Below are 1,131,208 nucleotides of genomic sequence, written 5' to 3'. Positions count from 1 at the left end.
AGCTGTATTTCAGAGCCCCAAGGATGAGACTCATTTAAATACTAACATGTGAAATGTATTCCTCACGCCGTTCAAAAACAGAACTGCGTGTGGGGCTTTAACTGACTGGACGAGAGTCCCAAACTGCAGCTGCCTACAGGGAAACAAACCTTTAAACATTAAAATATTTCTTTTCTACTTAAGTCTCTTTTTTGAGTGCCCGATGACCTTTAAAGATATAAACATTACCTCAGTAGTCCCCAGGCCTTGCATATCTTGACAATCCTTGGTTTTGTTTTATAAAGGCTTTTGTTTTCCATAAAATGATCCAGTGTGTTACAGATCCAAGTAAAGCTTTCCCTGAAAACGCTGTTGGCCTGAGCATATGAGACACATTGGAATTTGGGTTCAGAACCACATCCTAAAAATAAAAGCTATAAAAGCAAACGTACATAGCAATTTCTGGGTGTTTTTCTTCGGAGTTCGACGTTGAAATAAAAATAATTTTGCACAGCCTGTAATGGTTGGAGTCTTTTCATGCATAGCTTATAATATAATTGATATTCATTGAGTTCGTGGTGTTTCAAAGACGGAGCTGATATACATCTTGCAGAGCTGTGTTGCTCATTATCATTTTTATTTCAGTGGGAAGAAAAGACTGAGGAAGTGTAATTAATTTGACACAGATAACTCTGGGTTGAGCATTTCAATATCAACATCATTTTAAGGTCTTTGCATTATTAAAGGTTCTTTGTCCTCATTTAGACAGCTTGCCAATGCTCTCCGGCTGATACAAGGTCGTTGTCTGCTGCCCTTTTCTTGGTATCTGTGTGTGATCATGAAAGGCAGGATAGAAAATTTTAAAGTAAACTTAGTAAAGAAACAGCTGGTTGCTACAGCTAGGGGACAGCCTGAACTGTATATTCAGAAAGGAGTAAATCAAAAATAGGCTAAAAGATAGGCTGCGAATGGCCCAAGATATGGGTTGGTCGGGTCAACCTAAACTTTATGTCCCGGGAAGGGGAGAAACAAAAATACAGTTTTGAGAAAAACCAAAATAATAAAATAGTTTCCCAAGACAGCCTGACCAAGGACTTAAACTCTGGCTATGCACAAATAAGATATGGAGACATAACTGTACAAGGTTGGCAAATGCCCTTGTGAAACCCCCTCCCCTTTCCCTTCCTTGCTAAAAACCCTATAAAAAGAAACACCCAATAGGGCTAAGGGTCGACTCCTCTGTCTCCTGCATGAGATACGAGTCGACCCCAGAGCTCTGGTTTCCCGAATAAAGCCTCATGCTTTTGCAGCAAGTTGGGTCTCCCGTGTGTCTTTGGGTGCGTGCTATCGCGAGACTTGAGTGAAGGTCTCCCTCTGGGGGGGTCTTTCAATCACTGCTCAACTACCATTGGCCCTTGGAAACAGAAATCCTGCCAGTCTTATTTGGCTAGGTGCAAATACTAAGTTTCTCTTTTGATCCCTGGGTTATTTTTAGAAAAAACTTGCAGGTTTCTTAGACCTTACATGACATTCTTGTAATCTGTGGGCAAACTTGTCAGAGTCTCATCACCCTGGGAGTTGATTTCTACCTCGAAACAATGACTTTCTTCTCTCTCTTCTCTCTCTTCTCTCCCTCTCCCTCTCCCTCTCCCTCTCCCTCTTTCAGAGGAGGGAAAGGGGAAGTGAGATGGCTCCTGCTCTGTAGCCCTGGCTGGCCTGGAACTCACTGTCAAGGCCATGCTGGCCTCAAACTTGCAGCAGTCTTTTTGCCTCAGCCTCTTGATTGCTATGGATGTCAGTGCACCCAAGCCCATGCATTTGATTTAAGGTTACGTTGTGTCTTCCTTTCCTACAGTTATTTCCAGATTTCTGCTCATATAAATTAGCAAGATTTTGCCATTCTTTTTTTTTTTTTTAACATATTTGTACTTATTTATTTGAGAGGGAGAGAAAGAGGGAGAGAGAGAATGGGCAGGCCAGGGCCTCCAGCCACTACAGAGGAACTCCAGACACATGTACCACCTTGTGCACCTGGCGTATGTGGGTCCTAGGGAATCAAACCAAGGTCCTTTTGGCTTTGGAGGCAAGCATCTTAACAGCTAAACCATCTATCCAGCCCACGGTTTTGCCATTCTTGTTGGGTATAAACTAATTCTTCCCAGGCTAGACTCCACACCTCCCCCAACCCTCCAGAGCTGAGCTCTGACTCTAATTAGAAGACTAGAAGCTAAATGTTTCCACTGGCAGAAAGATGCCTTCAGTTCAAGAATTTTAGCTTCATTCATAATTACCCACACATGGCCATTTAAAATCACTCCTACATAATGCACTTTCATATGAGCTTTATGGCTAACCTGAGTACATTTTATATTGTAATTCTGGGACCCATCTTTTTGTGGGAGATTGTCTTCATTAAAGAAATGTGACCATCTCAGAGCTGCCATGGAAACACTCTGGTTTGCTATATTGAATTTGAATGTCACAATTTAAAACTTTGAGTTAGGGGCCAGGACCCACATTAGCCAGATGCACAAAGGGGTGCACATGTCTGGAGTTCATATGCAGTGGCTGGAGGCCCTGGAGTGCCTGTTCTCTCTCTCTTTCTGTCAAAATAAAAATATTTTTAAAAACCCAAAAAATAAAAAATAGAAATAAATAAATAAATAATTAAAATATACATAGTTTTTTTTTTAAAAAAACTTTGAGTTAGTAATTTTCTTACTAAAACTCCCCAGTTGATTGATGCCACCTTACTAATTACTAATATAAACTGGGCAGTAACTCCACCACTTGGGAAATGGGGGATGGGGGTCCAGCATTCATGTGCAGCTTCAGCTGCATAGCAACTTTGAGGTCACATAAGAGAGTTTTAAAAATAAACAAAACAGCTGGGCATGGTGGTACACACCTTTAATCCCAGCACTTGGGAGGCAGAGGTAGGAGGATCGCCACTGTGAGTTCAAGGCCACCCTGAGACTACATAGTGAATTCCAGGTCAGCCTGAGCCAGAGTGAGACCCTAGCTCAAAAAACCAATAAATAAATAAATAAATAAAACAAAAACTCCATAATTACTAACATAGTTTTAGGTAACCAAGACACGGTGATAACTTACATCTTGTACTTTTCCCTTTTTAACTTGTATCTAATACCATCTCACCAAACACCCACTTCAGGAGTTATTTTATCCCAATCACTCAATATGGTTTATTTCGTTTGTCGACTTGACAGGACCTAGAATCACCTGTGAGGGATTACCGTGACTAGACTCATTAAGGTGGGAAGACCCACTTAAACTGCGGGTAGCACCATCCCATGGGCTGGGGTCCTGGACTGAATAAAGATGAGAGTAAAGGGGGAGAGAGAGAGAGGGAGCTGAGCAGAAGCATTCAACACCCTAGGTCGTCACTGGGGTCGACCACCTGCCTCAAACTCCTGCCACCACACCTTTCTGACCCTGATGGACTACAACCTGGAGCTATAAACTAAAATAAACCCTTCTTCTCCCAAGCTGTGTTTTTGTCAGCTATTTTGTCCTTGCAACGAGAAGGTAACTAAAACAGTCACTATGCTAATTGAACCACTATGCCTCTGCAGGCTATGGAGAACTAGCGCAGCATTTTCCGTTGACAAAGACCTCAACCTAGCATGTAAGGCCCAGCACTTAAATCCATCCCCAAAACCCATCTCTGAGGGACCTTCCCCTGGTACCAAGCATTCTGCTTGAACATGGCTATACATGAGACCTCCATTTCAGATCTGTATAACTTCTGAGGGGGTTGCATACTCATGCCATATTCATATACGGGTCTGGATGAAATTATTCAAGATATAGCATAACATGTGTTGCATTACTAAAATGCACACTCGGTAATTACAGTTGACAAAATCCTGTAATTACTCTGAAGCTACAACAGTTTACTTTGCATTATTTTGTGTGTGTGTGTGTGTGTTAAAATATTAGCTTGGTAATCATAAGCATTTGCATTGAACTCCAATTTTCTCAACCTAGGGTGGCATCGCTCCCTTTTGAAATTACCGAGAGACTCAAACAGTGGAGATGATCTGGGCCTCCCTAAGCCACAGAGGCCCTTGTATATAGATTTTTCTCCTCTTCTGACAGAAATGGTGTGCTTACATCTGTGCAGATGAGAACACAATTACTGTAAAGTAGGAGAACCCACGTCGGCTTTGTAAGTAGTGTTTGCTCTGCAAAGGGCAGCGCGTGCCTTCAGCTGTTCCTGAAAGCTTTCCTGCCTCAGAAGCTCACTTGCATTAAACATGAGAGCCAGATAAGTGCTGTTGCCACAGAGAATTGCAGACAGCGTTTCAGAGCCCAGGGTGAGCTCAGCCGCAAGGGAAGGGACCTTGTGGGGCTAGTGAGGTGGTTTGCATTGGGCAGACTGGAGTCGCTGCGGACTGCTGGGTCTGGATTTGAAGTGCTTTTGTTACTTGAATAATGGCTTCTGAGAGGTGGATGGGGAAGGGAGAGGAAAACCTCCCTCCTCAAAGGAACAAGACACAAAGGGAGAACGTAGGAGATGTAAAGAAAGAAGACCAAGACAAGACTTAGAGGAAAGAAAGGCGCTCCAGGGACAAAGAGGAGCACCAGAGGGAACCCCAGTTCCCAGAATCTCGGCTGACCAGTGCCTCGCTTCCTTCACTCCCACTTTCTGCTTTAGAGCCCGCAACAGCCTTCTGATGGTTTCAGCGCCCTGCTTTTCCTTCCTGGGTTTTTTGGTTTTTTGAGGTAGAGTCTCACTCTAGCCCAGGCTGACCTGGAACTCACTATGGAATCTCAGGGTGTCTTTGAACTCACGGCGATCCTCCTACCTCTGCCTCCCAAGTGCTGGGATTAAAGGCGTGCGCCACCATGTCCAGTCTTAATATAATTTTTTTTCAAGATTTTTTTAACAGCTATAACTTTTTTTTTTTTCAGCTAGGGTCTCACTTTAGCCCAGGCTCACCTGGAACTCTTTCTGTAGTTCTAGGCTGACCTCTAACTCACAGATCCTTCTACCTCTACCTCTCAAGTGCTGGGATTGATTATAGGTGTGTGCCACCATACCTGGCTTAAATATAATTTTGATTGGGTACTTTAAAATATGAACATATTGAAAATTGATCCATTTTTAAAATTTGTTTCTTTGGGCTGGAGAGATGGCTCAGCAGTTAGGGTGCTTGCTTGCAAAGCCTAATGACCCAGGTTAAAGTTCCTGGTACCAGTTGCACAAAGTGGTATACATCTGGAATTTATTTTCAGTGGCCGGAGACCCTGGTGCGTGTTCTCTCTTTCTCTCTCTCTCTCTGCTTGCAAATAAATATTTTTAAAAATATATTTTATTTGAGAGAAAGAGGCAGAGAGAAAAGAATGGCAAGCCAGGACCTCCAGCTACTGTAAACGAACTCCAGACGCATAGGCAGCCCTGTGCATCTGTCTCACCTGGGTGCTGCAGTATTGACCCTGGGTCCTTTGGCTTTGGAGGCAAGCGCCTCAAACTCCAAGCCATCTCTCCAGCCCCACACGTCCTTTTTTTTTTTAATTTTTTTTTGTACATTTTTATTTATTTATTTGAGAGTTTCGGAGACAGAAAGAGGCAGAGAGAGAGAGAGAATGGATGCATCAGGGCTTCCAGCCACTGCAAACAAACTCCAGACGCATGCACCCCCTTGTGCATCTGGCTAACGTGGGTCCTGGAGAATCAAGCCTCAAACCGGGGTCCTTAGGCTTGACAGGCAAGCGCTTAACCGCTAAGCCATCTCTCCAGCCCCACAGGTCCTTTTTTATCTCAGCCCCCCCCCCCCTGACTTTGGCACTAGGCCCCTTAATTAACCATGTGTCTTGTCCTTGGGAATTGCTCATGTGATCAGCCTTCTACCCGGCCCCCAAGAGGACACCGCGGCTCAGGGCGCGCTGCAGCCTGGCTGTGAGGCTCCGGACACCTATTGCTTCCTCCCCAAGCCGACTCTCCTCTGTAAATCTGTAAGTCAGGCATGGGCCATCCACCTCAGAGGGAGTCATGAGTCACCGTAGCCCCTGCTGCTCCCCGGCTTTCCAGGGCTAGGGCTCCTAGGACTCCCACATCATCATGGCTGGGACAGACTCAGCTAACAGTTTGCTGGACAGGCTTTCTTGGTGTTCCCGATGGTCTGTGCGGTTTTCTTTACTGAGACCAGCTCTAAGGTCGGGTCTCAGCAGGGCCAACTGTCTCTGTAGGACATCCCCACTTCCCGGTGAGACTTCTCAGCTGCCCCTCCCCACATGGCATCCCTCCTGCCCCAGAGAAGGGAAAGAACTTAAAAACTAGAATCTTTTTTTAAAAATATTTATTTATTTTCAAGCAGAGAGAGAGAATGGATGTGCCAGAGCCTCTAGCCATGAAAACAAACTCCGGATAACGTGCACCATTCTGTGCAGCTGGCTTTATGTGGGTACTGAGTAATCAAACCCAGGTCATTAGGCTTTGCAGGCAAGCGCCTTAACCACTGGGCCATCTCTCCAGCCTCCAAACCGTATCTTCTATAGGGATTTACACTCTCCTTCCTTTGTTCCAGCCCTGTGAGTGTGCTTTTCTTTTCTTTTCTTTTCTTTTCTTTTCTTTTTTTTTCTGTAACCCTGTTGGAATAACTCCAGCTGAGCTCAGCATTCCCAGTGTCGATAAGCAACTCTGCAGCTTTTCTCTCTAGTGTCGCTCCTGACAATTAAGAATAAGTCTGGAAACTTTGTCCCAAGTTTTATAGTTCCAAGTCCTTTGCTGACATGGCAGGCAGGAGCAAATGGACAACCAGCTCAAAAAAAAAAAAAAAAACCTTCCAAAGGGCAGGTCCACACCCAGCCAGCCATGGGCCCTATGGGGTGCAAATGCCATTCGTTGGAGCCTGTGATGTGGAGAGTCACCGTAACCTTGGTGCCTGAGTGGAAGTGAAGTCAGGGTGAACCCAGGTGGCTAGACAGTTACCAAGCGTGGCCACGAGGGGGCGATGCTGCCAAACAGTCTCTTTCTCCTGGGGAAAAGGCCTCAGCCCAGGGCCAGTTCGCTGGGGAGGATAGGTGAGGAGTGGGGGGAGGGAATCTATAAATTCATAGGGCAAATGGAAACTGTGAGGCTCCTTCTGAAATCCCGGAAAATACAGTATTATGGCGCTTCAGACAATGAAACTACTGGGTGGAGTTTTGCACACAGTAATACCAGCAAGTAACTGGTTGGATGTAATATCTAGCCCGGCTAGATATTAGGATCACCTTAAAAGATCTAAAAGCAAAAGCGAACAAACAACAAAAATAAAGACCTAAAAGCAAGGCCGGGCGTGGTGGCGCACGCCTTTAATCCCAGCACTCAGGAAGCAGAGGAAGGAAAATTGCTGAGAGTTCAAGGCCACCCTGAGGCTAAATTCCAGGTCAGCCTGGGCTAGAGCAAGACTCTACCTTGAAAAACAAAACAAACCAAGAAAAAAAGGTCTAAACCCCACAGCTGTAGGCCCCCTCTCCCCCACCCCCCACCTAAGGCCTATCACACTGTCTGGAAGCTGGATGTTTGTGTGTTTGAAAGTTCTCTAGCAATTGTGGGGTTCACCCAAGAGTCTACTTAACACATTAGCAGCTGACCCCAAGGGAAAGTATATTGGAGAAAAAAAAAATTAATTTTAGATATTTCTATCATGTTTATCTGGCAGCTTGAGAAATCACTATTCATGTTTGGGTTTAGAAAACAAACTGTTTAACCTACTTCTGGAAGGGGTCAGAGTTGAAGCTTTGGATGCCCGCTTTCAAATAACAATGCCCTCTGAGGGTACTCAAGTTATTTTGATGTATGTGTGGATTAGTTTGTCAGACATCAAAACTTCTAGTGTCCTGAGGAAACAGGCCAGAAGAAATAACTTATTTATTTAACTTAAAATACTTTTATTTATTTGAGAGAGAAACCAGGGCTGCATGCACATGCGTCACTCTGCATCTGACTTTATGTGGGTGCTGGGGAATCGAACCTGGGCTGGTAGGCTTTGTAAGCAAGCACCATTACCCACTGAGCAACCTCCCAGCCCTTAAAGAATTGTTTTAATTTATTTTTATTTATTTATCAGAGACAGAGAGAGAGAGAATGGGTGTGCCAGGGCCTCTAGCAGCAAAGGAACTCTAAATGCATGTTCCACCTTGTGCATCTGGCTTATGTGGGCACTGGTGGAATCAAACGTGGTTTCTTAGGCTTTGCAGGCAAGCACCTAAACCACTAAGCCACCTCTCCAGCCCTCCAATATGTATTTTTTTTTCAAAAATCTGTGAAGTGTAAATAATTTTGTCCTATCATTTACACCTTAACATAATCTGAGCATTTTCTTTGTGCTTTCTTTCTTTTATTTTTATTTATTTCTTTGAGAGAGAGAAATAGGCAGAGAGAGAGAGAATGGGTTTGCCAGGGCTTTCAGCCACTGCAAACAAACTCCAGATGCATGTGCCACCTTGTGCATCTGGCTTACATGGGTCCTGGGAAATTGAACTGAGGTCCTTTGGCTTTGCAGGCAAGTGCTTTAACCACTAAGCCATCTCTGTAGCCTTTTGCTTTCTTTCTTAAGACAGGGTCTCATGCAGCCCCAGCTTGCCTTGAACTTGCTAACGTAGCTGGCCTTGAGCTTCTGATCCTCCTGCCTTCACCTCCCAAGTACCTGGATTGCAGTCATGACCCACCACACCCTTTACACATTTTTTCTGTTTTTTTTTTTTTTTTCTAAGAGGCCTGGCAGACACAGGCTGAAATCTCATAGACCCATTTACAAAATCCTAGGAGAAATAAAAACCAAGCCAAAACCACTCATTGGCTAAGTTTGGGTCACATGTCTTTACCTCATCTGCCATTTGTGGCTGGGAATACTGGCTGAGTAAGAATGAGGTCACTCAGCAAAGCTCCTTATGATCTGGGTGGTGGGAGTCAGGACAGATGGGCATGTGCCTCTTTGGAGTCCCTGTGGCCTACCCTCCTTGCAGTCTCTCTCTGCTTTTCGGCATGAGAGTTGTTACAAGCTGCGTGCCTTAGAATCCAAATGAAGAACTTAGAATTTATAATCCACATGAAGACATACCATACCATTACCTAAGGAATTTAATACTAGTAACATTTGCTTCCTTTTTACTGAGCAGATGGATGCTGAATTCTATACACTTATTATTTCATTACTGTTCAGATGCAGTCTATGAGCAAGGTACCAAATATACTGAACAAAACCAAAGCAATGAGAGTAATAAATGAATGAGTCAGAATTTAAACTCAAGGAGCCAAAGCCCTGTTTCCATAGTGCTGAAAATCATAGGCCACTGCCTGTGACTCTTCACCGGCCATATCTCGAAGAACAGATTACTAAAAGATTTGTAAACAGGGCCCTCATCCTAAAGTGTCCTGAAAGCCTCCAGCAAAACTGTTACTGTTTCTTCCTTCCTGTCCTGACACTTGTGTAATCCCCAAAGTCACATTAGAGAAGGGAACACATCTCTTCCATGACATGCTACATCCTACAGCTAGATTAAAGTGCAGGCAAGAAAATCCTCATGGGCCAGGCATGGTTGCACATGCCTTTAATCCTAGCACTTGGGAGGCAGAGTCTGTGAAAACTACTTCCAAAAACAAAAAAGAAAGGAAGGAAGGAAAAGAAAGGAAAAAAAAAGTATGAAAATCCACTCGGAATGTTACCCACGCACACAAGTCCAAGAAAGGTAATGAAAGCTGAGCGTGGTGGCCCACACCTGTAGCCCCAGCATTTATGAGGTAAGAGAATTAGGAGTTCAAGGTCGTCCTTGGCTACTTGTTGAGTTTCAAAAGTACACTGGACTACACAAGACCTTGTTTCAAAACAAAAGTGTGTTAATACAGAAAAAAGATATGACTGGAATACAGCATTTGAAGGTTTGCTTTATTAAGATAGGGTCTCAACTATGTAGCCCAAGATGGCCTTTACTGGGCTAGCTTTCTGCCTCAGTCTTCTGACTGCTGGAATCAAAGGCATACGCAGGTTAACTAGAGCATTTCACACCAGATCTTAAATACTGATCTGTGCATTTCTTGTTGGGCCTGATAGCCTACACCTATAATCTTTTTTTTTCCTTCATTTTTTTAAATTAACAATTTCCATAATTGTAAGCAATATCCCATGGTAATGCCCTCCCAACCCCCACTTTCTTCTTTGACGCTCCAACACCTGTAATCGTAACACTTGGGAGGTAGAAGCAGAAGGAGTTCAAGGTCATCCTCAGCTACACAGCCAGGTCAAGGGTAACCTGAGGTACATTAGCTCCTGTCTTTAAAAGGCCAGTAGTAATAATAATGACAAAAGAAACTTCAGATTTCTAGGTTCCATGTAAGAGTTACTGGATCTCTAGGGAGGAGCATTCTCCCTTTCCCTAGTGACAACAGAGTGCTCATGAGAAGCACATGAGTATGGATGACTAGAGAGCTTGGGATTTGCAGGATAAATCGTTTATGCTTAACAGTTTTTTAAAATTTTTTTGTTCATTTTTATTTATTTGAGAGCAAGAGACAGAGAGAAAGAGGCAGAGAGAGAGAGAGAATGGGCACGCCAGGGCCTCCAGCCACTGCAAACAAATTCCAGACGTGTGCGCCCCCTTGTGCATCTGGCTAACGTGGGACCTGGGGAATCGAGCCTTGAACCGGGGTCCTCAGGCTTCACAGGCAAGTGCCTAATGGCTAAGCCATCTCTCATCTCACATACCATATAATTCACTCATTTAAAGTGCATAGTACCATGGTGTTAAGTTTGCTCACAGAGCTGTGTGCTTCTATCTCTGCAATTTCAGGACATTTTTATGACTCCCACGAGAGATCTAGCTCCCGTTAGTCATCACACCAATTCTCCTGCCTCAACCTCCTGCCTGTGGCAACCACAAATCTACTTCCCATCTATATTTTGTCTGTCCAGGGCATTTCCTGTAAGTGAAATCAAACAATATGTGATTTCTGAGTGAAGGTTACAAGTTTGGAGCAAGAGTTGATAGGCAGAGGCTGAAGAGATTGCTCAGTGGTCAAAGTACTTCCCTGTAAACTTAAGGACCTGAGTTTGATTCCCCAGTAGCTACATAAAGCCAGATGCAAAAAGTGGCACATGCATCTGGAGTCTGTTTGCAGTGACTGAAGGCCCTGGTGTGTCTGTTCTCTCTGTTTGTCTCTCTTTTATCTTTCTCTGCAAATAAATAAAATATTTTTAAAAAAACGAGCTGAGAACCAGAGAGATTGCTTAGTCATAAAGGTGCTTGCTTGCAAAGCCTAAGGATCCAGGTTTGATTCCCCAGAGCCTACATAAGCCAGATGCATATGTCTGGAGTTTGTTTGCAGTGGCTGGAGGCCCTGGCACATCCACTTTCTCTATCTGCCTCTCTATCCAATAAATGAATAAATAAAATATTTTTTTAAAAAAAGAGTTGATAGGGGGCTGGAGAGATGGCTTAGCAGTTAAGTACTTGCCTGTGAAGACTAAGAACCCCGGTTCAAGGCTCAATTCCCCTAGACCCACGTTAGCCAGATGCACAAGGGGGTGCATGCATCTGGAATTTGCAGTGGCTAGAAGCCCTGGTGCACCCATTTTCTCTCTCTGCCTCTTCCTCTCTCTGTCTGTTACTCTCGAATAAATAAATAAAAATGAAAATAAAAATTAAAAAGTTGATAGGCAGAGAGACAAGGGGAGAAAGGCTGAGTGCTCTGCAGTTACCTTCCCACTGAACACCATGTGCCTCTCCTCTAAATAAGGACTGAGTGTGTATTTAGAGAATGATGTCTGGAAGGAAGCCTTCTCAGAACCCTTGTGTGTTCAGCCCTTGATTGCACCAGGCTTCAAGTACTGGGCATCCTAGAGTAAGTTCCCATTTGGTTTTCTTGGTAGACACAGGAGCTCCATGCATCCTGCACAGGGCACCAGCAACCAATCTCACAGCAGCGTCCCTATCAATTGCAGTGCACAAAAGGCATCAGTTAAGCACTAGGGATGCTCTGTTTGAGACACCCAACAAACGCTTCCCTTGGCCACACATCTCTATCTTCCTAGAAGCAGCAGCAACAGCATTTCTATCTCCTTACGAGGCTACCTCCGTAATTATATGGAGATTGTACTCTCACAGAGACCAAGGGGAACTTTGCAATATGAAAATGCCAGAAACCTGAGGCAACCGCAAACATGCTGCACTTTATTATTTGCAAGAGGGTGGTTTGGGACTTTCAAACCATCCTTGTGCCAGAACCACCAAGAAACCTGAAATTGGTATTTTTCCAGGGATCCAGAAAACTTCCCTCAGCTGAGTTCCATTGGATGCCTTTGATTTACTAATCCCTCCCAACAGAGGGAGGTGAGTGGCATGCTAGGACACATCGCCTTGCAATGCTTTTCAAGGAAGGGGATCATATTGAAAATATAACCCAGCTGTTTATCACTTGACTAGGGTCCAATTCACTGACCATGCCTCAGCACCTCACCATCACCTTATGAAGTAGACATAACACCCTGCCTTCTTTTGCAGATAAGAGACATTAAGAGATTTACCCAAGATGACCCAGCTAGAGTGGTAGCCTCATCCTGGATCTTCCTCCCAGATTTCCATATTGCCTGCTTGCCTTAAATATTTTAGAGAAATCTGCTGAAATATATGTAAGAAGCTTTAGGATTTTTTTTTTTTTTTTGTGGCCTCAGCCATTTAACCATATAGGCTGAGGTTTAGGAAGCTGCTAATTTACTCTGACAGTGCCTGGTTGCCTGCAGAGCCTCAGCAGGAATAACAAGGGAAAAATTCCACATTTCAAGGATGACTAGCCTAGGAGTTCTCCCAAAATGCCCATTCTAGGGCATCTCACAGCTCTGCTATCTCATTCTCATTCCCCAGGGTGTGTGTGTGTGTGTCAGGGGGTGAGGGGGATATCAACTGGCATGAGCTGGCATATTTGTTTATTTGTAAGCCCAAGTGCCAGTCTATTTCCAAGATGGCCAGCCCCAGTCATTAAACCCTTCTTATGACAGCAGGTATGCACTTAGCTTGTTGGTGATGGCTGTGGTTTAACAAGGCTGTTTCCTGTCTCATTCGGCCAGCACAGAGCAGCAAGCCGGTGCCCACTGACCCGAATCTGCTCTGTGCCATCTGCTCGCCTGTGGACCAGAGATGTCCGCGGGCTTTCTGAATACTGCATCTGGGCAGTAGGTGCTCATCCATCCTCTGGACGTGCAGAAGCTGACACTGCCAAGTGAGGCATGAGCAGTAATCTGTCTCCATGGGGTCTGTTCTCAGAGGACAGGAAGGGCTCTTCTATTTGGAAAGCCTACTGGGTGCGGCATGCTCTGCCATTCCCTGCAGCCTCTGCTTTTACCCTCATAGTACCCCGCGCTATGGGCTTTGTCCTCCAGTGCTCCCTGAAGATGAAGAAACAGGCTCACAGGGGGAAGACAGACTCCAAAGGTCCTTGTGGTGCAGTGATGACGGCAAAGAGCGTGGAGGAGGCATGCGGGGGCTTGCAGAACTCTTAATCTTGGGCCAGAAAATACCGCCCGAGGGCTGGAGAGATGGCTTAGCGGTTAAGGCACTTGCCTGAGAAGCCTAAGTACCCAGGTTCAATTCCCCAGAACCCATGTAAGCCAGATGCATGCATCTGGAGTTCATTTGCAGTGGCTGAAGGTCCTGGGGCACCCATTCTCTCTCTCTCTCTCACTCTCATAAATTAAAATAAAACATTTTTTGAAAACATGAAAAAAAAAAGAAGAAGAGAAAATACCACCTGAGCATGTTATGTTAGGCTGGATCCAGAAGGAGCCCTGGAGGTCCGCGGAGGTATGAGGACAGGACGGGGCAGAGTCACTGATCCACACCAAATCCCTCTTCCAGATTCTTGGTCTTGTGGGTAAAGGAATTTTAAAAATGGGCACAGAAGGAACTTGGGGTCCATTTATTGGGGGCAGGGAGGAAGAGGTACCCTGAACAGCAGCAGGAAAGTTTACAGTCTCCTCTGCTGCCCAGAGGATGATAGGAAATGAAGGAGCTAGAGGTCAGAAAGCAAAGTGGGCAGGCCGTGCCCACGGGGAGTCTTCCAGCCACTGCTCAGGGAGTGGGATTCTGTGGGAGTGTGCAAGTGTTCAGCGTGTTATAAGGGGTTCATGATAAGGCAGTTCATGTTGCTGGCAGAAAGCACCCGACCAAGAGCAGCTTGTGGGAGGGAAGGGTTTATTTTGGCTCAAAGACTCAAAGGGGAAGCTCCATGATGGCAGGGGAAAACGATGGCATGAGCAGAAGGTGAACATCACCCCCTGGCCAACATCAGGTGGACAGCAGCAGCAGGACAGTGTGCCAAACACTGGCAAAGGGAAGCTGGCTATAATACCTTTAACCTGCCCCCCAACAATATATCACCTCCAAATTGCCATCAGCTGGGGACCGAGCATTCAGTACCCATAAGTTTATGGGGAATACCTGAACCAAACCACCACACAAGAGGACTTATTCCTCCAATTTTCTTCTCCAGTCATATTTTACTTCTTTTTTTTAATATATTTTTTTAAATTTTTGCTTTTTTAAGGTAGGGCTTTGAGGTAGTTTTTCAAGGTAGTCCAGGAAGAAAAGCTAGGCAGGTCCTTAGGGACCACTGGCCAGTTAGTCTAGCCTACATGGTGAGCTCCAGGCCAGTGACGAGCCCTGTCTCAAAAAAGGTAGATTGTCCTTGAGAGGAATGACACCTGAGGTTGTCCTTCTCTCTCTCTCTCTCTCTCACACATATAAACTATATGCCCCCCTGCTGGGTTTGCCTCTGCCTTAAGCGTTCTTTCACCTTGTGCCCACCTGCACAGCTCATGTAGTCTCAGTTTCCTTCATGCAGGTCATTGCTCTGCCAAGTTTCCCTGGCACATATGTCCATGTGTCTGGAATTCATTTGCAGTGGCAGGAGGCCAGAGCACCAATTTTCTCTTAAGTAAATAAATAAATAAATGTGTTTTTAAAACTATTCTATTATTTTTTTGAGAAACAGGCATATATATGAAGGGAGAGAGAGAGAGAATGGGCAAGTGTCTTAACTGCTAAGCAGTCTCTCCAGCCCAGTAAAATATATTTTAATAAAGGTAAGCTGGCTGACCCCTATAATTCCAATACTGGGAGGCTGAGTGTAGCAGACAGATTCAGGTTTGCTGAGATAAACTTCCAGACCAGGCACAGTTATGGAGGAAGGGATTTATTGAAGCTTACAGATCCAGGGGAAGTTCCATAATGGCAGAAGAAGCTGGCCTGCCTTCACAGGTCCAAGCAGACAGAGAGAAGTACAAGCCTAAAGGTCAAAAGCCACAGCACACTTCAGGAACTCCAGCTAGGCACACTTTGCATATCTTTAGATTGAAATCGGAAACCCATCACCACAACTTAAGATCCACCCAGTGACATTGCCTCCAGCCAGGTAGCCAGCAGATGCAAACTACAAACAAACAACTAAATATATTGGGGGCCATCTATTCTATTCAAACCACCACACTGAGGTAGGAGGATTGCTATGCATTCACAGCCAGTCTGGGCCACAGAGTGAGTTCCAGTTCAGCCTGAGCTAGAGTAAGAACTTGCCTCAAAAAAAAAAAAAAAAAAATTGTTTGAAAAAAGAAATTGGAAAATAAATTTCAACCCTCCACTTGGGAAAATTCAGACTAGGATAGGCTATAATCTTTCTATGAAACTGGAACTAAATAGGAAAAATAATGAAGTAAAGTATATCTGAGGTGGAGAAAATTGTAAGCATAATACACAGCTTAAACTTTAAGTCTTTCTAGAGATCATTTTCGTGCCATTAGCAAAACTATTCAAACTTTGCTCTACTATTTGATCCAAAATATAGTTTTTATAAATTTATCCCAAGGCAATAAGCATATATTTAAATGCAAATATATACAATAGTTTTATTGGTCTTATTTATTTCAAATGCAACTTATGTATATATTACTTATATATAGTATATATATTTACTTATTACTTATTATTTGAGAGAGAGGGATAGAGAGAGAGAGAATGGGCACACCAAGGCTTCCATCTACTGCAAACAAACTCCAGATGCATGTGCCACCTTGTGCATCTGGCTTACATGGGTCCTAGGGAATTGAACCTGGGTCCTTTGGCTTTGCAGGCGAGCACCTTAACTGGTAAGTCCATCCCTCCAGCCCTATCATATATATTTATTAAACATTTGGAGCTGGAGAGATGGCTAAGTGGTTAAGGCACTTCCCTGTAAAGCCTAGTTACCCAAGTTCAATTCTCCAGGACCCATGTAAAGCTAGATACATAGAGTGGTGGATGCGTCTGGAGTCCGTTTCCAGCAGCTGGAGGCTCTGGTGTGCCTATTCTCTCTGACTATATCTCTTCTATCTCTGCTTGCAAATAAATAAATACTATTTCAACAAATTTATTGCATTTCTTTATAAAAAATAAACATTTTTTCTCAATTTTTATTAACATTTTCCATGATTATAAAAAATATCCCATGGTAATACCCTCCCTCCCCCCCCCACTTTCCCCTTTGAAATTCCATTCTCCATCATATCTCGTCCCCCTCTCAATCAGTCTCTTTTATTTTGATGTCATTATCTTTTCTTCCTCTATGATGGTCTTGTGTAGGTAGTGTCAGGCACTGTGAGGTCATGGACATCCAGGCCATTTTGTGTCTGGAGGAGCAGTTGTAAGGAGTCCTACCCTTCCTTTGGCTCATACATTCTTTCTGCCACCTCTTCCACATTAGATCCTGAGCCTTGGAAGGGGTGATCGAGATGTTACTCAGTACTCCAGTCACTTCTTTCCAGAAGTATGATACCTTCTGAGTCATCCCAAGGTCACTGCCATCTGAAAAGAGAAGATTCTCTACCCAAAGTGAGAGTAGTGTTAATATAAGGGTATGAAGAGAAGTGCTTACTGGGCAGTTTGATAAGCATAGTATATACATTAAAAATAAACATTTTTAAAATGATGTAATGTTCATAATAAAATGAAAAGGAAAGGAAAGCACAAAGATAGATATATTACACAAAACAAAAGGAGAGAGGCCTGAATGTTCAATAAAAAAGTGCTAAACAAATTATAGTATTACATACAAGTATAGCATACAGGTTATCAAGTCATGATATGAAACTGTATGATGGTGAGGAAAAGTATACATGGTCGTTTATTTGTGTGTGTGCATGTGTGTACGGTGTGGCAGAAGGACAACCTCAGGAGTCATTCCTTTCAAGGACAATCTACCTTTTTTGAGACAGGGCTCTTCACTAGCCTTGAGCTCACCATGTAGGCTAGACTAACTGGCCAGTGGTCCCTAAGGACCTGCCTATCTTTTCCTCCCCAGCACTGGGACTACAGATGCATGCCACTGCGCTTGGCTTCTTAAAAAATTATTCATTTGCAGGTGGTCGTGGTGGCGCACGCCTTTAATCCCAGCACTTGGGAGGCAGAGGTAGGAGGATCGCTGTGAGTTCGAGGCCACCCTGAGACTATAGTTAATTCCAGGTCAGCCTGGGCCAGAGTGAGACCCTACCTCAACAAAAACAAAAAAAAAAACAAAAAAAAATATTTATTTGCAAGCAGAAAAAGAAAGAGAGAGAGAAAACGGGCATAATAGTGCCTCTAGCCACTGCAGATGAACTCCAGACGCGTGTGCCATGTTGTGCATGGGAAAGGCCATTTTCATAAACCGCATTGAGTATATGAAGTGATGATCATGCTGGTTTGTAACTAGCGGGAACCACTGGTGTGACAAGAAAAGGCAATGCATGAAATATAGCTGTTTATTAGGGGCGGCTTGGGGGTCATGATCCAGGAAATGCACAAAACCAGGGAGCAGCATGGGCTGGGTATTGAAAGTGAACAAAACTTAAATTTCTCTTATTATCTTGTTTTCTTTATTCTGGAGGGGATTAGCTTTAGTTTCTTCTTCTTCTTTTAACATTTAAACTCTTTTATTTATTTGAGAGAGAGAGAGAGAATGGGCATGCTAGGGCCTTCAGCCACTGCAACAAACTCCAAATGCATGAGTCACCTTGTGCATCTGGCTTTCACAAGTCCTGGGGAATTGGACCTGGGTCCTTTGGTTTTGCAAGCAGGCACCTTAACCATTAAGCCATCTCTCCAGCCCCACAATGTATTTCAATACAAATAAACATTATATAGTGCTCCTGTTAACTAGTTTCTTCTTTTCATAATAAAAATAGTGTCAGTGTCTTAATTGCATTTAATTAAGCCACATTTCTAGAGTTGAGAATGTAGACCGAGGTCCTGGAGTCTGCTGTTCTCAGCTTCCTAATTCATGCAAACAGCTCTTAAATGGGGAAGAAATGATGACCGAATATTGTGAACGGGCACAATAGATAATCTCATGTGACTAGGCAGTAGGAGGGGAACGTGTTTGTTTTGGGTTTGTTAGAAGAGTTTTCATGATCAAACACAGAAAGAGGATTTTCCCCATTTTCTTCCTGCTGACAATGCATTGCTGATAGTTTAACTTAATGAGGTTCTTAGATTTAATAAAATAGAAAAAGGCAGCGAGCCATTTCCCAAAATGACTTGAAAGAACTATTTGGCAAAAAAATAATTGAGGTTCAGAGATTACTGGTTCAAGGCACTCTTTCAATTCTCACCAACACAGACAGAGTCCACTTGCTGTCTATTTCCTGCTGGTTTTAGAATTCACCCTGTTTGTGGCCTGGGCGGCAGCAACTTTCCCCTAACAGAGGCCATTTTTCATAAACTAAGAGGTAGTAAGGAATCAGTCAAAATGTTCTGTGGGTAAGCAGTAAATGGAATCTATAAAATTCTTAAAAATGACATTTTTTGCTTTGCACAATGTTGCTAAAGTTTACATAGAATTTTCCTCAACCTTAACTCGTTAGTTCTGTCACTTGGGGACTAGTATCCCAGCTTTTCAGCTGAGAGAACTGAGGTTCAGAATCCTTGATTGACTTGCCCGAGGTCTCTCAATGAGCCGGTGACAGAATTCAGACCCGGTGTTTGGTGCTTGATCCAGTCTGTCTGAACTTCCCTTGTTAAAGGAACAGAGGGAACGTTCCGATCTGGGGGCTCCAGACCTGTGTTGGAGTCCTAGACCCCACTTTGATAGGCGGCAGTATGAAGCATAACAACTAGCCTCACCAGGTCATAGTTTCCTCACGTGGAAAACAGAGACGACCATGCGAATTATGAGTTTATCATTACCTCTCAGCCCCAAAGGACCCTCCTTTTGTTGGCCTGCTCTGTGGATACTGCATCTCACTGTAAGATGAGACCGTTACCCAGCTGTTTCCAGCAACCCGTGCCACCGACACAATTAGTAGGAAAAGATGGTGTTCTTCTGGCTACGATGTGACTGAGCCCAGTGACCAAGGAGAATCCCAGTGGCTGCTGCTCATAATGGGGGTGAGAAGGGCCAGGTCGGAACAGAGGATTCCTCTACAGCAGGGCTTTTTAACCCTTTCCTGCTCGCAGCCCCTTTGCATCTTAGAAAAAAAAATTTTTCAAGGCAGGGTCTCACTGTAGCCCAGGCTGACCTGGAACTCATTCTGTGGTCTCAATCTGGCTTCAAATTCATGGCAATCCTATTTACCTCCCAAGTGCTGGGATTAGAGGCATGCGCCACTATGCCTGGATAGCATGGATTTTTTTTTTTCTTTTTGGTTTTTCAATTTTTTGAGGTAGGGTTTCACTCTAGTCCAGGCTGACCTGGAATTCACTGTGTAGTCTCAGAGTGGCCTCGAACTCATGGTGATTCTTCTACCTCTGCCTCCTGAGTACTGGGATTAAAGGCATGCACCACCACGCCTGGCTTAGCATAGAAAATTGTATGTGACCCTGATTATATAAGCTAATAAAATAGGTCTACAAAGCAAACATATATTGGTAATAAATCAAAAAGAAATTTATCCTAAAACAATTCTTTGGTATGCATATAATTTTACCATTCATTAGAGATGAAAGATTAGGGATGGAGGGATGGCTTAGTGGTTAAGGTGCTTGCCTGCAAAGCCTAAGGACTTGTGTTTTGATTCCCCAGGTCCCACGTAAGCCAGACGCACAGTGATGCAAGCTTGCAAGGCTGCATATGTACACAAGGGTCACACGTGGCTGGAGTTTGATGGCAGTGGCTGGAGGCTCTGGTGTGCCAATTCTCTCTCTGACTCCTCTTTCTCTCTCTCACTCTTGCATTAAAAAAAAAAAAAAAAGATGAAGCCTGGCGTGGTGGCGCATGCCTTTGATCCCAGCACTCAGAGGCAGATGAAGGAGGATCGCTGTGAGTTCAAGGCCAGCCCGAGACTACATAGTGAATTGCAGGTCAACCTGAGCTAGAGAGTGAGACCCTACCTTGAAAAAAAAAAAAAGATGAAAGATTAAAGATGATGACTGAAGCTGGGCGTGGTGGCGCACGCCTTTAATTCCAGCACTCGGGAGGCAGAGGTAGGAGGATTGCTGTGAGTTTGAAGCCACCCTGAGACTCCATACTGAATTCCAAGTCAGCCTGGGCTAGAGTGAGACCCTATCTTGAAAAATCAAAATAAATAAATAAATAAAGATGATGACTGCATACTAATGAGATGGATGTGCTTGTTTGTTGTCATGTAAAGAATTAAATCTTGGCTGAATATTTGGTACTGTGTGACACAGAGCATGTTCACCATTATTCAGAATTTTTTATTCAGATTTTTTGATTGGCATTTTGATTTTGTAAGTGTCAATGTTGTGGCCACGTCTTTGTGTAAATATGTTGTGCAAAAATGCCAAGAAAATGTTTAGGGCCATTTCAAAAGCTGCTGGAAATTCTATCCTGACTCCAAGGCAAAATCCACTGAAGGGCCCGGCGTGGTGGAGCATGCCTTTAATCCCAGCACTTGGAAGGCAGAGGTAGGAGGATCGCCGTGAGTTCAAGGCCACCCTGAGACTACCTGGACCAGAGTGAGACCCTACCTCGAAAAACCAAAAATAATAATAATATTAATAATAATAAATTCATTGAAGGGAGCCGGGCGTGGTGGCGCACGCCTTTAATCCCAGCACTCAGGAGGCAGAGGTAGGAGGATTGCCATAAGTTCAAGGCCACCCTGAGATGACAGAGTTAATTCCAGGTCAGCCTGGACCAGAGTGAGACCCTACCTTGAAAAACCAAAAAAAAAAAAAAAAAAAAAAATTCATTGAAGGTTTGGGGAAATTCAAGTCAGCAATTCAAACAAATTAAAAATCAAACATTCAAACAATCTAAAGATATACTGACACATGATACTGGCTAAAGAGAATGATGGCAGGAAAATATTAAGTCTTTGTTTCCTGAACTTAAACAATTATATTTCTAATATGGTGAGGAGAGGTTCTTTCCAGGTTTTGTCTGGCTGGGGTTCTAAAGGATTCCTGTATCTGCATTGGTACCTCTTTCCCAATTTGGGGGAAGTTTTCTTCTATGATTTTGTTGAGGACACCTACTATGCCTTTGGAGTGAAATTCTTCTCCTTCTACTATGCCCTGAATTCTTACATTTGATATTTTCATAGTGTCCCGAATATCTTGAAATTCCCACTCATACTTTTCTATATGTTTGTCTTTCTCTTTGTTGGACTGTATTGGATCTGCCACCTGGTCTTCTATCTTATATATTCTGTCCTCTCCTTCATCCATTCTACTGGTGAGATATTCTACAGAGTTTTTTGTTTGTTTGTTTTTTATTATTTATTTATTTGAGAGCAACAGACACAGAGAGAAAGACAGATAGAGGGAGAGAGAGAATGGGCACGCCAGGGCTTCCAGCCTCTGCAAACGAACTCCAGACGCGTGCGCCCCCTTGTGCATCTGGCTAACGTGGGACCTGGGGAACCGAGCCTTGAACCGGGGTCCTTAGGTTTCATAGGTAAGCGCTTAACCGCTAAGCCATCTCTCCAGCCCTCTACAGAGTTTTTTATTCCATTAACTGTGTTCTTCATTGCTAGTAATTCTGACTGGTTTTTCTTTATTATTTCTATTTCCTTATTTAAGTCTTTTTTTTTAATTTTTTTATTTGATTATTTATTTATTTATTTATTTGAGAGCGACAGACACAGAGAGAAAGACAGATAGAGGGAGAGAGAGAGAATGGGCGTGCCAGGGCTTCCAGCCTCTGCAAACAAACTCCAGACACGTGCGCCCCCTTGTGCATCTGGCTAACGTAGGACCTGGGGAACCGAGCCTCGAACCGGGGTCCTTAGGCTTCACAGGCAAGCGCTTAACCGCTAAGCCATCTCTCCAGCCCTTATTTAAGTCTTGTATTGCCTTCTTTATTTCATTAAATTGGTGTCCTGCATCTTCTTTGATTCCTTTGATTTCCTCTTTGTTTCTTTTGATTTGTTCTTTGACTTCTTTGAACATATTTACAATAATTTTTTTGAAATCTTTCTCAGGCATTTCCTCCAACTCGTTCTCACTGGAGGTCATCTCTGATGCATTAATACTTTTTGGTGGATTTATATTGTCTTGATTTTTGGTGTTTCTTGTGTTATAATGTATATATTTTTGCATCTTGGATTAAGTTAATGCTTGGATTTTCTACTTTGCTGGGTATTCTTAGTTGCATCAATTGATCTGATGTTATATATCTTCAGTGTAGGAGATTAAGGTGTTAGGTGTGGCTCTTAGGACTCTCAGAGTATCTACAAAGGTGTTCCTAGGGGTTGAGTTTGCCTGCTATGGGAGCATTCAAGTAGGCTGAGGGGAACAAAATACAGGTAGATTCTGAAATTTAACTAAACACTGTATACATTCAATCAAGAACAGCACCGAGTATTTATGCAAGAGTAGGTGTTATAACAACCAGATCCTCTATCAACAAAGAGGTTAAGATTTCTGGTCTGTTGAGGGATCCAAGTCAGCTTGTGACCAAGTGAGACCCTTCCCTAGTGCAATCCCAGTTACCTTTTTGGATGATTTTAGTCTCAGTCAAGTAGGCTGGCTGGGTCGCTGGACTGCTGTTCTGTTTTCTGGAGCTGGACACTGGCTTTTCCTGTGGGGCAAACAGAGCCTGGCAACTGTGGCCCTGCAGATGGGCACCCCTGCTGCTGGAACTGCTACTGCTGCTGCTGAAGCTGCCTATGTGGGCTCTGGATGCCCTGGGACTCTCCTACTTCTCTGCTGCCATTTTAATTTCTCATACACCTCACTTTTTAGTAAAAGTGTGTATTTTGCTGGGTTTTCTTTGGCTTTTTCTCCCCTAGGCTGCTTCGGTGTGGTTCCTATGCTGCCATCTTAACTAGAAGTTCCAAGAATTGTATTTCTATGAGAGCAGAAAACTTTGTACTTCAGTAAAAACCCTGCATTACGGAATCTGAGCTGCGGAGTTTGGGACAGCATTAGGTGGCTCCAGCTGGCATGATGGGATGCACAGGGCAGCGTGTACACGTTGTGTGCTTAGAACCATGGCTGCAGTGAAGTTGTGTGATGCCACATAGGTGGGTACCTCCAGAAACACCTTAAAAATTTTTTTTGTTCATTTTTATTTATTTGAGAATGGTAGCAAGAGAGAGAGAAAATGGGCACACCAGGGCTTCCAGCCACTGCAAATGAACTCCAGATGCATGCGCCCCATGTGCATCTGGCTAACGTGGAATCAAGCCTCGAACCCGGGGCCTTAGGCTTCACAGGCAAGCACTTAACCGCTAAGCCATCTCTCCAGCCCCCAGAAATACTTCAGATGCATTAAGCGCTTGATCCTGAGTTAATCTTTGTTTGATGCCTGTTAAGAAAACTTTAATTGTTGTCAAATATTTTGGGATCCCACATTCAGTTATGTGATTTCCCCCTCTCCCCTTGTGGGCTCACAGCCTACGTGTAAGCAGCTGGGCTCTGAATCTCTGGAACATCAGCAAGGGTCCAGGTGAAACTGCAGGGCAAGCTGGCTAGATACGCCCACACCCTGAGCCAGTCTGCGCTAGGAAGACAGCGATAGGCACCGAGGATACTCAGAATGTATCCGGGCAGAAATCCAGAAGTTTCTGAGGCTCAGGGGACATTGTGGAAGAGGGGGCAGAAAGAGTGCATTTTCCATTTCATGTCAGTGTTCTTTTCTTCATTCATGGCAATTGAATCATTCCTTGGTGAATTATATAGCAATCAACTTGTCAAATGCCAAATTACTTCTGGAAATTTAACTTACCCAATGACAATTTGCCACATAAACAATTTATCATATTAAGCTGATTTAAAAATTATTTCGGGGATGGAGAGATAGGTCAGTGGATATAAAGCACTTGCTGCTGGGTGTGGTGGCGTACACCTTTAATCTCAGCACTCGGGAGGCTTAGATAGGGGGATTGCTGTGAGTTCAAGGCCACCCTGAGACTACATAGTGAATTCTAGGTCAGTTAGAGCTAGGCCTTCCCTCAGAGCAGAGGGTGGATGGGGTGGGGAATCACTTGTTAACCAAGCACGAGTCCTGGAGTTCAGATCTTCAGCACCCACATTAATGTCGTGGGGGGTGGGGGCTGGAGAGATGGCTTAGCGGTTAAGCACTTGCCTGTGAAGCCTAAGGACCCTGGTTCGAGGCTCGGTTCCCCAGGTCCCACGTTAGCCAGATGCACAAGGGGGCGCATGCGTCTGGAGTTAGTTTGCAGTGGCTGGAGGCCCTGGGGCGCCCATTCTCTCTCTCTCTCTCTCTCTCTGCCTCTTTCTCCGTCTGTCACTTTCAAATAAATAAATAAATAAATGTCGTGTGTGTGTGTGTGTGTGTGTGTGTGTGTGTGTGTGTGAGCGCGCACGCGTGCGCACGCACGCACACGTGTATATTCATTCATGTGCATGCACATGTCTCTCTGTAATGCCAGTATTCGTAATGTAGAGTCAGATCTCTGAGGCAAACTGGCTAGCTAGATTACCCAAATTGACAAACTGTAGGTTCAAGTGAGGGGTCATGTATCAGTAAATAAAGCGGAGAGCAATTGAGAAAGAAACCAGTGTTAATTTCTTTCCTCCACATGTATCACATTCACCACACATGCACACACACACACATAAACATGTGTACACACATGCATACCACACAATGTAGATACAAAAAATTATTTCAATGATATTATTTATTCATTTATTAATGATGCAAATGAGTTACCTTAGCCATAAGCATAAAGTTGTCAAGCAAGGATTTAAAATATTTGTTTTCTTTTATGGTTTTTCGAGGTAGGGTCTCACTCTAGCTCAGGCTGTCCTGGAATTCACTATGTCTCAGGGTAGCCTCGAACTCACAGCTATCCTCGTACCTCTGCCTCCTGAGTGCTGGGATTAAAGGCGTGCACCGTCACGCCTCCCTTCATGTTGGTTTTTCTATGTTCTAAAAATTCCGCTTCTGGGCTGGGGGTGTAACTTGGTTGGTAGAGTGCTTGCCTAGCATGCATGAGACCCTGAGTTCAATTCCTAGCTCTGCACAGACTGCTGGTACACATCTGTAATCCCAGCATCCTAGAGGTGGAGACAGACGGATCAGAAGTTCAAGGTCATCCTTGGCAATATAGTAAGTTATTTCATGCTGGGCTATATGTGACCATGTGTCTATATTTGTTTAATTTTTAAAAAATATTTTATTTTTATTTACTTATTTGACAGAGAAAGGGAGAGACAATGGGCATGCCAGGGCCTCCAGCCACTGCAAATGAAGTCCAGACACATGCGCCCCTTTGTGCATCTGGCTAACAAGGGTCATGGGGAATCAAACCTGGGTCATTTGGCTTAGCAGGCAAACACCTTAACTGCTTAGCCACCCCCTCCAGCCCGACCCTGTGTCTTTAAAAACAAAGGAAGGAAGGAGTGATTGCCCTGCTACTCTTTTCCTATATTTGCTTTTTTAATTTAGTTTTATTTTTAAAAACATTTTATTTATTTATTTGGGAGAGAGAGAGAATGGGCACGCCAGGGCCTATACAAACGAAATTCAGACGCATGTGCCACTGTGTGTATCTGGTTTACATCATCCTGGAGAATCAAACCTGGGTCCTTAGGCTTTGCAGGCATAAGCCTTAACCACTAACCCATCTCTCCAATCCTTATTTTATTTATTTACTTGGGAGAGAGAGGGAGAGAAAGGAGAACAGGTAGAGTGAGATAGAGAATGGGTGTACCAGAGCCTCTAGCCACTACAAATGATCTCCAGATGCACATAACACCTTGTTCATGTGGCTTTACATGGATACTAGGGAATCAAACCTTGGTCCTGAGGCTTTGCAGGCAAGCACCTTAACCACTAAGCCATCTTTCCAGCTCTTACCCTTCCTCTTGGTAGTCTTAGAGTGAGGAAGAGTCTTCTTTCACTTTTCATGACTGTCTTCTCATCTTTTCAGTTTCAGCTCAATGTCCTCCACTCTAACCTTACATAAACTTCCCTTGCCAGCCAAGCATACACCAAGTACCAACTACACAAGAGCTAACATGGTATGATCACATGACCCCAGGAGTTTGAGACCAGCTTGGGTAGCACAGTAAGAAAACCATTCAAAAAACCCAATCAGTCGGGCATGATGGTACACGCCTTTAATCCCACACTCAGGAGGCAGAGGTAGGAGGATCACCATGAGTTCAAGGCTACCCTGAGACTACATAGTGAGTTTCAGGTCAACCTGAGAGCTACAGTGAGACCCTACCTCAAAAAACACAAACACAAACAAAACAAAACAAAAAAACCCAATCAACACAAAACACAAAGTCTATTACTACTAGAAACAATTAGATGTGTTTGTTTCCTTGCCTGCTTTTTAATCTCTCTTTCTCAGTAGAATGTCAAGTGTATGTGAGTTGAAGTTAAACTTTAAGCCTAGTACATTTTCTTTTTATTTATTTACTTATTTTGGTTTTTTGAGATAGGGTCTTACTGCTGCCCAGGCTGACCTGGAATTCACTGTGTAGTCCCAGGGTGGCCTCGAACTCATGACAATCCTTCTACCTCTGCCTCCCCAAGGCTAGGAATAAGGGCATGCGCCACCACCCATGGCTAAGCTTAGTACCTTTCCTTGACACAGAGCAGGCACTGCATGAATGTTTGTCGAATAAATCAAAGTGTAAAATCTTTGAGAATTGACTGAACTTTCATTTTATTTTTTTATTTCATTATTATTATTATTATTATTATTATTATTATTATTAGTTTGATTTTTCAAGGTAGGGTCCCACTCTAGCCCATCAAGCTAGTCTTTGTTTTTTTAAGTTTTACTTATTTGAGAGAGTCACAGATAGAGAGAGAGAGAGAGAGAGAGAATGGGCATGCCAGAGCCTCTAGCCACTACAAACAAACTCCAGATGGGTGCACTCCCTTGTGCATCTGGCTTACCTGGCTCCTGAGGAATTGAACCTGGGTCCTTTGACTTTGCAGGCAAACGCCTTAACCGCTAAGCCATCCCTCCAGCCTGAACTTTCATTTTAAAAACTTACTTCAGGGCTGGAGAGATGGCTTAGCGGCTAAGCGCTTGCCTGTGAAGCCTAAGGACCCCGGTTCGAGGCTCAGATTCTCCAGGACCTACGTTAGCCAGATGCACAAGGGGGCGCACACATCTGGAATTCATTTGCAGTGGCTGGGTGCCCTGGCACACCTATTCTCCCTTGAAGGAACCCCAAGATGGGGACCCCACGCTCTGCCCGGATATGGCGACACCCCAAATCACTCACGAGAAGTGGTCTTGATGCAAACTGCAAGAGGATTTTATTCCAAGCGCGCTGGGGCCCACAGTCGTACACCTCACAGGGGTAGAGGACTGCAGAGCCCCAAATGCAGGAACAGGACAGTTTTTATAGGGTTTCTAACAAAGCCTGTGCATTAGACCAATCATTTTTTTAACATCAGGAGCCCACAGGGTGCGAGCCAGTCAGTTTGTGCTACTCCATAGTTTCTAAGCCAATTAGTTTAATTTGTTCAAGCCCCTCGTGGACCAATCAGTCTCCTATGACCTTGGTGGTCAGTATTTGCGCAGGTCCTTGGGTGGGAGTAGCAGAGTGTGGTATCAGTCTCCTATGACCTTGGAGGTCAGCATTTGCGCAGGTCCTTGGGTGGGGGTAGCAGAGTGTGGTATCAGTCTCCTATGACCTTGGAGGTCAGCATTTGCGCAGGTCCTTGGGTGGGGGTAGCAGAGTGTGGTATCAGTCTCCTATGACCTTGGTGGTCTGAGGCAGGCTGCTACAGCTTATGGTGTGGGCTACTAAGGCTTACGGTGCAGGCTATTAGGGCTTATGGTGCAGGCTATTTACAGAAACCAAATAAGTGGTTCACTTCATTACTCATTTCCCATCCTTGAGGGCTATCTCATGCCCTTTTTACCTAGTTTTGTATTAGGAGCGGGCTCTGATATAATGAGAAGAGGGATTCTTTACTTGCCTCCAACAGAGAGTAAAGCCTGGAGTTTGAGGTATGCAGGGGCCCGCTTAAGCTCCCTTTGGAGCGTGATAGTATTTCTGGGCTTCTGAATTCTTGGGCCTTTCACGCTCTCTCTCTCTCTCTCTGACTGCGTCTTTCTCTGTCTGTAGCTCTCAAATTAATAAATAAAAATATACAAAAATAAAAACTCACTTCACTGGGTTTTATATTAGTGGGAAATAAAGCCAAGAACTTCTTTCGGAATGCAGTCTTTTGAGACAATGAGGCTTCTGCTGGCCATTCTTATTCTGCATCCAGATGAAGGGAAGATTCATTTTCCACTGGAGAAAGATTTCCCCCACCTAATAGAAAACTTGATTCCAGAGTGCTCGGGCCCACAGGGAGCTGAAAGGTCTTTCTCAGGCCGTCTATGAGGAGTCGGCGTAGGAATGAGTCATCTTGTAAGCCTTGACATTGAACACGTCTCTGAGAGCAGGCATCTGGTTCAGCACAAATCAACCAACCACGGGGGGCGGGGACTGTGTCTGCTTGTATACATCAATATCTTCTTAGGGAGGTTTGGATCTGAAGGATCCTTTAAAGACGACTGTATCAATCCCTAGATTCACCTCAGAGGAAGAGATGAAAGATATCCCATTACTTTTGGAACCTGTGCCCCGGGGCAACCTCTCTGCTATTTCCACCTTCCTCTGAACATTTGTCGTTGAGGAAAAGCTAATTAAAAGTCAGAAAGAGGTTAAAGTTCCCCTAAAGACAGACTTTCAAACAGAGTTGTGTGTGTGGGGGGGGGGGGAGTTTTCTAAGCTTGGCAATCAGAAGTGGTTCTGATAGTCATTAAGGTGACCTCAAGTTCACCTTCAAGTAAGATCTTGAGAAAACTGGTGTAAGCCTCGATCTATTTTTACTCAATGAAGTGAAAGAAAAAGGGGAAAAATATCTATACACCGTGTTGCCTGTCCTGGGTAAATCAATAAGGAAGCTGCTCCTCTTTGAAGGCTTCTAGGGACCTAATGATCCTCAGATCTGAGTTTCAAATTCAAAATAAATATGTTGTCTAATTATTGCAAGTTCGGAAATACCAGTTTTAAATTAAAGATTCAGCGAGAGTGCCTGTGGTGTGCTGACGAGAAATGATCACCTATTATCTTCATCTATTCAAGTATTTGTCTTTTCGGGAGATTATATGCCTGTGAGGATTGATAATGAGATATTGAGCCCTTCGCCATTAATATTCTGCCTCAAGTTGAGACGAGTTTAAAGAGGAAAAAACAACAAAAAAAACCCCACATTGTTGTCATTCATCTGTTTTGTTTTTTGTTTTTTTCTGGCTGCTCATTGTGAAGAGGGAAAAGGGTTCTGTTCCAACTGGCCCTAGGGAAAATCTGGAAGCTCTGGAAGGCCTTTACCTCTGCTTTTCCCCCAATTGTCAGCCCGCCTCCCTCCCCTGAGCCTCTCATCAACCTAGGACTTCCTGTTGCCCCCCTACATTCCTGGGGATCGGAGTGCACCGTCCCAGGAAGTCCTCTTGTGCTGGAACTGCCCCGTTGCCTTTCTCTGACCTTCGGAAGGCCGGGATGGTTTGCACTCTTTTAAACGTGCCTGGGCACAATGGCCTTGAAACTTTAACGATGAAGTCACCGCTGACTGTTGAACCCTTAAGTGAATTTCTAATGAATCCGAGGCGAGATTACCAGTGGTCAAATGGCTCCTCGGCAATAAGAATGGACGTAACCAGAGTGAAGATATTAATTTGTATCTGCAGAACGGGGGCTCGAGAGGGTTTGTTCAGCCAAAGAATAGAAATCACTTGTCAAAGGCCAGCAGAACCATCTACATGCAGACCACCGAGGGTGGAGGCCCTTCTGATGGGCTCCTTACTGTCCTGATCACTCAAGGTACACAGGCCTCCTGTCCCCACAGCTGCCATGCCTCCCATTCTTTCCTGCCAACTACCTGATACTTTGAGCCATGCCCTGCTCATGTGAACACAAACTTCCTATATTTCTAGTAACTATTTCTTTGAATATTTAAAATTTATAAGCAGGTACCATGATTATAAGACAGGGTAAGGTAGGCTATATAGTTAGTTTCATCACCTTCAGCACCCTATAAAGTTTCTGAGGCTACCAGGCTACTACAGAAGAAATACTGCAGCTGGGCATGGTGGTGCACGCCTTTAACCCCAGCACTTGGGAGGCAGAGGTAGGAGGATTGCCATGAGTTCGAGGCCACCCTGAGACTCCATAGTGAATTCCAGGTCATCCTGGGCTAGAGTGAGACCCTACCTCAAAAAAACAAAACAAAACAAACAAACAAACAAAAAGAAAGAAATTCTGCAATGGGGCCAATCCACTGTGGTCTACTGTGGGTGGTGTGTGGGGATATTGAGACATAGAAGCTTGCTCCCCAGCTGGGAGGTAGAGCTTTGTTGGGGGAGGTGTTTTGCTGGGGGCATGCTTAGGGGTGTTATAACTCAGTTTCTCTTGCTGCTTTCTGCCAGCTGCTGTGGCAAGATGCGATGTCCAGCCTCTGCTCTGTCATCCTTTCCCTGGCATGTTGAAGCTTCCCTTACAGGCTGTTAACCAAAATAAACCCTTTCAACTCATCAGCTGCTTTTCCGTCAGTTGTTTTGTCCAAGCAAAGCACAACAATAGGTGTCACGTGGGAAGTAAATAGAAGAAGTAATATTTTACATTATTATGGGTTGAACTATGTCCCCTGCCTCAAAAGATATTTTTGAAACCTATACCCACACCCCCTTTAGTATTACAAGATCTGATATATTTATTAAAAGGGCCATTAAATAAGTACTTAGTTAAGCTAATATTAGGTCACTGTGGAATAGTGTGAGCTTTTTTTTTTCCAGGTAGGATCTCACTTTAACCCATGCTGGCCTGAAACTCATGGCAATCCTCCTACCTCCGCCTCCCACGTGCTGGGATTAAAGGTGTGCAATACCACACCCAGTTTTGTGTGAGCTCTTAATCCAATATGACTAGTGTCCTCATAAGAAGGGGAAACTGGACATAGACACACAGAGAGAGGGAAGATGGCCATGTGAAGATGGAAACAATCCTAGAGAGAGATTGTCACAAACCAGGGGACACCTTGGGATATCAGAAGCTAGAAAAGACAGTGAGTTGGGAGAGGCACATTCAGGTTACATCAAGTCTACTTTTCTCAGAATGAAAATCTCAAGTGTAGAAAACCCATCTAGACTCCTAGTTGCCATGACTGAGTAGAAAAAGGAAGCCAGGAATTGGAACTATATGTTTCTTTTAAATATTTTTATTTATTTGCAATCAGCGAGAGAGATAGAGAGAAGAGAGTCAGGGAGATAGAATGGGCACGCTGGGGCCTCCAGCCACTGCAAGCAAACTCTAGATACATGTGCCACTGTGCATCTGGTTTTAAGTGGGTACTGGGAAATTAATTGAACCCAGGTCATCTCTCCAACCCTGGAACTTTATGTTTTTAACTCTCTCTGTGTTTTCTTTTTGTGTAGTTGGGGGGCAGAAGGGTGGGGCTTCCTGTTTACTGAGGTCTGCCTCCTTTGCAGACCTAATAATAAGGTCATCAGACTGTCAATTTACCCAGTGGCCTTCAAGTTTAATGTGCATTGAGGTGTTCAAACCTTAATTGCTGACCTCTAGCCTCAAGAGTTTCCCAATGCCACTGAGGCCGTGGTATTAGTGCTTTCTTCTGGTCTGGGGACCACATTAGTAGAACCACTGATTTAGGCCATTTTAGCAAGAGTCAGTATACTTACTTTCTTTCTTGTTTTTTTCTTTTGGTTTTTTGAGGTAGGGTCTCACGCTAGCCCAGGCTGACCTGGAATTCACTATGGAGTCTCAGGGTGGCCTCGAATTCACGGCGATCCTCCTTCCTCTGCCTCCTGAGTGCTGGGATTAAAGGTGTGTGCCACCACGCCCGGCTTTTTTTCTTTCTTTCTTTCTTTTTTTTTTTTTTAATTTTTTTTTTTGTTCATTTTTATTTATTTATTTGAGAGTAACAGAGACAGAAAGAGGCACATAGATAGATAGAGAGACAGAGAATGGGCGCGCCAGGGCTTCCAGCCACTGCAAACGAACTCCAGATGCGTGCGCCCCCTTGTGCATCTGGCTAATGGGGGTCCTGGGGAGAATCGAGCCTCGAACCGGGGTCCTTAGGCTTCACAGGCAAGTGCTTAACCTCTAAGCCATCTCTCCAGCCCTCTTTTTTTTTTTTTTATAAAGCTGTTGCAATACCTCTGGGCTGCCAATATCCTTTAGAAACTACTGAAGTCCTTTTGTGATGTCTGTGAAATTAGGTCTTCTCTTTAGGTTTCAAGATAGTGTATAATATTAATTTGTCATTCTAGGCATCCATAGATACAAAAATAACACCTTCCCCTATACACACAGGGACAGCCTAGACTTCTCAGGTCAACATTACCAACAAAGGTCACATTGAGAGCCAGGCATGGTGGCTAATGCCTTTAATCCCAGTATTCAGGATCCTGAGGTAGGAGTTCAAGGCTGGGTTAGGATGAGACTTTTCCTTAGTAATTCTTAAATTTTTCTATGCCATGACTATTAGTGTCTTCACAAATATGCTTTTTTTTTCTTGATTTACAGAAGAGTGCTGAGCTATTGTGCCACAGCAGAGGTTACACCTTCACCTGCAGAGGACTGATATTTGGCTGCATACCTCTTTCTCAGAAAATTCAGAAAGGAAGAACAGGTAGTAGACCCAAGACGCTTCTTTTAGTCTAGCTTTGCTAGCAATATATATTTTATATATTTTATATATATATATATATATATATATATATATATATATATATATATATTTTAGTTTCTCTTAACTTTCTTTTTCTTTCTTTCTTTCTTTCTTTTTTTTTTTTGGATTTATTTATTTATTTGAGAGAGAGAATGGGTGCATCAGGGCCTCTAGCCATTGCAAACAAGCTCCAGATACATGCGCCACCTTGTGCATCTGGCTTATGTGGGTCCTGGGGGAATCAAACTGAGGTCGTTTGGCTTTGCAGGCAAATGCCATAACCATTAAGCCATCTCTCCAACACTCCCCTCTTTTTTTAGAGGTAGGGTCTCTCTCTGGCCCAGGCTGACTTGGAATTCACTATGTAGTCTCAGGGTGGCCTTGAACTCACAGTGATTCTCCTACCTCTGTCTCCCAAGTGCTGGGATTAAAGGCATGTGCCACCATGCCCAACCCCCTCTGACTTTTGAGCCTATACTTAACAGATTCAGTAAAAGGACATGATGGGGTGGAGAGATGGCTCAGCAGGTAAGAGTCCTGCCCGCATGAGCGTGAAAGCCTGAGGAGCCTGAGGCTGCCTGAGTTTGATTCCCCAGCATCCACATAAACAACTGAGCATGGCCGTGCTTATCGGTAACCCAAATGATGTGGGGAGCAGAGACCAGCAAATTTTGGGGGCTCACAAAAACTGCAGCTCTGGAATCAGTAAGAGGCTGTGTCAAGGAAACATGAAATGGAAGGGGAATCCCTGATGTTCTCCTCTGGCCTCTGCATACATGCATAAGGTACATGTACCTGTGCACACACACATACACACACCACACACATGTAAAATATAAATAAATAGGTTGTATATCCAAAGTTGCCAGTTTGACCACTGTAACAGATAGCTTCAGGTTCACTGAGATGAACTTCCAGACCAGGCGCGGTTATGGAGGAAGGGATGTATTGAAGCTTAGGATCCAGGGGAAGTTCCATAATGGAGGAAGAAGCTGGCTCCCTCTTAAAAGTAAAAAGAGAGCAGCACAAGCCAAAAGCCACACAGCACAGCACACTCCAGGAACTCCAGCTAGACACACTTTGCATATCCTTAGGTTGAAATCTCAAACCCACCACCACACCTTGAGGTCCCCCCCCACAGTGACACCGCCCCCAGCCAGGCGGCTGCAGATGCAAACTACAAACTAATAAAACACTGAATATACTGGGGGCCATCTATTCAAATGACCACAACCCGCCATACTTGTTTTTCCACAAAAAGTCATGTTGTGAAGTACTTGAGGCAACATGATCATTCTAGATTGCTGACAAACCTATTGATTTTGGCTGAGAGAAATGATGGCTGGGTGAACGGAAGCTGAAAAGCATCAGTCACCCAGCTTGTGTTCCAGGGTTGATGATCTGAAGCAGATTAATTCCATAGATTGCTTCTTTTGTCACATTTTATAATGATGTGCAGCTCTAAACACATCATCGTAGCCTGCATTGGTTTATACTTCCCAGGGCTGAACAGAGCTAGTTTTTTTTTTTTTGTTGTTGTTGTTTTGTTTTTGTTTTTTTTGAGGTAGGGTCTCCTGTAGCCCAGGCAGACCTGGAATTCACTATGTAATCTTGAACTCTTGGCGATCCTCCTACCCCTGCCTCCCAAGTGCTGGGATTAAAGGTGTGCCCCATCATGCCTTGCTTAGTTTATTGTTTTGATAGAATAGTTCAGGTTACATAGGAGCCTTATGATACTTTACTTCCTGATTTTTACTATTATCTCATTCTCCTTTCTGTACATCTGGCTTTACATAGGTACTGGGGAATTGAACTTGAGCCCGCAGGCTTTGCAAGCAAGCACCTTTAACCAATGAGCCATCTTTGCAGCATATTATCTCACTCTCTTGGAAATAAGTATTTGCTGACCCAGAAAAGGAGTGGGTTTCTTGACTAGACTGGGTGGCTTGACTTTCATTTGTACTGAGGCTTTTCTAACTATAAAAGAAACCTTGATTGGCTGAGGGATTCAACGTTCATTGTTCTGTGGGACTTAGATTATTTACTAGCTGCAAAGCTAGTAGAATATTTATGAAAATTTGTGTTCCAAATCTATATGATGAGAATTTTAAAACAATATAAAATATGCTTAGATGACTTAGGTAAATATATATATTGAATTAAAAGTATTACCTCAATTCTAGGAACCATGAATGAATATTTCATACAATGACTCACCTTTCCGCTTAAGAAACTGATGTGAATATAATATTTCCTGTCAGTAGCTTGAGTTTGAATCTTATAATGAAGTTCAATTTCTCAGGTTTTAAATTCTAAGGACTTTCACTCTGAAGAAAATTGGATGTTTTCAACCACAGAAAAATTGATTTAAAAGAAATTTCTGGGAAGAGAATATATTGATGGAAATTACATAGTCAAAGATGTAAATTTATGGGCAAAAGACTTTTAATGTCCTCAGCCTAGGTGATTAATAATTGAAAGCCAAATTTCGTGGCATTCCACCCAGAAAGAATTACATTATCCAATTTCTGTTATGTTATCCTGAAGTGTAAGCAGCAAGCTCGTTAAAAATGAATGAAGTAATCAGGCAAATTCTATGACTACGCGTGAGCTTCTCATTAATGTTTCACCAGACAGCATTAAGGAAGACTAAATAGACTGCAGTGGATCTAGAAGTAATGAATGGGCTTCAAAAGCAAAGCAACTTAATGACCTTCCAGTAAACACCAAAGCTGGAAACCGAAAAGATGAAGGATGTCAGAAGCGCATTGGCTACACTTTTTAGGTGTGTTTACAATGGAAGCCAGTATAATCAACTGCCTGCTTAATTTGGTGCACCATGCGGACAAGTTTAGATAAGACTTTGGGGCCTCAGCTAACTGGTCAGACTGTTGTGAACAGATCAATGTGACCAAACCTTCCTTCACTGAGTCCCGTTTGACTAAAGCTCGGTTTCTGAGTGGCAGCATACTGGCATTTTGTTCTGGATCATTCTGAGTTATGGGAGGTCTGTCCTTCTGTGCAGGCTGGCTAAGCAGCACCTGTGGCCCCTTCCCCTGGATGTGAGTAACATTGCCTCGTTGTGACAACCAATAATGTCTCCGTACCTTGCCAAAAGTCCCGTGAGCTCTGTGCCCCAGGCTGGTGAAAGGAATCACCCCCTGATACAGATACAGAGAACTCAGAATACAAATGGCCAGCTTCCAGACAGAGCGAGGGGCTGTACACAGCATTAAATACAAGGATTAACTTGCAATTATTTGGTCAATTTAGACTTCGCAGACAATTAAACTAGTTAATTTAGACCAAAAATTTCTTCTAGGGGATTTGACTCATCAGGATTGGCATCTAAATTAACTCAATTAGCAGACTCACTGTTAGGCATAACTTTAACTCTGACTTGAGGTTCAAGTTCAGAAAAGACCTGGAGTGCAATGGCCGCATCTGCAGAAACACGGGAAGCCATTTCATTGGGGTGATGCCACTTACTGAGTGTCGTGGTGTGTGCGCCCACTAACACACGCCCAGTGACATGGGCCCACGCCTGGGCTTCTTCCCACAGCTTCCCCACTAGCCGGCTCGTGCTCTGGTATCTGCATTCCTCTTTCAGCTTTGCCTAAATGAGTGAATTGCAGCCTGAAATGCCAGATCTCATGACAATGAGGAGTATGCCTTTTGAGGACAGAAAAACTATGCTTGAAGCTGGGCGTGGTGGCGCATGCCTTTAATCCCAGCACTTGTCAGGCAGAGGTAGGAGGATCGCTGTGAGTTCAAGGCCAGCCTGGGACTACAGTGTGAATTCCAGGTCAGCCTGGGCTAGAGTGAGACCCTACTTGGAAACAAATGAATGAAAAAAAAAAAAAAATCCCAGAGAACAACCCCCTTCTACACGCAAAACAACCCAATAAAGCTGTGCCCGGATATTTTAAAGGAGCGATTCTCAATCCTTGAGAGTGACAGGTGGTTACTGGACTGACTTCCAGATACGAAAGGGAAACAAGAGAAAGCCTAAAGAGCGAACAGTTTTCAAAATGCTTCTCAAAGATCTCTTCTTGCTCTCATTGACACATATGAGATAGGCTATCAAATGTTGTTTCATTTATTTTTACTTTATTTGAGAGAGAGAGAGAGACAGAAAAAAAAATGGACAGATATATATAGAGAGAGCGTGGGTGTGCCAGGGCCTCTTGCGGCTGCAAACGATCTCCAGATGCATGCGCCACCATGTCCACGTGGCTGTATGTGTGTCCTGGGTCCTCAGCCTTCATAGGCGAGAGCCTTAACAGCTAAGCCATTTCTCCAGCCCAGTTTCATTTATTGTTAGAACTAGACCACTCCATGATTTTGCTTGTCATCCCGTGCCGGGGCCCATGCTGATGTTCTCTGTGTGGCTCCAGTTTCAGTGCTGCTTGAAGGCCGCACAGAACTGTGGTTTTATGACAGGCACGGTTGCTTCCAGTGATGTAGCCATTTTGTTACTAAGAAAGAAAACTACTGGACAGACACCAGTTGTCTGTCATTTCAGGGCTCCAGCCCTGTCTGTGCTGCATCACAAGGACCTGAACATGTACTTGACCCTAGGGAGGTAAGCAGGTCCCTGACTCTGTCATAATGCCCTCTTTCCAGATACTTCGTCAACAGCATGGTCTGTTGCTGGCGCTCATGCAAGGATGCTGCCACAGAAGTGCCCATGGGCCAGAGTCTGTCCTCCAGGCCACGGTGCCAGGGGTCGAGGTTCCGTATATGCATTGATACTATCACTCCGAGGGCTGAGTGGGGCTGGAACCTGCCACGGTGCTCCTCCCTAGTCCTTGGTTAAAGGAGCCGTACTGCCCTATGTGGACTCTTTATCTCTCCCCAATCCACAGGGCACCCTCTTCCTCAATCCAGAATAATCTAGATTTGAAACGCTTATGGATCTAGATTTTTAGGAATTCAGGTTAAATATGTCTTCTTGGGGCTAAGGAAATGCAACTTCTCAGTATAGGAGAATGAGTTGCTTTACTTGGGCTCAAGAAAAGGGGGCGTCTACACCACAGCACCCAAGCCGTTAGTATTATGGGGAAAAAGGACAAGGAGGTGCAGGGAGGGCTAATCAAAATCTAAGAGGATATAATTAAATCATATGGAAACCTACTTTTTTGGACAATGGAACACTCAGGAGCTATAGATTGTTACTAGAAAATTTTCAGTGCCAGGGATGGGATACCTTCCAGTAAGTTATTGGCCAAGGAGGTCCCCGATGCCCCCAAAACATTATAGGCCATTGCCGAGGCCCTTGGCTTCCCACCAGGAAAGAAGGTAAGACCCTATTGCTGAAGACTCCACATGCTTGGGCTGCAAGGTCACTGAGAAATTCTGCTAGAACTGAGCTAATTACCTCCTTCATGTAGACCAGCTGACAGACAGCTGGAAGAAGCCATTCTGCATGCAGTTCAATGCGAGAGAGAAATCACCAGTGAAGATACTCAGCAGTGGACACTGCAAGCCTTATATTTTGCCAGCCAGGCCAAATAAGCCAATGGGTCCAATAGTGGCATGTCATGGTGGAATCCAACTGTTCTTTAATTGGACTGGAGGCCCCCTCCATGGGAGGGAATACATCCCTGATACTGAAAACCTAAAACAGGGGTAGTCATGAGCCCTAGGAGTGTAGCGTCTGCTGCTGCCTGGCTAAATGTATATACTGTGCTTATCAAACTGCCCAGTAAGTACTTCTCTTAATGTTCATACCCTTATATTAATGCTACTCTCACTTTTGATAGAGAACCTTCTCCTTTCAGATGGCAGTGACCTTGGGATGACTCAGAAGGCATCATGGTGCTGGGAAGAAGTGACAGGAGTGCTCAGCACTGCAATATCTCTGTCACACCTTCCAAGGCTCAGGGTCCATTGTGGAAGAGGTGGCAGACTGAATGTAAGAGCCAAAGGAAGGGTAGGACTCCTTACAACGTGCTCCCCCCAGACAAAAAGTGGCCTGGATATCCATGACCTCACAGCGCCTGCCACTATCTACAAAAGACCTTCATAAAAGGAGGAAAAGATGATGACATCAAAATAAAAGGGATTACTAAGAAGGTATCATGGTTCTGGAAAGAAGTGACCAGAGTGCTCAGTATTGTAATATCTCTATCACACCTTCCAAGGCTCAGGGTCTAATGTGGAAGAGGTGGCGGAAAGAATGTTAGAGTCAAAGGAAGGGGAGGACTCCTTACAATGTGCTCCCCCCAGACACAAAACGGCCTGGATATCCATGACCTCACAGTGCCCAACACTACCTATACAAGACCATCATATAACAGAAGGAAATAGAGAGAGAGAACAGGCACTCCAGGGCCTCCTCTAGCCACTGTGAATGAATTCCAAACGCATGTGCCACTTTGTGTATCTGGCTTTATGTGGGTACCAGGGAATTGAACCTGGATCCTTTGGCTTTGCAGGCAAGCACCTTAACCACGAACGCATCTCTCTTGCCCCAATTGGAACTTTTTTGTTTCTTTTTCCCACAATGCCATTATTTTTGCATGAAAAAAATTGTAACCAAAATTTTTTCTGTGTCCTGAATTGAACCAAGGACTTTACACATGCTAGGTAAATACTTACTGAACTACATCCCCAACCCCTCCAATGCCACTGTGATGTTAAAGTGTGATACTATTTTTTGATGTGCATGTGTTCATATGTGTGAATGTGGGCACACTCATGCCAGAGTGCATGTGTGGACTTCAGAGGCCAACTTGAGGTGGAGAGTTTTGTCCTCATGGCTGGGTTTAGAAGCTTCTCAGAAACTCTTCTGTCTTCACCTCCCTTCTCACCATCAGGCACTGTGGTCACAGGAGCCAGCTTTGAATTCTCCCATCTTGCCACCAGCATTCTGGGGTTACAGGAGTCAGCCATGGTTTCTGGCTTTTACATGGGATCCCAACTTGGGTATTCACCTGCAGTGGCAAGCATTTTATCTAGTGAGCCATCCCCCCAACCCAAGATGTGACATATAATCAGCACCGATACTGTGCTTCAAAGGTCATTCCTTCCATTTTCTTTTTTTCTTTTTTAAATTTTTAATTTGTTAGAGAGAGAGATAAAGTGCTGATGCACCAGGGCCTCAGCCACTGTAATCGAACTCCAGAGGCTTGCGCCACCTAGTGTGTGTGTGTGACCTTGCACTTGCCTCACTTCTGTGTGTCTGGCCTGACGTGGGATCTGGAGAGTTGAACATGGGTCCTTAGGCTTCACAGGCAAGAGCCTTAACTACTAAGCCATCTCTCCAGCCTTCCTTTCCATTTCTCTACAGCTATAGGAATACAAGTCTGCCCCTGTGTGTGGATATTTGATGATACCTGCTCTCAGGTATGTGTTTTGCTCCTTTAAAGAAGGTATCATTCCTAAGTATGGACTTCTCATGTGAACAGTTGTAAATCACTGTATTTTGTAAATCAACACATATGTGGCTAGTGTGCACTGTGATCTATGGACTCGCCAGTTGTCCTCATCCCTCTGACTCCCTCATTGCTTTGCTGGTGGCTGAGCTCTGACTTTGCTCACACATTCACTTCCCACATATTCAGCTCAGAACAGCATTGAGGATCCTTCCCTCTAAACCAACCATCATTCCATCACTTTTCTAATGTGGGGCTCATGGGTGAGCCCATGAAGCTTACTTGGAAGACTTCAGGGAATGATGTTTTCTGAAAGGGACACAAATGAGAATGTGTGCCTTCCAGTGTTGGATATGTGAGGGTGTGCTGCAGCTATGTGAGATGTCTTCCACCATCAAGAAAGAGGTGATTGGGCTGGAGAGATGGCTCAGTGATTAAGGTGTTTGCCAGCAAAGCCAAAGGACCCAGATTTGATTCCCCAGAACCCACATAAGCCAAATGCACAAGGTGGTGGATGCATCTGGAGTTCATTTGCCCCTGGCACACCCAATCAATCTCTCGCTCTCTCTCTCTCATGTAAATAAATAAAAATTTAAAAAGAAGAAAATAAAAGAAAGATGTTATTGATCTATTAAGACTGGCATAACAGACAGATGTGGAAGCTACTTACTACTAGGTATTCTGCTGCTTATGTCAAATGATCTTAATTTTCAAATGACATAAGACAGTTTTCTGTGAAAGAAGACTGCAATTTGCCTATACCTTATCTGTTATCCTTTTTTCTTCTTTGTATCTTTAGTAGCAACCAACTTCCTTGCAAGCTACATCTTATTTGAGATGCAAGTAGAAATTAAGGAATGTGTGTTCTGAGACTTCTCTCTAAAGATTGCTAGTTTAACCAAGAGGCTGTCTTTCACCCTTGTGTCTTTGCTCACTGTCCTGCCTGGCATATGGATGCCTAAGGTGACACTCCAGGGCTGCAGAGACTGCTGAGTGGTTAAGGTGCTTGCCTGTGAAGCCTAAAGACCTAGGTCCAATTCTCCAGTACTCATGTAAGCCAGATGCACAAGGTGGCACATACATCTGGAGTCCGTTCACAGTGGCTGGAGGCCATGGTGCACCCATTCTCTCACTCTCTCTATCTGCCTCTCTCTCTTTCTCAAATAAATGAATAAATAATTTTTTTTAAAGGTGACTCTCCAGCAGCCATATTTTACACTAAGTGATTATAAGAATGGACAAGAGCCAGGCATGGTGGTGCACGCCTTTAATCTCAGCACTCGGGAGCCAGAGGTAGGAGGAGTGCCGTGAGTTCGAGGCCACCCTGAGACTCCATAGTGAATTCCAAGTCAGCCTGGGATAGAGTAAGACCCTACCTCGAAACAAACAAACAACAAAAAAGAATGGACAAACAACCTGATGTGATGCTCACACAAGTGCAATGGTGGCACACAGCCATAGTGGGTAACCAACTGCTCTGGATTTGGCTAACAGATCTGCTCTCAGTGGAACAGAACCCATAGATGGAGCTGGGAAACAAGTCAGAACCATATCAAAAAAAAATGAGCCCTTTCTCCATTATAAAGCTCCCACCAATTGTGGGCTACACCTATTAAATTCTTTCTAAAATAATAATGGCTATACTGTTTATCTTCTCTTTTTCAGATGGTTTCAGATCCTAAGGAGAAAATCAGCTCATCACATCTCAATAGGGCCCCAGCTGAAACCAAAAATAATTGGGGAAATGAACAAGAGTGCTTCTTTCTTGGTGAATGTGGTACCAGCACAAGGGTGAAGGAGATACACATGGAGAACACTCAACTCCTACCAAAGCAGAGATCCAGAGACAGGCTCCCAAGACCTCATCACTGAAGTAGACCTAAAATGAACCCAACATAACTCAGGGAAATTTGCCAAAGAGAGGGTGGAAAGATTGTTAGAGCCACATGTTGGGACATTATGTACAGAGACACTGCCTCTTACCCATAACACCTTATTGCATAACCCACATTTCCCAAGGAGGAGGGTCCCTGCATAAGAGGGAGGACAGGGAAGAGGCTAACGATGGTACCAACATGGTTGCATACACACTGTGTACATAACTAATAGAACAAATTGGAATCTGGGCTGGAGAGATGACTTAGCAGTTAAGGTGTTTGCCTGAAAAGTCTGTTTGAATCTCCAGGTCCTCCACATAGCCAGACCCAAAGTGACACAGGCATGCAATGTTGCACATGTGTACAAAGGGACACACATGTCTGGAGTTCATTCACAGTGCCTGGAAGGCCCTGGCACACCCATTTTCTCTGTCTCTCTGCCTCCTTCTCCCTGTCTCTTTCTCAAAAATAAAGGTTTCCTTGCCTTAAAAAAAATAACAATGGCTGGGCGTGGAGGCACATGCCTTTAATTGCAGCACTCGGGAGGCAGAGGTAGGAGGATCACCGTGAGTTCGAGGCCACACGGAGACTACATAGTGAATTCTAGGTCAGCTTGAGCTAGAGTGAGACCCTACCTCAAAAAACAAAAAACAAACAAACAAAAAAAGAGTCTATGTGTATAAAAGAAAGAAGGGCCATGCAGACATGGTGGCACATGCCTGTGACCCCAGCACCCTGAGTTGGTGTCTCTTGACTTCCTATTGCTGGACATTTTCTTACTTAACCTGCTGTTTGGGGGGCTTATGAATATATGAAACCAAAGCTCATTGTGATGGCCTCGTCTGCAAGTGGTATTTAAAGTGGCTCTAAAAGAAACTAAAATAGGAGCAGAAATTTTATTTTTTATAAGATAGGTTTCCTTTAAATTTAAAAATTGCCATTTTGAAACTCCCTTAAAAATACCTCCACTTCCAGCTGGAGAGATGGCTTACCAGTTAAGGTGCTTTCCTGCCATGCCTAGTGACCTGGGTTCAATTCCCCAGTACCATGTAAAGCCAGATGCACAAAGTGGCACATGCATTTGGAGTTCATTTGCAATGGCTACAGGCCCTGGTGTACCATTTTTTTTCTATCTGTCCCCCTTGCAAATAAATTAATGAATTAAAAATTTTTTAAAACTTGCCATTTTGAGCCGGGCATGGTAGTGCACGCCTTTAACCCCAGCACTCAGGAGGTCGGGAAGCAGAGGTAGGAGGATCACTATGAGTTCAAGGCCACCTTGAGACTACATAGTTAATTCCAGGTCAACCTGGACCAAAAAATAAAAAATAAAAATTGCCATTTTGTTACTTTTAAAGAATAAAAGAACTACTCAAATTGTATTTAATAATTCTATGTTTGCCATAATTATCCTAAAATATTTTTGTGGCTACCTGTGAAAGTAAGAACTAGAAACCATTGTGACACTTGTTACTATCCTCATTCAAAGGCCCAGGAAAGAGTTCAAAAGTAAGTCACTGAATTTATTCAGTTTCCACATATTTACTGAGAACATAAAATGTTAGGGGCCCTGTTAGGCACTGTGCATGTGTGTGTATGTGTGTGTGTGTGTGCGTGTGCGTAAGACAAAGAGAGAGAGAAAAATATACACCGACAGAAAAAGAAACAGACCCTAAAGTCAAAGAAGAAAATTAATGTTGACTGGCAGAAAATACTATGAAACAGATAAGGTCAACAAAATAAAAATATAAAATACAAATAATCTCCTAGGATAACAACTAGAAGAAAATTAGCTAAAATGTTATGTTCTATATCTCATAGATTTTATTTTCTTCTTCATTTTTTTTCATATTATGAGAAAGGCAGTTTTCAAACAGAAAAAAAAAATTGTTTTTGTTATTAAAAAAGTATTTAAAGGGGCTGGAGAGATGGCTTAGTGGTTAAGCGCTTGCCTGTGAAGCCTAAGGACCCTGGTTTGAGGCTTGATTCCCCAGGATCCACATAAGCCAGATGCACAAGGTGGCGCATGCACCTGGCATTCATTTGCAATGGCTGGAGACCCTGGTGTACCCATTCTCTCTCTCTCTCTCTCTCTCTCTCTACCTTTTTCTCTCTCTGTCTGCCACTCTCAATTAAATAAATATAAATAAACAAAAATAAAAATAAAAAATTAAATAAATTAGAAAAAAAATTAAGGTAATTGAAGGGCTGGAAAGATGGCTCAGTAGTGAAGGCACTTGCCTGTGAAGCTTCAGGACCCAGGTTTGATTCCTTGGTACCCATGTAAGTCAGATGCACTTGGTGGTACATGTGTCTGGAGTTCTTCTGCAGTGGCTAGAGGCCCTGGTGTACCTATTCTCTCCTTCCCTCCCCCCACCCCATAAATAAAGCCAGGCGTGGTGGCGCACACCTTTAATCCCAGCACTCAAGAGGCAGAGGTAGGAGGAGCACCATGAGTTCGAGGCCACCCTGAGACTACAGAATGAGTTCCAGGTCAGCCTGGGCTAGAGTGAGGCCCTACCTTGGAAACAACAACAACAAAAAGTAATTGGGGGCTGGAGAGAGGGCTCAGTGATTAAGGAGCTTGCCTGTAAAGCCTAAGGACCAAGGTTCGATTCCCCAGTACCCACACAAAGGCAGATGCACAAGGTGACGCATATGTCTAGAGTTCATTTGCAGTGGCTAAGGCCTTGCATGCCCATTCCCTATCTGTCTCTCTCCCTCTCTAATAAATAGATAAATAAAATATCTTTTTAAGGGACTACAGCCATTAAATTCTCTCTAAATTAATAATGCTTATCTCATTTAACCTGTGCTGACTTCACTCTCCATTGGAGAATCTGCTTCTCTTTTTCAGATGGGAGCGGGACCTGAGGAGACAAACAACCCATCGCACTCCACCCCGGCCCCTGCTGAACCCACAGAGGAACTGGGGAAATGAGCAAGAGCTCTGCTTTCTTAGTGAACCTGATATCAGCACAAGGGTGAAGGAGACAGACACTGAGGACACTCAATTCCTACCAAACCACAGATCCAGAGCCTACTAACAGCCCATCACTGAAGGAGACTTAAAATGCACCCAACATGGCTCAGGGAATTTTGCGGAAGAGGGGGCAGAAAGATTGTCAGAGCCACAAATTGTCTCATTTTGCCCATGGGCACTGCCTCTCCCCAGTAACTGACTGCTTGCCCCACAAGGCATGACCCACAGTCCCCATGGGGATGACCTGCATCCCCAATGAGGAGGGCCCCTTCAGAAAAGGGGCAGGGAGGAGGGAAAGAATGTTACTAATATGTGTTGTATCCATACTAAATATGTCCATAACTAATAAAAAATAAATTTTTAAAAATGGAAAAATATATATATATATCTTTTTAAAAAAGTAATTGGGCTGGCCAGGCTTCAAGTCCCAAGCCACCCACATATGCCCAGTGCAAAAAGGGGCACAAGCATATGGCATTATTTGCATCAGCAAGAGGCCCTGGAACATCTGCACACTCACGCATGCACCCATGTACTCACATACCCACCCATGCAAATAAATAAACAATTGTTATAGGCAAATATTGGGGGGCCCGAACCTCACACTCATGCTGTCCTGGTGGTTGGCAACTTTCGCCCGTTATTCCCTAAACATCCTTTAGTTGGTTGCTGCAGCTTTAGTCACAGGCTTTGAACCTATTAAAATGCAGATTCTCATGAAAGGTCAATAATTCTTAGTCAAGAATACCCTTGAGCTTTTCCCAAACCGAAATTTTTTTAAAAATAATTTTTATTTATTTATTTGAGAGCGACAGACAGAGAGAGAAAGAGGGAGACAGAGAGAGAGAGAGAGAATGGGCGCGCCAGGGCTTCCAGCCACTGCAAACGAACTCCAGACGCGTGCACCCCCTTGTGCATCTGGCTAATGTGGGTCATGGGGTGTCGAGCCTCAAACCAGGGTCCTCAGGCTTCACAGGCAAGCGCTTAACCATTAAGCCATCTCTCCAGCCCCCAAACCGAAATTTTGGTTTCCCCCTCTTAGTTACTGATTCATTAAGTCTGGCATAGGATCACGTGCACGTTCATTGCTCATGCGATCCGGACATGCACTGTGGGCAAGAGGCCTCATCTTGGGTTGGAATCAGTTATTTGAGCCTTAGTAGAAATGAAGATACAGAGGGAAAGTTTGATGGGACAGAGAGGAGAAATAAAAGAACAAAAGCTCCTAAAACTGAAAGATGTGAGTCTGTTTGCCTTGGCAAGAAAAACAAAGCCCGCAGCCTCACCATTCTCCCAGGGCCTTCGTGAAGGTAGACCTCTTGGTGTGCTGCGTCACTTACTGGGAAAACAGACAGGCAGTAGATCTCAGAGAGGTAAGACGGGATGCAGAGAAGAGACCGGCAGTTTGGATCATTTGACAAATGTAGTGAAATCATTTTGCATTTGCTTCTCTCACTGAAGGCTTCAATCAGGAAGGACCAAAGGGGGAGCGGAGGGTCACTGGAAACACTTCCAGAGAGAGAAATCTGGGTATCTCCTGATAACTCTAAAAGATTGAGAGGTGATGTTAAGCATAGAGCATTGCTTACTTAAGCAATTTAAAGAACACATCTGGGGTTCATCACAGTTTTGGCACAGAGCCAAATTCTGTGCTAAGGTTTTCATAAATGAAGGACTCACTATGCATCATGTGTATGGATGCCAGGGCAGGCCCAAATCTTTATGTTTGTTTATCACTGACAAAGGCAGATAACTGCAGGGATCATTTTTCCTCTCTTATATCTTGCCAGAACATAGGAAGATCTATCATCCACAATAAATAACCAGTTGTTTACATTGGTGATTTTTTTTTTTTCCGAAAGCTCTTAAAGTGCTACATTCCATTGCATCCTGGTATTTTCTTCCTCAGTTCTTAATTAGTAGTATTACAGCTTGAAAAATGAGCATATTTTTATTGCAAGGGGAATGATAATAAATCTTGTAAATTTAAACCGGGAATCAAAGCCCCGCTGAGTTTGGAGGAAATCAAAGGACTGTAAAATGTATTTCATTCATTTTCCCCTGGGTGGTCTGATGCTTCTTGTCATAATGGGCTGAACTAAGCAGATAGGCAAGATAAGAACTTACATTGCACACCACTAATGATAATGATAGTCCCAGAGTTCTCACACTTAGAAGTGTTTCGTGTGTCATGGGGGAAAAGGCCTTTATTAACTACCTTTGGGTTTTATCAGCTTCCAGAATTTACCACCTTCTGGAATTTTGTTTAAGAGGGATTCATCCAATTAAAGAATTAATTTTTTTAAAACTCCTGGCTAAAGGACGCGAAAGATCTTCCTAAATTCTATATGATGGAAATTAGAACTCCTTGTAGGAATAAAGACTGGTTCCTCAGTGCAATGGTAGGCTGACATAGTGTCTTTTACTCATCCCTAGAAACAAAAGAGAATTACTTCAGACAGCAGCAGTCATTATTAATTCTATCCAGAGAAGTAATTACCATACTAAGCATTCTCACGGTATAGAACATGATATTATTGCGGTTAGGTGAATATTTCACCCTAACCTCAACAACAACAAAAATCGCTGAAATCTTTGTCTTACTGGAAGTACCAAGTTAATTACTTCTAAAGAACTACAGAATAGCTTCTTGCATAAGTGCAAGAGAAAGAGCACTGTGTTCTAAGAAGTATTGCTATCCCTCGGCCAGTGTCAATTCTTTGCTACCAAAGAAGAGTGAAGAAAAGGCTGTCATCTTCAAAAGTGAGTCACTTAACACCGATACCCAGCTATAAGTGTTTTTCCCCCAGCTGTAGATTTTATTTCTGTAATTGCAAAAAGACCAATATCATTTCTATCACATCTGTGGCCAGCTAACTTTTGAGAGAAGATCATGTTCCAAGAATACACACCAAATAACTGACATCATCTGCAGAAAGAAATAGGACTCTGAGGTCTGCAGCAGCAGCAGCAGGTGAGAAATAACCTTGCTTAGCCTACACGGACACTTCTGTCTGTAATACAAGCCTGGGCCCAATAGGTTGACCTTGGGAATAATGGTGTCCAACTTAAGTTACACAGGAGAGATTGCTGACACTCAGTTCTTCATGAAAACTTAGTATGTTCCTTTTTCTAGTTGGACGTGGTGGTACACGCCTTTAACCCCAGCACTAGGGAAGCAGAGATAGGAGGATTGCCATGAGTTCAAGGCCACCCTGAGACGACATAGTGAATTCCAAGTCAGCTGAGCTAGAGTGAGATAGAGTGAGACCCTACCTTGAAAAACCAGACATATACATATATTCCTTTTTGAAGCCATGGTCAGTTTTATTTATTTATTTTTGTTTTTTATTTACTTTTTTTTTTTTTTTGAGGTAGGGTCTCACTCTAGCCCAGGCTGATCTGGAATTCACTATGTCGTCTCAGGGTGGCCTCAAACTCACAGCAATTCTCCTACCTCTGCCTCCCGAGTGCTGGGATTAAAGGTGCGCGCCACCACACTCGGTTTATTTATTTTTTGTTTTGTTTTCAAAATGATATCAAGCTCGTGGGATCTTATTTTTCACCCTCAGTTAAATAGGAATGTCTCAAAGTCATGCTGCCCCCTGCTCTGTCTGCCTGGCACAGGGCTTGGAAATACTGCTGCCTGAGCACCCACCGACTGATAGCTTGTCCAATGGCTGCAGTGTGATGTCTAAGGTCAAACGAGAGATAAGTAACCCCACTTTGATCCTTCATTGGCAGCTAGCCAAAGAATTTGTGTTTCATCCATTGCATTTTCTGTGAGTTATATAATGGAGCACTTTCTGAAACTCATTAGAAGGATAAAGCTTTTGATTGACCACTACGGGCATTGCCATTGTCTGCTTTCTCCTCTCTTCTCTGGTAATCTCTTCTCCTCTTCCTTTCTCTTCATAGACATGAGCATGTGTAGGTAGGTGCTGGGACCTATAAAACAAAAAAGACGTGTTTCCCCCCCACCCACAACCTGCCTTAAAGGAGCTCTTGATTTGGCCAGATATTTATTTACTTAAAGATTTTTTTTTGAGGGCTGGAGAGAGGACTTAGCGATAAAACCTGCAAAGCCAAAGGATCTCAGTTCTGTTCTCCAGGATCCATGTAAGCCAGATGCACAAGGGGACTCATATATCTGGAGTTTGTTTTGCAGTGGCTGGAGACCCTGGTGTGCCCATTCTCTCCCTGTCTCTCTCTCTTTCTCTGCTTCTTTCTCTCTCTCTTAAATAAGTAAATAAATAAATAAATAAAATAGCTGGGAAATGGAACCAGTCTAGATGTCCCTCAACTGATGAGTGGATAATAAAGATGTGGCACATTTATACAATGGAGTTCTACTCAGCAGTAAAGAAAAATGAAGTTATGAAATTTGCAGGCCCAGAAAGCTAAATGTCACATGTTCTCTCTCATAAGTGGGTCCTAGCTACAAATGATTAGACTTCTATGTGAGTAGGAAGAAAACTCAGTAGCAGAGGCCAGTAAGCTAGAAAGGAGATATAAAGGGAATAGAAAGAGGGTGTACTTAATAGGATAGTAACATATATATGTAAGAAAAGAACAGATTAAGTGAGGTCAGGGGAAGAGATTGAGTAAAGGAAAGGTGGAGGGAGGGCTAATCAAAATCTAAGAGGACATAAATAAATTATATGGAATCCTCCAGTTTTGGACAATGGAATACTCAGGAGTCATAGATCATTGTTAGAAAATTTTCAGTGCCAGGGATGGGATACCTTCCAGTGAGTTGTTGGCCAGGGAGGTCCGTGCTGCCCCCAAAACGTTATAGGTCATTTCCAAGGCCCTTGGTTTCCCACCAGGAATAGGTGGTAAGACCCTATTGCTGAAGACTCCACAGACTTGGGCTGCAAGGCCACTGAGAAATCCTGCTGAACTGAGCTGATAACCTCCTCCATGTAGACCAGCTGACAGAAAGCTGGAAGAAGCCAGTCTACATGTAGTTCAATGGGAGAAAGAGATACCACCAGTGAAGATACTCAACAGTGGACACTGCAAGCCTTATAATTGGCCAGCCAGGCCAAATGAGCCAACGGGTCCAATAGTGGCATATCTATCATGGTGGAAACCAACTGCCCTCCAATTGGACTGGAGGCCCGCTCCATGTGGGGGAGATACATCCTGATGCTGAAAACTTAAAACAGGGGTTGTCATGAGCCCTACGGGTATAACATCTGCTGATGTCTGGATAAATGTATATACTATGCTTATCAAACTGCCCAGTAAGCACTTCTCTTAATATTCGTACCCATATATTAATGCTACTCTCACTTTGGGTAGAGAATCTTCTCTTTTCAGATGGCAGTGACCTTGGGACAACTCAGAAGGTATCATGGTGCTGGAAAGAAATGACTAGAGTATTCGATCACATCTTCCAAGGCTCAGGTTCTAATGCGGATGAGGTTGCGGAAAGAATGTAAGAACCAAAGGAAGAGTAGGACTCCTCACAATGTGCTCCCTCCAGACACAAAATGGCCTGGATATCCACGACCTCACAGTGCCTGACACTACCTACACAAGACCATCATAAGAGGAGGAAAAGACCATGACATCAAAATAAAAGAGAGTGATTGAGATGGGGAGGGGATATGATGGAGAATGGAATTTCAAAGGGGAAAGTGGGGGGAGGGAGGGTATTACCATGGGATATTTTTTATAATCATGGAAGATGTTAATAAAAGTTGAGAAAAAAAAAATTGAGGGATGGAGAGATGGCTTAGCCGTTAAGCACTTGCCTGTGAAGCCTAAGGACCCTGGTTTGAGGCTCAATTCCCCACAACCCATGTTAGTCAGATGCACAAGGGGGTACATGCATCTGGAATTCGTTTGTAGTGGCTGGAGGCCCTGGCATGCCCATCTTCTCTTTCTCTGTCTGTTGCTCTTAAATAAATAAATAGGGCTGGAGAGATGGCTTAGTGGTTAAGGCATATGCCTGTGAAGCCTAAGGACCCAGGTTCGACTCCCCAGCACCCCCGTAAACCAGTTGCACAAGGGAGCGCACACATCTGGAGTGTGTTTGCAGTGGCTGGAGGTCCTAGTGTACCATTCTCTCGCTCTCCCTGCCTATTTCTGTATCTCTCTCTCTCTCTCAAAAAAAATAAATAATTAATTTTTTTTTTTTTTTTTAAACCGGGTGTGGTGGCTCACGCCTTTAATCCAGCGCTTGAGAGGCAGAGGTAGGAGGATTGCTATGAGAAGCCACCCTGAGACTACATAGTGAATTCCAGGTCAGCCTGCCTGGGCTAGAGCAAGACCCCACCTTGAAAAACCAAAATAATAAATAAATAAATAGCCAGTCTGTTGGGCTTGCCTCAAAAAAAAACTTAAAAAAATTTTTTTTGAAACAGAATTTCATGTAACTCAGGCTGACCTTGAGCTCACTATGAATTAAAGATGATTTTGACACCCCAATCCTCCTGCTGCCATTATTAGTGATGGGATCTCAGGCATGCCAAAACACACCTAGCTGGACTTCCATTTATAATAACCATAGCTCCATTCCTTGCATATTTACTTCATTCCAGACACAGACACACTGCTAATATATCACAACTATCCATCTCTCTACACTGAGGAGGGAGGAAAGCCCAGGATTCCAACCCACATCTGAGTCAAAACCTTATTCCATGTCTAGAAAGCAAAAGATAAGCTCTGGGGCTGGAGGGATGGCTTTGCGGTTAAGGCATTTGCCTGCAAAGCCAAAGGACCCAGGTTTGATTCCCCAGGACCCACACTAGCCAGATACACAAGGGGGCACACACGTCTGGAGTTGGTCTGCAGTGGCTAGAGGCCCTGGCGTGTCCATTCTCTCTCCCTCTTTCTCTGTCAAATAAATAAATAATTTTTAAAAAGATAAGTTCTGATTGAGCAACATGTTCCACTTCACTAACAAGGGATTGCTTTTCCTCTGCTACAGGAGGATTTCTCTGACAAGGTTTGAATCAGTTAGATTTCAATGTACAAAGGTTCATACTTGAAGCACCTGCATATACATGAAGCAAAAAGTCAAGAGTTCAGGTCGGCGTTGCTTACAGCCTGATCTACAGACCAGCACAGTGACATGTCCCGTGAGGTGTTAAAATGTAACACTGAGGGCTGGAGAGATGGCTTAGCACTTAAGCGCTTGCCTGTGAGGCCTAAGGACCCCGGTTCGAGGCTCGGTTCCCCAGATCCCACGTTAGCCAGATGCACAAGGGGGCGCACACGTCTGGAGTTCGTTTGCAGAGGCTGGAAGCCCTGGCGCGCCCATTCTCTCTCTCTCCCTCTATCTGTCTTTCTCTCTGTGTCTGTCGCTCTCAAATAAATAAATTAAAAAAAAATTAAAAAAAAATGTAACACTGAGAATAAACATTCAAGAACTTTTTGTTACTGTTCTTCTTTTCTTTTCTTTATTTATTTTTGAGGGAGAGTCTCACTTTAGCTCAGGATGACCTAGAATTCTCTATGTAGTCTCAGGGTGGCCTTGAACTCATGGTGATCCTCTGTCTCCCCAGTGCTGGGATTAAAGGTGTGCGCCACCACGCCTGGCTGTTTTTCTTTTCAAGGTAGGGTCTCACTCTAGGCCAGGCTGACCTGGAATTTACTTTGTAGTCCCAGGCTGACCACAGGCTCACAGTAATCCTCCCACCTCTGCCTTTCAAGTGCTGGGATTCAAAGTGTATTGTCTGGCATGAGTTTAAGATTATTTTTGTTTTTGTTTTTGTTTTTTTGAGATAGGGTCTCACTCTGGCCCAGGCTGACCTGGAATTCACTACGTAGTCTCAGGGTGGCCTCGGACTCATGGCGATCCTCCTACCTCTGCCTCCCGAGTGCTGGGATTAAAGGCGTTTGCCACCACGCCTGGCTAAGAATTTTTTTGAAAATTTGTTTTATTCATTTATTTGAGTGAGAGAAAGGCACAGGTAGAGAGGAATAAGCACACCAGGGCCTTGAGCCATTGCCTCGCCACCTATTACATCTGGCTCACATGGAAACGGGAACGGAACCTGGGTCCTTAGGCTTTCCAGGCAAGCACCTCAACCACTAAGCAATCTCTCTGCATTTAAGGGTTTTTTTTTGTTTGTTTGTTTTGTTTTGTTGAAGTAGGGTTTTACTCAAGCTGACTTGGAATTCACTATGTAGTCTCAGGGTGGCCTTGAACTCACAATGATACTCCTACCTCTGCCTCCTAAGGGCTGGGATTAAAGACATGCGCTACCACACTGGGCTCGTTTAAGAACTTTTTTTTTTTTTAATTAATTAATTTATTTATTTGAGAGCGACAGACACAGAGAGAAAGGCAGATAGAGGGAGAGAGAGAGAATGGGCGCGCCAGGGCTTCCAGCCTCTGCAAACGAACTCCAGACGCGTGCGCCCCCTTGTGCATCTGGCTAACGTGGGACCTGGGGAACTGAGCCTCGAACCGGGGTCCTTAGGCTTCACAGGCAAGCACTTAACCGCTAAGCCATCTCTCCAGCCCTCGTTTAAGAACTTTTGAAGCCCTATAATAGTGTGCAATAATAAAATGCAGCCTTGCATTAGGGGCATTTTTGAATTTAAATTTTCTTGAAGATCGTTTTTTATTGTATAGTATACGTCGGAATTTTATCTAACTGGGCATTTTAGAAAACATACTCTCCACAAAGTTGAGAATTACAGGTTTAGGTCATTTGAGGTATAAACATATAATATTTAAGCCCTGTTAATAAGTTGCCAATGTGAGTCTCCAGTTATACCACGATGACCCCAGAACAGACTGCATCTCTGTACGGGGCCTGTTATCAGTGTTCCTGTGAACATCAGGCCATGTTCAGAGAACACCTTTACAGGACAGCTTTCAAAGGCTCTGTTTTCAGGAATGTTAAGTGGATGAATGTTAAATGGATCAATTAATCAGCAATGACCCATGAGGTTAAAAAAATTTGTTTCCTATGTTTCAATTTACATTTCTCATGGAGACAAAAAAAAAAACCAACAACAACTAAGTGTGGACATACTGGTGACCCTACCAATCACTGATTCACACAGGACCGAGGGACAAACACGGGAGTTGCGTGTGGGCATCACTTGCCCACCCCACTGTTGGAGAGCGTGGTCCTCAGGCTACTGTGGTAGAGTATTTCAGGGAATAATGCAAGATGCTCAGTTTCTCTCAGGAATCTTCTCTGGGCAAAATACAGACATACAATCTGGTCCTGGGAAGAGCCATCCTGGATCATTTACATACCCAGGAATCACGGTTGCCTTTCTCAAGACTTCCAAGGGAAGCCATGAATTTAGAGTCGACTATTGCAGCTGCTGATGAAATGCTGCTGCCAGCAGAAACCGTTGTTTTATGAAAGCTTTCAAAAAGAATTCCGGATGATAATATATCTAGAATGTCAATTGCGCGTGTCATTTTCTTGTTTTCAGAGCTGTGCAGACATCTTCTGCTGATAGCAACACCTTCACGAGAATCCATTGGGTTGATTTCTGCTGGTTGGTGACAAGCGTGAATCCTTCATGGAAAATCCGAGGAAAGCAGTCAGGCCCTGCCCCCAGAGACCAGCGGGAGAGCAGGAGACAGCTCTTTCTATGCGTGACTAAAGATGCTAACAGGATGCCTCGGGGCCGGGGAAGAACAGGCTCTAGGGATTTCTTCTTTCAGACCTAAAGTGGGAAGAAGATGAATGTCTGGTGAAGTCACACTGCACACAATAATTCTCTTTGGGCAGGTTATAAAAGTGCACTGACAAACTCTGTGAGGTGTGGGAGATGAGGAAAGGGGAAGGTGGTGGGACTGCTTTTGAAGCCATTTATCAGAAAATGAAGCACCGCTTGATGAAGTGATGCTGTGTCCATAACGGGCTGGGATGTGGACAAAGTGAGCCTTCTTGGTAATCAGCAAATAGAATTTATGCGCACGAATGATGTAAATATTAGATCCATATGTTTAATCAAGCAAGCTGGCTATAAACTCAAGTGGATCAAGGCTAAAGCAGCATGCATGAGCTTGTTCTGTTTGTACAAATCGGCAGCTTTATAAATAACAGTTATGGCAACTTTCTGATAAAACATGAACATTATTTTATAATATAGACAAAGATTTCAATATTCTACGAAAACTATATAGATCCAGATGAGAGATACAGATGATAAAGATGGAGAGAAAGAGACAGATCCTCTAGAATATTTATTCTCAGAGATAAATTTGTTGAGTGGGATATAGCCTTTTGCAGTGTAGGCTGAAATAAATCAGTTCAGCCCTTACTGAGGAACCACAGCTAACACAAAGGAGATATGAGCTATGAGTTCCCATGTTACAGATTAAGAAATAGATCAAAGCCTAGTAACGTTGAGCTCGAGTGTGGCCTTAGAAGTGAGACTATTGTGTTCTTTCCTTTAAAAACTTAAAGTGGCGGGGCGTGGTGGCGCACACCTTTAATCCTAGCACTCGGGAGGCAGAGGTAGGAGGATCGCCGTGAGTTCGAGGCCATCCTGAGACTTCATAGTGAATTCCAGGTCAGCCTGGGCCAGAGTAAGACCCTACCTTGAAAAAAAAAAACTTAAAGTGTTTTAACTTCTGGAGAGAAGAATGATCATGTGACCATGGTTAAGCAGTATTTAATCAGAGTAGGAGATTAGAAAAGAAAAGAAAGCTTTTAATGTGCACATTAAGATGTGGAGAATAGGCCAGACTTATTCTTGTGACTCCTGTAGTAGTCTATGGAGTGATCAACATATAACATACTACATACAGTCCAATGTTCAATTCTAAAACCTAATTTCAGAATCTTTATGTGAGCGTTGCTTATTTCCAAGTATGTTTCCATATTTACGGCTAGCCACAAACATCTTAGAACCTAATTGTGCTTTGGCTCCAAAACTAAGGACATTTTTATTTTCCAAATTGTCTAAAACATAAAATGGAATAGATTAGGAGAAACATATCCAAACCCTCTCCATGCTTCCCCTAAAACAACCTTACATTTTAAATATCTATAAAATATGGAGGAAGAAGATCAGGACTTTCTAAATTCAATTAAGTCGTAATAGGGAAGGTTGAAGCCTTCAGGAATTTTGAGATAACAAATGACAGAGGGGAAGTCTTCTCCCTCAGTTAGCCTCTAGGCATAGTCCACGCTAAATAAGAGGCTTTTCATTCAACCTGGTAATGGGAAACATCCATCACCTGCGTCTCCAAGGCCAGCCTTAAACTCCTCCTCAAGTGGAGAACATTATTAAATGTTTAAAGAAAACTGAAGTCGCAGAAAGACGTTTCCCTGGCTCATGGTCGAGTAGATTAATCAGTGCAGATGATTTGTACATTATCTTTCGAGTGTGAATAGAGAATGGTTTTAAATATCCCATCTCCTCAGAGCCTACTGAAAAGTAAATACTGCTAGTACTTTCTCCAGGCTCTTTATAAAAATGACCCAAGGGCCATAGAGATAGCTTAGTGGTTAAGGTGCTGGCCTGAGAAACCTAAGGACCCAGGTTCCATTCTCCAAGACCCATGTAAACCAGATGCACAAAGTGGCACATGCATCTGGAGTTCCTTTGCAGTGGCTAGAAGCCCTGGCACAACCATTCTCTCTCCCTCTCTCTCTCTCTCTCTCTCTCTCTCTCTCTCTCTCTCTCCCTCTTTCTCTGTCTCAAATAAATCAATAAATATTTTTAAATGACCCTATGCATGTACAGTGGTCTGTATGAAAGTTCCTCCTGTACCTATTATGTGCAAATAAACAAGCAAAGGAAAAGACAAATGAAAGCTTATACATAAACGCCAGAACTAAGAGGCATTGTGTTTGATTAATCTGCCTTGTCTATTCTGTTGTAATCTGCTACATAATAATATCTATGAAGTTTACATTAAAATATAAATATGAGCTGGGTGCAGTGGTGCATGCCTTTAATCCCAGCACTTGGGAGGCAGAGGTAGGAAGATCACCATGAGTTCAGGGCCACCCTGAGAATACAGAGTGAATTCCAGGTCAGCCTAGACTAGAGTGAAACCCGACCTCGAAAAACAAAACAAAACAAAAATAATAAATAAATAAAATAAAATAAAATAAAATAAAAAAAAAAATATATATATATATATATATATATATACTATGAATGCAATGTAGTATAAATATAATACCTATAATTGAATATATTACATTTTTGCATGGGTATGTGTGTGGTATGTGTGCATGTGTGTATACATGTTCACATTATGCTGGTGTGCATGTGTGTGTAAGTATATGTGTGTGTGAAGGCCTGAGATTGACATTGGTGCCTTCTTTAATTGTTCACCACCTTATTTATTGAGATAAAGTCTCACACTTGAACCCAGGGTTCTCCAATTCAGCTAGTTTAACTAGCCTACTTACCCCAGGGGTCCCTTGCCTTCCTCCTGGACATTGGGATCCCAGAAAGGTTGCAGGATGGCTTAGCATCTGCGTGGGTGCTGGGGATTTGAACCCAGGTACTCATTCCTGCACAGCGTGGGCTCTACCAACTGAGCTGTCTCCTCAGGCTGAGGTTTTTGCATTTGTTTCATCTGAGAATTTATTATTGTCAATTTCCCTTGATAACATTGTGTACTTTATTGGGAATGTCTCATGCCTTTGAGTGAAGAGTCTGGGAGCCCAGGAGTGACCATAGGAATGTCTTCAGGGACCCTCCCTAAAAGCAAAAAAATGCAAGTACTCTTATTTTATACATTAAAAACTTTTATTTATTTATTTGAGAGAGAAAGAGAAGGAGAGAGAAAGAGGCAGATGGAGAATGGGCACTGCAAATGAACTCCAGATGCATGTGCCCCCTTTTGCATCTGACTTACGTGGGTCCTGGGGAGTTGAACCTGGGTCCTTTGGCTTTGCAGGCAAATACCTTAACTGCTAAGCCATCTTTCCAGCCTTTATTTTATATATTTTTATATGGCTTTGTTTTCCTAGACATTTCTGCATTGTGTTCCCTCTTGATTACCTCTTTTCCCTTTGCTATTTTATTTTTCTAGGTAGGGTCTCACTGTAACCCAAGCTGGCCTGGAATTCACTATGTAGCCTCAAGTGGTGACTGTCCCACCTCTGTCTCCCCATCGCTGGGATAAAAGGCATGCACACTGGGGATCATGGGTCATCACACATAAACCCTCGTTGGTGGGACGAACATCCAACCAGACACAGTGTGTGGGAGGAAGGGGTTAAGTTCAGGCATACAGAGTCTGGGGAGACACCATCAATGGTGGAGGAAGCTCCCTTCCATAGATCCAAGCAGAAAGACATCGCCAACAGCCAGCCAGCACCAGAAGACTCAAAACAGCCAGAGCTCACACTGTGCTGCACACACCTTTGGGCTGGAATGTAGATCTACCCCCAAACATACATTAGGGCTGGACTCTAGGATCCACCCCCCCCCCCACTGACCCAGTGACACCTCCTAGGGCCAGGGAGCTTGAGATGCAAGTTACAAGCTCAATTTTAATAAGACAACCAAGTCTATGGGGCCATACATTCAAATAATCATACTCAAACTACCACACCCTGTGTGTTGGAACACTGGACTCAGGCAAATCTGGTATTGCAATCAGGTTCGCATTGTTGGCAGAAATCACCTGACCAAGAGTAGCTTATGAGGAAAAAAGGTTGATCTGGGCTTACAGACGTGAGGGGAAGTGCCATGATGACCAGGGAAAATGATGGCATGAGCAGAGGGTGGACATCATCCCCCAGACAACATCTGATGGACAATAGGAACAGGAAAGTGTGCTAAACACTGGCAAGGGGACACTGGCTATAACACCCATAAGCCCGCCCCCAGCAATACACTGCCTCCAGGAGGTGTTAATTCCCAAATCTCCACCACCTGGGAGCCAGTATTCAGCGCACCTAAGTTTATAGAGGACACCTGAGTCAAACCACCACCCCTAGCCTCTACCAAATCTGATGGCCTTTTGTTACTGTTGAGTCTTCAGTGATGTGCTTTTTGGACCTCAGATTATTCATTTTTCATGGTTACATTATTTCCCAGAGTGGTTAGAGGAGTTGCATGTGGCAGTTTTTATTTTATTTTATTTTATTTTATTTTTTTATTTGAGAGTGACAGACACAGAGAGAAAGACAGATAGAGGGAGAGAGAGAGAATGGGTGCGCCAGGGCTTCCAGCCTCTGCAAACGAACTCCAGAAGCGTGCGCCCCCTTGTGCAGCTGGTTAACGTGGGACGTGGGGAACCGAGCCTCGAACCGGGGTCCTTAAGCTTCACAGGCAAGCGCTTAACCGCTAAGCCATCTCTCGTGTTAATTGTTGCCTACAGCACTTGGTACGTGCACAGATTTTTCTGAAAACACTTTCTGTCCTCAAATGCCTTTTCTCTTTTATTTCCCCCTCATCTTCTTGTCAATGGCAAATGATATACACATACTTTCTCTTTATCCAAGTCAACGGTACATAAAATCTGACCCAGGATGCTGCCTGTAACACAGACTAGAAATAATCTCTTTTAGGAAACATTAATCCACTAAACCCGCTCCTTTTCCAAAAGCTATTCCACCTGCTTTTCCTTAAAATGTCATTTCACCTCACCATCGTACTCTTGAAATTTTCACACCAGGCATGGTGACGCATGCCTTTATATCACAGCACTTGAAAGGCAGAGGTAGGAGGATCGCCATGAGTTCAAGGCCAGCCTGGCACTATAGAGTGAGTGCCAGGTCAGTATGGGCTAGAGTGAGACCGTGCCTTGGAAAACCAAAAAGAGAAAAAAAAAAAAAACAAGAAATACTAAATTACTAAATAGTTTCTGTTATGCAAATAAGACATGATTGCTGGGGTCTTTCATTTTCTAGTCTCGCGAGTTCTGAGTGCAGAAACTTTGCCTGTTACATGCACCCACCATCAGCAGCAACGCAATGCACGTTTGCTGAATTCCCAACTCTGTAAAAGCAAATAGTGAGACTGTTTACTTACTGCTTAATTTCCAGTGCCTTGCATAGTAGTGTTGATGTGTTTGCTGAATTAATGAACCAACTCTGCCTTTTTTTTGAGGCAAGCCCAGGAGATTGGTCTTTTTTTTTTTTTTTAATGAGAGCAAGAGAGAGGGAGAGAGAATTGAGACTTGGAACACCAGGGCCTTCAGCCACTGTAATTGAACTACAGACATGTGCACCACCTTGAGCACATGTGTGACTTTGCTCATGTGTCACCTTGAGTGTTGGGCTTACGTGGGATCTGGGGAGTCAAACATGGGTCCAAGTGCCTTAACTGCTAAGCCATCACTCCATCCCCCACTCTGGCTTTTATTTTTAATTTTTTGTTCATTTTTAAAAAATTTATTTATTTGAGAGTGACAGAGAGAGAAAGAGGCAGATAGAGAGAGAGAGAGAGAGAGAGAATGGGCGCACCAGGGCCTCCAGCCACTGCAGACGAACTCCAGACGCATGTGCCCCCTTGTGCATCTGGCTAACGTGGGTCCTGGAGAATCGAGCCTCGAACCGGGGTCCTTAGGCTTCACAGGCAAGTGTTTAACCGCTAAGCCATCTCTCCAGCCCCCCCCCCCCTTTTTAAAAAAAAAACTATTCATTTGACAGAGAAAGAGGGAGAATGAATGGGCACGCCAGGGCCTCCAGCCACTGCAAACGAACTCCAGATGCGTGTACCCACTTGTGCATCTGGCTAATGTGGGTTCTGGGAAATCGAACTTAGGTCCTTTTGCTTTGCAGGCAAATGCCTTAATTGCTAAGCCATCTCTCCAGCCACCCCACTCTGGCTTTTTATGACCACCATTTCCTTTTTGTGCATCTGGTGGGTACTGTGGAATAGAACCTGGGTTAGTGGGCTTTGCAAGGAAGTGCCTTTAACCACAGAGCCATCTCCCCAGCCCACCATTTTCTTTCTTTTTATTTATTATGTTTTCAGCATTTTCTTTTTAAATGACTACCTTACTAGGAAAGCCTTCAAGCGTCATACTGAGCTTTATCATTATTGCTTGTTGAATCCAATTTTTGAAAATTATAACAATACTTAGCCCAATTATGTGTTCTAAAGTTATTCCGGAAGTAATCCCCCAATACCTCTCAAGATTTATTTTTTCTTATAAAGAGATTGTTTAATTAATTAATCAATTAATTAATTTTGATTTTTCAAGGTAGGGTCTCACTCTCTCTCCCAGGCTGACCTGGAATTCACTATGTAGTTTCAGAGTGGCCTTGAACTCACAGTGATCCACCTACCTCTGCCTCCCGACTGAGATTAAAGGTGTGCCCCACCTGCCTGGCTTATCTATTTTTAATTAATTAATTTATTTATTTATTTTGAGACAGGGGAATCACAGGCTGACCTTGACTTCATGTCCTCCTGTCACTGTCTCCTGAGTGCTGTGATTACCATGGAGTCTGTCACCTCAAGGTCTTTGGAGTAGTTACCGAAGGCTTTGCAAGGTAGAGTGAGGCTTGGGGTCTAATGCCAACTTGCCTATTGTGTAGTGTGGCAGTTTGAATGGATGTCCCCCAATAGATTTTGGAGTTTTTATTTTTATTTTTATTTTTTAAATTTTTTATATTAATTTATTTGAGAGCGACAGACACAGAGAGAAAGACAGACAGAGGGAGAGAGAGAGAGAATGGGCGCGCCAGGGCTTCCAGCCTCTGCAAACGAACTCCAGACGCGTGCGCCCCCTTGTGCATCTGGGACCTGGGGAACCGAGCCTCGAACCGGGGTCCTTAGGCTTCACAGGCAAGCGCTTAACCACTAAGCCATCTCTCCAGCCCAATTTAGGAGCTTTTTTAAAAATATATATTTCATTTTTTGTTTATTAGGTTGAGAGAGAGAAGGAGAGAGAGAGAGAGAAAGAATGGTTGTGTGCTGGAAGGATAGCTTAGTGGTGAAGATGCTTGCCTGTAAAGCCAAAAGACCCTCGTTCAATAAAGACCCAAGTTCATAGACCAGCTGACAGAAAGCTGGAAGGAGCCATTCTACATGTAGTTCAATGGGAGAAAGAGATACCACCAGTGAAGATACTCAACAGTGGACACTGCCAGCCCAAAGGAGCCAATGGGTGCAATAGTGGCATGTCTGTCATGGTGGAAACCAACTGCCCTCCAATTGGACTGGAGGCCCACTCTATTGGAGCAAGGGAACACATCCCTGATACTGAAAACTTAAAACAGGGGTAGTCATGAGTCCTAGGGGGTGGGGTAACATCTGCTGATGTCTGGAAAAATGTATATACTATGCTTATCAAACTGCCCAGTAAGCACTTCTCTTAATATTTATACCCTTATATTAACGCTACTCTCACTTTGGGTAGAGAATCTTCTCTTTTCAGATGGCAGTGACCTTGGGATGACTCAGAAGGTATCATAGTGCTGGAAAGAAGTGACTGGAGTCCTGAGTAACATCTTGATCACACCTTCCAAGGCTCAGGGTCTAATGCGGAAGAGGTGGCGAAAAGAATGTAAGAGCTGAAGGAAGGGCAGGACTCCTTACAATGTGCTCCCTCCAGACATAAAATGGCCTGGATATCCATGACCTCATAGTGCTTGACACTATCTACACAAGACCATTATAAGAGGAGGAAAAGATGATGACATCAAAGTAAAAGAGAGACTGATTGAGATGGGGAGGGGATATGATGGAGAATGGAATTTCAAAGGGGAAAGTGGTAGGGGGAGGGTATTACCATAGTATACTGTTTATACTCAAGGAAAATGTTAATAAAAATTGAGAAAAAAGACCCAAGTTCAAGTCCCCAGAACCCACATAAGCCAGATGCACAATGTGGCACATGCATCTGGAGTTCATTTGCAGTGGCTGGAGACCCTGGTGTGCCTATTCTCTTACTCTCTCTCTCTGTCTCTCTCTGTCAAATAAAAAAAATTATTAAAAATAAAGAACTAAAGAAAGGGTGTGTTAAGGCCTCCAGCTGCTGCATATGAACTCCAGATGCATATGCCACCTTGTACATGTGGTTTAGGTAGGTCCTGGGGAATTGAACCTGGGTCCTTTGGCCTTACAGGCAAGCACCTTAATCATTAAGCCATCTCTCCAGCCCTAAAATTTAGGAGTTGGTTTTGTTTTCTTTTTCCGAGGTAGGGTCTCACTCTAGCCCAGGCTGACCTGGAATTCACTATTTACTATGTAGTTTCAGGGTGGCCTTGAACTCACAGTGATCTGCCTCCCGAGTGCTGGGATTAAAGGTGTGTGCCACCACGCCCAGTTTGAATTTAGGAGTTTCATTAAAGCTTATAATTTAGATCTCCAGCTGCCTGGCTGTAGGAGGTGCCACTATGGGTGCAACCTAGGATCCAGCCCCAAGGGGGATCTGAATTCCAACCTAAGACATACAAAGTGTTTGAGCTTTGCCTGGGGTTCCTGAAGTGTGCTTGCTTATGGCGGTGGTGGTTGCTTTATTTTTTTTCTCTGCATGGACTTGTGAAAGCGGGCCAGCTTCTTCTGCCATTAAGGAACTTCCCCTGGATCTGTAAGCTTTAACAAATCCCTTCCTCTATAGCTGTGCCTGGTTTGGAAGTTCATCCCAGCCACATGAGGCTGACTGTGACATTCAGTAAAAGGTTAACCGAACATGTCTGGGTTACTCAAACCCTGAACATTCTAAAGAAAAGACTGGTACTCTACTGGCTCTTGGGAGACAACCTCTGAGCCCTTGTATTATCCTTGGGAGACAAGCTCTAAGGGCCTGAATTATCCTTTCTGATAAAAACATTGTTGTATGTCTCAGGACTTTGGTCACCTCAGGGTCAACTTGTCCTCTGGGGGCTAGAGACTAAGGAGCTAAGGTCACTCATGCAGGCACTTTATGTGACTACTGATCCCCAACAAAACCCTGGACAGTGAGGCTCAGGTGAGTTTCGCTGACTGGCGATGCTGGGTACACATCACATTTTAGTGTTAGGAGAATGAGGCTTTGGGTGAGTGAGGGAGCTGGATGTTTGTGCCTGGTTTCGACCTGTGTCCTTTTCGTTCTGCCACTTTTTCTTTTTTTTCACAATTTATTAGATGTATAGAAAACTTAACTGTTTAAAACTTATAGAAAAAAATGGCCATATTTGAAAACAGCTAGAAGGATCAGGGTGGCACAGAGGATGGCAATGAGCGAAGTCACAGACCGCACTAGAGAGGTGTGTATAGACAGCCCCACTGGAACTTGCAGGGTCAGATTCTTGAGAGTTGATTTATACTTCATGTTGTTCCACTAATGAAGGACTCAGGAACCAGACAGACGCCATGACAGGCTTCAGAGTCCTCAGTAGGCCTAAGTTTCTGTTTCCCAGCAATGTCTAAGTTTTTAATTTTTGGTAAGGGTGAGTTTAACAGATACTGGAAACTGAATGATTACGCCATACATTCCTGTAGTCATAGATAAGTTCAACTCCCCTAGCCCCAGCCCGCCAACTTTGCCCACCAAAATCCTAAGCCAATCAGAAGAGTACACTGTTTAAATCAACCAATCATGTGCCCATCCCCTTCTTCTATGTTCAAATCCCTATAAGAACCCTACCCTCCCACTACTGGGGGCTCTTGTATGGATCCACTGCGTTGGTGAAGTCAAGAGACTGAGCTTCAGCCCGAAAATAAAGCTCCTTGCCCTTGCACACATGTTTGGTTCTCCTTGGTGGTCACTGGGGGCACTGAGAACTGGGCATAACAATGGCAGATCTCCATTCACTGCACAAGGAGCTGGCACTTCTGACTGAGCCCAGCATTTCAAAACTGAGAACTCTTCCTCACAGTACCTCAGTAAATCTGGGTTGCTAACCACAATAAGGATGTCGCCATCCTTCCTATGGGGCCGGTGACAGCAATAGTTACACAGGCAAACTCAGTGCCCTGCTCAGTTTGTCTCGCATAAATAAGAACGTCAGATTCTTTGCACAGATAGCTAGGGGCTTCTATATTAAAACTTTCTGAACCCATCACTGCCTCTGTTAAGCTTTTCTCTTGTAATGAAGTCAACTCATAAGTATCCACAAAACGTCCTGTCGGGACATAATGTTTAATTAAGAGTCGGCAGGTCTGTAACTCCTCAATGCTTTCTCCAAATTTCACTTTTATTAAAAGTCTTTTGCCACTTAAAAAGAAAAACTTTATCTTTATTTATTTATTTGAGAGAGAGAGAAAGAGGCAGAGAGAGGGAGAGAGAGAATGGGCACACCAGGGCCTCCAGCTGCTGCAAACGAACTCCAGACGCGTGCGCCCCCTTGTGCATTATGTGGGTCCTGGGGAATTGAACTGAGGTCCTTTGGCCTTACAGGCAAACACCTTAACTGCTAAGCCATCTCTCCAGCCCCCTTTTGCCACTTTTAATTTGTATCCTTTCACCATAGTAAACTTTAGCCATGAGACTTAGAGCTTTTCTGAGTTCTTGAGTCTTTTTAGTGATTCTGGCCGAAAGCTGTTCTTGGAGGTCCCCAATAGGCCACTCACTCTATGACAGTCATGTGAGCTTGGTCAAATTAACCTCATTTAGTTTCAATTTTCTCACCTGTAAACTGGAGATAATGATGATAATTTTGGCCTTGTAGTGATGTTCTCATACCCAGTCATACTTCATTGAGCATGACTGAAGACTCACTGTAGAAATGTCAGGGGGAAAAATGATGAGTCAGCACCAAGCATCTATTTACCCAAAGTCAGCCCTTTTAAGCTGTCCGCTTATTAGGTTTCCCTATGCCTCATCCCTGGACTGGGAGCTCTGATCGTAATAAGAGCAAGCTTTCTCTTCCAGACTTTTAACCCTCAGGGATAAGTTCTCCTCTTAACAAGCTTTTGTTCTCATTTCACCTCAGAATCATTATTATTTTTTGTTTTGTTTTGTTTTTGAGGTAGGGTCTCTCTCTAGCCCAGGCTGACCTGGAATTCACTGTGGAGTCTCAGGGTGACCTTGAACTCACGACGATCCTCCTACCTCTGCCTCCCAAGTGCTGGGATTAAAGGCGTGCGCCACCACACCAGCTTCAGAATCATTCTTGATGCAGCAGATAGAGAGACTAGAGCTCACTTGGACTTTGTCTTCTTACCTCAGTGTGTTTACACAACAAAAGACTTCTCTTCCTTGATCTTCTAAAAAGTTCTCTTTTCTTAAAGCATTTCTGGCATGTCTTTCTGTTTACAGATCATCTGCTGCCAGCTTTTCTTCTAAAATCAGTCTTTTGTTATCTGTCCTTCCTTACTTTTTTAAAAAATAAAAACATTCTTCACTTACTTTTAAGATTTATCGTATTCCTACTATTTTTTAGTAATTAAAGAAGGAATGCATACCAAAGCGAGTAAGTCTAAAGGTTACACAACATATTTTTTGGTTCCCTCTGCAGCAGAATTCCTTTTGCAACCAACCAGATTTCTTTAATTATCTTACCATTTTCATTCCCACTAGTATAATTTTTTTTTAATTAATGTATTTATTTTATTAATGTATTTTTCTTCTTGTGTGCATGCTATGTGGTGTGTGTTGTATAGATGTGTGCCTAGTGTATTCATATGTGTGTGCCCTTGAGGCACCCCAAAATCTCTCCTTCTGTTGGGGTCACACACCCATCCCACTAGGATAATTTTCAATGACATATACATGAACAAAATTTTGAGTTTTCTCAGATTGGAGAAAGGGCTTAGCAGTTAAGTGCTTGCCTATGAAGCCTAAAGACCCTAGATCGAGGCTCGATTCCCCAGGACCCACATTAGCCAGATGCACAAGGGGGCACACGTGTCTGGAGTTTGTTTGCAGTGGCTGGAGGCCCTGGCATGCCCATTCTTTCTCTCTCTCTCTCTCTCTCTCTCTTTCTCTCTCTGTTTGTCGCTCTCAAATAAATAAAAATAAATTTAAAAATTAAAAAAAATTTTTTTGAGTTTTCTAGCTATCTCAAATTTCATGATAGAAACCACGAAACAGATGGGACATGTCCATCTATCTTTGCTCTAAAATTAAAATTAAAAAAAAAAACACCAGAAAACAATGCCTTTCTCGTGTTGTCTATGATTCAGATTTGAGTATCCTCAGCTTTCTCTGTTGTCAGGAACACCTTTCTGTTTCTCATTTTGGAAATGATGGACCCAGATATTTTGGACTCAATGACCTCACCTTGCTGTACTCTCTATCATTCTATAATATACAAGGAATTCACATGGGGCTGTAAAAATGGCTCAGTGATTAAAGGTGCTTGTTTGTAAAGCCTGACCACCTAGGTTCGATTCACAATCCAATTACATAAAGTGGTGCATGTGTCTGGAGTTCATTTGCTGTGGAAAACAGCCCTGGCATACCCATATTCACTCACTCTCTCTTTCTGAAGGAAATAAAATAGTTAAAGGTAGCAACTAAAGTTAGAGGCTATTATATGACATTGGGTAATTCTATTCTCTTTGCTTCAGTACTATACATATATAATGAGATAATGGCCATTTGAAGCAAAGTATAGCCAGCTATATTCAAAATATACATCTTTTATTTTATATGCTCAGCACTCTAGTTTTCTGGAAATTGGCAGTGACCTTCCTCTGTGGAGGTTTAGGTTGGAGCTGTCATGTTTATCCATTCATTTATTCCACAACTATTTATTGAGTGCTATATTGGTTGGACACTATCTCTTGGAGATACAGCAATGAATAAAATATTCCTGTACTCATGAAACTTATATTCATTAAAGACATTAAACAAAATTACTACAATGTGTAATGTGTCAGATGAGATATTTGCAGTCAGGTTCACATTGCTGACAGAAATTGCTTGCAGCCGTGGGAAAAAGGGTTTATTTTGGTTTACAGACTTGAGGGGAAGCTCCATGATGGCAGGGGAAAACGATGCCATGAGCAGGGGGTGGATATCACTTCCTTTCCAACATCAGGTGGACCATTACAACAGGAGAGTGTGCCAAACACTGGCAAGGGGAAACTCACTATAACACCCATAAGCTCGCCCCCAGCAATACACTACCTTCAGGAGGCGTTAATTCCCAAATCTCCATCCGCTAGGAACCTAGCATTCAGAACACCTAAATTTATTGGGCACACCTGAATCAAACCACCACAGGTCTTTTCTGGCTACAAAACTGATAGGCTTCTGGCTTTGAAAGTTCAGACACAACTAGGGAGGGCAGAACAGCAGGAATCAATGCAGAACAAGAAAGGAATGTTTACTTAGAGGCCATGCCTGTCAAACTTGGCCAGCACTACAATGTGGGTATATTTAACAATCTTCCCAAGTAATTCTGACAGTGAGAATGGCATTTGGGAAACCAAATTTAGCTAACAAAAATAAAGAATAGGCAATCACAAGAATTGGAGAATGAGGATGTCAATATGCGAATGAGCGGTTTTTCGAAAAATAAAAAGAAGCTTGGCCTTGAAACAATCAGTCTTATAAGAGAGTTCCAGGATAGCCTGGGCAAGAGTGAGACCCTACCTTAAAACAACAACAACAAAAATATTGGAAGTGGGCTGGAGGGATGATTTAATGGTTAAGGCATTTGCCTGCAAAGCCAAAGGACCCAGGTTCGATTCCCCAGGACCCGTGTTAGGCAGCTGCACAAGAGGGTGCAAATGTCTGGAGTTGGTTTGCAGTGGTTGGGGCCCTGGTGCACCCATTCATTCTCTCTACCCCCTTTCTCTCTGATAAATAAATAAAAAAAATATTGGAAGAAAACAGAGTGAATAAGACACAAGAGTGTAACATAAAAGAGATTTGGAGGAAGGGAAGGAGGAAGAGGGAGAGAGAAAGAGAGAACATGAACTTCACAGGTACTCAATAGCAGTCCAGGGAACTCCTGGTAAATTGGAAAATTGAATGTGAAAGGAATGGGATGATCCCTCTGTGCAATGCAGGTGTTTACTGTTACCTATGGAATGGGATGATCCCTCTGTGCAATGTACCATGACCTCCCTGTACCTCTTTGTTTCTAAATATCTTTGTGATTACATAGCATAGAATGTTTCTTGCCTCATTTCTGCCTATGTGACCTACAGAACCTTGTGACTAGTCTCTCCCTTGTTTAACAGCATGTAATTCTGTGGCTTAACTCCCAATCCTGTTTTTACTATAAACATCATGTCGTTGTTTCCAATAAAAGCTGACTCTCTGAGCAGACCAGGACTGCATCTTGAGATCCTGAACTCTGAGATGCAGACCTGCTGAACCAGTTTTCCTTTTTCTTTCTTTTTTACCCAATAAAACTTTGCCTCACATTCTGTGAGTTAATGGTCTTACTTGGGCAACACCATAACATAACAAACATAACATAACATAACATAACATAACATAACATAACATAACATAACAAACTTGGGCAACACCATAACATAACAAACATAACATAACAAACATAACATAACATAACAAACATAACATAACATAACAAACATAACGCATAACAAAATCTTCCTTCCTCACTCCCACGCTGGTATTAACTAGTTTCTGTTGCTTCTGACCAAAGAGGCCTAACTCATGTAAGTATTAAAAAGGTGAATTGAGGCTGGGTGTGGTGACACATGCCTTTAATCCCAGCACTTGGGAGGCAGAGGTAGAAAGATCACAGTGAGTTTGAGGTTACCCTGAGACTACATAGTGCATTCCAGGTCAGCCTGTGCTAGAGTGAGACCCTACATCAAAAAGAAAAAAAAAAGATGAATTGAGGCTGGAGAAATGGCTTAGCAATTCAATCACTTGCCTCAGAAGCCTAAGGACCCACATTTGACTGATCACCCAGAACCCACATAAGCCAGATGCAGAAGGTCATGCATGTGCACAAGGTGGGGTACACATCTGGAGTTCAATTGCAGTGGCTGGAGGCCCTGGTGAGCCAATTGTCTCTCTCTTTCTCTCTCTCTCACACACACTCTCTCTGTCTCATAAATAAAATGAAAAAAAGATTAATTGAAGGCTTGCCCAATGTGGAAGATGTTGGTAATTCCAGAAAATTAGAAAATTAGAGCTTGATGTTTCTTATACTGGTCTCTTTTATTTAAAATAATTATCATATACATATATGTTGCATTAATGGATGAAAACTCAAATGGGATCACCTAATGGGTGATTTGAGCAGCTAAGAGGCATCATCAGTAGGATGCAAAATATTAACATCTAAAAGGATGATGAGAAAGTGATATGAAATGGGGTGTGGTGGTTTGATTCAGGTGTCCCCCATAAACTTAGGTGTTCTGAATGTTTCCAGCTGATGGAGATTTGGGAAGTAACGCCTCCTGAAGGCAGTGTATTGTTGGGGTTGGGCTTATGGGTCCCCTTGCCAGGGTTTGGCACACCATCTTGTTGCTATTGTCCTCCTGATATTGGCCAGGGGGTGATGTCCACCCTCTGCTCATGCCATCATTTTCCCTGCCATCATGGAGACTCCCCCTTGAGCCTGTAAGCCAAAATAAACCTTTTTTTTCCCACAAGCTGCTCTTGGTTGGGTGATTTCTGCCAGTAACATGAACCTGACTGCAAACAAGGGGTGTTAGGGGTTCACAAACAGAGTCCTTAGTTCATGCCTACTTTTAACCAAAAATTTGGCTATTAAGTCCTAGAAGAATAATTATTAAATTATTATGTTTATTTAGGGAAATATAAAGTCAAGAGAAGGAAAATAAATACACCCATGTGGTCTGAGAGCCCACATGGGCCTAGAAGAAATGTAAAAAGAGATTTATAGAAAAGAGATTTTTAGAAGAGAAAGTACAGACACTCCTGTCATTTGGCGGGCAGGAAGGGGTAGGGAGCCCATGTGGGAGTAAGGGCTTCCCCCTCCCCTCTTTTCTGGTCCAGCTGGGTAGAGAAAAGAGAAGCTTACCAGAACCCTGAAGCTCAAGAGCAGGCCAAGAGAGGTTGCCCTCCCCTCCTGAAGCTATTTTTAACCTTACTGTAGTGGGCTTTACCCTTAGCTCATAGGAGCCAGAAAGACAGCTGATTGGTCTGGGCTAGAGACTGTCTCAGGAAGAGGCCAGCCATGATGCCAAGTATTGGGGGCTGAATTTGACCAACCACAATGTCAGGATTAGATTTAAATTCTAAGAAGGGGGACCTCCCTCCCAGGAGGGGTTCAGGTTGTTTGCAGAACAGATCTAGGAAAGAGATAAGAAGTCAGATCATACATTGATCTCTAGCAAAGTGGAGACTGCAAAGATAGGCCCAAAGACATTTCTTCTTTTTTACTTTCAGGGGAGGGGCCCAGTCCCCCTAAACTACCTAACAAAGGTACCTCACTCCCTCTCAAGTATAGCTGCAGGATAGTACAGGAGAACAGGGAATATAAATTTAGCTGTCCCATAATACAATATCATGCATGACACTGGAAAAGTAAAATGAATTTTTCACCATTCTGTCTTGTGCTAGGATCAAAATGTTTTTGAATGTTGCTATGGATTGTATCACTTTTAGCAGAATTGTCTGATGCTAAATATAAACAAAAGTTGTTTAATTTGATGAATTTCAACCATTTCATCCAAGTAATACCTACAAAAGAATGCCACCTACAAAAGAATATGTAAAAATCTTAGACTTACCAAGAATGGCTTGTGGGAGCATGGGGAGACAGCAGTGTACTGGAGAAGTCCAAGTGAGTTGCCACTGGCTTAGCTTAGCAGTTTCTTTCGGGACTCTTAAGAATTAGCACTGAATTCACTCCCAGATACTTACTTAAATGCACAATGCATGGAGGCATTTGTGGATACAGGATGAAGTCTGAGCAGTAACTAAGCTTTTGTTCACGTTACTTTAATTCTACTGTGCTTTCAAAAGCATAAAAGTCAGGATGAAGGAGTGAGAAAAGAGAGATGCGGACTTTCACATTCCACACTAAAAGCCATTAAAAGCCAGGGGTGGTGGCTTACGCCTTTAGTCCCAGCACTTGGGAGGCAGAGGTAGGTGGATAGCCACGAGTTCGAGGCCACCCTGAGACTACAGGATGAATTCCTGGCCATCCTGGGCTAGAGTGAGACCCTACCTCTAAAAAGTAAAAAGGAAAAACAAACAAAAAACAAAACTACAAACACAAACAAAAAAAGTCATCAATTTAAATTTCCTTTTTTTAAAAAAATATCATACTCATTTGAGAAAGAGAATGGGCACAACAGGGCCTCCAGCCACAGCAAACACATACCCCACTTTGTGCATCTGGCTTAGGTGGGTTCTGGTGAACTGAACTTGGGTCTTTTGGTTTTGTTGGCAAGCACCTTAACCGCCGAGCCATCTCTCCAGCCCCCCAAAATTTCCTATTTTTTTCTTTTTATTGCCAGCTTTTACAGACAATAAACCATAATTCCCTTCCCTCCCCTACCCCACTTTCCCCTTCACAAATCTACTTTCCATCACGTCCCCTCTTCTCCATTACAAATTTCCTGATTTTTCATTTTTTATTAGGTCCTTTTAGTTCTGGATGAACGCCTGTGGCACTTGAGAGTCGTTCGCCTCAAACACACGGCGTTGGTGTTCGTGTTGGGAAGCGGAGAACTGCAACTTCAAAGTATCCCTGCGGCAGGGACCTAGCCCCATTTAAGAAGCAGAAAGGATTACAGGAGAAAAAGCAACTGCATCAGAAGCCTGAGGCGTCCCAACACGACAGCCACCTCCACTTGGAAGACCGCAGACTACAATCCCCAGAAGCCCTTGCGACTCCTCTGGGCATACCCGCGGCGGAAAGGGGACCGCCAGGCGCAGGCTTATTGCGTCATCGGCGCGCGCCCCCCGCTCCCGGGTCCGGGCTTGGGAAAGCATGGCAGTCTCCGAAGCGGCTGTCGTGTTGCCGTCGTCTGTGAAAGCCGAGTCGGCTCTGGTCTCGGAAAGCCCGGGAGCAGCCGCCGCCACGGCCGCGACCTCCGTGACGCGCGCCACCGTGGCGGCCGCGGCCACGATGGGCCCCGAAGCCCAGGTGTCCAAGGCCGCTCTGGCGACCAAGCTGCTGTCGCTCAGCGGCGTGTTCGCGGTGCACAAGCCCAAGGGGCCCACGTCGGCCGAGCTGCTGAACCGCTTGAAGGAGAAGCTGCTGGCAGGTACTGAGGCCGGCCGGGGCCAGGCTCGGGCCGCAGCCCGCCCCGGAGCGCAAAGGAAGGGAGCGGGCGCACAGTCCTTTGCAATCGGGGCCTTACTGGGCCTGTGCTCGGCCAGGCGCGGACGCTCGGGACGGTGGACAGTGGCCTCACGATGCGTGGGCGTGCGGTGACCAACAAGCACGCACCACACACACACACACACACACACACACACACACACACACACACACACACACTTATTTATTTTACTCTTGTGCTTGCAGACCAATGTTCTATGATCGCTGTTCCCTCCTGTCCAACCCTCCTGGAATTACAAGTTTGCACCGCCATGCCTGATAGAAAGTTTTTTTTTTTAAACTGGCAACTTGAAGATTTAAATGTTATTGACAAATACACTGTCTATGGCTCCTGGATGTGCCATTATCCAAAGAAGTATGTCTTATTAAGAATATCTTGGATTTTGATTGATCCTCACCCCACACTTCTCTCTCGCTTAGTCTCTTTCCCCTGGCCTCACTTAAGGCCCTTCCATAACCCTGTAATCTGTTCTTCTTACATATATACAACACCATCCTTCTCCCTCCCTTGTAGCCTTTTTCTAGCTTACTGGCCTCTGCTATTGATGTTGTGGTTCCATCTCACACACAAGTCTAAACATGTGGTTCAAGGACAGGCTTTTTTTTTTCCCCCAGAAAAACCACTCATTCAGATATTGACATCCTCAGTTTCCTTTTTTTTTTTTTTTGAGGTAGGGTTCCACTCTAGCTCTCAGGCTTACCTGAAATTCATTATGTAGTCTTGGGGTGGCTTTGGACTCACGGTGATCTTCCTACCCCTGCCTCCCGAGTGCTGGGATTAAAGGTGTGCACCACCTTCATTCTCCATTTCTTGTGATTGCTTATTTTTTTATTTTTGTTAGCTAAATTTGGTTTACCAAATGCCACTCTCACTGTCAGAATTACTTGGGAAGATTGTTAAAGATACCCTCATTCTAGTGCTGGCCAAGTTTGACAAGCATGGCCACTAAGTAAACATTCCTTTCTTCTTCTGCATTGATTCCTGCTGTTCTACCATCCCTTTTTGTCTGCGTCTCAGTTTTTCAAAGCCAGGAGCCTATCAGTTTTGTAGCTAGAAAAGACCTTAATGAATATTCGTGAATATTTGGTTCAACAGAGTGAGCAAAATTCCAATAATAGCAGAGGCATTATATATGCAAGTTAGAATGAGGTAACTTTGAACACAGAGAAGCCACTTAAAGATATTGGGCCTTCTTGGGGCTGGAGAGATGGCTCAACGGTTAAGGCTCTTGCCTGCAAAGACAACACAAGTTGAGTGCCCTAGTGCCCACTGAAAGCTGGGTGCACAGAGTGGTCCTTGCACCTGGAATTTGTGTGCTTGTTCTCTCGTTCTGTCTCTCCCTCCCTCCCATCTCCCTCTTTCTCTCTCTCCCCCCACCCCCGTCTCCTTGCAAAGAAAAAAAAAATGTTTTTTAAAGAACGCTTCAGAAGGTAAAAAGCAATTTAGCTGTTAACTACTTCCTATTTAACCTTTTATTGAGATTAGCTTCTGTAATAAATTGAGAGTTTGAATTAGGGCAACAACAGTAGTTTGGGAACTCAGTATACAGAGTACAGTACCTGTATGAAATATGCTCCCCAAGTGAGGGAGCTGAAAGTGCCAGGGAAAAGCACCAGGAAACAGAAGAGATTTAGAAGTGGGAAACTGAGGAGTTTTAAAGCTAGCTCTGTGTATCAAATTTAACTTTTCATCATTCTGTAATAGCCCACTGTTAGGAAATTACTAGATTTTGGTGGGTTGGCTAAGATATTTACCCACTACAATTTTTTTTTCTTGGAAAGCAAATTTTAGAAAACTAATTATTTATTTATTTATTTATTTATTTATTTATTTGAGAGCGACAGACACAGAGAGAAAGACAGAGGGAGAGAGAGAGAATGAGTGCGCCAGGGCTTCCAGCCTCTGCAAACGAACTCCAGATGCGTGCGCCCCCTTGTGCATCTGGCTAATGTGGGACCTGGGGAACCGAGCCTCGAACCGGGGTCCTTAGGCTTCATAGGCAAGCGCTTAACCACTAAGCCATCTCTCCAGCCCAGAAAACTAATTTTTTAAAAAATATTTTTTATTTTTATTTATTTATTTGAGGGGGGGGAGGGAGAGGAGAATGGGCTCTTCAGGGCCTCCAGCCACTGCAAACGAACTCCAGAAGTATGCTCACCCTTGTGCATCTGGCTTACGTGGGTCTTGGGGAATCAAATCTGGGTCCTCAGGCTTCATAGTCAAGCACCTTAGCCACTGAGCCGTCCCTCCAGCCCCGAAAATTAATTTTGAAATAGTGTTACTTTGTAATTACAAATCGGGAGTGTCTGTACTTTTAAAATCTCTTTGCTACTTAAGTGGTCACTTGTCTTAATATTTACATTTGCATAAAAGGTTTTGTTTTGAATAGGCTGTCTTGCCTTTCCCCCACATTCTAATTTTCTTGTATTGGTAATTACTCTTCTTGTTCCAATTACTCTCCTAGAAGCTGGAATGCCTTCTTTGGAATGGAGCAAGAGGAAAAAGCAGACTTTGAAAATTGGACATGGAGGAACTCTGGACAGTGCAGCCAGAGGTGTTTTAGGTAAGAGACATGAAAGATGTTAACAGAACTGTGCAGTAATGTCAGAAAGCCTGATTGTTGAATGCAGATTCAATTGATTAAAGCCATGCTGCTTCTAATGTGTTTTGGAACATTTCAGTTCTGTTGGGTTTATAGTACTATTTTTTATATGTGTGTTTGTATGTGGGTGACTGCATGTCATGGTACATGTGTTGAAGTCAGAAGACAACTTTGGATCGGGCCTCTGCCTGTCTACTTCACTTGAGGCAGGGTTTCTCGTTGTAGATTCTTGCTCTCCTGTTTGCTGGGCTCACTTGAGCTTCTAGGATATTCTTCTGGTCCCATCTCCATCTCCCATCTTGCCATCAGCATGCTGGCAGTACAAAAACCCACTGTAGCTTCTGGCTTTTTACATGAAGAGGAATTGAACTCAGGTACTCTAACTTGAGCTGTTTTATCCACTAAGCTGTCTCTCCATCCCCTGGAGTGCTACTTCTAAGAAGCCCTTAGATGGTGCATACTTCTAGAAGCAGCCACTCTTGTGTGTGCATGGAACTTTGAGAAAAGTTTGTGTCTGTGCCCGAAACAGTTAACACAGCAGGTATAAAATTTTAGTCGTTAAGGGCTGGGGAGATGGCCTAGCAGGTAAGAACACTTGCTGCTCCAGCGTGGTGGCTTGAGACCACCTGAGTTCAAATCCCCAGCACCAGAGTAAAAGCTAGGCATGTTTGTGTGGGCCTGTAACCTCAGTCCTGCCATGAGTAGAGACGAGAGAATTGTTGGGGCTCACTGAAGAAACAGTGGACATGGCAGTGGTGAGCTGAGTAAGAAACTGCCTCAAGGAAACAGGTGGATGGTGAAAAAGACACTTGATGTTTTCCCTGGACTCTGCATGTGTATGCACATGCACTGCACAGTATAATATTGTTTCTACATGCTTGCATAAACAAATGTCCCCCAAATTGTCATCTTTAGAAAGGCCTTTTTGCAAGGCTTGTCCTTGGCTGGCATGTTCAATTGGAAGGACAAGAGAGGGAGGGAAAAGACAGAATATTGCATGTTTTACAAAGAGAACCTAAATGTAACTGCATGTACATGTACGTCTATCCATATGTGTGTATACACACCCACATAGCATGAAAACAGAAGGAGGACTTGGGGGAGGAAGGAGATTAATGAAAGAAGAAGAGAAGGTGGGGAGGTAATATGATGGAGAATGGAATTTCAAAGGGGAAAGTGTGGGGGGAGGGAGGGAATTACCATGGGATATTTTTTTATAATCATGGAAAATGCTAATAAAAATTTAAAAAAAAAGAAGAGAAGGGACAGGAGAGGGTACTTAGGTAGCACTATTACCTTATGACTATGAGGAAGGTGCAATGGCATTGTATGAAAATATTACAACAGCTCAGTTTTTGTGTGCTGACTTAAAAACTGATTAATATATAAGAGAGTAGAAAGTAAGAAGTCCAGTTTTTAAAATAAAAGATCTTTATAAAGCACTCTGTAAAGTGTAAGATCATTTAATAAAGCTTTGAGAATTATGACAGATACTGTTTTATTTATACAAACCCCAGCTCCTTTAAAACCCTGAAAACCTCAACAAGATCCCTTATATGCTCAGAATAATACAGACTGTATTAGTATTTCCTGCATGCCAGTGAGGACAGCTCTGGAAATTAATATACTCTGTCTATGCATAACTGAGAAGGTTCTCTTTTCTTGCATCTATGGGCTGTGCCTTGGCAAACAGGAAAGCGAAAGGTAGGAAAATGGGCTTCAATTCAAGGTTCAACTCTTAACTAGCTGGTGGAGCTTACCTAGAGTACAAAGCTGATAATAGCAAAGCCATTTATGGAACCAATGCAGAGTGCTGAGGTGAAGGTAATTCTGGTTCAAGGCTGAAGGAACAAAGGCAGAATTATGTAAAATATGCCGTATTTTGTCTTTTCCCTTCCTTTCTGCACCCTCTTGCTTTATGTCCCTTCCTCTGCCCTCATAGTCCACCTTCCACTTCTTTTTTTTTTTTTCCCAATATATTTTATTTATTTATTTGAGAGAGAGAGAGGGAGGGAGAGAATGGGCACGCCAGGGTATCCAGCCACTGCAAAAAAACTCCAGATGCATGCACCTCCTTGTGCATCTGGCTTATGTGGGTCCTGGAGAGTTGAACCAGGATCCTTTGGCTTTGCAGGCAAACACCTTAACCGCTAAGCCATCTCTCCATACCTCCCCCCCCTTTTTTTAAATTGACAACTTCCAAAATTATTGACAATAAACCATGGGAATTCTCTCACTTTCCTCTTCACAACTCCACTCTTCATCATATTCCCTCCCCCTTTCAATCAATCTCTCTTTTATTTTGATGTCATGTTTCCCTCCTATTAAGATGGTCTTATGTAGGTAGTGTCAGGCACTGCAAGGTCATGGATATCCAGGCCATTTTGTGTCTGGAAGAGTGCATTGTAAGGAGTCCTACCCTTCCTTTGGGTCTTACATTCTTTCTGCCACCTCTTCCACAATGAACATGTTTCAGTGCTGAGCACTCCTCTGTCACTTCTTCTCAGCACTGTGGTGCCTTCTGAGTCATCCCCAGGTCACTGCCATCTGAAAAGAGAAGGTTCTTCAACTAAAAGTGAGAGTAGCATTAACAAATGGGTATGAACATTAAGAGAAGTGTTTACCAGACAGTTTGGTGAGCATAATATATACATTTAAACAGATACCAGCAGAGTGGTTGGTTTCTTCCATAACAGACATGCCACTATTGCACCCATTGGTGGTTCATTCGGCCTGAATGGCCAAATTTAAGGCTTGCAGTGTCCACTGTTAATCTCCACTGGTGACTTCTCTCTCTCCCATGGAGCTGCATGCAACGTAGCTTTTTCCAGCTTTCTATCATCTGGTCTACACAGAGGAGGTTTTCAGCTCAACACAGCAGGATTTCTCATTGACTTTGCAGCCCAAGTATGTGGAGACTTCAGGAATAGGGTCTTAACATCTGTTCCTGGTGGAAATCAGTGTGGAGTTTCCTGAGGCTAAAAATAGATTTACCCTATGTGGTGGTTTGATTCAGGTGTCCCCCATAAACTTAGGTGTTGTGAATGCTAGCTCCCCAGCTGATGGATATTTGGGAGTTAATGCCTCCTGGAGGGAGTGTATTGTTGGGGGCGGGCTTATGGGCTTTATAGCCAGTTTCCCCCATGCCAATGTTTGGCACACCCTCCTGTTGCTGTGGTCCACCTTAATGTTGGCCAGGGGGTGATGTCCACCCTCTGCTCATGCCATCATTTTCCCCTGCCATCGTGGAGCTTCCCCTCGAGCCTGTAAGCCAAAATAAATCTCTTTTTCCCAAAAGCTGCTCTTGGTTGGGTGATTTCTAACAGCAATGCGAACCGGACTGCAACACCCTATGACTCAGAAAGCCAAGTGCCTTCTACTTTTATGTTAAACACACACACACACACACACACACACACCTATTTATACTTAATTTAATTTAATTTTTTTATTTTATTTATTTATTTATTTTCTTTTTTTTAAAGATTTTTTTAAATTTTTATTTATTTTATATGAGAGTGACAGACACAGAGAGAAGGACAGATAGAGGGAGAGAGAGAGAATGGGTGCGCCAGGGCTTCCAGCCTCTGCAAACGAACTCCAGACGCGTGCACCCCATTATGCATCTGGCTAACGTGGGACCTGGGGAACCGAGCCTCGGACCGGGGTCCTTAGGCTTCACATGCAAGCGTTTAACCGCTAAGCCATCTCTCCAGCCCTTAATTATTTTCTTGTTGAAGCAGGAACTCGCTTTATTGTTGTAAGCAGTTGCCTATATAATGTTGGGGATGAAGGCAGGGATTTTAGGACAGTGGGGGGGGGAGAGGTAAGGGCCAATAGTAAACTGTGACTATTGTATATTAAATTTTAGATTCCACATAAGAGAGAAAACCGGGCTGGGGAGATGGCTCAGTGGTCGAGGTACTTGCCTGCAAAGCCTAATGAGTGACCTGGGTTCAATTCCCCAGTGTCCATGTAAATTAAGGTGCATAAAGTAGCCCTGCACACACATTTATATCTTCTCACCATGTCTCTTTCTGCTTGCAAATAAAGAAAATTTTAAAAAGCGAAAGCTTGGGATATTTGTTTTTCTGAGTCTGGCTTATTTTACCTAACATGATCTCCAGTTCTATTTTCCTGCAACTCACATGATTTCATTCATTTTTATAACTGAATAAAACATGGAGTATGTATGCTACATTAAAAAAAAAATCATTTTCGGGGAGGGAGGGAATTACCATGGGATATATTTTATAATCATGGACAATGTTAATAAAAATTAAAAAAAAAAAAGCAAAAGAGAAAAAAAAATCATTTTCTGTTGTTGGTCATCTAGGCTGGCTCCATCTCTTGGCTGTTGTGTGTAGGGAATCAGTAAACATGAATTTCCAGGTATCTCTGTGGTATGCTGACTAAGAGTCCTTTGGGAGCCAGGCATGTGACACACACCTTTAATCCCAGCAGAAGTAGGATTGCTGTGGGTTCGAGGCCACCTTGAGACTACATAGTGAATTCCAGGTTAGCCTGGGCTAAAGTGAAATCCTGCCCCCAAACAACAACAACAAAAAAAGACAGCAAACAAGAGTCCTTTGGGTACATACCCAGGAGTGGTGTAGCTGGGTCATACCTTTTTTTTTGGTTTTTCAAGGTAGGGTCTCATTCTGGCCCAGGCTGACCTGAATTTCATTATGTATTCTCAGGGTGGCTCCTTGAACTCACAGCGATCCTTCTACCTTTGCCTCCCGAGTGCTGGGTATACCTTGTTTTTTTTAAACATCTTGAACTACATTGAAAATCAGATGGCTATAGCTGCCTGGTTTTACATCTGGGTCTTCTATGTTTTTCCATTGATCTACTTGTCTTTTTTTTTGGCCTGTACCATGCTGTTTTTGCTATTATGGCTCTGTCATGTATCTTCAAGTATGGTGATACCGCCAACCTTATTTTTGTTGCTTAGAATTGTTTTGGCTTTTCAAGGTTTTTGTGCTTGCAAATGAATTTTACAATTATTATTTTTAATATTTTATTTATTTATTTGAGAGAGAAAGAGGCAGATAGAGAATGAGTTCTCCAGGGCCTTCATCCACTGTAAACAAGCTCCAGATGCATGCACCGCCTGTGCATCTTTTTTACATGGGTATTAGGGAATTGAACCTGGGTCCTTTGGCTTTGCAGGCAAGTGCTTTAACTGCTAAGCCATCCCTCAAGCCCTAAGATTATTTGTCCTACATCAGTGAAGAATGCTATTGGAACTGATGGGGATTACATTAAGTGTGTAGATTGTTTTTGGTAAGATTGACATTTTCTTTTCTTCTTCTTCTCCCCCCGCCCCCCAGGAAGGGTCTCGCTCTCTAGCCCTGGCTGGCTTTGAGCTCACAGCCATCCTCAGTCTCCCAAGTGCTGGATGTGCCACCATGCCCAGCTTAAGATTGACATTTTCATAATATTGATTCTTCCAATTCAAGAACAAAAGATGTCTTTCCATTTTCTAGTGTCCTTTTCAAATTCATTCTCTCTTTCTTTTTTTAAAGTTTTTCTCTAGCTTAGGCTGACCTGGGTTTCACTATGTAGTCTCAGGGTGGCCTTGAACTCATGGTGATCCTCCTGTCTGTGCTTCCTGAGTGCTAGGATTAAAGGTGTGTACCACCACACTGGCTCTTTTATTTTTTCCAATTTTTTTCTTGAGTGTTTGTTTATTTGAAAGAGAAAGAAGCAAAGAGAGGGAAGGAAGGAGGAAGAGAGGGAGGGAAAAAGTGAGGGAGAAAGAGAGAATGGGTTCACCAGGGCCTCTAGCCACTGCAAATGAACTCCAAGTAATGCATCACCTTGTGCATCTGTCTGGCTTTACATGGATATTGGGGAATCAAACTGGGGTCCTTAAGACTTTGCAGGCAAGTACCTTAACTGTTGAGCCATCTCTCCAGCCCCTCTTGACTAGTTTAAAGTTTTCATTGTAGGGATCCTTCACTTGCTTGGTTAGGTTTATTCCAAGGTACTTTATTATTTTGGAGGCAGTTATAAATGGAGTGTTTTCCTGATTTTGTCCTCAGCATGTTTGTTAATGTATAGAAAGGCTACTGATTTTGGATATTAATGTTGTATCCTGCTATGGTGCTCAAAGTGTTCATCAGCTCTACAGTTTGCTCGTAGAGCCTTTAGAAGGGTCCCTTACATATAGAATCATTTCATCTGTGAATAATAATTTGCCTCTTTATTTGTTGTCTAATTGCTTGTAGCCCATTTAGTATGTTAGCTATAGATTTGTCATAAATAGACTATTATGTTGTGGTATGTTCCTTCTATTCCCAGTTTTTTTGTTGTTGTTGTTTTGTTTTGATATTTGGTTTTTCAAGGTAGGGTCTTGCTCTAGTCCAGGCTGACCTGGAATTCACTATGTAGTCTCAGGGTGGCTTCATACCCACAGTGATGCTCCTACCTCTGCCTCCTATGTGCTGGGATTAAAGGTGTAGCCACCACGCCTGGCCTATTCCCAGTTTCTTTAGGACTTTTACCATGAAGGGATGTAGGATTTTGTCAAACGCCTTTTCTGTATCTATTGATATAGTCATGTGATCTTTGTCTTTGAGTCCATTTATATGGTGTATTACATTTATCAATTTGTGTACGTTTGAACCATCCCTGCAACTCTGGGATAAAGCCTACCTGTTTGGAGTGCATGATCTTTTTTAAAAAAATTTTATTTATTTATTTGAGAGAGGGAAAGAGGCAGGCAGAGAGATATATATATATAGAGAGAGAGAATGGCCACACTAGGGCCTCCAGCCACTGCAAATGAACTCCAGACATGTGCGCCCTGTGCATCTGGCTTACATGGGTCCTGGGGAATCAAACTGAGGTCCTTTGGCTTTGCAGGCAAATGCCTTAACAGCTAAGCCATTCCTCCAGCCCCCAATGATCTTTTTGATGTATTATTATTATTATTTGTTTTTAAAAATATTTTTAATGTTCGTATTTATTTATTTATTTGAAAGGGGAGAGAGAGAGAGAGAAAGTAAGAATGGGGCCTCTAGCCACTATAAATGAACTATAGATGCTTGCGCCACCTTGTGCATCTGGCTTTTGTGGGTCCTGGGGAATTGAACTGAGGACCTTTGGCTTTGCAGGCAAGTGCCTTAACCGCTAAGCCATCTCCAGCCCTATTATTTGTTTTTTTGAGTCAGGATCTCATTCTAGTCCAGGTTGACCTGGACTTCACTATGTAGTCTCAGCGTAGCCTTGAACTTTAGGCCATCCTCCAACCTCTGCTTCGTAAGTGCTGAGATGAAAGGTGTGCACCACCATGCCTGGCTGTGTTGTATTCTATTTGCCAGTATTTGTTGAGAATTTTGTTTTTAAACTTTTTTTTTGTTTGTTTTGTTTTTCAAGGTAGGGTTTCATTCTAGCCCAGGCTGACCTGGAATTCACTATGTAGTCTCAGGGTGGCCTTGATCTTCCTACCTCTGCCTTCCAAGTGCTGGGATTAAAGGCGTGCGCCACCACTCCCGGCTAAACATTTTTTATCTATTTATTTATTTGAAAGAGAGAGATTAAAAGAGAACGGATGTGCCAGGGCCTTCAGCCACTGCAGCAAACTCCCGACACATGCTCCCACCTTGTGCATCTGCCTTTTGTGGGTACTAGAGAATCAAACCCAGGACCTTAGGCCTAGCAGGCAAGTGCCTTTACTGCTAAGCCATTTCTCCAGCCCTCGCTGAGATCTTTTGTGTGTATGTTCATGCGAGAGATTGGTCTGTCATTTTTTTGTTTTTGTTTCTGTGCTGTCTTTATCTGGTTTGGGTGTCAGGGTAATACTGACTTCATAGAAGGCGTTTGGTGGTATTCCTTCCTGTCTTCTGAAAAAATTTGAGGGCTGGAGAGATGGCTTAACGGTTAAGCGCTTGCATGTGAAGCCCAAGGACCCCGGTTTGAGGCTTGGTTCCCCAGGTCCCACGTTAGCCAGATGCACAAGGGGGCGCACGCGTCTGGAGTTCGTTTGCAGAGGCTGGAAGCCCTGGCGCGCCCATTCTCTCTCTCTCCCTCTATCTGTCTTTCTCTCTGTGTCTGTCACTCATAAATAAATAAATAAATAAATAAATAAATAAATAAAATCTTTAAAGAAAATTGAGAAGCTTTGGTGGTAGTTCTTATGTGAAGGTCTGGTAGAATTCACGAGTGAATCCATCTGGGCCTGAACTTTTTTAGTTGGGAGATTTATTTATTTATTTATTTACAACTTCCATGATTGTAAACAATATCCTATGGTATAGTTGGGAGAGTTTTTTAACTGCTTTGATCTCAGTGCTTGTTATAGGTCTGTTTAAATGGTTTATCTTATCTTTCTTTAATGTTGGTAGTTCATAGATATCTACAAAATCATTTCTTTCATATTTTCAAACTTCATGGAATATATGTTTTTAGGGTATGTCCTTATGATTTTCTGAATTTGATTGGTATATGTTGTAACATTGCCTTTTTCATCTCCAATTTTATTAGTGTCTGTCTCTTTTGATTAGTATTGCTAAGGGTTCAATCAATCTCTTTTATCAATCTCATTTATCCTTGCAAAGAACCAACTGTTTGTTTCATTGATTCTTCATGTTGCTTTTTTGTTTTTTATAATATTACTTTCTGCCTTGATCTTTATTATTTCTCTATGATTTTGGTTTGCCTTCTTTTACCAAGGGCTTAGGATGAAGCATTGCTTACTTGTGACCTCTCTAATTTCTTAGTATAAGCAATTAAAGCTATACATTTTCCTCTTGGGACTGACCTGGAATTCACTATGTAGTTTCAGGGTGGCCTTGAACCCACAGCAATCCACCTATCTCTATCTCTTGAGTGCTGGGATTAAAGGCGTGTGCCACTGTGCCCGGCTCTTTTGTTAAGAGTTGCTTTGGGCCCTATTATATGGTCTGAGAGAGTGCTCCATGTATGGCTGAAAAGAATGTGTGCTCTGCAGCATTGGGACGGGACGCTGTGTACGCACTGTAGTCTCCTATGCGAGAATTGGTCTCTCAATGAAACCATAGGAAAGCAAAGGTCCATTTCCCCAAGAAGACATTTATTTAGAGGAGATACACATTAGGTTTATTTAAAGTGCTAAAATTCCTAGGACTTCCAAAACTTCACAAAGAGAATTATAATGGACAGTGGAATGCATGAATTTATATACTCAAGGTCAGTTCAAATCCAGGAGTCCCACATTTCCATGACAGGAAAACAGCTTTGCTAGGAAACAGATGAACTAAAATCCTAACAGACATTCCTACAGACAGTCTGTTACACTAAAGAAGAACCAAGCCAAGGGAGGTGGCACACATTAGTTTGAGGCCAGCCTGGGGCTACAAACCTAGTCCCAGATCAGCCTGGGCTATAGTAAGACTCTGCCTTGGGGGGGGAAGGGGAGTAGGAATGTATCTGTTAGGATTTTAGTTCATCTGTTTCCTAGCAAAGCTGTTTCCCTGTCATGGAAATGAGGGACTCCTGGATTTGAACTGACCTTGAGTATATAAATTCATGCATTCCTCTAAATGTAAAAACCTGGTTTTATGACTCCTACATTAAAATTGATTTTATTATCTTGCAGTGCTAGGAATGGACCTTGGGGGCCTTGGGCTTGCTGCATGGTTGTCATGTCCTCTACCACTGAGCTATACCCACCAACACTTATTTATTTATTTGTTTATTTTGTCAGGTTGTCAGGCTGGCCTTGAACTCCTTATGGATATAAGCTAGACTTTAATTCGTTATTCTCCTGCTTTTGTTTCCTGACTGCGGGGGTTAAAGGTGTATGCCACCCGCCAGTCTTACCTGCTATCTTTCTACTGTACTCTCTCTCTCTTTCTGGTTGGTTTGTCCATCTCGTGTACTAACTACAAGGGCTCTTAATGAGAAGATTCTTCATTTCTTTTTTTCAACAACTTCCATAATTATAGACAATGACCCACGGTAATTCCCTCCCTCGCCCCCACTTTCCCCTTTGAAACTCCACTCTCCATCATCTCCCCTCTCCCTCTCATCAGTCTCTCTTTTATTTTGATGACATGATCTTTTCCTCCTATTATGACGGTCTTGTGTAGATTGTATCAGGCACTGTGAGGTCATGGATATGCAGGCTATTTTGTCTCTGGAGGAGCACGTTGTAAGGAGTCCTACCCTTCCTTGACTCCTGCAGTCTTTCTGCCACCACAACCGCAATGGACCCTGAGCCTTGGAAGGTGTGATAGAGATATTTCACTGCTGAGCACTCCTCTGTCACTTCTTCTCAGCACCATGGTGTCTTCTGAGTCATCCCAAGGTCACTGCCATCTGAAAAGAGAAGTTTCTCTAACCAAAAGTGAGAGTAGCATTAATATATGGGTATGAACATTAAGAGAAGTGCTTACTGGGCAGTTTGGTGAGCATAATATATACATTTAGCCAGACAGCAGCAGACATGACACCCCTAGGGCTCCTGACTACCCCTGTTGTAGGTTTTCAGGGATGTATTCTCTCCCATGAAGCAGGCCTCCAGTCCAATTAGAGAGGTTGATTTTCACAATAATAGGATTGCCACTATTGCACCCATTGGCTCATTTGGCCAAATTTAAGGCTTGCAGTGTCCACTGTTGAATACCTCCACTGATGTTTTCTCTGTCTCCCATTGAACTGCTTGTAGTTTAGCTGGTCTATAGGGACGAAGTTTTCAGCTTAGCTCCAGCAGGGTTTCTCAGTGACCTTGCAGCCCAAGTACATGGAGTCTTCAGCAATAGGGTCTTACCATCTATTCCTGGTGGGAAACCAAGGGCCTCGGCAATGGCCTGTAATGTTTTAGGGATATCGGTGACCTCCTTGGCCAACAATTCACTGGAAGGTATCCTATCCCTGGCACTGAAAATTTTCTAGTAATAATCTATGGCTTCTGAGTGTTCCATTGTCCAAAAAAATAGGTTTCCATAGAATTTATTTATAGCCTCTTAGATTTGGTTAACCCTCCTTCCAACTTTCCTTTACTCAATCTCTTCCCCTGACCTCACTTTGGCTTTTTCATTCCCATTAATTTGTTCTTCTATTTACATACATACTATACCATCCTATTAAATCTACCCTCCTTTCCTTTCTATTCCCTTTATATCTCCTTTCTAGCTTATTGGCTTCTACTACTGAGTTTTATTCCTATGCGCATTGAAGTCCAATCATTTTTAGCTAGGATCCACATATGATAGAGAATATGTGATGTTTGACTTTCTCGTTTCTTTTTTTTTTTAACGTATTTATCTGGGTCTGTAGAGATAGGTCAGCAGTTAAGGGAGCTTGCTTACAAAGCTTGATGGCCTGGTTTATTTCTCCAGAACGTACATAAAGCCAGATGCATAAAGTGGCACATGCATTTGGAGTTGGTTTGGAGTGGCAGGAGGCCCTGGCTTCCCATATTCACATCCTGTCTGTCTGTCTCTCTCCCTCAAATAACTAGTATATTAATATTTATTTATTTTAGAGAAGAGTATGGATGTGTCAAGGCTTCTTGCTGCTGCAAAGAAATTCCACATGCATGAACCACTTTGTGCTTCTGGCTTTACATGGGTACTGTGGAATTGAACCCTGGTTGGCAGGCTTTGCAAGGAAGCACCAATTACCACTGGAGTCTGACTGTTGAATGCAGTTATATTTGAACACGTCCTATGATTAATGCTGTGTTTGTCTTTTAGAACAAGCTTCTGCCTCCCTTCCCCATGCCAGGGAGTCATAAAGCTGGTGATGTGTGTGCGCGAGGTTGGCGTTTTCCTTTCATGCAATTGTCCTTCTGTCTGTCTGCTTTTCAACTGTCTTTTCATTCCCTTTATACATTTCCTGGCTTGTCCTCCGTTCCTTTCTTTGGAGTAGTCTGTTCTTTCTTACCTTACTCTTCACTGTATCACACATCTGGAGGCGGCTTCTACTCTGCTTTCGTACCCCGAGTGCTTTCTACAGTGTAGAAACTGTTTTCTTGGGCTGGGGAGATGATTCAGTCAGTGAAGGGCTTGCAAGTATCAGGTTCTGGGTTTGGATCCTCAGCACCCACATAAATTCTTGGCAGGCATCGTGGCCCACTGGTAAGCCCAGTAATTTGGGGAGGAGAGGGATCCCTGTAGTAAGCTGGCTATAAGGCTACCCAAAATGGTGAGCTCTGTGTTCAAGAGAGAGACTCTGTCTTGATATATAAGGTGGAGAGCAGTTGAGAAAGACACCTATTATCAACTTTTGGCATCTACACATGTGCACACACAGCTGCACATGTGTACTCATACATGTAAACATGCATACACACATGCTTGCCACACACATATACATACTATTAAAAAAATCATTTTCTTTGTAATAATGATACAGATTTAAGAATAGAGGTGACATAGAGTTAAATCTGAACTCAAGGCTGTAATTCTGTTTGTTTGTTTTTTTTAAAACAATTACAAGAAAGCATGCAAAATGTTCTCAGATATTGTGGTCCTGTAAAGTTGTGTCCATCTTCATCTTCAGAACCTGTGACTGTGTTAGGTTAAGGTAGCTAATGTTGCTAATCGGATGGTTTAATGAGATTGTCCTGAAATTTCTAGGTGAGCCCAGTGTAATCACAAGTCTTTAAAGTGGAAGAGGAGGCGAAGGAAGTCAGAGATGTGCCTGTCGAAGTGGACGGCAGTGTGTGGTTGCTGGCTGTGAAGAGGGAAGGGGATCCCGGCCAAGCTGGTGAGCAGCCTCTAGAAGCTGGAAAAGGCAAGGGATTTGCCTGAGGGAAGCCCTGAGTGGCGGGGTCTCCGCCGTAGCACCTCCAGGGGAGAACACAGCCATGCCAGTTCCTTGCTTTTCTGTTCGGTTTTATTGACACATAATCGTTGTCTTAGTTTATTATAATACACTTCAGATTTCTGGCTCTGTATGCTAAAATGTTGGGATTGGTTTAAACCACTGTTGATAGTTTGTTACAGAAGCACTAGAACAATAAACCCATTTCTCATAAATCCTTCATGATGGAAATTAAATTTCTGCATATCACCTTAGATAAATAGTTTTTCAAATATTCTTATTTATTTATTTGAGGGGCGAGAAAGCGAGAGCGAGCCAGGGCCTCTAACCACTGCAGATGAACTCTAGATGCATGCACCACCTTTTGCATCTGGCTTACCATGGGTGCTGGGAATTGAACCTGGGTCCTTAGGCTTGTCAGGTTGCTAAGCCATCTCTCTAGCTCCTTAGATTTTTTTTTTTTTTTTTTTTTTTTTTGAGGTAGGGTTTTCCCTCTAACTCAGCTCACTGTGTAGTCTCAGGGTGGCCTCCTGATGATCCTCCTATCTCTGCTGGGATTAATGGCGGGAATCACCATGCCTGTCATGTATATACTTTTTATTTTGTTTTGTTTATTCTTATTTATTTGTTTGAGAACAACAGACAGAGAAAGAGGCAGAGAGAGAGAGAGAGAGAGAGAGAGAGAGAGAGAGAGAGAGGGAGAGAGGGAGGGAGGGAGGGAGGGGGAGGGAAGGAGGGAGGGAGGGAGAGAATGGGCATACCAGGGCCTCCAGTCACTGCAAACGAACTCCAGACACGTGTGCCCCTTGGGCATCTGGCTAACATGGGTCTTGGGGAATCGAGCCTCAAACCAGGGTCCTTAGGCTTCACAGGCAAGTGCTTAACCGCTAAGCCATCTCTCCAGACCTTGGATACATTTTTATTTTATTTTTTGGTTTTTCGAGGTAGAGTCTTACTCTAGCCCAGGCTAACCTGGAATTCACTATGGAGTCTCAGGGTGGCCTTGAACTCACAGCGATCCTCCTACCTCTGCTTCCAGAGTACTGGGATTAAAGGTGTGTGCCACCACGCCCAACTATTAGATACATATTTTAACTTTACAAATTATAAAAGCACAGTGGGGAAAACTTTGGAAATGTTAAAACCAAAGTTTAAAAGAAAACAACTAGTTGGCTTAGCGGTTAAGGTGCTTGCTTGCAAAGCCAAAGGACCTCAATTCAATTCCCCAGGACCCATGTAAGCCAGATGCACATGGTGGTGCATGCATCTGGAATTTGTTTAAAGTGGCTGGAGGCCCTGATGCACCCGTTCTCTCTCTCTGCTTCTTTCCCTCTCTCAAATAAATAAGTAAAAATAAAATATATTAAAAAAGAAAAAAAATCTAGTCATGAGTATGCCTATCAATTATTATTGTTAATATTTTTACTTTATTTCTTCTTTTATCTATGCCCATTTTAAATGTTGAGTTCTACTTTGTGTATTTTTCTTTTTTTTTGTTTTGTTTATTTTTATTTATTTATTTGAGAGCAATAGAGAGAGAGAAAGAGGCAGATAGAGAGAGAGAGAGAGAGAGAGAGAGAGAGAGAATGGGCGCGCCAGGGCATCCAGCCACTGCAAACGAACTCCAGATTCGTGCACCCTCTTGTGCATCTGGCTAACGTGGGTCCTGGGGAATCGAGCCTCGAACCGGGGTCCTTAGGCTTCACAGGCAAGCGCTTAACTGCTAAGCCACCTCTCCAGCCTTTATTTTTCTTTTTTGAGGTCAGGTCTCCTACTAGCCTTTGCTGACCTGGAATTTACTGTAGAGTCCCAGGGTGGCCTCGAAATCATGGCAGTCCTCCTGCCTCTACCTCCCCAGTGCTGGGATTAAAGGTGTGCCCCACCACACCTGGCTTTACTTTGTGTATTTTTCTATTTCTGTTTTTCTCTCTCTTTCTTCCTTTCTTTTTTTGTGTTTTTTTTTTTTGTACGGTCTCATTCTAGCCCAGACTGACTTGGAATTCACTATGTATTCTCAGGCTGACCTTGAACTCACAGCAGTCCTCCTACCTTTGCCTCCCAAGTGCTGGGATTAAGGCGTGTGCCACCATGCCTGGCCTATCTTGCTTTTTATCTGCACGGGTGTAGTAAGGAGGAGTGGTGGTGTGTGGGGTGTATCCATATATGTGCAGATGTGGTTCTCTGTGCACATATCTGTGGTAGCCAGAGGAGACCGTCAGGTGTCATTTATCCAGGAGATGGCATCTCTTCACTATTCTGGAACGGGCTTTTTGCAAGCCCCAGTGATTCTCAGGTCTCTGTTCCCCACAGGACTGGGTTACAACCTGCAGGGCCATCCCCAGCTGTTAAGTCGGGCTCTGGAGATACAAGTTCAGTGATTTTCAGGCCCTTTAGGCCTTTGTACTGGCACAAGTATGTGCTCTTCACTGCTCAGCTAGCTGCCCTGCCCTAGCCTGTCTTTCACAGTTTTACCAATTTTACAGTTTTTATTTATTTACTTTTGAGATTATGGTCTCATTCTAGCCCAAGCTGACTTGGACCTCATTCTATAGTCTTATGCTGGCCTCGAATTTACTGTGATCCTCCTACCACTACCTCCCAGGTGTTGGGATTGAAGGCATGCACTACCACCCTGGCCAATTCTGTAATTTAACAACTATAATTGTTCATGATAATTTAAAGAACCCTTTTTGTAAACATTTAAAAAGTATTTTATTTATTTATTTGAGAGAGAGAGAAAGAGGTAGTGGGGGGAGAATGGGCATGCCAGGGCCCCTAGCCACTGAAAATGAACTCCAGATGCATGTGCCACCTTGTGCATCTTGTTTTATGTGGGTACTGGGGAATCAAACTTGGGTCCTTTAGGCTTTGCAGGCAAAGCCATCTCTCCAGTCCCTTGTAAACATTTTTTAATGGCTGTATAAGAGTACAAATGAAATTTATATAATCATTTCCCTGTTTGAGGTCATTAAGGTTATTGCCAGAGCTTTGTTTCTAGAATGAATTTGTGAAGAATGTGTTTATGAATGGGACCTGCTCTTTGGATTCTTAGGGTAAATTCCTAGAATTGGAAACCTGCAGGTCTTTTAGGATGGTCAGGAGGTTATTACATAGCTAGGTAAATCACAGTAGAAATTTCCTACTGTAGAAAGCTTTGGAATTATATGTGGACAGTACTGTTGCCTGTTCCAAAGTAACTTTATAATTATAGTACTGGACATTAGATAAGTTTTCAATATTGGAATATTTTTTAAAATGAAAATATTTGAGTAAGGGTAGGAAATTTGGAAGCTAGAATAGTAATTGTGAGATCACATGGAAAACCCTCTTTCTTCATTCAACTTTAATGCCCACTTTCCCAAGTCTCTGTCTTTGCTCATGCTTTTCATAAGAAGTGCTCATCTGTCTGGCCCTTGTACTGTTTTCTCTCATGCTTACCTGAGGTGCTGTCTCCTCCATGTAAAGGCTGCTCCCTGCTGTTTTTTTTTTTTTTTTTAAACATTGCTAAACTTCCATTTGTTAATTTATTTGGAGAGAGAAAGAGGGAGAGAATGGGTGCCAGGACCTTATAGCCATTGCAAACAAATTCGAGATACATGTGCCACTTTGTGAATCTGGCTTTATGTGGGTACTAGGGAATCAAACCCGAGAAGCTGTGCTTTGTAGGCAAGAGCCTTACCTGCTGAGTCATCGCTCCAGCCCCTTTTAGTTCTTTTAAAAAATATTTAATTAATTAATTTATTTGAGAGAGAAAGAGGGAGGAGGGAGAAGACAGAGAGAGAATGGGTGCACTAGGGCCTCTAGCCACTGGAAACAGACTCCAGACACATGTGCCACCTTGTACATATGGCTTTATGTGGTTACTGGGGAATTGAACCTGGATAGTAAAGCTTTGCAGCCAAGTGCCTTAACTGCTGAGCCTTCTCTCCAGCCCCCTCTTAGCTTGCCTGCTTGCTTCCTTCCTCCCTCCCTCCCTCCCTCTCTCTCTCTCTTTCTTTCTTTCCTTATTTATTTGAGAGAGAGAGAGAGAATTGGGTGTACAAGGGCCTCTAGCCACTGCAAACGAACTCCAGCTATCTGGCTTACATGGGTACTGGGGAATCGAACCTGGGTCCTTAGGCTTCATAAGCAGGCATCTTAACTGCTTACTAAGCCATCTCTCCAGCCCACCATCTTAGTTTTTGTTAACATTGTGGATGATCGCATAAGCAGGATGTGGGGGGCAGGGAAGACATAACTAAGTCAAACTGTCTAGAAAACTGTCCCCTAGATTTCCATTCAGCTCTTGACTGAAAAGCTGCTGGTTGGTGGGACCCCAACTACAGCTCCTTTCTGCATGCTGCTGTGGAGTCAGTCTTCCCCCAGCGCTACCCTCACTAACCCCCCAACTTCAGTGCACACTGACTTTTCTTTTTTTGATTTTTCTTTTTGTTGTTTATTTTTATTTATTTTTTTGAGAGCGACAGACAGAGAGAAAGAGGCAGAGGAGAGAGAGAGAGAGAGAGGAGAGTGGGTTCTCCAGGGCTGCTTGGCCACTGCAAGTGAACTCCAGACGAGTGCACCCCTTGTGCATCTGGCTAACATGGGTCCTGGGGAATCGAGCCTTGAACCGGGGTCCTTAGGCTTCACAGGGAAGTGCTTAACCACTAAGCCATCTCTCCAGCCCTATTTATTTGAATATTAAATGAGAGGGATAATCCGGGCGACTCTTAAGGTGTCTTCTTTAAGTTTCATCATTTTGCATGCCTGCATGGCAGTTGGTAACCCTGTGTGCCTGTCTGCCATCCCCGGATTTGGGCATGTGCGCCTTCTACAGACATGAACATACTCCGAACGTCCATGACCTAGGCCTGGCTCGCTTGGGCTGGGCGGCTGCGTGAAGTGTGCTCGCCTCAGCCTTTTGAGAGTTCTTCTTGTGACCTCCCTCAGTGGCTCTGCTCACCTGGTCATTTTGCCACATATCATCACGCTGTCATTTAGCCCTGCCCACCCACTCACTGGGAGGAAAGTTTTTGAGCACTGTGATTTTCCTCTTTCTGTATTTCGTCTCCTTTACCCCCACCCTATTATAACATACAATATATTTCAAAGTTAGGAAATACATCTCCGTTTCTTTGTTGTGCCCATGGATATAGGATATAGTCCCATTACGACTGTGTATAGTATATGTTCAAAAACTATCGATTGGGGATTCATTCAAATGAGATCAAACTGCATTGGATCCTTGTAACTATCCAAGGTTTGGGCCACCTCAGCCGCCTTATCAAGCCCTGCCATCTGAAGAGTGTTGAGCTCTTCTGAGCACATTGAAGGCGAGCAGTGTTTGATCTTAGTCCTTGAACTATTTCTGTTTAGAGATAAAGGATCAATACCATTGAATGGCAGAATTTTAGAGGGCTTGGAATAGACTTTATGAATGAGTTGGGACTTGAGCTAGGCTTTGAAGGCTGGGCTTTGAATACTAAGGAGCTGTACTGTGGAGATTGGAACCTCATTAAGGGTTGTGTGGGCTTTGTGAGCAGAATGGAGGTTTCAGAATAGTTAGGAGATGGTGTGCATGGGAAAAGGAAGGATAGCATGTAGAACAGATGTGCAGTGGCTTAGGCTGGTGGCTATGGGAAGAAAGTGCAATGAGCAAGGTGGCAAGGGGAGTGAAAAGGAGATCATGTATGTATATGTGTGTGTGTATGTATGTATGTATATATGTATGTGTGTGTGTGTGTGTGTGTGTGTGTATATATATATATATATATGGCTTAGTTTGTATTTTTATGTTATTTGCAAGCAGAAAGAGAGAGAGAGAAAGAATATGGACACACCAGGGTCTCTTAGCACCGTAAACAAACTCCAGATACATGTGCCATTTTGTGCATCAGGCTTTGTGTGGATAATGGAGAATTGCACCCTGGCTGGCAGGCTTTGTGGCAAGTACCTTTAACTTCTAGGCCATCTCTCCAGCTTGTGTTAGTTGAGTTGTGAGAGATAATTATGTAGGTTGTTGTAAGAATTAAATGAGATTATGAAAAGCATATAGAAATTAATACATGTAAACTCACTGAATAGTATCTGCTCTAAATAGTGGTAATTTTTCAGTTTATCTTTTCTTTTTCCTCTGAGTTCTGAATTGTGTGATTATATTGTATACTTATCTGCATTTGTGCCCAGTGATGATAAAAATTCACTTCTTACAATAAAATTCTTACAAAAATCTGCCTGCTACTCATGAAGAAATGATCAAATCCTCTCAACCTCACCTGGTGAGCTATATTGTTATAAGGATGTACTGTTTGAAACTGAAGAGAAAGGTAGGCCACTGCACAAGTTGCTCTGGGTAGAAATCTGCTCTCTTTGTCCGTATTGTGGGTCAAAACCCATTTTCTTGGCTTGTTCTGGTCTCTATTTTTCTTTCTGTCAGATTGATTTGCTGTGTTTCTTTCTTTTCTTTCTTTCTTTTCTTTTTTTTTTGGTTTCTCGAGGTAGGATTTCACTCTAGTCCAGGCTGACCTGGTACTCACTATGTAGTCTCAGGGTGGCCTTGAAGTCATGGTGATCCTCCTACCTGTGCCTCCCAAGTGCTGGGATTAAAGGTGTGCACCACCACACCTGCTTCTTTTTTCTTGATTGCTCCAGAGTTCTAGTCCCCTTTAAATGGTTCATTAGCTATGATGATGGCTTTTGCTTTGCTTAATAATGAAGTCTATCAGGATTTCATCATACTACTTGAACATGGCTAATTATACCCGGTATTTTTTACTGTTGTCCATATAAAATTCCAGAGAGACCTTTGAGATTATTCTAAGTCTTCATTATCTAGTGGTCTAGGTTGAGCTTTCTGTTGTATTGACTACTTTGACAACGGAGATTTTCTGTTCCTTTCCATCTTCAGTTTCCTGACAAGGCCAGTTGGAGCAATAGGGGCCATCAAATGCTAAAGTTATATTCTTTTCAGCCTTATGTTGCATAGACCAGTGAATTATGAACAGATAATGTAGATGTTTTACAAACCTACGCTTCAGAATGGAGTGTCATAATATTTTTTTCTTTCATTTGTAGTGGTTGGAATTGGAAGGGGAACAAAAATGCTGACGAGTATGTTGTCAGGGTCCAAGGTAAGATTACTGGAATGTTTTCTTCCTCCTTAAATATTTTTCTTAATAGTCTACATGTTGCATATCCTCAATTAAAAAATAAATAGATTGGAGCTGGAGAGATGGCTTAGCAGTTAAGGTGCTTGCCTGCAATGCCTAAGGACCCAGGCTCAATTTTCTCGGTCCCACATAAGATATGGTGGCTCATGTGTTGTTTACAGTGGCTAGAGGCCCTGGCACTCCCATTCTCTATCTCTCTTTTTCTAATAAAAATAAATAATTAAATAAAATAAGATTAAAAAACTTAAAAAAAAATAAACATATTGACAGCTGTGGTAGTACAGGCCTTGTAATTCCAGCATTTAGGATTCTGTAACAGGAGGATCACAAGTTCAAAGCCAACCTGGACTACAAAAATTTGAAAAATGAATAAATAAGTAGAAATAGAGTGTCATTTGCATGGATAAATGTCACTATTATTTATATCACAATGTTTGTTAACATAATGTGTCCATGAATCGAAAAACAGACCTACCAAAGTAAAATAATGTAAATAGTTCATATGTAATTTTTTAAACATTTCTTAGATGAAAGGAACTTACAGGCCATCAATTTTTAATATTTTAAAAAATATTTTCATTGATTTATTTGACAGAGAAAGAGGGAGGAAGAAAAAGAGAGAGAGAGAGAGAGGAAAAATGGGTGCACCAGGGCCTGCAGCTACTGCTAACGCACTCCAGACATGTGCACCCCCTTGGTGTATCTGGCTAATGTGGGTCCTGGGGAATCGAACCTGGGTCCTTTGTCTTTGCAGGCAAATGCCTTAACTGCTAAGCAATCCCTCCAGCCCAATTCTTAATTTTTTTTTTCGAGGTAGGGTCTCACTCCTAGCCCAGGCTGACCTGAAATTCACTAAGTAGTCTCAGGGTAGCCTTGAACTCATGGCAGTCTTTTACCTCTGCCTCCAGAGTGCTGGGATTAAAGGCATGTGCCACCACACCCGGCTCTTAATATTTTTTAACATTGGCATTTTTATGAAAACAGTGCCACTTTGTTAGCCATATACTTTAAAAATTACTTATTTGCATGTGTATGTGAGTGCATGTGCACATGTGTGTGAATGTGCCAGGGTCTCTTATCAGTGCAAACAAATGCCCGTGTAGCTTTATGTAGTAGCTGGGGAATTCAACCTGGGCTGGCAGGCTTTACATGAACTGTACTTTTTTTTTTTTTTTAAACAAAAATATACTTGTTTCATGGTTATAAAAGGATGGGGAGCACTCACATAAAGCCAGATGCACAAAGTGGTGCCTATGTCTGGAGTGTATTTGACGTGGCAGGCAAGAGGTCCTGCTGTACGCATGTTCTCTCTCTTGCAAATAAAGAAAAATAGTTTTAAAAATAAATAATGGTTACAAAATGGTTTTTAAGGAAGACAGTGTGACTTTTTTTTTTTTTTGCTAAATTATATTGTTGAGGTCTGAGAGCTGCTAGGTTCCAGCACATGTTTTCAAACTCTCAATAACAGAGAAAGGAGGATTATTTAGAGACTGAAAACTGTGAAGTACTTGGAGTATTTTTAAAACGTGTGGTCAAAGCCTATTCTAAGAACTTCCAGTTCAGTGTAGACTGGTGGCTCTTGTAAGACGCCGTTAGGGCGCTGTGACAGTGTCGCTTTGTCTACCTCATGAACTTTTACCCTCGTTTCTGAACCGATAGTATGAATAGATACTGCCAACTACACTTTGAGTAGACATGGTCTGAGAAAGCTTTGCTTAAAATAAAAGGCCATGTAGTTACCAACAAGCTTCAAAACCCATGCCTCTCATGCCTTAGATAAATTTCAGTGTGACTTACTTTGTAATCTTTTAAAGTACTGAAATTTAAAAAAACATCACAGAATATAAAAAGTGTCTTAACATGTAAGCATTTGCCTGTTACAGTGGTGAGTGCCTTTAATTTCAGTACTTGAGAGGCTGAGATAGGAGGATCGGTGAGCCTGGAACTACATAGTGAATCCCAGGTCAGCCTGGGCTAGAATGAGACCCTACCTCCAAAAAACAAAAGCATTTCGCTGTTTCCTAGTAAATTTATATATTGTGCTTACATGCTGTCACATAGAGTTTAGACTCTGTTTCTTTTTTGTTAAAGTATTTTAAAAATTTATTTATGAGAGAGAGTAAGAATGGGCATGCCAGGGTCTCCAGCCACTGCAAATGAACTGAAGATGTATTTGCCACAATGTGCATCTGAGTTACATGGGACCTGGAGAATCGAACCTGGGTCCTTAGACTTTGCAGGCAAGTGCCTTAACCGCTAAGCCATCTCTCTAGCCCTAGAATCTGTTTCTTATACATGTTTTATAAGGAATTAATTTAATTTTTGAGCTATAATTTATAATAATATTTTAATCAGTAAGGACAGTCTATATTTTGTGTACATTGTATAACTAAGATAATTCACTTTATAAATTGAACTGTAAAAGGTATTAGATGAAATTTGTGCATTATCTGGGATTATAGAGTCCTAATAAAATATTTCAACTAAAGAAAGTATACATGACTACAGAAATTATAGAATATACTTTGTGTATGAGCTTTAAAATACCATATGGTTATGTATGTTTGTATGAAGAACATTATACTTAATGAGATAACAATATAAGTAAATATGTTTTTGGTAAATTAATTTTGTATAATTTCCATGAAATGAAGTATCAGGTATGGGTAACATTTTTCCAATTTGTTTTTCAGACATCATGCTATCAATTAAGTGCTAGTTTCTTTTTTAGGTATTGCTTTTGCCTCATATATATGTTATATTATTTATAAACAAAGTATATGTAAGTATATCACATATAAAATAGATACATATATAATTTTACATGAATTTGAGCTTGTGAAAAAGTTCATAAATTATAAAATATATCATACCTATTTTTGTGTTTGCCTTACTCTTAGAAACAGAATCCATCTTAAATAATTCAAAACAGATGTATAAAAGAGACATATTTAAGCTGTATTCATATATAAAATAAATGTTCTTTGCACGTGTGTTTTACACAAACAGACCCACTCTTAGAGATGGCTTTTGACATCAAGACAGATAGATGAAAAGAAAGAAATCTTAACATCATAGTAATGCTTTTCATATGCGTGGTAGTAAATGAATTTGTTTTTATTGTGACAAAATGAAAACAAATATAAATGAGAATTAACAAATCTTGCAAAAATTAGGCAAAATGAATAAAACTCAACACTAGGACAACTGTACATCTTCCAGAATCCCATAACACAGTTAACATTCCAAAATAAGTATTCCATCCTGTTTTAAGTGGTATTTAGGAATTACTTTGTAAAAATGTAGATTGTCTCACAATTAAACAAATATATGGACTTGTCCATACAGTATTGATTCTATGTTTTTAAAAATATTTTTATTTATCTATCTATTTGTTTATTTGAGAGAGAAAGAGAGAAAGAGAGGGAGGGAGGGAGGGAGAGAATGGGCGTGCCAGGGCCTCCAGCCATTGCAGATAAACTCCAAATGTATGCACTACCTTATGCATCTGGCTTATGTGTATCCTGGATAATCAAACTGAGATCCTTTGGCTTTGCAGGAAAATGTCTTAACCACTCTCCAGCCCTATTATTTATTATTAACAAGATGTTTTGTATGGATACATCATGTGTTGGTACCCTCTTTTCCCTTGTCTCTGCCCCCATTCCCTTTGGGACTCTCCTCAGTGGGGTTGCCAGGATTCCCCACAGGGTTGTGGTTTGTGCATTTTAGGAGCAGCAGTCAGTTGTTTTTTGGGGGGAGGAGGAATGCCTCTGGGCATGGTGCCTCAACCTGTAGCTGTTACAATTTTTCCGCCCCCCTCTTCCACAAAATTCCCTGAACCGTGGTGGGTGAGTTAAAGTCTACTTTAGTGAGGAGCCATAGGATCCTCTGGAGCTCTGCGTTGGTATGTGTGGCGTGTCCTCAGGGTCTGTCTCCTTCACCCTGGTGTTGATTATCAGGAAAGGAATGGAATGGAAGCAGCACTCTTGCTTGTCTCCCCATTCCTCTGTGGATTTAGCTGTGGCTTGGCTGAAGTGTGAGGGGTAGTTTGTCTTCTCTGGTCTCTCTATCTTTCCATGCCCAATGTGAACACCCTCCAGTGCAGGGTATCCAGGAATGGGGACCCAGGGCCGCTTCGATCGGGAAGGCAGAGCAAGGGGCCTGCTTCTCCTGCAAGCTCGCAGGGTCCAAGCAGCCCCAAGCCAGCGACAGGGAGCCCTACTGGGACCAGGAAACTGGGATCTGGCCTACTCACTCGCTGCCTGCTGCACGCTGCATGTCCTCTCTGTTGCAGGGTATCTGGGAATGGGGACCGAGGAGCACTTGGACCTAATTTCATTTATTTATTTTAAAATATTTTTTATCTGTTTATTTGCAAGCAAAGAGAGAGAAAGATAGGGAAGGAGAGAAAGAGAAAGGGAGGGAGAGAGAGAATGAGTGAGAATATGGGCTTGCCGGAGCTTCTAGCCATAGCAAGTGAACTCCAGATGCATGCACTACTTTGTGCATCTGACTTTACTTGGGAAAGCTAATAAATCTGAGTTGTTAGGCTTTGTAGGCAAGTGCCTTAACTACTGAGCCATCTCTTCAGCCCAGTTTTTATTTATTTATTTATTTATTTATTTGGTTTTTCGACAGTTTTTATTTTTTAACTCCAGAGTTTAAATAGTGAATGTTGTTTAGGGGCATGGGGATTATTTTCTTTTTCACATGATTTGGTATTTTATAAAAGGTTTTTGTTTGTTTGTTTTTGTTTTTTCAAGGTAGGGTCTCACTCTAGTCCAGGCTGACCTGGAATTCACTGTGTAGTCTCAGCATGGCTTCAAACTCACGGTGATCCCCCTACCTCTGCCTCCTGAGTGCTGGGTTTAAAGGCATGTGTCACCATGCCTGACATACTTTCTAAAAGTTTTATAGTAAAAAGTCACTTTCAGGACTGGGAAATAGCTCAGCGGTCAAAGGAACTTGTTACCAAAGCCTACCATGCTGGGTTTCATTCCCCAGTGCCACATAAAGCAAGATGCACAAAGTAGCATATGTGTTTGGAATTTGTAATTGCAAGAGGCGCTTGCATGCCTGCGCGTGTGCACTCTCTCTCTCTCTTTCTCACTCTCCTAGTAAGTAAATGAAATATTTTTTAAAGGCACTTTTATGTTAATAACACAAGGAGATATTTACTTCAATAATTCTATCTTTTTCTGCCACGATAAAATCTGTTGAGGTCATTGAAATATTTGTTATTCACCCCTCCTGAGGAAATCATAAACATGTGCAACATACTGTGTTACTAAAAGAGTTTCTTGTAAATTCCAGGCGTATTTTCAGAACTGTGATGACTGAAAATGTAAATACATCTGCTGGAAGTTTTATTCGGTGCAGACCACTTCGCTCCTCAGCTGGAGGAGCTGAGAGTCAGACAGAGAGCCTCAGATGACTGTGGCGTAGAGAGACTCTCCCAGGTGTATTTTGTCACAGAAACCCACTTCTGGTGTGCTTCACATTTCAAAAGGAGGCACCGTCGTTTTGCTAGCTGTTTCTATTGCTCACACTTTTCTATTCATCTTATGTTATCTGCTTAAACAAATCATTTCAAATTTACTTTTCAGTATGGTGAAGATTACATTTTGTGGGGGGAAGGCAATAGATACTACTAACGGATTATCTGGATAGACTTTTCTTTAGCTCTAGAGATGCACGTACCCTCTGTGCACATGTGTGACATTGCACACTTGTGTTGCTGTGCATCTGGCTATGTGGGACCTGGAGATTCGAACATGCGTTTTTAGACTTCGCAGGCAAGCGCTTTAACCTCTAAGCCATCTCTCCAGCCCTGGTGGTGGTGGTGGTGGTGGTGGTGGTGGTGGTGGTGGTGGTGGTGCTGCTGCTGCTGCTGCTGCTGCTGCTGCTGCTGCTGCTGCTGCTGCTTCTTCTTCTTCTTCTTCTTCTTCCTCTTCTTCCTCCTCCTCTTCCTCCTCCTCCTCCTCCTCCTCTTCTTCTTCTTCTCTCTTCTCTCTTCTCTCTTCTCTCTTCTTTTTTAAAATAGTACTCTTTTTATTTGATTTAAAAATTCTTTGTGTACACTGGACTGTTACATTCCCTATGTACTTTACAGGGTTACAAAATGTCTCTCATTTAAAATATTACCCCAAAAGTAATTTCAGGGAAAAAAGTCTAAGTAACATTAAACTTTTAAAAAATCATATGGACAAACAACTCCCCCCCCACCCCCATGGTTACATGTTCTTCTTTGTATTATTTTTTATTAACAACTTCCATGATTGTAAACAATATCCCATGGTGATGCCTCCCACCCCTACTTTCCCCTTTGAAACTCCATTCTCCATCATACCCACCCCCCCAGTCAGTCTCTTTTATTTTGATGTCAGCATCTTTTCCTCCTCTTATGATGGTCTTGTAGGTAGTGTCAGGCGCGGTGAGGTCATGGATATCTGGAGGAGCATGTTGTAAGGAGCGCTACCTTTCCTATGGCTCTTACATTCTTTCCACCACCTCTTCTGCAATGGACCCTGAGCCTTGGAAGGTGAAACACCTTTTTAAATATTTATTTAATTTTTTAGTTTATTTGAGAGAGAGAGAAAGAAGCAGACACACACACACACACAGAGAGAGGGAGAGGGAGAGGGAGAGGGAGAGGGAGAGGGAGAGGGAGAGAATGGGTCCACCATAGCCTTCAGCCACTGCTAACAAACATGTGTCACCTTGTGCTGCTGGCTTATGTTGGTCCTGGGGAATTGGTTTTGGGTCCTTTGGCTTTGCAGGCAAATGCCTTAACCACTAAGTCACAAAGAGGGAGGTGGTCAACTTGAAAAACACATGGGTTATACACTGTGAGCTGGTACGCTGTATCTCAACTTTCCCATAAGAGAAGAAGTGGGAACCTGGGTAGCACTAGCAGTAGACATGGTTGAAAGGTCTCTTGGACATCCTCAAGAGCCGTGTGCAGCTGGAAGCTACTTCTGAGCTACCTTTTAATATTAATATTAATTTTCATACTCAGTACTATTTTGAACTGGAAGCACAGCTTTTACAAGGTAACAACTTGACAAAGGATTAAGGACATGGCAAAGAACAGAAGACAACTTTTATCTTTTGACTTCTAGACTCTATAATCATGAAACAGTTCACCAGCACTGTCTAAAAATCAAAAATGAGTTAGATAGCCTTGTTCCAGGAGTGCTAGGCACAGTGCCTAAGAAGAGATGATTCCAATGCTTTACTGAATGTACAGAAAGAAAAACTGAACGTAAAGGAGTATGACAGGTTAAAATCTACAGAGAAAACTGGTAAAATAAAGTACCAAATCTAGCTCTATTTGGGGGTTAAAATGAAGGAGCGGTTTGGGGGAAGGCAGAGCAGGTGTCTAGTGGTGTGTTCTCTCAGGAGTTTACTGTCCTGCTGGCAAGTAAAATTCCCAAAGAGATCGGCAACCTTGCCCTTTATGTCCCTGTAACTCTGAAACACTGGGGGTGTCTTGAGGGGCCGTGCATGCAGAGGACGTGCACTGGATCGGGAAATAAACAGTCTCTAGTTGTGTATAAATTTGGAAAAACTCTTCGGCCATTTTTGGCTTCTTTTTAGTTAATTTGAATTTTTTTCTTTTTGGTTTTCTTCTTTGAATTACAGGATTTCATACTTATCCACTAAGAAAGTAGTCTCTGTAGAAACCTGACAGGCTGTTTCCATCCACCTGCGTCACTTTGGTAACTTGTGTCTTGCAGTGATTTTTTTTGGGGGGGGGGTTGAAGGAAACTTGAACAGGGAAGGCATCATTGGGCTGCCCCACAATGGTAAGCTGCAGGTTGCCAGTCTTACTTTTGGCATCAGTCACTGGTAGGTTATCACTCCAAGGGATTTCGCTGGCTGTCATGTTGTGTCATGTCTCCATTGATCTCACCAGTGCCCCATGGGAGTGGGATGGTGGTGACCACATCATTCAGTTCTAAATGAGCTTCTTGCAGTTCACATTCTGGGTTGGCATCACAGCCACCTCCAATTTCTGAGGGCCAGCAGTTGTCAGTGGAATGAGAGAGTCCCGTGTTGTTAGATAGTCTCCACTGACTGCTGCTGTATCACTATTGACTGGAGATGACTTCTGGATTCTTCAAGCCAGTTAGAGACTGTGGTGAAAAGTTGTTTTTTTTTTTTTTTAAATATTTATTTATTTATTTGAGAGAGACAGACACAGAGAGAAAGACAGATAGAGGGAGAGATAGAGAATGGGCGCGCCAGGGCTTCCAGTCTCTGCAAACGAACTCCAGACGCGTGCGCCCCCTTGTGCATCTGGCTAACGTGGGACCTGGGGAGCCGAGCCTCGAACCGGGGTCCGTAGGCTTCACAGGCAAGCGCTTAACCGCTAAGCCATCTCTCCAGCCCTGTGGTGAAAAGTTTTTTATCCACACTTGGATGGGTGTGTAGCTGCACTCCTTTCTTCTCTTCATTTTACACACGAAGACGAATTCGGCCAAATCTGTCATCTGAGATTCTAAGCATGACCACACTGTGCAGCTCCATGCTCTGTGGCCCTCGCCTGTTCCTCAGTCTTCATGCGCGCGCTCCGAAGTGATCAGTGGAGTGTGCACTTTGGAGGTGCGCTTCCCCATGTTTGAGGGCATGATGGTCTCGCCTTCATGTGGATAAACTGAAATCTACTTCCTTTCCTTTACTCCAGATTTCAAAGCCTGGCTGGGTCCTGAAGATCTGCCTGGTGCAGGTGCCGCTTTTGGTTTCTCACTTTGAGTGATGGCTCTGGGATCATGCATCCAGACGCTGCAGAGCTACCGGATCCCCCAAATCCTGGTGCTGCTTTGCCCTGTCTCCCACTTCTCTTTGGGCTGTTGCGATTCCTGTGCTTTCTGCTGCGTCTCAGCCTTAGCTTTACACTCTTGAGTCTCTTGGACTGTGCTGTATACCTTCTCATGGGAATCCGTCTCCGTGAAGGTTCTGATCTGTGCCAGCTTAACCCTTTCCCCGTATCCCCGGGCAACAATGTCACCATAAGCAAAATTCAGATCAACACTAGCTCAGATACGTCCCTCTTGAGAAGAGCCCTAGTCTCCAAATCTTTAAGTATTGCTGTTTTGGTAGTGATCAGTGCCATGTACAGTTTCTCCGTGGGCTGGTAGACGTATCTTACACTTTGTTTCAACAAACCTGTGTTGATTTCCAGTGCTCATGAATTTTGGAAAAGCTGCTAATAAGCCCTCAATCCAAGTTCCAGTCATCTCCACAGACTGTCAAGAAACAATGGCCTTTCCCACCTTTGTGCAAACTGCTGGAGGCCCGGCTCTGTTGGGCCCAAGGCAAGGGCCGGTGGGAGAGGAGCGCACCAGGGACTGGAGCTGTCGCTGCTATGCCTCTCACCCAGTGTTACAGCTACATGCTTTTAAAGATGATGTCTCTCATGTGCATCGGAGTTTGTTTATAAGGCTTTCTCTACATAAATGGCTCAATAAATAGTGTTATTAATATTCCCGAGTATTTTACTTATCACCAAATCCTTTCTTTTCTGAATTCCAGGCCTCTTAGGTTATTCTAACTGCATGTCCCATAGACATCTGAAGTCAGTTTTATACAAATTCCTTTGGGAGTCTTATATATAGTTAATTTTATGTTTTTATCCCTGTGATTTTTTTCTTTTTACTTTGTAGCAAGAATGCTTGCCTTCCATTCTTTTTTTCCTTACTATTAATCATGTGCATAGTGTGTAAACAGCCATGTTGGTAACATCGTTGGCCTCCTCCCTGTCCTACCCCCTCCGCAGGGACCCTCCTTGTTGGGGAATGTGGATCGTGCATTGTGGGGGTAGCTATCAATTATGGGGCAGAGGCAATGACTCTGTGCATAATGTCCCATCATGTGGCTGTAACAATCTTTCTGCCCTCTCATCCGCGAATTTCCCTGAGCCATGTTGGGTTTGTTTTAGGTCTACTTAAGTGATGAGGTCTTGGGAGCCTCTGTGTCTCTGGATCTCTAGTTTGGTGGGAGTTGAGTGTTCTCTGTGTCTATCTCCTTCACCCTCGTGCTGGTACCAGGTTCACCAAGAAAGCAGCGCTCCTGCTTATTTCCCCAATTACTCTTGGTTTCAGTTGGGGCCCTGGTGAGGTGTGATAGGCTGATTCTCCAATGGAGAGTGAAGTCAGCACCAGATAAATGGGATAACCCTTATTGTTTTGGAGAGAATTTAATAGGTGTAGGCCCTCTGGTAGTCAGTCCACAACTGGTGGGAGCTTGATAGTGGAGAGCAGGCTCGTTTTTATCCCTATGAGTTTTGATGCTACAGGCAAAACAGGACGCTCATCAGAAAGAGAAAGTAAACCAGTGCTTTATGAAGAGACAAGTTTTCCAGGTTTCAAATGAGAAATGACAGAGAGATGGTGGTTCTCAGAAATAGTGTGCAACACATGTAGAAGTAGATCTACAGAAACTATATTTAGACAAGTGATCTGAGAGGTTGGGTTAATGTGTTCCTTTGCCTATTTTGATCCAAGTATCTGGTATAGATCACTGAAAGGAAGGCAGTAGTCCCTCTGCCAGCTCCTAAATTGTCACTGAGAGTCAGTTAATTCAGCCAGAGCTGGAGAACAGATGTCCTGATGTAACAGTCTTTGGTAAGGCTTTGGAGTGCTAGTTTTACAAGTTTTCTGTATTGATCATTACATTTTGCTGCTTCATAGATGGTTTTAGAAGCCAGGTGATGAGCAGATGAAATACTTGATGTCCTATAATGAAAACTTGAATCAAATGAGCATTATGGAGATATCTACAGATTATCTGTGAGGAGGGAAGCCATCGTGGTACCTGTAGGCAAAGTCAGCAGTTGTCAAACAGCAGCTTTCTGTTACCTCCAGTAACTTAGCAAGTATATCATTGGGGTTTACAAAGTTTCCACCCTCCATATGGCCAAAGGACAGAAGAGCATCTTTAGGTTAACCAGTCATGAAACTAGAGTTCGGCCTCAGTGGTGCTCCTGAGAAACTTAGCCAGTGCTAAGGTTTTGGCCTTCTGATCAGCCTTCTTCCGAGGCTGTTTCAGCTTGCACCTTTTCTGTATCTGCTGCAAACCTTCAGATATTTCAGAAGTACTTTATAGAAACAATTGCAGGCTTGTACTTAGGTACTGTAAAGAGCGATTGCTTCTTAATGACATTCAAAGCCACATGCTATTTTGGTTTTGTACTTAAAAAAAAAAATCTTAAATAGTGTCCCTATTTTTCTTTGTGACTTCCCATGTCAAGCTTTCTAAAAAGCAGTGCTCATTTGAGATATAAATGGTTGAATCACTTTCTGTGATAGAGATATTTTCCTCTCTCCGGAAGCACATAGAAGTTGGTTTTTTATTAATATTCTTCTTTTAGAAGTTGGTTTGTTGCTCAAGGCATCTGGTTGATAATCTTCTGTGAGGCCTGGGGAGCTTAAATAAGTTGAGAGTAGTTCGAGCAGAAACCACACTTTTACAGGGCTTCTATTTGTTTTGGCATAGTAGAGCGATGTTGTAATAACTATAGTAACGGAATTCACAGTTCCCAGGTATAAGTCCTAGAGAATAAGTAACTCCAAAACTGGTCTCTATGTATAATTTAGGCTAGTAAAAAGTAGTACTTTAGATCCAGTAGGAGAAAATGATAGGGTTCTACCCATATATTCACCTTTTTCTTCAGTCCTCTATCTTTTTCATAGGTTGTATTTCAGCTGGAGGTTTGAATTGACTGGGTGGGATTTTCTTTTTCTTTTTCTCTCTTTCTTTCTTTTCTTTTCTTTCTTTCTTTCTTTCTTTCTTTCTTTCTTTCTTTCTTTCTTTCTTTCTTTCTTTCTTTCTTTCTCTCTCTCTCTCTCTCTCTCTCTCTCTCTTTCTTTCTTTCTTTCTTTCTTTCTTTCTTTCTTTCCTTCCCTCCCCCCCCCCCCCCAGGAAGGGTTTTACTATAACCCAGGTTGACTTGGAACTCTGTAGTTCCAGGCTGGCCTCGAACTCATAGCGATCCTCTTACCTTTTTCTCCCAAGTGCTGGGATTCAAAGCATGCGTCCCCACGCCTGGTTGGGTGGGCTTTTCTAAGTGGTCTGTGGATAACTGAATAGAACTTAAGATTAATTATGATACAATTCTAAGATAAGTAAGCTAGACAGTAGTAATGACTTAAACTGTCAATGGGAAGACATGATTGGGAAGCAGTAGTAATGACTTAAACTGTCAGTTTAGAGACATGATTGGGAATCAATGTGCATAGATATGTGTAGCTGCTTGTGTTCCAAGCAGGACAGTGCAAGAAGCCAGTAAGACCCACCATGGCGAACAGCCTGTTGTCAGCCACTGCCTTTGTGTTCCTCCTCTGCAGTGCTTTCCTTTGTGGTCTGTGACCTCCTAAAGGAGTGGGCTCCCTGTAACCTGTCCAGCTTGTGTCTGTGTACCTCACGAGCACTAGGAGAATTCTTTACACTTGTGTAGTTCTTAAGAAATTTGATGGAATCTTGTGGATTTGATATAGGCCTCCATTCTTTTTCTTTTTTGCACATGTATGTGTGTCTGGTACATGTATGTGTGCATATGCATATTCAAATGTGGGGGCACACGTGTGTGTGTGTGGATGGGAAGGCTACAGATTGATGTCAGGTGTCTTCTTTAATCACTCCCCGTATTATTTATTATTTTTTTGGATTTTTTGAAGTAGGTTCTCACTGTAGCCCAGGCTAACCTGGATCACACTCTGCACAACACATTTGTACATGAGAACGTCATGTTACACTTTCAGTAGTTGGATGCTTATTGATACTGTGTGTAGCAGTTACCTTCTCTTTGCTGAGAAAAACACATGACCAGAAGTAGTTTATGGAAGGAACAGGTTTATTCTGGCTTGCAGCTTCAAGGAGAAGTTTCACCATGGGGCTGGATAAAAACCTACTTTGAGGAGAAGGAAACTCTTTCAGCATTCTTCCTTCAGGCTGCCTCCTCCAGCACTCCTTTCAGCTCGAGCCTCCAGTGGCCTGCATGTCCCCTCAGGACGCCTTTCCTGTTACCTCACTGCAGAGCAGCTGGCCCATCCTCAATGGTGCTAATTCTTTAACAGTCACAGCTGAGGTGGCGACAGTCTCCGGGGCCAGAAATTTGTTATTTGCTCATATTTCCTTCTGTGCCAAACTATATCTCCCATGTCCTTCTGCTCAGTGTTTTCTTACAAACACACCAGTCCATCTCTTTTAAATTCAACTTTGCTCAGAACATGGGCTCCTTACAATGTGCTCCTCCAGACACAAAATGGCCTGGATTACTTACTGTTTAACAAAAAAACAAAAGTTGTTTGTGAGAAGAGAGAGAAAGGGATGACCAGGGCCTCTACTGCAGAAGAACTCCAGAATGTGTGCACCATTTTGTGCATCTGGTTTTATGTGGGCACTGGGGAATCAAACCCAGGACATTAGGCTTTGCAAGCCAGTGCTTTAACTGCTGAGCTGTCTCCAATCCCTAGAATATTTTCAATATGTGATTGATTTAATTTGTTGATGTAAAATTCATAGATCAGGAGAGCCAATTATATTTGAAGTTTTTCCTTAAAAAAAACACAAATTTCCCAATATAAAAGTGGTTTTAAATTTTTATTTGCCAGGTGTAGAGATGGCTTAGCAGTTAAAACACTCCTGCAAAGCCAAAGGATCCAGGTTTTATTCCCCAGTACTCCTGTAAAGTCAGATGCACAAGGTGGCACATGCATCTGGAGTTTGCAGTGACTAGAGTCCCTGCGTGCCCATTCTCTATCTTCCTCTTTCTCTCTCAAAAAATAAAATAAAAATAAAATAAATTTGTAATAAGTTATGACATAAAAATCAGTAATACTAGGTCTTTCTCTTGTTGGTTGGGGTGGTAAGTTTATGGAATGTTCCTCAGTTTACGTAAGTATTTCAGACAGGAAACAAACAACTATTTCACTGTTATTATTATTATTATTATTGGTTTTTCGAGGTAGGGTCTCACTCTAGCCCAGGCTGACCTGGAATTCACTATGGAGTCTCAGGGAGGCCTTGAACTCACAGCGATCCTCCTACCTCTGCCTCCCGAGTGCTGGGATTAGAGGCGTGCACCACCACGCCCAGCTCACTGAGATTTTTGCCTTGATGTTGTATTAAGTTGGTAGTATTAGTGTGCTTGTGTACAAATATCAAGGCATGCATACCTCATGGCCGGTTTCTCTTTCCCTTCCTCTAGCGATATATTGCCACTGGAGAGCTGGGAAAAGCTACTGACACGCTGGATTCTACAGGGAAAGTAACAGAAGAAAAACCCTACGGTAGGAAGTTCATTTCATGTGTTCCTCATCTTTGATATTTACAGAAAGTGTCTGTGAATACAGAATTTAGACTGGGCGTGGTGGTGAATACTAGTACTTGGGAAGTTGAGGCAGGAGGCTGGCAAGCTGTAGACTAGTCTGGGCTCCGTAGTGAGTCTCTATGTCCAAGAAGGGGTCAGGGCGCTCTCAGCAGAATTTGAAAATACACGTGTCTTTCCAGTGACTTTTAATTATGAGTACATGTCTTTAGGTTAAGAAGGTTGGAAATTGTTAATCACATTGTAGCTTATTTGGTATGAGCTTATAAATAAAGATCTTGTATTACTGCTTTTCCCCCCCTGTAGTGAATTTTTCTAATGTTAAGAGTTATTCTTCAACATGACTCCCTTGCCAAACATATTTGAAGCCAGAACTTAGATTTTTTTCTCTGTGAGTGAGAAACAAAGCAGGAAATCTATCTTGTTAGATTTTACCTAACTTGCCTTTTTAATTTTTTTTTTGACAAGTAATTACCTCTCAATTGTTGAAATAAATGGGCCAGACTTAATACTTTAAAACTCATCGTTTACTCGTACTTTTGGCATAAAAAAAGAGGAACTCACTGGGACCCACCTTAATTTTTCTGCTGTTCCTTCTTTGACTACTTTAAGAAAGGGTAGATACATGAACTGGTTTCCTAGCAACTCTCACAGAGCTCACACTATTTTTAATACAGTGCTTGCTGGTTTGGCAGTCAGGTCACCTGCAATATTATGTCACCAATTGTGAATTATTTGTCGGCATTCTGGTTCTCCCCAGCCCCCTTGCTTAATGTTAACTTCTTAATTTGGCTGTAGACAGTCTAGCATCTGGCTTCCCTATGCTTCTGTGTTAATTGTCCTTACTATATATTCTACATTACCCTAGTAGCAAGACCAACCTTTACTTATTCATAGTGGTTTCACTTACCTTGCTAACTTTTATATGTAGTTAGTATCTTAGTGAAATAAACTATATACTGAAAATAATAATCATGATTTATTGCAGTGTCTTTAAAAATAGATCATGAATTATCCTTGAGCTTAATATTACAAAATTAGTGAATAATACCTTCAACCAAAAGGCCTTTAAGATTAAAGAGGAATAGGGCAACAAGAAGATATCAGATTCCCACAGTATATGAAAGTATACTGTCAGTATATATAGTTTAACATACATGATGAAGCTTCCTATGTCTTTTTAAATATTTTATTTATTTGTTTATTTGAAAGAAAGAAAGAGGGAGAGAGAGAGAGAGAATGGGCACATCAGGGCCTCCTCCAGCCACTGCACACAAACTCCAGATGCTTGCGCCCCCTTGTGCATTTGGCTTATGTGGGTTCTGGAGAGTTGAACCAGGATCCTTTGGCTTTGCAGGCAAATTCCTTAACTGCTAAGCCATCTCTCCAGCCCAATCTTCTTATGACTTTATCGCCATTTGCCAAGCATAAATAAAGGGAAGTGACTGCTGTTTGGAACAGTGGCTCTAGGGTAGTAGCTGAGGAGACAAGGGGAACAGCTTGGGGAAGAATGAAAAGCAGAAGACTGGGAGTTAATTTCAAGCTCTGCCATGTTCTCGCTGTGCTACTTGAACATTTTTAAATTTTTTTGTTTATTTTTATTTATTTATTTGAGAGTGACAGAGAGAGAGAGAGAAAGAGGAAGAGAGAAAGAGAAAGAGGGAGAGAGAGAATGGGTGTGCCAGGGCCTCCAGCCACTGCGAATGAACATCTATCTGGCTTATGTGGGTCCTGGGGAATTGAGCCTTTAACCGTGGTCCTTAGGCTTCACAGGCAGGCATTTAACCACTAAGCCATCTCTTCAGCCCCTACTTGAACATTTCTTAAGAACTGTATGTTTCATCTTCAAAATGATGGTAGAGCTGGTGATGATGTTGATACCTACTTCACATAGTTGCTATGAGGAGTGATTGGAAGAGAATGGCTACAAGGGTGGCTTAGCTATGTCATGACCATGAAGCTCCTGTAGGGGTCGCAGTAGAGATGGTAGTAGCTGAGTCCAGCATGGTAGTGGTAGAGTCAGTGACATTTTCAGACTACAGTAGTGGTTAGTAAGTAAAAGTGATGAAACTTGATTGTTGATTGACGAGGTGGGGATAGTGAGAAGGTTGTCAGCTGTGACCTGATAGATGAGGTTTTAAAACTGCCTTCATGATGCTATAGCTCACTCCGATGGGATTCCAGAGGCCCAAGCTTTCTTCCTAGTTTGGAGCATTGTAGAATTTTCAAAAATCTATTTTTATTGAGTAATTTGTAATTTTATTTACTTACCCTAGAGAAAGCTCAATTTGTCAGCATAATCCCTTCATAATCTAATAAATCATGGAGAGAGAATACCTTTCACTAAACCCTGAACAGTTTGTCCCAGAAAATAAGAGCCCAGGACATTTTTAGATTGGCATGGTTTTTCTGTTTTTTGAGTAAATCATCAAGTAAGCTGCAGTAAGTATCAAGGACATGATAAAGGGTGGGTAAGACCCAGTTTCTTTCCTTAAGGAACTTACTGCCATGTGGGGAATTCAGACTTACGTTCTCAGCCCTCTGAGAACTGATTCTGAGACCTGTGGCCAGTATTTAAATGCCTTTAGAATTACCCTAGAATAAGATTTAGAAATACTCAAACTTCCTTAAAGGCACATTAAAAAAATCAATATAATGCAGGGACTGGAGCATAGAGAAATAAAAGTAATTGTAGTAAGTACAGTGACAGGTAAAGTTATAGGTAACTCTACACTAGAAGGCCTCATGAAGCAGCCAGGTGTTTGCACTTAAACATAAGTCATTGGAATGCCTCAAGTTTAAATATAAGCTGATATAGATATATTTTATATCAACGACTCACCACTAGTTATTCAGAATATATAAAACTGGATACAAATGATTGGTGTTTACATGTCAGATGGAGTTCAGTTCTAATCAGGTAACTATATATAGGCTTTTCACCTGTATATCTGGTGGTAGACATTGAGAAGTCAGGCAGTATACCCAGGACAGATTTTTGTTGTGTTTCATGGCCCCTGGCCCTGACCCACTAAAAGTTCTTGGTGCCACCATCCATCCAGTCAGTTTAACAACCAAAAATGCAATTTGTTGTTGATCCATCAAAGACTGACATTTGGATAACGTAACTAAGGCAGTCTGTAGTCGCTGGCAAATGAATGCTCTTAAGTCATGTTGTCCTAACTAGACACATACTTTTTTACCAGCCAGCTGAATGCTAGCTTAGAGGCACAAGAAAATGAGTCTGCTTTAGGAGACTGTCACGCAACCACATGAACAGGACCTTCTGTCTATTTGCTGGTATCACCCCATAGCCCTTCTGATGAGCAGCGTCTTCTGTCCTCAGCGTATCTTTGTGTGCGGCTCCCCCACAGAGCTGCCGTGTTCTCACATCTGTTCGGCATGTGGCACATGGAATGAATAAGAACCCTGTGCAAAGACAAGCCATTTTCAGACATGACTTCAGATCTGCCCTAGGAAAGACAAAGCATTTTTCTACCTTTTTTTCCTCTTTTCTTTTTCTCAGGTTGCCTCTTTCTTACTGATCTGTAGCATAAAGGACTCTGTATGCTTTGGAGATGCACCCATGACTTGCTTTTTCTCTCTCTCTCATGTCTTGAAAAACAGAAGTTCTTAGATTTAATTGGTCCAGCCAGCTTATGTCTTTTGTTGATGGCTAGTTGTTTTGGCATTCTCTTGAAGAACATTTTTTATACTTCAGAAGCATGAAAATACTCTCCTGTGTTGTAAATGCTTTTAAGACTTTGCCTTTCACATTGCGCTATGATCCATTGTTTTCCTTCATGGGTCTCTGATGGGCTTTTCTCCACTGCTCCGCTGCCCTCTTGCAATCAAGTACCATGCAGGCACCGGTTGGTTTGGGGTCTGGTTGGCTCAGTCAGTCGGCCTGTCTTGTGCTAATACCTCCTATCTCAGTTGCTGTCATTTTAGACAAAGTGTTGATATGTGGAAGAAAGAGTCTTCCTGCCTTTTTCTTTATAATTTTTTCCCCTATAGTTTTTATTAAACAGCTTTGAGATTCGTTTTGCTTTTAAATCATGTAGAATAATGAATTTTGACAGTTTTGTTTTCTAATCTTTTGTTTTCTCATTCAAATGTTAAAGTAACTTTACATTTCTGGAAATTAATTCAACTTGGCTATGATATGTTACATGTACATGTTGGTTTGTTTTGCTATTATTTACTTCGAGTTCTGGAATCTGTGTTTATGAGTGAGATTGCCCTATATTTATTCCCCCCCCCTTTTTTTTTGGTTTTACAAGGTAGGGTCTCACCCTAGCCCAGGCTGACCTGGAATTCACTATGGAGTCTCAGGGTGGCCTCGAGTGCTGGGATTAAAGGCGTGCGCCACCACGACTGGGTTGTCCCCTTTTCTGTTCCTTTTTCACTGAATTCCTTCTTCTTTCCAGCTAATCCCTCTTGTATTTTGGTGTCTTTTCTCCCTCCTCCATCATCCATGATGAAACGTTGATGGGCTCTATGAAGGGAATGATAGTCACTGTGAGGTTATATATGCAATGGCCGCTTGTCAGCAAGACAGCTCGTCCCCATCCTCTGACTTCTTACATTCTCCCTCCTCCTCTTCTGTGACATTCCCTGAGCCTGGGAGACTGTGATAGAGAAGTCTCATTTAGTGCTAAGCACTCTCTCAGCAGTCACTTAGTGCCCAGCACTTTGATGAGTTTTGGTAGTCACCACCATGTGCAAAAATAAGCTTCTCTTACCAAAAGTGAGCCAGTTACTGGCTGACGAGGGAGCCCCAGTGACACTCCTGTGTCCACCCCGCTTATGCTGAGTTATAGGCATGTGTGGCCCATGGCCAGCTCTTTACAGGGTGCTGAGGCTTGAACTCGGGTCCTTTTATTTGCAAAATCAGTCTTCCGTGCTGAAATGTGTCCTACCCCCAACCCAGCCCCAGTTTGGCAAGTCAATATTACATTATTTCAGTATTTTTCCTTTTTGCTGTGTCAAAAATCGGTTCACCTAAATGCTCACGTTTTAAAAATATTTATTTGAGAGTGATAGAGAGAGAGAAAGAGGCAGAGAGAGAGAGAGAATGGGCATACCAGGGCCTCCAGCCACTGCAAACAAACTACAGATGCATGCGCCCCCTTGTGCATCTGGCTTACGTGGCTCCTGGGGAATCCAGCCTCGAACTGGGTTCCTTAGGCTTCATAGGCAAGCACTTAACTGCTAAGCCATCTCTCTAGCCTCAATGCAAGACTTTTTTTTTTTATTATATTCCTTTGATCTATCTGCTTATCTTTATGCCAGTTTCACACTAACTTGATTTTTATAAAAGCTTTATAAATCTTGGAGTAAGGGTATATTAGCTCTGTAGCTTACTTTTCATAGTTGTTTTGTTATTGATTTCTAGTTAGGGTCTTACCCCAGGCTGGCATTGAACTCAGGGATTCTTCTACCTCTGCCTCAAGTACTGGGATTCAAGATGTGTGCTACCTTACCCTCTATCATAGTTGCATATTTTGCTCTTGGAGGACCTGTGCATTTCTGCATGAAATTTTGAATCAGCTTGTCAGTTCATACACACACACACACTCTCTCTCTCTCTCTCTCTCTGTCTTCTGGGATTTAGAGATTTTGTGGATTATGCAGATCAATTTGGAGAGAATTGACATCTGAGGAGTATTGAGCTTTTAGGCCTATAGTTTTTACAGTCATATACATATTTTTTGTGTGTGTGTGTGTGAGGTAGGGTCTCACTCTAACTCAGGCTGACCTGGAATTCACTATGTAGTCTCAGGATGTCCTTGAATTCATGGCGATCCTCCTACCTCTGACTCCTGAGTGCTGGGATTAAAGGCGTGCGCCACCATGCCTGGCCCCATATACAAACTTTTTATGTCTTGTGTGTATGAAATTGCTTCATACTTCCCATTTTTATGCTATTATAAATGGTGTTTTGAGGTTAACTTCTGATTACTCATTAGTACCTAGCACTTGATTTGTATTTACTGATCTTTTGTTGCCTAGCCTTGTTGAACTTGTTTATTAGTTCTGATTGCTTTTATTTAGATTCTTTTTTATGAGAGAGAGAGAGAAAGAAAGAAACAAAGAAAGAAAGAACAAACATGGCCCCCCAGGTCCTGTAGCTCCTGCAAACGAACTCCGGATGCCTGGGGTACCATGTGCATCTGACTTCCATGGGTACTGGGGAATTGAACGTGGGTCCTTAGGCTTCACAGTCAAGTGCCGTATCCACTAAGCCATCTCTCCAGCCCTTTATTTAGATGGTTTGAGTGAGTCTAGCTGTTTTTCTCAGGTCTAGATAAGCCCTTGGGGGTCTCTATTGGATGTCACAAGTGTTAAAGAAAGTTTCTTTACTCTGCAGAGTTGAAATTCAACCCCCCGCCTCTGTTAGGACTTTGGTAGTGGGTATTGTTATATTTTGTGTAGTGTCACTGTGTGTATATGCGCAGCTTAGAAGTTAGCCAGGGCTCAGGGCACCCTTAGAGACATCTCTTTCTCTGTAGTTTCCTCCAAATCTAGCTGTCCCTGGCTTTCTGTGTTCTGACACAGTTCCTTAAGATAACTGCTTTCTCTGGAATCCCCTCTCTGCCCCACAGGTTAAAAAATAAAAATAAAATAAAATAATAAATATATAAAATAAAATAAAAGCCCCACAGGCAGCAGCATCCTTCCTGGTGTTGGCTTCTTCTTCATCTCAGGGATGGGAGTCCTTGCTTTCTGCTGTGGAGGCTCAGAACTCTGTCAATGGGTTTGATGAGTTTAGCAGTTGATCGTGGTGACAGGGCTTGTCCTTCTATTTGAGGATTGTGTTTTACTCCAATACTGCCTTTCGCTCCATAGTTCAGGTGAGTGTCACCTACCGTACTGGGAGTTCCCTGGAAGAGTTGGTGTGTTATTAGCAAGTAATGACGTGTAGCCTGGTCTTGTGAGTATTAACTTTCTCCCATTTCCCATTGTGTTTGTTTTTTGTTGTGATTGGGATTGAATCCACGGCCTTGTCTGCTAGGTAAGCACTCTTCTGCTGACCTATATCCCCAGCCCAGAGGAAGGCTTTAACAAATTCATTTCAAATGAGTTCTGTCACATATTGATGGTGTACTCATTTACTAATCCAAGAATAATTAGCCCATTCCTGTTGGGCTTGTAGCATACCTACCTTATTTTGCCAGGTGCACTTTTTTAGGGACAGGGTATGGGACATCTTTGCTGTGAAGATTTTATTCTACATTTCTTTTTAAATCATGTGGTAGTAACATTGTGAAATTATGGAACAGCTATTTGATTGGAGACTAATACCGGGTTGTATATACAGCCAGCATGATTCTCTACATATTCACAAGCTTGATTTTTCTTATAACATACCCTGCCATGCAGGCTTTTTGTCTGGCAAACATCAGATAAATGATTGGCCTAGGTGACTTTTAAATGCCCTTCAACCTTGCGAGATTCTATTATCCTTGAACAAATTAAATTTCTGCAAGAATATCTTGAGTGCCACCTTAATGGTGTAGTTATCTAAGAAAAACTGTCTTTGTCTTTGCAAAGCCCAGGATTTCACTGGTGAGGTAATAGCTTACGATGTTGTTAAAAATTGTGGTGGCTAATTGCAGAATGAACCACACATACCTGAGCTGTGGAGTCAGACAGAGGAGAGGGAGGCCGGAGTCCGAATGAGGAGGCGTGCATGTGGCTCCTGTGCAGTAATGTGGGTGAGAGGTAGCCACTAACGCAGGACAAAGGGGACACATTTGGAATGTCAGCAGAGACCAGTGTGACAGAAGAAAAGCGCAATTTGAACCTGCCTTTAAAAATGTGTAGCTAAGTTAGGAACAAGGGCAATTTTATCAACAATGGCGTTACTTTCAGCAAGTGCCACCCTGGTGGTAGCCTCGGCTGTGTGGTTTTGGCAGCTCATATTTGCATAGCTAAGGTGCCCTCTGTAGTTGTGTCTTAGTGCTGAGTATAGGAACAGTTTGCCCAGAAACGTCCTCGTCCCTCCCTGTTTTGAGATAGGTTGGTTTGAGATGCAGTCTAATGGATCTGCTGTTGAGGGCTGGGATTGTGAGGTCTAGCTGTTGGAGAAGTTCTTTGGAATTACTTATGTGGCTCTTCGCTACTGTTTAAGTCTGGCAGATTCTAGGTTTTTGCTTGTGTTTAACTTATAAGGACAAGGTCACACTGAGGTTAAGACTGTCTTGCTTGGTTGATATTGCCATCTGGACCCATTATCCCATGATGTTCTTTAGCTTTTAGCATACTGCTAGAACAATAATTTGAAGCATACAAATTTTGATTAATATTATTCAAAAGTTTATATTTCCTGCAAAACCATACAAATGCTATAATTTATTTCTATGGACTATGATCTAAATAAATGGTAGAAGCGAGGCTTGATGGTGCACGCCTTTAATCCCAGCACTCAGGAGGCAGAGGTAGGAGGATCTCCATGAGTTTGAAGCCACCCTGAGACTACATAGTTAATTCCAGGCCAGCCTGGGCCAGAGTGAGACCCTACCTCGAAAAACATAAATAAATAAATAAATAAATAAATAAATAAATAAATAAATAAATAAGTGAGTGAATTGTAGAATATTTGTAAGGCATAGTTTATTGGTGAATACGAGAATACACACACACACACACACACACACACACACACACACACAGAGGATGAGTATATGTGTGTGTGTGTATATATATATATATATATATATATATATATATATATATATATATATATATATATATATATATAGGCTCAGCTGTAAATTTGAAAATCTGAGATAGTGAATTTGTCATAGTATTTTTTTTCCCCCCGCGGTAGGGCCTCACTCTAGCCCAGGCTGACCTGGAAGTAGTAGTTCTTATTAACATTCAATATATAGCAGGTTCCTTATAATATTTGATGCCTAGAAAAACTAAGCCAAAAATATTAGGACTATATTTCTGCCTGTTCTCTGATCATTTCATTATCAATAACTGTAGAACCATTTTTATAGTTAATGTGATGCTTTCCTTGGGCCTTCTGAAGTCAGAGTCAGAACCAGCCAAATACGAATACAGTGGATCACTTTTAGCTGGTGAATTATTGGGGAATAGTTGAACTAAGGGAAATTTAGTCTTTATAAAGAATATGTATTATATAATTGAGTAAGACTTTCTTTCCCTTCCATCTTGTTAATATATATTTTATTCTTCTCAGCAAGGTAAAACGTGGCCTAAGGGACAGGCACTGTAATAAATATTTTATTGAAAAAAGTTTAAATGAAGTTTCAGAGCTGTTGGTGCTGTAAAAATAGCACATGTACTCCCATGGGTGTGTCATTTTTTAATGTTCATTTTTGGCAGATAAAATAACACAAGAAGATATTGAAAGCATTCTGCAGAAATTTACTGGGAATATAATGCAAGTACCACCCCTGTAAGTTCAGTTATTGAATTTGAATAAATGTTTAATATTGCCAACTGGCTAGCATCACAAGTTCAAATGTAATAAAATGTAATGGGTTTCCTTTTGCTGTGTGGTGAAGACATGCAGAGTAGGTGATCAAGAAGAGCTGAGCCAGATTCACCTGGATACAAAACTTCTGATCCATCCTTTCAGCACTGGACTTGGTCTCCTCTGTTCCTGGGAGTCATAGCCTGGCCTCTGTTGCGTTAAGTTTTTAGGCACTTTTCCGATGCTGCTGTAGGTACCAGAGCAGGAATAGCACCAAGAGGTGTCATGTGTGCACATTTTGTGTTTCTGAGTCCTAAGCTGTGCTACCTGTCTGTGCTTAGAAGCTTTCTCTGTGACAGATCAAACCGATTAGAATTACAGCTTTGGAAAAAGAGGAGTGTACTGCTTTACCACTCTTCTTCATTCTTTCGGGCTACTAGGGAGCTGCTTCCATGGTTCTGGAGGCTAAGTCCAGGATAAGGCACTCACAGATTATCATGCTTGTGAGAGCCTGCTTTCTCATGATGGCATGTTCTTACTGTGTCCTCATGTCACGGAAGCACCAAGCCATCTATCTAGGGCACCAGTCTCTTTCATGAGGACTCTGGTTTATGACACAGTCACCTTCTAAAAGGTCTCACCTCCTAATACCATATTTGTGTGTATATTCCTGTTTCTCACAATTCATTAATTCCCCCCCCCCCCCCAGGTAGAGCCTTACTCCAGCCCAGGCTGACTTGGAAATCACTCTGTAGTCCCAGACTGGCCTTTAACTAGTAGCAGTTCTCCTACCTCTGCCTTCTGAGTGCTATGACTAAAGGATTGTGCCACCATGCTTATCTTCAAATTATTTTTTTAAATTCCTAAATGGCTTCAGGATATGTCAGTATATGTTGCTAATAGTTGTTTTAGAATTTAGTATCTTAAAATATTTCCCTTTTTAAAGAACATTGCACTATATGGAGAACTATTTCTTCATAATTTTCCCTCAAATGTAAAGCCTTGAAATTCTTATTAGCAAGACCTATATATAAATTTTGGGCTATTATTAAGCTAAATTAAACTTATTTATATTAATAGGGTTTTCTTTCCTCTGGTTATCCAGGGGTTTTTGATGTAATAAAATGTTACCTCATAAAGCTAAGATCTGTTACATTATTTCTTATTTGCTTTTTAGAAACAAACATTTTATTATATTAAAAATTTAAGCTGGGCATGGTGGCGCACATCCTAATCCCAGCACTTGGGAGGCAAAGGTAGGAGGATCACTGTGAGTGTGAGGCTACCCTGAGACTCCATAGTGAATTCCAGGACAGCCTGGGCTAGAGTGAAACCCTACCTCGAAAAACCAAAAAGGAAAATACAATTTAGCTGAGCTCTTTCTGAACAGAAGCTCATAAAGGTGAAGACTAATGGAGGAGACCCATGATGAGCCCCTCCTGGGGAAAGAAAGAATCCCTATGCCACCCTGCCCAGTGATGCCAGAATGGGCCTGTAGTACCTCAGAGATAGTTAGGGACTTTATTCTGGCAAGATGGTGGAATGGGTTAGAAGAAAAAGCTAGTTCAGTTTTTAGAAGCATTGTCAATATAAACAGCTTCTAGTCATTCTCTTTCCATGCCGCCTAGCATTATTCTCTTGTAGTCTCCCTCATATTTTCCCCTCTCATTCTCTCTTATACTGCAAGCTATTCTGCATTAAAGAAAGATGGACAGAGACTTTCAACTCTAATGAAGAGAGGGGAGGCAGTAGAAGCGAAGCCTGCCAGGCCAGTTACTGTGTACAACATCTCCCTTCAGAAATTCCAGCCACCATTTTTCACATTGGGTAAGTTGGAGAAATTTGAAATAATCTGTATTTGTTATGTCCTTACTTTGTTATTTGGCTAGTTTAAAAATTTTTTTTTGTTTATTTTTATTTATTTGTTTGAGAGTGATGGGGGGGGGGGGGAAAGAGGGAGAATATGGGTGTGCCAGGGCCTCTAGCTACTGCAAACACTGTAGATACATGTGCATCTGGTTTCACAGGACCTGGAGGATCAAACCTGGGTCCTTAGCTTTCACAGGCGAGTGCCTTAACCACTAAGCCACCTCTCCAGCCCTCATCAAGATTTCTTAATAGGAATTTTCAGTTGATAAGGATAAAAATAGAAGTTGAGGAGGGCTATGTTTGATAGCACATTAATGAGTTGCCTGTAGCTGCATGGAGATTCAGAAATGGATTTCGACCTAGGCTGAGCTTGTCTTGTATTACATGATGCTATTTTATTGCATAGTAGAGAGTAAACTACTTTAGATCTCCATGGGAAGAAGTATGTATATGTTTTCAAGATTTTAAGTTTTACCTTTTTCCTTCAATTTTGCTTAGTACTTAACCCACTAAGTTTTAGAATGGACATTAATTTGTTCTTTTAAAACATTTACTTTTTGGACAAAAAATTCTAAGAGTAGATTGAATTTTTTACTTGTCTTTGTTATCTATAAGTTGTTACTTAAAAATCCTAAATAGGTAGGACAGAAATGTATTGTAAGACACCTGGTCATGTTTTAATTCTGATTATTGGTTTGAATATAGAATCTGTATTTGAAATAAATTGCAAAACATAAAAAAATGTTTCTACAATGTAGAAGTTTTGTGTTCCTCTTGTATACAGAAAGTTGTAGGGGAAGCTTTGAACTTATCAGAAGATGAAGAACCAAAAGTCATATAGTTGCTAATTCTCAGCATTCCTGAAATTGATCCTACCCTTAATTTTAGAATACATACTGGATAGTATTCCTGTTAGAAACCATTTCCCAAAAGCCTATTTTTCCCTAAATCACATTGCCTTTTCTCATTGACATTGTGTATTGTTCCTTTCAGAATGTGTTGCAGTTAAGAACAGAAGTCCTTAAGTTTTCTTGATTGTGAATGACTTGACAGACAGTGAGAAAGAACACCACTTCCCCCGTGCTCAGCCCCATTCCATGACAAGGAAGCAGCTACTGGGGTGGAGTTGGACGCAGGGAAGCAGGAAACTCAGCGTTCTGCTTGCACTGAAGTCATAAATACTTGATTGTGTTGACTTGAGAGAGTAGTGAGCCAAAGCAGCTGTCTTTTTCTGCTAAGTCCAAGATAATGCAAACATGTAAGCACACCCCCACTTGATCCTCAGCAGTGGCCCCCAACTGTAAGCTGTGGACAAAAAAATTATAATCCCCACTTGGTGAGGTTTGATAAAGTCTCCTTAATGGTTTTATTTGCCTGCTAAGACTAGAAACAAATGTAGGGTGTCGTCCTTTTGTGTGGCAAATGCAGCAGGATGTCTTATTGATTAAGTCATGTAAAGCAGAGCCCTGCTGTCACCCAGTAAGAGTGACACTGCTAAGAAGATGATTAGATACTCAGCCTGCTCATGGCATCACAGTTTTATTTTATGATTTTCTGAGGTATATTTCCAAGTGAATATTTACATATATTTAAATACACTGAGACATATGCAGAAGTATAGCATCACAAAATTCTTGTCATTGTGAAAGGGGTTTTTGTGTTGGTGATGGTTGGGTTTTTTTTTTTTCTAATATATGCAATCTGATGCTATTTTAAAAACCTACAGTTTGTGATAGTAAGGCTGAGATTGCTAATCATTTAAAACCTAGTAAATGAACAAACGAATATGCTTAGAATGGAATCCTTTTTAATGTCTCAGGCTTCTGATAGCAAAACTGAGATTTCCAACTACTTAAAGCCTAGTGAGTGAACTAGACTGAAATATTAAGGTGGTATGACTTGCCAGTTAATTTAAAATGTGTGCATGGGTTTCTGCTGTGTGCTTTCTCCACACTTTGACTTTTCAGTCTCACAAACACATATGCTGCTAGATGAATAATTTATGTTTTAGCACATTAATATTTTATCACTTGATTGTTTGCATAGTGCATTTTTACATCTGTCGAGGGGCATCATTGCTATGTAAAGTGGATTTCACAGGAGGTTAGCGACTTACCCTGTCACTGTTAACATTGCAGATGTTGAGTGTGGAGGAGGGTTTTATATCAGAAGCTTGGTCAGTGACATTGGCAGAGGTAAGCGGGAAGATGAGTGATGAATGATCATTAGGGATGGGGAGGGATTTGTCTGTTCTTCGTAGTCTCAGTCCTGGCCCCAGGAGCCGAGCCCTTGCTGCCGCTTCAGCTCCAGGAGCGTTGTGGTGATGGCTTGCAGGTGGCGGGCAGCTCAGCAGCTGTTCTGAGGGACTGACTGTGCCCAAAGAACAGAGAGAAGAACAGAAAGCGAAGACAGGAATAATGGGTGAAAGGGCCGGCCTTTTTTTTTTTTTTTTTTTTTCCAAGTGCAAATCATTTTATCTTAAAGTAGGAATCAGGAAAAGAGATTTTTCTTTCTGAAAATTGATTTGCATTGATACAAATATTTTAAGAAAACAAAAAAATCTAGAAGCTGTAGTCTGACAACCAACCAGGAAGTTACAGTCCGGCTCTACTGTTACCTGGACATTATGACCAAGACAGGTCATGTGATCTTACCTGCAGGGTAGAGGGAATATTTACCTTAGCATTTGTTTTGGGGTTAAATAAGAAAAGCACATGCAAGTCTTTACAGCGTTTAAAGCCGCTTATAAGAAAAATTTCTAAATACTATTTTCCTGCTTAGTCGTTGGTTTATCTGAAGATGTGGCTTAGCTTACCATTTGGGGTTGTTTTGAAAGGTTACAGTTGAGTTTTGATGTCATTTGAGAATTGGAGACTGTGAAAGCTTCCCTGCTTATCCTGTGTTTTACTTTGTGCACTGTAGAGCTGTCTTCCTGCGCCACTGTGCTGGAGCTGACCCGAACCAAACAGGGGCCGTTTACCCTTGAAGACCACGCGCTTCCCGAAGACAAGTGGACAATCCATGACATTGCGCAGTCCCTGGAGCTATGTGCGTCTCTTCTGCCAGCAGAGTTGGCACTGAAAAAACCAAAGTCCGAGGAGTCTCACGAGCAGGGTTTGAGTTGTGCATATATAACTCTGAATGAGCCAAAGGGGGATGATGATGTCACTAAGACACTTTGAGATTGGCCTGGGCCGATCGTCGTTTCCCGGTTGGTATTTGACTCCTATGTACAGATGCACAATGGATGGCGAGCTGCAAGCAACAGTTACTGCTTTGTTTTCTGTGAGGAAGTGGCCATCATTTACAGTTTCTGTAGTGGACACTCTGTGTGCTTACATTATAATCGGCCTTGGTGATGTTCAATTCTGGGCTGTACTGTGGATTGTTCCAGATGTCTTTATGTCGTTCAACTGTGGATTTGATTGGATTCAGGAAAATTAGCTTTCTGAATTTGATCTTTCTTTAGTCTTTTTCCTGTGAAAAAGTTGAACATATATTTTAAAGAAAAAGAAATAAGGCCAGGTGTGGTGGCGCACGCCTTTAATCCCAGCACTTGGGAGGCAGAGGTAGGAGGATCACCGGGAGTTCGAGGCTGTCCTGAGACTCCATAGTGAATTCCTGGTCAGCCTGAGCTAGAGTGAGACCCTACCTCGAAAAACCAAAAGAAAAAGAAGAAAGAAATAAGACTTACTTGTTTTTACTATTTTTACAAAAGTGACTTGTTATTTTTACTCTGTTAGGCTGCTGGGCGGTTCCATCGTTTAGGAATTCTTCACTTCTGTTTGAGATGTTCAGTATGGACCTGTTCCATATGTTTGGAGAGTTTATTATAAAGAAACTTCGTTTTGGTAACAGTGTACTCATCTAGTAATAGCTGTGTTTGTTTCGGTCTTGGGAATGAATACATTTTTATGATAAATATTTATAAATGAACTAGGTGGCTCTGCTGCCACTATCAGGGTGTAAATAGAAAATAAATGTCTAATTTTATCTCTGTCACTTAGAAGACTGCTTGTCTGGCTGTATATTGTGGAAATAACATAATCTTGAAAATGTACAGAGTGCATCTGGAATTCAGGTTTTCTTTTCTTGGCTCTTCAGCAGCTGTTTGCATTTCTTTATGGGCATTGGTACCCATGGCATGGCTCTTTACATTTCTTTATGGGCATTGGTACCCATGGCACGGCTCTTCACCTTTCTTTATGGGCATTGGTACCCATGGCATGGGTTTTCACATTTCTTTACAGGCATTGGTACCCACAGCACAGCACAGCTTTTCACATTTCTTTACGGGCATTGGTACCCACAGCACAGCTTTTGCACATTCCTTTATGGGCATTGGTACCCACGGCACGGCTCTTCACATTTCTTTACGGGCATTGGTACCCATGGCGTGGCTCTTCACGTTTCTTTACGGGCATTGGTACCCATGGCGTGGCTCTTCACATTTCTTTATGGGCATTGGTACCCACGGCACGGCTCTTCACTTGCTGCTCTTCAGGCGCTTATGGGCGTGGGGGAGCTGCCCTGTGTCTCCAGCTCATTTCTTCCTCTCTGAGTATGGAGAACAGTGATTCTCAAATGTGATTTTCAAGTAGCTTTTGAAAGTTCCCTTTGTACCATACTTTTGAAAATGTGGTCTTACACCATAGCAAATTTCATGTGATCAGTACTTTTTTTTTTTTTTTTAAACGGGAGTGTAGTGTTTGGTTTTTTTGAAACAGGGTTTTATGTAGCCCAGGCTGACCGCAAGTTCAAAATGTAGTCAAAGCTAGCCTTGAACTCCTTCCTTATCCTCATGCCTCTGTTTCTCAAGTGCTAGGGTTACTGGTATATTACCAACATTCCCAGTTAGAATGTATTATATTATACAGCTAGTCTGTAAAAACTTAACTCTAATACCTCTTCACTTATTCAAAAACATTTTTCTAAAGAAAGACATTAAAATTTCATTAAAAATGAATTTTTATAATTTATAGATTCCTTACTTTTTAACGGTGATTGTGATTGGTTTTCTAATTCAAAACTTTCAAACAAGTAAGCAGTTGGACTGGATTATTTGTGCTTACTCTAATGTAAACCCAGTATGCAAAGCCAGGTGCTTCAGTGGAACATTCTCCACATATTGCCAGCACATCTTAATATAAAATAAAAGCTCATTCTTTTTTTTTTTTTTTTAAATTTTTATTTATTTATTTGAGAGCGACAGACACAGAGAGAAAGACAGATAGAGGGAGAGAGAGAGAATAGGCATGCCAGGGCTTCCAGCCTCTGCAAACGAACTCCAGGCGCGTGCGCCCCCTTGTGCATCTGGCTAACGTGGGACCTGGGGAACCGAGCCTCAAACCGGGGTCCTTAGGCTTCACAGGCAAGCGCTTAACCGCTAAGCCATCTCTCCAGCCCAAAAGCTCATTCTTAACATCAGACAAAATTAAAGTATTGATATCATGGTACATTATCATAAATACCCAATGTGTAAGTTTATAAATTAAAAGTTGAGCATTGTACTTATACCTAGTGCCCTAGAAGCTGTGTCAACTAAAGGTGGCAGTCACACTTTGGTCTGTTGGAATGGCACAAGCTATGCATAGTATGTGTTCATTAGTTAATTACTAAGTCCAAATAGAGAATGGTAAGTTTTACAACACAGCTAAGGTATATCAGCCTTTATTTCAGTTTAAAAATTGATGTAGATAATTTTCTAACAGGGAAGAGCATAGGTGTGGTGGTTTGAATAGAATAGATGGCCCCCAATATATTCAGTTGTTTGTTTGTAGTTTGCATCTGCTGGCTACCTGGCTGGAGGCAATATCACTGGGTGGATCTTAAGGTGTGGCAGTGGGTTTCCGATTTCAATCTAAAGATATGCAAAGTGTGCCTAGCTGGAGTTCCTGAAGTGTGCTGTGGCTTTTGGCTTTTAGGCTTGTGTTTCTCTCTCTCTGCTTGGTCCTGTGAAGGCAGGCCAGCTTCTTCTGCCGTTATGGAACTTCCCTGGATCTGTAAGCTTCAATAAATCCCTTCCTGCATAACTGTGCCTGGTCTGAAAGTTCATCTCAGCGAATCTGAAGCTGTCTGCTACAGAACTTGATACCAGGAGTGGGGTGAGATGTACCTGGCCATGTGGATGTAGTTTTGGAGGAATAGGCATGAACTTGGTGATTGCAGCTGAAGATGTCTTCTGGAGTGGTAAGCCAAGTTTTATGGATTATTCTGATGAGAGTCTGAGAATGCTAAGTGCAGACAGCATTGAATTTTGAGGCTTGGCTTATGAGCTTTCTAAGGGGAAGGAAAGACTGCAGAGGACTTTGTCGGAACTGGGCTACTGGCATAAGGTCTGGCTGCATCTTGCTGCCCAGGCCCAGAGAGTTTGATCAAGGTTAAATTTGTAATGGACTGATGTGCTTGGCTAGAGATACTGGACTGAGAGACTTAAGATTTTAAGCTGGAAAACTTTAAGCAAGTTAAATTTATTGTCATAGAGACTGGCTTTAGATTACTAAAGCTGCTATTGTCAAACATATTAGCAATCTTAAAGGACCATGGAAAGGATGCCTGAGGAAAGACTATCATAGAAATGCAAACACTTTTGGAAAGAGTTGATTGGAGTAGGAACCTGCTTTTCATTTAGTAGTGTATTGTTTAGCTTCCATGATTTTGTGTATGCTCTATAGCCTTTCTTGCTACTGATTTGTAGTTTAATTCCATTGTGGTCAGATAGAATGCAAGGAATTATTTCAGTTTTCCTGAATTTGTTAAGATTTGCTTTGTGTCCTAATATATGGTCTATTTTAGAGAATGTTCCATGTGCTGCTGAAAAGAATGTATATTCTGCAGCCTTTGGATGAAATGTCCTGTATATATCTGTTAAGTCCATTCCTTCTATGACCTCATTTAGTCCAGATGCCTCTCTGTTTATTTTTTTCCCCCCGGGATGACCTGTCAATTGATGAGAGTGGGGTGTTAAAGTCACCCACCACCACTGTGTTTGGTGTTATCTGTGACCTTAGTTCTAATAGTGTTTGTTTGACAAATTTGGGAGCCCCCATGTTAGGTGCATATATGTTTAGGATTGTAATGTCCTGTTGGAGTGTGCCCTTAATCAATATAAAGTGACCTTCCTTATCTTTCTTGACTAACGTCGGACTAAAGTCTACCCTGTCCGATATTAGGATAGCAACCCCTGCTTGTTTTCTAGTCCCATTTGCTTGAAACACCATCTTCCAACCTTTCACCCTAAGATAATGTCTATCCTTTCTAGAGAGGTGAGTTTCTTGGCGACAACAAATTGTAGGATCCTGCTTTTTAACCCAGCCTGCAAATCTATGTCTTTTCATTGGGGCAAGGAACCTGCTTTTCAAGGCTATGATTTGTTTTGTCCCTGAATTAAGAATATGGCTATATCCTACACACCTGGTATTGGTTTCAGAAGCATGAAAAATGCGAGGAGTGGTCGCGAATTGCACATGCTTCTAGGAGCTGCCGCTGAGATGTGGCATGAGGTAGGGCCTGATGCCCTGATAGGCTGAAAGAGCCTTTGGAAAATGTGAGGCGTGGTCATAAATTGCACATGCTTCCAGGAGCTGCTGCTGAGGCGCAGCCTGAGGCAGGGTATGATGCCCTCATAGGCTGAAAGAGCCTTTGGAAGATGGACCATGATTTGCATGAAGACCTCAAGAAGTTTTGGATATACCAGGACTGTGCAAGGGCTACCATGGAGTCCACTGTTGTTGGCCTGGGATTGAATTGTTCCCCTGCTACTCTGCCCAGCTGGAGGGGCGGAATTGGGAAATCTGGAGACTGTCAGTCTTGGACTTGAACTACAGAAGTTTGATGTTTGTTTGATGGTGGTTGAGTTTGCATTGTTTTAGTCTTTCCTTGCTGTGCCTTATACCAGTTAAAAATGTTTACTCTCTGCCTTTATATGTTAGAAATGTTTAACTTGTTTGATTTTACAGGTCTTAATATCTTAAATTGGTCAAGACTGTGGGGACTTTTAAAATTGAACTGTGGACAATTTACAATGTGTGATGATTATAAATGTATTGGGGGCCAGGGGCAGAATGTGGTGGTTTGTATAGAATAGATGGTCCCCAATATATTCAGTTGTTTGTAGTTTGCAACTGCTGGCTACCTGGCTGTAGGCAATGTCACTGGGTGGATCTTAAGTTGTGGTGATGGGTTTCCGATTTCAATCTAAAGATATGCAAAGTGTGCCTAGCTGGAGTTCCTGAAGTGTGCTGTGGCTTTTGGCTTTTAGGCTTGTGTTTCTCTCTCTGCTTGGTCCTGTGAAGGCAGGCCAGTTTCTTCTGCCATTTATGGAACTTCCCTGGATCTGTAAGCTTCAATAAATCCCTTCCTCCATAACTGTGCCTGGTCTGAAAGTTCATCTCAGCAAACCTGAAGCTGTCTGCTACAATAGGTTATATGAAAAAGGTAAATTTTAAAATGATAGCCAGTCCTTTCATATTGAAAACATTGAAGAAAATTTTGCCATGGAAAAATATTCTTATAATTCACATTGTCCTAATGCACTCATTTTAGAATTAAAATTTGTATGTTACTATTCCTTTTGTATTTGCATAATTACACTCTTAAATCACCCTTACTCTCTCTCTGTGTGTGTGTGTGTGTGTGTGTGTGTATGCACATGTGTGTATGTGCATGTGGAGGCCAGAAATCAACATTGGATATCTTCCTCAATTGGTTTCTACCTTATTTTCGAGACAGCATCTCACTGAGCCTTGAGGTTATTGATTTGGTTAGATTAACTGCCCAGCAAGTCCCAGGGATCCTCCTATCTCTGTCTCCACACTGCTGGGCTTACAGGAACACATGGATGCACTTTGCTTTTTGTGGGGGGGATTCTGGGGATCCAAACACCAAGTGTAGGAAAAAAAACCCGCAGGGGGCCCCCACGCTCTGCCCGGATAAGGCGACACCCCAAATCACTCACGAGAAGCGGTCTTGATGCAAACTGCAAGAGGATTTTATTCCAAGCGCGCTGGGGCCCACAGTCGTACACCGTGCAGGGGTAGAGGACTGCAGAGCCCCGAATGCAGGAACGGGACAGTTTTTATAGGGTTTCTAACAAAGCCTGTGCATTAGACCAATCATTATTTAATATCAAGAGCCCCTGCAGGGTGTTAGCCAGTCAGTTTGTGCCACCCCACAGTTTCTAAGCCAATTAGTTTACTTTGTTCAAGCCCCTCATGGACCAATCACTCTCTTATGACCTTGGTGGTCAGCGTTTGCGCAGGTCCTTGGGTGGGAGTAGCAGAGTGTGGTACCAGTCTCCTGTGACCTTGGAGGTCAGCACTTGTGCAATTCCTTAGGTGGGGGTAACAGAGTATGGTATCAGCCTCCTATGACCTTGGTGGTCTGAGGCAGGCTGCTACAGCTTATGGTGCAAGTTACTAAGGCTTACAGTGTGGGCTATTAAGGCTACTAAGGCTTACAGTGTGGGCTATTAAAGCTTATGGTGCAGGCTATTTACAGAAACTAAATAAGTGGTTTACTTTATTACTCATTTCCCATCCTTGAGGGCTATCTCATGCCCTTTTTACCTAGTTTTATATTAGGAGCAGGCTCTGATATAATGAGAAGAGGGATTCTTTACTTGCTTCTAACAGAGAGTAAAGCCTGGAGTTTGAGATATGCAGGGGCCCGCTTAAGCTCCCTTTGGAGCGTGATAGTATTTCTGAGCTTCTGAATTCTTGGGCCTTTCACAAGCACCTTACCAGTTGTGCCATCGCCTTAGTTCCAGAACCTAGAGTTTTTAAAAAATTATTTATTTTGAGAGAGTGAAAGGTTGGGGGGGGGGCGGGGGGTTGGAGGGAGAGAATGGGCATGCCAGGGCCTTCAGCCACTACGAACGAACTCCAGGCGTGTGTGCCTCCTTGTGTTACGTGTGATATTGCACATTTCACTGTGCGTCTGACTACATGGAACCTGGAGATTTGAACATGAGTTCTTAGGCTTTTCAGGCAAGCACCTTAATCACTAAGCCATCTCTCCAGCCCCCTAGACTTTTTATTGCCCTTTTCATTTGTTACCTGCTGCTTAGGTTTTTCATGATTATGTCAAATCACCTGATACAATTCATTTAAACCACCTTCGCCTTACTAAATACTCATGTGGTTTTCAGTTTTATTAGGACATATTCTTACTCTCATTGGGTAAAGTAATATGACCACCTGTGGATTCTTTGCTTCTTGCCTCCCCAGGGTCATAACGTTTACAGTGTCACTGATGAAACAGGGGTTTTGGATGCTGTTGCTAACTTAGTAGAATTTCTATTATATGCTTTTGTTTCATTTCTCTGTGTAGTTGTTTGTTTTTGGTTTTTTCAGGTAGGGTCTCACTCTAGCCCAGGCTGTCCTGGAATTCACTATGTTAATGGGGTTATTGGTATTCATTGTGGGGACCAAGGGGCCTTAGTCAGTCTCAGCAAAAGGGGACAGGGGCTATTCCCATCCACCCTTCTAAAGCTCCTGCACTCTTTCTGCCTCCTTTTCCTCAATTCCCTGAGCCTTGGTGAGCAAGACAGGGATCTGCTTTTTCTGTAGCCTCTGAATCTTTTATTAAAAAAAAATTTTAGCCGGGCGTGGTGGCGCACGCCTTTAATCCCAGCACTGGGGAGGCAGAGGTGGGAGGATTGCATGAGTTCGAGGCCACCCTGAGACTCCATAGTGAATTCCAGGTCAGCCTGGGCTACAGTGAGACCCTACCTCGAAAAACCAAAAAAAAATTTATTTATTTATTTGGCAGAGAAAGAAGGAGAAAGAGAGGGGGAGGGAGAGAGAGAGAGAGAGAGAGAGAGAGAGAGAGAGAGAGAGAGAGAGAGAATGGGCATATCAGGGCCTCCAGCCACTGAAAATGAACTCCAGACATGTGTGCCCCTTTGCACATCTGGCTAATGTGGGTCCAGGGGAATCAGTTCTTTGTTTTTGCCAGCAAACGCCTTAACCACTAGGCCATCTCTCCAGCCCTGGATTTCCGTTTTCATGAGGCTTGGGTCACCACATTGTTTGTCGCTATTTCCTTAGAACTGGTTTCAGGCTAGCCATGAGCATAGAATGTGTATCACCACTTCCTCTGTAGCACCTGGGCAGAAGAGGTGTGGTGACTAATCTCATGGTACACAGTCAGCTCTCCCTTTTTTTTTTTGGTTTTTCGAGGTAGGGTCTCACTCTGGTCCAGGCTGACCTGGAATTCACTCTGTAGTCTCAGGGTGGCCTTGAACTCACGGCGATCCTCCTGCCTCTGCCTCCTGAGTGCTGAGATTAAAGGCGTGCGCCACCACGCCTGGCAGTTAGCTCTCCCTTCTTGAACTCTTAACGTATCATTGTATCCCCAGTATTCTCCTCTATCTGTAAAATAGAACAGATTCTACAATCAAGAATGAGTTTAAAAAAATCAAAATCAGTTCTGGAGAGATGGCTTGGCAGTTAAAGTGCTTGCCTGTGAAGCCTAAGGGCCCATGTTCAATTCCCCAGTACCCATGTGAGCCAGATGCACAAGATGGTGCATGTATCAAGTTCGTTTTCAGTGGCTTGAAGCCCTAGTATGCAATTCTCTCTCTTATCTGCCTCTCTCTCTCCCTCAAATAAATAAATAAAATGAAAAACGTTCAAAAACAAAGTGAGAACAATTTGAATAAAGCAGGTTAAGCCTATTTATTAGATATATTGATGTGTTTATCCATTCTTCTTAGTTAAAGAGCAGTGGAGGTTCTCTCTGGATCCTATTGATTTTCTGTCCAAGGGAATCTGGCTCAGTTCCCAGAGCCAGATATGAGTTCTCCCTCATAGACTGGGTCTCATATCTAATCCACAAGCAGTTGGTTACCTGCATCAGCTAGGTACCACTATTGCACAAATGTATATTTCTGCTTGGTTGGCTGATTTTTGTGTGTGTCTATTTTTATCTATTTGAGAGCAACAGACAGAGAGAAAGAGGCAGATAGATAGAGAATGGACGTGCCAGGGCCTCCAGCCACTGCAAACGAACTCCAGATGCATGCACCACCTCTTGTGCATTTGGCTTACGTGGGCCCTGGGGAATCGAGCCTTGAACCAGGGTCCTTAGGCTTCACAGGCAAGTTCTTAACTGCTAAGCCATCTCTCCAGCCCTGATTTTTTTTTTTAACTGCCAGGATCCTGCTTATTCAGTCTGTTGACAACTGTTACTATCCAGCCACCCTCATAGCACTTTCCAGCAATATGAGGGCTAACTGGGATGGGATTGGATTCCCTCTCAGTTCCAGCATGGTTAGTTGATGTCCTGTGGCTACAGGCTGTGGTGTCCTCATCAATAAGGACTTACCTTTTAGCTCTTGCAGGTAACCAAGTGTTTTGGTAATGTCATGGCCAGTTTTTTATACTGTTTCTTTCTTTTAATTTTTGCTATCCAAACTTGCTAACTTATTTTAGTAATCCTTCCTACTTTGCCAATCCTAGAAATGTAAATATGAACGGTTAAAATTTATTGAAACTTTAATATATTCTCTTATTGGCCCTTGAGTATATTCTTAATTTTCATAGATCCAGGTTGAATTCCCCAGCACCCATGTAAAGTCAGATGCACAAAGTGGTGCATGTGTTTGGAGTCTGTTCTGGCATGCCCATCTCTCTCTCCTCTCAGTAATTTTTTTATTTTATTGACAGCCTCTATAGACAATAAATCATGGTAATTCCCTCCCCCTGCCATTTTCTCCTTTACAACTCCACTCTGCGTCATACCTCTTCCCCCTCTTTTATTTTAATATCATCATCTTTTCCTCTTATTATGATGGTCTTGTGTAGGTAGTGTCAGGTACTGTTCATGGATATCCAGACCATTTTGTGTCTGGAAGAGCACATTGTAAGGAGTCTTAGCTTTTCTTTGGCTTATATTCTTTCCACCATCCCTTCTGCAATGAGCCTTGGCTTGGAAGGTGTGATAAAGATGTTTCATTGCTGAGCACTCCTGCCACTTCTTAGCACTGTGGTGCCTTCTGAGTCATCCCAAGGTCACTGCCATCTGAAAAGAGAAGTTTTTCTAATCAACAGTGAGAGTAGCATTAATATATGGGTATGATCATTAAGAAAAGTACTTACCGGGCAGTTTAGTGAGCATAGTATATACATTTAGCCAGACACCAGCAGATGCTATACCCTTAGGGCTCATGACTTCCCCCCGTCATAAATTTTCAATATCAGACATGAATTCCCTCCTGTGGAACAGACTTTAAGTCCAATTAGAGAGCTGTTGGTTTCTCCCATAACAGACATGCCACTATTGCACCCATTGGCTCTTTTGACCTGGCTGGCCAGTTTTCAGGCTTTCTGTGTCCTCTATTGTTTATTTCCACTGGTAATTCCCTCCCCACCCCCCACTGAATTGCATGCAGCATAGCTTTTTCCAGCTTTCTGTCAGCTGGTCTTCACAGAGGACCTTTTCAGTTCAGCTCCAGCAGGATTTCTCAGTGACCTTTCCGCCCAAGTATGTGGAGTCTTCAGCAGTAGGATCTTACCATCTATTCCTGGTGGGAAACCAAGAGCTTTGGCAATGGCCTATAATATTTTGGGGGGATCAAGGGCCTCCCTGGCCAACAACTCCCTGGAATGTATCCCATCCCTGGCACTGAATTTTCTAGTAACAATCTATGGCTTTTGGGGGTGTCATTATCCAAAAAAGTAGGTTTCCATTCATGCCCTCTTAGATTTTGAATAGCCCTTCCCCCAACCTTTCCTTTACTTAGTTTCTTCCCCTTACCTCACTTAGACCTTTCCACCCCCAATAATACCACCCTCTCAAGTCCCCCCCCTCCATTTCTATTCCCTTTCTTGTCCTCTTTCTAGCTTATTGGCCTCTGCTACTGAGTTTTATTACAACTCACATAAAGTCCAATCATTTATAGCTAAGATTCTCATATGGGAGAGAACATGTGACGTCTGGCTTTCTGGACCCGGGTTACATCACTAAGTATAATCCTTTCCTGAACCATCCATTTCCCTGCAGATTTCATAATTTCATTTTTCTTTACCACTGAATAGAACTCCATTGTATAAATGTACCACATGTTCATTATCCACTCATGAATAGAGCAGCAGTAAACATGGTTGAGCAAGTATCTCTAAGGTAGTGAAACAAATCCTTAGGATATATGCCTAGGATTGGTACAGCTGGGTCATATGGTAAGGCTGTTATTTAGTTGTCTCAGGAACTTCACACTGATTTCCACAATGGTTCTACCAGATTGTGCTCCACCAACAGCTTAGGAGGGTTCTTCTTTTTCCACATCCTTACCAGCATTTATTGTCATTTGTTTTCTTGACAATAGTCATTCTGACAGGAGTGAAATGGAATCTCAAAGTAATTTTAATTATCATTTCCCTGATGGCTAATTCTCAATACTTTTTAAAACACCAAAAGCCAACAACGTTCAGTTTTCTCAATGTGGTAGAGAATATCTATGAAAATATCCTTGAAACTAAGAGAAGTTTCTGGAATGTTCAAGATTTATCCAAAGAAAAATTAATTTTTTTTCTCATTTTAATCAGTGAACAATCACTATCTCTGTAGGCTATTTCTCTCTTTTTAAAATATTTATTTGCAAGGAGAGGGGAAGAGCATATGAGTGGGTACACTTGCTGCCACTGCAATGAACTTCAGATGCATACTTTGTGCATCTATGTGGCTTTATGTGAACCGAACCCGGAGAAGCAGATGCATTTAACTACTGAGCTATCTGCCCAGCCTGTCTGTTGGATATTTCTAACGGTGGAATTAAGCAGCAGTTTTTCCGTGTAGGGGCTGGGGGTTATCCCACATTCACATCAGCACTGTGTTCCTCATTTCATCTCAGCTGACAGTGGAAGTTTAGGTCATCACACTGTGGTTTTAGTAAACTTTCTTAAGCTATGGTTTCTTTTACATGTTTAATTTTTGTCCGATTGCCTAGTCTATCATTGTAGTTAGCCTTCTTGTCTATTTAGTGGTCTCTAGGCAGTAATTCCCATAGCTGAAGTCCTTAGAAAGTGTATGCAAATGTTTGTTGAATCTGCAGTCCATACTTGGTTAAGGCAAACTGCTACGTCTGTGTTGCAAACTAGGATCCTGAGTTTATTCAGTTTTATGTATGGGAATCTTGTGTGCTTGGGTCCAGAGTGTCCCTGCAGTCTTGGAGATTGTTTCTGCTAGGCACACTACTCCAAATTATATATGCATGTGCACTTAGTAATAAAGATTTCAGATACATAAAGCCAAAGTATAAAGCTAAAAGAAGAGGTAGACAAACCCACTTTTAGGATTGGGAGACACCAGTTCTCACTGTGCCTGATAGACAAGAAAACAAGCCAGAATTGAGCCAAACAACCTAGTCATGCTGTGGAAAATTTGAACATGAGCAACTAGATGATGGAATTGATTTACAGTTACCTCACAGTAGTGGTGGAAACGCATTCCAAAAGAATGTTCGTGAAGTGTAATTTAAGGTAGACTCTTCCTATCATGATTAATAAATTGATAAGAATTTAAGCCATATGATTTATATTCATGTATTTTATGGGCTGTTACCACAATGAAACTAAGAAACCAAATGGGGCCTGAAGAGGTGGTCTAGTGGAAGTACTTGCCTGCAAAGCCAAAGAACTCAGAATTCCCCAGGACTCACATCAGCCAGATGCACAAGGTGGAACACGCATCTGGAGTTCATTTACAGCAGCTGTTAGAAGCCCTGGCGTACGCTTGCACACGCTCTCTTTTTTTCTCTCTCTCTACCTGCCTCTTTCTCTCTCAAATAAATAAATTTAAAAAATTTTTAAATTATTTTTATTTATTTATTCGAAAGTGACAGAGAGCAAATGGGCACACCAGGGCCTCCAGCCACTGCAGATGAACTCCAAATGTGTGCGCCCCCTTGTGCATCTGGCTAACATGGGTCCTGGGGAATTGACCCTCAAACTGGGGTCCTTAGGCTTCATAGGCAAGCACTTAACCACTAAGCCATCTCTACAGCCCCGGAAATAAATTTTTTTTTAATCTTTTCACAATTTTTATTAACATTTTCCATGATTATAAAAAATATCCCATGTTAATACCCTCCCTCCCCCAACCCGCACTTTCCCCATTGAAATTCCATTCTCCATATTACCTCCCCATCTCAATCATTCTACTTACGTATATATAATACCAACCTATTAAGTACCCTCCTCCCTTCCTTTCTCTTCCCTTTATGTCTCCTTTTTAACTTACTGGCCTCTGCTACTAAGTATTTTCCTTCTCATGCAGAAGCCCAATCATCTGTAGCTAGGATCCACATAAGACGGAGAACATGTGGCACTTGGCTTTCTGGGCCTGGGTTACTTCACTTAGTATAATCCTTTCCAGATCCATCCATTAAAAAATTTTTTTTAAAAGAAACCAACCGAGATCTGGAAAATCCTTCAGTATTTGGAAATTAATTCTAAAGACCTAGTGGTGAAGGGAGATATCACGATGTATAGTATCAAGTGAAATTGTGACGTGTGAGATGCAGCTAAAAGCATAGTATAGAGAAGAATTGACAGTATTAAATACTTGTGTTTGATAAGAAAATTTTCTGAGCCTTAAAAAAGACAACAGCAAAATAGGCACATAACAGAGAACAGAAATAAATGTGTGAAGAATAGGATTCAGAAAACAACGGTAAAAAAACAATGAAGACGAACTGATCATTTGAAAAGGTCCACGAAATTAAATAGAAGTGATACAAATTACCAGTATTGGGAATGGAAAATTAGATATTACCATAGCTTATACAGACACTAACAGGACAAAGGGATGTTGAGAGCAATATTTTCTTTATACAAAAAGCAGATCAAGGGCTGGAGAGAAGGCTTGGTGGCTAAGGCGCTTGCCTGTGAAGCCTAAGCACCCAAGTTCAATTCCACAGCACCCATGTAAGCCAGATGCACAAGGTGGCACATACATCTAGAGGTCCTGGGCATGCCCATTCTCTCTGGATCTCTCTCTGGGTCTCTTTTCTCTCTCTCTCAAATACATAAAATATTTTGAAATTTTTTAAAAAAAACATCAAATACTTTAAGAAAAGGATAATCACTTTATCTTAGGTATACAAAACCAAAAAATATATATGATAAAACCAAAGCAAGGGCTGGAGAGATGGCTTAGTGGTTTAGGGCTTGCCTGTGAAGCCTAAGGACCCCAGTTCGAGGCTCAATTAATTCCCCAGGACCCACGTTAGCCAGATGCACAAGGGGGTGCATGCATCTGGAGTTCGTTTGCAGTGGCTGGAGGCCCTGGCACGCCCATTCATTGTCTGTCTGTCTGTCTGTCTGTCTATCTATCTATCTATCTATCTATCTATCTATCTATCTATCTATCTCTTTCTCTCTGTGTCTGTCACTTTCAAATAAATAAATAAATAAATAAAAATAAACAAAAAAATTTAAACCAAAACAACTAAAGCAAGTACTATATTAAAGGGACAGTACTCGATGAGGAAGTGGTTTCACCTGGGAATACAAGATAAGTTCATTCAGTAGTTGATGTAATTCATGATTCCATCAGATTATAAGGTCCTGACATGATCATCTCAATAGATGTAGGAAAAGCAGCTGACAAGAATCCATTCCCAATTAAAGCAGACACACTCTCAAATCATTGGGAATTGAAGGGAAGTATTTCAGCTTGTCAATATCTATGAAAACACCAATAGGGCCTGGAGAGATGACTCAGTCTTTAAAGGCACTTGCTTGCAAAGCCTGCCAGCCCAGGTTGAATTCCCCAGCACCCATGTAAAGCCAGATACTCAAAGTGGTGCATGCATTTGGAGTTTGTTCTATCATGCCCATCTCTCTCCTCTCAATTTTTTTTTTTTTTTCGAGGTAGGGTCTCACTCTGGTCCAGGCTGACCTGGAATTAACTCTGTAGTCTCAGGGTGGCCTTGAACTCATGGCAATCCTCCTACCTCTGCCTCCCGAGTGCTGGGATTAAAGGCGTGTGCCATCACGCCCAGCTAATATTTGTTTTTATAAACACCAACATCCAACAATTTCCAGTTTTCCCAATCTGATTGAGAATATATATGAAAAACATATACCTAACATCATTCTTTTTTTTTTTTTTTAAATCAAATACTTTACCTCAAAGATGAGAAACTAGGACTTTCTGTCACCTGTCCTTCTACCTTCCACTTACATGTCTGTCTGCTACTGGTTCTATTGGAGAAAAATGCTTGTTTGTATTGCACCTGCTTCTTTTTCTGTACTCTACAAAAAGGGGTTGGGGTTCTGGGGAGATGGCCCAGTGGTTAAAGGCACTGGGCTTGCAAAGCCTGCCTCTCCAGGTTTAATTCCTCAGCCACCCATGTAAAACTGAGCGGACATTCATTTGCAACAGCAGGAAACCCTGGCATGCACATGCACAGACACAAATAGGTGCAAATAAAATGTTTTTGAAAATGAAGAGTTTATATTTCCCATCTCCTTGGAGAGGTTTATCACCTTTTAAATTTAATTTACCTTGTAGCCTCAACTCCCTTGATGGGCTCAAAAAATTATCCAGTATTTTCTCACTATTAGGGTAGAATTGATTGTCTCTTGAGGCTTTCTGTGTGTAAATTGATGCTTTTTATTTTTTTCTCTCAGCACTTAGGGTTGAAAGGATTTTGAGGGGGTTTTGTCTTTTTTTGCTAAAAATGGAATGTGCCTATCTTTGAGGTGGTTAAGATAAACTAATTTGTGAAACTACAGTGTTGCAGCTAATATCCTGTCCTTAGAAAATGATCTGTCAAGCAGCCCATGAATGGCAAAGCATTTACTAAGTTATTATGCATTCAGGTGCTCAGGAATTATCTAACTTTCTCATTCTTCCATTGTATGAGAAAAGGATGGGGCACAGAAAAGTAATCCCAAATTATTATATTATCAGGACAGCACCTGGAGGCCAGATACCTTTAGTCACTAGCAATGTTTTGGGTCACAAAATTGGCAACGTGATTGAAAGATGATGCTTAGCTCATTTAATTCTATATAATTTAAACACACCCGTTGTCCAATGTCCATAAGTGCTCTCCCTGTAAGGAAAATATAATGTATGGCATAGAAAAGACACAGTCCAGTCCTTTAAGAAGCTTTCACTTACTTTGAGATGAGAATTCATGAAATGTAAGCAGCAATGTAGGGCAATACATCAGTATCAGTGCGTGGTGTTGGCAGAAGGAGCTTAATGGAATGATCATTCATTCCTACAAACATCTGTTACATGCCTGCTGAGAACCGAGGAGCGCATACGGGACACCTCGTAATCAGGGTAGCGGCATGGAGGAGGAAGGCTTTGAGTCGGCCTTGAACAGTATGACCAAAGAGGTAAGAGGGCAGCTGAGGAAGAGAGGCTGCTCAGCCGAGGTGGCAGTGGGCATGCATGTGCGGTCAGTCATGTCGTTGTCACCTCATTGAAGCTTGAAAACCGGGATTGAGTGAGGCTTCACAAGAGAGACTGGTTGAGGTGGGAGCTTTATTTAAAGAGATTAAATGGCAATCGGTAGAAACAGTCATGGGGCAGAGCACACAGAAATGAGTGTGGTGCCAGGTTGAGGTCATACACTACAAATGAGGGTGTCACCAGATAATGGATGTTTGAATGAACAGTGTGAAGGAGAATTGATGGCACTTAGCGACTTACTAGCTAGCTAGTTGAGGGTTATGGAATTGGAGGACAAAATGATTAGCAACAGTTTTTTCTCTAAGGGGGATGAATCTGAAATTAGATAGTTGATAACAGTTGCCTGTGATAATAAGAATTGCCACCACACTTGCGCCTCTTTTAGTGGGTGAGGAGTGTCTGGGAAAGGCCATGGTTTTCCACTGCTCTCTAGAATGTGTGGCCTGTAGGCGTTTGTTGAAGTTAGAGCTTCCTGACTGTGATCTGAAGTACTACGTCATGCCAGCCCCATTGTCTTCGTCAACTACTGATCTTAGGCAAGCTAATTAACTTTTCTCAGCATCAATTTCCTTGTTTGTAAAGTGGGGATATTAATAATATTTGAAGCCTAAATCAGAGAATTCAGTTAATGTACCTACCATGATTCTTGGAGCCCAGGAAACAGTAAATAGTAAATAAGAGCAGTTAAGCGTTAGGGACATGGCACTGCGTGCAAAGCCTGCAGCCTGGGTTCTGTTCCCTAGAATCCATGTAATGACCAATGCACAAAGTGGGAAATACATCTGGAGATCGTTTACATTGGCAGTAAGTCCTAGTGTGCCCAGTTCTCTCCTCCCTCCCCCCTTTTCTCCACCTTACAAATGAGTAAATAAAATAAAACATTTTTTTACAAAGCAAATGCCACATGCCTGATTTATATACAAGAAAAATAATGAATTTGAAATTCTCATGGCCTATGGATTCATATTACATGTATTTCATAGATAATTTATTTTTTTAAAATAATACTTTTTTATTTGCAAGCAGGAAAGAGAGAGAGAGAATGGGCCCATCAGGGCTTCCAACCACTGCAAATAAACTCAGATGCATGTGCCCCCTTGAGCATCTGGCTTACATGGGTGCTGGGGCATCAAACCTGGGTCTGTAGACTTCACAGGCAAAAACCTTAACCGCTGAGCCATGTCTCCAACCCCTTCATAAGTAATTTCTAAGATGCTGTTTTGTTAAGAATTGAATTGAAAAAAAACAATTCCTGATATTAAATGGTGAAATAGGCTGTTGATAGATGTAGAAATGATTTTTAAAGAAGGTAGGTGTTCACCTTTATGCACTAAATTGTACATATTCAGACACATCATTAAAATTAGTACAGCAGGTCCTGCCTAAGTACAGTTATACATTCCATGGTTTCAGGTATCTATAGTCAGCCACAATCTGAAAATGCAAAATGGAAAATTCCAGAAACAAACAATTCATAAGTTCTAAATAACATTTGTTATGGTGTTATAATTGTTCTATCTTTTAAAAAAATATTTTTATTTATAAGCAAGAAGAGAGACAGAGAATGGGCATGCCAGGGCCTTCAGCCACTGGAAACAAACTCCAGATGCATGCACCACTTTGTGCATCTGGCTTTACGTGGGTACTAGGGAATCGGACCCAGGTTGTTAAGCTTTGTAGGCAAGTACCCCAACCACTGAGCAAGCTCCCCAGCTCCTAATTGTTCTATCTTATGAGTTATTGTTATAAGTTTGATTATAATCAATTCATTGTCTTTTTTATTTTAATTTTATATATATATATGTATGTATATATGTATATATATATTTTTTTATTTGAGAGCAACAGACACAGAGAGAAAGACAGAGGGAGAGAGAGAGAATGGGCGTGCCAGGGCTTCCAGCCTCTGCAAACGAACTCCAGACGCGTGCGCCCCCTTGTGCATCTGGCTAACGTGGGACCTGGGGAACTGAGCCTCGAACCGGGGTCCTTAGACTTCACAGGCAAGCGCTTAACCGCTAAGCCATCTCTCCAGCCCAAATTTTTTATATATTATTTATTTGCAAGGAGAGAGGAAGAGAGAGAGTGTGTGCATGCTAGGGCCTCTCGTCACTGCAAATGAACTCTAGATGCATGCACCACTTTGTGCACCTGGTTTTATGTGAATACTGGATAACTAAACCCAGGCCTTCAGGCTTTGCAAGCAAGTGCCTTAACCACTGAGTCATCTCCCTGGCTCCTGTAAGTCTTTTTTTTTTTTTTTAATTTTTATTTATTTATTTGAGAGTGACAGACACAGAGAGAAAGACAGAGAGAGGAAGAGAGAGAGAGAATGGGTGCGCCAGGGCTTCCAGCCTCTGCAAACGAACTCCAGACGCGTGCGCCCCCTTGTGCATCTGGCTAACATGGGACCTGGGGAACCGAGCCTCGAACCGGGGTCCTTAGGCTTCACAGGCAAGCGCTTAACCACTAAGCCATCTCTCCAGCCCCTCCTGTAAGTCTTATTATAAGTTAAGCTTTATCATAAAGGTGTAAGAAAACAGTATGTATTAGGTATGGTACTGTCCACGGTTTGCTGCATCCACTGGGGATTGTGGATGTGGACATAGATAAGGGACTATGCTTGTAGACCCCTTGCATTTGCATTATTCCAGTAGTTCCTCCGTCAGTCTTATGAAGCAGGCAGGGTCTGCCTTTGTCATTTAGATAAAGAGCTTAAAGTGGTGCCAAGGACCAGGCAACCCACCAGTTGCACACTGATGTGGCAGTGCATTTCTCAGCACAAAGTGTTGTTTGCTTCACATCTGGAGAGCAGCACTCTGAGGCAGATGGTGGGTGAAGGGAGATGAAACATATTCTGTCATACCAAAAAGTTAATAATAACTGGGAATGAAGAAGCAAGACATTTGTTCCCATTTTTTTAAAATTTTTATTAACATTTTCCATGATTATAAAATATATCCTATGGTAATTCCCTCCCTCCCCACCCCCACACTTTCCCATCATTTGTTCCCATTTTGATGTGACAGAAAAGAAGGCTCTCTTGCTGTGGGACTGAGGTGGGTCAGTGTGGGTGAGGTTACTCTTAGAATCCTGCATCGGGTCGGGGACTGCGCAGTCTCAGGTCTACAGAAACTATGGGTGAGCTTCAAAGACAAGCTCAAAATGACTGATGGGCCAATGTGATGGACTTAAAAGGAAAGATGGGAAGAATTAAATGTGTGTAGCTTGGCTAAGCAAAGACGAGTGCCAGCTGAACGCATACAAATACCTGAAATGTGTAATGACTAAAAAGCAACTGAGCATTTAACACAACACACAGGGGCCCGACATACGGTAACATGAGGAGAACTTAGTTGAGCAGACACCATTTTTCCTGATGATGAATCTGTCGAGGCTGTTTGCGGCACAGCCCTTCCCCAGAGAAGCAATCGAAATTTCAAGCCTTACGATTTTTAAAACTTTCTTGGGAAATAGGTGTTCCGTGATGTTAAAGAATTATTGTTCATTTGGTCGGGTGTGATAATATGATTATATAAGAAAATGTCCTCCCCCCCCCAGTGTTAGATGTACCGGATTACAGGCATATAACAACATTTGCTTTAAAATACTACAGGAAAAAAAGAGGAGAAGATTAGAAAAAAGGGAGAGAAAGGAGAAAAGAAGAAAGGACCAGGCAAAGCAGGTGTGGCCAAGCCTTAAAGTAGGTTGCACAGGGAGGAAGGGAAGGATGGAGAGAGGGAAGGAAGGAGGAGGGAGGAAGGGAAAGAGGGAGGGAGAGAGGAAGGGAAGAAGGGAGGGAGAGAGGAAGGAAATGTGCAAGTGTCTTACTCTTCCTGCTTTGCCATGTGGTTGAAGACCTTCACAATGCACCTTTTTTTTTTTAATTTTATTTATTTATTTATTTGAGAGTGACAGACACAGAGAGAAAGACAGATAGAGGGAGGGAAAGAGAGAATGGGCGCGCCAGGGCTTCCAGCCTCTGCAAACGAACTCCAAACGCGTGCGCCCCCTTGTGCATCTGGCTAACGTGGGACCTGGGGAACCGAGCCTCGAACCGAGGTCCTTAGGCTTCACAGGCAAGCACTTAACTGCTAAGCCATCTCTCCAGCCCCACAACGCACCTTTTTAAGCCTGAGCTTAAAACTCTATCTCAAAAACATACTTAAAAAAAATTTGTGTGTGTGTGTGTGTGTTTTCCAGGCAGGGTCTCAATCTAGCCCAAACTAAACTAGATTTCTGGCCTTGAACTCAAGGTAATCCTCCTACCTCAGCCTCCCAAGTGCTGGGGTTACTGGTGTGAGCCACCACTCCCTGCTCAAAAGTGGGACTTGTAAGGTGAAAGAGGGAGGCAGGGTTGTTGAGCCATTGCTGACTGCCACTCCTGATGGTGGGAAGTAAGAGCCACGGAGCAAAGTTCTGAGTGTAATTTCCTCTCGAGTGGAAAAATGCTTTCTTTATATTGAGTTTGGGGAAGAGAGTGTTTGTTTTGAGATATGGGGTGGGAGATTGCACCTCACTCCCCATCCCCGCCACCTCACCCTTCCCAGAAGAGGGAATTGCAGACATTCACCTCCATGCCCAGCTAAAAGTAATAGTTTTTTTAATGCTCCAGTAAATATCTATGAAGCTGAAGATTTTCCCTTAAAAGAGAGAGAGAGAAAGAAATTGGACTGAGGCTGTGGCTCAGTGATGGTGTTTGCCTAGCGTGTCCAAGGCTCTGGGCTTGCTTCACAACACCGCGGGAGAACAAAAAGAATTTAAAAAGCTAACTTCTGTCCTTTACTCACTCTAATAAGACCTCACCTTCTTGCTTTGGGCAAGGATGGCACGAAGTCTGAGGAGCTTTTGTAGTGAAGGCCTTGTCTGCTTTTGTTGTTTGTTAGAGGAATATAAATATTTTATCTGAATGCTGCTGATGGCAATCAAGCATGAACAAAGCCTGACATCTGAGGAGCTGTCATGTCTGAAAATTTCCTGAATGCACAAGTAGGCCAGCAAGCAGCAGTGAGAACAAGATGGGGGCTGGCTCCACGGAGGAGGGGACTCACGGCGGCCTGGCTGCCCCGGTCAGCTTCCTGAACGCTCCGCTCTTCCCCCCATCTTCACCTTCTGCAGCCTCCAGGGGGACTGAGCAGGAAACAGCTGTGTCACTCTCTCTTGAGCGAGCTCCTGCACCTTCAGAATAAAGAGCCAGGCCTAGTTTCTCACTGTATCCCTGGTGTTTCACACCGTGCCTGCCGCACAGATAATCTGCAATAACGACTTCACAGAACGCGTTCACCGCAACCCCTCCCACCCTCCTGTTGCCTTCTCTCTGTCTCTGTATATCAGCCTCTACCTAGAAGGTGGCTTTTCTCCCTGTGTACTGTCTGAGTCTACTGTGCATTGTGACAAAAGACCCGAGGCTGGATCGTGTGTATTGAGAAGAGCTCGGTTTCGGAGGTCTGAGAGCTTATTGTCAGCATCCCTTATCTTGGGCTTCCTCCCCACATGGTAGGGTAACATTATGGAGGGAACAAATGTGAGCGAGAACGCTCGTGGGAACTAACCCGAATCCCATGAACACTACATTAATGCCTTCTGAAATGCCCCCCCGCTAAAATACCTTTCCACCAGGTTGTATAAAGGTTTTGCCATTTCCTCACCAAGTAAAGACCAAGCCTCCAGCATGTGAGCCTTTGTGTGTGTTTTCTCTCTCTCTCTCTGAAACATGGTCTGATAGAACTCAGGTTGGCCTCCAACTTGTTATGTAGCCAAGAATGACCTTGAACTTTTCTGATTCTCCCGCCTTCACTTCTGGGGTGCTGGGATCTTAGGTGCGCACCACCATGTGCTGAGGATGGCACCCAGGGCTTTGTGCGTGCCAGGCAAGCACTCTACCAACTGGGCTGCATTGCCGAGCCCATCCAGGAGCTTTTCATGGCATAACTGAAAGTTATAATAAGTCTTGTTTATTTTTTTTTGTTTGCGTGTTCTTTGTTTTTTGAGGTAGGGTCTTGCTCTAGCCCTGGCTAGCCTGGGGTTAGTCTCAGGCTGGCCTGGAACTCACAATAGTCCGACCTCAGCCTCCTAAGTGCTAGGATTAAAGGCGGGCGCCACCACACCCGGCTACATCTTTTTCTTTTTTTCCCTTTTTCTCTTTCTTTGATGGCCAAGTCAGACCAATTCATTCTCATATCAGTTATCTTGACACACTGTACATAATACTAGACTTAGCACTCCATCTTTTTTTAAATTTTTTTTTGTTTATTTATTGACTTGAGAGACAGAAAAAGAGGCAGACAGAGAGAGAGAGAGAATAGGCGTGCCTGGGCCTCCAGCCACTGCAAACGAACTCTAAACGTGTGCACCCCCTTGTGCATCTGGCTAATGCAGGTCTGGGGAATCGAGCCTCGAACTGGGGTCCTTAGGCTTCACAGGCAAGCGCTTAACCACTGAGCCATCTCTGCAGCCCAGCACTCCATCTTAATAGTATGTTTATTTAACTGTCTTCCTTGCTAAGCAATTTTTTTTTTAAACCCGTTTTTATCTATATTTCTTCAGGGCCTGGTATATTTTAGGCATGCAACACCATCAAAGCTTGAAAGCTGTGACATTCCAAACAAAGACCGTGGGCACCCATAGAGGTTGCGTGAGTCGACCCTCAGCTGGCGTGTGTGTATTATGTACCTAGCTCTCCTGCCCACCTCCAAGAGCCCACACTCCATAGCAAGCACCAGGGTTTCCCCCATTTCTGTGTCTTAAAGACGGGATGCTGAATAATGCGGTGACATGCGCAAGAAATATTTATTCTTTCCCCCAAAGCTGCCTCTGCGCTTAAGGAATCCATGAAAAACCCAAGACAATATGTAACTTGCTTTGTTTATTTGTTTCCATTTCAAGGAGGGAGTGGGAATGGATTGCTTGTTTGGTTCTGGTTTCTTCTTCCGTCAGCGTCAACTCATCTGGACATCTGTCCCATTTTCAAAAATTACAAGTTTCGATCATCACTAAATTGTACAAGGCCCCCAATCTGTCTGCTCTGCATGCATTTGCATCTCTGAAGGCAGAATTAGGCTAAAAGTCTTTCTTGCATTCCCCTAATGCATGAAGTATTAGATTGCTTCCCTCCACTGGTCCCTGCATTGCTGAGGGCTTAAGAGGATCATTGATTTGAATTATTTAATGTGTGCAGCAAAGTTGAAGTTCTTTTCTGTTTTTAAAGAACCTTTGGGGCATTGCTTTAGGTTTTTTTATGTTAAATCTTATTTTTCATGGAAAATGAGTAGTTAAAGCTTTGTTCACATGACCTCCCAAAGTGCCAGATTTTTGTTGTTTTTAAACCATATGAGTAACATTGGATTCTAATGAAACTGCTGACAGTTGGCTTGAAATCACTGTGCTAAAACCATAGTTATTCCTTCATATTATTCTAATGTGACTTTCTTTCATGTGGAGGACTGATACAGGTGAAGAGACAAGGAAAATTCCAATTTATAGTAGAAAGCCATCCTGAATTGTCTCTGATTTTGAAATTCTAAGCTGATTTTCAAGTTCAATAAACAATCCCAGACTTTAAGTGTTGAACATTTTTATTGTATAATCTAAGCCTTAATTCTTACTAATTTTTCATCGCTTGCTCTCTCCATAGAAAAGCAGCTGTGTTGCGTCAGCACAATTTGTGCTGGTAACATCTGGGTGAAGGGGGTTATTTTGGTTAGTGTTCTGTTCAGGAAGCATGCCAGAAATGGAAGTCTGGTATGGCTTCCTATAACAAATCAGAGGCTCTTATTTAATCCTTTTGACAGGACACAGCACAAATAAAAGGAAAAAAAAAAAAAAAAGATCCTAGCCACATAAGGCTTGTGATGGGAAAAGTCTGCTGGGGGAGGAAGGGAGGAAGATCACTGTACAATTAATCATCTAAGCCAAGACACTTAGGCAGGTGAAGTCAGGGTTCTCAAACAGTTAAAAAATTTTTTTTTGTTTATTTTTATTTATTCATTTATTTGAGAGCAACAGACAGAGAGAAAGAGGCAGAGAGAGAGAGAGAGAGAGAGAGAGAGGGAGGGAGAGAATGGGCGTGCCAGGGCCACCAGCCACTGCAAACGAACTCCAGATGCGTGCGCCCCCTTGTGCATCTGGCTAACATGGGTCTTGGGGAAATGAGCCTTGAACCAGGGTCCTTAGGCTTCATAGGCAAGCGCTTAACCACTAAGCCACCTCTCCAGCCCTCAAACAGTTTTAAAACATGCATGGATTTATAGTAGCTATAAATGAGAACCATTGTATGGCAAACTGTACGCCATGTCACCGTAACCAGAAAGCTTGCCACTAATATTGAAATTCTCATTGACTTTGGTATGTGTAGCCAATTCTGGGAAGTCACTGATGGGGCTTTGTACCAAGGAACACTACATAGGGATTCTATTAATAGCTTAGGCAGCACAAGCCTCTCTTGAATTTGTAGCAGCTTTAAAGGCATGTTAAGGCGCAAGACAGAGGAGGTGAGAGTGAACAAAGAACATTAAGAGGTTCTGATAATCAGAGGTCAGTGATGCTAAACTTTTGCTACTGGTTAAACATCTTTGTCCGCTAGTCAAATGAATTGATGTGCTGTAGGAGGAGCAGAAACTGGTAACCTCCCAAGGTAAGCTGGGATTTGGGTTGCACCTGGCTTTGATCCCCAAACCAGAAATAAGTTTTTGATGTTACACTTCCGAAGTTGAAGCTCGTGTCCTATTTTCACATAACACTAATCCCTTCTGAATTAACATACTTTAAAAATAGCTGCGGCTTCTCAAATCTGTGAGAATAGCATATGCTGCTCACTACGCTTTCCTTTTTTCCTGAAGGTCTCTGAGGTCTCTAAGGAGCACACCTCCATCCAGCCACTGCCAAGGGCCTAATGCACAGAACGCAATAGATGCATGTGTGGAAGGTGCCTGTGAGATGCACAGGCGAGTGAGGGTGTGGCCTGCAGGCTCTGCTCTGTGATACAGGAAGAGAGAGTCAGTAATTCAGTAGCTGGGTAGATGCTATCCGAGGAATACGTACATTAGGGGCAGGTGGTAGGCAGGAGAGTGGAAACATTAGTCTATACATTTTATTTTGTATGCTTGAACTGTCTTTTTGTTTTTTGTTTTTGTTTTTTGTTTTCCAAGGTAGGGTTTCACTCTAGCTTAGGCTGACCTGGAATTCACTCTGTAGTCTCAGGGTGGCCTTGAACTCATGGCAATCCTCCTACTTCTGCCTCCCGAGTGCTGGGATTAAAGGTGTGCACCACCATTCCCAGCTTCTTACAATTTTTTTCTTTTTTTAAAAAATATTTTTTGTTCATTTTTTTATTTATTTATTTGAGAGTGACAGACACAAAGACAGATAGAGGGAGAGAGAGAGAATGGACGCGCCAGGGCCTCCAGCCACTGCAAACTAACTCCAGACGCGTGCACCCCCTTGTGCATCTGGCTAACATGGGACCTGGGGAACCGAGCCTCGAACCAGGGTCTTTAGGCTTCACAGGCGAGCGCTTAACCGCTAAGCCATCTCTCCAGCCCAACTTCTTACAATTTTTATTAATATTTTTAAAATATTTTTTATTTATTTATTTGAGAGCAACAGACACAGAGAGGACAGATAGAGGGAGAGAGAGAGAATGGGCGCGCCAGGGCTTCCAGCCACTGCAAACGAACTCCAGACGCATGCACCCCCTTGTGCATCTGGCTAACATGGGACCTGGGGAACCGAGCCTCGAACCGGGGTCCTTAGGCTCACAGGCAAGCACTTAGCTGCTAAGCCATCTCTCCAGCCCTCTTACAATTTTTAAAAGGGAGGCTGGCAGGGGAGATAACTAAGTGGTTAAAGATGCTTGCTCACGAAGACTCCAGTCTGGGTTTGATTCCCCAGCACCCACGTAAAGCCAAACACAAAAAGTGGCACCTGTGTTGGTAGTTAAGGGTGTTTGCTTGCAAAGTCTGACAGCCTAGGTTTGATTCCCCAGGACTCACGTAAAGCCAGATGCACCATGTGGCACATGTGTCTGGAGTGCATTTACAGTGATGCCCTGGCATGCCCACATTCACATTCTCATTCTCTGTGTGTGTTTCTCTGTCTTTTCTCTCTCCTTCAAATAAATAAATAAAAATTTAAAAAAAGGAATGTGAGGATGTAGTATACGGGGAAATGGAATCTGGTTGTCAGGTCTGTGCTGGATTCATCTGCCTTCTGTGCCACTTGCCGCTCACTTTAACTGTGACTCCGTTTCCCTACAAGCTCACCAATTCATTGCACATTCTGTTGATCCTCTGGACATTCCTGGTTGTTTTCTTTTAATGGCTTTTGCTGTGGGATTTACCGTCTCTACTCGGCTCCCTACACCACCTTCTCTCGAGGTTTGGCATGTGGCTCCCAGTGTACCTTCTTCTTACCTACCCCTTGCCCATGGGACCTGGGATGTAGACATCGTTCAGCTCCAACCCAAGCCATACAGGCCCTTGAGTGGACTCTGACGTGGGTTCTTTTCTTAACCTTCTTAACTGTTGGCAGAAGTGACACTGTTAGAAAGGCTGGTGTGGAAATCCAGAGGCAGCAAAAGACCACTGTACATGTGTTTTTATTTATGAGAGAGAAAGAGACAGATAGAAGGAAAGAATGGGCACGCCAGGGCCTCTAGCCACTGCATATGAACTCCAGACACATGTACCCCTTGTATATCTGGCTTATGTGGGTCCTGGGAATTGAACTCGGGTCCCTAGGCTTTGCAGGCAAATGCCATAACTGCCAAGCCATTTCCCCAGTCCCCTATACATGTTTTTTTGTTTGAGGAGTGTTAGATATCTAAGAACTAGCCAAGACTTGGAGAGATGGGGGCTGAAGATCAAGGGTCATCAATGTGTTTAAGCCCAGGGAATCCAGACAGATGGTCATTCTAGGAGTCCTTGGTTATTCAAGTTAGGCTCATGTGGTAGGAGAGAAGCCATGGGACAATGGTACCTTTGATAACAAGGGCAGAAAGGATTCAGGTGGGAGGGGGCGGGCCAGGGCTGGTGAGGGAAGAGGAAAGTCAGAATGAAACGGAGACCCTGGACCCTGAAAACTCTATTTGTTAGTAACCTTGATCATGGCAATTTTGGAGCCACTTGAAATTATTTGCAACATTTGTTTGGTGTGTGCATTATTTCAAGCAAAATAGCCAGGGGAAAAAAAAATAGCACTTACTGAGCAGTTCCTGCATGGCTGACAATGTATTATCTATTTAATTCCCATGGCAACCCTATAGAGTAAGCACCATCATTTCCATCTGACAGGGAAGGACGAGGGTCCCGCTGTTTTATGCTTTACTAAAGAGTGAAGAGCTAGGGTCTGAACCCAGGCAGTCTGGTCTGATTCCCACAGTTCATGCTTTAATTATTAGGCTAGTGCTCACCAGTGACTAATTTATTAAAAGATTTATTTTTATCTATTTATTTATTAGGGACACGGGCTGAGGGAGAGATAGAGAGAGAATGGGTGCACCAGGGCCTCTAGCCACTGTAAACGAACTCCAGACGCATGCACCACCATGTGCACCTGGCTTACGTGGGAACTGGAGAATCGAACCTGGGTCCTTAGGCTTCGCAGGCATGAGCCTTAACCGCTAAGCCATCTCTCCAGCCCAGGAGACTGATTTAAAAAGACAGAGCAATAAGTAAACAAGGAGCTTATTGACCAGATAATTAGGAGTTGTTTACAACATGCAAATGAAAAGTAAAGCTATAACAGTGGGTGGGATCAGAAATGCCAGTCAAAAACAGCACAGACCGCTGGTAACTGGACACACCTAAGGAGAAGTGTGTGAGAGCCATGCAAACTCACGCTGCTTTGTTGAGTGCCAAAGTTTCCTTCCCACATTTAATGTCCTGATAATAGAAGTCATCATAAATAATTATAACAAAAGCCAAAACAGTGGGAAGATGTACTGCTTATACTTCAAACTGCTCAGTTTGGAGCTGGAGAGATGGCTTTGCGGTTAAGGAATTTGCCAGCAAAGCCAAAGGACCCAGGTTTGATTCCCCAGTCCTCATGTAAAGCCAGATGCACAAGGTGGCATATGTGTCTGGAGTTTGTGTCTGGTGCACTCTTTCTCTCTCTCTTTCTCTCTGCCTCTCTATCTCAAATAAATAAGATATTTTTAAAAAGTGCTCAGTTTCCAAGTTCTGATGATACGTGTGCGCGCACACACCCACGGAGTTTGGCAGGTTGGAAGAGAAAGATGGACAAGAGCCACTGAAGATGAAGCCAGCCTGAGACCGAGAGACAAAGACAAAAAAAAAAAAAAAAGACAAAGACATTGGCAAGCAGAGGAGCAGGCGTGGGTGGGTGTGGCAGAACAGAGGTCCTTTGAGGGCCAGCGCTACCCCTCCCTGAGTTAGGACACGAGTGGGTATGCGGTAATGCTGTTACCCATGCAAACTGCGTGGCAGGAGAACACATTCCCAGTCCTGTGATGGATACCAGAAGAGCCATCCTAAACCCCCAAATCTGTCCCTTGCTTTTGCCAGAGAGCCGAACATTGGAATTGAAGGTGACCTCGAGAAAGGCTTCAAGGGAGCTGGGCTCATTGCCAGCTGCCTTTGGGAACACAGTGTACCAGTCAACAGTGACACCCTTGGCTCACTCAGCCTGTGGTGGTTCTCCCACTTCTTCCTGTCAACCTTTGACCTCTAAGCATCTCCGTCTCTCCTTTTCTGCTGTGACAATGCACATTGAGCTAAGTGACTGAGCCAGCATCTATACAGGAATTTTGGGGTTCTCAGCCAATGTACCAATAATGATGCAGGAATTTGGAGGTTCCTCACCAATGCACCAATATGATGTGCCAACACACCAATCATTTGGGGTGTCTAAGGATTCTTATGAATTCGAAGAATGAAAACTATAGTCCAGAGGATAAGGGTCGTAAACATTTTATTATAGCTTAGAGCTTTAGGAGGAAGCCCTTTGAGAGAAGAGAGACTTCAGGCAAGGAAGGAAGACATTGAGAAACCCAGAAGTCAAGAAGAACTCTTGTCCACGGAGGCAACAGGGGGTTTGAGAAGCCCACCTCAAGACTCAGGTCGGGTTTTTTTTTTTTTTTTTTATGAGCCTCATGAATAGGCAGCTGGCTTTTCAGTCTATCTAGTCCTGACATCAGGATTTCTGGAAAAGGACCAACATCCCAGAATTCTTAATTATCTAGGAAGGGCCTTCCCAGGAGGGAGTGGAAAGACCTCTAGCCAAGTGTAATGACCTAGATTTCACCCCACGGACACAAGGGCAATTCCCGCCTTTAGTCAAGTAGAAAACTATCTACTTCGGGGTGCTATCACCCCCATGTTGCCTAGCCAGTTTCTGTCTCCTGTGCCACGGCACCACTACAGAACCACAGCCAGGGCCTGCGTTGTGCACAGGCAGGCCGGGCGCACAGCTCCTGCGGCAGTGGGGCGCGTGTGTGCGCGGTGAAGAGACGTGACAATAGCTGTGTTCCATTTATCTTGGCTCAAAGTCATGGACAAAAGTGACAGCCTGACCCTTCATTTAAAAAGGAATAATAGCAATAAAATAAACCAGTAGTTTTCTTTGCATGTTTCCTGCCTTGCCCTAATTTCATAGACGAAATCACACACATAGACCTGACTTTGCAGTTTAGCTCTGAAGTCCAGAAAGGCTACCCAGGGGAGCGCTGTGCCTATTTATGTACTTAGTCCCCAGTGTGTTAAATCATCTAGAAACCTGAAGGAGAAAACCCCCCAACCTGAGCAAGTGCAGGAAGGGTGCCAGCTGAAGAATATTCTGGCATTCCCAAGTGGACAGGAAGGGGAAGCTATGGGGTAATAATACTGGTTAATTCCCAAGTGGACGCAAGGGGAAGCTATGGGGTGATAATACTGGTTATCATCATCGGGTTTTTGTTGTTGTTATTTTGAGGTAGGGTCTCACTCTAGCTCAGGCTGGCCTCAAATCCACAGTGATCCTCATCCTCCTACCTCTGCCTCCCCAGTGCTGGGATCATGGCATGTGCCACCATGCCCAGCAGAGAGAGAGAGAGAAAAAGAATGGGTGCACCAGGGCCTCTAGCCCATGCGAATGAACTCCAGATGCATGTGTCGCTTTGTTCATCTGGCTTTACATGGGTACTGAGGTATTGAACTCGGGTCATTAGGTTTTGCAGGCAAGTGCCTTAACCACCAAGCCTTCTCTCCAGCCCATTATTATTATTATTATTATTATTATTATTATTTTCCTTATCAACCTCCTTTGCAGGGAGTTGAATTAATTACACCCTTCAGCTCAGGGCATGTTTCCACTGTTACCTCTCCCAGCCCCTGATCCTGTTTCATGTATTTTAAAAACATATTTTATTTATTTAAGAGCGAGAAAGAGAGAGAGAGAGAGAGTGGGCATACCAGGGCCTCCTCAGATGCATGCACCCCCTTGTGCATCTGGCTTATGTAGGTCCTAGAAAATCGAATCAGGATCCTTTGGCTTTGCAGGCAAACACCTTAACCACTAAGCCATCTCTCCAGCCCTTGTTTCATGTATTTTTAACCCTTTCCTGTTTCCTGACTATGTCTCTACTCCCAGCCACCAATCCACGGGTAATCATGCTAATATATTTGATGTACATTTACTTATTTCTGTTCATATAGTCTGTGTAAGCTTGTGTCTAATGGTGCCATTGTTTTTTTCACTGAAGTAGGTTTTGTAAGTTAGCCTTATTATGTGTGCATCCAGTTTATGTATTCTAACAGCTGGGGAGTGCTCCATTACTTCCTCAGTAGGTTATTTATTTATTTATTCATTTTGGTTTTTCAAGGTAGGGTCTCACTGTAGCTCAGGCTGACCTGGAATTCACTATGTAGTCTCAGGGTGGCCTTGAACTCACGACAATCCTCCTACCTCTGCCTCCCGAGTGCTGGGATTAAAGGTGTGCGCCACCATGCCCGGCTTCTTGTTAGGTTTTGATCGTCTGCCGCATTCTGTACCAACTACGCTGGGCTCCTTTATTTTATTCGATCGTCACAAGAACTCAGAAGCAGTGTACTATTATTTTGATTTGAGTCACCTAAGCTTCTGTAAGTAGCCCCTCACCGCCCCCCGCCCCCCAGTAAACCCATTGGTTCACCAAGTTGGACCTTGACCTGCCAGCGATGCCCTAGCCGGGTGAGGAGACTTTTGCTCTCATTTCCCTAGGCAGAGTTGCACAATGGAAGGCTATAGCCTGGCCTGGTTCTGGTCACGGTCTGTTACCTGGTCTTCCGCCTTGTGAGGTATGCCCATCACGTTCTCCCATCACCATGAATGCTACCGTGCTTTCCCCACCATAAGACTGAAACTGCGAGTCAAGCCTTTCCTAAGCTGGTCATGGGGGCACACACTTTTAATCCCAGCACTCAGGAGGCAAAGGTAGGAGGATCGCCTTGAGTTCGAGGCCAACCTGAGAATACATAGTGAATTCCAGGTCAGCCTGAGCTGGAGTGAGACCCCCACCTTGGGGGGCGGGAAAGCCTTTTCTTTCTTTAGCTCTGTCAGTATTTGGATCGCTGTGATGTAAAAGTAACTAACAGATGGTGATGCCCTCGTGGTTAGGGAATGTGTGCTCAGCAAACTCACTCAGGCCCTCTGCTCCTACGGCGGCTCCCAGCTCCTTCTCACCTGGGTCTTTAAGTGGTGCCCAGCTCGGCTGCATGTCTCCCTTCTGGAGGTCACGGTCCTTTGGGTCAAGCATATGGTGAGTCTTTGGAATCACTTCATACCAAAGACAGAGGAGGTACCATGAGGTGTTGGGTCGCTCTGATGGTTGGATTCAAGTGTCCCCCATAAACTCACGTGTTCTGAATGGTAGGTCCCCAGCTGTTGGCAGTTTGGTAATTGGAGCCTCCTAGAGGCAGTGTAGAATGTTCGGGGAGGGCTTATGGGTATCATGGCCAGCTTCCCCTTGCCAGTGTTTGGCACACTCTCCTTCTGCTGTTGTCCACCTGATGTTGGCCAGGAGATGAAGTCCACCCTCTGCTCATGGCATCAATTCCCCCTGCCATCATGGAGTATTGAGTATTGAGTCTGTGAGCCAAAATCAGCACTTTTCTCCCACAAACTGCTATTGGTTGGTTGCTCTTGGTTTTCTGCCTGCATCACGCAGCTGACTTCAACAGTCTCCATGTCCTTTCTCTAGGAAGAATAATACTGGAAGCAAGAGCAGCCAGAGATGTGTGCTTGGCTAAAGCCCAAACTTCCTCCTTCTAAGAGGAAACTTAGAGCCTGTGAGCTTCAAACAAGGTCTTCAGTGACTCCACCAGTAGGATGAGATAATCATACCATAATTTCAGTTACTCCTTCCTCCCTCCCTCCCTTCCTCCCTCCCTCCCTCCCTCCCTCCCTCTCTCTCTCTCTCTTTCTTTTTTTGAGGTAGGGTCTCCCTGTAGCCCAGGCTGACCTGGAATTCCCTATGTAGTCTCAGTCTGGCCTCAAGACTCACAGCAATCCTCCTACCTTGGCCTCCCAAGTGCTGGAATTAAAGGTGGACGCCACCACACCTGGCTGCCTCCTTAACTCTTTTCTGAGGTGGGAGGACCCATAGATGCCGGAGTGTACCAGCCAGCATTGCTTAACAAACTTCATGCAGGAATCTGCAAGTTCTGAGCACAGCTTCTAAATGTGGAAAAGTTAATATAGACGTTGCAGAGCACGAACCCTTATATGGATATAGGTAAAATGGTATTCTGTTTGTCTTCCTCCATGAATCTGGTAGAATGAACCTTCCCTTTTTCTCTTTTCATCAAATATTTGTCAGCACTTGTGCATGCAACGCTTTATACAGTAGCTCCCAAATGATCCTGTTAGCCTTAGGCACTTCCGTCTTGGGATGGAAAATTGCCAGAATTAGAATTTCTGGGTTTTTTTTTTTTTCTCTAAACTGCATCTTTCCACCCCCTCTTCCTTCATCCTAATGGGATGAGTCGCAGCCATCCCTACTTTCCCCTCTAACGAGGTTGGCTAACTGCAAAAATGCTACACTGCTGTCACCCCGTCTCCTTCTCCTAAGGGCCCTGTAGCAAGGGAGAGTGGATCCTGGACTCTGGACTGTCTAATGTTCAGTCCGCATGAACCCTGTGCTCTTGTGGAGCCGTTCTCCCTTCCTGTCTGCACCAAGTTTGTATCTTACACAAACTCCACACACTTCATGAAAATGTCTCAAACCTCAACATACAAAATTCAAAGCCTGGCTGGATGCAGGGCTCCTCCCCAGCGGGTAGATAGTGCTGAGGAGGGACCAGGCCCGCTGGTTCCTCCCACGGGGCTGAGGAAGAGGGCAAGCGTCGGATGACTCAGAACCTCTCCTGGTCACTGGAGAAAACCTACGCTGAGTCTGGAGTCTTGTGGAAGCAGGAACTCGCTTGGTTGTTACAAGCAGTTGCCTATATAATGTTGGGAATGAAGGGGGGGGGGGGGAGGTAAGGGCCAATAGTAAACGACCTTTGAGATGATTGGTCCCAAGTGCGCACGCGGGAATTCCAAGTCCTTTGCGGAAGTAGCAGACAAGAAGCCATTAGGTATCTTGCTGAGTCATAGCTGGCCGGAGGCAGATTGCCAAACTTTAGCTAGGTTCAGGAAGTTCCACCAGGCCTCATGCCAGGCCTCAAGGCCCAACAGCTGGAGAGATGGCTTAGTGGTTAAGGTAATTTGCCTGCACAGCCAAAGGATTCCGGTTCAATTCTCCAGAACACATGTAAGCCAAATGCACAAAGGGGCACATGCATCTGGAGTTTGCAGTACCTGGAGGCCCTAGTGCACCCATTCCCCCCCCCCCCTCTCTCTCTCTCTCTCCCTCTTTCTCTCTCAAATAAATAAATAAAATATATATATTTTTTTGGTTTTTCCTGGTTCCTTATATGTGTGCTTTTCTTTTTCTTCAGCATGGAGGATTCTTTCAAGTATTTTCTGTAGAGTTGGTTTTGTCTTCAAATACTCCTTTAGCTTACTTTTGTCGTGGAATGTCCTTGTTTCTCCGTCTATTTGAATGGATAGCTTTGCGGGATAAAGTAACCTTGGTTGACAGTTGTTATCTTTCAGAACTTGGGATACATCACTCCACGCCCTTCTGGCTTTTAAAGTTTGTGTTGAGTAATCTGCTGTAATCCTGATAGGCTTGTCTTTGTAGGTAACTTGATTTTTCTCTCTAACTGCTTTCAATATTTTTTCTTTGGATTGTGTGTTTGGTAGTTTGATTATAATATGGGGAGGAGAGGTTCTTTCAGGTTTTGTCTGGCTGGTGTTCTAAAGGATTCCTGTATCTGCATTGGCACCTCTTTCCCAATTTGGGGGAAGTTTTCTTCTATGATTTTGTTGAAGATGCCCACTATGCCTTTGGAGTGAAATTCTTCTCCTTCTACTATGCCCTGAATTCTTAAGTTTGATCTTTTCATAGTGTCCCGAATATCTTGAAATTCCCTTTCATACTTTTCTATTAGTTTGTCTTTCTCTTTGTTGGACTGTATTAGATCTGCCACCTGGTCTTCTGTCTTAGATATTCTGTCCTCTCCTTCATCCATTCTACTGGTGAGATTTTCTACAGAGTTTTTTATTTCATTAAGTGTGTTCTTCATTGCTAGTAATTCTGACTGGTTTTTCTTTATTATTTCTATTTCCTTATTTATGTCTAGTATTGACCTCTTTATTTCATTAAATTGGTGTCCTGTGTTTTCTTTGATTCCTTTTTCATTTTTTTGATTTCTTCTTTGAGCTCTCTGAACACATTTACAATCATTCTTTTGAAATCTTTCTCAGGCATTTCCTCTAACTCATTCTCACTGGAGGTCATTTCTGATGCATTAATACTTTTGGGTGGATTTATATTGTCTTGATTTTTGGTGTCTTGAGTTATAATGTATATATTTTTGCATCCTGGATTATTTAATGATTGGATTTTCTTGTTAGCTGGGTATTATTAGATGTATCAATCAAACTGATGTTATATAACTTCAGGGTAGGAGCTTAAGGGGCTAGGTGTGGCTCTCAGGACTCTCAGAGTATCTACAAAAGTGACCTAGGTGTTGGATTTGCCTGCTATGAGAGTATTCAAGTAGGCTGAGTGAAACCAAATACAGATAGTTTCTAAAATTTGACTAAACAATGTACACTTTCAATGAAAAACATCTCAGAGTATTTATCCACGAGTAGGTATTATGACAACCAGGTCCTCTAACTGTTCCTTAGGGTGTGTGGTGCCCTACCCACACCCTTAATCCTGACAACAAGGAGGTTAAGCTTTCTGATCTGTTGAGGGTTCCAAGTCAGCTTGTGACCAGGTGAGACCCTTCCCTGATGTAATCTCAGTTACCTCTGCTCCTGCTTGGGTCCCGCTGTCAGCCCAAGTTGGTGTGGCCGGATCCCTGGACCGCTGCTCTGTTTGCTGGAGCTGGGCTCAGGTGGTGGGGGAGGGGAGGGAGCCGCCACTGCTCTGGTTCTCTCACTGTTCCACGTGTTCTTCTACCTTGTGATCTGCTCCTCTATTGTTCACTGCCGCTTTCCCTTCATGTTTCTTGAGTTTGCGGAGAGCGCGGTGTGAGTGGAAGCTCCCCTCACCTGGCTTTTCCTGCGGCTCAAGCCGGCCGAGCCTGGTGGCTTTCTTGTGCGCTGCCACTGCAGTCCCATGGACCTGCTGGAGCCACTTCTGCCAGCCTGTGTGGCCTCTGGATCTCTCCTCTCCGCTTCCATTTCAATTTCCTATACACCTCACTTTTTAGTAAAAGTGTGTATTTTGCTGGGGGTTTTTGTGGCTTCCCCTCCACCCCCACGCTGCTTTGGCGTGGTACCTATGCCGCCATCTTAACCAGAAGTCTAAAATATATATTTTTTAAAAAAGATTCAAAGCCATGTGTGACAAAAGGATCTTACTTTGGTGCTGAAATTCTTCAGAGAAATATTTCATTTTATTTGTTCAGATCATATGTTTCTTAAGCCTCCCTTTCTTTCCTTCCTTCCTTCTTTCTTTCTTTCTTTCTATTTATTTTTTTTTTATTTTCCAAGGTAGGGTTACACTCTAGCCTGGGCTGACCTGGAATTCACTATGTAGTCTCAGGCTGGCCTCAAACTCATGGTGATCCTCCTAACCCTGCCTCCCAAGTACTGGGATTAAAGATGTGTGCCTCCATGTCTGTCTTAAGCCTCCATTTCCATCATAGACATTTTGGAAGTAGTACATTTAAGTATGCTTTTCAATAACCAAGTTACATTTGGATAATTTATTCCTTCAAAAAATATGCTCAGGGCTAGAGAGATGGCTTAGTGGTTAAGGCACTTGCCTACAAAGCCAAAGGGCCCAGATTTGATTCCCCAGGACCCACGTAAGCCAGACGTTACAAAGTGGCCACATGCATCTGGAGTTCCTTTGCAGATGCTGAAGGCCATGGCCTGTGTATTCTCTCCCCAATAAACAAATAAAATATATGTTCAGTATAGCTGATATTATGTTTCTTTCAAATTATTCATTTTTCTAATGCAGGTTTGAACGTATGTGCCTAATTTTTATTGACTGTCTTTACTTCTGATCTTGTACCACTGTGCAGGTCTAATTGACTATGCTAATACAGAGCTCCTAACACGTTCCTTTTCCAGCATGTGACTACATGCCAATAACACATCATTAACTGTTTTTAGTCTTCAAAATATTTCTTTTCCCCTCTTTCTTTCTATCCTTCTTTCTTTCCCTCTTTCTTTCCTTCCTTCCTTCCTTCCTTCCTTCCTTCCTTCCTTCCTTCCTTCCTTCCTTCCTTCCTTCTTTCTTTCTTTCTTTCTTTCTTTCTTTCTTTCTTTCTTTCTTTCTTTCTTTCTTTCTTCAAGGTAGGGTTTCAGTCTACTCCAGGCTGACCTGACTTCACTATGTGGTCTCAGGGTGGCCTCGAACTCACGGTGATCCTCCTACCTCTGCCTCCCGAGTGCTTGGATTAAAGGCATATGCTACCACACCTGACCAAAATTTTATTTTTCCTCAAAATATTTCTCAGAGCACACTGACTGTATGTGGAAGCACCCTGAGCATAGTGTAATGTGTACCCAACATAGACATGAGCACTCTGCAAACTGAGAAGGAAGGTCTCTCTGGACCTTGGTGATAAGTAATAGTCCCTGGACTTGAGCTCCAACGTGTCAGGAGGTGGAAGAGGCCGTAGCCTGTGCCCGAAGCACGGAGGGAAGAAGCAGAGTCCTGCCTGATATGAGGTGACAGAGTCTCAGTTACCCTACCTAGGCCAGGGGCCAGGGAGGGCTTCCTGGAAGAAGCAGCCACTGAGTGTCCAGCTCATGGGGAAATGCCATGTCAACTCCTGTGACTCCCCACATCTACCCACTAGCATTGGAGTTGAACTTCCTTTGGGGTACCCAAGTCTTCCAGGTCCTCTTCTCTTCAGGGCAATCATTCCAACATGGAGAAGCCTGTGAGGGTCCACTACGCAGAGCCTGGACCACCAGGAGGACCCATAGGCTGCTCCATTCATACTGGCCAGTTTCACTCAAGGATGTCTCTAGTTTTACTAGATTTCCTTGGCTCCCTTTCTCAGAATTTGAATCTGGACTCTGGGGAGATGGCTCAGGGCAAGCACGAGGACTTGAGTTCTGTCCCTAGCACCCACGTAGAAAGCAAGGTAGGCCAAACACGTTTGCAGCCCCGGTGCTGAGGGTATAGAGACAGGACTGCTGGGCACGTTGGCCAGCTGGTCTAGAGAAAAAGGGATGAGCTCCAGATTCAATAAGAGACTGTCTTGGGTAAATGCAGCAGAGGAGCGATCCAGGAGGGTGCTTATCGTCCTCCTCTGGCCTCATGTGTACATGGGTGCATTGTGTGGTGGTTTGATTCAGGTGTCCCTCGTACACTTAGGTGTTACGAATGCTAGTTCCCAGCTGATGGAGATTTGGGAATTAACGTATCCTGGAGGGAGTGTATTGTTGGTGGTGGGCTTATGGGTAATATAGCCAGTGTCCCCTTGCCAGTGTTTGGCACACTCTCCTGCTGCTATTGTCCACCTTATGTTGGTCAGGGGGTGATGGCCACTCTGTGCATGCCACCATTTTTCCTGTCATCCTGGAGCTTCCCCTCGAGCCTGTAAGCCAAAAATAAACCCCTTTTTCCCAGAATCTGCTCTTGATTGGGTGTTTCTACCAGCAATGCGAACTGGACTGCAACAATGTATATCTGCACCACACACATACCACAATACCACATGCACAGCAAAAAAAAAAAATAAAAATAAAGAATCATCTGAGGGGTAGAGAGATGGCTCAGCAGTTAAGGAGCTTGCCGGCAGAGCCTGACGACCCAAGTTCAATTCCCCCATGCCCATGTACAGTGGGATGCACAGGGTGGTACACTCATCTGTAGTCTCTTTGCAGCAGCTGAGGGCCCTCTCATACCAATTCTGTCTGTCTGTCTGTCTGTCTTCTATCTCTCTCAGCTTGCAAATTAATAAGTATTAAACAATATTTGAATCATGTGAATGTGCAGGAAAGTCATAACAAGACCGCGGAAGCCTTAAGACAGAGTGAGAGGAAGAAAACTAGAGACGGTCACAAGACTTTCAGGTGGCAAAGAATGAAGCAGCCCTGTTGAAAGAAAAGCTTGATACTGTAGATGAGTTAAGATCCAGTCCTGCCCCATCCCCATCATCCTGAATCTTTCTGGGAGTTGTACATCAAAGCTCTCCAATCATAGGAAATGTTGAATCGAAGTTCTGTAGAGACGTACAAAATAAAAGGTGCAGGAAGAGACCAGCAGATCAATGAGACATCAAGTCTAAGAATGTTGACTTGCAAACGTACAATATGCTACAAAATAGAAGGTGGCGTGGTGAACTAACAAGTGGAGAAGAACTGATCATGCAGTAATAGGAACTGAGATAATTGGCTAGTCTCTGGAGAAGATATAGCCTATTCCCAACCTCATTTCTTATACTACATTAATTGGAAGTGGATAAAAGATTTTTGCATATGCTAAATGCACACATACATATATGGGTTATTGTTTTTTTATGATAGGGTCTCAGGCTGGCCTTGAACTTAGCAGCAATCCTACCTTTGCCTCCCAAGTATTGGAATTAAAGGAGTGCACCACCACGCCCATCTTTAAATATGTATATGTTTTAGTATTTAGATATACTTGAACCAACAATGCTACCAGTCACGTAAAGACACAAAACTGAGAGGCACAGTTTTTCAAAGCATTTTTTTATCTTATAAATAATTTCCGTTTTAACAAATTTTGCATTGGTCTGACTGGAAGGAGCAATAGTATAGGATTTTGTTACCACAGAATAAACTCAATTTCCCTAGGTTAACATAGGAGTTGGTTATATTTATGAAATAAGTGGATCAGCCATCTTGGCTTGTTAATGCTAACCCTTACAATTGAAACCAGGCAGTGCTTTGTATAGGAAATCACAGTTAAAGTTGAGCTGATTCTTTAAAATATTTTTTTTAATTTTTTTTTTTTTATTTGAGAGCGACAGACACAGAGAGAAAGACAGATAGAGGGAGAGAGAGAGAATGGGCGCGCCAGGGCTTCCAGCCTCTGCAAACGAACTCCAGACGCGTGCGCCCCCTTGTGCATCTGGCTAACGTGGGACCTGGGGAACTGAGCCTCGAACCGGGGTCCTTAGGCTTCACAGGCAAGCGCTTAACCACTAAGCCATCTCTCCAGCCCTGAGCTGATTCTTAATTCCAGTAACACCAAGAAAAATTTATTGAGCATGTCCTACATGGATACTTTCATGACTAAACTTGTTTATTGACCCATAAGACCCACTATACATTACAGATATAAGGATTTAAAAATTACCTTGGCTTAGACTAACTTGTCTATATTAATAATTTTCTTCAACAGGCTGATTTTAAAATGCATATACACAAACACACACACACTTAACAATTATGTTGATATTCAGTCCTAAACCTTAAAGTCCAGAACCATACCCTATCCCCATAATTAAAAGGAAAAAAATTACTGGGCTGGAGAGATAGCTTAGCAGTTAAGATGGTCAGCAAAGCCAAAGAACCCAGGTTCAATCCCCCAGTTTTCATGTAAAGCCAGATGCACAAAGTGGCACAAGCATCTGGCACTTGTTTGCAGTGGCTGGAGGCTCTGGCAAGCCCATTTGCTCTCTCTCTTCCTCTTTCTCTCTCAAATAAATGAATAACTAAAATGGTAAAAAGTGTAACAAAACATTACTAATAAAAGTACCAATAGTTTCATAACCAATCATCCTGAGGTGAGGGAAGATTAATATGGTTAAAGATATAAAAATGGCTTAACAAAATATATCAAGAGGACAAAAAACAAAGGGAATAAAGAGCAAGCAAATTGACAATATTGGGGCACAGGAATAGGAGGTTTGGGAAAATTTAAAAGCCAGGGAATATGGCTAATACACAATATACTCCAATAAACAGGCAACATTTCCTGAACTCTTACCATATGCCTGTTTGAACACAGTTGTACGCACAGGTAACCATTTTATCCACGGAGTTTGCATTGGTGGATTCAACCAACTCTTTGTCAAGAACATTTGAGGGGGAAAAAAAAAAGATAAAATAAAAAATAAAACAAAAAAAAATAAAAGTAAAAAAGATGACATTTGGAAGGCTCCTAGTTGGGAAGCAGAAGAGGTTCAGGAAAGGGAGTGGGCACAAGATAGCGGGCACAAGAGAAGGCCATGGGAGTGAATATCATCAAAATACATTATGTAGATTATGAATCAAATTATCAAAAATAATTGAGACTATTTGGGGAAAAAATCTATACAGATCAAGTACGGTTTTTTTTCATTCTCCAACTGATACACTGTAACAACTATTTACATAGCTTGTCCATTGTATGAGGAATCGTAACTAATCCAGAGATGAAGTGAACCGTGAAGGAGGATATCCATCGGTTAACTGCAAATCCTAGGCCATGTAACATAAGGAACTTGACCATCCAGGGGTGCCCGGAACCAGTTCCTCTATTAACTCGCTTACTCCTCACAGCAATCCCATCGGGCAGACACTAGTCCCATCTCCACTTTGCAGACAAGTAACAGACCACGGAGGCTGAGCAGCTAGCCCAGCTCCACAGCTGGCATGTGGTGGCCGCAGTGTTGGAGTCTCACGTAGGCGCCCAAGCCCGTGCAGGCGATTGCTGCATCGTGAATGCATGTGCTAACGCGGCCCGAAGCCAGTTGCAAATTGCAGTCTATGCCTGAGACCTTTAGCATGGGTTCTTTAAAATTACAGGTGGGTGTCTTCAAGCTCTGGTACAAACATCCCAATGCCCTGATGGCTCCTAACGGCATTTCAAGGTAATGAACGTCTCTCTTGCCTGTGCAACAGGAAGAGCTGCAGTTAAGCCTCCTGTCAGATGACTGATTAAGCACGCACGGGCAGTTTCCAGGTTAAGACACACTTCGTGGGATTTCTTAAGCTGCAGCGGTATATGCAATCATTTTCCAGTTAGCAGACTTATGTTCACACTTTAGGCACTCTTGTTTCCCCTAACTATGTCTCTGACTTTGAAAAGTATGGCTTTAATCACTCAGAAAATTTATCTTGACTGTGATTTCTTTTCACCACCAGTTTCCCTTCTGATGACTGTAGTTTCCTCTTTTGCCTTTGAATCGCTTTAAGAAATGAAAGTTTCTTCGTGTGATCGACTTACCGTTTGTTTTAGTTACTTTCCTCAGCTGTGGGACACGTGACAGAAGCAGTTTACACGAGGAAGGCTCTATTGTGGTTGATGGTCTCAGAGTTTCTTGGTCCATCGTGGAAGGAAAGGCTTTAGTTCGCAGTGAGGTTTGCTCCCATCCCATGGAACAGAAAACAGGAAGAGCTAGCCGGGAACCAGGGTGAGTATAACCTTCAAATGGGGTCCTGCTGTTGCCAGCCAAGAGTCACCTTCTAAACGTCCCACAGCCCTCAGGCTAGCGCACAAGCTAAAACCTGAGCCCAAAGGGAACATTGCAGATTCAGTTTCCAACACCGTCTTGTCCTTGTTAAAGTCATTGGGGAGTTCTCAGAAGTATGGCCTTGGGCTGGAGAGATGGCTTAGTGACTAAGGCGCTTTGCCTGTGAACCCTAAGGACCCAGTTCAACCCCCCAGATCCCATGTAAGCCAGACGTACAAGGTGATACATGCCTGGAGTTCAATTACAGTGGCTGGAGGCCCTGGCATGCCACTTCTCTCTCTTGCTTTCTCTCTTGCTCTGTGTCATAAAAAAAAAAAGGCCAGTCTGTTGGGCTTGCCCTCCCCCCACACACGCACATACACACACAAAAACAAAAAGCAACACAAAAACACATGGCCTCTACAGCATCTTTATTTCCTTTTCTTGCCTTCCCTTTCATGTCTTACTGGAGTCTAATGAGGCCTCCTTCTTCAACTACTCAAAATTGGCCTTTTCAAGGTAAATGATTAATCTCAAATGTCACAATGTTTTGGGGATGCTGCTTCTTCTTGTGCCCTGGAAGGAAGTAACTATGGGGGCCACCTCCTTTAAAGCATCTCACATGGTTTTTATGACATGAAATGACCATGGTTTTCTTTTCTCGCTCTAAACACTCCATTATCTTTTCAGCTTCCCCTCCTCCTCCTTTCCTCTAAATGATCTTGTTTCCCAGAATCTGCCTCACCTCTGTGACTTCTCTATGTCATCTTATCCACACATGTGTCTTTATTACATTATTTCATCGATGTCAGTAACTCTGATCTATCTCTCTTAAGTCCCAGCCTCCCCTTTTCAAAGGTCCCTGGACATTTATAATTGAATATTTGTGCCTCAGGATATTTCTACCCGCCCCCCATGGCTCTTACAATCTTTGAATCTCTCTTCACAATAGTCCCTGAGTCTTGGTGGGTGTGTTAGCAGTTTGTTTTTAGTGTGGAGTTCTCTGTAGACTCTCACCATTAAAAAATAAATTTATTTTTATTTATTGACAAAGAGAGAGTGAAAGAGAGAATGGACACACCAGAGCTTCAAGCCACTCTAAACAAATTCCAGACACGTGTACCACCATGTGCATCTGGGGCCTACGTGGGTTCAGGGGAGTCGAACCTTGGTCTTTAGGTTTCGCAAGCAAGCACCTTAACCACTAAGCTTTGTCTCCAGTCCCTCACCAGCACTTTTATTGCTATTTCCCTGGAGGCAGTTGTCTGGCTGGCATTGGGAGCAATACTTGTCACTGCTTCCTCAGAAGTTTCTCCTGGACCCCGATGAGTGTGGTGGAGGTGGCACGTCTCATGGTGAGATGGATCTTGGATCTCCCCAGTCTTCTTTGCCATCTGTAAAATAAAACAGATTCTCTAATCAAAGGTGAGAGCAGCTTTGGTTACGAGGGGCATGCATGTGGTTTAGAGACAGTTTGATGAGGATGCCCATTCAATTTATACAGGGAACTCTGGGGTCTTCTCTCTGGGTGCCATGATTTTACTTTTGTTTGTTGTTATGTTTTTCAAGGTAGGGTCTCCCTGTAGCCCAGGCTGACCTGGAATTCACTATGTAGTCTCAGGGTAGCCTCAAACTCAAGGCAATCCTCTTACCTCTGCCTCCCAAATGCTGGGATTGAAGGCATGCGCCACCCACACCCTGCCTAATATGATTTTCCTGACCATGGGGTGCTGACTTAGTTCCCATGACCATTTATGAGTTCTCTCCCACTGGGAAGGCCTCATGTCCAATCAGAGGGCAGTTGATTCCTACGAAGGCTGTTTGCCACCATTGCACAAGTGGTAGTTCTTGTCCAGCTGGTGGACTGTGTGGCTTGCAGGGTCTCTTGCTTATTCATGCCATTGGTGACCATTGTCATCCAGCAGCCCCCATAGCACTTTCCTGTGCCTTGGGGGCTTGCCAGGAGAGGACGGGCTGTCCTCTCTGTTCCCACGCGGTCTCTTAGTGTTCTGAGATGCCAGCGTGTGGTATCTTCAGCAATAGAGTCTTACCTTTTAGCTCTGTTGGGTAACCAAGTGCTTGCCAATGGTCTACATAAATCTCCTCATAAATCTCCCTGGCCCACTGCTCACTGTGGGGGATCACTCTGTTCTGATTCTGGGATTCACAAGTCAGAGCCAATTAATTTAGGATTAAGCTCACTCCACTTTCTACTGTGCATGTCAGTCTAGTCACTTACATGTTTTAAAAAAATATTTTATTTTGATTCATTTAAGAGAGAGAGAGAGAGAAAAAGAGAGAGAGAGAGAATGGGCAGGCCAGGGCCTCCAGCCACTGCAAATGAACTCTAGACACATGAGCCACCATGTGCATCTGGTTTATGTGGGTTCTGCAGAATCAAACCTGGGTCCTTAGGCTTCACAGGCAAGTGCCTTAATCGCTAAGCCATCTCTCCAGCCACACTTACATTTTTTTAAAAATATATATCATGCTTCTCCCCTGTTCCCTACAGTCATCCAGTAGCAAGTGTTATTCAAGATTCCTAGACAATATCTCTCAATTTCTTCTCTCTGCTCTTATTATTCTTTCAGCAAGCATTTTTGGAGGACTCAATATATACAAGTGCCACGCTGGTGTATTTCTTCTGTTGTCCTGTCTCTTTTGTGAATGAACTTGGCAGTGAAGTCTAGGGAAGCTCCTGAATAGTCCCTCCTTATCTTGTTTTTCCATTGCTTAGAAACACTTAGTAGCTACATACTGTCTACAACAAGATGCATTTCCTTTTATTATTTATTTATTTGAGAGAGAGAGAGAGAGAGAGAGAGACAGGCAGGGGGGATATGGACATGCCAGGGTCTCTACCAGGCAAGTGCCTTAACTGATAAGCCAGCTCTCTAGCCTCTTTTATTTATTTATTTAAGAAAGAGAAAAAGAGAGAGACTGTGATGCATTTCTTTTTTTTTTTCTTCCAAATTTTTATTAACAACTTCCATGATTATAAAAAAATATCCCATGGTAATACCCTCTCTCCCCTACTTTCCCCTTTGAAACTCCATTCTCCATCATACCCCCTCCCCATCTCAATCAGTCTCTCTTTTAATTTTGATGTCATGATTTTTTCCTCCTCTTATGATAGTCTTATGCAGGTAGTGTCAGGCACTGTGAGGCCATGGATATCCAGGCCATTTTGTGTCTGGAGGGAGTATGTTTTATGGAGTCCTACCCTTCCTTTGGCTTTTTACATTCTTTCTGCAACCTCTACTGCATTAGATACTGAGCTTTGGAAGGTGTGATAGAGATATTGCAGTACTAAGCACTACAGTCATTTCTTTCCATCACCATGATACCTTCTGAGTCATCCCAAGGTCACTGCCATCTGAAAAGAGAAGATTCTCTACCAAAAGTGAGAGTAGCATTAATATAAGGGTATGAACATTAACAGAAGTGCTTACTGGGCGGTTTGATAAGCACAGTATATACATCTAGCCAGACAACAGCAGACATTACACCCCTAGGGCTCATGACTACTCCTGTTTTAGGTTTTCAGTATCAGGGATGTATTCCCTCTCATGGAGCGGGCCTCCAGTCCAATTAGAGGGCAGTTGGTTTCCCCTATAACAAGTATGCCACTATTGTGCCTGTTGGCTCATTTGGCCTGGCTGGCCACATATAAGGCTTGAAGTGTCCACTGTTGACTATCTTCACTGGTGATTTCTCTTTCTCCCATTGAACTGCATGTAGTATGGCTTCTTCCAGCTTTCTGTCAGCTGGAAAACATGGAGGAGGTTATCAGCTCAGTTCCAGCAGGTTTTCTCAGTGGCCTTGCAGCCCAAGTATATGGAGTGTTCAGCAATAGGGTCTTACTGAGATGCATTTCTTAACAGAGTACTCAATAGGATCTTAAGCATTCCAGGGAACGCTTTAAAGGTACTGAAATATGTGAATGACATAAAGCAAGGCAATTATCTATGTCATTAGTGAGACAGAACAGCTCTGTTTCCATATCATAATTCTTAAAAAAAATAATGATAACGCTGGAGAGATGGCTTAGTGGTTAAGGTACTTGCCTCCAAAGCCAAAGGACCCAGGTTTGATTCCCTAGGACCCACATAAAGCCAGATGCACAAGGTGGCTCATGTGTCTAGAGTTCATTTACATTGCCTAGAGGGCCTGAGTGCCCATTCTCTCACTCTCTTTCTGCCTCTCCCCCCCACCTCAAATACATGAATAAATAGAATATTTTTTAAATAAAGCTAAACAGCAGCAGCAGCAACAACAACAAAACCTTTGAAAACCTGGGTGTTTTGGCACACACCTTTAGTCCCAGGGTGAGGTAGGAGGATTGCTGTGAGTTTGAGGCCATCCTGGGGCTACAGAGCAAGCTCCAGGTTGGCCTGGGCTAGAGCAGGACCCTGCCTTAAAGAAAAAACAAACAGGGCTAGAGAGATTGCTTAGTGCTTGCCTGTGAAGCCTAAGGACTCATGTTTGTACCTCCAGGTCCTATGTAAGCCAGACACACAGTGATGCAAGCACACATCACACATGCACACAAGGGGGCACACACATCTGGAGTTTGTTTGCAGAGGCTGATGGCCCTGGCACACCCATTCTCTCTCAAATAAATAAATAGATTTTTTTTAAAATTTATTTATTTATTTATTTGAGAGCAACAGACACAGAGAGAAAGACAGGTAGAGGGAGAGAGAGAGAATGGGCGCGCCAGGGCTTCCAGCCTCTGCAAACGAACTCCAGACGCATGCGCCCCCTTGTGCATCTGGCTAACGTGGGACCTGGGGAACCGAGCCTTGAACCGGGGTCCTTAGGCTTCACAGGCAAGCGCTTAACCGCTAAGCCATCTCTCCAGCCCATAAATAGATTTTTTTAATGATAAAATGTTTTTTAAGTATTTTATTTATTTATTTATTTATTTGAGAAAGAGGGAGAGAGAATGAGAGACAGAGAGAATGGGCTCCCCAGGGCCTCCAGCCACTGCAAACGAACTCCAGATGTATGCACCCCCTTGTGCATCTGGCTTACATGGGTCCTGGAGGATCAAATCGGGGTCCTCAGCCTTCGCAGGCAAGCACCTTAACCGCTAAGCCATCTCTCCAGCACCCCCCAAAAGTTCTGAAAACTATTGTTAGCCTCAGCATGCATTGAATGCCCTCTTGGAACAAACCTTAATTGAATTTCCAGCCATCTCTAGGAAACACTGGGTAGGCACTTACTGAATGACTGACCAAATCTTTTCACCTGTGCTGTAGTCCTGGAGAGGGTCCGCATGAGTTCCTGTGGAAAAGAGGGGGCAATCGTGTAGTGATTGATATAAAAGATAAAGAAGAGGAACCACAAAAAGAAGGAAATAGTGAGGGAAACCTTTTTCCGACAGCTGCCTCCCCGGCGAACAGGACCAGCTTTCACCCTTGCTGTGTCTTTAGCTCGCTGCTGTGCGCAGTTATGGGGATGAACTCACCCAGAAGACGTCAGCTCGCTGAGACTTCCAGGGTCCTTGCCAATCAGAAGGCCTGCTGCTCTCCTCAGGAGGATGGGAAAATTCCTATCGTGAACGACTTAAACAAGAACACGCAGCAAAGAAATGGAGCAGGGATGGAGAGATGGCTTAGCATTTAAGCGCTTGCCTGTGAAGCCTAAGGACCCCGGTTCGAGGCTCGGTTCCCCAGGTCCCACGTTAGCCAGATGCACAAGGGGGCGCACGCGTCTGGAGTTCGTTTGCAGAGGCTGGAAGCCCTGGCGCGCCCATTCTCTCTCTCTCCCTCTATCTGTCTTTCTCTCTGTCTCTGTCGCTCTCAAATAAATAAATAAAAAATAAAAAATAAAAAATAAATGGAGCATAGCCACTAGGTATTGGTGGTAGGATTCGGAGTCCTACTTTTTAATTTTTTTTTGTTTTATTTATTTACTTATTTAAGAAAGACAGACACAGAGAGAAAGAGAGAGTGAGAGAATAGGAGCATCAGGGCATCCAGCCACTGCAAACGAACTCCAGACGCGTGCGCCCCCTTGTGCATCTGGCTAACGTGGGTCCTGGGGAAATGAGCCTCGAACCGGGGTCCTTAGGCTTCACAGGCAAGCGCTTAACCGCTAAGCCATCTTTCCAGCCCCTACTTTGTGACCCTTCACTTTTTGTGACTGTCCCCACAGATAAGTTCTCTAGAAAAATCATTCTGGTTTCCCACTATCCTTAGGATAACAATCTTTCCCTTCAAAGTCCCCTTTACATATTCAATAACATCAACAGTAGGGATTCTTTTTGAACACCTGTGTGTGGGAGCCATACGGCACCCATTTTAACACAAAAGTCTACAGATTCAGGGTGTCTGGGGAAATGGTTCAGTGGCTAACAGCCCCTGCTCTGCAAGCATGAGGGCCCGAGACTGCCTGAGCTTGACAGCTGGGCGTGGCCATGCAGTCGTATAAGAGGCCGGAGAATTTCTGGGGCTCATCGATCAAAACCCAGCCACTCCAGGTTCAGTTTCCTCAATGGAAACAAGTGGAAGAGCAAGAAACGGACACCAGTGTTCTCCTCTGGCCCCTGCACTTGCATGCATACATGTCCACACACGCAAAGAAAAGTTCTCCTAAATCTCCAGATTCTGTAGAGAACCCACCCCAAGCAGGTGGCACGAAGAACCAAGCAAGCTATGCCAGTCAGGAGGACTCGGCCCACAACTGCTTCCTTCAATCAACCATTGTTCCGGCTTGTCTGTTTTGCTCGCAGAGGAATGTCTACCGCATCCGGGTTATATGCATGTGGTGCTGGACTGTGACACATCCCTTGGCTTTCTCCAAGCAGAACTTATAACCGATGACAAGCTATTGCTGAGAAAATGGATATCTTTCTGAATTCAGTTCCACATGGAAACAGCTGACCAATTTCCATTGCTGACACGGGGCTCTTTTGCTCTTGGTTGATTTTGAGTAATAGCTTCACTTCTGTAAAAAGGAGGTTTTATTTGAAGTCTATTCAAAGATTCGGTTCAACAAACTGGACTATAGGTTTCATAAAATCTCTTTTGAGCCTTCCAGTAATAGATTTTCTCATCTGTTATTCCTGGAACACATTGTCCCTCACACCCAAGCATGCACACAGTTGGTTTGTTTACTGCATTCAGTTTGCCAGTTTTTGACCTGTCTTTTCAACTTGAGATAGAAATAGAACAAAGTATTTTTTTTTATTTTTCTGATTAATTGCTTGAATTTCCACTTCCTCTAATTGTCAGGAAGTCCCATACCTGCCTGAGAACTCCCTTCCCCAGTCCAGTTTTGTTCCATAAGAATCAGTCCTACTTATTTTTTAATTTATTTATTTATGAGAGAAGAAAAGAGAGGCAGACAGAGAGAGAGAATGGGCACTTCAGGACCTCTAGACACTGCAAATTCCAGACACATAGACCACTTTGTGCATCTGGTTTTACATGAATACTGGGGAATTGAACCTAGGTCCTTAGGTCTTGCAGGCAAGTGCCTTCACCACTGAGCAATCTGTCCAGCCCCGTGCTATTTCTAAATAGCAGGAAGAGCAAAAACTAGGGTCCTTGCCATCCACATCATGTCACTTTTAATCTATAGACCTTTTGTTTTGTTTTGTTTTAGTCCACCATACTACTATGTCAAAATCCTATAGGATGAGTGGCTTATAAACAGTAGGAATACATAGAATACAATAGAAGTTCTAGCAGGAGAAAAGTCCAAGCCCAGATTCTAGCAGATCTGGTGTCTGGTAAGGATAGGCTCTTCCTAGTCTGATGGCTGTTGGCTATTGGCTGTGTTCTCGCATGGTGGAGAGAGAAAAACAAATCCCCCCTGAGTTTTTCTTTTTCTTTTCTTTTTTTTCATTTTCTGTTTTTGCTTTTGTGGTTTTTTTTTTTAATTTTTAAATTTTTATTAACATTTTCCATGATTATAAAAAAAATCCCATGGTAATTCCCTCCCTCCCCACCCCCACACTTTCCCCTTTGAAATTCCATTCTCCATCATATTGAGTTTTTCTTAATAAGTATATTAGCTCTTATCATGAGGGGGGACACCTTTTTAGCTTCTGGTAGGTCACTAATGCTAACAATGAACAATGCTTGGCATTACCCTAAGCCTAACCCTCTCTTGCAGCACTTCCATCTCAGCCTCCATCATCCCATGCTGTCCCGTCCTGTATCTGTGTCTCCACATCTCTCCTCCTTGCCCTAAATATGTCAATGATGTGGCCTGATGGCCCACTCTACTCCAATCTGGCCTCATTTTAATGAATTAAATCTGCAATGGACCTATTCCCAAATAAGATTATATTTTGAGGTATTGGGAGTTAGGACTTTAAATGTTTTTTAACATTTTAAATATTTTGTGTGTGTGTGTGTGTGTGTGTGTGTGTGTTGTGCAAGTGTGCACCAGAGCCTCTTGCCACCGTAAATGAGTGCCAGATACACCACATTTGCATCTGGTTTTATGTGGATGGTAGGAAATTGAGACTAGAACAGCAAGCTTTGCAAGCAAGTACTTTTAACCACTGTATCTTCTCTCTAGCCCCCAAATTCTCTTTTAGGGGGTCAAAACTCAATTCATAATGATGCTATACACTTTTATTACTTCTCCTTCCAAATACCCTTAGATGGAGATAACTTTTATACCATGAGGCAAAATGCCTTGTCATATAAACTTAGCCTAGGATAATAGTCCCCTGTTTGTCTCGGATTTTCATAATGCACAAAAACAACCAAGAACTTCCTTATCAAGGTGAAGGTTTTCTCCAAGGAGACCTGCTCTTAATCAGAACACAGTTTCTCCTGAGAGAAAACAGACAAAGGAGGAAGCTGTACCCAGCGCCTTGGCCCATTCCACTTGGCTGCCAAAGGCAGGGCTCCGCTCCTGCGTCCGCTGCCCTGCTTTCCTGCCCCGGAAGACTACAGAAAATGTCGACAGGTCTCTTATTTCTAATCAAGGAAGCTGAGATTCAGGGAAGCAAAGTAACTGTCAAGGTGACTCAAATAATCAGCTGCAGAACTATGATGAGAAGTCATCGTATCTTTATAGCTCATCACCAGGCCAAGCTGAATTCTACCCAGTTTTTAAGACCCAGTTCATGACACTCAACTCTGAATACCTGACTCTGCCTTTTTTGAACCATGCTGTAGGAAAATAAAGCTAAGAGGAGATCATAAGCAGCTCAAAAAAAGAGCTGGAGAATTTTGGTCTTATTAGGCAAGCAAAAAAGATTTTTTTTTTTTTTTTTTATGGGAGAGAGCAGGAGGGGAGGGGAGAGAGAGAGAGAGAGAGCGAGAATTGGTGGGCCAGGGCCTCCAGCCACTGCAAATGAACTCCAGATATTTGTGCCACATTGTGTGCATGTGCAACCTTGCGCTTGCCTCATCTTTGTGTGTCTGGCTTATGTGGGATCTGGAGAGTTGAACATGGGTCCCTAGGCTTTTCAGGCAAGCACCTTAAACACTAAGTCATCTCTCCAACCCAATTGTTTTTTTTTTTTTAAGAAAGGCAATCAGGATAGACGTTTTAGAAGTTATTTAAGCAACTATATTCACCTATGATGGAGGAGCATCAGGAAGGCCCTAGGAACTCCTTAAGAAAGTCCAGGAAGGAGGAAATGAAGAGAGAAACCAGGACATTGGCAGAAGTTAAACATAGTTCCAAGATTGGAACGTTTAGGAGGTTTTGCAGTGACCTTCTCATTACTGGGACAAAACACCTGCCCAAAAGCAGCTGCCAGGAAGAAGGATTGACTTTGGCTTCCAGTCTCGAGGGAGGCTCCATGATGGCAGGGGAAAGCATGGCATGAGCAGAGGCTGGACATCACCTTTGCCACACAAGGTAGAAAACAGCATCAGGAGAGTGAGCCAGTCTCTGACAAGAGGGAGCTGGGCTACACCACCCCACAGCCCACCCCCAACAATGCACCTCCTCTAGCAAGGCTCCACCTCCAAAACTGCCATGCTGGGGATCAAGCATTCAAAACATGAGTTTATGGGCAACAGCTGATTCAACCGCCACAGAAGATAAAGGCGTTTTACAAAACAGGGAATACAGTAAGGGCTGGTCTTGGGAGAGAAGCGGAACTTAACAGTGGGTGGAGAACACAGCACTTTGATGAGGTGTTCTGAAGGATTTGCCCTGCTGAAAAGTACATGCCTTTCAATATGACGGAGCAGGAATTCTAGTCCTGGCCTTTATAATGCAAGCCTCTTAGCATAGGTCATCGCGGCCCGTGGATCCCTGTTGGTATACTGGGTCCTCTTCGTTAGCAGTTCACCAACAGCCATGAGCCAGGCCCTGCTTTAGGAGATGGGAACAAAGATGACAGGTATGATCTGTTGTCACAAAGTAGAGGAGACAGATTCATGATGTAAGGGCTATGGTAGGGTTAAACAGGTCACTATGGAGGTGTATGGAAAAGGAAAAGGAGACCTCCAGAGGCCTCCAGGCATGTGACTCCAGACTGGTTTATAAAGGCTGACTCAGAGCTATGTCTGAGTGGGGAAAGGTAAGGTGGTAGCAAGAAAAAGCAGGGCAGGAGAAGGCATGGCTGGGTACCTGGGACACTGTAAGGGTGCTGCAGCACAGGGCGTAAGGAGAGGGTGGGAAGGTCAAATTTGGGTCCTAGAGACCAGGATGATAATGCAAACCTGCTCCAGTTGGAGTGAGGAAGTGGGAAGAAGAGATTAAAAATAGAACTTCGATCTTAGGGAGCATAAAATTTTCATGCTTGTAAGAACCATCAAAGACAACTTTCCTCTAGCAGTCTGAATTTATAGATACATGAAACCAGAAATCTTCAATGATTTGCTCAGGGTCACTTGGATAAGCTGGGGCCTAAGCTCGCAGGTCAATGTTCTTTCCATGGAATTGCCCTGGCCCCCTCAGTGAGGAATCCCAAGGCTCAGAAAGGAAGCGTGTGACTCATTCAAGTCACCCAGCCCGTCAGCAGCAGTGTTAGGACTTGCAACTCTCGGGGCCACTTCCTTCCTTCAACCCATCTAGTGCTGAGACGAAGCAGCTCTGAGAATCCCTGAGAACTTGGTGTCATTGTGCCTGTCACGTACTCAGAGGACCAAGGTGAAGTGGAAAACAAAGTTTGAGTAACTGAGAGTCCTGGCTGTGGGGGGAACTGTTAGCAGTTGTTGGAATCCCTCAAGAATAGCAACAGAGGGTGCTGGGTGGGCATGGTGGTGCACACCTTTAATCCCAGCACTCAGGAGACGGAGGTAGGAGGATAGTGAATTCCAGGTTAGCCTGGGTTAGAGTGAGACCCTACCTTGAAAAACCAAAAAAAAAGGAAAAAGAAGAAGAAGAAAAGAATAGCAACAGAGGGCTGGAGAGATGGTTTAGTGGTTAAGGCAATTGCCTGCAAAGCCAAAGGACCTGGTTCGAGTCCCCAGGACCTACATAAGCCAGATGCACAAGATGGCACACGTGTCTGGAGTTTGTTTGCAGTGGCTGGAGACCCTGGTGTACCCATTCTGCCTCTTTTTCTCTTACTCTCTCAAGTAAATAAATAAATGAATAAATTTTTTTGAGGTAGGGTCTCACTCTAGCTCAAGCTGACCTGGAATTCATTATGGAGTCTTAGGGTGGCCTCGAACTCTGGGCGATCCTCCTACCTCTGCCTCCCAAGTGCTGGGATTAAAGTGTGCATCAGCACGTCCAGCTAATAAAAATGGTTTTTATTTATTTTTTTGTTCATTTTTATTTATTTATTTGAGAGCAACAGACAGAGAGAGAAAGAGGCAGATAGAGAGAGAGAAAAAAAAAATCGGCACGCCAGGGCCTCCAGCCGCTGCAAACAAGCTCCAGACTTGTGCGCCCCCTTGTGCATCCGGCTAACATGGGTCCTGGGGAATTGAGCCTCAAGCTGGGTCCTTAGGCTTTACAGGCAAGCGCTTAACCGCTAAGCCATCTCTCCAGCCTTTTTTTTTTTTTTTAATTTAAAGAATAGCAACAGAGAAATTATGCCCCAGGGCCTAGAATACCCCAGGAAGATAAAGGAATTGAGAAGTAAACAAGGATGTTGAAGAGAATGAGGAGGGATGAAACGCATAAAGCTGAGGACAACTTGAGAACAGCTGAACTACAAAACAGACAAGTGGAAAGACAGCCCAGAAACTGGGTCTCCTAAGATTTTCTGATTTCCTAAGGAGGTTTTTGCTATTTGTCTTTTCCCTCCTCCCTCCCTCCCTCCCTCCCTCCCTCCCTCCCTCCCTCCCTCCCTCCCTCCCTCCCTCCCTCCCCCCTTCCCTTCCCTTCCCTTCCCTTCCCTTCCCTTCCCCTTCCCCTTCCCCTTCCCCTTCCCCTTCCCCTTCCCCTTCCCCTTCCCCTTCCCCTTCCCCTTCCCCTTCCCCTTCCCCTTCCCCTTCCCCGTCCCCTTCCCCTTCCCCTTCCCCTTCCCCTTCCCCTTCCCCTTCCCCTTCCCCTTCCCCTTCCTTCCTTCCTTCCTTCCTTCCTTCCTTCCTTCCTTCCTTCCTTCCTTCCTCTCTCTCTCTCTCTCTCTCTCTCTCTCTCTCTCTCTCTCTCTCTTTCTTTCTCCCTCTTTGGTATTTCATTAATCATTTATTTGAGAGAATACTGATAGGTTGAGTATTGGCATGCCAGGGCTTCCTGCAAACGACTTCCAGACACATGTGCCACTCAGCGCATCTGGATTATGTGGGACCTGGAGACTCACACCCAGATTGTTAGGCTTTGCAGGCAAGCACCTTAACCCCTGAGTCATCTCTCCTGCCTCTGTTTTTTGTTTTGTTTTGGTTTTGGTTTTCCAAGGTAGGGTCTCAATCTAGCCCAGGCTGACCTGGAATTCAGTATGTAGTCTCAGGGTGGCCTCGAACTTACAACAATCCTCCTACCTCTGCCTCCCAAGTGCTGAGATTAAAGGCATGTGCCACCAGGCCTGCCTAGCCTGTTTGGTTGTTTTGTGACAGGGTCTTGCTATGTCATCCAGGCCGGCCTTGAACATGGCACCCTCCTTGCTTCAGCCTCCTGAATGCTGGGATTACAGCTCTGTGCCACCATACTCAGCATCAGGAGCTTGTGACACAAGGAGTCAGTGAAGCAAGTAAAAATAGGACATAGAGAATGAACGAGATTAGAAGAAGTTACAACTAGAGAAATGTGAGGGGCTGGAGATATAGTTCAGTGGTTAAGGAACTGGCCTGCAAAGCATGACAACCTGGGTTCGACTCCCCAGTACCCACATAAACCAGATGCATAAAGTGGTGTGTGCTCCTGGAGTTCCATTAGAGGCTAGAGGCCCTGGCACGCCTATATACTCACTCTCTCTCTCTCTCTCTCTCTCTCTCTCTGTGTATATGTGTGTGTGTGTGTGTGTGTATCTTTCTGCTTGCAAATAAATAAATGACTGAATATATAATAAATGAAATCTACAAAAAATAAAAAAAGAGAAAAGCCCCTTTGAGTTAAACAAGTAAGGAGAACGTTTGAGAATAGGATGATAATTTTGCTCACAGAGTGAGGCAACCTGCTGGGCACTTGGCTGCATGTGTGCACCTATGCAAGGTGACGTGACCGAGTACTTCCTAGGTGTCAGGTCCTGGGATAAGTACCCGAGACGCCTTGGATGTTAAGCACTGACAGGACACAGTTATTTCCCTCATCACACAGGTGGAGGCACCAGGAGGTGAAAGTGACTTATTCAGTGTGACAGCTCATAAAGCGCAAAGGCAAGTCAAGTGTGGTGGCTCACATGTGGACTCCTGGCACTTTGGGACGGGATGCAGAGGCAGAGGGATTGTGGGTTGGAGAAAAGCCTAGCTACGTCACAGATCTTTCCCTCAGAGACTAACAAGCAAAGAATAAGGTCCGAATTTGATCTCAGCTTGGCTCCAGCGTTTAAACTTGTAACTGCTATGCCTTAGGCCTCATTTACTATTTATGCGTGTGTGTGTGTGTGTGTGTGTGTGTGTGTGTGTGTGTGTGTGTGTGTTCAAAGCAGGGTTTCACTCTAGCCCAGGCTGACCTGGAATTTACTCTGTAGTCATACACTGTTCTTACCTTCCTCCCTCCCTCTGTTCCACTGGTCTTACAGTCTCCTTTCAGTGCCCGGAGCAGACCAGCCCTCCTCTTCACCCGAGCACTTAGCCTTAGCTTGCCAATCCGTAGATCAGACATCCAGGGCAATCTCTCCCCTGGGCCGCACATGAGGCTGAACTCTCCATTGCACTCGCTGCTGTGACGTCACCTGACAAGGAGCAGCTTCAGGGAGGAAAGGGTTTGTCTGTTTTGCATTTCTAAGAGTGCCCTCCTTCATAGCAGGAAAGCATGGCAGCAGGAACAGGAGACCAGCTGGCCACATTGCATCCACAGCCAGGAAATAGGGTTCACAGGAAGTGAGGCCTGACTCTAAAACCTCAAAGTGCATCCCCAGTGACTTCTTACTCTCTCAGAAGTCTCCACCTACTAATGGTTCCTCAAGTGTCCCAAACAGTTCCCCCAGCTGGGGACCAGGGTTTCAAACATATGAGTCTACAGGGGACGTTTTTACATTCAAACCACAGCACCACTGTGAAACTTAGTAAGTGAAGGGGCTGGAGAGATAGCTTACTGGTTAAGGCATTTGCCTGCAAAGCCAAAGGATCCCTGTTCAATTCTCCAGGACCCATGTAAGCCAGATGCACAAGGGGGTCCATGCGTTTAGAGTTCGTTTGCAGTAGCTAAAGGCCCTAGTGCACCCATTCTCTCCCTCTCTCTTTCTCTCTCTTCCCCTTTCTCTCAAATAAATAAATAAATAAAATATAGTTTTAAAAACTTAGTTAAATCATAAACAATCGGGGCTGGAGAGATGGCTTAGCAGCTAAGGAACTTGCCTGCAAAGTCTAAGGACCCAGGTTTGGTTCCCTAGAACCTATGTAAACCAAATGCACAAGGTGGCACATGTGTCCAGAGTTTGTATTCACTGGCTGGAGGGCCTGGCATGCTCATTCTCTCTCTATCTGCCTCTTCCTTCCTCTCTATCTCTTATCAATAAATAAAAATTTTAAAAAAGTAAGCCAGGTGTGGTGGCGCACGCCTTTAATCCCAGCACTCAGGAGGTAGAGGTAGGAGGATTGCCGTGAGTTCGAGGCCACCCTGAGACTCCATAGTGAATTCCAGGTCAGCCTGGACTAGACTGAGACCCTACCTCAAAAAACCAAAAAATAAAAAATATTCTTAAAACATCACCAACAGTGATTTTTATCCTTCTTAGGCTCTTTGGGTCAAGGATTCTTCCAGGTAGAAGTTGCTGGATTTAGGATCTTCCATTTACTTGTATCCCTGCCGGCAAAGTTGCTGTGTTGTCTCATAGCCTCATAGCATGGCTCCACACCCTCTCTTTGACTGGGTAGTCAAAGGCTGAGTTTCAGAGGGAGAGAACATCGTTGTCACCTCTCAGTTGGAACGCATGGTAACGGGAGCCTACAGGATGGCAGATGTTGCTACGGGGTTTGGGGAAAGCAACCTTGTGTTCCTGCTCCTTACCAGCACCTGCGCACATCCATTGACTTAGGGATTTCCTGTGCCTTTTGCATTCAATGCTTGGTCCCCTGCTGACGTCCCCAAGCCTGGCACATCTGGCATATAGTGATCTGAATATCCACTTCTCGAAGGAGCGCTGACCCTTCACCCTAACAGTGGGCCTTTAAGCTCCATATGAGGCGAACCACACTCACAGCTGAGGGAAGTAGAACTCGAGATTTGTCATAAATGCACGGGCCTCAGCTCTCAAGTGGAAGCCAGGAGTGAAAGGAGTGTCTTGCTCCTTGCCGTTTTCCAGGCTGGAACCTCGGAGGACTTCTGCCTTCTGCCCCATCCACCAGAAGGCCAAATTCAATTTTCCCCAGTTGGCTGCTCTCAGGCCGAGAGCAGAGCAATTGCGCTTGAAATCAATCCCCTTAGAGCCAATGTTTCAGAGTATGTCGGGGGTAAGCTTCACACTTGACGTTTAGATCTTGTGCCTGGTATGCTGCAAAAGGCAATTAAATGCAAGGTTTGGTGGCATTTTAAATGGCCAACTTGAATTATTGACTTTTTTTTTTGCCTTGTCTTTAGAGGCAATTTTACCAATATTTATCACTGTTTCCCTTCATGAACCCTCACACCTGTGATATTTGAGATAAAAAGGCTTCTCAAGTGACCCTTTAGAAGGCCTTAGTAAACTGTCCCATTAACACTCACAGTTCCTCACTTATGAGGCCCGTCGCACTTATTTCCATATCCCTTAACTGCTCCTCCAAGGAGGAGCCCCTGTAATAGCGTTTGAAGGCTAAAAACTTCAAAGCCGATTCTTTGCCATCCTTATCATGGAAAAATATTCAATATTTGTGTAATTAAAGTGAAGTCTTCCTAGAGGAGATGACAACTCAAATAATCGTAACTGTACCTCCAGGAACAAGGCTGTCACAATGACATTTAGTTGTAGAGTCACATTCTCTAAGGCCTTTGCCTCTCCCTCTGATTTCTTGTAATTTTGAAGGGTATGTCATGGCTGACTTCAAATCGCTTTTCAAATTATTGTGGCCTCTTTTGGGGTGAGTTCCAAGGGTGAGGGAGTCTGTCTCTCCTTTGCTCCATCTTTTTCTCTACTGCAGTGTTACCCAGGATTTGAAACAACCAAAGCTGAAAGCCAACAAAATCTCCCTTGACTGTGGAGTTCCTGCCAGCTAACCATCTTATTTTTTTTCCCCACTTTTGCACTAATGGTCTTCAAACAGCTTTCTATATTTTATATTTATCTATTTTCTCATCTGTTAAATTGTATGACAGAGGTAACAGATGACCTCCAATGTAACTGGAAAATCTAAGTGAATTTGTCAAATTCTCCTTTTATCAGCACCTGCCTGTATAGCTTTTTTGAAAAAAATATTTATTTATTTGAGAGAGAGAAAGAGGGAGAGAGAGAGAGAGAATAGGTGCACCTGGGCCTCTAGCCACAGCAAATGAACTCCAGATGCATGCACCACCTTGTGCATCTGATCTGGCTTACATGGGTCCTGGGGAATTGAACCTGGGTCCTTTGGCTTTGCTGGCAAGCACCTTAACTGATAAACCATTGCTCCAGCCCATTTATAGCTTTTTTTTTTTTTTTTTTTTTGAGGTAGGGTTTCACTCTAGCTCAGGAATACACTATGTAGTCTCAGGGTGGCCTCGAACTCAAGGCAATCCTTCTACCTTGGCCTCTCGAGAGCTAGGATTAAAAGCGTGCGCCACCACACCCAGCTTTTTTTTTTAAGAACAATATTTTTATTATTTATTTATTTGCAAGAAGAGAAAGATAGACGAGAGATAGAGATAGAGATAGAGAGAGAGAGAGAGAGAGAGAGAGAGAGAGAGAGAGAGAGAGAGGGAGGGAGGAAGGGAGGGAGGATAGGCTAGAATACCCATTCTAAGAGAAGGCCAGGGGTTTGAGCCTCTGCAAATGAACTCCAGAAGCATGGGCCACTGTGCATCTAGCTTTATGTGGGTACTGGGGAATCAAACTCAGGTCATTAGGCTTTGCAGGCAAACACCTTAACTGCTGAGCCATTTCTCCAGTCCCCTGTATAGCCTTGACATCATGCTTCTTATTCCCACCCTACTCAGTGCTCAAGTATACATTTAGGTTGGTCTTCTGAGTACTTCATAATGTATGCATCTTCCTGCGAAAGGGCTGCCTAGGACCTTGAGGGAGAAGATGCAGCTTGAAGGGACAGGAAAGGCAACCCCTCTTCCGGCCTCCAGTCTGCAGGGGAACTTACAGCATAGTACTTGGAATCCAAGAAGGCTTGGAAAACTGTGCTGGACCTTGACCAATTCTGTGCCATAAATTCAGTCAAGAGGATTTATTGAGGATCTCCAAGCAATGGCTATATTTTTTTTCAATGAACTGGCTGTCCTCTCTGTATTGGGCATTATGTTAGGTCCATGGAATACTAAGATGAGTAAGACAGTGTTTTCTACTTTTCCTGAAGTTGCTCATTGGGTAAGTAGGGAGATGGAAAGATAAATAGGTACATACAAAAATACTGGAGAACAATTTGCCTGTAGTATTTACAGCATGCACTGCTGACTTTGGTTAATAAGCTATTCTTTCAAGGATTTGATATAGACTTGGTTATGGGTAATATTAGAGAAGGATGGTAGTGTTTTCCCACACTTATACATGTAAATGAGGGCGGTTAAGTAAGGCACTTGCCTGCAAAGCCCAATGACCTGAGTTTGATTCCCCAGTAAGTACCCACATAAAGCTAGATGCATAAAGTGGTGCATGTAGCTGGAGTTTATTTGCAGTGGCTAGAGGTCGTGACATGTCCATTCTCTGTGTCTGTCTCTCTTCTTTCTATCTCTCTCTGCTTGCAAATAAATAAGTAAAAATTTGCAAAACAAAATGAATTAATAAATAAATAGCATGCCTCGGCAGCTCTTTTTATATATAGCAGCTATTAGGTACTAGAAAAGCTAGGAACTCTTAGCCACTCGCCGTGCTATGCCCGCTACAACTTCCCACCCTTCCCTGAGCTTTTAATTATTTCTTCCCACCATGAATTCTTTCATTTAGGATGAAGCAAAAATAGCAGAATGGGGCTGGAGAGGTAGCTTAGCAGTTAAGGGGCTTGCCTGTGAAGTATAAGGACCTATGTTTGACTCTCCAGATCTAATGTAAGCCAGATGCAAAATGTGATGCAAGGGCACAAAGTCACACATGCACACACCATGTCACACACATTTGGAGTTTGATTACAGTGTCTGGAGGCTCTGGCATGCCAATTCGCTCTCTTTCCTACTCTCTTACTCTCTCTCTCTCTCTGTGTGTCATGGAAATTAAAAAAAAAAAATCTGAATACAAAACAAGGGAGAACAGATTTTTGACAGCTAGGTAGTATTGAGATGTGGAAGGAAAAGTCAAGATACATATACAAATGAGAAAATTAACATTGACACTATAGCATCATTTAGCCAAATGTTGTAGTCAGGTTCATATTGCTGGCAGAAAACACCCAACCAAGAGCACCTTGTAGAGAAAAGGTTTATTTTGGTTATAGACTTAAGGGGAAGCTCCACGATGGCAGGGGAAAATGATGCTATGAGCAGAGGGTGGACATCACCTCCTGGACAACATCAGATGGACAACAGCAACAGGAGAGTGTGCCAACACTGGCAAGAGGAAGCTGGCTATAACATCCATAAACCTTCCCCCCAACAATACACTGCCTCTAGGAGGGTCTAATTCCCAAATTGCCATCTGCTGGGGACATGGCATTCAGAACACCTAAGTTTATGGGAGACACCTGAATCAAACCATCACATTCCGCCCATGGCACCCATAAACTGATAACCATCCATGATGTAAAATGCAATGCATTCAGTCCAGCTTTAAAAGTCCCCATAGTTGGTATCAATCCTAATGATGTTCAAACATCCCCATAATCCAAGATCTTTTAACTGAGCCATAATAAAATCCCCCCCCCAAAACCTATAGTAGCACAGAATAAACATTCACACTGCAAAAGATGGCATTGGGCATAGCAAAGAAATATTCAACCAATACAAGATTTAAACAGGGCAAACATCAAACTCTGTAGCTCCAAGTCCAACAATTCTAGTCAATGACAAGTCTCCAAGTCCGATGATTCTAACCACTGACAAGTCTCTGGAATTCCAATTCCGCCCCTCTATCTAGACTACTCACAGTCCCAGAAAACTTCATCCAGTGCTGGCATCTCTCCTTGGCAGCCATCCCATAGTCCTGGTGCTCCACTGGGTCTCCACTGCAACCCACGGGTCACCCTCATGGCTCCATCGGGTCTCCACGCAGGCATCAAGCAAACCTGTTTCACACTGCCCATAGCCATTTCCAAAACACAAGAACGTGTTGCAAATGCAATAACCCTCTCTTTCCTGCATTTCTTATGCTCCATAATACCAGGTGGACTGCCAATTTGTTAATCCAGGGGGAATAAAGCAGACTTTGAAGAAGAGGACACTCCTTCAGCATTCATGCCACTTCCAGAGTCTGCATTCTTCCTGTTGTCCCAATGTAGGTCAGCTGGCCCAAATCTCAATGGATGTAATCTCTCAAACAATTGTAGCTGAACGGGCAGCAGTTTTGGCCCAGTGATTTCATTTTTTCTGTGGCATATCCCTCTGCTTGCACCAGTCTGTTTCTACACAAAGCAACCCTGCACAGGTTCTCAGGACACAAGCATAACAGCAAACCTCTCACACAAACTGCTTCTAGCCCAGTCCAGACAAAGCTCTTCCTCACCCTCATAAACCTACCCTCATAGTCCATAGTTCTTACTGCACTCGCATCCTTCAACTCTGACCAGAATAGTCTATCAAGCTGTAAGGTGTCTCTTAGGCCAAGATTTCAAATTCTTCCACATTCCTCTTGGAACTCAGTTCCAAAAGACCAAAAGCCATGCAGTCAGATTTCTAGCATTAATGATCTTGCTTCTCAGTACCAACAATACTGTTGCAGTCAAGTTCACATTGCTGGTAGAAGTCACCTGGCCAAGAGCAGCTTGTGGGAAAGAAGGTTTATTTTGGCTTAAAGATTCGGGGGGAAGGGCTGGAGAGATGGCTTAGCGGTTAAGCGCTTGCCTGTGAAGCCTAAGGACCCCGGTTCGAGGCTCGGTTCCCCAGGTCCCACGTTAGCCAGATGCACAAGGGGGCGCACGCGTCTGGAGTTCGTTTGCAGAGGCTGGAAGCCCTGGCGCACCCATTCTCTCTCTCTCCCTCTCTGTCTTTCTCTCTGTGTCTGTCGCTCTCAAATAAATAAATAAATAAATAAATAAATAAATAAATAAATAAAAAATAAAGGGACACACACACACACAAAAAAAAAGATTCGGGGGGAAAATGGCATGGCATTCAGAGTACCTAAATTTTTTAAACTTCCACACCATATATTTAAAAAAAAAAAAGGATCACACAAGATATGTCTGGGAAAAGAAATAGTTCAGTCAGTAAAGGGCTTGCTGTGCCAGCATGAGAACCTCAGTTTGATCTTTAGAACCCATGTTTTTATTCTTTTTCAAAAGTATCTTATTTTTATTTATTTATTTGACAAGAGAGAAAGAGGCAGAGAGACATAGCAAGAGAGAAGAGGCTCACCAGGGCCTCCAGCTGCTGCAAAAGAATTCCAGATGCATGTGCCACCTTGTGCATCTGATTTACGTGGGTCCTGGGGAATCGAACCTGGGTTCTGAGGCTTTACAGGCAAGCACCTTAACCACTAAGCAATCCCTTCAGCCCTAGAACCCATCTTTTTTTTTTTTTAAGTGGGCACGATGGTATATACTTGTAATCCCAGCTCTGAGGCTTGCTGGCCAGCCAGTTTAGCCTACTTAGCAATCTCCAGGTCAGTGAGAGACTGTTTCAAAAAAAAAAATGGTGGACGGTGCCTGAGGAATGACACTTGAGGTTGTCCTCTGGCCTCTCCATGCATGTATACCCACGTGCACCCACATATATCTGCACCCCTCCCCCACACAAGCATGCAGAAACATACACTAAAGAAAATGATATGAGCTGAGCAATGAGGTTTAAAATTTATGGGATGTATTCAAAGCTGTATTTGTCAAATTCATAATCTGGAACACTTATTATTTTTATTTTCATTTTATTTGTAAGGAGAGAGAAACAGAGAGAAAAGAGAGAGGGAGAGAGAAAAAAAGAAAATGGATGTGCCAGGGCCTCTAGCCACCGCAAACGAACTCCAGACACATGCGCCACCTTGTGTGTCTGGCTTTAGGTGCGTACTAGAGCATTGAACTCAGGTTAGGATTTGCAGGCCAGCACCTTAACTCCTGAGCCATCTCACCAGTCCTGAATGCTGATTCTTTAAAGAAACAACACAGACTTTAGGATTGGTCTGAACTGCATTTGAATCTCAGGGCTGCTACGTACTGGATGGCCTTCTATCTTTAGCCTGTCTCAGCCTCTTTCTCTGTTTTCATGACATTTAGGAATAATGATGGCTTACAAAGAGGAGCAAGCTTGTGTGTTCATATTCGTGTCTGCTATGGAATACTAGATATGATTAGAGATTTATTTAAGAGGTATTATGGTTTTTACTATGATTATTCAGCCAAAAATTAAAAGTAAATACTTAAAGTAGCCTTAATAATTCAAAAGCTTAGAAATGATCTAAAAGTATCCTATCTTGATCTAACATATTCCTCTTGTGTACTTCGACTTGATACAAGAGTTTGCTAATTAATCCCTCAGATTTCATGTCACTGGCTATGTGGTAAACACATTTCTTTGGTTAAAATAACATTGTTGCTTCTATTTTGGGAATTGCCTTCTTAGAAACTATTTGTGCACAGGACCATTAACCTTCAGATATGATTGGCAACAGTTTGGGATTTTTTTGTTTTTTAAATTTTTAATTTGAGAAGGGCCTCATTTGGGTCATTTCAATCCCAAGAACAGAAAGTTCTTTGTCAGTCCTGTTTTTCTGGCTTCAGGAGAGGAGGTGATATGGATCCAATTAGCACCTTGGGGCTTTCTTTGTCCTTCCTTTTAGTAGAAGGACTGCCTTACCTCACCGCAATGTCAGTCGCATCAAAAGGGCAGGGAGGGGGGGGGAGCTGAAGGGAAGGGGTGGAGGGGATAGTTGTTTGATTTTTCAAATTTCTATGAAACAGGAAAAGCACCCATTTTGTTCTGCTCTAATTAGAGTGAGAACTGTGCCCGCCTGAGTGACTTAGAGAGCTCCTGCGTGCTCCGAAGATGGTGCCATGCAGGTCCGGGATTTCAGTGCACACCTCTGCTTGCCAGTTGCTGCCAAGACCAGGTCAAGGTGGTGAGAAAAACTTCTCGAACTCTGCTGCTTTCTATGTCAGAAGTGCAAGGGGGATTATTTTAGTTGAAATTTATAAGTGAAAACCATTTAAATTTTTTTGTTTATTTATTTTTATTTATTTGAGAGCAACAGACACAGAGAGAAAGGCAGAGGGAGAGAGAGAATGAGCGCACCAGGGCTTTCAGCCGCTGCAAACGAACTCCAGATGCATGCGCCCCCTTATGCATCTGGCTAACGTGGGTTCTGGGGAATCAAGTCTCAAACCAGGGTCCTTAGGCTTCACAGGCAAGTGCTTAACCGCTAAACCATCTCTCCAGCGCCATAAAAACCACTTTAAAGCCAGTAGCAAGCTTCATTATCAAGAGTCTCTGGACAGGACTGGGATAAGTAGCATTCTCCTTTTGGACACACCAGAATGGGGGTGTGTGTAATGCTAACCAACCCCCTAGTGGTAAACTATCTGGAGAGCTTGTTTGGGGGTTCTAGCAGGGGAGCTCAGCTACTCCTTGACCAAAGACGGGTCCTCCTCTATTGGGGAAAGGTCGTAGCTTCCGGGGGGTCACACACGGAGTGGTGAGGAAGGATGGGAAGGGGACACTGCTTAGCCCGCCAGATCAGCCGAATCAACTCTGGCCATCAATGGGGTGACAGATGTCGCAGCCAGATCGCCTTCACATCCTGGTAAACTGCCTTGACCAGAAGGAAATGACTTAATTACTGTTCTGGGTCTTTTATTAAGAATTAAAATGATAAAAGTTCACTGGTGGGCTAGAGATATGGCTTAGTGGTTAAGCGCTTGCCTGTGAAGCCTAAGGACCCCGGTTCGAGGCTCGGTTCCCCAGGTCCCACGTTAGCCAGATGCACAAGGGGGCGCACGCGTCTGGAGTTCGTTTGCAGAGGCTGGAAACCCTGGCGCGCCCATTTTCTCTCTCTCTCTCTCTCTCTCTCTCTGTGTCTTTCTCTCTGTGTCTGTCGCTCTCAAATAAATAAATAAATAAATAAATAATAATAAAAAAAAAGTTCACTGGTAAAAGGAGCTTCCAGGGCGGGAGCGATGGCTCAGGGTGGAAAGTGCTTGCTGGGCAAACAGGTCCCGAGTTTCCATCCCAGCACCGTGTCACAGCCAGGCGGGTGGCTCACACCTGAATTCCCTGGAAAAGGCAGGAGAGGAGGAGACCGGGATCCCTGGGGTTGGCCAGCCAGCTCGTTTAGCTGAAGCGGTGTACCCGAGGTTCAATGAGAAACCTTATTGCAAAAAGCAAAATGGATAGTACAGCAGACAGCTTTAGGTTCTATTCACTGAGATGAACTTCCAGACCAGGCCCAGTTAGGAAGGAAGGGACTTATTGAAGCTTACAGATCCAGGGGAAGTTCCATAATGGCAGAAGAAGCTGGCCTGCTTTTCCAGGATCAAGCACACCCCAAGCCAAAAGCCACACAGTACACTTCAGAAACTCCAGCTGGGCACTTTGCATAGATTTAGACTGGAATCTCAAACCCACCATCACACCTTAGGCCCAGACTGCCCAGTGACACGGCCTCCAGCCAGGTGGCTACAGATGCAGACTACAAACTAGTAAAACACTGAGTATATTGGGGGCCATCTAGTCAAACTACCACAGCAAGAAAAGTAGGAAGACATCTGATAATCAACCACCGGCCTCCCTATGCACACGAATGCATGTGTCCCTGCACACACACATGCATGCACACTACACACATGGACACGCACACACAGTTCCCTGATGTCGTGGCTCAAAGAGTCCTCCATCCCCGTGACATGTAGAAGAGCTCTCTCTACGACCAAGCGAACAGAATCTACAGTATTGTTGTGGGTGAGGTTCTGCGGCTGTTTGGGAGAGGAGCAGCGTCACTATCAAAGGCAAGGACACCTGTTCAGATGCTTAATCTCGGTCACCTAGTGAGTGCCCTGTTCTGCCGAGCTGGGCGTCTACTTTATTATGAAACTTCAGAAACGAAAAAAAGTCATGAGACTCGCTGATCCTATAAATCATCGCTTTGGGGACCACTATTACACACAGATAAGCTCTGGGGCTTCAGGCTACGTGTCATCAACTCAAATGCCCTGCAGACGCCCAGCTGACTACAAATGAGTGGTTTGGGCTGGATGTTAACGGCTATGGGTGGGTGGGTCGTGGGCGGGAGCTGTTTTCAACTGGAAGAGGCATGCCTCTTTTAAAGGGAGCAGCTGTTACTCATTTCCAGCCATTTGCGTTCTGACGAAGAAATGCACATCCAGTGTGGCCAATACTGAAGATTTCTCAGGAAAAAACAAACAGAAATTTCAATTTTGTGTAAAAATGCTCACATTTCCAAAAGAACTGTGCAGGCCAAAACTTTCCATCCCAGCGGACCGTCCTTCCCATGGCCCCAGTACACAGCAGTCACAGGGCACTGTGCCCCACCCTTCGTGAACATTCTTTCCCATTGCATCTTGGATCTTCTTGCTCCTTCCCTCTGGGCTCCAGCTTGGGCTCCGCAGGTCTTCAATAAGGGAACCTTCATAATCTTAATAAGTCAGTGTTTATGATTTGCCTCTTTGAGGGAAGAGCCCTATCGGCTCTAGACAACCCATCGAGGCTGAGATACATTAAGAGAGTTGCCCGTGTTATCAAATGGCATGTGGAAGTCACTGCCTGGAGGGCTACGTTAGTATTAAAAACTGGGCTAGAAAAGGGACGAATAGGCCAGCTATTAAAAGACCTTCACAGGACCCCTCTCTCTCTTTGTGAGAGGCAGTATGAAAATCTGAACAAGAAATGCAGAGAGCAGTCTATTACACTTAAAACACAGCCTTCTCAACACGCTTCAAGGCCTGAAGGTCAAGAATACCAATTGTGAAGTTGCCTTGGGGGTCAGTGCACGATGTGGTCATAAGAGGAACAAATGGGATCAGGAGAGGATGTGGGGCTTTTCCATAAGAAAAAGAGCAGAAAAGTACAACCAGCACACTATCAGAAGGCAAGGGGTCGGAGAGCAATATTACATGTCTGCTGATGTTTGACTGTGAGCCCCAAGTTCATGTGTTCGAAACAAAGCAGCAGCATTGAGAGGTGGGCCCCTTAAAAGGCGATGAGGTCACCAGGGCTCTGACTTCATGGATGGATTCATTCTGGAATCTAAGGAGTAAGTTGGGTTAGTGGTTGCAGTCCAGGGCCCCTGTTAAAAGTATGGCTCTAGGGCTGGAGACATGGCTTAGCAGTTAAGGCACTTGCCTGCTGTGGTGGTTTGATTCAGGTGTCCCCCCATAAACTCAGGTGTTCTGAATGCTAGGTTCCCAGCTGATGGAGATTTGGGAATTAACGCCTCCTGGAGGCAGTGTATTGTTGGGGGTGGGCTTATGGGTATTAGAGCCAGTTTTTCCCTTTGCCAGTGTTTGGCACACTCTCCTGTCACTCTCCTCTCCATCTATGTTGGTCAGGAGGTGATGTCTCTGCTCATGCCATTGTTTTCCCCTGCCATCATGAAGCTTCTCCTTGAGTCTGTAAGCCAAAAAAGCCCTTTTCCTTCACAAGCCTCTCTTGGTTGGGCAATTTCTTTTTAAAATTTTTTTTTTGGTTCATTTTTTAATTATTTATTTGAGAGCAACAGACAGCGAGAAAGGCAGGGAGAGAGAGAGAGAGAGGGAGAGAATGGGCACACCAGGGCTTCCAGTCACTGCAAATGAACTCCAGATGCGTGCGCCCCCTTGTGCATCTGGCTAACGTGGGTCCTGGGGAATGGAGCCTTAAACCGGGGTCCTGAGGCTTCACAGGCAAGCGCTTAACCACTAAGCCGTCTCTCCAACCCTAAAATTTTTTAAATTTTTATTTATTTATTTAAGAGAGACAGATAGATAGAGAATGCGCGTGCCAGGGGCTCCAGTCACTGCAAACGAACTCCAGATGCATGCAGCATGCACCCCCTTGTGCATCTGGCTTACATGGGGACTGAGGAATTGAGCCTTGAACTGGGGTCCTTAGGCTTCACAGCCAAGTGCTTAACCACTAAGCCATCTCTCCAGCCCCCTGGTCGGGTGTTTTCTGCCAGCAATGTGAACTTGACTGCAATACCTGCAAAGCCAAAGGACCCAGGTTTGATTCCCTAGGACCCATGTAAGCCAGATGCACAAGGTGGCACATGTGTCTAGAGTTTATTTGCAGTGGCTGGAGGCCCTGGCACACCCATTCTCTCTGTCTCTCTCCAATAAATAAAAATAAATAAATAATTTTTAAAGTATTTTTAAAACAGTATGGTTCTACCAGCTCTCTCCTGGAAAGCCTACATGGCACTGGAAAGTACAATTGGAGCTGCTGGGGGATAATTCCACCAACCATATAAATGAGCAGGGGACTCTGCAAGCTATGCAATCAACCAGCTGGGCATGAAGTGCACATTTGTGCAATAGCGGCACACCGCCTTTTTGGGTAACTAACTGCCCTCTGATTAGATATGAGGCCCGCTTAGGGGGAGAGAACTCATGTCTGAGACTGGGAACAAAGTCAGAATCCCATGGCCAGGAAACTCATAGACTCCAGAGAGAAGCCCCCCCTGCTCTCTGGATAAGAAGACTGGGTATACTCATCAAAACCCCTCTCAAATAACTGTCCATACCCCCTGTGGTAGTTTGAATAGATGCCCCTGCCCCCTAATAGAGTCAGGGGTTTTATTAAAGCTTCTTAGATTTCCAGCTAACTGGCTGGAGGAGATATCACCTGCCACATCCTGGGGTTCAGCCCTAAGGTGGGATGGTGGGTCTGGAATTCCAGTCTGGAGATAATATGCAAAGTGCCTGAGCTCTGCCTGGAGTTCCTCAGTGTGCTTGCTCATGGTGTGGCTTTGGGGATTTTCACCTTGTCACTTCTCTCTCTCTCTCTCTCTCTTTCTCTGTTTGGGCCTGTGAAAGCAGGCCAGCTTCTTCTGCCGTTACGGAACTTCCCCTCTATTCCATAAATCCCTTCCTTCATAACTGTGCCTGAGCTGGAAGTTCATCTGAGCAGTGTGAAGCTGTCTGCTACGTTCCCCTTAAGCAAAGCTGCTCCCACTAGCAGTTGGAGAATCCCTCTTAACACATCTGCCGGGCCCGTAAGAAATTGCAGAGGAGGCAGCAACATGAGTGTTGATACCACTGTTAACCTGACAAACAGCTCTAGCAAAACTGTGGCAGACACCATGGTTAAGCACAACCCATCCAGGCAGAAATCCAGAGGCTGCAGAGAACTCAACTAAACCAGACCGCTAACAGACCCACCAAGGCTCAGGGGTCATTGCAGACAAGGGTGTGGAAAGACTGTAGGAGCCACAGGATGGGTAGGAATGACCTGAGACATAGCACCCCCCACCCCCAGAGACTAATGAATGCCTTAATTACCCCACAGTGAATGCCAATAAACCCCACAGAGGAGGGGCCTCAGGGACGTTGAGATCAGGGGAGAGGGGATATAAGAATGACCTTTGTCGGGCTGGAGAGATGGCTTAGCGGTTCAGCACTTGCCTGTGAAGGCCAAGGACCCTGGTTCGAGGCTCGATTCTCCAGGACCCACATTAGCCAGATGCACAAGGGGGCGCACGCGTCTGGAGTTCGTTTGCAGTGGCTGGAGGCCCTGGCGCGCCCATTCTCTCTCTCTCTCTATCTGCCTCCTTCTCTCTCTCTCTCTGTCCATTGCTTTCAAATAAATAAATAAAAATAAACAAAAAATTAAAAAAAAAAAAGAAATGATTGTTCTTTAAAAAAAATGACCTTTGTCAACATAAATAAATAAAAATATTTTTTAAAAGCATGGCTCTACTTGTTCCTGTTTCTGTCCCTCTTCCTGTCTTGCCCTTGTGCCCTTGGCCAGAGGGCGACACACCAAGAAGGCCCAGGCTAAGGCAAAATGAGCCCCTGGTGCAATTGTGACATGAGTGTGATGGCATTAACCAACTACTTTCTGACTAGATTTGAGGCTCCCCTTGGCAGGAGGGGATTCATGCCTGGTCCTGAAAACCTAGTCAAAAAACCTATGGCCGGGGACGTGACAGACCCCAGAGAGCAAGCTACTACCGTTGTTTCTCGAAATTGCCCAAATTGCCCTCTGTCTATGTTTGTACCCGTAGATTTGTGCGTTTTTATGTTTATGTCCGTAAATTAGTGCTTTTGGTCAGAGAAGCTTCTTTTTGCACGTGGTAATGACTGCTTCTGGTAGACACAAAACTCATCAAAGTGCTGGCAAGGAGTGAGAGTTGAATGCTCAGCACTTTAAGACATCTCTATCACACCTTCCAATATCTGGAACTACTGAAGCAATGAGGCAAAGAATGTCAGAGCCAAAGGAAGGAGAAGTGCTGGCTCGTGGACACAAAGTAGCCAATGTAATCATGACGTCAGAGCGCCCGTGGTTACCTACATACGTCCCGTGCAACAGCGGGTCCATCCACATGCTGTCATGGATGATGGAAAAAGTTAACAAAGAAATGACGTCAAAGTAGGGGAGGGTCTAGTTAGATAGGAGGGGTTCAGAGAAAGGTGTGAGTGACAGAAGATAAAAGAAAATACTGGAAAGGGATTATATACATTTCAAAAGCTGTCAATAAATAAAAAGTGAAAAGAGGAAAGGAGAAAAAGAAGGCCCTGGCCACATGAGGGCCTTTCACCCTGCATACTTTAAGAAATAAATCGCCCTTCTTTAGAAATTAGTCTCAGATAATTTGGTGTGGTAGCACAAAACAGACCAAGTCAATGAATTATTGAAGAAATTGCTTCAGGTACAAAATAGAGAGACAGGGCCTGGAGAGATGGCTTAGAAGTTAAGGTACTTGCCTGCAAAGCCTAAGGACCCAGGATCGATTCCCCAGTACACATGAAAAGTCAGATGCACAAAGTGGCACATGCATCTGGAGTTCATTTGCAGTGGCTAGAGGACCTGGTGTGAGCCCATTCTCTCTCCCTCTCTCTCTCTCCCAGTCTCTTCTTAAAAATAAATAATAATAATAAAGAGAATACTTAGGTGTGGAGAAATTAGGAGCTATGAGATAAATATTTGCTATGTTGTGCCAGAAAATGGCTGATAACTGGCTTTCCTGAGGGAGAAGCCCTTACATATCATTTGCTTACATCCATGGTATAAATATTTTAACTGTGGCCAGTTTCAAGCTATCAAGATGAAGTGCTTGAAAACAGAGTTTGAATGAAATGTGTACAGTGTGTCTCTGGCAAGGTAAGAAAAGTGAATCAATAAAGCCAAAGAAAATTCAGGATTGTGAGGGGTCTCGGGTCTGAGCTATGATGGAGTCTAAGGAGTGGTGCTGAGCTGGCTGAACTCAACTATTCACAGAGGTCGACGATAAAAACAGAGATCAGAAAGTCCCTAGCTGTGGGCTGGAGAGATGGCTTAGCGGTTAAGCACTTGCCTGTGAAGCCTGAGGACCCCGGTTCGAGGCTCGAATCCCCAGGACCCACGTTAGCCAGATGCATAAGGGGGCGCACGCGTCTGGAGTTCGTTTGCAGTGGCTGGAGGCCCTGGCGCACCCATTCTCTCTCTCTCTCTCTGTCTATTTGCCTTTCTCTCTCTCTCTCTCTGTCATTCTCAAATAAATAAATAAAAATGAACAAAAAAAAATTAAAAAAAAAAAAAAAGAAAGTCCCTAACTGTACCTCTGAGGGTGATCACACATAGGATATAGGAAAGAGCGAAGGACAGATTTTGGGTCCAAAAGCCACAGAAGTAATTGTGACCTTGGCCTTCTATGATCATAACGCTGTCCACGGTACAAAACTATGCAAGCCACCATTCCTTTCCATTTGCTAGAGAAGACAAGGCCCGTGCAGTGTAAAGCTATGTCATAGAGTGTCATGCGAGCGGTGTGGACAAGGCACGCTAGAGATTCGAAGACGAGGCTCTTCATTAATTAATGATAAATACCACTTACTTGAGCATTTACAATGTGCCCAAGTATTGTGGTCAATGCTTCATCTGCATTTATTTGCTCCTTAGATATTTACTCTTTTTGTTAAAAAATATTTTATTTGCAAACAGAGAGAGAGAGAAAGAGAAAGAGAGAGAGAGAGGGAGGGAGGGAGAGAGAGAGGGAGAATGATTGTACCAGAGCCTCTCACCACTGCATAAATCCCAGATGCATGCATCAGTATGTCTATCTGGCGTTCTATGGGTACTGGGGAATTAACCACTGAGCCATCTCTCCAGCCCCCTGGAGATCTACCTTTAGATTTTATGTACTCCACTTTACAGATTACAGAATTGAGCCAAATGTTTGATTTCTCCAATTCCACACAGCCTGGAACACAGGTCTTTCCAATTTCAAAAAATCTTTCCCCAACCACGGTGCTATACTGCCTCCCTTAGAAGACAACACTCTGATGGACTTAGAGAATGCAGAGAATGGGAGTTCTTTTTTTTTTTTTTTTTAAATAATTCAGCTTGCATATTCCTAAAGAGTCAATTCATGTTTAAAAAAAATTGGCCTTGTGCTTGCATGTGACATGTATTTTTAGGTTCTGCTGTTAGCAAGTGTATTTTTGTGTGACTGAGTGGGAGAAGTTTTTGCAGAGCTGTCTAAACCAGAACATAGAGGAGGGGGAGGGGCGGCTGGGAGCAACTGTAAAATCTCTGCCATCCAAGGTCTTGGAAAAACCACAGCGAGATGCATTCCCCGCTTATTATTCAATGTACAACCCAGGATGAATGAGAAGCTGAAGGTACTGTTGAGACATTTTAAATGACCCACTTCCAGCAGCGCACAAAAATCACTTACTTTGCCAAGCCGACTGGCGTTGCTGAGATTATAAAACCACAAAGTGAGGAAAATGTTAAAACAGTGAAAGCAAAAATGATGTACGGTAACAGGGACGCAGCAGACTGGATCGGAATTGTCTGCCGAGGCAGATGGCTGGCCAAGACGGGCCTCGGTGTAACACCCAGGGTAATTGGAGGCTGCCCTTGCTCTGGCAAGAACCATCCCTACCTCAGCGTCACCCACATGATCCCCGCTTTGTTTGCTGCCTCCTCTCCATGACTAGATCTGATGGTCTAGCCAAGCAGGCCACAAGAAGTAAAAGCTACTTTACCTTACAATCTTTTCTCCCCCCTCCCTGGAAATAAGGACACGAAGAGTAATTAAGGACCGGATTTCCTAGCTGTCTCTCTCCTGCATGTACAATTATCTGCAGATATAAAATTGCCTGCTTTGATAATTATACCCTCCAAACGAGGGGCAAGTGGCTAATTATGCCCACATGTGGCCGATTGCACTCTCCATTAGCCAATTATGTGCACGATTATTTGTGCACATAAATAATTGCACTCATGGAAAATAGCGGCCCTCCTTTCAAATCCTTCTGCTTGGAGTGGCTGATGGAGTGGTTGTCACGCTGGAAATGTACTCTGTGGGTCGTGAAAGAGTCTCACCTACCAGGAAATGTGTGAGTGGCTGGAGCTGGCAGAAAATGGCATTGGGATCCAAAGAGAGAGGGCAGGACCATGGGATGGAGCAGGACTAACGTGGACGTTAGCAGATTTGCTTCCCTGAGTTAACTGGGCCACTCATGCGTACTGACCTTGGACAAGACCTTAACCTTCCTAAAGGTCTACTGGTTCTGCATACTCAGTGAGGGTGAAAAGAGCTTGCACAGAAACTTCACCAGCAGCCTCCTTTGGATGAAAGCATCACAGATATACTCATGGCATTCACCTATCAATTGGCATGTTTCCGTTGTGAAGGGAAGGTAATCTCCCACCATAGCAAAGCAAAAGCACTGCTTGGACACAGGAGAGATTTGCTAAGGTGCAGACGCCTGTTCTTCTGGCTCTGATATTCCTACTGATGGCATACCAGAACGTGGCATGTTCTCTTTCAGGAGTCATTCATTCATTCATTCAACAAAAATCTGACAACTCTTAGGCTGTCCCGGGCATTTGGAGGTTTGGTGAAGAACTCGCCCTGCCTTAAGAGGCCAGTGGTATACTGACTGGGACTGTTGCCCTGTGGAGTTGCCCTTTACTCTGATTAGCAAATAAGGGGAATTTTCACCTCACATCCAGGAAACCTGGCATGGATATTTCATGATTTGATTGCCAGCCATATTGGGTGACAGAAAGCCTGTGGGTTCTGGTTCTTTTCATTGACCTCAGAAGTGTGGTTTCAAGGAGCATGCTAACAGCGGAGGTTGGGGTGTGGGGGACCTGAGAGGGGGATATACTCCCAGAGTCAGAAGTGCATTGGAGAGGCAAGATCGCTGTTCCTGGCAGGCACCTTGCGTCTGCTTCCCTCCTCTAACTCACCCTCCCTGGCCAGCCTTCCTGTTGTTTTACCACTATCTCAGGACAGCAAGGGAGGATGCACAGAGGCATGCCCAGTTGGTAGCGTTGAACCGTGAGGGCACAGACTTAGATGAATGGGGCACAGAGACCAGGGTCACGGTGTAGGAAGTTAAGGGTGGGGTAAGGAGTAGTCTGGTGAAAGGTTTCTGTGTGGAGTCTTGCCAGACCCCGCCCAGCTGTGTGACATCTGGCCAGTTAACCTATCTGTGTTTGGCTCCCTTTTCTACAAAGTGGAAACAGTACCTACCTCATAGAGTGATCATAGAGTGATCTAAGATCAAACTGGCAAACATGTAAATTGAAGTATTGGGCATGGTGCCTAACCCAGAATCAATTTTGTTATTTGTTGACTGAATATTCACATGAACCTCCCCTCTAGCAAAAGTGATACCAAATGGTTTTGAAACTTCAGCATGTCAAAAAAAAAAAAAAAAAAAAAAAACAACAACAACAACAAAAAACACCTCACATGGCTAACTTACCAAAGGAAGCAAATAGCTGGGTTCCATCCTCAGAGAGTCTCAGGCAGTAGACTGGCCCAGAGCCAGGCACCTTCATTTTGGAGAAGCTCTCCACTTACCACCCACAAGATTTTAGCACAGAGGACCTGGGGACCACACTTTGAGAAAGCAAATCATATAGAAGTGGTTCTGACCATGTCCCTTGTCCAAGATAGCATAGCCTATCTTTCCCTAGAAAAGAAGGTCTTCAGCTAAAGTTCTTTTTCTGAGATCATCTTAGCTTTGTGCCTCTGGGGACACATGGTGAATTGTTGCAGCAGGGTTCTCTGCACTAGGTGGGCATCTACCTTGTCAAGGTCAGCTGTGGATCTGTTGGGCACAGGTGGCAGCTTTCAAACTCTCCTGTATTTTCAGGAAACAGTATGTGTGTGTGTGTGTGTGTGTGTGTGTGTATACACATTTTTTTATCTTTTGTAAAAAGATTTATTTTTATTTATTAGAAACAGAGAGAGAGGTAGAGAGAGAAAGAGTGAGCGACAATGGACATGCCAGGGCCTCCAGCCACTGCAAATGAACTCCAAATGTATGTGCCCTCTTGTGCATCTGGTTAACATGGGACCTGGAGAATCAAACTTGAGTCCCTTGGCTGTGAGGCATGCACCTTAACTACCAAGCCATCTCTCCAGCCCAACATTAAATGTTTATTTTTAAACTTTTTAAATTTGTTTTTTATTTATTTGAGAGAGAGAGAGAGAGAGAGAGAGAGAGAGAGAGAGAATGGGAGTGCCAGGGCCTCCAGCCACCGCAAACAAACTCCAGATACGTGTGCCCTCTTGTGCATCTGGATAACGTGGGTCCTGGGGAACCGAGCCTCGAAGCGGTATCCTTAGGCTTCACAGGCAAGCGCTTAACCGCTAAGCCATTTCTCCAGCCCCAACATTTTATGTTTTTAGACAACATTTTTGATATGAAATGAATCCTATTTCTGTGATTCTATAAATGAGAAAAACAATCATAAGGGAACAGGGTGTCAAAGCTAAATTCTTCCCACTCCAGGAGATATATAGCCCTAAGAAATGGAGCTGGACTTTGGCCCCTGTGGAAATGTATTGATCTGTTGCTGGATCTCTGCACGTGCCAAAAAGAAATGGTTCTGCCTGCTGTGCTCAATGCTTAAGGGAAGAGACTTCAAAACGTTGGCCTTTATCACCCAATTTTCTTAAATAGGAACACTCTAATACTAGCAAAGTGATAACTGCTACCCAGGCTACAAAGGGACCCCCACCCCCACACACACTGGGGTTATCACAGACCTTTGTCCTCAGATGACTGGACAGGTGACCTTGTTTATTTCATAGCATCTCCCAGGACCCAAATGCTGAAGCAATTGCTTAATAGACATGACACATTGGACACTCTCCAAAGTACTTTGTTGTCATAAAAAGAAATACTGATACTTTGTACTAGAAATTGTTCTGCTTTAATACTGAGGAAAGAAATCTGCTTTGCCCATGTCTACATCTTTTTAAAAAATATTTTATTTTTATTTATTTGAGAGAGGGAAAGAGGCAGAGGGAGAGAGAGAGAATGGATGTGCCAGGGTTTCCAGCCACTGCAAATGAACTCCAAATGCATGCACCACCTTGTGCATCTGGCTTACGTGGGTCGTGGGGAATTGAACCATGGTCCTTTGGCTTCACAGACAACCACTCTAACTGCTAAGCCATCTCTCCAGCCCCCATGTCTACATCTTGATCTTCATGAACACAAGTTCTACTGCATGCCCCCAAAATGTTATCATTTGGCTGGGAAGGGCCTTCATAGGCTCATGTGTTTGAAGACTTGGTTCTCAGCTTGTGGTGCTGTTTTGGGAGATTGTGGAACCTTTAGGAGTGTCGCAGTTACCTTCTCATCGCTGGCACAAAACACCCAACCAAAGGCAGCAAATGGGAGGACGTTGTTTATTTTGGCTTACAGTCTCCAGGAGAAGCTCTGTGACAGTAGGGTAAAGGTGATATGAGTACAGGCTGGACATCACCTCTGCCATGGTAGGTGGAAAGAGCAGCAAGAGAGTAGAGCCAAACTAACACTGGCATGCGCAGGAGTAATAAACCATCAAGGTCCAGACCCAGTGACACACCTCCTCCAGCAAGGCTCTAGCTCCCAACTTGCTACGGGCTGGGGATCAAGCATTCAGGATACACGAGCTTATGGGGGACACCTAGTTCAAATCACTGCAAGGAAGAAGGGCTTCTTTGGGGACAGGTCTTGAGGATTATAGCCTAGCTCCACTTTCAGCAGAACTTTTTCTGCTTCCTGGTCTACTAAAACGTGAGGAGCATTAGGCTCACGCTTCTGTCTCTGTGAACTCATCTTTGCCTTCTACACCGTGATGGACTGTACTCTCTGGAACTGTGAGTCAAAATAAATAATCCTTCCTCCTTCGAGTTGTTTCTGTCAGGTGTTCTGTTACAGTGATGAGACACATAATGAATGCACCGCTGCCAACCAGCCTGTGTGCTGACCTCTAACCTCACTTCTAGAAATAGCGTCTATCTTCCAGGATAGGTTTACTACCAGCTGGGAAGTTCTGGTCAACATTTGTCTCCCTAACTTTCAGATGAGAAGACTGGGGGCACACTTAGCTATAAAGAGCTCCTCAGACAGAAGGGAGGCACCAAGGGTGACAAGATGAACTGTGACAAGCTTGAAAGCCAAACTCTAGGTGTCCAGACTCTAGCCACACACTCTTAGAAGGCTGAAGATAAGCTGAGGCTGATGGGAGCTTCTGTCTGCTAGAACAGCCCGTTCTAGGTGGACTGCTCATGTGTTTTTGCTCCCTTCCTGCCATGGTCTGGGGATGGAAGGCTTAGATGTCTGGTTCCTCTTTGCTGCACTTTGATCTTAAATGTCTCCAAAACATCCAGATGGTAAAGCCTTGCCCTCTGTGGTCAAGGCCTGAGGTCCTATTGGAAGCTGATGGAATCTTTATGAGGTGAGGTCTCCTGGGAAGAAGTTCGATTGTGGGGGCCATAATCTCAAAATAGAAACCCTACTTCTCCCCCACTTTTTTATTTCTCAGATGTCATAGATGCATAGCTTCCTCTTTTGCACACTCCCCCCATGATGTTTCGCCTCCCTACAGGTCCCAAAGCAGCAAAGCCAAACGGCCACAGACAGAAACCTGTGAAAGTGTGAGCCCAAATAACCTTATTCCCCTTCAAGGTGGATTAGCCCATGTGTCTTGTCGTAAGACAGAAAGATGACTCATAACACTCATTGCTCCTATGTCTTTCCCTCAACTGCCACATTCTCGTCACCCCAGCTTTTTCTCTTGCCTTAGCCCACCACGCCTTTCCCATCTTGAAGCCCTATACCTGCTACGCCCCTCTCCTCTCCACTTTGCAGAAGCCATCCATCTCATCCTTTACGGCTCACAGAGCGCTGTAGCCTGTCTCAGGGGGCCTCCCCCAGTTACTCTTAATTATGACACCATGTTCATTTCTATTATGGTATTCATCTTGATTGATAAGTTTTTTTGTTGTTGTTTGCTTGTTTTTCGATGTAGGGTCTCACTCTAGCCCAGGCTGTCCTGGAATTCACTATGGAGTCTCAGGATGGCCTCGAACTCACAGCGATTCTCCTACCTCTGCCTCCCAAGTGCTGGGATTAAAGGCGTGCGCCACCACACCCAGCTCGATTTATAAGGTTTTTGTTGTATTGTTATTTCCCCTCTGACTCCTCTCCATGCTGCCTTTGTTCACTGTCTCCTTTCAAACACCAGCAATTTAAACTCAATGTCTACCAGATATGTTTCTCCAGATGATTGTGTATGATTTTTTTGTTGTTGTTCGTCATGAGTTAAATTTTTTTTAGCTGTATTATGGTATGAGGAAACAAGAGTATTTTTGTGTATTGTATCTTATCTCGATGCATCCAAATGATTCAAAGTAGAGATTTGGGGAGCTAGCATGTGCTATCATGATCCAGTTCTCCTGACCATTTTTATAGCTTGAGTGTATTGGGCCACAAGCTCTGCTGAGACTGTGTGAGTTTGAAGGGTTGAGGATGTGAGCTGGGATTCACCTTGCCTAGAATTTACCCATTTACCTTTGGTGTCCATGGCACCGAAGCAGCAATTCCATCCGATTTGGTCAGCTGTCAGGAGCGGAAGAGAGGGGGAGGGAGGGAGGGCAACTACTGCTGTGACCTCTTCTCCAAGACTGCCACGCGGCCAGCAGACAGTGTTAATGACTTTTGATTTAGGTTTGCACAGAGCAGTCCCTCGGGCCACTTACTGTTTGGAAAATGCTCTCAAGTCACTGCTGAGCAGACTGGGGCGGTGAGATGCTCATGGAGGAAAAAGTCACGTGATCTCTGGCTTCCCAGACGTGGTACTTAGCTGTGAGCTAACTTGTAAAAGGATGCTTGTGTTTCCTATATTCGTTATAGACAGCACCCATGTATGCGATCCCGCTTGACTCCCACCTGCCTGATTCTGGCTTTGTCTTTATGTCTTCTGCCTCCTTCTGTCTAGACACACAGGTGCACACACACATGCATGGGCCGTCTCTCACGTGCACCCTGTTCACTGTCAACAGTAATAGTGTTCCTTCTACGCCTCTTGGAAGGAGTCCTCGGTTTTGATGGACATGGTGCTGACTAATGTGCTCTTCATCATATACACAATGCTTTCACCACCACCCCCCTTTTTAAAAAATCTTTGCACAGCTGAAAGGCCTGACAGAAGCAGTCCTCTAAATGCGAGCAAATAGAAAGGTTCCTGCCAGGGGGTGTCTAGTCCTGCAGTCTGTGATCTCCTCCCTCTACTCCCTGGGAGGAAGTGAATAGCCTGTCTTCAAGGGTTGAGTGATGACAAGAATAAGAGAGGTGAATGGAGGGAAAATGGTGGAGAAATGCAGGGGCTGTGAAACCAAGGATGGCCCTGAGAGCAGCTGCCAGACCCTAGACCCCTCTGCTGACTACCCTGGAATGACAACCCAGTTCAAAAGGACATACTTCAGGTTCCAGGAAAAGCTCTTAAGGTCAAGGCATTTGTTTCTCCCAAGACACACAGGAAGGTGCTCTTGCCGCCTGTCAGCATTCTTGTTGACAGTGGTGAAGGAAAGAGGTCCGATGGGAGGAGGTGGCAGCTCATGTGCTCGTCATGAGCCGGGCGTGCCAAGCGCTTCACTGAATCATGAAGTTCCCCAGTCATCAGAAGGGAGTGGACATGATGCTGAATCAATAATCATCCCCACTGGGCCTCTCCAGATTTTCCACACCACTCTAAACCCTATCTACTCCTGAGGTACTCATTATAGAACAAAGTCATATGAAACTATAGTGATACTTGTCAAGACAATGGTCAGTGTGGGGGTGGGTTCATGCTTGGAGTCCCAGCACTCAGGAGGTCGAGATGAGGGTCTCACCACAAGTTCGAGGCCACCCTGGGCTACAGAGTGAGATCTGGTTTCAGGATAAACAAACCAAATAAAAAGACCATGGTCAAACATGGTGGTCATTCAATACTGGATGACCAGCTGCAGCTTCTCCACTACCACCCCGGAACTGAATGCACAGCGACAAGGAGCAAGGCTGAAATGAATGTTTGTGCTGGGCGAAGCCTGAAAATCCGGAATCTAGTTGGTTCTGATGCTCTCAGAGAGACACTGGTGGAAAGAACAACTGAAAGAGATTAAGGAAGGTTTCTGGCTGCCATAATGCTGCATGGCTGTGCTGGGGCAGAGGAAACTTGATTGGCAGTGGGAAAAGATGGATGGGTCTTAAAAGACTGTAAACCTGAGCTGACGAGATGGCTTAGCAGCTAAAGTGCTTGCCAGCGAAGCCTGAGGACCCTGGTTCAATTCCCCAGTACCCACATAAGCTAGATACACAAGGGGGTACATGCTTCTGGAGTTCCTTTGCAGTGACTGGAGACCCTGGTGTGCCCATTCTCTCTATCTGCCTCTTTCTGTGTCTCTCAAATAAATAAGTAAACTTTTTTGGAAAAAAGACTATAAGCCTATTACAACAAGAGCTAATATCTGAGTGCTTATGACGAATATCTGAGCACTTGTGATGGGCTAGGGATGGTGTAACCATATGGTACACATTAAATGTGCTAAGAGCCCAAAACCAGCGCTATAAGTAGATGAGAACATTTTCACTAACGCCTGAAAACCCTGCCTCCTTCTCCCAAATGCTCTCTGTGTCGCTCCTGTGGATGAGCTTCCAGGCTCTCTCTGGAAGTTATGGGACCAGCCGAAGCTCCCCATAAGTAGAAAAGACAAGCCTTCCCAGCAACATGAGGCTGGGATGTGGACGTTTCTGATCGTGACTTGGGTTTTCTAGTCACCATGGAGATCTGAACAATACAAGAAACTCCACGTTTCTCAACTCCTAAAGCCACTCATCATTCAGAGAGGGTAGGACAAGGGAAGTTCAATGAGCGTCACTTTTCAACCATCCATGACATAAACATTGTGGTGAGATATAGCAAGAGGATGTGCCACCCTCGAACAGGGCAAAAGGAAAACTTGCCAGGGCTGCTTTGGTATTTTACAAAGAAGGCGAAGGGAGAATTGTGAGGGTGAGTCAAAGACTTCAAATAGGTTTCCTTTCATCACATGTTGTTGTTGAATATAATTAAATTACCATGTTAATTGGGCAAGCACTCATGGGGGCCGTTATTACTTGAAAATGAATTGCCTCCTAATTGCTTGTGTGCAGATATGACACACCGAACCCAATCTATTTTAATAAAGCATCAATTTTCAGAAGCTACAGTAGGTTTCTCCAGGTCAGATTTGGTAAGCCATTAAGAACAAATGCTGAGTCATGATTTTCCATGGTAACTAGGAAGTAGAAGGAAATGAGCCATATAAATTTAGCCAAGGGTTTGACTTCCGTTTCCTCACCTCTCACCTAAGCAGTTACCAGTACCCACCCTGTGCTGAGTCTCACCGTTCTTCCACCCTGTGCTGCAGCGAGATCACTTGAATCTATTAAACTCAATAGCAGTATGTGTGTGTGTGGGCGGGGGGGAATCTGTTCTAAGCTAGGATTCCCAGGGTCCAGACTCTGATTGTCTTATTGCTGCATGAAGGCTGTGGATGACCTTCAGCAAGACACCTACAGTTCTGCACAGAACCACAGGCTTGTCATCTCGAAGATGGAGTTGACAATTCCATCTCTATCTTGAGCCCACACTGCGAGAAAGATGATACAACTGTGGTTCTCTGAGAGTCTCATAAAAACGATGTCATATAATTAGTGTTATCATTAAGCATTTCTTGGATGCAGATCGTCTAAATATGCATATCAGATGATTAAGAAGTCAGTTTTCCCTGAAGCAAAATTGAAGTTTGAAAACCATATATTTTTCAACTTGTGATTTCAGCAGGTTCACAAAACATTAACATTTTATTTCATACATGGAGTATTGACAAGATTTTTACTTAAAATATTTATTTCCAGGAATGAGTCAAATCTTATAAATAAGCCCAGTGAGGGGTATTTAAAAGTTTTCCTGACAAATTTCTTTTGTAATATCAATCTACATAAAAGCTCAGAACTGATTAAAACAAAATACGTCCATTTACAAATTCACAAGATATTGTCTGACTCGGGTCAGTCCAGGGGAGCTAGAATAAATAACTACAATGCATTGCAGTGGGCAGAGAACAGAAGTAGGAGTCGGGTGACTTCGATTCCCAGGAAGCCATGGATAGATGGAAAAGGTACAACTCAAGGCTATTCAAAGTGTGATGCCTAAGCCAGCATCTTGGATGTCCCCAAGGAGTTTGTTAGAAATGCAGATTCTGAGCCTGACTCATCAAATCTGAAGTTCCTAGGGACCCTGTAATCTTTATTTTAGGAGGCTCTCTGGTGGTTGTGATGCGCTTTCCAGTTTGCGAAGTGTCTGGTAGCAGATCCTCACTCAGCCAGACTTCCCAAGCAGATGAGTCACGTCATCTCACCGAGCGCAGCTTCCTGCTGTGTAAAGTAGGACCCATGGTGTCTGCTTGGCAGAACCGCTCTGAGGGTCAGACGGGAGGACAACCCTCCCCCGGCCCAGGGGCTGGGCGCTGCCTAAGCGGTACCTGCTTTGTTTCTCTGCCCTGCTTCATCCCAGGGGGCTGACCGTGAACAGGCATTTTGGCTCTTTCTCAGTTTAGCTCCTCATCGATAAAAGAGAACGATTCTGTTATACTCGGTTTATGAGATGGTTGTTAAAAATCAGTTTAACTTATATGCTGAAAGTTTTCCCCTGCTCTATAGGTTCTACACTCAACCAAAGGATCGATGAAAACAAGTTGATGGTTTTCAGCATGGAATATAATCCTAGTGAGGAGGGGGGAGAAAAAAAGGAAAATTTCACCTAAGGAATTACACCTGAGGTTGGCTTCTGGCTTCCATATGCACCCTCACACACATGAGCAGTATACACATGGACACACACACACACACACACACACACACACACAACAAAAACAAAAACGTTTATATTTGAAGGAGAGTTGTTTGAGGAAGGTGATGGGCTCCTCCTCACCAGTCCATATGGATTGGTCTTCCAGGAATATCAACTCACGAGGACCACCTGCTCAATCTTCAGGACTCTTATAAGTTAGCTGTTAAAAAACAAAAAAATAGCCATTATTAGCTGGGCATGGTGGCGCACACCTTTAATCCCAGCACTCGGGAGGCAGAGGTAGGAGAATCGCCATGAGTTCAAGGCCACCCTGAGACTACAGAGTGAATTCCAGGACAGGCTGAGCTAGAGTGTGAGACCCAACACCTCAGCACTGAAGCAGACCAAAAATGAACCCAACATGGCTCAGGGAAATCTTGCGGAAGAGGGGGCGGAAAGAATGTCAGAGTTACATGTTGGGTCTTGATTTGCAGAGACATTTATCATACTAATAACTGGGGGCTAACTCCACAATGCACGACCCATTTTCATTAACAAGGAGGGTCTAATGGGAGGGGGTAGATCACAGATGAGCCTAAATAATGGTACCAAACCGCCTGTATTCACTGAAATGAAAACTAATAAATTAAATTAAAAAAAAAAGAAAAATAAAAAAAAATAGCCATTATTTATAATTAAATTATATAAACAAATAGAATAATAGTAAATTTTAAAAAAGCTAAGGGCTGAGAGATGGCTTAGCTATTGAGGCACTTGTCTGCAAAGCCTAAGGACCCATGTTCAATCTGTCTCCAGATCCCACATAAGCCAGATGTGCAAGGTTGCACATGCGCACTAGGTGGCACCAGTGTCTGGAATTTGATTACAGTGACTGAGGTTCTGGCGTATCAATTCTCCCTCTCTTTCTTAAAATAAAAAAAAAAAAAATGAGCTGGATGTGGTGCACACCTTTAGTCCCAGCACTCAAGAGGCAGAGATAGGAGGATTGCTGAGAGGTCGAGGCCACCCTGAGACTACATAGTGAATTCCAGGTCAGCCTCAGCTAGAGTGAAACCCTACCTCGAAAAAAAAAAAAAAAAAAAAGTTGGGCTGGAGAGATGGCTTAGCGGTTAAGTACTTCCTGTGAAGCCTAAGGATCCTGGTTCGAGGCTCGGTTCCCCAGGACCCACGTCAGCCAGATGCACAAGGGGGCGCACGCATCTGGAGTTCGTTTGCAGCGGCTGGAGGCCCTGGCGCGCCCATTCTCTCTCTCTCCCTCTCTCTGTCTCTATCTGCCTCTTTCTCTCTCTGTCTGTCACTTTCAAATAAATAAATAAAAATAAACAAAAAAATTTTAAAGAAAGTTAAAATGAAAATATTTATCTTCCATTGATGCTTCTTTTTCTGTTTTCCTGTCTGTGCCTCTGTTAACTGTTTCCATGGAGGAGGGGCAGCATGATGTAATGACAGATTTCTCTTCTCAACTCCACACAGCCTGGTGTCCAGGAGTTTGAAGTTGGTCACATGAGAGTGCAAGTATTTGCATTATGAAGATTGGTCGATTTCACAAATTTAGGTGTCTTTTTTGTCACCCTTCCTGAAGGTCTATTTGCTATGAACTTACCAACATGCCATCAGTTTTATCTTTATTACTTATTTTTATTTTTTTACTTTTGGCTTTTTGAGGTAGGGTCTTGCTCTAGCAAGAGGCTGACCTGGAATTCTCTATGTAGTCTCAGGGTGGCCTCAAAGTCACGGCGATCCTCCTACCTCTGCCTCCCGAGTGCTGGGATTAAAGACGTGCACCACCATGCCCAGCAGTTTTATCTTTATTAAGTTACCACAATTTGGATTCTGTCTGACTCTAGACCTAGAAACCTAGATTTGTCAGTATGCTGAGAATAGAGCCATTTTTCAAGGAAGGATTCCTATCGCCGAGGCTCATAGTCAGTCTATATGTACAATCAAAATGTCAGCTTATTAATTCCCAGGGAGGAGAGTTGCCCCTGGGCATTCCCAAGGGAAAGTAAATGAAGCTGGTTAAATATTTTGAATGTTTAATGACATTAGGCTAAGGTGACACACACTATCCATTTCCACAATGGAGACACATTAATTGCCATAAGGAAGGCTCAGGCGAGTCTTTGGACAGGGCCATGTTTTGTCTTCTTTCTTTTCTTCTTTCCCTCCTTCCTTCCGTTTTCTTTTTCTCTTTCTCCCTCCCTCCCTCCTTCCCTCCCTTCTTTCTTTTATTTTGGCAAGCCCTACAGACTGGCATTTTTTTATGCAAGAGGGAAAGAGAGAGAGAGAAAGTGAGAGAGAATTGGCATGCCAGGGCTTCCAGCTACTGTAATAGAACTTCAGACACATGTGCCACCTTGTGTGCATGTGCGACCTTGCCCACTTGCATCACCTTGTGCGTCTGGCTTACATGGGATCTAGTGAGTTGAACATGGGTCCTTAGACTTCACAGGCAAACACCTTAACTGCTAAACCATCTCTCCAGCTCTCTTTCTTTGTTTATTTGGAGAGAGAGGGGGAGAGAGAGAGAGAGGGAGAGAGAGAGGAGAATGGGCACACCAGGACCTCATGTGCTACAAATGAACTCCAGATGTATGTGGCCACTTTGCGCATCTGGCTTTACATGGGTACTGGGAAATTGAACCCAGGTGGTCAAGCGTTGTGAGCAAGTGCCTTTAACTGCTGAGCCATCTCTTCAGCCTCTGTTGCTACTCTGTCCTTGCACAGAGACTTTCCCTCACGTCATGACTATGGCTGTGGCCAATGCTGTAGCTGTAACCTACTCATGCTCCTCTTTTTCTTCGCTCTGAAAATGTCTCCAACTGGGTCATCGAGACCTGCCAGCAATTCTTTATCTTCAAGGGATGTGTATACACACACACACACACACACACACACACATATTGTGCTAGGGATCAAACTCAGGGATGCATGAATGCTAGGCAAGCGCTTTACCTCTGAAGTGCATTCCCAAGGCAGTATATTTCAAAGAGAAGCTCTAGACTAAGTGCCCACGGATTATATGGATGGGTTGCCCAATCTTACTAAGCCAGGATCACCGTTGGGGCCCCAGGAATGTGCATTTAAAGCAAGTCACTAGGTCATTTCTATACCCTGTGACGTGAATACCAGTGCTCAGAGGTTCCTTTGCACATCTTGACTCAGTAAAAGTTATAATGAATTTTGGGCTCAACTCCCAAAGCTCTTGTATTTTGAAATTCCTGGGGGGAAATGCGCTACTGTCGTCATGAACGATATTATGTACTGAATATTTGTGCCTCTCCAATTCATATACCAAAGTACTGATTCTTGGGTCCGGGGCAGATGGCTTCGTAGATAAATGCTTGTTGCTTCCAGTACCTGAGTTCGGATCCCCAGGTCCCACATAAAAGCCAGCAGCCATGGTGGGATTCTGTAACCTCAGAGCACTTACGGTGAGAAGAAATGAGAAGAAAGATTTTCCTGGAACCTCATGGATGCAGTTGTGAACAACGACCAAAGATCCTGCTTCAAGTGAGGCGCGGTGCAATGAGCGACCTGGTATTGTCTCTGGCCTCTGCATGCACAGCGTGGCACATGTGTATTTGCACGCACACTAAGTAAAAAAAATATTTTAAAAGATGGGTCAAAAAGAGTTACAAAACGCAAAAAAAAAAAAAAAAAAAAACCAACCCACCCTCATTTACTCTTGATATGATAGTGTTAGGTGCGGGCCTTAGAAGGTGACTAGGTCACGAGGATGGAGTCAGTGTCTTCTAAAGGGACTGCAGAGTACGCTCTGATTCTCTTTCTGCAGTGAGAAGCTGGCAGCCTGCAATCTGGAGGAGGGCCACGACCAAACATGACTCTTCTGGTACCTGATCTAATGTTCCAACCCCCAGAGCGGTGAGCACCAACATTTCTGTGGGTACTTTGTCACCGCAACCTAAATTAAAACAGGAGCGACTGTACCAGATACAACGTATGATGCTAATACAAATCTGCCTCTATTTAAGGAACTTATAGCTCTGCATGCAGCTGGTCTTTACTTTCTCAGTCTCTTTCATGAAAGGACTGCCCAATACTCCTCCTAGTGACACACACAGAGGCACCGAAATGTAACTGGCTTTATGTGAAATCTCACTGTACACAGATGTTATTGTCTGTAGAATGCTAAAGGCATATACGTTTTGGGGTCTTTTATTTTATTTTGGAGGTGGCATCTCAGTCTAGTCCAGGCTGATTGGGAAGTCATTCTATAGTCCGAGACTGGCCTTGAACTCACAGGGATTCTCATAACTCTGCCTCTCAAGTGCTGGGATTAAAGGTGTGTACCACTACACTAAGCAGAATGTACTTTTTTAAGACTAAGTAAACAATTTATCTATAAAACATTGTGCACAATCATAAAACACAATAAAATAGCTCTCCTTTATTCCAGCCACTTGTTTATTTTTAATATATTTTATTTTTCTTATTGACAACTTCCATAATTATAGACAATAACCCATGATAGTTCCCGCCTCCCACCTCCCCATTTACTATTCCACTCTCCATTATACTCCTTCCCTCTCTCAATCAGTCTCTCTTTTATTTTGATGTCATCATCTTTTCCTCTTAGTAAGATGGTCTTGTGTAGGTAGTATCAGGCACTGCAAGGCCATGTATATCCAGGCCATTTTGTGTCTGGGGAGAGCACGTTGTAAGGAGTCCTACCCTTACTTTGGCTCTTACATTCTTTCTGCCACCTCTTCCGCAATGGACCCTGACCTTGGAGGGTTTGATAGAGCTATTTCAGTGTTGAACACTCCTCTGTCACTTCTCAGCACTATGCTGCCTTTTGAGTCATCCCAGAGGTCACTGCCATCTGAAAAGAGAAGCATCCCTAACCAAAATTGAAAGTAACATTAATATATGGGTATGAACATTAAAAGAAGTGATTACTGGGCAGTTTGGTGGCATATGCATTTAGCCAGACACCAGCAGGCGTTACACCCATAGGGCTCATGACCTCCCCTGTCATAGGTTTTTCAGTATTAGGCATGTATTCCCTCCCATAGAGCCAGCCTCCAGTCCAATTAGAGAGTGGTTGGTTTCCCCCAACATGCCACTATTGTACCCATTGGTTCATTTGGCCAAAGTTAAGGTTTGCAGTGTCCACTGTTGTTTATCTCCAGTTATGTCTTTTCTCTCTTTCTCTCTAGCCACTTTTAAAAGCATTTTATTAATAATCTTTAATATTTTGAGACAGGGTATTGTTATGTAGACAAAACTAGGCTCAAAGTTATCCAAGTACTATTTTAATATTTTCATTTATTTATTTGAGAAGAAGAGAGAGAGAGAGGCAGGTAGAGAGAATGGGCATGCCAGGTCCTCTAGCCACTGCAAACAAACTCCAGATGCATGTACCCTCTTGTGCATCTGGCTTATGTGGGTACTAGGAAATTGAACCTGGGTCCTTAGGCCTCACAGGAAAATGCCTTAACTGCTAAGCCATCTCTCCAGCCTCTAAGTATCTTTTTTATAACAAGCCTATAAAGTGGGTTCTCTCATCACTCTGTATTTTTGAGCTTTTTATTTTGAGAACCTCCATACATACATACACAATACATGATCATAATTCCCTTTCATCACTTTCCCATATACCCTCCCATATCTTGCTCCACTAGACCCCTTTTTTGCAACTTGTCCTTATTCTTTTTTTTTTTAATTTATTTTATTTATTTATTTGAGAGCGACAGACACAGAGAGAAAGGCAGATAGAGGAAGAGAGAGAATGGGCGCGCCAGGGCTTCCAGCCTCTGCAAACGAACTCCAGACGCGTGCGCCCCTTGTGCATCTGGCTAACGTGGGACCTGGGGAACCGAGCCTCGAACCGGCGTCCTTAGGCTTCACAGGCAAGCGCTTAACCACTAAGCCATCTCCCCAGCCCAACTTGTCCTTATTCTATTTTGATGTCAGCAATGTTTTTTTTTCCCCTCATATTGTGCTTATTTAGGTAGTGTTGACCACTGTGAGGTCATGAGTACCACAGGCACTTTGTGTCTGGAAGATAGCAAATCAGTGCTTCCCGTCCTTTGGCTCTTATATGCTTTCTGCCACCTCTTCTGCAAGGGTCCCTGAGCCTTGAAGGGGGTAGTAGAGATGTCTCACTTAGTGCCGAACACTCCACTGTCACTTCTTCTCAGCACTATGGTCAGTTCTGAGTCTTTCCGGTTGTCATTGGCATTTGAAAAAGAGAAGCTTCTCTAACCAAAAGTGAGAATATCATTACTAAATGGGCACGGGCATATTTTGAGGGCAATTTGGTGGGCATCATATGTTCATTTAGCCAAACAAATAGTAGTAGTTTCCCTGAAGGGCCTGTGAACTCTCCCAGCTATAGGCTTTTGACTAAATTTTCCATAACAAGCATGGATTCCCTCCTGTGGGGTGGGCCTCAAATCCACTCAGAGAGCAGTTGTTTTCCCCCATAACAGATGTGCCACCATTGTACCGGTTGCCTCATTTTGTCTGATTGTCCAGGCATGTAACTTGCAGGGGCCACTGGTGGCTAAGCCCATTGATGACTTCTCTCCCATAGCAATTCTGAACACTGTGACTGGGAAGAGGCTTCTAGCTCCACTCTAGCTTGCTTTCTCAGTGCCCTGCAGCCACAGGGCGTGGTGTTTTCAGCAATCGGGTATCTCATCTAGTTCTGGTAGGCAGCCAAGAGCCTTGGCAATAGCCTGGTATAGCAGACAGCTTTAGGTTCACTGAGATGAACTTCCAGACCAAGCACAGTTATGGAGGAAGGGATATTTATTGAAGCCTACAGATCCAGAGGAAGTTTCATAAATGGCAGAAGAAGCTGGCCTGCCTTTACAGGACCAAGCAGAGAGAGAAGCAGAAGCCTAAAGGTCAACAGCCACAGCACACTTCAGAAACTCCAGCTTGGCACACTTTCTGTATCTTTAGATTGAAACCTGAAACCCACCACCACACCTTAAGAGCCACCCAGTGACATTGCCTCCAGCCTGGTGGCTAAAGATGCAAACTACAAACAAATAAACAACTGAATATATTGGGGGCCATCTATTCAAACCACCACACACCTGGGAATATGCTTTTGAGTACAGATCGTCACACTGTCTGAGAGTCACTGCTTCTCAGCGAGTCTTTAACGAGGAGTGAGTTTGACTTCTGGGAATAGTCGGCAAAATTAGGAAACAGTTTCATTTGTCACCACTAGGGTAGGGTTGGATGCCATAGTGTTGGTACACCGTGGGTAGGATGCAGGGATGCTGTCAAACATTCTGCAAAGCTTAGGACAGCTCCCCACACAAAGAATTGTCTCGCTGAAAATGCCAATCGTGCCAAGGTTGACAAAGCCCATTCTTTCTTCCTCTTGCCTTTTCCATTCCAGTCAGTAGTTGCCCTTTCAGTATTAGGATTCAACCAGCAGTCTCTTGCCCACAGCAGTCTGTGGAGAATTTTTAAAGGGCTGAATCATTTAAATGTCAGAAGAAAAGAATAAATTCTCCTGAAAGCGTGGAGCATTTTTTAAAATAATGTTTTGCTGTTCACATGCCAGGAGCTCCATAAAATATATTTTAATTAAATGGTGAATAGATTAAGACATTAATTTCACATGTGTTTTAATAAATAACAGGAAGATGGCTTTTCATATATATAACTTGTATTTATGGATTATCAAACAACTCCATGCTTTCCCCTTTGAATGGATCCAATAATAATGTTCTTTAACAAAGAGAGCAGAGTGGGTATTATTTGCTGAAAATGTAATGCTAATAAAAGCCAGCCCAGAATCCAAGTCCCCCAGATCTATTTAAAGAATTCAAAGAATGTCAGAAAAGCATGTGGCTTCAAGGTTAATGTGTAAGATTTACAGAAACCTGGGGGGAAAAAAAAAATCACAGGCCAAAAAAAAAAAAAAAAAAAAGAAAAGAAAAAGAAAAAGAAAAAGCAGGAGCAAACTTCCTGCATGCCTTTAAAATAGAATAAAAGCCAAACCAGTTACTTATAAAAACAGTTAATTTAGCTGGTTTTCATAATTGCCTTTGTGTCACTCAGCATTTAATGTATAATCCTTGACAAGGAATTTGATAAAGAAGGGACATTCCAAGCCAAGCATGCTCAGGTCAAAGGCTGAGTGTCCAACCTGCAGTTGGGGTGCTTGGATCTTTGGGATGGGAATAGAGGAGAGGTGCAGCCTCGGGCCTGATATGGTATAGAGTGTGTCAATGGCAGGGAATCCTCAGGAAGCGTGCACAGAGAGGCTAAAAGAACCAGGAGCTAAAAGGCCCTCATCGTTGTTCTAGCATGCAATCACAGTCTCTTAGAATTTTACAACTGCCTTGATTTGAAATGTAAGAGCCCAAATTCATAGCTGGATACGGTAGTGCATACCTATAATCCCAACACCCTGGAGGTAGAGGCAAGGGATTAGGAGTTCAAGGCCACCCTTGGTTCCATAGTGAGTTTGAGGCCAGCCGGGGCTAGATGACATTCTGTCTCAAGTAATAATAATAATAATAATAATAATAAAAGCTCCAAAGCTTAGCTTTTAACTAGGAAAACAGCCAGCCGGAGAGGCTAAATAGCTTGTTCAAGAGCTCAGAACTCACTAGAATGGAACCACTTCTGCATTATGTGCAGGGCTTTGATCTTGTCAGAATGAGCTAGTGCCTTCCAGTGGAGCACCATTCCTGGCTGTTTAGCACATTTGCTGGCAGCACTGGTTCTGGAGTTGTTTAAATATCCAGGCTTTCTACTGGCCATAATCTCCTCGTTCATCTTCCATCTCTCATGCCTTGAACCTGATACAAGTTGGATGCACAAAACTGAATTGAACTCGGTTTACAGATCACAGTCTGATGCCCTTTGAAACTGGCAGTTTACAAGGGGCCGGGATGGCATATGATTTATCTTTAGCATTCTTTTCTCTTTGCACATATGCTCTTTCCACATATAGATGCTCCATAAATGTTACTAGAATCTAATGCAGTGTCACATTTGGGCTTTCTGGACTAGATTTCACTAATATGTCATGATGATCTCTATATCTCTGTGGGTTTTTTTTAACCCATAAGTGGATGAGGGTTGTAGAAATGTAAAATCCCAAATGTATTTTTTGTCAATATTAATTTTTTTGTTTGTTGTTAAAAACTATTATATTTATTTATTTATTGCAAGCAGAGAGAAGGGAGAGATAGAGAGAGAGAGAGAGGGAGAGAATGGGCATGCCGGGGCATCTAGCTACTGCAAACAAACTCCAGATGCATGTGCCACTTTGTACATTTGGCTTTATGTGGGTACTGGGGACTCAAATCCAGGTTGTTAGGCTTTTTAGGCAAGTGTCTTAACCACTGAGTAATCTCCCCAATCCTTATTTATTTTAAATAACATTTTTCTTATTGTAATAGTAATTCTGTTTTTTTTGTTTTTTTTTTTAAGACAGGGTTTCATGTAGCCCATGCTGGCCTTGAATTCACTATGTAGTGGAGAATGACCTTGAATTTCTGAATTTCTGATCCTCCTGCCTCCACTTCCTGAATGCTAGGATTACAGGCCCTGCGCAATATGCCTGGCGTATGTGGTACCAGGAATTTAATGAAAAGACTCACGGATGCTAGGCAAGCACTTTATCAACTGAGCTATATCACCAGCCCCTAATTTTCTTTTTAATCCTATAGAAGTAAGTTCTGAGTAAGTGTTAAGGTTTGAGAAGCATGATTGACTTAAATGATCTAGCTAGACATTTCCTTGATGTGGTTATTTTGCAGATGATAAAAGTAACAGGGTAAGGCTGGAGAGATGGCTTAGTAGTTAAGGTGCTTGCCTGCAAAGCTAATCACCGGGGTGACCAGGGTTTGACTCCCTAGTACCCATGTAAAGCCAGATGTACAAGGGAGTGCATGCATCTGGAGTTCATTTGCAGCAGGTGGAGGCCCTGGAGTGCCCATTCCCCTTCTCTCTCTCTGTCTTTCTCTCTTGCTCTCACTCTCTGTTTCTCTTCTTTCTTTCTCTTTGCTTGCAAATAAGTTAAAAAAAAGTGTTTAAAAAGTAACAGGATATGGCTAGAGAGATGGCTTAGCAGTTAAGGTATTTGCCTGGAAAGCCAAAAGACCCAGGTTTGATTCCCCAGGACCTACATGAGCCAGATGCACAAGGGGGCACATGTGTCTGGAGTTCATCTGCAGTGGCTGGAGGTCCTGGCGCACCCATTCTCTCTCTCTCTCTTTCTCTTTCTCTGTCAAATAAATGCATAAAACAAACAAAAAAAGTAATAGGATAAATTATTTGCCAGTCTCATACAGTAGTAAGGAGCTTGGGAAGATATTATAAGCAGATTTCTAGGCTCCAGCAAAGAGCCAAAGGGGAAGTGCTAAAATCTAACAGTATCCCTCTGGAAGGGCATTTATTCCATTACTACAGTAAGGCCCATGCTAAGTCAGAAGGAGCTTCTCGTTCATCTAATGTCTCTACTGCATTTAGAATCTGATAAAGCCCTTATTAGAATTCATCTCTTTAAGAATAAAAAGGAGCGGTGGAACTAAAGAAAGGGTTGGAATAATCCATTAATTATATCCGTTAAGCTTCAGTTACAGCTAATAAGGAAGATCACATGACCACGGTGTGTGCTTGTTCTGAACAATAAAGAACATGAGGAATGATAAGATCCCGAAGGAACTTGTCCTTCAGCAGAGCACCCTGTAGGCAGTGGTGATGAAGTCATTAAAAGAAAAATTGATTGAGGTATTTTAGTAAACAAAAGAACTCACTGCTTCCCCATCAGGAAGTGCATTGTTAATATAGTGCTGCTCAGCCTTCTGGAAGAAAATGTTTCTTTAGGCTTCTTTCTTTGCCTTATTCTTATCCTGTCACTTTTCAGACAAAATAAATAAAAAAAAAGATTGAAAACCACAGTCTTATTTTATTTGCTTCAAAAGAAACAGGCTATTGCATTGTGCCTGGAACAGTTCACTCTTGGCTTGATGTCCCTATAAAAGGAAGACCACATAATTGATGAGGGCCATCCAGGAAGCAGCTCGGACAGTGTTAAGAAAATGAACAGGCAGGAAAAACAATGGCTATTTGATAAAAGTAAATCATTTCTGTAGCGAATGTGTCCTCCACGTATTTTCCTTGATACTGACTGGCTTAATGTGACAAAAGCGGCACCATGATAGCTTGTAGACATTCCCTTCTGGTACTTTCTTTCACATTATTGAATTTGTCATCGCTCACATTTGTATCGCATTTGAGTTATCCTGAGTACCTGTAACTTTTATTAGAATATGGAGCATTATATACCAGGCATATATCCACATTCTCTGAAGAGAGGGCTAAAATAGAACATGCTTATGAACATCAATATAAGATATTAAAGTGGAAGTTTTGTTTAAGACTGAGGACAATAAAAATTAATATATTCCAGAATGCCTGACAGGCCACCTTTTGGGACTGAAAAGAAAACATTTATGTGGGATGGGAAGAAAAATCAATGTTACACCTCTGAAGTGTTTTGCCCTGGAGGACAGTGTGTAAGGATGAACGCTGGAAATCAGGTGGATAATCTTCTTGAAAAGTGATATTCCTATGCTATGAATGGGCCCCACACGGTCCTCAGTGTCTGTCCTCCCCTCAAGCAAAATTGGAAAAGTATTCGTCAAGAATACTTCAAGATCCTCATGTGTGGAAACTGTTGCTGGCAAAGGGTGTGGGGGCGACACGCAGAGTGGTCTAGTTTCTGACAACAGAGAAGAGACTGATGGCTTTTAGGGGGAAGTCTAGAAGACAGCCTTCACTGAAAGTTCTCATGAGCGTTGACTTTAATTTTGTCCAAGAGGTCCTCATGGAGGAACGCACACTCTGCAGCAGAGAGGAGCTGGATGCCTTCCACAGGGAAGGAGGAGGAAGCATCCGACGGGAAGCTGGAGCCTGTTCAGGTGACTTCCAGTTCATTCACTCAAACCCACTCTCCCTATGGGGTGAATCATGTGGAAAATATCCCCAGTGATGGGGAGTAATAATTACCATGTTTTCCTTCAACACACACACACACACACAGCTGGATGTGGTAGCCCACGCCTTTTTTTTTTTTTAATTTTAAACAAGTTTAATTTTAAAAGTCTACATAAGGTAGAGAATACAGGCCACATACTATAATTTTATGTACACAAAAGAAAGACACAATGATAGTAAAATGTTCCCTATTATGAAGGGTGAACCATTATGCAAACTTTAAAGGGTTTTTCCGTCTCTGTGTTAACGATGTAATGGCTCCTCTCTATGATTTAGCCCACACCTTTAATCCCAGCACTCGGGAGGCAGAGATAGGAGGATTGCCCTGAGTTCGAGGCCACCCTAAGACTACATAATGAATTCCATGGCAGGCAGGGCTAGAGTGAGACTCTAGCTCAAAAATCCAACACACACACACACACACACACACACACACACATGCACACATTCAGAGTTCTAAACATAAGCCAAACCTAGAAAACTCATATATTACATTGCCATTAGCATACCTAGCAAGCAAGACATCCCCACTCTTTTTGTCTTGGTTTCTTCTTTGTCCTTTAGCCCTGGGGTTCGCAAGAGCCCAGAGGTGAAGGAGAGTGCCTAGATAGGGGAAAAAAGCAGCTTTTCCTCCTCTTAAACCGTAGGATCACCTTTGCCACAGATCTGAGGGTTGGAGGCAGGAAAAGTTGTGTTCCTTTTAAAACAGAAAATGTAATGTTATTTTATTTAAAAACATTTAATCTTTTGACTATATATGGGTTAGGTTTTTAAAGATTATTTATTTATTTATTATTTTGTGAATGCATGTGTGATTGTGTGTGTGTGTGTGTTGCATGCATGTGTCTCATTCAACCAAGAGCTGCTGTTTTAAATTACCTTTCTGCCAATGAGCCCCAGAAATTCTCTGGTCTGCCCCCTGCCGGACTGAGGTTATAGGTGTGTGTGGCTATGCCTATTTTAAAATTTAAAAAAATATTTTGTTTATTTATTTGAGAGAGAGTCAGATAAAGAGAGAGAGAGAGAGAGAGAGAGAGAGAGAGAGAGAGAGAATGGGTACACCAAGGCCTCCAGCCACTGCAAACAAACTCCAGATGCATGTGCCACTTTGTGCATCTGGTTTATATGGGTACTGGGGAACTGAAGCTTAGTTCTTAGGCTTTGCAGGCAAGAACCTTTACTGCTAAGCCATCTCTCCTGCCCATACACCGGTATTTTCTTAATATTTTTTAAATTATTTTTATTTATTTGGGAGAGAATGAGAAAGAGAGAGAGAATTGTCATGCCAGGGACACGTGTGCCACCTGTGCATCTGGCTTACGTGGATCCTGGGGAATCAAACCGGGGTCCTTTGGCTTTGCAGCCAAGCGCCTTAACCGCTAAGCCATCTCTTCAGCCCCCATATACCTATTTTTTTTTTTTTAAGTGGGTGCTGGGGAATCAAACTCTGGCTGTCTCAGGCCCTCTTAGGCACTCATGCTTGCACAAAAAGCACTCTGACCACTGAGCCATTTCACCAGCACCTACATACTTTTATTATTAAATTGAGGCCTGTTTTGTAGCTTGACATGATAAGAGAACTTTTATTTTCTAAGAGCATCCTGACAGGGTGTTGCAGTCCGGTTCACATTGCTGTTAGAAATCACCCAACCAAGAGCAGCTTCTGGAAAAAGAGCTTTATTTTGGCTTACAGGCTCGAGGGGAAGCTCCACGATGGCAGGGGAAAACAATGGCATGAGCAGAGGGTGGACATCACCCCCTGGCCAACATAAGATGGACCACAGCAACAGGAGGGTGTGCCAAACACTGGCATGGGGAAACTGGCTATAAAGCCCATAAGCCTGCCCCCAACAATACACTCCCTCCAGGAGGCATTAATTCCCAAATATCCATCAGCTGGAGAGCTAGCATTCACAACACCTAAGTTTATGGGGGACACCTGAATCAAACCACCACACAGGGGGAGGGTCTGTGTGAGTACCCATTGCAGGGCAGACAAATGAACTCCCAGAGCAGAAGGAAGGGGCAGAGATGGCAAAGAGAATCTTCATGATAAACAGGTGTGCTTGGACTACAGCTCAGTGGCAGAGCCCTTGCCTAGCATGCATGAGGCCCTGGGTTCCTCAACACTGAAAAAGAAAAAGAAAATCCAGTTGAGAGCTTCATGGAGATATAGCTCAGTTGAAAGCGTGGCTTCCAGAACCACATAAAGCAGGTGTGTTACACACTCATAGTCCCAGCACTCTGGAGCTGAAGACTGGAGTATCAGGAGTCCAAGGTCATCCTTGACTATCTTGAGGCCAGCCTGGGATACATAGGACCCTGTTTACAAATGAGTAAATAAATTATAAAACACACACAAGAAATAAAAATAAATAAATTGAATGTCATGTTTACCTATGCAAACTTGTGGGCTATTGCTTGTGTGGAGCGAGATTAAAAAAAGGAAAGAAAATATTGTCTTGTATATTTCCTGTTATTTATTTATTTATTTTGAGTAGAAAGCTCAGCTAGCACAAAAGTTGAATTCAAAACCCAATGGGCATATTTGCATATTCAAGTCTAGGACATGTCATGTAAGCGCAGAATTGGAGTATTCATTATTTCAAATGACAAGCTGGCTTCCCCCCTTCTCATTTAGCAAATTAATTTTCCTTGGAACCTTTCAGTTTGCATTTCAAGATTGTGTGCTTTCATCAGGAAACGATGACAGCATTGAAGATTAAAGTGTAGGTTTCTTCTCAAGATGTTCTGCCTTGCAAAGGATTCTATGCATGTTCACGCTTCCTTCTATCTCATAACCAGGAGTTCTTGATATTCTTTTTATATTCTGTAAGATTTTTTAAGAGAATAAAAATCCTACAGTTGAAGGACATATCAGAGAATAGAGGATACAATTTTATATGAAAGGAAGTTTCATATGACTTTTGAAGCTCATTTGACTTACGACACAGCTTTTCTGCCTGCAGTGTTCAATTGCTCTGCCCAAGAAGGTTGGAAGTCTTTCTGTAAAAGTACTCCCCCACCCCACTAAAAACAAAGTGTATACTGTAAAATGTGAACATCAGAAGATAGAAAAAAAATTTATAGCTTTCTCAAGGTCCTCAAAAACCTGTATATAATCATGAGTATTGCTCTGTATAGATTTCTTTCTCCCAGAAACTTTAGAAACAAGACTAATATCTTTTGAAAATTTTTTTTTAATTTATTCATTTATTTGAGAGAGAGAGAGAGATAGAAAGAGAGAATGGGCATTCCAGGGCTTCTAACCACTGCAAACAAACGTCAGGTGCCTGTGCCGCCTTGTGCATCTGGTTTATGTGGGTACTAGGGAATTGAAACTGGGTCCTTAGGCTTTGTAAGCAAATACCATCACCACTAGGCCATCTCTCCAGCCCTCATGTCTTTTTTAAAACTGGATAGAGATGAAAGAGGAATGCTAAATTTCCAACTAGTAAGCAATCTCACAACTCTGTTTTTTTAAACTTTGTTTTCAAAAACCCCCTTCTCTTTGCTTAAGAAAATTTGTTATTCACAGCCTCCTTGTCCTTGTATCACCAAGGGAAAAATTGCAGAAATTTTGAAGAAGGCTCTAGGCAATGTTTTTATCCTCTGAATCTTTAGAGAGTTATAAAAACAAATAGATTACTGAACCTGCAAAAGAACCAATCATGAAGCCATTATATTTAAACATAAGCAAAATTTTCCCTTGGATTATTAAATTATAGAAGAATAGAAAGATTGTATTCAAAGAGAGAAAGTGAGGTGACTTGTAACTCAACCAAGTAAAATGTTACAATTCTGGGATATTGGCAGGAGTTGAATTTAACAGACTTGATACATTGCAAATTTAAAGCTTCCCATACTTTGCTGTCAGAGGTACCAGGAACTTAGGGAGAAAATAGGCAGAATGAATCAAAAACTTAACATCATGATGTGTTTTTAACCCTCATTCTTGTGCACATACTTTTTGGGGATAGTGGATGCTGGGGATTGCACTCCATGCCTGGTACAAGCTAAGCATGTACTCTGCCACTAAGCTGTACTGTCCACATCACATTAAAATATTAGCAGGGTTGGAGAGATGGCTCAGTAGTTAAGGCACTTGCTGGCAAAGCCTAACGACCAGCATTCGATTCCCCAGTACCCACATAAAGACAGAGGCACAAAGTGGAGCTTGCCTCTGGAGTTCATTTGCAGCAGTTGCAGGTCCTGGCATGCCCCTTCTCTGTGCCTCTCTTTTCTCTATCTCTTTCTACTTGCAAATAAATAAAAAGATTTTTTAAAAAATTAGATGCTCACAAAATAGCCTACCTAAAAGTTCCACAATCTTGGAAAACACAATGTTTAAACACATATATGCACCCATGGGGGGTATTTCACATTCAAATCAGCAATCATTTAAGAACTGTATTAGAAAGCCTGAGAGCAGGGGCTGGGGAATTCATTCAGTATGTGAAAGGCTTACCATGCAAATATGAGCAGCTGAGTTCTGATCTTCAGCACTCATGTAAAACCCCATGTGTGGGGGTAGGCCCCTGTAATCCTAGCTCTGAGGAGGCAGATAGAGGAGAATCCCTGGTACTTGTTGGCTAGCTCATTCAGCTGATTGGACGAGTCTCAAGTTCAGTGAGAGAGTTTGTCTCACAACAATAAGGTAGAGGAATGACTGTGGAAGACATCTGAATTTGACCTTTGGTTCACACATACACACATAAGTATACTCACACATATATGAACATATAACTTATGCACACCAAAAAGAAGGAAAAGCAACGGGAGACTGTGCATAAGGCCTTGATACTCAGAATACTGGAGTGAGGTCTTGGTTCCCATCCCATCCACTCAAGAACTCTCAGTCTTTCCAATGATCTCTTTGTTCTTGGCAACCAAGAAAAACCTTAAGTGATAGACAAGTTGCTAGGAACTATGCTTACTTTTTATTATTTTGAATACGCTTGTGATAAATATACATAGCTGTGTATATGGGTACAGTTTTAAAAATATTTTGCATAATTTCCTGCAAGTGGAACTACTTAGTCATATAGCATCAACATCTTTTCTGATGCTTAATATAAAATTCCCAAACTGCTTTTTAAGAGGATTATCCCAATTTACATTTTATATTATATGTTACAGAAAGCACCACTGAAAATATCACAAAAATTAGCTTCTGTTCAGGAGCACTTTATAATGGATGACATGGTGACCGAACTGGAAGCAGGAACCTAGAGCGCTTGGTTCAACTTTAAGAACTCCACTGAGTTGTTTATGAAACCCTACAGAGTTGTGACCAAACGTGCGTTTACAGACTAATTCTGTGCCAGCCCTAGGTTGGGAAAGAGATTGCTTATCCAGCTAACTTAAATCTACAATGAAAAGTGCTGCTGGGAGTGGTGGCGCACGCCTTTAATCCCAGCTCTCGGGAGGCAGAGGTAGGAGGATCACCGTGAGTTCAAGGCCACCCTGAGACTACATAGTGAATTCCAGGTCAGCCCGAGTTAGACAGAGACCCTACCTAGAAAAAAAAAAGTGTTGACACTTACTGTTTCATGTGCACTTGTTAGGGTATTTTTAGTATTTAGTAACAAAAAATCATCAAGATGATCTTACTGTTACTTTATACCTAAGGAAGGGAAGGTTGATAGGCTTATAAGTTTTCCACAGAAAGGAAGGGCTGCACTGGGGCTTGCATCAAAATCCACATGGCTCTTAAACCTTCATTATAAAATCGTATTTCCAGTAAATGGTTCTACAGAATTGGGGGCGGGAATCCAGGCTGGAGTCTTAGCTTCCCCACTTAGTAATACATGTGTGCGTGTCGCTGCATGCACCCTGTGCAGGAGCGCACCAAAGCCAGAAGAGGCTATCAGGTGTCCTCCCCTATCAATTTTTCACTTGATTTCCTTAAGACGACTTATCACTGAACCTGGAGCTCAGCGTTTCTTGGTTAGATTGGCTGACCAAGGAGCCTCAGCGTGGCCGGGTCTCCAGCCCCCTCCCATCATCACTGGGGCTCCAGGCATTGTGTGTCGATGCCCAGTTCTTTAGGTGGGTGCAGGGGTTGAATTCAGAGCCCCATGTTTGTGCAGCCAGCCATCTTGCCCGCTGTGCCATCTCCCCATACCTGGCATCTTTATTTTCTAATCTACAAAACTAAGGCACCAACAGCTGCTCTACCTTCCAACTCATAGGACTTTGCAAGTCACATAGGGATAATGTGAGAAAGTACTCTGTGTATAAAGCCTGCTTACTTTGGGTAGCAAACGCCATTCATAAACATTTCTGACTGTTGTTAAAAGTCATAAACAACACTGGAGCCCTAGAACACGCTCTTCTCTCTTCTTCCCCGAGTTCTTAAGCAATTGAGAATCACACCCAAGTCGGAGGGACATAAATGGGAATAATGGTGTGGCCCTGACTGGTTTCCTGTACTTCATGACCAAATGAGAAGACAACGTCAGCACCCAGTCACCAGAAGAGCTGCATGCAGTGTGCCTCTCCCATAGAAGTGGACATCACGGGCAGAGGAGAAAGTCGGGTGAAAACGGGCTACTCTAAAAAGAGAGGCGGCAGCAGCCACGGCTGGTCAGCGCTTGTTAAGAAAACAGTCTCAGGGCTGGAGAGATGCTCAGTAGCTAAGGCGCCTGCCTGCAAAGCCGAAAGACTTGGGTTTAATTCCCCAGTACCTACATAAAGCCAGACGCACAAAGTGGCACATACATCTGGAGTTCGTTTGCAGCGCCTGGAGGCCCTGGTGTGTCCATTCTGTGTCTCTTCTATCTCTCTCTGCTTGCAAATAAATAAAACTATTAAAGAGGAAACAATTACACAGTTGATTCTGGGCAAGCCACTGAGGTGGCGTGTACACAGAGGGGCAAGGTTTCCTCCCATACTTTATGCCCCGCTATTGCATATGTGCAGATGAGGTTTGGGAGAATACGGCTTCTCTTTCAACTACGAAGACTCATCATGTCTATTAGTAATAAGAAATAACTTGCAAGGATCGTGGGGAGTCTTTGTCAACTTTTTTTTGCCTCCCACTTGGCTGCATTGAAGAGGGCCATCTGTGGCTGCTGCATATGCTATTGTCATTTCCGTACCCACTCCTTAACGCCGCATCCTGTGGCCACATGACTTAAAAAAATATATCCTTTAAAAAAACAAAATGTTTCCTCTTCTATAAAACACAGCACGATATCAGAACCCATTTGGCTTTTTTTTTTCCTTTTTTTTTCTGCTTTCTAATTACGCCCTGGCAATGTTTGGGATACTTGCTCCCTCTATGGGATCCCCTCTTGGCCAAAGCATGTGCCAATGTGGCTTGCACAGCAACACCCCCTGTGGAAGGGCATTAAGAGACAAGAGCTAATCGGAACTTTGCGATTAGCTGTCATGGACGCCTGGGCCTGTCGATAATGTCCAATAAGCCAGAAGGCCAAGTGTCCTCTCCTGCATACTGATTGCTGAGTCAAAGTTCTCAGTCAGGAAGAGCTTTCAAGACAGTCAATTTCCGAATATTGCTCTTGGTTCTTCAGTAGTTAAGAATCCCTCACTGGTCTTTGATATGAATCTGGAGAATTCTTACTTGTGGTGGAAATCTGCTGTGATAGCTTTACCCTCAATATACACAAATCTTTCACTGATCCCAAAGATCCCTGCATCCATTGTAGTTGATCAGCAGTGTTTTTCCAGCTTCTGCAAGTGACAGGCATGTATCCTCTCACTCTGATGTTCCCTCGCCCCGTTCTCTTTCCATTGCTTCCTCACCATGTTAGTTTGAATCTGTGTCCCCTAATAGACTCAGGTATTTTTAAAAATTGAGTTTGCAGCCTCTGCCCCTAACAGGCACACTCCTGTTACAGGGGGACATGTCACTGGGTGTGGATCTGAATTCCAGCCTGAGGAATACAGACGGAGTTCTGCCTGGGTCCAGGCTGTTCTGCTCTTGGTATTTTGTTGCTGGCTGTTTGCTGGCGGCGCTGGCAGTGGTTTTTCTCTCAGTGTGGACTAGTGACAGGGGCCAGCTTCTTTGCAATTGTAGAACTTCTCCTGGATCCGTAAGCTTAAGATGACGGTGCCTGGTCTGGAGGTTTGTCCCAGCAGCGTGGAGCTGACTACCACAGTGATGGAGCTCAGGAGTCTCCACGCACCCCATCATGATGAGCACTGAGGAGGGTGTTTTGTTTTGTTTTTCCCTTGAGAACTACCCTGATTCCTTTCTCCTGAAGCGATGGTGTTCAAAATTTTTTTCTTTGGTCTCGGAAGTTGACTTTTCAGTAAGTTCCTATTTTGGATAAAGTTGGCCAGATTCTCCCTGCAACCAAGAACTCTAACAAAATACCAGCTTGCAATGAGGTCTGCTGCTTCCAAACTTGTACAGCTTTGCCTGTCGAATCCACCTACTAATCTTTAATATTTTCTTCCGTTATTTGGGCAAGTGTCTTGTCTGTGTGTATAGCTCATCTCCCCAAATAGAATGTGGTCTTCTCCAGGCTCTTGGACCATGTTCTACCCATCTGTGGGCATCCTACGGCACCTAGCAATGCCTTTCACAAAGGAAGCACAGGACAGATACTTCTTGATTGATTGATCCATTTTCTCCTACTTCATCCCCAGCTAGTACCCAAGCATTTCAAACATCTCCATGGAGAGGCCGGAGGAAGCACTTAGCTTCACCTGTGGCTCTGTTTGATGCCCATAGCAGCAAGAATGGGGCCCAGAGAGGCAAATTTCAATCCTGCTCTGGTAGCAGGCCCTTAACCTTCTGATACCTATGGCTTGTAGGGACTATTGCTTGATCACTCCCTTCCCGCCCAATCCTGTCTGTGTACCTACCCTAGAGACCCAGTGAAGATCATATCTGTAGAGTAAGGGGGAGGTCAGATATAGAGAAAAAAACCCAATTCATTTATTTCATCATAGCAGAATGAGTGCTAAATATTTTGGTATATGTTTATAACAAACACATCTGTATTACTTACTTACTTAATTAATTTGATAGAGAAAGAGGGAGAGAGAGACAGAGAGAATGGGCACACACCAGGGCCTCCAGCCACTGCAAACGAACTCCAGACACATGCGCCCCCTTGTGCATCTGGCTAACGTGGGTCCTGGGGAATCGAACCTGGGTCCTTTGGCTTTGCAGGCAAACGCCTTAACTGCTGAGCCATCCCTCCAGCCCCACATCTGTATTTTTTATGCAAAGAAAAGAAAAACAGATTTGCCATGGGTATGATTTACAACTCTGTGGCAACTGACAGAAAACCTAATTCAAATCAACCTGAGTTAAAAGGGCAATGTATCGGCTTAGGTAACCTCACAGAGAATGTGGATGGAGGGGGCAGTACTGGGACTAAGCCAGTGTGAATTACCTGTGTGGTGCTTAGATGTTGATGATACTGGTTAGTGGGGTCTGAGAGAGAGAGAGAGGGAGAAAGAAAGAGAGAGAGAGAGAGAGAGAGAGAGAGAGAGAGAGAAGCAGGGTTAAGCAGGCAGTAGTACAAAGTGAGGTCAAAGTGCTTTCTCGTGATGTTTTCCTGTACTTTTCAAGGGCTTCCAACAAAGGCGCACAAAAGGCGAAGAACCCAGGAACTATGCTACTGAGTGCTTGGGTCTGGAGCTTGGGAGCTCATAGAACGCTTCCCCCAAGGCTGCTCCCAAGCTGGGCTCCTTTTATGGTCCTCTCTCTTCTCTGCTGCTTCTTGCTAGCAGCTGGCCTCGTCTGCTGACCTCTGGAGTGGAGACTGCTAGCTTTGTTTTTGTTTTCATCCTGAAGAACAATGTCTTCCGATTACCCTAGACCAAATAAATTGCAGGCACTCAGCCTTGCTCCCAGGCCTGTTCTCCTCAGCCCACCCAGGTCAAGCACTCGGAAAAGGAGAGGCCTCATTCACAGTAGACATTCTGAAAACTGTTTGCAAAATTTATTCACGTTTCTGAACATAAGCAAGTGTTCCCTTCCTGTATTACTCAGGGTTCTCTGGAGACATAGGACCAACAGAAAGAATATATTTTTAAAAAGGGGGAAATGTATTAAATCAGCTCACAAGGTGCAGACTGGACAGTCCACCAGCTACAGACGGGAAAATTGAAGAATCCTGTAGCTACTCCATCCGCAAAACTAGATACAGGCTGAAGAGTCCTAGGACCCTTTAGGGGCTTAGTCCACGAGCCTGGATGCAAGCTGGGGAGTTGAAGGACCAGGCAGCCACTCACGGGGTTCACGGGGCCAAAAGCACGGCAGAAAGCAAGCACCAGTGAGCGGCACGGGAGGCTGGACGAAGAGGAAAAGTCCTGGGGTCCTCCTGGAGCTTCTGTTTCTAACCAGGTCAAGCTGACAATGGAACTTAACCATCACATTTCCTGAAATCAACACCCACCAGGCCACTTCGGGGATGCAGAGAGGCCTGCTAATCTGAGGTCTTCCCAAAAGCTGTGTTTTGAACAGTTCACCTAACCTCCAAAAGGCTGGAGTAGGGCACAGCACTGAGACTGACATCATCCGGTCCCTCATGTCCCCGGAGTCAGTCTAAGGCTGTTATCTGCGGCTGGCTCACTGTGGCCAGTCCCTTGCAAAAGTCTTGTTGACACTGGATTGTCACTATGACAGTATCGAGAGTGGTAGGACACTTAGGAAATGTTTGAGTCACGGGGGCGGCGATGTGATGAATGGGTGAACAGCACTCCCACGGGAGTGAGTCCTTGAAGGAGTGCATTTCTTGTCCTTCCACTCTCTACCACGAGACGAAGCACTATGGGCTCCAAACAGGCACCAGCACTGGGCTCCTGGACTACTCAGCCTTTAAAACCGTGAGCAATCAACCACTTTCTCATATTCAGTGATGACATCAGAAATGGCCAGAGATACGCGACACAGTCTCCGAAGAGGAAGCCATCTCTTTTGTGTGTTCTTCCCCTTCCTTCCTTCCTTCCTTCCTTCCTTCCTTCCTTCCTTCCTTCCTTCCTTCCTTCCTTCCTTCCTTCCTCCCTTCCTTCCTTCGTCACCTGTGTTTTCTGCTGATTCCCCTTGCATAGCGATGTCAGTGCTTGAACCCTCAAACCATCACCTGGAATAATGAGTGTTTCTGACACTTTTGAAAGCTTCTACCACATGAGTTCCAAAGCCTGTAATAAGTTATGAAAGGAAAATAAGAAAGCTGAGCTTTACAGATCAGCCTTCCTCTGTTTTTTTTTTTTTACAAGTTCTCTACTTTTAGTGTATAATGATTTTGAATCCACTGATAATTTGTACAATTTTCCTGTAAGTCATTCACACATGACTCTCTCTCATGCAATACTGGGCTTTGCTACTTTGTATCTATTCATGAGAGCTGTGCCTCTCAAGTGTCAATGTTTGATATGTTTTAAGGCTCTTGGCTTACATATCAAGGGGTATTAAACAACATGACACAGAAATCTCTTCTGTACTGCTCTCATGTGTAAAGAACTCACTGGACTGGCTGAAATAGATCTGCCAAATTCCACATTCACACAGATCAGGGAAATTATTAGCTAAGATACAAAAAAGTACAACTCATGTAATTAAGAGACCAGGTTGGCTTTGCCTGATATAAAAATAAGACAATGAGACTGTGTGGGAGGCAAAGTATTTCTTTAATTGGGCCATTGAGATTCTATTTAAAAGGTTTCTTTTTCATGGGAGCTATGTTGACTCAAGTGGGCAGTGCTTGACCTCTTTGGCTTTTGTAACCGTGCAGAAAGGTCACTTTTCCACAAACACTTCACGGAACAGGTAACTTGAGTTAAGTGCCGCAGATCGCTCTAAAAACACTGTGGATTGTGTTTTAGCCTTTTAGTGAACCCAAAAGAATAAACAAGTCTCTCTTTGTGGAACATACCTCCAGGATTTTATCTAGAACCTACCTGTTCCAGTTCATTAAACATTGTCCAGGGCTGGTCACTGGCCCAACACTGGTAATGGTTCTCACATTTGTGATCCATTTATCCACAGGGAATTAAGTAATTCATTTCATGCCTTCTAGGATAACTTAGTCTTAGCCCAAAGCTCTTCCAGAAAAGGAATTTAGATTCTTTGAAGAGCTCCCTGCCAAACACTTTTTTTTTTTTTTTTTTTTTTTTTTTTTGAGGTAGGGTTTCACTCTTAGTCAAGGCTGACCTGGAATTCACTAGGTAGTCTCAGGGTGGCCTTGAACTCACAGTGACCACCTACCTCTGCCTCCCAAGTACTGGGATTTAAAGCCGTGCGCCACCACGCCCGGCCAGATACTCTTAATTGTTACTCTATGCACAGGCTCTGGAAGACCTGCAAAAATATGTAGACCCATTTCCAGAGCAGGAGAAAAAGCATTTGTGGAAAGTCTGACCTCACATTGGCTCATTAATGGTCTATGACTATGAAGATTTTTAAAGCAAACACACACGCGCATGCACATGCACACACCACAATCCCCACACAACCGTGATATCGCAGGAGCTGTTTTCTTACAATGTTGTATTCCGTGTCCTTTCTGGATAGTGGCTGCATAAGACTTAGGTTGGGAAAGTGCATTAGCTTTTGATTAATGATTGGCTGAGGGCCAGTTAAATTTTTAAATCTCAATGAGCTTGCTGACTCAGGCTCCTTAGCAGCATAATGGACAGCCGGTCCTCAAAGCTTTCATTAAAAGGGCTTCTGGTAACTGATGTCTAGAGAAATGAGTTGACACACAATTTGCCGAACTACCCGGCTTTCATCTAAAGTGGAACATGTAATTTCAGAATCCAACTGGTCTGTTGAAATTTTCAGGTAAAATTAAATTTAAAGAAGCTAGTGCTTAAATACTTTGAAGAAAAAGAAAAAAAAAAAAAGAAAAGTCCAGGGGCTTTGTGACTGTATCACTTTATCCCTTTGGAGCCTATATTTAATTATGTTTATTGCATTTTAAGTGCAGCTGGAGTCGCGGATCTGCTGATAACGAAGTTTGGAATGGTTTGTGGGAGGTTCTCAGGATGTATCAGAGACTGATGTGATTTGAATGTTATTTTTAAGTGTGGTCCTCTCTGAACTCTACCTTCTGATTTTTGTCTATTTTTTTCTTTATTACTAATAGGAACAAACTGTGACTTTGCAGAAATCTCCTCAGAAAACTTGGCTGCAGAAAGGCTTCTGACCTCTCCCAACCTTAGCAGCAGCTTTCAAAATTAGGAGCAAGGACTCTCACCTTACCAGTGTCCACTGTCCTTTTGTCATTATCCTAGAAGTGACTGTGCTTTTTCTCCTGTAGCTCATGAAAGGATGTTTAAAAATGTCATTCAGCTGTTTTCCCCAGTCTAGTAACATTTTGTTAAAATTTCAAGATTTTAACTATACCTCCACAAATCATTTCTCTCCCTCCCCCTCTATCTGTGAGTGTGTGTGTGTGTGTGTGTGTGTGTGTGTGTGTGTGTGCCACTGCAAATAAACACCCTACCTATTTATTGTGTCTGGCTTTACATGGGTGATAGGCGATTGAAACTGGGCCAGTAAGCTTTATTAGCAAGTGCCTTTAACAACTGAGCCATCTCCTCCACCCCTGGGATGCGCTATTCTACCGGGTAGGGAGGACACAATGTAAGCCGGTGTGCGCAATAATGAACCAGCACACAGAGAAGGATACAAAGATTCAGAGAAGCCTGACATCTTTTTGATTGATTTATCGATCTATGATACATCCCTTTCTTTCTCCTTGACAAGCTAGCTTAAGTTATTCTTTGCTCTTGAAACCTAAATAGTTCTAAATGACATAAAATTTCTGCTTTCCAAGAAGTAGAATGATGGTTGCTTGGGGTTACTGAGAGGAAGCACCAGAGAACTGTTGTTCAATAATTATAGTTTCAGTTTTGTAAGATGCACATCAATGCAAGTTATTCAACTATATTTAAATATGGTTAAAAAAAGATGGTTAAGCCGGGTGTGATAGCGCATACGTTTAATCCCAGCACCCAGGAGGCAGAGGTAGGAGGCTTGCCATGAGTTTGAGGTCAGCCTGAGACTACGTAGTGAATTTCAGCTCAGCCTGGGCTAGAGTGAGACCCTACCTCAAAAATAACAACAACAAAAACCAAAAACAACAACAACAACAAAAAGATGGTTAAGATGGTAAATTTTATATTGTAACAGTTACTTTCTCATTGCTGGGACAAAGCATCTCACTAGAAGCAGCTAATGGAAGGAAAAGGTTAATCGTTGTATTTCAGGCTTACAGTAATGAAGGGAAGTTTCATCATGGTGGAAGAAAGCTTAGCCAGAACAGACAGCCAGCCAGACATAGCTTCACAGCAGCAGGAAGAAATAAAACAGTAGAAAAAGTGAGCTATTGGGGCTGGAGAGATGGCTTAGCAGTTAAGTACTTGCCTGTGAAGCCTAAGAACCCTGGTTTGAGGCTCGATTCCTGGGACACACGTAAGCCAGATACACAAAGGGTGCACGCATCTGGAGTTCATTTGCAATGGCTGGAGGCCCTGGCACTTCCACTCTCTCTCTCTCTCTCTCTCTCTCTCTCTCTCTCTCTCTCTCTCTCTCTCCCTCTCTCCCTCTTTCTCTCTCTGTCTGCCACTCTCAAATAAATAAATAAATAAAAAGAAAGAGTGAGGTATTGAACACCTAGTGGGGCTGAGCTAACAAAACTCACATCTCACTCCCAGAGACACCCCTCCTCCAGCAAGGCTCCTCCTCTCAAAAGCTCCACCAGCTGAGAATGAAGCAAGAGGCTGAATCACAAACACACGAGGCTATGGGAAGCCGCACATTCAACTGCTGCATGTGCTTTGTGTATTTTACCACATTCCTTCTTTTTAAAAAGGTTTTCAAAAGCCCGGTATAGTTACGTTTTCTTCCTTACTACCTTCTTTCAACTGTTGTCACCAAACCAGTCTGCTACTGTCACTCCCTTAGAAGTTTGTTCCCAGAAATCTCCCCTGCTTTCATGAAGCAGTTAATATTTTCAAAGTAATGCTAAAACTATGTTTTGTCCAACAGTCAAGCTACTACTGGATCCAGGATCAAGTTCATACTCCCCAGCCCATCCCATGAGACCCAGCAGTTCACCTCTGAACTACTGATTCCCAGGAGGAACCCAACTGTAACCACGTTAGTCTACCTCATATTTAGAGCTGTACTTAGGGCTATTTCCACACTTTGTATATTCTTCTTCCCTATGCCATATCCCATCCCTCTTTAATATCCCAGCTCCAGACCCCTACGTTCCATGAAACATTTCATGACCACTGCAATTATCCAGGGATGTTTATGTGCCATAGCAGTTAAATACACCCATCATTTCCTATTCATCCATCTTATTTCTTTGCCAGTTCATAAACTGCTTGATGATAGAGACTGGACCTTATAATCTGATCATTTTTGTATGCTGTGTCCCTGGTAGACATCAATAATGCTGATTGAATGAAATAAGAACAGAGAAAAATTGTTGCACCAAATTTTTCCTTAGGATGTGGTATATGTGTGTGTGTGTGTGTAATAGAATGTAACATTCATTGAACACAATATTTGCCAGATATGTCAAGTTTTTACATGAATTTTACCACATTTAATCATTCCAACAATCCTACTAAATACATGTGATTAATATTCTGTTTATGCATGAGAAAGTGTAGGCACATATAGTTAGATAACTTGCTCAAGATCATGTCTATTGGTAGGAGGCAAAGTCCTGATTCTGAACTCAATCTGTTTGTCCCTGAAGCTTGTACTGTTCATACTTGGTCACCACACGTCTGGTATTGTCATCGCTGGCTTTCTTGCTTATTTTTCTTGTGGATTATAACCCTCCCAACCCAAAAGCAAGAATCTTGTCTCAATATGTCATAGAGGTTCATTAAGTATCTGTTGAAAAGTGGAAGAAGAGCACAGGAAAGGTGGGTGGATGGAGAGAGGGAAAGAGGAAGAAAGAAACTATGGGTGGAGTTTGTCCAGCTCTCAAGCTTGGCAAGAATCAAGCTTGCAAGCGTTTGGACTAGAAAGCACTGGCTCATCATTCTTGAACCATACTCTCAACATCACTGATCCTCTCCTCTGGGGAGTGATTGAATCCCATGTTCACTGTATGATGACAGTTGATGATGAATATTCCTTTGCCCTGCTCTCTTTGGCCAGGGTCCCTTGGCTTCCAGCCTGTTTTTCAAAAATTTGTTTTGAATAGATACAACAAGGCCTTCTTTTATGCCTGACAAATTCTGACTTGTGGCCTTTCTAATTCATCAGGTCTCCAGATAAAAAGTAAAACAAGAGGCTTTCTGACTAGCCCTACCCCTGGCTGGTTATGCGTGGAGAGTTGATTATACACAGCACAAACATACATATACAATGTGGCTAGTGACATAGGTTTAAGGATGGATGGGCAGAGTGCCTGTAGGTGCTGTTCCTGAAATTGCATTACTGGAAACTGTTTCTTTGACTTTTCTCACTGCCAGTTTCATTACCTACAACATGGGAACATCAGGACTGCTGTCATAGTAAATCAGTTTATTTCTATGATGTGCTTGGCATAGAATCTGCCACCTGATAAACTATAGCTGTTGTTATTGCTATAGTACTCCTATTTTTTTGATGTATGGTCTCACTCTAGCCCTCGCTGATTTTTTGGAATTCATTATGTAGTATCAGGGTGGCCTTGACCTCATGGTGATCCTCTTACCTCTGCCCCTTGAATTCTGGGATGATAACTGTGGGTGCCACCATGCCCAGCAAGAGAATAGTCATCTTAAGGCACATGACATTGTAATAGAAGTAGCACAAGTTTAAAAAGTCATCATCAGTGGGCTGGAGAGATTGCTTAGTGGTTAAGGCGCTTGCATGCAAAGCCTAAGGACTCATGTTCAACTCTCCAGATCCCACATAAGCCAGACTCACAAAGGTGAGGCAAGCGCAAGGTCACGCATGCCCACTAGGTGGCACAAGCATCTGGAGTACAATTGCAATGGCTGAGGCCCTGGCATGCCAATTCTTGCTTTCTCTAAAAAAAAAAAAATCATGGATTACATCAAGCCTTTTTGTGGTGTTTCCCAAAAAGGTAGCTGATTGTGGAGAGGAACATGTAGAAATGATATTTTATAGGTTTGAGATCTGGAAATGAGTGCCACGTGAGGAAATAGGAGGGTACTAAGAACTCTGGTTTGCAAGGGACAGGAAGCAAATTCAGCCTAGCTTAGGCCATAAAAGACTTCATGAGAGAGGCATTGGGTCACCATAGGGACCAGGGTGCAGAAGTTCTTCTCTCAGTCAACAATTCTTCTGGATTCTGGAGGACTTTATTCCCTTCGTCTGCAAAGACTTTTTCTCCACAGGTGTGAAATTAACCAACAAGGTCTCTGAAGTGTCACCTTTCTAGTTCTGTGAGCAGAGTACAAAACTACAGTTTCAAATTAAAAAAAAAGAAAGAAAGAAAGATAGAATCCTGAGGCTGAGCTTTTGTTGGCTAGGTCTGAGTTAACATATAACCCTGGAGAAATCACTTTGTGTAAGGGACTTCAGAACGAGGCTGGGTAGCACCCCAGGACTCACGAAAATGGTGCAAAGTAGGAACCTATCAAGCGGAAGCCCAGCTGTCCATCCACCTTCCAGTGTGTGGGGCTGGGGAAGCACACATCTAGAGCCAAGATGGGCCTGAAAATTTTCCTTTAGGCAGATGAAAACCCACATTCTTCTAGCTAAAAAATTTTCCATTCTCTTTGTGAAGAGTTTCCATGGAGAGGCTAGCTTCGTGGGAGAGAGTGAGAAGAAAACAGCCCATGTCATTTCTCGCTCGAGCCCGTCCTTACTGCTGCTTTTGTCCAGGTCTGCCCACAGCTACCACACTACTTCTTGCTCCTGTGGTTTCTGAGCTCCCCACCACCACCTTTTTCTTTCTTTGCATGCTACTCCTATTCCCCTTTCCTGAAAGGTGCTTTATTAAGGGGGAGGTTAGCCAAGTGGACTGGTTCAATTATATGCTGATTTAATTCGAAATCATATACCTAGGAAAGAAAAATGTCAGTACATCTTAGTGGCTCCAGGTATAAAACACGGAGAACAAAGAACTCTTTACATACTCTTGGTTTTCTGGTCCTTCACAGACAAATGAAGTGATGCTATTGGCAAAGGCAAGGAAGGAACAGCAGTGCCTAATGTCAACTGTGGTGTGGCAATGTCATGTTTTTGAGAAATTTATTTGTGCATGGGTGTGGGTGTGGATGTGTTATCCACAGCATGTGTGCAGAGCTCAGAGAACAACCTCTAAGTACCTGCGTTCGACCTTCTCTGAGAAAAAAACCCAACACATCAGACCAGCTAGCCCAGGAGTTTTGGATTCACCTGCTGGCTCCACCTCCCACTGGCTTGGGCTTATTGAGATCAAAGATGCATGCACCACTTTGCAGGCAGCTGGAAAATTGAACCAGGCCACCAGGCTTTGCAAGCAGGCACCTTTGACCACTGATCTATCTCCTCAGCCAGCAATGGCGGTTTTATCTGGGAACACCAGTAGAGCAGGGGATGACAAGGGCTATTACCAAGTCTTCAAAACAGTGCCTGTATGGTTAGGGTTAAGAGTTAAATAATGAGACAAAACAGATGCATGGTTGTGTAACCCTTATCTGAAATACCTGGAACCCAAAATATTCTGGATTTCCAATTTGTTGTTTATTCAGACTTTGGAAATTTGTATAAACCTGAGATTTTGGGGGTATGGGACCCAAGCCTAAGCAAAAAGTTTGTGTTTCATATATATTTTATACAGATAGGGTGAAGGTACTTTTATTTTTTTTTTAATATTTTTTACTTTTATTTACTTATTTGAGAGAGAGATACATAGAGAGAAAGAGAGAGAAAGCGTGCTCCAGGGCCTCTAGCCACTGCAAACGAACTCCAGATGCATGTGCCACCTTGTGCATCTGGGTTATGTGAGTCCTGGGGAATAGAACTTGGGTCCTTTGGCTTTCCAGACAAGCACCTTAACCACTAAGTCATCCCTCCAGCCCAGTTGAAGGTAATTGTTGCAGTCTGGTTCGCATTGCTGGTAGCAATCACCCAACCAAGAGCAGCTTCTGGGAAAAAGAGATTTATTTTGGCTTACAGGCTCGAGGGGAAGCTCCACAATGGCAGGGGAAAACGATGGCATGAGCAGAGGGTGGACATCACCCCCTGGCCAACATAAGGTGGACCACAGCAACAGGAGGGTGTGCCAAACACTGGCAAGGGGAAACTGGCTTTAAAGCCCATAAGCCCACCCCCAACAATACACTCCCTCCAGGAGGCATTAATTCCCAAATATCCATCAGCTGGGGAGCTAGCATTCAGAACACCTAAGTTTATGGGGGACACCTGAATCAAACCACCACATTCCGCCCCTGGCCCCCATAAACTGATATCCATACATGATGTAAAATACAATGCTTTCAGTCTGACTTTAAAAATCCCCATAGTTTTTATCAATTCCAATGATGTTCATATATCCCCATAGTCCAAGATCTTTTAACTGAGCCATAATACCAAAAAATAACCTCAAAAAACCCATAATGGCACAGAATAAATATTCACATGGCAAAAGATGGCATTGGGCATAGCAAAGAAACATTCAACCAACACAAGATTTAAAACAACCAGGGCAAACATCAAACTCTGTAGCTTCAAGTCCAGCAACTCAAACCAGTGACAAATCTTCAAGTCCGATAATTCTAACCAGCAACAAGTCTCTGGCATTCCAATTCCGCCCCTCCAGCTAGGCTACTCACAGTCCTGGGAACTGCATCAGGGCCGGCAGCTCCTTGGCAGCCATCTCATGGGCATCTCCACTGGGTCTCCACTGCAATCCACGGTTCATCCTCATGGCCCCATGGGGTCTCTATGCAGACAACCAGCAAACCTGCTTCACACTGCCCATGGCCATTTCCAAAACACAAGACCGTGTAGCAAACTCAGTGACCCTCTTTCCAGCATTTCTTATACTCCATGATACCAGGTAGGGTGCCAATTTGTTAATCCAGGGGGGAATAAAGCAGACTTTGAAGAACAGGACACTCCTTGAGCACTCAGGCCCCTTCAAAAGAGCTGACATTTTTCCTGTTGCCCCAGCGCAGGTCAGCTATCCCAGTCTCAAAGGTTGGAATCTCTCAGTTGCAGCTGAATGGGCAACAGTTCACCCAAAGATTTTTCTTTCTGTGCCATATCCCTCTGCTCACACCAGTTCATTTCTACGCAAAGCAACCCTGCACAACTTCTCAGGACACGGGCATAAGAGCAAGCTTCTCACACAAACTGCTAGCCCAGTCCAGGCAAAGCTCTTTCTCACCCTTATAAGCCAAACCTCATAGTCCATAGTTCTTATTGCATTCGGGTCTTGCAGCTCAGACCAGAATAGTCAGGCTGTACTTACAGCACTGCAAGGCATCTCTTAGGCCAAGGTTTCAAATCCTCCCATATTCCTCTTGAAAATCAGCTCCAAAAGGCCAAAGCCATACAGTCAGGTGTCTAGCAGCAACACCACTCCTCGGTACCACTTTACTGTTGCAGTCTGATTCACATTGCTGGTAGAAATCACCAAACCAAGAGCAGCTTCTGGGAAAAAGAGATTTATTTTGGCTTACAGGCTCGAGGGGAAGCTCCACGATGGCAGGGGAAAACGATGGCATGAGCAGAGGGTGGACATCACCCCCTGGACAACTTAAGGTGGACCACAGCAACAGGAGGGTGTGCCAAACACTGGCAAGGGGAAACTGGCTTTAAAGCCCATAAGCCCACCCCCAACAATACACTCCCTCCAGGAGGCATTAATTCCCAAATATCCATCAGCTGGGGAGCTAGCATTCAGAACACCTAAGTTTATGGGGGACACCTGAATCAAACCACCACAGTAATATTTTACAATATTTTTTATTGCACCTGCATGATGATTGTGACCTCTTATATAAGGCCAGGTATGGAGTTTTTCAACTTTAGGTCATGCTAAGCACTCAAAAAATTTCAGATTTTGGAACTGTTGCAGTCAGCTCCTCATTGCTTAGATGAACATCCAACCAGACACGGCAAATGGGAGGAAGGGATTTATTTCAGGATCACAGATCCAGGGAACACCATCAATGGGGGGAAGAAGCTGGCTCCCTTTCAGAAGTCCAAGAGAGAGACATCGCCATCAGCTGGCATCACAAAACTTGAACTAGCCAAAGCTCAAACTGTACACACCTTTGGGCTGGAATGAAGATCTGTCCCCCAAACACATCTTCGGGCTGGACTCAAAGATCTCTCCCCAGTGACATACTTCTTTTCCCTGGTAGCCGGCTAGGGGCTCAAGTAGAAAATTTAATCAAAAGGACCTTAGTCAATGGGGTCATACATTCAAACTACCATAGGGGCATTACAGGTTTCATATCTTCAGATTAGGGTGCCTCAGCCTGTGGGATAATCTCACTGGCTACTGGCTAGGTCCCTGATTTGGAGGTACTGGCCACTGTCCTTTCTTATTTGGCAAGGAATTGTCAGTTAACACCACACTTTCCTGCATACTGTACTATTGTGATCCCCACAACTGGTTAGACGGGGTAGAAACTTGCAGTGAAGCCCACAGTCAGCATGGTGAGTTTGGAAGCTGAGCGTCATAGGTTCCAAGTTCTACTGCTCAGAAGCACTTAGGGAGCTTCTAAAGCTGCACTCCAGTTCTCTGCCGCCAGAGCCCATGATTGGGTCAGCGCGAGGCAGGACCCAGAGAACTGAACTTTTCTCATGCACCTCGGGGGGTTTTGAAGCATATGGTTTCCTGGGTATAGTTATGAAACAATGTTCTAGGCAGTAGCTCAGGTTCAGTGAGAAACCGAAGTACATACACTGTGTGATGGTGATTTAACCCTTCTGAGCCTCATTTCCTCATCTATAAAAATGGATATGGACTGTAGGGGACTGAAAACAAGATTTTTCTTTTCTCTGTGAGGGGGATTGAACCCAGGGCCTTGCACATGCTAGGCAAGAGTTCTACCACTAAGCTACATCCACAGCAATCCTGTAGCGGCTACTTTCTTCTTCCTGAGACAAAACACCTGACCAGAAGCGGTTTATGGGGAAGAAGGGTTTATTTCAGTTCTGTACTTTCAAGGGGAAGTTTCATCATGGGCAGAAAGGAATGGCAGAGCAGAGGCTGGACATCACATCTTATCACATCAACTAGAAGGCAGCAGCAAGAAGGAGCTAGCTACTGAACACCCAGTAGGGCTGAACTAAAAATCCTCAAGGTTCAAGCCCAGTGGCACACCTTCTCTAGCCAGGCTCCACCTGCCAAAGGCTCCATCAGCGGGAGGTTGAGTATGAGGCTTAATCACAAACACACGTGACACTGCAGTGGGACATGTCACATGTAAACCACCACACATGCCCAGATCGTTCCTCCTCATTCACACAGAAAGTATCCAGTGCATATTCCTGACATTGAATGAGTGGAAGCAGCTGTTATAACTACTAACACTGATAGTAGTGATGATAGTATTGATTGACACAGCCTCTACTAAAGTGCAGGTATTGAGCTGGATAATTTCTAAGGTTCCTCCACTCCCACCATGTCATGGTTTCAGCATATCCAGTGCTTAAAAGGGTTCCTGGAGAGAGTGTGGCAGTAACTGAACTCACTCATATAAATGATTCAAGTCTCCTTTTAATCATAGAATTGATTTTATTTTTTAGTAAGTCTGTAGACAAACAGAAAAATATAGAGAAAAACGAGCAGAACTCTTGTACTATGATAGCAGGATATAAATGATCATTGTTGAAAAAGCTTCCTTTAATGTAAGTTAATATAGTTTCTATAACAAATAAATTTTTTGAAGGAAAAGTGAGGTATTTACTGTGTCTTGTGTTGTCAACTTACAGAATAGTTATGAAATGATTTCTCTTTAAAAAACAACCATCAGGGGCTGGAGAGATGGCTTAGCGGTTAAGCGCTTGCCTGTGAAGCCTAAGGACCCCGGTTCGAGGCTCGGTTCCCCAGGTCCCACGTTAGCCAGATGCACAAGGGGGCGCATGCGTCTGAAGTTCGTTTGCAGAGGCTGGAAGCCCTGGCGCACCCATTCTATCTCTCTCCCTCTCTCTGTCTGTCACTCTTAAATAAATAAATAAAAAAAATGAACAAAATATAAAAAACAACCATCAGCTGAAAATCCACTTATGAAAAAGGAAAATAGGGCTGGAGAGATGGCTTAGCTGTTATGACGCTTGCCCATGAAGCCTACGGACTCATATTTGGCTCTCCAGGTCCCGTGTAAGTCAGATGCGCAGTGTGCAAGGTTGCACATGCGCACAAGGGGGCGCACGTGTCTGGAGTTTGATTGCAGTGGCCGGAGGCCCTAATGCACCAATTCTCTCTCTCTCTCTCTCTCTCTCTCTCTCTCTCTCTCTCTCTCTCTCTCTCTCTCTCTCTCTGTCTCTCACTCTTATATAACAAAATGCAGCCTATTGGGCTTGCCAAAAAAAAAAAAAAAAGTCATCAGAAGACACCGAAGCTAAAGAGCTTCCGAGTAGATGGACCTGGCTGAGTTTGTGCGCTCATTAGCCTTGGCTTTTCCCAAAGTCTCATAAGCAAAATATGATCCAGTCTGCATGTTTTTCATAGTGTCATGTTGTTTAAATTGAAAGTTTTTGGAACAATCTGTACTGTTCTTGAAATGTTTCATCTGATTCTTGGGCATTAAATTAACCTTTTTCCTCCGTGAATTCTTTTAAATATTTTATTTTTGTTTATTTTATTTTATTTTTTGAGAGATAGAGAGATAGAGGAAAGGGGCAGATAGAACGGGTGCACCAGTACCTCTGACCACTGCAAATGAAGTCTAGATGCATGCGCCCTCCTGTGCATCTGGCTTATTTGGGTTCTGAGGAATTGAACCTGGATCCTTAGGTTACACAGGTAAGTACTTTAACTGCTAAGCCACCTCTCCAGTCCTTGAATTCTTTTTTTTTTTTTTAATTTTTATTAACATTTTCCATGATTATAAAATATATCCCATGGTAATTCCCTCCCTTGAATTCTTAAACAGTATCTTCAACTTTGGTATAGCCCACTGCTGAGTGAAAATACTGCAAATTTTGTGTGAGACATGAAGCATAAACATGGACAGTGACAAACCAGTGTTGTCCACACTTCAGAAGAGACATGTGTTAACAAAAGAGGAAATCCTTAGCTTTTATCAACCTTACCTCTAGTAGAGGGAAATAATGCAGGAATATTTTATCTATTGTGTTCTTTATTGAAATTGAGGTAAATTTATTGTCTTTGTTTTCATTTGCTTCCTGTTTAAGGGGGCGGGATGCTGGGAATTGAATCCAGACCTTATTCATCCTAAGCAAGAACTCCATCATGGAGCTACATTAACTAATGTTTCCTAGTTAACAGAGTGAACATGTAAATTTTATTCCAGGGACTGGAGAGATGGCTTTGTGGTTAAGCGCTCACCTGAGATGCCTAAGGACCCTGGTTCGAGGCTTGATTCCCCAGGACCCACTGTTAGCCAGATGCACAGGGAGGTGCACACATCTGGAGTTCATTTGCAGTGGCTGAAGGCCCTGGCGCGCCCATTCTGTCTCTCTATCTGCCTCTTTCTCTCTGTCTGTCTCTCTCAAATAAATAAATAAAATAAACAAAAAATTTTATTCCGGGCCCAGAGACCATGATTACTATAAAACGAGGGGGCCAACCCACATGTCAAGGTCCTGATTACATTGGTGGGGTGGTGAGGTAGCCTAGTGGGCACCAGCTGGGACCCTGGAGCCAGCCTGCCCAGTCTCAAGTCCTAGTCTTGCCACTACTTTTTGTGTGGCCTTAAACAAGGTACCTTGCTCTGGTGGGTCTCTGATTCCACATCTTCAACACTGCTGGCTATGGGGCCTCTCCCACAGAGACTTTGTGAGCATTAAACACTAAATGACTTAATGCTTATAGAAGACTATGAAAGAATTGATTTTGTTAGAACGGTTTCTGGCACATATTAAATCATAACTTGCTTGTTAAGTAAATGTTACAAGAAGCAGAATAGCTATTCTATGGAAATCAGAGATGGACATAGAAAAAATAATTCTGCTTTCTCAAAGCTTGCATTCTGAGAGGAAATATATCAAAAATATTTTTAATTACATACTGTATATGTAAAGCAAGAACATAGGGGAGTGGGCTGGGGATGTGTCTCAGTAGATAATAGTCCTTGCCTAGCATGCAGAAAGCCCTGGTTTCAAACCTGGGTACCACATAAACTAGGCATTGTTGTCCATGTCCTGTACTTGGGAGGTAGAGACAGAATTATCAAAAGTTCAAGGTGGGCTGGAGAGGTGACTTAGCAGTTAAGACACTTGCCTGTAAAGCCAAAGGACACACGTTTGATTCCCCAGGACCCACGTAAGCCAGATGCACGAGGCGGGACATGCGTCTGGAGTTTGTTTTCAGTGGATAGAGGCCCTGGTGCGCCAGTCCTCTCTCTTTCTCTCTCTCAAACAAAAAAAAAATTTTTAAAGTTCAATGTCATTCTGTGCTAATGAATTTGAGGCCAGCCTGGGCTATATCAGACTCTGTACCAAAAAGAAGAAAAGGAAGGCTGGAGAGATGGCTTAGTAGTTAAGCACTTGCCTATGAAGCCTAAGGACCCCAGTTGGAGGCTCGGTTCCCCAGGTCCCACGTTAGCCAGATGCACAAGGGGGCGCATGCGTCTGGAGTTCATTTGCAGTGACTGGAGGCCCTGGCGCGCCCATTCTCTCTTTCTCTATTTCTCTCTCTCTATCTGCCTCTTTCTCTCTCTGTCAGTTTCAAATAAATAAATAAATAAATAAATAACAAGAAAAGGAAGCGAAGAAGGAGGAGGAAAGAGGAAGAGGAGGAAGAGAAGGAAGAGGAAGGATTGAATGAATCAGATACTACAGTTATAGCGTGGCCATTTAAGACTCCATTGACAAGGTACAACTGAGCAAAGTCTTCTAGGAGGGGTAGAAGTGAACTGTATGGGTACCTAGGTGGAGGAAAAGTCCTTCTATCCTCTTAAGTTGGCTTGTAGATCTTGTAATTACACTGACATAGTCTGACAGGAGTAGAACAGATACATTTATTTAATTTTATATGTACATGGGAAACTTTAGAAGGAAAAATAGGACCTAAAGAAAACCTTAGGGCCAATGGCTTATACATTAAAGACAATAATCAGGAAATAAATGTGGAAAACTAATACAATATGAGAGTTGTATTAGTAGGTTTGTTAATGTAGGTGCATTTTGATGACGACTGTCTCTCTCTGATGATAAGAGCATTCCCTTCCTTGTACAGGGTGGGCACTTTTCTCCTGGGTCATTTTATGAACTTTAAAAAAAATATTTCAGAGACAGAGAGAATGGATAAGCCAGGGCCTCCTGCCACTGCAAAAGAACTCTAGGAGCATGCACCACCTTGGCATTTGACTTACCTGGGTCCTTTGGCTTTGCAGGCAAGTGCCTTAACCACTAAGCCATCCCTCTAGCCCTGAACTGTTTTTTTTTTTAAATTGTTGTTTATTTTTATTTATTTATTTATTTATTTCACAGCGACAGACACAGAGAGAAAGACAGAGAGAGGGAGAGAGAGAGAATGGGCCCGCCAGGGCTTCCAGCCTCTGCAAACGAACTCCAGACGCGTGCGCCCCCTTGTGCATCTGGCTAACGTGGGACCTGGGGAACCGAGCCTCGAACCGGGGTCCTTAGGCTTCACAGGCGAGCGCTTAACCGCTAAGCCATCTCTCTAGCCCTGAACTGTTTTTAAGTACAGTGGCAGCCTGGGTTGAAATCCCCCCAGATTACTGTTCTTTCAAGTAGCGTCATTTCAAAATAAATTCACAGTGCTTATTCTGGGGAGGCCCATTCTGAGCCATAGGGCTAATGGGGCAAGAGTCATTCTAGGCTGAGCGAACTGGGGAGTACAGAGGCCCAAGAGAGGGATTCCTGGTGCTGAAGTCTGACCCTCTCTCCAAGTTCATGTGCTGAAACATTGATCCCCACCTCAGGATGCTTTAAGAGATGGTTAGGTCATGAGAAATCTGCCCTCATGGGTGGATTGATGTCGCCATGCAGGAAGTGGTTAACTATTTCAGTATGGTTTCTAATGAATGAATGATTCTCTCTCTTGCCTTGCCTCCTCTCCCTTCTGTCCTCTCTTTTGGGATTAAATGATACAATTGGCATAAAGTACTTATCCCAGTAACTAAAACACAAGGGTAAAACAAATGAATTCAAAACAGTTTTGGAAGATTTTATCTTTGGAGAGATGGAATAGGGGAAATTTTGTCCTTCAGTTTGCATACAATAAACAACAAACAAATATTGAATTTATGAGTCATTTTAACTTCCTTTTTGTGTTGTTTTTCACTACTTTTTTGAAGTTTGTCTATAATGAACATGTGAGATGAAGACAGAAATAAAAGGAGGTGATTATTCAGAATTTCACGTGTCCTCCTTATCTCTTCCCATTCTTCTTTCTTTTTAGTTAAGAGTAAAGTGAGCATTTGAAGTGATCATAAAACAAGGACAGCAGCCGACTCTAGCTTCCCACTTTGTAGCCTCTTATTTCTTCAAAGGAGCAAATAAACCTATTGAGTGGTTGAATCCTTTGAGTTGAAACCATTCATCATGGTAGCTCCATTTGATCTGTTTGAAATAAAATTTATCGCCAAGGCAATGGAACTCTCTGTTGGAATTTACTGAACATCCCAAGAGGGGTTCTGATGCTTCTTAGAGGTAAAGTGAGGCACATAGTTGGATACAGAGGAAAGGGCAGAGGTCACCAAGAAACTTGGCCGTCAAACCTAATCTCAGTGCTAGATCAAGAAATAGTTGTGCTCGTGGGAGCCCCAAGATACAAGAACTCCCTGGAAAATATCCATAGTCTCCCACCACATTTCTCTAGTTGTTTTGGTCCCTAGCTTTTCCTTCTTTCCTACCCTTTTCTAACGTTTGTGTGTGTTCCTAAGGGTTCCTCCTGCTGTCCATTATGATCCCTGTTTGAAATTAGGAGACTCCTGGGGAACAAACAACCACCACCACAACAAAACCTTCATTTGGTTCCTTTACATATCCATGCTGTGCCAAATAAGAATTTCATCTCAGTGGGTCCTGGACATTGAATCCCCTACGTCCTTTTAAACTGTTTTTTTTTTTTTTTTTCTGGAAGATTTTAATGCGTAGCCATAAATGAGAGTTGCACTGATAATGAAAGCTCCCAAAGTGAGCCTGGCAGAGCAAGTTTGCTTGTCCTGGGGCTCTGGGAGAGCAGCAAGCTCGCACTACTCAAAAGAGCATTAGAAGTATAGCATCATGGCTGGGGAAATGGCTTAGCAGTTAAGGCGTTTGCCTGCGAAGCCTAAGGATCCTGGTTTGATTCCCCAGGACCCACATAAACCAGATGCACAAGGGAGCACATGCGTCTGGAGTTCGTTTGCAGTGGCTGGAGGCCCTAGTGCACCCATTCTTTCTTTCTCTCTGCCTCTTCCTCTGTCTCTCTCTCAAATAAATAAATAAATAAATAAAATATTTAAAAAGATATTATCAGCAGCAATCATCACAATATCAATATTAGAAGCATTCACTGGGCTTTAAACGTGTTTGAAAATTTCATTCTCAGCAACCCCACGACAGTCACTATTACTATAAATATGCTCTTTTCACAGGTGATGATCCCAAAGCGCCTGAAAGTTATGTTGCTTTTCAAACACGTGAACCTGTGCTCCACGTGAGAACAGCTACTGCCCTCTGCCATGGTGAAATCACAGCTGCAGCGAAGATATCCACCCCTGCCTGCATTTTCCCTCTTCTTATTGCTGGAACATTCATACTCGAGTGGCCTCAACTTTAAAAGCAGGATAAAGCAAATCAAGGTGATCGTGTTGAATATAAACTAACCAAGAGACTCCCTATCTCTTTTTAAGGCAGTGTGCGTAGTTAACCAGCATTTTATGACTCCTTTTAGAAATTTACTTTGTAGAATAAATTCATGGCATCAATCAGTTTCATAAGTTTTTCATAATTGCTCATTAATCAGTGTGTGATGTAAGATAAAACAGTAAGAAGTCCCCCTCCCAAAGAATGGTCTTTCTGGTTGTGACAAATTATTCTTGGCAATGTAATTAGCCAGTTGGGTTATTGAAACAGATGGGAAATGTTTCTTCCAAAATTTCAGAACTGAGATGATTCTTATTCTGTCTGGTAGTAAATGTCAATTAAAATAGTTCTCCCTTCACAGGAGAAAAAAATTAAGAAAAAAATTAGTTTAAGAAAATATCAAATCTAATTGCCAAGGGAAATTTGTTTCTTCAGTAAAACAAACAAAACAAATCAAATCCCTCAAAACTAGGAACAGGCTGTCTTCTTCTAGAGTTAAGTTAACATCTGGGGATTTTTTGTTTTTTAATGAAGTTTACTGGAAAAGTTCCAGCTATTTATATATTTAGCACAACAAAAAGATTCTTGTTTCTTGAATTTGATCTAAAATGTCACTTTTGGCCAAGTCTGAACACAGCTTTACATGGCTATTTTGACAAAAAAAAAAAAGCAAAAATTTTAGAAATTAAGGCCATCACTCAGTTGGACATGAATACTATTTGTAAATTATGTCTAATGTTCCTCACTACAGGACTGATCAAAAAGCAAAGGTGGGGCTGGAGAGATGGTTTAGTGATTAATCACTTGCCTGTGGAGCCTAAGGACACCAGTTCGAGGCTCAGTTCCCCAATACCCATGCAAGCCAGATGCACAAGGTGGCGCATGCGTCTGGAGTTCATTTGCATGCAATGGCTGGAGGCCCTGATGCTCCCATTCTCTCTTTCTCTCTCTGCCTCTTTCTGTCTGTCACTCTCAAATAAATAAATAAAAATAAACCAAAAAGAAAATTAAAACAAAGCAAAGGTGATAGTAACAGTAAAATTAAAAATTCTCTGATAAGCATAGTCTTTATTAATCCTCTTTAAAAGATAAACTATCATCTCAGCATTTGCAAGGCTCATGAGTTCAAGACTAGCTGGGGACACAGGAGACCCTGTCTCAAACAAAACAAAACATAATGAACTTAAGTTGCATTTTTGGTCATAGGTGCTTTGAACTATGGTGTTGGAAAACAGAGATACTGAGTAGAATGCATTTGGAAGGTCCTTGCGGGGAGGGGGTGACTGAATATTCTACATAAGAGTCAGTTCAGCACCTCAGATGGCTAAACTGCTAAAGGCATTTGCTTCCAAAGTCTGTTGGTCCAAGTTTGATTCCCCAGGACCCACATAAAGCCAGAGCGCAAAGTGTTGTATGTGTCTGGAGTTCATCTGTAGCACACCCATTCTTTCCCCCTCTCTCTCCTTGAAAATAAATAAACATTTTAAATGACACCTCTTAAAAAAAAGTAAAATTTCGTTCAGCTGGTTGTGGCACACTCCTTTAACCTCAGCACATGGGAGCAGAGGCAGGAGGATCGCCATGAGTTTGAGACCAATCTGAGACTACATAGTGAGTTCCAGGTCAGCCTGGACTAGAGTGAGACTCTACCTCAAAAAATCAACACAAAACAAAAAAACAAACAAAAAGAATTTCCAGTTCAAATAACTGAAATATTCTTTCTAATTTCAAGGTATCTTTTGGCCATAAAGGAATTTCCAGACCAAACTTTGATATTTTTATGCTCTAACTGAATTGAAACCTACTATTTCAAAAGAAAACTGCCTCTTTTTTATTTTTTTATGGGGTGGGGAGAGAATTGGCATGCTAGGGCCTCTATCCGCTACAATCAAACTCCTGATATGTGTGCCGTCCTATACGCATGCGTGACCTTGTGCACATGAGTCACTTTGTGTGTCTGGCTTACGTGGGCTCTAGAGAGTTGAACCTGGGTCCTTAGGCTTTGTAGATGAGTGACTTAACCACTAAGCAGCCTCTCTAGCCTTTTTAATTTTGTTATTAAATTAATTAATTTATTTCCTTATTATTCATTATGGTTTTTCAAGGTAGGGTCTCACTCTAGCCCAGGCTGACCTAGAATTCACTGTGTAGTCTCAGGCTGGCTTCGAACTCATGGCGATCCTCCTACCTCTGCCTCCTGAGTGCTGGGATTAAAGGCGTGTGCTACCACGGAAGGCTTTTTTTTTTTTTTTTTTTAAGAGAATGACAATGATCCTGTTGTCAGTGGGTAGACAGCCCAGTACTGCTGTCTGTAGCTGGAAGAGTTCATTTCTTCTTTGGGGGCTTGCACTCGGGTAAAGCTAGCTCACTGATTATGCAACAGAGAAGAATTTTAGGAGTCAGAGTGAAGCAATGTTGGTGAATTTATTAAGTAGAGATATGTGACATACACATATATTAGGATTTAAACATGGGAAAAGACAGGAAGACAGAGACAGAGAGTAGATACTTAAGACATGGATACAGTTTGCGTTGGGGGGAGATCATATCTTCACACTAGTTATATTTATGACCTTTGAAATTACGTGGCTCAAAGGATAGGGGAAGGAGACCAACACAGAGAAAAATCAACTCCTACCAAATCAGAGAGCCAGAGCCTCAGAGGCCCCCAACACCTCAGCACTGAAGCAGACCAAAAATGAACACAACATGGCTCAGAGAAATTTTGCAGAAGAGGTGGGGGGGAAGAATGTCAGAGTCACATGTTGGGTCATGATATGCAGAGACATTTATCGTACCAATAACTGTGGGCTAACTCCACAATGCACGACCCATTTACATCAACAAGGAGGGTCCAATGGGAGGGGGTAGATCATGGATGAGCCTAAACAATGGTACCAAACTGCCTGTATTTGCTTCAGACTCCTAAGGGCTGGGTGCCACTACAACTGGGTCATCATTGTTTCTTGTTCTGGGCTATCTATAGTAGATCAATTTCTCTCATTTTTTTTTTTTAAAACAGAAAGAAGACTAACTGTTATATTAATTATTAAGTTACAAGTGGTCTAGTTTTAAATGACTGATTAACACATCACATCTGCTATTTGCCCTCACGTCTATCTATCTTCCCAGCCACATTCTAGCCTCAGTGTCACTGGGCACTGAAGTCCTTACCCACTGCCTTTTTAAAAATTATTTTAGGGGCTGGAGAGATGGCTTAGCGGTTAAGCGCTTGCCTGTGAAGCCTAAGGACCCCGGTTCAAGGCTTGATTCCCCAGGACCCACGTTAGCCAGATGCAAAAGGGGGCTCACACTCTGGAGTTCGTTTGCAGTGGCTGGAAGCCCTGGTGCACCCATTCTCTCCCTCTCTCTCTCTCTATTTCAAATAAATAAATAAAAACAAAAAAAATTTTTAAAAATTATTTTATTTTATTTGTTTGAGAGAGAGAGAGAGATAAAGGCAGATAGATAGAGAGAGAGAGAGAGAGAGAGAGAGAGAGAGAGAGACAGAGAGAGAGAGAGATTGAGAGAATGGATGCACCAGGGCCTTCAGCCACTGCAAACGAACTCCATACACATGCACCACCTTGTGCATCTGGCTTAAATGGATCCTGGGGAATCAAACCTGGGTTCGATTATGTTTGCTATGCAAGCAAGCTCCTTAACTGCTAAACCATCTCTCCATCCCATTTTTTTTAAATTGTAAGAGAAATTAGGAAATAGTAAATAAAAATAGATTTACTTAGTTTGGCCAAACTAGGGTTGGGGGGAGTATAACTTAATTTCCTCCCCAGTGTGTCTGTGGCAATTTTAAAACTTATAGAAAACCATAAGACAATGGCCAGTAGATATGCATATTAAATCGGGAGACAGTTTGACTGGTTCTTTACCTTTCCTGATAACATGCTTCTAGTTGTTTGCTTAGACAAGTGTGCTCAAGTCTAGAATTGGACACATGAGAGTCATGGGGACATGGTTTTAACCCCCTTACATAACTTAACCACGGAACATTTGTTTTGCAAATTCAGTTCATGGTCATGGGTATCTGGTCCTGCTGAGAATGTACCTCCTACCCTGAAACCCCAATATCTTGGGTAAGTGCCCCAGTGTAATTACTCAGGCTCTGTGACAGGGGAAGGAAGGTGACATCTCTTTTGCTCTTGAGCCTAGAAGTCAATGTTTGTCTCAGGCAGGACTCAAATCCTCTAATAAGTAGACCCTCCAAGATATTCCTGGTCCTATCTCGACCTGCTGACTCCAGTGTTTGACCCTGGATGAAATTGAGCATGGAGTTGGTGCCAGAATGCAGGGCTCAAAGACGAGCCAGTCTTCTGTTAGTAAAGTAACCAGCTTCCCCTTTCATGTCTGTGTCGTCTTTCTAATAGGAGAGAACAAATGCTTATTGAGTGGTACCGACTGGAGTTAATGCTAGGTGATGACACTGTGGCCTGAGGCCCCGGAGTGTCAAAAGCAAGCTGCATCCGCACTGCCCTGAAAGGTAACCTAGACAAGATAGATATGTGAATGTGGATTAATGAAGACTACAAAAGTCAAACTTCCCCTTTCTTATTATTCGGGCTTTCCCCTCAACGAGTGCACTGTGCCAGCTAAACGGACCTTATTATAGGGCTTAGGGACAAGGTCCGAAGAAGGGATCAGAGACAAAAAGGGCAATCTCTCCTCTTCTCTCTTTCTCTTTCTCCTCCAACCCCAATTATTCAGTCATAAAAACTGAGGGACTCTAAGCACATTTGATCAAAGAGGAATGAGAGAGGATGGCTTTTCTCTCTTTTCATGAAAAAGTGGCCTCCTCTTCTTGCTTTCACTACTAAATGAGAGAAGTAGGGAGAGAAGGAGAGAGAGGATAGGAAGTGGGGCTTGTCATGTTCTTCCCGCAAGGCTCTACCTCCTAAAGGTTCCAAAACCTTCCTGAACACCATCATCAAATGGGGATTAAGTATTCAAATTCATGAATCTATGGGGGGTACTTTTTACATTGAAACCACCACAGATATCATTCCTCAGGTAACATTTTTCTTCCTTTCTTCCTTTCTTCCTTCCTTCCTTCCCTCCTTCCTTCCTTCCTTTATTCTTTTATTTTTTGAAACAGAGTCTCTCACTAACCTGGAACTCACCAAATAGGCTAGGCTGGTTTTCCAGTTAACCCCAGGGATCCACCTGTCAACCTTCTTAGTGCATAATTATGCACTACCTCAGTCAGCTTTTTATTTTTTAATGGGGTTCTGGGGATTTAACTCAGGTCCTTATGCTTGCGAGAAAGCACTTAACCAACTGAAATATCTCCCTAGTCCTAGATATTTTTTGTGCTCCGTAAGATAACTGTGAAAGTCAGGCTGGAGGGATAGCTTAACTATTAAAGAATTTGCCTGCAAAGCTAAAGGATCCTGGTTCAATTCTCCAGGACCCATGTGAGCTGGATGCACAAGGGGGCACATGCATCTGGACTTTGCAGTGGCTGGAGGCCCTGGCATGCCATTCTCTCTCTCTCTCTTTCTCTCTCAAATAAATGAATAAAATATATTTTATAAAGATATCTGTGAGGTTCATCCATGGTGATATTATATATATATATATATATATACACACACATACACACACACATATATATATATGTATATATACATGTATATACATAATTTTCCCATTAATTTTAAATATTTTCAATGAAAATAATTACAACTAATTTACAAATGTGCATATATGTGTTTGTATATTGTTGATGGGTATTTGGATAGTTCACAGCTTTAAGCAATTAAGAATAAAGCTCCTAGGACTGAGGATATAGTTCAATGGTAGAGTTCATGTTGAGCATGTACAAATCTCCGAGTTTGATTTCTGTCCCTACTGGGAAAACTCATGAATATGTAAATAAACAAACAAAGCACTTCTGAAACTCTTACATGTCTTTCAGTGGACATAATCCTTATTTCTCTTAGGCATGTGCACAGAAGTACAATTGCTCTGACCCAGGCAGGCTCATGTTTAGTTTTGAAGAACATTACCAAGAAATTCTATAAAATAGTCATGCCAACTTATACTTGTTTCATCATCAACATATGAAAATTTTTATCTCTCATTGTATTGTGATAGCATATTATAGTTTTAATTTTCTTTAACTGCTATTGATATTAAACACTTTTTTCATGTACTTGTTAGCCATTTAGGTACTCCCATTCATAAAGTACCTACTCAAAATTTTGCCATTTGGGGGGTTTTTATTTTATTTTAATTTTATTTATTATTTGAGAGTGACAGAAAGAGAAAGAGGGAGAGGGAGAGAGAGAGAGAGAGGCAAGAGGAGAGAATGGGCACGCCAGGGCCTCCAGCCACTGCAAATGAACTCCAGATACAAACACCAGCTTGTGCATCTGGCTTATGTGGGTCCTGGGGAATCGAGCCTCGAACCAGGATCCTTAGGCTTCACAGGCAAGTTAAGCCATCTCTCTAGCCCATTGTTGTTTTTTGAAGTGGCTGGTTTATGTTCCCAATACTCGCTTCTAAATTTATTGCTTTAATTAATAATTAATAATCTGAAAGAGACAATGAATATTAAAGACAAGTTGTTTAGTCATGCATTAATCCCAGATATCTACTAAGTGGCAACTAATCCTTAGGCTAATTTTAAAATGTATTTATTATTATTTACAAGCAGGGAGAATACGGGCACGTCAGGTCCTCCTGCCACTGCAAACAAACTCCAGATTCATGTACCAATTTGTGCATCTGGCTTTACTTGGGTAATGGGGATTTGAACCTGGGCTGTCAGGCTTGCAAGCAGGCACCTTAACCACCAAGCCATCTCTCCAGTCCCAGCATCATTCTTGCTTCTGGTAAACAAAAAGGCCAAGAAGGGAGTTCTTGCCTCCTACTCTTACTGTGTGGAGAGGACAGCCACGAGACGTGAACTGATGTAGAAGTCATGTCAGAGTCCTGGGGAAGGACACGGGAGCACAGTGGGGAAGAGCACAAGGCAAGGACAAGACGGCATGACCTGGACTAGCAATTGGGACAGACAGTGGCAGCAGCTGAAGAAGGGAACAGCGTGAGTGCTAGGTGGGCTCTTGGGTGTCCAGGAGCAGGGGCTTAACCCAAGGCAGTTCAAGTATGGACTTCTCTTCTAAATATATATTCAACACAATGGGCTGGAGAGATGGCTTAGCAGCTAAAGCTCTTGCCTGCAAAGCCAAAGGACCCAGGTTCGATTCCCTAGGACTCACGTAAGCCAGATAGATGTACAAGGTGGTGCATGCATCTGGAGTTTGTTTGTAGCGGCTGGCAGCCCTGATGCATCCATTCTCATTCTCTTTCTCTGTCTCTCTCTCTCTCTCTCAAATCAATAAATAAAATAAAATATTTAAAAAACATATTCAACACAAAATCTGATGGAAATCCATGAGTGGGGCCTAGAACTCAATGGCTATTTTTCACCTGAGGCACCTTAGCAGCTCCTGGATCTTTCCTGGCCGACTAGGAACGCCCCTGGACAATTTGCAGCACGTCAGCTTCTGTCCAAGCACCTGTAGAACCTGCTTGCCCTCTATTCGTCATTTCCCTATGTGCCTGTTGCAGTCCGGTTCACATTGCTGGTAGAAATCACCCAACCAAGAGCAGCTTCTGGGAAAAAGAGATTTATTTTGGCTTACGGGCTCGAGGGGAAGCTCCACAATGGCAGGGGAAAATGATGGCATGAGCAGAGGGTGGACATCACCCCTGGCCAACATACGGTAGACCGCAGCAACAGGAGGGTTGCCAAACACTGGCATGGGGAAACTGGCTATAAAGCCCATAAGCCCGCCCGCAACAATACACTCCCTCCAGGAGGCATTAATTCCCAAATCTCCATCAGCTGGGAACCTAGCATTCAGAACACCTAAGTTTATGGGGGACACCTGAATCAAACCACCACAGTGTCCATACATTCTTCTCATTCATAAGTTTTATCTTCTTTTAAGTGAGACACTGTACTCTCTGTGGTTTTCCCTCTCTCATTGTCTCTCCTAAAATTCAGCCTTGTTTTCTGTTCTATTTTTTTTAAAGATTTTATTTATTTTTATTTATTGTAGGTAGAGGGAGCGAGCATGAGAAAGAGATAGAAAGAGAGTGAGAATGGGCACTCCAGGGCCTCTAGCCACTACAAACAAACTCCACATGCATTCACCACCATGTGCAGCTGGCTTACATGGGACCTGGAGAATCGAACTGGGGTCCTTAGGCTTTGCAGGTATGTGCCTTAACCGCTAAGCCAGCTCTCCAGCCCATTTTATGTTCTTAATTACTTAGTTCTGTCTATATTTCCCAATGCAAACCCTCCAAAGTGAGAATTTAACTATCCCAATGCACCACTGTTTGAGAAGCACTTTGGTTCTAACTCACTCAGCAGAACTGTTGATGGATTTAAGGACTAATTACCCACAGGCGGGTGCTTCCCATGTACTAATCATTAGTAGCCAAGGAGATCAGAATCATGTGTACAAAAATGGCTGCCTAAGTAGGTTTTGCTGGTGGAGGATGTGGGCAAGAGAATTACCTCAAGAGATAAGGACTCTTTATCATGTTATCCAGTGCAGATGATAAAGAACAAATACAGATTTAAAACTCATAATCACTGAGAGCAAAAAAGCACATATACATCTTCTTTTTAAAAAAATTTTTTGTTTATTTTTATTTATTTATTTGGGAGCGACAGACAGAGAGAGAAAGAGGAGAGTGGGTGCGCCAGGGCTTCCAGCCACTGCAAATGAACTCCAGACACATGCACCCCCTTGTGCATCTGGCTAATGTGGGTCCTGGGGAATTGAGCCTTGAACCGGGGTCCTTAGGTTTCACAGGCAAGCGCTTAACCGCTAAGCCATCTCTCCAGCCCCCATATACATCTTCTTTAACCAAACTGAAGAACATACCAGAGAGAAATTTGCCTTCAGATTCTCTAATTGTAACTTTTCTCAAAAGAGATATTTAAATAATAAGCTTTAAAAAAGCATTTTAGTGTTGGAGAGATGGCTTAGTGGTTAAGTGCCTGCTTGTGAAGCCTAAGGACCCTGGTTCAAGGCTCAATTTCCCAGGACCCACGTTAGCCTGATGCACAAGGGGCACATGCATCTGGAGTTCGTTTGCAGTGGCTGGAGGCCCTGGTGTACCCATTCTCTCTCTCTCTCTCTCTCTCTCTCTCTCTCTGTTGCTCTCAAATAAATAAACAAAAAATTAAAAAATATTTTATTTATGTGTGAGAGAGAAAGAGAGAAAAATAGGAAGATAGACAGTAAGAGAGAATAGGTATGCCAGGGCCTCTAGCCACTACTAATGAACTCCAGATGTGTGCCCCACCTTGTGCATCTGGCTTGATGTGGGAACTGGGGAAATGAACTTGTGTTCTTTGGCTTTGCCAGCAAGCGCCTTAACCACTAAGCCATCTCTCTAGCCTTTAAGTAATATTCTTATTGGAATTGAATGAGTTCTTATCCTTGAAAAACATATGATCATCCTACAGGCAGTTCAAATAATATATTTTTCTGAAAGAATGGTGATGATCAAATGAGTAAACAAGGCTATTCTAGTTTCCAAGGGTTGTAGTGAATAGTAGGATATAATTATTTTCACTTTTTTTTACAAAGTACCTATCCTAATTTTAAATGTCCTAGACAATTCATCTTCTTTATTTCAAAAATGACTCCGCTGGGCAGGACATAATTTAAGCAAGGTGAGCTGACATAATTATAGTCACTGAAGCAAGGTAGAGCCTAGAGGTTATCAACTAGGACATTTTCAGTTGGGAGGGAAAAAAAGTAGAAATCTGATAAACAATATAAAATACTGATTTTTTAAAGAGAAGAATAGTTGAATGTTTATTTAATTTTTTTTTTTTCAAGGTAGGGTCTCACTCTAGCCCAGGCTGACCTGGAATTCACTATGGAGTCTCAGGGTGGCCTCGAACTCACAGCGATCCTCCTACCTCTGCCTCCCGAGTGCTGGGATTAAAGGCATGCGCCACCACACCCGGCTTATTTAATTTTTAATAATAAAGGAACAGGACTAGAGGGATGTTCCCGTGGTTGAAGGCTGTTACTTTGTAAGCTGGCCGACTGGAGTTCTATCCCTAGTATCCATGTAAAGCCGATACAAAGTAGAGTACACATCTGTAATCTCAGCATATTGGAGATAGAGCCAGGAGGGTCCTGAAGCTAGCAGGCCAGCTGGCCTGCCATTCCCAACCTCAAGAGAGATATTGTTCAAAAGAGGTGGCATGCTTGCACCCATATATTCACACACATGCACATACATATATACACAGACAAATGATAAAGGAATGAAAGGGGTCGATACATACAAAGATGGGAAAATGTAAAATGAACAAAATCATGTCCATTTAAACCTAACTCTAGAAACAGAATCATGGAATAATTGTTACAGATAGCTTAAGGTGATTCGGAAAGATCGGGCATTTGTGTGAATAAGCAGAAAAAGTTAGAATGAAAGTAATGAAACATGAGGATGCCCCGAGGCTTTGGTGAAGCACTGATCATGTAAGTAGGAGCAAAAAACCCTCCCCACTCCCCAGATAAAATATTGCCAACCTGCTGGGACCACTGGGCATCCACAAGCCGTGTAAGCATGTGTTAGGGGTTGGTACCAGTCTCCTTGGTAATTTCCTTTGAGTTTTAGCACCCTCAAAGGCCATCTCACCAACAAAGTATTGCTGCTTTTCTGTTTATTCAAACATAATTTTTTTGGTATCTGGCTAGCTCTGAATGCCCATATTTTTTTCCCTCCTTTAATGAGGCTGATTCTTTTTTCTTATTTTGAGTGATCATTTCCAGTTTCATCCTTTCCAATCTTTCTCTAATAAGCATCTCATTTTGACTAGCCTGCATGTTTAAAAGAAGATTGGCTGAGCCAAGAATCTGTCGGTAATGATGTTATTATTTATGCAGACGAGACATAGGGTAATCTCAGCAATTGACATTTCCTTAAGCATTTTCCAAGCCAGTAAAAACAGGGCTCTTACTCATATCTGTGAGCCTGGAGCTTTGGGAGGGTGCTTCCTAGTGAAGACTTAAGCTTTCATTTTAATTTTCCTCTTAGAGCCATTTTATAGTAGAGATGCTAGATTAGGTCTGATCTCCACATAGGGGAGAAGTAAGTAGCCACCTATCATAATTGACTTGAGGTACACATCAAATCTTCCACTCAGAGCCATTCTGTCTAAAATCCCATGATTAGAATTTAACCCTTTTGTGCTCATTCTGTTTCTTCGTCTCTTTATAAAAAGTACACTCTCAGTAGGAAGAAAACTCAGTAGCAAAGGCCAGTACACTAGAAAAGAAACATAAAGGGAAGAGAAAGGAAGGGAGGGGGTACTTAATAGGGTGGTGTTGTATATATGTAAGTAGAAGAATAGAAAATGAAAATGAAAAGGTGAGGTTATGGGAAGAGGTTGAGTAAAGGAAAGGCTGAGGGAGGTCTAGTCAAAATCTAAGAGGATATAAATAAATCATATGGAGTCCTACTTTTTTGGACAATGGAACAGTCAGGATCTGTAGATTGTTGCCAGAAAAATTTCAATACCAAGGATGGGATAACTACCAGTGAGTTGTTGGCTAGGGAGGTCCTTGATGCCCCAAAACATTATAGGCTATTGCCAAGGCCCTTGGTTTCCCACCAGGAATAGATGGTAAGACCTTATTGCTGAAGACTCACATATTTGGGCTGCAAGGCCACTGAGAAATCCTGCTGGAACAGAGCTGATAACCTCCCCCATGTAGACCAGCTGACAGAAAGCTGGAAGAAGCCATTCTGCATGCAGTTCAATGAGACAGAGAGAAATCACCAGTGAAGATACTCAACAGTGGACACTGCAAGACCAAATGAGCCAACAGGTGCAATAGTGGCATGTCTGTCATGGTTGAAACCAACTGCCCTCTAATTAGACTGGAGGCCCGCTCCATGGGAGGGAATACATCCTTGATACTAAAAACCTACAACAGGGGTAGTCATGAGCTCTAGGGGTGTAATGTCTACTGTTGTCTGGCTAAATGTATATACTATGCTTATCAAACTGCCCAGTAAGCACTTCTCTTAATGTTCATACCCTTATATTAATGCTACTCTCACTTTTGGTACAGAATCTTCTCTTTTCAGATGGCAGTGACCTTGGGATGAGTCAGAAGTTATGGTGCTGGAAAGAAGTGACCAGAGTGCTCAGTACTATAATGTCTCTATCACATTTCCCAAGGCTCAGGGTCTAATACAGAAGAGGTGGCAGAAAGACTGTAAGAGCCAAAGGAAGGGTAGGACTCCATACAACATGTTCCCCCCAAGACACAAAATGGCCTGGATATCCATGACCTCACAGTGCCTGACACTACCTACACAAGACCATCATAATAGGAGGAAAAATAAAAGAAAAAATAAAAGAGAGACTGATTGAGGTGGGGAGGGGATATGATGGAGAATGGAGTTTCAAAGGGGAAAGTGGGGGAAAGGAGGGTATTACCATGGGATTTTTTTTTTATAATCATGGAAGTTGTTAATAAAAATTTGAAAAATAACACAAAAAGTACACTCTCTTTCTCTACCTGTCTATTTCTGTATCTCTCTCTCAAATAAATAAATAAAAATAAAAATGTTTTTTTTTAAAAAGGGGCTGGAGAGATCTCTTAGCAGTTAAGCCAAAGGACCCAGGTTCAATTCCCCAGTACCCATGTAAGCCAGATGCACACACGTCTGGAATTTGTTGCAATGGCTGGAAGCCCTGGTGTACCCATTTTCTCTCTGCTTCTCTACCTGCCTATTTCTGTATCTCTCTCTCTTTCTCTCTCTCTCAAATAAATAAATAAAAACATTTTTAAAAAGTATAAACATTGTTTCCATGGACATATTACTATACTGAAATGATGAAAGTTCGTGGTAACTCAGATTCCTGCTCCTTCTGATAGCTGTGTGTGATGGAAAGAGCAGGGATGGTCAGAGAGACGTGGGGGAAGTGATGCATCATTTTTTTCTTTTGGCAAGTGTTGACATGTGTTTAGTGTGTGCAGCTGCTTGTGCCCTGGGTGCTGAGAGCAGAGGAAAATGTCAAGTCTTCTCTCTTTTTTAAAAAAAAAATTATTTATTTATTTATTTATTTGAGAGCGACAGACACAGAGAGAAAGACAGAGGAAGAGAGAGAGAATGGGCGCGCCAGAGCTTCCAGCCTCTGCAAACGAACTCCAGATGCGTGCGCCCCCTTGTGCATCTGGCTAACGTGGGGCCTGGGGAACCGAGCCTCGAACCGGGATCCTTAGGCTTCACAGGCAAGCGCTTAACTGCTAAGCCATTTCTCCAGCCCAATTTTGTTTATTTTTATTTATTTATTTGAGAGCAACAGATGGAGAGATAAAGGCAGAGAGAGAGAGAGAGAGAGACAGAATGGGCACGCCAGGGCCTCCAGCCACTGCAAATGAACTCCAGATGTGTGCGTCCCCTTGTGCATCTGGCTAATGTGGGTCCTGGGGAATGGAGCCTTGAACCGGGGTCCTTAGGCTTCACAGGCAAGCGCTTAACCGCTAAGCCATCTCTCTAGCCCCAAGTGTTCTCTTTTAAAGATTTATTTATTTTTATTTATTTATTAGAGAGAGAGAGAGAGAAGGAGAATGAGGCCTTCAGGGCCTCTAGCCACTGCAAACAAACTCCAGACACATGCGCCACTATGTGCATCTGTCTTACGTGGGACCTGGAGAATCAAACCTGGGTCCTTAGGCTTCACTGGCATGCACCCTAACTGCTTAGCCATCTTTCCAGCTCTCAAGTGTTCTCTTTTTCTCATTCATCAGTCTCTTTCCTGGAGATGGACACTCCCAGAGCAAGCCCCAGTGATTCTCCAGTCTCTGTCAGCACCCTCACTTCCAACTTCAAGCAAGATTGGGGTTATAGGTGGGTGTGGCCATGCCTTGCTGTTTTTGTGAGCACTGGTCAGACTCTGGTCTTCTCAGGCCCTTGTGCTTGAGCAGAGATGTAACAGCTCTAGAAACAGTTACCACGTAATTCATGCTAAGATGTTCACGACCAGTGCAAAGTAAATGTCAAATGCTCCATTGTAAATGCCCCCCACACTCTTAAATGAGTCCGAAGCTGGAGTTCCAAGCTTTGGCAAGCATGTGAGTCGTGTTATTTCTGGAGCCTTCCAGTGGACACCTAGCCCTATGCTGTCTTACCTCACTTAGGCATAAAATCAGCAGTGAGATCCTTGTCACCTGAGTGACAGAAAAGAGGAATCACTAAATCTGCTCTCTGTTTTTCCAGCATCACATGGCTCCCTGCTTCATTCACTTCCTTCTGAGGAAGGAAAGGAAGCTGGCACGTTTAAACAGGCTGTGCACTTATTCAAATAACTTTGATGTTTTTCTTCGTTTGGAATTTTGAGCCTCCCAACAATGTTATATATATATAATTTATAAATATATAAATTTCACTTATTAGAGAAGGAGAGAGGCAAAGAGAGATTGAGAGAGAGAATGGGCACACCAGAGCCTTCCACTATTGCGAACAAACTCCAGATGCATGCACCACCTTGTTCATCTGGTTTATGTGGATCCTGGGGAATGGAACCTGGGTCCCTCGGCTTTGCAGACAAGTGCCTTAACCACTAAGCAATTTCTCCAGCCATATATATATGTATATATAGAGACAGAGAATGGGCACACCAGAGCATTCAGCAGCTGCAAATGAACTCCAGATGCATGCGCCCCCTTGTGCACATGGGCAACGTCGTGAGCCTGTGTCACTGTGCGTCTGGCTTGTGTGGGACCTGGAGATTCAAACATGAGTTCTTGCACTTCACAGGCAAGTGCCTTAACTGCTGAGCCATCTCTCCAGCCCCTGTATTTAAGTAATTAATGGGACAGAAAATGAGGAACGAAGTGTTTGATCGTAGACGCTGGCTGGGTCTGCTGGATTTTGATTCAGGTCTCTCTGCTCTGTATTCTACTACATCCACAACCCGAAGGACTATGCTCAGTGGTAAAGTGTTGAGGGCATAAACATGTCCTAAGATGTCTGTTACCAAGTGGCTCAGATAAATTAAATAAAATTTAACATATGCTTCCTAACTTTAGATTGAACATTTACTCTGTTTATCCTGGAGTTGATGTTCCTAGAAAACTATGTCTCTCCACCTCATGGGCTCAAAGACTTTCAGACTGTATTTCAATTAAAAAGTGGAAAACTTGAGACTCTTGCTTCAAATCAGCAATGCTCACACTGAGTTTTTCTTCTATTGCCTAATTTGAAACGTTGCATTGGCTTTGCAGAGGGATCCGAGCAGGGGACTTAGAATAAACAGAAGCATAAGCCTGGTTTTAATTTACTCGTGTACATTTCCAAAATTACAGTGCCTGGAGTCTTCTAAGACTGACGTTTTTAATAAGTAGAATGTCATGTTATCAGGATTTGTGGGGCCTGGCTATCGTTTGTCAGATATTTCTTCTTCTTTTCACCTTTGTGGGTCTTCTTAATCTCTAAGCGCTGGTTAAGGAAACCTCCCTGCATCCCAGCGCTCATAATGAGACTGTCCACAATTCTTTCCTCCACTTTTCAGTGGAAACAGAAGCATGTTTTCCTGTGTCAAGACCCCAAGCAGCTTTCTAAAAGCTCATGTGTTGTTTTTCCTATAATTTGCTTATTTTGTTTGAGAGCTTTTCTTTCTTTTTTTTTTTTTCATTTTAAAAATATTTTATTTATTTATTTATTTTTGAGAGAGAAAGAGGCAGATAGAGAGAAAGAGAGAACGGGCATGTCAGGGCCTCTAGCCACTGCAAACAAAATCCCATGCATCCCCTTGTGCATCTGGCTTATGTGGGTCCTGGGGAATCCGACTGGGATCCTTAGGCTTTGCAGGCAAATGCCTTAACCCCTCAGCCATTTCCCCAGCCTGAGAGCTTTTCTTTTTCTTTTGAGGTAGGGTCTCACTCTGATCCAGGCTAACCTGGAATTCACTATGTTGTCTCAGGGTAGCCTTGAACACATGGCAATCCTCCTACCTCTGCCTCCTGAGTGCTGGGATTAAAGGCATGCGCCACCATGCCCGGTTGAGGGCTTTTCTTTTTAAGGTTATTTCCTGTTTTTTTTTTTTTTTTGTATTGACATTTTATTTATTCATTCATTTGAAAGAGAGAGAGAGAATGGGAGAGGGAGAGAGGATGGGTGTGCCATGGCCTCTAGCCACTGCAAACAAATTCCAGACCCATGAACCACCTTGTGCATCTGGCTTATGTGAATTTTGGGGAATCGAACCTAGGTCCTCTGACTTTGTAGGCAAGTGCATTAACCCCTAAGTTATCTCTTCAGCCTGATTTTTTTTTTTTAATTTCTTAATGAAGAAGAAACCTTAACTAAGGTATACAGACATTTTTATTTGGTTTATCCCTATGTTAGTAACACCTTAAGAGTTTGATTATAGCAGTGGTTGGGAATTACTCACAATTAAAACAACCTTGCTTATTTCTCAGAATCAAAGGTATAGTTTTCTCTGTGTTCAATGACGCTATGTTTCAATGTCTTACCTTGCTTCAAGTGGGTTTATTTGGATTTGAGATGATGCATGGCAGTATAGCTCTTAATAAGGGTTAGCTTCGGAAATTAGAATTCTCTATGAGGAAAAATTATGACGTCTGAAAAAAATGGTATGATATTTTCTTTTAAAATCTAAATCAAATTGAATGCTTGTTAATTTTTATTGAGAGGGCTGAAAGGAGGGGTGTGTTTTGTTTGATTCTGTAGTGCTGGGCGTTGGTGATAGAACACATTTTACCACTGAGCCACACCTCCAGGCCAATAGCAACTCTTTTTTTTAAATTTAATTTTTATTTATTTATTAGAGACAGTGGTTCTCAAACATCCCAGGCTGGCTTGGAATTGGCTTTGTAGCCCAGTATGACCTTGAACTTCCTGATTGTATTATCTCTATTATCCAGATGCTAGGATTAGAGACCTGGGCTACCATGCCTAGTTTATACCGCCATTCCTGGTTTATGTGGTGTTGGGGCTCAAACCAGGGCCTCATGCATGCTAGGCAAGAACTCCACCAACCAAGCTTCATCCTCAGTCAGCAGCTGTATTTTTAGAAGGGTTTCTTTTTTCCCTTTTTTCTTTTTCTTTTTGAGAGAGTTCTATGGCTGGAGAAGATGCTCAGTGGTTAAGGTGCTTGCAAAGCTAACAATCCCTGTTTGAGTCCTCAGAACCCACATAAATCCAGATACACAAAATGGCACATGCATCTGGAGTTTATTTGCAGCATCTGAAGGCCTTGACCCACCCATTCCACCCCCACCCCCGCTGGTTTACAAATAAATAAATAATTTTTTTTTTTTGTTTTGGTTTTTTGAGGTAGGGTCTCACTTTAGCCCAGGCTGACCTGGAATTCACTATGTAGTCTCAGGGTGGCCTCGAACTCATGGCGATCCTCCTACCTCTGCCTCCCGAGTGCTGGGATTAAAGGCGTGCACCACCACGCCCGGCTCAGCCATATGTCTTAACCGCTAAGCCATCCCTCCAGCCACAGCTTGTCATTCTCTTTTTTTTTTTTTTAACATGTTTCATTTATGTATTTCAGAGACAGAAAGAGGCAGAGAGTGATAATTGGTGCACCAGGACCTTTAGCCATTGCAAGCAAACTCCAGACGCATGCACCACCTTGTGCACATGGCTTATGTGGGTCCTGGGGAATTGAACCTGGGTCCTTTGGCTTTGCAGGCAAGCGCCTTAGCTGCTAAGCAATCCCTCCAGCCCCCAGCTTGTCATTATTAATCGACATATTTGTTAGTCATTGGGCCATGTCCTCCCTTCCTTTGCTTTCTTTGCTCATTTTCATCTGATTCAGTCAAGTCCAATTATTTACCTACACCTTTCGAAGGAATTCTGACAGATTTTTCATCCCTCTCTTCCCTTCCTCTCTCCCTTCTTTCTCCTTTCCTCCTTTGATCATTAAAAGACTATTTCTTTTCTCTCCACATATACACAATCACTTATAGTCAGCTTATCAACTAATAGGAATTTGTCACTTCCTATGTTTCAGACTCTGACCATCCACTCTTCTGGTGACCCCTTCATTCAGATGGAAGTCTTGGCTCATCCCCTGGATATCTGTCTTGTTTGCTTTACTTTTGCTTCTGCTACTGTGTACGTGTACTTGTGGTATGACCTTGGGCAAGTCACTTAACTATAGGGAGCCTTTGAAAGTCTTTCTGGGGGTTAGTCATGCATGACTAACTGAAATTTTTTTCCTGTGAGCCTGAGTTAGATGGTGGAGGGCCAAAACAATTGATCTAATTTCAGGAGAACTGGAGGTTAAACCTAGCTCTGCCACTAATTAGCTATGGATTTGGATAAGACACTTTGCTTTCTTAGGTCCCAGCAGCTCATTTACAAGATAAAGAGCTCAGGCTTGTTCCATCTTTATAATTACCTGGATTTCTTATAGTTCTGCCTGTTTTGCAGTGGTTGTGTGTGTTTTTGTATCGACTCCAACCCCATTCAATAATCCTTATCCTTACATGGAAAGGGAATTAATTATGCTTCTTTTTGAAAATAAAAAAAATATTGTTAAGATTTACATAATCCCCTCCCATCAGCTGCTTTTGTTTCCCTCCACCACATCTCTACTTTCCCTGCTTCTATATTGATGTTCCTTTTATTTATTTATTATTGATTTTTGCAGTCATCCATCATCCATGACAACCTGTTGGTGGGCCTAACATTATGCAGGTCTTGTGTTTATATTTATAAGAGTTTTTTTCTATCTTTTTAAAGTTTCTAAGACTAGGGTTTGGGAACATTAAGCATCCAAGTTTGTTCAACACTCTGCCACTCATTCGATGGTTCCATGTACTCTTGTGTGTGGGGCCTATTCAGCCCTCCAGCAGATACTGAGAGGAAGTATCTCTACTTCCATCTTACGTGTAGGGAGACTAAGGCACACAGGTTAGTGACTCACTCAAGGGTAACTTGTATATAGGGAGCAGAATTGCAAATGAAACTGGGGATTTTTATGAGTCTTAAGCTCTACAATGCGGCCTTTATTTTCTATTTTTATCTTCATTGTAATTAATTTTTAATTTTCAATCACTCTGACCATCCTAAAAGCTTTCTAATAAAATGCTATATTTCCTGTCACTTTCCTGTCTCCCCAAGAAAACAGGTTTTCAATCTTTTCTTCAAGGTAGTATGATAATATTGCTACATCTGGATGTATCAACCTTGGATATCTAATCACTCATTTAAAAAATATGGATTTAAGCCGGGTGTGGTGACACATGCCTTTATTCCCAGCACTTGGGAGGCAGAGGTAGGAGGATCACCATGAGTTCAAGGCCACCCTGAGAATACAGTGAACTCCAGGTCAGCCTGGGCTAGAGTGAGACCCTACTTCGAAAAAAAAAACAAATTATGGATTTAGGGGCTAGAGAGATTGTTTAACAGTTAAGGTGCTGGCCAACAGAGCCTAACAACCCAGTTTTGATTCTGACATAAAGCCAGTTACTCTAAGTGGCACATAAATCTAGAGTTCATTGGCAATGGCAGTAAGTCCTGGTGTGCCCATTTTCTCTTTCTGTTTGCAAATAAATAAATAAAATTATGTACAAAATGTGCTTGTTAAATAAAACATAGGGAATCTAGAAATTAGAACAAAAAAGCAGATTCCCACTTCATTATTTATTTTTTTTGTGTTTATATACTAAATACTAAACCTCCTGTTTATTTTATTCTTATTTTTCTCCAGCCCTTTTAAAATTTGTATTTAGATTCATAGGGGTTGTTTTGTTCTGTTTTTAGTGTCCAGCTCTTCTTTCATGATTGTGAAATCTTTCCTTTCACCTGTCCTTGCGTCCTCTCCTGTTTTCTGTTTTGTTTCTGTCTTATGTCTAGTGAAAGTTTACTGTCTGTGTGTAAGAAAGAATTATATATTTAAAAAAAAAAAAACAAGAGGATGAGGGTAGGGATTACTGACTAACAGGCTTCCTTGTAGAGGCTGGCTTGTCATCTAGTTAGGTGACTCCAAATGTCTTTTGTCTCGAAACTTTTCAAATTCTGCAATAGGCATCTTTCGTTTTCTGCAGATAATTGTCCTCCAGTTGTTTTTAGACATTTTTGGAATTGGTAGGGAAGATAACAGGGAAATTTTATTATTTGCTATGCAGTTTTTTACTTGCTTTGTGTAACTCACACGTTTCTGATTTGCTTGGATTCCCATGTCTGAAGTCTGATTGGATTTCTTAAAGGATTAAACCTCTGTTGGTTGGACTTGCTGTAACCTTTGGCTGCTTGGGGGAAACTAACAGCGAGTCCTTATTCTGTCTTCAATCAGTTCCTTTGCTTTCATCCTAGAACCCCGACTCTGCTTCTGAGTCTTGAGACTCTGCTGGGTCTCCAACTCTTCTGGTCATTCATCTCTGAGAACCCAAGTGGTAGTCCTCAGTTCTTCACTGTGAGCTTCCTTCACTGACTTCCAAGATCTTCTCTCATTGTGACTAAAACTAAGGGCTGGGGAAATGGCTCAGTGGTTAAAGGCAGTTACTTGCAAGGTAGCTGACCTGAGTCCAATTCTCCTCACTACCCATGCAAAGCTGGATTTAAAGTGGCATACATGTCTGCAATCCCAACACAACCATGGCAATGGGAGGAGGAGCTAGGAGCAGCAGCAGCAGCAGCAGCAGCAACAAAAACACCGAGAGAGACTCTTTCTCAAAAAGAATGTGGGGGCTAGAGAGATGGCTTAGTGGTTAAGATGCTTGCCTGCAAAGCCTAAGGATCCATGTTCTACTCTCCAGATCCCACATTAGCCAGATGCACAAAGGTGAGGCAAGTGCAAGGTCACACATGCCCACTAGGTGGTGCAAGTGTCTGGAGTTCGATTTCAATGGTTGAGGCCCTAGTGTGCCAAGTCTCTATCTCTGCCTCTCTCTCTGTCTCTCTTTCTCACTTTCTCTAAAAATTACAAAAAGACAAAAAAGAAGGTGGAAGGAGAGGAGAAACACCCCAAAGTTATCCTCTGACCTCTATACGCACACCACAACATGCATGTGCCCATACACACATCATACAATACACATATGCATATATGCACATATACATACACACAAATAAATAAAATAAAAACCCTAAAACTAAAACAGAACAAAAATAACAAAAACAATTTCCCGTCATGTTGATGGGATTTAGAGAGGAAGAAGAAATTATTGCATTTATTTATTTAATTTATTTTAGACAAGGTCTCACTATGTAGCCCAGGCTGGCCTTGAGTTAGAGATTTTGTCTCAGTGCTGGGATTACAGACATGCACCAACTACTACCACCACACACACAGTTACTTGCACATACTTGAGTCACTGGGTTTATAGGATGCCCTAGCCTGTGTGCTTATTGAATTTCCACAACTAATTCTTATCATTCTACTATGGGGGTGGGCAAGAAGGGTAAAAAGTGTGACTATTTAAGGAGGAGGATTTAAAAATGTTTATTTTACCTCTCAATTAAAAGCCACAGTAGCTCAGCATAATGAATTTAGAATCTTTGGATTTACTTCCTTGGATTTACTTATAACAATATGTTTGAAATGTGTTAAGTAGAAAAATTGGCAGAAGGATGGGCACATGTGTGTTTGCAAGTATGACAGCAAGAGAAACGGGTGGAGGGAAAGAATGAATCCAGGAAAAAGCAGATCATGAGATCTTGACTGCGCGGAGAGTGCCGTTTCAGATCATAACCACATAAGCATTGTTAACACCGTCAGCTTTAATGAGTATCCAAACTTGAGATTTTCTTTATTGTCTAATCTCACAGATCATTTGTGCTTTATTAGTGGTCTTAAAAATGCCTCTCCATTTGCACTGTGTGTCCCTTGAATGTATGTGTTTCGGGCTCCTGGGAGCATGCGATCTGCAGGTCTCATTATTTTGGATGTTTTCAGAAGCCCACGATGAGCCAATGGAGAATAATAAACAGAGAAGAGACCCCTCTTCCATCAGGTAACTAAGAAGGGTCTGTTTGGCTCACTAGTCTAAATAGGATCCTTTGCTTTTTGAGTAACAATGAAAAGATCAGCAAACCCATTATTTTCCCTTTCCTTAAAAAAAAAAATCAAATGTCATTCAAACAATTAGGCAGTTTGAAGTCTTAGATTTTTGTCCACCGTATTATAAAGCCACTGTTTAGTATGAATGGAAGTGAAACACACTCCCCTGAGTATCTGAACATCCTGATATAAGTCTAAATGTGGAGAGAACGAATACACTTTTCTTATGTTTCCCCTTAGAGAAATTAGACACTTCTTTTTTTAAAAATTTGTATTTGTTTACTTGAGAGCAACAGACAGAGAGAGAAAGAGGCGATAGAGAGAGACAGAGAGAGAGAGAGAGAGAGAGAGAGAGAGAGAGAGAGAGGGAGAGAATGGGCGCGCCAGGGCCTCCAGCCACTGCAAACGAACTCCAGACGCGTGCGCCCCCTTGTGCATCTGGCTAACGTGGGTCCTGGGGAACCGAGCCTTGAACCGGGGTTCTTAGGCTTCACAGGCAAGCGCTTAACCACTAAGCCATCTCTCCAGCCCAAAATTAGATACTTCTTAACAATTTCATCCTACTCCAGTAAAACTGGCTTGCCCCACTGCCTATCTGGTTGCAATTTTTCACCTTTCTGTTTTATTATACCTTCTCCCAATCCTAGAACTATTTTCATGTTGTCAAGCACTGCTGGAACGAAGGCTCTTCTTTAGGGGAAAAATGGTAGCATGTGGGAGTTTTAAAATTTCTTTATCAGAGAAGATACTGAACTTGATTTGACACTGGCTTTTTTAGTGACCATTTCAAATCATTTAATTTTTCTATAACCACATCTATAAACTATATCACACTCGTTTGCATTGGGAGTTTACAACTCAGTGAGGCAGATAAGCTTGCTCGAGGGTAGACATCACAAGCCTTTGTCTTTGTTTTTTCTGTTGCTCATATTCATGATAGTTGATTGAAACAACGTGAAAGAGAAACACAATACAGGGCAGGTAGGTTTGCTATGTGATTCTTATGAGAATAACTCTAAATGAAAGTAATTTTATGAGTTTAATATATTCAAGTCATTTCTCAAGGCAGTATTGAGAAGAGGCCTGTGGGCTGCATGTTCATGGTAAGGTGAAGTATTGAGCTGATTATAGTGGTAGGTGATTGAAAGATATTTATTTGACAGAGAGAGAGACAGAGAGAGAGAGAGAGAGAGAGAGAGAGACAGACAGACACAGATAGATAGAGAATGGGAGCACCAGGGCCTTCAGCTGCTGCAATTGAAGCCCAGATGCATGCACCACCTTTTGCATCTGGCTTACATGGGTCCTGGAGAACAGAACCTGAGTCCTTTGCAGGCAAGTGCCCTAACTCCCTAACTGCTAAGCCTTTTCTCCAGCCCAAAGATATGTCTTTTTTCTTTTTTGTAAGGCAATCCCAACAAAGAGACTGGCTTTTTATTTTTTTAAATGAGAGATAGTGAGAGTGCACACACGATGGAATTGGTGTGCCAGGACCTCCAGGCCCTGTAATTGAACTCCAGATGTGTGCACCACCTTGGGCACATGTGCGGCCATGTGCACGTGTCACCTTGTGTGTCTGGCTTAAGTGGGATCTGCGGAGTTGCACGTGGGTCCTTAGGCTTCGCAGGCAAGCGCTTTAACCACTAAGCCATCTCTCCAGGTCAAAGATAGGCATTTTTAAAGGGTACACTCTTTGCTCCAATACAGGCTATGGTCAGTGTGTGGCTGAGCGGAACTGTGATCTCTTCCTTGTTTAAGGGACTCCAGTGCACCCTTTGAATTACTTGTACTCTCACTGTTCTAAAGAGCTTGGTCAAATTCCACACATTTTAAAGTGACTCTGCTTTAGATGTATGAAATATGTAGCCCACTTTAAACTTTGACTGACAGAAAAAGAAGAATGGATCGTGGAGGGTGGAAAGAGTTCTGGGATTCATAGACGTAGAAATTAAACGGTGGAACTCAGGGCGATAGCCTTTAATTGTCCTCAGTGTCCGCTCACTTCTTTCTGTCTTAAGATGCCTGTAAGAGGCATCCTGATATGTGAAGGAAGAAAGGGGAGGAGGTAGGGGGAGGGGCAGTCTGAAATTTAGATTTGATGGTGGCGTTGTGGGCACTTGTATGAGGTTGGAAGTTATGATTCGTTTGTTGGAGTGAGAATCATCGTTTTCTTTTTCGTTTTGATTTGCGAAGGAGCCACTTCTTTCTGGACCTTTGTTTTCCTCTTAGGTCACTGTTGAGGTATTTGCAAACCAAGCCAACACTTAATGTTTTATTCACCAGAGGAGAACAAAGCATCGGCCAATAGAAGCGGGCTGATAGTACTGGGAAAAGCCCGAAGTCCAAGGGCTTGTGTTTAAAGCTCTCTTACTCACTTACTCCTAACCGGCCATTGACTAATCTTTCAACCTTGGAGTCTCTTTCCTCATCTGCGAAACGGGGTTAATAGAGGATTTTTCTCCCCAAAGAGGGGATGGGATGATGCAGATTAAAAGAGATGACGTGGGTACATTATTCCCAAAACAAAACATGAGCTGGATCTTAACAATAATAATATGACTGTGTGGTCACAACCAAAACTTTTTCTCCTTCAGCTGTCAGAATGCCTTTGATGGATTTCACGTTCTCGCTCCCGCTGCCCGCTCTTCGGTGGGGGCTCCCGCGGCACTCGGGGCTGCACGCTTGCGATTTGCGTCGGCTTCTCTCTTCCCAAGGGTTCAGATAAAAAACCCGTGCAGAGGAAGAAAGCACAAAAGTACAAAGCAACAATCCCAGCATATGCCACATGTTGAAAGTCATCTAAAGGAAGAAAGATTGCCGCCGCCAAAGAAGGAAAACGGTTGTTTTCTGGGCATCATTTCTGCTTCTCTCCCCCCGCCCCATCTCTCTCTCTCTCTGTCTGTCTCTGTGTGTGTGTGAAAAAGCCCCGACGCTGCAGTATTTTTCAAGACAGAATATCGTCCCAGATGGAGGAAGGGAGACACCCAGGAGCAGAAAAAAGGAGATTCGTGGGGTTCCGAGGCAGATGGGGAAGGGGTGGCGCGCTGTGTGTTGGGGGGAGGGCTCGGCATCTCGGGCTCTTTATTGGGGGCGGGGTCCCGTTCCCGTGGGAGACTTGAACCCCCACCCACGGAGAGAGAGGACTCTTCGGGGACACGGCTCCGCGACCCTCCCTGTCCTTGCGGGACCCCCGCGTGGTCCGGGACTGCGGTGCCTTTAAGACGACTTGCAGGCGGCACTCGCTCAAGCTCTTTGTGTGTAGTTGGGGAGTTTTTCTTCTTTTAAGTTAAAAAAAAAAAAAAAAAAAAAAGAGGATGAGGATGGGGGATGAAGGAGGGAGGGCGCGCGCTGGGGAGGAAGCGCCGCACTTTGGCAGCCTTGGGGACCTACCTCTCCCGCGTGGGGGAGCCGGGGACGCGCGGCGTGGAGCGAGCAGAAGGGCCCCACGTGGGGGGGCTCGGGCTCCCCGCAGCTCGCGGGGCGGCGGCGGTGGGGTTGGGGGGGGTAAGGCTGAGCGAGGGAGTCCCAGGTCCCAGCGTGGAGGCGGGGGAGAGAGCTCGGCGCAGACCTGCGCGGAGGTGGGATGGGAAGTGGTGGATCGGACACGCGCGACGCTGCGGGGACCGTCATTCCCACGGCGAGCCGCACCCCCCCTCGAGCCCCCCCCACCCCACGGGCCGGGCTGGGGCGGAGCGGCGGGAGCGCGGAAGATGGCCGCGGAGGGGTGGCGGGCGGCCGAGTGGGAGGCGCCAAGCTGACGGCCGCCTCCCCGCCCGCCTCCGCCCACCCCCCCCGCGTCCTGCCCGGTTGGACGCGCCCACCTCGGGCTTCTCGCGCCCGCCGGCTCGCCCGCCAGCCAGCCAGCCCGCCCGCCCGCCCGCGCGCTCGCTCGCTCGCTCGCTGGGAGCGCAGGCAGTCGGCGCGGGGCCGCGGGCGAGGCGAGGCGGGGCCGCGGCGTCCCGTCCCCTCCCCCGCCGGCAGGTTTTCCCCCAGCCTCCGGAGCCCGCGTCGCCGGCACCGTCCTCCTCCTCCTCCTCCTCCTCCGGCGCCGCGGCCGCGGGCTTCTGGCCCGCCCGGGACAAGGTCAACGAGAAGACCCGGGGCCGGCGATGCTCGAGCACGACTCGAGGCAGCCGAGCGGAGGCGGCGACCGCGGCGGGGAGCTGCGGCTCCGGGGCAGGCGCCGGTGAGGAGCCCGAGGAGGAGGAGGAGGAGCAGCGGCGGCGGCGGGCTGTCCCCGGCAGGCATCCCCCCCCCCCAGTCCCCCATCCCTTCCTCCGTCCCTCCCTCCGTCCCTCCATCCATCCATCCATCCGCCCGTCACCCCGCAGCATCCCGATCCGCGCTCGTCCGCGCAGCCCCGCCGGCCAGGGGCTCCGGGGAGGATGGAGCCGGGGGTCCAGGCCCGCTCGGGTCCCCCGCAGCCGGCCGCCCCGGGGCTGTGGAGGGCTCGGCCGGCGGGCGGCGGGGGCGCCTCCTCCTGGCTGCTGGACGGGAGCAGCTGGCTGCTGTGCTACGGCTTCCTGTACCTGGCGCTCTACGCGCAGGTGTCCCAGTCCAAGCCCTGCGACCGGAGCGGCTCCTGCTTTTCGGGTCGCTGTGTCAACTCCACCTGCCTGTGCGACCCGGGCTGGGTGGGGGACCAGTGCCAGCACTGCCAGGGCAGGTTCAAGTAAGTGCCTTCGCCGGACCCCCCCCCCCAACCTCTCATCCTGTCTTGCTGCTCCTTACCCCACCCCCAAGCTGTGGCCTCGGGTCCCCGGGGGTCCATCCCCAGGGTGGGCGGCGGCGCGCCGTCCCCCTGCGGACCCCTGGGAGAACCTCCCCCTCCCCCCCGGGGCGCTCTCCTCGAATGACAGGGAGCGAAGCGTTCTGCACGCGTCCGCAGCGACCAGAACATTTTCACACTCACTTATAGTGCCAAACACCGTGTTAACAAGACAGTGCATGTATTTTTAATCACAAATGGTGCAGATAACTCGTGAAGCACGTGCCCCCCTCATCCCCTCCCCCCCCCCCCCCCGCGAAAAGTCAGAAGTGTAGAGATTTTAAAGTTGTGGACCAGGACCACCTCCTTCCTCTGTCCTGCGCCTCCCTCTGGACAGAACCGCGGCTGACCGTTTAGTTAGGCATCAATGAGCAGCATAATTGGAGGTTAGCTGTTGAGATGATCCATCTCATTCAATCCTCATCACTCAGGGACTTTGTAGGACTTTCCCAAGCTGGATCGACAGAGATAAGCAGAGGCAGCATTTATGAGTTAACTTGCTCAAGGTTAAACAGAAAATGCTGAGTCGTGATTCCAAACCAATCAACTTGACTCCAGACAGTACACTCCTAGCCATGTGCTACGTCGGATAGCCTTGGTTGAGAAACATAAAAGGATTACTTTAGGTTGCCTAAAGGATGAAGTGCCTAGACTTGTGGCGAAGACAATGGATTTTCCTGTTTAACTCACGATCAGCTCCTGTGTGTGTGTGTGTGTGTGTGTGTGTGTGTGTGTGTGTGTACACATTAGTTTTTCTGAAGTTTCAGGTGCTAAAGGTGCTTGCTTTATGGAGGTAAAGATAGTTCTCTCTGTGGCCTGATGTTTATTAGATTTCTGCCGGCTATATAAAGAAGTGGATGGGTATTGGTGAGCAAAAGATTAAGTTTGTTGAGGCCGTAAGTGTTAGCTTTCTGACAACCTGCAGGTACCATTGTTAAGACAGTCAGCTTCTTTGCGCTTCTAGATACTTAGCATGAAGCTGCTGGCCAAGTTGTGATTCAGAAAAGACATTATTGCTAATATTTGTTTCAGGATGATAGAATGATTCTAGGGGAAATGTCTCAGCTCTAAGGCAAAGGTAAGAAGATCATTTAGTAATATATTCTAGGATAGTTGGACAGTTTTTGCAGTTTTAAACTCAGCATATTTTTCTTTCCTTTTTAAAACTTTTACCATTGCTGGTTAAAATAGTACCCTTTAAAGCTTCAATGTAAACATGTATGCTTTTATTTAAATTTTAAGTAGACTTGACTGTTTAGTTTGGTTGTGGAAGGGAAATCTTTTTTTTTTTTTTAAATTTTATTTATTTATTTATTTATTTGAGAGTGACAGACACAGAGAGAAAGACAGATAGAGGGAGAGAGAGAGAATGGGCGCGCCAGGGCTTCCAGCCTCTGCAAACGAACTCCAGACACGTGCGCCCCCTTGTGCATCTGGCTAACGTGGGACCTGGGGAACCGAGCCTCGAACCGGGGTCCTTAGGCTTCACAGCCGAGCGCTTAACCGCTAAGCCATCTCTCCAGCCCAAAGGGAAATCTTAAAGTGAAGTTTTACGAAATTCATTTGTGGCAATAGGCAGAAATATTTCCAGGGTTCATAGTGTCACAAATCATTACAGTATTCAAGTTTGAAAGTACTTTGGAAAGAATTTGTGACAGGTGCTCATTAAAAGTTTTAAAAGTGTTTTAAGATGAGAAGAGGCCTGATTGGCTTGAATCATGCCTCATTAGTAGTTTTATTTACTTAAATGTTTTAAAACTTTGGCATGGCAATATCAGCCAGCCCCTTTACTTAGCAAGAGAGAATTTTGAACATATACACTGGAAACAGACAATAACAAAGAAAAGGTACGTTCATTTTTCCACATTTTTATCCATAAATAGAACGATTGCTTGATCCATATATAACTCACAAATATTGGCTTTGTGTGAGTGAACTTGCTCCATTTGTATAAAATGGATTGCATTGCTATGGTCTGAGAATCTTAATTCAATGTCTTCATTTTACAGTAGGTGAACTTGTTAATCAGCTGAATCAGCAGCCTGTGACCTCACTGAGCACATGTTGTCCTGTTAGTAAGAGACATCACCGATCAAGTTAATAGTAACCTAAATAACGCTGAGAGATCGTGTCCAGAATCCAAATACATGGTTTAGTGAAAACTGACTAGATTTTAGTGTAGATATGCTTAAATAACAATAAGCCCCGAATTAAACATCGCACATTCACCATTTCTTTGGAAGCTGTTATTTCTGATGTATTGTACTCTTGTTAAGCATTGCTTCATTTCTCTGTGGAATACAAGCTATTAGAGTAAGTATAATGAGTACAGTATCTGTGTTTGCTTATGTATACTTTTAGGGGTAAAAAAAGGTGTTTAATGTTAAAGAGAAGACTCATTCAGAAAGAAAGAATTGTTCTTGGTAAGGTGCACACTAAGCTGTGAACGGTTGATGTGTGTGTACGGGGGGAGTGTACAGATGTCTGTGTTTAACTCAGCATTTGAAGACACACTGGGAAAGAGCTTAAAATTCTCACTTCACTAATTATCTTTTTATTGAGGTGGATGACAATAACATTACAAATAATCAAAAATAATTGATCTTGGTAAGCAGTTGCCAAAATTAATTGATATGGTAACTTAGGTTTTTTTTTTTTTTTTTTGATTACATAAGTTTCAACTAGGGAATAAAGCATTCTTTTTTTGGGGGGGTTTTCAAGGTAAGTTCTCACTCTAGCCCAGGCTGACCTGGAATTCACTATGGAGTCTCAGGGTGGCCTCGAACTCACGGCGATCCTCCTACCTCTGCCTCCCGAGTGCTGGTATTAAAGGTGTGTGCCACCACACCCGCCTGAATAAAGCATTCTTTATATAGAAATTGCAGCTAGGTAATACAGCATTCCCCACAGGGTACCTTGGAATGGAAGGTTGAGTAATGATTAGGTAAAGAAAGGCAGAAGCAAGTATAGTATTAGAAGTGGGACTCACATCTCAGCCTTGAGCCCATTCTTCTGCTTGTTTCCATTTGGATAGAATAAAACATCAAAATAATGAACCATTTCCTGCATTGGTAAAACAAAGCAAATGTTGATCTCCAGCTAAAACTAGACTAAAGGTCTGAGGCTGAGAATCAGAAAGGACTATGCCAATTTGAAATATAATCAAGAATATGGCAGACTAATTAAAATTACATTTGTTTGAGGAGTTTAGTATAGCATAACGCTATAAAATATTTTTACCATATTTAACTGACATTCTATTTTAGAAGCTAGTTCTTAAGAATCATTTTTATAGAGTAGTTGAGATTTTATATTTATGTAAATATATATTGTATTCAAATTTATAGACATTTTCTTGCTACTGGGGTTTTGAGATTTATCACTAATCTCTTAGGTAAACAAAGTGATGCTATGAGATTGAAAATTATCTCACTCTATTGTGAATTATTTATCAATATCAAATTATAAGCACACATTCAATAATTTCTTAAAATCATTATTTAATACATAGTTTTTAACCTTTAGCTAGGCAAATTTGAATTTCGCATATTTATAATGGAATCATTCTAATTTATTTCAATATTAGAACTAATATTAAATTATTTAATATTTTTCTTATTTGGAAGCAGAGAAAGTGGGAGAGAGAGAAAGAGAGAGAGAGAGAATGGACATACCAGGACTTTTTGCCACTTCAAAGGAACTCCAGATGCATGTACCACTTTACGCATTTGGCTTTACATGGGTACATGGGAATTGAACCTGGACCACCAGGCTTTGCAATCAGGTGTCTTTAACTGCTGAGCCATCTCTATAGACAAAATCATTCTATTTATAATAACAGTAAAATTGGACGTATGTTAGAGAGCAGGATTTTTGTTTGTTATTTTTGAGTGAGAGAGACAGAATTGGCATTCTGGGGCCTCAGCCACTGAAATTGAACTCCAGATTCTTGCGCCACCTAGTGGGCATATGCGAACTTACAGGTACCTCACATTTGTGCATCTGGCTTACCTGGGATCTGGAGAGTCAAACATGGGCCTTAGGCTGTGCAGGCAAGCTCCAGAACTGCTAAGCCATCTCTCCAGCCCCAGGATTTCTTCTTAATTCATAAGAGACAGGATTTAAAAGTGTGAATATTTTTTCTAAGTTGTTTAAATAAAATATGTGGGATTCTTATTATTATAGGGAAACTATGAAGTTAAATTAAATGTTCCATGTTTCTATATCTTACTTCAAAGTAAGACTATCATAAACTGTACTCTTATTATTTATATTTATTATTAAAATACCTAATGGCACAATAGGAATTTAAAATAACGTCAATGGACTGTATATACTCTAAATTATAAACTATGGTATTCCTGTCAGCATGATTTTCTTTTCTATAAGTTTGTCTTTCTCTTTGTTGGACTGCATTAGGTCTGCCACCTGATCTTCTAGCTTAGATATTCTGTCCTCTCCCTCATCCATCCTACTGGTGAGATTTTCTACAGAGTTTTTTATTTCATTAACTGTGTTCTTCATTGCTAGTAATTCTGACTGGTTTTTCTTTATTATTTCTATTTCTCTATTTATGTCTTGTATTGCCTTCTTTATTTCATGAAATTGGTGTCCTGCCTCTTCTTTGATTCCTTTGATTTCCTCTTTGATTTCCTCTTTGATTGTTTTCATGTGTTCTTTGACCTCTTTGAACATATTTATAATTATTCTTTTGAACTCTTTCTCAGGCATTTCCTCTAACTCTTTCTCACTGGAGGACATTTCTGATGCATTAATACTTTTAGGTGGATTTATATCGTCTTGCTTTTTAGTGTTTCTTGTGTTATAATGTATATATTTTTGCATCTTGGATTAAGTTAATGCTTGGATTTTCTAGCTAGCTGTGTATTCTTAGCTGTATCAATTGATTTGGTGTAATATATTTTCAGGGTAGGACCTTAAGGTATTAGGTGTGGCTCTTAAGACTTTCAGAGTATCTACAAAGATGTTCTTAGGGGTTGAGTTTCCCTGCTATAGGAGTATTCAAGCAGGCTGAGTGGAATAATATACTGGTAGATTCTAAAATTTAGCTAAACACTGTACCCATTCCATCAAAAACAGCCCCGAGTATGTATGCAAGAGTAGTTATTATAATGACCAGATCCTCTATCAACAAAGAGGTTTAGATTTCTGGTCTGTTGAGGTATCCAAGTCAGCTTGTGACCAAGTGAGACCCTTCCCTGGTGCAATCCCAGTTACCTTGGGTGATTGTGGTCTCAGTCAAGTTGCTGCCTGGGTCGTCGGGCTGCTGTTCTGATTTCTGGAGCTGGGCACTTGCTTTTCCTACGGGGCAAACTGAGCCGCTGCTGCCGCCTCTGCAGCTGTTGTAGGTGCCACCCCCGGAGCCCCCACCGCTGCTGAAGCTGCCGTTGCCGTGTCCACCGCTGCTGCTCACCCTGAAGCCGCTGCTGCGGGATCTGTCACCGCTGCCGCTCCTGGGTCCGCTGCTGCTGGGGCCACTGGTACCGGTGCTGGAGCCGCTGAAGTTGCTGCCAAATTCTGCTCTTGCTTGGGTCCCGCCGTCAGCCCAAGTTGGCGTGGCCGGTCCCGGGCCGCTGCTGTGTTCGCTGGAGCTGGGCTCAGGCGGCAGGGGAGGGGAGGGAGCCGCGGCTGTTCTGGTTGTATCGTGTGCTTTTACCTCGCGGTCTGCTCCCCCCTCCGTTGCTCGCTGCCGCTCTCCCCTCACGTTTCCCGAGTTGCGGAGAGCGCGGTGTGAGGGGAAAATCCCGCACCTGGCTTGTCCTGCGGCTCGAGCCGAGAGTCCGGCGGTTTTCTGCTGCTCCGCGGTTGCGGCGGGTAGCCGAGCCGCCCCGGAGCCGCTGTTCCCGCCTGTGCAGGCTCCGGATGCTCTATAACTCTTCCACTTCTCCGCTGCCGCCTCAACTTCCTATACACCTCACTTTTTAGTAAAAGTGTGTATTTTGCTGAGTTTTTTTTGGTCTTCCCCCCCCAGGCTGTTTTGGCGTGGTACCTACGCCGCCATCTTAACCGGAAGTCCCAGCATGATTTTCTTTTGAGAACAAGTGTTTCCATTTGAATTCTGAAACAAATTGCATTTACTTTTCCTTTCTTCTTCACTGCTTTTAAAAAATATTCCTTAAAAGTGAATTCCTTTTGGCCCCAAGGCATTTTCTACTTTGTTACTTCTCAGAACTCTTTCCTGTCTAGTCTTTACTTGGGTAATTACTGATAAACCTTTTAATCTTAGCTTAAATCCCAGTTTCTATAGGAGGTTTTTCTGATTGATCAGATTATCTTATACCTTATTATGTACTCTAATAATAACACTTTTTCATTCATTTCAAAATGAAGTACTTAGTTACAGTTGTAATAGTTATTTTTTAAATGATATACAATAAAGTGTACTTTAAAAATTTATTTTTAATTTCTTGTGGACAACTTCATATGGTTTTTGCTTATATTCACCTCCCAGTGCCCTCTCTTTTCCCTCTCACTCAACATCTGACTCTTTCCCCACTAGACTTCTCCCTACTTTTGTGTCTTTTTTTTTTTTTTTTTTTGGAGAGGGTTGGGTAATTCACTGGTAAACTGCAGTTTGATTTGATTTCTTTGCAGTACTAGGCATTGAATCCAGGGCCTTACACGTGGTTTTAAAAGTTATTTTTATTTTTTTATTTTTTTTTTAATTTTTTATTTATTTATTTGAGAGCGACAGACACAGAGAGAAAGACAGATAGAGGGAGAGAGAGAGAATGGGTGCGCCAGGGCTTCCAGCCTCTGCAAACAAACTCCAGATGCGTGCGCCCCCTTGTGCATCTGGCTAATGTGGGCATGGGACCTGGGGAACCGAGCCTCGAACCGGGGTCCTTAGGCTTCACAGGCAAGAGCTTAACCGCTAAGCCATCTCTCCAGCCCTAAAAGTTATTTTTATATATTTATGAGAGAGAGAGAGAGAAAGAGGCAGATAGTGAGACAGAAATAATGGGTACACCAGATCTTCTAGCCACTGCAAACGAACTCCATGTTCCACCTTGTGCATCTGGCTTATGTGGGTCCTGGGGAATTGAGCCTGGGTCCTTTGGCTTTGTAGGCAAGTGCCTTAAGTGCTAAGCCATCTCTCTAGTCCCATAACTTTTTTTTTTGGTCCCACCTCTGCCTTGGGCTCTTACTGCAACAGCATCCCTTTTCTTAGGCTTGACTTTGGCTCAGCATCCACAAATAGTGTATCCAGAGGTAAGCTGTCTGGTTGAATGAAATATCGAACGTTATTCCCTTGAACACTTATTCTTTCTAGCTGTACAGGTTCTTTGTTCCTCACGTCATTTTCTCGGCTTTAAGGCGTGTGTTCATGCTAACACCTACACCTGTGATTGTTCCATACCCCCCTGTTCCGTTCTCCAATTTAGTGGTTACAGTTTCATGACTGAACTTCATCAAAAGTCTCATGGGCTTCATTCTAGCAGCACTGTCTCTCTTTTGGTCTGATTGTGCACAGAATGCTACCTTCACACCAACTGACTAGGATTTATTTCACACACACACACACACACACACACACACACAGAATTGCCAAGCCAGAACATCAGCCCCTGCAATTGAACTCCAGATGCTTGCGCCACCTAGTGGGCATGTGTGACCTTGCTCTTGCCTCACCTTCATGGCTCTGGCCAATGTGGGATCTGGAGAGTCGAACATGGGTTCTTTGGCTTTTCAGGCAAACGCCTTAACTGCTAAGCCATCTCCCCAGCCCCTGACTAGAAGTTTGAATGGCTGGAAATGCCTCCTGCAAGCCCATGATTTTTTTCTTTTTTGAGACAGTCTCCTGTCACTATGTAGCCCAGAATGAACTTGAACTTCCTTTTTTACATGTGTATATATGTGTGTGGCATACATGCATATGTGTGTGCATGTTTGCACATATATGGGTGCATGGGTGGTGTGTGTGTGCATCCTCATGGAAGCCAGAGGTTGATGTTTGATGTCTTCTTTGCTTCCCCCCTATTTTCTGGGCTCTCTGTTCAACTAGCTCTTGCTGATTGAGTTAGTCTGGCAACCAGCTTGTCCTGAGGCATCTCCTGTCTCCACATCCCTAGAGCTGAAAATAGAGGTGTGCTGCCATGCCCATCTGGCATTTATGTGGGTGAAGGGGATCTGAACTCAGGTCTTCACACTTGTGCAGCAAGCACTTTACCAACTGAGCTATCTCTCAGCCTCACAATTGATTTTTTTTTTTTTTTTTTGAGGTATGGTCTTGCTATATTCCATGATGACCTGAAATTCACTATGTAGTCTCAGGCAGGCTTTGAACTCACAGCGATCCTTCTACCTCAGCCTACCAAGTGCTGGTATTAAAGATGTGCACCACCATGCCCAGCTTAATTGATTTTTGACACAGGGATCAAGAACACAGAGTGGGGAAAGGGCATTCAATCAATGGTTTGGAAAAGAAAAGAAAAAAAAAAACACCTTGCAATGTATATGTAGAAAAATGGCATTGAGCCCATACCAATTATAAGGGAATCACCTTGAAATGGACCAAAGACTTAAGATTACTAGAAGGTAATGGAAGTTACTTGTATATGACCCAAAGCACAGGCAACAAAACAAAAATGGATGAATAAGGTTTGACTAAAACTTAAAAAGTTCTGCACAGTGACGGTGACAGCTAATGGAGTGAAAAGAAAGTTCACAGATTTGGAAAATATTTGTTAATCATGTACTGGGTAAGGGACTTGTATCCAAAATAAGGAACTCAGACTATTTAATGATAATAATAATAATAAAATTTCATATTTAAAATAGGCAAAGGACTTGAATAGGCATTTCTTTTTATAATATTTATTTATTTGAGAGAGGCAGATAGAGAGAGATGGAGAAAGAGAGAGAGAGAGAATGGGCATGCCAGGGCCTCTAATCACTGCAAAAGAATTCCAGACATATGCACTACCTTGTGCATCTGCTTTGTAGGCAAGCACCTTAACCACTACGCCATCTCTCCAGCCTGAATAAGCATTTCTTAAGAGAAGACAGACAAGAGGCTAATACCTAAAACAATGTTCAACATCAGCAATAATGAGGGAAATGCAAGTAAACTGACATGCTGTTGTCTACCTCATACCTTTGAGAATTGTTCTCATCAAGGAGATGATAGATTGGAAGTGTTAGGCAGGGTATAAAGGAAAGGAAACTCATACACTAATAGTGTGAATCAAATTAATACATTTTGGAAAACAGAAGGAGTTTTCCTCAAAAACTGAACAAGAATTACCATATGACCCATCTGTTCCACTATTTACAAGAATTTATTCATTAATGTTGAAGAGAGACTTTATTTTTTTCTTTTTTGGTTTTTCAAGGTAAGGTCTTGCTGTAGCCCTGGCTGACCTTGAATTCACTGTGAAGTCTCAGGTTGGCCTCAAACTCACTGTGATCCTCTTATCTTTGCCTCCCCAGTGCTGGGACTAAAGGCGTGCGCCACCACACCTGGCAGAAGCGATATCTTTACTCCCACACACATTGTATCATTATTCACAATAGCCAGAGTTTAGAGAAGACTTACATGCCCTCAGTAGATGTGGATTTTAAAGAGGTGCATATATACAGAATGAGGTACTGTTTGGCCTTCAAGAGGCTGAAAAGGAATCACTCCATTTGCCACATGGATGGAGATAAAAGGACATTGTGGGGCTGGAGGGGTGGCTTACTGGTTAAGACACTTGCCTGTGAAGCCTAAGGACCCAGATTCCATTCCTCAGTATCCACGTAAACCAGATACACAAGGTAGTGGATGCTTCTGGAATTTATTTGTAGTGGCTGCAGGCCCTGGTGGGCCCATTCTTTCCCCCATCTCAAATAAATTATATATAATTTATTTATATATATAATATATTTTTTGGTTTTTCAAGGTAGGGTCTCACTCTAGCCTAGGCTGACCTGGAATTCACTGTGGAGTCTCAGGGTGGCCTCGAACTCACGGTGATTCCCCTACCTCTGCCTCCCGAGTGCTGGGATTAAAGGCGTGTGCCACCATACCTGGCTTATAATGATATGTTATATTATTATATATAATATGTAATGAATATTTTTAAGAAAGAAGGACATTGTTGTGAGTAGGACAAGCTCATAGATTATATAGCTCCTCGTCAGTCCTTTGTTAAAGCTGAAAATGTGAGTTCATAGAAGTAGGTGGGGTGGACAGAGGAAGAGGGTGTTTGCTGAGGGCACAAAGCTTCAGTGAGACAGAGGAGGGAGAGCTGATGTTCTTTGCACAGCAGATTTACAATGCAGTTGGTGATTTGAAGTTGCTTAAGGAGTGAATTAAATGTCATATATAGAAATAAGAAGTATGTGGGTGGGAGAGATGGCTTAGCAGTTTAGCACTTGCCTGTGAAGCCTAAGGACCCCAGTTCAAGGCTTGATTTCCCCAGGACCCATGTAAGCCAGATGCACAAGGGGGTGCATGCGTCTGGAGTTCGTTTGCAGTGGCAGGAGGCCCTGGCGCTCTCTCTCTCTCTCTCTCTCTCTCTCTCTCTCTCTCTCTCTCTCTCTGCCTCTTTCTTTCTCTGTTTGTCTGTCATTTTCAAATAAATAAATAAAAATAATCAAAAAGTAAAAAAAAGAAATAAGAGGTATGTGAAGTGATGGTGATGGTAATTAGCTTGATTTGCTCGGTTTGCAGTATATGCATTGAAACGTCTCATAATAGCCCACACATATACATAGCTACTATTTTGTTACTAAAGGTTAAATAAAAAGGAATCAACACAGTGTAGTAGTATTTAAACCGGCAAATCTCTTTTTGTAAAAATTTGTTTTGTAATTAAAAAAAAATTATTATTTATTTGTTTATTTGAGAGAGAGAAAGAGGCAGCGGGATTGAGAGAAAGGGAGAGAGAATGGGCGCGCCAGGCCTTCCAGCCCCTGCAAATGAGCTCCAGACGCGTGCGCCCCTTGTGCATCTAGCTTATGTGGGTCCTGGAGAATCGAACCAGGATCCTTTGGTTTTGTAGGCAAAGGCCTTAACTGCTATGCCATCTCTCGAGCCCAGGAAAAAGATGTCAGTAGTGACTCCAGGTGGCAGCATACTGCTCTTTGTAGAGTAGTAGGATTGTTGTTTTAAGAGTCTTTGTACAATTAAAGCTGCCCTTCCCCCACTGGTCCCACAGTCCTGGCTGGCCTGGTACTGTGAAGCCCAAGGTGAACTGGGGGCAAAACTTCTGCCTCAACCTCTTGAGTTCTGGGATTTACATGCATGTTCATACATGTTACACGTATGCCCAGCTATATCGGTTTTCTTTTTCCCCCCGAGGTAGGGGTCTCGCTGTAGCTTAGGCTGCCCTGGAATTTACTCTGCCATCCCAGGTTGACCTCGACCTCACAGAGATCCTTCTGCCTGTGCCTGGAATTAAAGGCGTGCATGAATCACACCCGTGTGTGTGTGTGTGTGTGTGTGTGTGTGTGTGTGTGTGAGAGAGAGAGAGAGAGAGAGAGAGAGAGCGCGCGCACATGCGTGCCCGCGCGCGAGTGAGCATGCTAGGGTCTCCAGCTGCTGCAGACAGACTCCAGATGCATGTGCTACTTTGCGCATCTGGCTTTATGTAGGTACTGGGGAATTGAACCCCTGTCCTTAACACTTTACAGGCAACCACCTAACTACTGAGCCCGTCTCTCCAGCCCCCCTGAAAGTTGTTTTTGCTAGATTACATTCTTTTTTTTAATATTTTTTAAATATTTATTTATTTATTTATTTGAGAGCGGCAGACACAGAAAGAAAGACAGAGGGAGAGAAAGAGAATGGGCGCGCCGGGGCTTCCAGCCTCTGCAAACGAACTCCAGACGCGTGCGCCCCTTGTGCATCTGGCTAACGTGGGACCTGGGGAACCGAGCCTCGAACCGGGGTCCTTAGGCTTCACAGGCAAGCGGTTAACCGCTAAGCCATCTCTCCAGCCCAAGATTACATTCTTTATCGTGTGTGGTCTTTGAAGTCTGCATTCCTTCATCTTGTGGTCAGCTCATATTTTGACAGATCTTCATGATGCTTAGACCCAGGGATGAGGAAATTCGCTCAGCCTCTGCAGATTGTCTCTGTGTTGTGGTGTTCCTTGAGGGTTAGTCCTCACTGCCTGCATGTTCTGAGCCAAAAGATGATCTGGCAGGGAGACTCCTGGGTCTTGCGGTCTTTCTCAGCATGTAGTGTACCTTAGGCGTACATGCTAGCTTCCTAAAGTCCCTGGTGTGAAGCCCACACAGGCCGGTCAGTGTTCCTATTCTTCAAAGCATCTCTGTCGTTTTGACCCTCAGGCTTTTGGTCTGCTTGCTTTGACTGTGATCTTTTGCCTTGGGGGATTGTTTATTTCATTGCTGTTTTCCCCACAATGCCCTTTAATGGGCCTCCAAGGCTTCACACGCCTATGCCTGCGGGAAATTCTGTTGTGTGTTCCTCACTTTTCATGCCTGCTCGTATGTGTAATGGGGTGTGTGGCATGTGCACGTGTACGTGTCCTTGTGCTCCCCTCAGGGTGGCCAGCATGGAGCTTCTGGCATCCCACTCCTGCCTGCTCTTGGTTTCAGCTGGTCACCTTTTGTGAGTTCCTGAGCCTGCGGGGCTCCGGAGATTCTCTGGTCGGGGTCTCTGTTCCCCTGTGGGACTGGAGATACTAGCACATGAGGCCGTTCGCAGCTGTGTTATGTGGGACCTGGAGGTTTGATCTCAGACTCTCTCAGGCCCCTTTAGACCCTCATGCTTGTGCAGGAAGTGCATTTAACCACTGAGTGGACTCTCCAGCTTGTATTTTTAATGTTTTACTAGGTTACATTTGATTTATATTATATTTTATATACATACATATGTACATACATACATATATATATATAATTTATTTTATTTGCAAGCAGCAAGATTGAAGGAGAATGGGTGCACCAGGGCCTCTAGCCACTGCAAACTCTAGATGCATGCGCCACCTTGTATATCTGGCTTATGTGGTACTAGGGAATCGAACTTGGGTCTTTTGGCTTCGCAGGCAAGCGCCTTAACCACTAAGCCATCTCTCCAGCCCCACATTTGATATTTTGTTTAAGATTTTTTTTTGTATGAGCTATATGTGCCTGTAATGTTAATTTCTGGAACTATTTTTGTTAGGTTTTGTTTCTTTGAACAGCATATCCTGGCATTATTAAAAATGTAGGCATGCATTATTTTTATCTATAGTCTTTGAAAGAGATTGCAGAACATTTTTATTATTTCTCATTTAAATATTGGAAAGTTTTCACCAGTGAAGCCATCTATGCTTGCAGGTATTTTTGATGTCCTGTTTTTCATAGAACTCTCCTCAGCACATATAGGACTCTGCAGATTTTCTGTTTCCTCTTTTGCTAGTTTCTCAAGTTGTTATATTTAATGATTTTTTTCCCCGTTTCATTTAAACTTTCAAATTCATTGATACGAAGTTCTTGCTATCTTATTCTTTCTGTAGTATTAGTAGTAATTATAAATGATTTCTCCTCTTATCACTTTGCTTATTGCAAGGATGGAAATAATGTCTGACTTTGAGATAGTCATAATGAAAGTTCCAAATGTTAATCTCTGTTGATTTTCACTTTCCTTAACTTTTTAAAACTTTTTGTGTAAGGCTTCTTACAGTTCTTTGACCATATTTGAGATAATTTCTTCCTCAATAATCAATATTTTTTTCTATTTTATTATTTTATTTATTTACTTATTTAAGGGGGGGGGGAGAAAGAGAGAGAATGGGCACACCAGGGCCTCTAGCCACTGCAAACAAAGTCCAGATGCGTGCACCACCTTGTGCATCTGGCTTATATGGGTACTGGGGAATCGAACCAGGGTCCCTAAGCTTTGCAGGCTAGTGTCTTCACTGCTAAGCCATCTCTCCAGCCCTAATATTTTTTTTCTTTCTTGATTAAATTACTAGGAGTTTTAATTAATTTATTTATTTGAGAGGGAGAAAGAAGCAGAGAGAAAGAGAGAGAGAGAGAAAGAGAGAGAGAGAGAGAGAGAGAGAGAGAGAGAGAGAGAGCGCGCGCAAGCGAGCGAGTGAGCGTGAGAGTGAGCAGGCCAGGGCCTCCAGCCACTGTAAATGAACTCCAGATGCATGTGCCCCCTTATGCGTCTGGCTTACGTGGGTCCTGGAGAGTTGAACTGGGATCCTCTGGCTTTGCAAGCAAATGCCTTAACCGTTAAGCCATCTCTCTAGCCCCAGATTAATAGGAGTTTTTTAAAGCTCTGTGATTCATAAAATAAATTTATGGTTGTATTTATTTTTCTTTATTATGTGGTTTTTTCTTTCAAGTATTTTTTATATCATTATTGTTTCCTTCATTATAATTTGTTTTAAAGTGTTCTTGTTTTCTTCTCCAGCTATAATTTTTCAGTTTTAAAATATTTATTTTTAGCATTCTAAATTCTTCCAATCATTAGTTTAGTTGTATCTTATACATTTCGTATGTTGTGAATTTGAAATTAGCTAATTAAAATATTTGTCGATGGCTTTGTGACCTAGAAATTTGCTTTTGAACTTCCATACACTTGGGGATTTTTCATTTATGGTTTTCATGTGGTCATTGTGCATGAACTAACTGTACTGATTGAGGACTCATTATTGTAGCCCACTGCCATTAATGGGTTAAAGTGATTTAATTCAGTTCTGATGTTACTTTTTGCTGTAGCTAAAAGTCAAGTAGACCCTCCCCCCAGGTTGGGTCTTTCTCTAGCTCAGGCTGACCTGGACTTCACTATGTAGTCTCAGGGTGGCCTTGAACTCACAGCAATCCTCCTACCTCTGTCTCTTTAAGTGCTGGGATTAAAGGCATGTGCCACCACGCCCACCTCAAGTAGCCACTTAGAAAATTTTTTTTCTTGGTTTTCCAAGGTAGGTTCTTGATCTAGCTCAGGCTGACCTGGAAGTAACTATGTAGTCACATAATCTACAATTGCCTCTGAACTCAGGGCAATCCTCCTACCTGTGCCTCCCAAATGCTGGGATTAAAGGTATGCACCACCAAGCCCAGCTAGCCACCTTTTTTTTGTTTGTTTGTTTTTCCGAGGTAGGGTCTTACTCTAGCCCAGGCTGACCTGGAATTCACTATGGAGTCTCAGGGTGGCCTTGAACTCATGGTGATCCTCCTACCTCTGCCTCCCAAGTGCTGAGATTAAAGGCGTGCGCCACCATGCCCGGCCCAGCTAGCCACTTTTAAAGAAGGCCAGAAGTCATTTATTTTCCCAGTCATGGCTTTTGAAGATTCAGAGGGTATAACAGTACATTCAACAGATGTTCAACAGCACATCTAGTCAGATAGCACCCTTGTAAGTTCCAGGGTTCTACTTCCCCTTTAGGATACTTGGAGTCTTATAAGGGCTGTGAATTAAACCTTTTTAAACAATAAGTTTGTGTGTGGGGGTATGTTTGCATCATCATTTGTGTGCATGTGTGTGAAGGACAAACTCATCCATCTCTTTTATTTTTGAGAGAGAGAGTGAGTGTGTGTGTGAATGGGCGTGCCAGGGCCTTCAGCCTTTGCGAACTCCAGACGCGTGCGCACCCTTGTGTGCATGTGTGACATTGTGTGCTTGCGTCACTGTCTGTCTGCCTTACATGGGGCCTGGAGTTTCCAACATGAGTTCTTAGGTTTCACAGGCTAGTGCCTTAACCGCTGAGGCATCTCTCCAGCCCCCATCCATCTCTTTTTGAGGGAGGGTCTCAGTCATCGGTAGCTCACCAATTAAACTAGCCTGGCTGGCTAGCCATCTCCCAGGATCTCTCTTTCTCTGCCCCTCCTTGACCCTCCACGGCACCCAGCATTTTATGTAGTATTGTGGATGTAAACACTTCACGGACTCCACTATCTCCCTAACTACTCTATCTCCCTGAGACCCCTTTTTTGTTTTTATCCATTCACAGCTAGTCTTTTACTTGTTTTCTTCTTTCTTCAGAACTGTTTCTTCAAGTGTTAGAGAAACCTCTGGCTTTCTTGCTGTACCTAAAATTGACTGGATTAAGTCCATAACTTTCTCAGTTTAGCACACCCATGTCATTCAATAGCAATCTACTAATTCCAATGCCTTAATAATTAACCCTTGCTGCTAAAAATTTCTCAAATATATCCAAACGCTCCTTTTGGAAGTTAAATCACTGAAAGGTACACGGTGCCTGTTTGTTACATATCTGCTGCCTCTCATCGCCACACTCATCCTGTCTGCCTGCTGTATGAAACAGACCTGGACCCTTCAGACATCTCTCTCTGCCAGACGGCAAAGACCTGAGCTGTGTGTTTTCTTCACAGAATGCAGCACAGAGATCTCAGGACATTCATAAGCCTATTGTATTAGAGCGTCCAACCCTTTCCGCTGGTAAGCCACCTCCACTCCCCGTAAGAGACATCTGAGCCCTGGTGCTGCAGGCTGACAGTCTGCACGGTGCGCTCTCACGGTGCAGCCATTTGCTAAGTGGCCCAACACCAGGATCCCATCCCGTCTTGCAGATGCGTTTCCTTGAAGCAGATGTCCTGACACAAGTGTGTACATGTAATATATATATATGGGAGATTTGGAGGCACTATAGAAAACTGGCAAAGAGAAGAGAGGGTGGTCAATTAGAAGTCTGTTAAATCATGACATCAAAATAAAAGAGACTAATTGAGATGGGGAGGGGATATGATGGAGAATGGAATTTCAAAGGGAAAAGGGGGGGGGAAGGAGGATATTACCATGGGATGTTTTTTATAATCATGGAAAATGTTAATAAAAATTTTCAAACAGGTTGTCTCCAAAAAAAAAAAAGAAGAAGTCTGTTAAGGTCAGCAACCACAGTGGGCATTAGCAGCTTACCCCCACAGGGACGTGGCAGGGGAAAACATGGATTCAGAAGCACTCTTGACCATTTGCACAGGCAAGGTGAATTCCAGTAGCCTGAGGTTCTCATTCAACCAAGATGCAGCTACTGACCTTAGGTGCCTGACTGGAAAATGGGGTTGGCAGTGGTGGGGGCCGGGGGTCATGGGCGCAGCTCCGTCACTAGTCATGTGCGGTGAGGCGTGCATGGAACACGGCGCCCGATTCTTCTCTGAGGTCGTGCGGCTTTATTCCCTTCAGAATTCGTCTTCTGTATTTCCATGCCAGCATGTGATACGGTTAATGTTTAAAATTTTAGTCTTTTTGTTGGGTGCTAAGTAGTATGATATTGTCATTATATTTTGCATGTCCTTGATATTCATTGGTTATTCTCTGTCCATTAAGGAAAGAACATAATTTTAATAGGTAAAATTAATGAAGTGTTATTTCTTATAACAGAGATTAGAGTAATGAGGATTTGTAAGAAAGAGAACCCTGAAGGATAGAAACAGTTGTTATAAATATATACGTAGTATATACATATATATAAATAGTTACGCTCCTATGATTGAGATAGAACACCTCAACTAAGTAAGAGTCCCTGTCCTTTGTGTCTGAGGTTGACATTTCGCTGGGTGGGCACGGCTGTGGCATAGTGAATGGTAGGAAATTTACTTGGGGTTGCGCTGGAGAACTTGCCTTGAGATATTTTCTAGGAAGCTGAGAAAACTTTGTGGGAAGTGTCTCAGTGTAGGGACTCTGATACAGAATTGCTTGGGAAGATGTGGTGGGGGAAGCTCGTGGTTACTGGATGCCACTGGCCATACACACTGCAGTAACGTAGTGCTGCAAAGCTACGGGAACCTGGAAGCAAGACCCCCTTCTCCCGAGATCTCTGTGCTGCATTCTGTGAAGGAAGCACGCAGCTCAGGTCTTTGCCGTCTGGCAGAGAGAAATGTCTGAAGGGTCCAGGTCTGTTTCATACAGCAGGCAGACCAGATGAGTGTGGAGATGAGAGGCAGCAGATGTGTAACAAACAGGCACCGTGTACCTTTCAGTGATTTAACTTCCAAAAGGAGCGTTTGGATATATTTAAACTCCCCCCAAGTAATCAAAACCACTCCTACAAATAAAAGGTTTTCACTTTTGTACAACCATTTTTATCTTGCCATTATGAGGAGACATAACCTGAAAGCCATTGTGTTACTGTTGGCGATATTGATCACTTCTCACATTCAGTCACAGCCACACTGAATTTATATCTAAAGGGTAAATTACAGACTTTATTTCCAATGTCTTGTATATAGAATAAAATGTGAAGGAGGGCTGGAATGATAGCCTAGTGGTTAAGGTGCTTGCCTGCATAGCCTCAGGACCCATATTTGACTCCCCAGATCCCACGTAAGCCAGATGCTCAAAGGCGAAGCAAGCACAGGGTTGCACACGAACACTGGGTGGTGCAGGTGTCTGGAGTTTGATTGCAGTGGCTGAAGCCCTGGTGCGCCAATTCTCTCTCCCTCCCTATCTCTCTAAAAACAAAAACCAAAAACAAATGTGAAGGAGAGATAAACTTGTGCATAGAACAAACAAGTTGCAAATCTCTTATGATCCTTGTTTTCCCTGTAAGATCATATTTTATATTTATGGTTTTATTCTTGAACTGAAACATTTATTGGGAGCTTGTAACATGTAAACATACTGCATATTGGTCATATTTCCACCTGGCTATCTTCTTATGTCCCCTCTCCCCACCCTCATTCCACTGAGGGCTCGCTCACTGGAGGTATCAGAACTCACTGAGGGCTCATGAACGCACCTGTCGGTTCCTGTGGGCAGGATGATGCTCCCAGCACGCCGCCCAGCCCCGTGGCTCTTACCTTCTTTCCACACTCTCTTCTGCAAACTTCTCTGAGGCACGGTGTGGACTGTGCTCTCAGGCACTTCTGGATCTCGGCTTTGGTACGGGTTGAGCGTCCTCAGGGTCTGTCTCCATCACCCTGGTACAGGTGGTCAGGCTCGACGTGGAAGCAGAAGCAGCGCCCTTGCTCATCTCGCCAGTTCCGCTGTAGTTTCATCTGAGCTCTGGCTGATGTGAAGGAGCGGTTCGTCTCCTACCATGGAGTCAGCTATCGTTGCTAGATTTTGGTTGGCCTTGGTTCTCACTGCCTTCTCGAAAAGAAAAATTCTGTAATGGAGAGTGAGATTGGCATAGGTTAAAGGGGTAAGCATTGTCAAGTTAGAAAGATTTTGATGAGTGTAGCGTCTTTTTTTTTGGCCAAAATCTAGTGCGAGCATTTCCTCGAAGTCCATAATCTTGGTCTCTAAAGGATTTTGACTTGATTCCTAGTTCCAGCTATGGGTTTCTTTCCACTGAGTGGATCCCTTAGCCAATCTGAAAGCCACTGGTTACCTGCCTAGGCCGGGTGCCTCCATTGCACAGGTATGATACGTGCTGTTAGGCTGGTTGCTTTCGCATAGTAGTGACTCCTACTTGCTTACAATGCTGTTGGCCATTTTTTCCCCCCAGCAGCTCATGTAGCACTTTACAGCACTACATGGAATAACTCTCTGGGAACTGGCTTCTTACCAGATTTCAGCTAGATCCCTCAGTGCTCTGTGTCAGCAGGATGTGGTGTCGTTAGCAGTAGGGTCTTAACTTTTACCTAGGCAGGTAATCAGGTGCTTTGATAGAAGCCTGTCTTGTTTTGGGGATCTCATAGGTCTCTGATAAACAGCTCAGTATAGGTTGTAACTGATTTCTTCATTTTGCACAATTATATAATTGATTGTACAGCTTACAGAGGTCATGGCAGTTCCCCACATTGACACACACATCCTTCTATCATGAAGTTTATAGAACCAGAACTTCTTCCACATTTAAGGAAGTTACACAGTTGAAGAGTATCTCATTCTAATTTTTCAGAAACCCCAAGTATTTGAAGTTGTCAAGCTTATTACAATGGGATCATTCATTCATATATTGTATAAAGCTATCCCCAGAGTCAAGATTTCATATTAATCATCCCATATGAGAGTTTTTGCTCTGGCTGAGATGGATGCATGGCATTTATTTAATCTGGGACACTATTTTTCCCTCTGTGCATGTTTTCCATCACCAAATGTCTATGGTGTAACTGATTTCTTATGCTGGGACTTATAAGCCAGAGCCAGATGTTTTAGAGTTACACTGTACCCACCACGGTGCTTCTTACCACACGATCTCCCCCATAATCCTGTTGAGGGGTATGTCTTTTAGTCTGTTATCCAGGAGGAGGTTTTCTATGGTACCAGTTTATTTTGGATTTAGTTTTGTGTGTATCTTCCTCTCCCCTCTCATTCCCTTCCCCCCAAACCCTTCCATCCCTGTTATCTGTTCCTCAAGTTCTCTGCCAGGCGCGCCTGCAACTCAGGCTGTTCCAGATCAGGAGCCACCGACGAGGGAGAACATACAGCGTTTGTCTTTCTGTGCTCTTCTGAGTTCACCTAGGATCCGTTCCAATTATGTCCATTTTCCTAAAATTTTCATTATATTACTTTTTCTTACTGCTGAGAAGAATTCCTCGTGTAAATACATCACATCTTCATTATCTGTTCATCAAATGATGGGCATCTGGGTGGATTCCAGTTCTTAGCTATTGTGAATTGAGAAGCGATAAACACGGTTGAGCTCATATCTCTGCAGTGAAGAGTGGAGCCTTTAGGGCAGATACCCAGTAGAAGGATGGCTGGGTCAGTTGGTAGCTCTATTTTCATCTTTTTCAGCAGTCTCCATATTGATTTTCACAGTAGTTTTACAAGGTTACCCTCCCGCCAGCAGTGAGTGAGGGTTCCTTTTTCCCTACATCCTCATCCTCATTTATTGTTGTTTGATTTTTTTTTAATGATTGCCATCCTGAGTGGAGTAAGGTAGAATTTCATAGTTTTAATTTGCATTTCCCTGATGGTTAAGGATGTTGAACATTTTATTAACTATTAGCCATTTGTATTTCTTCCATTGAGAATTTCCTATTCAATTTTCTCTCTTTTTTAGAGAGTGAGAGCAAGAGAGAAAGAAAAAGAAAATTGGTGCTCTGGGGCCTCAGCCACTGCAATTGAACTTCAGATGCTTGTGCTACCAAGTGCATATGTGCGACCTTGAACTTGCATCATCTTAATGCATCTGGCTTACATGAGGTCTGGAGAGTTAAACATGGGTTCTTAGGCTTTGCAAGCAAGTGCCTTAACTGCTAAGCTGTCTCTCCAGCCCCCTATTCAGTTCTCTGCCCCATTTTTTGGAGTTGATTCTTTGGTTTTTTTTGTATTGCTTAGTGTCTTTCTTTCTTTCCAGGGCCTTAGCCACTGCAGGTGAACTCCAGATGCATGCGCCACCTAGTGGGAATGGGTGACCTTGTGCCTCACCTTTGTGAGTCTGGCTTACGTGGGATCTGGAGAGTTGAACGTGGGTCCTTAGGCTTCACAGGCAAGTGCCTTAACTGCTAAGCCATCTCTACAGCTCTTGTTGCTTAGCTTTTGAGTTCTTTGTAGATTCTAGATTTTAGGCCTCTGTTAGTGGTGTAGCTGGGTGAAGAGTTTCTCCTGTTCTTTGGGTAGTCTGTTGACTCTGTTTAGGGTATGTTTGCTTGTACAAACTTTTTAGCTTCGTGAGATCCCACTGGTTGAGTGATTGTTCAATTTCCTGGGCTAATGGGATATTGTCCAGGAAATGTTTCTCCATCATGGAGAGTTCCTTCTATTTTTTCTTTCAGTCATGTAATAGTGTCAGGTATTATATTGAGGTTTTTAATCCACTTAGAGTTGATTTTTGCGCATGGTGAGAGGAGTGGGTCTCGTTTCATTTTTCTGCTTGTGGTTGTCCAGTTTGTCCAGCAGCAGATGTTGAAAATGCTGTCTTTTCTGTGGTGGTGTTGGCTCCTTTGTCAAAGATCAAGTAGCTGTAGTTACTGGAAGTAAGGGCCGGGTCTTCAGTTCTGTTCCATTGGTCTCTAGGTCTTTTACTGGCTCTGGGTTTTACCATCAACAACTTTTACCTGGTAGAGTGATATGACCTAAACACACAGCAGCGTGATGTCTCAGTTAACCTGGCACAGTTGGGATATATGCTATTAGCCTATCTTCTTAAATCTCTCTGCTTGTTTTCAGCTGTGTTTAATTTGTGTTTATACCTGCCCCTTAGATTCTTGTTTGATTATTTTAGCTTTTTAGTACCAAAATTTTCTTTAGAATTTTCCAAATACTGTTATGTTTTATAGTTTTCAGCTAACTGATAAAATGAAATCTTGCCTTTTTAAAATTTTGGGGTGTGTGTGTGGGGGGGTGCGCGCGCACACACGTGTGTTGCCATGCACATCACAGCATGCTGTGGTAGAGGGCAGAGCTTAACCCTTGCTGTTGGTCCTCAGTAACCACCCTGTTTGTGACAGGATCTCTCGTTTGCTGTTGTGTATGCCAGGGTAGCGAGCTTCTGGGGAGTTCCCGCGTCTGTGCCTCCCATCTCACAATGGGAACGCAGGGATCACCGATGCGTCCTATCACATTCTGCCTTATGGGGTTATAGTGATCTAAACTCATCACACTCGCCTGAGAAATGCTTTATCCTCAGAGCTTTCTCTCCAGCCTACCTTTTTGCCTTTTCAACATAGCTCATTTGTTTTACTTAGTTCACCTTATAAAATCAATAAGCAGATCAACGTTATTCTGTCCCATTGTTGCCCGTTGCTTCTTACTTCTTATCATGCATTTTCTTAGGCTTAATTACTAACCATGTTACTATTAAGCACATTATTTTTATTAATTAAATTATCTGTGATCTTGTTAGATATTTCATTTGAAAAATTATTGCTTGATGTAATTTGAAGCCTGGTATATTTAGACCCTTCTTTGGAGAGCATCGTGTATCTCCATTAGGAACCTCGCTCCACTAGCGGTTCAACGTCACCCTAAGCCAGCTGTAAGGCTTGGGGGTTCTCTGCTGCCCAGATGACTGCAGCAAGGCTCCAGTGTGGTAAAGGCTAGTTTCATTCTGACACACCATCACCCAAAGAGCCAGTCTCTGTGCCCAAGTTAAGTGTCATGCCTTGTATTTGATGCTCTCTGCTGTGGGCTATTTCTTCTCATTTTATTCCCCTCCTTGAGGCAACCCTACAGCCTTTTGGATTCTCTTGTAGATAGGAAATCTCTCCAGAGCAAAACTAGCTCTGAATGCCTGGCTTCTTTCAAAGAATTCACAACTTCTGGGTCGTGGCTTGGTAGGTAGACTTTTTATTTGGTTACTGGTAAAACACTAGAGATTGAATAATTATTATGGTACTTTTCAAGTTGTCATCAGTAGAATGTTTTTTTCTGAATTATTTCATCTAGTGTTATTGGAAATGAGAAATCAGGGCAAGTTATATTAACCTACTAAGTTATGCTTTAGTTTTTTTTTATTATGTGGTACGGGATAGCTATCTTACAGGATTATTGACATTTTTAATGTACTTTATTTATTTGAGAGGTAGAAAGAAGCAGAGGGAGAGCGAGAATGGGCGTGCCAAGGCCTCCAACTACTGCAAATGAACTCCAAGTATATGTGGCACCTTGTGCATCTGGCTTATGTGTGACTTGGAGGGTTGAACTGGGGTCCTTGGGCTTTGCAGGCAAGCACCTTAACTGCTAATCCATCTCTCCAGCCCAGGTTATTGAAATTTTTAAATGAGGTAACACAGTATGTTAACACATTAGCACCTGACATGTAGAAAATGGCTCACTTTATTGGCTTATCATTTTGAGAACATAGGAATTTTTCTGTTACTCTTTAATATTTTTCAAGCATAAATTAGCCCTTTTATTGCCAAAGTCTTTTGTAAAGATAATGAAAGACAGATAACATTAGCATTGACTGACCTTTCTGTCAACCCTGATTTATGTAAATGAACTTTTTTTATCCTAATTAAGCCTTTATGCTATATGAATATTTTAATTTTTATTTACTTAAAAGTAGATTATGACCCTAATGTCTGTGTGTATAGGTGTGTATGTTTATGTAAATATATAAAGACCAGTTATTTGGAAGTGTGTGTGCTTATATGTGTGTATTTACATAAATGTATGTGAATGCTGAGCAGGAAGGTACTTTAATTATTTAAGACATTGATTTTATGATAAAATAATTAGGCCAAAAATAGGAAGTCCAAAGCTATGTAGATTTGAGACTTTTGCTTTGAATATTTCCAGATTCTGAAAATTGGAGGAATTTTTTCTTATTTTCATTTTTTTTTTTAAATATTTTCTTGGTCATTTTTTTTTAAATTTATTTATTTGAGAGCGACAGACAGAGAGAAAGACAGAGGAAGAGGGAGAGAATGGGCGCGCCAGGGCTTCCAGCCCCTGCAAACGAACTCCAGACACGTGCGCCCCCTTGTGCATCTGGCTAACGTGGGACCTGGGGAACCGAGCCTCGAACCGGGGTCCTTAGGCTTCACAGGCAAGCGCTTAACCGCTAAGCCATCTCTCCAGCCCCTTATTTTCATTTTTGTATGTGAAAAGATATATACATATATATTTGGTTTTTTGAGGTAGGGTCTCACTCTGGTCCAGGCTGACCTGGAATTAACTCTGTCATCTCAGGGTGGCCTTGAACTCATCAATCCTCCTACCTCTGCCTCCCGAGTGCTGGGATTAAAGGCATGTACCACCGCGCCCGGCTGTATGTGAATATTTTTAAAGTGGTTGAGACCTTGGGCTTGAGTGGGCAAGGGAACATCATGATAAGTACATAGCAGAACTCTGTGAAGTCTGAGGACTGCAATTTGGGTGCTTAGCAAGCAGATGCAGTGGAATCTTCCTAAAATGAGGCACACGTTTCTGCTTTCTTACTCCATAAATGTGTGCCATCCAGAGTGCATTTGATCTTCCTTCTTTTGCCACAACCCGATTTTGGGGCAGATAAAGTCTAACCTAATCAACCTTGCTTCAACATTGAATCCATGAGTGTAACGATCAGTCTCCCAGCGGTTGCTTCCACCACTGCAGTTGAAATGGGCCTCATATGTTTAGGCGTAGGCGGTAAACACACCCTCCGTTTTAGATATTACAAGTTTCATTCATTTGGCTGAATGATTTAAACATTTTGCCATGCTACTATTCTGTGTCTTAAAGTTACTTTAAGGTAATTATTTTCATGATTTTGTTTTCTAGGTTAACAGAACCTTCTGGATATCTAACAGATGGTCCAATTAACTATAAATATAAAACAAAATGTACATGGCTAATTGAAGGCTAGTAAGTATTACAATTTGAGTTGAATAACTTGATTTTGTGCTGAAGTGCTAAAGCAAATGACTGGTGTTAAAGCATTAAGTCATTTGGTTTTATGTTATGCATTTTAGTTCATTGCTTTTTTTTGAGGTAAGCTTTCACTCTAGCCTCGGCTGACCTGGAATTCACTATGTAGTCTCAGGGTGGCATCAAACTCACAGCGATCCTCCTACCTCAGCCTCCCGAGTGCTGGGATTAAAGGTATGCACCACCACTCCTGGACAGTTAATTGGAACATATTCATAATTCTTGTGTGATTTTAAAACATAAATTATAGTACTCCTTCATTGATGATATGATAGATAAATTATATTTTTAATTTTTGAATTATGTTATTGAAGCATTAAATATAGTAGGTTTTTGTTTTTTGGCTTTGAAAAATACCTTGGTAGGAAAATTTAAAAACTGTAGAAAGTATAAAAATACTCTATGATAAGTTGGGTTGGTTCATACACATTTTAACACTTTTTATCATTTTAGTTCTAATGATCCACTTATTTTTTTACTTTAAAAATATTTTTATTTATTTGCAAGGAGAGAGAAAGATATGTCCAGGGCCTCTGTCACTGCGAGCAAACTCCAGATGCATGAGCCACTTTGTGCCTCTGGCTTCACATGGGTATTGGGGAAGTGAACCTGGGTTGTTGGGCTTTGTAATTAAGTGCCTTTAACCACTGAGTCATCTCTCCAGCCCTAATGCTCCCTTTAAAAATAATTTTTATACTGGGCATGGTGGTGCACAACTTTAATCCTAGCATTTGGGAGGAGGCAGAGGTAGGAGGATCGCCATGAGTTTGAGGCCAGCCTGAGACTACATAGTGAATTTCAGGTCAGCCTGGGCTAGAGTGAGACTGTTGCAGTCCGGTTCACATTGCTGTTAGAAATCACCCAACCAAGAGGAGCTTCTGGGAAAAAGAGATTTATTTTGGCTTACAGGCTCGAGGGGAAGCTCCATGATGGCAGGGGAAACCGATGGCATGAGCAGAGGGTGGACATCACCCCCTGGCCAATATAAGGTGGACCACAGCAACAGGAGGGTGTGCCAAACACTGGCATGGTTAAACTGGCTTTAATACCCATAAGCCGGCCCCCAACAATACACTCCCTCCAGGAGGCATTAATTCCCAAATCTCCATCAGCTGGGAACCTAGCATTCAGAACACCTAAGTTTATGGGGAACACCTGACTCAAACCACCACAGAGACCCTACCTTAAAAAACCAAAAAAATAAATAAAATAATGAAAGAAAGAAAGAAAGAGAAGGGCTGGAGAGATGACTTTGCAGTTAAGGCGTTTGCCTGCAAAGCCAAAGGATCCCGGTTCTATTCCCCAGGACCCACGTAAGCCAGATGCACAAGGGAGTTCATTTTTAGTGGCAATGCATCTGGAGTTTGTTTTTAGTGCCTGGGGGCCCTGGTACACCGGCCCATTCTCTCTCTCTCTACCTCTTTATCTCTCTCAAATAAATAAATAATAATAAATAAAAAATTACTATTAAAAAATTGTTGGGGCTGTAGAGATGGCTTACTGGTTTAAAAAAAATAAGGGTCTTTTAAAAAGAACATTTTTCATTTTGAAGCAGGTTCTTACTCTAGCCCAGGCTGACCTGCAACTCACTCTGTATAGCTCAGGCTGGCCTCAAACTCATGATGTTAATTGTCCTATCTCAGCCTCGTGAGAGCTGGTTTATTGGTGTGAGCCACCACACCAAGCTTTAAACAGAATACTTTTATACCTTTAGAAGTATTTCGCATAACTAGGGCTTGAAGCTACTTCTGTACTTAAACATTATTATGAGTAGATCATTAATTTATATCAGTTTTTTGAGACATTTTATGATTTTTTGGAGTTCTTTTTATGAGAGCGAGAGAGCGAGAGAGCGAGAGAGCGAGAGAGCGAGAGAGAGAGAGAGAGAGAGAGAGAGAGAGAGAGAGAGAGAGAACTAGCACACCAGGGCCTTCAGCCACTGCACTTGAACGCCAGATGTGTGCATCTCCTTGTGTGCACATGTGACCTTGTGTTCTTGTGTCGCTTTGTGTGTCTAATGTACATGGGAGAGTCGAGCACGGGTCCTTAGGCTTCGCAGGCAAGTGCTTTAACTGCTAAGCCATCTCTCCAGCCCCATTTTATGAGTTTTGTATTGTATTTGGAGTCATCTATTGGTGTTACTTTCGTTTTTTTTTTTAAACAAAAGCTGTTCTTTGCTGTATACCTACAGACTTAGTTTACTTTCTTTTTTTTAAATTTTTTTTTGTTTATTTTTATTTAGTTGTTTGAGAGCAACAGACAGAAAAGGAGGAAGGGAGGGAGGGAGGGAGAGAGAGAGGAAGAATGAGTGCGCCAGGGCTTCCAGCCACTGCAAACGAACTCCAGACGTGTGCGCCTCCTTGTGCATCTGGCTAACGTGGGACCTGGGGAATCGAGCCTCGAACTGGGGTCCTTAGGCTTCACAGGCAAGTGCTTAACCACTAAGCCATCTCTCCAGCCCTACTTTTTCATAGTATATTACTTTTGAGACCTTTTGAGTATAAAATTTAAAGAACTTAATGCATCCATTTAGAGGTTCTTTAGAAACTAATTTCTTCTTGAGTGCTTTTTTTTTTTCTTTTTTTTTTTCTTCCCAAGGTAGGGTCTCTAGCTCAGGCTGGTCTGGAATTCACTGTGTGGTCTCAGCGTGGCCTCAAACTCATGGCAATCTTCCTACCTCTACCTCCTGAGTACTAGGATTAAAGGTGTGTACCACCGTGCCTGACAAATGTTGAACTTTTGTAACCAACATTATTGAAGTACAACTTGCTATGGTAAACCCTCTCCCTTTAGTATACAGCTCAATAAGGTTTCATAATGTATATGAGCTGTGCACATCTACCTTAATCAAGACATGTAATTTTCTTGAATAAATAACTTTTAGAAAATTATTATATGTACATGTGGCCTATTAAATGCTTGAGTTTTATTCTGATAGCTTGTCCCCCCCCCCCGTAACTTAAGTATTTATAAAAAAAGTATCTAAATTTATATGTTTTTTTATTTTGTTGAGAGAGAGAGAGAGAGAAAGAGAGAGAGAGAAAGGTGTGCCAAGGCCTTCAGCTGCTGCAAATGAACTCCAGATGCATGCGCCCCCTTGTGGCATATGTGCAACATTGCACACTTGTGTCACTGCGTTTGGCTATGTGGGACCTGGAGGTTTGAACATGAGTTCTTAAGCTTCACAGGCAAGTGCCTTAACCGCCAAGCCATCTCTCCTGCCCTCTAAATATATTTTTATAAAGTATGTCTGAGCTTTAAGAGTATGCTTTATATATTATATGTTAAAGGTTTTTTATTTTTTTTCAGTCCAAATGCAGTGTTAAGATTAAGATTCAATCATTTTGCTACAGAATGTAGCTGGGATCATATGTATGTTTATGATGGAGACTCAATATATGCACCATTGATAGCTGTACTTAGGTGAGTAATTATGTTTAATTGATGGATGTATAGTCAGTTGTAGGAAAGTAAATATCTGTATAATTTGTTAATTTGAAACTCATTGATCTGTATTCATATTTAGTGAGGCTATTGATAGCTAAACTTCAAGAATTATTATAATACCATGTTGTATTATATGATTATTAAATATATATATTATAATATAAATCTTGATACAGCTTAGATAAATAAGCACTCTATTGGAACTGTATACTGTTTTTTTTAAAGAAGTACCCTATATTCTCATGAATTTAATTTATTTTTTTAAAGTGGTTTGAATCTGTTTCTAGGACTATTTGAAGAGAGTAAGGTGAAAAACTAGGGTAATATCTCTGTATATATGTGTGTGTGTATGTGTATGTATGTATATATATATGTATACATATATACACATACACCGACATACACACATATGTACATGTACACACAAGTAGATGTATATATATTTATAATTGTGCTTTTCTTTTAGTGAAATCTTAAATTTGGGGCAAAAGGACAAAACTATGCTTTGTTTAATGGCTTAATATAGGAGAGGACCAGTTGTTAAAGTGTGGGAATATTTTACTTCAAAATTTTATTAGTCAAATAAAATCATAGCATGTTAAGGACCTATATTTTTAATGTTGTATTTGAGAGTAAAAGGTAAATATGTTGGACATAGAAAAATTATGAACATGTAATTTGTGCTTTGTGTCCAACCTCATTAATGTGATTGTTGGCTAGTTGCTCATTAAGTGATTCTTTACCTTTGTTTTTTGCACAATATTGCTTGTGTTCTGTCACTGCTGAGGATCTGGCCTTGTTGTTCCTGTCAATTTTCAGTTAAATTTTTCTTTCCACTGTTCACTTTGCCACATATTCTGTTCTATCATGAACTTTTTTCAGTAAACATGCAATGACTTGTCGTTCTATTGTATAGCTTATGGCTATATAATATATGTTATGACAGTTTCAAAATGAACTTGTAGTGGTCCAGATACTTATTCTGTAAGATTTTGGAAAATACTTTAGAATTTCTGTTTTGACTTGTTTAAATATTACAGAAACATTAGTTATAAGTGTCTTATTTAAGGATAATAATTATTAAATGGGATAGACCCTTGAGAATAATTATAATGTAAGATAAAGCATCATTACTAAAAAGATATTATCCAGGGCCCACACATGTATTTTTGGCAATTTAAAATATCACTTTGCAAAGTGCTACCGCCAGACACAAAATGGCCTGGACATCCATGACCTCATAGTTAGTGCCTGACACTACCTACGCAAGACCATCATAAGAGGAGGAAAAGATCATGACATCACAATAAAAGAGAGACTGATTGAGATGGGGAGGGGATATGATGGAGAATGGAGTTTCAAAGGGGAAAGTGGGGGGAGGGAGGGTATTACCATGGGATGTTTCTTTATAATCATGGAAGTTTTTAATAAACATTTGAAATAAAAAAGAAACATTAAAAAATAAAATATCACATTGCTATCATCTTTTAATTTTTCATGACATTGTTAACTGACCATTTAAATGCATCTTTTCTTTTGTTAGTATTTTAATTGAATGACTCTGCATTAATTAGCACTGATTTATCACATTCTTACCAACTCTTTCATGTTAATAGAGGACTTTTCATAAGATTATTAGGGTGAAATTTAGTCTATGACTAAAGATAGAAGTGGGGACTTTTCATTAGCTGTGGTCCTGTTACCTGTCCTGAGGGAGATGGAAAATGACGCCCATTGAATATCCACTTTATGCTACTCAGTGTTGCTGTCAGCTTGCCTGTTACCTCAGCCTCAAAACGTTTCCCACACTTTACAACTGAGAAAGTTGAGACTGGAGAAGTTGTGTGCTTCTAATAGGTGATAAGCCAAGACCTGGATTCCAGCCTCCATTTCAAAGCCTATAGTTTCTGCTTTACTCTGCTAAGAAACAGAATCTAATTATGTTTGAGTTTTGCCAGCTATGCAAATATTTATTACTCAATCAATCACATTATTTTTTTTAATCATTTGATAAACAGTTCAGTTCCAGAGACTGTTAGAAGCCTGGAGGATATAGTAAGGAATAAGGCAAAGGTTATTACAATTAGTTCAGTGTCCAACCATCTGGAGGTAGGCCAAGCTTCCTAGAGTGGGGAGATGGTCACCCACAAGACTGCCCCTACTTCAGGCACTGCTTAGAGGTTTAGAGTTGTCCACCTGTGCTTCTCCTCATCTGACCGCAATCTCAAGGCTTTTCCTGCTTCCCTAATATTTGATAATTTGGTAGAATTATCCACATAACTTTTTAATTTATGACCACAGTTTTATTGCAAAGAATAGAAATCAGAACTAGTAGGCTTGATTGAATATTGTCCACAGTGAGGCTGAACTCAAATCTCCAGCTTCCTTCTTCTTAAAAAGTCAGGCTATAAGCCTCTGCTAGCAATTTCTTTTAATTAAGTAGTTAATTTATTTATTAGAGACAGAGAGAGGGAGAAAGAGAGAGAGAGAGAGTAAGTGAGAATGGGCACACCAGAACCTCTAGCCACTGCACATGAACTCCGGATGCATGTATCACCATGTGCATCTGGCTTACATGGGACCTGGAAAATTGAACCTGGATCAGGCTTCTCAGACAAGCACCCTAACCACTAAGCCACCTCTCCAGCTCACTTTTAGCAATTTCTTACCAGCATGTACTACCACCTCTGGATAGGCCTCCTTTAGTGTTGAACTCTGTATCTTTTTGATTTTCTGCTTTGATGAGTTTTGAGTCTCTTCAGGATCTCTTATTCCTCTCTGGAGGAAGGTCTCAGGATAGCAGTAAAATCAGCACTCATATGTAGTTTGCCGCTTCCTCTGTAACTTCCCTGCAAGGCTCAGGGAACATTGCGGAAGAGGAGACAGAGAGAATGTAAGAGTAACAGGCTGGGAAGGTCTGCTCTGAGGCATTATCCTCCCTGCTCTCCCCATCCCCCAGAGACTGGGTGCATTCAGGACCCCACAGTGAATACTGATAGCCTCAGTGAGGAGGGCCCTCAAGGAGGTGGGGTGGAGAGTGGGAACATGACTAATAAGCAATATATTAACACAATAAAGTTCTCAATATAAAAAAGTCAGGATAATATCACATGGCTTTAACTTTTTAGTCCTCAGATCTTACTGGTGTGGCCAGTCCCCATTCTGAAGTGTATCTTTAGCTTCTGTTATCTGGGTGCCCATTGGCATAAGCTCTGTGGGTTTACACAAATAACAAAGACTTGGGAAATTCTAAGGATTTAAAAGCTGTATTTCAAGAACTGGTAACAGAGGCCTGACAAATTCTTTACTGTATAATAGTCATGCACTAATGGGGACATGAAAACAGATTCTCACACATATTAAGTGTAGTCATATTATGAGAGATATTGATATCATTTCAACCAAATATCCAATCCTCCATGGTGAATTTTATCTTAGTAGAATAATAGGAAAAGTATAGGGCAAATAGAATATTCTAGATAGAGAAAAACATGTTCAAATGGAACATGAAAACTGGAGTTGGTGGTTCTGAGTAGCTTCACCACATGATAGGTAGGAGCCAGACTGCTCAATAGCAGCAGTCAGGAACATGTACTGTGTGACAGTTCTCTATATTTACCAGTTCAGTTAGTCCTCACACTGACTTCTTAGGTGGGTGTTACCTTTACAGTGACCCAACTTGAGAATTGCAGCACAGAAAGATTCTGAGAGTGGCCCAAAGCTGCTGTCTGGTAAGAGACAGTCAGATACGAGCCCGTGCTATATTGTTCTTGACCTCAATTCATTTTTTAATTTTTATTTTTGAAATTTTTTAAAAAAGATTTTTGTTTTAAATTTTTATTTGAGAGCGACAGGCAGAGAGAGAGAAAGAGGCAGACAGAGAGAGAGAGAATGGGTGCTCCAGGGCCTCCAGCCACTATGAATGAACTCCAGACGCGTGCGCCCCCTTGTGCATCTGGCTAACGTGGGTCCTGGGGAATCGAGCCTTGAACCGGGGTCTTTAGGCTTCACAGGAAAGCGCTTAACCGCTAAGCCATTTCTCCAGCCCTCATTTTTTAATTTTTTAAAATACTTATTTATTTATTAGAGACAGAGGCATATAGAGACAGTATAGGCATGCCAGGGCCTCAAGCCACCACAAGCAAACTCCAGATGCATGTGTCACCTTGTGCATCTGGCTTTCATGGGCACTGGAAAATTGAACCTGGGTCTTTAGGCTTTGAAGACACTAAGCCATCATTCCAGACCTTTTCTTTTACATACTGTAGTAGTGATTACTCATACACCACACTAACAAGTTGGACTTTATTCTATAGACAAGGCATTACTAGACGGCAGAGAGAATGTTTGGAATGGAAGAGTCATCTCCCTTCCCCACCATGTGCTGGAAAAATGAGTGCTAGACAAATGTGTGGTGGATGTTGAGTTTGGGAAAATCATACATAGCAATACTTTAGGTTTGGAAAGACACATTCTTGCAGATTTCTAGACACCAGCAGTCAGTCCATAGTCAGCTCAGCCAAAGTGCAATGTTGAGGTGTCTCAGAGCTAAGCTGCAATGCCATTCTTGGTAAGCCTGGCTTAAAGTAGCTCACTTTTCTCAACTCTTAGCTGTTGGGGTCCCAGTTAAAATTGAATGCCTCAAATTTCTCTTCTTCCCCTAGCTCTATAAAATCTTGAACTATCTTCCCATTTCTTAGCCCTTAAAAACTTACTTTCAACTTGGAAATCAGCATATGCCTGTAAGGGAAATGACCTCAGTGCCTAGGCTTCTTTTCTGGTATCAATTAGCTCCACAATAACTTCAGGAAGATTATTTTTGGTTTACATAGCCATTTTCCTGTGCATATTGTGTTGTAATTTGGTTGGTCCAAATTGCCTGGTAAGTTTTATAATGAGTGGATATCCTCTTTCATTTATTGCTTTAAAAGCACTTATAAATAAGCAAACAAACAAATCCATTTTCTTTTTCCTATTTCAGAGAGGTCTCAGAGGCTAGGTGTATTTATTTTAAAGTTCTGGAATACTATAATTACCAGCATACTTATTTTTATGTTGTGACTTTCCATGGGGAGACATGAGTAAAGATCTGTTCACTTCAGGTAGGACCCCAGAAACGGACCAAAGAAATAATTCCCCCCAACATGTAACATGGTGACTCTGTGAGCTTACTGGGTTACTCAGAGGAGCATGGGTGACACAAAGCAGCTGTGTTTCTGAAAAGCCCACCGGAGCCTGGGTGACGACTCATGAAGGCTTGTGTGTGTGTGAGTGTAGTTTATGTGGGTTCATGTGTGGACATGTGTGGAGGCCAGAAGGTGACATCGGGTCCCTAAACTGGGGTGACAACGGGTAGGCTGTGCCACCCAAATGTAAGAACTCCTGCTTGCAGGGCAAATTCTTTACCCGCTGAGTCATACCCCATTCTCCTCCCCAGCACTTGTTGGCTGCTTAGAACCTTGGGGAGGGGCCTTGTGAATCTTGTAACTTTTGAGAGCTTCCTGAACCTTTTAAGTTTTATTAGCTTCCAGAGTCTCCCTGGGTTCCCATCACTCTCCAGGAGGGGGTGTTTTAATTTTGGGGAGACAGGTATATAATACCACCCCTTCCTCTGGCTCTTCCACTCATTTTGCCCCTTCTTCCTATGGTGTCCCCTGAGCCTTAGATGTTTGCTCACATCTGCTCCGGAAAAGTCATAACAAGTGTAATCTCACTATTACAAAAATGTGTGTGTGTGTGTGTGTGTGTGTGTGCGTGTGTGTGTGTGCGCGCGCGTGTGTGTATAACTAAGACTGGCATTACAGAATTTGAATTATATTGACAGTCTCCTTGTATAATTCATTGTTCTGTTACTATCTAGTAGATACAATAACAATTACTAAGGAATTAAATAAAGGGTTGATTACTTTTTACTTTGTGTCTGAAAAATAAATCAACTCTAGTGATTCATTTTTCTAGAAAGTATGATTTGATTATAGGAGTCAGTTCCTAGTGCTGCCTAAATATAAATTAAGCTTTCATTAAAATAATTTACCAAAACTCAAGATGTTTTGAGGAAGTTATAAACTACAGATGTATGAAAAATAGGGATGAATCTTAAAAACATGCTGAGAGAAAGAAATCACATGTAGAATGTGTACCTTATGATTTTATTTTTGCAATGTTCTAAAAAGACATAGTAGCAGAAAAAGTAAAAGACTTCTGAGGCCGTATGTAAAGGACTACTGACTAGGAAGGAATATAAGAGAACAGTTGGTGAGCATGGAAATGTTCTGTTGCTGGATTGTGGTGACTGTGCCGGTGCATATGTTTAGAACTGAGTGTATTGTATGTATGCAAACAATACCTTACCAAATTTGACCTTAAGAACAAAAAAAGAATTCACTAGTTTGGGTTGTATAATTTGTTACCATGTTTTCACTGACTGCATACTTTCATGAATGTAGAGAGGGTAGTATGTATGACTAAATGAGGGCATGTAATTATATTCATAACAGGTAGGTTAAAAGAGAAGCGTCAAAGCTGAAATGTGGTGGCTCACACATGCAATCTCAGTTCTTAGGAGGCTGAGGCAGGAGGATTGTCTTAAGTTCAAGGACGGCTGGGGAAGCAATAGAAAACCCACTGTCAAAAAAAGCAAATGAGGCCGGGCGTGGTGGCGCACGCCTTTAATTCCAGCACTCGGGAGGCAGAGGTAGGAGGATCTCTGAGGGTTCGAGGCCATCCTGAGACTACATAGTGAATTCCAGGTCAGCCTGAGCCAGAGTTAGACCCTACCTCAAAAAACAAACAAAAAAAAAACAACAAAAAAAAAAGCAAATGAGGGCTGGAGAGATGGCTTAGCGGTTAAGTGCTTGCCTATGAAGCCTAAGAACCCCGGTTCAAGGTTCGATTCCCCAGGACCCACGTTAGCCAGATGCACAAGAAGGCGCATGTGTCTGGAGTTCGTTTGCAGTGGCTGGAGGCCCTGGCGCGCCTGTTCTCTCTATCTGCCTCTTTCTCTTTCTCTCTCTGTTGCTCTCAAAAAAAAAAAAAAAAAAAGCAAATGAACAAACAAAAAAGAAATAGTAACTTAGAGCTCTTGGTTTTTTGTACATTTAAAACTCACCTCAATAATTTTCATGTGTGTGCCTAACAGCCTGAGTGAGCAATATTCTAATTGATAATATTTATGTATTAGTGCAGTTTGCATAAATGATGCAAAATTTTAAATAAATATGAAAGCATATATTTTATTTTAAAAATATTTTCATATATTTATTTGTAAGCAGAGTGAGATAGAGACAGAAAGAAAGAGAATGAAGGGGCATGCCAGAGCCTTCAGCTGCTGCACACTTACTCCAAGTGCATGCCCTACTTTGTGTATCTGGCTTTATGTAGGTACTGGAGAATCCAACCCGGGTCATTAGGCTTTGCAGGCAAGCTCCTTAACTGCTGATCATCTCTCTAGCCCCCAAAGTATATATTTTAAAATATATTTTATTTTTATTTATGTATTGTAGAGATACAGAAATAAGCTGGGAGGGAGGGAGGGAGAGAGAGAGAGAGAGAGAGAAAGAGAAAGAGAAAGAGGGAGAATGGGCATGCCAGGGCCTCCAGCCACTGCCAACAAACTCCAGATACACGCACCCCCTTGTGCATCTGGTTATGTGGGTCCTGGGGACAATTTCAGACTTTTTATTATTTTTATTTCTAGTTGTCCCTTGCAATGTACACACATGAATAATTTTGATAATATATATTTGAAAATATCTATTTATTTCTTCGAGATAGAGAGGGAGAGCATGGGTGCGCCAGGGTCTCTTGCCATTGCAAACGAACTTCAAATGCATGCGCCACCTTGTGCATCGGGCTAACATGGGTCCTGGGGAATTGAACCTGGGTCCTCAGGTTTCACTGGCAAGTACTTTAACCACTACATCATCTCTTCAGCCTGTGATAGTATTTTTGAAGAAGTTTTTCTGAGAAGTAGTCATCTTAATACAGTGGGAATACATATTTTTAAATTTTGCTGTTTTTTCTTTTTTTAACCCCCAGTGGTTTGATTGTCCCTGAAGTAAGAGGAAATGAAACGGTGCCTGAAGTTGTCACAACCTCTGGGTTTGCACTGCTACACTTTTTTAGTGACGCTGCCTATAATCTAACAGGGTTCAACATTTTCTACTCGTAAGTATTTTTTCAATTCCATTTTGTAGTCTTGCACTATTATATATAAATGTGTTATATATCAGGAACAGACTGGTGTGTTAAATTTCAAATCATTTAGGATTCCTTCCTAAGTAACATGAAGTATTAGTAATATGCCACAGTTATTGTCTTAGGCATGATTTCTGATCATTTCCAAGTCCAAGGACGTTATATTAGCAGATTATTTGGTTGAAATATTAACTACAAGATTTAAAATTGCTCGACAAATGACTAAGTAAACAAATAGAACAGCGTAATTTAACGGGCAGGGGCAGGTGCATGGGCTCGCAAGGGGGTCTGAACTCTTTCTGTTCCTCTCGGGTATTTTACTTACAGTCTGAAGAGGAGTGTGGAAGCTGAGCTTTGATAGTCCTCCTGCCTCCCAGAGATGGTCTTAGGTGCTATGTATTTGTGCATTGTATTACTTACAACAGTTTGCCACGTGTCTGACTTTCCCATTTTAAGCCTGGGGAAAATTAAAGCTTAGGAAACAGACTGCATGGCTATTCTACTGCCTCCAACATAAGAAAGATGATATTGAAAATCTCTTTTGTGTCTGACACTTCGTCCATCTTTGTGTCTGAAGTAGTTTGAAGGCTATCAATATTACAAAGATTTTGCAGAATTCAGCTTAAATCCATCTTGGCTTTTTTGGTTGTGAGTCTTTGTTTCTACTTCAGTGTCATTGTTATATATTGGGTTATATTGTTTCTATCTTCTTGGTTTAATTTTAATTGATCATATTTGTCTAGAAATTTGTCTATTTCTAGATTTTCCAATTTATTGCAATATAGGTTTTCATAGTATTTACTAATGGTCTTCAGGTTGTCATTGGTATCTCTTGTGATGTCTACCTCTTCATGTCTAATTTTATTAATCTGGGCCGTCTGCCCCTCTCTCTTTTGGGTTGGTTTGACTAGAGGTTTGTCAGACATGCTTATCTTTTTAGAAGAACCAATTCTTTGCTTATTGATTGGTGTGTAGTTCTTTTTGTTTCTATTTTATTGATTTCCACTCTGATTATTATTATCTTTATTATTTTCTTCTATTCCCTGATCTGGGTTTGTTTTTTTCTTGTTTGTTTTATTTTAAACTTTGAGGTATTTTATCATTATGTATAATTTCTTGGCTTTTTAAAAAATGCAGGCAATTACAGCTATAAACTTCCCTTTTAGAACTGCTTCCATTATAACTGGAAGGGGTTGACATGTTTTTATTTGATTTTAGGAACTTAAAAATTTCTTTAGTGATTTCTTTAATGACTCAGTCATAATTCAGTAATGTGTTGTTTAGTTTCCATGAGTTTGTATATTTTCAGTAGTGTCTCCTTATTTCTAGTTCTAGTCCTTTGTGATCAATTGGAATTTTTCTTTTATTTGTTAAGATTTGCTTTGTGCCATGAAATATAAAATTCCATGGGGCTTCTGAGAAGAATGTATATGCTGAAGCTTTTGGACAGAATATTTTGTAGGTGTCTATTAAATCCATTTGATCTATAATATCATTCAACTCTGATGTTTCTTTGTTGATTTTCCCTCTTCTTTGTGACTCTGGATGCTGTGTCTGTCAGTGAGAGCTGAGTGCTGAAGTTGTGCCCTGTTGTTATGTTGACGTGACTCTTTTCCTTTATCTCCAGTAGTAGTTGTTTTATGAAATTGAGTGTGGTAATTTTCCATACCTACCTTTAGAATATTAATAATCCTCTTGATGGGGTTTCCTCTTCAATATTACGTTACTTTTATTTTTTCTGACTAATTCTGGTTTGAAGTCTGCACTGTCAGGTGTGTATTTGTAACTACGTCTGATTGTTTTTTAGCTGCATTTACTTGGAATGCATTTTTCCATCATTTCATCCTAGGGCTCTGTTTGTCTTTGCCAGTTGGGCATTTCTTTGCAAGCAAGAAATAGATGGGTCCTGTTTTATAATCTAATCTGTTAGTCTGTCTTTGAGACTGTTAATATTCAGAGTTATTTTTGAAAGGTGTGTGATAATTCCCATTGTTTTTGTTTTTCTAATGTGTATTTTCTTAAGCCTCATGTGGGTGCTGTTACAGTGCAGTGTATTCTTTTTTCTCTCTCTTTTTTTTTTGTTATTTTTGTTTATTTATTTGAGAGAGACAGAGAGAGGCAGAGAGAGAGAGAGAATGGGTGCGCCAGGGCTTCCAGCCACTACAAACGAACTCCAGACACGTGCGCCCCCTTGTGCATCTGGCTAACGTGGGTCCTGGGGAACCGAGCCTTGAACCGGGGTCCTTAGGCTTCACAGGCAAGCGCTTAACCGCTAAGCCATCTCTCCAGCCCCAGTACGGTGTATTCTTTTCTTCCCGTCGCCCCGTGTGTGGGGTTCCTTTAGGTCCCTACTGCAGTGCTGCCTTGAGCGCCTGTAATGTGTGCTTATCAAGCACAATTTTTCTTTAATTCTGAAGGATAACGTTACTGGGCACAGTAATTTGAGTTAGCAGTTCCTGTCTTTCACAGCTTTTAAAATTCCCTCCTGCTTTTAGAATTTCTATCAAGAAATCGGCCACTATTCTGATTGCTCTACCTTTTTATGTGATTTGATTTTTTTTCCCCTCAACATTCTTTGTTCTGCGTACTTAATGTTTTAACTATAAAATGGGGAGGATCCTTGCGGATCTTGACTAGTTGGTGTTCTAAACAACATTCTCTTCCCTAGATTTGGGAAATTTTCTGCTTTGTTTATTGAATATATTTTTAGGGCTTTTTTCAGTTTGCACTTCTCCCTTTATGGTATAAGTTATTTGTCTGGTTTTTAAAGTTTGGTGTTCTAAATGTCTTCTGCAGCCAGAGAGCTATTTCTTCTCTCAATTGGGGGAACTTTCTGTCATGATTTTATCAAATATATTTTCTATTCTTTTTCAGCTTGAACAACTTCTGTTTTTAAATTTAAATATTTATTTATTTATTTGAGAGAGAGAGAGAGAGACAGGGAGGGAGAGAGGGGGACAATATGGGCATGTCAAGGCCTCCAGCCTCTGCAAATGAACTCCAGATGCATGTGCCCCCTTGTGCATCTGGCTTATGTGGGCCCTGGCGAGTTGAACCTGGGTCCTTTGGCTTTGCAGGCAAGTGCCTTAAATACTAAGCCATCAGTCTAGCCCGCACTTCTCCTTCTATACTCATAATTTGCATATTTGACTTTTAATGTTGTTCAATAGGTCTTTGGCATGTTCTGTTTATACTTTCCTATAATTTTATCTTTGCCTCAATGTCTCAATGTTCAAATTCATCTATCTTGCTTTGTCCCTGTGCTTGTTTGTCTTCTCCTTTATTCATCCTATTGGTGAGGCAGCCATAGTTTTTTATTTTTTTTTTATGTAGAGTCTCAGTCTTGTCCAGGTTGCTTTCATAGTTTCTTATTTGACATTAAGCTTTTCATTTTCAAGATTTCAATTAGAATGTTTTCAGTTTTTCGAATTCTTCTTTCATATCTTGTATTGACTTTTATTTCATTCATGTGTATTGTTAGAGTTTGTTTAGGAGTTTATTCATGTCTGCTCTGATAATGTTGTGTAGTTTTGTCTTTGCATCTAGAAATGCAGGGATGAGGTGAAAACAGGGGCTTTGAGAGGAGTGGCCACAGAGGAACCCCACATGTACCCTACCCCTCCTTTACAAAGCTGAAAATGGCTAAGTAGAGAAATTTTCACCAGGAATAAGTAAAGTATTCTAAATATCCCTGAACCAATCACTTATGACAGGATTTTTTAAAACCCTAAAGCATATCCAAGTATTTGTATATGGGAAATTTAATGTATAGTAGAGCACAGTTAAATGACCTTAAAATAAAATGTGGTAAGCATCTCTTATGAATGTGTGTGCCTTAAGATATTACATAACCAAGGTCTATTTTGGTTCTCATATAGTTTCAGATATTCTTAAACTTAGTTTTTTCCCTGTAAAATATATATTCAAAATAATTGCACCTAGGTATTTATTTATTTATGTTTTTGATTTTTGAGGTAGGTTTTCACTCTAGCCCAGACTGACCTGGAATTCATTGTGGAGTTTCAGGGTGGCCTCTGCTTCCCAAGTGCTGGGATTAAAGGCGTGTGCCAGCATACCTGGCTTTAAGTCTTTATACAGCAGTCTGTTGGAACTGTAGAGACCCCCAGTATGTTGAGTGTAGTCCTTGGATTCTTGGAATCTTGGTAGCAAAGTGAACTTAACCAATGAACTAAGGTTAATTGTGGGGAAAAAAAAAAAGATTTTAATTGCATAAGAATTAAAGGGCAGCTGGGCACAGCTCACATCTATAATCCCAACAGTTGATTTACCATGGATTTGAGGCCAGCCTGGGCTACAGAGTGCGACCTTGTCTCAAAACAAAGGAATCAGACAGAGGAGCACACAGCCTGGAGCACGGGCAGCGTTGGGATCTGTGCTCCGTTAATAAGCAAGAAGACTCAACATACGCATCTCACGTTTCCACAGTGTCATCCAAAATTACGTTTTGAACTTTCTTGCGTTTGAGTTTCTGAGCCCTGATTGAGAAGACGAATGATGTTTTACAGCATCAACTCTTGTCCTAACAATTGCTCTGGCCATGGAAAGTGCACGACGGGCCCCTCGGCTGCGCGGCCGGTGTACTGTGAGTGTGAGGACTACTGGAAGGGGGAGGCGTGCGACATCCCCTACTGCCGAGCCGACTGCGGCAGCCCCGACCGCGGCCACTGCGACCTCACGGGGGAGAAGCTGTGTGTCTGCAGTGACAGCTGGCAAGGTGAGCGAGCTCGTGGGGCACGTGATGCGTTGCTTCGGGCATCTCGTACTGGAAATCCTGCACTCATCTCCTCTGCTCTGCTTTGCACACACGAATCATGTGCATTTATTTTCAGCATGTTCGGTAAAGATTTTTATTTAATTCCGATTTGAGGATTAAACGTAGTGGGTTTTTGGTCTGTCTCCAAAGATGTCATGAGTTCACTGGATTGAGCATGTGGAACATTGCATTTATTTTATAATGGAACATAGTGTATTGCAAACATACAAGCTTATCCTATACTGTACTGTATTACTTTAAACATATTTGTTGGGAAAGATTGCCCTCTGGTGGCCATCTTTAAATGAGTAGAGTATTTAAAAAAGTACAAGATCAGGGCAGTTTAGGTGCATGTGGTAAAAGTAAGATTCCTGGGAAGAAGTCTAAACAGTTGTTCTATCTTCCATCAGAAATCAACTTTAGACTACTCTGAACAGTTACAGATTAAGTATATGAGTATTTTCTCATTGTGTAATTCAACTGAGACATATATATGGACCATTACCTACCCAGAGCCTACTTTTAGATAATTATAGTTACATATTGAGAAGTTTTATATCTGTAAACATTAATATTTTGACAAAGGGAACTTTCAAAAATTATGAAATACAAAAATATAATTATTATGGGTTCTAACAGCGTGGCTACAGTAGTAACATGAGTAAAAATGGAAGAGAATGTGCTCATGTGGCTATTTTCAGAATTCCTGAGGGAACATTTTAAAACAATGTTGTTGGGGGCTGGAAAGATGGCTTAGCGGTTAAGCGCTTGCCTGTGAAGCCTAAGGAACCCGGTTCGAGGCTTGATTCTCCAGGACCCACATTAGCCAGATGCACAAGGGGGCGCATGCGTCTGGAGTTCGTTTGCAGTGGCTGGAGGCCCTGGTGCACCCATTCAATCTCTCTGCTTCTTTTTCTCTCTGTCTGTTGCTCTCAAATAAATAAATAAAAGTAAACAAAAAAACTAAAAATAATGTTGTTAGGCTGGAGAAATGCTTAGATGTTATGATGCTTGCCTGCAAAGCCTAAGGACCCATGTTTAATTCTCCAGCACCCACGCATGCCAGATGCACAAGGTGGTGCATGTGTCTGGAGTTTATTTGCAGTGGCTGGAGACCCTGGCACACCCATTCTCTCTTTCTCTGTCTCTTTCTTTTTTCTTTCAACTTTTTTTTTTTTTTTTTTTAGAGGTAGGGTCTTCAACGTAGCCCAGGCTGACCTGGAATTCGCTATGTAATCTCAGGGTGGTCTTGAACTGATGGCGATCCTCCCACTTCTGCCTCCTGGGTGCTGGGATTAAAGGCGTGCACCACCACACCCAGCTCTCTGTCTCTTTCACTCAAATAAAACTTAAAAATATTTTTTAAATGCTATTGATTATGATGAGTACTTTACTAGAAGGCTTAGGGTTGTTATAAATTATGCCTACCTTAAATCTATGGTAGCTCATTCAAGAGTATTAATGTGCCAACTATAAAATGTTAGTGACTTAGTAAATGTAACTTATGATTTTGTATGTAAGTGTTACTTGATTTGGGGGTTGTGTAGTGGCTGCTTTAATCATTTTAGACTCTTTAAAATTAATTTATTCATTTATTTATTTTTATTTTAAAGAGAGAGACAATGAGAGAGAGAGAGAGAGAATGGGTGCACTAGGGCCTCAATCACTGAAATTGAACTTCAAATGCTTGTGCCACCTAGTGGTCATATGCTACCTTGCACTTGCCTCACCTTTGTGCATGTGGCTCACGGGGAACCCTGAGAGTGGAATATGGTTCCATAGGCTTCGCCGGCAGGCACCTTAACTGCTAAGCCATCCCTCCAGCCCCATTTTGGACTCTTTAAAATTTATTTTAATTTTTTATTTGCAAGGATAGAGAGAGGGGATGAGAATGAGCACGCCAGGGCCTCTAGACATTGCAAATGAACTCCAGATGCATGCGAAACTTTGTACATCTGGTTTTATGTGCATACTGGGGAATTGAACCTGGGTCATTAGGCTCTGCAGGCAAGCACCTTAACCACTGAGAAATCTCTCCAGCTCCCAATTTCTGACTTTTTTGTACTCTCAAAAAAGACCTTTAGACAATTTGTTTTTTCATCTCAGTCTTGAAGCAAAACTAATTCCCTCTCTTATAAGCAATGTGTTATCTCAGTATTAATTTAAATCAAAGTCAGAGAGGGAGAAGTTACATGAGATTTAGTGCTTGCTAAATTGGTTTCAGTGGCTATTTCATTTCAATGGTCTTGAAAGCAGAGAGATTGTATTTGTGTGTTACACGTAAACATCTCTGTCCCTGTTTCATTCTTTACTTACTGTATTTCTTCTTTGAAATGCTTTTTTCCCCCTGAAGGTGGCTCAAAATTTGCCTTTTGTTTATTGGTGTTTTTATATTCTGCTATTCTCAACAGTGTTTCAAATCCAAAACTTCCCAAGTGTCTTTAAGCAAATGGGATGAGGAAACAAATGCTAGATGTCTTCACTTTTCAAGCAGAGTAGTAATATGAGAAGTCTAAGTGTCTACCCCCCCTCCCCCCTGCACTCTGACATACTTTGGAAATTATCTTTGCCCTGTAGCAGGTGATGTTCTATTGAGGACGCAGAGGGAGAGGGGACTCTGGTTTTATGCTGAGTCGTGGGTTCCATTCCCACAGTTCCTGTACTTTTCCCACGAGGACTTGTGCCTCATTATTTTCTCCACAGCACCTCTGAGACTTCTGCTCAGCCAGCATTGTATTTTTTTCTTTTCTCTTGTGCATCTGGTTCTTTCTTTAATTGTGTACTTATTTTTACTGTTTAACGCAGTTTTCAAAATTACATATGAGCATATTTTAAGGATAAATGGTACCACGAAAGCCACTCAACTTCCTTTTTCTGGAGAAAGCACTTAAAACCTTAAACTGAAATAGTTAAGAAGATAGAAAATGCAGAGAGTAGAATTTTGAAGTTTTCTGTATAATGTTTACTTTTGTTACGGTGTTCACTTGTCAAAGATGATGGACTCATTTACACCTATGTCTTAAAAAGAGGAGACTGAGAACAATTTAGGTTCTTAGCAAAATTGAGCAAAAGGCAGAGAAGTCTGTTGTACACATGCATAGCTTCTCTTATTCTGATCACCTCCTAACAGATTCAAAGTTTGTTGACATTTGTTAAAATGAGGCACCTACACCAGTACCTCATTATGTCACCCAGTAATAGTTTACAGTGGGGTTCGTGGTTTTATGATATTCTACGGTGTGGTCACATGTACCATGGCGTGTGTCTGTCTTTGTACTATCGTGCAGAATAGTTTCTGTAATTGAATATCCCTCATGCCCTGCCTCTTCATTGTTCCCTCCTTAATTTACTAATCCCTAATCTTTTCCTATTCCGTAGTTTTTGCCTTTATTGCATTTCATATACAACTATGTGTTGCTTGATTATGATGAGAAATATATTTTCAGGCAGTTTTGTTGTGTGACCATCATGTAGTGTGCATATTAGGACACCAGCATGTCTTAATAATCTTAGGTGATTTAATGTTTTGGTACTATGATGTGGTTTTTGACTGAAATGTTGTTTTGTTTCTTGACTGTAGCTGAAATCATATAGTGTTTTTTTTTTTTCTGAAGAACTTCTTTCACTTGGAAATATGTATTTAAGTTTCTTCCATGTCTATGCATAGCTTGATAGCTAATTTCTTTCTTTGTTTTTATTTATTGGGTTGGGGGAGGAGAGAATGGGCATGTCAAGGCCTCCAGCCAGTGTAAACGAACTCCAGATGCATGTACCACCTTGTGCATCTGGCCTATGTGGGTCCTGGGGAATCAAACTTGGCTCCTTAGGCTTTGCAGACAAGTGCCTTAACCACTGAGACATTTCTGCAGCCCTTGAATTTCTTATACCAAATAATGTCCATAGTGTGGTGATACCACAGCTTATCTGATTTCTGGCTGAAGTACCCCTTGGTTACTAAATACCACACCTGTCATCCTGTATTACTGCTAGGATAGATGTGATGCTAAGTTTATTTCATAGGATGTGCAATATTAGATCATTCCATTATTTTCTTATGTCTGATAAATGGTAACACCTGTAGCTTTGGTCCATTCACCTCTGATCTGTGTCCTGAGAATCTCACTTCTAACTTTTTTAGCAGCTTCTTCTTGGCTTATTTAACCTGCTCCCCAACACATGCAAAAGTCCATCAGGTAGCTCACCACCAGAAGGCAAGGCTAGAAAAACCACCGATGGAGAAAGAAAGATACAAAACAATGCTAGGCCCCAGCAAAGATGAAGGCATCTGGAATAGATTAGGGTGTTGTTGTCACTGACACTTGCCCTTGGGGAATCACACTGGCTTCCTTGGAGTGGATGGGAGAGTGTTCAGTTGTCCCCACAGACAGACCGGTGTCACTGTGAAGACGCCTAGCCCTGCTTACCAGCATGTCCTTGGTTCAACCAAGGTCTCATCCAGACCGTGGCTGTTCAGGAAAATAACACTGAGAATTTAACCTTTCTGTTTTGTGTGAAAATGGGTTTGGTTTCTGGATCCAAATCACATAATGAAGGTTTTTCTCAAACATGGGAATGGAGTTGTAATGGAAAGAATCCCCAAGCAGATATATAGTGAGTTCCAGGTCAGTCTGGGCTAGAGTGAGACCCTCCCTTGAACCACTCCCCACCCCCCCAAAAAAAGTCCAGCTACAGAAAGCAGCGGACATACTGTAGGTAGGCCAGCACTTGGAAAGTGGAGACAGGAGGATTCAGCCTGAGCTAGAGTGAAACCCTAAGTTCAGCAGCATCCTTGGCTATATACTGGGTTTGAGGCCATTCAGAACTACATGTGAATGGTCTCAGAACACGCACAAAATTCTAAATAAAATATTTTTCCGTCTGTATTGTTACCATAATTGACAAAGAATGAGTTAAGTAGTTCTCACATGTTTCTCAGAAAATCTACAATGTGGACTAGATGGTTGGAGCAGATAGGTCAACAAGACAACCAATAGTCTTCAACATAAGATTTTTTAAATTTTTAAAAAAATTTCATTTATTTATTTGAGAGCAACAGACAGAAAGAGGCATATATATATATACATATATATATATCGATATATAGATATATAGATAGATATATTTATATATTCTATCTATTTATCTATCTATATATCTATATATCGATATATATATATATATATATATATATAGAGAGAGAGAGAGAGAGAATGGGTGTACCAGGGCCTCCAGCCACTGCAAACGAACTCCAGACACGTGCGCCCCCTTGTACATCTGGCTAACGTGGGTCCTGGGGAATCGAGCCTCGAATTGGGGTCCTTAGGCTTCACAGGCAAGTGCTTAACCGCTAAGCCATCTCTCCAGCCAACATAAGATTTTTTAAAACTAATCCATCAACATCTCTTATATATAAAACTTAACTAACCACTGTGAAATTGCCCCTATTTACATCCTATTCCACAATGTCCTTTGTACTTCTGACCTACTTAAATGTCTTCAGGACATTTTTATTTTCAGTATTGTTTTCATTTCAGTTCATGCACAGTTCTCATAAAGATTTGGTTGTTCTAAGCTTTTAAGTTATTCATTAAAAGACTGAATTTATGGGCTGGAGAGATGGCTTAGCAGTTAAGGCGCATGCCTGCAAAGCCTAAGGCCCGTTCAATTCTCCAGGTCCCATTAAGTCACTTGCATATGGTGGTGCACGCTTCTGGAGTTTGTTTGCAGTGGTTAGAGGCCCTGGTGTGCCCATTCTCACTCTCTCTCTCTCTCTCTCTCTGTCTCAAATAAAAAAAATAAAAATCTTAAAAAGGACTATAGATTGAATTTACAAGTGATTTAATAGTTTTGTTGTACAGTGCTTTTGATTTGGCCCTTTTAAACTCACAATCTTTCCAATCTAGGAACCCTTTTCAAAAATACCTTAAGTTCATTGAGATTCTAAAACCAGATCAGATTCTTCTATTTTGTCGTGAAAATATACTGCATTTTATTTTTGAGGTAGGATCTTACTCTTGACTGTGTAGTTTTAGGCTGCCCTTGAACCCACAGGGATCCTCCTCTCTGAGCCTCCCAAGTGCTGGGACTAAGGGTGTGTGCCACCATGCCCGATAAGATACTGCATTTTTGATTTATAACATATGACATAATTATAATTGTGTCTGTGTGGTGCTTTCCTTGTCTTTTCCACAGACATATAAACTCTGTGAATAAAGAGAATTATGTGTTGATTACCTTTGTATTCTCAGAGCCTAATGTACGTACTGACTTGTAGCCGACACTCACTTTTTAATTTTTTTTGTTATTCAACGAATGGACTAGAAATCTATTAAGTAGCTGATAGAGTAACATGGATGCTTACTTTTAGATGTTTTGGAAAATCCTGTAATTATGTTTCTAGAAAATTATGTAATGCACTTGAGGGTTAACAGTACTGAGAAAAATAACAAATTAAATGACCTTTTGCAAATGTTCTGTTCAAGCTTTGCTTCTTGTATCATTGGGTTTATATTTGTTTAAATCCTTTGGTATTTTTAGATTCTAATATTTGCCATTGGATGGCAGTATTTACTACTGGAAAGAACATTTAAACTTCATGGCTTTATTTAACTTGTGAATACTTGACAATTTTATTTGACTTAGAAATATATAAATTCTTTTTTATTCAAACTCATATTTTACCTTAAATTCATATAGTATATTATGCTATAATTAGTTCTTTAAGGTTGCCTTGAAGAAATTCATATTAGCTTACATTTCCCTATGAAATTTAATCATAGTGAACATGGCATTTATATTTTAAATTTTATACAGATTGAAAGATTACATAATTTATTAAATTCTATTCATCTACCAATTATATCACACATGACTTTTTTATTATTTATTTATTTGAAAGAGGGAGTGAGGGAGAGAGAGGAGAGAGAGAGAATGGGCGTACCAGGGCCTCCAGCCACTGGAAATGAATTCCTGATGCATGCGTCACCTTGGGCACCTGGCTTATGTAGGTCCAGGAGAATCCAACTTGGGTCCTTTGGCTTTGTAGGCAAGTACCTTAAGTGCTAAGCCATTTCTCCAGCCCCAGATCTGACTTTTGATAAAAGTCAATAACAGTTTTTTTAAACTTTCCTGCTTATCACTTTTGTGTGTGTGTGTTTTTTTAAATTTATTTATTTGAGAGCGACAGAGAGAGAAAGACAGATAGAGGGAGAGGGAGAGAATGGGTGTGCCAGGGCTTCCAGCCTCTGCAAACGAACTCCAGACGTGTGCGCCTCCTTGTGCATCTGGCTAACGTGGGACCTGGGGAACCGAGCCTCGAACCGGGGTCCTTAGGCTTCACAGGCAAGCGCTTAACCACTAAGCCATCTCTCCAGCCCACTGCTTATCACTTTTTATACATGTACATAATGGATTTTGATCATAATCCTCTCCTGTTACCTTCTTTTTCCCTCCCCTGCTCCTACCACTGAGCTCCTTTTGCTTTCCAACTAGTCCCCTTACATTTTGATGTCTTTTGCCCATCCTCCATCATGCATGATGCGATGTTTATGGGCCCAACATTGTGCAGGTCTTGTGCAGGTAATGCTAGCCTCTGTGAGGTCATGATTGTCTAAAAAGTGAAAATGTATATAATATGATGTAACTTATTTATAGTTTGCTTGTTTTTATTCATTAATGTAAAAAAAGTTGGAAGCTGTGATAAGGGGAAGACTCATTACAATGCACTCTTCCAGACAGTAAATGGCCTGGATATCCCTGACCTCACAGGGCCTGACACTACCTACACAAGACCATCACAAGAGGAGGAAAAGATGCTGACAACAAAGTAAAAGAGAGACTGACTGAGAGGGGGAGGGGAAATGATGGAGAGAGGAGTTGTGTAGGGGAAAGTGAGGGAGGAGGGAATTATGCTCTATTGTCTATTATTATAGAAGTTGTCAATAATAAAACAATAAAAAAATTTTGGGGTACATTGTATAGATCTATATGAAACCTACATAGAGACTAAGTTTTCTAAGGTTTCTGTTGGAGCATTTTTTGTTTTATTTATTTTAAAAAGTTTTATTATTGTTTATTGATATTTTAATAAACAGGTTGTACTCTTAGACCCTCCCTCTCCCCTGCCCCAGTTCTTCTGAGGGTGTTCTGTGGGTTATTGGTCTTCAATGTGGGGACAAGAGGACTGGGGGCCAGGACGGGGCTCTTCAGGCTCCCTCCCCTCCCACCCCGTCCTGAGGCCGGTACAGTCTTTCCGCTCCCTCTTCCGCAATGTTCTCCAAGTCTCGGTAGGCAAGATAGGCATCTGGTTTAGTGTTGCTTTCTCTGTAGAGTCTGGATCTCTTGTTGTTTTTTTTTTTTTAACTTATTTTATTTTTATTTGTTTGAGAGCGACAGACAGACAGAGAGAGAAAGAGGCAGATAGATAGAGAATGGGCATGCCAGGGCCTCCAGCTACTGCAAACGAACTCCAGATGCATGCGCCCCTTTGTGCATGTGGCTCACGTGGGACCTGGGGAATTGAGCCTCGAACTGGGGTCCTTAGACTTCACAGGCAAGCGCTTAACCGCTAAGCCATTTCTCCAACCCCTGGATCTCTTGTTTTGATGAGGATCATATCATCTGCAAATAGAGCTAGTTTGACTTCTTCCTTAAGGATTTGGGTGATCACAAGCATTTCACTCATATAACACATGGTAGTTCTTGAGAGTGGATATTTCTTAGGCAACCCCATATTACGGAGGAAAACTTTCTTCCCTGCTTATAGTTTGGGTTATTTTGGGCTAGTCAGTCAATTTATCTAATGATCTATTTTGTTATCTCCATAGAGTTATTATTTACTTTTGTTGAGTTCTGGATTGACAGCTTGATAAAAGTGATTTGAAATAGTATTTTTATGGATGGTACTACAGTAACATTTCATTTTTAGTTAGTAGACATTTCATAATAGCTTTTGGTTTAATAATGACTTTTGCAACTAAACTTGACACATTTTAGTAATGTATAAAATTTGCATATGTGAATGGTACTTAGATATTAGACATATCTAGATATTATACATATACTAGGCTAATAAAATGGGCAGCTTCGTTTTTGTTGTCCAGAATGCATGGTGTATTCTTTAATTATTTTATATTTTATATTGTGTTAGATACCTTTGTATATAATCTTGAAGGATATAATTATTCAAAAATAGGTCTTTAGAATTTTGAAGTTACTATAGTCTGAGCACATGGATTTTGTAACACTAGTGGCTTTCAAAATGTATGCCTCAAGGACTCTTCAGGGAGCTGGGTGGCTGTGTGGGAAGGAGAGGTGTCTCCCTTTCCTGCTTCAACCATAGTGTCATCACTCTGAATAGTGTGCATACTGAGAGTCTGTGTAAAACTTTTATTTTAAGCCTAGTACAACTCAAAACTAATGAGTTGGGAAGTGCTGATTGCTGCCAACAAAAGGGAAATTTCATCATCCTGAATTATGAAAACCAAATATTCTTGGAATAGTCTAGAATGATGATCATCACACATACACTTCATTGTTATATAAAATTAAATGTTGTCAGTATAATTGTAGGAATTTGAAATATACCAGAATTGGTACCTGGACATTGGAAATTTTTTTTTTTTTTTTTTTTTTTTTTAGGTAGGGTCTCATTCTGGCCCAGGCTGGTCTCTAACACATAGCAGTCCTCCTACCTCTGCCTCCTGAATGCTGAGATTAAAGGCATGTGTCACCATGCCCAGCTAAACGTGTAGCCCAGGCTGGCACCAAACTCCTGCTCTTCCTACCTCCGCCTCTTCAGCAATACCCTACTGGTGTGCTCTACCATAACTGGCTGGAATTCTTTTATGAGTTTTTTTTTTTTTAATTTTTATTAACATTTTCCATGATTACAAAATATATCCCATGGTAATTCCCTCCCTCCCCACCCCCACACTTTCCCGTTTGAAATTCCATTCTCCATCATATTACCTCCCTGTTACAATCATTGTAATTACATATATACAATATCAACCTATTAAGTATCCTTCTCCCTTCCTTTCTCCACCCTTTATGTCTCCTTTTCAACTTACTGGCCTCTGCTACTAAGTATTTTCATTCTCACGCAGAAGCCCAGTCATCTGTAGCTAGGATCCACATATGAGAGAGAACATGTGGCGCTTGGCTTTCTGGGCCTGGGTTACCTCACTTATTATAATCCTTTCCAGGTCCATCCATTTTTCTGCAAATTTCATAACTTCATTTTTCTTTACCACTGAGTAGAACTCCATTGTATAAATGTACCACATCTTCATTATCCACTCATCTGTTGAGGGACATCTAGGCTGGTTCCATTTCCCAGCTATTATAAATTGAGCAGCAATAAACATGGTTGAGCATGTACTTCTAAGGAAATGAGATGAGTCCTTTGGATATATGCCTAGGAGTGCTATAGCTGGGTCATATGGTAGATCAATCTCTAGCTGTTTTAGGAACCTCCACACTGTTTTCCACAATGGCTGGACCAGATTGCATTCCCACCAGCAGTGCAGAAGGGTTCCTTTTTTTCCACATCCCCGCCAACATTTATGATCATTTGTTTTCATGATGGTGGCCAATCTGACAGGAGTGAGATGGAATCTCAATGTAGTTTTAATCTGCATTTCCCTGATGACTAGTGACGTAGAACATTTTTTTAGATGCTTATATGCCATTCGTATTTCTTCCTTTGAGAACTCTCTATTTAGCTCCTTAGCCCATTTTTTGATTGGCTTGTTTGATTCCTTATGATTTAACTTTTTGAGTTCTTTGTATATCCTAGATATTAATCCTCTATCAGATATATAGCTGGCGAAGATTTTTTCCCATTCTGTAGGTTGCCTCTTTGCTTTTTTCACTGTGTCCTTTGCGGTGCAAAATCTTTGTAATTTGATTAGGTCCCAGTGGTTAATCTGTGGTTTTATTGCCTGAGCAATTGGGGTTGTATTCAGAAAGTCTTTGCCAAGACCAATATGTTGAAGGGTTTCCCCTACTTTTTCCTCTAGCAGTTTTCGAGTTTCCGGTCTGATGTTAAGGTCTTTAATCCATTTGGACTTAATTCTTGTGCATGGCGAGAGAGAAGAATCTATTTTCATCCTTCTGCAGATATTTATCCAGTTTTCAAAACACCATTTGCTGAAGAGGCTGTCTCTTCTCCAATGAGTATTTTTGGCATTTTTATCGAATATCAGGTGGCTATAGCTACTTGGGCTTACATCTGGGTCCTCTATTCTGTTCCACTGATCTACATGTCTGTTTTTGTGCCAGTACCATGCTGTTTTTGTTACTATGGCTCTGTAGTATAGGTTAAAATCAGGTATGGTGATACCACCAGCCTCTTTTTTGTTGCTCAGTATTATTTTAGATATTTGAGGTTTTTTGTGATTCCAAATGAATTTTTGGATTGTTTTTTCTATTTCCATGAAGAAAGCCTTTGGAATTTTGATAGGGATTGCATTAAATGTGTAGATTGCTTTAGGTAAGATTGCCATTTTCACGATATTGATTCTTCCAATCCAGGAACAAGGGATGTTTCTCCACTTTCTAGTGTCTTCTGCAATTTCTCACTTGAGTGTTTTAAAGTTCTCATTGTATAGATTCTTTACTTCCTTGGTTAGGTTTATTCCAAGGTATTTTATTTTTTTTGATGCAATTGTGAATGGGAGTGACTCTCTGATTTCATCCTCTGTGTGTTTGTTGTTAGCATATATGAAGGCTACTGATTTCTGTGTATTTATTTTGTATCCTGCTACATTACTGTAGGTTTTGATCAGCTCTAACAGCTTGCTAGTAGAGTCTTTAGGGTCCTTTATGTATAGAATCATGTCATCTGCAAATAATGATAACTTGATTTCTTCCTTTCCAATTTGTATCCCTTTTATGTGTGTCTCTTGCCTTATTGCTATGGCTAAGACTTCCAAAACTATATTAAATAGAAGTGGGGACAGTGGACACCCTTGTCTTGTTCCTGATTTTAGTGGAAAAGCTTCCAGTTTTTCCCCATTTAGTAATATGTTGGCTGTAGGCTTGTCATAAATAGCCTTTATTATATTGAGATATGTTCCTTCTATTCCCAGTCTCTGTAGGACTTTTATCATGAAGGGATGTTGGATTTTGTCAAATGCTTTCTCTGCATCTAATGAGATGATCATGTGATTTTTGTCCTTCAACCCGTTTATGTAATGTATTACATTTATAGATTTGCGTATGTTGAACCATCCCTGCATCTCTGGGATAAAGCCTACTTGGTCAGGGTGAATGATCTTTTTGATATACTCTTGTATTCTGTTTGCCAATATTTTGTTGAGAACTTTTGCATCTATGTTCATGAGGGAGATTGGTCTGTAATTTTCTTTTTTTGTTCTATCTTTGCCTGGTTTTGGTATCAGGGTGATGCTGGCCTCATAGAAGGAGTTTGGTAGAATTCCTTCTTTTTCTATTTCCTGGAAAAGCTTAAGAAGCAATGGTGTTAGCTCTTCCTTAAAAGTCTGGTAAAATTCAGCAGTGAATCCATCCGGGCCAGGGCTTTTTTTAGTTGGGAGATTATTGATAACTGTTCGGATCTCCATGTTTGTTATAGGTCTATTTAAGTGATTAATCTCATTTTGGTTTAATTTAGGTAGGTCATATAGATCAAGGAAATCATCCATTTCGTTCAGATTTTCATACTTTGTAGAGTATATGCTTTTATAGTATGTCCCTATGATTTTTTGAATTTCTCTGGAATCTGTTGTGATGTTACCTTGTTCATCTCTGATTTTATTAATTTGTGTCTCTTCTCTCTTTCTTTTGGTCAGATTTGCTAAGGGTTTATCAATCTTGTTTATCCTTTCAAAGAACCAACTCTTGGTTTCATTAATTCTTTAGATTGTTCTTTTTGTTTCTATTTCATTAATTTCTGCCCTAATCTTTATTATTTATTCCCGTCTACTGATTTTTGGTTTGCCTTGTTCTTTTTCCAAGGCTTTAAGGCGAAGCATTATGTCGTTTACTTGCGACCTTTCTAATTTCTTAATATAGGCACTTAAGGCTATAAATATACCTCTTAGAACTGCCTTCATTGTGTCCCAGAGATTTTGGTATGTTGTGTTCTCATTATCATTTGACTACATAAATTTTTTGATTTCCTTTTTGATTTCTTCATTGACCCACTCATCATTTAGTAGTGTATTGTTTAGTTTCCATGATTTTGTGTATGCTCTATAGCCTTTCTTGTTACTGATTTGTAGTTTAATTCCATTGTGGTCAGATAGAATGCAAGGAATTATTTCAATTTTCCTGAATTTGTTAGGATTTGCTTTGTGTCCTAATATATGGTCTATTTTAGAGAATGTTCCATGTGCTGCTGAAAAGAATGTATATTCTGCAGTCTTTGGATGAAATGTCCTGTATATATCTGTTAGGTCCATTCCTTCTATGACCTCATTTAGTCCAGATGCCTCTCTGTTTATTCTTTCCCTGGATGACCTGTCAATTGATGAGAGTGGGGTGTTAAAGTCACCCACCACCACTGTGTTTGGTGTTATCTGTGACCTTAGTTCTAATAGTGTTTGTTTGACGAATTTGGGAGCCCCCATGTTAGGTGCATATATGTTTAGGATTGTAATGTCCTCCTGTTGTAGTGTGCCCTTAATCAATATAAAGTGACCTTCCTTATCTTTCTTGACTAGCGTCGGACTAAAGTCTACCCTGTCTGATATTAGGATAGCAACCCCTGCTTGTTTTCTAGGCCCATTTGCTTGAAACACCGTCTTCCAACCTTTCACCCTAAGATAATGTCTATCCTTTGTAGAAAGGTGAGTTTCTTGGAGACAACAAATTGTAGGATCCTGCTTTTTAACCCAGTCTGCAAATCTATGTCTTTTCGTTGGGGCATTGAGACCGTTGATATTAAGAGATATTATTGAAAGGTGTGTATTTATGTTTGCCATTTTTTTGTGTGTGTGTGTTTCTGGTTCTACCTGTGCTCTCTTCTGTTAACTGGTATTTGGGTATAGCTTGTTTTTTCTAGGTTCCTTATATGTGTGCTTTTCCTTTTGTTCAGCATGGAGGATTCTATCAAGTGTTTTCTGTAGAGCTGGTTTTGTCTTCAAATACTCCTTTAACCTGCTTTTGTCATGGAATGTCTTTATTTCTCCATCTATTTGAATGGATAACTTTGCAGGATAAAGTAACCTTGGTTGACAGTTGTTATCTTTCAGAACTTGGAATATATCACTCCAAGCCCTTCTGGCTTTAAAAGTTTGTGTTGAATAATCTGCTGTAATCCTGATGGGTTTGCTTTTGTAGGTACCTTGATTTTTCTCTCCAACTGCTTTCAATATTTTTTCTTTGGTGTGTGTGTTTGGAAGTTTGATTATAATATGGCGAGGAGAGGTTCTTTCTGGGTTTTGTCTGGCTGGGGTTCTAGAGGCTTCCTGTATCTGTATTGGCACCTCTTTCCCTATTTGGGCGAAATTTTCCTGTATGATTTTGTTGAAGATGCCTACTATGCCTCTGGAGTGGAGTTCTTCTCCTTCTACTCTGCCCTGAATTCTTATATTGGATCTTTTCATAGTGTCCCGAATATCTTGAAATTCCCACTCATACTTTTCTGTAAGTTTGTCTTTCTCTTTGTTGGACTGCATTATATCTTCCACCTGGTCTTCTAGCTTGGATATTCTGTCCTCTCCCTCATCCATCCTACTGGTGAGATTTTCTACAGAGTTTTTTATTTCATTAACTGTGTTCTTCATTGCTAGTAATTCTGACTGGTTTTTCTTTATTATTTCTATTTCCCTATTTATGTCTTGTATTGCCTTCTTTATTTCATTAAATTGGTGTCCTGCCTCTTCTTTGATTCCTTTGATTTCCTCTTTGATTTCCTCCTTGATTTCTTCTTTGATTGTTTTCATGTGTTCTTTGACCTCTTTGAACATATTTATAATTATTCTTTTGAACTCTTTTTCAGGCATTTCCTCTAACTCTTTCTCACTGGAGGACATTTCTGATGCATTAATACTTTTAGGTGGATTTATATCATCTTGCTTTTTAGTGTTTCTTGTGTTATAATATATATATTTTTGCATCTTGGATTAAGTTAATGCTTGGATTTTCTAGCTAGCTGTGTATTCTTAGCTGTATCAATTGATTTGATGTAATATATTTTCAGGGTAGGACCTTAAGGTATTAGGTGTGGCTCTTAAGACTCTCAGAGTATCTACAAAGATGTTCTTAGGGGTTGAGTTTCCCTGCTATAGGAGTATTCAAGCAGGCTGAGTGGAATAAAATACTGGTAGATTCTAAAATTTAACTAAACACTGTACACATTCAATCAAAAACAGCCCCGAGTATGTATGCAAGAGTAGTTATTATAATGACCAGATCCTCTATGAACAAAGAGGTTTAGATTTCTGGTCTGTTGAGGGATCCAAGTCAGCTTGTGACCAAGTGAAACCCTTCCCTGGTGCAATCCCAGTTACCTTGGGTGATTTTGGTCTCAGTTGCTGCGTGGGTCGTCGGGCTGCTGTTCTGATTTCTGGAGCTGGGCACTTGCTTTTCCTACGGGCCAAACTGAGCCGCTGCTGCTGCTTCTGCTGCTGCTGTAGCTGCCACTGCTGGAGCCACCACCGCTGCTGAAGCTGCTGCTGCCGTGTCCACTGCCGCTGCTCCCCCCGAAGCCGCTGCTGCGGGATCTGCCGCCGCTGCCGCTCCTGGGTCCGCTGCTGCTGGGGCCGCTGGTACCGGTGCTGGAGCCGCTGATGTTGCTCCCGAACTCTGCTCCTGCTTGGGTCCCGCTGTCAGCCCAAGTTGGCGTGGCCGGGTCCCGGGCCGCTGCTCTGTTCGCTGGAGCTGGGTTCAGGCATTGGGGGAGGGGAGGGAGCCGCGGCTGCTCTGGTTGTCTCGCTGTTCCACGTGTTCTTCTACCTCGCGGTCTGCTCCTCCGCTGCTCGCTGCCGCTCTCCCCTCACGTTTCCCGAGTTGCGGAGAGCGCGGTGTGAGGGGAAAATCCCGCACCTGGCTTTTCCTGCGGCTCGAGCCGAGTCTGGCGGTTTTGTGCTGTCCCGCAGCCGCGGCGGTTGGCCGAGCTGCCGGAGCTGCTTTTCCAGCCTGTGCGGGCTCTGGATGCTCTATAACTCTTCTACTTCTCCGCTGCCGCCTCAATTTCCTATACACCTCACTTTTTAGTAAAAGTGTGTATTTTGCTGAGTTTTTTTGGTCTTTTTCCCCCCTAGGCTGCTTTGGCGTGGTGCCTACGCCGCCATCTTAACCGGAAGTCTTTTATGAGTTTTGTGTATGTAGACTACTTTGGCTACAGAAACAAAAGTTTTTCAGTGATATTAGAAGATATCATTCTTAGAAAGGTCTTTTCTTGCTTTGATTTTGTTGGAGAATTTCACTATGTAATATTGGGCTGGCCTCAAACTCACAGTGATCCTCCTACCTCTGCCTCCCAAGTGCTAGGATTAAAGGCATGCACCACCATACATGGCTAAGAATTTCAGATTTTAGTATATCATTAAATCATAAGACTGTTTCGAGAATTAATAATTTTTTCCACAAGATATTTTCTTCTTCCTATTAACAGTCAAATATTTGAGGAATTGCCTTTTAATAATTAAAAGTAATCTTGATGGGATGATAAATCCATGTCTAAATTTTAAAACATCTTTCACCTTTAGTATTTCTCAATAAATTTCCAGTTTTCTCCTTAACTAAATCAGTTTCTGTGGTTTACAACTAAAGATATGGAACTGCTGTACTGTCATAGCGATACAAAGGGATTATTATTTTTTGACTGTTAAGTTTATGTAAAATACCCAGGATAGTATTTCTGGTGTAGAATGACTTGTATACAGGCAACATAATAACCTGCATTTGATCTAGCTGGTTCACAGATATTAGCATTTATGCTTTGGGTTGAGAATTGCAAAAAGGAACTAAATATCTTTTGGCTTTAAAAATATGTGTCATCTTAATCATAAAATGAAACCCCACAATATTGTGAATTAAATTAGGGTATGAGCAGCAGTGTATCCATAAGAAGTTTAAGTATTGGAACGAGATTAGTTTGTTCCTCTGATAGCCTTATTTTTAAAAAATATACAATATTTTATTAAGTTGAAACTTCATACAGACACATGATGTGTTGGGACCAGCATTTCCCTCCTCCCTGCCCCACTCCCCTGAGGGCCTCATTAGTGGGCTTACTAGTATTCTCCATGGGGTTGTGGATTATGCATTGTGAGAACAGCAGTCAGTCTTTGTAAGGGGGAACAATGCCTCTGGATATTCCCTCTCACCCTGTGGCTCTTACAATCTTTCCACCCCCTGTTCTGCAAAATTCCCTGAGCCATTGTAGGTATGTTTTAAGACTACTTTAGTGTTGAGCTCCCAGCAGCCTCTGGGTCTCTGCTTTGGTACGTTTTGAGTCTCCTCATGTCTATCGCCATCTCCCTGACGCAGGTTGTCTGGCTCACCCTGGAATGATAAGCCCTTATTTGACTGCATTGCTTTCAGTTTTTTTTTTTCCCTCCCTTGTACTTTCTTGAATGCTTTTTATTTCAGAAGTTCTGTTAAAAAAAAAAAGTCCACTCAGAATAATTCTATCTCTTTTTTGGTGTATACATTTGTGTGATATGCATGTGTATACATGAGTGTTTCTGTGTGTATGAGTATTCATATGTGTATGGAAACACTTTTGTGTGCACATGCATGTGGAGGTAGAGGATACCACAGGTAACGTGTTCAGATATGCTTCCTGCTTCTTTTTGAGAAGGGTTCCCATTGACTTGGAGCTTACCAATTAAGCTAGGTTGGCTAGCCAGTGATATACAAGAATCTGCTTCTGGTCTAGAGAGATAGCTTAGCAGTTAAGGCGTTTGCCTGCAAAGCCAAAGGATGCCAGTTTGACTTTCCAGAACCCATGTAAGCCAGATGCAGAAGGGGGCTCTTGCATTTGGAGTTTGTCTGCAGCGGCTGGAGGTCCTAGCCTGGTGTGCCCATTCTATCTCTCTCTTCCTCCTCCTTCCTCTCTATCTCTCAAATAAATTTTATACATATATTTAAAAAGAGTCTGCTTCTACTTCCCCAGTGCTGCGATTGTAGGTGTACACTGTTATGCCTGGTATAATTCCTATTTTTAAATGATATAAAAAATACTGATGCGGAAATGGAGCAGTAAACAGAAAACCTTGCCTACCTGGTAGTTGGAGATAAAATTGTGTAACTAGCTTTTTGTCCCTGCATGTAGCAATTACAGTCTTTCTAAATAAAGTCAGAAATTAGTATATCAATCAGTTTATAAATTTGGGGGACTTTTAGGGATTACTGTTTTCCTCATTTGAAGATTTGACATGTTTATCCTTCTTCATGGAAGCGAAGATGTTTTATACATTCAAATTATATAAAGTAAATATTTTTTGGCACTGATTTCCATTTTAGAATCAGATATATTTCCTTAGGAAAAAATTGTATTATACAAAATAACTAGACTTTATACTGTGGAAAGAAAGGATGTAAATTATTAGTCCTGGAGTTAGTAGAACTTGAAAAACTTTGCAATATTTTATCCTTTGAAATTATTTCATACTAGGATTGTAAACACAGGAAAAATTCACTTAGTGTTTTTCTCTTGGCCTCTATATTTATAATATCTAATAACACTGTTCTTCATTAATCTGTTTTGTTTACTGATCTAATTATATTTTGTTTCCTTGAATAGAGAATGTAGGGGCTGATTTAATAACAATAAGGTTACTACTATTCTTGAGAAGTCTTTTTATAGTATTAAATATTCAGCACTTCATTTAAAATCTCATTTTACTTTCACAAAATCCCATGTTCTAGTTGTAATTTCCACAATTAAACTGAAGCTTAGGGAAGTTAAGTAATTTTGTTAAAGGTTTCACAACTATTAAGTTGGAAAGCTAGGTTAGGCTCTATAGTTCATGCTCTTGATCCTTAACAGCTCTAAGGTTCGTTTTGTTCATCATCCTTGCGTTGATTGATTCATTTATTTATTCATTCAATGTCTATGCTGAAACTAGTCATGTTGAGGATTTCTTTATTTTACCTTACATATGTATGATGGGCAATTATTGGCTGAGTTTGAGTATGGGAACAACAGAAATAGATTTGTTTTTATCATTCTGGTTGATATAGACAGTTGAACTTGGTGGGCAGTGGACTAGTTTAGAGCCATTGCTGTATTTCAGGTGAGAGTGACTTATGGTTTAGATTGGGGTATTTCCTGTAGGGAATGTTTCAGTAGAGTCTGGTTGAGGTGATAGAATTTATTAAAGTTTATAATTGTTAAGGCATAGAATCTCAGATACTAATTTGAAAAGACTTGGCCTTTGGACTGGAGCAGTCATGGTGTGACATACCCTGTTGATTAGTTTAGGGCATTCTGGGTCTTCTTAGGAGAAGTCAGGGCACCTGGAAGGGAAAGGTTGGTAAAACCTGAGGCGTATTCACAGCTGACCTTTTCCAGTATCCATGGATTCCATCACTCTAACTGTGGGCAAAAAATATGTTTCTGATAAAAAAAGTTGCCTCTATGCTAAATTTATAGACTTTTTTGGGTTATTATTCCCTAGGCAATGCAATACAATTACAGCTTATGTAGCATTTGCATTGTATTTGGTATTTACTGTCGTGTGGATCTGAGATGTACCCCAAAGATCATGTGATAAAATAAGGGCATGCTTTTCAGCATGGCCCTTGTGGGTAGAACTTTGGTCCTAGGTGCCCACAAAGAGGTAGTGGGACCCTGGTCTCTTCTGTTTTATGTCTTCTACTCCTGGCTGTGAGTTGGACAATCTTCTTTAGCATGTACTAACACTATGATGTCCTGTGTCACCAAAGGCCCAAAGCAGCGGGGCCCAAATGATCATGGACTGAAATCAAAAAGGAACATTTTCTTTCTATAACTTGATTATCTCAAATATTCAGTACTCTAACCGAAATCTAACAGTGTGTCTTACTTTCTCATTGCTGGGACGAAAGGCTTCAAAGTCAGTTTAAGGGAGCTAGGGTTTATCTTAGCTGATAGTCCAGGTTACAGTCCTCACGGAGGGCGGGTGGGTGGGGGCAGCTGCTTGCGCTCAGTGCGGGAGCGCGCAGAGCCGTGGACGCTGCAGCCCAGCCAGCTCACTGTCATGCAGCCTGTGCCCCTGGCCCACAGAACGCTGCCACCCCCATTAATGTGGTCTTCCTACCTCAGTTAATCTAATCTAGAAAATACCTGCACATATGTCATGAGATTGTTCTCATGGTGATTCCAAATCCTGCCAAGTTGACAACCAGAGATCAAGCATTATCACACAGTGTTATAAGTAATCTAGAAGTAATCTAAAGCTTATATGAGTTTATGCATATAGTATATGCAAATACTAGGCCATTTTACATAAGGAGCTTCAACGTATACAGATTTGATATCTGAAGGGTGTGGTCTGGGAGTCAGTTTTCTGCGGATACTGAGAAACTCTAGACCAACCACCATTAAAGCATTTGTACATTTTAACATATGCATGCCTAAATAATAGCAGATTGATTATGGTATATTGGATTTAGGTTGTGGCACCAGAGTCTTTGCTTTGAACAATTAGGTGAATGGACCTACCACTTCCTGAGACGGTAGGCACAGGTGAAGGCGTGCGCTTGAGGGGAAGCAATGAAAGTTGCAGTAGAGCCGTGGGCAGACCCAGGACTCCGTGCCTGCTAAATGTGACTTCTGCACTGCGCTGCACCTTGCGCCTAAGCTTCAGTTTTGGATGTTAGCGTTTGAGGTGATTATTAGATATCCAAGTGAAAATCCTAAGTAATAGCTTGAGGTTATGAGAAGTTGTGGGACTAGAGGTGCTAATTTCCTCAAAACTCTGAGTCTTAATAGGGTGTACTTAATGTCAGGACAATTCCTTTGAGTTCTTTGGATCACTAAACTGTACATGACCTGTGGAGAAAGTAGCATGAAAATCCACTGTGGGGGAAGTTAGTTGTTTGAATCCTCCTATTAATTTATTCTAGCTGAGATCTGTTACCTAGAGATTTTCACGTTGAGTGAGAGAAGTTTGGAGGTACAATTTTGTGGGGATATCATGTGAAGGATCAGAATATGAAATGATTGAAGATTGTTTCTTGGCAGATTATAGAAAGTCCAAGGGGTCAGACTAAGGAGATGGCTTAGTGGGTAAGAGTGCTTGCTGCTCAAGCATGAGGGCCAAGAAGTCCTGATTTGCCCCGAGTTTGGTTCCTTAGTGCTCACATAAACAGCTGGGTGTAGTTATGTATGCCTCTAAGCCCAGAACAATGGGGAACACAGACTAGAGAAATGGGGCTCACTGGTTAGCCAGCTATCTGAAATGACAGCTCCAGATTTAGTGAGACTTTGTCACAAGGAAACATGCCAAGGAATGAATGATAGAGGAAGACACCTGGTGTCCACCTGTGGCCTCTGCATGCATACATCTGCACACATATGCATCTACCACACACAAATCAATAAATCAGAAGAGTTGTGGCAGCTTTAAATGTAGGTAATTTTATTTATGTATTTAATTTATTTAGTTGAGGGGGTAGATAGAGAGAATGGGTACCCCAGGGCTTCCAGTCACTGCGAACAAACTCCAGATACATGTGCCACCTTGTGCAGCTGGCTTATGTACTTGGGTCCTTTGGCTTTGCAGGCAAGCATCTTAACTGCTAAGCCATCCCTCCAGCCCTAAATATAGATATTCCTATTAGATTTTTGTTTTATTTATTTATTTACTTATTGAAGAAAGTGAGATTAGCAGAGAGAGAAAGAGGAAGAGGAAGAGGAAGAGGAAGAGAAAGAGAAAGAGAAAGAGAAAGAGAAAGAGAAAGAGAAAGGGCACGCCAGGGCCTCCAGCCACTGCAAATGAACTCCAGGTGCACGTACCACCTTGTGTAGCTTGCTTACATGGGTATTGGGGAATCGAACCTGGGTCCTTACGCTTTGTAGGCAAGTACCTGAACCACTAAGCCATCTCTACAGCCCCCATATTTCTGTTTTTGTCTACTTATTTACTTTTTAGCTTTTCTATGTGTATATATGCATGTGTATGTAGGTGTGCATATGTGTGTGGGTGCACATGTGTGTGTGCATGCATGCCAGAGAATGACCTTGGGTATCATTACTTAGGAGTACTGTCTACTTTTTTTTTTATGAGATAGTCTCTTATTGGCCTGGAGATCTACAATTAGGCTGTGGACTGGTCAGCAAGCCCCAGGAATGTGCCTGTCTCTGCCAACCCAGCTCTGGGATTACAGGTGCATACTACCACACCTACTATTTTTATTTTTATTTTTATTTATTTGAAAGTCACAGAGAGAGAAAGAGGCAGAGAGAGAGAGAGAGAGAGAGAGAGAGAGAGAGAGAGAGAGGGAGGGAGGGAGGGAGAATGGGCATACCAGGGCCTCCAGCCACTGCAAATAAACTCCAGACGTGTGCGCCCTCTGTGCGTCTGGCTAACGTGGGTCCTGGGGAATTGAGCCTTGAACCAGGGTCCTTCGGCTTCACAGGCAAGTGCTTAACCACTAAGCCATCTCTCCAGCCCACACCTACTATTTTTACATCAGCTCTGGGGATTGAACTCAGGTCCTTATGCTTTCAAGGGAAGCACTTTACCAATGGAGCATTCTTTTCAGCCCTACTGCAGGAAGCCTTTATTTATATGAAGTGCTCTATAGTCATTTATACTTTAAGTAAACATTTAGTTTGTCGATATATATTTTAAGCAACAAATTAAGAGATCTAATTTACCTTAAACTTAAAAAATTATGTTTATAAATCTTTTCTTGCATGTGCTTGTGTGCGTGCGTGCGTGCGTGCGTGCGTGTGTGTGTGTGTGTATGTGTGTATGCATGCTCATTTGACTACATGCATGTGGAGGATAGAGGTTGATACCGGGTGTCTTCCTCAATCACTTTCCACCTTATTTACCAAGGCAGGGTATCTCACTTGAACCCAGAGCTCATTAATTTGGTTAGTCTCGCTTAGTCAGCTTGCCAGGGACCCCTTGTCTCCTCCCCTTGAGGGCTAGGATAACAGACAGGCCACTAAGCCTGCCAGCATTTATGTGGTTGCTGGGGGTCCAAACTCAGGCGCCCATGCTTCTGTGGCAACTGCTAACTCCATTGAGCCATCTCCCAGCCCTACATTTATTTTATTTTTTGAAGATTATAAAAATTGGTTTATTGTAAAAAGAAATTCAAGAATAACCAGTTAAATTCCGCATGCTACCTACTACAGGCAAGAAGCATCACACACGTTTACATCAGGGGTAAGGACACAACAAGAAAGACCGTATCGAGGCTATGAGTCAAATGCAGTAAGGGAAGCATTCTCAGGTCTCCTATAGGTCAGTACGAAGCACGGTATGATCAAGGCACTGTTGGGTACCGCAGGGCAGCTGCGACATTGAGGTATAACTGCCAGCCCTACATTTATAAATCTTACTATCTTTACTAATTTATTAATTAAGAGTGAAATAGGCAATCCGTAGTTCAACTGTATAATACTGTTCCTAATACTGTCATTAGTAGAAGTTCCATAAGATGTATTAGTAAAAAAGGCCAATTTTTGATCACTATTTTCTTGAGAACATGTTTGGAAGTTCTAGCAGGGGAGCACAGCTACTCATGTGCTCTTGACCAAAGACTGGTCCTCTTCTGTTTGGGGAAGGTGGTCCTCTTCTATTCAGAGAAAGTAGTCCTCTTCTGTTGGGGGAAGGTGGTCCTCTTCTGTTTGGGGAAGGTGGTCCTCTTCTGTTGGGGGAAGGTGGTCCTCTTCTGTTGGGGGAAGGTGGTCCTCTTCTGTTGGGGGAAGGTGGTCCTCTTCTGTTTGGGAAGGTGGTCCTCTTCTATTCAGGGAAGGTGGTCCTCATCTGTTCGGGAAGGTGGTCCTCTTCTATTCAGGGAAGGTGGTCCTCATCTGTTCGGGAAGGTGGTCCTCTTCTATTCAGGGAAGGTGGTCCTCTTCTGTTGGGGGAAGGTGGTCCTCTTCTGTTCGGGAAGGTGGTCCTCTTCTATTCAGGGAAGGCGGTCCTATTCTATTTGGGGAAGGTGGTCTTCTTCCACCGAATGCCTAGCATCTGGAAGGACACACACTGAGTGGCGAGGGAGGAAGGGGACACCCACCTAATCATCCGAACCAACCCTGGTGATCAATGAGGTGACAGAGGTTGTAGCCAGGTCACCATTCTGTCCTACTAGTTTCTTTTGTGTTGAAAATTTGGTATTTTAGGGCTAGGGATGTGGCTCAGTGGTAGCACCCTTGTTTAATATCCCCAAAGCCCTGTGTTTGGTACCTAGTATTGCACTAACAAAACAAACAAAACCAAGTTATAAAATTAGATGTTTTGCTTGGAAAGCAAAATTATCTCTAGAATCTCATTTAAAACAAATATCTTTTTTGTTTGGTTTTTGAGGTAGGGTCTCACTCTAGCCCAGGCTGACCTGGAACTCACTATGTAGTCTCAGGGTGACCTCAAACTCATCCCGAGCCTCCTACCTCTGCCTCCCAAGTGCTGGGATTAAAGGTGTGCATTACCACATCCGGCCTCTGTTAAAATTTGTTATTGGTATTAGTTTCCTATAACTACTGTTATAAATTACCACAAATTTAGTATTTCCATACATTTGTTAATCTTTCAGTACTCTGTAATCCAGAATCAGGAACGAGTTTACCGGGAACACACTGAGGTCTTGGCGTGTTTGCATGTCTGTGATTTCTGTTTTCTTGACTCTTCCAGTTCTTGGAGCTGCATCCTTGCATCCCTGCACCTCGGCATTTCTTGTCCTTCTTTCTTCAGATCAGCAGTGCGGCCTCAGCGGTCACAGTGCCCTCCGCTTCTGTAGTTGAATTCATTCACATTCTCTCTTCCTCCCTCCTTCCCTCCCTCTCTCTCTTATTAGCACCCCTGTGAGTACATTTAAAGCCTTTTGGATAATATGTCCATCCCCAATATTTTAACGACTCCTGAAAACTCTCTTTTGTCATGCTAAGTGATCTTCACAGGTCCAGATGGTTAGGACCTGGATGTCTGTGGGACTTTATTTGACCGAATGCACACGTCTTTGCAACACGTGGCTCTACACCGATTTCATAAGTGTTAAACTATCCCTGACTGCTAGGGATCATTCCTCATGTTATCATTCTGTCAAACTCTTTACCAAGTCGTCCTCAGACACTGTTCAACCGCTTCTAGCTCCATAGTTTAGGAGTAGTCTATTTTGACCTGTTCCCTTATAAATCATTCCCAAGTAGCCTGGTGTGATGGTATTCTAGTAAATCCCAGCACTCAGGAGGTGGAGGCAGGAGGATCAGGAGTTCTAGGTCAGCCTAGAGTGCATAGTTAGAAATAATTAATAAATGTCAATAAGTAAATACAAGCATAATTACACAAAGAAAGACTTTAAAACTTTATAAAACAAGACTCGGGTTCACCTTTTCAAACAATTCTATTTTTCTTTAAAGCCTGTGAGATACAAATTTACTAATAGATACATTACTCATGTACAATGCCTACACAATCTCATTTCTCTTCAGTTAGCGCTTGGCAGCGTTTCCTGTAAAAGGCTGGGAAGTAAATTCTTTTCACTTCTCAAGCCATCTGGTCTCTGTTGTACCTCTCCAGCCCCGCTGTTTTAGTATGTGAGCAGCGTAACTGAGTTAGCATGACTGTGTTCTAATGAAACTTTATTCCCCAAAACATATTTGAAGTTAAATGATTTGTAATTGCTTTAGTATTGTATTTTTTTTTTCTCTTGAGAAGTAGGGTCCTTTAATTCCTCTGATTTCCAAGGAGCAATTAAGTCTTTTCTTTCAGAAATGAGAAAATTTTCTATATTTTACTTGAAAGGTGATGCAGTTATCAAATAGGTAATCTAAAAATTCTAGTTTGTATTTGAAAACACAGATCTACCTCATGTAAGCATGGGTAAGAATCTCATAGATGAATGAGTGACATACAGATGAAGGGACAGATGAATATGTGAAAATTGTATGAAATTTTAAATTCAGTAATGAGCTAAATATTTCTAATAAAAGCAAATTTAAGATCAACTGCCTGATGTCATAACCAAGTACTTCCATTTGGTTGCCATGCCAGCACTTGTGTTTATTGTTAATTTGGAACCATTAAGCAAGTTTTATTACTTTATTTTATAGGTTAAAAAGAGTACATCTGAGGTATGTTAATACTTTGGTAATATATGAAGGATAAGTGATCATAGGCCATACTGTATGAACTAAAAAGCTTTGTAGCAAGTGGAGGAAAGAAAAATGTGGTAGAATTCTGCAGGCAAAAGAATATAGGTATGCTAAAATTACATTTAAAATATGCAATGTAAGTATTAGCTTGACTTTCAGCTTGGGATCAGTGATTAAGTTTGAGCTAAACATCATATTTATCAAATGAAATAAGGCATACCTTAAAGATGTGAGTTCCGTTCGGGACTATCGTGATAAAGTGAGTTATGCAGTAATGAGTCGTGCATTGTCTAGTTTCCCAGCACACGAGCAAGCTGTGTTCCCATTGCACTGTAGTCTGTTCTGTGTTCAGTATGATTGTGTCCAGAAGGTAGCTATCTTAATGAAAAAGACTGTATTGCCTAAAATACTAACAATCCTCTGAACCTTTAGTCAATCAAAGTCTTTTTGTTGTTGTAAGATCTTGCCTCCATTTGATGGCTGCTGATTGGCCAGGGTGGGCACTACTGACGGTTGAGGTAGCCCTGGCAGTTTCTTAGAGTGAGGTATCAATGAGGGTTGTAGTATCAGTCCCACTCTTCCTGTCATGAGAGATTTTTTCTTTCTAAACCAAGATGTGATACTGTTTAATAACATTTTACCCACACTTTACCCATAGAAGAACCTCTTAAAAAATTGAACCCTCACAACCTCTTTATGAAAGTTCATGTACTATCTTAACCTTTCCTGTCATTCCAATGTCTTTACCAGTAGATTTCACTTAGGAAGCTATATTAATTCCTCATTGAAGGCTGCTCCGTGCTCAGCAGAATCGTGGCTGTGCTCACGTGAGCACATCCAGCTTGTCTGTCTCCACCAGAGCTCTTGGGTGACCAGGTGCATCGTCAGTAAGCATTGACATTAGAGGTCTCAGCATTGTCCTTAAAAAACCGATAAAAAGGGCTGGAGAGATGGCTTAGCGGTTAAGCGCTTGCCTGTGAAGCCTAAGGACCCCGGTTCGAGGCTCGGTTCCCCAGGTCCCACGTTAGCCAGATGCACAAGGGGGCGCACGCGTCTGGAGTTCGTTTGCAGAGGCTGGAAGCCCTGGCGCGCCCATTCTCTCTCTCCCCCTCTATCTGTCTTTCTCTCTGTGTCTGTCGCTCTCAAATAAATAAATAAAAAATTAAAAAAAAACCGATAAAAAATTTTTAAGTAGTCAAAGAATGTTGAAAAATGTGTTTTCTCTTCTCCAGAAATAAGGAATGTCAGCACACCTTGAGTTATGCAAGTAAGCATAACTACATACCATTATTCAAAAAATAAAGTATTATTTAACCCTGCTTAAAGAAAAACTGTCATAAATATGTGTTGTTATCCAGTCTCGGTAATAAGGCACAGGTAGAGTAGATTCAGCAGAATTCTTAGGCCTTTGCTGTGATAAATAAGTGCTGGCTTAGGCACTGGCTAACAAGTCAGGCTGTCCTTTGATGCCAGCCAGCAGCGAAGGTCAGCATGATATCTGGAAAGGCTATTTCTTCTACCCAGAAAATCAGTGTTTTAGTTTTGTGATGTATCTATATATATTTATTACTTATGGACATACTTAGTATGTAAACAGTACTTGTTGGTACCATCCTTACCCTCATCCCTGCCCCTCCCAAAGGGAGCCTCCTTTTTGGGGATGCTTGGGGGTTGTGGGTCAGGCATTGTGGGGTGAGCAATCAGTTATGGGAAGAGGCAATGTCTCTGTTCATACTGACCCAACTTGTGGCGCTAACAATTTTTCTGCCCCTCTTCTTCCACGACATTCCCTGAGCCATGTTGGGCTCGTTTGAAGTCTACTCCCGTGATGAGGGCTCGGGAGCCGCTGTGTCCCTGGTTTGCTGGGTGAGGCTTGTCGGTTACTTGGCCAGGTCTTCGGCCTCTCGTGGTCCTCGCCGCTTGCCCCTGCGGGCTCGGCTTCTCTCCGCAGCCGCACGAGCCGGCCCTGCCTCCGCCCGCCCTCCTGCGGCTGCCTGGCCGCTTCCAGCTTCGCAAACCTGAACAGCGCAAGGGCCTTGAGTTAAAGGACTGCTGTGCGTGGCTTGATCCACCGAGACAACTGGAACCTTCTCAGTGTTAGCAATATAGGTCTTTAAATTCTTTTTACTTATGTTTACTGGAGTAGCACTTTTAATTTCACTCAAGAAATACTGCTTTTCATTTACAGCTCTGTGTAGCTTTCAGCCTGTCTCAGTTTTGACATGTCTTCCTCAGTAAGCTTCATCATTTCCAGCGTTATAGTTCCGTGAGACAGTGGACTGTTTTCTCTCTTTTTCACTTGAACACACAAATGCAGGGTAGAGTGAGTACTTGGCTTAATTTTAGTGCTGTTGTGTCTCAGGGAATAGAGATGTCTAAGAAGGACAAGAACTGGGAACAGCTGATTGGTTCAGCAGTTAAAAGATACATTTGGCAGAGTCACTGTCTTAGATGGGTGGGTTAATGGTGACATCACATAGTTTTAATAGTGACATTAAAGACGACTGATTACAGATCACCGTGACAGTTACAATAATAAGGAAAAGGTCTGAAATATTGCAAAACGAGACAGAGACATGTAAAGGGACCACATCCTACTAGAGAAATGACTGACATAGACTTCTTTGTCTTAGGTTTGCTGTACACTTTTAGCTTGTGAAAAATATCAATGCAGAGCCGGTCGTGATGGCACACACCTTTAATCCCAACACTTGGGAGGCAGAGGTAGGAGGATCACTGAGAATTTGAGGCCATCCTGAGACTACATAGTTAATTCCAGGTCAGCCTGGACCAGAGTGAGACCCTATTTCAAAAAAAAAAAAAATCAATGCAGTATAATAAAACGAAGTAAAATGAAGCCAGGTGTGCCTGTGAATGTAAATGTTATACAAGTGTGCATACATAATTTATAAACTTACTTTGTTTTGATAATTTTAAAAGATTGGAAGCATGAGTTTCTGTCAACTATTTGAGTATATTTCAATTTCATCAGAATTCAAATCATCTGTGAGCCTTTACTTTATTTTTAAAGTTCCTAAAGAATGAATTTTATTTTAGTAAAATTAAAAAAAAACCTTTTATTGAAAACTTCCATAATTATAGACAACAAACCATGGTCATTCCCTCCCCTCCCCCACTGACCTCTTCACAAATCTACCTTCCATCATCTCCCCTCCCCCTCTCAATCAGTCTCTCTTGTATTTTGATGTCACCATCTTTTCCTCCTATGGTGAGGGTCTTGTGTAGGTCGCGCCAGGCACTGTGAGGTCATGGATGTCCAGGCCATTTTGTGTCTGGAAGATTGAATTGTAAGTAGTCCTACCCTTCTTTGGCTCTTATATTCTTTCTTCTACCTCTTCTGTAATGGGTCCTGAACCTTGAAAGGTGTGACAGTGATGTTTCAGTGCTGGTCACTCCTCTGTCACTCCTTCTCAGCACTATGGTGCCTTTTGATTCATCCCAGTAGTCACACCGTCTGAAAAGAGAAGCTTCTCTAACCAAAAGTGAGAGGAAAATTAATATATGGGTATGAATATTAAGAGAAGTGCTTATGGGGCAGTTTGGTGAGCATAGCATACCCACTTAGCCACACAACAGCAGACGTTACTCCCATAGGGCTCATGCCATAGGTACCATAGGTACCCTGCCATAGGTACTAAGTTTTCAGACCAGGCATGCATTCCCTCCCATGGGGCAGCCTGTAATCCAGTCAGGGAGGGGCTGGTTTGCCCCCTAATAGACATGCCACTACTGTACCATTTGAGCCCATATTTATTTATTTATTTATTTATTTATTCATTCATTCATGCATTTATTCATTTTTGGTTTTTGAAGGCAGGGTCTCACTCTGGCCCAGGCTGAACCTGGAATTCACTGTGTAGTTTCAGGGAGCCCTTACTTTTAATGGAAACATTTTTCCTTTAGGAGCATTCCTTCCATTACTTAAGTTCTCACCTTACCTGCATTTACCGGTGAGGAAACCTAGACTCAGGAATAAGATGAATATGGGTAAGATAAGCCTATGTTTTAATAGACTTTATAGTATTTACATTATTCTTAACTAATAATGGTTTTATTTTATGAAACTTTCAGTAATTTTAAAATAGTAATCTCTTTTTTTCCTTTGAGGATATGTAAGGCCTACTACTGAAGCTAATTTGGTTTATCATAAGAAAAATGTGATTTTTATATTTGTTTAATAGTTTATAATTTATGAATGCCTTTTCCCACCAATTCTTTTTCTTTGTTTTTTTAAAGTAGAAGCGTACATGGACACATCATGTTAGTACCATCATTTCCTTTCTCCCTGTCCCCATTCTGCTGAGGACCCTGCTCGGTGGCTTGCTGATGCGCCTCAGGGTTGTGAGTCACGAGGTGTGAGGTCATCAACTAGTCATCAGGGAGGGGCAGGGCCTCCACACATTCTCTCCCGTCTGGGCCTCTTACATTCTCTCTGCCCCCTTTTCAGCAGAATTCCCTGAGCTGTGGTGGGTGTGTTTTAAGTTGACTTTCCACTGATTTTTAAAAACATTAAAAGTATCTAAAAACAAGCCAGGTGTGGTGGCATATGCCTTTTGTCACCGCATTCGGGAAGCAGAGGTAGGACGATCACTGCGAGTTCAAAGTCGGCCTGGGACTACAGAGTGAGTTCCAGGTCAACCTGGGATAGAGTGAGATCCCATCCTGAAAAAACAAAGCAAATCTAAGACCATTTGGAAATATATTTCTATTTCCATTTTATAGATGAAGTCTTGATCATGTGAGAGGTAAATAGATTTTTCCAAGATCACACTGCTAATGTGTGGCAGAGCTAGAAAAGAGTCCATTGTTTTCTATTCTAATATTTTAACAGACTACTAAACTAACTCTGAAATTTCATGTTATCTAAGTAATATTTTAAGATTATATTTATTTGAATACGTTCACATCTGATGATTTTGCCCCTCCCCCTAGCCCTAGAATTTTATTTACTATTAATAGCTTTCTTGAAAGCTGTAATTTAGATTCTTTTGGGGAGGGGGAAGAGGTCTTTTGAGACACAGCTTTACTGTGCAGCCTGATGGTCCCCGAGGGCTTAGTTCTGACTTAGCCTTGTTTTGGTTTTTCGAGGTAGGATCTCGCTCTAGTCCAGGTTAACCTAGAACTCACTATGTAGTCTCAGAGTGGCCTTGAACTCACGGCGATCCTCTGTCTCCCAAGTGCTGGGATGAAAGGCATGTACCGCCATGCCCAGCTATGGTCTCTTGAGTATTAGGTGTTCACAGTGCCTGGACTCAGACTCCATAGTGTGTGCATGCATTCATCAATATAATGGACGTTAGATTCTTATATTGTCTTAACCCATACAGTCTTTCTTTGTAATCTAAGGTCTTTGCTTAACCCAGTATCTTGTTTGATTTTTTGTTTTTTTACTAGGTCCTGATTGCTCTTTGAATGTTCCTTCTACTGAGTCTTACTGGATTTTGCCAAATGTTAAACCCTTCAGTCCATCTGTAGGCCGGGCTTCACATAAAGCAGTTTTACATGGGAAATTTATGTGGGTGATTGGTGGATATACTTTTAACTACAGTTCTTTCCAAATGGTTCTAAAGTAAGTATTTATTCTTAGATTTTTAGCTTGGTTTTTTAAAAAAACTTTCTTTCCCAAATACATACATACTACTTTTGTGATAGTATCTAATCACTTATATGGGATTTGGAAATATATGGACTCAATTTGTCCAAGTTAATGTGTTATTTGTCATTATAGGTTTTTTTATAAATAAATTTTATTGCCTCTCTAAAGCACTCTAAATAAATTCTAAGTAAGGAAATATTTTGCAAAAAGTTAGGCTGTGTTCTTGTCACCTGTTACCTTTTCAGAATACACTGTAATTGGATATGGTGCGTGCGTGTGTGTGTGTGTGTATAATTTGTTTTTTCTTGTAAATTTTATTATACCTAAATGCTTACCTGCTTTGCATATTTTACATGCTCGTTGGGATAGGAGTACCAGCATTAGACAATAGATATTTGGTATTGGGAGAAGGCTCAGTGGAGGAAGCGCTTCTCATATAACTCTGAGTACCTAAATTTGAACCCTCCTACCCCAAATAAAAGCAAGAAGCTGAGGCGGGGTATGGCCATATACAGCTGCAACTCTAGCCCCGTGGAGGGCAGGCCAGAGGCAGAAGGATGACTGGAGTTCTCTGGTGAGCCAGACTGACAGAATATCTCCAGGTCCATTGAGAAATGGTGTCAAGGGAAGAAAGCAAAGAGCAGTAGAGGAGGACACCTCTCCTCTGGCCTCTGAACCCGTGCTCGCAGAGCATGCTCATCTGCACACGCAGGCGCATAAATGTGCAGGCAGCCCCCCCAACACAGTAACACACACACACACACACACACACACACACACACACGTGTGCATGTGCCAGAAGCTGTGGCAGGCTTCTGTCATCCCAGCATGCCTGTAGCTAGAAGGGAGTTAGAGACAAGAGAATTTCTTGGAAGCTTACAAAGGAAATGGTGAACAATTAGAAGAGACCCTGCCTCAAAACGAGCTGGAAGGCAAGGTTCAACCTGAACGTTGTCATCTGATCTCCACACGTGTGCTGTGGTACTCATTTACACAAATGTGTGTATGCATGCGTGCACACACTAAATGAATTACGAAGCAGTGAAACAGATCATTTCACTATTGGCTCGATGCAGGCTCTTCTCTGAATGGTTGAATGACAAGGGGAACTGTGTTGGTAGCAGTTTTACCTGATCCACTTTTCAGCTGATGATTGTATTTTAGAAACCACCCAGTAATAGAATAAAACATACTAAGATTCAAAGGATCCTTCAGTTACCAATGTTGTTTTCAGGGGTGATAATTCATAATTTGTAATTGCTTATGTCATGTGGGTATTCAATCAGAACTGGTCCTAGGCAGTACACTGTAGTGGTGTGTATCCAATAGAACTGTCAATATTAGCAGATAAACATACTTGAATTTCAGAAAAACAAGCTAATTTTTTATGTCATAATTTCCCTTGCAATATATATTTTAAATGTGTCATGGGTGATTCTTTTAGTAAAATATTGGTTTTTCATACATTACTGGACAGCCTATATTTTATCTTACAACTCTTCCTTGAATATATTAAGCTGTGAAATTTTGAAAACTTAAAAATTATGTGTACAGGGGAACTTTCTTTAAAACTATGATAAGAGAGAGAGGAATTGGGGAGAAGAGGAAAAGTGGTAGATAGGAAGGGGACAGGAATAAAAAAATGCCATCAAATTGTATTTGAAAATACCAGAATGAATAACTAAATCTCTGTATGTTAAAAAATTAAGTATTGATCATTAACAAAATCAAAAGAAACTTTGAGAGCTGAGTGTGGTAGTTTACACCTTTAATCCCTGCACTCAGTAATCTGAGGTAGTAGGATTGCAGTGGGTTCGAGGTCAGCCTGGGTCACACAGTGAATTCCAGGTCCACCTGAGCTAGAGTGAGACTCTGCCTCAACTCCCTCCCCACTAAACACCTATGGTTGACTAAAATTTGAGGGAGCAAAGTTTTAGTTAACCATTCAAATGAAAACTTAAATTTCTTTAATAAGATATACAATGAACAAAGTATAGTAGAAAGAATCAGAAATGCATTGGTGAGATTAAAACGAGTTGTTAAGATTTGAATCAAAGACAGATGACTGTCTACCATGAGATGGGTCACCCCCACCTCATCTGCCTGGGCCCGGGGAGTCATTACAGAGGAAGTGGTGACATGAATACTGCTCTGGCCACTAGGCTGAAAACCAGTTCCAGGGAGATGGCCACAGATGCTGTGTTTACTGAAAACTCATCAAAACAGAGATCCAGAGGCTACAGAGAACTAATTACTAAATCAGATCTCTATCTTGTAGAAAGATTTTAGGAGCCTTAGGGTACATGGGTAGGAATTGTCTGTGCCACTGTGTCCTATTTCCCCTGGTGACTGAGGTCTCTTATCTCCATAATAAATACCAGTAACCCCACCAAAGAAGACCCTCTGGCTTGGTGGCGCATGCCTTTAGTCCCAACACTCGGTAGGCTGAGGTAGGAGGATCGCTATGAGTTTGAGGCCACTCTGAGACTACATAGCTAATTCTAGGTCAGTGCACACTAGAGAGTGAAACCCTGCCTCAAAAATTAAAAAAAAAAAAAAAAAGAAGTGGGGCAGAGGTGTGGGGGGCTGTAAGAAAACAGAATACAACTTTTTTTTTTCAATGAAAAAATCAAATTAATGGTCTGGAGAGATGGCTTAGCAGTGAAGCACTTGCCTGTGAAGCTTAAGGACCCCGGTTTGAGGCTCGATTCCCCAGGACCCAAGTTATCCAGATGCACAAGGGGGCGCACACGTCTGGTGTTTGTTTACAGTGGCTGGAGGCCCTGGCTCGCCCATTCTCTCTCTCTATCTGCCTCTTTCTCTCTGTCGGGTCGTTCTCAAGTAAATAAACAACAAAAAAATTTTAAAAATCAAAAGAAGATTTAAGGGCTGGAAAGATGGCTTAGTGGTTAAGGTACTTTCCTACAAAGCCTAAGGACCCATGTTTGGCTCTCCAGATCCCATGTAAACCAGAATCAGAAGGTGACGGAGGTGCGCAAGGCAGCCCATTCACCTTCACTTGCTGTATCTCATAAAAATAATAATAAAAAATACAAACAAGATCTAAATAAAGCCAAAAGAAAATCATGAGATTTAAATGTGGAAACTAAAGGCAGTGAATAGTAAAAAAAAACCATGAGAAGTCCATAAGAGGAACTTGGCCTCTGTGAGGTATTTCCACAGGCAGCTGTGGAGACAGCACAGTCCTCATTGAACACGGAAGCCCAGCGCTCCATGCAGGCTGAGTAGCATTTCCGACTCATTGATGAGTGTTAGGACTTTCTCTTGGATGTGTACGTTTCCCATTCTAGCCAGATAGTTTAACTTTGATGTGAAGCCTGCTTCTTTGCTTATAGTGTTTGTACGTGAATGTATGTATATATGAAGTATAAATATGTAAGTATAAGACATATATGTAGGGCTGGAGGGATGGCTTAGCCCCTAAGGAGTTTGCCTGCAAAGCTAGAGGACCTTGGTTCAATTCCCCAGGACTCATGTTAGTCAGATGCATAAGGTGGTGCACGCATCTGGAGATCCTTTGCAGTGGCTGGAGGCCCTGGTGCACCCATTCTCTCACACACTCTCCCTCTTTCTCTGGTCAAATAAATAAAGAAAGAAAAATAAAATATTTAAAAAGATATATATATATATATGTATATATATATATATATATATATACATATATATATGATGTATTTATTAGCTTACATAGATATAAACTACTTATTGCTTTTTTTTTTTTTTTTTTTGACAGGGTCTCATTGTAGTAAATGTTTACCTGGAACTTGCTCTATAGCCCAGACTGGCCTCAAATTCACAGCAAACCTCCTACCTCAGCCTCCCAGGTACTGAGACTAAAGGCGTGCACCACCACACCTGAATCATAGACACAAACAATAAGATACTAGATTAGAAATAAATTTGTTACTATTTTTGCAGGACAGAATATTTTATCATTCTGAATATAGTTCAAGTCTACATAAGGATATTTATACAGCTTTTAAAAGTGAGAGCTTCGTTCATAAATAAATTTGATTTATCTTTAAAGCAGTGCTTGTTTTTTTTTTTTTTTTTTGCTCCCGCAGTGCTGGGGATTGAGCTCAGAGCCTGTACTTGCCAAGCAAGGGCTTTGCTGTTGAGCTACACCCACCCCTGAGAGTATATTTCCTTTTTTTTTTTTTTTGAGGTAGGGTCTCACTGTAGCCCAGGCTGACCTGGAATTCACTCTGTAATCACAGGGTGCCCTCGAACTCATGGTGATCCTCCTACCTCTGCCTCCCGAGTGCTGGGATTAAAGGCGTGCGCCACCACACCTGGTGAGTATATTTCTTTTTAAACAATATTTGTTTATTTATTTGCAAGCAGAGACAGAGAGATGGAGAGGAGGCAGACAAAATAGAATGGACGTTCCAGAGCCTCCAGCCACTGCAAACAAACTCAATGCATGCACCACTTTTTGCATCTGGCTTAATGTGGATACTGGGGAATCAAACTTGGGTCGTTAGGCTTTGCAGATAACTGCCTTAACGAGCAATCCCTACAACCTCTAGAGCATAACTTAATTTGGATGTACAGGTTACATTTTAAATTTTTTTTACTTTATTTTTATTTATTTATTTGAGAGACAGAGAGAAAGAGGCAGAGAGAGGGAGAGAGAATGGGTGTGCCAGGGCCTCCAGCCACTGCAAACGAACTCCAGATGCATGTGCCACCTTGTGCATCTGGCTTACATGGGTCCTGGGGAATCGAACCAAGGTCCCTTGGCTCTGCAGGCAAACGCCTTAACTGCTAAGCCATCCCTCCAGCCCCGAGGTTACATTTTAGATAAAATATATATGATGAAATTTAACATGAGCAAAACTGTTTTGAATACTTACTACATGTATTGTTATTTGGGATATATCAGTGTCGATAATGCATATTCCTGTCATTGGTAAGTTAATGGACAAGAACTGGCAATGAAAAAATATACAACTACATGTCAGAGCAAGTTACTCATGCATGTGGTGGATGGATGCACAGATAGGTGAACATGGACCGCAAGGGTGAGGAAATTAGGACTGCAAAGAGGGGGGAGTTGCAGTTATAGAGGTTGCAGTTAAGGCAGGTCACATGAGAAAGTTAAAAGCTACAGCTAATCAAAGACCTGAAGGAGGTCAGGGAATTGGCACTGCAACCATCTGTTGGCTCAATAAGAAGCCAGAGCAAGGCCTTCAGCAGGAGTGCTTTGAAATACTCATATAGAAACAAGGAGGGCCACAATTTGTGAGAGGGAAATACGAAGTTGAAGGGAGGAAGAGGGAAACAGATGACACAGTTGTAACTCCTTGAGATTATGGCAGGATTTGAACATGCTTGACTGATAATTTATATTTATTTATTTGAGAAAGAGAGAGAGAGAGAGAGAGAGACAGAGAGACAGAGAGACAGAGAGACAGAGAAAGGGCATACCAGGGCCTCTAGCCACTACAAACGACCTCCACACACATGCGTCACCATGAGCATCTGGCTTATGTGAGTCCTGGAGTATTGAACCTGGATCCTTAAGATGGCCAAGCATGGAACCCGAGGCACCATGGCACTAGGAAGATGAGGGAATGAATAAACCAGTGACAGAAGAAAACCAACACTGCACTGTCTCCTAAAGGCAAGAAGAGAGTACCTGCTGATGATTACCCACACAAAGACCACGAGGAGGGACCGGAAGGTTGTCATGAATATAATATGAAGAAGTTGAATTGAACATACCAGCTTTACTGATGGAGTGAAAAGACTTTTCAGAGTTAGTCTAAGAGAGAATGGAAAGATAACTGATGGATGCAATGAGCAGAATGGTGCCTGGCAGAGGGCCGGAGGTAGCAGTGGGAGCACCAGCATCGTGAAGTACGCCGCAGCAGGGAGCCAGGGAGACCAGTGCAGGGAGGTGGAGACGTGGGGGTGTGTGGAATCTAGTGCGTAGCTGGAGTTCTGGCTGTGGAAGGAGCAAAAATGATCTTTGCATCTTTAATGGATTACAAAACAAAGTACAAACGAAACGAACGATGGTGGAAGAGTACCTGCAAAGCCCAAGATACCTGTTTACTGCTTGGCATTGGCTTTCTGCAGATTTATGATAATGAGATGCGAGGCAGTCTGTTTGTGGGTATTTAGTAATGTGTGTCTGTGGAAGCTTTCTGGCTTTGTATTTGTATCATACACCATGCAAACTAGGAAATGAAATTCTCCTAAAGACGATTTTGGTAATCCTTACTCACCTGCCTTGTGAAGTGGCAGTTTGTTGTCCTCCCTGATGCACTGAAGAAAGAAAAAGAAATGAAAAGATAGCAAGTGGCCGTGAGACTTTTTTAAAACATTACTTTATTTCTTGGATGGATGCTCCTATGAATATGTCTTGCCAAATTTAAGATTTGAGTATAAATATTATGTGAACTGGAGTTCTGTTGATTAAGCACTTGGCATCCATAGATCAAAACTTTAGTGTTTTTATGTAGTAGACCAGTAGAAAAAATACTTTTTGTACCTCATAACTTAAGAGTAACTTATTTCCATAGAAATCTCTATACTACTGGGTTTATTTGGCGAAATTTAAAAGAATTATCAGCAGACAAGTTACATTTGTGTATAGAAGATCCATGGTTCTTTTGTTCACTGATGTAACAATCAGCTATATATGTGTGAAGGATAATTACTAAAAGCAAATGACTACTTCAAAAAGGGAGAGAGTTTTCATCTGTTTCCAATAAAAGCAAGAGGGCTAAGGTGATAGCTCAGCGGTTAATGTGCTTTAAAAATTTTTTGTTTATTTTTATTTATTTATTTGAGAGTGACAGACAGAGAGAGAAAGAGGGGGGAGAGAAAGAGAGGAAGAATGGGCATGCCAGGGCCTTCATCCACTGCAGATGAACTCCAGACACATGCGCCCCCTTGTGCATCTGGCTAACATGGGTCCTGGGGAATCGAGCCTCAAACCTGGGTCCTTAGGCTTCACAGGCAAGCACTTAACTGCTAAGCCACCTCTCCAACCTGATGTGCTTTATTTTTTTTTTAAATCTTATTTTCAATTTTGTTTACTTGTTAGAGACTGGGGCAGGAGGGAGAGAATGGGCATGCCAGGGCTTTAGCTGTTGCAAACGAACTCCAGACGCATGTGCCACCATGTGCATCTGGCTTTTGTGGGACATGGAGAATTGAACCTGGGTCCTTGGCTTCACAGGCAAGTGCCTTAACCACTAGGCAATCTCTCCAGCCCCTCCTTTTTGTCTAGCAAGTATGAGTGCTTATGTACAATGCCAGTGCAGTGTTGCATGCCTGTAAGCCTAGGGCTGGGGAGGCAGAGATAGTAGCCTACTCAGTCTAGCCTAGTTGGTGACCGCCAGCCTAGTTGGTGACCGCCAGGCAAGTGAGAGACCCTGCCTGGAAAAGAACTGAACAGGGTTACTGAGGGTAACACCCAGGATGTCCTCTGGCCTTCACACATATACCTATACAGAAAAGAACACACATGTATCCACATCCCCACCACACACATGCACCACACGCTTTAAAAAATGAAGACGAACTCACTACGTTTTAGATTATTCACTTCATTGAAATTATTATGATTGTTGCTGGCTAGCATGTGTGTATGAGAGTATGTGTGGTGTGGTGTATCCGTGGTGTATGCGTCCTTGAGGCACCCATGCATTTGCCTGTTGTGCTTGCCTGCAGTGGTTGGAGTGGAAGGTGGGATGGCCCTCTATCACTCTTCCCCATGTTATATTTGAACCAGCATCTCTTACTGGAGCTTGCCCTTCTCTCTTTTTTTTTTTTTGGCAAGCTTCAGTAGTTCCCAGGTCACTGCTCCCCGACAAGACTGGGGTTATAGACTTATGTGGTTGTGCACAGCTATTTAACATGGATTCTGGGGATTTGAACTTGGAGAGAGGGTCTTGGGTCCCCTCAGGCCCTCATGCTTGTACAGGAAGTACACTTAACCACTGAGCCAACTCTCCAGCCCAGTTCGCTGAAATCGTTAAAGGCAATTAGAAACATTAATTGTAGTAATGAATGTCTCGATCAAGCAAATTCATGTGTATTATAAGTGATTGAATCCTAATGTACAGTATGTCTTTTTTTTTTGGCAGTCTTTGTTAAAAAATTTAAATGATATATGAAATTACTTCATTAAAGTTCTTTTTGAATTTAATGTGATATTGGATACAAGTAAAGTCAAACAAATGTAAGTTTAAAAACAACTGAGAATGAATCTTAGCTTAAGCAGTTATTTTTCTTTGTTTTAGATACAATCTAGAAAACAGCATATGGAATGTAGGAGCCGTGTCAAGGGGTCCTCTCCAGAGATACGGGCACTCGCTTGCTTTACATCAGGTATGTTTCCCACTTCAAAACAATTAAGCATTTTTTTTAAAGACAAAAACTGCATGTTGTCTCTGATATGTGAGTCTTAGCTTCTAATACTGCTAGGGGTACAAATGTGAATAAACCTTATAAAAGTAGAACTGTACCCAAAAGTGAATATAAAGAGATGAACTGGAAGAGGAGTGAGGAAAGTGCAAAATGACACACGTGATGTGTAAGCAGAAGGAGAAAAGATACCGGGGAGGACGGGAGCTGGGGGATAGCAGAACTGGGAACGGGAGAGCAGAATGGGAATCAACAGAAACAAATTGTATTTGAACATGTCAGAATGAATGATAACCTCAATCTCTGCATGGTAACTAAAAAAATAAATAAAATTTAAAAAGGCCTACATTAGAAGGAAAGTATAAAATCTCCAATTTATATCAAATACTCAATGAAAGCAATAGATCATATGGATCATAATAATGTTAGATCCTACAGTCATATATTATTTTATATATTATAAAAATATATCATTTTAGCAAAAGGGTAGAGTAGATTTTAGTACAGTCGCCCATTGGGCATATAAAGAAATAAAGACTGAGTTTTTAAAATTTTATTTTTCTGAGGGTTGTTTGTTTTTGAGACAGGGTATCATTAAATGGCTCAGGTTGGAATTGAATTTCCTGTATAACCCTGGCTGGCTTTAAACTTTGGTCCTCCTGGCTTAACCTTCTGAGTGCTGGTATTATGGGTATGTTCTGCCAAGTATGATTGAAGACTGTGTTTTTGCTCATAGAGTTATACCTTGTTAAATAAACTGTGTCTCTTGACCCTGGTGATTATTTTCTTAGATTGCAGACGCTTTTTAATTCATATAATTCCATCTGTCAATTCTTGCTATTATTTCCTAAGCTACCAGAGTCCTTTTCAGGAAGTCCTAGCCCATACATACTTGTTCTCTTCTAGCAGTTTCAGAGTTTCATGTCTGTCTTGAATTGATTTTTGTAAAGGGTGAGAGATACAGGTCTACTTTCATTCTTTTACATGCCTTCAGCCATTTTGTCTCAGCTTCATTTGTTGAAGAAGCTGCCTGTCTTCCTTCCCTCCGTCCCTCCGTCCCTCCCTCCTTTCCTTCCCTCCCTCCCTCCCTCCTTCCCTTCCTCCCTCCTTTCCTTCCATCCTTCCTTCCTTCCTTTCTTATTTTGAGGCAAGCCTAATTAACTGGCCTTTTTTTTTTTATGAGAGAGAGAGTGAAGGAGAGAATCGGAGTGCCAGGGCCTCTGGTCTGTAATCAAACTCCAGATGTGAGCACCATCTTGTGTGCATTTGTGACCTTATGTATGTGTTACCTTGTACATCTGGCTTATGTGGGATCTGGGGAGTTGAACATAGATCCTTAGGCTTCTCAGGCAACTGCCTTAATTGCTCAGCCATATCTCCATCCATGCTCCTTTCTTTTTTAAAATGTGTGCTTTTGGCATTTTTCTAAAGTTAAATGGCTCTGATTGTATAGATTTAATTTTTGTCCTCTTTTCTGTTCCACTGGTCTGTGTGTCTGTTTTTGTTACTATGTCTCTAGTATAATTTGAACACAGGTATTAGAAAGGATTGCAGTTGGTACTTAAGCTCGCTGTGGATATTAAGGGTCTTTCATGCTTCCACATGTATTTTAAGGCATTTTTCTATTCCTGTGAGGAATGCCACTGGAATTTTGATGGAAATTGCACTTAATCTGTGGATTGCATAAAGTGATATCGTCATTTTTCACAATATAGTTCTGCCAGCCCATGAGCAATGTGGGAAGTTTTCCATATTCTAATGCCTTATTTAATTTCTTCAGTGTTTTAAAAGTTTTAAATTGCCGATGTATTTCATTTCTTTGGTCACATTTATTCCAAGCTATTTTATTGAATTCTTTTGCATGTGTATGTGTATATGTATGTGTGTGGACAGACGTGGGTGGCCCATGAAAGTGGGTGCCAAAAGAGAATGTTGAGTATGCTCTTACTGCTCATCCCCATATTTCCTTGAGACGGGGCAGGGTCTTTCCTTCAAACTGGAGCTGCTGTTGGTTAGCACACTCCAGTGATTTACTGCTCTCCCTTCCCCTGACTGGAGTTACAGCTGTGTATACCCATGCCCAGCTATTTTTCTTGAGAGTGAGAGTGAGAGAGAGAGAATGGGCATGCCAGGGCCTTTCAGTCACTGTGCATGAACCCCATATATGTGTGTGCCCCCTTGTGCACATGTCTGACATTGAACCCTTGCATCACTGTGTGTCTGGCTACGTGGGACCTGCAGATTTTAGCATGCATTCTCAGGCCTCACAGGCAAGCACCATAACCACTAAGCCATCTCTTCAGCCCCATGCTCAGCTTTTTATGTGGGTTGTGGGGAATTGAACTTGGTGGTCTCTAGCCAGAGAGACCCTCATACTTAAGTGGCAAGTGTTGGTAACTGCTCAGCTATCCTCCTCGCCTTCATTTATTTTTGAGACTATTGTGAATAAGTTTTTTCCTGTTCATTTTTTTTTCTCAGCAAGTTTATTGGTATATAGGAAGGTCATAGATTTTTTTATGTTGATTTTGCATTGTGATACTTATTATATCTAGGAGTTTTCTGGTGGAATCTTTAGGGTCTTTAAAGTAGAATCATATTGTCTTCAAAAAGGAAAGCATGTGTATCTCTTTTTATTTCATTTTCTTGCAGTATTGCTTTAGCTAAGACCTCAAACTCTTTGTTAACTAAGACTTGAGGGCATGGACATCCTTGACTCATTTATGATTTCATACTAAATGCTTTCAGTTTTTTCCTACTTAGTATACTGTTGACTATAGCTTTGACACAAACACACACACACACACACACACACCCACACACACCCCTTCATTATTATGTTATGTACCTATGGTGGTTTGAGTCAGGTGTTCTTCATAAACTCACACATTCTGCAGTCAAATGCTCTACCATTGGGCTCTGTCCCCAGCTGATGGCAATTTGGGAATTTGAGCCTCCTGGAGATGGTGTGTTACTGTGGTATTATAGCTATTTTACCCTTGCTAGTGTTTGGCACACTTCTTCTGCTACTATTTTCCACCTAATGTTGGCCAAGAGGTGATGTTCACTCTCTTTTCATGCCATTGTTTCCCTTGCCATCATGGAACTTCCCCTTGAGTCTTTAAGCCAAAATAAACCCTTTCCTCCCACAAGATTCTCTTGGTAAAGTGTTTTCTGCCAGCAACTTGAAGCTGACTACAATAGTAAAATTGGTTACTGAGAAGGGGGGCTATTGCTGCTAAAAACCTGATTGTGTGGCTTTTGGCCTTTTGGGACTTGGAGTGAAGAATATAGAAGAATTTGAAACCTTGGCCTAAGAGATGCCTTGTAATACTATAAGTACAGCTTCATGGACTATTCTGACTATTCTGAGTTGAAAGACCTGAATTCAGTAAGAACTGTGGTTTGATTTATGAGGGTGAGAACTTTTTTTGTGACTGGTCTAGAAGCATTTTGTGTGAGAGGCTTGCTGTCTTTCCTGTGTCCTGAGAGCTTGTGCACAACTGTATTGTGCAGAAGGAGACTGGTGTGAGCAGAAGGACATGGCACAGAAAGAAATGAAATGTTTAGGCCAAAACTGCAGCCTGTTCAGTTGGGCCAGCTGATCTGCAGTGGGACAGCAGGAAGAATGTAGATTCATTTGAAGTGAGGGGCCTGAATGCTACAGGAGTGTCCTGTTTTTTAAAGTCAGCTTTGTTCCTCCTTTAATTAACAAGTTGGTAGTCCATCTGGTACTATGGAGTATAACAGATGCAGGAAAGAAAGGGTCATTGAATTTTCAGTATGTGTTTTTTTTTTTTTAATGGCCATGGGCGATGTGAAGCAGGCTTGTTGGATTACCTGTGTGGGGGCCTGATGGAGCCATGTGGATGAACTTTGGGTTGCAGTGTTGGCCCAGAGGAGATGCCAGGACTATGGGATGACTGCCAAGGAGAGTGGCTGGCACAGGATAAAGTTTTCTGGGACTGTGAGTAGCTTTGCTGGAGGGGTGGAATTGGAACTCCAGAGACTCTTCACAGGTTAGAAGTATCAGACTTGGAGACTCATCACTGCTCAGAGTTACCAGACTTAGAGCTACAGAATTTGATGCTTTCCCTGTTTGTTTTAAATCTTGTATTTGTTCAATTTTTCCTTGGTATGTTCAATGTCATCTTTTTCAGTGTGAATGTTTATTCAGTGCCATTATTGTCATCATCATCATCATCTTCTTCTTTTCTTCCTCCTCCTTCCTCCTCCTCCTCCTCTTCCTTCTCCTCCTCTTCCTCTTCTTCTTATTGTTATTATTATTTTGGAATTATGGCTCAGTTAAATGATGGTGGACTATGCTGATGTTTGAGCATCATTGGGATTATTTGAAAAAAAAAAACTATGGGGACTTTTAAGGTTGGTCTGAATGCATTTTTTTTTTTTTTGGTTTTTCGAGGTAGGGTCTCACTCTAGCCCAGGCTGACCTGAAATTCACTATGGTGTCTCAGGGTGGCCTCGAACTCATGGGGATCCTTCTACCTCTGCCTCCCAAGTGCTAGGACTAAAGTTGTGCGCCACCACGCCTGGCTGCATTGCATTTAAAAAATTTTTTTTTTTATTTATCTATTTGAGAGAGTCAAACACAGAGAGAAAGGCAGAGAGAGAGAGAAAGAATGGGTGCGCTGGGGCCTCCAGCCACTGTGAATGAACTGCAGATGCGTGCGCCCCCTTGTGCATTTGGCTAACGTGGGTCCTGGGGAACTGAGCCTCGAACCGGGGTCCTTATGCTTCACAGGCAAGCGCTTAACCACTAAGCCATCTCTCCAGCCCTGCATTGCATTTTTGCATCATATATGGTTATCAGTTAGTAGTGACTAGGGACTGAATGTGGTAGTTTGATTCAGGTGTCTCCCATAAACTTACGTGTTCTGAATGCGAGGTCCCCATCTGGTGATAATTTGGGAATTGGAGCCTCCTGGAGGTGAAGCATTATTGGGGGCAGGCTTATAGGTGTTACAGTTAGCTTCCCCTTGCCAGTGTTTGGCACACTTTCCTGCTGCTGTTATCCACCTGATGTTGGCCAGGAGGTGATGTCCATCCTCTGCTCATGCCATCATTTCGCCCTGCCATCATGGAGCTTCTCCTCAAGTCTGTAAGCAAAAACAAACTCTTTCCTTCCACAAGCTGCTTTTGGTCAAGTGTCGGCAATATTACCTTTTCCTAGTTTGCTGGGATTTTTATTATGAAGGGGTGTAGAACTTCCAAAGCTTTGTCTATGCTTCTTCAGGGGATCATGTCATCTGTCCCTAAGTCTGTTTATATGCTGCGTTATACTTACTGATTTGCATATCTTACACAACTTTTGCAGCCTTGGTATTAATCCACCTGTTCATGGCATGTGTTCTTCTTGATGTGCCCTTGAATTAGGTTGCAAATATTTCATTGAGAATTTTCTTTTAAATTTTTATTAACATTTTCCATGATTATAAAATATATCCCATGGTAATTCCCTCCCTCCCCACCCCCCCACTTTCCCATTTGAAATTCTATTCTCCATCATATTACCTCCCCATTACAATCATTGTAATTACATATATACAATATCAACCTATTAAGTATCCTCCTCCCTTCCTTTCTCCACCCTTTATGTCTCCTTTTTAACTTACTGGCCTCTGCTACTAAGTATTTTCATTCTCACGCAGAAGCCCAGTCATCTGTAGCTAGGATCCACATATGAGAGAGAACATGTGGCGCTTGGCTTTCTGGACCTGTCATTGAGAATTTTTATGTGTATGTTTCAGGGAAACTGGTCTGCAGTCTTCCACTTATATTATGTCATTATATAGTCAGTTTTCCTGTCCCTTCTGAGTCTGATAGGGATTATGTTGACTCTGCATATAAAATTGGAGAGCGTTTTATGATCTCTAAACATGAAATATTTTTCCATTTAGATTGTTTTAAATTTCAACTGTTTTTATAATTTTGGGAGTAAGGTTTTGACCTCTTTAAAATTTGTATATTTTTCCCTCTTTAAAATTTGTATATTTTTCCCTTTTGACCCTTCTATCCTTGAAATGTTCTCTTAATTTTATTTTTGGATTATTTATTGCAAATCCATAGAAATACAGTGAATTCTTGTGTAGCGATCTCATTTCCTACAAGTACCTGAACTCATTTATTAGCTCTTTTCATTTCTGAGAATCTATTATATATAAGATGATATAATCTACAAATAGAAATTTTCTTCTCTTATTCTATTTCCTATCTGAAAGCCTTTATTAGTTTTTGTCTATTTGCCCTAGCTAGAACCTCCAGTACAGTGTTATATTGAAATGACAAAAGTGGACTTCCTTATCTTACTCCTGACCTTATGGGACAACATCCAGAATTTCACCATTATATAGAAGATTAGCTGTGTGTCTTCCTTAGATTCCCTTTATCTCAGTGAATAAGTTCTCTTCTATTCCAGTTTTGCTGAAACATAGTGGCTTATGTCGTTTGTTTTTAACACACATGAATGTGAGTAATTTTGTAATTTGTAAGCACTGTAAATATTTCCAAAGGTGTGATGGTATTTACCTATAGCCATGAGAAACGGTAATAAAAATATAGTCTCTAGGATGTACAAATATGGCCTACATTTTTGGTGAATAGTACTTGATAAAAGCAGTAAGTAGTTGAGGATAACACAAAGCATAGGTGATATAATTTAAATATAATAACTAGGAACTCAGGTCATTCACGTATTGAAAAGATTATGTGAGCAATGTCAATTAGAAACTTAGTTACTTTTCTGTTATATGGGAGGCATGCATTGTAAAAGCTACTGCATCCCAAATTTTATCTTATTTTTTTATCCTGAATTTTAAGTCTCATTAGTTCATTGTAATTTCTATTTTCACAACATTGCTTCAATGTTTTATTCTTATATGATAATTAAAAATATAACTAATTGACCACATAATGAAATCATTTAAAATAAAAGTCAGTGGTATAACTTTTTAAAAGCATAAATATGTTAACTCTTTTGTATGTAAAACATTAGCTCTAATTAGTCCATTCCCATTTGACTTTTGACAGCAAAGAACTATGCTTTATGAATGTTTGAACAATTACTAAAATATAGTACTTAAGTATACTTTAATATTGAAATGATGTATGTTGCTAAGAAAGAACTATTTTCTTTACTAATATGTGTATTTTAACTTGCAGGAAAACATCTTTATGTATGGAGGCAGAATTGAAACAAGTGATGGCAATGTCACAGATGAATTATGGGTTTTTAACATACCTAGTCAGTCATGGAGTACAAAATCTCCCACTGTCCTTGGACATGGTCAGCAGTATGCTGTGGAGGGACATTCAGCACATATTATGGAGTTGGATAGTAGAGATGTTGTCATGATCGTAATATTTGGATATTCTGCAATATATGGTTATACAAGCAGCATACAGGAATACCATATCTGTGAGTTTCTTTAAAAATGTAATTTCTTTGTTGGTTGAGTACATTCTGATTTTTAATAAACTCTTCATATGAATTTAGTCAAAATGGTGAGTTATTTTAGGTGGAAATGCAAGACAAGGATTAATGATTTGTAATGCAAGCTTTTTGATTATGTTAGATTTTGTTCTTGAATATGTAGGTTTATTTCCTTAGCTGAATGACAGGGAATGTTGCATAGTATTCGTTTATTCAGAATTTACAAATATTTTGAAATATAAGAAATTCCAGTAGATGGTGCCATTTGCTTGGATTATACTTATGAGCCAAGGGCTGAAATTAACCCAGTCTCTTTATCATGCATTGTATGATTTCAGGCTTTTTCACTAAAACAATTCATTGGGAACTTTAACATGTGAACCCACTATAATTTGGCTGCGTTCTCACCACGTTACCCTCTTTTGTCCGCTCTCCCCAGACCCCATCCTATTGAGGACCCTCCTCTTTTAAGGTAGTCCTTCCTCTGTTTCGCTGTCTCATTCCTTTCGTCTTCCTCCATCTGCTATGTCTAAATGTTGATGGGCTCAGAACATTGTAGATCTTGTGGGAGCCACCAGTAGGCTCAGGGGACGTTGCAGAAGAGTGGGGTTGGAAAGAATGTAAGAGCCACAGGGAGGGAAGGCATATTTGGGGCACTGCCTTTCCAACCCAAACCAACTGATACATTTATAACCCACAGTGATTATAGAGTTTTCATTTTCATACATTCTCTTCCTGATCTTATTTCTGTATCTCATTGCTCCTCTGAAATAAGTTTCCCAAGGAGAGACTGTTGGCTTCCCCAAAAGATCATTGGTATTAGAGGTGGTTTGGACATGTACATATGATTTTTTTGTACTGTGATTCTTTCTCCTTGGTACTTTTTTTCATTCTTTATAACATTTTCAAGCACTGATAATCTTTTTGTTATTTTTCATTTGTCTACAAACATGTGCCCTGTGGTTGCTACTTTAGTTTAAGAACATACTCCATTTCTGCTCTTGGCTCTTATGTGTACCAAAATATGACTATGTCGAGTTCATGGGCAGTGTCTGAGACATCTCAGTGGCTCTGTGTGTGTGTGTGTGTGTGTGCGCGCACGCGCGCACATGTGCATATGAGCACATGCATGCACACTCATGTGAATAGAGGAATATGCCCCTTTATTGTCTTCCCTGTAGTCATTTAAGTGACAGCAGTTTTATTTCCATGTCCCCTTGATAGGTATGTTGAAAGTGAGTTGTGTAGCCTTCCTACTTTTTGTTGCCATTTCCACACCCTTTTCAATATTTCTCCTGTAAATCTCCTGGCTTTGAGTCTTATGATGTCTGACACTCATTTTATCACCCTACTTTCTTGAACTCAATATTTTTTTGAAAGATTTTATGATCTATTTATTAGAGACAAGGGGGGGGGAAGAGAAAGATAGATAGGTAAAGAGAAGGAGGGAGAGAATGGGCATAGTAGGGCCTCTAGTCGCTGTGAATGAACTCCAGATGCATGCGCCACCATGTGCATCTGGCTTATGTGGGACCTGGTGATTCGAACCTGGGTTCTTAGGCTTCGCAAGCATGTACCTTAACTGCTAAGCCATCTCTTCAGTCCTCAAACTCATTCTTTTGAGCCCCAGATGACCACTTGTTTTTTTCTTGAGTATAGCTTTCAGCTTACTCTCACTCTGTTCAGCATATATCAGAAAATATAATTTTTACTTAAATTTTAATTTTCACATAACTACCTCACAGTGCTTGGCTTCTTAACATTTTGATCTGTCTATCAAAGATCTTATTTTCCATCCTTCTTAACCTCTCTCCTTGCCATTCTCCTGACTTAGCTGTTCTTGTACTTGCAACAAGTCCCATCGATTCTAGGTCAGATATCTGTTTTGTTTTTTTTTTTTCTCTCTTTGATGATGGAATTTTTTTTTTAAATTATTAGTTTTCTTTTCAGTAAATACAGGCAGTTTGGTACCATTATTTAGGCTCATGTGTGATCTACCCCCTCCCATTAGACCCTCCTTGTTAATGAAAATGGGTCTTGCATTGTGGAGTTAGCCCCCAGTTATTGGTATGATAAATGTCTCTGCAAATCATGACCCAACATGTGACTCTGACATTCTTTCCGCCCCCTCTTCCGCAAGATTTCCCTGAGCCATGTTGGGTTCATTTTTGGTCTGCTTCAGTGCTGAGGTGTTGGGGGCCTCTGAGGCTCTGGCTCTCTGATTTGGTAGGAGTTGATTTTTCTCTGCGTTGCTCTCCTTCCCCTTTGTGCTGGTATCCAGTTCACAGGAAAACATCACCCTTGCTTATTTCACCAGTTGTCCTTAGTTTCAGTTGGGCCCCTTTTGAGGTATGTTGGGGCAGCTCTCTCCTTAGGATCTGCATCTATGATGATGGAATTTTGATGGACCCAGTATTGTACAGATTTTGTGCCAGTAACTTCATTTGTCATGAATGCAGCGGCCATTCTATGTCCAGAAAACATCCTCTGGCTCTTATATTCTCTTGCTTCCTCTTCCGCCCTGTTCCCCAAGCCTTGGAGGCGGGGTGGTGCCGAGTCTCATTTGGTGCTGAGCCCTCAACAGTCGCTGCTCAGCACTTGGGTGAATTGTGAGTCCCCTCAGTAGGCAGTGCCACCTGCAAAATGAAGCTTCTCTGACCAAAGGAGAGAGCAGTGTTAATCTGTGTGCATCACCATAAATATTTAGAGGGCAATTTAATGAGCACAGCATATCCATTTATTCAAACAATAGTGGTAGCTTTCCACCTAGGGTCTCTGACCTCCCCAGCCACAGACTTCTGACTAGATCAGCACCATGTTTCAAATATCTTACTTTTCAGCTTCACTGATCTGTTTTGCTCATTTCATTACATTACTGATACTTCTGATAATTCTTGGACCTTTCCAGAGTCTTTAGTCCAGTTAGCTTTTTGTCACGTTTCCCATTGTCTCTCATTGTCGTGCCCATGCTTCTACCTGCTCCCAGATAGAAGTTCATAAACACCGATCTCAAGTCACCTTTAGTCGTGTGTGTGTGTGTGTGTGTGTGCATGTGCAATAGCTATCAGTCTAGATTGTTCTCTCCTAACAAATTATTCCATAAATGTTTCTCCTCACACATAGCCTCATTTCTTGTTTACTGAGAAAATGGCAGCAATCAGAAGAGAAATAATCATGCAAGCGTGGCGGAGAGTCACGGCTAAGGACGCAGGGCTACGTTGGATGAGCTCACTTACATGCTACATACATTATGAATGTAACTTATGCTAATAGTGAAGCAAAGAAGGTGGTTATTCTAATTTTTGAGATGGACCACAAACTTTTAAGCAACAATGATAAGTTTTGTATATAGAAAAGCTGTTTTGCTTTCTCATTTTGGTTTTATTATAGTGTTAAGGGAATGTCTTAGGGAAATTTTCTTTGTGGCCCCATTTTCTTTTCTTTTTTTTTTTAATTTTTATATCATGGGACTGAATATATGTATAACATGTAATCTGCTGTATTGGTTACATTGTTTAGGCCTTCTATAACTTGTTTTGTATTTTGTTCTACTTTTATTTTGATTTCTCTGAAAGTTGAACTAAAGTCTTAACATGTTAGTCTATTTCTACATACTTCCCATTGTATATTTGGGAATTTATGCCTTATGGAAGTTTCTGTGATAGATACTAATACTATTGTGCATATTTATCATAAATTATGTCCTTTAACACTGAAGTTACTTGCTTGTTGAATGTTTCCTGATCTAAATTCTAGCTTGTCTGGTATGAACACTATCACACTCCTCATATAAGTACTCCGATTCCTGGTATGTTCTTGTTCATCTTTTGTTATTACTGTCACTCTTTCTGTTTCAGAACCCTTGTTTTAAAGCTTTACTCTTGTATAGGAGAAAGTTAGATTTTACCCTGGTTTTAGTTTTTTAAATATGTTTTAAAGTCATCAGTTCCTTTCCATTTTTGTTTTTGATTATAATTTTTCTCATGTATAGCTTCTTCATTTAAAAATTTGTTTATTTATTTATTTGAGAGTGACAGACAGAGAGAGGAAGAGGCAGACAGAGAGAGAGAATGGGCGTGCCAGGGCCTCCAGCCACTGCAAACGAACTCCAGACGCGTGCGCCCCCTTGTGCATCTGGCTAACGTGGGTCCTGGGGAGTCAAGTCTTGAACTGGGGTCCTTCACAGGCAAGCACTTAACCACTAAGCCATCTCTCCAGCCCATTTTTCATGGAACAGAGTATGGTAATTTTTGAGATCTGCCAGTCATTAGCTTCCACTCTCCCTTTTGTCTCGCATCCTCCAGTGTGATTTGTGGCTTCTTCTACATGGCTCCATTGCTTTCACTTGATTTTTACACATTCACATAGTTTGGAGTTTGAGGGGACTTTTTTTTTTTTTTAATTCTCCTAGTTTTTGTGGAAATAAATTTTTCTTTCCACTACCTCCCTAATGTTTTTAACAATATGTTTTATTTATTTATTTATTGAGAGAGAAAAAGGTAGAGTGTGTGTGTGTTTGGTGTGTGAGAGTGAGACGGAGAGAGAGAGATTGAGAATGGGCGCGCCAGGGTCTCCAGCCACTGCAAACGAACTCCAGACGTGTGCATCACCTTGTGCATCTATGTGGCTTACGTGGGTCCTGGAGAGTCAAACCAGGATCCTTTGGCTTTGGAGCAAATGCCTTAACCTCTAAGCCATCTCTCCAACCCAGTGTAGGTTGTTAGCTGATAAATGTATTGGCCAGTAGATTTTTATTTTCAATTTTGAATAGTCTCATTGCAACAATCATTTGGTAAATTAAAAAATTCTATATTGAATTTCTTTTGGCCTATTCTATAACCAAATGCCATTTCTAAATAAATTTATTGACAATAGTTTTGGAGTTGCACTTTGTTTTGCTGGTTGCGTGGTATGTCTGGTATACTTCAGAATGTAGCAGGAAGAGTCATGACTTACGAGTTTTATAGAAATAATATATGAGTCATGAGAAAATTTTAAATTCTATGGGTATTTTAGTTCATAATAAAATCCGTCAACTTTTCTTTAAAATTACAATCATCAGATCTGTTACCTTATTCTGAGCGCACTTTGAGGAGCTGCTTTATTGTTGAAAGTATTTGGTGTCAAAATTTAAGTACTTTCAGTTTGAAACCACAAACAAAGAAAAGAATGTGAAACAATGAGTAAGTACAGCTTAAAGATGTCAGAAAAATGTTACCCCACCACAGGAAAGTGCTGCCTCAGAGGATGATGCTGTACTCACAATGGCTGCTTCACGTATAAGTAGGGACATAATTGACCCTCTTAATTGTAAAGTAAATGCTTTCACCTCAATAGAGAGAAGTTTCCCTCCTCTCTGCGTTGGTGTAATTACTACATTGTGATGGTGTTAGTTTAGGATCTTTTTCCTGACTTTTTAAATTACCTACATGTAGGTTGGATTTACTAAGAGTATCTTTATGTGTTTAAGGCTATGAGAAAACTAAGGACATACATGTTTCGTATTAAAGCCAGCATTGTAGGTTTGAAATGGGTGAGGATGAATGGCAGAGGGAAAGGATTGGACTCTGGAGCACACCAGTAATAAGAGCTGAGGAAGGAATGTGGGAGGTGTTGAGAGCTAGGAGCCAAGTCAGGAACGAGTATTAAGGAGAGGAATGAGCTGTGCCCAGTACTGTTACTACGTCGGGCGAGGTGATGACTAAGATTGACTATGAAATTTAGCACTGTGCAGCCACCAGGGATCTTGGCAAGATCAGTTTTTGTGTAGAGGTCTGGGAATGCCTGACAGGACAGGACTCAGCAGGGAATGAGAGGCGTGGAACTGGAAATGATAGGTGGAACCAAATAAGAAAACAAGAAGTAGGTAAAAGCTGGCAGGACATGTAGGATGCTTTTAGGTTGGAGTTTTCACAGAAGCATGCTATGACACAAGGATTCAAGGGTAGAACTCTAAGAAACTATATGTAGCCTTATTAGATGAGCTAAGAAGTAATGCAGAAATTAGAAGGGAGTTTTGAAGGGTCTGTACACAGCACTACAGCAGTGATGAGCCTTTTCCCTGGCATTGAAATTACCTTATCTCATTAAACTTCCAATTAGCTGGTGAGCCCTGTAGACTGTTTCTCCAAGATCCATTCATCCTTTAGATGAAGGTGTGTTTCATTCAAAGTGGTTTGAGTTAGATGAAAGTGTGTATAGTCGTATAAAAACAGAACAACTAAAGAGATTGAGAAAGAATCACAAATAAATAGACTTGGGAACATTTTTCATAAGAACACCTGTTGTGCATCTTCAAAAAGTGATTTTAATTATGAAGTTCTAAGGAGTGACAGTGACCACCAAGCTTCATGTGCCAAATTCTCCTTGTGAAAATAAGGAAGATGTATAATGAAGGGGTCAGTCGTGGAAAAGTCTTCATATTCCCTTAAGGTAGAGGTGCCTTTGACATCATATATAGATGCAAAGACTTTCTGTTAATTCTCAGCTGGATATAGTGCCTTTTTCATTTTCTCGAGGGAGTTTTGTTTTCCTCCATATTCCTTTGTTACTTTGTATGTGAATAATATATATGCTACCTGCTTTCAACACCCCTCCCCCAAATCCTGTTGAAATGTAATCTCCATTTTTATAGAATTAAGAGGCAGACAAACCAGAGATCCAGAGATGCAGAGGCTCCCAGCACATCATCACTGAAGTGGACCTAAAATGAACCCAACATGGCTCCGAGAAATTTGCAGAAGAGTGGGTGGGAAGATTGTTAGAGCCACATGTTGGGGCATTATGCACAGAGACATTGCCTCTTCCCCATAACTGATGGCTACCCCCACAATGCATGACCCACATTCCCCAACGAGGAGGGTCCCTGCAGAGGGGGGAGGACAGGGAGGAGGCTGACTGTACACACAACTGTGTACATAACTAATAAAAAGACATACATGGTAAACCAAAGAAAAAAAGGTTGAGCCTTATGGGAGGTTTTATGTCATCACGACTCCTCCAAGGTCTTATGTAAGGGCCAGGGAAGCTAGCTTACACTCCATTTTCCTCTTCTGTTCTTTCTGTCGTGTGAGGACACAAACAAGGTGCCATCTTGAAGCAGAGAGACTAACCCTCACCAGACACCAAAGCCTCACTGCTGTGAACTTGACCTCAGCCTCCTGAACTGTGAGAAATAAACTTCATTCGTGAATTACCCAGTTTGTGGTATTTTGTTATAGCATCACAAATAGACTCATTTCACATATGCTGCTTTTATGGGCTTTCCTTTTGCACTTATGTTTATTTTCTAAGAAGTCAATTTTAGGGAAGAAATTCTGTAGTGTACTTCTACAGGAGTACACTTTGGTAAAGCATCATGAAATGCTTAATATTGTGAGTGGATGAGAACAAGCACAGACTCCTTAAATACGAACCTACGTTTCTTGGCTGTTTCTTGTCATATACAGGCCCAATATCTTACCACGTGTGCCTCACGCATTGTTCTCTTTCTAGTGGTAATTCGGAAGCACTGTGACAATGTGCCTGTGACTTCCAGACCCTCCTTGCCCTCTTTCCCCCACTACTGAGTCTTTTGGCTTCCAGTTGGGATCAGCCAGCATGGGGTGCCACTGGTAGATCTGAAGGTCAGAAATGAGTGAGGGTGAAAGATTTTCTTCCTTGTGCTTCCTCTCTCCTGGGTTAGCTTGTTAGTTGGGCTACTCTGCTTAGCTAGGCTGAACTCTCCAGTGTCCTTTCCTCTGTACAGCTATTCTTTGTAAGGGTGAATTTTAGAAAGTACACCCTCCTCTTGCATGTGTGTGTGCGTGTGTCTGTGCATGCGTGTGTGTCTGCATGCATGCATGCATGTGCACCATTTGTATATGTGTGTGTGTGTGTACCTGTTCATGTATGAGTATGACTTGCCCATGTCATTGGCCCATTTGTCGAGGTCAGAGGACAACTTCAGGCGTTGGTCCTTGACTGGCCCCTTGTTTTAGGCAGAGGTGTCTTGTGTTCATCTCTGCATGCATCAGGCTAGCCAGCTCACAGGCATCTGGGAAAGTCTCCTGTCTCTGCCGTCCTTGTCTGGTCCACACGCTGTGATTACAGACAGCGACCACAGTGGCTGGCACGTATGTGGGCCCAGCCCTCTGCACTCAGGTACTCAGGCTTTATGCATGGCAAGCACAGATCTCCCCAGCCCTCCTCTTGCTTTTGAAAGACCAGAAGGGTTTGTTGGATCCAGTTTTTTTTTTTTTTTTTATAGCTTCTGTTCTAAGAGGATTTGTAATTATCTCATAAATTTTATTGTTTCTTGAAAGCTTTCCAAAGATCAAGGAACATTTACTTACGAATATAAATATTTTATATGATTATAAAATATTCTGCCTAGCAGGCAGGGATGTAGCTTAGTTGGTAGAGTGTTTATCTAGCATGCCCAAGGCCCAGGGGCTAGTCCTTGGTATGACATAAGTTGGGCATGTTGGTACACTCAGTAGGGAAGGCAGCAGCTGAGAGCAGAGACAGGGAGATCAGAAGTTCCACGTCGTCCTCAGGTATGTAGTGAGTCAGAGGCCTGTGACACAAGTGATCCGACCACCAAAAAATTGTCTCTAATTACCAGATTGGTTTGTTGGACCTTTTATAAATCTTAGGTGCACTGTGACATGTTTGTGTTATTGTTTTCACTGTTTTGCTTGGAGTATTTTGCCATTTCTTACTCTTATGAATGAATCTGATCCTCATCAGTCATCTCAAATTATTCTAAGAAAAATTAACAAAATGGGGTACAGTGGTCATTTCCATTTTCTTACTGCATTTATTTATCACTTTTAAAGAAGGCCTGAAAGAAGCCTTTTTTGGAGCCATCTCCACTTTCTTTAGCTTTTATTGACCACAGTTAAGACTTTAAAGATACTCGTTTTCTGCCCATAATGGTAAGGAGACATTGACTGAGGAAGATCTTTCTTTCTTTTTTTTTTTTAAAATTTTTGGTTTATTTTTATTTATTTATTTGAGAGCGACAGAGAAAGAGGCAGAGAGAGAGAGAGAGAGAGAGAGAGAGAGGGGGAGGGAGGGAGGGAGGGAGGGAGGGAGGGAGGGAGGAGGGGGAGGGAGAGAATGGGCACACCAGGGCATCCAGCCACTGTAAACGAACTCCAGATGTGTGCGCCCCCTTGTGCATCTGGCTAATGTGGGTCCTGAGGAATTGAGCCTTGAACCGGGGTCCTTGGCATCACAGGCAAGCACTTAACCACTTAGCCATCTCTCCAGCCCATGAAGAAGATCTTTCATATTTGTTAGGAAGTAGAAGATTAGATGCAGGAGACAGATAGCAATACGCTAGACCTAATCACGTTGTAGTGATTCAGTGAAGTTAAAGAGTGAAAATTCTGGAGGTTTTGTCCTACACAAATAACGATAAATCACGATGACAAGGGGAAAAATACTGATAGAGATGACATGTAAAATTATATTTTTTAGACCTGTGCAAATAATATCAAAGTTTAGAAGAAATGGATAATTAAAAAATATATTTGAAAGTGCACGCATGAGAGAGAAAGATAGAGTTAGAGATAGAGAGAGGGAGAGAGAGAATGGGCATGCCCGGGCCTCTAACCAAAGCAAATGTGCTCCTGACACATGCCCACTTGGTGCGACTGACTTTCCGTGGGTCCTGAGGAATCGAATCGAGCCTGGGTCCTTTTGCTTTGTAGGCAAATGCCTTAACCACTAAGCCATCTTTCCAGCCTTGGATCATTTTTCAGAAAATAATTTTTCCTAATTGAAGTCAGAAAAGATAGAAGGTTTACATCAAGCAGTTTCCATGGAAAAAGCAGAGGAAACCTAGATGTCTGAGGTCAGGAAATGTTTGATAGCAAGTAGTCCTCAGACTATGTACATTGTTACTGGAGAAAATACATGGAAAAACTTTAAAATTTGTTTTATAAGAGAGTAAAAACAATATTAGTACCTAAACTCAATAGTTATCTTAGAAATAGAAAATGACAGACGTATATGATTGAAATTAAACCTTTTCCTATTAAAAATTAACACAAAGTCCAAACATTCAACACAATTAGAAAAGAAAACACCATGATTAAGAGGAATATATGATACTTACAAAATACATTCACAAAATTCCCTATATTAGTAGATATAAAGAGAGAAATTACGATTATGTTCATGGGTGTTAAGAATAACATTTTCAGTGAAAACTAGAAAGTAGGAAAGACTGACTATTTGAACACAGTAAGTACATAATTTCAATAGCAATGCCAGCTTCATACACTTAATGGGCAATCAAGGATTTTTGCTATGGTTTATATCTAAACAAGAATGCCCACTATTTCTAGTATAAAGAATGTTGTTCCATGTGTTATATATTTTGCTAAGGGAAAATAAATATGCCTGCTTATTTGAGAAAAATAGATCATAGGAAGAATAAGTCAGAAGACATGGCATTGGCTATTTACAAGGGAAATTGGTGAGTAGTGTGGAAAAAGATGAAAGTATATTTCTGAGTTTAATAAAATCCACTTCTATTTAAGCAAATGGATCTTTAGAAGCGTATTGCCTGTTTGTATTTAAGAAGGGAAACTAATATAACGACACTGAACAAATGAACCCAACTGTTTTAAATGAATGACCTAATCATGTTGAACAGGAAAGGAAAGGATCCGCATGATTTCTGAAGGTTTTTTGTTGACGAGTGTCTTTCGAAGTTTTTGGTGATGTAGTTCTGAAATTACTTCAGGCATGTTGTTAGATGGAAAATGAGTAGATGTGTTGATGCTGATGGGAATCAAGATCTTCAGCGTGGAAGACACAAAATGGCAAGGAAGACTTCTTTCCTGGGGGATTGGAATTGGGAATATTGAGACAAGCTTATGACTGTATACACAGCACATAAATGCACAGTTCTATGACAGAGGTCTAAGCATAGATTCTTCTATGAGGGTCTGGTAGGTAGGATATTCCAGTCGTAGCACAAAAGGCGTGTGTCTTCTCTGATCATGCTTCTAATATTCCTCATGAAAAGAAGGCAGGACCTTATGGAACAACTGCAGAACCTAGGACTATTCGGGAAAGTAAAGACACAACTGGCACCTTTTCAAGTTGATCATGTGCTCAGACAATAACGAGTCATGTAAGCAGACCACAGGTGTCATCTTGAGGTAACCCAGTGGTAAAATCTGGGACATTGAACATCAGAATAATTTAGGAAGCTCAAGAATTACAAATTATTGAACAAGGAGCCCATGAGCTTACTGTGAGTAGACATGCAGACACGAAAAAGAAGCCTCATATTTTTTAATGCTTTTGATTGGAGAGGGGGAGGGGAGAGGGAGGGAATGAATTGGTGTGCTGGTGCATTTGAACTCCCTATGCTTGCACCACCTAGTGGGCATGTGCGACCTTGTGCTTGCCTCACCTTTATGAATCTGGCTTATGTGGGATCTGAAGAGTTGAACATGGGTCCTTAGGCTTTGCAGGCAAGTACCTTAACTGCTAAGCCAACTCTCTAGCCCAAGCCTCATATTTTTAAAATGTTTTATTTATTTGAGAGAAAGGTAGGGAGAAGGAGAGAGAGTAAGAGGGAGGGGGAGAAGAATAGAGAATGGGAGAGAATGGGCATGCCAGGGCCTCTAACCACTGAAAACCAATTCTAGATGCATGTGCCATCTTGTGCCTGTGGCTTATGTAGGTAATAGGGAATCAAAACTGGGTCCTTATGCTTTGCAGATAAGCACCTTAACTTCTAAGCCATCTCTCCAGATCAAGAAGCCTCATATTTTAAAACCTGTATTACTGTAGCTGAGCAATCATCAATTTTATCAATTATAATAAACATTGATCTGGGAAAGAATCACCAGCAGATGCTGTGGGTAGGGGAGGCAGTGGGATGAATATTTAATAAGGTGTGCAAGGAATTTAAAAACTGTCTTTTTCAACTGGTGCCAAAGAAGATCCCAGTTATTTAATTGAAAAATCTTTGCTTGATAAGGGTTAACACCCCAAACTGTGCCTCTGGATATGGTACCTGCACAAAGAAACATGGTTCTGCAAACTTACTCATCAGAGGTTCAGTTAGCAAATTCTTATGATTAGATGGTTGCTATTTCATCTGCCTTAGGTAGTGTGTACATGTATGAATATGCCCATGTACCAGAGTGAGGAGACAATCTAGAAAGTGGGGTGAATATTTATGAATCGTACATCCAAGTGGTTAGTCCAAAATATACAAAGAACTCAAAGAACTTAATAGCAGGAAAGCTTGATTAAAAGTGGACAACAGAAATAGACATTTCTCAAAAGAGACACACACGTGGCCAAAACATTGAAAATCTTTTTTCACTATCATTGGTGAAGTTCAAATTCAAATCACAATAGGACATTATATTACACCAGTTAGAATGTCTATTATAAAAAAGACAAAAGAATTCAAGTGTTGGCAAGGATGTAGCAGAAAGAGAACCTTTGTATAACTTTTTTTCTTTTTCTTTTTTTTTTTTTTTTTTGCAAAGGTGAATGGTAGGCTATGTTTATTTGGCTCATGACTGATAGGTTGCTGATTATTTGCTGATAGTATTTTATTTATTTATTTATTTTGGTTTTTTTGAGGTAGGGTCTCACTCTAGCCCAGGCTGACCTGGAATTCACTATGTAGTCTCAGGGTGGCCTTGAACTCACAGTGACCCTCCTACCTCTGCCTCCTGAGTGCTGGGATTAAAGGTGTGCTCCACCACTCCCAGCTTGTTGATAGTATTTTTTTAATTTAATTTTTATTTATTTGAGGGAGAGAAAGAAGCACATAAAGAGAGAGGGAGAGAATGGGCATGCTGGGGCCTCTAGCCTCTGCTCACGAACTCCAGATGCATGTGCTACTTTGTGTATCTGGTTTACATGGGTCCTGGGGAATTGAACTGAGGTCTTTTGTTGTTACAGGCAAGTGCCTTAACCACTAAGCCATCTCTCCAGCCCTCTTGATAGTATTTCTCCTGGGAAGATAGCTTTTGATTGGGAATGTGTAACCTCAATCTAATCACAAAGCAATACCACACAATTGGCAAATGAAGAACATATTTGGAAAAGGAAAGGTCATTATTCGTTTAAATGTTAGTATCTCAGGAGACAAAGGTTAGGAAATTCTAGCTTAAAAAAACATGTCAAGAGAATGAATGCTGACAGTTGGCATTCACCACAGTGACAACAAATCAATGGCAGCTGGTCTCAGATTTAGTTTTATTATACTGGACAAAAATCTGTATGAAGGGCATTGATTCAAATATGTATGTGTATTAAAATATAATTGATCCAGGAGTGGTGGCACATGCCTTTAAACCCAGCACTCGGGATGCAGATGTAGGAGGATTGCTGTGACTTTGAGGCCAGTCTGAGAGTACATAGTGAATTCCAGGTCAAACTGGGCTAGAGTGAGACCGTACCTTGGGAAAAAGGAAAATACACAAATGACCCAAAAAACCCTTAACTAAGATTTAATTATCTTGAAGTTATATAAAACTTTTTTTTTTTTTTTTTTACAAAACTTAAACCAAAACTTTAGGGGTTTTGGGAATAATGTCTATAATGTGGGGAGAGAGGAGAAAAAGGAGAAAGAGAGAAAGAAAGAGGAGGGGAGGAGGGAGGAGAGAATTAATGATTAGTGAATCGGAGTGACAGGTATATTAGAGTTGTCTGGCTATTGTAGTAATTTATTTAGCCCTTTGAAACTATGTGCAAAAGTGCTAAAAAAAGAAGTATATGTATGCTTTTACACATTTGATTATATAGAATACATATTTACATGAAAATTATATAAATTCCTGTGAACTTGCTGTGATAGTAAGGGAAACACGAGTTTGTGGCTTTTTTTTTTTTGCTGCACTTAGAATTATAGTTGTTAGTGAATCTAGAAATCTCACAGAGGAATTATGTTGGTCATTTTACTAACTTCGTTCATAAAGCCATTTGGGGCCAGCCCTGAGGGAAATTATTTTCCTTTAGGTTAGCAATACCTCATAAACTTTCTAAGACTCTAAATGTGAGTCTCAAGGTGGACATAATACTAATGTTTTTCTCTACTTTTCTTCATGCTGTTAGGTTCAGTATTTGGATAAATATTCTTAATGCCATTTTATGGTAACTTCTTTTCCCTTGATGTGAAAATCCTTAGATTTAAAAAAAAAAAAACCTCATCATACATATATACTTAATCTAAGTAGAATTGAGTAGATAAAATCACATTTACATTGGTGGAAGATCTGTACAAAATGTCCTTAAAAAGCAAAACAAGACAGCCCTCTTAACAATTCCTATCCCCATGAAAACCATGGGCTGTAAAAATAAAGCAGTGTGTTAGTTTTTTTTTTTTTTTCATTTTTTCACAGTTATTTCCATCTACAGTCTGAAAGAGGTAGATTTATCTGTAACACCCGAGACTTGAGTTGCGATAACCAGGTGTGTAATAAAGGTGGCTACATATGTAGCTAAAACATACTGGTCTCTTGGGCTGGAGAGATGGCTTAGCGGTTAAGCGCTTGCCTGTGAAGCCTAAGGACCCCGGTTCGAGGACTCATGTTAGCCAGATGCAAAAGGGGGTGTACACATCTGTAGTTTGTTTGCAGTGGCTGGAGGCCCTGGTGTACCCATTCTCTCTCGTTCTCTCTCTGTTGCTCTCAAAAAAAAAAACAACAAAAACAAACAAACAAAAAAAAAAACCATACTGGTCTCAAGACCAAGAAATGCACTCCTCCAAGAGGCTGAAATGGTCCTTCTCAAAGATACGAGTTTTTGGCAGACCCCGGAGTCTACTTCTACTGTAAATAATATTCAGCAAGGTTGCATGATGGTGCAACAAATGCAGTGTAAGTGAATCCAGCACTTCAACCTTTTCTGGGCCAGCCTAGTAGTATTACAATGTTCTTAAAGATACAGGGCGTGCTACAAAGCTGCAACACTGAGCTGGCGAGGTGATCACTTTAAGGGAGGATGTCCTTCTTAGGTCCCAGTTGTTTTTATTCACAGGGTAATAATAGGAGGAGAGATTCTGAATGCAGCCCAGACAGAATCCATATTCTCTGTTCACCTAGCTGAAGACTTGTGTAAAGCTGAAAGCAGTGGTCCAAGCACTGTCGATCACATTGCTTTATAAAGCCCTCCAAAATATGCAGCAAGCCCAAGATTTAGGCTTTCACACGGGACAAGCACCACAAAAATGTAGTGGGCTACATACGTGGCTTGACACGATGTTAAGAGCTGTGTGGCCAGCAGACTTCTAAATTGTGATTATTAGTAGTGATTTCAAGGTAGATTACATTTCTAATATATACCATCATTTTTGAGGAAGTGAGTTCAGTGTCATTTAATAGCTGAAGGAGAGTATTTATAAGAAGCTGTTGGAGGGTGTTCACCTCTCTTCTATGTGGATTTCTTTTCCTCCCCTCTCTGGCCCCTTGATTAACATGACTGACGAGAAAAGCTTAGATACATATAGTCCTGCACTACAGGTGTATTTAGTATCTATTGGCTAATTTGATTTTCTCAACCCTGTTTCCCCCATGAATGTGACAGGAGTTACAAATAAAACTTTAAAAATGTTTTTTCTATTTATATGAGGGGGAGGAGGCAGAGATAGAATGGGAATTCTGGGGTTTCTAGCCACTTCAAACATACTGCAGACACATGTGTCTGTCACCTTGTCCATCTGGCTTTGTGTGGGTACTGATGAATGGAACCTGGGTCCTTTGGTTTTGCAGGCAAGCGCCTTAACTAACCACTAAGCAATCTCTACAGCTCAAATAAAACATTTAGCAAAGGGAAATGGAGTGTGTTCAGTCCAGAAAGAAACTTAACAAGCAGTCTGATAGGTTTGCTCAGTAGAATGTGCTGTTTCCATCCCAGTAGACTCTTCTTTTATAGAATATTTCAATGCAAATTTTACCAGGGACAGTAAAGACGTTCTAGCCATTTGCATAACTGAACCACATTCAACACTGAAAAAGATGATTAATTCAAAAGTTATGTGCTTAATTTCATGTTTCTCTAACTCAAAGAGTATAGAGATTCCTGCTGCCCCAGTAACAGAGAAAGGAGAGACTTGACAGCTCACGTCACAAGTCTTAACTACATAAATCCTCTTCCAAGTTATCTGAAAGTAAAAATGCTGGTCATAACGCTTTTACCTTGGAAAGTAAATATTTCAGGTCATGTGCATGTGTTATTTAAATTCACTAAATAAAGCTCAAAAAGCAGTTCTTTGCTGGCGTATATGCTTGGCCGGTGTTTTGTCACTGAGACATCCCTAGTGAGGCTGAGCCACAGAACTTTCACATAGTCAGAAGGCAGTGGAGAAGCTTTTGTCTGGTGGAAGCGACACAGGTTTCCCTTTGTCCTAAATTTAGAAAGGCTGCACACATGAGCAGCAGTCTCCCAAGAATCAGTGGCTTTCTTTGAAAAGGAGAGAATACATACCCAAATTGATTTTAAACACAAGCTACCAGCATCCTCTGCAATATCAGGCAGACTAGATTTCAAGTCTGGCAAAGTTGTAGCCTGAAACATTTAGCTTGTTTGTCCAGTGTTTTGCTTGTATATACTGTTGTTCACCAGTGATTTCTTATATATATACAAATATATACATATACATATATATATATAAAAGTTTTTTTAAATTAAAAAAATTTTGTTTATTTATTTATTTATTTGTTTGAGAGAAACAGACAGAGAAAGAAAGAGGGAGAGATTGACAGAGAAAGAGAATGAATGAACGTGTCAGGGCCTCCAGCCACTGCAAAGGAACTCCAGACGCATGTGCCCCCTTGTGGATCTGGCTAACATGGGTCCTGGGAAATTGAGCCTTGAACTGGGGTCCTTAGGCTGCAAAGGCAAGCGTTTAACCGCTACATCTCTCCAGCCCAAAAGATTTCTTTTTTAACAATATATTTTATTTATTTATTTGAGAGAGAAAGAGGGAGAGAGAATATACACGTACCAGGGCATCCAGCAAAGGAACTCCAGACGCCTGAGTCCCCTTGTGCATCTGGCTTACGTGGGTCCTGGAGAGTCAAGCCGGGATCCTTTAGCTTTGCAGGCAAATGCCTTAACTGTTAAGCCATCTCTTCAGCCCCACCAGTGACTTCTTTATATATATTCTTCCAGAACTTGAACTATAGTCAGGGCTGTGGCTATCACTATTTGTCAAGTGAATGGAGAAAGTTAATTTGAATTGCATGTGTGATGCTTGTTTCTGACCCAACTCTAGAGTCTTATTTTTTTTCTTGACATTTAAATGGGCCATTACACAACAATCATCTTGAATTTAAATAATATTAATTGGAGAGGCCAAGATGCTTGATGTTTTCAAATTTTTAGAATTACATAACCTGACTGACATAAAATAATTTTACCTACAGAGGTAATTTTTTTCTTTGTAAACTATGACTGTATAACTTCTTAAGCTCTTACTACATATTTTTCAAAATTGTGAAGTGAATTTTAAGTGCAAATTGGACATTGATTTTCAGCAAACTGGTAAGATCTGTAAGACCTATGTGGTGGGAATTAGAAAGTTTTTAAGGAGAATTGTTGTTTATCGTGAACTTTGCTGTATGATCATGTTTATTGGATATATTCCCATCGTGTTATCGTCTTATGTTCATTGTCCTCTGCTCCGTTCCTCTGTGAGGTTATTGGCAGTCACTGTGGGGTCATGAACACGTCTGTCAGTCTTTGTGGAGGGCACAGTGCCTCAGGGTGCTCCTTCCCACCCTCATATTCTTCCACTCCCTCATTAGGAGAGATTACTGTTTAAAAGTCTACAGTGGGGCTGGAGAGATGGCTTAGCGGTTAAGTGCTTGCCTGTGAAGCCTAAGGACCCCGGTTCGAGGCTCGGTTCCCCAGGTCCCACATTAGCCAGATGCACAAGGGGGTGTACGCGTCTGGAGTTCGTTTGCAGAGGCTGGAAGCCCTGGTGCACCCATTCTCTCTCTCTCTCTCTCTCTCTCTCTCTGTCTCTCTGTCTGTCTCTTTCTCTCTCAGCCTGTCGCTCTCAAATAAATAAATAAAAATATTTTTAAAGTCTACAGTGCTAGTCACACAAGGATTTTAGTATGATCTAAAGATCAGGCTTAACATTTGTGGTAGAATTTCATCTAGATTATCAGGACTAATCAGTGTAAAGCCAAACAGTTTTAAGATATTGAGTAACTATTTTAATAAATTGATTTGTGTATATGATCATGACAGCTGTTAAAAATATGTTCTTGTATTTGCTAAGCATTTCAAAAATGTTTTAATAAACTACTTTAGGTTTAGTAAATTAAATTATTACGCTCTGTGTTTTTTTTTCCCCCAGTCTTTGTGTGTGTGTGTTTGTGTGTGAGTGCAGAGCCATGTGTGCCACGGTGTGTGTGTCAAGGCCAGAGGGCAGCTTCAGTGTTAGTCCTCACCCGCTGCCTCGCTTGACTCAGCTTCTCTGTTTATCACCTCGAGCTCCAGGCTCACTTCCATACCTCCCCGCCAGCTCCCAGGATGCTCCTGTCTGCCTTCCATTTTACTTTAGAAGCCTTGGGATCGCTTAGGCTTGCTACTGTATCCTGTTTTATGTGAGCTCTAGAGATCTGACCTCAGGCCGACGTGTTTGCATAGCAAGAACTTTTATCCACTGAGCATCTTCCCAACCTCTAACTGATAGGTTTTTAAAGTGTTTATAGCTACATAAATACAGACAGGCTTGAAAGTATGCATTGAGTAAGTATGAAGATTCAGTATCTATACATTGAAGATTGAGAAATACTGGTGTTTCTGCTTCTGCTGCACATCTTGCCATTTGTGGGAATGTCAGTGTTGTTTGTACTTGTGTGTGTATTTATCTCTGCAAATGGAGGATCGATCCCAGTGTCTCATGCTTACCAGTGACGCGCTGTACTGCTGAGCTATTTCCCCAGTCCATATATATATATATATATATGTACATGTATGTATGTGGTTTGTTTGGAAACAGTCGTGCTGAGTCAGTTGGTCTGGCCTTGAACTCATTTTGCAGTCCAAGCGGTCTTGAACTTGTGATCCTCCTGTCTTATCCTCCCAAGTAGCTGAGATTATGGGCTTGTGCCACCATACACAGCTAATTCTATTCTTGTGTATGTTTTAAATGTTTATATTTAGAAAATATATGCCGCACTTATTTTTTGTTGAGTATATGGGGTAGTGAAATTTCATCACTCCTTATACATAGACACTTTTGAGTATTTTGAAATATTTTCCACTTCTGTTTTATTTTAAATATTTTATTTATTTATTTTATTTGAGATAGGTAGGTAGGTAGGTAGGTAGGTAGATAGATGATAGAGAAAGAGGCAGAGAAAATGGACACTCCAGGGCCTGTAGCGACTACCAACAAACTCCAGACACATATGTCACGTGAGTGCTGGGGAATTGAGCCTGGGTCTTTTGGCTTTGTAAGCAGATGTTTTAAGCACTAAACCACCTCTCCAGTCCTGGACTCTTTTCCCCCCTCCCCCACCAAGGTAGGGTCTCGCTCTAGCTCAGGCTGACTTGGAATTCACTATGTTGTCTCAAGCTAGCTTTGAACTCATAGTGATCCTTCTACATCAGCTTCTCAAGTGCTAGGATTAAATGTGTATGCTACCACATCTGGAATGTGCTCTGTTTTTTTTTTTTAATTTTTTTTAATTTTTAATTTAATTTAATTTATTAGTTTTCTTTTCAGTAAATACAGGCAGTTTGGTACCATTGTTTAGGCTCATCTGTGATCTACCCCCTCCCATTAGACCCTCCTTGTTAATGAAAATGGGTCGTGCATTGTGGAGTTAGCCCCCAGTTATTGGTATGATAAATGTCTCTGCAAATCATGACCCAACATGTGACTCTGACATTCTTTCCGCCCCCTCTTCCGCAAGATTTCCCTGAGCCATGTTGGGTTCATTTTTGGTCTGCTTCAGTGCTGAGGTGTTGGGGGCCTCTGAGGCTCTGGCTCTCTGATTTGGTAGGAGTTGAGTTTTCTCTGCGTTGGTCTCCTTCCCCTTTGTGCTGGTATCCAGTTCACAGGAAAACATCACCTTTGCTTGTTTCACCAATTGTCCTTAGTTTCAGTTGGGCCCCTTTTGAGGTATGTTGGGGCAGCTCTCTTCTTAGGATCTGCATCTATCTTTTTTTTTTTTCCTTGTTGTCTGTAGTGCAGCTAGGCGGTCGCCATCTTGACCGGAAGTCTTTTTAAAATATTTTTATGTTTATTTATTTATTACAGAAGGAGGGGGGGGGGAGGGAGGGAAAGAGTGCCAGATAGATAGAATGGGCACACCAGGGCCTCTAGCCACTGCAAATGAACTAGATGCATGTGCCACCTTGTGCATCTGGCTTTACGTGGGTCCTGGGGAATCGAATCTGTATCCTTAGGCTTCACAGGCAAGTGCCTTAACTGCTAATCCATCTCTCCAGCCCATGTCTTCTGCTTCTTTTTTGCGGGGGGGAGCAAGGTAGGTCTTACTCTAGCCCAGGCTGACCTGTAATTTACACAGTCTCAGGGGTGTTCTTGAATTCACAGTGATCCTCCTACCTCTGTCTCCCGAGTGCTGGGATTAAAGATGTGTGCCACCGTGCTTAGCTCCTGTCTTTGGTTTTTTAAGGCAAGTATCTTTAGGTTCTTTAGTCTTCCCCTTACAAAGTTTCTATTCTACAACCTTTAAAAAAGGTATTTCATTTTATTATGGGTGGGTGGGGGTCAGGCAGATTGAGAGAGAATGGGCGCACCAGGACATCTAATCATCGTAAATGAACTCCAGACTCATGTACCACCTTGTGCATCTGCCTTGTGTGTATACTGGGGAATTGAACCTGAGTCCTTAGGCTTTGCAGGCAAGCCGTCTCTCCAGCTCCTCCACAAGCTTTTGATAATGGCAAACATTAACATAAAATAATGACTGAAAGATTATTTTCTAATAATAATAATAGTACTTGCTAATATTTGTTGGACATTTAATGTATATTAGGCATTGTGAGCTCTTTACACATATTACCACATCCTTAAATCACACACACACACAATTTATTTATTTATATTTTACAGGTTAGGGAACTGAGGCACAGATGTTTAATACAACTGGATAGTGATTCCTCAGCTATTAAGAGGCAAAACAAGATTATATACCAAAGACTGGAGCAGGGACTGTAACTCAGTAACAACATCTTGTTTTTCATGTACAATATCCTGGATTTGGTCCTTAGAGCTTCAAAAAGTACTTGTGAGACATATTATCTTAGTTGATTCCTTCCCATCTCAATCATTCTCTATGGATACATTATATTCTATAATGAACCAATGAGACCTGACAGCTTCACAGAGCATGTTATTTCTGCGAGATCATAACTACCTGTTCTAGAAATGACATTTTGTTGTTCATTTTTATTTATTTATTTGAGAGTGACATACAGAGAGAAAGAGGCAGATAGAGAGAGGGAATGGGCGCGCCAGGTCCTCCAGCCACTGCAAACGAACTCCAGACGCGTGCACCCCCTTGTGCATCTGGCTAACGTGGGTCCTGGGGAATCGAGCCTCGAACCGGGGTCCTTAGGCTTCACAGGCAAGCGCTTAACTGCTAACCCATCTCTCCAGCCCAACATGACATTTTATTAATATTGTGAATGCAACCCAATTTCAAATTTTACATTAACTTTATCATTTTGACTGACAGCAAAACTATTTGTTCATTAGCTTTAATTAGTTAATTGCTGTGAAGTGAGGTACACTTTATTCTGTACTTGTGTAGAAACTGTTAGGATCTCAAGAAAGCTGTGATACTTCCTATTAAATATTTCAGTCTGTGGATGCTTTTGAGTTTTTAATTCTGACATCTAGAGGTTAAGGCAGGTGCTCTTCTTACTGGGCCATTGGTTATTTACTATACAGAGGAGAAAAAAAGAGAGAAAAGTTAGGTAGCCATGCATTGGTGATAGAAAATAGTGGAGGAAGCCTGAAGACATTTGAGAGACTAGACAGTGCCATGAGTGTGTTTGTCCTGTAGATCCTGATTCAAACAAACTTTGCAAGAAAGGCTTTAAAGTTGGAAAATGAATATTGACTAGGTAGTTCCTAAATAATTTGCTAATAAAAATCACAGGAGCAGACTTTTAGCATTTTAGTGTAAAATTGTAACCCTTCCAGAAATAGTTTTCGTTTACTGGCCCTGTTGCCTGTTCTGTACATACAATTACTTTTCCTGTTTTCTGGATCTCAGTTGTCATCACTTTCCCAAGAAATGTCTGGTAGAAATCACCGATGAAGCTCTCTGGCCCTGGAGGGTCATTTGTAGCAAGGTTTTTAAAACGACACCTGTAATGTGCCAACTGTAAGACTACTATTTTTTCTTTTTCTTGTCAGATGAGAACTTAAGCATTTTCAGAATTGATTATTTTCACGCACATTTTCAAATATCTAACCCAAAGTGTTGGCCGGGCATTTGTTTACAATGGCAAGAGACCTTGGCACCCTTGCATGTGTGTGTGGCATCGCCCACACATGCAAATAAATAAATAACACTTCAACAATACTTTAGTTCTTTGCTCCTTTTCAAGGTTCATAAAAAATTATTTATTTATTTATTTAGTGAGAAAAGAGGCATATATGTATGGGGGGGGGGAGAGGGAGTGTGAATGGGTGCCCCAGGAGCTTCAGCCTCTGAGAACAAACTCCAGATGCGAGCGCCCCCTAGTGCGCAAGTGCAACATTGTGCATCTGGGTCACAGTGCTTCTGGCTAAGTGGGACCTGGAGATTCGAAGGAGTTCTTAGGCTTTGCAGGCAAGCAAGTGCCTTAAACGCTAAGCCATCTCTCTAGCCCTCTTTGTTCCTTTTTATGTTCCTAATCTTGAATGATTTCTTACTGTAGTATTTAAAAAATATATTTTATTTATTTATTTATTTGAGAGGGAGTGAGAGAGAAAAGTAGAGATGGGGGGGGAGAAAGAGGTAGAGAGAGAGAGAGATAGAGAGAGAGAGAAAGAGATAGATAGAGAGAGAATGGGCATGCCAAGGCCTCCAGCCACTACAGATGAGCTCCAGATGCATGTTTCTCCTTGTGCATCTGGCTTACGTGGGTCCTGGGGAATCAAACCTGGGTCCTTTGGCTTTGCAAGGGCCTTAACTGGTACGCCATGTTCTCCAACCCCCTTACTGTAGTCTTGATCAGACTGTCCAGATTGTACATCTCAGTACTTTTCAGAGTACTATCCTTGAGGAATTTTTTGAGTATATTCACTTACATCTTAACTGTTTTATGATATTACTCCTTTAATACATTTTTATTTCTCATACTCCCCATCCTCTCTTTTCTATATTGTTAAAATAATCATTTCAAATATATAAGATGTAAACATGATGATAGCTTCCTAATTTAATGAATTATTTCATTGAAATTATTTTTGTAACTACAAAGTAATTTCCTTTTTTTGACTCACATTTTAGTATAAGAAGTATAGGTTAAGATTTTCAGTCACAGGAATTCTTAAGGCTTTTTATTGTTTTTGATTTCTAGCTTATTGTATTGTGGCAAGAGAATATCTTTTCTAGTCTTAAGGTTGCCTTGAACTCATGGTGATCCTTCTACCTCTGCTTCCCCAGTGCTGGGATTAAAGGTGTGCACCACCACACCTGGCTTTTTCTAGTTTTTTGCCCACCTCCAGTTATTATGATAAATTTTAGCAATTCACAAAAGTTCATATAATTGTACTATGAAGTCTCATAAATTAATTTCTTATGTTCTGTGATTAACATTTTGCCTTGTTACATACCATATCGATGTCTCTATCTATCTGTTTCCTGTTCATTTTAATGAAAATGGGATCATCAATACAGTTGACCACCAAACACAATAGCATGCCTATTACTCATGACTCTGTATGCGTGTTTGGATGTAGAAGTTACATAAAGCGAAGTGTGTGGAGCTGAAGTGTGTTGTTATGATCTGAATACCAATGACCCTTAAACACTCACACACTGAATACAGCAGCTATGCACAGTCTTATGAAGTTCACTTTATAGATATGTTTTTCTGCTACTTAATTGCACCAGAAGAAGTCTATATCTAAAGTTTTTTTAAAAAATGTGCTGTACCTTTTGTCCAAAATAACATATTATTAAACTTATTTTATTGTTTGTGTTGATTTTTTTTTTTTTTAGTTTTTCGAGGTAGGGTTCACTATAGCTTATGCTGACCTGGAATTCACTCTGTAGTCTCAGGGTAGACTCGAACCCATGGCAATACCTCTGCCTCCCGAGTGCTGGGATTAAAGGCATGAGCCACCATGCATGGCTCCTTGTGATATTTTGTCTGCTTACTCTTTTTTTTATTTATTTAATTTTTATTAACATTTTCCATGATTATAAAAAAAAATCCCATGGTAATACCCTCCCCCCCACACTTTCCCCTTTGACATTCCATTCTCCATCAAATTACCCCCCCATCTCAATCATTGTTACTTATTCTTTTAATTACTGTGAAAGATGCATTCAGTGATTATGCTGATTGTGTAAGTTTTTTCCTTTTAATTACCCAATTTTGTTACATATATTGTGAGGCTGTGTTACTTTTCTGGAATACTGAGTTTCTATGCATATATAGTGATTTTTTCTGGTGTGCATACGTGTTGTTGTGAGGATGTGGGTGTTCATATCACGTGTATGTGAAGGTGTGTGTTTGGAGGTTAACGGACACTTTCAGGTGTCAGTATTCGCCTTCCAGTTTGAGGCAAGCTGCCTCGGAGTTTATGTCAGAGCAGGCCTACTGGGGCTCCAGAGACTCACTACGATGTCAGGCTTCTGTGTGGGTCCTTGGGATATGAATTCAAGTACTCGTGTCTGCACAGCAAGCACTTTATGTACTCAGCCATTGCCATAGTTATTTTTCATATTGTTAGTAACGTCTCTCTTTTTTTTTCTCTCAGTAAACCATTATGATCTAGTGGTTTGTGGTCACCCTCCTGAGGGAAAGTGAACCTCCTCCCTATGAGAGAGAGAGAGAGAGAGAGAGAGAGAGAAAGAAGGAGAGAGAGAAGTGCAATAAATAGAAAGAATGGATGCACCAGGGTCTCTAGCCACTGAAAATGAATTCTAGATGCATGTGCCACCTTGTACATCTGGCTTACGTGGGTATTGGAGAGTAAAACCTGGATCCTAGCTCTGAACTAAGTTTTACTATGACATGAACAAAAAGCTGAGATTAAATTATATATATATGTATATATTATATATATAATGTAATATTTATATCTTTCTATTATCTATCTATCTATCTATCTATCTATCTATCTATCTATCTATCTGTCTATCTATCTGTCTATCTATCTGTCTATGTATCTATCAATCATCTATTTATCAATCATCTGTCTGTCTATCTATCTATCTATCTATCTATCTATCTATCTATCTATCTATCTATCTATCATCATCTGTCTACCTACCCTCTATGGTCTTATCAATCATTGTTTGTTGTAGCACCATTGGTTGACAAGGTTCTTTGTTCCTTATTGTGTGAACCAATATTCTGGCCTATCACATTGTATTGATTAAGTGTATAAATCTGACTACATAAGCTCCCTATTTTTTCAAAATGCTATATAAATTTTTTCATAATGCCATATAAAATTTAGAATCAGCTCATTAATTTCTCTTACAGAAGCCTGTGAGGGTTTTATTGGTGCTAGCATCGAATCTGTAGCTGAGGAAATTGAGTCATTCACAGTATTAAGTCTTGCAATATATGGTCATAAAACACCTTCACTTGTTCAGGTTTTCTGTTTGAGCAGTATTTTATGTCTTTCCATGTTGTGTTACAGAGAGTTTTCTAAATTTATTAGAGTATCTCATATTTTTGTCACTGAAGTGCTAAGTTGAAATTTTGTTTCTTAGTAGTTTATTTCTTTGCTGTGATGTGAACTTGGTAAATCCACTTATTCATCTGTACAGATTTTTGGCCAAAATCCTCCTTCCTGCCTGGGTCATCATAGGGTGTGCTAAAATCCTTTGTGAGACTCCTTTTTCAATTTTTTAGCTTGTTTTATTTTATCAGTGGACTGTCTAGTACAACACAAAACAGAAGTGCTGAAGAATGGACATTGCTACCGCTTTTTCCTTATTTTAGCAGAGAAAATGCCAGTCTTTAATTGTTATGCTGGAGATGTTTCTAAGATGGCTTTTATCAGATTGAAGAAATTCACTTTTATTGCTAGTGTGCTAAGAGGCTTTTACATGGTGTTAAATTTCTACAACCAGTTTCTTGTATCTATGGAAAACATTTGCCTTTCTACCCTTCCTCCCTCCCTTCTTTTCTTCCTTTCTTGCTCTCTCTCTCTCTCTCTCTCTCTCTCTCTCTCTCTCTCTCTCTCTCTCTGTGTGTGTGTGTGTGTGTGTGTGTGTGTGTGTCTGTGCATGTGTGGGCAAATGCACATGAATATGCATGTGTGTGGAGGCCAAAGGATAAATTTAAGTGTCATGCTCAGGAATGCCATCTACTTTTTTTTTTTTTCTTTTCTGAGACAGGGTCTCTCATTAGCTTAGAGCTCACCAAGTAGCCTAGACTGGCATCACCCAGTGACATAATTACAATTGGAGGCTACTATAGCCAGCATTTTACTTCAGCACTGGGGATTGAACTAGATCTTTATGGTTGTGAGAAGCACTCTGTCCATTGAGCTCGTTCCTCACCACACCTTTTTATGTCAATGTAATGGATAATGTAAGATTTTACACATTAAGTCATCCTTGCATTTTTGGATAAACTTCACTTAGTCATAACACGTAACATCATTCTTTTCATGTATTAAGGACACTCCATCCTTCTATTCTTCCATTCTTTAAGCCATTTCCAGCCTCTGGTAACCTATATTTGTTATCCTAATGTGAGAGAGAGTATGTATTTATTTTTGACTTCAATTAATAATTTTTGTTTTTGTTATGGAGTTGTTTTTAAGGTATTGTAGGTAGGTATTAAACACTTTCAAATTTATGGTTTACAAATAATGTTCTTCGATACTATAAATTTATTTTGAAGTACCATTCTTGTCACTTGATGGCTGTTCATTTGGAGCAATCCAGTGTGTCTATTTTCACCTTTGTTGCCTTAGTTTTTGGGATCATATCTGAAAATTGTTACCCCCAACTAGATCATGGAATTTCCTCCTATGTTTTATCCAAGAAGTTTTTTTTTTTTTTTTTTTTTTTGTTTACTATTTCAGGTTTTTTTTTTTTTTCGAGGTAGGGTCTCACTCTAGCCCAGGCTTACCTGGACTTCACTATTGACTATGGAGTTCACTCAGGGTGGCCTCAAGCTCATGGCAATCTGCCTACCTCTGCCTCCCGAGTGCTGGGATTAAAGGCGTGTGCCACCATGCCTGGCTCTATTTCAGGTTTTATGAATAAACATTTATCAATTTTGAATTTGATTTTGTCATGTGTTATGAGAAACAATTTCATTCTTTTGCATGTAGATATCTAATTTTGAAGCATTTGTTTAATATTTAATATTTTCTCCTTCCCTGTCTGCTTCTTCCCCTCCTTCCTTTTTCCTGTTGCCTATGTTCTCTTTGTAGCTCAGGGTTAGTCTTTTTAACTTATGATCCTCAGACTCCTGAATGCTGGGATTACAGGAGTGTATGCCACCCCTAACTCCTAGAAGCATTTATTGGAGAGAATATATTTTCCTATTTTTATGTTCTTGGTTCTCAGTTAAAAATCAGGTGATCATAAATGCATGGATTTTGTCTGTGAATTCTGCTCCTTTGGTGTCTGTGTTAATACCATCCTAGTTCCATGCTGGATTTATTGATTACTACAGCTTTGTAGGAGTGTTTCAAATCACATAGTGTGATACTTGTATTTTTTTTTTCCTAAGAAGGCTTTATCTGTTTGGGTCTTTTGTGGGTCTGTACACATTTTGAAGCTTACTTTTTATTTATATGAAAAATATCACTGAGATTTTGATGGGGACTGAATTGGATTTGTAGATCCTGTTGGGCACCTATAGATTAATAATACTAATACTCCAACCCATGGTGAAGATTAACTTTTTAATTAGGTGTTTCTTCTTTACTTCTTTCATGAGGGTTTTGTGGTTATGCATATTCCCTTTCATTGCTGTTGCAATGAAATAGTCTCCCTGATCCTCTTTCTCTTACTCTGTTAGTGAAGAAAAAAAAAACTGATTTTTTTATGCTGATTTTGTATCCTGAAACTTGGCTGAATTTGTTATTTGCTAAGTATTTTTAGTGGTGTTTTTAGGGTTTTTAAAGTATAATACTCTTATTTGAATGCCGTTTTTTAATTCTCTAATTCCTCTGGTTGAAACTCTGGTACTGTATTAGACAGACATGACAAGAGCCAGCATCCTTGTCTTGTTTGATCTTAGAAGAAAAGCTTTTCATTCTTTGTCAGCTAAGGGTGTGAGCTGTGGCCTTTTTTTTTTAAAGGCATTAGCATTCTGAGATATTTATTCTATATCCAATTTTATGAGCATTTCTTATTTGAAAGTATGTTCAATTTCATTGAATGTTTTTCTGCATTTATTAAAGTAATGTTTTTGTTTTTCTGTTGAAGTATTATATTACATCTATTGATTTATTTATGTTGAACCATCATTGCATCTCTAGAATAAGAATCATCACCATGAATGCCTCTTTTACGTACTGTTGATTTGTATTTTGACAGTACAATCTATGTACAACACACTATGTGTTTATTGGAATTTGACCTTTAAGTTTCTTGTAATATCCTTATCAAGATTTGGTATGAAGTTATTGCTGGCTTCAGAAGATGAGTTTGGAAGCATTCCCCTCTGTTCAGTTCTTCTGGAATTGCTTGGGAAGGATTGGCATTACTTCACTAAATATTTGGTAGCTTTCACTAATGAAGCCATCTGCTCATTTGTTGGGGGGAACTTTGATAACTGATCCAATTTCCTTATTCATCTTCATTGTGTTCAAATTTTCTGCTTCTTCATGGCTTAGTTTTAGAAGGCTGTATTTGTCTAGGAATTGATCCATTTTGTTATATAATATAATTATATTATCATTCATAGTAGTCTTCAGATTCTTTGTATTTCTGTTGTATCAGTTTTAATATTTTCTCTTTCTTTCTTAAAAATATTTTTATGAGAGAGAAAGAGGGGAAGAGAGAGAGAGAGAGAATGGGCATACTAGGATGAGAGAAGGGCCTGGGGAGAAAGAGAGAGAGAATGGGCGTGTCAAGATCTCTGTCACTGTTCTGGCTTTATGTGGGTACCGGAGAATTGAACCAGGGCCATTAGGCTTTCCAAAGAAGCACCTTTAACCACTAAACTATCTCCCCTTCCCTAATATCTTCTCTTTCATATATAATTTAAATTTGTTTGCATTTCTCTGTTTTTTTTTCTTTATTCAGGCCAGCTAAAAGTTTATAATTTTTATTTATCTTTTAGAACTCCTAGTAATGTTTCTGTTTATTTCTTTATTCATGATCTAATCTTTATTGTTTCCTTGTACTAAATTTGAGCTATCTCTTTTCCTGAAGTAGGGTCTCACTCTAGCCCAGGCTGACCTGAAATTCACTATGTAGCCTCAGGGTGGCCTCAAACTGGTTGGTAATCCTCCTGCCTCTGCCTCCAGGCGTGCACCACCACACCTGGTCTCTTTTCCTTTTTAAAAGCCTCTTGATGTTAAGCTTAAGCGATTTATTTTTTTGAGATCATTTGCGTTTCAGTGGAGCCATTTATTCCTCCCAACTCTGCTCTAATAGCCCACTTGTGGTTTGTTTAGTGTCTTGAACCTGTAGGTCTTTATTAACTACACCTTTTTGTTTGAGCTTTTTGTTAAATTTTTACAATACAGTCATTTATTTTACACAGAGATTTATATATATCTAGTTTGGAGTTTTCTCATTTTATTAAATCTGTAGTTTTATGTCTTTCACAAAATTTGGAAGTTGCCAACCATTGTTTTGCTAATTCTTTCAGGCCACTGCTTTCGGGTTTTCATGATCTGAGTGTTCAATCATTTATTATCCCTGTTCACTTGTTTTTTTCTTCAGATTTTATTGTGTCAGTCTTATCGATTTTTTTCCTCAAGTTTTATTTTATAAATTTTTCCTCAAGCTTTATTTTATAAATTTAAACTCTCTATTCAATTAGTTTTACTAATAAGCTTATATTTCTTTATTAGAAAGAGAAGGAATAAATTATGAAAAACCTTTAGTTTCATTATACATAGCTTCGACAAGTGACAAAAGAAGATGAATCCCAAATTATTTAAAGTATACTGTGCTTTGGTAACCCGTTTTTTTTTTTTTAAATAATTGCAGGTTTCTTTTTGTTTTAGATAAGCCCAACAGACTGGGCTTTTTTTAAATGCGAGAGCAAGAGTGAGAGCACGTGAGTGAGCGAGCGAGAGCACGCATGAGAGAGAGAGAGAGAGAGAGAGAGAGAGAGAGAGAGAGAGAGAGAGGGAGAGAGAGAGAATTGGGTGCTGGGGCTTCCAGTCCCTGTAACTGAACTCAGACGCATGCGTCACCTTGTGCACATGTGCAGCCTGTGTGCTTGCATCACCTGTGTGTCAGGCTTATGCAGGATCTAGAAAGTGGAACATGGGTCCTTAGGCTTTGCAGGCAAATGCCTTAACCGCTAAGCCATCTCTCCAGCCCAATTCCAATTTATAGGACAATTAAAGAATGATTTTTTTAAAAAATACCTTTTCCTAGTACTACCTCATGTTTTTGTAAATTCAAGTTTCATTCTAATTTTCTATTAGTTGATTTGGGTATTTTTAGTGAGTTGTCTAGGATGCAAAAGTATAGGTGATGATTTGAGTGAAGACACAAGAGTTTGGTTGTGCATTTAAAGCTCAATGCAGACTATATACATTTGTTTTTGATCACTGAAAATTCCTCAGCCCAAGAAACTACATGCTTTTTCTCTGCATGTTCTTAATCATCTGTCTTGTATATGGCTAGTTCCCTTATCAGTGAATCTATAGAAGGAATACAGCCCTTCTTGTTTCAGCAGTCAGAATGGGATTTAATACAGGAAATTAGGTATCAAATGCTACAAGGGTTAGAAACATGAAATTAAAGGGACCACTCAGAAATCCAGCAGCTAGAACACAGCTAGAACTGTGATCCCATTTAGCCCCTGGGCTACTGAAATTGTCACTTTTGTCATCGTAGCCATTAGTTATATTAGTTACTGGCCTCTTCCTGCTGCTACCTACAAAAGTAGAATATATTTCTTCCTGTTACCCTCTAATTTCTTACCAGTGCTCCCCTGATGGAACCTAAAGTATAGTGACTGTCAAAAGTCTTGGAGTTTTAGTTTGTAGGACCAGAAAAGGGCTAAAAATTTGCCCAGTTACTTTTAGCTTAAGGACAGTAATCATACCATTTTAAATTTTTATTTATTTTAGAGAGAGAGAGAGAGAGAGAGAGAGGGAGAGAGAGAGAGAGAGAGAATGATAATGGGCACACACCTTTTACAACTGCAAATGAATTCCACACCCACTTCACATGTTGTGAACTTCATACTTTGTGAATCTGGCTTTATGTGGGAACTGGGGAATTGAAGCCTGGGCCAGCTTTCTATTAAGCACCTTTAACCTCTGGGCCATTTTCCCAGCCCAATAATCATTTTTTAATCTTCGCTATATCAGTGACTAACTCAAAGTCTGTCACATAGAAGGCCCTCAAAATATTAAATAATTTTTTAGGGACTATTTTTAAATATAGAAGTTCATACAAGAGCAAATGTTCCTTCTGTCTCTTGTTCACTCAAACAGTTGGATTGTCGGTATTTCAGAGGTTAATTTCGTCAGTGGAGGAACCAGTGTCACGGTCAGTCTCAGGACTAACATAAAAGTCCTTTAATAAATTAAGTGTATCTGATGAGGTGACTATTAGCTATATTCCATTTATTCATAAAAATGTCATCAGAAGTCACTTGCGATAGATTAGTTAAATTTTAAAATATATGTTGATATTCATGATCTGCTTTCTTTCTGTTGCAGCATCAAACACTTGGCTCGTTCCAGAGACTAAAGGAGCAATTGTACAAGGTGGATATGGCCATACAAGTGTGTATGATGAAGTAACAAAGTGCATATATGTTCATGGCGGTTATAAAGCATTACCAGGAAATAAATATGGACTGGTAGATGACCTTTATATGTATGAAGTTAACACTAAGACTTGGTGAGTATATTGAATAAAGGTGTGATAAGGAGAAAATTGAGTGTATTTTATATTTGTATAATATTGGTGTTCACCAAATATTTTCACAGGAACACTTGTGAGAGTTTTTTTTTTAATCACAAGTGATATGCAATCGTGCATATAATTTGCAGTAGTACAATATAAAAAAGTTTCTATGTCTTTAAAAGATTTGCTATAAATTGATTTCTGACTCCATAGAAATATTTATACTGATAAGTGCTGCTAATGTCATGCTCTTTTTATATGAGCATTTTTGTTTGCTATTACAGTTTTATGCTTTGATATTGAGTGTCCCAGGATTTGTTCTTATTTGTACTTGTATTTTATTAATGCTTATAATTTTTTAAAGAAGTATTTTTTTTCAATTTCATCATCTATCATCCCGTGAAATTCAAAGCTTGTTGTTCTTTAGGCCTGCTTTCCCTTTTTGCTTATGAACAGTGCTGCACTGCACATCTTACACTGGCCTTGCTGTGCACACAGGCATTGGTTTCTCTCGGGTGTATACTTACACGTGAACTTGTGCCTGAGGTTATTAATGCACTCACCCTTAGCGCATGTGTTAGTGCAATGCTTTTCAGGCCACCATGCGGTTATATATTCCCACCAGCAGGGTATGAGTAACCTTATGCACAGGTTCTCATTAACTCGATAACTGTGATGATTTTTACTTTTGCCAGTGTGAGAGATGTGCATGGTAACTTACTGATGTTTAAAAATCTTTTGTTTGAGAGAGACAGAAATGTGAGAAAGCATGTGCGTGCATGTGTGTGTGTGGGGTCATGGGCATGCCAGGGCCTCTAGCTATTGCAAATAAACTTGAGACACATGTGCCACCTTGTGCATCTGGCTTATGTCAGTGCTGGGGAGTTGAACCTGAGTCCTTCAGCTTTGCAGACAAGAACCTTAAGTGCTAAGCCATCTCTCCAGCCCTGTTTCCTGATGTTTTCATGTGTATTTTCCTACTCATTATTGTGTATTAGCATCCTAACATGTGTTCGTGTGTCCTTTTTTAAATTTAATGAATGGCCTATTTATATCCCTAACATTCTCTTTATACTTAAAATAATAATTTTTAATTTGTTTATCTTTTAAAAATGTAAGTTTTAAGGTAGAATATTTATTGTACTAGTCTCTTTCTATAACATCTGGGACATTACTTTTTAAACATTCTTTTAAGCTTAAATTTTTTTTTTTCATTTGTTTATTAGAGAGAGACAGAGAGGAAGAGAGAGAGAGAATGGAAGTGCCAGGGTCTCTAGCCACTGCGAATGAACTTAAGATGCATGCACCACCTTGTGCATCTTTCTTACATGAGACCTAGAGAATTGAACCTGGGTCCTTGGGCTTCACAGGCAAGCACCTTAATGGCTAAACCATCTCTCCAGCCCCATTCTTTAAAACTATTAGCATGAAATTAATTTATTATGTTTAAAGGAAGAGCAGTTTTTTAATTTAAACTGTATTTTTTTCTAACTTGCTTTCAAATCTATACCTTAATATCTATGTTCTTTTTTTGTGCTGCAAACATTTTAATGATTACTGTTGAGTATACATTTTGGAAATTTACTTCAAACTGCAACAAGTTAAATAAATGTTTGTAATATACAAAGAAAATACAACCAAACATAAAAGTTGCTTTCAGCGTGCTATGTTCTTGATAAAGAAAAATGAATTCCCTTTGGGAAATAAATGGTAATTCTTCAAGCATGACAAAAGGTATTACATGACAGAATCAAGTTTCATGAGCACCAAAGGGTAATAAATACATAGAAATTCACACTTGGAGATCTTACAGTTAAATTCCTAAAAACATGAGAAAAATTAACAGCTGGTAGAATGGAAAAGAGTACATTCCCTGTCTTAGGGCAACATTAAGACTAATTCTTAATTTAAAAAATTGAATCCACGGGGCTGGAAAGATGGCTTGTAGCTACGGTGCTTGCCTGCAAAGCTGAAGGACCCAGATTTGTTTCCCCAGTAACCACGTAAACCAGATGCATAAGGTGGTGCCTGTGTCTGGAGTTCATTTTCAGTGTCTAAGGCCCTAACACACCCATTCTCTATCTGCCTTTCAAATAAATAAATAACATATTTTAAAAAATGGAATCCAGAGCTGGAGAGGCGATTTAGCAGCAAAGGCGCTTACTTGTGAAGTCTAAGAACCCAGGGTTGATCCTCCAGTACCCATGTAAGCCAGATGCACAAGGTAGCATATGTGTCTGGAGTTTGCAGTGGCTAGAGGCCCTGTCCCCCTCCCCCATGCTTTCTCTCTCTGTCTGCCTCTTTCTCTCTCAAACAGATAAATAAAATATTTTAACAGTGGAACCTAGAAGACACAATTTTTTTTCAAAGGACTGAGAGAAAATAGCATAGAATTCTATATGTTGTGAATTATGTTTTAAAAATGTTAACAAGATAATGACATATTTTGTAAAACAAGAACTAAGAGAATTTAACAGTAGCATATCTACAAGAAAGGAATTACTAACTAAAACGAATGCTATTGAAATAGAAGAAAAATAATTCCAGTTACTGAATAGAATACAGAGAAATTACAATGAAGAAATCTAAATGATTATGATCTAAATTATAGTAGTAATTAATTGTTGAATTTACATATGATTTTAATGTATGAAAATAATAAGTGTTTAACAAAATACTAAAATCTTTGTATCTTATGTTTTAATTGCTAAAATAATGTTCCACATGAAAAACTAAGAGTTTGTAGTCATAGGTAATAACTAAAATAAAATTAAAATTATCTAGCAGTTAGTAGATGGGAAAATGCGAATAGCAAACAGTTCTAAATAGGTTTTGAAGAAGACAAAAAGGCATCAATGAGCAACAAATATATCAACAATTAGGAAATGGAAAGATGATATATTTAACTCTAAATAATCAATAATTACACTAAATGCAAAGAAATGAATATTGTAATAAGAGAATCAATACTTTCAATTAAAAGCCAAAGATTTTCACACTGGACATAAGAACAAAATGTAGACATCTGCTGCTTAGAAAGATACATCTTAAAGATACTTAGAAAAATTGGAAATAAATGAAAAGAAGGGCGATTTATCATACCATCACTAAACTAGAGAAAGTTCATCTAGCTCTACTAAGGTAAGATAAGTAAAGAGAGTTTAAGTCAAGCATCTATATGGAAGATATAGAAATTCTATATTCATATAGACCATATAACAGTGTTAAGATTAATAAGGTAAAATTTGACTTAATAAAATTGGCTAGATCATAGTATAATAGTTTATCCAGCTCTCTTGGCAATTGATAATTAACTACCAAGGAGCTGAAAAATAACAATATAAAATGTTTGGCCAGTACAATGAATAACTTAATTTTAAAATGTTTAATATTTTTGAATTCTTACTTATTTGAGAGAGAGAGAGAGAGAGAGAGAGGAGAGGAGAGGAGAGGAGAGGAGAGGAGAGGAGAGGATGGGTGCCCCAGAGCTTCCTGCCTCTGCAGACACAAACTGGACACATGCACCATTTTGTGCATCTGGCTTTTTGTGAGTACAGGGGAATCAAACTCAGGCCATCAGATAAGGTGCTTTTTACTGCTGAGCCATCACTCCAGCTGATGGTCAACTTAGTCTTATTGGATATTTGAGTGTATTGTACCTTGTCATCGCACATAATTATTTCCAAGTCCATGTGTAACCTTCTCTAGATTACCATGTGCTGGGTTTTAATTTGAGTCTCAACAAATTTAAAGGAATTAAAAACCTGCAGAGCAATGAACACAGCAGAATCAGAAAAATGAATAGGTATTATTGGTAGAAAAATGATACTGAATGTTAGATAATATTTTGTATTGAGTGGTGACATTTTAGGATGTGTGTGATGTGGGTAAGAAAACATTTAAAGCTATAAGTGGATTTATTAGAAAATACATTTAAAAGTTTAAAATGAGTAATTTAAACATTCTTTCATAAAGTTCAAAAAGGAACAGCAGGGTAATCCTAAAGAAAGGATACAGAAGGGGCTGGAGCGTTTGCTTAGTGGTTAAGGTGTTTGCCTGCAAAGCCTGGGAACACATGTTCCAGTCCCCAGGTCCCACCTAATCCAGTTGCACAGTGACACAAGCATGCAATACTGCACATGCACACAAGGGGGCGAACACATCTGAAGTTCATTTGCAGTGGCTGAAGGCCCTGGCATGCTCATTCTCTCTCTCTCTCTCTCTCTCTCTCTCTCGCTCGCTCGCTCGCTCTATCCCTCTCAGAGTCTCTCTCTCTCTCTCTAATAAAAAAAGGAAGACTAAAGAAGACAGGAAGGTGAAAAAGGAGGTAATATGAGATTAAACCAAGATTAATGAACTAGGAAACAAGCATATGATAGAGTTGGTTCACAAAATCACCCAAACCACCAAAAGTGGTGCTTTATGGAGAGTCGTGACACAAAGATCCACAATCCCAGAGACAAAGGTTATGTACAAGCAAGCTGTCAAGAATGAAAAGGTGTGTCACCACAGACTGTACAACATTGGAAGTTAATAGATGCAAGGAACAACACAGTCAACTGGAAAATTTGATGAATCATGATAAATTTCTAGAAAAAAAAAACTCCAAGCATTTGACAAGTGAAGAATTGTTAAGTAAAGAATAAGCAATTGGGAGCCAGATGTGGGTGCATGCCTTTAATCCCAGCACTTGGGAGGCAGCGGTGGGAGGATTGCCATGAGTTCAAGGCCACCCTGAGATTACATAGTGGCTTCCAGGTCAGCCTGGGCTAGAGTGAGACCCTACTGCAAAAAAGCAAAACCAAACCAACAAACAATAAAAGGAATAAGCAATTGGAATTGAGGCTAGGGAGGATGGCTCAGTGGGTAAAATATTTGCTTCACAAGCCCATGAGGACATGAGTTAGGATCCCACATAAAATCCAGGTAGTGGTGTGTGCCTATAATCTTAGTGCTGTGGTTAAGAGGCAGGACACAGGAGGATTTGTTTGGTAGGGTTTGCTGGCTACCTAGTTTAGATGAATTAGTGTGCTGTAGCTTCAGTGAGAGATTTTGTCTCACAAAATAATATGGACATTTATTATACCAATAACTGTGGGCTAACTCCACAATGCACGACCCATATACCTCAACAAGGAGGGGCCAATGGGGAAGGGGTAGGTCACGGATGAGCCTAATAATGGTATCAAACTGCCTGTATTTGCAGAATAGAAATCTAATAAAAATAAAAAAAAGATAATATGGAAAGTGATTGAAGATCACTTTTTTTTTATTTTTTTATTTATTTATTTGAGAGCGACAGACACAGAGAGAAAGACAGATAAAGGGAGAGAGAGAGAATGGGCGCGCCAGGGCTTCCAGCCTCTGCAAACGAACTCCAGACGCGTGCGCCCCCTTGTGCATCTGGCTAACGTGGGACCTGGGGAACCGAGCCTCGAACCGGGGTCCTTAGGCTTCACAGGCAAGCGCTTAACCGCTAAGCCATCTCTCCAGCCCGAAGATCACTTTTTGATGTTAACCTCTGGTGTCCACACACACGTTTACATATCCACACACTGAACACATGTGTGACTCTGCCATTACACACATGCACGCACACACACACACACACACTGCACAATACACATTAACAAAAAGAGACTGCAATAATATTTCCATGAAATAGAAATCAAAAAGTTTAGAATAATAAGTCAATGAAATAGAATCTATAATAGAAACTTTCTTGTTTCAAAACAAATAAACCAACAAAAGTACAAAGAAATAAAAATATAATGAGGGTCAGAGGTTGTGGTACATGCCTGTAATCCCAGCACTTGGGAGGTAAAGACAGGGGAAGGATCATGAGTTTGAGGCCAGTCTGTGCTACATAGTGAGTTCCAAGCCAGTCTTGGCTACATGACCCTGGTTCAGAAAACTCTAACCCACAAAAAAAAACCCTTAAAAAAAAAAATCCAAAAAGTAAAGTTGGAAAAACTTCTCTACCAGGTCTAATGACTTCTAAAGCTATAGCTTTAAATGCTGTTATAGAGATAAGGAAATATTCAAATGTAGCAGGTGGCAATTACATATTCACTTATGTATATCTGATCAATGACAGAATTGTCACTATCGAGCAGCTTTGTAGTACATTGTTCTAGGACATTTGATATACAGTTGGAAAAAGGGAATACTGAGCCCTGCCTCATGCCACATACAACCAAGGCAGTTTCAGAGCAATTATGAATGTGTAGGATAATAAATGCTATAGATCAGAAAAAGTTATTATATGTACACACATATATATAGGTAAGAAAATATTTCATTATGATTTTTAAAAATAAAATATTTGCACACATAAACCTCCTCTCCTTTGCCCCAGTTCTGCTGAGGGTCTTCATTGGGGTTATTGGTGTTCATTGTAGGGACCAAGAGGCCTCAGCCAGTCTCTACAGGGGTGGGGAAAACATTGTGCCTCAGGATATTCAAATAATATTTAAACAGTAGTATTACAAAAGGAAATGTAATAAACTGAGCTATCATTGTACATCAAAAATATTAGTATGAGAGCTGAAGAGATGGCTTAGTGGTTATGCGCTTGCCTGTGAAGCCTAAGGACCCCAGTTCGAGGTTCAATTCCCCAGGACCCATGTTAGCCAGGTGCACAAGAGGGCGCATGCGTCTGGAGTTCGTTTGCAGTGGCTGGAGGCCCTGGCATGCCCATTCTCTCTCTCTCTGCCTTTTTCTCTCTTTGTCTGTCACTTTTAAATAAATAAATAAATTAAAAATTAAAAAAATATCAGTATGAAAATAGAAGGGCAAAGGGAATGGGACTAACATATATTTTGTCCATGCAACAAAGTTTCTAATTCATAAGGACAAGTAAATATTAAAAAAAGGAGATTAAAAGGCAAGCTGCAGTGTGGGCTGATATTTAAAAATCATGAAGCCAGAAAAATGCTCATCTTAAATAATATAAGAAGTATTGCAATGCATATGAACATTCCAGACAACTTAGTAATGCGATGGACAAAAAATTTGAGCAGGTATGCCACAGAAAAGATAGCTATCTGTTTTAATGCACATTCAAGTTCTCATCTTTGTTTTCAGAGCAATTTAAATTGAAACCATGTCTGATCACCGATACATATATGCTTAATTCCCAATTTAAGACTTCCAATACCAAGTGTGTATAAACAGGTAGAGGTGCTTTGAAAAAACTTTTGTCAGCATTTGCATAATTTAACATGTATATTATACACACATGTAATGCACATATCCTATCAACTATTACTTACATGTCTAGTTATACATCCAAAAACGCAGTTATGTGTCCAATAGAGTTGTATAGAACAACTTCTTTTTTTTAAAAAAAATTTATTTATTTATTTATTTATTTGAGAGCGACAGACACAGAGAGAAAGACAGATAGAGGGAGAGAGAGAGAGAGAATGGGTGCGCCAGGGCTTCCAGCCTCTGCAAACGAACTCCAGACGCGTGCGCCCCTTGTGCATCTGGCTAACGTGGGACCTGGGGAACCGAGCCTCGAACCGGGGTCCTTAGGCTTCACAGGCAAGCGCTTAACCGCTAAGCCATCTCTCCAGCCCAAGAACAACTTCTTTGCAATGTTATATGTAATTATCTTTAGCTAAGAACAAATGAAATTCCCACCAACAGTCCATATGAATAAAATAACTGTATGTTCATATAGTAGAGATCTATGCAGCAGAGAAAATGAAAGACTTAGTTTGCATGAATTCATTCTGTTGTATTTCACCAAAGACTATGTTGAACAAGATAAGGCAGACATAAAAGAATACACAGTATAAGATTTTCTGTATGTTGGGCTGGAGAGATGGCTTAGCGGTTAAGCGCTTGCCTGTGAAGCCTAAGGACCCCGGTTTGAGGCTCGGTTCCCCAGGTCCCACGTTAGCCAGATGCACAAGGGGGCGCACGCGTCTGGAGTTCGTTTGCAGAGGCTGGAAGCCCTGGTGCGCCCATTCTCTCTCTCCCTCTATCTGTCTTTCTCTCTGTGTCTGTTGCTCTCAAATAAATAAATAAAAAATTTAAAAAAAAAGATTTTCTGTATGTAATGAAGAAAACGACTCTATATTCTTAGAAATTATGATGATGTTTGCCTTTGACTAGAAAGAACTGAGTGGGGATTTGAGTAGGTCATAGTCTTCTGAACTGGCTACACGTGTGTGTGTGTTCACATGTGGACCCATTGCCCCGTATTCTTAATTATGTCTATACCACTGTCTACTTCTCATTGTGTGTGTCATGTTTTATGATTTCTCTGAGGCATAGAAATCTGTGTTTTGTATGACTTCTCAAGACTAACGTTATATGCCACTATTGTATGATAATTTGGGATACTAAAAAATGGTCAATTTCCTTGTTTAGTTACCCTATTTTATTTTTCTTGTCATTGCTGGGAAGAATTGTGACATAAAAGTTCAGAATGCACTCAAAACTATTGCTGCCACCCTGCTACCTAATAGGTAAAGTCTAGTTTCTTCACATTTAAAGAGGAAGAGGGAATCACACACTTTCGATTTATAGGACTGCTGTTTCTAAAACATATATTCCTGTTATATTGTTAGTAGTGTTTTTGTTGTTAGTGTGTTTTACCGACGCTATCCTTTACACCAGGGGACTTGAGCGGTTCAGTAAGGGGCTGGGCAATAGGACTACTGTAGTCTTGATTCCTTAGCTTTATTAAGTGAGACAACTAATACCATTGTTTGAATATATCTGTCTGTCGACCTTACAACAGGAGCATGTTCAGTGTTCTTCTCTGCCAAGGTGTTTCTGTGATAATAGGAAACTCCGATTTTTTTTTTTTTTTTTTTTTTGGCCAGTTGTTGGAATCTTTTCCTCTTTTGTTTCCCTCTAGCCTATGAGAAAACACAACTTTTTTTTTTTTTTTTTTTTTGATGTAGGGTCTCACTCTGGTACAGGCTGACTTGGAATTAACTCTGTCATCTCAGGGTGGCCTTGAACTCATGGCAATCCTCCTACCTCTGCCTCCCGAGTGCTGAGATTAAAGGCATGAGCCACCACGCCCGGCGAGAAAACACAACTTTTAACATATAACAAATATACAGTCGTCATTTATAACTTGCCACAATCATTGTCTACTACTTTAAACCATTTTTCAAGTAAGAGAAAAAGATTTCAACTTATTTCCAGAGATATTAAAAAGATAAGTGGTGCCTCTAAAGACAGTGTTTCCACAATGCTATATTAATTCTCTACTTTAAGAAGCCCCTGAGGTCGTATCTATTTAAAAAGTGTTTTGTGAGGTTATGCCTACTTGCATGAAATGATCTCTTCTAGCTCCACTTTGATATAATGGCTGTTATTTTTTTCATAGATATATTCAAAGCTAATTAAATTGAAGTTTTAGCTTGATTTTTTTTGTAATTTCTCTTAAGAAATTTCACTGTCAGAGGTTTTAGGAAATGGCACAGGAGAATGTTGTGAACATGGTGTGATGTTGTATTTCAGTTAATGCTAATGAACAAGCTAGTCATGCTTGCTTATATCTCTGCAGACCGAATGTTATTTCTAACAAAAAATTTACTGAATGCTGAACAAGCTGTGCATTGGTAACATTCCTAATACATTCTCTAAGTGGTATTAATGATTTAAGACATGAAGGGACATACTTATGCAGAAAATGAGAAATATACACATAAATCAATATAAATATATGTATTTTAAGTGGAGAACAAGAATGTGGCAAAACTAAACTCAAAAATCATAAAGAGAAGATAACATGCAAAATAAGGAAGAGTTAATGGTTTTGGGAAATAGGATTGTTGGCAGAATTTTTGACCATGTGAGAAACCCCAAGATGTGAACATATCATTATATTTTTTATATTTCCCAATTGTGGTTAAATATTTAACTTGTCTGTTTTTGCTATCATGAGCGCTTATGGTACACATTTTCTTATTTACCTCTCTCAGCACACCCCTTGCTCCATGCTGTTTATTTAGAAGTGTACATGTTTGATCATAGGGGATATCCTGTTTACTTTTACCCAAGTATTTTCATATTCATAGTCTTTTTTTTTTAAACTAATTTTGCCCTCTGACCAACATTGAATAAGAGTCCCTATGCCTCTAAGATTTGGTATTGTTTCCTTTAAATGTTTTTACTAGTGTGATGATGGAAAATGATGTACAGTTTTCATTTAAACTTGCTTTTTCTTCATTACTCATGAAGTAGAACATCTTTTGATATTTATTGGCCATAGACCTCTAATTTGAAATTTTGGTCAACAATTCTGCCAATTGCATTATTTTTACTAGAATATATCAAATTATTTTATTATTTATCTGGTTTTAGTGTTTTTTTTTTGTTGTTGTTGTTGTTTTGTTTTTCGAGGTAGGGTCTCACTCTTGCTGACCTGGAATTTACTATGTAGTCTCATGTTGATTCTCCTACCTCTGCCTCCCAAGTGCTGGGATTAAAGGTGTGCATCACCACGCCTGGCTTAGTTTTAGTTTTTTGTTTTTAAATTTTTTGTTTATTTATTTGAGAACAACAGACAGACAAAGAGAGAAAGAGGCAGACATACACGCGTGCACACACATTCTCACACACACACACACACACACACGCAGGGGGTGTGGAGAATGGGCACATTAGGGCCTCCAGCCACTGCAAACAAACTCCAGACGCATGTGCCACCTTGTGCATCTAGCTTACGTGGGTCCTGGAGAATTGAACTGTGAGCCGGGGTGCTTAGGCTTCACAGGCAAGCGCGTAACTGCTAAGCCATCTCTCTAGCCCCTAGTTTTAGTTTTTTAAATTGCAAATATTTTCTGTCATATTCTGGAATGCCATTCTACTTAATGTGTCATTGTTTTATTAACAGACTTTAATTCATATATTCAGTGATTACTTTTTCTTTTATGTGTGCTGATTTACATTTTACTTAAACAATGCCATTTTATTGAATGTTTTACATATTGTCCTCTAAATGTTTTATAATTTTTCTAATTTTTTTTTGAGGTAGGGTTTTGCTCTAGTTCAGGCTGACCTGGACTTTATTATGCAATTTCAGGGTGGCTTCAGACTCAAGGCAGTCTTCCTACCTCTGTCTCCCAAGTGCTGGGATTAAAGGCATATGCTACCATACCTGGTTTCTAGTTTTTTTAAATAAGTTTTCTAATTAGTGTTTGCAATTGCCAATCCATACAATACAAATGCAATACAAAAAGGGTCCTTTTTGTATGTGTGGACAATCAGTATAACCAGTACTCCCCAAATGTCTCTTGAGAAATTCATTCCTTTGGTTTCCTGAAATATTGAAAGCATTTTGCTGGACTTATTCCTAGATGATTTTTTTCCATTAATATTTTACATATTTTTTAAACATGACTTCTATTTTAGCTTCTTAAGGCTGCAATAAAAAATTACCACACAAACCTCATGGCTTATTTCTTCGCATGCATGTGTCTTCACATGTTCACGTTTGTATACATGCATGTGTGGAGGCCAGAGGACAACCACAGTGTCATGTGAAACTTTTTTCTTGGGGAGATAGGAACACATTTCTTTTTACCTTAGATAGGGCTCAGATGACAGGTCGAAGTACGTCTGCACCGAAACCAGTTTTGGTGAACCAATGAGTTTATTGGAGTTACCTACGGAGCAAGGTGAAAGCTTGCGTAGGGGGCATGTATGATTCAAAGGTCACTGCATCCCCGAAAAGCCCACCCCTGCAGAGGTGGCAACTTAGGAAGCTGCGGCTCGCAGGCAGCTGCGCAACCTGTGGAGAGTCTCTTCCCAAGCAGCAGTCTCCTTTTTTTTTTTTTTTTTTTTTGCTTTTTCAAGGTAGGGTCTCACTCTGGCCCAGGCTGAACTGTAATTCACTATGGAGTTTCAGGGTGGCCTCGAACTCACGGTGATCCTCCTACCTCTGCCTCCCGAGTGCTGGGATTAAAGGCATGCGCCACCACGCCCGGCCAGTCTACTCTTTGTATAACCTTAGGGAGGGTTTCTGCAGCCTTTTCCCCAGACTTGTTGACCTCACAGTTTATCTCCCCCAACCCTGGTCAAAGGCTGCCCCTCAATAGTTTATCACTCCTGTAACTTGGGGGAGTGGTCTTGTGTCCTATTCTCCAGAGCCCCCCTCCCTCAGGAGGGAATATTTCAATTCAGAGAATTTTCTGTACAACACCTGACATTTTTATATGGGGACTGGGAGTCAAACTCAGGTCCTCAGGCTTTAAGGCGATCGCTTTTCTGGCTGAGCTATCTCTCCAGACTCGACCTCATGGTTTTAAACAACTGACATTTATCCTCTCATGGTTGTAGAGGCTAAAGTGAATTGCTGTAGCTTTGGGGCATGCTCACCATAGCAATGCTTCCTCCCCAGACTCCAGGGAGTTCTTTCCCTTTTCCATCACCCACGGTATCCTGAACTTCCTTTGTTTGCTGCTATGACATTCCAATGTGAGCTTTTGTCTGTCAGTGACTTTCATGTACAAAGACAGTGGTCACTGGGTTTAGGGTCTGTACTCATCTAGTATTTGGTTGATGTGACCTCACTTTAACTTAATTGAAATATGACCTCCCATCTCATTTTACTTTAACTCATAACATCTGAAAAGACTGTTGCCGGATAGAGTCACAATCAGCATTTGTAAGTCTTCATGAATTTTAAAGACAATACTTTCAATTCAATTATGACAGCATCTTTTCATTTCTTTTTCTGTTTATGACAATAGAAGTACAACTGAGTTTTATATTACTTTTATGTCTTTTACATTACACTTGCTGCATTTTAATAATTTAAGTGTAGATAATTTTTATCTTTTTACAATAGTGAATCAGATTTATATGCAAATAAAGACAGATTTGGTTCTTCCTTTCTGGGTCTTAAAACTTTAAGTTTTCCTTGCTGTACCATTTCCATTACTTCTTACATTTGCTGTTGAATAGAAGGAAGTGATGTTAATAGACATTTTTTTATTATGCCTGAGTTTAAAGAAATGCTTGCAGTGTTTCTTCAGTAAGAATGATGTTATTGTTGGTTTTGGAGATATAATCTTAAGAAAGCTACCTTTTCTTTTTGGTTTGAATAGTTTATATCAAAAAAGGATGTTGGGTTTTCTCAAAGTTATTTCTGTAATGAAAACAACTGAATTATACTGCACCAGTAGTATTATTTGGTAGGCCATGGCTCCTAGGAACAGAGTTATTCACTCATATAGGGTCATTCTGTAAATGAAATAATAATAAAAAAAAAAGCCAGGCATGGTGGCACACGCCTTTAATCCCAGCACTCGGGAGGCAGAGGTAGGAGGATTGACATGAGTTCAAGGCCACCCTGAGATGACAGAGTTAATTCCAGGTCAGCCTGGACCAGAGTGAGACCCTACCTCGAACCCCCCCCCCCCAAAAAAAAAAACACCTTTTTTTGGTACTGAAGAAGTGAAGATCAAATTCATGGTACATAAGCACTCTACCACTGAGTTATGTATGTCCTCAGCTTTGAATTTTTTTTGCATAATTTTAAATTTTATTTCTGGTGTATGTGTATATATTAATACAGAGAAAATTGAGGTGTTTAGGAATAATCCTGGAACCCCAAACTCGAAATTAGTGTCAGTAATTTAACCAAAAAATTGGATAAACCAAACTGAGAAGAATGATTTTCTTTTTCAAGGTAGGGTCTCACTCTAGCCAAGGCTGATCTGGAATTCACTATCCAGTTTCAGGGTGGCCTTGAAATCACATCCCTTTCTCTGCCAACATGCCTGCACCACCTTGTGATTTACATGGGTCCTGGATCCTTTGGCTTTGCAGACAAGTAAGTGCCTTAACTGTTCAGCCATCTCTCCAGCGGAGAAGAATGATTTTTAAACCACCACCTACAGACATCAAAAGGAAAGGCCAGGGCTGGAGAGATGGCTTAGCGGTTAAGCGCTTGCCTGTGAAGCCTAAGGACCCCGGTTCGAGGCTCGGTTTCCCCAGGTCCCACGTTAGCCAGATGCACAAGGGGGCGCATGCGTCTGGAGTTCGTTTGCAGAGGCTGGAAGCCCCGGTGCGCCCATTCTATCTCTCTCCCTCTATCTGTCTTTCTCTCTGTGTCTGTCACTCTCAAATAAATAAATAAATAATTAAAAAAAAAAAAAAAGGAAAGGCCAAGGGTTTGAGGGTGGTAGAAGAAGGGAAGGGAAAGTGGCCGGGGAGTGGGCAAGTATATCATGCGGAAGAGTGAATGTGGTCCTATAAACAAATAGGTGCAAGGGGTTTTTTTCTAAAAAGCAAAGGTGTGTGCTTCCAAGGAGATTAAAAAGCCATAAAAATAGTAACAAAGAAAATAACCCTGTTGCCAGGATGGGAGAGACATAGTCTTATTGGGTGGAGAGACATAGTGTTTCTGGGTGGAGATCCAGGTCGGAGGTGTGGGCAGCCTAAGTAGCTTCTATGACGCCCTGGCTCTTGCATCTTTCCTGTCTATAAAGCCAATTCCATCAGGACTGAGGTACCCAGTTTGGGTCTCTAGCTTGAGATGTAGCCTTGCCACCTTGGAATAAGGTTGCATCAGTCACTAGGTATCTTCTGGGCTGATCCCAGGGAAGTGCTTACTCAGGAGGTTGTTTTTGAGCAGGGGATCGCTTCAGTAGCATACTGAGTTTAGGCTCACTCTTTTTTTTTTTTTTTTGGTTTTTCGAGGTAGGGTCTCACTGTAGCCCAGGCTGTCCTGGAATTCACTATGAGTCTCAGGGTGGCCTCGAACTCACAGCAATCCTCCCACCTCTGCCTCCCGAGTGCTGGGATTAAAGGCATGCGCCACCACGCCCGGCAAGGCTCACTCTTTTAAAATGAATTTAGATTTTCACAAATGGGGCCTACAATGGGTAGGCTCTTGCCTTCCTGGCACCATTATTGTCCTGGTGCACAGTTATGATGCACAGCGCCAGGCTTCTCTAATGGTGCTCATCACTTCTGTAATTATAGCTGATTTCTCAACACCTAAATTGTCATAACTTTAAGCGCCTTCCTTTCTTCTCCAAGCAGCACAGCTTTCTTACCCTTTTGTTTCTCTTTATGTTGATCTGGATAAGATCAAGAAGCAGTAACCAGGGCTGGAGAGATGGCTTAGTGGTTAAGCGCTTGCCTGTGAAGCCTAAGGACCCCGGTTCGAGGCTTGGTTCCCCAGGTCCCACGTTAGCCAGATGCACAAAGGGGCGCACGTGTCTGGAGTTCATTTGCAGAGGCTGGAAGCCCTGGTGCGCCCATTCTCTCTCTCTCTTCCTCTATCTGTCTTTCTCTCTGTGTCTGTCGCTCTCAAATTAAAAAAAAAAAAAAAAAAAAAAAAGCAGTGACCATGGCACAGCCCAGCTGCTCTCGTACTTTGAGATTTTCTTTGTCAAATTAGTTCATTAATTACTACTGTATTCAGCCTCATTCCAGTCCATAGTACATAGGCAGAATGTAGCCTCTTCTTTGCAGCAATATTACGTAAATGTCTGGCGGCTCAGTTGGCTATATTGTCCCGGTTATCTTCTGAAACTTCTTGAGTGAAGCCTCTGCTGTCCACATTTCTGTCATCATCCTGATACTCTAAACTCTCACCACGATGGCCCATTAGACTCAGCATTCTAGCTAGTCCAAAGCTGTAAACCCTTTCTCACTCTTCCCACAAACCAGCTCCAAAGATCTGTGTACCACGTGGCCAGTTTTCTTTTTTTTTTTTTAATTTGACAGCAAGTAACAGACAGAGAAAGAGGCAGATAGAGAGAAATAGAGAGAATAGGCATGCCCAGCCCTCCAGCCACTGCAAACGAACTCCAGACGCTTGCGCCCCCTTGTGCATCTGGCTAAGATGGGTCCTGGGGACTTGAGCCTTGAACTGGGGTCCTTAGGTTTCGCAGACAAGCGCTTAACCACTAAGCCATCTCTCCAGCCCCTATGTGGCCAGATCTTTCACAGTCAAATCCACACCTCTTGTTTCTGATTTTCTCAATTAGCTAATTTTCTCATTGTGACAAGTAAATGACAAAATCAACTTAAGGAAGGGTTTAGTCTTTCACTATGGGGAAGTCATAATGGCAAGGGTTGAGGGGTAGCTGGTCCTACTGCATCTGTAGTCAGGAAGTAGAATGATATGAGTGCTGATGCTGAGGTCTCTCTGGTGCTTCCTCTGTCTCTCTCTCTCTCTCTTTTCAGTTGAAGATCCTCAGCCCACAGAATGGTGCCTCCTGCTTGTAGGCATGCTTTCTCAGATAACAGTTAGAAACTCCTTCACAGGTATGCCCTGAGGTTGTTACCATAGTGAAGTCTAGTGAAGTTGAGAATGGAGATTAATTAACCGTCAAAGGATGAAGGAACTTGTGTTCTTAGCTTCTCACACCTAAGGGCAGAGATTCTGTCATCCTGATATGGATGTGTGTTCTCGGCAGTGAGAAAGATACATCAAGACAGGAAGTTAGTCATGGATCTGATGCCACACACTACTGATTGCCCTTTTGAAAATTATTTTATTTTTGTTGGTAGAGCTAGGGCATTGAACTTAGGGCCCTGTGTATGCAAGGCGAGTACTCTATACCACTCAGCCCTATCCTCAGACTTCTTTTTTGTTGTTTGAGACAGGATCTTGCTAAGTTACCCAGACCGTCCTTAAACTTTTGATTTTCCTGTCTCATCCTCCTGAAGAACTGGGATAACAGGCCAGTGCTACCAGGCCAAGCTCAGTGTTGATATATAAATATATAATCACCAAAACATCATATTCTTTCTTAACCAAAATAGTAGACATTCTGTTTTAAACACCTTTATTAAAAGCTTCCGTAAGTATAGACAATAAAACCATGATAATTTCCTCCTTCCACTCCTTCCACTCCCATTTCCCCCTCTCAAATTCATCCTCCATTGAATCCCCTTCCAAGTAGTCTATGTTTCAATTTGATGTCATTATCTTTTTCTCCTATTATCGTGTAGATAGTTTCAGACCCTGTGAGATCATGATTGAGATATATATATATATCTTTTGAGGTAGGGTCTCACTCTGGCTCAGGCTGATCGGGAATTCACTATGGAGTCTCAGGCTGGCCTTGAACTCTCCGCAATCCTCCTACCTCTGCCTCCCAAGTGCTGGGATTAAAGGCATGCGCCACCACGCTGGGCTCATGATATTCTTAAATAAATATTTATTTCCTATTTCTCTTAGTGGACTTATGAACTTTAAAATTTCTGAGGCAGTAATACACACAGAAATATGTAATTAAACGTCTTTCCTTGGGAGAGTGTTGTGGATTGTTCATATTGTTTTTCTGGAACTCAGTCACATGTTCATTAAGTATGAAATTGTATTTTAATTCATGTTTTTGGAGATACTCCTTCTCATACTGTTATATTTATACTGTATTTATGTTCTTTTCCCCAGATGTTTATTCAGAATAGCTATTGAGTATTGATTCATATTGTCTTGCATCTTTATTATATATTAGTTCATTCAGAAAATTTATGATTATGAGCATATATTTGTAGTACTTTATGTTACTTTATATCAATTTCTTTTTTTTCCTGAAGTTTAATTTTAATTACACTCAAATTATGGCTATATGTGGGCTGGAGAGATGGCTTAGCGGTTAAGTACTTGCCTGTGAAGCCTAAGGGACCCCGGTTCGAGGCATGGTTCCCCAGGACCCACAATAGCCAGATGCATGAGGGGGTGCACCCGTCTGGAGTTCGTTTGCAGTGGCTGGAGGCCCTGGCGTGCCCATTCTCTCTCTCTCTCTGCCTCTTTCTCTCTGTCTGCTGTTCTCAAATAAATAAATAAAAATAAACAAAAAATTAAAAAAATTATGGCTGTATGTGAAGATGTGACAAAAAAACTTACACACAAAAGAGCACAACTATAATGGTACACATGTTCCACGTGGGTGCTGTGTGAAGGCTGCAGAGCAGTCTGTGCTGCTGGCCTCAGAGCAGTAGTGATATTTTGTTTTGATTGTGATCTGATCATTGCTTATCTAGCTGTATTCATTTTGTGACCATTCACAGAGTTTTAGAATGATGACATCTGCACTTTGCTGCATTTTTTTTTCCTTTTTCTTCTTTTCTTTTTCTTTTTCTTTCAAGGCAGGGTCTCACTCTGGCCCAGGCTGACCTGGAATTCAGTATGTAGTCTCAGGGTGGCCTCGAACTCACAGGGATCCTCATACCTCTGCTTCCTGAGTGCTGGGATTCAAGGCATGCGCTGCCATGCCTGGCTGGTACATGCTATTTTAAGTAAGTTCCAAAAGCTTATAAAAGGTTCCATATAAATTTTGTACTGAAACCAAATGTAATTTGGAGTTAATTTGCTAAATTTAACTATTTACTTATGTTTGTACAAAGAAGTGATGCTGTCTTGGTCCTATACCTTGAGGTTGACTCTGGTTTACTTCCTTTATAAATGAAAAAAACAAGTCATTCAAAATATAAATTACTGTCAATATAAAAATCCCATCTATACTGTTTTTCTTCAAGGCATCTTAAGATACTGAAGATATTAAAATATTCTTTCAAAAGTTTGAAGCTTAGAATTTTGTTTAAAAATTGTGAAAAATTAATTTATTTTTCACATAATTCCATAGAAAATTCTATGTGCAGTTTATAATGAAATCAGGGAGGTCTCTCTATCCTTTGTAATACATTTTTAAATTTTATTCTGTAGGACCATTTTGAAAGAAAGTGGGTTTGCCAGATACCTTCATTCAGCTGTTCTTATCAATGGAGCTATGCTTATTTTTGGAGGAAACACCCATAATGACACTTCCTTGAGTAATGGTGCAAAATGTTTCTCTGCCGATTTCCTGGCATATGACATAGGTATGTATCTGTTAGGACTTTACAAAGTAGGAAATACCAGAAAGTTTTCATGTAGAAATTCTCAAATACATTAATTGTCAACATAGCATGTGTATATGTCATTTCAAAGATAAACTCCATGATACGGAGTGACCATGAATGGTATTTTTCGAATTTCACCATAAATGTAGTGTAGAGCTGAGAGAACAAAAGTGCTGGATTGAGTTGAGACAGAGGAGTAGAGCTGTCTAGCTAGGAATGTCCTTTTGAATATTGTATCCCTGTGTGAACACTATTTTATACTATTACGTTTGTTGCTATACTAGTTTTGATAATGGATAGATATGGAATACTGTGAAATTTCCCAAAACTATAGTAGGAATGTAAACATTTTAGATATAGGAGGAATGAACAAAACTGCCTTTTTATTAAATATGCCAGTACATTTACTAAGTGTGGAAAGCTGGTAGAACTAGAGAAAGGAGTATGGAGAAGAGCTAAAGAAATAAATTATGAGACAAATTGGAAATCCAGAATGCACCTAGATATGTGATCAAGTACATAAATGAATGCATTTATTGAAATCCTCCATTTAATGCTACCATAAATAATTATAGTGAAAACATTGATTTTTCTGCTTAATATTTATGGATAAAAGTTATCTAACATTTTAAATATATTTAACAGTATATAAGGACACCTTTTAATCCTGGTACACATAAAATGATTCCACATCCAAAGCTATTAGGAAACATTTCATAATAATAAAGAAGATTGAGATATAACCCATTTAGGAGATGTATTAAATAGATTTTTGTCTTAAGCATAATAAAGTTACATAATTTGTTCTATTGGCAGCATAGAAAGGAAAATTTGAAGATTAATAAGCTAATAAGCACTTTGATCTTTATGCTATTGTAGGTTTGTCAGAAGCATAATTCCAATCACAAAGTTAAGTATGGTATGCTTCAGAATGTCACTTTGTGATTAATCATTCAATTCTAAGTAATTAAATCTTTACCTTCTTAAAATAATAATTTGGACTGATGTCTCGTGATGAGCATGGGGTTGCCTCATTTTTTGAAAGCTCATAAATCACTGTCTGAGATCCAGAGAAGAGGGTTGCATGGAGCACTGCATCCAGGCAGGCCGCGATCTATCATTGCCTTGCTAAAGGCTGTCTGCACCCTGTTTTGACCATGGTGGTGAGTCAGTTTATTTTTCTGGAGGTAGATAAAAGTTTAATTTATTTGTGTGTGCTCATTCAGTTTGCTTCTGTGGAAGAATGGATTTCAGGAAAGAAACAAAATGTTAAAGTGGTATTTTGAATATTTACAGTAGATATTTTACATAAACATCTATACTCAGTGGCTGCACTTTGATGAAGACTGTAAAGTTAAGCTATTGTTAATATATGAACATACTGTAATTTGGTTGTGTTCCCATCACATTATCCCCCCCCCCTTTTTTTTTTTCTTGAGATAGGTTCACACTCTACCCCAGGTTCACCTGGAATTCACTGTGCAGTCTCAGGCTGCTCTTGAATTCACCTCTTATCTCTGCCTCCTGAGAGCCAGGATTAAAGGTGTGTGCCACTATGTCTGGCATTTTTCCCTCTCCCCAGCTCCTATTCCACCTAGGACACCCCTCTTTATGGTAGCCCTTCCTCTGTTTTTTCTGTTGTCTCATTCCCTTTGACCTCCTCCATGCCAAAAAGTTTCCGAGCTGAGAAGAGTGGAGGCAGGGCGGGGCTCTCTGTAATACCTGCGGGGTCATGAACGCACCAGAGGGTTCTTATCTACAGGATACTGTCCTCCAGCAAACTGTTCACTCCTTGGCTCTTACATTCTTTCAGTCCCTCTTTGCAATGTTCCCTGATCCTTGGAGGGCACATTAGAAATCTCCTTTAGTGCTGAACTCTTGATAGCCTCAATTTTTTTGCTTTGATGAGTTTTGAGTATCCTTAGTGTCTATCGCCATCGCCATAGGGAAGGTTGTCTGGCTAACAGTGAGAGCAGCACACACATTTAATCCATCACTTTCTCTGTAATACTCCTCGAGCCTTGCTGGGTGTGACAGAGATGACTCGTCCAGTTCTGGGCACCAGGATTTCTCTTCTTCTTGGCATCATGATAACTCTTTGGTCCCCTGGTATTCATCTCCATCTGTAAAAAGAAGCCTTTCTAGCCCCAAATTAGAATTGCAATAATTGAAGGGGATACTGTTAGCACTAGTTTCTAGGCGACATATTGTGGACTTATTTTTATTTCCTTTAAAAAAATATTTTATTATTTATTTATTGGAGAGAGAGAGAGAATGAGAGAAAGAGCCAGATAGAGATAAATGGGCACTCCAGGGTCTCCAGCCATTGCAAATTAACTCCAGATACATGTGCCTCCTTGTGTATATGGCTTATGTGGGTTCTGGGGAATTGAACCTGGGACCTGGGTCCTTTGGCTTCACAGGCAAGCCCCTTAACTGTGAAACCATCTCTCTACCCCATTTATTTTTTATTTATTCCATATTGTTGAAGATTATCTTTTAGGTTGTATGCATCAGAAAAGCTTACTGAGGTAAAAGCAAATACAAATTTGTTTCAGAGAGAGAGAGAGAGAGAGAGAGAGATATTGAAATATCAATATTCTAATTAATATTACATTTTTTTTTCTAAATGGTAAGGACTATGTTACAGAATTTACATACAATTGTATACAAATTGTAAATGCTATCACCTTAGCTTTTGTGACTCCTGAAAGTTGTTTAAATCTTCCTTTTTGACTTATGCCATGCCCATTGGTTGGGTTCAATGTGTTCTTACGGCCACATACATTTCAGACATCTTATGTTTAGCAGTGTTTGTTTCTTAGTGCTGTGAATAGATAGTAAACATGTTTTATAGTTTTCAAATAAATTGTATAGACTGGAGGAAGAATTGCATTTTAAATAGTTTTCTATTGTAACATAGTAGAATTTTACCCTCTGGCAACACACCAAGACCATCATAGCAACCATACAAGTCATTTTATAAAACAGTTCCCAGAAATGAAAGAAAAAATTAAAAATAATTTTCTTTTCAGAGTTTTTGTTGGAACATATGGGTATTATATAGTGAATCTATTAGAAAGTAGATATATTTAAGATTATTTTGCTTATTTTTCTCTAATATGTTTTAAGTAGCACTTTTCTTTGGCACATTTAACTGAAATGCACCTAAAATTCTATATGCTTTTTAAATGAAGGCAATCCTAATTTTTCATTGTTCTTAAATACACAATCAATTTTTTTTATTGATTTATTTTAGAACAACAGAGAGAGAGAGAGAGAGAGAGAGAGAGAAAGAGAAAGAGAGAGAATGGGCATGACAGGGCCTCCAGCCACTGAAAAAGAACTCCAGATGCATGTGCCACCTTGTGCATCTGACTTATGTGGGTTCTGGGTATTCAAGCCTCGAACCAGGGTCCTTAGGCTTCACAGGCAAGCGTTTCACCACTAAGCTATCTCTCCAGCCTTAAATACACAATCTTAACCATAGTGCCATGATGACTTTTATACAGTGAAAATCATTAATATTTGGGAATCCAACCTGCCCTCCCAGTTCTCAGTGTATTACATAAGATAGATGCAGAGGGCATATGCTGATGATTTGTAATCATGGCTGCGTGCTGGCATCCCCTGTGAAGGTTGTTGAGAAAAACAAAAGAAGAAACCAAGACATAAAAAACGTGACCAAGTAGCACTGCTAGTCCAGCCAGAGCTCGTGAATAAGTCTGGATCCGCCATAGCATGTAGCATGTAGCATGTAGCATGTAGCATGTAGCATGTAGCATGTAGCATGGCACACTGTTCAAAGTTCTACTTGTAAATCTCGTGTAAAGTCAAATGTTCGAATCTGCAGACATCATTATTTTTTGTTACTGTTAGTGGTATTATTACTGCTTCCAGAAATCTACCATGATACCTTTTCTCTTAAGATTAAAAAGATTTTCCTGAAAGAGATAGTCTTCTGTTCACAATTCAGATAGAGCTTGTGAATAAGATGGAAAACAACTTATTAATCACATTTTTCTTCAAAAAGATAAATGAAAGATAATAGATACATGAACATGCAATTTCCTGAGTTAGATTATTTCAGAATTAAGTAGGGAGTAGGATTTATAAGAGAAATACATCTTGTAGAAAGCAGAACAGATGAAACTTCATGTTAGATTTAATTAATAATAGCTTTAAAAATAAATTCTCTGAACATGATGGTTTTATTATGATAATAAATTCTTCATAGGTGATTCTGTAAAACATCATTAAAAATTGAAAAACAATTCATATTTGAAGAAGTAATATTTTAATTGACAGCATATTATAATGTATGTGCTTAGTTTTATAATGCAGTGGGGTTGTAATTTGGTGTACCTTGAAAATATCACTTACCCTACTATAGGGAGCATAGCATACATGATTCTACACAATGCATGGAGTGTTCTGTATGACTCATATAGAATACAGTTTTATAAGGCATAATAATTTCATGATAAAATTATATTCAAATTAAGTCAGTTAATTGTTTAATTTTTGGACAGTACGACAAAAATCTTGAAATTTCCAACTCCCTTGTTTTTCATGTTCATAATTATTTTCATTTGCTGGAGGTTTTATTGGTTTCTCACTTTAATTAATTAATTAATTTTTACTTTTTAGTTTTTGCTTTAGTGAGAGCAAGGAGAGACAGAGAGAGAGAGGAGAAAGAGAAATAGCGCGTCAGGGCCTCAGCCACTGAAATCGAACTCCAGGCAATCTCACCCTCTAGTGGACATGTGCGGCCATGTGTTTGCCTCACCTTTGTGCGTCTGGCTAATGTGGGATATGGAGAGCAGAGCATGGGTCTTTAGGTGTCACGGGCAAGCGTCTTAACTGCTAAGCCATCTCTCCAGCCCTGGTTTCTGTCTTTTAATCAATGTTTCTCCATGCCTTTACTTACCTTCTCCTGATAACTCTTTGGTGAAAGTGGCAATGTTTCCCTGGCCACCTGAAAAGGCCAATTAGTTTCGTTATTAGTCAGGAAAATCCTCAATGTCATGCATCCGTTCTAGTGAATTGGCCACTGTGGATGGTTTTAAGCCTGTTGGCTGATGTGTTTTTTTTTTTTTTTTTGATTAGATGACAGTTGTAGTGTTGCTTCTACTCATCCTTCTGCTTTCAGAAAAGATACAGTGAAATGATTTACAATAGCTATGTAATGTGCATTATGTTATTCAGTTTATAAAGGAAAACATAGTAGCTTAACATCATTAAACATAAAGTCACACAGGCTGTAAAATTCAGCTTTTGAAGAAAACTGTAAATTTACAGCCTTTTGATTTTAGTACATTATATTATTTGTTTTCTGATCTAACAAGATACAATTTCAATTGTCTTTCAGTTGGGAAAATGGGCACATATTTATCAGTATAATGAAGATATAAAAATAGTCCTATCAGATTTAATTTTATTTTTATAGTATATTTGAACTTTATTTTGCCTTCCCTTTCCTGCATATTGAGCAGGAAATAGTGACCTCAAGATAGAAGCTTAAAATGATATATGAGGGCTGGAGAGATGGCTTAGCGGTTAAGCGCTAGCCTGTGAAGCCTAAGGACCCCGGTTCGAGGCTCGGTTCCCCAGGTCCCACGTTAGCCAGATGCACAAGGGGGCGCACGCGTCTGGAGTTTGTTTGCAGTGGCTGGAAGCCCTGGCGCGTCCATTCTCTCTCTCTCCCTCTATCTGTCTTTCTCTCTGTGTCTGTAGCTCTCAAATAAATAAATAAATAAATAAATAATGAACAAAAAAATGATATATGAACAGTGAATTTCTATTTTTCTTAATCATTCCAAAATTTTTGAGAGATTGCTTTTTTTCCCCCTCTGTGTGTGTTTTATTTTCCATTTGTGTATGTTTTTATCTTTTGAGACAAGGTCTTATAGTCCAGGCTGGACTGGAACTTACTGTGCTGCCCAAGCTGGCCTCAAACTTGTAGCAGCCCCGCTTCCTCATTCTCACGAGTGCTGGGGTTACCTATGTGAACCACCACACCCAGAGCAAGCTTGTGCTAGGTATGACAATTGAAAAGAAATGTTCTTAAAAGAAAATATGCACTGAAATTAAAGTTCTTAAGGATCCCTTATGTCTGAAGGCAGGGAAAATCAGTCATGAATATGAATCAACAATTTCAAATAAAATATTGGCAAATAGAATTTAACAGCATTCCAAAAGTATGGTAAACTTTAACCAGTAGTATTTATTTTAGAAATTCAATCATGATGAATTGTAAGGAAATTCATAAATGTGATTTATTACATCAAGGCTATTTCCTATGGTCACTGGGAAATACTATTTTATTTTATTTATTTATTTATTTTTTGGTTTTTTGAGGTAAGGTCTCACTCTGGTCCAGGCTGACCTGGAATTAACTCTGTAGTCTCAGGGTGGCCTTGAACTCATGGCGATCCTCCTACCTCTGCCTCCCAAGTGCTGGGATTAAAGGCGTGCGCCACCACGCCCGGCTCTATTTTATTTTATAATACTTTAAAATCATTTAAATTAAGTTTTGGAGTCTGTGATACCCACATTGCCTAGCATGGAATGAGTGCCAGGGAACAAAAGCCTGAGCAGCGTGGTGCATATTTACAATAAAAGAAATTATTTTTGGTCTCTCAAGGTAGGGTCTTGCTCTCGCCCAGGCTGACCTGGAATTCACCATGTAATCTCAGGGTGGCCTTGAACTCATGGCAAGTGTCCTGTCTCTGCCTTTCAAGTGCTGAGACTAAAGGCATGCACAACCATACTTGGCTAGAATAACAGAATTTTTACCTAGATGAAGGGATGAACAAAACCCTAGTGAAGCACCAACATTTAAGTGATAGGTAGAAAAGGAATTTTGTCAACATTCAGAAATTTAATTTTTATCACAAAAGTATTGAAGTGTCTAAAGGTTTGTCATCATGTCCATCTTGGTTTGACCCTACTACATAAAACCTGTGGGCTTTTTCATCATATCTCAACTAAACTATTAAATGACTTATGAGCTTCCCCTTATTAATATTGGATGTTATAAATAATTTGGAATAGTAGTAGAATCATTATGCATATGCTTAAAATTATAGATGCATATTTTATGGTAAAATGAGAATTTGTAGAAAAATTAGCCAATGAGTATATTTCTACCTACATTATTTTATGTAAAATTGGTAAAATAAGCCGATATCTGAGTTCATCTTAAGGGTTTCTATGATACTTTGAATTGGAGAATTGAACATAAGGCTCACATGTGTTCAGAATGTACTCAATCACAGACCTATTTCTATAATCTAATTATATGTATTAGCCCTAGGAAATCATTTTGGTGACACACTATATTGAAATTTGAGTTTGAGTCCAGTAACTTTTAAATTCTTGTTTTATGTGTATTAAGTGTTTGGTTTACAGTCTAAGAACTTTGCAGCATAGTGTTTTTTTTTTTAACTCTGTATTTAAATATATTTTACTTTTGGTCTTTATCCTTCTGTGGTTATCTATTGGTATGAAATAGTATTTCTGTCATTTTTAATGCTCTCATTTGCTGTGTAGAATTGCTCTGATTTGTCTAGACTAAACTGGTTATGAAGTGATAATGACCTGAATGCTCAGAACTACATTTCTTCTTGACAGGAAATATAATTTTAGATTGTAGTCCAACAGATCAATAATGTAGGAGGCTTTTCAGTGTCAGAATGGGAATAGGGCATGTGTAAGCAAATTATATTAACTTGGCATTGATTTTGAAGACATGTGCTTGTAACTGAATATCTACCTGGAATATCTATGTTTTCCTCCTCTTCGTATCTGAGAGTAGAGGGTTCACCATTATGGCCACAGTTGTGAGATGTGGAGTGATGCCAGTGCAGCAGTGGTGGGTCACACGGGGTCTGGACAGCTTGCTTGTGCAGACCATTTGTTCCCTGTGGTCTTAATCACTTGCTCGATTTCAGGTTATCACATTCTTCTTATATTCCTATGGGTGGTGGAGAACTCAACACGTGGTCACTTGATTACGCATGGTTCCCATTGTATCTCTAAAGCATAGCAGGAATGATAGTATGTAATTTTCCACTGCAGATGGCATGGCCTCTCACATGTGTGGACTCTGTATTGAGATTCTTTCATGGGACTTGTCATAAATTCCAGTGTGCTACTTTTTCACAAGAGAGTGACTGCTGGTCTTGGCTGTGGCTTATGGCCCTAGCTACAGCACTACTTGGGGTGTAGGATGAACCTTCAGTAGAGCTGGTTGCTTGCCCTGGCATCTAGTTAGAGCTGAAAGCTTTTGCTTTTTCTCCAGTGTATCATCTAGACTGATATTAAAAGTTTAGTTGGCTGCCTTCAGAACTCAGAGAAGCCTCGTGGGGGTGTGGTGAAGTCATTTGTGTGTTTAGATGAGGTGACTCAGAATATTCTTTTTTTTTTTTTTTTTTGGTTTTTCGAGGTAGGGTCTCACTCTGTTCCAGGCTGACCTGGAATTAACTCTGTAGTCTCAGGGTGGCCTTGAACTCGTGGTGATCCTCCTACCTCTGCCTCCTGAGTGCTGGGATTAAAGGCGTGCGCCACCATGCCCGGCTAGAATATTCTTGACTACAGAACTCTTAAGGTATCTAAATCTTTGTAGATTTCATTATATACTCTTTTGAACACAAATGTTTTAAAAATATAATAAAACAGGAGGAACTGTTAACTACTTCGGAGAGCAAATTGGCACCATTTAGTAAAAATGAAGTTACATCTTTTCTTAGCAATTTTCCTCATAGATCTATATGGGAAACTCTCAAAACGTGAGCATAATGTCTGTAAGAGTCACTATACCAACCTGGCTGAGCCGCTGGTCACATTCAGCACAGCAAGGAGGCAGAGGACAATGGTTACTGCTGCTCGCTTTCTCTCTTTCATTCAGTTACGACCGCAGCACATGTCATAGCGCCATAACGCTTAGGGTGGGTTCTCCTATCTGAACCTAATCTGGAAAATCCCTCATACACATTCCCAGAAATTTGTTTCCAAATTTTAAAACCCTGTCAAGTTGACAACTAGAGATTAATTGTCACAATTTTCAAAAAAACGAAATGTCATGCTGACTGACCCAAGTCAGCATCTCCACAAATTCCTGTTCAGAGGATTGGCCCAAGGATGCGCCCACCACTCAAAACACAGTCTTTTCAGTGAGCCAATTCAACTTGTTTTGACGTTTTACTGAGAATACTGGGGTTAGGCTAGGTAACATTAAATTGTTTGAAAAAGTTATTGTGTTCTGTGTGAGTTGGCAATGATTTATGTACAATGCATATTTTACATACTATTAGGCTGACCACAATTTAGAAATATTTGAAAATTTAGGAGATACTGCTCTGGAAGCATTGAGGGTCTTATACTTTACATTAGTGTAAAAATAATATGTATTCAGAAGAAATCATCCTTTGGACCTCGAATTTTGTTCTTCCCGGCTAACAGCGTGCTGGGCATGAAGCAGAGCATTGTTGCTTGCAGCCACCCACATGGTGACAAGGGAACAATCAGTTCTCTGTGGTGTCCTGTGGCTATGCAGTGATGTTGGCGAGGTATACTAAATGTCCCAATAACATAGTAGGTTCAATTTAGGGTTGATATTGTTGGGTTGTAACCTCAATCACAAGTGGAGGAGCTCCCATACTTAAAAATTGTTGAAATGGTAGACAAAGCAAAACTATAAACTCATCTGTAAGTATAGAAACATTTACAAGTAAATATTGATTATTGGTTGCTTCCAAAGTAGAAAGGAAGAAAATTAAATTCAGGAAGGTATACATCTGGAAATTTCAGTAACATTTGTAGCATTTTCTTTCTTTAGAATAATTTATAGAACCTAAGATAAAATATTGGTTTGGACAAATATGCTTAGTATTACACAGGTATTTGTAATGCCTATGTAATGTGTTGTTAAGCATTTAAGAAATGTGATCTTTACAACATTGAGCATTGGCTTTCAGGGATGTTACTAGACCTTGTATGAACAGTGCTCCTGTGGACACAGCATTGGCAAAACACTTCAATATATTTGTAATGCAGGGAGAGAGACACACAGAGAGATATAGAGAGGCACTTTTCGGTGGGAAGGGTTGTGGCGCTTGGAAGACCCCTTGTTTGCTGCTCAACTGAAGATGAATTTTATGGTTTTAAGTCCTTCCTGTTTGATACGAATTATAGTTATGATCATAATTTGGATTTTTATAATTCTTTTTGTCTTCATTTGGAAGAATATTGAAAAATATTGAATTAAGCCCCTTTACAATTTGTGTTACAGGTACAGTTATTTAAGAAGGAAAACAATTTATTATAATTTTAACTTTTATGACTAAATGTGTAGTTATTATTTTTTATTTTATACAAGCTTCCATACTCTTAAAAATTATTTTTGGAAAAGCATATTACACTTAGTCTTTATTTCAAGAGCTGCCTTTAGAATAGGCATGTCCAAGAACTTAACCCTCAAATATTGTCTTAAGAATGTCCTCAGTCATTGAATACTGAGTGATGTGAAATCTTAAAATCTCATTAGTATAAATGCTAATTTTGAGTACATTGAAATGATAATTTTTTCTTAGCCATTCTATATGACTGATGAATTATTTGTTTTTGCATTTTATTAAGGTTGTTTGCATTGAAATCATTTTTTATTACATAAAATGTTATTCTTTTGAAACACTAAATAATTAAAGTAATTTAAATATTATATTCCAGTGATTCTATTTTCAGATTTTTGTTCAGTGATTATATATGCACTGTTTGTCTTTATATGCATAATATAATATTTGATGAGGTTTCCAGCTTGTATGCCCCAAAGTGATTTTACTATGTATAATTTTATACTTCATATTTACCAGTAAGATTATCCCTCAGAATAAATCATGTTTAATTTCATTCCTGCACTTAAAATCAGATTTTATACAAGCATTATTATTATTATTTTAATTATTATTATTATTTATTTACTTGAGGAGGAGGGAGAGGGAGAGGGGGAGAGAGAGAGAGAGAGAAAGAGAGAAAGAGAGAATGGGCATTCCAGGGACTCCAGCCACTGCAAATGAACTCCAGGTGCATGTGCCCCCTTGTGCATCTGGCTTATGTGGGTCCTGGGAATTGAACCAGGATCCTTTGGCTTTGCAGACAAAGGTCTTAACTGCTAAGCCATCTCTCCAGCCCACAAGCATTATTTTTATTTGAGGAGTAATTACTAGTAGTTAAGTGATGATAGTAAATTGTAGGTTATGGAAAATTAATGAAAAACTCTATTTGCTCTCTGATTTAATTTAGTATTATGTCTTTAACTTGACCAATAGTTTCATTATATTATCTTGTCTATTTAATTCTTTGTTTTTTTGTTTTATTTTTTTCCCAGCTTGTGATGAATGGAAAACATTACCGAAACCAAATCTTCATAGAGATGTCAACAGATTTGGACACTCTGCAGTAGTCATTAATGGGTAAATGAACTGCATTTAAGATTTTTAGAGGCTGAAGATGATGAATAATTCTTGACACTTCCACTCGTTCTGATATTCCTTTTGAAAGTCACCATTGAATTTTATGTATCCTTACTCCTGTGGGGTGCCACATCCTTTACTTTTGTTTGGTCTACATCTGTGTAAGAGCTGTGGGCATTGTTAAGGAAAAGTGCTGAGATAAAACTGCAGGGACCTTGTAAAGTCATTCTGAATTCTTTCCTTCCCATGGATTTGATAGGAATGAGTAAGGGGGCTGTAGAGAGATGTTAGTGGTTAAGGTGCTTGTCTGCAAAGCCTAAGGGCCAAGGTTCAATTCCCTAGTACCCACATAAGCCAGATGTGCAGGTGGCACATGCATCTGGCATTTGTTTGCCCTGGTATACCCACTCTCTCTATTGCTCTTTTATCACGTTTTGCTTGAAAATAATAAAAAATTTAAAAATAAACAGATTTTAAGGAAATGATAGATCATAACCCTATTTCTATGCAGGAAAACAGAAGAACTAGACAAGTAAGAACCAGATTCCCATTTGAGTTTTATCATTATCCAAATATGTGATTTTAATAAAATATTTTATTTTTATTTGTTTGACAGAGAAAGAGGGGAGAGTGAGTGAGAGAGAGAGAGAGAGAGAGAGAGAAAGAGAGAGGAATGGGCATGTCAGGGCCTCCAGCCACTGCAAATGAACTCCAGATGCGTGCGCCCCTTTGTGTATCCGGCTAACGTGGGTTGTGGGGACTCAAACCTGGGTCCTTTGGCTTTATAGGCAAACGCTTTAACCACTAAGATATCCCTGCAGCCCAAATATGTGAACTTTAACAAGTTTTGTACCCTCTCTAGACCTTAATATCTATATACCTACTTGTAATATCTGTATACCTACTTTTAGTATCTATATGACTACTGGGAAATTGGACTAGATAACTAAGTTACCATCTTTCCTTAGATTATAAAAGTTTTTGAAATTTAAGATAGGATTTTACACTGTAACTCAAGCTGGCCTGGAACTCACGGTAGGGTCCAGGCTAGAATGAATTCATGGCAATTCTTTTGCCTCATGAATGCCTACTGGTCATTTATTATAAAAGAATAAAATTCTATAAGAACTCTATGTTTAATATTTAAATTCTGTATCTGTATTAAAGGTGTTAACTCCAGGTTGATATAGTGACAGATCATTATCGCAGCAGTCACAGGTCTGAGGCCAGCGGGTCATTGAGTTCAAGGTCAGCCTAGGCTGCAAATTCTAGGCCAGCCAAGGCTGCATAGAAACTCTAAAATGTAACAAAACTGAACAAAACTAAACACAGCCCCTCCCCACAAAAATAACCATGATAATTTCAGATAGCAGTTCTAAAGTCTAACCTAATATTCAGGCTCGACTATTACCTCCTTAAAAAGATTACTATTTTGGGCTGGAGAGATGGCTTAGCAGTTAAGCGCTTGCCTGTGAAGCCAAAGGACCCCAGTTCAAAACTTGATTCCCTAGTACCCACATAAGCCAGATGCAGAAGGTGGTGCATGCATCTGGAGTTTGTTTGCAGTGGTTGGAAGTCCTGGTGCACCCATTCTCTCTCTCTCTTGCTTGCTTCCAAATAAATAAATAAAAATATACAAAATTTTAAAAAGTTTACTATTTTATTAGAATCATAGAGATTTTTTTCTGAAAAAAGACTTATAGTTACTCCTTTTATTACATTGTTAATAAACATATTTTTCTAAACTTCATGTTTTCTTAGTATATTAATGTCTATGCAATATTTTAGATTTTATCTGGAATGTCTTTAAGAAGTGTTAAATCGTTCATCTTGTATTTTTACATCAAATTTTATGTTAGAAATATTTTAAATACTAGTTCTGATATAAGTACTTAAAATATATAAACTGCACAGTTAAATATGTTTATTATAAAACTAACTTATTAGGCAGAGCTTGTTAATTTTGTTTAAGGTTTTTGTTTTGTTTTTAATAGGTCTATGTATATATTTGGTGGATTTTCTAGTGTACTCCTTAATGATATCCTTGTATACAAGCCTCCAAATTGCAACGCTTTCAGAGATGAAGAACTTTGTAAAAATGCTGGTCCAGGGATAAAATGTGTTTGGAATAAAAATCACTGTGAATCATGGGAATCTAGGAATACCAATAATATTCTTAGAGCAAAGTGCCCTTCTAAAACAGGTAAGTTTTTTTTTTTTTTAATACTCTTTTCTGGTTTCAGAGTTTCTCTATTTGACTATAAGAAGAAATGCATTTTGCTTACGGAATTATCTTTGCAGATTTTAGACATGAATTATTCATATTTTAATGAAGAAATATAATATTTGAGTTAGGCAGCCATTAATCATTTATCTTTGTTAGTTTTTTAGTTGTATTTTTAAAATCTGTATCTATGGATATATCTTATATGTGCTGTTACAATTACCTTATCCATTGATATCTATTGATATGTTTTTTATATAGTGTTAGTAGGCAGCTTCAGGTGAGATGAACTTCTCAAGCACAGTTATGGTGGAAGGGATATTTATTGAAGCTTACAGATCCAGGGAAGCTTACATAATGGCAGAAGAAGCTGGCCTGCCTTCACCGATCCAAGCAGAGATAGAGAGAGAAGCCACAGCCCTCCAAAGCTGAAAGCCACAACCACACAGCACAGTTCAGGAACAGTTTATTTCAGTCTTACAGATTCCAGGGGAAGATTTATCATGGCAGAAGAATCTGCCTCACTAATCATATATCCATAGCAGAGAAACAAAGAGAACAGCTCAAGCTGGCTCTCTACGCACCTTAGGAAGAGGCTAAAGATCTGCCGTCAGTGATATACCTCCTCCAATAAAGCTCTGTCTGTTAGAGACTCAAGTTACAAGCTAAATCTTAATCCAAAATACCTATTGTTGAGCTGGACATGGTGGTGCATGCCTTTAATCCCAGCATTTGGAAGGGAGAGGCAGTCAGATTGCCATGAGTTCAAGGCTAGACTGAGACTACAGAGTGAATTCAAGAGCAGCCTAGGCTAGAGTGAGATGCTACCTCAAAAAAAAAAAAAAAAAAAATATATATATATATATATATATAAAAATAAATAAATAAATAAATATATATATATATATATATATATATATATATATATATATATATATATATACACTCAAGGCTATGGGGCCATTTACATTCAAATGACCACATTTTGCCCTAGCCCCCATAGACTCATGATCATTTCATAATGCAAAATGCACTCAGTCCCACTTCAAAGTCTACATAGTTAGTCTTTACCAATTTTAATACTGCTCAAAAAAAATCTACAGTCTCATTTGAGATTCACTACTGTCTCTTAACTGTGAATGAACCCTGTAAAACTAAAATACAAGTTACATACTTCCAATGCATAATGGCTCAGAGAAAAGAAGGCATAACAAGGAGAGACTGGACCAATGTAAAATCAATAACCAGCAGGTAAACACCAAACATTTGCAGTTCCAGGTCTTACGTCTGTAACCAGTGACAAAGTCTCTGGGTTTCCAATTCTGTTCTTGTAGCTCACAACCCCAGGAGAACTCCATCCTGAGTTGAGCTGGTGGCTCTCCTTGGCAGCTGTTCCACAGTGATGACATTTCTAATCTCCTTGGGTTCCTATTGCAAACCACGGCTCACCTTCATAGCTCCATACAGTGACTTTACTGGGTCTCCATACAGTGGTTTCTTCCCTGCTGCCCATTGCCACATGTCAGTGGATTCTGAAACTGCATGTACCACATGACCCAATTCCCTGCATGCTTTCAAAACCAGTACCAGGTGGGCAGCACTGCCAAATTTGTAACTCCGGGATAAAGCTTGATCTTGAAGAGCAGGATAGTTCTTCTCCAGTCTTCTTTCAAGCCTTTCAAAATAATTTGCATTCATACTAGCTTGAGCCTCCATGGCTTGGTTTTCAGCCTTAGGGCATCTTGATCATTGTCAGTTGGTCCACCTGTAGTGGAGGTAATCTTCGTAACTGCTGTAGCTTAGGTAGCCTAAAACCAGTCTCTGTGCCTTCAGACTTCAACCTTGCTTGAATTTTTCCTGTGTTATCTTTCCTATCTTTCTGCTGTATACTTCTTCCAAGAAGACTAATCCTTTACTTAAAACTCAACTTTGTTCAAATTTCCAGGGCGTGGGTGGAATATAGCCAGAAGCTTGGTTCCAACAGAATTGCAGTTACCTTCTCATTGCTGGCACAAAGCACTTGACCAAAAGTAGCTTATGGGAGGAAAGTTGTTTATTTTACCTTACAGTCTCAAGAGGGAAGTTTCATGATGGTAAGGGAAAATACAGCATGAGCAAAGGCTAGACGTCACATCCTTGACAACATCAGGGTGAAAATCAGCCGCAGGAGACTGAGCCAAATTCTGGCATAAGCCCACCCCCAACAACATACCTTTTTGAGCAAGGCTCCACCTACAAAATTACCATCAGCTGGGGATCACACATTCAGAAAACATGCGTTTATTGGGGAGACGTACTTCAAACTCACATGTAATAAGGTCATATATAAATCGTTATGTAATAAGGTTAGCATATTTTAAAATATATTATTTCCCAGAAATATTATCTACTTCAAAGAAATAATATGAGGTGATTTATATTATATTTGTTGTTTTCTGTTTTGAAATTAAAAAAAAATATTTATTTGAGAGAGAGGGGGAGAATGGAGAGAAAGTGGGCATGCCAGGGCCTGTAGTCAGTGCAGATGAACTCCAGGCACATGCGTCACCTTGCCCATCTAGCTTTCATGGGTGCTGGGAAATGGACCTGAGTCCATTGACTTTGCAGACAAGCGCCTTAACTGCTAAGCCATCACTCCAGCCCTGGTGTTTTTTTTTCAAAGCACTATTTTATTTATTTTATTTGAGAGAGAGAGAGAGAGAGAGAGAGAGGGAGATAGATAGAGAGAGAGAGAGAGAGAAACAGAGGAAGAAGAGAGAAATTCAGGGCCTCAGCCACTGCATTCGAACTCCTGATGTTTGTGCCACCTAGTGTGACCTAGTACTTGCTTTACCTGTGTGCGTCTGGCTAACGTGAGATATGGAGAGAGATCGAACATGCATCCTTAGGCTTTGCAGGCAAGCGCCCTAACTGCTAAGCCATCTCTCTAGCCCGTGTTTTCATTTTTTTAAAAAAAATTTGATTTAGTAGTTTTCTTTTCATCAAATACAGGCAGTTTGGTACCATTGTTTAGGCTCATCTATGATCTACCCCCTCCCATTGGACCCTCCTTGTTGATGTACATGGGTCGTGCATTGTGGAGTTAGCCCACAGTTATTGGTACGATAAATGTCTCTGCAAATCATGACCCAACATGTGACTCTGACATTCTTTCTGCCCCCTCTTCCGCAAAATTTCCCTGAGCCATGTTGGGTTCATTTTTAGTCTGCTTCAGTGCTGAGGTGTTGGGGGCCTCTGAGGCTCTGGCTCTCTGATTTGGTAGGAGTTGATTTTTCTCTGCGTTGCTCTCCTTCCCCTTTGTGCTGGTATCTGGTTCACAGGAAAACATCACCCTTGCTTATTTCGCCAGTTGTCCTTAGTTTCAGTTGGGTCCCTTTTGAGGTATGTTGGGGCAGCTCTCTTCTTAGGATCTGCATCTATCTGAAAAAGAGAAGCAGATTCTCCAACGGAGAGTAAGTTATCACCCAGAAAATTGAAATAACACTTACTTTTTTGATAGAGAGTTTGATAGGTGTAGGCCCTCTTGTACCCCATGATTGATGGTAGCTTGATATTGTAGAGTGGGCTTGTGTTTGGGTATGGTTCTGACTTGTTTCCCAGCTCCAGCTATGGATCTAGTACCACTGAGTGGATCAGTTAGTCATTGCCAAACAACATTGTAAAGTTAAAATTTATTTGAATTCTATGATAATAGCTTTATTTTAATTTCTTATATAAAATGGAAATTAAGTAATTCATATTTATGAGCAACTATTAGTCAGCACTTTAATTTTTAATGTGTATGACAGTTATTTTCTTTAATTATGAGATGGCTTTACTACATTTTTGATACTACAACTAACAAATGTGTCTAAGTTAAGTTAAACACTGTCAACCTAAACATCTCTCAATGCCTTTAGAAAGAATTTATTATGGGGCTGGAGAGATGGCTTAGTGGATAAGGCACTTGCCTGTGAAACCTAAGGACGCATGTTTGACTCTTCAGATCCCACGTAGGCCAGACACACAAGGTGGTGCAAGTGTGTAAGTTTTCACATGTGCACAACGTTGCGCGTGTGTCTGGAGTTTGGTCACAGTAGCTGAAGGCCTGGCATGCCTGTTGTCTTCCTCTTGCTTGGCCTCACTCTCTCACATAAAAAAAGGCCAGTCTGTTGGGCTTGCCTGAAAACAAGAGAATTTATTATGATGCTTTTTTTTTTTTTTTTTTTGGACAGATCATAATACATTTTTGTGGTAAGCCCTTTTTCTCTATCTAAATGTGTAACATGGAAATGGCTCCTGTAATTTCAAACTACAATGTTGACTTCATCTTTGGGAATGTATTTTGATGCTGTTTTTGTTTTGTTTTTTTTTTAAATTTCAGTTTTCCTAAGTAGATATTATTAACCAGTGAATTAAGAAGTGTGACATTTTCTTTTCCATCCCAACATATTTTGTCTCCTATTTGTGTTACAGCTGCTTCTGATGACAGATGTTACAGATACGCAGATTGTGCCAGCTGCACCGCCAATACAAATGGCTGCCAGTGGTGTGATAAGAAATGCATTTCTGCAAACAGTAATTGCAGCCTGGTTAGTACTTAAAAGTAAATGGTGGTGTTGTTAACATGACATTTACATCCTCTGCCTTCCATTTAATCTCACTGTGTCAAACAGCAAGGAGTTTACATGTCAAAGCAGAAAATATGTGTTGAATCATTCACACATTGGTACAACGTGAAAGTCGTGCTATAGCTTTTTGCTCAAATCGATCAGTCTCTTCCCTCTTACAACGACTATCTTATGTTTGTGAATTTCATGAATGAGACTGAAAAATTTTCCACATTTAGACTTACAGTTTAGTTTCAGATGTCGTCTTTAAGTGCTGTTTTCTGGGCTGATGGAAATAGGTATTAAAGTCATTTCCATGAGACAGTGTTATGGGTCTAATTGTCACACACTTTGTTGTAGTTACCTTCTTGCTTGGACAAAGCACTTGTCCAAGAGTAGCTGATGGGGGTAGTTTTTACAGGGGAAGCCTCATGACGGCAGGAATAAGCATTCCATGAATAGAGGCTGGATCTCACTTCTGCCACAGCAGGTGGAAAAATGCAGCATCAAAGGGAAGCTGACTATAACACCCAAAGCCTGCCAACAACACACCTCTTCCAGCAAGGCGTCACCTCCCAAGTTGCCAAGATGAGAAAGTGGGTAGCAAGTCTTCAGCACACATGAGTTTATGGGGAGCATCTGATTCAAGCCACCACATTCTGCCTATAAATTCATGATTATTTCATTTTGTATAAATGCATTTAATCTAATTTAAAATCCCCATTGTCTTTTTTTTTCAACCCTAAAATTGTTCAAACATCCACATAATCGAAGGTCTCTTAACTATGATCCTATAAAACAAAAAAACACCTAATGGCACAGAGGTCATATTCACACTGCAAAAGATGACATTACGAGTAAAAATTTAACCAATAAGATCTAAGCCAAGCAGGTCAAACATCGAATCTTGTAGTTCTGTGTCCAGTCGGGACTGATACTGAAGTCTCTGGGGTTCTGATTCTGCTCCTGCAGCTTGACTCCCCATAACTCCTTTGCAAGCCAGCAGCTCTTCTTGGCAGCCGTATCACAGTCCTGCCGTCTCCAAAGCCCAGCTCTCCACGGCCGCTCCCAGTTCATTCCTGCCGTGACTCCAGTGGGCCTCATTCAGGGGCTGCAACAGCCCCTGTCCTCTGTTGCACAGTGGCCGCCTTTGAAAGAACGGCCTTGCAAATCAAAACGAGCCTCTCATTTCTGCATTGTGACGCTTTCAGTACTAGTACCAGGTGGGCCACAAATTTTTTTTAATCTCGGGGGGTGGGGGGAATAAATCCAACTTGGAGGAACAGAAAACTCCTTCAGCATTCTGGACCCCTGCTTAGTGCATTCTTGCTATCCCAATGCAGAACCGCTGTCCCACTTTCACTGGTGGTGATTTCTGAAATAATTGCAGCTGGACAGGGCTGCTACTTCCTGCCCCACACTTTCACTTCTTTGTGTGCCGTATATTCCTGCTCATGGCAGCACATTTCTTCTGCAGTCAACTCTGCTTAACTTCCCGTGAGGCAGGCCGAATGCAGCGCAGACCTCACACAAACTGCTTTTAGTCTAGTCACGACCAAGACTTTTCTGCCCCTCCTGAGCCAAGCGTCATAATACACAGTTCTTACCATGTTTATGTCTTCCAACTCTGACCAATATGGCCTATCAAACACTGATCAAAGTACTATAAGATTTCTTTTTGGTCCAAAGTTTCAAGTCTTTCCATATTCTTCCCACAAATCAGTGCTGAAAGATCAGAGCTACATGGTCCGGTCTCTAGCAGCAGCTGTCCTCACTGTCACCAGGTTTCTGTTGTAGTTGCATTCTTGTTACTGGGACAGAGCAGCTGATGGGGGGAAAGGATTGATTTTGGCTTACAGTCTCTATGGGAAGCCTCGTCATGGCAGGGGAAAATAGGGCATGAGTCAAGGTTGAACGTTACTATTGCCACAGCAGGTGGAAAACAGAGTGAGGTAAGCTCTGGCAATGAGGAATTGGCTGTAACACCCTAAAGGCTGCCTCCAGTGACACACCTTTTCCAGCACGGTTGTACCTTCCAAATCTCCCATCAGGGCTGGAGAGATGGCTTAGCAGTTAAGCACTTGCCTGTGAAGGCTAAGGACCCCGGTTCGAGGGTCGATTTCCCAGGACCCACGTTAGCCAGATGCACAAAGGGGCACACGCATCTGGAATTCATCTGCAGTGGCTGGAAGCCCTGGCGTACCCATTCTCTCCCTCTCTCTCTGTCTCTCTCTCTCTCTGCCTCGTTCTCTGTCTGTCACTCTAAAATAAATTAAAAAAAAATAAACCAAATCTACCATCAGCTGGGGACTAAGCATTGAGAACACATGAGCTTATGGGGGACAGATGATTCAAACCATCACACACTGTTTAAATTTAACCTGAAATGTTGATATTAATTTCTCTTTTATCTGACTTTAAAGTACATTTTTTATTAAAACTGGAGACAATTTGGTCTCACGGGTGACTTTTTTTATTATAATAATTGTGGGACTGTATTTCCCATATAGCATGCAGAGGCCAGGTGTATTAATTAACATTCAATGAAGTATAGAACAAAAATTTGAAATTTTAATATTGCCATGATGTGACTATTTCAAAAATCAAAAATTTTTGTTATATTTTCATACATTTATTATTGTTTACCTAATGGGAGTTATTTTAATGGAAATATCAAAGAAGTAAAATGTCATAGGAATAAACAACTTTTATTAGGGTTCTTCAGAGGAATAACTATGTCTATACATCAAATATATAAAATCGTATTTATGTATATGAATATAAAGAACTACTGATGTGATTGTGAAAGTCCCCATGATCTCTTTGTCACTTACAAATGGGACATCCTGGTATAGATTGTGGTGGAAGCATAGAAGCCTAGGAACCAATGAGCTCGCCAAGTGCAGGAAAGGACAAATGTCTCAGCTTAGGAGGCAGGTAGAGAGCATTTCTTGTTTTCCTAATTGTCTTCTCTGCTCAGGCCCTCCATATTGTTGGATGATGTCTACTCACACTGGAGACTGGGGTGGTTGTGTACTTTAGTCAGCTTTTTCAAATGACAATTTTGTAAGAATACTTTTATTTATTTATTTGGGAGGGAAGGAGGAAGGAGAGAGGAAGAGAAAGTGAAAGAAAGAAAGACAGAGAAAGTGAGAATGAATGAGAATTGGTCTCTTGCCAGTATTAAACAACTCCAGATGTAAGTGCCATGTTATTCATCTTACTTTACATGGATACTGGGGAATCTAACCTGGGCCATCAGGCTGTGCAAGTGCTTTTACCTATTGAGCCATCTTTTTAGTCCCTCAAATGGTACTGTTATTTGGACACATACTCACAGACACACCTAAAAATAATATTTGAGCCAGACTATATGTCCTAGTCAAATTGACACAGAAAATTAGATATCACAAAATTAAAATGGAAAAAAATTATTCGTTAAAAATCATAAAACGATTTTATTTTAACCTTTTTGGATAACCCTGGATGAGTTTTTCTGTTTAGACACTGTCTTAATCTGTTTAGGTGCTAAAATAAAACAGTTTAAAGTATGTGTGGCTTATAAGCCACAGGAATTTAATACTCATACTTCTGAAGGGTAGAGACTTCATGTTCTAGGCACTGATTAAGTCAGTGTCTGGTGAGGACTTGAGTTCTGATTCATGGATAGTTCCTTCTCAGTGTCTTCTCCTATGGAGGGATGGAAGCTTTAGTTTCTTTGGATATACAGAAGTCTCCTATATATGAAGTCTCCATTTTATGACCAAATTACATCTCCAAAGTTCTTTCTTCACATAGGTGGCTAGATTTCAATATGTAAATTTTGGAAAATACACATGTGTAGGTAAAGATTCTTCCATCTCAAAAATTATATTATGTAAATTGCTGACAAATGTCATTTTATGACAAGTCCTTTTGCTTTATTTTGTTTTATTTTTTAAAAATATTTTATTTATTTGCAAGGAGAGAGAGAAGGAAGGAGAGAGAGAGATAGAGAGAGAGAGAGAGAGAGGGAAAGAGAGAGAGAAAGAGAGAATGGGTGCTCCAGGGCCTCTAGCCATTGCAAAGGAACTACAGACACATGCTCCACTTTATGAATTTGGATTTACATGGGTACTGGAGTGTCAAACCCTAGATCATTAGACATTACTGGCAAGCACCTTAACCACTGAGAAATCTCTTTAGCCTTGCTTTATTTTTGTTTTGATGATGTGTTAACAGTGAATGCATTGGATGCCATAGTATGAGTGAGCAGATGGCCCACTCTTATTTAGAATTTTCTGTAATGGTGGAACAGTTTCATCAGAATGTTTGATGATTACACTAAACCAAATGCTAATGGATATGAATGGTCTATGGGATTTTAGTCTAAATTATGTGTATTGCTATTCTCTTGCATTACTCTATTTACTGCAGTTTGCATATTTTGTATTTTAATAGATCAAAAAATCATTTATTTCCATAGATTTACATTTAAAATTTATATCTAAATATATTAAAGATTAGTACAGCAATGATTACTCTTCATAGTATATTCACTATGAGTATCTGGTTCATTAGTTCAAAATGTTTCCATTAACATTCTTTCATTGCTGATTAACTTGTTTCTGTGTGTGATTAAAATAGAACCATGTATTATAGTTATTCAGTATCAGTATACAACCATGCTGTTTTTAATGGACAACAGTGGAATTATTTGGATTAGATTCTATTGTAACTATTGTTCTAGGAATCGATAGTAAGCTATTATTCTTATTCAAACATAGTTAGCCATTCTTTTGTCATGTTTATGGGTTTATTTATTCAATAATTCAGGCAAATTTATTTATTTTCAATTAGCTGGCAGGATTTGAAAATTCTGTTCTATTGTCCACATAGAATAATACTAAGATTTATTTGCTATTTAAATACAAAGTCTGGGCTGGAGCAATGGTTTAGTAGCTAAGGCACTTGCCTGCAAAGACAAAGGACCCAGGTTCAAATCCCCAGTACCCACATAAGCCAGATGCATAAGGTGGCACATGCGTCTGGAGTTTGTTTGCAGTAGATAGAGGCCCTGACACACACATTCTCTCTCTATCTTCCTCCTTCTAATAAATACAAGATCTTTAAATCAGAGGAAAATGACTTTAAGGAAGTTTATGTGTTTCTAAAGGAAATGTGGTGGAGGAATCAGTCACAAAATAGCTTGAAACTTGTAAAAGTGTATTATCTGTGATATTTTTAAGGATGAGTAAGATAAACATTGTATCTGGAACATTTTTATCTGTTGTCATAGAGCAAATATAGTTGATTCTGAAGAAATTAGTACTCTTGGCTTGAGGTGACTGAAAGTATAATAGTTTACCAGTAAATATTTGGTGGGTGACATTTAAAGTACCTAGAAGGATAAATATTATTATATTAAGTTTTTATATGTGAGATAATTGTAACTTAATTTTAAGTCCAAAGTGATACACAGAAATAACTCAGTTGGTTATAGCTTGGCATTTGCCTCATATGGACACGGCCTCATCAGCCTGCGTTCCTTAGCTTGGCTGCTCTCGTTGTCTCAGGTCCAGTTAGAAGAATATGCTCTAAAGTTGCTGCAGTTTGCTTGCATACTAAATGACTTGGGGGTTCACTAGGCACAGAAGCAGATTTAAGCCTAATTTAACTCAACAAACTAATACAATGAGAGAAATTCTGATTCAGTAGAATTAAGTTGGGAGCTAGAAGTTATATTTTATTTATTTTTATTTTTTAAAAGCTTAACCTTCTTTTTTTTAAAATATCTTTTGTTCATTTTTATTTATTTATTTGAGAGTGACAGAGAGAGAGAGAGAGGGAGAGAGAGAGACAGATAGAGAGAGAATGGGCGCGCCAGGGCTTCCAGCCACTGCAAACGAACTCCAGATGCATGCGCCCCCTTGTGCATCTGGCTAACGTGGGTCCTGGGGAATCGAGCCTCGAACCGGGGTCCTTAGGCTTCACAGGCAAGCGCTTAACCGCTAAGCCATCTCTCCAGCCCTAGAAGTTATATTTTAAAGTTCACTAGGAGCTTAAAAAGACTTGAAGTTTAAGAATCCTTGTTCACTGGTTCAAAATAACACTTACCTTTATCTCTCAATTTTCTAGTCTGTCAGAAACTACACCAAATGTCATGTGAGAAATGAGCAGATTTGTAACAAGCTCACGAGCTGCAAAAGCTGTTCACTAAACTTGAATTGCCAGTGGGATCAACGACAACAAGAATGCCAGGCTTTGCCAGGTAACACGCCACTGCTTGGTAAATGAGTCTGTAGTCTACAGATGTGTATTAAATTACCATCAGCGCAGGCACCCCATTTTCTAATTGGAGTGGCAACTTATCAGTACTCATATAATAGCATTGTTTTTAATAGGAAAAGTTTCATAACTACATGACTGCAAGTTGTTTTCAGATGTTCATAGTTTCTTGAGTTACTGGTGACCTGGTCGTTTAAAATAAATTATTACTTAAAATGCTGATAAGTTAAAGACATAGACCATAATATGCAGACTCAATATACAGGCTTGAAAAATACTATTTTGTCCTATATTATTATTAATTTTTAAGACTTAGACTTTATTAGACTAAAAGCAGGAAAGAGGAGAAAATACAGCACTCCTGCCAGGTAGCAGGTAAGAGGGGAGAGGGAGCCCGCATGGGGGTAGGGGTAGGGACCACCCATCTCAGCCCAGCCGGGCCAAGATGGAGGCGCCTACCAGACCAGGGACCTGGAAATTCAGGAAACGGGAAATGCCAAAAAGAGGCCTTTCCCACCTAGTAAGCAGCTAACATTTTAATGTGGTGAGTTTTACCTTAAGGCTCACGTGAGCCTGAGAAAGAACTGATTGGTCTGGGCTCAGGAAGGGGTGAAGAGAGAAAGAGAGAAAGAGAGAAAGAGAGAGAGGGAGAGGGAGAGAGAGGGAGAGAGAGGGAGAGCTGATTGGATGAGACTGGATCAGACTCTGAATTTCAGTTCAGCTGGATCAGGTAGGCTGTGTTACACTCTTTTCCTCCCTCTTTGGGGCCCTCTCATGACTAATTCTCCCTCATTCCCCTTCTCTTGAGAAGAAACTCTACCTGCTGTTAGGGGAAAGGGAATGATAACAGGCAGGCTCTACTTCCGGCTGGATGGGGTCATAGAGTATGGCAATTAGCGACATCTGTGTGGGGTATCTAAAGGCCCAAGAGTCAGTCAGACATCCCATCACTACCTGTATGTAGACTTAAAAAATTTATTTATTTGAGAAAGAGAGAGAGGAAGAAAGAAAGAGAGGAAGAGAGAGAATGCATGCACCAGGGCCTCTAGCCACTGCAAGTGAATTCAGATACATGCCCCACCTTTTGCATCTGGCTTCATGTAGGTACTGGGGGATCAAATCTGGGTTGATAGACTTTGCAGTGCCTTAACTGCTGAGCCATCTCTCTGGCCCTGTATGTAGATTTTTTTTTTTAACGAGTGAAAACCATTCTTAGTCTATCAGTATTTTATATTTTATTACCGATAAATTATTGTGGATGGGTGCACTAAGGTTTTGACTTGTCGTCCTTGCATCTAAGTAAATCCCAGAGTGCATCTTCCAATCCATCCTAGGGTAGCTATATACACAAGGAATGAGTGTTCTTCTTAAGTATAGGCTGGTAGAGTGGAAAAACTGAACAACAGCAAGGGTAGAGATAAGGCGTATTTTATAATGACAAGGAGAGCAGAACTATCTGCCAGTATCTTGTTTTAGGTTTTAATGTACCCCTTTGTGCTTGGTTAAACTTTTTAATTTTCTTGAGTGTTTAAGACTAAGCAGGTTGCTAAAATTTACTTAAATATGTATTTTTGGAGGTTAAGATTCTTCACGAGAATCTAGGGACCCGGGAGAAGCACTATGGCTCTATTAGGATGAGCCAGAGCCATGGTGACCACGTGGTCTTTCCTCTTGTGGGCAGCCTGGAGGACCAGTTTTCCTCTGTTGTAGGTGGTACACAATTTCTTTTATTTCTGGGTCTCCATGTCGTCCCTGATGATGAAGACAGATGACTTACCAGAGATCCAGTGTAAAACATTAGAAGCTTCCTATCACCATCTGTGGACTTTTAATTAAATTAAATTAATTAATTAATTTATTTATTTGAGAGCGACAGACAGAGAGAAAGACAGATAGAGGGAGAGAGAGAGAATGGGCGCGCCAGGGCTTCCAGCCTCTGCAAACGAATTCCAGACGTGTGCGCCCCCTTGTGCATCTGGCTAACGTGGGACCTGGGGAACCGAGCCTTGAACCGGGGTCCTTAGGCTTCACAGGCAAGCGCTTAACTGCTAAGCCATCTCTCCAGCCCCGTCCGTGGACTTTTGACCTGGGAATAGAGGCCAATACATATCCATCCGTCCGTCCGTCCGTCCGTCCGTCCGTCCATCCATTCATCCATCCATCCATCTATCTATCTGTTAGCTCCAGTGACTCATGTTGGCTTTGGCGTCTACATATGAATATTAAAACAATAAGAGAGAAAGTTTTAGCAACCTGGAAGGACATATATATATATATATATATATATGGCACATCTGATTATTGAAACATAGCTAGAGAATGTCTCAAAAGCATAAAGTCACTCAGTCTAACATGTAAGTTTAGTTGTCCAGTGACAGTGGAGGCCCTATCTGAAGCTTAGCAAGCAGGCATGTCTTATCCTTTAAATATCTAAGAGCTATAAGCACCAGCAGAATGTGTTACCAGTCCTAAACACAATATTTCTATCAACAAATCTAAACCAATTAGTTTACCCTAGAAAATGCCAGGAAAAGACAAGTCAGACAGTATAAAGTCTTGGCACCTATGTTTGAAAACATCTTTTATTAGTCTGGATAAAACCATTTTGTCACATGTAAGAGTAGAGAATAACCTGATTATTGTTGAACTAAAACAGCTGAGCTCTAATATGATCTTTGACAAATCTGTTTCGAAGAGAAAACATTGCTGGACAAACAATGTTTCTGGTTTAATCTTGAATAATAATCTGATGTATATTAGAGACATTTGATTAAAATAAAGCAATTTTATATTTTAACCATGATTACAAAAATCAGTGATGAAGCTTAGGCAGGCTACCACAACATATTTGTGCCTAACAGAAGAAAAAAGTCACATGCCTGAAGTTAAATCATTTAAACTTAAATAATAAACTGAATGATGATCATTTAACAGGATTATCATGAACAAAAAAGGAGTTACCTTTTTTTTTTTTTTTGTATTTTTTATGTGAGAGTAAAAGTGAGTGAGCGAGCAAGAAGGGGGGGATTGATGTGCCAGGACCTCTCACTTCTGCAATCAGAGACCAGACACGTACCCCAGCTTGTGCACATGTCTGACCCTGCACACTTGCATCACCTTGTATGTCTGCTTACGTGGGATCTGGAGAATCAAACATGAGTCCTTAGGCTTCACAGGCAAGCACCTTAACCACTAAGCCATCTCTCCTGCCAGGAGCTATCTTTAAAACCACAGTTTTCTTAGGTATGAGAATCTTATCTTAGAAAATTAAGCACTAATAAATGACCTTAAGACTCAGTTTCCCCAATACTTAAAACCTTGACAAGCAGAGTAACATAGTTAACTTCACTGAGAACTAAGAGCCAGTTTTTATAACCCTTATACCATGGACAAATTAACATCAGTGAGCTGAAATTTATTATCTTGACATCAATTAGACATATTTTAGAGTCTATCTAAATGTTTTGGTTGGCAATTAAAAAATTTTTTTTTGTTTATTATTATTTATTTGAGAGTGACAGACGGAGAGAGATAGGCAGTGGGGGAGGATGGACGTGCCAGGGCCTCCCGCCACTGCAAACGAACTCCAGATGCGTGTGTACCTTGTGCATCTGGCTAACGTGGGTCCTGGGGAATTGAGCCTTGAACCAGGGTCCTTAGGCTTCACAGGCAAGCGCTTAACCAGTCATATCTCTGGCCCTTGGTTGGCCATTTTTTTTTTTTTTTTTTTTTTTTTTTTTGGTTTTTCGAGGTAAGGTCTCACTCTGGCTCAGGCTGACCTGGAATTCACTATGGAGTCTCAGGGTGGCCTTGAACTCTCGGAGATCCTCCTACCTCTGCCTCCCGAGTGCTGGGATTAAAGGCGTGCGCCACCACGCCCGGCTTGGTTGGCCATTTTTAAAGTCCTTGTTAGAACTAAATTTTGGATCAAAGAACCATTTTTAGTTTATGAATTTTTAAAAAAATTATTTTATTTTACTTTATGTATTTGAGAGAGAGAGAGAGAAAGAAATAGAGAGAAATAGAGAGAGAGAAAGAGAGAGAAAGAGCACACCAGGGCCTTATGTTGCTGCAAATGAACTTCAGATGCACGTGCCACCTTGTGCATCTGGCTTATCTGGATCCTGGGGAATTGGACTTGGATCTTTTGGCTTTGCAGGCAAGCACCTTAACTGCTAAACCATCTCTCCATCCCATTTATGAAGTTTTTAGTTAGGATAGTGGTGAAGCAGTGGTCTCAGTGGTCTCAGTCAAGTTGCTGCCTGGGTCGTCGGGCTGCTGTTCTGATTTCTGGAGCTGGGCACTTGCTTTTCCTACGGGGCAAAGCGAGTCGCTGCTGCTGCCTCTGCTGCTGCTGTAGCTGCCACCACCGGAGCCACCACCGCTGCTGAAGCTGCCGCTGCCGTGTCCACCGCCGCTGCTCCCCCCGAAGCCGCTGCTGCGGGATCTGCCGCCGCTGCCGCTCCTGGGTTCGCTGCTGCTGGGGCCGCTGGTACCGGTGCTGGAGCCGCTGAAGTTGCTGCCGAATTCTGCTCCTGCTTGGGTCCCGCCATCAGCCCAAGTTGGCGTGGCCGGTCCCGGGCCGCTGCTGTGTTCGCTGGAGCTGGGCTCAGGCGGTGGGGGAGGGGAGGGAGCCGTGGCTGCTCTGGTTGTCTCGCTGCTCCACGTGTGCTTCTACCTCGCGGTCTGCTCCTCCGCTGCTCGCTGCCGCTCTCCCCTCACGTTTCCTGAGTTGCGGAGAGCACGGTGTGAGGGGAAAATCTCGCACCTGGCTTTTCCTGCGGCTCGAGCCAAGCCTGGCGGTTTTCTGGTGCGCTGCGGCTGCGGCAGTTGGCCGAGCTGCCGGAGCCGCTGTTCCCGCCTGTGCGGGCTCTGGATGCTCTATAACTCTTCTACTTCTCCGCTGCCGCCTCAGTTTCCTATACACCTCACTTTTTAGTAAAAGTGTGTATTTTGCTGAGTTTTTTTGGTCTTTTTCTCCCCTAGGCTGCTTTGGCGTGGTACCTACGCCGCCATCTTAACCGGAAGTCTCTACCCCAGATTACTTTTTAAAATGCACTTTCTGTCAAAAAATTGAGTAAATATTTTTCTGAATTTTAATACAAATTATATCATTTTAATTAATACTTGCTTTTATTTATTTTTTTTAATTTTTTAAAAATTATTTATTTATTTATTTGAGAGCAACAGACACAGAGAGAAAGACAGAGGGAGGGAGAGAGAGAGAGAATGGGCGCGCCAGGGCTTCCAGCCTCTGCAAATGAACTCCAGACGCGTGCGCCCCCTTGTGCATCTGGCTAACGTGGGACCTGGGGAACCGAGCCTCGAACCGGGGTCCTTAGGCTTCACAGGCTAGCGCTTAACCGCTAAGCCATCTCTCCAGCCCAATACTTGCTTTTATAAGAATTTAAAATTTATAAATTATAAAAAAACTCCTTTTAAAATAATTTAATTTTATTCTTCAAAGTTAACATTCTTAGTAAATCCTAAGTACCTTTTCTTTTAAATATGGAAGATAAAGCAGAAAAATAAAAGTTAGCTAGTTTTATCTTCTTACAACATATGATCCATATGTGCACTGGTTAAGTGACTTTCTCAAAACTGACATAAGAAAATGTCAGAGCTATAACAACCACAGGGTCTTTAATTTGTGTTAGTTTTTTGGCCTCTACCTATTTATGCTTTTTTTTTCAAAGAAAACTTTCTGAACCAAGGTAATTCTTAAAACTATTAGAAAATTTCATCACAGAGTTAATGTCTATAAAAGAATCTTTCTTACAAGTTCATTGTAGGAGAATCAAAGTCTGCTTTTATGAAGAATATTCAATCTATGGAGTGTATCCTGGTCTCTTTTATGTTGTTATAACAAAGTTTCAGTCTCACATGGGCTTGGCAGTTTGAAGTGATGTCACCACACTCAAAGGTGGCCCTGCTTTCTATTCATTCTCACAGCTGAGATGATGCTTAGCACTATGGTGGCCCGATATACCAGAATACTAGGTTCATCAGTACAGTTTATTGTAGCCTCAAATCTCCCAGCATGTTTATTTTTTGTCCCATTAAAAAAAATAGGGATAGGGCTGAAGAGATGGTTTAGTAGTTAAGCACTTGCCTGTGAAGCCTAAGGACCTTGGTTCAAGGCTCGATTCCCCAGGACCCACGTTAGCCAGATGCACAAGGGGGCACATGCATCTGGAGTTCATTTGCAGTGGCTGGAGGCCCTGGTGTGCCCATTCTCTCTCTCTCTCTCTCTCTCTCTCTGCCTTTTTCTCTCTCTGTCTGCTGCTCTCATTTCTTAGTGGTTAAGCACTTGCCTGTGAAGCCTAAGGACTCTGCTTCAAGGCTCGATTCCCCAGGACCCACGTTAGCCAGATGCACACGGGGGCGCACACGTCTGGAGTTTGCAGTGGCTGGAGGCCCTGGCACGTCCATTCTCTCTCTCTTTATCTGCCTCTTTCTGTCTCTGCCTGTCACTCTGAAATAAATAAATAAAAATAAACAAAAATATTTTAAAAAATAGGGATAGGTAAAACTAACTACATCCTTCCTTAATTCATTAAGGTATGAAAAAACCCATAATTAAACAGTTGTTATCTTTGGTGACAGAAACTTTTAGCAACCATTTTGGACAGCAGATAACATCCACAATGAAAGGCAAATATTATGGAAGATGACCAGAACAAGCTAGGGTCCATAATGACACCTGGGCTTCCATGTCAATCTGGGACTGTGGAACTTTTTTTCTTATTGTTTATTTTTTTGTTTATTTTTTGGTAGGGTTTCACTGTAGCTCAGGCTGACCTGGAATTCACTATGTAGTCTCAGGGTGGCCTTGAACTTACAGCGATCCTCCTACCTCTACCTCCCAAGTGCTGGGATTAAAGGCGTGTGCCACCATGCCTGGCTGGAACTTTTCTATGTGAAGGAAAAATACATCTATATTTTGCTGAAAGCACTATTTTCAGTGTATGTTATTAGTTGTGTGAACAAATTTTATGATATAAAATTTTGTATGAAAATCTTAAATGCCAGAATTCTTATAAAAGCAATGAAATTCCCTCATGAGATACAGCAAAATAATAGGCACAAGTCCTGAACAAGTTGTGAAGAAATGCTAAGCATTTAATTATTAAATTGGGTTCTCTCCTATTGCACTGAATTAGGATTTCTTTTCCAAAGGCAATAGTACTCATTTAGGGTAGTATTCCACAGACCAGTATTTTGACTACTTTCAAAGATTGTAACTAGAAATTGAAAATCATGTATATTCCGAAAGGCAAAATATTGGAATTACACATAATCTTAACAGAGATACATATATACATATATATTTATGTTACTCCCTGGCTGTTAATATTTTCAGATTTTTCTAGGTTATTAAATTAGATATCTGCACATACACCCTGTCTACCCAATAGTATATTTCATTCACAACAATTGGCCCGCCTTCAAACTCATTCACACCATCTCACACAAATATTGAGCGATTTGATTATGTCATAGTAGGTTTCCTTTAAACTGAATTGTGAGAACTATATTGATACGATCTGTTCTGTTCTTTCTTTCCTTTTCCTTTCTCCTTCTCTTGAGTTTGATGCACCTCTGTCCTACCTCTACCTCAGAGAACAGTTGATTTGCACTTCCTGGTTAGTGAAGCGGTGGCAATGGAGGCCCGAGGGGAATGGTGGGTACGAGGTCCCGGAACCGGCTTTTCCCAAAGAGTGTGTGTTACCCAGCTGTGCGGCTCAGCCGGCTGCTTAACAACCCAGGAGTCAGAAGGGCTCCTTGGAGAGAGAGTGAGAACTGAAAGGAGAAACAGTTGTGTTCTTTTGCTGGCGCTAGACATTAAGCTGTTTCTGCCAGTCAAAAATTCTCAGTTTAAGTCTGAGTCTATGAGGCTGGAAGGCATCAACAGACCCCAACAATCAGCTTTTATTTTTATTTATTTATTTGAGAGCAGCAGACAGAGAGACCGGCGCGCCAGGGCCTCCAGCCATTGCAATGAACTCCAGATGTGTGCACCCCCTCGTGTATCTGACTAATGTGGGTCCTGGGGAATCGAGCCTCGAACCGGGGTCCTTGGGCTTCATGGGCAAGTGCTTAACCGCTGAGCCATCTCTCCAGGCCAACAATCGTTTTTTAAAACCATCCTCAGGTATAATCCTAGAATTGTAGGATAATTTTGCATCATTTTAGGTATGTTTTACTTAGGACCCTTAAAACTCATCTTCTTTTTTTTTTTGGTTTTTCGAGATAGGGTCTCACTCTGGTCCAGGCTGACCTGGAATTAACTCTGTCATCTCAGGGTGACCTTGAACTCATGGCAATCCTCCTACCTCTGCCTCCCAAGTGCTGGGATTAAAGGCGTGCGCCACCATGCCCGGCTAAAATTCATCTTCTTTAAAGACATATAAAAGCCAAATAAGTCTGATTTAAGGAAATGGGGTATTATCTTTTAAAGTTTGTCACTTATTTTTGAGGGGACCATACTAATAAGAGTGCACTAAGTTTGTAGAATGAAGACATTGATTCTTAGAAAACAGTTAGTCCACCTAACAAGGGATCAGTGAGCTTGTACCATGCAGCAGCCCATGTTGCACGTAGCGAGAGTGCAGGATAAACCAGCCTGCTTGATAGCTGCATCCTGTCGACCGGAGGAGGGGGTAAGCGATTTGTTTTTAAACGAGAGGGAATTGTCCATGCTATGAAGAAAGCTCACAGAGGGAAAGGGTTGGGAAGTGATGGAGGTAGGGCTGATGGTGGGAACTACTTCAGGCAAGGGGAGAAGATGCCTTCTGGAGAAAGCATCACGTGCTCAGAGAGTCGGTCGTGAGGAAGGCAGCTCTGGGTGCTGTGCATTCTAGATTAGGAAATCTGCACATGCCAACCATCGGCATTCATTCTCCGCATAAGCTTTGTACCCAGAGGAGCACATCAAAACGTGCAGCTTTTTCTTAATTAGACATGTGTCCTCTCTTGTGTGTATATGTTTTACATATGTGCTATTTTGGACTAACAATATGCAAATGTGTCACTTACTCTAAATAAAATCCAGTAATTTACTGAAAAAAAACCCTCTGTATTATAAGAAAAATGACTATTGTATGTATGAATAGAAGTTTATTTGCTGTATATATGATGTTCTCTACTCTTATAGAATTGTTTAATTATGGAAAAATGACTTAATATTTCCCACTATCATTTCAGAATCAAATTAGTATATCTTTGTATTGCATTGTATTTGAATGCTTACTTTAATTAAATTTAATTTAGTTATTTTTTAATTGATTTTTTAAAATTTTTATTAACATTTTCCATGATTATAAAAAAAATCCCATAGTAATTCCTTCCCTCCCCTGCCGACACTTTCCCCTTTGAAATTCCATTCTCCATCATATTACCTTCCCATCTCAATCGTTGAACTTACATATATACAATACCAACCTATTAAGTACCCTCCTCCCTTCCTTTCTCTTCCCTTTATATCTCCTTTTTAACTTAACTGGCCTCTGCTACTAAGTATTTTCCTTTTCACGGAGAAGTCCAATCATCTGTAGCTAGGATCCACATATGAGAGAGAACATGTGGCGCTTGGCTTTCTGGGCCTGGGTTACCTCACTTAGTAGTAATTGATTTATTTTTTATTAACAACTTCCATGATTATAAACAATATCTCATGGTAATGCCCTCCCCCCACCTTCCCCTTTGAAACTCCACTCTCCATCATATCCCCTCCCCTCAATCAGTCTCTCTTTTATTTTGATGTCATGATCTTTCCTCCTGTTATGATGGTCTTGTGTAGGTAGTGTCAGGCACTGTGAGGTCATGGATATCCAGGCCATTTTGTGTCTGGAGGAGACCGTTGTAAGGAGTCCTACCCTTCCTTTGGCTCTTACATTCTTTCCACCACCTCTTCCACAATGGACCCTGAGCCTTGGAAAGTATGATAGAGATATTGCAGTGCTGAGCATTCCTCTGTCACTTCTTCCCAGCGCCATGAGGCCCTCTGAGTCATCCCAAGGTCACTGCCATCTGAAAAGGGAAGGTTCTCTGCCAAAAGTGAAAGCAGCATTAATATATGGATATGAACACTAAGAGAAGTGCTTACTGGGCAGTTTGATGAGTATAGTATATACATTTAGCCAGACAGCAGCAGATGTTATACACCTAGGGCTCATGACTACCCCTGTTGTAGGTTTTCAGTATCAGGGATGTATTTCCTCCCATGGAGCAGACCCCCAGTCCAATTAGAGGGCAGTTGGTTTCCACCATGACAGATGTGCCACTATTGCACCCGTTGGCTCATTTGGACTGGCTGGCCAAATATAAGGCTTGCAATGTTCACTGTTGACTATGTTCACTGGTGATTTCTGTTTCTCCCATTGAACTGCATGCAGAATGGTTTCTTTCAGCTTTCTGTTAGCTGGTCTACATGGAGGAGGTTATCAGCTCAGTTCCAGCAGGATTTATCAACGTCATTGAAGTCCAAGTCTTGAATGCTTAATTTTAAAAATTGCTATTTGAGGGGCTGGAAAGATGGCTTAGTGGTTAAAGCACTTGTCTGCGAAACCTAAGGATCCATGTTCGATTCCCCAGTACCCACATAAGCCAGATACACAAGGTGGAACATGCTTGTGGAGTTTGTTTGTAGTGGCTAGAGGCCCTAGCATGCCCATTCTAACCTCTGCCTACCTCTCTCTCTCACTGAAATAAAAAAAATACAAAAACAAAAAAGAAAAATAATTGCTGACTGAGTTGTGACTTTTCATTAAAAAATTATTAAATGGATTTTGGCACTAAGTACGCCCTCATCATTTTGTACCACACGTTGTGTGAAGCGGCATTTGCTACACTGACGATTATAAACTCAAAATGTTGATCAACTCTGAAAAATGCTCAAGAGACTCTGTTTTGCACTATCAAATATTCATCCACCATTTAATTTTTCATTTTATTTTATTTATTTGAGAGAGTATTGAGAAAGAGAGAATGAATTAGTGCAGACATGCCAGGTCCTCCTGCCACTGCAAACAAACTCCAGACATGTGCCACTTTGTGCATCTGGTTTATATGGGTACTGTGGAATTGAACCCATGCCATCAGGTGTTGCAAGCAAGCACCTTTAACCACTGAGTCATCTTTGCATTCCGCAATTTAACTTTTTATGTAAAAAGAAAGAGCACATCTCATTTATTAGTGTGTAAATTTACCTTCATCTGTGATAAATGGTAAATTTATATAAGCCACAATTATTTTAAAGTAAATTTCTTCATAATTTATTACTAGGAGATGTTTGACTTATAAACCTATTTTATATATGAACCTGTTTGCTATGGTCATGTAAAAATCTCTCAGGCAATAGGTCATGGTGCGTGGAAAAGGCTTATGCCTTGTACTCAAGTTTGCAGTCTTAGTAGACTAGTTGTAGAAGCATAAATAAAAATACTGTTGCTTTTGGGCTGGAGAGATGGCTTAGCGGTTAAGCACTTGCCTGTGAAGCCTAAGGACCCCGGTTCGAGGCTCGGTTCCCCAGGTCACACGTTAGCCAGATGCACAATGGGGCACACACGTCTGGAGTTCGTTTGCAGAGGCTGGAAGCCCTGGCGCGCCCATTCTCTCTCTCCCTCTTATCTGTCTTTCTCTCTGTGTCTGTCACTCTCAAATAAATAAATAAAATTTAAAAAAATACTGTTGCTTTTATATCAGACATTAGGGAGTTAAAATTATAAAACAATGCCTCGTAATTTGAAAACTGGAGAATATAGTTTTTAAACATAAAATCTATTTTAAGTTTTAATATTTTACCTTCTACATTTTATTGAAAAATTTAAACATATATGAAATGGAAAAACTTGTAGAGGATATGCAAAACCCACACCCAGGGTTCTATAGTTAAAGTTTTTCTCAATTTTCTTTAAATCCAATGGCTTCATCTACAGTACTTCATTTCTTTATAAGCCCATTGCAGGTTTTGACACCAGGGGACTTCATTTGAAGTGTCAATGGTTTTTGGGTTACAAGGCATTCTAGAAGCTGGAAGAGCACATTTGAAATGGGACTTACAATTTGTTACTCTAAATTATATATATGTTTTTATATCTCAAGTTTAATTTTAGTGTAGTCAAAATCAATAGGTGTGACAAACATGTATCAAGAAATATCTAAGGGACCTGTTGCAGTTGGGTTCGCATTGTTGGTAGAAATCACCCAACCAAGAGCAGCTTGTGGGAAAAAGAGGTTTATTTTGGCTTACAGGCTCGAGGGGAAGCTCCACAATGGCAAGGAAAATGATGGCGTGAGCACAGGGTGCTCACCCCCTGGCCAACATAAGGTGGACCATAGCAACAGGAGAGTGTGCCAAACACTAGCAAGGGGGAGCTGGCTATAACACCCATAAGCACGCACACCCACAATACACTTCCTCCAGGATGCGTTAATTGCCAAATCTCCATCAGCTGGGAACCTAGCAGCCAGAAACCTAAATTTATGGGGGACACCTGAATCAAACCACCACATTCTTCCCTTGGCCCCTATAATCTGATAACCATACATAATGTAAAATGCATTCATCCCAACTTTAAAAGTCCCCAAAGTTTTTATCGAATCCAATGATGTTCATCCATCTCCATAGTCCAAGAGCTTTTAATTGAGCCATAATACCAAAAAATCCACCCCCCAAACCATAATGGCACAGAATAAACACTCACACTGCAAAAGATGGCATTGGGCATAGCAAAGAAATATTCAACGAAATACAAGATTTAAAACAACCAGGGAAAACATCAAACTGTAGCTTCAATTCCAACAACTTTAGTCAATGACAAGTCTCCAAGTCTGATAATTCTAATCAGCAACATGTCTCTGGTATCCTAATTCTGCCCCTCTAGCTCGGCTACTAACAGTCCTGGAAAACCTCATCCAGGGCCAGCAGCTCTCCTCGGCAGCCATCTCATGGTCCTGGCATCTCCACTGGGTCTCCACTGCAACCCACAGTTCATCCTCATGGCCCCATAGGGTCTCCATGCAGGCATCCAGGAAACCTGCTTCACACTGCCCATGGCCGTTTCCAAAACACAAGACCGTGTGGCAAACTCAATGACCCTCTCTTTCTTGTATTTTATATACTCCACAATACCAGGTAGGGTGCCAGTTTGTTAGTCCTGGGGGCAATAAAGCAGACTTTGAAGAACAGGCACTCCTTGAGCACTCAGGCCCCTTCAAAAGAGTCTGCATTCTTCCTGTTGCTCCAGTCAAGTCAGCTGGCCCAATCTCAAAGGTTGTAATCTCTCAGTTGCAGCTGAACAGCCAGCAGTTCACTCAAAGATTTTTTTTTTTTCTGTGCTATATCCCTCTGCCCACACCACTTCCTTGCTACGTAAAGCAACCCTGCATAAGTTCTCAGGACACGGGCATAACAGCAAACTTCTCACACAAACTGCTAGCCCAGTCCAAGCAAAGCTCTTTCTCATGCTCATAAGCCAAACCTCACAGTCCATAGTTCTTACTGCATTCAGGACTTTTAGCTCTGGCTAGAATAGTCCATCAAGCTGTACTTACAGCACTGCAAGGTATCTCTTAGGCCAAAGTTTCAACTCCTTCCACTTTCCTCTTGAAAATCAGCTCCAAAAGGCCAAAGCCACACAGTCAGGTATCTAGCAGCAATCCCACTCCTCAGTACCACTTTACTATTGCAGTCAGGTTTGTATTGCTGGTAGAAATCACCCAACCAAGAGCAGCATGTGGGGAAAAAAATAGGTTTATTTTGGCTTATAGGCTCGAAGGGGAAGCTCTGCAATAGCAGGGAAAACAATGACATGAGCAGAGGGTGAATATCACCTCTTTTGCCAACACAAATTGGATAATAGTCAACAGGAGAGTGTGCCAAACACTGGCAAGGGGAAACTGGCTGTAGCACCCATGAGCCCACCCCCAACAATACACTTCCTTCAGGAGGCGTTAATTCCCAAATTCCCATTAACTAGGAACCTAGCATTCAGAACAGCTAAGTTTATGGGGAACACCTGAATCAAACCACCACAGAACCCTCAAAACCTTTTGAGAGTTAAAGACCAGAGTTCAAGAATTAGTGTCTTAAAACAGTTTTGTAAAAATTCACTCCTATTTCTAAGTCTTTTGATACATAGTGAAAAAACCTTTTAATATGATAAAAATTAGAATACAATCTAAATACGGGTTTATGTGTTCCTGAGACATTGCCTTATTACTCGGTACACGCTGTAGTATAACAGTTTAATATATGTATAAACCTATGTATTGGATAATAAGTGTTGTTTAAAGTTAAATCTAGACTAAGTAAAATAATATTGCTGAATAGTATGTTTAAGCTCTTGAATGATATGACAGTAGACAGCAGAAAAGCAAAGATGATATAGCTTTTTAAAATAAAGATATGTGAAATGAGTTGTTACACTCACAATAAAAGAATCGAGAATCAAACTCCTATCTAAACAATGTACCTGAGCCACAGAAATTGACTTTTGTGGTCTATTAGTGTTGTGTAAGGAATTGTTTTGACGTTGTTTTTGCTAATTCTTCCTTCTGCTCTGCACTCCTCTCTGCCTCCATCCCACTCATCCTCTTTTTTTTTTAAATTTAATTTATTAGTTTTCTTTTCAGTAAATACAGGCAGTTTGGTACCATTATTTAGGCTCATCTGTGATCTACCCCCTCCCATTAGGCCCTCCTTGTTAATGAAAATGGGTCGTGCATTGTGGAGTTAGCCCCCAGTTATTAGTATGATAAATGTCTCTGCAAGTCATGACCCAACATGTGACTCTGACATTCTTTCCGCCCCCTCTTCCGCAAGATTTCCCTGAGCCATGTTGGGTTCATTTTTGGTCTGCTTCAGTGCTGAGGTGTTGGCGGCCTCTGAGGCTCTGGCTCTCTGATTTGGTAGGAGTTGATTTTTCTCTGCGTTGGTCTCGTTCCCCTTTGTGCTGGTATCCGGTTCACAGGAAAACATCACCCTTGCTTATTTCACCAGTTGTCCTTAGTTTCAGTTGGGCCCCTTTTGAGGTATGTTGGGGCAGCTCTCTTCTTAGGATCTGCATCTATCTGGAAAAGAGAAGCAGATTCTCCAACGGAGAGTAAGTTAGCACCCGGAAAATTGAGATAACACTTACTTTTTTGATAGACAGTTTGATAGGTGTAGGCCCTCTTATACCCCGTGATTGATGGTAGCTTGAGATTGTAGCCACTCACCCTCTTAATAGTGTCTCACTACATAGTTCAGCCTCGTATGAACTTGCTGTACAGCCCAGACTGTCCTTGAACTTGCCATTCTGTCACCACCTTCTGAATGCTAGGATATAGGACAGGCTCACCTTGTCTGTTTACTCTTTAAATGATCTTAGCTTTGGTAACCTGGACTTGGGGAAAATATGGTAATAATTTTATTTTATGAGATATCGCATGCATATATCCTAGACAACACAAGTCTTAGCTATTAATATGTTTTAAATAGAACTATGGCTTATATTAAGAATTAAATAAAAATATGATCCTATGTTTTCATGTTTATCAAACAGATAAGTTTTATTTAGGAATTCACATTGAGATATTTTAAAAGTTACATTAAAAATTATTATAATTTAGGCAATGTCTATATTTAAATTTATGAAACCATTGAAAGATTTATATGCTTTTCTACAATCTGAAAATAATATCCACTTTTTTTTTTCCCTCTGACTAGCTCATCTTTGTGGAGAAGGATGGAGTCATATTGGGGATGCTTGTCTTAGAATCAACTCCAGTAGAGAAAGTTATGACAATGCAAAACTTTACTGTTATAATCTTAGTGGAAATCTTGCCTCTTTAACAACTCCAAAAGAAGTAGAATTTGTACTGGATGAAATACAGAAATATACACAACAGGTAAACTCCATATTTGTTTTGTGGGAATGTTACGATGATCCTATAGTTCTTGGAAATTATTCTTTAAAAAATATGACTGAATATTTTGAAGGAAAGTACAACTGATTTCAAAAGTGAAATATAACATGATGCGCTTTGCATGTGTATTTTTACTAGGTTATTTACCTCATGCTTTTACAATAAACAGTTGTATTACCTTACCAGGATGCCATCTACAATGAAAGAATTCTTTTAGAAACATGCATTTGAGAATTACAGCTTTTCTATGTATAGTGTGACACAGATGGTTTTAGCTAAGAAAATTGTAGAACAACTATTATGAGTTACTGGCTATAATGTTTTTTGATACAGCTGAGTTCTACGCAGTACAGTAGATACTTCACAGAGGAGCAGAGCACGCCACCCTCTGGACATGCTCTGCATAGCTACAGCTTAATGGCAAGTCCACTCCCCCAGTTCGGTTGTTTATTTGTAAACTAGAGTGGTAATCCCAGCAGTCTTTAGTATTATTTGTGGGTAACAGGTGAGATATTACCTGTAAAGTGTATTGATTCGTTTTTGTGTGCTTAGTATGATTTTCATGATTACATTTCATTTCTAGATTATTTCTTCTGCCTTCCTCCCTCCTCCTCTTCCCCCTCTCAGTATGTTGTAGTCCCGACTGGCTCCACCTCTGTCTTCTGAGGGCTGGGATTATGGGTGTACACCACTGTGCCTGGCCCAGACTAGTGCTTTAGTTTTTTCATGATGAATAACTTTTGTGTGGGATATTTTCTTTTCATTGTTACTTCCTCCCGTAGGTTCTTTTGTGGCATAACTGTGTATATTTCTCACAAGTCCTAATCGTGCATAATATAATTTTGAGAAGCAGGTTCTGTCTATAGGATCAAAGCTCACAAATTTACTAACAAAATTGGCAATTTGTCTCTTGACTTTTTAAAGTATTCACATATTTTTTTAATTTTTAATTTTTCACATAAATTTAACAAATCTTTTTTTTCAGTTTTAATTTTATTTTTTTTTCTTTTCACAATTTTTATGAACATTTTCTGTGATTATATAAAATATCCCATGGTAATGCCCTCCCTCACCCTCCCTAAAGTATTCACATATTTGAAAGTGTATCTCACAATACTTACTGGCTTCATAGCAGATTTATTCTGTGGCTGTGATTAACAGCATGAAGCAAAAGCTATACTAATTAAATTTGTATGAACAAATGACTCATAAAAACTATTATTTTGTGAAATGTAACAGTTTTCCTCAGAATAATGGACCAGTATTTTTTATATATTTATTGAACATTCTGCTCATTGAGAATATCTATCTATATCTATATCTATATCTATATCTATATCTATATCTATATCTATATCTATATCTATATCTATATCTATATCTATATCTATATCTATCTATCTATCTATCTATCTATCTATCTATCTATCTATCTGGAGAGAGAGAAAGGGGGAGAGAGGGAAAGGGAGAGGGAGAGTGGGGGGCAGGCAAACACAAATAGACTAAGTGAAGTGCCGTGATCTTCACACTCAATGTGATACGTGAAGTGAAGATCCAGGCACACACCTCATCAGTCATGTTGAGGGAATGTTCTCTGAGCAGCCCTAGCACTAGGGTTTGCAGGACTTGACGCTGGCCAGTACTTGAAGAAGTGAAAACAGCAAATGCTTTCCTTTTCTTCTTGTAACTTGTCCTGAGATCTGCCTGTTTAATGACTGAAAGATAAGATCCATGTAGTAGCAGGTGAAGGATACTTACTAAATTTAGTTCTACTCTACAGATTTGTAACACAACTCATTTTTATGGCTTTATATAGGCATATGAATATACAACATAAAGTCCTTTATATTCTCGTTATGTTAAAACCTTCATTTTTTTTAATAGATACATGAGGGACAGTTATACCCTAGCAAGTGAAAATTACTTATACTAAATTCATGTCACTTATAAAAGCTTGTTATTTGCAACTTTTCATTTTTGGATAGTAGAAGGTAGTAGAATTTGTCATTAAAATTCTATTGCTTTTCTTTGTTTAAAGTCTGTCGTTTTTAGTTGTTATCAAATAATCTTATGGCATAACCTCAAAGTGTTTTAATTTAGAAGTCATATATTTTAAAAATTATGGCATCTAGTTTCTTACCCATTAATATAAATCATAGAGATTGGAGATTGGACTAATAATTACTTTGTATATGAAAATGAACTTGTATTTGGTAGTTTGCCAACTATCATGTATTAATGTTTTGCTTTATCGGAAAGCTGAGCTTTTTGCAGGATTTAAGTGTGAAAACTTCTGTAAGGAGATATCCATTAGGCATATCTTTATATAAAATGAATTATATCCTGAGTCACTGTGGTTGTATAAACTTAAGATAACCCTTCTTTGGCAAATAAAGATCGACAAATCCATGCCCTTTAAGAAGATATCTTGGATCAAATGATCATTCACTTATCGGAAATGGCGAATGAAACGTTACAATGATTTATGGCGTGCTGAAGTAAATTCTCACAGCTTAGTAATTTATCTTTCCTTTTCTACTGCCTATCTGGGTCATTTACTGGGTAATAGTTACTTTAAATGCTTTATCACTGGCTTCATTTTCACTTCTCTTCTATTCCGCTCAGATTCTTATCACAACGAGTTAGGGAGTAATATTTCATTTTTAAATGACTTGTCTTTACAATAACTAGTTAGGAAATATAGGAAGAATTGCTGTAATGTGAAACACATTGTTATGTAAGTACCACACACTAACTGATTGCACCATTGGCGCCATGAAACACATTGTTAATCTAAAATATGTATGTTTGTTTGATTATCCAAGTGCTATTAGTATATAAAGTTTAAAAATGGTACAGCTTTTTGTTTTCAAAATATCTCTCAGAAAAATATTCAAAATGATTATAATGTGAACCATGGAGTGTTTTTATAATTAGAAACACTGCTAAATACCATCTCTGTCTCAGTACTGTTCCAGATGGTGCAATATAACCATTTTTATTTTAATGACCTTTGTTTAACGTAATTTACTGATTCATTTCTATGTGCACTGTACTTTATTAGCAATATGAGATATATTCTCATAGCAGATATTCAAAAAGTATTTTAATTTTATACAAGAAATACATGTTGAGTGTTTATTCTGTGAAATTTGTTATACTTATATACTTACAAATTTATAGGTCTGTGGTTTTTTATTTGCACAACATATAGTAGAATAAATACTAGATAGAAGTATCTTAGTTCTACATTGTTAGCGGTTAAGATGTCCTGGTGCTACAAAAGTAAAAAATTAGTAAGAATGCTGTTTTGGAGCCATTTTTCAACATAATAACTATTAGTATCTTAGTATCTTAGAAAATACATTTTCTGATGTGTTAAGATAAAAGTATCTACAATTTAACAGAAGATTTTTTTCATAGGATTAGGATACATCATAGTTTTTGGTAAGTGATTAAAATAAAGTATATAAATTCAGGATTTGTTTACTTTCAAATTAATTTTGAAATATCAGTGAGATCATTAACAGTGGCTTTGTCAACTTATATTTGTCAAAATTTCAATATAACCTCAAAAATGTGTTAATTTAGAAGTTATATATTTTAATGTGAGATCTATTTTTGATCTCATAGTAATGAAAGGAAGATGATATTAGTTTATCCAAAACTGTATAAAATCCCAAAGACAGCAGTGGGTGACTGAAGGAGGAGCCCATCTGCTCTTTACTTACTTCTTGGCTGAAGTCTTGCTACAAAATCTTGATTTAGACTCCTTATACTCTTTGTTGATTCTGCTTATCTTGAGGGTCTTAAACCCATAGCTGACTAATACTTTAAGCTGATAGTTATGACAATAGCAATATATTAACTCTTTAAATGATTTTGCATCACAATGTAGATATTTACATCAGGTCATCATGTCTACATTTTAGAGAGGAGGAAACAATTTAATAAAGGCTAAATAAATCACCCCGATTATGAACCTAACCACCAAGTCCATGCTTTAAAAATAGGGATCTATTTTACATCATCTTCAAAATATGCTGGGATTATTGATGAACTTTGGTATCCTAAAAGTGATTAGAAATGTGGTTCTCTATATTTTCAAGTGTACCTTTTAAGGATAATGAATCATTTGTCAAAGAGTAAGATGCAGTAGCTTTGCATCTAACTTTCTAAAACACCTCATTTCCTATTGTTTTCAGAAAGTGGCACCTTGGGTAGGCTTGCGCAAAATCAATATATCTTACTGGGGATGGGAAGACATGTCTCCTTTTACAAACACGACATTGCAGTGGCTTCCTGGTGAACCAAATGATTCTGGATTCTGTGCTTATTTAGAAAGGGCTGCAGTGGCAGGCTTGAAAGCAAATCCTTGTACATCTATGGCAGATGGCCTTGTCTGTGAGAAACCTGTGGGTAAGTCAAATGACTCACTAAATCAGTATTTCTTTAAAACCATATTGTAAGCTCTCTTTCCAACATCTCTTTCCAGATGTAGTCTGATGTAACTTATACTGTCATTTTATGATACTTCTTTACTGATATTTATTTATTAAATATTTTATTTTTATTTATTAGAGAGAAAGAGAGAATGGGCATTCCAGAGGCTAGAGCCTCTGGAAGCAAACTCCAGATGCATGTGCCACCATGTGCATCTTGCTTATGTGGGTCCTGGGGAATCTAACTTGGGTCCTTAGGCTTTGCAGGCAATCACCTTAACCACTAAACCATATCTCCAACCTCCTTGATATTTAGTTTTGGTCACAATCCCCAGTTATTATTGAACTCAGCATTAAGTTGTGAAAATAAAAGTTTGTTGTTTATATAAAAATTTTCAAATGAATATTTATTTATGAGAGAGATGAGAAAGAGAGAGAGAGAGAGAGAGAGAGAGAGAGAGAGAGGGAGAGAGGGGGGGAGGTAAAAAAAAAAAGCAAACAAACAATTCAGTGGTGTGAAAAAAAAATCCAGATGCATGTATCACTTTGTGCATCTGGCTTTACATGGATGCTGGGGTATTGACTGAAACCAGGATTTGTTGGCTTTGCAAGCAAGTGCTTTTAACCACTGAACCATCTCTAGAACAGAACTTTATTTTATGGTTGATATACTATGATTATGAACAGATGGTTGTAGTTACAGTATTGCAATAACCTATTCTTAATCTGTTAATGTCTTTTGCTTTTAATATAATAGTGTTGATGGAAAGATTTGTCCCTAATATTAATGACTAATTGAGACTCATTTTAATCTTGTATTATTTTTATTAGTAAGTGAAATAATTTTTTACAGCTTGGAAAGAAATATAGAATTCTTTTTAAAATTACATTTCTATTATGGATACACATATATGTATATATACACATATAAGCACATACCACTTAACCATTTGAACCACTTTTTAGTATGCATTGTGAGATATTAAGTACATTATACTGTTGTGTAACCATCACTATGATCCATACCCAAATTTTATTTGTTTTTGAAAAATTGCAACTCTGTATTCATCAGATAATTACTTTCATATCTCTCCCCTCTACTTCCTGGAAAGCACCATTCTACTGCTTCAATGAATTGACTACTCATATTAACTACCTCGTACTGTAGAATAAGTTGTAAGCTTTTGTGATTTCCTTATTTCCTTAGCATCATGTCTTCACATTTAGTCCATGTTATAGCATTGTGAGAATCTCCTGACTCAAGACTAAATCATAGTTCACTGTATGTGTGACTCACCTTTGTCCATGCTGTCCTTAGTGGACTATAGGGCCGATCCTCCCATCTAGCTAATAAACATGATGCTATGAATATGGGCATAGAACTATCTGTTTGAATTTCTGATTCCATCTTTTTGGATATGTAGTCAGCAATAAATTTGCTAAATCATGTAGTAATTCTATGGTTTTTTTTTTGAGGAATTACTATACTGATTTTAACAGAGTCTGCATCATTATACATTTCCACCAGCAATGCATAGTTTCCAATTTTTCAAAATTGTCAACAGTTGTTATTTTCTTTATTGCTTTAAAAAATTATAGTAACCCTAATGAGCATGATAAGTTTTGTATTTTATATTTTATGGTAAGTATGGTAAGTATTTTGAGTTTTTTAAATATATGAGACATGGTCACTGAGAGAACATCTAAAAAGCTGGGAATATTTATGGATTTATGGAAAAATTTTGGCTGGAAAAGTAAATAATGCTAAGGTATATAGTATTTGCAAATAGAAAAAAAAACTAGCTTACTCATTATATTACCTCTTGCAGTTTTCAAAAGTATACAACTTATACTTCATAAAGAATTAAAAATTAATAAAAACACCAGGCATGGTGGTGCATACCTTTAATCCTAGCACTCGGGAAGCAGAGGTAGGAAGATTGCCATGAGTTCGAGGCCACCTGAGACTACATAGTAAATCCTAGGTCAGCCTGGACTAGAGTGAGACCCTACCTTGAAAAACAAAAGAACAGCAACAAAAAATCAATAAAAAATAAAATAAAAAAGATTTAAAAATCAGCTGGGTATGGTGGTGCAACACCTTTAATCCCAGCACTCAGGATACAGAGATAAGAGGATCACTATGAGTTTGAGGTCAGCCTGGAATTACAGAGTGAGTTCCAGGTCAGCTTGGGCTAGAGTGAGACCCTGCCTCAAAAAGAAAGAAGCAAGCAAACACACAGAAAGATTAAAAATCAAAGAAATGATAAATTAAAATTTCAAATTAAATGATAAATTTAAATAGTATAGGTTTTGTCATCTTCATTTTCATCTAAATCATAATGTTATAATGGTGAACCTGGCTTCATTGAAATTTTTCCTAGATAACAAAACAAGCAAAACCCATGTATGTGTGTTAAAATAAAGCTAACAAATGAAATAAACTTGTTGATTTGTTCCAGTTAGTCCAAATCAAAATGCAAGGCCATGCAAAAAGCCCTGCTCTCTGAGGACCTCATGTTCCAACTGCACAAGCAATGGCATGGAGTGTATGTGGTGCAGCAGTGCAAAGCGATGTGTCGACTCTAATGCGTACATCATCTCCTTTCCATATGGGCAGTGTCTGGAGTGGCAAACTGCCACCTGCTCTCGTAAGTATTCAGAGGGGAAGAGTAATTAAGCGTTTGAGGAGGTTTCACATGCTGAGGAAACACTGTCACAGCATGGTTATCTGCGTCTTGGTAGTGTATTGTCATTTTGGATTCCACTGATATTCTGCCCTAACCTGACAGTTTTTGTGACACGTGTGGTGGTACCCCTACCCCGAACCCTGAGTTTAGCACGCGGAGAACACCAGTGTCCTGATGGCTCTCACTTCATGGACTGATCTAAGTGACCTTTAATATAGTTCTCAAGACTACTACTTATTTTTTTTTTAAATTTCTATTTACTTATTTATTTGAGAGAGAGAAGGAGAGATATAATGGGCACACCAGGGCCTCCAGCCACTGCAATTGAACTCCAGATGCATGTGCCACCTTGTGCATCTGGCTTACTTGGTCCTGGGGAATTGAACCTGGGTCCTTTGGCTTTCCAGGCAAGTGCTTTAACCACTAAGCCATCCCTCCAGCACTCAAGCCTTCTTTCCCTTACACAATTGGTGATTTTGAAAAACTGACACCAGGAGTCTTGTGGGTTCCTTAGTTTTTCTGTTTCTTCATGATTAAAATCACATGAACATTTATTTTGGCAAATCTCACTATCTCATCAATGGTGATGTACCTGGTACAAATGCAGGAGGCACAGTCTGTGCTTTACATGAAATGTTATGGCAGCAGGACAGGAAGAAGAACTAGCTCTTTGCTGGGCTCATGTTTGATAAAAACTGTAGGGTGAGGATACACCCCACTGAAAAAACTGAAGTTTTGATTAGGTGTCCAAGTTTATGATAAGCCAGGATGCCTTTATTTGAGCAAGGCAATACTTCATTTACTTGCTGATGCCTTAACAGATAAAATGGGGAAAAATGTGCTTTGTTTTTCTGCCTTCCAGTTTTCAACTCTTCTGAGTGTTAGAATGGATGCCTCAGACATGTTTGGCTTTTATTTTTCCCTTCCTGTACTCTTACTAGTAATAAGCAATGTTTGAATAGAGTGAATCCGACCAACGTGTCTGTGCACTGGCTCAGGTACCAAAGGAAACTGGAGGATGGAAGAGCCACTTGGATAAAGCTAGGCATGGGTGTGGATAAAGGCATTTTCGGAGTGGAGGAAGAAAAGGTTTTAGGTTTATAGGTGAGGTGAATCTTCTCTAGGGGACATTTATTTCATTTCCACTTCCTTTCTCCTAACAATTCTGAGTTCTATACTGTTTTTTTCTCTCTTCTCATCCCATCTTCACAACTCTTAAGGCTAGTCCATGTTTTTTAAAATTGTTTTTTGTTTAATTTTATTTATTTGAGAATGATAAAGAGCGATAGAGAGCGAGAGCGAGAGCGAGAGCGAGAGCGAGAGCGAGAGAGAGAGAGAGAGAGAGAGAGAGAGAGAGAATGGACGTGCCAGGGCTTCCAGCCACTGCAAATGAATTCCAGATGCGTGTGCCTCTTTGTGCATCTGGCTAACGTGGGTCCTGGGGAATCGAGCCTCGAGCCGGGGTCCTTAGGCTTCACAGGCAAGTGCTTTACCACTAAGCCATCTCTCCAGCCCTAGTCTATGTTTTTACTTCAGTCCACTGGCTTTCTTCTGTTCACTTTTTTTCCTCTCTCCCCAGTTGTGCAAGGAGTTTGGACTACACTTCAGCTTTTCCCCCGTAACTTTGCTCGTTATATTTAGGACTTTCTTATAAGACCCTTGACTTTCGTACAGTCCCTTTGTAGAAGCAATCAGTTCTCACATAATTATGATGAAGTACAGCCAGCCATTTCAGCAACAGTATGCATTGTCGGTTTGGCCATATTTCCTCCCCCTGCCCTGCCATGTCTCCTGGACTGTATTGACCTGAGACCTATAAGGGTTGGACTTTTTTTACTCCTAGGATCCAATGGACCTAGATACCATGATCACTGAATTACTACTAACCCTTGTTGCTTGAATAAGTTACCTTCCCGGTTAGAGTTACCTTCCCAGCAGGCTGCATAGGCAACAGGATTGAAGTTCACTGGCTGTCCAGGCCTTTTATCATTCCCAGGCAAAACTAGTATTTCCTCCATGTGGGGCACTCCTGTTGCTTAGCTGAGACAAATGGGACACAGTGTAGGCTGGAATGTGAAGCTAGGGTTTGCTCCTCTAGGGTCTTGGCAGGGAAGAGAGAATGCTCATGCTGGGTAGGTGTCACGTGCAGAGCTTCTTGTTGCTCGCTGTCTCCTGTGCGAGCCTGTGTACTGGCAGTGATGTCGTTGGTGACATAAAGTGGCCTTGTTAGCATAGAAGACATAACTTGGACAGAGGTGAGTACTGAAGACCTGAGACAGTCTTAGCCTCTCCTGTCTGTGTCTTGCTTGTCTTTCCGCCAGCCAGATATTAAAGAACTCATAGTCAGACAGGCATGGTGGCTCACACTTACAATCCTAGCATTCGGAAGGGTAAGGCAGGAGGATTTCCATGAATTCAGAGGCAGCCTGGGATACACAGTGAGTTTTAGGACAGCTTGGGCTACACAATAAGACCCTGTCTTGAAACAGTAACAATGATTGACAATAACTCTTTGAGTCCATTTATGTCGTTTCATAATTGGCCAGACCACATTATATTGTTTCAGGAATGTACATGTGGGTAATGAAAGTAAAAGTTACTGTCATCCAAGTGTTGTAGTAGATGCTGCCGAGAGGTTGGCCGTGCTGTGAGAAGACACAGTACGTTGGCTTATAATTCCTTGTCGATCAGTTTCCTTCATGCACCATGCAGCATGTGTATGTGGGGCGGGGAGGGGCATGCCAACTTAAGAGAGGATAAAAGGTGGAGAAAAGTGAAAATAAAGCCTCTCAATTTCCATTCTCTCAAGGATGTTTTAAAAATTACTTAAAGTGACGCCTAAGCCATCTTCTTTGCTTATCATTTATTCTTGTATCCCATTCCTTCTTTCCTTGGTGAACCATACTTTTTTTTTATTGTGGTAAAGTACACATAACATAAAATGTACTAGTTTAGCCACTGGAGAATAGTCATTAGCAATTCTAAATAATCTAATGGCACATAAATTTGGATTTTTTACATGACTCAAAGTGTTTTTTTTTTTACTTTCACAGGAATGTACAACTGGCTGTGCATGGATTATAAATAACTTTCCCCTGAACCCCTTTTGTAGCCAGTGCTGGGCAAAGTGCTCTGAGGCCAGTGTACTTTTATTTCTTTGTAGGATATCGTTTTTCTTTCTTTCTTTCTTTGGGAGATTTCAAAGTTTTCTTCTTTATTGTTGACATCCAACAATTTTACAGTGGCTTTAAAGAAGATTTAGAAGTATTTTTATTTATTTGAAGAGACAGAGAGAAAGGGAGGGAGGAAGAGAGAGAATGAATGAGCTTGTCACTGCAAATGAACTCCAGACGCTCATGTGCTATTTTGTGTATCTGGCTTTCCATAAGTACTGGGGAATTGAACCTGGGTCCTTAGACTTCCCAGGCAAGCACCTTACCTGCAAAACCATACCTCCAACCCTGCATCTTTTTTTTTTTCAAAGAAAGAGTGAGTCTAACTGTTTAAGCACAAGTTATGAATTTTACCTTTTCCACTGATAAATTTACTGGGAACAACTAAACACTGCTCCGAGGTCATCAGCTGGGCATACATCGGTCTCTTCTTCTGTTCCACTGCTCTTGTATCTTGCATCTTTGACTTCCTTGATTTATTATAAATCTTACTGTCTTCCAAAGTTTGTTCCTTGACAAGATGCTTTTTCTTCTCCATAGGAATTGGTCTCTCTCTCTCTCTCTTTCTCTTGCCCTGTTTCCATATTTGCCTTTCCTGTGGCTATATAGAGCTCATTTTGCTGATGACTTCCACACTGTTATAATTTACTTTTGCTTACAGCTTTAAAAATTTATATACCCTAAACATTCTGATGGAAAAGGATGACAATGCACTTTGCATCAAGGCAACCTTTTATTTCAGCAAGTCTTTACTGATTTGCTCTGTGAAAAAAAGAACCAATTCTTTGTCCATTATATTTAATTTTTCCATGTTTTTAACCAATGTGCATTTTCTGAGTGATGGGGAAATGTCAGGAAATAGAGTAGGGTCTAAGGGTGAAAATAGCATTTATGTTCAATACCTGAGTGCTAAGAGAAGTGAGTGGTCCTCCTTCAATGCCACCAGATCCTGGCAATGCCATCTTCTTCCTCTGACTTTGTATCTTAGGGTCAATTAGGTACAACAGATTTACATGTTATTTTCTACCATATGTGTCTACTCATTCATTTAAAATTTCAGAGTAGCCATTGAAAGATTTTATGCTTAATAAAATTTTATATTAAAAATGATCTAATCTTTATGTTGCTTTTAGACCTCAGCAGTCATTTGAAGTTTGTCTGGTAAAAGGAATATAAGGGACATGTCTTTTGGGATGAAGAACAAGAGGATTTTGCAATGTTCTCTAATTTTTTCTAGCTGTAATATTAAAATATCAGTGTTTAAGATTCACAAAAGGAAGAGAAGATATATATGTTAAGACAAATTTTTGCCCAGTAATTTCGAAGAAAGCTTTAATAACTGGATTTATTAATAATTAACATATTTTGTATAAGTGCATATTTCACTGGTGAAAATGAATTCCATGGGCATCATTTCAAGCCATAATCAGAGATTTAGTTCTTAATATATAGAAACTCAAGGGAAAATTAAAGTAATATAGTTAAATAGAATATGTATCTCAAAAATTTATATTCTTTCAGTACTTTTAAGTTTTGTATATGTGAATAATTTATTTGAGGTTTAATTTGGCTGTTGTGCTGGGACTGAACCCCAGCCTCATATGTACTAGGCAAATGATTTGACTAGGAGTTACATCTTCAACAGAAATAAAATGTTTTAAACAATGACATAAAACCTCACCTTTTCTTTGTAGCCCTGAGATATCACCCAAGGATTTGTGCATAGTAGGATCAATTTAAAACAATTCTTGACAATTGAGGACGGTAATAATTTTTTAAATGTGGTGAATTTCTTATAGATCTTAAAAGTTATATATTTTATAAGCTTTATGGAATATTTTATAACACAGCTGTCAAAAACTCCAAAATAAATAAAAATTCTTCTAAGTATCTGTACTTTATATCATATTCTCTACTGTGTATAAGTTTAGGAAACTAGCTCTTTTTTTTCTTAACACAATGCTCACACAACTATACCCACACACAAAGTTCAGATATCCTGTTATATTGTTTCTGTAAGAAAAAGAAAAAAAAGGTTAAGACCGCTGGTCTTTGAAACACAATTACATACTAAAGAATGAATTTCTGTCATTTTTTTTGTACGTGAACAAAACCAAAACTGTTGTCACATTACTTAATAATTTATATCTAAAATGGACTGTAAGGGCTAGAATGTTGCTGTGAACATGAAATTTCATAACTTTTATTAAGGTTAAAACCTAATTGATAAGTAAAACTGGAATATTAATAGTTTGTTATTCAGTTGATTCACGAATTCCAGGAATATTTAAGATATCCCCAGTTAAAGGTGAAGTTGTACTGAGAATGCTTTATTAGATATTAAAGACATTTTAATGATCATATTTTCTTTACAAGTAGTTCAAAGGTACATTTTATTTTTCCAGTGTATCAGCCAGTGTTCTCTGGAAGAACAATGACAGAATGAACAAATATCACAAGGGTCTTTATTAGATATTTAGTAGATTGGCTTACGGGATATGAACTAGATGGTCTAATGGTGGCTGTCTGCTCTGGAGAGCCTGAGAACCTCTTAACTGTTCAGTCCAGGAGCATGGGTGGTTCAGCAGCTGCCATCTGATGCATCAGACTTGCAGCATTCCCATGGTCCTCAGTCCACTTTGGAAAGCTAGAGACTGGCTTCCAGTGTCAGTGAAGGATGGCATCAGCAGGGTGGAGGCACTCGTCACTGAGGGGTGAAAGGAGCACGGCTTTTCCCTTTTGAACTCTTTATATCGGGGCTGCTGCAAGAAGGGGCTGCCCATTTTGGAGGAATCTCTCCCCTTTCTGTTAGTCATTTATGCGGATGCCTCATAGACCTGTCCAGTGGTATGACTATTACTTGATTCCTCATCCAATCAAGTTGACAATTTGGACTAACCATCATACCTAGAAATTAGCCTTATGCTATAAATATATTAGAAATCTTGAATTATCCTAGACAAGATGAAGTAAGTTTCACTTCAAATTATCACGTGATAAATGATTGTACAGATGTTAAGTTTGTTATTTTTTCATTGTTTCCTGTTGGTCTTATAGCAACCCAAAATAACTTTGATGGCAATTTGAATAACACAGTTGACTATTCTGTGGAATAACTACAATATAATGGAAATGTTTCATACCTCGAAAACTTAGGAGTGGTAGGATAATTTATGAAATATCCAGTCATTATGGGTCTTTTAATGGAATTGTCATTTACTATTGTGTATTATGTAGAAAAAATACAACTTTTCAAAGGAAAACTCTTCATGCCATGTATTGTTTTCAAGATAAATATTTTAAAATATTTCTTATTAAAGAAATACAAGAGATATTACTTACTATATTTTCTTATATGCAGTCTCTGAGATCCTTGCCCATCAAAGAATTGTTAAGAAAAGATATTACTATCAATGAATTATTTAACCTAATATTGTGTTGTTGAGCTAAGAAATATCTTATTTGAGGAACACATTTATTCCAGTAATATTAAACACAGAGTAGTAGCAAAATTATTAATACCACAACAATGGACTTGAGCTGGTTAGACAGAAATCCGTCATATTTTTCTCTCCTAAGGCTTTTCATTCATATTACTAGAAGGCATCATTCATGGTGCCATAGATGTCTGTCATTTTATATAGATGAACAATTCCCCAAAGAGTGCCATTCATAGCAAACTGAAAGTGAAAGAATTACAGAAAACCTTAGGTCAATATAGGTTGCTTTGACTGTGAAATAAAAATTTAAAGCCACATATGACAACAACGTGATGATAATGTTCCATTGTCATATCTGTTCATCTTTGGTGACATCACAAAAAAATAAAGTCTTTGGTAAGTGCCAACCAAATCAAACAAGCAAAAAGTAGACAAACCAAATGAAACAAAACGGAACCAAAACAACAACAGCAGAGCCCACAGAAAGTGACTTTCAGAGAGTGAATCGTGGAGTGATACTCTGCAGCGTGGGAAGTTAATATGTGCAGCTGCAGCGGGCTCGCTGACTAACGCTGAGCACCGGTTCCCAACTCAGTGTGCTTCTGGGGTGTGGTTAAGCTTCTTTACCTCATGATTGCCAAACAATAGTGGTTTGAATGCTTGGGAAAAGCACTGGCCATGAGAATTAGTAGAAATGTGGGTCAGGGAATGAGCAGGAACGACTGGCTTTGGATGTCCAAAGGGCAGAACGCAGGTTTTCATTGAAGGCCCTTACTAGGTGCAGCGGGAGAGGCTGCACAGTTCCTCAGCGTGAGCATGGGGCAGGTGCTCTGTGGGCCACACCTCAGATTATTGACAAGGCTCTCAGCAGTCTTGTAGTATTGACTTTATTTATCTCTGTATTATGATTGCCATATTATGTGTTTCTTTTTAACTCCCAGCTCAGTTTACCTCCGTTTTGTTCATGATGTATTTATATGTATGTGTGTTTATTTGTGTGTTTTGAGTAATTTGCATCTCTTAGGTACTAATGTAAAAATATATATTAACTGTAGATGATATTTTTATGTCTTTTTCATAATCACATTTATTCTTCCTGAAGCTTACAACTTTTTAAATGTTAAAAGCACATTTTAAGATTTTTTTTTTTTAATTCTTGCAGCTCAGAATTGTTCTGGATTGAGAACCTGTGGACAGTGTTTGGAACAGCCTGGATGTGGTTGGTGCAATGATCCTAGTAACACAGGAAGAGGACACTGTGTTGAGGGCTCTTCACGAGGGCCCATGAGGCTTGCTGGAATGCAAAGCCATGACATGGTTCTGGATACTAATCTTTGCCCCAAAGAAAAGAACTATGAGTGGTCTTTTATCCAGTGCCCAGGTAATACACACGTGATGACAACGTTGCCTTTTCTGCTCGGGTGAACTAAGGTGTCATTGTATTTTCTTGTTCATATCGTTATAATATCTTAGAATTCTCATGCACTGGAGTGTCCAGTGAACCTTATGATAAATATGTGAATGTTGTATATAACAGCTGTGATGGATCCACTGGGCCTCATTTATTCTATTTTGAAGATCAGGTAATTTTTTAATAGGAATGTGCACTTATGATGAAAGAAAACAACTTTTTCAAGAAATTAATTTATTCGATGTATATTTACTGAGTGCTTGCTATGCCCTAAATACTATGTGTTTGACACCAAATTATTCAAAAATACCTCATTCATGTAATTTTTTTAATTGAAGTAAATAAAATTAATTACACATGTATATGAAGTTACATGTTGATAGTTCTAGTACATGACAGAAGGGAATTAAAGTTAATCATTTATAAGGAAAACCTGAGATGGAAAGATTAGTCAGTAGTTAGGGTGCTTGCCTGCAAAGCCTAATGACCCAAGTCTGATTCCCAAGTACCCACGTAAAGGCAGATGCACAAAGTGGCGCACATATCTAGAGGCCTTTGGGGTGGCTGGAGTCCTCGGCACACTCACACTTTCTCTCACTCTCTCTCTCTCTTTCTGCTTGCAAATAAATAAATAACTAAAATAAAATAAAAAAAGAAAAAACCTGGACTGGGGAAATGGCTTAGTGGTTAAGGAACTTGCCTGCAAAGCCTAAGAACCCCTGTTTGATTCCCCAGGACCCACATAAGCCAGGTGCACAAGGGGGCACACACATCTGGAGTTCGTTTGCAGTGGATGGAGGCCCTGGCACACCCATTCTCTCTTTCTCTCTGTCTCTTCCCCTCTCTCTCAAATAAACAAATAAATAAAATATTTAAAACAAGAGAAAACCTCATATCCAATCAGAGACTAGTTGATCACTCCCATAATTACATGCCTCTGTTGTACCTATGGGTACATCTTGGCTGGCTGTTAACTTTGAAGTTTGCAGGCTGCACTGTTTCCCTATAGTACTGATGATTTCATCCTCCCTCATCTTGCATAGTGCTTCCAGATAGCAAGCGGGGAGATGTCTTCCATCTCAGTTCTAGCTTGATTTCCCAGTATCCTTTGACCATAGTCTGTGATATCTTCAGTAGTAGGGTCTTACCTTCTAGTTTCAGTGGGTAACCAAGTACTTCATCAATGCCTGCATCATTTTAGGGGGCCTGTCTCAGGGAATGTTGTAGAAGAGGAGATGGAAAGAAGAAGCCACAGGGTGGGAAGGCACACCACAGATCACTGTCTCCTTTACACAAACCACCTGGTGCATGCCTGGCCCCGTGGTGATTTCTGATGCCCCTGCTAAGAGGATCTCAGTAGAATATGGGTGGGGAGAAGGGACAGAAGATGAGGATATGACTGATTTACAGTATGTCCATATCTTAAAGTTCCCAATAAAGTTTTTTAATATTTTATTTTTATTTATTTATTTGAAAGGGAGAGAGAGAGAAAATGGGTGTGCCAGGGCTTCCAGCCACAGCAAGTGAACTCCAGACACATGCGCCACCTTGTGCATCTGGTTTACATGGGTCCTGGGGAATTGAATCGAGGTCTTTTGTACATGGGTCCTGGGGAATTGAATCAAAGTCTTTTGTACATGGGTCCTCGGGAATTGAATCAAGGTCTTTTGGCTTTGCAGGCAAGTGCCTTAACTGCTAAGCCATCTCTCCAGCCCCCCAATAAAATCTTTAAAAGAAAAAGAGAAAAAGAAAAGAAACATCACTGCGGTGCCTGAATTAAACACCCATGGTAGAAGAGGGACATGCATCTTTTTGGGAATACGTGTGCAAAGACTGACCAGAAAAGGTGACAGCCCAACACAAAATTTAAGTGAGGCAGTTTAGTTGGGAGGCAATTTCAGGAGCATAAGTGAGAGAATATAGAAAGCTAAGAAAAAGTGAGCTAAAAGCTCAGTAATACATTAATCTGGCTCATAGTCTGTGAAGTTTGGAACTCTGATCCACTGGGACCAGTGAAAAGCAATGTGGACTACTCCTTGGAATTGTCCCTGTGAGGTGCGAAGCTTCTGGTCCTTATCCACTACCTCACATTCCCCTGATAACCCTATGGGTAGTGTTTTCTTTGTATTTCTCACTAGTAGTTTCTCTTGTGACTAATGAAAACCCTCAGGAGGAAGAGTAGAGAGAATCACAGAACAGGCTTTTTAGATGACTGCCTATCCTGTGTCCCAGACCTTGGGAACCCAGTGACTACGCGGAGTGCAGCACCACCCGCTGCACAAACTGGGCTGTGTTAAGATCAGCAAAGTGCATCAAACTAGCGATCATTGGGCTGGAGAGATGGCTTAGCGGTTAAGTGCTTGCCTGTGAAGCCTAAGGACCCCGGTTCGAGGCTCGGTTCCCCAGGTCCCACGTTAGCCAGATGCACAAGGGGGCGCACGCGTCTGGAGTTCGTTTGCAGAGGCTGGAAGCCCTGGCGCGCCCATTCTCTCTCTCCCCCTCTATCTGTCTTTCTCTCTGTGTCTGTCACTCTCAAATAAATAAATAAATAAAAATTTAAAAAAAAAAACTAGCGATCATCATGGATGGAATTTAAATGTGTTTCACTAGTTTTAATTCATAAGAAAATCTGAAACTGACAAAACTATACCTGTGGCCAATAGGTTATTTTCTAGGAGACAAGGTAGAAATCAATTTTTTTTTACAAGGCTTCATATGAAATTTGGGGTGGGTGTGGACATTTTTTATGGTTCTGTGGTAAGCGTTAGTTAACTACACATTGGTCAAAATCTATAATGTGTTCTTGGGATGTAGCTTAGTGCTATATTATTCGCCCAGCATGCACAAACTCTGGGTTCAATGTCCAGTACGTAAAATAAGACTAAACAAATCCATACCATACATCACAACAGATGAACTGTACTGTATGGAATAAAACAAATTAACTAGGATACTGAGGGATCCCAACATTGAATACAGATTGTGACAAATGGATCTAACATCTGTCACACACTTATATAGACACACATACACACACGTGCGTGTACACACACACACACACACACACACACACACACAACTACATTGATTTTGACTTAATTACCTTTGGAAGAACAGGGTTTTTTTTTTGGCTATATGGTCAAAGGCTAAAGGAAAAAAAACCCCAAAGACAGTATATTCTGATTAGTTAAATTTGCTTCTGACAGGAACAATTAACTGTTATAACAATAATTTATGTATAATACTAAGTTCTAACCAAAAATAAATAAATTGTGTTTAATGAGAGCTATGTTCATTTACAGAGAAATAAGTTAAAAGGGGTGAGAGCTATGTGAGCATTTTGCATCAAAGCTTGAGTAGATATACAAACATACATTTCCTAACCCTGGGTGTTCAGAGAGGGCTTGGAAGCCATGGCACCAAAGTATGATCACATCTAGCTCATGGGAATTGTTTCTAAATACCATTTTCCAGTGAATGAATAAGGGCTTTCTGCATTGATAACAATTACAGAGATAGGCTTGGGAGTGTTCATGGTGAGCTTAGAGCGTTTTTTCAGTATTGAAAAAGGTGCAAAAAATAATAGAAAATAGAAGCAAATATATGTTATATGAAAGGGGCTTAAAGTCAATCTGAAAGCTAATCAGTACATCACATCCAGGCAACAAAATAAATAATGTTCATCCTGATGCACACACTTGAGCAAATAATAAATGAGACTGAGGAAAATCTTACTCATAGTAAAATTCAAAACCAGAACTACAGATGCAATGAGAAAAACAAAATTTACCATTAAAATACCATAGCAATGATTGCTGTAGAAAAAAAAAAGTCCTCCTCAGAATGCTAAGATTGTAGGCAAATCTTCAGGGAGAATGTTGTTTTAAGTCAGGCATAGCTTGTCTGCATTTGCCAATATTTCAAAAAAAAAAAGATATGGATCTCACAATATTCTACTATTACTAGAGGCGAGGGAGTGAATATACATCCATGAGAAGTCTCAGGCACTTTGGTTGCACAGGGTCTTATAAGGCAGTGGTTCCAGCTTCAGCCTCTCAGGCACTCAGAGACAACTGCAGCCAGGGTTCACATGGGTCTGGTTACTATTTGAGCTGGTGTAGACCTCATGCAAAGCTGCTGGCTTTGCATGCTGTGCAGAATGTAGGAATTACAGGGCCATGGAAGCTTCCACTGCGGTTACCAAGGACATCCAGTAAAGATGGGGAGTGTGTGTCAGGGTCAGGATTCCTGCTTGCTGCCTCTGAGAGAGTCGTGTCTGAAGCTGTGATGAAACTGAAGACGCCCTGAAGAGCTTAGGAAGCTGGAGGTGCCAGCAACAGTCAGAGTCTACTAAGGAGAAAGCTGCCGGCAGTGAATGGAGCCTGTGAAAGGGAAAGGCTTTGTTTAAACCCCCCAAAACAGAGGCAAGGATGTCCGAGACCTGCGGCGCATCTTGCTGCCATGTGTCCCCGTGTCAGACGTGGAGCCACAGGATTTGTCACCCTGTTGGGTCTGATTTTGATTTGGCCAAATGATCCCTTTTTATCCTCCCCGTTCTCTTGTTCTGAGTGCGAACTTTACTCTGTTCCATTGCAAGAAGGAATTACGTACCTTTGAGTTTATTTTATAGGGGTTCCAAGTACAGTTTTTCTTTAGCTTGAGAGGAGATTTGGGACATGCACTTCTCAGAACAGTGTTGGCAATGGGTGGACTTTTGATAGGTATTCTCAATAGCATTGTGATCATATTGAGAAACACCTGGGAGATTAGTAAAGAACACCGGTAGGTGTGATTTCATGACATTTTGGAAGATTAAATCAACTATTAAGACACACACTGCATATGGATAGCGCCAAGTCATAGGCTGAATATCCTGATGAAAAAAGAAATGAAGAAAGAAGAGAAACAGCTAGGAAGGCATTCGCTCTTCTTCCTGGCCACCGGCGTGTGAGCTGCTCTTTCCACTGTAACTTTCCTCCATAATGGAAAGGGGTCTTCCGAAACTACCAGCCAAAAATGACTCTACTTTGAGAGGAATTTTTATTGTTTATTTATTTAATTTTAATTTTTTTTAGTTGGCATGCAGAGACTCAGGTATAATTCTTTCTGACATTTTTCAAAACACTTTGTCTTAGTTGATTCTCATCCCTGCCTTCCTCTGTCCAACCAACACCCTGCTCTATTTTACTCCCTTACAATATCTTCTCTCCTCTGTCTTAATTTTTAAATTGTTCTTTTAGGTATTAGGTTATAGTGATGACAAATTTGACCAAGACAATTAGAGTTTTTCTTTGGGGTATTGTGGCTAGTATCATCTTAATTTTGCATTGACCATTCCAAAATTATGCAGCAAAATGAAATATAAATAAAGTATTTCTGATTATATTCCATCAAAGCTTTGTTCATTAAGGTAGTGTGGAGTTGGACAGATAAACCCCAAACAAATACGGATTGTAGGAACAGTATAATGGGAGATATGGTCCCTGACTTACAATCTTTCTACTTAGGATTTTTGACTTTATAATCGTGTGAAAGCAAGAACTTATACTTTGATTTTTAATCTTTTTTTTTAAATTTTTATTTATTTGAGAGCGACAGACACAGAGAGAAAGACAGATAGAGGGAGAGAGAGAATGGGCACCCCAGGGCTTCCAGCCTCTGCAAACGAACTCCAGACGCGTGCGCCCCCTTGTGCATCTGGCTAACGTGGGACCTGGGGAATTGAGCCTCGAACCGGGGTCCTTAGGCTTCACAGGCAAGCGCTTAACCGCTAAGCCATCTCTCCAGCCCTGATTTTTAATCTTTCTCAAGCTAGAGATACGTAGCACAATACTGTCATGTTATGCTGGCCAATAGTCATAGGCTTCAGCTCCCGGCTAGTGCTGTGATCAAAGGGTGAACCTCTGATACCCTCATGCACTGTGTTGCTAAGCTGCGATACTAGGGATCAACTAATGTTTTTCAACTTGGGACATTTTTATCTTACTATAGGTTTAATGGGATACCACTACATCGGATAATCAAATTGCACTTGCATATATACATACATATATACATATATATACACATATGTATATATACACACATATACATATATATGTTATCTTATTGTGTATTCTTAACAAGCTTGTGATTTTATAAAGAGTTAAGAGCTAGAGAGGTAGCTTAGTGGTTAAAGTACTTGCCTGCAAAGCCAAAGGACCCACATTCAATTCCCCAGGACCAACATAAGCCAGATGCACAAGGTAGTGCATATATCTGGAGTTTGTTTGCAGTGGCTGGAGGCCCTGGCACATCCTCTCTCTGTCTCTCTCCCTCTACCTGCCTCTCTCTCTTCCTCAAATAAATAAATAAAGATAGAGAAAAAAAAGAAAGAAATAGAATTAACTTAGCACATAGTTTTGGAGGCTAGAAGTCCATGATTAAGCTGACTGATTTCTTTAGCCCCTGGTAAAGACCCTCCTGTCTTCATCCCTTTATGGTAGAAAGAAGGGAACAGTTGATGTAGAAGGGGCCGATCACCTGGGGCAGTCTTATTATATAATACCTTATTTTTCTAAATAGTAACTTTTTTGTTTATTTATTTGAGAGCGACAGACAGAGAGAGAAGGGCGGGGGGAGAAAATGGGTGCACCAGAGCTTCCAGCCACTGCAAACGAACTCCAGATGTGTGTGCCCCCTTGTGCATCTGGCTAACGTGGGTCCTGGGGAATCGAGCCTCGAACTGGGGTCTTCAGGCTTCACAGGCAAGCGCTTAACCGCTAAGCCATCTCTCCAGCCCATGTAATACCTTATTTTTCAATGACAACTCTGCTCCTACAGCTTCCTTCAAAGAGAGTGCCCCATGATCTTGTTATCTTCTATGAGGCTGTGCCTTTTAAAGTCTCCCCCATCCCAACACCATTGACCTGAGGACCAAGCTTCCAGTATTATAAAACTTGAGGGATGTGGGCAGACCATGCACAAATAATACCATGTGGGGACCTGGTTTATGGCAATGACAGCAGTCCAGTAAAATGGGGAAAAGAAGATGTGTTCAGTCAATGACGCTGGGCGAATTAAGATATCGGAGCCTTATATCACGCTGTGGGAGAAAGCGATCCCATGCAGACTGTGAGTCCAAAAGTGAAAGCTCAAGTAGTGCAGCTCCTGCTAGAAAACTCTGGAATGTTCTCAGGGACAATGGCATCTGCAGCCTTCCTTATTGAATATCATCTACTGACTATAAAAATTGATTTTATTGTGACGTTTTAATAAATTCATAAGATCATACTTGGATAATGTGTTCTTTTGGTATTATCCTACAATCATCTGTTCCTTTACCCCACCACTCTTCCTTCTTTTGATGGTATCCCTTTTATTTTCACGTATGTATGCATGTATGTATGTATGCGTGCCTATGTATATGTGTAGATTTTATTTTTTTTAGTGCTGAGGCTCAAGCCCAGGGTCACACATATTAGGCAGGTGATAAACCAGCAAGGTGCACCCTCAGTCTACATATATATATATATATATATATATATATAAAATTTTTATTTATTTGACAGAAGCAGACAGAGAAAGAGGCAGATAGAGAAAAATAGAGACAATGGGCAGGCCAGTGCTTCCAGCCTCTGCAAACGAATCCAGACGTGTGCGCCCCCTTGTGCATCTGGCTAATGTGGGTCCTGGGGAAACAAGCCTCGAACCGGGGTTGTTAGGCTTCACAGGCAAGCACTTAACCGCTAAGCCATCTCTCCAGCCCAGTGTACATATATTTTTATTTAGACTCCATATACTCACATTTCTTTTGCTTTTTTTTTTTTTTTTTTTTTGCTTAACACAGTGATCTCCAGTTCCATTTTCTTGCAAATGACATAATTCATAGTTTCATAGGTTAGAAATATTCTTCCTTTATTTGTGGGGGACATCTGACTCAAACCAACACTGTTTGTGGGCGCATATATGTGTATAAGGGCTTCTTGCCACTGCAGATGAACACCCGATACTTGTGCCAGTTTTATTTTTAAGAACCAAGTTTATTAATGTATACTTTACATTTGTGCCAGTTTTTCATCTAGCTTATGAGGGTGGCTTGCGAATTGAACCTGAGCCGGCAAGCTTTGCAAGCCAGTGCCTTTAAGCACCGGACAATCTTCCTACCTCCTTTCTGTCACTTCTTTTGGTCTTGATTTTAACTTTATTCCTTCCATTACAATCTGATATGATGCAGCAGATCACTACAGGGTTTTGTTTTTGTGTTTTTCAGAATTACTTTTTGGTCTAGCTCTTGTTTTTTTCATTAAGTATCTTTATCAGCTTAAAGAAGTTCCCTTCTATTCTTAACTAATATAGATTTTTTCTTAAGAAACTCATGAACAGATGTGCCTTTTTTTTTTTTACCAAATGCTTTTCTGCATTTATTAAGATGATTATATAATCATTATTTGTTTTCATTTGTTAATATGGTTAATTATGCAGATTGATTTTTAAATGTCAAAACAAGCTTGCATTACTTGACTGAACCCTAATAGCTCATTAAGTATTATCTTTTTTTGTTGTCTCACTAGATTCAGTTTGTTCAAATTTTGTTATGTATTCCTGTCATTGTATTGATGTGAGTTTTGGTCTGTACATTTTTTTTAAACTTTTAAATTTCCTTTTTGGTTACTTTTATTTATTTATTTGAGAGCAACAGACAGAGAAAGAAAGAGGCAGAGAGAGAGAGAGAGAGAGAGAGAGAGAGAGAGAGAGAGAGAGAGAGAGAAAGGGGAGAGAGAGAGAGAGAGAGAGAGAGAGAGAAAGGGGGGAGAGAGAGAGAGAGAAAGGGGAGAGAGAGAGAGAGAGAGAGAGAGAGAGAGAGAGAGAGAGAGAGAGAAAATGGGCACGTCAGGGCCTCCAGCCACTGCAAACGAACTCCAGATGCATGTGCCCCCTGTGCATCTGGCTAACGTGGGACCTGGGGAATCGAGCCTTGAACCGGGGTCCTTAGGCTTCACAGGCAAGCGCTTAACCGCTAAGCCATCTCTCCAGCCTGGTCTGTACATTTTCCTGTCCTGTTTTATCTTTGCATGTTCATGTGTTTAAATGTAGGTGTGTGTGTGCACACATGTGGAGGAAAGAAGACTACTTGGGGTGTCTGTTGCCCTCCACCTTGTTTGAGGCGGGCATTTTTATTTTTCTGTTTGTCACTGTGTATGCCAGGGGTATACAAGCATGCTAGACTAGCTGACTGACCCATAAGCTTCCCTGACCTTCCTATCTCTGTTTCCCATGTTGCCTGTGGGAGGCCTGGAATTACAGGTGCTCACTGCTGTCTTTGAAGCTGTGGTTCTGGGATCCTGGACTTTACCCACTGAGCCATCCCCCAGCCTTGCCTATAGCTCTCTTCATGTCTTTCCTTGATTCCTGGTTTGACTTCAGCAGAGTGCTGTTCTCAAGAGCTGAAGAACATTTCTTCCTCTTATTATCTGGAAGAATGCATATAAACGTGACATTGTTTCTTCCTCAAATGATGAGCACAGGGCCTGGATTCTTTTTTTATTTTTTTCACCCTATTTTTACGTATTTAATTGAGAAGAGAGAGAAAGAGGGAGAGAGAGAGAGAGAGAGAGAGAGAGAGAGAGAGAGAGAGAGAGAGAGAGAGAGAGAGAGAGAGAGAGAGAGAGGGAGGGAGAGAATGGGCATGCTAGGGCCTCCAGCCACTGCAAATGAGCTCCTGACGCATGTGCCCCTTGTGCATCTGGCTTACGTTGGTCCTGGGGAATCAAACCGAGGTCTTTTTGCTTTGCAGGCAAATGCCTTAACTGCTAAGCCATCTCTCCAGTCCCCTGGATTCCTTTTGAGAGACAGATTCCGAGGACCAATTAGTAGCTATGAATCTATTCAAGTTGGCTTGGTTCTCCAGTCTTTTGTGTTTTTCAAGGAAGTTTTCCATTTCATCTGAGTTGTCTGTAGGATTCTTAAAGCTGTCCACTTTTAAATTCTAATTGTTACAATTTTCTCTTGATTAGTGTGGCTGGACATCGGCCAGTTTTCATGGATCCCGTGGCCAGGTGCTGTCACTGCTTCTCCTGTTACTGTCCATTTTATTTCTCAGTTTTCTCCTTTCTTCTCCTGTTGACTTAGTGGTACTTGCTCTTTTTCTACTCATCCTTGTGGGAACTCAGTTGACTAGATAATCTTCTAATGTAATGACATAGCGAACAAAATTTTCTTAAACAACTCATTTTGATCATTGTTTTTAGTATCTGCTTCTATGTTTATACTGTAAGCTATCTGTATCATATTACAAGCATGTGTCTTAAAAAATAAGATACACTTTGGTCCTTCTGTTTAATCTAAACCAAAAGGAATCTGCTTAGTCTTTTTTTATATGAAATCTAATTATCCACATGCTTAGCCTTAAATTGACCATCTGTTTGATTTGTGTTTTTCTCACATATTTTTTCTTCCTGTTTATCTCTTTTCTTGCCTGCCTTTAAATTAATTAATATGCCCTATGATTTAATTATATTTTGCTTATTGATTTTATCTTCTCTTTTTGCTCAGTCTAGCCTTTAACTCGTCACTATCTATATTTGTGATATTACATTCCACATATTTTATGTTACCTATTAAATATGTATTACCTATTAAATATATAATATCTATTAAATATACATTATTTTAAAATGCTTTAAGCATACTTTTATATTAAACAGCATAGTATAATTTATATATTTAAGATAATAAAGGAGTTTAGTGCGTAGCAGAACTAAAACAGTGACTAGTGTGACCCATGTGCACTCAGGTCGGGGGGGGGGGGGGCTTCTTTTGATGTGTGCCTTCTGCTACCAAACACAGAGCAGCAGCCTAGGGCAAACCAGCATTGCTGGTCACTCTAAAACTGACTCCACTTAACCAATCTCACATGAAACACTTAAGAAATGGGATAAAATCAGTGAATAGGCATTATGATGCTGGACATCAGGCAACAAGTCAGATTGCTTAGAGAGTGTAGACAAGGGAAGAGTGCCCAGGTTGTATGAGGCAGTGCATGTGGGGTTTGGACCCTAAGTGAAAGAGAGAGAGATGGGGCTCGGGGGTGGGGGGGAAGGGTCTAAAAATATTACACTGCTTGAGAAAACCAAACAGAGATCTGTTTTAATAGAGAATCTGAGAACTGCTGAGAGATATCCTAACTACTCAGCTAAAAATACGTTCATGATTGTAGATTGCTACATTATTATAGAATGCAGAAAAAAACACAGGAAAGCAGCAAAAAGAAATGATCATCAAATAACACACAGGGCTGGTGACTGCCTTCTCTAAATTTCTAGAGTGCAAATGTTCATTTGTGCCTGGGTATCGGGGAGAATGTCAAGAAAGTTTTTGCTTCATTTGGTTGGGGAAACTAGTAAATGACATACTACACTGATTTCAGTGGCCTTAGATTCATCTGAGGTCTGTGAAAAACCTAAGTCAAAATGAAGCTAAATATTTATAGGGATACAGATATATTGAATGCCCAGTAAGGCAATTTAAAAATCTTCAGTGTCTTTGACATTCAGTGAAGTGTGCATGCAAAGAATTAGGAAAATAATGTCTCTTGTAAGAAAGAACGAGCAACTACCAAAAACCAGCCTAGAGAGGAAGTATATGTTAGAAGCAGACCAGGAGAGTGAAATAATATCCTAACTGTACTTTATATGCTTAAGAAACTGGAGGAACTGTTGAACATGTTTATAGTCATAGTAAATATTAAAAACAAAGTAGGAAAATATATGTCCGTACATAATGCAAGTGAGATGAAAAACAAATTTTCTCCCTGGTTCATTGTTGGCAGAACTCACTTTCTCATACCCTCTGTCTTTCTCTCTCTCTTTTGAAAATATATTTATTTATTTGAGAGAGAGAAAGAGGCAGAGAGAGAGAAAGAATGGGCGCTCCAGGTCCTCCAGCCACTGCAAACTCCTGATGCTTGCGCCCCCTTGTGCATCTGGCTTATGTGGGTGCTGGGGAATCGAACTGAGATCCTTTGGCTTTGCAGGCAAAGGCCTTAACAGCTAAGCCATCTCTCCAGCTCCACCCCTCGGTCTTTCTTGATCAGCTTTGATGAGATCTTGTCAGCACATCTTCCCTTACTTCTTTTTTTTTTGTTTGCTTGTTTTTTTTTTTTGAGGCAGGGTCTCGCTCTAGCTCAGGCTGATCTGGAATTCACTATATAGTCTGAGGGTGGCCTTGAACTCATGGCGATCCTCTGACCTCTGCCTCTCAAGTACTGGGATTAAAGGCATGCACCACCATGCCCGGCCTTTTCCTTACTTCTTTAAGCAAGTTTTAAATGTTTTATCCTTTTTTTTTTTTTGAGGCAGGCACAACAGACTGGCCTTCTTTTTATGAGAGAGACAAAGACAGACAGAGAGAAAATTGGCATGCCCAGGCCTCCAGCCACTACATTCGAACTCCAGATGCATACGACCCCTTGTGCACATGTGTGACATTGTGTGCTTTTGTCACTGTATGTCTGGCTTACATGGGACCTGGAGAGTCAAGCATGGGTCCTTAGGCTTTGCAGGCAAGCACCTTAATCACTAAGTCATCTCTCTAGCCCTTGTTTTATCTTTTATTGTGAAGAATAAATTTTTTTTGTTCTTTATGTCTATCTGTATTTGGCTATTATATTTATTATTTCTCCCTATTTTGTCCTGGTTCTTTCTTTATGGTAAGTTGTGATTTTTATTGTATGATTTAATTTAGTGAGTAAATTTTTTCTTTCCCCTTGACGATGATTGACAAATAAAGCCTGAAGCCAAATCTAGTCTTCCACCTAATTTTATAAGAGAAAGTTCTTTTTCTTTTTTAAAATAAGTTTGAATGTCTTCTACATTCTTTTTCATTACAAGGGCAATGATGAGCAGTTAGGACAAGTACTGTTGCTTGGAAAGTCCAACATAGTTGCTCTTAATCCTTTACTGTAAAGAAAACATTATACAATCCCTGTACTCAGGTATATTTTAGTAGACATATCTATAAGAGGGCCACCCAAACTGCTTTGCTAAGGTCTCTGAGTCATTGACTCTTGTAGGTCATGTTTACCTTAATGTTTGGTCTTGAAGTTTCTTCATTATGTGGAATGCAAATTTCAACCCAGTTCATAAGGCTTTGAATGTAGTAAATTTCTATAAGTGACTTCTCCTTTCATGTGCACGCTTGAGTGGACTTCTTGTCTTTTCTGCTTCTTTGGTTTTCTGCCTTGTGATCATTTTCACAGGTATCATTGATGGCTTTGCTTTAAGAACACCGTTTAGTTCAGCTCCTTCCTTGAGGAGGGCAGCACATGTATTTTATGGCCCTGTAGAATTTGAAACCCATGCCTCCTAATGTTTGCTTGTCTTTCAGTGTTTGCAATTTTTTTATTCCAGCCCAAACTTTACCATTCTTGTTTTGAAACCCAGTTTCATTTTTAGCACTTGATCATTTCATTTTCTTTTGAGGTAGGTTATATATTGAAAAATATTTTCAGTAAGTTTTATCTTTGAATTTCTGTGTATATTTTTGAGATTTATTGAGATGTCAAGTAGATAGTTTTAATTGCTGCACATCTGTCTTATAAAGCCCATGTTTTTCAAACTATGTCCTTTATTTGCATATCAAATGCAGAATTTGTCATTATGTTTTATTTTGATTTTTTTTCTGTTTATATATCCATAAATAAGGAACCATCTGGGCTGGTTTTAAAATGTAGACACAATAGAATAGATAGATTCTGTTCAGCCTTGTTATGCAGCTAGGTTGACATTAGAATATTTAAAGTAACAACATATCCTGGAAGAATTAGTAAACTTGTGCTTATAATACCTCCTGATCGGGCACTCGGTGGAAGCGGTAATTAAAGCATGAGGTTTTACTTGCTCCTCCTTTCTTTGTGCTTGATACAGCCGTTGTGCTTGGGCCCAGCCTTTTTTAAAAAAAATTTTTTTTGTTTATTTTTATTTACTTATTTGAGAGCGACAGACAGAGAAAGAGGCAGAGAGGGAGAGAGAGAGCGAGAGAGAGAAAGAGAAAGAGGTAGAGAGAGAGAGGATGGGAGCGCCAGGGCTTCCAGCCACTGCAAACGAACTGCAGACGCGTGCGCCCCCTTGTGCATCTGGCTAACGTGGGTCCTGGGGAATCCAGCCACGAACCGGGATTCTTAGGCTTCACAGGCAAGCGCTCAAATGCTAAGCCATCTCTCCAGTCCCCAGGGCCCAGCCTTTTTATGGAGAATATTTTATACATGAATGCCATCTTAGTATGGGATGAATAAAATCAAAGATTCTTGATTGGAAACATTTTGTTCTTTACTATGACTGTTTAATTCTTTTGTAAAAATTTCTTTGTTGACAACTTTCACGTATGTCTGCAGTGTATTTTGTTCACGCACACCTCACATATTCTTCTTTTGTCTCTGCATGGGTGAGCCCCTTCCTTGCAACTAGACCCACTTCTATTTTGATGCCCCTTCCTTCCTTCCTTCCTTCCTTCCTTCCTTCCTTCCTTCCTTCCTTCCTTCCTTCCTTCCTTCCTTCCTTCCTTCCTTCCTTCCTTCCTTCCTTCTTTTTTTCTTTTTCTTTTTTCTTTTTTCCCCCAGGTAGGGTCTTACTCTAGGCCAGGCTGACCTGGAATTCACCATGTAGTCACATGTAGTTGGCCTCAAGACCTCTGCCTCCCGGGTGCTGGGATTAAAGGCATGTGCCACCACGCCCAGCTTTGTTTGTAAACTTTAAAAACCTGTGCACTCAGCACTGGGGGCACCGGGTTTTCTAGGTGGCACAACTGATCTTGAACTTACTGTGGAGCCCCAGTAGGATGGTCATAAATTCAAAGCCAGCTGAAGAATCTTAGCTAGCTCCTCAAAATGCAAAAAAGGATAAAAGAGGCTTGGGATATAGTTCAGAGTTGGAGTGCCTGCCTAACGTACACGAAGCCCCAGATTTGGCCCTGAGTCCTGGCAACAGTACCAAGATAACACGTGCAACATGTACACCGACCAATAAGAATAGATGGCATGGGGTGAAGTTTGGCTGTCCCAAATAAAGTGTGTCTGTGTGTGTGTGTGTGTGTGTGTGTGTGTGTGTGTGTGAAAGAGAGAGAGAGAGAGAGAGAGAGAGAGAGAGAGAGATAGAACTAAATGTCTGCTGCTACGTTCCTCATAGTAATGATGAAAATGTTTATGATGATGATGATAATAATACTTGGGTAAAGAGCTTGGATTATGCCTCAAATATGTGCTGAGACTATGTTTTCATATATGAACTTTCATGTGAAAACTTTGAATTCATATTTATAGCATTAAATATATTAATATAAATTGTATTTAACGTAGCATATTAAAGTCTCATCTATGACCTAAGTTAAATCTGATTTTGCATGTTTCAGAGTCAAGTGTGTGTGTGGGGGGGAGGGGGGGGGAGGGTCATGCTCTAGCCTAGGCTGCCCTGGAATTTACTATGTAGTCCAGGCCTCAAACTCCTACCTTCTCCTCTCGAGTGTTGGGAATAAAGTTTTATGTCACCATGCTGGGAAAGAGAGGCACACAGAGAGAAACACACACAGAGAATTGGGGCACACGAGGGTGTCTAGCAGAACTCCAGATGCATGTGCCACTTGGTACACTTGGCTTTACATGGGTACTGGGGAATTGAACTTGGGTTGTTAGGCTTTGCAAGCAAGCACCTTACCTGCTGAACCATCTCTCCAGCCCTCAGTTAATTTTTTAATTTTTTCTTACTTTAAGAAATATCCCTTTTTAAAATTTAACTTAAAGGTGCTTTTGATCATTTTTCAAGTAATTCATTTTCTTGAAGTAAGGATCTATTGCCATGGAATTTTCTTTATTGATTGTTTTTTTTGTTACTGTGAGTGTAATTAAGATGCATTTTAACATTCTTTGCCAAAGGTGTACTAGCTATTCTTGTGTCCTTATAATTTAATAGAAACAGCATTCATATGAATCTTTAAATAGTATGTTAAAATATTCTCTAGTTAGCTATAACTTTTTGGTTTCATATTATCTCTTAGTTTATACTTCATAGAGGATAAAGTCAAATTTCTGCTCATAACTTGATGCATTTATTGTTTTTCATTGATGTTTTGAGTTACATATTTGGATACTTGGAAAATGCTCTTTATATTTGTTAACATCAGATTTCCGAAGTAAAGTCTGACTTGATAGCTATTGTCCTTGATGTTGTTATTTATTTATTCATAATGTTTTTACTGCTTTCCCTAGCTTGCCAGTGCAATGGACATAGCACATGTATCAATAGTAATGTGTGTGAACAGTGTAAAAACCTCACCACAGGAAAACAGTGTCAAGACTGCATGCCAGGTTACTATGGAGATCCCACCAATGGAGGACAATGTACAGGTAAAATATCTTTCTTTTGCTTCAATGAGTTTTTTTTTTTTTAAACTAATGACAAGAAAATTGAGAAAAGGGTGCCTCGTGTGGAAAATTTAGTTATAATATTTTTGGAAAGTGACATATATTGATAAAGAACTTGGTGAAGTATAAACATTCCATATTGTGCATATTTTAACATATTTTTACTTCAAAATGAATGTACATTTATTGTAGAAAATTTTGTTAGATGCAAATAAATAGCATGCCTCACTATTTAAAAATGGCTGCTGATAGTTTTTTCATTAAATAGAAAGTTGTATGGATACATCAGATGTTGTTAGTACTATAATTTCCTTCTTCTCTACTCCCATTCTGCTGAGGGCCTTCCCCCTCAGTGGGATTGCTTGTCTTCCCCTAGGTTTGCAAGCTATGAGATACAAGAGCCCCAGTCAGTAATTATAAGGGGGAGGCTGATAGTTTTTAGTAGTAGATAATTGACTTGACTTTTGAATAAGAAATAATTAAAGGTATTTTTTTATGCTTCATGTATATCAAGTAAGATTTTAATTTCTTTTTTTTTTTTTTTTTGGGTAGTGATGCAGTAACCTTCTTGTTGCTGGTACAAAGCACCCTAGCAAAAGCAGCTTGTGGGAGGAAAGGGTTTATTTTGGCTTATGGACTCAAGAGGAAACTCCATGATGGGTAGGGAGAAAAGTGGCATGAGTGGAAGGGTGGACATCAGAGGGACAATAGCAGCAGGAGAGTGTGCTGAGTACTGGCAAGGGGAAGCTGGCTATGATACCCGTGCATCTGCCCCAAACAGCATACCTCCTCCAGCAAGTCTCCAACTTCCAAATTGCTATCAGCTGGGGACAGCATTCAGAGCACATGAATTTATGGGGAATCCAGACTCGAGCTACCTTAGGTAGATGGTGCCAACACAAGATGTTTAAGAGAATATGTTTGGAGTCATTCCTGGACTGATGCTTAAGTTCTGTCTCTGTTACAGTCTATGACAGTGTTAAATAATCTATCTCTCATTATCCTCATAGGTAAGGAGATGTGATTACATATCATTGTCATGCCATAAAGAATTCATGATCATATGTAATATAGGCCTGAGGAATTAGGAACAAAGTTCACTAGTCTCTAGCTATATTCCTTTCCACGTGGCTGCTGCTTCTATTTTTAAAATTTTAGAAAAATGTTTATTTAATTATTTATGAGAATGGGGGAGAAGAGGCATATATAGAGAGAATGGTCATGGCAGAGCCTCCCACCGCTGCAAATGAACTCCAGATGCATGCGCCATCTTGTGCATCTGGGTCCTTTGGCTTTGCAGGCAAGCACCTTAAGTACTAAGATATCTCTCCAGCCCTGCTTCTTCTATTTTTAGAGAATTTTTGGGCCAGGCATGGTGGTGCATGCTTTTAATCCCCAGCACTTGGGAAGCAGCAGTAGGAGGATCACTTTGAGTTCAAGGCCATCCTGAGACTACAGAATGAATTTGAGGTCAGCCTGGGCTAGAGTGATACCCTATCTTGAAAAACCAAAACAAAAAAATTTTTTTTGATCTTTCTTAGAAATTTCTTTTTAAAGTGTAGTTTTATAATCTTTTAAAAGTCTCTAGATTTGTCTTTTTCATTTTAAAAAATTGTGTACTTTCTCTCCATGAAGATTGGCTATACAGCATCAACAGAAAAATCAGCAGTTGTTAACCATCAAAAGGACACTTTAAGAGGGAGGCTGAGCCTTATCTAGATAAACTTTTGACACTAGGTTTTGAAAATATGGTTGTCTGGATTTCTACTTAAAATACAGATATTTGAAAATTTATCTCATGAAAATGTATAAACGTGCATGTTTCATTTTACTTTTATGACAATGATCTCATGCATGATTTCAAACTTATTTTAACACCAATATGTGATATAGCCAAGAGATTTTTAAATATATTTCATACTGTCCTTCTAATATATATGTAATACTTTCTACCATAGCCATAATTCTAGAATGTTGCCTTATAAAAATTAGGATTGGGATGGAGACATGTCTTACCAGTTAATGCACTTATCTGCAAAGTCTAAGGACTCAGGTTCAATTCCTCAGGTTCCACATAAGCCATACGCACGAGGTAGGACATGTGTCTGGAGTTTGTTTGCAGTGGCTGAAGGCCTTGGTGTGCCCATGCGATCTCTGTCTATCTGCCTCTTTCTCTCAATAAATAAAATATCAAAAATATTAGGTTTAAATGAATAGTGTTATGGTGAGAACCCTCAGGGAAGTCCACACAGACACCAAGTAGTAGGAAAGGAATCTTTATTAGCCGGCCAGTGATGACATCTGGGACTTGAGAGCCTGAGTGCAGTACCAGGCTGTACCTCAGGGCTCCTGTACAGGAGAGATCCTTAAGATTGCCCATCTGAGTTTTACAGTTCCGAAGAGTTGATTTCAGTTGACTTTAGAAAAAACAGAAACTTTTCCAGAATCTCCCCTCCCTGCATTTTCCCTCTCCTGTAGCTGCAAGCAAGCAGCAGTTAACACAGAAGCTAAAGATTGCATTTAGCAACAGCGAGAAAAACATCTTGTCTTGTGGCGACCCATTGTGTTAAAGCCAGCCAAGCATAAAGTTCAAGTGTGGGTGAGACCATATCCTAAGGTACCAGCTAAGCTGAACTTCCTTGTGTGGGTTCACAATATGGAGTCACTTGTGTCCTTCCCCAGCTTAGGCCTTCTCACCATTGAATATAATCTTAGCTATTTATTTTTGAGGTAGGGTCTCACTCTAGCCCAGGCTGACCTGTAATTCACTATGTAGTCTCACGCTGGCCTCCAAATCACAGTGATTTTCCTACTTCTGCCTCCTGAGTGTTGGGAATAAAGATGTGTGCTACCACACTTGGCAATCTGAGCTATTTTTAAAACTATTTTATTTATTTATTTATGAGAGAAAGACACAGATAGAGAGAGAGAGAATGGGTGAGAATGGGTGCACTAGGGCCTCCAGCCACTGCAAACTCCAGACATATGCATCACCTTTTGCATCTGGTTTGCATGGGTACTGAGGAATTGAACCTGGTTCCTAAAGCTTCATAAGCAGGTTCCTTAACCACTAAGCAATCTCTGGCCCAGTCTTAGCTATTTTAAGTGGCATTTAGGGCAGTTACAGTATTGTGTACCTATCTCTGTGATCTGGTTCCTAAACTCTTTCATCACTGCATAAGCCATCATTCCTGCTGCTGGTGATCACAAATCAGTTTATGAATTTACTTATAGGTCTTTCATATACATGGAATTGTTGTAACTGGCTTCATGCACTTGCCATAACATTTGGGTTTGCATTCTTACTGTACCATGAGTTGGGGGCTCCTCACCAAGAGCAGTTTTTCTGCAAGGGTGAGAAGGAAAACATTATTTTAAAAAACGTATTTAATTTGAGAGGGAGAGAGAGAGAATGAATGGGAGAACCAAGCTTTCCAGACACTGCAAACAAACCCCAGATGCATGCGCTCCCTTGTGCATCGTGGGGAATCAAACCGGGGTCCTTAGGCTTTGCAGGCAAACACTTGAACCGCGAAGCCATCTCTTGAGCGTGAAAAACATTTTTTTACATGTCCTTTAAAGAGAAAGAAACATCACTTATCAGCTGTCTAAAAAATAAAATGTAAAAATCAGAATCAAATTTAGCATCTGGATTACCTACCATTTGTTAGGAGTGAATGTAAGAGAGGATCACATGGCATCCCATTGGTGACAGCCAGGCGAAGGAACAAGGGGATTGGATTCTTACAGCCATAAGGATGGGGTGGGGAAAGGGTTAACCCCTCTTTTTATCCTTTACCCAGTGATGGGTATTTACATTTTTCAACATTTTGGCTATTGTGAATAGTGTCGCAGACATTACCATACTCGTCAAACTAGTTAACAATTTTGTTTGTTTGTTTCCTAGAGGTAATGTCTCACTCTAGCTCAGGCTGACCTGGAACTCACTCTAGAGTCCCAGGCTAGCCCAGAATTCACAGTGATCCTGCTACCTCTGCCTCCCGAGTGCTGGGTTAAAGGCGTGTGCCTGGCTCCATACTTGCTTTTGTCCGAGTGGCTCTTATCAACTCTTTGGTACATAAACCTAGGTATGGAGTTGTTGGCCATGTGGCTGATCTCTTTATGTTTTTACGAAACTCTTGAGTTCTTCTGTCAGTGGCTACAACGCTTTGTATTCCAACGAACGCTGTAGGGAAGTGCCTCCACATCCTCACCTGCAGTTGGTTTTTCCTGTTCTTTGTTGTAAGTTGAACCATTCTATTGAGCATGGAGTGTTATTTCATGGTGGTTTTGCATCTCCCTAAAGACTAAATTATAGTTATTTTTCATGTGTTTTTTCGGTACTGTATATTTGAAGAAGTAGTTGTTTATATCTTTAAAAAGACTTATTTTAAAATTGTGGTAAAACAGTATTACATGAAATTTATCACTTGAACTATTTTCAGTATGTTTCGGAGACGTTAAGTACAGTCACAGCATTTTGTAATCACCACCATCCTCTAAAGTATTTTGCCCATCTTGTAAAGCCAAACCTCCATATAAATTAATCAGTGGCTTCCAAATCACTCCGTTAGCCCCTTCATGCCTACCATTCTACTTAATGTCTCTGATTTCGATTGCACTAAGTATTTTTTATGTGTAGAATCATGAGTTTTTGTTTTTCTGTTACTGGCTTATTTCCCTTAAAAAACTATCTTTAAGGATACTTTAAGTTGCAGCATGAGTCAGAATGTCCTTTTAAGGCTGCATAATATTCTGTTGTCTTTTAAGTTTTTTATTTATTTGCTTGCTAGGAGAAAGAGAGAGAGAGAGAGAGAGACAAACAGAGAGAATGGGCACATCAGGGCCTCTAGCAGCTGCAAATGAACTCCAGATGCATGTGCCACTTTGTGCATCTGGCTTTGTGTGGGCACTGGTGAACTGAACCTGGGTCATTAGGCTTTGTAAACAAGTGCCTTAACCACTGAGAAATTTCTCTAGCCTTCTATTGTCTTTTATACTGCATTTATCATTCATTTATCCATTTTGATACACTTAAATTGTTCCTGTGTCTTTTTAGATAATGCTGCCCTAGATATGGGCCTATTAACACTTGTTTCAGCTCATGGGTATTTCCTCTGTGCTTATTTCCATATCTGGATTTTCTTTAGTGTAATGTCTTTCAGAGAATTTGCCCATGTTTATATTACTTTTTAAAAAAATATCTATTTGAGAAAAACAGGAAGAGAAAGAGAGAGGGAGGGGAAGAGAGAGAGAGAGAATGGGCATACCAGGGCCTCTAGCCAATGCAAACAAACTCCAGTTGCATGCACTACCTTGTGCATTTGGCTTATGTGGGTCCTGGGAATTGAACCTGTGTCCTTTGGCTTTGCAGGCAAGTGCCTTAACCATAAGCCATCTCTCCAGCCCTTTTCACACTTTTAAGTTGGGGGTTGTTTTTTTTTTTTTTCCTATGGAATCTTAAGAGTTCTTTATATCTTTTGCATACATGAATTTTCTTTTGCCTTTTCATTGACAGTTTCCATAATTACAGACAATAAACCATGATAATTCTCTCCCCTCCCCCACTTTTCCTTTCACACATCTACCTGAGCTTTTGATCAGAGAAACCTACAAGGTTTCCTAAAAGAATGACAGAATTCTGCCAGAGTACTTGATGACGCACCAAAGGTTAGTGGTAAGACCCTCTTGCTGAAGACACCATAAGCAGCTGACACGTAAAGTGGAACAGCATGGCTGGAAGCCAGGAGAGAGTCAGTCCCCAGACAGTCAGCGTGTCTAGTGCCAGGAGGTGCTACATGGGCAACTGGGAGAAATGACCAATATCTAGACCCAAATGGCAATGGTACCATAAAATTCTACTTCCTAAAAGGCAGACCAAATGGCTGAACCTTCACCAGACCCTTACAGGAAACACCTGAACTACAAGGCACTGGAGAGAGTAGGATCAAGTCTAACCTAAATCTTCTACATCTTCCCTCCCTCCCTCTCCCCCTCCCCCCCTTCTCTCTAACTCTTGTATATTAGTTATCTTTTCCCTCATTTTCTTAGTGGGCACTGACTTGTAACTCCCAATACCAGCATAGGGCTATCATCCACAATGAGCTAACCCCACAATGCATGACCCATATACCTCAACAAGGAGGGGCCAACGAGGAGGGGGTAGGTCACCTATGAGCCTAATAATGGTACCAAACTGCCTGGATTTGCTGAATAGAAAACTAATAAAAAAATAGGGCTGGAGAGATAGCTTAGTGGTTAAGACACTGTCTACAAAGCCTAAGGACCCAGGTTTGATTCCCCAGGACTCACATAAGCTAGATGCACATATGGTGCGTGCATCTGGAGTTTGTTTGCAGTGGCTAGAAGCCCTGGTTCTCTCTCAAATAAAAAATAAATTAATTAATTAAAAAATATACATTAAAAAAAAACTGGGGTCCTTAGGCTTCACAGGGAAGTGCTTAACCACTAAGCCATCTCTCCATCCCCTCTAATTTCTTAATATAGGCACTTTGCGCTCTAAATTTCTTTCTTAGGACTGCCTGAATTGTGTCCCAAGGTTTTGGTATATTGTATTCTCATCACCATTTGATTTTATAAATTTATTGATTTCCTATTTTATTTCTTTCATGACCTACTCATCAGTCAATAGTGTACTATTTCGTCTCCATGAATTTCTGTATGCTCTGTAGTTTTTCTTTTGCTGATTTATAGTTTAATCCCATTGCAGTCAAAGAGTACAAGAGAATATTTCAATTTTCCTGTACTTTTAAAGATTTGCTTTGTGTCCTAATATATGGTCTATTTGGGAGAATGTTCCATGTACTGCTGAGAAAAGTATATATTCTGCAGCATTTGAATGGAATGTTCTTTAGATATCTGTTAGATTCATTTGTCCTATGACATCATTTAATTCAGATGTCCATCTCTTAATTTTTATTTTTTTAAATTTTAAAAAAACTATTTATTTATTTATTTGAGAGTGACAGGCACAGAGAGAAAGACAGATAGAGGGAGAGAGAGAGAATGGGCGCGCCAGGGCTTCCAGCCTCTCAAACGAACTCCAGACGCGTGCGCCCCCTTGTGCATCTGGCTAACGTGGGACCTGGGGAACCGAGCCTCGAACTGGGGTCCTTAGGCTTCACAGGCAAGCGCTTAACCACTAAGCCATCTCTCCAGCCCTCTTAATTTTTTTTAATTGTTTATTTTTATTTATTTATTTGAGAGCAACAGACAGAGAGACAGAGAGAGAGAGAGAGAGAGAGAGAGAGAGAGAGGGAGAGGGAGAGGGAGAGAATGGGCACGCCAGCTCCTCTAGCCACTGCCAACAAACTTCAGATGCATGTGCTGCATTATGTATCTGACTTACGTGGGTTCTGGGGAAATAGAGCCTCGAACCGGGGTCCTTAGGCTTCACAGGCAAGTGCTTAACCACTAAGCCATCTCCCCAGCCCTGTCTGTTAATTTTTACCTTGATGACCTGTCAATTGATGAGAGTGGGGTATTGAAGTCACCCACTACAATTGTGTTTGGTGTGATCTGTGACTTTAAGTCTAACAGTGTTTGTTTGATTAAATTAGGAGCCCCACGTTAGGTGCATATATGTTTAGGATTGTAATGTCCTCCTGCTGGAGTGTTCCTTTAATTAGTATAAAGTGACTTTCTTTATCTTTCCTCATGACTGTTTGAAGTTTATCCTGTCAGTTATTAAGATAGCAACCCATGCTTGTTTCCTAGGCCCATTTGCTTGAAATACCATTTTCCATCCTTTTACCTGAAGCCAGAGTCTATCTTTTATTGAGAGATGAGTTTTCTAGAGGCAACAAATAGCAGGAACCTGCCTTTTAATCCAGTCTGCAAGCTTGTTTCTTTTGGTTGGGGTATTGAGGCCATTCATATTAAGTTATTGTTGAAAGGTATGTGTTCATTCTCACCATTCTTCTTGTTTTGTAGTGCTTCCTGTTTTCCCTTTACTCACTTGTTTTAACTGTTATTTGAGTATGGTTTATATTTTCCTTTTTCCTCATGTGTGTGCTTTGTGTTCTCTTCAGATGAAAGATTCCTTTGAGTATTTTCTGAAGAGCTGGCTTAGATCTCATAAGTTCCTTTAGCTTGATTTTGTTGTAGAATGTCCTTATTTCTCCATCAATATGGATAGATAGTTTTGCAGGACAATGTAATCTTGGTTGACTGTTGTTATCTTTCAGAACTTGGAATATTTCATTTGAAGGCCTTCTGGCTTTTAAAGTTTCTGTTAAGTAATCTGCTGTCATCCTGATGGGCTTGCCTTTATAGCTTTTTCTTTCTAACTGCTTTCAATATATTTTCTTTGGGGCTGGAGAGATGGCTTAGCAGTTAAGGTATTTGTCTGCGAGGCCTAAGGACCTTGGTTCAATTCTCCAGGACCCATGTAAACCAGATGCACAAGGGGGCACATACATCTGTAGTTCGTTTGCAGTAGCTGGAGGCCCTGGTGCACCCATTCTCCCTCTCTCTATCTCTTTCTCTCTCAAATAAATAAATATATTAAAAATATTTTTTCTTTGGTTTGTGTGTTTCATAGTTTAAGTATAACATGGTAAGGAAAGGTACTTTGCAGATTTTGACTGTTTGGTGTTCTAAAAGCTTCCTGTATCTGCATTGGCATTTCTTTCCCAATTGGGGGAAAATTTTCTTCTATGATTTTGTTGAAAATGCCTACTATGCCTTTGGAATGAAATTCTTCTGTATCTACTGTATCCTGCATTCTTTTTCTTTTTTTTTTTTTTTGAAGTAGGGTTTCACTCTAGCCTAGGCTGACCTGGAATTCACTCTGTATTCACAGGATGGCCTAGAACTCATAGTGATTCTCCTACTTCTGCCTCCTGTGTGCTGGTATTAAAGGCGAGTACCACCACGCTCCACTTGTACCCTGAATTCTTATGTTTGATCTTTTCATAGTCTCCTGAATACTGAATATCTTGATATTCTTATTCATACCTTCCTATTAGCTTATCTTTCTTTTTGTTGGACTGTATTAAATCTGCCACCTGGTATTCTAGCTTAGAAATTCTGTTCTCTCCTTCATCTATTCTACTGGTGAGACTTTCCACTGAGTTTTTTATTTGACTTATGTGTTTTTCAGTGCTAGTATTTCTGCCTACTTTTTCTTCAGCATTTCTATTTCCTTATCCATGTCTTGTAATGACCTCCTTATTTCATTTATCTGGTTTCCTGTGTTCTCTTGTGATTCCTTCAGTAGTTTGTTTTCTTCTTTAATTCCTTTGTTTTCTTCTTTGATCCTTTGATTTCTTCGAGTATAGATAAAATCAATGTGAGGAATTTCATCTAAAACAGTCTCATTGGAGGTCATTTCTGATGGATTTATAATTTTTGGTGGGATTATATTGTCTTGCTTCTTTGTGTTTCTTGTATTATAATGTGACAATTTTTGAATCCCGAGTTGATTTGATACTTGGTTTTTCCAGTTATCTGCATTGCTCTTAGGCTTGGAAATCCAGCTTTATGTACCTTCAGGGTAGTAGTTTCAGGTGCCAGGTGTAGCTCTTGCATTCCAGTTCAACCACAAAAGTAATCCTAAACATTGAGTTTGCCTGCTATTTAAGTATTCTAGTGGGCTGGGTAGAACATTTTAGTGGCAAGTTCTAAAATTCAAGTAAGCAATATGCACATTCAGTAAAAGCCAGCACAGTATATGCAAGTAGGGGATTAAAACAAACAGATATCCTTATAAAGTCCAAATCCCTGAGGGTGTATGTTGCTGCACTCCCGTAATCCTGTCTTCTGGGAGGCTGAGAATTCTGTTTAAAAATGTGCTCCAGGTCCACCTGGGTCTGAATTAGACTCTGTCCCCAGTCACATAAGAAAAAGGAAAAATCCCTATGAGTCTGAAAGCATCAAAGGCAACAATAGTCAACCCCCCAAATACAGCTTAATTTTGAATGGTAAAGCCAACCAAGAATATGTAACCCATAACCTGCCCTGACATGGAAAGAGAGATTATCATTTCCAGTGCAGGTCTACGTACCTGCTTTTTTGTCAGTTGGCCGTGTTGCATTTTGAGCTGGTTTCCAATCTCACCAATGCCGAGTTTCCACCTCGATCCCTCCGTGTTGTGCTGTGCATCTGGTATTCTGATCAGCTGTGCTGGATGCTCTGCCGCCAGGGGCTGAATGAGTTCTCTGGAGGCTCGTGGTTCTGATGGCTGGGGGATGAGAGACTGCAGGAAGTCTGGAGTTGTACTGGCGCTGCTCAGCTGGTCCCGCCTGTGTTCCCTTCAGCAGATCCTCAGCTGGTTTCTGCTCTCTCCCCTTCAGGTTTCTTGACTTTGCAAGGTGGCTTATGAGGCTGGAAAATCCCCTTGTTTGGTCTCTGCTCCTGCAGCTCAGCGCCAGGCCAAGCGTGCACATGGATCTGCGTGGACCAGGTCCGCGAATGCCTCTGCAAGATTCTGGCCAGTTTCTTCCTTACTGGTAGATCTTGGTCTTTCCTGCTACTCGGCTGTAGCCAGTAATAGCCTATACACCCTCACTTTTCAGAAGAAGAGTGTATTTTGCTTTGGTTCTGATTAAGTCTCTCTAATCTGGTCCTATGCAGTCTTCTTACCCGGAAGTCCCTAGACTTGATTTTTCAGTGGCTGCCTTCACTTTGTAGATTGTCTTTTATAAAATTATCTACATCAGCCGGGCGTGGTGGCGCATGCCTTTAATCCCAGCACTCGGGAGGCAGAAGTAGGAGGATTGCCAAGAGTTCGAGGCCACCCTGAGACTACAGAGTTAATTCCAGGTCAGCCTGGACCAGAGTGAGACCCTACCTCAAAAAATCAAAAAAAAAAATAAATATAAAATTATCTACATCAACTATGTATTCATCTCTCTGATTTGTCATTTTTTTTTTGTAATTCCCTTAAATTTATTTTTAAACCTTTCCTGCATTAACTCTAGAAGGTGGCATGTCTCAGAGACTGCTGGTTCTTCCAGTGCGCTGTGTGCTTCAGGCAGAGCATTGTCCCCATCGTCCAGCACACAGGCCTGGAACACAGACGTATCTATGCAGCTCTGTGCTCATGTGTGCGGGTTTGAGTTCAGTTACTGGAGGTTTACCAGTCTTATTTGGTCGAGCTATGTTTTATTTGACTACTTGTGGCTTTGCATTGGCATCTGTCCGTGAGAGGAGTGAAGTGCTCTCCCAACCTCACAGACCCACTTCACCAGTGTCTGAGTTTCTGTGTGAGGTCTCTACTAGCATCATAGTGGATTTTGACTGGAACTCCACAATGTAGCCATTGCTCGGCCGTTGCTGGAATTTACACTGCTGGGCCTCTCTTAGGACCTCTCGTCGGTACAGTGCCTCTCTGGGCCCTGAGTGGATTGGATTCTCTCGACCTTGGTTTGTAAGCGTCATGCTTGAGTGAAGATCTCCTTTGGGCTCTGTAGACAGTGGGCTTCTTACTGGGACTGACAGGGTTCCTTCTGGCTTTCTGCAGAGACTCCTGTTAGAGCTCTGTGTGTGTGTGTGTCTTTGTACATACCGTCTAATCACATACGTGGTTGACAGTGTCTAGAAATAAGTTACAGGTCTTCTTTTGAATCCACAACCCATACACCCCTATGTTTGGGGTAATGAGGTGCTTGACTCCTAGTGGGTTCACAGGTAGGCAGATAGACTCTTATAATACAGCCGAGTGGGGCTGGAGCTGATTTATAATACTCTTTCAAGATTCCACAGTGTGACCAAGGACAGCCAACCATCCTGCAAGGGCAGTGACAAACAGGTAAGCTTTCACTTACTGCGGCCAGGGTGGGGGGCGGGGGGGGGGCAGGAAGTGAACTGCCCCTGGTGTGACTCCAAGGGGAACTGGAGCCTAGATGTAGGGCCGTTTCAGGGTCGGTTGTGAGACTGTATTGGCAAAGCTTTCCTGTGGACTGAGATGTGTCTTAGTGGATCTGCAGCTTGTTAGAACTATTTCCAAACTAATACTGAAGGGGCCTGAGGGGAAGATCCGTGGCTGTCTCTCCTGCTGTAGGACTGGGCCTGTGAGGCCTTTCGTGGTGGCCCTCATAGGTGAACCTTTCCTCCTCACTATCCAGACAAGTAAGATTCCTTTCAGACCACAGAAGAGAGGGGTTTGAGCAGAGACTCAGGGCTTCTTCCAGATCTCATTGAGACTAGGCCGACCAGACTTCCCCAAGACGGAGGTGTCTCTAGCCATTCTGAAGAATTTAAAATCATATGGTTATTGACACTTTTGAGTTTTCCAGAAGTTTTACTATATTTAAGATATAAATATGTCTATGACATTTCATTAAATCTAATTGTTAGAGTAATACCCATGTAATTCACTTGGCATGATCTCCAGAAGCGATTATATGTTTATGATAGACAGTATCATATCAACAGACTTTGAGACAAGTACTGCCAATAATTACTTTCTAATTTCATGTTTCTAAAGTGTATTCTTTATATATAACCCACTTGAATAATTTTATAACATCTTTTTTATCCTCACTGTCTAGTTTTGCTTATAAGTTCATATTACAACTTCATATTATGGGGAGGAGCACAGAACTATCACGTGACTATGTTATGTTCCTCCAGTGTATACTGAAGCTATGAAATCATTGTCGTATAAAACTTTCCCAAACAAAAGGCCACTGAATGATTCTTTCATATGTGCTTATTCAGCATAAAAAGATGGTCTCAAATGCTGACAACAACAGAATAATTTAAAAACTGTCATGAAGTATAAATTTTAAATAGTTGAATTTAGATGCATTTGTGCTGTTGTACTCTGAAGTATTGTACCACAAGGGAGTTCTTTCAAAATGAGCTCAACATAAAAGGTATTTTAATGCATTTGTCTCAGGAATTATTAAAGTTACTATACAATGATAATGTTTGTTTTTTTACAAAAATCTGCAAGCATAACTATTATCTAGTCCTGCTATAAAAGATAAATAAAATGTTTATCCAAGTTCTAAAATATTAATATGTATCTTTTTAAGTGTACATCTGAATGCAAGTCAGTATTAATTTTAAACAATGTGAATTAATGTTAAAATATGTGATGATATTCATTTATTATTTAGAGTGTTACATAGTACCAGTGTCTCTTAGGGTCCTTTTATTGTTTGTTGTTACTTTCCATCATTCCCTGAAGTTTCACACCTTACTTTCCTTGGTGCAATGCTCACATCTTAATGTCTGATAAGTCAAGAAGCTTAAGAGGAAATTATATGCATTTATTTAAGCGCTATTTATAAAGGAACTGTGTATGTTTGTATATTATTCTTTTCTAGTAAATACCTGATTCTTTTTTAAAAGTATGTATATTTAATTATTTGTGAGAAAGAGAAAGAAGGAAAGAGAATGGGTGCACCAGAGCCTCTAGCCATTGCAAACACACTCCAGACACATGTACTACCATGTGCAGATATCTGGCTTCTCTGTATTCTGGGGAATTGAATCTGTGTTCTTAGGCAAGCACCTTAACTGATAAGCCATCTCTCTAGCCCAAAATGATTTTATTTTGTACCTATTTAGAGCTAGATATGTGATGAACGTATCTACTGACAAACATACTGACTACTTTTTAAGAGCAGTTGGTCTACCTTATATTTGCACTGGTGGTTCACTTGAGCCCAATTTCTTTACATTCTCATGGTAACTTATTATTTTCTTTTGTATTATCACCATAATAGTAGGTGTTAAGGGATATTTTGATTTGCATTTCCTAATGATTAATGTTGGCTATCTTTTTGTGTATCGGTCATTTGTATTTTCTGTGAAATAATGCCAATTCAGATGCTTTTAGGGATTTTTTAATAGAGCAATTTATCTTTTCAATTGAATTGAAGTGTTTTGTATGTCTGGATACAAATAAGACATATTATATACAACAATTACTTCCACAATTTATTGTCCTTTTACTTTATTTGTGGCATCTCATGTAATACAAGTTTTTAAGATTGATGAAGGCCAGTTTATTTTTCTTTGTGTGTGTGTGTGTTCTTGGTGTCAAAATAATTGCTTAAACTAATGCCAGAAAGATATATCTGTATGTTTTCTATTAAGAACTTTGAAATTTTTTTACTATAGTTTAGTCACTGTTGCAGTCTTATTTGTGTTGCTGGCAGAAAATACCTGACCAAGAGCAGCTTCTGAGAAACAAGGGTTTATTTTGGCATATAGACTTGAGGTGAAGCTCGATGATGGCAGGCGAAAATGGTGGCATGAGCAGAGGGTGGACATCACCTCTTGGCCATCAGGTGGTCAGTAGCAACAGAAGAATGTGCCAAATGCTGGCAAGAGGAAGCTGGCTATCACACGCATGAACCCATCCCCAATACCACACTTCCCCCAGGAGGCTTTAATTCCCAAATTGCATCAGCTGGGGAATCTCACATTTAGAACACCTAAGTTTATGGGGGATACCTGTATCAAACCACTATAGACACCTACCCAGTTTGTATAATTTTTTTGGCATGCTGTAAAATGAGACTCTAACACCAACTCTTGCATATATGTATCTAGCTGTCCTGGTCCCACAAATGTGGCCATTCATTTCTGGACTCTCCTACCACGTTTTCTGTAGTTACGCCAGTATCATGTGTGTTTATCAGCATAGGCTTACAGTAACGTTTGAAATAAGGTTGTCTAACTCTTCTACGTTTATTCCCTTTAAGCTTATTTTGAGTATGTGAAGTCCTTTGTAATTATTTGTGAAGTTCAGAATCACTTTGCCAGTTTCTCAAAAAGATGCCAGCAGAATTTTTGCTAGGTATTTTGGTAGGAAAAGGGTTGGTTTACTGCCCAAGCCAAGTTGTGTCCTAGGTTGCTCAGCTCTGCCCTCTGCTGGCTTGCCTTGAGAGGACAGGAAAGACGAAGGGGATCATTGCTTTACAGGGCAAGCAGAGTGTAAAGTAGCTTTTAGGAGAGACGCACTCTGGAAAGTGGGCAGTTATGGGGGGAGGGACTAGAGAAAGAGTATGAGCAAGATTTTGACAGCAACAAGGACTGCCTAACGGGAAAGGATGGTGGTGATGATGGCAATTCAAGAAAGAAAACCAAAGAATGGCTAAGTAATCGCATACTGAAGCAAGTAAAGAACATCCTGGAAGCCATGCTAAAAGCCACAGTGACACCAAGCCCTGTGCAAAGCCAAAGGGAGTCACATAACCTGGTCAGAAACACCAGAGGGAGACTGCAAGAATACGAGAAGCTGGAAAAGCTTCCAGAAAAGAAGGCATCCATGAACCCATACCTGAGAAAGCTGGAGAGATGATTGGTGAAGATGTAGTCTTCACTGAGGTAGATTGAAAGTTATTAAGACTGGGGAGATATTTTTTATAAAGAGAGAAAAAAGGGGGAAAAACAAAAAGAAAACCTACTTAAGACATCATGGTTTGGGCTATGACTTGAAAGCTAGACTCCCTGTGCTTTTTCAGTTGTTGAAAATTCTCCCTCTCCCTCCCTTTTCTGCTCCTCCCCAGCCCCGTTGTACGTTGAATTGTTCACATTGCTTTCAGTCTGCTGGTCTTTCTATAGCCGCCCCCCACTCCTCAGTAAAAGCCGTGCCCTATCCATCACTGGATTGTGGCCTCATCCTTCTGATGTTATTGGAAGGTATACCACCGTTGTAAGGAAGTGAGATTTGAGACACATATGTTGGAAACGTTGTGACTTTTGTTAAAAAAAATAGTAAATTGAATAGTAATCAAAGAACAGAAATATTTTCACTAAAAATGGTTGCCTCTTTCATTCATGTGAGTTTGCATGCCCATTTGCATAGGTTTATGTGTCATCTAATATGAGTTTATATGCCTGTATACATGTTTTGTGGCATCTAGTGTAAGTTTATATGCCCATATACATGTGTCTCAGTCATCTAATGTGAGTTTATATGCCTGCATGCATAGGTTTCCATGTCATTTAATATGAATTTATATGTGTCTGTACCTATATATAAATGTCAAAAAAATCATGACTGTAAACTCATATTGATGAGGCAGCTCAGCGATAAACATGAATTCTAAATTGCTACTGAAAGAATTCATTTTTCATAATTTCCCTTGTGGCTTAGGAGGAATGAGGTTATGTTACCTTGTTTGGGGCTGGAGGATTGCTTTTATGTGGGTTTTTTTTTTTTTTTTTTTGGTTTACTTATTTGATAGAGACAGAGAGAGAGAAGGAGGCAGAGAGAGAGAGAGAGAATGGGCGCTCCAGAACTTCCAGCCTCTGTAAACGAACTCCAGACGTGTGTGCCCATTTGTGCATCTGGCTAATGTGGATCCTGGGGAACTGAGCCTTGAACCGGGGTCTTTAGGCTTCACAGGCAAGCGCTTAACCGCTAAGCCATCTCTCTAGCCCTTTTTGGTTTTTTGAGGTATGGTCTCACTCTGGTCCAGGCTGACTTGGAATTAACTATGTAGTCTCAGGGTGGCCTTGAACTCATGGCAATCCTCTGACCTCTGTCTCCCGAGTGCTGGCATTAAAGGCGTGCGCCACCACGTCCAGTGAGGATTGCTTTTTTATTTCACCACTTGCTATTCCCAAGAGACACAGAGCCAAAATCCTACTAACCTATAGCCTTTAAGGAGCTTAGGAAATAGGCTGACAAAATAAAGTCAGTCTTGATTCACTGTTTTATTCACAAGTGGCTCATGTTTTAAAAATGCGTTATTTTCTGATTTTGTGAAAAATTTTTTACCAATGATCAAAATGCACTCTCAAATTTAAGTGGCAAGATGGCACAAATTTTGAGTCTTAAGTGGCCACTGATCTTACCACTGTCACCTGCATGCATGCAATCAGCCATTTTTCTTTTTCTTTAAATAAATTTTATTAGGAAAACTCAAAACACACACAAAGCTAAGAAAATTAACGTTTTAAACCTGTATGTATTCATCTAATATCAAAGTAGTCATACACTGACCCTGGGTTACAATATGATTAAAAGTTAATGTCTGGGCTAGGGGTGGCTTAGTGGTTAAGGCACTTGCCTGTGAAGCCTAAGCACCCATGTTCTGCTCTCCAGATCCCACATTAGCCAGATGCACAGAGGTGAGGCAAGCACAAGGTCTGGAGTTCGATTGCAGTGGCTGAGGCCCTGGTGTGCCAGTTCTCTATCTCACCTCTCTTAAAAAAAAAGTTTATGGGCTGGAGAGATGGCTTAGTGGTTAAGCGCTTGCCTGTGAAGCCTAAGGACCCCGGTTCGAGGCTCGGTTCCCCAGGTCCCACGTTAGCCAGATGCACAAGGGGGCGCACGCGTCTGGAGTTCGTTTGCAGTGGCTGGAGGCCCTGGCGCACCCGTTCTCAGTCTCTCTCTCTCTCTCTGTCTCTTTCTCTCTCTCTGTCACTCTCAAATAAATAAATAAAAAATGGACAAAAAAAATTAAAAAAAAAAAGTTTATGACAATTCCCCCCCCCCCCCAAAGCCATACATTTGAATTAACAAAATAAAACAAAAACTTCAAAAGTTTGGTATCAGTAAGATGGTAGAACAAGACTCTTGGGTGACTAAAGCATACCCTGGAAATTCTAAAACACTGTCAGAAGATAAGGTAAATTGCACACACAAATGTGAGCACATCCCGTGTTCATGTGCTTCAAAAGCTAGCACTGTTAACATGCTCATCGCACACAGAGATGATGGAGACAAAACCACTACTTATCCCATGTTCATGGGCTGTCTCCAGGAGCCAGAGATGAGTGAACCTTCATGGTTCGTGGAGGCTGCCTTGAAGGGAACTGAAGAGAAAAGGGAGCCAGTGGAACTGCAGCTTTAATAGAACGGGGGTCACCCCAGAGAAGCTCAGGCGAAGCCTGGAGATAGCCCTGACCTCTGAGCATTGGCAAGACCCTAGAGCAAGTCTCTGTTCAAGGTTCTGGGTAGGTGTGATCACCAAAGAACGTCCGGTAGAACAGAGACTCTGCAATGCTGCGTGCTCATCACCCATATGACGCCATGAAGACAGAGAACTCCTGGGATTCCTCTCCCCCCCTGGGCCTGCACGGTAGCTCACCTACTCTTGAGGAAAGACTGTGCGGGGAGGGGGCGCATTCCAAGGTTGGTCTTCCTCATGGCCCTCACCATACTGCTGTCACTCCTTCTGCTTTGTTCCTGGACTTGTCCTCCTGAAATGAGAAGACCTCCTGGGCCTCCTGCAACTCTGCTCTTACGAATCCACTGGAACTCTCTTCATCTGCTAATGGAAGTTAAATGCTTCGACTAATTTATATAGACTTATTTTTAAAGGCAAAGGACTGATGAACACGAGATTCTAGTCCTTCAATTAGATGGTTTTATTTGGATTTATCCTGTTGTTTCATTTACCTACAATTTTATAAGTGCAAAATTGTATCTTGCAATTTAAAATCACCTCTATCGCCTCTTTCTTTCACAAAATAATAAACAATATCTACAATTCAGAGGGCTTGAACAAATAAACAATGAATATATGTTATGAGATGGGATGCACAAGCAAACTCATTAGGTGTAACCATAGCAGATTTTTTTTATGCCATTGTCCCTTAAAATATGCTCAACTGAATACATTTTTCCTTGTGTGAAATCCCATACTTGATCTTAATTAGCATAGAGAGTTTAAATTACAACCACATGCTTACATAAATAATACAGCTGTCTAGATTTGATAAAAACCTGAACCTGTTTTGAAACCTTTTTTTTGTCTTTTTTTATTCTGAATGCACTCTTTCTGTACTTAGGATTTTTCTCCTTTGCTAGATTGGTAATTTTTCTTGTTGTTCATCTGGGAATTGAACCCAGATCTTCTCATACATGCTAATTATATGCTCTACTTCTGAGTGACTTCTCTCTAGCTGGTTGGTAACTGTCTTTGCTCTTTCTAAAATTAGAAAAAACAAAAGCAAAGAACAGTGCCCTGTCTTATCTAGGCAATATTGCTATCCCCTGTGAGTAAGGTCCTCTCTAGGAGAGGTGAACACCTGTTGATCCTTTCTCATATACATGAGACAAATAGGTGTCCTCGGGGCTCATCTGTATGCTGGCCAGGTACAATTCTCAAGAAGAGGTGACACACCTTTTCTTCCTGTGCCTGCAGCTTGCCCCCAGCTTCTTCATTTGGAGTCCTGAATGTTCTAAGCACTTCTCCTGGTCAGGGTTGTAAGCAGCTCCTGACCTGAGCAAAAGTGCTAATACTTTCTCAAGTAGTTCTTCCTTCTTATTTGTCCTTCCCTCCACTGTGCCGCCCAGGTGCCTGGGGACGCCCACCCAGCTCCACAGAGAGCTGCCGTGGAGGCTGCATGCTTAGGCTTGAGAAAGAGGTTAAGCCACCACTCCCTTGGAGGGTGAGCCCTGGACTCAAAACTGCACAAATGCAGAGTGACTCTTTCTTATAATTGTCTCCAAATCATCTTCCTTTTCACTCTTTTTGACTCTTATTGACTCCATCTGACCAATAAAGCCAGGATAATTCCCTCCAACTATTGTTTGCTTTTTTTTTCCCCTCAGAGATTGTCAGAGCAATCCTATATTACTTTGTATTTACAACCCATTTCACTTTGAGGACTTAGCTGGGATATTGATGTGCTTATTTGGTTACATTTGTTGGTTAGCATGCATATATTAGACTTTCAATTGATATTTTTAAGAAAAAATAATAAAAATATTGAACTCCAGATGCATGTGCCACCTTGTGCATCTGGACATGGGTCCTGGGGAATTGAGCCTCAAAGCAGGGTCCTTAGGCTTTGCAGGCAAGCATTCAACCAGTAAACCATCTCTTAAGCTCCTAATTCTTACTTAAGGTTTTGAAAGGGATAGTGAATATGTCACCAAATGGGAGAATGGATCATAACTTTGAAAGACTGAAGATCTTGTGTGTGATCTAACGGTGTCAGTCCAAGAATATGTATGGATGCCAATGCTTGAATAGTGGCAGTCAGAGTGAAAAGGAGAGGCTAGAAATCAGAAAGACCATAAATATATCAGCCAATTTACTAGATGGCAGACTCAATAAAATGTGAGGCTTGTATCCTAAATATTTAGAACGCTGTTTTAAAAGAAACATTCAAAGTAAGGGATTGAGATGCATTTACATGAGCCATACTTCACATGCAAGTACTCTGAAACAATAAACTAAGGATAATCTCCGAAGCTTAACCAAATGATTTTAGAGCAAATAAACATTTTAAAAAATTTTGTGCAAGTGTATATTTGTTACTTGGGTGATAGTAAAGATATAAGTAATAGCTGTATTTGTTTAGTGCTTGATATACATTATTTTAAATTACAATGTCATTTAGTTCCCATTTAAATCTTAAGAGTTAAATTCTAGTCTTCTCATTTGTAGATGAAGAAACCAAGTCTGTGTAGCTTTCCTAAACTGTCTAAGGTCATGTAGTTAGGGACTATAGATGTGCATCTCATGCTAAGCTATTTCACTCTATAGCTCCTGCTCTTTTAAAAAACTCATCAAGTAAATGTGTAAAATCACAAATAGGGACACAAAGAAGATTTCAAGGAATACTTGAATCCACATTAGACTCAGGATACCCCCAAAGGCTTTAAAGAATTTTGAAAATTTTTCAAACAAATGAATTTCGTTTCATAGAATTAGAAATGTCATGCTATATGATAACATTAGCTGTAGGGTGACATGAGGAAACATCCTCCTGGTGTAAGGTAATAATAATAATACTCACTGTTATTTTGACTTACAGCTTGTACATGCAGTGGCCATGCAAATGTTTGTCATCTGCACACGGGAAAATGTTTCTGTACAACAAAAGGAATAAAAGGTGACCAGTGTCAATTGTAAGTACATTTTTCTTTTTGGAAAACTTTTGTGGATTGTCTTTGTGCTATAGAACTATTTTTTTCCTTTATTTATTTGGAAGAGAGAGAGAAAGAGAGAATGGGTGTGCCAGGGCCTCCAGGCACTGCAAACAAACTCCAGATGCATGCTCCCCCTTGTGCATCTGGCTTACATGGGTCCTGGAGAATTGAATCAGTATCCTTTGACTTTGTAGGCAAACACCTTAACCATTAAGCAATTTCTCCAGTCCTAGAACTAATTTTTAAAAATTTTTGTTTATTTTTATTTATTTATTTGAGAGTGACAGACAGAAAAAGAGGCAGAGAGAGGGAGAGGGAGAGGGAGAGAGAATGGGCGCACCAGGGCTTCCAGCCACTGCAAATGAACTCCAGATGTGTGCGCCCCCTTGTGCATCTGGCTACTGTGGGTCCTGGGGAATCGAGCCTTGAACCTGGGTCCTTAGGTTTCACAGGAAAGCGCTTAACCACTAAGCCATTTCCCCAGCCCTAGAACTAATTATTTTAGGCTTTATTTTTAAGGTTAGTGTTATGATTCCAATATGATAAAGTATTTTATATACATATTATTCTTTTGTAAAAATAATTCTTTTTAATAGGAAAAATTTGCATATGTTTTTTGTATTTCTGAAGAAGAATATATTTTTTTCTGGAAATTTATTTGTATATAAAATCTGTATTATATTTATAATTTTCTTTTAATTCATATCAAATCTATGATTTCTTTGCTTTGTTAGTAAGACTCTTGTCACTATGACACAATATCTCAGGAATTTAGCTTAAGCACAAAAGATTTATTTTAGGTCTTGGTGTCAGAGGCTGTAGTCCATGGTTGTTGCCTGACCCACTTGGTTTTAGAATTATGTTTAGACAATACAGCACTGTGGAACTGTGTGCTGTGGCTTACCTCATGGTGGCCAGGAAGCACAGGGTGAGCTCATGTTTATGAAGGTGCCTGTCCTGAAACACTGAACGTAGGATCCCATCAGTGAATGAACCTTCGTCATCCATTCACCTCGAAAAGTTCCTACCTCCAAAGTCAGCTTCTTCAAGGACTAACCTTCAATCCATGAGCTTTTGGGGGGGGATTTAGGATCCAAACCATAATCTATGTTCTTCCTTATTTTCAGTTTATTTTTAATGCTGATCACTGCAGTCCTTTAACCTTATACCTGCGTCCTTCTATTGAGTTTCCTTTTCCACTGCTCAGGCCCTGCCTGCCAGTCCACTGTTGGTATTTGCTTCTCAGTGCTTTGAGTGGCTTTGATCATTCAGTGGTAATTCTTAAGACGAGTTCCCCAACGTAACTTTAAAAAGCAGTGCCTTTAAATTGCTTTTCTTTCTTTACTTGGTTACATTATGTTATGAACTCGAGTTTTTATCGTCTTGTATTATATACCTGCGAACACAAGCTTGTGTTGCATATCTAATATTTGACACAAATCATACATGTCCATGATAAGAATTGTTTAAGGGGAAAATTAATAAATATTCAAAAGCATAATTATGTAAATTTCTAACTAAAGAATATGTTAAACATAGAAAATGATTTATTTTTTGGTTTTTTGAGGTAGGGTCTCACATAGTCCAGGCTGACCTGGAATGCACTCTGTCGTCTCAGGGTGGCCTTGAACTCACACCAATCCTCCTACCTCTGCCTCCTGAGTGCTGGGATTAAAGGCGTGTGCCACCCCGCCCGGCAGAAAATGATATTTTATTTTACTTAAAATTATACTTACATTTCAAGCAAGATTCTGATGTCTTTGATTAGTCAGTTAAGTATTACAGTCTTTCAAGTTCAGAAAGTTAAGTACAACTAGGTTTCCTGTTTTCTCCAAAAGCATTATGTAGCCTTAAAGGAAAAAAAAAAATCATGGCATTTTCAGGAAAATTAATTGAACTGTAATATGTTATGTGAAATGAAACAAGATAGACTCCTAAAAACAAATACTGCATGTTTCCTTCTTGTGTACAATCTAGCTGGGCCTGGTGATGCAAGCCTTTGATCCCAGCACTTAGGAGGCAGAGGTGGGAGGATTGCTGTGAATTCAAGAACAGGCTGAGACTACATAGTGGATTCCAGATCAGCCTTGGCTACAGCGAAGCTTTAACCCCTCACCATCCCCCAAACATGTATGTGTGTGTGTGTATGGTATATGTTATGTGCAGTCATGCATTTAGGAGGTAATTATTAGAGGGTAGGAAGATATCTTCACTTGAGTGAAGTGCATAGTGAAGCGAAAACACTGGAGGGATTACCTGAAGGAAGGAAGGGAACCAGCCCGAGGGAGGCAAGAGCATAGGGGAGCGCAGTGGGAGAGGGGAACCAGTGAGAACAAGGTGTAATGCTGCTTATTATAAAGAAGCTACAATAAGGGCTGGAGAGATGGCTTAGCAGTTAAGCGCTTGCCTGTGAAGCCTAAGGACCCTGGTTCGAGGCTTGATTCCCCAGGACCCATGTTAGCCAGATGCACAAGGGGGTGCACGCATCTGGAGTTTGTTTGCAGTGGCTGGAAGCCCTGGCGCGCCCATTCTCTCTCTCTCTCTCTCTCTCTCTCTCTCTCTCTCTATCTGCCTCTTTCTCTGTCTGTTGCTGTCAAATAAATAAAAAAATAAACAAAAAATTAAAAAAAGAAGCTACAATAAAACCCATTACTTTGTATGCTAACTTAAAACTGAATAATAATAATGGATGGTAATATGAACTATCATGTAAACATGTAATGTATGAAGTTGTAGTTTCTGAAAAAATTATTTACTTTTGATGAATAACATAAAGACTTTAGGACAAGATTCTTCATTAAATTTCTGAATTTCACATTGTGAAGGGAACTACACTACAGTGTCACTCAAATTCATTTAACTCTATTAAGGAAGTTCAGAACCATTCAGTTTTTATTCTTTCAATCTTCTAACAGCCTTTGTGATAGAAACCAGTGTTCCTCAGTGGGAAACAAGTGAGAGCTATGAAAACAATCAGTGAAAGAAGTATTGCTAACATGCTGTGGCAGATGCTTGTGAGGCATAGTGCCAGCCCTTTGGGCTCATGCGGTCTCACCAATGCTAGGTACATAGCTTCTTGCTCATGTCACCATCCTGCATGAAGAATGACCCTCTTGGTTTTCGTATTGGTTGCAAACTTATTTATTTCTGCCCAAGTACAAGCAGGGAGTGTGAGACAGTTATTGTCAACGTGGGAGTCCTCAGCCAATGAAGAGAAAGAGAGTTTGTCTTCCATTTCTCACTTTGTCACCAGGCTTCCCGATCTACTGGCCATGGGAAGTATGCACACCCAGGTCCTGATCCTGGGCTCTATTACTGAGGTAACTAAACGAGTTACTTACATACCCAGTGGCTCTAGATATCAGCTCCTCATGATGAGATGATATAATTGGCTGACTGTCAGATCGCATGAGCTCCATGATGCTGGGGGCCGGGTAGCGATTATGTTGATGTGCTCTCATAACCACTGGGAATCTTACTGTGGCCAGATGTAACTGGAAGGAACACTCGTATTTCCTGATGACCAGAACCAGGGTGAAGGACACAAATGCTGAGTATACTCAACACCCAAAGCCGAAATCCAGACGCTCCTACGAGCTCTTCACTGAACCAATGACGTCGACGTGAAGCAAGAACATCCACCCACGGCTCAGGGAATTTTGCAGAAGAGGGGGCAGAAAGACTGTAAGAGCCACAGGTTGGGATGTCATACCCGGAGGCGTTCCCCCAATAACTGCTGCTCCCATAACACATAACCCACAACCCTATGGGAAATACCAGCAACCCTGCTGAGGAGGGCCCCCCAGTGGGATTGGGGCAGGAAAGAGGGACCAACACATTACATTTCTGGACTGAGTATGTTCTTAATAATGAAAAAAAAATAAGAGTTAACACTTGGAAGTATGGTGTGTAGCAATTTTTAAAGTTGTAAACTTGGTTGGCTTTTGTTAACTGCCATAATGCCTTGAATAAAGCACCTTTCATTAACTCAGGGCATGCTGTGAATACCAGCAGGTTTTCAATGATCGTGTTTAAAGACCTTCTTCCACAGCCAGAGGCCACTGTGTTCACGATCACTTCTGGAATTTAATCACAAGGCTGGCTGACGGCAAATGGAACAAATGCCTTGGCTAAGGCACTTTTTCCAGGGCATGGTTACTGTTGAATGGAGAGGAATGGGATGTGCGTTCTTTCATGTGAATACTTATGAATGTAACCTCAGAACATGGAGCCCCGGGCTTCCCCTAAACACTCCTGTTTGGAACAGTAGCCACCTGTCTTTTGCTAAAGTAACTTTTTTCCCTTTGAGACAATGCAAAGATTTTACCTGAGGGATCTGCTCTTGACCTCTGCTGGGTAATTTTTTAAAAAAAATTTTGTTTTATTTTTATTTATTTAATTGAGAGCAAAACAGACAGAGAGAGAAAGGTGGAGAGAGAGAGAGAGAGAGGGAGGAAGGGAGGGAGGGAGAGAATGGGCACGCCAGGGCCTCCAGCCACTGCAAACAAACTCCAGGTGCGTGCGCCCCCTTGTGCATCTGGCTAACGTGGGTCCTGGGGAATTGAGCCTCAAACCAGGATCCTTAGGCTACACAGGCAAGTGCTTAACCGCTAAGCCATTTCTCCAGCCCATATGCTGGGTAATTTTTAAAGGCAAAAGTTCATGCTTCTAGGAGGGTTAAGGTGAGAGGCCATATCAGATGAAGGACTTGTTACTGAGGGCTTTGTAGAGCCCCAGGGTGCCCAGATCATCTGATGGTGAGAGTGGCACATATCAAAGAACCCAGATGACTTTCCTAACAGACTCATTCTTAAAATAATTTTCATTGATATTTCCTAAGATATCTTATGCATTTGTTAATCCTTGAATGGGTTGATCTGTACATAAGGGCATAGACTTTATGATATATCACTTAAAAGTCCTACCTCCTACTACTTTGTAATTGGATTAATTATAATGTAAGTTTTGTTGCCACCATTGATGCCATAGCACCCTGTTATTTACATTTTCTTGGGAGTCTTATGAGCAGTTCCCTCATATATCTTGCCTGATAGACTTTCTGAAAACACAATCTTAACTGTATAATAAAAATTGTGTTGGTAAATTGTCATATGCTGTCACAGCCTTTTGAGATCTTCCCTCCCACCAGTCTCAGACCCAAGCAGGCTTCACGTGCCCTGGAGACAAGCTAAAAGGAGAACCATCTCTTAGGGTGTCTGGTGCTGCCTCCCCCCAAGTATGTTAAGACTTGAGCAAAGGTCACTTCTGTTGTCCTCACTGCATAAAAATACCAGAGGTGGGAACTCCTAATTGTCAGTCTTACTCCAGGAGATGGCATTCTGCCTAGAACCTTATTTTTAAATTACAAAAATATTTTTATTTTATTTATTTATTTGAGAGACAGAGGAGAGAGAGAGAGAAAAAGAGAGAGAGAGAGAATCAAACAGAGAGAGAATGGGTGCACCAGGGCCTCTAACCACTTCAAACAAACTCCAGATGCATGCACCACCTAGTGCATTCAGCTTATATAGATACTGGGGAATTGAACCTGGGTCCTTTGGCTTCCAGGGCCCTCTTTATTGATTGTTGGCTTCTTCAGTTGCTTCTGATGGATGTTATGAGCTCCCAATACTTGTCATTGATTCTTCTCCTTTTCAGTGGAGCTACGCTAGCCATTTCTGTAGATGCTGCGAGTGCCCAGCCTGGTGGTCTATTCCTTTTCTGCTACTATCATTTCTTCTTTCACTTTTGCTTGTCATATCCCTGACAAACACACTCATTCAAAACTGAAAATACACCTATCATGGATTGTCTTTCTGGATGAAACAAACTGACTAAGAAAAGTGTAAATGTTGTACACATTAATGGTAACTTGTGATATTTTGATGGATGTATACATTATGAAATCAAGTAAAACAGTCGCTTTCTTCCAATATTATTTTTCACAATTTTTCATTTTCCTTTTTCTTTTTTTGAGGTAGGGTTTTACTTTAGTCCAGGCTGATCTGGAATTCACTATGTAGACTCAGGTGGCTTTGAACTAATGGCGATCCTCTTACCACTGCCTCCCAAGTGCTGGGATTAAAGGCATGTGCCACCACGCCTGGCAATTTTTCATTTTTCTATTTTTTTTTAAATTGGGGCACATTTCTAGTATTACAGGGCTGAGTAGCCATAACCCTTTGATTGAAGGTGGTCTATAGAGACCAGGTGATAAATGGAATCTTATTCCAGATTTGTCTACAAACTCACTCTGTGGTCCTCTTCTCTGTCCACAAATGTGTAATTCAATTGCTTATATTCAGCAGCTGCCAAGCAAATCCTTCATTGGCTTCCTGACGTGTGGACAGAGAGCTGATTAAAGTCGCAAAGGGCCAAAAGGAAGAATGGCCTGAGATTACCTATATTCACTCTAGACCAGTAAGCATGGTAAATCTGAATTAAAGGTACCATGCTAAGACCTTGGCCTTGGAGAAAATTTTTTAAAATGTGATTTTTTTTTAATATAGAGTAGATCCTATTTGTAACTATATTTAACAATATAATTACTTTCCTTTGGATATGGACAAGATTGTAATAAAATGTCATGGAACATATATTTTCCATCTTGAAATCCTACCACAAGTGAAGCCATACCTTCAGTTTCCTGTACTTTAAAAATTTTGGAGACTATACATTTTCTTAGGAAATGGAAAATGGATTAGATGAAGACATTGTAAGACAAGAGTCAGCTGCATGATATTATAGAGCGATAGTCAATTGTCAGGGTCCCCATTGAAAGAGAACTGCTAAGGCCCATGTAAGTAAATTTCCTGTGTCAAGTTTGCCACATAGACTTTATATCAGAACATTAGCATCATAGTTTAGGATAGGAATAATACAATTTTAATCCCTTTACTAATGAAATTAATCAGTTGGCAGAATTCAATAATATTTGCTTCCTAGTTTTTTTTTAAGAGTCTTAAATTTTTTTTTGAGATACATTGTGTACTCAAAAGGGTTTGGTAGTATCCTATTGGTGATGAGACTTATCTGAAATGCTAAATACTTCTTGGTTAAATTTTGAATAAAAACATGTATTACAAACCTTTAACTTACATGCTAGTTGCTTTCCTAGAAAATTATCTATGAATGACAAGCCTATTTTGTGATCTAAGTAAAATGGACTTAGGTTTAAGCTCAGCTAACTCATAGAATTCATAGCCTACTTGATACCTGTCATGACATTCTAAAATTATCTGAGATTTAGATCATTCTCTTTCTGTTTTGGCTTGGGATTGTCTTGCACATTTTGGACACCTTCTGTTCTTGATCTTTGTCTTAACCCTCCTCATACATTTCAGTAAAATTCTGCAACTATGGAGATAGATAATTGTCACCCAGACATGTATCCCCATTGAGAATCACTGAACTCATTATTTAGCATTTTCCTTTAACTAGGCAAACAAGTTTTTTTTTTTTTTATGGATTTATGATGAAAATACATTCAAGGTACAGTTAGATATTTTATTGGCATGTGTGTCTAGAGGCAAGAGGCATGGCATCTTCTTCAATCATTCCTACCTAGTTTTTTTTTTTTTTTTTTTTTAAGATAGGGTCTCTCACTGAATCTAGAACTCATAAATTTGGCAGGACAAGTTAGCCAGCAAGTCCTACAGCCCTTCCATCTTCGTCTCTTCTGTGCTGGCAGTATAGGCACATACTACCCCTGCCTGACTTTGATATATGTTCTGGGGACCCAAACTCAGGTCCTCACGATTTCATGTGAAACACTTCACTGACTGAGCCTTTCCCAGCCCTCATTTTACAGTAAGTTAGAGGAAAATTCTGAGTGGCTTTTGGAATTAGGAATATAATTCCCTACTTCACATAGCAGTCTGCCGTGGGGGTTTGAGTAAATTAATTCATATGGAGTCTTGTCTTCCTCATACCTTTCTTTACTGATCTCACACTTTCTTTGTAGCTGCTTATGTTAGGTGTAAGATACGGGTTCTGAAAATTAGTGTGCAGAACTTCCTTCTGGAATATGGTGACTGAAACCGTGGAATGAGATGAGGACCACAGTTGTGCTTTAGTGACATGTGCTGGGGGCAACTGTGGAACGTTCATCCTTTATACATTTTGAGAAAAATTGCCATGGGAGGATTTTCCTCTGGAGCACTTTTTCTTCCTTGAGGTTACTTTTAGGCCAGTAGTATTTCAGATTATTGCCAATTTCTGTAGTGTGTTCTAGAGGGTCTTTTTAAAAATTATTTTTTCTTGTTTATTTACTTGAGTAGGGGGGAGAGAGAATGGCACACCAGGGTTTCAAGCCACTGCATACGACGCATGCGCCCCCTTGTGCATCTGGCTATCATGTGTCCTGGGGAATCGAGCCTTGAACCGGGGTACTTAGGCTTCACAGGCAAGCACCTAACCACTAAGCCATCTTTCTAGCCCTAGAGGGTCTTTATAAAGAGAGGTTGTTGAGAAAGAGAGATGGTAGATGATGATCATGTGATTTCATCTTTGGTATATCAAGCAGGGAGGGGCCTTCTCTTCTACAACAGTTTCTGGTCCACAGCAAGGACTTTTCATATGAAAATACAAAAGATTATTATTTTCCTCATTACTCTTTTTTTAATTTTTATTAACATTTTCCATGATTATAAAAAAATATCCCATGGTAATCCCTCCCCACCCCCACACTTTCCCCTTTGAAATTACATTCTCCATCGTATTACCTCCCCATTACAATCATTGTACTTACATATATACAATATCAACCTATTAAGTATCCTCCTCCCTTCCTTTCTCTTCCCTTTATGTCTCCTTTTTAACTTACTGGCCTCTGCTACCAAGTATTTTCCTTCTCACGCAGAAGGCCAGTCATCTGTAGCTAGGATCCACATATGAGAGAGAACATGTGGCGCTTGGCTTTCTGGGCCTGGGTTACCTCACTTAGTATAATCCTTTCCAGGTCCATCCATTTTTCTGCAAATTTCATAACTTCATTTTTCTTTACCACTGAGTAGAACTCCATTGTATAAATGTGCCACATCTTCATTACCTCATTACTCTTACCTAGTTTTAAAGTCTACTATAAAATAGGGGCATCGATATTTCTTTCCTCTCTGACTGTAATGTGTATTGTCATTATCTAATCCATTAGAAGAGCCATTTGTTTTACACTTTGCCTTTTATATTGTATCTGATTCAAGCTAGTTTCACAAACACAGTTGCCTTAAGAGTGCTGGTATGGTCTTCAAATACTAGTATTGATGATTGTAAAAATTTTTAGGTAATTTTTGACATTGCAGTTGCAACTTTGAATAGGATTCATGGTTTACTTTTGTGGATGAGCCAACTGCCTTGTCATCTAAGAACTACAATCCCTGAGGAACTCCTATGCTTGCAGGGTTCTGCAAACGATCAGCCAGTGGGAGGCTGCAAGGCAGTAACTAAAGCTGAGGCTCTCAAAGTATCCATTTAGACAGCATGGCACTCTTCCGTGTTAAGCTTCTCAGCATGAAACCTTACTGGGCTGAATCTAATTCTGTCCTTGCAGAAAGTATCTCAGCTGGCAGGAAGTCTAATGAGCGCAGCAATTTCCTATGGTAGATAAATGAGTTCTTCTAGCATATGGCTTACTGAATTTAATGAATTTAACTTATGACTCATATTTGGATTTTAGATATTTAGTTTTGAATTTGTGTTTCCCCTACTGTCATTCTTTCAAAGCAACATTCTCCATAACCATATTAAATTCAATTTCATTTAATTGTCAGTTTTGAAAGCTTTCTTAGCTATATTTATCAGTCTATTATATTAGGATTAGAGGTCATATTATACTGGGTTCTGAACAATAGACAGAGGCAGTGGCAGAGAGCGCGAGACTCACTGGGACGTGTATACCAGGAAAGGTGGTGAAAATGGAACGTCTGCTTTGAAAGCTTCCATCTCAAGGAAACAGGTGGATGAGTAAAAAAGGGAAAAATATCTAGAATTCTCTGCTGGCCTCCAGATGTGTGCATGCCTCTGCACACACATACACACATCAACTACATTGTAATACTCTACACATACACATGCCAAATAAAGGAAAGGAGTTTCAAAATGAAATATGCTATACTAATTCCAAATGTAAACAAATACAAATGAATCAGACATCTGTGCCAGTGAAAGAAAACACACTTTTTAGGCATTTCGTTTCTTCTATATTTGTCACTGAAAATTTTCTGCAGTCTTACGTTCTCCCAACTGAGCTATTTAGGCTGGGCTTTCATTGAAAGTTTTCTTGAAAGAGCAGGAGACAAAATCAAAGTCTTCTCAGAATGTTCTAATTTAACTTTCTGTGAAAACACAACAGAGAGTTTCAACTTAAAAAAAAAAGATTTTGGTTTCAAGGTAGATCTCACTGTAGCCCAGGCTGTCCTGGAATTCACTATGTAGTCTCACGGCGATCCTCCTACCTCTGCCTCCCGAGTGCTGGGAATAAAGGCGTGTGCCACTACACTTGGCTGAGTTTCATCATTTTAATGTAGAAAATATCTCACATATATGTGTAGCCATTTTTGTCAATGTGTGGACTCATTTCAAATGCACGTGTGTCAAATGTGATAACTCTATTATTCTGCTTACCATTCTAGTACAGTGGTTATATTGCACCAATCTGTCAACTATGGAAAATGATAAATGATTGAGAATATCTCGGTGTAATCTCTTTTTAAAAGAAATTTCTTTTTTCTTACTATGACATTTGACAGATGTAAATATAGTTCTCTGTTTGTTTTCACTAGCATTTCACTCTTGCGTGTTCCACTGTCATCATCCTCATCCTCACCTTTATCATTGACACCAACATTGAGACTTACCCTGTGTCTCTTTCTGAGCTACCACTTTGAACTAATTCTTACCACAACACTTCTGTGAAGGAAGTAGTAGTATTATCCTTGTGAAAGAAGCAAAGCTTGCAAAAGTTAATGTATTCAAGATCACAGTCTAGTTAAATGTTAGACTTCTACCATGATTCCTTTGATTAAGAAGATGGTGCTATTATTTCTTAAAAATGTATTATTTCATTAATAAATATTGTCATTATTGCTGGACATACTGGCATACACACACCAGAAATCTTAGCACTCAAGAGGCTCAGTCTGGAGAATTGTGGGTTCAAGCCACCCTGAGCTGTATAAGGAGACCTTATGATAATGTCTCAGTGACTTCCTAATTAGGGATAATTGACAAAGGAAAATTGGCACTTTTTCCACAAAGAGAAACATTTTATCATTCCTCTTAGTTGACAATTATTTCCTAAATATGAAAATAAAAAATTTAGTTTTTAATAAAAATTAAATGTTCTTAGTGCACCAGTGCTTAGCTGGAACTGACCAATTCTACTCTATTTTTTGCTGAGTGGATCATGGTGCTTATGAGCTATGTGTTTGTTGTCAGGTATGACTTGGTATTTCTGTACATGCACATATGTACACCCATGTATTTGGATGTTTTAGTACAAATAAAAATTAAGAATAATCTTAAACATGACAACGTAAAACCATATTAATTCTAAGAAATATAAATAATATACTCCACAGTCTCTGAGTGGAATGTATAATATATGTTTTAAAAGAGAGAGAGTTTTGGGCTGAAGTAACTTGTGAAGGTGGGTAATGTGCCCAGAAGCCATAGTGTTATTAGAAAAAATTCAGTGCCAATGGAGAGATACTGTGGTGGAAAAAAAAAAAAAAAAGCTTAATGCCTCTTGAATTAACGAAATTCAAAAACTAATGACTAGTCGAAATAAGACCTAAATTAAATTTAATGATAATTTAGAGAATGTTTCATAAAGAAAAGCAAATGCAAACTGAGTCACTGGTGGCGCATCCCTGTCATCTTTGTGGTTCTGATTTCTAGGCAAAGTTTGGGGTCAACTTGAGTTACATAGAAATACCTGTCTTAAAACAAAACCAAAAATCCATAGGAAGTAATAGAACACTCTCAAACAACAACCCTTCCAATAATGCCAGAACTTTTACTGAAATGTTATGTGTAAATTCAGTTCATACATTTCAGACATAGTAATTTTTTTAACATTTTGCAAACTTACTTTTATTAACATTCAAAGAATCAGGTTTCAGTTTGTCATAGTATTTCAGTTTTTTAAAAATTTCCATTACTTATTCTCTTCCACCTGCCATTAGTCTTCTTTCTGTTTTCATATTGAATATTTCATTTCTTCTTCACCATGTTAAATTCTCATAGCCTCTTGTTCCTCTCTGGTGGTCTCCTAGCTTAATTCATTGTCTTTTCTCATACTCACATCCCCTTGCTAACATACAAATATTAAAAATTAAGATCTTTATATGAGAGAAAACTTATTTAGTCCTATATTCTAGTTGCATTCATTTTCTGACAGATCTCATGACTTATCTTTTCATCTAAATATGTCATATATATATATTCACATTTTAATTATCCAGTCATCAATTTATGGACTTTCTATTTCCTAGCTATTGTGAACAGAGCAGCTATGAACATGAAAATTGTTATCTATGGTAGGATAATAAGTCCTTTGAAAATATGCTTAAGAATGGTGCAGTTGTGTCATATGGTCAATTTTTTAGCCTTTTTTTTTTTTTTTTACTTTTTTTGATGTATTTAAAAAATTTTTGGAGTGAGAGAAAGAGAGAATTGGTCCGCCAGGGCCACAGCTACTACAATCGCACTCCAAATTTATAGGTGAATAATTTGGGGAAATTGACATTTTATTCAGATTTAGCCCTGTATTTTTAAAATTTTGATCCTATTGTAAATAATATTTAATTTTTTTCAAAAAACCTGAGACACTATTAACATTTAAATTTAAATTTGGTGGACAGAGACTCCGGCATGTCGATACACATATAAAATTCTCTCCATAATTATTAATGTTAAGCACTTGAGTCAATATACTTTTCTAATCTGCCTTGTGCTCAGAAAAGTTGTCTCCCTATTTTCCTTAAAATTCTGAGCTTAACTAGTGAAACATTATAAACCATTTGTCCATAAAGAAGAGTATATAATTTGTTACTTCTACAAGATTTTAAATGTGAAGAAAAATAATTAGCCATTTATATATAACTTATAGTGTGTTGATGATAAATGCATAAACTAAATTTCAGCCCAGTATAAGATTATTTAAATTTAATAAATCAACACTATTAACAACAAACAAGTGAGAAATTCATAACTTCCATGTGGGAGCCAATGTTTGCTAAGTTAAAAATCACTTTTATTTTGTTATTGGTGAGGTTTATAAATTTAGATTGCTTTGAAATTTGGTTAGCCTGTCTTTGGAATGTAGGATATGTAGGAACTATTACGCTGGAGATACTAGGTAGAAAATATTCTTATTTTAACAGAGGTATTGTGATTATAGCCATTTGTGATGAGTCACATATATTGTTTCATATTAGGTAAGGAATTATATAACTTATATATAAATTAGTATTTGAATACATATATAGACTTTGTATTCTGGCATGTGGTATATGATGCAGATACTGTGGTACTTAGCTTGGTAATAATGAGTATTTTATTTTCTAAAAGTGAAAAAGAAATATATATATATATATATATATACACACACATATATATATGTGTAGATATATATATATCTCAAACTTTAAAAGTCATGTTTAGTAAACCTAGCACCCAATGTTTCTTTTTTTTAGAGTTAGTGGTATAGAAAGCTATCATGTTTCTCCTTTATGTTTGTGGTTAGTATAGAAAGAGATTTAGTCCTTATTATTTTGTGAATATCAAATGTAGGAAGCACATGACTCCAATGCTTGAGGAATATATAATCATTTATACTGTATCTCTACATTTTAATTCTTCACTAATTAAAATATGTAGGCATTATATCTTTCTGTTCTAATTAACTCTGCCTCAACCAAAAGCACTTCAAAATGTCTCTATAACACTTTTAATGTAAACATCAAGCCACTGTATTCAGTTACCTGAAAACTATTTTATAACATTTTATTTTGAAGATGTTCAACGCAATACTACCATGCAATTTAGTGCTGTAGGTGTTTGTATTATTAGTTGTCAATGTAATTTTGTTCTGAAAACAATAAGTAAATAACCTAAATTTTAAAGAATTTGAAGAAAATTATTTTCCAATTGCTGTTAGGTAACTAAATCTTTTAAGTATTTAACTTGAGCTCATATATATTTATTTATAATATTTTGCCTTCACAAGTTTGAATGTTTGAATTTAGTCCATATTTGTCTATTTTGTTTGGTCTGGTTGATTTAAAGAACAAATTTCCCCATTACAACTGAGGAGATTATTTTTAATAATAATCTATTGTAGAAAGTAGGGAAATAGGTTATTTTCAAATAACACCAGAAATATGACAATATGAATTTATGAATGTCCTCATGTTATTAAGTAAGGATTAATATCCCAAAGTACCCTCATCTTTGCCTGCCTTTTTTATACCTTATTTTCTTCTCTGTTATGTTTATTGTCATACTCTCCACATAGTTTTTCAACTCCATCAACTCATGCTCATTTATAAGATTCTTACAATTGATTTTCTTGGAGGTCTGATATTAAATTTTCAATTGATTTAGTTTTAAAGATATTTTCATGGTCTAAGAATAAGTTCTTGTGTTTTTGTAGATGTGACTCTGAAAATCGCTATGTTGGTAATCCACTCAGAGGAACATGTTATTGTAAGTATTTGTACATTTTTCATTTAAAATAATTGGCTTAATTATTGACTTCAGATAAATGAATAGAGTTTTCATTGCTCATATACATTCTATTTCTTAAAGCTTATAATTCAACTCCATATTTATTGCTCAAAAAGACAGGATTTGTTGGCTGAATGCTCTTAACTGTGCTTTGTGCTTTCTTTTCCTGTTTTCAATAGTAAAATAGCAATTACTTATTCTGAGCATGGACACAAGATAGTATTTGAAAAATTTGGATAATTTAGTGTAATTCTTACAATCATGATTAAATTTTGAACAGACAGAATTTAGTTAGGTTTTTTTTTTTTTTTTTTTTTTTTTGGCAGGAAACCATTTGATCATTACCACAGAGCAATACTTATTTAATAACAGTAGTTGTTTTCCTTTCACATGGTTCCATTTCCACCAGCAGTGTTTGAGAGTTCCAGTTCTTCTCTATACAGTTAGCTTTCAAAGTTTTAGCTGTCCTACTAGGTTTGTAATGTTTGCTTAATTATCTTTGAGTTTTCATTTTCTTAATGACTTATTGCTAAGGAACTTGTCATGTAATAATTTTAATAAGTATATGTATTAATTACATTTTACGTTTTATTTTTATTTATATAAGAGAGGAAGAGAGAATGGGCACATCAGGGCTTTCGGCTACTGTGAATGAACTCCAGAAGTATGTGCCACTGTGTGCATCTGGCTTATGTGGGTCCTGGGGAATTGAACCTGGGCCCTTTAGTTTTGTAGGCTAGCACCTTAATTGATAAACCTGTGAAGTCTAAGGACCTTGGTTTGAGGCTCGAATCCCCAGGACCCATGTTAGCCAGATGCACAAGGGGACGCACGCATCTGGAGTTCATTTGCAGTGGCTGGAAGCCCTGGCACACCCATTTTTTCTCTCTCTGTCTCTCTATCTTCTTCTTTCTCTCTCTGTCAGTCTAAAATAAATAAATAAAAATAAACAAACAAAAAATATTCATTGGAAATACGCCCAGGGACCAAGAGTGCTAAACACATGCTCTACAAATAAACTAGCCCCATTGTATACCTTTGATATATGTTAAATTTTGCAACATGTTAAATTTTGCAAGGACATTAACCACACAGGAAATGAATTCTTACTAAAATAAATTAATTGAGTTTATTCTGTTCATATCAAATTATTTTCCTAAACCTATAAAGAAGGTCAATTAGATATGAATTTAAAAAAAATGGCCTCTTGCATCTGAAGACAATGACTTGCTTAGCATTTAGTGTCACTACATTTGGTATCACTGTACAGTTGATTACGCTTCTCCAGTTTGTTTCATCTTCTATACTTGCCAGACTCGTGTCTATGGCCCATTTTCCAAGTTTGATAGAAAAATGTTAAATGTTGTAGGGTATAGGTGCTGCTGACAAGCATTGTACCAGCCTTTCAAAAACTGAATTTATATAGGCATGGACATGAGACTGAATAAATTTTTGTTTTGATATTCAATTTTTTTTTCATGTCTGATTGCTTCTGGCATTTATAATTGAAGTTTCTTTTAATTTGTATCCTTTAGTGTTTCTTAAACTCACATTTAAAAATATTTTGTTTTGTTATATTTTTACGAGAGAGAGAGAAAATTGGCCTGCCAGGGCCTCCACCCACTCCATGCATGCCATTTCGTGTGATGTGTGACCTTATGTGCTTGTGTCACCGTGTGTGTCTGGCTTACATGGGATCTAGAGAGTAGAAATCGGATCCTTAGACTTTGCAGGCAAGCACCTTAACTGCTAAACCATCTCTTCAGCCCTTACACTCACATTTTAATCCTACTATATTTTTGTAGAGTCTATCTTGTCTACATAATAAAGTTCTTATTTTCCTATTTGGATAATTTATTTATCTTTGCCTTATTCCAATAGGTATAGTCTTTAATGCTGTGTTGAAATAAGCAGTGAACTGGCAGATGCTTATTTTTGCACTTAATATTTTACCATTAAATATGGTTAATCTGAGTTCATCAGGTTGAGAAAACTATCTTCTTACTTGCACATGTTCCCTATTGCTAGAATCAGTGTAGGAAAGACATGTTTTATGCTGTAGTATTTTCCTTAATTTTTATTTAATTTGTTACTTGCATTCTTTTGTTTTTTAAAACATTCTATTTATTTAATAAAGTGGAAGACAGAGGGAGGGAAAGAAGGAGGGAGGGAGGGGAGGAGGAAAGGAGAGAGAAAGAGAGAGAGAGAGAAAGAACAGGCACTCCAGGGCCTCTAGCTACTGCAAACAAATTCCAGACACATATACCACCTTGTGCATCTGGCTTTATGTGGCTTAATTACTAAACCATCCCTCCATCCCTCTTTGTATTTTAAAACATGTGTTTATTCCTTCATTTATGTAAAATTAATAATTTTATGCTGAATATCTTTCAGGGTGAAAGAGTATATATCTGAATATTTTGAACTTACAGATTCATATTTACAAAGTGTGTTTCAATATGTAATTAGTAGCTTTTCTACATTTTTTCTGTTTTTCTTATATTAGTTGAGCATATTTTGCCCATTTTTAAATTATGTATGTGTATGTATGTAGGTGTTTGGTGTGTGTGTGTGTGCACACGCAGGTCCGTGTGTGTGTGTGTGCGTGTGTTTGGGTGTATGCAGGCCACAGTGCATCTTTGGAAGCCTGAGAATAATCTTAGGGTGTCAGTCCTCTCTACCTTGCTTGTGACAGGGTCTCCCTGGTTTTTCTTTTTTTTTTCCCCGTCCATCATCCATCCATCCATCCATCCATCCATCCATCCATCCATCCATCTTTCTTTCTTTTTCTTTTTTTTAAATATTTTATTTTTATTTAACAGAGAAAGAGGGAGAGAGAGAGAGAGAGAGAGAATGGGAGCTTCACGGCCTCCAGCCACTGCAAACAAACTCTAGATGCATGTGTCCCCTTGTGCAGCTGGCTAATGTGGGTCCTGGGGAATCGAACCTGGGTCCTTTGGCCTTGCAGGCGGATGTCTTAACCGCTAAGCCATTTCTCCAGCCCCTTTCTTTTTCTTTCTCTCTCTCCTCTGACCTCCCATGTTCCCTCCCTCCCTCCCTTCCTTCCTGGGTTATCTTGGCTCAGCCTTTTATTGCCTTAGACGACTTGTAATTACACACATGTGCTACATTGTGTCAGGCTTTACATGGGTGCTGGGAACCTGAACTTGCTTGGTCCTGCAGACTTGCAAATGGTGGGTTCCCCCCCCTCCATGTTGGTTGCTTTTTAAAAACAAAAGAAAACTTTAAAAAAAATTATTATTAGTTATGTACCCAGGGTGAATACAGCCATGCTGGTACCATCATTAGCCTCCTCCCTGTCTGCCCCCTTCCACAGGGACCCTCCTCTTTGGAGAATGTGGGTCGTGCATTGTGGGTTATGGGTAAGAGGCAATGTCTGTGTGCATAATGTTCCAACAGCCAGGCTTGGTGGCACATGTCTTTAATCCCAGCACTCAGAAGGCAGAGGTAGAAGGATTGCCTGGAGTTCAAGGCCACTTTGAGACTAACTAATGTTCCAACATGTGGCTCTAAGAATCTTTCTGCCCCCTCTTCTGAGAATTTCCCTGAGCCACGTTGGGTTTGATTTAGGTCTACTTCAGTGATGAGGTCTTGGGAGCCTCTGTGTCTCTGGATATCTGGTTTGGTAGGAACTGAATGTTCTCTGTGTTTCTCTCCTTCACCCTTAGTACAGTATTAAACATGTGACTAATTTTTGCTTCTATTAAAGAAGAGCCAAAAAGTACTCCAGTCTTTATTGAGAGGAGGGTCTGCCATGGGGTCGGGGAGAGGAGAAAAAAAAGGAAAAACAGATGGTAACATGACCAATTTGCACTGTATTCATATATTAAATTTCTCAATAAAATTATTTTTAAAGTTGAAAAATAGAGCTGGAGAGATGAGTTAGCAGTTAAGCCACTTGCCTGTGAAGCCTAAGGACCCAGGTTGGATTCCCCAGGACCCATGTAAACCAGCTGCACAAGGTAGCGCATGTGTCTGGAGTTTGTTTGGAGTGGCTGGAGTTCCTGGCATGCCTGTTCTCTCTCTCTCCCTTCCTTTCTCTCTAAAATAAATAAAAGTAAAGTATTTTTCAAAATATTGAAAATTAAGTAAAACACTTTGTGATAAGAGAGAAAAAGTAAACCAACACTACCTTTTTGAGTTAGAAATTTTTGTTTTGTGTCTGTAGTTAATTATCATATACCATGTGGTAACTAATTACAATTATGAACACATTATGTAGAACATTCCACTCATTAGAAATATGACGTATATTGCTGATTGAGCCTTTCATGTTAAAACACGAGCTAGCTTTTCTTCTAAATCAGTGATGAACAATATAAATATAACACACACACACACGCACACTCACACACACACTCACACACACACACACACAGAGTTGTGTAGTGACTGCCTTCAAAAGCAAAGGACTTAAGTGAGATCAATTTAAACAAAGTATTTTATTTAACTTGGCATATTTAACTTGTTTTCAATATAGCACGTAATCAGTACTTTCACATATATCAAAAAAACATCTGTATATTCCTCTTGTGCTTACTGTTTGAAAAACCATTTTATTATAAATGAGGTGCCAGTATGTAATCTAAACCAGCCTCAAATCCATAGTGCCTCTGTTTCACTCTCCCAGCTGATGGGATTGCAGGTGTGCAGCACACCCTTTGCTTTAAAGTACATTGTAATGCAATTCAATCGTCCTTTGATTATTCATTAACCATGGTGCCCAGTGATTGCTTAATTGTGCACTCTCTTTCCAAGTGATTTAGGAACAGCAGTACCTTGTAAAAGTGTTGAAGTAACAGTCACCATACACTAGATGGCACTGTTGTCATTTGTTGAGACACTTAAAGCATGAGCATTTTTGTGTAATAGTGTTAATGGGAACTATTCAGATTTTAAAGATTAGGTCAGAATTTAAGACACAAGTCCACATTGTACCTTAAAGCCATTGAGTTCAATGTGGTGTTAACATAATTGGAAATAATATATCAGCCGTTGCCCCTTGAATACTGTCTCAGTAGTTTTTCAAGTTTTAGTTTAAAACACCAAACAGAATATATTAGGAAGCTGTCATACCTCACATTGTAAAAAAGTTTTTATCAATGATATCTAATTTCTCCCTTGCTGACACTGAATTACTTATTTTATTCTCAGTAAACGTAAAAATAAAATACTAGCCATAAAGATGTGTACTTTTGTTGCTTGTGCTTTTGAAATTATAACAATTTTAACAAAGATGCTCTAACACATAAAGGAACACTAGATTGGGAACATGCTAGATTTGAATATCAGATGCATTTGAACATTAGATTGTGAGCATGTTGATGATACATTTGAAAGAATAGAATTCAGAGTTCACAAAGACACTTTCTGAAAATCTGTTTTCTGCCATGCTCTTATTTTTTTTAAATTACTTGTGTGTGTCTGTGTTTGAATGCGCACACACGTGTATACACAGCACATGCCAGGATCTCTTGCCTCTATAAATGAATTCCCTTCTGGCTTTACATGGGTGGCTGGGAAACAGAATCCAGGAGGGCAGGCAGGCTTTGCAAGCAGACATCTGTAAGTGATGAGCCACCTCCCCTGCCCTGCGGTCATTCTACATACACTTCCAAACTACCCGCTGTAGAATTTTCCAATGTTTTCAAGTAATCTGAACTTTTGGTTTATTTTAAGTTATCAATTTTTACCTTATATCAATAGTTTATTGATAAATGACTGCTTCATTTTTATTTATTTATTTATTTTTTTGAGGTAGGGTCTCCTTTAGCTCAGATTGACCTGGAATTCTGTATGTAGTCTCAGGGTAGCCTTGAACTCACGGTGATCCTCCTACCTCTGCCTCCCAAGTGCTGGTATTAAAGGCATGCGCCACCTCACCAGGCGACGGCTTCATTTTGAATTACTTTATTGCTGCTTTGAATTCCGGATAACTTTTGAAATAGTAATGTGTTATCCATATTGAAAGTAATGAATTAATGTTACTCAGTCTGCTTTACTTTCATTCCTATTACTAAATAAAAAATTTGTCCATTCATCTCACTGTAAGCACTTCAGTTGTCATTGATTTATCTAAGTGACATTTATGTCTTGGATTGAAAGAACATGATTTATAAGTAAATTCCTATTATAGTGGTTCCTTCTTACAAAGCCACATCTGGGGCTGGGAGATGGCTCAGTGGTTCAAAGCGCTTGCTGCGGAAGCATGAGGACCGAGTGCAACCTCTTGCATCCAGGCCCGGAGCTGGTTGTGTGTGTGTGCGCCTGTGACGGCAGCCTTGAGCGGCGGCAAGAGACGGGAAGACTCCGGGGCTCACGGGCCGGCCAGTCTAACAGAAGATGTCATGGACTAAGTTCACTGGGAAAACTTGTCTCAAGGCAATAAGGTGCCGGAGTAGTAGAGGAGCAGAGCAGATGTCTCTGACTTCTGCACACGTGTGCACGGAGCATGTATGTCTGCACACATCCACACCTCCACATAGTGCACTCACCAAACATAAAATCAATCGAAAAGGCTTCATCATACTAAACTATGAAAAAAACAATTGAAACTTCTTTCTTACATTTATTGAAAGAATTCACTTTTGGAGTTGAAATATTTCTGTTTTAAACTCTGTGATACATTTTGTAGGTGAATTTGTTTTATTTGATGTTCTAACTACTGAATATGAATTGCTATCTAGATAGGATCCGGCACATTAATCTGGAAATGGTTTTGATATGTTCTCTTAGTGAACAAAGATATTCCAAATTTTATGTTTAACATATTGAAGATAGAATGCATCCAGCATCACCTGTGGAAACATAAATGAACACGTCTGATTTTTGCCATAGTGTGATGTAGCACTAAAGTTCTCACTGGATACTGGCAGTGGGCCATCATCCTGACCTTCCCAACTTCCAGAAGTGGAACATCCCTCCCCGTCTATGGCACTCTGCACCACGTCACAGAACATGCTGACAGGAAACCATTTTATCTTCATGGACATCCATATGCCTAATGTGCTTAATCTTAGACATCCCAAACATCACCTTTGATTGTGGATATTAGATCTACATTTTTGTCTCCCTTATAAATATATCACAGATCTTTATTTCTATCCTAATACTTACATGGTATTAAATTATCTCACTTTTTGTTTATTTGAATCTATATTTTTCAGATAAAATAGATTTTTAGGAGATAAAGTCTGTGTATACAAGGCCATGTTTTGTTGGTTTCTATACTTAAACATGTATGTGATTCATAGCAGGTTGTGATGGTATTATACACTATTTATCTCAATTATTATTTTTTTAATATTTTTGTTTATTTATTTGAGAGCGATAGACAGAGAAAGAGGCAGATAGAGAGAGGGAGAGAGAATGGGCGCGCCAGGGCCTCCAGCCACTGCAAACGAACTCCAGACGCATGCGCCCTCATGTGCATCTGGCTAACGTGGGTCCTGGGGAGTGGAGCCTCGAACCGGGGTCCTTGGGCTTCACAGGCAAGCGCTTAACCGCTAAGCCGTCTCTCCAGCCCTGATGTCAATTATTAATAAATAACTGAATGTATTGTGGCTAGATATACATCCATTCTTTGTAGTTATTTATGTGTGTAAATTGTGTTGCGTTGTGTTGGCTTTGTGTGCGTGCTGAGAAACTGAGCCTCACCTGGCACTTTTCAAGCCGTCAGGCACCTTTAACCACTGAGTCATTCCCTTAGTCTATGCAGCAGCAGACAGCCTCAGGTCACCGAGATGAACTTCCAGACCAGGCACAGTTATGGAAGAAGGGATATTTATTGAAGCTTACAGATCCAGGGGACGTTCCATCATGAATGAAGAAGTTGGCCCCCTCTGAAAGGACCAAGCAGAGAGAGCAAAGCCCCAAGCCAAAACACCCAAAGCCACAGCACACACAAGCACACTGAGGAACTCCAGGCAGAACTCGGGCACTTTACACATCTTTAGACTGGAATTCCAAATCTGTCCCCTTACCAGTGACGCCTCCTCCAGCCAGGCAGCTGGAAATCTAGAAGCTTTAATAGATCTCCTGAATCTACTAGGGAACCTTTAGTCAAACTCCCACAGTTCATAATCCATTCCTATTGAAGAGATGCTAAATGAAAATGGAGCTTATTTGACATATTGCCAAGTGAAGGCTCCTTTGGGTTTGCTATGGACACCAGACAATGACTTACTCATTAAAACCTTTGTCAGTCCCTCATTTAAAGAAAAGTGCATTTCAACTTTTGTTTTTTAATTGTTTTTTGCATGTGTGTTCAATATGAGGTGTTGTGTGTGTCTGTGTGGTGTACAACATACACACATGCACACATGTATCTGCCATGCATGTGGGTGCTGAGGCCAGAGGAGAACTTTGGGTGTCTCCTGACTTGACTCATCTGCATGTTTTCTTGAGACAGAGTCTCTCACGAATTCTGATGCTGCCATTTCCCAACAGCCCCAGTGATTCTCTGGCCTCTGCTCTGCAGTACCTAGGTCGCGGGCATGTGTGGCCACGCCCAGCTGTTTACACTTGTGCTGGCAAATCTAAGTCAGGTGCTCTCAGGCTCCCTGTAGCCCCCTTGCGCTTGAAGAGCTGAACACTCTTACCTGCCGAGCCATCATGTCTGTAGGCCTAGCCTTTGTACTTTTACTTAGTCTGAGGGACATTGGTCTATTTAGTTGTGCTTTGGAACAGGTTTTCAGAAGTGGCCGTTTGAAGCCCCATTCATCAGAAGCATTCACAGGTGTGCATTGGCTGTCATTGAGCTTCCTCTTTCATTCATTGATGAAAGAGGTTAAAGACCCACTGTGCTTCAGGGCATGTCATAGGGCGTATTCATTTTCAGATTTAGGATAGAGACTCATTGATTTTGCTGTGGAACTTGCAATATATAACCAACAGATGCACTGTAAAATTATTCTAAAATATCCAAGTTTAATAAAAACTAACAGTTTGTAAGCATGGTTAGTACTTTGCAGAAAAAGTCTAAACTGGTGTTAATTGAATATTAATCAGCACCATGCTCTAACCAACTGAGCTAAATGGCCAGCTTAATTGAATATTTATTCTGCACAAAAAGTTTATTAGTATGTTATCCCAAGAGCATGTCTTTTTCCTTAATTTGCTTCCTGAAGAGTTAAACTGTTAGAAACTAGAGACAGAGTTATTGGAAATTTTCTCTATTGTTTTTGACTACTTTGTTAGAGTCTTGGGATATCAGAGTGAACAAAATAAGTTCTGTTCCACTGAAGTTTACGGAATGCTAGTGAAAAATAGATGTTATACTAGTTACATAATTGTCTAAATATGATCTTCCTAAGGTCCATGAATAAGAATTATATAGCTTTGGGAATATGTTACAAGTGGGCCTGACCTAATATGTGGGACAGGGAGTGTGTGAGGTAGAGAGAATGATTAAAGTTGTGCGTGTGGTGGATGGGGAGTGCATGTGTAAACATGGGTGTGAGCGTGCCATGGTGCACGTGTTGAGGTCAGAGGACAACTTCAAGTGTCATTCCTCACCTTTCACCTTGTTCTTGGTGCAGGGATGTTCTTGTTCACTGCTGTGTTTGCCAGCTTAGCTGGTCTGGGGGCTTCAGGATTCTCCTACTCAGCCTCTCTTCCCTCTGGATGTCTGGGTTTGCAGATCCACAACATCTATGGATCTTTACCTGGGTTTCTGGATTCCGAACTCAGGCCATCAGGCTTGCACAGCAAGGCCACTGTCCACTTGGCCCCCCAACCCCAGTGATTTTGTTTTGACTTGAAGTGTGCCTTGAGAAGTGGTGGCGTGTGCGAGAGTGAGGCAGAGTCAAGGCAGATTGTGAGGTTTATGGTTTATGAGATCCGCAGGGCCTGCATCTAACATTTGGTATTTATTATAAAAAGATGGAAAATCATCAAAGGGTATTATGAGTGGAGCAAAATGTTAAATTTTATTTTTAAAATAATCAATCTGCTTGCAGTTTGTAGAACAGCTTGGTGAATAAACAGAACATGAAAGAGGACATTTTTAGTTTACTTTCTGACGTATATTCCTGGAGCTACATGTTAAATGTTACTATGACACACTGGTACTGAATATATGCTTGAACTTTTAGTCACATAAATTTTATTATTTCCTAAATAATTCTCTAAGTCAGCAAGTGCTTATATTTAAAAACATTATTTTAAACCACTAAATATTGTTCAAGTCTGTATATTCCTTTCAGACTCCTCAGCATGGCTTACCATATGACCTTGACCTCATATATTTATGAAGACATATGTACCTATAACAAATATACATATGAGAATCTGACTTAGGAGAATTTTGAGAATTCATTCCGAACGAAATACCATGTAAAAGGAAGCAACACATTGACTAAATATCCTTATTTTATGAGATCATCTACAAACTGAATCACACATATACCCAATTATGCTCAACTGATAGTGCCATCTTATAAGATTAGCAGTTTTATCCTTATTGTACAATTGAGTCTCAGTGAGATTAATTAATTTACATAGGATTGCCCACTTGGTATGTGGGAAATTACAAATTTACCTTTAGATGTAAATCATGCTAAATTAAAATTAATATAATGTTAAGCAAAACAAACATGATGGGTAAAACAAATTCTTAGTTCATAGCTTCTTTTTAACATAATTTAACTGACACATTTATCAAACAATTAAAATTTTTTTATGGAAGGAGTCTGGTTCCCATAGTTCCCAGATGAGCTGAAATGATCGGGGCCATTGATGTAGCATCAACGTATCCAGGCTGTTTTCCTTTGTGACTGGGCATGCTCAGCTTTGTGGATTCACATATGCAGATTTCCAGGTTACACATGAATTCTTTTTATGACTACATACAATTTTCTCTAATAAATCATAATTTCATGTAGTTTTGGTTAACAGAGTAAAATAAATGTAAAATATTAAATGCTTTTTATTCATCTTATATATACTCAGACAAGTTCTTTACTGTTGAAAATCCCTTTTAAGCATCTTTTTCTGAATAGATGGCTTAATTATCAGTGCACATTTAATCATGAGACTGTTAGAATATCTAACCTCTTTAAACATGTAGAAGTTGCTAAGATTTTCACTTTTTTTGCTTAAATTTTTTTTGCAGTGTGTTTACTCTCATCTTAATTTTGTGTATAATTTCTGTATCAATTTTGGCTCTGTGCTAAATAGTAACTTGTTTTCTTTTGTGGATTCCAGTTCAATAATGGTTAAATAATAATAACATTAAAAAACATGAGCTGTTGCTTTGCATAACCAGGGTGTATGTAAGTCATATCAGAGTAGGATGAAAGCCTGATACCTGTTTAATTTGGTGTATGTTTTAATTATGTTTTTTGTTAGCCTGGGCCTAAGAAGTATGTGAATTATGAATGATATATTACATCTTTGGAAACAAACCTAACTATATATGACTAATTACTTAACATGTTAGAGTTAACATGTGAGTATACATTATATAAAAATGTTAGAGATTAAATATTCACAAAAAAAGAAACTCTCTGTGCCTCTTTCAAAATTTCCCCTTTTTGTTTTTCTCATAAAGGGAAGTGTTATACATGGTCATTCTAGAAAAATGAACACAAAGTCCAAATAAAATCATTAATAATTCTTCTATCCAGAGAACTTAGTTACTTACAGTTTCCAGTTCTTTTTTTAAAAACCTATTGATTCATGTTCTGTGAAAGGTTTATATGTACCCACAGATGTCTACTTTCTAATCCTACATAACCTATGATACATATTTACAATAAATAATAAGTAAGTGACAGATCTTGAGAAGGGTATATTAGCCTGGACTGTCCTGGTGTGCCAGATATAATCACCAAGGACTCTGAAAAGTGGGCAGAGGAAGATTTGACTGCAATAGTGGGAGATATGATTTTGGGAGCAAGAAATAGAGGTTACATGGACTTATGAGCCAGTGAGAGTAAATAGCTGTTAATAGCTAAAAGATGATTGTTATAATTCTTAGATTATTCTTACATGAAATAAGTATTATTAACGTACTTAACCTAAATTGTGATACTTGATTACAATGATGTTCTTTATTTAGTATCTATAAGGGAAAGCTGCCACTGACATTCATATTCATTTATGTCCAATATGGAATCATAGGTATCTATTTAATTTAATTTTAAGGTTTATGGAAAATTAGCAAGTATTTATTTTGTAGCTTTAATTGTCCCAGACAGGTCTGCTGAGATTCTTCTCAAATTAGCCCCTTGATCATTTCGTCAGGACTCATTTTTCAAGTATATGCTTATTTTCTGACAATACAGGGAATTTCAGTCTCACTGTTACTCTGTTGATCAGGCAGCAGGATCTTTCTGGAAGAAGAATATTTAGAAACCTCAGCCAGACCAGATCTGCTCTGTGGTTCTAAGGGCATTATTCTTTCATTTTTTAAGAACAAAACTTTTATTTTTTATTTTTTTTTAATTTAATTTATTAGTTTTCTTTTCAGCAAATACAGGCAGTTTGGTACCATTGTTTAGGCTCATCTATGATCTAACCCCTCCCATTGGACCCTACTTGTTGATGTAAATGGGTCGTGCATTGTGGAGTTAGCCCACAGTTATTGGTATGATAAATGTCTCTGCAAATCATGACCCAACATGTGACTCTGACATTCTTTCCGAGACCAACACAGAGAAAAATCATCTCCTACCAAATCAGAGAACAAAACTTTTAAAATCCACTCAACTGTATTCTTTTTGTTCAATTCTTTACTATCTTGTTTTAACTGAGTCTTGGTGTTCCTTGAAAACTAGATGTTGCCTAATGGCAGTGTTGGCTGTTTTTTTTTCTTTCACAATTTCAGCACTTTAGATTCTAGACTAGAGATAAGTGTCTACCTCATTCCTTTTGGCTTTGACAAAGGCTTGTTTTACTTTACCACTGGGGGTCTTCCTTTCTTTTGAAGCCATCTTCTACCTTTCTTTGGTGGCTTTCAGTGAATCCTGGCTTACATTTTACTTTATCACGTGGCTCTTAAACTTTTTTTTTTTTTTTTTTTTTTGGTGATTATCTCTTCTAGCTCATCTTGCTGATTTCAATTTCTGCATATACTTTAATTATTATTCACTTATGTAAGTGCTCCACCAGCAAAAAGATTTATCACCTCAGAAGTCCTCTGAGGTCAGAGGACAGTATTCATAACCAAAGGATATGCATGGAAAATACCTAAGCTCTCTTTTGGGGGCTTTTGCTACTCCACTTTGATGTGCCCTTTCTCTAGGTGCTGAATCACCAACTGCAAGAGTGCCAAGTCTTTTCAGGATAGAAGTCTGTCCAACTGTGAGCCCTTAGGTGCTACACAGCCAGGGGTAATTGATCCTTTTATTCTGACTAACTGGAAGCCTGCTGAGTACTGTTTCTAAAACAAGTATTAATCCCATGGTTATAAACTGTGATGCATCTTTAATATATTTCATAGTATGACCACCAGTGTCCATAATACTCCTGACTGTCCAGGTGCTACACGTACAATCAGTATAAACCACCTGAGATTTAACTAAGATTAAGCAATATATAGGATCCAACTTAGTGTACTTCTGTTTAGAAATCTACCATACTAGAAGTAACCAAAATTTTTCTGTTTGGGAACAGATTCTAAATATGTTCAACTTTGCAGGCCATCCAGTCTTTGTTGTAATTAATCAATTTCAGAATCACAATATGAAAGTTGCTTTCATAAAGAGATGATTAATGTTGTACCTTGATAAAATAGAAAGTGAACAGATTTGGCTTTTGGGCCCATACTGTCCTATCCTGTGCATGACAGTATGACAGTCTTATCCTCAGTCCTATGAAACATCGAATTTAACTATTCAACCACATCCGCTTTCTGCACACTATCTAGCAAGGCTGTAACTCCTGAAAGTCATTATGATTTTTCAACCCATTACCTCCTCCTTTTTCTGTCTCTACCCCTGCCTTTCTGTTCTCTTCTGTATGCTTTGCCAATTTACTTTCCTGTTCAGCAATTAGTGTATAGCTGACATTCCTTAGGCTCTTGTCACTTCCTTTTCTCATTCTATCAGTTATAGCAACATTACATTCTGGTTAAACTTACCTCTTTACTATTCCCTGTTTGAAAAAAAAAAAAAATATATATATATATATATATATATATATATTATAACTTCACATTCCAGGGAGTAAAAAAAGAAATCACACAACTGTGTTGATTGGTCTTGAGCTTTCTATGTAGCAAACAGAAATGCAAAATTACCTGGTAATTTCCATAAGTATTTTGTTTTGATATACATGGTCCGTGACTTATAATTGCAAAAGCAATGCACATTCGGTAGAAACTGTGCTTTGAATTTTGATCTTTTCATGGCTTGGCCGTGTGTGGCATGAGATTCTCTCCAGATGTTGGGCAGAATGATGAGCTGTAAGTCCCTAGTTATAGGAGCTCCACGAGGAAAAGAACAAAGTCTGTAGTGTCCAGTGCTACTGAGCTGTGGCTTGGCAGGTACATGTGCTAAATGCATTTGCAACTTAAAACATTTCCAACTCACTCTGGGATTATCAGAGTGTAACCTCATTTGAAGTTGAGAAGGCCACTTATCTCCCAATAACCATTTTCAAGTATAATCTGTATTATCAAAGCTTCATCTCTCACAGCTAATAATTTTACTTTCTACTTCACTGGAAAAAAATAGAAGATGGGAATATATTCTTATTTTCTGAACTCACAAATCAACAGGCACCTAGACCTTCAGCCTGTCATCACAAAAAGAATGGCTTTGTTCCTGACAAGCTGATTGTCACCTGTGTTTTCTCGAAATCTCCTTGTCTTCACATTGCAGGAGCCGCTCGCTGCTCTCTCCTTCCCTTTGTTGTCTCAGCTGCTGGATTTTTCTGGCTCAGTTCAGCTTCGCACACGTGTGTATGTTGCAGTGTTTTCCATACTGGAAACAATGTTCTGTCCCTCTTCTGCTCCTCAAGTACTGCCCTGTTTTGTTCTTTTTCTTTTCAGAGCTAAACTTTTCAAGAGTTATCCAGTCTTCTCAGTAAGTCTGCCACTTGTTTTCTGTTAAGTCCAACTCAATAACATTGCTTTTGTAAATCATTCCATTTTGCTGAACATACTTTGCCTTGTGCTGAATTACTGCTGCATCACTTTACTTTCCCATTCCCTCTTTCTTGATCTTTAAATGTTGTGGGTTACAGGGTTCTGTATTGAGCTTTTGTTTCTATCTACATAGACTCCATAAATATCTCATCAATTCCCATGCTTTTAAGTAATAGCTGTTTGCTTGTATTACAAAAATATCTAGGTTTATTCGCTTTTCTGATATGTCAGTTGTTTTAGATTATTTTATTTAATACCACCATTAGAATAAGAATATCTGCCAGGGGGGTAATTTGACTCACTTCATTTCTATTTGTATTCCTTTATTTCTTTCTATTGTCTTATTGCACTAGGTAAGACTTTAACACTTTATTGAATAAGACTGGAGAAAGTAGACACATTCATTCCTTATTTTAGCAGGAATACTTCATTATTTACTATGTTGGTATCTTTTATATAGTCTCTCTTAGACAAATGCTACATTTTCCTCCCTTCCCTTCCCTTCCCTTCCCTTCCCTTCCCTTCCCTTCCCTTCCCTTCCCTTCCCTTCCCTTCCCTTCCCTTCCCTTCCCTTCCCTTCCCTTCCCTTCCCTTCCCTTCCCTTCCCTTCCCTTCCCTTCCCTTCCCTCCCCTCCCCTCCCCTCCCCTCCCCTCCCCTCCCCTCCCCTCCCCTCCCCTCCCCTCCCCTCCCCTCCCCTCCCCTCCCCTCCCCTCCCCCTCCCTTCCCTCCTCTTCCCTCCCCTCCCCTCCCCTCCCCCTCCCTTCCCTCCTCTTCCCTCCCCTCCCTTCCCCATCCCCTTTTTCTAGGTAGGGTCTTACTCTGGCCTAGGCTACCTGGAATTCACTATGTAGTCTCAGGGTGACCTCAAACTGACAGCGATCCTCCTATCTCTGCTTTCCAAGTGCTGGAATTAAAGGCATGCACCAATAGCCTTTCTCTCATTTTTCTAGAATACACCCCCCCACACACATATGCATATATACACATACACACACAATCATGTATGTACAAAAGTGTAAGAGAGACTATCTGAGGAAATGACTAGGAAAAACAAAAGTAGGAGAGGGGAGAGGAGGGTAGATACTGAATGCTGTCAGAGGACATGATATACTTGTGTGAAAATGCCTTTAAGAAACCCATCATTATGCATCATGAATATAACCCAAAAGAAATAGATAGATATAACATGTTCTAAACAGAACTTGGTTCTTTTTCACTCTCCAGAATTAAATTCTTTGTGTAGACTTCCCCATTTAGCAAATGCAAAAAGCCTAATTGCTTATGTCAGAGTCAGAAATTTAGAAATGTTCCTTATATGGCAGTCCTAACTTAGCTTGATGCTTTTCCTCCTGTCTATTTCCTATTGCCTTTACCAACAAAATGAGTCATAAAGGAACATCCCATCTTTCCCCTGCCTCTCTGAATCCTCCTCATAACCTGATTTTAAGGTACTGTCATTTATGGTCTGGGCCATTTGAGAAGCCTTCTATGTAGTTTACCCATTTTCAGTTTTGATTCTTTACAAGTTATTTTCCACTTGAGTTATGTTTAGATATGTATATCAGATCATTTCAGGCCCAGCTTAAAGCTTTTCAGATATTTTTCATTTTATAGCACTTACCTACATTCTAATCTTATTTCTTATTATGTTCCAAAAATCATTTAAGCACACAGTATCTTTTTCTTTTACTTGAACAGAGCAACTCTTCGATTCCCATCTTTCCTATTTTAGACTTTATCTGAAGCATTTCCATTTCCAACTTATAAAAAAGATTGGTAGGCAATAGCAACAAACAGACAAATAATATATATTTTTAGATCAACCTGATATATATTCTCATTTAGGCTTCTAAACTCTGGAAATATAGTAGAAAAATAACCAAACATAATATGCAAATGATATGATGTGGCTGTATTCCAGTCAACTTTATTTCTATAAACAGGCTGAAGGTCAGCCTTGGGCTTTGGGCAATAATTTGAAACACCTGTTCCATAACATTACCTTGCTGATTATGTTACAGCATATCACATTTGTAAAATGTTATATGTGATTTTTTTTTTCTGCTTTCTCTTTCTTACTTAGAATGCAAACTCCAGAGGTACACAGACATGATTAGATTTTTTAACTTCTCTCTTCTGCCTGCTTACAATTGTTACATGATTAACTCTGAATATATTGCTGATTATAGATGTTTATTTAATATTTTCTTTTGTAACCCAAAGTAGGTTTTAATTTTTTTGCTTTGTTTTTACATGTCAATAATTGAACCTATGGTCTTTAAATTTCTTTTTAAAAAATATATATATGTTATTTTTGTTTTTTCGAGGTAGGGTCTCACTCTAGCTCAGGCTGACCTGGAATTCACTACGTAGTCTCAGGGTGGCCTTAAACTCATGGCAGTCCTCCTACCTCTGCCTCCCGAGTGCTGGGATTAATGGTGTGCGCCACCACACTGGGCTGAACCTATGGTCTTATACATGCTAGTCAGGCAATCTACCACTGGGATATAATCCCTTTATCATTAGTTTCTTAATTCTATCATTTTCTATTTCATATGGATATATCAGTGAATATATGAATATATTTATTTTAGTAGTTTCCATTACTGTTTGTATAATGTATATTCCTTTATTCTTTTGTGATATGTGTGTGCTATTGGCATGCCACTTGTAAATAAAATATGTCTTGATTTTATGTTTTTACAGTCTGATTATTTTGTAATTAATGAAGTGCTAAACCTATTGTTTTATTAATATTTGTGAAAATATTTATATCTACATTTTTAATTTAAATTTACTCACTTTTTATATATCTCTTTTCAACGTTTTTATAGTTTTTGAGGAAAAGGTACTTATATTTCCACTTTACTAAGAGTAATGATTTAATAATTTGAATTCTTCTATCAAACCACATGGTTTGCATTTTTAATATGATCCTGACAAAGAGACAGCAAATTCACCAACTTGCTTTTTTCTACTTTTGCCTTATTATATTTATTGGTATGTATTTTAAATTGATCCTTTCTTAAAGTCTTTGGTCCAAAATTATTTCAGCATGATCTCTGCATGGCATAACTTCAGGAATTTGTTTGCTTTAGAATATTATTAAATCATTCCTGGATATATGCACTTGGTAAAGGAAACAATCTGTGGGTCAAAAATTGGTGAGGCCACAGCAGAAAAGTCAAGTACAATTCTTTACATTATTAGCACAGCAAGCAGACAAATTCATAAAAAAAGTAAGGTCGCTGTTACTCTGGGCAGAGAACTGTCGGTAGGGGAAGGCGAGTTTAGAGAGGACTGGGAGGCACTTTGTTGTATTCAATTGAAGTGAAGGGTGAAAAAATGCAGAGCAATAAGACTTTTAACTTGGAAAAGCAGAACCATACTCCAGGGAAGCACCATCAACACCACCACCAGCCACACAAGCAGCAGCAGCAGCAACCACCACCACCCCCAATACCTGCAAATGGGTAGCAGACCAGCAGCCAAAATGAAGGCTTGACTATTGACCTGAAGAATTTTAGGAAACCCGGAGAGAAGACCTTCACCCATCGTAGCTGTCTGTTTGTGGGCAATCTTCCCCCTGACATCACTGAGGAGGAAATGAGGAAACTATTTGAGAAATGTGGGAAGGCAGGGGAAGTTTCATTCACAAGGATAAAGGCTTTGGCTTTATTCGCTTGGAAACAAGGACCCTAGCAGAAATTGCTAAAGTGGAGCTGGACAGTGTGCCGCTCCATGGAAAGCAGCTGCGTGTGCGCTTTGCCTGCCATAGCGCGTCCCTTACAGTTCACAGTCTTCCTCAGTACGTGTCCAACGAACTGTTGGAAGAAGCCTTTTCTGTGTTTGGCCAGGTTGAAAGGGCTGTTGTTATCCTGGACGACCAAAGAAGATCCTCAGGAAAAGGCATTGTTGAGTTCTCAGGGAAGCCAGCTGCTCGGAAAGCTCTTGACAGATGCAGTGAAGGCTCCATCCTGCTAACCACTTTTCCTCGCCCTGTGACCGTGGAGCCCATGGACCAGTTAGATGATGAAGAGGGACTTCCAGAGAAACTGGTTATTAAAAATCAACAATTTCACAAGGAGCGAGAGCAGCCACACGGATTTGCTCAACCTGGCTCCTTTGGGTATGAGTATGCCTTGCGCTGGACAGCACTCGTTGAGATGGAGACGCAGCAGCAGGACCAGGTGGACCGTAACATCAAGGAAGCTCGTGAGAAGCTGGAGATGGAGATGGAAGCAGCTCCCCATGAGCACCAGGTCACGCTAATGAGGCGGGACTTGATGAGGCGCCAAGAAGAACCTAGGAGAAGGAAGAGTTGCATAACCAAGAAGCTCAGAAGCGAACGCAGCTGGAACTCAGGCAGGAGCAGGAGCGCAGGCGCCGTGAGGAAGAAATGCGACAGCAACAAGAAGAAATGATGCGACGACATCAGGAAGGATTCAGGGAACCTTCCCTGATGCGAGAGAGCAAGAGATGCAGATGGGCCAGATGGCTATGGGAGGTGCTATGGGAATAAGCAATAGAGGCGCTGTGCCTCCTGATCCTGTGCCAACTGGTACCCCAGCTCCTCCAGAACCTGCCACTATGATGCCGGATGGAGCCTTGGGATTGACTCCACCAACAACTGAATGTTTTGGCCAAGCTGCTACAATGGAAGGAATTGGGGCAATTGGTGGAACTCCTCCTGCATTCAACCGTGCAGCTCCTGGAACCGAATTTGCTCCAAACAAACGTCTCAGATACTAATAAAGTTGCAGTGTCTAGATTCCCACAACCCTTAAAAGAAGGACCCTTTTTGGACTAGCCAGAATTCTACCCTGGAAAAATGTCAGGGATTCCTCCCAATAGATGGGTCTTCCCTGCCTGTATTACTCCAGGGAGTATGCTTGGAGGCAGAGGGCAAGGGAAGGTGGTATGTAACAAACCAAGATCTGTGTGGTGTACTATACTGTTCAATCAGTTTTGTGTGGTGCATTCCTGAAGTTTCGTGGTTGTTGAGGGGCTGGGGAACCATGGGAAAGTGGACTCAGAACCCCAGTAATCGTAATCTTTCCTTGTTTTGTCCACCATGTCTTAATTGCTTTTCTGTCTTTATACCCCTGAGCCCCAGAGACACTGCCACATAAGGCACAAAATCAACATCTCCCATCACCTAGCCCCAATCCTCCCTTTGCACCCAGGTGAGAATTCAGACAACTGTCCACAGAGGTCACAGCACACACGTTCCTGTTGTCTCCCTTATTTCCCCTTCATGGCCTAAGGAAGACATTTTCTCTTAGATTTTCATTTTAGTATATCTTAAAAAAAAAAAATCTTGGGTTAACTTGACTCTTTTTCTTGGTGATAAACACCCAAGAATGACCCTTTTGTGTCTGTGATGTTGCTGTTCGCAGCTTTTCTTGATTGGCCTATTACAATCTTGGGAGCAGGGTTAATGTGTACTGAAGGTCTGACAATAGCTCTTAGCCTTGCCTATCTTAGGTAGTTATGCTGTGCATTTTTTTTTTATTAGTGTACCATGTTTGATTTGTCCCTGATACCTTACGTTTGGAGTTTTTCTGAGAAATTGAGCAGTAATGCAGCATTACCTTATTAAAATACATTTAAGCCTTTAAAAAAATTAAGAGGACAGAATGATGCAATACACATAAGAATTATATCAATATCGATTAAATTAAACATACACATATAGATATAAATTTTATTATTTGTTTTTATTTTTCAGATAATATTATTGTTTGAGAAACTCAAGGATTTTTAGACATATTATTTGAAATAATAACAGTGACCATCATGTTTCCAGACACAACATTAATATGCAAATTTAAATACTTTTCTACATTTAATCCTTTATCAGATATTAGTGCTAATCAGATAAGTACAGTAGCTAAGGAAACAATGTATTTATTTACTTATTTAGATGTATGGGGCTAGGCATAATCACCAATTTAATAAATGATCCTTAGATCAAAGCTGTGGATTTTATATACGTATGTATATTTCGCCTCATGACTGAGATTGTTATTATTTTTAGTAGATTTTTAGTTGTTTTCTTTTTTGGTAAATAGCCTGATAGAAGGCATAACAAGATAACTGTTTTTTAAAATTACTTATTTCTTGTTTTTATATAATTATAATTTTCTAAGTTGAAATCAATCATTTATTTACTGTTCTACCTTTTATCTATATACCAGTTCCATATTTCTTTTTGCCTTTTAGATATATGTATTTGAAGAATTTTTTTCCATAATGAATACATACATCATATTGTTTAGGATATTTTCTATCTGAGATTATAATTGGGGTGCTTGATTTTGGGTAGCATTGCTGAGTAGAAATTGTACATAAATATTGCTTGTTTGTTTTTTGAGGTAGGATCTCACTCTGTAGCCCAGGCTGACCTGGAATTAACTATGTAGTTTTAGGGTGGCCTCAAATCATGGCGCTCCTCCTACCTCTGCCTCCCAAGTGCTGGGATTAAAGGGGTGCACCACCACATCCGGCTTCCATTTTTGTTTAACAGTTGTTTATACTTAATAGAACTTGGTTTCCTGCTTAATCTTTCTTTGTAAATAGTTGATTTGCTTGTATAAATGTGTGCGCATGTGTGTGTGTGTGTGAACATATGTGCCCATGCCTGCATGTAAAGGCCTAGATGTTCTATTGTTGGAATCATAACTACAATGAGTTAGAATTGACACTCTTCTGAAGAATACCCTTCCTTGGCTTGTTCTGAATTAAAGCATCACCATTTTGTAATTCTAGAACATCTCCATCATCTTCAAATAAAACTTGGACTTCATTCTTCATTCTCCTTTTCCCTAACTCTTCACTGTCACTGCTTTCTGCCTCAGTGGAGTTGTCTATCTGAATGTGCCGTATAAATGAATACTCTGGCATTTGTGATGGCATTTTTAAATTTAGTAATATTTTTAAACTTTTGTGTTTGGTGAGATGACTCAGTGGACGGAGCACCTGCTGTGCAAGCACGAGGCCTGGAGTTTGGAGGCGCAGCACCCACCTGGATGCTGGGCGTGCGCTCTCACTTGTAGCCCTAGCACTCAGGAGGCAGAGATCGAGTAGCTGGATTACTGAGCTCAGGTTCAAATAAGACAATAGGATAACTAAATTAAATAAAGAAGTGGTAGAGGGATCAAGGAAGACCCTTGGCATTAGCTTCTGGTTTCCACTTGCATGCACACACATACACATGTACATGTGTGAACACACATGCAAAATATTTTCATTTATTTATTTATTTATTTGAGAAATAGAGATACAGAGATTTGCAGGGGCAGAGAAAGAGAGAGAGAGAGAGAGAGAGAGAGAGAGAGAGAGGGAATGAATGGGTGTGCCAGGGCCTCCAGCCATTGAAACTGAACTCCAGATGTGTTTGCCCCTGTATTAGTCAGGGTTCTCTAGAGGAACAGAATTGCTAGAATGAATTATTTTAAAAAGGGAATTTATTGGATTAGCTTACAGTAGTCCAATAGCAATTGCAGGCCCGAGAATCACCGAACCTGGTAGCTGCTCAGTCCACATAGCCAGGTGCCTCAGCAGTCCTGACCCAGCTCTGCAGATGGTGCCGGAAAGCCTGGAGGCTTCCTGAGGAGCCGCTGGGTTTCGATCCACGTGGGTCTTCAGTTGATGCTGGTCTTTAGTCCGTACTGGTCTTCAATCCATGCTAGAAGGTAGGGAGCAGCTCTGGCAGCCAAGTGGAAGGAAGGAAGGAAAAAGGGAACTCTTCTACCCAGAGCTTCCTTATATCAAGTCCCTCTCTGAGCGGGACCGCCCACTCTGGGGGAAGGGCTCACCCTGGGAGAAAGACCTCCTCCTTTAGTTGATCCTTCCTAGAAGCAGCCTGTGGATTACTAAACAGATCAAGTTGACAACACCTTAACTATCACAAGTCCACCCCTTTTCAACTTGGCATCAAATCATGTCTCCTTACATCATACTTAATTTCCAAATGAAAACAGTAACAAGCTCATAATTCCGCCTAACATTGCATAACTATCCCACGTACAACCGGAACTGCAAAATCTTCCCCCCAACACCAGCTTAGTCTCTAATACAATGGGTCTAATATAAATTCAACAGTTAACTAATGATATAATCTTAATATTGGTATAGATACAAACACTCTGCTATCAAGGCAGAACAGAAACATTGCAATCACAGTCCTCGTTTCTGTAACTGATCACGTGGCCTTTGCTGATATTTGTAACTGCCTTCTTTTACTACCCATTCTGTATTCCCTCTACCTTCAGCAAGCACCTCAGCAGGTCTTGGTTCTTTACCTGGAGGGGTAACCCATACCTTCATTCCTGAAGGATCTGGGCCATTTATCACACTACTTCTATTGGGTTGTTGCAGTCGTCCATTGACTTTGACAACAGGACATGGTAACACTAACAGACGCCCTAAAGGATCTCCTGCACTCCAGGCATACTCTTCCTTACCGCCATTGTGGAGGAGCAGCCCAATTTCCCCCTGGTAATTTGGATCAATCACCCCTGCAATCACTGTAACTCCTTTCTCAGCCTGTTCACTCAAGGGCATTAGGAGCCCAAAGTGACCAGGGGGAAGTCTTAGCTTCCACTCAGGAGGCAGAGATCGAGTAGCTGGATTATTGAGCTCAGGTTCAAGTAAGACAATAGAATAAATAAATTAAATGAAGAAGTGGTAGAGGGATCAAGGAAGACCCTTGGCATTAGCTTCTGGTTTCCACTTGCATGCACACACATACACCTGTACACGTGTGAACACACATGCAAAATATTTTCATTTATTTATTTGAGAAATAGAGATACAGAGATATGCAGGGGGAGAGGGGGGTAGGGGAAAATGGGCATGCCAGGGCCTCTAGCCATTGCAACTGAACTCCAGATGTGTGTGCCCCCTTATGCATCTGGTTTATGTGGGTCCTGTGGCTTTGCAAGCAAGTGCTAAGCCATCTTTACAGCCCACAAAATTTTTTTTAATTTTATCCATACTGTAGTGAATGCCAGTACTCCATTCTCATGGGCATGCCATACTTTGTTTATGAGTCATTACTTGGTGAATATTGGGTTATTTTTATTTTTGACTTTTTAATGTTATTTTGACCAATGCTAGTTTTATACTACATACGTATTTGTTTTCATTTATTTGAGAGAGATAGAGAGAGAGAGAGAGTACTAATATGAATGCAGCAGAGACTACTGCACTATAAATGACCCTTAGAAGCATGTTACTCTGTGTTCATCTGTCTTTACATGGGTAGAAGAATCAAGCCAAGACATCTAGGCTTTGCAGGCAATTGTCTTTAACTGATGAGCTATTTTCCCAAAGCAATGTATATATATTTACATGGTACTTCTTTGGAGCATTTAGATTTTACTCCCTAGCACAATTTTTCTATCATATATTTGACGACATTTGTCTCTTTGGTTTGTTTTGATATCTGCTAGTCACTCACATGCTTCAATTTTCTGGATCTTTTAAAATCTTTTTATTCATTTATTTGCAAGAGAGAGAGAGAGAGAAAGAGAGAATGAGAAATCATGAGTCTGCCAAGACCTCTGCCACTGCAAAGGAACTCCACGTGCATTAAGTCTCTTTCTTTGTCTGGCTTTCCTTGCATACTGGGGAATTGAACCTAGGTTGGCAGGGTTTCCATACAAGTACATTTAGCCACTGATTTATCTCTCTAGCCCCGGTTTTCTATATCATCTTTGGTGATTTTCATTTCAATTACTATTTTGAGACAGCTTTTTTACTTACCTAGCAGTTGACTCTGTATTAATTATTCAGCTTCCTAATCCTTTTTTTTTTTTTTTTTTTTTTTGAGGTAGGGTCTCACTGTGGCCCAGGCTGACCTGGAATTAACTATGTAGTCTCAGGGGAGCCTCGAACTCATGGTGATACTCCTACCTCTGCCTCCCAAGTGCTGGGATTAAAGGCTTGTACCACTATGCTCAGCTCCTAATCCTATTTGTAACTTCTTATTTCTAATTATGTCTTCATTGTTGTTTCTCTTACAGTTTTGTTTTACTTAGTTATCTTCTTTTACTGAGCTTTTTAGTATTAATATCTAATTTCCCATCTTTAATTTTATGGAGTCATTTCCTCTTACTGTAGATATCCCTTAAATGTAAATGACTATTAAGCATCACTTTACCTTTATTATATTATAGATATTTTATTCTACTGTTGACAAAATGAGGTTTTCTTTCCTTTCCTCATTATGTAAGTCAAAATAATTTAAGGAAAGTAAAAGTGTCTTTTTCTATTTGTTTTATTATTTCTAAATCTGTGCAATTTGAGTCTGGAGTCTGAATTATGTGTAGCTTCACGTTTACCTTCAGGTCCACCAAGCTCACAGAGTGTGAGAGAGGTTTAAAAGGGCTCTTTCTTTCATCCATTTTAATGATCTTTATATACTTTATTTTAAAATATAGTTAGAGAATTGTCAGCCTCTAAATTACCTGGATTAAGTAGGGAATTTTGTTGATTATTTGTCATAATATTCAGAGGATAGCTATATAACATAAGGTTTTTCCTAAGTCTGGGCTTTGTGTCTGATCAAAGAAATGATTCATATATGTTGATAGCATCTTCAAACTTGAGCACAGCTCTTTGGTTTCTTTTCTATTCAAAAACCTTTCAATAATTGCTACTAATATGTAATATATTTAAATATACAAAATATGGCTTATTTTCTAAGTTATTGAAAATATAGTATATGCTTTAATGTATATAGCATATATAGCACAGGTTTGATCAATAAAATTTACAGGTACTGGAGTTACATGCCTAAGTTGCAGAGTGCTTGTCTAATATGTATGAGGTTCTGAATATCATCCCCAACTCTGCAAAACAAGCAACAAATAATTCTGTGTATGTGACATGAATCTTTTTAAATTATTGTCTTCATGAGAGAAAGCATGGTTGCTCCATTGCTTCTTATTGGTAAAACAAAAAACCCTCTAAAAACATGTGACACTTTCTGCTTTATGCGGGTATTGGGGAGTTGAATCCAGGTCATAGAGCGTTGCAAGCAGGTGCCTTTTACCACTGAGCTATATTTATAGCCCCTGCTATGAATGTTTAATAAAACTTAATACATAGCTCCATTTGTAAAATAAAAAATAAGTAGGCATTTCAAGTAGTGTTGGAATTTTTCAGGTGCTCTTTCTAGATGTAGCCCATATTGTCTGTATTCTGCCCTTTTAATAATGTTTGTTTTTATCCTATTGCAATATGTATTCCATTTTCTGCCAAGAAAACATTATGTACCAGACTTGTAAATTGTAAACAAATGTTTATATGGCTCATGGTTATGCATTTTGGAAAGTTCAACATCTAGGACTTGCATATGCCTTCTTGTGTACTACATGGCTGAAGATAATTACATTGTGATAAATTGTACATTTTAGATTATATTAATTATATTCTTAAAAATATTTTATTTATTGACATGTTTTATACATGAATATAATATATTTTGATATAATACTCTCCCATTACCTTTTCTTGACCCCTTCACCCTGCCTCTTTCCAGTGAACTTCATCTTCTAATTATGGGTGGGCATAACCCACTAAGCTTAATTGACAGGTGAAATGGGAGACATTTTATGCACTAGTGTAGTCCCTGTTATGACTCAGCACTTGGTTAAATTATGCCCAACCATGCCCATATAGGAAACACTAATTAAATTCACCACACATGAGTAGTGGATATTTTTAGAGGGGGTGAGTTAAGGTGAAATCTATCCCCTTTGTAAATGACATACTTCTGCGGCAAGATCCTCAGGCCATTCGTGAGAATGGTGCCCACATGAACTAATCACCTCTTAAATTTAAACTCTTAATTTTCTTAAATTTCAACACAATTTAGCATTCAAGGTATAGAACAAATTAATATTAACCAATATATTTGAGTATGTTATGTCAAGCATTATTATAATATAATGTATATAATATAATACCTTTTATTTTCTTAATTGTTCATAAAAATTCTACTCCTATGCTTTAAAATATAAAAAAAAATAAAAAATATATAAAAAAGGAAATATCTTTAAGATTCTTATTTTAAAATAACTAAGTTTAGGGCTGGAGAGATGGCTCAGTGGTTAAAGGTACTTGCCTACAAGCCTGCTAAATGTAGGTCAGTCCTACTCAGTGGCAATATATGGCCGGTTGCAAAGTGGCATATGTATCTGTAATCCCAATGTGTTCATGGTAATGGGAGGCAGAACCTTAAAGCTTGCTATGCTACCAGCAATGGGCAAGAGAGACCATCTCAAAAGAAAAGTAAAAGGACAGGAGAAACTCCCTGAAGATGTCCTCTGTGCCATGGCATGCAACATGTCTCATACATAACACATATGCGTACATACAAATGAATAGTACAACCTAGAACAAGGAAAATATTTAAAAGAGTTTTTATCTGTGAACACTGGTACTTGATTCTACGAACCCCATATGAGATGTATCATTGCTGATGCATAAAAGTCTATTATGCATGCATTTAAATTAGTGTTTATTTCTATTGATGTGCTTAATGATAATTTTAAATATTTGCATGCAATATATTTTCACATAACATTTGTTTACCACAATTTTTAAAGTATATGTCAGCATTCTATTTTTTTTTTCTACAGATAGCCTTTTGATTGACTACCAGTTTACCTTCAGCTTATTACAGGAAGATGATCGCCACCACACAGCTATTAACTTCATAGCAAATCCAGAACAGGTAAGGAAAGTCACCTCTTTACAAGGATTCCAAATATTCTGTCATCTTTCATTGCAATTTCATGTCTTCTCAGTTACCACATGGTAGGGCTATTAGAAAAAGATTAAACCTGCTTCTTTTTTCGTGAGTCTTAGAGAATGTCAGAATTTTGTATTTCTGGTTGGCAAACTAAATGCAACAGCCATATATTTATAACAGTATTTGTGCTCATAATTACATAATCAAATTTTAAATAGTCTTATGTGCAAATGAAAGCCATGAGTTAAAAGCATGCTATGTTAAACATAATTTTTTCTCTTATGCCAAAGCATAATAGTTGGTTTTCATTGTCTTTTGTCTAAATCCAGTGATTTTCTTAGTTAAACAGATAGTGGCTTCATAGCCATCTAATTTTACAAGTTTAGGAAGTTTAAATTTATGCACTCTTTTTTTTTTTTTTTTTTTTTTTTGGTTTTTCAAGGTAGGGTCTCACTCTAGCCCAGGCTGACCTTGAATTCACTATGTAGTCTCAGAGTGGCCTTATACTCATAGTGATCTACCTATCTTTGCCTCCCAAGTGCTGGGACTAAAGGCGTGTACCTCTGGCTACTGCAAATGATTTCCAGATGCTTGCATCACCATTCGCAACTTATGGGGGTATTGGGGAAACTAACCTGGATCCTTAGGTTTTGCAGGCAAGTCACTTAACCACTGAGCCATCTCTCCAGCCCTAAACTTAGTTATTTTAAAATAAGGATTTTAAAGATATTTCCTTTTTTTTTAAAAAAAATATTTTTTACTTATTAGACAGAGAGAAAGGGGGAGGAGGGGAGAGAATGGCCACACCAGGGCCTCCAGCCACTGCAAAGGAAGTCCAGATGCATGCGCCGCCTCATGCATCTGGCTTATGTGGGTCCTGGGGAATGGAACCTGGGTCCTTTGGCTTTGCAAGCTAGTGCCTTAATGGCTAAGCCATCGAGCCAGCCCAAAGATATTTTCTTTATAGTACAATCCTTTCTTCACTGATTACCTGTGTTTCTCTAAACATAATAAAAACTGTTAGGGGCTGGAGAGATGGCTTAGCGGTTAAGCGCTTGCCTGTGAAGCCTAAGGACCCCAGTTCGAGGCTCGGTTCCCCAGGTCCCACGTTAGCCAGATGCACAAGGGGGCGCACGCGTCTGGAGTTTGTTTGCAGAGGCTGGAAGCCCTGGCGCACCCATTCTCTCTCCCTCCCTCTATCTGTATTTCTCTCTGTGTCTGTGGTTCTCAAATAAATAAATTAAAAAAAAAACCTGTTAGTAGTTATAGCTAACAGTGTGGTAAGAAAGTATTTACATGTACATTATAATCACACTTGACTTTATGTTGTAGAAATATAGAAAAGAGAATTTACCAATTCCACCACTTTTAGACCAGCAATTGGGCACGTTGGGGACACCTATGTTCTACTGCTGTCATCACTCTATCCCCCATCCTTCTCTATTGTTTCTTCTTCTCTGATTGTACTGGCGTTCGCCTTCTTCTCTTTCCCAGCTAACGCTGCAGTCATTGTTCCTCTGTGCCCGTGTCTTATGTTAGTCTGGCTTCCTCAGATAAGTGTAATGGTAATAGTTGGCCTATTTATTGGCTTGTTTTACTTCTCATAGCATTTCCAAGACCCAGCACGTTTGTGTCTTTGAGAATTGTTCTTAGCACTGGCCTCTTAATGGTTAATACTAATACCAAGTCAGTACAGTTTTGTGATGATCTAAGGGATTTCACATGTGTGGAATATCTGACTCCCAATTTGTAAGCAAACAATATTTCTCTAATGAATTACCTACAGTGCCACACACACCTCCAGATTATCTTGAGTGCTTTCAAATGTTCCAGCTTTCTCTTATTTTTCCAGTTGAACCAAAGAACCCATACGTAGCTCCTGATGCCAGACTCCATGAGTATCAACAAGAGTGCTGTGACATTAGTGCACGCAGTCCACTTGAATTAAAGATAGCTTTGCCTGGGAGCAATCCCCAAAATTAATACGAATTACTGAGGGATTTTTCTTGCTTGTCCTATGAGACAATAATTATAACAGTAAAGTATATCTTAATTTTTGTTGACATAGCACTTTTTTCAACATATTTTTTTTCAACAGCCCATCATAGCCATTTCTATACCCAGTACTAGTCACCACTTTCCTATGAACAATTCGGTTTCTAGGTAAAACGACCTTCTTGGACTCTTCCACTGCCATCAGTGTTCTAAAGGCCTTTTAAGTACCATTTTGTAGCTTATCAAGTCCTTCAGTACAGCGTTTGTAGAAACCCTAAATGGTTTTTCAGGAATTTAGTTAAGTTTCTAAACATTTCAGTGGCGTCTAAACTTGAAGTTGATAGAGGTTGAACCAGAGCAAATCAAGAAAAATTTTATAGTTTTTTTAAATACCAATTTTGGATTTTGTTTGAGGTTTTAAAGAATAGCTATTCATATGATCACCTCACCCAAAATAAGGCACACACAATTATTAAGAACTAACCTCAAGCAAAAATAAAGTTTTGTTCTTTTTCATAAAGACAGCAATTACATTTGAATGCCATTAATGTTAAAAACATGAGGTTGGAGTGCATGCCCTTTTGTGACTTCCCAATTTTCTGGGTAAAGACACAGACGAAGAAAAAAAAAAAAAGCCTTTCTGTGTAAACACCACTAATAAAAATGATAGCAAATTGCTTTTATCAGTAAATGTCCTCAAACAAGTTTTTTTTTTTTTTGAGTAATTAGGCAAGGACTTTTGAGGATAGTTATTATATCCCCAGTTTTAGACAAAAGGTCAAATTACTAGTGAAGATATGTGAGGAAAATTGGCTTTGGAAATGTCATAGCTTTTTAAATAAATGATCATAGATATAATCCACATTTATTCAGTTAAACCTTTATATAATAAATACTTTTCTATAGACAATTTAACTCAGAAATTTTTACACATGTTTAACTTTTTAACCCTAATATTTTTTTTTCTTGATAGTCAAACAAAAATTTGGATATTTCGATAAATGCATCAAACAACTTTAATCTCAACATCACTTGGTCAGTTGGTTCAACAGGTAAAAGAATTTTGGTCTCATGTCTTCCCCACATATAAACATTATTCTAACATGGTTTCCTGTTCATTTAGATAAATAAAAAATATCTTCTATATCATTATACTTTTGTTGGTAAAATCAGAAGTAATAATATGAGTAGAGCTTTGTTACTTTGACTTTCTTACTCAATTAAAATTAGCTTGCTAACAAATGATATACACTGCTTGAAAAATGATATTATAAAATGTGTGATTTTAATTAAGATATATTACTTTGATATTTCAGTTATCAATTCACTAGTTAAGTTGTACCCTTAGTTATTAATTCTAATATTTATATAACACAATGACATTCTTTTGTGCATACTGGTAAAAGTAATGACTTATCTATTATTTTTAAGCTCAGAATACATTCCTTTCTTGTCAGGGCAAAGAGGAATTAAAACAGTTTAGGCAGAACATGTTTTCGTTATCAGGATTATAAATTGAAATGGAGTTTTAAAAATTATAACTGAAAGAGTTCAAATCATTACATTGAATTATGAATTTGTGTAGACATTCTTTTACTAGCTAGAATCCACATTTTAAGAAAGTACCCAACAATTTTAGAATAAGATATCAGTGGGAAATAATTATGTTATTGTTCAGGTGAAAGTGTCACTAAGAAGGTTGATAATGCTCGTTTCCATTTGGCAAATTTCAGTAAATATTTATTGAGTTCTTGACACATGTTTTATTAATGGAACATTTAGTTCATATTTTAAAGTATGGCCTTTTCCCAATTTATTTAATGTAGTGATGGTTCAATTTGTGGTAAGACAGATGAATTGATTGATTCTCCTTCTTTTTTATTTCCAAGGTAGGGTCTCACTCTGGCTCAGGCTGACCTGGAATTCACTATGGAGTCGCAGGGTGGCCTTGAGCTCAGGGCAGTCCTCCTACCTGTGCCTCCCAAGTGCTGGGAATAAAGGCGTGTGCCACCATGCCCGGCACCTTCATTTTTTAAATTATATTAAGACAAAAATATGGTCTGATTTGTTCTGCAAGGACCTGTGGAGTCATAAGCAAAGGATGCGCACACTCTGGAGCACTGGATGCTGGTGCACAGGAGGAGGCCACTGTAGGAGCCCTCACCTGGGCTAATGCTTTCATCTTTCTGTGCCCTGAGTGTCAATTTGAAAAGAGAAATGATAATTCATTTGGGATTAAATTGTTATTAAAACAGAATAACAAGTCTCAAAACTTGTGCCAATGACATGCTATTTAATCAGAGGTAGAATATTTGAAAGTAATTTTGTTCTAAATCTATTAACATTATATTTATGGCAAATCTATTTTGTTATTCTATATTATATTCAAGTATATTTTGCTACTGTGTTTTAGTAATTGGAATTGTAAAAAATTGTTGTTCTTTATATTTAAAAATTATAAATACCCATGTTTCCTAATAGGAATTATTTAAATTACTCTTTATACTTATGTCTTAGGTGGAACAATATCTGGGGAAGAGACTCCTATAGTTTCTAAGACTAACATAAAGGAATACAGAGATAGTTTTTCCTATGAGAAGTTTAATTTTAGAAGCAATCCCAACATTACATTCTATGTATATGTCAGCAACTTTTCCTGGCCTATTAAAATACAGGTAAGCATTAAGAGTATTTACTTTAAATCACCAGGAAATCTTTTCATTACAAAAGAATGTGTTTTTTTTTTTTTTTGTCAAAAGTGATGATATAGTTTTGTCTTGAACTGTGGTAACACTTGTATTTATGGTTTGTAGAACATTATCTATGATTATCTGTGATGATTGAATATCTCTGTAGAGATACTCATAAGGGTAATATTGAACCAAATAAAGAATTTCATAATTTAACTGAAGAGATACCTTCTTACACTCAGTTTGAAATAATTGTTTGTTGCTGATCTTTATATTCATTATATACTATATATGCTAAATGTATACTGTGTGTGTGTGTGTGTGTATTTCATCTTTCATTAGTGATTTAGCATTAGCAATACTTGACAGTTTTATTTATTTATTTATTTATTTATTTATTTAAGAGCGACAGACACAGGGAGAAAGACAGATAGAGGGAGAGAGAGAGAATGGGTGCGCCAGGGCTTCCAGCCTCTGCAAACGAACTCCAGACGCATGCGCCCCCTTGTGCATCTGGCTAACGTGGGACCTGGGGAACCGAGCCTCGAACCAGGGTCCTTAGGTTTCACAGGCAAGCGCTTAACCGCTAAGCCATCTCTCCAGCCCACTTGACAGTTTTTAAGATCCACTGCTTTTCATAATTTCTCTCTTACCATATGCTGGATGTGTCCTGTATTTCATTTTATTATGGTTCTTGGTAAGGTGCTTCAGGCTACAGATTCAGGTCTAGGAAATGTTTGCAATGTTCCTTTTGGTATTAATTAATGCTTTGATGAAAGAATTGCTGATATTTGCATTTCTTTTCGAGGTAGGGTCTCACTGTAGCCCAGGCTGACCTGAAATTCACTATGTAGTCTCAGGTTGGCCTCGAACTCCCAGTGATCCCACTACCTCTGTCTTTTGAGGGCTGGGATTAAAGGCATGTGCCACCATACCTGGCTGATTTTTGTATTTTTCATTTATTATTTTATAATTGGTTAGATTAAATTCATATTAATTTATGGAATATGTGCTTTGGACCAACCCCATTCTAAATATATATTTTTTAAATTTTTTTGTCCATTTTTTATTTATTTATTTGAGAGTGACAGACACAGAGTGAAAGACAGATAGAGGGAGAGAGAGACAGAATGGGCGCACCAGGGCTTCCGGCCAATGCAAGCGAACTCCAGACGCGTGTGCCCCCTTGTGCATTTGGCTAACGTGGGACCTGGGGAACCGAGCCTCGAATCGGGGTCCTTAGGCTTCATAGGCAAGCGCTTAACCGCTAAGCCATCTCTCCAGCCCCAACCCCATTCTAATATGTTATATCTTAAAAATCTCTTAAAGATTTAGAGAATCTGTAAATGACAGCTCATGCATTATGACTGGACATGTTTGCATGACTTACTTATGTTAATCCCTGTGTGGAAGGGTCCCTTATTGGAGATGTGAGTGATTTTTAAACCTGCCTTTTCAGTGGAAATTTTTTAGGTTTGATTTACTACCTTTTAAATTGTTTTTTAATTGTTTAGTATTCAAAGATATTAGTATAAATTACAATTCAGCAAAATTAATGATAGAAATTAATTTAACACATTTATTACTATATTGTTTAATGGTTGATTTAAAAGCCTTTTCAGAATACTAGAAATAGCTTCATGTAATTAAAAATTAATATTGATGGTATGTAATCTTATTACCTATGATTCATATATAAATATTGATTAGATCTCACTTGGTTTACTCAAAGTATGATCAAAGGGACGCAGGCTCATTTATAGTACTTACTAAATAGTAATTAAAAGTTATATGATTGCATTTTTAATTATTTCTTCATGTTTTGATTGTATTTTATTTGTAAGCCAATTACATAATTACTTTAGAGTGTTCATGAATATTGAATGGTTACAAAATGACATTGTAAGTTATATTTTCTTTAGAGAGCATATTAGTATTCTCTTCTGGACACCAGTAAAGAACTTGTGTAGTCAAGTTTAAATACTTCAGTCTTCCAAAGTAATGCAATATAGGAAATAATTGGCATGGTCAAAATTGTAGAACCTAATTTCTGTTGTTTTTAAAAAAAATTTTCAGTTTTTTTTATTTGAGCAAGAGAGAGAAAGAGAGAGAGAGAAAGAGGGTGGGAATGGGCCCAGGTCCTTAATATGCTGCAAACGAACTTCAGACATGTGTACCCCCTTGTGCACATGTATGACATTGTATGCTTGTGACATGTGTCTGGCTTACGTGGGACAAGGAAATTCAAAAATGAATTCTTAGGCTTCACAGAAAAGCACCATAACTGCTAAGCCATCTCTGCAGCCCTCTTTATTTTTCTGAAAGATTTTTCCTACTTTTTTTTTTTTTTTTAGAGAGAGAATTTCTATTACTTTAAAATTTATTTTTTAACTTTTATTGGCAGCTTCCTTGAATACAAACAGTATATCATGATCATAATCCCCTGCCACCTCCCTTGCTTTTTTGTTGTTTTTTTAAAATTTATTTCATTAGATATGGAAGTATTTAGTATGTAAACAACACATATTGGTGCCATCCTTTCCCTTCTCCCTGCACCTTTTCTGAAGAGGCCTTCCTCACTGGGGATGCAGGTCAACCTCATGGAGATTGTGGGTCATGCGTTGTAGGGGCAGCAGTCAGTTATGAGGAAGAGGCAATTTCTCTGTGCAAAATGTCCAAATTGTGGCTCTACCAATCTTCCTGGCCCTTCTTCTGCAAAATTCTGTGAGCCATATTGGTTGCATTTTAAGTCTACTTCAGTGATAGACTCTTAGGAGCCTCTGGATGTCGGTTTGGTAGGTATTGACTGTCCTCAGTGTCTATCTTCTTCACCCTTTTGATGAAATCAAGTTCACTGAGAAAGCAGCACTCTTGGTCATTGCTCCAATTCCTCTGTGATTTCAGCTGGGGCCGGGGTAAAGTGCGCTGAGTCATTTATATCTCCTCAGATACTGCTCCCACCTGAAAAAGAGAAGCAGAATCTCCAACAGAGAGTGAAGTCAGCACCCGTTAAATGGGATAGCTATTATTAATTTAGAGAGAACTTAAAGGGTGTATATCCTCTTATATATTAACATTAGTGGGAGCTTGACATTGGGAAACAAAATCATTATTTGGATATGATTCTGACTTGTTTCCTGGTTCCAGATATGGTTTTCTTTCCACTGAGAGGATCTGGTAGCCAATCCAAGAGCAGTTACTAACCCACCCTGACTATGTGCCACTATTGCACTTGTGTGAGCATCATGTCAGGTTGTTTGCTTCTGAGTCACTTAGACTGAGTTTCTCGGACAGATATTGACCACTTTCCCCAGGTAGCTAGTGTAGTGCCTTCCAGCACTAGATGGGCTAATTTTCTGGGGACTGGCTCTCCTCCAGATTCCAACCAGGACTCTCCATGGTCCATGCAGGCAGCATATGGTGTCTTTAGTGGTAGGATATTACCATTACCATCTCTGGTGGGTAATCAAGTGCTCTGACAGAAGTCTATCTTGTTTCTTTTGGGAGATCTAGTAGGTCTCTCTGATCAACTGCTCATTGTGGATGTAGACCACATTCTGTTCCAGGGAATTATAGGCCAGTGCCAAGGGAAGAGAAAAGAGACAAAGACAATAAGAAAGAGAAGAGGGAGAAATTTAAAGATAGGCTTCGTTTTACTCCCTCCAGGACCCTTTGACACAGGTGTTCCCCTAAGGTCATTTAGAGGGTTCTGTCTTTTAGTCTAACTTCCAGGGTTTAGGATTCTATAGGTACCAGTTAAATTTGGGTTCAGTTATGTGTCCCCCCTCACTTCACCTTCCCTGTGCCCTACTCTCTCTATTGCTCAAGCCTTGAGATGCCATTCAGGTATGTCAACAATTACTTTGATAATGTTAAGAACTGCAGATGAGTGAGACCATGTGATTATTGACTTTCTGTGATGGTATGACTTCACTTAGAATATTCTGTTCCAAGTTTGACCATTTTTTTCTACAGATTTCATTATATCATTTTATCTTACTACTAAGGAAAATTCCATCGTGTAGATATGACATCTTGGTTATCCATTTTGGACACGTGGGTTGATTCCATTTCTTAGGTATTATGAATTGAGTAGCTATAAACACGGTTAAGCAAATATCTCTGAACTGAGATGTGGAGCTTTTAGATAAATTCCCAGTAAGGGAATAATAGCGTGGTAACTCTATATTCATCCTTTTCAGGAGTCTCCATATTGATTTCCCTAGTGCTTGTATAAGCTTACATTCCTATCAACACTGAATGAGTGTTCCTATTTGTCTGCATCCTTGCCAACATTTGTTTTCATTTGATTTTTTTTTTTTTGTTTTGTTTTGTTTTTCGAGGTAGCGTCTCACTCTAGCCCAGGCTCACCTGGAATTCACTATGAATTGTAAGGGTGGTCTCGAACTCATGGCGATTCTCCTACCTCTGCCTCCCGAGTGCTGGGATTAAAGGCATGAGCCACCATGCCTGGCTTCATATGGCTTTTTAGTTTGCTATCCTTACTGGGGTAAGGTGGAATCTCATAGTTGTTTTAATTTGCATTTCCCTAATGATTAGGGATGTTGAATATTTTCTTAAGTGTGTGTTAGCCATTTGTAATTCTTCCTCTGAGAATTTTCTGTTCAGTTCTCTGCCCAACTTTTGTAGTTTTTGTGTGTGGGAGTTGTTTGTTTTTTATTGTTTAGTTTTTTTAGTTCTTTGTAAATTCTAGATATTAGGCTCCTTTCAGTAGTATGGCTGGCAAAGATTTTCTTCCATCCAGTGGGTAACCTATTGGCTCTGCTTATGGTATGTTTGTCTGTGCAATAGCTTTTTAGCTTAATGAGATCCCATTGGTTGAGTGCTTATTTAATTGCCTGTGCTACTGTTTTTTTTCCCCCCCAGGAAGTCTTTTCCCAGTCCTTTATTGTAGAGATTGTCTCCTATTTTTTTTTTTTTTCCAGTAGTTGAAGAGTTTCAGGTCTTAAATCCAGATGGACTTGATTTTTGTGTATGCCAGAATGAGTGTGTCTAATTTCATTTTTCTACACATGGTCATCCGATTTTTCAAACACCATTAGTTGAAAATGCTGTCTTTCCTCCAGTCTACATTACATAGGTCTTTCACATCCTTGGTTAGTATTATTCCAGGATATTTAAGTTTTGTTGTTAACAAAAATGTGACCGCCTTACTCATTTCTTTCTGTATATATTTGTCCCTTGCATATAGGAAATATTCTGATTTTTGTGCATTGATTCCTTTGCTGAAGGAATTTATCATCCTTAGAAGTTTTGAGATAGAGAATTTAGGGTAACTTACATATAGGATCATGTGCAAACAGGGCTAACTTGACTTCTTCCTTTTCTATTTCTTATTGCCTGGGCTAGCACTTCTAGTACTATGTTGAAGAGCAGTGGGAACTCCTTGAATTTTTCCCTAAGTATTATTAGGGCTTTAGGAGCTTTATATATAGCCTTTATTGTGTTGAGATATAAACCCTCCATGCCTATTCTTTCCAGTGTTTTGATCAAGTGTTGTATTTTGTCAGAGTCCTTCCCTGTATCAATTGAGATGATCATGTGGTTCTTAAGGTTCAGTTTATTCATGAGGTGTATTATGTTGATTGATTTCCATATGTTAAATCATTCTTGCATTCCTGGGATGAAGCCTGCTTGATCAAAGTGGATAATACTTTTGAAGTGTTGTTGAATTTGGTTTGCAAGGAGTTTATTCAGGATCTTTGCATCCAAGTTCACTAGGGTTGTAAGTCTATAGTTTTCTTTCATTTTTGCACTTCTCTCTGGTTTTGGTATTAGAGTGATGCTAGCTTCATAAAAGGAGTTGGGTAGGATTCCCTGGTCTTCGGTTATGCAAAAAGTTTGAGTAAAATTGGGTTCAGTTCTTCAATGAAGGTTTAATAGACTTCAGCTGAGAAGCCATCTGGTCCTGGACTTTTCTTTTGGGGGAGGTTTTTGATTACCTTTTCAGTCTTCATGTGATGAGTTTGTTTAGGAGATTAATCTATTGTGAGTTTAGGTTTGGTAGGTGGTATATGTCTAGGAATTCATTCCTTTTTTCCAGATTATTTAATTTTGTGGAGTAGCAGTTTTAGGAGTATGCTATGATGAGTCTTCCAATTTCATTAATGTCTGTTGTGGTGATCTCTCTTTTTTCATTTGTGATTTTGTTGAGACTTCTCCTTTTTTTCTTTGGCCAGGAATTTGTTAATCTTGTTTATTTTTTCAAAGAACTAGCTCTTCATTTCATTGATTTAAAAAGTTGTTTTCTTAGTTTCCAATTTATTAATTTCTGCTCTATTCTTGATTAATGCTTTTCATATGGAGCTCTTTGGGTTGATTTCTTCTTGCTTTTCCACTGCCTTTATGTTGACAGTCAGGTTATTGATTTGGGTTCACTCTGTTTTTGTAATGAAGGGATTTAGGGCTATAAATTTTTCCCTAGGACTGCCTTCATTGCATCCCATAGTTTTGGTAGGTTGTGTTTTCATTTTCATTCAATACTAGGACTTTTACAGTTTCTTTTGTGATTTCTTCCATGACACATTCATTGTTTAAAAGTGTGTTGTTTAGTCTCCAGGAGTTGGTGTAGTTCTTGATGTGTCTCTGGTTGTTAATTTCTAGCTTTAAAGCATTGTGTTCTGACATGATGCAGGATGTTACTTCAATTCTCATGACTTTATGAAGTCACGCTTTATGGCCTAATATATGGTCAATTTTGAAGAAGGTTCCATGGACTGATGAGAAGAATGTGTATTCTGCAGAGTTTGGGTGGAAAGTTCTGTAGATATCCATTAGGTCTAGTTGATCTATGATATTGAGCTCTATTATTTCTCTGTTGATTTTCTACTTGGATGATCTGTCTATTGACGATAGTGGATATGTAAGTCTATGACTATGATGGTGTTTATTTCTGTTTTATTGTTGTGTAGATTTTATTTTTAAACTGTGGTACACCTGTGTTGATGATTGTGATATGCTCATGTTGGTTCATTGGATCATTCCCTTGATGAGGAAGAAGTGGCTTTTTTTGTCCATTTTGATTACTTTTAGTTTGAAGTCTATTTTTATAAGATATTAGTGTAGCAACACCAACTTATTTTTTTTTATTTACATTTGCTAGGAATATCATTTTCCAATCTTTCATCCTGAGTAGGTGTTTATCTATGGTGGTGTGGTGGGCTTTTGAAGATGGCATATAGAAGGTTCTAGTTTTTTGATTCACCCTGATAACCTGTGTCTTTTGGTAGGTGAGTTAAGACCATTAATATTTAAGGTTATTACGGTGAGTTTTGTATTAATTCCTGCCATGATGATAGGTTTTATGTGGTTTGGTGCTTTCTTGTGGTTTGTACTCTTTTGGGCCTTGTCTACTTTGGTTATTGTGGTCCTTTTCTTGTTGGTTCTTGAGATTGGTTGTTTGACTGTTCTGTGTTGAGTTTTCCTTCAAAAATTCTCTGTAGGTTGGTCTTTGTGTTCATATAATCATAGAGTTGACTTTTTTCATGGAAAGTTTTTCTTTTACCATATATTATGAGGGATACTTTTGATGGGTAGAGTGGCTTGGGTTGAAAATCATAGTTTTTTAGAATTGGATGAGTTCCATTCCTGGCCCTTCTGGCTTTCAGGGTTTCCATTGAGAAATCTGATGTAATTGTAATGGGACTGCTTTTGTATGTTGTGAGTTGTTTCTCTGTTGTTGCTTTTAACACTCTGTCTTTGTTTTCATTGTTAAGAATTTTAACAATGATGTGTCTTGGACAGTTTCTTCTTTGGTCCTGTCTGTTTGGTGTTCTGTGGTATTCTTATATCTGGATGGGCCTCTCTTTTCAGAGATTCAAAAAATTTTCGACAGTAATTTTGCTGAATATATTCTCTATGCCTGTGGCCTGGATTTCCTCTCCATCTGGTATACCCATGACCTGGATATTTGATTGTTTTAGGGTATCCCACAGTTCCTTTGTATTCTGTTCACTTGGGTTTTTGAACTTAGCAAGGCTTTTGGCCTCCTGATCAAATTCTTTTGTCTTGTCTTCCAGGTCAGAGATTCTGTCTTCCTCATCAGTAACTGTTGGTAAAGGGTTCTAGAGAGGTTTCTATAATTTCTACTTGATTTTGATTTTCTGTTGTGTTATTTTGCACCATGTCCATCTCTTTTTTGAGGTCCAGTTTCATTCTTGCATTTGATCAAGTCTTTATTTATTTATTTTTTAAATTTTGTTCATTTTTACTTATTTATTTGAGAGTAACAGAGACAGAAAGAGGCAGATAGATAGAGAGAGAGAGAGAGAATGGGCGTGCCAGGGCTTCCAGCCTCTGCAAACGAACTCCAGACACGTGCGCCCCCTTGTGCATCTGGCTAATGTGGGACCTGGGGAACCGAGCCTCGAACCGGCGTCCTTAGGCTTCACAGGCAAGCGCTTAACTGCTAAGCCATCTCTCCAGCCCAGGAATCCTTTTAAACAGTCACTTTTAATATTTCAAAAAATATATAAGGAAGGATGTGACATTTATCCAAGGATCAGCAATTTTCTGTTCATATTCTATTCTTCCTCTCTTCATGAATGTAAGATGCTGCATTTACCTTATGGGGCAGATGCTCATAGGAAAAGATGACTGAATGTCATCCAGACATGACATTTGTTTCTTGATCCCTGAGCTGAAGAAAAAAATTAGGATTTCAAGGCTGTAACCAATCCCACATTTTATCTTTATTATTTTCACGTAATTATAAGACATGTGCGCCCCATTGTGCATCTGGCTAACGTGGGTCCTGGAGAATCGAGCCTCGAACCGGGGTTCTTAGGTTTCACAGGCAAGTGCTTAACCACTAAGCCATCTTTCCAGCCCTGATCAAGTCTTTATTAAGCATAATCAACCAGTTGTTGAGATCTTCCATTTCTTGACTTACTTCCAGCTTATTCATGTTTCTTTGGAGGGTTCTGATGTTTTCTTTAATCAAGTGAAGCCTATTGTCAAAAGCTGAATGTGCTAGTACACCACTCTGTTCAGTTTCATTGATACGATTTTTAGTTCTTTGATGGTTTGCTTCCAGCTCAGTGATTTTTTTTTTTTTTGATCAGGTTCTCTTTGATTGTTGTGTTTGCATTTTGGGAATCAATTTTTGTTGATTCATCTATGATTTTTTTTGGAGGTTACCATTGTAGGACTAGGCATCCTTGGTGGATATCTCTCAGTTTTCTGACTTTTGTTGGCTTTTTTGCATTGTCATATACCGATTCGAGATATACTCTTTACTTTATTGAAGAGGAAGCAAATTTTTGTTCTTTGGCCCGTGCACTCTGTGATTCAGGTAAATAGGGATGTTGGTACCCAGTGGCCAGTCAGGATACTAGAGCAAAAGGCTTGATTCCACTTCTCACACAGTTTCTTCCCCCCTCCCCCTCACCGCCCAGGAAGGAACAATGGGACCTACCAGGACCAGGGGACTGGGAGAAGCCAGGGAAGAGGGATCTGACCTACTAACTCCCCCTGCCATGCCCACCTAACATAGACAAATGCAGGGAGCCCAGACCAGGGAGCTGGGAGGAGCCAGCAGTGTAGTGTACTTTCCACAATGCCATGCCTGCCTGCATGCTGTCCACACAGGGAGCGCAACCAGGGATGGGAATTTCTATTTTTTATTATATCAATTAACATGTACTTTGAGGAATGTGTTAAAGCATATAACTATATGGGTTTATTTTAGTGACCCTGAAAACCTTTAGAAGCTATGCATATCATAGTAAAATTATAAATTGTTAACCCATTTTTGTGTTGATATCATCATGTCGCTATCTATTATCTATCTATCTATCTATCTATCTATCTATCTATCTATCTATCTATCTATCTATCTAATTTGGTTTCTTGAAGTAGGGTTTCACTCTAGCCCAGGCTGATCTGGAACTCACTATGCAGTCTCAGGGTAGCTTCGAACTCATGGTGATTCTCCTACTTTTACCTCCAGAGTGCTGGGATTAAAGGTGTGTGCCACCATGCCTGGCCTATATTTTTATTATATTTCAAATACTAGCAGGATTTTCATAAAAGGAGTTCAGTAAACTCATAGTTTCACTTGCTGGAATATAAAAATTTATATCATTTGTATTTGTACAAGATTTATATTGACAGGTTAAATGTAATTTTAAAGGTTTAAAAAGTGTTAAAATTGTCCTGAGAAAGTTATTTAATGTCAATGTATTTAATCTTAAACATAAATTATAATTTCAAATTACAAAATGTTTTAAGGATTGTCATATACATAACTTTAAAATTCAACTCAAATAACTTTATGAAAATGTAAGCTTGTTTATTTTTTCTTTTTCTATTTCTAATTTTGAGAAAATGAGGATGATATTCTGACATTAAAATAATCACATGAATTCACACTTTTATTCCTGTTCATTACTGTTTACAGTAGTATGCTATAGAAAAATCTAAAATTCACTTCATTATTTATTGTCTACTCATTTTCCATCATATTCATATTGTAATATTTAGTATAAAAGAATCTTCAGCAAATTGTACAAATCTTAGATCTTGGACTTTAGTTACCCTGTAACCATCATGTAAATTGAGACACAGATGCTCAAGCATGTAGAAAGCTCCCTCCCAGACATTTCTGGTCAGTGCCTTTCCCTTGAACTGTCCATCATTTTTCCTATGATAAGATATTACTTTGCTTTCTCTAACTGTCAAACATTTGTGTTGTTTTGGATCTTTATCACTTTGATACATAGAATTCTTATTTTTAATTTTTTTTTTGTGAAAATACCATTCACTGCTCTTGGATATTATATTTATGTCTAACTTCTGAGTAGCCATATAAATATATGTATGTATGTATATTGCTGTTCTGATATAGTCTACCTGTACTATTGTGAGTTCTATCACTACTTAGGATGACTTGTCTTTTAAATGTTACCAATTTTAGATTAGTGTGCTTAGTACAGTATTGTTCTGGAGTTTTGATTTTGATTGCTACAATGAATGTGATATTAAGAAAATGTCATTTTAATGACTACTTGTATTATTTTAAATGAAGGTACTGTTCAAAACTTTTGCACATTTTTCTGTAGTTGTCATTTTCTTATATATTAAACTCTGAATATTATAATTCTGGCATGTATATGTATTGTATATATCTTTTCCTTGTACAGAGTGTGCATTTTTACTTTTAATGATTTGACAAAATTAAATGCTAACTTTTAACTAAATCTTAATTTATCAAGCTTTTATGTGCTTTTCATTTTCTTCCTTATTACTTTTAACTTAAACTTAATTTGAATAGAATCACTGTTTATTTGTAAATCTTAATTATATACATACATATATACATACATACATACATATATATATATACACACCAAACATAATTATATATTTATACACACACACACACACACACACACATATACATATACAAATAATAATTTTTTTTTGGTGCTGGGTACTGATCACAGAGAGGGCCACCTGCATAGTAGGCAAGGGCTACACAACTGAGGTATATAGCTTCCCAGTCTCCTATAGTGCTAGTTTTCCCACATTCAGAATACTAACCTTTAACCATAGATTGCCATAAGATGTTAGAGTCTCAGGCGTTCATGTCTTTTTACTTTTGTCAAAAAGGTTATTGACACGATTATAATAAAATGTTTCAATTTAGCTTTCAATTTCTTTTAAACATTGTGCCTGCCATCTGCATCCTGGTGTGTTATATATTATTGTGTAATTTTGAAGAACTTTTATCCATTGCTTTTGATATCTACTTCAGAAAGTTTTTAAATATTTGAGGTGAATAGCACAATGTTTTGATATAAGCACAGTGTGTTAGTTTACTTTCTTGTTGCCGTGACAAAATACCTGACAGGAACAATTTGAGGAAAGAAGGGCTGATCTGGCTCCGTGTTTGAGGCCAGAGCCGATCGTGGGGAGGCAGGCCAGCAGGGCGAGTGGTCACCGTACATTTGCAGTCAGGGAGCTGAGAGATGAACGCTGCTGCCAAGCCCTCCTTGTCATTCAGCTCACAACCCCAGCTCGTTTATGGCCATAGACCCATAAATATATTCCCTTAAATTGTTACAAACCATACCCGAAACTTTAAACTCTCTCTTTTTTTTTCCTTCCAAGTGCCACATTTTCATTGACTTGCATTCTGCTCTCTGTCTCTACCTGGATGGTAACAGGGAGCAGTGGAGCTGTGTTATGGCCTGGATGCTGTCACCCTATCTTGACATTTTCTTTGGCAGATTAATTCATTATTTGTGATTCAGATTCATCTGAGTTCTCAGGACATGACTAAAATGTAGCTGGTTTCTTTGTCAGAAGAATGGACATGAATGGCCTCTCTTCCAGTTCCCAATGGAGTCCTTGTTCCTCTTTGAAAGCTCATTATTTCTTTATTTATTATCCATGTTTCACCAGCATTCTGACCTTTCAAGCTTCCACTAGAATAGCCCATAAAGCTATGCCTGCAGGATTCTTGAGCTTTTCTAGCCCTTAGTTCTAGACTTTTTCATCCTCCTGCAAACCAGTTCTAGTCCTAGGAGCAACATGTCAGGTTTATAATAACAACAACCTGCTGCAGCGCCGAGTTTGTGTAATACTTACTGACATCATTGCTGTGACAAAATACCTGGTGAGAACCAGTTTACGGGAGGAAGCATTTATTTTCGTTCTCTGTTCGAGGTTATCGGCCATCATGGCAGGGAAACCACAATACCAGGACCTTGAGGCTGCACTGCATTGGTAGTCTGGAAACAGAGATGTTAATGCTGCTGCTCAGCTCAGCTCTCCTTTCTATTCACTCCAGCCCATAGAATGGCACTTCTTACATGTAGGGAAGGTCTTCCCACCTCAGTTAACCTAACTATATAGATGTGCTCAGAGGTTTGTTTCCATGGTGATTGTGAATTCCATCATGTTAACAACCAAGATGAACCAACACACATAACTTGTGTAACAATCTTCAAAGTGAAGCTAGATTTAACATAACATTCATTCACTTCACTGTTAGCTTTGTGTGTGTGTGTTGAAAAGATATATTCTCTTAAACAGTTTCCAATATTTAAAATACTATCATTTACTATATTGACCATGGTTAACATTAGATCTGTAGATCTTCAGCCCTAACAACTACCCTTCTGTTCTCCATTTGAGTAAGTTCACCTGTTTTGTATTCCATACACAAGTGATATACAACCAGTAGTGGGAATCCTGGGCTGTATGGTAGCTCTATTTTATTTTTTTTTAGGAAACACTGTACTAATTTCCAGAATGATGAGTCCAAGTTACATTCCTGTCAGTAGTTTTTTTTCCCATTATCCACATCCTCTCCAACACTTGTTAAGTCATTTTGTTCATAGCCATTCTAGAAGTGAGTTGATATTGTGATTTTGAGTTGAATAGGATAGCATTTAATATATTTGTTGCCCATTCTATATTTTTCTAGAAACATGTTTATTTTTCTTCATTTAAAATTTTGTTACTTTGGTATGATTGTGCATGCTTGTAAGTGCCACAAGTTGTGTGTTTGAAGTAGAAGGATAACAGTGAGTTTGAGGTCAGTGCAGGCTACATAATGAGGTCCAGACCAGCTTCAGGAACAGTGAGAGCCTCTCTGAAAGCATGTACGGACACACACACACACACACACACACACACACACACACACACACACACACTAATGAAACATTAAGAACAACTATCAACTTGGGCTATTTGTTTTCTGTTGCGTTGCATGATTTCTTTTCTATGCCACAAGCCAACTTTTCAGGAACAGGTCATTTGCAAGCTTATTTTTTTTTAAATATTTTTTGGTTCTTTCAGTGGTCTTTTCATTTTATTTATTATATTTGCTTTTGGTTGTTTTACAGAGATTTTCCATGGATAATGTATTACAAAAATTCAGCAAGACTTGATCCATTCTGCATATTTGGATTCTGAGGGATTATATACTTTAACTGAGTTAGATGCTTTATTAGTAACTTTCCGTTACTGTGACCAAATACCTGAGAAATCAATTGAAGGGAGAAGGGTTTATTTTGGCTTACGATTCAAGATTACAGCCCATCTTGGAGGGGAAGACATGATGGCAGGAGCTTAAGGCAGTTAATCATATTTAGTCCACAGTGAAGGAGAAATAGTGATAAATGTTACTGCTAAGCCACTTCTCCTTTTCATGTGCCATCCCATAGGATGCCACCGCCCATAGTCAGAGTGTTCCCACTGAAATCAACCTAATCAAGATTCTTCCACACTGGCATGCCCCAGTGCTAACTTAGAATAGATAATCCTTCACTGGCATGCCAAGAATCTAGTTTTCTAGGTGATTCTGGGTCCTGTGAAGTTGACAAATAATACAAGCCATTGCACATGCACTCGTTTGACAGCTCCATTTGAAGTATAGAAATAGCTCCTAGTGTAATTCCTTGTTTTCAGATTTATTTTTCCAGATAACATAGCAACTTCTGCTTATAAATTGTTTATTACTTGAATGATATCACTTCCATATTTTACTTTTCGTTTTTTGAGGTAGGGTTTCACTCTAGCTCAGGCTCTCCTGTAATTAACTTTGTAGTCTCAGGGTGGCTTCAAACTCATGGCTATTCTCCTACCTGTGCCTCCTGAGTGCTGGGATTAAAGGTGTGTGCCACCATTCCTGGCTCATACTTTAACTTTTAACCTATTTCTATCTTTGTGCTTGAAAACAGATTCTGCTCAGACAGCATGTAGATGGAGACTGTGTGCACCTGATGCATCTGCTTGAGTTTTCTAGATAAGGTTTCCTATAAGACTGCACTGGACTTCCTAAGTAGCTGGGGATGACTTTTAACCCCCAGTCCTCTTGCTGGGCTTACAGGCATGTACCAGCCTGCCTTACTTTGTTCTTTGTTTCTATCTCTCTATTTTTGGCTGATGCTACTTTTGAACTATCAAGTGCTTTTCTTTTATGGAAATGGGGTAGTTAATTTTTCCCCACCCTTTGGATACACAATGCTGTCTTCAAATTTGGTATCTTCTTGCCTTAGCTTTCCAACCGGTGGGAATCAGAGGAGTATACCATCATACCTGACTAAAGTTTATCTTCCCAAAGCTCATTTTTGTGCATCATTGATAAGAAAAATGCAGCACTCAGTCCATACTCCATCTTTTTACTCCAAAGACACTGCCTTTCTGGGTACCCTGTCCTTGGTAACTGACAGTGTATCTCACTCTGGCTGATAGACAAGAGCTATTTCTAACTCTGGGTTTTAGGAAATTTTTATTTGCCCCCTTTAATTTGCTCTTTTCACAGAAACTCTGCTCACCACTGTGTGGTGGGCTGTGTGTAAGTGAAGGGTCAAAGGGACCATCATTAAATTCGTAGAGTACACTTGTAGCTAGTTATCCTTCAGCTTCAGTTGTATGAAGTCTGGCCATACTGACTTCTCTGGACAACCAATTTCATCTTCTCCACTCACAGATATTTCTAGGTGGCATCTGTGTTCATTGTCCGTCCCATGATATTGCATAAAAAGCAAAATTTGTGGCATTAAAATATTAAAATATTCTTTCATTTTTTTTCTGTCTACCCTACTAAGAAATGATTATCCCATGTTGTCTGATACTCACTGTCTAAAAACTGTTTTTCATGTATTTTATCAGTTTATTAATTATTTTTGCAAGGAAGCGCCCACTTGTATCTCCATCTTGAAAGGGTATAGAAATCATTTATAGTGCTTTTATTTTAAATAATAAATATAATAAACATAGTGCCATAATTTATTTGCTAAGTGAGAATAATATGTCTATACATCTGGTAGTATGGATTTCTTTATAAATTTGTTTAAGTGGGTACTTGGACCTAAGCTTCTATGTATTTTTGAGATAAATGACAGTCAAATTGGAGATATATGTGTATATATTTTAGATTTCATTAACACATACTATTGTGGGTTCTACAGAGTGGCAAGTTATGAGGAACTTCATAATGCAGAGATGAACTGTTCATAAATATTTACCAAGTGCATTTTATAGAGCAGTTATTCTTAGAAATGACTGTACTCAAGTATAAACAACCTAATTTTTGCTACAAAGTTCACAAGAATTATCTTTTCCAAAATACATATCATTGTTTAAATAAAATTGCACATGCAATCTAACAAGCAAAGATATTAGTTCTGATAAAGTTGACTTAATTGTTTAATTATTACATTTATTTAATTTTTGCATTTGATTTAGTTGAATAACTTCAAGGAGAATGCTGAAAACAGCTGAAAGAAAAAAGTTTCAGCCTTTCTAATTGTAATTTAATTTTTTGTCTTGTGTATTATAGTATAAAAGATGTATGAAGAATGTAATATTTAATTATTATTGTTGTTTATATAATAAAGTATGTTTGTATCATATATTTTTTATAAGCCAAAAATTTTGCATAGATTTGGCTTCAATTATTGTTGCTAGTATTTTCATGCTTTTATGAGGTAGTTACTTAATTTTATCCATTACATTTCTTCTGAGCACTTTAGCTGTAATGCTTCAATATATATTTGAATAATCCATTTCAGAAACTGTTAAGCAAATAATGATAAGCTTTTACTCATGTGCTAGAAAGTATGAAAATGTTTAATTTGGCTTGCTTCAACTTGGATCTCATTTTATTAGTAGAATGAAACTTAGTAGCTTAATAATGGAGTTTTATAAATTTATATAAACAATGACAAAAATGAACAAGCATAATAATTTTTGGTACTTGTTCAGGATTTTCCATTTTTCATCAGTCAAAGGCTAATATGTAGTAGTGCTTCTAATATAAATGACAGATAATGAATGTTTGTTTAAATATTCACCACATTTCAACTACATATTTACTGTTTTTGTTGCAAGCAGAACACTTTGGGATAAAATAATTTAGAGGAAAATTTCTAGCTTCATGCAGTTCATAAAATATATTAGTGAACTTTCTTTCCATTGAGTTAAAGAAATCCAACTCTAAACCTGTGTTGAAATAAAAAGTAAACATCATAGGTCTGTGGTATAATAGGTTCAGGGCATCTAGGGGAAATGTCTTTGGAAACTTGAAGAACTTAATATCCTCAAATCTGATCATCTTACTAAAACTGTATCTGTTGACATTCTTCATACAATATTATATAAGTAATTGTTGAATGGATGAATGCTGTGTTTCCTTCTGTGTCTCTATATTCTATTTATATAAACTGAACTCATTCTATTTTATTTTAGCTGAGTTTATAGCTTTCTAATTTAGTCATCCCGGAGGAAGCAGTGAAAAGTCGCTTGAAGTTTTAGTACAGAGTGTCAGGGATCTAGTTGGTTTGGTTTACAGAATGCTCCATGGGCCACATTCTTTGGATGGCAGGAGTAGGAATGTGGCCATAGATGGGCCATCCCCATGTAAGGAATTAGAAGGAATTAGAATTAGGAGGAGTTAAGTAAAAAAACAAGATTTTGAAACATAAACAAGAGTTCAGCAAGTGGAATTCAACATGACTGGGAACTCTAGATAAAAGGAGTGGCTTTAATTTCTAAGTCAGGATTAATAAATTTTCTTTTGGAAACAGAATTTTGCAGGACTAGAAAGCAGGTTACCTGATATACAAAAATCATGGTATTTTATGTTTGAGGTCTTAAAAAGATGAGAGGAAGAATGTCTGGAAATTTTGCTAAGAAACAAATGTTAATATATTCAATGGGAATTATAAAATACTTCCTATTGAAAGAAAACACTGCTAATAATCTAACTTAGGAGTTGGACTGGAGATTTCTTTTTTTTTTGACACTGGTTTTTCCTTTCCTTTTATTTTTTTTTTATTTTCAAAATTTTTATTAACATTTTCCATGATTATAAAAAATATCCCATGGTAATACCCTCCCTTCCCCCCCACTTTCCCCTTTGAAATTCTATCCTCCATCATATTACCTCCCCATCTCAATCATTCTACTTACATATATACAATACCAACCTATTAAGTACCCTCCTCCCTTCCTTTCTCTTCCCTTTATATCTCCTTTTTAACTTACTGGCCTCTGCTACTAAGTATTTTCCTTCTCACGCAGAAGCCCAGTCATCTGTAGCTAGGATCCACATATGAGGGAGAACATGTGGCACTTGGCTTTCTAGGCCTGGGTTACCTCACTTAGTATGATCCTTTCCAGATCCATCCATTTTTCTGCAAATTTCATAACTTCATTTTTCTTTACTGCTGAGTAGAACTCCATTGTGTAAATGTGCCACATCTTCATTATCCACTCATCAGTTGAGGGACATCTAGGCTGGTTCCATTTCCCAGCTATTATAAATTGAGCAGCAATAAACATGGTTGAGCATGTACTTGTAAGGAAATGAGATGAGTCCTTCGGATATATACCTAGGAGTGCTGTAGCTGGGTCATATGGTAGATCAATCTTTAGCTGTTTTAGGAACCTTCACACTGATTTCCACAATGGCTGGACCAGATTGCATTCCCACCAGCAGTGCAGAAGGATTCCTCTTTTTCCACATCCCCGCCAACATTTATGATCATTTGTTTTCATGATGGTGGCCAATCTGACAGGAGTGAGATGGAATCTCTATAAGGATAACCCTTATAGAGAGAATTAAAAGGGTTTAGATACTCTTATAGTCTAAAGTTACTGGGAGCTTGACAATGGAAAGCAGAGTCCTTATTTGGATAGGGTTCTGACTGGTTTCCCAGTTCCAGATATGGTTTCCTTTCCACTGAGCAGATCGGTTACCCAATCCAAGAGCAGTTGGTTACCCACTATGGCTTTTTGCCACTGTTGCACTTGTATGAGCAGCATGCCAAGTTGTTTGCTCCTGAATCAGATAGACTTTGATTTGCTTGGACAGATGTTGGACACTTTCCTCAGGTAGCTCATGTAGTGCCTTCCAGCACTAGATGGGCTTTTTGTCTGGGGACTTTCTCTCCTCCATATTCCAACCAGGTCTATCCATTGTCCATGCCAACAGTGGTGACTTAAGCAGTAGGATTTTACCATTAACCTCAGGTGAGTAATCAAGTTCTCTGACAGAAGTCTGTTTTATTTGTTTTGGGAGATCTAGTAAGTCTCTGTGATCAACAGCTCATTGTGGATGTAGACCACATCTTAGTACAGGGAAATACAGGCCAGTGCCAAGGGAAAAGAAAAAAAGAAAAAGCCAGACAAGAGAGAGAAAGAGGATAAATTTGAGGTTAGGCAGGGCCCTTTGATTCAGGTGCTCCCTCTAAGGTCCTATTGAGGCTTTCACCTTTTAGTCTGACTCCCAAGATATAGGATTCTATGGTACCAGTCCAATTTGGGTTCAATTTTGTGTCCTCCAAGCCCTAATATCTCTGTTGTCCAAGCTTCAAGATGCCATTCATTTATGTTAGCAATTTGGGCTGATCCAAGTTAGGAACTGCAGATGAATGAGTCCATGCAATGGTTGTCTTTCTGTGATTGTGTGAGTTCACTTACAATGATCATTTCCAAGTTCAATTCCTTTTCTACAAATTTCAATGTGTCATTTTTTCTTACTGCTTAGTAGAATTACATCATGTAGATATACTACATCTTGGTTATCCATTCATCCAATGATGAGCACCTGGGTTGATTCCAGTTTTTAGCTATTATGAATTGAGCAGATATAAACATGGTTGAGTAAATATCTCTGAACTGAGATGTAGAGCTTTTAATGTAAAGTCCCAGTAAGGGATTAGCAGGGTCTGTTGGTATATCTATATTCATCATTTTCAGGAGACTCCATGTTATTTTCCATAGTGGTTGTACCAGCCTACATTACCACCAATAGTGAATGAGTGTTCTTGTTTCTCCACATCCTTGTCAACATTTGTTTTCATTTTATTTTTAATGTTTGCTATCCTTACTGGGGCAAGGTAGAATCTCATAGTTGTTTTAATCGGCGTTTCCCTAAAGGTTAAGGATGTTGAACATTTTCTTAAGTGTGTGTTGGTCATTTGTAGTTCTTCCTCTGAGAATTTTCTATTCAGTTCTTTGCCCCCCTTTTGGAGTGGGTTGCTTGTTTTTTATTGTTTAGTTTTTTGAGTTCTTTGTAAATTCTAGATATTAGACTTCTTTCAGTAGTATAGTTGGTGAAGATTTTCTTCCATTCAGTGGGTAATCTGTTGGCTATGCTTATGGTATGTTTGTCTGTGCAGAATCTTTTTAGCTTCATGAGATCCCATTGGTTGAGTGCTTGTTTAATTTCCTTGCCTACTGGGTTTTTTTCAGGAAGTCTTTTCTCAGTCATATATTATAGAGAGTGCCTCCAATTTTTCTTCCAGTAGTTGAAGAGTTTCAGGTCTTATATTGAGGTTTTCAATCAATTAGGACTTCATTTTTGTGTTTGATGAAATGAATGGGTCTAATTTCATTTTTCTACATATGGTCATCCAATTTGTCCAACAACATTTGTTGAAGACACTCTTGTTTTTCCTGTGTACATTATTGGCACATTTGTCAAAGATCAAGAAGTTGTAGTTACTCTATCTAATATCTGGGACTTCAATTCTGTTCCATTAAGCTGTGTTTCTTTTTTATTATTCCAGTACCATGATATTTTTGTCACTATGGCTTTGTAATATAGCATTATATCAGGTATGGTGATACCACTAGAGGTGTTTTTTTTTTTTTTTTGCTGTGGATATGTTTGGATATCCCAGGACTTCGACCATTCCATATGAATTTTGAGATCAGTTTTTCAATCTGTGTGAAGAATGATGGTGGTATTTTTATTGGTATTGCATTAAAACTGTATATTGCTTTGGGTAGAATTGCCATTTTCATATTAATTCTACCTATCCAGAGCATGGGAGGTCTTTCCATCTTCTCACTTCCTGCTCTATTTCTTTCTTGAGTGTTTTTATGTTTCATTATATAGTTCTTTGTATCCTTTATCAGTGTTATTTCAAGGTATTTAATTTTTTTGTTGTTGTTAATGGAAAATGGGACAGCCTTGCTGATTTCTTTCTCTATATACTTGTCCTTTGCATACAGAAAAGCTACTGATTTATGTGCATTGATTTTGTATTCTGCCATTTTGCTGAAGGAATTTATCACCTTTAGAAATTTTAAAATGGAGACTTTTGGGTCACTTATATATAGGATCACTTAATCTGCAAAGAGAGTCACCTTGACTTCTTCTTTTCCACTTTGAATCCCTTTTATTTTTTCTGCTGTCTTATTGTTTGGGCTAGTACTTCTAGTAGTATGTTGAAGAGCAGTGGTGAGAGTGGGCATCCCTGTCTTGTTTCCAATCTCAGTGGGAATGTCTTGAGTTTTTCCCCATTAAGTATTATTTGGGCTTTAGGTGGTTTATATATAGCCTTTATTGTATTGAGATATAAACCATCCATGCCTATTCTTTCCAGTGTTTTGATCATAAAGTGGTGTTATATTTTGTCAGAGGCCTTCTCTGCATCAATTGAGATGATTATGTGGTTCTAATGGTTCATTTTATTTATGTTGTGTATTGTGTTTACTAATTTCTATATGTTAAACCACCCCTAAGTCCCTAAGGTGAAGCCTTCTTGATTAAGGTGGATGATGCTTTTGATGTGTTGTTAACTTTTCTTTGCAAAGATTTTGTTCAGGGTCTTTGCATCTATGTTCATTAGGGATATGGGCATATAATTTTCTTTCCTTGTTTCATGTCTGTCTGCTTTTGCTATTAGGGTGATGCTAGCTTTATAAAAGTAGTCAAGTGGGATTCCCTAGTCTCTGATTGTGTGGAATAGTTTGAGAAAAATTGTTTTCAATTTTTTTACAAAGGTTTGATAGATTTCATTTGAGAAGCCCTCTGGTCCTGGACTTTTCTTTTGGGTAAGTTTTTTTTTTTTTAATTACCTTTTTAGTCTCCATGGATGTAATAGGGTTGTTTAGAAGATTAATCTACTGTGAGTTTAGTTTTGGTAGGTGGCATGTGTCTAGGAATTCATCCATTTCTTCCAGATTATTTAATTTTGTGGAATAGAGGTCTTGGAAATATGTCCTGATGATTCTTCCAATTTCATTGATGTCTGTTGTGATCTCTCGTTTTCATTTCTGATTTTGTTAATTTGAGACTTCTCTCTCTCTCTCTTTTTTTTGCTTGATCAGTTTGGCCAGGGCTTTGTCAATCTTGTTTATTTTTTCAAAGAACTAGCTCTTCGTTTGATCGATTTTAAAAATTATTTTCTTAGCTTCCAGTTCATTAATTTGTGCTCTAATCTTCATTATTTCTTTCCATCTGGAGCTCTTTGGGTCGAATTCTTCTTGTGTATCTAGTGCCTTTAGGTGGAAAGTCAGGTTATTGATTTGGGGTTTCTCTGTCTTTGTAATGAAGGTACTTAGGGCTATGAATTTTCTCCTTAGCACTGTCTTCATTGAGTCCCATGAGTTTTAGTAGGTTGTGTTTTCATTATTATTCAAATCTAGGAATTCTACAATTTCTTTTTTGATCTCTTCCACAACCCATTCATTGTATAAAATTGTATTGTTTATTGTCCAGGAGCTGGTAAGTTCTTGATGTGTCTCTTGTTAATGTCTGCTTTAAAGCATTGTGACTGACATGGTACAGGAAGTTACTTCAATTTTCCTGTCTTTAAGAAGGCGTGCTTTATAGCTTAATATATGATTTGGAGAAGATTCCATGGGCTGCTGAGAAGAGTGTGTATTCTATAGAGCTTGGGTATAAAGTTTTGAAGATATTCATTAGGTCTAGTTGATCTGTGTTGTTGTTGAGCTCTATTATTTCCCTGTTGATTTTCTGCTTGGATTATCTGTCTACTGATGATAGTGGAGTATTGAAGTCTATGACTATGATGGTATTGGTGTTTATTTCTGTTTTATTGTCAAATAGATTTTATTTTATAAACTGTGATGCACCTGTGTTTGGCACATATATATTTATGACTGTGATGTACTCATGTTGGACCATTCCCTTGAAGAAGTGGACTTCTTTGTCCTTTTTGATTAATTTTAGTTTGAAATCATTTTATCAGATATTAATATAGCAACACCCACTTGTTTGTTATTTCCATTTGTTTGGAATATCATTTTCTGTCTTTCACCCTGAGGAATTATCTACCTCTAGTGGTGAGGTGGGTTTCTTAAAGACAGCAGATAGAAGGGTCCAGTTTTTTCATCTATCCTGATAACCTGTGTCTTTTGATGGGTGACTTTTGACCATTAATATTTAAGGTTATTACTGTGAGGTTTGAATTACTCCCTGCCATTATGAGGTGTTTTGTGAGGTTTGATGCTTTCTTGTGTTATGTACTGTTTTAAGCGTGGCCTGTTTTGGTTATTGTGATCTTTTTGTTGGCTCTTAAGATTGGTTGTGTGACTGTTCTGTGTGGAGTATTCCCTCAGGTATTCTCTGTAGGTTTGGCTTTGTGTTCATATAATCATAGAGTTGACTTTTTTCATGGAATTCTTTTCTTTCACCATCTATTATGAGGGATACTTTTTCTGGGCAAAATAGCTTGGGTTGGAAGCCATAGTTTTTCAGACTTTGAAATTGTTCATTTCCAGGCCCTTCTGGCTTTCAGGGATTCCACTGAAACTTTTTTTTTTTTGTCCATTTTTATGTATTTATTTGAGAGTGACACAGAGAGAGACAGATAGAGAGAGAGAGATTGAGCATGGGCATGCCATGGCTTCCAGCCGCTGCAAACGAACTCCAGATGCATGTGCCCCTTCATGCATCTGGCTAATGTAGGTCCTGGAGAATTGAGCCTCAAACCGGTGTCCTTAGGCTTCACAGGCTAGCACTTAAAATGGCTAAACCATCTCTCCAGCCCTCCATTGAGAAATTTGGTATAATTCTGATTAGATTACCTTTGTATGTGGTGAATTGCTTTTCGCTTGTTGCTTTTAACACTCTCTTTGGTTCCCTTGTTAAGAGTTTTAACTCTAATGTGTCTTGGAGAGTTTCTTCTCTGGTCCTGTCTTTTTGGTGTTCTGTGGGCTATTTTTATCTGGATGGGCCTCTTTCTTGAAAGATTCAGAAAATTTTCTTCAATAATTTTATTGAGAATATTCTCTATGCCTTGGTCTGGATTTTTTTCTCTTTCTGGTATACCCATGACCCAGATGTTTGGTCATTTTATGGTGTCCCACAGTTCCCTCATATTCTGTTCACTTGATTTTTTTGAATTCAGCAGAGTTTTTGGTCTCCCAATCAATTTGATCTGCCTTATCTTTGAGGTCAGAAGTTCTGTTTTCCACGAGGTAACTCTGTTGGTGAATGGTTCTAGAGAGGTTTTTATAATTTCTATTTGATTTTTGTTTTCTGTTGTGTTATTTTGCATCAATCCATTTCTTTTTAGGTATGATTTCAACTTGAGTTCTGATTTTCTTGATGTTTTCTATAGTTCATTCTTTCATTTGATCAAGTCTTTATTAAGATTGATCAAACAGTTGTTGAAGTCTTCCATTTCTTGACTCACCTTATATATGAATAATATTTCCTTGGAGGGTTCTAACGTTTTATTCAATCAAGTGAAGCCTACTCTCAAAAGCTGACTGCTCTTGGAGATGATTCCATTCAACTTCATTTATACAGTTGTTGGTTCTTTGATAGCTTGCTTTACATTCAATGATTTTTTTTTTAACTTAGGGTATCATTGGTTGTTGTGTTATCATTTTGGGAATGATTTCAAGGGAGGATTTTGTAGTAGGACTAGGCATTTTTGGGTGGAGATCTCTCAGTTTTCTGACCTTCATTGGCTTTTTTGCATTGTTTTCTACCCATTTTTAGCAAGAATCTTTATTTTATTCAGAAGGAAGCAAGTTTTTGTCATTTGGCCCATGCACCCTGTGACTCAGGTGAACAGGGATGATGATAGTCGGTTGCCAGTCATGATACCAGAGCAAAAAAAGCCTGATTCCAGAGCTCACATAGGGACCAGGCTTCCCCAAGCAAGGCACAATTGGACCTACCAGGACCAGGGGACTGGGAGGAGCAAGGAAACAGGGATTTGCCCTAAACAGACCAGTGCAGGCAACCCAGAATGGGGAGGTGGAAGGAGCCCACATACAGGGGTCTGGCCTGCTCACTGCAGGCCACTGTGCCTGTCCACACTCTGTCTGCACAAGGAACCCAGACCAGAGAGCTGCGAGGTGCCTGGAAATGGTCAGGCATACTCACTCCAGGGCTGTGCCTGCCTGCACACTGTCCATGCAAGGAACCCTAACTTGTGCTTTTTAACTTTATGTATTGTGCACTGATAGGAAAAGAAACAAGGTTGTCTTTCTGAAGATCAGTATTAACATTTTCTGAAAGAGAATGTAGGATGCTAATATTTATTTATGACATTTTATGTTATTTTGCATACAGTTTGATGGTCCTGTCCAAAATGATTAAACAATTGCTAATATCCACACAAGTGAGATGAAACTTTATTTCTAGGAATGTTTCTCAATTAAGATACTTGCTTTTATCTTTTTTAGTTTCATTAATTTCTAGTCAAATGTTAATTGTATGGTATTATGGTGAAACACTGTACTACACATTACAAAGAAAAATATAATTACTATTTCAGCTTTGAAGAAAAACTTGTAATTTCCGCAAAATGCTGTCATCTAATTTTTGTCCTCATTTCCACTGGAAAGCTAAGTGTACTTAATAGATTAATGATAGGCACAAATGGTTATTTTTTTTTCCTCAGTACTATTTTACTACTACAGGACATTGATTGTGTTGTAGTCTGTTTTTTCCTTGTGCTTAATACTTATACACTTTCCTAAAGTTTCTTTAAAAAATATTTAAAAAATATTTATTTATCTTTGAGATGGAGGGAGAGAAAGTGAGAAGAGAAAATGGGCTTGCTATGGACTGTAGCCACTGCAAACACACTGCAGATTACTGCACCACCTTGTGCCTCTGGTTTATGTGGGACTGTAAGAACTGATCCTAGATCATTTGGCTTTGCAGGCATGCATCTTGGTGACTAATCCATCTCTCAATCTCTCCTTTTATTTTTTTAAATTTATCATTATTTTTTAAATTATTTTTTATATTAATTAGTTTTTTACTCCGTGAAAAAGTTGGTACTGCTGTTAGGCTCATCCGTGACCTACTCCCACCCCCTGGCCTCTCCTTGTTGAGGTATATGGGTCATGCATTGTGGAGTTAGCCCACAGTTATGGGTAGGAGAAATGTCTCTACGTATCATGATCCAACTTGTGGCTCTGACATACTTTCCACCCCTTCTTCTGCAAAATTTCCATGAGCCATGTTGGGTTCAGTTTTGGTGTGCTGCAGTAATGAGGTGTTGGGGTCCTCTGTGTCTCTGGATATCTGATTTGGTAGGAGTTGATTGTTCTCTGTGTCGATCTCCTTCACCCTTGTGCTGGTACCCGGTTCACCAAGAAAACACCACCCTTGCTTGTTTTGCCATTATTTTTAGTTTCAACTGGGGTCCTTTTGATGTATGATGGAGTGGTTCTTTCCTTAGGATCTGCATATATCTGATAAAGAGAAGCAGATTCTCCAATGGAGAGTAAAGTTAGCACCAGAAAAATGGGATAGCACTTATTTCTTTTTATAGAGAATTTAATAGGTGTAGGCCCTCTTGTTGCCCATGATTGGTGGTAGTTTGATAATGGAGAACAGGCTCATGTTTTCATATGGTTTTGACCTATTTTCCAGCTCCAGCTATGGGTTCCATTCCTCTGAGGGGATCAAGAGCAGTTGGCTTCCCACCATGGCTTTGTGCCACTATTGGATTTGTGTGAGCATCATGGCAGGTTATTTGCTGCTAAGTAGGTTAGACCATGAGATTTTGATCATTTCCCCCCAGTCGCCCATGTAGCACCTTCGGACTGACTCTCTTCCAGCTTCCAGCCATATCATTCCATTATAAGTGTCAACTGAATATGGTGTCTTTAGCAGTAGGGTCATCAAGTACTCAGACAGATATCTGTCTTTCTTTTAGGAAACCCTGTATGTCTCTCTGATCAAAAGCTCAATGTGGATGATAGCCACATGCTGGTACTGGGAGTTACAGGTCACCGCCCACTAAGGAAGGAAAAGCTAACTGATATAAAAGCTAACTGATATAAAAGATTTAGAGAGAAGAAAGACAGAGAGAGAGAGAGAGAGAGAGAGAGAGAGAGAGAGAGAGAGATAGAAAGAGAGAGGGAGAACGAGAGAGATAAGGGAGCTGTAGAAGATTAAGGTCAGTCTTTATCATACCCTCTCCAGTGCCTTGTGGCTCAGGTGTTCCCTCTAAGGGTCTGGTGAAGGTTCAACCATTCAGTCTGCCTTTTAGGATGTGGAATTTTATGGTACCATTGCCATTTGGGTTTAGATTTGTGTCTCCCACCCCCTCCTTTGCCCTCTCCTCCCGCCCCACTCACCCTATTGTCTAGTCCTAGAGATGCTTGCTGGGTATGTCAGCATCTTGGGTACATTCAGATTAGGTGTGGTACATGAGTGAGACTATGTGGCAATTATCTTTCTATGATTGGGTAAGTTCACTGAAAATGATCTGTTCCAGGTTCAGCCATTTTTCCTCAAATTTCATTGTGTCACTTTTTCTTACTGCTGTGTAGAATTCCATTGTGTAGATATACCACGTCTTAGTTATCCATTCTTCTAGTGATGGAGATCTGGGTTGATTCCAGCTCTTAGCTATTACAAATTGATCCAGTATAAACATGGTTGAGGAAATATCTCTGGACTGAGGTTTAAAGGTTTTAGGGTACATGCCCAGTAAGGGAATAACTGGGTCTGTTGGTAACTCTATAGTCAGCTTTTTCAGGAGTCTCCATATTGCTTTCCAAAGTGGTTGTACCATCCTATATTCCCACCAACAGTGGATGAGGGTTCCTAATTCTCCACATTCTCACCAGCATTTATTTTCATTTGATTTTTTGATGTTTGCTATCCTAACTGGGGTAAAGTGGAATCTCATAGTTGTTTTAATTTGCATTTCCCTGATGATTAGGGATAATGAGCATTTTCTTAAGTGTGTGATTGCCATTTGTATTTCTTCTTCTGTGAACTGCCTGTTCTGCTCTTTGTTTGACTTTATTTATTTATTTATTTATTTTTTAAATTTTATTTTTATTTATTTGAGAGAAAGGAAGAGACAGAGGGAGGGAGGGAGGAAGAGAATGGGTGAGCCAGGGCCTCCAGCCACTGTAAATGAACTCCAGACACATATGTCCTTGTGCATCTGGCTTACATGGGTCCTGGGGAATCAAACCAAGGTCCTTTGGCTTTGTAGGCAGGTGCCTTAAGCACTAAGCCGTCACTCCAGCCCTTTGTTTGACTTTATTGTATAGGTTTTTGAGTTCTTTGTAAATTCTAGAAATTAGGCCTCTGTCAGTTGGATAATCAGCAAATATTTTCTCCCATTCTGTGGGTAATCTATTGGCTTTGCTTATTGTATGCTTGTCTGTAAAGAAACTTCAGCTTCATGTGATCCCATTGGTTGAGTGACTGTTCAACATTATGAGCTGCTGGGGTTTTGTTCAGGAAATCTTTTTCCATTCCTATATCATGGAAAGTTCTTTGTATATTTCCTTCCAATAGTAGCCAAGTTTCTGGTCTTATATTGAGGTCTTTGATCCATTTGGACTTGAGTGTACTGCATGGCGAGATGTTTGGATCAAGTTTCAATTTCCTGCATATGGTTATCCAGCACCATTTGTTGAAGATGCTGTCTTTTTTCCAGCCTATATAGTTAGGGCCTTTGTCAAATATCAAGTAGCTGTAGTTGCTTGACCCAAAGTCAGGGTCCTCAAGTCTATTCCATTGGTCTATACTCCTGTTTTTATGCCAGTACCATGCTGTTTTTATTACTATGGCTTTGTAATATAGCTTTAGATAAGGTATGGTGATACCTCCAGAGGTATTTCTTTTCTGAGGATATGCTTGGATATCTGAGGCCTTCTGCCTTTTTATATGAAATTCAAGATCATTTTTTCTATCTCTGTGAAGAACACCATTGGGATTTTAATTGGAATTGCATTAAATCTGTATATTGCCTTTGGTAGGATTGCCTTCTTCACAATGTTATTTATGCCTATCCAGGAGCATGGCTGATCTTTCCATTTTCTCAAGTCCTCCTCAATTTCTTTTTTGAGTGTTTTTATGTTTTCCTTTTATAGATCTTTCACTTCCTTGGTTAATGTTATTCCAAGGTATTTTTTTTTTGTTACTATTGAAAATGGGACCATGTCTCTTATTTCTTTCTCTGTATCTTTGTCATTTGCATATAGAAACACTACTGATTTTTGTGCATTGATTTTGTATTCTGCTACTTTGCTATAGGAGTTAAATCACCTTCAAGAGTATGGGCATGGAGTCTCTCGGGTCTCTTATATATACAATTATGACATCTGCAAATAGAGCTAACTTAACTTCTTCCTTTCCACATTGCATCCTTTTTATTTCTTTCTCCTGTCTTATTGCTTGAGCTAGGACTGCCAGTACTATATGGAAGAGCAGAGGTAAGAATGGACAACCCTGTCTTGTTTCTGATCTCAGTGGGAATTCCTCCAGTCTCTCTCCATTAAGTATTATTTGGGTCTTAGGAGCTTTGTATATTTCCTTTATTATGTTAAGATATGAACCAACCATGCCAATTTTCTCCAACATTTTGATCATGAAGTTATGTTGTATCTTGTCCAAGGCCTTTTCTGCATCTATCGCAATGATCATGTGGTTTTTGTGTTTAACCTTGTTTATGTGGTGTATTACATTGACAGATTTCCATATGTTGAACCACCCTGTATTCCTGGGATGAATCTCACTTGATCAAGGTGGATAATGCTTTTGATGTGTTGTTAGATTTGGTTTATAAGGATTTTGTTCAGGATCTTTGCATCTAGTTCATCAGGAAAATGGGCTGGTAGTTTTCTTTTCTTGGGGCATGTCTGCCTGGTTTTGGAATTAGGATGATAGTAGCTTCATAGAAGGAGTTGGGTAGCTTTCCCTGGTCTCCAATTGTGTGGCACAGTTTGAGTAAGATTGGTTTGAGTTGTTCCATGAAGGCTTGATAGAATTCAGTTGAGAATCCTGGACAGATACCATCTATAAAAGCTAAACTCAGAGCAGATTAATCTCCTAAGCAAACCTATCACACTTATTGAGATTGAAAAAGTAATTAAAAAAAACCTCCCCCAAAAGAAGAGTCCAGAACCAGATGGCGTCTTGCTTTACTTTTAAATTGTGTGTGTGTGTAATAGACTTTTTGAAATCATATTTAAATAGGTGGGTGCTTTAATTCATGAATATATTGTAATTTGAACATATTTCTTTCTTGTCATCCTCCTTTGCCCCTCTCTTCTGCCCCTGTTTCACAGAGGACCCTTCTCTTATGAGGTAGTCCTTCTTTTGCTTTGTTGCCACTTTCTTTTGGTCTTCCTCCATGTCAAAGGGTTGGTGGCCTGAGAAGAGAGCAGGGGTTCTCAGAATTCTGGTAAGAGCTGCAAGCTCCTGAATGCACTGGTCCGCTCACATTGGGAGGACAGGCCCTCGAAATGTGCCTTCCCATGCTGTGACTGTTACCTCCTTTCTCTTTCCTATGATGTTCCCTCAGCTTTGGAGGGCACAATTGCTATGTCATTTGTCTTAAGCTCTCATCAGCCTTTTATTTTCAACTTTGATGAGTTTTGAGTCTGCTTAGTATCCACCACCATCTTCGTACAGAAATTTTCCTGGCTACCTGTGAGAGAAGCAGTCATATCTTTTATTTATTTACTTATTTATTTATTAGAGAGAGAGAGAGAGAGAGAGAGCGAGCCATTGCAGATGAACTCCAGACTCATGCACCCCCTTGTGCATCTGGATAATATGGATCCTGGGGGATTGAACCTGGGTCCTTTGTCTTTGCAGGCAAATGCCTTAACCTCTAAGCTACCCCTCCAGCCAAGCACTCATATTCTTTATGCCACTTCCTCTACAGTGTTCCCTGAGCACTGGTGGGTGTGATAGAGATGACTCATCCCTATTGCTAAGCACTGGGCTTTTCTTCTTGTCGTCTGGATTCATTTCTTGTTTCCTATTATTTGCTGCCATTCATAATAAGAAGGTCACAAGGTGAAAATGAGAACAGCATTCATTGAAGGCTTAACATGAACCTTTTAAAGGCTTTTGATGGGCATAATGTCTCCATTTAGCCAAAATCAGTGGTAGCTTCCGCTTTTCCATCACCCAGCCCCATGTGCCACATATCTAAGGGCTCCGTCCTGTCTATTTGCTCTATAGAAATGAATTCTCAGGGCCAGCTAATGTATAATAATGGTTTCGTTGGTGATATATTTGCAGATTGTTAATAAACTCAAATCGCTAGCCCATCCATGTCTTGTAAGCTCTTTTATATTTCATAATCTAACTTATCCATGTGTTTTTGCCCCAGGAAATATCATCATTCATACATTTTAATTAGAGCCACAGACTGGGGTTTTAAATATTCACCTCTTTCTATCTATTAGACAAGAATATACAGTTAATGCCTTTGAAAAATTTTATCCTTTTTCCAAATATCTTGTAATTTTCTTAAATTCATCCCAACATCTTCTAAGAAGATGGTTTGGATTGCAATCTCATCCCTTGCATGCCTCGTAGAACCACATGGCTGCTTCTCTTCAGCCACTTCTCCTTATGATGACAAAAATCATATGCAAATTACATTCATCCACATTGTAGTTTTTAAACCATAATTTAAATGCCTTTCAAAATTTATCGATCATGTTTAAACTCCTGACACCATATAAGATTTTTTAATTCCCATATGTTTGTATCATTTCTTGTCACTCTTCTTTTTGAGATCTTCATGTCACATACATGTCTCCAATTCCTTGGAAATATCATGCTCTATTGTACTTGACACTTCAGGACATTTTTTTTTTTAAACTCATCCTTTGCATCTCTTTTTCCTTGTCTCTGTTTCTTCATTTATTAATCACACATATAATAATCTTCAAGTCTGATGCAGTTCTCTTATCTGATTTAGGTGGAGCTCTGGTGATTGGCTCAGAATCAGGCTCCAGTCCTGCCAGGCATATATAACTATTACGGCTTGGGTTTGAGTGTGGCCCATGTGCTTTCATTTGGGGCTCAGGTGGATGAACTCATTTCTGTACCCATGAAATTATCTCCTCATAATAGACTGTGAAGGTGGTACGATGGTACAATAACTTTTGAAGTTTCCATTCAAATTTTATCTGTCAAAGCGAGTTAGGGTTTCACTTCATGCCTCATGGAGACTAGGAGTATTTTCTGTAAATTAGTACAGGTTATTGCACTTGCTGTGGGAGCCCTTTTTATTTTTGTTTTTGTTTTTTTGAGGTAGGGTCTCACTTTGGTCCAGACTGACCTGGAATTAATTACATAGTCTTAGGGTGGCCTCGAACTCACGGCAGTCCTCCTACCTCTCCCTCCCAAGTACTGGGATTAAAGGTGTGTGCCTCCATGTCTGGCTATGTGGGAAACTTCTATTAAACATTTAACAAAGAATTACCTTACTCTCCTTTACTTTAAGCTAGAATGATGAATTATTACCTTTGTTCTCTTTGTGGGAATAAATTGCAAAAGTCTATTATCAAAGTAATATTTTACAAATATCTTTTCCTATCAATTTTATGCTATTGTTTGATTATAATAGTTTCCCCTATCAAATTAGATGTGTTCTAATGTTTGAGAATGCATTCTTTGATGTTTAAAATGATTTATGGAATTTTTTTTTTCAATTTTTTTTTTGTTCATTTTTTATTTATTTATTTGAGAGCGACAGACATAGAGAGAAAGACAGATAGAGGGAGAGAGAGAATGGGCGCGCCAGGGCTTCCAGCCACTGCAAACGAACTCCAGACGCGTGCACCCCCTTGTGCATCTGGCTAACGTGGGACCTGGGGAACCGAGCCTTGAACCGGGGTCCTTAGGCTTCACAGGCAAGCGCTTAACCGCTAAGCCATCTCTCCAGCCCGATTTATGGAATATTTTTATACACAATTTTCTTTATGGAGTATTTCACAATTTTAGTCATGTTATTGTGTATTATTTCTTACTTTTAAAAAATTTGTTCATTTTAAGTTATTTATTTGATAGCGATAGACAGAGAAAGAAAGAGGCAGTTGAGAGAGAGAGATTGGGCATGCCAGGGCCTCTAGCCACTGCAAACGAACTCCAGACGTGTGTGCCCCCTTATGCATCTGGCTAATGTGGGTCCTGAGGAATCGAGCCTTGAACTGGTGTCCTTAGGCTTCACAGGCAAGTGCTTAACCACTAAGCAATCTCTCCAGCCCTTATTTCTTACTTTTTGTGTTTGTCTTTTATTGCTATAGGCATCCCATGTTTCTTATGATTGCCCTTTGCCATAAAAGTCATAGACTAGAGGTCATCTGCATCTTAAAGATAGGAAAAGGGTCTTTTAATGCAAAACATTTCTGAAGTCAGGATTAGTCAAAGATATTGATCTATGCATTTAATAAATACATTGGGCCCCTAATAAAGTAAGCCCACAGTTTTCTAAGCTCAGACCTTTCATAATTTAATTATACATAACTTAAGAAAACGGCCATGAAAGCAGGTAAAGAACAATAGTACCTTATGCAGAGGAGTAATAACCTGAGATGTTGTGTATTTCATGTCAGAAACTTTTGCAAGCAGAAAGGACTAGCCCAATATTTGTGTAAAAATAAAAGAATATTCGGTACACAATTCTATATTTAAGAAAAACATTCCTTAAGGGTGGAGTGAATGAAGTGCTCTCAGATGAAGGTGCAACGATAGACCAGCTGAAAACTGAGCAGAACAGGAAGTGAAGAACCACACCCCTTACGGTCAGCATTTTGTGTAGGACGAAGGGGACAACAGCCAAATCCAGGTCAATTACAGATGCAAAAATCCAAAGTTAGCCTGCGAAGCCTAGAATCATATTTGAATCTCCAGGTCCCATGTATGCCAGATGCCAGGTGATGTAGGCATACAAGGTCACACATGTGCATAAGGGAGTGCACATGTCTGCACTTTGTTCACAGCGGTTGAAGGCTCTGGCACATGCATTCTCTCTCTCTCTCTCTCAAAAATAAATTAAAAAATACAAAAAAAGTCTAGAGACAATAGTTTCATGACTTTGTAATATTCAATATTGCTTAAATACATCAGAAAATAGCTGTTCATAAGGGAAAATTTTATAAGTTGAATTACACTGAAAGTAAAATTTATTTATTCGATTTTTAAAATTTTGTTTATTCATTTATTTAGCCAGGAGAGAGAAGAAAATGTGCACGCCAGAGCCTTTAGCTACTGCAAACTCCAGATGCATGTGCCGCTTTGTGTGTATGCCTTTAAATGGGTCCTGGGGAACTGAATCTGGGTCTTTAGGCTTTGCAGGCAACTGCCTTAACCATCCAGTTCTCTAAAATTAACATTTATATTGATCAACAGTTACTGGTTTAGTGGACAAAATAAAACTTCACAGAAATGGAAGAAAACTCCCTCATAAAGGCTTTATATGGGCTGGAGAGATGGCTTAGCTGTTAAGCGCTTGCCTGTGAAGCCTAAGGACCCCGGTTCGAGGCTCGGTTCCCCAGGTCCCACGTTAGCCAGATGCACAAGGGGGCGCACACGTCTGGAGTTCGTTTGCAGAGGCTGGAAGTCCTGGCGTGCCCATTCTCTCTCTCTCCCTCTATCTGTCTTTCTCTCTGTGTCTGTTGCTCTCAAATAAATTAAAAAAAAAAAGGCTTTATATACCAAACACTTATAAAGGAAGATTAAATAAATAAGCAGCTCTATTAAATATTTGGCCACTAATCATTTCACTTAAAGTCAAGTTTGTTTTTATTTAAATATGGTAGTTTTGATTACTTTAACTTCTTAGGCATAATGATCACACTTACATTTCTACCCTCTTTTCTTTTATATTTTCTGGGCTTTTCCTTTCTTTCTTTCTCAACACCTATGTGAAATTATTACACTCATATGCCCATTAATTCTATGCTTTTTCCATTCATTTCATTTCAAAATTAAAAGAATTACTTTTATATTATTATTTTACCCAATGTATTTGTTGCAGTCAGGTTCACATTGTTGGCAGAAATCTCCTGACCAAGAGCAGCTTGTGAGAATAAAGGTTCATTTTGGCTTACAGACTTGTGGGGAAGCTCCAGGACGGCAGGGGAAACAATGACATGAGCAGAGGATGGAAATCACCCCCTCACCAACATCAGGTGAACAATAGCAAGAGGAGAGTGTGCCAAACACTGACAAGGGGAAACTGGCTATAATACCTATAAGCTCACCTCCAACAATACACTGCTTCCAAGAGGCATTAATTCCCAAATCTCTATCAGCTGGGAACCTCACATTCAGAACACTTAAGTTTGTGGGGAACACCTGAATCAAACCACCACAGTATTTTTTAATTAGCTTATGAGGATGATTTGGAATTCTTCAACAAATTCTTAGTCCTAACGAGAGCAGTGAAGCAGAAGGGCTGGCCCTGGCATGGGTAAGATCCAGTGACTCAGCTGTTGAGCCACTTGTTTAAAATCTCTGAAATCCAATTACTAGAGCACTAGAGAAAACTTATTTCCAAACTTATAATTCAGTGTAGGTCCCTTAGAAACATCAGACTTGGGGCTGGAGGGATGGCTTAGCGGTTAAGCGCTTGCCTGTGAAGCCTAAGGACCCTGGTTCGAGGCTCGGTTCCCCAGGACCTACGTAAGCCACATGCACAAGGGGGCGCACACGTCTGGAGTTCATTTACAGAGGCTGGAGGCCCTGGCGCGCCCATTCTCTCTCTCTCTGCCCCTTTCTGTCTGTCTGTCTGTTACTCTCAAATAAATAAATAAAAGTAAACAACAAAAAAAGCACCAGACTTGTCTATCTAGATATTTCTTAATATGCCCCTTAATGTTTCATGACAATTGCAAAAACTGACATGTGAAACTGTAGTGAAGGGACGGAGGAGATGGCACAGTTGGTAAAGCACTTGCTGCGCAGCATGAGGCCCTGTGTGACCCCGGCACCCACATCAAAGTTAGGGACACTGTGACAAGTGCCTGTAATCCCAGCATAGAGGAGACAGACAGGAAGACTTGGGACGCCTTGACTAGCTGCTGTGGGGATGCTGTCTCAAAAACTTAGGTGGAGAGCACCTGAATGCTTTTGATGTTGACCTGTAGTCTCTACATGCATCCTGCACACATGCAATGTTACACATGCACTCATAAATACAAAAGATGCATACATGTGTGTGTGGGTACGTGTGTGTGTGTACTTTCACAACCTCACACACATGTACTCGTGGAAAATATGTTGTCTATTCTCTTTTTTTCTCAAGAATTTAATTCATATTATTGCATTATAAACCTGTAGAAAATAGACAGTACTGAATACCACTTAATAATAGGGTGATTGACATAGAATATTTCCAGAGAAGGTCAATTTTTTGGAAACTTTTGTAACATGAAATTGACATAATTATAATTGCTACATAGATTTTGAAATATATATATTTCTAGAGTAAAATAATAGCAGCCAATAGATGTTACCGGAAAACATAATTTAATACAGGATTTCTAGTGAATATACTCATCCAAGAGAATGGCTTGCCATGTCTAATACTGAGCTTTCCAATTCCAAACTGTTTTATGAAAGGTTTTAACATCTCCGGAAATAGTGTAAGGACATATGTTAATTGTTAGAATGCTGTACTAGTTGTATTTGATTTATGAGTTTCATTGGTAGCTATCAGAACTTATGTTGTTTGTTTGTTTTTTTATGTAGGCAGCAGTTTTACTTCAAAATTCAAAAGGGAAAGTTTAAAAATAGTGTTTTCATATAAAAAGTAAACTATTTAAAATTCTTTTGGAACTTAGTTGACTGTGTAGTTTGCATCACGTTGTGTATCTGGCTTATATGGGATCTGCAGAGTTGAACATGGGTCCTTAGGCTTTGCAGGCAAACAGCTTAACTGCTAAGCCATCTCTCCAACCCTATTTTTAAAAATATTTTTCATTTGTTTCCTATTTCTGAATTACATTTATTGTAATTGGATCAGTCTTCTAGAACTGTAAATTTTTTTCTTATTAGTGGAATTCTAGAGATCAGTAATATGATTCTATTTTTTTGTCAGAGACATAGTATGTTATAAGAGTAAGATATTCTACATAGGTACCCAAAAGCATACAGCCATATTTTAATTTAATTATTGGCACTTTAATATTTTATACATTTAAATTGTTTAAATTTAATGTAAACAATTCTAATTTAATAAAGATTCTTTGTTGCCATTTGTTAAGTAGCTTATGTTGCTAAACACCACGTTATTAACATAGTCTTTAAAAGATTTAGTGCTGGAGGGATGGCTTAGCAGTTAAGGTATTTGCCTGCAAAGCCAAGGGACCCTGGTTCGATTCCCCAGGACCCACATTAGCCAGATAAATAAGGGGTCGCATGTGGCTGGATTTTATTCGCAGTGGCTGGAGGCCCTGGTGCACCCATTCTCTCTCTCTAGCTCCCTCTTTCTCTGTCAAGTAAATAAATAAATATATTTTGAAAACGATTTAGTGGTATAAGGTGCATAACAGCATTTTGTGACAGATGTGTCAATAATCTTTTGATAATGTATGATTTTTTTTCTTTAGAAATAATACTTGTGGTTGATTTTCATGAGTTCTAAAGTGAGGTTTATTTTGCTACAACTGTTTTATGACTTATAACGCACTTGACAGTAAAAAGAGAGAGCATACTTGACTGCTGCTCTGTTAACTTCCCACACGAGAGTTCCTTGTGCTTCTGCGCTTTGTTCTCCACGACACTGATGCCAGTCACCACTTGTGAGCTGCCGGCTAAATTACATCAAGTCCGATTGGATCGAAATTACCTGTTCCTGAGTAAATGAGATTTGTAATTCACTGTTAAGTCAATCGGCAAACTGATGTCATAATTTAGATTTGATTTTTTTCCCCCCCTTAGGAGAATGATGCTAAGAATCCTTCAATTTAAAACTCTAATTTCCATCCTTAGATTAGTGATGTTCTTTCCTAATAATACTTAAGTTATATAGAATAAGATAGAAAAGTACTGAATACCAGTGCTAATGTTGGTAACATTTTATCACAACTGTATTTGCGTTTCAAACGTGGTCGATTTAATTCAGCATCTAATAAGATAGCAATTTACTAGTTAACTGGGATTTAGGTGTATGGTTTGAAAATTAAGTTTATGTGCTGATAAGTACCCATACATATTTTTTCTAGTTATTTCATAAGACACCTATAATAATTATATTATTACTTCTTGCCATATCATGCATTTTATAAACTAGTACAATTTTATTCTATTTTATAAATATATTTTTCACTTAAGCTTCAGTTCTTTTGTTATCAAATCTAGGCTGGCATAAATTTAAAAGTGGTTAAGGTAGTAAAGAAATTTATAATTTCCATTAACTGTGATAATCAGGAAATAAATATATGAATGATATATAAGGAATACTTCAACATAGAAATAAATGAATGTTTTCATGATAGCCACAAGACTGGTTGCATTTAGGTGCAAATATTCAGGAGAGTTGATAAGTAGGGTATATTAAGTTTAAGTTGTAATGACAGAGTTGGCTGGTAAAACCGACTATATTATTCACAAACCTGAAAATATTTACCATCTGGCACTTTACAAAAATTTGTCGTTGACTTTATATCTAAAATGCTACTGTTTATTGCTTTATCAGATGCTATTCTTTACAAGCCTTCAGCGAATTGTTACATAAGATGTCTTCCATGTAAAAAAAGTCTGTTTTCCGGGCTGGAGAGATGGCTTAGTGGTTAAGCGCTTGCCTGTGAAGCCTAAGGACCCCGGTTCGAGGCTCAGTTCCCTAGGACCCACATTAGCCAGATGCACAAGGGGGCACATGCATCTGGAGTTTGTTGGCAGTGGCTGGAGACCCTGGCGCTCCCATTCTCTCTCTCTCTCTCTCTCTCTCTAACTGCCTCTTTCTGTCTCTGTCACTCTCAAATAAATAAATAAAAATACACAAAATATTTTTTTAAAAAATCTGTTTTCCTATGAAAATGTCTTGAGAAGAACATTTTAAACATTTACATTTATAAAATGCTATTAAGTTTTTAAAACTTCTTAATTGCTCTTTGAACTTTAAATGCTTTGATAAATTTCAGTGTATTGTTAGCAGTATCATTTAAACAGTTCACATGGCTTTTATGTAATATATTGTATTTTACTTATTTCTATATAATTTTTATTAGTAGTATAATAATAAAAGGTTTTTAAGCAGATTATACTTTTCTGTTATCTAATATTGAAAACTGGATTGTTTTTAAATAACAATAGAATAATAAATAACTGTCTGGATTCATCTTTTATTTTTGTAAATTATTTTTTGTACTCATGTCTCAAAATTAAATGATTTTATGAGGTATATACACAAATTTATAATTGAGTACTGTGTACCAGGCACAATTCAAGGTACTTTATATGACTGATTTCTATTTTTCCTAAGCTGTGAAGTAGATTTATTACTATATAAATTTGATGAATGAGTAGACAAAATAGTGAGCGTAATTTCATTCAGTAAACTAGAGAGTCAAATATGAAAACAATGTGACACTAATTCTTTTTTTTTTTAATTTAATTTATTAGTTTTCTTTTCAGTAAATACAGGCAGTTTGGTACCATTGTTTAGGCTCATCCATGATCTACCCCCTCCCATTAGACCCTCCTTGTTAATGAAAATGGGTCATGCATTGTGGAGTTAGCCCCCAGTTGTTGGTATGATAAATGTCTCTGCAAATCATGACCCAACATGTGACTCTGACATTCTTTCCACCCCCTCTTCTGCAAAATTTCCCTGAGCCATGTTGGGTTCATTTTTGGTCTGCTTCAGTGCTGAGGTGTTGGGGGCCTCTGAGGCTCTGGCTCTCTGATTTGGTAGGAGTTGATTTTTCTCTGCGTTGGTCTCGTTCCCCTTTGTGCTGGTATCCAGTTCACAGGAAAACATCACCCTTGCTTATTTCACCAGTTGTCCTTAGTTTCAGTTGGGCCCCTTTTGAGGTATGTTGGGGCAGCTTTCTTCTTAGGATCTGCATCTATCTGGAAAAGAGAAGCAGATTCTCCAACGGAGAGTAAGTTAGCACCCAGAAAATTGAGATAACACTTACTTTTTTGATAGACAGTTTGATAGGTGTAGGCCCTCTTATACCCCGTGATTGATGGTAGCTTGATATTGTAGAGTGGGCTTGTGTTTGGGTATGGTTCTGACATGTTTCCCAGCTCCAGCTATGGGTCTAGTACCACTGCGTGGATCAGTTAGCCAAATCAGGAGCAATTAGTTCCTCACCATGGCTGTGTACCACTATTGCACTTGTGTGGGCATCACATCCGGTTATTTGTTGCTAATTAGGTTAAACAATGTGTTGCTTGGACAGATCTTGGTCATTTCCCCCAGTCGCCTATGTAGCACCTTCTGGCACTAGACACGCTGACTGTCTGAGGACTGACTCTCTCCTGGCTTCCAGCCATGTCATTCCATTTTACGCGTCAGCTGCGTATGGAGTCTTCAGCAATAGGGTCTTACCACTGGCCTTTGGTGGGTCATCAAGTACTCTGACAGAAGTCTGTCATTGTTTTGGGAAACCTTGTAGGTTTCTCTGATCAAAAGCTCATTGTGGATGGTAGGCCCAAGCTGGAAGTGGGGGTTACAGGTCAGTGTCCACTAAGAAATTGAGGAAAAAGATAACTAATATACAAGAGTTAGAGAAGAGAGAGATAGAGGGGAGAGGGAGGGAGGGAAGATGTAGGAGATTTAGGTCAGTTTTGATCCTACCCTCTCCAGTGTCTTGTAGTTCAGGTGTTTCCTGTAAGGGTCTAATGAAGGTTCAGCCATTTGGTCTGTCTTTTAGGAAGTAGAATTTTATGGTACCATTGCCGTTTGGGTCAGGATTACTGTTTTCCACCCTTCGTTTCCCTCCCTGCCCTCCCATCCATCTTATTGTCTAGTCCATGAGGTGCTTGCTGGGTATGTAAGTCATCTTGGACAGATTCAGGTTAGATGTTGCAGATGAGTGAGACTATGTGTCGATTTTTTTTCTGTGATTGGGTAAGTTCACTGAGAATGATCTGTTCCAGGTTCAACCATTTTTCCTCAAATTTCTTTATGTCGTTTTTTCTTACTGCTGTATAGAATTCCATTGTGTAGATATACCACATCTTTGTTATCCATTCTTCTAATGATGGACATCTGGGTTGATTCCAGCTTTTAGCTATTACGAATTGAGCCGCTACAAACGTGGTTGAGCAAATCTCTCTGACTTTTGGTTTGAAGGTTTTAGGGTAGATGCCTAGTAAGGGTAAAACTGGGTCTGTTGGTATTTCTATAGTCAGCTTTTTCAGGAGTCTCCATATTGCTTTCCAAAGTGGTTGTACCATCCTGCTTTCCTACCAACAGTGAATGAGTGTCCCTGCTTCTTCACATCCTCGCCAACATTTATTTTCATTTGACCTTTTGATGTTGGCTATCCTTATTGGGGTAAGGTGGAATCTCATAGTTGTTTTAATTTGCATTTCTCTGATGATTAGGGATGATGAACATTTTCTTAAGTGTGTGTTTGCCATTTGTATCTCTTCCTCTGTGAATTGCCTGTTTAACTCTGTGCCCCATTTTGTGAGTGGGGTATTTGTTTTCTTATTGTTTAGACTTTTGAGTTCTTTGTAAATTCTAGAGATAAGGCCTTTATCAGTTGGATATCCTGCAAATATTTTCTCCCATTCTGTGGGTATTCTATTGGCTTTGCTTATTATATGCTTGTCTGTAAAGAAACTCTTCAGCTTCATATGATCCCAATGGTTGAGTGACACTAATTCTTATTCTACTCGTAATATTATTTAAAATTTGTGTTGTTAGTAAAATTGAACATTTTATCACTTATAAAATATTTCTATTGTTTTTCCAATTAAATTACTTTGTAGCTGTACAAAATATATTTGCATGCATTACCATGATTATTAACTATACTTTTCCAATTTAAATTCATATTAAAAATCTAAAATTTGGGCTGGAGAGATGGCTTAGCGGTTAAGCGCTTGCCTGTGAAGCCTAAGGACCCCGGTTTGAGGCTCGGTTCCCCAGGTCCCATGTTAGCCAGATGCACAAGGGGGTGCACGCGTCTGGAGTTCGTTTGCAGAGGCTGGAAGCCCTGGCGCGCCCTTTCTCTCTCTCTCCCTCTACCTGTCTTTCTCTCTGTGCCTGTCGCTCTCAAATAAATAAATAAATAAATAAATAAAATCTAAAATTTAATAGTTTTTATTTATTTGTTTATTTATTTACTTATTAGAGAGATAAAGAGGCAGATAGAGAGACTGAGCACGCTAGAGCTGCTAGCCACTGAAAATGAACTCAGATACATATGCCATTTTGTGCATCTGGCTTTCATGGGTACTGCGACTTGATTCTGGGTCCTTGGGCTTTTTAGACAAGTGCCTTAACTGGTAAGCCATCTCTCCAGCCCAAACTTAATGATTTGACAAAAAATTACAACAGCTTTTCTTCATTTCCCTCCCTACTTCCCTTCCTTTCCCCCATTTCTTCCTGTCTTTATCTTTTTCTTTTTTTTTCTTTAAAATTACACTTAGGTATCACTACCTGAGGTCTGTTAGCAACTTTAATTTTATTTTATTTTAAAATATTTTGTTTTTTCCATGGAGAAAGAAAGAGAGAGAGAGGGAGAAAGAGAGAGAAAGAAATTGAAAAATGGACATTTCAGTGCCTCCTGCCAAGGAACTCTGGATATATCTATAACTTTGTACATCTGGCTTTAGCCCAAGAACTTCCATTTTAGAACTAAAGAAATTAATTGTGTTCATTTATAGCTGAATTAAATATGAGTATAAAATTTTGAATTTCATTTATGACCTGTTGTATATCTTTTCATGTTTTTATAAAAGAGTGGATCAAATGAATTGTTCATTCACTACAAAATATGGCAGACTTCAGAAGCTATCCACATATAATAAAGAAGTATAAGACCTCAGATATATTTCTGTTGTGGTGATTTGGATGTTACATACAAATACAAAAATATATAAATAAAAGTTGAATAAATGTAGCATAGAGGATGTTAATTATTTATAATTTTGCAATAAGATATGGATATTTGGTATTCTCAAGGTTCCATTTATATTATTTAATATGAAATTTGAAATATTTATTAATTTTCTATCTTGGATCTGCATCATTTGCTTGTACAAACAGCTAGTAAATGCTTACTTTAGGAATATAAATTTTATTGGTTTTGAGATTATCATGTTCTTTTTGCTTTTGTAAAAGTAAAAGAGAAATATCTTCTTTTTTTTAAAAATTATTTATTTATTTGAGAGCGACAGACATAGAGAGAAAGACAGATAGAGGAAGAGAGAGAATGGGTGCGCCAGGGCTTCCAGCCTCTGCAAACGAACTCCAGACGCGTGCGCCCCCTTGTGCATCTGGCTAACGTGGGACCTGGGGAACCGAGCCTCGAACCGGGGTCCTTAGGCTTCACAGGCAAGCGCTTAACCGCTAAGCCATCTCTCCAGCCCGAGAAATATCTTCTTTAATAAGTTATAATGGTAAGAGGCTCTGAATTTTTTAGGTGGATGATTAGATGTGCAATTATAATATATTAATTTTTATCCAATAATGAGTGATCACTTTATTCAGTAATGCATGTTTACTTAGTAGACCATTTGGGAGAGTTAACAAATTCTAGTGATAGTACATATCAAATAGAACATGGAACATGTAAACCTGTCACAAGTAAGAATTTCACTTAAGAATCATACCTGATTTTATTGTCACATTAAGCAGCTTCAGCTGTTTGAAGTAGAACTGTTGGATTTATGAGAGTATATCTATCCCTGCTGCCTTGGTCTCATTTGCAGTTGTCACCTCTTCCTTTTCCCTCTGAGTGTCCTGAGAGCTGAACCGTGCCCTTTGTAAACAGCATATAGTTGTTTGGTCATTGGGAGTCTTTTGATAAGAGAATTTAAACCATTTACATTAAAATACCTGTTGATAGGTAATGTCATGCCTTTGGTCTTTTGTTCATCATTTCCAGCAGTCTGGCATGTCATTGTCCTCTCTCATTTTCCTCTGTGACTTCAGTTTATTTGCTGTTATGCTTCAGCTCCTCTCTTCCTATCTTTTGCCTATCTATTACAGCTTTTTGCTTTTTGATTGCCATGAAGTCTGCCTAAAATACTTTACATTTATAGTAACTTATTTTTTGCCAACAATGACATGACTGAATATATATTATACACTTTATTCTATACTTCCCATAATTTATTTGGTATTATAACTTGCAGATTTATATTGTTTATTATTTAATAAAATATTGTGTCTGAACTTATTTTAAGTAATTTTAACCTTCATGTACCATTAAGTTATTAGTCTATTATGATTTTGACCATATATTTATTTTCAGCAAGGAATCTTATAATTCTATGTGTTTTATGATACTAGAAAGCAACCTTTCATTGCACCTTGAAGCATTTCCTGCAAGCCTTGTCTAATAATGATGAATTCCTCACTTTTTGCTTTTCTGGGGGGGTTTTTGTCTCTTGTTTGCTACTGAAGGATACCTCAGCTGACAGAACAATGCTTGCTTGGCAGTTATTCACTTCAGCATAAGGAATACATTATCTATCCACTTAATGCCCCATAGAGATTCTGCTGTGAAAGCCACTGATGCCCTGATGGAAGTTCCTTCCTCTGTGGGGACAAATCTTCTCTCTGTGATTTCAAGATCCTCTCATTTTCTTTGAATCTTGACAGTGTGAATATAACATACCTTGGTGAAGCCTTTGGGATGTATTTGATTGGAGAGAATTTTGAGCCACATGTATCTGGCTGTTCATGTCTTGGGGAATTTTCAATAGCTTTCCCTTTACATAAGATTTTCTGTTTCTTTCCCCCTTAAAATACTCATAAAATCTATGCCTCTCTCTATTTCTTTTAATTCTTTTTCTTTTTTTTTCTGCTCTGATTGAGAATTATCCAGTACCTAATCTTGATATGATTTGGTTAACTTGGCGCTTTACTTAATATACACTTTTCCCCCTTAAAATTAACAAACATTAATTCTAGTACAATCATGTAGAAAACTTACTACAGAAACCTCTTGAGGAACACTCTATTAAATATGTTTTTAATACAACACTGTCCATGTCATAGAAGACAAGAAAACTCTGGAAAATGGCCAACTCAAGGACATGATAGTAAATGCAATTTTATATTGTATCATGGGAGAGAAAAAGACTATTAGATTAAAAAAAAAAAGCAAAAGTTGGGCTGGAGAGATGGCTTAGCAGTTAAGCGCTTGCCTGTGAAGCCTAAGGACCCCAGTTCGAGGCTCGGTTCCCCAGGTCCCACGTTAGCCAGATGCACGCGTCTGGAGTTCGTTTGCAGAGGCTGGAAGCCCTGGCGCACCCATTCTCTCTCTCTCCCTCTATCTGTCTTTCTCTCTGTGTCTGTCGCTCTCAAATAAATAAATAAATAAATTTTAAAAAAAAGGCAAAAGTATACTTATAAAGTGTGGCATTTAATTACTACTAATAAATTAATTGTGGTCATAAAGTGCAAGAGCTATACTGTAGCAATGTAAAACACTAGTAAGAGGGAAATGGGTACAGAGTCATATAGCCTTCTCCTTTCTCAGTGTTGGTATTTAATATGCCCCAAATATTCTAATGCTAAAGTTAATCTGGGAATGTAGAGATAGTGGGGACTAGAGGACTTAAATAACGAAGCAATGAGTTTTGGACTTACAGTATTCTGTTTTGAGATAATGGGATACTGATTTAAGGAGAGATAATATAGTTTAATAATTCCTAGTAAGGAATCCAGAAAACGTTTTCTCTTATATGATCAAGTTGTGGTCATAAAGGTGGCAATGACATTTGGTGGGAAAAGAGCATTGCTGGAATAAGGGTATACCTATTGGAAATAAGAATATCATGCCATACACAGAACTACTTTTTTTTTTTTTGTTTGTTTGTTTTTTTAGGCAAGGTCTCCCTCTAGTACAGGCCAACCTATGTAGTCTCAGGCTGGCCTTCAACTCACAGTGATCCTCTGGCCTCCTTCCTTCAAGTGCTAGGATTAAAGGCATGCACTACTGCGCCCATCCAAAACTACTTTTGATCACTGGACAGACACCACTAACATACTTAAACACAAGGGTGTAAAGTCCTCAGTGTGGTCTCTAGTAATCATGTAAATCCTGGCAGCCTGTTTATAATCCCAGTCTCTGAAGGCAAAGACAGAATCCCTGGGATAAGTGGGCTTGCTATCCGAGCAGACTCGGGAAATAAAGAGGACAGACATTAGGAAAGACAACAAATGTTAACCTCATGCACACACAACTGTCTCCACACACATATGCACATACATGCACCCCCCACACACATGCAGACATAGAAATTTAAAGACAGCCCATCTACTAAGAAAAATAGTAGGATATACGTGACAAAGACTTATTTCCATAATGGAACATAAGTATAAATATGCTTACATGTGCAACATGTAAAAACACACATCTTATTTTTTTATATTTATTTATTTATTTATTTGAGAGAGAAAGAGAGAGAGTCAAAGTGAGAGAGAGAGGGAGAGACAGAGAGAATGGGTGCACCAGGGTCTTCAGCCACTGTAAACGAACTTCAGATACATGTGCCTCCTTATGCATCTGGCTTACAAGGATCCTGGGGAATCAGACCTGGATTCTTTGGCTTTTCAGGCAAACGCTTTAACTGTTAAGCAATTCCCCAAGCCCACACATCTTAAAAGTAAGAAACACATCCCAAATTCTTAAATAAGGTAAAATATTTCAAAAAAGATGTCACAATTTGTGTTTAAAATATACATGCTGGTATGTTCACTGACACTACCATAAAAAATGCCAACTAATATGTCATGGAAAGCATTCTAGCACCACATAATGGCTAACATCACAGAAATCTCAGGTCGTTAAATACTAATCAGGATGTAGAGTAACTTAAATTCACGTACATTCTTAATCATGGTGTAAAATGATTATGTAACATTGCAAACAAGATGGTACCAACTTGACTGTATACACTGAGTACAAAACTAATAAAAAATTTAAAAAACGACGTACAGTTTCCTATGCATAAATGATACTGCACAAAGAATTATATTTTATTGAAAAAAGTATCATGAAAACTTATAATTATTCAAATACTAAACCCAAATTCAGGATTTTATCATGTACATAGGGTCATAGTTCTCTGCATGTTTTCTTCTTATGAAAAACTTTCTCAGTGCACTTCTCACAGCCATGCTGCAGGCTGTACAAAGGGAAGTAAGGAGAAGGGCTTATTTCTTATGACACCACATCTCATTCAGTACCCCGACTAATATGTGATTAAATAGCCAGAACTAGAAGAACCAATAGGGGAAATATAATGTTTTTTTCTGGAGGATTAAGTCTATTTTTATGAGAACTGGACCTTTACCACTAAAGTGAAGGCAATAATAGGGTGTGGATTGAGGTATCACATTTATATCTTTTATACTTTCATATACCAAATGACAATTTGCCAATGTATTTCAAAATGAAGGAAAAATTTATGTGTGCATTCTTCCTATTATGAGATTCTATATTTACTATAACTTAATTCTACATTACATTGTTATTAAGTTTCATGTTTGTCTTGACCGAGATCAGAATCTACTGTGATATGCCCTTAAATTAAATAATCTAAAAATGAAAAAAATTCTTTTCTTTTAATGTTCTTTCCACACTTAACATACAAGTAGAAATCCTGGTCCTAGTTATTTACATAAGATAAATGAAAGTAAAAAGTACAAAATCCTTACTCACAAATATTTATAATACCTTACTCTTAATCATCTCCTGTTGAAACACTCCATATGCACATCAAATGGTGAATGGATAAACAAATTCTACCTTATTCACACTATGAGATATTACTGAACAATAAAAATAAATACAAGGGCTGGGCGTGGTGGCATACACCTTAAATCCCAGCACTCTGGAGGCAGAGGTAGGAAGATCACCATGAGTTCAAGGCCACCCTGAGACTAGATAGTGAATTCCAGGTCAGCCTAAGCTAGAGTGAGACCCTACCTTAAAAATTCAAAAAAATCAAAATAAATAAATAAATAAATATAAAAATATCAATGTAGATTAATATTTGAAAAATGTTAACTATAAGAAGTCAACCTCTTATGATTCTGTACTTCATGATTCCATTCATATGAAATTGTAAGAAAAATAAAGCCACAGTAAACGATAGTAGTCAAAACCTGAGCTCTGGCTTTGGGTTCCACTGTTCAGAGTCACTAAGAACCATTTTAGGTTGATAAAACTGTTTCAGATCTTGATTGTGTTAGAGATTCATGGCTCTATTTATTTACCAAGATTTATTAAAATATGTTCTTATATAATGTACAAATTGTTTTGTGTACAAGTTAAACTTCAAAAATCTAAAATTCATAACATTGCTAGCATAATTACAAGTATTTTATAAAAGTTACAAAGCATAAAATATTTGGTTATTCATGTCACTATGTGAAACAGTAAGACATTTCAACAAAGTTCTTTTGTAATTTAAATTACAGTTATCTTAGATTTCTCATACTATGTATTTATAAAGAAATTCAAAATTAAAATGATAATTTAGACTACAGAAAGAAATGCTAACTAGTATTTATTTAAAACGTAAGTTTAAATTGACCTATGATTTTATGTTCTCAACAACTTAATATTTTAAGTTTAATTAAAGTAAAAAATTAATAGGAAAATTATATATCCATGTTTTAGCACAATTCCTAAACAGCCAAAATAAATTGTCATTGTACAGGAGCAAGGGAGATTGCTCATTGTTTCCTGGCACTTGCTTTCAAATCTAGTTGTGTGATTTATTTTCTTTGTGTCATCGCTCAGGAAGCTAAATGCAAGGAGGTAGTAGACAAACACAGTCAGTGTTACATACATACACATATTTTTAAAACATCATGTGACAGCAGACTATTGAAACCAAGATGAAATTATAGCATCTATAATATGTATAGTGAGTAAAGTAAGTGAAAAATATACACAACTGTAGGTTTGAGTGTGTTTCAATTCACACATAGAGCTATTATTGTTTATATACAGGGTGGAGAGAGACGGACCCTTCTGTATGTTGTCTTCAAGAAACCCACCTCACCACGAAAGACAGGCACCTCCTCAGGGTGAAAGGATGTAAAAAACAATATTCTAAACAAATGGAAATAAAAAACAAATGTGTGGTGCTCTATTATTTGTTGTTAGAATTAGCATCATAAAGAAGGAAAGTACAGTGGCTGGAGAGATGGCTCAGTGGTTAGTAGTTCTTTTTGTAAAGCCTGAAGTCTTGAGCTCAGTTTTCCAGCACCTATATAAAGGCACATGTATATGAAGTTCTCTTTGCCGTGGCAGTGGCCACGGTGTGCACGTTCCTTCTCTTTCTCATTCTCATTCTCTTTCTCTAATTGGAAATAAATAAATAGCAATATTGCTTAGAAGGACAATGTCATCATAGCTACAGTTTTCAATATTGGAGCCAGTGCTGAAAAAATGATTATGACTAGATCAAGATGATGTGGTTCTCTAATCCTGCACTTGGGAGACTGAGGCAGGGGGATTGTAATTTCAGTGCTAGCTGAGGCACATAGTGAGTGTTTAGTTCGAACTATCAAATCATGACTTTGCATTGCCCAAAATGAGTCAGAAACAACAAAAAATATATTGATCTAAAGGTACTTGGCCAATGTGAAGGCACTAACAGTATAATTAAAAGAGCTTCAGGAACATGCAGTTATTTATGTGGAAATGAAGCTCTTCAGGAAGGATTTCTTCAGAGAGCAAAGTAGTTTACAGTTATATTATTCAATTGATAACAAGTCTAGGTTTTATCAATATTAGGTGCTACCTTTATTTCACACACTGGATTCTACTCAATACTGTAGCTAGGCATTAGGAAAATATGTTATATATTGTATAGTGTTATATTATGTACCTGATGTTATTGATTTATTTTGTTTTTTATCACTTTTGCATGCTCATTTTTCCTGCCAAGTTATTTTAGTAATAACGACTCACTAGATACAACAGGATGAATAAATTTTCAAAACAAAGAAAATTTTTTATGAACTACATATGGCAAAACATAATTTTTAACAACATCAAATAACTATATGGTTTCTTGAGGTTTATATTGAAAAACTATGATTTCTGAACCAGGCTTTTAAAGTTCATCACCTTAATTCATAAAGAAAGCTAAAGTTTATTACGGTACTGTTTTTATGTAATTTTATGTAATTTATGTAATTTTATGTAATTTAAAATTTTATGTAATTTAAAAAAGGATGGTGTTGGAGGGATGTCTTAGCAGTTAAAGGCATTTGCTTGAAAAACTTGGTGACCTGGTGTTGCAGTCAGGTTCACATTGCTGGTAGAAATCACCCAACCAAGAGCAGATTCTGGGAAAAAGAGATTTATTTTGGCTTACAGGCTTGAGGGGAAGCTCCTCGATGGCAAGGGAAAACAATGGCATGATCAGAGGATGGACATCACTCCCTGGCCAACATAAGGTGGACAACAGGAACAGGAGAGTGTACCAAACACTGGCATGGGGAAACTGGCTATAACACCCATAAGTCCGCCCCCCAACAATACACTCCCTCCAGGAGGCATTAATTCCCAAATATCCATCAGCTGGGAACCTAGCGTTCAGAACACCTAAGTTTATGGGGGACACCTGAATCAAACCACCACACCTGGGTTTGATTCCACATACCTACATGAAGCCAGATGTGCTAAGTGTCACATGCATCTGGAGTTTGTTTGCAGTGGCAAAAGGCCCTGGCATGCATATTCACTCATTCACTCTCTCATTCTCTCTCTCTCTCTCTCTCTCTCTCTCTCTCTCTCTGTGGGCCAATAAATAGTAAAAATAAAAGTATTTTAAAAAGAAAGATCTGTGGCCAGGGAGATGCCTCAGCAGGCAACAGTGTTTGCCAGCAAGCAGGAGGGCTGCTTGATTCTCTAGCACCATGTAAAACATCTCTGAGTGGCTATGAAGGCATGTCACCCCAGTCATGTAGGGATCTCTTGGCTTGGAATAACAGCTACTACAGATCCAGAGGACTTCCTTTGGCCTCCTCATCCTCTCACACTGGGCCTACACATCTGTATGCACATATATTCAGTCAACAGACACACCACAACACACCACACCTGCTACACATACACATCCAAAGAAAGAAAAGGAAATAGAAAGTAAAAGCAAAGAAAAGAAAATCTCCCCTTTCCCCCAAATAGAAAAAGCAACAGTTGTGTGGCATCTACTCATATAAACTGCGTTTTTCAAAGCACCTCCCTCACTGGTTGCTTTCTCTTTCTTTTTGCTTAACAAGTTATGAGAGTAGTAAATCAATTTTAAAAGTTAAAATACTTTATAGAGGCTTGTATTTTATATACCTAAATATATAGTAGTGTTATACATATGCAAATGCCATTTTTTAAAAAAATATATAATGCATATGACATGTCATATAAAATTTTAGACACTTTAAATCTATAAAGTATTCTTTGTTAAGTTTAAAATTTTATTCATTTTAGTTCTTAATAATCATTAATGAATTTTCTCATATACATGGCTTTGATACTCCTTTAATAAGAATATATGTATAAAAACATCTGCTGTTTTGATAATGAAACTTGTCACCCTATGAATGTTCACTGAGGCTTTATTTTAAGGATTTAGATATAAGCCTGTTTTGACATTTTCTAGCTAAGCCAGAATGATGTTGATGTAAGTGTATCCCACTACATAGAAGGAAGTTTATTTTTGGCTGTATCACAAATTATAAACTGGAAAAGCCAGGTTATGAGAAACCTACAGTTTGTGTGAAATGGTATCAGAAACATAAATTGGATATAGACTTCTAGAGTAACCATTATGTTTGCTATAACAAGTCTTTGATGTGTGAATTCAGTCCTGAACCCCTTTAAGTTATGTCATTAGAATGCACATACTATATACAACTAAGAACAGGTATGTGAATCATTACAAACACACATGTAAGAGTTCTGTTTCATGTTTAATTACATGTTCTATTTCATGATTAATATAATACTGTTTTGAAAATACCCTTTAACTTCAGTAAATTAACAAAATTGATCATGAGTTTGATAATCTTGATTTAAGAGCAAGTCTTGTTTCTTATTGTTACTGTTCAGCTTGTCCTTTAGCTGAATGACACTGTTCTAGACTTTAGGTTTAAAATGCAAAAACATGTTTCTAATTATTACTAATTAACTTGCTTTTTACATATAAGTAAATATGCTAGATTACTTGCTAATTTCTAGTAATATAATGAAATCTTGTAGTGCCTAACTTGAATGTTTGAAGTCAAATGGACAAACAGACAGGTGAAGCAATAATCTCAGCATATTGTGATTAGCTGATGAGACCAGAATCTACTGCTTATGGCCTGGGAAAGTGTGGAAGTCTATTTTCTCATCTATCAGGTGGAGGTGATGTTATCTACTTCTTGGGGTTATTTGAGAATTAGCGATCGGAAAACACTTAGTCTTCTGTCTGGGCAAAAGAGAGCACTTTTATGGGTTAGCTCCCTTAGGAACTGTGGCACAAGCATATGGTGAGGAAAACAGAAGTAAGATGAAGGCTGACGAAGAGAAGATCCAGAACAGGCCTGGGATGAGTGTCAAGCAGTAGCTACTTTTGGTCAAAAGGCTTAAAGGCAAGAGGAGACTGTGTGAAATGGTGTATAAGAAATTTTAGCAACTATCAGGCTTTTACCTGATGTGCTACAATGTTAATGCTATTAGTAGAGAAAGAGTGTGAGAACAATTCTAGAAGATAGTTATATGCTGCATTAAAAAGTTTGGGCTGGTCAACAGATGAGTGGATAATGAAGATGTGGTACATTTATACAATGGAGTTCTACTCAGCGGTAAAGAAAAATGAAGTTATGAAATTTGCAGAAAAATGGATGGACCTGGAAAGTATTATACTAAGTCAGGTAACCCAGGCCCAGAAAGCCAAGCGCCACATGTTCTCCCTCATATGGGGATCCTAGCTACAAATGACTGGGCTTCTGTATGAGAATGAAAATACTTAGTAGCAGAGGCCAGTAAGTTGAAAAGGAGACATAAAGGGTGGAGAAAGGAAGGGAGGAGGATACTTAATAGGTTGATATTGTATATATGTAATTACAATGATTGTAATGGGGAGGTAATATGATTGAGAATGGAATTTCAAACGGGAAAGTGTGGGGGTGGGGAGGGTGGGAATTACCATGGGATATATTTTATAATCATGGAAAATGTTAATAAAAATTTAAAAAAAAAAAAAAAAGTTTGGGCTGGAGAGATGGCTTTGTGGTTAAGGTGCTTGCCTGTGAAGCCTAAGGACTCATGTTCGACTCTCCGGATCTCACATAAGCCATGTGCACAGTGACAAAAGTTGCACATGTGCACAAGGGGACACATGCATCTGGAGTTCGATTACAGTAGATGAGATCCTGTCACATTCATTCTCTATCACTCTCTTTCTCACGTTTTCTCTCTCATTAAAAAAAAAAGATGCCAGACTGTTGGACTTGCCTCAACAACAATGACAACAAAGTTGGACTGTAAAGTTAAAGTGTTGGAGAAGCACTGAAGACTGTAATTAAGGATATGAAAGAGGAAAGAGAGAATTATGGAAGCCTCTTTCCTTCAGTGCAAAACAGAGCATTTTTGTCAGCTGAGTGAAAAATGACCAGTGTTAGAAGCTTCAAGCTGAGGAAACCAGTCTATCTTGGGTCTTAAATGAGATAGAATTTCTGATTGCCTTCATTAAGGCATCTCTTTGCTCTAAATACTATTTACAAAATCAAAATTTTAAATTATTTTATTTATTTATGTGAGAGAGAGAGGGGCAGATAATGGGCATGCCAGAGACTCTAGCCACTGCCTACAAACTCTAGAAACATGTGCCACCTTGTACATCTGGCTTATGTGGGTACTGGGGAATTGAACCTGTGTCATTAGGCTTTTCAGGCAAGTGCCTTAATCACTAAGTCATTTCTCCAGCCCTACATGACCAAATTTCATAAATAATACTCAAACATTAAGTATTTTGTATATGTATACAGAATTGGCTGTGATGTTTATTTGTTATATTCAGAAACATTGTATTTTATCTTATAAATTGTCTATTTATGTTTGACCACATACTTTATCATTAGCTCTATATTTCATTATGTCAGTAAGATATATGGTTATTATCTTTGAGAACTTTATTTTTGTAAGTGATTTTAGTTAGTATTAGCTAACTATAAGTTCCAATTTGCTCATACTTTTTTAAAAAAAGAGTTAAAAATGAATATACCCTAATGAGCTCAAATTGCTTGCTGAAGATGTACCTGATTCTTTTAAAGATACACCTAATTTTCTTCCTTCCACTATGAAATGCTGTTTTTTTTTCCTTTGTCCTCATTTTAAGTGATTTAATCCAAAAGTGGTTTGGGAGAGCCTCTCTTTTACCTTCAGTTTGTTAGATGAACTTGATAATTTAAGCACATCCCTTTATGTTATATTTTCATTTTTGTTTATCTCAGGTATTATATCAGAGTTTTTTATGTATTGCAAGTTGACATTTTATATAAACACATCCATTTGTCCTTCAGAAAATAAGAGCATTTTTCTCTCACAAATTCTGACATTTTGTGGTATTACTCTACTTCTTGATCCAAGTATACTTCATACAACTTTTCATTAAATCGTAAAATAAAAAAATATTAATGAAGACAGTTCGTGAAAAATCTAGCATATGTTAAATTGAGTTTTTTATTTTGAAGATATTTTCAATATGAACTTGCATTTAGGTATGAAAGAGCAGAATTAATTATTATGGTTTCTGCAAATGGTGCATTGTTGTGTAATATTTGGTGGCTTTTAAACATTTGAACAAAATTAGGAGATTGTGCAAATGTTCCTTTCTGCTTTTTATGAGAGAGAGAAAGAATTGGTGTGCCAGGGCTTCCAACCTCGGCAATCAAACTCCAGATGCATGTCCCTGTGTTGCAGTCAGGTTCGCATTGCTGGTAGAAATCACCCAACCAAGAGCAGCTTGTGGGAAAAAGAGGTTTATTTTGGCTCACAGGCTCGAGGGGAATCTCCACAATGGCAAGGGAAAGTGATGGTTTGAGCAGAGGGTGGACATCACCCCCTGGCCAACATCAGGTGGACAATAGCAACAGGAGAGTGTGCCAAACACTGGCAAGGGGAAACTGGCTGTAACACCCATAAGCCCGCCCCCAACAATACATTGCCTCCAGGAGGCATTAGTTCCCGAATCTCCATCAGCTGGGAACCTGGCATTCAGAACACCTGAGTTTATGGGGACGCCCAAGTCACACCACCGCAGCCTCCAGGTGCATATGAATGGCCTTGCACACATGTGTCACCTTGTGCGTACATGGCAACTGGGAGTCCAACATGGGTCCTTAGGCCTTGCAGCAAACACCGTAACCACTAAGCCATCTTTGTGGCCTTCTGTGTGCTCTTGAATTAGTTATTTCTTTAACTAATCACTGGGTAATTGTGATAAAATCATTTCAGTGTTAGGAATTTCAAAGGTGCAGTTATACTGGCTAAAGTTTTGAAATTCACCTTAAAAGTAACTTATATAAGCATGTAATACTGTTCCTGGGAATGACCACCAAATCTAAATGAAAAATATTGATTATTTGTAAAGGGCCATGTTCTAGCTATGGTTTCAGCCAATGAAAATCTTAGTAATTAGATACTTATAGATTTTAGGGTCAGAAATATTCGGTGTCCTCAGGAAATGCCCTCAGGGAAGCTACAGATTTAGTATATTGTTGTATTGATTTCTCTCACTGTTTGTTAAATGCAGGTAGTGGGAAAAAATCATTCTTTTTAAGCAATCTCATTTGTTTTTCATAGTTGAAGAAATGATGTTTCAAAACTGGCCATAGTGGTGCATTCCTCTAATTCCAGCACTTAGGAGAGAAAGGCAGGAGGTTTAGGAGTTCAAGGTCAACCTCATCTCCTCAGATATATAGCACATAGCAAATCCATGGTCAGCCGTAGTTACAGGATATCCTGTCTCAAAAGAGCAGAAGAATAAAAACAAACAGTGTTTTATAGTAATTGTCACTTAGGATTTACAATATGATCTATTTTACTTCTTAAAAAAAAAGCTTAGAAATAGACATGTTAAAAAAATCACTGTTGGCCTGGAGACTTGGCTTAGTAGTTAAGGTTTTGCCTGCAAAGCCAAAGGACCCAGGTTTGATTCCCCAGTAACCATATAAAGCCAGATGCACAAGGTGGTACATGCATCTGGAGTTCGTTAGCAGTGGCTAGAGGGCCTGGCACATCCATTCTCTCTATTTACCTCTTTCTCTCTCTCTCTCATAAATAAATAACTAAATAGCATTCTTAAAATATCATTCATTGGTAAAATTGGGCTGGAGTGATGTCTCAGTGGTTAAGGCATTTGCCTGCAAAGCCAAAGGACCCAGGTTTGATTCCCCAGGACCCATGTAAGCCAGATACACAAAGTGGCACATGCATTTGGAGTTTGTTTGCAGAAACTAGAGGCCCTGGCACACCCATTCCATCTCTCTCAAATAAATAAATAAAAATAAAATTTAAAAAATGGGCTGGAGAGATGGCTTAGTGGCTAAGGCGTTTGCCTGTGAAGCCAAAGGACCCAGGTTCGACTCCCCAGGACCCATGTAAACCAGATGCACAAGGGACACATGCAAGCCAAACGTGGTGGCACATGTCTTTAATCCTAGCACTTAGGAGGTAGAGGTAGGAAGATCGCCCTGAGACATACATAGGTCAGCCTGAGCTAGAGTGAGACCCTACCTCGAAAAGCAAAACAAACAAACAAAAAAGGGGGGGCACATGCGTCTGGAGTTCATTTGCAGTGGTTGGAGGCCATTCTGTCTCTGTGTCTGTCTCTCTCAAATAAATAAATACAAATAAATTAAAAAAAATCATTCATTGGTAAAATTAAGAAACTTCCTGATATCTTGTTTTTGCCATTTTAATTTTAATTATAATTTATCTTACAAAATAAAAACATATTCTATGAACATAATCATATTTTACATAACTTCACATCTATAATAGTTATAAAAATTATAATGAAGAACAATCAATACTTCTTATTTGAAGTTGGAATGTATGTATAATCTGTATGAATTATTTTGTTAGATAATCCAGAAGCATGTAAGTAATTCTCAATAAATAATGAGAAATGATAACGTTTCATTGTAACATCTGTACCTATGCCTTTCATGGATAGTAAAAAAAATATGAAGCTTTAATAATACTCTTGTACTAAATTTGCTGTGATATTTATACATATATTCAGCAAAGTTTAATTACTTTCCAGTACTCTATACCAAGTAGAGTTCCCGAAGTTGGATCAGTAGTATGAACAATATTAACAGTCACTATTCTCAAGGAGCCTATATTTCAGTAAGTTAAGACAGTTCAAGAATCAACCAATCAAATATGTTCAGAGTAAGAAGAGAGGCAGCTACTTTAGATGAGGGTGGTTCCAAGTGACTGAGGAGATACTTGAGGAGCCCGTCAGTCATGTGAAATTGCCCAGCATCACTCAGAACGGTCCTCCCTTTGTGTGTATTTCTTCCTCTCCAGGCCTTCCGCTGGAAAGGGCCTGACGGTGCTGTGTATGTTGATCTAGCTGGAAAACACTGAGAACCACTCGCTGCACTTGAGCTCACTATAACATTTCATGTCTGCTACTAGATCTTTCTATGCTGTCTAATCTCAGCATGTCTGCATATGTTTAGGCACCTTTCTAAAAGGGTGATTTCTTGTCTTACCCATGTAGCTAATAGAAAATAGTGATTTCCTGGTCTTTATTCCATTAGTAATAAGTTCCAATACACTGTATAACTATTATTACTATATATTTTAAGAACAATAAGTACTTTTATTGTGTTTTTCCATTGGTAAAAACAAAGCCCAAAGTGCAGTACATTTTTAGAGAAGTATATGAGGAAGCACACACAAGGAAATCTTGTAAATATTTTTTGCATGTGTGTGTGTAGTGTGATTTACACATATAATGTGCGTGCGCACGCGCGCGCGCGCGTGTGTGTGTGTGTGTGTGTGTGTGTGTGTGTGTGTTTGTGCCCATGCAACACCCCATGTACTTGCCTTCAGGGGGTTTACTAGCCGGAAGTAGCCATTGCTGATTGGTGGGTTTCTTGCTCCATCACTCTTGTGTCCGTTGCTCTGGTTTCTATGCCCCTGTGGGACTGTGGTTATAGTTGTGCACACTGGCCACACCCAGATATTTGTGTGGGAACTGAAGATCAAACTTGGCTGGGCTTTCTGGGCTTCTTAGGCCTCTGAGCTTGCATAGGAAGTGCTATGGTCCCGCTGATTCATCTCCAGCCTAAAGCTAGTTTTCATCTCTTTTCTGCTGGTATGACAGAATATCACAAGCTGGGTAATTGGTAAAGAAAAATATCTTTTACACTTGAGAAGACTGTAAATCCAATATAAAAGTGTTGTCATCTGTTAAGGATCGTGATGTGTTACGTTATGGCAGTAGTCATGAGATCACCAGAGGCAGGAGTCAGATGCTGAGGACTCAGTCTCCCTTCTTACAAAGCCAAAATACCACCTTGCGGACTTACCTACCTTATAACCATAGTTGCCTTTCAAATATCGCTAAGTGCTGTTACCATGTAAGTTTGAGGTTTTCATTTCCAATACATGAAACTTGAGGGGCACATTCAAATCATAACCAGAGGAATTCTGATGGAGTTTAGGATCTGCATGGCCTCACTTGCTAATTCTTCAAATCATCCCTTATTTTGCATTTCATTTCCCAAAGCATTCCAATAGTATTTGTTAAAGCCCTTTTCTGGCAAATGGCTGTCTGGGACATCTCCTATGAGTTTCCCTACAGAAAGACTCAAGTGAGGAAACATTTGCATATCACATTGCACGTCCTCCTGTTGAGCAGCATTTTAGATCCCATCGCACCCTAGTGGTATGCTTTGTCTCCATTCACTATGAAGAAGTATCATGTGGACAGAAGTGTAACTTTGGTAATATCCTGAGTCAGTGTCTAAAGTAGTTTAGATTTCAAATGCCTCTTTTTCATACTATGATACCTCTAATTATGAGAGGCATGACATGTGTAACAAAAACATGATTGAGGTCTTCAATCAGAAGTAAAGTATCCAAGCATTGCATTGAATTTAATTTTTGAGAAAGTCTAGCTATTATTTTCAATAATTTAAAAAACCGGGCTCATTTTGGGCATGCTAGTTTTGTTACTTTCTATTATTGATATCTTAGTTTGTTCAACTAAAAGCTTGAATCAAAATTACATTCCCATTACTTTTGAAAGCTTTAAAATTTATTATTAGCCTGGCATTATGGTGCATGCCTTTAATCCCAGCACTTTGGAGGGAGAGGAAAGGGGATTGCTGAGAGTACAAGGCTAGCCTGGGAATACAGAGAGTTCCAGGTCCTCCTGCAATAGAATGAGATTCTACCTCAAAAACAAATTATTCAGGCTGGAGAGATGGCTTAGCGGTTAAGCGCTTGCCTGTGAAGCCTAAGGACCCCGGTTCAAGGCTCGGTTCCCCAGGTCCCACGTTAGCCAGATGCACAAGGGGGCGCACGTGTCTGGAGTTCGTTTGCAGAGGCTGGAAGCCCTGGCACGCCCATTCTCTCTCTCTCCCTCTATCTGTCTTTCTCTCTGTGTCTGTATCTCTCAAATAAATAAATAAAGAATTAAAAAAAAATATTCTTAGTCTGTTTCTACCAGATACAGACAGAGAATATGATTATTTCAGGTTTTAGTGGCTTACATTGTGATTATAACTTCCCAATATTCATTCAAATATTCTTAGGCAAGTATATAAATGCATAGATATCTTTACATGCATCTTTGTTTTGCTTTCTTATATCAAAACTAGATTAATCTTATCAAATTTTGATATATGTGGCCCCATGGAGGACAGGTATATGATTATAAAACTCCACATCACCAGCTTGAATCATGTGTTTTTGCCATCTGAATTTTATTGTATAGCATCATTGACTATGCCCATTATTTATGCATCCATGTAGATAATGAAATGTCAGATAATTTATGTCTTAAATTGTGAAAGAAGAAAGTCGTTCATTTTGTTGGTTAAGATGACGTGGGAACAGGGCTCTCAGATGTGGCAACATGCATTTTACTAGCCACTTACTTACCTTCAGTGTAGTGGCGATTTCAAGTTCGGGTATGAGCTGAAGGGCACTGCGCACTGGGAGGAAGCAGTGGGTAGTGGGGTACTCTCCAGAAGGCCTGAAGCTCTGTTATAAGACCAAGCAGAAGACCCAGGAAGTTAGAGCACTTTCAGAATGCTTCCTTTAATCAGGAGAACACTGAAAACTAGACAATATAAGTTGTGCAAAGAAGCTATATTTTCCCAGATTCTTACCTGGGGAGGCAAATCCTGTGTGCCTTTTCTACTTTTTGATTAATTTTTAAAATGGTTTCTATCATTAGCCATTTGTACTAATTTATTTTTTTTTAGTCTCTGTATAAGTGCTTTGTAATTCTTCATTGTGCAGAGCTTTGCTGGCAACAAATATTATATTGAAGCTTATATGTATATGACACAAACTTCATTACATTCGCAATTGACTTTAATTCTTTCACATGTCAAATAAGGGTCAGGCTTGCAGCCATAACCAGTAGGAATACACTTACCCAGACTGCTCAGGGTGCTGGATTTAACCCCAGATCTACAAAACCAAACAACTGTCCATGCCACCCACCAGCCAACCAACCATCCAGCCAGCCAACCCTGTTATCTCTTATCCTGGAATGCCACTGAAATTTCACAGTGCTAGTTCTTCACCCTGAACGCTAGTGCCGTTTGGGGCCTTATCTGGGTATTTCTGAGACCCACATTCTTCACGGTCACTTGCCCAATGTCGAAATTGGTTGTTAAGTATATTTTCTCCAGCTTACTTGTTTAAATCCACAGAGAAAACTTTGCCCTCTTAGTCCATTTTAATTAGAAAGGGAAATTCTATTAATATTTTCAAAGATTTTCATAAAGGATTATTAAAAGAACAAAGGGCATAGTAATACCCTAGTGGTTTAGCTACAGCTATCTGTTAAAACATTAAGTTGACTATCTCATTTATTCACGGTATGGAAAGTTTAATCATATTCATTACATTATGCCTACTATGTGTCATGTATTATTATGACATAATGCCTAATGTTGAGGTAAGTGATTTTTATCATTATAATTTATGTATGGGAAAGTGAAGTATGAACAGGTGACATAATTTACTATCACATGTTTGACTAGTAAGGGAGCTGTGACTCCTAATCACTGACTTTCCCATGAGGTCCTCCATCCTGGCCTCTCTAGCAGGCATTAAAGCATGTGTAATGCTAAATGGAATGGAGAGCAACTATCCATTTGCTAATTTACTTTTCACTATTCATTTTTTTATTGATGTGAAATTTCAAAACAAAGAGGCATATACCGTTCTTGGATGCTATATAACAAAATGTTTGTATGTATGTGTTCCACCGCTGTGGATAAGCAGCTATAGAGAAAAACAAATTTCAGTTTCTTTTAATAGAGTTCAGTTTCAGCAGTTGTGTGGGCCTTTTAAACAAGGAATTATCAATTCTGTGAATTGGAAGCATGGTCATTACTAGATGAAGATGTTTTGGGAATCATGTTTAATGTGCCTTAGCATTTCACCTGGAACTCATCGCTCACCTTTCTGAAATAATTTTATAATAGTTCTTCATTTCTTAATGTACTGTCCATGCCAGGACCATCATGAGTAGTTTAATATATTTGGTACTTAAGGTAAAGTTTTCACATTTAAATCTGTTTGACTGATAGTAATTCTGAATGTTTTGTTGTTTAGAAATACTGTATGCCATTTGACTTCACCATAGGCTGTGAAGAACAGAGGTTCAGTAAGTTTCAAATGTTCTTTTATTTTGATTTTTCAGATTGCATTTTCACAACACAATACAATCATGGATCTTGTGCAGTTTTTTGTCACCTTCTTCAGGTAACTTGCTTTTACTGAAGTCAGCTGTCAAAGCCTGTGTTCCAGTTATATCCTATCATTCTGTTAGACCATTTATCATTACTTAACCGTAAATCAACTGCATTTCCTAAAAACCTAAATGATTAAATATGTACCATGGAGCAGAGGCTACATATTTGGAATGCACTTGTGCAAGATTCTTCCAGTGTTATGCTACTTAATGGCTAATGGTTCCAGTAGAAAGGCAATAACTTTACTTTTACCTACCACATAATCAAAGACTGTTTTATTTAATGAGATTAACAGTACATGTGCCACATGGATTAGTTACATCTAGAATTAAATCAATTTCATTCCTTATTGAGTGATTATCATGGGCTTAGCAATGTGCTAAAGTGTGTCATGAATAAGAAAATGCATGCAGTTCCTTCCCTTAAGGAGTTCCTAATCTAGAAGTACTACAAATGACTTTAAATAGGACATCATTCTCCAGATCAGTAGTTCTGAGTTATTAATGGTAGGTTAATAATAAAAAGGTTTCCATAATTAAACAACTTTGGGAAATGCTGTGTATACTAAAGTTAAAGGGCGCTCGTGGGGGTCAGTTTACCACTCATACTGCTTCTCAGAGTTTACAATATGCTAACTCACAATATGGTTCTAAATGAGAGGGCAGTATTTGTAGAAATTTCTGGTAATTTGAAAACTCAGGAAACCAGGAAACATTTTAATGACTGTTAAATAAAGAAACACTGAGTTTGGAGAAGTTGAGTTTCAGGGATACTCATACAACTTGTGTGAGTTGAGAATGTTAGATAATTTATGTTTGTAAACATTGTTTTAGATGAGTGCAGCTTACGCTGGTACTTTTGATACCTCTCAGCAGTGAATTCGTTCTGGCAGGGATGACCCGACATTAGGCACATTAATTTGAAACAAAGCATTTGACTTCCTCTCACCAACTTGTCTGGGCTGATGTACACTGTGTTGTAGCGAACCTTTAACCCTCAAGTCTTGGAACATGATACCTTGGGCATTTTTCTGAATGCCAAGTGGTCATTCTCTTGTTGGTTGCCTTGTCCTAGTTCCTGTCCAATACCTGAGTTCCTGTTTCCTTCACAAGAATCTGCAAATATTTCCCATTAGGTACCAGGTAGTAAGTTGTGGACTTTGCAGTCTCTGCATCTATGCACCATTGTTGCTACGATGCTAAAGCAGCCGAGGGCCAATATGGGAGTGAATGGAAGCGGGCAGTGAGCCAACTCAACTTTATTATAAAACATCTGGTGAGCTGAATTTGGCCTGGAGACATAATTTGCCCAACCCTTGATCTAGCCTATGCCTGAGTGCATTTAATGACCCAACCTTACCATCTCTGGAGATAGTGTTTTCTACCATCCAGTAACTAATTGTTCTTTGTAATTGAGCTGAAATCTGTCTCCCTATAATATCTATTTTAATTCATCCACTGGGGCACAGGTGTAACATGTCTAATCTCTCATCTCCATTTATAGCCTTTCAGAATTTCAAATTCTTTTCTTCAGTTTTTCACAATCTTTGTTCATTCACCCAATTCTTTTGTCAAATATTTTCCATAAGAGTCACATTGCTCTGCAAATAAGCGTGTTCATAGGTGTAGTAAAATCATACATTAAATAGGTCCCTTAAAATGAAATTTGAGAAAGCATCTTAAATATATTTATGTTTTATGGTTTTATACATCAGGATAAAGTAGGTTTTCGGGATATGAACCAAAATACAATGTATTTTTAGAAGGCACTAGGAGTTATGACTGAGTGAACATTATTTAATGCATTAAAAGTTCTTTTTGATGCAAAATAGCATGCATGGCAATACACTAAAAAGTTCAGTTATGTGTGAAATTTAATAAGTTTGAATATATATGTAAATTATTTGAATGTTTAGGATTTTGAGCTCTTGCATTTGTGCACATTTATGTTCAAGAACTCTTTTGTAAGCAATAGCAAGCTAATATTAATGTGTACCTAGTGTTAGAGATGGTTTTATTGATTGGGTTGTCATACTGGATGAAGGGAAACCAACTATTCTAATCATTGTGTGAGATCAAATATATTTGATGGACTCTTTGTCATTTAAATTTCTTCTTGCAGTGAAATGTAAATTAGAAAATTTAAAAATCATTGTATAATTAAGAAAAAAATCATAGTTAGATTATTTGGAAGTATATTAATTATTTTTATAATGCCACTGCTAAATAGTAAAAGGGTTTCAGATAAGTTAACATTTAGGGCCACCCTTCAACCAGGCCATCATGTTGCTGTTGCCATTTCTTATCTAATCCAGCATGGGCAGGAATGTTCCAGCTCTCACCTTAGTCCTAGCATCATGGAGGACAATTCTCTTGCTATGGTTGCTTCGTACTGTGGAGACTTCCTTTGGTAAAGACAATTAGTCTAGTGCTGGGGAGATCTTTTATAGACTCTGCCTGACATGGACCTTAGCTTTTGTTGTCATTTAATTAGATCACCTAGCTCTCCCAAATCTCACTTCTTTCATATTTATTATTAAAGTATTTTTCTTACTGTTGTTATGGTATGACATTTTTCTACATTTATCATTTGATATGTATTTAAGTTGTTACCCCTTTTAGCTACTGTGAATAGTGTTCCTATGAACATTTATGTGTAAGATCTTTTCCTTTTTTTTTTCCTCCTGAAGTAAGGTCTTGCTCTAACTCAGGCTGATAAGGAATGTAAGTTCTAAAGTAGGAAATTCATTTTTTTTCTTGAGTTTCTAATTGTAAAAGCTCAAATTTATAATTAGACTGCTGATCATAGGTCACTTCTTAGACACTGAGAAACTGCCAAACTCTTTTCTATAGGAGATGTAGTCTTGTACATTCTCATGGCATGAATTAGATATCCAATTTATCCATAGCCTCACTAATGTGTGGTTAACTGTCTTTTCTTTCTTAATGGGTAAAGGGTGGGAAGTTGGTAAGATATATAAACTAAGTTAGAACAATTTGAAAGGAAAAATTAGGTAGAAGAGACAAAATCAAAATATATAACATATATATATATATATATATATATATATATATATATATATATGACATATATAACACACACACACACACACACACACACACCCATATATAAATATAAAACATATAACATAACCCAAACAATAAGAAAACAAAAGGGCAGGGCTGCCTGGGAGTGGACGTGACTACAGAGGGAAGAATCACGGAGTTTACATGGAAGTCCAGAGTTGGAGCAAAGAAAACATTTAATCATTCTGTGCATAGAGTATTTTCAAAAGAGAAAATAGCAGAAATATAACTCCCTAGGGGACAAGAAAGAAACCTAAATCATTAATAACAAGGATCCTTGTTTCAAAGTAATATCTTTGGACATGATGTTTTTTAAAAACCAGAGCAAGGACAAAGAATATGGTGAGTGAAGAAAAATCATCAGAAGTCTTCTTTTTTCAAAAATGAGCTCATGATTATGGGTATGGTAATGGAGATGAGACCTGGAGGTCAAGATTTAGCTAAGTACAAGCAGTAACTGACTCTTCATTGTACTGTATTGGAAATTTACTCAGCAATTTTCTCCATGGCTTCCTTGTCAAAGAAAAATAGATATCTATGACCCTACTGCTTGTGTAAATTAACTAGTGTTGATGCCAAGCTTTAAACCAATATTCCACATCTGATTTTCAATGCTGAGGCTTACAACACTATTGGCAGAATCAAACTTTTCTGAGTCATGTGAGTAACTTCAGACTTTACCCTTAAAACTGCTTCATGCCTGCTGTAGTCCGTTTCTTGTTGCTGGGTCAGACATCCAACCAGAAATAGCTTATGGGAGAGAAGGTGTTCATTTTAGTCTTACAGATTCCTGGAGAATACTTTTAATGGCAGAAGAAACTGGTTCCCTTCTGTAGATCCCAAGCAGACACACCCCAAACAGACAGCAGTCACCAAACCCAGCCAAGTACAAATAGCCAGAGCTCAAAACTCTGCTTAGGGCTTATCTTAGGATCTACCCCAAGCACACCTTGGGGCTGGATTCCAAGATCCACCCCCATTGACACTCCTCTTCCCCAGTAGGGCTGTACCTACTGAAGACTGAAGATTCAAACCTGAGTCCACGGGCCACACATTTGAACCATGACCATGCCTCAAGGCCAACATACCCTAGGCTGAATTTATGGGTTGACAGTCAGCTTCTCTTTTCAAGTATTCTCTAGCTCAGTTGTAAGGGTGGCTGTTGCCCTCACTCCAGTACTTTGGAACTGACTACAAGTTCTTCTCTACTGTCTCCTTCCAACTCTCAATCAGTATGTTGTATATAAAGCAGCTAAAGTAATTTTTGGCACTTGAATGAATTTGTGATCCCATTATTTGAAGCTTCCTTTTACATTTATGATTCAAATCATGGCTTCAATTTCCCATGTAACTTGGCCTAATTAAATGTTTCCCCTCATATTACTATCCTCCAACTTACAATAGATGAGTGAACTTTTCTTTGTCTGCGTGGGGAGTATGGCAGTGTACTACACTTGCCTGTCTTTTTCTGCCTTTTGGGCTTTTTCATTTGCTTTTACTTGTATGTAGCCTGTTAAAGTTTATGTGCAGTAAAATTCATATTCTGATACCATCATACACATTCTTGGAATCAAATCACCAGCTCTGAAAAATTCCAAAGCCTCAAAGCATACCTCCTGAGGACCTCTTTTGCACCTGTCTTTCTTCCAACCCAAACCCTACTGTCCTGTTCCTTGTTTCTTGCCTTTTTCAGAATGTCATTTATACAGCTTTTTTTGTTGTTTACCTTTACATATCCCACCTGAGATTCATACCAGTTGTCTTTGTTTGTACTGATAGTCCATTTCCTTTTCATTGTTAAGAGGTGTTATGCTGTATGGCAGAGTACAGTTTATTCCTTGTTAAGCAGTGTTCTGTTAGGCATTTGCACAGTTTATTCACTGGCAGACATGGATCGTTATACTTTTTTGGCAAGTATGAATAATGCTTCTGTGCACAACACATTTATGTGTTCAGGTTTTGCATCAGCCCAAGTTTTCATTTCTCCCAGGTAATTTCCTGGACGTAGGATTGCAGGGGAATGAGACAAATGTCTGTTCGTCTTTATAATACCCACCACCATCTTCTAGAGTCACAAAATCTCTGCACAGCCACACCTGAAAGCAAGAAGTCTCTAGGTATTTCCCATCTTTGTCAGGGCATGGGCCTCTCAGTAGGTTTTATTTTAGTTTTCTTCTCATCTATACAACTTAACCGTAAGACCTTAATAAAATGTATGTGTGTCCATTTGCTTTTAGAGGTCAGCAGGCAGATCAGGGAGAAAATGCAGAATTTTAACTCCAACTGAATTGTTTGAAAGTTTACCCTCTATTCCGTATCCCTTCACCTGAATGTATTGCAGCTAAGCTTGAATTGGTCTACTATGCAGTAGATATTGTAAAACACGTTTGTACTGATTTATGGAAACCCAGACAGTGAAGGAGACCTCCTCCTGTGTTTTATATTTTTTTCCTTAGTTTACGGGGAGGCTTGACTCAGGTAGTCCCATGACAGGAACACTGGAGACACCCAGAAAGGCTCAGTGAAAAAGGGAGCTGTAAGTCATGTTCAAGGAAGGGAATGTGCTATATGTATGGTGGACTTTGTTTCCAGATAGTACGTAAAGTCCATTACTTTCTCTTCTCTTATCCCGCATGGAACGTGGTACAATTATGAAAATGAGCTGTTGTCATTTAAAGATAGAAAAGTGTAGCCCAGAGATGCATAAATGACCCCAGAGACAGCACAGGGAAAACCATCCCACACATCGGCTTGTGAACACCCAGGATGAGCTCTGAGCTGCATTTGTGAAGTTTGGAGCCTCAGTAGCAAACTCGAGGATTTGAGAACTGAGCCATTGGGGTAGAATTCTGCTCTGGTGCCAAACTGAACAGAGACTGGCTTCTTACTGCGCAGACGTAATGGTGATGCCAGGACTGCGAGTTCCTGGTGATCACAGCCCTCGCTGCATTCAGGGCATGAAAAAGCCTTCAGTCCCTGTATAACATCGATGTAGCATGAGCAAGATGGCTTAGAGAGAGCAGTTGAGGTGCTTCTGATGGAGGGGCCTATCCTTAAATTTTATTATCTTGCACATGTCTTTTTATCAAGGTTTATTATTTCTATAAAAGTAGCTTTATCAGGACCTGGACCTATTAGCTATGTGTATAGGGAAAAGTGACATTTGCTGCCTCATATAAATAAACCCAGGAGGAAAGCAAAATCAGTAGAGCATATAGCAGATAATACAGACATTTATTACAATTTCCCTATGCTAAGGTTAATTGTAGTTGTTTATGTTTACAGTCATATTTTATACATAACTCTATACGTATGTAACATGTATAAGATGAATTATAATGTTAGAATGGGGAAGTTTTCTTAAGCAGGACATATAACGTATCACAATAAAATTAGGCTGCAGAGGGTCTGGACAATGGATCTTTGGGTAAAGTGGTTGCTATCCAAGCATGAGGACCTGAGTTCAGATCCCCAACATCCACTTAAAAGCCAGATATTGCAGCAATTGCAGTAATATTGCAGTAATTCCAGTGCTATGGAAGTGAAGACAGGTTGACCTCAAGGGCTCACTGGCTAGGTAGTCTAGACAAATTGTTAAGTTCTGTGTTAAGTGAGAGACCCTGTATCAAGAAAATACAGTGGGGAACAATGAAGGGAGATACCCTATGCCAACTTTTGGCCTCTACATGCATGGATATACATGTGTATATGCACCTCTGCTCACCTCTATTCACATGTGAGTCCACATACTATAAATATATATGCACACATACTTATACACAAACAATTAATCTACGGGAAAAACTACTTTCTTTTTTTTTTTTTTTCCTGAGGGCGGGTCTCACTCTAGCTCAGGCTGACCTGGAATTCACTATGTAGTCTCAGGGTGGCCTTGAATTCTCGGGGATCTTCCTACCTCTGCCTCCTGAATGCTGGGATTAAAGGTGTGCGCCACCACGCCCGGCTGGAAAAACTACATTGTTAAAATATTTACTTGAGAGAGAGGCAGATAGAGAGAGAGAGAATGGGTGTTCCAGGGCCTCTATCCACTGAAAATGAACTCCAGACCCATGAGCCCCCATGCACATCTGATTTACATTGGTACTGGGGAATTGAACCTGGGTCCGTTGGCTTTGCAGGCAAATGCCTTAACCACTAAGCCATCTCTCTAGCTGAAAACTACATTTTATATTACCAGAAGAAATCATCACCGTGATAAGTTACACATGGAATATAATATTTTCCACCTATATAAAAGGAATAGTTTTTATAATCATAATCTACATATAACTCATAAATCAATAAAAACATGTTAAAATGGTTTCTTCATCCAAAATATCATGAAACTGACATGAGCTTTATATGTTCAGGGAGAGATGGGCTTCATGAGAGGAACCCAATAGCAAGTTATAACTGCATAAGTATCCAGGGGAGGGGCAGGGCCCCCTGAGCATTTCCCTGACTGCTTTAATGGGCCTAATCTTGTACCGGTTTCCTGTGAGTAGTCACTGTGAGGGCCAGGGCTCCTGTATGTGGACTGAGGGAGCATAATTATGTCCACTCCAGGAATATATTTAAGAACATTATTATTTCTGTTTTGTAACTTGCATGTCAGATCACCTTTACTGTATATCCAAGGTATTCTCTTTTTTAATATTTTTTATTTTTATTTATTTATTTGAGAGCGACAGACAGAGAGGAGGAGAGAGAGACAGAGAGACAGAGAGAATGGGTGTGCCAGGGCCTCCAGCCACTGCAAAAGAATTCCAGATGCGTGCGCCCCCTTGTGCATCTGGCTAACGTGGATCCTGGGGAATTGAGCCTCGAACCAAGGTCCTCAGGCTTCACAGGCAAGCGGTTAACTGCGAAACCATCTCTCTAGCCCTATCCAAGGTATTCTTGCAAGAGCATCCACTGCTAAAATGTTTGGGCTAAGAGTGTTTCAAAGTTTAGATTTTTTTTTTTAAATCTCAGTTTGGAATGTTTTTTATATAAAATGAGTTATATTGCTTACTGAACCCCTATCAAAACACATGAATCACATGTTTCTTGTAATCTGAAGGTCATTTTGTATAATACTTTTAGCACCCCTGTGTTTCTTTTGGGGTGTATTTCTGTCTGTACGTGTGAATGAGAGTGCACACGTGCCTGAGCATGTGTGTGGTGTCAGGACAACACCTGATGTTAGCTCTGCCTTCAAATCATTTGAGGCACTTTGTTGTTTGCTGCAGGATTCAGTAGGCTTATTGGCCTGCAAGCTTCCAACGTCTTTTTTTTTTTTTTTTTGTCATGCTCCTGTCTCACCATGGTGCACTGGCTTCTAAACTCCCGAGCTGCTGCCTGTGGCTTTTACGTGGGTCCTGGGGAACCTGACTCAGGTTCGCATGCTTGCTTAGCATACGCTCATCTGCTGAGCCGTCCCTCCTGCCCTTCATTTTGACTGAAACTTGACGTGCAAGATCGGCTGTGAAAACATTTCATCTATGGTATCTGATCAGCAGTTAAAACGCTTGGCTTTTTGCAACACTTCATTTCTCAGATTAGACTTTATTGATGTTTAGGTGCTCTTACTTAAAGCTCAGCATTATGTTTAGGTGTCAACATTATTTCCCCACTTTGATCTACAGGGATTTCGTGATATTTTTATCAACGTAAGTCTCATATCTAAAACATAAATTAATTTTCCTTTTTAATATACGTGGTCCTTATTGTATTTAAAAATTTTTTGTGTGTTCCTTTTTATTTATTTATTTGCGTGACAGACAGAGAGAGAAAGAGGCAGATATATATAGAGAGAATGGGCGCGCCAGGGCCTCCAGCCACTGCAAAGGAACTCCAGACGCGTGTGCCCCCTTGTGCATCTGGCTAACGTGGGTCTCGGGAAATCGAGCCTCGAACCGGGGTCCTTAGGCTTCACAGGCAAGCACTTGACCATTAAGCCATCTCTCCAGCCCACTTATTGTATTTTAAATTAACAGTTAATTTTGTTCACTTTTTGGTTTGTAAAAAAACAAATCCTTCGAGTGTTATGAAGGCACAAAAACATTGAAGGTTGTATCAGTTATTAAAGGTAACTTACTTTTAAAATATATTATATTACTGCATTTTACACCATTCATTAGTTTCTGATTTTTTTTAATGAATTAAAAGAATAGTCTGTGAAGACCATTTATATATACATGTATGTATATGTATAGTTAATACTTATGAGAATTAAACTTAAATTGCTACACAATAGTAAGAATATTATTTCTTCTTTTGCATTTTACCAACTGGGTAACAACCAGACTATTATTTTTATCACTAGAGTCTAGTTTTACAATATAAGTTATAACTAACACATTCTACTACATGCAATGAAATTTTCTCTAAATGATATATGTTTCATGGTTTTGTACTGATAATTCTTTAGAAAATGATCAGTTAATGAAGGTTATGATCAAATAATTTTGATATCTCCTCCAAATTTTTCATATTCCATCTATTATTCAACTTTTTTGTTTTTATTTTATCTACCCTTTCTCTTTCTTTATCTCTATTCATAGGATTTTGCAGAGAAATGTTGAACCTTTTAGAACTCTGAAACTATTAAATTGCATAATTGTTCTTTCAAAAAGAACACTTAATAATTTGTTTATCCACTATTTATACCAAAGAGTGGCATAAGCCTTTGCAGAGTGTAATAGAAAAATAACTCTGTAAAGAATGTAGTGAAAATTCATATTTGAATTTTTGAAAAATATTTGAATATTTGAAAAAAGTCACAAAACTAAATCATAAGATACTAATATTTGAGGTTTCCCAAGATCTTTGGTTTAAAAGTAAGAAAAGCTAGCTGAAAGAGAAAAACCCATTATGTCTCAGTTGATGAAGGTAGTAACATTCGACTCTCCCCAGGGGAAAATCCGACGGGCAGAAAGGAGCATGGAGAACTCTACTCCGTGGGGACATTCAGGAACATGATGAAGTTCTGTCAGTCCTTTTAGTTTCAGGCTTGCCAATAAAGACTAGGCCTTGTAGCAGCCACCAAATGTAATTTTCACTTATACAACCATAGTAAATATATTTTGTTTACTCGCTTGTTTGATTTTAATGAGACATGTATTCTTGATAGACTATTTTTAAGTGTTGATTTCAAAAATATTTATGATTTTGTTTGCAATGCAATTCGTTTGAAATCAAGAATATTTATAAAGTGTTACTTTGAAATGAGGATAAATATGCCAGATAAGATATTTAATGCAGGGCTGGGCATGGTGGTGCACGCCTTTAATCCCAGCACTTGGGAGGCAGAGGTAGGAGGATCGCCATGAGTTCGAGGCCACCCTGAGACTACATAGTGAATTCCAGGTCAGCCTGAGGTAGAGTGAAACCCTACCTCGAAAAAAAAAAAAGATATTTAATACAAGAAATAATGATATTTGAATCAATTAAAGAAACAATTCAGTTCATTTGCTAAAGCCTATTGCCAATAATTATGTAGTAGGTACTGAGTTACATTGAATTAGGTTTACAAACTGCATTTTTATTGAAAAGGATTAGAATGTTATATGATAAAATGTGTTTTTTAACTATTTATTAAATTATCAGCCATTTTCTACATTCTCATCATCTTACTTACATCTTTACTGCTAACCTAAAAGCAATTCTATTCTGGACTATTGTATACAAGCCAATAATACATACTTTCTCCTCTCAGGAAAATAAAATAACAAAAGCTTTAGATATTCATGCTGTCCTGAATTGCTACAAAAGTGATTCTACCTGAGTTGTGGACTTCTGATCAGAAGGAATTTTGTTGAAGATATTAATTACCTTTACTCTCTCAAGTAAATTTAATCATGTAATAACTTAGGAGGAAATGTGACTTTTCTGACTAATAAATGAAATAAAATAGTTTTGTATTTAAATTATAGTTACTAGCGAGCTATTATCTACGACTACAGTTGTCAAAGAAACAATTGACACACTTAGGTGTCTGAGTACAAAGGATGATAAAATTGCATGTGTTTTACATTCAGCTGTAAAGCAACAGTGAAACAAAAAGGTCAGGGGCAACAGAACTTGCAAGTTAGTAAGTAAAGAAGCATAGGAAACTTACTTAAACTCTCCTTACCTCAATTTTCTTATCTTTATAAGCACACAACACTATACATGGCTCATGGTTGGGGAGAATCCAAGAGAGAATTCATCTAAAATACTGCTAGGATTTGGTACATATTATTCAGTAGCTGTTAGTTGATTACATTGTGAATGTTTATTAAGAATTCAGTTCACTCAGACTGGAGGGATGGCTTAGCAGTTAAGGTTTTTGTCTACAAAGCCAAAGAACTTAGGTTTGATTGCCCAGGTCCCACGTAAGCCATATGCACAAGGGGCACATGCATTTGGAGTTTGTTTTCAGTGGCTGGAGCCCTGGTGTTCCCATTCTCTCTCTCTTTCTCTCTCTCTCTCTCCCCCTCCCTCCCTCCCTCCCCCCTTCCCTCTTTCTCTCTGTCAAATAAATAAATAAAAGTAAAATATTTTTTAAAAAGAATTCAGTTTACATTTGGTAAGTTTTATCTCCTGTGCTAAAATTCTTAAGGATATGATAGTCTGACCAAACTTATATGACTGGGCTTTCATACTCTTTCTTAAGTACCAACTTGTAGTACAATACCTTAGCATTTTCACTGCTAACTTGAGAATAACAAGGAGTATAACCACAGTATGGTAATAGTTAAGATTAAAACTGGGTTTCTCCGGGCTGGAGAGATGGCTTAGCGGTTAAGCGCTCGCCTGTGAAGCCTATGGACCCCAGTTCGAGGCTCGGTTCCCCAGGTCCCACGTTAGCCAGATGCACAAGGGGGCGCACGCGTCTGGAGTTCGTTTGCAGAGGCTGGAAGCCCTGGCGCGCCCATTCTCTCTCTCTCCCTCTATCTGTCTGTCTCTCTGTGTCTGTTGCTCTCAAATAAATAAATAAAAAAGAGTTAAAAAAAAAAACTGGGTTTCTCCATCTAACCCCTATTAGCAGTCTGAACCATCTTTGTTGTGAGGAGGTGATCCTTATGTTGTAGGATGTTTAGCAACATCCCAAGATGTCAACTGATAAAAATCAAAAAGGTCCCCAATAGGCCGGGTGTGGTGGTGCATACCTTTAATCCCAGCACTCAGGAGGCAGAGGTAGGAGGATTGCCATGAGTTTGAGGCCAGTCCAAGACTACATAGTGAATTCCAGGTCAGCCTGGACTAGAGTGAAACCTTACCTTGAAAAACCAAAATAATAATTTTTTTTTTTAAAAGTCCCCAAACACTTTCAAATGTCTTCTTGTGGGCAAAACACATCTGGCTGAAACTTGATGTACCACAGGGAATCGTGAAGCCTGCTAAAAAATATATGAAGCGGTGTCATTTATTCGGCAGTATTAATTGATAAAACAGATTGTTTTCATAGGTTGAATTAACAAAAAACATAATGCACAGACATGTGAGTTAGGAAATTATAGGCTAAGGTGAATATTTCATTAAATGTTTGATCATTACAGTTGTGCTGGAAATGTTCTTCCTTGGAGGGAACTTGAACTCTGTTATCCCTTAGATCATTTCATTTTTTAAAATCCATTTTTTTGTTATTTATTTATTTATTTGACAGTGACAGACAGAGAAAGAGGCAGATAGAGAGAAATAGAGAGAATGGGTGCGCCAGGGCCTCCAGCCACTGCAAATGAACTCAGACGCATGCGCCCTCTTGTGCATCTGGCTAACGTGGGTCCTGGGGAATTGAGCCTCGAACCGGGGTCCTTAGGCTTCACAAACAAGTGCTGGACCTCAAAGCCATCTCTCTAGCTCCATCTCATTTTCTAAAAAATATTTTATTTATTTGAGAGAGCGAGAGAGAGAGAGAGAGAGAGAGAGAGAGAGAGAGAGGGGCAGACAGAGAAAGAGAATGGGCACACCAGGGCCTCTAGCCACTGCAAATAAGTTCCAGACGCATATGCCACCTTGTGCATCTGGCTTACATGTGTCCAGGAGAATTGAACCTGGGTCCTCAGGCTTCTCAGGCAAGCACTTAGCTGTTATGCCAACTCTCCAGTCCCCTATTAGATCACTTCAATGACCAGATGCTGTCATTTTGGCAAGACTGAAGATACTGATTTAGAAATCATTCCAATTAAGGTCATAGTTGAAACTATGATACTATTTATTTCTCTACTTTTTGCAGTACTGGGATTGAACCCAGGGTCTTACACATGTAAATAAAATGTCTTATCACGGAGCTACATCCCTAACCTTGAGTTCATTTTGAGAACATAAGAAGAGCTTACTTTCTCAAAGTGAATTTTAAACTATGTTCATAATCTTAAGAAGGAATCTGGAAGATTACATTTGTTGACCTTATATTGGGTTAAAAAGGATGAAGGGAAATAAAAGGAAACACAACAAACAAGAATTTCAAGGAATGAATGGTTCATATTGTCAGTTGATAAGTGAGTCTGTTCCCATAACAGTTTACTTACTTTCTAATACGTCAAGGTGATCTTTGGTGGAAAAACATTCTGAGGACAGTGTCATCTAAAGTCTTGAATTCCATACAGACATTAATTATTATTATTGTGAGCATTTCCCTAATATAGAAGCTAGAAACCAGTTTAAAAATGAAGTGAATCGATTATGAGAAAATTATTTTGGTGTATGTTTGATGTATGCGTTTTCATATGTGTGTGCCCCATGTGCTCATGTGGAGGTCAGAGTGCTTTAAGTACTTGTCCTGACCTTCTGCCTTGCTTGAGGCAGGGTCTGGCACGAATCACTGCTGCATCCTCTGGGTCAGGTGGCCTGTGACCTTCTATGTGATTCTCCTTTCTCCATCTCCCTTGCCGCTACAGGCATGCTGAGATCACTGATGTTTATGCTACATACAATGTGTTCTGGGGGACGGGATTCAGGTACTTGTGTTTGCACTCCAAGTGCTTCATCCACTTGTTATAGCTCCAGCTCCATAATGAAAGATTTTATATTGTATACATACATATGTACACACACACACACACATACACACACACACGCATATCTCAGGACAAGTGGTTTCTTCTATATGTCATTGAATTGTCATGTTTTATATTAGTTCATGACATATTTCTTATATGATTTGAATAAAAATTATCTGTCCTTTATTTTCTAGCTGTTTTTTATCCCTATTGCTGGTGGCTGCTGTGGTATGGAAGATCAAACAAACTTGCTGGGCTTCTCGACGGAGAGAGGTAGCAGTAATGTTATTTAATCTTCTACTTAAAGGTGTGAGCAAAAATGGGTCTCTACTTAGTTAACCGGCTCCTTTCCAGTACAGATTTTCAAATCAATTTTCCTCACTGACATTGGACAATTGTGTATTTTTAAAACTTTAGGGTATACTACCACTGTCATTTGAAGTGAGTGTATATAGCAATATTAGTTAGTTGCAGGGTTTTAAAAATAGTACCAAAATTTATAGTGAATACAAATACTTTTGTAAAATAATCTGCAATTTCTTTAATGTAGACATTTAGTTAAGATATCAGTACACAATTTATTTTATATCAGTGTCTCTGTTTATATTTATAAAATTTCTGAGAGAAAGATGTTTAAGAAAAAATCAGCTACTACATATTTATTATAATGTTATTTTTTCTGTTGGGGGTGAAGATGATTGATACTTCTTCCATTTCTTGGTTATGTGACAACCCAGCTATGTTTGAAAAACTTGTCAATTTGATGCACTTGTGTGTCAGCACTGATTATTATATTCCCTATAATTCTAAAACTGATTAAAAGAAAAGCTTTTATAAGGCATCAATTGTAAATGTATTAGAAGATTTCATTTATTACCTAAATAAATATGCAGTTATAAAATTAGTGAGAGAAACAATGAAACACAATCATCTGATAAGTGGTATCCAGTACATTTATTCTACACTACATATAAAGAAAATTAATTTGTTTTATTAATGATCTTTAATGTTCAATTAATGTTTATATTAAAAGCTTAGTATTGTGAGTATGTGTATCTCAGTTTCTATGCCATATCTGATATGTTTACTTATATAGATTTCCATATATAAAAGGTAATATTAAAGATATTTGAAAATAATCACCAGTGTATTTGAAAGTGAAAATTTAAGGATATGAATTTGTAATTGTCTTCTTATTTTCAAAACATAGTGTCTACTTATATGTGTAAACTTAATGTCCTCCTCTCTGTAAAATAATGTTCATCTTTCATGCTTCTGCAAATGACTAATTGGTTCTGTTTAATATTATACCACCTCAGTGTGGTAATGTTATTTTTAAACATATTAGTGAAATGTTTTGAAAAAGTAAATTAATAATGCTTGAATTTTTGAAATAAGAAAATGAATTTATTTCAGATTTTATATCAAAAATTTTCAAAATATTTGGTTTGTATTTAAAGGAAAAAAAGAGAACCAGATTAGGAACCACAGTATTGTTTGACTATGTCTTAGTAGATACAACTGTGGTTCTGGATTCCCTCAGCATATTGTCTGTCTTTCCAAAAGTCAATGATGTAGTACTTATTTCTGTTAGAGAAAAATCAGAATGCTTGTATTTCGTCTGGTGACCTCATACAAAATAGATGCTGAGATGACATGTTATGTTACAATAGCTATTAAAATATTTTATCTATATTTATTAAATTTTAAATTTACTCAGTACTTTTAAGTGAAACATCGAATATATTTTATGTACAATTCAAACATTAATATCAAGAGCAAATATGACATTATATTTATCGAATACCATAGGTCTGTATTGCATAATAATTTTTATATTGTTGAGAAATTATTTCTCTTTTTGGTTTTATAAACCTAAATGATTTTTTTAACCAAACTAGTTGACTACAAATATTTTCAAGTATTAAAAGATGATCTCTCATTTTTATTTATTTTTATTTTATGATCCTCCAAGAATTTTTGAACATATGAGCAACAATGTGATAGTTTCATTTGCAAACATTATGTAGGTGGAAACAGTTTTAAAATATTTTATTTATTTATTTATTTATTTATTCATTTATTTATTTATGAGAGAGGGATACAGATAGAGGGAAAGAAAGGAGGTGCCAGGGCCTCTAGTTGCTGCAAACAAACGTCAGATGCATGTGCCACCTTTTGCATCTGGCTTAAGTGGGTACTGGGGAATTGAACCTGGATCCTTAGGCTTCACAGGCAAGTGCCTTATTGCTAATCCATCTCTTCAGCCTGAGACACACTTTTATCTAATTATCTCCTTATTCAGTTTTTTTTTTTTTTTTTTTTTTTTTGAGGTAGGGTCTCATTCTAGCCCAGGTTGACCTGGAATTAACTGTATTCTCAGGTGGCCTCAAACTCACAGCGATCCTCCTACCTCTGCCTCCTGAGTGCTGGGATTAAAGGCGTGTGGCACCACACCTGGCTCTCCTTATTCAGGTTTTTACTAGTATACTATAATGCCCACTAAAGTATAAGAACCTGTTACTTACATATTGATATATTTATTTGAAAACTAAGATTTTATTATTGTACATATTCAAGGTCTCCTGTGATTAATAACATGGAAATTTATCTAAAATAGCAAATACAAATACTTTCCTTCTTAGAATTACTGTGATTCTGTTATGTCAGTTGTAAAGCTTATCTAAATATAAGAACAGTAAAAAATGAAAATAACTTGGAACTTTTTAAACTTTAATTCTCCTAAGCATATGACTTTTAATTATTTGAAGTTTTAGTTTCTTTTAAACATGCATGTATATCCTTTGAAGAGTATAATTTTTATATCAGATGCCCATTATTATTATTGTTGTTTTGAATAAAACTCTTGAGAATTTGGGGCCATTAAAAAAGGTATAGAAGATTGTAGTTTTGATATTACCCATTAATATAGCATCCTTGACTTGATTTTGATGGTAATCCAACTAATAGTATGAAAGCTTTCTTTTGGGCTATGCTAATGAATTGAGACCATAATTGGATATTGATTAGTATTACTATAATACAGGACAAGGAGGAATTTATTATAATCACTTGGGTGCTATTACAGAGGTATTGAAAATGTTTAGCGTCAGACACAGATTTTAGTTTAGTTATTGTATCACAAAAAATAGCTATACCAAGTATATACTAAGAATTGACATGACAAACTGTAATGTTTAATTGACTTCATTTTAAGATTGGTTTAATTTTAATAGCATTTAAAGGCATAAACATATCAAGATGTTATAATCATTCCTTGCAATGAGTACATTTAATCATATATTCAACTTACAAGAGTAAAATATCATGAATATTTTAATAGTTTAAATAAATGAAGTCATTTTTTTTTCATTTGGAGACATTTAATCCACATGTTTTGAGTTGTTTAATTGCAATATGTCTCAGATTTTTCTACAAAAATCTGTACTGTTAAAACACATATATCAAGGAAGGCATTGTTTTAAATATTATCAGTGAATTTGTGAGTGATCACTTTAATTCATGTATGAGCAATAATTTTTAAAAATTCTATTTAAAGCTTGTTGTCCTTTAAAATTATCCGAAATATGAATATAGAAACATATAGATTGATTTTTCAGTACATTATTTTTCTTTTATTCTTAAAATAAGTACTATAAAATGTCTGGCATGCGGCAGTGCCCTGTACTCTTGAACTTTAACTTTTCAGAGAAATGCAACATCAAACCTGCATTGAGATTTATTGGTTGCAGCTTGAAGTTCTGGTTAAAAAAATAATAAGCTGAAAACTGTATGTAGGGTTCTGGAAACTTTGCACAAACTATTTTGGATATAACCTCCTCAGTTCCTTCTGTAACTGCTTTGTCAATATAAAAACAGATAGGAAAAATAGTATCACTTAATTATACTTTAGTAATGACATTTGTGAATAAGGAATCTTGCGGTATTCTACCACCTGAAAAATTTTTGTTCCTATGGAAATGCTATGGATATATTTCTAATGAACAATGCATGTTGTACAACTTGATGTAAGCTACCTCCTTTGACACCTATTGTACTAAGGAGAGAGATTTGCACACATTGTAGATGGGAAAAAATTAGAAGACATTGATTAGGACTACAAACAGTTTTTGGTACAATTTCTTAGTACTTTAAAATCTGTTTTTACAATACTTAAGCATATTAATTTTAGTATATAGGTATAACTTCCCTCAAAGTTATGCTTTTTATTAACCAGTGGTAAACTTTGCATTCAAATAAATGTCTGTGACATAGTAGCTTCACTTTCAATTTACATTTTCATATTATTTCTCTTTTTTTCTATTCCTCTTCCTCCTCTTTCTCTTCCTTTTCCTCTTCCTCTGCTTCTCCTTCCTTCTCTGTCTCCTTCTTCATTCCTTCTTCCTTCTCCTCCTCCTCATCGATATTATTATTTATCATTATTATTATGTTGTGAAGCTGAGGATTGAACACAGGACTAGTGTACTCCAGGTGAGAACTCTACCATTGAGCATCATTCCCAGCTTTTTAGCATTAACTTTTTATTGAATTTTAATGCATAAATATTGGCATTGTATTAAAATTAGCTGTTTAGAAATTACGGATGTTCCTCAAAGTCATATCTATACTAGAATAGTTTTTATTAACCATCTATAACTGTAAGAACTTAAATTGTGATATCAGATGTGTTAGAGGCAAAGGACTGGAAAGTTTATCCACTCTGCCCTTATGAATCTTTTAAAGATCTTATCTTATAAATTTAGTTTCTCTTTTTTTGATTTATTCATTAAAGGTATGTTAATCTCTTGATGTATTTCAGATTAATAGATAAATGCAAAAACTATTACAAAGGACATGGACTATTTTTTTTTTAGGAAATGCAAAGATTTAAACACATTTAGTGACAATAAGTGATTGTAAAGGTGTGGGTAAAAAGGAACCATTCTACATTGTTGCTGGCTTATATAAACTAGTTCAGATATTATGGAAATCTATGGAGGTTTCTGAGACCACTAAAATAGATATAGATCTACCTTGTGGCCCAGCTATACCACTCCTTGGCATTTATCCTACATATGACTCTTGTGATACTTGCTCATCCATGTTTATTGCTACTCTAGCCAGAATAGCTAGGAAATGGAACTAGCCTAGATATCCATCAAATGATGAATGGGTAATGAAGATATGGTGCCTATAGACAATGGTGTATTTTTTTCCAGCTGTAAATAAAAATGAAATTATGAAAAATAATGGATATGGAAAAGGTTGTATATATTAATGAGTAAACCGAGACTCAGAAAGACAATGCCACATGTTCTCTCTCATATGTGGATCTTAGCTTTGACGTTTTAGATTCTTATGTGAGTTGGAAAAAGAGTGAGTACTAGAGGCCAGTAATCTAAAGGGGCCATGGGGGAAGGAGAGGATGGGAGGGATTAAGTGGTAGGTAGTAGATATGTATGTAGAGGGACAGAATCTTGGGAGTTGGATTTCTAAGTGGAGTCAGAAAAGAAAAAAACCACATTGAATATATTAAGTAGGAGAAATCCACAAATGCGCACATGTTCACAGTGCTCACAGGAACTCCTGGACTTAGCATATTTTACTATCTTTGGAGAGAATATAATCTATGCAAAAAGTTTTGCAAGTGAGAATATTAATGGAAAAATGTTACCCATTGGCTATATAGAATAGATATCTAAGATATTTTAAAATTGACATATATGTAACAAAGGAATTTTTCTTAAAGTCATAATTTTAATAAAATTTTGGTCATTATCATTACATTTAGACCTAATTATTTAGGTAGGTATGAAATATCCAGTGATAGTAATTTTCTGTAAGTAAATATTCATCTGGTTTGACATAAAATCTTATATAATATACACTCAAGTAAATGTACCTCTCTCTGTCTTTCTCTCTCAGTCTCTCTCTCTCTGTGTGAGATGTGTGTGCTTGTCTTTATTCTCCTAAACATGTTTTGTTTTCTGACATTCAAACTTAATGAATAACCAGTATTTTTATATGCTAATAGTAATTGAACATAACAAATTAAAACAATAAATTAATACAAGGTTATTTCCAATATAAATACTCCAATCTAAATACTTCCAATATAAATACTCTCCATAGACAGAGAGACGAGTCCTAACTGAAGTCCACATGGACTGAGGAGAAGGTAATGTTTCCAGAGAAAAGTCTTAATTTTGTTTTTAAATCTGGAGTTAACTGTATAAGCAGAAAGAAAAAAAAGATATACAGTCTGCATATTATCTATCAAAATTAAATCCTTCTATGCAATTATTAGATTTTTTATTAGTTTTCTATTCAGCAAATACAGGCAGTTTGGTACCATTATTAGGCTCATCCGTGACCTACCCCCATACATTGGCCCTCCTTGTTGGGGTATATGGGTCGTGCATTGTGGGGTTAGCCCACAGTTATGGGTACGATAAATGTCTCTGTATATCATGACCCAACATGTGGCTCTGACATTCTTTCTGCCCCCTCTTCTGCAAAATTTCCCTGAGCCATGTTGGGTTCATTTTTGGTCTGCTTCAGTGATGAGGTGTTGGGGGCCTCTGGGGCTCTGGCTCTCTGGTTTGGTAGGCGTTGAATTTTCTCTGTGTTGGTCTCCTTTCCCCTTGTGCTGGTATCTGGTTCATCAGGAAAACAGCACCCTTGCTTGCTTTGCCAATTTTCCTTAGTTTCAACCGGGGCCCTTTTGAAGTATAATGGGATGGCTCTGTCCTTAGGATCTGCATCTATCTGAAAAAGAGAAGCAGATTCTCCAATGGAGAGTAAGTTAGCACCAGGACAATGAGATAACCTTTATATTTTTTAAGAGAGTTTAATAGGTATAGGCCCTCTTGTAGCCCATGATTGATGGTAGCTTGATATTGGAGAATGGGCTTATGTTTGGGTATGGTTCTGACTTGTTTCCCTGCTCCAGCTATGGGTCCCGAACCACTGAGGGGATCAGTTAGCCAAATCAAGAGCAGTTGGTTCCCCACCATGGCTGTGTGCCACTATTGCACTTGTGTGGGCATCACATCAGGTTATTTGTTGCTAATTAGGTTAGACAATGAGTTGCCTGGACAGATATTGGTCATTTCCCCCAGTTGCCCATGTAGCACCTTCTGGCACTAGACACGCTGACTGTCTGGGGACTGACTCTCTCCTGGCTTTCTGCCATGCTGTTCCATTTTCCGTGTCTAAGAGTATATTCCACATACATATGCCTGCTATTTTCAAAATATATTCCTATAGATAGTCACAGAGAACTTTTGCATTTAAAAACAATTTCATGTTATTCAAAAATATTCTTGAGATAAATTTTGCTTATGCAATGTTATATAACTAAAAACAAATGTACAGCTATTTGTTGATATGAAATAATATATTCTTGAATCAAATAATTTATGCATCTACAAAAATGTACTTTTCTGACTACAGTTTTGGAAAATAAAGAAGTGAATAATCCAAATAAAAGAACTTGGCTTCTTCTGGGCTGGAGAAATGGCTTAGCTATTAATAGGCACTTGCCAGCAAAAGGATCCTGGTTCAACTCTCCAGGTCCCAAGTAAACCAGATGCACAAGGTAGAATATGCATCTGGAGTTTGTTTGCAGTGGCTGGAGGCCCTGGTGTGACCATTCTCTCTCTGTCTCTCTTCCTCTTTTTCTCTCTCAAATAAATAAAAAAATTGGCTTCAAAGAGTTACTCATCTTAAAGCTGTATCATTTATTAGACAATTCGTGACATATTTTACATGATTAATTTCTATTCAAAATTGCACACATTCTGTGCATTAAATTTTATTACCCTCTCTGCTACAAACTCTACATTTGGGATGGATGCTTGCTAAGAATGTGTGGCTTTTATTTCATTATCATTTCTTAAACCAACAATTAAATTATTCCCAAGAAAGCATGATCTAAAGTTTTAGACATGGGCAGTTGAACAAAAATAGTATTTTGTCCTTGTCTTAAGAGATAAATTTTTCCCATGTTGAAAATATAAGGAGTAGCCGGCCGTGGTGGCGCATGCCTTTAATCCCAGCCCTCAGGAGGCAAAGGTAGGAGGATCATTGTGAGTTTGAGGCCACCCTGAGACTACATAGTGAATTCCAGGTCAGCCTGGGCTAGACTGAAACCCTACCTCGAAAAACCAAAAAAAAAAAAAAAAAAAAAAGGAGAATTAAGTACAATGATAAAAGCTTACAATTATCAAATTCATAAGTTTTAATTTAAAATTAAGTCTGTCAGATTTTGAATAGGTTTGATTTGCTAGTTTACCTAGTTGACCACATCTAAGGTAAGGTAGTCACTTGTTGTAATGGGATTACTTGTGTTTCATCTAATATTAGTACATGATCAATCCTTATTTAATGCAGAATTTAGAAGAAAAATGCAGTGTTTATTCAACAAAAGCATGTTGCTCCCTTTCCATCAACAGTTTATTTTATATTTAATGAAATGGCTTTTATAGATATAGATTTTATCGTATATAATTACTTCATATTTGTACAAAGAAAGAAAAATAGAAACAAAATAAAGTATTACTAAAATTTTTCACTTTCATAATCTCGGTTTTCATAAATCATTTTTGACTGTGCTGAAAATGTTTTGTTTTGTTCCCATATCATCAGCGAGTATGATAATCAAGTTTGTGGCCATACAGGCAGTGATAGCTTCATCATAACTGTCATCTGGGCAGTGGTAGTCATATTATGTCATTGTTTAGAAAATAACATCAGGCTTCAGAGATATTAAAATTTGTTAAGAAGTGTCCAACAATCAAATATAGTAGGCCAACTTTATAAGATTACTACTACTGAGTTAATGCATTAATGTCACACACTACCTTTTAATATTACCAGGCTTCATAAGCATTAGATGTTTTTATTATTGTTGATATGATCCCTGTATTACAAATTTATATTACATGTAGTAATTCCTGTGTGTTTTGAATTATTCTCCATATCTACTCATATCTATTCTCCATACCATGTGCACACACACACATATATATATATATCTATATAACATGTACACACATATATTATATGATCTTCTATGTTACACTGTCTCGGTCAACCCCTACCACATGCATAGAATCAGAATTTTTTAGAAGACAAGCTCATCCTGATATGTTTATTTTATAGCCCACCCATTATTTTAGTATTTTAGTATTATTGGCCTTGAAGCACTGCTTTAGCTGCTGCTCAGAGAAACTGGAATTTTTTTCTGACATACTAAGATTATTTTAGTTTAAAATTTTTCCTGCATTTGCATGTGTGTATGGTGTTCATGTTTGTGTATCTGTATATATGCATTTTGTGGATGAACAAGTTTATGTGGATGTGAACATGTGTGTGCATGTAGAAACCAGGAATCAGTGTTGGTTTCTCCCTCTGTCATTTTCTAGCATTTTCTGAGGCAAGCCCAACAGATTGGCCTTTTTCATGTGAAAGAGTGAAAGAGAGAGAGAAAGAGGAAGAAAGAGAGAGTGGTGGTTCACCAGGACCTCCAGCCACTGCAGTTGAATTCCAGACTGTGTGCCACTTTTGCACATGTGTGACCTTGTGCGCTTGGATCACCTTGTGTGTCTAGCTTACATGGGTTCTGGAGAGTCAAACATGGGTCGTTAGTCTTCACAGGTTAGTGCCGTAACCACTAAGAAATCTCTCCCACCCACTCACTATCATTTTTATTGAGATAGGTTCAGCCCCTGAGCCCTGAGTCCCCTGATTCTGCTAGACTAGACTCTGCCGTCTGTGTGTGGGGATTAAAAATGGGCTCCCACAACTATCTGGCATTTCTGTATGCTCTGGGGAGCTGAACTGTGGTCTTCAAGCTTGTATGGTCAAGATTTTTACCAACTGAACTATCTTGTAAACCCAGATTTAATTTTACACTGACCATTTGGTTGATGCAATAAGAATAAACTGCAGACATGAGAATGGTTAGGATGTTTCACCATCACTCGCTGAGATATGATCATGGCTGAGATTAAGAGGTAGCAGTGTATAGGGTGAGAATAATAAGAAGGCATTGGACTTTAGATACAGTTTGTATTTTAGGATTAGATAGATAAGGAGGGATGAGATAAATTTACATTCAATCATGCCTTCACAGTTTTCATGACTATAAGATTGTCATTACCTGAGACTGAATTGACTGCAAGTCCATTTTTTTTATGTTTATGAGTTCCTGTTTCATTGTAAGGTTGAGAGGCCAGGCATACTGTTGGAAGCATCTAGGAAGCAGGATTGAGTCTGGCATGAGAAAAACATATCTCAACGGAGAATTTAGGATTAAATAAATTAGTAAAAGGAGAGGCTTAAGACATGAGGGAACCAAATTAAAAGTATCCAGAGAAGAAAAACTGTGAATAAATGCTAGACACTAGCAATCAGTGAAGTTGTAGAAAAATCAAGCCGAGGAAACACAGTATGAAGAATGATAGAGCTGCTGACTACTACAGGAAAATCCAAACTGCAAATTGGTCATTGGATCACTCACCTTGAAATAATTGAAGAGAATAAAGAAAACCTAAATAAAATCAAACATATGCCATGTTGAGAGTTTTGAAGATTGTATTGTTGAGATGACATACTCCCCAAATTGATTGACAGATTCAATGTGATCTCTTTCCAGATACTAGCTGGCTTTATAGATGTTGACATGTAGATATGGAAATTCTAAAGAAGTTGAAAAGCCAAAAAGCTTATGAGGAAGAATAAAATTCATATTTTTGAATTCAAATCTTAGCCCACAGATAATCAGGACACTGTGCTACTGATGTAAGAGTCAATTTGTAGAATTGGGAGACAAGAAATAGACTTCCATTTTCAGCTGTTTCTATATATGTACACTACCAAATTAAATAGGAACAATATTAGCCCTTTCAACAAATTATTCTGGGCAACTGGCTGGCCATATTTAAAATAGTGTAGTTGGACCCATGACTCCCCTGGTCTACAAAACTTAAGTCAACAGAGATGGATATAGCTGCATAGTAAATTATAACATCCTTGGAAGGAAAAAAGAGAAATAAACCTCTGGCCCTCACAAAGTCTTCTCATTTAATGTATCACAATCACAGTGCAAATAAAAGTTGGAACCCATTAAAATTACTTTTTCTGGTGTTTTAAAAGGACCATAGAGAAGTTGAGGAGGAAGCTCAGTATTTAAAATGCTTATTGCACACTTGCACAAGTCTGAGGAGCTGAGTTTTTTCACCAAGTACTTCATAAGTTCTGGGCATTTATATCTGAAAGACCTTAGAAAATAACCAGGAAGCTGGTGAGGTAGCTCAGGCAGTTAGAGTGCTTACCATGCAAGCTTAAGACCTGAACTCAGGCTTCCAGCACCTACATAAGTGCTGGATGTGTGGGGTACCCCTTTCTATCCCCATGGGTAAGCAGATATTGCAGGATCTCAGGGGCTAGCTGGCTAGCTAGTCTAGCTGAATTGACGAGCTCCAGGTTCAGCGAGAGACCCTGACTCAAAAATAAAGTGGCAAGCATTAAAGGAAGACAATTAATGACATGTGGCCTCCACATGTATGCGCACACACATGCACAAGTTCTGCTTATACATGTTTACATGCGTATGAATGAGCATACACGCACACACTCCACATATACATACAAACAAAAAGGGAAGCATTGAGAATTGTAATGTAGAGAGACAAGATACCAAGAGAAACTAGGAAGAAGAGAGAGCACTTAAAGTGGCGTAGGCAGATCTTCCAAAGCTATCCACATGATCTAACAAGGGCCTTTCACTTGTTATTTTAGTATCTATACATATTTTTTTTATTGTGGGAGAGCTATTACTTTCACACTTCAGTATACCATAAACCAACCTTAGTGCCTGAATCTACTAGAGAAATAAACCATTTATAGTTAGTTAAAATTACAAAAAAATACATTTTTAAAAATATTTTTAAATTTTATTTATTTGAGAGCAACAGACAGAGAAAGAGGCAGAGAGGGAGAAAGAATGGGTGTGCCAGGGCCTCCAGCCACTGCAAACAATTTCCAGATGCGTGAGCCCCCTTGTGCCTCTGGCTAAGGTGGTCTTGGGGAATCGAGCCTTGGACTGGGGTCCTTAGGCTTCACAGGCAAGCGCTTAACCTCTAAGCCATCTTTCCAGCCCCCAAGATACATTTTAACAAGTTAGTTTTGATGTTGTATAATGTAAGTGGAGTCTCAGTATGGCAAAGAAAGTAAATTATGAATTCTAACATAGCAAATCTACATGTACAATCATGAGTGTAACAGATGGAATATTCAATTAAAAGACATTTATTTTATATCTATTTTTAAAAAATATTTTATTTATTTGAGAGAGAGAGAGAGAGAAAGAGAATGTGTGTATGGGCCACCTGCCACTACAAACGAATGCCAAAAGCATGTGCCACTTCGTGCATCTGGCTTTACATGGATACCAAGAAAATTAACCCATGGCATTAGGCTTTGAAAGCAAGCACCTTTAACTGCTGGACCATCTCTCCAGTCCCTCCTCCTTTTCTTTCTTTTTTTTTTTTTTTACTATTTTTTAATTTAGTAAATGAGTAATGATTGATTATATGTCTTGGATATTACAAACAAATACTTGGTGTATAGAGTTTTTATTAATCTGCTTTCATTACTTTTACTAAAATATTTCTTAGAAGCAATAATATGAAGTTACTGGTATGCATAAATTATTAGGAAATGATAGGTTTTTGAATTGTATTGACATTTGATGTGATACATTACAAATTGAGTTCAAAAGTGATAATACTTCCAACATCTATATTAACCTCATCTAAATACTGTAAGTAATGCTAAAAATAAAAAAGAATTTTTAATTGTGTATATCTGTATGTACGTGGGGATATGTCTGATGTGTGTGTTATGGATATGCCCAAACCACAGGCCCATGTGGAGGTCTGAGGACAACCCCAGCATATTTGATCTCTCCCTCCACCCTGCTTCAGACAGGGTTTGCTTTGTTTAATTTTTCTGCCTCACTTAGTATATGTCAGTCTACTGGTCCACCATCTCCTAGATTCTCCTGGCTCTGCCTCCCATTGATGTCAGCATGTTGGGATTATAGACACATGCCAGTTTACTTCTGGCTTTTACATGGGTGCTAGGGATTTAGGTGGGCCCCCTTGCTAGTGAGCACATTTAACCTCTGATCCATCTTTCCAATCTGCCCATAGACCATACTTTTAAGATAAGAAATAGGCTAAATATTCACCTCTATGTTGAAAATCCTTTTTTTGTACCATGAGCCTTTAGTAGAATTTCTTTTCCAGCTATATACTGGTAATGCTTACACACACACACACACACACACACACACAATTTAAACTCAGTACAGAGTTTATCAGAATCTATTGTTCTATGAGCTAAAATTTCTTCACGTTTGAGCTTTAACAATATATTATACTTCTAACTAAAAGAAAAGTAATTCTACTATAATAATTTTATCAGGGATTTATTACATTTATAGAATGTTCTGATTATTAATTATTCAAAATATATTTAATTCTAAAATGGTGTATTTATCGTACTCTCTTTTCTTTAAAGTAAAAGTTATTTTTGTTAATATTACAAGCCTGTGTACTTGATTTTCACAATAACTCAACCATCTTCTAAGTAGCATGAGGAAAGTCACATCTGGAAGATTCTGGTAGAGTGCATAAACACCATCACTCAAACCCACTATGATTAATTTTGTATTTCCTCTTCATTTTGTATTTCTTCTTCATCTCCACCAGTCGCAGCTGAACTGAAAAATCATTCTCACCTGGCATCTGACTGCTCCTGTCCTCATCTAGAAACTGCCTACTGTGCTAGCTGCACATAGGGTTACTTGATTTCATATTATTTTGAGGCTTCCATAATATCAGCTCGATTTAGTGACTTGTCGTTTACTAGCCTGATTCTTTCTTTGCCGTTTAATTATGATATTTAAGCAAATCATTTTTTTGTTTGTTTTTTGAGGTAGGGTCTAACTCTAGCTCAGGCTGACCTGGAATTCACTATGGAGTCTCAGGCTGGCTAAATCCTTCCTTAGAATGTATGGAATGAATGAACATGCTGTTAAATTCATTCACGAGTTGAGTATTGAAAATGTTCACAGTTATATATTTATTATTTTTCATATGTAGCGTACTGTCATTTTTAATACTATGAACAATGACAACAATTCAAGCTTGAATCTTTTTCTTCCCATGACCCTATCATATTTGTTACGGGTGGTCAATTTGTTCTTGTTCTGAATATCTAGGAATAAGGATAATGTTTTTCCTTTTTATCTCTTTTTTTGTAGACATGCTCTCTATTCTTTGACAATTTAGTATTTTACAGTTTTATTCCAGAAATAGAGATCTTTTAAAAGAAATTCTTCTGTCTATCAGAAACACTCACAGGCAGTTTGCCTTGAAATCAAGAATCATTCAAATGACAGAGAATTTATTATTACTTTGAAAGTAGTTATTTACCTAGAGGATGAACATTATGAATTAAGTATTTTATATCTGTTCCTTGTTTTCATATAAGTAACTTACCCATGTGCTTCAACTTTTAAAGTATGTAAACCTGTTGTGCAGTCTCTCAGTATTCTTCCCTATCCTAACCAATGTTGTCAGGGTTTATTTCATGGTTCTTTCTCAAGTTTTTGTTTGCATGCACAAGACATGTCATGATGCATTCTTTTTAAAAACAGATTTGAGGTACAAAATTCTAATAAATTACAATTTATAACTGTGTATCATCTCAAAAATAAAATCATGTTCCACATATGTTGACAAGTAGTATAAACAATACAAACTACTATCAACATGACATCTAGCATTTGGACCATTTAATATCATTATTTCCATTGCTTACTACAGTAGAGTAGAGTGCTTAGGATTTCTTTACTAAGTTTTAAAGAAAGCTAGGATCCCAGCCTTCTGTGAAATTTTGCGAAGCAATTTTTAGAACTGTACCCATCTTGGAGTACCTCTCAAAAACTTTATAGTTCTTACTTAAATTTATTATAATTACATAGGAAAATGAGAACATCAATATAAATGTTTTGTTATATCATAGTGTTAACAAGTGGTTCTGACTGAATTATACCTTTCAAATACTGGTCTCCTGTCACAATTATTTAATTCTTGGCCTTAAAAATTGGTTCTGAAGACGTTGATACACAAATCTTCCAACTATCAGTAGCTTAAAGAACAACAGTATTCAATACAAAGTTTATAGTTTCAACATTTTGAACTAATTTTGTAAGATTAAAAACTCAAAACTTCATCATAAAATAGTATAGAAACATCACTTTGTTTGACTATATTTTCCTTATTGTTCTCTATAAATTTTTTCTACTCATACAAGAGTACATTTTTTTCTTAAAATTTCCAAGTTATCATTGTAAAATAGTATGAATTTTCATAATCATGTAGGCCTTTTTTCGTAACTTCCCAAATCAAAATAATAATTTTCTATTTCTACTTAAAATTATCTTCAATTACCAAAATTTGAACTGTAATGAAGTTTACAAGTGAAACATACCTTTGACTTTTTTTTTTTTTTTTTTTTTTTTTGGTTTTTTTGAGGTAGGGTCTCACTCGGGTCCAGGCTGACCTGGAATTAACTCTGTAGTCTCAGGGTGGCCTTGAACTCACAGCGATCCTCCTACCTCTGCCTCCCGAGTGCTGGGATTAAAGGCGTGCGCCACCACGCCCGGCTCCTACCTTTGACTTTTAAACACCATATATAATAATTTAAACAAGTCTATATAAGGCCCATGACTTTTTTCTAATCCAAGAAAGAGAAACATGTCATTCTTTGCCAGAGTCCAGCCTTGGCAGGATTGTAGAACTTGAAAAGGATGAGGAGTCAGTGTTGTGAGGTAATGATTTGGACTGGTAGTTCAGGTATAGTATGCTGGACACAGAGCAAAACTTGTCTTCTTTACTTACACATTATAGTTTTTGCAAGCAAGAAATAGCAGCTTATTCATGTGGCTTCTATTCTGTAAGAAATCTAGCACAATATTCCTCTTTTCCCTTGGTTTCCCCTGCTTCTGCTTAACTCACATAACCTCTTACCCCATAGACATGCTGATAACATCTTAAACAAGAAAGTCAAAGTTTGTAAGCTGGTTAATATCTTACCCAGACTCATGGAAACTAGCCAAGAGCCCTGGTAGATAGCTCTTGCTGCTATATGGTGATACACATTTTTGACCTCAGAAAGGACTATGTTAACCATTCTTTACATAATATTACCTTGCGGCCTGAATAACAGTACATTTCTCTATTTTTAATTCAGTACTGATTTAATTGTCTCTATGACCTTTGTTGCTGTATTTTACAGTTTGGTCCTGACCTTGTAAATCTCTCCATAAAAGGAAGATTCTGATATTTAACTCTTTTCCCATCTTTTGATGTTAAGAAATTTTGTTCATTCAAACTATTCATAGTTTCAGGATCCATAATCTGTTACCTATTTAAACATTACAGCCTCAGAACTTTCTGTTTAATCATTGGTGACTGTATACATATATCTGAATTGGATTCTCCTATTACTACTGAGAAGGGGAAAATAAAAGCAAAAATAAGCAGTAATAAACTTATAATAATTCCAAAAAATTCTAAGGAAAAGATAGCAATAGCACAAACTGTCAGACAACAGGCCCCGCAGGAGGTTGCTGAAAGACTTCTTGGCCCTGCCAAAGAAAGTCTAGGCTGCCGCAGCCCTGCTGAATGGCGTTCCATCAGCGTCACACTGCAGAGCTGACCGTTGCTGCCATTTGGCCGCCGCCAGTTCTTAGAAGCTGGTTTTACATTATGTCATTCAGTGTGAACCATTTATCTCAAATAGATGTGGAGAATTTATTATTATTTTCAAAGTAGCTTTTTGCCTAGCAGATTAGTTGACATAAATTAAGCAGTAAATTGGTTTTACTTCCTTTAGATAATTAGTCATTTACATATAACCTTTGGCTATTCTTTTATCTTAGGGTACTGATATGAGTTGCACAAAAATTGTTTTCTGTATAGAAAGTGCTTTGAAATGCAAAACCTAATTAAATTCCATATTATTTTAGGAGGCTTGTGATGCTAAATGATACTATTGAGACAATTGTGAATATCCAAGGCGACTGAATTGAATATGTAAGGAAGCTGAATTATAACCTCTATGGATTAGGTTATTTGTCAGTCACTTAAAGCAAATGAAACTACCAAAGTACTTACATCACTGCAATTGTGTTTCTTCCGTGAACTCCGGTTAGAAGCAACTCTATTGCAACTGTGCTATGCTACCTATTCTTTTGTATTAAACCACTGAAAGAAATGTTTCTAGGGTATGCCAGGTTTGATATGGCAGACTGGTTTTGGCTGTAGGGATGCTGGCAAGTGCTTTAACATAGCAGCAAAAGAATTGCTCACCAACTCTGGACATTGGCCTATTTATACCCAGTCCGTGCTCTGTGTCTGGTGAGGTATATTTCAATTACCGGCAACTGAATTTCAGTTTTGAAGGCAAGGTGGAAAGTGTCTATCCAGCCAGGTTGAACTACTACTATTAGGAATCTCCCTTTGCTGAGTATACAGTGTTTATTAACTACCCCATATGGAGTAAACTATCCTGTTGCATTTCTTTTTAACTCAAAATGTCATGAATTTTTAGACTAGATTGAGTTTAGAATCTTATGATATGTGTACATTCATCATGGCTAACCTTGAGACTGTGAATATTCTGTATCATTGTTTAGTAATTTTTAAATCTGTAATTTAGAACTAATGGGTTATTTGTGTCACAGTCAGCTTTATGTTGCTGTGATGAACTTCCAAACCTGGCACAGTTTATAGGAGGAGAGGAATTATTGATGCTTACAGATCTGCAGATCTATAATGGCAGAAGAAGCCAGCCTCCTTTCACAGATCCACGAAGAGAGAGAGAAATACCACCAGCAGCACCATAAGCACTCTGCACACCTTAGGCTGGAGTTCAGATTGGCCCCCAGTGACATGCCCTTCCTGAAGCAGAAGTCTGCCTGTTTGTGGCAAAAGCTGCAAACTCAATTTTAATAACACCCATGTCTATTAGGGGATATAAACTTAAACTACCTCAGACTGTGATCTTGCTTTTGCCCTTAATGTTTGTGGCAAATAAGCTACTGTATTTTAATTATTCTCTGGTGTGTACTGGAGTGTTTTTTTCTTTAGGAAAAAATATCTGATTTTACTATGTGGATCTAAAACTACAACAAATTATAATAAAGTTTTGATAAAATTTATCTTCATTCAATCGTATGGAACTAGTTTTATTGAGACAATTTTTTATTAACTAAAAGTATATAGCTGAGGGCTGGAGAGATGGCTTCGTGGTTAAGGCACTGCCTGTAAAGCCAAAGGACCTCAGTTCAACTCCCTAGGACCCACGTGAGCCAGATGCACAAGGTGGCACATGCATCTGGAGTTCATTTGCAGTGACTGGAAGCCCATTTTCTCTCTCTCTCTCTCTTTCTCTGCCTCTTACTCTCCTTCAAATAAAAAAGTACATATCTGATAATGTGATTAAGGACACCATGACTGTGGACAACATTTTTAAATTATATTTTATTCATTTATTTATTTGAGAAAAAGAAAGAGATAGAGGGAGAGAATAGGCACACCAGGGCCTCCAGCCACTGTGAATAAACTCCAGATGCGTGTGCCCCTAGTGAATCTGTCTTACGTGGGCCCTTTGGCTTTGCAGGCAAATGCCTTAACCACTAAGCCATCTCTTCAGCACTGGGAACAAACTTTTTATAAGATTAAGAATAATTTCTTTTTCTATCTCGGTTAATAGTTTAGTCTATGTTTAACCCAAAATTTTAACCATACACTTATTTAATTTGTATGTCCTAGTGTTATATTGGACCAATTCAGGAATACGTTTTCCTTATTTTGTTAAAATGTACATAACTTTTTGTCTCCTCCTTAGTAAATTACCTTCCATCAGTGAACAAGGAGAAAGAATTTTGATCATAGTTATGCAGCTTCTAAACCAAATTAATTTTCCCAAAAATGCCAGCACAGGGAGAGATGCATAACAACGAACAATGCCATTGTCTGTGATCCTTTTGTCTAACCTTTACAAAGCCTTTATAGTCTGCTCCCTGGTGAGCGAACTATTTAGTGGCAGCCTGAGTACTATCTCACTTTATCTGGTTGTTACTCTATTTAATATGCCTCATTGTTGTGCTTGGAATTACTTTTTATTTTTCTTAAGATAAACGTTTGTTGGATTTCAAATGAAGGTGACTTTGTACTGAAAGCTGGCAGTTAATGATAACACTGGAATAACTTTCTGAATGTGAGGACATAGAATCACGTCTAGCCGAGATCATTGTCATTCATAGTAAGTAGCTAGCACACTTTGTGTAGGCTATTAAATCATGGTGACATGCGTCATTGCAGCCAAAGGAACAGGGGATATTATAAATCCTTTCTCAATATTGAAGTTCACAAGAAACAGAAGTTCTAATTGGCTTCACTTTTTTAATATCAAAATTTTAATATTGAAAATGAACTTCTTAATCTGAATCTAAGGGTGTTAAGAGAACAAGGCATTGCCACTGAAGGTAGAATGTCTAATTATTAAATCCATATTCTAGCTTTTTGTTTGATTAAAGATTCCAAATGCCAGCAACATAACTTTGGTGGTGGCATTGTGAGCATGTTATCCATGAAGCGCATGCATCCTGCCTTTGGGGAATAGACATTAGCCTTTATTTCTTTGCCAACATTTATTCTTATAAGTAGAGAGCTCCAAGCAAGTTACCAATATTTGGACAAAGATCAGTGTTTGTGTTGATCAATATAGGAGGTGAGAAATAAGCAAAGTTGATTGTTCTAAATAAGATTTTAAAATAAATTTGATTTGAGGTCCTCAGATTTCCTTTTATTAATCCTAGCTTTTAAAACAGTATGTAATTAAAATTAGCACTACACTAAAAGCTTAAAATGACAAGGTTCACATCTATCTAAACCTTCTTTTATAAACTCCTTGCCTCTAACACATACAGATAAACACTTGTCTCTCACTGGTTTTTCCAGATTTCTTCATGCAATTATCAATAAGTACAAATGCATACTCATACTATTATTTATTATAAATTTTATTTTATATTTTCACATTATATAAAAGTGAGACTGCATATGGTATAATACAAAACATTTTGTCTACAATCACAGAGGATATTGGCAATTAAACTTGGACATGACATTGATTACCAAGTGCATTGCAATGCCAGAAACAGTAAAATATGAAAAGCTCGCATCTTGGAGGTGAGTATTAAATGTGTCGTGCACTGTTTGCGACTCATCACTCTTGTCACCCCCAAAATAACTGCATATCTCTTCACGGCTGACCTATATTATTCCTGTTTTTTACGTATACAAAGTTTTTCACATGAGACTGTCTTTTTATTTGTTGAGCCCCTGTAAAAAGATTTTTGCTCCTTTACCTTTTCAGTCTTTAAAAGTTTAAACATGGTTTTGTACATATCTATGTGTAAGTATAGGATAACTTACATGTAAAGTTGCTTGCTTTGGGCTAATCATATTGTAATTCTCAGAGTGATGCCACATTTCTTTCTGAGGACTTTCCACCAATTGCATGAGAAGTATGTTGGCAGGATGTACCAATAACCTGCAAATAACCAATAACGTGGAAATCCTGGTTGGAGCATCTGTTTGATTGTAGTCCTTCCAGCATTCGAGATGGCACCTGGCATAAAATTACGTGGTAGCAGAACAGTACCACAAAACCACCCAAAAGCTAGTGGCATAAATTAACAAAAATATGTGTAGGGAGACGTGAGCTCATAAAAGTCACAGTGAAGTCACATTTTGTGACAACGTGGTGCTGTGTGGATAGCCCTCTCCAACATAGCATAGCCGAAGTTTCACTGTGCTCTAGAGGCTAAGGCATTGTCCCAGACAACTCCTCCTCATTGAGTGCTCGAGGCCTGTAGGAATGCATCGCTGACAGTGGTACGCTACCTGAGCACTCAGAAGGGCCATTGTCTCAGAGCCTCAGCTCTCCTCCATGTGGATATGTCCATGGTGCTTTTTACTACTGCATGGTCACCGAGTTTGAAGGAGAGGGAAATGGCAGCTGCTAGTGAACGATAGGCCTATAAATGTATTACATGGGACAAAAGCTCAGTGGGACCAGCTCGGATTCAAGGGTGTAGAGACAAGTAGTCCCGCTTCCTCATCAAGAAGTGATGAAGAACTTTTGACTGTTTTAACCTACCTCAAATTCAAGTAATTCATTCAACTACCTGTTCTCCCAGATACCTATGAAGTTTTTCCAACATCATCTATTAATTATTTGCTACATTTATTTAGAGGTGCTCTTATTACCATATGCTAAATTCCTTTATATTTTGCAGCATTCTGATGGCTTCCAAACTTGGTCTTCTTGTTTGTTGTACATTACCATATTGTTGTAAATATTGAGTGTCTACAATATATTTTGTTTCATAGGCTAGTTATTCCTTATTTTTTTGTTTTAGTAACTTTATTCTTATAATCACTGTAAATAGATCCTATGATCAGTGGGCCACATTCTGAAAGAAATAAATTGCTTTTAATTTTTAAGAGTATAAATTAATTTAGGAAAAACTGTTATTTGTTTTTGCTACTCATGTACATACAATATTTCTGTTTTGATTATAAAATAGTACTCCCAGACTCCTTAGTACTTGTCTACTTTTCTGTGCTCGAGAAATTTTTGAAATTTTCCTCAAATAGATTTTATACATTCTATTATAATGTTTATAGACATTCTCACATACCATAAATGTTGCTTATAGATTTACATTATTTACATTAGTAATATGTTCTACGTTAATTGTACACCTTAATTTTGAGTTCTGTTAGTGTTTGTAATAGCTTTCAGTTCTTCCAAATTTTAGGAATATAATCCTATCAACTGCACATACCTTATCTGATCTTTCCCAGTAGTTATACATCAAATATTTCTTTTGTCTAATTAAACTAGTTTATACCAGCAGTGCAATATTAAATCCCCAGAGATGGTTGACTATGCATGTCTAATTCTGACTTGGAAACAACTTCAGTGATTTCTCACAAATAGGATGTCTTAGAGCTTATGAATTGATTAATTCATCCATTTCTGCATGAACTAGCATTTACTCATAATTGTTGCTACATTGAGTGTTTTTCTCAGAATTTATGTTGAATTTGATCAAATGATTTTGAAATAAGTGAAAAAAATATTTTTTCTTAATCAAATTGCTATATTATAATAATATATCTTCTAATATTTAACCATCTCTACAATTTTGTAATAAATCCTGAAGTTCCTATTAACTTACTGTTTTCATGTGCTGCCGGAATCTCTCTGCTCTTTAAATTTGGAGGTTTGTAGCAATATCCATGTGAGATATTGATTTTGCTTCTCTTTTTCATGTATTTTTAAGCATTAGGTAGACCTATTGTGTTTACTTCATAAATAGGATTTGGCAGTAATACTTGTTCTCTGTAACAGCTCGATGACATGAGAATTTCTGCTAGAGCTTTATTGGTATCTCCCTGGACTGAAACTCTGACAGTATTTTCTTCTCTTGTGGAAAATTTTGGTTTATGTTTTCTTTAATGAAATCATTTTATTCAGATCATCAAAGTGATTTTATAATGTGATAAGCCAAATTAAATTTAAATAAGATCTAAATAATGAGTATAAACAGATATTTTATGTATTTAGAAATTAAGGAATCCATTCTAAATAAGCTATAACAAAGATAATATCGTAATAGAAATCAACTAATGATTTGTGATAAAAATAAATAACATACTACATATTAAATTTTCTAGAATGAATATTAAGCAGTGTTCGAGAATAAATTGATAGTTTTGAATCATCTCATTATACAAGAAAGGTTAAATGCCAAGAGCTTCAATATTCATACCAAAAGCTGGGAAAGGAATGAAACCAAAATTTAAAAACACAAGGTTAGCATGAAATACACATACAGCAATAGTTAATGAAATAAGAAATAAAATATAATAAAAAGTTAAAATAGGGCTTGTGTGATAGCACAATCAATTAATATGCACATCTTACAAGCATGAGGACCTATATTCAAATCCCAATACCCATGTAAAAATACAGCGCCCGTAATCCCAAGGCTGGGGAGGTGGAGACAGGAGGATCTCTGGGGCCTGTGGGCCAGCTAGTACAGCCTAACTGGTAAGCTCCAGACCGCCGAGAGATCCCAGTCTCGGAAGAGGGAGTGGATGGTATACTTGAAGATATCGCATGACGTTGTCTTCTGATCCCCATATATAGATACACATGTCCACTCCTGCACCCATGTATGTCCATACACATTTGCACACCACGCACATATGCATGCAAAAATTCAGCTAATAGTAAGTTTCCTATTTTACAAAGTTAATAAAGTTCAAGTGAAGTAATCAAGGAAATCTCAGAGTCTGCTAACATTCTATGGTTTTATCAAAATGTAATCATACAAGTCTTTTGTCTCTTCGTTTGCCAAAAGTCCTTTATCTTTCAGACTTCAGTTCAAAACTCAATTTTCTGATAAATTTAAAACACACTGTTGTATTAGTTTATTAAATAAATGTGGAGTTAATTTAAAGTATTATTAAGATATATTAGATTTTACACAAGAGCATTACATGATAAGATATTTTTTAAAAATATTGCTTTAATTCCTTATTACTAGATATAGATTATGTACAATCCAAATCCAATCCTAGTTGGGTTTTTAAGCAAAGTGTTAAACATATAATAAAATCAATATAGAGGGATGGAGAGATGTCTTAGTGGTTAAGGCGCTTGCCTGCAAAGCCAAGAACTCATATTTGAATCTCCAGGTCCTATGTAACCAGATGCACAGTGACATAAACATGCAACGTTGTACATGCTCACAAGGGGGCGCATGCATCTGGAGTTTGTTTGCAGAGGCTGAAGGCCCTAGTGTGCCCATTCTCTCTTTCTCCCTCAAAATAAAAATTAAAAAAGGTTCTAATAAAAATCATTAAAGGAATGAAAAGTCCTCAAAATACCAAATTAATTTTGAACCAACTCAAGATTAAAAGAAACGTACCTCATTTCAAAATGTACTATAAACTTACAGTAGTTAAAATAGTATGACATAACACACTCATTCTCAGAGACCTATTATTTTCATTTGTTTGTGTGTCTGTAGGAAGTAAAGTTCTTCAAAGCATATTTATTTCTTGTTTTTGGTATGTGTAGGTGTGTGTGTGTGTGTGGAAGATGTGCGTGTGTATGTGTGTGTTCTTCAGTATGGGTACGAGCACACGTGTGCCACGTGAAGGTCAGAGAACAATTTTTGGGTGTTGGTCCTCCTCTTTCCCCTCCTTTGTGGCAGGATCTCCTGTTCCTCACCACTGTTTTCGCCAGGCTAGCTGGTCCCTACATTGTGGTGGAGTCTCCTGTCTCCACCTCCTTTTTCACCCATAAGTAAAGCTGGAATTAGAAACCTGCCCTGGTGTCTTGGATATATGGGTGCTGGGTTCTGAGGTGGGATACTCATAAAGCTGAGTCAACCTTCCAGCCTATCAAGACACTTATGGTTGACAATTAGCACATGAAAAGTGGCAGCATCAACTCCTTAGAAACTTCCCTTTGCAGCAGTAGGGACACCTGTGGGCAGGAGCCTTTGGTCAGGTGGGTATAGAGTGCAGTTCATGTAGGACATGAGAACATGTAGGTGGGTAGAGGTTGGGTTGGAGAAAAAGAAGCACGTTTAAGACTTTTTAATTGGTAGATTATATCACCAACCCTTACTGATAGATTGGAGACAAAAAAACCCTGCCATTATACAACCTAGGATTTCGCTTTCCACAACGAGGTACACGATGGTATCTTAACCTGAAATTACCAGCACTTTGGAGAGGAAGGAAGTGTGGGAGAGGAGTTAGGGGACACTCAAGAGCACTCATTCACCTCCTGTAAGGATGACTGAAAGATAGTCGTAGGAGAAACTTCATTATCAGCAGATGGGCATGAAGACAATCAGATATACAAAACTGTTTACCGAGTCATGAATCGAATACTTAAGTTTGAAAATTATTGATATAAAGTGATATTTAATTCTTAAGACTAGATGTCAATACTGTTTGCTAGAAATTGTCTCCTCAAAGTTTGTCGCGTCTTTGGGGAACTCAACTGTGAGGAATCTTAAGTGCTTATGTGGAAACTGTGCTAAATTCCACCACTAGGGGGAGGTAGGCGGTTTGAATAAGCCTCTCCAAATAAGATTATGTAGGCTTCTGCTGGGTGGATATTGGTTAGGAACTTACTAAAGGTCAACATGGGTATAAGGAACACCACTGGAGAATTCGGGCAATTATAAAAGTACCCATTGCTTTCAAAATGTTGAGTGAGTCAGCTGTGAGTGGGGGGTTAAGAGAGAGTTGAAAGATAAAGCAGAACCTTCTACAAGGTACAATCATGTCCCCACTTCCCAAACTGCCTATAGTAAAATGCCCGCTCGTGGATGAAGCATGAAGATACTGTATTTGTATATTTATCAAACAAAATACTATTGTAATGGGGATAATATTCTGATAAAGTAAATTTTTTAAATGCTTCATCTGTCTTTATGAACTTAGGTCAAAATACACTAACTGGCATAGAATTAACTATCAAAAGTATTTAAAATGAAACCTACCATCTTCTGGTGTTATATTTTTTCTGCATCTTATGGTGAACATTTAACTGAAATTCCTTGCTAAATACGGTACAGTTTTCTTCAATCTGACCCACATTTAATCCAATGTTACTTTTGTGCCAGATGCTCCTGTCTGACGTCTGCGTTCACATTTCTGTAGCCCCAGATTCTCTCTGACCAAGTGCTGGTATAAATGTGAGTTCATGTTTCTTAACTCTTTTCAGCAGCCAATCACTCTACAGTAGGATACTGGGACAGAACTTTCCATCTGTTTTCCCTGTTGTTGATCCCTTGCTTATAGTAATGGTGAGAAATGCCTTTTAAATAAAATTAGGAATAAATAGATGTAAATTTGAAATAACCATAGTATATGCAAATTTGTTGAGACAATATTTCAAAACCAGTTTATAGCATTTTAGGGCTAATGTCATTAAGAACAATATAAAAAACTTACAGATATATTAAAAAATTGCAATAAACATAGCTTATTTTCTTGAAACTCTTCAGTTTATTGTTCTAAGGGAAGTGCTTAAATGTGCTTTATGTAAAGAATTTATAAACTATACTTTTTTACCATATCAGAACTTGGAAAGTGATTTGGGTAGAGCGGATATGCACATTCATCTCTTCATACCTAATGTTCAGTTTTAGAAAATATATGTTGCTAATGGACTATCTACTCTCGAGTCATTTTGTTTACTAAGCTAGAACTGAGATGTGAGCAATTACGCATGTAGTAAAACCTTTGAAAGAGAATGCATTACGTTAAAGAATGCCCATGCTCATTTGCAGTGAAGCAGGGAATAGCGGCCGGATTCAGCCCTAACTAGGAGCAAGTTGAGAGGTAAACTCGCTGCGTGGTTGCGTTCATTATTGTCTGAATGTCTGAAGTTGTAGCAGTGTTGACATCTGGAGTGTTTTTCAATCTATTTTTTTAATGTATGTTACTCTCTTTTCATTGTTGGCCACAGCCATTTCCTATTCCTGTTAGTTTTCTTCCCAGTTTTGAAAGTCTTTCCTTTCTGCTTCCTAACGATCCCCACTTGACCGCAAGGGCATTTTTGTTATTTTTCATTTACATGCGCTCAGCCACTGAGATTGTCTCCAAATCTTGGCTCTTGTGAAATGCTCCAGTGAACATCGGAGCGAAGATATCTGTGAGTTGTTTATTTCATTTACTCTGTGTGTGCATACTCCCACCAGAGATGTTGGGGTGTTTGTCTTTAGTCTTCTGAGGACGGCACATGCTGTTTTACATAGGTGGACTAATTTACCTCTCTCCACGTGTCTTCAGTACTTCCTCCTTGCTGTGCTGTACCACATGCCCAGAATCAACAGTGAAAGGCTTTATTAGAGCTTACAGTTTGAAGGGAAAGTCTCAGCACCAGGAGAGCTGGTCATATCGCACTAGACTCAGGAAGCACAGACTGAGTCAGGAAGCGGGGACAGGCTATTCAATCTCAAGGCTGGCCAGGCCCACCAGTGGCCCACTCCTCCAGCCATGCCCTGCCTCCTCAAGTTTCCACAACCTTCCCAAACAGTGCCACTAGCAGGGACCACTTTGCTCACACACATGAGCCTATAGGTACGTTTTGCATTCAAACCACAATGCCGTCATTGTCAGGGTGCCTTTGTGTCCACACCCTTGCCCACACTGTTTCTCTCTCAGCTGTTTGATAATAGCGGTGATCCCTTAACAGGTGTGAAGTACTATTCTGTACAGTCGCACCTGCTTTTTAGCTACTTGAATTTCCTCTTTAGAGAGCTGTCTGTTTCTGTTCTCGGCCGTTGCTTATTTTAAATTTTCGTATTAACTGTGTAAGTTACTATGGCATTTCACATATGTAGATGACACTCTTTGGTCACATCCACCAACCTCAATGCCTCTTGGTCCCTGTTCCTCCTCCCTTTGCTTTGTTTCCTTTTTCCAGTCTCCTTCTACTCCTTTTACTAATTAAAAAAAACCTTAATTCTATATATAAGAGAAAATGTAATCTTTTTCTTACTGACTCTGGCTTATTTCACTTTTAATGCTAATGTATATATAGTTCCTTCTATTTTCCTCAAAATGGCATAATTTCTTCTATACTTTTGCCAATTTTTAAATGTGATTTTACTGTTGAGTTAGATGGGTCTTGAATATTTTATGCATTAATTCCTTATAGATACATGGTTTAATTTTTTTTCCAATTTATTTTGATTGTTTCCTTGGGTGCACAGAATCTTTAAAAAGCTATTTCATAGTCCTGTTCATTTAGTTTTGTTTTTGGTGTGAAATCCAAAAATGTCACTTACAAGACTAACATTAAAAAGCTTCTTCCAACTTTTCTTTTGAGAGTTTTATGGGTTCCTGTCTTGGAAATGGTTATTTAACCCATTTTGACTTGATTTTTACAAGTGGTGCAAGATAACCATCTAGTCTCACTCTTTTTCCCCCAACACTATTAATTGAAGAGATTACTTATTGCCGGGGTCCAGCCCTGGCTAGAAGGAGGGTCCCCGAAGAGAGGCGTGAAAGGGAGCGGCGAAATAACGACTCGAAGTCAAGTTCTGGTGCAAGCTGACAGGCTGATGCTGAAGGCAGCTGAGTTTTTCTATCTTTTTCTCTCTGCCTCCTTTTCTGTTTCTACTTTATTTATTTTTCTCTTTCTATTTTTCTAATTTTTTTCTTGTTTTTTCTTTTTCTATTTTTTGGTCTTTTTTCCTGTTTTTCCCTGTTTCTATGCTTCCATGTTTCTGTATTTCCCTGCTTCTCTGCTTCTCTGCTGCCACAGCTTTTAGTTTCAGTCTTTTATTTTCTGATCACGTCATGCAAGAACAAACTTCAAGAAAGGTACAATTTCACAGAATTCATAGAAACTTTTTGTTATTCCTTATCATCAAACAATCCCATAATTATTCACCTCAAGTAAAGTCAGGCCCCTGTAATGATTAACTGTTTTCACATTTTCCCCATGTATGTGTGGTCAAGCACTTGTGATTTCCTGGACTTCTACTTTCAATTACTTTATTAAAGGTGAGAGGCAAAACAACCACAAATGGGGCTTCCCATCATTAATCACTGATCCAGCAGATCCATTTATCCTTTAATTACTTATTTTGAATTTTCCTTTTCACGTCCCTCCAATACTTAGACTTTGGTTCCCCAATTGAACTACTTCTGACTTCGGTTGTTTTTCTGTAAGGATTCCTGGTAAAGAGTCAATTGCAATTGTCACCATTTAGAAAAATTAGTCATAGAACAATTTTTGCATTGATCCAGGAGGTTCATTGTTTCCTCCTAAGTTTACTGTACTCCATGCCTGACTTTCTTTAAGGCCTTTAAAGAAAACAATTATCTTTGACCCATTTTCTTGTTTTTTCAATTCTATGCCAGAGCCTCTTTCAGATACATTGACCAACACTTTACCGACACCAATTTTTACTGGAAAAGTAAACTTAGAGATTGGGACACCAATTGAAAGACAGAGAAAGACAAACATTATACAGAAAACCACATATTTCTGTAGCGTAGAGAGCAAAAGATTTTTCTATAGAGGGGCCACATTGGACTTCAAGGAAGAGACAGCTGGGCTGGAACTGTGTCAAGCAGCTCTTCAGCGCTTGATTCCTCATGATCCTGAAATGGCATGCTTGCCGTCTCCAGCAACTTATTGTGTATTTTTTTTTTTTTTTTTGGTAGTCTTGGTAAAGATTGACATATAGTGCCTGAGTTTATTTTTAAGATCTCTACTCTCTTCTGCTAGTGTGTGCATCTCTTATTCACACCAACATGATACTATTTCTTTAGCAAAGTTTCATAACACAACTTGAATTCATAAAGCATGATTTTCTTTGTTTTTTTTTTTGAGTCTTGGGGGTGGCTTCTGTAGTTTTATATGAATTTAATTTTCTTTTCCATTTCTATAAAAATACCCTTGAAATTTTAATATGAATTGCAAGGAATCTGTAGATTGATTTTGCAGTATACTTAATCTGACTTTTAGTTCTTCTGATCCATTACCTCAAGATTTTTTTGTTGTTGTTGTTCATTTCTATCTGTGGTTAAATTTATTCCCAAGAACTTTACGTTTTTAGGCTATCATAAACAGGACTTTTTCTTAGTTTATGGTTTAGATATATGATTTTTTAATATGAAGAAATGTGGCTGCTGTTTTCTAAGGTGACTGTGTTTCCTCTACTGAATTTGTTCTGTTGAGAGTTTATTTTTTGTTTTTAGTGAAAACAACATTAAAAAAGTATAAAAATAAAATGTTCCTTCTTCTTTACACTGTAAATGCCTCTCATTTCTTTTCAGCTACTAGTCCTTGAAGTACTGTGTTAACCAGAAGTGGTAAGAGCAGGATTGCTTCTTTTCCTGGACCTTGTTTAGAGAGAATGGCTTTCACCTACTTTCCTCATTGATTAGGATAGTAGCCCTGGGCTGTTCATAAGCAGCCTTTATTATATTGTGGAACTTTCCTTCTATTCCCATTTTCTTGAGAGTTTAAAAAATTACTGTTATCAAGAAATGAAGTTGACCTTTGTCAACTGCTTTTCCTAGATCTATTGAGAACATCGTGTGGTTTTTAACCTTTCGTTCTTTCTTTGTGGCCACATTTATTCACTGCATCCCAGGGATAAGTTCCATTTGGACAGGATATGGTTCTTTGTTTGTTTGTGTGTGTGTGTGTGTGTGTTTGTTTTGCTGTGTCCTTGGGTTTAGTAGGCAGCACTGTGTTGAGAATTTATGCATCTGTGTTCATTAACAGCACTTATATAATGTGTTCCTTTCTTGTGTTATCTCTGTCTAGCCGAGGTTGGAAGAATTATCTCCACTTCTTGTTAGTTTGAATTTAAAAGAATTGATATTAATTCTGTTGTTCAATATTTTGCAATTCTTTGCCTAGGAGGTTGAAAATTAATACTTTAATACATTGCTATTGCTTTGTTCAGACTTTTTGCTTCTTGATTCAGTCATGGTAACTTGTATCTTTCCATGAATTTATCCATTTCCTCTAGGCTGTCAAAGATTTTGAAAGGTGATTGCTTAAATGCCCAATTGATATTTCAGATTTTAGGAGCATTAGCTGTAAGGATTCTTCATTCATTTCTATTTCTACTTATAATTCCTTTTTTATTTTTTAGGCTACTTAAGGATTTATCAATTTTGTTTACAGTTCTTTTTTTAACACTAACCTTAATTCTGTTATTATTTTCTGTAATTTTTCTCTTTATTTCTGCTCTGACCCTCACTACTTCTTTTTTCTGTTAATTTGATTTGCTTGTGTTGGAACATATGTCTTAGAGTACATGTGGCATAATGTGATGATGTAGTAGTATGTGTGTGGCTTATGGACATTGGCATGCAGATGTTTGTACCACCTGTGCGTTCATGTGTAGGCCAGAGGAGAACACAGGGTATCCACTACTGCTCATCTCTGTGTTTTCTTAGACTGAGTCTCTGATTCAGCCTGGATCTATCATTTTGGGTCAGTGATTCTCCATTTTCTACCCTCCTGTCCCTTCCCACAGACACTTTACAGACGTGCATAGGCTGACCTTCTTTTTGCCTGGGTGTCGGGGAATCAAACGTAGCTGTCTTACACCCACGTGACTGCAGCAACTGCTCTTACACCTGAGCCTACCCCCAGCCCCTTCTGGAAATTGTGAGTTGAGATTTCTGTTAGTCACTTTTGTAAAATAACATTTTTTTTTTATTTGTGTCTGTGTGTGTGTGAGAGAGAGAGAATGTATGTGTGTGTGTGTGTGTGTGTGTGTGTGTGTGGACAGAGAGAGAGGGGGTGTAGACAAAGAAGGAGGGACATGGAGAGAGAGACAAAGTCTAGATACATGCGCCACTTTGTGCATCTGGTTGTACGTGGGTATGTGTGTGTCTGCAGTTCATTTGTGGCTAGAGGCCCCTGGCACACACATTCTTTCTGTCTCTCTCTCTCTCTCAAGTAAGTAAGTAAACAAATAAAATGTTTTAGAAGCTATTTCAACTGCTTTCAGAAAGACAAATTAACTTTTCCTCCCTCCTTTCCTTGAGTCTTTGGATATGTACTAGGCCTCGCCAATGCACCCACCTTCGCAGCTATCGTCTTGGGAATAATTTTGGATAAAAATGAGCAGATATCATCAGCTTTTATTTTCACTTGGAAGGTGTTGTAGTGAATTAAAATTGTTCATACAATACTAACTTTTCCAAAAGTCACTTGTGAGGGGAGGGTAGAGTTTGGGTGACGACCCCTGAAGGTATGAAGGTAAAAAGGGCCGCAAAGTTTGCACTTGCCAGAATCCAAGATCATCTGACTTTTTAGCTTTTGCCTACTTCGCTAAAGACCAGGTTTTCCACAATCAGGACCCCTCTTGGGAGGGGTGGGGTTTTTCACAGGATTTAAACATTGTGGTTAGTTAAGTTCAGTCCTCTGAACTTGGTATCAGAGCTAATCTCTTCCTGAGACAGCCCCCAGCCCTAATCAACCAGCTACCCTTTTAGTTCACCTGGGCCAAAAGACAGCCCACCACCCTAAGGGGAGGGCAGGCTCTCTGATCACTTGGGAACTTCCAGCTATGGTGAGTTTTTCCCTTGGCTGGGCCAGGGCTGGCTTCAGGAGGGCCCCTGGCCCTTACTCTGTGCATGAATTCTTTAACCCTTCCAGCTCCCTACAGGGCAGGGGCTCCTTGAACTTTCTTTTCTTCTTTCTTTCCACGCTTTTTCCCCCATGATCCGTATCTGGTCACATGGACTACTGAGCTACATGTGGCCCACATGGGCTTTTGGGCTTCACTTGGTGTACTTCTCTTCTCCCCACTTTATCTCCCTCACCTCTCAGCTTTCCCCTTTCCACACTCCTTTGTAAAATCTGAATAAAATGTGGTATTTTGAAAATCATTCTCTTCAATCTGGAATTGCCAATTCTTTGGTCAGTTGGCAGATATGAACTCAGGGCTTGGGGTTCCAAGAATCACCCCAGAGCCCAAATTTCCCTATTATAATTTGGATAAAAAATATCAAATTAGTTATTGATGAACTATAAAGTGTTTATCCTTCATCAGAACAGTCAGAAGCCCAAGGTCAGTCAATGACAGTCTTATCAGACACCTTGGTACCAGGCAATCTCCATCACTACAGTTTTTCATGTTCTATTTGAAATTGAATTATATCTGATGGAACTTTGTGCTGGTTCATTATAAGCAAATTTTATACAGAAGCTTACTCTAGCATTGTGACATACACAGCACACTGCAGCAAAATAAATAAGCACCATTAGTTAAATCCAAGTTCCATTACTTCACTCCAAGATTTGGCTCTCTCAGCCTTAAGGATAAATCTGAATTGCAAAGGGTCTGATTGTTAAAGATTATGGTCATCACTGTTACAGCCACAAAATTAAAAATGCCTAAGTGCTCCTTTTAGAGGAGCTACAGAGAGACTAATTTTCCATGAATGCACACCGACTCGGGACCAGGAGCTCGCCTCAAGGTGAAGTGTGTTCCTGGTCTTCACAGTGAGCAGCAGCTGTGTGTCTTCCATGTCACCGTTCATCTGACAGTTTTGAACTTTACATTTTACTTTCTTTGTGTATTAACCTTTAATCGTTTGATTGTTCCCTTCAGTATGTATTCAGTATTTTTATACTTGGTGCTTTGCATTATTTCTGCTGTAAATCCGGTGCTTGTTGAATAAATAAGTAGATCTAAGAAGAATAATAAACTTCCCATGAAGAGGGCAAAGGGGAAAAGGATTGTGAATAATAATAAAATGCACAGTAATCTGTTTCCTTATAGAACTTGGCTTCCTTTACTTATGTGCGTAAAATGTGCTCACTGCCCAGCTCCCTCTGCTTGGAAGAAATATAAACTCTTATTTAATTGCCTAATGTCCTTGAAGTAAAATCTATCACCCTGCTCCCAATATTGAGCACCAAATGTTGAAATGGGTTCAGAAAGCCATAATAATTATTTCCAATGGAAAGGAAAGAAGGCAAGGTATACAGGGTCTCTGAGCTGTAGTATTTCTGAAGTCCTCCTGGTGATCAAGTCTTTCCCTGTGAATAGACTATAGTTGTTTAGGTTTTCTGGGATTAACATCTTAGTCTACTCCCACATACCCATTACTGTTCCCATGTACTTCATGGTTCTTGGTTCTGCCCTCTAGGAAGTTCTTTGGCTTCCACTATCTTCTGAAATTATGGAGCAGTCTAGATGTGACTGTCCTTGGCCAGACAATACATACATGTATTGATACATATGTGATGCACACAAATATACAGATTATATTAACAAAAGTTTAGGCTGCCTGGTTCAGGTGCAGTTTACTCACAGCAGTTTGTTATTGCCTGAGCCTCATCTTCCTGCAGGAAAAATCAGTGAGAACCAAATGTGTTGTGTTGTATACAAACAAAGTATTTATACCACAAGAGTGGAAATCTGACGTCATTAATTTTGTGGCTTATATAGGGCAGCTGGCATTTGTGCTCCTTCTCTACAGGGGGGCCGGGTGGAGAGAGGCATCCTTGCTGTGATGTAAACTCATGCTCTTTGAGAAGGGAAGAGACTTCTCTGTAGTGCATCACTCAAAGATATGCAAAGGTCCCTGAGGGTATATTGATACATTCCCAAATTACCTTGAAGGTCTATAGACAGAATCTTCTGTAGTTACTATTCAGTCATCTTTAATTGAGATGGTTAGCCACTGTTTTCAGGAAGCCCTAATCATGTAGAAATACAGAAATATTCCCTTGACATTTGGAAGCTTTCTTACTCTGACTTCTGCCTGTAAAGTTATTTTAAAGTTATTAGCTTTGGGTCCTTTACAGGTCCTTGTAAAATAACTGCTGTCTTTTAGTTGAATTCATACACCAAACACTTCACTGATTTAAAGCATACATTTAGTGTTTGCCAGTATACACCAGAAGCCGATGTGAGATATTTAGTATAGCAGCACCAGACTTCCAGGTTTCAGTTTTTGTTGTTAGCTTTGGCTGTGGTAACAGCTTTAAAATCCTAACAGCTGGCAACAGCCTCTTACATAGAGGACAAAAGGGGTAGTAGCCAGGGCTTCCTCTAGGCAGCCAGCTGATATTCTACAGCTCTTCTCATTGGAAGGCTTTGCTTCAGAAACAAGCATTGTCCGAGAGGGTGTTCCCTTGGTAAGTTGGGGCAGTCAGAGGTGGCAGACCTAGGATGCAATTGCATGTAAAGCTTCACTCAGCTCAGTGTCTCCACACATTTCATTGGCCAAACAGACAATAGGCTCACGCCCCAAACTCCTGGAAGTATATGCCCCCCAGACAGACGCAAGGGAGTTTTTGTATCTATTTTCTGTAGAAAGGAAGCACAATCCTTCCTTTTGTGTTGACTGCCAATTTATATTTAGGAAAATGAATGAACCATCATGGATCATTTACCTAAATTTTTATTTCAGAAAATCCAGCGTTGCTTAATACTGCATTTGATAAATTTATGAGAAAAAAGTACCCCTTTGTGGGAGAATTGAAGATTTAATTGTGAGCTGGCATTTCAATGGAAAAACTGAAAATGACAGGATTACTGGGAATATGAGAAATCAATATTCTTAAAACTTACTTAGCTTCTTGGTCACATACAGTATTATTTTACTTACTAAAATAGTTTGTCTGGGATCCATTAAGAAACATTAGCTCTGTAGCCTTTTTAGAATATATAAACCTTTGAATATGTGCCAGTCTATAAATTTCATTGAGCAAAGATATGTTTTTGGAACATATAATTTCATTTTATTACTGAGAGCACACACAATTAAATGACTCAAAATCTCTTAGTTTACCTGCAAATTTATTTTAGTAGTACATTGGTATATATTATGATAACAGACCAATTTTGTTGTTGACTATTTCTTTGTACATGATGTTTTCTTATGTTTTCATTGACAAATAACCTGTACATGTTTGTGCTGCAAATCATGATGTTTTATTTATATGGATTTGTGACACAGCTCATTGGAGCCAACTGACATGCAACACTTCACATGTTCATCGTTCTTTTGTTCAAAGCCATTTAAAATACACTCAGTTTTTTCCAAATACATTGTGTCATATTTAAGTATAGTTACTGTGGCATGCAATGGCCTTCTTCATTTTTTTTCTTCCTGTCTCTTTCCTTCTATCTGCCCAACTGACATTTTCTATTTTTTGGCCATCATCTCCACAGAACCCCCCACCCACAGTTCGTGCTAATGAGTATTCTGCCTGCCCCCATTGCCAGCCATGATTCTGTTTTCTACTTCCATGCAAGCAATGCTTTAATTATATATTTCAGTAATGTCTTCAAGTACTTGTCTTTCTCTGCATGGCTTATTTCACTTAACATAGTGTCCTCTAGGTTCATTGATGCTGTTGCACAGGAAAAAATTACCTTCTTTGTTTAAGACGGAATACTAACATTCCACTGTGCTACATTTTCTTTATTCATTCATTGAGTTGCTTCCATATTTCATCCATGGGTAGTAATGTTGCCATGAATATAGGAGCACAGAAGTCTCTGTATCGTGATATCATTTCCTTTTAGCATGTAAACGCAAATGGAATTGCTATGTTTAAGGTTTTTGATAACCCACCACACTGTTTCCCATAATGGCTATATTAATTTACAATCCCACCACCAATGTACATCCATTTCCTTTTCTCCACATTCTTGCCAACACATTTGTTTTCATAGATATAAAAGTTATTTGATATCTTGTATTCATGGGTTAATGTATTTATGCACTACCTGAGTGATCTAACAATTCAATACCATGTCTATTAAAGTTGCAATGTCATTTTTCTATAGAAAAAGAAAAGATAATCCTAATGTTCTTATCCAGGTTAAAAAAAAATTGAAAGCCAGGCATGGTGGCGCACGGCTTTAATCCCAGGACTCGGGAGGAAGAGGAAAGAGGATCGCTGTGAGTTCAAGGCCACCCTGAGAGGTCTTAGTGAATTCAAGGTCAGCCTGGGCTACAGTGAGACCCTACCTCAAAATACCAAAAAAAAAAAATGAGCAAAAGGAACAAAGCTAGAGACATGGTACCACTAAAATCTCTTACTCTGTTAAAATAATCAAAACAGCACGGCACTGGCGCATAGCAAACATATATTAGTTTACAGAAGATGAAACCCAGAGATAAACCCTGGGCTCATGTTAACTGTTCTCAGATGAGCTAATGGTAGAGAACTTACCATCTTAAATTGTGCTGGCAAAGCTGAAGATCTACAAGCAGGTTAAGAAAATTGTATTCTAGAAAAAAAAAAAAAGACGACTCCCGGTTAAGATGGCGGCATAGGTACCACGCCAAAGCAGCCTAGGGGGGAAAAAGACCAAAAAAACTCAGCAAAATACACACTTTTACTAAAAAGTGAGGTATATAGGAAATTGAGGCGGCAGCGGAGAAGTAGAAGAGTTATAGAGCATCCAGAGCCCGCACAGGCGGGAAAAGCGGCTCCGGCAGCTCGGCCAACCGCCGCAGGCGCGGCGCAGCAGAAAGCCGCCAGACTCTCGGCTCGAGCCGCAGGAAAAGCCAGGTGCGGGATTTTCCCCTCACACCACGCTCTCCGCAACTCGGGAAACGTGAGGGGAGAGCGGCAGCGAGCAGCGGAGGAGAAGACCGCGAGGTAGAAGAACACGTGGAGCAGCGAGACAACCAGAGCAGCCACGGCTCCCTCCCCTCCCCCAACGCCTGAACCCAGCTCCAGCGAACACAGCAGCGGCCCGGGACCCGGCCACACCAACTTGGGCTGACAGCGGGACCCAAGCAGGAGCAGAGTTTGGCAGCAAATTCAGCGGCTCCAGCACCAGTACCAGTGGCCCCAGCAGCAGCGGACCCAGGAGCGGCAGCGGCGGCAGATCCCGCAGCAGCGGCTTCGGGAGGAGCAGCGGCGGTGGACACGGCAGTGGCAGCTTCAACAGCGGTGGTGGCTCCGGTGGTTGCAGCTACGGCAGCAGCAGAGGCAGCAGCAGTGGCTCGGTTTGCCCCGTAGGAAAAGCAAGTGCCCAGCTCCAGAAATCAGAACAGCAGCCCGACGACCCAGGCAGCAACTTGACTGAGACCAAAATCACCCAAGGTAACTGGGATTGCACCAGGGAAGGGTCTCACTTGGTCACAAGCTGACTTGGATCCCTCAACAGACCAGAAATCTAAACCTCTTTGTTGATAGAGGATCTGGTCATTATAATAACTACTCTTGCATACATACTCGGGGCTGTTTTTGATTGAATGTGTACAGTGTTTAGTTAAATTTTAGAATCTACCTGTATTTTATTCCACTCAGCCTGCATGAATACTCCTATAGCAGGGAAACTCAACCCCTAACAACATTTTTGTAGATACTCTGAGAGTCTTAAGAGCCACACCTAATACCTTAAGGTCCTACCCTGAAAATATATTACATCAAATCAATTAATACAGCTAAGAATACACAGCTAGCTAGAAAATCCAAGCATTAACTTAATCCAAGATGCAAAAATATATACATTATAACACAAGAAACACTAAAAAGCAAGACGATATAAATCCACCTAAAAGTATTAATGCATCAGAAATGTCCTCCAGTGAGAAAGAGTTAGAGGAAATGCCTGAGAAAGAGTTCAAAAGAATAATTATAAATATGTTCAAAGAGGTCAAAGAACACATGAAAACAATCAAGGAAGAAATCAAAGAGGAAATCAAAGGAATCAAAGAAGAGGCAAGACACCAATTTAATGAAATAAAGAAGGCAATACAAGACATAAATAGGGAAATAGAAATAATAAAGAAAAACCAGTCAGAATTACTAGCAATGAAGAACACAGTTAATGAAATAAAAAACTCTGTAGAAAATCTCACCAGTAGGATGGATGAGGGAGAGGACAGAATATCTAAGCTAGAAGACCAGGTGGCAGACCTAATGCAGTCCAACAAAGAGAAAGACAAACTTATAGAAAAGGATGAGTGGGAATTTCAAGATATTCGGGACACTATGAAAAGATCCAATATAAGAATTCAGGGCATAGTAGAAGGAGAAGAACTCCACTCCAGAGGCATAGTAGGCATCTTCAACAAAATCATAGAGGAAAATTTCGCCCAAATTGGGAAAGAGGTGCCAATACACATACAGGAAGCCTTTAGAACCCCAGCCAGACAAACCCTGGAAAGAACCTCTCCTCGCCATATTATAATCAAACTTCCAAACACACACACCAAAGAAAAAATATTGAAAGCAGTTAGAGAGAAAAATCAAGTTACCTACAAAAGCAAGCCCATCAGGATTACAGCAGATTATTCAACACAAACTTTTAAAGCCAGAAGGGCTTGGAGTGATATATTCCAAGTTCTGAAAGATAACAACTGTCAACCAAGGTTACTTTATCCTGCAAAGTTATCCATTCAAATAGATGGAGAAATAAAGACATTCCATGACAAAAGCAGGTTAAAGGAGTATTTGAAGACAAAACCAGCTCTACAGAAAATACTTGATAGAATCCTCCATGCTGAACAAAAGGAAAAGCACACATATAAGGAACCTAGAAAAAACAAGCTATACTCAAATACCAGTTAACAGAAGAGAGCACAGGTAGAACCAGAAACACACACACACACACACAAAAATGGCAAACATAAATACACACCTTTCAATAATATCTCTTAATATCAACGGTCTCAATGCCCCAACGAAAAGACATAGATTTGCAGACTGGGTTAAAAAGCAGGATCCTACAATTTGTTGTCTCCAAGAAACTCACCTTTCTACAAGGGATAGACACTATCTTAGGGTGAAAGGTTGGAAGACGGTGTTTCAAGCAAATGGGCCTAGAAAACAAGCAGGGGTTGCTATCCTAATATCAGACAGGGTGGACTTTAGTCCGAAGTTAGTCAAAAAAGATAAGGAAGGTCACTTTATATTGATTAAGGGCACACTCCAACAGGAGGACATTACAATCCTAAACATATATGCACCTAACATGGGGGCTCCCAAATTCGTCAAACAAACACTATTAGAACTAAGGTCACAGATAACACCAAACACAGTGGTGGTGGGTGACTTTAACACCCCACTCTCATCAATTGACAGGTCATCCAGGGAAAGAATAAACAGAGAGGCATCTGGGCTAAATGAGGTCATAGAAGGAATGGACTTAACAGATATATACAGGACATTTCATCCAAATGCTGCAGAATATACATTCTTTTCAGCAGCACATGGAACATTCTCTAAAATAGACCATATATTAGGACACAAAGCAAATCTTAACAAATTCAGGAAAATTGAAATAATTCCTTGCATTCTATCTGACCACAATGGAATTAAACTACAAATCAGTAGCAAGAAAGGCTATAGAGCATACACAAAATATGGAAACTAAACAATACACTACTAAATGATGAATGGATCAATGAAGAAATCAAGAAGGAAATCAAAAAATTTATAGAGTCAAACGATAATGAGAACCCAACATACCAAAATCTCTGGGACACAATGAAGGCAGTTCTAAGAGGTAAATTTATAGCCTTAAGTGCCTATATTAAGAAATTAGAAAGGTCGCAAGTAAACGACCTAATGCTTCGCCTTAAAGCCTTGGAAAAAGAAGGACAAGGCAAACCAAAAATCAGTAGACGGGAAGAAATAATAAAGATTAGGGCACAAATTAATGAAATAGAAACAAAACGAACAATCCAAAGAATTAATGAAACCAAGAGTTGGTTCTTTGAAAGGATAAACAAGATTGATAAACCCTTAGCAAATCTGACCAAAAGAAAGAGAGAAGAGACACAAATTAATAAAATCAGAGATGAACAAGGTAACATCACAACAGATTCCAGAGAAATTCAAAAACTCATAGGGACATACTATCAAAGCATATACTCCACAAAGAATAAAAATCTGAATGAAATAGATGATTTCCTTGATCTATATGACCTACCTAAATTAAATCAAAATGAGATTAATCACTTAAATACACCTATAACAAACATGGAGATCCGAACAGTTATCAATAATCTCCCAACTAAGAAAAGCCCAGGCCCGGATGGATTCACTGCTGAATTTTACCAGACTTTTAAGGAAGAGCTAACAACATTGCTTCTTAAGCTTTTCCATGAAAAAGAAAAAGAAGGAATTCTACCAAACTCCTTCTATGAGGCCAGCATCACCCTGATACCAAAACCAGGCAAAGATAGAACAAAAAAAAGAAAATTACAGACCAATCTCCCTCATGAACATAGATGCAAAAATTCTCAACAAAATATTGGCAAACAGAATACAAGAGTATATCAAAAAATCATTCACCCTGACCAAGTAGGCTTTATCCCAGAGATGAAGGGATGGTTCAACATACGCAAATCTATAAGTTTAATACATTACATAAACGGGTTGAAGGACAAAAATCACATGATCATCTCATTAGACGCAGAGAAAGTATTTGACAAAATCCAACATCCCTTCATGATAAAACTCAACAGAGACTGGGAATAGAAGGAACATATCTCAATATAATAAAGGCTATTTATGACAAGCCTACAGCCAACATATTACTAAATGGGGAAAAACTGGAAGCTTTTCCACTAAAATCAGGAACAAGACAAGGGTGTCCACTGTCCCCACTTCTATTTAATATAGTTTTGGAAGTCTTAGCCATAGCAATAAGGCAAGAGACACACATAAAAGGGATACAAATTGGAAAGGAAGAAATCAAGTTATCATTATTTGCAGATGACATGATTCTATACATAAAGGACCCTAGAGTCTCTACTAGCAAGCTGTTAGAGCTGATCAAAACCTACAGCAATGTAGCAGGATACAAAATAAATACACAGAAATCAGTAGCCTTCATATATGCTAACAACAAACACACAGAGGATGAAATCAGAGAATCACTCCCATTCACAATTGCATCAAAAAAAATAAAATACCTTGGAATAAACCTAACCAAGGAAGTAAAGAATCTATACAATGAGAACTTTAAGACACTCAAGCGAGAAATTGCAGAAGACACTAGAAAGTGGAGAAACATCCCTTGTTCCTGGATTGGAAGAATCAATATCGTGAAAATGGCAATCTTACCTAAAGCAATCTACACATTTAATGCAATCCCTATCAAAATTCCAAAGGCTTTCTTCATGGAAACAGAAAAAACAATCCAAAAATTCATTTGGAATCACAAAAAACCTCGAATATCTAAAATAATACTGAGCAACAAAAAAGAGGCTGGTGGTATCACCATACCTGATTTTAACCTATACTACAGAGCCATAGTAACAAAAACAGCATGGTACTGGCACAAAAACAGACATGGAGATCAGTGGAACAGAATAGAGGACCCAGATGTAAGCCCAAGTAGCTATAGCCACCTGATATTCGATAAAAATGCCAAAAATACTCATTGGAGAAGAGACAGCCTCTTCAGCAAATGGTGTTTTGAAAACTGGATAAATATCTGCAGAAGGATGAAAATAGATTCTTCTCTCTCGCCATGCACAAGAATTAAGTCCAAATGGATTAAAGACCTTAACATCAGACCGGAAACTTTGAAACTGCTAGAGGAAAAAGTAGGGGAAACCCTTCAACATATTGGTCTTGGCAAAGACTTTCTGAATACAACCCCAATTGCTCAGGCAATAAAACCACAGATTAACCACTGGGACCTAATGAAATTACAAGGATTTTGCACCGCAAAGGACACAGTGAAAAAAGCAAAGAGGCAACCTACAGAATGGGAAAAAATCTTCGCCAGCTATATATCTGATAGAGGATTAATATCTAGGATATACAAAGAACTCAAAAAGTTAAATAATAAGGAATCAAACAAGCCAATCAAAAAATGGGCTATGGAGCTAAATAGAGAGTTCTCAAAGGAAGAAATACGAATGGCATATAAGCATCTAAAAAAATGTTCTACGTCACTAGTCATCAGGGAAATGCAGATTAAAACTACATTGAGATTCCATCTCACTCCTGTCAGATTGGCCACCATCATGAAAACAAATGATCATAAATGTTGGCGGGGATGTGGAAAAAAAAGGAACCCTTCTGCACTGCTGGTGGGAATGCAATCTGGTCCAGCCATTGTGGAAAACAGTGTGGACGTTCCTAAAGCAGCTAGAGATTGATCTACCATATGACCCAGCTATAGCCCTCCTAGGCATATATCCAAAGGACTCATCTCATTTCCTTAGAAGTACATGCTCAACCATGTTTATTGCTGCTCAATTTATAATAGCTGGGAAATGGAACCAGCCTAGATGTCCCTCAACAGATGAGTGGATAATGAAGATGTGGTACATTTATACAATGGAGTTCTACTCAGCGGTAAAGAAAAATGAAGTTATGAAATTTGCAGAAAAATGGATGGACCTGGAAAGTATTATACTAAGTCAGGTAACCCAGGCCCAGAAAGCCAAGCGCCACATGTTCTCTCTTATATGTGGATCCTAGCTACAGATGACTGGGCTTCTGCGTGAGAAGGAAAATACTTAGTAGCAGAGGCCAGTAAGTTGAAAAGGAGACTTAAAGGGTGGAGAAAGGAAGGGAGGAGGATACTTAATAGGTTGATATTGTATATATGTAATTACAATGATTGTAATGGGGAGGTAATATGATGGAGAAAGGAATTTCAAACGGGAAAGTGTGGGGGTGGGGAGGGAGGGAATTACCATGGGATATATTTTATAATCATGGAAAATGTTAATAAAAATTAAAAAAAAAAAGTCATAAAAAAAAGTTTTTAAAAAGAAAAAAATCTCCACAGGGGGGAAAAAAAAAAGAAAGAAAATTGTATTCTATGTGTCCATCAGAAAAACGTCCAATTTTAAATGGTTTTCCTTTAGACTGGAAACTAACATAACATCATTAAAGTAAACATTTTAAGGGCTTGAAAGATTTCTCAGCAGTTAAAGGTTCTTGCTTACAAAGCCTGGTAGCCCAGATCCAGATCCCCAGTATCCACTTAAAGTCAGATGCACAAAATGGCACATGAACCTGGGATTTGTTTGCAGTGGCAGAGTCCCTGGTGCAGCCATTCCTTCTCTCTCTCTCTTTCTCACTTTCTGTTTGCAAAGAAATAATTTTTTAAAGTAAACATTTAAAAATAACACAAAATATATCTTCATACTCTGGTCACTTTACCATGAACATCTTCATATATATTTAACTAATAATATATTGCTAGGATCAATGTATACATGGAAATTTATGATTTTCTTTAATTAAGATTGTGTCCTAAACATCCTCAAGACTTCAAAACTTTAATGTCAGAATTGAATAATTATTTCTTAAATTAGTAGTGGGTAGGTACAACTTAGTCTTTTTAGTATTGTTAGTAAATAGCTAAATTTCTCCAATAAAATAGTTTTACTCATACTTTTAAAAATTATATTTTACAATGAAAAATTAATGGTTACTTTACTTTTTTTCTTAGATAATATGTGCTTATTTTGTTAAAAAATGTATGTATTTTGATGTATTTACATAACTCATGAAAGATTCATTTTTATCCATTGCTAAAAAATAGTTTTAAAACTTCTTATATCAGAAATTTTGACTTTTATTATTTTTTATCAGTATTGATTGTGAAATGGTTCATGTTTCTTATTAGGGGTTCAGAAGGAACAAAACTATACTATATATATATATATATATATGTATATATATATATATATATATATATATATATAAAATAACTGATAATTCTTTCTTTCTCTTTTATGATATTTGAAAGCAGTAATTCCTTAATATTTTAAGTATTTGATGCATGATACTACAGATGGAAGTCTACATTACAAAAAAATCTTATCTGCAGGAATGTTCTAGTCCCCATAGAAAATCACTAGGGACTATTTTTTCTTCAAATCCACACTGAGATCCAAAGGCTCCAGGGAAATCAGCACTAAATCAGATCTCTGTCTTGTCCATCGGGGCTCAGGAAACATTGTGGACGAGCAGGTGGAAAGATTGTAAGTCTCAGGGTGGGTGGAAATAGCCTGAGGCACCTTATCCCTGTCCCAAGACTGACTGAGGCCTCTTGCTGTCAACAATAACTGCCAATAACTCCAATGAGGAAGACCTTCAACAGAATTGTGGTGGGGGAGGAGGTCTAAGAGTAAAACCTTTTTATTAAAAATATCCATAAATATTTTAAAAACTATAAAAAAGCAGCTCTTGGAGGGAAATGTCCTTCCTGAACATCCTCTCTTTTTAAGTATCTAGTCATACATAGATGCTTAGCAGTTCTTGCTTTCATTAAAACGGCATTGCCTTTTCTTTAGTCCTTCATCAGATGAACTTCTATTTCATTATATTTGCTTACAGGACAGTAAATAAATTGGAATTACATACCTGGAATCATGTCATAGAACAAACGCTGCTATTGTAGCTGTATACAGATATTATAAAGGAATGTTACCATGCCAATAATACAGAAAAGCCATTCAACCTCTCCTAATCATAGCTCTTTCCAAACTGATAAGTCTGACATTTTGATTAAAATAATCTGTGGTTATTTTTTAGGTGTTTAATATTCCTCCCTCCCTCAAGTTTTATCTTTTTAACATTAAGAGGAGTCAAATACAGGACAGTTTAAAATTCTCTGTGAAATTTTATTTTTCAACAGAAAAATATTTTGCATAAGGGAATTTTTCTTTGTCTTATGATAGGTCTCCATAAAGTCAAAATGGTGTTCTAGCATAAAAATAATTACTAAAATCTGCTGTGCTATTTCTTTATAGTTTACTTAATACCAGGCTTAAAGTATTATTATGTTAATACATTAAAAAAAATAAATGAGCCAATAGTTAAGAACTCAAATTTATGCAAAAGAAAAAATAATAGATACTTGTTTTTATTGCCTTGAGCACTTAGATGTTACACTCACTCTAATTGTTTTGAGTGGGTAAACGAGTTAATTATTGTGTTTTTCCTCTAAAATTTTATGCTATCAATAACATTTGTTTCACTTGAACTTTTATAAACATGGCAATAATGACAGTTTCCTTTTTTATATTTATGACAGCATTTTTATGAATTTACTCCTTTAATTGAAATGTTATCATTTGCTCTCTATTTGAAAGGTTAGAATTAATTATAATGAAGCACTAATGATTGATAATTATAACTTGATATTAAAATGTCAGTATATTTATTGTGAAACTACTTGAATGGGCTATGGGTTTTATTAATGTATCAGACAATCACCAATCAACCCAAGACTAAAGTCAATGCTATCTTTAAGTTAAGCTTTAATATTTTTTCTGTCTCTATTCTTATATCTTATATCTGTAAAAATTAGGAGTTATGCTGAATGTTATTAGCAATATTATACACATATATTTTGTATATGAAAATGCCACATCTGAATTTTGTCATTATTCTTGAGTCTTTTGGCTTTTTATATTTAAGTATATGTCTACATATTATCTGCAACTCATGGTTAACATGGCATTCGTGAATTGTTATGCGTAAAGGCTCTCACACTCTTTCGACCCTCTCTCTCACAAAACTTCCTGAGCCTTGGGTGGGTGTGTTTTAAGGCAACTGTAGTGTTGAGCCCTCCGCTTCTGAATTTCTGCCTTGGTACATTTTGAGCATGCTCAGTGTCTGTTGCTGTTGCCCTGGGGCAGGTTGTAGGGTTACTGTGGAAGAAGCACTTTTGCCTATCTCACTAACTCTTCTGTGGTTTCATGTGGCCCTGGCTGAGGTGTGAGGAGTGGCTCCTCTCCTGCCAGGATGTCAGCTGTCTTTTCTTGCCTTGTTGATAGATTTTGGTTTTCCTTGGTCCTGTCTGAAAAAGAGAAACAAGTTCTCCAATGGAGAGTGAGATCATCATAGGTCAAATGAGATAAGAATTGCTAATTTAGAGAGATTCTGATAGGCATAGTCTCTCTTTTGGCTAAAGAATAGTGGAAGCTTCTTGTTGGAGTCCATCTTGGTCTCCATAGGATTTTCATTTGACTTTCTTTCTTTTTTTTTTTGCCAAAAATATTTTATTTTTTTATTAGAGAGAAAGAGAGAGAGTGAGAGGGCAAGAGGCAGAGAGAGTGAGTGAGAGAGAATGGGCGCATCAGGGCCTTCAGGTGCTGCAAAGAACTCCAGATGTGTGCACCCCCTTGTGCCCTTGCAGGACATTGCGCACTTGTTTGACTTGACTTTCAATTCCAGCTATGGAGTCCTTTTCCGCTGAATGGACCTCTTAGCCAATCAGGAAGCCATTGATTACCGTCCTAGGCTCTGTGCCACTATGGCACAGGTGTGTACATCTTGTTAGGCTGATTGCTTTAATATCGCACTGTCCCCTGCTTGCTGACGTCATTGTTGGCTATTTTTCCCTAGCAGCCCAAGTAGCACTTTTCAGCACTAATATGGGCTAGCCCTTTGGGAAACTGGCTTCCTTTCAGATTCAGCTGGATCTCTCAATTTTCTGCGTCAGTAGCTTGCAGTGTCTTCAACAATAGGGGCTTCCCTTTTACCTCAGGTGCGGCAATCAAGTGCTCTGACGGAAGCCTGTTTTGTTTTGGGCACTTCATAGGTCTCTCTGATCAACAGCTCAGAGTGGGTTGTAAGCAGTTTCTGGTGCAGAGAGTTTTGAGCCAGAGTCAAGTGTTCCAGTGTTAGGTTTCTTCCTGTCCTCTCCAGGGCCCTTCTTACCCGACGATGCCTCCATGCTCCTCTTGAGGGTTATATCTTTTAGTCTGTTATCCAGAAGGAAGCTTGCTATGGTATCAATTCATTTGGCTTTAGTTTTGTGTGAATCCCCCCTCCCCTTCCCCTTCCCTTTCCCTACTTCTATGGCATGTCTGCAACTCAGGCAGCTCCAGGTTAGGAACCACATATGGGGGAGAATATGTGGCATTCGTCTTTGTGTTTGTTTGAGTTTGCATAGTGTAATCTGTTCCAAGTCCGTACATTTTCCTACGAATTTCACTTTTCTTTATTGCTGAGTAGAATTCCATTTAGTATACATATCTTCATTATCCCTTTTTGTTAGAAATTGATTTATGGATTCATAATGTTACATTTGCTTTTTATATATTTTTTAGAATAATATCTTTTACTATTCCATTAATTTCCTTTGGTATCCACACTTGCATATTTAGCAAAATGTTTCAAACAAAAAAAAAAAACCAACAAAACTTCTTTTAGTTTAAGTGGTCCAATTAATATCATGAATATATTTACTCCAAAACAATCATTAACTTATTTAAAAGTAAAGTACTAATTTCCCCCTTCTGGATTTGTTGGAAAAAGTTTCCTTTAAAACAGATAATCTTGCCGGGCGTGGTGGCGCACGCCTTTAATCCCAGCACTCGGAAGGCAGAGGTAGGAGGATTGCCATGAGTTCAAGGCCACCCTGAGATGACAGAGTTAATTCTAGGTCAGCCTGGACCAGAGTGAGACCCTACCTCAAAAAACAAAAAACAAAAAGAAACAAACAAAAAAAACCCCAAAAAACAGATAATCTTGCTTCGATTTTTCATGATTATTATTACATGAGGCTCTTGAAACTCATGTGTTAGAAAACACCAGTGCAATTAATGTGTTATTTTCAATACTCTTAAATAGCACTATAGTCCTAATTATAAATAATTATTAGTTTTTGAAAGGTTGAGAGGTAAATAAAGTTAAAATAATATATAATAGAATTTAATTGTGTATCTACCTATTGCTATTTACAGCAAAATTTTAGTTAGTTTTGGAAGTTTTTCTTTTTTAATGTTTCATTTATTTGAAAGAGAGAGAGGAAAAAGTGCAGATACAGAAAGTGGACAAGCCAGAGTCTCTGAGCCAGTGCAAATAAAATCCATATGCCATGTGCCACCTTGTGCATCTGTCTTACACAGGTACTGGGCAATTGAACCTGGGTCCTTAAGCTTTGCAGACAAGTGCCTTGATCACTAAGCCATCTCTCCACCCCTCCCAGTTTTGGGGTTTTTCTAAACATTTATTTTCTGTGTAAATGTATGTAGAATTTAATAAAATGGTGGTTTAATTATATTGAAAAATATGCAAAAATATTACAAATACTTTGAAAGGATGATCTAAACATGTTTTTTAATTCATCTTAGTGGTTTTATAGTGATGTCTTAGAATATTTATAATTTTCATTTTTCATTGGCTAATTATATTCAACATACTTTATGTCCTTATGTACAGTTTATTTATTTTGGTTTGCCAAATGTATCTTTAATACTGTTGGTCATTTAAAAAATTAAAAATATTCTTTTTTTGTTAATAATAATAATAATAATAATAATAATAAAGTTTATTTATTTATTTATTTATTTATTTAGAGAGAGAGAGAGGGACACAGAGAGAGAGAATGGGCACACCAGAGCCTTTGGCCACTGCAAACTCCAGATGCATGTGCCACTTTGTGCATTTGGCTTATGTGGGTCCTGGGAAGTAGAACCTGTCCTTTGGCTTTACAGACAAGCTCCTTAACTGCTAAGCCATCTTTCCAGCCCAATATACTTTCTTTTTATTTTTACAATTTTTATTAACATTTTCCATAATTATAAAAAATATCCCATGGTATTTCCCCTTTGGTATTGTATATATGTAAGTACAATGATTGAGATGGGGAGGTAATATAATGAAGAATGGAATTTCAAAGGGGAAAATGTGGGGATATTTCAAAAATATTCTTAATATAGAGGCCTGAGTAATAGTGCAATATGTCAAATACTTGGTTTGCAATCATGAGTGCCTGAGTTCAAATCTCAGTACCCATGTAAAATAGCAGGCATGCCAGTGTACACTTGATACCTGCCCCGGAGAGACAGAGACAGGAGAATCACTGAATCTTGCAGGCCAGCTGATCTAGCCTAATTGGTGGGGTTCAGGCTAGTGAGAGACCCTACCGTTCTCTATCGGGAACCCTTCAGTCTTCCTTGCGGGAGCTCAAATTGTTCCAGAGCTCTGTGAGCTCAGGAGATTGTGACTACCAATTCTTTGTTCACTCCTTGCCTGACCTTGTGCTATTTTGGTTCTGGATAAAAGTTCAAAGAGATATTTATGGAGTCTTCTCTTCCTCTGCTGATGAATACCCTACAGTTGGGAACTACCTCCACCTCTCTGAACGTAGGTCTAGTTATTTTATTCCCATAGCATAACTTTCCTCCTCCACGGTGCTGAGGCCTCCGTAGAGACAAGCAACCCAGTGGCCACTCACGTTGCCTTGCTCAGAACCTTCGTGTTGCTCTACTTTTTGTCCAGTACTTAGAGGCAAGTATCCCATAGGTTCTGTCCCCTTCTGTTGTTTATGGGACGTGGGAATCTGAGTCTCTCTTACTCAATTAAGGCCAGATGTGGAGATCCTCTTTAGTTTATTTTCAGATTTTGCACTTTTCTTTCCAAAATCTATCCTTGAAATATACAGCATCAAAATCATTTCCCCTAAGTCATGAACTTTGTGTGTAGCTCTAAGTAACATGGACAACATACTAGGAAGATGGCTCAATTTACAAGATAACTTCCAGTTCGTTAAATTTAGTGTGCTTTTCACTCAACTTAAAGCCAAGCAAGTTTAAATATTTATTCACTCTTTACAGTGCCGTTGTCCACGGAGTTTTTCTATGTCCAATAATTTTATAATGTTTTATTCACCAGGAGCAATCAGTTCTGACTCCTGGAAATTTACCTGGATTATAGTAATTTACCTAATTTTACTAACAAATAAAATGCTGTATCTTGATGGATTAGGATTGATGGACTACAAAATGTAAAAACTTGACAACTAACAAAGGGTGGGATTTAGATTTGTATTTCATATTTTACGTTTCAAAAACATGTATTTATATCATGTCCAATCCATTCCATGATGCTGGGAGAAACTTAAACCAGACAGTGCTTATGGGAAGAAGGGAGTTATTTCAAGCTTGCGCATCCAGGGGAAGTTCCATCAATGGTAAGAGATGCAGAGAGAAAAACTACGGTAAGCGGAACGCTAGCACCAACATACACGAAACCACCAGAGCAGAGACTTCTCTCTACAGCTTTTTGCTGGAGTCAGATCTGCCCAAACATACCTTTGGCCTGGACCCCAGGATCCACTCCCCACCAGTGACACCTCCTCAAACTGGAGACCCAAGTTAATAAAACACCTGAGTCTATGGGGGACATACACTCAAGCTACCTCACATAGATAACATAAAGTTATCCTCACCTTCATACTTCAAATGCATTTCATCAGAGAACAGTGAATAATTAAATGGATTTGTGTGTTTCAGTGAACATGCACAGCAATGTGTAGATGGAGGCCAGGGGATGACTCCATGGATAAAACACGAGTCATGCAAACCCCAATAACTGAATTCTGATCCACAATCCCTCTTTTATGGCCACTGGTAATCCCAGAGTGCTCCCTGGGAGAATGGAGGCAGAAGCAGGAAGCCAGCTCTCTTACAGGAAGAATAGAGGCAGAAATAGGAGAAATTCCCAGAAGATTGTGGGCAGCCAGCCTGGTGAACACCAGACACCACAGTGAACAAGGAGAGACCCTGCCTCAAACAAGGGGGAGGCAAGAGCTGACTCACAATTGCTCTCTGACCTCCATACACGTACCACATTAGATGCATACCCACACTCCACACACGAACATGCATGCATGTGTGCACACACACGCACACATACACGCACACACAAATACACATTCCACATATACACATTTATACTCTTACATAACTAAAAGAGAGAAATGTATAGACAACATCAGTGTATGTCATTCATCAAAATATCCATCCTTATCTTACACTGACTTATTTCTATTTAAAGTCTTCATTTCTGGTGACTGAGTTACTTTAAGTAGTTGTTATTAATCAAAGTTAGAATGTTATGACTGTTTACTCCATTAACCAGAGAGTTGTATTATGAACAGAAAACAATGAGAGGGGAAAAATGAAAAAAAATCTAAAGAATTTTTTCATAAGTTTATTATATTCCTAAATGTTAAAAGTACAAAGTTCATTACCTGACATTGACTGTTCTGGAATAAACTGAAATGTGTGGATGCTGACTTGGATTTCACTTTTGTAAATGCATAACGTTGTGTTTTTTTATCAGTATTTTCCTCACAAACCCTTATTGTTGGAGTGTGTATTCTCAGCATGGGTCCACAGAATGAAAGACAAAACTGCTGTTCAAATGATAATGGGAGCTTGTGTGTAATTTATTGCTACACTGAAAATGCCTCTCTTCCTGCTCAGTATATTTAGTAAGAAATACATAAGTGTCCTTGGGCTGGAGAGATGGCTTAGTGGTTAAGTCATTTGTCTGCAAAGCCAAAGGACTCATGATCAACTCCCCAGGACCCACATAAGCCAGACGCACAAGGGGTGGATGCCTCTGGAGTTTGTTTTCAATGGCTGGAGGCCCTGGTGTGCCCATTCTCTATCTGTCTCTTTCTCCTTCTTTCTTTCTCTCTCTCTCAAATAAATAAATAAATGAAAGATAAATTTAAAAAGGAAATGTTCTTATCTGCCTTGCATTTTCAAGGTACGAGAGAATGTTATATTCCACCAAAGGTGAAAGGTTAAATAACAAATTTCAGAAACAAAATATAGAGTTGTCGAAGTGCTTTTTGGGGAGATTTCATTTATAAGAAAGAAAAGTCGTGGAGCCCGTTTATAGCATTTCCAGCTTTTCTTGTCTGCTTGTAATTATTATGTAAATATCATCGATACTGTGAAAGACCTATGTCATGAATTGCTTGGTAATGGAGCAGCATTATTGAACAGCACTTTATAATAGATGTTTCCATGGCAGTATTATACTTGAGACTTAACCGTACACTGCTGGGGTAAGTGCCTGGAATATTCACCTAGCATTCCTGTTTCTGCGGTGTTGGTATTAAAGATGTGTGTCTGAATGCTTTAATTCAGCTTGTTTTTGTATTTTCTAGCCAGGCCATCCTAGTAAATATGAAACAATGATTGTCGTCAGTCTTCTGCGTTAGCTGTCACTGAGATAGTGTCATAATGTTTTGCCGTGCGCTCTTTAACCGTCAGCATTTGTCACGGTTCAGTGATGCACGATAAAATGTGAGGACATTGCCTTCCTGCACTGCTCAATGTATTAATACCATGATAATATTTCCCAATGACTTCTTACTCAAGGTCAACATTAGATTCATCTGGATTTCTCAACAAATTTGTTTATTAAGCAATATATTTTCCACCAAGCCTGTTTCCTAGTTACTTTCAAAATTTTAATCAAATGTATACTGATAGGCAAAAGATGATCTTTATGTCTGTTTTAACTCTAATTGTATTTATAAAATCAACTAGGATATTTCAGTTCATCTTTTAAGACAAACAAGATAGTGACTATTTACTAGCTTTTTAATTTCTATCTGTGAAAATATAACAAAGAAGAATTCTAGATATCTGTGATCTATTTACATTTTTGTTTATGATCTATGAATATAAAATATTTTAAATAGCTATATTTTGTGATTAATCATTTGTGCTATTTATTCAGTAATCGTTTCTTGTTCATACAAAAGTATAGTCTACAAGTTGCCTTCACAGCAACATTTATTTCCATCCTAATAATCATTCTATGAAACAGGACTTATGGGAATCTCAGGCCATTTCATAGATGAGGAGATTGAGTTCAGCAGTTTAGTAATCTGAACTCACACAACTTAAGGTTGAATCTCAACTTTTAAAATTTTTAATTATTTATTTGAGAGAATAAGAGAGAAAGACGTAGAAAGAGAGAGAGGGAATGGGTGTGCCAGGATCTCCAGCCACTGAAAACGAACTCCAGATGCTTGCGCCCCCATGTGCATCTGGCTTACATGGGTCCTGGGGAATTGAACCGAGGTCCTTTGGCTTTGCAGGCAAACGCCTTAACTGCTAAGCCATCTCTCTTTGAATTTCAATTTTTAATACTCCAAGTCCATACTTTTGTACTGTTCCATTTCTGCATGCTTATGCTCATTGAGGACCTGAAGACTGCATATCACTGGTAGGAATATGATAATGTACTGCTGTAAAGTAACAAAGTCACTGCTACTGAAAATACTCTCTCTGTTCCCGTGTTATCATTCTAAGTCAACACCCTAGTGACGCGCTTTGTTGTCCACAGACCATCATGATCATTGTCTAGCACAGATCATACTAAATTAATATAAATGTAATATATACTCAGATAAATGGTGCCATTGTCTGCACATTTTATTTACTATACTTGTTCTCATTTTCCTGACAAGATCATATACTTAATATAAATATTTGTATGGGGTAAATTTTCTTTCTATTGGCTTGATAGGAAAAAATATACACTTTTGATTTAATCCTGTCTTTACTATTACAAAATATCATTATATGTCACTACTTTTTTTTTATCTTTCCCTGTAGTATCTTTAGACTTTATGGACTTGATAATTTGCAATGAAAATTATGATCCTAATGATATTTTCAACCACTCTGAAATCTGTATTATCACTGTTAATACATTAGCTTCTTTCTATTATTTATAGATACTCATATAATGAAGAATTGAAGGTATGAAATGTAAAGTTCAAAAGTCTAAGCTATTGTGTTCAAAAATCTTCAAGATCAGCAGAAGTAATATGGAAATAAAATTTGAAACACATGTCTGAATTATGAGTTCCCGTGTCAGAATTTAGATTTTGAAATGTATATACAGGTTAAATTAGGAGAACATTATGATCATCACAGATTTTAGAAGCCAAATATGTCACAGTAGCTTCTCAGAAATAATGAGCACATGCCTCCTTCGTTCATTTTATTGTCATGCGTGGTCAGTAATTAGATTTATTTTTTGATTTTTTGAGGTAGGGTCTCACTGTAGTCCAGGCTGACCTGGAACTCACTGTGCAGTCTCAGAGTGGCCTTGAACTCACAGTGATCCGCCTACCTCTGCCTCCCAAGTGCTGGGATTAAAGGCGTGCACCACCATGTCCGGCAGTAATTAGATTTTTAATACTAGAAAAGATCCATAGAATAAGAATGTACAGTATATCAAGAAATTAATTAAATATAAGAATTTACCCAAAAAATGAATTTATATAGTTGGAAACTTGAACGTTTGAAAAAGTGACATGATTTCAGTGGGGATGTACAGGCTTCCCTGCCAACATCACATCATTTACTACCCTTAGGACACTCCTCAGTCATTGCTGCTACACTTTGTTGATGTGCCATGGAGGACACTGTCACAGGCAGAGGGCCCAGCAGGAGACCACAGAGACGAACTCTGATGTCCAAGGATATGACCCACGAGAGGTACTTCGTTCCCACCTCTGAGGGGAGGAAGCAGCTCTGGTGATGAGTACTTGATTTAGATATTTGACAGATGATTGAGTGAACCTTTGTTTTGAGAACCTCTACAATATTCATCAAATTTGTTTCAGGCCTCACATTTTAGAAGCAAAAAAAAAAAAAAAAAAAAAAAAAAGGTATTAGTTTTTTCTTCCTTTAGAAGTATACCCAAATGTATTTTATTATACCTATTCAGGATAAGCTATTGGCTTGCCACTTCCTTCTGCTGGATTTTGACACAGGGCTCAAAACCGTGAAATGAGCAATGTGGGGTGGAAAAAAGCAATGTGAAGGCCTCAAACAGCTGGTCTCACTGATCAAAGGTAAGGATAGGGCTGGAGAGATGGCTTAGCAGTTAAGCACAGGTTAAGCCTGTGAAGCCTAAGGACCTCAGTTCGAGGCTCAATTCCCCAGGACCCATGTTAGCCAGATGCACAAGGTGGCTCAAGCATCTGGAGTTCGTTTGCAGTGGCTAGAGGCCCTGGCGCACCCATTCTCTCTCTCCCCCTCTCTCTCCCTCTTTCTCTTTCTGCCTGTTGCTCTCAAGTAAATAAAAGTAAAACAATTCTTATTCGTTTATTATTTTTTAAAAAGTAAGGATAAAAGAGTTGACATAAGTGCCTCCAGCCGAAGTGGTAGGAGGATGGATTCTTCTTGGGGACCTGTGATTCCCTCCATGCCTCTGGGCTGAATGCACATATGTACCCTCTTCTGAGATATCAGGACTCTACTCAGATAAACAGAAAATTCATAAGAGAAATAAAATTTCCATTCATTATTACTGGATGTTATGCTACATGCTTTCTAAAATGGACTTTCATTTTCAAAACTTTACAAGTTGTAAGACAGATAAATTTATCTCCACATAACAAATGGGGCTTGTATAGATAAGCAAACTACTAATGGTGAAAAAAAATTAGAATTAATGAAACCAGGATGGGGGATGGAGAGATGGATTAGCAGTTAAGACACTTGCTTGCAAAGCCTAAGAATGCTTATCTTTAAATCTCCAGGTCCATGTAGCCAGTGACACAAGGTGCAATACTGCACATGCACAGAAGGGGGCGCATGTGTCTGGAGTTTGTCCACAGCAGTGGAAAGGCCCTGGTGTGCCATTTTCTCTGTCTCTGTTTGTTTGTGCCTTTCTTTCTCTCTCTGTCTCACTCTCACAAATAAAAATTTATAAGCAGAAAAAAAAAACAAACAAACCAGAAAGCAGAATGGGACATAGAGGTTGTTTTAACAGAAACTACGCTCTTTACTGCTGCTTTCTATATACTGTGTAGCCTTTTCAAATTTGCAATAATGCCAATGTGAACTAAATTTAATAAATAAACGAAAACATGTTTTCATTCTTTTGAAAATTTGATTTTTATAAAAAATAGATTCATATGATAAAATCTTGTAACTGCAAAGTCATTAATTTCTCCAGGGAGTTTATTTCTGTGGAAACAATAGCAAAAGCCTCTTCAGGAGTTTTCAAGTCCTTTTCTCCTCTGAGAACTCCTTAAAGTTATAGTTGTGGTGATTTGTAGTTTTGTTTTTATAAGTGCATACATATTTGTGGTGATTAGTATTTAATAAAGTCGGAATAATGTGATGGCTTAAACATCTTTGTATCTGTTTTTCTTGAAGCATGCAACATAATTGCCTGAACTACATGAATCATAAAGTTAGTTGTGTGAAGAGTAAATGAGAATTACTGGAGGGGCTAGAGAGATGGTTTAGTTTTTGAGGCTCTTGCCTGCAAATTAATGACCCGAGCTCATTTCCCCAGTGCCCACGTAAAGCCACGTGCACAAAGTGGCACATGCATCTGGAGGTCCTGGCAAGTCCATTCTGTTTGTCTCTCTTCTCTCTATCTCTCTCTGCTTGCAAAATAAATAAATATTTTTTAAGTTGCTATAGGTAAAAGTGTTAGAACAAAGCTTATCTTGTCTATCCATGTAGTAGGTGTGATCCAATTAATTTTCATTATAGAGGACTTTATTTCAAAGATATGCAAACTGAGGTTAATTTTATTTTTGCCAAAACTCAACTTAACATTATCAATTAGAATTAGATTTTTCACACAATAGAAGTAAGATTATTCTTTTTGCAGCAATTTGAGTTAGTGAAAGTTACTGTGAAAAGAAAATAATAAACATTAAATTTTGTGTTTCAATTTAAAGTACATAGCTAATACAGTATACAAATTCAGAGTTTCAAACTAGAAGTTCTCTTAAATCAACACACTTAAAGGATTATTATTTAATGTTATTCTATTTTTTAGTTGTATACACAGTGTAGACAGTCATGTTGGTACCATAGCCTCCTTCCTATCCTCTCCCCGAATATTATGTTATTCTTAATACAATAAGATTGTTAATGAAGAACTTAATAAAGTGGAATTGAATGGATTGGACATCTGTAAACCTCTGTGAGTATTGTTTAATTGTCCATGAGATTGAGTTGGTAAGTTTGCAGAGTAATGTATGTAACAAAAAGATGAGAAATAATAAGATTAGAAATGTAACTTTATTTCTAATGTGCACTTCTTAATTATAAGTAGTATTCGGAGATTTATAAAATAATGCACTTTATTGGGAGAGATATTTTTACTTCTCAGGTAGTTTAGATCCTACTGCAAATGTCATTGGTCAGACATTGTCAAAATGTAACATTTAAAGTTAACCAGAGGTAGACATGTTAGCAAGTATAAATTAATAGATTGTATGTCTTTTAAACAATATATAATTCTGTTGTAGGTTTAGCATATGTCTTAATCAAGCTAAATGCATTCATGATGGCTTCTTTGACTTTCAGGTGTTCATATTCTATTAAAAAGATTTATGTGTTGAGGAAAGAGTTATCACATTTAAACATACATTCATAATTGATTTTGAAAAGCTGAGTTTAAATAGCGATGTAGTATGATATATTTAATTAAATGCCATCAGTTCTTATCTGATACATGTAGGCATAAAAAGTTTTAAATATTTATCCATATTCTTTGATGCATCATTTATAAATTATAATGTTTTATCAAAAAAATTCAAAGCCAATAATCTACATACTGTTGTTAGTGGTAGGCTAATTGGCTCACCATTTTTCCTGAATGTACATATACTGCATAATTTAAATTTTTAATAGCATTAAAGTACTAAGTTCATAAGATGATAACTACAAAGGAAAAAGGAGAATTGAGAAGTTAAACCTCTACTACGTTATATAACTTTATATGAATACAAATAAATACTGAACAGAACTAACTTATAAAGAGGAGAGGCTTGAGGCTGGAGAGATGGCTCAGTGCACGAAGGCGGTTGCTTTCAAAGCCTGCCGGCTCGAATCCAATTCCCCAGTACCGCCTAAAGCCAGATACACAGAGGCCCACGAGTCTGGAGTTTGTGTGCAGGGGAAGAAGTCCTGGAGCACCCACACTCACGTTGTCTCTCTAGCGCATTCTCATGCAAATAAGTTAATAAAAAAGTTAAAACAAATAAAGAGAAAAGACTGTTTTGGATTGATGACTATGGAGATTCTAGTCCAAGGTCAAGTGGCTCTGTGGTTTGGAGGTCTCTTAAGAGAGCAGGGTGTCATTGAAAGAGCACATGGTCTAGTAGACTGCTCACTTCAAGATCTGGGAAGAAAAGAAAGAGCAACGCTGGAATCCCCTTTGAGGCACACTCTCAGTGACCAAAGGACTCCTTCTCAACGTTTCTACCACTGCCCAATAGCCCCACCTATAGGACCATCCCTTAACACACGGGCCTTTGGGGAGCACTCATCCAATCCCTAACAACCACTGCGGAAGCTGAGCCCTTTGCCATTCGACCATAAAGGTGCTTGTTAACCCCACAGTGTGGGAAGGTGAAAGCCAAGCCAGTGGGACTTCTCGGCACATGGTTCAGAGTAAGTGTCAGTCAGGGACGACCTATAGAGCCACGAGCTATATGATTACCAGCTACGTGACCCTGCCGCCCCACAACCCTCCCCAAAAATCTGAACCATGAATTTAATTTAAAGTATTTCTGACAGATAAAAAGAAATCCTTTATGAAAGAACTCAGCCTCATACAGACTTTAAAAAAAAAAAACACCTTTCAAAATATTGTTTACAAGGAAAATAAGAAAGGAAGAGTCAGTAACTACTTGGTATATAGGAAAAAAGGTTCTGTGAACAAGAACCAGCCAGAACAGTAAGACTGACCTGAAGGTTTAAAGTATTAGAATGTCAGCATGCATGCTACAAAACAACCATGCTTTCTATATGGTACAAGTCTTAACAGTTTGGAAAGTCTACAAATGAAACTATAGAAGGAAACCCAGCAAATTTGATACGTAACTGTATAGAACTACTGGAATTGAAAATCAAATAAAAAGTACACAGCCTTTGATAATAGAAATGATACATACCAAATTCATAAAATCCCATGATCCAAAATACCAAGAAATTTATTGCATAAAAGTATAAATTCATATAAATATTAGTCTGTTTATAATAACACAATCATTTTATATGCAAAGTAACATTAAAGAATGCTCAGAAATGACTGACCAAGGCTTCCAGTCACTGCCACAAAGCTGCACCTTTGTAATGATGTCACTATTATTTTTCTTACCTCATTAAAAAAGCAATTAAGAAAAAAAAAGAACTATGGTACATCAAAACATTGAAGAACAGCTGGGGGAGAGGTAAGCTACTGATATAGCAAGACATTTATTATAAACAAAAGAAAGCTAGCCACAAAAGTTTATGAACTACATAATTCATTTTATATGACATACTATAAAATAATAATTATAGGGTTGGAGAAATGATCAATAATGACTGGTGAAAGGATCAGGGGATAATGACTATGAGGGAGTGTTTTCAGTTGGTAAAACTGTTCTGTATATTGATTATGTTGAAACTATATATGCATATGTTACACATTGACTAAAATTCACAAAAGACTAACATGTTAAAACTCAACTTTAAAATTAAAAGTCTTAAAAATATGTAAATTAAAATATTTAAATGTCTAAAAAGAGGATACAGCTGAAATATGGGGAAATGATATTCTAATGTAAAGAATTCTTTTGTCTATACACAGTTCATTATGTTGGTAAAGAACTCAGTTTATAGTAGACTTTTAAGTAGATCTCAAAACTATGTATTTATTTTCTTAAATAATACTTTTTTTTCCCCTCAGTGCCAGTAGAGAAAGCAAGCAGAATGGTGCAGAGGGAGTCAGGTGTTAAGTCAGATGAAACAAAGAAGGAGAGAGGAACAGATCCACACGTGAGGGTGAACAGTGTTCATTCAAATAGTCCAAATGTACTATGGAAGGCAGGGAGACTAGACTGGGTCAACTAAGGAGACGTGGCCTCATTTTCCTCAGCAAAATCCTCCCAGAGCAGAAAGAGGCAGATGTGGCAAACGTAACAAATAGAAAATGTCAAGGTGGCCCTACAGAACCATTCTAAATCATTCTCTTCCATGATCGACCTTGGGGCTATCCTAGTAGATGAGAGAAGGTGGGGTGTCGCAGAAGCCTGTGCTCCTCTCAGGAGTGCCTCCCCTAACAAACAGGGCCTTGTGTCTCCAGGTGTGGAGTCCCACCATGGGTCTGAAGGTGCTAGCTCTCAGCTTTCTCACCCAAGGCCAGGCCTGTCTCCATCCTGCTCACATTTTATTACACAATAAACTCACCCAGTTCTCTATTGGACTGTGCAATTTTGTTTTGGATTTTCTAAGATACTAAATGTTTGTTTCCTAAGCTACCAAGCAAGTTCTAAGCTACAGGAAATGGGGCTTATAATTGCATTAATATCATATGAAGTTAAATTTGCAACTAAAGACCTTTCAATTGATAAAAAGAGAGAATGCAGTCATTGCTGATGGGCTATCTTTATCAGATAAGTATATCTAAATTCTAATTCCCTGACATAGACTTATTGTATTAAAAAATGACAAAATTAAAAATGCCATCAGTGAAAAATTCTGACATACTCTCAGTAACTGATAAATCAAATAGATCAAATTCATTAAGAAAGAAAAGATTATGATAATACAACTTATGAGATGTGTGAAACCTTTCCCCCAAAAAAGGAACATGAAAATTTTTAATTTCATTCAACATTTTTAAGAATTTTAAGTATGTATAAACAAATAGTAAATCTTAGAGTGTTTTAAAGAGGTGATCTCACATAGACCACTTTGTTAGTGTAATGAAAAACAGAACTATAATTTGAAAATCCCAGGAATTAGAAAAAAATATTTAAAAGCAACTCTACCTAACATGACATAAGAAATTCATACAGAATTTTAAAACACTTGGAATTGAATGATGCTGGTATTATGATGTATCAGACCATTTATATTCGCAAAAGAATTACTTAGAGAAAACTCTGCAGGCTTGAAGATGTTCCTGCTGCACTAACACTGAGACAAAAATCCATGGATTAATGAGGTGTGGATTTGAATCTAGAAGCTTGGGAAGAAAGAAAAAAATGAATCTCAATAAAGCAGAGAAAAAAATTAGTCTCAAGAGAAAGAGAAAGAGAAAGAGAAAGACATTTAATAGAATCAGTAAATATCCCTCAATTGACTATTTTTTTTTTAATTTGAGAGCGACAGACACAGAGAGAAAGACAGATAGAGGGAGAGAGAGAGAATGGGTGCGCCAGGGCTTCCAGCCTCTGCAAACGAACTCCAGATGCGTGCGCCCCCTTGTGCATCTGGCTAACGTGGGACCTGGGGAACCAAGCCTCAAACCGGGGTCCTTAGGCTTCACAGGCAAGTGCTTAACCGCTTAGCCATCTCTCCAGCCCAATTGACTATTTTTTACAGGACAGTTGGTTAGAAAGATTACATTGTCTCAGAGGACAAAAAAGGAGAAAGTACAAATAAACCATGCTGGTTTGAAAAGGCAGAGTACTGTTCACGTTCTTGACCCTCCACTTATTAAAACTTGTAACAGGTACCTGCCAATCTAGTGCTAGGGAGGCTAAGACAGAAGAATCTTGACATCTAGGCCAGCCTGAGCTACATAGGCTGATCTGTCTCAAATCAACAAAACAGACATGAAGGACCAAAAAAAAACAAAAAACAAACAAACAAAAAAAACGTCAGGATTGGAGAGATGGCTTAGTGTTTACAGCTCTTGCCTGCAAACCTAAGGACCCAGGTTTGATTCCCCAATACTCATATGAGCCAGATGTACAAGGTGGCACATGCATCTCGAGTTCATTTGCAATGGCTCCAGGCCCTGGTGCACTCATTTCCTGTTTCTCTGTCAGAGTGTCCCCCTCCCACTCTCTAATAAATAAATAAAATGTTTAAAGAAAAACCCCACCCTTGAAATTTGGCACATTTCAAGGCACTTATCCATTAGGCACAGTAGGCATTGTGCCTCATAAGACTCAGAATATTTCAAGGAACACATAATTTTATTTTACAATCAGAAAAGAAAAAGAACATATGCATATTTATTTTCATATAAAGTACAATTTTGATATCTCTCCCTGAATTTCATCCTTTCACACAATTACTATTTTTAGGGAGGAAGTAGAAAACAAAGGCAAAAATGCTTTAGGTCTGCTGAAGTAGCTTACAGCCCCGAGCACGATAGCACTTGATGAATGTAAACACCTGAAGTCATGTTACAGAGGATACACATTTGGAAGTTTTATAAGGATATGACCAGGCCTTCCAATGTGTTTTATAACTTCACATTAAAATAATGATTTATAATGATAGGTAATAAAATACTAGATAAAATTTTATCTTCCCAATCAGATTTTAAATGTAATTACAAAGTAAATTGTCATTGGCAAATATGTATATCATATAGTTGTAAAATACAGTACTTGAGTAGATTAATGCTATTTGAATATTGAATGCTCTGAGAACTTTTGCTAAGTGATATAATCTGTTCTAAAGCTAACATAAGATATGGAAGCAGTGTGAGTGCAGTAAGCAGATTTATCTCAGTCTGATGTGTGCATCTCTTCCCAACATTCACTCTAGTGACCTCCCCTTGGTATCTTGAAGTGGAACATGTTAGGGTTTCTATGCCACAGAAATTTTGCATATCAGAATTTCTCTTCTTTTAGACAGCTAATTGTTAAATATTTACTACCCCATTACTCCACCAAGATGCACCAAGAGGCCTCTGTAATTCTGGTGTATAAGATAAGGGCCAATGAAGACATTACCTTGTTAAAAATACATTCTGCATTTATTTATTTATCTGGGAGAGTGAGAGAACAGGTATACCAGGGTTTCTAGCCACTTCAAGCAAACTCCAGACACATGTGCCACCATGTTTATGTGTTCTGGGGAGTCGGATGTAGGTCCTTGGGTTCACAGGCAAGCGTCTTAACTGCTAAGCCAACTCTACAGCCCAACTTCTACTCTTTTTACAGAATATATTTTCATAACATTAAGACACACCATTTCTAAATTAGATCTGCCATAAGTTTCGATTTTATAGGATCACATCTTAATTCTGTTTAGGGATTCCAGTGTTTTGGACTGGAAATTTTACTGTTGAGTACAAAGCAGAGTGGAAATGGCCTTGGAAATTCAAAGGGATCCTTTGAGGAAAGAGCAGTGGGGATATAGCTATGCAGGCTGGAAGCATCTGATTCTTACTCTGTACCTATGAGCTTGTAGAAATATAGTAATCTCACTGGATAATATGTTTTGAAATAAAAATTGTATTTTTAATTAACAACTTTAATATATTCACATATTAAATTTGGACCCTATTCCCCTCTGTTACCTCCTTTGTTCCCTTTCCTCCATCCTCATCCCACCAAGGACCCTTCTTGTGCAAGGCAGTCCTTTCTCTGTTTTGTTGTCTCATTTCTTTTGCACTCCATCTCTCTGGCAAAGTGAGGGTGGGTTCCGCACAGTGCGGTTCTTGTGGGGTTACCTGCAGCCATTGCAGGGTCATGAACACGAACAGTAGTCAGTTCGTGTTGGCAGGTCAGTGCTTCAGAGGACTCCTTCTCCCCTTGTGGCTCTTAAATTCTTTCTATCACTTCTTCTGCAATGTTCCCTGAGCCTTAGAAGGTGTGCTAGATAACTCATTTGGGGTTGAGCTCTCAACAACCTCACGTTTTCTGCGTGATGATTTTTGAGTTCCCTCAGGGTCTACCACGATCTCCATAGAAAATCTTCTCTGGGTAGCAGTGAGAGGTGCACTCATATCTCACACCATCCAGTCCTCTCAAATGGAGTGTGTGTGTGTGTGTGTTGTTTGTCATTTTCATAGTAAGTACACACACAGCCCTTGTAAAGTATCTATATTTAGTATTTAAAGAGACCTTAAAATGATGCTGTATGTAAGCTATAAATTGGAAGACAAACTGGTTTCTATAAATTGTGAGGTAGATTGTTTCCTTTTACTGTGTCAACTGTTTTGGCAGCAAGGAAAAAAAAAACAGATAATCACACTGTAGAATTTATTCAGCAGTCAAAGCAGCATAGCTTCATTTGAAAAATCAGCTGTTCTCATAATTATTATACTTAGAGCTAACCGAAATTTGGCTCAAATACTTTATTTTTGGTCTCTATGTTGCTTAGGCATCTGTCTGTGAATTATCTCTTATAATGTTTCAATATGTTCTGACTTGTGCGTGTTTGACATATTTAATTCTGCTATAATTTTGAGATCAAATCATAGATTTTTCCAAATAATCCTTGGATAATATTTAATGTTTCTTTAGATAGGCAGTGCTTTAAATTATTTGAAGTTTTCTTAATACACTTATTTTTCATCTTTTTTTGTATTTTCTTTCTTTTTTTTTTAATTTATTAGTTTTCTATTCAGCAAATACAGGTAGTTTGGTACCATTGTTTAGGCTCATCCATGACCTACCCCCTCCCATTGGCCCCTCCTTGTTGATGTAAATGGGTCGTGCATCTTTTTAATTGCTAAATTTCTAGGTCAAATACATGGTCATGAGGTAGTGATGTGTTTTTATTTTTTTAAAACATTAATATCCTCAATAACAATTATTGGCTCATTTCTCATTAATGTAAGCATCATGTACTATGGAATTGTTTAGTAAAAGTGTAGTCAACATGGGTTACCCATTTAATTTGTTGTAGCATACATGTACGATTTATATTATTTGGACTGAAGACACATACAAAAGACTGGCTCCTACACTGAACCCACGGCTCACCAATTTCCCAGCAATCACTGGGAAGATTCTAGTGTCTCTGCCTCCTGAGCGGGGGATTATGGCGCAATCACCATGTCTGGCTGTTCCACAAGTGCTGGGAGCAGAGCTGCAGTGCTCATGCTTGTATGTCAAACCCTGCCAGTGCCCTCGTGCCCCCTATGACTGCTGCTTTAAAACCATTTTTGTCTGAAGGGAATAGTCTCCAGAATCAACACTAATAGAATAGCAATTAGGATAATGTGGGGTTTTGTTGTTGTTGTTGAGGTAGGGTCTCACTGTACTCCAGGCTGACCTGAAACTCACTCTGTGATCCCAGGCTGGCCTTGAACTCACAGCGATCCACCTAACTCTGTCTCCCGAGTGCTGCGATTAAAGACCTGTGCCACCATGCCTGGCTAGAATAATTTGTTTTGAATCCAAATATATAATAATGATAATAATACATTTCTTATATTATTTACAGTAGGCTGCGAGCCATATGGCGATTCCAAGGTCCAGCATGATGGGACTGTATTTGTCTCCTTTAGAATCTCATAGCTGCTTATGGTTCAGGGCAGGTAGGCAGACTGACTCTGCTTGCTCATCTAGGGACACTTTCTGAAACTGCTCAAGATTAAAATGGGAAGAAAAATTGAAACACTTGAAATGTACCTCAGAGACAATGTGATTATATTACTTTATAGAGATTAAATATTTGGTTTAAGGATCTAGATGGAGGCAAGGAGACCATACAGGCAAGTAATTCAGCTTCATGAATGTGGAGTAATAAATAACATGACCTGACTTATTAAGTCTAAAGAAAGTAGGATGTTTGTACTCATGTCTTCAGGACTTGGAGAGAAAGGCAGTGCGAGAGAGGTATTTGGACTTGGGATTTACTGAAGTGTTAAGCCATATACCAGAGTCATGTCTTTTTTTTATTTTTATTTTTTATTTTTGGGGAGACAGAAGGAGAGAGAGAGTGAGTGAGTGAGCATGTGTGCTCCTGGTCATTCAGCCTTTGCAAATGTTCTCCAGATGTGTGTGCCCCCCCCCCCCCCTTGTGGCACATGGGATACATTTTGTGCTTGTTCCTGGCTACATGGGACCTGGATATTTTGTTGTTCTTCCTGATTTCCCTTTACTCTCCTTTAAACTGTTATTTCAGTATGGCTTATTTTTTACTGTTTCCTCATGTGTGTTTTGCTTTCTCTTCCATGTGAAGGATTCCTTCAAGTATTCAAGCTGGCTTAGTTGTGATAAATTCCTTTAGCCTCTTTTTGTTGTGGAATGTTATTATTTCTCCTTAAATTTGGATAGATAGCTCTGTGGGATAAAGTAATCCTGGTTGACAGTTGTTATCTTTCAGAACTTGGAATACATCATTCCAAGCCCTTCTGGCTTTTAAAGTTTGTGTTGGGTAATCTGCTGTAATCCTTATGGGTTTGACTTTGTAGGTGACTTGCATTTTCTCTAACTGCTTTCAATATATTTTCTTTGGTTTTCATGTTTAGTAGTTTAGTTATAACATGGCAAGGGGAAGTTCTTTCCAGGTTTTGTCTGTTTGGTGTTCTAAAAGCTTCCTGTATCTGTATTGGCATTTCTTCCATGATTTTGTTGAAAATACCTACTATGCCTTTGGAATGAAGCACTTTTTCTACTATACCCTGAATTTTTATGCTTGATCTTTTCATAGTGTCCTGAATATCTTGAAATTCCCATTGATACCTTCCTATTAGCTTGTCTTTCTCTTTGTTGGATTGTAATTAGATCTGCCACATGGTCTTCTAGTTTAGATATTCTGTTCTTTCCTGCATCCATTCTACTTGTGAGACTTTCCAGAGTTTTTTATTTGACTGTGTTTTTCAGGGCTAGTATTTTTGCCTTTTTTTTTTCTTCAGTATTTGTATTTCCTTACTCATGTCTTGTAATGGCCTCCTTATTTCATTAAGCTGGCTTCCTGTGTTCTCTTGGGATTCCATCAATTGTCTGTTTTGTTCTTTAATTCCTTTGATTTCTTCTTTGAGTATAACTAAAGTCATGTTTTTTGAAATCTTTATTAGGCATTTTATCTGAAACAGTCTCATTGGGGGTCATTTCTGATGGATTTATAATTTTTGGTAGGGTTGCATTGTCTTGATTCTTTGTGTTTCTTGTATTATAATACAGAGATTTTTGCATCCTGAGTTGATTTGATGCTTGGGTTTTCTAATTATACAGGGCACTTGTGATACATGTAATGCTTTCTTAAGCTGTGGTAGGGTGACAGCACTAGGTTGTTTTCCGTCTTCTTTTCTTTTTGTAATTAATTAATTTTTTGTTTATTTTGTTTATTTATTTACTTGAATGACAGAGAGAGAGAAGGAGAGAGAGAAAAAGAGAGAGAGAAAGAGAGAATGGGCACACCAGGGCTTCCAGCCACTGCAAACAAACTCCAGATGTGTATGCCCCCTTGTGCATCTGGCTAATGTGGGTCCTGGGGAATCGAGCCTCGCACCAGGGTCCTTAGGCTTCACAGGCAAGCGCTTAACCACTAAGCTATCTCTCCAGCCCTAATTAATATTTTTTTTAACAACTTCCATGATTGTAAATAATATTCCATGGTAATGCCCACCCTCCCCCTACTTTCCCCTTTGAAGCTCCATTCTCCATCATATCCTCTCCCCCTCTCAATCAGTCTCTCTTTTATTTTGATGTCATGATCTTTTCCTCCTGTTACGATGGTTTTGTGTAGGTAGTGTCAGGCACTGTGAGGTCATGGATATCCAAACCATTTTGTGTCTGGAGGAGCATGTTGCAAGGAGTCCTACCCTTCCTTTGGCTCTTACATTCTTTCCACCACCTTATCCTCAATGAATGCTGAACCTTGGAAGATGTGATAGAAATATATCAGTGCTGAGCACTCTTCTATCACTTCTTCTTGGCACCATGGTACCTTCTGAGTCATCCCAAGGTTGCCATCATCTGAGAAAAGAAGTCTCTCTAACAAAAATTGGAGTAGTATTAGTATTTTAGTGTGAACACTGAGATAAGTGCGTAAGGGGCAGTTTGGTGAGCATAGTATATACATTTATCAAGACAACAGCAGATGCTACACCCCTAAGGCTTATGAATACTCTATGTCATAGGTTTTCAGTATCAAGTATGTATTCCATCCCATGAAGCAGGCCTCCAGTCCAATTAGAAAGCTGTTGGTTTCACCCATAATAGACACACCACTATTGCATTGGTTGGCTCATTTGGCCTGGCTGGCCAAATTTAAGGCTTGCAGTGTCCACTTTTGAATATCTCCACTTATGATTTCTCTCTCTCCCATTGAACTGCATGCAGCATGGCTTTTTCCAGCTTTCTGTTAGCTGGTCTACATGGAGGAGGTTTTCAGCTCAGCTCCAGCAGGTTTTCTCAATGACCTTGTAGCCCAAGTATGTGGAGTCTTCAGCAATAGGGTCCTATCACCTATTCCTGGTGGGAAACCAAGAGCTTCAGCAATGGCCTATAATGTTTTGTGGATATCAGGGACCTCCCTGACCAAAAACTCACTGGAAGATATCCAATCACTGGCACTGAAATTTTTCTAGCAAAAAATGTGTAGTTCTCCAGAACTGGATCTCATCTTCCACAACATGTAAACATCCTTGCCTGACTTTGTGTTTGGATGATAAATTTTGATTATAATAGCATTTCAGGTGCTGGTATTAGCAATTCTGAAAGAGTGATTTCAGTTCAAAAGGCCTGTCCCAAGACCCAGTGTTCTGACTCAAGAACAAGTCTAGTTAGTAATACTGATAAATGCTTACTTGTGTGTGTAGTTTTTCTTTTTTTTTAAATTAAATGAAATGAATTGAAATCTTTTTCTTTCAAACCATCCCAAGTTGGTGTGTGATTGTACATTTTAAAATTGGCAAATATTGAACTCAAGAACTAATATGGAGCTTTCTTTCTATTTTTTATTTTAATCTTTTACTCATAGATTCTTTTCTAACTGTATGTAAACAGACAATCTAGAGTAGAGTTTTTAGAGATTTTTTTTTTTAAGAAGTTGAGTTGCTTCATATTCCTTAGTAAACATGTGGGTGTGCCATATTTGGTAGCAGCTATGGGTAAAATATTCTTATTAAAATTAATTTTTATACTATTCTCTTCATTTTTTTACCTTTAATATTATACTAATTGAGAGATGTAGCTAGAGAAAGAGAAAGAGGGAGAATGGGTGCACTAGGGCCTCCAGCCACTACAAACAAACTCCAGACACATGTGCCACCTTGTGCATCTGGCTTACGTGGGTCCTGGGTAATCAAACCTGGGTCCTTTGCCATTGCAGGCAAGTGCCTTAACCACTAAGTCATCTCTCCAACCCTTTTCTTATCTTTAAATATATTGTCAGAATGGTAAAAAAATAAATTTCTTAAGTTAGGCAATTTTGGCATTCTATCCCAAGTGAAATATTAATGTAACCAGAATATTAAAGTTAAAATTAATATCTATGAAAAAGTCAGCAAAACTATTTTTATACATAAAAGATCTAAAACAAGCTTCTGATATATACAACATGCCATGACTTTTTTGCATTTTTTTCCTTTGTGAAACTATTCTTACTATTTTCTACCTGCTAAGATGAAATAGACTGTAGGCCATGCCACATAGTAGCAAGTTATTAATGTCTGTAGTATTACTTGAATTCAAACAACCATATAAGATGCTATTTCTGGAATAGTTCATAAAATAATGATACATGTATTTGGATATTGATATTCTAAGATTCTGATAAATCTTGCATATTTTATAGCTGATAAAATTAATACTGGAAGAGTGACTTTAATTGAACACAAGACAGTAAGCAAATAAGATGTCAAAAATCCATATAATTTATCAGTCCATTAAGCCTAATGGAGTTACATCCTACATTAGCCAAATGATTTCAGTAAAATTGTATAGAAAATCATTATTATACTTTAATATATGAGTAAGATTTAGAAAAATGCTTAGTAAAAATATTTCAACCTATTTTATTTTGTTTTTCATAGAAGTAACTACTATGTTGGAATATAAGAATAGATGAATTTGGTTGGTTCCAAAAAGAGTCTAAAAATAAAATATTTATTATTAATTAAATCACCATGATCTCTGGTTAGACAAAGATTTCTTCGATACAGCATGACAATCCTTAACTATAAAACTAGAAAATAGTGAAATGGCCTATGCTAATCTTGAGAGCTCCCTTCATCAAAATACATATTTAAGACAGTGAAAATATCTGCAGAGTAAGAAAAGACCTTTACATTGAATAGATATGGTTAATGACATTTTCAGATGTACAAAGAAATTTGTATAAATCACTATAAACTATAAAATTTAAATTTAAAGGAGACAAAAATGTAAACAGGAACTTCATATTATAGGGCACCCTAATGTCCAGGAAGCATATGCAAAGTTTCTAAAATACAAAGTAGAAGCATAATGAGCTTGTCACATATCTAACAAATGGTAAAAATGAAAAGGAAGACAATGCTAGGTGCCAAAGGGTTTGTACAGCAGTTTAAACTCTTGTTCATTGCTATGAACTTTGTAAATTGTTACTACTTTGGTGTTTGCTTGGCAGGGTCTATAATACTGATCATATGCATATCCTATGAATGAGAAATTTAACTCTTAGATATATGCTCCAAGGAATTCAAGCTCACCAAATGTGAAAAGAAACTCATAATAGCAGTATTAATAATAGCCAAATCCTGGTACATATAAATGGTCACACTGATACAACAGATAGAGAAATTTATGATAAGGGCTGAAAATAGGGCTCAGTGGCTTCAATATGTGTGATGGGGTGATATCCACAGACTTCAACACATGTGAGGGGGTGATAGCCACATGTTTCAACATGTGTGATGGGGGTGATATCCCATGCTTCACCATGTGTTATGGGGTGATATCCATAGGCTTCAACACGTGTGATGGGGGTGACATCTGATGGGGTGATATTCTCATGCTTCAGCACGTGTGATGGGGGTGACATCCACATGCTTCACTACATCTGATGGGGTGATATCCTCATGCTTCAACACGTGTGATGGGGTGATATCCACATGCTTCAACACGTGAGATGGGGTGATATCCACATGCTTCAACACGTGTGATGGGGTGATATCCACATGCTTCAACACGTGTGATGGGGTGATATCCACAGGCTTCAACCATGTGATGGGGTGATATCCACATGCTTCAACATCTGTGATGGGGCAATATCCACAGGTTTCATCATGTGTGATGGGGTGATATCCTCATGCTTCAACCCATGTGATGGGGGTGATAGCCACATGCTTCAACATGTGTGATGGGGTGACATCCACAGGCTTCAACATGTGCGATGGGGGTGATATCCACAGGCTTCAACACGTGTGATGGGGGTGATAGCCACATGCTTCAACCCGTGTGATGTGGATATCCACATGCTTCAACCTGTGTGATGGGGTGATATCCACATGCTTCAACCTGTGTGATGGGGTGATATCCACAGGCTTCCACATGTGTGATAGGGTGATATCCTCATGCTTCCACATGTGTGATGGGGTGATATCCTCATGCTTCAACATGTGTTCTGGGGTGATATCCACAGGCTTCAACATGTGTGATGGGGTTATATCCACATGCTTCAGCTTGTGTAATGAGGATGATATCCACATGCAAACTGTCGAAGCTGGATTTTCCATGTCACTTGTTTAAAAATTAACTCAAAATATACAAGAAAACCAATGTAAGAGCTGGACCTATTAAATTCTTATAAAACTTATAGACATAAATATTTGTGGCTTTTGAATAGTTGTTTTTGAGATATGATTCCAATATCACAGCTATAAAATAAAAAAGACAAACTAGATCTCACCAAAGTAAAAACTTTTGTGTTGAAAGATCAATCATGAATTAAGTAAAAAAAAAAAAAAAAAAAGGCATTTGCAGGATTGAAGAAAAATCTATGCAAATAAAATATTTGATAAGAGATGTATGTCAGAAATAATAGATGGCTAATATAATTGAACACTAAAACTAGAAAAATCAAAAATGATGTGATATGTATCCATGGAGACTGCGTGCAGTACTCTGAATGTGCTCGTCTCGTCTCAAGAGCATGTAAGCTAGTAAATGATGTTGAATATCATTAGTAATGAGGAAAGTGAAAATCACACTGGTAATAATAACACTTCATACCTCCTAAGATAGTTAGGATGCAATATTTGGACAATGTCCTTTGACATTAATTTGGGGTTGTTAAAAGTACATGATCAATCACTTAATCAATTACTCTGTAAGCTAAACTGGCCCTGTTATAAAACAAACTAACATAGCAATAAGGACATTACTACACAGCATTTGAACTTCAGATTTTAGTATCATAGTATATTAATCTTTTAAAGTGCATCATGCCCTACATTACTAGATGTTTACAAACTCTTCTACAAGGGTGATACGTAAATATCAAGGGTGTTTCTATATTCGCAAAATGAGCAATGAGAAACTGAAATAGAATTATCATTATACCTTCTCTAGCAATATGAAATCCATAGGATGAATTAAACTAAGCATGCTGCAAATTACTAAATATTGGTGAAGGAAATCAAAGACCCAAATGTGCTAAAATATTCATTTTAGTGGTTTAGAAGAATCATATTGTTAAGTGTCAGCCCTCCTAAAAATATCACTTATTTACTTAGCATATTTTTTATTTAACACAATCAAAATCCCAGTGTATTTTATTGCTAATAATATTTTACATAATAGTGCTAAGAAGCTAACATATCACAAAGTTTTAGAGAAAGAACAAAGCTGGAGGATTCACAATACTTAATTTCAAAACACTAGTTCTCAACACAGGGCACAGGGAAGGTGTTATTAGCTCTTAGTGGACAGAGACCAAAGATGCAAATGAAACATTTAGAATGCTTAGCATGGCTTCTCACAAAGAAGTATCTAGCCTAAAATACTCATACTGGCAAAACTGTCTTCTCATCTACAGTAATCCTGTGTGGTATTGGTAACATGTAAATCCATACCTCGATGAAACATAAATAAGCCCACATATGTATGGTCAATTGATTTCAATCAATATGCAAAAATATTTCACTGTAGAACAGACCTTTTGGTAAATGGTGCTGGAGAAAATACATTGAAATATGTTAAAAATGACATTATTTCATATGCAAAAGTTATATAAAAATTGATCACAGAACTAAATGTCAACCATACGATCATAAACTAAAAGAAATCTTGAAAAAATCTTGGGCTGGAGAGATACTTAATGGTTAAGCGCTTGCCTGTGAAGCCTAAGGACCCTGGTTCGAGGCTTGATTACCCAGGACCCACATTAGCCAGATGTACAAGGGGCGCACGCATCTGGAGTTCGTTTGCAGTGGCTGGAGGCCCTGGCACGCCCATTCTCTCTCTCTCTCTATCTGCCTTTCTCTCTCTGTTTGTCACTCTCTAATAAATAAATAAAAATGAACAAAAAAAGATTAAAAAAAAGAAAATAGACAATCTTAGTAATTGGCTACACAGGAATATTTTTAGGTATGATCTCAAAAATGTGGATCTAATTACTACAGTGCTTGCCAGAGCAGTTTTGAAATGGTTTGAGGCCCTTGCTCTGCTCTCTCCAGAGCAAGGTTGTAGAATTTCAGACAATTGAAGCAAAAAAGAAAGAAAAGAAAAAAATCCAGATCTTTACAAGAAAAGTTTGATAAACTGGATTTGCAATGTGAAGAAGAAAGACAACATTTACACAACACCAAGAAGTTGAACCTAATGTATGCAAAGACTTTTCACATTTCCATTAAACAAATGATTCAGTGTTTTAAGTGGGCAAGAGTTATGAAAAAACACTTCAACAAAGAGGATACATGGATGCCAAATAAACATGTGGTCTCAGTATTATTAGTTTTAGAAACAGGCACACTTAAACCACAATACTACAGGAACTCTTCTCTGCTAGTATGCATGCGTACATAATGCCAAAACAAACAACACCCTCACAATACCACATCGGCGTGCAGCGTATCCTGAAGTATGCATAGATGTGTCACGTTGGGGAAACAGTTGGGTATTTGTTTATACATATATGTGTGTGTGTGTGTGTGTGTGTGTGTGTGTGTGTGTGTGTGTATGGTAGTGAAGCTATGCATACCAGTTATATATCAATCCCACTCCATTGTACTCATTTGTATGTACTCAAAAACTACGTGAGCAGGAGCAATGGCTTATTCATAAACGACCAATTTGGAAGTAATCCTGGTGATTGTGTAAGCAATCAGAGTAGAATACTACTTGGTCCTGAAAACAAACCTACTGATACAATGGGATGATTAAATCTCAATGTATTATAATAAGCAACAGAAGCAAAAATTCACATGAAAGGTTTTATTTAGTTCCATTCCTATAAACTCCTATAAAATATAAAATTAAAACAAAGAAAATAGATTTTTTGGCTACCAGGGTGGGCCATGGAAGAGTTCCTATTTTAAATTGTTGGAACTATCCCAGTTCCTGACTATTGTTGTTACAAAATCATATGCATTTCTAAAACTTCATTAAATTATAAAGTAAGGGTGAATTTTGCAGTATATAAGGCATTGCTCAAAATTTTAAGGAATTACAAAAATAAAACCCAGAACAATGTCTCCTGCATAATGAAAATAAAAAGGGAATAGACATGTAAAAATCTTTCTTACAACTGCATGTGGATCTTGCACGTGTATTCATGCATGGTATGTATATGTGTAATTTGGATGTGTGGGTGTGCATGCACTTGCATTCCTTTGTGCATTGAAGCCAGAGATTAATGTCTGGTATCCTTCTTTATCAGTCTCCACCTTATTTATTGAGACAAGGTCTCTTACTTGAGCCCAGTGCAAAATGATTCAGCTAGTCTTGTTAATCAGTGAAACCTAGGAATTCCACTTCTGCCTCTGAAAGCTGAAATTACAAGTTTGATCCTCCACACCCAGCATTTATGTGGGTCCTGTGTGATGTCCTTACACTTGTTTGGCAAGTATTGTACTAACTGGAGCCATCTCTCCATCCCTCAGTTTTTAAATTTTTATTCACTTATTTTTATCGAGCAGAAACTCTGTGTGGATACTTCATGTGTTGGTGTCCTCAGTTCCCTCCTCCCTGCCCCCACTCCACTCAGGAGCTCTTTAGGGGGATTGCTGAGATGCACCATGTAATTGTGGGTCATGAGTTGTAAGAGCAGCAGTCAGTATTGTGGGGAGGTGCCAACTTTTATTTTCATACAATAAGGAAATATATCATTTATGTGATACATATTTATTGTGGGACGACTATATCAATCCATGTATGATTGGGCCCCACATTTCTTTAAAATGCACCTTAAGAATTCATGTGTATTTTAAGAGTAATTGGTTCTGAGGCCAAATTGTTTGAGCCCTGTGAATCTTTGCTCAAGGGGGTGGGGGAAAGCAATACCTTGGAGGTCCCCTGGGATCGTGAGTGACCTCAAGGTGCAGGGCTACCTCAATGATCTGAATAAATCACAATGAGATTGTTTTGGAAGAGGAACTCTTTGTTGCTTAGGTGCCTCTGTACAAGCCATTGTTACGTCCATCCACTTATACCAAAAATTATATTCTCGCAGTTAATTCTCATAACATTGTATAAAGGCATGGTAGACATTTTACAGATGAGGAGCGAGAGGCTTAGAAATGCAGTGATTTGCTCCAGGTCACACAGCTGGTGGGTCAATCAGACTTGTATACATGGTCTTGTTTAGCAATTTGCTATTATAAAATATGGACATATGTTTACTAACACATGTATGCACCATCCTTCCTCTTCTTCCTGCCCCTTTTCTGAAGAGGCCTTCCTTGTTGGGGATGCAGGTCAACCCTGTGGATATTGTAAGTCATGCATTAAGGGGTGGCGGGGAAGGGCAATGTCTCTGTGCAAAATGTCCCAACTTGTGGCTCTAATAATCTTTCCATCCCTTCTGCAAAATTCCCTGAACCATGCTGGGAACATTTTAAGTCTACTTCAGTGGCACCTAGGAGCCTCTGGATCTCTGCTTTGGTAGGTGCTGAGTGTCCTCAATATTTATCTCCATCACACCTATGCTGATATCAGATTCACTAAGAAAGCAGCACTCTTGCTCATTTCCCCATTTCCTCTGGTTTGGGCTGGTGGAGTGCACTAGGTCATTTATCTCCTCAGGTCCAGCTCCCCGCTGAAAAAGAGAAGCAGATTCTCCAATGGAGAATGAAGTCAGCACCAATGGAATGGGATAACCATTATTAATTTAGAGAGAATTAAAAGGTGTACACCCTTTTATAGTTTAAGAGGTTAGTGGGAGCTTGACAATGGAAAGCAGAATCATTATCTGGATATGATTCTGACTTCTTTCCCAGTTCCAGATATGGTTTCCTAACTTCTGAGCAGATCTGTTAGTCAATCCAAGAGCAGTTGGTTACCCACCATGGCTGTGTGTCACTATTGCTCTTTTGTGAGCACCACATCATGTTGTTTGCTTCTGAGTTGCTTGGAAAGATGTTGGCCACTTTTTGCTGGTAGCTCATATAGCACCTTCCAACACCAGATGGGCTAATTGTCTGGGAACTGGCTCTCCTCCAGATTCCAGCCAGGTGTGCTGACAGTGTATATGGTGTCTTCAGCAGTAGGGTCTTACCATTAACCTCTGGTGTGTAGTCAAGTGCTCTGACAGAAGTCTGTCTTGTTTGTTTTGGAAGATCTAGTAGGTAGGTATCTCTGATCAACAGCTCATTTTGTATGTAAACCACATCCTGGTACAGGGAATTACAGCTAGTGACAAGGGAAAAGAAAAAAGAAAAATACAAAGAAGAAAGAGAAACAGAAGAAATTTGAGGCTAGGTTTCGTCTCATCCTCCCCAGGGACCTTTAATTCAGGTGCTCCCCCTAAGGTTCTCTTGAGGATTCCACCTTTTAGTTTGACTTCCAGCATATAGAAGTATGTGGTACCAGTTCAATTTCGGTTCAGTTTTGTGTCCTCCCTCCCCATCCCTACTTTCCTTTACCCCAAGCCCTTCCCTGCCTATTGTCCAAGCCTCAAGATGCTATTCATTTATGTCAGCAACTTGGGCTGGTCCAGGTAAGGAACTGCAGATGAGTAAGATCAGTTGTCTTTCTGGGATTGTGTGAGAACACTTAGAATGATCTGTTCCAAGTGCGACCATTTTTCTACAATTTCTATGTGTCATTTTTTTTTCTTACTGCTGAGTAGAATTTCATATCACATTTTGATTATCCATTCATCCACTGGGTTGATTCCAGTTCTTAGTTATATTGAATTGAGCAGCTGTACACATGGTTGAGCAAATATCTCTGAACTGAGATATGGAGCTTTTAGAGTAAATGCCCAGTAAGGGAATAACAGGATCTGTTGGTAACTCTATATTCATCCTTTTCAGGAGTCTCCATATTGATTTCCACAGTGATTGTCCCAGCTTACATTCCCACCAACAGTGAATGAGTGCTCCTATTTCTCCACAGCCTCACCAACATCTGTTTTCATTGGATTTTTTAATGTTTGCTATCCTTACTGGGGTAGGGTGGAATCTCATAGTTGATTTAATTTTTATTTCCTTAATGGTTAGGGTTGTTGAACATTTTCTTAAGTGTGTGTTAGCCATTTGTAATTCTTCCTCTGAGAACTTCCTATTTACTTCTCTGCCCCACTTTTGGAGTGGGTTGTTTGATTTTTTTATTGTTTAGGTTTTGATTCTTTGTAGATTCTAGATATAAGGCTTCTGTGAGTGGCATAGCTGGAGAAGATTTTTCTGCCATTCAGTGGGTAATCTATTGGCTCTGCTTATGGTATGTTTGTCTGTACAAAAACTTTTTAGCTCCATGAGATCCCATTGGTTGAGTGCTTGTTTAATGTCCTGGGCTACTGGGATTTTGTTCAGGAAGTCTTTTCCCAGTCCTATATTGTGGAGAGTGCCTCCTATTTTTTTCTTCCAGCAGTTGAAGAGTTTCTGGTCTTATATTGAGGTCTTTAATCCATTTGGACTTGATGTTTGTGTATGGCAAAATGGGTGGGTCTAATTTCATTTTTCTACATATAATCATCCAACACCATTTGTTGAAGTAGCTATCTTTTCTCTAATCTACATTATTGACACCTTTGTCAAATATCAAGCAGCTGTAGTTACTTGACCTAAGGTCTAGGTCTTCAATTCTGTCCCATTGGTCTATGTCTCTTTTCATTTCAGTACCATGCTGTTTATGTTACTATGGCTTTGTTATGCCTTGATGCCTATCCTTACTTGCATAGATACTAGTTTATTTTTCATTAGAAAATTACCTAAAGTGCCTGGCGGCAATGTATCTCATATGTTTCTAGCAAACATTAAATGATGGTTGTAATTGTTATTCTGGCATTTTTGTACATATTTACAAAAGCCTAATTGATTGTGGCATGTTATTTTTTGACATTTTCTCATTATTTAATCTAATATTTCTGGTGACATAGTCACTTCTTTGCTCTGAGGTACTGGCAACACAATCATATATAATCTTTAGACATTATTTCTCAGTTGTATTTAGGTTTAGAGGTGTGTTCTGGGATACCAAAGTTTGTGTCATCAATCAGGACTAGTGATCCAGATGAAATATTTTATTCATCTAAGAGGCTCTGAAACACACGTAATGAACATTTTTTGTTGTTGTTTACTCTGGTTTTCCATGTTCAACAACTAGAGATAAAAACTTGTTTATTCATACTAGTGTGAAATTTTGTGCCATATATAAGAAACTGCTTAGACTACTTGTCTGTGTTGTATCTGAGCTTTGTGATGAGCATTTGCTTCCTAACATCAAGTCCTCTGTACCTGTAACTTACTCACTGTTTTAATTTTTTAAGAAAAATATGTTTTCGAAATTTAAATACACATCCTTGAAACAAGATTATTAAAAATTAATGTAGTGGCCTGGGAAAGTCGCTCAGTGAATAAAATGCTCTTTTTCAAGCCTAAATTATTGAGTTTGATCTTCCCCAGATACCCGATTAAAAAAAAAAAAAAAAAGAACCTATAGCAAGCTTCTGTAATTCCAGCAAAATTGGAGGAAAATTTCTCCAAAGCTTGAGACCAGGAGTGTGACAATGAACAGAGAAGAGTGAAATTTCATCAGCAGAGTGAGATCCTGAGAGAGGAACCCTCCCTCAAATGAAGTGGAATGATAAAGAATCACCCAAAAGTTACCTTCTGAATTCCAAATGCACATCCACCTGCACTTGCACTTTCTTTCTCTCCTCTTACACGTGCGCGTGTGTGCGCGTGCGCGCGCGCGCACACACACACACACACACACACACAATTAATGCACTGAAATCTTTCCTTTCTTCCTTGATCCTCATCTATGTTCCTAATCTACATCATTCCCACCCCACGCCAAATGGTGGTTTCCACTATTATAGTTGTCTATAAACTGAGAAATATCTCTTATTTTTCTGCTTATACAAGCACTAGAGGTTTTCGTAACCAGATTTGGTTCTTGGACAAACATCAACATAAGATTTTTGTCTGGCTCTCTTGATTATTCATGTGTGGAGGGTTGGCAGCAGCAGACGTCAGTGTACGGTATGCATGCTGAACTAGTGTTTTTTTTTTTTTTTCTGTTTATCTCTGCCAGAGATTTAGCATAGAGAGATTCTGATTTTTGGACTATTTTTGAAATGCCATTCACTCCTTGCCACACCAACCCAATTATGTTTGAACTGAAGGGCTACAGAAGGAAGATGGTGCTGATGAATGTGGACATGCTTCAGTCCTTGATATCCGAAGTCAAAATTAGTACTAAAACCCAGATCTATACCTTTGAGTCCTATGTTCTCTCACTTATATTATGCTCTAAATCTCTCTATTGTCTTTTGTGTGGTTTTTAGAGAGGATTGAACGTACTCACCTTAAAGGAATGACAGTATTTTGAAGTGATAGACCTATTCTCTGATCTCATTAATATCCAATGTGTGAGTGTATTACCCAATAAAATATCACACTTACTCATAACTATGTGTAACTATTGTATTAGTTAAATACATTTTGCAGCATCTAATAAAAACAACCTTGCATTCGGGCGTGGTGGCGCACACCTTTAATCCCAGCACTTGGGAGACAGAGGTAGGAGGATCGCTGTGAGTTCAAGGCCACCCTGAGACTACATAGTGAATTCCAGCCTGGGCTAGAGTGAGACCCTACCTCGAAAAACAAAAACACACAAAACAACAACCTTGTATTAAATATACATAAGCTAAGAGTGTATCAGAAGTTATATTTGATTTATATAGAAGAGGTAATCTTTAGAAAATGCCTTTCTAAAACTGGTGTTTAACTCTATGCTACTATTCTTTTTTTCGTTGTTTTGTTTTGTTGAGGTAGGGTCTCACTGTAGCCCAAGCTGACCTGGAATTAAAGGTGTGCGTCACCACACCTGGCCTATGCTAATCTTCTTTAAAAGTAGATACCAATATCATTTTGTAACTGTGGTTGCCATATGTGGTGGTTTGATTCAGGTGTCCCCCATAAACTTAGGTGTTGCGAATGCTAGGTTCCCAGCTGATGGATATTTGGGAATTAATGCCTCCTGGAGAGAGTGTTTTGTTGGGGGCGGGCTTATGGGCTTTATAGCCAGTTTCCCCATGCCAGTGTTTGGCACACCCTCCTGTTGCTGTGGTCCACCTTATGTTGGCCAGGGGGTGATGTCCACCCTCTGCTCATGCCATCATTTTCCCCTGCTATCGTGGAGCTTCCCCTCGAGCCTGTAAGCCAAATAAACCTCTTTTTCCCAGAAGCTGCTCTTGGTTAGGTGATTTCTAACAGCAATGCGACCCAGACTGCAACACCATACTATGAAAACTGGTGTTCACCAGTGGCAGATGAAGCTTTTCCCTAGGGAGACACGAACGTCCTTCTATTCACCATAGGTCACCCAGTTTTGCTGTACCAAGGAGTTTACTAAGGTTACTGCCGGGTGAAAGGCTGCACCAGTGAACAGCCCATCTTAGCCTAGGTGGTGATTGAGGGAAGCTGCATCTCTGGAGCACAGTGCGCCACATGCAGGCCGCTAGGCAGAGCAGGTGGGTGTGTCTCTCTAAGCAGTTGTTTAATCTTTATGTAACCTTAGGTTGGGGTCTTGCAACCTTTTTATCAGACGTGTTCATCTCCTGAGTCTTTTGATCCTCATGCCCCCCACCTCCGGCCTGCAGGGGGGAATGTTTCAGTTCAGTGAAAATTGCTACACAGCACTGGTCAGAGTCTGTCCCTCAGCGATCAGTTGCTACTCTTATGTCCCTGGGGAGTGGTCCTGTGACCTTTCCAGTTTCAGCTTTCCCAGGCTTGATCTCTGGAGTCTCCTGGACCTCTATCCTCCCTCCCACAGGGAGCATTTCCATTTTGAGGAATTTGCTATACAACAACCAGGTATGCTTTGAACTCTTTGTTTTAATATAATACTCGTAATTACTATGGGAATTTATTTCTCCCTCATGAACCAGTTCCATATGGAGATTGTTGACACTCAGTTATTTCTTCCATATAGTGAGGCAAAAACCCTTCTTCCTTCTAAGGCTTTCTATTCCCTAGACCTTACAGTTAGCTGAATGCTAAAGACAATAGAGAAGGCAATTTGCTTCTTAAATGCTCTCCACATCTGCTGCATTTCATTAGCAAAAGATGGTAATCCTGTGGTCACACCTGGTTGCAGGAGCTGAGCTACAAGTAGGCAGCTGCTTCCTAATACCACCGCTTCCCTAAGGAAAGGGAGTCAATGTGGGTGGGGGGGGGAAGGGGATCGCTAGTCATCCTTGGTGACAATCCTCCTTAAGATAGTGTGTAACTTTTTGTATTGTCTGTATGTGGCCCTGTATAGTACAGTAGCAGGTTTTTTAGAATTTTAACTCAGTGTAGCGGCAAGTTAATAACTATAACACATTTTATGGGCCTATGTGCAGTAATATGTGTAAATTCTCATCATTAGACTCAGATCTGTGTTCACTTCTAGCACTCTCCCACTTTCCAGTCATGTGGATGACCTTGGGAAACCATGCAGTCTTTGAGCCTATTTCTCCTCATCCATAAAACTTGGAAGTTAATCACAGTGTTATGATCTCCAGAAGTCCTTGCAAAGTTAAAATTGTATGATTTTGTGCTATGCAAATGTAAAAGTTTGGAGTGACATTTTTGTTTCACTTACATATTGCTTTAATTATTTTACCTTTACTTGGGATATATGTCATTATTTTGAGTGAACAGTCATCATTGAAAGATATAAATTAGTATTTGTATTTATGCATGCCTAGTTAAAGTTAATAACAACATGAAATAAATGATTACCTGTTTTGGATATAATTTCATAATAAGGCCTCTGAAGGTCGTTTGAAATACTGCACTAATTAATGTTTTATTTCCAGCCTTCCTTAATTATTCTAGCCAGATGGTCGTTTATTTATGTTATTGCTAGAGGTTTCCAGCTGAGGTTGTTTGATTGTTGAAGAAAAATCTGTGATGGCACTATAGGATAACTGTAATTGAATTGTTTGATATGTCAGAACATTTGGGCCTTCTGTCCCTATTCTAGCCACATCTGGGAAATAAGTTTATTAACAAAGCACTTTGACATATCACCTGATGCTTGAGTGAGATTCAGCACTTTGTAGATGCAAGTCTAATAAAAGTGACTCAGCATTTTATTGCAAAAGGAGGCCCTTTGCACAGATCTCTATAAAATTCATCTTGTGAATAACAAAAACCTTTCAAATAGGCATGCTTTTAAGGACATGATCTGTTTTCTCAATATCCTAACAACTTAACGAATAAGCCATTCCATTAAGGTCAAATTTAAAATTTGTGCAAATTAACTAACATTTAGGAAGCAGTTAAATGGAATTTTTATACCAGGGAACTTCAAAAGTTTAAATGAATTATCAGCTGAGTAGAGAGTCCAATAAAAGAAACAGACTTAATGTAGAAGATAAAAGTGAAGAAGTAACAGTAAATTAGTGAATAGGACCAAAAGCTCCATTGTTAGGAAGAACAACAATAGACCTCTGGAATTATCTGTTTCTTTAGGAAGCATCTCCTCTCCTTTCTACTCTTATCAATTTTAGAATCGCTAAATAAATTAATAGTATTTGATGTGGAGGCATATATAATCCAAGTTAGATGGGAAGTCTTATTAAAATGGCCATTGGCAGCTTTATACTGGACAGTTTTCTTCCAAGTGAACGTGATTTTATGGTTGTAGTACTTAAGATATGCACATGCAGAACAAATCAATTTGATAACCTGCCTTCTTGTGTGTTCAAAGACTTTGAATTCTCAGTATATGCAAAGCTGATGCAGTGGGACATGATTGTCCAATATTTAGATAATTAGATCTGTATGCTGTTCTAGAAGTGCTACTTGTCTCTAGCCTATTATTATTTACATACATGATTTACATATAGGTAAAATATTATTGGCTGGAAGACTTTGTGTGTGTGTGTGTGTGTGTGTGTGTGTGTGTGTGTGTGTGTGTGTGAGAGAGAGAGAGAGAGAGAGAGAGAGAGAGAGAGAGATGTGTGGCAGAGCAAGTGCTTTATCCACTGATCTACCACCTCCCTATCTGAGAAGACTTTTTTTAAAGTCAAGTTGCTGGTTGGTCCTAACGCCCTTAAAGTATTTGATATTAGTGATGACAATGGTGTCAGTTCTGGACGAAAATGTGATTCATAATGAAATGAGCATAAGTATCTTTCACCAGGATGTACTTAAATGTGTGCTCATATATTCATAGGAATGAGAAAAACTAATCACATACTTTTATAATTTCAAGAAACATTCAAGGAAAGGGAAATGTATAGTTCAGAATTCTTTTCACTTTTTCTATTATTTTGCTTCTTTTTTTAAAATAAAAAATAAACAGCATGCTTAAATCAACTGTCCTGTAAGTTCTCAAATCTGCTCCATAAGAAGACCTTAATAGAATTTTGTTTGTTCGTTTTCCTCACTGACTTGTCCTTAATCTGTTTCTACATTTTGGTTAGTGAATTATTCCTACCTCATTCAAGCAGGATGTTTTTGGACCATTCACTGAAAAAAAAAACTACATATATCCCTATATCCCAGACCATATTGATCTAACCTTAAGAAATATGTGCTGTCATAAAATATACCTCTGTGCTCCAGATTGCATAGTTAGTTCTTGGCAAAATTGAGCCATTAGCATGTTCTTTTGGCTTGCTATGGAGAAACTTAACCAATAGCCCTCACTTCAGCTTTTGGATGCTTCATAGTTTATAACGGAAAGATCGGATTTCTTAGAGTTGGCATGAATTAAAAGAAAGGGTGTGTTTGAAGAGATTAAGATTAGAATGATACTTATAAAATTAATGCAGATCATTGGGAATTAGAGAAGGGGAGCAACTTACCAGGAGTTATTAAATGTGGTGTTTTTCTGTTAGAGTTCATTAGAAAATTAAATAGTCCTTTTGGCCAATTTGTTTTATTTAATTTGAGAGTTATCTCTAGATCTTGTCTCATTTGCACATAGTGGATTATTGCTGAATTGACCACCCTTTTATATGGCAGCAATATGCAAAAACTATAAAATATAGAAATTATAATTGCCAACAAAATGATATAGTTGGAGGTGTATGCCAGAATGGACTACTTGGTTAACTATCATTATGATTGTGAAAACAAGCTGGGCGTGGTGGCACACACCTTTAATCCCAACACTCTGGAGACAGAGATAGGAGGATTGCCACGAGTTCCAGGCCACCCTGAGCCTACATAGTGAATTCCAGGTTAGCCTGAGCTTTTAAAAGACCCTACCTTGATAAACCAAAACAATAATAATAGTAATGATTATATAAACAATTTCAGTTTTCTTGCTTAAAGACCTTATTAGCATGTCATACAATTTTCTAGTTATATATATCCCACCAGTGACCAATAATAATATTATTATTATGCCCCAGTTTATGGATAACATACCTATTTACCATTGAATTATTTGGGAGATCTACATGGCCAGTAGAAGTGAACTTGGACAGATGGCATAGGGAATGGAAGACTGTTTAGAAGAACCAGACAAATGGCAGCATACATATGCACATTTCTGTTAATTGACAATAAAATGACTTGATTTTTTTTTTCAGGACAAAACCTTAAAGAAGCAGTTCCTATTCTGAGTCTCATTCACCTGTTCTGAAACATTGGAATGGGAGCCTGCTATCTGGAATACATCTTGTTTGAAAGAGCCCATATGAGATGATCAAGACTAAAATGAAGCTGGCTGTAGTAATATTCCTATAATCTGAGCACTCAGGAGGCAGAGGCAGGAGGGTTCCAATATGTTCAAGGCCAGTCTGGTGAACATAGTAGCTCCAGGCCAGCCAGAACCACACATCAAGGCAAACCAAGTCCTCCTCTCTCCCCAAAGAGAGAAAACAATTAAATTTTTTAAAAGCATTGTGGGATGGAGAGATAGCTCAGTGCTTAAGGTATTTGCCTGCAAACCCTGGTGACCAGGATTCAGTTCCCCAGTACCCACATAAAGCCAGGTGCACAAAGTGGTGCATGCATCCAGAGTTTGTTTGCAGTGGCTAGAGGCCCTGGTGTGCCCATTCTGTCTCTCTCTCTCTCTCTCTCTCTCTCTTGTTTGTCTCTTTCTCCATCTGCTTGCAAATAAATTAATAATAATAGTAAACTTTAAAAAGGTGGTTTGTTATTGATGAAATAAAATGAACACTTGAGGGGCTGAGGACATAGTGTGCTTGATGGTTCCTTGTACTTATAATATGATCTGTGGTGTGTGGAGACAGGCAAATCTCTGATGCTCACTGGCCAGCTAGTTTAGTCTGCTCAGTGAGTTCCAGGTTGATGAGAAGCCTGTTATAAAACCAAAGGTAGATGGTACTTAAAGAAAACATGAACAAGAAACGCATACACATATACACACAAAATAACCATTTTCTGAAATTATATTCTATTATTTGTCAATTATTGCAGATAAAATATTCAGTGTTTACAATGCACTTATATTTCATTAAATTTGGCATAAAGTTCTATAACATTTTACATATTGTAGTTATACTTTCTTGATGGAAACTAGAACAGAAGCTTTTGATATAGTCAGTTTTGAAATAAAAGCTTTTACTTGTCAATGCATAAACTAATTACAACACTAAAATTGTAAGTTAAATCAATAGGAAATCTAATAAATGCCATAACTGAAACAAAAAACCACATTTGGTTCATAAATGAAGCCCTTTAGATTTTTGATGTTAAATTTATATACTCTCACGTGTTTAGATATCTAAGTTCTGGTATATGACTTCAAACATTATATTGGTTGTTTAAAATTGTGTGTGTGTGTGTGTGTGTGTGTGTGTGTACATGGCTGTGCTCATGTTGGCAGTCATATAAGATTATCATTTATGGGCTGGAGAGATGGCTTAGCGGTTAAGCACTTGCCTGTGAAGCCTAAGGACCCCGGTTCGAGGCTCGGTTCCCCAGGTCCCACGTTAGCCAGATGCACAAGGGGGGTGCACGCATCTGGAGTTTGTTTGCAGTGGCTGGAAGCCCTGGCGCGCCCATTCTCTCTCTCTCCCTCTATCTGTCTTTGTCTCTGTGTCTGTCACTCTCAAATAAATAAATAAATAATGAACAAAAAATATTTTAAAAAATAATTTAAAAAAGATTATCATTTACATTTATTTCGCTCATGAATGCCTTCTTGTGGTTTTTCAGTGTATCTGCTTGTTAGTGTTAAACATACAACACCCAGTGCTGCTGTGAAAGTTACCTGAAGCCTCCTGAAGCCTGCAGCCTCTCTCTCAATGTGTCTGCCAGTGTCAAATTCCCCCTTCACCTGCATGCTAGCTTGGCACTGAACCCGCCATATGTTCTGGATCTGTTCACAGGCTTTTCCTATTTGGGAATGTTTGCTCTGCTACTCCTTCTCTAACAAGGAAAGCATCCCTCTACCAGTGTATCTTTCCTTTGCTTCCAGGTACACCATCCCTTAGTGTGGGTTGGCCATTTCTCCTTTGTGCTGCTGGCAGCCTGTTTGCCTTGTGGGAAGACTGGTCACACTGTTGCAGAGTTTCCTTCCTGCTTTTTCACGTACTTCTCTCCTGAACACTGTAAAGTCTTTTAACTTAAAATCTCAAAACCATGTGCTACATTTTCAGGACCAAAGCAGACACTCAGTAATACACTCAGTAATATTTGTTTTATTGATATTTATCAAATAAAATTCATCATAAGATCCAAATACAATATTAAATTTGCTTATAAGTACATACATATATATGTATGTATGTATATATATAAATATATATATATATATACACACACATTTTTTTTTTTTACTTATTTGAGGGAGAAAGAGAGGGAGAGAGATAGACAGAGAATGGGCACACCAGGGCCTCCAGCCATTGCAAACGAACTCCACATGTGTGCGCCCCTTTGTGCATCTGGCTAATGTGGGTCCTGAGGAATCAAACCTAGTCCTTTGGCTTTTCATGCAAATGCCTTAACTGCTAAGCCATCCCTCCAGCCCTCTTTTTATATTTTTGAGTTTAGATAAATATGTCACAAACACTAAAGTATGATTATTTCCAGCTTCTCTTTTTGAAATAACCCTTCACATTGGTCTCTGTGTTTTATCCTGTAACACTGTGCCATCTGAAATATTCATTATTAACATTTAGAAAAGCAGAAAATTCTTTCTACTTATTTGGACATGGGAGACTTTGGCAATCTATTAGAAAGAGGTTAACAGCATGTGTGTTTCCAATAAGTCCTGTTCTCATTTTCATCATCCCCCATTGTCACTGACTAAAATATTACCTGAAAAAATACTGGTTGAACTGTTAATTGTTGTAGTTTTCAATTTTTGAGTGATAGTTTAATTCCTTTAAGTGAGGGACTGTATCTTTTATAAACTTTAACTATACAGGTACTTGTGTGTTTTGATGGGCAGTGAGAGTCACTGCTGGGAAATTATTTTTATTGCTGCTACAAACAGGATGTAGTATAATTAAGATGAACATAAATTCTTTGATATTACTGACAAGAAAAAATGCTGTGTCCCTTTCCTTTGAATATGAGAGGGCTTTTTGATGGCTATGTATAGTAGTCAAGTGAAAGTGATATTTTCCTCTAGCTGATGCTACATTCATCATAGTTGAACTCCCTACTCAATTTCTTTCAAATTCCTAAATCACTGTTGTGAATTAAGTACTCATGCAGTTTGTTAACCAACAGAATGTAACTTAAACAAAGGATGATCATCATATATGAGATGGAAGATTAACATAATTTATTCTTTAATTCAAGATATATATATATGCATATATACATATGTATATTGATTATTTTAAGGCCATGGATTATTTTATTTTCTTAAAATATATTAATGAATATTAAATCGTCATGCCATGGTTTAAGGAGTAGATCATGAAATATATCTTAGCAACCATGCAAACAGACATATATTACAGAAATTTCTTCTCATATTTTTTAGTTAATATTCTTCAAAGTATGCTTTTTGTCTTCATAGATTGACATGAAAAAAAATCAGAATAAAATTTTAGAAGGGGAACTGGGACCTAAGATGAGCCTCTAATTCTGATAAGAATCCCTTCTGAATTTTTTGCATACTTTCTTTGATTTTCATATTGTAGCGGTTGGACTCCATAAAGTCATGTGTTTTGGGATGTCCTTCATAAACTCATCGTTCTGAATGCTTTGTCTCCAGCTGATGGTTATTTGGGAGGTGGAGCCTTGCTGGAGGAGGTGTGTTTTTTTGGGGGGGCAGGTTTTGGGGTGTATATCCAGCTCCCTCTTGCCAGAGTGTGGCTCATTCTCTTGCCACTCTTTTCTGTCTGCTTTTGTGGAAGAGGTGTTTGCTTGTCATCATGCTATGCCTTCTCCTGCCATCATGAAGCTTCTTCTTGAGGCTGAAATCCAAAATCAATCCTTTCCTGCCATCAGTTTTTTTTTTTTTTTTTTGCTTGGGTGCTTTGTCATAGCAATGAAAAGGTAATTCCAGTGGAAAATTGGTAGAAGTGGGCTCATTGCTGCTAGAAACCTGACAATGTGGCTTGTTGATAGTTGGAACTGATTTGTGAGAGGAATGTCGGAGGATTTGAAACTTTGTATTAACAGATGGCTTACAGTCCTCTCACTAGATTGGCTTAGGGACTTCATGGACAATTTTTGTCGGAATTGAAAGACCTCAGGACAGAAAGAAGGATGGACTATGAGGCTTAGTACATGAAAGGATAAAGGTGTTTGTCCAGAGTCGACTGGAGGCACTTTGTGTGAGAGGGTAGTTGCTACTTTGCATGTCCTGAGAATTTGAGAAGGGTTAGACTTACAAGAAATAGACTTGTGATCAAATGAATATGACACAGAAAGAAATGAGGACTTAGGCTGGAGAGAGTGCCTGCTTCAGCTGCAGTTGTTTGAGAGATTACCACCATTGAGATCGGTCCATTTGTTCTGCGTTGGGACAGTAGAGAGAATGCTGGCTGCTTTCGAACAGGTTGCTTGAAGAAAAGGTGCTGAGAGAGTTTCCTGATCATCAAGTCAGCTTTATGACCCTCTGAATTATCAAATTTGGTGGCCCAGCTGATAATATGAAAATATAACAAATACAAGTGAAGATAGGGTCAGTGGATTTACAGTGTGGTTTGGTTTTGAGAAATGTCCACTGGGCAATGTGAGGGAAGGTTACTGGAGTTCTTGCATTAAGGCCTGAAGAAGTCATGTGGAAGAACTGTGGATTTCAGTTGAGACTCCAGAGTTTTTGAAATGCCTAGAATATAGAACAGCTGCCAAAGATAGCAGCTGGCTCAGGATGGTGTCTTCCCTAGACTGTGGCAGCTCAGCTGGGTGGGTGGAATTGGAGCCCTAGAGACTTCTTTGTGGGTCCCAGGTGGAACTAGATCTGCAGGCTCTGTTACTTGCCCTCCCCCCACTTTTCTTTATTTTTTGAATAAGGGTCTCACTCTAGCCCAGGCTGACCTGAAATTTACTATGTAATCTCAGGGTAACCTTGAACTCTCCGTGATCCTCATACCTCTGCCTCCCAAGTGCTGGGGTTAAAGGCGTGTGTCACCATGCCTGGCTGTACCCTGCTTGTTTTACCTCTTGGGTTAGTTCAGACTTTCCTTGCTTTGCCCAATGCCCAATATGAATAATTATACTATGACATTATGTAGTATTGGTTTTATAGGTTCACAGTTTAGAAGTCTTTGATTATGTGGGTGTTTTTAAATAGCACTGGTATTGATAAACTAAAGGGACTTTAAAATTTTGGCTGAATGCATTTTTCATCACAAGATGACCATGACTTTATCAGGATCAAAGGCAGAAAGTAATGGTTTGAATCAGATGTCCCCATAAAAAAATGTGTTTGGAAAACTTGGTCCCTAGCTGATGGCAATTTGTGAGGTGGAGTATTGCTGGAAGAGGTGTATTTGGGAACAGGCTAGGTATGAAAGTCCCTCCCCTTTTGCTAAAGTTTGATTCACTCTCTTGCTGTTGTTTTCCACATGCTGTGGCAAAGGTTATGTCCAGCCTCTGCTCGTGTCATGCTTTCCCCTGTCATGGAGCTTCCCCTTGAGAATATAAACCAAAATAAATCCTTTCCTCCCATCCCCTTCCCTATAGACACCTTGAAGGACCAGATACCTTCTTCAGCCCCCACTCTTCATTAACCCCCACATTTTCTAGCATGCAGACTGAATGGAAGGAACTTTCTCCTTTCCCCCAGAAACTCATAAAAATGTACACTCTATTTTGTTTCCTTAGGGCTGAAGCCTCAGCTTTGGAACCCTGCCATGCCCAGTTCCATGACAAAAGAAATCTGTCTAAGTCTTTCTCTCTAATAAGCCAAACTTTTGCTAATCTTTCTTTTACAGTGTCACAGTTGCACTTCCAAGAATTTAAACCTGTGGTTCTCAACTCTTTACCATTGTTGCATTTTTGTTTTGCTGGTGTTTGTTATGTGTGTGAGCACAACACATGTCTGAGTATGTGCATGTGTGTATGTAATGTGTTTTGAGGTCAGACATTCATATCAGGTGTCTTCCTCATTCACTCTCCATCTTACTTTTAAAAAAATCTATTTATTTATTTGGAAGCAGAGAGAGATAGAAGGGAGACAGAGAGAATGGTAGCACACGAGCCTCCAGCTGCTAAAAATGAACACCAGATGCATATGTTTGTGCATCTGGCCTAATATAGTCACTGGGGAATTGAACCTAGGTTGCTGGGCTTTGAAGACATGTGTGTTAACCACTGAGCCATGTCTCCAGCCCATCCTACTTTGACTCAGGTTCTCACACAGCTGAGAGCTCAGCAGTTCAGCTAGAAAGGCAATCCAGCAAGCCTAGGAATGCTCTTGTTTCTGCCTTCCCAGTGTTTGAATTATAGATATGTAGTACTGTACTTGGGTTTTATGTGTGTGCTGCGGAATCTGAACTGAGTTCAGGGCAAACACCTTACCCACTGTCTCCCCAGTGTCCCATTAAAAAATGTTATAGAAGCCATTTTATTATCATAAAATGAAACCTATTACCAAATATAACACACATGCATATCTTTTTGGTAAAAAGAAATAAAATGCTCTATATAAAATGAAAGTGACTTATAATAAATTTATAAACATTGTAATGTCTAAATATTCATAAGATCAATCTGTGCTCGTGATAATGTAGTTAGATGCTTGCATCTGTTCAAAGAAATAGCACACATATGACACATATGTCAGCTATAGATGCTGACAGAGATGTGTTGCACTGGTGACTCATCTACCAAGAGCAGCATTGCAGTACAGTGATGTTAGGTTTTGAAAGGTTAAATGATTCATGAAGAGTTAGGAACAAAGCAAAGGGTATCTCTCTTAAAATACATCATAGTTGCATTCCTTCAAGTTGACGAACAACAATTGCATAAACCATACTCAGTGTTCATATATTGATTTAGATCAGTATACATGCTTGATTTCTTGATCATTTACTTGAGTGAGCTGTAGGAACCAGGGCATTCCATGACTGAGGAAGTGGCTGAGGCATCCCTGAACCTTTGGAATTCCTGATTTCTGCACACGAAGTGGCCATCTAGTTATTTTTCATTCGTTGTGAAAACCTCCACTTGTATTTACTTTTGTGTATCTGGGACAAACACCCAAATAGAAGCAGCTTATGGGAAGAAAGGGATTATTTCAGGCTTACAAAACCCAAGGACAACAATAAGTGGTGGAAGAAGCTGGCTCATTCCCATAAATGACTTGCTGAGACACCACTAAATGGCAGCAACAGGAACAGCAAGAGCTCCATGCAGGACTCCGTACACGCCTTAGTGCTGGACGACAAGATCTGCCCCCAGTGCCATACACTCCAGAACGACGTCAGGGACTTAAGTAGGAAGCTTAATCTTAATCAATGTTCCCTTGAGGCTATGGGGAAGACATACATTCACATTCAGGTCAGTTTGCCCCCACTGTTAACAAGTTTTAATAACCTCCCAATATGATGGAAGGCATTTCTACCAATTAAAAACTACATTTGAAACTCATTTTCTGTTTCTAATTAAGTATCTTGTTGACAGCAAGTGGAATGGGTTAATACACATACCTGTCCTATTAAAATTAGCACAAAATGTCACCAAACTTTAATTACAACTTTCTTTTTATGAAATCTCTTAATAGACACATTCTATGTATATAAATATTGACATATCATGCCATACCATTAAAATATTGGTCATTATACTTCCCATTTATTTCTTCAAGTAACTCTTGTGTGTTTTGCATATGAATCTGCTCATTTGTAGTAATACAAAGCAATATAGGACAAGAGCAAAGTTTCCTCCTTAGGGATATCTTACCCAGATTCGATAAATCCATGTGGTATCTAGTATATTTGTTGAAAAGGTGTGAGAAAAATCGACTAACCTAGTGATATCCTTATGCTATAACTAATTATGACTCTACAATTTTTCAGAATATTTTAACTGTCAGGAATAATTTGATGAAATTCAATCAATTTGTTTCAAATTATCAGCATTGCTCACTGAAAACAGAGAGAATAGCAAGGGGTATAAAGTCCTTGGGACATGAATTCCAGTCACCTGCCTACAATACCAAGCATATTGGTTTATGAGAGTGTGGAATTTCTCAGGCTCTTACCTAAGAAACTACCTCAGGCTGCACATATTTGTTGTCAAACAATTTTTGCCCCTCACAGAAGCCCTCCCTTTATAATGTTTTCCCTCTGATTTCCAGTACGCGCTCTTTCCTCTCTTTTGGCATAGGTGGGTACAACACAATTTCATGTAGCTTCCCTGAACTCTGCATACACCTTTGTAAATAATCCTTTTATAAACTTTCCTCAAATTATCCTAATTTGATTGTGTCATCTGTCTCTTAGGCTGGCTAATACACTCTCCTGGTGTTCCCATGACATTGTGCGCATAGATCTTCTATTCATTTATTTATTAGCTAATTCAGTATATATTATGCATCCACTAAGTGCCAGGCAGTCTCCGGGGCCCAGATGAAACATCTATTTAAGTTATCCCAGCATGAGTAGGTAGTTATGTGCTATGAGACAGGCAGCTATTATTTAGTTTAATGAGCCCCATACACAGAAAAGCCCTTAGTGTTACAGAAGCTCATAAGTAAGACTCCTAGCTTACATAAACACTGGGGGAGTTGGCTCAGGGAATGTGAAATGTAAGCTGAGACCAGAGATTTGTAAGTAGGCCTGTCAAAGGAACTATAGGTGAGAAAGGGAAATTTCCAGTCTAAGGAAAACATGTTTACACAAACAAAACTGAAGATATGGCTTTCCTGTGTAAGAAAAAGGAACAGACGGCGTGTTTGGCGTGACTGAGAGGACATGTCAGAAGATCAGTCAGGAGAATAACTCTGGGTCAGATTAAAACCTCTGTGTGTGGAGAGATTGCTCAGTGGTTGAGGTACTTGCCTGCAAAGCCTAAAGACCGGTGTTAGAGTTCCCAGTACCCATGTAAAGCTGTAAGTGCCACGTGCATCTGGAATTTGCTTGCAGTAGCTTAGAGGCCCTAATGCGTCCCCTCTCCCTCTCCTTGCAAATAAATAAAAATTTAAAAAAACTCTGTTACGATATTTTCTCTTTATCTTTTTTCACACAAGATGCAATGGAATATCAAAAATAAAGTAGATCAGTTTTAACTTTGGAGCATATTTGGATTAGCTATTGAAGATGGATCAGAAAGGAGCAGTAACGAAAGGAGCAAGACTGGATTTATGGCCATGGTGATGGATTGAAAAGTAATTTGTTTCAAAAAGATGTTGTAGATAAAAACCTATAAATTTTGCTGATTTATTGGTATTTTAGGAGTGGGTCTCTAACTTGCTCCCTGTGGAAGACCTTGAGGATGAACCTGTAAATTCATGACCAGGTCTTGGCAGTTCCATCTCAGAGCTAGAGGAGGTAAGACCAGCAGCAGGCTTCAGAGGAAAAGTCGTGAGCACCACGTTTGGTGTGCTGAGTCGGAATGTTGAGCTCTCACAGTTCTGTGTACACAGGCTTGAGAAAGCTAGGGGTTGGTAGTGTAGCTTTAGAAGTTTTCAAGTTAAGACAAAGAAGGTGGGGAGGTAAATCTGAAATAAGATTGACACAAAGGAAAAGACATTGTAAGAATGCTCCAAGGGGCTGGAGGATGGCCCAAAACTTGCTTGCAAACCTTGATGGCCCAGGTTCTATTGCCCAGTACTCAAATAAAGTCAGATGCATAGAATGGTGCATGCAGCTGGAATTTTCTTTTACAGTGGCAAGAGGTCCTGGTGCGTTAATACACACTCTCTCTGAGTCTGCCTCTTTCTCTCTGTGTCTGCTTCTCTCTCACTCTCCATCTATCTATCTATCTATCTATCTATCTATCTATCTATCTATCTATCTATACACACATACATATATATACACACATATATATGCATATGTATGTATTTTATATATGTATATGTATGTATACATATATATGCATGTGTATATATATGTATATATACATATATATATATGGAGAGAGAGATACATAGATACCTGTCTCAAATAAATAAATAAATTAAATACTAAAAAGTGCTTCACTATGACAAATAAGGACTGGAAAAGGCTCAGAATGAAAAGAACAATTACAAGAAAGCTTTGGCATAGTGAGATCCTTTCATGGCGAGTTAGGGATGAAAACAATGAGGGAAGTAACTACGTCTACTCAGGAAATCAGAAACTAGTGTTGTAGTTTGGCTGTAGGTAGTGATTGGCTCAGGGACATGACTATATATATCTATGCATTTTCATGGTTCATAACACATACACATGTGTATGCATTCATGTCAACTGGGATAACTTAAATTTAAATGTGAATACAAAGAGTTGATTAAAGTTGTTGGAAAAAAATAGTAGTTTCAAATTCATGTTAGGGTATGAAGGTATGATATCGTTATTGTCAACTTCTTTGTTTATTTCCTGCTAATATTAGCTGTATATATTTCTTTGCATTCTCTGTACCAAAATCATTATTTGGGGAATATTATTATTTTATATGTTGTCTTTGAAGAGAAAAAGTATACTGAAAGGAAAGGTTGCCCACTTAAGACTTAATTTATCTCAAAACTCTTTAAGATCCTTGGCTAATATTTTCATTATATTCTGTCTCCAAAATGTGCCAAGTATATGTTTTTGAAGTTATTTTGTCTATAAAGATGTTTTAAAGTGATCCATTTTGGACATTAAATAAAGTTTTAATATTTTTGAGTTAGTATTAAGTGCATTACTTCAGTATTCTTCCAATATGTACTAAATGAAAAGAGAAGGTGTTAAACGTAAAAAGTGACTTGGATCAATATGTTTAAATTTAATAAAACACAAACTGAAGTACCTATATTATTTCTATGAACCTATCAATACATGTGACAAAGATTCTCTCAGATCTAAGCTCCAGAAGTCAGAGCACGATGATTGTGCAGACAGCTTTGTTTCTCGTGGTCCTGTGTCTCACCTGTTCTTTCTTATTGATTGATCCTATTTTGAGTGACTCGAGTCAGTTTTCATTAGATTAGACTCTATACCAGCCACATGGTTTTCTGAGCTGCTAGAGTGTCCAATGTAATGAAGTAATCTAGACCTATAATACTGTTATGATGTATGCCACTGGCTTGGCTATGATGCCTTGATTACAGTTAACTCTTTCCATATTGGCGATGGTGAGATGTGCGCTCTGACCACTGCAGGGAGCCTTCATGTCATATTTTCTTTCTAAAGTTTAACTAATCGTATTTTCTTAAAAAGAGTTTGTATTTTGAGAACTTTAGTAATATTCTTATTTAAAATTAGCATTTGTTACAGATCAAGATGCTGACACTCAGAATATTAAAATATATTAGAAGTAATATTTTTAAGAGTCAAAGATAAATTCTGACTAACTTGTCTAATTATGAAATTGTTAACTTGATATCAACTTGACTTTCATATATTATAAACATGATGGTCCAAATGTAGAAAGATACTCAACTCATTTTCCATTGTTCTTGTGTAAAATGAAATATGTACTTATAATACTTGAAGAATAAAGGAAGCAGTATATATATATACATACATATATACATATGTATGTGTGTATCATTGACATCTACTAATACAAACAGATTTATTTTTATTACATTTAAATTCAATAGTTGTAAATATTCAGACTATGAAATTAATAAATATATACTTTTATCTTTTCTGATGTGATCAGTTTTAATTGTGATATGGGTGTAATTTGAGTAAAAAACTAGTTGGGCCCTGGCTAAGTCCTTCATGTCATTAATCCATATTAGACATATGTAGTCTATTCCATATTATAAGATAATTTCCATCTCTCCAGTGAGTAAAATTGATGTAGTGAGTGTAGATAACCAATAAGGTCCCAAGCTAGTAATTAGGCAAAACAAGGGTTCAACCCCAAATTTATCTGACTTGAGAAGCCATGCTCTTGACCCTTTATATATTCTCTGCAATTTGTAACACTGTGACTTATCCTGATTTGGCTACATTCTCTTATATCTTTAAAATTCACTAGAATATGTAGGCACTATTATTATTTCAGGGATACATTAGACATTGTTAGTTGCAAAAACATGCATAACATTCTATCTCCTGTCAAGGAATCTCATTCTATCCTGAAAAGAATGAGGTCATGAGTACAAAAGTCTACGAATAGTATTGTCTAAATTGTTTCCTATGTAGCGTTAAGTTGATTGTATACTATGCACACTGATATGTTTGTTATAGACTAAATCACCAATTTCTGCTATAGGAGTTTAAAATGAGATCAATCTAAGTATCTATTGTTAAAGACAATTTCTAGGAGGCGATAAACTTTAAGCACAGATGCATGCAAAATGTTAGAATTGGTTTGAATACACGGACACACTTTAGGAGACCCCTATGCTTAAAATTAAGTTCCCCAAAACTGAATAGGGTTGAGTTTTCTGGGCCTGAAATGACATCTAGCATAGTGGCCCCATGAATCCACATGCCCGTGACTGCTTGTAGAATACCCTGGGCTAGGAAACATCACAGTCGGCTTGATGCCATGCTCACCACGGCAGAGGCAGATACTTGGGAGTTTTCAGAGCACAGCCAGTTTTGCTGTGCCATGGTCTGATAAAGAAAGGCAACAGCTCATGAGGACTACGTACGTACCAAATGTCGTTTGGTTCCTCATTGCAGTATTAGAGATGAACAGTATTACTATATAAGGATATTAGGTAGAGGTTTGGTAAGTTTAACTTCTAATTGTCTTATGATTATTATGTAAATTGAAGGTAATTATTTTAGTTCAACATAGTCATTATTTTATTAACTTTTCATCCTGTCACCATGCATAACTAAACATAGCACTTTAATGTTTAGCAGTAATATAAAATTCGAACAAAATAACTACATTTTTCATGTTAGTTTATGTTTTGATGTCAAAGCTTCCAATCACTCTCCAATATAGAAAGCTTATCATGTAAACCATCCTTTCTCGACATTTCAAAGTTTATTTTTTGTGTGTATAAAAATATTAGAATTTCCCTCATTTCCTCTCCTAGAATTAGGATTCAAACCACTTGAGTGTATTTTTTCATAGTGCTTACATTTTAATTTACCTAACTGCAATTTTACCCAGTGGTGAAGTCTACAGGATTGAGGTCACCTTGCTCTGTGTCAAGCCAGTCCCTTTCTTACCTGTTTCTATTTAAAAATTCATGTCACTAAATGCTAAATCCCGAGTTTTTGGTTTATTTAATTCTAAAACCATAGATAAAATTGTGACACTTAGGTGTATTATCCCAGAAATGCTGTTGCAACTTGATTATTTGGCTCCTGAAACTGAAGACCAGGAAGGAAAACCTTTAACCAGTGCCTCACTGACTCCAAGCATGCCGCTCTAGAAAAGACACCATTATTGGTGCTGTGGCGCTGTTAAAATGGAAGTCATCAAGGAACCACAGGCTCTTTGTGTGGAATAGAGGACAGAGTTGTAGAGAGGGATTAGGCACTACTTTTTTATATTAAAATGCATTGCAGGGTCACTGGTTATTAGAATGACAAAAAATGTTTAACATCTCTAGTACAGACTCCTCATCCTAAAAGAAATGGAGGTACCATGAAAATAAATGACCTACCCAGTATTGCCCAGCCAATTAGAAATGAACTGAGGTCTGATCTCCATAATATGACTTCACCCCAATATTCTTTTGGTCTTTGAAAAACATACAAATACATTTAAGTTTTCATGTAAACCCACATTGGAAAAGCCTACTTAAGAAACTATTAACATTATTTAGTATCTTTGGAGCAAAAATCAAGCTCATTCTAAAGTACAGATGTCTTCAATACAGATGTCTAGGGTTTTTATTAGTAGCATTTTAGTATTTATTGACTTGTTTGTCTGTTATCCTGGGGGATGAACTCGGGGCTTTGAACATGATAAGCAAGCGTTCTGCCGCTAAGATACGTACCCAGTCCAACATTTTAATTTCTTAAGCTTTGAATTAGCACTTTGTTTGCAAGATTTGACTTGTCTCCGAACATTGGACATTCTCTGTGGTATTCACAGGGACAGTGTTCTGTACAACAGTCATTCATTTCATGTGACATTACCCTGTCATTTGGGAAAAAAAAAGTGCTTTGAGTATTACATGGAGCCTATAAAAATATCATGCCCTAGTGAAATGATTCTTAGTGAGAACGTAGCTATAGTTGCGAGTCCTCTATGAAGTCTGGTGATGTCTGCCTACTGATCCAGTGGTCACAACTGGATGCTCCTGGCATAAGCTAGGTAAGTGCAGGATTGCTCCTCAGCCTCCTGCAGTCTATGAGACAGTCACATACACATACATGCACTTAGGAAGATGTAGTATTACCTGCCCAAAATACCAGTAGTGCCAAAGCTGTGTAGCCTGGCCTCCAGCATTTCAAACGTTAAAAACCAAGCTAATTGACGGTGCAGTGGTAAGGGGAGACCAGGAAATGTCTAACACAGTGTGATGCATGCTGCTGCACTCAGGTGCTCAGTAGACATGGAATTAAAATAGCTCTCATTGCCAACTACCTAATATCTTTTTTTGTAACCTTAGAATTTTAGAATGACAAAATAATAACACTTTTCTTCACATTAAAAGTGGAAATGAAAGCTGAAATATTAAGCTTGTCAACTTAATACCACATTAAGGTAATGTTAATTCAAATAAACTTTTTTGATTTTTAGATTAATTTTAGGTTTACCGAAAAGTTTTGAGAGTTTTCTTATACTGCTCACTCAACTCCTCTTACCATTAATTAGTGTCTCACATTTACTGACTGGCACATTAATGTTAACTAAATTCCAAAGTTTGTATTTCCCCCCTTTTTTCATTAATTTCCCTATGGTAGACAGGAAGTTTAAGAGTCCTATTGTAGAACATGGTGCCTATTGATAGTACCAATATACTTTAAGCATTCACAAGAAACGATTTTAAATAACCACAACTAAATTGCCAAAAGTAAATAAGTATGTGCGGTAACGCCTATGCTAATTAACTTAATTCAGCATTTCAATATGTATATATGTCAAGACATCTGATACATTTTTTATTTTACAAACCATCTTATAATGTGGTAGTTGGAAACAAACCTGGGCCATGGGATTTGGGGGGGAAAAAATGTGCTCACTGATGGAACACTTGTCTAGAATTTACAAAGCTATGGGTTTCATTTTCACAACAAAAATACTCTCACAGGTTTATACCTTTTCTTTTGTGTCTGGAAAATTCTTCCTTTCTCTATGGTGTTAGCTAGACTGCGTAGGTGATTATATTCCACTGGGAGCACTACTGTAGTCAGCACATGCCTGACGCCCTGGCTGGACTGTCTAGAACAGGTAGGTATGGCTGGCCCTTTCTCTATTCTAAGGCTGTTAGAGATTTATTTTGATGTGATGGCTTAGGTTTCCAGAAGAGAAACAAGTTTCAAAACCTGTAAAGTCTTGGATCTATAAATGTCATGGCTTTACATTCATTGTCTCCTATTGGTCATATCAAGTCTTAAATCATCACTATGTGAATGGGTGGGGTGGTATGTACACACAGAGATGATGACAATGGCAGTGAGAAAACACAAAGTCGCATAAAATACCATGCTGATCTCCAACACCACGTTCTCCCATGCTTTGCTTCTACTTCCTCGTTCCTGTTAGCCAGCCTGATGTGACTCCCCAGGTTTTAGTAATCCCTAAGAACTGAATAACTTTTGGTGAATTTTCTATACTAGATGGTCATAGCAATCTCTTTATGAGCCATCATTTTGAAAATAAAATTTTAGTGTTGCCTATAATATATGTGATTTGTTGGTATTAATTTTTGTATTGATTATTTTTAGGATTAATAGAACTAGATTGAGAAAAAATCAGTTTCAGAAAGAATCTTCCTTATTACATCTATATAAAAATAAATTTCTATATGATTACATAGTTTATAAATATCTGATGACATGTTAAATTCATTAATTAAAAAAAAATAAAAAGAGGAAACAAGGGCTGGAGGAATGGCTTAACGGTTGAGGTGTTTGCCTGCAAAGCCAAAGGACCCAGGTTCGACTTCCCAGGACCCACGTTACCCAGATGCACAAGGGGGCACATGCATCAGGAGTTCAGTTGCAGTGGCTAGAGGCCCTGGCATGCCCATTCTTTCTTTCTCTCTCTCTCTCTCTCTCTCTCTCAAATAAATAATTAAAATATTTTTTACAAAAGAGGAAGCAAACCTTAAATTACCTAAAGTGGGCCCATACCCACAGACTTGAGTATATTTGTTAAACAGCTTAACAAATGTGGATGTCACATGATTGAAATCCTTCATCACTGCTTTTTTCTCATATTTCCTGCAGAATGAGATAGTGTTTTAAGGGGCATGTAGTATTCAATTAATAGGAATGTAGCAGACACAGGCTGTAAATATGATAACCACTAGAAGTGGAGGGTACCTTAGTATATTTAAATACAGAAATTTTGAGCTTGTAATATTAATATCACATTTTAGGATATTTCCTGTGGTCATCATGGATTTGCATGACGTCTCACAGGGTAAAAGCGTCCTTTGCAGCACGTGCCTCCTTCTTTAGCTGACATTCCGTGCTCAGGGTCATTGTGCTCCTGACATACTCCCACCATTTCCCTTCATGAGAAAATCTCTTCCTTGTAAACTGCAGTGACTTTTTTATTGACATAATATAAGTGCAAAAGCTTGCCAACAAAGCTTTACTTTGTAACAATAGGCCAGGGACATTCCACCAAGCAACAAATCGCCTATATGTAATGTGGAGCACCAAAAAAATATACGTCAGTGATATAGCAGGTAAATTTGATACCATTGTATGGAAAGATTTTGATTTTAAATGCCCTCTCTTCTACATCTTTGGTGAAATTTCAGGTTTTAATTCCCATATATAATGCTGTGTCTGAGTTTTATGCATACAGTGTTATGTTCATCACCTGAATTCCTAGCTGAATATAAAAACTGAGAACGAGCGGAGGTGTTATTACTTAGAGCTGTTTCTAACAGTTCTCCTATTTCATAACTTGTCATTTCCTTTTTCTTTTATTTAGAAGTGTGTTATGTTCCTGGAAGTTTCCACATTGGGCATATATAAAAAACTAGAATAATTGGAGAGAGAATATATTCACATTGTGGTTGAGCATTCAAACATAAGCCACACTGTCTGGAATTTCAATTTCAGTCCTGTTCCTTATTTGTTTTTGACTTTGTACAAGTTGTTTATAATTAAATTAGTGTATTCCTTCCTAAAATGGGCATAATATTTAACCATCTGTAGGTAATCATACCTAATAGAATTTCTATGATGATTTGAGTTAATATATGTTAAGTACTTAAAATAGTGACCATGATATTATAAATTCCATGGGTATGCTACTAACATTGAAATTTAAAGGATTATGAAAGTATATTTGTTTGTATTATGATGATGATTATTGTTATTATTATTTCAATTTTCTTCCATGGAAAAAAGGATATAATGCCTCCTTTTACCTTATGTCATGTTGTAACTTATATTTTCAAAGTTATATATGAAGTGTCACATATTATTTCACAATGTTTTAGGTATGGGGACTTGATGATAATTTGTATGAGATTAACATGCCTATTCCCAGAGACTTTGACACTGTCCTCTCCAGGGAGAGAATGTCATCATCCTAACTCTTAAGCAAGAAGTCTCTTTGATATCAGCCCATTTGTGGATGCCATATTTATGTTACTCTTTTTTGGGGGGCGTATTTTTGAGGTAGGGTCTCACTCTAGCCAAGGCTGACTTAGAATTCACTATGTAGTCTCAGGGTGGCCTCGAACTCATGGTAATCCTCCTACCTCTGCCTCCCAAGTGCTGGGACTAAAGGTGTGCGCCTGCTGTTGCTCTTTAAGTATGGCTGTTGCTTTTCCATTTCTCACTTTGACTGGATAAAAATAATTCTTTACAACATGTGCTATTTTACAAGAGGGAGAAAGAAATACTGCTGTGTGTTTCAATGAACTGTGATAAAATGAACAGCATAGTGAAAGTTGGAACACCTGAGTGTGGACCTAGCTGATCTCTTACGCTTCTGGCTCATAGTTTCCTTGGGGGTTTACTGAGATACTTATCAATATAAGATATAAGAATTAATGGGAAAACTCTATGAATATTGAAAATTCCATACAAATTAAATAAACAGTGTTATTTTTCATTTTGAAGACAAACAATTCTCTCTTTACTTTGCTAAATGATTGTATTGGTTTATTTTTGTTTTGATTTATTTGTTTGAGACAGAGTCTAGACTGTTCTAGAACACAATATATAGCCACAGATGGCCTTGAACACCAATTCTTGTACATCTGTCTATCAAGTGTTGGGTTGACTACTGTCAGCCACTGTGCCCACTTTAAACTGGCTTCTCAAACTATTCCCATGAGTAGGCTGAAGTTTCTTTTCAGGGAGAGAATAAAGATTTCCTGCAAGTTCTCTTGCTGCCCTCAGGACACTGTGATTTAAAACAAACAAACAAACAACAACAACAAAAAACGAGGCTGCTTGTGGCAAAAGTGGTCACTTGCTGTCACAAAGACATGTTGGGAGTCTTATTTTTGTCCAGAGGCTTCTGACAGATCTTTATCTTTTCAAAGAATGCTTTTCAAACAATTGTCCTAAGTGACAAAATTTAAAAATTTCAAATATATCCTTTTTTTCAGCTAACTCCCCATTGTAGAGATGCTACTGGTTCTGGAATATAACCTAAGGGAAACTAAAAATGAATTTAAAAAATAATCAATGAATTAGATGCTTACAATTTTAAACTATAACGAACTTGCAGAGTAATACTACATAAGAAAAAGGACTGCTGCTTTAAAAATCTTAATTATGTTGCACTTATTGATAACATTACAAAGATGATCTATACCTTCTCTTTAAGATCTTTCTAGCCTAGTTAATGAAAACTTGTGTCAAGCAAAGGCCTCTGCCCAACTGACCTGTAAGGCATCAATGGTTTTCCTAATCAGGCTTTGGGCAGAGGCCAAGATAAGCATGGGCCATAGCGAATGGTGGTGAGGGGAAGAGCCCTGACTCCACAGTGTATGACAGAGCAGTGAGTAGCTTCCAGAAACAACTGAAGCATATTGTTTCTGAAATTGTAACTGATATTACCCTCTCCCTTGTATGTGTGTTATCTTTTGTGGGTATCTGAAATTAATTTTGGATATGATATTAAGTTGAAATTGGCTAAAAGGCGAGGAAACAAGATAGCTGAATAAAGTTTTCATATCGACTTATAAAGAAACAAAGAAAAAACACATCTAGATTTTTGAAAAAATGTTCTCTTTAAATAACATTTTGGGCTGGAGAAAATGGCTTAGCGGTTAAGGCATTTGCCTACAAAGCCAAAGGACCCTGGTTTGATTCCCCAGGACCCACGTAAGCCATATGCACAAGGAGATGCATGCTTCTGGAGTTTGTTTGCAGTGGATAGAGTCCCTGGTATGCTCATTCTCTCCCTCACTCTCTCTCTACCTCTTTTTTTCTCTCTCAAATAAATAAGTAAATAAAATATATTTAAAAATAACATTTTTAAATGTATTTATTTGAATGTGACAAACAGGGAGAGAGAGAGAGAGAGAATGGGCACTCCAAGGCCTCCAACCACTGCAAATGAAATCCAGACTCATGTGCCACCTTGTGCATCTGGCTTACCTGGGTCCTGGGAATCGAGACTTGAATTGGGATCCTTAGACTTCACAGGCAAGCACTTAGCTGCTGAGCCATCTCTCCAGCCTCCCCCAAATAACATTTTGATGCAGATATCAGTAGCAACCACCAAACAAGCAAATAATTTAGAGATATAAAAACAAATAGCACAATAGTGTATAATGTATAATAAAATAACAATGATGCTGACATCTATGACTATCCAACAGGCAGACATTTTAGATGATTCCATATCACTCATCCTAATAAAATGTTGACCTCCTAATTTTAAAGGAGAAGAAGGAGATGAAGTCATGCACCCCAGATCACACCATCCAGGAAGCTGCAAAGCTGGAGCCTCAGCTGAAGGTGATCCAGAGACTATTGTCTTTGAAAAGAATTTGATTTATTTTAGGAATTACTCATAGAAGCATCTCCTAAAATTGTATATTTTTTATCTCACAAATTAAATCTTAAATTATAGCATTTTCACATATTCTGCATAGAAAATGAAAGATATTTGGACTGGTACAAAAGAAAATGATTAGGAAGATAAAAATAACCCAAGGCAATAATACTAATTTAGACAAACTTAAACTGTGTATTAAGAATATAAGCTTTTTAGATTTTGAAAGCAATAACCTTTCTTATTGCAGAATATGTTGATTATTATGTAAGGTAGTGATTACTAAAATCTAAATGTTTCCAATGTCTTCAACTGACTGATTATTCTGTCTTGGCCAACTTTGGCATTTCTTTCATCATAGTTGTAATATTTTATTTTTACTTATTTATTTGAGAGAGAGAGAAAAGGAGGCAAAGAGTGTATGAGAGAGAGAGAGAGAGAGAGAGAGAGAGAAAGAGAGAAAGAATAGATGCACCAGGGCATCCAGCCACTGCAAATGAACTCCAGATGCATGCACCACCTTGTGCATATGGCTTAAGTGGGTCCTGGGTAACTCAACCTGGGTTCTTTGGCTTTGCAGGCAAGTGCCTTAACTGATAAGACATCTATCCAGCCCTCTTTCATCATTAGTTTTCTTTTTTTTAAATTTAAGATACAGAGAGAGAGAGAATGGGCATGCAGGATTCTAGCCAGTGGAAACAAACTCCAGACACATGTGCCACCTTGTGCATCTGGCTTTATGTGGATCCTGTGGAACTGAACTCAGTTTCTTAGACTTTGTAGGCATGAAACATCTTAGCCACTGAGTAATCTCTCAAGTCCTCTTTTATCATTTGTTAATCCAATTTTCCTTTCTCATTCAGGAATAAAAGAGCAAACAATAAAATAAATCCCTTTTGAAACTCCATAAATGATGAAGTTTTGTGCTCACAGTAATTTTTATAGTATGTTTTAAAAATATTTTATTTTTCTTTATTTGAGAGAGAAAGAGAGAAATAGGCAGAGAGAGGGAGGGAGAGAGAGAGAGAAAGAGAGAGAGAAAGAGAATAAGAAAGAGGAAGAGAATGGGCACACCAGGGCCTTCAGCCACTGCAAATGAGCTCCAGATGCATGTACCACCTTGTGCGTCTGGCTTATGTGGGTCCTGGGAATTCAAACCTGGGTTCTTTGGCTTTGTAGTCAGGTGCCTTAACCACTACACCACCTCTCCAACCTTTAGTATCTTTATTTGTTTTTTTTTTTTTTTGCATATTTTCTACAGTCATTACATCTTTTTCAGCAACTTAATTCTGTTCTCATCTCTACTATTTCTCCCTTACTCTTCATTTGCATTGAGTTATTAATTGCTTTTACTGATTTTAGGAATGAATATGGTCTTATATACTGAAAGGTGTCCCAGGTGTGTGTGTGTGTGTGTGTGTGTGTGTGTGTGTGTGTGTGTGTGCTTAAATGTTCAGAAAAGCTGTAGAGGTTGAAGTTTGATCGAGCATTCCAAGGAAGATTGCAGCCGTAATTTGGGATGATTCAAATGTGGTTATAATTTCAGATACTTGGTGAAGAGTATAATTCAAACTCGAGTGATGCAGTAACCTCCTCGTACAGGGTTGTAGGAGTGCCACCTTGTCTGGAACACGGGGAAGTGAAATGCCTGTGGTGATTAGAGAGGAAGAGGAGGCCATTCAGATGGACCAGTGATTGATTCAATGCTAGCTAACATTAGATAAACCATATTGATACAACCGGTTTCAACATCTCTGACAGATTCTGCTTTCCGGCGATGGCTATAATATTTCTCATTCCATGTGTTCTTCTGCTGTCATAGCCACAGGAGCCTATTTTCTTCCCTTTCAATGTGGGCTGGCCTCACCAACTCATAGTCATTAGAAAGTAGCCAAGGGTAGGTCCAAAGGCTATGTCAGAAAAAGACACATGCCTTCTTCCTTGATGTCTTGGTCTCTGGGGAACATTCTGCTCTTTGTATTTCCTCTTGGGAGCATCCATGATATCTGAAGTCAGGTCACCTGCAAGCCCTTCAGCTGACATATCCAGCTTGTTCTACCCTCACGTCATCCCAGCTGGATGCTGGGCCTGCGAGTGAAGTTCTGTATTTGTAAACAAATAGCTTCCGTGTCTAGAATGATGCTCTGTGGCAGAGATAGCAATGGTCACCAAATATTCTGTTTGCTTTTCCATAATTCTTAGGTCTTCTCATAGTTCAGACAAAATAATGAATCCTCATTAATAAGCTGTGAGCAGAATGATGTACAATTCTCCCATAGCAGAGAAGATCAGACATGATTCAGCAGTGACATTTCAAATATTAGAACTTGAGATGTGTTGGATCCTTCCATCAGTAGAAAACGCTGCCCCCTATGTTAGACATACAGAATCTACAACCCATCAGCCCAGAAGCCTCATTTTTCTAACATGATCCATTTTGTTAAACTTGTGATATTTGCATATGAAGAATTTTTTTTTGCCAAAAAATGGCATAACTTGTTACTCTCCACCAAAATTCAAACCACCTTTTATCGCTACATTTAAATACTCCTGCTTCATGAAAAGTTTCTTGACAGTGTCACCATATATCATACATTCTCCTCTAAAAATCTCAGTGGTAATTTGGGTCTATGATCTAACTCCATCTACCTGGTCTCCTTTGATCACTGTCCAAGGTCTGGGCGTCTACAAGAATGGAAACCCTAAAGGCCTCCAGTTCACTGTGGACCCACTTCCCCTTAACTCCTTGCCTTTCTTTTTTCTGTCCAGCAATTTCTTCCGGTACTGTCTTCCTGTACCTCACCAAGGCATTTCGCGGTTTCCATAGGTAGTCCCACTGGAGAAGTTTCCCAACTGCCCACTCAGCTTGAAGAAGCCAGATCTCCCTCTGTTCCAGTTCCCTAATGGCAGTTAGGGTTACCTCTTCAGAGGGAGGACTGAGGCAGCTTGGGGTGACTGGGCCCGAAAGTAAAAAGAAGGAAAGTCTTTGGGCCAATCCTTGCAGTCTCCACTTTGCTAGAGATCAGAGCAGAATCTGACTTCTCCTTATTTCTCATGTAATAGTTCCCGGGACCTGTTTTTCTATGAACAATCGGAGCCCTTCTTTGGGAAGAAGCACTTGGTAAGGTTTGATATGATCCTGACACCGCAGCAGATTAAGCTCAACCCCAGAACTTTCCATCCGGGCTGCTTAGCTCAGCCCCACTCAGAATTTATAAATGACCTCAGTTTGGCATTTATCTTCTCTAACTTCCTTCACAGGGGAGCTCTCTGAACTCCCTCCTCTTTCCTTCTCTTAATCTGACAGTGTCTCTGATCTATGCCCTCTGGTCTATGGATTTAAATTCTTTAAATTCCTAAAGCAAGAATCTGGGGCATTGGCCTATTGGTGCATTGACAAAGATTCCCAAAATTCCCATTTCACATTACTCACATTTTCTTCTGGTTATACTGGTAGTTCCTGTGTGAACAAAGTATGCTTATTTATTTCTGTAGTCTTCACACCGTCTAGGATGAACTTTGCACTCATTTGTCCATGAATTCGTCATAGATCTCAATAGTGTAAGAGAGAATTTGAATTGACATCAGGATCTAAAAATTTCTAGTTATTGTCATTTGACATTGCTATTATAAAATGAATCCAGTATTAAATTGTTACTCAAATGAGGAAGACAGACCTGAAGTATGATATTTCTTTAATAACATGGCAATGCTGTCCAATTCAACATTCACATATCTATGCTGGCCTTAGAAAGTTGATCAATTATGTATTAACTTAATATTAATAATGCTTTTATATCAAAAAATGTAACCTCTAGGTACAGATTAGTATTGGGCAAAGGGAAGGATAAATTTAGCTATGTAAATTATTCACTCTGATCCTAAAATCCAATAAAACATGAAAATTAAGTCATATTAACATTTGGTGTAGACCAAATACAATTCAAAGCACATATGATCTTGACAAATTTGTTTTCTTTCCTGTGCCATGTATTTATTTTCTTGGTCCCTCTTTATATTGCTTGAACTGACCTCCAATTCCTGGGCTCAAGTGACTGTCATACCTTAGTCTCCTAAGTAGTTGGGTCTACAGACATGCACCACCACACTCAGCTGACAGCTTTCTATCACAGCATACAGCAATGGTAAAATGTTAAAGACCATAGGACTTCTATTTTGGTATCCACTGTGGTCATATAGCTGGCTGGATGTGATTAGGAATATTATGTGATTAGGAATTAGTAGTTAAGTTTAATGTGTGTTTTCTATGTGGCTGGCAGCCTTGCACATGGTTTCTACATAGTCACCTCTCATAATGATCATATGAGCTGAGTATTATTGCCCTCATTTTCTACATTAAAAACATTTGACACAGGGCTGGAGAGATGGCTTAGTGGTTAAGCGCTTGCCTGTGAAGCCTAAGGATCCCGGTTTGAGGATCCATTCCCCAGGACCCACATTAGCCAAATGCACAAAGGGCCGCACGCATCTGGAGTTTGTTTGCACTGGCTGGAGGCCTTGGCACCCCCATTCTCTCTCTATATATGCCTCTTTCTCTCTGTCTGTCACTCTCAAATAAATAAACTAAGATTAAAAAAAAACATTTGACACAGAAAGTATGAGTAATTTACCCTGGGTAGAAAGTCAATAAACAGTGAACTAAGATTCCAAGATCCCAGGCATTCTGCCTCTGCAGGCAAGAAGTGAGGCTCTAGAGTTCTAGAGTGGTCATTCCTGAATAACTTGAGGTAAAAATTTTCAAATCAGTACTTTCATGAAAAAAAGCTCTAATCTCTTTTTGGTGACTATTCTCCAGTAACAAAAAGGTAACAGTGCATTTAATTAGTTTCCTAAGGATGATTTTTAATGTAAGATGGAATTTATTCTAGCTTGTGAAGCCAGGCATAGTGAAGTGATGATAAGTAAAAGATGTGATGCATAAAACTTCCACTTACAAAACAGTAACAAAAAGCCCCTAAATGTCCCAGCAATACAGTTGCTGTGGGTGTGGAGCAGCTGTTCTAAAGACACTGGACAGAGAATAGTATGACCCATTTAGAAAGACACCCAAATATTTCTATTTAAGTACACATCTATCCAGGGACAGCTTAACAGTTCGTGGTACCTCTTCTATGCAAAATTCAGCAGAATTAGTTTTTAAAAGAAAATGCAAACATATGACAGCCTCCCTCACCTGCGGTGGCTCTCCATGATTTCAAGTTGAGAGTTCAAGAAATAAGCAATTCATGTTTTTTCTAGCCTACATTCTGATGTGGGTGATGAGATCTCACCCTTTGTTCAGGACATCAACTCTATACTCATTCTCCATCCGTCAGTCACATAGTAGCTGTGTGGGCAAACGGGTCAACTAGCAAGTTCTACAGTACCTTATATTCTTTATACCAGCTGCACAGCACAAATACTAGTGAAGCTGGCCATTCAAATATTCAAAGAGAAGGTATGGCATGTTTCCTTTAAGTGACAAGGTGAAAGATCTTAAGGAAAGGAAAAAAATCTCCTGTTGATATTGCTCAGGTGTGCAATAAGAGTAAATCTTACATGAAACTATAAAGAAGGGGGAAGTTAGTTATCTGTGTTGGTGGTCTTTTGCCCTCAAGCTATAAAAAACAACAGATGCTCTGGTGCCTATGTGTTTAGTTGAGATAGACAAGGCATTAAATGATAGGGTTTGGTCTCTCAAGTTTCAGACATCCACCAAAGAACAGTCATATATTTACCTTGGATAAGGGAAGGGGAAATATTTAGTATAAAGACTAACAATGGAATGGGGGTCCAAAGAACAGAAATACACATAGCAGTTGACAGATAATTCATTGCCTTTCCTGCTTTGTGGGACTCATCTCCACATCCATGTCATTAACAGAAATGTGTGAGTATTAAACTTATTTCTGGATGCCTGGTTTCCCTACTAAGGAACTTTGCCTCAGTTAAAGAAAGTAGAAACCAAGGAGAAATGGACTGATATGGTTCTTTCTACAGACTTTTCAAAACACTTTTTCCATTACTTTAATTACTCATTCCATGACTATAGTTACTTGCTTTTATTTCACTCTACCATACGAATATATAAGGTTATCTCTAGTCTGCAGAACATGTTTCAAGATATGTACCAAGTACTTGAAATCTTATGTAGCAGCTACCTTGATTGCACTATTTGTCTTTTTACATATATAGTCATGAAAAGAAACTTGTAAACTCTTTTAGAAAGTAACAAATAATACAATTAAGTGGGCTGGGAAGATGGGGCAAAGATACCCAGGTCCGAAATCCTAGCACTCATGTAAACCGTCAAATGTGGTAGTGTGAGTTTATGTTGCTCAGTAATAACCTAGTATCGTGAGACCCTAAATTAAATGCCCAGAACCCCCGAAAAGGCAAAAAAAATGTATTCACAAATGAATGAAAGTAAATTTAAAAGTATTGTTGATATGCGTGTCTAGTCAGTTTCAGTGGGATAGATAATGTTAAAGAAGGATATTCCGGGAAGTTGTGGTTGAACAAGGAAAAGATGTGGCCACGAGGTGGCAGTAGTATGCATAAACCATTGAGGTAACGGTGTTAGGTTTTTGGTGTGGAATATCCAAGAGCTACCAAGTGGGAGCCATCATTGAGAGAATGAGGCTGGCCAGGGCCCCCGCAGAGAAGAAAACAGAAGGCATGGATCCGGATGTCTAGACTGTTGCATCGCAGCAGTACAGTAAGTCTCTGGGCATCTATTGCTCCCGAGGTCATCAGCAGCTCGGGGTAGTCATGATCAGCCCCATACTGACAGCTCGAGCTCAGTCGATGTGGACCGCAGGTTCCTGAGGTATGCAAAGCAGGCCAGCTCACACTAGCTAAAAATCTTCTTACTTGGGGCTATGTTTAAATGTTTCACAGGACTGTGAAGGACTGAGTTTGGTACTAGTACAATCTAGAAACCAATATACAGGAACCATCTCCAGCTCACTTAGAAAAGATAATTTAAGAACAAGTGGAAATAAGTTTATTGGCTTACACTAAGTCCTATTGTATATTCTTTATTTCTCCACACATCAAACTAAGACATCATCTCCTGTTATGAAACATGTTTACACCTGTGTACAGGCACACAAATTTAGGATCATTCTAAGATTTGAATTTGAATAAAAGCACAATTGGCCGATAAATATCAATCTGTATCGATTAAGAAATAAACTGTGAATCTTTATAAAATTGATTATGAAATAAACTGTCCCATTTTTGTTAGTGTAAGGTAAAGAATATTATATGGCAAAGTTAAAATGAATTAAGCCCCGAGAAGAAAAAATAAATCATATTTACATTTCCTTTTATTACCACTCATTAGGAAAATTCAGGCTGGCTCTGCTTAACAAACAGATAGTTAATAATGGTGCTATGTATTATTTAAGTGCAGATAATCATGTTTGTGATATATTTAATAAATATTCACAACGAGGACAAGCATTTACACTTGCATTTTTCAATCTCTCCTCCATAAAGGAACTCACCTCTTATATCAAACACTGGGAAGGCACTGAAGTTACAGCTGTCATAGTGATCTATGTTCACATGAGATCACAGGACAGCACATCCCTGTTCAGTCTCTGCATCCAACTCAAGTGTAAATGTCTGGGATATGATATCACTTCTGCAATAGGTTTATGCTTCATTTAGCCTTGAGGCCTATTGACTAAAGGACGGATGTCCATGCTCACCCCACCCCTGATAGGCAATGTGGAAAAGAGGAGGGCAAGCATAGTGCATGTGTCCTCACAGATGGAAGGTGTGCCCGTGATCATGAGGGTGAGGAGGTCTGACCACCTGGAGGAGGCCCCTTCTGCACTTTTGCTCCTCATCCTCTCTAGAAGGTTCTTCCTTTACCTTGTTCTCCTTGTCTCCTGTCCATCAGGTGTTTGGAAGATTCCTTACTTGGGTAATTTGAAACATCTTGTATTTACTTCCTGCTCAATGAAATGTTGGCAAGCCACGTGTGATTTTTAAGTCTTGAACAGGGACAGTATTTCGGCGTTGTTTTTCCTGCAAGCTGTGGCTCCTCTCTCAGGGAAAGCCTTCAGAAACCCATTGGGGTGTCCTATCTTTTCCATTTAAGCAAGCCCTTGTACCAGGAGCCGTGCTCAAGGGCCCTTGAGGGCACAGCTGTCAGGTCTGCCGTCTTGCTTTGTATTCTGTCCCCAGATCTTACTGTCTAGATTTAATTGAGACTTTTTGACTTTGGGAGAACATAACACTTTAAACCTGACTTTGATCCTAATTATTTTCTCCAGTGAAATAGTTTAGGATGCCTTACGACTAATTGTCATTTGCACTGAGGCATTAAATGAGTTCAACATTTTAAATATGCATTTCTATTTCTTCAGTGTTGTCTTTGACACAGGTAAATTTTGATAGGTCTTTGTTACTCAACATCTTCCTTAGTTTTATTTCTCCCATTGTTTTGTGATCTATAGCAGTTAATTTTTTTTAATATTGCAAGGCCTCACATATTTGAACTCTCTTCATTCTATTTCATGTCTCTTTACAAACTATTTCTTAATGAAAAATCTTTCCTGATATTTTGCCAAATATAGTCAACACACTCTACTAATGTTTACTGTGAGATACTTGATCTGTACAAAGTATTTACTCCAACTTATCAATGAAAACACTTAACCAAATGTTTTTGAACTGCACAGTTTGTGTTGCTTTCTGTCCTGCTTCCAGTGCCAACAACCAGACTGAGGTCACATTCTCGCAGTTTAGATAAGTGTTATATCACAGTCACCCCCACTCCTAGTGACAGTCTCTGTAGTATCACGATAGGCTTTATTGTGCTTTGATGACAAGTTCATCTTAAAATTTCGATGACTTCATAAGACAAAGATTTGTTTCTAAGAGAGATAAGCCAAAGGGCTTGTCTTCTACATGGTTATTGAGCCTAACCTTAACCTTTATCAGAATCCACCCTGTCACTGAGGCCGATGTATAGAGCATGTGAAGAGTTCGGCTCTCCTATGCTTTGGCCCAGAACTAGTAGATATAATGTCTACTTACAGCTTATGAGATGGACTTACTGAGAAGTAAACGTAGAGGATTCATCTGAGATACTTTGTGAACATTGCAGTATCTCCTACAGAAGCGACAACATACAGAAACCAAGTGTGAGTGTGTATCTGGAAGGCTGCATGTTTCAGGTCTGCCTGGGCTATATAATGTAAGACTTCATCTCCAAAGGACAAGAGTATTCAAAATAATGAAAATTCTAAATGCCTAGTAGAACATGTAATGAAATTCCTAAATTACTAAGTGAAAGATTATGATAAATCTATCTTACTTACATACAAAATTAAATGATTAAAAATATGGCTTTTAATATTAATAGGGCCATGAATGATATGTTTGGTCTTCCATGTGATAGATGTAGGCTAATATGAAAATTTAATAGTTTATAATTAATGAAATGGGGCTGGAGAGATGGCTTTGCAGTTAAGGTACTTGCCTCCAAAGCCTAAGGACCCATGTTATACTCTCCAGATCCCACGTTAGTAGGACACACAAAGTTGAGGCAAACACAAGGTTGCACATGCCCACTAGGTGGCACAAGCATCTGGAGTTTGTTTGTAGTGGCTGAGGCCCTGGAGCACCAATTCTCTATCTCTTCTCTCTCACTAAAAAATAAATGAAAAGAATTAATAAAATAAATATTGGATAGACAAGCTGTAATAGTAATTTTAATGAGGTACCATATAGAGACATTTCATGCATTATTCACTCATTTCATATAATCCATGGGGACATAAAATTATCCCCATTTTGAAGGTAGCACAACTGATAGCTGTGTGTTCAATTAGCTGATCTGATTTCACACAAAGAACAGGACATATTCTTGCACTTAAGCAGTCTAAGAGGCCTTTAGCAGTTAACTTCTCACTGCTAGGACAAAACATCCAACCAAAAGCGGCATATTGGGGGAAAGGACTTATTTCAGGCTTACAGTTTCAAGGAGAAGCTTCATTGTGCTGGAGAAAGTGGCTCACTTCATGACATATCCATAGCCGAGAGAGAGAACAGCAAGCCTAAGCTGGTTCTAGGTACGCAGTAGCTTCAGGCCCAGCTCCAGTGACATATCTCCTCCAGCAGGACTAAGTAGGAAACTTAAACACAAACAAACACGTAAGGCTGTGGGGGGGACATTTACATTCAAACCACAGCAAGACCACCCTCTTAACTACTACTTTATAATTGTCTGCCATTACATGTGGGAAAAGTTCTGAATGTACTCGTATCACCAAAATGAAGAACCCTCAATATATGTGTGTTGATTGGTTTAACTCAACAGTCACTGTGTTTTTGTCAAGTAAAGAGAAGTTTTTGAGATATACATATCTTTTTTTTTTGTTTGTTTTTACCTTTGATGTCACTGTCACTCACCCCCTCTGACATGTTTGCCACGGTAAATGTATCTCTAAGAAAATTACTTTCATGAAATTTTAGCACACTTCCTAAACACCACCACTTCTGAGCATCACGTCTATTTGTATGGATGCCTGGATTTTTGCTGTGTATGAAGAAAGGTGTCACATAAAAGAAGGTGAAAGTGTTTATGGCTTCAGGTAGATTTACTGTAAATTGGTCCTGAAACATATCACAGTGGTTAAGAGTGAAGGATTCATGATCAAACAAGGTGTGCGTTTTTTTTGTTGCAGTAATATATTTTTAGGCTAGCTAAGACTTTGTTCCAAACACTGACTCCTACTCTAGCTGGGAGAATGAGAGGCTCTCGGGTAACCCTTCTGTTGTCTTTGATTAGCTAGTTGTGTAAACTAAATGCAAGGCTCACATCCTAGCTCTGCAACTTAAGCACTGTCTGAGCATAAGCAAGTCATTTTATAATTCTGTCCCTTTGTCTCCTATGCTGTTAAGTAGGAACAAAAAAAATTTTACTTTTACACATTATGAGGGTGTAATAGTGCTTGGGTATTTCTTAGAAATGTGCCCGTTACATAGTGAGCATTCAATGCATGTTAACAGAGGTGGTGATGAAGATGTTTATATGTGAGAGGAGGAGCTGGTTTATATCTTTGCCTTCTCATGCTTTTCTTCCTGATCATGTCAGGGGGAGGTGGCATCTTCTGGGAGCTTTAGACCTCCAAATGGCAGTTAATTAAATTAGTCTATAAAGCCTTTTTAAAAAAAATAATCACAACAGAAGCAGTATTAGAAAAGACATTAAGAGCACAAAATCTAGTCTTTGAGAGAATAAGTAAGTTGCCTTTTACTAGTTATACAACCTTTTTGGCAAATTGCTGATTCTCTCAAATACTCAAGTTCCTCTCTGTAAAAAGAATAGGGGAATAATCATGCTTTACATGCAGCTATTATTAGCTACATATTAACATTACTAAAGCATTTGAGAAATTGGTGACAAAATTTTAAACATGGTCTGCCCACACATAATTATTCCTCATTAAAATGCCTTATCTATTATTTCATGTAACTTTGAAGCAACAAAGCTACAGATACCAAACTTCACAGTTGATTCTGAGCTTCCTAGAAGCAAAGCCACAACACAGGGCCTGTTGTTTTTGTATTTTTATTGAAATAGAGAAGTTTTTCCCCATACAGAATTGATTGTCATTAACTTGATGCTAACTTCTTTATCTATAAGGAAAGTATCATTTCTGTTTTGAGCAGTTTTGTGAAGTTTCCCATGGCTAATGAGTATAAATATTCCATATTGAAAGGAATCAGACAAGGAAGCCACAGTAGCAAAGAGTATGGGAAGAAAACCAGAGCTCACATTTTTGCATCAACCAAGACATTTAACTTTTTTTTAAAATTTAAATTATTGGTTTTCTTTTCAGCAAATACAGGCAGTTTGGTACCATTGTTTAGGCTCATCCATGATCTACCCCCTCCCATTGGACCCTCCTTGTTGATGTAAATGGGTCGTGAATTGTGGAGTTAGCCCACAGTTATTGGTACGATAAATGTCTCTGCATATGATGACCCAACATGTGACTCTGACATTCTTTCCGCCCCGTCTTCCGCAAAATTTCCCTGAGCCATGTTGGGTTCATTTTTGGTCTGCTTCAGTGCTGAGGTGTTGGGGGCCTCTGAGGCTCTGGCTCTCTGATTTGGTAGGAGTTGATTTTTCTCTGTGTTGGTCTCCTTCCCCTTTGTGCTGGTATCTGGTTCATCAGGAAAACAGCACCGTTGCTTGTTTCACCAGTTGTCCTTAGTTTCAGTCAGGCCCCTTTTGAGGTATGTTGGGGCAGCTCTCTCCTTAGGATCTGCATCTATCTGAAAAAGAGAAGCAGATTCTCCAACAGAGAGTAAGTTAGCACCCGGAAAATTGAGATAACAATTACTTTTTTGATAGAGAGTTTGATAGGTGTAGGCCCTCTTGTACCCCATGATTGATGGTAGCTTGATATTGGAGAGTGGGCTTGTGTTTGGGTATGGTTCTGACTTGTTTCCCGGCTCTAGCTATGGGTCTTATACCACTGAGGGGATCAGTTAGCCAAATCAAGACCAGCTGGTTCCCCACTATGGCTATGTGCTACTATTGCATTTGTGTGGGCATCACATCCGGTAATTTGTTGCTAATTAGGTTAGACAATGAGTTGCTTGGACAGATATTGGTCATTTCCCCCAGTCGCCCATGTAGCACCTTCTGGCACTAGACATGCTGACTGTCTGGGGACTGACTCTCTCCTGGCTTCCAGCCATGCCATTCCATTTTACGTGTCAGCTGCGTATGGAGTCTTCAGCAATAGGGTCTTACCACTGGCCTTTGGTGGGTCATCGAGTACTCTGACAGAAGTCTGTCATTGTTTTGGGAAACCTTGTAGGTTTCTCTGATCAAAAGCTCATTGTGGATGGTAGCCCCAAGCTGGTAGTGGGGGTTACAGGTCAGTGCCCAGTAATAAATTGAGGAAAAACGTAACTAGTATACAAGAGTTAGAGAGGAAAGAGAGAGGGGGAGAGGGAGGGAGGGAAGATGTAGAAGATTTAGGTTAGTCTTGATCCTACCCTCTCCAGTGTCTTGTGGTTCAGGTGTTTCCTGTAAGGGTCTAGTGAAGCTTCAGCCATTTGGTCTGTCTTTTAGGAAGTAGATTTTTATGGTATCATTGCTGTTTGGGTCCAGTTACTGTTTTCCACCCTTCGATGCCCTCCCCACCCTCCCCATCCATCCTATTGTCTAGTCCATGAGGTGCTTGCTGGGTATGCAAGGCATCTTGGGTAGATTCAGGTTAGGTGTTGTAGATGAGTGAGACTATGTGTCGACTTTTTTCTGTGATTGGGTAAGTTCACTGAGAATGATCTGTTCCAGGTTCAACCATTTTTCCTCAAATTTCTTTGTGTTGTTTTCTCTTACTGCTGTATAGAATTCCATTGTGTAGATATACCACATCTTTGTTATCCATTCTTCTAATGATGGACATTTAACTTTTGATGTGTTTTAAAAAATATTTTATTTATTTATTTATTTGAGAGAGAGAAAGAGGCAGAACGAAAAAAAAAGGGGCACTCCAAGGCTTCCAGACACTGCAAATGAACTCCAGATGCATATACAACCTCGTACATCTGGCTTTATATAGGTACTGGGGAATTGAACATGATTCTTTAGGATTTGCAGGTAAATGCCTTTATTGCTAAGTCTTGCTGTGTTTATTTATTTCACTGACTAACAACTAACACAAATACTTAAGTAAGAATATATAATAAATTCATTGTAATGCTGGAAATTCAACCTAAATTTACCTTCAAACACAATAGAAGGAAGATCAAAACTTTGAATTAAAATAACATAAGCAAAAGTATTTTTTAAAGATTTACTATAATTTACACTATCTTTTATCAGAAATGTAAATGTAGACATAATATATAGATGAATTCTGCCTAAGAAATTTTCACTGGACACTATGTATCTTATTTCCATTTAGATTTTGGATTAGTAATCTATATTGGTTTACCTAACAAGTTCCAGAGCAACCTGAGCTTCATGAGCTCATCCCTGTCTCAAAAAGATTATGAAGAGGGCCTGGAGAGATGGCTGAGCAGTTAAGGCGTTTGCCTGCAAAGCCAAAGGATCCTGTTTCAATTCCCCAGGACCCATGTAAGCCAGATGCACAAGGTGGCACAGGCATCTGGAGTTTGTTCACAGTGGCTGGAGGCCCTGGTGTGCCTATTCTCTCCCTTTCTTTCTCTATCTCTTTCTCTCTCTCAAATAAATAAATAAATAAATATCTTTAAAAGATTATGAAGAAAGTGTTTTAAAGGTTAAATTTATTTGAATTAATTATATTGCTTGTATTTTTTGTTAAAATATTTTATTTATTTATTTATTTCTAAGGAAAGAGAGAGTGAGAATGGGCACACTAGAGTTTCTAGACACTGCAAATAATCTCCAGATGCCTGTGCCAATTAGTGCTTCTGTCTTTACATGAATACTGGGGAATTGAACCTGAGTTGTTAGGCATTGAAGGCCTTAACCCCTGAGTAATCTCTCCATGCCTTGCATTCTTTTTAATTGTGCTGTAAATTTGAGGTATTTTAGAAAATAATAGGTAAAATAGTGTTTTTTTAATGTAGCATGATGAAATTGGAATTCCTATGTCAGTTACCCAAATTTATTGTAAATTTTAAGTATAAACTCTGCCTGTGTGATTTATAGCAAACTCTTTAAACTCTCTATGGAAAAAAACTCTTATCTGTGCAATGAGAGCAACAGTAGCATTTACCTTATGTATAATTATGAAGGTGAAATTAGCTGAACTATCTATGATTCATAGAACAGGACTGGCATGTAATAAGCATTCTACAAAGAGCTAAAATTACTATCATTTCCAGTATCCTGTAAAATCCAAACTTCAATAATTATCTACTTAGTTAATCCCATGCCAAAAATAATATTTACAGTAAGGAAACACTTACAAATGATAAGATACTTCAAATTTAGAGATAGTCTTTGTAAATATAGAAGATTGCTATTGAGATGCATCCTTCCCAAATATCTTTATTTACTATAATATATTGAGGATTTTAATCAACATACATATTTTATTTGGTGATTTAAGATATCCTCTATTTATTTTTATAGTAGTCTTTTGCTAAGTCTATTAATACAAGTGCTGTTTATATTACATGTGATATTTAACTTAATTTAAAATTTTTATTTAGTTATATGGTATGCCATAGTGAGTTGCAATATATCATCTATATAAGGATGAAAGTTTCTGAAGTGTTTTTTTTTCAAAGAAAAACAAATAATTACCAAAAATCAGCTATAACTTCATGTTTTCAACATTGAATGGCCATGCACAGTTATTTCTTAAGCTGTAGGAAATTTAAAGGATCCTTAGTGTTCGTTCTTTCTGCTAGTAATAGGCATGACAAGAAGAAAACAATAGGGCTGGAGAGATGGCTTAGCGGTTAAGCGCTTGCCTGTGAAGCCTAAGGACCCTGGTTCGAGGCTCGGTTCCCCAGGTCCCACGTTAGCCAGATGCACAAGGGGGCGCACGTGTCTGGAGTTCGTTTGCAGAGGCTGGAAGCCCTGGCGTGCCCATTCTCTCTCTCTCCCTCTATCTGTCTTTCTCTCTGTGTCTGTCGCTCTCAAATAAATAAATAAATAAAAATTTTTTTAAAAAGAAGAAAACAATAGGTAACTTTCAAATGTACTATATCTTATTTAATATAAATTGCACTATTGATTTTTTTTCCTGGAACAAGAGCTATTCTTGTGTAATCCTGAATGAGTTCTGCTACATTGTGCAATAAAGCCTCTATCTGTATGTTTGGATAGCTGAAGGCAACATTGCCTGGTGAAGAAGTTGACAATATGATTCCGCTTAGGGTTCCTTCCAGCAAAGGCGCTGCTTCCTGTAGAAGAGTCTGCTCTGACCATTTCTTGAGCTACGCCCACCAAAAACCTGAGTTTGATTTTTCCTAAGCCTGACAACTTTGCCCTTTATCTTCTTAAGAGAATAAAGGGCTTGGCAGGAGCTGCTGTTCCCCATCATTGGTACATTTTGAAAGCAATAACAAAATTCAATCCTAGATATAAAACCAAAACGTCAGTGCAATTGTGTCCTCTGAAGATTATGTGCTGGAAACTTTGTCCCCAGTGTGACCATGTTGGGAGGTGAGGTCCAGGGGAAGTGTAAACAACATGGAGGGTCTTCCTTGTAACCATGTTGGTAGGTGGGCATCTAGTGGTGGTGGTGCCCAAATGAGGGCTCCATCCTGTGCTGAACAGATACCAGTCCAATGGAATTGAGGCTGTGGTTTGATCTCTGGCTTCTTGTTCTAGCACTCTCCCCTTTCTGTCGTCCACCGGGGTGATAGCGGAAGAGGGCCCCTAAACCTGGGGCTTTCCAGTCCCCAGAACTGTAAAAAATGAACCTCTGTTATTTATAAATCACCCATTTATGGAGTTCTGTTACAGTAGCCTGAAAGGAACTGACAGTGTGTCCTACTTTCTTTCATTCTTGGTGCCTTCAGAATGCTTGGCACATTTGTTGATGCTCACTGGGCATTCACAGTATGAAGAGATTTCAGGTCACTGATCACATTAGCCTATGTCCAATATATGATTAATTTTAGTATCTCACTTTCAATGAATCATTTAAAACAAGTATTACAGTTATAGGCTTGATATTATCTTCTTTCTTTTTTTCACTGGGTTTATTGCAGAATTGATAGAAACCTCTTATTACTATATTTGGAGAACAGTTTAAAATATTTTATGCACTTATTTGCAAAGAGAGAGAGAGAGAGATAGAGAGAATGGGACCTCCAGGGCCTCTGGCTGATGCAAACAAGTAGGTGCATGCGCCATGTTGTGAATCTGGCTTTATGTGGATACTGGGGAATTGAACCCAGGTTGTTGGGTTTGCAGGCAAATGCCTGTAGTGCTGAGCCAACTCTCCAGCTCTTGGAGCACATTTTGACTATACAGGTTCTTGAATAATGAATATAAAGTTTCATTAAGTCACCTCATTGAAGTATGATGATACTCAAAAGGATAAACATGTGTAATGTAAGCATTTAGTGAATCTGAAGATGCGTTATACCCTGTGAGGTCATCAACACTGTCCTAAACATATTCACCAACCCTGAAGTTTTTCTTCTGTCCTACTTACTTGAAAAGAACAACTGATACAATGTCAGCTCTTTTATCAAAATGTTAAGCATATCATGCTTAATTTTTAGCTTTAGGCTCTATGTTGTAAGTATGTCTCTTGGATTTGTTCATCTGGTGTTAAAAAAAAAAATTGTGTTCTTTAATTGGGGTTTCCTTTCTTTTCCCGGGTCCAAGCAACACATATTCAGGTCTCTGTTTCATGAGTTTGACCCTTTTAGATGCTTCATACATGTGGTGTAGTGAAATATTGTCCTTTTATGTCTGGCCTAATTTACTTTCCATAAAAGCTTCCAGAGATATCAGTGTTGTAGGTGACAAGACCTCCTTCTTGTACAAAGTTGCTAAATATCCCATTGCATGTGTGTACGTCATTTTATTTATCCATTCAGATTCTAGGTTGCGTCCATGCATTTGCTATTGTTAAAAAATGCTAAAATTAAAGTAGGATTGTTGATATCTCTTTGAAGAACTGCCTTTTCTCAGTTCTATTAATATCTATCCAGAAATGACTTTAGAGCCACCTCCATGCTAAGTTTCCATGTGGCTGCACCAGGCTACTTCACCAGCAACAGTATGTAAGGGTTCTGTTTCCTCCACACTTCCTTATTATCTTTTGCCTTTGGTAATACCTGTTCTCACAGATATGAGATAATAGGCCATTGTGGTTTTGTTTTTCCTTCCCTGGTGGTTATTAATGGAACACTTTTTATATATGCCTTTGGGCCATATGTGTATCTTTCTTGAATAAATGTCTGTTAGTTGTTTTTTCCTACCTTTCAGTGACACTAGTTTTTGTTGCTAAACTGCAGAGCTTCTGACTATATTTTGTGTATAAAATTTTTATGAGATCTATGGTTTGCAACTGTTTTCTTCCATTCTGACCATTGCTTTCCTTTATTTTGGGCATCATTTCTTCTGCTTGGTAGCAGCTTGTTAGTTTGATGTTACTGCACTTGTCTTTTGCTTGTGTTATGTTGACTGTGGTTTTGGTTTTATATCCACAAAATCATTGCCAAAGACAAATATTAAATTCTGAACCTTACCAGTGATGCACTTTGGATTCAGCAGTGCTCTTCCCTAGAGTAGGATAAAATAATATGATTTAAATTCCAATTTTCTGAACAATTGCAGAAGACACTCTAGTCCTCTATTTCAGTGAAGCAGTGCTGGATATTAACAAACAGCTGAGCACTTGCTAATGATCCTGGAAGCCGATAGGTTCTTAATGAAACCTCATTGCTTTGAGGGTCTCATTGCAACCAAAAGTGTTCTTCCATTACTAGACTTGTGATGCAGGAGTTCAAGAATAATTGTCAGCATATAGGACAGTGCAAGGACCTGCACAATAAAAGGCCTATGACTCTGGCCATATATAAAGCTTCCGTCAGGAGCCATGATCCTTAGCGAATGGTACACTAAATGTGTTGCAGGTGAAGGCCACTATGTCACATTTTATGAGGCTCTGGGCACCGGAATATTTAACTTGACAACAGATATGAGATCATTCGAGCACTCTTTCAAAATTGCCCTATACCCAATTTGGAAAATGTATCTTTAAAACTTTCTTATTGAGACTATACATTTGTGATTTACCAAGACACAGCAGAAGGAATATGCAGTAAATAGTTACCCAGATAAATAGTAGGTGCATAAAAGGTTGTTTTAGAACAGCATTTGTCTTACTACTCACGGTATGCTATTATTATTGACCATGGATGTATCAGTGTATGAGTGAGGAAGAGCCCTTGTTTACATGTAGGCCTTATTGTTCCAGTGAAAGGTACTTAGCACAACCACTGAAATCTGATGAATTTATTACTGGTGAGCAAGATATGTGGAAAATTCTTCTCTACGTTAGGTGGATTTTATGTGTAATAGAATAAAAAGAGAATACTTTATTCAAATAAAAGTATTTTACTAACCTTTTCTTTATGATATATGGAAATAGTTTTGTGGCTATTTAAATGGCCGAGAGGTAGCTACTTTTTACAAAATGTTCTCACATATATTTCATTTTTAATATCTTATTATGGGTGTAAGTGAGACAAGACTTAAATTCAGGTTGTTACAATATTCTAATAGCACTAAATGGTTCACTATTTCATGTAAGCAAACGTTGGCTAAGACTTAGCAAAGCTATTGCTTCATATTTACCCCATACTGTTTTACTTTTTAAAAAAATAGGACATTGTTTCTCTGGCTTTTTTTTTTTTCCTGTTACCGTCAAAGTCCAAGTCAAATTATTCACAAGCACAAATGTAAAGCAGATAAAAATGCTTCAGTTGAAAGACTGGGTGGGCATGGTGACCTGAGCCCTGATAACATGCATCCCCAACTTCTCCATGCACACACCCGGCCACAAAAACCCGTTTCAAAAAAGGATATTTGGATGGAACTGAGCAAGTGAATCAAATGACTGTCCATATCCACACGGTTACCTAATTATGATCCCTAAAATTCCCATCGTGCTGGTTCCTGATCTATGCCTCCTCCTTTTTGACATTTCTTTTTTGGAGATGTCACTGTCCTATTTCTCACTTCCATTCCAGCAATCATTTGTCCAGCCTCCACAGCCGATGTATACACACACACACACACACACGCACACATTTTCCCATTCACTGCCAATTTGTTAAACATGTACTGATGGCCAGAGATTAGATCAAGAGTAAATTTGAGAGTGTATTATAACTGCTTCGCCACTGCCTTTTCCTCTCTCAGCAGCCCCTGTCCCCAGCTGAACTTGGCCATTATCTGTTTCTCTGGAGATCACCTGAACTTTCTCCTTGGTCAACTGCTTGCTGTCCCAACCAATCACATCATACCACAGCCCATTTCTCAAAGCCCCAATAGAAGAAATGTATTCATTCAACAAAAAGCTTGTGTGTCACTGGTGTGTAATGAATTGACTAGGGTTCTTTCTCATAATATTATCATTTCAGCAGTGATATTTAGTTCCATATTTCAAAGACTTATTTCCTATTGAATTCCAGTAATTGGCTAATGAAATAAATATTTCTATTAATGCTATGCAGCTAGTTGACTACTTGCTAATGATAATATCTTAGATGTATGCAGTACTTTATTATCTGAGTCTTCAAAGTATATGATTTCAGTGCTTTCCAAGACATGGAAACTAGACTACCTCAAAAATAGGATGTAGTTTTAAACAGTGAACAAATCAGTTTTTAGTGATATGTCAAGCGTATTACTTAATACCACTGAGTTATGTATTCATTCATTTTTTATTTTTATTTATTTATTTAAAAGTGACAGACAGAGAAAGAGGCAGATATATATATAGAGAGAATGGGCATGCCAGGCCCTCCAGCCACTGCAAACGAACTACAGATGCATGTGCTCCCTTGTGCATCTGGCTAACATGGGTCCTGGGGAATAGAGCCTCGAATCAGGGTCCTTAGGCTTCACACGCAAGCCCTTAACCGCTAAGCCATCTCTCCAGCCCTGTATTCGTTCATTTTTAGTCTTTTAATTCTTCTGAAATCTCAGAGAGAAAACCTCGTTCTGTTGTACTGGTATAACTTTGAGTAGATTTAAGTTAGGGCCTGGGGAAAATGGGGATTGGCAATGTTCACAAACACAGTGCTAGAATGACTTAAATATGGGAAGCTGAACGAGCTCATTTTCTATACATAAAAGTTCTTGGGATGGTTGTCAGCGACTTTGTCTCTATCTTTCAGCCAGTGAGAATTGTGCTGAGGGGCGGCATGGCTTAACGACAGCGCACGGAGCCTTCTTTTCTGATACATGGAATGTTATGTCTCCTACATCAGGACATAAAACCACACTTACTTCACGACTGATCGCGTTTCTAAGTATGTTCATGTATAGTGTCAAGTTATTGATAGACATATATTGCTAAAGATCAGGAAACTAAAGTGTCCAATATGCAACAATATTGCCAGAGAGATGTAGTTAATCACAGAGAGACTCTGGTTGCTCCAGAATTGTGGAATAAATAGGATTCATTTTTAGGAAGTAAAGTCCATGTAGATAATTTGCTTAAAGTAAAATTCAAGTAGCTGTGTTGATGTGGGATATTTTATAATGAAAGCACATGGGCAGAAGTATGACTTTTGCATTTTAATATAAAAAGAACTTGCAAGAATACCACTATTATACCCATTTCTGACATTCCTTTTTTAAAAAATATTTTATTTACTTGAGAATGAGAGAGAGAGAGAGAAAGGGAAACAGACAGAGAGAATAGGCACACCAGGGTCTCTAGCCACTGAAAACAAACTCCAAACACATATGCCACCTTATGGATCTGGTTTTATGTGGGCAGTGGGGAATTGAACCTGGATCCTTTGGCTCTTCTGGCAATTAATTGCCTTAACTGCTAAGCCATCTCTCCAGATGTGTTTTAAAATTGTGATAGTAAATAAATGATACTTTGGAGAATATTAAATCTTATTTAATCCTGATTTGATTTTCATCACAACTAACATAGCTGTAAATAGTGTACAAAAATACTGTATAAAAAGGCTGAATTTGTAAAAGATTTCTCCAGACAAGAATAAGGTGTTTTCTATAAATCAATTCATTTTTCAATGCTTTATTTTGGTAGGAAGAGGGTAGAGTAAATGCAGTGCCAAGTTATTCCATGTATCCGACTTTTTAGATTGTTATAAACACTAAAAAATGCCACATGTATAAACACAGTAGATCTTCATCCATTCATGACCACTTAGAGGTAACCAACTTATGGAACATGGTTTGGATTTAGCTGATATATCCTAACTATCAAAAATGTACTGATTTTAATGAAATGAAAGTGAGGCTTTCCAAAGTATACTTCAAGAGTAAGAGAGATGACTTAGCAGTTAGAGTACTTGCCTGTGAAGCCTAAAGACCCAGGTTCGATTCCCCAGTACCCATGTAAGCAGGAACTACAAGTGGCACATGCATCTAGAGTTTATTTGCACTCTCTTTCTCTCTCTCAAATAAATAACTAAATAATTTTTTTTTAATTTTTGCCTTGATAAAGGTTACAAAAAAAATGAAAGAAAAATAAGAGAAAGTCCCAAGCCCTCTCTTAGTTTAAAAGGAACAGTTGTCAACAACATGACAACTTGCAGATTCCAGCTGAGCCATGTGAACCTGATGGATGCATACTTTCCTGTGCTCACCAGTTCATTCCAAATTCTGTCCATTTAATCTCTGCCTGCAGGAGGCTGGGAAGATAGAATGAGGGCCTGAGTTTGAGCCCCAGAACCCATGTGAACAGTGCTAGGCGTGGTGGTATGCATCTGGAATCCTAGCAGCGGAGAGGTAGAGACAGGAGGACCCCTGGAGCTTATTGGGTAACTAAACTAACCTCAGTGGTGAGCTGCAGGCCAATTAAAGGTCCTGTCTCAGAAACAAGTGAACAGAGCTCCTGAGGATGACACCCAGGTTGTTGTCTGGTGTGTACTTGCACACATGAATACACACAAATTATACATCCAAGTAAGCACAATAGTAATGTGGTGTATTTTCATAATATATTATGAAAAGTATTTATAAGCAATTCTCTTTTTTTTAGTAGTGGAGGTAAAATTCGTAACATTGAAGGGATTATTTAAATCTCTTAGCATTCACTGCAAGGTTTTCACGTAATTTTTAAAATATATTTGATTTGTTTCTCTATTTGGGAGAGAGAGAGAAAGAATGAGCATGCCAGGGCCTCTAGCCACTTCAGACAAACTCCAGACATATGCACCACCTAGTGCATGTGGTTTACATGGGTCCTGGGAAACTGAACCTGGGTCCTTAGGCTTCACATGTAAGTTCCTTAACTGCTAATGTGAAACCCTAAGGCTTTCATAATTTTTTCTTTCTTTTTTTTTTTCTGTTAGGTCCGTTCCTTCTAGGACCTCATTTAGTCCAGATGCCTCTGTTTATTTTTTCCTGGAATGACCTGTCAAATGATGACAGTGGGGTGTTAAAGTCACCCACTACCACTGTGTTTGGTGTTATCTGTGACCTTAGTTCTAATAGTGTTTGTTTCATGAATTTGGGTGCCCCCATGTTAGGTGCATATATGTTTAGGATTATAATGTCCTCCTGTTGGAGTGTGCCCTTAATCAATATAAAGTGACCTTCCTTATCTTTCTTGACTAATGTTGGACTGAAGTCTACCTTGTCAGATATTAGGATAGCAACCCCTGCTTGTTTTCTAGGCCCATTTGCTTGAAACACCATTTTCCAACCTTTCACTCTAAGATAATGTCTATCCTTTGTAGAAAGGTGAGTTTCTTGGAGACAACAAATTGTAGGATCCTGCTTTTTAACCCACTCTGCAAACCTATATCTTTTGGTTGGGGCATTGAGGCCATTGATATTAAGTGATATTATTGAAAGCTGTGTATTTATGTTTGCCTTTGTGTGTGTGTGTGTGTGTGTGGTTCTGGTTCTACCTTTGCTCTCTTGTGTTAATTAGTATTTGAGTATTGCTTGTTTTTTCCAGGTTCCTTATATGTATGCTTTTCCTTCTCTTTGGCATGGAGGATTCTTTCAAGTATTTTCTGTAGAGCTGGTTTTGTCTTCAAATACTCCTTTAGCCTGCTTTTGTCATGGAATGTCCTTATTTCTCCATCTATGTGAATGGATAGCTTTGCAGGATAAAGTAACTTTGGTTGACAGTTGTTATTTTTCAGAATTTGGAATACATCACTGCAAGCCCTTCTGGCTTTTAAAGTTTGTGTTCAGTAATCTGCTGTAATCCTGATGGGCTTGCCTTTGTAGGTAACTTGATTTTTTCTCTCTTACTGCTGTCAATATTTTTCTTTGGATTGTGTGTTTGGTAGTTTGATTATAATATGGTGAGGAGAGGTTGTTTCCAGGTTTTGCCTGGCTTGTGTTCTAAAGGCTTCCTGTATCTGCATTGGCACCTCTTTCCCAATTTGGGGGAAGTTTTCTTCTATGATTTTGTTGAGGACACCTACTATGACTTTGGAGTGAAATTCTCCTTGTACTATGCCCTGAATTCTTAAGTTTGATCTTTTCATAGTGTCCCGAATATCTTGAAATTGCCATTCATACTTTTCTATTAGTTTGTCCTTCTCTTTGTTGGACTGTATTAGATCTGCCACCTGGTCTTCTAGCTTAGATATTCTGTCCTCTCTTTCATCCATTCTACTGGCGAGATTTTCTGCAGAGTTTTTTATTTCATTAACTGTGTTCTTTATTGCTAGTAATTCTGCCTGGTTTTTCTTTATTATTTCTATTTCCTTACTTATGTCTTGTATTGCCTTCTTTATATTATTAAATTGGTGTCCTGCATCTTCTTTGACTCATTTGATTTCCTCTTTGTTTCTTTTGATTTGTTCTTTGACTTCTTTGAACATTTTTACAATCATTCTTTTGAAATCTTTCTCAGGCATTTCCTCCAACTCATTCTCACTGGAGGTCATCTCTGATGCATTAATACTTGGTGGATTTATATTGTCTTGATTTTTGGTGTTTCTTGTGTTTTAATGTATATATTTTTGCATCTTGGATTAAGTTAATGCTTGGATTTTCTAGTTTGCTGGGTATTCTTAGCTGTATCAGTTGATCTGATGTTATATATCTTCAGTGTAGGAGATTAAGGTGTTACGTGTGGCTCTTAATACTCTCAGAGTATCTAGAAAAGTGTTCCTAGGGATTGAGTTTGCCTGCTATGGGAGTATGCAAGTGAGCTGAGTGGAACAAAATACAGGTACATTGTAAAATTTAACTAAACACTGTATACATTCAATCAACAATAGCACCATGTATTTATGCAAGAGTAAGTGTTATAACAACCAGATCTTCTGTCAACAAAGAGGTTAAGATTTCTGTTCTGTTGAGGGATCCAAGTCAGCTTGTGACCAATTGAGACCCTTTCCTGGTGCAATCCCAGTTACCTTTTTGGATGATTTTAGTCTCAGTCAAGTAGGCTGGCTGGGTCGCTGGACTGCTGTTCTATTTTCTGGAGCTGGACACTGGCTTTTCCTGTGGGGCAAACAGAGCCTGACAACTGTGGCCCTGCATATGATCACCCCCACTGCTGGAACCACTGCTGCTGCTGCTGAAGCTGCCATTGCTGCTGCTATAGCCACTGCTGCTGGAGCCGCTGCTGCTGGAGCTGCTGGTGCTGGAGCTGTTGCTGTTGCTGCTGGAGCCGCCAGAGCTGGGGCGCCGCTGCCGGAGCTGCTCCAGCCTGCCTGTGGGGGCTCTGGATGCCCTGGGACTCTCCTACTTCTCTGCTGCCGTTTTAATTTCTCATACACCTCACTTTTTAGTAAAAGTGTGTATTTTGCTGGGTTGTCTTTGGCTTTTTCTCCCCTAGGCTGCTTTGGCATGGTTTCTATGCCACTATCTTCAAGGCTTTCATATTTTAAAGCTATAAAATATCATTCCAAAAACCACAGAGTATAAATGTTTGGATTTATTCTATATTTTCACAGAGTACCCAGTCGTGGTATTGACAACCACACATGTATGTATGTATGTATATATGTATGTATGTATACATATATATGTATATACACATATGTGTATAAATTTTCTATGCTATAAACAAAATGTGGATGATACTAAATTGGTTATAAACAAGGAAACTTGACATCTTAATACTTAGGTAGTGAGATTGTAATATAATAAATTCACTCACAAAATTCTTTCCCCCATCTTATAGGAATATCATAATAGCCTCATTTGTTTTTTTAAAGCTCAGGACTTTTTTTTTTTTTTGGTTGTTCGAGGTAGGGTCTTACTCTAGCCCAGGCTGACCTGGACTTCACTATGTAATCTCAGGGTGGCCTCAAACTCATGGTGATCCACCTACCTCTGCCTCCCAAGTGCTGGAATTAAAGGCGGACTGACACTCTGGTCTATTTTTAAAGTGTGTGGTAAATAAAGAAACTACTTCTTGTACTTGATGTTATCCTCTTATGAGCACTTATTAACCAAGTGTGATAGCTTACTTCACTTGTCAACTTGATCACTTTGGGAATCAGGCAAAGGGAACCTTGGGTGGGTCTAAGAGGATATTTTCAGACAGGATTAATGGAGGGAGGAAGTCCTTCCTCCAGAGAGTGCAGCCTGACTGGTTGTGGGCTGTATGGAAAGTTCCAGAAAAACACGGAGCTTCTGCCTGGCTGCCATGCTACATGCTGTATCATGCATATATGCTATCTGAGCTATCCGTCTTGGGCAGTAGAAGTAAGGTTCGTCAGCATCCAGTGTGGACTGAAGACCAGTGGCCCTCTAGAGTCCTCCAGGCCTTCAGGGCCAGATTGGGACTGCTGAAGCCTCCAGCCTTTGTGGACTGAGCAGCTACCAGGTTTTTCCACTCACCTCTTACAAGACTAGACTGCCCAGCTTGTATCCTGTAAGCTAATTCTATAAATTTCCTTCTTGATTCACATTCTTCCTATAAATTTCACTTTTCTGAAGAATTCTGACTGATGCACCAAGTTAAGGCAATGTATTAGACACAGTGTGATGTTTATTTCTGTCACTTTGATTGAATTTAGAATCATCATAGAAACAAACCTCTGTGAGGGTGTTTCTGGATTAGGTTAATTGATTTGGAAAGGCCCACCCTTGCTGTTAGTGGCACTATTCCATTGGCTTTGGGTTCTGGATTGTATAAAAAAGAGAAAGTGGGGCTGTAGAGATGACTTAGCGGTTAAGGCACACACAGGCTAAGCCTGAGGACCTGTGTTAGACTCTCCAGATCCCACGTAAGCCAGGCACACAAAGGTGAGGCAAGCACAAATCACACATGCCCCCTAGGTGGCACAATTGTCAAGAGTATAATTTCAACGGCTGAGGCCCTGGGGTGCCAATTCTGTCTTCCTGTCTCTCTTCTCTCTTTCTCTAAAAATAAACAAATTAAAATAAAAATAGAAAAAAACAGAGAGAGAGAGAAAGTGAGCTGAGCACCAGCGTGTATCTCTCTTCACCTGACTGCCAAACAACTTGGCAGGCTGCACTCTGGAACTGCAATGAACTGATATTCAAAGTCAACCCCTTCTCCTTAAGTTGCGAATGTCAGGAATGTTGACACGGCCAATCGCTGACACAGCCCCACGCTGCCAGTGGCTTAGCAAATCATATGGCCTCAGCTGGATCACTGGTAGAATAGCCACACTTGGATGGAGGGACAGGATTCTTCCATCCAGCACTCAGTGCTTCATAGACTTTCCATGTCTTCTACTTTGGGCTCTTCTTTCTGACAAGGAAAAATGGAGAGGCTCAGCACAGCCCTCAAACTCACATTTTGTTGTGTAGAATTGCTCATGTGACCTCACCTAGATTCCCAGTGACTGGCATATGTAGTCTAGAATGTTGCCAAAGGAGGAGAGGGGCATACTGGCTCTGTTACACCAAGGAGAATGGCTTGAGATGAGGGATTTGCACTTCTATATTCATGGTAGTAAACAATGAGAGGCTGGAACTCCAAGAAGGTATTCAAGGAGCGTGTACTTAGTCATGATAAGGGACAATAGCATACGCACAAGGAAAAACCGGCATCTAAAGAAAAATAGCTGTATTTAAAGTAAGGCCATGATGCGGCACATTTGTTTAATCTAAAGATGAATATCTAATCCTCAGGTTTAGAAGAAAAAAAATAAGATGAAAATTTGTGGATGCTATTTAAAAGCAACTTATATTTCTGAGGAAAATCTGTAGTAGAAAACCAGCTCAACTGAAGAAGTTTGGTCGATAAAATACAATTTATGTATACATTTGGGTCAATTGATGAAAGAAAGTTCTGTATGAGAAACTTAGAAAATAAATGTTTTGGTCCACAATTTCACAAGTAGAATATTGTCAGAAAGATTTCATAAAGAACACATAGAATTGTTACACTATTAAACACTAGCCTGCAAATAAATATTATTAAATGCTTTTTTTAAAATTTTTATTTATTTATTTGAGAGCGACAGACACAGGGAGAAAGACAGATAGAGGGAGAGAGAGGGAATGGGCGCGCCAGGGCTTCCAGCCTCTGCAAACGAACTCCAGACGCGTGCGCCCCCTTGTGCATCTGGCTAACGTGGGACCTGGGGAACCGAGCCTCGAACCGGGGTCCTTAGGCTTCACAGGCAAGCGCTTAACCGCTAAGCCATCTCTCCAGCCCAAATGCTTTTTTAATATTTAGTTTTTATCTACTTATTTATTTGACAGCAAGAGAGGGAGAATGAGGGAATGGGTGCAGCAGGGCCTCCAGCCACTGCAAACAAACTCTACACGCGTGCGCCCCGTTGTGCATCTGGCTAACGTGGGTCTTGGGGAATCGAACCTGGGTCCTTTGGCTTTGCAAGCAAATGCCTTAACTGCTAATCTATCCCTCCAGCCTTATTAACTGATATCTGTTATATCAATACACTGTTTTTAAAAATTCAAAGTCTTATCACTTCTTGGTTCCTTTAGGATTATACATATCCTTTAATATATAGCATTGTCATACTTCACAAAATAGTCTATTGCTTCGCCTCTGGGAATTGTCAGTGAGTGTGGTCATCGTTTCCCACTGTGTCTGCCTTTGTCACTATTTTAAAGCCAAGAGGTCAATAGTGAACAAAAGTAGGGACAGGTTTTTTCTTTTTTCATTTGTCTTGTAGCCCATTAATAAACTAGAAGTATCTTAGTTGTTTATTCAGTGTCAGGAGTAGGCAGGCATCTCAGCCAATCCACATTATTAAACATTGCTTCTTATATATGAGGAATATATAAATATAATTTCTAAGAAAAGGTAAAGAATGTATTCTTTAGTGTCAACCAATAGTGTTATAGTAGCAACTTAGAACTTTCTAGTACAAGTATATCATGTATTTTGATATGTTAAAATTCTTTGAATATAAACATTATGAGATACATAGTATTTTGAAATTTTGAGTTTAAGGTCTCTAACTGGATGTCATTATTAGTACTATAAAAGCAAAGCATTTTTATAACAAAGAAGACAAGCCTCTTAAACTATGGCATTGCTACTATCCTCTACTTGGCTGTCCTTTTTGTTGTAAATTAAAATAGATGAAGGCTGTCTAGCCAAGTCAATGATGGAGGCTAATTTACTGTGATATAATTGATGGACTCTAAATTGTCCCCACTTTTCCTGCTTGAAACACACTGTGTAGAGCTTAAAGTGCCAGCCAGAGTATTTTAATTTATACTCGTTGTCACATTGATATTGAAGAACTAATTGTAGTGATACTAAAACAGGAATTAACTCTTTATGGAGACCTTCATGCTTCCTGTATATTTGGCTATATAACAAAGACATGGACCCAGCCTCGGCATATCACTTTAGCAACCATGTAGAAGTAAAATGTTACCTGGAAGTGGGTCAGAAGATTTAACAAAGTGATCTCAATGTCATGTTAGGTGTTATAAAAACAAATAATCTAAAGAAGGAAAATCAAGTAAAAAATCCAAGCGTATCACTGGATGAGTCATAATCTTAATGAATTTTGATGAATATGAGTCTTTTGGGGCCATAATGGATGACCCAATTTATCATAAACCATACACTATATTGTAAAGCATATTAGCCTGAGGTCCACTGAGAGTGTAAATCATTTGAAAGATGCTACAGTTGTGACAAGTATCAGGAATAAGTATGCTAAGGCAGAAAACGGCAGCTATCAAGAAACTGCAGTCACCTGTTGAGTGTTTTCACACAGTTCTCCAGTTCAAAACGCCAGCAGCACTGCTTTTACACAAAGCTATGACTTCTTTTTCTTTTTAATTTATGAGAGAGAGAGAGAGAGAGAGAATAGGCACGCCAGGGCCTCCAGCCACTGCAAATGAACTCCAGATTCATGCGCCCTCTTGTGCATCTGGCTTATGTGGATCCTGGGAAATGGAACCGGGGTCCTTTGGCTGTGCAGACAAATGCCTTAACAGCTAAGTCATCCCTCCAGGCCAGAGCAATGACTTCTATTCCCATGTTCTTTGCAGTTTACATAGCTAACAAAAGGAAGAAGAAGAAAAAAGACTTTATTATCAATTCCTTTAAAAATTTTGCACAAATGTTAAGGGTTAGACTAATTTTTTGACATTGGGATACAAGAGGTCCATTTTAATCGTATGATCAACAGTTACATTCTATAATACGAGTGAGGTTTATTCCGTAAGTGACAAGCTATGATAATCAAATTTTAACCCAAACACCAAAGAATTGCACAGCCACGCAGTGTGAATAGAACTGAAACCCCATCCTGGCCCCCTCTGCTTTTGTTCCGTTGGTTGCCATCTGCTTGTGTGTATTTTGTTTTTGTTTTTATAAGGAAGTATGAGGGCATAAATGACATCTGCAGAAATAGTAATCTTAGAATCAGAGCTAAGGAGTGCTACCAAGAACACCTGGTGCTCGCCTTCAGCCGAATGAAAAGTTAGCTTCCTGTTTGTGAAAAATTATAAGGAAAAGAAGGTCAAGGTCTCCCTAGTAAATGCTTATGTTATTAGCAACAGGGCCTACGACACTAAAGCAAATTATGGAGTGATTATTAAGAAGTGGAAACTAAACTAAATTGAATAACTCTTTTGTAAGTTTAACAATTTATTTATACACTTATACTATAGGACAATGCATACCTGATATCTCTAATCATCATATAATTTTGGTGTGTGGGAATGTGTGTGTGTGTGTGTGTGTGTGTGTGTGTGTGTGTGTGTAGTATGTCTGATGTATGTGCTGTGTGTATGTGTGTGCAGATGCACATGTCCCCACACAAGCATGCAGAGGCCAGGAGGAAAATGGTGAGTGTCTTCCTCTAACTATCCTCCGCTCTGTTACCTTGAGACAAGTTTCTCACAGTGCTGGAGTTGCCATTTCCAGTCAGAGTGGCTTTCCAGTCACCCCCAGTGATTGTCCGGTTCTTCTGTTGACATGTGTATGTGGCCTTGCTTGAATTCTGACATGGGTGCTAGGGATTAAACTCAAACTCTCTCAGGCACTCTTGTGTGGGCTGCAGTCACCCTTACCTGCTGAACCATTTGCCTAGCCCCTCGAATCATATTATTTTAAAAATGCTTTTATTGAGAACTTCAATACATGAACATACTGTGTGTAATTTTTTTTTATTTATTTATTTGAGAGCGACAGACACAGAGAGAAAGACAGATAGAGGGAGAGAGAGAGAATGGGCGCGCCAGGGCTTCCAGCCTCTGCAAACGAACTCCAGACGCGTGCGCCCCCTTGTGCATCTGGCTAACGTGGGTCCTGGGGAACCGAGCCTCGAACCGGGGTCCTTAGGCGTCACAGGCAAGCACTTAACCGCTAAGCCATCTCTCCAGCCCACTGTGTGTAATTTGATCACATTCCCATCCCGCCGTACTCTTTTGTCCCCTCTTCCCTACCTCCACCCCCCTGAGTATTCTCTTTTCAAGTAATCCTGTCTGTTTTGATGGCTCTTCCTTTTTGTTCTCTTCTGTTTCCCATATCAAAATGTTGATGGGTTCACAACAGTACATTCCTGTGGGGTTAACATCAACTACTGTGAGGTCATGAATATACCAGTCAGTTCTTCTCAGGAGGTCAGTGCCCCAGAATACCCCTTCACACCTCTTACAGTCTTTCAACCCTCTCTTCCACAATATTACCTGAGCCTCGACAGGTGTGGTAGAGAGGTATCATGGAGTGTTGAGCTCTCTACAGCCTCTTTCTTCGGCTTTGTCATCTTTGGAGTCTCTTCTGTATCTACTGCTGTAGAGAAGCTACTGTGGTAACAATGAGAGCAACAGTAATATTCTGCCTGACACTTCCTCTGCAAGGTACCCTGAACCATGGCGGGTGTTACGGAGATGACTTGTCCAATGTGAGGCACTGGACTTTCTCTTCTCGTCCTCTTGATGAGTCTTGGGTCTCCCCAGTATTCACCATAATGGCTGCTCTTTAAAGCATGTGTATTGATAAACAGTTGCTGCCAACACCACATGCATGAGTTACTTTTATTGTCACTCTAGCAAATACCTGACAGGCAACTTAAGTCAGAAAGATTTTTTTATGGCTCCATGATTTGAAGGGGTGCTCTCTGTCATAGTGGGGGAAGGCATAGCCGAGGGACCAGCACCACTCCGTGGAGTAGGAACAGGAAGCTTGCTTACATTGGAAGCCTAGATTCAGAAAGGTGAATGCTGGTGCTCAGCCTGCTTTATCCCTTTTCCTCTTATTCTCAGCCCTCGTTAATAGGATGCCACCACCGACATTCTGGGTGGGTCTTTTTCCTCTTAGTTAATCCTCTTAGAAATGCCCTTGCAGGCACACGCAGAGAGTTATCTCAGTCTCCTCAGTAATTCTAAGTCTAATCATGTTGATGAGGAGGAGCCATTACATCCATCATCGGGAAAAGACAATGTCAACAGGAATGGGAAGGACAGTGATTAAGTCATGTATGTTCAGAAACAAAGTCAAGAGAAGATGTGTCTTCCTTTTCCACACACTCAGGATTTAAACTCTCCCTTCCTTGATGTTCTGCAACTTTATGCTGTCTTGGTTCTTTATCAGTCTCTGTGTTTATTCCTTCTTAGTGCTCCATTGTCCAGCTTTTCATTCTTAGCATGTATTACACTTGTACAAAAAATCATGTGGGCTGGGTGTGGTGGCACATGCTTTTAATCTCAACACTCAGGAGGCAGAGGTAGGGGGATTGTCTTGAGTTCGAGACCACCCTGAGACTATGTAGTGAATTCTAGGTTAGCCTGAGATAGAGTGAGACCCTACCTTGAAAAAAACAAAAAAAAATTGTAATTTTGCAAGCTATTCCACATTTTTCATAATTTAAGAACAGTTTTAGCAAGGCAAAAACGCAAAAGAATTTTTTAAACCAATAAAACAGATGTCCAAGTAAAATAGATGGTCATAATAATACATGTGTCCAATAATTTTAACATAAAGTTATGAAATTATAAAGCTATAAGCTTTGTTTGATATTTATTTATTTATGAAAAAAGAGAGAGAAAGGAAGATAGGGATAGAGAAAGAATATGGACATGCTAAGGTCTCTATACTGCAAACGGACTCCAGAAGCATGTGCCACCTTGTGCATCTGGCTTTATGTGGATATGGGGCAGGAAGAGCAAATGGAATGTTCTTGATAGTATGTAAAGAAAAAAAAAGTTCAGGCATTGTTTAGCCATATATCATTCAGCAACAAATATGTGTAATGGCAAACTTTTTAAAATGCTGAAAATTACCATAATTTTTGGATATAGATATTTTATGGAAGGAGAAAGACACATCTTGCAACGGAATAGAGAGAGTATCAAAGATGCTGACCATTCTCTTCCTTAAGGTGCTCATAGCACATGGATAGATGGCTTTTATGTGATCAGTGGAGGCTTCTCCACAGCTTCCATGAAGTACCAGAAGCCACCTGGCTTGCACAACAGAAATTCTTTCTCACCTTCTGTAGGCTATGAATTAAGACATCATCAGGCTTGACACCTTTGGAGGGACCTGTCATTCTCTTTAATGGCAGAGGTTTGCTGGCATTCAACATTGCTGGCTTGGCAATTAGAAATTTCCAAGAAGCAATTAAGAGTGTTGGTGCATTGCTTATTGGGAGGTGTGGGATCTAACCAGTACACAGGGTTACTATTTTTGCTCATCTCTTTTGGTAACTTCTCTCCTGCCTGGCATGGGCTTAGCTGCGGTGCCAGCACCCCGTGACTACGGTGGCACAGCGACCACGGACTCGGTGGCTGAAAGCTGCTTCTATGCTCACAGTTCTGGAGGACAGAAGTCTGTATTTGGCTCCTCTGTGCAGAAATCAAAGTTTCTAAAGGGCACGTCTCCTTCATTGGCTGTGGGGGGGATAATTGTTCATTTTTTAGTTTCTCAAACTGTCCCTTCTGTTCCTTGGCTTCCGGCCCCTTTCTTCATCCTCAGACCCTCTACGTGGCAGCATGCCACCTTGCCTTTGCCTCTTCCTCTTCGGTAATGAGATCTCCTGCCCATGTCTTACAAGAACACAGGTAGGCCTCCATCCAGGTAATCCACAAAAGTTTTCCTATTTCATAACCCCTGATGTCATCACATATTCAGAATCAGGATATATCTAAGAACCCCTTTTCAACCGGACACAGTTGATATTTGACCGAATCACTCAATAAATTGTTTTCTGATATAGCTTCAGTATTTCTATGAATTCATCAAATATCTACATTGTCTTTATATTTCAGATCCATTATAAAATTCAGACATAGAAACACGTGAAGACATCTTACCTGTATCACATGTACCATCAGGCATTAAACTTTGTCAGCTCTTAGTCCTAATTTAAATTACTTCAGCAGCCTGAGTAGATTATGCCACCCATTAGGAGCCTGTTATCTCACCACACGGTTTGGAATCAGCCGGGCTTTTATCACACCCATCAGTCCTGATGAGAACAACACATAATCAGATGTGAGAGCTGTTCTGTGAGCACCTGAATGGCCTTTGTGAATGATAGCTACTTTATCTAGCTATAATATCAACAAGCAATTGCATCTCTGTGTCACGAAGATTCTTCCCGTGTTACATTCTCCCATCCAAGTACAAACCAGGCCCAACCCTGTTTGGTTTCTGAGATCAGACAAGATTGGGCACATTCAGGGTGGTATGGCCATAGAAAAGTTATGTATTCTGTTATTACTTTCTGGCAACTTCTTGTAACTTTGAAAATCATATTGAGTACAGCCAACTACTTATATCCCTTGAAACTGTGTACATGTAAGATCCCTCCTAGAACCTGTTTCATTGATGCTTTTATCCCAGGTAAGTACAGTCATAACCACTTTCATCTTGTATCATGCAATGTGTAGTGTAAACAATATGCATACTTTGATTAGTTTTCTAAATTAGCAAAAGCCATTAACTCAATACTCTTTGATTTTCCAAAATTTAAATTCTAAAAGTAACTATAAATAATTCAAAGGCCCATCAAAATAATGCCTAACATTTCCTCTCTCCTTTTAGAAAAAAACAAAATCAAGAAAATATAAAGTTAAATGGATTAAGATTCATGGCCTGAAGATGAAAATTTCTCCTATTTAGCAAGCATAAAGATATAGTTGTTGATATAGGTGTCATAGGTATTTAGTGGGGAGAGAGAGAGAGAGGGAAAGAGAGAATGAACTCTAGATGCATTAGATGTATAAACTACTTTTAGTACTAATATTGGGAGAGGGAAGTATTTGGGAGGATAAATTCAATTTTTAGTGGATACAGAGATTACAAGATATTAGTGTAATGTGTTTCATAATTATTTCTTCTTCTCTAGCCCAGGTTGACCTGGAATTCACTATTTAGTCTCAGGCTGGCCTCAACCTCATGGCACTCTTCCTACCTTTGCTTCCCAAGTGCTGGGATTAAAGACATGCAGCATCCTGCCCAGCTTTTCATAATTTCTTATTTTGAGTAGATTACTGAGAATAAAAATGGCACTGTTGAGTACAGTTTTATGTCCTTTATCCTTTAAAAGCATGTCCTACATTTGCTGAGGCTCACTTTTCCCTTAGAAAATTGGAGGCAGAACATATGAGCTTCTTGTGAAGATATAGCTACTTTCAAAAGTGTGATTTTCCTGAAGAGAATTATCATTTTACCTGAAAGTTATATGATGGAGAACAGAAAACCTATTTGAAAATTCATCAGCTCTTGTTTCTTTTTAAGTGTTCTCGTTTTGAAAGGGTTAAGGATCTTCATAAGGTGGGGAAGCAGCTTTTCAATGATATTATACTTCCTTTTCTTCTTTCTTTCCTCTTTATTTCTCTCCCGTTCTTTCTTTCCTTTGCCTTTCTTTTCTCCTTCTTTCTGTCCTTCCTTCCTTCCTTCCTCCCTCCTTTCTTTCTCTTTATGCACTAGAGAAAAACTTGCCAGATCTGGTATATTATTCTCTAGAAGTATGCTTGCATTGTTTCCAATTAAATGTTTTAAGTCAGCAGGATACAGTAAATTATCACAAATGTTATTGTAAGTTCAAGCTGAAATGTTAGCAAAAGAATTGCTCAAGGATAGCATTTAAACTTTCATTGGCTCTGTGTAGTTTGCTAACGTCTGTGGTATGTATTGTTTAGGCTGATGAACTTAAAGCAGCTTCTTACTTGAATTAAAATATGGGATTAGTTCACTTTTTGAAATTAAGACAATATTTAAATTAAATTAATTTTGCTTGGCTAATCATCTCACTTTTTTCAAGCAAGTAGGCAATGATTTGGGAAAGTAAATGTTAACTGTTTACTTAATTGTCTCTGACAGGCAATACAATCATGCATTTTGTTAACTATGACATTCAGTGGACTGTTTGATAATTTATGCTGTGTTCATTACTTTTATTTCTTATTCAGTGCAGATATGCTTGAAAAGTAGCAAAGATTAGTTGAAATTTCAACATTAGGAATGCTAAAATCATTTTGTAGTAATTTATACATTTTGAATTGCTTGGCCTTCATATTATCAGTGAACATAGGTAGTTTCTTAATTAGCAGAGTCTTACATGTCCACCTACTCTATCTTGCAATGTCTGATGCGGATGGTTTATGTCAAGTTTAAGGTTGATACAAGTGTCACTAAGTTTTTCAAATACCAGGATCATAAACTTCCTCCAGTGTGCATAGCATATGAAAACTTATGCCCTGTGCTTAGAATAACTAAAAGGGAAAACGTAGGACAATCAAAATTTATGGCATTCAGAAATTTGAGGTGGAATAAGGAAAGAAAAGCAATATTTAGAGTGACAAATGAGAAGAAACAGTGTGCAAGAATGTAGTATGAAGAAACAAAGGGCTTAATTAAGTCTCACAAAACTTAGAGAATGAGAAATAAACAAATTATTCTGACTAAAATTATCATTTAATTATCATAATGTAGTTATTCCAACTGCACATCCTGTAAGTACAGGCTTTGTCTCACAGATTCTCCTCAAGACCTGAGTACCTGTCCATTTGTTAGTGCTACTTGCCTGATAGACAATTACACATTTGCATTTCTGTCTTACTCTGTTGTTAGAATCTTCTCCTCTTACATTTGAGATTTAAATCTCAATTTTCCCAGTATTATTAAATTTGGAAGATAAGCCATCTATCCTGTTTCTTGCTAGTCTTGCCAACCTTAGCAAAACACCTTGTATTGTGAGGGATCTCAACTAATCAGTATAATACATAGCATTCTCCATCTAAGGAAGTCACTCACAACATATTAAAAGATCAAAATGACATCATATTGAAAACAGAGACTTGAATGAAATTTAGGGTCTTTGAAACAAGTATTTTATCAATTTTTTTAATTTTGATAATGGGATACTCTTGACATGGAGGCTCTATGATTCTGAGCCAAGACAGTATTGATCAGAGTACAGTAAATGGAAAAGGCATCCACAAATTAGATTATTTACATTTTAGAGATGGTGGTTCTAATGAGTAGGAAACTTAAGTTAATTCCAAAATAACTCCTTTGAGCTGAAAGTATGTGTAATCATGAATGCATGATTTATGACAAGTTGTCCTACAGATAAGTTACAAGCTTGGTCTCAAGATACAGTAATTGTAGGGAAATAGAAACTGGTTCTTTCCATGGAAAGCTGAGGTTGTGATCCATTCTTGATTGACTTTGCTAGTAACTCCAGCTCGCAAAAGATGAATAAAACTAAAGAGGAATGCTCTACCCACGTGGGGGTGTAGAAATGCTGGGAGAAGAAGCTGGATCATGCCAGTTCAGAGCATATAATAGTAAGGAAAGGGAACAGAAGGAAGACAAATACATGGCCCAGATTTTACCAAGTTTAGTTTCACAATATTTATAGAAAAGATCTCTTTGCTCTCATACCAAGGGATGCTAAAATAAACTATCCTAATCAGCCATTCACACTCATATGCTCAGGAAAACAAATGATGCTAGAAATCCTAAAGCCACAAGTGATTTAAGTCTTCCATCTGCTTTTTTTTTTTTTTTTTTTTTTAAGATATCACGACTGACATTTCAAGGGTATGGTGTAGATGTGTTACATCTTGACTCCAGCCAGACATTTGAAAATCTAATATTTTTTTTAGAGTAGACAGAAATATGGGCAATGAGTAATAGAATAATGCTTGGTGTTTCATGTGAGGCAAAAATTAGTTGTCTCTTCTCTGCATTCTAAGCAAATAGGAACTAAATTAACCTGTACTGCTCAGTACATCTTTTTTATTTCTGTTAAAAGCTCCATAACCCAAATGAGTGTACTGCTTTTGAACTGAAGAATTAGATTTTCTTATAGGCAGTGGATAATGTGAGACATTGTGTCCTTTATGGTCTTGAAAAATCCAAAGTGGCTGCCTGTAGACTAGGTTCTGAGGGGAAGTGGGACAGACCTGGTTGAGCACACTCCGGTGCGTGAATACAAGTCAACCCTTTGCCTCCTGGGAGAGAAGAAGTAAAGATCAGGAGAGGAGCCACATGTGGGTTTACGGAGACTATGCCTCACGGTACCATGAGTCAGTGAAAGGCTTTCCCTCTACTCTTTAACTGCCTCTTCTTCTCTTAGTCCATAGATTTAAGGACACCATAGAAGCGGTTATATATCCTGAGGGAAGAGATGAGCAGCTTTCCGGGGTAGCTCTCTCCCTTACCTCAAAGGGTAAGAGGATAATTCTATTTATTACATCTCTTAGTAGCTGGAAATGTATCCTTTCTTTACTAAATTAAATGATATCAGGTGATTAACCACATTAATTAACTGGTTCTAAAATAAAGAAAGGTACTTCAATAATTAAATCCCAATAACATAGAACCATCCCTGATTGAATAGTCCCCTTGTTTCACACAATTCCTAAGGAGCATTTATTCAAGCTCAAAAGATTATATCTGTTTGCAAGTCAGACCCATAATTCCAGGAGCAAAATCATTTCACCTTTCTGAGCTAAGTGTTTTTCAATAAAGCCTCCAAACCATTCTTCAGTATTTTTATTTTCCATAGTCTTAACTATAATCAAACCCTGTTCACAGGAAGGGTTAAGGTCATCATAATTCTCATTAGATTGGATAATTTCCTATAGAGTCCATACATTGGTTCAGTACCTAGCCTTTCATTGCTTTAGTTTTACAGAGTACAAATTAACCCCTTTTCATACTACTGGTCCCCTATACATTGAGTTTAGAAAACAGTCATAGTAAGAGATGCTCCCACCAGATTTATCACATGCTTGATTGATTATGTGGGCAAAACATAGTTCTGTGTGGCTGAGTACCATATCAGAGACTTAGTAATATCAAATTAATGAAGATCAACATAAGTGAAAATTCCTTTACTACCATCAGAGAGACATATTTTGAAAAAATAATAAACAAAATAAGTAGCATGTGCAGTAGTAAAGGATACAATAGAGAAAAAAAGAAAAGTGGTAATGGGAAAGATAGCACTGTGGGTGTTTATGTTTGTGACAGATTTAAAACTTAGATGGGGTGGTGACATAAGAATGAAATTTTAGGTAAAGGAACTTATATTGGCCACCTAGGCCTAATGCCAGTGTCACTTGAGTTCAATAGCAGCAAATGCTGCTGCTCAACAATTTCTAGGCTTTCCTTCTTGGTGCAATGAAATCACTATCATGGCTATCCTGGCTTAGTAACAGGTGCGCCTGTTGGCTTGGCCCTGTTGAAGCCAATTATTGTGTTGCCAGATTATCTGTAGTATCCCCACACCCCAAGAAGCAGAGTAGCTTACTTAATTTGCAAATTCATTGCCATAAATAGGATCAATAATAAATTTATTACATACTATACCTTCACTTTTTATTTTTCAACATATTCTAAATTTCAGGTAGATAAGGAGGGCCTACTTAAGGTTAGCCCTACCAGAGACCTCAACAGTTCAATAGATCATGTTTGATTGCTAGGTAAGTGTCCATTTCTAGAAAAAGGGCTTTAATAAGACAATAAAGGATTCATTTATTTTCCTTGATCCACTTAAATTTTTCTATAACCAAGAAATTAATGTCTTTATTATATTATAAAATTTAGAAGTCTATGGGCAAATTGATATAGGGAAATATTTTGTATAAGAATAAAGGAGGAAATATACTTTATAAGAATAAAGGAGCGCTGGAGAGATGGCTTAGTGGTTAAGACACTTGCCTGACAAGCCTAAGGACTCATGTTCAACTCTCCAGATTCCACGCAAGCCAGACGCACAAGGTAACACAAGTGTGCCAGGTCGCACATGCCCATTAGGTGGGGCACACGTCTGCAGTACCACTGCAGTGGCTGGAGGTCCTGGTGCCCAATTCTCCCTCACTCTGTCTCCCCCTCTCTCTCCCTTTCTCTATCACAAAAACAAAAGAGCCAGTCTGTTGGGCTTGCCTTAAAGAAAAAAAGAGTAGAAAAGGAGAATTGCAGAATAATTAAGTGGCTATGTATGTCTGGGAAGAAGTAATACATCAAAAATCACTTTGAGGAAAACAGACCAATTGTCAGAAGAAGCTGTGAAGATTGAGGGAGAGGCTGTGGAGTTCCAGGGAGATTGACGGAACCAATAAAGTCAGTTAGCCATCAGTTGCCTGTGGGCTTCACAGTGGTGAAGAACTGGGGCCTCTCAGCTGCACTGTGCTGGGGATCCGCTCCTCATTCTCTTTGTACCAACCACGACCAAGACTGGCTTCACAACGTCTGACAATGGGCAGTGTATCTAGTTTCTTAGCTTGGGAACTTATAAGTTTCCTAGACATCTTTCCTCCCATAGCAGACATAGTGTGTGAAAGTACGCTCACTGTTTTTAAATCCAGGTAACTAGTACATTTCATCCCTTTATTTTATTTTATTTTATTTTATTTTATTTTATTTTATTTTATTTTATTTTATTCATTTGAGAGCAACAGAGAGAGAGAAAGAGGCAGATAGATAAGAGAATGGGTGCACCAGGGCCTCCAGCCACTGCAAACAAACTCCAGACGCGTGTGCCCCCTTGTGCATCTGGCTAATGTTGGTCCTGGGGAATTGAGCCTCGAACCGTGGTCCTTAGGCTTGACAGGCAAGCGCTTAACCACTAAGCAATCTCTCCAGCCTACATTTCATCTCTTGATATCACCATATGCAGGAAATAGGAAAGAAAAATTACAAGGTGTTCTATTCTTGGCTTTTGTTATTTGCTTTGGATTACCAAAAGGTTGTCATATTATGGTCTTGACGTTTCTCTGCCTACTTGGTAAAAAAAAATGGAATAGGGGGGCTGGGGAGATGGCTTAGTGGTTAAGCGCTTGCCTGTGAAGCCTAAGGATCCCGGTTCGAGGCTCGGTTCCCCAGGTACGACGTTAGCCAGATGCACAAGGGGGCGCACGCATCTGGAGTTCGTTTGCAGAGGCTGGAAGCCCTGGCACGCCCATTCTCTCTCTCTCCCTCTATCTGTCTTTCTCTCTGTGTCTGTCGCTCTCAAATAAATAGATAAATAAAATTTTTAAAAAAAGAAAAAAAATGGAATAGGAAGTCAACACAAATGACCATATGAGGAGATACAATCAACATATCAGAAATCAAGGGTGGAAAGAGAATTCTACATGCAAGGAAAAATGAAAAATTTTTTTAAAAAGTGAACATAGTACCTTGGAGAGAAGGCTAAGTCATTAAGGTGCTTGCCTGCGAAGCCTAAGGACCCATGTTTTACCCTCCAGGTCCCACTTAAGCCAGACGCACAAAGGTGAAGCAAGCACAAGGTCACATATGCCCAGTAGATAGTAGAAGCATCTGGAATTCGATTTCAGTGGCTGAGGCCCTGGAGTGTCAATTCTCTCTCTGTCTCTCTCCCTCTCTCCCCCTCTCTCTCTAAAATTAAAAAAAAAAATGAACATTTTATAAATGCCATTGGGAAGTTGTGAAATTAGTTTAAGGCAATTTACTCATAGAACTGCTAGCTAGCGAAAACTTGTATTGACCAAAGTTCATGTCAGAAATATCTGGAAACTGATTAAAGCCAAAAACATAAGAATTCTAAGAGCAAAAGAAATTAGTCGTAAAAGGAAAAGAGTATGAGTTAATTTAGATTAAGGGAAATGTCTTTATCATATTCTACACTGCTCAGATCACATCCACAGTGTTTTGTGTTCATTTTATGTGTTAAGAGGAGCCCCAAGAAACAAACTCAGGAAACAAGTGAAGCACCCAAGGGCAGCTGTGTATGGGGGTGGGGGGGAGGGGGATCGTCTCCGCAGAAGACCAGCACATTTCACAAGTGGCAGTTACATAAGTGAATGACAGGTGTTGTGGTATTAGATCTATTTAAGTGGGATCTTTGAGATAATTTTCAAAAATTAAAGTATTTTGTGGGATTTTAAGTAAAATAAGAAGTATTTTGCTGAACTTGAATGGACAAAAAAGATTCCAAGAACACATTTTTTTTCTCCTTCAGCATAACAAAATATCAGTGAGCATTGTGACCCTTGTCGAAAAGTGGATCTTTTTAACCTCCTCACTGGGTGATGCTGGCTGATGCATTGGTAAAAAGCCACAGCACTCCTGACTCTGCTCTAATGGGAGCCCTGGACGCAGTGGTCCCTGGCATTCCTACTGTTTTTAACAGTGACTTTTAATCCAGTGTCCCTGTTAGGACCACTGGCTTCCTTGCATTCCTGTTCCATTCTTTAACACACTAGTTCAAGTACATCAGTCAATTTATAGAAATGAGGAGTAGTGTGCTATGTACCAATCTACCCTTTTTAAAACTTATTTTATTTATTTATTTGAGAGACAGAAGGAAATAATTAGGCAGGGAGAGAGAGTGTGTGTGCCAAGGCCTCCAGCTGCTGCAAATGAACCCCAGACACATGTGCCCTCTTGTGCATCTGACTTACATGGGTCCTGGGGAATCGAACCTGGATCCTTTGGCTTTGTAGGCAAACACCTTAGCCACTAAGCCATCTCTCCAGCTGCAAACTATACTTTTTTGTTTGATTTGAGGTCGGGTTTCACTCTAGCCTAGGATTACCTGGGACTCACTCTGTAGTACTAGGCTGGCTTCGCACTCATAGGGATCCACTGATCTCAGCCTCTCTTGGGCTAGGACTAAAGTTGTGCACCACCACACCCAGCTTCAAACTATCCTTCACACTTAAAATTTTAAACAACTGAAATTAGTTTCTTGAGAATATTTATAGAATGAATTTTATCACAATAGTCATTTGATGAAAATAATAGGAAGATCCCAATGGAGACTTCAAAAATTATAATTAGCAGATGTCATATTTAACCAAGGAACATTTTTGAAAAGAATCATTTTTAAGTTTCTTCAATATTCAGCTGAAAATTACTCCAATAATTAATAGAAAAATAATTTCTGTTTCTTTAAAAGATAAAAGTTTATTATATTGATCAAAAGGAAACATCAAACATTTTGAACATTTATATATGTAGGGAGAGTTAAATACCTCTTAAAGAACTCCAGAATGATAGACTGCTAAAATGTTCAACACAAATCCCTAGATACACAATAAAAAAAAAACAACTAATAGGCTTTATGTTGCATTTGGAATTTCATAACCTAAATGCTGGCAGGTTGCGGATAAGAGCTGAATCGTGACCACTGACTTATTTCCACAATCAGGAGGATATATTTTTCTTTTGCAAATTAATTCTTAAGTGGAGAAGGGAGACTACTGAGGAGTTGCTCTAAGCTTTATACTGGTAGACCAAGAGTCATCAATGTTCACTTCTGTCACCATTAGCTGCTATTGTATTTCCGCTCATCTAGATTGACTTGGCCATATGTACAGCTTCTGTCTGTATGGCATTCACTCTTCCGGGAAGCAGGACAAGCATTGCTCGTGCATCTTGGCTGAATAACTTGGGGAAATTCCTCTCCCTCAGGATCACTGTGAAGGTATTCTGTAAAGGCATTTTTCTTTCAAGTACAGGTCTTAAAAATTGAAATTATCCAGGTTTTCATTTTTGCTCTTTGAAGAGTCATATGTATTAAACTTCCATTCTGAGAATCTAGCTTTTAAATGACCTTTTCAGCACTCATCCTTTTGTTCATTTTGATTTGTTCGGATAAATTACAACCATCTGGCCTTTTGTATTAAAGAAGGTTACATACAGAATTGACCTTTTGCTACTTATTGGGAGAGCAAGGTTCATTGTACTTGATATTAACTACTATTTCTGTTTTCTTGGTTATGTATTGTTACTTTACTTGAGAATCAAAAGCCTATTACTTGTGCCTATTGGTTGCAAGCTACTTTTATCTCCGTTGAAGTGTATTGTCTGAAAAATAGAGATTGTTATTTTTGTCTGTTTTATATGTAAGTATGTGCAGTGTGTCTGCCTGTCCATATGTGTATGAGTACATTTGTGTGTATGTGTGTGTTCATATGTGTGTGTGTGTGTATGTACAAGTGTGCATCCAAGTGTGTGCATAGTCCAGTGTTATTTTTAGGAACACTGACTACCTCTTTTTGCGCAGAGTTTGTAATTGGCCGCATTAGGCTACACTGGCTGGCCCGAGAGCCCTGGGGATCCCCTTGCCTCTGCCCCCTCAGATGGCGGCATGCTCCTGCCACCATCCCTGGCTTTTGTAGGACCAGGTTGTCATCTTTCCAAAGCAGACACTTTACCAATTGAACTTTCTGTCTAGCTCTGAGAAATTACGTTTTTTTTTTTTTTTTTAAATAATGAACCCGACTGGGCATGGTCATGCACGCCTTTAATCCCAGCACTCAGGAGGGAGAAGTAGGAGGATCACTGTGGGTTCGAGGCCAGCCTGAGACTCCACAGTGAATTCCAGGTCAGCCTGGGCTCGAGTGAGACCCTTCCTTGAAAATAAAAAAATAAATAATGTACCTGGTTTGTTTCACCCCCATGGGTCATAATGTAAAGGTATACTTCGAATTCACTTAACTTTGGTAAAGCCTGTGATATCCTTTGACTACTACGTTGTTCACATCTGGCTTCCTAAGACATCTTCCTTCTTGTTTCCTGCAAATTCTAAGCTCTAGTTTGCTGTGGAACCTTGAGTTTGCTGTTCTTTCTCCTCAAAATTTCCCTTTCTGTCTTCCACTGTTCTGTCGTTGTCTTTTGTTTTCCGTTGTTCCCCTCCCCTAATATTCTCTTTGTTCCCTAGTTTTTCCCGGCTTCTGTATAATTTCACTGGGTAATGTGATGATTTCTGGAAGTCCTGTGTGTGTTTCCTGAGTGGGGCATTATGAAGCTCACACAGTTCACTAGTTTCTTCCTCACGCCACTCTGGGAAATCTCAGCTTGGGGTATATAGCCAAGCTATGAGCTTGAAGCTCTATCTACTGCTGTATTAAAGGTGGAGCTTATCAAGATCTGGAGAGTTTGTGTGACCAAAATAAACGTGTGTGTGTGTGTGTGTGTGTGTGTGTGTGTGTGTAATGAATTCCACATCATGCGAAGGTCAGAGGACAACATTAAGGTGTTCGTCCTTGCTTTCCACCTTCTTTTATGCCAGGTTTCTCATTGTTCAGCGTGGGCAGCTGCCCCCAAGCTTCTGGCACAGTCTCCTGTCTCTGCCTCCCTCCGTACCCATGCACGGGGCCATGGTCACACCCCCGCCACAGGTCTGGTTTGCTACGAGGGCGCCAGGGTTCTGAACTCCGGTTCTCACACCTGTACAGCAAGCACTTTACTGACTGATCCACCTCCCCTCTCTGAAGTCAACTGTCACCTGTTATAAGCTTCTGAGTTTGTGGGGAGGTCTCTAACTAGTGAGGACTTGGGGCAAATGCCATTTTAATTAGGTCTTCTATTTCCAGTCTATTTAAAGGATTGGTCCTCCATGTTTTCTTTCCTTGGCTATATTGTGTTTTCTATCACACTTTATTTATGTAATATTTTTGTTATGTAATCTAATGTTGAATAGCTCTAATTTGTATTCATAATCACATTTGATTCTAAGTATCCAGAGTACTCTTTCACATAGGTAATATGAACTTTGGATTTTTATTTTTTGCCAGCAAATACAGGAGCAAGACAGACATACTGCCTTAAAGAGGCCATTTCAACAATTCAAAAGCAAGACAGACATATTGCCTTACAGAGAGACAACTATATGACCTACTTCTCACCAGAAGTCTATCCAGTAACTTCATGTGTTCTAGCTCCTTGGGATACTCCCATTTTGAGTGATTTCTTTTATCTTGGAATGACATCATCCTTGGCAAGTTCTATGCCAGTGATGCCATCTATTTCAACAAAGATATGATAAAATACACATTTTAATTTTAAGATTCCAATAAGTGATTGTCAAACACTTCTGCAGAGTTGAGGAAGGGACACAGCTCTATGACAGAGCACCACTTAGCATTCATGGGCTGAATCCTCAGTAGTGAAAAAATCAGAAATTAAGAGAAAATGATAGAAGAAGGGAAGGAAGGAGAAAGAAATCATCAGCATTCTACCTTTTATCAGGTCTTTCCTCATGGAGGAATTTATAAACCTTTGTTAATTTCAACTCTAGGCTACATAAACACTTCTAAAAACAGAATGATTGTCTGCCCACTGTCTTCTTCCGTGTCTTCAACAGGCATCTCATAAGAATCTTCACTGGTTTCGGTAGTGCGCGAAAAGTTCCTGGCCTGACAGGTGCCTCACACACCAGGTCTGAGAAAAGCCCCTGGCTCCAATAGAGCTCAGTTCAAGTGTGTTTAATTAATGAATGATTGAAGTAAAAAAAAAATTGAAGTTAGTCCAGATATTAATACAATGTCCATCAAGTGGTTCTAAGAGTAGACTTTTATTTTTAAAAGAGAACAAAATTCAGCTTACAATTTTAGTTTAAACTCTTCAGCACCATCCTTTGCAGTGCCAAGAGAGGAAGACCTTCATAATTTATTGCCGTTACTTAATGAGACTTCTGGATAAGGCGCTTTTTTTTTTTTTTTCTTGTGCTAGTACACGAAAGCATCTGCTCCGTGGTTTACAGTGCAGCCTTTCTCATTGTTGGACACATACGCTATGCCACCAAGTATATGAGAAGAATAAGTATGCAGAGAAATAGCAGTGCATGATCACAGCTTTGTATGAAGACATAGATTATTCAGTTTGAGAAAAGTGTTCACATCCTGGTATTGTTTATAAGTGAAGCCAGCAGACACAGTTGAGAACAGCTAGAAATTAGCTGTGCTGGCTCCTGTCAGTGTTCCATGGGCAGAGGAACAGTGAAGGAAGTTTCTAGTTCTTTCTCGATCTATTTCAAAACATAGGAAGAAATGTTAGCAAACATGCAGCTTCTGGCATTGACGTGACCAGTTGATAAAGATACTATCTCATTTTCCTTTTGCTGTTTGCTCCAGGCCGCCAATCAGCTCCATCTTCGCAAACAAATGGTTGCACAAGGCCTGCGCAGTAAAATGAAGCTTGATTTGTGTGAGAAGCAACCTTTTGGGTACTTCAAAATGTGCTTTTTGTGTTTAGAACAAGTCAGATTTTGGGAATAATCCTATCCCTTTGAAATTAAACTTATTTTTCACTGACACTCCAGTGCTTGATATGTCACTGAGCAATTGTCAGGTGTCCCTCCACTTCCTTGGGTCAGAGTCCTGTTGGGAGAAGCATACCTTTGGCCCCCATAATGCTGAACTAAGCCTGCATGATGATGAATATGTAGAAAAGGAAGATCTGTTTCAGTTTCATTGACATTGCATATTAATCTACACAGTTTTCTTACACAGAACATGTATACTTATAAATGTGAGGTATGTGTTATTTAGTTCCCACCAGTCAAAAGCTTTTAAAGATCTTACTACATGGACATGATGAGGATACTGTTTGTATCATCTTACTCATATTTTATTGGCAATTACCCGTGTTTCATATGACTAGTTTTACATGGAAGCTATAACATAAAGTTAATATGTAATACCAATATATTACATTATTATTCATTAATGTTTTATATTCATTAATTATTTTGTAGATCTTTTATTGTGTTTGGAAAAGGTCAGATAAGGAAATAGTAAGGTCCATTTGTTAAAAAAATTTTAACCATGCAAGATATCATTCATAAGTCAAAGGGAATAAAACAAGTAGAGAGAACTTAAGGCAAATCCCAGAAAACTGTGCTTGACCATGAACTTGAATTTACAACTCTCAAAGCTATTTATATGTGACTGTGAGAGACGTAGATCATGCTTATTCAAGATGTCATGCATAGCTTTCTACCAGCAACAAAGCATGCCTTCAGCCTTCAAAACAGCACCACGCTTGCCTTCCTCATACACATTTTTAGCCACTCAAAGGTGAGATGATGTTCAATCCAGATTCTATTTGTAACCACATGATTTTGAATTCGTATCTCCTTAACTCTTTGCTGTGAACCATGACTTCTAGACAAAAAATGCACTTTAATAAGTTAAATTATTACTAAAGTTTGCACTATTTCAATACCACATTATAAGGTAGGTGTTCTTTTTAATAGTGAGAAAGCACATCCTTAGGTCATATTTTTGACTCTCATTCATGAGCACTTTCTCTGCTGTGTTACAAGCGTGGCATACATACACATGGTAAATACTAGGAGAGCTCCTTCCTCATCCCCAGACCGAGGACTTTGTGCAGGAAGCCGCGCAGTGCTTCGCCCATTTGCATTCAAAGTCCAGCAGGTACCATTCCTCAGCTGATGTCCTGGAATCTCTAAAGAAAGAGTTCTATAAATGTAATGAAACCAATGGAAACACTGGTCAGGGTTCTGCCTTCTACAGTGGTGAGATTTTTTTTTTTTTTCATTTGAAAGAGTTTTTTCCAGCCCTCATCTTCTTAATATGTAATAATTATTTTATTAGCTATATAGAGTGAGAGGGGTAAGAATTGCACTGTCTAGTACTGGTCACCAGTTTTTTCTTAATATGTCTTAGTGAATATTATAATAACAAGGAACAGCAGCAATATAAATTAGCTAGGTAGCTGGTTTGGACTGGCTAGTTAATTGGTTTAGTTTAGGCAAATCCCAGAATCAACACAAGGAAAAAGAATGTGATTCCTAGTGGTGCTCCAGAGGTCTCAGCACAAAATTTCTGCTCCTTACTAATCATTGCTCATCTTTTTTTTTTTTTTTTTTTTTGAGAGCGACAGACACAGAGAGAAAGACAGATAGGGGGAGAGAGAGAGAATGGGCGCGCCAGGGCTTCCAGCCTCTGCAAACGAACTCCAGATGCGTGCGCCCCCTTGTGCATCTGGCTAACGTGGGACCTGGGGAACCGAGCCTCAAACCGCGGTCCTTAGGCTTCACAGGCAAGCGCTTAACCGCTAAGCCATCTCTCCAGCCCTCATTGCTCATCTTAAACAACAAACACAGAAGCTTTGAATAAAGTTGTGTGTGTTGCCACTAGCAATCCCTTGTGGTTCAATAGCAATCAACAAGGATCTTGACGTCTTATAAACCTTCTCTTTGCAGACAATATGTTCCTTTAATCTCCATTAATGCGTTTTGACAACTTTTCATTATCATTTCTTAAATATTTTTGGTGTGATTTCCTTCCTGCTAAAGCCAAAACCTGGGTTACTGTGAGTGTGAAGACGTGACCCAGCTATCATCAGAACAGAACCTTGGATTTCAGTAGCAATTCCTCTGAGGTCTGCAAAGTACTTTCAAAGGCATTTTATGAAGCCTGTGTATGGAGGCCAGGGGAAAAGTTATTGGTGGGCAGTATACGTTTCAGCCTCCATGGAAGTATAACCCAGACCATAGAGAGAAGACAATTTTCATCTTTAGTTCTCTAGATAAGGATCTATGCATGAAACGGTTCCTAAATTTTCAGTGCCATTTGTTGAAAAATGAATCCAATGTTATTGAGTTTAATGTGCTTTTAAGCCTGTTTTAAAACAGATCATTTTTAACCCCCTCCAGCAACTGCTTCGAGAACGACAGCAGATGGCCAGCCGTCCCTTTGCTTCTGTTGATGTAGCCCTGGAAGTAGGAGCTGAGCAAACAGACTTTCTGCGAGGGCCGTTAGAGGTAGGAACCGCGGCGCTGGATGGGGACCACTGTGATTTGCATATGTATATTGCTTCTGTAATCTGCATCTGCTTGTAAAGTCACACAGTGCCTGATTATCTGGAGTTGACAAGATTCAGCTACATATGTTATGCTGTTTTCAAGGCATTCTGTTTTAATGGTATGACATGAGCTGTAACAAAAGCCACTGGAGAATCTATTAGCGTAGGCAAGAGTGACAGACTGCTCACCTGGCAGCCTTTGCCTGACAGATAGGAGTGGAAAGACTTTAAGATATAGCTGTGATGGAAGGTATGAGTACCTGCATGTAGTCCTCAGAAAACCCCATGGCCCTTAGTTAACAATTTCGTCTATCTTCATTGGCAAAGTTTACTATTAAAATGAGTGGAAATGAGCTGCGTTTTAACTACGTAATTTTGCTTTTTAATGTTGAGAAATATAAAATATACTGAATATTTTTTATTTGTAGAGAATGACTGTATTACTCCTTTGTTGCAAGTGCCGTATGCTAAAACAGTATGGTGAAACAAAAACCAATTTGTGCAAGTAAATGTGATGCTAGAATCGCGAAATAGAGCAGGAAAATGGTTTCTGATATTTTTAAATTCCAAAGAGGAAAAAATGCACAGATTGTGATTAAGTGACTAATCAAAGAATTCTGAAGAATTCGAATTTAATTGTGTGGTTATTGCTTTATTTATATTTTATATTTATGACATGGTACATTACACAACACTAGAATCAAAGTATTATTCTGTTTTATAAACATGCCCTTACTTAACTAATTATATGCTGTTCTCATCAGATTTCTTTTTTGTTCTTCTTTTTTTTTTTTTTTATTTGAGAGTGACAGACACAGGGAGAAAGACAGATAGAGGGAGAGAGAGAGGATGGGCGTGCCAGGGCTTCCAGCCACTGCAAACGAACTCCAGATGCGTGTGCCCCCTTGTGCATCTGGCTAATGTGGGACCTGGGGAACCGAGCCTCGAACCAGGGTCCTTAGGCTTCACAGGCAAGCACTTAACTGCTAAGCCATCTCTCCAGCCCCAGATTTTTTTTATTTTTTATTTTTTAATTTTTATTAGCATTTTCCATGATTATAAAAAAATCCCATGGTAATTCCCTCCCTCCCCCCCATCAGATTTTTTTTTTTTAAAGAAAAGCAAGGAATATAAATAAGAATAGACTCCCTTCTCCCAAAAAAACTAGGTACAAATATAATAGATTTTTTTCTATAGCATTGTTGGCTATTCTAAAAAAGTAACTAAATTATATTTCATGGATAATATGCAAAATACCATGTTAAAGCATTTTATTTTCTATTTATTATTTGAGGGGAGAGAAAGATGTATCTATCTATCTATCTATCTATCTATCTATCTATATATATATATAGAGAGAGAGAGAGAGAGAGAGAGATGGAGAAAGGAAGAGAGAGAAAGAGGTGGGGGGGGGGGAGAAAATGGGTGCACCAGGGACTCCAGCCACTGCACATGAACTCGAGATGTGTGCACCACCTTGTGCATAGGTCTTACGTTTTTTCTGGGGAATCAAACCTGGTTCCTTTTGCTTTGCAGTCAAGTGTCTTATCCCCTAAGCAATTTCTCCAGCCAGAAGCACCAGTTTTGAAGGATATAAAACATTATGTGTGTTTGGATTTGGTGTGATTAACTTCTCACTACACTAGGTTACAGAACACCATGAAAACTTAGAGCATTAGGAACTTCATGTTCATACTTTGTATTATTTGGGAAAAATCAGAAAAGAGATGGAACTATTAAATGGAAGTTGTAGCACATGCTATAACTTCATTTTATTTTATTTTTTTGATGCAAGCCCAACAGATGAGCCTTTTTTTTTTTTTTTGGAGAAAACAAGAGTGAGGGGGGGGGGGTTGTGTGCCAGGGCCTCCAGCCACTGTAATCAAATTCCAGACACTCATGCCACCTTGTGCATATATGTGACCTTGCACATTCATCACCTTGTGTGTCTGGCTTACGTGGGATCTGGGGAGTCAAGCATGGCTTCATTGGCAGGTGCCTTAACTTCTAAACCATCTCTCCAACCCTAAAACTTCATTTTTGTCCTTCATATCAAATAATGTTAGTCTAAAAGCTTTAGTAGAAAACCTAAACTACTTAAGTCCAAATTGTCTTTTCTCTACCTCTGTTTACATTTTAAAATATTGCTAAAATTCAAGTAACAAGGGTAAATGATTTAAAATAATGTAAAAAGCCAAGCCTGGTGCCACACACCTTTAATCCCTGCGCTCGGCAAGCTGAGGTAGGAGGATCACCGTGAGTTCAAGGCCACCCTGAGACTACATAGGGAATTCCAGGTCAGCCTGGGCTAAATTGAAACCCTACCTCATAAAAATCAAAATAATAAAAAAAAAAACCAAACAAATAAACAAAAAGCAACATATAAAGACCAAAGAGAAAAGGGAAATATTCAAAGAACTAGAAAACTCACAAATAAGAACAAATATAACACGTAGATGTCTCACCAGTTTCTCATACCTCTTGATAGCATTCTGGGATGTACTGTTAGATGCCTGTGTTCAGAACCATTCAATTCTGCTTGTTCTAGATTTGCCAAATTTTCATTTACTGTATCATTGTTGCTTATGTGTACAGCATATGTATGGTATGTACACTTGTTTGTATGCATGTGCACATCCATGGGCTTGTGTGCAGAGGCTAGAGGACCTTGCGTGTCAACCTCCATCCCTCCTCCTCGTCTATTCTTGAGTCAGAGTCTCTCACTGATCCCAGAGCTGCTGTTTTCCATTGTGAGTGGCCCCAGGACTTCTCCAGTCTCTGCCCCACAGAACCAGGGTTGCAGGCATACACGGCTGTGTATGTGAGGGCTGGGGTCCAATCTCAGACCAGATCAGGTCCCCTCAGGCCTGCATGCTTGCTCTGTAGGTGTTCCTACCTGCTGAGTCATCTTCCCATCCCCTCAGTCTAACTGCGCGCCTGAAATTTTCTTTTCTATGCTTACAAAACGCCAGTGCTGCCTTTCAGTTGATATTTGCCTCGTGGTCTTTCCTTCAGTCTCCTGCTCACCGCTTCTCTGCGTCCTGTAGAAAAGGCAGCTTGCTATTCCCAGTTGCTCTGAGTCTGTCTTTTGGATGTCTACCTCGGCCAGAAATTTATGATTCTACCAAGGTTTATTTCAGCTACTCGTGTGCTTTTCTTGTGCTTTGTAAACAATGTTCATTTCTTTTGAGAATATTGCAAAGATGATATTTGGTTCTCATTTGTTCTAAAAAGTTTGCTCAAATGTATGAGTGTATGTACATATTACATATTTTAAAAATTTAATGCATATAATATATACTTAAAAATTTAACACATAGTCACATTTTTTCCCCATGGGGTCCAAGTTGTACACCTGAACTGATAGAACTGACAAGTCAGGGTTGATGTGGGCATGGTGCATGCTGAGGAGTTATTCAGTGGTGTGCATGCCTGGCTGTGAAATTCCTCATCCAAAATACAACATCATGCTGTTATTACTCTCCCATCCTGGGTTAGTACAAGCCTGTGTCTTCTCCTTCCCCACCCCACAGCAGACAGTATAGATAGCTATCCATCCAAGGCAAGGTGTTCTAATATAGGCTGCCGATTTCTTCCTCCAAGAGGTTTCGTAGCCTTCTATTCTTATTGGGGTTATGAAAAATGTTGGAGGGATTACTGGATGTGTCTCTGAGATTAATCATCTTTCCTCCCTCTTTTATGTTATCTTCATGTCTACTACCATGGGAGGAGACAAGTGACTCTGGCTGGGAAAATCTTGGTATTAGTGGATTCTATATATCACCCTTTAAAGAATTATTTTAATATAGAGATGCTTATTATTTTACTTACATTATTACTGAGTTCTCTGAATAACTGGCATGGCTGTAACATCTTTAGACCAGTTCTTTTCAGCAATGTAATTTTAAGATATCAAAGGAAAAAATAATTAAATGCAAACTCCCATTTAGCAAAGCCCATTTTATCAGAGAGTTAAGTTCTAATCATTAATGTGGGGTATTTTTGAAAAGCTTTATTGAAGTGTAATCACATAGCACACAGTCCACACACTTTAAGTGAGCTCAATGGGTTTTTATTATCTGCACAGAATTGCACAGCCGTGACTCATCAGCACTCACCCATGTTCCCCCAGCTCTCTGTTCTCTTGCCCTCGCCCCAGGCACACTCCAATCTCCTTCCTGTGTTTATAGATTTCTGTATTTTGGACAATTCGTGTAATGTAAATAGAATCATACCATCTTTAGTCTTTTCTGATAGCTTTTTCTTTTTTTAACTTCCCCTCACGATGTGGGCATGCATCCTCCATGCAGCTTGATTACTATTTCTCTGTGGCATATTTTGAAATCAGAAGTCGTCTGACTGTTCTTTATAAGCAATTCTTTGGGCTCTTCAGGCCCTTGGATTTTCATATAAAGTTTAGGATCCGTTTTGTGGTTTGAATATTTAATGTAGCCCATGGGCTCGTGTGTTGGGATTGTTGGTCCCCAGCTGGCAGTGGTGTTTGGTGAGGTGGAGGAACCTCTAGGAAGTGGATCCTTGCTAGAAGAAGAGTACCTTCAGGAAGAGGCTAGCCCCAGCTCCTGGTCATCCTCGGTTTCTTGACGATGGTTTTAGTATAAGAAACAGTTTCTGGAACATGCTGTCATGCTTCTAACTCCCTAATGGGATGTGTTCCCTTGCAACTGTAAAGCAGAATAAACCATGTCCTTGTTCCTGTCAGGTGTGTGATCACAGAAACAAAGACAATCACAAATGTGAACCCCTTTTAAATTTCTGCCAAGAATTCTGCTTTTCTTTTGATAGGGGCTATATTGATCCTGCACATGAATTTGGGAGACTATACATTGTCTTAACATTTGCCTTACTAATGGGGCATTTGTGTTAGTTGTGTCCTCTGTTTAGAAACCTAAATTCAATATCAGATTTCCTCCATCTTGGCAAATAATTGTGAATATTTAAAAATCCCCAATGGCTGTGTGTGTCCAATGATATCAACTTAATTATCAACTTAGAATATTTTAAAAATAAATCCAAGCTAAAAACACTGTTCAGTAGATGTTTTTAGAGCTTAATTTTTTTTTGTTTACTTTTTGCTGTTAAAATTAAACATCTGAGTCTCAGCAACTAACTGCTAATTTCTTCCTTTGAAAGTTTTTAGAAAATGACAGAGGTAGAAGGAGAATTTCTAGAATCATATTTTATCTCCTATTTCTTAAGAACTTTAATAATTACTACTATTAGAAAGTTATTTGCCTGATATATATGTATGTCTTTTATTTTCCACTGATAGAACACAGTAAAACCTTACCCAGATCTCGGCTTTATGCATGTAACTCAGTATGCTACGGTTTATTGATTTGCTTGCATGGCAAATTCTGAAGTTTGGGCCTATTCTGAAATCACATTAAGGGTTTTATATAAATCTAAAAATCAAACTAAGTTTAAAGTTCTTCAACTAGGTTTTTCGTAAAATTTAATATTTATATTCAATAAAAAAACCATGAGTTAGCAAGCTACTAGTGTTATGTAAAAAAGTCTTGACTATTCATAATATGGTTATTTAAGGGATGGATTTCATTTATATTAAATTTGACCCTTATGTGCTACTCTTAGGTTTCATTTCTATATAGGCAAGGAAAAATGTAGGGCATAGTAATAAATCAATTACCTTTTATTCATCTACTCTGTACTGCAATACACAAGCATATCCTAATCTATGAAGTATCTATGTTCCCAAAAATGTGTTTTTAATTGCTCAATTTTTATGAAAACTTTATTGTGTAAAATCTTTATGAGTAAAATAAAAAATATAAAATTAATTATATATGAAATATATAATTCATTTTATATATTATATTTTTTATATAATATCTCATATTATATATGTAATATTCTTATATGTATGTTGTAGCATACAGTTTCAGGTTCACTGAGATGAACTTCCAGACCAGGCACAGTTATGGAAGAAGGGATATTTATTGAAACTTATAGATCTAGGGCAAGTTCCATAAGGGCAGAAGAAGCTAGCCCTGATTTCACAGGTCCAAGCAGACAGAGAGAAGCCAAAGCCACACAGCACACTTCAGGAACTCCAGGTGAAACTAGGCACTTTACATATCTTTAGACTGAAATTTCAAACAAACCACCACACCATAGAGCTGGATCCTAAGATCCACCCAGTGACACCGCCTCCAGCCAGGTATCTGCAGATGCAAACTACAAATGAATAAAACACTGAATATGCTGGGGGCCATTTAGTCAAACTATCATATGTTTATATAGGAATCACCCTACCTATTAGTAAATATGAATTCTTGTATTTTCCAGTATTAAAATCTGCTATTAATTAACAAATGTATATTCAGGACAATTTGCTAGTTGATTTTAAACTTATTTTAAAGGGGTTACTTCGTGGTAGCTGTGTGATCCATGGTATGAATTTGTCAGTTTCCCCCAGCACCAGCAGGAACATCTACAGTGGCACCTGAGGAACACTGGGACAAGGCACAAAGAATGATGTTTCTTTGAAGTGTATGTTCCAGCATTAAAAATAAGTGAATAAGGGCTGGAGGGATGGCTTAGTGGTTAAGGCATTTGCCTGAAAAGCCAAAGGACCCAGGTTCGATTCCCCAGGACCCACATTAGCCAAATGCACAAGAGGGCTTATGCTTCTGGAGTTTGTCTGCAGTGGCTGGAGACCCTAGAATGCCCAGTCTCTGTCTCTCCCTCTTTCTCTGTCAAATAAATAGACAAAAATAAAACATTAAAAGCAATAAGTAAATAAGTAGATAGTTGGTGTAGCAGACAGATTCAGGTTCGCTGAGATGAACTTCCAGACCAGGCACAGTTATGGAGGAAGGGACTTATTGAAGCTTACAGATCCAGGGGAAGTCCCATAAATAGCAGAAGAAGCTGGCCTGCCTTCACAGGACCAAGCAGGGAGAGAGAAATACAAGCCAAAAAGCCAAAAGCCACACAGCACACTTCAGGAACTCCTGCTAGGCACACTTTGCATATCTTTACATTGAAATCTGAAACCCACCACCACACCTTAAGATCCACCCAGTTTTCGAGTTTCTGGTCTTATGTTGAGGTCTTTGATCCATTTGGATTTGAGTGTAGTGCATGGTGAAATGTGTGGATCAAGTTTTAGTTTCCTGCATGTGGTTATCCAGTTTGTCCAGCACCATTTGTTGAAGATGCTATCTTTTTTCCAGTCTATATTGTTTGGGCTTTTGTCGAATATCAAGTAGCTATAGTTGCTTGACCCAAAATCCGGGTCCTCAAGTCTATTCCATTGGTCTATATTCCTGTTTTTATGCCAGTACCATGCTGTTTTTATTACTATGGCTTTGTAATATAGCTTTATATCAGGTATGGTGATGCTACCAGAGGTATTTCTTTTGCTGAGGATATGTTTGGATATGCGAGGCCTTCTGCCTTCCCATATGAAATTTGAGATCATTTTTTCTATCTCTGTGAAGAACACTGTAGGGATTTTAATTGGAATTGCGTTAAATCTGTATATTGCCTTTGGTAGGATTGTCATCTTCACAATGTTAATTCTGCCTATCCAGGAGTATGGGAGGTCTTTCCATCGGAAAGAATGTCAGAGTCACATGTTGGGTCATGATTTGCAGAGATATTTATCATACCAATAACTGGGGGCTAACTCCACAATGCACGACCCATTTACATCAACAAGGAGGGTCCAGTGGGAGGGGGTAGATCACAAATGAGCCTAAACAATGGTACCAAACTGCCTGTATTTACTAAAAAGAAAACTAATAAATTAAATTAATTAAAAAAAAAGATCTACCCAGTGACATTGCCTCCAGCCAGATAACTAAAGATGCAAACTACAAACAAATAAACAACTGAATATATTGGGGGCCATCTATTCTATTCAAACCACCACAGTTGGTAAGTGCAATGCAAAAGGAAAAGATAAAAGTAAGAAAAGGGAATTTGGTATGCTCTGAGTAGGTAGGCATCCATCATTGATATAGTGACTGCAATGAGACAGTGAAAAAATGCGTATGTCTTGAAAACTATGAAAAAGTTAATCAAGCAACCCAGAAATGAGTTTCTGGGAAGTACTCAAGGCTAATATATAGAGTGGGCTTTGAAAGGTTAAGCAGACACTGAGGTATGGACAATCTGAAGAGAAATGGGACAAAGGAAATAGAAAGTAGACAATACCACTATGGATAGCTAGAGCTCAGTGTCACTGGAAACTCGAGTTTCCAGGAAAAAGTACCTGTCAGACCATGGTGGCAGGGAATGAAGTTGCGGATGTTTACTCTATCTTCTTTTAGTCAACAATTAGGGGTAGTATCGCCTAAGAGACTGCAAAAATCTCGCAGATGTGGAAAGATGGGCTTTGGCAGTTAGCATTTGGGCATGTTAACCAACTTTGATCCTGCTCACAGGAGCGAAGGTAGAAATGACAAGACTTCTTACAGAAGTCACTTGCCAGAATCGAGGCCAGAGACGATAGTGGCAAGACCCGTGTGAAGCTCTAGACACCTTCGGAAGTGGTTGGATTTGGGGACAACATTTAAGGTTAATATACATGTGGTGTTCACATTTTGAATGGCTTCCCAGTAAGTTTGTGTTTGTAAGGTCCAGATAGTAAGGTGGGGAGACATAGTAATGGCCTTGCAGTCTCTGACACTGTGCTGATTATCTACAGGGCATTGTGCTATATAAAGACTCCTTTCTCTAGTTCTGCTCAGATAGCAGTGAGTGTTTTCTTTACTGACACTATGAGAACAAGAGAAAAGAAACATGCCTGCTGCTCTTTAGTAACTTAAATTTGAGGGTTTTAGAGCTGGAGTCACACTAGAAGTATCATGTGATTTTTGTTACAAGTAAGATATTCACAGCATTTACATTGGAATTATGGTATGTTGAGGATGTTTGAAAGTGTAGTGTGTCCCTCATTCATTTTGTGAGGAGAGGGAGCAGTGGTGCTGTGTAATCTGATATGAATCTTTCAGTGCTCTGGACAATGTTCTCTAGGCTATTCATTCTGTTTCTCGTTTTAGTTGTGTTACTTTTTAGCCAATTACTCTCAATCCACTATTTACAATATGAAAAACTACAAAATGCTTCAGTGACCAACTATAAAGGATTTGTTAGTTAATTTATTAGGTGGTATATGTTCATTTTTCCTTTTACATTGCTGTGTTATCCTTTTTATAATTATATGCACTATTTTATAGGGAAGATATAGGAGAAAAAAAATCAAAGTATAAAATCTAGGTCTTTTTTTTTTCCATTTTGTCATCTTAAAATTGACTTGACATATATTGAGTGCTTAAATTTTTGCCACTTATTCAAAATGAGTATTTCTAATCACTTTTTATGAATTAGGATACAGAAACTCTTATGGATATTGTATATACGCTGATGTTCTGTTACCTTTCACCATCATGATTAATGCACATTTCAATTCCCAAACTATGAATGACCTTTGCAGTATATTCTAGGAGATTGTATCAAACATGCACTGGAGAGAGGTCTGCTTACTATAAAGGAGGATGCATTTGCCAAGGGAAGGAGCTTGGACTCGATCTTCCCAGGTCATATGGATATTTGAAATGCTTAAACTGAATTTGAAATGGAGAGAGAGAGGAGGAGGAATGAGCACACGGAGGACCTCTTTTTTTGTTTGTTTGTTTTTCTTCAAGGTAGGGTCTCCCTCTAGCACAGACAGACCTGGAATTCACTCTGTACTCTCAGGGTGGCATCAAACTCATGGTGATCCTCCTACCTCTGTTTACCAAGTACTGGACTTTCCACTGCAAATGAACTCCACATACCTGTACCATTTTGGGTACCTGGCTTTACATGTGCACTGGGGAATGGAAACTGGGCTGCTACACTTTGTAAGTGAGTGCCTTTAACTTCTGAACCATCTCTCCAGCTCTGAAATGATACTTTTCAAAATTTATTTATCTAATATGATCTCAGTCTCATTTAAGCCCTAGGCTCGTCTTACAAATTAAGCAGAGGTAACCTCTCCCTTCTCTCCCCACTAATTTGAGAAAACCAAGGTGTGGAGACCTCTGTTAAGACTGAAAAATTGGTCACCAGGAAGCAAGAATCACAGTGCAGAATTTTAGACCTAAGGATTTCTTACTGGCACTATTTATTTATTTATTTATTTTTGAGGTAGGGTCTCACTCTAGCTCAGGCTGACCTGGATTTCACTATGTAGTCTCAGGATGGCCTCAAACTCATGGTGATCCTTCTACGTTTGCCTCCCGAGTGCTAGGATTAAAGACATGCGCCACCACACCTGGCTAACCTCCTGCACTATTCTTTTTTTAATCTCTTTATCACATTATTAATTCTATTTTAATAAAGCATGCATATATTACATACATATCCTGTTAACTGTGGCCCATCCTCTCAAATGTGAGCGATTCCCACTATATTGCTTCTGTGTACCTATATGTCCCTATGAATTTTTTTAAATTTATTAACTTTTTCCATGATTATAAATAATATCCCATGGTAATGCTCTGCCTCCTCCCACTTTCCCCTTTGAAACTCTATTCTCCATCATATCCCCTCCTCCTCTCAATCAGTCTCTCTTTTATTTTGATGTCATGATCTTTTCTTCCTATTATGAAGGTCTTGTGTAGGTAGTGTCAGGCACTGTGAGGTCATGGATATCCAGGCCATTTTGTGCCTGGAGGAGCACGTTGTAAGGAGTCCTACCCTTCCTTAGGCTCTTACATTCTTTCTGCCACCAATTCGGCAATGGACCCTGAGCTTTGGAAGGTGTGATATAGATATTGCAGTGCTAAGCACTTCTGTCACTTCTTCCTAGCGCACCATGATGCCTTCTGAGTCATCCAAAGGTCACTACCATCTGAAAAGAGAAGGTTCTCTACCAAAAGTGAGAATAGTATTAATATATAGGTATGAACATTAAGAGATGTGCTTACTGGTTTGATGAGCATAGTATATACATTTAGTCAAACAGCAGCAGACATTACACCCCTAGGGCTCATGACTCTTCTTTATATTTGCTGAATTTAGTTTAAATTGAGACTAAGATTTCATACCATTATATAACCATGTAACTATTTTTTTCTTAGAAACTTATTAATGAGCCAGGTGTAGTGGTTCACGCCTTTAATCCCAGCACTCAGGAAGCAGAGGTAGGAGGATAACAATGAGATCAAGGCTACCCTGAGATTACATCATGAATTCATGCTCAGCCTGTGCCAGAGCAAGACCCCCACCTCAAAAAAACAAAAACAAAAAACAAAAAGAGAAAAAAGAATGTTATTAATGAATGTGATAGTTACCTTCTCATTGGTGGGACAAAGCATCCAACCGAAAGCAGTCTGTGGAAGGGAAGGGTTTATTTTGACTCACGGAAGGGAGGAGAAGCTCCGTGATGGCAGAGGAGAGCACAGCGGCTGGACGGCACCTGTGCCACAGCAGGTGGAAACAAGAGCAAGAGTTAAAGTAGACACTGCCAAGGGCGAGCTAGGTGTAACAGCTCTCAGCCTGCCCCTAACAGCCCACCTCCTCCAGCATGGCTCTATCTCCCAAATTGCCACCAACTGGAAATGAAGTAATCAAACATATGAAGTTATGGGGGACACCTCATTCAAACCACTCCAAAGAGCATTGACTCAAATTCATGTAATATTCTGTGATGCCAGGTGTTCAAATTCAAATAGGTAATAGGCTATCTTAGTTCATCACAAAGTGCTAGCTCCTATCAACTGGACTCTAAATTGCTATAAGAAATCAGATTGAGTGCTGGAGAGATAGCTCAGTGGTTCAGGTGCTAGCCTGTGATGTCTAAGGACCCAGATTCTATTCACCAGGACCCATATAAGCCAGACATACAAGGGGGCACATGCATCTAGAGTTTGTTTACAGTGGCTAGAGGCCCTGGTGCACCCATTCTCCCCCCCCTTCTGCCTCTTTCAAATAAAGAAAAAAAATATTTTAACAATCAGATTGATTTATCCAAGTACAGTTAATTCAGAACATATGTAATCTTCCTATTATTTTTATATTAGAATTTTTACAAAATAACTTTATAGTTATTTCTATGTTAATAAATTATCAAATCTATCACTTGCTTTAGAAACAACACTTAAGATGGCATTATTTGGTCATAATAATCAAGTAGAGTTATTAAAAATACTGTACCAGCATGATTAATTTGGTTCAAATTCATAATTTTATTAGCATTCTATGCACATATTTAACCAGTTTATACTAAAATTTTCATCTTAAATACTCAAATCTGTGTTTTCCACACATAAAAGTATAGATTTAGGGCTGGAGGGATGGCTTAGCATTTAAGGCATTTGCCTGCAAAGCCAGAGGACCCAGGTTCGGTTCCCCAGGACCCACATTAGCCAGATGCATAAGGGGGTAACTGTGTCTGGAGTTCGTGTGCAGTGGCTGGAGGCCCTGGTGTGCCCATTCTCTCTCTCTGTCTCTGTCAAGTAAATAAATAAATGAAAAATTTAAGAAGTATAGATTTGGAATGTTTTATTTGTGAAAAATATATTGGTTATAAATAAAGTGTTTATGGATTCAATCATCCCATAGACTAGAAATAATCTAATTAGGAATCTACTTACTCTATAAAATTAGCCTCAACAGTGTGGATTTTAACATTACATTGAGCTGTGTTCTCTGAATTGAGAAATTTCAGTTTATTACATTATGTAAGGAACATCTGTCCAAAAGTGACAAATGTGTTGTTCACATCTAAGGCAGGCACAGTGATGCCACTCTCATGTTGAGAGCATTGTTGGACTCCATTCCAGGTCAGCATGATCCCCATTTTCTAGGGCACAGCCATGGGCTCCCGAGCTCTTCATTCTTGCCCTGCCACCTTTGCGGACCATAGTTGTAAAGATGGACCTATTTCATGTTCCTAGTTTCTTATGTTTTAGTATTATATTCATGTTGTGATATCTGATTTTATAAAATTGTCCTTAGTAATTATTTTGAGGTGTATAGTGTGTGTGTGTGTGTGTGTGTGTGTGTGTGTATAACCTGAGTGTGAGTGCACACTGTGAAAGCCAGAGGAAGTCATCAGTTGTCCTCCCCTATTATTCTTCTACCTTATTTTTTAAAAATTTTTTTGTTCATTTTTATTTATTTATTTGAGAGCAACAGAGAGAAATAGGAAGAGAGAGAGAGAGAGAGAGAGAGAGAGAGAGAGAGAGAGAGAGAGAGAATGGGCGTGCCAGGGCCTCCAGCCACTGCAAATGAACTCCAGATGCATGCACCCCCTGTCCATCTGGCTAATGTGGGTCCTGGGGAATCAAGCCTTGAACCGGGGTCCTTAGGCTTCACAGGCACACGTTTAACCTCTAAGTCATCTCTCCAGCCCTGCCTTATTTTTTGGAGACAGACTTTGTCACTCAGTCAGAGCTCCTCATCCATGAACCACTGGCTCTCCATCCTCTTCAGTGCTGGGATGAGAGCTGCGTATGATAATGCCTGGCTGTTTCTAAACTCAGTTCCTGATGTCTGCTCAACAAGCATGTCTACCTGCTAAGTCATTTTTCTTGCTCCTTTATTTTCTATTTTGTAAATAATGCATCCTCACTGGAGAAAGAAAGTAATACAGAAATAATAAAATTGAAATTTCATTTGGGCATGGTGGTGCATGCCTTTAATCCCAGCACTCAGGAGGCAGACGTAGGAGGATCATCATAAGTTCAAGGCCGGGCTGGAGAGATGGCTTAGCGGTTAAGTGCTTGCCTGTGAAGCCTAAGGACCCCGGTTCGAGGCTCAGTTCCCCAGGTCCCACGTTAGCCAGATGCACAAGGGGGCGCACGCGTCTGGAGTTCGTTTGCAGAGGCTGGAAGCCCTGGCGCGCCCATTCTCTCTCTCTCCCTCTATCTGTCTTTCTCCCTGTGTCTGTCGCTCTCAAATAAATAAAAAATTAAAAAAAAAAAAAAATAAGTTCGAGGCCACCAGGAGACTACATAGTGAATTCCAGGTCAGCATGTACAAGAGTGAGACCCTGGCTCAAAAAAGAAAAAAAAATAAAATTTTCATATTCCCACAATTCATAAATGTTCACTACCGAAAATTTTGTTATTTCTTTCCAATAGCATTTTTATTTTTAATACAGATATTTTTTTTAAAAAATATTGAAAGCACATTGTATATGAGAAAAATAGAGGAAGACATGAAAAATGAAGGACCCCTCATGCTTATGAATTAGAAAAATTGAAATGATTAAAATGTCTGTATTGCTCGAAGTGATTAACAGATTCATTTCAGGCTCCATGAAAACATCAACGGTATATTTTTTCAAAACTAAAAAAAAATTCAAAATGCATATAGAAGACCCTTGGACATCTAACTATATATATTGTGAGCAAAGCTTGGAGACACCACAGTACCTGGTCCTAAGTCATACTAAGGGTTATAGTAATGGAGACAGTTTATTGCTGTGTAAAAGCCAAGAGGGTAGTGGAATAATAGGGAATTGGGAAATAAATTCAGATATATGTAGTCTGCTGGTACTTGATAAAGGTGACATGTGTTGGAAAAAGACAGCTTCCTAAGTAAACAGTTTGAGGACAACTGGATATTTACATGCAGGAGAATGAAACTTGGCCCCTATCACCTTGGACCCTATACAAAAATCAACCCAAATGGATCCAAGATCTAAAACCCTGAAACAAAAGTTCAAAAGAAGCACTTCCCAGCACCAGAAATAAGCAATGATTTTTTTTTTTTTTTTGAATAAGCCTCTAAAAGCAGGCAACAAAAGCAAAAAGACACAGGTGGGATTATACCACGAGAAGAAGCGTCTACACAATGAAGGAACAAGAGCGTGCAGAGATAGCCCACAGAGCAGGACAAGGCCTTTGCAAATGGTTCATCTGACGAAGGATCAATAATCAGAATACATAAAGGAATAAAAAAGTCTCAACCACCAAATTCCCATAAATCTAGTTTAGAAAGTGAGCCAATGAACTGACTATATATTTTTCAAAAGAAGAAACTCAAGTTGCCAACTAGTTTATGAAAAGCAACATGCACAGTCATAAGCTGTCAGGGAAATGCCAGTTATAATTGCACTGAGAGATGATCTCACCCCAGTTATAATGATTTATCAAAAAGATGAAAGATAACAAATAGTAGTGAGAACATGGAGAAAAGGGAACTTTTTATACTATTGGGAAGAATGCAAATTCATACAATCTTTAGGGAAAAAAGTATGAATATTGCTCAAAAAACTTCTTTACAGCTGGGCGTGGTGGCACACGCCTTTAATCCCAGCACTCGGGAGGCAGAGGTAGGAGGATTGCCATGAGTTCAAGGCCTGTCAGCCTGAGCTAGACTGAGACCCTACCTTGAAAATAAACCAAAAAAAAAAAAAACCTATTTACAATAACTAAGATATATAATCACCCTTAATGTTTACCATTGCATGATTTAGTAAAGAATATGTGATATTTACATGCACCTAATTATTCAAACTTTAATGTGATATTCTGCCAAAGGACGAGATGAGTGAATGAGATAAGCCAGGCATAGGTCCACGTGTAGAAGGCAGCAAAGAGCATTTCCTGTGCATGCCACAGGGCTTGAGAGAACTAGTGAGTTTCATCCCCAAAGCCAATATAGACATCTGGGAGTGACAGTGCAATCAGTAACCTCTGTGCCATGGAGAGCAGAGAAGGGAAGATCCCTGGGGCTCATACACAAAAATGTCAAACTCTGGAATCTATAAAAAGAGATTCTGAATCAAGATAAAGTGATGGAGGAACTCCATGTTCCTCTCTAGTAACCACAGGCAAGAAAAAGAGGGCCCCACATGGCCCCATACACACCACACCCCCCAACACAGCACAGCACCTCTCTCTTCTGCCTCTCACACACGAGAGAGACAGAGAGAGAGAGAGAGAGAGAGAGAGAGAGAGAGAGAGAGAGAGAGAGAGAGAGAGATCTGAATGCTGAGTATTGATTTCTAGAAACTTAGAAGAGACAAGAGATGGTAGCAGAGGCAGGTTGAATATAGGCATAGCAGAGTTAGAAGTTAGGAGGTGACTGGTTCATTCCATAGCCCATTATGCATTTTATGAAGACCTGAGAAGAGCTTAATGGCTCTACACATAAAGTAGTGCTAAGAGGATTAAAATGTTTGTTACTTGACTTGTATGTATGTATGTATATACTTATACATCCCAATTAGATGTACAGAAAAACAACACTAGACAAATAAAAGAGTATTTATTCTAGTTTTTAAAACATGTGTAAGTCCACAATATGTTTTATTGGAACATCATAAAAAAAACAGGTTAGTGATTCTTGGGCAGTGTTTCAGCTATAGGTAAAGAAGACTGAATTTATAACATTCCCCTAACACACCCTTCACAGCTCTTGATACCAGAATGAGCTGGCTCTGTGATTCTATCTCCCAAATCATTTCACAGTGTGAAACAAAGTCCTGCCAAACCAGTTAATACACATTCCTATACATGCTGAAATATGTATTTGATAGAGTAGTATTGATATCAATTATTTAATATTAATTCAGATAAATTAATAATGTTAATTAGTCCTTATTTCTCAGTAATATCAACAAAACTATTGATAATATTATTGCTCCATTTTTATTTTTATTTTATTTATTTATTTATTTTATTAATTATGTTTGTACTCAGCAAATACAGTCAATTTGGCCATTATTAGGCTCATTCATTACCTACCCCTTCCCCTTGGCCCCTCCTTGTTGAGGTATATGGGTCATGCATTCTGGAGTTAGCCCACAGTTACAGGTAGGATAAATGTCTGCATATCATGACCCAACATGTGGCTCTGACATTCTTTTGGGCCCCTCTTCCGCAAAATTTCCCTGAGCCATGTTGGGTTCATTTTTGGTCTGCTTCAGTGATGAGGTGTTGGAGGCCCCTGAGTCTCTGGATGTCTGATTTGGTAGGAGTTGATTTTTCTCTGTGTCGATGTCCTTCACCCTTGTGGTGGTACCCGATTCACCAAGAAAACCGCACCCTTGCTTGTTTTGCCAATTGTTCTTAGTTTCATCCTGAGCCCTTTTGAGGTATGATGGGTGGCTCTTTCCTTAGGATCTATATCTGTCTTAAAAAGAGAAGCAGATTATATAGAATTTAATAGGTATAGGCCCTCTTGTAGCCTACGATTGGTGGTAGCTTGATAGTGGAGAGCGGGCTTATGTTTGGATATGGTTCTGACTTGTTTCCAAACTCCAGCTATGGGTCTCGTACCACTGAGGAGATCAGTTAGCCGAACCAAGAGAAGTTGGTTTCCCACCATGGCTGTGTGCCACTATTGTACTTGTATGAACCTCACAACAGGTTATTTGCTGCTAAGTAGGTGAGACCAAGAGTTGCTTGGACAGATATTGGTCATTATCCCCCATTCACCCATGTCACACCTTTTGGCACTGGACTTACTGACTGTCTGGGGACTGACTCTCTTCCAGCTTCCAGCCATGCCATTCCATTTTATGTGTCTTCTGCATAAGGTGTCTTCATCAGTAGGGTCTTACCACTAGCCTTTGGAGGGTCATCAAGTACTCTGACAGAAATCTGTCTGTCTTTTAGGAAACCTCGTAGGTCTCTCTGATCAAAAGCTCATTGTGGATGATAGCCACATGCTAGTACTGGGAGTTACAGGTCAGTGCCCACTAAGAAAAGGAAGAAAAAGATAAGAAATATAAAAGAGATAGAGAGAAGGAGGGGGAGAGAGAGGCTGTAGAAGATTAAGGTCAGTCTTCATCATACCCTCTCCAGTGTCTTATGAGTCAGGTGTTCCCTCTAAGGGCCTGGTGAAGGTTCAGACATTTGGTCTGCCTTTTAGGATGTAGAATTTTATGGTACCATTGCCTTTTGGGTCAAGATATGTGCTTCCAACCCCCTTTCCCCTCCTCTCCCTCCCCACCCATCCTATTGTCTAGTCCATGAGAAGCTTGCTGGATGTGTAAGGCATCTTGGGTAGATTCAGGTTAGGTGCTATAGATGAGTGAGACTATGTGGTGATTTTTTTTTCTGTGATTGGGTAAGTTCACTAAGAATGATCTGTTCCATGTTCAACCATTTTTCCTCAAATTTCATTGTGTCATTTTTTTCTTACTGCTGTACAGAATTCCATTGTGTAGATATACCATATCTTAGTTATCCACTCTTCTAGTGATGGACATCTGTGTTGATTCCAGCTCTTAGCTATTATGAATTGAGCCACTACAAACATGGGTGAGCAAATCTCTCTGGCCTGTGGTTTGAAGGTTTTAAGGTAGATGCCCAGTAAGGGAATAACTGGATCTGTTGGTATCTCTATAATCAGCTTTTTCAGGAGTGTTCAGATTGCTTTCCAAAGTGGTTGTACCATCTTACAATCCTACCAAGAGTGGATGAGTGTTCCTACTTCTCCACATCCTTGCCAGCATTTATTTTCATTTGATTTTTTGATGTTTGCTATCCTTACTGGGATAAGGTGGAATCTCATTGTTGTTTTAAGTTGCATTTCCCTGATGATTAGGGATGATGAACATTTTCTTAAGTGTGTGTTTGCCATTTGTATTTCTTCCTCTGTGAACTGCCTTATGAGCTCTTTGCCCCATTTTGTGAGTGGGGTGCTTGACTTTTTACTGTTTAGATTTTTGAGTTCTTCATAGATTCTAGAGATTAGGCATCTGTCAGTTGTATAATCAGCAAATCTTTTCTCCCATTCTGTGGGTAATCTATTGGCTTTGCTTATTGTATGCTTGTCTGTAAAGAAACTCTTCAGCTTCATGTGATCCCATCGTTTGAGTGACTGTTTAAGATCGTGAGCTACTGGGGTTTTGTTCAGGAAGATTTTTTCCATTCTTATATCATGGAAAGTACTTCCTATATTTTAGTCTAGTAGTAGTCAAGTTTCTGGTCTTATATTGAGGTCTTTTATCCATTTGGATTTGAGTGTAGTGCATGGTGAAATGTGTGGATCAATTTTCATTTTCCTGCATGTGGTTATCCAGTTTATCCAGCACCATTTGTTGTAGATGCTGTCTTTTTTCCAGCCTATATTGTTTGGGCCTTTGCCAAATATCAAGTAGCTTTAGTTGCTTGACCCAAAGTCCGGGTCCTCAAGTCTATTCACTTGGTCTGTACTCCTGTTATTATGCCAGTACCATGCTGTTTTTATTACTATGGCTTTGTGTTATAGCTTTAGATCAGGTATTGTGATGCCTCCAGAGGTATTTCTTTTGCTGAGGATATGTTTAGATATGTGAGCCCTTCTGCCTTTCTATATGAAATTTGAGATCATTTTTTCTGTCTCTGTGAAGAACACCATTGGGATTTTAATTGGAATGGCATTAAATCTGTATATTGCCTTTGGTAGGATTGCCATCTTCATGATGTTAATTCTACCTATCCAGGAGCATGGGAGGTCTTTCGATTTACTCAAGTCCCCATCAATTTATTTTTTGAATGTTTTTATTGTGTAGATCTTTCACTTCCTTAGTTAACATTATTACAAGGTATTTTATTTTTTGTTGTTGTTGTTGCTATTGAAAATGGGACCATGTCCCTTATTTCTTTCTCTGTATCTTTGTCATTTGCATATAGAAAGGCTACTGGTTTTTGTGCATTGATTTTGTATCCTGCTACTTTGCTAAAGGAGATAATCACCTTCAGGAGTTTGGGGATGGTGTCTCTCGGGTCTCTTACAAATACAATCATGTCATCAGCTAATAGAGGTAACTTAACTTCTTCCTTTCCAAATTGTATTCCTTTTATTTCCTTCTCCTGTCTGATTGCTTAAGCTAGGACTTCCAGTACTATATTGAAGAGCAGAGGTGAGATTGGACAACCCTGTCTTGTTCCTGATCTTAGTGGGGAATTCCTGCAGTCTCTCTCTATAAAGTATTATTTGGGCCTTAGGAGCTTTGTATATTGCCCCTACTATGTTAAGATATGAACCAACCATGCCAATTCTCTCCAATGTTTTCATCATGAAATGATGTATCTTGTCAAAGGCCTTTTCTGCATCTATCAAAATGATCATATGGTTTTTGTGTTTAATCTTGTTTATGTGGTGTATTGCATTGACAGATTTCTGTATGTTGAACCACCCCTGTGTTCCTGGGATGAACCCCACTTGGTCAAGGTGGATAATGCTTTTGATGTATTGTTGGATTCTGTTTGCGAGGATTTTGTTCAGGATCTTTGCATCTAAGTTCATCAGGGAAATGGGCCAGTAGTTTTCTTTTCTTGTGGCATCTCTGCCTGTTTTTGGAATTAGGGTGATGCTAGCTTTATAAAAGGAGTTGGGTAGCTTTCCTTGTTCTCTGATTGTGTGGCACAGTTTGAGGAAGATTGCTTTGAGTTCTTCCATGAAGGTTTGACAGAATTCAGCTGAGAAACCCTCTGGCCCTGGACTCTTCTTTTGGGGGAGGTTTTCTATTACTTTTTCAATCTGAATGAGTGTAATAGATTCATTTAGGAGTTTTAATAGACGGTATGCATCCAGGAATTTATTCATCTCCTCCACATTATCTAGTTTTGTGGAGTAGAGGTTTTTGAAATAAGTACTGATGATTCTCCCAATTTCACTTATATCTACTGTGCTCTCTCCTTTTTCATTTTGAATTTTGTTAATTTGAAGTATTGGCCAGGGTTTGTCAATCTTGTTATTTTTTTCAAAGAACCAGCTCTTTGTTTTGTCAATTGCCTTAATTGTTTTCTTAGTTTCCAATTCATTAATTTCTGCTCAGATTTTAATTATTTCTTTCCTTCTGGAGCTCTTTGGGTTGGATTTTTCTTGCTTTTCCAGTGCCTTTAGGTGGATGGTTAGGTTATTGATTTGGGATCTCTCTGTCTTTTTTATGAAGGCATTGAGTGCTATGAATTTTCCCCTGAGGACCACCTTCATTGTATCCCATAAGTTTTGGTATGATGTGTTCTCATTTTCATTCAATTCTAGCAATTTTGCAATTTTATCTTTTATTTAACCTACTATCCATTTATTGTTTAAAAGTGTGCTGTTCAGTTTCCAGGTTCTGTTGGGATTCTTGGTGGGTCTTTTGTTGTTAATTTCTAGCAATATAGCATTGTGATCTGATATCATGCAAGGAATTATGTCAATCTTCCTAAATATGTGGAGGCAGGCTTTGTGACCCAGCATATGGTCTACTTTAGAGAATGTTCCATGGGCTGCTGAGAAGAATGTATAGTCTGTGGATTTGGGATGGAAAGTTCTGTAGATGTACGTTAGGTCTAAGTGATCTATGGTTTTGTTGAGCTCTCTTACTTCCCTGTGAGTTTCTGTTTGGATGATCTGTCTATTACTGATAATGGTGTACTGAAGTCCCCAACTTTGATGCTGTTGGTGCTTATTTCTGTTTTATTGTCAAGTAGGTTTTGGTTTATGAACTGTGGTGCCCCTGTGTTTGGTGCATACAGATTTATGATTGTAATATCCTCTTGTTAGATAGTTCCCTTGATAAGAAGGAAGTGGCCTTCTTTGTCTGTTTTGATTATTTTATTTTGAAGTCTATTTTGTCTGATATTAATATAGCTACACCTGCTTCTTTCTTATTCCCGTTTTCTTTAAAATATTTTTTGTTTATTTTTATTTATTCATTTGAGAGCGACAGACAGAGCGAGAAAGAAGCAGAGAAAGACACAGAGAGAGTGGGCGCGCCAGGGCCTCCAGCCACTGCAAACGAATTCCAGATGCATGCGCCCCCTTGTGCATCTGGCTAACGTGGGTCCTGGGGAGTTGAGCCTTGAACCGGGGTCCTTAGGCTTCACAGGCAAGCACTTAACCACTAAGCCATCTCTCCAGCCCTTATTCCCGTTTTCTTGGAATATTGTTTTCTACCCTTTCACCCCAAGGAGGTGTCTGTCTTTAGTGGTGAGGTGGGTTTCTTGAAGACAACAGATTGAGGGGTCTAATTTTTTGGTCTATCCTGTTAGCTTGTGCCTCTTGATAGGTGAATTAACCCCATTAGTATTTAGGATAATGACTATGAGATTTGATATGATCCCTGCCATATTGTGACGGTATATGTGGTTTGGTGGTTAAGATTTTTTTTTTTAATTTTTTATTTATTTATTTGAGAGCAACAGACACAGAGAGAAAGACAGATAGAGGGAGAGAGAGAGAATGGGCGCGCCAGGGCCACCAGCCTCTGCAAACGAACTCCAGACGCATGCGCCCCCTTGTGCATCTGGCTAACGTGGGACCTGGGGAACCAAGCCTCGAACCGAGGTCCTTAGGCTTCACAGGCAAGTGCTTAACCGCTAAGCCATCTCTCCAGCCCAAGATTTTTGTGCCTACTCTGAGTTTGGTTATTGTGATCTGCTTCTTGTAGGCTTTTGGGGTTGATTATTTGTTTCTTCTCTGTGGAGAATTTCCTGAAATACTCTCTGTAGGTTTGGTTTTGTGTTCATGTAATTGTAAAGCTGAGTTTTGTCATGGAAAGTTTTTCTTTCACCATCTATTATGAGGGATACTTTTGTTTGGTAGAGTAGTTTGGGTTGGAAGCTATAGGTTCTTAGACTTTGCAGGTTTCCATTCCAGGCCCTTCTGGCTTTCAGGGTTTCCATTGGGAAATCTGGAGTAATTCTGATGGGGTTACCTTTATAAGTGGTGTGCTGTTTTTCCCTAGCTGCTTGTAGGATTTTCTTTTTGGTGTCAGTGTTTAGAGTCTTATTGACAGTATGTCTTCAAGAGTTTCTCCTTTGGTCCAGTCTGTTTGGAGTTCTGTTTGCTTCTTGTATCTTGATGGGCCTTTCTTTTAAGAGACTGGGGAAGTTTTCTTTGATTATTTTGTTAAATAAGTTCTCCATGCCTTTGGCCTGAATTTATTCTTCTTATGGTATTCCAATGATCCTAATATTCGGATGTTTAAGTGTATCCCACAATTCCCTCATGTTCTGTTCACAGGAACTTTTGAACTTACTGAAATTTTTGAACTCTCGAGCTGTTTCTTCCATCTTGTTTTCCAGATCAGAGTTTCTATCTCCCACATGGCTGAGTCTAATTTTGAGAGCTTCTAGAGTGTTTTGGACTTGTTCAATTAGGTTAGCATTTTCTACTACTTTTCTATGTATGATTTTCATCCCTCTGTCAAGCTCCCTTTACCTATCATTTTCTGATTTTCTTGATGCTTCTTGCATTTCTTTGTATCTTCATTTAGTATCGTCCGTTGATTTTTGAGGTCCTCTTTTTGGTCACTCTCCCACATATCTCTTAACTGTCTTTGAACTGTTTCCATTTCCTTATCTATTAGGTCTAGTGATGGCAGCATCCACACAATTATCGGTCCCTTGTTGCTTTTCTGCAAGTTCTACCAGTATCTTGGTCAGGGTTGCATTGCTCATAGCTTCCTTTTGGTGTTCTGATCCTAGTGACTCTTCTATGTTTTGATTAGAGATGTTCATTGTAGGACTGGGTGATCTAACTGGATTTTCTTGCATTTGGTTTCACGTGTTATTTCTTTTGCGCTGTGGTCTGCCCATCACAGTGTATGGGCACATAGGTAGGTGGACCAGCCAGGGCTCAAGCACAATGGGAATCTGAAGCAGCCTGCGCTTTGGCTCTTGCTTGCCAAAACTGCCTGAGTTCCTGCCTGGCGGGTGTGCCAAAGTTGCCTGAGCTCTTATGCTGGTAATGCTCCAAAAATGCCTGTGCTTGCACTAGGAGGGACACGGAGGCAGCCAGAACTGCAGCTGCCCAAATTCTGGCCTGGCGGAACACTGGGACCCGGAAGCAGTCTGCGCTCCCCTGCGACAGGCCAATGGTGGGTCTGCCAGTGTGGGAGACAGAGAGGGGATGGCACCTGGGTAGCGTAAGCGACAGACACAGTCTGAGCTCACATGTGGAGTTGGAAATTGCCCTGGGTTCGTGTGCATGAATGTGCACTGGCAGGAACAGTAAGTGGGAAAGTGGGCGGAGCAGACTAAACTTCCACAAGCAGGATGGGAATGAGGCGGTGGCGGGCGCCCTTTAAATTGATCAAGGGAGCCTGAGCTCCAATGGGCCAGCAGGCATAGCCTGGCCAGGGTCACTCGTGGGCAGGGGCAGCAGGGCGATCACCTCTGTGCAGTGAGGCAAGTGGAAGTATGTTGGCCTGACCATTTTCCTACAGTAAGTGCGGGGGTTTCTTGAAGCTGGGAGTGGAAATAGTGGCTTACTTGGGGCAAGCGGTGGGCTGCCCACCCGGGAGGGAATCAGCTAATCCCCGTTTTTTCCCTCTGTGCCCTCCCACTGGCAATCTATTGGAGCTTGCTCTCCCCTAAAAGACCCAGTGAACCCTTAATTTCTTGCCTTTCTTTCCCGGGGATGTGCTGCACAGTTAGGCGGTCGCCATCTTAACTGGAACTCCATTTTTTAATATTTTAAATCATTTTAAAGAACTTGTTGTTTTACTAGTTACCTGATTTCTATTTAAATATTTTATTATGCTATAATTTCCTAAGACAGTGGCGTAACACTATGATTTTGTTGAGCTCATTTTACTATTTTATATGAAATGAGTTGCTAAAATAGTTTGTATTTTCTTCTTTCCATAACACACATTAGTAGAAAAACTCATTAAGTTTGTATCCTCAATGTAATAACTGATTTATGAATTCCATAAAATGGTTTTAGGTCCAATAGAAATCTTAGAAAGTAAGATATGAAACTTTATTGGAAATGTAAAGCTAGATACTATGTATGTAGAAGCCAAGAACAAATAATGTTGCACTAATGTAAAGTAAAAAACGTCGTGTGTTCACATACTATGTTTTCTGGAAAAATAGAATATCTTGTCTTGAGGGGCCCACTTTCTGGATTGCCATACGCTCAGCAGCTTTGCACTACCATGTGGTCTCCAAATCACAGCCCCAAAGAGATGAGGTCCCATGGCCAGGAAGCATGAGTCAAATAAGTATTTCTTTCCTCTCATAAGTTTTCTTCTCATAGATACTTATTACAGTGAGGGAGAGCTAACAAGCTGGGCATTTCTTACCATTTTAGCCCTGCTAGCACAACCCAAATCCCTCTACTTTATGTTTTGATTTTTGTTGTTTCTTTTATCTACAAGAATTTTCCTATGTGGTGCAAATCAACTAATTCTTCAGGTCAGAAAAGTAAATGAATGAATGAGTGGAAATCTAATGAGAAACATTACTTTAAGATGATAAGAAGAATTCTTTTTAATACTGAGATCCCAAAGAGGTCTAGAGAGCTTACTTTTCAGTAGAAACAACTATGTTGTATTACAATACTTTTCAAATTAGTCAGAAGTGAATAAGACAGTCAATGTGAACTACACAAAATTCAGTATTGGCAAGGTAAGACTAAAGAATTAAGCTAATAAGAAAATTCAGGGGCTTGAGAGACTTCTTAGTGCTTGCAAAGCCAAAGGACGCAGGTTCAATTCCCCAGGACCCATGTAAGCAAGATATACAAGGTGGCACATGTATCTGGAGTTAACTTGCATGGCTAGAGGTCCTGGCATGCCCATCCTCTCTCTCATAAATAAATGAAAATAAAATATTTTTTAAAAAAGGAATTTCAGGATACTGTGGATAACTTTAAATTACTGTAGGTAGGTGACAGAGGATTGATGGTATTAGACAAATGTCTGTGTCCAACAATACTGAATAGGAATAGAGAGTTATTAATTAATTAATTCATTATTTACTTAATAACCCATTGACTGTGTATTTCCACACAACAAGCACTGAGGATGCAGAAATTAAAATGGGAGTACACAGACCCTACCCCAGTGAATAACAAGTCAATTAGGATTGAGGGTGAAATTCAGGATTTAAGAGCTTAGAGGTTTGAGATATAAAGTTGTTATACCCATTTATTTTTCCTTACTTATTTGGTAGGCCTATGTTCTAAAATTACTAAAATTTTGCAGCCTTCTTATATAACTTCAATTCATTAGAATATACATACAATGTCCCAGACTTTAAAAGAAAGAATAGTAGTAAAGAACAATAGTGGCTGGGGAGAGAGCTCAGTAGTGAAGTGTTTGCCCTGCAAGGCTGAGCATTAGAGTCCAGATTCCCAGCACCCATGAAAATGCCAGATAGTTATAGCAGCCATCCTGTAATCCCAGTGCAGGGAGGCAGAGACTGGACAGGTGATTGAGGGTGCTAGCCAATCAGTGAGCTCTGGGTTCAAATAAGAGATCCTGCCTCAGGACAAAAAGAGAGTCATTGAAGAAGACACCAGGTGTCAAATCTGGCCTCTGCATGTCCACCCAACACGCATGCATGATCACCACACACAGACATGCACACTAAATAAATAAGTCATTAAGAGGAGATAGTGAGTTTAAGTGAAGAGACAAAATCTTTTTGAAAGATAATATTTAAGCAGTATGTTGTAAACACCTACACATATAGCTTTATTTCAGGAGTCAAGTATATATAAGCAAATATTTGCTGAAAATAAGCAGATATAGATAAGTATTGAGTATTATTAAACCTCCAATATTTTAGCTTTTAAGTTCTGGTCTGAACAATCACTTTCAAAATTTTGAAATAGACATTGAATATGAAACCTCTTGAATATTTCTTTGAGGTGATGCTATATTACATTGGTGTGTTTAATCTGCTGTTGGGAGTAATGTTACCTCTGTGCTTGAATTCCTATTGTCTGGCTACTACTTCTTTCCTCTCACATACTCTTGTTGCTACATCACACTTCCTCTTGTCTCATAATGAATGATATAGTGATGGCAAATTGGAAAGACCATAAGATCCCGAAATACCTTTAGTTATAAAATGAAGTTTTATTTTTTTATAATTACTAGCAATGATATTTTATAGTTACATTGGCATATGAAGACTCTATTGTAACATTTGATTAGCAAAATATTTTACTTAGCCTTTTACTGTATTAAATTAGGTATGAGTATATGCATACACACATGCATTCATATAGTTCTCATCACTTATGGAAAAGAAATGTGATTTAAACATAGTTATTATTTTTCTAAATATTTCTGAATTGTCAAGATAATATCATTGTCATAACATAAGTTGTCAATTTTTAAATCATTTATTCTTATAACCATAACATGTTCTAATTATGACAAGTTTATAAAATTACAAAAATATTTATTTCCACAGTCTTTCAGTTCTATGTGTACAGTCAAACAGTGACCACTACAATATAGAAATAGAATGTATTCATCAACATAGAATTCCCTAATGCCACTTTTCCATCAAACCCATCTTCTTGTCTCATGCCTCTGGAAATCACTGAACATTTATGCACATAGAGTTTATCCTTCTCAGAAGAATAACATACTAGACATACACCATCATGTCCTTAGTGTCCAACTTCGTTCACCTTGTGCAATGCTTCTGACAAGGCTGTCCTTGAGATTGCATCTGTAGTGGAGATCATTCTCTTGTACCGTGCGCCACTGTGCACTGGTCCAGTCATAAAGAAATGGAGATTCATTCATTTTCAATATATATTCCAATATTAATAAAGTTTCCAATAATGTTTGCACACTGGCCTTTTTAAGGAAATGTGTTTTTATTTCTCTTGGTTTACAATGTGTCAGGATTTTTGGGTCACATAGCAGAAGTAGACTTAACAACTACCCTAAGTGTATTTGCTCCTTATATTCCTACCTGTGATCTATGAAGATCCCAGTTACTTCACATTTCACACTAGCATTGGATATTGTTGATTTTTTTTTTTGTCATTCTAATTGGTATGTGGTGATGTTTCATTGTGCTTGGTTTTGTGAAGACCTTAATTACTTTCCAATATGGGTGATACCTCTTTACCCCTTGCATAGTATGTCCATAGCTTCAATATTAATTTTTCTCGACATCTGTATATAGACATGAACTGAGGGATATACTCTACACTAAAAAAAAAATGGATGTATTACTCAATTTTCTTTTACAACAAAATGCTTGAGGCAGCTAACATTTGAAAATAGAAATGCATATGCTCACATTTGTGGAGGTTTAAATCCTAGGATTGGGCAGTCCTTATTGATTGAGCATTTTGTGACAGCAGTGAGCTCTAGCACATCGTGCCCGCGTGTGGCAGCAAGCTTGCACATCTCAACAGGAACAACAGAAAAGAGAGTGCATCTGACCTAAGTTGATCCCTTTGTAACAATCCTATTATGAGAGCTCAAGTGGCCACACAATAACTACCAGGATGTCACAGCGAAATCATGCTGGGGAGCACGTCTCACTGACCCACTCCCCTGCCACCATCCTTGTCACCAAGCCTGTAACACGTGGGACTTGCATCGATGGAAGACACTCATCATCCCAACCACGATGCTAAACAACTAAGGAAGCATCTTGCATGTGCTCAGACAACAAGAATCACAATGAACTTTGAAAAAAGTAGCCTCACAATATAAATAGTTGAATCTTCCCGGCTTTCTATGAGGCCTTCTTCAGTGAAATAACTTCATTTATTAAGAAATAAAATATTAATACCACAGATTAATTTTTAACTTTTATAATAAAAACACAGAGCATACACAGAAATAGAGAAATGAATTGTGTCACTTTGCCTCCACCACTGTGGACTCTCAGCCAGTCTTTCATCTTGATCAGCTCTTCCCTCCAGCCCCACTGGTGATTATTCTGATGCAAATCCCAGGCATCAAAAGATTAAATTTTAATTGAGTCTCAGAGTTTTTGATTTAACATGTTAGTATGGAAAATAATTATTTAAAAAATGTTTGAATTTAAAACTTTAATTTCTAGTATTAATCTCTGAGGTTTTAGTAGCCTCTCAGTATGAGCTGTTTGCATGTGAAGCATTTGCTAGGTGCACTATTCCAGACATTTATTCAATATGATAAGGCAAATCATAATACCTGAATGGAACAAAAAGCTCGCCAAGTGAGATTATTTTATTTTATTAGCATACTTTGTATATAGATTTTTTTAATAGAGCTGTACTGACATTAAATTATAATAACTACAGAGTTTGCCTAATGGAAGTTGCCATTTAAGTTAACAATATAGACCATTTTATTTTTTAATTTACTATACATATAGTTTTGTTTTTTAAATATTTATTTTTATTTATTTATTTATTTATTAGAGACAGAGAGAGGGAATGGGCACACCGGGGCCTCCAGCCACTGCAGATGAACTCCACACGCATGGGTCACTATGTGCATCTTGCTTATGTGGGACCTGGAGAATCAAACCAGGGTCCTTAGGCTTTGTAGGCATGTGCCTTAACTGCTAAGCCATCTCTCCAGCCCTGTATTATATGCTTTTTAATTGCATATTGGCTATAAGCCTAGGAGTGCTTTCTTAATTCTTATTACAACACTGATCTAATTTTTCTCACTGGGAAACTTAGCTCAAGTGCATAACCAGTTTTAATTAAGAATAAAAAATAGAAAAAGAAAAAAAGGAACAGTGCATCATTAGGAATTCTAATTTTTCTAACAAAAACTACCATGGGCAATGTGAGCTTCATCAGATACAAGAAATGATGCCCATGTTAGGGGGTCACTGGTAACAAACTACAGTAATTGGGGATGTAACCTTGACTCATTTCAGTCCAAGAAAGAGTAGCTGTACTTTATTATATTCCAGACAGTATCCATTACCCAAGATGCAGGGCCAAATTAACTTTAATGTTGCGATCTTCTCAAGACACTCCATAGCTAGCAATAACATTAAGATAATGCTGTTACAATAAGAATTTCAATTATAAGGCAGATGAGATTGTGGAAACCATGGCGGTCTTAATGAGCACTAAGGTTGGTTTTCACTTTGATAAGGAGCATAGCTGTAGACAGAAAGGAAACCAAATACAGCCCGCAGCCTTTTCCTGTTCTGCCCTCTGGAGAGCAGCTTTGGTCTGATTCATCTCTACTCCTTCTCGCAGACTGGGCTATGATAATGACCCTTCTTACTTTGATTTGCAGCTAGAACGCCATCCCTTTCTATAGTGCTCTATGCTTCCAAACAGCTGGATCCTGTTTTCCTCTTTGCCCTTGTTACACATCTTTGTTCAGAAAGGGATCAAGGTGCTGGCCCATATTACAGATGGGAATATGAATACAAGGTCAGTAGCTTATTGGTGACACTGGGAACAGATTCTAGTAATTTGATGGCTTTCCAAGTGCTTATTGAAAGAAATTATTTTAACCAGGGCAAAAGTGTAATAATATGACCCAAATACCTCAAGTTGCCAGCCTGCAACTTGTTCTGACTTTAGAGAAGTAGGGAGACTGAGCAGATGCTAGCAGTGATCACAGGTGGGGAAAATAAGGTCAGCAGAGACAAAGACTGTCACTTAGAGCTGCCTCCCATCCATTAGGGCTGCTCCAAGAAAAATGCATAAAAAATAAAATAGGGTTGTATAAAGAAACATTAATTTACTCCTTACAGTCCTGGAGCCTGGGAAATCCAAGTCAACTAGATTTAGTATCAGCTAATGGCTCCCCTTTCTGGTCCTCATAGGAGAGTGGGGTTGGAGGTCAAGTGAGCTCCCTTGTGTGTTTATCTAAAGACACTAAGCTCTGATCACTTGCCAAAGGCCTCAGTTCTTTAATATCAATACATTAACACAGTAGGGGTAAAGTTTCCACACATGAAGTTTGGTGGGAAAGATACCTGCAGACCCATAGTAAAAGCCATCTACTTTTCTATCGATTCTTTGTAGTCCATAAGAATAGAGGCACTCCCGTGATATCTATACTTCATGCCTGTAGAATACATGTAAGTCATGTACAATGTAGTGTTACCTCTACCCCAGGGCATCCATCAACACTGAGCATCCTCTCACCTGGTCTGAATCTCTTGGGTGTTTTATACAGTAAGTATTATCTTATCTATAATTCATTTGACATCCTTAGTAATAAGCTGTATCTTGTTGCATTTGCTGGTGCTGTGATTATTAGGGATTATGTGGTTCCTTCCTGTCTGGATGTTTTCATTTCACATTTAAATGGAGTCTTTCTCATTTTGGCTACTCTGAGAGGACTAGATCACTTTTCTGCCTCTGGAAAGCCCTAAAGATAAATTTGGCTTTAATTCACCCTATATATCACTATGATTTACCACTTATATAATAAATACAAACATTTCTATTCAATTGTTTTATGAATACATTTCTCATAGGATATTTTCATCCACATTGTTTTCTCTAGAATGTTACCAATTTTCATAGGCTTTACTACAACTTGTAATATAATGTCGGTAATGTCTGCTCTTGTATTTACTTAATCTATCATCAAAGGGTGCATGCCTGATGCCTTTCAGTAAACTAATCGATTATGCAGCATTATGTCGAGCTTCCATAAGCAGCACTTTTCTTTGCTCCCTTAGGAACCTTAATTGTGGAACTGAGCATTCCATCTTGATTCAGAGTGTGTGTGTATAAAGTTCAAGTAGATTTCAGCTTACATAATGTATATTTAAATTGTAGATACACAGAATGGCAATAAAATACATAAGTATTTTATTAGTCTATGATAATTTTAAATACAATAATGAAAAAGTTGATTTAAATAACATATTTTATAGCAAGTCTTTTGATATCAACTACAGAGGCCAATGAAAATTGTTGTTCTTAATGTATTGCCTAGAAAAGATTCAACATGTTAGCAGAGTGACTTTGTTAAATAAGACCTTAAACTTTGTAAATATGAAAGTATAATGGATCTCAACCATCTTGTTACAGCAATTTCCTATTTCATTTTCTTTTTATCATTGGAAACAATAAATCAAGAATTTCAAAATAAAGAAAAACTCATTTTCACAAATAATATTTCATTTTGCTCATTCCTTTGTCCTATTAAACAAACTTAGCTAGTCTAGCCATTTCCTGGAGCTATCAGGGGCAGAAACTTGTACTAACACCTGAACATACCGAGATCAACTTCAGGCCAGGCGTGGTGGTTCACGTTTTTAATCCTAACACTCAGAAGACAGGGGTAGTAGGATCACTGTGAGTTCGAGGCCAGCCTGAGACTACATAGTGAATTCCTTGAAAAAACAAACAAGCAAATGAAAAAAAGAACCTATATTAGATATCAACTTCAGACATATAATTAATATTACCCTTTCAGAGTAATGTTTAAAACTAATCTTTATAGGGCTGGAGAGATGGCTTAGTGGTTAAGCGCCTGCCTGTGAAGCCTAAGGACCCTGGTTCAAGGCTCGATTCTCCAGGACCCATGTTAGCCAGATGCACAAGGGGGCGCACGCATCTGGAGTTCGTTTGCAGAGGCTGGAAGCCCTGGCACGCCCATTCTCTCTCTCTCCCTCTATCTGTCTTTCTCTCTGTGTCTGTTGCTCTCAAATAAATAAATAAAAAATTAAAAAAAATTAAAATAAAACTAATCTTTATAAATATTCTTTCAGTTCTCATAAAATCTTTTGGTGAATATTAATTGATTCATTTCATTTTCAGTCAAGTGTAGACCTTAATGGCATGTACAACTCTTATAAAAAAGTTACTTTGGAATTGAAAGAGTGGTATCTAAAGACAAATAAAATCAAGGCCACAAATGTAATAATCTTACCTCTAATGCAAGGAGCATTAAACTTAAAAGACATAGTTCCATTTTCAGTTCTACTTTTTATTTATGTGTCCTTAAGAAAATAACTTCCTAATTTATAGAGTTAAGAACATTTTCTGTGGCCAACCCTCAGAGTCCTCTTCGGACACCGTGACTGTGTTTAGATGGCCAACTCAATGTCGCTATCCAAACAGACTATCTGAGTGTAGATTTACTGTCAACCATTTTCACTTATAGTTTTGAAACATTGATTTATCCATTTCTTCAGTGTACAAGGAACACTGTTGTACACTGGGGAAACAAAAAGCAATAAAATAGTACACAAACATCTCAAAATCTAGCAGCAAGATAAGATAATAAAGTACACTAATTTCTGTCATTAATTTTAATTGGCAGGTTGTTGGTTGAATGGTTGTCAAGTCTAAGTAATTATTATGTAATATGAGATAGTATCATTTAAAAAATAAAGATCTCAAATGAAGAAACTTAAAAATATTACATGCTATATTTAGAAAGTTGGTAAATGAAAAATGTGGGAAAGGCTGGGGTCCTCATTTCCTGGCACTGGGATGGTGAAGAGCTTTGTGGAAAAGACTGAAACTGTTCCAAATAGTCAAATCAAGTGTGCTTTCAGTTCTCCCCATGTACATGCATGCATATCCATGCATGAAAATCTTAATTGAGCATTACATTTAGTATATAAGTATGAGATGTGTATATACATATACATGCATATAATTTATATAGATTAGGATACATCACTACCTTGGTACACTGTTGACCATGGCAAGTTCATGCACAGTTTTATCACTGATACATCCATAGTTTCCTTACATGGAGACAAACATGAACATACTATACAGTGTCTTACTAATTATTTACTTTTGAAGAAATATCCATAGATTCTGCATTTAACAGACAATGAACACTACATTTTAAATAAATGTACAATAAAATGATATATTAATGCAAAGTAATTCTATTAATCATTTTTTCTCTATCATACTGTCCAATCTGAAATTTTTATGTCTGTTTTTATTATACTATATAGGTTTTCCTACCTGATGATACAAACAAATATTATTTGACATATCAATAGATAAGAGAATAGTAACAGAGATGATTCATAAATTCCAACATGTCTAGTTATCAAAAAACTCATATATAACCATTAAAACTTAGAATTATAAAATGATTTCAATCACAGATCTTAGGACATTATAATAATTTGATTCATACATTTTAAATGTCTTAATAACATTTAATTATACATGATATGTGTGAATAATTAATCATGTGAAGCAGTCAGTCATGTAACTCAAGATTTTACTGTTAAGTAAAGAAATACTTATTTTCTCCTCCCAAGGTTCTTTAATTACATTAGCTATTTTATTATACTACTGATAATAAAAAAGAAAAATAAAGATATTGAGCTAAAATACAGTTGTCAAAGGCTATAATGAAAATAGCTATATTATAAACATGAATTTGTCTTTAAGTATCCTATTGTAAGTACATACATTTGAAAAATAATAAAACATACATAAGCAAAATATGCTATTTATTTAATCTGTAAATAATGCTTGATAGAATAAAAACGTCTTCCTAGACCCTTCCTCATAAAACGCAGCCCATGGGTCCTTGGCAAACAGAGTTATGTGTTCTTACTGGGAACAGAGCTATCCTTGCTGCAAAAGGTATGGAGTTTAGTTAACTTTTATTGTTGTTGTTTTGTGGTTTTTTTTTTTTTTTGAGGTAGAGTCTCACTCAAGTTCAAGCTGACCTGTCATTCACTATGTAGTCTCAGGGTGGCCTTGAACTCAAGGCAATGCTCTGACCTCTGCCTCCCAAGTGCTGGAGTGCTGGGATTCAATGCGTGCGCCACCATGCCCGGCTTGAGTTTAGTTATTTTTTTAATCTGATTCACTTTACCATTGGCATTCCATTAAAACATAGTACTTCCTACACTTAGATCAATTGAACTATTCTGTTTTGGATAAGGTCTGGTCAAGAGTTAAAGAAAAATCTGGTAGACCCCCTTGAGCTATTTATTAGTTGTATGATACTTAGTGAATTACTTCACAGTTCAGTTTCTGCATCTAGAAAGATTGAGATACTAACCCATGCCATTGATGATGTAAACCTGAAGCTAAAGTCACAAGTTATAAATTGTATTTGTTATCATATTATACACACTGCTTTTAGCTATAAAATTTATTTTTAGCAACTATAAGCTTTTATATGTCAACTCTTCTAGTTTTGTATACATGTCAAAATACATTAATTCAGTTTTGTAACTTACTAAGGAGAGTATATATAATAGAATGAACTCAGTTTCTATGAGATTATTTCCATTATTTTAATAGCACCAATAAAAATATACTTGTACAGTATTGCAGTCCTAAATGCTCCATTCTGTAATCACAACAGCACAGTAATGCTGGATTTATACCACCCTCATCTCACAGATGAGTAAAGTGAGCTCACCCTCACCATTCTGGACATTAGTGCTGATTATATTATACTGTTTATGAAGATGCAGGGCTGGGTAGTCAGACTGAAAGTGTTCTGTGTTGAGGAAATTTGGGTTTTTAAATGCATTTCTGTTTGGATTTACATTTGTCTTTAAATCAGGCTTCCTCAGCTTGGCATAGCTGACATAGTGGGCTGGACTTCTGGGTTTTGGTGGACTATTCTAATACATTTAGCACAAATTTATTCATTTTTTTGGTAGGGAGCATAATCAACAGTGTATAGTGGGAATCATTACCTGATCAAATCATTGTGATAATTATATGAAGTGTGTGTGTGTGTGTGTGTGTGTGTGTGTGTGTGTGTGCGCACGCACTTTGAAGAGAGCACACTGAGGAGGCCGAGGCAGCAGGAGTATTGCACGTCTAAGGATGAACAAGATTACATAGTGAGTTCCAGAGCAGCCTAAGCCATTAGGTGAAATCTCATCTCAAATGAAACAAATAAAATAAATAAATAAATGAAAACAATTTCAATTTCATAGTTTAAAAAAAATCCTGTTTACTCAAATATTTCATGATTGTAACATAAGATAAAATGGGTTATCTTCACTTTATAAAACATTAGTCAGATTCCAACAAATTAAAATTTTCTGTGCTAAGATTTACAAAAGGCTATCACGTTTCCTTACTCATTTGATTGTAACATCTGACTCATCTGCAAGAGCTGTTTTTTATTCCCATGAATGGAGCAGAGTGCGGCTGACATTCCCATGAATGGAGCAGAGGATAGGAATGATGCTGTTTGCCCTACAGATTGTGTTGTTTGTACATGTCTATTAAATTTTAGAAGGAAAAAATGTATTTTCTTTGTGGTTAGTTATCAATTTTTACATGACACATTTTCCTTCTTCAAAAATCAAGCTATGAGGGAAAAAGATGTTTACATCATTTTAGTTGGTATTGAAGTTTTTTTTTTTAAAACTTGTAACTAATTTTAAATACCCCTAAATAGTTGCCTAGGTGACTTTTAAATATTTGAATAAAATAATTTAGAGTTTAATTATATTGCTTATTAGGGCATATACTGTCCTATTATCTATTGTCAACTGAAAGGATGATAAGTATATTGGATTTCCGTTAGTGTAACTAAGCCATTGACTTTAAACACAATTCTTTTGAAAGTAAAATGTGCATTTAATATTTTATAGAACACTTATTACATAATGGTCGTGAATCGCTATCATACACACACACACTCACACAGAGCACAGAACAAAGGCATGATAGGGTCTACAGCAGCTTTTTATTATTTTTTTTTTTTTTTTGCACTGCTTGTCTAAAAGGTTATCAAGCCGTAAGTACTGCCGGCTGAGCATGAAAATGACCAGTAATTCAAGAGTGAATTGGACAAGGTATAGTTTGTTGTATTTTTAACTACAGAAGGCTGGTCAATAACTGCACTCAATTTGCTGTGGTTTCCCCATGGAAAGCTCAGTTTGTTAGCTTTAGGATAGGTTCAGTCAATGGATTCTTTTTTACTAAAAGAAATGATCCACAGGAGGTCCCCAGAGGAGGACAGTCCTGAGGAAGCCCAGGCAGCCTTTCAAGCTGTACCACACAGCCAGGGAAGTGAGACTCTGACCTACTTGAGGTAGAGTTTCAAAGACCGAACTGTTGGAGGTCTATTTTTTTAAAAAAAAAAAAATCAATTCACATTATCAAAAGAAAGCTGATAGCAAAGGCTGGTTACACTAGAGAAAAATACTTTTCTTCCATTATAATAATATGTTATGTGAAGTGCTTGCAATTGGCCTTGAATAATATTAAAGCACATGGCAAAGATGACAGTAATTACCTTTTACCAGTTTGCCTGTTGGTTGGCAACCTTTGGCATCTCCTAGTAGAATGATCTGAGGGGTTAGGAAGAACAGAGAACAGGACTTGGGCCCAGAGAAGCAAAATGTTAGCACTGCACGTTCATCAGTACCTGTGACCTGATTGTGCCACCTGGCCGCCCACGTGCAACCTGCTGACGAGACAAAGCCATACATAATTTCCCTGATAACTATTTCTGGCAATTAGATTCTTCATGTGGCAAAACAGGATTAAACAATGATGTCTCTTTTGAGTGCGTTAGGGGACTGCTTTCAATATATTATATTCTCATGCCCTTGTCTTGTCAGAAGGAATTGAAAAGCCTTTAAAGAAAAAAAAAGGGGGGGGGGCAAGATAAAAACTCATGTGTTGCTGCTGGTAATGGCAGTGCTTTGGTTGGTGCGCAGGAAAGAGCGGTCAGAATGAACCCAGGACTAAAACAGGTTCGGGTGTAGACTAGCTCCCGCTCACTCTTGGGGGGTGAATTCAGCTCTTTGACTTGTGTGCCCCTAAGGGAAAGCAGGCACGGTGGTAAGGAGCACCCTTCGATGATGACAAGGAACGAGTGCACGAAAATGAACGCTCTAGGTAGCATAATACCGAGAACAAACCACAAACCAACGACGAACACCCCTGCCACCCTGAGCAGATGGCAGCTTTACAGAAGCATGCCCACAGGGGTCTTCTCTCTGCCCAGCGAAGGACCATGTTCCAAGCCCCCAGCACATGATCGTGGAGGAGCTTCCAAAGCATGTGGAACAGAGCGACATCAGCAGCATTCATTTCTTCATCATTTGTTCCATGTATGACAGGCCCACTGGCACCGAGGGACAAGCGGGGTTTGGGGGCCCATCATTCCATCAGCAGTGACCTTCTTGGGCGAAGCAAGTTTTACGATGCAGCTTCCTTCTTCCTTTCTGCTTGGAGAACTGTTAGCAGATGCGAATGAATGGAGCCTGGAAGTCTCGTGGCTCCTGATTTCTTACCACCTGGCCAGTCCTGAGGCCGCTTGGGTGGAACTTGCATGAGTTCCCTGTAGTGGGAAAGCGCAGAGATGGATTTGCTGAAGGCAGAAACGTTATTGAGGGACGCAAAGTTCAAGATCATCCATTACACAGTCCGTGTAAGAGGAAGACCACAGTGGTGCAGAGCTCAGTAGGTTAAAAATTAGGAATTACTCAGGAATTACTTTCTTCAAAAATAAACTTAGAGGGCAGACAATTATTTTGTAATTTGATTTTCATATAATTTAAGGAGGGGGTATTCCTTTTAGCAAACATAAAAATCCCAGAAACTACCATATGTCACATATAAATGTAAGAGCATCATATAAAATAAGCTCTTTAGATCTGGCATCTGAACATTATTTAGCAAAAATCCACATGGATGGTGAAATCTTAAATCATTTTTTACAAACTATTATAAAAATTATCATAATAAATATTATATTCAAATTTTTATCAATGAATATTTTTGTCTACCATGTACATTTAATCCTATGACTGTATTAGTATATATAAAAATTGGACCAATTGTAGAATTTTTTCTTTTTTAAATTACTAATTGCCAAAATATTAATTTAATAATGATTTTATATATGTATCCATATAAAATCTAGATGAATAAAACTCATGCCTTAGTCCTGAGAAATGTAATCCGAGAGGGAAAGATAGCAAAACTTGTCCATATAGATAATAAACAAGTGTTCAGAGAGAAAAGAGGAAACAATTTTTCTCAGAGGAGAAATAGAGTAAGTATTTCAATAAGAGGACAGTATTAGAACAGGATTTTAAGAAGGGAGCTTCCTGTAGAAGACATTCCTTACAGGAGATTTATTTCCACTGAGATATAAGGTTCATACAGTTCAAAAACAGCTAAGAAAGGAGAGTAGGAAGTAGTCACAAAGACCTTACATCCTGATGGCTGTGAGAGACTGAGAAGATTTTATGAACACTTAATTTGTGCTTTGGAGAAAAGCCAGTGGTGAAACTTAGGAATAAATTGGAAGAAAAAGATCAAAGACAGTGAAAGATGTTGGGAGAGCATGACTTAGGTCAAAGAAAAAAAAGGTATAAGTTTCATTAATCCTTTATTTTCAAAAATACTTATTTCCAGCTAGATTTCAGGTTCTATCCTATGAAAGAAAAGAGGAGCAAAGTCTATGCTAAGTCTATGAAAGATACAGAGACATAGTCCTTGTGATTTTGGATGTTCCAACCTCAGTAATGTGTTCTTCAGGGATTTTATTACCTCTACAGAGTTTACACTGGATAAGAGTATGCTGAGTGTACCTTTGTGCCATGATGTATCTTAACAAATTGAAATTGGGTACTTGCCTACAAAACCTGAAGACTCAGGTTCAATTCCCCAGTACCCACGTAAGCCAGATGCACAAGGTGGCACATGTGTCTGGAGTTTGTTTTCAGTGGCTTCAGGTCCTGCTGTGCCCATTCTCTCTCTCGCTCTCTTTCTCTCTCTCATAAATAAGTAATGAAATATAAAAATGGCTCCATCTAGGACAGAGAGACAGATGATAGACAGACAGTCAGACAGACAAATAGATAGATACCTTTGCCAACATTCGATGTTATTGCTGTTTGAATTTTTCCCAGCCCAATAATATATATGTACTTTCCATTTTAATTTGCTTTTCTGTGATGGCATATTGTGTGACCTATCTTTTAATATGTGTTTTCCAATATTTGTATTTTCTTGGAAGAGATACCTGTTAAAATCTTTTGCCATTGTCTTATTGATGAGTTTTCAAAGTTCAGTTTATGTTTACCTAACAGTTCTTGTTCTGTGTATTTTGTATAATTTTTCTCCCAGTGAGTCACTTATTTTCTCATTCTGTTGACTTTGCTATTCTTACGGAAGAAGCTTTTATTTTTAATCAAGTCCAGTTTATCAATTGCTTTCTTGGGTCATGCCTTTGGTGCTATAGCAGTTATGCCATCTTGTGGTCACCTGGGTTTTGTCCTCTGTCATCTTTTAGGAATTTCATAAATTTGCATTTTACATTTAAGTCTATGATCCATTGTGAGTTAGGTTCAGTAAGGGATATTTCCTGACTGTGTTGTGTTCCATGATACTATAGTTAGCTAGCCCCTCATGGATGGAACTTTTTTCCCAAATTTTAGCTGTTTTTTATTTTTATTTATTTTATTTTTATTTGCCACATACAAGCATGCTCACTCAAATGGCAGAGGATTTTGTCTAGTTGGTTCCCTGACGTAATCTCAAACATAAGGATAAATGTTCAATGAGTGAATTTTGCACAAGTGTAATTCTACTAGGTAAACACAGATGTGAAACTGTTCTTTCACACAGAACACACTTGTAATTTTGATAAATATGAAGGAATTGATGTTTGTAGAGTAGAGAACTTTCAATCTGGATTCTGCTAAACACCTTTTAGCACTCTTGGCTGGGTAGCCATGTGTGTTACAGGCATTTGAGTAGCATCTCTGGCCTCCAACCACTAGATGCTACTAATACCCAGCTGTGATGACCAGACATGTCTGCAGACATTACTAACTGCCCTGTTAGGAAGTGACTACTAGAAATGTTATGTGTCACTGAGGACCCCACCACAACAATGGTGGCTTTTTGCATACAACCTTGTGAATATTTATGCAGTAGCAGTTTTCCCTTTGCAATCTTATGGTAAAAAATCTTATGGTAAAAAGTAGTATAGTATCTCATAGTTTTAGCCATCCTGTGTATTTACGTTTAGATGTGACAAAGGCATTTACTTGCTATAACAAATCCCAATGTTGTTGCTAAGAGGACAGGGCAAAAGTATGAAATTCTCAATCAAATAGGAAAAATCCTTCTGGCTCTTATTTTTCTTTTTCACAATACCTAAGTGTGTGTGTGTGTGTGTGTGTGTGTGTGTGTGTGTGTGTGTATGTATGTATATATATATATAAAATTCATGGGCTGAATCTTTTTCTTCTACAGTGATGCATATTGACCTTGATTAATAAATAAAATTTGTAGTCAAATGCTTGGATTTGAATGTAGGTTTTCCTAATTACTAGTTGTGTTACCTTGGAGGAGTCACATAAACTCCCAGCGGCAATTCACTCATCTGGAAGTTGTGGACAATAACATTTACTTTCCCTACATCCCTGATTTATTGTGAGAATTATTTCTTTTCAGCTGCAAAGCCCTTTGAAATTGTAAGGGCTTATGGTAATTGTCATGAAGCTTTTATGACCCACTGCTCTGTCTTGTGACTCACAGTGTCCCAAGAGTTCCTCCCTCCTCAGAGCTTGTGTAAACTACCCAAACTGTTCTCACCCATTTATTAAGTACAATCATTTTGCACCATGACTGTATCTCCAGCTCTCTAACCTTACATCGTAATAATAAAATTCCCTTCACACCTGTGTATATTCCAGATAGACATGCCACTCATTCATTTGATGCATGTAAATTATCTTCTCTCAGACTGCTTTTCCTCCCAAAAGCCCAATTTTTGTTAATGCTGTCACTAATCTAGCCAGGAGGGTAGCAACGTCTCGGTCATCTACTTGGCTTGCACTCCTTGTCCCTAGATGTTGTTGGGCTATAAACAGGCTTACTGTCATAATGAGATGGGGACACTGTTAGGATGACTGGACCCCTGGAAGTAAGAAAATGACAGAAAAATCTGTACTTGCTAGAAATCAAAGACGATCTGATTTCTTATTTCTTGTCTAGTTCCCTAGACCTGTTTTACAACTAACAGTCAGGACCCCTCCTGGTAGGGAGGTCTTTCATAGGATTTCAACATTGTGGTTGGTCAAGTCTAGCCCTTAGAACTTGGTGTCTGGGCTAGCCTCTTCCTGAGACAGCCCCAAGCCCTAATCAACCAGCTGTTCCTCTGGTTCACCTGAGCCTGAAGACAGCCCACCACTGAAAGGTTATATATACCTTTGCAAGGCGAGGACAGGCTCTCTGACCACTTGGGAACTTCCAACTGTAGTGAGTTTTTCCCTCAGCTGGCCCTTGGCTAGCTCAACCCAGGCCCAGACCCAGCACAGAGGGCCCCCTAGCCCTTACTCTCCACAGGGGTCCTTTACCCCCTCCAGCTCCCCACATGGCAGGAGCTCCTTGAACTTTCTTTTCTCTCTTTTCTTTCCACGGTTTTCCCAGGCCCTCCTTGTGGGATCCATCTCTAGCCACATGTGTGCCTTTCCTTGGCTCTGTACTTCCTTCAATAAATATAATAATTTAAGAATTATCCTTCTCAAGAATTTTTTATTCAATTTTTAAAATTAAAATTAGAAGCAAACCCACAGTTTGGGGGTCAAGTACTTCCCTGGACCTTGAGCACCCCGTTATGGTAGTGAAGTATCTTTAGTAGTTCCATCTCTCGTCCATGCTGCTCATGGTCTGTTTACTGAGACATCAAGCCTACATTATCTTTCCTCGATCTCTCCATATTATCCTCATCAGTTCCTTCTCCTCAGTTCGTTTCTACCTGCACCGTGCTCATTCTGATGCCTGTGGTTTTGTTCGTGACATACCTTTCTTATTATTTTCACCTAACTGTTCCTTTACCTACCAGCCAACATCACCTTTCAAGGCTTGTGTCATCCTCATTATTCCACATTCTTCTCTTCTTAATATTGTCTCTTAACCAGTTAATATTTATTGTCCTTCACCAATTTCACTTAGTGGGTCCCAAGCTTAGTTGCAGGCCAAAATTACCTGAGGTGGGATTTTTGTCTTAATCGAATTCTAGGAGTATTACTGAAGATCCCAATTCTATGTGGAATTTTCTTATTATAATTTTGATGCTGAGGAGTTTGAATATTTTGGTGGATGTTTTAGTTACCTCATTTTCTCTTCCTAACCAAGTCTTTGTAAGTTTCTTAATGGGAAGATGTTAAATATATGTATTTCATGACTGACTGACTGATAGCTAAAATGTCAAAATGTGTCTTATTTCTCTTCTACAAAGTCTGTGATTTGAGTTCATTTTTTCCAGTTTCTGGCTCTGCGATAATATAAATTACCCAATTTCTTTAAGCTCCATGTATTTCTGTAGTAAAAGGAAATAACAAATATGTTTGAAACAAAGTCCTTTGCTTCCTAAGAAGCAGAAGTGATATATATCACCTATCTATGAGAAGTAGTCGCCATTGAATTGCAAACCATGTTGTTGATCCTTTGTTCTCTTTTAGAAATGTTGGAAGCCTGTTTCTCACTTCTTGCTTTAGGATTTGGTATTTCACTTGGTGGATTTACTTATTTACAATGCTTTGAAATTTAAAAGATATGCTGTCATGGTCCTAGCAAATCACTACAATTCTTTTCTTTTAAAATGAATTGCATCTCCTTGTTCTAAGGAGGTAATGGAAGCTCCATGCTTTGGTCATCTTCCCATGACTGCTTCTGGTTGAACGGAGCACAGACGCCATTGTGCTTCCTGTGAACAGTGTCTGCCAGCCAGTATAAATTCATGTATCTCACTTACCTTACCTGGCATTGACAGGTGGTTATTGATAATGCCTAACTATGTTTCAAAACATGTATTTTTGTTAGTTGCCAATTTAATCTTATAATTTATAGTAATTGCATTTAATTTTGAAATTAAGGAAATTGTAACATTATTTTATTAGATTTAACCTCATTTAGTGTACTCTGGTGAGAATTAGCAAGAAAACACAAAGTACTTTGTTTTCCACAGAAGACAGTTGGTCTATAAATTACTTTTATTATTAAGTCCTTTCACATTACATGACTCATTTTTTTCTTACTAATGTAAAAATTGAAACTGTATCTTAAGTAAAAAAAATATATATATATATATATATAAACAAATGAATAAGCACATATCTTTTAATGACTTGTCACCATTAAATTAAATGAAGACAATAACAAAAGAATTAACCAAAGCACTTACATTGCCAACCAACAGGGAGGAGTAGGGCAGTGTGATGGAAGAAATCATCTGTTCATCCAAGAACCTTTATGCTGGTTTTCTTTTTCAGTTTCAAAGTTATAAAAGTAATATATGATGGCCATCCTCTCATGTATCAGGACTAGAAGCTAGACTTAATTATTATTAAACTTGCTCCTACAAGTTAGTCAAACCTAATAAAGCTGTGTGGCTGAATAATGCACCCTGTCAGTTCCCAAAGTAATTATAGCTGAAAGTTACACAGATGAGGACAGTGTGGTGGGATCAAAGTTAAAAGGGAAAGTGCATGGGGACTTTTGTGAGTTACTCTTACAGAATGTGTGTCCACTGTTACAAGTCTGCACTGACAGATCTATCAGATGTTTGTCTGATTCTCATCTCGTTGGTAACATGACTATATTGATTGAAAATCAAATTATTGAAAGTATTAAATATAATTACCATGGAGCCTGGCACCAAATACTCAGTGACATTGTAGTAATAGGCTTTTATGAGAAGATGGATGAAAGACTCACAGACTGAGTTCTTCATACCTGGATTGTATTCTAGATTTACTGTGCTGGCTGGCTGAGATCACACTAGTTCTCTGAAATCAATTTCCTCATTAATTATGTAAAGATACATAACAGTAGCCTCATAAGGTGGTGCCAAGGATTTAATGAAACCATATAGATGGCTGGCTTTCCAGTCTCCAATGTATAACCTAAAGATTCATTAACCTTAGCTCTTATTACTCCTATTCTTTCTGCTAATGATACATTTCTGTGTTCTTCTTGTTGGATGATATGGAAGAGTCCAACAACTTTCTCAATAGTGAATGATCCTTGAAACTACTGCCACTTAAAGGTCTCTCATTTGCACAGGTCTTTTCCAAATTGGTATTTAAAATTACATACTTAATTTTAATTTAAAAATTATTATTTATTTGAGATATATAGCAAGAAATAAGGAGAGGGAGAGAGAGAGAGAATGGGTGTGCCAGGGCCTCCAGCCACTGTAAACCACCACCAGATGTATGCAACACCTTGTGCATCAGGCTTACGTGGGTCCTGGGAAATCGAACCTGGGTCATTTGGCTTTGCAGGCAAGTGCCTTACCATTAAGCAATTTCTCCAGTCCTTAATTTTAATTTTTTTTAGGAAGGACGAACTTTCAAAATTCTAAACCTTCAGGCTTCATAAAGCCTGAGTTTAAATTATACCCCCATGGAGAATTTTTTTGTGTTCTTTAATATTAAAAATGTTCAGAGAAAGTCCTAAGGAAACACAAGAAATATATGTAATTTTAGAAACATAATGATAGAGATATTTATATAAATATGCTATATTAGGCCCAAATCTCATAAAACTTATAGTGCATATTCAAAAGCATGCTGTGAGTTAAGGTGGCATGTTAACCAGCAACCTAAATATACCAGTCAAACTCATATAACTATAGTTAGTAGTAGAGAGTTGTCTACATTTGTGTAACCAATATTTTCTAAGATGTTTGTTGAAAGAAAGAAAAATAGCTTTATCAGACCAGTGAGAAAGTTAACTGATTAAACTTATTCAAAGTGACTATCAGCCTCTTCAAATCAGTGTGTCAAAAGCATATTGAGGCATAGATCTTCCAACAAATTAAAATTAAACCTCTATTACTCACACGTGGAATAATTGAGGCTGAGAAAATTACATATTTGAAATCAATAAAACAAACAGTAGAATTTAAAAATAAGCTGCAGTCTACCAAAATATATTCGCATTTAAAATAGCCAGCTTCAAAACATTGAAAGTTTGAAGTCTTAGTGGTGTTAGTTGGTAAGTTAACATTAAACTTTAATAAAACACTGGGAAAAAGTTGCAATTTACATAGTTAATTTTGGTCTTTTTAAAATATATGTATTTTTATTGACAACTTCTATACTTACAGGCAACAAACCATGGTATTTCCCTCCCCTCCCCCACTTTCTCCTTCATAACTCTGCTCTCCATCATATCCCCTCCCTCTCTCCATTAGTCACTCATTTAATTTGATGTCATTATCTTTTTCTCCTATTATGAGGGTCTTGTGTAGGTACTTCTAGGCACTGTGAGGTCTTGGATATAGAGGTCAATTTCTGTCCAGACAGTGTATGTAAGGAGTGGTACACTTCCTTTGGCTCTTACATTCTTTCCACCACCTCTTCTGCAATGGACCATGAGCCTTGGAGGGTGTAATAGAGATGTTTCAGTGCTGGATACTCCTCCGTTCCTTCTTCTCAGCACTATGTTGCCTTTTGGATCATCCCAGTGGTCATCGCCACCTGAGAAGAGAAGCTTTTGGGAAAGAAGAAAAAAGAGAAGCTTTAAAAAAAAAGTTGATGACATTTTTCATTGCACTTATATGCTCAGTATGTATAAAACATCATTATAATGGAAAACATTTGAGAAGAAAATGTCCTTTATACCCACTGCAGATGAATTAAAAACACACTGTCCCTTTTAGTGTGTCTCTATTTCAAATTAAATAAGACATATTAAAGTGATTTATCTAAAATATAATATTTTAATCTATGAAGGAGAAGGTATTGTTAACTTTAGGAAGCTGTATCTTAGAGGAATTAAAGCACCCAGTTAATTAAAAAAATGTTTATCATTCTATATCAAGTATGTCACCCTATCATTGGCAAGAAACACTATTTGTATTATAGCAACATCTGAGCAGCTGGGGTTGAACAATTTTCCCAAGGTTACTGATGCAGCCAGGACCAGCGGTCACAGGATTCTTGTTCTTATCTGCTCCCAAATCTTTTCAGTTATATCATCTCTCAACATTTTTAGCAAATGTCGATTTTATTATGCTTTAGCAAATTGTGAATCTAATATTCTGTTCTTTCCTTCCTTACAAATATTCTAGGAGAGAAATCAGATATAGTTTTCTGTCTTTTCCAAATAGTTGAAAACATAAAAGACCACAGACGTAGTAAATCAGTTTAGAGCTGGGTAGCTTGATTGGGACACTCATTTTTACTGTAATAGCCTGATCTGAAATGCTTACTCCTCCATAGTTCTTTTCCATGCCACAAAATTTGTTCATAACAAGAACAATCTTGGGTTTAAAAGAAATAAGATGAGATGTGTGAGACAACTTAATGGGACTGTCACTGTCCTAGATAACCACTGTTCAGAGCAGTCTCACATTAGCTGAAGGCCAGCATAGACTGACCACATGGAGCAGCGCCTTGAGCTGCACTTTACAAGTCAGGGAAGGAAGTACTTATAGGACATGAACTCGTTGACCATCACACACCTGTGACTAAAGATTAGTGCCATAGAAACAGAATAAATCGATTCCAAAATGAAAACGATTACAAAAATCTCTATAATTCTCTGAGAATAGAAATTACAAAACCATTAATTGCAATATTCACAATAGTATGTTATACTGCATCGGGTGCTTAAGTAAGAGTTAAAAAAATATTATGTTGTTCAATATTTTGGCAACTAATTACCAAATTCTTCCTACCAAATCCGGCTTGATTGTCCCCTAATACCAGGATACTTAACACCTTACATGATCCATGTGAGAAAGCAATTTTTCAGTCTAATATTTAACACATATTTGATAAATCTGGGGGAATATTTTAATTGAAAATATACTATAGTTGCTGGATTTTTATGATTTCATAAGGATATGTGTGTGTGTGGAGAGAAAGAGAGATACTTACTTATATAATAGAAATCTTCTCTTCCCTGGACAATTTTAGTACATTTTTCCAAATGAGCTAAAAGCCATAAGTATCTCTACAGATATTTTTTTTGCAAGTGAAATTGCTTTTCATTTGGCAAAAACTAAACCTGTGATTCATGGAAGCTTAGAGCTCTCAAGGCCAAAGAGTACATCTTGCTTGCTTTGACTGACATTTTTGCAAGCTAAATCAGACCTGCATGATTCAGCTGCACTAAGATTCATTATGCCCAGAGAGGAGAGATCTGGGGGTGGTGTAAAAGAGCATAAAGGGAAGTTGTCTTTGAAAATTGTGGCTAGTGACGGAGGAAAAAATTCAACCAAAGCCAAAAGGCATTTTCAGTGGGCATTTGACTGGGGAGACAATGTTTCCTTGCCACTCTTCTATGAAGAGAGATAGAAAGAACATTAGAGAAAATTTAGTAATGAAAACTATTTTGGTGAAGCAGGAAAAGAGGGACTTCCCTTTGCTATGGAAAAAGAAATTAAAGTAGGGAACAAGAATAGTGCAAATGGCTCTTTGTTAACATTGCTCAGCCCAGGCAGTAAAAGTACCTCAAGTAGACATTATGCACATGGTAAAGAGAAAAATCCATGACCAAAAATATTTCCCAAAATGTCTACTGTTAATGATAGATCCCTTTTAGATATTCTCGTCAGATTTATTCATCATTTGCCTTTAAATTTCATGTGTCCCAGGAATTAAAGTTTTCCTTCATCATGTATTTTGTCTCTCTAGAGTACGAAGGAGACACACACACACAAACACACACACACACACACACACACACACACACACACATGCGCGCGCTCTAGAAGCTCAAGTATCGGAAATGTGATGTGCATGGATGTGCATGGTATAACTCAGTAACAGAGCATTTCACTACGTTGGGCAAATCCTTGAGAGTGAGCCCCACTACCACACAGGAAAGTACTCTGGACAGTGCTTAGCATAACCAGCACTGCACTCTTTCTCAAATCTTACTTTTTTCACTTGCTATAGACAAATATTGTATAAGCCAGTCATAGTTTATGGGGCAAAGTAAATATGGGACTTGTTGCTAAAAATTATTAAGAACTTTTACTCAGCATGCTCAAGGCCTTGGGTTCAGTGCCTAGCACTGAACAAGAAAGAAATCAGAAGAATTTCAAAGCAAAGCATTTATCCTAGCTCAGGATCCTTCTCAAACCTGGGCCTTTGCCATAGTACAGGTCACATGGCTATGAAGGCTGTTCTCATTTCATGCATTCCAGTGGTCTAGGTGTGAATTCTAAACTTGCTCAAGAAAATAATGATTAGCTGAATATATTTTGACTTGTGAACGATCTCTCCCCTCTCTCTGTTGCTCTCTTCTGTGTGTGCTCTTCTGTGGAGGTATATAGAATCCCCACCCTCTCATCTTAGGTTTGGATTTCATGCCCTCACCCTCAAAACTGACGCTGAATGCCTACTCTTCACTTGCTACAGCTGACTCAAGCCATCAGGCCACAAACAGCCAAGGGTGGCTGCTCACACTAGCCTCCCCAGCCAGCGTCATCCTAGAACAATGAGCTGTTGCCCCAGCCCTAGGTCTGGGGTAGGATGGACATGCATCTCACTGGGTTGGGCAAAAATCTTATGAGTGGATTAATGAAAACTAAGGGCAGATACAGTCATCTTTGAATTGAAAAGGGTCCCTATCCCAAATCAATTATATTGTTTTCTGTGAGCCAGGATTCATTTCCTGTCTAGCTGGGGTTTCAGATTTAGACCAGTTGGAAGGATGATTTTTTTTTTCTTTGATCAAATGCTCATGTCTCCCATCTTTTGTTGGCACATCAAAATAATTGGAAAAGCACTAACATCACCACGGAAGGAAGGCTCCAGAATATCTACTCTTCTCTCTCTTGTATTGCTGATCACTCCTCTTTCTAATCTTTTCCTCCATGGTGGTTGGAGTAACTGATGGTATTCTGTTTCTGAAATACTGTCCAACTCTGTCCTCAGGCACCAACAGAAGCTGGGTGAAACAAAAGTGGCTTTATGTTGCTGACTAATAGTCATGAGACTTTCACTAAGAACTGAACAGTATTGAGGTTGGATGGTCAGCTGTTTAATATTTAACATTCTTCTTTAAAAATAATGATCAACACTGCTGATCAACATTTGATCAGAGCTGGCCCTTAAAAACTCCTATTTTGAAAGTCATATCCACTTAGTCATGACATTATGTTTAATGCAGTTCTAAGTGCTGACTTATGTTTGCCTTCCAGTGTCTCATCTTGAAACACACAGCCTCAGTTCTGCATGTGCATCTGAATAGTTTTATTTAAAAATGTTGAATCAGCTTTTCAATAATTGGCTATGTCTTTAAACTAGTATTATACTTTTGTTAACCATTTTCGCAGAAAACCCTTAAATAAAACAGCATTCATTTTTTCAAATTCAATTTGTTGTACACCAAGTCCTCCATTACAAATGGATTATTTTGACTTTAGGAAACAGTATTTTCTTTTCAATAAAGAAATGTTTACCCAGTAACTACCTTTTTATGGTGTTGGATGATTCTTCTAAATTGAATCTTTTTAAGATTTTATAACCTTCCAGTTATAGTCCAATATAACAAAACAAACATGAAACCAAAGCTTCCCGACACAATGTGAAGTTATGATGTGTGAGCTCAAAAAGGCAAATATACAATATGTACTTGAAAATATGTAAGAAATCTGGAGGAGTTGGCATGATGGTTTGCTTAAGGCAAAGAGGAAGGAGAAAAGTGAATCTACAGAAAAGCCAAATGCTTTTTATGAAGGATCATGCATGTGCTAGAGTGCTATTTAAACAGTGTACACACTGTAGCTTTCTTGGTGGCACAGCCAATCCAAATGTGATTTAGTCAGTAAGTTAATCATAAATGCCAGATTATATCTCTGCAAGATAAATGTTATAATTCATGAATGTACTATCATCTAGCAAGTAAACAGGCACCACAATCAGTCACTATATGGAGTTAACTCCTGCCTCCAAGAATAGAACATGTATATTAGTCTGGACATTTATACCTGTAGCTAGAGACCACATACCAGTTGTATTAGTTACCTTTCCTTGTGCTATGGTATAACACCCAGACAAAAACTACATAAGGGACAGAGGCTTTCGATCTGCTTACAGTTCAAGGGATGCAGTCCACTGTTATGTAAGAAGCCATGTGTGAATGAGCATGAGGTAGCTGATCACGGTGTATCCCCAGTCAGGAAGCAGAGGAACTATGAGTGCATTTGCTTCTCAGCCAGCTTTCTCCTTTTCATACAGTGCAGAACCCAGCCTGTGGAATGGAGCCCCCATATTTTAGCCAGCCCTTACCACCTCAATTAACCTAAAGTAGAGAATTCCTTCCAGATTTGCCTGGAGATTTGTTTCCATGGTGATTCCATCCTGTTAACAAGATTAACCTTCAGATCTGTCTGCAAGTATCTTTTGACCTTCCCTGGGAAAATATATCCTGGTTAATAGAAAGATTCAAAATAAGCATTCATAATAATGTATAAGTGCCAAATGATCTTGTATTTTTATTAGAATGAAATATGGCTTTAAAACCATGACTGGTGGCACATGCATGTGATACCAGCACAGGGGAAGATTGCAGTGTGTTCAGGACAGTCTGGGATACTTAAGGAGATCTTGTCTCAAGAAACATCCTTCAGATTATTTGAAAACTCCTTCTGTGGAAAGATGTGATCTAAATTGCCTCTCCTTGAATGCACGTAGGATATGTGACTGACAGACTATAGAAATGAAGTCTGCCATTTTGAGAGTTCTAATTTTAAGACACTGACAGCTTCCCATCTTATCTCATCAAATATTCCTTCTTAAAACCAAGCTTCCATGCTCTAAGGAAGCTAATATATCCCAATGTATGAAGAGACCCATGAAGAAAGGAAGCAGAGTAGCTGCAGACAGTCAAACTGAGTGGACAGTAATAGCCAGCCTAAGCTTCCGGGTTTATGAGTAACTAATCTGGGAAGAACTTGTCAAAGATGAGCCACCCCCTCCAATCTCTGCTAAAATGAAAGGTTAAATTGTTGCAGATCACTGGAAACGCTGTTGAGCATCATGAGAATGCATGGGAAGAGAGAGAGATGGAAAAAATGGAGGATGTGAGAAGTCAGACTACATCTCTAGACTTCATCATTCCATTAGATACCTTCCCTTTATCTTGTGGATGGGACACAAGAAACACTCCTTTTCAGAAAAGCAGAACAAATGTTATTCTTGGCCCTCAGGATTATGGTGGTAACTATGTGAGCACCAAGTATTCCAAGCAGGCTGGGGCCCATTTCAGGGATAATAGAGAACCCTTTATTTGTAGATAATACATGCATGATGCATTGGAATGAGTGCTGACACACAGTAAGTATTCTTCACATGCTGTTATGTTGTTCCAGATAGAGCTACTAATCTAAACAGTGGTATCTTTCATCTAGATACATCTTTCTAGAAGAAGAGAATGACATTTGATCATGCTGTCCAATCACCCTCTTAATCTAGACCTCTCAAAGGGATCCTAAGACCTATGAAGTTCAAATTCCGTACTCTGGCATTTAAATGCATTTGACGTCAACTGACCATCACAATTCTCCTCCTCATGATCCCTTCAGCTTCAGGACAGACCTCTGCTCTCACCATAGTCATATACTGATATGCTTCTGTGCCATATTCTTGCTAATCCCTTGGCCTTAAATGTTTTCTTACTCTCTTGAGAACTCTTCATAGTATCAAAGATGAGTTGAAATAGTTTGTGCAACCGTGTCTGATCTTTTTTTTTTTAATTTTTATTTATTTATTTGAGAGTGACAGACACAGAGAGAAAGACAGATAGAGGGAGAGAGAGAGAGAATGGGCGCGCCAGGGCTTCCAGCTTCTGCAAACGAACTCCAGACGCGTGCGCCCCCTTGTGCATCTGGCTAACGTGGGACCTGGGGAACCGAGCCTCGAACCAGGGTCCTTAGGCTTCACAGGCAAGCGCTTAACCACTAAGCCATCTCTCCAGCCCCGTGTCTGATCTTTGTAGTTGATATTTCTTTCTCCATTTCCCACATGTCTGTACCACTCACATAGCACACCAAATTCTTTATCTTACATTTCTTTCCACCTACAATTCATTCCTGTAAATAGACTATAATACCCTGAAAGGCTGGCAACAGATCTGCCATCTCTTGGTAGTTGTCTGTGTAGCCTGGCAGGGTGACAATTGAAGCAGGTGTTTTGTAACTTGTTCTCTGAGTTGCTGTTACCCTTACTGAGGACACCAGGTCACATTCATATTACAGATGAGAAGTGATTGCATTACTTTGTCAGCTCATAATCACTTGTACCAGAGAGATTCACTGAAATCTTTCAGCCACCTACCAAAGGAAAGTTCTCTAAAATGTTTTGAATCATTCACTGAAGAAATATGACACATTTCAAGCCTACTTAACCTCCTAGATATATATTTTTGCTGCATTTATTTGTTTTAATCTGTAGAGAATGAGAGTAAAGGTATTTCATGATGTGAGAGCTACTTCCTATGTACCGGGAAGTTAATTAACAAGAAAATGTAAACATTTCCAAACAGCTTCATTATGCACTTTTGTGTTTTTCTGAGGTTGCATCTCACTTTAGCCTAGACTGACATGGAACTTACTCTGTGCCCTTGCCTGGCCTCAAACTCACAGCATTTCTCTGATCTTAGTTTCCCCAATTCTGGGATTATAGGTGTGAGCTACCATGCCCACTTTACACTATGGATTTTATTTAAATATTCCAATGAGACTTGACCTGTAAGTCATTGTTAACTTGGTCTCACATTCTGATTGGAATTTCTCTCTCTCTTTCTTGTTGATATAGCAAATCAGTTTCTCTCAAAGCTTAATGTGTATCAGAATCCCTAAGTAAATGCTGTTAAAATGAAGAGATTCTTAGGTGCATCGTCCTCTGAGGTTTTAAGTCAGCTCATCCTCAGTAGAGTCCCTGCTGAGTCTGCTGGAGGCCCTCCATCCACCAAACATTAATACTGAAAAATAGAACCTTTTCTTCTATAATCTTTGCTGAAGTGTCAAGAATGTGGAAGAGAAGTGCGCATGTGGAGTGAATGAAACCTGGGATGCTCTAATCTGGGCCACCCAGCTGCATGGATGCATCTGAACTCTCAGGCCTGCTTCAGAGAAGAAGAAATGAGGGATTTACACACGGAACACCCGGTGAGTGTGGCAGCTGGGATGTGCCTCTTCCCAGCTGTCAGTGGGCCTAGAGCAGGAATCCTCTGGCAGGTCAGTTATCTGGGGATCCTGATAAGCGAAACCAAGCACAGCATTTTTGAAAAATACAATTCAGGTAACTACCCCACAGTTACCATGACAATTATCATGGGCACTACCAGAAACAGCATCCTAGAAGGAATCAACAGTGAGAAAGGATGTGCATCAGTTTTCGTATCTCAACACTCTCACAAAACTCAAGGCAATGCCTGGGAGACACTAGGAGACCAATATCAGCTTAAATAAGACATCCTTGGAAAACACAAATAAGCAAATAAGTTAGCACAGTCATGTGGAATATGTATGAATGTATTTGTCAAAGAGACCGAAAAACAAAACTACACATGGTCTGTTTTGTCATTTTCTATGAGTTCATGAATTTCACCTGCCACAAAAACCATCATGATATCACTCATTCTTTTTTGCCTACATGTGCATATTTTACAAACTGGACATGAATGATATAAAGGAACAATAATTTTCAGACGTGACTTACCTGTTTACAGTAATCACATGTGTAGCAGAATACTCATTTATTTAAAGAAATATGAGAGCTAGCTCTTTCACATGTCACTTGATGCCATATGGGTATATGGCCATTAAAAACTGCAGATTTTAGTATTTGAATTGCCATACTGAAAAAAAAAAATTCTGAAGCATGTTTGAGGACTGGAGCAGTGACTCAGTGGTTAAGTGCACTAACTGTTGAAGTATGAAGGCCTAAAGGAGCCTGAAACCACCAAAGTTCAAATTCCAGAACCCACATTAAACACCTAGATGTGCCCAGGTACACCTGTATCCTCATCCCACAGGGGAGCAGAGACCCTGGAATTGCTGGCGCTTGTTAAAAAGATGGCAAGCTGTGGGGTCAGTAAGAGACTCCAGCTGAAACCAGAGCAGGAGGAAGAGCATTGCAGTGGGATGTCTCAAGTCCCTCTCTGGCACTGCAGATGTGAGCCCACCCTGCCTCAGGTGAATGTGTGGAACATTTTAAGGACACATACACATGCACCCCCCCAACAACAACAACAGCAGCAGCAACAACAAGAAAATAATGCTAAAAAGTCTATCAGGTGGGAGCGGTGGCTCAGCCATGAAAGTGCTTGCCTGAAAAGCTCAACTACCAGGATTAGATTCCCCAGTACCTACGTAAGGCCAGATGCCCAAAGTGGCTGGACCATGAGTATGGAGTTCATTTGCAGTGGCCAGAGGCCCTGATGTGTCCATTCTTCCTCTCTCTCTCCCCCAACCTTCTTGAAAATAAATAAAAATATTTTTTAAATAAAGTCTATAACCTAAAGACAAGTTCACCTGTTCAAAATGAAATTCTCCCCAGGGGGGAAACAATGATTAGCAATATATACTGAAAATTTTACAGAGGAACTACACTTATACTTAAAACTCAGGTTGATATATTTCACAAAAGGATGGGTTGGCAAGTGGACAACTGGGTTCTGTGGCAAGGCTGTGGCAAAGGAGATGCAGTAGAGCATGAACAACACCGGGCTGGGTGGCTGGTTTGTAGTCAGTGATGCGTACAAAGCTCATTCAACTGTCCTTCATGCTGGGACATTGTCGTAATGCCTTGTTGGGAAAACACTTATTAGTAGACAAGGGAGCACTTGTTTTTCTCTTGTTGGGAAGACAACCACCTAAGGATGCTCACATAGTGAACACAGTGAGACGGCCTACAGCTGAATTCCTGTTCTGCCACATGCTGTCTCTGCCACTGTGGCCAAGTTCATAGCTCACATCTTTTGTCACCTACAACAGGAAAGTAATAAGACCACATCATGTAGAGATATGAATTAATTAGCACAGATATATAAGAATTAATGGACATATGAGGTGTTTTGAAACTAACAAACATTCAAAAGTTTAAGTGAACCTTTTAAATTGAAAGTAATTTTACGTTCAGTAGTAACTGAGTGAAATAACATTATTTATTCATATTATTTTACTGACAATACTGCCAAATGCAAACTATTAATTTCAAAATGGCCTCATGACTTTCACTGTATTATCCAGAAATGAAACATTTTTTTCCTAAGCAATAGTGTCTTTATAGAGCTTCAAATTTTACAATTCTGTGGCATTAAGGAAAATTAATTGGCATAAATTCCATGATATTTCATGTCTTATAAGATTAGCTCACCCAAATTTAAATTTACCCTTGTATGCCCCAAGAAAGGAGATATTCCATATTTCATGTCCTATATTGTAATCTTATAAGATTGCAATTTAACCCTAGTTTACCTCAAGAAAGAAGATATTCCATGATATTTGATTTTGTATAAGATTAGCTTACCCTAAATTTAAACTTAACCCTAGTGTGCCCTCAGAAATGAGACATTCACTTTAAAAATTTAGCTGAGCATGCTGTCTTCAACAAAATGGTTCATTCAAGAACAACAACAAAAGCCTGTGCTAGTTGCTGTGGGAAAGAAAATAGAGCTCAATATATAACCCTAATCCTCACAAGAATTTTAGTGTGGTTAGGATGCAACATCCAGCCCTTGGGAAAGAAAGAACAATGTATGAGTTAACATATAAAACAACGAGATATATGATTAAGAATCAAATGAATAATGCAGACAAAATGAACTGAAAGTTCAGAAAAGAAAAAAAATCATTGTATTTAAAATGAACAACTTGTGGGAATTCTATGCCTATTGAAGCCCTTCAGAACATGAAAGAAACTTATTGAGAGCATGTGGTTTTGATGGCAGGCAAACACAGTTAAATAGAGAGCAGTGGTCAGGGGTAGACCTTTCAGAATTGTGGAAGGAGGAAAGAATGAGAACTGAATCCGCTCAGAACTATAGCCAATGTCATAATAACCATTTTTGTTCTGAGTTGAATTCATTAAGCATGTAGACACTAAGGAGTGCTAGGTGGGGGCTGAGCATAAATATGAATAAGATTCGGCCTTAACTTCAAGAATCTAGAAGTGCAAGCATGATAGAGTGTGAGATGCTGAGTGTGCCAGTCTAGTGAAACTTACACTCTATCAGGAGAGCTAATGGGAAAAAAATCTGTAACAGATAAAGTATACCATGGCGTATGTCAATGACACTGAACAGTGAACAGGTAAAGCATCAGGGGAAACTGAGTTTCCTTGGAGTTGATGCATGAGATAGAATAAGTGTGTAGGCAAGGGGGAAAGGTTGAGTTGGCCTATAAGGAAAAATAAATAGAATGTGCACAGAGATGCACTAAACAGGGGAAGGAAAAGGAAAAGACTGAGCAGAGGAGGGCAGGAGAGGGAGGAAGGAAGAGGGGAGGGGAGGAGAGGAGCCACAGAGCGGAAGATAAGCAATGTGGAGGTCTTTCTGCTGCACTCCAGCCTGGATGGAGAAAGCGGCCAAGAGTGACTGAGCCAGACCACCAAGGCCTTGAGCACCCAACTAGGAGTCATGGGCTCTATTCGTTTAGCAAACGTGAAGCCATTGATGGCTTTTGAGAAGGGAAATGAAACGATCTGAGCGGTTTTGTTATGTTTAACCTGGTAGTCTGAGCGTGGTGACACCTGGTGGAAGAAAGTGATCGCAGACCATGAGCTTTGAGCCAGCGTCACCGACAGAGGCATTTCGGAGGATAAAAGCATCTCCTTACAGGATTGCCAGCACATGGTGATTATAAGAATTAGATGTAGTGTGAATTAAGAGACAGCTCAGCGATTAAAGGTGCTTGCTTTCCATGCCTGCAAGCCAAAGTTCAATTCCCCAGTATTCACATAGAGCCAGAGGCACAAAGTGGTGCATGTGTCTGCAGTTCGTTTGCAGTGGCAGGAAGACCTGGTGCACCCATATTCATATTCTCTCTCTCTCTCTCTCCCCTCACAAATAAATGAGTACAAATATTTCAACAGAAAAAGCATTATAAGAGACATACAGGCAATATTTAGTAATTCTTATTATTGTTAAATTTTCTATAAATAACATTTCCATTATTACCTGTATTCAACACAATTGAAGAAAAAACATCTCCTCAGACTGAAGTTTAACCCCTGGAGTTTCTTCTAATAGAACTGGAAGTCAGGCAGGTACAAGTGGATTTGGGGGGATGAGTTTTGTTTTAGGCATGTTCAGCGTGAGTCACTGGTGGGCTCACCCAGTGCTCACATCCAGCCGTGGAAGATGGGAGTGAGTATAGTTCAGCTGAGTGGTTAGAGCAGGGATCTAGCTGGGCAGATGATCTGCCCAGAAGTGGTAGTTCAGGCTAAATGAAGGTTACTTTATTAATTTACTACAGACAACATCATCCAGATGCATGATCACTTCATCCATGGCCCTCTGCCCACCAGAACTCAGAGTACATGTCATTTTAACCTATTAACTAACTACATACAATATCATCCAAATGCACGGCGTCTGCACGTGAGACCCTCTGTCCACCAGAACTCAGAGTACATGTCATCTTAACCTATTAACTAACTACATACAATATCATCCAAATGCACGGTGTCTGCACGTGAGGCTCTCTGCCCACCAGAACTCAGAGCTCCTGCGCTCACCTTAACTTGCCTTCAATCAGCTCCCACCAGAACTCCTGTTGGGGCCATTGGTATTTGCAAGCTTAGTATTAAAAAGATTTGCAAATGGATTCTTTTTGTTATTTTCCTGAAGTCTATCACTCCAAATTATTCAACTAATTGCTTGTGCCTGAGTAAATTGAAATACCAGAAAATGTGTGTACATTGCCTACCTTGTCACGTAGCTTCCTAGGGAAATATCTCAACATACAGCACAATTTTTTTTTTTTTTTTTGTTTAGCCTTCTTCCAGGGCTGGTTTTTAAGCATACACTGTATACTGACATGTCAGGTGCTGGGAAAGAGTGATATTTTCTGAGGGAATATTCTGCTGCTCTTGTCTGGCAGGAAAAATCCCTTTTGATCTTGGCTGCTAAGAATTTCAGAATTTTCCTACTGAGAAAGCACATCAACCATTTTACCTTAAACCTTGGGGAAATGATCTCTAGGCCTTGCTTTTATGAGTGTGGACTTCTTCTTCAGGCATCATTTTTAATTGTCTTGGGGTGAATTTTATCAGCTAATTCAAGCCCCTTAGACTTTTAGGAAGGCATTCAAGATGTACCTTGTAAATAATAATAAATAGTTTTAAGGCTTGATACTTGATATTTTAAAATATATATGATTGAATAGGTATCCAAAAAGAAGAATCAGAATTAATAACAGTTTATGAGGGTAACTACCATGCACAGAATCTAAGTAATGCAATAACAGTATCATTTGCTATAAGTGCTGACAGCTCCACTTTATATGATTATATCTCACAGTTGCATTATTCCCATATTATAGGTGATAAATTGTCATGCACCGAACAAACGAAGTCTAATTTAAAACTAAATAAAGACCTCACTAGCACCCAGAGCATGTTTTAATCTGTCTATCCAAGGCTCTTTTTACACATTTTCTTTGGATTTCCAAGGAAACTTCAAGTCCAATCTATGACTTTAGAATAAAACAAATGGCAGAAAACAACAATGTATTTTAAAATTGCCATTTATAATAACACCAAGACTATCAAATCTATAAGAATTACTATAACATAGAATTATAAGAACCAAAAATGCCGTAGTAAATGGAACAATATACTATTTTCAAGAATGAGACTCAATATTGTAATAATGGAATTAAGTTTCCTCACACTGAAAAATAAACTCAATATAATCAAAATAATTGATGATTTTGTGGATATTAGCAAGCTGATCCTAATATATTTGCAGTGTTGTAAAAGGCAGGGCTGGGGAAATGGCTCAACGATTAAAGGTACTTGCTTGCAAAGCCTGCCAGCCCAAGTTCAATTTCCAAACCACTCATGTAAGCCCATTGCACAAATGTGGAAAAAGTATGTGGCATCTGTTTGCAGTTGCAAAAGGCCCTGGTATGCCCTTTCACCCACCACACATACACACACACACACACACACACACTTACACTCATACACACAGGCAAATAAATTTTTTTTAAATGTTGAGACAGTCACAACTTGCCATTTAATTAATTGTTGAGGAGGTCATCTCATCATATCACTAATTCCATCCACCTGGCTCTGGCTTATCAACTGCAAACATGACAATGCTTATCTAAAGTGTGACCCTTCCAGACCTGGGAAAGGAAAAGGGCCGAGAAGTTGAAATTAGGAGTCTGTTGTAATCCTGATTTTACTGCTCTCCCTGTTAAGGCTTCTAGGAAAATTATTTTACTTCTCTGACCTTCAGATTTTCAATCTGGAAGTCAATAATAACCATTGAAATATCTTGAATGGTGACTTTTAATGTAGCAGCAATCATGAAAGTATAAGGTTATAACCAATAAAAAGTTTTCTAGGAGTTTGCTCTTAGCCCCAATCTTTTGCTGCCCAGTGTTTCTACAACAGGAAAAGGATGGAAGATTCTGGATAGTCTTGATCTTCTAACTGATCAAGTGTCTGCTAGAGGCATTTGTATCCAGTACATATGATTTAGCCTCTTAAACCAGTCTTCAAATCTTGGGCACTCTATTTAAAGATGGAAAAGTACTTGTTGATCTGCTTGGATTAGAGCATGGGTTGATTTCTTCTAAAAGAAGACATGTTCACCTAACGCATCTTGGTCCATGGAGACAAGGCTGAACTCACTTCTTTGTGCCCCATGAGCAGAAGTTATTGATGCCCTTTGCCTTATAGCATTAACTGCACACGTACCCATACTGAAGTGCCTATGAAGGGCATACAATAAAGAGAAAAACAAAAGATGCTCTTAAAATTACACTAAAGACCCACAGGGGTGTGGAGCTCAGTTGTAAGCTAATAAAAAATTCAGACTTGGAGAGGGATAGGTTCAAGTTCCTTAGAATTACTACCTAAATAACCGTGAACGTATTATTTAACCTTCATTTGCCTCAGCAGGCTCATTTTGCAAAATAGAACAATAATTCCTAAGAGTTTGTTGTGAATATTAAGTATGGCAATAAATGTTAAAATATGTACCAATTGCAAAGCACCTACAAATGTAAGATATTATTGAGATAACCTTTGGGTTTTAACATTCAAATAAATTTCATTTAGTCTCATAAAGCAGTTACTCTTTACCTGACACTTCTAAGTAAATTACTTAACAAGGGATAAACAAGAATTCCCTAGCTCAGACATAATGAGAAGGAGGCATGAAGTAATGAGCAGTCAAAACTGTGTTGGAAACTAGCCTTGTCTCATGTCTTTCGTGAGCTAAAGCAAAAGATTAATGGGATATTAGACTCCTTCTCTGTAAACTGGAATAATAAATCTCATATACTGTTGTAAAATAAAATAGAAAAAAAAACTATATCATCTAAATCAGGACACACATGGCCTAATAACTCTTAATATTATTGGTATTTGTTATTTTAATTATATATATGTGTATATATATATATATGTGTGTGTGTGTGTATATATATATATATATATATATATATATATATATATGTATTCTTTTTTTGATTTTTTTGAGGTAGGATCGCACTCTGGTCCAGGCTGACCTCAAACTCACAGCAATCCTCCTACCTCTGCCTCCCATGTGCTGGGATTGAAGGCGTGTGCCACCATGCCTGGCATCTAATCATATATATATGTATATATGTATGTATATATATATATATATATATATGTATATATGTATATATACACACACACATATATATAATGTTCATTATACATTATACTGTATTATGTAAGAACACTTTTACACAAGTATACATTGTACATTGAACACATTTTTGTTTAAGACATAGTTGTATATGCTGTGGATACCAATAGGAAAAGACACAGGCTCTGCTTTTAAATCTACAGACTGTCGGGGAACTAATCCGTGATGAGATGATGTCCACACAGAATGCTAAGTCTCTTGATAACAGCAAGCTTAGGGTGGAGTGGTAAAATCAGACAGGACTTCTTATAGCAGATGGTCCCAAACTGAGATTTGGCAAGTGAAATGTGTCAATTGCAAAATGTCTCTTATTAGTTTCCTATGGCTGCTGCTACAAATTACCACAAACTTGGAGACATAAAATAGCATAAATGTGTTCTCTCCCATTTCTGGAAGCCAGAAGCCCAAACTGAAGTCAGCCACATTGGTTCCTTGCAGAGACCCTGAAGGAAAGCCCATCCACTCCTCTCTCCCAGCATTGCTTGCTGGCAATCGGGATTCCTTAGCTTAGTGTTGCATCCCTCCACTCTTCCTGTGCTTTCATGCGGTATTCTTATAAAATATGTCTACCTAAAGAGGACAGGAGCGTCTCTAAGCGCTCCTCACTTCTGCTCAAAGACCACCTGGGACACCCATTTTACACCCAGGCATGACATCTACAAGACACCTAGCCTTGTCATATCATGTGCCTCAGAATTCTTCCAGTCTCAGCCCACAGCTCCCCCACCCCAAAGCCATTGGTAGATGTCGAGATATTTGCTAAAGCATCATTACTTTCTTGCTTCCTTCCAACTACTTCTCTCGGTTTCTTGGGGTTACCATAACATCACCATAGGCTAAGTGGTTGATTTAAAATCCAGTATTTATGTTCTCAATGTTAAGGAGGCCAGACGTCTAAAATTAAGGTGTGAGGCCTTCCCATGGTTCCTCAGTGTTCCTTGGCTTATAGCAACCTCATTCCCATGTGCTCTCCCTCCTTGAGTATCTCACATGGCCTTCTCAGGAGGAATCAAATCATTAGGTTTAAAGCCCATTGTAGTTCAGGATAACTTCATACTCATAACATATGTCTGCAGAGACCCTATTTCCAAGTAAGGTTATGTTCTGAGGTGGGAGTTGGTGTATATTTGGGGAGAGGGAGCAACACTGAATCTAGCGTCCATTCTTGCAGACCTTGCTTGTCGGTCATTCTCTTTTTGATTGACAACGCTAATGTCCAATTGCTATGGTGATAGCTTATTCACTTGACCTACCATCTGAATGCTAATCCCCTCTCTTTTCCAACTGTGTTTCTATAATGTCCAACCTTTACACTGACAGAGAGGCTGATGGCTCCATCTTGAGAAATCTGAACATTATGTTCCTCTAGAGATGGGAACTTTGCCAAGATGAGGTCAGAAACAGTAAAACATTGTTTTTAGTTCATTGGATTAATCTGTCTGCCTGCCACTGACTGGGGTTAAACAATAATCTTTGTTTTTTGTTCATAGTTCATACTTCTTGTTAAAAATATCAAGTTTCTTTAACTGATTCTGAATTGGTAGTTAAGATGTGTTCTGCCATGGTTACCCAGTCTGGGATTTGTTACTCTAACATATCAATCAATGGCAAAGTCACTGTGTAAGCTGCTAGTGATTTTGGAAGTGTCTTTGCATTCAACAGTCGTGTACCTTGTTTGTAACTGAAGGTCATTCTTTAAGAGAGAAGTGGTAACTAAGACCGTAAACTCATTGTACTCTCTGAGCTCTTGAGAGTGGGGATTTGCAACATCAATATGTAGCTGAATTCACCCATCCAGGCTCCTAAGAGTCATGCTTATAGCTTTAATTATTTTCACTTGATGTAGCTAATTCCAGGAACACTATTCCTTACCTGCTTGGCTTCTAGAAAATATGTCTGCCATATCATCTGAAGCCTATGCAATGGTACCTCCCCTTCCTCCACCTGAACTTTTTAAAATTTTTATTTATGTATTTGCAAGCAGAGAGAGAGAGACACAGAGAGAAACAGATGGAGAGAAGAAAGACAGACAGAGAGAGAGAGAGAATGGGCACACCAGAGCCTCTAGCCACTGCAAATGAACTTCAGATGCACATGCCCCTTGTGCATCTGGCATACGTGGGTCCTGGGGACTTGAACCTGGATCCTTTGGCTTTGCAGGCAACCACCTTAACTGCTAAGCCATCTCTTCAGCCCCCCACCTGGGCTTTTTCTTATTGTTGTTGTTGCTCCAGTAAATCTGTTACCCTTGTGGGTCCACTTATAAGAATTTACATGTCTTTAGAAAAGTCCATTTCCTTCTTGAGATTTTTGATGCAAACATGTCCAAATTCCTATTTCATTTGCATTTTCTTATTGTAAAAACTTTTCTTCCCTCCTCACATCCTCCAGAAATAATGCTATATCATAGGGTCTAGAGAGATGGCTTAGCTATTAAGGCACTTGCCTTCAAAACTCAGTACCCATGTAAGCCAGGTGCACAAGGTGGCACATACATCTGGAGTTCATTTGCAGTGGTTGGAGGTCCTGGCATGCCCATTGTCTCTTTCTCCTATTTGCCTCTTCTCTTTCTCTTTTCCTCCTTCCCTCTTAAAATAAATGAGATTTAAAAAAAAAATAAAAAAGAATACTGTATCTTAAACTCCCAGAACCTGTAAATTTTACCTGTTTTGGTAAAGGGGGATTTGTACACGTTATTGACATAAGTCCATTGAGATGGAAGATTTTCCTGAGATAGCTGGGCAAGCCCTAAATATAGTCGGGTGTCCTGAAACAAAGCCAGGGGAAGACTTGATAACAGAAAAAAAGCAGTATGACTATGAAGGCAAAGACAGGAGCAATGCAGGAAAGCTAAGAAATGAAAGATGATACCAGAAGCAAGGAACAGATCCCCCTTGAGGGTCTCTAGGCATGCAGGCCTGTAGGACCCTCCATTGCAGCCCAGTGGAACTGATTTCAAATTTGTGTCTGTCTGAATTTTGAGGAAAATAAAGTTCTGTGGTGTTGCATTTTTACTCTTTTTGTATGCATTTATGTGTGTATATTTACATGTGAAGGGCAGCTGTGTTCAATAGAACTCATGTGAAGGTTAGAAGACCACTTTGGCGGCTGGAGAGATGGCTTAGCGGTTAAGCACTTGCCTGTAAAGCCTAAGGACCCCGGTTCAAGGCTCGATTCCCCAGGACCCATGTAAGCCAGATGCACAAGAGGGCGCATGCATCTGGAGTTCGTTTGCAGCAGCTGGAGGCCCTGGTGCGCCCATTCTCTCTCTCTCTCTCTCTCTCTCTGTCTGTCTGTCTGCCTTTCTCTGTCTGTTGCTCTCAAATAAATAAGTAAAAATAAACAACTTTTTTATTTTTTTTAAAGAAGACCACTTTGGATATTGGTCCTCACCTTCCACCTTGTTTGAGGCAGGTGTCTTGTTCATCACTGAGTATACCGGGTGAGCTGGCCCATGGCCTTCCAGGGATTGTCCTGCCTCTGCCTGTTATCTTACTATAGGTACAGTGCTGCATCCAGCTGTATATGGATGTGGCAGATCCAAGCTCATTTCCTCATTGTACAGCCAATATTTGACCCAGTTCCATTAAGTTTGAGCTTAGCAGTTACACAGCCGTAAGAAACAATAGTGCATAACATCTGTCCTCAGAGGATGTGAAGGCTGTTAAACATTTCCATACTCCTAACAAAAATATACTGTTGTGGTTGGAGTACCAAATGTCCCCTAGAGGTTCATGTTTTTAAACACTGGGTCCCCAGCTGGTGGTGGTGGTTGGGAAGGCTGTGAAACTTTTATGAGGTGGAGCCTACCTGCAGGAAGTGAGTCACTGGGAACAAGAACAGCGTGACCCCATTTCCTGGTCACTGTCCCTGCTTCTTAACTGTGATGCCACGTGACCAGCTGCCTCCCATTCCTGTTTCTGCTGCCTCGCCCACCCCTTGGCGGCCTGTGCTCCCTGCGCGTGTATGCCATAGTCAATCCTTCCTCCCTGAAACTGCTTCCTGACAACTCTGTGATCACAGCAGTAACTAACTAATGAGTAACTACAAAAGTAATTATTAATGCATATACCCATTAGGCTTATCAGTAGCTCTGTGTAGCTGGGACATCCTCTGAGGTGACTGAGTTTTGTGTCATGGCCCCCACCTTTACCTCATGTGAATACCCAGCCTATCAAAAGTAACTGGACTTCCTTACGTGGAAAATTTTTGAACTGGGAGAGCCTTTCAAACAAGGCACACTGCCCCTTCGTGAGCAGTGCATTCCAGATCTCCTCCCAGATAAACATTCACCTTCCTTCATAAAACCTCAAGTTTTGTTCAGTACTTTCTTGGTTTAAGATTATCAATTAAACTGGATTAAACCAACGCTTCCTTCCTTTATGGGTGAAAAATTGATGGAACAGCTAATTGTTCCCTCAAATGGCTAATTATATTTCTAGTTACCTACTTGAAGATCTAATTAGCCAATTTCATATGCTTTTGTGGGGACAAGGAGATAATTTCCATTCTCAAGAAGGTTATTAGAAAAGCAATTATTAGCGCCCACAACTAATTATGAGAATATAAACTGTATCCACCAAAATGGTACTAGTGTCTACTGGGCAGGAAAAGCAGGCTCTGGAAAGTGACAAGGGACTTAATGTGTCCGGGCAGTAGTAGAAACAGTAAAACAAACCAGAGCCTAGTGTCTCTGCAGTGTTCTATGAGGGGCTGTGGGAATCCTTTCAGGCCCTGGGGAAGTGCTGCAATTGGGAGCCTTCCCTATCACCAATAATAACCCGCCAAACGCCTGCCTGTGAACTTACCTGCATACCAGGAACACTGTGAGCTGGAAAGTTTTCTCATTCCTGGAAAAACATCCTTGAGTGGTGATTTTTGTGTTGATGTTATCAGTACCCAATTTCCAGGTTGTTATGAACGATTCAGCATTGTTTGTTTGGGGGTTGGTTTCCAACTGCACCAAACCAGCCCCTCGAGGATCAGAATTTCAGTTAAAATGTTCCAGGGAATTCGCCTTAAGGCTCCTGGGCTAGCAAGTTGTCCCTAAAGTCACTGAAGGTTTGACACCTGGTGATGCTTCACTGTGGCCTCTTTGTTCTTTGTTACGTGACTTGACTCAATATTCCATGAAAATAAGACAAGGTAGAATGGGGGGGGGGAAATATCCGTTTTATCTGACAGTAAGTTGGCAAATTTAGCTCTCAGGTACCAAGAAAATAAAATGTATATGGAAAGTTGGTACCCTAAATACTGAAAATGTTAAAGCTGTTGTCAAGCAAAATGAGAGCCCTTGAAACACTTCATCCCCTGACATATTTTAAAATGGGTATACACCACACAAATGATAGAGTGCTGCTGGTCACAGCACCCAGAAGTCCTCCCAGAGCTCCAGGACTATCGCTGCAAGGGGCAGCCATGTGTGTTGAACACAAATACTTTCCTGTACAAACCTAGGAGGTAAAGCCCAAAGTTTCTAAATATGAGGCAAGTATTCCAGAATAATCAATGAGTTATCAAGATTGAGAAAGGGAAGCCAGGCGTGGTGGCACACACCTGTCATCCCAGCACTAGGGAGGCAGAGCTAGGAGGATCGCCTTGCCATGAGTTCGAGGCCAGCCTGAGACTACATAGTGAATTCCAAGTCAGCCTGGGCTAGAGTGAGACCCTACCTTTGGGGGAAAAAAAAAAAAAAAAGCAAAGATTGAGAAAGGGAAATGTGCTTGCCATTTTTTCCTTGTGCTTATATTTCTTTGTCCTACCTTCACTTATCCCCATCATTCTGTTGCCTAGTCTGTCATTCCCTTTAATGAGGATCTCTTTCCTGCTTTGTAAGCTGGGGATAAAAATGCAGCAATAAGAGGAGTGTTTCCCTTGAAGTAAAATGTAAACCATGAAAATCTGCAACAATGGCTGAGCACTTTAAATGAGGATTAAAATCTGGAAAAGGATTTCCAACATAAATGCACAACCCAAAGGTTATTTTTGCCATTACCAATGATTGAAGGAAAGTATAGAAGGATTAAGGGCATTAATTACCCACCAGATAAAGAATAAACAGAGTTTGCTTTGACTCAATATAACACAGTCTTGTTATCCTGAAAATATAGATGTCCTTGCACTATTCAAGAGAAATTTATTCCATTAAATATTTTCTCTGTGATTTCTGAAGTAATTTTTCAAAACAATTTTCATAGATGATTTGGGTCTCTAAAATCCATTTGGGAAACAGAATATGTGATCTAAAATACCATCATCCAGTCATCTAGAGAGAGATAAAGATGATCTGACAAATGATACCCAGCCTCCACCTCATGTTACACCCAGAAGTCCAAAAAATAGCTTTTTTGGTTAAAAGGAAAATATCTCTTATTGTTTGCATGTGCCTCTCTGGTTGGAATTGGCTGGCTCAATGTAAATTGTAACTTGCAAGCACTGTTTCTGTTTCCAAAAACTACCACAACTAAGATTTTCCCTGCAATGGCAGTTTCTCCAGAGAGTCATGATACATCCTCAAGGTGGTAGCAGATCTTCCTCTGGTGGATGAGTTTTACCTGATTTAATATCAATTCATAAACAAACAATAGCCACATAATAGTTTAATTAAACTTATATCCAATCAGTGGTAAAGAAAGGGAGAGGAAATGAGATACCATTTCATGTAACTTTAAAAACTTGTAACCACTTTTTAAAAAACTGAATGTCTTGATTCTAGTGGCAAAGTATGAATGCTTTTAGATACATCATGTTTAAGATAGTATTTCATTTGCTTTCCTAGATTTATTCTTTTCATATCTTTATTTTAATAAGCTTAAAGTAGAAGAAAAATTTTGGTCTCAATCTCTCACCTCATGCACACTTTATGCACACATGGGCCTTCCATTAATAATGAAGAACAGAGCCAGGCGTGGTGGCACATGCCTTTAATCCCAGCACTCAGGAGGCAGAGGTAGAAGGATCACCGTGAGTTCGAGGCCACCCTGAGACTACATAGTGAATTCCAGGTCAGCCTGGGCTAGAGTGAGACCCTACCTCAAAACTCCCCCCAAAAAATGAAGAACAGAATGTTAGTGAACTAGACACACTCCCTATTATTCTGCCATCTCCCCGATGGGGGCAGCATTTGTATGATTTGTATGCTTGAAGTAACCAAGTAGAGTCAAAGATGTGAAAGAGAACTAAAGATCTGTCACATATATGACTAGTGACATGGTAATGGTAAGAAGAAGATTATGGCGTGTTCCCATCTCACCCTCCTACTTCCTCTTACTGTGACCCTTTCCCTCAACAGTCCTCAGCACATCCTCCTCTCAAGTCTTCAAATGTCACCTTGCCAAGAGGCCTTGCACGTTATGACTTTGCTTTCCTTACACCACACACTCTTCCCTGCCCACTTTTCTTCCTGATACCTACTGTCATCTCTCCTATGCTTTTCTTCACTCTCACATGTGAAATGTTTCATGTATAAGGAGTATGCAAAATAACGTGTACAGTTGTGAGTAAACACCTGTGTATCCACACCCAGCTTAAGAAATAAGAAACTCCTTTGTGTCTTTCTCAAAGGCCACTTCTGTCTCAACTTTTTGGTAATCATTCTCTTACATTTCTCCATTGTTTCATCATTTCTGTATGCACACACTAATCATAATTTACTCATTCATTATAGTTAAAACACCCAGCCATGGGCTGGAGAGGTGGCTTAGCAGTTAAGCGCTTGCCTGTGAAGCCTAAGGACCTCAGTTCAAGGTTTGATTCCCCAGGACCCACATTAGTCAGATGCACAAGTGGGTGCATGCATCTGGAGTTCGTTTGCAGTGGCTGGAGGCCCTGGCGTTCCTATTCTCTCTCTGTCTGCCTCTTTTTCTCTCTGTTGGTCTCTCTCTCTCTCTCTAATAAATAAATAAAAATTTAAAAATACCCAGCCATGATAACTAATGCTCATTTTGCAGATGAATTTCTAGACTTATTCCAGAGTATCCCAAAACTCTCCTGTTTTGCAGTACTGAGTGTTAACCCTAGGACCTTACATATGCTAAGCAAGTGCTCTGCCAGAGAGCGAAATCCCCAGTTCTTTTTAATTATTTATTTATTTTATTTACGTATTTTTGTTTTTCAAGGTAGGGTCTCATTCTAGTCCAGGCTGACCTGGAATTCATTATGTTTTCTCAGGGTGGCCTTGAACTCACAACAGTCTTCTAAATCTGCCTCCTGTGTGCTGGGCCAGTTCTTTTTATTTATCATTTTGAGTTGAAGTCTCATTATTTTGCCCAAGCTAGATTTGAACTTGCTTTGACCAGGCAGCCCTTGGACCTGTGATCTTCTGTAGCTATGACTATAGCACTGGGCCACAAGGCCCAGCTCAAATCTCATTCTTTGCTTCTTATTTTTGTTTTGTGTGCATATGTTTATTTTGTGTAGGTTTGGGCACACATATATACTAGTATTGAGAAGGGGTAGAGTTAGGGTGATTGGACTCCTGAAGGTGAAAAGGGCAGGAAAGTTTGTACTTGCTAGAAATCAAAACATGATCTGACTTCTTATATCTTGCCTAGTGCCGCAGACCTATTTTTCCATAGTCAGGACCCATCCTGAAAGGGAGGTCTGCCATAGGATTTAAACATTCTGGTTGGTCCAATTAGTGACAGAGTTAATCTCTTCATGAGACAGGCCCTAGCCCTAGCCAACCAGCTGTTCCTCTGGTTTACCTGGGCTGTCTTCCACCCTAAGGTTATAAATACCTTTGCAAGGGGAGTCAGGCTCTCTCTCTCTGATCACTTGGTCTTCCAGATGAGGGTGAGTTTTTCCCTTGGCTGGGTCTGGTCTGGCTCACTTTTTCCCTCGGGCCCTCCATGTGGGATCTCTAGCCATGTGGGTGTCTTTTCTTGGCTTTATTTCCCTTAACAAATATAATAATTTCATAGTTATCCTTCTCAGTTTTATTGTTCAGTCAATTCTTTGATTCAAATTAGAAATGAACCCAGGATTTGGGGTGTAAGGACTTTCCTGGATCCTTGGCATCCCATTATAGGATATGTGCATGCGTACATGGGTGGAGGACAGAGGTTAGTGTTGGGTCACTTCCTCTATGGCTCTCCACTTTATTTTTGTACACAAGGTCTCCCACTTGAAGCCAGGGTTTCCATACCAAGCTAATCTAGCTATCCAGTTTGCCCCGGGAATCTCCTATGTCCAGAACCCCGGGACTACAGGCAAGCAGCGAAGCCCTCCCAGTGCTGTGGTCTCTGGAGATGCGAACTCTGATTCTCATGCTTAGGTGGAAGCTGCTTTGGCCACTGAGTCATTTCCTCAGTTCCCCAAACTCGTTCAAGCCCCCCACTAACTTGCTGTTTCTTCCACCAGTCACCTTAGCTCTATTTCATCCTCAGCGCCCTATCCTATCCTCAACTTTTACTCTGAGATTGGCATTTCTTGGAACCTCTTTTAATCAGCATTACTAGATTTTATTTTACTTTTTAAGATTCTACCCCAATTCCCTTAGTAGGGCAATCTTTACATTGGACTTAAATCAGGATCAACTGATCAAGTATCCCAATTTTTATTGAAAACAATTCACCCCTTATGAACAAAAGCAACTATTGAGCAAATAGTATGCGGTTTCTCTCATTCATTTCATCTCATTCTTTCCTTCCTGTTTGCTGGCCATTTGGTTGAAAGGAAAGCTGATGCCAGTCCCAATGTTCATTGTCCTTGTTCTTTGGTCACAGGGACTTTGCTTTGCTCAGGTTTGTCACATAGAAAAGCCACAACTGAGACTTAGATGCATTGTAAAGATTCCAGCAAGCACACTGCTTCACAGATGATCTCATTTTCTTTCAATAATGTGCACAATCTTTTCATACACAATCAAAATGAGTCATCAGGGTTATGCAAATGGGATTTCATCCTCATTGGGACCTCTGCCATGTGTAAGCGTCCTTCATTCTCGTCGACTTAAAGTTAGCTATTATTCTTGTCTGTAGAATTTTCACTGGAACAATGTCCACCGTTCTTTAGCACACTGTAAAGCCCAGAGAACTGTGCTCATTTTCTTTCCATGTTGTTAGAATTAGATGTATCATTCAGCTATAATCTGAGTTCTACAATGGCTGCAATCACTGTGTCACTGGCCCCTAAAATGAATTCTCAGACTTGGCAATCACTACACTATCAACATATATTAGTTGCAGCATCTAAAACTTCTGTTGAGGATATTGCCATTTTACTGTCTACAGTGGTGTGCAGTACGTTTAATCATACGTATCTAAATTAACTTCCCACACAGGGTGTTACTGGTACTCTGTCTTCCTTTTGCACTGGCCGCATTCACTAAGAGCAAAGACTGTGGAGTAATAGCTGATCTAACATATCCTAGGAGTCCTTTTGTAAATTAATTTATTAGTGTGTGGTGGGGCATATGGCTGCACTAGGCTCTCTTGCTGCTGCAAACTAATGCCAGTATGACTTTATGTGGGTGGCTGGGGAATTGAACCCAGACTGGCAGAATTTGCAGGCAAGCATCTTTAACTACTGAGCCATCCTCAACTAAAAGGAGCTCTTAATAAAGAAGAAATATAGAAGGGCTGATAAGCAAAATTTTGAGGGTTGACTTCAGTGTTTTGCATTTCTTTCCTTATTTCAAGAACAATATTTTAATGAGAGCTACAATTCTTCAGTTATGGTTTTGAAGTAGAATTTTCATTATTTTAGACTACTGAGTTTACTTATGCCCTCTCCTTAATAAGTTTAAGTGGAAATAGACTAAAAAACACAGAAAGCTTTGAAAATAAAGTGAGGTATCTATTTTCTGTTTGTGAAACTGCCAATTTTGTTTAAGAAGTTACTAAAGTTCCTTGAGAGATTTGTTACTGCCTAACCTTTACAATAAGTATTATTTGGAAGAATTGCAATTATGCCACTTATCATATCCAGATAAGAAGTAAGATTCAGGAGCTAATTTAAGAAAGAGGCTTAAACAGTTTTCAACATTACCACAAAATAGCCTCATGACTATTCTTGAGGGTTCTATACTGAGTTGATCAAGAAAAAAATATTCAGGCTCTACTCAAGTGAAAATAAAATGAAATGTATAGAAAATAATTGGCAGTTATTCATATCTATGCCCCCACTATATTTCTGTCATAGGTTTTGCTTAAAAAATGTCTTCTCTCAGCTCAAATATATAATAAAATTATTCTGTCTTTGAAGAATTTTGTTTTGTTTATTGTCATTGAAATTGCTGTTTGATTACTAATTTGGCAAAGGTTGTAAATTCAACTATGCTGATTATTTTTACCTGTGTTAAGGTGACCTCAACACTTTCCAAAATATGTCGGCTAAAGAGTCCATCATCTGTGTTCTACTAGTTCACAATGAAAGTAACACTAGTGCTGGAGAAGTGGATCCATGGTTAAGGTTCATGCCTGCAAAGCTTAAGAACCCTGACTCAATTCCCCAGTACCCATGTAAGCCACATGCAAAAGGTGGCACGTACATTAGCAGTTTGTTTACAGTGGCTAGAGGCCCTGGTGCTCCCATTTTCTCTGTCTCTGTTTCTCTCTCACTCCTTATCTTTCATAGATACGTAGGTAGGCAGGCAGGTAGGTAGGTAGACAGACAGACAGACAGACAGATAGATAGATAGATAAAAGTAATTATATGGGTTTTGGATTTCAAGAAACTGAAAGCCCCATTAGTTTGATAACATGATGGTGGAGGACCATTTTTTTTAAATGAAAGTATGGACAACAGAGTTGGAAAACAATCACTAAAAACCCCATCCACACTGGGCTGAAACACCCTTTGGGTGATAATGTACTCATGCATTCATCCTTCTACTCATTCATAAAAAATGAATTGACTATCCACTGCATATAGCCCTGCATCTTGTACCGGAAGAAAAGGAAATGAGCCTTGAAGTCAAAACAGTAGAGTAAAAAGTAAAGTTATGGGTGGAAATGAAGGCTAAGTGCTAGTGAGTGTGAGGATTTGGGGAGGAGTGATGAGAATGCTGTAGTGGTGGAGGCACAACTCCTAATGTGCTGAGCAATCAATGATGTATCTATCCACTCCTCAAATGGGAGATTTTATGGTATGTAAATTAATGAGTGTTGATGGAAGAAATAGCACCGTCCAAATGATATTGATCATAGTATTATTGGTTTCTAGCCAGGATTGACCAATAGTTCAGTATATATCAGTTTATGAGATAGCTCTGAAAAGTTGGACCCCACTTGCCTTTGGGTCAGCACTGACCTCACTCTGACGCAAGTCTATTTGCAAGAACATTTTAGTGTGTGCATGTTTATGTGTGTACACGTGTTCAAGTGTTTCAATATGAGTGTGTGCACATGAAGATCACAGAGCAGCTTGAAGGTATCAGACCTTGCCTTTTCCATCATATGAGGCAGAGTCTCCATTTGCCAGGGTAGTTGGCCCTCAGGTTTCTCGGAGATTCTCTTGTTTCTGTCACCCATGGGTTTTACTTGGGATCTGGAAATTTGAACTCAAACCGTCCCATGTGCATGACAACCACTGAGTGATCATTCATCATTCACTATGTCATCTCCCCAGCCTATAAACAGAAGTTTTGCACTCATACCAATAGTGAATGTCCCTAGTAGTTTAGTGTTTAGTTATTCAAAACAAGAACATTTTCTTGGATAACCACAGTGTAGCCATCAAACTGAAGAAATTACCATCATTACTCCCATCTAATCCCATATCCCATTCAAGTCTCATCAACTGTCTCCACTATTTATGGCAGAATTGTAGCCAGAGGCCAGTTTAGAAACAGGCACTGGTTCATCTGCCTCAGTGTGGAGACTTTCCAGTCTGCCTTAACTTTCATGCTTCTCCCCTTCACTTTGATGTTTTGATGATTTTAAAGAAGTATCTCATAATGGATGTTAGAATGTCCATGCATTTTGATCTGTTCAATGGCTCCTCATAATTATCTTCTGGTAATGTCATCCTTAAGAGCAGCATCTGTTCTGGCAAAAAGGAGCCATGTTCCTGTCATTGGTGCTCAGCTTAGATCTAAGTGATAAGGACTTCTTTAAGGTGGTGTCCATTTTATTGCAGTAAGTATCCATGGCTTTTGAGTAACTCATTGCTTTTTGGTATAGGATATTCCAGTCTTGTTTAGTGGTTTGTTTGTTTTTTTCCTGTTCTAGTCATTCCTCAAAATACTCCTGGTTCCCATAGTGAAGAATGTTATTTAGGAGCTGTAGTTTGGCTTTAGGCATGTTTAATCTATAGAGGTGGCTTCTCCTGGCCTCTCAGTGGGTGTTCATGCACGTACATTCATGTGTATATATACTTCATCTCTCCTTGAAAGCAGCAAGTTTATACTAATGGCTATAATTCCAGCCCAGTTTCCAGGCTGTGTTTCTCCTCTCCGTATCTGTAACTTCTTTCTCTAGTCAAATGTTGAACCTTCTTCCCATCATCCTTAGTACAGTTTACTTTTTTGTTTGTTTGTTTTTTATTTACTGTTGAACAAAGATGGGTGATCAGTCTCCCATCTTTGCTGTCTTCCTGGCCTAGAACAGGCTCCCTTCTGCACATGGACTTCAACACCCTGGGCACAGCTGACCACTGCCCCACGTGGATGCTTTAGGCTCTGTGCCATGCCATTCCCAAGCTGGATTCCTCCTCACTCCCCTTGGTGCCTGGCTCCGCCCCACCGCCCAGGTGGAGCACCTCTGTACGTACATACTTCTCACCCTGCTCAGGTTTTGGTCCACACATGGTCATCACTTCCCCCCCTGCCAGGCTTCTGATCCACCTGCCCACATGGCCTCTGTATGGCAACGTGTTCTTCTCCACGCTTGGGACTCCTTTCTTCCAGGGCAACCATGCCTATCCTTATCCTTTCTGGGTGTTGTTGCCTTCTGACTTCACTAGGGCCCCAGTGCCATGTTTGACACAATTTGCCTTCCCTTTCCCACTGGTTTAGATATCTTCCTTGTCCTGCCTTACCTAATGCCTTTACGATTAAACTACTCAGAAATGGAAGAGAATGGAACTAAAAGAGGAGGGGAGGAATGCACATGTTTTGACTTGTCATAACTTTCTTACCTATTCAATAGATAGAGGGCACATTTATTTTGTATCCTTTTATTCTCATCTCTTAAGAGAGAACATAACACATGGAAGCAGGACCCTACAATGCTTTAAAAAAAAAATAAACCTTGGCCAAGTGATATCTAAGAACTTCTGTAAGTCCAGCATTAGCTCTTATCAGTGATCTCAGCGTCCCTGGTGCTTTGTTAATACAGAGGACTCTGAATCCTGAGCACTTAGCCAGTTGTCTTCCATGGAGGATGTGTTTCTTAAGGATAAGAAAATGAACTTGATTTTTATGTTTCTATAGGGATTGAACCTTCCATATGTGAAATGCTGATCACTGAACCAAGTCTGTTGGTCTATTTTGAAATCACAGATATCAGAAACAACGTTAGATGCACCAGTTTTCCCATCTACTATCACAACTCAGAAGTGATTAAAAATGTGCCATATTTTCTCTTCATTCTAAACATAGGTGAATACGTTAACTTCTATATATTTTCTCTTACAGCCAATCTCAACATATGATAAATTGAAAGATAATTATACTAAATGATGTTTGGAATGAAGTCTTACATCACAATAATAAAACCAGAGGGTTTATTTTGAAGTAAAGGATACTTGCTTTTAGTTCCTGTTATCCACAAAAGCAAACTTTCATTTGCTTATTTACATCCTAGGAAATTTGTCCATTACTTCAAAATGTAATTACTAAACAACTCAGCATACAGCTGCATAATTTGTGAGACTCAGTGAAAAATGAGACTTCAGTGCCAGTGGCTTAAAAAGCAGGAAAATAGTGCTCCTAAAAGTACTAAACTATAATAGCTCTTGATTTCTCCTGGTCTCTCCCTTCATGTGTATGGAATTTTTTAAAAATTCATAGTGTAGTTTTTCATTTCCTCGGGTACTTGGGATACATGCCAAAAAAGCCGGGTACCTTTCTAGGCATTTGAGGCTTACCTGGGGCAGGAGCATAGTCTCCGTGCACAAGACTCTCCTGCTGCCCGTCAGTGGGTAGACACTGAGAACCTCAGAGGAGACCCAACAACAAATGCAAAGGCCCCGTGTGAACCAGGAATGGTGGCTCAGTCTGTCATCTGAGCACTAGGTAGACTGAGGCAAGAAGATTGCTATAAAGTCAAGACCAACCTGAGCCCAATAGAACATATAGGCCAACGGGGATCACAGAATGAGACATCCTATCTCTAAAACAACAACAACACAAGAATGTGTGTGTGTGTGTGTGTGTGTGTGTGTGTGTGTGTGTGTGTGTCTTAGAGAGGCTGTAATTTAATATAGATTGTATTATATAGTCTAACTACAACAAGGCTGGGAAGATAGCACAGTGGTAACATAGTTACTGGATACACATGAAGATCTGAGTTCAAATCCCAGTACACACATAAATGCTGAGCATAGTGGTACCCCTGTAATTCCAACAGTAAGAAAGGAAAGACAGGGCTCCCTGGAGCTTACTGGCTAGCTAGTTTAACTGAATGGGTAACCTCCACATTTAGTGAAAGAGAGTCTGTCTTAAAAACTAACATGGAGCTGGGCGTGGTGGTGCACACCTTTAATCCCAACACTCAGGAGGCAGTGGTAGGAGGATCACTGTGAGTTTGAGGCCACCCTGAAGCTACATAGTGAATTCCAGGTCAGTCTAAGCTAGAGTGAGACCCTAGTTCAAAAAAAAAAAAAAAAAAAAAAAAAAAACTAACATGGAGAGTGAGAAGATTTCCAACATTGATCTCTGGCCTCTACATGTTGTTGTAGTTTGAATGTACACCCCATAAGACTCAAGTGTTCTATTAAGCTTATAACCTGGGTCCCCAGAGCCCTTGCTTAAGGAGGTGTCACTGTGGTAGATCTTGTGGTCTTGAAGTAATTTACTTGGCAATAACTAGAATTATAGTAACTTGAATTCAACCATGGAAAGATTGGCAACTGGATCCTACCCCATGCTGTTTCCTTTTCTCAGCATTCCTCATGATGAGGGGGGAAACATGGTGGTTAGGGTTAGGGTAATGCTAGATGGGGGGAGGGGAATCATATAATACTAACTCAGTATTGAGATATTTGTAGGTACCCTGTATTCTTCCAACTCATTTTCTCTGGGTGACGCCAACAAAATCACTAAGATTTTCCAAGACATTCCTGAAATCATAGCTGTATCCCACAGCTCCAGCCAGTTGCCGCTCTTGGGTTTCGGAATTGTCCCTGTGAATTTTTTAGGGAGGGTAACCACTGGCAGTTGGCACCAAACCTCATCCCAAGATTGTTGGAATTATATCAGAAAGCCAGTCAGAAGTCACAGATGGCCAGCTGCCCATCTCACCTTGGCCATTACTTAATCTCATAGTAAGACAACACTCCATTTTACACAGCTGAATTTTATGGATACCACCTATTACATTACAAAAGGAATCTACGGTGCCATTTTCTAAGATCCCACTATACACAGATCATATACTGGGCAACCAGTTTCCATTCTTTAGCTCTAGTGTTCATAGGAACCTGTAAGCAGTGGGTACCAACATTTATCTTCTGTTAGTGAAAAATACGATGCCCAGAGAAGAGACGCTTCCCCAAGATTGCATGGCTAAGTAAATGTAAGATCTTAGCACCGAATTCAGTCCTTCAGTCCTGCCTCTAGTACCCTGTCCGGCACTGCCAAGCACAGGCTAGAGCTTTCAGGAGAGGGGCCTGATCTTCCAGGCACGGCTAAGGACCCCTGAGAACTGGAGGCCACTCCCTCTCCAAGCCTGGCATATCGGAACTTAGGCTTTGCTTATAGCCCTGTGATCTTTGGCCAGTTGCCTAGGAAACTCCTTTTCAGCCAGCACCTTCACACACCCGATCCCCCTGAGATCCTAGATCACCTGAATCCCCCCCCCACACACACACACCATTTCCTACACGCTGGGAAGAAAGTCTCTAGGCATAGGCTAGCAACATAACCCTCCAATCCCCTTAGGGCCCTCTTCCCACCTTCAAGTGCTTATATACCATGTCCCCTGACAATAAACGGACACAGCTGTGCACTGAAGAAAAGTCTTTCACGTTCGTGCACTCACCCACCCCGGTTGCCTGATCACCCTCGGGGGGACCTTGGCTGGCCCCGAGAAAGGACCCAGGAACCCACAGTATCCATGCTTTTCTCATAGTTCTACTTTTGAGTGACCAAGTTAAAGATAGACAGGTAAGGAAGAGTTGAGAATGCAAAAAATAACAGAACAATAAATGATACATGTTAGCGGCCTCCTAGAGGAGCAGGTGTGCCCACAGAAGATGTTTGGACCTTGCTGCTTCTCTCCCTGATTTTCTTCTACACTAGGAACTCCCTCTAGCACTGTTGTAAGATGAGTATTTTTGTCTCCCCAAAATTCATCTGTTGAAATCAACTGTCTAATATGATGGTATTGAGTGGTGGCGACTTCAGGAACAAGTTCGGTTTAGGTACGATCATGAGAGGAATCTCTTTTCCTTGAACTCCTGGGATACTATGGAGAAGGCCAACAGGTATCAACAAGTCATAAAAAATGTGCCTGTCGAGAACCCAGCCGTGTCCGCATCCTTCTCTGATTTCCAGCCTCCAGAACTGCAAACATAAATGTGTCTCTCTCAGGTCTCCCGATCTCTGGCATTTTGCTACAGTAGCTCAAGCAGACAGATGAGTTTATTCTCTATAAAGAAGCAAGTAAATGGCCTTTAATTTAGCTCAGTCAGAGTCCCATCCACATTTTTTACTGAAATTTGAGTTCTCCTAGTCATGATCTGTACCCCAGCCTTGACCTGGCCACCTGTTGGCCTGGGCAGTGTCTTGGTTCCTGTAAGCACGGGTTCCACTCCTGCTTTAGCCCCTGGACTTTCTTTCCACTGATTACTACCTCAGGCTTTTGATAACCCCCTGTCTCATCTATCAAAATGATCCTTGGTTTTGACCTTCAGCCAGACTATGGGTCCTCTAGGAAGTACAATCTGTCTAAGTATTAATGGTCAGGAAACAAGGAGAGGAGAGGAAAGACTATTAGGAGGAAATAAGAAATAAAACTTCAGAGCAGAAGGCAGAAGTGCAGAATTTCAGTGCATTGTTCAGCCTCTAGTTGTATTTAACAAACTATTCTGCCCTTTGTTTGCAATAAAGATATTGGAGCCTCACTTTATTTGAAATGCAAATTATATAGCTAACCATTCATTTTTCACTTTTCCTAAACTCTTGAATGACTTAACTTGTAGACAGTGGGTATTGTTCTGGGACTGCACTGGTTAGGAACCAAAATGACCTCCACACACATAACCCGTGTCTGCATGAACAAGACTTTACTGCTTAGTTGTCTTCATTCACATGACTTGACTATTCTCCTGTCTTCATCAGCATCACCTTACTGTTCCAAGAAGCTCTTGCCCAAAAAGATAAAAACTGCAATGAGCAGTTTCATTACTTTCAGAAACTTTTTGAAAATCCATTTAGAGGGATATTAAACAATCCATCCTTCAGTAGATAGAATTAGGTGATTTTTTTTTTTTTTTTACTGCCTAAGATTCATTTTGAAAACGTTACCTCGTGATTGCTCCAATCTTAAATTGTCCTGCAGTACCTTCACCAAGCCAAATCAAATCCTCCCCTGTTAGAAGATCTGCTTTATACCAGAAATCTTTGTCTTCCCTCCAATCTTTGTAAACATCTCACCATTGTTCTTCCTTTTCCCAGAGACTTCCAGGACTAGCTCCCTTGAGATAGAAAATAGTGAGCCCGCTTTGTCTTAGGAAACAATTGGGGATGGCCACCTTTTCATGTAGAAGCTACCAAAGCCATTCCGTCGTGGGTTTGTGGAAGTAAACTGGAGGTCTCATTTTGTTTAGGAAATGAAAGAATGCTGTCCAGTTTTTATATTAGTAATCACAGAAATGGGAAAAGGAATTAGATATTTTGTCGAAAAAATTAGTGGGAAAACTATAAAATCATTATAAATACAATTCATTCATTTGAAGATATATTTCATGGTTTCATCATTTCCTCTCTGGTATTCAGACACATAAAATTTACTTTAAAATATTGGTGAACAACTCTTATTCTCTAGAACTGCTTTTTATAAAACAAATAGTTTAAGATAACAGCAAAACGAAAATAATTGTCTCTTATCTTATGGGATTTGCCTCTTAATCTAAATAGATATGAAACATAATGGCATTCATCTATAAGAAACATTCATAGACTTAAGAGAAATTAAGTCACAAGACTATAAGGCAAGTTCATAACTCAGCAAATCAGATAAATGGGGAAAAGTTTCCCAGAACAGTATCCAGGGACTCCTCACCCCTTTGTAATTTGTTTTTCCCAGAACACTGCCCAGGGCTCCTCACCCCGCTGTATTTGTTGCCAGTTGTATATGTCCTTTTAGTGAGTTTGTCTCCTAGCAAGTTTTTGACAAAAAGGAAAAAAAAAAGCAAAATTAGAACTTATATGTGCTTACAACATTTATGTCATTTTTGATTTAACAATTTAGAAGACTTGTTCAAAAATTACTCCTGATTTTCATTTTCTTTGTAGTTTTCTAAAATGCTACTGCCATCAGGACATCATAAAAGCCACGGCAGAGACGCTGTCATGCGAGCATTAAGACCATACTAAAAGGCAAAATGTTGCTACTAAAAGTATTTTTAATGACTTGAAATTGCTTGGAGTGCTTTTAGAAGTAAAAGGGTGCTGATTTATTTATCTAGTATACTCACCTAAATTAATTTGGCAGGATTTCTTTGGTCCTAATCCTCATACAATAAAATTTATATGTTAATATTTTTAAATGATGTATCATGACTCCTGAAGGATGTAATATATTGCAAAGACACAAATCAGCCAGCCGACATTAAAGAAAGAAGTGAATTAACCCATCACTTACATATGAACAAAGACTTTGTTTTCACATAGATCACACTTATGATTTTATGTGACCTTGCAGGTAAAACATTATTAGGTAAATTGTTAATGAGAAAAAAAAATAGAATAACATTCTTTTGTTAGTTTCTCTTGACAGGCTTTCCAATAGGAATATAGTGTGAACTTTGTTTGCATGATTTTTTCTTAGTTTTTTAAAATATATTTTAAACAAAGGGGCTTTTGTATATCTTTCTGAGCTGGCATATTCTTTACTACACATTGAATTTTAATGGACTTCTCAATGTAGACCACTTTTTTCTTAAGAAACATTAACCATAATTACAAACATACAAATAATCTTCCAACTGAATAGCATATCTGGACAGATGTGCTTTGTTATATACATAAAATTTATTTTAGTTTTTTCTTTTTCTTTTCCTTTTTTTTTTTTTTTTTTTTTTTGATGTAGGGTCTTACTTTAGCTCAGGCTGACCTGGAATTCATTATGTAGTCTCAGGGTGGCCTCGAACTCACAACAAGCCTCCTACCTCTGCCTCCCAAGTGCTGGGATTAAAGGCATGCGCCACCAATGCCCGGCTATTTCAGTTTTATATCATAGGTTTTGCTGCATTTACAGAGGTGTCCTTAGTACTTAGGGTCATGGCCTCACCAGTGAGGATAAAGATAAGTGATATTTGGAAAGTAGAGAACTCTATTGTACATTTTAAATGAATGGACTGGTGTATGCGGTGGCTGACTTTCAATTCACTTTTACTGTGTGTCAGATACTAAGGTTATTGTCATAATTGTCTTTATCCTCCCAGGGACCATTGTTCTTATTACAAAAGCTCACCCCTAAAGGAGGAGAAGTTAAATAGTTGACCCAAGAATCACAGTGAGTAAAAGATGCCCAGAACTTACCTTCAATTTATGTCTCCCTCCCTAGCTAGGGCTCTTTTCAATACAAAAATTTCAAGGCACTTCCTTTTTTTTTTTTTTTTTTTTTTTTTTTTTTTGGTTTTTTGAGGTAGGGTCTCACTCTAGCCCAGGCTGACCTGGAATTCACTATGTAGTCTCAGGGTGGCCTCGAACTCACGGCGATCCTCCTACCTCTGCCTCCCAAATGCTGGGATTAAAGGCGTGCGCCACCACGCCAGGCTCTCCTTTTAAACTTAGTTGCATTGATTGTTCCTCACACATGTATCTTCCAGTGCCCATGCCTTGATCTCAGGCTTAATCTTTGCAGCTATGAGAAATAAACACATGCTGTCATTTGGTAAGTTTATCCGGATCAAATAGACTGAGACACATGCATACCACAAACAAGGAACCTTAAAATCAAAGCTTAGACATTCTAGTAAGCTGGGAAATTTTACATAGCAGAAGTAGATTCCTTCATTTCCTTCTTCCCCAAAGTGTGAAATATGCTTAAATTATAAGATGTCAACTTGAAAATATTACTACACATGTGAAGACTTCATTCTCTACAACTTCTTGGAAACACATCCCTATGTGTTTTAGAGAAACTTTGAATGGAGATTAGTTCATAGGTTAGTCTATAAAATTTGTAGATTAAGCCTAGGGAATACATGTGAACTGTGTGTACATGTTGCCTTGTTTAGACAGAAAAGTTGTATTTCAACATAGCTGCTTTTTTTAGGAAAGTATGCAGAAGCCTAGGAAGTCTCCATCAAGAGGTAGCCTTTCGCACTGACTCTCACCATCTGTCTAGCCATGATAGTAGAAGATTCTTGGTAGATACTTAGCCCAGCAATCCATCATGGCCTTATTAGACCACATGTTTCATTGGTCACAAAAACTTATCTAATCCCAAAGAACATGATTTGAGGTTACCCTGAGTGTTCCTATTGCAGGTGAAAGTGAAATGCCTTGACAATGCTACATGTTTTATATGATGTCATGAGTCTGTACGTCTCAGAGTTGTCTATTTCTACAGTTCTGTTCTCTCTACCACTTACGTTTCTTCAAGGCAAGGTTTCGTAACTACATAAGACAATGCATCAGAACTTCCTACCACTCAGGTTTTAGCCCTGCTAAGTTAAGCACTTACTGTAAATATTTAAATATTTCTTTCCATCTCCTTCACTCCACTCCAGCACCATGTTCTTGACTGTGTTGTGCTAAGACTCTTTAGAGGGTATTGGGGAGTTGGTAATATGACAGACCCAAGACAGCTTTAGATTGACAGGATACTGGGTGGACCATGATACAAGTACACACTGACAGTGAGCCTTGAAGTCATATCTGGCATGGATGTAAGTTAGAGACTTTTAGAAACTAGATTCTAAAATCATCCCAGTAATAACCTTATATCATGCAAGAAAATTCTACAATAGAATGGATTTTCACATTCAGAAATTGTGTGCATTTTCTCAGCATGGTTCCCACTTACCTAACACTTTATGCCACATAAAATGATAAATTATCCAGTGTGATCTAAAGCCATCAGAAACATTTAAAAGTTTTATAGTACAGTTTTTTTATAGTTTACTAACCATTATATAAAATTAAGATAGTTGATCTAGTTTCTTGCTTTATTGATTGTGGGTAATAATGTGTAGATAGGAATGTGGTAGAGTGATAGGAAACCTATTTAAGCTTTAGTTATTTATTTCAGTGTTTTTGAATTCCTTTCATTTCTGAAGTATTAGTGGGGAATGGTCAGATATTGGGTTGTTTTATTCACTAAGTATTTTGTTGAGGAATTTTTCAAGGGAAGAAGTAGAATCTTAATGCCTAAACTTTTTAGATAGACTATTGAAGTTGAAATTTCATTTCAAGAGTCAGTCAGCTTTGTTTGACTCCATATTTTTAGTATCCCAAGTTACTGATGCAGACTTTGCTCTAATTAATAACTATAGAATGTGAGGCAGTTCCAGTATTGCTTTTTCTATTAACTGGCAATTTCCTGTAGGAAATTAATAAAATGAAAGAGGGGTGGCCAGAAAGAAGAAATACATGCTACAGTTGCAAGTCTCTAACATTCATCAGAATAATTTAAGCTGCATGACTTTTGTAAAAAAAAAAAATAATAATAAATAAAGGCATAAAATCTATACAGTTTCTCAATTCTTAAGGCAAATTTGACCAAGCATCAAGCTGATCTTAGATGGTTAGCATTAATAGAGTATTCAAGGCATAATTAATTAATTACTAAAAGCTATTTTTCCTAGGAAATGCAGTTTAATGGTTAAAATAGTATATTCTAGGGCATGGTGGCACACACTTTTGATCCCAGCAATAAATAGGCTGAGATAGGAGGATCACTGTGAGTTCAAGGCCAGCCTGAGACTACATAGTGTAGCCTGGGCTACAGTGAGACCCTACTTTGAAAAACAAAATGAAAAAAATGAGCAGACTCTATAAACCTGCATAAATTTGGATTCTGGCTATCTACTAGAAATGGGCAATTTATCTAACATTTTATACATCCATCTTTATATATAAAAACACATCTTGTGTTGATGTGAAGGCTAAATGAATTAATAAATATGGTACATGTGATATAGACAGTGCTACATCAGTATGGACAACACGTAGCATTGTTTTTTTTTTTCAATATTAAAATTCAAGAGAAATCATTTCTTCATTTGGCTATCTTTCTGTAACTACCAAAGTCAAATCTTCACATATGGAATTTGAGTTTTAAAAGTAATGTCAGACATTTTATCTGAGTCTCAACATCATTTTACAGATGGGTGGATTGCTAACTTGGAACTGTAAAGTGCATGTGTACATACACTCACATAATTTTTGTTTTGTTTTGTTTTGTTTTTGTTTTTCGAGGTAGGGTCTCACTCTTGCCAAGGCTGACCTGGATTTCACTATGTAATCTCAGGGTGGCCTCGAACTCGTGGCAATCCACCTACCTCTGCCTCCCGAGCACTGGGATTAAAGGTGTGCACCACCACACCCGGCTACATTTTAAGTCAATTATTATGGTACTGAAAATCCCAAGCGCCTGATAACTTAGTCCGTAAGGATTCCTCTTTTTCAGAACTGATTGAGAACATGTTTGCAAGAGTGTTAGCAATTGACCAAGCTGCAAAGAAGTGAAGACGTGACAGGCATTTACGTGTGAAGCTAGTTGTTGAGGAGTTTCCTGGCGTGTTTGCATTCATACACTTTGCTCCTGCTCTGGCTGCAGTCAGATGGGACTAGATTTTACACACATGATGAAACTTAGAATGCCCGCCAGTACAGCTGTCACTCCGTCGTTTACCTGCTCAATAACATCAACAGACCTTAGTTCCAGCTGTGTGCGACATTGCCAGTGGCGCCACGCCCAGAATGGCTCCTTGTTCTTTCTTTCTTTTTTTTTTTTTTAATTTTTTTGTTGTTTATTTATGAGAATGACAGACAGAGAGAGAAAGAGGGAGAGAGAGAGAGAATAGGCGCGCCAGGGCTTCCAGCCACTGCAAATGAACTCCAGACGCGTGCACCCCCTTGTGCATCTGGCTAACGTGGGACCTGGGGAACCAAGCCTCGAACCGGGATCCTTAGGCTTCACAGGCAAGCGCTTAACTGCTAAGCCATCTCTCCAGCCCTCCTTGTTCTGAGCATGTCTTGTGACCAACACTGCCTTATAGAAGCCATTCTTAATTTCCCAAGTTAATCAAAGCTTCTCTTAAATTACAGCTTCATAGTTGTCACGTGTTTCTCAGGCGTGAGAGGGCAGTTAGAAGAGTGGCACGTTCATCATTCCATCATATCTGGTTTATCTGGGACCTATGAATTAGCCAGCTGTCACTTTTCATAAAGGAAGAATAATGGGTGACTTAGAAAATATTAACAGCATTACTAAAATACTTTTGCTATCAAATTTGTATATTGTCTTCATCCCTAGTACTGGTTTAAGTATACTATCCATGAGAAATATATTACCTAGAAAATGTTGCTAAATTTTCATAATTCCAAGTTAGAAATTACATTGAATGTATTTTCACAATGACGTCGATGTCATTTTCAATGTAGTTCAGAGTAGAGCGCTTAAATTACTGCTAGGAAGAACATTTACTTCTTTCTATTGTAAGTACATTTCCTCTTGTAAGAAGAATGTCGTTAGCATGGGCGTGCCGTAATTCACCCATTCCGCAAGTAGTGAACTTCTGACTTGCTTCCAGTGTAGAGGTATTATGAATAAAGCTACTTGAACCTTTGTATCCAGGCCTTTTAGCAAATATGATCTCCATGTCATTTAGTAACATGTGGGAGTAGAACCGCTAGAATGCAAGGTAAGTACGTTTAACTTTATGGGAAAATGCCAAACAGTTGTCAAGAGGCTGTTCCACTCACTGTCCATTCCTACCAGAAATAGATGAAGTTTCAATTGCTCCATATCCTATTAATACTTGGAGTAGCCGTACTTTAAAATTTTTCATCATTCCAGTGTGTATTTTATAGTGGCTGGATACTACAGCTCCCTTGTAACTACTAAGGTTGAACGTCTTATCACTTGCTTATTGATCACTAATACAACATTGATGTCTGCTCATTTTGATTGTATTCAGTTTGTTCATTTTTTTTAATTCCTGTGGCTTACGTTTTTGAAGTCAAGTTTAAGAAATGTGTGCTTAATGCAAGATTAAAAATTTTATGTTTTCTGCTAGAAATTTTAGCATTCAATCTAGGTATATACTATATTTTGAGGGGTTTGTTTGTTTTTCTTAATAATGTGGAAAAAAGGCTGGAGGGTTTTTTTTTGCATATGAATCTCTACTTGTTCTCTCCCTTTTCCTGGCCCCATTAGAATACCTTGACTACTTTGTTACACACCAACTGACATTATATTTATTTCTGTTTCTTGACTCGCATGTTTTACCACGGAGCTGACTCCATTAATCCTTACACTGCTTTTTCAATTTTTTTTGAATAATCTAGATCATTTACATTTTCCTGTAAATTTTAGAATCAATTTTTCAAAAGCAAAAAGCCCAAACTACATAAGATGATGATTGAATTAGAATGTATCTATGGGTTGATACGAGGAAAACTATTACCTAAAGCACTGAATCTGTTGTAATAAAAATGTGGTAATTCCACTTCATTAGTTTAGATTTTCTTTAACTTACCAATGCTTCATAGTGAAGTATTTTTTTAATTTGTACTTAAATTATTTATGCTATTATAAATGGTACCTTTTTCCATTTCAATTTCCAAATGCTTGTGGCCACTGAGTATTGAAATTCAATTATTTTATGTTGACCTAATGACTGTGACTTTATTAAGCTAAAGTTATTCCCATAGCTTTTCGCAGATTACTTAGGACTTCCTATATAAATAATCATGTCATCTGAAAACAGACACGGTTTTGCTCCTTTTTCTGATATTGGTATGGTTAGCGTCTGTTTTTACTGCCTTGTTGCCCTGGCTCAGATACCTTGCACACTGCTGACCTGAAGGGGCTTGTGCCTGAAACCCTGCCTCATTTAGGATCACATTTAGCCTTTCACCATTTAGTGAAACTTCAAATGTTTGTAAAGATTTTTCTTTACTGTATTCTTAACTAAAAGTTAATTCAAAGACATATCTCAGGATTTATCATTGTTTAAAGTGTTTTATACTATTCCTTTAATAAGAGTTTGGGCTTGGGAGATGCTCCGTGGGTTGGCTGCACATGCTGAGGATCTGCGTGTGGATGTCTAGAAATCACAAAAAGCTGGGCACTTACTGTGATGTTTGTAATCCCAGCACACTTAGAAGCAGAAAGAGGAGAATTCCAAATCTCATGGACTATCAAGTCTGGTATGTGCAGTGGCAAACAACAAACCAAGTGGAGGACAAGGTTATCCTCTGACCTCCACACCTATGCCATTGTACACACACCCACACTTTCCCACATACACACAAAAGAAAAAAAGATGTCGTGTGATCATTCATATCATGCAACTGCATCTACTAGATCTTGATTTTTAAAAACATGAGACCCAGAGGCCCCCAACACCTCATCACTGAAGCAGACCAAAAATGAACCCAACATGGCTCAGGGAAATTTTGCGGAAGAGGGGGTGGAAAGAATGTCAGAGCCACATGTTGGGTCATGATACGCAGAAACATTTATTCTACCCATAATTGTGGGCTAACTCCAGAATGTATGACCCATATACCTCAACAAGGAGGGGCCAAGGGGAGGGAATAGGTAATGGATGAGCCTTGTAATGGTACCAAATTGACTGTATTCGCTGAGTACAAAACTAATTAATAAAAAATCATGTTATTGACAGCTTCCATATATAAACAATAAACCATGATAATTCCTACCCATGATCCCCATTTTCCCTCCCAGATCCACCCTCCATTAAAACCCTTCTTCTTTCCATTAGTCTCTCTTCTGTTTTTATGTCATCATTTTTCCTCCTATTATGCAGGTCTTATGTAGGTAGTATCAGCCACTGTGAGGTCATGAATGTCCAAGCCATTTTGTGTATGGAAGAGTGCATTGTAAGCATTCATACCCTTTCTTTGGCTCTTACATTTTTTCCACCATGTCTTTGACAATGAACCCTGAGCCTTGGAGAGTGTGATAGAGATGTCTCACTGAGTGCTAAACACACCACTGTCACTTTTGAATCACTCCAGTGGTTACTGCCATCAGAAAAGAGAAGCTTCTCTAAAGTGAGAATAGAATTAATATATGAGCATTTGTTGGGCCCTGAAAGGCCTAGGCGTGAGGCCTAGTGGAACTTCCTGAGCCTAGCTAAAGTTTGGCGACCTGTCTCTGGCCAGCTATGACTCAGCAGGATGCCTAAGGGCTTCTGGCCTGCTACTTCCTCCTGGTAATTGTAATTACCATTTCAATAGTTAAAGTTTACTATTGGCCCTTACCTCTTCTCCCACCCTAAAATCCCCGCCTTCATCCTCAACATGATATAGGCAACTGCTCAGAGTAATAAAGCGAGTTGTTCCTGCATTGCAAAGACTCCCGACTCAGTGTGGTTTGTCTCCGGTGGCCAGGAGAGGTTTCTGAATCGTCCCACGCTCATCATCCCCTCAACCCCTAGGGAGGAACCAGCGGGCCTGGTCCTTCCCTTGGCACTACCTGTGCGGGAAGGAGCCCCGCAAGCATTAACATAAAAAAAGTGTGTGGAGGGAAGTTGTGTGGGCATAATACAGGCTCTGAGCCAGACAACAGCAGTCATTACTCCCCTAGGGCTTGTGACCTCCCCAACCACAGGCTTTTGACTAGGTTTTTAGTACCAGGCATGTATTCCCTCCTGTTCCACAGGTCTCCAATCTAATCAAAGAGCAATTGGTTTTTCCTATAATAGAACTGCCACTATTGTACCATTTGGCACATTTGGCCCAACTGGCCAGTTGTAAGGCTTACAGGATCCTGTGCTGTTTAACACAATTCATGCCTTCTCTCTCCCAAAAGGCTGCATGCAGCATAGCTGTTTCCAGCACCCTGACAGCTAGTCAGCAGGGAGAAGGTTTCCACCTCAGCTCCTGCTTGATTTATCAGTGAACTGAAAAGCCCAAGTATGTGGAGTCTTCAACAACAGAATCTTACCATCTAGTTCTGGCGGGAAACCAAGAGCCTTGGCAATGGCCTATAATGTTTTGGAGGCATCAGTGACCACCCCGACTCACAACTCACTGGAAGGTATCCCACCCCGGAACTAATTTTTTTCTAATAACCATCTTTGGCTTCTGTTCACATCATTATCCATGTCTATAGGATAGTTCTGCCTATTCTCTCTCTCTTTCTGTTTGTAACATATATATTACTGGCTAGCAAAGAAGGTTTCCATATGACTGATTCATAACATCTTAAATTTTGATTAACCTTCCTTTTACTCTTTCCTCCACCCCTTCCCCTGATCCCATTTAGACCATCCCCCTTCCCCAAGTAATCTGACTCTTTACTTACATATCTACAATACCCTCCTCTTAAGCCCTGTTCTCACCCCTTCCTCATCACCCCGAGAGGGAATAGGCAGTTAAGATGACTGAGACCCTAAAAGTAAAAAAGGCAATAAAGTCTGCATGGCTAGGAACCAAAGGCGATCTGATTTCTTATCTCTTGCCTAGTTTCCTAGATCTGTTTTTCCACAAACAACCTGGGCCTCCTCCTGGGACGGAGGTCTTTCCTAGGAAAAATTGTGGTTGGTCAAGTTCAGCCTCCCCGGAACTTGGTGTCAGGGCTAGCCTCTTCCAAAGACAGCCCCTAGCCCTAACCAACCAGCTATCCCTCTGGTTTACCTGAGCCAGAAGGCAAGGCCCACCAGCATAAGGTTATAAACACATTTTCAAGGAGAAGGCATGCTCTCTGAGCTGCCTGACCACTAGGGAGCTTCCAGCTGTTGGTGAGTTTCCCCTCTCATTGGCCCAGACCCAGCTGGGCCACCTAGCAGAGGGGAAAGCCCTTACTCTCCACATGGGCTCTTTATCCCCTCCAGCTCTCAACGTGGCATGAGCTCTTTAAACCTTCTTTTCTTTCATGGTTTTCCCAGGCTCTCTTTTAGCCAATGTGGTTGCCTTTCTTTGTCTCTGTACTTCTCTCAACAAATATACTAATTTAATGATTATTCTTTTCAGTCTTATTTTATGCAATTGTTTGATTAAAACTAGGCACAACCTTGGGTTTAGAGTTCAAGGACTTTCCTGAGCCTCAAACACCCCATTACAAGCCCCTTTCCAGGTTCCTGACGTCTGCTACTGACTTTTACTCCAACTCACACACAAATCTAAACATTTGTAGCTGGATCCACAGATGAGAGAGAACATGTGACTGGTTTGACTTTCTGGGTCTGGGTTGCTGCACTTAGTATAATCCTTTCCAGAGCCGTCCATTTCCCTGCAAATTTCATAATTTCATTTTTCTTTACCACTATGAATAAAACTTCATTGTGTAAATGTGCTGCATCTTCATTATCCATTCATCAGTTGAAGGTTACCTAGGCTGGTTTCCTAGCTATTGTGAAGAGAACAGGAATAAACATGCATGAGCAAATATCTCTAAAATGATCACTAGAGTCCTCAGGGTATATACCAAGGAGTGGTATGGCTGGGTCATATGGTAAGTGTCCTAGCTCTCTTAGGAATCTCCACACCAATTTTCACAGTGGTTGTGCTTTTTTCTATTCTCACTAACAACGCAGAAGGGTTTCTCTTTTTTCACACTACCACCAGCATTGGTTGTCTTTTGTTTATCTTGATAATAGCCATTCTGACAGGAGTGAGAGGGAATTTCAAAGTAGTTTTGATTTGCATTTCCCTGATGGCTAAGGATTTAGAACATGTTTTTTGTTGTCTATTGATGGTCTGTATTTCTTCTTCTGAAAATTCTATATTTAATTTCATAGCCCATTCTTTGATTGGATTGCTTGCTTGCTTATTTTTTAGTATTTTGAGTTCTTTGTATATCCTGGATATTAGTCTGCTCTCAGATATATAGCTGGCAAATATTCCTCCCATTCTGTAGGTTACCTCTTTGTTATATTTAAAGTGTTTTTTAAAAAGCTTTTTGTTTTCATGAGGTCCCAGTGGCTGATTAGTGGTTTTACTTTCTGAATGGCTGGGGTTGTAGTCAAAAAAGTTGCTGCCTATGCCAATACGTGAAAGTGTTTCCCCTATGTTTTCCTTTAGTAGTTTCAGAGTTTCAGGTCTAATATTCAGGTCTTTGGTCCATTTGAACTTGACTGTTCTGCATGGAGAGAGATTAGGATTTATTTTTATCCTTCTACGTGAATATATCCTGTTGTCCCAGCACCGTTATTTATTATTATTATTTTATGAAGTAGAAACTTTGTATGATCACATCATATGTTGGTACCATCATTTCCTCCCTCCATGCCCCCACTGCAGGCTGTCCCCAGGGGAATGGCTGTTTTTCACCATGTAGTTGTACGTGATGAGCTGTGAGAGCAGCAGTCTCTCATTGGTGGGAGGACTATGTCTCTGGATATTCCTTCCCACCCATGGGTGTTACATCCTTTCCAGCCCCCCCTCTGAAAACTTCCCTGAGCCTTGGTTGGTATGCTCTTTCTACTTTAGTGCTGAGTTCCCAGCAGTGTCTGGATTTTTGCCTTGGCACATTTTGAGTCTCCTCAGTGTCTGTCTGTGTCATCCTGACCCAAGTGGTCAGGCTCACCATGGAAGCAGCACTTTTTCTCATCCCGCCAGTTCCTCTGTGGTTTCACCTGGGCCCTGGCTGCTGTGTGAGGGGCGGTTCATCTCCTGTCATGGAGTCAGCTATCTATTCTAGTCTTGTTGGGAGATTAAATTGTCCTTGGTTGTCACTGCTTTCTGAAAAACAAGAACAGATTCTCCAATGGAGAGTGAGACCAGGATGGGTTAAAGGGGAGGAGCATTGTTAATTTATAGAGATTGCGAAGGGTGTCGCCCCACTTTCGGGTGAATGCTAGTAGGAACTTCTCATTGGAGCCCATTATTTTGGTCTTCATAGGGTTCTGACTTGGTTCCTAGTTCCAGTTCTGCTTTCCTTTCCACTGAGTAGATCTCATAGCCAATCAGAGAGCCCTTGCTTTCCCACCAAGGTTGCGTGCCACTGTTGTACACAGGTGTGCACATTTTGTCAGGTTGGCTGTATTGCAGTGTCCCCTGCTTGCCCACGTCATTGTTGGCTACTTCAACCCAGCAGCCCATGCAGCACTTTCCAGCACTCTATGGGCTAACCAGCTGGGAACTGGGAGTTTCACATTCAGCTGGATCTCTCAGTTTTCTGCATCAGCAACGGGTGGTGTCTTCAGCAATAGGGTCTTACCTTTCACCTCAGGTGGGTAATCAAGTACTCTGACAGAAGTCTGTCCTGTTTTGGGGACCTCATAAGTCTCTCTGATCAACAGCTCAATGTGGATTGTAACCATTTCTGGTACTAGGAGTTGCAAGCCAGAGCAAGCTAGGGTTAGGCTACATCCTGCCATTTTTTAAACAGGTTGTCTTTTCTTAAGTTAATATTTTTGACATTTGTGTCAAAAATCAGATAGCTATAGATGCCATCCTCTATTCTGTTACATTGATCTATGTATGTTTTGTGCCAGCTCTCTGCTGTTTTTGTTTCCATGGCCCTATAATATATCTTAAAATCAGGTATGGTGATACTGCCAGCCTTATTTTGTTACTCAGAATTCCTTTGTTTGAGTTTTTTTTTTTTTTTCCCTCATGACTCCAAATGAATTTTAGGATTGTTTTATAATCAAACTACAAAACCTAGTATTTTTAAAAGTTCAATTATTATAATAAAATTTTGAAAACATACCAAGTATGCCACATATGCAGGTAAATGTGAAAATGAGCATACCTATCACATACATCCAAATAGTAAAAAGTAAAATTTGCTAACTGGGTAAGCAGACTGTTTCCTTGTATCTGTGATTCTTTATGGTTCAACTGCCTCTGAGGTTGCTGCGGACCCTTAACCCCTGGGGTGGACCTTACCCAAGAGGGTCAGGGGAAGAGGAAGAGGTAGCACCAATGTGAATATTGCTGATGATGCCCACAGCTGGCAGCCTGGCCCTGCCCCAGCTTGAATTAGTGATGGGGCTGAGATGACAGATCCAGCTCTCATCAGCAGAAGTTTGTGCCAAGACCAAATGTAATAGGGGAGAAGCCCTTAGATCTGCATAAATTCCAGAATGTCTGGAGCATGAGAGAGTGACAGAGTCCTGGACACATGATACATACATACATACATATATATATACACACACACACACACACACACATACATGTATATGTATATATATACATATATACATATATATATGTATGTATATGTATTTAATCCCATGTTTCAAATATCTGATCATATATCTCAGTAGTGGTAGTGCTTGCCTAGCATGTGAAGCCCTGGGTTCAATCCTCACTGATACAAGAAACAAACAAATTTTATGGTTTGGCTTCAAATGGCTGTGTAAGAATCGAGCAAATAAGCAGCCAAGGCAATTCCATGGACCTTGAGGATTGTCCCACGTAAACATCCAGTGTGGGACTAATTGTGATCTCTGGGAACACTATCCAGCAACTGTTTTAGTGAATTACAATCTTGGAACTAACCAATACAATTTTAAGCAAACAGAAACCTCTCTCTGATGTGACAATAGAAAAAGAAGAAGCTATGGGCTGGAGCGATGGCTTAGTGGTTGAGTGCTTGCCTGTGAAGCCTAGGACCTTGGTTCGAGGCTTGATTCTCCAAGACGCACGTTAGCCAGATGCACAAGGGGGCGCGCATCTAGAGTTCGTTTGCAGTAGTTGGAGGCCCTGGTGCGCCCATTCTCCCCCTCTCTCTCTCTCTCTCTCTCTCTCTGCCTCTTTCTCTCTCTGCCACTCTCAAATAAATAAAGTAAACCAATATATATTAAAAAAAGAAAAAGAAGCAGCTATGTTATTGCTAAAACTCTGAGAGTACGAACTCTAATCACTTCACATCTAGTTCTACCTGTCAAGTTGCTGGGTTTCTTTGTATCCATGGTCACAAGAAATCTGCTACCTTGTTCTGTAAGAGAAGCCTGACTATAATGTATCCTTAAGTACTCTGAGCAGTTGTTCCAGAACAGAGATGCCAAACAGTGCAACATGCAGCCCAACATTGCATTTCCTGGAGAAGCAAGGTGACTATGTCATTCCTTCATTAATTCAACAGCTACTTGGTGAATGCCCACTGTATGTGAGTCACTGTGGGGCATCTTAGAAGAATTTGTATGGATGTAACACCCACACACCCGGTAAAGCCACATAAATACACATGTTAAGGAGAAAAGAAAACAGGTTTGCCTGGTAGGTTGTAGCCCTGGACTAGGCATGCTGAATATTCTCTTAGTTAATGAACACAACTTCCTTACAAGATGTCAGGAAATTTGCTTAGCGTTACTGAGACAATGTGATATGGCTTCAAATTTAGCTCTTTCTGGCTATCATTGCCTGTTCTCTCTCATCTCCATCATATAGGAAAGAGAGGGGAGAAATGTGAGACTCACTAAGAGTTAAGGTCTCTTAACTCTTATCAACAATTAAAATCAAATCATGCCCCGAGTTGCATGTTGGGTAGATTATATAATAGAACAGATATTTAATAAAGCTTATTTTCCTATTACAGCAAATAGAAACATTTCCCTTTACATAACTGCCTTGTCCTACAAAATTGCTAGGTACTTAATAAGGAAATTTATCCTATGAACATGAAAGCCAGGCCAGTGTAGACTGGAAGAGCGTGTGTCCCACCTTCCAGTGTTCTCCCCTGCAGCCGCTCCAGAATCCATACAACACCTTCTGCACAGTCATTTGGACGCATCTGGCCCTCCGGGAAGTGGAGCCCACAGACACAAAGGCATCTTTTAAGGCCAAGAACTTAGCCGCCGCTCCATTTTATTTAAATAAGGAAGAACACAAGGCTTTTCTTTGAGACAGAATTGGAGAGCAATGTGTTTATTCAGAACTATCATTACTAAGAAGAATTTCTAGAAAAAAGGTGCAAAATTATTTATGTTGTTATATACTTCATGAGACTATGTAATCTGAGGGCTTTGAGCATATGTAACCTGTATGTATGGACCTCTGGGAAGAACATACGGTGTCAGGTCACAGGCAAGAATGAACACAACATAGGCTTAACCTGTAGAGACAATGTATCTTTGGCTGACGAAGGATGTAAAAGAAAAGCAATCCATGAACCCTGGAAGATACTGGCGAGTGATTGTGACCAGGCTGACTTTTCATTTTAGCCTTGTGTTTTCTACCTTTTATGTTTAGGAAAATCAAATCACCTCCTCTTATATTGACAGAAAAGAAAGCAATCCTGTCAAGATAGTTCATGGACTGAAGGGATATCTGGCACTAAATGTCTAAACTAAATGGCCCGTGAAAGGTTTTTGTTGTTGTTGTTGTTGTTTGGTCTTACAGCTTAATTGACAGAGTCATAACCCTGTGACATAGACTACTTCCTACAATACACAATTTTAATTTATCCCATCGATTTTATGGTACATTTGTTTTATCTTTTAATCCATAGTCACATATACTTGTACTTATCATGGCTCCAACTGAAAATTCTGCTTGTCATTAGCCAGAATTTTCCTCATCAGGAAGAGAATATTTAATAACAAATTCTAAGAGAAAACATTCCTCCATTATAGAGTCCCCATTGCCACATGACCCCCTTTGGCTGCGCTTTCAGTCTGTGCAAATTACCTTTCATGTTACTGCTTTCCAGGGCTTCTAAGAGCTTGTTTAGAAACACATTTTCTCAAGTCAAAACTCAAGTCTAGGATTGATTGGATTCAAAAAAAGAAAAAAAAAAAAAAAAAAAGAATTCTGGCCATGAGCTGATTCTTTACTCAATAGTTTCAACTTCCCTGAGTAAATACCAAAACCACAGAGCAGCTGAAGTTTGAGAGGAGACTTCTGTTTGGTCTGGGAAGTGATGCCACAGCCATGTCTCATTTCTTATGTTCCTAATCTATTTTCAGGGCAAGTGACAGAGCTGTTTGCTTCACTGTATCCTTTAGAATTTAAAAATGACCTGACTGCATATTAATGGTGGGATGTTGTATTTTTATAAATTTTTAAATATTTTTTAATGCCACAACTATTTTATTCTGTATTTTGTTTTCTTGTAAGTTCAGCATGCATTGAACAGTTACTGTAATATAACTCCAGTCTAGTTAACTAAGCTAGCATCATAAGAAGGCTATTTTGGGGGCTGGAGAGATGGCTTAGTGGTTGAAGTGCTTGCCTGAGAAGCCTAAGGACTCATCTGAGTTCGACCGTACAGGTCCCACATAAGCCAGATGTGCAAAGTGATACAAACACTCAAGGTCACTCATGCGCCCAGGGGGTAGGAGCACACATCTGGAGTTTGACTGCAGTGCCTAGACGCCCTGGTGTTCCACTTCTTTTCCTCTTTCTCTCTCTTGCATAGAAACAAACAAACAAACAAAAATAACAGCTAGTCTGGTGGGCTTCCCTCAAAAAACAAAGCAAAAAACAAACAATATTTTTTTTAATTATGTTTGCTATGGCCCTATGCCTTTCCTAATGGTTCTAGCAATTTGTGGCATTTTCAAAGCCAGCACTATCTATTTTGTTTTATTAGTTTCCCTTAAAGCAACTTCAATGCTCTTTCGTCATGCTATTTGGAATCTCTTCATTCGGAAGTCCACTAGTAGATACTTTACAGCCCCCGTGTGTCTTGCGTTGGCTGTAGCATTCTAGACTGCAGGTTACTTCTATAGTACATCATTCACATATATCTCAAGTGCCATTCTTGTGCCAGATATCATGCTGGACTTAAAGAAGAAGAAAAATGAGCATACTAAGCCACAGCCTTGCCCTCACTGAGGTTATTGACCAGTGACAGAGTCAAACAAAATGGGCTATTACTAGAAAATTCTCTTGCCTCCCATTATATGATCCCATTCTATCCAGATTTCATCTATTTTGTCTGACCTTTCCATCACAACTTCATCTGTTTCTAGTTGCTGTTTCCTTAAGATCACCATTAGTGTTTCTCAGTCTTCCTTCCTCATCCCCATTCAAGGGGATGACTCTCCCTTCAAGGTGGTCCCATCTCATCAGATTTCAACCGCCATCTGTGTACTGTGATGTTAATTCAGGCTGTCGGCAGACTCTTGCTAGAAGTCTCTACCTCAGGCTCCTTCTGACACCACACGCTGTATATGTTCAAAATTCTGCTCAGTCACTTGTATATCTGTTGTTCATACCAGCCTCCTCTCCTTTCACCTGTGGTCAGCTTTCATAAAACAGCATCAGTGTCCACAGGGGATATTTTCTTTTCACTTTTAGTTCTGTGAAGACAGACAACTTTCCTGACAATGTCCTTATTTCCATCTGCTAGTACATTTAGGTACTCACAATGTCTGATGAGGTAATAGAAAAATAGAAGTTTCTTGACTCCCCTACCTTCTGTGCCACCAATACAATTTGTTTAGTTCATCCTCCAGTCCTACAAACAACATCCCCAGTTCCTTCTGGAATTTGCCCCTTTGCCATTCTTTCCAATATTCTACCTGATTGAAGCCCTTTCTTAAAGTATGATTTCTGTCTCTCTTAGCATCTCACACTCTTTATGGTGATTTACAGGCCAAATAGTTTGAGTTTAGAAAAGAGCTATTGCACATACAGCTTCCTAAAATATGCAAATCGTCTCATGCTCAGCCATCCAAGGTTCTGGTCCTTACCACAACACCTAAACACAAACCTTTACCTCCTCTCTTAAACAGCCTTTCTCTACCTCATCCTGTTCTTTCATTTGCAAAGTAGAATTCTATTTCCAGGAAATAAATATTTTAAAATCTATTTAAAGTGGAGCAAATAGCATAGAGGGAGGTGGCAGTGACATTGTTTGTTGGTAACTGGCATGTGTTTAAATGGCTTTCAGAATTTAGCCTAATAGGAGTCTGTTCTCCTTTAAGCCCTTGTGTTAATCCCCTTTCACATCTCAAGTCATATTCACCTGTTTCCTTAGAGGCTCACTCTGAAAATAGTGAAAATAGGCTTTAATGTTGACGGAAATTTCATAAATGATCAGAACACGATATTCACTTTCCTCTTCATCATTTCAGTATTGCAATAAGTAAAGGTCACCTTCATGCACATCAAATTCACTCTGAGTAGTAGTTTTTGTTACAATAGGCCAAGTTGAGATCCATTTTGGAACCTCTATATATGAGTACAAACAATCTGTCTTTCTGTGTCTGATTAATTTTACTTACTACAGTGTCCTCCAGTTCCAGATATTTTGCCACAAAGGACAGGAATTAGTTTTATTTAGGACTGAATAATGTTCTATTGTGTATGTATCCTGGATAACAGGGTATATGCAAATGAGAATAATAAGTTCTAAGATTATACAACACGTGTGTGTGTGTGTGTGTGTGTGTGTGTGTGTGTGTGTGTGTGTGTGTATTTAGGTTACCACAATCCATGTGTATTCTATGAAGTAAAAGAAAGGGATTTGAAGGCTCAAGTCCTAAATAAATGATGAAAATACTCTGTTTTGATCATTTACACATGTATAGACATGTATTGAATTATGATACTCCAGCCAAAAACATGTGTCATTACTATGTATCAATTAAAATGAGTTTCAAAGAGGCACAAGGTCCAGTTCTACTGTGTTCTCTCTCCACATCTCTAGAGCGCCCCATCTACCCTCTTGGAAGAGAGTAGAGGTGCAGTTAAGAACCCGTACTCTGCATCCACTCTCCTGACTCTGTCAGACCAGCTTTGTGGTTTTGGTTCTTCCTCTCTGTGTATCAAATTCTTCCATTTCTAAAAATGGTTAAATGTATCTGTTTCAACTGGAAATAATCATAGTGAGAAAATTAAGCCAATTTCAGAAGGACAATAATCATATGTTCTCTCTAATTTTTGTTTCTTAGATTCTGCATAGATACATAAGATCATATAGTGATCAGGATATATGATATGAAATTAGAAGTGAAGTTTGTCTAGGGGCACAAAGAGGACTAAGGGGAAGAAGAAAGGAAAATCAGAAAAAGGATGGGAGTATGAGGAGAATATGTTCAATGTACGACATATTTTATTGAAAAAATAATAAAGATAAAATACTGGCCGGGCGTGGTGGCGCACGCCTTTAATCCCAGCACTAGGGAGGCAGAGGTAGGAGGATTGCCGTGAGTTCAAGGCCACCCTGAGACTACAGAGTTAATTCCAGGTTAGCCTGGACCAGAGTGAGACCCTACCTCGAAAAACCAAGATAAATAAATAAATAAATAAATAAATAAATAAATAAATAAATAAAATACTGGATCATGAAACTAAAAGCCAAACTTGAAGTTGGAAGCAAGGAGTTGGAAACTATCAATACTAGCCTATATAATTTTGAGATAGAAACAAATTTTTATTCTACAACTTAAATATACAATGACCCAACTTAATGAGAAATGAATATCATCAAGATACATCATGTACTCAAACAGAAATATTATGAAACCCTTTGCTTTGTACAATGAATATATACTGCTAAATCCACTTCAAAACCAGAGAGTTGAAAAGTTTAAATATGTTTACTCATCTAATAGTCTTTTAAAGCCCATAGTGTGTTCTATGTTAGACAATATTAACATGGCAAAACCATCTTTAAATCAGCCTATCCTTTGCTCCACATGACTTCCCGTGGTCTATAAAATACTTAAAATAACAAGTTCTTGGGCTTTGAGTGGCACATAAACTCCTTTGATATCTTTCTACTCTGTCATATCATCTCTCACCTTTTTTTCCTATTCATCACCTTTTTGGTGTAATAAGCCAACCCACATGCCAAGTTCTCTTTGGCCCTCCAACACATTGATGAACTCCAGTCATCTCAAATCCAGGATTCAGGCCAAAGGGCATCTTCTTTGGGCAGGTCATGGCCTTGGCAGTCAGCCCCTTGCATAGTTAGTTAAGCTGTTCAAGCCTGCAGAGCTGCTTTAGGTGTTCTGCAAGAGCTGCTCTTCACGGCCGGCTCAGAGCCTAGCGTTGTCTAATACACAAGTAGCACTGTGGGTGATGACTATAAACTAGCTGTGGTGGTTTGATTCAGGTGTCCCCCATAAACTTAGGTTTTCTGAATGCTAGTTTCCCCAGCTGATGGCAATTAGAAATTAAAAACTTCCAGGAGGTGGTGTATTGTTGGGGGCAGGCTTATGAGTGTTACAGCCAGTTTCTCCATGCCAGTGTTTGGCACACTCTCCTGTTGCTATTGTCCACCTTATTTTGGCCAGTGGGTAATGTCCACTCTCTGTTCATGTCATCGTTTTCCCTGCCATCATGGAGCTTCAGCCTTGAGCCTGTAAATCAAAATAACCTCTTTCTCCCACAAGCTGCTCTTGTTTGGGTGATTTCCACCAGCAAAGCAAACATGATGCAATACTAGTATATGACTTTTATTGATTTAGCTTTTGATTGCTTATTGTTATATGTGTTAGAGCCTTTTGCAAGGTTGAACCTCGGTGAAATATACACATTTAATTAAAAACAAGCTCCTTGGGAATTTGTTTCATGGGGAATCTATAGATGATCATGCCAGTTATAACTTTATCCCTAATATATTCCAAAAATAGATCAAACAATAAAATATCCCATTTTTGTCAGTTTAGTTTGCCTCTGACTTTCTCTTGAGTTGTTGAGTATGGGAACCCTCTGTGTAGACAGACAAAAGGAGTCATACTTCATCAAAGGGAACCTCCCCAGAGACCGATTGCAAACAACTGGTAAGATGAGTATCATGGATACCTCTCTAATACTATATGGCAGAATATTAACATGGCCAAAGTCAGAACTCTAGATGAAAGTATCCTACCCATACAGAGACCCCAGAATCCAATAGCATGGTACAATCCCATTGTCCTATAAGAAGTAGAAACTGGGCTGGAGAGATGGCTTAGCAGTGAAGTCACTTGTCTGCAAAGCCTAGGGACTCATGTTCATCTCCTCAGATCCCTCACAAGCCAGTTGCATAGGGTGATGCGTACACAAGGTCGCACATGCCCACCAGGCGGTGAATGTGTCTGGAGTTTGATTACAGTGGTTGGAGGCCCTGGCATGCCAACTCTTTCTCTCTCACACTGTCACTCTGGCTGTCACTCTGATCATTAAAAGAAAGGCCATTCTGTTGGGCTTGCCTCAAAAAAAAAAAAAAAAAAGCAGAAACTGTAACCATAAGGTAAAAGACAAGCTAGCACAGTTTGGACTTCCAACTACTACAAAGGACACATCCTTGCTAATTGTTTCTAGAAAGGGAAGTCATATGCTAGTCTGAGCTCTGGGGCTTCACAGTTTAAAATATGTATTTTTGATGCCCACAATTAACATGTTATCTAAGGGTACACATATCAGTTCGACAGAGAATGCTGGCAGACCTTCAAGCTGTCTTGGGGATTAGATTTGTCATGTTTTGCTGCATTAGTTTAAAGCCCTTTGAGGTCAGAGGCAGAGTACTGGTTGATGGCAGTGTTGATGATCATACAAAGGAATGCCCACATTATGAATTTATTGCACAATGTGGTGTGGGTTTCACTCTCCTCATGGACAAAGGAATCCTAACAACATCCCAACAGCTGTGCCAAACTGCTGCCTGGGATAGATATTAAACCGGAAAAAGGGATGAGAGCTGCCTTGTCAACAGAAGGGCTTACATGGGCCACATGTTGGCATGGGTAGGAGGTGACATAAGACCAAAGGCAGTCATCAAATGCTGACATAGTGACCATGCAGGTGGTCAGACATGGAGCTCAGACTAGCCTCAAGCAGTGCTCACGATGAAATCATGGCTAAAGAATGTTCCCAAGGGGCGGCCTCTGAGTTCAGTGTCCCAGAGTTGTCCCTTGCTCAGCACCCAGGAGAAGTGGACCAGAGAGAGCTGCGGCATGGAGCGGAGGCCAGACCCCTGGGGAAAGACCAGCCCCCTCCGCGGACTGGAACGCGAGCTCCCAGACACACTCGCCTGGCTCCAGCTTCGAACAGCGGACTGCATGCAGCTGTTCAGGCCGGGTGGAATGCACTGTGGAAAATGAAAATCAGGAAAATCAAGCGGAGATTCTTCATGGCTTGTCAATTATCTCACTCTGAACGACATTTCAATTGCAGGCGAAGGTTTGGATAGGCCAGTGGCTGGAGCCACAGTTTGCTTCTGACTCTGGTACACTGTGTTGTGGCAACTGGCCACTGATTTTGGTTGTGGAGGTTTCCTCATTTCTCAGAGTTTTGCTAATGTTTAATATTTCTGTATTCTTTAGGGAGTCTCAAGATACTGACCATTGCCTCCGTAATTTTTATTGCTGTCTCAGCAGCCTGGGTGGAACCATCTGTGAGTCTAAGTTTCACAGTAGTTTATTGACAGACAGTTCGGTCCACCTCCATCTTGTCTGCAAGGAGTGAGGATAGACACATATCCCAGTCTGTGTGGCTCAACTCTGAAAGTTTTCTGATAAACCTTAAAGAGTATTACTAAATTCCTTTCATAAAAAATGTAATGTTGCCGGGTGTGGTGGCGCACGCCTTTAATCCCAGCACTTGGGAGGCAGAGGTAGGAGGATCGCCGTGAGTTCAAGGCCACCCTGAGACTCCATAGTGAATTCCAGGTCAACCTGAGCCAGAGTGAGACCCTACACTGAAAAACCAAAAAAAAAAAAAAAAAAAAAAATTAATATCACATTGTTACATTTCTCCAAATCCCTTGTACAATTAGAATTCTCAGGAGGTATATACACCCATGGCATTTTCTTTTCTTTTTTTTTAAAGAATTAAAAAAAAATTTTTTTATTTGTATTTATTTGAGAGTGACAGACACAGAGAGAAAGACAGATAGAGGGAGAGAGAGAGAGTGGGCGCGCCAGGGCTTCCAGCCTCTGCAAACGAACTCCAGACGTGTGCACCCTCTTGTGCATCTGGCTAACATGGGTCCTGGGGAATGGAGCCTTGAACCGGGGTCCTTAGGCTTCACAGGCAAGTGCTTAACCACTAAGCCATCTCTCCAGCTCTTAAGAGGAATTTGTTTTAAATTTTATTTATTTATTTGAGAGTGACAGACACAGAGAGAAAGACAGATAGAGGGAGAGAGAGAGAATGGGTGCACCAGGGCTTCCAGCCTCTGCAAACGAACTCCAGACGCGTGCGCCCCCTTGTGCATCTGGCTAACGTGGGACCTGGGGAACCGAGCCTCGAACCGGGGTCCTTAGGCTTCACAGGCAAGCGCTTAACCGCTAAGCCATCTCTCCAGCCCTCCCATGGTATTTTCTAGGAGAGAGAGCCTTGGATCACAGACAGAAAGGTAACTACACTCTCCTAGTCCTCCTTGTGTCTGCTTTCTCATAAGCAGAGTCCCTTCGCTGGATGTCGTAGGAGGACCAGCAGCTCTGAGTGACGATTTATAACACACATGGACAGTGACAGTGAGGGAAGACATAGTGTTTAAAGGGTGGTATAAGCAAGAAATGCCTGGACAAAAGTCCTTAATCCCTGCAAAATTATCCTGTTCAAGAAAAAAAAAAAAAAAAGGAAAGGAAAAATTTGCAGTAGTCAGAGTTGAAGGCATCAGAAGTTTTAAGAGGAGGGGTGGAGAAAGAGAACATGAGAGGAGACAGGTGATGATTGGGTCAAGTCAGTAGGAATGAAGCAAATAGAAATTTTAACAAGTAGGGCACATGGAGGTTTAAGGAGAACTTTAATAAAGGTTAAAACTATTGCTTGATCAAGTTTTTTTGTTGATTTGTTTCTTATGATGAGGTTACTTATGTTGCTTTCTAGTTTATACTCTCTTCTCCAGAAGATGTCAGGAGGCTTTCTGTTTTTAAAAGTTAAAAAGGGGGCTGGAGGGATGGCTTAGCAGGTAAGGCGTTTGCCTGCAAAGCCAAAGGACCCAGGTTCAATTCCTCAGGACCCACGTTAGACAGATACACAAGGGGGCGCACGTGTCTGGAGTTCATTTGCAGTGGCTGGAGGTCCTGGAGTGCCCATTTTTTTTTCTCTCTCTCTCTCTGTCTCTGTCAAATAAATAAATAATAAATAACTTAAAAGTTAAAAAAGAAGAATTTAAAATTTCTGCAAACATATTCTCTTCCTTTTAAAATAAATTCTGTTTAGAAGCAGTTTTATAAAAACAATCTGTAGTAAAACTTCTGGAGTGTTTCATCTAGCCTGAAATTCCTGTATTGGGTTTTAAGTAAAAAGTAAGTGTGTACCTTCGTGTGAGATTGCTGAGGTATTGACATTCAGGGTTCTCCATGTTGACCAGCGAATGTGAGGAGATCTATGATGTTCAAGTGTTGCAGATGGAACCCACGTAGTGTGCACCGGAAACCATCCAGAATGGTAGTAACCAGTGCTGACATAAGAGAAACGAGCAGTGGAAAATAAACCAAGGTACCAGTGTATTTTATCATCGACTTTTATAAACCATATTTTTTGACTAACTTTTGTTTTCTCAAAAGGCTGATATACTTCAGTATTTAAACTTCAATATCAGTTTCCAAGTTGGCAATAACCTTTCCAATAAAAATTAATGAAATGCAAAAACAAAATAGATGGAAAAATGCTTCTTACTTGCAACAAGAACAGAGCAGCACAGTGCTCCCTGGGTACAAACAACTTCTTCCTCTTCCTGGGCTGAAGTAGTCTTTTTTTTAAGCCAAAAAACAGGCTACCCTTTCCCTAGAGCCTCTATCTTATGCCTCCAATGAATTCCCCTTTATGAGTTCACAGCCCAGGCTTGATTTTCTGTTCTCTTGAAGTAATGGAAACCTCCCAAGAGCTAAGGCACAAATAAAAAGTCAACACTGGAAGGCCCTGGATGGAATGCTTTGAATGTTTCAGCATGTTCTCTACTCGCTCTAATAATGGTATCTTGAGTGAGGCTCCATAGCCACACTTTCTCTGAATTGCATTTCAACTAATGTTCCATAAACCAGTTACATAATGGAGCTCATCTTCATCGGGGTCTAGGTGGTATAAAACCCTTAACAGGAACTGACCCAATTTCATAGTTAAGTGCAATAAACATTAGCTATTATTGCTTAATCAGCTGACCCACAACAATAGGGGCCATTGGTCGACTACAAATTTCTCACAGTGCCTAACAGCCTGCAGCACTAGCTCTGTATCTGCAATGCCTTATGTTGTAGGAGCTCAATAAATATCAGGTGCATAGATGTACAATTGAACAAGTGAAAGTTTTTAGTAAAAATTAATTCATCTTCCAAAGGACTCAAGCTGTGTACCGACAGCAATGACTATTACTCATTCTTATTTGCTGCTTACATCATTGGCAGCCACTGAGGTGCGATTTGAGGCATCTCGTCATTAGGAATTCAGCAAGACCAACTTTCTCATTATATGGGGCAGCACACTGAAAAATAAGAAATCTGGTGTGGCTACAGCATCTTGCACATAGGCCATGGTCAATAAACATTTATTGAATGGCTGTCTTGTTACCAAGACTTTGCAGCCGTGAGCATTAGGGGCGTTAGTCTGACCATCTGCTTGAGTGGGATGAGTTGTAACAGTGAGGGTTCACACGGGGTGTGTTGATCAATTCCTGAAAGATGACAAAGAGAGACAGAGACAGAGAGAGGCTCTGTCAGCAAGTGCAGCAGTAACCGCTGGTCCCATAAATGTGCAGAGGGACTGGTTTTTGCCTGGAATCAGGTACACTTGGAAATGAGGAAGAAGCAGTCACAGTTAAGTTTTTTGCCCCAGGAGAAATTCTGACCAAAACAGGCTGGTCTCTTCGCCTGGAACCTAGGGGGATTTCCGCCAGCTGTGCTAACAGCAGCATGATACAAGCCGCGTGCAGATGAAGTTGCAGTGGGAAAGATGTGGTGGTGAGCTGGAGCGGCGTGCTGTGGGCACACTGTACTCCGTGTCCTCAAAGAAGCCTGAACCCTCAGAGCCACAGAGTTTGCATTTGTGAGGTTCAGAGTGTCAACCCTCCCCTGGTCACCTCAGGAGGAACTGCCATGGTCACAGAAGATTCTTTCCCCTGCCACAACCCACTTTCAAGTAAAGTTTTGAAGAGTTTGTCAATTCATCGGTTCAAAAATCAAAACTAGGGCCTTGAGAGATGGCTTAGTGGTTCAGGCACTTGCCTGAGAAGCCTAGGGACCCATGTTTGACTCTCCATATCCCACACAAGCCAATCTCACAAAGGCAAGGCAAGCACGAGGTGGCACATGCCCACTAGGTGGCACAAGTGTCAGGCGTTTGATTGCGGTGGCTGAGGCCCTGGCACTCTAATTCTCATTCTCTCTCTCTCTAAAATGAAATAAAAAACCGAAGACTGTTATTACTGAAACACTTTAAAATTGCTATAGCTACCTGCTATTAACTAAAAGCATTATGACTATGACACTTCACAGTGAACACCAAGAAAGAGTATGATTCATTCTCTCACAAATAGCAATTTAATCTTATTCAAATAGTCTCCTTCTTAAATGCTCTTGGAAAACATGGATGTATTTATAGAGATTAACAGGTTCTACCTTCCCTTTTATCAGGTAAATAAAGTGAAGGGAGCTAAGGTCATAGAAGATCTGATGTCTTGTGGTTGCTATGATTGGAGAAATTAGTTCAGGTTTCTATTTTAAATCCTTTAGGTTTGGTGGATGTGAGCTGTGGCCCTTTTCAAATTAAGACTGTAGCCTGGGGCAAGAGCTACAGGAAAGCAGGGCCTAGACCTCAGGCCGAACTCTGTGATATTGGTGGCTTCTGTCAGGGAGACCTGGTCCTGGGCAGGAGCTGGCAGTCACCCTTTCCCACCTACAGAACTGCATTGACCAAGTTGACCACAATTAAAGCCATGTGGGGAGACAGAAAGGAAACTCAGGCACACTTTCTCAAAGTTGACATTCTTTTAGGTCTTGCTTCATTTCTTCAGTTCATTAGAGTGTCCGGATTCTCAGGTTCAGGTCGTGAACTCCGGGATGTCGCACCGCCTTCTGTGGCCTTTCATATCATATCCTCTCCACGCTATCAACAAACTGGAGTTCAGCCTGACCTGTCCACTCCTTCCCACAGGCAAAGAAAACATTAGGAACTCCAGCATGGCCACAATTATCATGGATTCAACTTTAAAATCCAGACAACCAATCTGTCCTCCAGCTGTCTTTACTTATTCTGTCCAGGCTGGCTTCACAGCCACTCCTTTTGAATGCCAAACCTGCCTTAGCCTCCCCCCCTCCCAGACTGCCTGCCCCAGCCCTGACAGACAGAAACCTATTGTGGAGGAAGGCAGGTAAGCAGCAAGGCTTAATTCACTTCTAATGGGAAAATAAACATCACAAGTATTTTCATGCCCTCATAGTTCATTGAAGCTTTTTTTTTTTTTAAATTCCTCATGACAATTAGGAGAAAGGAAATTAAAATAGCAAACTAAGAATTTATGCTGCTCAGTTGTCATAAGCAGGTAAGTTAAAGTTCCCTCTAATTAAGGAGGAATAACACAACTGACATTTATTGAATGTCTACTTTATGCCACACAATATGTCAGGTTCTTTACACAAGCTCTATTCATTACAGATACACTGTGGGTTATTCGCAGTGATATCATTTCCCTTTCGTAGCTAAAGATTCTTGGGCCTAGAAAGATCTAACCAGTTGCCTAAAATCACACAGTACTTTAAGTGGCAGAGCCAAAATTCAAGCTCAGTTTGGTGTTGAGCTGAAAACCTTGCCTGTAAGAGCTTCCTCCAAGTTTCTGTCACACCAGACCTGCATATCCCCTCCCCCGAGGCTATCCCATCACAAAGCTTGGGGTAAGTTATAAGAATAAGTAATTCTTACAGTAAAAATGTCTGGTGAATTAAATTAGACCATTAAAAATGACACAGTGAAATAGTAATAGCTAACATTTATTTGACACTTGCCCAGTGCCAGGCTGCATCCTAAATGCTTTATAAGTAGCAATTGATTTAATTCTCATGATGACATGGTGAAGGATAGGTTAGTAATGTCTGTCACCTCACAGATGAGGAGACTGAGCACAGAGAGCTAGGAGTCATACCCGAGTTCACAGAGGAAGTGGCAGACTTAGGGACTGATTCTTGGGGGTGGTGTGTCAGAGCCTGTTCCTTTGACCTCTCTCCGCCATCCCAGATGCCTGCATCCTTATTACTCCAACACCTTGCCCCTGTACCTGGCAGACTGCCTGCCTGTGTGTTCCAGATGCCAGCTGTCTCTCATCGCTCTTCATCGAACTCAGACCCGAGCTGAGGTTGTGTGCCCCCAACCCCTACCAACAACCACAAATTTCCTTCCTTATTCTCCTTTAAAAAAAAAAAAAACAAAAACTGCTTTTGATAACATTTCAAAGCATCCCATCCCTTGAGCCATATTATTTTAGATTCTGTAGCAGTGGGGTTATAGCCAGATATTTCTTCGGAACTTTTGGAAGCCACTTCCCTGGGCACTGTTACATTTGTTTGAATCCATAACACTAGACACCTCTCCTGTTCTGACCTGAACACCTAGTTCCCCTTGCCCCTCGGGCCCTTTTACTTTGCTTTCAGAAGTTGTGATTTATAATTGGGCAAAGTCCTATATTTTCAACTTCTTCAACTAATTGGAATGTATATTATGTTGACCTACTGGAAGCCTGGAAGTCCCCTGAGGAGCCTCCTTCCCCTGAAGTTCCCTCAGCTGCTGGTCCTACAGCCCTCACACCTCTGAGCAGAGCACAGGCCCCTGTAACCCTGGGAAGCTCTCGCCCTCATTGCCTTCATTGCCTCCAGATACGGCTTCCACAGCTCTCTCCTGCTCCGCCTAGGTTATAGCTCATTTACTCCACTAACCTCTACTCAGAAGTGTCTCATCTCCTTTGGGAACTCTACTCCACAGAGTTTTCTTTAAGCAGTGATGACTTCCCTCGTGTTCTGGGGGTTTTACCCTACACCTGCATATATTTCCTTGTTATATCCAGAAGAATCTTGCCTTATTTCTTTCACTTTTCATACTCACTCTAGCTATGAGTAAATCAATCTTGCATAGTTCTCTTGCTTCTCCCTTCCTGCACTCAAGCAGCAAAATGGGGCTGGAGAAGAAAAAAGGAAAGACATGTTCACGTGGATGCACATGCAAACATACATGCGCACACACACACATACACCATACATTTCCCAAGTAAATCCATTGGCCTTCTTGCTGGTGTTTGAGGAGGTAGAACTAGAGAGCCTTTGCCTGTGATAGTATCTCTTCTTATCTTCTGTGACTTTTCCTGACTTCACGCCTCCACCCCTCCTGGCTAATACTCGAGCCTCACTTTGCTATAGTTCTTCCCAACTGCCCTCTCTAACAGAGCCTTCCCCATCTCTCTTGACTCTCCTTGACTTGCTCTGACGTAGTGACTTCATACCGTCTTTGACTGCTTTAACCATCCTTCGCCTTCCGTGAAGGGGTGGACCCTATCTGTTCATGCGTCTGAGTTAATGCTTAGAGCAATGCTGTCCACATTATCAACACAAGCATCTGTAGGGCTGAACGGATTCCATGGCACACTGTTCTAAATCCTAAGAAAGCTGATCACTGGTTGACAGGACCCTTCCACTTTTAGTCCTCTGCTGAACGGGTTATCTGCTGCTGTATTCTTCCGTCCTGTGTGAGATGGTCAGTCCTACTTCCTTGGACCAGAAGGAGATTTCCAGCGGGCATGCAGGTAGTGCCTGGCTTAGGTGTTGTGTGAGGAAAGCATCCTCCTGGTTTTTTCTCTAATAGACTGAGTGCAGTGTAAGAATGTAGTCTCGCCAGTCCTGTGTCGGTCTATTGCCTCCTCTCATGCTTCTGTAGCTGCAGTGAGAATTCGCCAGTATGTATCTTCCTGCCCTACTATGACCAGAGCCAAACTCTGTTCTACCTTAAAAGTACTGATGGAAATGTCTCTCTCCCCCAAGGATTTCATTTGCTTTTTAACAGCATACGAGTTTATCCTGTTCTGAGTTTACAAAAAGTTTGTAACCTTGCTGATGGTCATTGCGTTACTAGTTAGCATCAGAGGGCTGCACTGGTTTTTCAGCCAAGGTGCTCCTGCTGAAAGAGCACTCAGCAAGCAGTGAATGCCAACAAATACTATTTGGCATTGATACTGTAGCAAGACAAAAGGCACGGTGTTGCAGTTCTGGAATATGACTTAGTGGGCAAATAGAATGAAAAGTTATCTCGCCTGCCATTCTCCTTGACACTTTATAAAACCTCAGTGAGATAATTAATGGTCTCACCCTCCATCTTATCTGCATGCCAAGTAAGGGTGACCTCTTTCCCTTGAAGCTTCATGACTGAGCAAAAGCTAAGGTAGTGACTCTTTTGAATACCAACTGCAAAAAGTAGAATCTTGAGGACTGCATGCTCAGTATGGTAGATTGTTAACCTAGCCGTGTAGTTAGGACTGAAATCATAATTTTTGTCTTCTCTTGAAGAGAAAAATTACTGGAAATGCTAGTCAGAGGAGGAAAGTTAAAGAAGGTTATGCTCTGAAGAACAAGCCCTCTTCTGAGAGGGTTGATAATGGCAAAATATAGCAGCCTTTTCCAACCCTGTGAGAAATGAAGTGTAGATGCCTCACAACATCACCTGTCACATGAGAGTGTGTGCAGTCTGGCTAAAGCCACTTTTTGGGCTAATGAGTGTTTTACCTACAACTATGAGTACTGGAATGGTGTTACTGGATGTTGCTCCCTCAGGATGGAGCCTCTCATTTTCCTGGCTCAGAGCAGAGTCCTTCCCCAGGAACGCTGCCCCTCCAAAGACATGGCTGTCTTTCATCATTCATGAGGAAGTTCAAAGGCCTTTGGAAGGACATCTCTACTTGAAGGCAGGCCTCTGCATCCCAAGAGGCCTTCTCTCCCTGCTAGCTCTGTATCACTATTCCTGAGGCTACCTCCCAATAACCAGCTACCCACAAATCAAAATTGGTTTCCTAGGTAACCTGACATAGATCATAGGCTATGACTACAATCTAAGAAGCAGTTATGACAATTTCAAGTTTATGAGTGTAATTAATTGTATAATGGTTACAAAACTCTCCTAGCTCACTGAGCTTCTCTACTGACCTTTGCCATTCTATGTGATATTTTGCTAGCTTCTCAAATAAAAGTAGCAAAATGATGCAAAACTGAGGAACCATGCTGGAGTATTGGGATTGGTCATACTTACAGTCTTATGATCGTTACAAATACAACAGACCAAGATAGCAGACAATCAAGATGGCCTGTCTGTTCTATGTAGAGGTTGGTTTGTGACTAAGGAAATGGTTTTAGTTCTCCAAGGCTGCCCAAAGTAACTTCCTCAAACATTCTGGCTCAAAACAACTTGGGCCAAAGTCTTGACACAAAGGTGCTGACAGAATTGATTCATTCAGAGGCTCTGAAGGAGAATTTATTCCTTAAGTCTCTCCTAGCTGCTGGTGTTTGTTAGCAGAAATTAGTACCCCTTGCCTATAGACTCATTTCTCCAGTCTCTGCCTCAGTCTTCATGTTATGTTATCTTTTGTGAGTCACCCTCATGTGACCGCAACTCTCCCTAAAGAGATGTCAGATATACCCTAATCCAGTGTGATCTCTTAGCTAATCTTAACTAATAACAACTAGAAAGGCCCTTGTCTTAGTTAGCTTTCCACTGCTATGAAAAAAACAAAATACCTGAGAAAACAGCAGAAAAATTTTATTTTAGTTCAGGTTCAGAAGTCTCTGTCTATAGTTGGCCAGCTCCATTGCTGTGGGCCTGTACAAGGTGGAGCAAAGCTGCTAACCTCATGGAGGGTGGGGGGGAGCAGGGAAGGAGAGGTGGAGGAAGAAAGGGAGGGAGAAAGAGAGGGAAGAAAGGAGGGGGATAGGAAGGCAGGGAGATAGGGAGGCAGGGAAGGAGAGAAAGAGAGAGAGAGAGGTGAGGGAATCTTCCATCTCCCAAAAGCCTATGATGCTATGAAACTATCAGTTCCAATGATGAGGTTGGGGCTCTTATGACCCATTTACTTTCCAGAGATCCCATCTCTGAATACTCCTACATAAGGCTTCAAACTTTCTACACATAGGCTTTAGAGGCAATTTACAGATCTGAAACATAGTAACTTTATTCCCAAATAAGGTCACATTCTGCGATTCTGGTAGATGGACATCATGGAACTGACTACAGAGACTAAATGAAGAAACTATTAGTACTGTCTTTACATTTGGATATTTTAATCATCCTGCTGTGCTTTTTTAAAGAAAACATACTGCAGTAGACAGCCACACATTTCTGGGATGAACTTCCAAACCAGGCACTAGTTATGGGAGGATGGGATTTATCGAGGCACATGGGTAGTGGGGAAGTTCCATAATGGCAGAAGCAGCTGGCCCGCTTTCACAGGTCAATGCAGAGAGAAAAGCAGCCACCAGCAACATAAGCATGCATGCTCCAGGAACCCAGGCAGCGCTCCCTGGCACTTTGCATACCTTAGGCTGGAATTCAGATCCGCCCCCCCCCCAGTAACAAACACCTTAGGGCTGCACCCCAGGATCTGCTCAGTGACACCTCCTCCAGCAAGAAAGCTGGAGATCTAAATTACAAGCTTGAATAAAACTCCTGAATCTACTGGGCAACAACCATTCAAACCACCACAAACACTGAGTCAGATGTGTGCACTGGGTCACACCCAATGACAAAAGTCTCCTTGAGGCACAATCAATTAGATAATTACTGGCACCAAGAGGGAGGTGGAAAAGCAGCTTAAATAAAACCAGGGAAAGGATCATTACGCAGACTCTGGCCATTAATTTTTAGTTAAACTGAAAAAGAGCATTTCTGGGGGGAGGAGATGGGGAACAGATCTGGAAATATATTTTTTATTCACTCTTACTACTTCATTTTCTAATGCAAGCTCTGATAGAATGGTTGAATTCACACAATCAAAACATTTGAAGAAAAGCCAAAAGGAATGCCATTCACATGTATTTAGTTTGGCCCACATGGGATTTCCACACATCCCTGGTCATGAACCAGTGACAAATCGCATCCTCTTGCAGGGCATGAGGACAGCTTGGAAATGGCCCAGAGGACCGCATGCGGGGCCTGTTGAAAGAAGGAAAGCCCCTTCTGGTTTCCATCATCTTCTCCTACTTCTTTGCATCCCACTTCATTTTAAAAATTTTGGAGATTGTAATTTAACAAAATACCGAGAGAGTAAGTGGGAAGAGAGGCTTCCCAGGCCAACCAGAGGTACTTAAGGACACATGGAGGAGACATTTTTTAAAATATTGTATTTATTCATTTCAGAGAAAGAGAGCGAGAATGGGTGCTGCAGGGCCTCCAGCCACTGCAAACGGACTGTAGACACATGCACCCCTTGGCTAATGCGGGTCCTGGAGGGTCAAACCGGGATCCTTTGGCTTTGCAGGCAAACGCCTTAACCACTAAGTCATCTTTCCAGCCCAGAGGAGCCATTTTTGAACATAGCCGTCTTTTGTCTTCACTATGCAATAGGAAAGTTCCGGTAGAATATATATCTTTTTAAATGGCTTTTCCTCAGAACTTTCTAGAATATGCCTTGATTGATGATCATCTTCTCCACAGAAAGTTAATGTTTGAACTCGGAACTTGGGTCCAAGTTTAATGATTGGTACTACAATACTGGATCATGCTTCAGGAGCAAGTCTGAGAAAATAAACTCACACAGGAGAGGAAGATAAGAAAAGATCTTGACATAGAAATCTTCCTTCCTTGTCTGTCATAAGTCACCAAAACAAAGTTAGGGGAGGGAAAAAGGAGCAAGTAAGGTTTTCCCATATAAAATTGCTTACACTCACTTGATTTTGACTAACAAAAATTACATTTGCAAATTATTTGATGTGATAGGAAAATTTAAATACCTTTGCAGTTCACTAAGTTTTGTGTCTTATTTACATATTATCTTTTTATAACACTCCATATAACCACATCAAGAAGCTGAGAAACACAGAGAAAAGTTAAATAATAATATGCACAGAAAGCTGAAAAAAGAGGAAAGAAACATTAAATAATAATAATGCTCAAACTGCCATAAAATCTAAACCTATGTTCTGATTCATATGCAATAAAAGTCACTTGGGTCTCATGAAGTATTTCTAGATGCAATAGTAATATTTTTTTTTTTTCAAAATCTATTGTCCAAGCCTTGAGATGGGAAAAGCTAATCTGCCTTCAAACTTCAGGGAACACAGGATTATTACAAGCTGTCAAGGAGTCTGTGGTCTGTGGTTTGGCAATGATGAATAGGCAGTACTCTGGATGATGTTGATACGCAGTAACCACGTCCAGAGCAACAGGAGAGGAGATATTGTGGAGGGTGAAGTCCTTGAGACGGTCATTCCAATTTTACATGATTGATGCGTTCCATGAAAAAGCATCCATGTAGCCTTTTGGAAACTGCACCATCTTTAGCTGCCTCTGTATAAATAAACAAGTAATAAGCAATATGCCATCCGAGGCTCCTGGTTAGTGTGGAAGGGAGGCAAGAAAAGGGGTCTAGCTGTAGTGCTCACTGATAGACACATTGGCACCTCCATATGTCTTCAGCATTCAGTGGAAACTGCTGCCTGTGATATTGACCATGGAGCACCACACCAATATCAAACCGTATTTAGTATAATATAGTCAAGCTGAGAAGAGATTTCACGCTATTTTTTAAATGCTCTAAATAGAAAAAATTGAGTCTTTATAGGGTTAGTGTTCAATGTTCTAGGAAGTCTGCCACCCAAAAGGACTCATTCTCAAATTAATCCAGGGAAGTTTTACTCCATAGTAGTTACATGTCTCTGTAACAAGCTACATGAGTTCTTTCATTCAGCATTTTGTCCAAGATCTTTTATTTATAATAGGTTGCAATTGGTATGATAGTCATAGTAGAAAGTCATTTATTATGCTGGTTCTATTAACATTTGATTCCTCATTAAGAATATTGCCAAATCTGCACTTTCATTCTTTCTGCTGATGCTTCATTTTCCCAGTGCTTCTTGATTTTCTTTTATGATTGAAGTTTCAGAAGTAAATGTTTTAATAGAATGTGCACTTGCTCTATCCGATTTCACCAGGAGTTTAACAACAAGCACTTTGAGTCCCTGATAGAGAGATCCAAGGAGTCTGCTGGGGAGGCTCTGCCTGTCTTGGTGAAGACTGCAGAGGCGTCGGTTCATTCAACACCCCGGTTCAGTATTGAGGTACTCATGAGCCTAGTCCTACCAGGAGGAATGAGGGGGACTGATGAGGAGGCCAGTTTTCTACAAGTTCTCCAGTCTTCCTGTCTGTCTTCTCGCCCTTTTTACAGGACACTTCCTTGGCTTAGTTTAAACCTCTAGAGCTTTCCCAGGCGAACCATCTGCCTTACCACCTCCATGTTCATGCTTTTCCTTCTTCCAGAAATCTCTACTCTTCCTCATTCTCCTGAAGAACTCCCAGTCATCCTCTCCAGCCCTTCTGACCTCCACCCTCCATACCTTCCCCCAAGTCCTTCGCTTCCAGGTCTCCATCCAAAACTGCCAGAGCATTCAGCTCTAAGTCGGAGCTACAGTCAGTGTGAAGGATGTGGTACCACAGTAGGGACTGCATCTGATACAGCACTCTATCCCAGTGCCCAGTGTGATTATATCTAAATAGAATTGGCCTGTCAGCTACAGCCTTAAGGTGACATTTTGCATCATTATCATAACATGGTTTGGAAAGGACAAGCCCAGGGAATAACACCAAGATCTCGATTTTCCAACTCCCCACTGATTTGTTTATATCTATTCTAGATTGAGGTTCTATTCATAACATCTTGCCACAAAACAAACACCCGTTTAGTCATTAAGTGTATATTGAACACTGCTGTCTTAGATATCAGAGAATGTCTATTCTTTGCAGCATGTAATGGTCACAGGTCAGAGTCTTGATAATACCAGGACCGAACGTGAGCAAATAGGACACTTAGTGACAAGGTCAATGTACTAAATGTGGCATTGAGATCCAAGTCTCCTCATAATGTAAGCCATTGGCAGCATTTTATCCTGGTGACTAAATTTCCTTTTGCATGCATGTATGGTGTGTATGTACGTGTGTACATTCTTGTGTGCATGTGTGTGCAGATGTTTGGAAATGCATGCATGTTTGTGTGCTTGGGTGTACAGGCCAGAAGTTGTTGTCAGGAATCTTCCCTGACTGCTCTTCCTTTAATTTATTGAGGTGGGTCTGGCCCTTGAAGTCAAAGCTCGCTGATATCTAGGTATTCAAGTTATCCTAGAAATCATGTCTTTTCCCTGAGCACTGGGATTTTGAGCGACCACCATGCTTGCCTTGCATTTATGTGGGTGCTTGGCATGTAAGCTCTTCTTTGGGCTGGTACAGCAAGGGATTTATTTACTCAGTCCATGAATTTCTTTCTTTTAAAAAATTGTTTATTTATTTATGAGAAAGAGAGAGAGAAGATGCAGATAGAGAGAGAAACAGAGAGATAACAGGGGTGCCATGGCCTCCAGCCACTGCAAATGAACCCCAGACTCATGGGAATCAAACCAGGGTCTTTAGAGCTTTGCAGGCAAATGCCTTAACTGCTAAGCCATTTCCTCAGCCTCATGAATTTCTTAATTTAACTCATTTCCAGCAGTCAAAACAAAATTCTAACAATATGTCTTCTGCCCTCGAACGGCTTACTTTTGAACTGAACATATTTAGATGAACTGGAGAACAATCCCAAAGCTAAGTGAGGACTGATATAACAGCTAAGTCTTACCAAGCACTTGCTGTAAGAGTGTATATAATTACACAGATTTCTCTAGTCTGCCAAACAATGCTATAAGTTATCTTTGTTCCATTTTACAAATGAAAAACCTGAAGCAAGAGAGGTGAAGTGAAGAGAGTGAGCAGCCCCAAGCCCAGCATGCCCCAGCTCTGATTGCTCTTAAGACCTCATGGTCTCTCTTGGTGGTCGCAGACAGAAGTGATTTCCTGTGTTTGTTGAGATAGCAGAGAGACCATGCCCTGGGGTGGCTAAGGATGCCCTGGACTAGCTTCCTGCAGGGAGAGAGGACTGAGCCAGGTCTGCAGGAATGAAGGGTGCTAGCAGGTTGTGTAAGTGGGCAGAACAGCCTGAAGGGAAGCACAGGACTGGGCCTGAGCAAGAAGGAAAGTTGACTGATTTGACAGACACATATACCTCTCGCTCAGCACTGCTTCTGAAGACCAGAAAAAGGAGGTCTCAGTTTACAAATGCATACACAAAGTAATCATGTTTACGTTTCTCTTTGTGCTGTACTGTGGAGAAAAGTATTGACTGTTAAAATTCTAGCTATGGTAATTATTTCATTGACATTATATTCCATTTTTTTGGAAGATAACTACCAGGTCTTATCTTTGAAAGATGCAAAATTCAGTTAAACCAGATAGAATACTACAGATACCAACCTTGAGAAAGTATGCATGTTTCCGGGCGTGTGCATGTGTGCAGCGGGAGCAGACATGGCACATGCAGGCATTTCAACAAAGGAGAAAATTGGATATGATATTATAGCTTGTAGCTTCTTGTTGCTGGGGGGGGGAGGAGAAACACCCAACCAGATGTACCTTATGAAAATAAAGGGTTTATTTCAACTTACAGTTTTAAGGGGAACTCTCATCATGCCAAGGAAAGCGTGGCAGAATTGACAGCCAGATGTCACATCATCAGCTGGAAGGAAGAGCAAGTGTGAGGGAGCTAGCTCTGGCAAAGGGGCTAAACTATAGTATCCCAAGGGCCACACACCCAGTGACATACCTCTTCCAGCAAGCTGTACTTCCCAAACATTTGTATGCGGATTACTAACAAACACAGGGGGCTATGGAGAACACTGCTTATTCAGACTACCACATATATAAAAGCATTTGCTATTAGAATGTCTGCAGAACCTCAGGAGCAGAACACTAATCTGTGGCTATAATGCTTCGTTCCTTTATCCATTCCCACCTGTTCCATGGTACACTGAATTGGCCTCTATTGTAATTTAACCCTGTTTTGAGAGTGTCTATCACCTTAATTTCTTTTATATATGAGCTCGCCAATGAGTTAGCCTGTTAATTCTTTGTCATGTCATGAAAAGGAAAAAGTGAATAAGAAAGAGCATGCTTTTTATCTACACCCAAGACTGAACAGTGAAAACAGGGAATCTGCTTTTGAGCTCTGGAATCTTGTCTTTTGTTCATCCTATGGAATCAAACATCCTTGACTAGCTGTGTATCGAATCTCTGGGCTGATTTAATTCAAGGCTTGGTAAATTAATTCAATGTTACTTATGTGACTAAAAACTAAATTTCATATCAATATAAACACTCATTAAACTGCAAATACCAAGTCTTGCAGGCTTTTGAAAAGGACTTATTTTTATTTATAGATAGGTTCAGATAAGAATAACATTAAACATGTTCTAGAAGCAAAATGTTAGAGTGATTAATATGTAGTTGTTTTGCATTTTTAATATTTCATTCACATATTAAATTACTATTTGTGAATGCTGTCAGACTTTATTCTTTCCTTGTCAAAACACTCATTACTGCTGACAGGTATAACATATCCACATTAATCCTTAATTCCTTGACTCAATTTTCTAATTGCTTTTTTGGCACGTGATGGTGGCCATTTAGTCTATATAATGTATTCATTTTATGGTATAATAATGTTCTTTAAAATTAGAAGTGTCATTTAAAATGCCTGAGAAGGAAAGAAAATATGAAGCAGTAGAAATTTTACATGTCATGATACTTAGACATATCAGATATTGGTATGTCAAAGATACTATAAGTCATTCATAAATCATAGTCACAGAATGCTAAATAGAAAGAGGACCCTAAAATCCATCTAACCAATTTGTTAATTTTCCATTGTGAGAAAGTGACTTAGTAATGTGCCCAGGACCACATGGCTAGACAGTGAGTGGCAAAGTTGACTCTGGGACTCATATCCTGCATGTTGGCCAGAACTTTTACAAAGTCCTATGTAGGAAAAATGGTATTAACTGTTTATTGTTGTTGTTGTTGTTGTTGCTGCTGTTGCTGTTGTTTTGTTTTAGGTAGGGTCTTGCTTTATCCCAGGCTGACCTGGAATTCACTATGTAGTCTCTGGCCTCAAACTCACAGCCATCCTCCTACCTCTGCCTCCCAGGTACTAGGATTAAAGGCATGTGCCACCATGTAAGGCCAGTATTCACTTTTTTGAAAACATGGCTTCAGTTAAACTAACATTTAGGCAATTTTTGTAACTGAAATCCTCCATTGCTTTCTACCAGTTATAGCCAAACCAAAAGGCTGACAGACTCCTTGGCTTCTTAATTTATACTTTTTAGTAACATTGTACATTTATAACCTTGATTAAACTAGTCATATTGTAGTTAGGACCTAAATTAGGAACCTACATACTAAAATGAGATCTGAGCTCTAATCCTGAGTCTGCCCCTCACTAGCGATGAGTACCCTGAGAATATCATGTGACCTCCCTGAATTCTAATTTCTTCACCTGTATAATGGAAAATAACAGCTTCCCTACAACAGTATTGCCACGTAGATTATACACAATAGTGCAAGTTAAATACATGATGCGTAAGGCAAACTCCATGTATGTTAACATTGTTTCAGGGTCTCCTTATTCCTTTAATATCACAGCATGGATCGAAGTTATTAAGCCTCACAGTTATCTCACTTCTACCTCTGTGGAAGGCTTATTTATTCATCCATTTCCTCATTCACTTACTATGCACAATGTACTCTGGAAAATAAAATAACCCAATATAGGGCCCGCCTTGAGTTTTGAGTTTGCAAACCTTACTTTGGAAGTACATAAAGTTTTGGATAAAGGGTGCATCATCTTTTTAATGTGTGAGTCTTTGAGTACTGGACTTGCCCTCTCTTTTGTAATAACTGGTCTCAGGACAGCAGAGAGTTCTGAAAATCCTAAACTACTGGGTAAGGGCAGGGTTTCCAAAGATGGACCTCAGTGTGACTTCTAAGCAAAGCACTTCCTCATTCACTCACCCTTGGGAGGACCAGCGGCAGAAGAAACACACGGCTGCCGGCTACAGTTGTTCATATCACACAGTATCCCAAGACGGATGCTGGCCGCAAACGAGTCTCACTTTCAGAACTTATTATTACAGCTTTGAAGACCTATAACCTTGAATGTATTGATGATTCCAGAAACTTCTCTGGTAACTTGTCTTTAACAGCTAAAAATTGGAATGAGTTTGACGTAAAATGTATTTCCCATCAAGGAAGAGTACCACAATTTCAAAAACACCAGTGTAAACCAAATAAGTCTTTTGTAAGAGGGCTGTGTGCTTAATAAACAAGGACTGCTAATTATATAACTGTCAGTGATGTTTTCTGGCACAGTCTAACGCTAGCTTTTTGCAGAACAAACAAATATGAAAATGCCTAGAAGTAAATCACAGTTGCTGAGTGCTGTGGGCAAACAAACCCTTGCCTTATCTCTTTCAAAGGCAGCCATGGAAAACGCATGATAAATTGCACAGTGCAGTGAACATGTTATGTCATTGTGAAATGATTTTGATTCATGGTTATGTATTTATCACAAACAACTGTCAAACCTCAGGGTATCTGTAATATTCTCAGCTGTGGGGTTTTGCTATTTTCTGTCGTAATATTCAAGTACTATAGAGTATCTCTTTCCTTTTTTATTTAAAATCCCATCTTGATATTTGCCACAAAATCTTTGAAAATATTTTCTTTAATTATGTGAATTCCATTTAGAAGTGTCAAAGAGTAGTGCTCATAACTAATATTTTAAATATAATGAATAATTCACACTTTGTTAATATCCTTTTATGAAAATTCTTACAGCTAAAAATAGACCAAGTCCTAAGCCAATTTGGTTTTAAAATAGAATTATAATCTCCCTTTACATGGCTTACCAACACAAAGCCATTTTTAATGTTTTCTTTACAACTGGAGCAGAAGTTAAGAGTAAGCAAATTACTCCAAGGAAGATTTGGCAGAATTATTTTTTATGTAGACATTATTCCTTTTCCATGGCCAAGGTACTCCCCAACTGTCTTTCTCTGTTACTTATCTCTGAAGTTTAAAGTGTTAAAAAAAATTAGGCATATTCCACCTCTCATCTCAGAATTTTACAGACATTTTTTCACATTTTTTTTTCTCTTAGTTGATGCTTTTGATATTTAAGCACCAGGATTTGATATTTCAAACCTTTCCTGCTGGTGTTAAAAACAGTAGGAAGGCAGCCTTGCAACAAGACCAGTGGATGTACTACCAAATCATTTGTTGTTTCTCTCCATGTCCCACCCCGAGAGACACCATTTCTCTGCTATCTGGAGAAACTTTTCCCTGGGGAGAAGCAAACATATTGTCGATTGTCTATTTGCCCCCAGATAGGGCTGATGATAGGCCAAAGCACAGCTGCACCAAAACCAGAATGGGTGAACTGATGGACCTACTGGGGTTACTGATGGAGCAGGCGGAAGGCTTGCACACAGAGGCGTGGACGACTCAAAGGCAGCTGCATCACTGTACAGCCCAACCTCAGCTTAGATGACAGTTTACCAAGGCTGCTTCTCTCAGACACACTGTGCAACCCGCAGGCAGCTGACAGGAGCCCCTTCCCAAGCAGTTGCTTACCCTTTATATATCTTTAGGGCCAGATATTGCACCATTTTCCCCAGACTTGGTCTCCTGAGTGGAAACGTTTCAACTGCAACATGGCATTGGTCAAAGTCTGCCCTCAACAGTTTTCATTCTTCTAACCTTGGGAGTGCTCCTCTGACCTTTCAAGTTTCAGCTCTCCAAAACTTGACCTCTGAGCACCTCCCTCCTCCCTTCAGAGTGGATATTTCAGTTGAGAGGAATTAGCTGTACAACATGAACACTATTATTTTTTTTTTTTTTGAGGTAGATACTCTCTCTAGGCTGTCCTGAAATTTATTGTGTAGTCTCAGGGTGGCCTTGAACTCACAGTGATTTTCCTACCTCTGCCTCCCAAGTGCTGGGATTAAAGGCATATGCCACCACACCCAACCAATATTTTTTTCTTCACAGTAAGATTTAATTCTAAATTTTTAGATCAAGTTTTTAAAACATGATTTCTGAATAATCTAGTGCTAATCTATTAGAACCAAAATAATAAAACAAAGAAAACCTGTCTTGGTAAAAAAAACAAATGATTAATAATTTCTTATGTGTTATGAAAATGATTTTGGCAATTCTAATATGATGCTGTCATTTAAACCATGAATTCATTTTGCATTCTTTTCGTATATTTTAACAAATTGGCCTTTACATATACCTTGTATTTATTAAATTAACCTAAATTTTATTTTCCTAGAAATATGGTTGGAAACATTCATAGTATTTTTTGTTAGTGTTGGAATATGACAAGCCTATTCTCTAAATATTTACATCATTGGATAATATCTGTGTACTTATGCTGATTTTTGCTTCACATTCCCAATTCAGTCTGTTAAAGTCAACATAAGCTTTCAGGTATGAAACTCGAGCTCAGGTAACTTGATACTGTGTGCAGCAAGGCAGACTGCACTTTCTTGGAACATTTTAAGGCCTTTTTCTTCCGCTTTCACCTTTATACTGAAAACTCCCAAAATGTGTCTACATGAGGATACTTTTAAAGGATGAGATTTATGTTTCTATAAAGGAGAAATCTTTTATAATCACATAAAACCATTGTCACCAGGAATTCTGTCTTAAGTTTTACCTGAAAGGAGACATGTTTTATCTTTAATGCATCATTAAACTTTCTGGAAATGACAATATTCTAGACCAGTCTAGGTGAATGACTACATATATCTATATTTCTTCTGAAGTGAAAATATATTCAATAGAAAAAAAGCTGAATAAATTGTTTGTTCTAATAATTACAGTTGTTTTTCCTTCTACTTACCTGTTTTTCTTCTGTTTTATTTTGCCTTTATCCAGAGATGCTACTTTGATATTTAAACTATTCTATAAGTTGTTGGAATAATTTAGTCCAATCCATCATTCCTAGGCTAAAATTATATCTACCCTGTTTCAAAAGTCATAGTATATTTGACCCCATGTGCCATGGGTGTGTTTGAATGAGAGGAGCTGAGGAGGAGGGTGTACAGGCGTATGTGTCTACGTGTACACACGCATGTGTGGGGGGTGCATGCACATATATCACAAGCTGCATTGTATGATCAGAAACGCAGACTCAGGAAACACAATGACTGAACTTACCCAGTCCTTCTTAGTGACAGTTTAATGTCTTGCTTCAAGATTCTCATTTTATGGGATTGTTGAAACTTATTTTTTTTTAAATTTTTTTTGAGGTAGAGTCTTGTTCTAGCCCAGGCTGACCTGGAATTCACTATGTAGTGTCAGGGTGGCCTCAAACTCACAGAGATTTCCCTACCTTTGCCTCCTGAGTAAGCTACTATATGTAAGAATCTTTGAGCACCTAATCCATTATTAGAAAGTAATTAAATATTAAAAGCACTACTTTCTTTCCCATGTGTTCATTTACTTTATCTCTGCAATGTTATTTATGTAAACGCATCAGTGGATGATTATTAAACATACATTTCACCAAAATGATGCCAGAGATATGCCAACATGCCCTCAAAGTGAATTTTCGTTAAGGCAAATGTACAGAATCAGAGAATGGAATGGCAGCATCACGGACAGGGAGGGAGAGAGAACAGGAAGCGGGAGGTCAAAGGTGATGTGATGTGCAGCAGGGGATAGAGTCAACACTATTGTGTGGCGTGCAAAAACTCTGCTGGGATTACAGATTTTAGATGTTTTAAACAAACGGCAAAGGTAACTGTGTGAGGCGATAGACGTATCAATTTGTTTAAACGTAGCGATAATTTCACTGGGCATATGTATATTAACAAGTGACAGAATAGGTAGAATTGTGATCCCTTGCATCAGTGGAGAGTCGCCTATCGTTGGCAAGGGGGAGGAACTGGGCAGAAGCAGCCCCAGCTGCATAACTCTGATTCACAGCTGCACAAGGCAACAAATGCACTCACTGGTTCAGCTGAGGGCTGATGCACGTCTACACTGGGCCAGGAGTTAGGCTTAAAGCGACCCATGGTATGTGCCCCAAGTAAGTGTGTGCGGTTTTGCTGACCGGAGGATAGATAAAGTGCAAAGTAAAAGGGTAATGCCAAGTCACCTCTGCGAACTCACAGTGCGCTGTCTTTTCTAGGGGGCACCTAAACCGATCGCCATTGAACCATGTGCCGGGAGCCGAGCTGCTGTTCTGACTGTGTTTCTTTGCCTACCCAGGGGAGCTTCGGGTGCCCCGCCTCCCGGGCAATCAGGTACGATGAATGATCCAGTAGCAGTTATGCAAACTCAGAGACTAGAAAGAAGGAAACGACACCAAAGAGCCCAGTTGGACCTATGCAAAGGTCTAATTTGGAGCATGATACAATGTTAACATATAACCATTCGCACACATAACTGCATTCCATAAATTCAGTCTTACAAGTGTTGCTCTTATAACACGTCTTGAATGTGTGTGTGTGTATAAAATGCTTGTGCTTTATTCAGTTTGTTGCAACATACTAGGAAAGATCACTAGCAGGGAAAATATGTTTTTGACTCTTCTGGCCAGCTTTTTTTTTTTTTTTTTTCCTTCCAGTGTGTGGTATATGCAGAATTTGGGAAAGCAAATGACAAATATGACTACAAGTTGCACTGTGAAAGTGGAATCAACCTAAGGCCCTTGTGTGTTTGAGGTGGTTAGGTGTTTAGTGGTATCTAAGGATGATCACTTTTAGATACATGATGCAGCCACATTAATTGTCAAATCTATTCTCACCGTCCTATCAGACAGTTTATGAGCTAGGACTTCTCTGTCCATAGGGTAAGAGTAGTGAGCCTTGTACTGAGTCTCATTTTTCTATGTGAAAAGTATGCTTTGATTTTGGAGCTAATTGAGCTTCGTCTTGCAGGTTTTCTCATAGGTACAATATTGTGCACATTGTAAACCTACCCAACGCTGGGTGTACTTTTAGCCAAGTCATACATGCACCCACTCATTCCTCTCACATACTTCAGTCCGCTGATTTAGAATTTAGAATTTTCCTTATCTTGGTTATCTCTTCTATCCAATTCTTAGTGGAATGGATGCTTTTGATGGTACAGGTGATTTTAGATCTTCTCTTCAATTCCCTTTGTACATTAAATTACTTGCCAAAGTTCTAGCAGGTTCTCAATGAGAATAATTAAAAATGAACTTGTTTTCCTACTTATTTTTTTTGTGTTACCCTACTTAGCTGTGGCCTTGTCCCTCACTTTCTTGATTTGTGCTCATCCAAAAACCATAATACAACAAAAAAAGAAAATATAGCACTTTATACCTTGCAAGCTGCCTTAGGTATTCATGTTGTAGAATTTTTCCCATATATGAAGCAGAGGATTTCCATCACCTTTAGAGTCATTCGTTGGTAGTACCTGCTGATATCTTGTAAGAATTTCTATCTAAAGCTCATTTGTAGATGTTTATTTAAAAATACTTACACACTCTTTATACATTAAGGGACTGTCTTTCTCTTTTCAGTGTCACCAAGGTAAAGGGCATGCAGTATGTATAATAGTTTGGCTCTGGGCAGAGGAGACAGATAATTGTAAGTTCTGTGCCCAGCTAATGGAAGCATTGTTTTAAAGCTGGGATGATTTCCAAAACAAACTCTTCACTAATGAAAACAAGTCCATGTGATCGACACCAAGGTTCTTCTAGATCCTTGACACCCTGACTTCCTGAAGAAGAGAATAAAGGCAGCCGCCAGTATTCTGTCGCTTTAACCTTTGAAATCCTTTTCCACTGGCCTAAAAAGCCAAGCAGCCATGAGGCCCGTGACATCAGCCGGGCATCCTCACAGAAGCTGCATAATGACCTCCCATGCCAGAGCTGCCTGAGCTGGGCATTGTGCTGCCCCATTGTTCACATTTGGTTTTCAGGACGAAACTGTGAAACTCTGCAATGAGAGGAGTAAGATGTAGGGTATTTGGGGTTTGGAAATACCTGCGTGTAAAGCAAAGGACAAAAGTTTTTGTTCTAAACTTGGCACAGTAGTGCAGAGGATGGAGGAGTGCTGTGAGTTCAAGGCCACCCTGAGAGTATGTAGTGAATCCCAGGTCAGCGAGGAAACAAACGATTCCAGAATTCCAGCATTCCAAGTAACTTTTTTTGCCTGATGATCTAGAGCACAAAGATCGTTTCTCTACAATTAGCAGTCTATGTTTTCAGAATCTGAAACCTTTGGTTAGGTTCCTCTTGGTAGATGTGACATTGAAACAGCTTACACACTTTTTTTTCAGAACCTGGAAAGTAAAGAGTGATGAGTATCTCTGTGCATAACTCACTAGGTGCTTGTTACTTGGGACTTCTTGTTTTTAAGTAATAAAATTTCCCTGGCATTCTTATGCTATTAGATTCCTTGATTCTACTCTTTTAAAATGCAGTATTATCTATTGTTATCATCTATTTTGCAATACATCGGAAATATGTAATAGGTTAATGAGCGCATCATAAGGTGTAAATAGATAGGTTATGAAGCAAGTAAAGTAAAATGTTAAGAGAAGAATCTAAGTGGTGGAGATACTGGTGTTGATTATTGTCTTTAATTTCATGTTGCTGGGATGAACATCTAAAACAGATACAGTTTAGGACAGGAAGAGAGTTATTTGAAGTTCACAGATCTAGCAGGAAGTTCCAACAGTGGTGGCAGAAGCAACTTCCATTCATTCAAGCGGAGAGAAACAACCAGACAACCCCCAAACCAAAAGCAACTAGCAGAAAAGGGCAGTAAGCAGCAGGGGCCCCAGCCAGACCTCAGGCTGAAATCAGATCTCCCCCAAACACACCCTATGACTGGACCCCAAGATCCACCCCCAGTGACACTTCTTCAAACCAGGTGGCTGCAGATCCATGTTGTATGCTTTAATAAAACACCTGAGCCTATGGGGGACGTACATTCAAACTACCACAATTATGAAATACAAGTTTGCTATATCATTGAACTTTTTATAATAAGAATGTCAGGAAATAATAAAATGCTCACAACTACAGTGGAGAAAGAAAAAGAAGTATAGGTACCTTCACGAAATAGACACATTCACCATTGCTGGTTCTGTTCTCTCCAGGTCCTAGCTGAGGATGCACACCTACATTGAGGGAAAATCTTCCTTTCAAGCAGGTTCAAATCTAGACAGATCACTCTGTAAACAGTCTTACCCACATACCCCAAAATACCACTTTACCAGTTTTCTAGCTACTCCTTGATTTGGTCAAACTGACAATTAAAATTAAATATCACACTGTTTTCCCTCAGAAACTGAATTTCATCACTTAAAAGTGAGTGATTCAGAAGCATTAGGCACCTACTTGGCCATCTTTTCTCAGTAGCAGCTAGGGATCATGTGGGGAGAATAATTTAACAATTCCTTGTCTTTGGACTTTATTCTCTTTCCACCAACAAATGTTCCCGTAATATTTAACCAGACATGGCCTTAACTGCCTCCCCATGCCTTTTATCTTATGAGGGATCAAAGGAAAAACTATGTAGATTCATCCATTACATTACCCATGCACTAATCTTTATTATTATTATCTCTTTATTTTTTATTAATTTTTAAATTTAACAACAAAGTTACAGCTTTTATTGTGACATTTTCCTGTATATATGTCATTAACTTTGATCTTATTTGCTGACCACACTTCCTTCCCCCTGACCCTCTGCTTGTCCCCTTCCTCTCTCCACAAATAGTTCCTCCTCTGCTTTCTTGACACATACAGCCCATTGCTCCTTCTGTTCTTGCCTCACAATAGACCTCCCCCCCATCATGAATCTTTTTAGTGTTTTGTTATTATTATTACTTGTGTCGTGAACTTATAGATGCTTCTTAGCAATTCTCCCCCTAGGTGGCTTAAAAGATTTTATTTATTTATTTATTTATTTATTTATTTATTTATTTATTTATTGTTTAGCATTCTTAGGACTGGACTAATCAGGCGCCCTGCTCTCCCACCTAGTAATTCTGCTGCTGCTTCACTATGCTTCCCGTGACCAGCCCCCTCCAATCATGCAGGCTCTCCTGGGCTCATGTGCGATAGATACTATTGGAAAATGTCCACTAGGAGGCTTCTCTCCTGACCTCAAGATCCTTACAAAGTGGCATCTACAAAAAAGCAGGACACATTAAGTAACTCTGCTCCATGATTTTATAACCAAGCATCTCTCTAATCATCCTAGACAGTACTCTCCACCATAAATTCAACATGATAATGACTGCTGTTACTTTGTGATGGAGGATTATGGATTCTATAGTGTGTGGGTTTCTTTTTTCTTCTAATGAGAAGCAGATTAACTTTTCTCATTGGAATCAAAAACCCAGGGTCCCAAATGTCCACTGCTGAAAAGAAGCCATGTGATTCCACCAAGAGGAAAATGTACCAAAATCCTGCTATGTGCATGATCAACTCTCATGTTACCAGAGAGAATACTGCAATTTCTAACATTAGGTTTAGAAATAGTGAAAAAATAATCAGAATATAAAAAAAATTATCATTTAGTTGGAAGCAGAGAGAGAAAGAGAGTGAGAAAGCAAGAGAGAGAGTGAGCACACCAAGACTTCTTGCCACTCTAACAGAACTCCAGATGTATGTAGTACTTTGCGTATCTCTCTTTATATGAGTACTAGAGAATTTAACCTAGGCCATCAGAACTTGTAAGCAATGCTTTTATCTGCGAGCCATCTTTCCAGCCCTAATAATCAATGTTTTCTAAGAATGATCTAGAAGTGTTATATGATACTTAAAATGATAGTCTATCCAACAATATTATGAATGCATTTCCTATTTATAATAATGACAAGAAAAGAACTTTGGTTTTATTAAGTTAAAAGGGGAGAAGGAAAAAACAATTGTCAGTTCTGGGTGAGGCATTGTGTTGGGCAGTTTGAATACTTATGTATTGTTTTGGTCCAGTTACTGACTCAGGAGGTCAACCATGGCTGGGCCCACGCTCTCCTTAATTTCCATCATGATTAAATGACCTGTCCAGCACAAATACAGCTAGCAAGTGAATGAACTAGCATTCAAATCTAGGACCATTATATGCCCCTGTTATCTCGATACAGACACAGATGATTCCAAATAGTCCATAGCCCTAGAAGGGTTTTAAATCCAGCTTCAAAATGGAAAGAGCTGAGGGGGTCTCTGTGAATCATCAGACTTAAGAAAGCAAAGAAGATTGGTTGGTCTTTTCTTGAGATGTAATTCAGAATTTTGGTACAATGCAAATGTGTGCTTGCTATGTCTGCTAATGAAAGCATTACTCCTTGTCTAACATCAGCAGGATCATGCTGATGTAGGGGAACACTTTACGTTTGAACATATGAACTGTGGATTGGAATTACAAATTCTGAGATAGAGACCCAGTTCTCTCACTAATTAGCTGTGTGATGACGGGCAAGTCATTTGGTATCTGAGTCCTACTTTCTCCCGTAAGTTGACACGACTCAGTCTGAGATGCACTCACTCTAGCTTATTGCACGGCGGCTCTGCTACAAATTATGCTACCATGCCTCTTTGGGTTGGAGAGGGCAAATGACTTTCTTCTGAGCAGTCCTCATCTTTCCGACTATTTGGGGTCAACTAGGATAACTATTATCCCATGTATCACATGCTGCCAACAAAAATAATTAGTGTCAACCCTTAAGTTTTTTTAAAAAAATAATTGTAATTATTTTACTAATAAAGTCTGGTTCCAAATCTTCTTAGACTGCTTGGTAAACACAAACAGTTCACAGCTCTCCTGCTTTATAAGTGGTTAAAGAGATCTTAAAATGCTAGTGAGGAAGCCAGGCTTGGTGGTGCATGCCTTTAATCTGAGCACTGAGGAGGGAGTGGTAAAAGGATTGGCTCTGAGTTTGAGGCCATCCTGAGACTACATAGTGAGTTCCATGTCAGCCTGGGCTAGAGTGACACCCAACCTGGAAAAACAAACAAACAAACAAAAAATGCTAGGGAGAAGAATACCTGCTCGTTCTCTTTCCTCTGAGGGCAGACTGATTTTAAAGCAAATTTCCATTTGCCAGAAGCCTCTGGACTTTCTTTTCTTTTAGACTCCTTCATGACTTTGCCACTGTATCTTCACTTTGCACTTAGAGACACACATCTGTTGATCTAATCTTAGCATTCCCTTTGTTACAGGGGATGGAATAAGAAACAGAACTACTGAATAAAAGTTCATTATTAAAATATGTCATGTGGATGGCAAGATTGCTTAGTGGATAAAGTGTTTGCTGTGCAACTTGAGTCCTGAGAGAACCCACTTAAAAGCAGGAATTTATAGCACGTTTCTATAATCCCAGTGTGCTTAGGGTGGGAAGAGAGGTGGAGACAGGAAAATGTGCTGCTAGTTCACAGAGTGATGAACGATAATGAGAGTTCCTGCCTCAAAACTGGATTGAATTAGAGAATTTGCACTAAGTTGTCCTCTGATCTTCACACATGCTTTGGTACATGCCCACACTGGTGCACGCACACACACACACAAAATAAATAAAGTTAAAAATCTACCATAATACTTACCTTTACTCTCAAATCCAAATATTGCTTAGAGCCAATTCATATGTCTACCCAAATAGGAAAGAAAAGTGTAATAAAATTAGCTAAAAACTTAAAGCATCCAGGACACACAAAAGTAAGAGCAAATGTTAGCATTCATTGATAAAAAAAATTAGCTTCTCTCCAAAAATATCAGATATTCAAAAGACCATAAATGAAATAATTTTATCTCTTCCTATCCAAAACTGGCTGTTGTGAGTCCTCTTGCTGCTTTTATTCACTCAAGAAATTGTCAAAGGCATCTGTTGCATGCTAGTTTCTACCCTTGTGGAGGTCACAGCTCATGTGCACACAAACAAGAAGCAAGTAATCAAGAAAGTAAAACCCATAATTAGTTTGTAATAACTACTATGAACAAAGGGTATTGAGGTGAAATAAAAAATGGATGTACAATTGCCAAGCATAATATTTTTCTGCAGTATAATGCAGTGATGAACCTAGTCATGGCAATGTTCTTTCCTCACTTCTCAGTGTGGGACTGTTGAATATTCCTCACCTCACCTCCCCAGCTTCTGGAAAGATTTCACTCCTTTCTCTGCCTCCCCTCCTGTGGTGCTCTGAGGCTTCATCGATCTCAGGTGCTCACAATGCACGGTGAGGCCACGGCTGCACAGCTCTTCCTTTCCGCACCACTGACTTCATGAGCCCCTTATGGACAGGAAGGAGGTGTTCTATTCCCCGGGGTCCATCCTCAGACAGTTTTGCATGAGCTCTTCACTCAGAGCAACAGCTAGGCACTTGCTTCCCACTGCTGCAACCATCACCCCTCACCTGCCAAAGAGCATCACCTTCCAGGGTTTTCCCACTGTTGGTACATAAAATCACTCTCCCTTCCATCTCTGCCTGTGTCTCAGACTGGCTTTTCTCCAGTGGCCTGGCTATTTGTTTTGTTTTTGTAGGGTTCACTAGTATTTTATGTTATAATATCTAATTCATGATTAATACACTCCAGTGTGTTTTTCAAATATTTATTTACTTATTTGAGAGGGAGAGATAGAAAGAAGCAGGCAAAGGGAGAATAGGTGTGCCAGGGCTTCCTGCCACTGCACATATATTCCATACACATATGCCACTTTGTGCATCTGTCTCTACATAGGTACGAGGGAATCAAACCTTGGTCATCAGGCTTTATAAGCAAGCACCTCTAACCACTGAGCCATCTCTCCAGCCCCCAGAGTTATTTTTATTTCAGATATTTAACTAAAATTATTTATCCTGAACTTTTTCTTACCATTTCCCATATCATGTTGAGTCATGTTAATAATTTCTTTCACCTGAGCCATATCAATTCAATTGGTTTATTCTCTCCTCCTTATGGGAGAGAATTTCTCCTATATTTTCTGTTTATACACTGATACTTACGGCTTGAATCTTGAATATCTGCCACAGGCTCCAGTAGTGAGTGCTGTTCCCCAGCAGGAGGCGCTGTCTTGGGGAGGGGGTTGTAGAACCTTTAGGAGTTGAGACCTAGCTGGTAAAAGTAGGTCTCTAGGACTAAAAGAGGCCTTTGAAGGTTAAATCCCAGGCCTTGGCTCCTGATGCTCTCTGCTTCCTGGTCTTCCTTAAGAACAGTCACTACTCATGTTCCTGTCACCACGACAGAAAGACCCCGTGGCATGACCCCTGTCATGATGGACGAAGGATCCTCTAAAAACATGAGTCAAAATGAATTTTTCCTCCCTTAACTTATCTCTATCAGGTATTTTAGTCATAGCAATTCAAAAGTCACTAACACATCTGCTAAGTTTTTATTCGATTCCAGATGCTAACCTTTTTGGTTCTTGGGTGAGAAGAATGCTTTTGCATTTTTGAAAATATTTTTCTAGACCAGTTAGACATTTCGTTTTATTTCTTCTGTTTTCCTCTTTTAATTTTTCTGAAATAATGTATAACTTTGTAGCCCAGGATGGGCTTAAATTCACCATCCTCTACATCTGCTACTGGCTCTACATCTCAGGCCCTGTACCTACCTGGTTTTCCATGAGTGTTTATATGTGTATGTATGTGTGTGTGTTTTCTGCTGTGCCTTTCCCCTGCCCTCTTAGCTGCTATTTATGGTTTTTTTTCAAAGTAAGGTCTCACTGTAGCTCAGGCTGACCTGGGATTCACTATGTAATCTCATGGTGGCCTCAAACTCAGGGCTATCCTCCTACCTCTGCCTCCCAAATTCTGGGATTAAAGGCATGCACCACCACACGCCCAGTTTAGCTGCTCATTTTTAAGACCCAGTTCAAATGTCACTTCCTCTTCCATGAAGCTGTTTTGGTTCCCTAATGTGTGTCTTGACTCACCTTGAAATCTCATAGGATTTTCCAGTCCATTCCTTTATTCCTTTCCAACATGTTTGTTCCTGTGTTACTAACTTTTGGTCTAGGCAGTAAGCTCTCCGTGGCCAATGGCTAGCTCTCACTTTGTTTTGAATCCCTAGCTGCCATCAAGGTCCTGATACCTAGTATCTGCTTAATAAATATTTGATTGACAAGTAAAACTAATTACTCTTAAATTATAGAACCTATCTCCAAAAGATATATACTACACAAATGTAAATTTTAAGCTCATAATCTTAGTAGATTTATGTCTTATTGATTCTTCTGGCATTGAAGCTACATATCTAGGGGACTAAAATTAAGCCAGAAGTATACTTTTGAAGGAATACTTTTATGAACTTAGCTGTTTAGTTTTTAAGATTCATTGAAAATCATAATATTAATGAAAGATGACACCAAACAACAGAGCAAGTTATCTATTTCCAATGCTACAAGGATTAAACCTATTGTATTCTGTTTCCTGATTTTAACTGTGAGTTCTTCCTTGAATGATATTTTTCATTAAACCATTAGATTTAAGAGTTTGGGAGATGGATCAAAGGATAAAGTGCTTGACATGCAAGCATGAGAACTGTATTTTGGAGCCCAGATACCCACTTCAATGCCAGGTGGGTGTGGCAGCAAGCTTGGAATCCCAGAACTAGCTTAGAAGGCATATACAGGGATCCCTGCAGCATGCTGGCTAGTTAGACCAGCTGAAATGGGAAGCCCCAGGGTCAAGGGAGACACCCTGCCTTGATAAACAGAGAATGACTGGAGATGGCACCTTCTGATCTACACACACACATGCCTGCATACACATGCATCTGGACACACTTGGCCACACACATAGGAGCATGTATATATAATGCAACCATTCATATATACACATGCAAAAAAAAATTTAAATTTTTTATATTGGTTTTAAATTTGAGAGACCACAAATGCATTTTATACTTTATGAAAAATAACAACAAAGACTTTAATCTTATGGACTAGAGGCCCATGTGTTAGTTATACTCCGAGTGTGTTCATGAGATCAGAATATCAACTGTGGTAGTAGTTACCATTAATGTAATGACTTCTGATCTATTTTGTGCTCCAGATGGTCTTCAAAATATTGTAATCCATAAGGTACATCATAGCACATTTTACCACATGTGAGGAAAATGAACTCATGGAGATTAGAACACTCGTCTACAGCCACAGGGCAAATAATTGTGGAGTCAGGAATCAGAAACCTCCTCACAGTGTGTTCTTTCCACTCTGCTTATTTTTGCGTGTGGGTTTCTAGGCTGAGTAAAGATATTGGCTGTTTGTTTTTTGGTGCAGCACAAGCTTTCTCTACTGATCAGTGTCATTGTGAAAGGATCTGTTCAAATCTTCCTTGGTCATAGTCCTCCCATTGGAGATTTAAATTAATCATTGTGCCATAGTAACTGAGGGAACGATTAATGTGGTAAAGAAGCAACAAAAATATAGATAAGAAACTTGATAATTATGAACATGACTATTAAACTTGCTGCAGAAGTAACTTAACCATAAAATTTAACTTAAAGATTTTCAAGATTAGCAATTAGAAGCAAGCTCACCTGAAAAACCACAACTCATGACCAACAATACTGAAACCTGGCCAGCACAACTTTCTCTACTTTTGCTTACCTCCCTGAAATTGGTTAATAAATGATTATTTGGTCAAGGAGAAAAATAGAGTTGGGGGAACAGAGGTCAACATATCAACTTACAAAGCCAGTGGAGGAAACCAATCAGGATTTGTTCATAACCCACAGGCTGATTTTGAATCAAAGTAGGAACAATAGCTACACAATGGGAATGTGCAAGTATGAATAGACTGTAGTGGGTCAGTTGCTCCCTCTCCTCCAGTATTAGGACAGCATACACTACAGTGTATCCTAACTGTCAGTTATTAAGAATTTTTACCTTTGCTTGGTCATGGATTATAATAGTCCTACGATGTACAGATTTGGAAGAATTTAACCGAAGGTTTTATGTTAGTCTCTTGGGGTGCTATAATAATCAAACTAGGGGGCTTAAACAACAAGCAGTGCAAGATGTTAGGGAGTCAAAGGGTAGGAAGCCTGGCCTACTTGGAGTCTTGTAAGGACACTCTTCCTAGCTTGTAGATGGTCACTTCCTGGCTGTGTCCTCACATGGCACAGACAGAATGGGCTTTGATATGTTCTTATAAGGGCCCTAATTCCATCATGAATCTATCCCTTCATAACCTTATCTAACTTATATACTCTTCCTCAAATGCCTCACTCCCAAATGCCATTACATTAGGGATTAGGGCTTCAACATATGAATTTGGTAGAGGGTGGGGAAGGGACACCAGCATTTACTGCCCATAGAAGTTGCCTTTGACATTTAACAGGCATGGATGGGTAATCCTTAGAGGCAGAGAATTTTAGAATTTTGAACACTTGGGAAATGGCCCTAGAATTCATCTGTTTCTACTTCACAAAACATGTAGAGCCCTACATGAGGAGACATGTGTTAGGGTCAATGACTTAGTAGCTGAGCAGGGGCTAGAACCAAGCTCTCACAGCCTCTCATTCAGAGAATGACCTTACCTTCCTTCATGTGTGTTTTTCCAAGCTGCAACATCTAACAGGAAAAGGAATCATAATTTGCCTTCTGGTAGGCAGCGCCTCAAAACCTCTGTTACACAGAGCCCCAAAATGCAGATATAGGAGCTCATTGAACACAAAGGGAAACCAAGAAGCTTGAGAGCATATGCCCTCACCTCAGCAAAAAGTCACAGCCCTGGGAACCCTTCTGCCAACATAAACATTTTTTGGTAGGGACTACTTCATTGGTTCAGTAATCTCCCAAAAAATCCAGAGGGAGTATGTTTGAATTTTGGTCAAATTCCTGGTTCCATATCAGGTCCTCCCATGTACTCTACAAAGGTATTTTTAGTGTGAATAACCCTTCAAGCTTAACGAAAGTCTCGATGGAGGAGGACGAAGCAGCAGAGAAATGTAATTCTACAAAAGGTACACGTTGACTCCAATTACATTAACTCCTTGAGGCCACAATGGTCGTTCTCAAAGGGCTTTTAGGGGAAAGTTAATGACCCTCTGAAAAGTGAGTAATTTATCTCTATCTAGCTACCTTATAATTTGCAAATGAGCATGGTCCATGCAAATTGAGCAGAATTCCTTAATTGATGGGCAGCATATCCTGGCCTGTCATGCACCAAAAGCACTGGTAAAACTGGAGGGAGAGAAAAAGGGAGGGAGAGAAAGAGAGAGAGAGAGAGAGAAAAAAAAAAAAGATCTTCCCTAAGACTTAAGACTCCCACAGGACTCCTGAGAGGTGGTATGAGGGTTCCTACCTGATTGCTGGAATTATTATTGAGAAACCTTAGGGAATAAATGGATTCTTGTCACTGAACCTGCTGTCAGACATAATTTGAACTGAACCTTGAAGGCCTTAAGTCTGGACGTAGTGACCATACATTCAGTTCCATTTATCCAACAAGCCAGGCAAGGATCGTCAAATCAATAATGTGACTCTGCCATCTGCCTTCCCTCACTCACCATCATAATGAAAAATGACTCCTTAAGTGTTCGGCGAGGCAATTAGCTCTGAAGGCAGAGCTGTAATGGGGAGAGGCCGAATTACATTTGTATTCAAAACTTTACTGGTAAAATGGAAAGGAAGCTGTTGTCCATATTAATAGATACATAAAATGTATAAATAGGGTAATTTGGCATTACTCTGTTTATGCATAATATTATGCAACTGCAGAAAGAAACACGGAGTTGGGAAGGGCAAGAAAATGGCTCCTCCAGCCGCCTGCAGCCACAGCTGGTGACCCTGACCAGAATCATCCTGGACACACAGACTGTTTCTAAATACTTCCCCAAAAGGCATGTTTATAACTTCCGGGACTAAATCATTCTGTTATTTAACAGTCACCACTGCAATTTGATCCCATTTTTCTTTGTTCTCTTTCTCCTTGTTCTCGTCTCGCCCAAAATAGAGAGCAGCTGACCATGCTCTGTGAATAATGAATGCGCCGCGTGTTACAAGGCAGTGGCCGAATCACCTCCCAGCCTCCAGCGCAGGTTCCAGCGTGTGACTCCAGTGTTTGCATTCGTGCTCTGAAGGGCCTGTCTTCTGCCGGGCTTCCTCTGACTCTCAGAGCTCGTCACCCTTCCCAAAGGCCATTAGCTCATGATGCATGGAGTGTGAAGGGACTTGAGAGTTAGATGGGCCCCTTCATTTCAGAAGCTACCCGGAAGACACCCCCTCAGAGTCTCATTCCCACGACACAGCAGAACCAGCCCGAGGCCCCCTTTGCTTTGCTCACCACGCCCAGCTGATGGCCACCTTCCCACTTCCAGTTCAGTGGGACTCCTCTGTCCCTCCCGGACCTTTTTTGCCCTGTCATATTCTGATGCCTACTGTTGTCCTTGCACAAGAAGAGGACGCAGTTAGTTTCAGCCAGCTTCTCTGTTGTCCAAGGTCATTTTGAAGTCTGTCCTCTCCTTCTAAATGCCATTCTCAGGCCCTGGCCTTTTTTTTTAATGTTATGTGCAAATATGACGCTTTTAGGGAGATGTTAAATGCCTCACAATGCTTGCTTCCCATGATATTTTTTCAAATGTCACTTGTTATGAATGGTCCACACCTTTGCCCCTTTGCACAGACTTGTTCTGCCCAGACTGTCCACTCCACCTGCCCCTGTATGCTCATCCTTCTTTCCAATAAGAAAAGGTCTCATTTAAGGATTTCCTTCCCCAAGAAACTTTCCTCCATTTCTTGCTATCCTCGATCCACAACTTTTGAGTTTTTAATTTAATATTATGAAATTTTCATTGCGTACCTCCATCCTACCCCGGCAAGCTAAGGGCAATAATTTCCCCCCTTATCATTGTATTCTTTCTGGTAAACGGTGCCTAAAGCTCAACAGAAGACCAACAGATTGCTTATTTTTTTTTCTCCTTTGCTCTTGTTCACCTTTGCCTGTTGGCATTAAAAACGTTCCAGAGCCCAAGTCTTAAGCTACCAGTGAACTCATATTTTCTCCCATACCTTGTCAAGTACTTGATGTATGTATTTTGTTGCATGTAAATTTTACATGCTTCTCAGTTTAAAAAGTGAAAAACCTCCTTAATCTATTGATCCCAGCTGTATTTATGAACTAGAACTAAAAACTTTCTTGGGATTAAACTGATTTTTCATTACCAACTTGGGCTATTGCTTCAGCCGACCTGTCTATTTGTTATAAGCCTTATTAGTTATTTACAATAAGTGATTTTCTTCTATGTTTAACAGATTTCTTTGGGTCTCCTCATGTGTATAGAATATCACTTTGATGATTTGTTCATTCATGAGTTCATTGATTATTTCTAACCCTCTTTTTCCTCATTGGAATGTTTCATGGGCTGTTCCTCCCCAGGGCCTCATGTGGTCTCACAGTCCCTACCCTTTCTTTGGCAGCCTATGTGTAGACCCTCAAGCACCTTCTTCTCAGACCAGCCATCTGCAGCTTCTGACTCTTGCTTGCTTCCCCCCCAGCTCCTACATTCTTTACAGTAGTTGCTTTTTAAGGTGGATTTTGAAGACACTTTTTCTCAGTCTCTATACTTGAAACAACATCCATTGTTTTTCTTGCATGTGAAAATGAGGCAGCCTTTCTTTTTTTTTTAATTTAATTTATTAGTTTTCTTTTCAGCAAATACAGGCAGTTTGGTACCATTGTTTAGGCTCATCTATGATCTACCCCCTCCCATTGGACCCTCCTTGTTGATGTAAATGGGTCGTGCATTGTGGAGTTAGCCCACAGTTATTGGTATGATAAATGTCTCTGCAAATCATGACCCAACATGTGACTCTGACATTCTTTCCGCCCCCTCTTCCGCAAAATGTCCCTGAGCCATGTTGGGTTCATTTTTGGTCTGCTTCAGTGCTGAGGTGTTGGCGGCCTCTGAGGCTCTGGCTCTCTGATTTGGTAGGAGTTGATTTTTCTCTGCATTGGTCTCCTTCCCCTTTGTGCTGGTATCCAGTTCACAGGAAAACATCACCTTTGCTTGTTTCGCCAATTGTCCTTAGTTTCAGCCGGGCCCCTTTTGAGGTATGTTGGCGCAGCTCTCTCCTTAGGATCTGCATGTACTGAGGCAGCCTTTCTAAAGCTTACCCCATGACTGGCACGCTGCAGATTTTGCTCCATTTGCCTTTGTCCTCCAGTAGATCCCGTTCGTCTTCGTCTCGTTGTGTTTTACTTTCTAGCCCACTTCCGACCCACCCTGCGCTGAGCTTCTCAGCGGATGTTGAGTTTGGCTGGAGAGCTCCTGTGTTCCATTTCAGCTCTCGCACACCCATCCCAGCTCCTGTCCTCTCCATTTCCTTTTTCCATCTGCATTAAAAGTGTCTTAGAGGGCTGGAGAGATGGCTTAGCGGTTAAGCACTTGCCTGTGAAGCCTAAGGACCCCGGTTCGAGGCTCAGTTCCCGAGGTCCCACGTTAGCCAGATGCACAAGGGGCGCACGCGTCTGGAGTTCGTTTGCAGAGGCTGGAAGCCCTGGCGCGCCCATTCTCTCTCTCCCTCTACCTGTCTTTCTCTCTGTGTCTGTCACTCTCAAATAAATAAATAAATAAAAATTTAAAAAAAAAGTGTCTTAGAAACACAAATTAAAACAGCTTGGCAGTACTATTCTTCACCTATCACGCTGGTGAAAATTAAAAAGTATGACAACATGGTGCTGGTGAGAACACATACAGGTTCAGTCCTGCTGAAAGAAAGTTTTGCAATACCTCACAAACGCATGCATGTACTCTTTTGACCAGCAGCCCAACATCTAGGAATTTACCCTAGAATATACCTCGGTAGATATGAAAATACATACGTACTTGTCATTTCTTTCAGCCTTTCTCTAGACTAGTAGGATAACAACCATATAATGATGAATAGAAAAATAGTGAAGTGAAATGTGGCACAGCCATAGAAGGAGCACAGTGTAGTTGAGACGAAGACAGACGGCCAGCTCGCTGAACTATATGCAAGCACTTATAGAAAGTATTAGGTGAAAAAAGGAAGATGCCTAAAAGCATCGGAAGCATGCTGTCCTTAATGTGAGAAAATACAGCTGGGCATGGTGGCTCAAGCCTGTAATCCTGGTGGTCAGTAGGCTAAGGCAGGCAGATCACTGTGGGTTCAGGGTCACTCTTGTTTACATAGCAAGTTCCAGGACAAGCTACAGAATATGATTCTGTTTCAGAAAATCAAAGTATACAATAGAGAATATAAGACAATCCACTTATTTTTACAAACAATATTCAATAATAAACCAGAAGCTCACATGGCTGGCTAGGAAGTAAAGTGGAAGTAGGGTATAAAGACGGGACAGCCAAAGAGGACAGGAGGCTGAGGAGGAAGAGACACTTCTTAACCATGTTGCTGTATAAAGCTGACTCTCAGGAACACTGTGATATCTCACATATCCAGTAAGTAAGTAAATAAAGTCAGGACCAAGGAGAACCCAAAAGAGAATACAACCACATTTAAACTAAGTTATTACAAATGAGTGAGTAACTCTACTGTTGGGACTCAGAAGTGAAGGACAACAATGATGATTTTGCCTATAAGACTCAGGGCAGTCAAAATTTTCTATGTGAATGTATACTGCCACTGATGCAGTGTTTCTTTCTCGTGCAAATAGGGGAGATGGGTTAGCACTTCGGACACTACTTTCTGTTTGTGCCAAAAAAGGTCAATCCATTGTGGACAAGAGCAGGGTTTCTCACGTCAGAGGAAAAAAGGTAGGCCTGAGGATAGTGAGAATACTAGAATGACTCCTGTGTGCTGCCACTGGAATTAAAGGGTCATCGTGAACTCACATCTGGGTGGATATTTGGAAAAACACAGACACGTACACGTATACAAATATACATTAGTTTCCTGCTCTGAGATGGCCTATAAGAGATAGTACTTTAGTAATGATGAATATTCTTGAACCCCTTATCTTGGCTTCTTAAAATTATTCCCCACAGGAGCTAGATTACTGACCTCAGGACTAAGTAAAAGCACAAGTGAAACCTGGAATATCTCATGGTTCTCAAAAATAAGAAAGTTCTCAGTAAGAAGACTTTGAAGGATACAGGAGGCAAACTGAAGGAGCAGCTAATGACCAAAATGGGACAATTTAAAATAAATATCCATACCACTGGAGCCAAAGAGTAAAAAGCACCCATACATCCACACTAACAGATGCACAATTGAGTGCCTTAAGAAGTGGGGGGAGAAAGGGAATACTTCCTGACAAAAGAATTCTCCTAAATGAATGCCAAAGGAATGACAGAAAGAGAAAAGCCACTATGATGAAAGAAAATACCACAGTAGTAAATGTTAAGGGCATGAGCCATTGATGGGATATAAAATTAATGGGACAAAATATGATAATAACACATTTGTATAATCCCACTTTTCCACAAACATTGATTGACTACAGAGGCAAAACTTGTGTACAGGTAGTAAGAAACTTAACAGACATGATCTTATTCAAATAATCAAGGTGAATATGAATGGTAAAACATGTAGACATCATTCATCATTTCCCATGTTACATTAAAAAGAGGAGAATCTTGCCTCTGTTGTACTCTTGAAAATGCAGGATCCACTGTAATCTAGAGAAAAAAAAATCAGACAAATCCGAAATGGCAATCAACAAAAAGAAAAGAAAAATGGTCAGAAATCTGCAAAAGTGTCTAAGTTATGAGAGACTGTGAAACTAACACAGATTCAAGAGTAATGATGTATTCCTGTAGGTACATCCTAAACTAAGTCAAATCCTAAGCAAAATAAAACAAAGCATTAGCAATAAACCTGGTGAGATTAAAATAATGACTTAGATGAGCCGCTAATATTGTGTGAATGTTTGCTTCTGTAGTTCATCATTGCAGTCTGATCATGCAAAATAGTCATGAGGGGAAACCGGGGCGAAAGGAAAGAATGAGAACTCTGTGCTCTTTTGTGCAGTGTGTGTGTGTGTGTGTGTGTGTCTAAAATTACCTCAAAGTAAAAAGTTAATAAAAAGTATTTTCTCAGGCCTCTTTTGCAAGTAGGTCATATTCCAAAGGTTAATCTATAGATTACAGGATATGTTTATTTTCTCACTGGAGCCACATTTATTTGGTTATATGGCTCCTGAATCAGCTCTCACAAGCTTAGTTTACAGAGAATTATTCATGTTCTTGCACCTGTATTCTTCTGTCCCCACTGTATCCCATACACAGAAATAATATTTATGGCTGTGCTTCGGGGATGGGAATGACCGCTTTCTAAAGCAAAAGAAATGCAGTTGCACAAATGGTGCTGTACTTCTCCCAGGTTTTCATTTTAAGACTTTAGGTTAAGCAAGTTGCAGAGCTGATTTTACATCCAGGTCTATGTGACCCCACACATTGAGCTGTCCTACTGTGGAGCTCCTGAGGCCGCTGATCAAGACAGATCATGGCTGCTGTTGTCCTGCCCTCCCAAGCTTTTTCTCTTGAGTCTTGTGCTACATGCTTATGTTTATTTTGTTCAGAAGAATGCTTAGTCTCAAAATAGAAGATTGAATAATTCGTAGCTTTTTTTTTTTTTTTTTGAGGCAAGCCCAACAGATTGGCCTTTTTGTTTTATGTGAGACAGAAAGAGAGAACATGACAGAAAGGGAGAGAATTGGAATGCCAGGGCCTGCAGCCACTGAAATTGAACTACAGATGTGTGTGCCCCCTTGTGCACATGTGTGACTTTACCTGCTTGAGTCACTGTCTGTCTGGCTTATGTGGGACCTGGAGAGTCACACATGAGTCCTTAGGCTTTGTAAGCAAGCCCCTTAGCTACTAAGCCATCTATCTAGCCCTTTGTGGCTATTTTTTATCTAATTCTGCTTCTATCTTTAATTGCATTTGAAAGATGAATCAGAGAGTGTAGAACTAATGCAGCATTAGGATAGGATTCATAAAAGCTTATAGCAGGGTGAAATATATTTACTGAACCACAGTAACACAATGTACTTACCATGTATTACTAGAGTTGTTACCATTTTTGGAAATATTTTGAATAGTTAAGCATGTCAAGACCATGATAAATGCCTAAAAGGCTCTTTCCTATTAAAACATCCACTAATGATATGGACATGAACAGTTAGTTATAAGGCATGGTGTTTCCAGTGAAAATATTATTCCTTTTATGACTTTGTCTCAATTTAGAAAATATATTCAAATAGTATAAATGTTGAAATGAACAAAGACACTCATATAAAATAAAACCTTAAATAAGTATACCAGCTAAAGCAAATCATCTACAGGTATTTATTATGAGTCTGCCTTCCATTTTCTTATTTAATCTAACTCTAATAAACTTGTAAAGTAACAACTAATATCCCTATGCTACATATATTATAACCTATATTCTACAGGTTAGGAAAATTAAGGTTCAAAAAATCTCACCTGAGCTGGAGAACTGGCTCAGCCATTAAGACCACTTCCAGGAAGAGCATGAGGGCCTGAGAGACCACAAGAGCTCCGTCCTCAGGACCAACATGAACAGCTGGGTGTGGACACACACTTGTCACCCAAGACCCATAGGGGAGCAGAGACCCGGGAATTTCTGCAGAAATACAGCAAGTCTAGTGATTGGTAATAGACTCCTGCTCGAGTAAGAACCAGTGGAAGGGTGATGGACCAAGACACCCCTCAGCTATTACCACCTCAAGCCAGAGTGTGGGGTAAGGCATGAGCACATGCCCATGCATACACCCCACACCCCACATTACATGCATATATAAGCGTGAAGTAGGATAGATCGCACAGCAGAGAGAACCAGGGCCCATACCCTGTTCATGTGGCTCTCTTTCTTTCTTTCTGAAGGTTATGCCTGTCATCTCTGTAGCGTGATGTTTTCCCAACCACGAACCGTTAAACACAGCATAGAAAACTAAAACAGAAGAAAATATCGCAAATATGTAAAGCTACATTTAATCTACTCTGTTTTGTGATTTAAAAGCCAAATTGACTGTATTTGCTGAGCACAAAACTAATTAATAAAAAAGAAAAGAAAAGAAAAGAAAAAAACAGAGCAAAAGGGCAACTATAAGGAATTTTTAAAAAGTAGTTCAGAGATCAAACATAATTTTCTCTTTGTCCCAAAGTACTTCAGATTCAAACCCAAGGCTCCGGTGCTGCTGGTGCGCAGCTGAAACACATCCCGTAATTGGTACGTTTCCATCGTGTGTGTCGCCAGCAGCTTAAGGAGGCACAGATGTCAGTTCAGGAAATCCTGGGAATGAATTTCAGCCTTGCACAGACTAATTGGTCCAATCGATGGAATGCTAATGAGAAAATAAATCCAAATCTTAACCTTAATAACTGAAATCTAACCACAAAGATTAATGTATCCATCTTTCTGAAAACCACTATGTTTTCCACAGCATTAATAAACCTACACTTTCCCCTTTAAAATAAATATATTTGTCTTTAAAAAATTATGAGTGGCAATGTAAGAATGACCAGAAATTTTAATTGCAAGTATTAACTGGCACATAAAATTTTATTCAGTTGTTTCAGATCCTTAAAACAATAAAATTCCATGTTGTCACATCTTAGCTGTAATGTCATCCTGACTACACATGTGGAAATATCAAACAACTAACTGCCGAAGTATTAACATCTCCCTCATGCCACACAGTCAGGGAGAGCTCTTGTTTATAGCATCGTCAATGAAAAGAGAACAGTGGGGACAAGGTCCAGCTCCCTCCCTGGAAGGAAGCAGCAGCAGCAGCAGCCTGGAAGACTGGGACGCTTTTCCTTCTACCCAGGTCCTCTCTCCTCTCTTCCATTCACAGTCATTAGCATAACAGGATCAGAGAAGGGGAGCCCACCTCGCTCAGCCCCTTGTTTTGTGCAGCTTCCCCCTCGCAGTTTTAACATCTCCATAGATGGAGACTACACTGATTCTCACAGTAATAACTTCCAGATCTTAATTTCCTTTTAGTGGTTGGACCGTAGCCACTTCATGATTGATTTCATACAAACATGTTGGAGCTTTTACACTGTGGTCCCGCTCCCTGCAAGACTGCTCCCTTGGAAGGTTAAATACACTTGAGTGATAAGAATCTTAGGATTTTCAACATGGAGTAGACTCTGGGACAAACAACTCTCTCCAGCTCCTGCCCCTCCTCTTTCAACCTTTCCCAGCCAAAGGTCCTCTCATTCATTCCTGCCATCACCACTTTCATTAATCCCCAGCCCACCCTCATCTGGCAGACTTTAGTAGTCCACTATTAAAACTCTACTGCTGAGGTCACCAACAGTGTCCATACCTCTTGACGAAAACCATGTCTGAAATGCTTGTTTCCCCTAATCCATGCATTACACTTGCAGTTACCTATTTTTCCGCCTCCCTGACTAAACTGTGGGCGACACAGAGGTAAGGGCCATCTTTCTTTATCATGTCACACTCTATGTCCAACACAGGGCCTGCCAACATTAACCCTAAGCACCTAGCAAAGGGAATGGAAAATGAATTAATGCATTCATGTATTCTGACCCTCTAATTTTATGCATACAGAAAGAAAGAAAAAAAGGCTGCAAGAAGGCATGCAGTTTGCCACAGGTCAAACTGCTTATTACTGGCAGAACTACCACATGGACTTAGCTCTCCTAACTCCCAATATGGTTTGGCTTCATGCCATACTGATTAGGCGCCAAAGAAATTTGAGTTTTTCTCTTGGATCACTTTGAAAGCCTGTTGTATATTCTCTTGGACATATGTGGTAGTAAATAGTTATTCTTTTGGTTGGTGGCTTTGGTATTTGAGATCCCCCAGGAGCCTCTGTTATCTGGTGTCCAGCCTCCCTTCTGCACTACCTGCATGGCCTTCACTCCACAGACCCTGAGCATTCATGGCTTGTATGCTCGGACTTTGCTTCTGATGTTCCAGCTGCCCTCTCCCCATCTGCCCACATGCGCAATCCTCCCCAACCCAGTCTGCTTTCTTTCCAAAGCAAGGATTTGACTTCCAAAGACTGAAACATAGAACATGAACATGGACCGGGCTCACGTTTGTATATAGCTTTTATCATTCCACTTCACCAAGAGGAAGCAGACGATGCATAGCAACTGGGAGTTCAGTGAAAAGAAGAGAGGGAAAAGCAACAAGTGCCACAACCTGGAATGATGGGCAAAGGGGTAAAGATGTGGATGAAACAAGTAGCCAGACTAGCTTTACCCTATAGGGTTTTAGGTCCCATCATTGACTGACTGTCAGCTGGGGTAATTTGCAAAAGAATTGTCAATGAGGGCTGGAGAGATGGAATGACTATTAAGGCACTTGCCTGTGAAGCCTAAGGACCCGTGTTTGACTCTCCAGAGCCCACGTAAGCCAGACGCACAAAGGTAAGACAAACACAAGGTCGCACATGCCCACTAGGTGGCACAAGCGTTTGGAGTTTAATTGTAGTGGCTGAGGCCCTGGTGCACCAATTCTTTCTCTTTCTCTCTCTGTCTCTGTCTCCCTTATACTCTCTTTAAAAAAAGTTTAAAAATAAAGAATTTCCAATGAGAAGATTTGATTCTGTTCCCATCTGTAGTTACCAGCAAAGGAATTCCCTATCTCTGTGGGAAAGGGCTGGGTGACAATAACAGTCAGAATGTGTGTGTGTGTGTGTGTGTGTGTGTGTGTGTGTGTGTGTCCACATGTACTTTAGGTGTGGGGGAGAGGTGCTGTTGGAGAGAAGGTAGGATACCTGGGAAATGTAGAATTTCTGGGAAGGGAGGTCACATTTCTCTTCTGCTTCAACCTACTTGACACCACCACAGTCACCCACCAGCTGTTCTCCATGAGGCTCATGGGCGTTTATGTTTTCATGGTTGGTTTTCTAATTATAAAATTAATGTATGTCCAATTAAATCTTTTGGAAAGGAGAAACAAAAGTCTTACATCCTGGAGATACCAAGGAAAATCCCATTTCATTTCATGATTTTAGACCTATTTAGATTTCTTTTTTACATAAGTAGCATCATATTCTAGTGAAGTCCTACATTCTTCATTTTCACTGGATGCCATATAATGAATATTTCTCTGTCATTAAAATTTCTTTAGAAACATAATTTTAATGTCTGAATAATATTGTATTTTATGGATGTATCATAAACTTCTTAATTATTCTCCTCTTAGATATTTATATTTTTCCCAGGCCTCTTTTATGTTATAAGTAATGGTATGATAAAGATCCCCACATAAAATTTTGTCTACAACTCTTGATTATTTCCTTGGGCTGCATGTATTTTTTCCTGAAACTAGTAAATAAGAGCCATTTTAGTTTTTCAATACATATTTCTAAATTGTTTTTCAGGAAATATATTTTTTTTTTTACTAATTTGTTTGGGCAACTGGGGCATTTTGAATGTCATGGAAGATACTCTAGTAAATTACGACCACATCCCCTCCTAATGAGAATGCTTGTGAGAGACAGGGAGTCAGTCAGATTGGGCAATCAAGGGCTTATCACAATTGACTAATGGCAGGCCTGAATTCAGCAAAGCAGAAGCTTGGCACTGGTCTTGCAGAAGAACAGGAGAGCGGTTATCTGACACTCAGGCCAGGCCACCCTTTAGCGCAGCACAAGAAGGACCTGGCAACAAGGTATACTGATGCATATCAAGTGCTTTGGTCATAGATAGTCTATGCATTATTTGTCACACTTATATCCCCAAAACATTTGAGGTCACCTGGGACCAAATTTCCTGGTTGATTGTTTCCCAGCTCCCTTCCCTGAATAACTGAGTAGCCAGATTCCAAAGCAGAGATGGTCACCCGCATCTCCACTGTGACATAACCAATCTGTCTGATTTGATTACTGATACCATCATGGATAGCTTTATACATGAGTGAAGCTTTTATGAAAGACAGTGAAATATTAAAATGCTTAAGAGTATAGACGCTGGAGCCAGGCTGTCTGAAGTAAAATCTCTAGCTCTACCATTGATAGCGGTGTGATGATAGGCAAGTTACTTAATCTATCTGTGTCTTTGTTTCCATCTCTAAACTTAGGGCAATAACAGGGCTTGCCTTTAGTGTTGTCATGGAGAGTGAGCGCCTACGTGTAGCAGTAGGAACGGTGTCAAGCCCTTAGCAGTACTATAGAAGACTCTCCTATTAGTAGCTGGTTCAAGTTACTAAAGATTAGCTTTTACAGAGGTACTGACATCAGGTAATAGACATGTTTTAAAGCATTTGCTTGAGCTTTGGGGAAAAGGAAAAAAAAAAAAAAAAAAAACTTCAACTAGATACCCAAGAATATTTTAGTTCTGTCCTGGAAAAGTTTTTTTTTTTTTTTTATGAAACTATATTTAGTGAACTTTTGAATCTCTTAGAACTATATGAAAGCAGTATTTTATTCTGAAAGCAGGGACCATTCGCATTACCATCCCTTCTGAAACTTTCTCCACCACAGGAAGAGAAAATGAGATATCTTGCTATTGTTTAAAAACAACATAATCCTCTATTCTGCCTAAGGTAAGAAATTTCCTAAATTAACCATGAAAACCCATAGAACTTTCCCTGTCATCTCACAATCCACAAGTAACAATGGGTAGAAAAGCCACGCTTCCTTTCAGAGCTCTTCTTAAGCCCTTGCCTTTCTCCCGGAGTGGGGCAGACCGCACTGATGGCTGAGGTTATCAGTGTGAGGCGTTCAGCAGCTCCCCCGGAGAGGCTTGCTCTGATTTCTGACAATGAACCATTTGAAATCTAATTCCACGGAATGAGCCTAATGAACGAGCAAGCTAAATGAACAGCACCCGGTAAAGGAACTGTTCAAGGAATGACGACCAGCAGAAATAGGACCGTGAACCGGAGAGTTTATAAAACTCTAGGCCATCAGGGATAATTGAAAGTCATAATCTTCCAAAGGGCTTTAATTGAATATCTGGAATCTGTATGAAAATAAACTAAGTCAACTGTATAAGAATAAACACAGTTAACTAAACAGTGTAAATCTTCAAAAGAAAGCTCTAATTAAAAAGAGATATTTCCTGGATTTTGCATTTTTTTTTTCAATATTGCGCCACTGGGAAAATACAGCTGTTTGTAATCGAATAATTTAAACTTCCATGCCAGGGCTTCAGTGTGGGCTCCCTCATTTCTCTCTTACTACTTGTTTCAGAGGGGGAAAAAAAAGCAGTGTAAATTCTTCAGGCTCCAATCAGATTTATCATCCTGTGCCTTTTGATGACACCCATCTGTTTATCTAAGAAGCCATTAAAGACTTATTGAGTTACAAAGCTATGGAGAAAATTGGGTTATCATCTATGGTTAAATCCAATTCTTGCATCTGCCATCTTTTCATCTGATGTGGTGTATTCTGAAATTACCCTGACTTGCAAACCCACAGTGCAAGAATACATTTGCTTCACAGCCTTTTTATGTCATTTCTGGAGAATTTCTAATGCATGAGCAATTTGTGGTTCAGGAAAATGTTGACAGAGAGATGTCAGTGCTTTCACTTGTTAAAAGTTCAAAAGCCTAATAGGGACTGTGCCAGCTTAAAAGCCATCTTGGAAAGTGGGCACTGTTCAATTTGAGGTTTGTATTTAGACAAGCTTATTCAATGAAATATTCCACTCTAGGTCACAAAGGTAGAATTGTGTTAATCTAAAGATAAAGATAAATTAATATGAAGTCAAAAATTCAAAGGAACAAAACAAGTGAGAGCTCATCACAAATGGTGTTAAATAAATACCAGCAGGTAAACTGATAAGACACAAAGGACCAATCTTGCAGGGGAATGACTGGGTAGAGTTCAGTGCTTATCTCACAAGTCAAGCAGCTTAAGCAATGCTAAAAGTCATGTTTTCTGAGCTGGGTGAAGAAGCAATGGTCTGTGTGGAGAGAACTAATTGAAATAAAGTGAATCTTCGCAGTTTCCTGGAGATGTTGTTATATCGTGACTGCGGGAGTCCCAGAGAAAGAGCAGCTATAAATCACGCAGCTGCTTTGGTTTGCCAATTTTCCTAGCATTTGTCAGAATAATAATGATGAATCCAAGAGTGAAACATTTTCTTGATTTGTTTATGTAGATCAGGCCAGAATTCTTGGAAGCCTAGTTTTTCTGGGAATTTTCAAAGATTACAACATAGCTACTCTTCCTTAAATTCTAGCCATGAACACTTTTTATTGGCCATTTAAGAAGATCCTTCCGATCATATTTCACGGTGTCCCTTCATTGTTTTCTTCCTAGTAAGATAAGTACTCTGAAATGGGAGGCAATAGCCAGGCAGCAGTGGAGCATAATCAATTGAGCCCTGCATGCTGGGTACGGCGAGCTACAGAAAGATACTCTTTTATCGTCTACTTGTTTGCTTGCCTGTGACCTTCAGGCAGCTTCTGCCCGCACCGTCAGCAAAAGTGCTGTTCTTGTAAGTCACTCATGAGGCCGCACTGAACAGAAAGCAATAATCCAGGCAAGGATGTCCAAATCCAGGACCTAGACCCCAGATAGGGAGTACAGTAGTCTCCTGGGTGTATTTCACATTTCACTGAATTCATCCACAAGATGACTCTGAATAGGATGGAAAAGGACCCAAGCTCTCCTTCACGGTGAGGAGCCACGCACTTTGATTTTAAGAGCTGAAACCCTTCTGTCTTCCCCATCCCACTCAATGCATTCACATCCCCTGAACTTGCTTAGACCTAAACATCCATGGCTAACAATTAATGTTGTCTAAGCTTCATTGATCTTTTAATATATAGGAATGTATCATTTCTTAGGCTCTGGCCCTAGAGTAGCTTCTGGCTGGGGAAGGGGAGAAGTAAGGTCCCTGTGGCCAGAAGAAGACATTTGTTGCATTGGACTGTGTTCTACTCTAGTGATGGTCCAATGGGTAGGCATTCTAATTTTTTGAAAGTGTCCAAGGAACATATATATATATATAGAGAGAGAGATAGAGATATAGATAGAGATAGAGATAGATACACACACACACACACACACACACACACACACACACACACACACATATATCTGATGTTTTATATAAAACAACATATGCAGCATATTTATATATATGCAACTTTTCTGATATTTACTCAAAGGCAAGAAACACTGTTGAGAATTCCTAAAAACTTTTATGTAATTCTATTGAATTAAGGATGTCAGTCCTACGTATATGGCTGGTAGGGTGTCTAATGACAAGGTTATGAAGCTATACAGCATAATGGTGCCCAGAAGTGGGCCCAGCGTCCCTGCCGTTATTCCCAACCTCAGACCCCCCGGCTGTCTGTGTTTCGCTGCATCCGCTGTGGAAACACTGCTACCTCTCTCAGTGTGCTTACAGAGGATCCCATTGGTGTGTTTTCTCTCACCATTAACACCCTTCCTGACATCTCAGCTCTATACAGTGACTTGCTTAGGAAGTGGAGTCTGGGTGCGAATGCCCTCGCATTCGTGGGCTGGGTTCTTCCAAGTTCATGCCACTCCCCGTCCTGTGGACACGGGCCGGCAGAATGCCCTGCCTCTCCATTGCCGTGCCCACGCCCCGGCCATCAGGACTCATGGCAGAGAACAGCATCACTGGCTGTCATGAGGTGCCGCCTGTCTCAGGCTGTTATCTAGTACCAACCTGGGAAATGAGGAAGGTGTTCATCTTCACAGACGTCCCTTGAAAGCCCATTTTGGCATTTGAAGTATCAGCCACTACTGGAGGAAGTAATTGTACAAATAATTATAAGCTTCGGAAATACAAAGGAATATTTGGTAATATTCCTCCGAAGGAAAGTAGAAGCCTCTCAGGTTGACAATAAAGAAATAAGTAAAATATTCACTTCTACAAAATCAAAATAAAAATGGTGGTGAGAGAAAAACGAGTACTGATTCAAAGTCACATACAGCCAGAGCCTGAGATTTTCCAAATGGTGGGCAGGACTTTGGCAAGTCACACAGAAAATGAGGAATATTCCAAAATAGAATATTCTATGAGTGAGGAAACTTAGGAATCAGAGGTCTTTAGACCAGGAGTTTGTTGAGGGATATATAAGATGGAAAGAAGGCCCATGCCTTTTGCACCATGGTATACTCTCCCTCAAACTGTAAACCAAAACAAACCATTCCTGCCTTAGGAAGGGTAACTATTATAATGAATCCACCCCAAGTTGAATGACAGTTTGTCAAGCAGACCTGGGGGTACCAGTGGAAAAGAGGAGTTGTGAGCCCACCTCTGGGCATTGTTGTGTCTGTGGTGCCAAGATGAGCTTAAATTTAGTCTGATGGGGGCTGGAGAGATGGCTTAGCAGTTAAGTGCTTGCCTGTGAAGCCTTAGGACCCCGGTTCGAGGCTCGGTTCCCCAGGTCCCACGTTAGCCAGATGCACAAGGGGGCGCACGCGTCTGGAGTTCGTTAGCAGAGGCTGGAAGCCCTGGCGCGCCCATTCTCTCTCTCTCCCTCTATCTGTCTTTCTCTCTGTGTCTGTCACTCTCAAACAAATAAATAAAAAAAAAAATTTAGTCTGATGGAAATAGGTTTGAGCAGGGATCTTTGCTTAAAATGCAATTCTAAGAATTTTGCCTTTGCACCTAAACTCAGCTATAAAAGAATAAGACTAGAAAAAGTTGACAGTACTCTAAGCAAGTAAGTCTCTGATAGTTGTCAAAAAATAGCATGTCTAACAAATTGGAAAGTTTGTGCGAAGAAGGAATTGATAAGACTTAATGACAAAGCTGAAGTAAATGAAGTAATAAATCATTTATTCCCTGTGTTTCTCAGTTCTGTCCATCTCTTGCCATGTACTCAGGAAAGAGATCTTTGCTAATAGCAAAGTTCTTAACATAAATTAGTTTGAGAAATGTTTTCCACAGGAGTTAACCTAAACAAGACAGTACTGGCGCCATTATGTAATGTCAGTAAATATTGCATAATCTGTGTGAATTTACGAGTAAGACCGTTGAGACTTACTGTCATAATAGAGTATGGAAAGCGAAGGACTGGCCCGATCAGGGTGCACTGTGAGTGTAGGGTTATTCTGAGAGACAACTGGAGGAATATGTTCAGTGTCAGGTTTTCTGAGAAGTCAAGAAAGAGACTAGAAGAAATTCCCCAAAGCCAAGATTTAAGTCCCACAGACCAAATGGAACATGAAATAAGGGCCAAGATCCCAGAATCAAAGTAGAGTTCACTCATTCATTGTAGTTATACCTTTCTTTAGGGAGGAATGTTTATCTGGGCTTGTGGTTTGGGGGGACACAGTCCATCATGGAGGGAGAAGACAAAGAGCTTTCTCAGCAGCAGTCTCAGTTTAAGCTAACACTCTTATAAAAATGTTTTTTTTTTAATTTTTTTTTTTATTTGTTTGAGAGCGACAGACAGAGAGAAAGACAGAGGGAGAGAGAGAGAATGGGTGCACCAGGGCTTCCAGCCTCTGCAAACGAACTCCAGACGTGTGCGCCCCCTTGTGCATCTGGCTAACGTGGGACCTGGGGAACCGAGCCTCAAACCGGGGTCCTTAGGCTTCACAGGCAAGCGCTTAACCGCTAAGCCATCTCTCCAGCCCTAAAAGTGTTTTTATTGATGTATTTTCAGAGAGAGAGAAGACAGGGAGAGGGAGGGAGAAAGAAAGAGAGAATAGGCTTGCCAGGGCTTCCAGCATGTGCCACTCTGTGCATCTGGCTTTACGTGGGTTCTAGGGATTGAACTAGGGTTGTTAGGCTTTACAAGCAACCACCTTAACCACTGAGCCATCTCTCTAGCCCTAGGCTAAGAATTTTTAAATGAATTTTAATTTTCACTCATTACAGCCTTCACTACATAGGGTCTAGACCTCAGGGTGCTTTCCCTGTTTTTGCAATGGAAAAAAAAAAGAGCTTTCTCTTTCAAGGTGCTAATCTCTAATGAGTACACTTTGTTAGTTGTACCTGTTACAGAACTTTAAACTCCCTCTCCTACTTTTCTTCACCAAACTTCACATTTTTCATATCTTTCTCACTCTCTCATTATAGTTTTTTTTTAATTTTTTTTTTTTTTATTTGAGAGCGACAGACACAGAGAGAAAGGCAGATAGAGGGAGAGAGAGAGAATGGGTGTGCCAGGGCTTCCAGCCTCTGCAAACGAACTCCAGATACGTGCACCCCCTTGTGCATCTGGCTAACGTGGGACCTGGGGAACCGAGCCTCGAACCGGGGTACTTAGGCTTCACAGGCAAGTGCTTAACCGCTAAGCCATCTCTCCAGCCCTCATTATAGTTTTGAATAAGAGCAGTAGGCAGGAACCATGCCACAGGTGAAATGCTCCGCTGTCTTGATATTTTCTTTATAAAATAAATTAGCCCATTACTTTTGAATTCAGTTCACTCCAGTTCTCGGAACACAGGTGAGTGCAGCCAGATATACTGTCTGAGTATAACAGGAATGCTCCTAGCCCAGTTGACAGAGCCTTGTTCTCCTGTAAAAGCTCATAGTCACCCCTGCCTTCTGCACGTTTCTCTAGGCGTTATGTTCCATTCTCCCAGCAGAGCGACCCATGAAGCTGTGGTTCCACAGTTCCGAGGCTTTTCTAGCACAGAGTTCCAAATGCCTTCAGCTTCTTCCAAACCAGTGAAAAGGCCTGAAAATACATATTCAGGATTATCACGACAGCAGCCCTAGTCTCAGTACCAATGTTTTGTGTTAGTTACTTTCCTTGGTGCCATGAAGAATACCTGACAAGAAGGAGTTTCAGGAGGGAATCATTTATTTTAGCTTATGTTCAAGGCATAGAACCAATCATGGCAGGAAAGGGATGGAGACAGGAATGGGGATGGTTGTTCAAATGGAGAAAGTGATCTGAGCAGAAGCAAAGAAAGAAATGCTAGGGCTAAGAGTTTTTTCTGCATTTATACAGTCCAGGACCCCAGCCCATACAGTGCCTCCCACAGTTACAATGGGTCATCCGCCTCAATTAACTAACCTAGAAAGTCCCTTCAAAAAAGCTCAGAGATTTGTTTTCCATGGTGATTCTAAATCCCATCAAGTTGACAAGGTCAACCATCAAGTTCATAGAATATGAATATTACTAACATGTATGGAACATCTATATTGCTGCTGGAAGCTTTTCATGGACTGCTTGCTTCATGTACACATACTGAGTACTGTGCGTTTCTGAGCAGTGAAGAAATCATGGTCTCTGCCCTGATGGAGCTTTGGGTATGGTGTGAGAGAGAAATCTCAATAACCACACAGTACACTCCTAATTACATATTATAATAACTGCACCCCAGTGAATTACAGAGTACAGTGAGAGACTATAGAAGGCTCCCTGTTTAGATTCAAAAGTCAGAGAAGTCTCCCAGAGTAATGACAATATCCCAGCAGAAACCTTGAAGTATGGCCAGAAGTTAGCCAGGCCTAGACTTAAAGGAAAAGACTGATTGAGGCGAGGCCAAGGTTCTGCAGTGACCACAGCTAGCTATTGGCTTCCTAGAGATGTGGTGGATTGGGTGGGAGGGTCTGGACATTACAAAACCTGAGATCCTTGACAGGAATGCTGAATCCTTCATTCTACAAACTGGACAAAGCTAGCCACTAAAGACAGGGGCTTAAGTAGGGCAAGAGTCAGTGACAGGAACAATGTAAGGCAAAATAAAAAGGCTGACATGGGGAATCTTGGGTGAAGAATTTGGAATTTGATTTAAGCTTTAGGACCAGGTGAAACTGGAGCAGAAAGTATACATTTTCCTCTATACCCAGCCTGGAACCCATAAACTTGGCTGAATGGTAAAGGCAATATGTCTGAGTGAAGGAAGGTGGGAACTTCAGGCTGGAAGTCACAAGAATATGGATTTCTTCCTGTGTGTTAACCTGTGGAGACACAGCCTTTTCCAGCTCTTATTTTCAGCCAGAAGAATGGATGTGGTATCTCCTATCTCTTATGAATATGAAAAGCTCAGAGGAGAAAATGTCTGTAGGGTGCTTAATTCAGCACCTGACAAACATTCTGTGCCCTTATCACATATGTCACAAAATTTTTAGGCACTCCGTTTCATCTATATTTATTTAGCAATAACATAAACATGTCCTGTGCTGAGGAATGCGTGTTAACGTAATAAGCAGAGTTGTCTCTGTTACTCAGCTGTCTGCATCTCTCCTGCTTAAGGCTTGGCTTGGAATTGTGTTTCACAGTATTGAGGCTGTAGAGTGAAATCTCCAGACTGGGGGAGAGTAAGGATCACTATGCAAATTTACTCACTTACACATAGAATTCAGGGTGTGCTCAATTAAGATTTGATGAATCAATAATTACTATGTAATTAGAGATACTTGACAGTGATAAACATAGTTAATAAATTGTGAAGATAATGTATATTAGAAAAAAATTCAAAGCATGTTTTATAATTTGTTCTTGTAAGTAGTAAACTGAATTCTAACCTCTTGCTCTATTTATATTCTCTTAGTCTACCATGTTTTAATTAGAAAACTATTCTGACAGTTCCGGGAAAGGAAACTTTTTTTTCTGTTTAAAACATTTCTAACATTCAGCTAAACAATTTATCTAGAATGATTTTCCTTTTAAGAGGAATAGTAGACAATTAGAAGAGTACAGTAAATTTTCTGCCTTATGGATTCAAGCCAAGAAAATGCAACTTTTGTGCTTTATAAGCATTTGCGAACTAAAATGAGTAACTGGTATATCATAATAAATGCCATTACCATAGAATATGTTTCCGGCTTTCCTAGAAGCCTATGAACAAAGTTGAGACGGATCCATCTGATTGAAGCTAGAATGCTGGTTGTACTGTACACTACTTTAGATACAATGGCAATCATCTTATCTGCTGTAAATGTGAAGGACGATAGCATCTGTTTCAGAATATAGCCTACAAAAAAAAAAAAAAAAATCCTGCCCTTAGCCAACCCACATGACGGGCGATGGGGATGAACCTGCCTATATAATCGCAGTCTGTCCAGATCCTAGGCGATGCCTCTTGAAAACCCAGTGGGAAGACTATGAGTTTTCTTAGACCAAGAATATATATGAGAGATACTGAAACTTTACTTGAGCTCTTCAGAATCTGGGAGTGTGAGTAGGCTTAATCCAAATAGTCCTGATATGTACTTATGTATACATGGGAATAAGTGTACATGTATATCTGTTTGTATACATATATTTTATAAGCATATATAGCCATAGATCCAGAAAAGATTCATAGTGACAAGTGGGTAAAGCATGCCAGCTATATTTTAGACAGAAGTTAATATCTGGAATATATAAAAGTTGAAAAATTAAATCCCAAAATCAAAATTGCCAATCAAGTAGGCTAATGAACTGAACAGACATTTCTCAATAGAAGAAACACAAATGGCCCATAAATATTTTTTAAAGTGCTCAGCATCCCTAGCCATCACGGAGATACAAATTAGAACTACTTGAGTGTCCATCTCGCCCTAACCAGAAGGGCTATCGTCAAGACAACAAATGATGACAAATTAAAGAAAGGAGGTGGGAAGAGGAACCCTTCTTCATTGCTGCTGAGAGTGTAAAGTGGTGCAGCCACTATGAAAGTCGAGATGCAGGCTCCTCAAAACTTCAGGGATGGAATAGACCCAACTATGACACTCCTAAGTCCATACCGAAAGGACTCTCCATCCAATCACTGAAATAATATTCGTGTTTACAGCTGCTCTATTTACAACAGTAAGGAAGTGGAACCAGCCTGGATGTCCATCAACAGATGAATGGATAATGAAAATTTGGTACATGTAAACTGTGGAATTTTATTCAACCATCAAGAAAAATTAAATTAGAAAATTTATAGGAAAATGTCTGGGTCTGGAAGTTATTATATTAACTGAGATAACCCAGACTCAGAAAGACATTTACTAACTGCTCTATCTCATATGTGCATCCTAGCTTTTAATTTTTATATATGTGGGCATGAACATAGGTATGAATCATGAGGCTAGTAAGTAGACCATGAATTTGTATGGCACGAAGGGTCCTAAGAGTGGGGCAGGGTGATGGAGGATAAGGGAGGAAAGATCAACAAAACAGATTATGTATGAAAATTCCATAATCAAACTATTATTATATGGTAATTTTAAAATAAAGCAAAAAGAATTGCAGAGTTATTTGTGTTCATACATCTTCCTTGAAAAATGCCTGGATGGGATTCTTTTCTTTGAGCTATGGGAACTAAAGCATTGTTTGGCAAGGTTTAAATGGTAGATATAAATAGTAACCAAATTTACATCATTAAGTTGAAATATTTCAGCCAACTGTGTTTCTACATCAATGTTATGCCAGTTTAACTTCTCTCTAGGGACTTGGCAATATTTTTCCCTTGGCTGGTAGATTTCATATATGTTTTATTCATGTGTTGAAAAATAGTCATTGAAAGCAAACCTGTTCCTATGCACTGTGCTAGGCACTAGACATATGCACATGTAGTGTCTTGAGTGGAAGAGAGGCAGGAGACAAATTCTGCCACAAGAGCCTTCTTCAGTGTCCCTCAAACCTCAAAGTATAGCAGCTGTGATGAGGTGCTGCCGAGCCAGGTGCCCTGCCTTTGCCCATCACCTAGCATCCTCTGCAGATCTAGTTTGAAGACCAGTCACATGGAATTCTGCTGTATAGAAATGAAAGACACTTGATCCTCAAGATATCATTCTGGCTAGACCTAGGTCAGATCTTGCTGGCAAGCCTTACCACACTGGCCACATACCAAATATACTGAATGTCTGATCTACCTGAAACCAGACACTTTGCAGTTTGTAGAAAAGACTATGATGTTTTGCTGTCATAGCTCAGGCAGAAGAGTATGGCAGATGGAACTCTTTTCCTAGGAAATATAGTTTGTATATAGAAGCAAATCAGTGTAGAGGAATAAAGGGGACTAACAGGGGGGAGTGGAGGAGAGAAAATAAGGGCAAGAGATTATGGAGTGATATGGTCAGAGTCCATCATATACCTGTATGAAAATGTCCTTATGATAAACATCACCATGTGCAATGAATGTATGCCAATAAAAATAAGTAGATACAGATAAGAAACCTCAATGTGTCACCTGTCACCATCACCACTACAGCTACTACTAACCACGACCACCATTCTTTGTCTCCTCATCTCTTTCCCACATACACAAAGTCCTATGAGCAAAGTAATTTGAACACTTGAAAAGATTGTAAACTTTACATAATTAGGAAGATCGTGTGTCTGTAGTCTGGTTGGGCTAATCTAGAGCAGGGACATATTTATTTGTTTTCTGTGGCTGTAAGAACTTTTCTTAGTCATTTTCTCTGCCTAAGAAGTATGTGTGCCAATGGGACTTGGAGTTGTGCTTTTATTTATCACTTGAGTTAGGAAATTCTCCATGACATTGTGTCAAGACCCAGAGATTGAATACTTTTCTGAATGATCCGTGCTTCATTAGTATAATTAATACCTTTGTAATACTGATAACTGTGGACATGAGGCTTACAAAGTAGCATCTTAAACTAGCAATAAGATGCCCTAGACTTGTAGAAAAACTTATCTCCTAGGCAGGTCCTCAAATAGTGCTCGTTGGAGAATTGAGAATTCCCAATGGTAGGAATGGGAAACGATGAAAAATCACACATCTAAACATAAAAATATAAAGAAAATTATTTTTAGCTCATATGTATATTACTTAGTCTATGGCATGCACTTAAGAAAAGTATAGGTATGAATACTCACATACTCATTTAAACATTAAAGTCCTAAGAGATAAACATACTCATTATTTTTAAAAATATTTTTTGTGTGTGTGAAGTATGTGTGATGTGTTGTGTGTGTAGAATATACATGTGCATATGCAGTTGTGCATGTTCAGTTGTGTACAGGCAGAGGCCAAAGCAAAATACTGGGTGTCCCTCTTGATTACTTATCCATGTGTTTCCTTGGGATGGAGTCTCTCACTGATTCCAGAGCTGCTACTTTTTTGTGATTCCCAGTGATTCTCTGGTCTCTTTTCTCCACAGGATATAGGTATGTGTGGCCATTCCCAGCTGTTTATCTGGGTTCTGGGGTAATCAAACACAGGTACTCTGCCACTCCCTCGGATCCTCGTGCCCGCATGAAAAGTGCTTTGTCCCACTGAGCCATTGCTCCAGCCCCATTACTTAAAACTTATGGATGGTGAAGTGCCTTTTTAACTGTACACCTGAGGAGAGGGCAAGTCAGGGTTTGAGCCACGGTAGCCCAGCTGCTGAGTCTGCTCACGGCTTGAGCCCATGTATAAAGGAAAGGCAGCCATGTAGATTTAGAGAGGCTGAATAACAGGGTAGAAGCAATTATGAAGAAGGAAGTTAGGAATTTTGAAAGGAATATATTAAAAAGGACTGCAGATTACCTTCACGAAGGTAACTAAAACTGCAAAAAAAAAAAAAAAAATGGTCACCTGGCTACAATAAGTAGATGTTCAAGATAGAACACAAGAAAAAAAACATACAGGGGACATTTTGCATCTAAATGACAGAAAACCTGAGCCATGCAAAGGAAAGACTCGAAAATGTCAAGAGAATCTGGGTTCTGCCAAAGGAGACCTAGAGCCAACAAGAAGAAGGACACGGGTCAGAGAGCTGGCTCAGTGGTTAAAGGTGCTTGCTTGCCGAGCCTGAAAGCCTGACAACGTGTGTTCAGTACCCCAGAACCCACATAAAGTCAGATACACTAAGTGGAGTTTGTTTGCATTTGCAGGAAGCCCTGGTGCACCCATACTCACTCTCTTTCTGACTGCCTCTTTCTCTCTGTCTCTAATAAATATGTGTGTGTATGTATATATATATATATATATATATATATATATATATATATGTGTGTGTGTGTGTGTGTGTGTGTGTGTGTGTGTGTGTGTGTGTGTATGTATGTATGTATATATATATATATATGTGTGTGTGTGTGTATATGTATGTATGTATGTATATATATATATATATATACATTTTTTTTAAGAAGAGAAACATGAAGGGCCAGGGAGAATGTAACAGGAGTTGTAACACACCTCAGCCAACATTGGGCCCTTTCCATCTTGCATAATTACAGAGTCTCTGAACCTTCTAATTCCCTTGGGTTTTAGACTCATGGGAGGAGGACCTCCCCACTCATGTCTGTGGAGCTACCCTGGGCCCTCGACAACTTGTCTCATTCCACAGAATGTCACTCTCACTTAAGGCCTTTCTTAGTTTGTGTTCAGGACAATACTTGGTCAGCTGCAGTCCAAGAGCCCCCTCCACTTCACCCAAGCTGTCGGCCCTGCTCACGTCCCAACAATCAGTGGGAGTCTTGTGCTACCAAGGTCACCTGTAGCCTTTCCTTCCCTCTGAGCAAATGCAGTCCTGTTCCTGAGTCCATGATTTAGTGGAGCCCAAGCTTCATGGTGCTCATTCCTCAGCCAGGAGGACCCATGCAGTGATTGGTAATCAAAGCACCCTGTTCATGACTCCCGTGTGAGATGGCCTCATATGGGTACACTGACATAGTCATTATTTCCTGTATTCTTTCTGATTTACACAGCCAACATAGTGAGTCATCTCCGACTCCTCCTTCAGCTTCTGAGCCATCTCCCTGGCCCGTCTTTGACTTCTCCTGCACCTTTGTGTTCCATCAAACCCTTGTGTTGATCCCACTTCTGATTTCTCAAAGACTTTCTGTGGTTCACAAAGCAAGAGAACTGACATGGGTACAACCCTGCTGTGGGCTGGGTACTTAGATCTCTTTGCTATTGTGTCCCTTTATAAATGTGGAAACTGGGGCTCGAATGCTTTGTGCGTCTTGGCCCTGAAGCTATGAAGGCATCCCCTCAGGTCTGTCTGATGAGAATCTCGAGCTCTTTCTGTCACTTGCATTGCATTGTGTATACCAGTTGGCTCAGGACCTGGCTATCCTAACTTCTTGGCCTTTACTAACCCATCTTCCACTCTGGTGCCAGATACTCTCCTCGGGTAAGTGCAGACTATTCTGTCACCTGCAGATTTTTAGGATTCATTCCTGACAAAGTTCATTCTCCTTAGCAAAGGATGCACGGCTCCTGTTTATTTCCCCACCTTCCTCCGCTCACACTCTGGTACGACCAGGCAGACCAATGCCAAGGCCCTAGAACAATGGTGATTAGCAGATGTCACAGTATCCGCAGTCAGCATTCACAAGCAGGGATTGTCTCTGGAGTAAGGATCTGGGGATGAAGAAGCTGAACCTTGGGAAGGCCATAACTAATACTGAGAGATGGCACATGTGTATATGTCTCATAGAAGCCCAGGAGAGCTGAATGTGTAGTAGATACTGGGAGGCAGGACAGTGGTAGGGCCCACCTTGCCCATGGCTGCTGGGATGATCTTCTCAGAACTCCTTAAGAACTACTCTCAAGCTCTGCCACCCACCCTATGTTTCCTGGTCGGACAACGTCTCCTGCATTCCCGCAGGTCCTCTGTAATCCCACCCTTCCAATCCTTTCCATAGGCTCTCTCTTCGGCCTCTAGAACTTTTGTCACCTGGATCTTACTATTCTCCAGAGGCATCCACTATTGTCACCTCTTCTGTGAAGGCTTTCTGACTCCTTTTAGAGAAGATGTTTTGGTGGAAATATGGATCTGAGTTGGACTGTGAGAAGCAGGGTAGAGAAAAGAATGGGAGGGCTCTTAGGGGGTGGTTTGGTCTGATAGCTATGCCATTAAACACGTCACATGGTGCCTAATATTATAAGTAGACAGATGTCTCCAGAGTTTCAGACCCTCAGAACAAGCTAGATAACAAGACTTTTGGCCCTTCTTCCTCCCAAAGAGCAGCTAGTTATTTCTAGGAATTCCAAATGAGTAAACCAAGGTCACCTTGTAATTTCAGCTTTGCCTCATCTCCCTGGCTCCAATTGTCCCTTGTCCATGACCCCTACCCTAAAGCTCACACAGGTGCCTCACCACTAGCCAGCAGCTATCCAAGACTGCAGACTCCTGATAACCCAAACTCCCATTGTCTGGGCACCAGAGCTGGGGCCAAGTTTTATGTGGGTGGATGGAGCCTCCCTGCCCCCTCCCCTGCACACACATGCTGTTAGGTCCCTGGCTGTCTTTCAAACTGTCTTAGAACCAAGCTCAGGGGAGATTATTTTTGCACTGCTACCCAGGGGTCTCAAACTGAGTGTCTGCAAGCCCCATCATACCATCTCATACTCATCCTTAATCCCTCTTCTCTTGTGTTACCAAAACAGGGCCCTCCTGCTTGTGAGCGAGCAAGTTACCTCCAAAGTAGTTAGTAGTTAGTTAGTAGAGAAGTTCTTTCTTTAGGTATCTACCCTACAGAAACAGGAATATGTATGGATCAAAAGACTTCTACAGAGTGTTTAGGAATGCATAATATATGACAGGTAAAATTGGAAGTAATCCAAACAATCATCAATAATAGAATGGATAAAGTATAGCATATTCATATGCAGGGATAGCATACCGGGATGGAATGAGTAAATAAGCTTTCACTGTAGTCAACAGTAGATGAGAATGGCAAAGCCAAGGCTGAGCCAAAGAAGCCGTTCACAAAAAACAGAGAGGGAGCATTGGCTCTTATCACGTCGTTTTAAAAATGTCAGCTCTCCAGTCGTGCTTGGAGTCAGTTTATCACACACACTTGCAGAGGAGAGATCAGAAGGCATCTGCTAGGGTGGTGGTGTAGGAAGAACCGTAATTTTGGGGACACTGGTGTGCTAGGTTTAAACCTTCTGCTTTGGCGAGGATCCCTGTCAGGAGTGGCTCAGGGGGAGATGTATACACAGCGTTCTTCAGAACTCTCTGCTCAAAGCCTGTGATGGGGCATTGCAAGGCAGCATGAGGAATAACATTTCTAAGTTATGTGGTATTGACTACACATCGAAAGGAAACAAGTTATTGATTCTGTACATGAAATTCCAAAGGAAAGACTGTGCATGTGGAGGCAGGCTTTGGTGATGGCCAGACCAGCACCAGAGGAAAAAGACAGCCGGACAGATGGGCCAGAGGACGCGAAGTCCCCATCTGCACCTCACCTTCCTGGGCCTGTTGTAGCCATCAAACTCTAAGAGGAATTTGCAATGGCACATACCTTATTTCACTTTATATCTGGCTCAATATTTCTTGTGGTAGGCCATGCTTATGAAGCACACATAAACAGAACCTGGCCTATTTTCAAGAACAGGAGAAATGGCATACCAATTAACTAAAAAGGTTTGAATCTGGAGTTTTATTTCACCATGCAGAATGTTTAAGCCGTGCTTCAACACAGGCAGCGACCGCACATTCCAGTCTCAGAATCCCATTACTCCCTTAGTGCGGCCTCCGCTGTCGGGAGAATCTCAGCAAACAACAGCAACAAAAAGCATTAACCCGCTTCTTCCTAATTATGCCGCTCTCTCTAAATATCTAATTATCATTGAGAACAAATTGCATGTTACAGAGATAATATTATGGGGAATCGTTAATCTGTTGGGCTTCTGCTTTTGAATTCCTGAGTCGGTGCTGCAGCTGCTGGAGCAAAAAATTTCGCCACCTGGACACTTCATTATGATTTCATATTTAAACGCAAAAGCTGCTGCACACAGGTTCTATTTGATGGGCTTGGCTTCCCCAGGCATTTTGCACGTAGAGATGCATCGCATGTGTAGGTTTTCCAAAATTCCCAGGTAGCTGGGAATAGTGAGTAATTGAGCATTTAGAGGGACAGAATTACAAAGAAAAACGGGAATAGAGTAAAACCCATAAGATGACAGTGAAATTGACTTCTCTAATTATTCCTTCTTTATATCCAGGCACCAATTCTGCAGCTTGAAAAAAAAAATTTGTGTTTCTCAGCAACTGCATGGGACTTCCTTAATAAATGCTGATCCAAAAAGTACACATTCCCAAAGATTACCTGATAATTGCACCTACCGTAATATGCTTAGAGCTAATTAACATTCAGTCTTCACTTTAGAGAATAGAAATTACCGGGTACTTATCCTATAATTACATCTTTGTGCACTCTCTATTGTAATCCATGGCTTTAGCTGTATAATTAAATGATGAACAGTGACTGTATAAGTAGAGAGTACTTATGTAAAATTTGTGTTTTATCCAAATAAATAAATAAATAAATAAGCAGACTCAAAGAATCACATCTCATTTGAAATTCCATTGTTCCCAAGGAGATTGTATGGCATGTCAGGAATTTATAATAATACCATTAGCTCTAGGAGATGGGAAGGTGATAGCACCATCCTCATGTCTGGAAGAGGCCCATGGTGGTTTGTCTTGCTCCCAGGGCTGAGTTGTACTGGGCAGACCTCCTTGTTTTTCTTTGTGTGCATCAAATAATGAGTATTTCCAAGCCATCTCACTATGTATGACCCATCTCTGAGCTATTAAATCAAACCTAATAGTTTTGTGTCAGGTGCTTTGTGTGAGAATTCTTTAAAAAGTAATGTTTCTATCTGATCACAATGCACATGAAAATTCAGTGGAGAAAGTCTATAAAATATTTAAAAGCACAATAAGACAATAAAAATCAGTTATAATTTCATGTTAGTGTCAGCTTTTTCTTGTGCAGATTCTCAGTCTCTTTTGAAGATGAATCTCAACGCATACACCCATGCACTTGCAAACCCAGCATCCTGCCTTTTGAAAGCAGTTTTCTATGACTATTCCAATGAAGGATTTTTGTTCACCATATTTCTCAGGATTCTACTGTAACCTATAGCACTTAACTTCTCATTGCTGAGACAAAATCCCAACCAGAAGCAACTTCTGGAAGGAAAAGGTTTCCTTCAGTCTAGAATTTGGAGGGTTTTCATCATGGCGGGGAAAGTGTAGCAGAGGAGACATCGATGGCATCATATCTTGTCACAGCAGCTGGGAGGAGGCAGCAAGAGCAGGCTAAGTAGTACTAGCAGGGGGCCAGAAAGTCCTCCAGTGGCCAGCTCGTCCAGCAAGGCTCCACCTCCCAAAGGCCCCATAAAGTTCCCAGATTCCCACCAGCAGAGGACCACATATTCGAAGCACATGAGTCTGTGGAGGACTCTTCACTCAAAATACCACATATATGCTAGTATAATGTAAGCACGCACTGTGTGTGCATCTACGGGCACACATATACTGCAGCACTTAGGTTGTCCTCTGACAACCTCAGGCTCTTACCTTCTCATCTGCCTTCGCAAACACCAGAGTAGCTGGCCTGCAAGCAACCTTGTGCATCTATCTGGCTGACATGGGTCCTGAGGAATCGAACCTGAGTCATTAGGCTTCACAGGCAAGTGTCTTCACCACTAAGCCATCTCTCCAACCCTCATATAGCCACTTTTGATGATCATTTCAGTTATTTTCAATTGTTACTTTTTTTTTTTTAGAGTGAGAACCTCAGATGCTTGTGCCACCTAGTGCACATGTGTGACCTTGCACTTGCATCACCTTTATGCGTCTGTCTTAGGTGGGACCTGGAAAGAGACCAAACATGGATCCTTGGGCTTTGCAGGCAAGCACCTTAACCACCAAGCCATCTCTCCAGCCTTCAATGTTTACATTTTTACTGTTGAAAGTATAAGAGTCTCTGTGTTAATTTTTTTTGTAAAAGATAGTTTACTGACATATTTATTTGTGAACAGAGAGATAGAGAGAAGAGAGATAGAGAGAACGGACATAGCCACTGCAAATGAACTCCAGACACATGTGCCACTTTGTGCATCTGGCTCTACAAAGGTACTAGGGAATTGAACCCAGGTCATTGGGCTTTACAGTCAAGCACCTTAACTGCTGCCCCATATTTTTAAAAAATTTTTAAAGTACTTATCATTTATTTATTTATGAACAGAGAGAACAGAGACAGTGGAGAGTTTCAAAGAGAATACTTACATAGTGTGTTTTCATGAAAGCATGCCAAAGCTCATCCATTCCAAGCAATTACTTTGTGACAATTTTGATGACTAAACTTTCTTTTATATTCAGTGTGCCAGCCCATGTGTGTCTCTTTGATTATTGTGGACTAATGGGAGAGAGTAAAGGTCTACTTAACAAGTAAATTATTACCTGCTTAGTTCCACCAAATGAAACCAAAAGATGCCATGGTGTTCTTGCCACATGAAAATTCAAATAGAGAGGAGTTGTGGCAAGACTGAGGTGACACAGGGCAGGGGCAGAATGTGTCAAACTCAAAAGCACCCCAGGATATTGACGTCACATACATATAAATTACAAGCATTTTGATCACCAGTGACCCTTTGATCTGTAGATGTTTCACATTTGGACATTGTATGTTTACGTATTAATCCTAAGTAGACAGTTATGGTATAATTTCATAACTTTGAACATTTAAGTAATGGTAAAATAAATAACTTATTTATCAATACGGAGTGGGGTCTATGAGAAGTTTTTCTTCTGGAATAGAACTATTCATTTTCTCAATTTGGCTTGTGCTGTTCCTATCGCTACACCATTATGGCCAATCTTTAAATGAATTATTTCCTTAGGAAAATTTCTGAGACGTAAGATTACTGTCAGATGATAAAGTTTACAATTCTAAGGCTTTTGATGTTTCTATCGAACATGAATCCAAATTATTCATCTACTTTTCCTCCTTCCATCTGGCCTTCACTTTTGGTGCTTTCCACAGCGGTCCATGTAAGCCAAGCGAGCATGTTTTTGGGAGCTTCCCACGTGCGGGCTCCCTGCGCTGCCGTGGTCTGTGACAACCTGAGCACTGTAGTCTTGGGTCTCATCCCACACCTGCTAGATCAGAGGCTGCCTATCACCAGCGTCCCCAGTGGACCTGAGTGAGAGTGCATCCAAGTGTGAGGCGACTGCTCTCAGAGGGGTTGGCCTCGCTGCTGTGTGTGCCTAGCTGAAAAAGAATTTTAATTTCACTCACATTCATTTCCATATGAGACAACTGAAGCACTTCATCCAGTGCCTTGGGATTTGGGTTCCCTCCATGGCATGCCATTTTCCTAGCATGTGGCTAACGGGTAACTCCGCTCATGGAGACGTTACATGATATCTTACATGTCCTGGGCCAGAAAGGGCATATTCCTTGTGCACGCTTTCTGTTAGCTAGAACCAATCATATGGCCCCCATCCAAATGAATGAAACAATGGATCAAGTGTCTGATGGGTTCAGGATGCTACATGACATCTGATGTTGATAAAAGACTAGTAATCTCTATCATGCCATGAACTCTTCAAGGGGGATGCAGGGCTGCAACTGCTAAGCCTGACTGTCAATTTGATTGCATTAAGAGATGCCCAGGTGATTGTCAAGCACACTTTTGGGTATATCCATGAAGACCGTTCCAGAAAGGTGTAACTGAAATGAGAAGATATACCCTGAGTGTGAGCAGCGCCATCCAAGAGGATGGGAGCCTGAGAGAATAAAGGGAGAAGAAAAGAAGTCCATCAGCAGAGCAGTTGTTCTCCACTCCGGTCTGCCGTTTTGTGAGCTGCCATGCTCCGGCGCGCCCTCCCAAGAGATGCTTCTGCACTATGGGGCCCAGAGACATGGAGCCAGCCCACGAGGGACTGCAACTTTTGAAACCTCAAAAACTAGACCCTTCTGCCCTTAAGGTGTTTCTGTCAGGTATTTCGTCATGGCAACAAAAAATATAACTAGCACAAGGTCTAAGTCTGAGTCACTGTCACACTGACAGTGTTTGACAATCCACACAAGCCGCTGACTACATAGAAGGAAGAAGCAGAAGATAAAAACAGAATGGCAAAGCCAGCCAGGAAGGCAGATGAAGTGCTGTTTGTTTCAATTGCTGATGCACGTTTGGGCAGTGCTAGCTAATTTGACCAGCAACCTGCTCACCCACCAGAAAATCAGCTTCTGTAATATCATGGCTTCCTACGCTCTGGTGACATGAAAATTTGTCAGAATAATGTCTATGTACTAGAAGCATATGAAAATCTTTGCATCCACTACTATACAGTAACTCTCAACAATTCTGCAGTGTGTGCATTCTCACCTCAGCACTCATATGTCTTGATCTGGACCACATGGCTCTTGGCTACCTGCCTCAAGATGTAGGCGCAGAAAGTCTGACTCTGAAGCCAACGTGCTTACCTTTGGCTCCACACGACAGCTTATTAAACATCTAAGTATTTATCAGCCCCGAGAATGAGTACCTGTAAGTGGCATAATTAATCTACCCATAGTAATACCCCATAGCCTTGCATTTTTCTAAAATGTAGACTCCGAGGAAGGGCACATCTGTAGAATGTTGTTCAGCCTCTAGCCAAAGGTTTAATGACGTCATACATTCTAACGCCAAGGTGACATGCTCAGTCAGTGCTACTTTAGATAATGTGTTTTAGAGGTGGGCATGTATGAGAGAGGAAGGCAGGGGCAGCAGGGGGTGGATTCCAGCTGAGACAGTCACACCAAGTCTCCTGTCATTTCTCCCTTTGCTCTTCTATATAATCATACACATTTTTACAAATAAGACTAGCTTTTGATCTTTGCTGAGCATTATGGGTCTTCAGAACACTAAACTATGAAGCGGGCCATCACGGGAACAACATAGGGGCTTCCAGAAGCTCTTTTATCTCCATGCATACAGATTGCTGTGGGTGGTGGGCCATCAAAGTGCAAGAGGCTGAGTGACTGTCTAGATTATGGTAAGAATGAGGAACCTATTAAATACAGAATGAGAAGTTTAAGGATTTCATTTTTACCAGGTCTAATGTAGCTAATTTTTAAAGCTTTTTATTGGACACAAAGACATTTGAGCATTTAGTAGTATGAATCTTTCTTTGTCACTCTTATTCATCACCTATATCTCATTAAAACCTGGACATATAAAAGATCTTTTATGTGCTCATAGTGCCTATAAAATACATTTTTTTTCTCAGATCGACTTCTGATTGTTATTTCTTATTTGTTTTCAAATGTGCTAGGTTTGCTTGCTGTGAAAACATTACTTAGGGAAACGTACACCTTCTATTTCCTTTAATAGCTTGTGTTAAGATATGTTTGATGGTTCATGAAGGACACTGTCAGGTTTGGAGAATGAGCTAGTAAACTTGAGGTACTAAGAAATATAGCCCCATAATGATGCCTACTTATATGCAGAGATATTTTATCAGCTTAATGGTACCTTTTAGTGCCTGACACCTTTGGTTTACAGGTTTGCTCAACGGCCTGTTTGCCTCTGTGCCAAATTAGTGTTGAGGGAGGTTTCTGATGAAAAGAATTTTCAATGTGGATATTAGAGTTATGGCTGTCAAGTTGGAGGCGGTCACTCTGTTTTATCTCACAAGGTACCTTTTACTGCTGATGCTAACTGGGGACTCATGAAATTCCTAAGAAACTCTTGTTTGGCTTAAAATGTGCAAATCAAGGTGTGTGGGCAGGTGAGGGCACCTTCTGCCTGAAGCATTAATGGGCATTTTCTTTTGTAAAATGTTCTATCTTCCCCAGGTAAAAATAAGAAAAAAGAAGCCTATGCTCATCGTATTTTAAACATATTGTTTCACTGGCAATGAAAAGCATGTGATCTGTGAAATAGATCTGTCATCCATTCAGAACCTGGGTGGCCTAGGAATAAAACAGAGGGAGGCCATCAGGACAGGATGGAAAGGACAAGGGACAATGTTCTGGAAAAAGTCCAGTCGTCATCACTAAATGGCCTTAAGCTTGTGAACTTCGTCCAAGAACAGACTGGAGACTACCACTTTTGTTTTTCTCTTTGGAAGTGCAGGGCTTGGGGGGGGGGGTTGAGGGGACATTTATTTATTGTCATGTCACGTTTTTATACAGACAAAGAGCAAGGTCAATTGTGCAGACAGAGTTGTGCCATATTTGGAGCAGGGCACTGACTTACAAGATGAGCACCATAGTTGTCCTCTGAGTCACTCTTCTGTTCGGGATCCATTCATGAGACATTTATTCTTCAATCTATTTTGTTTTAAAATACATCTTTTTGGCCCATCAATATTCTTTCATGGACATGGAGGGGCTCTGGAGGCCCCTTTCTCCCTGAGAAGTTATTTGCAGTTAATGGTTGCTGGGCATGGGGAAGACATTTTTCTTTCAATGGTGAAGTCGCTGCTAAGTTGACTGTACTGTGGTAAATCTTCCCTCCTCAGCCCAACACACACGCCCATGCTCATGCAAGCAGCCCTAACTACAAGTGGTTTACTAAAAAGAAAAAGAAAACAATTCCAAAGTAGATGTTGAACTAGTTGGGGAAAGGCAGTGGTTCAGTGGAAGGGAACAAGAGAAGGCAATACTGGGTGACTATCATCAAATATTTTATATATGGATAAAATTCTCAAGAAATTACAATGTATCTTCTACAAACACTAGACCACCTTATTCATTTTTGTAGTGATTTTGTCTTCTGAAAGTGGACAGGCATTTTAAAATATCAGTTAAAGGTGGAGCAGTATTCATATCTTTTTGGATTTGGCAACTAACTTCTCTGGCTGAGATTCATATAGCATAGTATAGCTGGTAACAGTTTTTTTTTTTTTTTCCTATGTTAAACTTGTAAAATTCATTCTGCTGCATTGATCAGCTAGTCTGGCATATACTGAATATTGTGTAGTGGAATAGGAAAATTATTAATTCAGCTCGTCAGTTCTTCACAGATGAGTGGTGCAGAAAGCTCACATACTTATGAATGATAGATGCAGGGTAAGAAAAACAAAACCAACTCTGTGGTACTCATGAATGAAGAGTAGATTAATGTGAATGGTGTATGAGTCTCGAATCTGTCCAAGCTCTACAGATCTTTTTCCTACCACATTCACTGCTCATTCTAATCATGTACAGAAGGCTTTTGTCTCTCACAGGCATTTCTGAAATTTCATGACATTGAGAAGGTGGTTTTCACTAAAGCAAAATTGATGGCTTTTGTTTAAGAAACTCGCAAGACAGCGAAAACACAATCATGTACTATTTTTTGTTGAAGGTAACTTTTTGTGTAAGCAACTCTACCCAGTAAAAGGGAATTGACATTTCCTAGAAGTGTAATGTAAAGAGAATCCCTTATTATTTCTTATTTTTTGCAATTTATACCTCTGATGATTCACTCTGTGTCCCAGGGTAGCTGCAAGTAACTTCAAACATGTATGGAGGGGGCTGAAGAGATGGTTTAGTGGTTAAGCACTTGCCTGTGAAGCCTAAGGACTCGGGTTCGAGGCTCAATTCCCCAGGACCCACGTTAGCCAGATGCACAAGGGGGCGCAAATGTCTGGAGTTCGTTTGCAGTGGCTGGAAGCCCTGGCGCGCCCATTCTCCCTCTCTCTCTCTCTGTTGCTCTCAAGTAAATAAAAAAAATGTATGGAAACTGTAAAACATCATATCTGATGCTGCTTTTCTTGTTGCCTTGTAATAAGAGTACTTGAAAGCAGGCAGAGCACGTGCATTTATACATTCAATTGTGTGCAAGTTTGGGGAGATTACAGGAGGCCAAAGCTACACAAGCCACTCACATTAGTAAGTCACGGCACCACACCCTACACGGTGGATTTCAAATCTGAAAGAATACATTCATGATCAGAGAATATTGAGAATACTAGGAACACAGAAAGATTGGCTTGTTTCACATGCTTTTATATGCTCCTATGCTTATGATTCTTTTAAAAATAGTTTATTATTATTTATTTAATTGCAAGATACAGAGAGAGGTATGTAGAGAGAGGGAGAGAAGGAATGGGTGCACCAGGGCCTCCATCCACTGCAAACAAACTACAGATGTATATGCCACCTTGTGCATCTGTCTTATTTGGGTCCTGGGGAACCGAACCTGGGTCCTTTGGCTTTTGCAGGCAAGTACCTTAGCCACTAAGCCATCTCTCTAGCCCTGTAATACTTAACTAATTATATTTGTCCCACATTATAATGAAGTGACATAATTACATAGTCTATAAACTGATAAAATGTTAGTCCATAAGTTATTTCTATTAACATTATAGTGATACCTTACAAATACTTAATCAAGACAAATTGCTTTTAAAAATTGCTATTAAATCCAATCTGAACACATGTTATGAATCCTAGGGAAACAAGGACTCTGGCTGCATGTTCTACTAGGTGCCAATGCTTCAAGAATGGGAGGATAAAGAATATTAAACAACTATTTACTTATCATACACCAGTATTGAGCACTACAGTTAAGTTTCATTATTTATATGAGAGCTAGGCTACATTTTGAGATGATAATCATGAGGTAGGGAGGTGAGCAAGGGATGTGGAAATGGTCTGGATCTTTTAGCCACCTAGTGAAGTACAGAGCAACTGGACTACATGACTAGGGACTATAAGTTACAGAGATTCTCTTTTTTATTGTTTTGTTTTGTTTTTTGAGATAGAGGAGATAGGGTCTCACTCGAGCCCGGGCTGATCTGTAATTCACTATGGAGTCTCAGGGGGGCCTCAAACTCACAGCAATTCTCCTGCCTCTGCCTCCCAAGTGCTGGGATTAAAGGTGTGTGCCACCACGCCTGGCTAGAGATTCTTTTTTTGTTGTTGTTTTTATTGATTCTTATGGTCTACAGTTGGGAAGGACTTTGGAAGTATGTTGGAGACATTCACAGAGTGTGGTGCAGTGGAAAGAGAAAGTTTTTATGCTTACATGACATATGACTTTGAGAAATTTAATCCCTGGAGCGACTATTTGTACTTCTGTGAACCTGAAATGATGACATGTGACCCAAAAGATGGTTTGGTGGATGCAATTAACTATAGATCATGTAGTAAAATATTCTACTCCTTTAGATCATGTTTCTCTTTTAAGGAGCAATGGGACTTCTCCAGTGGGATAATTCTGTATTCAAGCACCTAGGAAGCAATTTTGGGGCAAACTCAGTTTCCCTTAATCTAGGACTTGCAGACTTCTGCCCTTTCTAGAGTCCTAATTGGCTCATTGATCTGGTCCAGAAGGTCAGTGATTAGCCACAGAGACAGGAGGGACAGCACACAAGACAGGTGACAGGCAGAGTATGAAATGTGACTCCTTCCTTAAAGAACTCCCATCAAATATGTGTTTTACAAAATCAATTGAATTTACAAAATGCTCATTGTGAATATAATGTGAACTAAATAAGGGCCTTTATTTAATACCAAAATCAGTAAGGATAAGGACACTTTCTAGAAAAGCAGAACTCAAGAAAATTCACTACAATCTATTCTTCAGGAATGGACAAAAAAAAAGAGAAAAGAAAAGAAAAAGTCCTCAGGAGAAGCTTGTATCTAGAATGCGCTTAAAGCCTATTAACTTAAGGCTTGCCCTCAGTCTTGGGTGTCATTGCCTAGTGCTGTGGAAGTTAGGTCATTGAGGCATGGCTTTGAAGAGGATAATTCTCAAGCCTCTTATTCTTCTTTTGGCTTTTTGCCTGCCTTAAAGTGAATAGCTTCCTGCACCTCACAGCTGCCAAAATATACTGTTGCACAGGCTCCGAAACAATGTCACCAACTAGCCATGAACCCAAACCTCCAAAACTCTGAACCAAGATAAGCCCTTCTTTCCTGTAAGTTATTTGTCATAGATATCTTGTCACAGTAATACCAGTATGGGACCCACAGGTGCATAGAATGGGCCCCAGAGAGACAGAGAGGAAAAACCAAAGATTTATTCATGTCGACACGAACTCAGGGGAGTAACTTCCAAAGTCTGAGCACTGAGCCCCAATGGCTCAGAGTTTTTATAGACCGTATGGCAGGCAGTTTGACATCACCTTGAGTTCTTCACATTATTGGTGAATGAAAATTCTGGACAACATGACTGGGGACTACAAGCAGAAAATTACAGAAGTTCAAGGGAGTTTGCCTCTAGGTGCACTAACCAGATGACATATTACAAGCAGGATGCAACTGCGTAGATTGGGAAGAGACTGGAGTTAATGTTCTCTCCCTGGTAAACGCTTGCACGATAGAAACCGTGCTTTAGAGCATCGTCTGGGTCTGAATTCTCTGTCAAATTTCTTCTACCACGTTAGAAAGCTGACTAACACATACATGGTGAGGAAAGAAGTAAGGGGAAAATAGGGGCATTTCAAGAAGCTCTAAGGTCCAAGGAAACTTCTACATTATAGTAAACCCGTGAGCCTCATTGACCATAAATAATTTGCATGCAAGATCTCAACTAGCATCTCCTTTCCTTGAAGATGTACTAGATGGGATTGTTGGCATTCCATTTCCGCAAAGCACTGGGAGGAATGAGACTAAAATCATGACTAGATTTTTCTGTCATCAAATTAATGACTTGAGTTGAATAGTTTTCCCTGATTCTGCTCTTCTTGGGGAAGTCATATTGAGCTTGGTTCAGAACTTATTAGCTTTTTCACTATTTATTGTAAGCAAGGTTTTTAGTCTCACCTTTACAGAAATCCAAAAGCTTTGAAATTGGCTACAGACCAGTGCCATGTACGTAAAGCAGAAACACCCAAGAGAAGTTATATTTCTTATCTAAGACTCCAGACAACTACCAGACCTCTTAAAAATGGAATTTTGAGGTAAATGTGCTGATAATCTCAAGAAAAAGGAACTCAAGGAAAAGAAGATTTTGAAGTAGCTACCAAGATATTGACCATTGCTATAATTGTCAAGTATATTCTTATGGATCTTAATTATATTTGTTTAAGTCAGCAGCACAACCATGTACATATCCGTGGTACTAGTAACGTAGACCGTTGAAGTGTGGCAGTGTCTGCTGTGTGCATATCCCACACAGACACCCACTTCTGTTTACACAATGACAACTTTAATGGCTCTTGCTTTTGGCAGCCTGCAGGAGCCTGTAGGTTCTGTGTAGAAACACCAGGAGTCTACAAATGAGCTTTTAGTTTATCCCTTGGTACTTAATTACTCTACCTCTAGGTCAATTAAATGGTCCCTAATCGCTCAGTTGTCACTGTGGTTTCACTCACAAGCTGTGTGAGATAATTCCAGCATGCTTGTTATCTTAAGTAAAACTCAAATTGCCGGGTGCATGAGATCGGGAACAACCATCACAACTGAAGGATGTCAAAGTGGACTGTGTAATTAACAGGATTTCATCAAAAGACTCGTATTTTAAATTACTATTATATTGTTAATGTTCTCTTGGCTCCCCCAAAGATCATTTCTTCAAATATATGTGAGAAGACTTATTTTTACCTTCATAACTTTAGCAGGAATAATTCAAGATATGCATGATTACCAGTTAAATGGGAAACACACAGTCCAAGGTGCTTGTGCATACTGAAGGGACAACTTTGGCCCACCAGGGACACTTGAGAAACGTGCAGGGATTTGTTATGATTCAGTGCTCTCTAGTGCTGTGCACTCCCAGCTGATGAGAGGCGAGTCATCCAACTGTGCCATTGTACATGCAGCATGCTCACCCTGCTAATCTAACCTCAGCACATTATTTCCAGCCATGTAAGCTAGAGCAAGGGCTTAGAATCACTTCCTGCACCTTCTTGTCAGCAATCCCACTGTTTGAGAAGTCCCAGTGAGGTCTTCTGCCTGCTTCCCACCGACCCAGGACAGTCACAACATTGCTTTGTGCATTCAACAAAGACATACTAAACATCTGTTGTGTGCCAAATCCAGCCAAATGCAGGGAGATGAGTAAGAAAGGCCCAGACTATGAGTTTAGATCCTCAGCACCACATAAAGCATTGATGTGATGCTCAGTGCCTGTAATACCAACACTGGGGAGGCAGAGGCTTGTGGATCACGGGCGTGTTGGTTAATTAATGTAGCTAAATCCAGGAGCTCTAAGTTCAGTGAGAGACCCTATCACAATAAAGTAGAGAGTGACTAAGGAGGACACTTGACATCAACTTCTGTCCTCTCCACACACACATTCTCTATACACATCTGTATACACAAGGACACACACACATATGCATGCAAAAACAGTATGCATGAATGAAGAGGGATATATCCAAGGGACATCAGAGAGGCCTGCACAGAGGAACTGAAGATTGGACTAGGTCTGGCTAGCTGTGAGAAATTTGTCAGATGGCTCAGCTGGGATGTGGAGACTTTGCCACACAGAGAAGAGACATGTAGGAAGACAAGAAAATGGACGTGTGTATGGTAATGGCTTCTAGCCGGTGGATGAGGATGTCATAATCCGAGAAAAGAAATTAAGAGGAGAAAAGAGGATGTATTTAAGGAGCCCAGTCAGCTTTCTTTACATTATTGCCACCATGATGGTTAACATTATCATCAAACCCTGTTTCTGAAACTCCCTTAATACATTCAGGATATTGATCTTTTAAAAATGTTTTATGTGGATCCACTATGTGCAATTTTTGTAATGTATAGCACATACTTTTGATTGTGGTTCTGCTTATGATGCACTTTTAAATTATAAAATAATTTACGACCCTCACTTCATAAATGTTCAATTAACCAATAACAACCAAATAGCTTTAAGAAGTATTTAAGAGGGCTAGAGAGTTGGCTTAGCGGTTAAGTGCTTGCCTGTGAAGCCTAAGGACCCCAGTTCGAGGCTCAATTCCCCAGGACCCACGTTAGCCAGATGCACAAGGGGACACACACGTCTGGAGTTCGTTTGCAGTGGCTGGAAGCCCTGGTGCGCCCATTCTCTCTCTCTCTACCTCTTTCTCTCTGTCTGTTCCTCTCAAATAAATAAATAAAATAAACAAAAAAAATTTTATAAAGAAGTATTTAAGAGATTCCACTCAAAAATACACATGGTTTACAAATGAATCCTTGGAAACCTTCAAAAAAATACAATTTATGATGCTAATTAAATTTTTTAGAGCATAAAGAAGTCAGTTTTGTGTAAAATCTAACCACAAAGTAAAACCCAGTAAAGACAATGCAGTAACAGGATACTATGAAAAATTGGCTATGCAGTTTATCTGAAACACTCAAAGAATTAAAATATCTAGTAAAATTTGCCAAGGAAATTATGGAAAAGTAATTATTTTAGATATTAATCCATAAAATTTTAGCTGTTAGAACAACATGGAGCCTGAGGTAATTAGACAAATCAGTAAAATAGAAAGTACAGAAATTGGCACAAATATATATATAACTATTGCAGTCAGCTCCTTATTGTTGGACAAACACCTAACCAAAAACAGCTTATAGGAGGAAAGGGTTAATTTCCATTTACAAATTCCACCATCAGTGGTGGAATAGGTAGGCTCACTTCTGTAGATCTAAGCAGAGAGACACCATCAAACAGCCAGCAAACAGTAAAAAGCTTGAAAAGCCAACATTCCAAACTGCTGTCCATACACCTTAGGGTTGCACTCCAAGATAAGCCCCCAAGTGACATACCTCTTCCACAGTAGGGCTTTGCCCACTGGAGACACGAAATGCAAACATGAGTCTGAGGGGTCACACATTGAAACCACTACATTCTGCCTCTGCCCCCCATAGACTCCTAACTATCTCACAATGCAATGCATTCTGTCCAACTTTAAAGTTCCCCAGAAGCTTTACCTTTTTTTTTGGTTTGGGTTTTCAAGGCACACTATCTCAGGCTGACCTGTAATTTACTATGTAGTCTCAGGATGGCCTCAAACTCACAGCTACCCTCCTACCTCTGCCTCCAAAGTACTGGGATTAAAGACATGTGCCACCACACCAGGCTCTTCGCCAATTTTTAAGACTGTTCCGAAGTCTCAAGTCTCAGCTGAGACTTAAGATTGTCTCTTAATGGTGAGTCCTATAGAATCAAAACAAGTTAAATACCTCCAACAAATAATGGCACAGAGTGAACATTTCCATTGCAATAAGGCATAACAAGGAGAGACTATACCAATTCAAAATCAACAAACACCAGGCAAACATCAAACATCTGAAATTTATGACATACTAACCAGTGATGAAGGTCTCTGGATTCCAATCTACCCTCCAGCTGAGCTGAGTAGGCCAGGGATAATTTTCATTCTGAGACAAAAGCTCTCCATGGCAGCTATTCTACAGTCCTGGTATATCCAAATCATCTTTAATTCTCCACTATAAACCATGGTTCGTACTCATAGCTCCATACAATGGTGGCCTTTTTGGTCCACAGTCCAGGGACCCCACCCTGATACACAATGCTGCATCTCTGCAGTGGGTTCCTGGAACTAGCTCTCTTCATGCAAGGGTCTTAGTGGGCCTCTAAACAAGGATTCAACTTTGTTTCATATGCCAGATCTCAGCAGTGGCTTCTGAAACTATGTGCACTTCAAGAACTACTTCTCTATATTTGCCTCGCCCTCAAAAATCATTACCAGGTGTGTAGCAAGCCAAATTTACTAATTCAGGGTAGATAAACCATGGCCTCAAAAAGCAGGATACCTCTTCAGAATTCTTCCTGTAAGTCTTGTCCCTTCAAAACAATTTACATTTCTACTCATTTAGGCTTTCCTGAGTGGCCTTCACCTTTCAGACATCTTTTCCACTATCTTGTTGCAAAGCAGTTGACCCACCCTTAGTGGCAGTAATCTGTTTAGCAACTGTAGAATCAGTAACCTAAGACAGTCTCTGTGCCAGTAACTTTAAACATGCTTGATTTTTTCTTGTGATAAGATGTGTACATCTTTCATCTTTCTGTTCTACATCTTCTGCCAAGCACAACAATCCATGACTTTAAAATTCAACCTTGAGCAAACTCTCTGGGCATGGGCAGAAGAATGCGTCCCACCTTAACACCAGTAGCCCAGTTCCAACAAAGTCCTCTGCTATCTCTCCTTCCCATTGGCAAGTTCATAAGATAAGCCTTCACAGTCTACAGTTCTCTCTACAGTTAGCATTTTCAAACTCTCACCAGAATAACCCATAAAATGTAGCTTACCACACAATGAGGCTTCTCCAGTACCAACAAGTTCATCCACATTCCTTCAGCAAAGACATTTCAAAAGACCAAGATACATGTGGTAAGATTTATGGACATAATGACACCACTCCTGGTAACCAAATTACTGTTGCAGTCAGCTCCCCATTGCTGGAAACACCCCACCAAAATCAGATTATAGGGAGGAAAGGTTTATTTCAGCTTACAAATTCCAGGGGAACACCATCAATGGCAGAGGAAGCTGGTTTACTTTCATAGATCCAAGCAGAGAGACACCATTAAACAGCCATAAAACACCAAAAAACATGAAAAGTCAACACTTCAAATTGCTCTCCATCCATGGTTAGAGCTGGACTCTAAGCTCAACTCCCAGTGACATACTTCTTACCCAGCAGGACTTCACCCACTAAAGACTCAAGATTTAAGCCTGAGCCCATGGGGCCACACATCCAAACCACTACAGAAACTTGGTACAAAAATAAATAAAGACTATAAAATCAATGGAGGAAAGAAGACTATTCTCTATTAGTCTAAGGACCATCTGTTAGCTGCTACTCAAAAGCATGAATTGGCTTTGGCATTAAGTTCTGAATGGATCAAAATTTTTATTGTCAAAAGACATACACATGTGCATTAGATCAGGATATGAATAATTATTTTTTGTAAGCTCTTCATAAGGAAGCACCACAAAGTAAATAACCAATGGCTGATGACCATGATATTGACACATCAATTCTCTAGTGAAGAGTGACTATTTGTAATATTTAGGACAGAATCAATATCCCAAGCATGAAAGTAGGCAGAGGAAGTGAATAGACAATTCATATGTCTACATCATACCCAAGAATGGCCTATGTGGATAAGAAAATATATTTAATGCTGCTAATAATTTAAATATGCAAACTATGATGAAAATGAAAGGTGGCTGATGACCAATTAGATAACCATAAAATAAACAATTATTTCTAGCACTGACCATTTTTGAGGAAATGAGCTTGTTCCTGTATGGTTGGAGGAATAGTCTGGCAGACAACTTTTTATCAGAATTTGAAATGTGCTTTATTCAATCTGTCTCTGGAAATAGATATATTTGAACACATAGTCGAGGCTATTGATATGATACTGAAAATTGTATGTAATCCTTTTAAAAATTAGAAATATCATAAATGGTAGCCAGAAGTGCCATCTGCCTAGGTAGCCTGCATGGACCAGGGGTTTGTTCAGTGTGGGGAGAGAGGGTAGCATGAAGCCACAGGGAGTGATGGGAATTGTGAGAAAGAGGAGAGCATCTTCATTGGGCAGAGCTGCTCCTGCTTCAGCAACACCACTGTGCTCACCTCAGGGACTGCCAAGCTAGACTTCCAGAGCTCTGGTTTTTCTAGGAGTGAACTTGGAAACTAGAACATGAGGATGCAGACCCAGATACTCAAACAATTAGAAAAGGGCATTGCTATGGGAGTCAGTTACATTGTCCCTGCATCTGCCTCTCCTCCCTGGGGAAAGGGTTCTACACTCCACTCTTTCCGGTGTACGTGGCAGCATCTTTGTGGGAACAGCATGTGCCCCATCCTGTTAATTTCAGGTTCAGCTATACATCTTCCTTTCACCAAACAAATAGCTGTCAAAGAAGCTTTAAGAGCCACTGTGTATCTCTACTCTTGTCCCTTGTCCCTCTGTCTCCATCATCAGTAGTGAGGGTTCTGAGTCTTAGGATGAAACAAAGGGTGAAGAAAATCCATAGCAGATGAGCCCCTGCCTCTGACATGTCATACAAATAGCAAATAAACATTTGTGGTGATGTCACTCAATTGTTGGCTTTGTTATGGCAGACTAATAAAAGAACAACTTAAAATTTTTGATGACTTTAATGGACATGAAAATAGCCCCAATATGTTTTTGAGCTGGAGAAAGTAGACAAAAAGTAGAAGATATAAAATTTTTGTAACATTTATATAATAATATAGTCCCATATAGATGTAAAAGTTAGGGAAAACTCTAGAAGATATGCAAAACATATTGTTAGTGGTTACCTTGAAGTGTGGGGCTTGGAACAATATTTACTTGTTTTGCTTCTTTCTTATATTTTCAATGACCTGTAACATATAATTTCTGCAGAGACAATAATGTTTACATGACTGATAAAGAAAATGCTCACACATCAGAACCACATGAAGCATAAACTACTTATAAGCAGAAGGCTTTTTTTCCAATCCCAAAAGCAAATATCTGTATATCTATTCTTATGAACTTGAGCAGAGTGCCAAGAATAGCAAAGGTACACCCTAGAAGGAAGATTAAAATGCAGAGGTTTGGGCCAGAGGAATGGCTTCATGATTAAGGCATTTGCATGCAAACCCAAAGGACCCAGGTTCTAGTCCCCAGGACCCATGTAAGCTAGATGCACAAGGGGTACACATGTCTGGAGTTCATTTGCAGTGGCTGGAGGCCCTGGTGTACCCCCCCCCTCTCTCTCTCTTTCTTTCTGCCTCTTCCTCTGTCAAATAAATAAGTAAAAATAAAATATTTTTAAAAACAAAATGCAGAGGTTTGCTCGTCAAAATTTCAGGAATTAGCACACACCCACACTAACTGATCTGATGTGCTATTGGCACAGTACAGGCAGATGATGCAAGCTGTTAAAGGTCCAGAAATGATTCATTACAAAGTTGGCACTTCCCAATAAATGGCACTGACAATGTGGTCATCCACATGGAACAAAGCTGAAAGTGAGCCCATGCTTTTCATCATAACTCAAAGGTAATGCCGCATGGATTAAAATTTTTAATATAAAATGTAAGATCATAAAACACTTAGGAGGCAGTCTACAAACTATCTTAATGACTTTGGAGGAAGAGAAGGATTTCTTTAGTATAAACCTTGAAAATGGGAAATTTAAATGCCCTAAGATTGAAAACATCTCTTCTCCAAAAGACTTCATTTTTTAAAATTTGTTTGTGTGTGGGTGTGTGTGTGTGTGTGTGTGTGTGTGTGTGTGTGAGTGAGAGAGAGAGAGAGAGAGAGAGAGAGAGAGAGAGAGAGAGAGAATTGGCCTGCCAGGGCCTTCAGCTGCTGCAAACAAACTCCAGATGCGTGCGCCCCCTTGTGTGCATGTCTATCATTGTGTACTTGCCTCACTGTTTGTCTGGCTTACGTGGGACTTGGAAATTTGAACATGAGTTCTTAGGCTTCTCAGGCAAGCACCTTAGCCCGCTAAGCCATTTCTCCAGCCCAAGAATTCTTTTCAACAAATGGATAAATGAATGAATGAAAAGATAAAACTACAAGTGGTAATAATTTTTTTAAAAAACCTATAACTAGCAAATAATTTAAGTATTTGATTAGTATTTATTTATTTGTGAGAAAGAATGGGCACACCAGGGACCTCTAGCCACTGCACATGACCTCTAGATGCATGTGCCACCATGTGCGTCTTGCTTACATGGGTACTGGGGAATCAAACCTGGATCCTTAGGCTCTGCAGGCAAGCACCTTAACCATTAAGTTATCCCTCTAGCTCTAATATTATTTTTAATGCTTTACTGTGTGCCAAATCTTGTACTGAGCACTTTATATATTTCAATGCACTTAACAACTCTATGAGACAAGTATTATACCATTCTCATTTCATAGGTAACACTGAGAAACAGACAAGGCAAGACACTGCTCAAGTCACACAGTGGTAGAGCTAGGATTTGAACCCAGGTGGGTCAGCTCCAAAGACTATCACTCCCTTACCCTGGCTCAGCTATGTTAAACAAAGAATGATAATACAAATTATGCATAGAATATCAATTTTAAAATGCGAAGAAAAAACTTCAAAAAATTGAGAATGGGCTATAAAGGTGGCTCAGTGGGTGAAACACTTCCTATACAAGCCTGAGCTCAGACCCCCAGAAGCCACTTAAAAAGCCAGCTGCTATGGTGCTAATGTCTGTAATCCCTGCTCGCCTGGAGTAAATGGAGACTGAGACAGTAAAATCTCCTGGAAGCTCATGGACCAGCTCACCTGGCAAATCTGCAGAAGACCCTGTCTCAAATATGGTAGAATGGGCTGGAGAGATGGCTTAGCGGTTAAGCGCTTGCCTGTGAAGCCTAAGGACCCCGGTTCGAGGCTCGGTTCCCCAGGTCCCACGTTAGCCAGATGCACAAGGGGGCGCACGCGTCTGGAGTTCATTTGCAGAGGCTGGAAGCCCTGGCGCGCCCATTCTTTCTCTCTCCCTCTATCTGTCTTTCTCTCTGTGTCTGTTGCTGTCAAATAAATAAATAAATAATTTTCAAATATGGTGGAAGATAAGGACTGACACCTGGGGTGTCCTCTGACCTCCACACGCATGCTTGCATTCTCATACACATGAATAGCACGCACACACACACACACACACACACACACACACAAATTGAACAGGCATTTCACTGGAGAGAAAATGTTACTGGTCAGTAACCCTAAATAGCAATCATTTCACCAGCAATCAATGAAATGCAAATTAGTGCTCTGAAAATTTCCAACTGCACATCCATCTAGTTGACCTAATTGGCAACTATCAGCCAGTTTCCCAAAGTGGCCTCCTCTACACACTGCAGAAAGGCAAGATTGGCAAGTTCATTAACGTCACCAGCTTCATGATAGCTAATTAACTGATATTTTGGTCTTTCTTTATTCCTTAAAGTTTTGGTGGGAGAAAAATCTGTCTCTGTAGATCACATTTCTTAAAATTTTTAATACATTTTATCTCACACAGACACGTTAAATAGTTACATTAAAAATAGAAGCAAATATTTCTTAATTCATAAAATATGTACCCAGTGTTTATCAAATGGCTTGTAAAATATAAAATTCATCTTTAAAAATTGAGGGAAAAATTAAGCCTCATTCAAGTCTATTTTCATTAAAAATATAGTGCGTATTTGAGAAAAATTATTTCAGGTTTGTGTTTAAGAACCTACTTAAGAGGATTTTCACACCAATTGGAAGAAGTTGTTAAACCAAAATGATAACTATTAAGTGATGGCAGGATTTAGGCTGTGTGTGTGTGGGTATGTGGGTATGTGTGTATTTGCATGTCCTTGTAGCTTGCTATTTCCTGTAGAGTTTACCTCGTGATAATGAATTAGCAAGGGGAGTGCAAGATGATGACTCCATTCATCACAAATCATAGCATACCTTTACCCTGACCTGTCAAATAGTCTTAGAGGTATTGTTATTAAACGACAAGAAAGGGAAGCAAGTGGGGGGAACCAAGTGCATCATGTTTGGATGGTCACTTTTTGAGTGATGAGAGAGCAGATGACTTCAGCCCCGCTTCCCCCGCCCCCCCCAAACACACAAAGTTTAGCCCGGAAGCACTGAGTGCTGCACAGGTCAGTTCTGCACAGGTCACCGTACAGGCCAGTTCTGAGTTCCCTCTCCCAAACTTTCAATGCTACCAGCACTTTATGGAGCCCAAAGTATAATAATAATTGGGTAAACTATGTTTTCTTCTTCACATGCTGAGATGGCTCCGGTGATCTTTCAACTTAACTCACGCTAATCAAGTCATAGCAGCTTTTCTTTTAATAAGATTCTAATCTTTGTCCTTGCACCAGCGACTTTACACTGTTAACTGCTTTCTCGTCCCCCATTAAATTGCCATCGCAATTGCTTCATCTTCACAGGCTCTCTGTGCTTTGCATTCTGCCCCACGCCCTTGGCAACAGCACCTTCCTGAAGAGCAGAATTACCTAGTATCCCTTTAATCTTGATGAGCTTTTTCATGGCCCTCATTCCTAGGTAGTGTCCAACGAGGGAGCTGCATATTATCTTCTTTATTAAAAAAAAGAAAAAAAATTTAAAAAAAAATCATATGTAAGGCCAAACTTTATTTATAAATTTTGCTCAAGATGGTGTGTTCACTTATTGCTTTATAGAGCTAATTAAAAAGACAATGGGATCCATTCTGTCCTTGATACTCCAGAGTGACTTTCATTAACACTAAGGGAAGAGCAACAGTTGCATAGAGATGAATGGGTTCCGTCATCCTAAGAGGAAGGGAAGCAGCAGAGGAATAGCTCCAGGTTTTGCTTGAGAGAAGCTATAGGAAAAGCAAACAGTTCAGTTCACAAATGTGTTTTCCCCCAGTGCTTTTCCCTTGTTTGTGTATTGAAGAAAATCAGTGAACAATCTGAGGCAATTCCTTCCTTCTGAAGTCAATTGCATGTGAATTTGTTATTTTAACTCGGGTGACACAATTTACAGAAGGAATTCGGTAATGAACAGCAGCTGGGGGATTTGACAGGTCTTCACTGTCGGGCAGTCCTGGGAGACCTGCTTTCAGAGGCAGAGGTGAGAGTAGGAAATCGGTTACCTCAAGAACTCTGAACACAGGAGCCCGGTTTTCAAGGAAGACGACGGCTGACAGCGCCGAGCTTCTTCTCTTTTGATTCACCTTCCCTGAGATCTATCCAAATGTGTAAACCGCTTCTGACGTTCCAGCATCGCCTCTGCATCTGCAGTCCTCGGGCGCTCTTGTGGGCCTGGGAAAGTTTAAAATTTTAGGCCTACATGATCTGACATAAATTGGAGAATGTACTACTTATTGGCTTATTCTTGGGTTAAAAACGGGGGAGTTGATTATTTAAAGTATGGCAAGTTCACCATGCTTAGCATAATTTTCTTAGGACAGACACATTCGTTTTGCACCTGGTTGGTACCAGGTTCAGAATAGTTTTCAGCCTTTGAAAATGCCCGTCAAAGATATCAGCAGCCTTCTGAGCAATGGCCTCTCCTTGGCGTCTCCCTGTGTGCCCTCCATCTCCTTGGCCCAGACTGCATTCAGCCACATCATTTCTGCCAGCCCGCCCTTCTCCCTGACTCACTCCCTCTGCAAAGGTGTCACTATTTAACACTGACCTGAGAATGCTTCTGAGAACCCCCTGTTCTAACTGCTCCTTTCCTAAGTGACAAACCCTCTGCCTCAGACCATCACCTGAAACTTTCTTTGGACCCAGATTCAAGAGAAAGAAAAAAAGTTCAAATCCTTTAACCAGAGTTGCTTCTCTTGGGGATCTGTTGTCTTTGTTTGAGGTAGGCTCTCATGAATCTATCCTGCCGCTAGCTATGGATCCAAGAATGACCCTGAATCCCTGATGCCCTGCCTCTATCTCCCAAGTGCTGGGATGTTAGACCTGTGCCACCACACCCAGTTTGTCTTCCAAGTTCCTTCTCTTAGCTTATGAAGTGGCTGAACCTGTTTTTCTTCATCGTCTTTAAGTCTGTCTATGTGTCTATGGGGTCTGCTACAATCAGGATTGCTCTTGTCAAAATTCCCTATAGTATTATCTTTATTTTCTTCCCACAGTTAGGAATACTTTAAAAAAAAAAAGCAATTCCCTGCTTGGTTTTATGGTGTAGTTTGCACATATGTATCCAAATGAAAGTGGGATAAGCAATGGAGAGAGAGAGATGTGATTTTATTTCAACTTCAAATTTTTTTAAAAAAATTATTTATTTATAAGCAGAGAAAGATAGAAAAGAGACACAGAGAGAATGGGCATACCAAGGCCTCCAGCAACTGCAATGAACTCCAGAAGCATGTGTCACTTCGTGCATCTTCCGTTTATGTGGGTATTTGGGAATCAAACCCAGATCACTAGGCTTTTCAAGCAAGTATATTAACCACTGAGACATCTTCCCAGCCCCGAACTTTGCATTTTAAAAAATCCTTTCATCCTCCCTAATATTCCTTAATGTGTCAGCCCAGATTCTTCGAGAAGCAGATGCCAAGAGGAGGAGAGGAAATAAGAGAGGCAAGGATTGTTCTGGTGTAATAAATGAAGAGACAGGGCAGAAGCAGAGGAAATAAGCAGAGTTCAAGTCAGAACGTGTGTCTGACACCTGTGAAGGGTGAGGCAAAAGAAGGGCGATTGGGTAGGTAAGGGGCAATTCTGTAAAAGTTCTAGACAGGCCAGTGGCAACATACTCAAGTCAGTTAACAGTCGCATCAGAAGGAAGGTCTGTGTGCTTACCTCTACCCTACTTAGCATCAGCTGCGACCATCCTAGAGTGACTGGCAGCAGTGACAATGTTGAGACCCGTAGTGGGGTCATGGGCAGAGTTGTCACAAGTCCCACCTTCACCACCTTCGCCAGCATCCCCAGCTGTGGGTTTCCCATCTGAAGTGTGGCTCTTGCTCCCAGAGAAGAGGTCACGTACCCAGCAGTCAGGACAGAGTCTCACTCCTCAGAGGTCACTACCCATCACTCAGGACAGACAGCTCCCGCTGGCTAATCGCACAGTGTGCACAGCTGCCCCTTTGGGAAGCATCCTGGGATCACTGGAAGACAAGTGGTTTATTATCCCCCAAGTCGCTGCTCTTGGTGAGAACTGTGCATCCTTAGCTCCAGAGCAGAAATTCCACTTCCTGTTCCCCGTGGCAAATTCTATTCTGTACAGTCATATTTCCAGAGCAGCACATACCAGGCTGTAGATCATTAAGATACTTCCAGAATAGACTGCTACCACAAAGATGCCCTAACTTTGAATGCAAGCCATTATTAAACTCCTGGAGAGAAATTTAAGCCTAAATATTTTTTTTTTTTGCTTTAAAAATGAAAATCAAAGGATCATACATTCTTAATCAGGCTCTCTTGTCTAATGCATCAAATTTAAGAAAGGAAAGTGAAAGTTCATTCTCTCTAATTTCCTGTATTTTTCTGGGTGCCAACTAGCGTGGCTCTTGAGACCTGGGGGAGTTGCCATTCCTTCAGCAATGTCAGCCTAGAGTGTGCAATTCTAGAATGGATATGGCTCCTTTAGAATACCCCAAATTACAACTCAAGTTTTAAGGTGTCCAAAAGTCCTTAAGAATATTAGACTAATTATACTCCTGTCCTTGTACTTACCCCAACTGGTTCCCAACACCTTACTTAAATATCCTACTACCCAGGATCACCAAAAGTACACCTGAGCAAGCAATAGATGAAGGCAGATGGGAAGAGTTTTGTCTTAGTTTTCTAAGAATACCCAAAACCTAGAACCCCTGAGTAGAAATTCAACGGAGACAAATCTGCCAGAGATTAGTTAGCCCCTCTACACTTACATCTGTGGAGGAAAATTCAGCCATCTAAGTGAATGTTGGCCTCATAAGTGTGCTTAACCTACATTTCCACTTACCTTGAGGCCAGGCACCACGGCTGTCACATGTGTCATATGTGGAGTTCCCCCACTCAGCATCCTCCCTCACATAGAGAAAGGATTATTAAACATTTGTAGTAAAATAAAATTATATATAATTTATTCTCACCCATCCAAGCTTCTCTACCAACTTATTTAAAGACTAGCATAGTTTATTAGAGGACCTACACATCTGTACTGTGCACGTGTATAATGCTGGAGTATCATCAATTTTTATATTCATCACAAAAGCCTCATTATTCTCATTGATGGAATTTGTGATAAATAAATTCTTACTGCTATAATTACATACTTTAAAACTGATGACACATTTGTACTAATAAAGTGATGTATTTAGCAATGCATAATTTTATTTTAAAGCTGTGTTTATCAATAATACATGAAAATCAATGGATCAGCAAGTATAAAATTGGCTTTGAACCTGAGGGTTGTATCTGAATTCAAATTTCCCTCTATCACAATATATCTGATATTCAGCTAACTCCAACGAAGTGGGAAGAATCACACATTTCTCTAAGTCCGGGTGACCACTGAGATATGTAAATACAATCTTAAAAACCCCTGGCACAGAGAGCCCCATGAATTCCTTGCCTTCTTTCCTACAAATTTTTTGTGTAAAGCAATCACAGAGGATTAGTCCTTAATGAGGATGCTGCTTAATTTTATTTTTTGATATTTGGAAATACATTAATTGTTGTAATCAATTTTAGCTGTAATGAGGTAAAACAATTTCCATTATCAGCACTAACCAATTCCTTCTAAGTTTTCAATTTCTTTGTTTACATACATGTTGGTTTCAACACAGTCTTCCCCTAGAATTAATTTGAGTGGTCTGAAAACAGGACTTACACCCTAATCTCCACATTGTGGTCCACCATGGTAAACATAGTAAATTCTGAACAAACACATGTTAAGTTCAAAAGGGAATATATGAAATTGAGGTTCAGAGTGTATAATTGACCTGGCCAAAGTCACACAGCTTATAAGTGGTAGGTAGAGCCAGGCCTGAAGTCCAGTGCTGCCTGGCTCCAGTAACTATCCTCTAGATCCTGGCACATGTTGCTGTGCAGTAGTAAACATGCTCACCATCATGAAAAGGGAGCTATAATGAGAAACTAATTGAATTATCCAGAAGTCAATGCCAGAATATTTTTATGGTAGTTTCCATTATCGCCATCACTCTTCCCTTTGGCCATATATATATATATATATATATATATATATATATATATATATGTGTGTGTGTGTGTGTGTGTGTGTGTGTGTGTGTGTGTGTGTGTGTATGTATGTATGTATGTATGTATGTATGTATGTATACACACACACACACATATATATATACACACACATATATATATGTGGGTGTGTATCTCCAAAGGGAAGAGTGATGGCGATAATATATATATATATATATATATATATATATATGAATGATATATATATATACATGTTGTAAGAGCAGCATTTGGCCAGGTGCAATGTCATCTTGGTACTTCCTCCCTCAAGCCACGTTTTCAAGCAAGAACCAAGAGTAAGGGCACCATGAACAAAAAGGCACCATGAACCAAGGGCCTTGGCGTGTTAGAATGTTTGAGAACTGCCATACCAAATGAGGCAAGGGAGAAGGCATATACTATTTTATCTCTAGGTTTCACAAGTAACCAATTTCCCTTGCTTAATATATATATATATAGATAGATAGATAGATAGATAGATAGATAGATAGATAGATAGATAGATTTATTTAAGAGAGAGAGAGAGAAAGAAAGAAAGAGGCAGATGAGAGAGGATGGGTGCACCAGGGCTTCCAGCCACTGCAAACGAACTCCAGACGCATGTGCCACCTTGTGCATCTGGCTCCCATGTGTACTGGGGAATTGAACCTGGGTCCTTAGGCTTTTCAGGAAAGCACCTTAACCGCTAAGCATTCTCTCCAGTCCCAAAATATCGTAGTCAGCCTCAGGTTTCTGGGATGAATTTCCAAATTAGACACAGTTTATGGAAAGAAGAAAGGATTTATTGAAGCTTACATATCCATGGGAAGTTCAATAATGGCAGAAAAAGTCGGCCCCCTTTCACAGGACCAAGCAGAGAGAGAAAAAAGCCCTGAAAGCACCCACCACCAGCACAGGTAAGGAGACTTCAAGAACCCCAGGCAAATTCAAGCACTTTGTATATCTTAGGCTGGAATTCCCCAAACACCCCTGAAGGCTGGGCCCTAGGTGTCTGTCCACAGTGACACCTCCCCCAGCCAGATGGCAAAAGACCTAAGAAGCTTTTATAAAACTCCCGAATCTATTGGGGGTTATCTGTGCAAACTACCACACCAAGTAGCAAAGTTTCTTTAAAATTGGCTGTTTTGCCGGGCATGGTGGCACACACCTTTAGTCCCAGTACTCAGGAGGCAGAGGTAGGAGGAATGCTGTGAGTTCGAGGCCACCCTGAGACTACATAGTGAATTCCAGGTCAGCCTGGGCTACAGCGAGATACTACCTCAAAAACAAACAAACAAAAGTGGCTGTTTTTCTATAGAATACCATGAAAATGACTAAATTATTTCCCAGCTGTTTTCTGACTTGGTAATTCTGAAAAACTTTTCCTATGATAATCAGGGAATAGAAAAATAAGGAGTCTGTGACCACATATGACCACAGCTCTTAGCTCACTTGCTTTACTTTGAAACCATGGCTCCTTCTGGGACCCAATGCAGTTGTGAGAATTCGCATGTGCTCCTGATGCTGTTGTAAGGCGCTCCCTCAAGCCAGGCAGCTCTAACACCACCCGTGAATTATCTTAAGTCCTGAGGCTCATCAGTGGAAAATGAACCAGAACAACTCCATTCTTGTGCAAGCTCTAGGAAAGGCCTCTCTTCCTGTCCCTGCCAGCTTCTCGAAAGCCCCTTGCATTCCATGATCCACAGCCTCCTTCATCTTCAATGCCCACAAAGATCAGCTTGTGTCCTTCTGACTGCCTCTCCCACTTTGATCCTCTCAGACAATCTAGGGTTGGTTCTCTATTTAATTTAACCACATCTGGGGTTAGCACGGGTATCGCGGAGGGAAGCCTATCACTGGCACGCTGGACAAATTCCAGGGAATAGATTCCTCAGGGCATCTGAGCTTCATGAGTGTGTGATTCTCAGAGGTATAGCTGTCAATTAGCCTCACTGTTCCGCTACTACTTCCCTAATACACGTGCATTCTGCCTCTAAAGGGGCAGATGCCTCTTATTAACTACTGTTCTCTTAAACCGAAGGATAGGAAAGTTGTATGATTCACTGTCCTCACTTTATTCTCTTGGTAATAACACCTTGTTAGATAGATCCTGGGTTTGGGAGGAGGAGTGTATATAGGAGTGTGTGTGTAAGACAACAAAAGAGAGAGAGAGAGAGAGAGACCACTCAGGGTTTTTATTCCTTTTTAATCAGAATATATATATATTTTTAATTTTTTTTTCTTTATTTATTTGAGAATGACAGACAGAGAGAGAAGGAGGTAGAGGGAGAGAGAGAGAGAGACAGAGAATGGGCGTGCCAGGGTTTTCAGCCACTGCAAACGAACTCCAGATGCTTGCGCCCCCTTGTGCATCTGGCTAACGTGGGTCCTGGGGAATCGAGCCTTGAACCAGGGTCCTTAGGCTTCATAGGCAAGCGCTTAACTGCTAAGCCATCTCTCCAGCCCTAATCAGAATATTTTTAAGAAAATTTTTTTTTCAAGAGAAAAGGCCACATACAGGGAAACCTTTCAATAGGTTGTGTGATAATGAACTTGTTCTGTCTCTTTCTCCCTCCCTGTGTTCCATCCTACACCCCATTTCCTTATTCCTGTCAGTTAAATGTGTCAAAGGCAGTCACGGAGTAAAAGTGCCAGTCAGATCTGTCACTTGGTAATGTGACATTCTCAGCAAATTCGCGTGTCACCTTGGAGTTCCATTTCTTTCGTTTAACTTATATTTATTTTGGTAATTTTTTCCTTGTATGTAGTGTATTTGATCATATTCATCTCTCCATTACCCTTTCCTATCTCCCCCTCCTGCTGAGCCCTTTCTTCTTCCCGACCGCTCCCTGTCCTGCTTTCGTGTCTCTTTTTGTCCTATGACCCACTGAGCTTAATTATGGCTGTTCACTTCAGCATGGGAATGGGGCTATTCACTGGAGCATGGATAACTTACCAGTCGTTACACCACTGAGGAAAGTACCCCACCCCCGCCACCCCCACCACTTCTAAAACCAACCGTTAATTGCCCTGATGGAATGTTTACTCTGGTGCCTCTGTTCCTTTACATAGAAGAGGCAAGGCAAGGCACTGTGTCACTTCATAATGAGCTCAGAAATCCATTTTTACCCAAATGTGTTCAATTCCTAAGACAGTCATCTCAGCTGCCTAAAACAAGCTACAGGACACAGGCTAAATGGCTTGACACAGACGGAGGCGACTCAGCATCGAATCCTGCCGAACCTTCCTGCTCCTCCCCAGCTCCCACCACAAGCTGCCCGAGGAGGTGACTACACATTCTATCTCCATTTCGTTGTTGCAGTTGTTGTTTTTTCTACTTGATGCATGTTGGAAATGGCAAAGGGGCTGGAGAGATGGCTCAGGGGTTAAGGCAATTGCTTGTAAAGCCTAAGGACTGGGGTTTGATCCCCAAGTACCCACATCAAGCCAGATGCACAAGATGGCACATGCATCTAGAATTTGTTTCCAATGGCTAGAGGTTCTGGCGTACCCATTTTTCCTCTCCCTTCTGTCTTTCGTAAATAAATAAAATGTTTCTAAAAATGACAAGAGGGCCGGGCGTGTGATGGCGCACGCCTTTAATCCCAGCACTCGGGAGGCAGAGGTAGGAGGATCACTGTGAGCTCAAGGCCACCCTGAGACTGCACAGTGAGTTCCAGGTCAGCCTGGACTAGAGTGAGACCCTACCTCAAGAAATCAAAAAAAATAAAATAAAATAAAATGACAAGAGGTGGGAGGGACTCATGTTAAACAGTGTGAGCGTAATTTTCTAGAATTCTCAAGGAGCATTATCTTGCCTTGGATAGAATAGGATTAATACCAACCATTTTTAAATTTGTGCAAAAAATGGCCATTTCTGTTTAGAACATAGAGCTAATCAGAGAAACCTGGCCCAAATGACACTTTAATCGTCATTAAACCTTATCATCCTTCAGCGAAATTATATGGGACTTTGGGGTGACTGAGAGTGACGGAGATTTTTCTCAGCTCTTGGGCAGGCTCTGGCTCAGGAGCTGGGGTGTCAAAGCTCACGGCCACACAAAACTTCCACTGAGTCAGTGGCACCCAGGTGCTCGTCTTATGAATTCCACAGGCCATAGAAGGTGAATTTTAGAAAGATTTTACTATATAGGTTATAGAGCTTAAGAGAAGGTAAAAGGCACAGCCCAGGGGTCAGGAGGGGCTTCCTGAGAACAGGAAAGTCTACCTGGAGACCCTGACTAGGAATTTTATGGGAACTTACTGGATGGGGCTGAGTTAGTCGGTCTAGGGGGTGCCAGGATTTTAAGAAAGGGAATAAACCCATTTACATTCTGAGGAAAGGAAGCGATACAAAAAAATCTGACCCCATACAGTATGGTCAGGTTTCCTGTAATCTTATGAATATCTTCATGTCCAGTTTTGAGAGAAGGAAGATTCCTTTAGAGAAAGAGAGAAAGAAAAACCGGGTCCTGTACTAGATGTCCATGCCACCAGCCTTCATCCTCATACCCACTTGTCATGTTCAAGGACATTTTCCACTTCTACCCAAGGAAAAATTGTTCACTTTGGGGATCCTGTTACCCTCAGCTGCCAATATAATTTCTGTTTCCTAAACTTTATCAAAAGTAGATGGGGGCTGGAGATATGTCTTAGCATTTAAGGCAGTCGCCTATGAAGCCTAAAGGATGCAGGTTCAGTTCCCCAGATCCCATGGAAGCCAGGTGCTCATGGTGACGCATGCATCTGGACTTCGTTTGCAGTGGCTAGAGGCCCTGGCATGCCCGTTCTCTCCACCTCCCTCTCTTGCACGCACTCATAAAGGAATAATAAAATATATATTTTTAAAGATGGGAGAGCTGGAAGCAGCTGAGTCCCTCCTCACTCAGTAGAAGTAAGGAGAGAGTTAAAAGGAAAGTCAGCTTCTTTCTAGGGTGTCACAACCTGGGGGGCTGGGGAGACCATGACCACACGGGGCTCACCACTGGGCAGAGTCTGACACTCTGGAAGTTACCTGAATTGTTCACTTAAAGCTGAAGCACCAACACCTGGTGAAAAAGTAGCCAAACCATCTGAGAAAGCCACTGTCAGCACCTGTTCCCAAAAGCACCTCCATGTGGAAGATCACCAGACCGTAAGAATACTCTGCAGAGGGGTCAGAGCTGTCAGTACAGAGGGAAGACAATGCCTCGTTGTTTTCTTTGTCCTCATACGCATTACATGGGCCTCTTTTACTTTCTCAGAGTCATGTTAAGAGCACTCAGTTTGATGAGTTTTGTTGTTCTTTTTTTTTTTTTTTAAATTTATTTTAGATAGGGTCTCACTGTAGCCCAGGCTGACCTGGAACTCACTATGTAGTCTCAGGGTGGCCTCGATCTCATCACGATCTTCCTACTTCTGCCCCCCGAGTGCTGGGATTAAAGGTGTGCGCCGCCATGCCTGGCTAATTTGATGAGTTTTTGACAGGTAGATTTCACCAGCACACATCTCCCCACTCAGAGAAGGTTTGTGTGACTCAGGCCACGCCTCACACCCTCAGGCCTTTTAGAGGTCTACACTGTTCAGTAACCAAATCACTCTCCTATTCTCTCCACCAACACCCCAGGAGATCCCTGACCATTGTCAGTCTCCCAAATCTCAGAAAGTATCTAAGAAGCCTCTTGTAATTGCCACCATACCCCAACTTTCACAGCGGGGGAAAGGTCATTCTTACTATATGTGCTATCCAGGGTTGGTGTGCATAACAAAATTTCTCTGCAATTTTTCATGAAGACATTTGGTTCAATAGATGCTCTAGTCACGCTAGAGATCAAATGTGAAAATTCCTGCCTTTTAGGGGTTTGAACACATGGCATGGGAATTCAAGGCAATCATCTGAGAAAAATGATAGTATCTGGTCCCTCCTGCCAATGAAGTTTTCCTTAAAATACTGAGTAACAGGTTGGGGAGAAGCTCAGTGGGTAAAGTGTTTGCTTCACAAGCACAAGGACTTGAGTTCGGATCCCCGCTATCCATGTAAATGTAGGTTGGGGGTGATAACTCCAGCAGCCTAGTACCGGGCATACCCCAGGCTAACTAACCGGATAACTAGACTAGCGGAATTGCCAAACTCTGGGTTTAGTCTAGTTCTAATAAATAAGGTGGTGAGTGATCCAGGGAGACACCCAATGTGAACCTTTGGTGTCCACATGAGGACTTGCATGCACACACACACACACACACACGTCAGCGCATGTACACATGTGCTTGTAAACAAGAAAAGATACTAAATCACAACAGCAAATTTTTACTGAAAGCCCTGAATTCTAGTTCCCTTTTGCTGTAGAGTCCATACATTGTTGTTGGTTTTTGGTTGTTGTTGTTTTTTTTTTTTTCATACTCATAGCTCACTGGATTTTGACCCTATCAGAGGTCATAGATGTGATGCCCCTGGCCAATTTCAGGATCTCAAGTTCCTATTACCAATACTATAGCCCTCTTATAGATGACCAAACTGAGGCCCCATTTCGTTAATCGAGGTTCACATCTAGTCTAGCCCTATAGAGCCAGTGAGAGAAGTGAAAAGAGCACGTGGCCCCCATTCTGCTTGCTCTTCCTCCACCAGGCCCTTCGTGGGCGGCAACGTGAAGATATTGCGCCTAAGCACACTCCACATTCTGCCCCCAAGGAGCTGCTGCCTCACTTTCCCCATGTGCCATCCGGCCTTCCTCCCCAGTCCCTCCAAATTTGAGCTGCCATTTATCCCGGTAACTCAGCTGGGAAGTCGGAGGACTGGAAATCACTTATGATTCACTTCCTGTGTGCGCACATGCCTTCCTAGAGCCCCGCATGTTCTGTTTCCTTTATGTGTTATTTTTCTCACTACCACGCCATGTGCTAAAATAAGACTATTGAATGGTTGCGTCTCATGCTTCTGGCTTAAAACAGCTTCCCAGCTATCGGGGTGACAGCAAGCATTTGGCTAGAAGAATCTCAGGCGACACCGATCGTGGTTCTAGAAGTCACTGCATGCTAATCAAGAGAGCAAAGGGAAGCTAGAGCAGGAGGGGACCCAGGCAAATGTGGCAGATATGATACAACGTTGATTGCCTTGTTGTAGGAGCAGTTCTCACAAATCTCCAAGAGTACACAGTTTATCAACATAAAACCAGACAGAATATCCAATGAAGCAATTGATAAAATGACTAACAGCAAATAAGATGTTTGAAAAGCCTGTCATCTATAAGGAATCAGTAAGACAGATAGATAATCAAACAGTATCATTTACCTGTCAAATGAATGCAAAACTAAGTATACACTGTATATGTGGAAGGCCATGAGATAAAATGGATATGTCTAAAATACTTCTTGTTGAGAGATGAGGCAATAGGTCTTTCTATGAAATAACTTTGGACTGAGCTTCCAAATAGCCTTGACTTTTCTGCTCAGAAATATTTTTTTAGAAATCTACCTTAAGAAAACAATCAGCAATTTGATTAAGTGCTCAGAAACAGAGATACTCACAAAGACATTATTTTTTTTAATTTTTATTTATTTATTTGAGAGCAACAGACAGAGAGAGAAAGAGGGAGAGAGAGAAAGAGAGAGAATGGGTGCGCCAGGGCTTCCAGCCACTGCAAATGAACTCCAGACGCATGCGCCCCCTTGTGCATCTGGCTAACGTGGGTCCTGGAGAATCGAGCCTCGAACCGAGGTCCTTAGGCTTCACAGGCAAGCGCTTAACCACTAAGCCATCTCTCCAGCCCCGACATTATTTATTATAGGAAAAAAAGTTAGAAGTTTAGATGAACAACAGCAAGGAAAAATTACATTAATTGTCATAGAACTACAGGGGAATCTCACAGTAATTTAAAGTGTGTGTAAAAGCATGGTAAAATGTCAAGACATAACTGGCCATAAAATTCTGACCAAATGTAGTCAGTCGTCTTCATGTGGTAGCAATGGCAACGTGTCAGGGTCCTGACTCCCCTGGATGTTTAAGCAGGAGAAGCATGGGCTGAGGGCCACCCAACCTGGCAGCCACCTTAACCAGCCATGTGGCTGTGACAGAATCCCTAGAACAACTGGTTTCCCCCAGCATCGGCCACACCTATCTCAGCAACAGAATCATGAGATGATGTGGTGAAGACGCTGAGACGGCTCCTGCCACCACCCGGAGTGCAGGCACTTGAGAGAGGAAGGTATGAGTGAGACTGGGGGCAAACGGTGAAGGTGCTTTACAAGCCAAACTGCAGTACAGTGCGTATATAAAACGATATGTTAATGCATTCCTAATTCTTACTTCTTTCCACCTATGGAACATTGTATCCCCAGCTATTGTCAGTATGTGAAACATAATTCTAAATATCTAATCATGAAAATGCCCTCCACCAATGTAGTCCTGAGTCTTTTAACCAGCCTCCATTACACAAGTTCTCAAAGATGGCTCGAGTCACTCAGAGGTCCTCAGACAGTACTGTGTTTAAGAGCACCAGCCCTGGAGCCAGTATACTTGGTTCAAAGGCCAGTTTTGTCATATTGAAGTTGCAAACTGTGGTAGTTTTAATCAGATGTCCCATGTGTGCTCTGAATGCTTGGTCCCCAGCTGATGGTCATTTGGGAGGTGGAGCCTTGCTGGAGGAGGAGTGTTATTGGGTCCTTGCCAAGGAATGTTACAGCCAGCTTCCCATTGCCAGAGCTTGGCTCCTGCTGCTATTTTCCACCTGCTGTGGCAGAGGTGATGTCCAGCCTCTGCTCATGCCATGCTTTTTCCCCTGCCACCATCAAGATTTCCTTCAAGACTGTAAGCCAAAAAAAAAAACAACTTTCCTCCCATTAGCTCCTTTTTGTCGGGTGTTTTACACAGCAATGAGAAGGTAACTATGACACAAACCTTTATTAGACATGCTATGAAGCCACATTCCCCCTGCTACACAGAGAGGACGGCAGCCTCTGTGCCACAGGGCACAGTGGGAAGACCAGATGGATCAATCCAGGCAAAGGGTTCAGCCCAACAGCAGGTACAGGACAACCAATCAGTGGCAAGCTTATTCTTTCCCTGCCCCAAGTGCACTGTGGCTTCTGGCCACCATTCCCAGAACTCCCGACATGGTCTAGTGAATGAACACAGTGCCCAGTCCAGGACAGGATAACAGGTTCAGTGATAATCTGCATGCAGACTCTTCTTGGATACTGTGGTGGTTTGATTCAGGTGTCCCCCATAAGCTTAAGTGTTCTGAATGCTAGATCCCCAGCTGATGCCAATTTGGGAATCAAAGTCTCCTGGAGGCAGTGTATTTTGGGGGTGGGATTATGGGTGTTATAGCCAGTGTCCCCTTGCTAGTGTTTGACACACTCTCCTGTTGCTGTTGTCCACCTGATCTTGGCCAGGAGGTGATGTCCACCCTCTTCTCATGGCATCCTTTTCCCTTGCCCTCAAGGAGCTTCCCCTTAAGTCTGTGAGCCAAAATAAACCTCTTTTTTTCTTTTTTTTAAATTTTATTTTATTTTTCTCAGTTTTTTAAACATTTTGCATGATTATAAAAAATATCCCATGGTAATACCCTCCCTCTCCCCCTTTTTCTCTTTGAAATTCCATTGTCCATCATATCCCCTCCCCATCTCAATAAGTCTGTCTTTTATTTTGATGTCATGATCTTTCCCTCATCTTATGATGGTCTTGTGTAGGTAGTGTCAGGCACTATGAAACCTCTTTTTTACCTACAAACTGCTCTTGGTGGGGTGATTTCTGCCAGCAATATGAACTTGACTTTAACAGATACCCACCAACTGTAATTCCAAAAACTGGGGGAAAGAGCTACCCTGATGTAAGTTTCAAATAAAAGTACAAATTGAGAAGGAGGCTAGCATTTGAAACACATCAGGAGCTTGAGTTCAGTTTCAAGGAAAATAAAAAATCCCTTGGGGAGGACTTTCGGGGGAGGGGGGCGTGGGAAGATGTCTAGTACGGTCCACAAAGCATGCGGCAATGATGGGACTCTGTGAGGTCATTCCTACCCAACGGCAGGGATTTGGGATCTGGAATAGGCTGCAGTGGTCCAGGTGGTGGAAACACGTTTATACCACATAGAGACACGAACTGGGGCTCCTTTGCAGTGCCTTGTGGACTTCTAGAGAGCCATTTCTGAGTCCTTTTCTGGTCACTTTATTTCTATTAAGCCTATCTGGATGTCTCCTATATGACCCCATGCTAATGGTCAGATCGTAATGATCATTTTTTTTCTCAATTTTTATTAACATTTCCCATGATTATAAAAAATATCCCATGATAATACCTCCCCCCCCACACTTTCCCCTTTGAAATTCCATTCCATTCTCCATCATATCCCCGCCCCATTTCAATCAGTTTTCTTTTTATTTTGATGTCATGGTCTTTTCCTCCTCTTATGATGGTCTTGTGTAGGTAGTTTCAGGCACTGTGAGGCCATGGATATCTTAATTTCTGTTGACTCGATGAAGTCTTTCCAGTCTACAACCACAGAAGGGAAAATGAACCCAGAAGAAGCCTCCAGCCTCAGTTCTGCTACTTCCTAGGCCTGTGTCTGTGGCAATATCGCCTAATTGCTCTAGGCCTCCATTTCCAGCTCTGTAACAAAACCGCAAAAATGAGGGCGCTGCACTCCACAGCTGTGAGAACCCACTGGAAAAGAGAAGCAGTTGGAGAAAACCTAGCATGTAGAAAGTGGTTAATAGGTAGTGCTTTCTATCCCTTCAGTGCAAAAAGGAAAATGCCATTTCAGATGATGGCTTTGTGACTATTTAGATAAATATGCTTGTCAATATTTAGATGATTAAAAATAATGGACAGTTATAACCAGATCAAGTGCTAAAAATAGAAGAAATTCTTGTCAGGAGAGTTTTCAAAAAAGACTGGAAAACACATGTTTATGAAATCAGCACATATCTCTGCACTAATGTATCTTGCATAAAGATTTTACAGAAGAATGAGATAATCAGAGGTGCTTATTTTTGCATGACTTTTCAATGGAGACTGTGCCTCCTGAGTGATTGACAATTGTAGCTCATGCTAAGGGCACATGAATGAATCCCAGACTCCAAGGCATCAAGTTCTAAAGAGATTCAAGTGAGGAGGCCGATTTTTGAGCTGAGAGAAATCACGTGTCAAAGTCTAAGAAAATGCATTCTATAAACCGTGACACCTCTGAAAGTGAAGTCAGCTGGCTTTCCTAGGCCAGCAAATTGCTGGTGACCCTAGAGAATTGTGTGAGGCCACAATTTAATTGCACAAGCTTTAAGAGATCTGCAGTCCTTTATCCCATTAATTCAACCTGCAACTTTGTTCTCTCCAGTCCCTTTTGAATATGCAATTCTCATTGATTTCAATAGGAGCCACCAGGCACAGAGGGGGGAAGAATTGGGCCAATTATCTGTTCAAAGCTGAGCGTCATTTAAAGTACGGTGTTAAAGTGTTCACAGGCACATTAGTGAGTCAGCTCCTTCGTGTCTCTCCAGAAGGCTTTGCAGTTTGAATGGGCCATTTTAAAGGGCATTTGCCATCTCTGCACTCTCAAATGCCATGCCCATGCACCAGTAATTTGATTGTGACGGCTAGGAGGCAATGACCCCACAGTTTAATCTCAACTTTACTGCTGAATTGCTTCAAATTTAAGCTATGGATTAACCATAATTGCCAACCCTAAATAACATTATAAATTTGTACAATGCCAATTGGGCTCTGAATGCTGTTCTAAGTCAGGTTGACATAGCCTTGGTCCTCAGAGACCTTGTGTTTGAAATAGTCTCGGTCTACTGGGCATGCACCAACACAGAGCAAAGACGGAAAAGGCTGTAAATGGGGCATTTAGAGTGAGTGAGCTGGCCAGAGAGGGAGGATGGCGCTGTGAATCAACCGCATCTCACCTCCATGACTGTGTCATACAGCACGTGGCTACATGGGAGAGGTCTGTACACCATCTTACTGTTGTTCCAATTTCCATTCGGTAAACCCTTGCGCGCCAGAATCTGTGACAGCCTTCTTTGAGAACCATTTTTGGGGTGAAACCGTGATGATATGGGCAGCCAGATCTCCCAAGCCAGGGTGCTGGTACAGGTTACAGCCCAGGAAGCTCAGGACCAGTTTTTGTTTTTGCTCTGTTTTCAACGTAGGGTCTCAGGCTAGCCCAAGTTGACGGTGAACTCACTCTGTAGTTTCAAGCTGGTCTCGAACTCCCAGAATCAGGATCTTTTGTTGTTGTTGTTGTTGTTTTGCTAGGAGCTTGTTATTTGACCCAGAGAAAATGATTTCTCATATACTTTAATATAACCTGATTTGATGCTCTCAAGACCCATTCTTTTCCTTCTGTCTAAGTATTTATAATATACATAGAATCAGGCTCAGGACCTGCTTCCAACATAAACTGTCCATTTGGTTCCATGGTTTCACTTTTATAGCAGAGAGAGCTGATTTGCACAGCCACGCTGGCTGTGCGTTCTTCCAGCGTGGGGTAAAGAACACCAGTAAGGCTTTGGGAGGGAGCCTGATTGTGGCTTCAGCTTCAGAAGCTACACAACCTTGAGCAATCTCTTGAATTCTGAGTTTCTTCCTCTCAAATAGAATTATACTATCCACTTTTTTAGGGTAATTATACTCATTAACTATGGAGAAGGCACAAGTCTGCTTAGCATGTAGCGGGCTTTTGCTTTGCTTTGTTTTGTTGTTTTATTTTTCTTTGGGGATAATTTGTTTCCCTGTACATCCAGCAAGGCAGGTTATTTAAATGTATTCCATATTTTCCAGAGAGGAAAAAGAACATATGTGACTCATATTTTCAAAGCAAAATTCTTACTTATTTTTCTCAACTGTCTTTTTATCAGAAACAAAGACGCTATGAATGGCTCACCATATACTTATGACCATACTCTGCCCATGTTATTACTTAGAGAAAATTCTTCCCTATGACCGATTCTTCCTACTTCAGATCAACTCAGTACTTCACTGTCTGACATTCTCCATGTAAACAAGGGACAAACTCAATAGGAACCTCAAAATTCACTGATACTGGAATTACTAGCATGTGTTCCCTGGCTGATTGACTTTCTTTTGGAAAAGCCTCATTTCTTGTAGCTATTCTAGTAAATAATAAGCCTCAGCAGTAATGGTCAGCACAGTGTTTACAGTCCCTGTCACACGCTCTTTATCTTCCTATAAAATAATCCAGCTTGCAGTAATCCATATCCTAGTTTAAAAGAATCTATTTTCAGCTGGGTGTGGTGGCGCACGCCTTTAGTCCCAGCACTTGGCAGGCAGAGGTAGGTGGATTGCTGTGAGTTCAAGGCCACCCTGAGACTACATACTGAGTTCCAGGTCAGCCTGGGCTAGAGTGAGACCCTACCTTAGAAAACCAAAAAAAAAAAAAAAAAAAAAATCTATTTTCTATGGCTGGGGAGATGGCTCAATGGCTGAAGGCACTTGCTCCTGCCAACAGAAGTTTGTATCCCTAGCACTCATGTAAAACCAGACACAAGGTGGCATACACTTTGACAAGCTACTCTTGACTTCCCAGTGGCAAATGGGAGACCCTGTCTCAAACAAGATGGAAGGAGCGAACTGACATGTCAAGGTTGTCCCGTGACTGCACATGTGCACAGAGGCTCATACAACCCATGTGTGTGTGTACACACACACATAATAACAACAACAATAACTCATAATAACAATAAGATGATGATGATGATGAATAGAAACCTACTTTTTAGGGCTAGAGATATGACTCTGCAGTTAAGGTGCTTGCCTGCAAAGCCTAATGAGCAGAATTGGATTCCTCAATACCTACATAAAGCATATATTCAAAGTGGTGCATGCACCTGGTATTCATTTGCAATAGCTAGAGGCCCTGGCATGCCCATTCTCTGTCTGTCTTCTCTCTTTCTCTCTCCTTATAAATAAATAGATTTTTTAAAAAGAGAACTCTATAGCATTCCTATGCCTTCTAAGCAAGTAAGGAGAACAAATAGTGCCACCCATGTTCCTTGTGAATTATAAGGTTGAAAAAGTCTCAGGCAAAGCTTAAATGATTTTAAGACAATTCCTTTAGCAATTTTAAAGAAATAATTTGGTTCTTAAAAATTAATCAATGAATATTTACATAGTGGAACTATAGTGGAATTAGGGATTTGGAGATTCTAATAGGGGATAAGACACACAGCCCGAGTCTCTTCCATCTTACCTGTTAAAATAACAATGTATGGTCAAATCTCAAGGGGCAGAATTAAGTTACCCAGACTTCCAATGCCGAAAATCTGAGGGAAGGAGAGTGATTTCACTGCAGGTCGAGATGGTCAGGAAAGCTGCCTGCAGGTGTGAAGGCCGGATTTGGGCTGGGCCTGGAAGGATGAATTAACTCTGGCTAGCATGCTAGTCTATTATCTTTTCCTGTAATGAAATGCCAGAGCTAATCAACTTGTAAGAAAATCTATTCTGACTTTGGTTTCAGAAAGTTTAGTCTACAGTTGGTTGACCTCTTTGGATCCATGCTGAGACAGTACATGGTGAAGGCTGAGGAAAGTATGCAGCTCGTGGTGGGTGGCTGGGTAGCACAGAGAGCGACATGGAAAGAGGCCCTGATTCCAGGATTTCCTTCATGGGCCCTCCCTCCCCCAACGCGCTAACTTCCACAGAGCCCTAGTCAAAGGTGTCATCACCTCCCAATAGCACCACAGGCTGGTGGTCACAACCATTTATCTGTGTTGCCTTTGGGGGACATTGATGATCAGAATCATTGCAGTGAGCTGAGAAATGGGTTCCTGAAGTGCTTAAACCTGTTATATGGTGGGAGTTTATAGCTTCTTTCATAGTCTGTGGGCATAGAATATTTCCTTATAAGTAGAAAATCTAAGAACTTGACTTTTAAGAAGCCAAGAACAGCTAAAACAATGTCCCGCCTTTCTGGTTTGTTTGTTTTATAAGGTAGGGTCTCGCTGTAACCCAGGTTGACCTGGAATTCACCGTGTAATCTCTGGATGGCATTCAACACACAGAAATCCTCCTACCTCTATCTCCAGAGTGCTGGGATTAAACGTATAAGCCACCATGCCTGGCTTTAGCAATAGCCCTTCTTAGCAGTGCTGGTTCACAATAGAGGAACCCATAGGAAGATGAAATCCAGCTGCCAAGGCTAACCTTTCCCTCAGGGTTCAGCACTGCTCTGATTTTGTGCATACACATATTCAACAGGTATGGGGTCAGCTGACTGTCACCTCACAAATGAGGTGTTCAAATGCCACTTGAGAGCAAATGTAACTAAAGTGATGAGAAAAATCTGTTAGCTATGTTGGAAAGCCAGCTGACATACAAAATGAAACATCCATGGTGAGACAGGATAGGTTCACTCAGCCAGGAGGAAGTCCAACAAAATCGAGAGTGGTTTTGCCCACAGCTCTGCCCATTATGGTCTCAGCTCAGAGCTCTCCAGTGTAGACCCAGATAGCATATTGCACACATGTCACATCTCTGATTATTTCCTGTAATATAATCAAAAAGTGTAATATTTAATAACACAGTTAATTTAATCTCTTTGTTTCAGATTAAATGATGGCATAGAAATAGTGTAATTAATTCCATGCTATTGATGCAATGTTGATTGCAAATAAATGTTTTTATATATATGTATATGCATATATAAAAATGTGTATTTTATAACCAAAATATCACTGAGTGTTTTAAATATCAGAAATTTACTTCTCAGGCTAGAGAGATGGCTTATTGGTCAAGATGCTTGCCTGTAAAGCCAAAGGACACAGGTTCAATTCCCCAGGACCCATGTAAGCCAGATGCACAAGGTGGTACATGCATCTGGAGTTCATTTGCAGTGGCTGGAGGCCCTGGCATGCCCATTTTCTCTCTCTCACTCCCTCTCTCTATCTCTTTCTTTCTGTCCCTCTCTCTCTCTCAAAAAAAATAAATAAATAAAGGAAAAAAAGTTTACTTCTCATGGTTTGTGATGCTGAGGCAAAGCTCTGGAAGATTTGGTATCTGGTGAGAGAGCTTGCCTCTTGGACCATACACATTGTCTTCTGTGTCCACACATGATGGAGAGAGCCAGAAATTTCTCTAAAGAACTAGCTTTCAAGAGTATCGTCTCATTGAGTCCCATCTTCCGGTTAAGATGACAATCCTAACCATATATACTCCTAATATGGGGGCAGCCAAATTCATCAAACAAACACTATTAGAACTAAGGTCACAGATAACACCAAACACAGTAGTAGTGGGTGTTTCAACACCCCACTCTCATCAATTGACATGTCATCCTGGGAAAAAATAAACAGAGAGGCATCTGGACTAAATGAGGTCATAGAAGGAATTGACCTAATAGATATATACAGGACATTTCATCCAAAGGCTGCAGAATATACATTCTTTTCAGCAGCACATGGAACATTCTCTAAAATAGACCATATATTAGGACACAAAACAAATCTTAACAAATTCAGGAAAATTGAAATAATTCCTTGCATTCTATCTGACCACAATGGAATTAAACTACAGATCAATAGCAAGAAAGGCTATAGAGCATACACAAAATCATGGAATCTAAACAATACCCTACTAAATGATGAATGGGTCAATGAAGAAATCAAGAAGGAAATCAAAAAATTTATAGAGTCAAACAATAATGAGAACACAGCATAGCAAAATCTCTGGGACACAATAAAGGCATTCCTAAGCGGTAAATTTATAGCTTTAAGTGCCTATATTAAGAAATTAGAAAGGTCGCAAGTAAACGACCCAATGCTTCACCTTAAAGCCTTGGAAAAAGAAGAACAAGACAAACCAAAAATCAGTAGATGGGAAGAAATAATAAAGATTAGGGCAGAAATTAATGAAATAGAAACAAAAAAAAAATCCAAAGAATTAATGAAACAAAGAGTTGGTTCTTTGAAAGGATAAACAAGATTGATAAACCCTTAGCAATTCTGACCAAAAGAAAGAGAGAGGAGACACAAATTAATGAAATTAGAGATGAAAAAGGTAACATCACAACATATTTCAGAGAAATTCCAAAAATCATAGGGACAAACTATAAAAGCATATACTCCACAAAGTACGAAAATCTGAAAGAAATGGATGATTTCCTTGATTTATATGACCTACCTAAATTAAATCAAGATGAGATTAATCAACTAAATAGACCTATAACAAATGGAGATCTGAACAGTTATCAATAATCTCCTAACTAAAAAAAGCCCAGGCCCAGATGGATTCACTGCTGAATTTTACCAGACCTTAAAGGAAGAGCTAACACCATTGCTTCTTAAGCTTTTCCAGGAAATAGAAAAAGAAGGAATTCTGCCAAATTCCTTCTATGAAGCCAGCATCACCTTGATACCAAAACCAGGCAAAGATAGAACTAAAAAAGAAAATTACAGACCAATCTCCCTCATGAATATAGGTGCAAAAATTCTCAACAAATATTGGCAAACAGAAAACAATAATATATCAGAAAGATCATTCACCCTGACCAAGTAGGCTTTATCCCAGAGATGCAGGGATGGTTAAATATATGCAAATCTATAAATGTAATACATTATATAAATGGGTTGAAGGGCAAAAATCACATGATTATCTCATTAGACACAGAGAAAGCATTCAACAAAATCCAACATCACTTCATGATAAAAGTCTTACAGAGATCGGGAATAGAAGGAACATATCTCAATATAATAAAGGCTATTTATGACAAGCCTACAGCCAACATATTACTAAATGGGGAAAAACTGGAAGCTTTCCCACTAGAATCAGGAACAAGACAAGGGTGTCCACTGTCCCCACTTTTATTTAATATAGTTCTAGAAGTCTTAGTCATAGCAATAAGGCAAGAGTCACACATAAAAGGGATACAAATTGAAAGGAAGAGATCAAGTTATCATTATTTGAAGATGACATGATTCTATATATAAAGGACCCTAAAGACTCTACTAGAAAACTGATAGAGCTGATCAAAACCTCCAGCCCTGTAGCAAGATACAAAATAAATACACAGAAATCAACAGCCTTCATATATGCTAACAACAAACACACAGAGGATGAAATCAGAGAATCACTCCCATTCACAATTGCATCAAAAAAATAAATAAATAAATAAAGTGCCTTGGAATAAACCTAACCAAGGAAGTAAAGAATCTCTACAATGAGAACTTTAAAACACTCAAGCGAGAAATTGCAGAAGACACTAGAAAGTGGAGAAACATCCCCTGTTCCTGGATTGGAAGAATCAATATTGTGAAAATGGCAATCTTACCAAAAGCAATCTACACATTTAATGCAATCCCTATCAAAATTCCAAAGACATTCTTCATGGAAATAGAAAAAAAATCCAAAAATTCATTTGGAATCACAAAAACCCTAAAATATGTAAAATAATACTGAGCAACAAAAATGAGGCTGGTGGTATCACCATACCTGATTTTAACCTATACTACAGAGCCATATTAACAAAAACAGCGTGGTACTGGCACAAAAACAGACATGTAGATCAGTGGAACAGAATAGAGGACCCAGATGTAAGTCCAGCTACCTATAGCTACCTGATATTCGATAAAAATGCCAAAAATACTCATTGTAGAAAAGACAGCCTCTTCAGCAAATTGTGTGGGAAAACTGGATTTATATCTGCAGAAGGATGAAAATAGATTCTTCTCTCTCCATGCACAAGAATTAAGTCCAAATGGATTAAAGACCTTAACATCAGACCTGAAACTCTAAAACTGCTAGAGAAAAAGTAGGGGAAACACTTCAACACATTGGTCTTGGCAAAGACTTCCTGAATACAACCCCAATTGCTCAGGCAATAAAACCACAGATTAATCACTGGGACCTCATGAAATTACAAAGATTTTGCACTGCAAAGGACACAGTGAATAAAGCAAAGAGGCAACCTACAGAATGGGAAAAAATCTTCACCAGCTATATATCTGATAAAGGATTAATATCTAGGATGTACAAAGAACTCAAAAAGTTAAATAATAAGGAATCAAATAAGCCAGTCAAAAAATGGGTTATGGGGCGTGGTGGCACACGCCTTTAATCCCACCATTTGGGAAGCAGAGGTAGGAGGATTGCAGTGAGTTCGAGGTCACCCTGAGACTCCATAATGAATTCCAGGTCAGCCTGGGCTAGAGTGAGACCCTACCTCGAAAAACAAAAAGAAAAAAGAAAGAAAGAAAGAAAGAAAGAAAGAAAGAAAGAAAGAAAGAAAGAAAGAAAGAAAGAGAAAAGAAAATGGGCTATGGAACTAAATAGAGCATTCGCAAAGGAAGAAATACAAATGGCATCTAAAAAATGTTCTACGTGACTAGCCATCAGGGAAATGCAGATTAAAACTACATTGAGATTCCATCTCACTCCTGTCAGATTGGCCACCATCATGAAAACAAAGGATCATAAATGTTGGCAGGGATGTGGAAAAATAAGGAGGAACTCTTCTATACTTCTGGTGGGAATGCAATCTGGTCCAGCCATTGTGGAAATCAGTGTGGAGGTTCCTAAAACAGCTAAAGATTGATCTACCAAATGACCCAGCTATAGCACTCCTAGGCATATATCCTAAGGACTCATCTCATTTCCTTAGAAGTATGTGCTCAACCATGTTGATTGCTGCTCAATTTATAATAGCTGGGAAATGGAACCAGCCTAGATGTCACTCAAGTGATGAGTGGATAATGAAGATGTGGCACATTTATACAATGGAGTTCTACTCAGTAGTAAAGAAAAATGAAGTTATGAAATTTGCAGAAAAATGGATGGACCTGGAAGGATTATACTAAGTGAGGTAACCCAGGCCCAGAAAGCCAAGCACCACATGTTCTCCCTCAAATGTGGATCCTAGCTACAGATGATTGGGCTTCTGCGTGAGAAGGAAAATACTTAGTAACAGAGGCCAGTAAGTTAAAAAGGAGATATAAAGGGAAGAGAAAGGAAGGGAGGAGGGTACTTAATAGGTTTGTATTGTATATATGTAAGTAGAATGACTGAGATGGGAAGGTAATATCATGGAGAATGGAATTTCAAAGGGGAAAGTGTGGGGGGGTATTACCATGGGATATTTTTTATAATCATGGAAAATGTTAATAAAATTGTGAAAAGGTAAAAAATAAATTCAAATCAAACAAAAAAATCAGTCCCTTGACAAATAAACAAGCTGTTCTCTGAAAAAAAAAAAAGTGTATCTCTCTCATTGATGAGGGCTCCCACCTCATGACCTAATCACCTCCAAAGGTTCCACTTCAGATGTGGGGCTGAGGCTTCAACCTAGGTTCTTCAGGTGACACGGACTTTCTGTCCACACATACAAAAAAGAAAACCGTTTGCCCTGAGTCTATGTGCCTGCCTTCATCTTCCACCGCCTTCTTCTCATCCTGTGGCGGTCCCAACCACCTATCTCCATTGGCAGTTTTCTCACACTATCTCCCACAATGCAATCCCCTTATAGGAAATGTAATATGATATAAAATATAATGAATGTATCGCTATTCTAGTGGCTCTCTAGGTCTTTCTTATTCAAGCAGGGATGGACGGGGTGTCCTTGACTTTCATGACCATGATGGGGTTAAAATCGACCCACACATACTTTCCTTCATTGGTGGAGCCTAATTCTCCCAGTAGATCAACTTAGTGATGCTTTTCTATCAAATAAGAGAAAACCCAAGTTATAGTAGGCAACCTTGGATTGTGGGTTATAAAAGGCACTTCCGTTCTTCCTCATTCCCTCTCTGGGATTACTTTCTCTGGAGAACCCCAATGCCATGACAGGAGGAACCTCACCCATGGCGAGGCCCAGGGGGCGAGAAGCAGAGGTCTGCTGGCCGGAGTCCTAGCAGTGAGCTTCAACGTGGACTCTCGTGTCCCTTTCAACTCTTTGCAGCCATGACAGTAGCCTTAGTGAGTCTCGTAGTTGCCATCTTATGAGAGTCCTGAGCTAGAGCCACTCAGCTAAGCTACTCCCAAACCTTGACCCACAGAAACTGTTAATAAATGCTTCATAGTTCTGGCATCTGAGCATACAGATGACTTGGTACAAGCAAGAGATGCCCAACCCAGTAACCTTACAGAGTAATGCTCTGTCCCTAAGTACAAAGCAACAAAGACACTTAATGAAAACTCCTCATTATTGATGGGTTCCCCAAAGAGAGAATCAACCTGGGTTAATTACTGTCATCGTCCACATTTTTGGAAGACATTGCAAAGGCTGCTCCGTGGCAGTGATTCTTAAGTGTTTTCAGAATGTGGGGCATTCTAGGTTTACCCAATGGTTGGGGCCAATGTAAAGTCATTTACAGGGAATGGAACCGACGTCCTACAGGCCTGTGCCATACAAAAAGAATGTCACACAATAGAGGATGGTCCTCCTTTCCTCACTACTTAGAGAGGCCTGTCACGCATTCGTGAAAGAAAAGAATGAAGACTGTTGTGTTATCTGTGTGTGCTGGATGGGATTTCAGTTTTGTTCTGCTTAAAATCACAATAGAGAAACTCAATGAGATATGGCATTATCATTTAGCCTCACCCAAATTTGACTTTAGAAGTACCACATTAGTATATTATTGGTCAGATAAGAGATCTTTTTCCATTTGCTATTTGTCTTTTTACTGCATGCATATATATTCTAACAGGGTATATATATTCTAACAGGGTATATATGCATGCAGGAAAAAAGATAAGAGATCTTTTTCTAATAGAATAATTTTTTTCCAGCCACATTTATTAGAAAGAGAGTAGCTGTCCCCAGGCCTCACACAAGGTAACATTTACTGAAGATTTTGGAATCTGCACTTCGTCCACAGGCCTTCCCATCCCCTCTTATGTCCCTCCTGTCCACCAAAGGACAATAGTGTGGCCGTCACTGGGGGGCATTAGTGTGCTCTGAGCTCTGCTCTGTGAGAACTGATAGACACAGCTCAAATGTGTCCTATCCTCACCTGACTCATCAACTGCTGCTGTGTAGGAAACTCAGGCCAGCAAAGGCCCAGCCAGGACAAGCACCTGTGAAGAGATGCAAGGGGCTGGTGGTAGGCAAGAGGAGATGATTCTGAAATGCTTAGCCATCCCTTGCTGCAAACAAGTGTCTGCGTGTGTTACAACCTCCTACACTAAGAGGCAAAAAAACCCATCTGCCCAGCCTTGGCATGAGACTCACTTGCTAGAGACTCAAACAGAAGCTCCTGGGTGGGGGGGGGGGTAAAGAGCCCACCTCACAATGCATGGAATGGCATCCACTTTCTCTTACTGTCTTACTTCTCTTGCTTTCCTCTGGGCTTTTAAAAACAATCTCCCACATAGCATTGATTGAGACTCTCATAAGAGAGGAAGCTCATAGAGAAAGGAGTCACAGTCGTGTAAGTCCAATATTGTGTAGATGTTGATATTAACATTATACTAAAACAGTTTTATGTGATAAATGAAAATATTAAGAAGTTTAACAACATAGGTACTTATTTCTGTAACTGATATATATATAGAGATATTCAACTGTGAATTATCTGTGAACTAAAATGAGTAGCTAGGAATAGCGTAATAGTGGCAGTGTTATTGAAGCCATCTGACATGCCACACTATCAAATAAGGATGTGACAGTCTAAGTTGCTCACAGAAGATGGCATCACAGAGATTTTACTAAGGCGGTCCCTGAAGAATGGAAGATGGTTTAGGTAGTTGCATTATTTAATCAAAAAAATTAAATCCAGCCAAATAGTAAGCCATCTGCTTTTTAAAGGAAGCAAGAAACCAAAGGGGTAGTTTAGTAAGAGACAGCGGAAGAATAAATGGCAAAAATAAGGGGAAACAATTATGGATCATTGAAAAGAGACTGACCTGGAGCTCACTGTGTAGTCCCAGGTTGGCCTCAAACTCACAGCAATCCTCTTACCTCTGCCTCCCAGCATTTATATAATAAATTAAAATGTAATGAAAGATGTAAAGAAATATATACATCAATAATGCCCCAGTAAAGATGTTTTTGAAAGAAACTCAAAATCATCACTTTTGAGAAAATGGGGAAAGATACTTCACCTTTATGCCTCCATGTTTCCAGTTTTTACCATGTTGATGTTCCCGACATGGCTGTTCCTCTTCCCTCTTAGGGCCCGAGTCTTAAAGCAATTGCTCAGGTGTTCAGAACCAGCTGTATGTATCACCTGAGTGCATACAGTATCATCCCCAAGATAAATTCAAGGTTAGCAAACTGCACGTCACGTAGTGGTTGATTTGATCCTATCAGCATAATATATCAGCCTCATTGCCTATTCATTCAGCCCAAGTTTAGCAATCTTGTTCTATAACTTTGCATTTTAAATATTTTAAAATAAAAACAGACTAACTGAATAATTCAGTGGACAATTCAATGTTGACCAAACATTCCTGGTTCCAAAGCTTGGATTGAGAATGCTCCCTAATGGTCTATGGTATTCCCCTGCCTTTGAGATGGTCGACTCACCTAGAGAGGGTGGAGGAGGCTTGCCCAGCTCGCTGAGGCCGGCGTGTCACCTAGGGCCACAGGTCAGGTCTGGAGCTGCTCTGAGCTCACCCTCATTTGCACAGCACATTTCTTAACAGCATTATTTGTTTGAAGTGAAGAAATTCTTTATATGCAGACGGGTTAACATTGTCCAAGTTTGGAAAAATATTTTTTTTTTTTTAAAATATTTTTTGTTCATTTTTTATTTATTTATCTGAGAGCGACAGACACAGAGAGAAAGACAGATAGAGGGAAAGAGAGAGAATGGGTGCGCCAGGGCTTCCAGCCTCTGCAAACGAACTCCAGACGCGCGCGCCCCCTTGTGCATCTGGCTAATGTGGGCCCTGGGGAATTCAGCCTCGAACCAGGGTCCTTAGGCTTCACAGGCAAGCGCTTAACCGCTAAGCCATCTCTCCAGCCCAAGGAAAAATATTTTTACTTTAATTCTTATTTTAATTTTAATAATAATTTAACTTGGATTTATATGTTTTCATAGGACAGAATATTAATGTATAACCACCTAGCTAAAAATTTAATATTGCTAAGTGTTTCTGAAAATAGCCCACAAAATTAAATATCCTTTAAAAGAAAACAATGCAACACTTTTACATATTTATTTTTATTTATTTATTTGAGAGTGACAGACAGAGACAGAAAGAGGCAGACAGAGAGAGAGGGAATGGGCACGCCAGGGCCTCCAGCCACTGCAAACGAACTCCAGACGCATGCACCCCCTTGTGCATCTGGCTAACGTGGGTCCTGGGGAAATTGAGCCTCGAACCGGGTCCTTAGGCTTCATAGGCAAGCGCTTAACCGCTAAGCCATCTCTCCATCCCACTTTTACATATTTAAATAAACAAACAGAACTGCTTTCTTTCTTCAAAGCCCATAAGCGGTACTGCTTTTTCATGCTGATACATATGGTGGATTAGAATAGGCTTTAAATTTTAAAACTAGTAAGAAAATGTTTCACATAAAAATGATGCATATGAATAACATACATAATTTAGGAGGGGGAAATTAAATGTATTTCTATAGATACAAGATTCAAGAAATCAAAAAAGAAAATCAAAGTTTTTAGCACAAGGAAAGTACTTGTGCACGGTAAAGACACATCAGTGACTCTCTTCCCTTGAGGATGCTACTGTGTTTTCTGTGATGCCAGTATAATACAAAAAGGATTTTCATTTATAAAGTCGATCAGAATTTTCTTGGGCATGTCTTCACTTGATAAGGTTTGAAGCATTTTTTAAAATATTTTATTTATTTCTTTACTTGAGAGAGACAGAGGCAGAGAGAGACATTGAGAGAGAGAGAGAGAGAGAGAGAGAGAATGGGTGCACCAGGGTCCCCAGCCTCTGCAAATGAACTCCAGACGCATGTGCCCCCTTGTGCATCTGGCTTACATGGGTTCTGGGGAATCGAACCGGAATCCTTTGGCTTTGCAGGCAAGTACCTGAACAGCTAAGCCATCTCTCCAGCACCGGTTTGAAGTATTTCTCTCTAATGGGGTAGTCCATAGTTTACTATGTTTATTATGTTTATACATCATGTAACCGTGTTAGAATATATATGCATGCAGTAAAAAGACAAATAGCAAATGGAAATATTTGGGATAAAATACATTTCTGCTGAATGTTTCTTGATCCAAACTCTCACACTGAGACCAACTTATAAACGAATTGGTAAAGCTTGTGCTGAGTTGCTGAAAGGAACAGGGCACCGTTGCCGGCATTGGGAGTAGTTTCAGAGCTGCTTTTATGCTATTTTTTAAAAAATCTGAATTGTACATAGTTTTTCAGGTTATACTCTCAAAACCTTAGGCCCCCAAAGTAGTACAGCTTAGGAGCAGCCGAAGTAATTTAAAAGCCAACCTTTTCCATAGTTGAAAAGTTCTAGCTTTGGTGCTGGTTTCCAGTGGAGAAAATAAAAATAACCCCTCCTTGGAACATAGTTTCGTGGAGCATTTGGGAGCCTAAGATGATTCTTTCTTTTTTCTCTTTCTCTCTCTCTTTTTCTTCCTTTCTTCCTTCCTCCCTTTCTTTCTTTCATTCTTCCTTCTTTCCTCCTTTCTTTTTTCTTTTTTGTTACATTAGAAAATTTCTGAGATTCCTTCCAGCTCTAAACTTCTCTGGTTCTATGAATGTCCCCATTATTATCATCACTATATCTCAGTTTACTTTAAGAATGTTAAATCAGTACTTTCTTTTTTTTTTATTTTATTTTTTTGGTTTTTTGAGGTAGGGTCTCACTCTGGCTCAGGCTGACCTGGAATTCACTATGTAGTCTCAGGGTGGCCTCGAACTCACGGTGATCCACCTACTTCTGCCTCCCGAGTACTGGGATTAAAGGCGTGCGCCACCACGCCCGGCAAAATCAGTACTTTCTTATTTACATCTATCTTTTGTGAAAGAGTAAAGAAAATTGAATTCAGTTTCTTCATGATTAATGCATTTGTCAAATTCTTTCCGAGAAAAAAATAATAATTTGTTGTATTTTTTTTCATGAATGCAAATCAATGCTGTGTAAACTATTGTGGTAAAAGTTAGCAGGGTCCCCCCCCCCCATAATTGAAGCTAACTGATTTAGTGTTAATGAAAGGAACTATATTCAAACACAAATTTTAATTACTTGAGTAGAAAGAAAATCCTAGACTTCATAAGATTTTCCTTACATAAAATTCATGTAACTTGAACAGAAAGTCATTAAAATGTAATTTCCTATAGTGGAGCCTGTATTAATTACCTTGTATGGAAGCCTGAAAAGTTCCTTAATAAATGTCTGATCTTTTGCACCCCTGGGAAGGAGGATTGTCTATTGATTAGTTAATTATCTCAAATCATGAGTCTCAGGCTCAGTTTTGTATGATTACTTTCTTATCTTTCCTCTGTTAAAATATTCTTCAGTCAGTTGCTTTATCCCTAGCGATACTCCCTGGTTTAAATATTCTGATCAAAGCTACAAGACAGTTGTTTCTTTAAAAAAAATTTAGGGAACTACTTTGTTCCTACTCATATTGACACTACAGGTTACCAGTTATACTTATAAAATATTTGATGACTTGTTTCATAGGACTCGGAGGGTGTGTATGTAAAATATTTTTAAGATTATGTTACAGACTTATCTGGTAACTTGCTTCAAATGATCTGTCATCTCTTCAGTGGGATTATAATAAGCAGAGCCCTTCCCAAACCCACTGGATCCTGTGTTAACTCACCAGTGACCAACCCATTGTGAACACTTGCCCTGAAGCACATGACATGAGGGAATGAGACCAGGATCTTCATTTGCTTTTTGTGTCAGGTTACATTTGCTCTTGGTTGTCATTCCTTTCATCAAGAGGAATCTTTGACTTTGTGTGGCGACTAAATATGAAATTTTCAAAATGGAAAGCAGATAGACTCTAAGTCCAATTTTACTTATTTCTTACGGGGATGAAGAAATTTTATAAAATATTAAATATCCCTTTCAATACCAAAATTTGTAATGTTTGCTAAATTCAAAAGATTGGGTTTAATGCTCACTTCATTCTAGGGATAATCACTTAAATTGAGAAAGAGATATCTAAAACATAAATAACTCCTTTGACACTCTGTGTCTTATTTTTATGCCATATCAAAAACTATAAAAATTAATGAAACAATGAAGTTAAAATGGAAACATCTTGAAAGTGTCCTTGGCTCATGTACCTCTGAACCAGAAAACTCGAGATGAGGAGGAGCCACTGCCAAACCAGGTCAGCACGTGCAATTACATCCCCTTTTCCAATCACAGTCAGTGAGGGAGTTTCACTTTAAGAGAAAATGAAACCACAGAGGGGGGTTAGAGGCTCTTTGTGAAAACTGGGTGATATCTTCGCACCTACATTTTAGTTTTTATCTTCACTGTCTTAGTATCTTCTCTCAAAATGTCAGCAGTGATTAGGCTGCATTATGCGATAATTAATATGAACTTTTATCTCAAAGCTAATTTTGAGTAATACTAGAACATATGCCAATATGTTAAAGATAGGAAGCTGAGCAGATTTGCTTTTACATATAAAGATACATTTTTCTCTTTTCCATTCACTTTACTCTCGCAAATGCCAATCCAATACGGTAAACTGTTTGAGGAAGGTTAAGTAGACTGTAAAAGAACCACTTGGATCTCTGCGTTGGTAGGCGTTGAGTGTCCTCTGTGTCTGTCCCCTTCACCCTTGTGCTGATAGCAGGTTCTGGGGAAAGCAGCACTCTTGCACATCTCCCCAATTCCTCTATGGTTTCAGCTGGGGCCACAATCCCCATGGGGTTGACCTGCATCCCCAACGAGGAGGGCCTCTTCAGAAAAGGGGCAGGAATGAGGCACAGGATGGTACCAACATTACATACTAAATATCTAATAAAAATAAATTTAAAAAAAAACAGATCATAAAAAGAAGGAAAAAAAAGAAACACATGGGGTTTTGATGGTGGACTCCCTCAGTTCCTTCTGTGGAACCTGGTGTGGATTTATGGACTTGTGCATTAACATGGGTCATGTTAGAAACTTCAGGAAGCCTCTCTTTTGGACCTGGGCTATGAGGATGTGAACACTTCATTAAAGCCAGTGCACCACATTTCAGAATTATTTTCATGTGGTATGATTTGTTTTGACTTGCTTCCTTCTGCATCTCCACCCTCTCCCTGCTGACAACACACACACACACACACACAATTAAATTTATTAAATGGCCCATTTTATCACATGCTAGCTCTAGAGATTTGCTAATGTTTTGTTGTCGTTGTTGTTGTTGTTTTTTTTCCCCTTCCCAAGAAGCTGCCTTTACCAAGTTAATTGCTCATCCAAATGAAGGCTGTGTTCAGAATTGGAGCACACACTGTGTTTGAATCATAGACATGTGAGCTTGGTACAGCCATATGTGGCATGAAGGGGACTCTACTGGGGACACACCTGAGCCATCACCCACAATCACCCAAGTTTTATCTGACTTGCCAATACACTATTGGTGTCGTTGGCTTGGCTAAAACACCCAGCTGCACCAGTTCTGCTCAGAGAAGCAGCTCGAGACAAAGACAGCCGTGTCTTCTGGCGAGCCCTCACTCAGCCTCTGTCTCAGGAGTTCTCGCCCAGCTCCCGAGGTACGTATGCCCCAGCAGCATGGCTGGTGCGAGGGGCATGGGCATCAGAGACTGCCTTCCCACGTTTGCAGTGGCTGCACTTGTCTACAGTGCTTTAGAATCGTGGCTCACCGGACACGGTCAGAGTTGTGGCTTCTGTTCTCTTCTCTCAGTACTTGGCCAAACAAGTAAAAACAACTTTGCTATTTCTGACTCAGAAGCTTAGATAGAAATAATGTGTAATTAATTACAATGTGAGCTCATTCACAGAAAACTTGCTGTCATTCTGATTACTATGACCCTAGTTTGTCAAGACATAGCCTTTTACAAAAAAAAAAAAAAAAAAAAAAAAAAAAAAAAAAGGTGAGACTCAAGAGTGCCAGTGATCCTAAATGAATCGTGTCTTTGTCCTTTTAAACTCCCCCCTTTCACATGGACACATTATAAATATGTTGACAAATAAAAATTTTAAATTGCATTTTCCAGCTATAACAAAAGAACACTTGTACTGTGAAAATATGAAAGAGGGGCTAGGGAAGTGCAGAAGAGGACAAAGCGCTTACCTCACAAGGGTGAGGAGTGTGGACCTTTGGCATGCACCAGAATGCCGGTGGCATGTCACAGTACCTATACTGCTGGCCCTGGGCAGGCGAGACGGGTTCCCAGGGCGAGCGGACTAGCTAGCCTAGCGGAATCAGTGAGCTCTGGCTTCAAGTAGAAGACCCTGCCCAAGTGAGCAACGAGGAGACAGTGGGGGGAGACACCACACGCTCCATCAAGTTCTTGCCTCGTTCACACTAGTAACATCACACACATACATGTGCAAAACAGTGCAAGCAAATATGATGGAATGGTAATTTTTAAGATCCAATTGTAGCATACTTTTGCTAATCCTCATTTTCTTAGATCTAAGGACTCTAAAATGTAATGATGCTTCATTTGTTTGTTCAAACATTATTTTTTTTTTTTTTGCCTTCTAATTATAGGAACTCATCCACCATGGGGTCAAAGGTCAGAGTCAGCTAGATAGTGAACTGGATGCTGGCCCAGACTTTGCAGCAAGCCTAATACAGAAACCCTTTGCAGAGAACAGACTGCTCACAAGATCTTATTCTAATCAACCATTGATCATAAGAGATTTTCTTTATTGACCTGAAAGCAATTTCTTTTTCATCTCATGCCAGCTGAGGCACACAATGAAAGTAGACAGTTGGCATCCAAAATATATATTCCTAAGAGAGGCCAGAGTCTCACTGCCCTCTCCACACACACACCAATAGCATTTGGATTCTCTTCCTAGCGGGCATTCTGTCATGACACACGCTGCTAAGAATGTTGGCCTCCATTCTTCTCTTAAGTCACTCCATTGCCACCCTGTGAAAAAGCTGTGGTCAGAAAGCTGTCCCCTGTGCAGAAACACTTGGCAAGTAACTTAACAAATGGTCAGCGGGGCTCCCAAAGCCATAGATGAGAATTGTCTTCATGCCTGGAGAAACCTGAGTGTGAATGCAGAGCGGTGTTTATCCCCCTGGATATGACATCAGAAACTTCCAAATTACTCTGAAGTTGGGTCCTCTATGATTTACACGCCTGTGGAGTTGGGAAGGTTCCCCAGTAATGTGATTATGTGACACCTCTCAATTTATACTTGCTCAGAGGCCACTTTTATTGTTCCCACAGGCAAAGTAGAGCAATACTTTTTTTTTTTCACTCAGAAGGGTCAGCATTTATAGGACAAACTCAGTCAGATTCACAAAATCACTTCAGAAAATGGAAGTTTCTTTTTATCCCATCCTCGTGGGTTAAAGGAGGTCAGCTAAACAAGCTACTTTCTAAGGTTACCTGATTTGGAGAGGATGTGGCCCAGCGGGTCCTGAATCTCTTGGCAAATGTCAAAGGAAAGGGTTTTTGAGAAATGCCCAATTCTATATATTGCCTGTTGCTTCAGCAAAGGAGATTTCTCAAGGATCAATTTGGTTACAGATACCCTGGTGTTTTCTTAAAATGCCTTTGGCCTTTAAGTTATCTGTAATAACTTTTTGTAAGGTCTAAGCAATTTATAATAATATTAATGGGAAAAGTCATGGTTGTGATTCCCTATAACTTGTTCCCTTTCATTTTATCTAAATGGATAGAAGTGAGGATTTGCATAATCTCACTCACCTGAGGGGTTTTTTTTGAGGGGGGGGCTTCTTCTTTTTGCCATGATCTGAGTTTTATATAGAAGTCACAAATTTGCTTTACTAATGGCGTATGTTGAAGCAATTATTTTGAGTTTACAGCGATATTTGTATATTTTCTGTTTATTTTTATGTTGGTGTGCTAAAAGTCATTGACAGCTATGAGCTTAGAGGAACAGGAAACCAGAGTGAAAACAAATGTTCATTGCTTTAGTTGATAGATGGCTTTTAATAGTCATGGTGGTATCAGTGCTGTAGGACAGCCAGGGCTTTTATCAGTCTCCTATACACATAAAACTGCTATGCAAAATAGTGATTCACGTCACCATCTTCAGACTATTTAACCTCGATTTGACATTATAATCTCATTTCTTGTAAATATGTCTATGAGCTGAAAGAAGGAAAAACTACAAATATTTGTATTGGCTCTAAATTTCACACAAGCCTCGGAGAGATCAGAACATGAAAGGTGAAGTGAAATGATTCCTTCAGAGCTAAGAGAAGCTTGTGTGGTACTTTCGGGGGTGGTTGAAAGTACCCACCGCCTCTCCAAGGGCATTTGAGGAGAGCTGAGTTTACCAAGTGCTTTGACACCGAGCCAAAGTGTGGCAGCTGTTTACATCTTTTGTCAGTGTGGTACACCTGTTCAGATCACAATGTGGACCAAGACAGCAGCTTCGTGCATACAGCTCCCAGACTATGCTTCTATGAGGGTACATTCATGTGTATATGTGTGTGTATACATATACATACACATATATTCATGTATATATATGTATATATATAGATAGATATTAGTTATTTATTTATTTGAGAGAGAGAAAAAGAAGAGAGAGAGAGAGAGAATGGGCACACCAGGTCCTCCGGTCACTGCAAATGAATTCCAGAGGCATGTACCCTTGTGCATCTGGCTTACATGTGTCCTGGAGAATCAAACTGGGATCCTCTGGATTTGCAGGCAAATGCCTTAACTGCTAAGCCATCTCTCCAGTCCCCTTATAGCCAGTTTTTTGACCAGTGTCAAGAAGCTGCCCCTGACAAGTATACAAACCATGTCCGGATGCTGGTGTGGTTCTTAATCATGGAGAAGAACCTCCAGATATTCCTGAGCCCTTAACCAACAAGACCAGATGCAGTCTGTTGAAGGCAAGTTCTTGCAGCCATTGGTCCCCTGACTTCTCAGTGACACCGTGGCCCATTTGTGTTGTTACGTGAGAGCATATGTGAGGGGATCCAAGGCTATGTCTGGGGCCTTTCAGATAGCCTCCTGAAGAAATGCAGCTGCAGGCATAAATCTGCAGAGCCTGAAGTGACCTTTGCAGCCACTGACTCCAACTTCCTTCCAAGAGAAATCTTGCCAGAGATGTTCCGAATTTCAAGTCAGTAAAAGTTTGATAGCCACAAACTCAGCTTAGAGTTGCCATGGAATTTGAAGGTTATTTCCAAAAAGCAAAAACAGAATCCACAAGTTATAACTGGCCACTGAGGAAGAGTCACACTCCCGCTTCTCTGGCCTCCCTGGGTTCTCCTGTCTCCCCCCCCTGGCAGCCCTCATCTTTCTCTGCTCTCCTCACGCTCCTCGTCCCACAAGGGCAGCTTCATCTGCACACCCCCTATGCAGAAACTGCTATCTTCCCCCAACACTCCCAGCCTGTACCCCATGATCTCCAGTCCAACAGCGGCGTTGTCACCAACAAACCATACTTGCTAATGGCATTGAAAGAGCTTTACTGGCTCAAAACTGTGCAAGAAGGAGTGGACCTTTTCCACCCTCTATCTCCCGCCTGCAAATTCATGTCTGAATAGTATGTGGCAGAGCTGCTTCCCCTCTTCCATTGCCAGCATGACACCAGTCAGGAGCACCTTATATCAAGAGACATAAGCTTTGATTTTGTTAAGTTGCTAAGGTTTTCAGATTGATTATTACAACAATGAGCATGGGCAAAGTCTTCAGTTGCTCCCACACAAACAACCCTAGTCTACACCTCTGGGCCACACATTGTCCATGAACTCTACGCTTGCATATCCAACCAGACAGTCCCCTTGAAACATTCCTCAGGTCTTCCAACTCACTATGTCTATAGTCAAACAAATGATACCCTATGTCCCTACACAGCCTGGCTGTTTGTTTTCCATATTCAATACCATTTGGATATGCCAGACATCCAAGCCAGAAAACTGGGAGTCATTCCAGAATCTTTCCTATGTTCATCTCCTGTAGTAATTGCTCCTACATATTTAACTGGTCTAGCTCCTTTTTCTCCTTTTTGCTGCTCCTTATCCCATATGCTAAAACTAGCCTCACCCCCATTCCTGTCTGTCCTCCATGCTACACTCAAGGTATCTCTGAAATGATAACCTGGTTCATGTCTCTGTGATAAAATCATTCTCCAGCACTTTCTGATTTGCAAGTTAGAAATCTGTGCTTGACACCTAAGGCTATTGCATGAACCCTTTTCTTCTTATTTCCCTGTCTTTTCATTCCCTCTTTTCCTATATCCACATCCTCAGCAAATACACTGATGTTTCCCAAATACCTTTCCTCCCTACTGTTGAATTGTGGTTCCCAGTATTCAGCAGGCCACACCCTCATGCCAAGTCAAGCTCACTCTTGCTGTGACAGCCCAGCCGATGTGACAAGATATGATGCTCAGTGTCTGCTTTGCCATGCTTTTCCTGCCAGGATGAAACTTCCCCTTGACGCTATAAGCTGAAATAAACCCTTTCCTACCATGAGCTGTGACTGGCTGGGTGTTTTGTCCCAGCAACAAGGTGGTAACTGTAACATCTGTTTTCAGAACATACCTCAGACAACAAACATCTCATCCTTCCACCCTCATGTCAGAAACGATCTCCCTCAGAAATCCTCAACTTCCGCACCCTTGGAGAGCTCGCCCTTATCTTTACCCCACGCCGATGCCTCCTTCAAAGAGCTGGGGACTGTGCAACATTAGCACCTCCAGAGCTTTTGCACATTTGCCCCAGCCTAACATTCTTTGAGAACAACCAGCTCACTCACACGGCTACAGCATGCCCTCAAATAACACGTTAACTTGACCTGTACTGTCTTGCACACACATTTGCATGCACTGATCCTATAATCTGCACATAGTCCTGAGGGCAACATCAGAGTTATTAGAAGCTTTTGATCAATGGTAGCAGAATACTGTTTTTGTGTTATTTATTTATTTATTTATTTATTTATTTATTACTATCTTCAACAGTCATTAATACCTTTGACTGTACTGATTTCACATCTCTTCCAGTTTTGCTTTTCTTCTTCCACTTTCAGCTGAAAGTCTACATTGAAGCCAGAGTTTCCTTCTTGCTGCAGACTGAGCAGAGTGCAAGTCATGGGTCTGGAGCTGCAGGTTCTGATCCCTGCACCCTTCCAGCTGTGTGAGCTGAGCTAGACATTTCCTTACTCCGTTCCTCACTTTGGCCATCTGTGGCGATAAAATAGCACCGTGACCCACTTCAGCAGAATGGTTCAGAAGAACAACCCACATCATGAAGGAAAACGCACGCCTTCGCTGAGCAATGTGCAAAAGTTAATTGCTAGTCATTATTTCCAGTAACTAAAATGAATTAATATAAATAATGCTTTCTCTTTTGAATGTTGGCATTTCTCTATACTTTATTATCACTGATTTCAGTTATTTTCATATTCTTTAGTGAGTGGGCAGCACACGTAAGGCATGGACAGCTTCACTAGCGTCCTGGATTTTATTGCCCCAGGCATCAAGAAGATTTAGCCTTGAGAACAAAGTATAGGTTCAGCTTACTGGCTGAACTCCTGCTGCCTATAAGTCTCTGAGTGTGTCTTTCTATCTGGAATTGCATCCCACAAAAAGCCATACTGGTTTGGGGATGGATGGATGGATGAGTGCTACTTTAAGGTAAAGCCAAAATTACTCAGGGTGAATTGTTTTGTCTGTGGCTTCACATTTGGCTTCAGGCTTCTTATATGGTGATGAGAACAGTAACAGTTGATGTCAATGATGTTTTAGAGCTTTTATGCACTAACATTTTTCTAAGTCCCTTACATATACTCTTTGCCATAAGTTGGTAAAAAGACTGCACGCTCTTGATGTACAATAAAGTAAGTGCAGTGAGGTGTAGGGTCTCTTGTATCCTATCTGTCTCACTTGTCTTTCCACTTAGGAACAAGAGCAGTGACTGCATACAGGAAGCACTCAAGAAATACTTCTAAATGAAATGATTAGTTCTCCAAAACAACAACAACAAAAAATCCTTTTGATCTTTAGGACTTTGGAGTTTCTAGGCATTTGCAATTTACTAATTAACATTGTATAATTCTTTATAGTTTACAAAATACTTTCGTATGCATAATTTTATTTGGTTTAATGTCAATTCACCAGCAAGTAGGCTAAAAGCACTAAAATAGAACATTTACCCAGCAAAAAGTAAAATGTGGCCAGGCATGGTGGCACATGCCATTAACACCAGCACTCAGGAGGCAGAGGTAAGAGGATCACTATGAGTTTGAGGCCAGCCTGAGACTACATAGTGAATCCAAGGTCAGCCCAGGCTAGACTGAGACCAGAAGCCAAAAATAAATAAATAAATACAATGTGGCCATTGCTACAATATTGCCATTGTTCATTTTTTTTTAAATGAGTGATGAACATTTTTCAATCAAGGGTGACTAGAGTATGGATTAAAATAGAGTTATTAGCTAGACATGGTTGCGCATTCCTTTAATCCCAGAGGTAGGAGGATCGCCAAGAGTTCGAGTCCACCCTGAGACTACATAGTGAATTCCAGGTCAGCCTGAGCCAGAGTGAGACCCTACCTCGAAAAACAAAGAACAAAAGCAAACAAAAAACTAGAGTTATTATGTTTTAGAATTATTGTCACTTTGTTCTGGCTTGGTTCTTGTTTCTTTGAGACAGGGTTTTGTTACATATGCCAGGATGATTTTGAATTTATGACCCTTCTATCTCAGCTTCTCGGATGCTAGAGCTGCAGATATGTAATGCTGTTTTTAATTGAAACATTAAAATGTCAGTTGGCTTTGAAAGAACGAGTTCTCAGCTGAGTTCCAAATTTCACTTCCCAACTTGGAAATGTAGTTTGACAATACTGATTCCTGTAAACATTTGTGGACCTGAAAAAAGAAGAAAATAATGCACCAAGTAACACTTCCTGCAATGTAATTACCAGCAATGCTAAAGTCCAAAAGAACCTTCACTTGCTAAGACCAATCAGGATTTGCATTAAGTGATGATTTGAGACAGTTGTGGTCATGGTTGACTCAGCACCTTCCAACCAGTGAGGGAAGGATTCCTATAAAATTTAGGTAACATTCAGCATGATCACAGAGAGTGTCAGATAGGGCTTGGGTGCTTTTTACTCTTATATTTTCTACAACTTGAGCACTGCCTTTCAAAGATATTATAACATATTATGGTGTGTTCACAGCTAAACAAAATTTTATAACCAGAATTTGATGGTGACCATTGGCATCGGTAGTGGACAGTGGTTTTGAGAGCATGAGGGAAACATTTCTTGAAACCCTCAAACAAATATAACTCGTTCATTTGTCATTCCAGTGCCAGAATACTTGAAGTATTTCGATTTTTATTCAACAATGTAACCTTTGGAGCTTTGCCTAATAATGACTTCACTTGTGCTTGGCCTTCCAGCAGAGAAATTAAAATGGAAATGCATATTTTCTAATTATGCACCCAACCCGGTTGCATACTGGCAAGCAGAGCCACACTGAATGTTAAACTGGGTCTGCACAATGGCAAGAGTCTACGTGACATCAAAGTTTCCCAAAGTCACTTTCTGAATCATGCGAGGGATAGCCAAGACTCCGATCACTAGTATGTAGCTATACACAATCAGAGGCAAAACATTTAAACATCCCAGCATGGTATTTCCATTTAAATCTGATTACAGTGAAATAAAACTGTAGCCATTAAAGGTTTAGAAGAACTACAAATACAAGCAGTAAAAAAAGACAGATAGTAAATGAGGTAGTAAAACATTTCAGCAGGGCAAACAGTTTATAGCATTCATTCAGTCTTCCCGTAGCAGACTGTGAGATTCACCACACACCCGCACCGTGCTCTGAACTCCACTTAAACCTGCAATTAACCTTTCACGCCTAATGAAGCTGTTTTCCTGCAAAATTAAAATATATAGTGGTGTCTGCTTTTGCACAGACTTGGGAGGAGAGCATTTCAAAATGAATGACTTTTCTAAGGCTTCTGTTCAAATGTAAAATGGAAGTGTTTGTATATGACGTGAGAATGTTCTTTCCAAGGCAATTCCATTTGATGTGCAGTATTTTATTACTGTACTTATTAATTGTTCTGCATAATTGTAAAAAAAATCACACACCAGTAATTTTATGATTAGATTGTTACTGCTAGAGTCTGCTATTACCATTTCCAGTTCATTAGGGAAAATCAGTTTTCCTAACAATCACTGAATTCCTGATGTTTCTCCTTGGTGATTTTCCTGCAAATTTGGTGGTTTAAGAATATATATTTGGGGGCTGGAGAGATGGCTTAGCGGTTAAGCGCTTGCCTGTGAAGCCTAAGGACCCCGGTTCAAGGCTCAATTCCCCAGGATCCACGTTAGCCAGATGCACAAGGGGGCACATGCGTCTGGAGTTCGTTTGCAGTGGCTAGAAGCCACTCTCCTCTCTCTCTCTGCCTCTTTCTCTGTCTGTCACTCTCAAATAAATAAAAATAAACAAAAAAATTTAAAAATAAAATTTAAAAAAGAAGATATATTTGCCATTTACACGTTTGGTTACTATACTAGTTATTGATGTTTCTTTCTCTTTAGCCATGCTTGCACATGTTTAAGGAGAAACAGGGGTCTTAAATTTTAGGAAGCAAATCTTAGTAGTCTCAACTGTTGCAGGTGAAAGTCTGATTTTGGCACATGCTCTTCCTACTTACAAAGTACTTGTGCAAACTGTCGGTGTCCAACTCTAACTACTGGGCCACACGGCCACTTGCTCTCTGGAATTGTGATGCAAAAGTCCACTTTCTTCACAGTGGATGTGCCCTGTTCTGTGTGACCTGGTGATGCACTGCATTAGCAAGTGCTACTTTGAAACTCCAGGAAGCCATGGAAAACTGGAAGAGGAAAGAGAACGTAGACTTTCTTACTGTCAAGGGTTGACTTCGAATTTAAATAATCCAAATGTCTTCGTGTCTGGCATCTAAGAATTAAAAGTGTAAAGAACTTAAGCTTACAACAAATATCTAAGCCCAGCATTTTTATTCAATCTAACAACTGGTGTGTTTTGATGTAAATTCTGCTAGCCTGCGGCATCCCTGTATCATCTTGACGTGGTAAATGAAATTCCTTTAGACCGCCAGTCTAAAATAATGAATTGTTCCCCTGGTTAATTGTATTGCTTTGATAACAAGGAACTATGCTTAGGCCCAGAGAACACAATAAGTGGATTTCATCAGATGATTGGTGTGACGTTTTGAAAAATGATCTTCTGGAGTGACCTGATTTTAATGGGGCTCTAGCACAATCTGTGAGGGCCACTGTGTTGGATCGAGTGGATGGCACGCTTCCTCCTATGGAGCAGACAGATCATACTGGAAAACCTCTCACAAGGAGGAGCCCAGCATTGTAGACCTCACAGAGCTGTTGCTGAGGCCACCACAAAAATAAATAATAATAATAATAATAATAATAATAAATAAAGCTATTCCTCATGTTTTTAATATACTTTTTATAAAAATCCAGAAAAGATATCAAGTTATCCATATCTTTTCATCATCAGTGTGGAAGAAACCCATAACCAACAGAATGGAAACAAGAAAAAGCTTCATAGTCCAAGAGCAACAGAGTTCCATGGTCCTTTGTGTTCTGGTCAACTCCTCGGCAGGCAGAGGGGAGGGAGCCTCCGGAGGGCGAGATGGAAGCTGCCACTGGTCCCAGGTTGGACTGCGTTGGCTTGGTGCAGGTCTCGGTAGGCTGTCTAGAAGTGGATCGATCTGCACAGTTGGTTCGGGTGAATGTTTGCCTTTCTCCAGCTGGAGAAGTGGGAGGCATGAGCACCATTAGCAGAGGTACCAGTTGTGATCCAGTCGTAGGCATTTTGAGCAATGGTTTCAAGGGTTTGTTGCTGGACTTTGTGCACTGAATTCCTACCATCCTAATGTACGGCCGCCTGCTTTCCTGGATTACTCTTTGTAGCTAGTGAGCTGGTTTTCTGGGTAGGGAGCTGCTGGTCGGGTGGTAAGGTCAGAGTTAATTTTTATATGCGCTCTGGCTATTATTATCTGTGTAGTGTCTCACCAGCATGTAAATGCTATTACTAGGAGATGGGAAGGAAGTAATATTATCTTTGTTTTAAGCTAGTAACTTGACTTCTTCCCTTGCTAATTAACATGTATATATGTGTGTATATATATATATATATATATATATGTTTGTGTGTATATATATATACACCCATAAGCCCATCCCCAGCAATACACTGACTCCAGAAGGCATTAGTTCCCAAATCTCCATCAGCTGGTAACCTAGCATTCAGAACATGTATATGTGTGTGTGTGTGTGTGTGCGTGCGTGCGTGTGTGTGTGTGTGTGTGTGTGTGTGTGTGGATAGGTGTTTCGAGGTAGGGTCTCACAGTAGCTCAGGCTGACCTGGAATTCACTATGGAGTCTCAGGGTGGCCTCAAACTCACGGTATCCTCCTACCTCTGCCTCCTGAGTGCTGGGATGAAAGGCGTGCACCACCATGCCTGGCCAAAGTTATATTTTTTAAAATAACAAAGCATGTTGGAATAGAGATGGCTTCCTCTTCCCAGACGCATGAACTCCACAGTTCAGGAAGAAGGGCCTTGTCTGCTGGCTGCTGTGTGAAGGCCTCATGTAAGTGGGAGGAGGGCTTGGCAATCTGGATGACCCTGGTTATGGTAGCTTCCCATCTATTAAGCATGAAGAAATACGAAAGCAGTTCTGAAATACTTGCCATTTATTTACCTTCTCATTGCTGGGTCATACCACCCAACCAAAAGTACCTTATAGGAGAAAATGGTTTATTTCAGGTGTATAGTTTTGAGTGGACCCTTGATCAAAGCAGAGATAAACAACAGCTCACAATATCACACAAGTGCAGCAGAGACAGAACAGCAAGAGCCCACTGGCTCTGAATGTATCTCAGGCTAGATTGATAAACCCCAAGATCTGCTTCCACCAGAACGCCTCGTCCAGCAAGTCTCCACTTCCCAAAGACTCCATCAGTTGAGGACAAAGGGAAGCTTAATCAAGATACCTGAGGCTGAGGGGAACAGTTACACTCAAACCACACTACATTCAAGAATATATGTATGGGGCTGGAGAGATGGCTTAGTGGTTAAAGCAGTTGCCTACAAAGCCAAAGGACCCAAGTTTTATTCCTCAGGAACCACATAAGCCAGATGCACAAGGTGGCACATGCATCTGGAGTTTGTTTGCAGTGGTTGGAGGCCCTGGCATGTCCGTTCTCTCTTTCTCACTCACGCTGTCTCTGTGCCTCTCTCACAAATAAATAAAAATTTCAAAACTATAGTTAGGGATGTAGAGATGGCTTAGTGGTTAGGGCATTAGCCTGTGAAGCCAAAGGACCCAGGTTCGATTCCTCAGGACCCACATAAGCCATATATTCAAGGTGGCACATGTGTCTGGATTTCGTTTACAGTGGCTGAAAGCTGTGGCACTCCAATTCTTTCTCTCTCCCTCTCCCTAAAATAAGTAAAATAAAATTTAAAAAATATTTTTAAAAGTATAGGTGTGTATGTGTGTGTGCAGTTATTATAACTGTTGTGATTTTAATCAGTTACAAGACTCATAAAGAATATGATGGGCTACAAACTAAGTCTTCTGATAAAGGACCCAAGTTTAATTCTAAATGAAAACCTCATTTGACCTATGAACAAGATAAGTAAGACCTTGGGAAGGTGCCCCTGCTACAGTCAGGTTTGCATTGGTGGCAGAAATCACCCGACCAGGAGCAGTTTGTGGGGGAAAAAAGAGGTTTATTTTGGCTTACAGGCTTGGGGGTTGGTGTGTCATGATGGCAGGGAAAATGATGGCATGAGCAGAGGGTGGACATCACTCCCTGGCCAACATAAGGTGGACCACAGGGACAGGAGAGTGTGCCACACCCTGGCATGGGGAAACTGGCTATAACACCCATAAGCCCGCCCCCAACAATACACTGGCTTCAGGAGGCACTAGTTCCCAAATCTCCATCAGCTGGTAACCTAGCATTCAGAACACCTGAGATTATGGGGGACACCTGAATCGAACCACGACAGACCCTGAGTATCCTCTCTGAATAGAAAAAGAAGAGGCATGTCACTCCCAGACTGTACCATACTGACTTGCTTTCATGTAGAATCTGGAAACTGCAGTTGATTGCTCATTTTCATAGGAAAAGCTCAAAAAGCTATCAAATGCAAAGCATGCTTTACAATTTTATTTGTAAATTAACTGAAATATGCTTTATGATTTAGGCTTTTCCAACTCAGTGTATTTCCAGAATCATGGATGGACTTGAGCATGTTGCATGTGACAATGCTGTGAATAGACTTTGGTCTTCATATACCCTGAAATGCAGAGATGTGGTGACAATGTTAATTACCACTCACTTTCATTTTCTGGCAACTAAAGGTGTTTACTTCTGTCCTGGTGCTATATCTTCTGAAAGGGAAAAGGCATTTCTCAGACCTGCTTTGAATGAGGTCATGCAGTCATTTAATGAATGACATGGTGTCATATTTGGCTGCTGTGGCCATTGAAATTAGTCTAAGTGTTCTGTGTCCACACTATAGGAGACATACATTATTTGTCATATTTGGCTCTCTCTGAATGAGGTGGCCAGGAATGAACTAGCAGGAAGTTGGCAATTATGACAAAAGTAGGCCAGAAGTGTTTGTGGAAACGTAAGACTGACCTGAAGTGAACTTTAAGTAACATCACCAAAGTCTGTGATTTTTTTAAAAATTGAATTAATGGCATTCACCTCAATGAAGTAAATATCCAAGAAACAAAGCATCTGCTGCAAATGAACCCAGGCCAGCAGAAGAAGTTCTGGAAGCATCTGTAGGGGACACTTCAATTGTTCACATTGCCTTTCAAAGGTCAAGAACACATTTTGTTTTTGTTTTTGTTTTTCAAGGTAGGGTCTCACTCTGGCCCAGGATGACATGGAATTCACTATGTAGTCTCAGGGTGGCCTTGAACTCACAGAAACCCTCCTACCTCTGCCTCTCGAGTGCCTGGGATTAAAGGTGTGTGCCACCACTCCCGGCCCAAGAACACAATTTTTATTTGAATTTCAAATCTGTGTGTTACTTCTAAAAATCTTAGAATAATATTTAATATTCTAAAATGTCACTTTTGTAGTAGCCCTTGAAAAGTAAATGTGTATGATTAAATTAGCTAATGGGTGTGGTTATTCAGTCCCTCTCTAACACCACAAATTACTCCTCTACATTTCATTCTCTTATGTTTCCAAATGTACTTGAGGCTCCCTTTTTGGGAAAACAAAATATGAACTTTGTATAATCAAATGCATCCAGGTATATTTCATCTGACCCTAATGCTTCCCTTGTGTAGATAAGCTTACTAATCTCTTTCCACTGATAAACATCTTCAACTCTGGGGCTTCTGTCTGCTGACCACACACCTGCTTAACGTTAAGGCTTCCTCAGTTATATACAGAAATAACTCAGATTACCACAGTCTACTTTGAATGAATCTAACAGCATTTGCCTTAGAAACACATTTTGTTTTACTCAAGAATTATGGGATGCTCTAGGAACAAAACTGGGTACATAATTTTATACATTAACATATTTAAATAAATTACCAATTTTCAAATAAAATTCAGTTTATAATAAGTACACAGTATTAATAATATACTGTCATATGCTACATATTATCTTAATATATTTATTAATAAAATATATTTAATAGGGCTGGAGAGATGGCTTAGCGGTTAAATGCTTGCCTGTGAAGCCTAAGGACCCCGGTTCGAGGCTCGGTTCCCCAGGTCCCACGTTAGCCAGATGCACAAGGGGGCGCACGCGTCTGGAGTTCGTTTGCAGAGGCTGGAAGCCCTGGCGCGCCCATTCTCTCTCTCTCCCTCTATCTGTCCTCTCTCTCTCTGTCACTCTCAAATAAATAAATTAAAAAAATATATTTAATATATGACAGGATTATATTGACTATTTTATTATTTATTAAGTAAAATTAAGAAATTAGATTACAAATTATATAAATCCAGGCTTTACTGTCCTTGACTATCTACCTACCTTTTCTTGTCAATCGGACAGTATAACAAAATTAATGTGATGAAACAGTATTTTGAATTACCTGTGATAGCTACAGACACGCTGTTGTGCTCATATCCAGACAATAGTACATGACGTCCTTTTCGTACATTTAAAACATTTATCAGCACATTCAGCAAGTTGTCTTTCCCCACATTCATTTATGCATAGCACAATTCTATCGTTAAGATGCATTACTCTTTTTAAAACAGAATGAGAGAAAGAAAAGTTAAACCAAAGAAGGGGAGAAAACATTTGCAACATGCATACCTGATAGAAGACTTGAGTCTAAATTATACAAAAATCTCTTAACACTCAACAAGAAAATAAACAACTCAACTCAAAATACACAAAGGATCTGGACAGATATCTCACAAGGAAGACAAGCAGATACTCGTTAGGAATTATAACTTAAAACAGCCAGTGAGAGACTGTTTCATACGTATTTGCTTTGCTACAAGTCCAAATCACTGACCTCAGGAAAACTGGAGCTTGCTTCATTGCTAATGGTTATGCAAGATAGTAAAATCACTTTGAAAGATGGTCTCATATAACTTGCACAGCTATCACCCAGGATTACCTTATGATCTAGCAACCATACCACTTGATATTGATGAATTAGAAACATACATATCCTCATAAGACCTTGCACACAGGTGTTCATGATGCGTTTGTTCATACTTGCCAAAAATTAGAAACAAGAATAATGAAGATGTATTTCAAGGGGCTGGAGAGATTGCTGAGTGGTTAAGGCATTTGCCTGCAAAGCCAAAGGACCTCGGTTTGATTCCCAAGGACCCACATAAGCCAGATGTACAAGGTGGTACATGCGTCTGGAGTTTGTTTGTAGTGGCTGAAGGGCCTGGCTCACCCTTTCTCTGTCTCTCTCTCTCTGTTTCTTTGTGTCTGCCTCTTTCTCTTTTGTGCTCTCTCAAATAAATAATTTTTTTTAAAAAAAAGATGCTTCAAGAAAGCTTGAACAAACTATGATAGCAAAATAACAAAGTATTATCCAGTACCTAAAGAAATGAGCTACACCCTTCCCCCGAAGGCATGGAGGCACCTTAAATTTGTATTCATCAGCTTCCTGGCATTACATTAACATTCCTGAAACAACTAATTGTAGTGGATAGCTTCACATTACTAAGATGAACTTCCAGACCAAACACAGTTATGAAAGAAGCTTACAGATACAGAGGAAGTCCCATAATGGCAGAAGAAATTGGCCCCCTTTTAAAGACAAGTCAAAGAACAAAAAAAGCTACAACACACATAAGTACATTTCAGGCACTCCAGGCTCCCTGCATATCTTTAGATTGGAATTTCAAAACTGCCCCCACACCTTAGGGCTGGACCCTAAGATCCCACCCAGTGACCCGCTCCTCCAGCCAGGTGGCAGGAAATCCAAGAAGTTTTAATGAACTCCTTAATCTCTTAGGGGGCATTTATTCAAGCTACCACATCAACTTAGAGAGGAAAGGTTCATTTTGGCTCACAGGTTCAGTGGTTCTAGTGGGTGACCAGGCACTCAATATGGTGGTCGGGTTGAGCGACAGATAGCAATGGTGAAAGGCAGTAGTAAATAAAACTACAACTGCCTGGCCAGGAGACAAGAGGAAGAAGGTGAAGAGGCTAGGGCTGCACAGTTCCCTCAGGGGCACAGCCCTGGTGACACAGGATGTCCTACAGAGTCTCACCTCTTAGAACTCACTCCACCATTTCATACTAACCAAACCTTTAGCACATGCCTTTGTGAGCATTCAGTATCCAAAGTACAACAGATGAATATCTTTTTAAAATTTTTTCTCCCTTTGATTTTTTTGTTTGTTTGTTTATTTTTAGTTATTTATTTGAGAGCAACAGGCAGAGAGAGAAAGAGGCAGAGAGAGAGGATGGGCATGCCAGGGCCTCCAGCCACTGAAAACGAACTGTGCGCCCCCTTGTGCATCCGGCTGACGTGGGTCCTGGGGAATCGAGCCTTGAACCAGGGTCCTTAGGCTTCACAGGCAAACGCTTAACCGCTAAGCCATCTCTCCAGCCCCAGATGGATATTTTTTTAATTATTATTTATTTATTTGAGAGCGACAGACACAGAGAGAAAGGCAGATAGAGGGAGAGAGAGAGAATGGGCGCGCCAGGGCTTCCAGCCTCTGCAAACGAACTCCAGATGCGTGTGCCCCCTTGTACATCTGGCTAACGTGGGACCTGGGGAATCGAGCCTTGAACCGGGGTCCTTAGGCTTCACAGGCAAACGCTTAACCGCTAAGCCATCTCTCCAGCCCCAGATGGATATTTTTGAGTGAACGAGACTAAGCTGCGGAGCTATGAGCTCTGTGTGATTCCAGACATGGAAAATCCTGGGAAGGGAAAACACAGAGACTTTAAGCAAAGGTCAGTTGTTGCTGGAGGCTCTGGGGAGGAAGAGGCGTAGCACAGTAATGCTTGGGGTGGGGTCTTCCGGGCAGGAACAGGTCTGTGAGATTCTGTGGATCTATGGCATGCTTTGGTCCAAAGTCATGGTCCCACATAATAGAGAATCCTGACCACAGGTTTTAGGGAATATTCATATATCAATATTAGTCCTGTTTTTCTATAAAATATAACTTTTCTTTTTCCAAATCTATTTATTTGAAAGGAACATGAGAGAGGGTGAGTATGGGTGCACCAGAGCCTCTTACTGAAACAAACTAACTCCAGATCCACTTTGTGCATCTGGCTTTTTGTGAGTACTGGGGAATTGAACCCAGGCCAACAAGCTTTGCATACAAACATCTTTAGCCACTGAGCCATCTTCCTCGGGCCTGCTTAAACTTTTATTTTACTATTGATATAATGTATTTTATTTGAGATATATATATATACACACATATATATACATATATATATACACACATATATATACATACACACACACACATATACATATATATATACATATATATATATTATACACACATATACGAATAATGAAAGTTTCTAAATAAAAAAATTGTGTCTTGTGTTGAGACTTAGAAACAATGATTCATTTCTACAACTGTGATGTTTTGTCAAGCACTGCACTTGATTGTTCAACATTAGTCAACCAGATCCTTGGCTTCTCTGCCTGTGATCTTCACTACTTAATAACCAACAAACAGCTAAGCACTTGGAAGCAGGACCTGCGTCTCCTGTCGGGATCCCAGAAAGGTCTAAGATCATGTTAAATCCCTTTCTCCTTTCCTTGCAGGCCTTGCCATTGCCAGTGCCCTGATAGACATTTCACAGCAGAAGCCTTCTGACCACAAAGACAAGACTTCAGGAGTCCGGAATAGGAAACATCTCTCCACGCGCCAAGGAACCTGCGTGTGAGAGTGGAATCCACGTCGCTGTATTCTGTACTGAATTCTTTGCAAATGCCTTCTCTTAAAAGTTGTCCTATGGCCGTGGGCTTATAGGGGTCAATCTCTTATGATCCCAGACCTGAAGACAGTCCCTCTCAATGGGCAATGTCCCAAGTGGCCAAAGATGTCCATGAGTTTTGTAAAAGTAACAGTATTGATGGTCAACAAGTGATAAAGTCAGTTTTTACAAGTATCTTAGGCCTATCATAGATCACGTTAACTTACTATGGAAAAAAGATTGTATATTGTTTCTTAATGCAGATGAAAAATATGTAATTCATATAAATCGACTGTTTATATCCCAAGACTTTAAAGAAAGACGTTTTATAATGCCTGAATGATGAGAGATGTACAGTTTTTGCCTCATTAGTAAACTTAGGTCGCCTGTATATGAATAGGAAGTAGACAAGTCATGATGGCTTTAAATGCTGTCATACCTCATTGTATATGTGAAAGTATGGCTTTGATTTAATAGGATGTAGGTAGTGTATTTAAATATTTTACATGACCCTATAATATCCAAAATGAACTTGAGAACGTAACAGTTTGCAGCCTAATGGGAATGCAGACAGAATGAATCTGGATGGCCATGGGCTAATTCACAGGTGGTTTATTAGGATTCTGAGTGTACAGGCCGTTCCTGTCGCCCATGCCAACTGCCTAGCTCATTATCAGAGCTGATAGAGCATGGGAAAGCCTGTCCAACAGTCAATTTTCCCTTTCTTACACACACACACAAAAAAGTCACTAACACCACAACCTGAGGAGAGCTGGAATGGTCACTGTATAGTGTACAGCCTTCTCGTCCAGCACAGTAAGTTATTTACTTCAGTCCTAAAGACAGATCAGCGTTTTTATGTGAACGTGTCATTTTCTTTTGGCCTTCTTCCTCTATCTGATAGATTTTATTTACCTTTTACAAATGTTATGAAATGTCTTTAAAGATAGCCCCTCCCAAGCCCCTTGTACCACCTGCTAGAATGCAGAGGAGGCCTCAGTGTCTGGCTGGCACCAGCAAGATCTCCATTTCAGCATGAACACATTGGCGTCATGAGAGGAAGTCTACCATCTAAGAAATAAGGTCATTGCTGGCCACCTCAGAGCATTCTTAATGACTCAAAACCCTGAATTATAGCAGACAGAAAAACATCAAAGAATAGCTTTCACATCATTTATGTCCTAATGTTGATCACTCCTCACTGAAGCTCACAAGTATTAACAGACGTAGACTGGAGTTGCATTTTTAACTCCAGCGGGACTACAGGGTACGTACGGACAATGACCAAGATATCCAAAGCTGCTGTATACTACATGGTTTTGTTCCATATGGAAGTCATTTAAATCAAATTGATATTTAGTACTTGACATGTACTTTTCATGTTTTTTGGATTTCTGGAAGACAATGACACTTTACAGTTAACGCCTAGTTACTTGCATGCCATGGTTGTTACGGGAGCAGGCTATGACCCTATTGTGATATTAAATATTTATTTCAAATGCCATGCATACATAGTCAGCTGAATTTGATGAGGATTGAATGTGCCATGTAACAGAAATGATCATGCGATATGTACTTGCATCTTATAAAAGACTGTTAGGTTGCACCTGACTATTGTCACTATTTTGATAATCAGGCATTTATGAATATAGTCTATATTCCTTATGTCAGCATGATAATTTTACTATTTTCCATGCACTAAAATAAGACAAATTTGTAGAGTAGTTTTAGTAATTTTCTCTACAGCTTGTGGGGGCTTGCGCGAGCAGGGGGGGGGGAGGGCTGGTGGCTGTTACTTCCCTAAGACATTTTCTCTAACAACAACAACAACAAATCAGTAAGCTGTTTGTAAAGGTCTCCTAAAAGCAAGTAATTTTATTAGATTTTTTTGGACACTTTAAATGTTGGTTTTTCTCATGTAATAATAAATTGACAAAAGTGGTGACTACAAAGGTATAATCTTTTTAAAATAAAGCAATTCCCTAATTTGCTTAATTCTAAAATCATTGGCAGTAGAAAAAGCATACAAAACCGAAGTAGAGAAATGTCTAGACCTGTGTGTAAAACATATTCCTACTGTTTTTACAGAGAGTAGCAAGTGATATTTCTGTGAAAGAATATTCAAGTTTTATCTACCTTGAATCCCATCAGGTTCTAAAGCTTAAAACTTTGAATTTTAGAGCATTATGTAATGTAAATGTAAAGTCTTACCATACCTTCCTGGGCCAAATATTGTTAACTCCATGGATAATTATATAATATACCTTCAACTTATTCAAGCTTTTTACTGGAAATAAGATTCTTTACCCTTGAATGAAGTGGATTGAAAAGTTACCAAAGACCAAGGAAAATCACTTTAAATCTGTGTCTGGTTTTATCCTCAATATCTCAAACACTTTAAATTTAGAGGCTTTTAATTTTTTTGTTGTTGTTTGTTTCTTCAAGGTAGGATCTCACTCCAGCCCAGCCTGATCTAGAACTCAATCTGTAATCCCAGGCTCACCTGAAACTCATAGAGGTTCTCTGACCTCTACCTTTCCAGTTCTGAGATTAAAAGGCATGGGCCAACATGCCCAGCTTTACATTTTAATAACCCAACCATATGTATATACAGATATTTTCTGAGTAGTTAGCAGTTTAAATGGCTCTTTCTCTTAAAAACCTACTTTAAATGGGATTTTTAACATTTCAGTTAACATTCCCAGAATAACGTGGGAAAACATGTTTAGAATGTAGGATTTCTGACTCTGCCAAATATGAGAAATGTTGGTTAAGTAGAATTTAATTTTAATTTAACTTGGACAACTAGAAAATTCTTGCTAAAAATATTCTGTTTGTGTTTGTAAATTGAGTTAGTTAGTGACGTTTACATTGGGATTCCCATGTTTGCTTTAAATAGTGAAGGAAAAGCTATTCGAATGAGGTACATAGAAGAAAATGGATGCCATTTCCTGGAGTGTTCTGTTCAGTAGGGAAGCTGCAGTTAAAACATACGCGTGTGACCGATACTTGCTGTACTTCCCAGCACTGCTTTTTCTCTTGGTGTCCATGAGACACAGGCGACAGTGTGGCTATAGACCATGCTGTGGTCTGGTTCAGAGAGCAGTGAGGTGCTCAGGCCAGCCTGGAACAGGCGCTAGAACCAGCTTTGTAGTGTGTGGTGCTGGGCAAGTGTAAGGGGAAGGGATGGACCCACTGCAGAGTTGCTGTGATCTCAGAAGTTGGCTACAAGGCTCCCCCAGCAGACATGTCTGGTATTCAACGTGGGAGTGCCAGCCCACACCTTTTCTCCCACGTGATTTATTTATCAATCCATCTACTAATCTTTATGCCTCTTTTCATGATTAGTGAAAGTCAGGGAGGTACAAGAGCCCTTCAATAACTTAAGTTCTTGTACTTCTAGGATATAGAGATTTCCAACAAACTACCTTGAAATCTGAGTCAAAAGAGCTTTGGCTCTTTCAAAATTTATGCAGTTTAGTGCAGCCTTCCAAGAAAACTTCTTGAAGACATCTAGACAGAAACATAACTGTCACTGTTCCCTCAGAGCCTTGTGGTTGGTCAGACATGGCTTACTTTTTGTAATGAGCACAAAACTATAACTTGAAGTAAGTTTTATTTTTTTTTATGAAAGACATTTAAAAAGTAAGACCTAATCAAAAAAATTAATTCTACCCACCTATACCTTTCACAAACTATACTACTTCCAAAACCCACTTGCTGTTTCTCAGGGTGAGTTTGGAACTTCCTTAGTGCTGATTAAAGCAGATTCTCACCTCTGATTCTGAAGGACCAGGACAGCACCATAGAGCTCTCCACTCCATAAGCTCCTTGGTGACCCACAGACAACTTAAGCACACTGGGACCCAAAAACTGTTTTATCTACAGTTGGAGAGGGGATCATTAAATAATGAATTCATCACTCTAATTCCAAATGCTGTACATAATTTTTCAAGAAACCCAAGCCATCTGGTTGGCACTCAGCACTGTTCCCTGATAGCGCACATTTAACATTTTAGTTTTATCAATTTTTAAATTAAGAATTATAATTATATACACACACACAGGTGTGCATGCCCATGTTAAAAACAGGTTGTGTAAAAAGTACAAATCTGCTTCAAAAAGCCAACATTTTAGGATATAATGTGTTATTAATCAGTTCAATTAAATTCAGTTATTGAATAAAAACATTTGCTCTTCGGAACTTCACCCACTAAATGCAGAGGACTAATACTGGCCAGGAATTTTTGTTTACTTGTTTGGTTTTGAGACAAGGTCTTGCCCTGCAACCCAGTCTGGCTTCAGACTTGTACTCCTCCTGCCTCAGTCTCAGTGGGTATGACTATGCCCAGCTATTGTCATGAATGTTGGTGGTACCCCTCCTCCAAGATCATGCAGGGCAACACGGTCCTCCTGAGATCCCAAAGAGCCCTTCCCCACAGAAGATGTGGCTGTAAAATTTGTCTTGGTGAATTTCCACATGGAAGATTTTCATTGACCTATTCATTCTCCACGTGATCTTTGAATGGCTTGCTGAGCACTTGACTGTTCCTCAGAATGGAAGGCTGGACTCAGGAGAAGCTCAGGAGCCAGGATTCCAGTCTTCACTGAAGGCCTACCCTGGCCTTGTGGTTGCAAAACCTGTTCTTACAGCAAACATCAGATTCCTGAGCAGAGGCAGCCATGACGAAGCTGAGGATTTTCACACTGGGCCAGGGGATCGAACCCTAGGGTCTTGTACATGCTTGTCAAGCACTCTACCGCTGAGCTACATCCCCAGGCCTCAGTACAACACTAACTTGCCCAGGATAGCCTTGAACTTGAGATTCCCCCTGCCTCCCCTTCACAAGTAGCTAAGACTAGAGGATGAAGTGACCAGGCCTGGTAAAGTCTTTCCATGCTTCCCCAAGCTTTGGGTTGAGTGCTTGTGTAGACTATTTAGGTCCAACCCTGATAGTTAGCTGGGCTCCAAACAGGTGTTTCTATAAAAGAGGACCCAGAAGCCACTCTTCCCTCTGACCCCACAGAAAGATCAAGCGATGGCAAATCAGGCCCCAGGGTCTGTCTCATGCTTGGTTCTGCCTCTGCTCTAAGAGACAAACAGAGGTTCCTCCTCCCAGGACTGCCATCCAGGGTACCTCGATGGGGTCAGGTCAGGGGAGTGAGTTGTTAGCACCAAGATGCCCATCCAGTCTTGAGAAATGTGCCCAACATGACTGGCACCTCCTCACAGTTTTAGGAAAAAGAGGAGACGGGGAAAGTCCTGGATGAGAGTGGCTTAAAGTGGGAGGGAGGAGGGCTGCACTCGGGACCATTCGCTGCAGCAGCAACAGGCAGCAGCTTTAGTCAGCGGTCCTGTGTGCATTGGATGTTTCTAAATTCTTGGTATCTTCTTTAAAGAATTAAGAAAGGGGCTGGAGATATGGCTTAGCAGTTAAATGCTTGCCTGTGAAGCCTAAGGAACCCAGTTGGAGGCTCATTTCCCCAGGACCCATGTTAGCCAGAAGCACAAGGGGACGCTATGCGTCTGGAGTTCGTTTGCAGTGGCTGAAGGTCCTGGCGCGCCCATTCTCTCTCTCTCTCCCTCCCCCCCCACCCTCTCTCTCTCTCTCTCTCTCTCTCTCTCTCTCTCTCTCTCTCTCTCTCTCTCTCTCTGCCTTTCACCCTGTGTCTATCACTCTCAAATAAATAAATTAAAATTTAACAAAAAAATAAAAAACCTTTAAAACAATAAGAAAGTACAGGGAAACAGTAAAGCAACAAGAAGTTTTATTAGAGGAAAAAGCAAAACTACATTTTGGATCAACTTATTTTTATGGGGTCCAAAAGAAGAGGGAATCATTGCTAGGGTTAGGTGTAGGTGGTAACCTGGTTTTGATGGGTAGGTGTGGGTTCACGGTCATAAGGGAATCAGTTGCTGGGGCAGGTGTGAGTGGTCATTTGGTTTTGATGGGTAGGTGTGGGTTCGCTATCTGAGGAAATCAGTTGTTAGGGGCAAGTGTGGGAGGTCATTTGATTTTGATGGGTAGATGTTGGGGGTTCACTATCATTAAGAAATCAGTTGCTGAGGGCTGGAGAGATGGCTTAGTAGTTAAGTGCTTGCCTGTGAAGCCTGAGGACCCTGGTTTGAGGCTCGATTCCCCAGGACCCACGTTAGCCAGATACACAAGGGGGCGCATGCGTCAGGAGTTTGTTTGCAGTGGCTGGAAGCCCTGGCGCGCCCATTCTCTCTCTATCTGCCTCTTTCTCTCTCTGTGTCTGTTGCTTTCAAATAAATAAAGAAAGAAAGAAAGAAATCAGTTGCTGGGGCAGGTGTGGGTGGTGATTTGGTTTTGATGGGTAGGTGTGGGTTCACTACCATGGGCCCTTTCTTTCCCATGTTACATCTCATTTCAGTCTCAAGAATAACCAGTCATACATGGCATAAAAAGGATCAAAGGAATCTTTCACTAAAAGTTCACTCAAAAAGACACTGTTTATATTTCTCCACATGCACTCAAAACCAGTCCAGGCTTATTCCACCCCCGTCTCTAGTCCTAGGATGTGTTTGAGTGGAAAGTGACAGCAAAGGCTGCATTACCAAGGGGGTGCTAGGGAGAAACTTCCTGTTGCAGTGTTTAAAATTGGGTTTAGGACTTCCAGTTCAGATGGCAGCATAGGTACCACGCCAAAGGAGCCTGGGGGGAAAAAAGACCAAAAAAACTCAGCAAAATACACACTTTTACTAAAAAGTGAGGTGTATAGGAAATTGAAGCAGCGGCGGCGAAGTAGGAGAGATCCAGAGCATCCAGAGCCCGCACAGGCCGGCAAAAGTGGCCCCAGCAGCTCCGCCAACCGCTGCGGCGGCGGCGCACCAGAAAGCCGCCAGGCTCGGCTCCAGCCGCAGGAAAAGCCAGGTGCGGGATTTTCCCCTCACACTGCGCTCTCCAAAACTCAGGAAACATGAGGGGAGAGCAGCAGCAAGCAGCGGAGGAGCAGACCGCGAGGTAGAAGATCACGTGGAGCAGCGAGAGAACCAGAGCAGCCGCGGCTCCCTCCCCTCCCCCACCGCCTGAGCCCAGCTCCGGCGAACAGAGCAGCGGCCCGGGACCCGGCCACGCCAACTTGAGCCGACAGCAGGACCCAAGCAGGAGCAGAGTTTGGCAGCAACATCAGCAGCTCCGGAACCAGTACCAGCGGCCCCAGCAGCAGCAGACCCAGGAGCGGCAACAACAGCAGACCCAGCAGCAGCAGACCCAGGAGCGGCAACAACAGCAGACCCAGCAGCAGCAGCAGAGGTAACAGCAGTGGCTCCAAAAGTGGCAGCTACAGCAGCAGCAGCAGCAGAGGCAACAGCAGCAGTGGGCCCAGCAGCAGCAGCTTGAGCTGCTAACAGACCCAGCAGAGGCAGCTTTTGCAGCAGCAGTTCCAGCAGCAGGGGTGCTGATCTGCAGGGCCACAGTTGCCAGGCTTGGCTTGCCCCACAGGAAAAGACAGTGCCCAGCTCCAGAAATCAGAACAGCAGCCCGACGACCCAAGCAGCAACTTGACTGAGACCAAAATCATCCAAGGTAACTGCACCAGGGAAGGGTCTCACTTGGTCACAAGCTAACTGGGATCCCTCAACAGACCAGAAATCTTAACCTTTATGTTGATAGAGGATCTGGTTGTTATAATAACTACTCTGGCATACATAGTTGGAGCAGTTTTTGACTGAATGGGTACAGTGTTTAGTTAACTTTTAGAATCTACCTGTGTTTTATTCCACTCAGCCTATTTGAATACTCCCATAGCTTGGAAACTCAGCCCCTAGGAGCACCTTTGTAGATACTCTCAGAGTCTTAAGAGCCACATCTAACACCTTAAGCTCCTACCGTGAAAATATATAACAGCAAATCAACTGATACAGCTAAGAATACCCAGCTAGCTAGAAAATCCAAGCATTAACTTAATCCAAGATGCAAAAATATATACATTATAACACAAGAAACACTAAAAAGCTAGACGATATAAATCCACCTAAAAGTAGTAATGCATCAGAAATTACCTCCAGTGAGAACGAGTTAGAGGAAATGCCTGAAAAAGATTTCAAAAGAATGATTATAAATATGTTCAAAGAAGTCAGAGAACAAATAAAAGGAGTCAAAGAGGAACTTAAAGAAGAAATCAAAGGAATCAAAGAAGATGCAGGACACCAATTTCATGAAATAAAGAAGGCAATACAAGACATAAATAAGGAAATAGAAGTAATAAAGAAAAACCAGTCAGAATTACTAGCAATGAAGAACACAGTTAATGAAATAAAAAAACTCTGTAGAAAATCTCACCAGTAGAATGGATGAAGGAGAGGACAGAATATCTAAGCTAGAAGACCAGGTGGCAGATCTAATACAGGCCAACAAAGAAAAAGACAAACTTATAGAAAAGTATGAGTGGGAATTTCAAGACATTCGGGACACTATGAAAAGATCAAATATTAGAATTCAGGGCATAGTAGAAGGAGAAGAATTTCACTCAAAAAGGCATAGTGTCTTCAACAAAATCATAGAAGAAAATTTCCCCCAAATTGGGAAAGAGGTGCCAATACAGATACAGGAAGCCTTTAGAACCCCAGCAGGACAAAACCTGGAAAGAACCTCTCCTCGCCATATTATAATCAAACTTCCAAACACACACACCAAAGAAAAAATATTGAAAGCAGTTAGAGAGAAAAATCAAGTTACCTACAAAAGTAAGCCCATCAGGATTACAGCAAATTATTCAACACAAACTTTTAAAGCCAGAAGGGGTTGGGGTGATATATTCCAAGTTCTGAAAGATAACAACTGTCAACCAAGGTTACTTTATTCTGCAAAGTTATCCATTCCAATAGACGGAGAAATAAGGACATTCCAATGACAAAAGCAGGTTAAAGGAGTATTTGAAGACAAAACCACCTCTACAGAAAATACTTGATAGAATCCTCCATGCTGAAGAAAAGGAAAAGCACACATATAAGGAACCTAGACAAAACAAGCAATACTCAAATACTAGTTAACACAAGAGAGCAAAGGTAGAACCAGAACCACAAAAAAAAAAGGCAAACATAAATACACACCTTTCAATAATATCTCTAAATATCAACGGCCTCAATGCCCCAATGAAAAGACATAAATTCACAGACTGGGTTAAAAAGCAGGATCCTACAATTTGTTGTCTCCAAGAAACTCACCTTTCTACAAAGGATAGACATTATCTTAGGGTGAAAGGTTGGAAGACGGTGTTTCAAGCAAATGGGCCTAGAAAACAAGCAGGGGTTGCTATCCTAATATCGGACAGGGTAGACTTTAGTCCAACGTTAGTCACGAAAGATAAGGAAGGTCACTTTATATTGATTAAGGGCACACTCCAACAGGAGGACATTACAATCCTAAACATATATGCACCTAACATGGGGACTCCCAAATTCATCAAACAAACACTATTAGAACTAAGGTCACAGATAACACCAAACACAGTGGTGGTGGGTGACTTTAACACCCCACTTTCATCAATTGACAGGTCATCCTGGGAAAAAATAAACAGAGAGGCATCTGGACTAAATGAGGTCATAGAAGGAATGGACTTAACAGATATATACAGGACATTTCATCCAAAAGCTGCAGAATATACATTCTTTTCAGCAGCACATGGAACATTCTCTAAAATAGACCATATATTAGGACACAAAGCAAATCTTAACAAATTCAGGAAAATTGAAATAATTCCTTGCATTCTATCGGACCACAATGGAATTAAACTACAAATCAGTAGCAAGAAAGGCTATAGAGCATACACAAAATCATGGAAACTAAACAATACATTACTAAATGATGAATGGGTCAATGAAGAAATCAAGAAGGAAATCAAAAAATTTATAGAGTCAAATGATAATGAGAACACAACATACCAAAATCTCTGGGACACAATGAAGGCAGTTCTAAGAGGTAATTTATAGCCTTAAGTGCCTATATTAAGAAATTAGAAAGGTCGCAAGTAAACGACATAATGCTTCACCTTAAAGCCTTGGAAAAAGAAGAACAAGGCAAACCCAAAATCAGTAGACGGGAAGAAATAATAAAGATTAGGGCAGAAATTAATGAAATAGAAACAAAAAGAACAATCCAAAGAATTAATGAAACAAAGAGTTGGTTCTTTGAAAGGATAAACAAGATTGATAAACCCTTAGCAAATCTGACCAAAAGAGAGAAGAGACACAAATTAATAAAGTCAGAGATGAAAAAGGTAACATCACAACAGATTTCAGAGAAATTCAAAAAAATCATAGGGACATACTATAAAAGCATATACTCCACAAAGTATGAAAATCTGAAAGAAATGGATGATTTCCTTGATCTATATGACCTACCTAAATTAAATCAAAATGAGATTAATCACTTAAATAGACCTATAACAAACATGGAGATCGAAACAGTTATCAATAATCTCCCAACTAAAAAAAACCAAGGCCCAGATGGATTCACTGCTGAATTTTACCAGATTTTAAGGAAGAGCTAACACCATTGTTTCTTAAGCTTTTCCAGGAAATAGAAAAAGAAGGAATTCTACAAAACTTCTTCTATGAGGCCAGCATCACCCTGATACCAAAACCAGGCAAAGATAGAACAAAAACAGAAAAATTACAGACCAATCTCCCTCATGAACATAGATGCAAAAATTCTCAACAAAATATTGGCAAACAGAATACAAGAGTATATCAAAAAGATCATTCACCCTGACCAAGTAGGCTTTATCCCAGAGATGCAGGGATGGTTCAACATACGCAAATCTATAAATGTAATACATTACATAAATGGGTTGAAGGACAAAAATCACATGATCATCTCATTAGACGCAGAGAAAGCATTTGACAAAATCCAACATCCCTTCATGATAAAAGTCCTACGGAGACTGGGAATAGAAGGAACATATCTCAATATAATAAAGGCTATTTATGACAAGCCTACAGCCCACCTATTACTAAATGAGGAAAAACTGGAAGCTTTTCCACTAAAATCAGGAACAAGACAAGGGTGTCCACTGTCCCCACTTTTATTTAATATAGTTTTGGAAGTCTAAGCCATAGCAATAAGGCAAGAGACACACATAAAAGGGATACAAATTGGAAAGGAAGAGATCAAGTTATCATTATTTGAAGATGACATGATTCTATATATAAAGGACCCTAAAGACTCTACTAGAAAACTGATAGAGCTGATCAAAACCTCCAGCCCTGTAGCAAGATACAAAATAAATACACAGAAATCAATAGCCTTCATATATGCTAACAATAAACATACAGAGGATGAAATCAGAGAATCACTCCCGTTCAAAATTGCATCAAAAAAAAAAAAATAAATAAAGTACCTTGGAATAAACCTAACCAAGCAAGTAAAGAATCTCTACAATGAGAACTTTAAAACACTCAAGCGAGAAATTGCAGAAGACACTAGAAAGTGGAGAAACATCCCTTGTTCCTGGATTAGAAGAATCAATATTGTGAAAATGGCAATCTTACCTAAAGCAATCTACACATTTAATGCAATCCCTATCAAAATTCCAAAGGCTTTCTTCATGGAAATAGAAAAAACAATCCAAAAATTCATTTGGAATCACAAAAAACCTCGAATATCTAAAATAATACTGAGCAACAAAAATGAGGCTGGTGGTATCACCATACCTGATTTTAACCTATACTACAGAGCCATAGTAACAAAAACAGCATGGTACTGGCACAAAAACAGACATGTATATCAGTGGAACAGAATAGAGGACCCAGATGTAAGCCCAAGTAGCTATAGCCACCTGATATTCGATAAAAATGCCAAAATACTCATTGGAGAAGAGACAGCCTCTTCAGCAAATGGTATTTTGAAAACTGGATATATAGCTGCAGAAGGATGAAAATAGATTCTTCTCTCTCGCCATGCACAATAATTAAGTCCAAATGGATTAAAGACCTTAACTTCAGACATGAAACTCTGAAACTGCTAGAGGATAGAGTAGGGGAAACCCTCCAATATATTGGTCTTGGCAAAGACTTTCTGAATACAACCCCAATTGCTCAGGCAATAAAACCACAGATTAATTACTGGGACCTCATGAAATTACAAAGATTTTGCACTGCAAAGGACACAGTGAATAAAGCAAAGAGGCAACCTACAGAATGGGAAAAAATCTTCGCCAGCTATATAACTGATAGAGGATTAATATCTAGGATATACAAAGAACTCAAAAAGTTAAATAATAAGTAATGAAACAAGCCAATCAAAAAATGGGCTATGGAGCTAAATAGAGAGTTCTCAAAGGAAGAAATACGAATGGCATATAAGCATCTAAAAAAATGTTCTACATCACTAGTCATCAGGGAAATGCAGATTAAAACTACATTGAGATTCCATCTCACTCCTGTCAGATTGGCCACCATCATGAAAACAAATGATCATAAATGTTGGCAGGGATGTGGAAAAAAGGAACCTTTCTACACTGCTGGTGGGAATGCAATCTGGTCCAGCCATTGTGGAAAACAGTGTGGAGGTTCCTAAAACAGCTAAAGATTGATCTACCTTATGACCCAGCTATAGCACTCCTAGGCATATATCCAAAGGACTCATCTCATTTCCTTAGAAGTACGTGCTCAACCATGTTTATTGCTGCTCGATCTGTAATAGCTGGGAAATGGAACCAGCCTAGATGCCCCTCAACAGATGAGTGGATAATGAAGATGTGGCACATTTATACAATGGAGTTCTACTCAGCGGTAAAGAAAAATGAAGTTATGAAATTTGCAGAAAAATGGATGGACCTGGAAAGTATTATACTAATGAGGTAACCCAGGCCCAGAAAGTCAAGCGCCACATGTTCTCTCTCATATGTGGATCCTAGCTACAGATGATTAGGCTTCTGCGTGAGAAGGAAAATACTTAGTAGCAGAGGCCAGTAAGGTAAAAAGGAGACATAAAGGGTAGAGAAAGGAAGGGAAGAGGATACTTAATAGGTTGATATTGTATATATGTAATTACAATGATTGTAATGGGGAGGTAATATGATGGAGAATGGAATTTCAAATGGGAAAGTGTGGGGGTGGGGAGGGAGGGAATTACCATGGGATATATTTTATAATCATGGAAAATGTTAATAAAAATTAAAAAAAAAAGAACTGAAAGAATAACGAGTAAACCTAGACAGAGCAGCAACCACCAGCATGCACCTAGCCTAGCCACTGAGCAGTGCTGGAAGGAGATGAGGAGCTCCTGCCTGGAGATGCACTCTCCTGATCTTGGGCTCTGACACCAGTAAGGTAGAGAGAAACGCAGCTGTGGAGAAGCAACTGTGGGTGAATGGGGGAGCACACTCATTCGTACTGACCTCTGGCTTACAAAGGTGACGAAAGCATACATCAGAAAAAAGACTGTGTCTTCTGCAAAAGGCAAAAAGTGCATATCCACATGAAGAAGAAAACTAGACCCCTATCTCTCACCCTGCACAAAAATCAATCCAGAATGGATCAAAGACCTTAACAAACCTGAAACTTTAAAACTGTGAGAGGAAAACATAGGCAAAATATTTCAAAATCTACACATAGGCCAGGACATTCTGAAATCTACTCCAAAACACAGAAAATAATACCAAGGATTTAAATATGGAATTGTATGAAATTTATAAGCTTCTTTACAACAAAGGAAATAATCACAAGAATGAAGAAACAACATACAGAATGAGAAGAAACCATTGCCAACTGTATATCATACAGATATGCTGGAAAATTAAGAGTGAAAAGATGAAATTTAAAGGCTCAGTGGAAAACATCATCAACAGACAAGACTAATGAAAGATCAATGACTTGGTTTACAGATATTTACTTTTAGGACTTCAAATACAGCATTCCATGCTTTCCTAACTTTTAGAAGTGTTGAGATTTCTGATGTTATTCTGATGTAGTTGTCTTTGTAGATGAGGTGGTGTTTTCCCCTTACATCTCTTAATAGTGTTTCTTTACTTTGTATTTTGGGCATCTTGACTATATGTCATGGGAAGAATCTTCTCTGGTCATGCCTATTTATGGTTCTATATGCCTCATGAATTTGGATTTCCATTCCTTTTCCTAGGTTTGGAAAATTTTATGCTATAATTTTATTGAATATATTATCTATGCATTAGGTTTAAGACAATGTCAGGCACTGCCAGGCACAGGCTGGAGCCTTCAGGAGAGGGGCCTGAGCTTCCAGGCATGGCTATGGACCCCAGGCTATAGGAGGCCACTCCATCTCTAAGCCCAGCCAGTCACACATGAATTTAGGCTCTGCCCATTCCCCTGTGACCTTTGGCCAGTTGCCTAGGAAACTCCTTATCAGCCTTTACACAGCCCATCCTCCTGAGACCCTAGATCACCTAACACCTCCCCCCACCATTGCCTACTTGCTAGAATGAATGTCCCCATATGCTAATTAGGCATCAGAAATAAACTTGTGTTGGGAACTATGAACCAAACCTCGGCCATGTTGACAGAAACTGCCCATATAGCAAGTTAAGTTTCTATTTCCTCATCTAATGATCTATTACCAGAAATGAAGAAGCCGTTATGCCTGGGTGATAGCCTCTCCTGGCGCTGCCAGTAATTGATGAAGAAATAAAGAAAGTTGCATTTAGCCAGTAACCCTGTGATCTCTGGCCTGATTATGACTCCTTCCCCCTACAACCCTATCAAAACCTATGTGTAAAAATAAACTTCGAGACTTTGACAAAAAAAAAAAAAATGGGTGTATATACAGGAAGGGTTCCCAGATTGCTGCATGCATGAAGTGCATTGTGACTTGGGGGATGGGGGGACAGGTGTGGAGCCAAGTGGAGTCCTAGTCACTGCACTTTCACTGTGTGCACCCGCTCTGCGAACCTCCTGGCTAAACTCGCTCCTCCATATCTTCATTATGGTGGATTCATGGCTACATGGAGATTTGAAGATTTTGGCCCAAAACAGAAGTCTTCATTTTTTTCTTTACCTAAGTGGGTGTTTCCTTATAAATGTGGGTAGGTGACTTGACTTTAGACCTTCTTTTAGCTCTAACCCACAGCCCTCTGAGTCACAATCGCCTCCCCATTCTATGTGCTTCCTCACTTGTGTAGAGCCAGTGCACCTGACAGAACCACAGCAGCCCAGAAACTATTGAGCTTTAGTGTCCCCAGCCTAAGGATGACAAGAGGTGATATAGGTTTGCTTTCCATGTATGGACCTATAGTATAATTTTGAGTGAGCTTTTATAAACAAGTGCCTCTTCCCATTGAGGAAACCATTTATCGACTGGTAGAAGTTCTAATTAAACAAGAAATAGAGCCCCAAAGCTGGGCGTGGTGGCACATGCCTTTAATCCCAGCCCCCGGGAGGCAGAGGTAGGAGGATCGCCAGGAGTTCGAGGCCACCCTGAGACTACATAATGAATGAATTCCACGTCAGCCTGGGCTAGAGTGAGACCTTACTTGATAAAAAAAAGAAAGAAAGAAGGAAGGAAAGAAAGAAAGAAAGAAAGAAAGAAAGAAAGAAAGAAAGAAAGAAAGACAGAAAGAAAGAAGGAAAAAGAAACAGAGCTCCCTCAAAGCGCAGAGAAGGGACCCTGTATTCTATTCATGAGCTCAAAGGTTTGCCACCACTAGTTTTACCAGAATAAGTCTTTGCACCCAGGGAAGATGGCTGTCGAGGTGTAAGCTTCTTTATAACAGCTGCACATAGACACACAGAGCTCTGGCTCAAGAAAATCCACCCAGGAAAATAGCATTAGTGAAAACAATCTTGTAACCATTCTTCTAGCTTCTGTAGCTCCTGTTGCCCAAAGATATTTGAGATTGTGTCATTCATTACCTTAGAGCAGGCCCTGTGTGGGGCACAATCAAATTTTATCATCATCGCAAATGACAGCTCTTTTTTGTAATGCTTGAGCTAATTAAACCACCTCTAAGTAAATGGGGATAAAAAAAAAAAAACATGCTCACATAAAGGAAGGAGAAAAGGCATGGGAGGAATACAATCAAAGACATATATATATATATATATATATATATATATATATATATCTCCTTTGAAAACCACTACTATGTACAATGAATATATGCCAATACAAAGTACCCATCTACCTCACCTAGTTTTTTTTTTTAATTAATTAATTTATTTATTTGAGAGTGACAGACACACAGAGAAAGACAGATAGAGGGAGAGAGAGGGAATGGGTGCGCCAGGGCTTCCAGCCTCTGCAAACGAACTCCAGATGCGTGCGCCCCCTTGTGCATCTGGCTAACGTGGGACCTGGGGAACCGAGCCTTGAACCGGGGTCCTCAGGCTTCACAGGCAAGCGCCGAACCGCTAAGCCATCTCTCCAGCCCTCACCTAGGTTTTGTGCAAGTTTGTTGTTGTTGTTCAAATGAAAACTACACCATAGTTGTAGTTACCATCTTTTTGCTGGGACAAAACACCTGGCCAAAAGCAGCTCGTGGGAGGAGTTTCCGCAGTGGCGGGGCAGCGAGGTGTAAGCAGAGGCTAGACACGAACTCCACGCCACAGCAGCTGGAAGACAGCAGCAGGAGAGTGAGCCAACTTCTAGCAATGGGGTGGAGGGTGCTACCTACAAAACCCCTAAGTTTGTCCCCAGTAGCACATCTCCTCCAGCAGAGATCTACTTTCCGAATTGCCATCAGCTGGGAACGAAGCATGCAAAATGCATAAATGTGTGGAGGATATCTGATTCTAACACCACAATGGTTAAATATTTTCTTTTGCTATGAAAATGTAGAGTTAAATTCAGTGAATCATGAGTATTGATTTTATTCTTGTATTTGTTTTTAGAGGGGGAGGGGGTAATAAAAAAATACATAGATGCAGCAAAGACCTCAAATAGTGAAATTGAGGGAGAGACTAGTGTGTGTGACCTGATGAGTCAGAGCTGTGCTTTTCAGGACTTTCAACCGCCCGCCTCCCCTCACATTCTTTCAACACTGCCTCCTTCAACTTGAAATAACAAGTGTATAACAAAGGCTAATAGACTGTGAGATTTCGTTTCTCATCGTCACACACATCTCCTGGCCCGTCATCCTCTGCTTAGCTCATTTCCCCCAGCTGCTGCCTACCCTGATCACACCTCTATCAGTGCCGTGAAAATAAATAAACAAATAACATAAAATAGGTCTGTGCTTCTTCGTCCCCTTGTGGCAATGCGCATTGGCAGCAGTAATCTTTTTCTTTGGATCAGCTTGTCTAAAATACGATGGCACTTGAAAGGGAAGGCCAGCTGGAAGGACACCAATAAAACTACCAGTTCTACATAAAGCAATTTGATTTCAACCTGAAATGAATCACCTTGTAACTCAAATAGAGAGTGGCAAGCAGGATACAAGGCTTGCCAAGTTCTTCGGAGAGTTGAAAACTACAGGTTCAATTGAAGCTCCTCGTCTGAAGGAATAAAAGAAACGTTTCTCCCAAGCATGTGTATGCAGATGAACAATTTGGAAGAGGAAACTCGGAATCCAGCATTCACTCCTGATTTCTGAAAAGAGAGTTCCAGTTTGACCTTCCAAAGCAAGGGTGACAACAGTCTATCAGCATGGGCTGGTAGAGGGAGAGGCCTTTCTCTAAGTGACAATCACTGGACACTGTCACCTTGTCTTGCACAAGGCTTGTCTGTGATGAGCTCATGGAAACCAAAGTTTGTATGCGTGTGTAAGGATGTCTAGTTTGTGTTTTTATACATAATATGCAGTGTTTTGCTTACATGACTTTCCTTTTCTGAACAACATCCAAAAGATGGTTATTTTTGTGTCAGTAATTCTTCTAAACCACTTTCTGCACACTACTGAACTAAGAATTGTTTTATCCTAAAGTGGAATGAATATCTAAAAGCTGACACTGCACCCTCATAGGAACCAAAGAAAAGAAACCAAATGTCTAGGGTCACAATATGACAACTGTGATTAAAGTCCTCACCTGGCATTGGTAAAATTTATACTAACATTCTCTTTTTGTAAAAAAAAAATGCACATTCTTTTTTTAAAATTTTTCTATTTGGGAGAGGCAGACACAGAGAGAAAGGCAGAGAGAGAGAGAGAGAGAGAGAGGAAATGGGTGCACCAGGGCCTCCAGCTACTGCAAACGAACTCCAGATCTGTGCACCCCCTTGTGCATCTGGCTAACATGGGTCCTGGGGAATTGAGCCTCAAAGCAGGGTCCTTAGGCTTCACAGGCAAGCGCTTAACTGCTCAGCCATCTCTCCAGCCCAAAAATGCACATTCTTGATGGAGTTTTGACAATTGTCCTTCTAAGGCCGGCTCACATAGGATTTGTAATATTTTTGAAATTTATCATCTTGAAGAATAAGGATTAACAGTTTCTTTATTTTTATTTTTATTTTTTTATTTATTTATTTTTTTAGATAGAGCAAGAGACAAAGAGAGAGAGAGAGAAAGAATTGATATGCCAGGGTCTCAGCCAATGCAACTGAACTCCAGACCCTTGTACCACCTAGTGGGCATGCGTGACCTTGTGCTGGCCTCACTGTTTGTGCATCTGGCTTATGTGGGATCTGGAGAGAGATAGAACATGGGACAAGCACCTTAACCATTAAGCCATATCTCCAGCCCAAGGATTAACAATTTCTGAAGAAATTGAGATCTACTAAATCTATTGGCATAAAGTTTAATTGAACTTATAAAGCATATCACTTCATGCCACTAGAATTAAAGTGCAAATTCTCCAAATTTTATCTAAATCGCATGGATACAAGTCCAATGTGGTAGCAGTATTTGGAAGCTTTGTGCTTTATTTGATCTGCAGTGGTCCGTAAACTATAGAGTGAGCCAAAGCATCCTTTATTTCCACCTTGTAGGGCCTCATCCCTGTGGGGAGCGTGCATGGAATGTGCTTCCAGAGCCTTCAGTACCTGCACTACTTGACAAAGCCCTGTATAGTCGTAGCACTTTAACAGAAGGGCCCATTGTGCTTCCATGGCTGTCTTTCCGTGTCTTCCAGAGGTCTGAAGGGGACAGAGGACCTTCTAGCTCACCACCTACAAAGCAGCTGCAATCATCGTATTGGTCTATAAATACCTCAATGACTAGGGTCCCTTATCAAAATTCAGATTTTTTAAAAAAAATTTTATTTATTTATTTGAGAGCGACAGACACAGAAAGACAGATAGAGGGAGAGAGAGAGAATGGGCGTGCCAGGGCTTCCAGCCTCTGCAAACGAACTCCAGACATGCGCCCCCTTGTGCATCTGGCTAACGTGGGACCTGGGGAACCAAGCCTCGAACCGGGGTCCTTAGGCTTCACAGGCAAGCGCTTAACCACTAAGCCATCTCTCCAGCCCAAAGTTCAGATTTTTATCTGCCGGGTGTGGTAAGCTATAATCTTAGCACTCGGGAGGCTGGAACAGAAGAATCACTTGAAGTTCAAGCCCAGCCTGGGCTACAGAATGAGGCTCTGTCTCAAAATAAACATTCCCATATGTAGCTGGGTTTTGTGAAGTTTAGCACATTCTGTTGTGTCGTTAAACGACACCGTTGCTCATCAGTACACAAGCATCTGAAATCTCATCAGGTAGTTCCATAAATGAAGTATTTTACATAAAGCACTGAAATTTATATCAGAAACAACAACTTACAAGCTTTCTCCATCAAAATCATCATACATAAAACACTTTTAAAGCTCTCAACAAAATAAGACAGCAAAACATTTTCCTTTCTTCCTGTTAGTCATTACATAGATAGATATTTTTCCTCTAGACAAACAATCTACGGTGTTTACTGGAGCTTGCACTGATGTTCCCCAATAGTGTTTGCAACTTGAGTTTTATTCCAGCCGCTACATTAAATGAGCGCACAGTGCAGAGCAGGCAGGCCCCTCTGGAACCTGAGATTATTTGTTCTCTCACTGTTCTAAAGGTAATTAAGGAGCATTGCATGTTTCTCAATTAATGATTTCTCATTCAACAGGGGATCTTTGATGCTAATTTGTTTTAATCAGGGCAGAGGCTGCTCAAAAACTCTGAACAATTCAGTGAAGAGGAACTAGGAATTTTTAATCAAGTGGAAGATATTTGAATGTTAGGAGGGATGCATCCATCATGCGCTCTCAATTCCCCTTCATTTCACTGTGTTCTTCTGGCTTTGTAAACCAATATGAGATTACTGAATAGAGTATATTGTTTTAGACGGCATACTTCTCTCATACATGTCTGTGTGTGCACATAATGGACCGCAATGTCTTCCATGTAAAGTCTCTTTTTCATGAATTCTTCATTTCGCTCTCCATAAAGAATATATGTATACACACACAAGAAGAGTAGAACATGTATTATAAGAGCTTATTTACATATATGTAGAAAGGCAGAAGATATGTTATGACTGAGCGTTAGGTTTAAAGCGTTCTTTTCATCCCACGGACAATTGTTCCTGAGCATCAGCTCATGATATCAGTAGCTAAAGTTGAATTGGGTTATGTATACAGCCACCTCGATGAGACTAGGAGAAGGTTGCATTACATCATGATTGGATTCTCACTTTTATTTAGAAAGTGACTTTAGCAGGTGACTTTGTCCTGTGAAAATGGATGTTCAAAGCAGTGAAATGAGGGTCCTTGCCTTTCTTTGCTAATTATTTTCAAACCAAAGCAACTATGCAGAAGCGGTCATGTAAAAATGAGGGCTCCCCCACCCTCATCCTGAATATAGGGGGAAAAAAATCTCAGCAAATACTTAAGAGGTTTAAAGGGTTAAAAATGTATTGTTTCATTAAATTGAAATATGTGGGGGATGGACTTTTTAAAAACAAACAAATCATAACTAGGTTTTTTTCAAACTACAGCATCTACCAGTATGAGCTGGGACAGGAACTGTTAGAATGGAGTCCAGAGTCCACTTTCACAGTGTCTGATTCGATAAGTCGAGGGCCACCAAGGGTTCCAGGTTCTCAGGTAATGTTAGAGGCTAAGGAGCCCAGAATGAAGGACCTCTGGTTACAAACAAATCAAAACCAAAGTATTCATGATGTGAACACAGTACCCCACATTCTGCGTGCCTCACTTGACGTTCAGTGTGTTGCCCTCAAATTCCCCACTACAAGATTAGCAGCTCCATGTGCCTCTGAAGTGACCTCCAGGGTGACTTTCTGAGTCTGCTGGGACAGGATCTAAGAGGTGGATTTGGGAAAATAGGGGTGACATTAGTGGATGTATGTTATTTATTTACTTTTTTGAGACAAGATGTTATGTAGCTGAGGCTGGCCTTGAATGAATGATCCACTTGCCTTCACTTCCTGGGTGCCTAGGAATGAATCTAGGCACAATGCCACCACAAGTGACAAGTACCTAGTTTCTATTTCATGGAGATCTCCTTGAAGGGTTTTTCAGGAATTTTAAATGTTTGAAAATGAACTTTACACTGGGCACAATGAACTGGGATATCTGTACTAATGAATGGTGCCAGAAACCAAGCTGGCTCTTAGAAACCTTACCGAGTTTTCCAACCTAGCTTGCAATAAGAATGATCGGGCTTTGGTGGGCATCTGCATTTTAAATGAAGGCCATGGCTAACTCTTTCTTTACGGTAACAAAAGTTCATTTTTCACTATGCCAAATGCAATATGGAGCAATGATTAATTCTTAGTAGACTGCTTTGGAAAACTCTACTTAACAGCCCAAACCTTTTCCTTAGAATGATTCTTCATCCAGGGGATAAAACTGTCTACAGACATCTTCCAAGGGAGGACCACTTATAAAGCTCTCACTGGCATAGGCGCCCCGCTGCACATCTGCCCGTCTTCACCGCGGCGTTCCTGGACATGAGGCGAGATTGGCTTGGTGGACATGAGCTGGTCCTGTGCATCTCCATGAGTCCAACTACGACTTGCTTGCATTCTGTCAATATTGGTATTTTCTAATTCCATTTCATAAGACAGTTCAGACTTCGAATGGTTATTCATTGTAGGAACTGGTTTGAATGGCTTATTGGATTTATCTTTGCCCTTAAAATTGATTTATGAATAGAGAATTAATGAGTGGGCACGCAATCAAAAGACAGCCCAATTATGAAACATATCTTCTGCAAATTCCGATGTGTAATAGCAGCTCCTGTAGGCCAGGCCTTTGGGCATGTCATTTAAGCTTCCTTCAACTAGTGGGAGCAGAATAGAGGAGCCGCGGTTCACTGAGGCATGGCTAGTCAGTGGCAGATATGGGAAAGACTACCACAGATGTGACTGCCTCAGACCCTCTGTGCTCAGTGAGCACAAATCCTTCACACGGTGGCAGGAAGAATGACATCAGCGGCTCTGACCATCATGCCCTTATCATGCATTCTAGTTATGGCAGCCCTTGTAGTCCAAGGCATGTCTTCTGTGTCCTACTGAGTAGTTGTAACCTTTGGGCTTGTCCAGGCTCTCCTGTGTGAATAAGTGAAGCTCTAACGCCCCCAGCTCCAGGTGGTGTCAGACATCCAGATGTCCATGACCCCACGGTCCCCATGAGTCAACCTGGTAAATCATAGTCATCACCGTACATGTTCATTGACAGGATTGAGATCCAATCGTGTCCCATATTGGCTCAAAAAAGCTCAAGTGATCTAATCAAAAGTGACTTCTGCAGTTACAAATTACATATTGATGTGATGTGATCAGTGTCGCGCTTTGCAGGGACATCCACATCTCTAGACTGCGGTCGGGATGGTGGCTCGGCCCAGCACAAGTGCACATGGACGTGGTTGGTGACCAGGGCTGCTTCAGAGGCTCACTGCCTGTTTTTACCACTTAAGCTGGGTAGCGTTAAGCACAGAGAACTCTTCTCTCTACCACTCAGGCCCTACCTGAGCAATTGGCTCTGTCTTGCTTGCCCTCTGTTTGCAGCTTTAGGGAGCAAAGCCCTGGTTACCTCGGGTGCTCTACAGAGTGTCTGGTCAAGTTGCATCACAAGCTGCTGGAAGAGACACGTACCTCCTTCCTGGAACCTTATCACTTTGGTCAGAGCTCTAAGTTCGGGGTCTTCTCGGTACAGATCCTGCAATGACAGGAGTTGTCAACCAGCGGTCCTCAGGTAATTCATGTTCATGGGACTAGACAGCTTGCTCCTCTTATGATAGCCCAGCCTCAGTTTCTTCATTTCTCTAATGTCGATCCTTCTCAGGATGTAGTTAGTGGCTAGATCTTGGAATTTGTACCCGGTGATGGTGCTATTCTGCTTATCTACCTACATGACCTTACACGATCTTGAAATTAGCTGTCAGCAGAACCTGTTGGCTAAGTTTAGCTTTACAAGACTTGCTCATGCTTAAGATGACATACAAATCTTCCTGAGTGGCTCTCACGTGGTCTCTTCTAAGATTGGGGGCCACCTTGATGATGCAAAAATTGGCATCATAACATAATGAAGGAAATAGTATGGCAGACTTCTTACATATTTTCTTTCTTTCCTTCTTTTTCATTTTCTTTTCTGCAAAACTGTTTTAATGTATGCATGTGTGTATGTGTATGGTAGGGGGCAGGGGTACACACGTGCCATGGCATATGTGTGGAGGTCAAAGGACAACTTGCAGGCGTTGGTCGTCACTTTTCATCTTGCTTCGCATCAAAGTCTCTCATTCTCACTGCTGCTCAAGGCATTTGCCAGGCTAGCTGGTCTGCAAGCTTCCAGGAAATTCTCCCATCTCCACTTCCCATCTCGCTGTCCACATGCTAGGTTTATAGAAGCCCACAGTGGCTTCCAGCTTTTATGTGGAGTCTGGGTATTGGGACTCAGGTATTCAGGCTTGCATGGGAAAGGATTTATCCAATGAACCATCTCCCTATCACCTTTTCTATATTTAGCAGAGAAATTTTGCCTCATACCTACTTCAAACATTCTTTACATACCACTGATTCCTTTCTCCCATAGGACAGTCATGAGATAGTGACTTCATTGTCTTAGTTGCATGTTGAAACTTCACTACCCCAAATGGACTTTATGAAATACATGCTTCCCCCTCAGAAGATAAAGTTAGATGTACCAGATTCATAATTTGGGCAAAGGATTTTGCATCAAGCACCACTAGTTAACAGATCAAGAATGCTCACGTCCTTCTGAAGCAGCCTTCCAAAAAGAGCACTGGAATTATTTTCATGGTAGCCAAGTTTTAGAAGAAATACTACACTTACTTTGTGGTTATATTTGAAGAGGAACAGCCATTTCTTTTTCAGCTGGGACACAAATAACAAATAATTCTTTACCAAACAGGACTTGAGCCTTTTAGAAACAGGCAAGTATTAGGTAACCACCTGGTGTGCTTATTGCAACATTCAGATATAAATTGACCTAGATACAACTCTAAAATTAATTTAATGGAGCTGTCCTGGACCTGGCTAATACTCTAACAAGTGTCTCTTTCTTTAATGATGAGCATAAGCCCGGAGGGCCTTGTGTTTGATAGGAGCGACAGCTCTGCACAGTGCAGGCTCCTCAAAAACCCAGCGTGCTGACTCAGAAAAGAGAAGGACAGTGCCGGATGGCAGGGGGAGTTGTCAGACAAATTAGCATCCTTCTAGATTAAAAGTCATGTAGCTAATCAGCGCTGCAGGCATCCTTTAGCCATGGCCCTAAGGGGGAGTGACTTCTTTAAAATTTATTTCTTAAATGAAAAAAATTCCTAGTTCCCTAACACCAGCATTAGGAAATGAGTCAAGATCTTACTCCTTTAATTATTTGATATATTTTAAATCCCATATCATCTGAACAGAGGTGTCTTTTTTTTTCTCTTTCTTCCTTACATTTGCTTTTTCTACCATCAGCTTTAAGAAGATCCATCCGATTCTCGAGACCACACAGGGCATTGAAATCTTTGCCTTTCAAATACGCTCAGACATAAAATGGCAGGTGTTTGTGTATTTCTAAGATATTTCATAATTAAGTTTGATACCAGTGAGGGAATTCAAACAAACAATTCCAGAAGAAAAATAGGTATGTCTATTTGCCTGGGATTTTTCTTTAAAGTAGCTTGAGTTCCACCCAGGATTAATTAATCATGGGCTGATTGCTGGGTTGCACTGGGCTGAGGGAGCCTTTCTCTTGTTTGCAAAATGCACGCCAGACACGTGGTGTAGCCTGCCTGACAGTTGCCCACTGACAGAGCAAACATGGGTGGCATGTTCAGCACTTCAATGGGAGCATCCGACTTGGAACCACTATGTTCGGGTTTAGCCACTCATACTAGAAGGGACTTCGGGGTTTGTGACTGATGAAGGTGATTAAAGACTGTTTGGACTCTAACACAAAGTCAGGGATGGGGTCCCCAGCTCCATCACATTAAAGGACTCTGCACACAGACACAGAGTGACAAAGGACCACGCAGGGGTGCAGACAGGAGCTGTTGTAGTCAGGTCCACATTGCTGGCTGGAAACACCCAGTCAAGAGCAGCTAGTGGGAGGGAAGGGTTTATTTTGGCTTAAAAACTCAACAGGAAGCTCCATGATGGCAGGGGGTGGAAATGATGGCATTAGCAGAAGGTGGACATCACCTCCTGGCCAACATTGGTGGACAACAGCAACAGGAGAGTATGCCAAACACTGACAAGGGGAAACTGGCTATAAGACACATAAGCCCGCCCCCAACAATACATCCAGGAGGCTTCAATTCCCAAATTGCCATCAGCTGGGGACCTTAAGCATTCAGAAAAAGATTATAGGGGACACCTGAATCAAACCACCACAGGAACCTATCTCCTCCTCACTCTGAAGGATGCACTGGTCCTTCAGACTTGTTCCAGTGGTGCATATGGACTCTAATTCACTATGCCTTATCTCTGTTCACTTTGTTTTATCACTAAGAGCATAATGGGCCGCAGATGGAAAATAACCTGAGTAACAGCGAAATAAAACCATAAAGAACTTAGAATTTACTTAAAAAATGATGGCAGTGAGACCCAGTGTTGCCTTGATATTTCCAAGATGTTCCTCTGTCCCTTGTCCCCATGAGTTAGCTTTTATCCTCATGGGGAGTCTGTGTGCTCACAAGATGGCTACCAGAGCTAGGGGCTTCACCTTCTCATGTGTTCCTGATACCACCTGAAAGGAAGGTGTTGCAGTCCGGTTCGCATTGCTGGTAGAAATCACCCAACCAAGAGCAGCTTCTGGGAAAAAGAGATTTATTTTGGCTTACAGGCTCGAGGGGAAGCTCCATGATGGCAGGGAAAAACGGTGGCATGAGCAGAGGGTGGACATCAGCCCCTGGCCAACAGAAGGTGGACCACAGCAACAGGAGGGTGTGCCAAACACTGACATGGGGAAACTGGCTATAAAGCCCATAAGCCCGCCCCCAATAATACACTTCCTCCAGGAGGATTTAATTCCCAAATATCCATCAGCTGGGGACCTAGCATTCAGAACACCTAAGTTTATGGGGGACACCTGAATCAAACCACTACAGAAGGTAAGAGACAACCTGGCTTTCTTTTCAGACTCCAGTTGCCTTTCATCAGGCAGGAAAAATAAGCCTCAGAAACATGACTTGCCCTTCTGCAAGTCTTCTCTCAGCTTTCCCTGGATAAAACCAAGTCACGTGCTTGCCTTAGGTCAATCCCTGGCAAGAACGTGACGGCTGCTCTTGACTTGGACCTTCTTTATTCCAAGTGTGATGTAAGGGAAAGAACACTGGCAGCACCTAGGAGTAGCTTGTTAGATGCCCAGGATCTCAGCCGATCCACGCCCACCGCAGAGGAAGCTGTGTTGATCAAGACTCCCCTGATGATCACATGGGCATGAAAGCCTCTTTAGACAGTGGGGTGTTACCTCCTGTGGTTGGACATGTTAGCACTTGGCAAGGTCAGGATTAGTCCGATGGGTAATATTAATCGCCAACTGGACAAGATCTAGAATCACCTAGGAGACAAACCTCAAGGCATATCTGAGAGGGGGTTTCTAGATTGAGTTAATTGAAGTGAGAAGACCCACCCGAACTTTGGGCAACACCGTCCCATGGGCTGAGGACCCAGATCAAATAAGCAAGAGAAAGCGAGCTTGACACAATGGCCATCCCTTTCTCAGCCTCCTGGATGCAATGTGACTGACCAGCTGCCTCGGGCGCCTGTGTCACGCCTTCCCTACATGACCGATGGAGCAACAGTAAGCCCTGCCTGTCACGAGTTGCTTTGGTCATCTACTCTGTGACAGCCATCAGAAAAGTAACAAATGCAATTAGCAAGAAAGTTGGGAACCATGTTGGGGTCAGAGAACATTGGTGTCTGACACAGTCCAGCCGGAGACTGGCTGCCTGCTTGCCTGCTAACTAAGAACATGGTTTTGACCTTGTGGGTGGCCCTCAAAGCTGTCTTTATTGCCTGTGGGCACTTTGGCCAGATCAGCAATCATTCCAGTTGCTGACACGGAGGCACAAGGGACCACCTGACATGTTCTATCTAGGACCCATGATGAAACTGCCCCATGTTGACAGGATGGAAAGTGGTCCTCAATGCTTGCATCCCAATCTGTTGAATGCATGCCTGTCAGGTGATATAGCAAAAGATGTGACGGAGTTAAGGATTTGAGGGGTGGCGTGATCACCTTCGATTATTATTGAGGCCATGAACATAATCCCGTGAGTCCTTGTGAATGGAGCACAGAGAGGTTTGGGCTACAGAAAAGCGGAGGGCAAGGTAGTAATAGGCACCAAGAATGGGGTGAGGAGGCTGCTGGCCCCCAGAAGAACAGATTCTCTCCTCATGTCTCCAGAAGGACCATGCCTCCAATAATGTGGCCTTCAGAGCTGTAAGGGTATGTTCCTGGTGTCAGCAGCCACAGAACCCAATCCACTTATATGACAACCCCTGACCTTCACTGAGCCACGGCTTTAAGCCCAACAATGCTGCCTTTGCTTATTTTACTTTATTATAACATGCAAATGAAGTTTCTCGTGATCTTCAGACGCTGTGAAACCTGAGGCGGTTAAGATTCCGTGATTCTAGGAAATCCACAGCAGCAATCCCCTTGTGGTTGTCAGTTCCTGGTCAAGGTCACCGTTTCAGCCCAGTTGGCACCAAGGACGGGAGGCGCTGTGGGGGGGAGGGGAAGGGCCCCGAGGTGGGTTACCCACACTTGTCCAATACACAGAAGGGGTGACTGGAAAACCAGCTTTGTAATATGCTTTCCAGGCTCTATTCTATAGCAAGGAGGATAAAATTGTACTTTTCTCCTTCAAAGCCATTTGACAGGACCATAGAAGACTAAGAAACGTCAAAGAAGCCACTCTGGGGAGACTGAAGAAACTGCCAGCAGGAATGAAGGTCAGTCATTAGCAACCCTGGAGGGACAATGGATGGCCCTCGCAATGACTGAGAGGGCCTGGGAAGGTCGCAACACAAAGTATCAGCCGAGGCCCATGTGGACAGAGGGCAGCAGCTCCTGCCAGCCTGCAGGGAGGCTGTGACTGTGCAGAGGGAGGGCCTGACCCCAGCAAGCCGAGGAGCCAGCCCCGCCGTTGGCACGTTTATGCTGATAGAGGCTTTTAAAGAAGCTCTTTGGACAGTGTTCATCTCGGGCCATTTGGATGGAGATGGATGAGGGTCTGAACCGAGGGAGACTAATGTGAAGAATAATTGTTTTCACTGCTGGGAAGAAGGTGGTGGGGGTGGGGGGGGGGAGCTGTCACAATCTTGCAAGCGCGGCTCCTTCTCAGAAATGCGCCCTCAGACCGGAAGTCGGCCTCGGAGCCGCGATCCTCTCAATGGCAGCGATCGCCCAGGCTGGCCCCGGCCCCTTGTCCACTGCAACGTCCTTGCCACCCTCGGTGCCCGCTAGCTGCGGAAGGAAGCCCCCTGCCTGCCTCGGATGCTTCAGGCGTCGGCTTCCTCAGGGGCACCTCTGGGCCCCCCCTCGTGCCACCTGCCCCCAGGGGAAATAGCTGGGAGGTGAATTCCTGGGTGGTCGAGTGTGCTTCCAACATCGTCCTTGCTTTGAAGAATCACCGGGATGCTCTTCTGCAATTACAGTCCACCCATTGCCGCTGCCCCATAGCCGATGGCTACCCCCACAATGCATGACCCACAATCCCCCTGAGGATGACTGGCATCCCCAAAGAGGAGGGTCCCTTCAAAAGGGGGTCAGGGATGAAGGTAAGGATGGTGCCAACAAGTGCTGTTTGCATACTGAGTATGTCCATAACTAATTTAAAAAAATACTAAGTAAAACTGGGCATGGTGGTGCATGCCTTTAATCCCAGCACTTGGGAGGCAGAGGTAGGAGGATAGCCTTGAGTTTGAGGCCACCCTGAGACTACATAGTGAATTTCAGGTCAACCTGGGCTAGACTGAGACTCTACCTCAAAAGAAAAAAAAAAAAAATTAAGTTAAATAAAACATACTTCAAACTTTTAAAAAAATGATGAAAAAAATTCTTCCTCAAGAAAATCACACCTCAGTTCCTTTCCTAAAAAATACATGGTCTGGAGAGATGGTTCAGTGGTTAAAGCACTTACCTGCTAAACCTACTGACCCAGGGTTTGATTTCCCAGTATCCATGTAAAGCCAGATGCACAAGGAGGCACCTGCATCATTGTAGTGGATAGCGGCCCTGGCCTGTCGACTCATTCTCTCTCTCTCTCTCTCTCACCCTTGCAAATACATAAAATATTTTTAAAAGTATATAAAAAAAAAGAGGCTAGAGAGATGGCTTAGTAGGTAAGGTGCCTGCCTGTGAAGCCTAAGAACTGATGTCCAAATCTCCAGGTCCCATGTAAGCCAGATGCGCAGTGAAGCAAGCATGGAATGTCGCTCATGGGCACAAGGGGCACATGCATCTGGAGTTCTTGTGCAGCATTTGAAGGCCCTGGCACACCCATTCCCTCTCTGTCTCCCACACACACTCTCTCTCTCTCTGTCTCAAAATGAATTTAAAAAAAAAAATTATTTATTTATTTGGGAGCAACAGACACAGACAGAAAGACAGATAGAGGGAGAGAGAGAGAATGGGCGCGCCAGGGCTTCCAGCCTCTGCAAACGAACTCCAGACGCGTGCGCCCCCTTGTGCATCTGGCTAACGTGGGACCTGGGGAACCAAGCCTTGAACCGGGGTCCTTAGGCTTCACAGGCAAGCGCTTAACCACCAAGCCATCTCTCCAGCCCTCAAAATGAATTTTTTAAAGTACAAAAATAGGTTATCGTAATAATTAATCCCAGATGTTGAGAGCACTAAAGCCTCAATCCTGACACAAGTCATCGACGTGATGGAAGGTTTGGCCAACAATCTTCACTCTACTTCTCCTCATTTCACCGTGACCTGACAGAAACAAAGGAAGGAAGCAGGGCTCCTTTTTCTTCATGGATTCAGAGGACTTCAACCTTTCCTGCACAGGGGAGAACATGACTGTTAGAGGACCTAAGTCCGTGGTGACAGGAATGTGAGGTGGCTGGTCCCATCTTCACAGATGGGCAATAAGCAGCGAGGTAGCTAGATCACAATCAGAGATAGGTATTACCTTCAAAGGCCTGCCTCCAGTACCCACCTCTGCCAGCTACATGCACTTCATGTGCCAAAGGCTCTACAACCTCTCAAAACAGTGCCTTCAGTTGGGGTCCAAGTCTTCAAACACCAGTGAGAGATATTTCACATTCATCCTATAACGCCTATCCTCACTCAAGGAAAGAGGTGATGGGTGGGGAAGATATGCGGAATCTATGAAGTTGAGGCCATGCCCAATCAGCTCTCTCCTTGTATTAAGAGCAATGAGGATACACATGTGTGCGTGGGCATGATGTACAAGCACAAATTAATGGGGGCGTATCTTAAGGTTTTGGCCATAGAAATAGTCTGTAGATCACAGTAGTCCAAGTCCATGGGAGGACCTCATTGTTTCACAGTTTAGACAGTGATGATCAGAGTGAGGCTGGGTGATGGCCATCATCAGAGATGCCACCAAATTAGCAGTGAGGGACATGGAAAATCTTCCCCACAGACTTAGAGGCATAATCCCTTCCCTGACTCCCATCAACCTGCTGGACAAGAATACAGGGCTGGAGAGAAGGGCTTAGTGGTTAGGTGCTTGCCTGAAAAGCCTAAGGGCTTATGTTTGACTCTCCAGGTCCCACATAAGCCAGTTGCACAAGGTTGCACATGTGCCCAAGGTGGCACACACATCTGAAGTTCAATTACAGTGGCTGGAGGCCCTGGCACACCAATTCTCCCTCCCCCATCCCTCCCTCTCTCTCACACACACAAAAAAAAATAGCCAGTTTGTTGGGATTGCCTCAAAAAAGAAAAAGCATAAAAAAGAATAAAGATGTGTTGTAAGGGGGAAATAAAAGTGTGGCAGGAATTACTGAAAATGCCAAGAGAAACCTTCAAGTGACCAAGTTTCCTTGACTTGCTTTAAGTGATGCTGCTGTCAGAATGAATGATTGAGAGAGAGAAAAAAAAAATAGGCTCATTTAGAGGAGAATTTTTCACACCTGGGCATATGGCTTATAAATTTTATAGCCAATACACCAAGTTTATCCAACCTGCTGTGAGCTAAAAATAAACCATCCTCTCTGGATTGCAGCTCACTGTGTGGAGAGGTTTTGATTGGACGTCTCGTCTACTTTCACTTTCTTCTCTGTCCTTCCCAGAAGAGCTGAACTGTGTGGATGCTCATTTCACTCCGTAAACTCATTGTCTGTGGCTCACACACGACTAGAGATATGCACAACTCAAATAAGCCATCCATAGAGGACTAGCATTTATTCAGTTTTTACTGTGGCGTCATTGTTCTAGAAATGCGCTGTACTGTATCTCACTCAATTCAACATCCACCAGTCAAGGGTGATGTGAACTCTATTGTTCTCCACGTGCAGAGGAGGAAACTGATCTGGTGCCTGATGGGGGGATGTACTCCTTACACTGAATGGCCCTTCAATGTGTTCCCTTCCCTGATGGACAAGTTCCCTGAATACACACAACCTATAGAATATGCAGGAGTTAGAAGGTAGGAAATACTGCTTTTGAACACATTTAACTTTTTTTTAAAAATTTTTTATTTATTTATTTTAGAGTGACAGACAGAGAGAAAGACAGATAGAGGGAGAGAGAGAGAATGGGCGCACCAGGGCTTCCAGCCTCTGCAAACGAACTCCAGACGCGTGCGCCCCCTTGTGCATCTGGCTAACGTGGGACCTGGGGAACCGAGCCTCGAACCGGGGTCCTTAGGCTTCACAGGCAAGCGCTTAACCGCTAAGCCATCTCTGCAGCCCACATTTAACTTTTTAAAACAAGGATGTGGATGTGGAAGGAGGCAAGAAGACAACCTCAGACGTCATCCTCAGGACCACCATCCACTCCCTTTTACAGCAGGGTCTCACCTTGGCCGGGAGTTCACCAATTAGGCTACACTTGGTGCCTGCGTGGGCTTCAGGGCTCCACCTGTCTCTGCCTTCCCAGCTTTGAGATTGTAAGTGCATGCTACGACTCATGGCATTTTTAGGTGGGAACTGGGGATCAAACTCAGGTCATCATGATTCTAACACAAGCATTTGACTATCTCCTTTACCTCATATTTAACTTTTTGCCCCCTTTTCCCTCTACTTCAGCTTCCTCCTCTGAAAACATGGCCACAACAGTTCTCTGGCAAGGGACAGGAGAGCTTAGTAATGAAGGTGACCAACAGCCCTTGGTGTGTCCAAGGAACACAGCAGCCGGTTCTAGATAACTTTTCCTTCTTGGAACATTGAAGATGATCCGCAGGTGGCCTTGCTGTCCCCAGGCGGCACAGAAGTCAGGGGCACTGTGTGAACTCTAGCCAGTGTGCCTAATTCAGGTCACTTAACCTGTGTGGCAGTGTGGTTACACATATAGTTCCCAGAGCTAGTGATTCATACCCTGGAATAACCTACAAGTCACTTAACCTGTGGTGACTCAGCTTCTGCACCTATACAGCAAAGGTGATAGTGGCATCAACTCCCAAGCATTGTAAAGATGAGCAAGGGAGTCACCTGCATAAGGTATTCAGGACAGGGCCTGACACCCACACAGCGCAGTGAACACTAGCTGTTATGAACCTATGGTCATATTCACCAGCTCACAAGCTGTGATATTTTATCTAAGGATCCAATTCAAACCAACTCACAAGCAACTTCCTTATAACTGAATAATGCCTAGTGATGTGAAATAGTTCCTGGAATAAAATAGGCCCATTACTGGATCCTCTTTACATATGTGGAGATTAAGGCTAACACAACCTTATTGGCTTTGAACAAAGCCATGGGATAATAATTTGAGAGTCTTCAAGTAAGAGGTATCTCGGGTCACCCTTCTGATTTGCAGAGTGACAGGGTTAACAGCTGGTGAGCGGCCTCATTCCTTGAGCAAGGGAGGTGGGCTGCCATTGGAGAGGGGTCAGGAACTGTTCCACTCATGGTACTGTCAGCCCATTTGTACAAAGAAGGAAACAGAAAGTCTAAAGGAGTAAAGATATTCCTGAAGACCCATGCTAGAGAATGGAGCTAGAGCCATACTCAGAGATGCGTAGGACAAAGACTGGGGTCACCACCCCAGGAGTCTACCCCTTAGACCCACTTTCCCTTTGCTGCTTGATTCTCTTATCAGCTCCTTTCCCCCTTCCTTTCTCAGGACAGTCCCTCCACGTGGTTGGGTGGCCCTTTGAGCCCTTCCTGTGGGCCAACTTCTAGTCTTCTCATTCCTCAGAGAATTACTTCAGAGAAAGATTAGTCCTTCAAAGCAGTTTCTGTGAGCAGGAAGAATATGAGCCCTGACCCACTCCCCCAGCATATCGGTATGCCTCATCCCAATAAACTGTCTTTGCAGGGGATGATAGTCAGGAAAATGATCTTGAATGAGACATGATAAGTCACTAGTAGGTTCCACATAATGGTTTAACAGCTTCAGGTTCACTGAGATGAACTTCCAGACCAGATACAGTTATGGAGGAAGGGATATTTATTGAAGCTTACAGATTCAGGGGAAGTTCCATAATGGCAGAAGAAGCTGGCCAGCTTTCACAGGACCAAACAGAGAGAGAGAGAAGCACAAGCCAAAAGTCACACAGCACAGCACACTTCAGGAACTCCAGTTAGGCACACTTTGCATATCTTTAGATTGAAATCTGAAACCCACCACCACACCTTAAGATCCAGTGAAACCACCTACAGCCAGGTGGCTGCAGATGCAAACTACAAAGTAATAAAACACTGAATATATTGAGGGCCATCTATTCAAACTAGCACACTAACCAAATATAATTCACATGGAAAATCAATAAGCTCAGAGAGGTTCAAAGAACAAGATGCATAATAGAGTCTAAGGGAACCAAAGCTTCCTATACAGAACCCATAAATCAAAAGATTTGCAAACAAATGAACCAAGTGTGGTCCAAAGTAACCCTAGTTGCTGACATACCTTGACTGTAGTCATAAAGGGAAAGGTGGACTTCACACACATGCTCCAGTTCAGGAAGGTCTTTCTTGGTATTCTCCAATGGTCTTCTCCTCACTGTAGAACCATCATTTGTTTATATACAAGATGCCCCTGGGGTGATCCATAGAGGACCAGGAGCTAGCTGTGCAATCATGGATCAGTTATTTCTTCTGAGAAAGTAGCTGTGTGATAAGAGATTAATTACCTTCCTTTTCATGTCCTCCTTTGTAAAATAAGTCTTGGGGAAGGATGGGGTATTATCAGTTTCTAATACACCTAATTAGCACCAAAGGATTTTAGCCCCAAATCACCTTTGAGTAAATGTTCATCACAACAGGCCTACTTAGGATAAATACTAACTTTGTTCCCATTTGCTCTATCCCTGAGTACACTCAGAAGAAAAGTTGGCATTTATTAGATACCACTTATGTGCCCTATTGTTAATAATAATCATAGGCTCTAAAAAACACTTGGTCACACTGTGCAGTGGATGTCAAAAAATTTCCTTCAGTTATTTTCCCTTGGGGTTAGTCCATTTGCTTAGTTTCTCCCCTCCATGATTTGTACACCCATTTTTCTACACTGTTTTCTAAAATGACAGTATTACAGTATTTCAAGAAACTTTTAAAGGCTCCATAATGCATAACCTGACATCACCCTCATGGGCCATGCATTGGGTTTCTAGTCTGGGCTCATAATATAGAACCCATGTAGGCTTGTGCTATGGACCTGAGTCAGGCTGAGTCTGGCTTCTAGATACTGCTATGCCTAAGGTCTGTAAATAAGAAGAAAACAACAAGGTCCTGATGAGGCAGAGATTTGTAGGCCCTGGCATTAATTTGTACATTGTCTGTGATTCTGAGGTAAGGAGCCCTAGAAGGTTTCAAACATGGCAATGAAACATTCCTTCTTACTTTCTCTCCACTGCATCTGTGAGATCTGCATAAAGATATCAAGCAATTAATCTAACTATGTCCTCTATCAATCTCAGCCATGCAGGAGAGTTCACCTTGAAGCCCTCCATTAAGCTAGCATGCATATAACCCCATCACTTGGGAGGTTGAGGTGGAAAGACTGCAAGTTTGAGGCCAGAGAGTGAGTTTTAGGCCATTCTGGGATACATAGTGAGACTTTTTCTCAAGAAACTAGAAAACAACAACAACAACAAAATTCCATTAAAAATATAATGAGGAGTGGGACATTTTTCAGAGACATTGCCTCCCTCGCCCCACGCCATAATGCATGACTTACAACTCCAATGGTTGACCTGCATCCCCAACAAGGAAGGCCTCTTCAGGAAAGGAGCAGGGAGGAGGGAAAGGATGGTACCAACCTGTGTTGTTCACATATTAAATATGTCCACATCTAATAAAAAAAGTTATTAAAAAGTTGTAAAAAATATTGTGTGGACTACAGATAACAAAACTCTCCACTGTGAGAAGCCTTACGCAGAGATTATGCCATGAATAACAATTTCCTTTAACAGTTCTGAACTGCTTTAGTTTCAGCTTACTTATTTCAAATCACAGACCCAAAGCACTCAAAATGTGTACCAAATACTCTTGTGTTCATAGCACATAAAACAGACATTTTAATGATCTTCATTATGGACTGATTTTTAATCTTTCTTTATGCAATTATCTGAAAGGTTACACACTTATTGAAGTATGTTGTACATAGAATAGCATGGAAGCCATAAAAGACAGTGCAGTGAAACTTCAGTCAGCATGAAATTCTTAAAGCTCACCTGCCGATCAGCTCTATATAGATCAAGAGCCCTAGCCCTGCGGCACCCCTGGAGTCTCCCCTTGAGCTTTTTCCCTGTGGCCACTCTTCTCTCCACCCATCCCAGGGTAATGACTCCCCAGACTTACATCTCTTCTACAGATTACTTTGGCCTATTTCAAAACTATATGGATGGGGTTGAGGAGATGGCTTAGTAGTAAAGTGCTGGCCTCACATGCATGAGGATCTGAGTTTTAGCCTTAGAATCCATGTCAAAATATTGGGCATTGGGCTGGAGAGATGGCTTAGCGGTTAAGAGCTTACCTGTGAAGCCTAAGGACCCCGGTTCGAGGCTTGGTTCCCCAGGTCCCACGTTAGCCAGATGCACAAGGGGGCGCACGCGTCTGGAGTTCGTTTGCAGAGGCTGGAAGCCCTGGCACGCCCATTCTCTCTCTCTCCCTCTATCTGTCTTTCTCTCTGTGTCTGTCGCTCTCAAATAAATAAAAATTAAAAAAAAAAAATATTGGGCATAATCACCCATGCTTGAGAGGCAGAGGCAACAGGATTCCTGGGGTTTGCTGGTCAGCCACTGAAACCTAATTGGTGAGCTCCAGGACAATGAGAGACCTTGTCTCAAAAACATGAAAATAAGACTGGAGAGATGGCTCAGCAGCTAAAGACACTTGCTTGCAATGCCTGACAGCCTGGGGCTTGATTCCCAGCACCCACATAAAGCCAGATATTCAAAGGGGCACATGCATCTGGAGTTCATTTGCAGTGGCAGGAGGCCCTGGTATGCCTATACTCATTCTCTCCATGTCTGCCTCATTCTCTCTGTTTCCATGCATACACACACACTTTAAAAAAACAACTTCAGATAGTGTTGGAGAGATAGCTCAGTGGTTAAAGATGCTTGCTCGCAAAGCCTGATGCCCCAAGTTCAATTCCCCAGAATCCATGTAAAATAAAGCCAGATGCACAAAGTGGCACATGTGTCTGGAGTTCATTTGCAGTGGCAGGAAGCTTTGGTGTGCCCATACTCTCTCTCTCTCTCTCTCTCTCTCTCTCTTTCTCTCTCTGTCTCTCTTTGTCTCTCTCTCACGCATGCACACGCATGCATGTGTGCATACCCACTTCCCTCTTTCTGTGTCTCTCAAATAAATAAATAAATAGAGTTTAAAAATCATATAAATGGATGATTAAATACATTCTTTCATAACTTAGCTCTTTTGTTCAACACTATTTGGTGACATTCCTCTGTGCTGTGGGGTGCAGTTGAAGGTTTGTTTTCCCTGCTGCTGTGTCTTGGGTGGAGAGACCCTAGGACATTCAGCCATTGTGTTACTAATGGTCTCCTTGGGGCTTTTCCCAGCAAGCGTTCTTACACAGATCGTCAGGGAACTCGAGTCTGCTTTTACATGGCATCCTTGAGGTGAGCTTCGTTCTGTCATGTGTGTGTTTTAAGAGAACTCTTCTGACCTATGTGAAATATGAGCTAAAAGGTGTCCAGTGATAAGAGTGGATAAAAGGATGCAAATAAGAAGCTTATGCAACAATCTGGGTGGAAGGGGGAGAAGGCTGGTTGGAGCAGGTTGGATGATCAAAAGTGATTGAGTCTGTGTGTGGAAGGACCCCTCCTGAGAGCTGTGGTTGTCTTGACATAGCACTTGAGGCTATACAAGCAGTAGCTCCAGAGAGGAAAGCCAAGAATGGTCATGGCATTGCCTTCCTGGTGTCCTGGGCTGTAAGGCGTGTGTAAGGCCCATTCTTGACACGGTGACTTCAGCGCATATGGTTATTACCTCTGCCAAACAGGAAAAAACCTTAGAAGGTTCTGGATGGTCAGTGACAGGAGATAAAGGCAGGTCAGGAGAGTCATTATTAAATGAGTTTCTTCCAAAAAAGATGGCCAGTCACTCTGGTGGGACACTCAACGTAACAAAGACTTCTTTGGAAGAAATTTTGCTTTTATCTGAAAAAAAAGCTTGTAGCTCTGCCTTAGTTTGTATTCGGGTGTTCAGTTTTCCCCAGGCATGCTTTCTCCTCAGCACTGTCTCATACTGCATGTTACCTGACCAGGAAAGGCCTTCTATGGAGAGTATGAAGTCTCTCTTCCCCATCTCAGCGACGTTCATGACAAGAACACATGTCTTTGGGCAGAAAGCATGAAAATGCGAACCATTCGGTCTGCAGTCCCCACATCCACCCCTTGCAGACACAGGTTCATTCCTCTCTGTTTCTGAATTGTATAAGAAGACCCCTTTTGGCAGGCCACCATTTCAACCTGACTTTCTGGGCTCTTCTGAATTGAAGGAAAGCTCAGACAACAAAGTCTCGATTTTATTATTCTACTCCAACAACTTTCCTTTTGTTTCATGTTAATAGGACTCTCTTTAACCCATACAAAGTTTCTCTTTCACTGAATACAAGACCTCTTTTTCTTTCCAGTAAACACTGTTATACACACCTGCTTAACTAAATCAATAAACAAATGGATTATCAAGTATCCTTCAAATAAATAGTCCATGCCACTTGACTGCCAATGCGAATGACATCTTTGAACTAAATCTAATAGAGAAAGACTGGAATAACTGATTCCTGTTGGTTTTTATTTTTTTCTCCCTGAAATAAAATGAGACTCAAGTCTTCACATAAGCCTGTCATTGATTTTTAGTCTTTTATCCTCCATGAAAGAAGCCCCCTTGTTCCAGCTTTAGCAAAATAGCAAACAGCTTTTGCTTCAGTTTAAGAGCGCCACATGCTCTTTCTCCCCTTCTTTTTGATTAAGGGGCTTGCTTAGTTGGTGGTGATGTGATACAGCGAAGAAACTGGCACCTGGATGGTTTGATCCACTGGGCAGCTCGTAACTCCACTGCAACACAATGGGCTGAGGTGGCTGCGCCTGGCAGGAGATGCCATTGAGCTCTGTAGAGAACACACAGAAGGGGACAGAGTGTTGATGAGCAGTGAAGTGTGGCATTCAGTGGGATTTAAGCTCAGAGATAAGATGTGCCAGAGGATGGGGAAATGTTCAATTATTCAAGACAATGACAGGAGCATCCCACTAATGAGCTCTCAGCACATCCACTCCACTGCTGGAAGACACACCAAAGAAACGATCTGTAGATGGATGTTTTACCCAGGTCTAAATATGCTAGATTGTCCCTTCTCCTCTGGTTCCTCCCTAGGGCCCCTGGCAAAGGAGCTGCCGCTTTATTCTGCCGCGCCCTGGAGGTCCCCCCCACTTGGTCAGGCAGACAGTGTGCCTTCTCCCCCTGCTTGGTCCTATTGTCCTGTCTGTCCCTCACCCCATCATCATCATCAACGTGGCTGTGTTTAGAATTACCCAGGACACTGGCGAGGCACACCTCGCGGCGTGTCTGCGAAAGTGGCCCAGAGAGAATTAACCAAGGGGGAAAGACCCACCGTGAAGGTAGGTGGCACTGCCCCAGAGGCTGGCAGCCCACCTAGACGGAATAAAAGCCAGTGGAGGGTCTACGCCGCTCAGCTTCCTGACCCAGGATGACATGGACTGCTCTGCTCTGCCGTGCCTTCTCCATCATAATGGAGCAAGAATCCGCTGAAATGATGAGCCAAAATAAGTTACTTTTTGTCCTTTAAGCTGCCGTCAAGTATTCAGATCCCAGCAATGCAAAAATTACCAATCTACCCTCATCAGCTCCAGTTGCTCTTATCTTTGTTGGGCACCTAGTGGTGAGTCAGGACTACATCCCTGGGTGCACAAAAGAGCTAGAGCTTTAAGCTTTATATTCTCTGATGGGGAAGACCGTCTAAAATGCAGGGTGTTGACTTTCTTTTTTATATAAAAAAATTATTTGCAAGCACACAGAGAAGAGAGGAAGAAATAAAGAAAGGAGAGAGAGCATGGGCTTGCCAGGGCTTCCAGCCACTGGAAAGGAACTCCAGGTGCATGTACCACCCTGCATCTGGCATTACATGGGTCCTGGAGAATTGAAGCAGCATCACTAGGCTTTGAGGCTTTGCAGGTGAGCACCTTAACCACTTAGCCTTCTCTGCAGCCAGAGTGTGTTAACTTTCTCTGAGAAAACTAACAGAGTGAATATTTGAGAGCGTCTGCCCTTCAGATATGTCAACAAGGTGATTCCCATGCCTTACTTCATTCAATGTCCACAGTAGCCTGAATGAGGAAGATCTTGTTGTCATGCCCATTTCACGATTACTAATTGAGGTGTCGAATGTTAAGGAATTGGTCAAGGTTACAGCTTTAGCTGCAGGAGGCCAGGGGCCGGAGCTTTCACCAATGCGAAGCCAGAGGAAGTAGTAAGGAGGTTTCAAGGGATTCTGGTGGTTTTTCAGGCTTTCCTTGATGAGCCTGGATAGAGTCAGGCCTGATGGAGAAGCAGGCTTGAATTTAGCTAAGACGAAAAGAATTTCTAACAAAGAAAGAAACTGAGATATAAGAGCTGGTCAGGATTTGGCTGGTTGGATATGGAAGACCCTTGGATATCATGATGGGTCTAGAGGGAGGAAACAGGGCTACAAGGGAGGCTATAGAGAGGTGCCCACACATTCCATTATTATTATTATTATTATTATTATTATTATTATTGGCTTTTTGAGGTAGGATCTCACTCTAGCCCAGGCTGACCTGGAATTCACTATTTAGTCTCATGGTGGCCTCAAACTCATGGTGCTCCTCCTACCTCCGCACCCCCACACCCCGAGTACTGGGGTTAAAGGCATGCACCACCACACCCAGCCAGACATTCCACTATTTGATCATTGTCACAGTGTGATTCTAATGGTGTCCTCCATGCTCAGAAATAGCCTGGACTCACATGGTCACCTTGGGTCAGAAAGTAAGGCTGGAGACACAAACGGGGATCCTTGATCAGGAACAAGGCTTTCATCCTGCAAGGGGGCTGGGAAAAGCTAGAGCCTATAAGGAAGGCTCTCGGTAGATGGTGAGGGCAGGGCCAAGGTGGAGACCTAGATGCAATGTGATGCATTCTGCCTTCGCTGCTTCAAAGCCTCAGCTGTTGGGACCAGGGCCTGCGATTCCACAAGCCCAGGGCTGTCAGTCTCCTCCAGAACACAAAGTCCTTTTCTGGCATGAATTCTACTCCTCAGTTTTTGCTTGGGTTTCATTCTGATACCCTCCACCTCCATCACAATTTATCTCACCCAACACTGCTCTCTCATCTGTCCTCTTGCAATCTATAGACCCAATCAGCAAATGCTATTTCCAACTCCCAAAGCACCCCAAAGAGGATCACTCTTCCTTTTTTTATTTTATTTGGTCACTTGTTACTGTTTTATTTGAGCCAGTATCTCCTGGCCACTCACCACACTTTCGTACCATCCTCCACTCTTGGCAAGCACAAGTTTAACTCTGCCGCTCTCCTGTTCAGAACCTCCCAGCACTCCCCAGACACCTGGAAGTCTGAAGAGCATGTCGGGGTTAAAGACCTGCCGTGATCTTCGTGATCTTCATGCAGCTCAGAGGTCGTCTCTTGCTCTCCCCTTCCCGCAACCCCAGCCAGCGCCTCCTGAGCCCTTTCTGTGACATCTGCCTCAGGCTCTTACGCCCCCTCCCTCCTTCAGTGATTTCCCAGCCACCTCCTAGCCACCCATCTCAAATCTCTCTCCTGCATCTCCTCCTTCTCCTGCTTTCTTTTCATCACAGAAACTATAACTTTCCATAATTATATTTATCCATTCTTTGATGTACCTTATTGTTACAGTCAGGTTGGCATTGCTGGCAGAAATCACCTGAGCAAGAGTAGTTTGTGGGTAAAAAAAGGGGGCTTATTTTGGCTTACAGGCTCGAGGGGAAGCTCCATGATGGCAGGGGAAAATGATGGCATGAGCAGAGGGTGGACATCACCCACTGGCCAACATTAGGTATAAAATAGCAACAGGAGAGTGTGCCAAACACTGGCAAGGGGACACTGGCTATAACATCCATAAGCCCACCCCCAACAATACACTGCCTCCAGGAGGTGTTAATTCCCAAATCTCTATCAGCTGGGAACCTAGTTTCAGAGCACCTAAATTTATGGGGACATCTGAATCAAACCACTACTCTTATAGACAGTAAAATGAAATCCAGGCTGGAGAGATGGCTCAGCAGTTAAGGGTGCTTCCTGTGTAAGTGTGAGGACCTTAGCGGCATGAAATCCTTCAGAATTCAAATCTGATCACACTTACACAACTGAACATGGCCATGCATGCCTGTAACCCCAGTCCTGCAAAAGGGCGCAGAGACCAGGGGCTCTCCCAGGCTCCTATCAAACAGCAGGCAAGTATGGGTAAGAGACTCCAGAACGCAGTGAGAATGGGTGGAAGAGCGAGGGAGAGGGGTACCCAACATTCTGCCCTGGCCATCACAGGCAAGCAGCCGCTGCTGCAGGTGAGCTCATGGGGTGGGCAAGAGCACATCCGGGTACACAGGGTACACACACACACACACACACGTAAAATAAAATAAAATCCATTGTATGTAAAGTCCAATTTTCTGGGTGTTAGCTAAAATATAGACCCCCCCTATATTTGGACTAGGGAAACAGTTTGATGAAAAAAGTGCTTGCTGCCTAAGTGTGAATAGCTGAGTTCAGATTCCCAGAATCCACGCAAAAAAAATGGATGTTGTTATGGGTGCCTGCGATCCCAGTACACCCACTGGTGTGAGGGAGATAGAGACAGGAGAATTCCCCCCTAAGCTTGTGGGCCATTGAGCTTGGTAAACATAACAATGGACAACAAGAACAAGAGACCCTGCTTCCAACAAGACAGAAGATGAGGACCACCACGCGATGACGTTATCCTTTGATCTCCACATGTGCCCATCCCATACTCACACAAGTGAGCATGCACACACACACACACACACACACACACACACACACACACACACACACACAGGCTCCAAAATGAAGAGCCCCTAGAACTATCACAATCAAGGCATTACCCCAAATTCACCTGGGTCCTCTTAGAGTGAACTCCACTTCACCCCCCTGCTAAGAACTTCTGATATATTTCTGCCTCTAACCTTTTGCTTTTTTTCCCAGAATATCATTTAAGTAGCATGCGGCCTTTTGAATCTTTTTTCATGTAGGTAAATGCATTGGGGGTCGATCATGCTGGTTACCAGTAATTCGTTCCTTTTCTTTGCAGCATAGCCCATCATTGTGAGGCTGTTTCAATTTACCCAGTCTTTGTTGAAACAGTCATGTTGTTTCTAGTTTGGGGTGAATATGATTAAAGCAGCTGGAGCCACTTATTTTTAAGTTTTGTGCACACAGTTTTCTCTTTCCTCTACAGTAAGATCACTGGGTTCTAGAAAACTCTTTTCTGGACTTGTTAAACAGTTCCACCTATAGGAGGGGCTTGCAGTTGCCCTGAATCCTTGCCCATGTCCCTGAAGTCAGCTTTCTGTTCATTTTGTTTTGCTCTATGAGCCATTCCAGCAGGTGTACAGGAGTATGTCACCGGTGATGCAAGAGTATGCATATACAGCCAGACTACGCTAACCATGTATGACACAGAACTCTAGTCATCAGACTGCAGGAGCCTACAACATTGGTCTATGAGGGCTCATTCCAACTCAGACAACTGGGACCACAGAAAACTCAGTGCACATTGGAACAATCCTGTAGAGTGCCCTACACTATAGCCTCCAGTGAGGACGTGCCTGAAGCCTTCCCTTGCCTTTCCGCCACGAAGCTTTCCCATGATAAACTTCATTCTTGGTATATAGCCCCTGTTTGCTCTCACTTGAGTTGCCCTGGTTTATTTTCCAAGTTTGTGTTTCCACTGTCCTCTTCCATGGGATCCTCATGTCCTCAGTGCCCGGAGCTAACAGGTGTGCCAATGATGTTTGTTGACTGACCACAAGAGTCTCCAGCCCTTATTTTTATTGCCCCTAGGCTAATTATTCTAGCTCAAGTACTGCCTTCAATGTGGAAGATCTTGGCCTCTGGTAATTAACTCCCTGGGCCCCTAATTCTGCCTCTTCTCTGGAATGGCCTCCATTATCTCCTGGTTCCCTGGTTCCCTACCTGTGTGACAGTCTCTCTGCCCCTGTGAGGAGCTGCTCAGTGGTCTTTGGGACTGCTCAGGGGATTCTGGAGAAAGGCCTTCCAGTTCCTTCTGAGGAAAGTGTGGAGGAGCAAGGACTACAGGGAGGGAATGGCTAAAGGGAGCTCTTCAGAAGCAGCCAGAATCTCTCCCACTTTTGGAAAGTGCCTCAGGAGAAGGCTGGCCCATTAAGACTAAATATCATCTTGTCCTAAATTGTACCAGTCTTAGAAATGTACTATGGGCTATGCCTCTCCCCAGGGAAGGGATTTAAAACCCCATAGTCTGAAGCAGGTCTTTGTACATCTCCGCATAGGGTTTGCAAAAGGCCCTTCTGGAAGCCACATTCTGAAAGTGGGCCTGCAGTAGCAAGAGGCAAGCTCAGATTTCGGCAGTCTAGAGACTCTGCTCTGGCCTCCATGGGCTTCCAGCTCAGGAAGTCTGGTGGGAGGCATGGGTGAGCAAGAGGGAGGGTCCCAGAGCCAACACATGGGAGTGTCTCCTGTCCAGTAAACCAAACCCTAAACAGGACAGTCATAGAATACATTCCCTGTAATCCCCATCTCTGAGCAAGGGTTCATTTTCTTAACAATGTCTGCTCGCACTCAATCAACATCCATTTAGAACACCTTCATGTAGCTCACCTAGAGTATTTAATGGCCTGTGAGGATTTGAAGATGTTACTTTAAGGAGCTCTGGTGTTTTGGCAATATGATTAATTCACCCTGTATCCCTTGAAAACCTACCATTGAGTGCTATGGCTAAGGATGTATTCAGTAAGTGCTGCTGAGAGGAATTCATTCCATCCAAAGATTTCTCTTTAGAATGACTCTCTATTGGGAGGCATAGAGACGGATTGTGGGTTTTCTGTGGGCAGGCTGTTTTAGGAGCACCCGACATCCCAGAGGTCGGGGAGGCAGCTCCTCTTCCCAAGATGCCCCTCCCGTTGCCCCATCAGTAACACAGAGCAGGTCACAAGCTGGGCGGCTCAGGCGACACCTCAAGAGGAGCACTTGTAATTCTTTCGATACATACTCACGTGCTTATTTCAGCTATGCAGTAGACCTAAGATTGGGAAGGAATAGGGCCAAATTACACTGTTAGAGACAACTGAAACTTTTGCCTAAGGGTTTTGGTTGCATTTGTGGAGTTTGGTTAAAGCTTTGTCATGGGTGATGGACAAGCAGGAAAAAACAAAACAAAACAAACAAACAAACAAACAAACAAAACCACCAAAATAGACCAGGACTACCTGAAGAAGAAGGGATTCCATGGAAGGGAGAAGAGGGAAAAGGAAATGAAAGACAGTGATAGGAGGAGATAATCAAAATGCATTATGTACACGTATGAAAGTTGAAAATGCAAAGGTTTTTTAATGTTTGATTTCTATGCATTTAGTTTGATCTTTATTAAACAACTTAATTTGGTAATCGACAGGACATACTCTGGGAAATTAACGGCAGTACAGCGCCTGTCAACGACTGCGTGGGCATGGAATCTCTGCAGCGCACCAGTGCTGGAGCCTTGACCCCTCCCCCTGACCAGCACAGTCCTCCAGAAGGGCTCTGGGATGAGTGACTGGGAGGCTAAGGTGAATTCTGACCCCCAAGGAGGGCTCTTGTGGACAGCAAGCCACCCCTGACTTGGGCAGGGCTGGCAAGTGGCATGGGTCCATCCCTCACACTGTCCATCAAGGTGGGCAGCAGGGGTGCTGAGCCCATCCACGTCACGTGCTGCAGGCGCAGAGAGAGGGCGGGGGCACGTGCAGATGCGGGGAAGATGCACCATCTTTCCAGCTCAAGTTTCTCCCCAGGGCCTCCCAGATGATATTCTGATCCCTGACACCTTGCATCCCTGCATCAGTAATGACCAGGCTCACGGCCCCCACGGCAGCTCCTCGGCTGCATTTCCCTTACCCAGCACTTTTTTCCTCAGTGCATTATTTTCCCTGATTTTAAAATTCCCTGCGGATGAAAATCAAACATCGAGCTCCACACACTTAGTAAATTCTGAGTGTCAAGAAAAAAAAGAAGAAAAAGGAAAAAAAGTATATATATATATGCATGCTTATTCCTGTTCAGCCATTTTCTTTTTGTTTCTCCGTGAATTCTCCTAACAAATGCAGTTTTCACTTGACTTCATGTGCTTTCTTGAATTTAGTTTCTTGCAGCTGCTTGCATACATTCTGCTCAGGAGCCTGCACACTGCTGTGTACCTGGAGTTTAACAATCCCTAATTCTGGGGACCATTACCCATGCAGATTTCAGTTCGGATAGTCCCCCATGTCCTAAGTCATTTCAAATGCCAATAGGCAGTGGAGGGAGAGAGAAAGAAAGCAAGAAAGCAAGCAAGAAAGAAAGAAAGAAAGAAAGAAAGCAAGCAAGCAAGCAAGCAAGCAAGCAAGCAAGCAAGCAAGAAAGAAAGAAAGAAAGAAAGAAAGAAAGAAAGAAAGAAAGAAATTGAGAGAGAGAGAGAGGGAGGGAGGGACAGAGGGAGGGACAGAGGGAGAGACAGAGGAAGGAAGGAAAGGAAGGAAGAAAAGAGGAGGAGGGAAGGGAAGGAAAAGAAACAAGAAAGAAAGAAAGGAGGGAAAGAAGAAAGAAAGAAAAGAAAGAAAGAAACCATATCTGCATTCTGCCTGCCCCAGTGCCAAGTTCTGTGTATAAGACACTTATGTCATAAGCTATAAAACAATGGCTCTCCCTACTATACCTAAGGGGGACTGTGGGCACAATGGGACATTTGAAATATTCAAAACCGTCAACTCTGTCCTAGAAGTCACCATGCAGGAACTCCTCCTTGTTACAGTGACATAAATGCCGGAAAGGTGACGGTCACAGAGGAGTGGAGGCACCTAAGATATAGCCTTCCATCTGCCAAAGTCACAGGAAGTAACTGAACAAGGTTTCTTCCTTCTCTGTTCCTCAGCCTACCTCCTAGCATTGGACGGGAGCATGGACAGGGTGCTACCTACAACGATTAAGGGCCAGCAAGAAGAGTTACAGAGCTTGGATTCTTACCAGTAAAAAAAGGTCCAAACTCGCATCATCTGCACCATGGGCTGAAGTCTAGCACTAGAAACTAAGACTGTGTTGGGATGGGAGGCACTGCATTGGACTGGTTAAGAGCCAGGAGGCAAGGAAGACTTTGGCGATGGACCTTGACTGCTGCCCTTAAGGTTTCAAAGTGTCAGGCCATTGTGTACAGCACTCAGCTCCAGGGCTGTACTGAGGCCAGAAGTCACAGGACACAGTAATACATTTGGATTGAATATGGAAAAGAATTTTTTTATTTAATTTATTAGTTTTCTTTTCAGCAAATACAGGCAGTTTGGTACCATTGTTTAGGCTTATCCATGATCTACCCCCTCCCAATGGACCCTCCATGTTGATGAAAATGGGTCGTGCATTGTGGAGTTAGCCCACAGTTATTGGTACGATAAATGTCTCTGCATATCATGACCCAACATGTGACTCTTACATTCTTTCCGCCCCCTCTTCCGCAAAATTTCCCTGAGCCATGTTGGGTTCATTTTTAGTCTGCTTCAGTGCTGAGGTGTTGGCGGCCTCTGAGGCTCTGGATCTCTGATTTGGTAGGAGTTGATTTTTCTCTGTGTTGGTCTCCTTCCCCTTTGTGCTGGTATCCGGTTCATCAGGAAAATATCACCCTTGCTTGTTTCGCCAATTATCCTTATTTTCAGTCGGGCCCATTTTGAGGTATGTTGGGGCAACTCTCTCCTTAGGATCTGCATCTATCTGAAAAAGAGAAGCAGATTCTCCAACAGAGAGTAAGTTAGCACCCGGAAAATTGAGATAACAATTACTTTTTTGATAGAGAGTTTGATAGGTGTAGGCCCTCTTGTACCCCATGATTGATGGTAGCTTGATATTGGAGAGTGAACTTATGTTTGGTTATGGTTCTGACTTGTTTCCCTGCTCCAGCTATGGGTCTCGTACCACTGAGGGGATCAGTTAGCCAAATCAAGAGCAGTTGGTTCGCCACCATGGCTGTGTGCCACTATTGCACTTGTGTGGGCATCACATCAGGTTATTTGTTGCTAAGTAGGTTAGACCATGAGTTGCTTGGACAGATATTGGTCATTTCCCCCAGTCGCCCATGTAGCACCTTCTGGCACTAGACACGCTGATTGTCTGGGGACTGACTCTCTCCTGGCTTCCAGCCATGCCATTCCATTTTACGTGTCAGCTGCGTATGGAGTCTTCAGCAATAGGGTCTTACCACTGGCCTTTGGTGGGTCATCGAGTACTCTGACAAAAGTCTGTCATTGTTTTGGGAAACCTTGTAGGTTTCTCTGATCAAAAGCTCATTGTGGATAGTAGCCCCAAGCTGGTAGTGGGGGTTACAGGTCAGTGCTCACTAAGAAATTGAGGAAAAACATAACTAATATACAAGAGTTAGTGAGGAGAGAGAGAGAGGGGAGAGGGGAGGAAGGGAAGATGTAGAAGATTTAGGTTAGTCTTGATCATCCCTTCTCCAGTGTCTTGTGGTTCAGGTATTTCCTGTAAGGGTCTAGTGAAAGAATTTTTTTTTTAATTAAACTTATTTTGGGAGAAATTTATAAATTCACATGGACCAAAAATCAAAAGGAGCTATGGAAGGGCACAAGGGCAAATTCCTCCCCACTCACCTGTCACTCCTCACCTGTGAGACTCGCATGCACTTTCATCAACCAATTAAGAATTCTTGCAGTGTGTGCTCATGCAAACACAAGCAAACACGACCTATTATCTCCCTCATTTCCTGAGCAATATTTAGCATACTTTATGCACTGTTTCACACATTATGCCACTTAATGTTTTCTTCTTAAAATATACCTTGGAGGGCTGGAGTGGCGGCTGAGCAGTTAAGGCACTTGCCTGCAAAGACTGAGGACACATGTTCAACCCCAGGTCCCACGTAAGCCGGATACACAAGGTGATGCAAACATGCAAGGTCGCACATGGCCACAAGGTGGCGCAGGGGTCTGGGGTTTGATTACAGTGGCTGGAAGCCCTGGCGTGCCAATTCTTTCTCTTTCACTCTTGCTTCCTCTCATAAAAAGGTGAACGGGCACTTAGTCTGTTGCACTAGCCTCAAAAAAATAAATAAATAAATAAATAAAATAAAATAAAATAAAAATATGCCTTGGAGATCTGTCCCTGCTAGTAAGAGTCTTGATTTTTGTTAGCAGCACACTAGCTTTTCCATGTCAACATGCCATGATTCATTCATCCTCTATTGATGGTGTCCTTAGCTGTTTCCAGTCTCCAGCAATGCTTTGTTGACCAAACATGATTGCGTTTATGTGACTTTATGTGATGGGGGGATATCTGAAGATACAGATTTAGGTATGGGACTGCTGAATCGTGTGTGAATATGTTTATAACTGTTGGCATGTCTGTGTGTATTCATGTACATGAGTGCAAGTGTGTGGAGGCCATAATATTTTTACGGTGGTCTAAGGACAGCTTTTATGTATTGTCCTTGTCTGCGACAGGGTCCCTTGTTCGTAGCTCTAGTTACCACATGCCCCTGTCTCCACCTCCCTTCTTCCTGGCACACTGGGACAACACATGCTGTGATTACAGCGCTGGCCTTTATTTAGGTTCAGGAGAACTGAACTCAGGCGTTCACAGTTGTGTGGCAAGCACTTTACCCACTGAGCTATCTCTGCGGCCCCAAATTAGAAATTTTCGCAATGTTGCCATGCCAGACCATCTAATCAGAGATTGTGCCAGTTGGCATTTTTAATCTATTAAAAAGAGCTCTCAGCTGCTCATTTTGCCACAGGCTTCCCAGGGGCTGAAACTTTGTTTGGTCTATCAAGCAGAATAGGAAGACCCTTGCTCCCAGGTAAGAAGGGGAGCCCCTTGACCCTGGACATGAAGGGGAGACCTTCAATCATCAATATGAAGGGGAGAACCTTGATCCTAGGGGTGAAGGGGAGACCCTTGATTGTCAATGTGAAGGGGAGACCCTTGATCATAGACATGGAGTGGAGACCCTTGGTCATAGACATGGAGGGGAGACCCTTGGTCATAGACATGGAGGGGAGACCCTTGGTCATAGATATGAAGGGGAAACCCTTGATCATAGACATGATGGGGAGACCCTTGATCATAGATATGAAGGAGAGACCCTTGATCATAGATATGAAGGAGAGACTCTTGATCCTAGGAATAAAAGGGAGACCCTTGATCATAGATATAAATGGTAGACCCTTGATCATAGACATGTAGGGGAGACCCTTGATCAAGACATGAGGGGAGACTCTTGATCCTAGATGTGAAGTGTAGACCCTTGATCCTAGACATGAAGGGGAGACCCTTGATCATAGATATGAAGTACAGACCCTTGATTGTAGATATGAATGGTAGACCTTGCTCATAAACATGAAGGGGAGACCCTTGATCAAGACATGAAGGAGAGACTCTTGATCCTAGATGTGAAGTGCAGACCCATGATCATAGATATGAAGGGGAGACCCTTGATCCCAGGCATGAAGAGAAGACAATTGACCTTGGGCAGTTGCACAAGCAGCTTTTCACAAGTGCAAAAGCCATCTGCATCTTTCTGAGAGCTCTTCAGTATATGTTTTGCCCTTATTCCAGCTGAATGGCTTTTCGTTTTCATTTTGATTTCCAGAACGTATTTTTATATTAAGTCAGAGCAGGAGGGAGAAAAGAGCTGGTCAGCTGGTGTGGACAGGACTGTGAAGGGGGCTCCCACAAGGGTGAGGGCTTGATGAGCAGGTGTGCTTAGTGACAGGGAACTTGCTATCACTCCTGTCCTTGTGTCGAGATCCACTTTAGGTCCTCTCTCTGACAGAAGCATTCCCAGAGCTGCCTGGTGGCAATGGCCCCTGTCTCTCACCAGGCTTCACATCTGTTTCCACTCTGATCTGCTTTATGTTGGGAAGAAGACAGAAGGTATAAGAGCGAGTACTGGAGTGAAGCTGGGAGTTGTACAATCCCCATGCCAGCAGACTACAGTAGTTTACTTAGTCCTGGGTTTCCCTTAGTCAAGACCTCAGTTTCTATTCTGTGTAATGGGAGAACTCCACTAGATTGGCATCTGGGAGAATTACATAAAGAGTTGTGTAATGACTCAATGTGGCTGGAGGGATTTAACAGTGACAGTGATGACTGGCCGTGGTCCCCCCTTCCCTGACCCTCAGCCAGTGTGTGTCTCTTGCCTGCTCTGGAAGCAATCTCTTAGATTGTTTCTTCCAAGAGGTGGTGATATCACTCATTAACCCACCGCGGGCATCAGGAAGCATATGCGGAATCGCGTAGACGAGGTTGTCTCCTTCCCACGTCTCCCTCTCTTATTTCTGCTGCTAGGTGAAAACATACGCTGAGGATAACAAACAATTTTATAGCCACTGCACTCTGTGGATGGACCCACTGATAGCACAAAGCTAAAAGGGCCCAAATTAATCACCCCCAAATCTTAGCCATTTGGACACCCTCCCCAGTGGGGTGACAGGTCATGCATTTACAACATGTAGACTTTCTGAATAATTCTTTCCCCTTTGATGCTGAGCTTGTGTTTTCTTGATGAAAAATCCATGATTTTTCTTCCCCCCCCCATCTGAGTTGAGGCTGCGGCTCACACTGGGAGCCTTCTTGGCTCTTGCTTTAACAACTCTGGCTTCATTGACCTTTCATTCCCGCTCCTCTGCTTACACCACCTAGATTTGGTAGAGAAATCCAGGGTGAGTATCCCGCAAATTCTTTCAAAGGAGGTGGCAGACTCTGGGCTCCCTGAGTGAATTCTGCTAGCACTTCTGCTTTTTAAACGCCCCTAAACAAATAGCCGGCTCTGCTGGTCATTAGGGAAGCTGCGGATGGAAAGCAGTGCTTCAAGCCAATTACTGGGGCAGGGCTAGCAGCTTTGCCCTGTGGGATGAAGCCCTCAGCACCTCAAGTGTAATCGGTGCTCTGGCAGCCTGAGAATTTGTTTGAGGCTTAATTGGCCCAAGGCTGGTACACGGCTCCCAACTTGGTCCCCTAAAGCTATGCACATAGCTTTTTCTGTCCAAGAACAGAAGATGAGCTCTTTCTGCAAGGCCTCTTTCCATTAAGAACAAAGCCTGGATGTTTGCCACATCAAAGGCATGCAGCAGAGACCACCCGCCTACCATATACCTAGGGCTTGCTGGGTAATGTGGCATGCAAGAGTACCCAAGATGACGGAAAGCTCCTTCCTTTTTAATTCCCAGCTCCAGATCAATGTTTTCCAGTGACACTCTTCTCCCATAAATCAGCCTCAAGAACAAATCGTGCGCACGCAGCATTTCTTACCAGTCAACCTCTTCTTTTATACCTGATGGCAATGTTGTCTCCACCCTCTGCCCTATACGTGACTACAGGGGCACTAGATGGAGAATCAACCAGGCAGTGGCCTTGTCTCCAGGAAAAAGGAACTGCCTTCCTCTCCTCTCATATCCAGTGTCAACACAAAGGAATCCTTCGACCTCCAAAGGTGTGGGAGACCTCCTCACCAGCAAGAAGTCAGAATTTCTGCAGCTGGGGACACCAGTTGAGTGTTCTCTAATTCAATTTTGTTGAATATTTCCTACCTGAAGATTGTGTCAAGTCCACAGGTCTTGGGCTCAGCCTTCAAGATGCACTACTCTTCAGATAACAGACACAAGCCCCAAGAGCTTCCACCTGGCTTCTGACTGGAAATCCATTCCCATAATCCTCCTCTGGTTCAGTACTAATTGGCCGGAGTGGCTCAGTACTCAGGGAGACACAGTGCCCAGTCTCTTATAAAGGACACTACACAATTCATGCATGAGACATGTGCAGAGCATGGTACAGAGAGTGTGAATTTTCCCAGCCTTTCCAGGGTCAGCACCCTCCAGTAGAGTCCACACATCAAGCCACCAGAAGCTCTTGTAAGCCTGTCCTTTTTTTTTTTTTTTTTTGAGGTAAGCCCAACAGACTAGCCTTTTTTTTTTTTTTATGTGTGTAAGAGAGAGAATCGGCACACCAAGGCCTCCAGCCACTGTAATCTAACTCCAGATGCATGTACCACTTTGTGCAAACTTGCAAGCTTCTGTCACCTTGCGTGCCTGGCTTAGGTGGGCTCTAGAGAGCTGAACATGGGATCTTAGGCTTCATAGGCAAGCGCCTTCACTGCTAAGCCGTCTCTCTAGCCCTCCCTTTGCCTTTTAATTTTGAAAGAAAATTTCACTATGTAGGCAAGATTGGTTGAATCATTGGGGACCAACTCAACTCAACCTTCAGCGCCTCTTCCCTGTGCAAATGTTGGGGGTCGGGACTAAAAGTCACCCTTCAGTCTTTTGAGGGAACAGCTCTTATCCCTGAGCTATTCGGGAACTTTTAGCCCACAGACAACTCACACCAAGTGACAGAAACAGTTCAGAGATTCTGAGAATTTTAGGAACTATATGTCAGGAAACAGGAGAAAGATTAATCTCTATTTCACCACAGTCTAGCATGGCTCTGTCCCCTGTGGGCCATGGGATCTCCGAGTGGAAATTAATTTCTTCTACTCTCAGTGTATGCATGAGAAAAATGGGGGAATGCGACCACTTATCCAGTCTACCTCACTAGATGTTATAAAAGCGAGTGAAAGTAGTTAGCAAAGTAGAAAAATTATACAATTTTAATGTTATGAAGTTCACTTGAAGCAAGTGTTTCTTCCTCTCTCTCTTGATCTTGTGTGGTAAACTTGTGTTTTTATTTTTATTTTTGTTTTTCTTCTAGAGAAAGCTTCTTCAGAGCTAGTGTACCTGGCAGCAGAAGCACAGCTCACCTTTCTCATTTGTCACCGTGTGTCACATTTTCTTAAAGAAAGATCTCTGTAGATCATGCGCCAATTTGTTGGGGGCAGCTATCCGTCAAGAAGGAACCTGCAGCAGCATTCGTCTTGAGTCCTGGCAGCTGCTGCCGACACAAAGCAGACGATGCCCAGAAGGGCCAAAGGATGACAGTGACAGCTTTTCCAAGAAGGAGCCTCAGCACCCTGTGGTGTGTGATGTAATGTGTGATGTGTGTAGGCACAGAGGAATTCCAAAGGGAGAAGGTCCATGTGAGATTATTGCAAACCTTCACCCCACTTCCACATATGTGATGCCCAAATATTAACACCTAGGAAGGAAACCTTGGTCTCAGGTGATGCTGGCCCCATTGGCCAATATCTTGCAAGGTCAACATTAAAATTCATATTCAGTCCAGAAGGTTTACGGAATGGCCAGAAGAGGTTATATGTGACCACTCGAACTCGGATGAATTAGGCATTACATGTGCACTGAACAACAGGAGCATGTGCTAACCCTTACGCGTCCATGATGAGCAAGTGAGACAGCCTCTCAGCTTGCAGACATGTGGCATGGGAGTAGGGCAAGGTGGTAGGATGGGCAACCCATGCCTAATGTGACAAGGATATGCGGTGGGGGCGGGCTTTAGGAGCACCTAGAGGGGACAATTAAACTGACTGTGAGGCCTGAGGGAAGCTACGTGTTGAGACAGGCCAAGGACATAGGCTGAAGGGGAGAAGTATCCAAGGCCAAGGGAGGACAGGTGTGAGACCACAGGGGGAAAGGCTTCCTCAGCTAGAACAAAGCTTCTCCCAGGGTTCTTCCTAGCAGGACCTCCTGCATGTCAAGCTGCTCCCTTCCCTGGCAAGTCACCAAGGTGTTCTCAATTACTCGTACAGGAGCAGCAGTTAGCCTCTGACCTCCGACCTTCACACACACACACACACACACACACACTCTCCCCACAACAGGAAACTGCAAAGTAGAAACATCCAAAATTAAAGCCAAGGAATTCATCTCCTTGCTCTAATTGGTAGGGAAAAACATTGCATAAGCAAACAAGAAAATCCGTACAAATATAAAAGACATGAACAAGAATATCACCCAGACTGACCTAGCTGGCCTCTGAAGGTCATCAGAATCCAAGAAGGAAATAAATATTCTTTATAAGTAGGCTTGGAGCATTTGCCAAGAAGAATGACCTTATAAGAAGTATTTCTATGACCACAGAAAAATTATATTAGAAATCAGTTACAGAAAATATGGGAAATTCTCAATTATTGAAAAACTAAATAATATACAGAAAGATGCTACAAGATGGCATAAGGTCACCCCTATCACTGAGTGATGCAATCCCATGTCAGGGTGTTGAATGACAATTTACGATGGTTGTGAAATGTCAAAATCACTTGATGTGGTTCTCAGGACTTACCCCTATCATTAAATGATGCAAGACTTCACCTCTGTATGTCATGTGGGTCAGAGGAAACCGGATGTATTTCTCAGGCTGTACCCCCATCAATAAATGATGCAAGACTTCACCTTGATATGTCATGTGGGTCAGAGGAAACAAAAAGAAAGGTAGAAACTAAAAAAAGAAAAGAAACTAAGCCAAAAACAAGTACAAGAAATGAAATAACGGCCAAGATGGAAATTAACGAAATACTTGACAGATTAAAAAACAAAGTCCATAAAATCAAAACCTAGTACTTTGAGAACATCTGCAAATTAATAATTCTCTAATCAAGATAGCTAGGTGGAAGATTGAGAGAAGGAGAATTTGAGAAAGAAACTGCACTCCTAATACCAGGAATGAGAGGAGGTAGAGCCACCACAGATACTATGACTGTTACAAGGATAATGGGAATGCATTATGAACACATTGTTTGCTAATGGATGTGACGCTTAGATGAATGGGGGGGGGGAATCCCTTCAAAGATAGAAGAAGAAAATAGATGACCAGAGTAGTTCTACAGTTATTAAACAAAACCTTCCTATAAAGAGCAAACAAACAACAAAAAACACAAACAAACAAAAAAACCACTCTAAGCCCTGGTAGCTTTACTGGCGAATTACTCCCAGCCATGCATGGAGCAGATGAGATCAATCGAGACATGCATGATGAGTCACAGAAGAGGAGAAGGAGTCCCCCAAACACTCTGAGAACCATCACACTTACCACTGCGGTCAGATTCACACTGCTGGTGGGAATCACCCAACCAAGACCAGCTTTTGGGGGGAGGTAAGAAAAGGGTTTATTTTGGCTTACAGACTCGAGGGGAAGCTCCATCATGGCAGGGGAAAATGATGGCATGAGCAGAGGGTGGACATCACTCCCTGGCCAACATTAGGTATAAAATAGCAACAGGAGAGTGTGCCGAACACTGGCAAGGGGAAACTGGTTATAACACCCATAAGCCTGGCCCCAACAATACACCGCCTCCAGGAGGTGTTAATCCTCAAATCTCCATCAGCTGGGAACCTAGCATTCAGGACACCTAAGTTTATGGGGAATACCTCAATCAAACCACCACATTCTGCCCCTGGCCCCCATAAACTGATAACCACCCATGATGTAAAATGCAATGCATTTAGTCCATCTTTCAAAGTCCCCATATTTGAGCGGGAAGGATTGCTTAGTGGTTAAGTCATTTGCCTGCAAAGCCAAAGGACTCAGGTTCGATTCCCCAGGACCCACATTAGCCAGATGCAAAAGGGGTTTCACGAGTCTGGAGTTCATCTTAAGTGGCTAGAGGCCCTGGCATGCCCATTCTCTCTTTCTCTCTCGCTCGCTCTGTCAAATAAATAAATAAATAATAAAAAATTTAAAGTCCGCATATTTTTATCAATCTTAATAATGTTCAAACATAAACCAAGATATTCTAACTGAGCCATAATACTAAAAAATCCCCCCCCCAAACCATAATGGCACAGAATACACATTCACACTAAAAAATATGGCATTGGGCATGGAAAAACTATTCAACCAACACAAGATTTAAAACAATCAGGGCATACATAAAACTCTGTAGTTCCAAGTCCAACAACTCTAAATAGTGGCAAGACTCCAAGTTTGATAATTGTAACGAGCAAAAAGTTTCTGGAGTTCCAATTCTGCCTCTCTAACTAGGCTACTCACAGTCCTGGAAAACTTCATCTGGGGCCTGTAGCTCTCCTTAGCAGCCTTCTTATGGTCCCAGCATCTCCACCGGTTCTCTACAGCAACCCATGGTCCATCTTCATGGCTCCATTGGGTCTCCATACAGGCATCAGCAAACCTGGTTCACACTGTCCATGACCATTTCCAAAACATAACAGCATGTTGCAAACTCAATGACCTGCTTTTTCCTGCATTTCTCATATTCCACAATACCAGTTGGGGTACCAATTTGTTAATCCAGGGGAGAATAAAGCAGACTTTGAAGAACAGGATACTCCTGAACATTCAGGCCCCTTCAAAATAGCCTAAATTCTTTCTGTTTCTCCAGTGCAGGTCAGTTGGCCCAATCTCATAGGTTGTAATCTCTCATATAATTGCAGCTGAAAGAGCAAATGTTTTTTAGCCCAAAGATTTCATTTCTGTGCCTATCCCTCTGCTCACACCAGTCCAATTTTACACAAAGCAACCCTTGATAAGGTCTTAGGACATGGGCATAACAGCAAGCCACTCACACAAACTGCTTCTAGCTCAGTCCAAGCAAAACTCTTTCTCCCTCTCATAAGCCAAACCTCACAGTCCATAGTTCTTACTGAATTCAGGTCTGAGTTTGACCAGAATAGGCCATCAAGCTGTACTTACAACACTGCAAGGCATTTCTTAGGCCAAGGTTTCAAATCGTTCCACATTCCTCTTGAAAATTAGCTCCAAAAGGCCAAAGCCACACAGTCAGACGTCTAGCAGCAAATGACACATTGGTGGCTTAAATCACTTGACCAAGAGCAATGTTTGGGGGAAAAGGGAGGTTATTTTGGCTTACATACTCTAGGGGATGCTCCATAATGGAAGAGGGGAAACGATGGCATGAGCAGAAGGTGTACATCACCCCCTGGCCAACATAAGGTAGACAATAGCAACAGGAGAGTGTGCCAAACACTAGCATGGGGAAACTGGCTATAATACTTATAAGCTGGACCCCAACAATACACTGTCTCCAGGAGGCTTTAATTCCCAAATTTCCATCAGGTGGGAATCTAGCATTCAGAACACCCAGGTTTATGGGGGACACCTGAATTAAAGCACCACACTTATGATACCCAAACAAGACCAAGGCTCTGAAAGAAAAGTACAGACCCAAAGCTAGTGTAACCACCTATGTAGGGAACAAATTTTATTCGAAAGAATTAATATAGCAAACTAATATTCCATTACAATGAGTGCTATAGTTTCCTCAGCTAAGTAGACAGATAGGGAGAAGGGCCCTTGGTAGATGGCTAATCTCTTCCTGAAGTGTTCCAAACTGGTGACCAAGAATGGTACAAGGACAAGTCATGTCCTGGTTCTTCTCCTGTAAAAACAAAGGAAATGGGCAAGCCCCAGGGACAGGTTGGCTTGGCAGGCTTTCTGTGACCCATGAAGTGTTAGATGCATTGTGGACCTGACCTGACCAATCATGGACTCTGGATGAGAAGGCTTCCTTCATTCATTAAAAGTCCCAGCTCCTACTGGGGAGGCAGAGCTCCACCTCTGGGATCCCCTCCTCCATGAGGAGTCTGCGTTCTCTCTGCTTCCTTTACTTTTACGTTAAAATAAACCTTGTTCTTTTAAACTCTTTCCTGCCTTCTAATTCCTTAATTGGCAGAGAAAATGAAATCTAACCACTGCATAGTAGCAGCAAGTTTATACTAGGAATATAAGATTGGTTTAGCATTTGAAAATGGACCAATTTAATTTTCCATACAGATGCTTCTTGGCTCACAGTGAGATACATCCAGGTAGTCTCATTGTAAGTTGAAAATGTTGTCTCCAAAATGCACTTAGCACACCTAACCTATAGAACACTGTAGTTTAGCAACTCCATCGACTGCCCCAGCTCAGCATTGTGAGAGTATCACACTGAACAAATAGTTCATGCACTGGAATGTCATTCTTTACGAAGGAAGGAAATTCAGACCCACACCACAACATGGATGGAGCTGGAGGATATGAATCTATCATATGTTAAGTGAAGTACTCCAGTCAAATACCACATGATTCCATCCGTGCGATATTCCTGGAGCAGTACCATGAATAGGAAGTTTAAGGTGTGGTTGCCAGAGCCGGGAAAAGGGAAAGAATGGGAGTTCTTGTTTAATGGGGATAGTTTCAGTTTGAGAAGAAGAAAAGCTCTGGAGAGGGAGAAGAGTGATGGTTATACAAGCGCAGGGCTGGTGAGATGGCTCAGAGGTTAAAGGTGCTTTCTGGCAAAATCTGCTGGCCTGGGTTCAGTATCCACATAAAGCCAGATGCACAAAGTGACACCTGCATCTGGAGTTTGTTTGCAGTGGAAATGAGGCCTTGGCTACCCATATACTCTCTCTCTCTTTCTCTTTCTCTGTTCACAAATAAACAAATATTCACAAAAATAATACAAGCATACTTAATACCATTGAATTGTATACTTAAAATGGTTTAAATTGGGATATTTATTCAATATTAATTTTCATCATAGCTTTTAAGCAGGTCACAAGTAAACTTCAGAAATGATGAGTATATTCATTACCTTGATTGCAGTGGTGATTTCATGGGCGTACACAACTGTCAGAGCATCAATATCGATGTCTTACACATTCATGATGTCAATTATACCTCAGTAATGTTGTCTAGAAAATTTAAGAGTATTTTAGTAAGCAATGCAAATACAAGGATTCTTATGGGGTCCACACATTTTTTATATGTGCATGTATGTGTGCATGTATATATTCTTGTTTGCATGTGTGTGGACACATATGCATGTATGGTTGTGCAAGTGCACGTGTGCATGCAGAGAACAGAGGTTGACAACTGTTTTCCTCAATTGCTCTTCACCTTTTCTTTTGGCAACGTTTCCTGGAACCTTAAGCTAAGCTCACTGATTTGGGGAGAGTAAGGTTTTGTTGCGTTCAGTTCACAGTACTGGTAGAAATCACCCAACCAACAGCAGCTTGTGGGAAAAAATAGGTTTATTTTGGCTTACAGGCTTGAGGGGTAAGCTCCATGATGGTAGGGGAAAACAATGGCATGAGCAGAGGGTGGACATCACACCCTGGCCTACATAAGGTGGACAAAGGAACAGGAGAGTGTGCCCAAAACTGGCATCAGAAAACTGACTATAACACCCATAAACCTGCCCCCAACAATACACCACATCCAGAAGGTGTTAATTCTCAAATCTCTATCATCTGGGAACCTAGCATTCAGGACACCTGAGTTTATGGGGGACACCAGAATCAAATCACTACATCTTTCCCTGGCCCCCGTAAACTGATAACCATACATGATGTAAAATGCAATGCATTCTTCCAACTTTAAAAGTCCCCATAGTTTTTAATCAATCCCAATGATGTTCAATCATCCACATAGTCCAAGGTCTTTTAACTGAGCTGTAATATCAAAACATGCCCAAAACATCCATAATGGCACAGAATAAACATTCACACTGCAAAAGATGGCATTGGGCATAGCAAAGAAACATTCACCAGCACAAGATTTAAACAGGGAAAATATCAAACTCTGTAATTTCAAGTCCAGCAACTCTATCCAGTGACAAATCTCCAAGTCCAATAATTCAAACCAGCCACAAGTCTGTGGAGTTCCAATTCCGCCCCTCCAGCTAGGCTACTCGCAGTCCTGGAAAACTTCACCGGGGCCGGCAGCTCCTCGGCAGCCATCTCATGGTCCCGGCATCTCCACTGGGTCTCCACTGCAATCCATGGTTCATCCTCGTGGTCCCCTGGGGTCTCCATGCAGGCAACCAGCAAACCTGCTTCACACTGCCCATAGCCATTTCCAAAACATAAGACCGGATTGCAAACTCAATGACCCTTTCTTTCCTGCATTTCTTATACTCCATACTACCTGCTAGGGTGTCAATTTGTCAATCCAGGGGAAATAAAGCAGACTTCGAAGAACAGGACACTCCTTGAGCACTCAGGCCCTTCCAAAAGAGTCCACATTCTTTCTGTTTCCCCAGTGCAGGTCAGCTAACCCAATCTCAAAGGTTGTAATCTCTCAATTGCAGCTAAACGGGCCACAGTTCACCCAAAGATTTTTTTGTTTTCTGTGCCATATCCCTCTGCTCACACTAGTTCCTTTCTATGCAAGGCAACCCTGCACAACTTCTCAGGACATGGGCATAACAGCAAGCTTCTCACACAAAGTGCTAGCCCAGTACAAGCAAAGCTCTTTCTCACCCTCATAAGTCAAACCTCGCAGTCCATAGTTCTTATTGCATTCAGGTCTTTCAACTCTTACCAGAATAGTCCATCAAGCTGTACTTACACCACTGCAAGGCATCTCTTAGGCCAAGATTAAAATCCTTCCACTTTCCTCTTGAAAATCAACTCCAAAAGGCCAAAGCCACATAGTCAGGTGTTTGGTACCACTTTACTGTTGCAGTCAGGTTCGCATTGCTGGTAGAAATCACTCAATCAAGATCAGCTTGTGGGGAAAAAAACAAGATTTCTTTTGGTTTACAGGCTTGAGGGGGAAGCTTCATGATGGCAGGGAAAAACAATGGCATGGACAGAGAGTAAACATCACCCCCTGGCCCATATAAGGTAGACAACAGGAACAGCAGAATGTGCCAAACACTGGAATAGGGAAACTGGCTATAAACACCCATAAGCCCGCCCCCCAATAATATACTGCCTCCCTGAGGCATTAATTCTCAAATCTCTATCAGCTGGAAACCTAGCATTCAGAACACTTAAGTTTATGGGGGACACCTGAATCGAAACACCCCAGGTTTGGTAGGAGTTGAGTGTCCTCAGTGTCTATCCCCTCCACCCTTGTGCTGATATCAGGTTCATAGAAAAAGCATCACTCTTGCTCATTTCCCCAATTCCTCTGTGGTTTTATCTGGGTCCGGGGAGAAGTGTGATGGTTTGTTTCTCTCCTTAGGTCCTGCTTCCGTTTGAAAAAGAGAAGCAGATTCTCTAGTGGGTAGTGAAGTCAGCAAAGGTTAAATGGTATAACCGTTATTTATTTAGACAGAATTTAGTGAGTGTAGACACTGTTTTATCAAGTTTAGTGAGAGCTTGATATTGGAAAGCAAACTCATTATCTGGATATGATTCTGACTTGTTTTCCAATTCCAGATATTGGTTCCTTTCCACTGAATGGTTCTGTTAGCGAATCCAAGAGCAGTTGGTTACCCACCATGGCTGTGTGCCATTATTGCACTTGTGTAAGCCTCATGTCAGGTTGTTTGCTTCTGAGTTTCTTAGACTTCGATTTGCTCAGACAGATGTTGGTCCCTTTCCCCAGTACCTCATGCAGCACCTTCTAGCACTAGATGGGCTAACCATCTGGGGACTGGCTCTCTTCCAAATTCCAGCTAGGTCTCCCCATGCTCCATACTGATAGCAAATGGTGTATTCAGCAGGAGGGTCTCACCATTAACCTCTGGTGGGTAATCAAGTGCTCTGACAGAAGTCAGTCTTCTTTTGGAAAACCTTGTAGGTCTCTCTGATCAACAGCTCATTGTGGGTGTTAACATCCTGGTACTGGAAGTTACAGACCCGTGTCAAAGGATAAGAAAGAAAATAGAGAAAAAAAAAGAAGATAAACAGGAGAAATTTTAGGTTAGCCTTCATCTCACCCTCTCCAGGGCCCTTTGATTCAGGTGCTCAACCTCAAGGTCCTGTTAAGGGTTCAACCTTTTACTCTATCTTCTAGGATATAGGTTTCTATGGTACCAGTTCCATTAAGGTTCAGTTTTCTGTGCCCCCTCCTACCCTTACTCTCTCATCAGGCCCTACCCTCCCTGTTGCCCAGGCCTTGATATGCCTATTCAATATGTCAGAATCTCAAGCTGGTCCAAGTATGGAGCCACAAATGAGTGAGACCATGTAATGATTGTTTTTCTGTGATGGTGTGAGTTTGCTGAGTATGAGCTACTCTAAGTTCGACCATTTTTCTACAAATTTCATTGTGTCATTTTTTTCTAACTGCTGAATATTCCATCAGGTAGATATATCACTTCTTCATTATCCATTCATCCAATGATGGGCACCTGGGTTGAATCCAGTTCTTAACTATTATGAATTAAACAGCTATAAACATGGTTGGGCCAATATCTCTGAACTGAGACATGGAGCTATTAGTAAGGGAATAACTGGGTCTGTTGGTAACTCTATAGTTAACCTTTTTAGGAGTCTCCATCTTGCTTTCCATAGTGGTTGTACCAACTTACATTCCCACTAATAGTGAATGGGGTTCCTATTTCTCCACATCCCCCCCCCATCATTCATTTTCATTTGATTTTTTTAATGCTTGCTGTCCTTACTGGGTTAAGGTGGAATCTCATAGGTGTTTTAATTTGCATTTCTCTGATGGCTAAGGATGTGAACATTTTCTTAAGTGTGTTTTTGCCATTTATATTTATTCCTCTGAGAACTCCCTATTCAGTTCTCTGCCCCACTTTTGGAGTGTGTTGTTTGAATTTATTATTGTTTAGGTTTTTGAGTACTTTGTAAATTGTAGAAATTAGACCTCTATCAGTTGTATTGCTAGCAAAAGTTTTCTCCCATTTTGTGGGTAACCTATTATCCCTGCTTATGGTATGTTTGTCTGTGAAAAAACCTTTTCAGGGCTGGAGGAATGACTTAGTGGTTAAGGCATTTTCCTGCAAAGCCAAAGGAGCAAGGTTTGATTCCCCAGGACCCATGTTAACCAGATGCACAAGGGGACACATGCACCTGGAGTTCATCTGCAGTGACTGGAGGCCCTGAAACACTCCCTCCCTCTCTCTCTCTCTCTCTCTCTCTCTCTCTCTCTCTCTCTCGGCTGGCCACAATCCCCTTGAAGGTGCCCAGGAAATCGGGGTTGGTGAGCCTGAGAAAGAATCACTCCTGGGAGTTAGTTGAATAGCTCTCTCAGTTAATCATCAGAGAAATGGGTTTATAAGCATCTGAGGTGGGGGAAAGGACCCCAAGGGGATTGGATGTACCAAGCTCATTTCTGATGCCTAATTACCATGTTGGGACATTCATTCTAGCACATACACAATGGCAGGGGGGTCAGGTGATCTAGGGTCTCAGGGAGTTGAACTGTATGAAGGCTGGTAAGGAGTTTCCTAGGCAACTGGCTAAAGGTCACAGGGCTATGGGCCCCAATTCAGGTGTGCTGAGCTTGGAGAGGGAGTGGCCTCTAGTAGCCCAGGGGTCCTCAGCCTTGCCTGGAAGTTCAGGCCCCTCTCCTGAAGGCTCCAGCCTGTGCCTGGCAGTATCTGACATAGATGCAGAAAGGTCCATTGACAAAAACAACATCGGCACATACGGCCTTGTCTCCACGTTTTTGAGGGCTGGCAGGTTTCTCTTTTTCCTCCTTTATTTTTCTTTCATGCCATCACTTGGGATCAGACACGATGAACTGGCAATTGATGTATCATGGCAGAGGCCACTCTTTGGTATTGACTGAAGGCCAGCCCTCCTCTGCCTGGACCCCAACTACCCATTGGGTGTTGGCAAAAACCCTCTATTTCACTTTCTTCCATTAGAAGGAAGCTATTTTTCTCTTTTTCCTCCTTTAATATTGTCTCCCACCAAAAGGAATCACAGATTTGTAGATTCTAGTCTCTTCTGAAAGTTAAGGGACTTAAGCTCTCCCAGAGGGAGGCCAGCTCCTTTTGGGAAGTCCTTCAGCTCTCCCCCTGGATGATTTCTGGGCATCCATGTGGCCCAAACACATGGACCCACATAGCTTATCTGGCTAGGAAATGAAAAGTTCAGGAAGGAAATTTCCCCTCACTCCCATTACACAGCAAAACTGTAAACTGGCTTTGTAAGTGTTCCAAAGCAGCTCGAGGCAGAGTCAGGCGGCAGGCTCACACGTGCCCAGACAATGGCGCCTTGGCCCATACAGGAGCTATGTCTCCACTTCCTCTCCCAGCGGCCTCCTGCGGAGCCCCTTTTTCCCAACCCCCCTCCCATGGGCAATTTCCTTCTTTCAGTGGCCTACCAGCGTTCCTGGAAGCCCCCTCTTTTGCCAACAGTCCCAGCCACCCCCCCCCCCTTTCTTTCCTCTTCAGGCAGCCAGACTCTGGACTCCAGCAATCGTGTCTGCCAGTCTCTGCCATTACCTCCACGTGTACTAGACTGGACCTGGGTGAGTGCCCAGGAGCAGGGCAGGGCTGATCTAAAGGTGTATGTGAGCCCTGCCCAGCCACCACAGTGCCTGCACCAAGAGGCAAGAAGGAAAAAAGCAAGGACCCAGGAACCCACACATCTATTGAAATGATCATGTGGTTTTGTGTTTATTTATGTGGTGTATTACATAGGCAGATTTCCATATGTGGAATAAACCCTGAATTCTTGGGAAAAAGCCTACTTGATCAAGTTGAATAATGCTTTTGATGTGTTGTTGAATTTGGCTTATGAGGATTTTGTTCCGGATCTTTGCATTTAAGCTCACTGGGGATATAGACCTATAGTTTTCTTTTCTTGTATCTCTGTCTGTTTTTTTATATTATTATTAGGGTAATGCTAGCTTCATAAAAGGAGTTGGGGAGCTTTCCCTATTCTCCAATTATGTAGAACAGTGTGAGAGAAATTGGCTTCAGTTCTTCCATGGAGATTTGATAGAATTCGGCCGAGAAGCCACGTGGCCCTGGATTCTTCTTTTGGGGGAGATTTTTGATTATGTTTTCAATCTTGATGGGTGTGATAGGTTTGTTTAGGAGATTAATCTGCTTGGAGTTTAGTTTTGGCAGAGGTATGTGTCCAGGAATTTATCCATTTCTTCCAGATTATCCAGTTTTGTGGAGTGTAGGATTTGGAAGTTAGTCCTGATGATTATTCCAATTTCACTTGTCTGTTGTGATTGCTCCTTTTTCATTTCTAATTTTGTTAATTTGAAGTGTCTTCTTCTTTTTTCACTTGATCAAATTGGCCAAGGGTTTATAAATATTGTTTAGTTTTTCAAAGAATCAGCTTTTTGTTTCACCAATTTTTCTAATTGTTTTCTTAGATCCCAATCCATTAATTTCTGCTCTGCTCTTGTTATTTCTTTCTGTCTGGAGCTTTTGGTAATTCTTCTTGTTTTTCCAATGCCTTTAGATGGATAGTTACATAATTGATTTGGGATCTCTCTTTTTGTTATGAAAAATTTAGTGTCATAAATTTTCCCCTAAGAACTGCCTTCATTGTGTCCCATAAGTTTGGGTAGATGTGTCCTCATTGTCATTCAATTCTAGAAATTTTACAATTTCCATTTTTATTTCATCCACTTCCCAGTTATTGTTTAAAAGTGTATTGTTCAGTCTCCATGAGCTGATAGAGTTCCTGGCGCATCTCTTGTTTGTTAATGTCTGGCTTTACAGCATTGTTGTCTGATCTCATGCAAGAAATTATGTTGATTCTCCTAAATATATAGAGGGTGCCTTTATGGCCCAGCATATAATCTATTTTGGAGAATATTCCATAGGCTTCTGAGAAAAATGTGTATTCTGTAGATTTGGGGTATAATGTTTTGTATTCCATTATGTCTACTTAATCTATGGTGTTGTTGAGTTCTTTTACTTCCCTGTTGATTTTCTGTTTTGATGATCTATCTATATCTGTGGTTGTTTGAACAGATGCCCCCAATATATTCAGTGTTTTATTACTTTATAGTTTGCATCTGCAGCCACCTGGCTGGAGATGGTGTCACTGGGAGGATCTTAAGGTGTGGTGGTGGGTTTGAGATTTCAATCTAAAGATATGCAAAGTGAGCCCAGCTGGAGTTCATGAAATGTGCGGTGCTGTGTGGTTTTTGGCTTTTGGCTTATGCTTCTCTCTCTCCTTGGTCCTATGAAGGCAGGCCAGCTTCTTCTGCCATTTATGGAACTTCCCCTGGATCTGTAAGCTTCAATTAATATCCCTTCCCCCATAACCATGCCTGGTGTGGAAGTTCATCTCAGAGAACCTGAAGCTGTCTGCTACAATATCTATGCTAATAGTGGCGTATTAAAGTCCCCAACTATGATGGTGTTGATGTTTATTTGTTTTATTGTCAAGTAGGTTTTGTTTTGTGAATTGTGGTGCACCTGTGTTTGGTGCATAAAGATTGATTATTGTGATGTCCTCTTATTGGATTATTCCCTTGATGAGTAAGAAATGGCCTTCTTTGTCTTTTTTAATTAATTTTGGTTTGAAGTCTATTTTATCCGATATTAGCATAGCTACCCCTGCTTGTTTCTTATTTCTGTCCACTTGCAATATCATTTTCCTCCCTTTTACCCTGAGAAGGTGCCTGTCTTTAGTGGTGAAGTAGGCTTCTTAAAGACAGCAGATTGAAGGGTTCATTTTCCTGATCTACCCTATTAACTTGTGTCTCTTGATGTATAAATTAAGGCCATTAATGTTCAGGGTAATAACTGTGAAGTTTGATTTAATCCCTGCCATATTGTGGTGCTTTATGGGGTTTGGTGTTTTCTTGGAGTTTGTAGTTTTTTGAGCCTTCTCTAGGTTTGGTTATTGTGGTCTGCTTCTTTTAGGCTGTTGACATTGGTTGCTTGACTCTTCAATGTGGAGAATTCCCTGAAGTACTCTCTGTAGGCTTGTTTTTTGTGTTCATATACATGGAGATCTTACTTTTATCATGAAAAGTTTTTCTTTCCCAATCTATTATGAGGGTAACTTTTTCTGGGTGTATAGTTTGGGTTGGAAGTCATAGGTTCTTAGATTTTTCAGCATTTCATTGCAGGCCCTTCTGGCTTTCAGACTTTCCATTGAGAAGTCTGAGGTAATTCTGATGGGGTTTCCTGCATATGTAATGTGTTGTTTCTCTCTTGCTTTTTTTAGGATTTTCTCTTTGTTTTTATTGTGTAGAGCCTTAATATGTCTTGGAGAGTTTCTCCTTTGGTCCAGCCTGTTTGGAGTTCTGTTATCTTCTTGTATCTTGATGGGACTCTCATTTGAGAAGGTGGGAAATATTCTTTGATAATTTTGTTGAATAAATTAGTTCTCCATATTAGTCTGAATTTCTTCCCCTTCTGGTATACATATGATTATAATGTTTGGACTTTTAAGGGTATCCCACAGCTCCCTCATGTTCTGTTCATAAATTTTTTTGTACTGTTCAAGTTTTTGGAATTGTGTAATGTTACTTCTGTCTTGTTTTCCAGTTAGGAGGTTTTTGTCCTCCACGTGACTGACTGTTCTTGAGGGCTTCTAGAGAGGTTTGGACTTGTTCAATTTGGTTTGTATTTTCTATTGCCTTTTTCTGAATAGTACCCATCCCTCTGTTGAGTTCCCTTTTCAGGTCATTTTCTGATTTTCTTAATGCTTCTTGGAATTCATCCTTGAATTTATTTATGTCTTCATTGAGTTTAGCCAGCTTATTATTGAGGATCTCTTTTTTTGTTGGCTCTCCTTCAGATCACTTAACTCTCTTTTGAAGGCTCTTTGGTTCTTTTCTATTAGGTCCAATCTAGCAAGGACAACAGTCATACAATTGTTTGTCTTTTGTTGATTTTCTGCAAGTTCTGCAAATTGCTTGGTCAGGGTCACATACCTTGTGTCTTCATTTTGGGGTTCTGATCCTGTTGTCTCTTCTGTGTTTTGATTACAGCTTTCCAATGTGGGACTAGGCAACCTCATTAGGATGCCTTCCATTTGATGTTGCGTGTTGTTCCTTTTGTGCTATGGTCTGTTCATCACAGCGTGGGAATCTTATTTAATTCAGGAAGAGGCCGAAGTTTACCCTTGAAGTGTCTTCAGTGATTGTTCCCTTTTATGTTTGACTAGATTAGGCTTCTGATGGGGGGTGGGTATCTGCTCAAGCGGGAGGAGTTCCAGCCCAGCGGAGATCCAGAGACCTTGTTGTGGGGCAGGGAGAGCAGATGGCATGTACTGGTGGCAGGTGGTAGGCAGGGAGAGAGAATAGCATGGGTCTGGTAGTGGGTGGTGGGGCACAGAGGGGATACTGCTGGGACAAGGTGGTGGGACGGAGGTGGGGGAACAGAGTGGACCTGGTGGCAGGGAGAAGAGAGAGGACAGTGCCTACCCAGTGGCGGGTGGTGGGTCAGGGAAAGAGGATGGCACAGACCAGTTGCAGATGGAGGGACAGGGGGAAGGGACAGCATGGTCCTGAAGGTGGGTGGTGGGACAGGGGGAGTGGGATGGTGTGGACCCCAAGGGGGGTGACAGGGTAGGGGGATGGGAGAGCGCTGTCCTGGTGGTGGGTGGTGGAGCGAGGTCCTGGTGGTGTGGAAAGGTAGGAGGGAGGAATGAGACCTGTCGATTGGAGGAAAGGTGAAAGATACAAAATGGCTCGGACTGGTGCTTGAGGTGTGCTACCCCAGAGCGTGGGAATCAGCAGATTCCCTACTGTGTTCCTCCGTCCCCCCCCCCCACTGGACGTCTGCTAGGACCCGCTGACCTTGGAACCCCACAGACCATGCCTGGTATTACGCAGGGAGCTGGAGCATGGTTAGGTGGATGTCATCTTGACTAGGATCCACCATAGCCCCTAGCATTTACATGAATATTGGTGATATGAACCCAGGCCCCCATGCTTACATGGGAAGCACTTTATGAACTAAGTCATCTCTTCGCCTCCTTGAGTGTATTTTCATGAGTTTGAAAATAAATACCTTGAATTTACTTGGATTCATAAAGAAATAGACATAGCCCTTCCTACTTGTCTATGCGGCATTCCTTTTCTCATTAAAAGAAGCCTGGTACAAACACTCATCAAGGAGAAAATTTATTCATATTCTCTCTCTTTCTTGAGGTTGATACAGAGTTTCATTCCAGGATGATCTCAAACTCCCAATTCTCCTACCTCACTCTCCTGAGTACTGGGATTACATGTGTAAGGCACACGCATGGCTCTGTCTTTCTCTTAGCATTAGAGATCCTTCCATTGCCCATGTGCCTATTGATCTCATTAAGTGATGGAGTTCACCAGTCCTTATCACCAGGTTAGGATTGAATGTTAATCTACAGGAAAGCAACTTGGACTGTCATAATGTAAAGTATTCTCAAGAAACGAGCAGATAGCCCCTGATTGACATGTAGGAATACATGTAACTTTTATTGCCACTGAATTTTGAGTACCATGCAACTATCAGAGAACAAGAAGGGTGGGACAGGCTCGTGTGGGACATGGAAATGAAACAATGTAGAGCAGGCTTTGGGTCAGTTTCCCGAAGCTTCTTGACAAAGGAAGCCAAATTGGCTGCCTTAAAACAAGAGAAATATAGCCTAGAAATCATCTCACATTTGAGAGGCTAAAATCTGGAATCAAGCTGTTAGCAGAGTGCCTCTCCCTCTGAGTATTGTAGGGAGCTGTTTTCCTTGCCTGTGCTAGCTTCTGATGATTTCCAGCAATCCTTGGTGTTCCTTGGTTTATGGCCACATAATCCTAATTTCAGACTCAATTTCATACTGCTCTTTCCCTCAATGTATATCTCTATCTCCATATGGTTTTATAGAAACACCCCACCGTTGGATCATCTTAATTTAACCAGTTTCATTTTCAAAAGTCCTTTTCCGAATACAGACACCTCCTGAGGTTCTGAGTAGAACACACATTTTGAGGGCTCATTCCCATCCAGACCCCGTAAAAGATGCAACAAGAAAACAGGCGTACAATGTTGGAACACTGGAAATTTAACCTAGCACTAGAGCATGCAGATTCAAGAACACGGGATCAACTTCTGGGTATTGTTTTAAAAGCAATGAGTTGCTTTTCCATGCTTTTATATTGAGGGAAGAGGGGTTCGATCAGTGCATTTAGAAGCTACATGGAATCCACAAGATAGAACAATTCAGAAGGAAGCAATTGCACAAACGCCCCCATGGCTAAGCTATTACACCCTCTTAATTCCTAAACATAGGTTTGGGAACTGACTATAAAATATGCTCAGGGGAAGATGCCATAGGCAGGACAGGAACATGACTGAATTTCCAGGAAGGACACTAGTTGGGTAAGTGGTTCCATGTGTAAAATAAAACATAGGTAGATTTGCAGGGACGTCTGAGCTGCAGGATGGGGGTGAATAATGCTGACATTAACCCATCAAGGTGGCAGGAAGAAGGAGGTGCTAGTTGCCTTAGGGACTAAGGGCTCTGAAGGTGGGACTTAAATTTTATTGTAAAAATTGAATTCTACCCAGCATTATTCATATACAAAAACCCAATAAATAAACAGTTCCCCAGAGGCTGGGGATAGCATTCCTCCTGAATGCCAGCCAGGAAATTTCTGGTGGCACTGAATAGGGGTCCCTGTGGGCAGCTGGATGTAGGGAGTTGGAACTCAAGAGAAAAACTGAGGCTGAAAACATAGGTTTGGGAATTGATTCTATATAGTAATGAGGTTACCTTGGTTTTCTGGGTGGGCATTTGAAATGAGCGGACTGCTTCAAACTTTTTCTTGAACCAGCCAATAGCAAGGGAGATGGAATAGCATGATTGTCTTTGATTATCTGGAGTGGGGTACGGAAGTGTCTGGCCATGAATCAGTCTACCCATAGCATGATTGTGCTGAAAGATATGGTGGCTTACCAAGAGGAGCCCAAGGGTCTGCTCTCATTGAAAGCCAGGATAGTTTAGGTTCAATTAGAGGTTATGTCTCAAGCCAAGCAAAATGCTGTAGTGAAATACTCCTGGCTGGGTGTGATGATTCACCTTCATTGTCAATTTGACTGGATGTAGAATCACCCAGGAGATAACTGGGTCTTGTTGATTATGGCATTTTTTTTTTCCAGAAAGATTTAACTGAAGAGGGAAGACCCACCCTGAAAGTAGGTGGGAAAACCTTATGGGTTGGAGTTACAGGCTAAGGAAAGAGGGGGAAAGGAGTAAATTAGCAGAACATTGGCTTTCTGTTTTCTTTTGCTTCCTGGGCAACACCGTGGTTCAAGCCACTCCTGCTGCTGTGTCTCCTCTACCTCGAAGGATTTCATTCCTCAAAACTGTGAGCCAAAATGAATTCTTGCTGCCTTAAGTTGCTTTGTTTGCATATTTTTATTTATTTATTTAAAAGAAAAAGAATGAGGGGCAGAGGGAGGGAGAAAGAGAGAATGGGCACACAAGGGCCTCTAGCCTCTGCCAATGAACTCCAGACACATGTGCCATCTTGTGCATCCACCTTGCGTGGGTCCTAGGAATTGAACCATGGTCCTTTGGTTTTGCAGGCAAGTGCCTTTAATTGCTGAGCCATTCCTCCAGCTCTTAAGTTACTTTCTGTCAGATATTTGATTACTGCAAAAAGAAAGTCAGTAGTATTTCCACTTAATGGCACTCCCTAAAAAAAAAAAAAAAAAAAAAACGATCTTGAGAAGTGAGACTATTGCTATGATAAACCTGACCATTGGTGTTTTGGCCTTCAAAACTGCTTCGCAAGAATTTGGAAGACTTTGTACCTGTGGCTAAAGGAGCCCTCCAGTGCTGTGAGCAGAGCTTAATGGGCCATTCTGATGAGAGTTTGGAAGGACAAAATTCTGACAGGAAAGCAAAGGATGATGTCCTGGTTCACAAGGTTTGGGGAGAGAATGAAAAGTCTCTTATCAGAAATTAGCCTTGAGGTCACTCATGTTATATTCCGACAAAGAGACTGACTGTGTTCTGCACATATCCTGAGAGCTTGAGTTAGGCTGAGTCCTGGATTGATGGAAAGGGCAAGGCTGCTCCCTTCAGCCCTTCATAAGGGTAATAGTCCCATTCGTGAGTGTTGAGCTCTCAGGCTGAATCACTTCCCAAAAGTCCACACACATCCAGATGCACTCAGATCCTAGCAGGCAGGGTATCTTGCAGTAATAAATGAGTCTTCAGATTTTAAAACTGAGGAATGAGCCAGGGGGAAAGAAACAGGCAACTCTACCATCAGGCAGATGAAATCCAGAGGAGTTTTAATGGGCAAACACTTTCTCTGATGGCTTTCTTAGTTTTCATCCAAAAAGTAATTTGCCTGTCTTTATTTTTATTTTTATTTTTATTTTTTTAAACTTTTGGTTTATTTTTATTTATTTATTTGAGAGCTACAGACAGAAAGAGGCAGAGACAGAGAGAGAGAGAGAGAGAGAGAGAGAGAACGGGCGCGCCAGGGCTTCCAGCCACTGCAGACGAATTCCAGATGCGTGTGCCCCCTTGTGCATCTGGCTAACATGGGTCCTGGGGAATCAAGCCTCAAACCAGGGTCCTTAGGCTTAACAGGCAAGCGCTTAACCGCTAAGCCATCTCTCCAGCCCATTTGCATGTCTTGATATCCATGTCTCCAAACACCCTTTTCTCTGATTCATTCCCCCCCCCCCATTTATGCTTTCATCAAATTTTCTGTTTTCACCAAATGGCTAAGTGGCTAAGGGATTGTACTCAGTACATTGTCCAGAAAGAGGGTGACACCCATGTCCTAAGGCAGCAAATGTGCTAGCTACCCAAAGAGTGACCCAGAACAGGACTGAGTGCACCTCTCACAGATGAAGTTCTCCAGCACAAAAGGCAAAAAAAACAGAAATTGCCAACAAGGAAGTTAATGGCCAAGCTCAGTGCTATGTCTGGCCCCTCACCACCTATGTGGATGCCAAGATTCAGCAAAGTTCACAGATGGAGCCCACTTAAGGAAAATGGCACCTCCTAAAAACCAGTATGGCAGCCACGCTAATTGCCAACCTGGAGGGGAAATCAGAAAGGCCATTACACTCAGAAGGGAGCCATGGTCGCCTGCCTGTGTGTGATGTTTGCCCCCTGCCCGACCTGCTCCACTCAGCTGCACATGCATACCGAGGAGGAAAGTGCTCCCTGGAGTGGGTATTGAGCACAAAGTCCACTGGCCTGAAGTTGCCCGATCACTGCTCGCTGACCCTGTGTCCTCCCCTTGGCTGCACCGCGGAGTCCCGGTGCGGTTCGTGGGCCCATTCGCTTGCTCACCCATCCAGCTATCTAGCTTTAGAAACCAGAGGGAGTTAATGAGGAGGAGACACACATGCCACATGCACTTCTAATAGGTGTGGCACCTGCTGCGTGCAGATACACTGAGTGCATTGTTGCTAACCGGGGTTTTCTCCCAATGAGACAGAGACGAATTACAGGTGCAGACAAAGGCTCTCGTTCATGAATTGGGGTCTGTGCAGTGGTGAAGGCAGAGACGAGTTAGAAGTGCCTATACCACGTTGCCTGCCAGAGGAGGATTCCAACAGATGGCTTTTAAATGCGTGCACTTCAGAGAACTGTTTCTTCCTCCCTGGCTGGAAAAGTGAATCCACCCGCCTTTCCAAGCAGAGTGTGTGGATGCAGACATCATTATGTCTGCCATCTGCACCTCAAAGTCAGTGCAGACTTGGCACAAGGATTGGAAGAGAAGTTGGAATAAATGCTCCTTGAAGTCACTTTTGTTCATTGCTCTTGGAGGTTGCCTCATCAGTCAACACACAACTTGTTACTGGCATGTGGCATTCATAAATCTGGCCCTAAGAGCGGAGCCATGAGATCCCACCCCTCTGAGCTTTCTGCAGCCTGTCCTTTAGGCTTCTCCCAGGCAGTGGACACCAGTGACCTTGAGAAGAGAAAATTAAGAGACCAGTAAAACAGCTGCACTGACCTTGAAAGAGGTGCAATGTTAGGGCATTGGGGTGGCAGAGTTTTTCTGAGAGAACTCTCCTCTCTCTGATAGGTGGACATTCATCCAAGAAGCAAGTGATTCTGAAAACTACATGAATTTGAAGTCACAGACCCCTGTGATCCCAAAGTCACAAAGCCAGATGATTCAGGAGCCAAGGAGCAGAGTACATCCTTGGAACTTACCCATGGATAGGGTCTTAGCTCCATGGAGCACACAAATCAAGTCCAGTTTTCTGGTCCTCGGGAAGGCAAATCCAGCTGTTATCTGGGTAGAAGTGATCCTACAGCAAGAGTAGGTGTGAGCTGGAGAAATGGCTCACAGTTTAGTGTGCTTCCTGCGCGAGTGTGAGGGTCTGGGAGTGGGGCTGAGATGGCCCAAGTTCAAATCTTCAGAGCTCACATAAACAGATGGGTATGACTTTGCACATACCTTGTTCTGTGGAGGGGGAGGGGGTAGAGACTGGAGGACAAAAGGGTACACGATGTAGGGAGACACCAAAGACAAACCTCCCACATGCTACAATAGCCCCCCCCCCACACAACCACTAAACACACTATGCACATACAAGAAAAAAAAATTGAGGTTAGAGGAAGGATGGGTGACTGGGCAACAGAATAGAAACCAGCTAGGATTTCATATATCTTCTCCTCATTAAATTCTATGTTCTGCATCTGACTTATTATTTCCCCAGCACCCAGAACACAGACTGGCCCATAGTAGGTTGTTGCCCAAACATTCCCGCATCTCTTCCAAAGGAAAAAAAAAAAAAAATGAATCTTGCTATAGAGTGGTGTGTCTTAAACTGCCATGCGCATTCATGGGCCACAGATCTACTGCGTTGCAGTCTGAAAGTGGAGTGGTAATGAGGCGAAAATTTGCAATTTTATAGCTGTACAGGCTGGACTGCAGACCTCCCTTCCAGAAACATTGTAGAGTCTTTTAAGATGGGATTTGTTTTTGGAATGCAAATGTGCTGAGACATTCAGGAGCCAGGACCTTCGCAGGGACCCACAAAACGCAGTATCTCATTCCTGGTTTTGATCTGTCTCATCTGTGAGCCTGTCAGTCATTATTTACTCATCAAAAAACAGACAGTTAGAAAGAAGGGAGGCATTAGGCTCCCTTTCTGTCTTACGCTGTGAATCAGCCTTGTGTATTCTGTTTTTGATAGTGCAATGGAAACTAATCAGAGGCAGAGCGTCCTATTTGCTTACAGAAGCCCTCCTTGCATGGAGACATCCTGGCTAAGCGGGGCTGTGCTTGGCTTGCTCATGTGGGTGGGTTGTGTGCATCTCTCCCAGCTCCCTGGTCAGTGAAGCCATGCCGGTAGTTTGAAATTAGCCACGCTGGGAGTATTTACACCACAGAAATTGGCAAGTACCACAGATCATGGGGTTTTGTTAATCATTTACCAGATAGCCACTGGCTCTGGACTGCCTCGTCACATCTGTTTAGAAGACACAAAATCTTGCTCTGGAGGTTTAAGAGCAAGCGAGAGAAGGAAAGGTGCCAGGACAAGGCCATAACATCACTGGAGTCATGGCTAGGGACAACCAATTGTCCTGGTGGGTTGCTATGCTAGGAAGACTAATGTGACTAATTGATAGTAGTACTTGGAAAAGTGAGAAATAAACATGCTCATGCAGGAATTTGGGATTCCATGCATGCCACTGCACTAATAATTTAGGGTGTTAGATTCTTATCCTATGAATTTAAGAATCAAATCCACAGACCAGAAGATACGATTCAGGAAGATTTTAGGAGGATGAAGACAAAGGGGCTTAAGCGTAGAACATAGACACCCACCTCGAGACTCAGGTCTGGGTTTTTTATTAGGAGTGGTTACATGAGAAAGACCAGAGTTTACAGCTTTGCCAGTAATCTTAGGTAATAATTGGAGTTTCTGTCCTCTAGGAAGGGTACAGCTTAATTTGGAAATCTTTCCTGGAGGGTGGAACATCCAGGTTTCTGCCAGGTTAGTGACATTTCCTGCTTTTAGTCAAGGAATAAAACACTATTATTTTGGGGGTTCTGTTACCCTAACTGCCTAGCCAATGTCTGTCTCCTATCATTTCCCCTTTCTGAAGAGTTAGCCCTAACTGCCCTTAGGGGATTAGGACAATGGAGGAGTCTAACATCTTCAAGCTGAATGGGGCCATTGGGTGTGGCAGTTGAGGTAACCCTCCAGTGGGTCTGTTCTACATAAGTTTACTATGGGTCTTATAGTGTGGGGAGAACTCCATGATTCCCAGATAAAGACATTGGTTGTGGTGATGGGAGAAATCAGGGAGAAGCAAGCCTCAGGTAAATTGTGTTTAGAGAGGTCCTCAGTGTTCCCATTCATGTAGCATTTTAGGCCTTGGAAGGAGATCCAGGGGACCTAGGTAGATGTAGTTGGTTTGTCACAGAACCATCTGAGTGTGGGTAACTCTGGATGAGAGGATACAAAGTTAAGATAACAGTTAAACACACAAGGTCCCAAAATTAGCAGAATTATTACCAGAAATGATAGGTGTGGTTCTCTTTCACCATGAAGATCTAGAAACTTACCAACTGATGTGGTCTGCACCTTCTGCAGACTGTGTATTGGTTGGAATCCAATATTTGAGTCTCTGTGTCTTCCCTGATCAAGAAGATAGGTGACTCACCAAGAGCTTTAGGACCCTCTAGAGAAAGAAGTATCCCATTGAATCCTGAGCCTTTATTGGCTACCCTTTTAACCTCAAAGTCCTCATTGATTCTGGCTGCTACATCTGGTTGTTATCCATGAGAAAAATGGAAATATAGAACATGTTTGTATTATTTAACATGTGTATGTCATCCCCTCAGGGTGCCAAGTTTTCTTCCCTCCTAGAGGGTCTGTTGCCTGGTATAATGAAAATCAAGGTGATGTTCAGTCTGATGTAGGAGACAGTGGATTCCTAATGGAGCCCTAACATGAATCATCACTCCCTTGTGAAACTTCCTTTACAGAGACAGAGAGAACAATGTTATTCACACTTTGGGCCATCTAAACTTGACTATGAGACAAATAACAATAGCTTTTGTCATTAGGAGTAAACTTTTATCAGTTTAACTTCTATAACCATTTTATATTGTTCCATCAATAAACCCAAATCAAGCAATCTGTCAAAATTAAGTTATTATAATAAGCATTAAGTTGATGTAAATTTTTGACCTTTTAGTTGAGTCTGTAGGGCAATCTAAAAGCAGAGTTGAATTTTGGAATTTCTTTTGTACCTAAAATATATGACAACTGTCATAGTAGGTTTAAAGAAGCCCTTCTGGTTTTAAAGTTGAAACCTAGAAGTCTGTCTTTAGTAACTTAGACTCACCTTTAAACACATGTATGTACCTGGGTATATATTTTAGTGGCTTTAATCTTTTTGTCTAGAATAGACTAGACACAAACTTAATCCTGATAGCGAAATCTATAACAATCTGATGCACCTTGTCTACGGTTACTTTGATTAACATAAACCAATTGTATGTCTTATTATTCTTGTTACCCATGATTATTCAATGAAGCTTTGACCAGACATCTAATAGTTTATGTTTCAATTACATTGTTTTTACATAACAGATTCTAGCATTAAAACTTGGAGTTAACTAACTTTGAACCAAGAAGTGTTAATGGAATTCCCTAAAAATTAAGAAAATATGTAGTTATCAGAATATGGGGAGACTTCCTTGACTCCCCGGGAACAAAAGTTACAGTGAATGAGGCTACATTATTTCTTGTATAAAACCTAAGTTATAAACACAGCAATGACCATTTAGTAGACTAATTTTATAAAAGAAAAATTTGTGGCCAGCAAATAAATCTCAATCTTAGTAAGACTCAGTTTTTTCTAGTAGTTAAAAGTTTAGCATAGAAGCATAATCAACTTAGTTAAGCATTTTGAAGGAAGTATTTTATACCTGTCACCATGAGCAAAACAACATCTATGATTTGAATTTTAGGCCTATAACCTGTTGATTTGAGATACTCCTTTAAAAAAAATTTTTTTGTTTATTTTTATTTATTTATTTGAGTGTGACAGACAGAGAAAGGCAGAGAGAGAGAGAATGGGCACACAAGGGCCTCCACTCACTGAAAACCAACTCCAGACATGTGCGCCCCCTTGTGCCTGGCTAACGTGGGTCCTGGGGAATCGAGCCTCAAACTAGGGTCCTTAGGCTTCACAGGCAAGCACATAACCACTAAGCCATCTCTCCAGCCTGAGATACTCCTTTTTTTTTAAATCCTATGAAATACATTTTAAAAGCAGGGATTTGTAAATGCAGATAAAACTTGGTAACTGTCCTAGAGATAACATAACACACCTAGAAATAGTTTCATTAGTAATGACAGATCTCTTAACTATAACTATGGCATAACAAACTAAGATTACCTGTTTGTGTTGTTAAATCATAAAATTTTAGCTTGCTGTGAATCCTAGTCAGATCTGGTCATTGCCTGTTTGTCATGTCCATTTTCTCTGTCTCACCAAAGGCTGAGAACTGTATTTTAACAAGGTTTTAGTCATCTTAGACAACAGAGAAATTGAGAGAGAGAGAGCCAAAATTGTGTGTTGCTTATCATTCTCCCTTGTTTTGTCCAGAGACAATTGGCCGATTTGCCTAAGGACAAGGTGTGGACGACACATGGTTTTAAACATGACTAGGGAGGCAGCTCAATTTGTAGAACCCAGCTTACCATGAACTTAAACAGTTTCTCAAAACTGCTATCATTTGCATTACAATGAGGTAGAATCAAAAGTATCTCTAATCATTGAGGAAACCTACTAGTTCCTGGGTGGTTAGCTATCAGACTTTACCTGGCAGATTTTAGAACCCAACTTGCTCTCAGAACTTGTGTTGCGAGCCTCCTGCCCAACTATGATCTCATTTCCATACCCATCTCCTGTAATGGTAGGGGAGAAGACTGGATTTGAGCCTAGGAGCCTCAGCAGGCTTGGGGGCCTGTATAAGGAGGATGGGAAGGCAGAGATGCCTCTTTCTGCTCCTGAGGCAGCTCTACCTCTAACAGGTTTGCATGGCTTGCCTGGATGTGGGGGCAGCTAGGAGAGTTGAATCTATATTGTACTCCCTAAGTAAGTTTGCGTTTTCTAGTAGAGCAGGTCTAAAATTAGTGTTTCCCTCTAGAGGCCATTTCTCTCTAGCCTCTAGTTTATCTCTGGGCCAGGCTGGGGTAGAAGAACTTTTTCTGAATCAAAGAGATCCCAGTGGGTAAGGAGAGAGCTTGGGGGAGCCTTTGTGAAGACATGTAACTACGCATCTGGAAGACAAAAGGAAATACCGAACCTTCTTCCAAATCCCTCTTATTCTGTGCCCCACAGCATCCTCCAGAGCCTCCTTAGTTTCTCCTTGGCACAGCAACAAGGGAAAGACCTTTGGCTTTGGTCACCCATTGCCAATGTGCTCTGTCCCATCCTGCATCTTCGCCCCCCCCCCCCTTGGCGTCATGAGGAGGAAGCGGAGCCTATATGGAATGCAGCTGCCCTCACCGTTGTGACCCTTCATTAACACCCCAATGGCCTCTTTCTGTATTTTGCCTGTCCACACAGAAATCATCATGGAAAACTCTGGATTGAGCCTTTAGGTGTTGGAGAAGTCTGATAATTTCCAATGTCTACGTGAGAAGGGAGAGTCCTAGCATCCTTATAGGTTGAGCCTCTGAGGTTTTCCTGGAGCTCTTTTTGATTCTTTACCTCAGACTTATACTTTTTGTGTGTGTTATATTCTCATGTTTAGATCTGTGTGGTAAGTCACTGTTTCAGGGTCCCAGCCTGTGTGTCTGGCTGGGCATGGGGTCTCTCTGCCACAATCCTGCTGCTGTTTGCCATCTAGCATGGGCCACAGTCTGCACACCCCACAGCATGTCCCAGGGCACAGAGGGTGACTGCACACGCTGCTTGAATCTATGTCCCTCAGCACTGCCGTAGACACAAGCCACCACAGCCAGACTCCGCATTTCCCATAGGCTAGCAATGGCCATTAGTTTCTGAAATTCAGGTCAACGTTTAACAGAGCAACTACAAAATATCTCCTGACAAAACTCTGTTAACGTTCTACACACAGCATTTACATTTTGCTATTGGCTTTATGACACATGGAAAGAGAAAATAAATGTTCTCATACATGTGTCCCCACAGAAACTTCACAAATCTACCATTGACAAAGTTTTAAATGTGCCCGGGTTCATGAGCAGTGAAGAGCTGCTCCAGAACAAAACGGAGATTAGAGAAAGAACTGATCGTGCCTCCTGCCGTGAGAAAGGCAGGAATTGGGAGAGCACTTACGCTCTGACATTCCCATGCCAACTGCACCAAAAAAAATGATATAGGAGGGCTGGAGAGATGGCTTAGCAGTTAAGCGCTTGCCTGTGAAGCCTAAGGACCACAGTTCGAGGCTCGGTTCCCCAGGTCCCACGTTAGCCAGATGCACAAGGGGGCGCATGCGTCTGGAGTTTGTTTGCAGAGGCTGGAAGCCCTGGTGCGCCCATTCTCTCTCTCTCCCTCTTCTATCTGTCTTTCTCTCTGTGTCTGTCACTCTCAAATAAATAAATAAACAAAAAATATTTTAAAAAATGATATAGGAATTTTGGGTTCCTTGCATGCCAATGCACCAATAATTTGGGGTGCTCCTGGATCGTTGCCCTATGAATTTGAAGAATGAAATCCACAGACCAGAGGATAGGTTCAGAAAGATTTTAGGGGATGAGGAGAAGGGGGCTTGAACCTAGAACCCAGAAGCCCACCTGAGACTCAGATCTGCTTGTCTATGGGGAGTGGCTCCCTGAGGAAGACCAGGTCGGCAGGTTACTATGGACAGAGACAAGAATTTTACAGTTTTGCCAGTGATCTCAGGTAATGATCCAAATTTCTGTCCTCTAGGAAGGGTACAACTTTAATCTAGAAATTTTTCCTTGGGGGGTATAACATCCAGGTTCTGCCAGCTTAGTGACATTTCCTGCTCTTAGTCAAGGAATAAAAAAGAATTATTTGGGGGGTTCTGTTACCCTGACTGACTAGCCAATTTCTGTCTCCTATCAACAACAAACATAAAATCATTCAAAGGAGGGTCATGGGGTTCCTTGGAGAGAGAACTTGGTACTGACTGTATTCATAGTTTTTATTTAAGGTTAATGATCAGAAAATTATGAGGATCTTTGGCAAAATCGAAAAAAGAAAATGTTTGTAATTTCAAAATATGACAAAATCACAAGTTGCTTGACCTGTGCTTATCAGTTCAGATCACATGTTTATCAGTTTGGATAACAGGTTGATTGGTTCCTAATTATTTCATCAGGAACTCTTTGAGGAAGCTTTGCATTCCTGGCTTCAAGAAGCTCCGCCCGAGGTGCACAGCCTTCCACGTCCCCAAGCTTTGCTTGCGCAAAGTTGATCCTATTGTGAATCGGCTTGATGTCCTCACAGCTCAGTTAGCTCCCAGCTCACCTGTGATCCAGTTGGCGCCTGTGCCTCCCTCCACCCATCCCACCAGCCTAGCTGGATTCTAACATGCTGCTCACAAGCTGGTCTCCACTGCACCTTCCCTGGGAGTTCATCAGGCCAGGATTATAATCTGATGGCTTTTGTACCTGTCCACCCTGTACATCTCGTTCTGTACCAGACAGAGAGAACGAATAGGTGAGTGGATGAGTGGATGGATGGATGGATGGATGGATGGATGGATGGATGGATACATGGAGCAAGACATAAGGGCAGGCTCAAGTCAGGGAAGAGGTGGGAATAGAGGGCAGTTGTCTGCATGAGCAAAATCCTAAAAATACCTTAATACCGAGCTTAAGCCAGGAGCTCTGAGAAGCCAGCTCCCCTGAAGCTGGAAGTGCATGTGGGGGAGAAAGGGGAGTAGAGTTCAAGGGGAAAGTGAAATGCAGATGAGCTTGAACCTGACTGAGCAGGTCAGAGATTTTCTAATTACGTTCTTCCCGAGAACCCCAGGGCTCTGTAAAGGCACTTCAGGGGTTCTGTAAATAATTTAAATTTAATTTCCCAAATTACATATTTTAAACAGTAATACAATTACACCAGCATACACAAATTTGGTTTACAGTAAATTTTTAACACGTTGTCGACCTCCAGTGAGTTAACTTGCGCTATCAGATCAATTCTCTGAATAAAACTCAGGCAGCTGGACGGAAGATGACTATGAGACCGCAGCATGGACTCTGAAGCAGTTTAACTGGTGTGAGTCCAGAGTCTGTCCATTTGTTGCAGATTAAATCAAATACGAAAGTTACATGCTGGGACTGAGAGAAGACTGGCATTTTCTTCCCTAAACGCAGATTTCAGAATTTTTTTATTCACCGCAACAGCACTTTATTCTCATTAACTGTCTTCACTATATTCACAAGTGCTGAATCATTTGAACTCACAAAAGAAGTTTAGATTAATATTGCAAAATAAGCAGAAACATAGACCTCGTCTTACTGGAATAAAAACAAAAAACAACCAAGAAAACTCACTTTGCCTTTAAAAGCTGAAAAGGACCATTTTCTAAGAGTGGTAAGGCTAAAACTTCTACGGGGTAAATGGTTTATTTGTTTGGGGAAAACATCCATATTAATGACAGAAACTTTTATTTTTTTCCTGTGACAAAATACCAGACAAATGCAAACTAAGGAAGGAAAGGTTTATCTGGGCTTACAGTTTGAGGGACCAGTCCATCATGGTGGGTAAGGGGTGGTGCCAGGAACATGAGGCATCTGGTCACATGGCATCTGCAGCCAGGAAGCAGAGGGAGATGAATTCCTGTGTTCAGCTTTCTTTCTCTTTTGTGTTCAGTCTGAGATCCAATCCCATGGCCTAACGCTGCCTCTACTCAGGCTGGGTCTTCCCACCTCACTAAACCTAATCTAGTTATTCAATCTCAGACACAATCTTAGGTGGCTCTAGATCTTGTCAGGTTCACAACCAATGTCAAACATCATAATACCCAAGTTCAGTTCCCAAATCCAGCCAAAGAGACCATATAAGATCTAAGAGGAAGGAGGTCCTTTACTTCCCTGGACAGACTCTTCCCCTCAATCTGCTTGTATCACTCTCTCCCTCCTCTCTCTCTCTCTCTCTCTCTCTCTCTCTCTCTCTCTCTCTCTCTCTCTTTCCTTACAGCTCTGTGCTATCCAACATGGCTGCCTTCTGCCATGTGGGGCTGCAGAGCACATGACCAGTCTGAATTGAGATATGCTAGAGGTACAAAATTGTCACAGGATTTCAAAGACTTGAGGGCTGCTGTTTTCAATCTTACTGGATTAAGTAAGGTATAATTTAATTTCACCTATTTTATCTTTATCTCGAAAATTTTCATTACTCAAAAATTTAATATTACAAACGTGGTTCACATTTGTGCCTTTTAATGTATTTCTTTGGGTCAATAAAGCTCATAGCAATAATCACAGGTGCCATTATTGTCAGTTAATAGAGGTCACTACATGACACATAATCACATGGTCAGTCCGTCTGGCTCTAAACATTATACTTGTGACCACTGAGTTTTATTGCTCTCAGAATTGCAACTCTCTAAGTGAACTTTGATTCTAAACAAAAGATGAGAGCCCACCCATGGGTTGGTGGGTAGAATGTGTATATATGTCACAGCTCTACCTTGGAGATCATAAAGGTCTCATCACTCCTTGAACTAGCCTAACTGTGGAGCTCTTGGTGTTCAGGTTCGACCCTGGGCCACAGACCTGGGCCTCTCCACAGTCCACCCCACTGCAGGAGCGGTCCGCCTTATTTGGCATCTTCCAGGGGCCCAGTATACAGTGGTCTCTCCAGTCCAGTCTGGTGATCACAGACGGAACAAGAAAATGGAATTTTGCTCTGATATATACTTAGGGTCAGATAATGGTCAGAATGAAAAGCACCCTGGGCAGACCGAATAACCACAGCCTGGGACAGTGACATTTGTGAATTCCATCAAGACTTTCTAACCTGCCACTCCTATTTATTAGCCTTTCATGAAAGGCATTTTATTCCCCCTGGTTGCAGGAGGAGAAGTATTATCTCTCTGTGGTTTGGAACCTGATGGGAAATTAGTACTATCTCCAGGGAAGCTGGGCAGGGGGAGAGGAGAAAGAACGGAGTCACCCTCTGGATGTATGAGCATTTTTAGAGGTGCTTTTAGAAGTATATTTCCAGAAATGGCTAGAATGAACCAGTCTTTGAAGACAAAGCTTTTATTGCTTGTCTCAAAAAAAAAAAAAAAAAGTGTGGTTGTACAAGTGACACAAAAGAAATTAGGTTTCTTATTTTTCCTGCAAGAACAAATGTTTATAAGTGTGGTGCTGGCTAGGTGTCTGGGTAAAGAATATAAATAAACGGTTTGCTTTGTGTCTCACAGGGGGTTTGGGGGGGTGAAAACTAAGTGTGTGTGTTTAAGGGGTTGGACCTGGGAGTTAGAAAGTACCCCATAGGAGAAGATAAAATAATAATAATAAAGTGTTCCCCTTCCCCTTTTGTCCGCCTGGCTAAAAACCCAATTAAAACTTTCCTGCCCATTCGCAGGGCTGCTGACAATAGGTTCCATGTCACTGAACTTGGCTGCTGTCCTGCTCCCAGAATAACAATGCGAGACTTCTAAACTGGCCCTGGTGTTAATCAGAGCCCCGCGGGATGGAGCTGTGCAGATTGCTAGGGGCTGTGATCCAGTATGTTCATGCATTTATCTTGCTTTTCCCGACATGCTTGCTGTCAGCTACCAAGCTAAATACCGAGGCATTCTGAGGTGGTTAACTTTTGCTGAGGCTAGGAAAATAGCTTTCAGAGCCCCTTATCACCAAATCAATCTATCTGGAAGCCTCTGAAACTAGAATACTATGTTTGCACAATTTCTCTTTTGGCGTCTGACCCTCCCAATAAGTTACGTTTTTTGTTTCCAATTTAGTTTAATTTGTCTCTCTCTCTTTTATTTTTGCAAATTGAGTATTTATTTCCTTTGTTCATTATTCAAAATTCCTTTGGAGAAAAAGTTTATCAAAGTATCCTGTGGATTCTTTTGTTCTGATTTTTAACCAGATGCTGCCCTGTCCCCACTTCCAACTCTGGTTCTGTGTGCAGAGGAAATAGGTTCAAGGCCAACCTAAGGCAACTATTCCGGGAAGCTGACCTTTAAGGATGCCTTGGGTCAACTCCTTGGCCTGATGAGGCCTATCCCCCTGGGCATGCTGTGACCTTGAGCTTTAAAGGAATCAGATCTTGAAACATTCACTTGGGTGCTGGGTAGGAGAACTGAGTAAGGGGTAAAGAGACACCCATGCTAACATCATAGCTGTCCAAAATTAACATGAACCACATGTAAATTTACAATGTGCATGGTGATATAGAAAAGTAAGTGAAATTATTTATTTATTTGAGAGAAAGAAAGAGAGACAGATAGACAGAAAACGGGCACACCAAAGCCCCCAGCCACTGCAAAGAAACTCCAGAAGCATGTGCCACCTTTTCCATCTGGCTTACATAGGTCCTGGGGAATCGAACCTAGATTGTTTTGGCTTTGCAGGCAAGTGCCTTAACTACTAAGCCATACCTCCTGCCTGAAATTATTCTTAGTAATATATTTTATATAAAAGTGTTTTCAGAGCTGGAGAGATGGCTTAGTGGTTAAGCGCTTGCCTGTGAAGCCTAAGGACCCCGGTTCGAGGCTCGGTTCCCCAGGTCCCACGTTAGCCAGATGCACAAGGGGGCGCACGCGTCTGGAGTTCGTTTGCAGAGGCTGGAAGCCCTGGCACACCCATTCTCTCTCTCCCTCTATCTGTCTTTCTCTCTGTGTCTGTCACTCTCAAATAAATAAATAAATAATTTTTTTTTAAAAAAAAGTGTTTTCAACAGAGCTAGAGAGATGGCTTAGCAGTTAAGCGCTTGCCTGTGAAGCCTAAGGACCCCAATTCAAGGCTTGATTCCCCAGGACCCATGTTAGCCAGATGCAAAAGGGGAGGTTTGTTTGCGGTGGCTGGACTCTCTGGTGTGCCCATCCTCTCTCTCTCTCTGCCTCTTTCTCTCTCTGTCTGTGGCTCTCAAATAAATAAATAAAGATAAACAAAAATTTTAAAAAATGTTTTCAACATATTGCGGCAATGTGGACTAAACATCAATTATTCATGAGGAATTTTGCTTGCAGCACATCTCATACAAGCCCAGCTATAGTATATTGCTCAGAAACCACAAGCCGGTGGCTGTCGTACTGGGCAGTGCAGATCTGAGTTCACAGTACCTACTAGCTGATCAAGAACGGTAGTTGACAGTTTAATGACGATTGTGCTGGCTCAGCATGAGATCTAGGTAATGTGCTCCATACTGAATTATTAGGGAGAAATAAATCAGGCAATGAAAGGAGTTGCCAAGAAAGGTCCCCAGGGGAGAAAGGAGACAGAAGATACCATGTTTTAACCAAGGACAGAGGGAATGATAAAGTGGGCTGGTAACATCAGTGCTGCCAATGGCAAAGAAACTGAGGCAAAATTCTTCCCCTTCCACAAAAGCAGCCCAGGGGGATTTCTGGAACACAGGGCATGGCCAGGGGTGAGCCTCTCCACACAGGGTGACCTTGAGGATGTACCCAAGAAAACATCAGCCTTCAGAGACACCCTGAGCACAGGGTGACAACTGGATTACAACCCCAGACATCATGGGTTAGAATCCCAGATTTGCTACTCAACAACTATGTCTACAGTGGCTTCACTTCCCTGTGTGAGTTGGCTTCACCTGGAAGATGGAGACAAGGGTAGGACCTGCTTAATAGTGTCAAATGGATGGAGTCCTTGGTGCAGAGCCTGGCTTCCCCAATGGCAGCTCTTCTGTCTTGCTACAGGCTGGTTTCTGTTACAGGTAGCACTGGCCAGCACGATGTGTGCTTCTGGTTAGGACTGGGCATTTTGAAGTTCTGAACGACATGGCCGCAAGTAGCCATGTTGCTTCTTGTTTGCTGTTTGGATGGACAGAGGCACTTGTTTACGTAGATGCTGTGACATGTGGCTTTCTTTCTCTCAGACTAGTGTATTCGATACCCAGGACACATTCAGGGGCTTCCTTTTGTTTTGCTGTCCTCTTCACAAATCTGTTACCAAGCTAGAGAAATGCATTTGTTCTTTATGGAAAGAGGAGAGGTGCTAGAAGAATCATAATGTGTGTGTATGTGCGAGAGTGCGTGCTTTCATGTCTCTAAAACAGCTGCTAAACCTGAGAAAACTTATGGTATGTTTCAAAGTATCTATGTTTCTTCTGTAGTTCCTTTTTTAATATTCTATTAATTTATTTTGAGGAAAAAAAAGAGAGAGAGAAAGAGAGAGAGAGAGAGAGAATAGGCACACCAGGGTCTCCAACCACTGCAAATGAATTCCAGATGCATACTCCACCTTGTGCATCTGGATTACATGGGGGGGGGGGGGAATCAAACCTGGGGTCTTTAGGCTTTGCAGGAAAATGCCTTACCTGCTAAGCCATCTCTCCAGTGCTTTTCTGTAGTTCTTTCTGTTTAGTCTCCTAGAGCTGGTGAGATGGGTCAGGGAGAAAAGTGCTTGCTGCACAAGCTTGAAGACCTGAGTTTAGATCCCTAGTACCGACATAAATGCTAAATGGGTGTGGCATCCTGCCTATAGTCCCAGTGCTCAGGAGACAGTGTCCAGGGATCCCCAGTGCAAGCTGGACAGCTAGTGTCATTGAACTGGTGACCTTCAAGTTCAAGTAAGGGACCCTGCCTCAGTAAATAAAGTGGATAGTAATCAAAGTGGACCCAATATCAACTCCACATACACACATGTGCACATACACCTGCACACACACCCCACATATACACATACACATGCAAAACATCTGGCCTCCACATGCACACATACACAAACACATGTGCACATGTACCTGTACACACATACACAATTTCATATTTCATTGGCATACTGGTTTGATCTAACCTGCATGTCTTCATGTGCAGTCCCCAAAGAGGGCAGAACGGTGCCCTCCCAGCCGATGCCCCTTCCAATGGTGTGTCCTCTCCCCCCTCAGGAGAGGAGGAATGTTGGGCCAGGTCTCCAAGGCCACAGGCAACAAAGGTCCTGATCTATCCTTTACCGAGTCATTCCTCTTCACGGTCACCATCTTGCCCACCACTTTTAAAGCTTTCACCATGTGCCAAACAGTTGCATGCATTTTCTCTAACTTCATAACACTTGATTGCACACGGGTGAGGTTTGCTTGGCCTGTGACATGGGACTCTAATGGCAAGAATGAAACAGTATCTTCTGAAGCCACATGCTTCTGAGCCTTTGAGTTACACTTACCCAGAGAGAAATAAGCAGCTCCGTGAAGACCCGGTACTGCGGGAGAATTAACTGCCTCCTTGTGTTGGTCTGCTCTGGGCACGATAACTTTGACTGCGAAGTCAGCCAGGGCTGCGACGTTCAGATACTTATCTGCAACATAAAGTAGAAATGCTCCTTCCCTGGAGGTTTTACACCGACAACACAACAAATTAATTGAGAACTGAAACCACAGTGTGGGGACTATACTCACTTCTTATAGTCAAATGTGATACTGAATACATTATCACTATAATTATTATTTTGGTTTTTTGAGGAAGGGTCTTACTCTAGCCCAGATCATCCTGGAATTCACTCTGTAGCCTCAGGGCGGCCTCGAATTCATGTCGATCCTTCTACCTTTGCCTCCCAAGTGCTGGGATTAAAGGCATGCGCCACCACGCCCGGCTCAACTCTTATTCTTTTTTTTTTTTTAATTTAATTTATTAGTTTTCTTTTCAGCAAATACAGGCAGTTTGGTACCATTGTTTAGGCTCATCCATGATCTACCCCCTCCCAATGGACCCTCCTTGTTGATGTAAATGGGTCGTGCATTGTGGAGTTAGCCCACAGTTACTGGTACGATAAATGTCTCTGCATATCATGACCCAACATGTGACTCTGACATTCTTTCCACCCCCTCTTCCGCTAAATGTCCCTGAGCCATTCAACTCTTTTTTTTTAATTTTTTTTTTATTTAGTTATTTATTTGAGAGCGACAGACATAGAGAGAAAGACAGATAGAGGAAGAGAGAGAATGGGCGCGCCAGGGCTTCCAGCCTCTGCAAACGAACTCCAGACGCGTGCGCCCCCTTGTGCATCTGGCTAACGTGGGACCTGGGGAACCAGGCCTTGAACCGGGGTCCTTAGGCTTCACAGGCAAGTGCTTAACTGCTAAGCCATCTCTCCAGCCCCATTCAACTCTTATTCTTGATGTTTCTTCTTCTGCTTCCTCTGTTCCTTCTTTTTCAGTCTCTTCCTTGCCATCTCTTCATCAATAGTATGATTATTCCTGGAAGAACTGTTTAGAGAATGTCTAGTTAAATACTATATCATTTCACTAAATAACCAGCATACTTATCAATTAAAAAAAAAAAAACAGCTAAAAGAGAAGAGATGCCAAGGTTAAAAAAATGTTTTGCCTTTGGGGGCATTATCCAAGTTCCCAGATTCTCTCTGTGTGTTATTCACCCTGGTTTTCCCACCGGCACTTGGATTTTGCCTCATCGTGCTAAATGCATTACTCTCTGCCTCTGCTTTTGAACCTACTCGCATTTCATTACAGGCATACGAATTTCACGGTATGAAGAGCTTTATTCTCCTCCACACAGGCCACAAAAAGGTGCCACTTCCACTGCTGCCCTCCTGGGTGTACAGCTGTCAGCGTCCTCCTCAGCTGCATATGCCTTCTTCACCTTCCCCGGCGCCAGTGGCCAGTGGGACATGCTGATCCGCATTTGGAGTATAAGCTGATGGAGGGCTTTGAATCAGGTATCCCCAATAAACTCAAGTGCTTTGAATTCTTGGTCCCCAACTGATGGCAAGTTGGGAGATGAAGCCTCGCTGGGAGAAGTGCATAGTTAGGGGCAGGTTTAGGGGTGCTGTAGCCAGTTCCCCCTTGCCATAACTCCCCTCACTCTCCTGCTGCTATGGCAGAGGTGAAGTCCAGCCTCTGTCCATGCCATACTTTCTCCTGCAGTCATATAACCTCCCCTTGACACTATATCCAAAAAAAAAAAAAAAAAAAAAAAAACTTTCCTGCCATCAGCTGCTTTAGGTCAATGTTTTATCCCAACAATGAGAAGGTAACTACAACAGCTGACAAGGAACTTTCTCGATAGACTAAAACAGGAAGGCCATTGGAGACGCTGTTAAACATTCTTCTCAGACGCAAAAGCTTGAGGCATCTTCTCATACTAGCGCTGTGTGTTCATTGATGCATGGGTAGTCACAGTGAATGAAGAGGTGAGGTCATGATCTCAGCGCTGTCCCTCGTCCACTTTCTGATGCACGGTTGCCACACTCTGATGAGGGGGAAGACACTGGATTAGCAGAAGATGGAAGGAAAACAAAAACAAAGCAACAACAATAAAAAACCAGTGCTCCCAAACAGAGCTCAGTCTAGGGAAGGGGTCCTGGGAGGCATCTTTCTTCAAGCAGAGTTTCACTGGGCCCTCGTGAGCAGTATAGATGAAGTCTTCCAGGATGGAGCAATAACCAGGAAGCCTCAGGAAGAACGTAGGAGGGGTTGGGCTGGGAAAGAAGGGTGGGCTGTGGCAGATATGACAGCATAAACAAAGAAGGAATCTCCCAAGAGGTAACGCACTCAACAGAGAGAAAAGGAACCGAGCTGAAGCAAGCAGAAGTGATGCCAAGGATAGTCCATCAGAGTGTGCAGTTCAGGACCGGAGTTTAGAAGCTCACGTGTGGTATTCAAATGTAAGTAAGACTAATGAATTATGTCACACAAATTCAGTTCAGTTCCTTAGTGACACAAGTTATGCTGCAAGTAAAATGTTCATGGGGCTCGTGTCTAGCGACTACCGCATTGATTGGGGCAGCCACAGGACATTTTTTTGTCATTCCAGAAAGTTCTACTGGGAATTCTAGAATGCTGATTGCCATTCTTAGGAATAAGGACTTTTTCATGAGCATCCTGGGGACCAATTTAAGCTATTTAAGCAGGTTGCAGAGGGGTTAAGTGGCTTTTTTTTTTTTTTTTGATGAACACATGTTCAAGATTTTATTTAACTCATTAATGAATGAAGGAACCAGTAAGATGATACAACTTGTCCAGTAATCGACTTTTTAATATTAACGTGAAATTGGCAGAACATAAAGCTGGCCATTTTAAAGTGATTAGTTTGACTTTCACTTGTGGCTGAGAAGGAATTTTTTAAAATTTAGTTCAGTGGCGAGGTGAAGAAAGGCTGGATAGGGGAGGACTGAGGATCCTCGGTTTGGTTGTGCAAGGAGGCGGAAGTGCGACATAGGGACAAGGAAGAAGCAGTGGCATTGCTAACAAAGGTCCCCCAGGCACGTGGACCATGCAGAAGAATGGGTGAATTAGTAATCTCAAATTCCTGGAAGGTTTGGAGATAATTGCTAGGGGAAAGCAATTAGGTTCAGACAAGCTCTTGGCTCTGACTTGGTAGCAAACCAGTCAAGTCATCAGAGGTGGAATCAGAGAGGGAGCTATATGGGAATACATATACATTTACACATGCTTGGGGGAACTATACATTGGTAGGTTGATAAAGTGTGGGTGTGAAGGGCGCCCACAGGCAGGAAGAGAAATAATCTGAAGGAGAAAAGGAAGAAGTAGACACATAGGAATTACAAGAAGGGTCTTTTCTCATTCTGTAAATGTTTACCGAGCCCCTGCCGCATGCCAGGTGGGATATGGCAACAGTGATCAAAACTCAATGAGCTCTCAGTAGGTAGAGAAGACGACAGAATATAGGGACAGGGAGATGGTCAACGTGGCTGAATGCTGCCAGGATTCCCATGAGGAAAAGCAGTACAGAGTCACACGTTAGAGGCTTGCAAGAAAGCAACAAGCAGGTGTCCTTGCTCAGCGTGACAGCGGTCAGCTGAGTGAGCAAGAGGACAGAGCGGGGTAACACGTGGGTCCTCACACTTTCAGAAGCCTTTTCAGGAAAAACAGAGGAGGAGGGGGAATGCGTGGAGGATGGAGCAGGCCCGAGGGAAGGGTGTAGAGAAGGACATGGTTTGTGGGAAGCAAGCTGGGGAAACTACACAAGAGAGAACAGGCACATGAAGGAGGAAACCTCCCTAAGTTGTGAGAGCGTAAGTGCAGTGTGCAGGGGACCAGTGGCATTTCTAATTAACTTGTAAAACTTGCAGAGTAGGCATGCCTAAGGTAAAACTTCAGAGAAAAAGAAGTTTCACTCGCCCTTCCCATAGGCAGCTATTGATGCCAATTCTCTAAGCTTCCTTCCAGAAATATTCACATTCACAACTGTGTCTGTGTCTGGATGTGTCTCATTCCCTCCTCACTTCCATGACTGGGTGCACACTCTATTCTGCATCTTGCTTAGTTTCCTTATAGATAAGCTTTGGAGAGCATTTCCTTTCAGTACATAGGCAACTACCTAATTATTTTTAATGAGTAGCATTTTTAAATGTGCTAGAATTTCTTAACAGCTTCTATTCACAAGTACTTAAGTTGTTTCTGCTTTCTTCTAAATACATGATATTGCAGAAATATCTTGTGCTTTCCCCCTTTGTAATTGTAGTAAAATACCCATCACATAGAACTGACAATTTTAATAATTTTTGTGAGACAGTGTCTAACTGTAGCCAAGGCTGTCCCAGAACTTACTCTATAGTCCAGGCTGGCTCTGGACTCATAGAAGTCCTTCTATCTCAGCATCCTGAATGTTGGGATTAAAAGTGTGAGCCACCGTGCCCAGCTCAACCGTTTTTAAACATGAATTGCAGGGGCGTTAAATGTACTCACACTGTTGTACAATTATTGTGACCTATTTCTAGAACTCTCCATTTTGCAAAAACATCCGTTAAGCAATGGCCCTGCATTTTCATGCATCCCCTGCTGCCTACTCTCCTCTCCTCGAATCTGATGCCTCTGGATAGCTCGTAGAAGTGAGGTCATTCTCGGCCTGGCTGCTGTCATCTGCTTACTTCACTTAGCATATCATGCAGGTTACTCTATACTGTACCATGGTAGAATCTCTCTCCCTCTAAATACAGAAGAAGACTCCATTGCATGTGCATATCACAACTTGCTTAGTCATTCACCTGTCCACGGATATCTATGTGCTCCCATCTTTGAGCTACTGTGAATAGTAATGCTATGACCATAGGCCCACAATTTCTATTTAAGTTCTGCCTGAAATTCTTTCTTTGGAATTGTTGGATTAGTTTGGAAATTCTGGGTTTAATTATTTTTTTCAATTTTTTTGTATGTTTTATTTATTTGAGAGTGACAGACAGAGAGAGAAAGAGGCAGATAGAGAGAAAGAGAGAATAGGCATGCCAGGGCCTCCAGCCTCTGCAAACGACCTCCAGATGCGTGCGCCCCCTTGTGCATCTGGCTAACGTGGGACCTGGGGAATCGAGCCTCGAACTGGGGTCCTTAGGCTTCACAGGCAAGTGCTTAACTGCTAAGCCATCTCTCCAGCCCTGGGTTTAATTATTTATGGAGTTACTACCCTGTTTTCCACAGAAAATATGCCATTTTACATTGTCAATAATGCACAGGGTTCCAAGTTCTCCACATCCTTTACCCACATGTAATTTCCTGATGCTGTTTCTACAGTAGCTTTTGCCATCCTGATGGAGCAAAGTGGTATCATATATGATTTTGTATGTGACTAACCCTACTGGTTAATGATGCCAAACATCTCCCACAGGCTCTTTTGACCATCAGTATATTTTTTTGAATACTTAGTCTTGTGCCCATTACTTAAATTTGCTTCTTTGTGTGATAATATTTTCAAACATATTTAAGATAAATCCCTGTTTATGGAGTTGCCAAATTAAAGACTAGTTTGTGTATATAGATTGGTCTCAAAGGAGTAACTTGATAACTTGCATTAACTGGTACATATATATGAGTTATGTCATACAGCACAAACTATCTCCACATGAAATGGTCTTTTATGCTGGACTTGAGTGTTTGGAGATTATCTTTATGACATTAGTAGTTTCTTCTTTTTTATAGTGGGTAAACTTCCATGGTGTGGAGGCAGCAGGCTTTGATGGACATATCTTTTCTGCTTTCAGCTTCCCGTCACTGTGTTGTTTGTGTCCTTTATAATATCCACATGCAAGTCCCTTTCCAAATGGATCTTTTACTAATATTTTCTTCCATGCTGTGGCTTTCATTTTGGTTTTATATTAATGCATTAAAGATACTTCAGACTTCATAGAGCTTAATTTGTTGATTGTCTTTCTATTGAATTTAAGAGGAATCGTATCGTGTTTAAGAAATCTATGCAGAAGCACAATGTTACTTAGTTTTTTTTTTCCCCTCCTATCTTTTTTTTAACATGTTATTGTGAATTTTCGCATTGGCAGTGTTGTGTATGCACATTCGAGCTGAAGGTTTGTAAGTGCTGTGCAGTGAGGACTGAGAACTTCCGTTATTCGCCCAACTATCCAACAAAATTAACAAAGGTCAGTTTCACCATTAAATTTTTTCACAGTCACACGGACACAAGTAGGTCTATGATGGAACTGCCATCGGCCACACTGACCTGTGTGTGTATCTTGCAGGACACCCTCACGGTTGTCACCATTGTAACCTGATAAGAAGTTTCAGAATGATTTTGTCCATCTTGTTGCAGTCAGGTCCACATTGCTGGCAGAAATCATCCAACCAAGAGCAGCTTTTGGGTCAAAAAGAAAAGGGTTTATTTTGGCTTATAGAATGGAGGGGAAGTTCCATGATGGCAGGGAAAATAATGGCATGAGCACAGGGTGGACATCACCTCCTGGCCAACATCAGGTAGACAATAACAGCAGGAGAGTGTGCCAAACACTGGCAATGGGATAGTGGCTATAATACCCATTAGCCCACTCCCAACAATAAACTGCCTCCAGGAGAAGTTAATTCCCAAATCTCCATCAGCTAGGAACCTAGCACTGAAAACACGTAAGTTTATGGGGGACACCTGAATCAAACCACCACATTCCACCCCTGGCCCTCATAAACTGATAACCATCCATGATGTAAAATGCAATACATTCAGTCCAACTTTAAAGGTCCCCATAGTTTTATCAATCCTAATGATGTACAAACATTCCCATAATCCAAGGCCATTTAACTGAGCAATAATACCAAAAAATACCAAAAAAAACCATAATGGCACAGAATACACATTCACACTGCAAAAGATGGCATTGTGCATAGCAAAGAAATACTCAACCAGTACAAGTTTTAAAACAACCAGGACAAACATCAAACTCTGTAGCTCTGAGTCCAACAACTCCAGTCAGTGACAAATCTCCAAGTCTGATAATTCTAACCAGCAACGGGTCTCTTGAGTTCCAATTCCACCCCTCCAGTTAGACCACTCACAGTCCTGTAAAACTTCATGTGGGGCCAGCAGCTCTCCTGAGCAGACATCTCATAGTCTGGACATCTCCACTAGGTCTCCACTGCAACCCACAGTCCATCCTCATGGCTCCACTGGGTCTCCATGCAGGTATCCAGCAAACCTGGTTCACACTGCCTATGGACAGTTCCAAAACACAAGACGTTGTTGCAAACTCAATGACCCTCTCTTTCCTGCATTTCTTATATTCCATAATACCAGGTAGGATGCCAATTTGTTAATCCAAGGTGGGAACAAAGAGATTTTCAAGAACAGGACACTCGAGCATTCAGGCCCCTTCCAAAAAGTCTACATTCTTCATGTTGCAGTGCAGGTCAGCTGACCAAGTCTCAAAGGTTATAATCTCATATTTAACTGCAGTGAACATGCAGAAGTTTCAGCCCAAAGATTTCATTTCTGTGCCATATCCCTCTGCTCTCACCAGTCGATTTCTACACAAAGCAACCCTGGACAAGTTCTCAGGACACAGGCCTAACAGCAAGCCTCTCACACAAACTGCTTCTAGCCCTGTCCAGGTAAAGCTCTTTTTCACCATCATAAGCCAAATCGCAAGACCATAGTTCTTAGTGCATTCAGGTCTTTCAACTCTGACCAGATTAGTCCATCAAGCTGTGCTTACAGCATTGCAAGGTGTCTCTTAGGCCAAGGTTTCAAGTCCTTCCACATTCCTTTGGAAAATCAGCTATAAAAGGCCAAAGCCATGTAGTCAGGTTTCTAGCAACAAATGACACCACTCCTCTGCACCAACTGTTGCAGTCAGGTTCACGTTGATAGCATAAATTACTTGACCAAGAGCAGCTTTTGGAGGAAAAAAAAGGTTTATTTCAGCTTAGAGACTTGAGGGAAAGCTCTTTGATGGCAGGGGAAAATGATGGCATGAGCAGAAGGTGGACATCACCTCCTGGCCAACATCAGGTAGACAATAGCATCAGGAGGGCGTGCCAAACACTGGCAAGGGGCACTGCTCTAATACCCATAAGCCCACCCCCAACACTACACTGCCTCCAGGAGACATCAATTCCCAAATCTCCAACAGCTGGGAACCTAGTATTCAGAACACCAAAGTTTATGGGGGACTCCTGAATCAAACCACCACGTTACTCAAAGTTGTCATTTTCAGTCTAGGTCCTTTGCATTTTTTTGTATAGAATTAACTGGTCCACTCCAGACCACAACAACAAACAAACAAACTAGCAGCAGTAGAATAAAAACAATTATAAAGCCAGGAAATGTAATAGGAAAAGCTGACTCATCTTTATTTTTCAGTGCTTGTTTTGGTGGCCACATAACTTCAAGTGAGCATTCCACCACTGTCTCCCAGGATGTTAAAGGTGTCAATCCAAAGTGTTCTGGCTTCTTTACGCCTGAGCTTTTGACAAGAAATTGGCTACCATTCTTACCTTGGTTCCTCTATATTTGTTCCTTTAGCTGATTTTAATGATTTTTGGGAGGGGGATTCAAGATAGGGTCTATCTCTAGCCCAGGATGTCCTGGATCTCACTCTATGGCTTCAGGTTTGCCTTGAAGTCACAGTAATACTCCTACCTCATCCTCCCAAGTGCCGGGATTAAAGATGTGGACCACCACATCCAACTCAATACCTATCTTTCTTTCTTTCTTTTCTTTTCTTTCTTTCTTTCTTTCTTTCTTTCTTTCTTTCTTTCTTTCTTTTCTCCTTCCTTCCTTTCTTTTTCTTCTTTCTTCTTTCTTTTTCTCTCTCTCCTTTCTTTCTTTCTTCCTTTCTCTCAGAGAGAGAGAATGAGCCAAGATAGCAATGTTTTTTTTTTTTTTTTGGTTTTTCGAGGTAGGATCTCATTCTGGTCCAGGCTGACCTGGAATTAACTCTGTCATCTCAGGGTGGCCTTGAAATCATGGCGATCCTCCTACCTCTGACTCCCGAGTGCTGGGATTAAAGGCGTGCCCCACCACGCCCAGCTAACAATGTTTTTATTACATCTCATAGTTGCATGGTTTCACTGATGTCACCTGGGATTTCTTTGGCTGGTCCTTGTTGAGATGCTTAGGCTGTCACCATATAATGGGGTTGGAGTTCTGGAGGGCGATGGGGATGGTAGGATGCTGGTCCTCTCAATTCCTTTCCATGTGATCCCAGGATCTTTCTGTGTACTATCTCTGCACAACAACTGTAGCAGGGCAGGTTCGACTCTATGCTCTGCCTTCCTCTAACACTCATGTTCCATAAGGGAGACTCTGTGCTGCCCATCCTCTGACATCTGAACCTGCCAATGTTCCAGCCTTACTTCCTCAATCTTCCTTTCACTCAGCAGGCAAGGCACAGGACTGACCCTGATTCAAGAGAGGAACGTTGAACTCTGCATTTGTCTTGGTTTTATTCAAGTAGGGTTTTGCTCTAATTCCAGGCTGACCTAAAATTCACTACGCAATTCCAGGATGACTTCAAACTCACAATGATGCTCCTCTCTTAGCCTACAAAGTGCAGGGATTAAAGGCAGCACTCAGGAAGCCAAGGTAGGAGGATCTCTGTGAGTTTGAGGCCAGCCTGGAACTACATAACTATATAGTGAATTCCAGATCAGCCTGGGGTAGAATGAGATCCTACCTTAAAAACATACTGCTTCTTTTTTGAAAAAAAAAAAGTTTATTTACTTGTTTATTTATTGAAGAAAGGCAGAGAGAGAGAGGGAGAGAATGGACACATCAGGGCCTCCAGCTACTGCAGACAAGCTCAAATGCGTGTACCACCTTGTGCATCTGGCTTACCTGGATACTGGGTCCTTAGGCTTCACAGGCAAGTGTCTAAACTGCTAAGCCATCTTTCCAACTCCAACTCTACTTCTTGATGTAAGACTTTCAGTGCACCTACTAGGTGAAGAGGTCCTGATGTGGATGTGTTTTCATCTCAAGGACTTGTCTGCCTTAGATGAAACTACAACCTTTTTGGTAAGGCCAGGAGGACCTCTGTTTTCAGATCTTGCCCCTAACCGGTTAGAGGACTACTCATAGAAAAGGCTTCATATCTACACAGAGTTCCAGCTCAATATTCCAAACCAGAGTTATGTCATCTAGGATTTTACATGGAGGGTTACAAGCACTGGGCATTAATTAGTTTGAAGTTAAAATTCCTTCTCCCATTGATCACCTCATCCAAACCATCACATTAGGGCTCGTGGTATTTGAAACCAACTTTTACACTCCTTCTTTAATTTCTTTGTTTCCTTCCTCTCTTCTTTCCTCTGGTTTTTATTTGTTTGTTTGTTCCTCATTCTCCTTCTTCTCTATCTCTTTCTCCCTTTCTCTCCTGTCTCCCTCTCTTTCTTGTTTCCTTGACCTGGGCTTGTGAAGATGCCTTAAGTCTAAAATAGTTCTCTCTCTCTCTCTCTCTTCTTTTGACAAGAATGTCCTTTCTCTTGACTAATATTTGCTTCTTAAATCCAAATACAACCTAAACAGTTGGTTATTTAATTAAAAACTTACAAAAACAAAACCAGCTCTCCTTGGATCAGAAAAGTTGTAGGAAAAAACCCTCCTTCCTTAGTTCTTTGTCCAATGTTAGTTCGGGAAACACAACTCTCCCATGAAAACCTCCGTGAGTTTATGTCTAGTTATATCCCTGGGAGGGCAAGGATGAAAGCTGCTAAGGTCTGTTTTCACAGCTCCTCCCACCACAGGCATTTAAGAACTTGAGACCTGCTTGTCAGAGCCGATGCTAAGCAGAGGCTTGATGGCCTCCAGGAGTCCCGATTCTTTGGTTTCATTTCCTCACCCACTGACCTTGAAGTTCCTGGTTTCCTTAGGCCTGGGTGTTATGATGATCCCCACCCACTGCCTCTCCCTCTCTGAGGTCACCAGAAGTTCAGCTGAACTGACTAGAAAAATCACCCATCTCCAAGTTTTGGATTCCACAGCAGATAGCCTTGGGAGGACATGGACTTTCATGTTCTCTTTCTCTAGCTGGAATTCTGACTCCATAGGTCAACCACAGAAATGCGTGTTCATTTTTCACAGAAGGGTAAAAGAAAAATCTATTTGTTCTCATGTAGAGATCCACACATCATCAACCAATCAAGCCCTCTTCCCTGGGGAGTATGTGGTGAATAAATTAGCTTTCTGCAAATAGATGTTGCAAGCACTCTTGTACCATTCAGAGCCATTATGGTAATCCATGAAAGCCAGTATGTAAATGGAATAATCACATCAAGGAGAAAAGAATTTAGAAAAGGAAGATTTGCCCACATGGGGTAAATCCTTGCTTTCAATGTGATACACTCAACTTTCCTTGCTGTCCTTGGTAAACACAGAAATCTTACATTCCTGGCCACCTTCCCACTTTCTTGACCTTTTTTGCCTGGGATACAAACACATTGCCTATGATGTCTGATAGTCTCTGCAAGATAATGCTTTGGGTTGTTTTTTAAACTGGGCACTTAAGCTGATAAGAGTCATATTTTTACCATCTGTATTTTCAACATATTGCCAGAGGGTCTGGGCAATAGATATGTTTTTGAGCAAATAGAATACTAAATTGAGGCAATGGATCATAAGTTTAAGGCAACGAGGCTCTTCACCATCCCATAAAGAAAAGAAAAAAAAAAGTCACCAGACAAAGAGAGAAATGGAATGGTGAGAGAGGAAAAATGTTGAAATAATGCCACCATCAGAAAGATCAGTGAAGCTTTTCTTCCTCCTCTTGGTCCCCCCGGAAGATAAAGTCATCATCAGAGCACAGGAAATATGTCCATTTCCATCCCAGACGACATGTGGTTCTGAGGATGGATCACAACAGCCCTGGTGCTGTTAACCTGGAGATCCGTCACGCTCGTCTCTCCAGGGTTTAGACTCAAGTCACTACCCAAAGGAGGAAAGGGGAGGCACCCATTTATTGGCCTTTCATGTGCCCCCTTTAAAATTAGAAGCTGCTTCATCTTTCCTAGCAAAGTCAAGCTTTCCATCAGCTGCAGGACCTTTCCCCCCAGGGTTTCTCTCTGCTGCAGGGAGAGGCAATAGAGTGGAACAAGACAGGGCAGGAGAATTGCCCACACCTTGATTGACTGCATGTGAACGGGTGTCTTTCAGAAACAAAGAGATGAAAAGCTTCTTGCTGCAGCTCCATCTGACTCCACACCAGTCCTCCGATACGAGGCACATGGAGAACACCAATGGCTTGCGTGCAGGAAAGCACTTAGGTCAGAGACACTAGTGGGTTTCGTAGGAGATGAAAGCTGGTGTTCTGCCAATCTTGCCCTTCTCCCTTTGGGTTGCTGCTATAATGTGGATCTCAAAGGTCTGTGTGTTAAAAACCTTGCTGTTGGGCTGGAGAGATGGCTTAGTGGTTAAGGCACTTGCCTTCAAAGCCTAAGGACCCAGGTTCAATCCCCCAGTACCCATGTAAGGCAGATGTGCAGGGTGATGCATGCATCTGGAGTTTGTTAGCAGTGGCTAGAGACCCTGGCATGCTCATTCTCTCTCTCTCTCTGATAAGTAAATTTTCGAAAAATGAAAAATAAAACCCTTGGCATTATTGTAAATGGTGAAAACCTCTAGGAAGTGCAGCCTTTTGAAAGTTTTTATGTCACTGGGGAAATCCATTGAGGAAGTGTATGACACCAGCCAGTACTGTCCTTCTCTTTCTCTTTCACAACACAACCATATGATAAACAATTTGTGCCTCCATTCATTCCCAGCCAAGAGGTGTTACCTCAGCACAGTGAAGCCAGATGACATGCACTGAGTCTTCCAGAACTGTGAGGCAAACTTCCTCCTTGTAAGTTGATTGTTTCAGTTATTTTGTTACAGTCACAGAAAGCTGACTAATACAGATTTTCATTTTCACTTCTACCTCACAAACCTGGCATTCTGAACTATGGCCTTTTTTTCCCAAAAGTTGACAAAAGGATTAAGTGATTAAAAAAATAATTAATTCAGTGACTGTACCGACTGATGTTCATTGTGAATAACCTCATGTGGTCTACATGCTGAAATCCGCTGTTCAAACAGATCTTTTTTTTTTTTTTTTAAACAGTTTCTTATAATAGTTCCAAGCCCTAGGGTGACTTAATTTCTTTGATTTATGCATTTCCTTTTAGAAGCAACAAGCCATTAATACAGGGTCTTAGAAAGTCAGCTTGTGTCATGATTTAATGACAAATTTTCTCAGGCTTTCTCCTTATACTATCCTACTGACTTTAAGCCTTGTGTGATGTTTTATTTACTGTGACATGAAAGATATTGGTCAAAGGTCCAAATTGCAATTTCACATGAAAACTGACTCTTCTGATAGCTGTGCCTGGATGTTCATTTCTCAAGTTTACCTGCTTTCTAGGTACTTGAGAGGAAAGTGGAACAATTCACCTATCCTGAGACTTCTACAAAGATACAGAGAAAGAAATAAGGGACATAGTCCCATTTTCAATAACAACAACAACAACAACAACAACAACAACAAAAATACCTTGGAATAATGTTAACCAAGGAAGTGAAAGCTCTATATAATGAAAACATAAAAATACTCAAAAAAGAAATTGAGGAGGACTTGAGAAAATGGAAAGACCTCCTGTGCTCCTGGATAGGTAGAATTAACATTGTGAAGATGACAATCCTACCAAAGGCAATATATAGATTTAATGCAATTCCAATTAAAATCCCTACAGTGTTCTTCACAGACATAGAAAAAATGATCTCAAATTTCATATGGAAAGGCAGAAGGCCTCACATATCTGAACATATCCTCAACAAAAGAAATACCTCTGGTGGCATCACCATACCTGATCTAAAGCTATATTACAAAGCCATAGTAATAAAAACAGCATGGTACTGGCATAAAAACAGGAGTATAGACCAATGGAATAGACGTGAGGACCCGGACTTTGGGTCAAGCAACTATAGCTACTTGATATTCGACAAAGGCCCGAACAATATAGGCTGGAAAAAAAGATAACATCTTTAATAAATGGTGCTGGACAAACTAGATAACCACCTGCAGGAAACTGAAACTTGATCCATACATTTCACCATGCACTACTCTCAAATCCAAATGGATCAAAGACCTCAATATAAGACCAGAAACTCGAATACTACTGGAAGAAAATTTAGGAAGTACTTTTCGTGATATAGGAATGGAAAAAGACTTCCTGAACAAAACTCCAGTAGCTCATGATCTTAAACAGTCACTCAACCGATGGGACCACATGAAGCTGAAGAGCTTCTTTACAGACAAGCATACAATAAGCAAAACCAATAGATTACCCACAGAATGGGAGAAAATATTTGCGGGTTATCCAACTGATAGAGGCCTAATCTCTAGAATCTACAAAAAACTCAAAAATCTAAACAGTAAGAAGTCAAACACCCCACTCACAAAATGGGGCAAAGAGATGAACAAGCAGTTCACTGAGGAAGAAATACAAATGGCAAACACACACTTAAGAAAATGTTCATCATCCCTAATCATCAGAGAAATGCAAATTAAAACAACTATGAGATTCCACCTTACCACAATAAGGATAGCAAACATCAAAAAATCAAACGAAAATAAATGCTGGCAAAGACAGAAACAAAATCTCTCCCTCCATTATGAAGTAAATTTGCTCCTTCAAGTGCTTTGGTGCAGTAGGCTCACTTTAAACTACTATACATATTTAAAAAAATAAACAAAAAAACAGATCCATTGCACTTTGAATCTATGATGGCAAGCATCCCTAACATTATCAAGAAGCTGGGACTACTGAAGCAATTATCTCTGAATTTTTGATTTTTCTCCTTTATAATTATCTCTGAATTTTTGATTTTTCTCCCTGCCCAGCTTCCCAATGCTTGATGGAAAATTCAGCTCTATCACAAGTTTTACAAACCAGTCTTTTTAAGGACAATTGGGCCAAAGCCAGTGGAGGAAAAATTGAAACTTCTGTACTAGATAGCTTTTGAAGCTCTAGGAGCCTATGTAGTGTATTTCAAAATGAAAAATAAAGCTGTGATGTACATAGTATGTTAATAATTGTTCTTTAAGGTCAAAATGCACAAAAATGCCCCCATTCTCTACAAAATCCTATAAGGTGGGATTCAACTTGTTTAAGATCTGACTTCCAGTCATCTTCTGGTTTTAGCTGCGATCACTTCCCCACTTGTGGAAGAAGTAATTGTCTCCTCAAACAGTTTTGCTGAATGGCTTCCATGCAATCCAGCACTGTGCTGTGAACTAAATAAACTTTCTCCCTTTGAGTCTTGTCATTCTCAAAGGCCAAGCAGCATTTTTGCTCCTTATATCACCTCAGATGTTCACATGCTGTGGAGATCTTTCTTGACTTCTCTGTCTTCCCCTTACAACTCATTGGGTACTGATTTTTCTCTTCTGCCCCAAGTAAGTCCTTGTGAGTTTTATATCCTGAATCACCAGTGGATCGTCTTCTAGAAGGCGGGTGCTGCTTTTTTTTCCCAGGGTCCAGGTCCTGCAGCCAGAGCAATCGCCCAGTGTGTCAAACCCTACCGTCCATTGCCCTGCCCCCAACCATCTTTCCCTGCTGTTGTTCCAAGCACCCTCCCTCCTGCTCTGGGGCTCCTGTTCCTTTTCCTTTCCACTGTCTCAAAGGCTCCCGCGTAGGTTTCTGCATGTTTCTCTCCTTCACTTCCTGCAGGCCACTTACTCAGTCCTCTAGTGACAAAGGACTTGCTTCTTCACTTTGTATGAAAAGAGCACCCTTGTCCTAACTTGACTTCATTCTCCCCCTTCTCCTCCTTTAAAGTATAGTGACATTTTCAGTGAAGCAATTTAAAAGCATTTTTGAGACCTTTCAACCGGGCACTGAAAGCAAATCTTCATTGTGGAATATGGGTAGCTTGATAAGTCTACTAGCAATATGTGTCAATTGTTAAGTGCTAACACGTTTCTAGTAAGCAATTAAAAAAAAAAAAAGTCTCCCTGAGAGTAAAACTCTGTTGTTGCAAGAGGTGAGATTCTGAGAAAAACTTGAAAACAGACCTTTGGCATCTGGTAGATAAGATTCTTGGTCACACTGACATGCTATTTTATGTAGGAAAAGAATGATCCTTTGAGGATAA

At 40.4% G+C, this 1,131,208-nt stretch overlaps 2 protein-coding genes and 3 pseudogenes across 4 annotated transcripts; 3 read left to right on the top strand and 2 right to left on the bottom strand.

Moving 5' to 3' along the window:
• Positions 1-64,333: 64,333 nt before the first annotated feature.
• On the bottom strand, positions 64,334-73,006 carry LOC101598782 (annotated as a pseudogene).
• Positions 73,005-126,213, top strand: Trub1 (TruB pseudouridine synthase family member 1). The gene is made up of 8 exons (XM_004659314.2): positions 73,005-73,281; positions 75,824-75,922; positions 95,774-95,829; positions 110,084-110,165; positions 119,564-119,636; positions 121,342-121,481; positions 123,662-123,718; positions 124,446-126,213. The coding sequence occupies exons 1-8, from the start codon at positions 73,005-73,007 to the stop codon at positions 124,703-124,705; spliced, it is 1,044 nt and encodes a 347-aa protein (XP_004659371.1). The 3' UTR covers positions 124,706-126,213.
• On the bottom strand, positions 103,510-108,924 carry LOC105944053 (annotated as a pseudogene).
• Positions 126,214-276,050: 149,837 nt separating the features above from the next.
• Atrnl1 (attractin like 1) lies at positions 276,051-1,028,052 on the top strand. 3 transcript variants are annotated; one of them, XM_004659313.2, is made up of 29 exons: positions 276,068-276,466; positions 301,584-301,667; positions 305,040-305,153; positions 313,215-313,343; positions 317,900-318,108; positions 349,793-349,967; positions 358,274-358,361; positions 365,574-365,829; positions 397,862-398,045; positions 416,719-416,873; positions 428,284-428,368; positions 430,363-430,571; positions 435,048-435,163; positions 441,299-441,431; positions 457,161-457,342; positions 461,566-461,779; positions 464,265-464,453; positions 472,268-472,486; positions 488,754-488,891; positions 509,613-509,706; positions 524,381-524,433; positions 552,221-552,315; positions 555,302-555,380; positions 556,846-557,003; positions 619,111-619,172; positions 633,410-633,488; positions 788,523-788,630; positions 913,753-913,867; positions 1,025,911-1,028,052. In XM_004659313.2, the coding sequence occupies exons 1-29, from the start codon at positions 276,180-276,182 to the stop codon at positions 1,026,030-1,026,032; spliced, it is 4,131 nt and encodes a 1,376-aa protein (XP_004659370.2). In that variant the 5' UTR covers positions 276,068-276,179; the 3' UTR covers positions 1,026,033-1,028,052. The 3 variants fall into 3 exon arrangements, with proteins under 3 accessions (XP_045004248.1, XP_045004240.1, XP_004659370.2); XM_045148305.1 differs by lacking the exons at positions 788,523-788,630; positions 913,753-913,867; positions 1,025,911-1,028,052 and adding an exon at positions 718,538-718,924 and having other exon boundaries at positions 276,064-276,466; XM_045148313.1 differs by lacking the exons at positions 397,862-398,045; positions 416,719-416,873; positions 428,284-428,368; ... (16 more) ...; positions 913,753-913,867; positions 1,025,911-1,028,052 and adding an exon at positions 372,479-372,529 and having other exon boundaries at positions 276,051-276,466.
• LOC105944052 lies at positions 542,818-544,396 on the top strand (annotated as a pseudogene).
• Positions 1,028,053-1,131,208: the final 103,156 nt, after the last annotated feature.

This window comes from Jaculus jaculus, chromosome 1 (genome assembly GCF_020740685.1).
Source record: "Jaculus jaculus isolate mJacJac1 chromosome 1, mJacJac1.mat.Y.cur, whole genome shotgun sequence".
NCBI classification, from domain to species: Eukaryota; Metazoa; Chordata; class Mammalia; order Rodentia; family Dipodidae; genus Jaculus; species Jaculus jaculus.
This window is presented reverse-complemented; position numbering and strand designations above follow the sequence as displayed.

What these genes read in the sequence shown, in the direction of transcription:
- Trub1 (XM_004659314.2), top strand. Translation starts at nt 73,005, where the DNA reads ATGGCAGTCTCCGAAGCGGCTGTCGTGTTGCCGTCGTCTGTGAAAGCC. An exon ending in GTATGTTGTCAGGGTCCAAG is followed by an intron (nt 95,830 to 110,083) that starts GTAAGATTACTG and finishes CCCTTCCTCTAG; the next exon opens with CGATATATTGCCACTGGAGA. An exon ending in GGTCAGTGACATTGGCAGAG is followed by an intron (nt 123,719 to 124,445) that starts GTAAGCGGGAAG and finishes TGTGCACTGTAG; the next exon opens with AGCTGTCTTCCTGCGCCACT.
- Atrnl1 (XM_004659313.2), top strand. Translation starts at nt 276,180, where the DNA reads ATGGAGCCGGGGGTCCAGGCCCGCTCGGGTCCCCCGCAGCCGGCCGCC. An exon ending in ACTCAGAGGAACATGTTATT is followed by an intron (nt 524,434 to 552,220) that starts GTAAGTATTTGT and finishes TTTTTTCTACAG; the next exon opens with ATAGCCTTTTGATTGACTAC. An exon ending in TTGGTCAGTTGGTTCAACAG is followed by an intron (nt 555,381 to 556,845) that starts GTAAAAGAATTT and finishes CTTATGTCTTAG; the next exon opens with GTGGAACAATATCTGGGGAA.